Below are 1,018,535 nucleotides of genomic sequence, written 5' to 3' on the forward strand. Positions count from 1 at the left end.
TGCGACCTGTTGTGCTCCCGAGAATGGACATTATGACTTAGAGGGGGCTTGGGTTGCTCTTCCGGCGCTGGGGACATTGCATCAACTATCGGAATGTCCAGGCACACTTTGGACACTGTGATGGGCGGGCCTCCTTGTCCGCATTTCTGCTGCTCTACCTGGCTACCGCCCTCTTTGATGCAGACTTTGATGCCCTATTGCCCCTCCCTTTGCAATCATATTTTTTGGCACCCCCTGTGTGGGGTTATGTGGCGGAGTGTCGCCTGTTCTTCTCTCTTCTTTCTTTCTTGATCCCCTTGCTCTGTTCCCCTTCCCCTTTCTATTTTTCACTTTGCATACTATAAATAAAAATTTTACAAAAAAAAGATACAGAGATCACCTGATTTCACTAGGTGTTCTGCTCTCTCTTAACATGACTTCATTTTTGTAAGAGATATAGACCTCACCCCACCTGGCCACGGCTCAGGAAAGAGGAGAAGCACCAATCTGTCCGTCGGTACTGCAGCGTTGGCATCCAAGCACTTATTGTATTCACTATCACTTAGTTTGCAGTAGCTATTATTAACATGGTCCTGTAGAAAGCAATGACAAATACCATTTGATGTTTCTGCTTCTCACACTTCAAGAAAGCAGTGGGGAACTGCCCTAAACCAAATTATTTTAAATGAGGCACCTAGTGTACACATACAGTTTCCATCGACGTGTGCAGAAGTTATTATAATATTTTTCGGCTTCTGCATTTTAAAGTTCCCTAAAGTATGTGCAGATGGGGCATTCCCAAAAGAGTGTTAAGTAAAAGAGCACGCCACCAACAATGTCATAAAGGGTTTTCAAAAGTATTTGGCAATCTATTTCCTATACTCATCAGCACTTTCAAATTACACCTAAAATAAACATGTAGAGCAGATGCAGGTAGTGTGTAACCTTACACCTTTGTCAATAGTATGTGTGTAGCAACTTGAGAGATTTCTGGAAATATGTTTATCGTCAGAATCTATGCAGTTCAGGGACTCTGCATATGAACATTGCACAAATAAGAATGTTGTGACGTTCCATGATTTATAACCTTGTTGTATGGAGTTGGCCCTCCGAGTAGTAAAATGACACACATTTCGCTCCCAGTGCGATGAGAATACCATTTCAGTGAGGATTAGCCACAATTTTTAATAAACCATACTTGGAACTAATTCATGGCTCTAGCCCTCCAGTCTTGTCTCACTTCTGGAGTTAATCATTATTTGCGATATGATTATACATAAAGACGTTGCCTAACTATCCAGAGTGTATGGTTATGGTGTAAGAATTTAGCATCTGAGCACCCCACTTTTTGTTAAAAACACAGAACCCCTGTGGTAGTTCTTCTGGTGTTCACAGCACATATCTGAGCATTCAAGCTGCCCATAATGACTAGGTTCTGCATTTTTCACTGTTTAAAGATACTTCACAACTACTCAACAGTGTACTCAACAGTGGCGTCCACTCACCAAAAGTGCAGGGGTAGCAGACGTAACATGTCATGCCCTTTGACCGCTGATGACATTACATCTGAATGGCCATTGTACTATTGTAAACAATCATTAGTGAGAATGTGAGGCTACAGGATGTTAACAAACAATGACTGGTATGGGGGAGAGGCAACTGACTACTAAAACTAGCAAATGCTAAAGGCATACTTATTTTTAGTCACAGGGGTTACAGAGCTGTCCTATTCAGGCTTCTCAGAATCCTTAGTGGAGCTCAGGTCACAAACATGATTTAGGGCCCTTCATCAGTTATATGGCAACACCTAGTGGCAGCTAAGGTTACCTGCCTCAATGATACTGTACTATATACTAAATAACAATATCAGAGTAATCCTTAGGTTTAGCGCAAAGCCTGCTCAACTAAAATAGCTAGACCAGACTTTGTATACAAATTAACACCTCCTTGAAGCAGGATCTAACAAGGAGGCTAAGCCTGCTTTTGTGCTATACAAATAATAGGCCCGGTCGGGGAACTTCGCTCCGTTCATGGAGTTGGCAGAGTTTTTTGCACTCCGCACTCCACAGAGCTCGCGGAGTGCAGAAAACTCTGCTTCGCGATGTGCAGCGAGTTTTTTTCCCACTCGCGATTGCAAACTGTAAGTTTGCAATCGCGAACAGTAAGTTCGCAAGCGCGAGCTGCTACTCGGGTAGAATTTCTATCCGAGCGGCAGAAATACCAGCACAAACTGAAGTTTGCACTGCACTCCGCCACTCGCGAAACTTTGCAGAGTTTTTTGTAGCTTCGTGAAGTTCCACGTAGCAAAACTCTGCTAAGTACGCCCATGCCTAATAAATATATTTAACGGTGGTGGCATGTGCGCCTAAACAGAACATATCCGGGGGCGACAAGCCACAGCTGCTCTCTCCTACTGATGGTCACAGCGTGTACAGATGGAAATGTATAGTTCTAGCACCCCCTAAATGACAGTGAATACAGCCTATGTGTATGTGGGTGATCTTCAGCACAGTGTAAGAACTACAATTATGTTGTTTTTTTATTTATCCAGCTATTCTGCCATATTTGTTTCTTCCATACATTTAATTTTCAATTATGTTATGTTTGTCTGTAACCCAACTGGCCGTTTAGCCTGTTCTTTACCACTTTGTCTATTGTATGTCGCTTGAAGAAATGTACAGATTAAAAAACTGTGGCCCCCAGTCTTACTGGTGCCTTTTGTTGTCCTATGTTTTTCTAACATTACTGTACGGGTATTTTAAGATAGTACCATTACAAATTACAAACTGTGATATCATCATATCTAAATAGACATTGGTTTATTTCAGTGTCCATGCCTTCCTGCTATTCTCCGAGTTCAAACATTGTGTACACCTTTTTCCATCTTTATATAGCTAGGGTTCTTCACTGGTTTCTCAAATTCAACCTGTCAGGTAGACTTAAACTTCCTTTACCCTTGTAAAATGCTCAAAGTTCTGTCAATCAAAATCCAAAGACGAAGTGCATGTCATGTTAAAAGAAAAAAGTCAGCTATTTGGCCCAGAGTTGCAAAAGCTTTACACCCTCATACAGCGATGCAAAGCCAAACTAAGGGATTCAAAGTGTCACATTGAACAAATAAAGATATAAAAATAAATGAAAAAATGCCCAATTTTTGCAGCAAACATATCTTTCTTCTCCGTTGCATCATAGAGGTGTAGGTGTTACTTGGATGGTTCTGCACGGATTCCTAGAGGTTTTTAGTGCAAAGCCAGATCTGCAACGACAGTCAGACCAGTGTTGGCATTAAAAAAGCGAAAGCAGCCTTGAATCCACATCTAATAAGAAGAAATGTTTTCATGTCTTAAAAATGCAACACTGTGCATGTGTACACATGTGAAAAACACACATCCAGTGCATGGGAATCATTCTATCTTCGTCTAGACATAGGAATTTGTACAGGAAGGGGATGCTTCCAATAAGAATCCTATGCTAGACAGCGCACACTGACCTCTGTGAGCCTTGTGTCATGCACAGCAAAGTGGAAGCACAGGGAACAACAGCAGCAACCTTAGTAGATATGGGTCTATGCTGTGCCTGCTTCCTTGTGCAATGCAGCAAAGCAAATTAGGTTGCTGCACTGCATGACATGAAAAATTAATAAAACTGCCCCTTTATGGGTAACTGTTTACCAAAGTGGAAATAAGACCTTTATACAAAAGAAACTAATTTAGCCTGTAGTTTCAATCAGGGGTAAGGTGAAACTAAAAATATCAGTGGTAGTAGAATCACATAAATTTGCAAAAATAAAAAATAGTCTTCGAGAATTTTAGACTTGGCCCTTTCTGTAAGATCATCCCTAAAACATTTGTCTTCGCCCTCCTGTTTTCTGAACCCGTTTTTGTTTGCTTTTAGGACTCTGCACACTTTATCATGGCTAACTAGTGCTAAAATGCTGTGATCTCATGGTAGACATTGCTTACACATAATGGTCTATTTAATTTACTTGTATGTTCCTAGTAAAGTGATAGTATATGTGCCCAGAACCTGTAAATTAAATGCTACTAGTGGGCCTGTAGCACTGATTGTGTAACCCACTTAGGTAGCTTTTTAATCATGTCTCTGGCCTGCCTTTGCAGCCCCTTGTGTGCAGTTTTAAACTTACATTTCAACCTACCAGACCCAGACCTTATTTTGTAATACATATAAGACCCCCCAAGTGTTGGCCCTAAACAATCCGAGAGTGCAGATTGCAGTGTAATTAAAAAGTTGGGCATGGACTTTTAACTTTTACATGTCCCGGTAGTGAAAAACGCTTACATTCTTTGTTCACTACTGAAATGCCTACCTCTCCCATAGGATAACATTGGAGTTACCTTATTACATTTAATAAGCTGTAATTTCCACTTTGGAACAAGTAGACAATTTGAGTTTGGTGTCTAAAGAATTGTAATTAAAAGCCCTCTTTAATGGTAAAGTTGGATTTCTTTTTCCAGTTATCTTTTATTGAACATAAAAGAGTAACATTTCGGCAATGCATCTTACACTTACAGGACATCGTTTCATGTGGCAAGTACTTTTGGACATCATAGATACCTGGGACACATGTTAAACACAGGAATTGGCTTCAAGGAGACAGGGGTTCATCCTCAGAGGGGACCACAGTGGCCGCACATATATCTCCCCAGTATGTTTTCCATTTACACCATACCGAGGACCACTTCTTAGGACATCCCCGCGCCACATAGGCTGTTTTTTCACAGAACGTACACCAGTCTAAGTTCTTTTTCCAAGTGTCCAGAGTCGGTGATGCTGCTGCCCCCCACATCTGTGCTATATCACGTTTTGCCACCATAGCACCCATTGTTGCCCAGAGCCTTTCCATACTATTCAAATCAGTGGGTTCCCTGGCATTAAGAAGACACCTTTTGAGCGTATGCCCTTTTGCAGAACTTCCCGCATGACATATATGTTTTCCCTGCCAGTACACTTGAATCTGTTCACACTCCCAGATTAAGTGTAGGAAAGTGCCCACTTGACTGCAGTTTCTTCTGCATTCTCCCCCCTGCCCCTTCCCCATGTGAACCAGCTGGGGACCAGTGACGTAGGTTCTATGTAATATTTTAAGTTGAACCAGTTTTAGTTGAGCAAAAATCGCCACCTCCTGGGAGACGGCAACGTCTCCCACCACTCCTCATTGTCAAGCTCGAAGCCGTCTCTTTCCCAACACTTGCGTAGTCGTTCAAGGGAATCTGGGGTGTTACAATCAATTTTTTGTAAGTTAACAAAATGGCTTTCTGTGGGAGGTACCCATTGAGCAAGCTGTCCTCTAGCGGTGAAGACTCGGGAGGGGAGGAGCCCTTCATCAGTGTTGTTACAAGAGCATGGCGGACCTGCAGATAACGCAAAACTCTGAGCCAGTGAGCTTGTATTGTCATTGCAGTTTGTCAAACTCGATCATCTCACATTTCACCCGGTGCCCTATCTGGGAGATGCTGATGAGGCCCCTTTTGTCAAAGCCCTTCGAGGAACGCAGACTGCCCAGTTGATCCGAGTCCCACAAGGGAGTGTACAGTATGAGCTTCCGGTCCCAACCCAAACTTTTATTAGCTGCATGCCACACCTGGGCAGACTGTTTAGTCGGACCAGTTAAAGGAATTTTCCTGAGGTTCAAATACAGGGCTCTTTTATAGTCCCCACCAGGCAGCAGCCATCTGTTCATGGTAAACCCTGTATCATCTGGCCTTCGGTAGGTGCCCTGGTTGATGGTGGCAAGGTGGGAAGCCCAATAGTATTTCTTGATGTCGACTAGCCTTATGCCACCATCATACCAGTTTAAGAACAATTTGTTGAGAGCTATTAGAGGCCTCTCGTCCCATAGCAGCTCCCTCTGCAAGCCCTCAATTTCCCAAAAATATCTTGCAGGGACCAGATTGGGGGCATTCTGCAGGGTGTATAGGAAATGGGTCTAGGACATCATTTTAAATAAGGCTGCTCTGCCAAGCAGTGAGAGAGGGAGTGCCTTCCAACTGGCAATATCTCGCTCCGTCTCTGCAAGGGCAAAAGCCATCCCTCACCGTTTGCATAGGGCAATCCCTCGGTAGAGCAGAAGAGTCGCCTCCTAGGATATACATGAGGGACTTGTTCCAGTTGATCGAATAGCCAGAGTATTTACCAAAGGTCATGAAAATGTCTAATACACATTTCAGTGACATTTTGGGGGAGGCTAGGTAGAGGAGTATTTCATCTGCACAGAGGGAGATGCGATCTTCCAAATATGCTGACCACCGTAGCCCTCGCATCACTGGGTCCCTACGGATCCAGGCCGCCAGTTGTTCCAGGGAGAGGGCAAAGAGCTTGTTCTGCTGCGCAGGTTTTGGCCCTTTCCTACCCGACATCGCTCCCCACCGGTGGGGAAGACCTTCTCTCCGTCTCCTGCCCTTTGAGTCCAGCTGGCATATTCTGTGGCCCCATCAAAGAATGAGTGGGGGCAGGGGAGAGGGCGAACATTCAGTCCTTTGCTGACTGTTAGGTGTTGGAAGACAGAGCACGCACCCCCCACCGCAGCACTTCAGGTCAAACCACAGCAGAGAACACACACTCGTTCCACCTCTCTCTTTCACCCAAAGGCGGGCATCCAGCTCAGGTGTTCCGGGGGAGGGCCCCCCACTCTCACTTTGGAGTACACATTTTGTGAGGTCTCACACCTACACTTCAGTTGATAGAATGCACCTTTATCACCAGGGCCCTACGGGCGCTGGGTCCCACCCTCACAATGAAGGTTGCACGAGTCTCAGGCTGTGTGGGGATATCATGTCGCTCTGGGGTGGCCAGGAGCACCGTTGAATCGAGACTCACACCCCTGAAATCTTCCGGCGCCCATCCCCCCCCACTCAGCAATATCTACCCGCAGAGAACACCGCTCCAGGGAGACAGGCTACGCTGCTGCGGGGAGGTGCAAACCTTCTCCAGTACTTTCTCCCCGGGCTGGCTGACTCACCACAATGTGGGCTCCGGGGGGCCTCACCACTCTGCTGCAAGATCAAGACGGGGGGATCCCGCACCATGCCGACTTCCCCCTCTTCTCTCAGGACTCTACCTCAGGCCGCACTGAGTCGTGGCGCGCCGGCCTCACATCCGCGCAACGTCCTCGGATCTGGCTGGCATGGCATTCTGCTCCTGGGAGGCCACAATCACGGAGCCCCATGTTGGCTCGGCGGGCTCGATTTCAGGCTTGGTCGAGTCTGGAACACTTGTGGGAGCTTTACCCCTGCTCGAGGTGCGGATTAGATGAACAGATCGATGGTTATAGGGCGAGAGATCCGCAGCTACTCTATTTTGCGGCCATCGTGCTTCAGGGTGTAGCCACACCCCCTAAAGTTGGATTTTTAATCGCAATTCTGAAAATGCCTCTTTTAGAAAGTTAAATCTTCTTGTTCTAACCATTTGGTGTCTGCAGCTTGTTTCTGGGTCACATGACTAGGTGTAACTGACAGTTGGCCTTTGTGTATTGCGCCTAGGCAGTGAGACAAAGGGTAGATAGGTCTTGGAAGGATGGGCTACTGAGTTAATGAAGGCAAGGATCTGTCACATACCACACTTGTACATCATAAACGCACTGCCTGAGCACGCTCACAAAGGGATTGTCACTAGTCTATTATGACCCCAGACAAGCTGGGGGCAGGACAAGGAGGAAAGGCATGCCTGACACCTCAGGGGGTGGAAACCTCTAGAAGTGCCTCCACTTCAAAATGGGCATCAGGTATAAATATATGACCTCATACCCCAACTCGTCAGTACATTTCTGGAGCTGTGGACTCTGCCAGGAAGAAGAACTGATGTGCTGCTGAAAGGTCTGCCACTTTGCTGGACTGCTATTCTGAAGGTCTGCAGCCCTGCTGTGTTGAGCTGCTGCCTGCTGCCCTCTTGCCTGAGTGAGAAGAACTGTATCTGCATCTGTTGAACACAGTACCCCAGCGCGATTTCAAGGGCTAATTGGCTGGCCTACAGTCTAGAGCATTAGGGACAGATAGCTTCAACAACCTTGAACCCAGCATAGGGACCTCACATCACAAACTTGCAGCTCCTCTGAATCAATTTCTTTCAAAGAGTGTATAGAAAAGAAAGAAAATATACACACATTCAATTACTGCAAATTAAATCCTCCCAACCATTCAATGAATGAGCCGCTTAACAGACTAGTAACGGAAGACAGTGGTGGAAGTTTTTGGTCACTCAATTAACCTTGACAGACCTGTCCAACGCTGGTGCTTCAGTAAGGTGAGGTAAGGTAGCACAACAACAAAGAGGACACTGTACCTATACGTCAGATGCAAAAAGTCATCTGAAACGTCAGGGTGCAAAAAGTCACCCATTCAGTCTAAAGTAAAGGAAAAAGAGGTACAAGAGAGGAAGAAAAGACTAGGTGTGAAAAGAGACAATATTGTCCATAGCAGCCCTCACACACCCATAGGATGTCATGCTTCATCATCGGGCCATTTTGCTCCACGTAGGGCCGGCGCTGCAATTCCCTACGGGCCCCATACAGGGACACTTTGTCGGAGATCTTTTAGGACAGCCGGATGGTGCATGCGGGTGTGCGGGGTATAGTAGATAGAGGGAAAGTGCGTGCCAAGTGAAAGTAGGAATAGTAAAAAGGTACATATGCAACAGTTTGTCATATAGGTGTACCTATAGCTGTGATGGCTTGTTTTTGTAGGCATGTTAACCCCAAAGTATCATAGGTCGACATGTTTCACGCCTTAATCGCCAAGGTGGTCATTGGCGTTTCATCAGGACCAAAAAGCTTAAAGCAACATGTGCACGTGGAATGTGTTAAAACCCTCTTGATTTGGCATGGCGGGAAAAAAGATTATATACCTTGAAGCAGGCTATATCTTCAATAAGTGTCCCGCTTCTGTACAACACCTAGAAAAGAAGACAGACACAGATATATATTAAATATGTATATGTGCACCAGTAACTACTTGATGCCATACAGTGTGCCACCTTAGCGTGCACATTATCAACACAAAAAAGATAAAAGCAGGAACTAAGCACGCGAGATACCACAAACACAGTTTGTAAAGAATAAAGTAAGGGCGCCCTATACTAAGGACAAAGTCTTAACAGCTCGTTAGTAGAATGGCCTGTTGGGGTCCTAAATGTCAAATGCAAGTAAAATTGTCCCCTAGAACACATAGTAGTAACAATATTCAGGGACCAGAAAGAATGCTCGTTATTTGTGGGACCAAATTGAGTGCTCGCCATACTGAAATGATGGTATGCTCACCTCGTTCTTGAGGAGTAACCCTGCTGGCAAGGACAATGCGCGCCCACACCGTACCGAAGTTACGATCACTGAGCAAAAAAGGGGGGGAAGAAGAGAGGCGAAAGTAAGCAGCTGAGTGGAACCTGTAACTCGCGCCGGAATAGTCCTAGAGTTACAGGACACAGAAATCCTCCAGGGAGCCTAATAAACAGGTAAGGTAGCAGCCTAGGGTGCCATCTCAGACTGGTGCTAACTTACTACAAAAAGTGCGAAAAATTACTTTTCAGTGAACAAAATGGTATTCTGATTGAAGTTTAGAAAATTGTCATACTATTCCTGAGACTATGAGACACTGCAAAATCGAGTTTGGTATTACCTGACTCAGTTGTGATTTGCACATGTGACAACTCACCTTGAATGAACATTTTGAACTGTGCACTGTAGAGTGCATGTTTTCTTTGAATACCCCTTAATTTAGTTTGCTATTGCCATTTATATAGCTTTTGCTGCCGCTGGTGCACAGGGATGCCAGCCGCATGCATGTATTGATAGGACGAGTGGGAGTAGGTGTGACAAATGAGTAGAGCAGAAAGTATTTTATTTGCACAGCGTAGAATATGTATGTAAAACAAATATTGTGGTGAAAGTTCCATATGTGGACTTCTTAGCATAGCTGTTGGGGATCTGTTGGACCTGGACCTTTTTGGCAGGTTCACCCTGAAACTTTTTGCTTTTTCCTCGCCTGTTTCTGTAACCTGGTGTTGGTGATTTTAGGTCTCTGTGCACTTTTTTACTGAGGTCCAGTGTAAAGTGCGTGAGCTCTCCGTTTGTGTGGTGAGAGTGACCTGCCCTCCCATAGGAATGCATGGGGAATATATGTGACCATGTTAGTTCCTGATGTGTGAGGATTGCATGGTCGAGTTTGGTATGTGCAAACTCGTGAGATTGAATGATGCGCAATGATGTATTATTATTATTATTATTATTATTATTATTATTATTATTATTATTATTATTAATATTTATAGAGCCCGAACAATGGCCCTTGGGCGTCTCGGCGCTGACTATCTGCAGGTATTTACTACCGGAAGAGAGGGAATGAGTTTGACTTTACTGGTTAAACAGCCAAGTTTTTAGCTGTTTGCGGAAAGACCAGAGTGAGGGGCTGATTTTTAATGAGTGGGGCAAAGTGTTCCATAGTTTCGGGGCTGATACCAGGAACCTTCGATCCCCCCAGGAAACCAATTTGGTGCGGGGGACCATTAGGTCGTTTAGAGAGGACGAGCGTAACAATATGGGAGGACAATAAGGGGTCAGATTTTGTGTGAGGAAGGCGGGTCCTTGGATATGCAGGGCTTTGTTCACAAAACAGAGGGTTTTGAACTTGATCCTGTTTCTAATTGGTAACCAATGTAGGTGTCTAATGGATTCTGTGGCAGATTGATATTTAGGAATTCTGCCCAGGAGCCAGGCTGCTGAATTCTGAATGACCTGCATTTTATTTATGACCCTGGCTTGAGCATTGATGAACAAGGCGTTGCAATAGTCCAAAGTCCGCTCGCAGCTACTACTTGGGAAACGTGACTTTGTTCCTGCATTCCTGACGCTTTGGGAGCCAGCTGCCTTTTGGGGAAACAATCGGCTTGGATAGACTGCCGTTTTCAGCACAGGGGCCGGGACTGCGAGACCCAGGGTTCCGCGCATACCAACTCAGCGCACCTGGTGTCTCTTCCCGCCCCCTGCTCCTCCCTCCCTCACCGGCTACAACAGCTCGCGGCTACTACTTGGGAAACGTGACTTTGTTCCTGCATTCCTGACGCTTTGGGAGCCAGCTGCCTTTTGGGGAAACAATCTGCTTGGATTGACTGCCGTTTTCAGCACAGGGGCCTGGACTGCGAGACCCAGGGTTCTGCACATACCAACTCAGCGCACCTGGTGTCTCTTCCCGCCCCCTGCTCCTCCCTCCCTCACCGGCTACAGCAGCTCGCGGCCCCCGCTTCGCGGGCGCCGCTCGCAGCTACTACTTGGGAAACGTGACTTTGTTCCTGCATTCCTGACGCTTTGGGAGCCAGCTGCCTTTTGGGGAAACAATCGGCTTGGATTGACTGCCGTTTTCAGCACAGGGGCCGGGACTGCGAGACCCAGGGTTCCGCGCATACCAACTCAGCGCACCTGGTGTCTCTTCCCGCCCCCTGCTCCTCCCTCCCTCACCGGCTACAACAGCTCGCGGCCGCCGCTTCACGGGGGCCACTTGCAGCTATTACTTGGGAAACGTGACTTTGTTCCTGCATTCCTGACGCTTTGGGAGCCAGCTGCCTTTTGGGGAAACAATCGGCTTGGATTGACTGCCGTTTTCAGCACCGGGGCCGGGACTGCGAGACCCAGGGTTCCGCGCATACCAACTCAGCGCACCTGGTGTCTCTTCCCGCCCCCTACTCCTCCTATATAGCAGCGCCCCCACCGCTTAGCGGGACGCGAACGGGACGCCCGGACGAAGCCCGGACAAAGGGCGGGACAGTCTGCGACAGTCCGAGACTGGCAGAGACTGGACTGGGCCAGGAACGCTGTCCATTTATCTTCGTGAGTGATTTCAACTCTTTGTGATAACTACGAAGTACCATAGCCCTTACTAACGGACATAAGGGGAGGTCTCATAGTACTTGTAAGTAGTGGTTTCTGGACTATAGGCTTGGTATTTATTTTGGGCCACTGTGATTGTTGAGTGTTGTCACAGGTATGTCCAAACAAAAACAATGTACTGCTCCTTCAAACACCATGGATAACTATCTATTCCAAGTGGTCGCTAAGATAAACAATGATAGAAGGTCTTCCCTGGGGTTGAGTCCAGCACCCACTAATATCTCAACCGAATCACCCGAGTTAATTTACAGGAATTAGAAGACTCAAGTGAAGCAGGGGTGCTTTCCCAGATTAGTACTGAGAGCCCCGCTCACAATGCATCCTCACTTGCTACATTGAGTAAAATAGATGAGGTTGATCATGATGTCGCAGACTTGGATTTAGAAATAGTGGAGGATAGCTCCTCTAAACCTGCGCCTGTTCCTGCGCCTAGGGTGACTAGAGGGGCCACAAAGGGACAATCTAAGCGTAGCGGGTTACGCTCTAGCAGAAAAAGACCATCAACTCCACCTAGGAAAAATGGTACAGAGGATGTAGGGGTTGAGAATGAGGGCAGTATGTTACGGGATGAGGCCAACATTAGGAAACTCATGGGAATGTTTGACCAAAAATTGAGGGGTATAATTAAGCCATTGTTATCTAAGATTGACCAACTTACTGACAAAGTTAACAAGCTTGAGGGTCTTCTGTTGAACGCAAATGAAAACATGGGGGAAATACCAAACCTGGTGGTGGACAAAATTGAGCAAACAAAACATAGGGAAGGTGGAACTGGAGAAGGTAGGGAGTCGGTGGTTCCGACTCATCCACTTATCCCCACCCCATGCTTAGCAGCAAATATCCATCGCCCAGCAGATCCGTTGATAATAAACGGGTCCAGGGAAGATTCTTTTTTGGAATCAGGTCCAATGGAGTTAATTGTAGAAGCATCCCCACTGATCCTGGTCCTAGCTAATGTACCAACCCTGAAGCTTGGCCAGACAGAGTCCCCCCAATCACTCTTAAGTAAAGCTCTATACTGGCTGACTAATAACATGCACATCACCCACTGGGGCAAACATAAACTCTCAGAGGAATTATTAACTGCCAGAAGAGTGAAATGGATAGGCAGTAGCCCTAAAAGATTTGAAGGGTACTGTGTGGTACTTAACTTTAAAGGACCAGAAGTATTACCCGATATTCTACCCAATCTTCTGCCCCCTCAACGCAGAACAGCAGAAATCATCCCTCTCACACTTGACTTCTTTTACTGCAGAAGAGGCTTTATTGCTAAACCAAGTGTTTTGAGGACCAAATGGACCACAGTGGCTAATAGAAGGGGCGGGGGTGGAGGTGGGGGTGTCCAAAGTTGTGACTGGGGTGTAAACTTAGAAAATAGATTTGCAGCATTGTCTAACCTAAACGAGTGCGATTGACTCGTATATCGAAATAATATGATAGGATACTCTCATGTTGTGAAAACAGATAATGGCAGTGCTAATAAGGAGGGCTCTTTAGCCCCGACCCACGTAGCCAACCGCATGGTAGCTCCCATTAGTAATAAAAGTGAGGGGGGGCCCGATACCTTGGAGTGGTATAGCACTCTAGTCCGGTGTAATAGCAGTGAGCCATTACCCGAGTTTCACTTAGATGATGCCCCTGGCATCCCTTCAGAATTTTTAGTAACAGAAACTACACAGCAGAATATAAATACAAGTAATCTTTAAAGACTTGGCCAGTCAGGGCCCACCACAGCTAAATCAACATTGACCTTTATTTCTTGGAATCTTGCTGGGATAGCGAATAAAGTAACATCCCCTGAATGGTGTGCTTTTATCGACCTACATGATATTATATTATTCCAAGAAACATGGTCACAAAGCCCTGTATATCGGGTGGGGTACCTCAACTTCTTTATTTCTGCAGTGACAAATGGCAAAGGCCGCCCATCAGGAGGTATGCTGATTTGGGTTTGTCAGTCGCTGAATTGTACAATCCAGCAAAGATCCCTTCCTACCGGGGATATACTATCAGTTAATATTAGATGGGACAATGGTGAAGAGCTTGCCCTTTTTAATAGATATGCTAGGGGGGTCAGAGGGGGAAAGACCTCAGACGTAATAACGGTCCTCGAACAGGAGCTAGAATAATTGCCCCTAGAACAATCTATTATTGTTGGGGGGGATTAAATACTACTTTTGAACCCCTGGGTCAAGAGGATAAATTCTTAGCGGAGGAAGAGGATAGCAAATGGGGAATCCCCCAGCTTGAGAAAGCTGCAGTTAAAAGATGGAGTAAGGTGGCCATTCAAGTGAAGAGCCTCTGTCTAGCTAGAGGCCTTAGAGCCGCAAATGGTCGCACATCCTCTGACCGTGCTGGGAACAGCACATTTGACAACGGTCGGGCATCCAGTAGAATAGACTATTTTCTGGAAGATACCAGGGTCTGGAGCAAATTGATTGATATGACCGTAGTAAAAAGAATGGAAAGCGATCATAACCCGCTGTGTATGGCCTTCAAGCCCTATTTAGAGGAAAGGGGAGTAAGCTCAGAGGAAGAGAGGGTGACCCTGGACTTAGTATGTACAAACAACCAACGGCATCTAAAATGGGGGAAGCTAGTAGAGGATGAGGGGAAGCTAGATGAACTCAAGAGAGTAGTAGGTGAGGAAGTAAATAACATAAAACTACTCACAAGTAACTCTAACTTTCTAGACATGTTGATGGAGGCTCACAAAAAACTCTTTTGTAGACTACAAACATTCTTCTTAAAACCAGTAGGCCACAATAAGGGCAAAAAACACCAAAGCAGGCAGGGATGGTATGGTAAAAGCTGTAGACTGGCACGCCAGAACCTTAGTAGAGAGCTTCAATCGGGGAGCAGTCAGGAAAGCCAGGGACACTTATAGACGCACTCAAAAGCAGGAGAAGAGGCTATGGGACGAGGAACTATGGGGTGAGCTTAAAACTGCATGCGCGGCCAAAGATTCGAAGTTATTCTGGTCCACGGTAAAGTGGGATAGAGGAGATTTGGCTGCCCCCCCTCAAAACCATGTTGCCATTAATAGCTGGATAGAATTCTTCAAACCTCAATATGCTTGCAATCAGTCGCAAGCCTGTGTTACTCTGCCACCAACTGTTTAATACAAGCATAATGTGTTTAATGAAAAAGATGTAAGTGTTTCCCTTGACTGTGTAACGAGGGGAAGAGCGCCAGGCATGGACGGTATACCAGCAGACGTCTACCTAAGTGATCGGAATACATGGTGTATATATTTTGCTTGGCTTGCCAATGCAGTGGCGATAGGTGGTGAAGTACCTTTGTCCTGGAAAGGAGCGGAAATCATCCCAGTGTTCAAAAAAGGTGACAAATCACTCCCTAGCAACTATAGACCCATCAGTCTCATAGATTCAGCTCAGAAACTGATGGGTCGTATGGTGCAGAACAAGCTCCAAGTATGGATAGAGGAAAATAACATCTTGTCTTGTCACCATACCAAGCGGGGTTCCATCCCCTGACAAGTTCCATCGACCAGGTCTTTTACTTCATTGCCCTGTATTGGAGGAACGTCACCTTAAATAACGGCCCTCTATATGCTGTCTTTGTGGACCTAAAGTCAGCTTTTGACTTGGTGCCCAGGGACAAGCTTTGGAAGGTCCTAGCTGATGCAGGGATAAGCCAAGAACTTCTTACTCTCCTTGTACGACTGCATGAAAATAATTATGCCAAAATTAGATGGGGGTCACAGGGAGAAGTAACCGAGCCTTTCCCCGTAGAGCGTGGGGTGAGGCAAGGTTGCGTTCTAGCACCAACACTGTTCTCGATATATATAAATGGTATAGTAGAATTCCTAGAGAGGTCCCCTTCTGATGCCCCCATAATAGCTGGTTCACATGTTCCCGTCCTAATGTTTGCGGACGACACGCTTATATTATCAAGTACACCAAGCGGTCTCCAAAAGGCGGTCAATGCATTTGGTGAGTTCTGCGATTCTCGAGGTTTAGAACTGAACACCAGTAAGACAAAGTTTATGTGTATGAACCGCCGCTCGACGTTTAAAGGCGTTATTACCTTTAAAGGTACTCCTCTCGAGCAGGTAGATGCTTTCACCTACCTTGGAATAACACTACAGGGGAACTTGAAATGGAACACACACATAGATACTGCTGTATTAAAGTTTAGCCAACTAGCAGGAGCAATATCATTAAAACATAGAGCTTCTCTTACTAAACCAGTAAAGTGTGTTCTTGAGATCTATCACATGAAAGTTATTAGTGCTAGCTTATACGGTTCAGAGCTATGGGGTTTCTGTAACCTAGCAAACCTGACTATAGCAGAAAACAAGTTTCTTCGGGGGCTGGCAGGGGTGCCGCAAAGTACGCCTACTGTTCCTTTGAAATTAGACCTTGGTAGGAAAAACATTGCGGATTTAGCAAAGCTGCGTCCACTGTTGTATTGGAGACGTCTAATGGTGACCCCAGAGTTAGCACACTATGCTTCAGCATTGACAGACATTGTTCTACTTGACCGCTTTCATAAACTTGTTTGGTTGAAAGAATTACGGGGGGTACTGTCACAGTTAAAACTAGACCACCTATGGGGTAATACTGATGTGTCCTGCTTCCCCTCAAAGATCAGGCTGAAACAAATTTACTGAGAGATGGTGAACCTTAGAACTTTTGCCAATGGGACTAACTCTTCTCTGACGAGACGCTTCCTGGACCTAAAAATGTCCCCTTCGTGTGAAGCGTATTGGGACTTGATTGAGAAGCCGCACGACAGGAAGTTGTACTTTCAATTTAGAGTCGGATCGCTCTGAGTAAATGTGTTTAAAAAGAAATGGTCTACAACCTGGGATGAGCATTGTTACCACTGTAAAGGTCAAGTTGAGCATGTCTCCCATGTACTGTTTTGTTGCCCTTTATATGCCAACCCACGGCACAAATGGATAAGACCCGTTTGCTTCAACTTGGGGACGCGTAGTCAAGCTACAGCACTCAGAATTCTGGAAACTGATTGTTCTCCACTGTTCGTAATTGCCATTGCAAAGTTTTTGGCCTGGGCCTGGGTGATTCGAACACGCACTCTATTAGGAAAAATGCCGTGAGGTATCTTGGTTACTTGTTGGACACCCCCGCGCCGCACGGCCACCAGCTGCTGCGTGTGCCCCCGCCTGCAGATACTGCCGGCCTCGTAGAGCCTTCCCGCCCTCGGGTCCGCCCTCAGGCCACGCCCCCCGCCTGCTGTTTCCTCCGCGTCTCTACCTCTGCCTGCACTGGTCCTGCTGTTTTGTTTTATTCTGTGCCCTGTTATTTGTGTTTATTTTTCTCCCCGTGCTGCCCCTGGTCTCCCCCCATTGGGCTGCCAACCCCTGTTCCGGCTCCCCGCTGCCGACTCCTGCCGCCGGGGAGTGTAGCCACGCCCCCTTCCTCCCCGCTCCCGCCTCCCAGCTGGCCCTCCCTCCCTGCACTTCGCCATAAATGGCGACCGTGCGCACGCGCAGCGGTAACGCGCAGCGGTAACGCGCAGCGAGCGCGCCGATTGTGCGCCGAAGGCGCGCCAAAGGTAAGCCCGTCTGCGCCCGTCCGCGCCTGGACCCCGCCCAGTGCCAGGACCCCTGGCCCCCACCGACGGAAGACAACCCGACTGTCCTACGACGCCACCGAACTCATCGCACTCAACACCGGCGGGATCCCTGGATGCTACCGAGCCACTCCGAAGCGCACCCACGGACCCTTCAGCTGCCACGTCTGCAAGTTCACCTGCATCCGGACCTGCCTCGCACCAGCACCCGCCAAGCCGAACACCAGCAGCAACCACCTCAAGTGCATCCTGCTCAACACCCGCTCCGTCCACAGACACGCCATCGAACTCTGGAACCTCCTCGACACCACAGCTCCTGACGTTGCCTTCCTCACGGAAACCTGGATGAACGACTCCTCAGCACCCGACATTGCCATCGCCATCCCAGAGGGATACAAGATCACCCGAAGAGACCGCGTCAAACAGACGGGAGGAGGCATCGCCATCATCCACAGGGACACCATCCACATCACGACCAACACCGACGACACCCTGACAACCGCCGAACACCTGCACTTCCAGATCCGCACCGACCCGAACACCACCCTCAGAGGCACCCTGATCTACCGACCCCCGGGACCACGCACACAATTCAGCGAGGACATCGCCGACTTCGTCAGCCAGCATGCCCTCCCCTCCGCTGACTACATCCTCTTGGGGGACCTCAACTTCCACCTGGAGAACAACAACGACCGCAACACCGTCACCCTGCTCGACAACCTCGCCAACCTCGGACTCAAGCAGCTGGTGTCCACCCCCACCCACCTCGCCGGACACACACTCGACGCCGTCTTCTCATCCTGCAAAGACATCGCCTTCAGCCACGCCACTGGACTCCACTGGACGGACCACAGCTGCGTCCACTTCACCTTCAGAAGAACCACGATCCACCACCACCAGCAGCAGGTTGCTCGAAGAAGCTGGAACAAGATCACAGCCGACCAGCTCGCCGCTTCCCTGAGCCAGCACCCTCCCGCCAGCTCAGCGAACCCCAGCCAGGCCGCCGACAACCTCACGAAGTGGATCAGCAACTGCGCGGACGAACTCGCCCCACTGAGGACCCCGCCCAGCAGACCCGGCAGCAAGAAGGCCACATGGTTCACCGACGAACTCAAGAGCTCCAAGAAGAATTGCCGAGCCCTAGAGAAAGCCTGGAGAAGGGAACCAACACCGGAAAACATGACCACCCTCAAGCTTGCCACCCGGAAACACCACCAACTGATCCGCGCCACCAAGAAAACTGCATTCAAGGACCGGCTGGACAACAACGCACACAATTGCAAGGAACTCTTCAACATTGTGAAAGAGCTCTCCAACCCCAACGCCGGAAACAACGACATCACCCCATCGCAAGACCTCTGCAATTCCCTCGCCTCCTACTTCCACAACAAGATCGCGGACATACACAACAGCTTCAGCACTCAACCGACGCACGCCACGACCGAACCACCGCCCCCCACCACCACCATCGCGCCTGGACTTCGATCAGCACCGAAGAAACGGTCAGCATGATGAACTCCATCCACTCCGGATCTCCGACCGACCCCTGCCCTCACCACGTCTTCAACAAGGCCGACGCTGTCATCGCACCCCACCTGCGGGACATCATCAACACCTCCATCGACACCGCCACCTTCCCGGAGAGCTGGAAGCACGCCGAACTCAGCGCCTTACTAAAGAAACCCACAGCGGACCCCACCGAACTCAAGAATTACCGCCCCATCTCGCTCCTCCCGTTCCCAGCCAAAGTCATCGAGAAGACCGTCAACAAACAGCTGGCCGCCTTACTCGAGACGAATGGATCCCTCGACCCCTCACAGTCTGGCTTCCGAGCCAACCACAGCACCGAGACCGCCCTCATCGCTGCCACCGATGACATCCGAGCCCTGATGGACAACGGAGAAACAGCGGCCCTCATCCTCCTAGACCTCTCCGCGGCATTCGACACTGTCTGCCACTGCACCCTAGTGCAGTGCCTCAGCAACGTCGGAATCCAGGAGCAGGCACTGGACTGGATCATCTCCTTCCTCGACGGAAGAACACAGAGAGTCCGTCTACCACCGTACAAGTCAGAGGCCACCGAAGTCATCTGCGGCGTCCCTCAAGGATCCTCGCTGAGCCCCACCCTCTTCAACATCTACATGAGCCCCCTCGCGGCCATCGCACGCCAACACAACCTCAACATCATCTCATACGCTGACGACACCCAGCTGATCTTCTCCCTGACCAACGACCCCGCCGCCGCCAGAGCCAACCTTCACGAAGGGATGAAAGACGTAGCCGAGTGGATGACGACCAGCCGCCTGAAACTGAACTCAGACAAGACGGAAAACTCATCCTGGGTTCCTCGCCCTCCGCCTGGGACGACTCCTGGTGGCCCCCCGCCCTGGGCACCGCACCCAAACCGACAGACCACGCACGCAACCTGGGCTTCATCTTGGACTCCTCCCTCACCATGACCAGACAAGTCAACGCCATCTCCTCGTCATGCTTCAACATCCTGCGCATGCTACGGAAGATCTTCCGGTGGATCCCCACCGAGACCAGGAAGACGGTCACCCAGGCCCTCGTCACCAGCCGACTGGACTACGGCAACGCCCTCTACGCCAGAACCACCGCCAAGCTCCAGAAGAGACTCCAGCGGATCCAGAACGCCTCAGCCAGACTCATCCTCGACATCCCACGACACAGCCACATCTCCGGACATCTGAGAGACCTGCATTGGCTCCCCGTCAACAAAAGAATCACCTTCCGCCTCCTCACCCACGCACACAAAGCCCTAAACGATCAAGGCCCGAGCTAGCTCAACAACCGCATCAACTTCTACGATCCCAAACGCCATCTCCGATCAGCCAGTCACGCCCTTGCCGCCGTCCCCCGCATCCGAAGAACGACAACAGGAGGAAGGTCCTTCTCCTACCTGGCCGCCAAGACCTGGAACTCCCTCCCGACCGACCTGCGCCTGACCCAAGACCACCTCTCCTTCAGGAAGAAGCTCAAGACCTGGCTGTTCGAGCAGTAGCAGCACCCCCCTCCCACCCCCCCCCCCACACCCCCAAGCGCCTTGAGACCCTCCGGGTAAGTAGTGCGCTCTATAAATGTCTTTGATTGATTGATTGATTGACCATGTTTCTAATGCTTTGACGTGTGAGTAAGTGTCAAGGTTGTTCTAAATAATGTTTTAATAGCTTATTGTATTCAATGGATTTTTGTTTAATACTTATCTTAAATTCTGTGTATTTTAGACTTAGTATTTATTGTATAGTGTTAGGATTGAAATGCTTTTATGACTGAAGTCGAATAAAGCTTTGAAAAAAAAAATACAATAGTCCAAAGTGGACAGTACCAACGAAGTTACCAAGGTATTACCGGCCGTTTCGGGGAGAAAGGGAAGGATTTTCTTTATCAGTCTTAATTTATAGAAGGCGAAAGAAGCGATATGATTGGCATGTGGGAAAAAATTAAGGCGATCGTCAAAAATGACTCCTAAGTTCCTCACTTTGCTGACAGGTTCAGGGGGAGGTCCAAGAGACATCGGGCTCCAGGCAGATGACCATTCTGATGTTAGCTTGGTCCGAGACATAGATGTTAAAGAGTGTCGGACTTAGGGATGAGCCTTGAGGTACCCCGCATGGCAGCGACAGAGTGGATGATTGAAAGGAGCCCAGAGTGACAGCCTGGGACCTGTCAGCCAGAAAAGATGCCAACAATTTCTTGGCTGTATGTTGGATACCCATATTTTCGACATGATCGATCAGAGTAGAATGATCGACCGTGTCGAAAGCTGCCGACAGATCTAGCAGTATTAGTACTGCTGTTCCTCCAACGTCCCGGATGGATCTAATATCATCCGCTTCTTTAATTAGAGCCGTCTCCGTTCCTTGAAAACAGCGTAAGCCAAATTGGGTCTCGTCGAGTAGATGGTGTTCCTCTATAAAAGCAGACAGTTGATGGTTCATAGCTTTTTCGACGATTTTTGCCAGGAATGGTAGGCTGACAATTGGGCGATCGTTTTTCAGTACGTCCATATCCAGATGTGGCTTCTTTAGAAACGGTTTGAGGAGCGTTTTTTTTAGGGCAGTTGGAGTTGCAAATTGAGGTGATAGCAGGAAGGAGAACATCAATGATAGGTGGAAGTATTTTGAATGGGCAAGGGTCGAGTGCAGAACCTGATCTAATTGTAGAGATGATTTCTACCAACTGGGTATTTGAGATATCGGCGAACTGAGTGAAAGTGGGACCGGTACGAGATGAGGAGGTAAATTTGGGGGGGGGGAATTAGTGTTATTTGAAAAAGCCAAAAAGATGTCATTGACCTTACTGAAGAAAAAATTGACCAAGGCATCACAAAGGGATTGTGAAGGGGGTGGGGTCAGATTGAAGGAGTAGCCGGCTAACTGCTTGGTAGTGTCGTAAAGTTCCTTAGTAGAATTTTTGGCTAGTTCTATCTTTCCACTAAAAAACTTTTTCTTGGTGTCAACAATCATACCTTTGCATATAGCCAACATTTCCTTGTAACGACTTTTGGCATCTTCAGTATAGTCCTTCCGCTAGTGCCTCTCCTTGTTCCTGCAGATTTGTTTCTGCGTTCTCAATTCCTCAGAGAACCAGGGAGCCGAAGGGGCAAGTCTATTACGGGTCAACTGTTTGACAGGTGCCAGTGACTTGGCAGCATAGCCCAACCAATCATGACTTTGTGTTGTGGCAATGTTGGGGTCAACAGAAAGAGCGGGAGTCGAATTGATCAGGAGGGTTTTCAGAGTGGGGCTATCGATGTCGTTCCATGCAATAAACGGCGGTCGGGGGTTGATAGGAAGTGTGTGGGAGCCAGAATCGTGGACAGTTAGTGAGGCCAAAATTACATGGTGGTCCGACCAGATAAGGGGAAGGATTTGGTATATATATATTTCCTCTAAGTTGGAAAAGATGCCATCCAAAGTATGACCTGCGTCATGCGTAGGAGAGTTTACCAATAGTGGGAGGCCGAAAGTTATCAAATCCGCTAGAAGGGAAGCAGTGTCCTTGTCCTCTGTGTTATCTAGGTGAAAATTAAAATCACCGAGGATTGTGAGAGAATTTTCCAGGGCCAATGATTCCAGGATGGAACTAAGGTCAGCAATGAAGCCTCCTCTAGATCCCGGTGGTCGATACAGGAGAATCCCTCTAAAGTTGTAGGAGGGGATTAACTTAATGGAGAATTGTAGGGCTTCGCAAGAAGGGGACGGAATTACATTGGTTCTTACAGAAAATGAGTCACGTGCGATAATTGCGACACCGCCACTTTTTTTACGCTGTCTATCTAGTCTATAGATAGAAAAACCGCTTGGGACAGCAATCACAAGGTCTGGATCGGATGAGTTATCCATCCAGGTTTCGGTCATGAATAAGATATCTAATTTCCTATCCTCAATAAGATCAGCTATGTCCTGTCGGTGTTTGCCGAGGGATCGGACGTTGGAGAGTGCTATTGCGATGGACTTAGGTGAATTGGGTTTTGGTACCAGGGGAAGGTTTAAAGTGGAGAGGCAATGCAGTGTTACATTGCGAACAGAGCAGGACGGGATTGCCTTCAAGGGAAGAAGGGTCCAATATTTGGCATGAATGATGATGATGATGGGGACGCATCTGTAATAGCTGGGTTGGTGTATAGGGAAGACGTGGGGCTAGGTCGCAAGAACCAGGGGGGTGGCCCTCGGCCGGGTCCAGGCGCGGACGGGCACAGACGGGCTCGCCTTTGGCGCACCTTTGGCTCGCCGCCGGCGCGCCCTCTGCGCACGCCCGCTGTGCGGACGGGAAGGCATACTGTTTTTATACATATGTTAGGAGGATGGAGGAGGGTGGGAGGGAGGAACAACTAGACCGCCAGCCTTACCGCAAGCAAGATGGCGGCTAAGGTGGTCGAGCGAAGTTGACAGCGCCCAGCAACGGCAGCGCTGTGGCAGGGCAGGTCAGCAAACCGCCTCGGGGCGACGCAAGTCTCGCGCCGAGGTGGGAAATGCAAATTAAAAGTTTACTGGCTAAAATATTTACAAATGTTAAAAAGCAGCGTTATTATTAAAACAATAACAAGCAACTGAGTATGGCACAAGGAAGAGCAAAGATCCCCCGGCTTCCGCCTAAGGGGAGAAAATAAATGTATGCGGCATGAATGTGTCTAGTGTGGTAGTGCCACTTCTAGAAGTTGGCATGTTTGTGTAATTTGTGTCTGGTGTGTGATTGGCTGGAGCTGGCTGGTGAGCCTGGCTCCAAGAGTCTGGGTGGGTCTGCCCTGGTGGTAAATGGAGTGATTAGCATGCTGATGTGAGGGAGGGGTACACCTGGGACCTGAATACGGCTGGGTTTTCCCTCCACAATGCTGGCTCCACCCCATGTGGTGCGTCTGATGTCCCTAGCCTGGCCAGTGAAAGGAGTTCCCCATAACCAGTTGTAGTTGGTTCTCACATTGCCTGCACCCTGATAGACAAAGGAATTCACTGTATAAAAAGGGGCTGTGTCCCCTTACAAAATGTTCTTGTTTCTGACTTGAATCCTGCCTGGGGCGTGCTGCTGCTTGGGCCCAGGGAAAGGCTTGCCTCCCTAGGCCCTGCCCAGGCCCTGGATACCTGATGGACTTTGCTTCTGAGGACCTTTTGCCAGAGGGGAGCGCTGTACTTTTACTTTTGCTTGCTGAGGCCCCTTTGCTATGAGAGCCCTTCTTGGGGGGGGCTTGAGGTCTGCCTGCTCCCTAGCGCTTCGTGAGCGCTTTATTTGAGCTCTGCAGCGTGGAGCTGCTCTCTGGCCTGCTCGTGTTGAGAGCAGTAGCCCACCCTGCATTGGGCCCGTATTTTAATCATTTGTCGAGGCAGGTGCCCACCCTGCTTATTTGTGGCCAGCCTGTGGAATATTTAAACTAAGGAGGGAGCCTACCCCTCGCTGTAGCCCCGAGATCCCCGCCGCCGGCCCGGAGAGAGATTATGAGGCGCTGTCCCGCCTCCATACCCCAGGGCCGCGCTGTGATATGCCGCAGCCGTGACCCAGAAGTCAGGCAATATGCGGTGGGACATGGCCAGGCCTGCAGCAAACAGGAAGCGGACGGGAGCCCACCCGCGCTCCTGTGGCCGGAAGAAGTCTGCCGGATCCTGGAAGGGGCTCCCAAGGACGAGGGAGAGCCCCAGACCTCCTGCTTGAGGCAGGATTGAGAGGGAGCCTTGGAGGCTTCAAGGAGACCGGCGATGCTGCCCACTACTGAGGAGTCCCGGAGCCTTGCGGGCTCCATTCTAAAATTCCCGGTCCCGAGATGGGGGACCGGGTGACGAGGGACCGGGCGCAGAGCAGAGAAGTCCTGCCGAGCCCGGTAAGTGAGGGCTGGGCAGGGGAAGCAAGGCTGCATGAGTTCTTGAGCGGCCCCTGCCTGAGAGGGGGCCGCTCCAACGAAGGAGGCATTTAGGGCGGCCCCGGATGGTAGTGGGCTGCCCCAACGTTCCATTGTGTGAGAAGGCCCCCGCGGGGGTCCCCAGGTCTGTGGCCATTTTGGGGCGTGTTGTCAATGCCCGGGCAGCCCCACTTGCGAGAGGGCCGCCCCCACGAAGGGGGCACTTGTTTCTTTACAGCCCACGAGGCTCTCGGGCACCATTTTTTGTATTAGAGCCTGCGAGGCTCAAAGTGTCCTTGTGTGTTTCCCGAGCCTAGGAGGCTCCAACGAGGGGGCAGTGATTGTTGCAGGGAGCCCCCGAGAGGCCAGTGTTTCCCCCAATGGGATGCCTCAGTGTTGGGGGACGTCCTTTTTTACAGAGCCCCGTGTGGCTCCAGCCTGCGCCTATTTGCATTTGCGGAGCCAGATGGCTCAGGGTGGCGCAGTTTTGTACTAAGGGCTAGTGAGAGCCCTGTCGCAGTTGTGTCTCCAGCTGCCCAGCAATTAGTGGGCACCTGCACTGTTTAGGCGCAATTCGAGAGAGAGAGTCTCTGAGAGGGACAGGGGTGGCACGGTGGTGCCAGGCCGTCCACAGCTGCGCAGCACTTAGTGCCAGCTGCAGTGTTTAGGCGCTTGTGACTGTTCCCAGCTGCCCAGCACTTAGTGGGCAGCTGCAACGTTTAGGTTTGTGCCGGTGGCGCACCCCTGACTGGCGCTGCATTGGCAGCGCGCCTTGACATTCTGGACACAGGACATTTGAGCCCTTCTTGAGATGGCCAGTTGGCCAGGGGGCTGGTATGTGGGTAGGACGCAAGGCCCTAATGTGATTATTGCATAATGGGATTTTACTATGTTTATGATAGTAATTGCCTAAGGTGATGTTTGCGCAATGTGATTATGAGGTTACTTTACCTATGTAGGTTTATGCTAGTGAGATGTTTTCACTCTGTGGGTTACGACCCTAAATATAATTTATTCTTAGGAGGCAGAGTCTAATGTGTTTAGACTAGTGAGGAGATAGCCTACTGTACTTTTACCGGTTAGGCCCAAATGTGAGTTATGCGTAATGTGCTATGCCATTATGCCTGTAACACCTCTGAATGTGTTTTATGCATTATGTGTCTTACCTACACCTCTGAATGTTTCTATGCATCATATGTAATGCTTCTGACCTATACCCATAAATGTATTTTATTCTTAGGTAGTTGTGTTTTGCCTAGTATAGTGTATACTAGAGAGGTTATGTGTCCATGCGTGATCTAGGCCTATGGTTATTAGTATTGCGTAGTGTGTACCTACCTGTTACAAGTGGTTACTTGTTGTGACCTATAATTGTTATTTTGTGCTATACTTATTCTAAGTTCTAGAAGTGCTATTTCTACTAAGTGCTGATTCTGACAGTGGCCCATGTGGCCCTGTCCTGGTGTAAATAATCCCTTGTGAATATTGCCCGTGCCAGTTGGCACAATGTATATTGTGTGATTACTATCTGATGTGTTTTGACAATACAAAAGTTATTTTTATATAACTTTGTGTGGAGTTCCTTTTGTGGTGTGCCTAGGATGTTGTTGCTGTTGTGTGCGTGCGCAAATGCTTTACACATTGCCTCCGGGATAAGCCTGTCTGCTCGTGCCAAGCTACCAAGGGGTGAGCAGAGGTTATCTTGGCGTGTGAGTCCCTTGCCCTGACTAGAATGGTGGTTTCTGCCTGGCTTTGGCGTAAGCCTTAGCCAACCAGAATTCCCGATTCTAACAGCATTCATGTGGAGCTCATCTTTGGGCAATGCCTATGTAGGGGTGGCATGTGTGTGTGGTGTGGAGAGTGATAAATACTGGTAAGCATTGCTCTGTAGAGCGTTGGTCTCAAAAGCACAGTGGTGAGCAGCACAAGCTTCCCTGCTTTCTCCATAAAAGTGCCCCAGCTCTCCTCCGGACTTTAAGGGTTAGGTTAGATTCCATGCCTAATAAACTTTGGTAATTTTTCTGATACTTCCAGCAAATGCACCTTTTTATCATGCTTTTTTGTCATTTAATAAGCTGCCACTGGAAACTGGAATGCTATCAGGCAGGTATTCTATAGTTTACCACTAAACAGCTGCCAACTTGCATTTCATTTTTGTCTACACTAAGGCCATTTTTCAGCCATACGTGGGACGTTTTACAACTCTGCGACAAATCACTGGGGGCTGGATTTACGAAGATGTGAACCAGCCCAGCGCATTATGAATACTTTTTGCTCTCTGTTACATGGAGAAGGCAGGAATATTACTAGGATATTGTGCACTCCTTTTCGCTTTCCGTGCCGGTGTACGCCATGCAGCCTAGCGCTACCACAGGCACACTTGCAACAAGTGCAAGGGTGTCTGAGTTGTAGGCAGAATTGCCTTCCTGCACAAAAACAATACTTTCAGGCTTTTTCCTTTTTCTATGTGTGCTTCCGAATGCAACACACAGAGAAAGATGAAAAACGAGGTAAAATAAAGTTATTTCTCCTCGTTGTGCCCCACTGGGATGGCATACCTTTTTGACGCATTCTCAGGTTTACCACTGGTAGTAAATCCGGAAAGGCACCGTTCTCCATGCATGGAAACACCCATGCTCCACCAAGGGCTGAGTAATGCAAGACAGTGACTTGAGATGTGTTGCGAAACTACAGAGTTACTATGTCACACAAGGTGACGCTGCTTATGTTGGAATTGGACCTCTCGGCAAGGTCATCCCTAGAATTTTTGCCGTCACCCCTCTAATGTTTGCTGAATTCGTTTTGGAGCCTCTAGGACTCTGTGCACTTTACCACTGCAGTGCTTGTGCTCTCTCCTTTAAACATGGTAAAATTGGCTTACCGCTGATTGGTATATTTCATTTAAGTTAAAGTCCCTTGTAGAGTGGTATACTATATACCCAGAATCTGTAAATTAAATGCTACTAGAGAGTATGCAGCATGTATTGCACCACCCACTTAAGTAGCCCCTTAAAACATGTCCCAGGTCTGTCAATGCAGTTTGAATATGGTCAAAACTGCCTATTCCACATGGCAATATAAACTTCTTGCCAAGCCTTAAACTCCCCTTTTATTGCATATACTTTAACCCTAAGGTAGGCCCTATGTAGCCCATAGAGTTGGGTGCATCGAAATTAAGAGGTTGGACATGTACTTTTAAGTTTTATATGTCCTGGCAGTGAAAACCCCCTACATGGGCTTTTTACTACTGTGAACACTCCGTCTCAAATAGAATAACATTGGGTTGTCTTATTACATTAAATAAGTGCTAACTTTTGATTGGGAACAGGCTAGCATTCCGTTTTTGGTTTCTGAGAAGTTGTATTTAAAAATCCGCTTTACTGGTACAGTTGGATTTTAAGTTACAATTTTGAAAATGCCACTTTTAGAAAGTTGCAAAAGAAAGAATTGATGGCTGAATGCTAGACAAAGCAAACATTCACCCCCAGTCACAAACATCATATCAAGGGTATGCCCAGACGTGGGTCCCGTGCTCACTACAACACTGGATTCAAGCTAGCCTGGCTGATGAAGGGTTATGCCCTGAAATGGATCCCAGGATGCTTGTTTACGGACCAGGGAGGATATGGGTTGGCAGTTTGCGCTGGACTGTTCCCATAGGAACAGGGTCAAGACTGATATACATATGGCTGTGTCCAAACTGGGGAGGTGTGGTGAGCAAAAGAATGATGGAATAAACCCAGATCCTTTTGATGGGTGCAAATGTTTGCATTGTCCAGCATTCCGTTCATCAATTGTTTCCTTTGCACTTTTAGAAAGTTGGCATTTTCATGCCCTATTTGTTGCCTGCAAGCCTGTTCCTGTGTCACATGTGTGGGTGTATTTGGCAGTTGAACTTTATTTATTCTTCCCAGACAGCCACACAATAGAGGGATTAGGTGTTCTTGCTTAAGCCATCTGTTGGCAAGATTGTGGGGCTGAGCTGGGCACAGCCCCTCTTGCAACTGAATTGGCTGTACTCTGTCTTCACACGAAGTACTTGTCAACACCTGATTGTTCATGCATCCAAATTGGAGTCAGGGGAAGCAGGAAACTTCAAGCTCCTCAATAGGAATCTCTAGAAACGTTTCCTAGTTCAAAGGGGGCAGCAGGTACAAAAATATGGCTCTTAGATCCAGTCTTCAGTTCACTTTCTGAACCTATGGAAGAACTCTCAAAGGACCGCTGTGTACTTCAGAAGACTGCCTTGGTGCATCTGAAGGACTGATTTTCTGCCTGAAGTCTGCCTCGAACCCTCAGAGGCCTGCCCTTCTGTTTGAGCCCTGTTCTACTGCTGAACCTAGGACTTCCAGAGTGACTCCAAAGGCTAATTGGCTGGCTTCCTGATCAGAGCCTCAGAGACAGAAAAGGCTCCAACCATTTTGAACCAGCACTTGGACACAGCCTGAGTGAGTGCTAACCCCCAAAGTGGTGCCCCTCCTTTCTTGGACCCTTGGTGGTGGTGTTAAAGATGCCCAGTTAGCCAAAGTCCAAAACCCAGGACTTAGAAAGGAACCAATAACTGGGAAGAGACAGGGGCCAAACTGTGTGTCTATCCACTCAAGGTGCATAGCCGGTTGACCTGAATTCACAGCCAGTCCCGCTACGTTCTTTGCATCAGTAAATCCTGTTCAGCAAGCCTTCGCAAAAGATGTATCAGGACTTATGATCCTTTCATCAGCTGAATCCCCCAGCCTTGTATTCAACTTCCAAAAAGGTGACTAAGTCCGAATGAAGACATGTTCACCATGAGTTTGTCCAGATGCTCCCTCCTCGGACACTGCCTGCCGCCCTGCCCCACTGAACTTTACCTTCTCAGAAAAAATGCTCCTGGAATTTTTTTTGATTCCAAAGTTAAGCATCAACTAGGCCAAAGCCACTCTTTGTATCCAACACGCGCTCCATCGCGGGCGTCCATATGTTTCAACCTTGATTCAGTCTCGCACAACTATATGTCAGCGGTTGATGCTTTGATTTTTTAGGTCCAAGTTTTTACCTTAAACTTTAAAAATTAAAAACTCTGGTTCTCATAATTGGATTTTTGTTATTTTGGTGTCAAATAATTGATTCAAATGTACTCTATTTTTTCTAAATTGGTGGTTCATTTTTCTTGTGTTGTGTTTTTACTTGTTACTGTTTGTGTGCTGCATAAATACTTTACACAATGCCTCTAAGTTAAGACAGAGTGCTTTGTGCCAAGCAAACAGAGGGTTAAGCAGAAATTAATTTTGTGATTCACCTTGACATGGATTGTGGCTGTTGCTTGAGCAAGGTTAACACCCCCACTTAACCAACAACCCTATTTCTCAGAGTGTAGCATAGTAAATCTCACTTAAGACTTGTGTTGCCCTTGCATTGCACAAGAGCAAGCATTCCTTTCGTAATTCTGGGCCTGGGTTTTTAGATCACTCGGACCGTGGCAAATCACTCATCCTGTTACTTGAGACTGTGTAAAAATCATTGTGCCTCCACACTCAATTAAGAAAATCAACAAGAGTGGCTGAGCCTTTAAGCTAGTGGCATTTAATCGTTCCAGAAACCATTCAAAACAACAATGCAGTAAAAAAACAATAATTGAAAACGTGAAAAATAACGAGGAAAAAAAGGCACACATAGTTAGCAGGCCATATTGCACCTGTAGTGTAGAGCTTTAAAGAACAGTCTTACCCAGTAGAGTACTGAGAGGGAGTTGTATGAAAAAGTCACGCAACGCAGCACATTTTCACTTGTGCCAGCGTTGATTGTAAATTGATACTTGTATAGCGCACTACTCACCCGCAAGTAAGCATGAGCGAATTTTGCGAATCTCGCGTTCGCGAATTTTGCGGATTTGCGAACTCGCAATCCGCAAAATCCGCGAATTCCCGCGAATTTGCGGATTTTTTTTTTTTGTGTTCGCCCGTGTTTCTGCCAGTTCGCGAGGGTTTTTACAATTTCGCAATTTGCGAACTTACCTGTCGGGTCGCAAGTTTTGCGAACTTGTTGTTTCTACGTGTCCAGCCTGTTTGGGACACTCTTCTTCATCACTGCCACTCTCTGTCACCACTGCCACTCTCTGACTACTCATGCCACCCTCTGGCCCACCCATGCCACCCTCTGTTTCATCACCACACCCTCTGGTTGTCCAGTGTACATTATTTTCGGCAAAGCAAAGCACACCTTCCCTGCCTCAAGTGACCTGAATTAATTTGGGGCTGATTAATGTGTCACAGAATATTTTTTTAGCTGGCACCTGCTTCCTTAGTGCGCCCTGATTAGTGATCTTTTGCACTTGCTAAGTGCTTTCATTGTTGCAAAATTAGTTACAACACCTGCCCTGCCCCAACTGACAATAATGAATTAGGGGCTGATTAATGGATTTTAACTTCCAGCCTGGCTCCTGCTTGTCTCCCTTAGCTGTAATTCAGGACCTTTGTGGCATATGTGTAACTATTCTGAGGTTCAGGGCAGGGTCACATAATAGTTGCAACTGGCAACTGAACTCTGGAGGGGCCCCTCAGGAAGCACTACAGGAAATGGCAACTAATGATGAGCCTGAACTTTTGAACCTGGTAAGTAGTTTCAGTTTTGCTAAGATCGTATTTCTGCAATTTAGCACTTATTCGCGGGGCGCGAAGTTGTACTGGGAAGCCGCGAACTCACGCGAACAGTGCGAGCAGTGCGAGCAAAATCCGCTGCTCGCGGATTTGCGGATTTTGCGGGAGATTCGCGAATCTCGCGGATTGCGAATTTCCCGAAAATCTGCAAAATCCGCGAGCGAAACGGATTTTCCGCCCATGCTTACCCGCAAGGGTCTCAAGGAGCTTTTACAAATACCGCTGTGGAACCCATCCTGGCTTTCCCTGGGAGGCGTGCACTCCTGGGCATCCCCAAGGTGGAGGCCAGGCATTCTTAGCGTTGTGGGGGCCGTTGTGGAGATTAAGCAAGCTATTGCCCAGAGTTGCAGAGTGGGACTCCATGATTGGAATAGGCACCGAGGCGAGAATTATCAGGTCCGTGGAATTTTGAGCCCAAGACCCGCTAAGGCGGGGAATTGAACCCTGGCCCCGGGCTAGACCTCTGCATCAGGGTCTGCCACTCTAGCCATTGAGCCACACTTCTCCACTTGATTACAGCTGCCATGCACACACCTTAGTGCCACAGGGTACCCTTCCTGTACAAAATACTATGCTTGACACAAGATAAAGCGTTTCCCACTTTGTATGCGTGCTGCACAGTGCAGCATGCATGCAAAGTCAGAAAAGGAAGTAGAAATGAAGGCATTTCTCCTTCCTTGCGCCTAGTTGAAAAGGGCACAGTTTTCTCACACTAAACCCAATCTACTGTTTTTAGTAAATTAGGTTTAGTGTGAGAAACCTTGGGTGGCTGCATAGGAACTCCCATGCTTTTCCAAAATCGATTTTGTCCACACTATGTGTGGGAGGGTATACTCAGACGTGAGTCCCTTGCTCATTGCACCATCAGGATTCAAGCAAGCCGGGCCGACGACGGCTGAAATGCCAGAAACCGGTCCCCGGTCGCTTGTCTCCTTCCCAGTATAAGAATTGGCTTGGTAGTTTGGTTTGCCCTGTTCCCATCATGCACTGGGACAGGAACAGAATAATTTGCATATAGCCAGGTTCTGAGCTGGGATGGTGCAGTGAGCTAAAAAATGGTGATAGATCAAGCCCTGATCTCTTGACTGGGTAGGAGTATTCTGCATCATTCAGAAACTCTGTCCATCACCTTTTCCAAAATCGATTTTGTCCACACTATGTGTGGGAGGGTATACTCAGACGTGAGTCCCTTGCTCATTGCACCATCAGGATTCAAGCAAGCCGGGCCGACGACGGCTGAAATGCCAGAAACCGCTCCCCGGTCGCTTGTCTCCTTCCCAGTATAAGAATTGGCTTGGTAGTTTGGTTTGCCCTGTTCCCATCATGCACTGGGACAGGAACAGACTAATTTGCATGTAGCCAGGTTCTGAACTGGGATGGTGCAGTGAGCTAAAAAATGTTGATGGATCAATCCCTGATCTCTTGACTGGGTAGGAGTATTCTGCATCATTCAGAAACTCTGTCCATCACCTTTTCCAAAATCGATTTTGTCCACACTATGTGTGGGAGGGTATACTCAGAAGTGAGTCCCTTGCTCATTGCACCATCAGGATTCAAGCAAGCCGGGCCGACGACGGCTGAAATGCCAGAAACCGGTCCCCGGTCGCTTGTCTCCTTCCCAGTATAAGAATTGGCTTGGTAGTTTGGTTTGCTCTGTTCCCATAATGCACTGGGACAGGAACAGACTAATTTGCATGTAGCCAGGATCTGAGCTGGGATGGTGCAGTGAGCTAAAAAATGGTGATGGATCAAGCCCTGATCTCTTGCCGGGTAGGAGTATTCTGCATCATTCAGAAACTCTGTCCATCACCTTTTCCAAAATAGGAACTCCAATGCACCACCCTTGGTACAGCCCCCTGGCGCAAAGTAACACATAGCAGTGCAATGCGCTGCTTCGCAATACGTTTACGTTATTTCCAGCGCTAAACAAGTTTAGTGCTGGAATGTTGATTAGAAAAAAATATTTCTGCCTTTTTTTGGTCAATTTTGTGATGAAACCACGCCGCAAAATCTTCGTAAATCTCTCCCTGAGTTTCTTAGTTGAAGCAGCAGTGCAACCAAAAACACATCAAATTCATGAGTGCAAACAAACCAAACCGTGTAATACGACCTCATGCACAAAATTGAAGTACTTTTCTAGGAGGGTACAGCTATTTCAGTATTTCAGCAACTCGGCATACATATTCACTAGAAATCTTAGAGATGGAAATAAAACTGGTTCCTTGAGAATGGTTCCTAGTTGGTCTGCTGCATACGAGAGCCCTTGGTAATGTTTCCTAATAAAGAAAGATTGAGATTACACCAAAGAGCCTGAACTTTGTTCCCAAAACGATGAGAAGCAATGTGTTACATCAGATTGTTCAAAGTTAATATAATCTACAACCAAAAGTGGTCAAAAGAGCATTGGTAAAGTATTTTTTTATTTCTTGCCAATGTGATGGCTTTAAATTTTCATTAAAAATAGTCATTCAGGTGACACATCTTTAAAGAGCAGTAAAAGGTGAAGTTGGTCCCAATAAAAAGTCCCCAGATTTTCCCTAATGTCTATTCATTTCTTCCTCAATGAACAGGCATGTGAATAGCCACCCCGTTACCTCAAGCCAACAGGCACCGATCTGTCTTAACCGATATCTGTGTTGACCTATGACAGGTGTGAGAAGCTCGACCATGGAAGATGCATTTTTGGTCAGGCCACATCACAGTGTTGAGTTAAGACCCACATCTGTGGTGCGACCTGGCCAACTCCATTCCCCTTGCCAAGTACACCAATCCAGCAAAGATCCTGGTCACTGTGTGATAGGAATAAAAGTGCAGCATGCAGCGTTCTTGGGGGACCACCGATTTCGCCCCAAAGATGCTCAAAGGGCAATTGGTAATCTTTGAAGGCTTTGAGACCACTCAAAGACACATTTGTTTTGCAAATCCCACCGCTCTGCCAGACCCCCTTCCTTGCATTCATAATGACGAGCATTAGAGACCTCGCACAAACATTTGGCAACATTATTTTAATTCGCTTTGTACACTGCAGGGTACATTAGGCCAGCTAACCTACAATTTCCACTTCATCATAGAATATTTATACTTTGATTTATTGTAGGAAATTCATATTCTCAAGTAGGAGAATGCAAAAAAAACATTAAAAGCGTGAAATGTACAATCCATCCCTGACAAGGAATGGCTTGATATCTCCATATTATCACGTTTTATGTGTTCTGGGAGGAGGTGAAATGTTCACTTCTATCTCCCACAGGTGGGCAGAGTTGGCATTTCACTCTTGCAGTGCACTACCAATGACGCTCAGGAAATGTGAACTTTCACATATTTAATCCATCTATTCCAGGGAGAATGGTTTTGAACACAAGAAAATGCCATGGAAATTGTGGGGCCAATCCACAAAGCCCTTTTAGTGTACATAAATAAAGTATTACTCCTATAGGATTCGTTTACGTACGTTGCATAACATTTAAAACGGGTATATTCAGAGAATAGTCAAATACAATTAGCATAAATATAAATAACTGTGCTGTCTTTGTACTTTTACTTGTAAGGAGTTGGATATATTGGGCCCAATTCACACAGACATGTAAGAGTACATAAAAGATCCCTCCTGTAGAATTACTTCCAATACTCATATATCCTTTTGTGAATCAGTCCTTCTATTACTAAAAGTACGTTTTACTGGTTTTCCCGCCAAAAATCTATTTCTACTCGATTTTTTTACTAACTTATTTTTTAAGCTTTGTTAATGTCACAAACTCTTTATAATCCAGGTCTACTCAAAGCTCATTGCTCTCATTATCAGTGGACAACACAAGGCCTCTAAAGACTCCTGGAGGGGGCAACCTTTCTTTTTCCTCTTAGGAAGAAGCAAAGATTTTTGAAGCACTAGAACTGCAGCATATTTTATATGCCACTGGGGATCGAAGTAATTCATTAACACATTTTGAATTAGAAAATGCAAGGATAAATCACTGAAACTTCCTCATTTTCTGAGATGACTACCTTCACGGCGTTGGCAAGAAGTACACGGAGCAACGACTTGACCAATTATGGTAAACATCTGCCGGCCATTAAAACATCTTGCCAGCCACAATTGCAGTTTCTGTTTGTACCCTTAATTTATTTTTATACCCTTAGTCCATTAAAATAGAATTTGTATTTAAAAAAAACTGTGGTGCAATGATGAGAGATGGTGACAAGCCCCGTGAACACTAACATTACATCCAACTTTGTAAGTTTTTAGGTGACCCCATATTATGTGTGAATGTTGTGCCAAGATTTCCCTTTTTTGACAGTGCTCATATTATAAATACGCTGATTGATGGCTTCATGCTGTCAGAAACAGGGCATCACCTGCTTATTAAAATTTTCTCGAATTTATGTTCACAAAATTCTTATATTTTATTTTTTCACCTATTATTGTAGCCTCACTACCCTAAAGCCCACATTCTAAGAACACCTCAAATATACTGTTAGAAGTAGTGAAGTTGTAGGTTCTTAAAATCAGTGTGATAGCTTTATAGTCCTATAATGGGCCCTACATTAATTTCTAATTCAGGAACCGAAACTTTGATGCAAAAAACAATGTCACTACTCATATTTGATAATTATTATAAAAGAGCAGTGAAGTTACACTTTAGACCTGCAGGTGGCAGTAGCTACCCACTTTGATATTTTATCAACTCATATTTCTGTAAACCATGGTTTGAGGTAATTTAAATGTATTTTGTCCACAGATGGCAAGCAATAACATACCCGAAGGTTAAGGATATTGTAATTCACCTTGGAGTTTCTTGCCCGTTTAAAGGCACTTAACCTTCAAGTTATCCAGGATACATCACTGTACTTGGCCAAAGTTTCTAGGGTCCAGCTTGCGAAAGCAGGAGACAGATCCTTCACCCTTCTGAGCCCACAAGCCTTGAACAGGCTTCGTGCTGAACTACATTAAATTGAAGGCCTGAGGCCTTTTATTAAGAAATTCAAGACCTGGCTTTTCATGCATTAATCTCTCTGTACATTTTCTCTTCTTACATTCTGGTCAGCACCAGGACACACAGAGTAGTCCTGCATTCTGCAAATCCCTGCACTCATTCATTCATGTATCTATATGGTCATGGAATTTCTCAGTGACTTGCGATATCCTTAAAATTAAAGTTTGAGTATATTCGCCCACAAATAGTAGCAGGATGGCTGATATTCTGTGATATTTTATGGCGTAACAACTAATAACAACAGTATAGACCTAGCACCAAAAATTACAGTGATCTAACACAATGTGACAACAGCATGCTATGTTGAGTAGATACCCATAATGACGTGTTCCCTGACAAGATATTAGGGGCCAATATAACCAATACAGGTGCTAACTTCTATATTGAATCAAAGGCTGGAATTGCTGTGGTGTGGAAGTATCCACTTGGTGTCTGTTTAATCTGATGCAATAACACAAAAAAACACATGCTTATGTTTCGACAGCAAAAATGTGAACATTGAATATATATCTTTTGACATTTTGTATTATAACGTTTGCACCACATATAGTCCATACCAGTAATTGAACCGTTGTGTAAAGCATCTCAACTCCTTGTTAATTTCATACAACTTAATTATATAGTTTTAGACACTTCACCCTTAATATGACTGTTGGACTTGGTCCTTTTTGTAGGGTTTCCCCCATATTTTTTGCCTTCTGCTGAACCAGTTTTTGTTGGCATTAGGACTCTGGAAATTAAATGTTACTAGTGGGCCTGCAGCACTCATTGTGGTACCTACTAAAGTAGCATTTTAAAACATGTCCCAGGCAGTATACACCTGTTACAACGCATTCGTTACTCCGCACTACCATTACAACGCGACTTTTACAACGCATACCATTACAACGCATTGCGCTGGGGGGCGCTCTAGGATAGGGAATAAGTATAATTTACTATCCAACACCTTCCCTAGGGTCCACGGGGACTGGAGTTAGAATAGTAAATTATACTTACCACTATCCAGCACCTCAAAGCGCTATGCGTTGTAATGGTATGCGTTGTAATGGTCGCGTTGTAACGGTAGGTAGTTGTAATAGTATGCGTTGTAACATGGTACATCCGTCTCAGGCCTGCCACTGCAGCATGTAGTGCCGTTTTATTCTGCCATTTGGATCAGGCAAAATAAATCTTTTGCCAATCCTAAACCTTCCTTTTTAATACATATAAGTCACCCTTAAGATAGACCCTAAAGGCTCATTGGTACAGGTTGCCTTGTATTTAAAAAGTAGGAAATGGGGTTTAAGGTTTACATGTCCTGTAGTGAAAAACGTATAAAGTGATTGTTCACTACTGTAAAGCCGATCTGTCCCATAGACTAACATGCGGTTACCTTCCTTCATTTAATAAGTGATAACTTTTGGTTGGGAGCCGCTAGAGATATGCTGTTTGGACCCCAATGAATTGTAATTTAAAGTTGAATTTTAAGTCACAGTTCTAAAAATGGCACTTTTAGAAAGTTGGAATTTCTTTTTCCTAACAATTTGTGTGTTCTGCCAGTATTCTAAGTCACATGGCAGTACATGGCTCTGCTGTTGGGGTGTGTGCATTCCTACCAGACAGTGAGACAAAGGGAAATATGTATAGGCAGAATGGGCCATCATGCCAGGCTAGTTGGGGGCAAAGCTGTACCCAACCCCACTTACATTTCAAATAGCTTTTCCTCCCGCAAGCACGAAGGAACCTGACACTAGTTTTTTGTAACCCCTGACTTCTTGGAGCATTGACACGAGAAGGGAAGACCATTCCAGAAGCATATGCATGGGTAGTGAAGGGATTCCTCCCACTTCAATGGCTGGAACCAGGTAAAATACTGGACCTTAAAGGACACTCTTCAGTACACTATTGGACCTGCTGACATTATGTTGTGTCTTGTTTATGCATTCTTTAAATATGAGGTCACGAGTATTCTAGGTGTCACCACTTAGAGTGTTGGTGACTGATTGTTCACGTATTCCATGACCGGCGGTTGCTGAGGCAGGATGTTCACTACTTAACTGCGGTAACCTGGAACTTCAAATAATGAAGTTGGTACTTACTTGTGGTCTCCTGAGAGTCATTGACTACAACATTTTGGCGACGATCCTGTTTCCTGTCATCTCGTCCACCTATTCGTCTTCTGAACGCCGCTTCTGACGCTGTTACTTCATCTTCGTTTGGCAGCCCTTTGTGAAACACCTGTTCGCGTTCAAGAGTGGCAGCACTTCCCAAGTTTTCTCCGTTTGGTTGGTGTATTTCCTCTTAAGAAGGTACTGTTTTATTGTTTCTAATTTCGGCTGGCATCCACGCGCTGTCCGTAAGCCGCGAGACGCACTGGATGCGCGTGCTGGCAGTAAGGAGCGTTTCCATGGATGTGATGTTTAGTTTTTGTTTACGTGTCATTGCATCATCACGCACAACATGTGGCAGCCATTTTAGACATACTCAGAGGAATTTTGCCAACCACTATCTCCTATAAGCTGTTCATTGTTTTGCCAACCACAGTAAATTTTGCCAATCACATTTTTTACCGTTGCCCATTACAGTGCTTCGGTGCAAGTTATCGTGTATTTTACCGACTACATTTTATATACAGTTTATCTTGCCAACTTTCCATTTATTATTCTTGGGAATATTATAAACATCGCTATTCACAAACAATTTTACAATTCTACAATTCAACTGTTCCTGCCTTAGCCTAATTCCGCAAAGTGATTTTTAATACTGTTTATTAATGGCTACAACAGCCAATCATACCATCTCTCCTCCACCTGCATTTCTCATTGAAGGAGAGATTCCAACTATTGAATGGGAAGAGTGGTTAGGTTTTTTTGAAAATTATTTAGAGGCCATTGATGGCCTTGGATTTCCTGCTTCAAGGAAGAAGGACATTCTTTTGAATTTGTTGGGTAAAGCAGGCCAACATGTTTTTACATTTTTACCTAAACTCCTTGGTGCGGATGGTCAACCTGTAGACAATCCGTATAATGAGGCGAAATTGAGGTTGGAAAAATATTTTGGTAAACAAGTGAGTATAGTAATGCAGAGACACAAATTTTACACGGTACCACAAAAGGAAAAAGAGACTGTAAATCAAATGGTTGCTCGTTTGAGAGAACTATCTTTGAAATGTGACTTTGGAGCTATGGCTGACCAGCTTATCAGAGATCAACTGATTGTCCAGTGCAAAAATAAAAGAATGCAGCAAAAACTTTGGGCAGCTAGGAATCCAACGCTGATGGAAGCCATCGCCATTGCCAAAGTGGTTGAAGAGTCTGACAAGTGTATGGAAGAAATGCGTCTTGTGGAGCTTAAGAAAGATGAGACAGTTAACGTTATCAACAAAGCTAATAAAGATGTTTCTTCTACTGATGTTAAACATTCAGATGTCAGACCTAAATTTGTCACCACTAAACCGAAGTTTACACGTGATGCTTCTGGGGGGAGAAGTAAATTTGTAGGTTGCTTCCGATGTGGAAGTATGCCTCATGCTGCTGATTTTCAGGGATGTTTTGCTTGTGATAAATCTTGTCGCAAATGTGGGAAAAGAGGCCACATTAGCAAGGCTTGTAATTATCCTTCCTTCAATAGAGTGAATTTTGTGGAAGATGATATTATTCCTCCAGATATGTCTTTGTGTATTGACAATGATTCTCATACTATTTTACAAAGACCTAAAGCCGTTTTTGTTTTGAATGGAATTTCAGTAACACTCTTAGTTGATCCTGGCTCCATGTTCACGATTATTCCCTACAGTTTGTTCAAGGAGTGTTGGCCACATGCTTCACTCTCGCACAGTGATATAACGCCCAAAGGATATGGTGGTGAAGTTATTAACTTAAAAGGTGTCATGGATACAACTTTTGAGTTTAAAGGGAGGTCTGTAGTTGGAAAAGTTTACATCTCCGATGATGGTCCAGCTATTTTGGGTTGGATACAACAATATGATTTGCATGTTATTCTTGATCCAAGATCAGAAGATAAATTGTTAATTATTGATGACTTTAATAGTGTTGACAGCGTTTTGTCTAAATTTAGTTATGTATTCCGCTCTAATTTAGGTAAATTGGAGGGTTATGTGCATGAGATTAAACTTAAGAAGGATGCTACTCCAGTTAGGCATTCTCTTAGGAGGATTCCGGTTGCTGTACGAAAGGAAGTCAAAGAGATCCTTGATGACATGCAAAGTCAAGACATAATTGAGCCGGTGGAGGCCTCTGAATGGCTTTCGCCAGTGGTGGTCACGCAAAATAAGGATGGCAAACTTAATTTTTGTGTTGATCTTCGGTCGCTAAATCAAAACATTATTGTAGATAAGTTTCCTTTACCCAATATTTTGGAAATGGTACTCTTGATGGATAAGGTAACATTTTTCAGTAAGCTGGATTTACGATCTGCTTACTATCAAGTAGTATTGCACCCAGATTCTAGGAGACTAACTGCATTTGTGACGATTAAGGGCGTGTTTCAATTTAAAAGTTTGCCTTTTGCCTGGCCTCTGCGGCCAGTGTATTCCAACGGGAAACATCACTTACAACGCATTTATTACAACGCACTACCATTACAACGCAACCATTACAACGCAAACCATTACAACGCATTGCGCTGGGGGGCGCTCTAGGATAGGGAATATATTTAATTTACTATCCAACACCTTCCCTACTATCCACGGGGACTGGAGTTGGAATAGTAAATTAAATAAATCACTATCCAGCGCTTAAAAGCACTATGCGTTGTAGTGGTATGCGATGTAAAAACCGCGTTGTAACAGCAGGCGTTGTAATAGCCTGCGTTGTAACAACACCAATCCATTCCAACGTATGATGCATTCTTTACTTAAAGATCTGAAACACGTCCATTACTTTCAAGATGATATATTGATTACTGGAGTGGATGAACTTGAACATAATTGTAACCTATCTAAGGTCCTCCAAATTTTTTTGAGTGCAGGACTCACTTTGAGGAGGGATAAGTGTCAATTCTTAGTGACTGAAATTGATTATTTGGGGTATACCATTTCTCAATCTGGTGTTAAACCCAAAGAAGATTTACTAAAAGCTATTAAATGTGCTCCTATTCCCTCAAACAAAGATCAGTTAAAATCCTTTCTAGGGTTAGTGGAGTATTACTCTAAATTTGTATCGAATTTTGCTCATAAGACAGAACCATTACGTTTGTTACTTAGAAAAGGAGTCCATTTTACTTGGGAGGCTCAGCAATCTGAAGCTTTTGAAGGGATTAAAAATGAGATTATTAGTGCTGGTATTCTCACTACTTTTGAACCGGGTAAGGACATTTATGTGACTGTTGATGCCAGTGCTTACGGCATTGGTGCCATTTTGTCCCAAAAGAAAGATGGTGTAGAAAAAACTGTAGCTTTTGCTTCGCGCTCCCTCAGCTCTTCTGAACGCAATTATGGCTGCTGTTTGGGGTGTTTCACATTTTCGCACTTATTTATGGGGAATGCATTTCTCCTTGAGGACTGATCATAAACCTCTAATTAGAATTTTGTCACCAGGTGGGGCTAGTAATGGTTCTCCTCGTTTAATGAAATTTGCAGCTAAGTTGCAAGAGTATACTTACAATTTGGAACATATTTCTGGTTGGATGAATACTCAAGCGGACTGCTTGTCTTGCTTGCCTGTTCCGTCTGAAAAAGTAGATGATGATTTTGATGATGAGAGTGTATGTTTGGTTGCTAGTTTTGAGGATGTTTGTTCCGGTGAGTATCATTCCATTTCCAAGGATGAATGGCATCAGGCAGTCGTTGAGGATCCAGATTTTATTGAACTTGTTGATGCCATACGTTTGGGTTGGAGATGTGAAGGTGATGTGAAACCTTCCCTACGCAGTTTTGTCAAGTTGCAAGAGGAGCTTAGTCTGGGTTCATCCAGTGATTTAGTTTTACGTGGCGAAAGATTTGTTCCAACTAGGTCTCTTAGGAGAAAACGTTTCCTTCTTGCCCATGAGGGTCACCTAGGTCAAAGTATGACTGTTAAACGTCTTAAAAGGTGTTTTTGGTGGCCTGGGGTGGATGACGATGTTCGGAGGTGGGTTGAGCATTTTTTATTATGTAAGGAGAGTGAGAAAAGGTTGAAGATCATTACTCCTTCTCAGGGTTCGATTTTTAGTGTGAGTGACTCACCGTGGGATAAAGTTTGCTTGGACTTCATTGGTCCAATGGATTCTTTACCCAATGATTGTTGTTTTGCTATGATTTTGGTGGTTGTGTGTTCACGGTGGATGTTGTGTGGAGTTTATGAGAAACATTACTACGGAGACAGTGATCAAACAGCTTAGGTCTATCTTTTTGAAGGAAAGTTTTCCAAAGATTTTACTTACTGACAACGGTACTCAATTAACTTCGTTGGCTATGCGTACCTTTCTTGCTAATCATGGAATTACACATATGTGTACATCTTTGTACAATCTGCAAGGTAATGGCATTGTGGAGCAGATGAATCATTTAGTGAAGGGTACCATACAAATGTCAATTCAGGGTCAACGTGATGTGCGTAGGGCAGTGGAAGAGTTGGTGTGGTCTTATAACACTACGATTCATAGTGTTACCAATTCGGTTCCTTTTGAGCGTATGCGTGGTAGAGTTCCTAAAACTAAATTAGTTCCGCAATGGTTGTTGGAAAATAGTACTTCTTCAAGCAACAGAGTGATTCCAAGTAAAACAGGAAGGGTTGAAGTTGGTGATCTGATTAAGATCAAATTGGGTCGAAGGGAGCATGGTATGAATAAATTATCTCATCCATTTAAGGTTAAGGAGGTTCATAGATGGCATGTTGTGTTGGAGAATGGGCAGTGTTGGAATTTCCATAGAATTGCATTGTATTCTAAAGGTATACATGCCAAGAATGCTATGATTGAGAGGTTAAAGAAGGGAACACCACAAGGGACTCCACAAAATAGTTCTCAGGAATTTAGACAGAAGAATCCTGTCCGCAAATGTAATGTTCCTAAGAAATATAATGATTTTCTTATGTATTAGTTTATCATCTCTTTATGTTATGTTTAAGACAAGTATAACATGATGTAAAGTGTTCTTTATTTTAAGGCAAGTATAACATGATGTAAAGTGTTCTTTAGTTTAAGACAAGTACAACATGATGTAAAGTGTTCTTTAATTGTTTTTTTTTCTTTTTGTTTCTTGTTTTTGTTTTTTATTATAAGGAAAGGAGATATGTTGTGTCTTGTTTATGCATTCTTTAAATGTGAGGTCACGAGTATTCTAGGTGTCACCACTTAGACTGTTGGTGACTGATGGTTCTCGTATTCCATGACTGGCGTTGCTGAGGCAGGATGTTCACTACTTAACTGCGGTAACCTGGAACTTCAAATAAAGAAGTTGGTACTGACTTGTGGTCTCCTGAGAGTCATTGACCACAACACATTACAATAGGAAAGATTTCCTTCTTCCCCAGAGGACTGCCCTGATGCTTGAGGCCTGCCTTGATCCCCAGAGGACTGTCCTGCAGCTTGAGGTCTGCCTTGATCTCTGAGAAGGAAGACAGGGCCTGTTCCCATCATCCCCGGCTACCCGAGTGACTCCAAGGGTCAGCTGGGTGACCTCCCATTCAGAGCTACAGAGACCCAACAAGCTCCAGAGGACTCCCTGCAACTGGCCAGCTGATCTGCAGCAACTGGACCTGCCGGAGACCCTGCTCGCCTCTGCTAGAATAAGTCCCTGATAACCAAGAGGTGCCGCCCAGGTCCTGGACTGTTAGCTGGTATCAGAGTGCACTACTCTTCAAGAAAAGGCTAAATCCTGAAGTTTTGGGCTCTTCGTGACCACAAATGAGCCCATTCGCACTGAGATTCTGCCACCCGTGATCACACCAGCACAAATCTCTGGTGAACCCAACTCTTCTCACTACAGCAACCACCAGCAACAATGCGAGATCTGCAATTTGCTCTGCAACAACGACAGCTTGTGGTGACGGCCAAAGCGAAGCACCAGCAACGACCATCTGCGATGCCCGACCAGATCTTCGCAATACAGAGATGACCATATGCAATGCCAGGCTTGCTCTTTGCACTACAGTGACGGCCATCCATGCCACCCTCCCTGCTCCTTGCAGCCTCCTCCACCACGAACTGGACTCTTCACGCCGAACTTTGGAAAGGTAGCTTTGTCAGCTTTGTCCCTGTATTAGGCCCGCACTCCATTGCAGTATGCCTGAAAATGTTGACTTTCCCTTAGACTAGCACAACCGGATGACCGTGAGTGGAGCTTTGTGCTTTTAGGCGCTTTAGTTACCTAAACTTTTAAAATGTAATATATCCAGTTCTACTGTGTGGATTTTTGTCATTCTAGAATCATTTTATGTATTACAATTTACCCTATTCTTCTAAATGGGTTTGGGATTTTTCTTCTGTATGTTTTTACTTGATTACTGTTTGTGTGCTACATAAACACTTTACACTTGCCGCTAAGTTAAGCCTGACTGCTTAGTGTCAAGCAGACAGTTAAGCACAGGTTAATTTAGTGGTTTTTGTGGTTCACCCTGACATGGATTGTGGATGTTTCCTGAGTGGGACTTACACTGCCTTTAATCAATAACCTGGTTTCTTACAATGTATCTTATCAAATTTCCATGGCAATCGACTAGGCTTTCGGCATTTAAAAACTATTTATCTTAGCGAAAAGATTAAAAGTAAAACAGTTATCCATAGTTGGTAATGCCCTAGAAATATTCCAAAAGTTTACCTTAAAATGTCAAAGGAAAAAATATCATATCAGTAAGTGGTTCTTTGCTCTGTCCCTAGAGGAAAGGGAGTGGCTAAAATAGTTTGTCTCAACCTCACCCAATATCTATTAGCCTTTTCACGTGAGGTACAAGTCAATTGTTTTCCAATGATGCGAAATTGACTAGGATTGTTCTGGGAATTATGTACAAATTACAAAGCATACATCAACTAGTCAATTTTGCTCTGTTAATTTTACTTAGAATAATATGACGCCTAGGAGTGTTTTTTGAACCCCTGTGTGGCTTCAGGTTGAAGGCGCATAGCACATTTTAATATGAATACCAATGCATAAGCGCCACCTGTTTACATCTGATTCCTCCTCCGATTGGCCAACAACCATTGTAATAGATGCATTTGTAAACAGTTCAAGAAAAGCTGTCTGGCACCTCGCACTCCTTGAAGCACACCTATGAAACAACTCACTCAAACTTCGAAGCAAAACTTATTGTGTCTCATTTTGGTAATTTACTAGAAAAAAATGTGTGTTATCTACTACTGAGCTACAAGTCACAGCTATCATAGAGGACTGAAGCCAGGAGCGATGGGGCCGGGTTGGGAGGGTATTCGACAGACGACCACGAGGGAAAATAAAATCATTCATTTTCCCTTTTTGTCGTCGTCTGCCGAAGTCCCCCCTCCCTCCACCCTACCCGGCCCCACCGCTCTTACCTACATGTGCTGCGGCTCTCTGAGGCTCATAGTGCCAGGAGGTAATTGAGTTCCTGGTGAGCGCCCCCCTTTAAATGCCAAATAAATGTAAGTATGACTTCCAGTTGTAATACTCCTATGAAACTTAACGCAGAGGAACTTTTCCATCTCCTATAGCAAAAACAAAAGCCTTAACCACCATCATTTGTTTATGTGATTTAGTTTGTATAAGGCATTAAATGAATTTGGTTTCTAAAAGTAATTCAATTAGAATAACATTGAAAACAACTTAGAAATATAAAACCATAATCTGATGTTAGAGATGGAATTTCGTGACGTTGCAGTCTTTTTCCCATCTGAACAGTTTATACAAGTAATGATGAATTTCTTCCAAAGGGCAACGTAACTCCCTTACATTGGCAGAGCTCTTACCTATACCAAATGGTACTGGGACACTATAGTTCTGTTTCTGCCCTATCATCTTAGAACCCTCTACTTGGTATTATCTGATGTGCTGGTCTATTTAGAAGAGGATCTGAATTGTCAGGAAATCCTTGGAAACATAAGGGATATGAAACACTTGAATTTGTACTCCATAGAAAATTAAGGATGATACTAGAGTTGGGCGATAAATTCGACTTCGACTGTGAAGTTGGCGGACTTTTGACCACTCCGCCTTATGCAAGTAATCTGAGTTCCATGCAAATTCCGCCAACCATCGCATGGCAGATTTGACACATTCTAGCGTAATTTTTGGTCACTAGGAGGTCACCCGGTGAGATTTCCCCAACGCTGACAGTTGCGATCGCTCGCGGTCAGAAAGCTGCTGCTTGAGTAGATAATCAACTCAAGCAACAGAAAAATCACCTCAAAAGCCAGCGCCCTCTGGTGTGGTCCCATTCATGCTGATTTTTCTGCACAGAATGAGCTCCAGGCACTAAAAATCAGCACAAGCAGTGCAATATGCCTAATTACGCCTATTTGCGGATTTGCGCAGTTTAATTTCATGCAACTCAGTGGAGTGAAACTCTGCGCGTTCCGCCCACCCCAAGATGATACAAAATCCTTGTTTGTTTCCTGTGGAAACATCAGGCTGTGATTTTCAGGAACAGATAGGATATTAAAACCGCTCCAATTTAGGTAATCAATTAAAAATCCACCTACCATGAAGATTAATGTAATATTTACCATTCTAAAAATCTAGTCGCTGATCACAACTCGACAGACAAATAATGAAGGTTTTAGTCTTGGTTCTCGATTTGAAAATTGTGACTTTGGAAATGTCCTTTGGGTTGTTAAATGGTCACTCTTGAAGGGTCTAAAACAGGGCCGGACTGAGAACCAAAACCGGCCCTGGCAAACTGCTCGGCCGCCCCCCGGGGGTTGTGGGTGCCACCGAGCTCTTTGCCAGGGCCGGATTTCGGCCGGTTTTGTTACAGGGCCGAATTTGCAGCTAAGCTGCAAAAGCGGTCCCCAGGGGACCAAACCGGCCCTCCACCCTTGCGGCGCACCGGGGGATTGCCCGGTGCCCGCTACGGCCAGTCTGGCCCTGTCTAAGACATTTCTATCTTATCGTTAAACTGGTTGTAGATAGGCATAATTCATTCAGCAGTGTTCCCCATCACTTGTTCGCTCTTTCAAAGTTACCTCTTGCCCCTAATGATGCATCAGCATGCCTGAATACTCACCAGAGCACTAAGGCACTGCAATCGTTTTTCACTTTCATGCTAATGACATAGGGGCTTGATCAACAGAGCACAGTGTATTTATTTTAGAATCGCCCAATTAGAGAACGAAATAAGGATGAAGGGTCATGCTTCACAGCCTGCATAAAAGGAAACCCTACTACTGTCCATTACTGCCTTTATAACTGAAGACCACACATCTAATTGTGTTCATTTTGGAAACACGGTCTGAAACAAGCGATACAATGGTGTTTGTGTGCTTCACAATCCTTGGATAAACATCTACACTGTAAAGCTGTGAGATTTTTATTCTACTGAGATGCATTTTGCTGAACATTCCATTTAGAAACACTGATTTGTATGAATGAAGCTACCAGGTTGCCAATACTGACAGTTGCGCTCTACAAGTGTCCAATTACATTACATTACTCTTTTCCAACTCCCGCAGCCACCCAGTCCTGTTCCAACTCTGGGACCCGCATAGCACCATGATGCTCCTCGGAGTGACAGTTGCGCTCTACAAGTGTCCAATTATAATTACATTACATTTATTGGCTTTAGATGATGCAGAATATTAACTGTTCTCAACCTCCTGTGCTTCTCTGTATTTGAGTTGAGGAACTTTCAGAATCTCATCAATCAGACTGGAAGATAAATTAAAATCCTGTTCCTTACTTTTAAACATCTTTTAAAGAACATTATTGTATGCTTTACCTTGCCCAAAAGTGTGGTTCTGGTATACAGTCCCTTTTCTATTTCATGGAAGGGTACTGAATTTCCCAGTAATGGCTGAAGTCTTGGAATGTTTTCATTTGGCCTATTTCCTTATGTACCTTTGTTTTTGCTTTGGATCAATTGTACTGAAAGGTCTCCTTTATTTTAGGATTTGGTTTCACTTTTAGGATGGTTCCACAGAGACCAGTTTGAAGTTTGTTGAGCAGAGATTTTAATAACCCATGCTCCTTACAAAAAGCCTCAAATAAATACATTAAATACTGCTCGTTTACAGATAAAAGGCTTTAGAAAGACCGGGGTTTGATTTACAGCAAGATGCTAACGTATAATCCTCAGAAAAGCTGTTTTAATATATTTTTTACAACAAGGTTAATTTCCACCAGCTGATATTCTGTCAGAGAAATTACCAGAGCCATTTATGATCCTGGAAACTCCTCCATTGACTTCAGGGGATTTTATGATACCACTTTTCTCTTACTCAGCCTCAGTCTGAATGGTTTACTTGTAACCAAAATACATCAAATTGATCAACTTGGAAGGTAGACATTTAAGCAATATTTATCCTTCACCTTCTATATTGTGACAAAACCTCCTTCCTCGTGAAAATATTTTAAACTGTTATTTGTTCAAAGCACTTACTGAGCCTCGGAAACGAAAAACTCCAATGTAGAGAGGTTTTTGAGGCTTTGTTAAATACCAAGTCTCCTAGTACACATCATATACCTAGAACATAGCACCAGGGAATTTATGAAATTTACATTAAAATTGAGGATGATACGACAAAGCTCATATAGATAACCGGACCACCAACAAGTGAGTTGTAAAGAAATGGAAAGATGCATAGAATAGTCTCATGTAACCTCTGGAGATGGAGGGGAAGTAGAGACACGTGACCTCAAACTTACAGTGCTAAAGCTTAAAAAACAGGGACATTTGCTTGCAAACACTCAAGCTTTTACAGGCAAAAAAGTTGCATTGAAGATACTCCACGTGCATTCTAGAAGTAAACAAATGCCCTTCTAGGTCCTCGTAGATTGGTAGTGTGTCTATTCCACCACTATAAATATCAACTTGAAGAACAAGTTACTTATCTTTGGTAATGCTATATCTCTAAGAGACATAGATTAGTTAAAGATTCCTTACCTTAGCATTACCGCCAGGCGTCAGACTGGATCGGGAACATTTTTCATCAGCAGTACCCCTGCGTGTCGAACGGTGGCGTCAGTCAGCTCCGCGTTCGTTGTTGGCATTGTGGTCGCCGGGATGACATTGCAGTAGCTACTTAGATTCCTCCCTCGCTGACATCAGTTCTTTCTTTTTCCCCACCAGCCAGCGCAGATCCGGAGAGAGCAGTACCTCCAGTCACTTTTTGACTGACTTTTTGGAGACTTTTGTCAACACCATTTTTGAGTCTTCGACTCCCGGTGCACATCAGGGATACCCGGATTCAAGGCAGGCGGCTCCTGCCAATGGCTGATGTCGTTGACGGATCCGCACCACGTGTGCCTGTTTTGCCTGGAACGCGACCATGATTCCAGGTCGTCCTCAGACTGCCAGACCATGAATCCGAAGTCTTTGCAGGAGCGTCCCGAATGCTTCTCAAGGCCCATCAGTCGGCTTCACGCAGTTCAAGGTCACTGTCGTTTAGGAGGTCGACGGACCGGTCATGGAGTCACCACCAGTCCTCTTCCAAGTCTTTGCACTCCTCAGGTAAGTCAAAGTACAAGAAGAATTCAAAGAAGCATTGTCGCTCTTCGACTTCTAGTCGTCCGTTGCCAACGCGTCAAGAGAAGTGAGTCGTGCCCTTCCCACGGCTTGGCGTGCGTAGCCTTAAGAGTCGTCTCCAAGTTTCCCTCCCTTCCTGGGACATGGACCGACCCCTACTCAGTTTCGCACCTTTTACGAAGCAGTGCATGCCATCTTTGGGCAGCCTGACTTTGCCGGCGCACCTTCGGGCCCGCAGACTCAGCGGTTGGCCCTGGGCCTTCGACGCCGGTGGCGCCGGGTCCCCTTGAATCTCGGCCAGGATCTGGATCGGCGCCAGTCGACCTGATTACCCCTCGCCCGGCGCCAATTCCACTGGCACCACGTCCACAGCCGATGCCGGTTGTGTCCCCAGCTGGCGTCGACCCTGGCCTCCACCCTAATCTGGACACGGAGCCGAACCGGCGTCGACCGAAGGGTACCTTTGTGCCCTTGTTCTACTCTAGTGCTCCAATCAAGCCAGATTGGGAACCAGAGGAAGGTGAGGAGGACTGGGGTGGGTCTGGAGACCCTCTAACTGACCAGTTGGAGTATGACTTGGTCTGGAGAGAGGAACTGGGGGAAGCCAGTGGTCTAGATACTTGCCCAGACCTTGGCATGTTGTCTCCTCCTACTGAGGCTCCGGAGGAGGGAGCTTCTTATGCAGTGGTGTTGTGTGAGGTGGGCGCGGCTCTCAACCTCTAGCTACACCTACAGTGGCCATCAGGACTAACCTCCTGACAGAGGTGCTTCAGCTGGCAGTGAGCTCTTCGGATTCCCTGCTGCCGTTCAATGAAGCCCAACCGACATCCTTTTGGGCACAAGGTCCAGGCCCAACACAGGGGCTCCTGTGGATAAGAAGATTGCTCAAAGTCACCACCCAGCCCCAGGTGACCCCACTTTTCTCTCCCAACATCTCACCCCTGAGAGCTTGGTAGTGCAAGCTTCCACGTCCAAAAGTACATTCCTTAACACACCACCTGATAGGGAATCCAAAAAGCTGGACCATCTTGGCAAGAAGATGTTTTGTTCCTCTAGCTTGGGACTGAGATCGTTAAACACTGCATGTCTGGTGGAATACAGTGGCGCAGGTGCTGCCCCAGTGCCCGGAGGAGGTCCGGGCTGTGCTCTCCCGTGAAGTTGCAGAGGGGAGAGATGCAGCAAAGTTTACCATACGCTGTGGACTGGACACCGCCGACTCGCTAGGTAGGATGATTTCAACGTCGGTAGACCTTCGATGCTACGCCTGGCTGAGATCAACTGGCTTTTCTGGGGCTGTCCAAGCTACTCTTATGAACATGCCCTTTGATGGTTGTCGCCTGTTTGGCGACAAGGCAGACAGTGTGCTAGAGGGCTTCAAGGACTCACAGGCTACGGTCAAGCCCTTGGGCTTCTCCACCACTCGTCTTGTGCAGTCTGCCTTTCACGGCCACAGAAGGGGTATCCCACCACGTTCCACCCAGGGCCACAGGCCAGCTCTAGCTGTTCAGCCCCTGCGAGGCCGGGTACACACTGTCGTGGGTATGGTGGGCAGCGAGCAGGCCAGTACACCACCACCCCCTCTGCAGCAGCCTCCAAACCCTCCTAGTCTGACCTTACATGGCCACTGATCGCTAGTGGGCGGCAGGATTCGCCATCACTTCCCCACTGGCACGCTATCACGTTGGACAGTTGCGTTTTGCAGATAGTCCGAAGGGGCTACTTCCTCCCCTTTGAGACTAACCCCCCCAGCCATGCCACCTCAGTACCATCACATGTCGGAGGATAATCTGGCCCTTCTCCAACAGGAAGTTATGGCTCTCTTGGCCAAGGGAGCCATCGAGCAAGTTCCTGCTCCAGAAGTAGGTCGTGGTTGCGACTCGCACTACTTTCTGGTGCCCAAGAAGGACAAAGGCTTGCATCCTATCTTGGATCTCAAGAACGTCAACCACTTCCTGGGGAAGGAGAAGTTCAAAATGTTGTAGCTAGCTCAGGTCCTGTCTAGACTCGACCCTGGAGACTGGATGGTAGCATTGAACTTGCAGGACGCCAATTTTCACATCCTTGTCCTGCTGGCCCACCGGCGCTACTTGCAGTTCATGGTAGGCCACGAGCATTTTAAGTTTACCATGCTCCCCATTGGCCTTACCAGCATCCCTCGGGTGTTCAAGAAGGTGATGGCAGTGGTCGCAGCTCATCCGCGCAGATCAGGGGTTCCAGTCTTTCCCTATCTTGACGACTGGATTGTTGAAGCCGGGCTCGCCCCAGGCTGTCGTCTCCCAGCTTCAAACTACAGCAGACCTACTGCATTTGCTGGGGTTCTCCATCAAAATGCCTAAGTCACACCTGACTCCCTCTCAGAAGCTCCTCTTCATCGGATAGGTTCTAGACTCTAAGCAGTTTCGGGTCTATCTTCCCGAATAGCGAGTCGGGATATTAAGGCTATGATTCCGATCTTTCAGTCTCTATCCCGGGTTTTGGTCATGATGACCGTTAGGCTACTGGGCCTGATGGCATCATGCATCCTGCTGGTGGACCAGGCCAGCTGGCATATGCAAACTCTGCCGTGGGACCTGAAGTTCCAGTGGGCACAACATAAGGGGAACCTGTCTGATTGCATCCAGATCTCGGAGGGCACTACACACCAATTGCAATGGTGGCTAACGAACCAGAATTGGATCGACAGCAGATCCCTCTCCATTCCCCAACCAGGAATCACAATGGTGACTGAGGCATCACTTCTGGAATCTACAACTAATTGTCTCTTTCAGATCACAAGTGACGAGTCCCTACTTCGACTTGTAGTTCACCCAACCCTATTGTGAAGTTGTATCATCAATTTATCACCTCATTTTATATAAAGACATTGTAGTCAAAATCTGTATCAAGAAAATGTGTCAATACAACCATTCACAATCCACTGGTTTGATTGATAAGAGATTTATTGAGTGGACAGCATGTTGAGTTTGGTTTCAGCTCAGTCCATACTTGCCAGACACAGCGCTTTGGGTGTGTATATCAAAGTGGACCTATATGTTACCAGATGTCTCTATCAAGACTCAGTTTATTTTACTGATTTATCTCATTTGTAAATTAATATACTAAAGCCATAAAGTAACACAGAATGAAATCCACATCAATAGTGATGGAGGAAGAAAATCGTAGTTGCTAGACAACTGAATCAAGTGGGGAGATATACATCTTGTTCAGACAGCGCAGCAGCCGTAAATGCTGCACTGTACTGCGTAAAAAGGAGAGAGGAGCAGAGCACCAACTTTACTAAAACAAGGCACTCTCCTCCCCTCTCCCTGGCGCTGGTGTTGAAATCAGCTGTTGTGTGCCATGGAGACACCTTTGCAAGGGTGTCTCCGTGAGTATAGCATAGGTTTTGTACTGGAAGGGGCACTTGCCAGTACAAAATACAATGCTGAGGCTCACTTCAGGCCTTTTCCCTCTCTGTATGCGTGCTGTACAGTGCAACACACATGCAAAGTCGGAAAAGGAAGGGGAAATGAAAGCATTTCTTCTTTCTTGCACCTACCTTAAAAGGGTGCAGTTTTATGACACTAAACCCGGTCTACTTTGTTTAGTAAATTGGGTTTAGCATCAGAAACCTTGGTTGCATTGGAGCCCCCATGCTCCACCCATGGTACGCCCACTTGGCATAAGTAATGCAAAGCAGCGATATGCGCTGCTTTGCATTACGTTCACGTTATTTCCAGCACTGAGCAAGTTTAGCGCTGGAAAGTAAATCATGTAAAAAAAGATTTTGCGCCGATTTGCTTCACTTTTGTGGTGCAAACACAGAGTAAAATCCTAGTAAATCTCCTCCAAAATTTCATATCAACAACATAAAGCTGGATTTGAGAGGACCTTGCAGCATGCCAGTAGATATTGAAGGTAAAGCAATGTGGCGTATTATGCAAAATTTAAATCAAGCAGGTGTTTTTAAAAGAAAAAACAACACACAATGCTATATCTATAGAGGAGATGGCCCCCTTGGAAGTCACCTACCCAGCCATCCTTTGGGCAGACCTTCCTTCATCTCGCCTTCGCTTTCTCCCTCCCACCCCTTTACCCTACCCCCTTTTCCCTTCTATGCTCCATTTTTTCATCCCCTATGCTTTTTTAATGTTTTTCCGTTGAGACCTAGCTATTTGGCCGATGCCAGGTGGAGATACCTGATAGCTATAGAGGAGATGGGCTGTAGGCTTCCCCCTCGGCTGTCACCTACCCAGCCGGACTTTGGGCAGACTCTACCTCGTCTCTCCACCCTATTTCCCTCCTACCCCTTTACCCTACCACCTCTCTTCTAAGCTTCCATTTATCTCGTCTTTACGCTCTTGAAATGTTTTTATAGACACTATTGTAACTGGTAACTGATGTAATTTTGTAATTTGTGGAAACCTTTGTAATGCGCTCTGATACCTCCGGGTCTAAACAGCGCTATATAAAACTCAAGTAAATAAATAAATAAATAAACCTTTTCTGAAAACCAGCAATAGCTTTAACTACCGGAAATGAGTTCTAAACTCAAGATTTGTTTTTTGCATCTTAAGTCTATTTTATTTTTATTTCTTCAGTTAATTTGTTAAGGTTGTAGTGGGTGCTTGTCTTCAAAATAATATGTTCAGACTTTTTACAATGCAACTATTTCTGTGGCTTGTAAGACCTTGCCAATGACACCTTGTACACAACCTGGGTGTTATCAAGTGTCAGTTTCCTTTGGCGTGGGTGGTGTTCTTCTAGTATCTAGATTGCAATGATCATCCCTGTGTCTTTCACAGAGACATTTCCTCCTCCATTCTTGTGCTGAGTTTGGATTGCTGTCTTGGAAATAACAAAAAACAACTGACTCATCCTAAGCCTGAGCTTGAAGGCAAAGCCAACCAGGGCACAGTGACAAGACAACCATCTCTGGGATGCGAAGGGAAATAACACGTAAAGTTTTCAGCGGTATGTAAAGATTTCACCTTCAGAGAAAGTCAATTTAATTGTGCGCCTTTAATGTTTAAATTAGAAAATATCACCATACAATATGTACAAAGGAAAAACCATACAGGAAGTTTCAGTTCTTTTCAAGTGTAAAATGTGATGCTACCTTTATATGTGGGTCAGAGACAGGCATGCAGAAAAAAAATTGGTAAATGTAGAGTGAGTAATTCCATTGACAAAACTGTGGTACAGACCGTCTGATCACCGAGTATAATATACCCAGTAATCCAGACATTTACACAAGTGACCATATACCTAGGAACTCTAGGCAATGCCCAGTAAACCATCCAGGGCTCGCCATGCAGTTCGTTGAAGTTGGTGGGCAGCAGCACTGATTTCTGTGGTCTATGACTTATCATATTATGACCCTGGAGAGAGAGGGGGGGGGGGTAAAGGAAAAATGGAGGAGGAAACTAAACAGAGGAAAACAGTGACAAAGAGAAAAAGTAGGGATGAAAAAGAGCCTGCAAAAATGAGATAAAGACACAGGAAGTGTAGAATAGTAGCAGAAAGCGGCACAAGGTGGAATCAAATCCAAGTAGCCTAGGTATTCTGCAACCACAGCATTTGGCATCACCAGCATTTGGCATCACCAGGTTAGAATTAATGTTATTTTTACAAAGGTAGCACAGGGACCAGCTATTGACCCTGTAACCTCGGTCGTATACGCAGTGGCTGGGGCATATAACCAAGCAGTGGTGGGACACATTAGACCTACCTAAACTCTGATACAAAATGAGTTCACATTTAGTACTGGCTGGGAAAGCATGCTGCTTAAGACAGTTTCTTTCATGGCGTGTCCATTTAGAGAGGTACCCACGCACACTAGCAGAGTCAAGAATCAGAATTGACAAATAACCTCTTTTAAAAATGGAACTTGATTGCCTGGCACCTGGGATTGAGGTAGAGTGCCTCATTTCACTGAAAATACTTTTGTAAAAGAGAGATATTGAGACTTCCACGTAACTGTTGATAAGTAAATGCAGCCCCCTTTTCCTATTCAAGTACAAATATACAAATTACCGAATAAACCATATCATGAATATGAAAACAATTACTGGCCTTAAAGGGACAATCGTGTATGACGTACGCCACTCCACCAAATGCCCATGTGCCTTTTCTGTTGAGTTAACCATAGCAAAGGAAGCTACTGCTATGCTTCAAAGACCCCTGAGTGGCCTTTCAGAATTCTGCAGTATAGGGCCTTAAATCAGGATTCATTACATTAGACTGGCACTTTAACTGTCCCTTTGAAACCTATAACCTTTGGCAGCCTAATCCTCTATTCTAGGACCAGTCACAGCCACCACCCCTGCTTCTATGGATGGAAACTGGCGCTATGGCCATCTGGCCATAATTGAGTGACAGCAGCACAACACAAACCAGGAGGCCATAAGCAAGAAGACCAGTGGGTCTGGTTTAGGCCAATACAATACAAATAAATTAATTAAAAACATTATTCTATTTTCAGGTTAATTCACAAAAACAATTCATGCAACTTGGCCTTCAGTTGTTTTTTTTTTTGCAACTTTGAAACAAAACATCGTAGCAAGGTCACCCAAAAAAAATCGCAAAAAATGTGCTTCTTCCTTTCAAAAAAACAGAACGCAATGTCTTTAAGGTTTCACTAATATTTGGCATGAGGTCTTTCAGGCACAGCTGTCTCCGAGGGTGGAAAGTCCCCGCCAAGCCCCTCCCACGGCTGGTTCGCCTAGTCCTTCACAAGTCTGTAGATATGGTGCTGAGCCCCATGCTCACTGGCGGACACCTCGAACACATAAGCTATGCACAGCAAAGTCTCCTGAGTATCCCTGTGTGCCACGACCTACGAAAAGAAAGAGAAGAACTGGTTTCATGAGCAGATAAGGAATGCTTTTATGTCAATATAATGTACAAACATTTCAAATGGTGTTCATATACTATACAAACATTTCCAGGAGTGTTTACTTAAGAGCTGTTGTGAGTTTTCCCTTAGAGCTTGGCTTATATCATCAATTTTTACCGAGCAAAAGTCAGCTCTCAAGGTTTATGGGTATCACTCGACAACTGGCGCGTATCGAACTTTGAGGCACCTCTGAGACGCCATCTGCAGGAGGCGTGGCTATTCGTAGAAAATGTTATAATGATTACAGTTCTGGAATCTGGACAACCAATCAGAGTGCTCCAATTGTGTGCTACAACAGCCAGTATTTGCCAACCTAAGACTACCAGATGCCAGACTAGTGGCTGCAGTTTACTGATCCTCTTCCTAGTTTTGGGATTTTCTCCTGGTGACGAAGCGCTCTCCGCCCTCAGTGCCATGCTGAACTGGAGCATCCTGGCTAAAAGCAGAGAGCGCAGCTTGCTCCATCGAGAAGCCTGGTAGCATGGCTTGGTTTCCTCCAGAAGGAAAGGTGCACTGCAGGCAACAGTAATGCAGAAGGTGGCTGCAGAGGCTAGGAGCAGGACAGTGACCAGTAGGCAAGGCAGGGAGCCTCTTCACCCACAAAGTAGAAAGCCAACCCATTTTGTTTCTATTTTTGCTGATGACCACTGTGTGATACTTAATGAAAGGGGAGATTTGACCAACAGTTGCTATTTGGCTTGTTGCCATTCTCAACAGGGCAATAACAGCTGCTAATTTCTTACTTCCTCCCCATGAGACCTCACCTGCAGCAGAAGCCCATATTTGCATGAGTAGATAGTTAACAGCCCCTTTTGCCAAGGGTTACAGCCAGCATTACTTGATTGCGATAGATTATTTCACAAAAAGTATAAAAAACAGAAGAAAATGCTATCAATTGGATATTAGGCTAAAATGTATACAAGAAGGGCACGCGGGAAAAATAGATGATAAAAAGTCCTTTGGTGCTCAAATTACAATATTATTATAAGATAACAAGACAGCTTAAAGAGCCAGGTGATCTCTAAAATGCAAAATATGTTTATACTGAAACAAAAGTGCATATGATTCGTAAGTGGCTTATAACCCCTATGGGTTATCAAGAGTCAATTTTCTCCTGACATTCAAAATTATCAATACGATATGGTGCATTTCTGAGATTACTTAGAACTTTGCACTGGTTGGGCTTTTAAGTTGGTCTAGTGGAGTCGCTGTTGTCGGGGGTATGACTGGTACTCATGCATTGGTGTCCCAGGTATTAAAATAAATTCTTACTAAAAAATAATAGCATAATGCTGTTCCAGCTGATTGCAGATCCTAAATAAAGAGAGTCAATATATTGCTAGTGCTGATTCAAGTGGTGGGAGTTTACATGCTGTAAGCTTATTAACTAGAAACATGTGTAAAAGTCCTCGCTGGACTTGTGACCATTAGGTGTCTTAGTATCTAACCGGATAATGTATTTAGTCTCAAGCTGTCGAAACTTGCCTTCCCAGTTGCCCCCTCTTCTTGAACTAGGAATAGCATCAATCAAAAAGTATTTGAGATGGTCCAAATTATTCTCATGAGTCTCCCTAAAGTGGCGTGCCACAGGGAAAGTTGGATCCGAGTTTGTGATTGCTCTCATGTGTTGCAATATATATATATATATATATATATATATATATATATATATATATATATATATATATATATATATTACAATAATATTGTTTACTATAATACCCTTTTTATAAAGCATAGTTATTTTATTGTGTTGTATTAAGTTTTTATTTAATTAATTATGGTATTGTAAAAAGTATGTTTAAAATATAGTAAATATATTTTCTCAGGTAGGCGGGTATATGGGAGGACTGAAAGTGTTTTTTTCTCATTCTATAATAATTCATTTTAATGGTTCGAGTAGAACCACCTGATCACCTTAAAGAATTGTTCAAACAAGTGTGTGATTGTAAAAGAGAATGCATTCGACATGGTTTTAATTCGACTAAAATTCCTGAAAATAAAATGAGATTCATGAGGAAATAATTAATATTGGTTCACTGAGATGCTATAACATGAAAATATACTACAGTTAAAAAAAAAGTACTAAATAGTACGTATAACGTTGGGCAATCATAGAACAAAAACCAGGACATGGGGAGTGCAAGAACATTGTTAATTTAAATTAAGGTTTGTTTAGAACTATAACTAGAATTTGAAGCAAGACAGCAGGGCACAGCAAAAGGGCGGGACTTGGGGCATATCCCCTGTCCTGCCAAGCGTCACGCAACAGGTGTGACACTCACGCATTTCACTGCGGTGATCCGCATCACCGCACTGAAACACATTGTCACGCATTTTGCCACCACCTGCCAGGCACGCCACCAGCGGCGCCTGTGCCCGGGCTCTGCTGCTCGAGACGTGCTGCTTGCTGAGCCCGAGTTCGTAAATAGTTAACCGGTCTGCTCTCAGCCTCTCTTGAGTGGCTGCGAGCGCTACAATGTGTCTCTGCACTCAGCTGCTGCTGCTGTGATGCCCTGCTGTCAATCACTGGCGTGGCACCATGGGGGCCGCGATTATAATCCGGATGTGCCGGTGGTAGAGTGCCGTCACGTCCGGACTCGGAGGAAGTAGGCAGAAACGGCGGGGGAATGTGAGTGCACAGCACTCAGGCAGGAGACTCGACTCTCTGGGGCCCTCGGTCGAGCCTACTTTTATTTTTAGAGGCTGGTGTCATTTTGTGAGATTGTTCGCCTTTGACGCAAAGCTGAAGTAACGTTGCCTCTTAAAGCTTGCGTGTGAAAAAAGTTAATTGAAATTGTTGAAAGAATGGTTGTAGTCCAGTGAAACGGGTAGAATTGGCGATGTACCGAGGTGGTCTCTGTCACGTGCATGCTTGGTGTACGCACGGCAGGAGGTACACCATGTGTGAGTGACTTAAAGCAACTGAAACGTACTCTCTCATGCCCCCATGGCCGCCCACCGCGGCGCGGCAAAAGGGGGCATGAAAATGATCAGCTGCGGCAGGCGGGCAGCCGACTGCGCCCCGCAAAACACCAGGCTGCACCTCGACCAGTGGCAGCTGTGCCTGCGACAGCCAGCACTGCCAGGCCCACCAGGATTGAGCGGCCGCACCGCCGGAGGCGAGGAGAGTCAAGAGATCAGCATGAGTGTAATGGACCCTGGAAGAGAATAGCTGAGCCTCACGTCACTGCGCCAGTTACAGGAGATTGCAGTGGCCGTCGATGAACAGAACGATTAGAGGTGAGGTTGTTTTACAGTATGTCACCTATGAATGTCTTATGAACCTAACTTTAACGTTGTTGCTTATGAAAGGCCTAACTGCTGCCTTTGTTTGTACTGCTCTATTATGGGGCTCATCGGGCAGATTCTTTGGAATTTCTGAGGGCCTCAGGATCGGATGCCACAATGACGGCTCTGCACATCAAATACATCCTGTTGAGAGAGGGTATGAGGCGACAGCCAGAGTGACGGTTTTGGGGTTGCACTAAATATGCAGATGATTATGGCCTGCCAAATGACCGTGTCTTATTTGGCGGGTTGTTCGTGGTGTCCTGCATGAGGGTGAGTCAGGCAGAACACTCAGCAGCAGCAGACTCACCAAAGACAGCCATGGACTAAGGAGGCGGGTGCTGCGGTGGCACCCGCCCTAAACCTGCCACGCAGAGTCCACTGCAGGCTCATGGTTCCCATGCCCGCATTGCTAAACCTCCGCACCTCACTGTGTCTCTAGCCCCTTGCCATGGTAAAACAGCTGCAGATCCCAAGCTAGTCCTGCCGTGATTCTCGCCTCTCTGCATTTGAGTTAATGGAGACACCTCTGCAGGCGCAGTGTCTTGGGCCACATGGTGATTTTATAAGGCTTCCGGCAGACATACCAGAAGGGCATTGCCGGGCCCCGGGGAAAGCAGAGTCGCAGACTAGTCTTTCCCCGGGGTCTTTCGCGCAGGGGATAGGCCAGGTAGGGGAAGGGGAGGAGTTAGGGGGTGGGTACTTAAGCGCGGGGGAGGAAGGGATCTTCCTCTTTTCTGCGCCTGGCACCATCGGGAGGGAGCTCGAAAGGAGTTAGTTAGTACTTAGTTTGAGGCCTAGTGCTAATTTGGGGAGTATTTTTGCTTGGAGCTGTTCCACTGCAGCTGGGGATTTGAGCTTTTCCTGTTTGTTCTCTACTTGGGTAGGATGTCTGGTGTGTCTGCGGAACAGGTCCGTGAGGCCTTGTTGCTGCTTGCTAGGGCCGGCCGCGACGACCTTATTAGGCCTGGGGTCATGGATCAAGCCTGGGTAGGGGCCACCAGGGGCACGAGGGCTGCCTCGGCCGGGGTCCGGGCGGCGGTTTTCGCCTGTTTGGAGGATGAGTCGGACCAGGAGGGAGGGCCGGGGTGGGGAGGGGGGGAGGTGTGCCCAAGGACACAGCGCGGGGCGGGAAGCGCAGGACGACCTCCGCGCGGCCCTTCCCCCAGCTGGAATTTTTACCTGGGGCCTCGGGTGCGGCCGTGATGGCCGCGCCTTCCACGCTTCCACTCCGCGGGCCCCTGTCAGTGCCGGCCGGCGCCGTGCAGGGGGAGGGGCAGGCGGGCGATCCGGCCGGGCCCGCCATGGTCTTGGTGGAGTCGCCGGGTGGCGGTAGGGCCTCTGGACCTTTGGTCCGCCTGGAAGACGGCTCTGTGCGGGAGGGTGGGCCTGGGCTTGTGCTTCGGGGGCCGGGCGAGGTGTCGGGGGAGGTTCCTATTGATTTGTCTCGGGGTTCCAGGGCGGCCACCCCGGCCGCTGTGAGGCCGTTGGCGCCTGGGTTTTCGGCGGGCCGGAGCGCTTCGCCCGCTCTGGTCCCCATAGGCGGCCCGGGTTGGGTGCAGGGTTTTCAGCAGGTGGGGTTTTTTCCCCGGGGGAGTGATTTCTTTGGCTACTGCCCGCCCCCCCAACCGCCGATCTGGGGTTCCGTTTCCTGGGAAGAGAGGTCGCGTGGGGAGCGGATCCTGGAGCAAATACAGGAGGTTAGATGGTCTGAGGAGACGAGGGCGAGAGTGGGTGCAGTTTGGGGCCCTGAGATTGAGGGTCCCCCCACCTCTGAGGAGGAGAGGGAGGCAGAGAGGCAGGAGGAAGAGGCCAGGAGGGCCAGATTGAGGAAGTCAGGTCCGGCCGCCCACTCTACAGGGGGCGCGGCCGGGGCAGGGACGGCCAGCACGGCTTTGAGGCCCGATGGTGCCGGGGCCCCACCAGGTTCGAGCGACCTGGGGGGCGGGAGGGGTTCCAAGTCGGCGGCTGTCGACAGAACGAAGGGGGGCCTAGCGGGGCGCACCACGGCTCCGAGACGCAGGCCGGAAGAAGTAGGGCAGTCCGCGGCGGCTGTCCCTCCTCCGCGGGATCGGGCAACTTCAGCACGTGGCGCCACCGGAATGCGTGGCCGCGGATGTGTGCAGAAGGGTGTGGAGCGTGCTGTGAAAGATGTGGCCTGTGATGACATGAATCTGGAACCGGTGCTTGAGCTGGACTACAGTGCTGAAAGTGAAGAATTGGAAGAGGGGGAGGTGCGGGATGACCTGGAAGGCGTAGGCCGCGCAGCAGGCGACAACGACCTTGGTATGTTGCAGGTCGAGCCCAGGACGAGGAGGAAGACGGGTTCCATGGCGGTCCGTGGCAAGGAGTCTAGAGGAAGGCCCCGGGAGAGGACGGAGGCACTGACAGGTGAGGGTGCTTGGTGGGCGGCTTGGGATGACGCTCCTCGGGGTGGGGAGGGCCGTAAGCGCTCATGCAGGTCTGTGGGTGTGGGGGACGGGTCTGTGAGGGAGGGGGGGGCGCCTTCGGGCGGTCCACCTGAGGATGGTAAGAAGGTGGATGGTAAGTCGGTGACTTTGGGAGTACAGACGGAGAAAGGTGATGGCAAAGAAGAGAAAGGGGTGAAGGTCCCTAAGAAGCTGCCTTACATGGGGTTGGCGATGCCTTTGGGGTCGCATTTGTCGGAGAAAATGAGGGATAAGATATGGAAACACGAATTTGTGGATGTTTTTAAATTGCTGCATCGGGAGGTGCAGGCGAAGGAGGGCTCCAAGGAGGAGGAGTGGCAGTTGACGAGGCGGCCTAGGGTGCCTATAACTATGGAGAACTGGACGTCGGCCTTTTGATTTTTGCCAGTGTGTATTGCCAGAAGTATCTGGACCGGGCGATTGCGCTGTTCAAGTATATGGATATCATTCGCAAGGCCCAGATGCAGTTTGGCGGGTTTGCATGGTTGAGTTACGACGAGGAGTTCCGGGCCAGGGTTAGCGCCGATCCGGAGAAGAGTTGGGGGGAGGTAGACCAGGAGCTTTGGATGCAGTGGATGGCGTCATCGCACTCGTCGGCCTCTACTCACACGGCCAGCGGTTTGCCGGTTTTATATCGGTCTTTTCCGACGCGTCCCGCCCAGGGCGGGGCGGGGGGCGGAACAGTGCCCAACACCATTGTGTCCGGTCAGCCGTCCAAACCCGGAGGACCCGCTACGGGGGTGTGTTGGAGCTACAGTCGGGGTTTCTGCTCTCGGTACCCATGTAAATTCAAGCACGAGTGCTCGAAGTGCGGCGGGAAACACCCCCTTCCGCCTTCCGCAGTGCCTCTCACTCACCACCCCCTCCGAGCAGTGGCGGAACGCGAGAGGTCGGGGCCAGCCTGGCCCGAAGGGCGCCTACTCCGGTTAGGGTGGAGGCGATGGCCCCGTGGCTCGCACGCTATCCTGACCGGGAGGCCGCGGCGCGGCTCTTCTGGGGTTTCACTGAGGGCTTTAGGGTTGGCTACCAGGGTCCCAGGGAGCGTCGTTGGGCAGAGAACTTGAGGTCGGCAAAGGAATTGCCGGGGGTGGTGGCTGCGAAGTTGGACAAGGAAGTGGCGGAGGGGAGAGTGGCAGGCCCGTTTACTGACTGGCCTTTGCCGGATCTGATCGTTTCTCCTTTGGGGGTGGTGCCCAAGAAAGAGGAAGGGGAATTCAGGATGATTCACCACTTGTCGTGGCCGGAGGGGCGGTCTGTGAATGACTTCATTGCGGAGGAAGATTCGAGGGTGCTGTATGCGTCGGTGGACAATGCGGTTCGGATGGTACGGTTGTGTGGTCTCAGTACGGAGTTGGCGAAGTGTGACATCAAGTCGGCTTTCCGGCTCCTGCCGATTCACCCGGCTGATTTTGCGCTCTTGGGAATGCAGTTCGGGGGAGACATCTATGTGGATAAGGTCCTGCCCATGGGGTGTGCCATCTCCTGTGCGTTGTTTGAGCTTTTCAGTACCTTCCTGCAGTGGGTCATGGTGCGGGTGAGTGGGTGCCGTGAAGTCACCCACTACTTGGACGATTTCCTCTTCCTGGGCAGGGCGGGGTCAGGGGACTGCGGCAGGGCCCTGTCGCGTTTCCAGGCCTTGGCGGTGCAGTTTGGGGTCCCTTTAGCGCCCGAGAAGACGGCTGGTCCCAGCTGTTGCCTCACGTTTCTGGGGATCGAACTAGACTCGGTGAAGTGGTTGGCGCGCCTGCCTGCGTCCAAGGTGAAGGAGATTCTTGCATGTCTGGAGTGGGCTGTGGGGGAACGGCGGATCCCTTTGCGGGCGGTGCAGAAGCTTCTGGGTTTCCTTAACTTTGCGTGCAGGGTGGTGCGGGCAGGGCGGACGTTCTGCAGACGGCTCGGCATGGCCATGTCGGGGGCAGTGCTTCCGCATCACAGAGTGAGGGTTTCCCTGGGGGTGAGGGCAGATTTGAGGACTTGGATTACGTTCCTGCAGGATTTCAACGGGGTGCCTTTGGATTTTGATGAGGAGAGGACGGTCTGGCAATGCCAACTTTTCTCTGACGCGGCTGGGTCAGCAGGGTTTGGTGTTTTCTGGGATGGTCGGTGGTGTGCGGAGAGCTGGCCGGCCTCCTGGATCAAGCGGGGCAGGAGCATTGCCTTTTTGGAGTTCTTCCCGTTGCTGGTGGCCCTGGTGGTGTGGGGGGAGGACTTTCGGAACAGGACTGTGCTCTTTCACGTTGACAACATGACGGTGGTGGACCTTGTTAATAACCAGAGGGCGAGGGACCTGCGAGTGCTGCGGCTGTTGCGCAGATTCATGTTGGCGTGCCTGCAGTTGAATGTGGTTTTTCGGGCCAAGCATGTCCCTGGGGCGAATAATGACATTGCGGATGCTTTGTCTCATTCGCAGTGGCAGCGGTTTCGACACCTGGCGCGGACGCCTGCAAGACCGAGCTGCCGGCCGGCATCTGGGCCTTGGGGGAGTGAGGATGATTGGTCTGGTGGAGGGTTCGTTGGCTCCGTCCACGAGGAAGACTTATCGGCTGGCATGGTCTGACTTTAGTACTTTTATGGGCTGGACGGTGGATGGTGTCGTGAGTGAGGAGTCGGCTGTGCTGGAGGGTTTGAGGGGCTATGTGTTGTCCTGTATGGACCGGGGGCTGACTGCTGCTACGATCTCTGGGAAGCTGGCTGGAATTTCTTTTTACTGTGTTTTGTTTTTGGGTTTTGACCCCACCAAGGATGTGGTGCTGGCTCGCATGTTGCGAGGGTGGGGCCGGGAGAGGGGGGCCTGGGGGGGTCGTCTGCGGGAGGCGGTGACGTTTGATTTGTTGGTTCGGTTGGTTGGGGTGTTGCCGGAGTGCTGTTATGACCGTTTTGAGGTGGGTCTTTTTAGGCTGTGCATGGTGTGGATGTTCTTTGGGGCGTTTCGGGTGTCTGAACTGTTGGGCACGAGACGGGGGGCGGGAAGGTTGTTTGAGGATGTGCGTTTGGATGCGGGGCGTCTGGGTATTTGGCTGGGTCGCTCGAAGACGGATCAGGTCGGCAGGGGCAAGTGGGTGTGGTTGAATGAGTCCGGTGGGGTGGTTTGCCCGGTTCTGGAGTGGAGATCTTTCTGTGGGTCGACGGGGGCCCGGGTCGGTGAGATTTTCTGTCATGCCTCGGGTGCGAGAGTGTCGGCTGGCCAGTTGTTGGCGGTGTTGCGTATGGCGTTGGGGCGATTGGGAGTTGATGGAGCAGGTTTTGGTACCCATTCCTTTCGCATTGGGGCTGCGACGGTGGCGGCTCGCCTGGGTTGGTCCTGGGACAGGATCAAGGGGATTGGGCGTTGGAAGTCACGCTGTTGTGAGAGGTATGTGAGGAAGTAGTGGGGTCCCAGGCAGGTTGTTGGTTGCACTGTTTTGTTTGCCTGTTCTAACTTGTTTTTCTTCGTAGGTTGCGTGGGTGGCCCGGGCGGTAGGACGGTGACTTGGATCGTTGGGTACTCATTCGTGCACTGGGCTTCCAAATATGCTGACCAGCAGGTTTACGGCCGTAACCTGGGCTTGAAAGGACAATTGCACGAGGTGAAATGGTGGGGGAAGAGCGGAATGCGATGGGGGGCACTACTGCCCTGGCTCGCGAAGATGGTCCCACAGAGGGGATGCCCGGATTTGTTGATCATTCATTTGGGAGAGAACGACCTGGTGCAACTGTCTGGATTGGCATTGTTACAACTTATGCAAAGGGACTTGGAAGTGTTGAAGTCGAGGATGGCGGGGGCCTGCTTTGCCTGGACGGAGCTGGTCCCCAGGAAAGTATGGAGGGGAGCTATGAAACATGGGGCCATTGAGAAGGCCCGGAGGAAGCTGAACCGGGCGATGAGACTGTACTGTGCGGATAGGGACGTAAAGGTCATTTCACATCCTGGGATTCGTCTGGAGGAGCCTTTAGCTTTTAGGGAGGACGGTGTGCACCTGTCTCGGCTGGGTAATGCGTGGTACATGATGGAGTTGCGGGATGTGGTGAGCAAGTTGTGGAACGAGTCTATATGGTGTCGGCGGGAGTGACTGTGCGGTGACGGACGGACAGCCCTGGGGGGGTGGGGCAGTGAACCGCCCTACAGGGGGTCCACTGGTTGGCAGGATTCGAAGGGACAGGGGGTCAAGAGCGGGCATACCCATCCCTTGGGGGGGGAGTTAGCACAGGACGGACCGAAGTTTGACTGGAAGTTTGCAATGGCTGGGGGCCGGAAGACGGTGATTGACGGCCGAGAGAAGGGTGTTTGGTGCCACTAGGGCTCAGTGATGACGTGGGTGAATGAAACGAATGGGGGGGGAAGTGTGAGTGGGGGTTTGCTGTTTACTGTTATTTGATTTATTGTTATGTACAGATTCGCAGTTCTGGTCTAATAAATGGCCTTTTACGCTTACACTGCGTGGTCTGTTTATTGCGCGATGCCGGGCCCCGGGGAAAGCAGAGTCGCAGACTAGTCTTTCCCCGGGGTCTTTCGCGCAGGGGATAGGCCAGGTAGGGGAAGGGGAGGAGTTAGGGGGTGGGTACTTAAGCGCGGGGGAGGAAGGGATCTTCCTCTTTTCTGCGCCTGGCACCATCGGGAGGGAGCTCGAAAGGCCGCCCACCCACCCGGCAGTTAGAGGTGGTTTCTGGGTTGGTCGATAGCGTTGCCAGTTTAGGCCAGAGCTGCGGTAGGCAGGATTCGAAGGGACAGGGGGTCAAGAGCGGGCATACCCATCCCTTGGGGGGGGAGTTAGCACAGGACGGACCGAAGTTTGACTGGAAGTTTGCAATGGCTGGGGGCCGGAAGACGGTGATTGACGGCCGAGAGAAGGGTGTTTGGTGCCACTAGGGCTCAGTGATGACGTGGGTGAATGAAACGAATGGGGGGGGGGAGTGTGAGTGGGGGGTTTGCTGTTTACTGTTATTTGATTTATTGTTATGTACAGATTCGCAGTTCTGGTCTAATAAATGGCCTTTTACGCTTACACTGCGTGGTCTGTTTATTGCGCGATGTTCAGGCAACATTCTGATTATCACAATATCAAAATGCCTAAAATGCATTTGTTGTCTTGCCATGCAGTAAAACAGTTATTGGTTAAATCTAGCTAGCCCAGAAAAAAACGTTATATTTCCGTCAATGTATACAAAATATTTGTGAGCATAAAAACTCGAAACGTGTGACATAAACTAAGCAGTGTCATACTTTAGATGTCCGCCTGATGGCACTAGTACACCATTTTCATTTCCACTCGCACCATGAGCTGTGCTGTTGGGTAAAGTTGATAGCAGGACCAGACTCGCCATTCAATCGAAAAGAGATTTGAACTTGAAAAGGTCGCAGGACATTTTTATTAGAATTTCCTTTAATTTACTATGTCTTGTTTTTAACCAATCTAGCAGCAAAATCAGGAAGATTGCAGAAAAAAAACACAAGGGGCGAATCCTCCTCACCTGTAAAATGGTGAAGTTTTCCAGCACGCTGTTCATCATGTACTTCTCGGGAAGGTGTTTGAGTTTGTGTATGAAGTTGATCATGTATTCACAGAGCGGGGAGCGGTGGATTCGGTACAGGTAGCGGCCGTTCTCGTAACGCGCATGCTCAGTCTGGGGGGGAGAGAAAGACAACCAATGAACACAGGGAGAGGTCAGATTAAATCATCCCACAAACAAAAGGCGGCAACTTGTGCTCTTCAATATTTCGACAAAACTATACTTGGACTTGCAGGAAAAAGGTCAGAAACAGAGAATAGGAGGCAGAAAAATTGCGAGTAAAGTGACACTTCCCTCATTGAACGGAAGAGTTTAATAGACGGCTTCAGATTTGCCAAATAACTGATGTTTACCAGTCCCTGACTTGTTCTAATTACACCACTTTTAAGTTTCTGAATGCCGAACCATAGAGAGCAATTTCACAAAATCATTTATGAGTATGGGGGAGTGGTACTACTGGAGTACTCTTTTTAAGTACTCTTACATGTGTTTGTCAACTGGCCCCGAAACATCCAGCCCTCTAATGGTAAAAGTGCAGACAGCTTGCAGTCTTTTCTGTTTGCACTAATTGTCAGGGGCGGCTGGTGACATTTGAAAGTGTTGGGCGTAAACTAATTTGCATATTGCACCGCAGCGAGCGAGCGAGCCCGAACCACCTTGCATCCATCCATACATCATTCATGCATCCACCCATCCATCCACCCATCCATCCTGCATCCATCATTAATTCATGCACACATCCATCTATCCACCCATCCATCCTGCATCCATCCTGCACCCATCATGCATTCATGCATCCATCCATCCATCCACCCATCCATCCACCTATCCATCATCCATTCTGCATCCATTCATCCATCCATTCTGCATCCATCATTCATTCATGCATCCACCCATCCATCCACCCACCCATCCATCCTGCATCCATCATTCATTCATGCATCCACCTATCCATCCAGCCATCCATCCTGCATCCATCATTCATTCATGCATCCACCCATCCACCCATCATTCAGCCTGCATCCATTCATGCATCCACCCACCCATCATCCATACTGCATCCATTCATCCATCCATCCTGCATCCATCATTAATTCATGCATCCACCCATCCATATATCCACCCACCCATCCATCCTGCATCCATCATTCATTCATGCATCCACCCATCCATCCAGCCATCCATCCTGCATCCATCATTCATTCATGCATCCACCCATCATTCAGCCTGCATTCATTCATGCATCCACCCATCCACCCACCCATCATCCATCCTGCATCCATCCATCATTCATGTATTTTTATGACCATATAACTTGCACACAGCGGGAAAGTCGGGTGTCTCCCGGTTTCCCGGCCGGCGCGATTTTTAAAAATATTTGTATTGGGCTTTTAGTGACGACGCGGTAGGTCCATGGGGCTTAGTGGGGCTACAGACCTACGCCCCAATGGACGCACCGCGCCTGCTAATTGTACATGAAAGCTCTATTTGAGATGATTTAGGGGCAATGCACAAGGACAAGTAAATACATTCCTGATTTAACCCTCAGTCTTAATGACTGCAGTAAGGTTATGATACAAGGAAATATTTTAAACCTTGAGCTTCTTGAATCCTGCTTCATTTCTCTTAGAATAAACCTTGCAAACAATTTGGCACCACTCTTCAAGTGGAACTTCTTCCCAGGATGCCCCTTCTGCGGACTTCGGGCAACTTTTAAAGTTTATCTGAATCGAGACATCTGCCAAAAAGCAAAGAGTGCCCCATCTGTCCTGTTCAGAGTGCCCAGAGGTCTTATAATCCTAAATAGGGTTGACGGGACATCCGTCACATTTCTGTGGATATGCTGCATATGCCAGATTCTAACAAAGGACTTTACACTACTCCTTGATTAAAACAATACCCCTGTTGTCCCACCCCTGATTCTAGCTGAAGACAGGCACCCAAGCTGGGGCGGCTCCTCCACGTGGGCGTCAGAGCATCGCCCCACTGCTTTCTCGCAGTGAGAAGCAGAAATGTAAAATGGTATAAATACAATTTTACGTTTCTGCTTCTCGCACTGCAAGAATACAGAAGAAGGGTATGCCTGGTTGAGGGGTGGGGGGCGGGTTGGCGGGAGTGGCTAACCTAATCTTATCGGCGCTGATTGTTTGGTCGGCCCCATTGCACTGTCCGTTTTTGCAGCTGTGCAGCCTGCATGAAGAAAACGGCCTCCCCGTAGACTCCTGTAAGGATGGCGTCCTAGCCAATTACAACGCTGCCATTGCAGCGTTGTGATTGCCTTAGTGGAGGAGAGGGAGGCTGCCTGTTTCTGCTTTCTGTGATCACTGAGCAGGAGACGCAACGCAAGATTCCAGACCGGAGGCAAGTCTTTTTAAAAAATTAAATTAACATCCCCTCCCCCACGCAACTCCCCGCACCCTCCACCTGCGAGTCATGCCGACCGCAACTACACCCAAATTGTCTGCTCTTTGGCCGTAAGCGCCATCTTGCCAAACCCAGAAACCCCAGATCAATCAACCTCTTCTGAACTTTAGCTTCCATCTTCCTAAAAATTTACATAATTTGTCTTTCCTCTGCTTAACTCAGATATCCCAGATGTCCTCCTCTGAATTCTAACACCCACCGACACCCAAGTAATCCCTCATCTGGATGCAAGCTGCATGTTGCCTAACAGAGATATCCCCTGTGGACCTCCTCTTAACCAGCTTCACTAGCCCAACACTCACACTCCACATCCTCAGAGTGTAGCACCCATTGAACACAATCATCCCTGGACCAATGGTTTAAGTCTCTTTGACAACATTGAGCTTTAAGTCTCTTTGACAACTGAAAGAGGTTGTTAGATGGAACTGAATTTGTGTCTCAAAGTTGCAGTCACTTAATCTCCCAACCTGGACCAATAACTGGACCATTACCACGCCTATATGACAGCTCGACCACTCATTAAACTTTTCTAGGCCAAATAAATAATTCGATCATAAATCCTACAATTTCTTGTACTACTGTACTTACTCCCTCCAATTTTGAAATATATTAAACAAAATTACTGATATTAGATTTTTTTTCGGCTGCACCAGATAATTGATCCTTAAACTTTTAAAGGTCTTATACCTGTCATACTAATGATAACTCACAATTATGGCGTCTCATAAAATAGACACCAAGACTCCAATTATCACCGCAAGCACCAAACCAAATACCACATAAACAGATGGAGAATGAATTCAAGTATCATTCAATCAATCAATCAATCAATCAAGGCATTTATAGAGCGCACTACTCACCCGGAGGGTCTCAAGGCACTGGGGGGGGGGGGTGCCGCTCCTGCTCGAACAGCCAGGTCTTGAGTTTCTTCCTGAAGGAGAGGTGGTCTTGGGTCAGGCGAAGGTCGGGAGGGAGGGTGTTCCAGGTCTTGGCGGCCAGGTAGGAGAAGGACCTTCCTCCTGTTGTCGCTCTTCGGATGCGGGGGACGGCGGCGATGGCGTGGTTGGTCGATCGGAGGTGGCGTTTGGGAGCGTAGAAGTTGAGGCGGTTGTTGAGGTAGCTCGGGCCTTGGTCGTGTAGGGCTTAGTGTGCGTGGGTGAGGAGACGGAAGGTGATTCTCTTGTTGACGGGGAGCCAGTGCAGGTCTCTCAGATGTCCGGAGATGTGGCTGCGTCGGGGGATGTCGAGGATGAGTCTGGCTGAGGCGTTCTGGATCCGCTGGAGTCTCTTCTGGAGCTTGGCGGTGGTTCCGGCGTAGAGGGCGTTGCCGTAGTCCAGTCGACTGGTGACGAGGGCCTGGGTGACCGTCTTCCTGGTCTCGGTGGGGATCCACCGGATGATCTTCCGTAGCATGCACAGGATGTTAAAACAGGACGCAGAGACGGCGTTGACTTGTCTTGTCATGTAGAGGGAGGAGTCCAGGATGAAGCCCAGGTTGCGTGCGTGGTCTGTCGGTTTGGGTGCGGTGCCCAGGGCGGGGGGCCACCAGGAGTCGTCCCAGGCGGAGGGCGAGGAGCCCAGGATGAGGACTTCCGTCTTGTCTGAGTTCAGTTTCAGGCGGCTGGTCGTCATCCACTCGGCTACGTCTTTCATCCCTTCGTGGAGGTTGTTTCTGGCGGCGGCGGGGTCGTTGGTCAGGGAGAGGATCAGCTGGATGTCGTCGGCGTAGGAGATGATGTTGAGGTTGGGTTGGCGTGCGATGGCCGCAAGGGGGCTCATGTAGACGTTGAAGAGGGTGGGGCTGAGCGAGGAGCCCTGAGGAACGCCGCAGATGACTTCCGTGGCTGCAGATCTGAACGGTGGTAGGCGGACTCTCTGTGTCCTTCCAGCGAGGAAGGAGATGATCCACTCCAGTGCCTTCTCCTGGATTTCGATGTTGCTGAGGCGCTGCACTAGGGTGCGGTGGCAGACAGTGTCGAACGCCGCGGAGAGGTCTAGGAGGATGAGGGCCGCTGTTTCACCGTTGTCCAGCAGGGCTCGGATGTCATCGGTGGCAGCGATGAGGGCGGTCTCGGTGCTGTGGTTGTCTCGGAAGCCAGACTGTGAGGGGTCGAGGGATCCATTCGTCTCGAGGAAGGCGGCCAGCTGCTTGTTGACGGTCTTCTCAATGACTTTGGCTGGGAACGGGAGGAGCGAGATGGGGCGGTAATTCTTGAGTTCGGTGGGGTCCGCTGTTGGTTTCTTTAGTAGAGCACTGAGTTTGGCGTGCTTCCAGCTCTCAGGGAAGGTGGCGGTGTCGAAGGAGGTGTTGATGATGTCCCGCAGGTGGGGTGCGATGACAGCGTCGGCCTTGTTGAAGACGTGGTGGGGGCAGGGGTCGGTCGGAGATCCGGAGTGGATAGAGTTCATCGTGCAGATGGTGTCTTCTGTGTTGATCTGGGTCCAGGCGCTGAGGGTGGTGGTGGGGGGCGTTGGTGCGGTCGTTGGGAGCGTTGTTTGTGGGCTGAAGCTGTTGTGTATGTCAGCGATCTTGTTGTGGAAGTAGGAGGCGAGGGAGTTGCAGAGGTCTTGCGACGGGGTGATGTCGTTGTTTCTGGCGTTGGGGTTGGAGAGCTCTTTCACGATGTTGAAAAGTTCCTTGCAGTTGTGTGCGTTGTTGTCCAGCCGGTCCTTGAATGCTGTTTTCTTGGTGGCGTGGATAATTCATCTGTACCTTTGACAAACTCAATGAGTTTTAAGATCCTTTCTCCCAAACACTTGTCCGTGCCATGACTGTAAAAAGTCTCTCTCACTTGACTGCACAATATGCACTGAACTCTTTGAGCATAAGAGATATGGCAGGAAAACCTGTGCTAGCCATGATGAGACACACAATCACTCCACACATACATAAACCATGTCTTAAGCATCCAAGGCAAATTAAAATATCATACTTAATCCATAAGAAAACCCCAAAACGTCACTCATGAAAGAGAATGCTAAAGGAAAAGTATGCTTTGGCTTCCCCCAATGTAGATAAGCAATTGTCCAAAAACTGCTGACTGTGTTATTGGAAGTATAGTACTCTGACACCTCGGAACCACATATGGACTTACACATTTCCCTGAAAATTAGACAATAAAAATTGGCAAAATGGGAAACGTTGGTGGTAGGGTCACTTACTCCAAAAAGTTTAAGACTACATATAATACACAAGATTCTGTAATCCCTGTATAAAAACCTGTGTCTTATTTCTTAGACGACTTGTGATACACCCAGTTACCTATTATAAAGAAATGATATCAGAACTCAACTGTAATAATTTATTGCAGTTGAATTCTGACGTCATAATGCCTGCTGCCAGCAGCCATGAGGAATGGCAGGTAAGGTCACGGAGTGTATTTGAAGCAGCTGTTAAAGAACAAAAACAAAATGTTGCCTTTCTTTCCTCTATGTTTCTAGCTGTACAGTGACTAGCAGAAAGGCGATATTTATTGCAACATGTATACTTTTTGTACTCCTTTGGTAATTATAGAAATGTTAGAATCTTTCTGTATTTTTTGTAACTGAGTTGATTCTAATATCTTTTTGCAACAAATATCTAACAGCTTGGTTGATGTGTTAAATTTTGAACCAGAGATTCTATTTTCACTCTCAATTTTTACAAACAGGCTCTGTCTTTCATATGAAAGAGCTACACACAAAGGATTTCAGTGGTTTGTGGGAAAGGTGATGGTGTGACCATGTATTACAGGGAATAAGATACCCCCCAGATGAAACAAAATAATGATTTTGCACATCACCTTAGTGTTCCATAACCTTATAAAGGAACTCAGCCATTCGGCCTCCTTCCTCTATATGATCATAGAACTCCTCGATGACTTGTAATATCATTATAACGTACAACAGTGCATACTTTATCCCATATCTACCATCCACCTGTGACAGGGTACGTTTCATGGATGAACGCCTAGAGAACATGACAGACCAACTCCCTAGGAAAACATCTTTCTGGGAGATTCCACCCCTTGGGGCTTTTGCATTGACCAGGTGACACAGCCAATATTATTAAATATAATTTATATTGTTAATGTTTATATTAACATACAGTAAATTCAAGTTAGGGAAGGTATGGAATATGGGAGTAAAAAGGAGCAGATTTAGGATGTGAAAGAGGGAAAATGAATGTAGGAGAAAAAATAGCAACATAATATAATTGAACATAACACATTCAACATAATAAAGTGAACACATAACCTGAACTGAAGTGTTACATCTAGTAAGCATTATTGGAATTTTGGCTTTGAATGTATGATGTCACTTGTTGTGAACCCCCTTCCTATATGTTAAAGTATTATTGTTTTCTTCACATGACTGTATCCGCAGCATACGCCTTACAAAAACGAAGGAACTGCCTTTTAAAAGGATGTAAACGCCTTCGTTATATTTGTTGACTTATTTTGTCCTCGAGCACTAAACTTGTAAGCTGGCCCCACACCCTACATATTAACTCTGCAACAATCTGTGAACCTGTTTTTTATATGCATCTCATGAGTATACTAAATTATAAACGGTATTCATTTGAGGGGCTCTGAATGCGCTCCTGGGCCCCCCTCCTTTAATATTAAAGTTCGAAAAAAGTAGAAATATTAAAATTAATCCTTTGTGCTGAACTGCCAATCACATTTGCTTTTCGGAAATCCTCTGACCACGTTGTAATCCGTTTGGGTCTGTAAGTCTCCTGTTGCTCTAGCTTCAAGAATTCCTGTGGAACAGCAACGTGCTCAATGCAAATGCAAGTCATTTGTTCTTCCTCCAGAGAAAATGATCACCAGGATTTATATAAAGCCATACATGATAACCTCGAAATATGACAACTGAGTAACTTGACAAACTTATACCACCGTGTACTGATGTGTAAGTCATCTCTATAGAACGGAGAGCCAAAAGAACACAAAACGTCGATTATTTTTTGGGCTTTCGAGTTCCCAACCGCAACTACTTGAGCACTTGTTTTGTACTGCCTACTGTCCACCAGAGGGCGCACACTGTCCATGTTTGCCACTTCAGCATTCCTGACAGTCGATGTCCATTAAAGGGTGTTGGAGGAAAATAAATCGATAAAAGGGAGAGGAAAGCAGAAAGAGATAACATCAAAAAAGAGGGACTGAGACAGGAATAAACTAATGTACATATCCTTCCACATTCTGTAAAATGATCCAACATCCAGTAGAATTACGTACACACTCTAGAAACTAAAAAAATGTGTGTGAGAAGAACGGGGTGTTCATTTCACAGCATGGATGAATACATGGTAAAAACATTCAGACATGGGTTCTTCTGCCTTTGTTCTGATAGACTGCCTTTCTGTATGGTACTGTACACATCAATACAACAGGTTTCAGTCATGGTATTGTATTTTTGTGTCTTCAAGATAATCTCTGGGAAGTAAAATGCCTGTGGTGGAGGGCACAATGTTCACCTACTAACATATAGAGATCAGTTGCAGTTGGAAAAATGTTCTCCTGAGTCACTTTGTTGCTGTGTTTCTACGCTTAGCTGTAAAGTTATGTGAATTTGTAAAAGTGCACTATCACCCTAAGTCGTCACTTTTATGATCAACAAGACGTGGTTCTACACGACAAAGTGGTGGCAAACATTTTTCAACAATGTGGTTATCCAACCATCGATCTCCTTGCGGACGAGTCAAACAAAAAATGCCACAGCTTTGCGTCAAGGTTTTACTGACCACCATTGGTAGTGAACCTTTGTTTACGCTTTTCCTCCTCTTCCTCTCATTCCGAAGGTCATAACCAAACTCACACGCTCCAGGACGAGGATGATTCTAATAGCACCAGACTGGCCATGGTTTTGGTGGTACCCGGACCTTCTTCATCTCTCGGAGTGTCCACACAGTAGGCTTCTGTGCAGACTGGACCTTCTGTCCAAGATGAACGGGAGAATCCATCATCCCACCCTTCCCTCATTGAACTTAGCAGCATGGCTCCTGAGGTCCTCCAGTACGGCCACCTAAGTCTTCCTCAGGACTTCATTAACATTTTGAGAGAGTCCAGAAGACCTTCTACAAGACATTACTATTCTTTTAAATGGAAAAAGTTTTATTTGTGGTGTAAACATAATGGTTTCCAACCTACCAAGGGGCAACAGGAGGTAATTTTGCCCTACCTCCTACAGTTAGCCAAGTTGGGTCTAAAATTTGCATATATAAAGGTACACCTGGCTGCAATTACGGCGTACAGAAAGTCTCCAAATCACCCTTCTTTCTTCCAGCTCCAGGTGGTAAAGGATTTCCTTCAGTGTTTAAATAAAGTTTTCCCCCTGTCCGGCCTACACGTCTCTGGAAGTTGAACCTGGTTCTTTCTAAGCGTATGGGTCCCCACTTTTAGCCTATTCACAAAGCGACCCTTCACCACCTTACATGGAAAGCGGCCTTTTTGGTGGCAATTACTTCAGCTCGTAGAATGAGCAAGATTCAGGCGCTCTGTTCCAAGGAACCATACACGGTTTTTCATCACAACAGAGTGGTTTTAAGAACCCAACCCTCCTTCCTTCCGAAGGTGGTGTCGGATTTTCAAATCAATCAGAGCATTTCACTACCTTCTTTCTTTCCCAATTCCTCCATGCCAGCTGAAATGTCTCTCTGTACCCTAGACTTTGAAAGACTTCTAAAATTCGACTTAGATAAGTCTCAGACTATTAGGAAGTCTGATCAGTTATTTTTAAACTATGGTTCCATCAGAACAGGTTTCCCAGCCTCCAAGTGTTTCATTTCCAAATGGATAGTGTCCTGCATCAAGCTGGCTTACCAATTGGCAAATAAACCTCTTCTGGCTTCTCCCAAAGCGCATTCCACTAGGGGCAAGGCAGCTACAATAGCTTTTCTGCACAATGTTGCAATGGCTGAGATCTGCAAGGCAGGCACTTGGAAATCGGTACATACTTTCACAAGACACTATTGTCTCGACTCTGATTCCAGAACAGATACTCAAGTAGGCCAAGCCTCCTTGAGAAATTTATTTCTATCCTAAAGTCATTTGAAGTGATTTTTTGATGTTACTGTCATTTTTGGTTTTCATTTGCCCGCAGGAACAGGGGATGAGCTTGCTATTCAATTCACGTGCTTATGACTACTGATGAGGATCTCCTGGAAGAGAAGGATATGCTACTTACCTGTAAGCCTAGTTCTCTTCCAGTGGGTATCCTCATCAAAGTCATAAGCAACCCACCCACCTCCCCAGGCAAATGAAGCAAAATGTTGTCATCTCATTGTATCCTGACTTCCGGGTCTCTGCAAAGAACAACTGACCTAACTGTCACCCCTGAGGCATGATGGGAAGGTAGGGGTCATGGCTGCCTTAAAGGCACGGTGCCAGTGTTTTTTTTATGTTCTACATTTGCTTTAATTTCTATGCTGTTGAAGTTCCAATGCAGCCTATGGGATAACAATGCCTGCCTCTTTGCAGGACTACTTTTCTGCTACTCAATAAAGGCAGTTCAAGTGTCTCTTGTCCCTCCTGGTTTGTTTGTGTATGTGCAAAGACAAGGTCTCACAGCATTGCTTAGCCTTTTATGTGTTTGGTTTTCTGGGAGGCTGCATTGATTGTTTTTAAACATTATTATATGTATATGTATAGAGCTGTATATATGTTTTCATATATACTTTTTTTTTAGATACTTTCCGGGGTTCCGCACGTGGACAGGAATATTTAAGTGCTTATGACTCTGATGAGGATACCCCTGGAAGAGAACTAGTATTACAGCTAAGTACCTTATCCTTATCACCTGTGGGGGTACCCAGTCGGTTTCTGCTACTGGGTGGAATCAAACAAACAGACAGGTCTTCAGGTCTTTCTGAATTTCTGCAGGGATGGGGAGGTCCGGAGGTGGAGGGGAAGACCGTTCCAGGTCTTAGTGGCTAGATAGGAGAAAGAATGTCCGCCGCTCGTGCTTCGGTGGGTGGGGGAGGTTTGGGCAAGGGAGAGGGAGGGGGAGCACAGGCGTCAGTGAAATCTTTTACGATGGCAAAGATCATCTTAAGTCTCCTGGAGATGGTGTTGCTGTGGTTAGAGAGCTTAGCGTGCTTGGTGTTATGCATCTGTTGGCGGTAGCATCATAGGTAGACACAAAAGTTCATTTGTCCATGGTGTCTTGGGTCATTCTCCATTTGCGCTGCAGTTGCTTACAGTGATGCTTCATCATCCTGAGTTCCTCTTTCTGCAAGCTGGCATGCGGTCGGGTTCTTGAAGTGTTTTGGTGCGTAAGGGAAGCCAGTGTGTTGGTGTAGGGGGTGATCCATCTGTTGAAGTTTTGAATAGTTTCTGGCCAGTCTGCGGGTGAGCTTGGGCTGATGTGTTGAAGGATGGTGATCCAATCCTCCTCCATTTTATCCGGTTCTAGTGGGCAAGTGCGATGGCGATTAGTCTATGGTGGAGTGGGACTAGCACACTGAATCTAACAAGGGTATGGGTTGTCCAGTTGATCAACGATGGCTTGTAGATGGCGTTGTTACCATAGGAAGTGAAAATCTGGTCAAGGAGAGGTCCAGCGGGGAAAGTGAGTTCAGCTACGTGCTGGGTGAAGCCCAGGTTTCTGAGGTTTTCTAGAAGAACTGTGGAGTTCAGATTGGTACGGTCATCCAGGTGACAGTTCAGGTCTCCAAGGATTATGAAAGTGTTAGAGTTGAGGGTGAGGGGTGCAAGGAAGTTCATGATGTAGCTGGCAAAGTTGGTGCGAGGAGCTCATGGTTTGAATATAAGGGTTCCACTCAGGGTGAAGTTTGTTGTGATGTGAACTTAAAACATAAGGTGTTCCATGTAGAAGGTGAGTGTGTCTGTGGAGGTGGTGCAGCTGATGGTGTCCTTAACTACAGTAGTCTCCCTTTCTCTGGACTTTCGCTGACAGTATTGCCTGTGATCATGTAGCAATGACCGACGCCGAGGCTGGGTGCAGCCAGGTGTCCATCTGGAATAGCAGGTCCAGGACATGGTTGTGTATCAGGTTCCAGATCTCTGTATTCTGTAGTGTGTTTGGCGATTGAAAAAGTGTTGAGGATTATGCATGAGAGTATAGAGTGATGTGTAATTTATGCCTGATCTACATGAGTGGGGGGCAGTGGGGTGCTATCGCTGCAGAAGTGGTGAGTAGTGGGTGTGAGAGGGAGCATGAGAACTTGCAGGAGAATGCTCCTGCTTTTTGGTGTGCTGCGGTGGTAGCACAGAGAGCAGCAGCTGGGGTCGAGCCATGGAGGTTCTTTGCTGGGTAGTGGGCATCTGTACTGCTGCTGCCATTAGGTAGGTCCTGGGAGTAGGGAGGAAAGATAGGTTGGTGGGCAGGATTGTGACGGGGGTTGGAAGCAGGAGTGTGGGAAATGGGAGAGCAGTAAGAGCGTGGAAGGTGAGTGGAAGGAAATAAGGAGCGAGTGGGAATGCATGGAGCAGCAAAGAGATGGAAATGGCCCCACAAGGGAAAAAGCACTGGAAAGATCAGAAAGGGCAAAAAAGCAAAATAGGAGTGTCAAGCAATATACAGCTGTAAAGGATGTGAGCAATAGACACGAGGCAGTCAAAAATCAGAGTCAAACAGTGGCAAAAAGGTCTGAAATAGAGAAAACCAAGAGAAAAAGGCAAAACCAAGATATAGATACAGATGATATAAAAAAAAACAGCAACAACAAAATAAGAGGCAAACCTGAGAGAAAAAGAAAAAACAGATATAGATGATAAAGAAAACTTACAGCAACAATAAGACAATAACAAAAGAGATGGAGAAAGAGAGAGTGCGAAGGAGGAGGAGTGAGGCTTGGTATAGGATGCTAATAGTTGTGTGGAGAGAATTTTTATAAGTACATTTATTTCTTTATTTTGCAGTTTTATATAGCATGAACCAGAGCCAAAGGTATAAGAATAGTTTCCACTGTGTGAAAGCACAGTACGCCTGTACGCACATCCCTAGTTGCATAAACCTCATGCTTAATTGTATGGTTAAATGCCTTCTGATAGTTTGGTGTCATCAGCGACCCGGGTATTCAAATGGTGCGAAAAGTCTACATGTTTGCAAAGTGTTTATGGCTGGTATTGCTTCTGCAGGAGGCACATGATATTGGCCACATCTCTGGCAAAGTTAGCTGGTTTTCATCACCGTGACTATTCATATTTCCTGCATTATGTCAAAACAAGGTCATTCTGACTGCAGTTCTATAATAAGGTAAAGTGGTGCTAAGATCATTCCATCTGACTCTTGCCTGATTTATTCATGACTGCTTTTTATAGGCCTTCTTTCTGACATCAATCGAACATTTTGAAATTTAGGTTTGCTTCAGCCTGTGTGCCATAGGCCCTGGAAGTAATGGTGTTGGGGGTGGGGTGGGGGTGTCTGCTGCAGCACCATCAGATAACCATATTGGAGTTCAGAAGGTGAATGAACAATAAGGATGCCTTTAAATGTTGTTATCATCTGGTCACAGACATCAAATATTAGGCTCTGTTTTTTTGACAAAGTCTATTATTTTATCATGGAGTCTGGTGTTTACTTTTCTTTCTCTGACTGCAAGGCTAAAGGATTTTTTCTTGTGAACTATGTGGCAAACTAAAAAATGACAAGTTAAGAATTCTGAAATTATAAACAGGTTCAATGCTCTTTTGTAAAAAGGATTCTAGAGGGCCAGATGTATCAAAGGTTTTTCCCAATTCTGTGTCTGTAGGAAAATCTGTTCATACATATGGCCCTCTTTCTTTATCATTCAAATATTTTCTAATTTCTGATTTTTCCTCTAGCCAAAAGATTCAAGACACTAAGTGAATACAATGTATGGTAGGCTTGGCTTACCAGATCAGCTAAATTGAATCATTTTTTAAGCATGTGACTCCATTATTGCGACATGATTGCTTAAAATGTTTCCTCAAGTTTGGTGACAGTAAATTCAATGGAGAGTTAGTCCTTAATTCGACCACAAAATTATAGAGTCAATGTGGCGCCAACATAAGCAGCAGCAACAGAATCAGAAAGTGCAGCTACAGCTATAAACAGCTCGATTCAAAGTATCTCTCCTGATAAACCGAGACTACTGAACACTGGATATATTTTTGAAATGTATTGGATAAGAGATCTGATGAAGTAAGAATGTACTGATAGTGTTGCGAAACACGTGGTGGTTTGCGCAGAAATCTAAATTTGGAAAATATTTGAATACTAAAAATAGAACTCTTATTACAACTACAGCAACCTTGAGACTATTATTACCAGGGCACAAGTCCTATAAAAAGAAGTGGGGGAACTGACAATATGCAAATGACCCCATGACGTCACATGCTCAACGTGTCCCGGTGTCTGAAAATTACACCGGGACACGCTCAGCTTATTTCTGTGGGGCCCAGCTTCTTGGCAGGGGGGACGGCGTCTACCCAGTGAATAGAGTGGGGGGACGCCGTCCACCCGCGTGTACCCCCGACTCGAGCCCTGATTATTACGTTCAGACTTCTAAGCTTGTCTTTTTCAGCTTATTTTAACTTGAGCTTGAATGAAGCTCTATGAACCTCAAAATCTTGCGGTTCCTCTTTGTGGAAATCTTGCTAAGTGTGAAAGGGAAGCCTAAACTTTGATCATTTTCTAACACATAACAAAACTCAAAACATACAAATATTTCAAAATATTTTCAGAGGTTATGAAAGCACAAATGAAACACTTTCATTTGTAATTCTGAAGTGTGATGGATACAAATATTTTAATAGGATCAAAACAAATCAATAAACTTCATTTGGTGATGTGAAAATCAATAATATTTACTGAAACCCAACTTTCACACTTTATCATCTGTCCGTTGTATAGTTTTATCAGTAAAACCAATTGTCTATTCACGCTTAGTGTCCATTTCAATGGAAAATGCGCAGTCTGTAAGTGGCAGTGCGCTACCACACCATGCTTTAGTAATATATTTGTGGCAGCATGCACCAAAATGTGCACACACACACACACACACACCACACTGCATATAGTACGGAATAATAATATTGTAACATATCAAAGTTCTATATCTCACAGGCTGTAGCAGTGACACAACCAATATTTCAACATGAATGTCATTTTATTTGAAACTCACGGATCAGAAATTAGATTTGGGACACTCAAGGCAAGGAGCAATTTTGGTGCCTGGTCCTCCACAAAAAAATGCAATGAAAAAAATAGGGGCGGTGCAAGGGGCAACAGAGGAGTGGGTCGGGGTACCGGGTGTAGAGGGAGTAAGGGAAAAGAAGCACACGAGAGAGCAACAAGGAAGGTGGGGGAGACGCACACAAGGGAGAAAACACCACAGGACCAGTAGGAAGCACTCTAGGGTGTGGGAGAGAAGCACACATGTGAGAGAAATCAACATGGAGCGGGGGTGAGGGACGTACATCGACAAAAGAGAGCAACACGGAACACGAGAGGACAGAAAAGCACACAAGGGAGACAGTTGGAAAACACATGCACTCTTGTAGAGTTATTAAGAAAAGAATAGTTACCTAAAAGTGAGCAGTTGAAGAACACAAGCAAAGAAGCTGTGGTCCAGGGAAATGATAAACACAAGATTGACAAGGCAAGGCACTGAAGCAAGCAAATGAGAGTGACAATAAAGCCAACGGCCAAGCTTTAAGGGCATAGCTAAGTCCTTGGTACGCTGGCAATAGGTTTCCTCAAGGCTCAAACTAAAAAGAAGTATAATTGGTAGAATGCAAAGGCCTATGGGAAGACTGCAAGGATTCATGGCTGCTTGCAGTTGGTCTGCCCCACATGGGCAGGCCTCACTGCAGACAGTCCTGCCAGAGCCTCATGTTTATACCTTTATAGCTCCCATTCCTACCTCCACTTTCTCCACCACTTGCTTCCCAAAGGAGCAGACTTTTGTCGAACAGGTGATTATCATGTTCTCCGGACTCTCGTACTGACTAGAAACTCCGTAGAAAGATCTACCCTCTTCTTGGATGTTAGTGTTCAAATCCGCCTAAAAAGAAAAAAAGGTATTTATTCAGTACCATCTTTCCAGAAATAAAAGGGGAGTGCTGTTTTTATTTAATGAGCTTGTGAGACAACCCCCTTTACTGACCCTCCAAACACACTTGGAGAGGGTCCGGCTGCGCTTGACGTGTCTGCTTTATGGAATATAGGCCTTGCATTGCACAGCGACGTTTATTTCCGTTCTGCGGTGTCTCTAGAAATGATTTTTAGCTGGACATAGATAAAACTGGTGAGGTCACAAATAGTGGCGAAGATTGTGCGTGTGCTGTACACAATGGCGTAATGGGCAGGTGCCGCCAGGTAGGGCGTTCCGCCACTTCTTAAAATTGAAAGAGAGCATGCCACTGTTTCTCAGCAGCAAATTGCTACTCTGTGACATGAGTATCTCCAGTTCTCTATTTCATTTTAAGCATTGTGCAACTTTGATAATCTCAGTTTTGACTTTATAAAATATAATACCAAAGTTGAGGTTATTATAGAAAAAATCATTTCCTTCGCCTTTTGTGCACATGTGATATTTTTGTTTTCTGCTATTTTGCTTTAATTACACAAAACAATAACACCAGCCAATCATACTAATGCCATTCCCCATGTACTTTGCTTGAAATATACTTTCACCCCAGTAAACCAGGAGAGGCCCCTCCGTTTATTTTTCTTCTTACCTTCTGCAGCTTGCCAGCAAGCCGTATCAAAGGTCGGGCCATGCAATCTACCATCAGTGGGGAGGAGGGATGGTGGGCATTACTAAGTGCACATGACGGTTTGGCCCGCCATCTTAAGCCGGCCAAACCGTCATGTGCATTTAGCATTTCTCCACCTGGCTGTGTTGCACAGCCAGGTGGAGAAAAGCCACAAGCTCCCTTGCATGTCTGAGCGGCAAACCAGGCCGCTCAGACCAATCCCAGTGCTGCTCTCATGCTGGGAATAGCATTCAAATACAAACAAAAACAATGGTTCTGTCGAGCATGCACAATATTTCTTTACAAAAGGATTATTTCTTTTACATAATATTACAAAACCTTCATTAATGATATCTGAAAAATTCTGGAACACAGCAAAAAACACGGACGTGAATTAGTGAATATTCTTGTATTTTATATAAATTAAAGCATTTATGTACTCGCAAGTTTGAAAACAAGGCTGTCAAGACAAGGTGAAGCTTTTAGTGATGTGTACTAAAGTGACTTTTGTGCTCAGTGGTAGAACATGGTGTATATATTATGTACAAGGTGATTAAAACCACAGTATATACAAGGGAGAAGAATGTTGTGGGCCACAATATTACGACAAAAACAATTAGTCTGATGCCCGTACAAATTATTCAATCATTTGCACCCAGAGCCTTGGTATATCTGGACCCTAGAAGATCGTCGACATTTCAACCCAATCAATGCTTAATTAAGAAGTCAAGGCGGGTCTTCATCAGGACAGGTGTAGGGGAGTAGGAGATGACAGCCTATGAATAAGGAAAGCATGAATCAAAAATTGTGTTCCCTGTTGAAAACTAGTCATAGCATGTAAGTTAATTCTAAGAGTAGGGTGACAGCACTCACCCTTGATAAATCACCTATTCAGTTGTGATTAGTAGGTCATCTTTAATTGCGACCGATCCAAGAGATGCGATCTATGAGTTGGATACATGAGTATTAGAAATTATGCCCAATAGTCTCGCTTCTGATAGCTGGACAACACAAATGGATCATGTAAAAACTGAGCATACAAGCACTGTAAGGGCCACTCATCCGCCGTGGACTTGCTGCCGACTTGGGAGATTCCCAGCATTCCCACCATGAGAGCAGCATCAGGATTGGCAACTGGGAGCCTGTGCAGTTTGCACCAGCCCTGGAGTCGAGAAGTGCAGCAATGCGGCAACTGCAGCGGCAGGTAAGTTATTATTTTTTTTTTATCCATTACCTCTCTCCCCTCCCCCGCTGCCTCACTGCTTTGGACACCGAGCAGCCACCACTGGTAAAGTCTGAGCGCACAAGACAATAGGATAATGATTAATGGTGGCCAGGTCATTTTCTTTTTTTTTATAAATCTTTTTATTAAACAGTCACGACAAAAAGGTAAAGTACCACAGAGGTCAATAATGAGGGTACAGTGAAATCAATCATACAAATAAATACAATAAGATAATGCATTGGAAATCACGGGGAGAGGAGTTCATCACTGTCCAGGGCACGGGGAGGAGTACAAATGTTGCCACGGTATGCATTCCAGGGGGCCCATATCTTAGACCATTTCCGTGGGCAGCTGCGGCCGTATATTCAGTCTTTTCTCTTAGCATACACCAATCGAGGTCGTTTTCCCAATCGGCAATCGTAGGTGCATGTGAGGCCCCCCAAAGCTGCGCAATGTTCCTCTTGAGTGTGACCCATTGTATAGTGTGTGCGTTAAGGTCGGTTGGTTCCCAGATATTAAGAAGGCATCTGGGCGCTTCTGGCTTGATCTCTACCTCCAGTGTTTCGCTGATGACTGTGTGCAGGTTACGACAATATTCCTGGATTGGTTCACAATGCCATATGGTGTGCAAGAATGTGCCTATTTGAGCGCATCCCCGTCTACATGACCCGTCAATCAGACCACCCATGTGTATAAGTTGTGGACCTGTTACATAGCATCTATGCAGGATCTTTAGCTGCACTAGCCAAAGTCGTGCCTGGATAGCAATTACTTTGGGGAGGAGACGGCCACCTGCCAACCTTCATCGTCTAGTTCAATGCCATCCCCAGTCCACTTTTCACGTAGTGATAGTAGGGGATCATCCATATCATTAATAAGTTTACGATAGATTAGGGAGATAGCCTTTTCAGGTAAGTGGCCATCTAGTAGTCTGTCCTCCAGTGGGGAGCTATCTGGTGGGGAGGAGTCTGTGGGCAACACTGACTGTAGTGCATGTCGGACTTGTAGGTATCGGAATTGCTCCGTATCCACCAGAGAATATTGATTTTGGAGAGGGCTGAAAGGCTGTATGCCCCCTGTACCCCATAGGTCCCTAATGTGGGAGATGCCGATTTAGGGGCTCATTAGGATGGCGGACGGACCTGCGTCCGTCTGTCACCCCAGAGGAGGAGGGACCGTCCGCAGGGGCAGTGGCGGTCCCTCCGTGTGACCGCCACCCTGGCGGTCACATCCTGTATTTTTAACATTGCGGCGGGTGCTGCTTGAAGCAGCACACGCCTCAATGTTAAAAACACCATGTTTTCCTTTGCGTGCACGAAGCTGCAGGCACCGCGTGGTGCCTGCCGCTTCGTGCACGCAAAGGCAGGGGGGTACCATAGGTACCCCCCATGTGCACCCCCCACCCCCCTTCACCCCTGGGGGCCCGCAACGGGCCCCCAAAGAAAAGTCTGTATGCCTTTCCACGGCGGAAATGCCGCCATGTAAAGGCATAGGACCGCTGACATCCTAATATGGCTGGCGGTGTCTGATAGACACCGCCAGCCATGTAGGAGCTTTTCCGCCGCGGTCGGAAGGTGACCGCCGCAGAAAAGCGGCGGACGGAAAAAAGATCCCCCAGCCATCCTAATCTGGCGGGGGGGTCTTTTTTCAGTCCGCAGCGGTTAATCCGCAACCTCCGGGCCGGTGGTGGCTTCTGCCGACCCGGAGGATGCGGATTAACCGCAATCCTAATGAGCCCCCAAGTCCCATTTGTCGAAACCTTTTGAGTTTCCCAAGTCACCTAGTTTTTGTGAGTCCCAAAAGGGTGTGAGAGGGTCAACCTATTTTGCAATCCAAGCGTTTTGGTAGCAGTATACCAGATTCTAACTGTGTGGTTAGTAGGTCCAGTAAGTGGGTATCTGCCTGGTTTGGAATATAATGCACTGGTGTAGGCCCGGTTTGGAAGGAGCCACCGATCAATGCGGAACCCCAGATCATCAGGGCGGCCGTATGTGCTGTGGTTTATTGCTGTGAGTTGTGCAGCCCAGTAGTATTTTTTGATGTCGGGTAGTCCGATCCCACCATCATACCAGCTGAGCGTAAGTTTTGATAGAGCAATACGTGGTCTCCCTCCCCATAGAAGGTCCCGTTGAAGCCCTTCAATTTCTTTGAAGTAGGAGTTCGGACAGGATCAGCCGAGTTCTGCAGGGCGTAAAGGAAACGGAGCAGGGACATCATTTTAAAAAGGGCCGCCTTGGCCAAGAGAGAGAGTAGGAGTGACCTCAATTTCACGATGTCACTTTTGAGTCTCTGCAGGGGGGGGGACATGGTTACGGGCGTATTTCACTGAGTCGAGAGCAATGAATATGCCTAGGTATTTGAAGCCTTCTGAAACTATTGGTATGGGGCAGTCCCGGGGCAGCAGGAGAGGGGGCCCCACATAGGACATACAGGAGGGAATTTTGCTAGTTGACACGGAATCCAGAATATCTGCCAAAAACGTCCAGCATGTCGAATACGGCAATCAGGGATCTCTTGGGGGATGTCAGATAAAGGAGGATATTGTCCGCATATAGAGAGATACAGTCTTCCCAGTCTGTCGACCATCGCATCCCTTGGATCCTTACATTCTTACGGATCCATGCTGCAAGGGGTTCGAGGGCCAGGGCAAATAGTAGTGGGGAGAGGGGACACCCCTGGCGGTTTCCTCTACTAAGGGTGAAGGTCTCTGATTTTTTATTGTTCACGACTACTTGTGCCATGGGCGTGCTGTATAGCAAGCGTACCCATCAGCTGAAAGCCGGTCCAAATCCCAATTTTGCAAGTACGGCAAAGAGATACGGCCATTCAAGTGTATTGAATGCCATAGTAGCATCCACGGACACCATGACCGCGTTTTCGCGTATGGTCGACACCCTTCCCAGCACCCCATGTAATCCGCTCAGATTTAGAGCAGTGTTCCTCCTTGGCATAAATTCCGATTGGTCAGGATGTTCCAAGTCCCCAATTACCTTTAATAATCTATTAGCAAGTATTTTAGCAAGTATTTTGGGTTCTGCATTCAGCAATGAAATGGCGCGGTAGGAGGCGCAGTCTGTTTTGGGTTTTTCGTCTTTATGAATAGTCACAATGGTCGCGATTCTCTGGTCGAGGGGCAGTGATCCCCGTTCAAGACTGTCGTTATACATGGATAGCAAGTATGGGGCTAATTTGTCAGGGCGGAGCTTGTACAGTTCAATTGGGATACTGTTCGGGCCAAGGGCCTTACCCGGTTGGAGTGCTCGTATCGCAAGTGCTATTTTGTCAGTGGTGAGGGGACTATCCATAAACAGTTGGTGGGCGTCCGAGAGGATGGGGAGGGAGATATCTTTAATAAGAGTCTGCTTCTGTGTATGGTGCCACCGAGCAATAAACTGAGTGAAAGTAGGCTGCAAATTGATTAACTATATCTTGGGGGTCCGTTATTTGGGACCCGTCCGCGCCACTAAGCTCCAGAACGAGCCTATTAGCGTACTCTTTTTTATCAAGCCAGGCAATCAGTTTACCGGCTTTGTCTCCCCAATCATAGATCCGGCCCAATCTTTCCTGCCCCATTAATTTGGCGCGGTCGGTAACCAAAGCCCGGTATTCGTCCTGGCGTAGACAAAGTGAATGAAGAGCTTCAGGAGTGGCATCAGAGTTCACGTCTTGGTCAAGACGATAGATCTCTTGTTCTATGTCAGAGATTTCCTTAATCCTATCTTTCTTTGACCCTGCTATTAGGGAAATGGCTTGTCCTCGGACCACTGTTTTAAAGGCTTCCCATAATATTTGAGTTGACTCAACTGTGTGTTCGTTCTCTACAAAATAGTCTTCAATAGTCTTAATCAGGTCTTTACGTATTTTTGGGTTTTTAAAGTGCCAAGCTTTTATTGGAGCAATGCGCCCTACTTGTGTGTGGTCTAGAACTATGTTGACCCATAGAGGGGAGTGATCGGAAATACCTCTAGCAAGATGACAGATCTCGTGGATATCTGTGACTTGCGAAGCCGGTATTATTATGTAGTCAAGACGGGAGAGACTATTGAGTGCCCCAGAGAGGAAGGTGTGCTGGATCTTGTCCGGGTTGTAGGTTCTCCACCCATCCACCAATCCCATTGCCTCCAAATACCCAGAAAAAGAGTGAGCGGTCTGGTGCATCGTGCGAGGGGGGTGCCTGTCTAGCGAGCCCGACAGAACTGAGTTAAAGTCGCCGCGAGCACGAGGCGCCCATCTGGCAGCGTTAGCAGCATCGTGCTGAGGTCAGTGAATGTTACTGATTGTAGCCCTGGAGGTGCATATACCAACAGGAAGGTGACGGTTCGGCCCTCCCAGGTGCCCGTAACCCCAACATACCTCCCTCGGTCATCGATACAGGTGGATGTAATTGATAAGGGGAACGATTTTTTTGCATAATGCCCACCCCTCTTGAGTTGGATGCAAAGCCCCTGTGTGCCACCATTGAGAATCCTCCTCTGTGCATTGCTTTTCACATATTGCCTATTAGATGAGTTTCCTGAAGCAATACTATGTCCGGTGACAGTCTCTTAATGTATTGCAACACCACACTTCTCTTGATGTTGTCCCCCAGCCCGTTAACATTCCAACTTACGATTTTAATTTCTTTGTTCCGCTGTATACCCATTGACATGCGCTTAGAGCAAGATAGTTTGCATCATGTATTGGGACTGTACCATCGTGATAACACAAAAAGTAAGAAACAAGAAAAAACAACAACGCCTCCCAACAACCCCCGACCCTGCTTCCCTGCACTCTGGGCTTAAAGCTGCCCATATATATAAATATGCAGAGTGCCTGTCGCCCAATAATATGTCTAAAAGAAGAATGTGGGGGAGGCCCTAGCATCCCACTAACCCCCCTCTCCCACCATTATAGATTGTAGGTGCATTATGTGGTGAAAAAACAAAATAGAGGATATTAGGCACTTCAATACCGTAGTGCCCAGTTCGGCGTCTTCGAGAGTCAGGAAACCGTGAGTGGAGCCCAAACTCTGGAGAGAAAAGGCGGTCCAGAAACATCAAAAGTCACCTGATGTCGGAATGCAGTCTATTTTAGCGGACGCTGGGGCTTTCTCCAAGTGAGTCTCTACAGCTGTCCAGCCAGTCTGATGCCACCTCTGGTAGGTTGAAGAACTGGGTTTTTCCATCAGCCTCAACACGCAGATGCGCAGGAAAGAGCATGGCGTATTTGAGACCTTTTTCCCGCAGTCGTCAGTTGTCTTCCAGGAATGAGCGTCGCCGCAGCTGCACTGCCCATGTGAAGTCAGGAAAGAAAGTGATTTCTGAGTTGTCCAGCTGGACTGGAGGAGCGACCCTGGCGGCTTGTAAAATTGTGTGTCTGTCTCTGTAATTCAGCAACCGGGTCAGTATCGGACGGGGTGGAGCTCCAGGCTTCGGGCGACCTCCAGGTACTCTGAGCGCTCTTTTGATCACAAACAGCTTGGAGAGTCCCTTCGGTTGTAGTTTCGTATTGACCAAGTCTTCAAGGAACAAGTCTACAGCGGGACCCTCCTATTTCTCTGGCACCCCAAGGACGCGGATTTTGTTGCGTCGTAGCCGCCCCTCATAGTCATCCAGCTTGTCCTCTGCGAATCTACGGAATGCCTGAAGCTCCTTGACGTCAGTCTGCACTTGCGAAGTGTCTTCAACAAGGCTGGCAGTGGTAAGCTCCAGCTGCTTGACCTTTTCCCTATATTTTGTAAGGTGCGCCCTGATTAGCGTCACTTCAGAGGATAGGGCATCAATGGATGTGTGGTCCCATGTGATAGCCGCCATCCAATCTTTCATTGTGGGTTCGGATGGATTCTGTTCTGCACCGCCTTGTTGTTTCTCACTTGTTCCCTTTTGTTCGGGTAGGTCCGCCTTCGGACAGGTGTAACGGTCAAGCCTGCTTTGTTGGGATGTCTTGGCACCTTTCGCATTGGACATGGCGAGGCCCTTGGACACATGTCAGCCAAACAATGTGTTGAATAATGAGGACACCGGGCCAGAATAGCTGCCTCAATGCGCTAACACAGCACACTGTTGAAATGTCACTTTTGGAAGGGTGTCCAGCGGGCAGCCTGCAGTTTAGATACCTTGATACTGGCCCTCAAAGTAATCCACGCACTCCTCGTAAGTCGTCTGGCCCCCTCACCTCCAGCCAGCAAGTCCGGCGCAACAGTCACTCGAGAGTTGTGTCCCAGAACGCAAGGGCGCAGAGGTAAGTGCCGCCCCCCTCAACGCGGGCCAAGTGCAGAAGCCCAATTGGAAGAGCTGGAGGGGGGGGCACCACTCAAGTGCAAGGATCCCCCAAGGTTCCACCACAGCCTGTATAAAAAATCATCAGCTTCTCCAGAAGGAGCGTGGACAATTGAGGTATCAGGGCAGTCTTCACAGTCCAGCCTTACTTGGGATCAGGGGCCCTTCAGGGAAGGCTCATGGGTGGCGCGCCAGTCCCCTGAGGCTCAGCAGCAGGGGATACAGCTGCATCAGGCATCTGCCCGTGCAGTCCGAGGGTTTCAATCGAGCGATGCATGTTACCTGTCTCGAGCGAGGCCATGCGTGCCGGCAGATTCAGGTACCGCAGCGGTGTCAGTTTCCCAGGCCGCCCCCTCGCTGAAGGCTTTCCGGAGCTTCCGTCAAGTCTTTGGGACCTGGCTCTGCCTTGCCAGGACCAGCACGCAGGTCACAGGCTTGAAGGCGGGATGTTGGGCTGCAGTGTTAGCGGTGTTGCGAGGCGTTGGTAAGCCTCGTGAGCACGATCTACGGCCCCCAGGGAAGAAGGCGGATGGCACGCCGGCACCCTCTGCGTCCGTCACGGCTGGTGCCACCACGCAAGGCCCCGGCTTTTCTACATTGCAGGCCTCAAGCGCTGACAAGAATTTCTCAGGCCTAGGATTACAGCGCTTTTAGGATTACAGCGCTGGGCACCGCTGCTCCTCCAGTTCTCAAATCGGCACCAGAGAATCGGATCTATGAGGCGGATTGATATGGTAGGAGAGGGAAGTGCCAGAGAAGCCTTATTTAGCGGCCATATTGGTTCATCACCAGGCCACACCCCGACAGGTCATTTTCGTTGGCGAAACAAATGCCCCCACAGGTACTGGCAGGTCCCAGGCCTGAGAGCTTAGAAATGGATACGGAGTGTGGGGCCTCCCTGCATGTAGTTTGCAGGGGGGACCTCTCAAGTTTCGTTAGGCTACTTCATTCGGTCAATTAGTTGGGTGTAAGCTTCATTATGTCATAATGCTGCCTGAATGCCTATGGACAGAGTCAGCACAAGCCTAACTTGGTGCAGCATCTCCGAGGTGAATGCCTGAAGAATGATGAGAAATTAAAGTTTGCTATGGGGATTGAAAAGGATAACTGTCCACCCTTCAGATCTTCAGAAAAATATGTAAATAGGGTGGATCGCATGGTATGAAGACAGACAATGATCAAGATTCAGGGTTTCAATTTCTCCTGCTGGAAATAATATAACAAACTACCAGCAGATAGCTCATATATCTGAAGCCAAGTATTCACACAAAACATAAACTGCTCCATAAGAACTAAATACATCTACACATCAAACTTACCAGTGCACTCGTCGATACAATGAACAACATAAACATACATAGAGGCAGAGAAGCAGAAATCCATGGATCCCATGAACAATACTCAGCACTATAGAGTAAATAGACTACACTGCCACTCCTTGACCAACCCTAAAAAATATATACCTCTAAGAGATAGGCATAGATGTAATGTTTTGCAGTCCTCTGAACAATCACTCCTTCAAACCAATCACATAATCCTTAATGAATACCAGGCAGAATATATACCCAATAGCATTATAATACCAAATGCCTCCTAGCGTCCCACTACTTATTCACACTAACAGAACGAAAAATACATACCTCCATAACATCAAGCAATAATATTAACACCAGTGGTCGTTTAGGCAAAGATAATGACAATAGTGCTTCTCCCTTGGGGCTCATTAACTACCCCGATGAGAAGGAAATCGAGATGGCGATAAGAAACATGCGGGCCTCTGGGGCAATGGGGCCCGATGAACTCCCCATGACGGTTCTGAATTCTGATCCTGTAAGGTGGAGTAAAATCCTGTTTCCCCTGTTTAAAGCATGCTTTATGACAAAAACAGTCCCTGATTCATGGAGGGGTAGTATCTTGGTCCCTATTTTTAAGAAGGGAGTTAGGGATAGCCCCAGTAATTATCGGCTTATTGCTCTCCTCGACTCCATCGGAAAAGTGTTCGCTAAATGTTTACTAAAAGCCCTCTCCGATTGGGTCGAGGAGAATAATATTCTGCCGCTAGAACAGACTGGATTCCGTAGGGACCACGGTATGTTAGACAACCTTACTGCCCTGCATGTGGTCACGGATAAGTATGTTCAGGTGAGAGGTGGGGTGGTGTATGCTGCCTTTATCGATTTCTCCACAGCGTTCGATAAAGTGGATCGTGGAACGCTGTGGAGAAAATTGTCAGCGCTTGGTCTGCCATCCCACCTATTGGAGCTGGTGCAGGCTCTACATACAGAGACCTGGTGCAGGGTGTTGATGGGAGGCGAAAGGGGTCTTTCAGATATAATTCCATCACTGAATGGCCTTAAGCAAGGTTGTTTGTTGGCCCCCCTTTTGTTTTCTCTGTATACGGTAGACCTACCTGCAGCCCTTTCCTCTAGTATAGGCATTGCCCCGGTGCTCGGGGGGTCCCCTATATTTTGCCTGATGTACGCCGACGATGTCCTCATTTTAGATTTATCCCCCAAAGGACTGGCAGATCGGCTAAATGCGCTCCATATGTTTGCGGTGGCGCATCAGATGAAGATCAACATCACTAAAAGTAAAGTTATGTGTATAGCTGGTAAGAAGAGGTGCTGCTCCGTTGATTTTGGTTGGTTTTTAGGAGGCCAAAAACTTGAGGTGGTAAAGTCCTATACTTTTTTGGGGAAAATTATCATGGCTAACTTGAGTGAGAAACTCCACATAGAACATTGCACACGCAAAGCTATTGCCCATGGCAAAGGTCTAAGCTCTCTTTACCATGCAACGGGGAAACGGCACTTTCCGATTTTATTGGAAGTGTACAGATCAAAAATCCCCGCTACAATACTGTATGGTATTGAACTTATCGATATGAAAAAGTGGGACTTTTGCCATAAGATAGAGGGTAAACTTCTAAGATCTCTCTCCTCCCTAAACAACGCGTGTCCCTTAGCGGCCTGCAGGCTGGATTTTGGACTCAGGAGTACCTGGGTACAGGGACTATCTGCCCTTGTTAGATGGGTGGCCTGCCTTGCAAGAGCTAAGGTAGGGACAATGAGAGCTATCCTCAAAAGTGAACTACTGGGTAATTTCAATGAGTTTTCTCAACTTGTGCGTAATTTTCGAAAAGCTGTAATCCTCCTCAAATTAGATGAATCTGCTTTGTTTTTGTATTCTTCTTTACAGTTAAAATTAGTCTTAAAAGCAGCTTCATGGGACTTGTGTTTCCAGACGGATAAAAAAGTAATTTGTGGAAAAAGAAAGGTAGAACATCTCCTTGATTCCTATCTGTGGAAACTTCCTCAGCCCTATGTAAGATGGAACCTACCACATGGTATCCGTAGATTTTGGTTTCTTTTACGCTATGATTTATTACCGTTAAACCGACTGTTATCTAAATGGAATGGCTCCTCTCCTCTGTGTAATTTTTGTAAAGTAAATATCCAGGACTGTATGCATGTGCTGCTGGTCTGCCCGGCGCTTCGTAAATTACGATGTAGATGGATAAAAGTAATCTGTTTGAATCTTGGCATTGTCACTTTGAACGATTTCCTGCTTGCACTTTATTCCCCCCCGAATGAAATGTTCTGTTCTTATATTTTTAACTTCTTTAAAGGGTTTTTAGCTATTTATTAATATGTCTATGGAGATGTACCTTGACTGTCCGATTTGTGTAGTTTTTTGATTCATATGTCAGTTCCGTATTTATCCGTGGATATTTTTTGTACTCTTCTTTGAGCAATGTAATGGTCGCGCTGAAACTGTTGTGTGTTATATCTTGTATATTTTATGTGGCCCTCTTTGAGAGCCAAAATCATAATAAATAAAATTGAATTGAATTAAAATTGAAATTGAACATCAAGCACCCTTACTAGACCTGATACATAATCGTGCAGCAAAAATATTAACTCTGCTGTTCCATTTAGAGAGGAAAACCATCCTAGCACAACAGGTGTGCACCTCAACAGTTACACAACTCATACAACTAGAATATCAAATATCTAAGTATATGGAGCACCCTGCTCATCTATCCCCAAAACACAACCAAAATAACACTTTAAGCCCTACACTAGCATGCAAGGCCTTGAAACGCACACACCAGACTACAAAGAAGCGCACTGCTACATCCAGCAGTGGCTAACTTACACCCCCCACACCTACCTGCTAATTTAATTAAACAAAAACTGGGCAGTATTCACCCAGTACCCGGTAAGATGCTCACACACCTTCTCTCTCACACGCACCTTCATAAATATTCTACATAAATCACCACGCATTTTTCTGGAATTGCCCACTAGTAACAACCCCTACAGATGCAAGCCAGGAAACAAAGTCTACTCATAAAGCTGAACCCTCTAATTTCACACTAAACCTGAACTAAGTCACTTCACCATTGTCTCCAATTTGGACACATACAAACTGATCACCCTATTTATCCTAATGCACAGAAGCATGATAGATGCATTAAAAGAATGAGATTGTCAAAACGTATACCCTCCCAGCATCGCGGTCCGACCTCCATTATAAACTAACATTACCTTGGACCGAGATCCCGCAGCTTTTGTAGCATAATATCCAAAAATGCTCTTAGAAGTTCTTCTGATAGACACTCTTATTAAGGAAGCGTAATATAAAAAGAACACATATCATTTCTATATCACTTAAAGAGAACGACTAACTTGACAGCTCATGTGCCTGAAACCCTAGAGGGGCAATGGACCAACATCGCTACTGACACATTCAGACAGAGAGCAGTCTTACAATTAGGCCCAGATTTACAAATAGTTCATGCAAAGAGGAGCAGAAAATAAAGTTGCTGTGCTGCGCGAATAGGAGAAAAAAAAACTGGACAATATATACAAAGAAATGGCGCAGATCTGCTTTCTTCATGTCTGGGGCACATTGTGCAGCCTTGCGCCAATGCCAGTACCTTTAGACAAAGGTGTCTGCGTTGTGTTCAGGATTATTTGTATACAGGCAGACATCCCTTCCTGCACACAAAAATCCATCCTTTGAGGCTATTTAATAATACTGAGATTTATTAAGCGCGACAGCTACCCCCAACACTAGGGTGTCCCGGCGCTAGAAACATCAGGTGGTAGCGCGAAAAAAGGAGTAGTACGCGTATTGCATATTTCCTCTGTTTATCTGCGCTAAAGAGTGTAGCAGACATGCAAAGAGGGGGAAAAATGGAGAAATAAAAAATATTTCTCTTTGTTATGCCAGCCTTAGGGAGGCACAGGATTTTTGCATAAATCCATGCCATGTCTGTGTAGCTATGGATTTGTGTCAAAACCCATGGGTGGATGCATAACTTATGGAAAACATCCATGGCACAAAGTAACTCAAGACAGAGCCACTGCACTGCATTGTGTTATTTTGGGTTACACACCAATGCAAATCATGATTTGCATTGGTTTGTAAATCCCACCAGAAGACTTTGCACCAGGACTATGGAGTAAAGAGAAAGGGGTCAGTTTGGAGTGTGCATGTACAGCTTGTGATTGGCAAGTGACCATTTGATCATTTGCCAGCAGATACAAAGCAGACGAGCTGGTTCACAGGTCTGTGGAACCCTTGTACAGCCGGTGAGACAGTGATGGTACAAGGGGGAAGACATGTTTGGGGCCCATGGTCAGATGTGTTTCACTGCCCTGTAAGCACCCTCTGGCCCTGTCTCTGCTCACAAGAAAACAGTGGTATCATCAATGTGCACTAATCTAATCCCAGTTACTCCAGGGTCATCAATTATCCTAGTTTGCACCATCTGCACACAAACATCAGCTTGGAATTCTCCTTAGTTACACTTCGCCTGCTGTAGGTAGGCAGAATGTATCCACAGAAAAAGGCAGCAGAATGAGCAGTTGAACACAAACATAGATTAATGCTCTTATTAAAGTTTTTTATTTTTTAAACGTGCAATTTTGGGTGAAAAATAATTGGTGCGTACTACCGATTTCTTTGATGAATATAGGTGTACCCGATTAATTAATGGTGTTGCAATTCAAACAATTTTAATATGATGTTTAGAAGTGTGATTATTAACCTAGTTAAGTTATACCACATTTCCATAGAGACACCATTTTATTAAGCTGGATGCTGTTTCTAAAGTTTTGCTCATCCAGCTCCTGCTCATCACCCTTCCCAATCAATGTCCCCCCGCAAATCTACACTCCCCACAGTTTTCGTGAGCGCAGGGCACTGTGACATAATTGGTAACTTTCCCCAGAGCGTATGAATTATAAATTAAACTTTTCCATCATGTTCCTAATGTAACTTTTTGAAGGAGTACTGCATTTCTCTGTACTATCTATTTTGAGATTTTCTTATTCTAATAAAACTCTTTGGGCCACATGTATCAAAATTGGAAATTGCAATTACCTAATTGCGATTTTCTGAAAATCAAAATTAGGTAATCACTATTTCCAATGTATGAAACTTCATAGGTTTCACATACCGATTTCTAGTGGGTCGCAAATCAACCTACCTCGTTAATATTAATGAGGTAGATCGCAGTTTGCGACCCCCTAGGAATCACTAAAATCACGGTAATGGTGGCCTGCTGGGGTCAGCAGACCACCATGTCTGTGATTGTTTTTAAATAAAGAATTTTTTTTTAATGCAGCTCTTTTTCCTTAGAGGAAAACGGGTTGCGTTTTTAAAACAATGAAAGGTTTCTTTTCATTTTTGTAAGAGCAGGCAGTGAACCATAGGACTACTGCCAGCTCTTAAAAAACGTTTTTACAACCATTCCCAAAGGGAAAGAGGTCCCGTCGGGACCCCTTCCCATTTGCAAAGCAGGTGGTAAAATGCAAATGTTTTGCGACCGCATTCACGGTGACAAAACATTCATACATACCATTAGGATTCACTATTTGGAAGGGACGCCCTAAACACGCCCCTTCCAAATACCAAATCGCAAACCCATTTTGCGATTCAGTAACAGATTATTGGGTTTGACACATGTAAAAAGCCTTTTCTGCGTTCTAAAATAGGCTGATTCTCCAAATCGTCCCGTTTGCGAACGCAACATTTGTTTCTACATGTTGCCTCTTTAACTCTTCATCTATCTAGACCTCAGTTATTGAATGGTCCCAGTCATTATTTGAGTTACTCTGCTAATTTGTTTGGCCTGATGTTAACCACATGCGTGCGAGCGGAATTCCGCTCGCACGCTCAGATTTAGTAAATCCCATTATTCATGACGAGCTGGGCTCGTCATCAGCGTGCGAGGAGGCTACGCCATGACGAGCCCAGCTTGTCATCAGCCCCGAAGGGGTTAAGGAGGTTGGTGACTCTTATCACTAGATCAAGGGTGCAAGACCCGAGCAGCCGGAAGTAATTTTGCGGTGATCATAATATTGGGGTTCAGTGTATAATACGGGTGTGCTACCCCCACACCGACATGCTGCATTTCACGCAGTAAAGCTTGGATTAGCGCAGTCATACCGCACCCCGAAATTACCCTACGCCACAGTATTGGTAATCTGGATGCTGTATCACCAGTGCCGTTTCCACACAGTTTCTCTAATGAGGGCTTAACTGTCTACTTTAAAGACAGCAGGACGTTTGCCACTGAAATACATGGTGAGCTCCAATCACAAGCTTGAATCAGGGCAAGGATGATTCAACCTTCCATCCTTCCAAGGGCAGAAAATTGAGAACTTTTAAACTGATTAACAATGAGAACCTTTAAACCCGGGTTCACAGTCCTAGAGAAAGAAGTGCAGTTTAAAGTTCTTTGTATGAACAATTTATTATTATTCTGACACACACCCCTCACCCCCCCTCCAATCTTTTAAAATCAAAACCTTCCTTGCAATATGCGTAAAACTGATGCAAAAGGCTCACATGGAAACACAGAATTCTCTTTGTTTAATCAAATGGCCAGAAAGTCTACGAGGGGCCGAAACAGCCTAGATTGGCTCATCCCTCCTCTTTCGTTCTTGACCAAACAATGGGAGGTCTCTGAATAGAACTGCAGGATTGTACATCCATCACCACTGTGCAAATGTAAATACTAACCGAATTAGGGAGAAATATTGCTGTGTAAAAATGTATCCCACTTCCATCCAATCTAATTCTCCTGGCTGTTAACTCAGTGCTGCAGGCAAAGGCAGGCCTCTCAACTTCAAGGAAAACGAATGAAGCCCGTCATTTATTTCACCTAGCGCCGTCTCGCGTCACAGCTAACGCGGCAGCCATGTCAGCCGAGCCCTGCAGCGGGTTCCTCTGCAGCAGTGACCGTAAAGCATGCACCTGCTGATGAATTTTAGTTTGCTTTCTTTGCGGTGAAATAAAGCGATTGTCTCTCTTAGATAAACGATGCAATTGAAAGACAGACCTAACAGGGCAATACAATTAAATTAAGGACACAGACGACATTACTCTACCAGCGAGTAGCCTGGAGAGCATGCCATGCCTCGCGTTAAGGAATGGGAGAGAAGGAAGAGAAGAAGGGGGTGCTCTGCTTTGTAAGAGCAGCACTTTCTAAATCTAAATCACTATTAAACTTTCGACCAAGTTGTATGTAAAACCACTCTCTGCGTAGTCATTACTAGTGCAGAATGCAATGGTTCCAGAAATTCTTTTGACATGCGTGAATACATACGTGTTACACCCAGCTAATGGACATATGAGAAACATCTACACCAGAAATTGCCCATCAGATGCTAAGACTCCAATTTTTATTTAATGCATGGTCGAAAAACTCCACAGAATCTAGCACTAGTAAGACGTTTCTTTCTTCACCCATTGACATTTTTTGTATAATTCAGATTCAAATTATTTTCTTACATAACAAAATTCACCTGCTATATGCACTGCATTATTTGTTTTTCGAGTTTATAATGCACAAATACACATATCGGAGTGAAGTAGCTGGGTTCTCTTCTCTCATTTACTCTAGAACCCTCAGCGGATGGTCTGCCTGAAAGTGTAGAGGGGAGAAACGATTTTTTTATATACGATCAAAGCCCAATAAGTTATCACTCCGAAGAATCACAGACTCCAGGTTCTAAGTTCAGTGGGTTTATTACCAAGCCAAAAATAACTGGACACACAAACACCTCAAGACGAGGTTGTAAAAATACATCGAAACTAATACAAAACCAAACCAATGTGCAAAGTTAAGATGTTGGAGCATGTAGAGAATGTCAAGTCCCAACAGAAGAACACAGACAATAAGTGCCCCCACATCGTGGTCAGACTTCATTGGGGTTCATAAGTAAAAAGCATTAGTCTGTCCCTACACTACCACTAAAGTGACATTCCTACTTAGCATTTCCCAGGCAAGTTCTTAAGAAGTACAGTCATGTTGTATACGTTAAGTAGCCAACGGCTACAGAGCTCGTTCTAAGATGCTCCTTTCTCACCATCGATCTTCTCTCCTCTCCTGACTCAACCCACGAGGCACTGTCCCTAATTCAAGCACAAAAATCTCTGATCGCGCCCACTGCTCATCTTCCAATCACCTCATCCTGCTGGGCACTCCTCATAGGTGGTTTTCCACTCAGTTTTGATATCCCCTAACTCCTGACTCAGTGACCTTGATTCCCAGGCCTTCTCCAGTGAAAAAGAACACCATCTCCCATTATCAGCATTTCTTGGGTAAATGTATCCTTTCCTCCCCTAAGCCTTACTCCTAAAACAAAAGCGTTATTCTAACTAACAAAGACGAGTTTCTCCACCTGCAACAGAAACGTGAGAAAAGAACAAATACAACATGCACATGAGATTCAGCTGTTAATTCCATAATATGAGAGTAGCAGGGAGAATGCATTTCAGGCCTACAGAAAATCGGCCAACATAGGAAAATAACACATAGGCCTCATGAATTTACATATAAATGAACTCTTCTACTGTGCATTTCTAAATCAACACGTTACATGAACACATCAAATACAGGATTAAATGTGAGCATCTAACACAATTCTGCACTTTAATGTTTTTAGCTAAACACGCATGTATTGCAACTTTAAATTCTTCACGTTTAGATGGGAAATAGGCTTAAGACATCACCTTTCAAATTATTACAGCACATTTCTACTGTTCCATGTTAACACAACAAAAGAATGAATGTAGATGCGTACTACTCATAATTATGATGCACCCCTACAAATGAAAGAGCACCATCGGGCTCCATCAGGAGATAGGCTTATACTGCTTTCCGTTCCTGCTCTATGAAACGTCATCCTTCAGGACTTCCTGTCACGTGACATTCGCCTCTCATATTGAGCTCATAAGCATTATAGCCAGACCTAAGCTTTGCTGGCACTGTATCTTTCTAAAGGGTATTTCCTTGAGAACAGAAGCAGGTCTTTAAACTTTCTGGCAGCCTCTACAGGAGTCCCTTCTTTTGTGTTTTGCACACACTATCATGATTTTAAAATATAAATACTTTCTGTTCCCAAACATTGTTGCATGGAGAGCGTTTCTGGGTAGTGACTAGACAAATTTTTGAATACTGAGATAGGGGATGCTAAGCATTTGGGCTAAATAAAGAGCGACCTACATGTTTCTCTGCTTGTGCTTTCCATCACGCTGGACTGGGACAATGACTGATTTTAATACGGCTTGAGATTTCTATACAAATCCAACACTGTCACAATAGACGTCTAAGCTTACTGTAGGTTGTGGTGATATAATAGGTAGCATTCTGCAAGCATGTATGTGACAACATTTGAACACTCACTTTCACATTGATCAGGATTTGATTTTAGCAAAATTATAAACGTTGCATTTGTGACTAAAAGGAGGATAGCCGTAGATCAAAGGAAGAGTTTACAAGTATGAGGGGAATCATTGACTAGGTTATAAAAGTTGATCTTTTTCAAACTCCTCAAGAGGAACTGGTGTAAGGAGGAAGCCAGCCACTAAGGTTTCCTCTTCTCGTTCAAACCGCAGCTGGTTGCTGCTTGGGCCGGCTGAAAGGTCAGAGCTTTTGAGTGACCTTCTCTTGGTACTCGATAGGCAAAAACTTTTATAGAGCAATGCTGGGAGTTCACGGGATACTGTTGACGACTCTCCTCTTTCAATGGCGGCCACTCCAGATTTCCATGTACCACGTACCTCTGTACAAGAAGACCACGCGGCTTCTAAGCATGGATCGACCGGTAAGGGATCCGGTCTTAAAGATCGATGTAACACATCATGGAGCATTATGGTGCCAGGATGTTAAATTTGGCCAATTTCTTACATGTAATGTAGCCTCTTTCTCAAATCCTTCTATGTACCTTATGCAAATGCCAAAATGGAAGCCATATAAGGTAATTCTGTGACCTTGTGTTTGCTTGGAGCCACTCATACGAAAACTTGAAACCATATGCCCTGGAACAAATATATTTACCAAATTAAAGACCACAGAATAAGACATTTTAGAAATCGGACACATTAGTAAAAGGGACATTTGAATTAGGAATGCTACGAAATTAAATGTTTGAAAAATTCATTTGTTGCAACTTCTGGATTAACCAGGAAGCACATGGAAGAAGCTTGTTTGATGGATGCATTGTACAACTGAAGTGAAGCAAACGTCTCAGGTGCTTTAACACCAGTCCTTATCCTATAGTCCAACTGGAACAAAGTTTCCAGCCTAGGTATTTGAAGAAATCTCTCAGAGGTTTGGTTCTGTTTGCCTCCCCAGTACCCAGCATCTGATTGAGTCAGCCATTTCTAACACTATTCTGCTTTCTTTATGTTATTTACCAAAGAGCCTACACTCCAGAGGCATATCTACTGCCATACAAATTGGTTAGGTCATTTAATGTGTAACATTTAATTGGGATATGCAATCAGAACCAAATTTGTAACATAGTAGTAAACTGGTCTGAAAAGACCATTGGTGACGTTAGATTCAAGATCCCCTGAATACGGCTAGCCACGGACAGTGCTTAATTTGAACTGGTGGTTGCAGGTGGGGCAAACCAGAACTCTTTTGTACGGGAACTTATTCTCAATCATGATACATTAACCCAGAACAAGACTGACAAAGGCAGGTAAGGGGTAAAGGAGGAGAAAGAGACTTACAAAACAAATGTGGAAAATGGAGAAAGCAGGGATGAAAAAGAACCTGCAAGAGTGAAATAAAGGGGCAGAGAGTCGATGTTCAAGGTTGAAAGAGGCATGAAGTGAAATCAATCACATATGATGAGTTTTTTGGGGGAAGGGGATGGGGGGGTTAATTTTTTTTATCATAATTAGAAAAAGTGTGCCAAACGCTCAACATCTTTCTGGCCTCCTCTCCCCACACAGTTGCAGTCCCAAAGGGAAAGATCCTTTCTGAAAGAGCAACCTAAATGGAGGGCTGCCAGGAAAATACACCTTGCCAAAAGAAATCTAGTTATTTGTGTTGCCTTCAGGGGGTTCTGCTGTCGTTGTTTTTTTTCATTTATAGAGATGGCAGGTCAAAATCACTGGAAATATTTAAATCAACTCCTGAGGACTCCCTAGCACACACAGTAAGACTAAGGCCCTGATTACGACTTTAAGGTGGAATTTATTGTACATGATAAATAATGATACCCCTGAGTACTTTATTTATCAAGTGCAATTAATACAGTAGCAGCTGCTACCAGTCGGGAGCGGTGGTGCGGGGGCAGGGGTGGATGAAACAAAACAAAATAAAAAAAACACCTGGGCAGGCCGGCCGACGCCTCTTCTCCATCCTCTTCTTCCTGTCTCCGCTGGCTGCAGGAAGGAGCAGGAAGCTTCCAGACTCCCCACAGTCAATCACAACGCTGCAATGCCAAGGGCCACTGACTTCAATAAGAAAAATAAAATGGTAATAACAATACGTTATTATCATTTTATTTTTCCTATTTAAGTCTGTTGGAAAGACTGCCCCGCCTCAGCGGAGGAGCCGCCACTGAATAAATACCACCTATCACAAGCTGTTGGGGAACAACATGAGGATTTTAGTGTTTAACACAACAAATTCTGCGTGATACAGTAAATAATATATGGTTTTCCTCTGCTAAATTTCAGCAAGTTTGACCTGCTGAAATATAACGACTGTAACGAATCTAATAATTATCAGATGTGTTAAATACCTAACAACTCGTATTGCCAACCCACGCATAAACAGGTTTTTTCAAGGGTCGGCATTAGACGCCCAACTCAGGCCACAAGAGAAAGGCTTCCAGAACAGAGGAAGTGTATACGCATACCCATCCAGACAATGGGAAACAATTCAAAGGAAGCAAATCAATAAGAAATCTAATAGTGAACGATAACGTAAAGGAGGTTACACTGGTTTAGTAACCAATGCACTATATTTGTTGCTCATTAGAGTCTAAGAAAGGGCGTCCTGAAAGTTTCCAATTTCTTCCTTGAATGAAATGTTTTTACTTGGTGGGGAATGTCTTACTGAAAAATCGTAACTGGGCAGGTTGTCCGAATGGGGAAACAAGTGTGCGTCCGGCAAGATTTGAACACAGAATTGAAACAGGATAGTTTTATTGTACTTTTTTGGTTAGGAATCAGTTTCCCCTACTAGAAGGGAATATCTTTTTTGATCGAACTGGGCGTGATAGCATAAATATTTTGAAGAATGCTGTCCGAAGTTTTTATTGCGTGACCCTAGCCTTGTGAAATTCACAATTATTGGTGTATTCGTGACTTGTGGAGTATTTGCATTTCCTGCACCTACGCACTAACATTGTGTTTTCTCGTGAGCTCTAACTGATGCTAGTGCCTTGCAAGCATATATAGATAAGGTATGCAAGTGCAAGATGTACCAGTAACTCACAGCCTTATATAAGGAAAGCTTTTACACAAAAGTAGTTTTAAACTGTGTTGAGCTGGAAACCCACAAGCATCTGATATGCAAATGCGTACCCTGCTTAGCACGTGCTCATGACGGACTCAACACAAATAACATTCACCTAAAAATATATGCGGCAGTCCAGATTTTCATTTGGAAGTAATCTTGCAATTAACTCCATTGGAAGAATATTGAAAATGCTTTATTGTTCATGGGAGAGGAGTTGGCCTAACGGCTAGGGCAGTCGACCTCAAATCTGGGGAACCGGGTTCAAGTCTTCGCAATAACGCTGAACATCCTGTGATTCTGGGCAAATCACTTAATCTCCCCGAGCCTAACAAAAATGAGGAACGTGTCCTCATGTAACGCAACTGGTGCTATGTAAAGCGCTCTGTTACCCGATACCGGGTCAAGTTCGCGCTATATAAAACTCAGTCAAAAAAAATAAAATGCTGCTGAAATCACTTCTGTGACTTGAAGTGGGGGCACATCTGTAAAAATGAACACATGATTTTGAGTGTTGCAGGCAGTAGACAAAATCATCACAAATATCAAGGCGACTTCTTTTAAGGTCTGGTTTGAGCGGTCTCGACTGCCTCATATAGTCAAAAAGATTCATAACAAGAAATACACACATATACATATACAGAGGGTCCTTGGGTCAGCCTTGTTCATCCATTGGTCTGTTCAAGTGTCATTCACGTTTTGCTTCCACCTACCACAACATACAACATGGGACAATGTGTCAGCTCCTATAGCCATTGCCTGTCTTCCACAGTGAATTATGGCATTTCACCTGAACTCATGTGCATATTCCCTTCAAAAGGAGTTCATGGCATGTGAGAAAGTACTTTTCTTTTTTCATAATTATGGTGTCCTTTTACATTTGTTCCTGTGGTATAGGCAGAAATGTGGAATTCTGCTTCCATTTTATAAACTTCAGAGCCCTTACAAATGTGGGGCACAGGATGCACAAATTACTTAATATTTTAATGGCCTAGCACACTCCTGGATTTATGATTTTGTTCTTCAGGTGTCTATTATTTAGTTGAAAGTACTATTTGACGACTTTACCCTATCGTTGTGCAAAGCTTCCAGTATTTCTACCTAAAAGTTGTTTTGTGCCTATTATGGCATCCATTAATTTTGCACAGATTTCTCCATTCCAGCAGAATCCTGCAAACCTATGCTTAAATGGAAAATATGGTTAAAATCTTAAGAAAACTATTTATTTGCAATTGATGCTGGCAAGTGTGAACCTAAACGCAAAGCTGCAATTTTGTTCGGTTATCTAGGCCAGAGAAGCCAACAAGGTGTTGATAATTTACCTAAAGCCATTGCTCATTCTGGCCAATCTGATGACATGGATCAATATGCTGAAGCAATAACCAGACTGAGGAACAAATCTGCAGGCGAGCCTAGTGTTCTTTCAGACAGAATTAATGTTTTCAAAAGAAAGCAAAGCCTCAATGGAGGAGTTCATTTCAGCACTGAGGCTGTTAGCTTCCACTTGCAACTTACAAATCTCTGTTCCTTAATGAAATGATCCAAAGTTTGGTAAAAATGCCGAAACATCGAGTATTTTTCTGATATGCTGTGATTGATAGTAAAGTAGTCCATTAGGCAGAATGTCGCCCTCCATCCTTGATAATAACAGGGCAAGCAGCATATGTAGGAGCCGCCTGCTCTGAACTTCCTGACCCTGCTAGAATACAAAGCATCTTGGAAGAAGAAAACGAATCTTTATAATCTGGTATGATGTCCCCTTCTACGGTGATCTGCTCCTCTCCACGGGCCGCCTATTGAACTGCTGCTCATCCTGCTCCACCGGAAAGAGAGTGGCCAGTTGAGCAGGGTCGTAACCTGCATATTTTATTGGATAAGTACACAAGGGCTAAAAAGGGAAGAATATTTATGACATTTGTCAACTTAACGGCAGCTTTTGACTGCGTCATTCATGATGAATTGTGGTAAATTTTAGCAGGCTTAGGTGTGGATGTTTTAATAATTGTATTTTTAAGGGAGCTTTATTCAGGGGCAAAGGCTAAGGTCAGATATGGGTTGGGCGGAGAATGCACTAGTCACTTTTGAGTTGGGAGAGGAGTGAGGCAAGGCTGTGTCCTTGCCCCATTTCTTTTCACACTCTACATAAATAATTTATAAACCACTTTAGTTAAGGTGTGCAAGGACTTACCCAAGGTGGAAAAGCGCCCCATCCCTGCACACTTGTAAGCAGATGATGCAGTTTTAATGGCCCTTGCACCACTTGGTCTCCAGCGGGTTAATTCATTCTCTAATTTTATGTCGAATTTGGGACTTACCATAAATCGTTCCAAAACATACACAATGAACTGCGGGTTTTGGTCAAATAAGAGGATTAAAACATAACATATAGATGGAAGACCAATAGAGTGCACCAAAACATTTTCATACTTAGGGATACTATTTGATAGGACAGGACTATGGTCTGAGGCAGTTAAAACTAGACATTATTTGTTTGCCAAGGCGTTAATGGCCCTATCAAACTTCAGCCACAAACTAGGAAGGCGCCCACCAGCGGAACTCCTACATATTAATAGGGCTAAATGAGTGGCTATAGCCACCTATAGAGCAGGTATAAGGGGTTACGCGGACGTAAAAACTCTGCAGACTGCGGAAAATATTTTTCTCAAGTTTCTCCTGGCCCTACCAGAAAGTACCTCAAACTATATTTGTCACCTGGAATTGGGTATGCCATACTTGGAGGACACAATTAAGATTCAGCCTGTCTTTTTCTGACATAGAATCTGGACGTTATATGAAACCGGTTTTAATCGTTACATATTGGCAGACGCGCTGGGGTCTGATGGTGTCAAACATATAAGATTGTTGGAATACGTGAAAATGTTGCTTTCAAAATGAGGACATTCGGAATATTTTACAGAGGCTTGTTCTATGCGCAGTGTATCTAGAAAAGTCCTTTAAACCAATTCTATGAGTCTTCTGGGCGAAATTAGAGCCACTAATGAAATGAGAAAGCCTACGGTACAAGCCCATCATTTAATCTTTGTTGACTCCAACAAATCAGCCGTATATACTTATAAAATATATATATATAATTATATAATAGATAGAGACTTTGACCGTTTTCTGCTGACATGTTTTAGACTGGATATTTTATATAGATCCCTAAGTTTTCCTGCAGTAAATGATTGGTCTAGAGATTTGTGTAAGTGCCCATGTGACGACGTCTCAGTACAATCTACTATTCATCTCATGTTTTTTTGCAAATATTATGACACACCAAGAAAGAGAAGGATTATTCCTGTTTTAAAGAATCTCGGTCTGAGACATTGCCAACCCGCATTTTTAGTATTGCAATTTTTTGAAAATGAATTTGTCATTGCATCTGTCATTGCGTTTCTTAAAAATGTTTTTAAATTTCGGAGTGGCCATGTTTCCTGCAATGCTTGTGTTTTTAAATTCAGCTCTAATGAACATTTTCACGCTCTTTGCGTGATGGAGGCAGTGACCTGTCAATGACGTGCACGCTTAGCACTACTGTCTGAGAGCTGGGGAAAGTTAGTTACTTAGTTATAGGGTTTTTAAAGCGCATAGCTGCCGAGTCGCTTCCCAGCGCTGTGAGTGAGATATGCTACCTAGAGCAAAGAGGGGTTTTAGTGGTACTGATGAAAAATACATGCCTTCAGCTTTTTTCTGAAATGTGATTCTCTCTCTAGGAATCTTAGTTCAGAGGTGGTGTGTTCCACAACTTGGGTGCCAGATGTGAAAAGGATCTACCACCCCATCTAGTTCTTTTGATTCTAGTAGTCTTTAATAGGCGTTCAGAGCAGTATCTAAGGCATCTGTTGGAGACATATGACACCGCCAAGTCTCTGATTTTACGGGGCCCTTGTTGTTTATGACTTTGTGTGTCAGGCAAAGTGCCTTAAATTTGATGTTCGCCTTAATTGGTAACCAGTGTAGTGCTTTTAGATGCTTCCCCACTGGTTCCTGGATTGGCATCTTACACAAAAGCCTAACTGCAGCATTCTTCATGACTTGAAGTTGTTTAATAACATATTTTGGGGCCCCTAAGTAGAGGGAGTGCCATAATCAAAACGTGAAGAAACCAGTGCATGTATTACTGTTTTTCTTAAATGATTAGGCATCAGCTCCAGAACCGTACGGAGCATTCTGAGTAGCCCAAAGAATGACCCTGCAAGTTTCTTTGCTTGAACCTACATTGTTAGTTTCCTGTCAATACAGAAACCAAGATTTTTAATCGAGGAACTAAGGGCTGGCGAATTACCCATACAGCTTGGACAACTAGACAGAGCCTCAGGACCGATTTATTTCTGGGGACCATCAGCTCTGTTTTGTCCAGATCAGCATAAGACAGCTGTTTGTCAACCGCTGCTTGTCAACCACTCAACTTCCCTTTCCAAACATGGCGCTAGTTGATATGATTCAACGTTAGTTCCAGAGTCGAATGAGACCGACAGCTGTGTATCATCTGCATAAGATACCATGAAGATGCTAAACTCCTGGACCATATCAGCCAACATCTGCATGTAAATATTGAACAATGATCGACTAAGCGAGGAGCCCTGTGGTACCCTGCAGATCAGTGGCATTTTGTCTGAGAAGAAGCTAGCTAGCATCACTTAGAAAGATCTGTCCTTTAAAAAGGATACAAGCCAATCCAAGGCTTTATTCTGAATACCAATTTCCCTAACACTATTTTGTAAAATGCAATGATCGACGGTGTCAAATGACACGCTTAGATCTAAAACTAGTATGGCAGCTGAACTACCTTGGTCAAGAAATATTTTTAATTCTTCTGACACTGCTAAAAGAGCGGATCCCGCGTTATGCTGTGCGTGAAATTCCATCTGCGTAGGGGGAAGGCAAAGGTTATTTTCCAGAAACTCAGATAGAGCCCCATTTACATGCTTCTCTATCAGCTTACCCATGAATAGTGGGGGTGATATAGGCTGATAATTACTAAGTTGAGATGGATCTAAGTTGGGTTTCTTTAGTGGTGGTCTGATTATTGGGTGTTTTCATGGTTTCAGGACTTCGCCTGCCTCTAATGACTGATTGAGAATTTCCAGTATTGATGGGAGCACCTCATCTATAACTTCATAGAGTACATGAGGTGGAGCAGGATCTAGTGGAGAGCCCGATCTTATCTTATCCATAATAGTTCGCACATTATTTTTGTCAGTTGGTGGAAAGCGAGTTGAGGATTGGAAGGGATCCGCACATCTCTTTCCTGACTTATTGTTGTCTCAATCCCACATGCACACGTGCACCCTACAAGGAACACTGGTTCTGGGTGCTGATCCACCTGTCTGAATTGCTGATATATCTATTTCACTTGTGAACACTGACAATCATACCTCTGTTTCTGATATTGTGGCCAGATCACCTGGCATATTCAAAGACAAAATTGGTTTAATTAACAAATATGTTGACACGATTAAACAAAAAACAAATGCCATCCCATTTGCTCCCAAAGCTAGGCCTGTACCTCTGTGTGTCAGAGCTGAGCTTAACAAGCTACTAGATAGCTTAATCAAAGATGGCATTATTGTACCCACTGGACCATTTGAGTGGGCTAGTCCTATTGTTATTGTATGCAAGTAATATGGAGACATTTGCTTGTGTGCAGATCTACGTTGTCGCAACAAGAATATCGTAGCTGATTGCCACCCGCTTCCGAAGATTCAGGAACTGTTAGCAAATATTGCTGAATCTAAGTTTTTCTCATTGTTGGATCTCAAATCTGCATATCATCCAATTCTAATAAATGAGACTTTGCAAGATTTGATTACATTTGGTACACCGCTTGGGGCATATAAGTACTGCAGACTTCCATTTGGTCTAGTTTCTGCTGCTAGTGTTTGACAGAGACTTATGGAGTGTGTTGTTGGCGTGCAGGCTTTTCAGGATTATTTTGCCTAAAAGTTCTGATTTTTGCTAAGACCATACAAGATCACAGTACTAGTCTTGAAACAATAGTCAACATGTTTAAAGAGTATGGCATCATTCTTTATCCTGAGAAATAGATTATTTAAGCCTTTTTATTATTGCCAGTGGGATCTCTCCCAAATACTCATTAAGCAAGGCCATTGAGGACGCCCAACTGCCAAGAGATAGGGATACGCTTCTCCCTTTTCTTGGACTTAGTGAATATAATTCATGGTTTTTGCAGGGATATGCGTTCATTGTACAACCTCTGCAGCATTTGCTTAAGAAAGGAGTGAAGTACAACTTGTCTGTGTCAGTACAGGAAGCATTTCAGAAAAGTAAGCAGCTCACTAGCTTTGTCTCCTTTTGTTGCTGGCAAGAAATATGCCATACGGCTGATGCCAGTCAAATTGGGTTAGGGGCTGCTTGTTCACAGTATTCTTGTTCTCCAAGTAATGCAGAATCTAACTCCAGCACTAGTGAGCAGGAGGCACTGGTGGGTTATTGGGCGTTGGAGAGATTACAAACTTTACTCTGGGGCTTTCATTTTGATCTCTTTACTTATCACAAACCCCTACTAGACTTCCCTAATAATTCTGGCAAAGCTTCCTCATGGTTAGTCAGATAACTATTCGCAGGAATTCAATTTCACTGTTAAGTAGATACCTGGAAGAATAAATATCAGAGCTGATTGTCTTTCACAGTTACCTATTCAGGATGAGGGTGAGATCTCCACTCAAGAGAGTGAATGTGTAGTTGCACTGGTGAAAGGCAACTTGTGGACAAAGGTAAAGCCCCTCACAAGAACTGGTTGGAGGCATCCGAACAAGATTTTATATGACAATCTGTATTCAGGTTGATAAAAGAGGAATGGCCTAAAGAAAGAAATGTTGAGCCCTCAATAAGGCCTTTTGTACAAATAGCTAATGAACTATATGTAATTAAGGGGTTCCTATTGCATAATGATGCTTATTATCCCCATTTCGCAGTTAGGAATATTTTCATCAAAGAAGCACACAATGGATATCTAGGGCTTAACGGCGCCTGAAAAATATCAGTTCTATGGAGTCTCAGGTTTCCAAGTTTGTTGATGATTGTGCCACTTGTTTAGTGTCTGACAAACATTGTGTCTGAGAAACATTGAAAAACTCAGGAGTCTCCAATTCACATGGTTCTTTTACCCGAAGATACTTGGCAGAAAGCAGCTCTTGATTTTGCAGGTACCTTTGACTTTTTGCCTAATAATGAAAAGTATGTGATAATACTTGTAGATTACGTCTCCAAATGGGTGTATTCTGATTTTACTTCTGTTCCTAATACTGATTCTATTGTAGAATTTTTGAATTTTTTTTTTGATATCGAAGGAGCACCCAAAAATATTACTACACATAATGGCACACATTTTACTTCAGCACAAATGAAAATATTAATTCACAACTTCCACATTAAACACCTCCAAATTGCTCTTTATTCACCTTTTGTAAAGTGCATGAATAGATCTTTAAACCAAAGTGTGCAGGCCGCTTTAGCTATGGGCTTTGGGGTTGAGAGCGTTCAGAAAGAAAAGTCTTGTCATACCTTGTAACACCGCACATTACAACGGGTGTTTTGCCATTCATTCTTTTACGCAAGAGATTTCCAAGCTCTTTGGCATGTCCAGATAAGGTGAGAGACACAAAGAGATACAAGCAAAACGAGATTGCCTGTTGGTCATTTCTCACCGGGTGTGGCCTCTGGAGTCTGGAGTTGAAGAAGTACAGAATCATATTAAACATAATTTTGAAAGAAAAGGCCGTATAAAGGAGGTTGCATTGAATGTGGGGGATTGAGTTTTAATAAAGAAACCCACCAGAGTCCAGACATGGGAATCAAAGTTTTCTAAGCCTGAACACATTATCTCTTTCTTGATAAATGGCGGAGGTTGGTGGAGCAAAAAGAATTTGGTTCAGGTTTCTCCTGAACAAGCTGTCAATGTTAAAGCTATTAGAGACTGTAAAGGGCATAATTCCTCTAGCGACAGCTCTTGATGGGTTAGGTCACACTTGCCTTCACCTTTAATACTTTTAGATGGTGATGTGTCATCATGATGATATTGTTAATGATGCTTCATTAAATGCTGAAAATAACGTCAGATTTGGTAATGAGGCCAATTCTCACACATGGTACTCCAATTTCTCTTCTCATACCAGCAGATCTTCATGTAAGGTTGCCATGCCTTCAAGAAGTATGGATTATTATTTGTCTTAATTCGCTCTTGTGTTTTTTTTTGTTTTGTTTCCTTTGTTTTTTCAAAAGGGGGTAGGTGATGTACAAGTGTTGTCCCAGTTATTTATTATACAAGTGATGCATCACTGATTTTTATAATGTAAGTTACTCTATCTCGATTATTTTGCATTTCACATGCCGAGCACAAACTATAACGCTTCTATACGTTTTGTTCCTATGGAGTTCCAGGTTGGGCGCTGGTCCTTTGCGGGGCAGTTGCTCTCAGCCTTTTGAGACGGTGGTCCACAATGACACCTCCAAATTGCTCTTTATTCACCTTTTGTAAAGTGCATGAATAGATCTTTAAACCAAAGTGTGCAGGCCGCTTTAGCTATGGGCTTTGGGGTTGAGAGCGTTCAGAAAGAAAAGTCTTGTCATACCTTGTAACACCGCACATTACAACGGGTGTTTTGCCATTCATTCTTTTACGCAAGAGATTTCCAAGCTCTTTGGCATGTCCAGATAAGGTGAGAGACACAAAGAGATACAAGCAAAACGAGATTGCCTGTTGGTCATTTCTCACCGGGTGTGGCCTCTGGAGTCTGGAGTTGAAGAAGTACAGAATCATATTAAACATAATTTTGAAAGAAAAGGCCGTATCAAGGAGGTTGCATTGAATGTGGGGGATTGAGTTTTAATAAAGAAACCCACCAGAGTCCAGACATGGGAATCAAAGTTTTCTGAGCCTGTACACATTGTCTCTGTCTTGATAAATGGCGGAGGTTGGTGGAGCAAAAAGAATTTGGTTCAGGTTTCTCCTGAACAAGCTGTCAATGTTAAAGCTATTAGAGACTGTAAAGGGCATAATTCCTCTAGCGACAGCTCTTGATGGGTTAGGTCACACTTGCCTTCACCTTTAATACTTTTAGATGGTGATGTGTCATCATGATGATATTGTTAATGATGCTTCATTAAATGCTGAAAATAACGTCAGATTTGGTAATGAGGCCAATTCTCACACATGGTACTCCAATTTCTCTTCTCATACCAGCAGATCTTCATGTAAGGTTGCCATGCCTTCAAGAAGTATGGATTATTATTTGTCTTAATTCGCTCTTGTGTTTTTTTTTGTTTTGTTTCCTTTGTTTTTTCAAAAGGGGGTAGGTGATGTACAAGTGTTGTCCCAGTTATTTATTATACAAGTGATGCATCACTGATTTTTATAATGTAAGTTACTTTATCTCGCTTATTTTGCATTTCACATGCCGAGCACAAACTATAACGCCTCTATACGTGTTGTTCCTATGGAGTTCCAGGTTGGGCGCTGGGCCTTTGCGGGGCAGTGGCTCTCAGCCCTATGAAGGCAGGCTGGCCCTGGGTTCCTTTTCTCTGCAGCATTTTCTGAATAATCAGCCTTTAATCATCATTTGGTGCAACACTGAGTTATGGTGGAGATGTGACTATTCTTTGCAAACCTTTTCCCATTAATATTATGGCCCTGAACTGCCCATTCGTCTTCTTTAAGTAGACAGTGGGACTTAACATTTAATGCCAGGACGACCTCCCTGTGCCCCCTGCCCTTCTCCCCATCCCGTCTCCCCTCTGCTGGAAGCATGCAGCCGACCTCCTCCTGTGCTGCCTGACCGAAACACAATAATGTGCTTATTGTTTCCGTTGTTCTGAGTGGCCGTGTAAGGAGAGCATACCTTCCAATTCTCCTTACAATTTGCAATCAGTCTACCGAAAACCGGCACTGTCCAAGGAACACCGAGACGTTGGTCACCCTAACTCCTTGGGCTCCCATCACACTCGGCTGAATATCCAGCGTAAATGTGTGGAGCGTGTTACGAGTATTGAGCCCCCCTGGTGCAATGATGTTTCAATTTTATATTCCACGCATGTTTCTGCCACATTTAGAAGGTGCCTTTTTTCTCTTTTATTTTTCTTCTTTAAATGTTTGTGGCATATCCTTGAAAAAAGTTACCATCGCACTGACTTGCCACAGCCAGAATTATTAGCTTTGACAATGCTTCTTAATAGTGCTGAGGGACCCAGACTCGGTAATCCGAGACGGGGCAAAGCGGAGATTGTACTTTAAATAGTTAAGTGTTTAACATGACATGAACTTGTGCCACAAAGAAGTCCAAAAGACAGGTTGACCTGACGTCTTCCCACCTCCAGATCAGTCTGCATGTTTGTAACTCCATTAGTTTAGAGGCCGTGTTTGTCCAGACGAGGTGCACTGTCACCCTGCACTTGTGAGACGTCCGACGCCCCCTCTGGGTGAAAAGCCAGGCTGTCACAGGGCCCTGCTATTAATAAATATGCGTGTATCACGCCGGTTCACGGGGAGAGCAGCGGAACAGCTGCCAGAGATGAAATTACAATCAAAAAGAGCGAGGCTGTTTGGGCCCACGTGCCAGGCGGCAATTTGTCAAATACATTGTCCCGCGGTGTGCAGGAATGCGGTCTGGGGCAGAGCGAAATGTCACTGGGGATTCCGGAGGGCACTGCTCACCTTCGCGGGAGGAGATGTATTGATCCGGGCTTGGGCGCGACTAGCGCTGTGACATGCAGACACCGAAATAATCACGCAGTGCAAGACGCCCGGGCAGGGGGGACAGCAATATCTGGAAACTCTGGTTTTGCAGAGTATTTCCCCTCTTGCCACTACATGTCGATGTGATTGACAGGTGTTAATGTTTCCATCATCAATGCCACTTATTTCCCTGGCTGGGTGGTTGAGCTGTCAGCGATGGGATTTGATCCTGTGATCTGCAGCATGTGCATTGACACACTGAGCGTTCGCACCAGCTCCGCGCTGCAGAAGTGAGGCCCTGCATGAGCGTCCGTGGACTGCGCGTGACTTCTAAGGCCCCGGAGAGTTCAAGGTTATGGCAGAAGGTGAAAGGGTCGTGGGTGAGAGGGTTCTGACAGCAGTGATGCTGACAGTAGGGGGGAGGGGAGGCATGTGCTACAGCACACCCTGATAGACTTCAAGGAACCGCTTGTAGGGCACCGGTAGCCTTCCCTTGCATAAGAGAAACGCTCGTTCATGGGTGTTGGCTTATCCGTGTCCTACAGGGGCAGGTAAGTCTCAAATAAGTGGTGTGCTGTATGCATCAGGATAATCACATCACTATAGGTTTAATCAATGACCATATATAGTAGAGTTCAACCAAAAGGTCCTGAAGAAGCACCGCTTGACCATATAAGGCAATAGAGTATGAAATACAGAGCCTGACTGGCCATAGCGGATACCAGGCGTTTACCCAGTGGGCTGCCAGGGTGGGGGCTGTTATTGTTACCGGGGCCTGCAATATCAGTCCTCTGTTACAACATTGTCCGAAACCGGTCCTTGCAAACAGCTGGTCGGCAACACCCCCGGGGGGGGGTGGGGGGGGGGATGGTCGAGCATTTTGCCAGGGCCAGTTTCGGTTCCCAGTCCGGCCCCTATGAAACATGTCGACTATAGGAGAGGGTCTACAGAACACCTCAGGTTCAACTGGTTCTCTGTGTTTTTAACCATGCCACAGATCTCCAGTTCCATCATTACACGTCTAAAGTCCTGTGGGGAGCTATAGACAATTTGAATTCTCTAATCCACCTGACACGACACCCACTGTTCTCATGGACACACGAACACTCGATGCAGGCCGTTGAGAGGCCCACTAGGCACTGCTCTGCCTGCCTAATGTGTAATACATTAGAGCCCGGATCCCCCAGCATGCTCCACGCCCGCCCACAACCCACCAGTTAATTAAGACTTGAGATAAGGTGGGTGTAAAAAAAGCCATGTTTAATATCAACACACATAAACATGACATTGCATAGTTATATCAAACGTTATTAAATTCATATTCTGAACAAAATCTTGAACTTCAAATTATCATAACTCATCTTGAAAATCAGAATGTCATTATCCTCTCTTCTTTCCCCCAGCACCAAGGGGCCCTCTGGCTCGGCTCTCCCCAGGTAGCGATGCCCACGCGAGTTGCAACCCACCTGCGCCACAGAGTGATGGGCCCCAGCCCTCGAGACCTTGTCCGCCATTTCCAGGGCACCACCACTCGTCCACCAGGTTGCCCAGGATCCCAGGAGGCTCGTACCTGTCGCCCTAGCCTCCCCAACCGGTGGTCTCCATCCCCCTGTGGAGAGCTTACCTTCTCTCCCCTCAGTGCTGGCCTAGGGAGTGCTCAAGGTGGACTCCCGTCTATTTCATCCATCTGTATCAGTGGTCCAATGTCTCTTTTCCGCAACTCACCCCTTCAAACTACCTAACTAAGGGACGGGTGGGTGGGAGTTAAAAGAAATAGGCTAACGAGCCCGGGGGTGAGGTCCAGCAGGTGCGAGCAGGTCACGACGCAGGCGAGGAAAGAGGCCGAACTGAATGAGCTAGTGACCTAAATAGGTCACGGCCTCTGACCCCGCCTACGCTGGAAGTGCGTCACCGCCCGACCAGGAAGGAGTTATTCCAGTCCGGCCGGCCTCCCATAGGGTGGCCGGCCGGCTACCCTCAACAAATGGCGTGCGTGGGCCGGGGGGTCGGCCCCTAAAGGCGGGCTCGTCTAGCCTCGCCCTGGGTATAGGACCCGGATCCCCCAGCATGCTCCACGCCCGCCCACAACCCACCAGTTAATTAACACTTGAGATAAGATGGGTGTAAAAAAGGCCATGTTTAATATCAACACACATAAACATGACATTGCATAGTTATATCAAACGTTATTAAATTCATATTCTGAACAAAATCTTGAACTTCAAATTATCATAACTCCTCTTGAAAATCAGAATGTCATTATCCTCTCTTCTTTCCCCCAGCACCAAGGGGCCCTCTGGCTCGGCTCTCCCCAGGTAGCGATGCCCACGCAAGGTGAAACCCACCTGCGCCACAGAGTGATGGGCCCCAGCCCTCGAGACCTTGTCCGCCATTTCCAGGGCACCACCACTTGCCCACCAGGTTGCCCAGGATCCCAGGAGGCTCGTACCTGTCGCCCTAGCCTCCCCAACCGGTGGTCTCCATCCCCCTGTGGAGAGCTTACCTTCTCTCCCCTCAGTGCTGGCCTAGGGAGTGCTCAAGGTGGACTCCAGTCTATCTCATCCATCTATATCAGTGGTCCAATGTCTCTTTTCCGCCACAAGGGTAACTAGGGGCCATAGGTCCGTCGCCCTTCCCCCCTTCCAACAGGTGTAGAACAAAAGACCAAATTCCATTAATCCAGGCATCCATGCCAATGTCAGACAAATGCACTCCGTCATGGTGAAACATAACTGGTCCAGAAATCATCTTGTGGGGTAAGTGTAGCAAGCGGCCGTTCACTGAGCACAACTTTGCCAACTCACCATTCAGACGTCTCACCAACACATTCAAAACCCTAGCCCTGATGCCTTCGCCCCAACATTTCCGTGGGATCATACAAGACCATGCAATCCTGGCCTGTGGAAAGGTGTCCCCTAGCCAAGCAAATTCAGTGAGGAGCGCCTCCTTGACCGCCAAACGTCCCCGGTCTACCATGTCGTTGCCGCCCAGATGGATGATGATCAGGTCCGGGGACTTCTGTCCCTCGCGTTCTTTAATCTCCTCCACGACCGGCCGCAGATGCCGGAAGCGCATTCCTCCCACACCATGCCACAAAAATTCAGCCCCTTCCAAACTCTGTGGTTTTCGCACTCGCCGCCGTTGCAGATGCCCAGCTGCCCGCCGCACGAACGAGTGACCCAACACCCACACCACCATTCTTGGCATACTAATAATCAGAGAGGAAATAGAAAAGTTAAGCAAAATCATGGCAAGAACATCTTGTCACAGCAACTCAGGGCGTATATAACGCCTAAAACAATCAGACGACCAGCGGACTACTTTTTTGACTGCAGTAGATGACAACCCTGCTCCTGCCGCTAAAGTAGCTGCCCCTATCCTGAAGGAATGGGAAGAGTAACCTGTGCCCTCCAACCCCAGATCTACCAGGGCCCTCTGCAACACGGCCTTGAATTGGTATTGTGACACACACTCGCCACTCTCATGGATGAACAGGGCCGGCCCCCCCCACTAGGGCGGATGGGTAAGTACTCCTGCATGCAGGCGACCGGGCATACTGGGGCACCCGGTGCGGGGCGCAGCTGAATCACCGCCCCCTTACCTGCCTGGTCAGTCTTAGATTTCGTAAGGATCACCACCAGTCCCCCAGGTTCTATCCTAGTATCTTTAAACTGGATCCCCCCACCCTGGTTACTACGAGAGGACCCTACAATTTCCCCCAGGCGGAAGGCCCCGTAAAATGCCAGGGAGAACACTGCTGCAAATAACTTGCCCTCAAATGACGAGGTGCAAAGTCTAGGTAAGGCCTCCAAGATGTCCCTCAAAGTCCTAACATCTAAAGGGCGTCTGCAATCCCGCCTAGGGCCCTCCAGCCTGGCCCATCCGGACAAAGTTTTCCTGACCACAAATGAGGCCCCGGGGTCATGAGAACAAGCTAATCTAGCAAAGAAGCCTACTGCTGAAACATGAGCCGTAGCATAAGAGAGAGACCTGCCCTGGTCCCTGATTTTTTGCAGGAAGTAATACATGGCTTGATCTGAAAACCAGCTTGTGATGCCCGCCTCCTGCACCAACATCCTGTAAGTCAAAAAACCCTGCTGATAACCAGCCCGAGTGCGGTCACTCAATGAGGCACCTACCAGCCCCGCTAGAGCGGGGCTCCAATCCTCCACAGTGATGGTGGAAACCCTGTCATCTCGTCCTCTGCCTCCGGGTGGTACCTCCGGAACTCCTGCAACTTGGAACGAGACAAAGCATCAGCAGCATGATTGTCAACACCCGGAATGTGCGCAGCCCTGAACAGTAAATTCAACCCTAAACATTCCAACACCAGGTGCTTCAGCAATCTCAACACATGCCTACACGTAGCCCCCTGCCTGTTGATAGCCTCGACCACAGCCATGTTGTCTGACCAAAAGATCACAGATCTATTCTTGAAGCGCTCAGCCCAAATGGTCACTGCTACCAGGATCGGGAACAGCTCTAGGAATGCAATATTCTTAGTCAAACCCCTCTCGTGCCACTCCATTGGCCATTCCGCCCCACACCATTGAGGACCCAGGACTGCCCCAAACCCAATGCTACCAGCTGCATCTGTGAACAATCCCAGTTCCTTGCTAGACACCGCAGGTGCCAGCCAAACAATAGAGCCGTTAAAGTTAGCCAAAAAATTCTGCCACACCTTCAAATCGGTCCTCACCTCAGCCTGGAGGCGCACCCTGTGGTGCTTCTGGGACAAGCCGACCATGGCTCTGGCTATTGATCTTGAGAAAGGGCGTCCCATTGGGATGATTCTTAGGGCGAAGTTTAGCTGACCCACTAGGACCTGCAGCTGGTGTAAAGTCACCTTAGGGGTGGCCAACGCCGCGTCAATGGCCTGGGAAAAAGCCTGTACTTTATCTGTGGGCAACCTGCACTCACCAGCCCCTGTGTCAATCTCTATGCCTAGGAAGGACATACACGTCGCCGGGCCCACAGTCTTACCCGGAGCCAGGGGTATCCTAAACTCCTTAAACATGGCCACTAACTGTTCTAAAGCCTGCTCGCAAGCTGCCGAGGCCGCCGGCCCCATCACCATAAAGTCGTCTAAGTAATGCACTACCTCCTTGCAACATGTCCTATGGGAGAACAACCATTGGAGCATTGAGCTGAATGTTTCAAAATATCTGCATGACACAGCACACCCCATAGGCATACACCGGTCATAATAAAACTGGTGATCCAACTGGAAGCCCAACAGGTGATAATCTTCCGGGTGTACAGGCAAAAGGCGAAAGGCTGACTCTATGTCTGTCTTGGCCATGATGGCCCCTGGGCCCAAGTCCCTCAACCTCTTCAGGGCAGCATCAAATGAGGAATAAGTCACTGAACAAAGAGCAGGGTCGATGGCATCGTTCACCGAAGACCCTCTAGGCGCTGACAGGTTGTGGATCATCCTAAATTGGCCTGGCTCCTTCTTGGGCACCACTCCCAAAGGAGAGCACACATAACCAGGAAGGGGGGGAGTCAGGAAAGGGCCTGCTACCCGCCCCAACCCTCGCTCTTTGTCTATTTTCAACTTCACTACCGTGCAGAAAGCAAATTATTGCAATATTCTACAGGGGGGACGTCCTGAGCTGGAATGCGAAATCCTTCTGAAAAACCCAAATACAATAACTCGGCTGCTGACCGGTCAGGATACTGATTCAGCCAATAAATCAGTTTCCCGATGTAAGGCTGGAGAGGCTTGATCTCCTTGCCCCCTCCCCCTCTCTCTTTGGATTTTTTAATACATTTGAACTCTGGATGCGAGTGTTGTCCGCAGAAGGAGCACACATGTTTGAACTTGCACTTATCTGTGGGCCAGGTGCACGTCTTTTGTTAATGGCCCAGCAAGTCCCTCTCTTCTCCCCGAGCCCCCCTTGTGATGTCCGAAAGGGCTGCCTATTGGATTGAAACCCCCCAGACTTGCCATTCACACTCTCTAGCCAAACATTGACTTCCACTTGGTCCCAACCCATGTCAGGGTCCTGCACCTTTTCCCATCTAAAGTCTCTATCATAGTCCAGCCACGCAGAACCCCCATGAGTCGTGTGTGCCTTCAAAATCTTATGCATATAATACACCAAAGACGCTGCTAACTCTGGTTTCTTTTCAATCATCACCGTCATGAACACCTGAAAACCAAAGAGCCAGTTTGTGATGGACTATTCCACTCTCGGGTCTCCTATCCTTGAAAGAGCTATCCTTCCCATCCCTTTCCTTGTACTCCACTTCCCATCTTTTGGGTCGAATGAGGGAAAACACATCCACATATTCCCCTTTCCAAATCTTCTCTTTAACATCAAGGGACACATGTGTTGCCAAGCGGCCAGGTTTAGACAGAACATAACCCTGCCCTCCCTCAGTCTTAGCCCCTCCAGCTGGTACACTACCCCAGCCCTCAGGGTTACCTCCTGAAGACGCGGGATCAATCGGCACTGATGGGGTCGCTTGTTGTCCTAACTGTACACTGGGTCCCTGCGCTTTGACCAGCATGGCCAGCTGCGCCCTAATCTCGCTGAGGGTGGCGTCCTCCGCCGTACTTGGGGCCCACGGCGCGACTGCCGCAGTTGCGGTAACCGCTACCGGGATGGGGGTGGGGGCTATCGCCACCGGCGTTGCCCCAACCCCCCCTACCTCCTGGACCTTGGGACCGGGCGTTAATGCTTTTAGGGCGCTCAATATTTCTGCCAGCGGGCCTGTAGCTGCCCCCCCTGGTTGCGGGGCTACTGGTGCTGCTGCGCTAGGTGGGTTCACCCTTCCCCCCGTGGCCGGTACCGGTGCAAGGGCAGCCAATGCCCCCCGAATCTCCGCTAACATCACCCCTGTCCCGTCCTCAGATGGACCTACAGGGGGTGGAATCGGTGGTACACAATGAGGGCTGCTGGGCGGTACCACTGGCGGCACTTCTGGCTGTATAGGGGGGGGGGTATGATCAGGACATCGGGCTCAAGGGGAACAACATTAGGGGGAGACTTATCCCGGCTTGCTGCCTTTTTAGTCTTGCTTCGCCCGCCCTGCTTCTGCACCCTGGGCTTTTTTACTAAAGGGGGGAAAGCCGCCCTGGGGGGGACACCTGGCCTCCGGGGACGCTCCTCCACTACCTCAGGCTCCGCCTCGGGTTCTGGGGGCTGCTCCTCTCCCTCCCCCTCGCTGCTATCTCCGCTGCAATCTAGCTTTGATAATAAGACTTTCAGAAGTTGCGCGATCTCGGGATCCTTTCCCTTACGCTTCTGTCTCAGGCTCTTGGGCGGCATGCTGACTGCTCAAATCGCGCAGGAAAATTACACGCTCGCAGCCACGCGCACACTACGGGGCCTCTCGCGCCCTAACCAGCCCCTCAATGAGCGCTGCTACCGCAAACCCCCTCCCGCCTTCGCAGCTCGCACCAGGCGGCAGGCAAGGGGCGTCGGAGCTCGCTCTCTTAATGGCTGAAGACGCTGCAGCCTGCGCGGGCCCCAGAGACGCCCAGGAAGCCGACTCACCCAAGGAGAAGGGCGAACCCTGAGACCCACCCACGCCTACAGCCTCGTGAGCCCCGACACCTTACCTGCCGCGCTGGTTGCTGCCGATGCACGCCGCTCCGACCACAGCTCTGCTCCGCCCTGCTCGCACTCCTCGGGAACCGCTGCCCGCACGTCCTTCCATCACAACAAGAGGGGAAAGGGCAATGACTATGGGGCAAGGGAAGCTACCAGATGGGGCCGAAACTAACCAACTCAGTTAATTAAGTTAAAAGAAATAGGCTTACGAGCCCGGGGGTGAGGTCCAGCAGGTGCGAGCAGGTCACGACGCAGGCGAGGAAAGAGGCCGAACTGAATGAGCTAGTGACCTAAATAGGTCACGGCCTCTGACCCCGCCTATGCCGGAAGTGCGTCACCGCCCGACCCGGAAGGAGTTATTCCAGTACGGCCGGCCTCCCATAGGGTGGCCGGCCGGCTACCCTCAACAAATGGCGTGCGTGGGCCGGGGGGCCGGCCCCTAAAGGCGGGCTCGTCTAGCCTCGCCCTGGGTATTCTGTGATGAAGCATGCCACCTTCGTGGGTGAAGAATTTTGTATCTGATGGAGTTTATTCTTTGCTTTTCTGTGAGGGCCAATCACACTGTAGATCACATTATATACATTTAGAGTATCAAACTAATAATGTCATCTCTAGTATGTCTAGGAACGTCACAATTTCAATTCTGTGATATAGAATATTTGTACATAGGTTGCACTTCAAATTGCATTTCCAAACTAGTCAGGGTGGACACTGTACATCCCTGGTTTGCAAATGGATATAGTACATCTGGTCCCTAGTGCTTACAAAATCGAGCACACTTTTAGGAGCTACACAAATCACACAAATTAGTGTCTCTAACTTAAAAGATGGTTAAGAAAAGTTTGAGAGAGACTCTTTGTAAAGATATTGTTTAACAAGAAGCTAAGTCACAGAAGTATGGCACAACTAGTTATTTCTCAGTTGTATTATAATTAAATGAATAATAGTGCAGGGTTATGGGTTAGAACCACATATTGAATTACAGAACCAAATTAAGAGGAATTCATTGCAATTCACTTAGTTCATGTAGAGATTGGTTTTTCACAAGGATAAAACAATCTTTCCATAATTCTCCAGCTTCATTTTTGTTAAAATGCTTTGAAGCATCAAGGGTTTCCACTACAGATTTTGATTGCTATACTGTCATGAAATAATCTATATTTCTATACATAGTTCTCATAAAGATTTTATTCAATCATACATCAGATTCTGTGGCTGTCCAATAATCTGTCGGCAAGGTCCATTACTAACATTTTGTGGAGTAATGGCTCAGTGTGTGCAAAGTTCTGCTTTGGAGCACCAGCACAATATTCTTCCTGGTCAGTATTTCCTGTGCTGTCTTTTTAAACCACAAGAGAGATTTTTGATGCAAGTCATTTCTTCTCAAATTGATTTTCTGATGGCCATTACTTACGCTGTGGCTCAATGTTTCGGATGAACACAATTTTACTGTAAAACATCAAGGGCTAGATGTAGGTAATTTAAATTTACTGATTCGAAAATTCCGAATTTTACCGATTCGGTATTTTCGAATCGGTAAATGCTGTGTGGGTAAAAAATCGGTAAAAAATACTGAATCGTTAAGATTCGGTATTTCCTGGAGGCCCATAGGAATGAATGTCAATTACCGAATCGGTAAATACCGATTCGGTAAAATAGGGAAAGAGTCAAGGGTGGCAGGGTGTCCCTTTGACACCCTGTTGCACCCCTGAATAGTGCTTGTGTGCACATGTGGCATACATACATGCCCTAAGGGCATGTGTGTCTGCCACATGGCACTGATGTAAAGGCACACATTTGCATTTACAGAGGTATACCTTATTTACCACCAACTTGTAGTTGGTGGTAAATAACGAATCCTTAAGGCACAGAAGCACTCTTCAAAGTGCTTCCTATTTGTCATTTACCGATTCAGTAAATACCGAATCGGTAAATGATGATTCGGTAAATACCGAATCGGTAAATATCGATTCGGTATTTACCGTATAGGTAAATTTGCCACCTACATGAGAAAAGCCTATTACCGGTTGGTAACGGCCGATTTCGGCCATTACCGACCGGTAATAGCCTTCCCTGATTTGGCCCCTAGTGTACTAAATAAGAACACCATGTTTGTTTTTGGCATAAAATGATCTTTGAGATGCAGAGGACTGTCCGGTCTGGGCACTGTTGCAAATTGGGATGTATTAGTTGCATGCACATAGTCCTCAATGAGATTTGTGTTTAATTCAGATAACCTTCATTTTTAACCCAAAAATGAGCTGTCACCAACTCTGAAAAGTCCCCATCTCTACTCTGAAAATCCTTCCATTTCCCTCTGTAGCCAGAATCGAATGTCAGAGTGAAGTGAAATCTAACTGTGAAGTAAGAGACTGAAGTACAGAACGCGTGTACCTTACATGACTAGGTCTAGCTGAAACTCCAGGGGTTGGTCAGAGTCAGAGGTACTCCAGGGCAACAGAGGGCAGCTGTATTACAGTGCCAAGAGGGTCCTGGGCGGGAAAGAATTGACTGTAGGTTCTGCTGCTCATGGACATTGCAAGCCGGGCAGAGTAGAAAGCAGGAACTCCAATTCACAATAACCGTATCAAAATGTTTGTTAAGATCCAAGAAGACATATGCAGCTTGTAAAAAAGGTATTTAAAAAAAAAGATGTATAAGTCGTACATTCATCAAACATTCAATAGTGCTGAAAAGGTGCCTAGGTGCAAATAATGATGCATTAACAATGTGTGTATAAAAATAACGCAAAAGACTACTCTATAGCAGAATGTATATACACAAGATACAACCAAGCATGGTGACCATAAGTGTACTGAATATATATGCTTCGGGGGTAATTGCTCGATATTTTGGCTTTGTTTCGACATTTATATCACTCTTAGGTCATCATCAGGAGAAACAGAGTTGGACACAGGCACATTCTTCTGAAGAGAATAAATAAAAAGAATTGTCTATTGACTACTAACCACGGTGTAATGAATAGAAAACAAGCATTTACAATGCAACGGTTTCGCCTTTGCAAAAGTTTGAGCTATTGGCATTGTAAATGACAAACTTTTTATTTATGTGTTGGTTTTGAAAACAGATAAATAAATGGCATTGTCATTTACAATGGCAATAGCTTAATCTCTCGCAAATGCGAGACCTATTGCATTTTCAATGCAATAGGTCACGTATTTACGCAAGTTTGTGCTATTGACATTGCAAATAATTCCCACTGCGCAGCACGCAGACCCGGTCTGTACCAAGGGTTTTATTTATATAGCGGATGGAAACAGGTGGGGGGACGGGGGGGGGCACGCCAACTATTTTACCTCCTCACACACATTACCAGTAACGACACTATGTGAACCTTTGCAGAGGGGCTGCCAACACAAACACCATGTTGCGTTTTAGGCGACTTTTAATTATGCAGGTGATTGTATGCCAAATCCTTAAGTATGCATAACAAAGCACGGCCTCAGAATCATAATTCCTGACGAGATGTCAGCAGAGCACCAATACTGGTCTTTAAAAAAAAAAGGCCATTACTAGTCAAATAGCATTTGTGTCGAGCCAACATCTCAAGGTTTCCAGGTAAAGAATGCAGTAGCTAAGAGCGATACACAATAGGAGTGAGCGTGAAATCTGAGAAACGGTGGCTTGTTGGCCTCGTAATAAACTCATTTTGGCGGTCTGGTGGCACATCATTCCTGAAAACTGCTTGCTTTCTGTGCAGCTGCTGCTACCAATGAAAGAACATAAAAGACGAACTGGGTAACTTAAGATGTGCCATTGTTCAAAGAGAGACCAATTAAATGGACAAGCATATACTTTTATGATTATAATTACTAGTGGCAAATGACATTACTAATGCGATCCTGCGTAATACTACCTGCATGTGTCTCAAATTGACACCTATACTATGGGTACTAGGAGTTAAGTGGCTGGATTTAAGTGACACATTTATTTGTGAACATGATTGTTAAGAGGATCTTTGTGTACACATTATGGAGAGTAAGTATTGGTAATAAGCAAAGGTGGATTGTGTCGGGAACTATCGCACACCCCACTGACACAAATACGACAAGAAGCGGGGGGGAATCAGTCGTGTCCTAGCTCTCTTACAGATCCTAAACACTGTCCCAATTATGTAAGCATATCGCACTATTTTACGTAGCGAGAGTTGTCTTTTTAGCCCATTGTAAGATTATCGAACCATTGCCATTAACACGGGTGCCTTCAGGTAAGGTGCTCTTGCAAACAACGGGAATTCCACCCCCTTAGAATGACATGGTACAGTGGCACCATTAACAACCCTTTAGCCTCCACCACGGAAATTGTTTCAGAGCTTAGGTCTGCCTCGCTCATCTACCACTTCCTGTCATATTCACAGCAAATATAAGCAACCTTCTATGTATGGCCCCTGCACACACACAGCAAGCACCATGAGAACCCACCGCGTCTTGGCAAAGCACAGCAAATACGTGCGTCAACAGCTTGTGTCGGTTTCTTGGTTACTTCTTATATTCAGAGTAGGGCTACAATAATAATTTCCTTCAGCCGGTGTACACCTCTGAGTGGATACGCCCCCTGCCCACCACCGCCCCCATGGAGAACCCAGATGTTTCCTCCTTGAAGGAGTCAGTGTGCTCGCCTAGACACGTAGAAGAGGTGCTTCTTGTGGTGTTGTCACGAGACTACGAGTCGGTGAGGTTGATAGCTTATCTGAGCAGGCGCAGGCAGCAGCATTCCCTCCTCACTGCCCAAATTAAGCAATATCCGAGGCCGGAAAGGCCTTGCCGGGGCGAAGAGAAGCACGGCAATCCCCTCAAGCCGCCATCAGACTACATGGCCACGGAACCTCGTCGCCCAGCCCTTTACCTCACGATCCCCGCACGTCCTGCTGGCTCCTCCGTTTAGCTTCCGGGAACCTCCAGTTGCTTCTTTCCAACTATCGAAATGGAGCAACTCCAGCGGGGACGAGCGTGAGTCCAAAAGAGCGAGTCACACTAATGGGTGCACGTGCACTGTGGCAGACAGCCCCGCCCATTACCGCACTTGTCAGCCAATGTGAGGCGCTTCTGGGGAAGTAGAGGCGGAGCGCCAACCCAAGCTGTCCTGTTAACTGGATATAACTGTGTGAAAGTTGTACCCCCCGTTAAAAGCCGGTCTTAAACACGCTATACTGGAATAGGCAGAGTGCTTTTCGCTAATGGCCTCACAATAAAGGCTCCAATGTAAGCAGGTTCGCACACACAGCTGCGCTTACGGGCTGATTTTTGACATTTTCGACTGATTTCGGGTTGCACCACAACCCCATTTGTAATAAAAAAAACACAGCCAATACAACTAAAAATGAAATAAAATAAAAACAAGGCCTAGGGAGAGAGGGAGGGCGAGGACAGGGGAATGAATGGACGGGGGTGGGATGGGAGTGCGTGTAGGGATTCGGGGGCTTGTTTTTCGTGCTCTCCCCTTCCCATTGGCTGGAAGGTAAAATTCCAGCCAATGGGAAGAGGAGAGGGCGGGACTTAAAAAAAGACACGGAAACGCCCCCGAACCGCGTTTTCACGGGGAAAGCGTGATTGACAGCCAATCTCTTCCAATGGCTAGCCAATGGAAGACAGAGGCGGGCCGAAGCCCCATACTGTAGATCATAAGATTTCGCCCTGGGCGGAACACTGCTTCGCAGTGCTACGCCCAGGCCGAAACCTAAAAAGGAGGTTGAATGATGAGTATAATTTACTCACAGTAATAATCATTCCATAGAGAGAGGGAACTGGGCCATTAGGTCCCATTTACCTAAGAAACAAGCATTTGTAATGCAATAGGTCTAGCATTACTGAAAGTATGAGCTATTGGCGTTGCATTATTTTTTGCAATGCCAATAGCTGAAACTTTCAGTAATGCGACGAGACCTATTTCATTGCAAATGCTTGTGTTACATGTAAACATGGAGTGATGTCCAATCAATCAGAGGACAGGAAGTTTCCCACAGAAAATCAAATTTGTTTCTTAAGCTGCCATCCCTTTGTTTTTGCTATTAAAGCACATTTGTTTAGCTCCTTCACCAGAAGTTATAGAAGAAAAAACCACCCTTAGGAAAGAGAAAACACGCTTTATCACAAACAGGCAGACTGCAAAATATGAGTCTCTGTTTTTTAAGAGTGGGAGCGTACTATAAGGATAAAAGTGTGATAAAAAGAATGGAATGCCAAACATGCTTAGGACTCCTTTATTAAGTAAAGTAAGGTGTAGCCGTTTGGGTTTGGAAAATGAAAACAAGGCTATTCTTCTTTCTAAATTAACCTGTCCCAGGTGTGGGAGCATTATGCAGCATTGGCAGAACATCAACATAAATAAATATTTTGCCACTTCCCTATTTTATACGTATGAGTAAATTATAAGTACAATTGCAAAATATAAATCGTGTCCATTAATGAAGTTGAAGGGCTGGAAAAGTGACATTACAAGACTAATTAAGAAGTTGTTAAGGAGACTGCTATGTCTATGGAATATTATTTCCGCTTAGTGTCTGTGCGTTATTTTAAATGTATTAGCTATGGAGCTACCATTTAAGCAAGGCACTCGGTCGGTACAGCAGTTTGTTTGCGTTCCATTACGAAGAGATTTGCAGAGCATGTAAAAGCACACATAACTGTATTTAATGCTTAAATGGTTAAAGTAACTTTTTAGGTCGTTTCCCATTGAATTTGGAAGAGAAGGGCACTAACATACCCCTACAAACCAGATCGCACGCTTTATTGTACGCAGCGCAGCAAAAATGCCTGAACAGTTGCTTGTATTCAGTTAAAAACATCAATGCGGAGCTGGAGAAAAGAAAAATAATCAAATTTTGTCAGTGCTTAATATGAGCCTGTTTGATTCCTGTGCTCAGCACCAGCACCTAATCCTCTGGGATTGAGCAGCAGTTAAGGATACGTTCATTCTTGGTAGACAACGTGGTTCGCCCAGAATCACAGGATGTTGTGCCCACGCTGAAGCTCGAACCTGGTTCCCCAGCTTCGAAGTCGGCAGCTGAATACGCCACACCCTCTCCCCGTTTCTAGGGTTTCGTGGTTAGTAGTTGGTTTTGCGTTAGGTAGGCAGTGCTGTGGAACCATCCTTTAAGCAAGGAACTCGGTCAGTACAGCAGTTTGTTTGTGTTCTGTTAAAAAGAGCATTGCATTATGTTGATATCTTGTAATCCCTTTTCTCTTTTCCTCCTTCCCCATACCATCATTTTATTTTTCCTTTGATTGAGATCTTACTTAGAGTAATTTCATGACCTATTATGTTCTTTTCATTGTTTGCTTTAATCACTCAATTGGGTCTTATTGATATGTATTGATTTTTGGTTTTGTCTTTTATGTCTTCATTTTGAAATCTCAATAAAATTATTCTGAACACAAAAAAAGAGCATTGCGGAGCAGGTGAAAATACAAATGGCTGTATGTAGTGCTAAAACTAACTTTTTAGGTCGTGTTCCTTTGTATTTGGAGGAGGAAGGCACTAAGACATCCTTACAAATGAGAACGCATAGTTTATTGTGCTCAGAACACAAAAAAAGGCCTAAGCAATGCCAAAGACCGCTCTGTTCAGCCCTCACATACAAGGAGCATCGAAGAGCCCTTTTGTTTCTGTTCTTTTAAAAAGAGCAATGCGGAGCAGGATAAAAGAAAAAAAATTACATTCGTGCTAAAAGAAAGGAACACACCCTTACAAACGAGACCGCATGCTTTGTTATGCGCAGCACGAACACAAATGCTTGAGCAGTTTGTTTGCGTTCTGTTAAAAAAAATCAGCGCGGAGCAGGAGAAAAGAAAAATAAGGCAGTAACACACCCTTACAAATGATAAAGCATCTCTATTATGCACAGCACTCGCATTTCCAAAAATGCCTATGCAATGCGAAGACTGTTCTGTTCATTCCTCACATACAAGGAGGGAAGAGTGCTTATGTTTCTGTTGCCGACACTAACAATACATAAATCTACAATAGACAGATGGGAGGAGAGTGACAAGGCCATCACAGCAGTGAGATAATATTTCTGTCATTAAAGGGAAAAACATAATATTCCTGCAAACTGGTGGGCAGCCAAGTCAAGGTAGAAAATATATGCCTTCATAAATACATAATTTAAAGGGCCTTGGCATGTGATCACAAGGAATGTCCGTGTCCATAAACAAGGAAATCAGAAGCAGGGTAAACCTTACCAACAAGCATTGGAAATACCAACAGGTCTGATGTATAAATGAAAGTGTCTTTTAAGCGATTAATGGCTTTCGGCATGAAACATTTAATTACCCAAGCACCATTCCACTAATTCCTTGCACTCATGGATCAATTCATCCGCCCACTGACTCATTCTTGTACTCACCCACTTAAGCAACCAACATAAAACACACATGCTAACCCAATAGCATAGCCAAGATAAATTAAAAGAATAAAAGTATAATTGAGTAATGATAAAGAAAACATGCTGCCACCTAAGCATGATGGTTATAAACTTGCAATAACAAAACAAAACATAGCAGCAGGTGGCTGTATTCTATTGGAATTGTACATACCGTTTCCTTGTTCTAAAGTTTTGAAATGGTTACCACATCTAGAATCAACATGCTAGCTATCTAGGAACGGTAACACAATGATACACTATGGGCAGTACCATTCCACAATTGTCGCCTGGGTATGGAATGAGTCTGGGGGGGTATTATATGCTTTAAAAAAAATCAAAGCAAAAAGACTAAAAGATAAGAATTGAAAGGGAACCTATGAAAGGAAAATGGTTAAAGTGGAATTAACCACTACTCCATGCTGCAAAACAGACTTTGCTATATATGTGCTGACATGTACTTGTAATTGATGGTATGTGAGTAGTACCAGATTGCCAATCCATAGGTGGATCTTGCAACAATTGAGGGCGATCACTAATGGAGATCGCACTTAGTCGGTGGCACGCCACTGCGAAATATTCCATCAGAAAAACCCAGATCAAAAGAGGTATTTTGTGATTGATGCAGTACCCACGAATAAAAGAGGGGGTGACCGCGTATAGACACTGAGAGAGTTCGAAATGAGATATATTATTGGTTTGGATTGCAAAATATCTAACAGGTTAAACTACGATGAGGAATTTCATTCCTTTTTAGGTCGAGGACCTAAAGGCTGCGCTTGCGCAGTCTGGGGTCGGAGAATTAATGTCCCTTAGTAGGGCTATGGAACCCGCCTCCCTGCCCTGTCTCTCCTCCATTGGCTGGCTTCCTAAATGGAGGCCAGCCATTGGAAGAGAGAGGCATCCCTCCAAAGAAGCTCCGTCTTTTTCGGATTCGGGGGCGTACATTTTGCTGTTCTTTCGCCAGTGACGTCATCCGTCACTCAAAACAACAAATACACGCCCCCGAATCCGAAAATTTATGAAGCTTGCGGCCGCCATTTTATTTTAGTTATCGGCAGAGACAACAGCAACGTGCGACCGACCTGTAAAAGACGAAGTTACAGCTGAATTGTAAGTGCGTAGTCTGTGAACAGTACTGTGTGAACTGAATTCACTCCAGTAGGCTTTGCAAGTCTGTGCAGGCGAAGGTTTGTGTATGCGCCGATGCACGTTTGCTCAGGTTCTGATGAAGGCTGACGCAGTCCGCTCGTGCATGTTTGCGTAGATTGGTGCCAACTTGTTTTTCTTTTTCACAAGGACAGACCGAGTGAGCTCCCCCAGCGGCTGGGAGAACTGCAGCGGGCATGGAGAAACTCGTGGCCCATGAAGCTTCCGGGCTGTACTCTTCTGCCAACACCTAACGGTATCGCCCCTTCCAGTGCGCCTTACTGCTAGGAGGAGAAGAGACCGAGCAAAGGTACACTTGTGGAAATGGCTCGGGAAGCTTCTATTTTTGGAACTGTTTGCCCGAAGCAGCCCCGCCGCCGCCCATGAGTGCCCTGCTGCCTGCATTTGCGCCTCTGATCTTCTTAGTTGTGTGAAAAGAGAGACACTCATACACAGGCCCTCCCCTCCGCACATTCTGCCCCCCCACACACACACACATTGCACATTCTTTGCCCCTCTCTCCAGGGTACAGCACCAGTCCGCGGGGCTGACTTCATGTCCTGTCCCTCTCCCTCTCCCGCCCCCAAGTGACTCGAGCTCGTGCACCTTTCCTGCTAGTGGGAAGGCGGGGGAGGGGGAGGCAGACCCGGGGAAGTTAAGTGGGAATTAGTCGGAGGAGGGCTGCGGACTAGCGGTACTGGGCAGGCGGGCGGCCCTGTGTAGTCTGGGAAAGTGAGCGGAGAGAGCGGGCTGCGCTCCAGGGCAGGGTCGGAGCCCGCGGAAGACCAAGGGCTCTGCCTGGCAGGTGCTGAGATAACGGCGAGATTCGTGCTGAGCGCCAAAGGAGAAGAGGGAGCTCTGGAGCCGTGGGGGCAGGAGAGACACCACTCAACTGCAGCATACACCCAGAGAGATGTCAGGCTCTAGCGGAGTTCATTTCCTGCAGCAAGCTTCCAGGGAGGGGGTGGGTCTGTGAGTACAGTGGCCAGGCGAGATCCCACTGTACGGGATACTGTGGTTACACAGGGGCAGGAGAGAGGCCAATCTGCAGCCTGCATCTAGAGAGAAGAGTGGGGTCTGTGACTACAAGGGCAGACGAGATCCTACAGTCCCGCTTGCATCTGAAGAGGGCTGTGGTTACAAGGGGCAGGAGAAAGACCACTGCATTCCATGCATCTAGAGAGGAGAGGGGTAGGAAGCAAAGGGGTAGGAAGCAGTAGCCTGCATCTAGAGAGATGAGAGAGGTCGGTGGTTACAAGGGGTACGAGAGAGGCCTCTGCATTCTTTGCATCTAGAGAGGAGATGGTGTTGTGTGCCTCTGCCAGCCTGTTTGTGCCGTTTTTCTTGCTTCTGCCACCCTGTTTGTGACGTTTTTCATGCCTCTGCCACCCTGTTTGTGCTGTTTTTCTTGCCTCTGCCACCTTGCTTGTGCCGTTTTTTAGCCTCTGCTCACCTGTTTGTGCTGTTTTTCGTGCCCCTGCCCCCGATTGTGCCGTTTTTCTTGCCTCTGCCCCCTGATTGCACTCGTTTTTCTTGCCTTCTGCCCCCTGATTGCACTCGTTTTTTTTGCCTCTGCTCCCCTGATTGTGCCATTATTCTTGCCTCTGCCAATCTGTTTGTGCCATTTTTCTTGCCTCTGCCAATCTGTTTGTGCCATTTTTCTTGCCTCTGCCACCTGTTTGTGCTCGTTTTTCTTGCCTTCTGCCCCCTGATTGCACTTGTTTTTCTTGCCTTCTGCCCCCTGATTGCACTCGTTTTTCTTGCCTCTGCTCCCCTGATTGTGCCATTTTTCTTGCCTCTGCCAACCTGTTTTTGCCATTTTTCTTGCCTCTGCCACCCTGTTTGTGCCGTTTTTCTTGCCTCTGCCACCCTGTTTGTGCCATTTTTCTTGCCTCTGCTCCCCTAATTGTGCCATTTTTCTTGCCTCTGCCCCCTGATTGTGCTCGTTTTCTTGCCTTCTGCCCCCTGATAGCACTCGTTTTTCTAGCTGGGGCACTCTTTTTTCTTGCCTTCTGCCTTCCGTCCCCTTTTGGAGTCACACAGCACGACGGAGGGCACAAGCACACTCTTGCCTGGCAAAAATAAAACTGCACATTTTCTGACGAACTGAAAACCAGCAGCTTTGTAGTTTTGGCTATGTTGGCTTTTTTTAGTGGTATGGACCTCACACTGAGCGTTGCAATCCACGTTGCAAATCCAAGAAGTGGCACTTGCTTTTTACAGGCCAATGCATATTTGGCTCTCGGCAAAACGACCCTTGCAGGCTTTATCACCTAGATTATTTTTGTCAGACTTCCAGCATTTTAACCCATATTTTATTGATGACATTAGGCATGTATCTAATGTAGAGCTGTACCCTACATCAAAATTCAGACCAAAAGTGGGAAGTCTGCTGGGAGCATGATCAAAGTCTTCCAGAGGTTTCTTTCAAGGGGGATTTCTGTTTCCAAGTGAAAGGATGGCATTGATTGTTGTCTAACTTTTCAATAGTCTTTCTGATGTGTGCTTCCCTGTTCATGTTGCTGGTCATTGATGGTAAAGGCTCAGTCATGCCACCGTTTTTTTTGGAAGAACACAGTGTTTTTCCTCTCAGTGATTACTTTCAGGTAATTTGTTGTGCAGTGTTTCTCTATGGCTGTTAACTGAGTTTGTAGCCCTTTTGCTCTCAGAGCAATAGGGATAGAACCATCAGCATAATTTTGTGCTGGCGCCTGAAAGTCCTTATGGTGGGCAGGGAGCCTTGCAATACTTCTTCGTAGAAACCATTTTTAGGTATTGCCTAACAGAGAGCATGTGCTGTTGCTGCAAGTGGGTACTGTATGCAGTAAATGGCTTGGAGCTCCGCCACCAATTAGCATTGCAGACTTGATAGTCAATCACTGTGTCTGCATCCTAATTGGCCAGCATATGTCTGACATCACTTCATTTTGCTTTTCTGCAGCGCAGACAAAGTACTAATTAATTTAGTTTAATTTGTGTACCTCCGCTACTGGTGCTGTAATTCTGCCTCTATTAAGACTATGGGCCAGATGTAGGACGGCAAATACCGGTCAGTAACGGCCGATTTCGGCCGTTACCGACCGGTATTTGCAGATGGAGATGTAGGGGCCTGAAAATGTAACAAATCGGTATATTTACCGAATCTGTAAATTTACTGATTCGGTAAAATACTGAATCGGTATATATACCGAATCGGAAAATCTACATGTAGGTGGCACTGTAATCAGTGCCACAGGCCCCTACCGATTCGTTATTTACCACCAAATACTATTTGGTGGTAAATAACGAATTCCTGTGTACATGCACATCTGTTCATGTACACCTTAGCCATGTGGCAGACATACATGCCCTAAGGGCATGTATGTGTGCCACAAGGCACACAAGCCAGAATCAGGGATGCAACAGGGTGTCAAAGCAAATTCGGTATGGGTAAGATTCATAGATGACCTTGCATAGAAAAAAAGGAATTGCTCTAAAGAACAAGACTTCAAGATTCAAAGTGAAAGAACGCAAAAGAGATTCATTGCGAGAAAATATCCAGCAGCTGTAGTAAACAATTGTCTGAAAAAAGCAGAAGCAAAGACACGGATGGACATTTTACATGGAAAGAAGACGGATACAACTAAAGTAGCACAATCAGGTTGATCACCACACACAGTGGGGAAGACAAACAAATCACAAGGATCATTCGCAAACACTGGGGCATCCTAAAAACAGATCAAACCCTTGCGAAAATAATAGGAGAACATCCCAGTATAACCTACAGAAGAGCCAGGAATATTGGTGATCAACTAACCCATAGTCACTTTAGTGAACCAACAAACGAAATATGGTTCCACAGACCTGGCTTTTGGCCATGTAAAAACTGCAAGGTTTGCAAAATAGCCAAACCAACAAAAGAAGTTGAAATCTCAGCAGGACGGAAATGGACCATACGACAACATCTAACATGTAAAAGTACCTTTGTTGTTTACATAGTGGAATGCCCATGTCACAAGAAATATATTGGTAGCACCATCTTCGAGGCTAAAAAGAGAATCCTCGAGCACACACAAGCTCCAACACATGTGGATCGCTCGAATGCTATTGCTAAGCACATGGACAGATTCCACAGCAACAATTGGGAAACTTTGCGCTTCTATGCCATAGATCAAATACCATTGTCAGAAAGAGGTGGAAATCGGAGAAAGTCCCTCTGACAAAAAGAATCACATCACATCATCAACTTTAGAACACTGGAGCCCAGGGGCCTGAATCAGAGTGAGGAACTACATGTGTATCTCTAAATCTCACTATGTACTCTGAATTTGATACTAGTCAATGCTATCTCACCAGAGAGGTCATTAAACTAACATGAAAAAATCATGTGTCCTAACTCACCAGAGAGTCAGAATCAGATGTTTTAATAAATTCAAATTCACCAGTGAGAAATACGAGTTAACTAACACCTCACTTCAATGTTTCGGAATGATGAAAATAAAATCATTGTCGAGCAATACTAAGAACAATTCACAAGTGAGAATGTATTTCTGTGATCACAAGATACATCACTTATGGACAGAAACCGGCAATACAGAAAATCCTCCCTAATTGAACTTCCGCTGTACACACTGGAGTGAAGGAACTCCATTGCCCACAATGCACCAGTGATAATGAACATGGTGTCTTTAAGACAATAAAAAGAGACAATGGACTGATAACAGCTACCCGTGAGCAAGCCTCAGGTGGAGGTGAAACGCGTCGGGCGTTTTTGGTTGCAATAAAGACGCTTTAAATTCAACAATGTCTTGTGTGAGTGCATCTATAACCGCTAATTGAAGATTAGCCCAGCTGTCATACATATGTTATATTGACATAACAAGTCTTTACACTTGTATTGAACATTCGAAAGGAATAGAAGCAGTAACTGTATATTTGAAAAAAAGACAACTTAGATATGCACAACATAACTGCATGCTAATTGAGTTTCTGCAATTTTGTTTGAATAATAACATTTTCCTTTTCAAAGAAAACTACTACAAACAAGTGTCTGGTACGGCGATGGGCACCTGCTTCGCTCCCAGCTATGCGAACTTGTTCGTTGGCTGGTGGGAGGAGCGGTTGCCCAGAACCTACAGGGATGATATATCGAGTGGCACAGTGATAAAATGGCATTGATACATCGATGATTTATTTATCATTTGGCAAGGCACCGAAGAGACTGCACGTAACTACATCGCAAACCTGAATGATAATAACCAAAACCTGCATTTCACAGGAACAATTAGCCCAAGTTCTGTGGACTACTTGGACCTGAGAGTGCAGATCGCTGGGGGTAAGATTGAAACTTCATTGTATTGAAAAGCTACAGCTGGAAATTCGATACTATATGCAACCAGTAGTCACCCCCCTAAACTTGTACAAAGCATCCCCTATGGTTATGCTTTGCACAGACCTCCCACAGACCTCCCGAGGCTTCGCCGGGAGCAACGCTTCATTTTAGATCAACCTCTGGTCTACGTACTTTGTGTTCTTTAGCTGCGCACTGGACTTTCGCGCATTGCTTTCTTTTAGCAGCCTCTCCCTCCTGCACGCTCCCCAGAGCGCCTGCCGCTGATCGTCTCCTCCTGCCGGGCTGGTGCTCGGAGTAGGGACGGGCAAGTCCTCCATCTTGGGCGGCTCTGGGTCAGCGCTGCAGTGTTTCGGCCCCTCCCCCCTCGACAAGCATTTCAGGCGCCCAGCGGACTTCGCGCCTATCCTCACTCCTCCCACAGACCTCCCGAGGCTTCGCCGGGAGCAACGCTTCATTTTAGATCAACACTGACCTCTGGTCTACGTACTTTGTGTTCTTTAGCTGCGCACTGGACTCTCGCGCATTGCTTTCTTTTAGCAGCCTCTCCCTCCTGCACGCTCCCCAGAGCGCCTGCCGCTGATCGTCTCCTCCTGCCGGGCTGGTGCTCGGAGTAGGGACGGGCGAGTCCTCCATCTTGGACGGCTCTGGGTCAGCGCGGAAGTGTTTCGGCCCCTCCCCCCCGACAAGCATTTCAGGCGCCCAGCGGACTTCGCGCCTATCCTCACTCCTCCCACAGACGTCCCGAGGCTTCGCCGGGAGCAACGCTTCATTTTAGATCAACACTGACCTCTGGTCTACGTACTTTGTGTTCTTTAGCTGCACACTGGACTTTCGCGCATTGCTTTCTTTTAGCAGCCTCTCCCTCCTGCACGCTCCCCAGAGCGCCTGCCGCTCATCGTCTCCTCCTGGCGGGCTGGTGCTCGGAGTAGGGACGGGCGAGTCCTCCATCTTGGGCGGCTCTGGGTCAGTGCTGCAGTGTTTCGGCCCCTCCACCCCCTGCCACTCCCCTTCATGTGTCCCTATATCTTGGTTAGTCAGTCCCGGCAGCGCAGCGGACGAGCGCAGCGGGCGCGATGAAGGCGTGACAAAGTTGCGCCTAAGTTAAGCCCGTCTGCGCCCGTCCATGACGGGCCGGGACCAGGGGCCACAGACCCTGCCCTTCCTCTGGTTTACACTTCGGCCCAACTGTCTGCACATCTCGCTAATGTCCCACCCTCCCCTTCCTTATTGCACCGTTTAAACACTCTTGGTATCTATGCCCCCCACCCCCCCTGTTCCCTCTCAGTCCCACCCAGCCCTCCCTCCCCTACGTCTCGTACTTCCCCTGCCACTTGCCCCTCTTCTGGTCCCTCGGCAGCCTCTGCTTTTCTGCTCAACACCCGCTCTGCAGCCAAAAATCAAACGGCACTCTTCAATCTTCTCAACACTGATTCCCCTGATTTCCTATTTCTCACAGAAACCTGGTTCTCCTCTGATTCTCTTCCAGACCTCTTGGCCATCCTTCCTAATACCTATTATGCCCTCCGAGCAGACCGCCCTGACGGCAAGGTTGGAGGGGGTATGGCTATGATAATCCGCTCTTCCCTGAAATTCCAACTTCTCGCTCACCCCCCATACCCAATGTAGACTACCTGGTGGCCCGTTCCCTGAATCTCCCTTCACCTCTCACTGTTGTCCTCATGTATCGCCCCCCTCAAGCTATGCCACTGTTTGTGTCCATCTTGCAGGATCTCCTGGCCACACTGGTAGTTAACAACTCTTCGCTGCTACTGCTTGGCGATTTCAACTTTTGGCCGGGCGAACCCAGGGAGGACTCTTCGTCTAAAGACTTTTCTGCTACACTTCAGTGTCTCAATTTCTTATCTCACGTCTCGGCCCCCACTCACATGCAGGGTCACATCCTGGACCAAATCTGGTCTTCACGTTGTAACGTGTCATCTACCTCCATCCTCCCCTGCGTCTGGTCGGACCACTCTATGATCTCATTCTCTATCCACTTGGGTCCAGCCGAGAAAGCCCCTCTGTCTAAAAACATTCTGGCTCGAAGTTGGAACCAGACCGACCTCAACGCTCTCTCATCTTCCCTGGCCTCATCTGCCCCTGACCTGACTGACCTGTCCCTGGAAAGTCAAGTCAGGCTGATGTCATCAGCACCTGGCTCTCTTCCTCCTGCGACCAGGTTGCCCCGCTCAAGAAGGTCAAATCCGTCCGCCCCTACGAAGCGCATAAATGGTTTACCAGCGACCTTAAAGCCCTTCAACTAGATGTCAGGTGCTCGGAACGCCATTGGAGACGGAACTACTGCCCCACTCTCCGTCTCAAATACAAAACTCTTCTCAATGACTACAAAAAAGCCATCCTAGCGGCCAAAACTAAATACTTCACCGAGAGAGTGGCCCTCTCTGCCAATAAATCCTGAGAAATCTTCTCATTAGTCCATAACCTCGCCACTTCCGATCGCACTTGTTCTTCTCTTGTTCCATCTCAAACTTTCTGCTCCTCACTGAACAACTATTTCATCGACAAGATCATCAACATTAAGGCCAACATCCCCATTGTGCCTCAACCTGAACTCTCTGGTTCCCTTCCTCTGCCCTCCTCCTCTTTGGACCATTTTCAACCCATTTCTTATGAGCTTTTCCTCGACTTGCTTATTAAGGTTAAGTCTGGTTCTCCTGCGGACTGCGCTCCCGCACGGATTCTTAGAACTCTCTACACTAGTTGCCCTGTCCCTCCCCTCACTTTTCTTAATGCTTCTCTGGCTTTGGGTTCTGTCCCTTCTTCATTCAAATCCGCTACAGTTCTCCCTATTCTTAAAAAACCTGGTCTAGACCCCTCTCTCCTATCTAATTTCAGGCCTATCTCTGTGCTCCCTTATCTAGGGAAGATCCTTGAAAGCCATGTTACATCCTGCCTGTCCACCTACATCGAGGAGAATCATCTTCTGGCCTCCCACCAGGCGGGTTTTCGCCCTGGCCACTCCACTGAGGGAGTGGTCCTTGCGGTCCTGGACGAACTCAAGGGGAAAGCTGACAGCAACATCCCCCAAGCTCTGGTTCTCCTCGATTTGTCCGCTGCGTTTGACACGGTCGATCATGCCATTCTTCTCGATCGCGTCAGCGCAGCGGGCATCCAGGGCACTGCCTTTTCTTGGATCGCGTCCTTCCTTCAAGGCAGGTCGCAAGCAGTTCACCTCTCCGGTTTTTCCGCTCCCCCTTGTCCAGTCACCTGTGGGGTCCCTCAAGGCTCCTCCCTCTCCCCACTTATATTTAATCTTTACATCCGCCCTCTTATCTCTTCTCTTCTCGAGCTGGGGGTCTCTATGTACAACTACGCAGATGACCTCCAGCTCGTCTTTGATCTTTTGTCCCCTTCTGACTCCCTTCCCAAGTTCTGTTCCACTTTAGTTTTTATTTCTCAGTGGATGAGCTTCAATCATTTGAAGCTCAATCCGGACAAGACAGAGCTTGTCCTCACTGGTGGTCCCTCCAACCCTTGGTCCCCGGTACACAGGCCCCTTTCCTTCGGTCCCCTTCCCTCACCAGCTTCTTCTGTTCGGACCCTGGGCATCAAGGTCAGCGACGATCTGTCCATGCATGCCCAAATTAGCTCCGTTGTGTCTTCCTGTTTCTCGTCCCTTCGTTTAATCCGTAAGATTTCCCGTTTTTTTCCGTAGATGCCCTCAAAACCATCGTCACGGCTCTCATCACCTCTCGCCTGGACTATGGGAACGGCCTGTACGTAGGCATCCCTGCCTATGAAACCCGCCGCCTCCAGGCCATTCAAAACCAGGCGGCCCGCCTCATCCACCGCCTTCCCAAATCTTCTCACATCACCCCTGCACTCAAGTCCCTTCACTGGCTCCCGGTTCATTTCAGATCCTACTTCAAACTAGCCTGCTTGGCCTTTCGGGCGCACGCTCGCTCCGCCCCACATTTCATCAATTCTGTCATCACTTCTCACGCCCCCAGCCGCACTCTCCGCTCCTCATCACTTTCTCTCCTCCATGTCCCCCGTTTCCGTAAATCACGCACAGGGGGCACCCGATTCTCGGTTCTGACCCCCCAGTTCTGGAATAGTCTTCCTCTTTCCATTCGTTCTATCCCTATCTACACCCACTTTCGTAAGGCCCTCAAAACTTTTCTTTTTTCTCAGGCATTCCCCAGCTAGTCCCCTTGGGTTCCCTCTGTGAGTCTTGATGAGTCCTCAGCACCAGGAAGCCGCTTGTCCGCAGTGCGCTTAACCAAGTTTCTTTTTCATTTCATTTCATTTCATAGCTGCTTAGACTCAGGAGGAACTGTACACGCGATTGTGATTTTGTTACGGCAGCCACTGAAAGTGTAACCAGATTCGTGGTCTGAGGTTACAATCCTATTTCATTGAACAAAACACTTTGCAAAGTAAAAGCCATGACCAGGGATAAGTTATTGGAACAAAGTAAGGACAAAAAGACTGAGGGAGGCAAATTCCGACTAATCACCCCATACTCAGCGGAAGCTAATTATCTGAAACAAATGCTGAGAAAAAATTGGCATATCCTGAAGGCGGATAATGTCATATGTGACGATGTCCCCAATTTTCCATTGGTCACATTTAAGAAGGCTAGATCCATCCGGGACCAACTGGTACGAAGCCACTTAGAGAAAATACCCCCAAAAATGAACACCTTAAAGAGCATGAAAGGTTTTTTCCCCTGTCACAAATGCAAAGCTTGCAGCAACAGCAAATGAGCGCTCACATACACCATTCAAGACACTGGCATGGTGAAAAAAATCAGCAAGTTTATTACTCGCAGCACACCATATGTAGTGTACTGTCTGGTCTGTCTGTGCGGGCTCCAGTATATTGGCAGCACGGTACATCCATTCAAAATCCGAATACTAGAGCACATGAGGGCGATAGACAAGGTGGACCAAGCCTACCCTGTCGCGAGACACTTTGCAGAAAAACATCAAAGTGACCGAAATCAGTTACTGTGCTATGGACTAGATTCAGTTCCTGACAATATCAGAGGGGGGGGACAGACTTAAGAAACTCCGCAGGCTGGAATCGAGGTATATTATTGACCTCCACACAAAAACACCTTGGGGCATGAATAGTGGCGAAGACTTGATGGTTCATATTGGTACATACATGAATGGTAACAAACGTACGATGGAATTGCATGATGTGGTGAATATACCATTACCTGTAGATATGTATATGTATGTATATATGTACATAGGAACTAACGGGTGAGGATTTTTTCTGATGAAATACTCTTTCTTTTGGGTTTATGATTGATTTGTGACTTTTTGCAATCCGATATGAAGTCACGAGATATACCTTGGTGGGTCCATTGACCGCAAAAATATGAATTTGATTAAATGACTTAAGATAATGAAAAATAATGAAACATGAAATCAATATAAGAAAAATAGAGTATGAAAATGTATATAGATAATGAAATGTTTATGGTTGATTTGTTTTGAAAAACAGACTTGAATACACTTAAGGGAGGATAATGGCCGATACACGGCTCAATTTTTGTTTGTAAATCAAGTAATTAATTCGATTCAAAGTACAAAATAAAGTATGTGTGAGGTGTTTATAATTTATGTACATTTCACTGTTCGAATATACTTGTGCAATGAGCGGTAAAAATGCATGTTTAAAATATAATGTGCATAAAAGTTGATTACATCTTTGTAAATATCTACCACTCAAAGATGGCGCTGGTTAATGTCAGCATGCCAGTAGTCCTTCCTTTATTGTGAGGATTGTTTTAAAACATGCCGATGTCTAATGACCACCGACATCGAGAAAGGCTGAGTGCCGAAACGCGAGGGCATCTGTCTTGTCTGTGAATAAACAACCTTGGAAATGCCAACCCCGTGAGTGTGGGTAATTCATTGTCAAAAACTGAAGAATTGGAGCGCAATATATATATATATATATATATATATATATATATATATATATATATATATATATATGCGAATTCCTAACTATATATGGTCTATAACCTATGGTTTTTTCAGTGAATTTTCAAGGTTTTGTAAATGCTAATTCCTAACTATATATGGTCTATAACCTATGGTTTTTTCTGTGAATATATATATATATATATATATATATATATATATATATATATATATATATATATATATATATATATATATATATATATATATATATATATATATATATATATATATATGTCATCAGTGATGTCACTGACCATGTCATGAATGATGTAATATGTGACATCATCAGCAGTGGATTGCGGGTGCGCGATATATAGTTAGTGCAACTAACTATATATGGAATTTCAATGGTTTTGTGTGAGTAAAATAAGGTTTTGTAAATGCGAATTCCTAACTATATATGGTCTATAACCTATGGTTTTTTCAGTGAATTTTCAAGGTTTTGTAAATGCTAATTCCTAACTATATATGGTCTATAACCTATGGTTTTTTCAGTGAATTTTCAAGGTTTTGTAAATTCTAATTCCTAACTATATATGGTCTATAACCTATGGTTTTTTCAGTGAATATATATATATACATACATATATAAACATATATCATCTGTATATCTATATAAATACAAACATAAATGCATGCATACATATACTTATATGTTATTTACATGAAAGTTGAAAAAACACTAATAAAAGCAAAGCTAAAAAGCCACCTCATTACAAACAGAATGGCTTTAACTTAAACGAGGGCGAGATCTATTGCATTTTCAATGCTTGTTTACTTTGGTTCCATCAAGAAGGCATTCAGATGTGTCACACATTTGCCATAAATTCTGAATGTTAGCACTCTAGTTGCACATTAGATCACTGTAGTAAAGCTACTGCTCACCAGGGACGTCTGCTGCTGGTATTCAAAGTGCATGTTTCAGTCTGCATGTCAGAATTTTTTAATGAAATAAAAGAGGATTTGAGAAGTCACTCAAAATGATCCCTAATTTTTCTTTCTGAAGCACTAATCATACTTTCTATGGCAAAATTAACCCCCTCATGTTGTTCCTTTTTAAATTGAGTGTTTTCAGACTTACCACTTCATTCCAATCAAGATGGCTTCTGGTGTGCCATACTTTTGTCATAAGTAAGACTGTTAGCGCTCTAGTTGTTCTTTAGAACACTCTGGGACATTCTGTCATTGGGCTATACTTGGGGTACATCTGGGTGATATTTGGGCTACATTTAGGCTCTTTTGTCTCTGGTGGCCATCTTGGTAGACTGTATGTCAGAATTTTTTAATGAAATTGAAGAGGGTTTGAGAAGTCACTCAAAATGTGCCCTAATTTTTCTTTCTGCAGCACTAATCATAATTCATATGGCAAAATATACCCCCTCATTTTGTTCCTTTTTAAATTAAATGTTTTAAGAGTTACCACTTTATTCCAATCATGATGGCTTCAGGTGTGCCATACCTTGGTAATAAGTAGGACTGTTAGCGCTCTAGTTGTTCTTTAGAACACTCTGGGACATTCTGTCATTGGGCTATACTTGGGCTACATCTGGGTGATATTTGGGCTACATTTGGGCTCTTTTGTCTCTGGTGGCCATTTTGGGAGACTGCATGTCAGAATTTTTTAATGAAATAGAAGAGGATTTGAAAAGTCACTCAAAATGTGCCCTAATTTTTCTTTCTGCAGCACTAATAATACCTTCTATTGCATAATATACCCCCTCATTTTGTTCCTTTTTAAATTAAATGTTTTAAGAGTTACCACTTTATTCCCATCACGATGGCTCCAGGTGTGCTATACCTTTGTAATAAGTAGGACTGTTAGCGCTCTAGTTGTTTTTTAGAACACTCTGGGACATTCTGTCATTGGGCTATACTTGGGCTACATCTGGGTGATATTTGGGCTACATTTGGGCTCTTTTGTCTCTGGTGGCCATTTTGGGAGACTGCATGTCAGAATGTTTTAATGAAATAGAAAAGGATTTGAGAAGTCACTCAAAATGTGCCCTAATTTTTCATTCTGCAGCACTAAACATACTTTCTATGGCAAAATATACCCCCTCATGTTGTTTCTTTTTAAATTAAATGTTTTAAGAGTTACCACTTTATTCCAATCAAGATGGCTTCAGGTGTGCCATACCTTTGTAATAAGTAGGACTGTTAGCGCTCTAGTTGTTCTTTAGAACACTCTTGGACATTCTGTCATTGGGCTATACTTGGGCTACATCTGGGTGATATTTGGGCTACATTTGGGCTCTTTTGTCTCTGGTGGCCATTTTGGGAGACTGCATGTCAGAATGTTTTAATGAAATAGAAAAGGATTTGAGAAGTCACTCAAAATGTGCCCTAATTTTTTATTCTGCAGCACTAATCATACTTTCTATGGCAAAATATACCCCCTCATGTTGTTTCTTTTTAAATTAAATGTTTTAAGAGTTACCACTTTATTCCAATCAAGATGGCTTCAGGTGTGCCATACCTTTGTAATAAGTAGGACTGTTAGCGCTCTAGTTGTTCTTTAGAACACTCTAGGAGGCTGCAGTAGAACACAAAGGAATCAACTGACAGTCTCTGTCCTTGTTGGATGTACATGTTTTACTGAGAATGTCAGACTTCATTTTCACATGACTGAGAAAGATAATGTGAATTTACAGAAAATATGCTTTCAGTTTAGCTTATAGATCCCCTTCCAAACCACTGTGGGAAAATCATGAGATATTAGTTTTCTTTCAAACAATATTCATGATATCACAGCAGAAGGTTTTTTCACATGGTAAAATCACCTTAGAACCCACCACAATTCCTAAAACAAGTATGGTACCATCAACAAATGATTTATAATGTAACTAAAGTCCTAAAACCCTCTATTAACTACAATGCTTTTTAATGAGGTGCTATCATGTATATTGGTCCCAAGATGGCTGCCAACACTTCTTGGATGAAGTGCTGACAGCCAATCAGATCAGATGTGTGGTTAGGCTCCGCCCAGATATATATCTTTTTTTCAACCTAAATTACTCAAAATCCACTGGAGCACATATATTGAGACCTAGCAAAGGCACATCGGGCTAACAGTCCCTACAATTTTGCCAAGTTTCGTGCAAATCCATTCAGCCGTTCGAGCTAAAAGTGAGGCCAACCGCCCTATGGAAATTAACATGGGAAAAACGCGTTTTGGGACCCCCCTTTTTTTTCGGCCCCCCCTTGATGAAACCCCCCCATATTGTCAGGGGCTGCTCAGAAACAAAATGTTCCATTTTCCTGAAAATTTCAGCCAATTCCGTCCACAAACGCCAAAGTTATTAGACATAGAATTTTCAAAAATCCCATAGAGAAAAAATCCTAACTATATATACCTACTGGCGACCGCCAGTAGGTAATATATATATATATATATATATATATATATATATATATATATATATATATATATATATATGACGACAACACCAGGTGCAGACCTCCAAACCTCGTACCAGCATCAAAGAAGTTAGAACAGAAGCAAATCCAAAGCCTCAATAGGTGGCAGAGTAGAGTTTTTATTCGTGTTTCAAGGACAAATGCCCATCCGACAACGCGTTTCACTCCTCTAGGGAGCTTGATCACATACCACGCTCAGGGAAATGGAACATTATATAGTAACCATAATGGTAGGACAAATTAACAAAAGTGCACGCCCTCACAGTGAAAGACAGTGTAAACATAAATGACAGACCAATTTCCTTTAGCTATACATATCATATGTACAATTAAAACGCCATTTTGGAATGTTTTAAATGCTAATAAACATTGATACATTTTATACATTTTATCAACTCAAAGCATTATCATTAAAGCAATTGAGTTACCCCCCAGGAGCTCTCAGCACTCACTTTCAGCACACTCTACAGGGGGCGGATTTGGAGAATCTACTAGCAAACCAAAACTTGTACGAGGCACACGGGTCATGGGAGGATGTAAGAACACCGACCTTTGTTGGCAGGGATGCTAGCACGGTCATCGACTACATTTTTATCACACCAGGGTTAATCGATACAGTGGTATCTTACAAAGTGATTTCCTCCCCATTTAGCGATCACAACCCAGTGGTCCTGCTCCTGAACATGGGCCGCAATAGCGTCACCCAGGTTGAGCGTCTGGGGGGACGTGGCGATACCCTTGTTCTAAAGGACCAGGGCCGCAGACTAAAATGGGCAAAGGTGGTGCCGGACTCTTTCATGGATAATCTTGTGCAGAAGTCCCAAGACGATAAGTCAATATGCATGGATAGTACATCTGAGGGTATTGCCATTATCAGTTCTTTTACTACTATCTGTTCTAACATTAACAAGGATTTAACTAGCACTAAGAAGCAGATCTCTCCACTCCAAGATGGTTTGATAAAGAATGTTCAAAGATACACAAAGACCTACTTCAAGCACTGAAACAACAGCCAAGAAATAAAGACCTTGTGGCAGGGCTTAGGAAAAAATATAGACATGCAACTGAAAAGCGGAAAAAGTCAATCAAAAGCGAGGCTTGGGATAGTCTAATATCGGCCAATGTCTTGAAGGACAGCTCCAAATTTTGGATGGTTATTAACCATCCCTATTTCTCTACATCAACCAATACTGTCATGGATTGTGTAATTTCAGAAGATCAATGGGTTGATCATTTTAGTAAGATCTATAATAGTGATATGCTTCCAGCACCCAGTAGATCCTATCAGCCTACGATAGAAGCCCCCCCTGTCGTTTTTAATGAACTGGAGGTCAACAAGGCAATAGTTGAGATGACCAAACACAAGGCTCCAGGACCCGACGGTGTCCCAGCAGACTTATATAGCTCAAGTCCACTCTTTTGGGCCAAAATACTTACTAACGTTTTCAATGCAACGGTTACAACGGGGTTCCCTAAATCTTGGGCCACCTCAACTATTGTCCCAATATATAAGAAGGGGCCAAGAAACGATCCGGCCTGCTACAGGCCGATATCGTTAATTGACTCCGCTGTCAAGATCCTCGGCAGAGTTATCCTGACTAGACTGAGCAACATCACTAAAGAGAAGGGGGTGCTCTCGGAACTCCAGTACGGCTTCCGTGAGAAACGGGGCACAATTGACCAGTGCCTCAATTTACATATGCTGTTTAGCAAATATACTGTGGCGAAGGAGGGTCACTTATACCTTGCATTTATGGACCTTTCTTCGGCCTTTGACTTGGTCAATAGGACCACGTTATGGGCCATTTTAGCTGGGATAGGGTTTGATCCTCCTCTTATAGATTTTTTGGCGGCACTTCATGAAGACTTATCAGCATCCATCAGAATAACTCAGGAAGGCAACACCACCAGACCTTTTAAATCCAGAAGAGGAGTGAGGCAAGGCTGCATTTTAGCCCCACTCTTGTTCACCCTATATATTAACTCTCTGGATAAAGCACTGGAGGGGTCCACACTTGACATCCCGTATGTGGGGGGCTCCGCAGTGCCTGTTCTGCTATACGCAGACGATGCGGTCCTCCTTGCCCGCACGGGAGTGGGGCTACAAAAACTTCTGGACGCTTTTGGTGATTTCATGACGAAGCTCGACCTCCTGATCAATAATAAAAAATCTCATGTCATGGTGGTCGGGAGGCGGCAAAGACCGAAAAAACTAAAAGGTTTTATTTGTTGCAGTGAGGGGGTCTCAAGGGTACAGGTCTTCACCTATTTGGGTGTGATCTTTGAGGAGAAGGGCTCATGGAAACCGCAGGTGTGCGCCAAGTCACTTGCTGTAACCCGTTCAACCTCAGCCTTGCTAAGCTTTGCAAAGCGACTAGGCTCACGTCCAATGGAGGCACAACTGAAAGTGTATAAAATGAAATGCCTATCCATAGCCACCTATGGCGCAGCGCTGTGGGGTTACTATTCAACCGGTGATTTGCAGATTGTGGAAAATCAGTTTCTTAGAACCCTATTAAGTGTTCCACAATCCACTCCAGTTTTTTCCCTACACACAGAGCTAGGCTTGGGCTTTATCACTGATCAGCTTCTCTTGGAATCATTGGTGTGTTGGGCCAAAATCTGGCTGAATAACGAAATTAGGCTTAACCACATTATTCTTAGGGTTTGCATGGCGCTGGATAATGTGTTAAAGATCCCGTGGATGGCTTATGTGAAGGGCGCCCTGGAAAGTCTTGGTAGGCCCAACCTTTTTAGCCACCCTAATACAATTTGCAAGGGGGACGTGAAATGGATCAAGGATAATTTCCTGAGGAGGGAATCGTTAAAGCGGGAGAGCGAGGAGTTGACCAAACCCAGAGCTAGAGCAAATTTCCTCCTCCTGACCACACCCTCGATTGAACCTTATCTAATAATTGTAAGCCGCCCATACCACCGACATCTCCTTATTAGATTTAGGTTCAACATCATCCAGTACTCTTTAGGAGTCTTTCCTGTATGGGGGGTGCCAGATGAGTCAATTCCTTGCAGCTGCGATAACTTTTCAGAGCAGTCCCTTATACATTTTGTAATGTTCTGTGAACACTTTAAGAAGAGTAGAAAACTATACTTGGTCCCTATTCTAAGGGAAGCAGGCTTTATGCAGGTACGCCCAGCATTACTTTATTTACAGTTACTAGGGAGCACCAAGATAATCTTCGGGGTTGCTAGCTTTCTGGTCGCAGCTATGCGCACAAAAACCAGGAAGCTATCCCCGAAGGACTTGGAAGGGCGCCCTCACCATATTGCAGACTCTGTTAATATTTCTTAATTAACCATTCTTCTTATGATTACATTGCGAATTTATTGTTTTTGTATTAACATCTAAATTATTGACTGGATCTACATATCACTTCGACTGATTTTTTAATTGTTTTAACTATATGAATTACACGATATGTAAAATAACCTTTTAATAATTTTTTTTATAAATTGTACTGTATTGTTGCTTTTATGATTTTAATTAATCGAAAAAAGCTGGCTTTTGACTTTGACTTTGAGTTAAATCAATAGCACAAGTAATATAGAAAGGGGAGTCATAATTCTTTTGCACAGCAAAAAGAAACCTAATGATGACATAGTGTCTTGGTAAGGTGTTTGCATAGCAAATAGATGTAAGTTTTGACAAGTGTCAATAATAAAATGAATATGTAAAATTCATATTATTGTTCCCACAATTCATCAAATTGATATATTGATCACAAGATTACACCCGGTATGCATATGAGTGATTCTTGAGCATAAAAATTGGATTTTGTTATTGGTTGTCAAAAAAGTGCATTTAAACAGTGCAAAATCAAAACATAAATCATGATTATTGTAACACACAAATAATAAAAAAATAATAAGTGTCTGACACAGCCGAGTGTACAATTCTGACAGTTTTATATAGTACCGACTTAATATCAAGAAATTATTTCAATTACGTGTTTTAATTGAAAAGAGAAATATTTTGTTTATAATCAATTCAATGTAATGCAGTTCGATAAGAAGATGGAATTATTTAAAACAAAATTTGAATTGCCTGAAAGACTTAGATGTTTAAATTGACTTTACAGGAAGTTATTCAAATCTTCTGTTAAATTCAAACCATTAGGTGCCTTGGTATCTAGAGATAGAATATATATATATATAATAATCGAATAAATAAACGGCATTTGTAAATGTTTGACGAGGCATTGAAAATAAATAAATATATATATATATATATTTATTTATTTTCAATATTTTTATATATATATATATATATATATATATATATATATATATGGAAGCCTTCAATCCTCTCTGCACGACCCAGCCGGCGCCCTGCCAAAGGATGAACCACAGACACCTGAAGAACGTGGAATGCAGGTCTTTTATTTTTCAATTCTATGTCAGACGCGTTTCGAAAACCGTAGTTTTCTTTCTCAATGTACAAACATGTAGTCCACTTTTGGTTTTTATACCATTTTTTCAAAATGTGATGCTTTCACCCTCTCCATGTGACAAAATAGACAGAAAGGAAATACTGGTCAGGTATGCATGCTGGGACTTGTAGTTTGCAAGGCCTCATCCAACAATTTAGCATATGTATTTTGCATAATTACCGCCTGAATGCAGTAAGATAACTCGCTACAGCATAGAATGCACAAACTGTATCCATGGTTTATAATCATAATTCAAGTTGATGTTTTCATAGTATCATATTGTCACCTTTGAAATGTTTCAAAATGAATATAAATAAATATATAAATATAACCATTAGAAAAATATATATATACATATGACCCATATAATATCAAAAGCACATATATAAATATATATCTAATGTCAATTGATAAAAACAGGCATCATATATGTACAGAATGCAATATAAAAATAGAAATTGACTATTAAAATAAGGAGTCTAAAATTCTATAAATTCCTGATTTCATTATTCGGTGAACATCATCAACCAGTAGAAAACTACGTGGGGTATGTGCAAAATATTGCAATGTGCAAAATCGCAAATTGTGTGCAAATTGTCCATATTATAGCAGCATCCTGGAATTTCCTTGTTAAAGTGCAAAAAAGTAAAAGTGATTATTTTTAAATTTCACTCAGATATACTATTTACTGGTGAGAATATTAACTCATTCATGGTTTTTAAAATTTACAGGAGAAAAAAAAGATTTCTACTTGTAATGTGAAAGACTAAAAACAGTATTGAGATATAAAGGGGGGGGGGGGAGAGACCAAGATTACATGTAAGGGGAATTCAAAATATTCAGGTTATGGGATACACAGAACATACGGGATTTGGGGGATGGAACATCAGAGGAAATGGTGTAAATCCTCTGTGTTGTTCAGCCCATTGGGGTGTCTGCTGTCTAGTTCCATAATATATATATATTTATTTTCAATGCCTCGTCAAACATTGACAAATGCCGTGTATTTATTCGATTATTAAAGCCATGGATATTTGACATACATTTAAAGGCGGATAAACGATGTCTCAACTCAATGCAGCCAGACTTATGCAATCAAAAGGGGCGAATTTCGAAGTAAATATAACTATGCACATTCAGAGGGTCAACTAGTGAGGGAGTAGGGTGGGCACTAACACGTTATGCAGTGAGGGCAGAGATGTTATAGCCATGTCAAAATTATCTGTGGGGGTCTTGCACGCTTCACTGTTGTGTGACAACGTAAAGCATTTCAAAGCATTGTATATTAACATGACGTGCTAGTGTTATTGTTGGAAAATATGAAGCTCACACCCCCCAATCTTACTAACCAAGCTACTGCCGATGGAAGTCTGTACTGAAACGTCCCGATGGAAGTATGTACTGAAAAAAGTAAATTTGCATGAATAAAATATTTAGTTTGCAAGGGTGCCTGGATCGGGCAGTAGTTCATGTCACATTCATAACCTGACAGCACTACATAACTACACTTTCATAATTGCTTTATTAACCTCCTTAATCCCTCAAATTTTGTTGAAAATGCACCATTTGCTCCCTCTTTTTTCAAAATTTTATCAAGGGGGGAACCCACGAACCACACTTATGATGGTCTGGCTTGCTCTCTACGCTTGCCCGCCACTGGGCATTGATCCAGACCTTTTACGCCCTCCCACTTTCAAATGTCACCAGCCGCCACTGGACCTAGTAAATATGTGGATTTTATTTATTTATTTAGTTCATTTGTATAGCGCAACAGCTACCCAACAAAGGGTTTCCCGGCGCTAATGATCCATTGATTTGATTGATTCAGGTCTTTAGATGTTAAACAGCCAGGTTTTTAAGGCCTTCCTGAATTTCATATTGTTGATTTCCTTCCGAAGTGTCAACGGAAGAGTGTTCCAAAGTGAGGGTCCAAGATATGAAAAGGATTTGCCGCCCATTCGTGCTATCCTGATTTTTGGAATCACAAAGTGGTTAGCCGTGGCTGATCGAAGGGTTCGAGATGGGCGGTAGGGATGTACTAGATTTTGTAGATACTTGGGTGCACTGTTGGTAGAGATCTTATGCATAAAGCATAGGGATTTAAACTTCACCCGATTCTCGATTTTCAGCCAGTGCAGTTCGAGGATGTACTTGGTGGTTGGTGTGGAGATGGGAATTTTCCACAGTAATCTCGCGGCTGCATTTTGCACTGTCTGTAATCGGCGGGTAGTAGCCTTATTGGCCCCCAAGTATAGCACGTTACCATAATCGAGTCTGGAGGTTATTAAGGCATTGATGACTGTTTTCTGAGTATGTTTGGGCAGCATCCAACACATTTTTTTCAACCACTTTAGTATCGCAAAGCAGGTAGCTGACGTCTTCGCAGCTTGCTGATTAAGATTCAGCGATTCATCAATGATGACTCCTAGGTTGTGGGCTGATTTGACTGGAACCGGAAGGGTGCCCATATCATCTGGCCAGTGTTGGGGTCCCCAGAGCTCTTTGTTCTTACCTAGGACAAGTAGCTCAGTCTTCTCACCGTTGAGCTTGAGAAAGTTTTTTCTCATCCACTCAGCGATCTTAGTTAAGCCGAGTTTTAGTGAAGAGGGGTTATCAGACTCTGAAGATGATAGAGAGAAGATGAGCTGAGAATCGTCAATCGCCGAGATTGTGCTTGTATCGATAAATCTTTGTGCCTCCTTCGTGCTTCCATTATAGAAAACATTTAATTGTTCTATTTTGGTGCGCATCATAGAATACAGCTGTTTTCACTGGTCTTTTACGGCTACATAACTGATTCCTGAACGTGGAGACGAGCTCTGGACTGCTGTTTCGGAATGAAAGGTTCCATATAGCAGAGATAATGTGGTGGTGGGGTACCGCTGGAGCTGTGCACTGCTGAGGTGACAGTAAGGAAGCGCCCTTCTAAGGGATATCTTATCTAGCCAAAGAACAGATGTCTGGACTGACTGCAGGCATCACAAATAAAGCTGCCAGTTGAGGTATTTTTTTCCTCTGATAAAAAAAAAATGTTTGGGAGACCTCTTCAATGACTCAGTAACCTGCATGGCGTCTTCAGCCTTTGAATTTGAGGAATAAATATGGCGCGAGAAATGGCAGTATAAGAAAGTTGATGGTCTCCGACTGAGATAGCATAACCACTGGCCATGTTTTTTCATGAAGACAGTTTCCTGGCTTCTTCCTAGAGAAAGTGCACGCAATTGGTCGATAGAGTGCAAAGCTGAAAAGATGAATTGAGAGCTCCTTGCGTAAAGCAATGTGTAGTTGGTGCTCGTTCATATTATCGAACGCACTCATTTGTTCCACTCTGCTTTCATCAAATAGAAGCAGGCTCATAAGCTAAGATGTCTGTCGTCGCTGTTTGTTAACTTTGTACATATTACATCCAGCCTGTGAAGCGAAGTAATATGGGGTGCTTAGTTAGTGAATAGAAGTGTGTTATCTCATCAGAAGAGCAGCACAAACAAGTCACGCATTCAGCTTTTTCATCATGACATATTCTTCTAAATTGTCTGAATGCTTTCTCTTCGAACAAGCATTGGCAAAACCAATAGGTCGTACTTGCATTCCTCGTGCCGAGTAAAACATTTAAAAGCTTGCTGCAGTGAAAAAAAAAGAAAACCATTACTTATGTTTGCAATGTATATAACAATGTATAGCGTATGAAGATTCAAGGTCCTTTTGACATGTAAAGCAGCCCTTTGTGGATTACAATGCAAGCATTCTAGAAAAAGCAAAATTGACACACCGAACAGCCAGTCACGAGGAGAGAAGAGTCCTGGCTCCTTTTTTTGTAGCCAAAGCGTACTCTATATATATTTTAAAGTATAATTCTAGCAGATAGCGGTGCAGTCAAGCCAGATCTGAAAATATTTTTTTGCAGCACGATTAGAGGTGGGCTGAACGGTGGAAGAGGTGAAAAGATTCCAGTCACTGGGTTGCAGACCTTTTTTCTTCCTCCATGGCATTTACGCATAAGGTGTGACAGTAATATCATCACACCTCCTCGTAATTACCAGAAACGTATCTGACAGCTCAAGTCTGCCTCGATGAGCATGTTGCACAAGCGACTGTAATAACGTTATACAGCATATTTACACAACACCATCTAAATACGGAAGTAATTATTGGCGGTAATGCATTTAGACGTACCACAATTACTGTTGTATTTAGTGCTGGTGGGCTCCTAATCAGAACGTGTATCCATCATGTATCCATCATGCTGGAAAGAGAAATGAAAGTGTTTTCAATCGCCAAAAGACACATAAAGGTCCGAAATAAGTGTGATTTCAGAAGGATATCTGCAGTCCCGCAACCAGGTCCCTTTCCTCCAGATTTGTGAGATGTACTTCTTATACAGAGTACTTATGCAGTACATTTTGCAAAACAACTATTCACAAGCCCAGGCACACACGTGGCTTTGTACTCCCCTACATCTCACCCCAAAGGCACCCAGAGGATTAATTTAGTTTGATCACTTTTGAGTGGCGGAAGAATTTATTACCTATGCTGCATAGTTCTTGTGGTATTATGCACACCCTCATGTACTTTACTATTTTCAATGGCCAGCTGGATTCTTCTGCTCACAAGCTGCATATCATTGGTTGTAGGAAACTTCGTATGTAAACAAGCGCGTGGCCGCGAAATAAATAAAAAAAAACACGAGTGGTGGCCGTGAAATTAAATAGTTAAAAAAAAACGCGAGTTGTGGGCTTGCGCGCGACGAAGAAAAGCGCTGTGCACGTCGCTCGCGTGCTTGTGCGTGTGAGGGTGAGCTGATCACCGCTTTGGAAGCACTTCCAAAAGCGGCCTCTAAATATCTCGGCCGAGATCAGCGCATGCGCTGGGTCAGGCCGAGACCTAAAAAAGGATGGCCATCAGAATTCTAGACAGCATTTCAGTGAATGTTCTCGATATCTTTTTAGCCTGAATCAGAAAACATATTTTATTACAAGACCAGAGGCTCATATTATGCCTTTTTTTGGCATTTATTTATACACCAGCCAAGACAATCAACTACAATACTCATGAAACTTAGAGAAACAACTACTATATGTTGTCACACTGGTAACAACCAATCAGCTATCCTGTAAACCTCTTGACTTGGAGCAACACATCCTCTTTTCTTGCTGCTTGATGTCAAGATAAGTCTTTTCATAACGTCAGTTATCTTCATTTAATGTATTAGTTAGTTTTTCTGATTTTATTGCATACTTGCATTGCACTGCGGATAATTTTTTATTACAGATTACCTTACCATTTCATTCTCTCTCAAAGTCAGTTCTTCTGAGTGTGCACACTCTGAAGGAGATTCTTATCTTCTCAGACACTCATTGTTGTGACCCGCTCAGCATTCCTTCACATCGTGTTTTCCTAAGAAGTGTGCTGTCTGTGTTTGAACAGCTGAGGAAGGCATGTCACTTTGACTAGGCTACTCCCCTCGCCGGGCATTTTTCCCTTCTCAGGAAAGTCATGCTCCAATAGGAAAGTGGTAGGCTCCACCTAATTGACATCTCCTGCCACTCTCTCTGACATTGATACTCTCCACTTGAAAGGCAATAAACTCCACCTTCTAGTTTCTTCAGCCATTTCTTCTGCGTTTGTCATTACCATAAGATAGCACTTTTGACATTAGCAGTTAAAGACTGTTACCTACATTTATTTCTGCAAGAGATTAGGTTGACATCAGCTGGCTGTATCTGACTCAATAACATATATTTTTAAGATTATTGACGCTTCCATACAAAAAAGACTCTCACCTATGGACATAATGGGTTCTAAAAAGACTAAAAACCATGCTTTTCATCAATGAACAAAGTCTACTGACTCTCCTGACTTTGGCCCTCACTGAGACGTTTATCATTCAGAGAATAAAATACAACCTCCTGTTCACAAGATACAACTACTTGATACTAATGATGTCACTCTAATAATGACAAAATTGACCCAGACAATGTTGTCTGGCCTGTGTCCAGAGCAGAGGCTTACAACTTCTCTTAATGAATTGGGAGTGTTCTAATTCCGCAACCAGTACAATCGTTGACTTCTCAAGTGAGCCTATGTTGAACTCAACCCTAATTTGTCACCCAAATTCTATGGAAGGGACTCTTTCAGATCAAGTTGCACAATACGAGGCACACACGTTGAGGCGCCTCCTGACAAGGTATCTGGGAGTGGACTCCGTCCTGAATGTCCACGCTCTTCCTTTTTCCAAAAATGTATCTTCCACCCCTGAAATTGATCCTAGTATATTGTTGTTCTTTGCTAATTTTGGCAAGAATCCAAAAGAGTTTTCAGGGAATGGAACAACTGCCAACATATGCTCTTAGACCTAACTGGTCCACTTTCTAGAATCCTGGTTCTAGCAAAAGAGGCTAGACTTGAGGGCACACACGTTGGCGGTTCCATGTTGTCTAATTGAGCTCAGTGATTGCATGAGGTGAATCAATCAAACTGTTAAAGAAACAGGTTGAATAAGTATCAAATGACTAAAGACAATATTTTTATTTAGTTATTTATAAAGTTTTATATAACAGTTAAGTATTCAATAAATGGAAAGTCACCAATAAATAGAAGATAAATAAGTTTGTGGATATTGAATATTTACTGCTATAAAAACTGTGCTCGGTGCTTGTAGTGTTCACACAGTCCTACATAAAAAAGGCTACTGGCAACAGTGTGTCGGAAAAATAAAGCAACAGAACCAAAGTTACTAAACAATCAATGACAATGTGCATACAAGGAATTATAAGTCAATGAGTGATTGAATCCTAATAGGTCCCAGTTGCCATGTGCGCCAACAGTGTTTCGTCCCAACTTCAGTAATGGGTTAACATCAAGACTGTAAAAGTGAGCGATGTACTACCAAAAAAATAGGAGAAAAGATACGGTCATATTAGTTGATTATAAGCTGTGTGGGGGAAAGGTGATTCGCAGGGTAGGAAATTAATTACTTACTGAATCAACTCAGACAGCGTTATGTTATGTTATGTTATTTTAGGCGGATTTGTAAAGTGCACGGCTGCCCCAGGAAAGGTGAGTCCCAGCGCTGAAACCAGATTAGTACCGCTGAAGTCAACAGAACAACTTATAACGAAGAGAACAAAAATGTTTTAATCGCTTTACGGAAGGGCAGATAAAGCTGTAGACTACGGATGGAGATGGGAAGAGAATTCCAATTAGTACCACTGAAGTCAACAGAACAACTTATAACGAAGGGAACAAAAATGTTTTAATCGCTTTACGGAAGGGCAGATAAAGCTGTAGACTACGGATGGAGATGGGAAGAGAATTCCAAAGTCTAGAAGCCAGCACTTGAAAGGAGCGGCCGCCAGCACGCGTCCTCCTCACCGTAGGGACAACCACCAGGTTCTGTCCCATGGAACGGAGTTGATGGGAGGGAGTATAGAAAGAAAGCAGGTTAGACAGAATACTGGGCGATGAGGAGTTGAGAATTTTAAAAGTGATACAAGGGGCCTTAAATTCAATACGCCCAGCAACGGGCAGCCAATGAAGATGGTGAATAGCATTTGAAGTAGAGCAACGCCTTGGCAAGCCAAGGAGTGCTCGGGCAGCTGCGTTCGGAACCCTTTGAAGTCTAGCATTCTCGGTCTGATTTACCCCGATGTAGAGGAAGCTAGCATAGTCCAGTCTGGACAAAATCAGAGCCTGGACAACCACCTGCCTGACTGAGGGATCAAAGAAGCCCAGAAGGGGTTTAAGCCCCCGCAGCAGCCCAAAGCACATCGCAGACACTTTCTTAGTTTGAGTTCTGAAGTTAAGGGTTGTGTCCAGCCAGACCCCAAGTTCTTTACTGCCTGTTTGGGGGCGGGTGCCACCCCCAAAGCAGCGGGCCACCAGTGTTCACACCACAACTCTGGGTCGCTCCCCACCAACAGAACCTCAGACTTACTAGCAGCCTCGAGATCGCTGCAAAACCTACAGGCGTCTCGAGTAGTATTGTCAGTGAGAATGACTATTGTCTGCATACGACACCACCGTGAGCCCTCTGTTCTTAACCACCGCTGCCAATGGTTGCATATACAGATTGAACAGAGTGGGGCTCAAAGCCGAACCCTGAGGAACCCCCTGCTTGACGGCATAGACCCTAGATGAGAAAGGAGGGGTGATCAGCTGGAAAGTCTGCCCCAGACAGAAAGGAGGCGAACCAAGCCAGCGCGCCATCGGCTATGCCTGCCTCCTCCAAGCGCCTGTACATGAGAAACAATATCCCAACAGGTAACAGTTTTAAGACAGTTTAGCTATGTATGCAAACAGCATTACATAAGAAGGAAACAAGGAGACTCAACTGATTTGTATATGGCTTGTAATTCACCAATTCTTAAAAGAAGTTGCACATGGAAATACAGTTAGAGTAGCACTGTACAGAGAGAATCATGTGACAACCCGGAGGCACTTGGTGAAAAGCGATATATACAAGTGGAAAGTGACGACGCAAGTGATAAAGGTGAACAGCGTGAACGGCGCAAAGTGAACAATATATGTACAATGGTGGCTCAAAGAGCCATTGTACTCTTTGGTAATGCTAACTCCTCCCTCAATATTGAAAGGAAGAAATCCGTCCTCATTAGAATCAACCCGAAACTCGGGGATCTTGCTGAAAAGGAGCCATCATCTAAGCCTAATGTCCTCCTCTTCGGACAAGATATGATCAAAACTCTCGGCAAATATGTGGCAACTTTTACAGCTTTAGACAAAGCCCAAAACAATATGAAACGTGATTTTGGTCAGGCCGGTGGAAGAGGCCATTCTTCCGGCCGAGGGAATTTCCGGCCTTTCACCTACGGAAGAGGAAGAGGTTCATCCAGTAGAGGTAGAGGCTTCTACCCCTCCAACACCAGACAGTACTTACCACAAAGAGGGAGAGGTTCACGCGGAAGAGGCTTCCCCGCTCGTGGTGCTTCCAACAACACCACCTCAAGTAAGTGCACTTCTTTCTTCTTCCCCTCCAAAGGTCGGGGGAAGACTCAAACATTTCATTCATGTCTGGGAATCCTTGACTCAAGACCCGTGGGTTCTAGAAACAGTTCAGGGATTCAAAATAGACTTCACAGAGATTCCTTTCCAATTGACCACTCCCAATCCTCTGATTCTCTCTTCAGAACATCTAGAAATCGTCAAAGAAGAGGTTTCCTCTATCTTAAAGAAGGGCGCAATAATAGAGGTTCCTTGGTCTCAAAAGAATTTTGTAAGCACCCTTTTCCTAGTAGAAAAGAAAGACAAGGGTTGGCGCCCAGTAATAAACCTTCGAGAGGTAAACAAGTACCTTGTCTACCGTCATTTCAAGATGGAAGGCATCCATCTGCTCCGGGGCCTTCTACTCCAAGGAGATTGGCTAGTCAAATTGGACTTAAAAGACGCCTATTTTACCATTCCCATGGCAATAGAACATCAGTCCTTTCTCCAGTTCATTTGGGACAATCGCCCTTTTCAATTTCAGGCCCTCCCTTTCGGTCTTTCATCCGCCCCTTGGTGTTTCACCAAAATCATGAGAACGATAGTCTCCATCCTAAGAGCCAGGGGTATTCGTCTCATCATCTATCTAGACGACATACTGATAATGTCCCAATCTCACTCTCAGATTCTTGAAGATCTACAAACCTCCATGAACCTCATAGAAAGCCTTGGGTTCATTATGAACAGGGAAAAATCAATCCTTTTACCCTCCAAATCTCTGGTGTTCCTTGGCTTCACTGTGGACACATCCATGTGTCTTCTCTTACTCCCCAAAAAGAAGATTGCCATAATTTGGAAAGAGATCAGATTTGTCCTCAAACATCACTCTTTATCCCTCAGAGAGCTGGCCAGACTCCTTGGTCTCCTTTCTTCCTCGATCCAAGCTATCTTCCCTGGCCCCCTGAACTACAGTGCTCTTCAGAGAGTAAAAGCCAAAGCTCTCAGATCCGGTCTTTGGTACGGAGACCAAGTCTCTCTGGACGAAGAAGCCAGACTGGAACTTTCTTGGTGGCTGGACAATTTGGACGCCTGGAATGGAAGAGCTATCTTTGGTTCAACTCCAGACTTCGTTCTAGAGTCAGATGCCAGCCTTCATGGTTGGGGTGCCCGTCTCCTCGACCAGGACACTGGTGGTGTATGGAACCCTTCGGAATCTTCCCACCATATAAATTTCTTAGAAATGACGGCCGGGCTCTATGCATTGATGAGCTCCAGACAGTCTCTTCAAGGCAGATCAGTTCTCCTGAAGATGGACAACGTTTCCGCAGTCTCGTATATCAACCGTCTCGGCGGTACGAAATCTGCCGACCTATCGGATCTGGCCAGGAAACTTTGGATGTTCTGTTTTGAACACAAGATTTCCCTGAGGGCAAAGTACCTCCCCGGAAAATCCAACCTCTCAGCAGATTGGAACTCGAGGTTCCTAGTCGATTTCAGCGATTGGAAACTCAATCCGACCATTTTCAATTCCCTGGTCCACTATTGGGGTCCTTTCGATGTGGACCTTTTTGCAAGCCATTTGACTTCCCAGCTTCCACAGTATTTCAGCTGGATGCCAGACCCGGGTGCTCTCGCTGTCAACGCTTTCCTCCATCCTTGGGCTCCTCTTCGACCCTACGCCTTTCCCCCCTTTGCTATGATCCAAAGGGTTCTACAGAAAGTGAGACAGGAACAGTGCTCCCTGGTCCTGATAACCCTTTTCTGGCCGTCTCAGGCATGGTTCCCCACAGCTTTGGAACTTTCTTGCGACATTCCCCTCCTAATCCCGGCTTCTCAAGGACTCCTCCTAAACGCAAACGGAGAAAATCACCACCTGGTTCTTTCAGGGAACCTGAACCTTCTTGCTTGGAAAGTGTCAGGCAATCTAATCAATTGTCTGGACTTTCGTCATCTGCTCTTACACTCCTCGGAGAATCTTGGGCACCTGGAACACACTACAGATATAATAACATCTGAAAAAAATGGTCTAGTTGGTGCTTGGAAAGGGACTTGGATCCCGTGGAAGCTCCTATCGTTAATACAGTCAATTTCCTAGTGGAACTTTTCGACAGTGGTCTCTCCTATAGATCCATTAACTTTTATAGGTCTGCCATTTACGCAGGTCACTCTATTGTCAACGGTAAGACGGTAGGTAAAAACGTTATTATTTGTAGAGTCCTTAAAAGTATCAAACTTAAAAGGCCCCCCAGGCCTAAATATCAATCTGTTTGGGATGTTAAACTATTGCTTGACCTTTTTTGCTCCTGGCCTGATAACTCCCTTCTTAACAGAAAATGTCATCCAATTAAACTTGCCTCTCTTCTTTGTTTAGTCTCTTGTCGCAGAGTTTCAGATGTTAAAGCTCTGGACATCTCTAATAGATGGTATGACATGTTTGGTGTTAAATTTGAAATTTTTAGAACTAAAACCATGTCTGACTTTATCTTTTATCCACGTTTTGATTTTTGCAAAAAACTCTGTGTGGTTGATTGTATGAAGGAATACGACTCCAGGATGCCTAATTTTCGGGCCCCTGATGCAAATCAACTTCTTGTTTCCTATGTCAAACCCTTTAAACCCATCTCATCCGGGTCTATCGCAAGGTGGGTTAAATTGGCTATGAACTTCGCTGGTATTGACCTTTCAAAATTTCAAGCTCACTCACTAAGAAGCGCAATGGCCAGCAAGTCATACTGGTCGGGTGGTAAGTTGGATGCTATCCTTAAGGCTGCTGATTGGTCTAATGCCTCTACCTTTGCCCATCATTATTGTTAACCAATTGAACATGTTTCTGACGTTGTGATTCAAGGCTACCAACATGCATAATGTAGCCTCCTGTCTTGTAATGAAATTGCGATTCTCCTATTAACATGACCAGAGAATCTGGATTTCATTAAAGACACGGAGGCTAACATTATCCCTCCCGTCCCTCCCTGGAGGGATATTGAGGATTGATTTGGTTTACAATGTTTTCAATGTTTCATGCCATTTTAACCTTATGTTATGCTTTTCTTATTGCTTCTTCTGAAGGTTACTTTGTGCCTTTCTTGATTTGCTTTATTTTCTTCCAGACAATTCGAATTGATGAATCTCCAAGGATTTTCCAAGTTTCGACAATACTTCCTTCAAGTTTTAAGATGTATTCTTCGTTTGACCTGTCGTTCAAGGCATTTAAAAGAGGCTGATCTTCCCTGGCACATGCCTTTTATGGATACTATGATGTCACTTTGTTCTTATTCTAGTCTTTGTGATGTAAGCGGCTGTGTGAGCTGCATTAAAGGATTAATGCATAATGTTAGCCTCCGTGTCTTTAATGAAATCCAGATTCTCTGGTCATGTTAATAGGAGCATCGCAATTCTAATCAATCACAATCAAAATTTTCATGTTTTTGAGCCAAACACAAGAAAACGCCAAAACAATTGCGCTGTGATGTCGACGACGTTTCGATACTCGTTATTCGGGATCTTCTTCAGGACAGGGTTGTCGTGTTTGCTGTGTGCTAAATGGGCACTGCCAGGTATGTCAGGCGCCCATGTAGCCGGCCGGGGTGGCAAGTGCTCCTACGGTGGTTATAGATGAGGCGGGACGCGTGTCTTGGAGGGTCCGAAGTCGTCGTCAGTTCAAGCACATCTTGTTAGATGCTGTGATGGGCATCTACGGTGAGAGGAAACAGTGCCTGTATAAATTGAGGCTGCTGGCTGGAGGTGAATCCACGGACGGAGACGCGACTCGCAAGCGCGGTGATGAACTCTGACGAGCAGAATCTGATGAGAGACCGTGTCGAACGCGGCACTGAGGTCAAGCAATATCAGTGCTGATGTGCGAGCGGCATCTAAAGCCCATCTCAGATGTTCGGTCACCGCCAGCAGATGTTAAAATCTAGCTTGCGACATCAACATTATCGGCGCCATCTTGTCCCTTTTCAGGCTCATTCGTGCGCGTAAGCAGCAGCCATTTTGAATGCCATGGCCTCTCTGCCCACTGCCGATAGCCAGCGCGTCTCTCTCTCTCTCCTAACCTCGCAAGCATCCCCCGCACGCTGACAGCCCCCGCTCTCACATGCTCGGGCCATAAACCCCTCTTCAGCGCAACCCTGCCTCGGAACCTCATCCTGTTCCCAGCTCAACACCTCCCTCCTTTCCTTTCATGATCCTGTATCCTTTGATAAACCCCCTTTCCTCTGTGCCCGATTGTCCTGCTCGTTCCCAGGCCACCACCTGACCCTGCGGACACTGTTTATTGCCCCCATACAGTAGGAAGCTTCCCCCATCAAAGGATCCACAACTGATCAAAGCCCCCACCCCATGAGATCCGATCAACCACATGCATTCCGGGAATCGGCGGAATGCCCAGCTGCGCGACAATCATCACCTGTTGTGACCGGGGTGGGGACTTCTACTGTAAATGTGTGTGGGAACGGGCTTGAAGCGGGGATTCCGAGGATGTCTTTCCGTACATCAAAGTGTTGACAATGATGTGTTTCATGCAATAAAGCCATAAAAGTGTGTATAAGAGGCCAGGCCTCAGAGATGCGGTTAGAGCACCTCGAGAAGATACCCTGTTGTCTGATTTGATGTGTTCTGCTCCGTCGGAATAAACTTCTGTTTTCTGCCTTCCAGTCTCCAGCGCCTGCCTCTTTGTTTGATAGATTCGAGTGGTATGAGAGGCGGTTAGCGCCGGGCAATACTTAAAAAGGTTCTTGGTCGACATCGGCCCTACCCTTTTTCTACAATTGGCGTCCCAAATGTGGGGCCTATCAGTGACACGTGGATCCAGTGGGAGAGGTCCTGACGACAGAGTGAACGACTGCAACGATCGGGAAAGCTCCTGTCCGATAGACCCTCGTCTGACAGCCGATCATCCGAACTTCACCGGTTCCGAACAGACTTCTCTCGAGTGATCTACGGTCCTGACTGGGAACCATCAGGAGTGCCGCGACAGTTACGGAGAATAGAGGACGATCGGGCGCTGGATTCGGAAGATGGGAAACTGCCCATGCGGTCCGGGTAAGGTCGTGTAACGCAACAAATTGCGAAATGATTGTTTGATTGCGCCGGGCAATACTTAAAAAGGTTCTTGGTCGACATCGGCCCTACCCTTTTTCTACACAGAGAGGACTCCGTGCTCTGACCAGGACGGAATCCATTCTGAGATGGGCCTAGAAGATTATTAACCTCCGGGTATTCCGTCAGAATAACATTGACGTGGACCTCAGAGATTTTCGAGACCCAGGGCAGGAGGGAGATGGGGCGGAAACTCTTCAACTTAGTGGCATCTAAGTTAGGTTTCTTTAATAACGGAACCACTTTAGCATGTTTCCAAGTGCAATGCACAGTCGCTGTGGAGTCGCTGTGGAGAGAGAAAGGTTGATCACATGGCACACCGGGGAGATGAGCACAGGTAGGATTCTCTACGCATATGCCGGCTTCAGGGGGTCAGACAGGGAACCAGACTTGACCTTCCTGCAGATCACTGAAAGCTTCTCCTGAGAGATGGTGGGGAGAGTAGTCAGCGAGCAAGAAGTAGAGGACCAGGCCATGGGGGCGGGAACTGATACAACCTGGGAGAAGGATTGGTAAATCTTCTCCACCTTCTCCACAAAGAAGAGGGCCAGGTCATCACATTGATCATTAGATGACAACAAAGTGGCGGTCAAGACAATAGGTGATTGCAGAGCTTTCAGTATCGAAAAGATATTTTTCGATGGATTAGTGCTGCACTTGATCTCCTCCACATAATAGATGGCCCGTTCTACTTGGATAGACCCATGGTATTGCTTAATAGCTGCACCATACATTTTTTTCAGATTTGGGTCATAGCTCCTTCTCCATGCTCTCTCCAGCCTCTTACACTCTTTGCGTAAGGAGGCGAGCTTGGTGTTATAACAGGGACTGGATCTGGTGCTATGACCTTTAGTCCATTTTACTGGGACGAGTTGATCGAGCGCATCAGAAATCTAGACCGACACAGATTTATCAGCCCAATCACAGTCAGCTGGGAGACGAGGTAGAGTAGAGGAGAAAAGCTCTTGAAGATGCACAGCATCAAGTTTGTGCCAAGGCTGCCTGAGAACAGGCTTTAGAGGCATCCTGCTCGCCGGTGCCACACCAGATGGTATCATCACTATGAGATAGTGGTCCGACCAATGCAAGGGGTGGAGTTGGGGGTGGACCGTCAGGAGGCCAAGTTAGTGAAAACACGCACGGTCCAGCAAGTGTCCTGCGGAATGAGTAGGCCTGAGTCCAAGTGCATTGGCGGAAGAATAGGCCCCAGCACCAGTTAGCCTTGCTGGAAGGCCTCCAGATCTGCCAGAAAACTGCCTATATCCAAATCACGAGGATTATCAAGATGCAGATTCAAGCCCCCCAAGATGCTAAAGTTGGCAGCCCTCATGGCTAGAGGTCCTATAGCATCAATGAGAGACCTTCTAAAATCATTAGAGAGTCCCGGCGGCCGATAAATCAACAAGCCTGACAAGGTGAAGTTGGCATTGAGAGAAATCCCAAAATGTGCAGCTTCACAGCCTGCCAGAGAATCCCTCACAAAAGAACACAGGTAGAAAGGTAGAAAGATACAAAAATGACAGCGAGGCCGCCCCCCCTGGACCCTCTATTAAGAATCTTGATACTAAATCCCGGAGGGAGAGCTAATCCGGGTTCTGCCGTACTAGCGGTAATCTGTAAACCACCAAAAATATTGAAATAAAATAAACTGCACTAAACAGGAGAGCTAAGGTGCACCCTTCTCCAACTACACATATGGGCACCTAATTTGAAAGACTGGGGACCAAGTTCATGAGTATCACGTGTCTCGAGACCAATTGGTTGAGAGCCAATGTCACCGACCACACACGTGGGCACTTACTTGCAAAGGACTGAGACCTCTTTCAGCATGATCATGTGTTGATTTAGAGAGTCAATCTAGGAATTAGCTGAAATTAAATGAAGGTTGAATAAATCAGGTTTCCACAGGAAACCCAAAAGAACCATATACCTCTGTCAAAGATAAAAATATAACTGAATTGGTCAAAGTGGCCGGCAGTCCACCAAAAGTAGCACCACTGTTTCAGAGAGACACCAGAGTGCTGCAGCAACATGTAGGTGGAGGGTGCAGAGTATGCCCAAAGAAACCAAGTGAGTCGGCGTCCCAAAGAAAAATAGATACGACAAGCATGTGGGCAGCTCATTACTTATATGGCCGGCCCATGATTCTATTAGAAAAATGGAAGAAAGGGTATAGCAGCAGTGTATTTAGCAGGGACCAAACTGTAAATGAACCAAAGTCCTGATTCGCTAAAGCTATAATTGAGCGAAACAATAAACTCACCAGAAACAATGCATAACGTCTAACATCATTTGACCACAGTTCAGGAAAGTCAAAATGAACAAATCAAAAACAACCACTTGGATCAAATCAAAACCGGGATGCGACAAAATGTAACAAAGGGAAACCTGCTGTGTTACAACTAGACAAATAATAAAAATTTAGCTTTGTAAACATCACTCTCTTTCCTTTCAAAAGACCAATTGCTTTTGTTGTCTCAGGAGGTAAACCCACTTCTTCAAAAGCTAGCTATAGAGATAATTTTGTACAACCTATCTGGTGCTTTGAGCTTTATTTTTTATTTATTTTTGTAATTTGTTAAGCGCGGCGAATACCCGTGGGCGTCTCGGCGCTAATTGATTCCAATAATTCCCTCGTCGCTCATAGAAACTGTCTTAGACTACTGATCAAATAGCCAGGTTTTTAGTAATTTACGGAACTGCATAAGTGATGGAGACGTCTTGATGCAGAGTGGCAAGGTATTCCATAACTTTGATGCCGCAACCAGAAAGCGACGATCTCCCCAAGAAACTGTCTTGGATCGAGGGACCACTAGATGGTTCAGCGTGGTTGATCAAAGCAGTCTGGTTGGTTTGTAAGGTGTCAATTGTGCCTTAAAAAATTGGGGAGCCTGGTCATGCAGTGCTTTGTAAACTATGCACAAAGATTTAAATTTTATTCGGTTGCGGATCGATAGCCAGTGGTATTTCTTAAGAGTGTCAGAAATTGGAGAGAATTTAGGTGTTCCTGAGAGAAGCCGTGCTGCTGCATTCTGCAGTGACTGAAGCTTGTTTATTATCCTGGTTTGGGCATTTAGAAATAGCCCATTACAATAATCAAGGGATGTTAGAACCAGGGAACTGATTAGTGTTTTTGCGGCAGTGACAGGAAGAAATGGAAGAATTTTCCTAATCAGTTTTAATTTATGATGGGCTGTTGCCGCTACCTTATTCGCATGTGCCATGAAATTTAGGTCCACATCGAATGTTACTCCTAGGTTCCTAACCTTGAGTGCTGGCCTGGGTGGCTCACCCATAGCTGTTGGCCACCAGGTTGACGACCAATCAGGTCTGAGGGGTCCGAAAATTAACACCTCCGTCTTATCGGAATTTAGCTTAAGACAATTAGATGACATCCACTCACTGATTGCGAGCATTCCGTGCCGAAATCGGTCAGCCACCTCTGGTCCATTATCTTTAATACCCAAAACCTGTTGGGTATCGTCAGCGTAAGAGGTTACGCTCATCCCATTTGCTTTGATGACATTAGCAAGGTCCGACACATAGATGTTAAATAGTGTCGGACTTAGGGATGAGCCTTGAGGAACCCCGCATGGTAAAGACAGATTGATGGATTGATAAGGGCCAAGGGTGACTGCCTGTGATCTATCGGCTAGGAAGGAAGCAATCAGGTTGCTCGCTGAATGATGGATGCCCATCTTTTCGACACGGTCGACTAGAGTGTTATGGTCGACCGTGTCGAAAGCCGCCGACAGGTCCAGCATGACCAGGACTGCTGTCCCACCGTGATCTCGAATGGTCCTGATGTCATCCGCAGCCTTGATTAAGGCGGTTTCTGTGCCGTGGTGTTTTCGAAAGCCATATTGTGATTCATCCAATAGGTGGTGTGTCTCCAGGAACTCAACCAACTGTTGGTTCATGGCCTTTTCAATCACTTTGGCTAAGAAAGGTAGGCTTGCAATTGGTCTGTAGTTCTTTGGATCTGTCTTGTCCAAGCTAGCTTTCTTCAACAGAGGCTTCACGATCGTGTTCTTTAAGGAGTCGGGAAAGGTTCCGGATCCTAGTATAGTGTTACAGACTGATGTGATCACCGGGATAAGTGTGTCCATCACAGGTGGGAGAACTGAGAAAGGGCACGGATCCAGTATTGATCCGGTCTTAATAGAAGATACTATTTTTTTAGTTTGTTCTATGGTAAGTGGTTTAAAACTCACAAATTCATTGTCCCTTGCAGGCTTAGGGGAGGGTGAGATTAGGTGGTTTGAAGAAAAAGCCTGATAGATATCGTTGACTTTGGAAAAAAAGAATTTAGCCAAATCATCACAAAAGGATTGAGAGGCAGGCGGGGTAAGATCTGGTGCATTACCTGATAGTGTTCTAGTGATGTCGTACAGTTGTCTACTTGAATTTTTGGCTTTGTCGATTTTTTCTGAGAAAATTTTTTTCTTTGCTTCCATGATCATATCTTTATATACTGATAGTGACTCTTTGTATTTTGCCTTCTCGTCCGGGTCATAGTTTCTACGCCACTTCCTTTCCCTGCTTCTGTTAAGCTGTTTTTGTCTCCTAAGCTCCTCGGTGTACCATGGGGCAGAAGGGGTGGTTCTATTTGTAGAAACTTTTTTTGTTGGTACTAAGGTGTTGGTGGCATATCTTAGCCAGTCGTGAAATTGTTGAGTGGCAATAGATGGGTCGGAGGAAAGCAGTGGACCAGAGCTGTCCAGTAAAGTAGTTAATTCAGTGTGGTTTATGTTTTTCCAAATTTTGAAAGTGGTTGACTTCGGTGGGGTGAGCTTTGTCTTTGAAATATCGGTTAGAGTCAGCTTACTAAATATGACATAATGCTCAATACTTTTATTTCAATGGAAGGTCAAAAAGTTCTACTCAGTCATCAACTTAAAGTTGTTCAACTAGTTTTTAAGCTAACCATCACTTCAGCTAGTCCTCTGGCAAAAACTCATCTCAGGGAGTTTTTGCCAGAGGACTAGAGATTGTCTTCTCGAACCTTTCAAGATGCATATCTTGCAATTATGGTACACCCTTCATACATGGAATTCCTACAGCTTCAGCAGGGAAACACTTTTTCCCCATTCCCCTTTTTCCCCATTCAAACGCCTCCCATTTGGTCTCTCTTTGGCACTTTGGTATTTCCCCAAAGTCATAAGGCCAGCCATTACTCAATTTATAGCACAAGAGGTAAGACTTATTGCATATCTCAAAGATTTTCAACTTCTGACTCAGGACAAGGAAATACTATAGTCTCAATTAACCAACTTCCTTAACCTTCTAGAGAATCGGGAAATTCCTATAAACAAAATGAAGTCTTCTCTAATTCGTTAGAAGCGGATCGACTTTTTGGTTTTTCTGATAGACCCAGAGAAATCAATTCTTCAACTTCCCCCAGAGCACTTGAACTCAGACGTTCCTCATATGATTTTCTGTACCACATCACAAGTGCAACGCAGGCTTCTTATGATGGACCTTGCTGAACCTTTTTACATTTCTTGTGGCATTTACAAATATTAGAGTTACTGTTCCTATGCTGCAAAACTCTTGGTCTGCACTAGCCGGGGGCAAAATGTTAATTAAGCTGTAGTAATTGGTGTAATTTTGCATTACATATTTGACTCGACATTGACGTTGATTATGCCCGTTACTGTAATTATGAGTAATTTGGCAAAAAGAATACCCCCACAGGAGCACAGGAACAACGACTTTAGCTGGCACAAGCGGCCACTGGCAGCTGCTGTTAGTGTTCTGTTGCAATTAGTGCTTTTTTCTTAGTGCAAAATGCATCCTCTGAACGAGTTGGAGGCAAGGCTGCATTTTGTGTTAAGAAAATAGTGCTACATGCTGGGTTAAGCTCCTCACCTTGTTCATCATAATGTCTCATAATTTTGATGTTATTTTGCATAATTACGCTACAGCAAATTACGTGAGTTACGCCCACTCATAGTCTGCTCCCGTGAGAAAAGAGGACTTGCTCCCAGTCAAGAGGTTTGTATGGTACCTTGTAGCTGATTGGTTGATACCATTGTGGCAAAACATTGTAGACGTTTTCTCTAGGTTTCATGGGTATTGTAGTTGTTTATTGTTGCAACAGTTAAATAAATACAAGTAAAGACTCCATCTCTTTAATAAAATCAAAACGTTCTTTCACTAAAGCTAGGAAAAACTCAATTTTCCAAAAGTAGGCATTCTGTTTACTTTAGCAGAATTATTGCAGTCAAGGTTGCTACATAAGACAAGGTGTATTCTTCATTGCCTTCACCACAGGGGACATAGTCAAGATTTTAGGACAACAGATGGGTTGGCTTAGTTTGGAGATTCTAACATTAGTGAGCACAAGAGAGATAAAATGCCAGATGTTAGATACATTAAATTATGATTAAGTATGTGTCATAGAGAGAAAAAGAATCAACAACACAATGAGACAATGGAAACCAGCATTGGCATAGCCAATAGGTGTCGCATTTGGGACCTTATAAGTGTTTAGCCATGCAACAGTTGGTGTTGTTGCACCAAGGATATTCTGCTGCACAACTAAATACTTATAGGGTCCAAAAAGCAAGACCTTTTGACTATGCCAATGCTTGTTTGTTTTTTGTTGCTGTTTTGATTAAGTTGCCAGATCTACAATAACTGGACATGGTTTTTGTTAACAGTTCTTTGCATCAAATGAACTTGTTTTCTTTGCTCTGAATGTTGTTTCCATTCTGGTTGTAGGAAACAGTCATTCCCGGGGGCATGGGGACTACCTAGCTGTGTGCATGCGCCAAACTTTGCAAAGGAGAAAAAGCCTTGTGAAGGCGCAATTTCTAAGTGTGGAACGAGTAACCCCTAGGCAGCATGACTCACTCACACATGGGTTCATGCACTGCACCTGCATACTCAGCATGGTTTAAGGAAACTCGACTCACTCCCTCCCAGGCATTAAAAACATATTTACCAAGAAACTCTGAGAAGAGCCTGCCTGCTGCACAGACGGCTGGTGGTGTGTGTGCCTGGTGAAAGCGTGCACTGACGGCTGGTGGTGTGTGTGCCTGGTGAAAGCATGCACTGACGGCTGGTGGTGTGTGTGCCTGGTGTAAGCGTGCCGCGTGCACAGACGGTTGGTGGTGTGTGTGCCTGATGGAAGCAAGCACCGATGGCTGGTGGTGTGTGTGCCTGGTGGAAAAGCGTACACTGACGGCTGGAGGTGTGTGTGCCTAGTGGAAGCGTGCACCGCCGGCTGGTGGTATGTGTGCCTGGTGGAAAAGCATGCACCGACAGCTGGTGGTGTGTGTGCCTGGTGGAAAAGCGTGCAATGACAGCTGGTGGTGTGTGTGCCTGGTGGAAGCGTGCACTGACGGCTGGTGGTGTGTGTGCATGATGAAAGCGTGCACTGACGGCTGGTGGTGTGTGTGCCTGATGGAAGCGTGCACTGACGGCTGATGGTGTGTGTGCTTGGTGGAAACGTGGACTAACGGGTGGTGGAGTGTGTGCCTGGTGGAAGCATGCACTGACGGCTGGTGGTGTGTGTGCCTGGTGCAAGCGTGCACTGATGGCTGATGGTGTGTGTGCCTGGTGGAAGCGTGCATTGATGGCTGGTGGTGTGTGCCTGGTGGAAGCGTGCACTGACGGCTGGTGGTGTGTGTGCCTGGTTGAAGAGTGCACTGACGGCTGGTGGTGTGTGCCTGGTCGAAGCGTGCACTGACGGCTGGTGGTTTGTGTGCCTGGTGGAAGCGTGTACTGACGGCTGGTGGTGTGTGCCTGGTGGAATCGTGCACTGATGGCTGGTGGTGTGTGTGCCTGGTGGAAGCGTGCACTGACGGCTGGTGGTGTGTGTGCCTGGTGGAAGCGTGCACTGATGGCTGGTGGTGTGTGCCTGGTGGAAGCGTGCACTGGCGGCTGGTGGTGTGTGTGCCTGGTAGAAGCATGCACTGAAGGCTGGTGGTGTGTGTGCCTGGTGGAAGTGTGTACTGAAGGCTGGTGGTGTGTGCCTAGTGGAAGCGTGCACTGACGGCTGGTAGTGTGTGCCTGGAGGAAGCGTGCACTGATGGCTGGTGGTGTGTGTGCCTGGTGGAAGTGTGCACTGACGGCTGGTGGTGTGTCTGCCTGGTGGAAGCGTGCACTGTTGGCTGGTGGTGTGTGAGTCTGGTGGCAGCGTGCAGTGACGGCTGGTGGTGTGTGTGCCTAGTGGAAGCGCGCACTGACGGCTGGTGGTGTGTATGCCTGGTGGAAGCATGCACTGACCGCTGGGGGTGTGTATGCCTGGTGGAAGCATGCACTGACGGATGGTGGTGTGTGTGCCTGGTGGAAGAGTGCACTGACGGCTGGTGGTGTGTGCCTGGTGGATGCGTGCACTGACGGCTGGTGGTGTGTGTGCCTGGTGGAAGCGTGCACCGACAGCTGGTGGTGTGTGTGCCTGGTGGAAGCGTGCACTGATGGCTGGTGATGTATGTGCCTGGTGAAAGCGTGCACTGATGGCTGGTGGTGTGTGTGCCTGGTGGAAGCGTGCACTGATGGCTTGTGGTGTATGCCTGGTGGAAGCGTGCACTGACGGCTGGTGGTGTGTGTGCCTGGTGGAAGCGTGCACTGGTGGCTGGTGGTGTGTGTGCCTGGTGGAAGTGTGCACTGACGGCTGGTGGTGTATGTGCCTGGTGGAAGCGTGCACTGACGGCTGGTAGTGTGTGCCTGGAGTAAGCGTGCACTTACGGCTGGTGGTGTGTGTGCCTGGTGAAAGTGTGCACTGACGGCTGGTGGTGTGTGTGCCTGGTGGAAGCGTGCACTGATGGCTGGTGGTGTGTGTGTCTGGTGGAAGCGTGCAATGACGGCTGGTGGTGTATGTGCCTGGTGGAAGCGCGCACTGACGGCTGGTGGTGTGTATGCCTGGTGGAAGCATGCACTGACGGCTGGGGGTGTGTATGCCTGGTGGAAGCATGCACTGACGGCTGGGAGAGTGTGTACCTAGTGGAAGTGTGCACTGACGGCTGGTGGTGTGTGAGCCTGGTGAATGCATGCACTGACCACTGATGGTTTGTGTGCCTCGTGGAAGCGGGATCATTCACAGTGATAGAAGACATAAATGAAACTGATGAAGAGGGAGGGGGAGAAGGGAGGGGGGAGGGGGGAGTGCGAGCAGAGGAGCATGATTCACAGCCATAGAAGACACAAATGAAGCTGACCAGGAGGGAGGGGGAAAAGGAAGGGGGTAGTGCAAGCAGAGGAGCCTTATTACAGCAATAAAAACAAAGATGGCAGCAGTGCACGCGCTAATGAACGCCACTTGGAGGCCAGCAAAAGACTCTTACTAAATGTCTCGAAGACACAGTGCATGCTGTCTCAGGCGAGACCTAAAAAAGGAGGAAATGGCGACTGAAAGAAGAAAACCACAGAAGCCACAAGATGGTAACAAATGTTGATAATTAAAAGCCTGGATCAGTCAGAAGGAGAAGTTCTGTACCAAACAGCTGAGTTTCCCTTTTTCACACAGGTGTAAACACAAGGATTCCTTGTTTCTCTTACCCAGAATTTGACCAAGAAGAAAGCGTTTGCTGGTCCTTTGTCGTAGAGCTCCTTCAAGCCTCCCTTCTTCTCAGGGAATTTGTCGTAGATCTGCTTGATATCCACTGCTTCGAGGTAGGGGTCTGCGAAGGTGGGGTTTGTCTGCCCAATGTGCACAAACAGGTGCTTGTTGTACTGAAATAAGAGAACATGCACGGTTTTAAAGGATATTCACGAATACTGTCTTCCCGAGAACCACAAGAAATAGACCATATCGGACAAGGTTTTGGAGACCTGGCAGTTGTACTTGTTGACCATTCATATCGTAGGGCTTGAGGAGTCAACTTGCAAATCTCAAACAGAAACCAAGGAGTACTGTCACTGCCAAGACCAGTGTATTTTTAATGTTTCCTGGAAGGCATTCCCTTTTCCTGGCTTTCAATGTAAATGATGGGTGATGTTCTCAAACATATGAGGTGATAATATTCCTACTTTAAACACATTTTTGGTTTTACAGATTGCACAATTTCCAACGATAACTAAGGGTCAAATGAACAAACAAGCATGAGCAAAGGCAATAGTTCTCACTCTTGGGACCTATTGGGCTTGCCTGTGCCTTTTGTTATTGCTGTACAACATCGGAAATCACATGTTATGCTGATGCTGTGCAGTAGTGGCCAAAAGAAGAAAAAAATGGCACACTGAGACAGCCTCTGCTAGTGGGCATGTTATTTTGTTAGAACAGCACCCAAAATAGAACAAGCAACACACGAAGGTGAGAGCAGCATGGAGGGCGAGCAGCCGTTTGGCAAGGCAGATACACACGAGAAACAGAGCTAGAAAATGCATGCACTCTGGTGGAGTATTTAACTAATAAGGAAAAAAGTAGTTCCCTAAAAGTGAGCGCTGGCAGAATACAAGTCTAAGACGAGACAACAAAAGTCATTAAATAAGAGGTAAGCATATAACAATGACATTAAAGCCAACCAATGGTAATCAATGGGCGGGCTGAAAGCTAATGTATGTCCTTGGTAAGCCCACAATAGGTCTTTTACAACCAGACTGCTTGTGCTATCCGATAGGTGAGATCTAAAAAAAGTGGGCTTCTGTTGGCTTGGCCATTTCTGAATGGTCATCCCCAAACATTTTGCCTTACTCCTTTTTTTGCTGAACTTGTTTTTGTTGACCTTCGGACTGTGCACTTTACTACTGCTAACCATTGCTAAAGTGCACCTGTTCACTCCCTAAAACATGGTAAAATTGGCTTACGCCCAGTGGCACATTTAATACACTTGTAAGTCCCTAATAAGGTGATGCTACATGCACCCAACACCTATAAATTAAATGCTTCTAGTGGGCCTGCAGCACTGATCGTGCCACCCACTTTAGTAGCCCTTCACACATGTCTCAGGCCAGACAATGCAGCCTGTGTGTGCAGTTTAAAACTGTCATTTTGACCTGGTAAAATAAAACTTTTGCAAGACCTGAACCTTCATTTTTAATAGATATAAGTCAGACCTAGGGTAGCCCCTAAGCAGCCCACAGTGCAGGGTGCAGTGTATTTAAAAAGTTAGACAGGTACTTTTAAGTTTCAAATTTTCTGGTAGTGCAAAACTCTTACATTTGTGTTTCCCTACTGCAGCCCTGTCTCTCTCATTGGATAATATTGGATTAACTTATATTAAGTAAGTGATAGTTTTCAGTTGGGAGCAGTTAGGGAGGTCGGTTTTGATTTCTAAAGAATTGTAATGTAACTTCCTCTTTAATGGTAAAGTTGGATTTCAAGTCACAGTTCTGAAAACGCCACTATTAGAAAGTTGGCCTTTCCTTGTCCTAACCATTTGGTGCCTGCAGCCTGTATCCTCGGTCACATGACTAGGTGTAGTTGTCAGTTAGTCGTTGTGTTTTGCTCTAACACACACAGACAAAGGGATAAAATGTGTTGGCTGGATGAGCCATCTTTAACTTGATAGGGGGCAGAGCTGTCACCTACCACACTTGCACACCACTAAGCATGGGCGGAAAATCCGTTCCGCTCGCGGATTTTGCGGATTTTCGGTAAATTCGCAATCCGCGAACGCTCGCGAATTTACAGAAAATCCGCAAATTCGCACGCAGCGGATTTTTTTTTCTTGGTGATACAATTTTGCGGCGTGCGTTGTAAGTTCGCAATTGCGAACATGTAGGTGCGGCGGGCAGCAACAATCTCGCACTCGCGAAATTACAAAATTTGCAATTCTGCACAAGAAATCCACTAGCAAGCAGCATAGACCTTCTGAAAATGATGATTTTTTATCAGAATTACTCCTCAGGTTGACATTTGCCTGCCCTTTTTTGGATTTGAGGCCTTTTGACTTTCTTTGGATCACTTTTGGATTAGAAATAAACTTTCACAAGTAAGTTTGTTGGCATTACATTTGCTGTTCTGCAGAAAAACGAGTTTTGCTAAACTGAAAGCACTCTGCAGCAGGTGCAAAAGTTCAAATTCATCATTAGTAACCATTCCCTGTAGTGCTTCCTGACTGGGGCCCCTCTAGAGTTCAGTTGCTAGTTGCAACAATTGTATGACCCTCCTCTGACCCTCACAGCCGGATCATAGAATAGCTACAAGTAGGCCACAAAGGTCCTGGAAAAAAAATTGCACTGCAACAGAAAGCAAATTACAGATAAGGAAGCAGGTGCAGACTGGAATTTTAAAACAGTGACACTTTAATAAATCAACCCCAAATTAATTCATGTCAGTTGAAGCAGGGCAGGTGTGCTTGCTTTTTCCCCCCATAATCTACAGTGATGATGAACCAGAGGGTGGCATTGATGTACCAGAGGGTGGCATGGGTGAAACAGAGGGTGGCAGTGGTGAAACAGAGGGTGCTGGGAACCTGTGATGATGAACCAAACGTAGAAACAACATAATCGCGACCGTTGCGAGCCGACATGTAAGTTCGCAATTGCGAACTGGTACAAAACCCTCGCGAACTGGCAGAAATCCTTGCGAACACAAAAACAAAAAATCCGCAAATTCGCGAGAATTCGGGGATTTTGCGGATTGCGAGTTCGCAAATCTGCAAATTCGCGAACGCCAGATTCGCAAAATTCGCCCATGCTTACACACCACAAAGCCTCTGCCTGAGCATACTCACAAAGGGTTTGACCCTAGTCTTTTGCGTACCTAGCTAGGCTCCCGGCGCAGGATTTTGCAGCACAAGCCCTTCATCAACGGCATCTATGACAATGACACAGGACAGCACCCAGCAGCCAGCAACTCTTCGGAACCGCCGCTGTACGGCGCATCCTCAATACAGGATTTTGCATCACAGGCCCATGTCCACAGCATCCTCAATGACGACGCAGTACTCTTTGCATCGCATCCTTGCTGCAGGTTCTTGCAATGCTCCGTAAACCAGGTTTTAAGGTTCTTTGTTCCGCTGGTCTAACCTGGTGCCTGCTCCATCGTGGTCGGTCTGAACTTGTTACTTTGTCCCAGTGCAGTACGACCAGGTAACCACATTTGGTGTTTCTGCTTTTAGGCCTCAAAAAATGTATTAAATATGACTCTATTTTTCTAAATTAATGTTGGATTTTTCTTGTGTTGTGTTTTCACAGTTTGAAGCTGTGCCAAGCTACCAGAGGGTTGACGGTTGACCACAAGTTCATTTTGGTTGCTTTTGGTTTCACCCTGACAGGTAATGTGGTTGTTACTTGAGTAGGGATTCACCCCCCTCCACCGGTAACTCAATTCCCTATATCTTCTAGCAACAGTTCTGCAAGAGAGGATCTTGAGCCTGAAGCTGGATAAAGACCAGCGACATGATATTTGCGAGCTGGCACCAGACAGGATTTGAAGCCCTCTGAGAAAAATACAGAAGTGTTTGTCTTCTCACGGGAAACATTGTTTACAACGCACATGATACAATGAGTGTCATTACAACGCATTTTTACATCGCAAAATCCATTACAACGCATGCCATTACATTGCATAATCCCTTAGAATGCATTCCCCAAAGTAAGGCCCCAGCGGAGTTAAAATAGTAATTACTTTGTAATGGATTATGCGTTGTAACCGCATGCGTTGTAATGGATTTTGCAATGTAAAAAATGCGTTGTAATGACGCGTTGTAACGTGTACGTTGTAAAGTGTCATATTCTCTTCTCCCATGTGTATCTCAGTGATAATAGCTGAGCTTTGAAACACAAGACTGAAGGAATAACCATACTCCTAGGGCTGCAACAAAATTACTTTTAATTGCATTTTTGTGATTATTTATTGAGCTTGTTTTTGAAGTTAAGTTAAAAATATAGTATAAAGAACTGAGCCGGTAATATTTTTGCTGATAACCCTTTCTGCTGTCTCAAGTTTGGTACGAGGAAATGATGAATAACCATCTGAAAACCTTGAATCCACAAGTACATCTGTCATGATTCTCCAGTAGAAAAATCGGCTGAGGACTTAGAGTGTTATGTTAATGTAACTTACAAAAACTCGTACAACCAAGGTTTCTAGGCGCTAAATGACTGATGATAGGATCTTCATTTAGAATCTCTTGAAAGCTTTAGAAAATATCCTCGTTTCTAAAGTGTGCTTATAGTTATTAAAACAAGTAGCGGAACACAAGATGCACAAATTCAGTAAGTGCAGTTACCCAGTCTCTGTTTGGACAATTTAGGATTTGCTAATACATTGGCAGTGCTTTGGGATGTATCTTTTGACGCTTTTCTGTATGAACCATTGAGAGTGTCCGTAGAGAGCTCACACATAGCTGGACATGCGTCCTCCTTGGTAGCCAGTGTAGTTGATGAAGGAGAAGACATGTTTGGGGGTACCTTGGTGCCGCCAGGATCATTTGGGCTGCATGATTCTGGATCGCCTGGATTTTCTTGTAGTAGATGTCAGTGTAATCCTAAGAATAGCGCATTTGCATAATCAAGTTTAGACCCAAATATTGGTCAAGCGGCCCATCTCCTTCTGCTATCCTAAAAAAGAAAGACCTTACTCAGCAGTGTTAAGTGTATAAACACGCAGATGTCAGAGTAGAGACTTGTGACTTTGTTGTCGATCTCAACACCTAGATTTAAGCAATGTGTTCTTGAATGGAAGGATGTCATCTCACTGTACTGGTTAGAGTTGAGGACTACCTCGAGCTTTTCTGCTTTAAGGTTGAGCCAATTACTGCCCATCCTTTCCCATGTTGCTTTTATGCATTCTTTGAAAAAAGATGAGTTCAAGCCACTCTCTAGTCTCACAAGTAGATCAGTTCATCTGCATACACATACACATGTTTACCTTGTGATTTAAGTAATCTTGCCAGTAGACTGAGAAATATCAAAAAGATACAGGAAGGCATCACCAAGAATTACCAGAAGATGCACGGTATTATCGAAATGAATCCCGATATTCAACTACATTTCATGGTTATAGAACAGATACGTTACTTGGTTTGGCGTTAGAAAATGACTCATAACCTGATTACTGGATATAATTACCAATCTACATATTTACCAGCAAGTAGCTAATTGCAGACCTGCTAACTCCGAAAACATTATCACTTTATCACTTTGTAAGTGAGGAGGCAGAGCCTCAGAGATGCAGGGCATCGGTTAGGGAAGAGGCTTTGAGGTTAGAGACGTTTTAAGGCATGGGCCAAGATGCCAATTGCCCCAAGTCCCCACCTTCCAAAGGGATTTCCCCTCATTCTCCTCTCGGTCTATTTTTCTGAAAGCTTAACATTAATTCAATATTGTATGGCATCATGCAGCCTCGGAAGAGCACAACATTAGTAATGAAATGCAAAGTTGTTCGAAACAGGGAGCCCCAAACTTTGTGTTGCCACGGACCTAAAAAATCCTTAAAATGACTCTGTTTGAGGTCATCACAGACATGGAAGAACATTGAAGGAAGTGCCTCCTGGTGAGGGAGCACCTGGGGTTTTATGCCCCTTCTGCTTGAATAGATACTCCAAACTCTCCCTAAACAGAAGTCCTCTGTAGCTGCCTTCCATGCCTTCAGTCAGACAAGCTGTACATTGCTTTCACCTCGCCATGTGCTCATCATGTAATATCGGCTCTTCGGTTAATGACCCTGTGAAGTGTACCAACATGGTGATACCACGTGGGCTGGCAGGATTATCACCGTGGTCATCAGATCATATGTTTATGTATACAATGAAGTGTCATTAGATTGAAGCATATAATGAGTAGCAAAAGGAACCTTCAGACTTTCACATCAAAGGACTACTAAATACACAATTTGTGAAAACAGATCAAAATCCTGATTAGATGCAGTAGTGAATATAAGAGCATGGAGCAAAATTAAAACAATCACGAAACTGCATGTAGAAAATGATCATCGCTGGGGCACATCGGTAACCTTGAGCTGTTGCTAATGCGCGAGGTCCTCAGGTTAAATACAATAGTGGTTCTGTTGGGTAAGACAAATCACTTTGATAATGCTAATAAATGCAAATTAAAGTTTAGAAACTCTCTGAGACACATATGCAATGAGAAAATAAATGCTCAAGCAGTCTAAAGATAAAGTTCATATAGCCAAGTGATGATTTCATGTGATTTTATATCAGAATTCATTCATGTTACATCTGAATTGATTCATTCAATTATGACATTGGATTCTTAATAAGACCGTCAATCACAGGTGAAAATTATGTGACAATTGGTGAAAGGTGCTCAGTGCATGAAGCAATGTACAGTGAAATAAAGTAATACGTATATACAATTATATACAAGGGTTACATTGACCAGAATCTATTTCACATCCAAGGAGTCCTAGTGTTCATGTAATGGATCCTGGAGTTTCTGGACCACAGGTGACCGTCGACGTTTCCACCCTAATGAGCCCCGGATGGTGGTCGCGGCGGGTCTTTTTCAAGACAGGTGTGTGGGGGTGGACAGTATGATAAGCAGGAGGACAGGTCTCTGCCTGATGGGGTGCTGCACGGTCAAATCCGTTTTCCATAGTGTAGAAAAACCGGTCACTCTAGAACATGGGTACTCACAAACTTTCTCTCGGGGCCAAATTTACAGTGTGGTTTGTGTCCGAGGGCCACACCGGTGGGGGCGGGGTAAGTGGGGGAGAGGCGGGGCTAGAGCAACAAAAAAACTGTGACCATGAGGTTGATCACAGGTCCCTGCAGTGGACGCCTTCATCCACTGAGCCACCAGACCCGGCATACACACATCTCTCTCTCTCTCTTGTTCTTTCTTTGTCTCTCTCTCTCATTCTTTGTCTCTCTCTCTCTCTGTCTCCCTCCCTCTCTCTCTCCCTCTCCCTCCCTCTCTCTACCTCTCTCTCCCTCTGTCTCTCTGTCTCACTCACTCTGACTGTCTCACTCCCTCTCACTCCCTCTCCCTCTGTCTCATTCACTCTCACTCTCTCTCTGTCTCCCTCTCTCTCTCTGTTTCCCTCTTCCTTTCTCTGTTTCCCTCTCACTCACTATTTCCCTCTCCCTCTCTCTACTTCCCTCTTCCTCCTTCCCTCTGTCTTCCTCTCTCTCCTTCCCTCTAACTCCTTCCCTCTGACTCCCTCTCTCTCCTTCCCCTCCCTCACTCTGAGGTCTCCGCCCTGGCTCCCTCTCCTTCCCTCGCTCTCCCTCTGTCTGCCTCTGTCTCCCTGCCTCTCTCTCCCTCTGTCTGCCTCTGTCTCGCTCTCCCTTGCTCTGCCTCTGTCTGCCTCCCTTGCTCTCCCTCGCTCTTCCTCCCTTGCTCTCCCTCGCTCTGCCTCTGTCTACCTCCCTCGCTCTGCCTCTGTCTCCCTCCCTCGCTGTCCCTCCCTCTCTCTGCCTCTGTCTCCCTCGCTCTCCCTCGCTCTGCCTCTGTCTCCCTCCCTTGCTCTGCCTCTGTCTCCCTCCCTCGTTCTGACTCTGTCTCCATCCCTTGCTCTCCCTCGCTCTGCCTCTGTCTCCCTCCCTCGCTCTACCTCGCTCAGCCTGCCTCCCTTGCTCTCCCTCACACGCTCTACATCCCTCGCTCTTCCTCGCTCTCCCTTGATCTCCCTCGCTCTGCCTGTGTCTCCCTCCCTCGCTCTCCCTTGCTCTGCCTCTGTCTCCCTCCCTCGCTCTCCTTCGCTCTCCCTCTCCCTCTCTCTGCCTCCCTTCCTCGCTCTCCCTCACTCTCCCTCGCTCTCCCTCGCTCTGCTTCTGTCTCCCTCCCTCGCTCTGCCTATGTCTCTCTCCCTCGCTCTGCCTCTGTCTCCCTCCCTTGCTCTCCCTCTGTCTCCCTCCCTCGCTCTCCTTCGCTCTGCATGCCTCCCTCACTCTCCCTCCCTCGCTCTCCCTCTGTCTGCCTCTGTCTCCCTCCCTTGCCCTTGCTCTGCCTTGATCTCCCTCGCTCTGCCTGTCTCCCTCCCTCGCTCTCCCTCTGTCTGCCTCTGTCTCCCTCCCTCGCTCTCCCTCGCTCTCCCTTGCTCTGCCTTGCTCTACCTCGCTCTCCCTCCCTCGCTTTCCCTCCCTCGCTCTCCCTCCCTCGCTTTCCCTCCCTCGCTCTCCCTCACTCTCCCTCGCTCTGCCTCTGTCTCCCTCCCTCGCTCTCCCTCACTCTGCCTGCCTCCCTCGCTCTGCCTCTGTCTCCCTCACTCGCTCTGCCTCCATCCGTCGCTCTCCCTCCCTCTGTCTGCCTCCCTCGCTCTGCCTCGCTCTCCCTCTGTCTGACTCTGTCTCCCTCCCTTTCCTTCCCTCTATCTTCCTCCCTCTTCCTATGTCACCCTCTTCATTTTACCCTGCCTGTGTGTGCCCGGGCTGAGACAGCCTCCGGACACACACACACACACAGCCGCATCCCAGCACTTCGCAGGTCTTTAAAAGGCCATTCACATGTTAATGAAGCTTTGTTCACCTCTTAGCGCCCCTGCAGCCCCACTCTGACTATGGCAGGAATCGCCCGGCCCCCACAGAGCAGCAGAGTCTCTGAGTCGCGCTGCGAGGTGTTTGCTGACACTCTAAAAAAAATAAGAATTTAAAACACGGGTACGATGTCTGCACGGTCTGCGGGCCGCCAGGGAAGGCTTGCCGGGCCGCTGGAGGTCCGCGGGCCGTACTATGAGTACCCGTGCGCTAGAAGAAGGTGCTGCGTCCTTCCTCTCCGCTCTGTAACTAAAGCGCTGACAGGGTCATGTCAATTGACTCTGCAGTGTTCGATGGTGGAATACACTGTGAAACAGATAATGTGGCAAAATACAAGAGAAACCTCCCCCAAAAGAGGCATTGTTTACAGGTGTTTGTTTCAAAGATGTTTTCTAGTTACCTCAGGGGAAGGTACCCAGTAATACTTTTCTGTCTTACTTGGAAAAAGTGCAGGGGGGGCAGGATAGCTGCTGTGTTCTCCTGGACTTGAGTTGGAATTCTAGAACTATTCTCTGGTGCTCTTCAAACTTCCACGGAGTCTTTTCTAATATCTAATATCTATTGTGACTTCTACTCAATGTCTTCAACTTTTACTCAGTATTTCCAACCCTCTGCGGAATTTCTCTCATTCCATTATCTTATAATTTTGCTCATGCCTTCTTCTGCCTGTACTGAGGATGTCAGCCTGGCAATGGGTCTGTTCTTATCCAGAAGCCCGTACAGAATAACTTTAACGTAAACAACTGTTCTCATATTCTCAAATCCACAGACCTCTGCAAAATGTGCAAGTTCCTCTCGTGAATCAATCAATCAATCAATCATTTGTAAAGTACACTACTCACCCATGAGGGTCTCGAGGCGCTGGCGTGGGGGGATGCTGCTACTGCTCGAACAGCCAGGTCTTGAGAAGTCTCCTGAAGGTTAGCAGGTCCTGGGTCTGCCGCAGGTGGATGGGGAGGGTGTTCCAGGTCTTGGCGGCGAGGTGGGAGAACGATCTGCCGCCAGAGGTTGCTTTTCGGATGCAGGGGATGGTGGCGAGGGTGAGGTCGGCTGAGCGGAGCTGGTGGTTCGGGGTGTAGAAGGTGAGTAGTCTGTTTAGGTATGTGGGTCCGGTGTTGTGGAGTGCCTTGTGTGCGTTGGTGAGGAGCTTGAAAATGATCCTCTTGTTGACGGGGAGCCAGTGTATACATTTGCCAGTGTTTATACATTTTCAGTGGAACACGTATTCAGATTTTGATGCAGATGGGTACAAACCTCTCCTTTGTTAGTCAACCTTGTGGAAAACAGTAGAGGGGTAGCAGGCATGCTAACAAGCTCCATAAAACTCCTATTAACTGAAGCTCATCTTATACAGATCAATTGTAGAGTGATTATTACACACTCTCATGTACCATCTACATTCCTATCAACACTGGAGGACAGCAGTATATTAAAAAATGACTGGGCACCTGTTTACCATACTAGTGGTCACTAGTAATTGTATTTAGAGCTTATTACCCCCGACAATGCATCGGAGTGCTTTTCGGCGAGTAGCATGTGCTCCGGAACCCAAATGGATTAGTGGTGAATTAGTATAGGTAAATATGAATTAATTTGAGCTGAGGACATATTAAAAGGAGAATGGAGGAATAGAAGAGGAATAAGTCTAGAACGTGTTTATTGGGAGATTGTAATAGTAGGATGGGGTTTGGGATGAGTAAAGGAGAGATGGAGGAGGGTGGAGTCTCTAGAAATGGATTAGGGAGATCATAGTACTAAAATGAGGTGTCAGATGAGTCCAAGGAGGGATACATGAGGGAACAATTTAGAAAGGGTTGTTTGGCAACCCACAATACTCATACCTGGGTGTTGGAAGACCAAACATTTTGGCCCAAAATTCCGTTTTGCAGCAAAATTCAATTTTTCTCCTGCCACAATTAATTTAGGTTGGTTTTATTTTTACAATGCTTAGCCCAAACTTTATTTTATTCAAGAAATGTGCTCAAGATTTGGAGGCATAAGAAATTACATAATGATGGGAATTGTGCTGAATCCTCATTTTGCAGAGAAGTGAATAGTATTTTCTCCCCCACTATGTTCTGTTCCCCATTTGAAGTAATTGTACTTATTCTTCTTCCTCTTGTGGACACTGTTGTGTCCTTCTCGGCTCGAGACCATGCAAATGATCACAGCATACAGGGAGCATGACATAACTAGCCCCCTATCATTGTTATAAGCTGCCCCACCATAGCCACACCTGCCCAGACTTCCAGAACTTCAAGAAGTTGCTAAAAACATGGCTGGTCTGAATTTCACTCTGCTTTGGCCTACAGCACAAATTGCTGAGATGCTTCTTCGGGAGTGAGTCGTGCATTATACCAAGTACATAAATAAACAAACAAAAAAACAAAGAAATAAATAAATAAGCATAATCGAAAAAGTGAATGTTGAACTCACTAGATCAGATCTCCCAAATATGCTTACAGTATTCAGCAGAGTGGCCTGGCCAATAAGCAGTGCTTGGAGATAATTGTTTTCCATAAAGAAACCTAAGCAAATAACAATTGCACTGTGCAGTCGTCAAAGTAAACTTAATAATATGAGATATGTGATGAAGTAATATTATACCAAATTATGGTAAACTCCTAACGCTAAGGTAACATATTCAATGATAATTGGGCTAGCTGTCAGTTTTCCGAGTACCAAGGATACACCTGGAGATTGGGAGCACCATCAAATATGTGATAGGGACCCCTAAAATCCTCAATATTAGGGAGGGATCCTAGAAATTGAATATTTCTAAATACAATTTACATAGAGAGGAGGGTATGCCAAATAGGGTTGTGTATCCCCCCCTCCTCCCACCTGCCATGCGCCTGAAGGGGCTGTCCATTTCAAGCACAAAATAAATAAGGGACTATATTTGACATTGCGAAAAAGTCCTTTCATTATGAATACCATTAATTTGAACAAAATAAGTTTTATTTACAACACTAAGAAATGTAATGCACTGTAGTATGGAGTACTATGTAAACGAAGGTTGTTTATTTTTAATTACTGTGTCAAGAGCACTACAAACAAGATATATTTGGGTGTAATGTTTTAACATTAGCATGGGATTTAGGCCTTCATGGTGAATATAGTATTTCCTTCATGTCTATAGCACTACTGACATATCAGAAGGTCTATCTTCTGCAATGTGAAAGTCAGGTCTTTCATTGCACATTAATATAATTAATGTCCATCTGAGGCTCATTCAAGTGGCTCACAGAAGACGATGTTGGTAACTCTCTTTGTAGTGCATACTCTTGACAGTGGCAAAAAGATCGAACTGCGGCACATCCCTCTTTGCAAAGACATCCTGGGCCACCCCGGGATGAAGACACCATTTATGGTCTGACAGCTGATGTCTGCTGAGCTGAGCTAGTCCCCCCTGGGGTACATTAGTCCTCATATATGATTTCAAACTAGAGATATCCCTATATCCCTTGCTGGTCCAGATGTTGGGAATTAGGATTTGGTTGCATTCTGAGGGATGCCCGATGTCCCTGCAAGGGACCCCCCTGGGAGGGCAAACCCCGTAGTAGGGCGCAGGAAACCGAGGCCAGCCCTGGGGTGGGAGGGGGCGGGGAGGCGGGGTCACACTAGGCAGGACACTCCCCCCCCATCCTCTGGGGGGTTATAGGTGCGCTCCTCCCCCCCGGCGGCCTCTTTGAGCGGCGAACTAGGACAGTGCAGTGTATACTGGTCTGAAATAATCCCCAGACTAATCTGGCATGGGGCAACGTCACAAGGGGCATTGGAGGTCACTCGCAGGCGAGTCAATGCAGCAATGCGGAAATTCTGTGAACAGAGAGGGATGGGCTTCATTAGGCATGGCTTGCTGCACGCCAAATCCATTGGGTGTTGGGAATCTGATGGGGTGCACTTATCCAAAGTAGGCATGGCGATCTTCCTATTAGACCTGGGTGAAGCGTTAGAAAAGGCAGGGTGTAGGTAGGGTAGGACTGAGGCTAGGTAGTGGGGGCCCTGGGCGCAGCGGGGGCCACGCCCAGGGCTGTGGAAAAGGTGGTAAGGCGACCCATGCAAGACAGGCGCAGGAACAGGACCTGATGCCCCCCGTGCAAAAGCACAACTATGAGTCATACATAAGCCGAGGGGCCCTTCTCGGGGACTTGGTTCAACTGCACCCCGTTAGTCCTTAGGGCGGTTGTAAGCCTGAACAACCGGGGGTTTGCTAATAATGCCCCGCCTGGATGGGCAAGGTGTGAGTTGACTCTCCCTTGGCCGTAGGGTGGGGCAGGTGGACGATAGGTCCACCGGTGGGAGGCTGGTGCCTCCCAGGATCGATACCTGGCCAGGGCCATTGTGTCCGCATCATTGGCTCAACTTCAGGCGCCCCGTCACGAGGGGTGGCGGGGCCTAGGGGGGTCGCCTGTCAGTTAACCCGCTCCGTTATTTGTATCACCAATAAACCTGCAACTTCTTTTTCCCAAATTACTTGTCTGTGTATTATTTGGGCGGTGAAAGTTGTGGGAGGGGGGGGGGGGAGGTGTACCGATGCAACTACTATGAGGGATGCCCGATGTCCCTGCAAGGGACCCCCCTGGGAGGGCAAACCCCATAGTAGGGCGCAGGAAACCGAGGCCAGCCCTGGGGTGGGAGGGGGCGGGGAGGCGGGGTCACACTAGGCAGGACACTCCCCCCCCATCCTCTGGGGGGTTATAGGTGCGCTCCTCCCCCCCGGCGGCCTCTTTGCTGCTGCCCCTTCCACCTCGTGGTCGCAAGGCTGCCTCGCCAGCTTAGGCCCGTTAGCCCCTCCTAGGCTCCTTTCCCTCACCCCAAGACTCGGACGCAGGTGTCAGAAGGTACCTGAAGATTCTGGATCCGCTGGAGTATCAGACCGAAGAAGAAGCTAGCTCCCAATTCCCCTTCACCACTGTGCCGGATTTCTCTTGCAACAGTGATAACAGGGAAAGGGGAAGTGGATAGACAGACAGAGAGACTGCTCACACAATCATCTACTCCCGCTCAAGGAATGGTGAAGAGTTATTCTGCAAAACATAAGGACAACATTACTAAGTTCCGACCTCCTAAATACACTAGTCAACTTAAACTATCTCTCTGGGACCCAACCCCGATTACCTGTGTGTGAGTGAGCCTTAGCTACTCTCTTGAAGGTCTAATATACTGCTGCGTAGAAGGTGGTAGCAGAACTGACGTAATGAGCAGGAGATATTGGTGGTACACAAGAATATATATATATATTTTTATCTACATGAGGTCACAGTCTTTTAACATCAAGTTCCAACTGGTAAGTTCCAAGAGTTTGTTATAAATGTCTATTGCTGACAAGCGTAGTACCAGAGTTCCAATAGTCTCAACGAAAACTGCGGAGGAGCAATAAACAGTTCAGAAATGAAGAGAAATCGGTTCGAGCTCACCGGCTAAATGCTGCTGGCCGCTGAGGGAACCTCTCCGTGTGTCAAGTCTCAAGCGCCTTCGCAGCGCACCATGAAAAGCTGCCAGGATGTCGAAGAAGCCGCTGCTGCCGACCCAGACTGGAGAATTAGGATAACTTGACTGAAGGTGAAGGGGATAAATGCTGGAAGCGTGTCAAGGGGTCAGATGGGAGCCAAACTAATGTCCGTGAGGCTAATGGGCAGCAACGGAAGATAGACGCAGCTGACAAGCCGCCAAACACCGGGAAAATTAAACTGGCAGGTGACTGGAAAAAGAGGGTAAACCTGACCAGACTGAACTAATCTAACTATGACAGAAATATCTACTGAGAGAGAGCGCGAATGAAAAAACGTCCGCCTCTCGGGGAATTTCAGTTGAAGTGCGACGTTTACCGAACGCTCGCGCTTCAAGTCACAGAGCCAGCGTTCCAGACAAACACTAGAACGCTAACTGGCCCCACTACACTGGCAACAGGGAAATGATTGAACCAAGGCGAAACGATACTTCGCCACAAGCTGAGTCCAATTGAGAGAAGGGGGTGAGGATTTAGTGATGGAGGAAACCTGCAATGTATTGTCTGCAATTGGTCCAACCCTGACAGTACCCCCCACCAAAACCCCCTTCCTAGGCTTGTGTGGATAAGTCTTGTGAAACTCTCTCACTAGTCTGGCTGCGTGAACATTAGAGCTGGGTTCCCAGGACTGTTCTTCTGGCCCAAACCCCTTCCAATCCACTAAATAGAAAAGTTGTCCCTTCCTGATCTTAGAGTCTAGTATTCTCTTAACTTCATATTCCTCCACTGAGTCTACCTGTACTGAAACGGGTGGGAGAACCTTACGAAGATTAGGTGGGCTTTTCCGAATCAATGATACATGGAATGTTGGGTGAATTTTCAAAGTTTTGGGCAAATGGAGTCTCACACAAACAGGATTTATCATTCTGTCCACAGAGTAGGGCCCCACAAACCTAGGTTGAAACTTTCGATTTCCCCGCAAACGCATATGGCGCGTGGAAACCCAAACTTGATCCCCAGGAAGATAAACTGGATTAGCCTTGCGACCCTTATCTGCTTGCTGCTTAAAAGCTGACTTCGCCTTGACCAAGTTTGCAGTTGCTGACTGCAGGGCAATCTGTAACTTATGAATGACTTCTTCAGCAGCTGGGACTTCTCCTACAACCTTGCCCACCAGCATATTGGGGTGTCTACCTGAATTCAAAAAGAAAGGAGAAAATCCAGTGGCAGTGTGCACTGAATTATTATAGGCAAATTCAGCTGGAGCTAGTAAAGATGGCCAATCTCCCTCCTGATCCAGAAGATACAAACGCAAGTACTGTTCCAAATCTTGATTTACTCTCTCAGTCTGTCCATCGGTCTCGGGATGATAACCGGTGGACAAACGAGAGTCCACCCCCAGGCCACTTAGGAAGGATCTCCAAAATCGGGACACAAATTGGGACCCCCTATCCGAAATAACTACCTTCGGAATTCCATGCAGTTTGACTATGTGTTGAACAAACAAAGAGGCCAAATCAGTGGCAGTAGGAAGACCCTTTAGAGGAATAAAATGACTCATTTTAGAAAATTGGTCTACCACCACCCAAATGACTGACATCCCTTGACTAGATGGTAACTCAACAATAAAGTCCATGGAGACTGTGTGCCAAGGATAAGGTGGTACAGGTAAAGGCATAAGTAGACCTTGTGGGGATTGCCTGAGACTTTTCCCTTTTAAACATAGTTCACAAGTGGCAACATACTGTCGAACCTGAGCTTCCATACCTGGCCAAAGGAAATTTCGCTTTATCAGTTCCAACGTCTTCAAGACTCCCTTGTGGCCTGCCAAAGGCTGATCATGGAAACTTCGAATGATCTCCTCTTGTAGTTTCTCTCCAGGGACAAACATCTTTCCTTGAAAATATGGTTTCCCATCTTCCACAATTCGATCTGGACCCTTATTCTCCCAATTCGAGTAATCATCTTTTTTGAACTCCAAGACAATCTTCTCTTGTAACTCATCCACTACTGCAACTGCTAAGATCTTTTCTGCGGGGATGAGGAATTCCTCTGTCTTTTCCTTTGCATTCTCCCCCACATTTAATCGAGATAAAGCATCTGCTTTTCCATTGGTTACTCCCGGTTTGTATGTGAGAACAAAATCATAGTCGGCGAAGAATAAGGACCAACGAAGCTGTCTCGGGGTCAAGGTCCGCGCAGACTTTAGAAACTGCAAATTCCTATGATCGGTGAACACAGTCACCACGTGCCTGGCTCCAAGCAAATAATGTCGCCATTCGAGAAACGCCACCTTTACTGCCAGCAACTCCTTGTCGGCGATGGCGTAATTTATTTCTGCTGTGGTAAGTTTTCGGGAGTAAAAGGCTACTGGATGAAGTTGCCCCGTCTTCTTATTGCGTTGGGACAGAACTCCCCCAATAGCAAGATTGGAAGCGTCTGCCTCTACAAAAAATGGTTCCAACGGATCCGGGTGTTGCAAGATGGGTGCAGTGACAAAGGATTCTTTTAGGAATTGAAAAGCGCCTTCTGCCTCTGTTCCCCATAAAAACTTTTCGTTCTTCCGCAACAAACGAGTAATGGGGCTCACCTTTTCAGAAAAATTCTGAATGAATCGCCGATAAAAATTGGCGAACCCTAAGAAACTTTGGATTTCCTTCACTGAACCTGGAGCTGGCCAATCTCGGATTGCCTTGAGTTTGGAGTCGTCCATGGAAACTCCCTCGGGAGAGAGTATGAACCCCAAAAACTCCACTTTGGTTGTATGAAATACACATTTCTCCAATTTCACAAAAAGTTGGTTCTGCAACAGACACTCCAAGATGGTTCGAACATGCTGGATATGCTCCTCGGTATTCTTGGAAAAAATAAGAATATCATCTATATACACCACGGCGAAGCGGTCCAGAAATTCACGAAGTATATCATTTACAAAATGTTGAAATGCCGCAGGCGCATTGCACAACCCAAAGGGCATGACCTGGTATTCAAAAAGCCCATAACGAGTTCGGAAAGCCGTTTTCCACTCATCTCCTTCAGCCATCCGGACCAAATGGTAAGCCCCCCTCAAATCCAATTTTGTATAGATCTGGGCCTCCTTCACCTGATCCAAAAGTTCAGAGATAAGTGGCAACGGGTATCGGTTCTTTCGAGTCACCAGGTTCAAGGCCCGATAGTCAATACAAGTCCTCAGGCTCTTGTCTTTCTTCGGAATAAAAAAAAGAGGGGAGGAAACTGGGGATTGTGAGGGCCTGATGAATCCATTAGCCAAATTCTTGTCAAGGTATTCCTTCAAATGCACATTTTCTGATTCCGAAAGAGCATATATGCGACTACAGGGTAGCGAGGCTCCTGGTTCCAGCTCAATTGTGCAGTCATATTCTCGATGGGGAGGAAGTTTTTGTGCTTCTCGCTCATCAAAAACGGATTTTAAATCTTGATACTGTGCAGGAATCTTGGGGAGTTCCACCAAGCAAATTACTTGCGGTTGGTTGGCCAAACAGTAAGGTTCACTAGACTCCGTCTTCAAAGTATGAGGATGAAAGCAGTGTTCCATACAGAAGTCTGAGGTCAAATCTACAGTTCTCCTAGCCCAGTCAATCTTCGGGTTATGTTCTGTTAACCAAGGCAATCCCAAAATCAGTTGGAACTGAGGAGCATCAATTAAACTGAATCGAAGGTAACTTTTATGTTCTCCAGGTCCAATCACTGAGATTGTTTCTGTATCAAAGGCTATCGGACCGGAAGATAAAGGGGTTCCATCAACAGCACGCACAGGCTCGGGCTTGTCCTTCCTCACAAAGTTAATGCCCAACCTCTTAGCAAACAGAATATCGCAAAAGTTTCCTGTAGCTCCTGAATCGATCATGATTGCTACGTTTGCACCTTGTTCTTTTCCAAAAATTATTTGACAAGATAGAATGAGATGAGGAGCCGAAAACTGCATGGTGTTAGACAACGACTGAATTAGAGGAGTTGACTTAGATTCAGCTTCCACCAGGGCAACCCCTTCTACTGGTGAAGCTTGTCTTTTACCCATGTCGATGTCTTGGGTCTGCGTGGACACTCCTTGACAAAATGTCCAGAACCACCACAGTACATACATAACTTGCCTTGTCTTCTCTTTTCCCGTTCCTCAGAACTAAGCGGTCCCCGAACCGTTCCAATTTGCATTGGTTCTTCTACCGTGACTTCTTCCTTGGGTTTTACACTCTCTGGACGCATGCGATCAAATCTCGGAGGAAAAGTTCGAGTTTCCTTTCGCCGCTCCTGACGCCTCTCTGATTGTCTCTGGTCAATTTGAAGAACTAAGTCTATAAGTTCTGAGACGTCGGTGGGTCTCTTGGGAATCTGGGAGAGTCCATCCTTCAATTCGTCACGCAGACCTCTGTAGAAGATTGCTGCTCTTTTTTCTGTTGGCCAATTTGTCTCAACTATAAGCTTGTTATACTGCGCTAAATATGCCACCAACTCTCGATTTCCTTGTTTTAGATCCAGAAGCTCATTGTCGGTGGTTTGAGAAATGGCTCTCCGATCAAATATGCGTAAAAATTCTGTCTTGAATTCCTGAAAATTGTACAGCACCGGATCATTGGTAGAAACCAATGGCAATGACCAAGAAGCGGCATCTCCACTCAGGTACGACAGCATGAACGCCACTTTGGATTGATCTTCTTTAAATATTATTGGTTTACAGAGATAATGCAATGAACACTGAGTGACAAAAATCTGTGCCTTATTTGGGTCCCCCAGAAATCTTTCGGGAGGGGCTAGCGGGATTGTGGGAGACATAGCATGTACTACCTGTGTGGAAAACTCGCTAGTGGCTGGTGAAGGGTTAAAGGTTTGGGACTTTGCACCCCCGAAATCAGGACTTGGACTAGTGGTGAATTCATTTATCTTTTGACGAAGAAAGTTTGTTTCCTGATTAGATTTCCTAACTTCCTCTCTGGTTTCTATCAATTGCTTTTGTAAATCTTCCAAAATGGATCCCAGGGCTTTGAGGTCTAGTCCTTCGGCCATGACACCCAAGCGGATAATACAGCGGGCACTTCAATCTGTCAGAAGGTACCTGAAGATTCTGGATCCGCTGGAGTATCAGACCGAAGAAGAAGCTAGCTCCCAATTCCCCTTCACCACTGTGCCGGATTTCTCTTGCAACAGTGATAACAGGGAAAGGGGAAGTGGATAGACAGACAGAGAGACTGCTCACACAATCATCTACTCCCGCTCAAGGAATGGTGAAGAGTTATTCTGCAAAACATAAGGACAACATTACTAAGTTCCGACCTCCTAAATACACTAGTCAACTTAAACTATCTCTCTGGGACCCAACCCCGATTACCTGTGTGTGAGTGAGCCTTAGCTACTCTCTTGAAGGTCTAATATACTGCTGCGTAGAAGGTGGTAGCAGAACTGACGTAATGAGCAGGAGATATTGGTGGTACACAAGAATATATATATATATTTTTATCTACATGAGGTCACAGTCTTTTAACATCAAGTTCCAACTGGTAAGTTCCAAGAGTTTGTTATAAATGTCTATTGCTGACAAGCGTAGTACCAGAGTTCCAATAGTCTCAACGAAAACTGCGGAGGAGCAATAAACAGTTCAGAAATGAAGAGAAATCGGTTCGAGCTCACCGGCTAAATGCTGCTGGCCGCTGAGGGAACCTCTCCGTGTGTCAAGTCTCAAGCGCCTTCGCAGCGCACCATGAAAAGCTGCCAGGATGTCGAAGAAGCCGCTGCTGCCGACCCAGACTGGAGAATTAGGATAACTTGACTGAAGGTGAAGGGGATAAATGCTGGAAGCGTGTCAAGGGGTCAGATGGGAGCCAAACTAATGTCCGTGAGGCTAATGGGCAGCAACGGAAGATAGACGCAGCTGACAAGCCGCCAAACACCGGGAAAATTAAACTGGCAGGTGACTGGAAAAAGAGGGTAAACCTGACCAGACTGAACTAATCTAACTATGACAGAAATATCTACTGAGAGAGAGCGCGAATGAAAAAACGTCCGCCTCTCGGGGAATTTCAGTTGAAGTGCGACGTTTACCGAACGCTCGCGCTTCAAGTCACAGAGCCAGCGTTCCAGACAAACACTAGAACGCTAACTGGCCCCACTACACTGGCAACAGGGAAATGATTGAACCAAGGCGAAACGATACTTCGCCACAAGCTGAGTCCAATTGAGAGAAGGGGGTGAGGATTTAGTGATGGAGGAAACCTGCAATGTATTGTCTGCAATTGGTCCAACCCTGACAGCAGGACCGCGATTTCAGCTCCCCTCCCTACCGCTCACCCGCTGAAAGGGGGGAAGTGGTGAGGGGGGTTTATTAATATTGTTTATGTCTCTTTCAGGTTGCAGGAGGTGTTACAGGGCGATCCCCCGCGAGACAGGCGCAGGAACAGGACCTGATGCCCCCCGTGCAAAAGCACAACTATGAGTCATACATAAGCCGAGGGGCCCTTCTCGGGGACTTGGTTCAACGGCACCCCGTTAGTCCTTAGGGCGGTTGTAAGCCTGAACAACCGGGGGTTTGCTAATAATACCCCGCCTGGATGGGCAAGGTGTGAGTTGACTCTCCCTTGGCCGGAGGGTGGGGCAGGTGGATGATAGGTCCACCGGTGGGAGGCTGGTGCCTCCCAGGATCGACACCTGGCCAGGGCCATTGTGTCCGCATCATTGGCTCAACTTCAGGCGCCCCGTCACGAGGGGTGGCGGGGCCTAGGGGGGTCGCCTGTCAGTTAACCCGCTCCGTTATTTGTATCACAAATAAACCTGCAACTTCTTTTTCCCAAATTACTTGTCTGTGTATTATTTGGGCGGTGAAAGTTGTGGGAGGGGGGGGGGGGGCGAGGTGTACCGATGCAACTACTATGCTCAATACGCGCAGAAATTACTTCCATACCTGAGCGCACATTGGAACTTTCAGACAGTCCCTTGTCCCCATAAAAGGAATTCATTTCCTAGAAACCGGTGCTTGGTTTCTTTTATGGTCCCTTGCCTCGGGACTGCATGTTCCTGATATTTAGTCCGGGTGCCTTCTGGTGGTCGGGTCCTCGTCTGAGAGGCTCGCTTTCCTGCTGGGTTTCCTTTCTTTTTGGTGCTAGCTTCGGGACTCTTGGCTCGTTTGGAGTCATTTCTGCACTTGGACAGTCATTGCATATTTTTTCTTGGAGATACGCGGCTGCGTGTCTGTTCGTGATTCCTGACTTCGCATTTCCTGCTTTTGTGTATCCTACCCGCCGCCTTTTGTTTGTTTGGGCGGTTTCACGAAGGAGCTGAACTACGGCCGTTTTTCTGTGCCCCTTCGTGTTTATTTTCTTTAGAGTTTTTTTTGGGCACTCTGGAACATTTCTCGAAGCCTTTCTTTTTCCCCTTTTTTTGTTCCTATTGGGAGAAGGTATTTTTGTCCATTAAGCACAAGTGCAAAAAACTTTGGTATTACGTTTTTGCTTTCCCTATTCAATTCACCTCCCCTATTTGACGTGGTGGATCATTGTGATTGTTGGACGCACCTTTTGGATAGTATGGAGTCTACAATCCTGTAGATTTGATGTCCTTGCCTCACCGGAGCTTTTACCTCCACCTAGCTGGGTAAGCAGGGGGGTTTGGGAGTTCCTGTGTGCACTCAGTTTAGTTTCTCTGCAGGGATATAAAGCCTGAGTATAACTTGTTGTTCCTTCTTTCTTAAGGTCAAGGAGGGGTTCAGTCCAGGTGCAGTTGGATGATTGACGGGACTGACACTGCCTTCCCTGCGAAGAAGTTCGCCCTGTTTTGTTTACCCACCTTCTCCCTACATCGAGGTTGCTCATCACCCTGAATATTAATCTGGTGTGGGGTGGGGGTAGCGGATTGGGGTTATTCTTCACTCCCGCAGTGTCAGACTGGTTGGCAAGCGGAACAGAAAACCAAGCCCAAGTATTATTACACTGCCTGAGTGAAGAATGGACGAGAATGCTGATGGGGTGGAGGGGCCCTCCATGCAGGAGTTAATGGCTGCTGTTGCAACCTTACAGGCTGAGGTGCAGGGCCTTAGGCGGGAAAATCATGGGTTGCAGGCCGAACTATATAGTGTTAAAGTGCGGGAAAACCCTTGGAGTAAAGGGTGGGATCCTTCGGTTAAGTCAAAGGGTCCTTTGGTACAGCCTGCTACTTTCCAGTTTGAGCGGGGCACGGTTCAGGGAGGGGCTCCTCTATCAGTTACAGTTAATACTCGGGTACCTGTCCCTTTAGCAGCTCCTGAGAGGTTTTCAGGGGATAGCAGCAAATTCGGCATTTTTATGAACCAGTGTCATCTACATTTTATGTGCCGTTCTGCTTCTTTTCCTGATGATACCTCAAAAGTGGCGTTTGTAATTTCTTATTTAGCCGGTACTGCAGCTAGTTGGGCTGTCCCATTAGTGGAGAGTGATGACCCGCTGTTATACAGCTTTTCTGCTTTTAAGGCACAAATGCATAGTCTTTTTGCTAAACATGCATTCATGCAAGCAAGTGATGCAGAATTGCTTCAATTGAGACAGGGGAAGCAAGATCTTCTAACATATGTGGCCACATTTAATCGTCTGGTAGTAGAAACCCACTGGCCCCTTGCAAAACGAACGTCACTATTTTATCAGGGGTTGTGTGAAGAACTAAAGGATGTGGTGTCACAGGTCGTAAACCTCCCCGAAGAATGTACAGATTTTATAGATCTGGTGGTGAAGCTCAATCATAGGTTGTCAGAAAGAAAGGAGGAGAAGTCTCGGTTTCAACCCTCTCGACTCGTAGTGGTAAAAGGGGATACACCAGATATAGGGGGCTCCAAGTCCGCTCCAGAGCCTATGCAGATAGGAGGGGTTAGGGGCCCACTGACCAAAGAGGAGAAAGATAGGCGTCGAACCCTAAAGCTGTGCCTATATTGTGGAAAAGGTGGGCATTATGCCCGGGAGTGCCCTACAAAACCATCTACTATTTTCACGAATAAGGCAGTGGCTGTTGTGGGTGGGGGTAGTAAGCGCTCCCCGATCACTGAGGTCTCTAGTAACCATCCTTACCACATTCCAGGAGCTGTACAGAGAGTCACTCGCCATTTCACGGTGACAGCCTGTTTTTTGTTCTCCACTAGCGGTAGGGCTACTCTATCCGTGTTATTGGACTCTGGAGCCACCGGTAATTTCATGGACATCCAGTTTGCTGAGAAATTGATGGTTCCATGGGTGTACAAAGAGCAGCCGGAGCCGGTGAGAGCAATAGATGGGACGGAACTCTCCTCAGGGTCAATAACCCGACAGACAGAACCACTGTTGATGACTTGTGATAATGGGCATTCAGAGAGTATTTGTTTCGATCTAATAGACGCCCCTGCTTTTGGTGTTGTCCTTGGGGTACCCTGGTTACAGGTACATAATCCTAGAATTGACTGGGTAAGAAGGATGGTTTCTCTGGATTCTGAATATTGCCTCCAGCATTGTTATCGTGAGGCAACAGATTGGGTTCCATCCCAAGGCCATGCCAATACAACCTTCTGTGTGAGTACCTGCGGTGGATACCTTGAGCAAGGAGCTGGCTGGGATATGTGCGAAGGCACAGGAGCAGTTGGTAGCTTCGAAATTAAGTATGAAAACGCAGGCTGATAGGCATAGGCGTCCAGCTCTCTTGTATGCAGCGGGTGACAAGGTATGGCTTGCGACACGTAATTTGAGGTTGACGGGGTCTAGGAAATTGCAACCTCGGTTTGTGGGTCCCTTTTCCATCTCGAAGGTTGTCAACCCCGTGGCAATGAAATTAGCCCTGCCTGATGATTACAGCATCCATCCGGTTTTTCACACCTCCCTGTTAAAGCTGTATGTTCATTCTACTCAGTCTTTGCCTCCTCCTCCACCCCTTGTGATTGATGATCACGAGGAATATGAGGTCAATGCCATTCTGGATTCAAGGAGGAAAATGGAGAGGTTGTTCTATTATGTGAATTGGAAGGGTGTTGCCCCAGAGGATCGTTCCTGGGAACCAGCCAGTCAGGTGCATGCTCCCTGGTTGGTACGTTTGTTTCATGTTCGTCACCCTGGTAAACCTAGACCTGTAGGAAGGCTTTTGGGGGCGGGGGGGGTACTGTTGGGAATTAGGGTTTGGTTGCCTTCTGCTCAATACACGCAGAAATTACTTGCATACCTGAGCGCACATTGGAATTTTCAGACAGTCCCTTGTCCCCATAAAAGGAATTCATTTCCTAGAAACCGGTGCATGGTTTCATTCTTGGTCCCTTGCCTCGGGACTTCCTGTTCCTGATATTTAGTCCTGGTGCCTTTTGGTGGTCGGGTCCTTGTCCGAGAGGCTCGCTTTCCTGCTGGGTTTCTTTTCTTTTTGGTGCTAGCTTTGGGACTCTTGGCTCGTTTGGAGTTGATAAAGCGGGCTGCAGAAAATATTTTATTCTGGCTTGTGGATTCAATTCCCCATAACATTAACTGACTAATTAATGCACTGTTGCATGATTTATTTTACTAATCCAACCTAGATTAAGTTTGCACCACACATGAACACGTGGGAAACTAATTACATGTGCTTTTTGTTGCATTTGCAAGTCTGTTTTTGTAACACATTATTAATATTGTCCTGTTTATTATGTCTGTCCTATTGTCTTTGTCACCATTAACATGCAGCTGATCATTTATGGCATGTGCTTTTATATGTACTTATATGTAAGTCTTCTGTTGTGTAATGTCTGTCTGTGTATCATTTAATTATCTTTTTATTCTTTCAGAAACATTAAGCTGGACTACATGAAGAATGGTGGTCATTTTGTGTGCTGCTTTAAATGTTTGCTTTTGCTAAATGTTTTTTATTAGTGGGTTAATTAATAATTAATAAGGGACTGGGTGGTACATAAGGGTTTGCTTTACTTGAATTAATCACTCTTTTGTGTTTGTTTAAATAATAGCTCAAGAGTGAGCTGAGGCCTAGTTCTTGCTTGGAGAAAAATTGATCGGCCTGAACTGAGCAGAAGCTGAGCCAAGCTGCACGTTGAAAAGAAAAAAAAACTTTTCAAGAGGTTATTGAACTTACTTCTCGTGGCTCAGACTTTTTATAAAAAGAGACTCATTTAATGGAGTTTATTTCCATGGACTGCTCTGGATGTTCCTATTCAAGGCCGAGGAAGTGACAAGCGTGAATCTGCCGAGCTCTGGTGGAAGTAGATTGGCAACTTTTTGTTGCAAAGCTTCGGAAGCTGATGTCACTCTAAATGGACAATGGCACGGTGACGCGCATATTCTCTGGACTGGTAGCTGAGGTGGCCTGATGGCCATAAACCAATCACAGTGCTGAACTTTCCTAAAAAATAACATTTAGTTAGTTTTGAGAGCGAAAAATGATATAAAATTGGCTCTCTTGTGGGGTTTGGGGCTGTCTTTTCCAGAGGGGCGAAGCGCTGTCGGATTGCCTTGGGATTGTAAGCATTCAACTGTTTATTATTTGTTTCTCTTTCAGGTTAGAAATTAACTAGAGAAAAAGTTATGATTTCTTAAATTCATCATTTTGATCAATTCTAACTTGACAGCTTACTTTATGCCAATGATTATGTGTTTTGAATTAATAAAACTAAATGATTGATATTAATAAAGTGAGTTATTAAAGATCTTCACTTATGGATTTTAAAAATAAACTTTTCAAAATGACAAGCTGGTCTTGTTTTTGTAGATAGTTTATTGCTAAAAGTTACTCAACATATAGAATCCATTCACCTCATTCACTATGTTTATGGGCCTGGTATTGATTGGTAAGTGTGATAGTGGATTATGACATCATTTATAAAGAATTTTAGTTTCTAGGCTCTATCAATGTGGTAGCAGAGGATGGTTTATATGTTGTTTTTGACATGCATGTTACATATATGTTGGTATAGACATAGGATTGATGTTTAAAATATATTAAGTTTTGGTTATGTCAGATTGTTATATGTAGTCTAAGGAATTTTTCCAGTAGTGTGAAAGATTCCTGGTTAAATTGCTGGCCAGCAAGGTAGTGTGACTAGAAGAGTTACACAGTGCATTTGTCTGTTTCAAAATTGTGGTATAGCATATATCACGTGTTGTGGGCGTACACCACAAGTTTAGGGACCTTAGATTGAATGGTTGAATGTATAGTGAGGATTGCCTATGAAATTGTAACATTAAGCAGAGGGACCTGGTGAGCCTGTTATAAAGCTTTTTGTGAAAAGAGTAGTAGATATATCCAAGCTTGTGTGAAGGGTAAGGGTTGTTTTCTCTTCCAAGGTTAGAGTCCTAGGAGGAAAAATAAGCGTTGATTTCTCTTCCAAGGTTAGAGTCCTGAGGAAGGAAATAAGCGTCGTCTATTCTTATCAACGTCTGACGTTTTCTGTGGTTGATTCAAGTCCTGCCAAGAATTCATGTGTGTATGAACAGGGTTTTCTTTGTTTGAAAGTGTGTGAATGATTTGTAATGTCAACTGGGTTGAGTTTGAACTTGCTGGATCTAGGTGTCCGCTTTTAAATGAGACTCTTTTGATTATTACCTGTTAGAAGGGTGGGGTAAGAATTGCCTTACTAGTGAATGAGACTATTTTGTGAGAATAGCGTCGTCTATTCCACGTTAGGGATACTTGAATGAATGTTTAAAACTATCTCTTTGTTAGAGAAGCAGACAAATGGTTTGTTTTCATGTTGTTATTAATTGCGTTTTATAAGAAATGATTAAAAGTGTTTCTAAGCCTTTATGGTGAAGAATACGCTATTTTAGGCATTGTGCGTTATTGTAAACATTCTAAAAGCATTTTACACTATTTAAATGCTTTAAAAACTGCCTCGATCGAAAATTGTAAGGGAGGGGCTGATTTGGAGGAGTGAAAGCGTGTGAGGAGACTTTGCAGCTGCAGCCTGCTGCATACGTCAGAGCCTGCCGCGCTCTGATTTGTTAATGTCTCTGCACTAACAGAGTAAGCGCTCTCATTGGTTGAAGCGCGATCTAAAGTTTAAATGGTATTTACTTTATAAATTTCCTATTAATTGCGCTATAGGGTGGGGTTGACTTCATTTTTGTGAATTATCGCCTCCTGTTTGCATGGTCTTTTTTTTATATAACAACCCGCCTAACTACAAGTGCTTTTCGAGCCTATCTTATATATTGCTCGATTGTCCCGCTTGCGCATTGTGTAGGAGGTGGGGGCCGCTAGGAGCGAGTGAGGAGGAGAGCTGACAGCTGCAGCGGCTACCTACGTCAGCCGCCGCGCTGTCATTGGCCAAGAACGCCGTTGCGTCATTCTGAGAGTCGCGCACCCATTGGCTGGTGACGCGCACTCATCGCCGCGCTCCCAGACCCCAAAGCTGATTTATTTTAATTGGAGCCCCGAGCGTTAGGAATACACACAAGGTTGCGCTGCAAAATTGAAGGCTCTGTGGTGTTGTGGCGGAGCCGTGCTTTAGATGCTGGAGCGTTGTATTCCGGCAAGAGCCGCGCTCTCATTGGCCATCAGCGCGTCGCGTCACGACAGGAGCCCGCGTTCCCATTGGACGCCGGCGTGTCGCATCACAGGAGAGCCGCGCTCCCATTGGGCGAGGCTTCGAGGCTTCGTGATTGAAGCCAAGTGAGCTACGATTGCGCTGTGTGAGCGCGAGTGATTTTATATTGACACGCGAGTAATTTTAAAATTGACACGCTCTCGTTTTGAAGAGCGAGCGAGTGATAGGAACTGCGCAGTTTTATTGTAGGAGCGAGCGTTGTGCTGTGGTGGCACGCTCTTGTTGGCATTTGTTTCGTTCCTATTGAGGAGCTGAGGCTGGGAGGAGGCTTAGTGGGGCTCCGTGGGTACGAGGTGCATCACGAGGGATAGGGGGAAGCTGGTAGTGACGTGTGCGGTCACATGGAGTCTAGCTTTGTGCTGATTGGTTGTTGACACTACAGTGTCACAGAGAGGCCGCGACCGGATTGGTCGAAAGACAGTAGGCATTTTCATTGGCTGTCTGTTGTGAAGCCACATGGTGATTGGTCAAACACATTGTATACATTTCAGAGAAGTGATTTTCCCATGTTATTAATGCTTAAAGCTTTAATTCTTTAAATTAAAAAAATTATTTTGATATTTACCACTGATAATTAGTAAATAATACAACAATAAAGACACTGATTAGGATATTAATAGCAAAGGTAATTAAGATAAGGATATTAATTATTTAATTAATACAAATTAGATAAAATTAGTTGTTTAAAATTACAAATAAAATTATAAATTTATAGTTTTTGAATTAAAATACAAACAACATGAGTTATTGGGATGATCATAAAAAAAGCCTACATGGTTTCAAAAGGTGAAAAATTATTTTAAACCTGACAAGAAAATTGAGACACGTGGTGGTAAATTACTTCATAAGTATAAAACACCTGCAGCCTATATGGAAGGTGAATATGGTTATCATACAGTAATTTGGTTTGATAACTGGATACAGTATACCAAAAAAGATGGTGTACTAGCCTGGCCAGAAGATGGGTCATTCAATATGAAAGTTTTACAAAATTTAAGAGGAAAAATGATGGATCTTGTACCAAAGCCAAGACCTACACAATTTGAAGCCCTAGTTGAGTGGGAGGTTGAGATGATGGAACTTGAACGTGAAAGCAAGTGTACAGCACCTAAATATTCAAAATATGTTGTAAATAAAGAAACACATGAAGATAAAGTGAGACGCTGGAGAAAAGCAGACATGTATGATGGTCTGTATCCCATAAGAATAATGATTAATGGAGATTTAGAACAAAAGTCAGCTGGAAGAGGAATTGATGAGGAATTAGATGACGCAGTTTTAGAAGATATTTATGCCACTAAACCTAAACCGCCACCTTATCAAGCAGGTTCTCAATCTACCCCAAGAGTTTCTACAGAAACTTCTCCAAGCGCACCACCTAGAGAAGTTGAGGAAGGTTCTCCCAGATTTTTAAAATTACCTGGAAGGGTAGGCTCAGTAAATAATTGTAGTACGCCTACCAGAAGCAGAGTAGTTTATCAAGAAAATAATTCTGTAAGGAATCAGGAAAGATTACCAGCTGAGCAAGAAATTTCTAGTTATAATAAAGCAAAGCATGATTTAATTGAACAGCTGACAAAAGGTATGGAAGCAGTTACAGTACCAGTAACTATTGGTCCTGTGGTACCAGTTTTTGACCAAGGAGAAAATAAACAAACAGCCTTAACAGTTCCATTAAATGCTGAAATTCAAAAGATTGCTGAAAAATTTTATTCAGAACTTTCAGAGATTCATAGAGAAAAATCTATGATGCCAAATTTAACACTACATGGAAGTTTATCAAGTTTGCAAACACCAACTGTGGCAGGTTCAGACTCAGGTTTGTCAGAAAAAAGTGTAAACAGAACAGAATTATCTCAAAATGGAATATCCCCTGAAGCCCCTGATTATAAAAAGCTTGATGTAGCTAAATTAAAAGCTGATCTGGAGGAATTGATCATTGGCACAATTGGTACTGATAATTTGAAGTTGTATCAAGATGATGAATTGTTATTCATTTGCAAGAGTATTCAATGGAAAACTAAAAACAGGTATGAACAACTGGAAGAAATGGCGGCTGAGTTAGAAATTGATTTGAGCAAACAAAAACATTTACAGAAACATTACAGGGTGGATTTCTCTGAGAGGGACATTGATAATTTAAACGCTGCTGGAAGAATAACTCACATAAGAGAATTAATAAGCTTTCTCAGAAAATTAGGTGAGTTAGGTAAATGGAGAATAAAATGGTCAAAGAAAGAACAAGATAAAAGACTAAGAAATGATGAAATCTCTGAATTTCCAATGAGAGAAATAGCAGGAGGTGGGTATGTGCATGTTCCTTGGTCCAGACAGGATATACTCCTGTTTACCAATGATTTTCCACGTTTGAGGGAGAAACCAGTGGAGTGGTACCGGCAGGTAGACAGATTCATAAGAGTGTCAAAGGTTCTGTGGATTGATCTGGATGGATTCTTTGACATTGTTGTTCCATCGGATCTTTGGACAGAATGCAAGATCTCTATAGATTGGCCAAAGGAAGAACCTGCTCGAGATAAAATTACAGGTGCCCCATCAAAAGATGTCATGGATCTTTATAAGAAAGTAATTTATTGGCTAAAAGAGAAAATTCCCCCAAAAGAAGTGGACTGGGTTAAAATAGACAGAACAAATCAGGAACCAAAAGAATCAGTTCATTCATTTTATGAGAGGTTACTGTTAGTTTTTAAACAGTACAGTGGCTATGAAAAATTAAGTGAACAAGACATGAGCCACTTCATATACAAATTTGTATATGGCCTGAGACCTGAAATTGGTGACATGATTAGAAGTGGAATTGTTTGTTGGCAATCATTATCACTAGATGATATTTTAAGAAAAGCAAAATATTGTAGTGACGAGATAGATGCAAAGCAGAAGAGTCTTAAGGAGAAAGCAATGTGGGCACAGGTGAAGGTAGCTGAGCAGCAGCAACAACAACAGTAAGGTTCTATGCAACAGGGAAAGTTTAGGGGTAATTTTAATAATTCAAAGCCAAAATTTAATGTAAATATTGATGAGCTAAAACAAAAGCTCCCATGTTTTAATTGCGGCGAAATTGGACACTGGAAGCGAGAGTGTAAAAACCCGTCCAGAAATTTTAAAAATAATTCATTGAATCCACAGGTGCAGTGTGAATTAAGTCCGCAGCAACAACAACAGCTACAGCGGCAACTGCATGAGTTAAATCAGCAGCGACAGCTACAGCGACAGATAGTGAACCAGACACAGCAAAGCCAGTTTCAACAACAAAATCAGGTACAGCAGAATCAGATTCAACAGAACCAGTTACCTCAAGCACCATTTCCTGGTAGTGCGAACACACAGAGATTTTCTCCTGAAACAGGTTTCTGTGGAAATAATTTGGTTAAAGATGTGTCAAAAGTCAACATGGCAAATGCTTCTCAATTTTGGTTAAGTGACAAAGAGGTGAGTGATTCATCAGAGGATTACTCATGACGGTGCCTGAGAGAGGAGGAAGAGTGTGTGCTTGGACCCACTCTTGAGGTAGATCAGTCTGGTCCATTTGTTAATGGAAAGGTAAATGATAAAGATATCACTTTCCTTGTGGACACAGGTGCTACCCGTTCTACTGTTAGATCAGCAGAAATAGAAAACCTTCCTCTCTCGGGTGAGACAATTCAAGTTGTAGGTGTAGCTAATCAACAAATTAGAACTAGTCTGACAGATCCAGTAAAAGTGGAGATAGGCAATTACAAAGATAAACACAGATTTCTAGTTTGTGACAGCAGTCCTGTGAATCTTTTGGGTCGTGATATATTATGTAAAATGAATTGCAGAATATATTGCTCACCAGAAGGCATTGAAATGCAAACAGCAGAAGAAGATGGTCTTTACAAATGGACTATGATGATGGTGGAAGAGGAAAAAACACCACCAATATTTCTTGTGTTTGATAAAAATGATTTGCCAGAAGAGCTCAAAGAGCCAGTTAATCCAGCAATTTGGGACCTAACAGGTAATGATATGGGTCTTATGAAAAATATTGATCCAGTAAAAATTACTGTTAAACAGGGAGTTGATTTTCCAAATGTTCCTCAATATAAAATGAAGGCAGAGACAATTGAAGGTGTCATTCCTGTGATTAAAAAATTCATAAGTCAAGGAGTTTTAAAAGAAATTGAAAGCAGTCCATGCAATTCACCAATTATGGGTATTAAAAAGCCAAATGGAACATACAGAATTGTTCAAGATTTAAGAAAAATTAATCAGATAGTTGTTCCCTGCTGTCCTATTGTTCCAAATCCTGCAGTAATTCTTTATCAGATTCCACATGATGCAGAATGGTACACGGTCATTGACCTGTGCAATGCATTCTTTACAGTTCCATTACATCCAGATAGCCAGCAAATTTTTGCTTTCAGGTTCCAAAATAGGATCCTAGCATGGTGTCGAATTCCTCAAGGGTATACTGAGAGTCCATCTATCTTTAATCAATTATTAAAGAAATCTCTGGAAGATCTAGTGTTGCCTGGTAATTCCACATTGGTGCAGTACATTGACGATTTGCTTGTGGCAGCCAAAACACGAGAAAATTGTGTTACTGATACCATTACCCTGTTAAACCGTTTGGCAGATGAAGGACATAAAGTGTCACCTGCAAAATTGCAGTTTTGTAAACAAGAAGTGAAATATCTTGGTCACAGAATTGCAAAGGGAACCAGAAAAGTGACAGTTGAAAGAATTAAAATGATTCGAGCAATACAACCACCAACAACACAGAGACAGGTGAGAATGTTTCTAGGAATGGTTGGTTACTGTCGACAATGGATTAGTGGGTTTTCAGTCATTGCAAAACCACTTCAGAGATTGACAAAGGCAGATGTAAAAGATCCCATTAAATTGTCAGAAATTGAGCTGGAAGCTTTTGAGCAGTTAAAAATGAGCTTATGTGAAGCTCCTGCTCTGGGCATGCCAGATTATGAAAAAGAATTTGAACTCTACTGCAGTGAAAGAGAAGGTTGTGCATTGTCAGTCCTTATTCAAAGGCACGGAAATTTGAGAAAACCAATTGCATATTTTTCAGCTGTTTTGGATCCTGTTGCAAAAGCTTTGCCAGGTTGCTTAAAAGCAGTGGCCGCAACAAGTGTAAGTCTTGACCAAAGTGAGGGTATCATTATGGGTTTTCCTGTAAAGGTATATGTACCTCATTCAGTTGAAATTCTCCTTACCAGAAGTAGAACTCAACATTTAACAAGCAGCAGACTGACAAAATATGAAAAAACAATTTTGGGTTCAGACAATGTGTCAGTTGTAAGGTGCTGATGGAGCTATTACTGAGGTGAGTAATGAGGATGACATTGATCATGAATGCCTGGATGTTGTAGATTACTGCACAAAACCAAGACAGGACATAAAAGATGTCCCATTACAGGAATCAGATGTGGTATACTTTGTGGACGGATCTTGTTTGAGAAATGATGAAGGGATTCTGAGAGCAGCATACTCAGTGTGTACAGTTTCAGATGTTGTTGAAGGTTCACCTTTAGATGGAATTCGTTCCGCTCAGATTGCAGAATTAATTGGTTTAATTCGAGCCTGTGAAAGAGCAATTGGCAAAAGAGTAACCATAGTGACTGATAGTCAGTATGGTTATGGCGTTGTTCATGATTATGGACAACTGTGGTCCAATAGAGGTTATTTAACTTCTGCAGGAACTCCAATAAGAAATGCAAAATTAATTAAAAGATTAATTGATGGCATTCAGTTACCAGAACAAATAGCAGTAGTGAAGTGTTCGGCACATAAAAGGGGTGACGATTACATTACCAAAGGAAATGCCTTCGCAGATGAGATGGCAAAATATTGTGCCAGAAACAATTACGCAATCAATCGGGAAAAAGACGGAAGTGACACAATGAATTCTCTCATGCTAATTTCTGTAGTTGAGACATGGCAGGAAGTAAAAGATTTACAAGATGAGGCAAGTGAGGAAGAGAAAAACATATGGCTGAAAGGTGATTGCAGACCAAGAGAGGAAGACGGGATCTGGGTACACAAAGATGGAAGAGTTGTAATGCCAGACAGCATGATTGCTGATATGGCACGATTTGTTTCATGGTCAAGAACATGCAGGTAAAGGGTCCATGATTAGATTATTCAGACAAACATGGTATAATGTAAAATTCAGAACAATTGCGGAGTCACTTTGTCAAAGATGTTTGACCTGCCAACAGATGAATGTTCACAAAAAGGTTGTTACAAGCATGGGAACCATAGGACGGGAGGGTGGTCCTTTTACCAGATTGCAAATGGATTTTGTTGAAATGCCAAGACATAATGGTCTACATTATATTTTGGTATTTGTTTGTTTGTTTTCAAGATGGGTGGAAGCTTTCCCAACTCGTCATGCCAATGCTGTTACTGTGGCAAAGTTACTTTTAAGAGAAATCATACCTAGGTATGGATTTCCGGTCACTATTGAAAACGATCGTGGAAGGCATTTTGAGAACAGTTTGATGAAAAAAATCTGTAACGCTTTAGACATAGAACAGAAGATGCATTGTGCTTACAGACCACAAGCATCAGGTGTTGTTGAACAAATAAATGGTACAATCAAAAATAGGATCGCAAAGATGTGTGATGCTACAGGAGTAAAGTGGACAGATGCACTTCCACTTGTTCTGATGTCAATGAGAAGTATCCCAGATAGAAAAACAGGTCTTAGTCCTCACGACATTGTGATGGGCAGAGTGATGAGACAAGCATTTGTTCCAGTGGGCAAACTGATGAGTATTAATGATAGTGCTATTTTTGAATACTGCCGAAATCTATCTGATGTGATGCATTCTGTGTTTCATCAGGTGGGAACTGACATTATTTCAAAAGAAAAAGTACAAGCTCATGATTTGCAACCCGGTGATTGGGTTAGGACGAAGGTTCACCGAAGAAGGAACTGTTTGTCACCAAGGTGGCAAAGGCCACGTCAGGTTATCCTTATAACAACAAATGCAATCAAATGCAGAGGACTAAAAAGGTGGATCCATCCAAGCCATACAATTCGTGTGTCACCTCCTGAGAATGATGAAGAAGGTGATATAACAGCTGATTCAGATTCAGAAAGAGACCCAGAAGATCCTGATTCTGATTCAGATTCAGATTCTGATTTTGGTGATCCAGAAGAAAATCAACATCAAGAGAATATCGAACCTGGAGATCAAGGTGTCGAAGATTTGCTTGAAAAAGAGTCTCTGAGAGAAAAAAGAGATTCAGAAGAAGCAGAAAATTCTGAGCAAGAAGATAATCTAGTCCAGGAGAGTATTGAAAAGCAGAAAAGTAGCTCTGTGTGGAGGAACAAGAATCCTGAAACTGGGAAGCTGAAGGTGATCCCTGAAGAAGAGGTAGAATTACCAAGTACCAGCTGTAAGGATGATGTTTCAAACGGAGTGAAGCTGCCGAGTAAAGAAGTTCCTAGGTACAGATTTGAAGTCTCAGATACAGACACTGACGAAAGTGATGAAGATTCTGAAATAAGAAAACACAGAAAAAGAGCTTGGAAAACTGAATGCAACGAAAGTGTGCCAAAGAGAAAAGTCTTGAGAAAAGGAGACATTTGGCCTGAAAATAATCTGAAATTCAAACTAGTGAAGAAATCAAAGGAACAAGTCAATGAAGTTTCTAGTCAAGGAAGTGAACTTGAAAAAAGTAACGAAGGTGAAAACAAGAAAATAGAGGTTGTTACTCGTAAGACAAAAAGAGTAATTAGGCCAAACCAAAAATACAGATCTCCAGAATGGACTTATATAATAATCCCACCTATTGTTGAGGTGGAAAGCAGTGGTCAGGAATTCTTAGAAAGTGACAGAGATTAAAATTGTTAGAAATTAGTTGAGGATCTATTTCCTGGCACAAGGCTGAAGAAAATATGTTTTAGGTAACTTTTTGTTTCCTGGCATAAGGCTGAAGAACATTTGTTAGGTGACATAAGGTCGAAGAAATTCTGTTTAGCTAAAGAAGACATATTTTGTGGCACAAGGTCGAAGAAAAACTGTTTAGGGTTAAAATCTTTCAAAAAAAAAAAAAAAAAAAATTTTAAAAGGGGGGATATAATTTTGTTAGTTATACTTACATTTTATTTAAAATGTTTGTTTTTGGTAATGCCTAGATCAGATACTTCTAGGTGTTCAATTTTTAAGAGGTGTTGTAAAATGACATTAATTTGTGTGATATTATTAATTTTACTTTGGCTAATTTTAGCTGTGGTCTATCCTTTTGATGTTAATAAGCAAAACTCTAAGACTAATATTACTAGTAAAGTAGAGTCTAATCATGAGAAGCATGCTGGCAAGTCCAGTAGAGTTATTAATCATGATCCACTGTCTCATCAAGATAGATCAATTGGTGATTTTTCAACCAATTCGTTTAAGGCTTTTATCTGAATATGTCAAAGTAATGAATGTCAAAGATTGTTATGTGTGTGTAAAATTACCCACTTCTGTTTCTGAGGGAGTGACATATAATATGTTACCACTCACTTATGGCATTACCTGTAGTGTGATTGCTAGTCTGTTCTATCCAACTGGTCGTCTAGAGTATTATTACTCAGACTTTGATGAGGTTTTTGCAAATCTCAAAATTGTAAATAGCCTAAGCAAAGTAAGATCTGCGAAGCAGATGAGGGAATTCTTTTTAGTTACTAATGAACTAAACTATGAATATGCCTATAGAAATAATTTAACATGCAAAATGAGAGCTGAAGAAAAGACTTTCCTTAACATGGTTGAGGAGAGAAGGGCTGTTTACAAACGAAATGAAAAACTAAAACATGCTAAATTCAAATACTGGCAGTTAGAAGATGCTGAGTTAAATGGTGTTAATACTAATGCAGCAATACACATAGATGAACCAGTTAGTGGTAAATTTTGCATTAGAAGAGATAATACTTTGTATGATAATCTTTTTGTAGGTGCTAGTCAATGTGAAGATACTTATCGTATTGAAGGGGGATGGGGATTCAAAGGTGGAAAGGATCCAATTTTCCCTGGAATTTATTTTATTTGTGGCAATAAGGCTTATTTTAGTCTCCCAGACCACTGGTATGGGACATGTTATCTTGGCCTGGTCTTTCCAAAAATATTTCATGTTGACAGAAATGAAAAAGGTACTTTTGAATTTGGTGAACACTTGAATCAAAATAGATACAAAAGAGAAAGCTTTACAGAAATCCTGGGAGACATTTTTGGTGCTGTTATTCCTATGGTGGGGATTACAATGAACTCTATCAAAATTAGAAAGGTGTCCACAATTGTGGATAGGTTGTCAACTGATACTGCAAGTGGTTTCCAATTGGTTAGCACAGAACTTGTTGCAACCAGAAGTATGGTTATCCAGAATCGTCTTGCGTTAGACATTCTGCTTGCAAAAGCGGGTGGAGTCTGTGGGGTCTTGCATGTCCAACATTGCTGTACTTATATACCTGACAAGAGTCGGGATATAGAGTTACTTGTTAAAAATATCACACACTTCTATGAGGAGATTGAACCCTTGGAGGAAGAAACCTTTACTGAGAAAATTGGGAAAAGAATGGAGGCTATCAAAGATTGGTTTTCAGAACTTGGCAGGTCCATCATTGGTAAAGTGCTCTATCCAGTAATTGTCATTATTATAATGATAATGCTGCTAAAAATTAGTTGTTTGATTCACAAGAGGAGGAAGCGTCAGAATGAAAAGAAAAGAATTTATAAACTCAGAAAGGAACAGGAAAAGAAATATGAATTAGAAGAAATGCGAAGAGTTCAGTTTGATAAGGATAATCAGACAGCTGAAACAGGGGTTTAGGGAAACTAATATCGAGAGAATTCAGTGTGTGTTGTCTCTAAAATGGGTAAAAAAAATTCTAAAATTTTTGGGTGTTGTTTGGTGATTTTGAAATCACCAGATGAGGGAGTTGATAAAGCGGGCTGCAGAAAATATTTTATTCTGGCTTGTGGATTCAATTCCCCATAACATTAACTGACTAATTAATGCACTGTTGCATGATTTATTTTACTAATCCAACCTAGATTAAGTTTGCACCACACATGAACACGTGGGAAACTAATTACATGTGCTTTTTGTTGCATTTGCAAGTCTGTTTTTGTAACACATTATTAATATTGTCCTGTTTATTATGTCTGTCCTATTGTCTTTGTCACCATTAACATGCAGCTGATCATTTATGGCATGTGCTTTTATATGTGCTTATATGTAAGTCTTCTGTTGTGTAATGTCTGTCTGTGTATCATTTAATTATCTTTTTATTCTTTCAGAAACATTAAGCTGGACTACATGAAGAATGGTGGTCATTTTGTGTGCTGCTTTAAATGTTTGCTTTTGCTAAATGTTTTTTATTAGTGGGTTAATTAATAATTAATAAGGGACTGGGTGGTACATAAGGGTTTGCTTTACTTGAATTAATCACTCTTTTGTGTTTGTTTAAATAATAGCTCAAGAGTGAGCTGAGGCCTAGTTCTTGCTTGGAGAAAAATTGATCGGCCTGAACTGAGCAGAAGCTGAGCCAAGCTGCACGTTGAAAAGAAAAAAAACTTTGCAAGAGGTTATTGAACTTACTTCTCGTGGCTCAGACTTTTTATAAAAAGAGACTCATTTAATGGAGTTTATTTCCATGGACTGCTCTGGATGTTCCTATTCAAGGCTGAGGAAGTGACAAGCGTGAATCTGCCGAGCTCTGGTGGAAGTAGATTGGCAACTTTTTGTTGCAAAGCTTCGGAAGCTGATGTCACTCTAAATGGACAATGGCACGGTGACGCGCATATTCTCTGGACTGGTAGCTGAGGTGGCCTGATGGCCATAAACCAATCACAGTGCTGAACTTTCCTAAAAAATAACATTTAGTTAGTTTTGAGAGCGAAAAATGATATAAAATTGGCTCTCTTGTGGGGTTTGGGGCTGTCTTTTCCAGAGGGGCGAAGCGCTGTCGGATTGCCTTGGGATTGTAAGCATTCAACTGTTTATTATTTGTTTCTCTTTCAGGTTAGAAATTAACTAGAGAAAAAGTTATGATTTCTTAAATTCATCATTTTGATCAATTCTAACTTGACAGCTTACTTTACGCCAATGATTATGTGTTTTGAATTAATAAAACTAAATGATTGATATTAATAAAGTGAGTTATTAAAGATCTTCACTTATGGATTTTAAAAATAAACTTTTCAAAATGACAAGCTGGTCTTGTTTTTGTAGATAGTTTATTGCTAAAAGTTACTCAACATATAGAATCCATTCACCTCATTCACTATGTTTATGGGCCTGGTATTGATTGGTAAGTGTGATAGTGGATTATGACATCATTTATAAAGAATTTTAGTTTCTAGGCTCTATCAGAGTCATTCCTGCACTTGGACAGTCATTGCATATTTTTCCTTGGAGATACGCGGCTGCGTGTCTGTTCGTGATTCCTGACTTTGCATTTCCTGCTTTTGTGTATGCTATCCGCCTCCTTTTGTTTGTTTGGGCGGTTTCACGAAGGAGCTGAACTACGGCCGTTTTTCTGTGCTCCTTCGTGTTTATTTTCTTCAGGGTTTTTTTTGGGGCTCTCTGGAACATTTCTCGGAGCCTTTCTTTTTCCCCTTCTTTTGTTCCTATTGGGAGAAGGTATTTTTGGCCATTAAGCACAAGTGCAAAAAACTTTGGTATTATATTTTTGCTTTCCCTATTCAATTCAACTCCCCTAATTGACGTGGTGGATCATTGTGATTGCTGGACGCACCTTTTGGATAGTATGGAGTCTACAATCCTGTAGATTTGATGTCCTTGCCTCACCGGAGCTTTTACCTCCACCTAACTGGGTAAGCAGGGGGGGGTTGGGAGTTCCTGTGTGAACTCAGTTTAGTTTCTCTGCTGGGACATAAAGCCGGAGTATAACTTGTTGTTCCTTCTTTCTTAAGGTCAAGGAGGGGTTCAGTCAAAGTGCAGTTGGATGATTGACGGGACTAACGCTGCCTTCCCTGCGAAGTTCTTCTCCCTGTTTTGTTTACCCACCTTCTCCCTACATCGAGGTTGCTCATCACCCTGAATATTAATCGGGTGTGGGGTGACAGCGGTGGGGGTAGCGGATTGGGGTTATTCTTCACTCCCGCAGTGTCGGGCTGGTTGGCAAGCGGAACACCAGACACCTTCAAATGCGCTGCACCTACCGGCCCAAGATCCACGACGACACATTACCCTGTTTGTTGCATTATCACATGACAGTCCTGTTGTTAATCGGGACCTGCACCGCACCTCCCCTGATGGACAAGAGAAAAAGCTTTCAATGTCAGCCCGATGGCATAAACCCCAAGATATTGTTGTCGAGATTTTGATCAACTGAGGACCACAGACCCCTGATCTCCACCTCTCCCAACTTACAGCTCCAAGACAGTATAATGCAGTCACTACAATGAACTGGGATGCAGTAGGAAAACCAACGTGCTTTATGACAAGTTGGTCCACCTCCCACCACTGAAGAATCTAATCTGTCTCCTTTGAGATGCAGATGCAACCCCAGTGTTGCACCAATCAGAATTGGAGGTTCCACTGCAAGGCCTGCGTGTGCCACTGAGCACTAGGGACCAGGACAATGCATGAGGCCAGCAGCCCAAGAAGCCTCAGAACCAACCTTACCCAGACCCTGGATTGAGCCAAAACATCAAGTTTATCTCTTGAATGTACCGGGCTTCTTAAAGGAGTGAAAAGGCCTTTAATGCCATTGTGTCCTGGGTGGCCACTTTTTATTGGAAACAAGAAGCACAGAACAGTAGATCCACATGTAGTGTATGTAATTCAAAGCATATTAGTTATCAGACATTCTACATAGGAAACCATGAACTGCATAATACTGCAGATGGCGCAGTGCTCTTAACATGCATAACCTTATGTATTTGAGACCTACACAGTAAAACAGAAAGAGGGTTATACAGCAGCTCCATTTTAGAATCCTTCTACAGTCAAGAACAGAATCATAAACAACCCAATGTGATAATTTGATGTTTCGACTGTAGTAGTATTATTGAGCCCATCTCATTGGGACAAGGATGCAAACATCATCACTCCCTGATTTAGTCTTATAAGTCGATGGTGCAATTCTGTCCATATAGTGGGGTTTATGAACAATAAATGCAAGTTACTTTGATCTACAACATGAAAGGCATGCCTGATCATCCGTGTCCAAAAACTTTAGCATAGTCAGTCGCTCCAAGATCGCGGGTAAAGCTGAAAAGCATCACCATAAAACCCAGTAGCTCGCATTCAGTCATTATGCATGATCGCTGACACTGTCCGTAATGTCAAAGCCAGCCTTTTATAAACATTTTGCAGCATCTTGTCTGTAGGAAAACTGTTTGGACTAGGGTTTTTCTGAGCTCATTGGCACAGCCTGCAAGATCTCACTGGCTATGTCACAAAGGACATGTATGATGGTCCGAGGAATCAAGAGCATTTAGGGACTCGAGTGCCAAGCTGGGGATAGAAAATACACTTTTGCTAAATGCATCCATCACATCCATGGGCTCTGACTCCCTATCTGGTGGTACAGAAGGAAACCGAATTAGGATAACTTTGCTTGGACACCTGGGTTGGATGCTGGGTAAGAAGAGGCAGGGTTTTCAGGGTCTGGCCAATGTCATCTAGCCAATCGTGACTACCAGAGGGAGCCCCTGAACTTGCACCTGAATGCGAGCTGCACATCCCCTACTGTAATACTGGTGTGGAGGGAGATGCTGGGGATCATACAGTGTTGAAGGTTGTGCTTTTGTGATTTCATATCCTTTCTATACTTATGGCGTGACATGGATTTGGACTTCCTGATGGCTTGGCATGAGAGTGGCCCTCCAGTGTGGAGGATAAATAATCTTGTGACTTGTAGCTGGAAGAAGATCATTGTTTGGAGTTTGATCATCTCTTATGGTCTGCTACTCAAAGTTTCACTTCCAGCTCTATGACTGTCTTTCAGTGTATCATGGATCATCTGTCATATGACTTCAGGTCATGACCCGAACCGAGGCACCCAATGAAAATGTGGTGCAAATCCATGGCTGACATCTGCTTCTTGCAGTCATGGCACAGTTTAAAACCTGTGGTCTTGGGGAGAGTCGTTTTTCCCTTAGCACACTGTCGAGTTCTGGAAATTTGGCATCCGTACAACTGACAAAGTTAAGAGTGGAGCTCCAGATCTGCTTCGTAGGGCACTAAAAGAAAGGAACTTACACACCTGGGCATCATCACTTTGAGGCAATGTGAACCCGAGGGTGCTGGAGCAATTGCTGTTGAAAATCTGGATCCAGTCTGGCACCTGTGGATATTCTAAAGGTGAGGAATCTGTAGCTATAAGTATTCGTCAGCATTTATTTTACAAGTAGATGGTGCAACTTGTAATGCTGCAGGCTTTGGTGGTGTAAATTATCTAACTGTGTCCATTATCCGGTAGACAAAGTTGATAAATTGAGATATCTCTTGTATTTCATGTTGTCGGCAGGGTTTTTTTTTGTAAATATCCTCCACTGCCTTCTAAAGGAAGACCTTAATTTAGACGCTTTGTTATAATTGTTGTGAAGCAAATCGCTTTACATTTAGGCATATCACTAATCCATTGGCTGTGGCTAACAGTGAGTAATTCCTTACTATTAGCAATGAAATGGGAAATTATGCATGATAGACAAAAGTCTGAGCTGAGAGTGGACACATCCAACCAGTTTGAGCAGTAGTAGTAATATTAGCCCCTCCCCACTTCATTTACATTCAAAATCTCTAAAAGGCAGGTGGAGTATTCTGCTTAGAAGAGTGGGTCAGTGTGGCTTCCTGCATTTCCACCCAATGGATATACTTATAAAAATCCAAAACAGCCACAAGCGCAGTCAAGAAATTTGTCAAAGTCCAGCCTATAAGTGGCTTTGATGGCCATGTTTCTGTCCAACCCTTGATCCGGTTGAAACTTTGGCGCTCCCAGTCATCACACAACCAAGTGAATTTTTCATTTGCCAGGGCAGCACATGACCTGCCAAACCAATGCTCAGCGGAAAAGGAAAGCACCAATAGAATTCTCAATTGTACAACCTCCGCAAATGCTGAAGACATTTTCTGCCACTGCCTTTCTAATGCCCTTTGATGCCAATGGTGCAGAACTTTTTCCTTTTCCACCTGCTCCATGAGATCTTCATTTCTACTGCTGGTGACAGTCCAATAGTACATGTTAGCATCTTTTTTAACTCTGCCCAACAGCAAACCTGTTATACTTAGTCACAGCTAAGGATACAACTGATTTTGTGGCAGTCAAGCGTAGCAAATAATTCCAAAGAAAAGATGCAAAAATTCAGCGCATATAGGGAACACCCTCATGATCACAGAGTTTAACTTAAATTTTAGGTGCCCGATGGCTTTGACCACTAGTTTTCATAAAATGCAGGAGAAGAATTTAGAGTTTATAGATTGTTCTTTCTCCTTAGCAGAGTAGAGCTATGCAGCTTTCTATAAATTTTCCTGAAGCATGAACTACAGAAGAAATCAGAAGAAGTAAAATCAATTTGAACTGCCCAGCCTTCCAGGCTACTGTGGGCAACAAAGTGTTCGACTTTTTGCCGAGGTTTACCAGGTCTTGCCTGTGGTGCCCAATACAACATGGGGCTTGTTGAGCATTTCACATGATAAGCAGATGGGCAAGGATCAACAAAGACCTATTGAATTGCACCTTTTATTCACCTACTTGAACCCGCCCAATTCCTAACTGAAGAGTTCACATAATACTGTCTATGAGATTTTCCTTATTTTTGTTTCTGGCAATTCAGAAAAAAATTGATGAAAGGATGGGGAGCGCTATTTTATCCATGCTACCATGCAGAACAATGATACTCTTTCCTGAGAAGACCATCAATCATTCAGAAAAGCTTGCTTTTTCCAACCATGCCCACCATTAACCCAATGCTACTGCTAGAGGCTTTGCTCCAAGAAACCACTGATTTGGTGACAGGTGCCCCATGGCAGCCATCCCTTACCATATGATAAGAGAAGAGCAGAAGTGAGTTGTAGCGCATAACAGTAACTGATAAAAATAATAATAAGAATAATGATTCCAATAATTACAATACTACTAACAACTCTAACATGCAGCATACGAAAGGGATATAACTTAAGAATTATGACATATATGATGGACCTATATCAATGCATTGAACAATACATACATTTAAAAATTCACACACATATATAAATATATATTTATTTACACTTAACACAAATATTATGCGTGTCAGGAAAAAATACAAAGAGGTAACAATCTTTTCGTAGATAACATAGGGTTACACAAGTTTTCTCTATGAAAGATTATTTTATACCATCCTTACATAATACTTTCAGCTTACTATTGCATTTACCAACTGCAGTACCCAACCAACAATTAGATAAGTAGTAAAAAAAATTACCTGGCTTGTTTACATTTTGTATTACCCAATGATAATAACGACAACGCATAATACAAACGTGTTGAACATTATTTTCTTGCCCCTACCCTCAACCTTCACCTTTCTGCAATTCAATGTCCTCTTCCCATTCCTAACTTGTGTCTTTTATGAGTTAACCCTAAGAGGCAGAGAGAAACAGAGACCATAGATACCTAGAGATTAGTACCGAGTTCTGGATCTTACTGTGTCTGGATCTTGTTGTTGTTCCAAAAACGCAGAGAACTCCAACATGTGGAGCTTGCAGCTGGCAATGCTTCGTCCTTGCCAGGGGGGAGATGTTGGGGCACCGGAGAGGCCAGTAGGGGCATCGAACCCTAAATACAAAAACAATATTGCGATTTAACAAAGATAGGGCGTAAAAGACAAGAGTAGTTCTATAATGTCACTTGAGAAATGAAATGGGATCAATGTTAGCCAAAACTCATATCAACTGTTACAGAACATACCCACGTAAAAAGGGATTTAATTGGTAGACTTTCATTTAGCGGCAGTGATAACCAAGAGAAATTGTGGTAGATTCACCTTGCAGATAAGACCGAGAAGGGAGTGGTGACTTTTGCAGAAAGTTACTATGATGTCTGAAAGATGGTTATGGGGACTAGATATTTGGGTACTGACTGTAGTGCAGTTCGGAGATACATTTCTGGTGTTCCCGGTTGTGGAAGAAATTCCACCATATGAAGAAGGCATTCGGCTAGGCATGCCACCTCAAGCTGTCTCCTCTAATACAGCAATAGGTAGTAGATCTTGCAAAGACTGACCTAAATTAATGTTATAGAGGATAACTTTATATAAAGCAGATTTTCTTTTGCTTCCTGGGTGGAAGATGGAAGCTTGTGGAAGTGGCAGACAGAGATTGCAGCCAGATAAATCCTAAACCAGCCCCTAGCCTAGCACATACAATGATATTTATTATTAATGCACAACCAAAAGTAGGCTCTAATTGATCAAGATTTCCCGGGGCTGAGAAGCTTTCTGGCCTGTATAGCAATTGTAATATATTACTATTGCTAAAATATTTTTGTTTGCAATGATGTTTAACTGCTATCCAATCACCCTACTTTCCATTTAGGGGAAAACTATTGAGAGGTGTGTGACTAACCTGCTTGCCAAGTTCAAGGCCAGAAATAACCTTCTGAGGTGCTATCAATCTGGGCTTTGCTCTGGCTCCAGTACAGAAAGAGTGACTTTGTTTTCAACAAAATACCAAAGACAACCTGTAACTGAGTTCTCAAGGGAGGTTGGAAAATATGGAAGACAGGCCATTGGCAGCTGGGGCACACAAGGTAATACAGAGGCATACACTTGAAGGCGATGGCTAGCAGAGGCAGGACAGCAGTCACACTGTTTTGGGGTCCTTGTATAAAGCGTGACACCTATTGATGGGTGCCTGACATCTTTTTGTCTGTTCTAGGGCTCTCACTCAGTTAATCTCTAGCTTTGCTTTCCCCACCAATGTTGTTTTAGGGTTAACTTCCTCGATGTTTTCATTCCTTTGTTTCTTTTCCCCTCTACAAGGACCTCTAAGGCTTACTACCTTATGGAGATTCCGAATACTTGGACCGGGTGGTGGTGTGCTGATGGTGTCTATAGGGCTGTGTCTTTGGGGTCCCAGGGCTTTACCAGGCGCATTGAGGGCTTAACATAGTCTACTCTTAGGATGGAATGTGTATGTCATTTGAAAAACCTAAATGGCATTTACATACTTTCCCTGGTCATAAATGTGTTAGGTTAATGGCATTAAGTAACTTGTTATTTTAAGTCTCAACCAAGACTCTGACTTTAAACATTGCCTATATGAGTGTTGAAAGGCACCTCCTGTAAAGGAAGGCAACATCGGTGTTGAGTCTTCTCTACCATCCCTGCATCTTTTTATTTTCCTGCGCAGAAAAATTCCCTCCGAATTGTGCTTTATATTTCTAATTTGGGAGACTTTCTTTAGGGAGACTGTGGCATTGACCTTTAAATCTGGTCTGCCTCGCTTCTTAGTGGGATGAGGGCATTCCGAACAGACTCACAAATACGGTGGATACTAGTCTATTACTGCAGGCCATAGGGTTCAATGAGGCATAGATTGCTCAGAACTTTCTAAAGTTAGACCCATTAAAGACATCGTTATTGCTGTTTATGAGGTACAACTAACTTGTTGAAATTCAGTAAGAGCATCAGGAGATACCCTTGAAAAGTATCCACTCTTTCTCATTCTGTTAAGTTTTCAGAGTTCCTTCTTGAGTCCGAATATTTGCCAGATAATATATTTCCCTCTATTAAGTCTCTTGGGTTCTTTCTCCACTCTGATTTGTTCATATAAAAACATATTTAACATTATTTTGTGCTCTGCTCCTTACTACATCCATCTTCCTCCACTGGGATTCTCTTTAAATTAGGCATATTTGTTATATAAATAAGATGCTATTCTAAACTGTAACAACATCTTCTTTGTTTTCAGGAACATGCTTGAAAGATTGAACTGATATCAAGTTACATACTGGTGATTTAACTGGGTTTGCAAGGTTGAATACTATACTATACTGATTACTTGAAGACATTGATAGCAGATGCTTCTAGTACACAAGCAATATAGGTAATCGATTATATATGGGTCTTAGACAGACTTTGATAGGCGCTCCATACAAGGGAGTGTCTTTCAGTTGACTATTGCCACATTATTTAAATTTAGTTTCGGTTGGACCACATAAGTAATAGGGACCGAGAGAATCCAGTGGCTTACCAATTAAAAATAATCGAGATAATGTAGGTTTGAGGTTATAGGAAATGCATATCTGCAGGAAATTGGTTTACTCGTTGAGAGGAGGGTGAAACCCTACTCAAGCAGAAACCACCATCCCTGTCAGGGTGGAGTCACGTGCAAACCCTAACTTAACCTGTACTCAACCCTTGGGCAGCTTGGCACAGATCAGTCACGCTTAACTCAGAGGCAATATGTAAAGAATTTGTGCAACACTTCAGACCGTGACACTGTACAAAAAACACCAGCAGAGGATCCCACACCAGATTAGAAAAAGAGAGTAGATTTTAATAAATGTAAGAAGACAAGAACAACAAAAATGCAATCAGTAGAACAGGAGCTATGGAGATTTAAATATTTCAGCGTAAATAGTGGCAAAAATCATAAAGTGCCAACTATATATAGTTGCGCCGAACCGGAAGTCACAAGTTCAGGCCAACCATGATGGAGCATGAGCCAGCTACAGGGACCCAATTAGGCCAGCTGAGCAGTACATTAAGTCCTGGTTGTAGAACTTTGCGAGGTCCCACGTCGAGTTTGTGTCATACAGCATAGTGAATGTGCTTGTTCTGAGGAGCTACGATGCGAGGTCCTGCATCATCGTCGAGGATCCTGTCGACAAGGGCTTGCAATGAAAAATTCATAATCGAGAATGCGTCACGCACCTGAGGCGATGCTTTGGTTCAGAGGTCCTACGAAGCTGTAAAGCAAAAACCTGCGTCATCGTCTAAGCTGCCGTTAACAAGAGATTTACAATGCGAGGGCTGTGTCAGGGATCAATCATGTGGCAACGATTCCGATGCAGGCTGCAAGGTCGATGTAGAGTCCATACGCTGAGAGAATCCTCGCACCGGAGGTGATGAATCGCTTCTGCTTGGGGCTGTGCTGTACAGCAGAGGGTATGCATCGGTTCTGCTGGATCCCTAAATGGGTAAGCAGAGCAACTTCAGGTTTTCTTCCAAGGTTCCAGGACTGGGGTAGCCTCACTTGGCAGTGTAGAATTCACAGTTGCAGAGTCTAGGTGTGGGTTACAAAAGACTAGCCCTTGAAGTCACTTTAGTGGTCCTGCGTACAGATTACAGATCCAGTACTCCCCACCCAGTGAAGAGGGCAGCAGGTAAGCACCGCAGGCAATAGTCTTTCAGGGCACCAGTCCAGCAGAGTGACTGCCCTTTCAGCAGCACAACAGACCTGACTGGAGAAGTGTGGCTCAATGGTTAGAGCAGGCAGACCTTGATGCAGAGCTCCGGCCAGGGACCAGGGTTCGAATCCCGCCTCGGCAGGTCTTGGGCTCATAAATTCCTCTGACCGGATATTCTCGCATCAGTGCCGATTCTAATCATGGGTCACGCGCTGCAACTCTGGGCAATAGCTTGCTTAGTCTCCACAACGGCCCCCACAACGCCGGGGATGCCTGGTTTCACCATGGGGGTGCCCAGGAGTGGACACTTCACATGGAAAAAAAGGAAGGGTTCCCTTGCGGTATTCGTACAAGCGCTGGGAGACCCACTGCGGGTAGCTGTGCTCTATCCAAGTGCAAAGACATTCCTGGTGGAGTCTTCCACAGGTCCAGAAGTGTACACAGGAGTTGGTGTCTGAGATCCAACATTTATACCTGGTGCCTCCTTTGAAGTAGGATACGCTTCTAGAGTATTTCTTTTCAAGTGCACGTCTCCTGCCTCCCCTGCCGTGGCTCCAGACTAACTGAAGGGGATAGGCACCCCTTTATGTGGAGGCAGTACACAGCCTATTCAAGTGTAAGTAGGGCTGTGCCTAAATTCGCCCTCCTATCCTGCAGGTCAAGGGCCTTCCAGACACACCTAAGCTCTCTATTTTGTGTGGCAGTCTAGGAGGAATTTATAAAGCCCAGCTGTCAACTACACACAATCATGTAACCCAGTGACAGGCTGCAGGCACTAACTCACTAATGAAGGAAATACCAACTTTCTAAAAGTGCCATTTTCAAAATTGTAATATAAAATCTGACTTTACCAAAAGAGACAGTTTCTCATTACAATTCAAAGACACCAAACATGAATTGGTTACCTGCTCTCATTTTAAATGTAATATGGTAACTCCAATATTATCCTATGAGAGAGGTAGGCCTTGCAATAGCGAAAAATGAATTTAGTACATTTTCACTATCAGGACATGTAAAGTTTAAAAGTACATGCCCAACATTTTAGATACACTATACCCTGCCCTTTTGGCTGCCCAGGGTCTACTCTGGGATAACATATATGTATTAAAAAGGAAGGTTTGAGTCTGGCAAAAGGTTTATTTTGCCAGGTTAAAAAGGCCATTTAAACCTAAACACACAGGCTGCAATGGCAGGTCTGAGGAATGTTTAAACTGTTAGTTGGGCATGCAATAATTGCTTTTGGCTACTATAAGTATATTACAGGCCCTGGGTACATGTAGTGTTGCTTTACTAGAGACTTATAATTAAATTAAATATGCCAATTGGGGAAGAGCCCGTATTACCCCGTTTTAAGAAGAGAACACATGCACTTTAGCACTTGTTAGCAGTGGTGACATGCACAGAGTCCTAAAGGCAGCAAAAACATGATAAACAAAAATGGAGGAGGGAGACAAAATGCTTGGGGGAAGACTACCTAAGGCTGACAGGTGTAAAAATATCTGAACGTATTACAGCAGGAGCAGATATTTCATGAATACTTGAAGAAGATGGTCCAATTTTCCGGCAATTTAGAACTCACCATAAATTGAGTTTTTTTTTTTTTAAGGCTCATTGGACTCCGCCAACCTTGATATGTGTGGAAATTGGGTTACTGGTTGGGGGGAGGAGCGGTGATTCTCTACTCAAGCAGCAACAGCAGTTTGTGTTAGGGTGAAACTCAAGTAAACATCAAATTAACCTGTGATCGACCCTCTGGTAGCTTGGCACAAAAGCAGTCAGGCTTAACTTAGAGACAATGTGTAAAGTATTTACGTAACGCTTCAAACAGTAATAAAGTGAAAACACAACATAAAAAATCCCACACCAATCTTGACAAATAGAGCAAGATTTAATACATTAACGACAAAAATCCAATCTGTATAAACTGATATGTGCAATTTCAAAAATGTAAGAAAAGTATAAAGCCTAAAAGGATAACGCACCACTTGTTGTTGTCTAGTCGTATGAGACCAGGTAAAAGTAACAAGTTCAGGCTGATGGCGATGGACCACAGGCAGGATATAGAAGCCCAGTTTAGTCCAGCTGAAAGAATTATCTTGAAGAGTCCAGCATGAAGGGTTCCGTTCACGGTGGAGGGGGCTATGAGAAGCAGGGAGAGCAACATGGATTGTCATCTATGTCGCGCAAAAGGCATCCCAGAGTCACCGATGGTCGTCGCTGTGTTCGAAGATCCTGTTGGCTGTTGCATATGGAAATTCATGTTGGTAGTCACTAAGGGCTTTTGATGTTGTAGCTCTAAGTTAAGATCTTGCATTGCCAGGCATCACTGTCAGTCACTGTGGTGCAACTTCGTGTTGGCAGGCAGTGTGGGCAGCAAGATCTTGGCACACACAGGTTGGTTCGCGGTCACAAAAAGCCCAAAACTTCAGGATTTCTCCCTTTCCTGGTGAGAGAGCTCAACTGATGCCACACCAATGATCCAGGACCTGAAGGGCACCTCATGAAAATCAAGAGCTCACCCGAGCAGACGCCAGCAGGGCTCGGGCACGTCCAGGCAGTAGGTCAGCTGGGCAGATTCAAGGGAGGCTTGGAGCTTGTTATATTGCTGTAACTCAGAATAGGATGTCAGTCAGCTGGCCCTTGGAGTCACTTCATCCTCATCTGAAGGGTGCAGGCCCAGTCTTTCTTCTCAACAAGCAGGGCAGCAGGCAACAGGGTGCAGGGTTGCAGTCCTTCTGGCAGTACAGCAGCACAGCAGTCCATCTGAGTCTTTTACAGGTTCAGAGGTGTACTGAAGATATGCTGAGGGTCCAATATTTATACTTGGAGCCAGCTTTGGAATTCCTGCCTACCTGCCCTGGTCCCAGCTTGTCTGGGGGCACAAAGGTATAATGCCAAAACCCTTTGTGAGTTTTGCTCAGGCAGAGCCTTTGTGATGTGCAATAGTGGTAGATAACAATTCCACCTGCCCATCAAGTCAGAGATGGTCCATCATGCCAAAACCTATTCAGCTTTTGACTCACTGTTTGGGAGAAATACACAAAGACCAACTGCCAGCTACACTTAGTTATGGTGTCCAGGATACAGGCAGCATGCACCAAATGGTTGGGTCAAAAAATGCCAACTTTCTAAAAGTGGATAAGATTAATTCAAGCATTCCATCCATCACTGTTTTGTAAAGTGGCATTTGCGGATTTGTGACTTAAAATACAACTTTACCATTAAAGACGGTTTTGAATTACAATTCATTAGACACCAAACTGACATTCCTCCTTGTTCCAAATTGAAAGTTATCTCTTATTAAAGGGTAACCCTATGTGAGAGGTAGGCCTTGCCGTGAAAAATGAATTTAAGAGTACATGTCAAAATTAAAAATACATTCCCAACATTTTAAATACACGGCACCCTGCCCTCTGGGCGAGTCAGGGCTACCCTAGAGGTGCCTTATATGTTTTAAAAAGGACAGTTTGGGTCTGGCAAAAGTTTTATTTTATCAGGTCTCAATGGGAGTTTAAACCTGCCCACACAGGTTGCAATGCCAAGACTGTGGCCTAAGAACATCAAAAACGAGATCAGCAAAAAATGGAGGAGTAAGGCAAAAGGTTTGGGGGAAGACCACCCAAAGTCTGACAGTTCTAACAATATGACACAAGCTATGTTTTTTGCTGTATAGTTGAACACTGTGAGGTTGCCCTACAGTAGCATGCAACACGTCACAAACTATCAAAATAAATATATGAATTTGGTAATGCTCTAAATTTTGCACATCACGATTTTGATTGCATGAGACTCATTTAAGTACTGAAGAACAATGCAAATAAAGTTGATAGGAAAGCTTTCTTGTTGACACTACAACTCTGACTAAAATGCCTAACATACCTGGCATATGAAGAGGAAGTGAAGTCTGAACAGCATATGTCTGTTGAGCAAATGGTTTCACACTAAGAGAAAACACAAGAAGAAACAACATAATTTCTGAATGAATCTATTAGATTAATGTGATCTCGGGCAATAAGTATTTTTTATTTGTGACACCAAAAATCAACTCATTCAAAATGTGTTATAGATACTAATGTTGTATTACTTGCTTCCTTATTAAAGCCTCAGTCTGTCAGCTATTTCCTAAAAATGTTAGAAAAGGAATACAATACAAGAAGGACCAACATCTGCAAGGGAGAAAACAAATGAAAATATGAACTACAAACAGATTAAAAAGAAAAAGAGCAAAAACTGCTAGTAGAAAGAGCTTTAGATTGCATCATTAATGCCCTTAGTTGTCATCTGCTTGTTGATCTTGTTGCTTGGAAGATTAGTGCTCTCCTGCCTGACTATTGCTAATACATATAAGTGCTAAATTATGGAGTCAGATATTGAAAAGCAAATGTCTCTTTCCGCTAGGCACCAGTCCATAGTAGCTAACTTAAGGTAAGGATAAAAACAGTTCTGGGTAAATATACTTTAGGATAATGCACCGCTACACTCAACTCCTTGTCAATTGCTTCCATATACTGGATATAGTAAATTAACTCCTTCGCGCCTTTCTACCATATGAGCATTCTCACTCCATCACCAGGTGCACGTTTGGTAGGACAGAGGTGCATCAATTTTCTAACAGCTATCCAAATATTAAGCCAGTGATTATAACATTCTATTAGTACTGAAGAAGGTTATTGATTTAATTCCAGTTGAAAAATGGCAACAAGAATTAGAAAATGAGAGTTGTAAGTGACTCACAGCTGTCAACAGTTGATAAAACCCAAAACAAATTGTTTAACCATTGGAATATGAGAGGTGTGACTGACTCCCACATGATCCACTGAATCAGTGAAAACTTCTTTTTTCATTATTTAAAGATGTTATATATCTTTTTTCCTTTCATTTCACTTTTCCATAGAGATACGGAATGCTGCTCATCTTTTTATATTTCTAACTTCAAACCTTATCTTTGGATTGCAGAAATCACATAGGCTCCAAAGATTTTACAATCCTGAATCTTATTAATTATTCTGTCATCGTGCAAATTTGAGTTCATTTTAGCTGAAGAATAGCATGCTATGAGTGAGACCTGTTGGACTAAAATGTGGTACCATGTAGCAAACAATACTAATTCATTAAGCATAAAATATGTTCCAAACCAGGTTATGCTCACAGTACGCTCATGGCTGTAATAGTACCATATAGGTGTGGTGAGGTTAAGGCGTGTGTGTTATTTTTATTAGGCTTAAAGTGTGTGATAAATATTAAGCTAATTCATGGACTTCTGCAATAGTGCAGCAGTAAAAAATATTGGTAATTGTGGTTTCTGTCTGGTACAGCATCTAACGGTTCTCAATGGAGGGGAAACTGAAAAGGCTCAAGGCACAAATAACTTACATTTTATATCTAAGAAGAAATCGGAGGTGATCACACGAGGGTATGTGGTATTTAAAAACTAGGAGAAAAATAAGAAGATAAGAAGGGGTCAGGATACAAGAGTATGACTAGATCTCCTTCCAAGCAGGAAGAGTAGATAGGTGAAGTAGTAGGGGAGTTTTTCCACATGTGTACACTAGGATCAATAAGTAGCTTGAGAATCTGGAGATTGAACATCAGAAAAATTGGAATAGTACACTGCACTCTGAATTTAAACCCACAGACCATATCAAGCTACTTGAACCCCACCACCCACTACTCCCGAATGAGGAAGAGATTACATGAGAGAGGAAACAGAGTAGGTTTTAAGGAAAATGTTTACCCCAAACCATTTCTGGGTTAAAAAGGCTAGCAGTGTTGGGCTGCAAAAAGGATGAAAAAATAGTTTACATTGGAGTCATATAAAAAGTGTAAGGTACTTTCAGGGAGTGAAGGTGACATATGAAACACAGAAGGAGTAGTGATGAAGGATACAGTGCCCTGAATCACTTAATCTGCATAACACACATACAGGTGCAGGTGGCTGTCCGACTCTTAAAGGTATATCATAAGGCAATAGCCTAAAGGCAGTTAATCCCATAAAATAGCTGAGTTAATGTTGCCTTTCTTGACTTCTTATAAGTCCAGAGATATTTAAACTGCAGGCTTGGAGAAGAATCCATACCAGATTCAGACAAGTGCTCAATGCTGGACATGTTTCTTTTCCTAATCTCCCGGGCATGACCTATACTAGGCTCCTTGGTGAACAAGGTCGATGAGAAGGAGAAGCATTAAAGACCTGACACCCACACAGTGAAACTGCCAGTCTGATTATTGCAGGGCAAAATTACACAATTGTCAAGAGGCTGTGACAAATAAATTATCCTTAAATGTTGCATGTGGTGTGTGAAAAGTGGCAGTGTGCAGGGAGAAATAGGTCGATACACCAATTGACAGAGATTAGAGGTTAGACAGAGAAACCCTTCTAAGAGAACTGTTATGTGTCTGGAAACGTAATCACTCGTGGTAAGGAAGGAACTTGGATGAACACATCTGGAGGTAAAAGCTAAACGTTATTCTGCCTAAAACATTAAGCCAGAGTGGATTTCTTGGGAAGAGACTGGTGCCACACTAATTAACAAACATGGAAATTGGTTGGAGGTCATAATGGAACAGGTATAAGATTGGGAAGCTGTGGGATAATGGGTAGCTGAATCTCTTGTAAACTCAACCAGGCTTAAACTAAAGGAGCCAAGTCATATTTGTTGAAAACATACTGAAAACGTGAGACAAAGGCCCTATATAGGACTATGATGATATAATATCTGAAATATGAAGTGAACCTACGAAGAGAGCCCCATTTAAATCTAGACCGCCACACAGAACGTAGGACACACATTAGACCCCGTGTTCTCCACCATCGACAGTGTCTAGTTCTCCCATGCTACCGAGCTGACCTGAACAGACCACATCTTCACTTCACCCTTTATGTCCCGATTCAGGCCTGACAAGACCTCCCACCCACCAATGCCGAAACTGGAGTAGTATCACGGAACCCCTCTAGATCTCCGCCCTCAAATAAGCAAGACTGTTCCTTCTGATACCCTCTAGCTCAGCGTTCAAAGCTTCCTCAACTGGATCTCCACAGCCACCAACATCATCACCCCCACAAGGAACACCACCTGCAACAGACCCCCTTAGCATGTCAGTAGGTTCACCCCTGAGCTACTCACCCTCAAATACCACTGTAAGAAGCTAGAGAGACAATGTCGCTCCAGCAAGACCACCACCACCCTCGCCACCTACAGAGCCGGCGCAACAGCTACCACCCTCATCTCATGGAGGCCAAGAAGGAAGCCCTCACAAGCCTCATCGAGGCAAGTGCCATTAACACCAAGGAACTCTTCAGCATCCGAGAACATGATCCAACCCTCTCAAGCCCTCTGCGACACTCTGGCGGACTACTTTCACCACAAGATCACCTACATCTACAGCCACATTCTCGATGCCTTAAAGCATGCAGAAGTCAAGCCCCTCTTAAAGAAACCCTCAGCCAACCCCAATGAACTAAAAAACTACCGCCCCATCTCGTTACTCCCCTTCCCCGCCAAGGTCTTGGCAATATCCATCAACCGCCAGCTCACACACTACCTCAAAGAAAACAACCTGATTGACCCCTCCCAATCTGGATTCTGGCCCAACCACAGCACCCACACTGCCCTGATTGTAGCAATTAATGACATCAGATGCCTCTTCGACATAGGTGGAACAGCAGCCCTCCTCCTCCTCGACCTCTCTGCAGCCTTTGGATCTGTCTCCCACCACACACTTGTTACCAGACTCCACCACCTTAGCAAACAGGCAATGCACTCAACTGGATCTCCTCCTTCTTCAATGGCCGAACACAGAGTATCCATCTACCTCCCTTCTCCTCCACACCCAAAGACATCATCTGTGGTGTCCGCCAGGGCTTCTCCCTCAGCCCACCCTCTTCAACAACTACATGGCACCTCTTGCAGACATCACCCTCACCCAAGGGCTCAACATCATCTTGTACGCTGAAGACACTCAGCTCATCCTCTTCCTCGAAGAAGAAACTGAAACCACCAAGACCAACCTCCGTAACACCATGACCGACTTCGCCAGCTGGAGGAGGGCCAACTGCCTAAAACTCAGCTAAGACAAAACAAAGGTCCTCATCTTCGGGAACAAGCCCTCCCCTTGGGCCTACACTTGGAGGCCCACCGCACTCAGCCCCTTTCCCACCCCCACCGGCCACGCATGCAACCTCAGAATCGCTCTGGGCAGCCAACTGACCATGAAGTAGTACATCAATGCCGTTCCCTCTGCCTGCTGCCTCACCCTCAGCATGCTCTGTAAACTCTTTAGATGGATCCCCGTCTCACCCAGGTCCTTGTCTCCTGTCGACTTGACCATGGCAACGCACTCTACGTCGGAAACACCAGTCAGAACTAAGCAGCTAGACTCATCCTTGACCTCCCCAGAAGAACCAGCACCTCCCCTCAACTAAGAGCCCTCCAATGGCTCCCTGTCCGGGAAAGAAGCCTCTTCAAACTCTTCACTCACACTACAAAGCCCTCCACAATGCAAGACCTGCCTAAATCAACAACTGCCTGATGTTCCACCAGCCGACCAGGGAGCTCCGGCCCTCCATCCTCGCCCTGGCCCTCATTCCCTGCATCTATTGAAGCCGCTACGGAGGTCGTTCCTGCTCCTGGCTAGCCACCAGACGTGAGTCCCGTGCTCTCCATGCCACTGGATTCAAGCTATCCTGGCTGATGGGGGCTGAAAGCCCGAAACCTGTCCTAGGATGCTTGTTTCCAGTCCAGGGAGGACCTGGCTTGGCAGTTCAGGCTGGACTGTTCCCATGGGGCACAGGGTCAAGGCTGATTTGTATATGGCTGGGTTCAAACTGGAATGGTATGGTGACCAAAAAAACTATGGATTTAGGCCCAGATCTCTGTACTGAGGTGAATGTATGACATTGTTCTGCATTCTGTCCATCAACTGTTGTTTTTGCATTTGTCACCCCGAGTGGGACGGATATGCTCAGACGTGAGTCCCGTCCTCTCCATGCCACTGGATTCAAGCTATCCTGGCTGATGAGGGCTGAAAGCCCAAAACCAGTACTAGGTTGCTTATTTCCAGTCTAGGGAGGACCTGGCTTGGTAGTTCGGGCTGGACTGTTCCCATGGGGCATAGGGTCAAGACGGATTTGCATATGGCAGGGTTCAAACTGGAATGGCACGGTGAGCAAAAAAACTATGGATTTAGGCCCAGATCTCTGTACTGGGGTGAATGTATGACATTGTTCTGCATTCTGTCCATAAACTGTTGTTTTTGCATTTGTCACCCCGAGTGGGACAGGTATGCTCAGACGTTAGTCCCGTGCTCTCCGTGCCACTGGATTCAAGCTATCCTGGCTGATGAGGGCTGAAAGCCTGAAACCGGTCCTAGGATGCTTGTTTCCAGTCCAGGGAGGACCTGGCTTGTCAGTACGGGCTGGACTGTTCCCATGGGGCACAGGGTCAAGACTGATTTGCATATGGCAGGGTTCAAACTGGAATAGCATTGTGAGCAAAAAAAACGATGGATTTAGAACCAGATCTCTGAACAATATACAGTGGCATTTGGTGCGGCATTCAAACGATCTCCCCTTGGAGAGACACCATTACTATTTGTCAAATATTGGAAATTTAAGACGGACCGTGAAGCTTCGCCTGATGTCCTAGAGACACACGCAACTTTCAGTATCCGCAAGGAATACCATCACTAAGAAGATATTGGATACCCCTATCGACGTGTGTTTTTACACACTACGACGGATCTCAATTAGCCCTTGTCCTGATAAGGCCCATACTCATGGGGCTGAAACGTGTCAACATTTTCAAGGAGACACCAGTAAAAGAAGGATATTTAGTATAATTAAATTCTTTAGTAGTTGAAGAATTTGAAAGGTTGAAATAAGTTATACCTTACTATTTTTTCTCCTTTTTACAGTTCTGGTAGATCTTTTGGTTATAGGAATGCTTGGTTAATTTTGTATAAAGCATCCTTTTCTCAAAAAATAGGGCTACAATTTTTTAAAAAAAGATATATAAAAACGTCAAAAATGTATCAATGTGTGTATATTGTGTATATATATATATGTGAGTGTATAATGATATACATATACTTGTTTGTTTCTTGTCTTTTGTAGTTAGAAAATTCAGGTATGCAAATCAAAATAACCTTGAATTAATCATTCTAGTTGATGCAAAAAATAAAAAAATCAATTAGATATCTTTATTGTGTTGTGGTACTCAGATGGACTATGGAGGACTATAAATGAAGTAGAATTTGTTGTGTTGATGTGATACATTTCACATAGCTAGAGATAATTAATTTCTCGTATCCTTTGAAAATAATTTAGCCTAACCTTTTGCCCTAGGCATCACCTTTTTTTACATATTATGATATTTACCCAGATGCCATAGGCTTATCGGGTTCCCCCCGCTGTATACAAAGGACATTTCCCATGGGGTACAGGGTCAAGACTGATTAGCATCTGGCTGGGTTCAAACTGGAATGGCATGGTGAGCAGAAAAACAATGGATTTAGGCACAGATCTCTGTACTGGGGTGAATGTATGACATTGTTCTGCATTCTGTCCATCAACTGTTGTTTTTGCATTAGCCACCAAGTCATGGAATGACTTCCACCTACGACCCTCCCCTTCACGGGATGACTTCAGGAAGAAGCTCAAGACCTGGCCCTTTGACCACCACTCGGCAGTCACATCCAGACCGAACGAAGGCAGCGAGCGAGCTTCTCACTTCTAAGGCATCGTCCGACCGGGCTACTCATCGTCTACTAAGCGCCGCTAAGCCCCTCCGAAACACGGACAAGGAACTGACATCATCGGTATCAGATACAATATTACCCTCAGTGTTCCCGGTCGGGCACACTGTAAGTACCTCCTTAATCTAAACACACAGTTTACCATCACCTCTGTCACCTGAGCTCGCCTAAACCCAGATGTCCCACACCCCCTGGTCCTGAAGAGACCCGCCCTCCACCCCCGGGTCGAAACGCCGTCGACGCCCTTAGGGAATGAACCAGATAACCAGTGTCTATGAATTGCAATAGCCATTGTGAAAATTATTATAACTTTATTGTTCATGGTCAATTGTCCCTTTTCCTTGTACATATTCCTTAAAGAAACCTTGTAAATATCTCACCTTGTGTCACTAACTTGCTGTTTAGGTACACGTAAATACACTTGGGACACCACTGCACCTTGTCACTAGTACTATGTATATAATGTTACTAAATGATTATCATCTTTATTGAAAAAATACAACCTTACTATTTATGCAACAAACTCTGATGTTTGGAGCCTTGTTTTCTTATCAGACATTCCTCAGGAATCCCTCAAAATGTTTCATTGCTATTAATCTGCGTATTAACTATTGTTTGTACATCGATTGCTCCACTGGAACCACTGTTTTCCTATAAAAAAAAACCTTTGACCACCACAGCGCCTAACCGAGGCTCACAGAACCTCAGTGCCTAGAGACCCCCCTACAAAGGATGACAAGTTGCATGTTACAAGACCTTATTATTGATTGATTGAGACAAGGCAGTTGTTTAGAAATTGTATGGCAATAGAACTTTGATCAGAAATGCAAGTAATTTAGTTGGGATATCTAGAGAGTCTGTGCCCAGTGTAAATAAATTGGAAAACTTCAGAGACAGTGTACATGTTACTTAATTGTGCCAATCATGTGGGTTTAGATTGTGGTGGCTCAGTTTAATCATGCAGAAACAGGAAAGAAGAGATTTGGAAAAGCAATGATAAATCAGAATGAGTTGTTTGTTACTGCAAGGTTTTCCTATAATGTGTTCTACAGCAGGGGCACTGTGGGGAAGCAGGTATAAGGAGCAGTTTTAAAGAGGAGAGAAAAGGAAGAAAGATGGTCACATAAGGGATTAACATCTATAATTTGTGAAGAAGCTGCTGATGTTTGCTAAAAATATGGGTGGGGTAATCTAGTTTAGAATATGTACAAAACACGTCTATGATCACAAACATTCCAATTTGCAGTTTGCAATTGGAAGAATGTTTTTTCTAATGTATTTATCCCATTTTAGAAATCAGTAAACTTTTATAGACTCCTAAAATGGGATTGAGACCCCATATTGATACTGAACAGGTATATTAAATATCAATGTTTTGTGACCATAATCCAGTCGCAAAATATTGGAAAGTTGCTGGCTCAAGAGTTGGGTTAGTAATCCATTTTTAAAAAGCAAACTTTTTTTATCACAGCACCTTTCATAAAAATCAACTCCATTAAAACAAAAGTTAATTTTATTTACAGGTAATCACAGACCTGGAGGTCTGCTGATCCTAGCAGGCCACTATCCCTCAGATGGCAATCAATCACAGGGAGTCGCAAATTGCTGCATACCTCATGAATATTCATGTGGTCGGTCAGATTACGACCTACTCTGAATTGGAAATTTACGAACCAACCTATTAGTACATAGATCTGTTCTTAAAAATCTTTGATCGCAAAAATACTGGCTGCAAATTGCAGCCAGCTTTTTGTGGTCAGTATTTAGTACATCTTGCCCTAAATAAAGAAATCTACAGATGGAGAAGGAAGAGATATAAAACATGGAAGGTTCTTTATAAAAGAGGAGAGTTAAGTAGAAAATACATAATTATTGCATAGCCATGTCATTGGGGCACAATGCGTTTGTAGTGATTTTGATGGCCTTGATTAGTCCTTAAAAAGAGAGACAGCCTCAAAATATCTGCAATAATGCAGCTAAAATATGAAATTGAGTCTTGTTATGTAAGGGAAAAGACATTTATGGGTAATAGACATTTTAGACATAAGAAGGATTGGTTTTATTTTTTTTTTTTTGCATTAACCAGTATCAACAATAGATCTTTACATAAAAATTATTCAGGAGTTCCATTTAAATATGCAATTATTATAATTAAATAAAAAAGTAATCTGAAATCACAGATCAATAAAAGCAAGAAAGAAAATAATTCATGCATGACCATATCAGAATCAATTATACTCCCATCATTTCCTAAAAAGCATTCCATAGCTCCGTTTATTATAAACAATGATTTTACTATATACTATTATATTTAGTGGCTTCAGTAATTATTTTTGCATAGGTTAATTTAAAATCTTAAATCCACTCATTTTTAACTGCCAAAGAGCAAAAAGTAGCAACCATTTCTCTTCCAACAATGTAGAATAAGGGAGCGGGGGTATTGACATAGCAACATAACAGACTTCTGCTCTGCCAAGGTACATAGTTTGAAACATTTTTAATCAGACCAAACAAAATAATAAAAACCACTGGTGGAAACGAACAGTTTAATGGCTCAGCTATGAAAGAGAATAATTGACTCAAAAATGCAGAAAGCGACAGACAATTTGCTATACCATGCAGCTCTCAATCCTGTTTATTTTCCTAATTACATATAAAACAATGATATGGACAAACAGTATTTATTGATAACCTTCGGATTACACAAAAGAAGCCAGTGAGCTAAAAACTCCATTTTACTCAAATGATCTACCCTAAATAGTTTATAACTATTTTGAGATAATTCTTCCCATTCCTTAAAAGTTATTCAGAAACCTGTTTGTTTCTCAACTCTGTATAAACGCTTTTTCAAGAATGCAACATTTTGATTTTCCATCAATTGGCTCTACCAGTGACCACTGTCTCTAATATTATATTTGGAGTGCATCTTTAAATTCCTGGCACTTTTTTCTTACACAGGATCTGCATTGAGTTGCAGTAAAGTTTTAACTCTCAGAAAACTGAGCCAAAGACCCTTACCCACAGGAGGTTCAGAAAAACCTAGCTGTTCCCACGTTTTCCACGAGATGTTGTATTTAAAATCTACAACTTTTTAAAGTTGTAAGTGTGAGAAGTTGGCCTGGTATATGCTGTCTACTATTCTAGTGGGCACCTTGCACCAGTCCAAACAACCCTTATTGATGGTAGCTTTAAAGACAAACTTATAGAAAGCTATCCTAGTGGTAGCTGTGGAGAGCAGCCTTAAGGCTAAGTCTTGAAGGAATGTAAAGCAGCTTGTTTTACCAGTCTATAATCTCATGGATGGCCAAATGAAAGGAGAACCACACCAGGTATATATATATATATATATATATATATATATATATATATATATATATATATATATATATATATATATATATATATATATATATATATATATATATATTATTCTAAATACATCCCTCTAGTCTCTTTATGAGGCTATAGGCAAAAGTACATACAGTAAACTTATTTAGCACACAGTAAATTAGCACAATATACGTTGAGCCTTAGGGGCGTACCAAACCATATAAAAAAGAAAGTGGTATAAGAACCACAACTTACATAGATACAAGGCCTGGAGCCTTTGGAACTGCTGAGGCCACCAGGAACCACCCAAGGTAGTGACACAGGGGACACACAGGGACGCGTGCAGTGTCTAAACACAGCCGCAAATCACCATTAACTCCTACAGGGAAAGTCGCGGTTGGAAATTTACAGATTAAGGACACTTGGAAGAGGACTTGGAGCAAACCGCTTTAGAACTAGGCAGTTCTAGAGTCAATACCCATGGAAGCACCAGAGTACTCGAGTTACCTCACCCAGGGAAGCCGGGTGCATAGGTGTCTTTTGATGTCGGGTTTTGTCATCGTTTTCAATGGCGAGCTGCTACAAAATGCTGCTGGCGACCAAGTCCAAAGTGTCCAGATGGATCCAAGGGTGGAAAGGAGACCTGAAGAACCTGAAAGCAGAGGGGACAGTCTGGGTCACTAGCCAGTGACCAGGAAGGCGATGAGCGGATGCGCACCGATGTTGGGTGCTTTCAGATGAAGAAAGTGAAGCTTGACTCTTCAGCCACAAGGACCAGGAGGCGTTGACGAGGACCAGGAGCTGGATTCAAGCTGTCCCACGAAGGATGTCGAGTGTTGCGGTGTCGGTATCCGGATTGGATCCAACAAGCCTTGGCAACAGCAACCCATGCAGAAAGCAAAGATTGGCTTTGGTGCAGACCAGCAAGGTCTGAGGGACTCACCACTCAGTGGGAGGTCAGGGCATGTCTGGAACAACTGGGAAAGCCCAAGAAACAGAAGCGTTACCTTCTTGGGGACCCACCAGTCGACGGACCAGGGATCGCAAAGGAGCCTCGAGCAGAAATGCTAGAAGCGGGCCCACGGAACTCTCGTGGAGTGTAGTCCCACAATCTTCAGTGCAGATGGTGCTCGGGCTTGGACTACAAGTAGCCCATTGCACAACTTCAGGAAAGCTCGGAAAGTTGATGCACTAGGAAATGTGCACGGTGTCCAGGAGTTCTGGTTCCAAGTCACTTGTGAGGGCTGTGGGTCTCAGCGTTTGCCGGGATCTCGTGTCGGCCTCTGAGAAGTCTGGTAGTCTATGTTCTGAGTCACAAATCCTTCGGGATCTGGCGGGAGCCTTGGAAATGCAGACCGGCAAGATGCTTTTTTGGTGCCTTTTTGAACAGAGGAGTCACTCCTTGACCCCAAGGGAGATTCTTCCATCTTCTAGTCGAATTAGAATGTCGAAGTTCCAGGATATATGTTGCAGAGTTTTGTCCAGGTAAATCTGAAGTCCTAAGGACTGGTTTCCTATACTTATATTAAGTTTTAGGGGTTGGACTTACTCTAGGGACCCACCTATGGGAGGGTCTGGGAAGAAAGATGGTTACACCCTTTCCCTTTGTCCAGTTACATGCCAGAGCAGGGGCTGAGTGCCCCTGCAACTGGTTTGAACTGGGGTATGCACAGGGACACCAAGTGTGCCCCCAGCACTGTCTGAAAAGCATTCTATGAATGCCCCCACCCAGCCCCAATACACTTCAGCCTGTCTGGGAGGTGGTTACTCTTCCCTGTGACAGGAAACCTATTGTCGAGGCCTCCCCTGCCGGAGTTTCATCCAGCAGCAGGAGGTCAGACTCGTGTCTGTGGCTGCAGCATCCATTTTGTGATGCTGGGGCTCTTTTAAACTATTACCGGTTAGGTTAGTGTGTACAAGTCTTCTCCCTCTAGAAGGGTGGAATTTCACCCCCGCCACCAGGACTGGTGAGGGGGGGGTAGGATTCCAAAGTGTTTGACACCAAACACAATATGTTGCCATGCAGCCATTCCAAATTTAGTATTTACTGCGAGGTTATAATGCACTTAAGAGTATATGCATGGTCTGGCTGCATCACAGAACAGCCTCAAAGAATAGATTCCGAAAGCTGCAGAGGGGTCCTACTCATGCATGGGCACCCTCTCACACAAAACCAGGCACTCTGCCTTCAGGATTGATAAGGTCTGCCATAGGAGTGACTTAAAGGTTTATATGTGTCAGTGATTAAAGGTAGATATAGGTAACCTATATCTTAGTAAGGGGTGCATGCACCACCTTACCCAGGCTGCAGTAATAGACTTGTTGTGCCATTTTGGAAGGCTTCCTAGGGGTGGCATAATACATGCTTCAGCCCCTGGTAGGACTCTGGGGTACCTATGCCCTTAGTACCTAAGGTTGAGACTCACAAGGGTAACCCAATAACCAATCTGGAGTGTACCTAAAGTACACGCAATGAATTTAGAGAGAAAATAGCTAGGCTGGGGTCCTGGTTAGCAGGGCCCCAGCCAGACTAAAGTCGAAAAACAGTGAAACACCAGCAAAATGTGGGGGTAACCATAGTAAGCAGATCCTACTCTCCTACAGTAAGGTGTTCTATTTTAAGATGTCCTCATTGGAAAGAAACAAATTAAACCCTCTACAATCCTCTAATGACAAAAACGTCTGGCAGTCTGGAATTGTATATTTCCTAAAGATTTCATTCTTCAGACAAGCAATTTATTGAAAATACTTATGACTTGGCCTTTTTGACAAAGTAAGCAAAATGAGAAAACACTGTAACTCAATCCCTGATTAGGCATTGCATAAAACAAACAGTTATTAAAAAAAGGAAGGGACAGTGTATCATTCAATCGTATCAATAGTATCCAAAAGAGCTACATAATAGAAAAGCCAAGGATGTGGCAAAGCTAACCCACCATACTTTACTCAAGTTTCATGTAATAAAGTTTCATACAGGTATGTTAATTGTCTGATAAAACTTCGAATCAGTACATCAGCTTCCACAAAAAACTCCATTAGGACTTTAATAGGTGCACCAGAGAGTAAAAATAGGTAAAGGTAGAATAGACATTCTTACCAGAGCTAATTTACTGATAATTGACACATTTTGAGCTTTCACCAATGTTGTTGTATAATTTAATTTAAATAAAATAGACATTGTTTGACATAACTCAAATTTCCAGGCATCTAATGGAGGAGATGAGATTATAGCTAAGACAAATACTATCAGCGAGATCAGCAAAGGAGGCATTAAATAAAAGAATCTCTGATTTCTCTTGGTTGATTTCATATCCCAAAATCAAATTAAGCTCCCACGTTTTATATATTGGAATTTTCTTCCTTGAAATCTACAACCAGATTGTCCACATATAATATCAGTTTTGATAAGCCAAGGACTGGTAGATAGATATTACGATCATCGCGAATGCCAATTGCCAAAGGCTCAATAAATAAAGCAAATAAAATTAGGGGCATTGGGCATCCTTAGCGGCAGTAGCTAGCAAGGGGGGGTGGGGTGGTGGTCAGCGGCAAGAGTTTTGGGAGCGGCGGCCGATCCCCTACCCCGCGCCACTCTTACCTGCAGCCATCGCAGTAATCACCAGCATGCCCCCCTCTCTTATGTGCAGCCACCGCCAGTGGCAAACGCAGGGACTTCCTCTGGCGGCACAAGGGCTAGCTATGCCACTGCTTGGCGGTTGCCACAAATTATAGTACTATTACTTGCCACAGATTAATTAATATTCAAGCAAAAGGTCACCATCTTTCGCTCTTTGACTATTTTAAGAGAATAGGCGGTGACCTGTCTGCACAATGCGGTCTTGAAAGTATCAACAATTATGCAAAGGAGGGAAAACCATAAATTTGCATGAAAAAAAACGTATACAAATTATAATGGATGAAATCCACTCTGAAAATAAAAATAGGGATTTATTAAAGAAATTAAGTAAAACTCCATAAAAATAACAGGATGGTCTGAGAAGCTTTTTAATGATATTGATTCTCCCCTAATCTTGAACGATTCAGAAATCCCCCAAATAATCAAGGTGAAGGAACTGCTTGTTAGAGGGAATAAGTGTGCCAAGTAGCTATTAACCAAAAAACAGTTTTAAGAGTTGAAATTAATGCTACAGTCTTAGTTGAAGATTTAGTTTGTTTCTTGCTCCTTACTGAGGCAACTAACTCAGGGACTTGAATAAAATTAAAGTCACTTCCCATAATAACTGCAGCATGGAAATAGACTGCCAAATAAATACAGTTGTTGCAATACTTACACTTGGTGTTCAATAGGGCCATAATAACTAACACAATTATACATTCTCAAGGCAAAGGGAGGCAAACCCCTACAGCCATCTTCCAAAGGAAGTCTACTATGTTCACACTTCAGTGGACACTCTATAAAATAGCCACCCCTATGAGCAATGATAGCAGATGCAAAATAAGCACGCAAACCCGACTGAGGAGTACATATTCTTGGACTGTTGGATTTCAAGTGAGTTTCCTGTAGAAACAATACATCAGGACCTAGGGTATTAATCAAGTTTAAGGGAAGCCTGATACATCAGTTTATTATTAATCCTGATGACGTTATGTTGTTATGTTATGTTATGTTATGTTACAGCGTTCTTGTATAGCGCACGGCTACTCGAAAAGAGTGTCCCGGCGCTTTCCACCTGCATTTCAGAATAAAAATAACACAACACAGCAAAAGAATGAGAGAAAGAACTGAAACTGAAACAATAAGAACAGCCTAAAGATTAAAAAGCCAGGTCTTCAGGCTCTTCCTGAACTGGAACAAATTGGCAGTGCTGCGCAGCGAAAGAGGAAGCGAGTTCCACAGCTGTGGGGCTTTGCAGCTGAAAGAGCGCCCTCCCGTGCGGGCCTTCCTCACCCGAGGGACCACCGCTTTGTAAAGGGATTCCGAGCGCAAGGAGCGGACTGGTCGATAGAAGGCTAGTCTCCGCCGCAGGTATCCAGCCCCTGATCCAAACAGGGCTTTGTGCATCAGAGTCAGGGATTTAAACTGGATCCGCTTCCGGACAGGCAGCCAATGTACCGCCTGTAGCAGCCCGGAAGCTCGGGCTCGTCTACGCAGGCCAAAGATAGCCCGGGCGACAGAGTTCTGTACCACCTGTAGGCGCTGAACTAGGTAATCAGGGAGGCCAAGGAAGAGGGCATTAGCATAATCAAGCCTAGAACCGACGAGAGCCTGCACAGTAATACGCCTGTGCTCCTCAGACAGCAGGGGCAGGAATTTACGGAGCATTTTCAAAATTCCATAACAGGTGCCAGCCAGACCCAGAATATGTGTTCGCAGCGATAGCTGGTTGTCCAGCTTGACACCCAGGTTTTTAGCCACCAAGGAAGACTGTGCAGGAGGGCTCATGTCGGACGGCCACCAGTGCTGCCACTCCGGATCGACACCGCAACCGAAGAATAGAACCTCGGACTTGCTCGAGTTGGCCCTTAGACTGTTCCGTTGGAACCAGTCAAAGACCAATGTAAGACAGTTCCAAATTCTCCCTCCATCAAACTCCTGGTCTTTCCCGCATGTGAAGAGGAGTTGCGTGTCGTCGGCGTAAGAGACGATCTGGGCCCCATATGCTTCCACCAAGGCCGCCAAAGGGTACATAAAGATGTTAAACAACGTGGGGCTCAACACAGATCCCTGTGGAACCCCAACTCCCAATGGCGGCATCTCAGCAGAGCTCTGGGAAAACCAGACCGTCTGGCGGCGGCCTTCAAGGAAGGATGTAAACCACCTGAGCGCCGTCCCCCTAAGGCCGATGTCATAAAGCCTCGCTATGGGGGACGGTGTCGAAGGCCGCCGATAGATCTAACATGACCAGCATGGCCCTCCCGCCGACATCAAGAGTCTCCCTGATGATCTCAGTGACCTCTAGCAATGCCGTTTCCGTACTGAAATTAGGATGGAAACCGGATTGAGATGGGTGGAGCAGATTGTTAGCTTCCAGAAAGCGCGACAGGACACCGTGGACGTGTTTTTCCATGATCTTCGTGAGGGCCGGAAGAAGTGAAATTGGCCTATAATTGGCCAGAACCTCGACGTCGAGACCCGGTTTCTTTAGGAGGGGGGTCACCATCGCTCTTTTCCAAGAGCTAGGGACCCTCCCCTCCCTCAGCGAGGCGTTGAGGATGGGATTAACCAGCGGATTCACCACCTCCGCCATCCCAGCCAAAAATTTGGCGGGGCAGGGGTCAAGTGGCGAGCCAGATTTCAAATTGGCCAACAGCTGCCTGGACACATCGCTGGAAACAGCAGGAAAATCAGACAGCACGGCCGTCGGTGTGTGCGAAAGTCCGCACCCAGCCCCGGTGACGCCGCTTCCATCCTCCGGTCCTTCCACAAAGGAGGCCTGAATCGCCTTGATCTTATTAGTAAAGAAGCCGGCAAGATCACCTGCCCACGTATCTGAAGAAACTAGAGGGAGCGATTGGGAACTAGGGGTTGTGAACTCCTTCACAATGGTGAAGATCTCCTTACTGGAGTTCGCGGATGCCTCGATCCTCCTAGCCAGATAGTCCCTCTTAGCTCCCAGAATGTCCCGATGGTAGGCCTTCACCGCCGCCTTGTAGGCGAGTTTAACCTCCCCATCATACAGACGTCGCCAGGCCCTCTCGGCCACCTTACATTGGCTGCGAGCCACACGAAGAGCCTCCGTAAACCACAGTGCAGATTGCCGTGCCACCGTGGATCGGGGGGCTGCCTTGGGGGCCAGATCGTCCAGCCTATCAATGAGCCACCGCTGCAGAGCCTCAGTGTCGCTATCCAGATCGCCCGAAAGATGGCATGGGTGATCCAGAAGCGCCTGTTCCAGCATGTCAGGCGTCACTCTGTGCAGCGCTCTCGAGGCCGGTCTAGACAAGACCGAGGCACTGTTATCCGGCCGCGCACTCTCCAGCACCGAAAATCTGATCAGCCTGTGATCGGACCAGAGCACCGGCAGGGTGTCAACCTCCATAAGAGGGACAGACGAAAACACCTGATCCAGGGTATGCCCCTTCTCATGAGTTGGCCCCGACACGAACGGTATCAATCCCAGTGGAGATGTAATATCCAACAGTTTAACCGCATCCGGGTCGTCCGCGACGTCAAGGTGGAAGTTGAAATCACCAGCCATGACGCAATGCTGTGAGGTCAGCACCAACTCAGAGACAGCTGTCTGCAGATCTTCCAGGAAGGAACCCAAAGGGCCTGGTGGTCTGTAAACCAACAACCCCTTCAGAGCCTGGCCCGGGGACAGTCTGAGCGTGAAGGCGAGCGACTCAGCGCTCCCGATGGAATTAAGAGGAAGAACTGAGCAGGAAACGCTCTTTTTCACCACTACCACCACTCCCCCGCCTCTACCCTTCACTCTATCCTGCCGGAAGATATTGTACGCCGGAGGAATGAGAAGACATCCGGATTGGAAGCCTCTCCCAACCAGGTTTCGGTAAGTAGCAGGCAAAGGGGATTTTCCCTAACAAGAAGATCGTAAATATGCAGGGCATGGCAGCCTACCGACCTCGTATTCAGCAGCAAACAAAGATTTATTTATTTATTTATTTATTTATTTATTTTTAGAGTTTTCTATAGCGCGAACTTGAACCGATTAGGTTATCAGAGCGCTTTACATAGCACCAGTTCCGTTACATGTTATCACAGCAGTTTACATAGAATCAGTTACGTTGCACATTTCAGGATCTTGAACCGATTAGGTTATCAGAGCGCTTTACATAAGACAGCATTCGATGTCCAGTGCCCTCCTCCGCCGTGTAGCGGGGGACCACTTCCAGCCCTCCGAAGTCGTCGAGCTGTCGGGACTAGGCTCCTGGAATTTCAGCTGCCCCTTTACAAGGCACTTTACATAGAATCAGTTACGTTACACATTTCAGGAACACCTTTCTTTTTGCTCTAGTGGATAGGGTTATCTCTTCACACGGGGGAGGGGATACACCTCGCTATATTCCAACAGTTCCACAGGCGATTAGTCGTAAAAGCTATAATTCTAACACAGGGAGGGGATACACATGGATACAATCTAAAAATCAAATAGTATACTAGACGTTAGAGTTATCTTCTATCTTGACAGGAGGGATGTGACTGGAAACACTCTAGGGGTAATATAGGGGTGGTAGAGAGTACAAAGGACCGCTGCAAACACTACACGAGTACCAGCATAGAGGAGGGGTGGGTGGGATGCAAAGGTCTGGAGGGAAGGAAGGGCTAGAGTCCAGCGAGAACTGTCCAAGAAAAAACAGCAGCATTCACAGCATAGAGGAAGGGTGGGTAGGATGCAGGGTATGGAGGGAGGGACTAGTCCAACGAAAAAGTCCTCCAGAGTCCACCAGGGCCCTATCCTCTGCGTTCGTGTTCCCGTAGCCTGCGTCTGCCGGTCATAGAAAGTGTGTCCCCAAGGGCGCCATCTTGAAGTCAGGCACCGCCGGCGCCAAACAGCGCGGCCAGCAATGGGGAAGGGGGGGGCACATCTCTGCCCTCGGGCCCAGGCTCGTCTGTGGCGGAGAGAGGGGTGTATGGCCCCCGGAGCAGGTCGGTGGGAAGGCCTCAAGGCGGCGCCGGCATCAGCAGGGGCGCCGCCGTCAATCACCGGCCCTTTACTGGTGTGCTCCTGGAATGCCCTCAGAGTCTCGGCAGGTGACAGCGGGTGGCAGCGGGGGACGCCGTGGGACCTCTACATACCGCTCAGGTGATCAGCGCCTGTCCGACTCGCCCCCGGTCTCCGCTCCTCTTCCCTGATGCCCTTCAGCCCGGGCCGGCAGCGGGCGTCCGCCATGTTGGGTCCCCGGCAGGGATCGACAGCAGCCAGCCAGCGCCGCTCCACAGACACCAGCAACGAGGTGGCAGCGGGGGACGCGGCAGGAGCCCTACATCGGCTCGGGTGAACAGCGCCCGCCCGTCCGACTCGCCCCCGGTCTCCGCTCCTCCTCCTTGATGCTCCACAGCCCGAGCTGGCAACGGGCGGCCGCCATGTTGGGTCCTCGGCGGGGATCGGGAGCACTCAACAATCGCCGCTCCACAGGCACCAGCAGCGATCGGGGTAGCCCCGCAGATGCCCCACACCCTCCGCTACAATCAGGAAGCGTGTGCGTCGCGGGGGGCCTCCCAAGGACGCTGGGCTCCCGGCCGGAGCAGCGCGCTGGCCGGGAGCCGAGACGGTCCACGTCCGTCCCGTCTCGGCTCCGTCTCCTCCCCAGATGCTGTGCGCCAGCCGTTGCAGGACGAGGAACATTAACATGGGTCCAGGAAGGCGTCCAGCCACAACCCGGACAACGGCGTTTACCCTTAAATCGCCCCGGGAAGCCGGAACGGCAGGAGCTAGAGAGGCCCCGCATATCCCGCAACACCGCAGAGGTATAACAGATCATCTCAGCCAGAGTGTCACCGGACCAGCGTCCCCCGCCGCCCCGTCGCCTCCGGGACGCTGACGGGCGCAGACGGGCAGGACTCCGGCACGACTCAGGCTAAGCGAAGGCGTCCACCTGCGCGTCACGCTGCGCGTGAGGGAGCGACTTTAAATAGGCTCTCCAATCAGCCCTGAGCGTGCGAGTCCGCTCCAAGATGGCGGCCGCCGCTGGCTGAGGTGTCCCAAAGAAAGATGGCGCCCAAAATGACCCCCAGGACCCGGACCCACCGAAATGGTGGTGCTTGTCAGGCAGAAAATGCCGTTTTTTAAATGCAGGTAAGGGGAGGGAGGGGCGCAGGCTACAGGCAAGCAGGCTAAAAGCAGGGAAAAATAGAACAGAAAAACAAACCCAAATACAAAACCAGGAAGCATTAAAATACTCTGCGCTAGTATCAGCGCGAGTGCAGCGATGTGGTAGATGGTCTGACCAGCACCGCGCTAAAGCCCGCCTTAAATAGGCTCTCCAATCAGCCCTGAGCGTGCGAGTCCGCTCCAAGATGGCGGCCGCCGCTGGCTGAGGTGTCCCAAAGAAAGATGGCGCCCAAAATGACCCCCAGGACCCGGACCCACCGAAATGGTGGTGCTTGTCAGGCAGAAAATGCCGTTTTTTAAATGCAGGTAAGGGGAGAGAGGGGTGCAGGCTACAGGCAAACAGGCTAAAAGCAGGGAAAAATAGAACAGAAAAACGAACCCAAATACAAAACCAGGAAGCATTAAAATACTCTGCGTTACACAATACAATTTTAACCAACCCTATCAGTTGGTGACCTTACAGAAAATATTTGATCAAGAGATTATTTTCAGGAAAATAAGGATTTTCCACACATACTACATGTATTCTATTAGTGACACCCCTATGCAATCTCCACCATACCTCCTTTTCATCTCTTCCCCACCCCCTGAACATCCATGCAACTGAATAAATTGAATCCTAGATGTGAGAAGTTGGCCTGGTATATGCTGTCCACTAATTAAAGTGGGCACCATGCACCAGTCCAAACAACTCCTTATGATGTATGAGGTCAATAATAACCTTTAGAAAGCTATCCTAGTAGTAGCTGTGGAGAGTAGCCTTTAGGTTTAATCTTGAAGGAATGTAACGCAGCTCGTTTTACCAGAATATCACCTCCTGAATTAATTAAATGAAAGGAGAAGCATGCAGTAGTTATATAAAAATAGGTATTTATTAATATACCACTCTCTAGTATCCTCTACCCGAGGACAGAACACAAAGCACACAATACGATATCAATAGAACAGTTTTAAGTAGTAAAATACACAGTGGGCTCCAGGGGGAGACCAAACCATATACTAACATAGTGGTATAACAACCACGAATTGGGTCAAGACAAGGTCTAGAGCACGTAGAATCATTGGGACCCCAAGGAACCACCCAAAGTGAGTAGACAGGGCCCCCATGAAAGACGGTTCAGTGTGCTGACACGACTGCTAGCTCCATACAATTCTATGGGGAAGTTGCGGTTGCAATTTTACCGTTTTAGGACCCTTCTAGGAGGACTTCGAGAAAACCCTTAAGAACTTAAGAGTTTGGAGAGCCACCCCACCCATGGATACCAAAGTGCAAGAGTCACCTATCCCAGAGGAGCCGGGTGCATAAGGTTGAAGTGGCATTGGAAACAGCCGTCATTCTCTATGGAAGGCTTCGAAGAAGTGCTGCTGCTGTAAAGATGAAAAGGATCCAGTGGAATCCAAGGATGGATTCTTGAAGAAAGGAACCTGAAAGCAGAGGGGACAGAGTCTGGGTCACTTCAGAGTGAACAGGGGCTCGTGAGACGAATGCCCACCGATGTTGGGTGCTTCAGGTGCGAAGAAGGCATGCTTGACTCTGCAGCCACTAGGACCAGGAGATGGCAATGGCAACCAGGAGCCAGATGTGAGCTGTCCCATGAAGGATGTTGAGTGAAATGAAATGAAATGAAAAATTATATTTATATAGCGCGCACATACCCTAAGGCCTCGCAGCGCTTGAACTGAATAGTGTGGTGAGCAGATAGCAAGGTTAACACATTTTGGCGAACAAGTACGTTTTTAATGTCTTCCTAAAGACCATCAGATTGTTGATTTCCCGCATATTTGGCGGGAGCGAATTCCACATCTTAGCTGCTAAGTGTGAAAACGCCCGGCCTCCCCAGCGAGCCTTATTGACTTTAGTTGTCGTGGCAAGATGAAGGGCGCTGGAACGAAGGGTTCTCGATGGAACGTAAGGTACGACCAGAGGGCGCAGAATGGCTGGACCTGTTCGGTGAAAAGCTTTGTGCACAATGCACATAGCTTTAAAATGCATTCTGGCAGCTATTGGGAGCCAGTGGAGTTCTTTTAAAGCCTTCCTTGCTGATTGGCCACGGGGGATGCCAAACAAGAGTCGAGCAGCACAGTTCTGCGTAACTTGAAGTCTGTTGATCACTGCTGCCGGGGCACCCAGATATAATGCATTTCCATAGTCCAGGCGGGAGAGTATCAAGGCCTGAACCATGATTCTCCTCGCCTGGAAAGGAAGCAGTGGGAGAATCTTCCGGAGCATTCTCAACAGACCAATGCAGATGGAAGCAGTTTTAGTGGCCTGCACAGAAAAATCCAATGCTTTATCAAGCCAGACTCCGAGGCTTTTGATGTGGGGTTTCGGCAGGGGGGGAGCACCAAGACAGGCGGGCCAGATGGGAACCAGAATGGTCGGTGCGGGGTTGCCCAGTAGCATAATCTCCGTCTTCTCCCCGTTGAGTCTGAGACATGAGGAATGCATCCACTTGGCTACTGCCTCTAGACAGGGCCCTAAGGTGTTGGATGAACCCTCCGTGTGATCCAGGGAGACCACAAGTTGGGTATCATCCGCGTAGGTGATAATACGCACACCAAAGGGCTGTACTATCCCTGCCAGAGGACTCATGTAGACATTAAAGAGCGTGGGGCTCAGGGCCGAGCTGAGGGGTCAGTGTCTGGCTGGAGCACCAACAAACTTTGGCAAAAGCAACCCACACAGGGAGGTCAAGCAGGTTACGGTGTAGACCAGCAAGGTCCAGGAGACTCACCGATCAATCGGAATTCAGGTCACATCTAGAGCAACCAGGAAAGCCCAATAGAATTCAATATGACCCTCAGGAGAACACTCACAGGCCGAACAACAAGGCGTCGCGAAGGGGCTCGAGCAAGATCACAAAGTACCAGCCCACGGACCACTCGCTGCAAGGAGGCTGGAGTTCTTTGGTGGTAATACTGCTCATGGACAGTACTACATGGAATCCAATACACAAGCTCGGAAATCACCAACAAGCACCAACAACCAACAAGCATATGCACTTGCAAATACACAAGGTACACAGGGGGTCGGGTTATGCAGCCCCCACGAGAGATACTGGTCTCAAACTTGTTGAGAGGGCAGATCAACCTCAGGGACCTACAAAGCCCACCTCCTGTGTTGCCGCAGTCTTCAGAGTCCACAGGAGCTCGGGAGCAGTAGACCGGTCAGTTGTGTTGAGGTGCATGTAAATGCAGGGGAGTGATTTCTTCACCCCAAGGGAGATTCTTCAGTTGCACCAAAGGTCCTGCACGGAGCCTGTATGGAGCAGGGGCACAGACAAAGCTTTGGACGGAGAGGAAGACAAAGTCGGGCCCAGTCGAAGTCCAGAGTGCCCAGACGGTCAAGGTCAGTGGTTTCTTTTTGTAGAATGTTGTCCACATAAAATCTAAATAGATACAGTCAGGCAATCCCTTTTGTACCCACGGGAGAGGGTTGGACAGATTCAGGGGACCGGCCTATGGGAGGGTCAGGACAGAGGGGTGGTTAGTCCAATGTCCTTTGTTCTGTTTTGCGCCACAGCAAAAGTCAACGGCTCCCAGAGCTGGTTGAGCTGGACTATGCACAGGGACATCAAATGGGCCCCAGGTGCGGACTTTAAGGCACTCTCAGAGTGCACCCACCCAGTCTCAATACACTAAATCATGTCTGAGAGGTGGCCATACATTCCTGTGACAGGATGCCTAGTGTGCTGCCTTCCTCTGCTCGAGCTTGGCTCAGCAGCAGGAGGGGAGAAATGTGTCTCTGATCAGCAGCATCCATTTTGGCCTGACTGGGTTGAGAAGGCTGGCACCGGATAGACAAGTGACCCCACGAAGCTCACTTCAGATGGGTGGAATCAAACCTCCCACACCGGTGTGGAGGTATGATTCCAAGGTGTTTGATACCAAACACAACAAGTTTCTATGCAGCCGTTTTCGAGATAGCTTTTACCGCAAGGTTATAATGCACCTCTACCTATATATCTGGCTGAGTCACAGACAACCCGAGAGAATGGTCTCTGAAGGCTACAAAGGGGCTCTGCTCATGCAGGGGTACCCTCTCACGTAAAACCCAGCATCCTCCCTTCAGGATTGTTAAGGCCTGCTATAGGGGTGACATAAGTTTGAAGCATAGTGACCTATAGATATAGTGAACCTATATCTAAAGGAAGTGGTGTAAGCACCGGCTCACACAGGTTGCAGTAGCAGACCTGTAGTTCAATTTTGCATGGACTCTCATGGGTGGCATAATACATGCTTTAGCCCATGGGAGGCCTCTGGGATACCTATGCCCTGGGTACATGGATACCATATACTAGGGACTCACAAGGGTACCCCAGTACCCAATCTGGAGTGTACCAAAGTACATATATAGCAACTTAAAGGAGAACACAGATAGACTGGGGTCCTGATTAGCAGGATCCCAGTCAGACTAGTCAACACAGTGTAACATCAAGCAAAAAGTGGGGGTAACCATAAGAAGCAGATCCTACTTTCCTACACAAACCCACCCCCCAAGCGAAAGGAGATGAGACTAACCTTTATCAGCTGAGTCTTCATTTTCCAAGTGGAAATATCTAGAGAGTCCATCTGCTTTGGCATGGTTACTCCCAGGTCTATGTTCCACTGTATAGTCCATCAGCTGTAGGGAAATGGACCACCTCAAAGGTTTGGGGTTGTCACCTTTCATCTGTTTTAGCCATAAGAGGGACTGATGGTCTGTCTGAACAATGAAGTGAGCACCAAACAAGTATGGCCTTTAGCTTTTTCAGAGCTCAAAGCAGAGCAAAGCGTTCCCTCTCAATAGGCATGGGCGGAAAATCCGTTCCGCTCGCGGATTTTGCGGATTTTCGGGAAATCCGCAATCCGCGAGATTTGCGAATTTCCTGCAAAATCCGCAAATCCGCGAGCAGCGGATTTTGCTCGCACTGCTCGCACTGTTCGCGTGAGTTCGCGCCCCGCGAATAAGTGCGAAATTGCAGAAATACGATTTAAGCAAAACTGAAAGTAACTACTTACCAGGTTCAAAAGTTCAGGCACATCATTAGTAGCCATTTCCTGTAGTGCTTCCTGAGGGGCCCCTCCAGAGTTCAGTTGCCAGTTGAAACTATTATGTGACCCTGCTCTGAACCTCAGAATAGTTACACATATGCCACAAAGGTCATGAATTACAGCTAAGGGAGACAAGCAGGAGCCAGGCTGGAAGTTAAAATCCATTAATCAGCCCCTAATTCATTATTGTCAGTTGGGGCAGGGCAGGTGTTGTAACTAATTTTGCAACAATGAAAGCACTTAGCAAGTGCAAAAGATCACTAATCAGGGCGCACTAAGGAAGCAGGTGCCAGCTAAAAAAATATTCTGTGACACATTAATCAGCCCCAAATTAATTCAGGTCACTTGAGGCAGGGAAGGTGTGCTTTGCTTTGCCGAAAATAATGTACACTGGACAACCAGAGGGTGTGGTGATGAAACAGAGGGTGGCATGGGTGGGCCAGAGGGTGGCATGAGTAGTCAGAGAGTGGCAGTGGTGACAGAGAGTGGCAGTGATGAAGAAGAGTGTCCCAAACAGGTTGGACACGTAGAAACAACAAGTTCGCAAAACTTGCGACCCGACAGGTAAGTTCGCAAATTGCGAAATTGTAAAAACCCTCGCGAACTGGCAGAAACACGGGCGAACACAAAAAAAAAAAAAAATCCGCAAATTCGCGGGAATTCGCGGATTTTGCGGATTGCGAGTTTGCAAATCCGCAAATTCGCGGATTGCCAATCCGCAAAATCCGCTCATGCTTACCTCTCAATGGCTGACCAATGTTTCTCTCTGTGGGTCAGCCTTCTGCTTATAAAAGCTACTGGTTGATCCTGACCCTCTTCATTCAGTTGTGATAACACCCCCAACTCAGATGCATCAGTTTGAACAATGAATAGTTTGGAATAATCAGGACTTAGCAGAATGGGAGTAGTGCACATGGCCTGCTTCAGGTCATCAAATGCCTTCTGACAGCTAACTGTCCACTGAACTTTCTTAGGCATTTGTTTAGAGGTCAGATCATTTAAGGGGTCACTATAGATCCATTTCCCTTAACAAACCTCCTTTATTACCCAGTCAGGCCCAAGAAAGCTCTGACCTGAGTCTGGGTAGTTGGAGCAACCCAGTCAATGATGGTCTGGAATTTGATCTGCAATGGTTGAACCTGGCCTCCACTCACAAGGTGGCCCAGGTACACAACCTTACTCTGCCGGCCTATCTGGCACTTGGTTGCCTTGATAGTGAGGCCTGCCTTCTGCAGGGCCTCATGAACATTTCTCAGGTGCACCAGGTGATCCTCTCAGGTGGAACTGAAGATAGCAATATCATCTAGATAAACTGCACTGTAGTTTTCCAGGCATGTGAGAACTTTATTCACCAACCTTTGAAATGTGGCAGGTGCATTCTTCAAGCCAAAGGGCAGTATAATGAATTGATAATGCCCACTAGGGGTGGAAAATACTGTTTTGGGTGCGGCATCCTCAGTTTGTCTGATATGCCAATATCCAGTAGTGAGGCCAAAGTATCAATGAGCTCATCTGCCCTAGGAATAGGGTGAGCATCAGTCCTAGTGACTGCATTGAGCCCCTGTAGTTCACACAAAACCTAATTTCTCTCTTACCACCCTGGGTATGAAGTTTGGGTACCAGGTTCACTGGACTAGCCCATGGGCTATCTGAGGGTACAATCACTCCCAATTTCAGCATCTTTTGGACCTCAGTCCTGATGCAGTCCCTGACATGTTCAGGTTGCCTGTAAATCTTATTATCTTATTTTTAACAGGCAGACTGTCACCTGTGTCCACTTCATGGTTACACCAAGTGGTCTGACTAGGAGTCAGGGAAAAAATATGTCTATACTGATTGAGGACCTTCCTGCAATCAGTCTGTTGTTGCTCAGTGAGGCTGCGTGCCAAAGCTACACCATCCACTGCGCCATCATCAGGGTTCTGTGAGAGGAGGTCAGGGAGTGGGTCACTCTCTTCCTCCTGTCCCTCATCAGTAGCCATGATCAAGCCCATGTCTGACCTGTCCACATATGGCTTGAGTCTGTTCACATGGAGCCCCTAAAATTCCACGATCCACCAGGTAGGTGACTTCTCCCTTCTGCTCAAGGATTGTATGGGGAATACTCCACTTCTCCTGGAGAGCTGCTGGGGCCACAGTCTCTAACGCCCATACGTTCTGTCCTGGCTGATACACTGTTGGTACAGCCTTTTGGTCATGCCAAGCGTTCTGTAATTCTTGGCTAGCCTCAAGGTTTTTACTTTACTTCTTCATATACTCAGCCATCCTGGAGCGGAGTCCAAGTACATAGTCCACTATCTCTTGTTTAGGTGGTTTGAGAGGTAACTCCCATCCCTCCTTCATCAAACTCAAGGGACCCATAACTGGATGCCCAAACAGAAGTTCAAAAGGGCTGTAGCCAACCCCCTTCTGTGGGACCTCTCTGTAGGCAAAGAGAAAGCAGGGCAACAGGACATCCCATTTTGCCTACGCTTTTCTGGGAGGCTTATGATCATGCTCTTCAGGGTTTTGTTGAACCTTTCAACTAACCCATTGCATTGTGGGTGATAGGGTGTGGTAAATTTGTAATTTACTCCACACTCCTTCCACATTGCAGTGATGTAACTAGACGTGAAGTTTGCTCCTCTGTCAGTCAGGACCTCCGTAGGGAAACCTACTCTGGAAAGAATTCCCAGGAGGGCCCTGGCCACCACAGGAGCTGTGGTGGTTCTAAGATGTATTGCCTCTGGATACCTAGTGGCACGGTCCACCACCACTTGTATGAAGCTGTGCCCAGATGCAATTGGAGGGTTAATGGGACCAATTATGTCAATCCCAACCCTTTCAAAGGGGACCCCCACCACAGGTAGTGGTATGAGAGGGTCCTTTGTGACACCACCTGACTTACTACTGGCTTGCGACAGAACTCTATGGTGTCCTCTGACATGTGAGGCCAGTAAAAGTGAGGGACAAGCCTGTCCCAAGCCTTGCTTTGGCCTAGATGTCCTGCTAAAGTGATATCATGTGCCAGTGTCAGTAGAGGCCCCTAAACTTCAACGGTATGACCAGCCTCCTGGGTCTCTACCATCTGAGTAAAGGAGTCCTTCATCCCAGTAGATCCTGATACCCACTTGCACTCCTAGCAGCTTGGGCAGCAGCTTGTTGTCTGAAGGGTTCAAGAGAGGGGCAGGTTTGCTGCTCCTGACTCAGATCTTCCCTGGAAGGGCCCCCTGTCCCAAAAAACCCAGCCTGATCAGGTTCAAGTTCATCGGAGAAAGTTCCTTCACAGAGACTGAAATCATCCCCCTCAGGAGATTGATCCTCACTCGGATCCTGAGGTGAAGGCACTGCCTTACCCCTTCTGCTCCTTCTCTTGGAAGGTGCCTGGTCCATGTTTTCAGGATCCAGGGCATGTTCAGTTGAGAACAGTTTGGCCGGTGACTTAGTTACAGCAAACACATATGCAGAGATGCCCAACATTGCTGCATTTGTCCTGAGTTCCACTTCAGCCCAGGCTGAAGTTTCCAAATCATTGCCCAACAAGCATTCCACAAGGAGGTCTGAGCTAACCACAACCTTCGTAGTGCCTGTCCTGACATTGCTAACATTTGTCACTTTGTACATCTTACAAAGTATGATCTGGTCAGGTTTCACAAGATCTTTTGTCACCACAGTGACACTGGCTCCTGTGTCCCTATATGCCATGGCCTCCTTACCGTTGATCTAAGGCTTCTGTCTGTATTTGCCCAGGTTACTGGGGCTCACAAATAAGGAGGCAATGCCCATGCCTCTATCACAGACAAGTACAGCCTGAGCTGGGCTGGGGTTCTGACTAGGCCAGAACCCATCTCAGAGCCCAAGGTTAACTCTACTATCGGATTGTTCCCTGTACCCCCACTTAAAGCTGAACTAGGGGGAACAGTTGCCTTAGGGGCAGTGGTGGTAGGAGGTGAATCCTTGGTCTTTGGAAAATTGTCATCTCTTGTCCAATGGGTTTTCTCCTTAAACAGGAAGCACCAAGGTTTCTTTGTGCCATTACTTTTGTTAGACTGTGACTCCCCCCCAGATGCAGGTTTATGGGGCCTTAATGAAGTCTTCTGGTCTTTACCCTTTTTCTCACCCTTATCTGAAAGTTTAGCATTTGGTTTCTTTTGGTCACCACCAGTGTTCTGTTTTTTCTGCTTCACCCTGGATCTGACCCACCTATCTGCCTTCTTTCCCAATTCTTGGGGAAAAGTCAGATCAGAGTCAACCAGGTATTGATGCAACAACTGATTTTGGCAATTATTATGAATCTTCTCCCTCATAATCAAACTGTATAATCCTTAGAAACCGTTCACTTTGCTGCCAAATAACCAGCCTTCCAGAGCCTTAGTGGCACAATATACAAAGTCTACCCAGTCCTGTGTGTGTCTCTTCTGGGTGTCTCTGAACTTAATCCTGTACTGTTCAGTGGTTAAGCCACACCCATCAATGAGAGCACTCTTCAGGACTGAATAGTTGTCAGCATCCTCTTCTTTAACAGTGAGGAGCTTATCCTACCTTTCTCAGCAAAGGGGAGCCACACAACAGCTGCCCACTGTGTTTGAGGGACCCTCTGTACTTTACAGGCCCTCTCCAAAGCAGTTATCCATTTGTGGAGGTGATCCCCACCATGGTAGGGAGGGACTACTTTGCTCAGGTTCCCGTTGTCAAAAGAATGTTTCATAACCCTATGGACACTGTTGCTGCCACCATGGGACTCTAGTCCCAATCGTTTCCTAGCCTTCTGGACTTCTAGGGATTCTTTATCTAAGGCCAATTGCTGTTGCGTGAGCCTAAGCTTAGCTTTCCCGAGCACCAGTAATTGGCACTGTCTATCATAAGAGTTATCCCTCTTATGAGATATAGAGGTCCCTGCAGACTGTCCTGACTGGTTGGATTCTGCAGAGGGAGCTATAGATCTCCTAGGTAAACTCTGCGCTCTTCCAGGAGGAATGAAGAGAGGGCCATTGGGGCCTTCTCCACCTTCTTCCTGAAGATCTGAGTTGTCCAGGTGGGAATCACCTTGATCCTCCTGGCCAGGGTTTGAGTCTGGGTCATAAAAGGTTTCACCTCCTGACCTGTCCTCATTCCCTGCCCCACCCACTCTTTCTACCTCATCTGACCCAGGGGTCTTTCTAAGGTCATTTAAGAGTAACACCTCAATGAGGCGTTGGGTGTTGGCATTTCTCCCTGTCTTCAGCTTTGTAGAAACAAATATGGCTTTCAATTCCTGGAATGAAAATTCATTGTACCTAGAAGGCAGAGAGCCACTGGCTTCTCCTTTAGAAGACATAACTAAGTGTGGTGTAGTGTATGCGCCTACCTAACCTAGTGGGCACTAAACTCTCATAGGTTGGAGAAAGGGTGTGCTAGACCCCTAACTTACCCTACCCTAAGTTCAGTATTCTAAACTTAAGTATTATATGTGCTTAATACTTTAGTGGTTTTCAGTTAAACAATACAAAGAGATTTATCTGGTAAAACAATGCAGACTTGAATCCCAACCGCTGCACGCCAATGTAAGAATTTGGCCTGGTAGATGCTGTCCACTAATTAAAGTGGGCACCTTGCACTAGTCCAAACATCCCTTATGATATATGAGGTCAAAGATAACTTTTAGAAAGATATCCTAGTGGTAGCTGTGGAGAGCAGCCTTCAGGCTTAATCTTGAAGGAATGTAAAGCAGCTTGTTTTACCAGAATATCACCTCCTGAATTAATTAAATGAAAGGAGAACCACACAGTAGTTATATAAAAATATGTATTTATTAATATAACAATCTCAACTATCCTCTACACGAGGATCGAACACAAAGCACACAATACGATATCAATAGAACAGTTGTAAGAAGCACAGCACACATTAGGCTCCAGGGGGAGACCCAACCATATACTAAAATAGTGCCATAACAACCACGACTCGGGTCAAGACAAGGTCTGGAGCACGTAGAATCATTAGGACCCCAAGAAACCACCCAAAGTGAGTAGATAGGGACCCCATGGAGGACGGGTGCAGTCTGCTAACATGACCACTGGCTCAGTACCATTCTTTGGGGAAGTCGAGGTTGCAATTTACAGTTTAAGGACCCTTCTAGGAGGACTTTGAGGAAACCTGTCAGAACTTAAGATCTTGGAGAGCCACCCCACCTGTGGATACCGAAGTACCAGAGTTACCTATCCCAGAGGAGCCGGGTGCATAGTGGCATTGGGAACCGCTGTCATTCTCTATGGAAAGCTTCAAAGAAGTGCTGCTGCCATGAAGGTGAAAAGGGTCCGGTGGAATCCAAGGATGGATTCTTTAAGAAAAGAAGCTGAAAACAGAGGGCACAGAGTCTGGGTCACTTCAGAGTGACCAAGGGCTGGGGAGACGAATGCCCACGATGTCAGGTACGAAGTAGAGATGCTTGACTTTGCAGCCACAAGGGCCAGGAGACGTTGGCGATGACCAGGAGCCAGATACTAGCTGTCCCATGAAGGATGTCGAGTGCTGAGGGGTCGGTGTCTGGCTGGAGCACCAACAAGCCTTGACAAAAGCAACCCACGCAGGAAAGTCAGGCAGGTTTCGGTGCGGACCAGCAAGGTCCAAGAGATTCACCAAGCAATGGGGAGTCAGGGCACATCTGGGCCAACCAGGAAAGCCCAACAGAATTTAAGATGACCCTCAGTAGGACCCACATGCCGAATGACCAGGAGTAACGAGGGGACCTCGAGCAAGATCACAAAGTACCAGCCCACAGAGCACTCGCTGCAAGGAGGCCAGAGTTCTTTGGAAGAAATACTGTTCAGGGTCAGGACTACACAGAGTCCAATGCAGAAGCTCGGGAATCACCAACAAGCAAATGCACTTGTAAATAGATGCGGTGCACAGGAGTTCGGGGGTATGCAGTCCCCATCAGGGATACTGGCCTCAAACTTGCTGAGAGGGTAGATCAACCTCAGGGACCTTTCAAACCCACCTCCTGTGTTTTTGGAGTCTTCAGAGTGCGCAGGAGCTTGGGAGCAGCAGACCAGTTAGTTGCATTGAGGTGCCTGCGAATGCAAGGGAGATTCTTTAGTTGTCCTTAGTGCACCGTAGGTCCTGCACGTAGCCTGTATGGAGGAAGGGCACAGACAAAGCTTTAGACAGAGAGGGAGACAAAGGCAGGCCCAGTCGAAGTCCAGAGTGTCCAGACGGTGGAAGGTCAGTGGTTTCTTCTTGTAGAATCTTGTCCACATGAAATGTAAAGAGCAACAGTCAGGTGAGCCCTTTTGTACCCAAGGAAGAGGATTGGACAGAATCAGGGGACCCTCTTTGGGGAGGGTAAGGACAGAGGGGAGGTTACGCCCATGTCCATTGTCCAGTTTTGCACCAGAGCAGGAGCTAACGGCTCCCAGAATTGGTTTGAGCTGGACTATGCACAGGGACAACAAATGTGCCCCGGGTGCAGACTTTCAGGCACTCTCAGAGTGCACCCACCCAACCCCAATACACTAAATCCTGTCTGGGAGGTGGTCACACCTCCCTGTGACAGGATGCCTATTGCGCTGCCTTCCTCTGCTTGAGCTTGGCTCGGTAGAAGGAGGGCAGAAATTAGTCTCTTGTCAGAAGCAACCATTTTGTGCTGACAGGGTCGAGAATGCTGGCACCGGATACACCAATGACCCCACGAAGCTCACTTCAGAAGGGTGAAATCATACCTCCCACACCGGTTACCGGGGTGGAGGTATGATTCCAAGGTGTTTGATACCAAACACAACATGTTTCTATGCAGCCGTTTTCAAGATGTTATTTACCGCGAGTTTATAATGCACCTCTACCTATATGTCTGGCTGAGTCACAGACAACCTGGGAGAATGGTCACTGAAGGCTGAAGGGGGGCCCTTCTCATGCAGGGGCACCCTCTCACGTAAAACCCAGCATCCTGCCTTCAGGATTGTTAAGGTCTGCTATAGGGATGACTTATACGTTTTAAGCGTACTGACCCATATATATAGTGAACCTATATCTATAGTAAGTGGTGCACACACCAGCTTACACAGGTTGCAGTAGCAGACCTGTAGTTCCATTTCGCATGGCCTCTCATGGGTGGCATAATACATGCTTCAGCCCATGGGCGGTCTCTGGGGTACCTATGCTATGGGTACATGGGTTCCCCAGTATCCAATCTGGATACTGGGGTACCATAACAATTTAAAGGAGAAAGCAGATAGACTGGGGTCCTGATTAGCAGGATCCCAGTCAAAAAAGTCAAAAACAGTGTGACAACAAGCAAAAAAGGGGGGGGGTGTAACCATAAGAAGCAGATCCTACTTCCCTACACTAGAGGTCTGTCAATGGGAAGGTGTGTACCCCCACAGCCAAAATCTCAATTTACACATACCTCCTTAGCCAGTCTATATCTCAATCTATACACAAAATAATTATAATACCACCACAAGTTCACTACAGTGCCAGAAAAGCAGACTCGAGCTAACTGATCTTTAATTGTTTCTTGTTATTTTAACAGAAATCAGGGGCTGCAAGATAACAAGTACAAGGCCAATTGAGTAGTATTGACCAAAAACTTTTCCTATTGCGTGGAAACTGAATTAATTACAACAAAGAGTTTCTGATTTTAAGGGTGAAAGCCATCTTTTTTAGAAGTACTCTTTAGAATTTGAGAGAGAAATCACAGAATTAAAAGAAAAACAGGAGGAAATGGAAAATCATTCTTGCTGTTCTAATCTTGGGTTTGTGGGCATTCTCAAAGAGTCTGAGAATTAATCTGAAATGAGCTATTTCCTGCAGAGTTTTTTTTCTAGAATATATTCTACTCAACAAGACTTCTGACTTTAAAATTATGAGGGTTCACCGAATCTCTGGACAGATTCAAACCCCACACCCACTCTGTGTTTTTCTCATACAACCTTTGTTAACTTTTTTGACTTTCACCTTCATGAATTGATATTATCTAAGGCAATTTCAAGATTTGAGTGTTCTCAGATATGCCTACTGCATCTGCCCAATGGAGGACAGACAAAAGACTTTAGAAATATGTTAGACTCTTTCAAAGCAGCTGACATTTTTCATCAGTTGAAGTTGAAAGCTGTACAGAAGAGAAAATGTCAGTTATTTCCTGGGCTGAGGCGGCCTTGGGACTTTTTAAATGTGACACAAAAGAAACCTGCCGGGTTGCCAAGTGGGTGATTATTTCCATCCTTGGGCTTTTATTGATTAAAGGAAGTTAAAATATTTTTCTGTGGTGAAAAACTGATAAACTTAAATTGAATGAAAGCCATTAACATGTCGACTTGTCCTATCTCACTCCCTTGTTTGAATCAAGCTGCATATTGGCATTAATTGTGTAACATCCAATGTAAAACCTTTGCATCTGACTTCAAAGTAGCATTTGTGTTCTGAATGAAAAGTAAAAAATAAATACAATATAAATTGGAAAGGTTCATTTTACTGCCTCATTTTCAAATTTGGAATGTTTAAACTTTTACATTTGCTGATTTGTTATGTTGGAATTTACTGGCGGGCTCGTTTTTCTAATTGTTTATTTTTCCTGAACCCACTAGAAACGCGACTGGGGAATTCATTGGGGGGCATTATTTTTGTATTTGGAGACTCACATTAGGCCTACTGAGCTCAGAGTGTTTCATACTCTGTTTTCCTTCTGCACTTGCACTTTTCTGAGACCAGGTTAGGTCTCAGCGGCCATTTTGTTGTGCCGTTTGACTTCTGAGGTCAGCGCTCTAGTCGCTGCATGCTGAACGCCGCCCTTAGGTAACACTATTTAAAGGTCTGTGCTTGAGCGTGCAGCGCTTTGGAAAGGTTCATTTTACTGCCTCATTTTCAAATTTGGAATGTTTTAACTTTTACATTTGCTGATTTGTGATCTGGGAATTTACTGGGGGGTTCGTTTTTCTAATTGTGTATTTTTCCTGAACCCATTAAAAACGCGACTGGGGAATTCATTGGGGGGCATTATTTTTCTATTTTGAGACTCACATGAGCTCTCCTGAGCTCAGAATGTGTCATACTCCGTTTTCCTTCTGCACTTGCACTTTCCTGAGACCAGGTTCGGTCTCAGCGGCCATTTTGTTGTGCCATTCGACTTCTGCGGTCAGCGCTCTGGTGGCTGCACGCTGCATGCCGTCATTAGGTAACACTATTTAATGGCCTCCACTCGGACGCGCAGCGGACGCGTGGAGCGGGCGCCCCATTGGCGAGCCAAAGGCATGCCTAAGGCAAGCCCGTCTGCAGCCGTCCGCACAGAGTCTGCGGCCAGGGCCAGTCATGCTGCCCGAGTTGGGCCTCTTGCTGATAATCCACTGCAGTTATCGGGTGAGTTCCTGGAGTCTCTTCGGCCTCCCCGGTGTTCCTCGCAGGAAGGCTTCTCTCTGTTCCCTCAGTTGGATTCTGTATGTTCAGAGTGTGGGTTTACTTTGATGTCCGCTAGGCCCCCTGGCAATCTGCACAATGGAGCTGTAAAGGCTGTGCGTATTAATGCTGCCCTTATTAACGTGAGATCTTTAAGGAAGCACTATATGGATGTTTTTGATCTGGTCGTTGATAATTCTTTGGATTTTATGTTTGTCACTGAGACGTGGTTGGACGCTGCTTCCAATCATATAATAGCGTTGGCGACACCCGCTGGCTCCAAGCTCTATCGCATGGACCACCCAGCTGGAAGAGGGGGGCGGTCTGGCTATTTCGTATAAGGAGGGTTGGTTGCTGCATGGTGAGGCTTCTGTCGTATGGGGTGAGTGTGAAGCGTTGGACTTTAGTATACAGTTCTCACCTCACTTCACTCTACGGGGCTCCCTTATTTATCGTCCTGCTGGTCGTTCTGAGGTTTTTCTTAAATCATGTGGGGATGCAGTGGCAGAGCGAGTTTTACTCTTTTCTCGCTATCTGGTTTTGGAAGATATTAATCTTACTCTTGACCAACTTGACACAAGAGATGTAGCCGGTTTTCTTAGTTCTCTTCATTTGGCTAATCTCTCACAACAGGTCTCCCATCCTACACGTTAGGGGGGCCCTATTTTAGACCAGGTTTGCTCTAACTTTCTGATACAGGTGGCCAAGCCTTTGCCGGTGTCCCGGTCAGATCACATTCTCATTTGTTTCTTGTGGGAAATTCCCTAGCCTGCGAAATTCTTTCTGGATAAGATCTGTTCCATTCAAGCCAGCTTTACTTCATGTAGTACAGATCCCATGGTTTCCTTGACTGGCTGGCCGACTGACACTCCTATTAATACTTTGTCAACTTTTGAGCCTATTGAGCTAGCCGGCTCGCTCAAAATTCTCAAATCTCTGAAGTCGGGCTCTCCGACTGATCCCTGTGTTACTAGACTTTCGGCCGCAGTTGCGGATACAATCAACCCTGAAGCCAATATAATTGTTAATTTGTCTCTGCTGGAAGGTCGTGTTCCAGCTTCTTGGTAGCAGGCTCAAATTTTCCCCCTCCTTAAGAAGCCGTCCCTTGACCCTATGATACCGGGAAACTATCGCCCTACATCACTGCTTCCAAGCCTGGCCAAGGTTTGTGAAAAAGTCCTGACCAAGAAACTGACCAACTTTGTAGAGGTATCAGGTCTATTACATCCGGCTCAATCGGGATTTCGTGCCTCGTTTAGTACCGAGTCTGCCTTGCTGGAGGTGACAGAAGCAATTCGCGGGTGTCTGGATACCAGCGGAAGAGCAGCATTGGTTATGCTCGACTTGTACAGCACGCTTTGCTTCTGGATCACCTTTTGGAGGTTGGGATTTCCGGCTCTGTCTGGCGTTGGGTGAAATCTTTTCTGGAAGACCGCTCTCAGCAGATTTGGCTCCCTCCTTGTGCCTCAGCTTCTCAGCAAGTAGCTACTGGTGTGCCACAAGGGTCATCCCTTAGCCCCCTTCTTTTTATCTATGTTACTCCGCTGATTTATTTAGCGGAGTCATTAGGGGCTAAGGTGATGGCCTATTCTGATGATACCCAGCTCCTGTTTTCCTGGGGAAGGGAAGAGGATTCAGTTCTTGCAGCCCAACACTGTCTTTACTCTGTCTTCGGGTGGCTTGCTCAGGCACAGTTAAAATGCAACAAAGAGATATCAGAGGTTCTTTTGTATGGTGTTTTTCCAGCTAAAGTCTGAGAGAGGCTAAGGCTTCCTGGTTTCCCCATGCCTAATGCCATGGGCATTGCCGCAAAAAATCTGGGGGTCTGGTTTCATGACAATCTGACCTTCTCTACCCAGGTCAAAAAGCTGGCAGGGACCTGCTTTGGTACACTAAAAGCCTTGAGGAAGTTCTTGTCTCTTCTTCCTAGACCTGCCAAAGAAGCGGTTGTCGGTTCTTTGATTTGTCTCGGTTGGATTATGCCAATGCGCTCTATGCGGGCATCTCTAGCTACCTTCTGAACAAAATTGCAGGTCATAGAGAACTCGGCTGCTAGGCTCCTGCAGGGTATATCTCGCAGATGTAGTGTGCGTGCCCACTTGCGTTCTCTGCATTGACTACCAGTGGAGGTGCGAACAAAATTCAAAACCCTGATTATTGCCCAGAGGGCCTTATATGGCCGGGGTCCTTCCTACCTCCAGAAGAGGTTTGCTTTCTACAATCCTTTGAGAAAGTTGCGGTCATCCTCTCAGCTCCTGATGCAGACCCCTAGATTCAAACGCCAGAGGCTAGGTGGGAGTTCTTTTGTGCGCAAATCTGCTTTGGCCTGGAATGCTCTCCCTCTGACCTTACGCAGTATTCAAGACTCAGTGATCTTCAAAAAAAAGTTTAAAACTCTCCTCTTTGAATAGAGCCTTGGTTAGTGGTTCCTTTTCCTGAGCGCGCGCCGGGAAACTCTTCGGAGTATCTGTGCGCGATATATAAATGGATTTAACATAACATAACATAACATAAATAAGAATATGGATGTCTATTTTCTATATGTTTCTGGCCTGATTGGTCAAATCTCATCAAAAACCATAACATACATTGATCGTTCCTTGAATATGGTAAAATAAAATGTATTTGGGTTATTGATATGTTCCACAATTTAAATACTTACAAAGAATACTGCTGCAACTTGCGGCGCTACGTATGAGCACTTTTTAAAAAAAAATGTATTGTGCAGTGTTTGGGGGAATGATGATGGTGATGCTAAAATACCTAGCTAGTGAGTGATTAATTTATTCCTGCTCCTAGTTGGTATGGATAAAAATGGGTTAATAGTAGGGAGGAAGTGTAACTGTTATGTGTATACTTTCCCTAGCATTTGGTCTAATACTAGGGAAAGAGCACAAAGTGCTCCTTCGTAGTTCCGCAAGTTGCAACACGCCGCAGACCGTAGCTGTCTGGGATGGCCCCAATGATGAAGCATTTCACCTAGGGGCAACCCTTGGTGAGTGAGGGGACTCAAGAAGAGAATTTTCTCTTTTTAGTTTTGGGGTGTTGTTCAGCGCATTTAGAAGAAGCCCTTTCCTTTGGTTAGGTTCTCTGATCTGTCATTTACAGATTTGTTAATAACTAGAAATAAATAACTCACCTCCTGCCTAAATGACTCCAGACTTATCTGTGTAGAGCCTGTACGCTACAACTACAATGTTTAACTTTTGTTAATACGATGATAATCTGGCATGGATACAGCCATCTTGAACATAGTTGACGGTCTATCATATGAGTCTTCATAATGATGACAAAGCTGTTGATGGAGGAAACCAAATCCCCTCAATCTCTAACAAAATTAAAAAGCTCAAAAAATTACAGGCCCTGAATACAGCAAGCTAAAGTCCTGTACATTCAAAAGCAAGTATCCTCCTCACCCAAAGCAGCAAGATCTCTTTTCTAGCACATACAAAACTTGTCCAGTGCTGAACCTGACCCTCGGTTGATTCCCTCAGGAGATATTTGTGATTGCTTCGTGAATCACTGCACTGTTCTTATTTCTTCTTAACCTGGCAATAACTGAGTTCCTTATATCCTGGTCCTTGAAAACACTTTTAGTGCTATTTTTTAGCGCAAAATGCATCCTTGGGTCCATATTGGATGTGAGGGAGCCCTTTGTGCTAAGAAAATAGCTCTAAATGCTAAATTCTGCTACTTGCGTAATCGCCTGTATTTTTGCTGTAATTTTAGGTAATTCCGCTACAGCCAATTACATGAGTTACCCCCACCCCTAACATTACTAAGCTTGCCAAAGCTGAAAACTACAATGTTCATATGTTAAAGAAACAAAGACATTTAATCCCCCTGATCAACTGAAGTCAGCTGTAAATGCTCAACATTATATATCGAAAAATCCTTACTGGCTTACTAGCTGGATCCCACATTCACACTTGATATCATCAAATCTGTCTCATGCTCAGCCGCCAGATTGGTTTGCAAAGCAAATACATTTTACCTCATCATTTCTATCCTTTATGACCTTCAATAACTCAGTCTTCAAACTAGGATTTTCTTCAAACTCTGTGTCCTTCTTACAAGGCCCTACAACACAAAAGTCCACCATGCTTAGCCAAACTCCTGACTGTTTCAAGCTGATCCAGACACTTAAGAATCAAGGACACTCTGCTCTTCAGAATCCACAAATTCAAGACCTCACTAACTAGAGAGAAAGGCTGCACCTTTTGTCGCCTTCAGACGAAAACTCAAAATTCACCTGTTTAAACAATTGTTTTCCAATTCTTGTCTAACAATGCTAGTAACGAGAACAAATCTATCTGCAGAAATACCTAGTTGTTATAAATTCTTAATACATTTTGTCTGGATTATTTTATATCTGTGGATATATTTATGCATAGTACTAATATTTTTCTATTTTATGTATTTGAACATAAATTTGAATAAAGATTTTGTTGATACCTCATTGCTACTTGCTTTTGCTTACACATGAAGTAACATTCACTGTGTTCTGCTCTGACTTATGAATCTTTTTCCCATTTTCTTATCTCATTCTCAATGTTGTTTCATGTAAAGACCCCGCCGACCACGTATGGTTCGATGTATCTGCACTTTATAAATATGTAAATAAAAAAACAACCTCATCACAAGTACCTTTTCTGAATGTTATTACAATATAGAGCTGCATGCTTTAAAAATAGATGTGTTACTCACTCTTGGGAAGAGCCGGCTTGATTTGATAGGGCCCCGTGCCAAAACTGCAAGACCATAAATAGAAAGAGTTAGCACATGGGTAAAATGATATTTGTTAACATTTCTTAAAACAAGTTCAGCAACCAATTAGCAGGTATCATCTAAATGTTTCAAAAGGTCAAGCAAGATTATGCGTTTTTTTTAGTTTAGCCTGAGGAGAACGAAGGGCAAAGCTTTATGAAATGTACCTAGGATAAAAGGATTGTGCTTCTTTCGTTAAGTGCTGGGCCATCACCCTGGAACGTACATACGAGGTAAAAAAACATGAATGTATATTACTGTACTAAGTAAACATTATGTATTTGGAGCACGTCATATGTACAGTGAATACTAGCTATAATGTTAACATTATGTATGAAGCAAACATTATCTATGAATTGGACATTACTTGTAGGGTAAATATTGTGGGCAGACTCACAAGAGCATGTTGGCCATAAACACGTGCTTACAATTGAACATGCCTCCATTTACACAAGTCAGGAACTCTCAAAAGGATACCCAACTGATGTAAATGGTTTTACTACAATGAATTTCTCAGCCATGAATGTGGCGAAAACCGCAGTAGTTAATCCCACACAAGGTTTAGGAAGTAGAAGTACCAAGGAATAGTTTGCCTTGTACGTTAGTGAGAGCCTACAAACATGTACATTTCTGGGCATTCGCAAATCTGATTCCTCCCCACTCTATAAAGGTTGGATACGTTCTCCCTTCATGACGGAAAGGAGGCTGGTCTATCCCCCAGATTTGGCGGTGGTGCAGAGAAATGGCCTTTTCCACTTGAAAAATGTTTTCCGAAAGGAGAAAATAATTATTTACAGCTCCACACTAGGGGAACAGGCAGCCTAAAAAAGTCACATGACAGGCGCAGCAAAAGGGCTCCTGGAAATCTGGACGGTGGCATGGCAGATGGCACTATAATACCTGTTTTATGAATTGTAAAAGTGTGAAAGTACATCCAGGCTGAGTTGTACTATTCCGCCATACACTTACACTTTTCTTTATGAACCAGGCCCATATGTAAGAATTGATCGTTATGAATGAAGTGTTTTATATGAAGTCAACATTATCTTTGGTGTGAGCCTTATCCATGAAGAGAACATTGTGAAGTAAACATTGTGTATTGAGCGGACATTATGTATCAAGTGGACGTTATGCATGATGTAAACATGGAAGAAGTAGCATAATGTATGAAGTAAACATTATCTATGAAAGTTTTTTTCTGTTGCCCTCAGCCAGAGAACCCCACCCAGCGCACGAGGTGGGCTAGTGCCTCCAACAGCGATTTACAAAAGGGGGTGGTGATGAACAGAGTGTCTGAATTGAGCAGACCACTCTTACCCAGTCCAAAGATCAGGGCTTGATCCATCACCGTTATTTATCTCACTGCCCCATCCCAGCTCAGAACCTGGCTATATGCAAATCAGTCTGTCCCTGGCCCAGTGCATCATGGGAACAGGGCAGACTAAACTACCAAGCCAATTCTTTACCAGAAAGGAGACAAGCTACCGGGGACCGGTTTCTGGCATTTCAGCCTCTTCGGCCCGGCTTGCTTGAATCCTGATGGAGCAGTGAGAAAGGGACTCATGTCTGAGTATACCCTGCCACACCTATAGTGGCCAAAATCGATTTACAAAAGGGGGTGGTGATGAACAGAGTGTCTGAATTGAGCAGACCACTCTTACCCAGTCCAAAGATCAGGGCTTGATCCATCACCGTTATTTATCTCACTGCCCCATCCCAGCTCAGAACCTGGCTATATGCAAATCAGTCTGTCCCTGGCCCAGTGCATCATGGGAACAGGGCAGACTAAACTAAAAAAGCCAATTCTTTACCAGAAAGGAGACAAGCTACCGGGGACCGGTTTCTGGCATTTCAGCCTCTTCGGCCCGGCTTGCTTGAATCCTGATGGAGCAGTGAGAAAGGGACTCATGTCTGAGTATACCCTGCCACACCTATAGTGGCCAAAATCGATTTACAAAAGGGGGTGGTGATGAACAGAGTGTCTGAATTGAGCAGACCACTCTTACCCAGTCCAAAGATCAGGGCTTGATCCATCACCGTTATTTATCTCACTGCCCCATCCCAGCTCAGAACCTGGCTATATGCAAATCAGTCTGTCCCTGGCCCAGTGCATCATGGGAACAGGGCAGACTAAACTACCAAGCCAATTCTTTACCAGAAAGGAGACAAGCTACCGGGGACCGGTTTCTGGCATTTCAGCCTCTTCGGCCCGGCTTGCTTGAATCCTGATGGAGCAGTGAGAAAGGGACTCATGTCTGAGTATACCCTGCCACACCTATAGTGGCCAAAATCGATTTACAAAAGGGGGTGGTGATGAACAGAGTGTCTGAATTGAGCAGACCACTCTTACCCAACAGCAGCATAGTCAAGCAGCTCCACCTCTGAACCACCCAGGTGCATAGAGACGCCTAGGCTGGTTCACCTGAGACTTCAAATCATGGTCTGGATGCACAGGACTGGGCAACCAGGTACCTGGCAACCAGAGAAGGTCGCTCTACCTGCATTTCAGCATCAGCCATCTGCCACTGATTGCGCCCAGGGGAAGCCAAGGCTCAATCCCCATGGATGAAGAGGCCCCTACCTAGGTGGTAGCCCAGGCCGTGATTGGGTTGGATCCTCATCGAAGCAACTCACATTGTGAAATTTCGCAGTATGGGTACCTTCGCGAAACTTTGCCATAAAATACGTCTGTCAGAGGAAGGCTCACTGGATAACCTGTGCTGGAAAGAAATTGAAAACCAGCAGAAACAGGCCGCATCAGGTAGCTGGGGAGATTTCCTGACTCAATCCTTGAGGGGCTTAGGAATCCAATCGACATGGGATTCCATCCCAGATAGAACCAGCTTTGACAAAACTACAAATAATGCTGTCAAGTGGGAATCCTTTCTGGAAGATCAATCGACAATCTCGAAACAACGACACGGGTGGACAGTGATTAGTTCATACTCTGGGATAAAGCTGCAGCCTTATTTAAAAAGTCACTTTAATGAGAAACTAAAACAGAGATAGATAGAACATCGGCTGGGCTTACAAAATTTGAAGGACTTACTACATCCTGGAAAGGTAGCTATACGGACCCCCACTGTCGCCTATGCGGCTACCAAAATGAAACACTACCCAACCTGCTATGTGTTTGTCCAGCCCTCACGGACTTAAGGAGACGACTCTTAAAAAACATTTTTAATAAATTGAACATTCGCACATGCAGACAAGCTGTAATTAGATGGTTGGAGGGATCTTCGTCAGTGTTGGCTTGTAGGGGGGTCAAATATATGAGTAAAGTGCAATCCCTCATACGACAAGCGGAGCTCGGGGAGATAAGAGACACTGAAAATGGCATATCCAACACTTGACAGATAAAGCTTGGCATGGTCATAACAACTCATTAAATTACAGGAATATGAACAGATTTGAGTGATCAGCTAAAGTAAGAAGAACAATCAGGAAATAAATAAATAATAATTAAATAAGTTCCTGTACCAGCGGAAGTAATAATGTACAAAACAAGTACTTTTTTAATAAGTGATGTAAATGTAATATTGTAAACGTAATATTGTAATAATTGTTAACAATTGGAAACAATAACATTTTTTTTACTTTTTTTTTTACACATTGTGACCACAGGTGTGCATGGAAGAAACTGCAGGCAGCTCCCCTCCCACCCCTCGAAGCAACACAAGTGTGACTGCTGGGATTGGTGTCTGGGGACCTTCAAGCAGCATAGTTTCTTCACTAAGAGCAGCAGGATTCCCAAATGGCTCGGCTTCTTCCTATTCAATACTGACCTGCTTTCTGGGGCAGGGCACTCCTCAGTCCCTCAAAAACTGGGAAGGCTTGGATTGCACTTGGAGGCACAGGGAGCTTTGCTTCTCAGGGACAAACCTAACAAGGCACTAACATTCGGTTCCCCAAGAAAGTGCTGGGTAAACGTGGTTTCCATTTTATCAGAGTTCTCTATCGCGTAGGCCTGTTACCCAGATCCAACAGACAGGGTTCTATTCATGTTCCTCTGCTGGCGAACGGATCCATCAAGCTCCTCCATGTGGAGTCCAGAGGAGCGCCCCATGTCATGCAAGCCATGGACCTTTGATATTAGTCGAGACCCACAAGGGGGAGCCCACCCCATCCATGCTCGGTCCTCCCCTCAACACCTTTCAATCGCGGACCCCTCTGCTGGCAGATATGGGGAGTGTGGAATCCTGCGCCTATGTTTTGGTTGCAAAGCAGCAGAGGTCTTTCTGAATGCTCCACCGTTAATGATTCTTCCACAGTAAACATGTTATGACTTTTACTTCTGCTAGCTAGTCAAGTTTGATTGTCTTCCAAATGCTCCACCAGTGCTGTCACTGACCCCAGCTGAGCCATCCAGTTGGTAGTAGCAACAGGTGCAGCGTACAAACAGCAGGGACTAACTCAATGTGAAGTTATCACCCACACTTACTGGAAATTCCTTGTTCTTTGGAAATTATTGTAATCTCCAACAGGGCCAGACTGGAAACACAAAGCAGCCCTGTCAATCTTTTTAACGACCAGCCCTGGGGAGGTTTAGTGGGGAGGGGAAGGTGGGGTTTGCAATTGTGAAACCCTGCTGCTTTTGTTCCTGGGAGTGAGGGGGGGGGGGGCAATATTGTGTCACTGCTGCGAAAGCGGCCCCCTTTAACAATACCCATCCCCCATCGCTGAAAAACTGCCCACCACCATTCCAGCCTCATGGGGATAAATCTGATGCCCCCTACGGCCAGTCCGGCCCTGATCTCCAATCCCTATCATGAATGAAGTTCATTTGGTTACCTACACCTGTTGGCAAAGGACAGACATATGCAGATTCCTCATTGTGCCACTGAATTCAAGCTAGCCTGGCTGATGAGATGAGGAGTGATGCCCTGAAATTCGTCCCAGGATGTTTGTTTCCGGTCCAGGGAGGACCTGGCTTGGCAGTTCGGGCTGGACTGTTCCTATGAGGCACAGGGTCAAGACTGAGCTGCATATGGCTGGGTCTAAACTGGGATGGCAGGGTGAGCAAAAGAATGATGGATTCAACCCAGATCTCTTGACTGGGGGTGAATGTTTGATTTGCTCTGCATTCCGTCTATCATCTGTGTGTCTTTTGCTTTCTCGATCTTTTTAGTGTAGCACACATATAGGACAGGACAGGTTAAGACATCTAAGGTCTCTTATTGCTTTATCTTGTGCGTCTGGACACCTCTGTTTCTCTAATAAGCTGAAATCCAAAAGTTCGGGCTTGCATAACTAGATAGCGTGGAGGAGTCTCCCTCATTCTTGGAATTAAGCATACCATTATTCCACCAACTAACAATGGCTATGCACCACCCACATAATAAAACAGCAATATCAATCCCTTAATGTTTTCCAAGTCTGGGCTGGGTGAGATTCCCTGAGTCAAATTAAGCTGCAGTCCCCACTGCAAGTGGCGCCCTTTCAGCTTTGTAACCATCCTCACCCTTGCATCCAAAGACTTTGATTTCCTGGAATATGCCCATCGACTCATGGGAATAACGCAGCTGGTCCACTAGTCAGCATTGTTTGTGGCCCAAACTATAGCAATACGTTACCTATGAAGTGATTAGTATGAGAGAAAAAGTGAACATTATGGTATTAAAAAGAAAACAATGCCTTTGAAGAAAACATTATCGATGATTGAAACATCAAGTAAGAGGTGAATATTATAGCCTTATAGCCCGCCGTAGCGGGCTATACTGGCTATTAAAGGCCCGCTGAATCGTTAAAGGCCCGAGCCGAAGGTGAGGGACTTTAACGAAACAGCGGGACTTTAATAGCCGCTATAGCCCTGCTACGAAGGGCTATAAGGCTATTAGAACATTCTGCCACTAGAGGGCAGAATGTTCTAACAAATTAAACAAAGGGTTCTCGAAGCTCGAGGGGATATAAATCCCCTCGAACTTCGAGAAGCCTTTGTAGAACATTGGAATGTTGCTCTGTGGGCCTTTACCGGCCCGTAGAAGCAGGGAGCACTCCATTGTCTGCAATGGAGCTCCCGACATTCCAATGTTCTAATATACATGACGAAGTGATCAGTTTGTATGAAATTAACATCATCTAAGAAGTGAAGGTTTTATTTGAAGTAAACTGTATATACAGTTCACGTAAATGCGTACTGTAATTTACTGCGTTTGTATTCGTAGGTTTTTCAAATGAAAATCATTATCCTACCGCTCGCTGTTCAAGATGCTCTATAATACTATTTGTGGTCCTCAGAGAAACACCTTTAGTGATTACAGGAGATGCTGCTTTAACCTATTACCTTAAAAGAGTTTTTCTTGAAAAAGCTAGTAACACCACTGGGAATTGCCTTTCTACACGGTCAAACACATATTGAACCAATCTGAGAAAAAGCCTGATTGCTAAATTTAGCTTTTATATTCATATTTTGGCAGGCTGGACACCTATTATGTGTTACAGCTATAAAGACATTTCAGAACATACGTCTTGTGATGTCAGGGCTTGCTTTATTTTCTTGGATTTCAATTCTTCAACTATCACTGTAGAAACTTGATTGGTAATGAGTTTCTGTTGATGCAAGAATTGTATTTGAAGCATCCTCTACCCCATTTCAGGGGTAATGGTTGAAGGCAATTAACACTCACACAAAGAGAAAGGAGGCTTGCAGCATGCTCTCCCTACAAAGTGATCACCCAGAGTCCCTGCAGCAAATTAGCCTGCCCGGGATTGAAGGGGCACTCCAGAATTCAAATATATCAGACCTGTTAGGGCCAGTATGGCCAGTAGAGGCCATTAAAAGAATCGCCTCTTCAGCAGCGAGTTGTTCAGCATTCCTCTAGATAGCTAGACGAGCTTCAGATCAGTGTAGCCAAGGAAACCAAGATCCAGGAGAGGGCCTCTGCTAAAGGCCATGACTAAAGGCCATGACTAAAGCCTGGACTCAGCCAAAAGAGTGCTGCTGTGCCCTACGCCCGTGATTATGCTAAATTTAGTCCTTGCCTTCCCCACTAAATTCAGAACAGATGGTCTTTTATTTGCCCGCTGAAAGTGGTTGAGGGAAGTAAACAATTCAAGTTTATACTTACAATGTAATCATGCTTAAAAGACCACAGACTCTGAATTCCAGTTTATGGATTTTTTTGTAGGGTCAAAAATAATTGAATATAAATACACCTTAAAATCAGAGAATATAGGTGCATAAAAATCAATATAGAGCCAAATCTACGAAGGTAATTCATTCGGCATAAAAGGCATAATGTGATGAACTCCAAAATCAAAATGCAACACAGAATGGAAGCTGAATCTAATTCTCCTTTCATTGAGAAGAAAACAAAAGTTATCTTTCCCTACATTGCTCTTAATGAGGGTCCTGTTTATCTCCCTTGCATAATACCCCAAAGGTGTCAGCACGTGTTGACTTACTAAGAAGTACTCACGTCAAATGGGTCAGATAACTTAAGGCTATGGAGCTCGCTCTAAGATGCTTCTTCTCCTCTGAAAAATGGAGAAGTCCCCTTACTCTGTCCCTGCGCATCATACAAAATGACAAAGTTCAGCCCCCCAAAAGCGTCACACTATGAACTGTTTCACTTGCAATATTTTTTCAGTACATTTCCATAGAAGCTTTAATTAAGTTCTTCTTGTCTTCCAGTGGCCTTGGGCTTCAGGTAGGCCAGGCACGGAAGGCATCCTACCTTCTCACCTTTAAGTCTTCTTCAAAGACATTCCTGGTGTCTCCTTAAAGCTAAGAATAACGAGGTTGAATTCCTGCATCTCAGTAGGATGAGAACATACTGTTTTCAGATAAAAAAAGAATCCTTTAAAAAGGATTCATTTAATTATTTCTTGAGCAACCAAGGAGATTCGGAACCAACAACAATCTGCAGTTCTGGGCCTACAGTGCAGGCAACTTAAACGACACACAGTTACATCATATGGTTATAATGTCATCCTGCACATTATGCATACAGGAATTATAATAGTATGCGCACATTGGGACATTCCCTCCTCCCCAAATTCCTTCACCTTACCACCCGCTACACCCAAGAACTCTCGGAATCAGGATATATTGTCCACGGCGTAGCCTTTTATTCACAACAATGAAAGTGAATCATCATAAACCATTACCAAGGATAATAAATCTTCTTGGATATATGCAAACTATTCCCAGCATCACACTTTATCTGCATCAACATGTCAACAGCAGTAAGGGAATTAGGTACGACATTGTCTTTACACTTTAACATTTGACTCGGCCGTATACTAGAATAACTTGGCCGTACATTTCGAACCTACACTTTAACTTTTAACTCGGCCGTACACAAGAACTTGGCCACACATTTGAACTTGGCCGTCTAGGCCGCCAATTTCTCACTGGGCTGCGCACCTTACGCCGTCAGGCCGAACGCTCTACAGCCAACGGTTGCCTTACTTGACATCCAGGGCACCGCATACCGCACCGGCCCTCTGGGGTACCTGAACATAGGAATCCTCCCAAAGATTATACTCAGTTCAAACGTGGTGGGTTAGGGCAGTAGAGTCCAGGACTGCCGTCAGGTCAGTCCCTCCTCCCCGCCTACCCACTGCACTCGAGGAATCTACCCCTTCCAGGTGTCCATTGAATGGCTGCACATCCATAGTTGTGCATCCCCCTTTGTTGTAAACTGTCAGCGCTCCGCCACAGGGTGAGATACTCCCCGGCGCACTCGCCCCTCCCCCCCCCCCTGACGCTGACTCTGCTCCCTAACCTCTGTCCTTTTTCCTCCCGATGAACCTTATTGTTACTGAACCCCACTGGATTTCTGGTGGGAAAGAGATGAGATGAACCAATCGGCCCCCTGTTTTTTAACTAATGTCAGTAGCTGCCCGTATTGTGCACTGGGTTATTCACACAAACCAGTACTTATGTTCGAATAGTGGGCATGGGAGCAGAAGAAACATGGGCAACTGCCCTTACTGTTTCACAAATGAAGCTTTGCCACCTGGATACCTTATTAGAGGAGACTCCTAGTAATAACATATGAGGATATCTTCCCCATATATATCTTCCCCATATTGTTATTGTTGACCACTTTATGAAGAGTGCAGAAGAAACATGGGCACCTGCTCTCACTATTTCACAAAGGAAGCTTTGCCACCGGGATACCTTATTAGAGGAGACTCCTAGTAATAACATACGAGGATATCTTCCCCATATTGTTATTGTTGACCAGTTTAAGAAGAGTGCAGAAGAAACATGGGCTGCCCTCACTGTTTCACAAAGTAAGCCTTGCCACCGGGATACCTAATTAGAGGAGACTCCTAGTAATAATGTATGAGGATATCTTCCCCATATTGTTGACAACTTTAGGAAGAGTGCTGTCATGCTACAAGCGATGTACTTTGATAGCAATGCCTGCTTGAGTGCTCCCTACATTAGGGATTCAGTAAATTACCGAATCTGTATCTTAAGGATTCAGTAATTTACCGATTCCTCAAATTAACGATTCAGTAAATTACTGAATCCTTCAATTTGGCCTCCTACATCTGAAAAGCCTAAGTGAGTGAGTGCATTCCTCATTTAAGGATTTGTTATTTGCCACCAGCTACAAGTTGGTGGTAAATATCAAAAACCGTTAAAACAATTTTAGGCTTTTTTAACAGTGCCATGTGGCAGAAATACATGCCCTTAGGGCATGTATGTGTGCCACATGTGCACCCATGCACTATTCAGGGGTGCAACAGGGTGTCAATGTGACACCGTGACACCCTTGTAAGTCTTCCCCTTATTACCGATTCAGTATTTACCTGGAGGCCCATAGGAATGAATAGGAATTACCGATTCGGTAAATACCGAATATTACCGATTCGGTAATATTTACTGAATCATTAGCTACATCACATTTACTGATTCCTAAATACCGAATCGGTAAAATTTGGTATCTTGGAATTGGTAATATGTGATTACCTACATCTGGCCCTATATGAGCAAAAAGGGTTCGCTAAAAATTCCTTAATCAGTTAAACAACAAAACACATGAGCCATAAAATACTTTCTGGTTACTTGTAGAAATGTTGCCAAATAACAAGAAATTAGGGCTGGTAAATCAAGTAAATGCACTCCCCGCCCCCCATTAACTTGTCAATTCCTAGCCAAAAACTTCCTCACAATCATGAACAAATACCACATACTCAGCCTTAATTTTCATAAATTTTGACCGTTGAACTTCTCCCTACATGAACTAAAGTCATCATTGTAATATATAAGTCATGGATTTGTTAGGACATGAGCAGTGAATGTGCCAGTCAATTAAACCTCACATTTGAACGTGTATGGGTATGAATATGCAGGCACTGATACATTAATGTATACAATTATGGGCTATATTTTTGGAAACGTAAGAGCAATGATCTTTGGCTAAAATCTGTGTAATGAATTTGCTGTTTGAGGGGGGATGGGGGGCTGTCGTTTCATAACTTGTGCCACAGGAATCTGCCAGCACAAGAATTGGGACTTGATCTGCCGTTGACATATAAACCTACCAGGGTTTAACAGTCTTGATGTTATAAATATGCCGTCTTCTAAATAAGAACTTTTCCACTGCATGGCTTATGAATTTACTACCTTCACGGATATGAATTACCAGCTGCTCATCTATGAATGTGCAGCCTGTGACTGATGGATTTACTGCCTAATTCCGAAGAAATAATTGATTTATGATCTTGTGCACTGGGATTTCATTTACCAGCCATATATCTAAATATTTGCATTTTGATTTCTCGAATTAAAAAATGCACTGAACATTAAAATACACGTAATTTCAGAAAGAAATCACTTTGCTATAGTGATAGATGTTGATTTCAATATACAAATCTCTAACATAGGGACGGAGTACATTGTCAAGTTCGAATGATATCGTGCAAAAGCTCATAGAAATCTTTGCTTCGGACTTCAGCATCTCTATAAAATCCAGAAAATCCACCTGCAACCTCCGTACATTGTCCCATGTGTTTGACAATATTGTTTACAGCTCCACACCCCTGATTGGCCTGCCCTCTTGCGTCACAGTGCCGCTCCAAGCAAGTCCAATGATTCCCATGTGAAAACACAACTCATATACTTCAGTTTCTCTAATTTAGGAAGCCTCGAACAAGCCTTTGCTTTCATTATAACTCAACCGTATTTAAATGTAACCACAGCTCAGTCTATCAAAATAGTACAAACTCTTATACGCTTCTACATCAATATATACTACTCGTGCACAACTTATGACCCCTTATACCTGGTTCTTTTTTAGTCTATTTATTATCCTTGTCAGTTTCCCAGTATTGCCCACTTACCTACCCTTTAACCAGCACTGGCGAAGCCAACAAGTCTGGCTTTAATGTGCTTGTGCAGGTAAAAACAGGCAGTCACAAATGCTGCTTATCAATTTGAAGCCTAGCCTACAGGCTTTGTCAGTGCTGGATAAACATAGCAACACGGTTGCTTTCTGTAAAGAATGGACATTGGAGGGAAAGAATTGAATGCAACAAACAACATAGTGGTTTAGTATACTTCTAGATGTAAAATAGTTCATTTATGAGTTTTCTTGTTCTTGCTTACGTTTGCTGCTTACCCTCTTCATCTTGGAAAAGTAAACTAAAAAGAAATTGCAGTGTAATCATGCCATATGCGCGCACATACACAGTGACGTATGCATCATAAAAAATTACTTTTTCGTATTTTATCAATACTTAGCAGAATCAGCAAAAAGCATTTACAAAATGCACTTGTTGAGCGGCAATTCGGCCACACCATACTACAAATGTTCTTTGGTTTAACAGAAATTGCAATCTATCTGCAGACGAGCAATAAAACATATGAATGCATTGTTATAGACATTATATCAGTATAGTGTAACCACTGCCAAGATGGTATTTATAGAACACTTATGTTAGAAATTGGGACTCTAGCTGGCAGAGGTGTGCACCCTGTCAGAGTAGGGACTAGATTCGTAGTCAGGGTAAGTCAAAATACACAACCTAAATTAACATCTGTTCATCCTCTGGTAGCTTGGCACAGAGCAGTCAGGCTTAACTTAAGAGGTAATGTGTAAAGTATTTGTGCAACATATAAATCACTGTAACATAGTGAAAACACCACAGAAATATTACACATAGATATATTTATCTGACTAAAACAAGACCAAAATGACAAAAATCCAATAAGTAGAAGCTGAGATATGAATTTTTAAAGGTGAAATCCAAAACCAGTGGCAGGAGTTCAATAGCGCTAAAAGGTTTCTTGGAATTGCGCTAGACGGGTAAATCCATAGTTCAGGCTGACCACAATGGAGGGCTACAGGACTCATGCAGGGCCTGCTGAAAAAGTATATTGGATGGAGCAAGTGTTGGCATCAAATACTCACTGCGTAGGTTTCGATTTGCTCAGTCAGATTGATGCGTTGAAGTCGGGTTCCACGTCACAGCGATGCAGGCGTAGCGTTGTTGTAAGGCCTTGCTGCACCATCATCGGATCGGAGCTGCATCGGTGGGCACTGCATTGGTTCTGATCGGTGGAAAGGGGTCATTGTGTCTATATTTGCAAAAAACAAATGCAGTACCCACTTCTGAGGCCCAGGACTGGAGGGGTCAACACAGGCCAAGGTAGGACTTACAGACGGCAGAGTCCAGCAGCTGAAGTAGAGTTAAAAGAAAAGAAAGAAGTCTTTGATGGGCCTGAGATTTCAAGAAAGAGGGGGGCAAGCCAGCAAGTCCTTGGAAAATCTTGGGTTCAAGGATCTAGAGAGCATGTTGAGTCCCTTTCACTCCCAGGCAAGCAGCAGACGGCCAACACAGCAGAGGAGGTAGTAAAGTAGTAGTCCCTCCTACAGTACAGCACTCAGCAGGCTGCAGGCCAACACAGCAAAGAAGTTAGCAAAGTGTCAGTTCCTCCTGCAGCACAGCAGCTCTTCTTCCACGCAGAATGTTCTTGGTTCCAGCAAAGTTCTGATTTAGTGGTGTCTGGGGTCCAGTACGTATACTCAAATGTACCTTTGAAGTGGGGGGAGGTTTCAAAGAGGCATTTGAAGATCACAAGGTCACAACCCTTTCGGTCCTGGCTCCAGACTCACTACAGGGGGTATGCATCTGTATGTGTGGGGGCAGGCACAGCCCTATTCATGCAAGTGTCAGCTCCTCCTTCCCAATCTACCTCAGGAAGGTCCATCAGCCTGGTGATGGGCCATCAGGATTCTAATGTCACACCAAAGCTCCGTTTGAGTGACTGTCTAGCGGGACTGCACAAAGCCCAGCTGTTACCCAACCCAGATGTGTATTCAGAGACAGATAGAGGCACCGAATGGTTAAAGTAAGAAAATGCAAACTTTCTAATAATCCTATTGAGTGAAAAGAAGGTACCCATGATTCAGAAAAGAACAAAAGTATCCAAAACTGAGGATGATTCCCTGAATTGAAGCCAGATCGAGCAGACTTGTCCAGCGTGATCAATGCATCCAAATATGGAACTGACCTGCCTTTGAAGATATAAGATACATAAGATCAAAACCAGCAATACTCCTGATGAGAACCCCCAGCCACCAGTGGTTTGAAACGAGTCAGGGATTTCTTCTACCCTTCACCAATATGGACAGTGAAAAGATACTGTGAAATTACAAACCCATCCATACTAGATGACTTTGAAACCCCAATGAAAGCACCAAGAGGGCCATGATATTTCAGAGTAATAATGATATTACCCTCTGGCACAAAAATATTGAGCTGGTCAAAACAATTGACTTTAAACTTGTGCCTCCAAATATACTAGCGCATTTTATAACTTATTTGTTAAATGCAGCACACCCCTAGTTATGTTAAGAATGAATGTATAACAAACATTGCACAGTGTTTATCGCACTACTGCCGTTAACTAGTGTAATAATGCGCTGTCACAGTTTTTTGTGTGGTACACTTGATTGATGTTTAAGAAGAGTGATTTTCCTTTTTATGATATGGTAAAAAACAATGACTATGTTCAAATGAACTGTGAAATAAATAGACAAGCCAAGTTTATTGATTTACTTGTCCTTGAGTAAAGTGACTTAATTAGCAGGCACCTTTATTTTGTTTCTTGAACTTTCTAAAATTTACATTTTCAGACATACAATTTAAAATCCGACTTCACCATCAGTTGCGATTTTAAATGGTGACTCCAGGGACACCAAACTCCAAATCTCTATATTTTCCCATTTGAAAATTACACTTACAAATGTTTTCAGGCAATCCCAATGTAAACCTACGGGATAGATAGCCCTTGCAATACTGAAAAACGAATTTAGCAGTTTTTCACTAGCAGGACATGTAAAATTCAAAGGTATATGTCCTACCTTTTAAATACACTGCACCCTGCCCATACGGCTGTCTAAGGACTACCTTAGGAGCGGCTTACATGAATGCAAAAAGGATGGTTTGGGCTTGGCAAGTAGGTTAACTCACTAAGTCGAAATGGCAGTTTAAACTGGACACACAGGCTTGGCAGTGGCAGGCCTGAGACATGTTTATTTGGCTACTAAAGTGGGTAGCACAATCTGTGCTGTAGGCCCACTAGTAGCATTTAGTTTACATGCCCTGGGCACATATAGTGCACTTTACTAGGGACTTACAAGTAAATTAAATATGTAAATTGTGGATAAACCAATGTTACCATGTTTAGAGTATAGAGTGTATGCACTTTAGCACTGGTTAGCAGTGGTAAAGAGCCCAGTACACTAAAACAAACAAAAAAGAGGTCAGAAAAAGGGTAGGAGGAAGGCAAAAATGTTTGGGGATGACCCTGCAGAAAGGGTCCGGGCCAAAAACTTATTTCGCAATCCGAATGAATTTATGTGACTAAGAAAACGTGTACCATAGCCTGGTGATACTACAATACTGGGTTTGCTCCACATTGGTAAAGTAACCTGTCCTGGTATTTGTGCTGCACAGATTAACTGATCTAGCAATGGGCGAATGGGTGTTTTACAAGGATTTGTAGAAGTCCTGCCTCATTATTGGCATGAAGTCTTCTGTGACTCACTGCTAACTGCTGAGAATAAAAAGAGGGAATCCCTGCAAGTCCTCTATCTTTACATTAACTGTTGCGTAGAACCCGCCCTGTGACTCCTGTCATAGAAAGTGATGGACAGAAATTGCAATGGCAAAAAGACCCATTTTAAAAGGATCATCAGAGGCAGCATTACGCGTTCCATAACTCTTATCAATTCCCCAATCCAGCAGCTATCCTTCGCACAATGAAAACTGGCCATAAAAGGCAGTTTCCAATTTGCAAATGGTTACACTTTGCCCTTCAAAGTCGGTAATCATCCAATGATCTACAACCACAGGAATGCTCACTGGGCATTGATACATGGTGATCACGTAACTCCAGGTCATTAAGGACACTGTCTCCATTTCTGAACTTTCATTGATTTCAGGTGTGTTAGCCTAATTAGTTCAATGGAAGTAAAACAAGACTACAACACCCAAAATGCATTAGTCTATCACATAAAAGTCCAGGACTGGAAATAACGTCAATCAAGGCCTGGATGGAGCTGATCACCATATGTGCACTGACTTCAATTGTTCACCTTGAGAGCCAAGTGGAAAGGATGGAGACTCTATGTAGCTCCAGAGTAATCCTGGTCCTGGGGTCTCCCAACCTAGACAAGGAGGTGTATTTGGTGATGACACTGGAATGGTTTCCTCACTGGAAGTTTCTGGCTGAAGGGGTCACCTGATTATTAGGGCTACAAAAAGGGCCAGGCTTAGGGCGTCTCAGCCTGGGCGTCAAGGCTAAGGGTGGAGAGGACAAGGGTAGTTGCCTGTTTGGGCCTGTTAAGGGTGGAGAGGACAAGGGTAGTTGCCTGTTTGGGCCTGTTCGAGACTGGTCGGGACTAGGGCCTGAAATGCTGCCCTTTTTCTCTTAAAAAAAAAAATCCTTCACTCTTTTATCCCTCCACTATCCTTTTTCTATCAAAATTAACAGACTAACATGTTCACTTCTCAAATTCCATGTTCCATATTCAACTATACTAATATACTGCCCAAATAACTAAATAACATATCTACTACTCAAATTAATTCATATTCATACTATACTAATTTTCAACACTAATCCTTTCTGGGTTCCGGAGTGGCGTGCTACTCGCCAAAAAGGCGCTTCAACACCCATCAGGGGTAACAAGTGCCAAATGAATGCACATCTTTCTTCCCTTTTCTCCATCCTCTATCCTTCTCACGCCAAGTAACACACTAATATCCACCACTGAAATTACCTCATATTTCACCATATTAATTCACCACTAATCCTTTATAGGCTCCCTGAATAGCATGCGTCAACAAGCGAGCGATAAATAAATACTAACCTTTGTCCTACTCTATCCTTCTGCTATCATTCCAAATCCAAAAAACTGACTAACATATCCACCACTTAAAATGTACTTGCATGTTTCACAATACTAATTCAAAACTAATCCTCTGTGGGTCCCGGAGTAGCGTGCTACCCGCCGAAAAAGCGCTTTGACGCCTCGTCAGGGGTAGTAAGCGCTATATAAATGCAATTACAATACAATACAATACACGTTAATGCCTTGACCATCACAGGACATATATGTGGCTCCTTAAAAGATACTAAAGGAGGTGAAGGTAGAAATGGCACAAACCTAGTGACTCTTGGTGAGAATCATCTGCTGCAAGAGACAACCCAAATATTGCAGTGGCTAAAAGGAAACTATACCGCCAGGTCAGCCAGCTACTTTTGGTCTCAGACTTGCGCACAATGAACATAGATGGACGGCAAAAAATGCAAGTACTGCAGAAGGAGGAATCAAAAGAGGAGCCCAAGAGCCTGCATACCTGAGGGACATTGCTGTTGATAAAGTAGTCTTGTTTGTACAGGTAGAAGCAGCAGCAACATATGAGGAGTCTCCTAGGCATGCAGAGTAAGAGGCCTGAGACAGCATAGAGGAGCAGCATCTGGGATGTTGTACTTTAAATACTTCTCAAGGGAAATACTTTAAAAAAATGTTTGCTGTAAGTATGAGATGTAGTGATCCTTTATGCTTTATCCATGGCATTTTCTGGGTGTAAACTGGAACACAAAATCATCCAGTGTGTGCAAGAGAGGTGTGGCGCAGCGGCCAGAGTGGCTAACTCCGGAGTGCAGGGCTCATGGCTCAGTACCCAGCACCGGCGGCAGCTCAGCTCAGTATCATGTGATTCTGGGCAATTGCTCACTTAATCTCCCCGACGGCCTCCAGTACCTTGCAACCCTCAAAGGGGTGATATGTTTGCGCTTTACAAATAGGAAAATTAATGTAATAATTACTTCGCCTGATCCCTGATCTTCTTGTACAGCCCGCTTAACCCTCCTTGTGATCCCCTTGGACTGGAGAGAATGCTTGCTTCTATTTCCTCCCTTTTCCTTCCTCCAATTCAACTGTCAGAGCCTTCCATCGGTCTTCTTACCCCACAGTGCAAAAGACCATGCTATTCTGTCAGTAGGAGGTGCGCATAGCCCTACCACAGCACCTAATGCTATTTAAGTACTGAGAACCATAGAGGTCTGCCGTTGCTCCTAAATCCTAAATTGAGGCATCCCATTCCTCTAGTCATGAGTAGATCTGAGTGAAATTGAAGTTACTCCGGTGACATCTGTATAGTTTCCAAATTTTGTGTTACATGAAATGTTTTAAATGTCTTGAAAAATCACATTAACTTATACTGTTTGCATAATTTTTGCATGCAGAAAACTTGTTCTTGCAGAAAATGTCAAGCCAGGAGATATTTTCTGATTTTGAATCTTCCCAGTCAATATGGCTTTTTGTAGGCTCCTCACACTCCTCTCATTTAAAGTGTGTTGCCGAAAGGGTTGCACAAATAAAATATTGAATACAAGAAAGGCTCTGATTTTTCATATGGGATAGACAATTAAAAAATGTAAAAGTGCAAAGAAAGGGACATGGAACAAAATATAATAAGCACTGGCAAAGCAGATACATATGCATTGGCCAACGGAAATGTAGGTCTCACCTACGCAGCGCTTGCGCTGCATAGGGGGACCTCTCGGAATCAATCCGCTTATGTCCCCAAAAAGGTGCACGAGTTGCATTGCTTTCAACGGTAACGCGTGCACGTTTGGTGATTCCCTTTCGGGATCGAGCTTGGCAACATCTGTTTGTAATTAACTTCCAAACAGATGATGCCCAAGGCTCGCTCCCGCAAGGGAATCGCTGTGTGTTCTCTCGGCTGCACTCCCTCCCCCCCCTCCCACTTGTTAACCCGGAGTACTGTTTCCTGTGGCCGCAAAAGTGTTTAGCTCTTGTTTTAACACCCCATCAGCCTGCTTTCCAGACCTCTTTTCACCCCTTGCTTCCACAGGCTTTTAACCCCCCCTTTAACAAAACACTTAGCACCAGGGTGAGATTCTAATATGTGCGTAATTCAGGTGAGAAGGGGTGGTCCAGAGATGTGTTCAGAGGTCGGTCACCACTCTCATGCAAACAGCCAGGGGCTGACCTCTGACCTCAAAAGTGGCTCTCAGCTGCCTCACTTTCTTCACGAGCAGAAAGGGCGCCAAATGTATTTCTATAGTCTATGTGACTCATAGCTGCATCAGATATAATGGACTTGATAATATGCCATTGAGAATTCCCATAGAAGCCCATGTTCTGGTGTGAACATGGGCTTCTATGGGAATTCTCAAGGGCATAATATCAAGCCCATTATCGCCGTTTTATTTCCAGTTTTCTGCCGATAAAAGCGTCGATTATATATCGCCTTTTGTTGATAATATGCCCCTCAATCTCCCCGTGCCTGAAAAATTAATGTGTCCGCCTGTAATGCAACTGGTGCTCATTAAAAGCGATCTGATACCTTCGATCGAGTTTGCACTATATAAAATTGCAACAAAAAAAGCACTAGCTTATTGCGGTATCCCACAGGTCGTCTGCGTTAGCTCAGGAGATGAGGCAGGAGGCTGCAGTGGTCTCTAGTCACTTCTTGGGGAACCTGTACAAATCGGGCTCGGTGCCCGAGGAGTCTGACACATTCAGTGCGGTCAGACACCTTTGTTTTAGAGGCTGCCAGAGGTGAACGGTTCACTCCGAGGTCAGCCAGTCTGCGGCACCCAGCCCTGTGTACGTGAAAACAGATTAACTTTTAGCTGTATGCCAGTGTCGGATTGGTAACGTAGGCACTTCGTCAATGCCCGAGGGGCCGGTTTCCGAATTCCAGCAGTGGGCTGCTTTTTTGAGCAGCCTGGGGGCCGGTTTGGGCAGTGTCTACGTTTTTCGATGCTGCCAGCGATCCAGTGGGTGCTTGAGTGGCCTTTCTGGACGCAGATGGGCGTCCATTACCTCCCTTTTATCAACGGCAGAGTTGTCACTTCCTTTCTCTCGCTGGCTGGCCCATTAATGTATGCATATTGAGCAGGGCAGGGGACCTAAGAAAAAGTGGCCTCACTTGTTTTCAGGTGTGTTTCACCAGTGTAAACTAATCCGTGCATTTTTTTATCCCCCCCCCACCTTTTTTATGAAAAGTTCTCCGAAGCAGTGTTTTGCGGAAAGGCAATATACAAATGTGGGCCACTTTTGTTTGCATGCGTGGGCCGATTTCTAATCCCAATCCAACCTTGCTGTATGCACTGCAAGCCTCAGCCCTGGGGGTCCCGCTGCCACCCCACCAATTGCATCTTAGAGCAAATCTAATATGTATGAGGGGAAAGAGTCAGGTGAAACACAGGCTTCATCACAGTCTGACGGAACTCTCAGACTGATAAAAAAACTCGTGAAGTCCACAGCCTTACCCCTGACATGGATTTCGCTATCAACTGGTGATATTCAAGCTGCTGGTTACCCACTACACAATGCTGAGAAAAGAAAAGCACGCATTGTCAAAGCCAGTTGGTCTTGTCTATGCAAGAGCTATTGACTTTGCCAATGTCTTTTTAAGCCATGTTGTAGACCAGTACAGATGCTGTGCAGCATGGTTAAAAGTTGTTTAAAAAAAGTGCTAGGGCATGGTCAGAGCTGGCCACATCATAACGCTTTTTTTTAAGGTAGATGGGAGTGGGTAACATGTACAAAGGGAGGGAGGGTGGGAAGGACTAGACACCACGGGTGGGAAAGGACAAAAGGACCAATAAAAAGAGCTATGATGCAGCCAGTGGTGGCTGCAACATTGTACCTTTTTTAGGTCTCGCCTACGCAGCACACACTCTGGCTTGTGGCGGCATCCACCTTGCAGGAGCGAGCAGGGACGCACCACAAGCACGAGTGCAGTGCTTGGAAATGAGCAGACTGTGCGTGCACGCACGCAGCACTCCCAGTCTCTCTCTCTCTCGCGCTCTCTTTGTTGATGCAAGTTAGTTGGCAATATGTATTTCTTTAATATTTCTCTCCTGTGCTTTAAAACCAACATGCGTAGTTTGTCCAATAATTTATTTGATTTTTTGCGAGCGCGAGCGTTGCTAACATAGGGTGCCATAGTGCTGTATTTGAGGCCCAAACAGTATTTGAGGACTGTCTGTCCTTTTTCTGCTGGTTCCTAGTTGTTATTTGGACGTGTGGGGTTCGTGTTCTTACTTTTACTAGCACACGATTTTCTGTCCACATTGTTATATCTCGTGTTCCACGTAGGGATGTGCTATTGTTGATGAAAACCGTGGAATTCCCAGAGGACTCTGTTGTTACTTATTGATATGTTTTTTTTTCTTTTTACCATTTTACCTCAAGGGGGTGCACCGTGCAGTGCATGCAGATGGGAAGGGCACATGTAGGCTGAGGTGTTTGACGATTATTGGCGTCCTCTGTCTGGTACTGAGATAAGATACGGTGGTGAACGTCCTTATTTATGCAAGCTGACTGGGAGATCTCTTTGGACTGCCTGTGCTGCAGACATCGGGAAGACTGTGAAATTATTTGGGCGAGGCCTGCGCCACTTCGTCAGAAGTGGGCGGAGTTTCGAAGCCCTCTTGTAAGGGCTTGCAGAAAAGCAATTGAAAAATGCCAGACATTCCATTATGCGCGAGAATTTTCATGGTGTTTATGTGGAATATGCTTTGCAATAGTTCCTGGCAAGGCTGTGTTATAGTAAGGCAGCACGCCATAGGCCGTAGGAATTTCTCAATGTAGACTTCCTGCATATACTGTGCGGTTACGCGCAGGGGAGCGCAATTAATTATCAATTACAGCTGTCAGGGGGCCGCAGTAATGGAATCCAGATGTTCTGGGCACGTTCACCAGTCTCCAGTGAGTGGCGCGCGTTCGTGCTTGTTCTGTGTTCTCCTTCTACCAAAGACGTTACTCGCGTTTCCTCTTTTCATGCAGATCTGTTTTTCTTTACTGACTACAGCTGTGTTTATATAGACAGTAGCTTCAGTTGTGCAGCAGGTGCAGTGGCACCAGTGTGGTGTAGCTATAATTAGTGGAGCAGGGGCAGTGGCGCCAGTGTGGTGTAGCTATTATTAGTGCCATTACTGGAATGGGGTAACCCAATAAGGTTCAAGGACCTGGGTAGTCAACGTTATACAGAAAACAGTGGTCCTAACCAAATTAATTCCTTATCAACAAACAAAGTATGCACATAGTTGGTTATTTTAGTGAGCTTCTTAGATTAAACTGCTCCGTTGAGTCAATCAAAATTGCTTCTTCCAGCAACAAACACAAAATATAAAAATTGTTGTAAAGTACCATTGATGGAGCAGGTGCAGTGGTAGTGTTGCTTAGCTATGATTATGCAGCAGGTGCAGTGGCACAAGGGTGTGGCGTAGTTACCATTTGTGGAGCAGGTGCAGTGTTATCAGTGTTACTTAGCTATGATTGCGCAGCAGGTGTAGTACCACCAGTGTGGCATAGCTACCATTGTGCAGCAGGTGCAGTGGCACCAGTGTGGCATAGCTACACTTGTGCAGCAGGTGCAGTTGCACCAGTGTGGCATAGCTACCCTTGTGCAGGAGGTGCAGTGGCACCACTGTGGCCTAGCAACCATTGTGCAGCTGGTGCAGTGGCACCAGTGTGGTGTAAGTATCTTTGGTGGAGCAGGTGCAGTGGTACCAGTGTGGCGTAGGCGTAGCTACCATTGGTGGAGCAGGTGCTAAGGTACCAGTTTAGTGCAGCAGGTGCAGTGGTACCAGTGTGTGGTAGCTACTATTGGTGGAGCAGGTGCAGTGGTAGTGTTGCTTAGCTATGATTGTGCAGCAGGTGCAGTGGCATCAGTGTGTGGTAGCTGCCGTTGTGTAGCAGGTGCAGTGTTATCAGTGTTACTTAGCTATGATTGTGCAGCAGGTGCAGTGGCACCAGTGTGACATATCTATCATCGGTGCAGCATGTGCAGTGGTACCGGTGTGTGGTAGCTACCATTGGTACGGGCAAGACGGGACCTCGCAGCGACTCAATTTCAAGATTTCATCATTACCATCGACTAGTGTCATACCAGCAAGAAAAACTACAGAAATCCCCCAAAGCTTTTAGGAAGGGACAATTACAGGCTGCCGATTTTTTCAGCATTTCCCACTGCGCCACTGATTTACATATAGCTGTCCATCTTAGCCCTCGAAGACAAATACAGAACCATCAATATTTAACACCACCAGACAGAATCCAGTGTCACGGGAGCACCCAGCACCACACTAAATCGAACGTGACGTGAACTTGAGCTACACAACCTATGTCAGACCATAATAAACAACAGATTTTAACCTTATCCAGGACTTTTTTACTGCCAACATTTAGATACTGCGTATAAATACTTACAAGATGCTTAAGTATTTAATCATCAATTGAAAATACAGAACTCCTGATGAAGGCAACTCGCCGAAAAGCGTTGGATTCGGTTTTGGATTTGGCGATGAAAATCAATTGTTGACATATGTACTAGAATATGTATCATAAACTATTGTGATTAGGTGTATATTTATGTTTAGAATTTTTATGAATTATTGTTAAAAAAAAGTATACAAACTGTAAAAAAAAAGGAGGGGAAAAAAAACGATACAATATCTGTGAGAAAAAAGACAATTAAAAAGAAGTTTTATAAATTCACATATCACGGTGTTAGTCAATCTATTAAGTAACAATGTTTGATGGTATTTAGGAAACATACACATAACTCGGTGTACAGGCCAGCTTTCACAGAAGTGTAATATCCCTACTAGGGTTTATCCGTTTAGGTAGGGGCCTCTTTCTTCGGAAACAGCTACCATTGGTGGAGCAGGTGCAGTGGTAGTGTTGCTTAGCTATGATTGTGCAGCAGGTGCAGTGGCACCAGTGTGTGGCGTAGTTACCATTCGTGGAGCAGGTGTGGTGTTATCAGTGTTACTTAGCTATGATTGCGCAGCAGGTGTAGTACCACCAGTGTGGCGTAGCTACCATTGTGCAGCAGGTGCAGTGGCACCAGTGTGGCATAGCTACACTTGTGCAGCAGGTGCAGTTGCACCAGTGTGGCATAGCTACCCTTGTGCAGGAGGTGCAGTGGCACCACTATGGCATAGCTACCATTGTGCAGCAGGTGCAGTGGCACCAGTGTGTGGTAGCTGCCGTTGTGTAGCAGGTGCAGTGTTATCAGTGTTACTTAGCTATGATTGTGCAGCAGGTGCAGTTGCACCAGTGTGGCATAGCTACACTTGTGCAGCAGGTGCAGTTGCACCAGTGTGGCATAGCTACCCTTGTGCAGGAGGTGCAGTGGTACCACTGTGGCATAGCTACCATTGTGCAGCAGGTGCAGTGGCACCAGTGTGGTGTAAGTATCTTTGGTGGAGCAGGTGGAGTGGTACCAGCACTGGCACCAGTGTGGTATAGCTATCATTACTGGAGCAGGTGCAGTGGCACCAGTGTAGCGTAGCTACCATTGTGCAGCAGGTGCAGTGGCACTAGTGTGGTATAGTTATCATTAGTGGAGCAGGTGCAGTGGCACCAGTGTGGTATAGCTATCCTTAGTGCAGCAGGTGCAGTGGCACCAGTGTGGCGTAGCAGGTGCAGGGGCAACAGTGCGGTGTAGGTACCATTGTTCAGCAGGTGCAGTGGCACCAGTGTGGTGTAGGTACCATTGCTGCAGTAGGTGCAGTGGCACCAGTGTGGCGTAGGTACCATTGCTGCAGCAGGTGCAGTGGCACCAGTGTGGTGTAGCTATCATTGTTGCAGCATGTACAGTGGCACCAGTGTGGCGTAGCTACCATTGCTGCAGCAGGTGCAGTGGCACCAGTGCGCCACATTGGTGTAACACACTCACTACCACACACTCACTACCACACACTCACCCCCACAGACTCACCCCCACAGACTCACCACCACACACTCACCACTATACACACAACCACACACAATACAACACACCACCAGCCGTCAGTGCACGCTTTCACCAGGGCCAAACACCACCAGCCATCAATGCACGCTTTCACGAACCACAAACACCACCAGGCGTACAACACCAGACGTCAGTGCATGCTTTTACAAGGCGCACTCACCAGCAACCGTCAGTGCACGCTTTCACCAAACACACGCACCATCAGCCCTCTGTGCACGCTTTTACCAACCACACAACCACCAGCCGTCAGTGCACCCTTCCACCAGGCACACACACCTCCAGCGGGCAGTGCACTCTTTTACCAAGCACACACACCACCAGCCATCAGTGCAGAAAAGACATTGCCATTTACAATGCCATAACAATGCCATAAGCTCAAACTCAAATAAATCCGAGCCCGATTGCATTTCCAATGCTTGTTTTTTTATTGTGGCTGGTGTGTTGGGCCTTGTTGAGTAACGGTGGGCGTTTCTAAAGGGAGAGTTCTTGCACGGATAGGAAATTTCCCTCTACAGGAGCCATGTTTGCTGGTAGTTTGGAGATTGGCCCTCGTAATTGGTCTTGTTCTGTATAAATGCATACCCAGTGTATCAACTTAGTGTTCGAGGAACATTTAGACATTAAAAAAAGGATTTATTGAGAATGGTCTACACGCGTAATAGTCTTATTATGCCATTTTACTCACCTGTAATAAATGGAAAAGTTTCCATCTTTTATCCTTCTAGCCAGACGAACCATACCTATTTCTAAAGTTATTCGAACGCTTGAAATTGTTAAAAACGCCACACTTTTAATGGATACTTACGTTAACAAAGTGTCTAAATTTTTGTTTACTTTATTTGGTTGAAAATAAACCCTAAAAGTACAATAAAACATCACACAACGTGTGCACTCTTTTGCCTTTCTTTATGTGACCCATGAGGATTGGTATTTAACTCTGAGATGCAAAACAAGCATTGGCATAGCCAATAGGTCTTGCCTTTGGGACCTTATAAGTGTTGTTATCCAGCACAATATCCTTGGTGCAACAACACCAACTGTTGCATGGTTAAACACTTATAAGGTCCCAAAGGCGAGACCTATTGGCTATGCCAATGATTGTTGGCTTTGTTAATGCTTCTGTTTTTTAATTTTGTCAATATTTTTGCATAACGTTTGCTGTTGGAGAAACTGCTGGGCTGCTCTCAATCGAAAAAAGAAATTGTTAAAAGCTAAAGTACTTTGCGTGCAGATGGGCTCAGTTTGAAAGGGTTGAATGCTGTCACTCACAGTGACGTTAGCCAATGGCTGATGTGGGCTGGCCCACTTCCCCATGCTGTGTGTAGAAGAAAAATGTGAATGACCCAATAACAGACCCTTGAATAAAGAGTGCTGGCTCAAACCCCACATAAGTATTTTAAATATATAATTTTAGCAAAATTATCTTAGTTAATGCCAGATTTATAAAAAATGCATAAACATTAAATGGTTCACCAAATTCAAAAAACGAAAAAGAAACATAAGAGATTAAAATATTTTGCGATGCAAATTAAATAACTACGCAGGATAAAGTTTTGAACAAAACACTGCGGTAACAGCAGCTGGAAATTGTTAAAAGGCTTAGGGAAACTGAAACATGAAATGTGGTGGAATCTCTCATGAAAGTGATGATCGATAATTGATAGAGGTGAATGAATCTTGACGAATAATTTATCGTTTGAGTGTATTCGTTCAGATGTTCCTCTCTGACTTAAACCACATTAGAATGAGGACTGGCTGTGCAGGGTGACGTTCAAGTAGGTCTTTACCAAGTATTAGAAATGGCTATCGGACTGGAAGGGCTATACCTTTGCATGCCTATAAAAATGAGCAAGTCATAGAATACATTGCACAACTATGGTTAAAAAAAGTGTGCATTCACAGAAGTGGCCTTGTTGGCTGACAAACATATTGTTCCTGACAATAAGGTTAAAAAACAGAGTGTAACAGCATCCTCATTAGAAAGATGTTATGAGACAGAGGTTCTGCCTGGTGAAGTTGCGCTTGGCCCAGCTACTGAGAGAGAAGACAGGAGAGGTGGGAATCCCATGCAGAGACTTGCAGGGCAACCGTGATTAACATAGAAACAAAATTGGCTGATGTCGACACAACGTAGGAATGGGTTCGCAAGGAAGAATCTCTCACCATGCCATAAAAATACTGGTCCTGATACCAGGGCTAGCACAGACTGCTAGGGTTACTTCACATTATGCTTTCACATGGCGGCCATGATGAAACATTTATATCGCAGTCATAAAAACATTCTGTGGTGTACTCACACCTATTGGTATCCTTTAGCTGTGACACTCTATTATGAAGATGCCTGTCATTTGATGAGCTAGTCTTAGAGATACAAGTAAGTGATGCAAATAATCTTTCTATGGTCTATTATCAGAATTGTGCACATGGGCAATGGATTGAGAACTATAAAGCATGAGCTTTGATTGCATTGAATTTCATTTGATATTTGCCATCACAGCATATGAATCAGCCCCTCTTCAATCAACCACTCTGTTAATGATTAATCGTCTCTTTTGTAAATTGTTCCAATTGCTCAATAGAAACGTATTTTATGTGATAATATTCATGCATTGAAATAAATGCCCCTTGCCATCAACGCTACTGGTAAATAGAGTATGCATTTACCTATGCAAAGGATATCTCTTCTGTTTGAAGACAGTCGTCTATTTGTATAATTTTGGTTAATTGATTAGAGTACACTGTGCATGCTTGGGGGATTTTGTAAGGCAACTAGAAATGGAAATGATCGCCCCTTTACTTACCCGTCCTGCAATTCTCTTCAGTTCCGATTTATGGGTGTCACTTAGAATGCTTCTAGTGGAACTGGCATGTTTTTTCCCATAAATTCTTCATATCCAAATTTAATTTGCTGTCCTTTGAACTACTTGGCATTTAATGCTATGGATAGTGGACATTTTGCATTGATCTGGAGAAGTGTGGCTCAATGGTTAGAGCAGGCAGACCCTGAAGCAGAGGTCAGACCCGGGACCAGGGTTCAATACCCGACGCGGCAGGGTCTTGAGCTCAAATGTCCATGGACTCAATAATTCTCGCTTCGGTGCCTGACCTAATCATGGGTTCACACTCTGCAACTCTGGGCATTAAGCTTGCTTAATCTCCACAACGGCCCCCCCGTGGCAGGATGCCTGGCTTTCACCTTGGGGATGCCCTGTAGGGGCTATCTCACAGGGAAAAGCCAGGACGGGTTCCCAAGGCAAGCGCGGAGATACCCCTTTGGGGGTCGATTCAGGCGCTATATAAGAAACATAATAATAATAATCTCTCATAGTTCTAGAAAAAAATTAAAGTATTCATATTTTGCTTCTCTATCATAAATTAAACTGTAGGCGGAACCGCTAATAATACTTGACCCGGGCCATAGAGATGTTAGGGGCGGCCCTCTTCAACTGCAAATTAGTTGTATCTTTCTATGACCTGCTAGTAATTCGGGATCTCTGCAACATACATATCAACCCTCTATGCCATGTAACACAGAAAGTACATCTGGTACCTACATGATACATGAACACCTCTGTCGAAGGCACTTTAGCACGCTATGCTATTTTATGAAGATTCAAGTTTGAGGCAAGACAATACTCAGTGAATTGCCAATATTGTGCCTCAAATACTTCTTGAAATATATTTCTTTTGCAACCAATGAAGTTATCCAAAAAAAGCTTTATTAACTGAGGACCAGATGCACTAAGCATTTTAACAATCACAAATGCTCCATTTAGGCATTTGTGGTAGTTCACAAGCGTTTTTATATGTACAAATCCAATTTTAGGAGTCAGTAAAGTTTTCCAACTGTTAAAACGGGATTCCAAATGGATAATGATTCTGTATCTGGAAGGGACATGTTGTAGGCATGCCTATCAAATACCAAATCGGAATCAATGTTATGCATTAAAATTTGGTCCCAAAACATTGCATTGAAAATGTAGTGACAAATGAAAGTAGGTGGTAATGCATTTGGAAAAGGGAAATGGTTCGCTTGAGTTTGTCGGATTGCGGCTCACTACGAATTGGAATTTTAAGAACAAACCAATTAACAATAGGACGATTCTTAACATTCTTAACTGGTCACAAAATGTGGCTAGTATTTTCGCAACCAGTAAATAGTACATCTGGCCTCTTGTTCCAATGTTGCCAATTTCTATGGGGGCAGAATTGTAAAAATAATGTACATATATTAGTAGACTGTAGCCAACCTTTTAATGACGCTGCAGCTGTTCAAAACACTGAACCATGAGTCTGCCCTTCACGACTCTACCCCTTTTCTGTCCCGACCGCATTAGAAGAACTGTTTTTATACACTGACAGAACTAAGTGCAGGTGCCACTGCGAGAAGGGTGCAAGGCAGGACTACCACATTACTTACTGCAGTGAGCTAAGGGCCACAAGTGCTAACCATTTTTGCGTTCGCAAACATCCTGATTTTGGGTTTGCAACTGCAAATAAACATTTCTGGAAATGTACAAAACCCATTTTAGGTGTCTGTAAAGTTTTACTGACTTCTAAAATAGGTTTGCACATGTATATTGATTCAGTATATGGAAGGGTGTGTTTGGGGCCTCCCTTCCTGTAGCAGATGTATCAATGGTTTTCCAAAATTCCAATCGCATGTCTCAAATGTTACTGAGGTTAGTAACTCAATACAAAAGGGAAACAAGCATTTACAATGCAATGGTTTCGTCTTTTGAAAAGTTTGAGCTATTGGCATTGTAAATGACAATTTTTATTTATGTGTTGGTTTTGAAAATAAATAAATAAATAAATGGCGTTGTCATTTACAATGCCAATAGCTTAATCTCTCGCAAATGCGAGACCTATAGCATTTGCAATGCAATAGGTCGCGTATTTATGCGAGTTTGAGCTAATGATATTGCAGATAACAATGCGTTTTATTTATGTTTCAAAAACCAAAACATAAATAAAAGGTCTCTCACACTGCTGTCTCTCACACACTGCTGCCTCTCACACACCATGCTCTCCCACACACCATGCTCTCCCTAGAAGACTCACACTGCTGCCTCTCACACACCATGCTCTCCCACACACCATGCTCTCCCTGGAAGACTCACACTGCTGTCTCTCTCACACTGCTGTCGCTCTCACACTGCTGTATCTCCCACACACACACATGCAGAGATCGACACACACAGCCACACACATACAGAGAGCCACACACACACATACAGAGAGCCACACACACAGCCACACACATACATACAGAGAGCCACACACACACAGCAGCTACACCCTAAGCAGCAGCTAACCCATACACAGCAGCTGAGCTACCCCCTGCATACTAGTGCGAGGCAGGTGCAACGCAAGAGCGGAGCCTTTGTTTTCACCACCTCTGTTTCCACACAAGCCTGCAGAGCACGACTGGCGCACTGATCACTTTAGCACAGTAGCTAAAACCTGCACAGCAGCTCTCCTCTGCATAGCAGCTAAACTCTGCGCAGGGCGAGGCAGGTGCAGCGCAAGGCTACGGCACTCATTTCCACTCAAACACCCCATCTATTTCTACACAAGTGTGCCGTGCACTGCCGTCTTCCTATCCCTATCTGACAGCAGCATAGCATCACTCCACCATCAATAGTTCACCCCACACTCTGGAGGCAGCTGACTAACTTTGGGCTTCAGAATAGCGTGTTGATCCAGTAAAGCGCTTCTTCCCCTCGTAAGGGATAGTAAGCGCGATGCAAATTCAATTATAATACAATCATGTTATGGATCGGCCCCCCATGAACGGAAATGCTGGCAGAGTTAAAACACGGGCTGATACATGTAACAACCACAGAAACTACGTAAAACTGCACTGATCTTAATGTGACAGTACTCTGTTTTAAACACAAGTTAAAAAGATTACAGTTCTGCTCTGCCACATTATTACAATTTCGCTAAAATCCACGAACCTAAAATGAGTCTCTCCCCCACATCTACATCCGTCCACCCATACTCACGCCGACGCTGAACAATGTAATCACTATGTGTTAATTCATCCATCTGTACATTCACTCCCAGCCACCATACTACAACCTCATATTGATAACCCCGGATTCATCCAATAATCCATCAACCTATGTGCGACGTTTGTGGCGTATAGTAGCGGTGGCATTGGTTGAACGGGTTTGCACCGGCACATCTCCATGCTGTTATGATTGCGCTTTCTACAATGATATGCACTATATGTCGGTCAGTGCGTACGGACCCTGCTAAAGTTACCTCCTTTCTGGTACTTACACGGACGGTCCGTGGGTTCCACGCACTATCTGTTCCTGTGTTAGCACTTCCGCATTGCATCACAAACACCACCTCTGACCATACTCCAGGACTAGTCTGGAAATAGGAGGTACTGTTACTGTAAAGTGTGTAAGGTAACCTACCATTGGAACATTGGTTCTCAGCCAATCCTAGCTCACCGCACAGAATTCCGAAGTGCGGATTAGCTGTGGCGTGTATCTATACCTATTAGTGTACTCTAGTCGTACTCACACAGTCGGCAAATTTCTCCAAATAAGGGGGCCTGCTGTGCTTGGTGGGTGGGGGACAGGGAAGTGGAGCGGGGCAGAATTGACCCCCGGGGCCCGGGTGCTGAGCATGAGTGATGGTTGTATGTCCGTCAACAGTCTCCCGCTCCCCATGGTGGCCGCTCATAAGACGGGGTACACGTACAAACACGGGGCATGTCGAAAGTGTGCATGTAAAGATGACAGCAACGAGACACACAACATGCCTTGCAAAGAGAAACATCCACAACACGGGGCATGTAGAGACGACAGCAAAGACACACACAAAGACGTAAAAGAAACAGGGAGACGACATGAGACGGGTTACACGTACAAAAAGGGAGACGACATGAGACAGGATACACATGCAAATAAAATTATAAACAAAATGCTGCTTACCTGATCGCAAATAACAACAACTTCCTGGCAACTTAAATCCCGCAGACCACTCCGGCTAAAGGCACTTCGAAAAAGACGAAAACAACACGGTTAAAAAAAAAAAACACCCGCCCACCGCCGCAATGACGTGCTAAAAGGGGCTGGATGAGAAAAAATCGCCGGAACGCCCACGAGTCGCTTCGCAGAATGACGGACGCCTCTCTCTTCCAATGGCTAGCCTCCATTTATGGAGCTAGTCAATGGAAGACAGAGGCGGGACAAAGCCCACATACTTGTAAACAAAAGATTCCGCCTGCGCGAAGCGCTGCTGCGCAGCTTTCGACAGGCGAAACCTAAAAAGGTCCTCTTTGAACCCCCTACCATTTTATGAAATTTGAAAAGTGTGTCTGGTGGAGTCGACTATAGTCCAGGTGTTCACTGCCAAATTGCAGAGGTCTTTTTAAAAAGCACATGTTTTTAAGAAAAAGCAGCTCTGCTGCCATTAAGGGAATCAAGCTGCTTTAAAAAAATATTTATATATATATTTTTTTAAATCACTTCCTTTCTGTAGAGATTGGCACTGCTCCATGAATTGCTAGCTTCCAGGATAGTCCAACATAGGTCATCAGGGTAATGCTTAGAGTCGCAAAAGGAATTACACACTTTTGTGGTGCTGCCGTTGCAGTGGTTAGTGCTCCGATGTTCCATTATCCTTGTCTTTGGGGCCTACATGGCCATGCCCACGTAGTGAAGGGCACATGGGCAAGTGTTCAGGTACATGCAGTTCTCTGTTAGTGTGATTCGTCTGTATCCAGGTACAAAGGGGGCTCAGTTTAATCTCTTTCATATGTTTAGTCAGGGAACAGACTCCGCAGGACCCACAAAGGTATTGTCCTATCACAGGTGGTAGAGCCCACAAGGTGATCTGCATGTGTGATTGTTGGGTATGTTGTCTGGTTTGTACCAGGAGGTCTTTGAGCTTCTAGGTCCGCTTGAAGGCAAATTGTGGAATCTCTAGAGACCCAGTGCTTAGGATGCCCCAGAGCTTCATGGTAATATACTTGATCTTGTTGGAATCTAGGGTAAAGGTAGTGACACAGGTGATGAGGTCTTCAAAGGATCTATTTTTGGTCTGCAGAACAGCCTCTTGTGATTCTTTTGTGCCTTTTTCTCAGCTCGTTTAATGACTCCAGTAAAATAATTTCTAGAAGACAGGTTCTTACTGAGTGATTTGCATTACACATCATAATCTTCCAATGAGCTGCAGTTTCTTCGGAGTTGGAGGAACTATCCAAAAGGCAGGTTCTATGGAAGGATTATCAAAAAGGAGACAGCTGTTGTAATCAATATTCTTCTTGTAAGTCTTTGTGCATAAGTGTCTGATCTCACTAACTCAATAGAGATGAGTAGATCCATGAATGGTATCTCTTTCGCTAAGGCCAACTTTGTGAATCTCAGGTAAGGGTTTAAGGTATTGATCCAGCATCCAAAATTGAGGTGCCTGGTGTTGTCACCCTTCCAGAAAACCAGAATGTCATCTATGTAACATCACCACATTAGAATGCTGTCAGTGCAGCTGCATCGCCAGAGTCATTAAGACAAGCTGAGAAAAGGGCGCAAAACAATCATGGAGAGGCTCTTCTAGAGAACAACATAACATCCACTGGAGGCATCATCATCACCTAATAATTGGTAAAGACTGCTTGTGTATTTGTCATGCAGCTCTCTGCATCCCGAATGGCGTCAATAACTGTCTGCGGTATTACCGAATACAGCAGCCATGCCAACACGTGCCCAGACTTGTTTACCTCCATGTGTAGACGTGCCACAGCAGCTCTATAGTCAGGATCACTCAAACATTGGGACTGTTCTCTATATTGGTGAAGATTCACCAGTCGCGGGTGTGCGGCTACTGCGGTCACAGGTTTGGCAATCTGTATCCCTGTCTCGAGATCAGTGACAGAATGCAAAAGTGCCGATTGTGCACTGCAAGAAGGTAACACTTGCAGTGTCCCCTCATGACCACCTTCATGGCATCCCATTCAAATGCCTTTTTTGGTTGCTGTACCATCATTAGTCTCAAAATACTGTGAGAGGTGCGCACCTATGGCCGCCCTTTAGGGCACATCTCTCAATGCTTTTGTTCGTAGCTTCCATGTCGGGATGGAAGACGTAGTCAGCCCCCACCCAATAGGAAGGTCACTTTGAGTGGATAATGGTCGGAAATGGTTTGCCTGAAATACTCGGAGGCTTGTATTCGGGACCAATACTCAGAGGTACAAAAAATATAATCTAGCCTAGTATGAATCTGATGACCAGGGGCATAATAGGAGTATTTCGTGTCAGCTGGATGTCCCAGCCGCCAGACATCATGAATATGAAGATCCGCAGTCCAATGTTGAAAGTGCTTTGATACTTGTTTTCCTGAGTATCGGGGAGTGGAGGTGCTAATCTATCTAAAAGAGAGTCCAGAACACAATTAAAATCCCCACACCATAACTCTGGGTCTTGTATTAAGGATGGAGAAGGAGATAGCATGTGGAGAAAGTCGCCTTTGAGCTTGTTCGGTGCATAGATGGAAGATGGGGCGACATATCCGTCCCTCCAGAACATATCTTCTTTTCAGTGTCCTACGCTGAACAAAAGGCACCCAAATCAAAGCCCCTCGGGCGGAGGCAGAGTTCACAGTATTGTAAGTTTGACCTCACCAGCGTTTGGCAACCTTTTTAAGTTCTAACTTAGTAAGGTGTGTTTCTTGGAGACAAGCAATTTGTATATGTCGGCGTCTGAGGTATGCATAAATCCTATGTCGTGTAGCAGGTGCAGCCATCCCTCCAATGTTCCCAGTTAACACAGTGAACATCCTAGATATTGGAAATAGAGAAGGTCTCAGAGAAAAATACACAATACAATAGGATACATAATGTTGTATATAAAACATTCAGCCCGTACCCCACTCTCCCTGTCGATTAGCCAATGATAAGAAACCCATAAAAACGTAATCATGCAAAACATCCATCCCCGGGCTTAGATACAGACAGGCATAGTGCGAAAAAGCTCCAATTACAAACAGCATGTATGATGTATACCATAAGGAAGTAACTGTCTGTTCGGAAATGTATTAAAGGTGGGGTCGGACCTAAAGGAACCATAGAAGGCAAATAAGTGTTTGCTGAAAGATTTCTGAGCCCAACCTAAGTGATCTAGATAGCATGTCCCACCATTCAGAGGTACAACCAATTCCAGTATCATACATTACCGTGCCCACAGCTGTGCACCAAGTAGGAAAGAGGGATCAGAGGGTCCTAACAGTTCAGGAACTGATAATTAAGGGTTCGCGTTCCCCCTCCCGGGAGAAATCAGTAGAGTAATCAGAGATCCCTCTCCTGAAGGAAATGAACCAGGAGCTCCAATCTTCGAGTCAGTGTTTGTAGCTAAGTGGTGGCAGCGATTGTAATTATGAATTTTGGCCTCAGCAACCACTTGCACCCTCACCCTGGCTGCCTGTTCATCTCTGGGGCGAAAGTCAGAGAAAATGTCCTCTTTGGCCAAATAAAACACATAAATAACAGACACCTCACATATCCGTACTGCATCATCAGAGCATAAACGTTCCAATCTCAAAAATTCAGCCAATTGTTTATTTTGGGATAAAAATACAATGTAAAAACACAGTTAAAAAACTATATATTTAAAAAAAGAATCATTTTTCTAAGAAATACCTAAAAATGTAATATACAAATCAGCACTGTATCACAATTCATAACACCAAGACCAATAAAATTTGTAACAAACAAATATACAGATGCACAATAATGGTACACAAAAAACAAGAGAGAAAAAAGGCATACAAAGATGTTCATATCATTGTATATGACCACCCGTAACTGTTGAATTATCTGCCAAGTTAGAATACTTTGTATAATTTCATAGATTTGAAGATACCCTAGTAATCAAGTGTCTATACATTAGGAGAGTCGACACGTTTCGGTGGGTTGCAGTTTGATAAAGACCACCTTTCTCAGGATCATTGATGACTCCCGGAACAAAATTGTAAATTCTAGAATACATATACATAGACAAAAGGAAAAATACAGAAAACAAGCATCAGACGTATCAATTTCTAAGGATTTCCATTTCTTTAAAAACACCATTTATAACCTGATGATGCAGACAGCTAGCGCACAAATACAGCCAACAAAATCAGGCTCCCACATTCTTACTCATACTCTCTTAAGACTTCGGTCACACAGACTCTTAAAGTATAATACCTTTCTAGGTTATGTTCCTGGCAATGCCAGTCTTTAGAGCATTCTCAATCTACTCTAGGGCTGTCAAGAACGTCGACCGAGAAATCTCTGGTTCAGTGTTCCGACACCTTAATTAAAATCTATAAAGGAATTTGTCAAACCATAAGTGAGGCATCTTAAATATCCCCAGCAAACTATAAATATAGAGCAATCGAGGCCATTACCTGAATATTTAAGGTAGCACCTAAAGGCCTCCAAGGATGTATGGTTGAATAACTCTGGACCAAAGTCCCCAAAGATAAATTAAAATCTAAGGAGAAGAAAAGTTTGTTGGTTGTTTAACGGTGCAATGGACTTTGTAATCCCAACACCCCACTCCCAGTATAGAGCATAGGAAGGCATTACCTGTCTCAATCAGGAACAGACACCCAATAGTGATAAAAAATAATAATATTTGGGCATCTACATCTGTAGATAAAGAAAAACGGACAGTAAAAACCCCAGAATATATTAGGGGTTCAAGGACAAACTGCTATCACATGTCGATCTTATACAACCAAATACATATGGATTCCTTAAATAAACAAAGACTGTAGACTGCAATTCATCCACTGTTCTACAGGCAAAGGCTCTCCTTGCGTTTCAACACCAAACCCCTTCTCGTGTTTGAAATAAATAGGGGTTCCTAAATCGCAAAATTGGAGAAGAAGAATGGCTCATTATTAAGACCTCGAAAGACTATTATGCCGCTTGACTTCGAGACATTTTATGTTATCCCTCACACTGCTAATACCCAGCAGTTATCTCTCGTGCTGTGTCTATAAATACGGAACGCACCCATCACTATTAATTACAGGGCGGGTCCTTTAGTTCAAACGATAACTCTGAGACATTTTGTATCTGTCACTCCTCACATTACTGATCACCTACAGCTATCTCTCATGCTGTATCTTACAATAAAGAACGCGCCCATCTCCGTTAATCACAGGGCGAATCCAACTGATTCAAGTGGAGAAAAGAAAGGCTACTTAAATAGGACATGCCCCCCTAAATCCAAAGCGAAAACCAAGTCTCCACTTTACATTGAAAAAGCTTAACGCAGCCTGACTATCGAGTTTCAACCAAACAGAAAAGTACTTAATAACAAAAGGATGCACCCAATTTGCAGCTTGCTATTTTTGAAAAAGAGTCCTCCCCCTCAACGTAGACTCTTACCGCCCGTCCCTCAATACGTCCAACGCAACGGCATATCTGTGTGAGGAGTAAGCCGGAACCGGCAATTTAAATGTGGTCACCTTCACCTCACATGACCAATGCATACCCAATCGATCGCTTCCTACTTCCATGTGGAAATAGACCAGTAGTAAGATAAGTCACATGGGCTCAGACTTTCAAGAAAAAGCGTCCGCCATATTGGAGGAGTTTTATATGCTAATTGTAGGTATTACAAAAACCTGCATAATGGTACACAAAAAACAAGAGAGAAAAAAGGCATACAAAGATGTTCATATCATTGTATATGACCACCCGTAACTGTTGAATTATCTGCCAAGTTAGAATACTTTGTATAATTTCATAAATTTGAAGATACCCTAGTAATCAATAAACCAATTACTAATTCAAATTGTACAGTTTCAATACAACCAAACAGGCTATTATTCTTGTCTATATTTATTCCTGGCAAAAAATGCCCTATTTTTACAAAGACAACTATTCTTGGAGATTATACACAACACTTTTTACGCCACATTGGAGAATATAAATAAAACGTGTTCACCACATTGGAGAAGATTTAAATACTCCTTGTGGCATATTTGTAAAAACCTGTATCGAGTGTAAGGAGCAGAAAATAAATCACACTTATAGACCTTCCATACACCCAGGCTGGCACTTATTATTGTAAACAAAGATTCTCAGCAGAGATCCTTAGTCTTACCAATTAATATAAAGTAAAATAGAGATTGCGCTGTCACAGTGTCCAGGATAATATTGCAGCCCCTCCAATAATGCATGCGAGAAATCTCAGCATTATATTGCAGTCCCTCCAATAACGTATGCAGTAAATGTTAAAGGTAACACTCCATATTAGAGAAGAAATGGCAATAAAAAGTTCTTATCTCACCAATCTGTCCCACTCTTCTCTCGAGTTGAGTCCTTTACGGACCGTATTTAGTTTGGAAATGAACCATTGTTCCCAGTCTTTCCTCTTTCTCACCATATGCCTCCCTCGTCTACCAATCCAATCTTTTTCCAGTATGAACCAACGTATATCACATGCGTTGTGTCGAGCCTCTTCAAAATGTGACACTAACGGAGCATTAGGTGTTTTTTAATCTAATGGCTGACATGTGTTCCTGTAATCTAGTCCGTACTTCTCTTCCCGTTTCCCCTCCGTAGGACAACGTATTAAACATACTACATTTTGGCGGCAGCAATTATTCAGGGTTTTCGAGATAATAACAATCCCATTGTGATTGATCTCTTTAGTGGATATACATAACTCACACAAGTTGCAATTACCACAGAAAGTCTTTCCAATCACTGGGGTGTTAAAGATTGTATTTTGGACGCCACATGTTTTTTCCCTATATGTGTGGACCACTTCAGTTCTTAGAGTTTTGTTCCTCTTAAAAGCAAACAAAGGCTTCTCCAAGTTTTCAGTCTCCTCTTCATTTAAGATGTGCCAGTTTCGATTTATAACATTTTAAATTTGATTGCTAATCTTTGAGAGGTGGCTAACAAACACCAATCTGTTATCTCCTCTTTTCTCTTCTCTGTTGCCATAAATCATAGCCTAGCTGTTATAGAATCACGCCCCTTTTAAAAGAATGTGAAATTAATTTCTTACGATAATCTCTCTCCTTGAATTTTGTTTTTAGTATTTCAGAGTGTTTGTAGAAATCCTCAATATTAGAACAGTTTCTTAAAAGGCGAAGAAATGGACTAAACGGGATGTTATCCTTTTGAGATTTAGGACGAATACGTGAGTAATGGCGGAATGTGTTCTTATCTGTTGGTATAGTATAAAGCTCCACCACAAGGGCTACATTGTCTTCCTTTATTGTTATATCTAAGAAATCCACCCTAGATATATTACACTGGGACGTAAACTTGAGGTTGGAATCTCTCATATTCAACCAGGCAGGAATTCACTAAGATGTTCCATGATTCCTTCCCAAATACAGAAAACATCATCTATGTAGCAGTACCAGCCCGCTACATTTTCGAAAAAAGGGACCAACTCGTATATGTGCCTCTTCTTGTAATTCTCCTACATAGAGGTAGGCCAGACTCGTCGCACAGGTCGCCCCCATGCTGGTCTCCTTCTTCTGTATATAAAGTTGGTCCTTGAAGAGGAAGTTGTTATTCTTGAGTATCATTGAGGTACAGTCAACGATAAACTCCTTGTTTGCTCCATTTAAATCTAGATCAGTTAGAAGATCTCTTATCATTTCTATCGTATCGTCCTGAGGGATATTCGTATAGAGAGACTTAATGTCTTTAGTGGATATACATAACTCACACAAGTTGCAATTACCACAGAAAGTCTTTCCAATCACTGGGGTGTTAAAGATTGTATTTTGGACGCCACATGTTTTTTCCCTATATGTGTGGACCACTTCAGTTCTTAGAGTTTTGTTCCTCTTAAAAGCAAACAAAGGCTTCTCCAAGTTTTCAGTCTCCTCTTCATTTAAGATGTGCCAGTTTCGATTTATAACATTTTAAATTTGATTGCTAATCTTTGAGAGGTGGCTAACAAACACCAATCTGTTATCTCCTCTTTTCTCTTCTCTGTTGCCATAAATCATAGCCTAGCTGTTATAGAATCACGCCCCTTTTAAAAGAATGTGAAATTAATTTCTTACGATAATCTCTCTCCTTGAATTTTGTTTTTAGTATTTCAGAGTGTTTGTAGAAATCCTCAATATTAGAACAGTTTCTTAAAAGGCGAAGAAATGGACTAAACGGGATGTTATCCTTTTGAGATTTAGGACGAATACGTGAGTAATGGCGGAATGTGTTCTTATCTGTTGGTATAGTATAAAGCTCCACCACAAGGGCTACATTGTCTTCCTTTATTGTTATATCTAAGAAATCCACCCTAGATATATTACACTGGGACGTAAACTTGAGGTTGGAATCTCTCATATTCAACCAGGCAGGAATTCACTAAGATGTTCCATGATTCCTTCCCAAATACAGAAAACATCATCTATGTAGCAGTACCAGCCCGCTACATTTTCGAAAAAAGGGACCAACTCGTATATGTGCCTCTTCTTGTAATTCTCCTACATAGAGGTAGGCCAGACTCGTCGCACAGGTCGCCCCCATGCTGGTCTCCTTCTTCTGTATATAAAGTTGGTCCTTGAAGAGGAAGTTGTTATTCTTGAGTATCATTGAGGTACAGTCAACGATAAACTCCTTGTTTGCTCCATTTAAATCTAGATCAGTTAGAAGATCTCTTATCATTTCTATCGTATCGTCCTGAGGGATATTCGTATAGAGAGACTTAATGTCCAAAGTGACTAGACACTGAGTCTCTCTATTAAAACGAAGTCCCTCTAGCAGTGAAATAATATGCGAAGAATCCTTCACATAAGACTTAACATCACTTACCAGTGGACACAGAAAAAAATCAATATACTTACTGAGTGGCTTGAGGAGCGAATCAATACTGCTGACGATAGGTCTCATAGGTGGATCAGGAAGGTTTTTATGAATTTTTGGGAGACCATAAATTGCAGGGACTCTTGGTTGGGTGTTGTTGAAAATCTAAATTCTTCCTCGCATATGAAATCATTGTCTGTGGTATGCATAAGCAGTTGTAAACATTCATTAGAAAGCTTTACAAGTCTGCTTTCCTTTACTTGTTCATAATGTTCTTTAACTTCCAAGAGGCATAACATCCTCCTGTCGTAATCTGGAGAATCAAAAAGGACTACCCCTCCATCCTTGTCTGCTGATTTTAATCTTACCATCCTTGATGGTAAGATTAAAATCATTCTTGAGGGTTAAAATTGTCTCTCTTTCCATCTTACTTATATTCTGGGTGTTAGATTGGTGTTGTCCTGACAAAATCCTTTGAATCCCTATTGCAACGGTTCTTTCAAAAACTTCACTATTTTTTCCTACCTGGGTCAGGGAAGGGGTGAAAGTGGTTTAAGTCCGAGATAAGTCCAGATACATGACTAGATTCTCTGCAGGGAGAACTATCACCATATTTTTTAGACTTACCTTTCTGAAGGAAGAACGTAGGTCTTCCTATATTTCAAATTTGTTAACCTGTGCTAGAAGAACAAAGCTAAAACCCTTCTCCAAGACCCTAATCTCATGTGGGCTCAATTCTCTACTAGATAGATTTATTATTGGTGCTCTGCTTGTCGCCAGTATCTCCGATTCCATGTATAGATGTACTGCTGTGGAGGAGGACCCCGGTTCTGTTGTCCCCTCCCTGCATTCTCATTGTAGCGTTGTCCTCTCTTGGGCTTCTGATCTAAAAAAAAACTTAGTTCTCCGTAGGTGTCAGCTGCACTTTGGTTTTCCTTCGGACCAACCACCCAGTTCACTCTGGGAGACATCGGTGGGGAGTTATACCCCTTTGGTGCGCAGCCAGTCCCATGCCTCTTTTGGGGTAGTGAAGCAGAGAGTAGAATCAGAGTCTATTATACGTAATTTGGCAGGGAAAAGTAATGCATATGAAGGGCCTAAGGTGCTGAGTTACGACTTAACCACCGTGAAGGTGCTGCACTTCCTTTGGACTTCCACCATGTAGTCCAGGTACACCATGATCATAGGGCCACTGTAGGACCAAGGGAGCTTTACTCTGAATAACTGCAATATTAGGTCTCTGTATCGGTAATTAAGGTGGTGTGATATGATGGGACAAGGAGAGGATCCTGGAGGATGGGGGCGTCACGGAATCCTGTGTGCTCTTTCAATGGAGGTGAAGTTTGGGACCTTGTTCACGAGCAATGGTGTGGTTAACCACCCCTCCAGGAATCGTTCCATGTTTGGGGTCTCGGCTCTCTCGGGGAAACCCAGGAAGCAGATATTATTCTGCCGGAAGCAGCCTTCCACATCCTCGACCTTTGCAGAGAGCTCCTTCACCTTCTTTTGTAGGGTCTTGACTTGGTCCTTATGGTCTTCACTGTGGAACTAAGGAGCAAGAGCTTGGATTCCGTATCATCCACACGGTCCACAAGTTTGGTGTGCTCTGCACCCAACAGGCCAGTTTTGATTTTAACAGCATCTAGCTGCATTTCCATTGCAGTCTTGGATTGCCTGGAGAACCTTGCCGAACATCGTAGTGTGTTTCTACATAGTGCTCTCCAATTATCAGATCAGATCGGACAAGGAGGAGGTGGACGAAAGCATGGCCATGATGGACTTCTGGGACAAAGGCTTGGGGGCCTCAGGGTGCACCATGCAACTGAAGATTACTGGTCTGCCCAGGTCGGATGCGGCGCCCGGGGCTAGGGGCGCATGCAGCATCTGTCAATGAAGGAAAGGTTTCAAGTGTGACTCCTCGGAAGGTGTGTCAAGCCAAAAATCCCCATGAGTTAGAAAGTGCAGCCAAGCCACCTTTGGTACAGGCCCTGACACCTCAAGTTTATAGTCAGTTGTGAATGCCAATCAAATACGCCCAAGGGACACCTGAGGCAGTTCAGTTAGGTGTGCGTGTATTTAACTCACAATGATTGTAGGGAGTCCAAGTGATCATGACAGAGAGCAATAGCCCAAAAGTGAAAGGAAGCCAATAAACTTTCTTGATTATTATAATGAATGTGTTGCATAGTAGTTTGGTAACAGTTTTATAATTGATCTCCACCTTTGGTTGCATCATATCATATAAAAATCCAGGGAGGGAGAAAGGCCGAGCCAACAGGCCGAACATTGCAGGAGAAATAATTCCTGCTTCAGCTGGGCAGCAGCCATAAATCCCTGCTTTGCAGCCAACCACACCCAATCTTAGGCGCAGGCGAGTGCGTGCCACCCAGCACATCCCCCAACCACTGCAACGTCTCCGAGCCTGTAACAGGAGCTTCCGCAGCTGGAGGACATCTCCAGGGAACATGAGCATGGACGGGCCTCGGCCCCAGTACCTCCAATAGCGTGAATCAGGCCCCAGATGGCAGCATCATCGGCCCCTCCTGGGCTGCCGATGCCGGGCGACACCGCACTCAGCCGGGCAGGAACACGGCGCCTCTCCGGGCCGTGTTCAGCAGGACCCTCCCTGGATTGCAGTGACAAAACTCTTCCAGGGCAGACTCAGTGACACGGCGCGCTCCACAACTTTGCCGCCGTCCAGAGGGAGCAAGGGGGAACATGCCTGGTGTGACGGGATGCCAAATCATACAGAGGATAACTGTTGTTGGGCCCAGAGTCTATCGGAGCCTCCAATCTCTGCGCCATCTTGGCCACTGTGTAAAGACTCCCTCATAGGCCCATTACTAGGAGTCAGAATGTCTCAAATCCATTACTGACATCGGGAAGGTAATAACTGAGCCATCAGAGACAAATCGGTCAAGCTTCATCTTTTACATGATTATCTCTACTGGGGGAGATCTGGAAGTTTTTAAAGACAGTTGCCACACGTTTTTTTTTTTACAACTCCTGCAACATGTATGCGGACCCTCCTCCCCAATGTAAAATTGGCCACCATAGAAGGGCCCGATTTTCAGTTAACACAACCCAGTACCTCATTGACTGTTGCACGCTCACGTGAGCTCATAGGCTACCATACCACCACCTACTCACATGACCATATACGCAGCACCTGGGGACAATTAGTTCATTCTACTGCAGTTTAAAAGCAGGCCACCTCCTCTGCTCAGTCTCAATACCGGCGAGCAGAGGAGGGTAGGTTTCTTGTGCAACATGCATGGTATGTTTGCCACAAATTGCTAATCCTAAGGTCTAGTTTGCGTTTTGGTCTGGTGGCTTTACTTATTTGATTTTGATTGACCATTACTTTTTCTTTACAGTTAGCAGCTGAGCGCTAACCTCTATCTCTGACCTATGGGGCTTGTCTGATTGATCCAAAGAATACGCTCCTTTGCTCACACCTAGGACAACTAGTCCTTATATGATACACTGTGTGACAAGAGCACAGTTTTTCATTCTATGTTGTATGTATTAAGTATGTCCACCAGCCTGCTATGTGTGTATGAGCCCTTTTATTTCTTTCACCTCTGTTACTATGTGGCGACTAAATAGTGCCAGCCATAGCATGCTCAGGGCTACCATTGGAGATATGATAATATTGTATGCTGGAAGAGCGATCTTAATGATGCATTTAACATTATATGCTTTACCTTTCCTTATTATCCGTTCTCCCCAATATTTTTCATTTTTCTAGGTTGGACGATTATTTTTAACCACTATACCAGGTATTTTCTTCTAGGGGAATACCTACACTTGCAATTCACATTAAGGTTTGGGGTAGGGTAATACGCCCTTTCTTATTCTCAGGTCCAGAAGATGCTCTGGGAATCCTATTTGGGCCTCAAGGGAGCAAAGCAGGTCGACCAGACTACACTCGGCTTGACTATCCCAGACTTGAGACTACCTGGGTACATTACACTCCTCCTGTAGCCAGAACCCATTTTTATGATTTTTTAATCCTATCAAGAGAGCCACCACATGAAAAATGATCCTGGTATTTCTTAGACAGTTTTAATTTTCCTATACTTCTGCATAAGCAATCACTCCACCCCACACATGTAGGACACCCTCATATCTATCACTCTCATCATACGACAACATAAGAAATGATCTCCGCTAAAGCGACCCTTCGAGGTGCTCATGGTGTAATGCAGCACCAGCCCTATGGGTAGCATGCACGATGATGAAGCATGACATCCTAAGGATGTGTGCGGGTACCAATCAATTAGTGGTTTATAGAGTGCGCTATCACCTATGAGGGCCTCAAGGCACTGGGGGGGGGGGGGGGGAGAAGCTTCAGATCAATCGAAGAGCCAGGTCTTGAGATCCTTCCTGAACATGTTCAGGGTCGGGAAGCGTTTGATGTTCACAGGGAGCTCATTCCAGGTCTTGGCTGCGATGTAGGAGAAGGATCTCTTGCCTGGTCTGTTTCTGCGGATGCTGGGGACCTCTGCCAGGGCGAGGTCAGCGGAACGGAGGTTCCTCTTGGGTGCATGGAAGGATACTCTCTTGTTGAGGTATTTGGGTACGATGTTGTTGAGGGATTTGTAGAAGTGGGTGAGGAGTTTGAAGGTGGCCTTCTTCTCAACGGGGAGCCAGTTGAGGTCTCGTAGGTGTTGGGTCATGTGTTTGTGACTCAGTGCCCCGAGGACGAGTCTAGCCACGGAGTTCTGGATGGTCTGGAGTCTGTACAGAAGAAGAAGGGCGTTTCCGTAGTACAGTCAGCTGTTTATGAGCGCGTGGGTGATGGTCCTTCTGCAATCGGGGGGATCTATTTGAAGGCCTTGCGTAGGATACACAGGCAGTTTAAACTGGTGGAAGCGATGGCGTTGATCTGGCGGGTCATGGAGAGGGAGGAGTTTAGGATGATGCAGAGGTTTCGTGCATGATCTGTAGGGGTGGGTGGGTTCACGAGGGGTTATGCAAGAAATAACACTTGGGGGATTTCCACCCTGTGTCTCATCCGCCACTCTTCTTTTTCTTTCTAACAGGTACAGTACCTTCTCTGTTTATTGCATTACTGTTTTCGGAGCCTAGCTACTGGACCTTTATTGGCTCTTATAACCTCCTCTTATTTGCTTTGAGCAATTATCAAAACAAGACTCCATTAGAAAAACCCTACTGTGGAACTTTATTCGGTTTCTAGATCTTTTGTGAAAAAAGAGAATTATCTGCCTAAGGTAAATCCCATTAAAATGCTTTTTTCAGAATAAGATCTCATCACTCTTGTTAGCCATTACCTGCAACTGCAGAAATGTTTGATTACACAGACCGAGATCTTGCATTTTTAGACCTACAACAGATGAGAATGTAGCATCCACTAATGTGTCTATTAAATCTAGAATTTCACTTGACCCTTGTCCTGTCAATATTTTTAAAGAATTAGCCTCCACATTTACCCCACTAATAACTATAATCTGTAATAACTTGCTGGTGAGTGGTATGGTTACCTTCCTTTGGTAAAATAGCTTTAGTCATCCCCTCTTAACAAGTATTTGCCATGCAATAGGTCTCGCATTTACACAAGTTTGAGCTATTGGCATTGTAAATAACAATGCCTTTTATTTATGTTTTAGTTTTTAAAACATATATAAAAGGCATTGTCATTTACAATGCCAAAAGGTTAAACTCGCGTAAATGCGAGACATATTGCATTGTAAATGCTGGTTAATAAATGCAAGGGAAGCGTTAAAGAAATAAATGTGCTTAACAAAATTTTACATATGCTTTTCATAATAAATTATTTAGGTCTACTGCCTTTTTTGCAACTTTTCATAATAAACAGCTCAGCCCTATGGCTTTTGGCATAATTTTTTCCCAATGAACAGGTCATGGATATTACCTTTATTAGATCTCGCCTAAGCAGTCTGTACGGGGAAGCCTCTTGTGGACAATATCAAAAACAGACTATGGCCTTACAGTCAGTTGGTGGCTTTATTTTCACTCATCTGCTTGCGTCTCATTCAAAGGTTTGCCTTCTGCTTCTTGTGCTTGTACCTCCCATGGAGCCTAGCCTCATTCTCATCCTTTTGATTCGCTTAACTGTATCTTAAAGGACTCCATAGGAGTGCATGCTCCCAGCTCTCTCTCCCATTTGCTTCTCCACCTCCCACATACTGCACTGCTGACAGAAATGCTTATTTGTATTTATCTCTCCAAGTGGTGTCTGAATAAAAAAATAAAAATAATGATCACGCCATTCAGTAGGTAAGCGAATGCATGGTGATAAAAGCATGCGCATTAGCCATCACACAGAAGCAAGTGCACTGGATCCTGCACGCACCAGTAGCAGCACAATTCATTTGAGCAACTTGTGACACATCTCTTTCTTTTAATAATGCAGCACAGCAGAGGCAAATGGCATTTTGTATTTACTCACGCTGTACAGAGGTCTGACCTACTGGCTTTGTCAATGCTAGTCATTGGCTTGTCACCATAAAACATCCCACATACGATAATGAACACAAGCTCTTCCACAAAGCAGCCATCAGTATACAGCCATAGAATGGCAACCATAAGCAAAACTATTGGTGTCAAAATAAAATGCAACCCTTCTCAAAATGCCCAACAAGGATTCTCAGAGTGCAAATCTACTTGCAGGGTTTGCTACAGGGCGTAACCAACACCAAAGGTCTGGCCTACTATGGCAATCTGATTTTCCATGTAACAAACTACACATCTACAGTCTAACTCAGTGTAATGACAATTCAACCTTATAGGCCTATTTGCTTTAACGTATGCTTTTCACAACAAAGAGGCCAGCTCCACTGTCTTTATCATAATAAACATATAAACGAATCCGGACAACAACTTTTATCGTAGGCTCAACACCAGCACCAAGGACTAATGTATCAAGCATAAGATTGACCCCAAGGCAGTCACTAGGCCAATAGTTGGACCAATTATAAATATGTATATTACATTTGTCAAAAGTATATAAAATCCCTCCTAATTAAGTCCAACAATGATTATTATAGGGCAATTCTTTTACCTCAAGGGTTTATCCGAGGGGGACCAAGATCAAAAGTTTTGCTTAAAAGGTTTATCTATGAAATTCCATGTAACTAAATATCAGTCTTTAACACGGGGCAATACTCCGCTGTTAAATACCTATTGGCTTTATTAATTGTATTTCACCATGAAGTTTTACTTTCCAGGTTCATCAGAGTGGGTTACCAACACCAAAACCCTTGCCCACTATGGAAATCTGTAAGAATTCCTGTAACAAAATGCCTTTAAACAAGTTTTAATCCAGTATAGTCACTGACAATCCACCCATAAAGGTCTATTGACTTTAATAGAAGTAAACATTTTTACAGTAAATCAGTCAGGCCTACTGCGTCTTTTCCTAATAAACTAATCACGCCTATAGCCTTGATCAATGACTCACCATCATCAACTTAGCCCTGCTGTGTTGAGCATGACAGTTCCCACAAGGCAAAAGGTGCAGTACAAGCCCCCTTTTCAGTAAAAAAACACAAATTCTGCCAAATCAAATCCAGAAAAGACCAACATGCGGGCATAGCCAAAGGCCCGCTCACATTAGAGCTCCCAAAACTCTGTTAATCACATACGGTCTCCCGAAAGCTGTGCTGTCAAGCCACAACTAAAAATAATCATGTAGTGAGTTAAAGAAGAGAAAATGAAAGAAGCTTCAGCGAAATAGAATGCAAAACATTTCTCCAAAAAATAATTCAATGCCATTTCCTTTCTAAGTACTAACAGGAACCTGTTGAAACGTTGAAGATGGTTGGTGAAGTCCTGGCCTTACTCATATTATTAGTAGCACATACGCATTGTCGGCCTCGAATCTGCAGCCTCCTTCAGAGCAGTTTTTAAACCTTCTAAGACTATTTACTTATTTTATAGTTTTCTAAAGCGCAGAGCTACCCCAAAAGGGTTTCCCGGCGCTAAAAAACATCCCAACCAAGATGAGAAAGTGCGGGAGACCAAGATCTGAATTTCCTAGATTACATCATAAAATCAACTGCAAATGGAGGATTTTGGCTGAAGACTGGCACCAGCATTCTATGAAAATGGGAAGCAGAAAACCAAGGGGAAACTTGGATTGTTTTGAAACCCACATGTTCTTGGTACAAGGGCCTTGAAGAACAAAACAAAAGAAATCAGAGACACAGTGTGAGGTAGAGTACCAATGCAGACACATTCCTTGAACATCACGAAGAGATGGGACTGACCTAAGCAACAAGATAAGCCCTTATTCAAGGATGGGCACAGACCATTTATTCAGGAGCTCTAACAAGGTTTAGCCAATACAGACATATACAGTGATAACCAGATACACACACTCCCGGTTCACTCACAAATGCAATGTATAACCAGCTATATAGATCCAGTAACTCAGGTTGCTGTACTAAGGGCTAACACGCATTGGCAAAGCCAATAAGTCTTGCCTATGAGAGCTGTTCACTTTAGTAATGCTTTGTAGCCATACTGTACAGCAGTATGAACGCTTTGCAGTGTAGCTAAAACTAATTTTAAAAGTGCTATGACAGCCTGGACTAATGCACTTTTTTTAAAGTGCATTAGCGCAACATGCATCATATTCCTTTTGTTTATGGTTATTTTTAGCCATGCTGGACATCGGCAACACTGCTCTAAAGCATGGCTACAATTCAATGCCAAAGTCGGAAATGCCAGTGCTGGGCAGCATGAAAAAGAGGCAATGCAGAGCCAATAGTCTCAAAGGCGAGACCCATTGGCTTTGCCAATGCTTGCTAGGTCTCGGCACAACATCCCTGTGATTCTGAGCAAATCAGTTCATCTCCAAAAGCATGAAGGATAAAAAATAAGATTTTGCATGAAAAATCCTATCACTTGAAGACAGCAATTACGCTTTGTCCATGTCTTAGTGAAAATACATTTGTAAGCAGATAACATCTGCCGTAACAATATACATTAATTTTAAAAGGGCTTCTTTGAGGTGAGTGTGATATATTAAAACAGCTATAAATGGCAAGAGATTCAACAAGACGTGCAGGGCGAGTGCGGGTCCAGCGAGAAGGGGCGGGACTATGAGAGCTGATTCCTACGCGCGCCTTAGGATTGGGCCGCGCAACATCACGTGAGCTGTCTATGGTAGAAGCTCACGCGCGCGACCCGATCCGAAATCACGCGTCGGAATCTGACGCCGCCATAGGGAATGCTGGGCGCGCGGCCAGCTCTTGTCTCCCCTCGTCGACTTTTTGGCTGAGACGCCGACTATAGTTCTCGCGTTCGTCATAGCGAGACCTAAAAAAGGAAACTTTAAATCCTAATATTACTTCAGACTGTTGTCCTCTTTCCCTCCTACCTTTTTTACAAACATTTTAGAGGGTTGGGTAAACACACAGCTAGTTTCTTATACTGAGGTAAATAGTGCCCTCAATAAATATCAATCCGTATTCTTCAAACCCTTATTTAGCACAGACAAAATTGGTAGAGCTGCTGTCAATGGCATTTATTTGATCTTAGATTGAGTGAGCTCGTCGGCTCTTATCCTCCTTTGACAGAGACTCATATGCTGTGCTGCTAGAAAGATTAAATAGTATTGGTTCTAGGGACAACACTGAATACTTTTTGAAAAACAGAGCACAGGCTATTCAGGTGGGTTAATTCCATTCACATTTTAAAGATATACCATGTGGGGATCCTAGAGATCTGCCCCAATCCAACTCTTGTTAGCATATATATGTTGCTCCATTGGTGGGTTTGATAGCCACTTATGGGTTTCAATTATATGGCTATGTTGATGACATTCAGATTATTATCCACATGGAGGGCCATCTCTAACAATGTCAAGATCAATTTAGAAACTCCCTGGCGAAGGTTGCATGCTGAATGAACACAAACTCCCTGCTGTTACTCTCAGACAAAAAGGAGGTGTTGGTTTTTGGTAACCCCCAAATAGATCCCCCTTATTATGGCCCCTGACGTAAGGAGAGTGCCCTAAATCAGCAACTAATGCCCGTAATCTGGGTGTTGTATTTGATAATAAACTTTAATTTGAATACCAAATTAATGAGTCATTAGCCACTTGTTTTTAATAATGAAAGAACTAAAAAAGATTCTACCATTTCTTCCTCAATACTCCACTCAGCTGTTAATATAAGCATTGACACTCAGTACGTTAGAGTACTGCAATACACTGTATCTTGTTCTCCCTGCTTGTCTTATGCAGAGACTGCAGTTAATTCAGAACACCGCCGCCAAACTAGTTTTTGATATGCAAACATTTGATAGTGTCTCGATGTAACTTCGTAAGTTCAGAAAACATGCTGGTTTAAGGCTGTCTGCATGTGTCACAGGGTCATATATCCAGCATCTCGAACCAATTACATCTCTGACATGTTTAAAAATCACACCCAGTCTAGACTGTTGCTCTCACCCTCTGCCTGTTTGATTACTGTACCTAAACACCGGAGTTCAAGACTGGGAGGACCTGCTCTTTATGTGGTTACGGCACAGGAGTGGAATAAACTACTGACTGAGTTACGTTTGGAAACTAATATTTTAAAATCTGAAAACCCATCTTTTCTTTTAATATCTCATTAAGATTTCTAACAATCCTTTCTTTTTCTTGTTTTCTTGCATTGGGTTGCAAAGTGAGTGATCGAATGTTAGCACTAGGACACTATTGGGAAACTGAGCGCTCTATCAAACTTACAATATTAATAAAATTAATAACAAAGTATTACTGAAAACTACCAGGTGCAAATATTCCAAAATAAAATAATAATAATAATAATGATCTTTGCTATGGAGCACCACTGGAAAATATCATTTTGATAGCTTGCAGAAAGCCTGTAATTTTGGAATTTGATCTATGTGAGGTGTTTTGCTCTTGTAGCCGTTGGTATGTAAGGGTTGCAATTTAATTTATTGAATGTACTCATACTCCACTGGATGGCTTAAGACACCCACACCTCAACTTACCTAACGTCACCTTAAAACAACACTTTTCCCAAAGGGTAAACTTTAAAATATATTTATGCTCATCAATGGCATATTACTGCCTCTCCAGTGAAATAGTTAAATGAAAATTTGGATCATTCTTTTTAATATCAATTTTTTATACAGCTGCTGGGAAGGTAGTATTGATTTATCTGAGCTGTACATAGTACCCGTTTTAAATACAATTTTTGATGTTTTGACTATGCAGCTGAGAATAAAATGCCAAATTACCAAAAAATCCTTGTACTTGGATTGGAACTTGAAACCTACAGGTCACATGCAGCATTGAATGTTTAACTCCTTCAGACTTCTTCCTTGGCGATACCACAGGTTGGTACTATGTACGTTTAATTTGGCAAACAAGGTTTTATAACCTTTTTAAGTAATACCTGGCACAGTAGTAGCCAGAGGAACATAACAGGCGTCCAACAACCTTCTGTGAGTCGTGCCTGCCAAATGGTGCTAACTCAGTCCTGGACCCTTTAAAGTGAGCATAAGGTGCTTGCCAGCCTCTGTGGGTCCAGCAAAACCGACACATCTACTCTGCTGCACGTCGCATTCCCGAGCAGAACTGACATATCGTCACCACTGCATGGTTTGGACCCATTGCAAAGGCCTGCATCACTGCTGCAGTCCTGGGGCCTATCGCATCACCCCAACTGTGTGTCTCAGCCTCGTAACAGGCCCTCACATCTACCGACGATGGCAGCCCGAGGATGACTACGACTCTGCATAGCAGCCTCAGAGCTCTGTGGAACCGATGCATCACCCCAACTGCGCACCGCATTCTCTACGCTAGACTTCACATCGCAAGCACTCGTTAACAAGTTCCTCAACAACAGCGCAGGACCTCACAACGCAGTCTTGCTGCATCTCAGAACCAACGCATCGCTCATCACCATAACACATCTTTGACACGGATCCTCCTCGCAATGCTCTGCAACACAAATTCAATGGTTCTTTGTTCTGTGGTCCTCACAGGGTCCCTGTAGCTGGCCTATACTACAATGCGGTTGGCCTAAACTTGGGACTTAGTCCCAGTCCGGCGCGACCAGGTATCCACAGTTGGTGCTTTGTGCACTTTAGCACTATTTCCATGAACATTAAAAATCCATAACTCTGGCTCTACTGATTGGATTTTTGTCGTTTTGGTCCTGTTTTATTTATAAAGAATTACTCTATGTTTCTAAATCTGTTGTGTGCTCCTTTTGTGGTGTGATTTCACGGTATTACTTATTGAAACACTGCACAAAAACTTGACAGGTTGTCTCTAAGTTAAGCCTGACTGCTCTGTGCCAAACTACCAGGGGGTTGAGCACAGGTTAATTTGGGGTTTGTTTGTGCCTTTCCCTGACAAGGATTGTGGTTGCTGCTTAACCAGGGCTTACACCCCAGTCAACCAACAACCCAATTTCAAACCATGACTCCACACCACTCTGTGACTAGCATCACTGATGGACATTTTGCCCTGGACACTTCAGGGCTTAAAAATAAAGTGCCCAGGTCCTAGCCTATCCTGGCCGCGAAAAATCATAAAAATATTACTAGACTTACAGATCCCCTATTTGCAGACACCCGAGTCAGGGCAGGAACCACAGCCCCCAGGCTCCACCACTTTCCCGCACCAGGAGGCACATTTAAGGCATCATGAGGTCCTGCTGCGAGGGACGCTCATGGGCCATGCTTGGGCGAAGCCCGGGCCAACGGCTGGCTTGTCCATGCCCGTCATTGCCAGGAAGAGGCAGGGCGTGGCCACCCCCTTGCGTCTTGCTTTCCGGAGACCCCGGATCGTAGTATCCGCTACAAGACATACTGTAATTCTGCCTTTTTTTGCATAAGCTTTGGGCCCAGGCTGGGCTGCTATTCCTTATAGTCCTTTTAAATATTGAAGAAGCCTCTAAGTTGTCACAGAACCTGGTACCCTACACGGTGCAAGGACAGTTGGACACTCTTTTATGGATGCTGTGGCTTAATGCTACTGGTTATTAGTTACTTTTTCTTCACCTTACGTAGCGAAAGTAACACAGCCTAGTTGGACTAAGTGGATTGCTCCTATGACCTATTATATACGATCTTAGGATGACGTATACTTGCTCCATCGACGAGGGTGAACAGATCCTCAATAGGTCAAGACCCCCGGGACCGCCCTGCGCATTGCGATGCATACATACATACTAATATCCACCCATCATTTATTTTCGAACTGGTTAACAAAAGTGATGGGAAAAAGGAAAGCAGTTGAGGGTGTGGGGGCGGGTGGGGGTTGGAGTGGCGGGAAAGGGGAAAAAAGTTAAGAAATCAGCAAAATATGCAGGTGACAACTGGGATTTAGGTCGCATTGATTCCCTGCTAGAGGAATGCAAGGGCATTCTAGATAACGAACCAGCAACTTCCCCATGTATTGTGGTTAATCAAACTCCTACCAGTAACAATAGCCCTAGTAGTTTGCCGGTTGTTCCGGACATGTTCAAAAGATGTAACATATATTCTGAGAGTCCAACTGCCCCTACCGGAACCCTATTCTGCAAGCCAGCCTGCCCCAGCACTCTTATGTAGTAACATATTCGTCCCCCTTTTAGACATAACAGATGACCCGGGTACCAGCCATTAGTTACAGCAAATAAATCTTCACCAAATTCTCACTGCTGGGGTCAGAGCACTCAACAGCTTATCAAAGAGCTAAAGGCAGAAGTGGGGGCAATGAGATCTATGATTGAAGGCCTAACAGGGCTAGTGAAGCAATTGATGTAGAGCAACACACAACCATCTCCCCCTATCTAGTCCGCCCGAGAGCAGAAAATCAACTGTGCCATACCCGCCCAAATATACATCCGGTCACCATGCCTATAAGGGCTCCCCCTTTACATAGGTGGCTGCAATCTCAGCCCCTTGGCAATCCACACAACCAAGCGCTACTAGAAAACAATACCCCTAAAACTAACCCTAACACTAACCCCCACCCCAATACTATGGTAGGGAGCGGTTGGCACAACCACTTTGTGGTATCAAGCAACAACACGCCAACCCCCAGATGACAAGGCATGTCGCAGACACCATCATTAGCTCCCCCATTCATTGTTGCTGCCCAGAAAATCTACATGGTAAATGTCCCCAAACTTAATGGGAGTAAGGGGTTTGAGGGAGAAGATTCACTAACCAACAAAGCGATCCACTGGATTCGCCATGTTAGGGGATGTCGCTCTGTGATACATGACAACATTGTAAGGGCAAGAAGATGTACAGCTCATGACCAGCCTACTGATTGCATTGAATTAACCCTTAAAGGAGACGAACTAGCTGAAAATGTACTCGTCCTGGAACTTCGAAGTTGCCCCCCGACCAATCCATTATCAAATTCAAACGTGATATCCCCCCAGTACAGTATACTAATTCCCCCCTTACTATTGATGGGACTACTTTTAGCTCACATTTGGGGGCCGTTGATTGACTTTTGGGGAAGGATCACCAGCAGGACAGGTACTCTTCCATTTATTTTACAATTTTTATTACTAGTCCCAGACAAGAGGGCATTCAGGCCCTACTCCACAAGGGGGAGCCAGGGAGGGCGCATGAAATAGAAGGGAAAGGTTTAGCGAACATACACAGGGGGTAGATTCTGCTACAAACATAAGTTTAACAGTAATGTTCCAGGTCCCCATTAGCTCCCCGCAAGCCACTCTGAGTACTGCACTACACTCTAGCCCCGAACCGCCCGAACCGAACTGTCAGCTCAATATAGTATCCTGGAATGTGGTTAAACAATAAATTGTCCCTCCCCCATTTATGGAAGGGTTTGACATATGCTTCTTCCAGGAGACCTGGTGCCTTGTCCCCTTATATACGCCAAGGCATGTTTGCTAGGGGAGGGGGGGGGCGATCAGCATAGGGTCTGATAATATGGGCTAAGACCGCACTGGGAGGCCTAATTACCCCCTTGTTACTAGTAGCTCAGACATTTTGTGGATCCCCATTAAGAGCTCACCGGGGAAATCTGTTGAGTTTACAATATATATGTGAGGGGAACAAAAGGGAGCAGACCTTCCACTACACTCAACTGGAGATGGTACTGGATAAGAGCTCCAGTCATACTACATTAATATTAGAGTGTGACTTTAGCACCACATTTGAACCTTTAGAAGAAGACGACATGGGGGTACAAGTGAAGACGATCTGAAGTGGGCTGGTCCTCCCCTAGACCTTCCCCAGTCAAGAAATGGATGCAGTTGGCGCTTCAGGTAAATGCCTTAAACCTAAAGTATGTTCTAAGAGCTGTGAATGGAATAACGCCATCAGATAGTCAGCGTGCGAACACCTACAACAGGATAAGTAGTCCATCTCGCATAGACTACATCCTTTTAGACTTGAGGCTCAGGAGAAATGTGGTCGATATGAATGTGGGGTTTACACAAGTTAGCAATCATAACCCACTCTGCCTAAGCATGAACCCTTTTCTGGGTGGCCAATCAACGGGAAATCATTTCTCGAGTATTTCCATGGATGTATTTCCATTTAATGATCACCGCAGGCTGAAATGGCGGAAAAAGCCTTACAAGAAGATAAGATTAAGGCCATACAGCAAGATCTAATGGCATATTCGAATTACAGTATGCTGTCCAAAGATCAGGGGAAATCGCAAAGGCTGATTTGGCCCACTCAAGTCTCTTTTTATAGAATAAGTGCCTCCTTCGTCGCAAGCAGAATTATCTCAAGGGTCAGCAAACCAAAAAGGGGGCCAGCTTCCTGGCATACAAGGGATTGTAGAATCGAACGTCAAAACCTAGTCCTGGCCATTAAATCCAAATACATCGATCAAACTAGAGTGGCTTAAACCCATCTGCCGTAACATGGGTACTAGGGTCGGGTTGGAAGCTTTAAGGATCATTAGGACAGAGACGAGTGAACCCATTGTAATTGCCATAGCAAAATTCTTAGGATGGGTGTGGATTATTAGGGCTAAACAGTAAGCACTTGATTGGTTTTATGTAGCCATGTTTTGCTTGTTTTTTCAAGGATTACCAATCTCATTTTATATTTTAAAATGTTTTTAAGTAAGGTTATGAGTGCATACATAACTTACCTGCATGTTTTTTAAATTGATGTGTGTTCTCTTTCTCTTTAATATGATGTATTTTACTATGGCAACATCTTTTATGATGAAATAATTCGAAATAAAGACATATGAAATGGGTCAAACTAGAGTCTCCAAAAGGCAGTATAAGGCAACCTTACATTATGCGAAAAGGGCGTGGGATGAGTCCTGCTCGTAACAACTTAATCAATCAATCAATCAATTTGTAAAGCGTGCTACTCACCCGTGAGGGTCTCAAGGTACTGAAGGGATGGGGGAGGGGGGTGCCGCTATAGCTCGAATAGCCAGGTCCTGAGGTGTTTCCTGAAGGTGAGATGGTCCTGGGTCAGTCGTAGGTGTGCGGGGAGGGAGTTCCATGTCTTGGCTGCCAGGTAGGAGAACGATCTTCCTCCAGTGGTGGTTCTGCGAATCCGAGGGACGGTGGCGAGGGCGAGGCTGGTGGAGCGGAGCTGGCGGGTGGGACTGTAGAACGTGAGGCGCTTGTTGAGGTATTGGGGGCCCGTGTTGTGGAGCGCTTTGTGTGCGTGGGTGAGCAGCCTGAACGTGATCCTCTTGCTGACGGGGAGCCAGTGCAGGTTTCTCAGGTGGGTAGATATGTGGCTGTGGCGAGGGGTGTCGAGGATGAGTCCAGCGGAGGCGTTCTGTATGCGTTGCAGCTGTTTCTGAAGTTTGGCTGTGGTTCCTGCGTACAGGGCGTTTCTGTAGTCCAGTCGGCTGGTGACGAGGGCCTGGGTGACTGTCTTCCTGGTTTCGGTGGGGATCCACCGGAAGATCTTTCGGAGCATGCGCAGGGTGTTGAAGCATGAGGACGAGACTGCGCTGACTTGCTTGGTCATTGTGAGGGAGGAGTCCAGGATGAATCCCAGGTTGCGTGCGTGGTCCGTGGGTATCAGCGGGGTGCCCAGCGTCGTGGGCCACCAGGAGTCGTCCGAGTCGGATGGGGATTGTCCGAGGATGAGGACCTCCGTCTTGTCCGAGTTGAGCTTCAGACGGCTGAGCTTCATCCATTCTGCGACATCTTTCATTCCGTCCTGGAAGTTGGCTTTGGCGGTGAAGGGGTCTTTTGTGAGTGAGAGTATCAGTTGGGTGTCGTCGGCGTAGGAGATGATGTTGATGTTGTGTTTGCGTGCGATGGTGGCGAGGGGGCTCATGTAGATGTTGAAGAGGGTAGGGCTGAGAGAGGAGCCCTGGGGAACACCGCAGATGATCTTGGAAGCCTCGGAGCGAAAGTGTGGGAGGCGGACTCTCTGAGTTCTGTCGGAGAGGAACGATGTGATCCAGTCCAGGGCCTTTCCTTGGATCCCAGTGTTGTAGAGGCGGGTTATTAGGGTGCGGTGGCAGACGGTGCCAATGGCTGCCAAGAGGTCAAGAAATATGAGGGCGCTGTCTCTCCGTTGTCCATCAGGGTCCTGATGTCATCGGTGGCTGCGATGAGGGCGGTCTCGGTGCTGTGGTTGGCTCTGAATCCGGACTGGGATGGGTCGAGCGAGTTGTTTTCTTCGAGGAATGCAGTCAGCTGTTTGTTGACGGTCTTCTCGATGACTTTAGCCGGGAAGGGGAGGAGAGAGATGGGGCGGAAGTTCTTGAGGTCTTTGGGGTCCCCTGTTGGTTTCTTCAGTAGGGCGTTGATTTCTGCGTGTTTCCAGCTTTCAGGGAATGTGGCTGATGTGAAGAAGTTGTTGATGATGTTCCGGAGGTGGGGTGCAATGGTGGTGTCGGCTTTGTTGAAGATATGATGAGGGCATGGGTCGGAGGGGGAGTCGGAGTGGATGCTGTTCATGACGCAGGTGGTGTCTTCGGTGCTGATGTGGGTCCATGCGCTGAGGCAGGAGGTGGGGGTTGTTGGTTTGGTGGTTGGAGGCGGGTTCTGGGGTCCGAAGCTATCGTGTATGTCTGTGATCTTGCGGTGTAAGAATGTGGCGAGGGAGTTTCAGAGGTCTTGTGACGGTGGGATGTCGTTGTTGCTGGCGCTGGGATTGGAGAGCTCCTTGAAAATGTTGAAGAGTTCCTTGCTGTTGCGGGCATTGTTGTCCAGCCACTCTTTGAACGATGTCCTTTTGGTGGCGCGGATCATTTGGTGGTATTCGCTGGTTGCGTTTTTGAGAGTAGTCATGTTTTCTTGTGTCCGCTTGAGGCGCCAGGCTTTTTCGAGGGTTTGGCATGATTTCTTTGCGATTTTGAGGGCGTCTGTGAACCATGCGGTTTTTCTGTTGCTAGTCTTGCCTGGGGGTTTCTTCAGAGGGGCGAGGTCGTCGGCGCAGTTGGTGATCCACTGTGCGAGGTTGTGTGCTGCGTCGTTGGTGTTGGGGTGTCGGCAGGTGGGTCCTGGTTCAGCGATGTGGTCAGTTGGTCTGTGGTGACTTTGCTCCAGCATCTGGGGAGATCTGCGGTGTCTGGTTGTGGGAGGTGGTCTTTTTGAAGGTGAAGTGGATGCAGCTGTGGTCGGTCCAGTGTAGTCAGGAGGAGTGGCCGAAGGAGACATGGTAGGTGTCGGAGAAGATGGGGTCGAGCGTGTGGCCGGCGAGGTGGGTGGGCGTGTCCACCAGTTGCTTGAGCCCAAGGTTATCGAGCAGGGTGGCGGTGTTGCTGTCGTTGTTTTTTTCCAGGTGGAAGTTCAGGTCCCCTAGGAGGATGTATTCTGGAGAGGCTAGGGCATGCGGGCTGATAAAGTCTGCAATGGTCTCGCTGAATTGTGTTCGTGGGCCCGGGGGTCAGTAGATGAGGGTTCCTCTGAGGGTGGTCTGGGGGTTGGTGTGGATCTGGAAGTGCAGGTGTTCGGCAGTGGTGAGTGTGTCTTCGGCGTTGGTTGTGATGCTGATGGTGTTCCTGTAGATGATGGCGACTCCTCCTCCGGTTTTGTTGACGCAGTCCTTCTGGGTGATTTTGTAGCCGTCTGGGATGGCTATGGTGATGTCGAGGGCCGAGGAGCCGTTCATCCAGGTTTCCGTGAGGAAGGTGACGTCTGGAGCTGTTGTGTCGAGGAGTTCCCAGACTTCGACGGCGTGTTTGAGCACTTGAGGTGGTTGTTGTTGTCGTTGCTGTGTTTGGTGGGTGGGGTGCAGGTTCGGAGGCAGGTGAATTTGCAGGCATGGCAGGTGAAAGGTCCATGGGTGCGCTTCGGGGTGGCTTGGTAGCAGGCGGGTGGTCGTCCGGTGTTGAGTGCGTTGAGGGCAGTGGGGTCGTATCTCAGTCGAGTAGCTTGGCTACGGCAGTGACCAAGGGTTCTGGCGCTGGGCGCGGTCCAGGCGCGGACAGGCGCAGACGGGCTTGCCTTTGGCACGACTTCGGCGCGCCAGCGGCGCACCCGCTGCGCGGCTGCCGCACGGCCTCCATAAGAGGCGAAGTGGGAGGGAGGAGCAGCTGGGAGGCGGGAGCGGGGCAGCCAATGGGCAGTGGCAGGGGTAACAGAAGAAAAGGGGCGGGCCGCGGGGGAGCAGCAGCGGTAAGCGGGGAGCGGGGGGGGCACAGAGGGCAGGGGAGCCTTAAATGCAAAGCAGAAAAAGTACGCAGAATATGAAAATACAATTCACAATACAATACAATTGACAATGGTAGCAGAGAGGAAAGGCGGCGGTAAGGGGACAGGATCACAGATACCTCGGGCGAACCGGCGGCGCCGGGGGCAGAGACTCGGTCAATCTGGGAGAGCCGTGTGGCGTGCGGGGTTTCCTGGGGTCAGGTCACACTCACCTGCGCCGCATGGCCTCCATAAGAGGCGAAGTGGGAGGGAGGAGCAGCTGGGAGGCGGGAGCGGGGTGGCCAATGGGCAGTGGCAGGGGGAACAGAAGAAAAGAGGGCGGGCAGCGGGGGAGCAGCGGCGGGAAGCAGGGAGCGGGGAGGCACAGAGGGCAGGGGAGCCTTAAATGCAAAGCAGAACAAGTACTCAAATTATGAAAATACAATTCACAATACAGTACAATTGACAATGGTAGCAGAGAGGAAAGGCGGCGGCAAGGGGACAGGATCACAGATACCTCGGGTGAACCGGCGGTGCCGGGGGCAGAGACTCGGTCAATTCAGGAGAGCCGTGCGGAGTGGGGAGTGTCCTGATGTCAGGTCACTTAAGGAAGCTTGTGCTGCTAAAGCTCTAAGATCGTTCTGGTCCCTATTCACTTGGGGTGAAAAAACTGGGGCTCAACCTCCCTCCCCCCTAATTATATCGCAGCCCAAGCCTGGTACGACCACTTCAAAAAGCTCTATTCTGAAACTGTCAAACTGCTCTCGCTGGAGAAAGCTGTCTACCCCACCCAGTTTTCGGAAGGTAACTACTTCACCTTGAGTGAGATCGAGGGCTCTATTGGCAGAATAGTACAGTCCAAAGCCTCAGGGTCTGATGGCATCCCGGGGGATCTCTTCCTTTCTGATATCAGAAACTGGGCCTGCTATATTCTTCTCCTTTCTAATGCTATTGCGAGCAGTGCCCCAGTCCCAGACTCTTGGAAGGGGGCAGATGTGGTCCCCATTTTAAAAAAAAGGGTACAGAGATGAGCCCTGCAACTACAAGCCAATTACCCTGATAGATGTGCTTCAAAGGTTTTTTTTGCAGTCCCTACTTTTTAAGATTCAGGCCTGGGTGGAAGATAATGCAATACTATCGCAAAACAAAGAGGGGTTCAGAGAAAAGACAGGGACGATCAACCAGGTATTACATCTTCTGCTCCTTTACTGGAAAGTTGTAGTGATTGGACAGGGCAGCCTATATCTAGCCTTTATTGATCTAAAGACCACCTTCATCGTAGTTTCCAGACAGTGGTTGTGGCATGTTTTAAAAGAAAAGGGAATCCCGATACCCATCCTTAATCTGGTCGTTCGTCTGCAAGGAGACAACTTGGGTCTCACAGGGCCAGCTTATGGACCGTTTCCCAGTCAAGGCTGTGTCCTGGCCCCTATGCTCTTTTCCCAGTAAATGAATGGAGTGGTAACTTTTCTATCACAGGAACCTGGCGCTGCTCTGTCCATGTGCAGGGAAAAGGATGTAACCTTGTTGGTGTCTAAAACCCTGGCGGGGCTCCAGACACTATTAAACAGATTTACATTATTTTGTGAAGCCAGAGGCCTGGTAATAAATACCTTAAACACAAAATACATGGCCTCTAATCCACATAAGTCCTACAAAGGCAGACCAATCTTGGAAGGGGCCCTCCTGGAAAGAGTCAATACTTTTGACTACCTGGGAGTTAGACTCCCTGAGAGAATGTCCTGGAAGCCCCATCTCACAAAGATGATTTTGAGCCAGAAACGCGTCACTTGGGTTCTAGCGAAAGAACATCGCTCCTCTTACAGTAGACCTGTTGCTGCCGCTCTACAGGTTTATGACCTTTAAGCAGTTATCTCTGCCCACTATGTGGCAGATCTATGGGGTGTTGACAACACCTCTGAGCTGAGTGGAGCAGAGCACAAATTTCTAACTTTGATATTGCCCAAAAGTACCCCACTAGTCCCTCTTTTGTTAGATATGGGTCACCGTCCCATAAATGATATTGCCAATCTCTGCCCACTATTGTTTTGGGCAACAATCCAGAGAATCCCATAGCTACTACCTTATGCTAAAGACCTGTCAGAGGTAATTCACTTGGACACCTCCAATAAGGTGGGATGGATAACAAACATGAAAAAGCTTGTGTGCGAATTAGGGCTGTGTGAAGTGTGGGATAAAGCAGAATCACCCCTACTCCAAAAAGACATAGTAAAGCGCCACTACTGGGAGTGGGCTGCGCAACAAGATTTTATCAGATCGATCAGGGGAATCTCACCATAGAATTCTTAATGCATAAGAAGACCAGACTCCTGGAACCCTATCTTGACCTAATCCAGGTTCCACAGAATAGGAAACTTTACATACAATTCAGGTTCGGCGCTTTGCCTATTAATGAGATAACAGCTAAACGGCAAACTAGTGAACCGAACCTTAGCAACTGCCCTGGATGCAGGGCACCCGTGGAGTCCGTCGCCCATGTGCTGTTCGCATGTCCAGCTTATACGCATCTAAGATCTAAATTGATAAAACCCATCTGTCAGCAAGTAGTCTCGCAGAACTACCAGGACGTTTTAAGCACTCTTAGGACAGACACTAGACCTCTGTTCATTGTTGCAGTAGCTAAGTTCCTGGGTCGTATGTGGGCAACCAGTAGAAAGGCTCGTGCGAAAGTACCGTAGAACCAATGGGTTGGACCCCAGCATTTAATCTGCCAAGGGCACTAGGTACCATTCCCCTCTAAACAAACATCATTTGTTGAGACATTGCACAATCACTTTACGGCTTACTGTAGCTAGGCTGAATCTATTACACAATTTTAATTCATAACGGGTCCACAGGATGAAATATCCTGATACATCACAGCAAGACATTTTATCTTTTATAATATATTTTAATAATTATTATTCTTTGTACCCATTACATAATTGCAAAATACAAAGGGTTTAATAGGGGAACATTTCAACAAAATATTGTTAGTTATTTTATCTTTGTAACATTTTAACAATTGTAATATCTTGATGCATCCAATTTTTTTAATCAACTAATGTTCCTATAAAGAAATCTGATCTTAAGTTGACCGTGATTAGTAAGCTCTCCTAAGATGTAAACGCTGGACTTATTTTTATCTCTTGGCAGTTTTGGTGCTGGCTGCGGATAACTTGAGAGGTTATTGTATGTGGGATTGTATCTGTAATAACACCTAAACGGTCTCTATGTTGTAAAGATTGAGCTTCCTCATCAGGAGGAAGCTATGCGAATCTTGACATACGTGTCCCAAGAATTCTATATTATTATCCTTTTTATTCCCTCAATAATACTGTATGTTTGTTTGTGTGTCTGCTTTAATGACACAAATTGTCTAAATAAAGCATAATATTGGTATTGGAATAATCTACTGGACCTAACTGTAATATACTTGACGTATAAACTGGTCTCATTATGTGATCCACCAGCAAATATTTTATTATTCTGAGAGACGTTTATCTTCATTAACACATATGAGAGCACCTTCCAATATGCAAGTTCAGCATTCCCGCTGTACAAAAAAGCCTACTTGGTTTAATTTATTAGACTAAACGTTTTCTCTATCCATTAAATGAATCTAGCCCACATATAGGGTACACATGACCCCTGACTTGCCTCTTAGTTCACAAATAGCATTGCCATCAGGGCAGGGGCAGGAATGTTTCTCAGTTCATCTTTAAAAACCCACTTTTAATACATTGCTAAAACATGAGGTGGTAGTGGACTGTCATTTAAAGAAAGCAAATTTGCCAATGAAATGGCCAAAAACTGTCCCACTAATATGCAGTTTCACTTATAAAACTTTATAGTGTATAAACAATAAATTGGAAATTGGGTTTCAGCAAACATATATATCATCTGCACATCACCAAGAAATGTGTTCTGATATATTTTCATCCTATTAAATATTTCTTTTCATCACACAGAATTACAAAACAAGGGTTTTCATAACTACTGAAATATATTTTTCAATGTTTGTACACTTCACTTTTTAACTATTTAAAATAAAACATGGCATCCTACAGCCTTTCATTTTACACTTTTTGTACAGCACTTGTGTCAGACAGTTCACTTTACAAAATCCTGGAACTTTGCAGTCAGAGAAAGAAAAGTAATTATAGATGTAAACTGACTTTTGACCTTAGTCTCTGCACACAGAATCAATTATAGAAGATACAGACAAGATTTAAAGGCATCTTTGATGCTCCTTCACTTTGTGAAAGAACAGAACACATGTTCTCCAGAAGGGGTGAGTAGGCCCTAAATATAGCTCATCCCGATAAAATCGGACTCGCCATACCGAGGGGGCGAGTAGATTTGTAGAGGCCTGCTTTCAGTGACGCTCCCCCTAGTCATGAGGGGAGGCTTACAGAAGACTTTGTTGGGCTAAGGAAGTCATGCACACCAGGCTGTGAAATCTTCAGCCCAGCAAATTTAGCCTCATGCCACCAGGTGCCTGTGCATCAGCACACGTATAGCGCCTGGATGCCTAATCTGAACATAAAAAGTGTCTATCAGGCTGACCGATGCTCAGCCTGACAGACACTTTTCATGCGTTGGAAAAAGGTCGAGTGGGGCAGAGCCACTCTGCCCTTGAATGACGGGCCTCTGCTCCCGCACCTTATGGAAGGGTTAGCCTGGCTCACACACACTTCACAAAAGGCCAAGCTGCTTTACCTATTCATTAACTAAAGCAACTCTAAAACCTACCATGGAAATTTCAGTGCAAATAAATTTAAGAAACCTTTTGTGATATTTACTAATCACTGGTTAATAATAAACTTAACTCCCTTGGGCATTGTTAAATTGTGTGCTATATACATTGCAGTCACACTAATTGACATATATGGTCAGAACACATACAACCCAGTTACTGTCAGAAATGTCTCCGACACCTTTCTGCTTCCACAGAAAGTTGACAGTATTATCCCCCAAGTTACCAGGCCATGAAGTAAATTTGGAGGAAAGTGCTGCCAGTAATTGCATTAACGGCTTAGCCCTTTCCACTGCATTTACCGGCTTAATTCTCAGAGGAACAACCTCTTTTTATTTTAAATGATGCATCTGTTGCTTCTCAGCAAGGTCCATGCTATATAAACATCAAAATGAGTGCTTATTTTGAGCCAGTGGTTTCTGGTGCTCAACACTGGCACTTAATTGTCAACACTGGAACTTATGATAGTGAACCATACGGTGACACTGTTTGTCTGATTTAGAGATTAGCATAACAAAAGTTGTTTATTAATTCAATGCACATTAAAAAGGACTAAAAACCTAACACCCAAGCCATTCTTATAGATTTAGGGGGCTGGAAAAGTTTGAATTGTCAATAATTGTAGGAGTGTCATGGTTAATAGTTGTGTTGGTACTGTCATAGGCAGTGGTGGCAGCAGCAGCAATGGTGGTTCAAGTTGTAGAGGACCTCCTGTCAAGGGCCCTTGGAAATATTATTTTACAAATTAAGCATTGATGCATTCAACTATAAAGAAAACACAAGGAGATGATGGACGGAGCACTGACACTTTCCTGACACTCACCCCCCAGTCACAGATCTGTGATGAATCCATCTTATTTCTTTAGCTCACTTCACCACCCCAGTTCATACACAGCTATATGCAAATCAGTCTTGACCCTGTGCTTCCTGTGAACAGTTAAACCCAGATCTGTGACTGGGGGTGAGTGTCTGAAAGGTTTTAGCGCTCTGTCCATCATCTCCTTGCTTTATTCACCCTAAGTAGGCAGGCTATGCCTAGACGTGGGCCCCTTGCTCACTTTGCCCGCTGGATTCAAGCTAGCCTGGCTGATGAGGGGTGTTACACTTACAAGAAATAAAACAAAATACCAAAATCACTGGGGTAAGATTTCATAAGGAACATGTTAAATTCGCTGCTTATGCGGACAACATTCTGATAGTTACAGAAAATCCAGGACCCTCAATCAAGACAAGTGTTGAAGAAGTGTAGAAGATGATTCTATACATTCACACTATAAATCTGAAGTAAAACCTTTAAGGTTTGACTGTATAAAAGAGGTCTAAGGGATATCAGGTCTGGCATGGCAACTTGGATACAAAAAAATACCCGGGATTGAGTTTGGAAGCAACATAATAGACACATTACTCAACAATGAAAACACTACCTTAGATAAAATTAAAAAAGTATTAGACAAATGGACCCCCAAATTTATCACCTGGTGGGGCAGGATCGAAACAATTAAAATGATGTTCACCCCATTAGTCAATTATCTCATCAATATGATACCCCTTTTATTATCCAAAGACTAACATCTCAAACTAGATAACTTGATCCCAAAATTAATTTGGCATGGTAAGAAAGCTAGAATAGCCCTAAAAAAACTTAGGTTAGATAGATCACTGGGGGGGTGTTAACCTGGCTGATTTTAATACATATCAAACTGCCTTCCTAGCAAAACAGGGTTCCTATTGGCTTTACCCGCATTGTAGCTAGGAAAAGAAACCCCCATCCTAGATAAACTAAGCCCACTCACTCTATTAACTACTAACGCTGCAACACCTGTTAGATCAAAATCTATATTCAAAAACACCAGACCCTCTCTCTTAAACTAGACAAGAAACTCCAAACAAGCGTAAGACACTCAAACCTTGAATCTCTATGGAATAACCGTAACATTAAATACAATGGTAAACCCATATATTTTGAGTCTTGGATAAATAAAGGTATTTTCTTTCCACAACAGCTGGAATGCTCATCATTTCCTTTAATTTTCCTTTAACTTTCTCAGAAATTCAAAGTACATACAAACTTGATAAAATAGAATTCTACAACTTTCTTAAAATCAAAATGGCCATATCAATATCTAAACTGCATACAACAACCCTACCTCTCCCTAACTTAAAATTAACCGCTTAGGACATCAAGTCTCCCACATATATAAACTTTTACATCCTAAATCCTCACATCTAAACAACAAAAAACTAACTTTGTTCTGGGAACAACACTCCTCTAGCCCCTTGTCTGAATCACAATGGGCCAAAATATGGAAATCTGTAACCTACCCAAAAATATCTCCAGTTTTGTCACAAACAGAGCTATGGCTCACCCACAAAGCTTACGGGACCCCAGCGCGTTTAGACTCACAACATCCCCTGTTAGATCCCACTTGTTCGAACGGTAAAGAAGAAGTAGGTGATTTAGCCCATCACATCTTTCACTGCAAAGCTCTATCCTCCTTTTGGGACAAAGTTTTCACGCTTTTGTCTACCTTATTTAAATGGCATCTAAAAAAAATAATTTGCCTCCCTAGTTGCTGGCTTTCTTAACGCAGACCTAGAAAACCAAACAGACAAGGCACTAATGGAGGTTTAATCACATCATTTATAGAAATAGTCCTAAACAACCTGAAGGATACTTAGAAAGCCTCATTCAAGTGTTGGATTACCTGGATCACACATATTAGAGGCACAGACAATATTGCTCTCCAACAGTCACCAAGGAATTCTCCAGTCAGACACTTCTGGGGTAGGTTAGACAACTACTTCGCCTCAAACGAACCTCCCTAAGCATTCTTACGGGCATGCACTAAATCACTAAGAAATTACTTCGGTGTGAGGTGTTAGGGGTATAGGAAGTAGTGGAGCCTAGCTGCTTCTGCGAGGGGAGACACCCTAAGACCCCTAGATGTGTGAAGGAAAAAATCCTGCACAATACTGTAAACCAAAGTCCTATGCACATGTTATATTACTCTATGAAAGTTCATCAAGTGATTCAAGTATGATTGTCAATAAAGTGCACTGGATCCGTTTCTTGTCGTTATTCAAGCAAACACCAAGAGCATCCAGCCAACACGGGTTTCGTCAACGGGAAATATTCCTTGACTTCTTCAGGGCTATACTTTGCGTGTGTGTTCATTCCAGTGATCACTCCACCGGTTATAATTCCGGCCCGGCTGGCCAATGTTAGACGTCCTCTTAGTAATCTCAATTGAGTATGTGTGGTGTCTCCAAAATCCAACCTATATTAAGGTTGTTTATAACGGACCCATGCCGAATCGTAAGGGAAGCCCGTTCCTACATGATCACAGGCCAATTAGTGATGTATATTATTATTATTGTTTCATATTATTATTTTTTAGTATTATTGCATTCTTTTATTGCGTTGTATTTTTGCCTACTAGACTTAATTATGTATTATTCGTGTACTATTTGTTTCTCAAAAACCAATAAAAATCATTTGAAATGTTTTGCATCTCTTCCTATAATTCTCTGCAATATATAATGACACCAGTTCATTACCTACTCAACTATATCTTGCCGTTGTGCATAGAGAATCAAGTGTGCAACACCTCCTCAGACACCATGTGACCTGGAAAAAAAACTTTGATCTTACTTCCATCCAGAGATTTCTTGGACTCACCCATGCCAAGGCTTAAATAGGATCCCTCGATCCTCCATTCCGTTTTCTCCTGTTTTTTGTGTCTGCTTCAGCAGACATTCTCTTTGTCATGACTTGGCCCAGCCGCAAATTCCTAGTTCAATATTTTTCTATTTTGACATGATATCGATCACTTGGAGAACACAAAGAAGGGCATGGAGTGACTGAGATGGGGACACTTCTGGGAATGAGCAACAGTATACTAAGCACTGTAGGGGGAAACGGAAGCCTACGAAGGGTGGTACCTCCCCTCCCGCCCCGCTCCATTTTTGGAGCCTAAACTGTAGATCGCTCCCTAAGAATAATTTAAACATCCATGATTTCATAATCGAGGAATCCCCTGATGTTTTATTCCTGACCGAGACCTGGATCCATGCCAGCTCGGGTCCGGACATCGCCACTGCGATCCCCTCTAACTATGTTATGCTACATCAGGATAGACCCTCAGGTAAAGGGGGTGGAATTGCTATTATTTTTAAATCCATCTATCAATGCAAACTGGAGGCACTACATCTTCCAGGTAGTGAAGCTGCATTGTTTAAACTTATGATTAATCCCCGTTTGACACTTTCGGGTCTGCTAATCTATCGGCCCCCGGGGAATGCCGCTTCTTGGATCCCCTTACTTGTTGATTGTCTATCAGTAATACTCCTGAAATCAAATAATTTCACCATACTTGGTGATTTAAATATTCATCTAGACGATGTTAATAATCCCCTCACAAAATCTCTTCTCTCTGATTTAGAGGTTTTTAATCTCAAACTATGTAATACTGGAGCTACTCATATTGCCGGTCACCTCCTGGACCCAGTTATCTCCACTCTTCCATTTGAGTGCTCTCATCTGGCACGTTCGCTGGTGTGGTCCGATCACTATGCCGTACACTTTGTGTTACCGCCCGGTCTGTACATAGCCAATGTTTATGTAGAGAAAACAAAACCCTCTTATAGATGGGACAAAATCGATATAGTCACCTTTAATCTGCATCTGACAAAGACCATTCCTTCTCTCAATAACACTGAGCAGAATCTGAACGCCCCTATTAATAAGTGGCTAACAGATGCAGTATCTGTGCACGCCCCCTGTTCGGGCAGTAAATTTCGATCTTTGCGTCCCCCAGCACCTTGGTACTCGGATGAGTTAAAAATCCAACGTGCTAAATGTAAGGCCTTGGAGAGGAAGTGGAGAAGATCTTACTCCATTCCCTCTAAACAGATTTACAAGGATGAGTTAAAAACCTATCACGCCAACTGTAAACGAGCCAAGGCAGCTTACATTACCTCTACTATCACTTCAGTGCAAAATTGTCCTCGGACTCTGTTTGCTACTGTTAATAAACTTACAGGTGCTGATACTGTTCCTGTGTTGCCGGCCTTAGATGCTAAACATTGTAATGCCGTCGCGGACTTTTTTATATCGAAGGTTCAAGACATTCACCAATCCTTAATGTCTCTTCCTCCCCCTATTGATCCTTTTTTACCTGGCTCTCGCTGTACTGTCCTTGTCCCTCCCACTGAGTTTCTGCACAACTGGAAATTATTTGATGATGTTTCCTTCCTGTCATGCTTAAAAAGCATCAAGTCAGGATCTCCTCGGGACCCTGTCCCTATGAGGATACTGAAACAACTTGACCTTGAACCACGTAGATTCCTAATGAGGCTACTTAACATCTCTCTCAGTGAATCTCGGGTGGAACAGGAATGGAAACATGCCATGGTCGTTCCCTTACAGAAGAAATCTGGCATGGACATTGCCAACCTGGCCAACTTCAGGCCTATATCCCTGCTGCCAGCTTGTTCTAAGATACTTGAACGTCATGTCAACTTTCAGCTAAATGAATTTGTTGAAAATACGGGATATCTCCATCCATCCCAATCAGGCTTTCGCGCCAATTATTCCACCGAATCCGCACTCCTGGGGGTGACTGAGCGACTCCGACACGGTATTGATAGTGGTGAGACCTTTGCGCTTATATTATTGGATTTAAGCGCAGCTTTTGATACCGTGTCGCATTCTATTCTTCTAGAGTCCCTTCATTCCCTTGGTGTTACAGGATCAGCGCTCGCCTGGGTGGCTTCATTTCTTAATGAGCGCACCTTTCAGGTATTTTCAACCATAGCTGAATCAGCGATCTGTTCATCTGCTTATGGTGTTCCGCAAGGGTCCATATTGAGCCCTCTATTGTTCAATATTTACATCAGACCCCTGGCCACGATTGTAGAAGACGCCGGTCTGTCTATTTATTCCTATGCAGATGATACGCAGATCGTGTTCTCCTTGTCTGACAGCAGGTCTCAGGACACCTCTGCCCTTAAAATCGGCCTTTCTAGGGCGGCAGCCTGGATGCAGGTTAACCTGCTAAAACTCAATGGTGAAAAGACCGAGGTTATCATACTTGGTAAACATAAAGATCTGTGGGGTTCCAGACATTGGCCTAGTAATATGGGCCCACTGCCTACCCCCGTGCCAGTTGTTCGTAACCTCGGCTTTCTAATCGACGAGAAACTCTCGATGCGTCAACAGGCAACTAAGGTCGCTGCAATCTGCTTTAATACTCTACGCTGGTTGCAGAAGATCCTATGGATGCTGCCTGAGTCTACTCGTCGAACTGTTGTCCAGGCTCTTGTAATGTCTCGTATCGACTACGGCAATGTGCTCTATCTGGGAGCTGATAAAGCTACAATGAATGTTCTCCAAGTTGTGCAGAACTCAGCTGCCCGCCTTCTGTGCAATGTTCCTCGCAGAATGTCTGCAACACAAGCCCTATGTGACCTTCATTGGTTAAAAATTGCTGACTGTGTAGCTTTTAAAACTTTGTGCCTTATGTTTAAGATCCATCAGGGTTCTGCTCCTGCATATTTGCATAATCTTGTCCGACCATATCAGCCAAATCGTTCCCTTAGGTCATCAAATCAAGAAAATTTTGTAATTCCTAGAATTCGCTTGACAAAAATGGGAGGTCGCTCTTTTGCCCATTTGGGGCCGAAGATGTGGAATGCTCTTCCATTGACGCTCAAAACGGAGACTAATCTTTTGGCTTTTCGCAAAAAGCTAAAAACCTTTCTGTTTTAGGTGATCAAATGTTTTCTGCTTTCCCTGCTTCAGCAAATACCTATCCCTCTTCTTTAGGCTGTCCCTGGCGCCGGGAAACCCTTTATGGGTAGCTGAGCGCAATATAAATTCAATAAAATAAAATAAATAAATAAATACAAACTGGGGTGAGTAGTAGTGTATTGTTTCCTGATGCTGCCATATTTGGTGGGTATCTTGTGCCTAATGGATAGTTATCTAATACTTGCCTGCGGTGTCACGATGCTGGTGTCACGATGCTGGTGTCATATCTTTCTATTTAAGAAACTCAATAAAAAAGTTTTCGTAAAAAAATATTTTTTTCTATTTTTATTGGTTATTTATATATTTTGTTGTATCTGTATTATTTATTTTTCAGGTTTTGGACCCTGTTGTGGGTCATTATCTAGTAAAGCAATGTCGACTTTAAGGTGGTGCAACTGGTACCACTGTACCAAACACCAAGCTTAACCTCATAGATGCTTGTAAACATCCCTCCCCAGTGCTGCGCTGTCCATTGGAACTAGTGCTGAATGGACATCCAATGGTCGTGCGCAGCACTGGGGAGGTAGTGCTGCCGTCGGCCAACGCCCCGAGGCAGCACTTAAGGGGTTAAGGGAGCGCCCTTCGCATAACATGCTAACTCGAGATAGGAGCAATCTTCAGAGATCTTTGTGAGACCAGCATTTCTCAGAGGATACTAATTATGGCATGATAACTGTGCTGTTTAATGCACTTGATGGAGAAAGCTGTGATTTGTCTAGTCACAGTTTTGACTCATAATAAAGTAGTGTAGAGGGTAAATGTTCCTATTGCAAAGCACAACATATAACATGCAGATCACAGATTTGTATTTCATGGATATTACTCAGAGGGTTACTCTTTTTGTTACAGAGATCATGCTGTTACTTGGAGTTCCTAAGGGACAAATGTTCTATTATGAACTGGCATCAAGGCGCTGCATGCAAATGACAAGCATAAGTTTAGAACCTTATCAGCCAGATTCATCATTGTCCCGTTTTGCGAGTCTTTAATAGCGATTATTAAGGAATCGCTATTAAGGACTTGCAAAAAGGGATTCATGTAGGAATCGCAAAATAAATTGCGATTCCTACAGCTTCCTTATTTGCGATTAGCAAATTGCTAATCGCAAATAAGGAATAACTCCCCATTCATTCCTATGGGCCTGCCTAAAGGCCCATAGGAATGAATGGAGAGTTATTCCTTATTTGCGATTAGCAATTTGCTAATCGCAAATAAGGATGCGATTTCAAGGGTGCAGGGGTGTCCAAAGGACACCCTGTAGCACCCCTGAAATGTGAATTTACACTGATGTTGTGCACACACATGTCCAAAGGACATGTGTGTGTGTAACATGCAACTTAGAAAAATGCATTTAAATGCATTTTTCAAAGTTTTCGCTATTTACCACGAGGTTTGACTTCGTGGTAAATAGCTGTCCTAAATTGCGAATTCGCAATTTTTAAACGTTTCATGAATAGCATTTAAGGAATCTCTAATAGAGATTCCTTAAATGCTAATCCTCGCAAATTTGCGAATTCTTTATTAGCGATTTGTGCATTTGGGATGATGAATCCCAAATGCTAAAATTGCACTCGCAAAGGGCCAGATTCTCAGAATCTGGCCCTTTTGCGAGCGCATTTCGCTTGATGAATCTGGCTGTATGTTTTTTCCTCAATCTTTCGTTATTATAAGATTGATAAAAAGGGATCCTTTGAGTAATAATATAATTTTATTAGTATGACACTCATGTTAGGTTTCAAATTCTCAGTGTATGGGGCGAATTCACTAAAATGTTGCTCCCTACTTGCATCACATAAGTGACACAAACCTGGTTCAAAGTGTTGTTTGGGGTGTTTACTTTCCAGTGCATATACTGCAATCCATTGGACGGAGCCTTAAAGTAAAATAAAGTAGCACTGTGCTACTTTGAGTCAAGGAGGAGTACAATGGGTGGTACAGGGACATTCCCATGCACCCACACTTGGATTTTGATGATAATCCATATCTACTAACTTTGATAGAAAGGGATTTGTATTAAAAATAATTATACCTCCTTGAGGATGGCATAAATTAAGGGAAATATTTATTTTCTCTAAACCAGTCCAACTTTGCATGTGCACCGCACTTAGTATACAAAGTGGTAAAGTATTAGGCATAAAAGTGTGGAAGCGTATCCTTCTAGTATAAAACCTATGCTTGGCATACGCACACATTTTTGCATTACGGTGCAAGGGTGTGTGCACTGGCGCAAGGCAGCCTACTGTGCACCAGCACTAGAGAAAGGACCAACAGCACCATATCTTGGTAGACATGGTATTATTGTTCTTTCTTTTCACGCAAGGCAGCAACTCTGGTTACTATACGCTAAGATCTTAGTTATCTCATATAGTTTTTTACTCGAGTTTTTACCAGTGTTGATCTGTTCAGTAAAATAGTGTCTATCAGGCTGACCATGCTCAGCCTGAGCTATCCACATAAAATACAGCTTACCTGTATTTCAAAACAACTAACAGGCAAAGGATTGCTCTCCAGCAGGATCATTAATCACCAGTTATCTGGACATTTATATTGTTGTATAGCATTCATGGCCATGATAATGTCAAAACAATTTAAATGAAGCATACTCTAAGTATGTGCCTTGCTGGGCCTGTGCAGATTTTAAAAATAAAAACAAATAGTAACACATTCTCTCACCTACTTTCTTGGTCAAACTTTGTGCTATAACCTGATCTGATAAGCAGCTGCAGGGGGTCAGGAAAGGTAAGTCAGAATAAACCAATGTATTTTCTCCAGACAGAACAGAAATGGTAATATTCAGGCAGCAGGACGGTAGGCAAAAGTTACTCTGTGCGAAAAACAAAAATGTGTCCCTTTCGCCATGCCCCTTTTGTACCTGCACCACAACTAACCTCTCTAAAAGGAATTGGGTGATTGGGGATGGCTGTGAGAAACAGCCCAGGCTCAATCACACAACCCCCAGAATAGAAAGGAAAACAGCGTCTGGAGGAAGGTTTTAAATCACACTGCCCATGTTCTATTGGCCTTCATCTCCTCACTGCCAGGGCCAAGGCTCATGTTTGGGTGGGCCATGCTCATGTTTGGGTGGGCCTGGCCCACCCGGCCCCCTGCTGGAACCGGGCCTGTTGCTTTGTTTTGTAGCCTCTAAACAGTGTTTCAGAGCCTTGACGAGACCACAAAGCTTTCCAATTACAATTAGCCTTATTTTTGCAACCTATTCATGTGCTCCTTCTGACCAGTTTTTCACAGCACACCTGTTTCCATGGAAACACCTTGTGATACAAGCTGGGCCCTGGCGGTTCCAGGTGCAAAACAGAGCGCTGCATGCACACACACGGCCTTGGGCGAAGTTTCAATTCTTGTTCCAGAGTATTTGGCTTAAACATTCCAAGCTAAATGTTTAACCCGAATTGTAAGCATTTAAGGGATGCCCTTAATAATTTGTACATTCATTCACTTAAAGTCAACAGAAGGCGGTTCTTTCAGAATGAGAAGTTTCTTTTAAATTGACACAAAAACTGCCTGAGCCACGTGAGGGGAGCAGTGTGAAGCACGCTTTTATCTCGAGAAAGCCGTTCCCGCTCTCGCTGCGTTTCCCGCTGCTGTCGGAAGGCGCAGTGACAGCAACTCAGAAGTAAATCAACACAATTAATGCAGGCTCTCCTGCCTGATCAGCCTGGAATTTGGGCAAATATGGCAAGCCTGGAGTGTGTAGAGAGGATGCAGCTTTCCAGGTAGGTGGTTTGGGCGAGTGAGCAGAGAGGCGGCCACCCCCGTCCCCTCTTCATCCTGTTCGTGCGCGGTCGGAGCAGCAGGCCTGGGGTCTTCTAACGGGGCTGAGAGGCGCTGAGTCACGTCCGGAAGAGGGGTTTGGGGGGTGGAAGGCCACAGGGAGGTCCCCCCCCCCCCCCCCCGGGCGGTTTGGAAGGGGCGGGGGGCGAGGGGGTCCGCAAATAGCAGGCGGGCATTTTGTGTTTGGGCTTCTATTTTTGTAGTCCAAATGTAGCCTATCATATAAATGCGTTGGGCTACTGCCCCAAGCCACCATTTTGTCTTTGGTGACCTGGTGGCTGGGAGCTTTAGTCAGGATAATTTTTTCAGTCAGGATACATTTTTCCTAGTGATAGTTTAGCTTTTGTGCTCAATTAGTAGTGTCTGTGGTGTTTTTCTTATGGCTTCTGAGGATATTCGTGTGCTTGAAGCCCTCAGGCTCCTGAGTGAGGCTGGGTGCATGGATCTTGTCGTGGGCGACGTGGTCGGGCCTCCGCTCCCGGCGCGGCAGGCCTCAGTGGGCATGGCAGCAGCTGTGGCTGCTTGCACTTCGCCCAAGCGGCCCAACTGAACACGGTGGTGGAGCGGGGCCGCCCGCGGTCGAGGATGGCAGCCCCGGTGCGGCGCTTACAGCAGGGCGTGGAGGGCGTTGTATCAGAGGTAAGCCTCAGTGTGCGGGGAGGTGGGAGGGTTGCGCCGGGGGGAGTGCTTCTGCTTTGGCGACCGGGGAGAGTTCTGCTGCTTTGGCTGTAGAGGTGCATTTGGACGCGTTGCACGGTCGGCAGGCGTTATCTGCCCTTGCGCGTGTTAGTAAGCGTGCGAGGGGCGCGGAGGCAAGAGGCGCTTGGCATCTCTGTCTGTGGCTCCTGGGATGTCTGCGGCAGCAGGGGGTGGGCGGGAGGAGGTATTTGATGAGGAACTCGGTTCGACCCTTGGTTTGGGTCAGGTAAGGGAGGGTGAGAAGCACAGTCGTGTGGCTCCTTCTACTTGGCTGCCGGGTGTTGTTACTTCAAGCAGGGCAGGAGAGGGTGTGCAACAGGGTCAGATGGCCCCCCTTCTGGGTATGGGGGACCAAAGGGAGGCTGATGGTGGCATGAGAGAGGGAGGGGAGTGGGCCACAGAGGTGAGGACCCCATGAGTTAGCGCAGGGACACACTGTCTTCTGTGTAACCAGGCGCTCAATAAATGGTTTATTATTATTATTATGAGTGGTAGGTTCCACATTCTTAGAGGGGGGGGCAGGCATGAAAGTGCTGGGTTGGGTTTGGAGGTGGTGAGGGGGAGGGATTCGGTTAGCCCTCTTCTTTTTTCTCCTCCTTATTCGTCCAGAGGGGAGGTTTTTTCAGTGGATGGCAGCTCTCCTTGGGAGGGGGAATGGGCACAGCTTTGTGCGTGGGGGGTAGTAACCTCTTGGGGTGGCACAGGGGCAGGTCATTGAGGTGGGGGAGAGTAATGTGAGGGCTTTCAGGTTTTTAGAGGCAGACTTGGATCCGGCTGTTGGGGGTCAAGCATGGAAAGCTTTGGATGTTTTTCCGTCTTGTGCGGAGGGAGTGCGGGGCAGGGGCGCTGGAGGTTGCAGTGAACTTCTTAGCCCCCTCGCAGTGAGTGCGCTATAAGGGGCGCAGGTGACACAGGGGAGATGAGGAGGCGAGGTTTGGGTCCCTTTGAGTGGTTGGGAGGGAGGGAAGGGGTTGCCAAGTGTTGGCCCCTTCTGCGCCAAGGGTACAAGCAATGTTAGAATGGAGTGGGGACGAGGTGGAGGGGGACCCCTCCACCCTGTCACCCCCCGGGTAAGTAAAGTGAGTTCTCGGTACGGAGGGCAAGGCACTGATGGGTTTTTGGAGGGTGGTGTTTGAGTCAGGAAAGAAAGCAGGCCAGCTAGTTTTTTGGGAGGTCCCAGTACACCAGTCCAAATTCTTTCTTCACAGGGTAGGGAGCGTCGCGGGACAGCAGACTCGGGAGGGCGAGGTGCGGCCCAATTGCGCCGAGGAGAAGGGAGGGTGGAGCCTAGCACGGCACATTCCGTACCGGCGGGGGATCCCGGAGCGGCCAGCACAGGTAGGCCTGGCGCGACCTCGCTGGCCCAAACGTCAAGCAGGACATGATGGTCAGCAGGGCCACTGGACAGGAACTCTCAAGAAAGTCAACGCAGGGGGGAGTACCGGCGAGTACAGTTGGCTCCCCCGCCAGAAGTTTTTTCAGGGGGCGCTAGGGCTGGTATGAGCAATGTGGGTCGGTTAAGGCCAGCAGTGTTGGTTTTGTGACAGATCCTCTACAGATAGAGGAATCGATTGTACTGGATTATGATGAGGACAGCCCCGAAGAAGGGGAGTGGAGGAAAGATGAGTAGGGGGGGGTGCCTTTTCATGTGTCTCCTAGTGTTTTACAGGCACCAGAGGCAGTGCGGCCCAAGAGGACAGTGTCGTTGGCACCCAGAAGAGAGCACGGCCCCTCGGTGAGGGCTCCTCGGACGGTGGACCTTGTTGAGCAAGCAGCATGGAGTTCAGCGCCTGGTCGGGCAACCTTGTTAGAGCCAGGTGAGAATGTTGTCCCACGGGCCAAACCAAAAAAGGTGTCGGTGTGGACAGGGGGTGAGGACGTACGGGGGGAGCTGGAAGGTAAGCTCGATAAAGGTAAATATATTAAAGATCAAGGTGTGGGGACAGGTGATGTGGTTGCACCGGGCGCTAAAGTGGAGAGTGGAATGAATACGGAACCAGAATTGCCAGGTAAAGAGCCTTTACAGAGTAAAGAGTTAAAGTTTAAAAAGCTGCCCTACATGGGTTTGACGAAGCCACTGGGCGCACATTTGATGTTAGCCACTAAAGAGAGCATCTGGAAAGGGGAATACGTTGAAATGTTGAAGCTACTCCACAGGGAGGTGCGGTCCAAATAAGCGTCTAAGGAGGAGGAGTATGAGCTGGCCATTGAAAACTGGATGGCGGCGTTTTTGATATATGCCAGCGTATATTGCACAAAAGTTTCCCGAGCGCTGCTTGGCTATTTTTAAATATATGGATGTCATTTGGAAAGCGCAGATCACGGGTAGTGGGAATGCATGGGCACAATATAATGAGGAGTTCAGGGCCCGTATGGCTTGGGATCCAGGAGCGAAGTGGGGGGAATCCAAGAAACTCTGTCGCTCCCTCGAGAAGGCCTGGAAAAAAGACCCAAACACCAGCACCAAAGACGCCTTCAAAAACGCCTCCCGCATACACCACCAACAAATCCGGCCTGCCAAGAAAGCCGCTTTCAAACACCGACTAGATAACAACGCCCACAACAGCAAGGAATTATTCAACATCGTCAAAGAGTTTACCAACCCATCGGCCAACTCCAACGACATCACCCCCTCCCAAGCCCTATGCGACTCACTAGCTTCCTTCTTCTACAACAAAATCGCAGACATTCACAACAGCTTCGACAACCGACCCGGAGACCAACCGAATCAACCTACTGCAGGACCTTCACCCCCCTTGAACATCCTGTGAGAAGTTGGCCTGATATGTAGTGTTTCCAATTCTGGAACCACTGGGTATCAGTCCAAACAAACCCCAAAGATGTCAGGCTGTAAGTCAACCTTGTAGACAAGCTATCCTAGTGGTAGCATGGACTAAGCAGCCTTAAAGGCTTAACTTAAGAGGTCGTGTTAAGCGAGCTGTTTTACCATATACAATCCTGTAATCAAATGAAAGGACACCACACAAGTATATATTATAAAAATATATGTATTTATTTCTAAATTACTCCCCAGTACTCTTTATGAGGAAAGGGGCACAAGCGTTAAATCAAAAGCACTGTTACACATATAAAGTTGCACGTTTATGGATGAGGGCGGGTGGCCACTCAGACCATATATTAAAAAAGTGGTATAAGTAACACTTATCGAACAATGGTTAGGCCTAGGGCCTAGAGATTCGCTGGGAGCAGTCAGGACAAGCAATGAAGAAGTCGGGAGTAGCCCACAGGAGACGGGTGCAGCACGGAAAGTGCGGCGCGCACCAATGCACTGTCAATGGTGCGTAAAAGTCAATTAAAGTGAATTAAAAGATACTTCCGCTGAACCTAGGAACACAAAACTTTAGACACAGACCCTAGAGGTGTGTACCAGTGTATAGACACCGGCGTTGCAAAGTTACCTCACCCACAGGCCGTGGGTGCACAGGGTCGAAGTGGCGTCGGGTTCTGTCACGCAGGTTCTTGGTGCTTGAAGCTGTTGCAGCTGCAGGCGCTGTGAAGCAGAAGTGTCCGGTGCGATCCAAGGGTGGATCGAAGTAGAAAAGTACCTGAAAGCAGAGGGGACAGAGTCTGGGTCACTCAGCAGTGACCAGGGTGGAACCAGGACGGAACCAGGCAATGTCGGGCGCAATCAGGCGGTTGTCGATAGGCTTCTCTCCGCTGTCACGTGGGCTCTGGGGCATCTGCGACGTCCAGGAGCAGGTCACGATCTGTCCCACGTAGGCTCTCGCCGTCAGCACCGTCGGCTTCAAGATTGCAGCAAACAGCACTTGGCAAAAGCAATCCACGCGGAACCGGGAGATTGCTTATCACTCGAACCAGGAGGGTCAGAGTGGGTGCTCCTTTTCACAGGAGCTGGTGCAGATCTGGAGCAACCAGAAAAGCAAGTCGTATTTCAAAGTTCGTCGGCACAGGGGCCACAAGCCAGCTGGCAAGTGACCGGGCCAACGCGTCAAGCGCACACAAGCAGAAGGGCCCCACGCAGCACTCGTCGAGTGTGGAGGGGTGAGCTTTGGTGCAAGTGGAGCTCGGGGCTGGGGCTTCTCAAACCCCGGTGTACAGCTTCGAGGGTCACTCGTGGGCTGCACGGTCAGCGTCTCGTGGCCTTTTCAAGATGGCGTGCCCCACGCTTCCGGTCGCCTCCACGGGTCTCAGCTCTGCAGGGACTGTGGATCGGGCAGGTAGAAGGCAGGCAAGCTTGATCTCGTCGATCTCTGTCGCTCGAGTTCCGGCGGGAACTGCAACAAAGCAAGGGTCGAGGGCTGGATGGTGCCTGTTTGCACAGGGTGGTCACTCCTTGACCACAAGGGAGATTCTTCAGTCTTCTCACGTCGTGTAGAAAGTCGAAGGGTCCAGATTTCGTTTCTTATGTTTCTTCAGGATGATCTGAGGTCCGTTGGGACTGCTCCCCCTCTTATTCGAATCTCGGGGGTTGGACATCCTGCTAGGTCCCCTCCTATGGGTGGGACCCAGGAAGGGGGTGGTTACACCCCTCTCCTTTGATCCTGGCCGCGCTGGGACAGGGGCTGGGAGGCCCCAGAACCGGTTTGGCCGGATCCTGCAAGGGGCAGCCTTGTGCTCCCCAGGCAGTGTCTGGTTTCTTTGAAACCTCCCTACTCCAATCCACTATCTCCTGTCTGGGGTGGTTTGACACCGCCCTGTGACAGGAAACTCTTTGTCCAGGCCTCCTCTGCCGGGTTTCGGTCAGCAGCAGGAGGTCAGACCCGTGTCTGTGGCAGGGGCATCCATTTTGTGGATCTGAGGCTCATTTTAAATCAACCGCGTTTCAGTAAAGTAACATGTCTTCTCCCTCTAGAAGGGTGGAATGCTACCCCCGTCGCCAGAACTGGCGAGGGGGTAGTATTCCAATTCGTATGACACCTTACACGACATGTTTTGATAAAGCCAAACCAAAGTTGCTATATAACCGCGAGGATTATAAGGCGCTTAAGAGTATATGGTATGGCATTATCCCGGACCAGCTTAGGGAGTTGTTCCCGACAGCTGCAGACAGGCTCAGCTCATGCTAGAGCACCATCTCACATAAAACCACGCACTCTGCCTCCAGGATTGATGAGGCCTTCCATAGGAGTGGCTTACAGGCTATATATGTGTCCAGATATAGGTTTAGATATAGGTATACTATATCTAAGCAAGGGGTGATTACACCCACTTGCCCCAGCTGAGTGATCAGCCAGTTGTGTCAATTTAAGAACCAGCCAGGGGTGGCAAAAGCTATGCTTCAGCCCCTGGTAGGCCTTGGTGGCACCTATGCCCTGGGCACCTATAGTGCTCTGTACAGGGGCTGATAAGGTGACCCAAGCCAATCTAGTTATGCACCTAGAGTACATGGAATCCATTTTACAGAGAGAGCAGATATCCTGGGGCCCTGATTAGCAGGGAACCAGGCCAACTAAGTCGAAAACCAGCTAAACACAGGGCAAAAAATCTGGGGTAACCATAGTCAGGTAGCCACCTTCCTACATAACCCCCCCCCAAACGAAAGGAGATAAGGCTATCCTTGGCCAGGTAAGCCTTTATTGCCTGAGTGGCCATATAAGGAAGTACCTGCACTAGCATGGGTACCCCCTGTCTCATGGTCCACTAAGCAGTCCCTCACCCTAGGGGTATTAGAGGGTCTCCACCATAGGGAATCACTACCTTGGGTGTGTTTATGCGAAGTTAAAGGCTGGTTTGGATATGGAGTATTGAAGTGAGGCTCCACTATTTTTGGGCTCAACTTCCTCCAATTATCTTCCACCATGTGTGCCTTTCTTTCTTCAACTGAGTTGCACTGAGCTCTCAGGGTCAACCTCTGGCTACCTAAAGCTGGAGGCTGGGTCCCTCTGTTTGGCTTGCTGGAGGGACAGTTCAGGTTTGGGCCCTTTGGGTCCCAGGTTTGGCTGTGCCCAACAGAATCCATCTGTGGGAGGTCCCTAACTGTTTTTAAGGGGGCTCCCTCAGGAGTTTTTAAAGTTTTCACCTTACTAGGCCTACTAGTTTTGGTGCCCCTAATCTGTTGATGGGGGTGCTTTATTTGACAGGGGGCCCTCTGGGTCTCACTGTCCTTCTTGTCCTCTGCAGCCCTGGGCTGACTAAGGCAAGGTAGAGAGGGGCAGGTTACCTGCTCCAGACTGGATCCCACCTGAGAAGGGTCCACTGCCATCAGAGGCTCTGTCAGGCCAGGCCTAACAACCTCTGGGGCAGTTCCTTCATCAGGGGTAAGATCAGGTCCCTGAGGAGGCTGATCCTGTCCTAATGTCTGGTGAGGGGGAGATTTCTCTTCCTCCTCCATGCTCTCAGTTTGGGTGGAGTGATCCATAATTTCAGGCTTCACAACACACATATCTGTTTGAGTTTGGGCTGTGGCCATCACAGCCCCACCAACCTTTTCAGGAGGAGACTCAGTTTGGGTTTCTGCTGTTATCATAACAGCTTTGCTACTCTGTCTTGGAAGAGCTTCTGGTAAAGATGGGGCAGAGAGTTGCTCAGCCCTACCAACCTTGTCAGGAAGGACATCTTGAATTGGGGCTATAGCCAGTACAGCCCCACTAACCTTTCCATTGGAATTTACCATTCTAGAATGGATTTCCTGTTCAACCTCAGCCCAGGCTGAGATTTCCAAATCATTACCCAGTAGACAGTCTACAGGCAAGTTTGGTGACACTGCCACTCTCTTTGGGCCAATGACACCTCCCCAGCTGAGACTTACTACTGCCATGGGATGATTGGTTTGGATGCCATCAATGTTTGTTACCTGGTATGTGGCACCTGGTAAAAGTTGCTTAGAGGGGACTATACAGTCAGCCACCATGGTGATGCTAGCCCCTGTGTCTCTAAAAGCTTCAACTTTCAAACCATTGATGATGGGTTCCTGTCTATATTTGCTCAAGGTATTTGGGCAAACAGAGAAGTTGGCAAACCCCATGCCAGTCTCATAGACAAGATCATTTGGGGATGGAGACCTGGATAGGTCAGGGTCCCCTTGGGCTCCAAAAGTAAACCCACCCAGATTCCTGGGTGTGCTCCCACTTCCTGGGGGATTACTGCTGACAGTAACAGGAGGTGTTGGAGCTGGCTTTGGAGGTATGTTTTCTTTATTGCCAGTCTTGGGACAACAGCTGTCTGTTTTGTAATGCCCAACCTGTTTACAGGCATGGCAATAAGGCTTTTTCTCTGTTGAAGAAGTGTCTTGGGACCCACCCCCCTTCTTGGAGTTTTGGGGCCCTGGGGAAGTGTTTTCTTTACTTTTATCCCCACCCTTATCTTGAGGCTTGGTAGACTCCTTCTTCTGGTTATTGTCCTGATTCTTAGGCCTAATCCTGGTTCTGACCCACTTATCTGCCCTCTTTCCCAATTCTTGGGGAGAGGTCAAATCTGAGTCCACCAGGTGCTGGTGTAAGAGCTGGTTCTGACAATTACTAAGGATCTGCTCCCTCATAATCAAATTATACAATCCTGTGAAGTCATGTACTTTGCTGCCATTCAGCCAACCCTCCAGAGCCTTAGTTGCACAATCAACAAAATCAGTCCAGTCCTGAGTCTGTGTCTTCTGGGTATCTCTGAACTTTAACCTGTACTGTTCAGTGGTTAAGCCAAACCCATCTATCAGAACACTCTTCAGGACTTTGTAATTGCTGGCATCCTCATGTCTGACAGTGAGGAGCCTATCCCTCCCTTTCTCTGAAAAGGAGTACCATAAGATTGCTGCCCACTGTTCCTCAGGAACCTGCTGTACCATGCAGGCTCTCTCCAGAGCAGTCATCCATTTGTGGATGTCATCCCCTTCCTGATAGGGGGGCACAATCTTTGTCAGGTTTCTACTATCATAGGACCTGGGTTTCTCTTTAGGAATTTTGCTGCCACCAGTGGCATCTAAGCCACACAATTTTCTCTCTCTTGCCAAAGCAAGTTTAGCTTGAGCCAAGGCTACCTCTTCCCTTTCTATTTGGAGTTGGACAGCCCTCATCCTGGCCCTATGCTCTTTTCTCTGGGAGGAAGTCATTCCTCTTTGAGATTCTCTTGAGGCACTAGAAAGATGAGAATCCCTTGATAGAGATCTCACCCTCCTATTACCTGGGAGAATTTGGTTATGAGATCTGGAGTGGTGCTGGCCCTCTCCATTCCCATGTAGGTCCAAGTTGGCCTGGTTAAGCCTGGCAACCTGTACCTGGTTTCCCCCCTGATCCTGATCCTCAGGCTCATCTAAATCAGAGCCTTCCTCTGGGTCTTCCTCCTCCTCCTCTACTTCTTCTTGAAGATCCTCATTCTCAGGGGAGTTTATCCCTTCCTCTGTTTCTAAGGGAGTCTGACTCACCTTATCTAGGTCATCCTTTTCTAGGAGAGCTACTAGGGAAGGAATGGTAGGGCCTCTGCCCTTTTTTAGCCCCCTGGCTGTGCACAAGGCACTCAGGTCTTTGTGGCTAAGGTTGTCATATCTGGATGTTGTCCCTATAGGATCAACTATTACAGGAGCAGAGCCTGAAGCTCTACCTGTATCAGACATGACTGCTAGTGGGGTGTAAGTGGTGCACTTACCTACACTAAGTGGTTTCCTACTGTACCTTGCTAGTGAGTTGTAGTCAGGGTGTGCTAATCCCTTTAATCTACAACTACTAAGTTCAGTAGAACTTAATATGCTAAGCTTTTGATTTATATGTACCTAGAGGTACTTGATGTGATCTTTCAATTTGATAAAGATTGCAATGGTAAAACAAACAGCAAGCTCAAATCCGCACCGCTGCACACCAATGTGAGAAGTTGGCCTGATATGTAGTGTTTCCAATTCTGGAACCACTGGGTATCAGTCCAAACAAACCCCAAAGATGTCAGGCTGTAAGTCAACCTTGTAGACAAGCTATCCTAGTGGTAGCATGGACTAAGCAGCCTTAAAGGCTTAACTTAAGAGGTCGTGTTAAGTGAGCTGTTTTACCATATACAATCCTGTAATCAAATGAAAGGACACCACACAAGTATATATTATAAAAATATATGTATTTATTTCTAAATTACTCCCCAGTACTCTTTATGAGGAAAGGGGCACAAGCGTTAAATCAAAAGCACTGTTACACATATAAAGTTGCACGTTTATGGATGAGGGCGGGTGGCCACTCAGACCATATATTAAAAAAGTGGTATAAGTAACACTTATCGAACAATGGTTAGGCCTAGGGCCTAGAGATTCGCTGGGAGCAGTCAGGACAAGCAATGAAGAAGTCGGGAGTAGCCCACAGGAGACGGGTGCAGCACGGAAAGTGCGGCGCGCACCAATGCACTGTCAATGGTGCGTAAAAGTCAATTAAAGTGAATTAAAAGATACTTCCGCTGAACCTAGGAACACAAAACTTTAGACACAGACCCTAGAGGTGTGTACCAGTGTATAGACACCGGCGTTGCAAAGTTACCTCACCCACAGGCCGTGGGTGCACAGGGTCGAAGTGGCGTCGGGTTCTGTCACGCAGGTTCTTGGTGCTTGAAGCTGTTGCAGCTGCAGGCGCTGTGAAGCAGAAGTGTCCGGTGCGATCCAAGGGTGGATCGAAGTAGAAAAGTACCTGAAAGCAGAGGGGACAGAGTCTGGGTCACTCAGCAGTGACCAGGGTGGAACCAGGACGGAACCAGGCAATGTCGGGCGCAATCAGGCGGTTGTCGATAGGCTTCTCTCCGCTGTCACGTGGGCTCTGGGGCATCTGCGACGTCCAGGAGCAGGTCACGATCTGTCCCACGTAGGCTCTCGCCGTCAGCACCGTCGGCTTCAAGATTGCAGCAAACAGCACTTGGCAAAAGCAATCCACGCGGAACCGGGAGATTGCTTATCACTCGAACCAGGAGGGTCAGAGTGGGTGCTCCTTTTCACAGGAGCTGGTGCAGATCTGGAGCAACCAGAAAAGCAAGTCGTATTTCAAAGTTCGTCGGCACAGGGGCCACAAGCCAGCTGGCAAGTGACCGGGCCAACGCGTCGAGCGCACACAAGCAGAAGGGCCCCACGCAGCACTCGTCGAGTGTGGAGGGGTGAGCTTTGGTGCAAGTGGAGCTCGGGGCTGGGGCTTCTCAAACCCCGGTGTACAGCTTCGAGGGTCACTCGTGGGCTGCACGGTCAGCGTCTCGTGGCCTTTTCAAGATGGCGTGCCCCACGCTTCCGGTCGCCTCCACGGGTCTCAGCTCTGCAGGGACTGTGGATCGGGCAGGTAGAAGGCAGGCAAGCTTGATCTCGTCGATCTCTGTCGCTCGAGTTCCGGCGGGAACTGCAACAAAGCAAGGGTCGAGGGCTGGATGGTGCCTGTTTGCACAGGGTGGTCACTCCTTGACCACAAGGGAGATTCTTCAGTCTTCTCACGTCGTGTAGAAAGTCGAAGGGTCCAGATTTCGTTTCTTATGTTTCTTCAGGATGATCTGAGGTCCGTTGGGACTGCTCCCCCTCTTATTCGAATCTCGGGGGTTGGACATCCTGCTAGGTCCCCTCCTATGGGTGGGACCCAGGAAGGGGGTGGTTACACCCCTCTCCTTTGATCCTGGCCGCGCTGGGACAGGGGCTGGGAGGCCCCAGAACCGGTTTGGCCGGATCCTGCAAGGGGCAGCCTTGTGCTCCCCAGGCAGTGTCTGGTTTCTTTGAAACCTCCCTACTCCAATCCACTATCTCCTGTCTGGGGTGGTTTGACACCGCCCTGTGACAGGAAACTCTTTGTCCAGGCCTCCTCTGCCGGGTTTCGGTCAGCAGCAGGAGGTCAGACCCGTGTCTGTGGCAGGGGCATCCATTTTGTGGATCTGAGGCTCATTTTAAATCAACAGCGTTTCAGTAAAGTAACATGTCTTCTCCCTCTAGAAGGGTGGAATGCTACCCCCGTCGCCAGAACTGGCGAGGGGGTAGTATTCCAATTCGTATGACACCTTACACGACATGTTTTGATAAAGCCAAACCAAAGTTGCTATATAACCGCGAGGATTATAAGGCGCTTAAGAGTATATGGTATGGCATTATCCCGGATCAGCTTAGGGAGTTGTTCCCGACAGCTGCAGACAGGCTCAGCTCATGCTAGAGCACCATCTCACATAAAACCACGCACTCTGCCTCCAGGATTGATGAGGCCTTCCATAGGAGTGGCTTACAGGCTATATATGTGTCCAGATATAGGTTTAGATATAGGTATACTATATCTAAGCAAGGGGTGATTACACCCACTTGCCCCAGCTGAGTGATCAGCCAGTTGTGTCAATTTAAGAACCAGCCAGGGGTGGCAAAAGCTATGCTTCAGCCCCTGGTAGGCCTTGGTGGCACCTATGCCCTGGGCACCTATAGTGCTCTGTACAGGGGCTGATAAGGTGACCCAAGCCAATCTAGTTATGCACCTAGGGTACATGGAATCCATTTTACAGAGAGAGCAGATAGCCTGGGGCCCTGATTAGCAGGGAACCAGGCCAACTAAGTCGAAAACCAGCTAAACACAGGGCAAAAAATCTGGGGTAACCATAGTCAGGTAGCCACCTTCCTACACATCCTTAACGAATGGACCCCAATCTCAACCGGGGACACCATCCGCCTGATGAACTCCATCCACTCAGGTTCGCCAACTGACCCATGCCCCCACCACATCTTCAACAAAGCAGACTCCACCATAGCTCCACACCTCCGAGACATCATCAACTGCTCCCTCAACTCCGCCACCTTCCCGGAAAGCTGGAAACACGCTGAACTCAGCGCCCTTCTGAAAAAACCCACAGCTGACCCCACCGAACTCAAAAACTACCGCCCCATCTCGCTTCTTCCTTTCCCGGCCAAAGACATCGAGAAAGCTGTCAACAACCAGCTCGCCACCTTCCTCGAAAGCAACAAATCCCTCGACCCCTCTCAGTCCGGATTCCGAGCCAAACACAGCACTGAGACCGCACTCATCGCAGCAACAGACGACATCCGAACTCTATTGGACAATGGAGACACAGTCGCTCTCATCCTCCTCGACCTCTCCGCAGCCTTCGACACAGTCTGTCATATTACCCTATTACAGCGCCTCAGAAACATCGGAATCCAAGGAAAAGCACTGGAATGGATCACCTCGTTCCTTACCGGAAGAACTCCGGCTCCCTCCATTCAAGTCAGAGGCCTCTGAAGTCATCTGCGGCGTGCCACAAGGATCCTCACTCAGCCCCACCCTCTTCAACGTATACATGAGCCCCCTCGCAGCCATCGCACGCCAACACAACCTCAACATCATCTCCTACGCTGACGACACTCAACTGATCCTCTCACTCACCAAAGACCCTAACACCGCCAAAAACAACTTACACGAAGGAATGAAAGAAGTAGCCGAGTGGATGAAGCACAGCCGTCTGAAACTTAACTCAGACAAAACAGAAGTCCTCATCTTAGGCACCTCCCCCTCCACCTGGGATGACTCTTGGTGGCCAGAGGCCCTTGGAAAAGCACCCATCCCGACGGACCACGCACGGAACCTGGGTGTCATCCTGGACTCCTCACTCTCGATGACCAGACAAGTCAACGCCGTCTCATCATCCTGCTTCAACATTCTCCGCATGCTCAAAAAGACATTTTGCTGGATCCCCACCGAAACTAGAAAAACGGTCACTCACGCACTGGTCACGAGCCGCCTGGACTATGGAAACACCTTATACGCCGGTACCTCCGCAAAACTCCAGAAAAAACTCCAACGCATCCAGAACGCTTCAGCCAGGCTCATTCTAGACATCCCGCGTAAAGAACACATCTCTGGTCACCTGAAAAACCTCCACTGGCTCCCCGTAAATAAGAGGATTACTTTCCGCCTCTTAACCCACGCACACAAAGCACTTTACGAACTTGGACCCGAATGCCTCAACACACGACTGTCCTTCTACACCCCCTCCCGTCAGCTACGATCCTCCAACCAAGCCCTTGCCACTGTACCTCGCATCAACAAAGCCACCATGGGAGGTAGATCTTTCTCCTACCTGGCAGCTAAAACCTGGAACTCTCTTCCCACTCACCTACGTCTTACTCAGAACCACATAACATTCAGAAAACAACTTAAAACTTGAATATTCGACAAGTAACTCCCCCCCCCCCCTCCTCAAGCGCCTTGAGACCCTCTGGGTATGTAGCACGCTATATAAATCCTGACTTGACTTGACTTGACTCTGATTTGTGGCAACACACAATGGGGGCACCAGCGGGGGGTAAGACTATATTTACTGCAAATTGTTTACCTTTAGTGTACCGGCCCTTTCAGGTGAACCCTACCCGGGGAGAGGTGGTGAGTGCAACAGCTACACAAGCTGGGTCAGAGGCATGCTGGGAGTTTAATAAAGGCATGTGCACAAGGGAGTATTGTAAGTTCAGGCACGAGTGCTCTCAGTGTGGAAAGGAACACCACTTGGTTAAATGTTGGGGTGTCAATCAGCAAGGAAGTCAGCAGTGGCAACAGACAGTTGCTAGCAAATCTGGGCCCTCGCAGCAATTCCAAAGTTGTAGGGGAGGTAAGTGATCGCAGGGGGCTGGGCCCAAGGGCTCTTAGGCCAGTTAGACTGGCAGCACTGGAGGCAGGTTTGAGGGATTATGGGGATTTGGAAGCAAAACAGGTGTTGTTGGAGGGCTTTGAAGAGGGGTTTCATTTGGGTTACAAGGGGCCACGGCAGTCAGCATTTGAATATAAATCAGTGGTGTAAGACAAATTGGATAAAGAAGTCCGAGAAGGAAGGATGGCAGGTCCTTTTGATGACTGGCCTGTGGACGATTTGATTGTTTCCCCAATCGGGGTGGTTCCCAAAAAAGAAGTTGGACAGTACAGATTAATACAACACCTATCATGACCTGAGGGGTCTTCAGTCAATGACTTTATTGATGAGGAATCAGCCTCTGTCATATTCCTCAGTTGACGTTGCTATGTCACTGGTTGTGACCGCGGGCGCAACTGCAGAGATGGCGAAATGCGACATAAAATCTTCATTTCGTTTGCTTCCCGTACAACCGGATGATTGGAGTCTTTTGGGCATCCATTTTGAAGGACAATGGTACGTGGACAAGGCATTACTGATGGGTTGTTCAATGTCTTGTGCTTTGTTCGAGTGTTTCAGCACTTTCTTACAGTGGTATTTCACACAGCACACTGGTCATGGGCTAGTAACACACTACTTAGATGACTTCTTTTCTGTTGGTTCCCCAGGCTCCACGGAGTGCCAGGTAGCACTGGACAAGTTCCATGAGCTTATGGGAGAGCTGGGTGTGCCCTTGGGAACAGAGAAAACAATGGGTCCATGCACGACCATGTCATTCTTAGGCATTGAAATTGATTCAGTGGGAATGCAGGCACCGTTGCCGGCTGATAAGGAAGCAAAAATGTTTGATTTGTTGGAAGAAATGCTTGCAAAACATAAGGTAACAGTCAATGATGTTCAGGTTTTGTTGGGACATCTCAATTTCGCCTGAAGGGTAGTCAGGGCAGGGAGGACTTTTTGCAGGAGACTGGGACGTGCTTTGTCAGGACACCATCTGCCTCACCACCATGTCCGCTTTTCGGCTGGGGCAAAGGAGGATCTGCGTATGTGGAAAACATTTTTGCATTCCTTTAACGGAATACCATTGGTCAGAGAGGATGACTTTCAGTGGGATGTTCAAATGTTTTCAGATGCAGCAGGCAGTGATGGTTTTGGTATATACTGGCAGGGCAGGTAGTGTGCGTAGAAGTGGCATGAGGGGTGGAAGGATGGTGGGAGGAGCATCGCCTTTTTGGAACATTTTCCGGTGCTTGTGGCATTGACGCTGTGGGGTGTGGAGCTGGCACATAAGAAGGTGTTGTTCAGGATTGACAACTTGACAGTGGTGCAAATCATCAACAGGCAGTCTGCATGAGATGAGCAGATTTTGAAGTTGTTGCAGGTGTTTGTTCTAGGCTGCCTTAGACATGATATTGCGTTCAAGGTACTTCACATCCCTGGTGTAGACAATGACATTGCGGATGCTTTGTCTCGTTCGCAGTGGGAGAGATTCCATGGGCTGGCCAAGGAGGCGGACAGGACACCGACCCCAATGCCGGAACATCTGTGGTATGTAGGCAACGTAGGGTTATACAGTTGGTGGTAGGTTCATTGTCGGCTTCCACTCGTGCAGCTTATGCTCTGGCCTGGAGTGTATTCATAGCATCAGGTGCCTGTCGGCGGGAGGAGTCCTGGAGGCGATCAGAGGATGTAATAAAGTTGCTTCTTGACCTAATAGAGAAGGGTCTTTCTAAGGTTTACAATCGCAGGGAAATTGACAGGTATGGGGAAAGTTCTATGAGGCTACTCCCCTTCTGCTGGGGAAGTTGGGAGGAGGATGTTGGAAGGTTGGGCTAGGGAGCGGGGGGGACGTTTAGCATGTAGGCCGTTATCATGGCAGACCTTAGCGCGTTTGTCGTTTGTTAGAGGCGTTACCTGTTGTTTGTAGGTATGGTTTTGAGGTATGTTTGTTTTCTACGCTCATAGTCTGGATGTTTTTTGGAGCATTTAGGGTCTCTGAGCTTTTAGGTTCCTGGTTAAAAATAGGTATCACTCGGCAGGACGATTTCTTCTCTGAAATGGGACTCCTATTTGGCTGGCCAGTGCAAAAACAGACCAGAGAAGTGGTGCCAAGGGAGTATGGCTGGAAGCAGCTTCTCCGGTGTCGACTTGCCCTTTACATTGGGCCAGGCGGTGGATGACTCTGTCCGGAGGGGAAGGTAGTGAAAGGGTTTTTCGACATGTTGGTGGGGGCAAGGTGGCGGTCTGTCACCTGCTGCGTAAAGCCTTGTGGCATATTGGTATGGATGGGTCGCAGTTTGGGACACATTCTTTAAGGATCGGGGCAGCGACAGAAGCTTGTAATCTAGGCTGGTCGAGAGGGGATATTATGCGGCTTGGGCGCTGGTCATCCAACTATTTCCAACGCTATGTGAGGAGTACTGCGGAAGAAGCGATTGTGTCATCCTCTTTTACATTAATCTCATATTGTTTTTCTTGTTGCAGGTTCTGTAGCGGGTCCTCGCTCCCGAAACTGACCATATAGATAGTGGGGCACTCCTTTGTAAAATGGGATCAAGTCCAGGCTGGTAGTTGTTATTTCGGGAAAATGTTGAGTTTTAATGAGCGTCTATTTAAAATTGTTTGGAAAGGGAAGGGAGGGATGTTGTGGAAGGAGCTGATTCCTGCTTTGAACAAGTGGTTGGTTGGGGGCCAGTTCCCGGATGTTTTGTTAATTCATTTGGGGGAGAATGACCTTTGTGGGGTAAAAGTGTTGTTTTGTTAAGGGCAATGAAGAGGGATTTGGCACTTTTGCGGGAACAGTGGTCTGGTTGCCATGTTTTGTGGACAGAGCTAGTGCCGCGCAGGATTTGGAGGGGCGCTCGGAATCCCAGGGTGATTGATAGGACACGTAAGAAGGTAAATCTGGAGATTTCAAGATTTTGTAGGAGTTTAGGCTTTGGAAGGTTGTCTCGTAGGGACATTCGGTTTAAGTCAGTGGAATTTTTCAGGAGCGATGGGGTGCAGTTGTCCAGGATGGGTATGGACCTTTATTTGTTGGAGATTAGAGAGGTGCTATCCAGGTGTCTCAATGTACAGGGGCATTTGAGAGAAGCATAGATGCGTTGTTTTTGTTTGGGGGCAGAAAGGGAGGGTAGTTTTCTCCCACCCGGCTTTCTGGGTGGCGGGGATTATTGGAAGTTTGACAGGGTTTGGCAGAGTTTTTGTTGTTTAGTTTAAAGTTGGGTCATCGACAGGGATTGTTTAGGCAGGTTGATTTTTGGGGTACTTACTGAGGTGGGTTGATCGTAAGTGGTGAAGGGGCAGGCAGGGGAGTTTGGATAAGAGATGTTTTAGATATATAGGCTTATATGTGTATGCAATGAATAATAGTTTTTGTAATTTTGTAAAGTTGTAGTGTTCGGGTGGGGGCGGGTTCGAGAAATGTTAGGGGCGGGGGAGGAGGGATGGGGTTAGGTAAGTGTTTGTATTTAGTGAGGTCTAGTTTTGTAAGGCATTGGCCGAGGAGTATAATTGTTATGTGCACCTGTTCCAATAAAGCAGCTATTTACACACAAAAGCTGGTTGTGGTCTGCTCCTCCCCACCCCTCCCTCCCAAGGGGGACTTGGGGGGCTGGACGAACGCAGTTAGGTCCCCCCCCCCAACCAGGTGGTTTGGGAGGGGCGGTGTGGAGGGGGTCCGCTGAAAGCAGGCGGGCATTTTGTGTTTGGGCTTTCTTTTTTGTAGCCCAAATGTAGCCCAACGTATAAATGTGTTGGGCTACTGCTCCCAGCCACCATTTTGTCTTTGGTGACCTGGTGGCTGGGAGCTTTAGTTATGATAATTGTTCCCCTCCCTCCCACCCGTTAATTTAATTATTTAAAAAAAAATTGGGTTTTTTAATTATTTATTTTCCTTTCTTTTTTCTATTTGGTCTCTTTGTTGGTTCTGGTGCGCAGGGTAGGTTTTTTGTATTGTCGCTTGGAGCAGGTGCTGTGCGGGGATTATTGGAAGTTTGCCAGGGTTTGGCAGAGTTTTTGTTGTTTAGTTTAAAGTTGGGTCATCGACAGGGATTGTTTAGGCAGGTTGATTGTTGCGGTACTTACTGAGGTGGGGTGATCGTAAGTGGTGAAGGGACAAGCAGGGGAGTTTGGATAAGAGATGTTTTAGATTTATAGGCTTATATATGAATGCATTGAATTATAGTTTTTGTAAATTTGTAAAGTTGTAATGTTCGGGTGGGGGCGGCTTTGAGAAATGTTAGCGGCGGGGGAGGGAGGATGGGGTTAGGTTAGTGTTTGTATTTAGTGAGGTCTAGTTTTGTAAGGCATTGGCCGAGGAGTATAATTGTTATGTGCACCTGTTCCAATAAAGTGGCCTTTTACACACAAAAGCTGGTTGTGGTCTGCTCCCCTCCCCTCCCCCTACCCCTCCCTCCCAAGTGCCTGTCTCTTAGCAGGAAGTCGCGCTTTGAAACAGCGGGGAGAGAGACGCTCATGGAGGCTAGGAGACAGCTTCGGTAAATGCCCAGCAGCAGGAGGTGAAAGATGAAAACGAAGTGGTAACTTTCATGCTCATTTCTAAATACATATCTTTGGTGCATTATGTATTTCCTTCCCAGGACGGTTGAATACTGCACAGGGAGGCGGGTCACCTTTATCTGCCTTCAAAGGGTGTCTTTACTTCTCCTTCGGCAATTTGCCTGGGCTTTTGAAGATTGTCGGTACAGAAGTGACATTAGACCAAGCAGGATCGCTTTAATGCTTTTAATTTGTGCATTTTAGCGCCACTTGGATCTCTTCTCCAGACCAGCCCCAGGCTTAATGGACTTCCATGGCAGCTCCTGCCAGCAGTCAGAAGTGAGTTCCAGACCACAGCCAACACAGAGAAGTTTAACTGCTTCATACATGTACACAAAGCTTTATGAACGGGCAAAAAAGAGTGGCTATGTTCCTCATTACTTAGAGTAATCAGTCATATACATGCCAAATAAGTGTCCACACCTACAAAGTTTTCCACAACCCTGGCCCTGCCTACCTGAACAGCTGCATTCTCTTCCATCAAACTTCTTGACACCTCCACTCTGTTGGTCTCTCACTAGCACACGCATCCACAAAAGCAGAGCAGAGGCTGAGTCTTGTGTATAGTGCCCACACCCACCCACGGTTCTGATCAGAAATGGTGGTTTCTGCCCTACTACAGCTCTACCCCACTACAGCCCACATGTCTATAAAAGACATTTGCTTATGAGGAATCTCAGCCAAGAATCAGCTCGGGGTCAAATATAATATTATGGCTCTTCCATCAGTGCCTCAATGTGAGGGACCTGTAAGTCTGCTCAGTCTCGTATCTTTCTAAAATTTGGGCCGGTATTTGGGTATACTGGGAGGATTTAACCTCATAGTTCTAAGGCATGATACATCCTCTTTTTCTTCCAGTTACCTGCCTGGGCGAAGTGCTGCTCATCAATGTGGTGGCCATCACACACTTTTCTCAGTCACATGACGGAGACCTCTGGCAACTGGAGCAAGGTCACAAAGGCACCCCTGCCTCTTGGTTCAGGAGAAAGTTGCCCCATGGAAGGCCAGGATCAGTGGTCATCTCTCCTTGGCAGGTGAAGCCCTCTGCTACAACAGTGATGACGTCTGCGTACACAGCTCTTCGGCAGCAGGCAGGACCCCTATGTTACCATGGAGATGCTGGATGGCACACTGATAATTAAAGTTAATGTAATTTCACAATGTTCACAAAATGAACAACAAAGCAAGGCCTGGTGACCCCTCCACACAACTCAGGCCAGTACTGGGTGCAGTCCCACAAACTTAGGCTTCTTCAGAGTGTTCCTTCAACCAGGAACACAGCTGGGCTTCTCCTGGAAAGTCTCTCCTCCTGCCTAGCCAGGCATTCTCCTTCCCTCTTTGAGCAGCAACACAGGCTTCTTGGCATTGGCAGACCCATTGCTTTTCTAGAAAATTGTGCAGGCTTGAGCTGATATCACCTCACCTCTAGGAGACTGGCTGTCAGGTAGACACCAGTCCTGGTCACACAGCAGTTCTTCAAGTACCCTGGAGAGAAGTCCCTTTCCTGGACATGAAGAACTTGAAACTCAAGCAAAGTGGGGTCATTTGAATCTTAATTGTACATTCATTTTCTAGACAGGGGATCTGGATCCATAGATCCAAAGGTTCTGGAACAAAAGTGAATCCCCTTTCAAATGTAATTTTGTGGCGGTAATGCAGATACAACTTTTGTGCAACATGGTCGCTCTTGCAGCAGGTGCAGATGATGCTGGTTCCAAGCAGGAGTATCCAAAAAAAGGGACAATGAAGTTATAGATCTCTGCCTCCAGCTGTCATCAGCCTTCCGGAAGTGGTAATCAAGGCCAGACACAAGGGCAGACCCTGGCATAGACATTGTCTTCTCTTAAACAACAGAATATGCTAACTCACCCCTCTCCCCATCCATCCACTAAGCAGTGCTCAGGAAAGCTAGTCAGCAATCACTTGCCAAAAGGTCTCCATGGAATTGTTAATGGTATCCCTTCTATCTTCCACACTTCAGTGTCTGCGTCTCCTACCTCCAGTGACAGGAACGTAGGCAATGTGCTTCCACTGTCAGGGTAAATTGAATCCACTTTCCATTTTGTTCCATATTAAACCAAGGTCCATCTAAAATGGATGCCAGTGGTCACAGCAACAATGCTCACACTGCACATGGAATCTTGCTATAGCACGTGCCATACATCTAGTATGCACTCATGCACTTAGTAGACACATGATACGGAAGGGTCGGGTGGAAATTTACACAAGCAAGTCAGAAGACTGTACTCCCATTAGTCTCAAAAGTGTCTGCATAGAACAATTATTTCTCAACAATTGGTATGTTGATACCACCGCATCAATAACCCAAGACATGGACAGTAGTCCTATGTTGCTAAGAGAGTACACTTGTTGCACCCTCCTAGTCTACAGAACAGAATCTGGAGCGTGGCTTTACCATGGGCTGGTTTACGCCTCAGCGCATACAATAGATTAGCTTGATGACTGGGACAAAACAAGCACTGGCAAAGCCAGTAAGGCTTGCCTACAAGAACTATTGGCTTTCCCATGGGCTGGTCTGCGCCTCAGCGCATACACTAGATTAGATTGATGGCTGGGACAAAACAAGCACTGGCAAAGCCTAGAGAGAACTATCAGCTTTGGCAATGGTTTGTAGGTAGGCTGCTCAGCAGCGTGCAGCCTGGCAAAAAATGCATTTTAAAATAGTGCTAACACACAGCCAATGCTAATGCGTTTTTTTCATTAATAAAACAGAATGGTGAATTGGGCACACGGCAACACAGTGGCACAGTGGGCAGAAGACAAGGGTGCTGGTGGAAGGAGAGGACACTCGGGACAATGGGGAAGAGCACAGGCAACGGAGGATAGGCGGGAGGGGCTGTGGCAGCAAGCTGACAATGGAGGACAGACGGGAGGGCTGTTGAGGCAAGCTGAAAATGGAGGGCGAGCAGGAAGGGCTGTGGCAGCAAGCTGACAAACAACGGTGGAAGACAGCCTAGGGCAGCAAACTGACAAACAAGAAGGGGTGGCAGGGACTGAGGCAGCAAGCTGGCAACAGAGGGTAGGTGGGAGGGGCTGGGGAAGTAGGCTAACAGAGGGTGGTGGGTGATGCTGCAGGATTACATAGATCAGGGGATGGTGAGGAAACAAGAACAGCAAGGGAAGGTGGGTGAGGAGGAAGCAAGAATAGCAACCGAGGGGGCAAGAAAGAGGAACACAGAGGAAAAAGAAGTACACAAGGAGACAGCTAGAAGACACACAAACTCTTGTATAGGGCTTAAACAAAAAGAAAAAAGTAGCATCTAAAAAATGATCAATGGAAAGATACAAGTAATACATCCATGCTCTAGGGGGGAGGAACAAACAAAAGAAGAGAATGTATATTTAGAGATGCTGAATTTATTATGTGAAACAACTGTGGTCTGACCATTTCACCTGCTAGACTCCTGTTTGGACCAAAAAACTCTAAAATTCACCAGTTATAGTTTACACAGCTAACTTTAACTTGTAACCCTGCCATGTACTGCTTATGACTTCCCATATTACATCACTCATAACATGTTAAATTACATCATTGATGACACAATAGTCATTAACATCTGAGTTACTAAGCTTTCACATGTGGATACATAGCATGAAAATAGCATAAGCCTTGAAGGCACTTGTAATTGTGCAAGTTGAAATTTATATTGTACACCATTTGCAAATCACTTATGTGACTTTGGTGGAAGTAGTGCTCTACGTTAAAAGTTGAGCACATCTGATGTGCCTTGTAGAGGTATGATTGAAAGAAGGTTGTGGCTCAAAGCCAATGCCTCTGTCCAAAAATCTGGAAGAAAGGCTAAAGTTGCTGCTGACAATAGATTATCCACTAGTGGGAATACAGCCATGTGTCTATGTTATATAGTTGCAGTACTATGGTATACAGAAATTCTATGTCGCAAGGACTTTTATATGTGGATGTTTATTTCCATAACTTTGCTGAATATTTTGGTGCACTGCAGGTGATTATAGAATAATATACTATGCAGTAGTGTCTTACTTAAATACAACCAAGAGGGGGAGAGAGAGCACAAGTGGAATCAGTCTCCCTAGGCAATATGATTAAACAAAATGGAATCCACACAGAGTGGAACAAACGAGGATACAGGGAATACAGGGCCATCACCCGGGTGGCAATTGTAATAGTTGTCATCTTACTAAGAAAAGCCAGACCCTAATCTTCACTAATGGTACCAGTTGGGAACAACGTGCATTCACCAACTGTAACAGCAAGAATGTAGTGTACCTAATCACATGCCCCTGCAAAAAAGAATATGTGGGAATGACAACAAGACAAGTCAAAATAAGGATTAATGAGCACAAAAGTAACATTAGATGCAAAAAAACAACCACTAAAATGGCAGCCCATTTCCTTGAACACCAACATTGTGTTAATGAGTTGCAGTGGACAGTGATTGAGCAGCTACCCACAGAGACAGGGCTATTTGAAAAAGAACAGCGGTGGGTGTTCCGCCTCGGGACTGACACCACTGGGCTTAATGACTCCATTCCCTGGAGCCAACTGCGGTGAATACACAGTGACACCCGGCTAGCTCTCATATGAATTATGTATAGGGTATAGTAAAAAGACCTGGCTAACCCTAATGTTGATAGCACAGCCCCTATCTAACAAACAGTCCAGTGATCTATATGCTCACTCCCAGTACCATGCGCTCTCCCTTTGAGTCAATTCCTCCAATTTAGTGCTGTCATTATCAATGTAGTGCTGCCATTGTCACCTTTCACATTAATATGTATGCTGTCCCATTTTCCTAATATCTGCCCCTGATGCCCGGTTTTATTATAACCGCAGCCGGTGACCGATGCCGGTTTTCGAGCGCTGCGCATGCGCATTGAACCGGCACTACTTCCTAGCGCATGCGCGCTTGAGCCATAACTCCGGGCAACAGCGCATGCGCTGTTCTACGAACGCTACATTTCTACGCGTGCGCATTACCCTTTAGCACCGCACCCGGCCCATCGCGCAGCACCGGATCCGGTGCACAAGTAACCTCCATATTTGGGCATTCTTCCGAGGATCATTAACCAATCTTCCTCCTCCTAATTACCATCCAGGGAGTATAAATAAGATATCGCCAAACCAACCCAACACTTCACCGGAGCAGCGTTGAGGGGAAGGCAGGCGATTTGACCATGCAGTAACCGTGAGTTGGGTCACACGATCTAGGAGGAGCATTGTGTTCTTCTTTTTACGTTCTGCTGACCTTACCACTTATAAACCTAAAACGCACCCTTAATATCCTTTAGGTTGCTTTACTGAGCAGTGAGGAAGGAATCCCCCAATACCACGATTAGGCTCATGAGGTCATCATACTTTGAACTATAAGTAAGCCTTCAATTCTCTCCCTCTCCTCATTCACATCTGGGAGTAAACTAATTATACTGTAGATGTATGTCTGTGTTTTTCTGTGTGTCCTTTTTGAATGTCTTCTTTTACAGGGTCTCAGAACCTCATTTTGGGTTCCGCTGTTTACCCTTATTCACTAGGAAAGGATTTTCTTTCCTCAGTTCCTGGACATCCGACTATTATGTTTATTATGTCTTTTTTCCACAGGTTCTCTTCAACGCCAATTGGGCGCAACTGAGCTTACTAATATATACAACATTGATAGGTACATTTCACCTTTTTATATATTTTTGTAGAATACACTTTAACATTACATGTGAGTAAGGTGAGGATAATGTGCAAATCCTTGTCCTGAAGAAGGAGTCTCTGTACTCCGAAACATTTTGACACCCTGAATGGTTGATATACCCTAATACGTATACAATCAGCCTCACTCTGCACCTTTTTAATAATACCAGCCGAGGACATAATAAATATTTTTTTCCTACGAGCCAGGTATTTTTTAAACTCACTTTTTCACCTCACCTCACTTACTCACATTTTCTCCCTAAAACACCCACCCACACATAGTTCACTACCAAGTGCTCCTACGCAGTCCTTAGTCGTAGCACGCCGCATTCCGTAGAGGGGTGCGAAGGCCCCGATGATGAAGCATGACACCAAGGGGCCTGTTGGTGTGTGAGGGGCATTTAAACAACACTGTGTGCTCCCCATCACTTTAGGGACCACCACCACTTTCTAAGTGGATTCCATTTTGTTTAATCATATTGCCTAGGGAGACTGAATCCACTTGTTCTCTCTCTCCCCCTCTTGGTTGTATTCAAGTATAAGACAGCGCACAGCTGTGGGAGCCCCTTCCCATAATTATTCTTCTCTGGACACACACACAGACATTTTTCATACACTACTTTTAACACCCAAAACCTTCCCATCCTCCTTAATACCAACATGGAGGATGAACATGGCCTGACCTTCAGTGAGGACGACATCGACAGAATTCTCGCAGATGTCAATCCTTTTGAAGGCCTAAGCAACAGTGACCCAAGCCCAGCAGTAGCAGACTGGGACGAGTTAATGAAAATAAGGAAAATCCAAATAAGGGCAGCCTTACACGGCCTATTGATGAGGGAATATCTAAGGAATAAAATAGCCCCGCAGGGTCTATTGGTAAAGAATGAACCCTTCATTTTCCAGGACGACCTCGTTTTAAAAAAAGCTTGGTCTCTTATCTCCTGGCATTGCACCAGAGACTGGCTGGTCCTGATAGTTCAAACTGCCACAAGAAAATCTTTAAAACTAAAAGTGGAGATCCAGAAACTTGAGTACAGTTAAAAGCCTTCATCTCACCAGCAGACATAAGGAAAAGGTTGGAAGAACTGAATCAGCAAATGAAGGAGTTTGAGGCCACTTTAAAACAAAGTAAATTTAACAAGTTAAAAAAGGATAAAGACCGCTTCACCCCAGAGAGAGCCTATCTGTACACAAGAGCTGATTATGTGATGAAAGAGAACGTGAGTGACACAGACAGTGTAAGTTCTGATGGCAGTACTACAAGTACCAATTCAGGTGGTTTCCAACAAAGAAAACAGAGGGGAGGTTTCCGACAACAGAGATCTCAATTCCCCCGTCAGAGAGGTTGGCGAGGTTTCCAAGGTCCTCAATTTAACCCTTACCAGAATCACTTTCAGTTCCCACAATATCAATTTGTCCCACCACAAATGGGGCAAATGTTTCCCCAATGGGTCCCAGAACAAACCAATGTACCCCAAAATGCTCAGCCTTTTTTATCCTGGGGCCAGGGAACCCGCAGAGGGAGGAACAAGAAGGGCAACAATGTCAATTGGCAACCCGCGGACGAAACAGACCCCAGGGTTCTAACAAGGAGTATGACTGCGAACCAAGCATCTACGAGCAAGAGGGGGACCTAGTTATCAACATAACCCCATGGCCCCTCACTGATTTACAACAGAAGGTACTGAACAAAGGCTTAGGGTACGTCCCTACTAATAAACCTGACACCTTTCTGTTACACAAGGAAATCCAGGATTTTATAAGAACCATCAAACTGAGGGCTTTCTTTAAAGACAAGGAACCCTCTCAAGATACCTCTGACACAGGTCTGAAACCAAAGTCTAACTTCACACCCCTAGACAACCAACTCCCTGTGGAGGTCCTGGCATTCGAGAAAGCAATCATGCACGAACTCAAGAAATTGGACACTAAGCAGAAGGTGTTCCGTTCCAGAACACTAGCAAACTTGAGAATGAGGCAATCAGGGAACTAAGACTTAACAAGAACTTAACCATAAAACCTGCAGACAAGGGTGGGGCAGTGGTTATTCAAACTACTACTGCTTATGACAAAGAATGCAGAAGACTCCTCTCTGACAGCAGGAACTATCAGGTCTTGGTAGAAGATCCCACTGAGTCTCTACGAGTACGAATAGAAGGGATGATTGAGGAGGCCCTTGCACATGATTGGCTCACCAAAAAAGAATCTGAATTCCTGGTTCAGAAAAATCCTTGCATCCCCTATTTCTATACTATACCCAAAGTGCATAAGAACCTGGAAAACCCACCAGGGCGCCCAATTGTGTCCGGCATCTCATCCATCCTTGAACCCTTATCCAAGTTTGCCAATGCCTTCCTGAGACCGTTGGTGCAGGCCACCGACACATATCTAAGGGATACTAAAGCTGTGCTGCAACTATTACAGAACCATCCCTTTGACCCTGACTCACAAATGCTTCTGAGCCTTGATGTGGAGAGTCTCTACACGAGCCTCCCACGTGATGAGACACTTCTGATTATCGAAGAAGTACTCCACTTTAACCACTGGAAATACCAAACCCCCCTTGGAGTAGTCATGGAATGTATCTCGCTGGCCCTTACAAAAAACTTTTTTGAATACGAAGGCACCTTGTTTTGGCAAAGACACGGAACCAGTATGGGGAGCACATTTGCTCCGAGCCTGGCGGGTCTGTACGTCCACCACCTGGAGTCCGCCAAGATCCTCCACCCCAACAACCCCTTTAGGGGAAGGATCCACACATGGCGACGATATATTGATGACATTTTGGTGATCTGGGAGGGGGATGGAAATTCAATCACTGAGTTCATGCAATGGCTCAATAACCAGAACACCTTCCTCAAATTCACCCACCAAATGTCCAACAGCGCAATGGTTTTCTTGGATCTCAATATCTACCATGAAGCAGGTTTTCTGAAAACCGAGACCCATTTTAAACCCACGGCAAGGAACTGCCTCCTCAGGTTTGACAGCTTCCATCCGCGTCACCTGAGGGAGAATCTGCCATATGGACAATTCCTTCGCCTACGCCGGAACTGTAGTGACCTAGCCAAATACAAAAGTCAGGCTAAGGACCTCAGTACAAAACTGAGACAAAGAAAATACCCTAATCATGTGATTCTCTATAAAGAAAGCCAGGAATAACAATCGTGAAGCCCTCTTGGAAGATAAACCTAAGAAAGACGACCAACTGAGCAGAACTGTCTGCGTCACCACTTACAGCCCGGTAACGAACCAAGTAACCAAACTGGTCAACAAACAATGGCGCACACTGACGAGCGGCTCACTTGATCTGGAGAAACCACTGTTTGCCCACAGACGTGGGAGGAATCTAAAGGACATGCTCGTCCATACAAGACCTCCTCCACACAGAGTGGAACAAACGAGGATACAGGGAATACAGGGCCATCACCCGTGTGGCAATTGTAATAGTTGTCATCTTACTAAGAAAAGCCAGACCCTAATCTTCACTAATGGTACCAGTTGGGAACAACGTGCATTCACCAACTGTAACAGCAAGAATGTAGTGTACCTAATCACATGCCCCTGCAAAAAAGAATATGTGGGAATGACAACAATACAAGTCAAAATAAGGATTAATGAGCAGAAAAGTAACATTAGATGCAAAAAAACAACCACTAAAATGGCAGCCCATTTCCTTGAACACCAACATTGTGTTAATGAGTTGCAGTGGACAGTGATTGAGCAGCTACCCACAGAGACAGGGCTATTTGAAAAAGAACAGCGGTGGGTGTTCCACCTCGGGACTGACACCACTGGGCTTAATGACTCCATTCCCTGGAGCCAACTGCGGTGAATACACAGTGACACCCGGCTAGCTATCATATGAATTATGTATAGGGTATAGTAAAAAGACCTGGCTAACCCTAACGTTGATAGCACAGCCCCTATCTAACAAAGAGTCCAGTGATCTATATGCTCACTCCCAGTACCATGCGCTCTCCCTTTGAGTCAATTCCTCCAATTTAGTGCTGTCATTATCAATGTAGTGCTGCCGTTGTCACCTTTCACATTAATATGTATGCTGTCCCATTTTCCTAATATCTGCCCCTGATGCCCGGTTTTATTATAACCGCAGCCGGTGACCGATGCCGGTTTTCGAGCGCTGCGCATGCGCATTGAACTGGCACTACTTCCTAGCGCATGCGCGCTTGAGCCATAACTCCGGGCAACAGCGCATGCGCTGTTCTGCGAACGCTACATTTCTACGCGTGCGCATTACCCTTTAGCACCGCACCCGGCCCATCGTGCAGCACCGGATCCGGTGCACAAGTAACCTCCGTATTTGGGCATTCTTCCGAGGATCATTAACCAATCTTCCTCCTCCTAATTACCATCCAGGGAGTATAAATAAGATATCGCCAAACCAACCCAACACTTCACCGGAGCAGCGTTGAGGGGAAGGCAGGCGATTTGACCATGCAGTAACCGTGAGTTGGGTCACACGATCTAGGAGGAGCATTGTGTTCTTCTTTTTACCTTCTGCTGACCTTACCACTTATCAACCTAAAATGCACCCTTAATATCCTTTAGGTTGCTTTACTGAGCAGTGAGGAAGGAATCCCCCAATACCACGCTTAGGCTCATGAGGTCATCATACTTTGAACTATAAGTAAGCCTTCAATTCTCTCCCTCTTCTCATTCACATCTGGGAGTAAACTAATTATACTGTAGATGTATGTCTGTGTTTTTCTGTGTGTCCTTTTTGAATGTCTTCTTTTACAGGGTCTCAGAACCTCATTTTGGGTTCCGCTGTTTACCCTTATTCACTAGGAAAGCATTTTCTTTCCTCAGTTCCTGGACATCCGACTATTATGTTTATTATGTCATTTTTCCACAGGTTCTCTTCAATGCCAATTGGGCGCAACTGAGCTTACTAATATATACAACATTGATAGGTACATTTCACCTTTTTATATATTTTTGTAGAATACACTTTAACTTTACATGTGAGTAAGGTGAGGATAACGTGCAAATCCTTGTCCTGAAGAAGGAGTCTCTGTACTCCGAAACATGTTGACACCCTGAATGGTTGATATACCCTAATACGTATACAATCAGCCTCACTCTGCACCTTTTTAATAATACCAGCCGAGGACATAATAAATATTTTTTTCCTACGAGCCAGGTATTTTTTAAACTAACTTTTTCACCTCATCTCACTTACTCACATTTTCTCCCTAAAACACACACCCACACATAGTTCACTACCAAGTGCTTCTACGCAGTCGTTAGTCGTAGCACGCCGCATTCCGTAGAGGGGTGCGAAGGCCCCGATGATGAAGCATGACACCAAGGGGCCTGTTGGTGTGTGAGGGGCATTTAAACAACACTGTGTGCTCCCCATCACTTTAGGGACCACCACCACTTTCTAAGTGGATTCCATTTTGTTTAATCATAGTGTCTTACTTAGACATGGTTTATCTTAGACTGGTGTTGTAATCATGGCTCTGAGGTTATATGTCATTGGTCCCATCTCAGGAACATGTGTAGAGTATTTTATTAAACTACGGAAGATTGCTCATTTGGCCCAACAAAAAGTGTATTTTCCATGGCAACCTCTTTACTTAAAATTGCAGGTCACATGAAGTCTTTAAGTGGGTAATCCCAATAACAGAAAATTGTCCACAGGTGTAGCGTGTGGAATAACTTCAAGTTTACAAATCATATAGGATAGTGTAACAATGAGTGCATGATGTAGTAGGAGTAGCAGTAGTAGTAGTGGTAATATTAAAGTTTATTTAGACCTCAGGCTGTTTAAACCATTAAATTCAGTGTGCAACACCAGTGCTAAAACAAACCAATCATCAGGAATTTGTGTATCTAACCAAGAATAGCTTTTAAAAAATATGTGCATGACGTCATTAGTGATTCTATCAATTATGTCATTTGAGATGTCATCAGTAATGTAATCAATAATGTCATTTGACATGTCATGTGTGATGTGTCATGTGTGATGTGTCATGTGTGATGTGTCATGTGTGATGTGATGTGTGATGTGTGAGGTCATAAGCAGTGCATGGCGGGGTGTAAATTATAGTTAGCTCAGTAAACTATAACTGGTGAATTACCATTTTTTTTTTTAAATGTTAGGTTTCGTTTTATTTCAACACTTAACTAGAACGCCACTCTAATCTTAGTTTTTTTCAGTGAATTTCAAAGGTGTTTTTATGTCAGCTAAAATATTATTACCATACCTAACTACAACGTCACTTTAATCTTTGGTTTTGTCAGAAAGTTTCAGATTTTTTGTTACCTTAAGATCTTATTACAATACCTAACTATAATTTCACTTTCACTTTAACCTACGTTTTTTTCAGTAAATGTTGTTTTCTATTATCATATTCACCCAACTTTCCAGATAAGCACAGCTTTTAGCCATGTGAAGCAGTGGGTTGCCTGCAGGTCTTGGACTCTGGATAGGTCACATGCCTAATCACCACAGATGCCCAACACCCCTCTGAGCACGGCCTTTGGCCGTGCACCATGTGGTCCTGTGACAAGGCCCAATCCCCACGGGTGATTAACCCCATGCTGTGCACTTAGCCAACAGGTTTGTCCTGTAGCCAGGCCCTTTGCCCAACCCTGCAAGCGGCCAATGCCCTCATTGTGCATAGCATTCATCACCGTGCAGCGGGGGTTGGGTGCATGGTCCTCCACCCCCGCTGTACTCCTGGGTACAACTCTGGCAGTAGCACTGAAGTATTTCACAAGAGGGCTACACTGGGTCTCATGGGAGTACCACAGTTCCCACAGTATGGAAAAAAAAGTTCTTTTAGGATATCCCCTTATGCTTTTTTTTTACTATTACTTCAGGAAACAGTGAATGAGTTTAATGGCGACCACAACAGTTGCCTTTAGTATTGGCAGGCAAGAAGGGCAAGGGAAGAAAAAGCTCTCTTAGCAAATCAAAACATTGTATTTCTTAAAATCACAGTATTGCAGTACTCCTACCCACCATAAGACCCTCTTCAAAAGCTAATTTACTCTAAATCATGAAAATCATGATTTCTAAGTAAAGTGCCTACTTTCTGCCAAGTTTATTGTAATTCCATTCAGTCATTTTTTCGGTATTGTTGCAGGGATTCTGCTCATACACAGAACTGTGCGCAGAGACCCAGGACCTCAGTGAATTGTGGTGGAATAAAGAAACTCACCTCAGTACGTAGAACCCCTAACCGACTAACATCAGTGTCACATTAGCTCTTCGTCCTATAGCAAAGGTACCAATGATTAAGGCAACCCAGAACATGCGACTTAGGTCACTCTCAGGAATGGTGGGAATCAAGAACACTCTTTCGTTTGTTATTCTCATACCAGTCCACAGCGTGAGTAAATAGAGACACGGAAAAGTTTAAAATGTTTATTTTAACAACGTGCTCTATGATGCAGTATTTTTGCTAACATAAGCAGGCATATGATTAAAAATAATACGATCAGCATTGTTAAAATTCCATAAAACACAAAGGGAGAAATCATATTATAATGATAGTGGAAACAGGTCCTATAGTGTCTTATATGCCACCCTCCCTAGCTAGGAGCTATGCTTTATATAATATAGAAGGTCTGTTAGGCTTGAATGGGGAACCCCATACCTCCAAGATTAGCAGAGGTGAATCACATCGGGATCTGCAAAAACCCTCTCTCTCTGGAAACGTATTTTCTCCAAGCGCCTAAAATAATGCGTGCAGTGCAATATTAAAGGTGCCAGAATATCACTTAGCTGCAGCTGCGTGCATGTTGTGTCTAAGCGTGGGCTGATCAGCTCAAATAACAGCTAACATTGTTATGATAACCTTGGAGGCTTCAGAACTCACTGTGCAGACTAAGGTCAAGATGTAAGTCTAGGGATGTTGAAAGCAAGCCATTCTCATGTGAAGATATTCACGCAGACAAGCTTACAACAACAGTTACATGCAGTGTTGTGTGCATAAGCGGCAAAAAGGCAAAATGGCGTTTAAACTTCTAATAAGTCCATGCTAACATAGCAATGTGCATAAACAGGGCCCTGCCTTCACTACAGTATCACTTCCCAAAATGTCCTATGGAAAATAAAATAAAAAACAATGCTTTGAGACTCACCTGTTTTCTTGGCCCTGGCTTGACAGATCACCCTAAAGTATTGCATGAAGGAGCTGAGATGAATTTACTTTTTTATGTAAAGTTTTGTGAAAATACATCAAACGGTGCCAAAATAATTATTGAAACAAAAAACGCTCTTCCTATGGAGACCTTGACCTAACTAAAACTATACATCGGTGACTGCCAATATGTAATTTTATATATCCTACACAAACACAAAATAATTACAGAGGAACTATTGTTTTGTGTGTGTGTGTGTGTATATATGTGTGTGGGTATAAATATAATGGGTGTGTATCTATTCTAATATAATAAAGAGAGAGCCCAAACCTTTGAGGCGGGTAATCTCAGGAACCACAGCACCAATCACAACACCCAATATAGCGTTGGAAAGGGCAGTTGCAGCAGAAGGACATAGGCTATGCAGACGCCCACCATATACATTTAAAAGGTAAAAGAACCGTGCCAGCAAAGTAGTCCCTTGTGGGCGTGTCTGCGTTGTGCTGTGGGCGTGTGCTGGGGGTGTGACAAACGCTGGGGGCGTGTGGTACGTTCCACCCTTTATGCCATGTCTCATATCGTGTGCTTTGGGCATGTGCTGGGGTCGTGGCCGTGTTCTGGGTGCGGGATTACGGAAAAAAAATGCGAGCGCTGTGCCCAATATTGTTATTTCTTCCCAGGTTCTGTACATTCCAGCTCCGGGTGTCCACCCTGCTCCCTTTAAATACCCCTGCACCCCATAATCATAACCCACCCTTACTCCTTAAAATACCCCAACACCCTTAAACACTAACCCATCTTAACCCTATACATATACACTGTACCCCAAAACCCAAACCTATCCCTAAACCCTAAAAATACCCCTGTACCCCAAAACCCAAACTTAGCCCTGAACCCTATAAATACCCCTGTACCTCAAAACCCAAACCTACCCCTGAACCCTAAAAATACCCCTGTACCCCAAAACCCAAACCTAGCCCTAAACATACCCCTGTGCCCCAAAACCCAAACCTACCCCATACCCTAAAATACCCCTGTACCCCAAAACCCAAACCTACCCCTGAACCCTAAAAATACCCCTGTACCCCAAAACCCAAACCTACCCCTGAACCATAAAAATAACCCTGTACCCCAAAACCCAAACCTACCCCTGAATCCTAAAATACCCCTGTAACCCAAAACCCAAACCTAGTCCTGAACCCTAAAAATACCCCTGTACCCCAAAACCCAAACCTACCTCTGAACCCTAAAAATACCCCTATACCCCAAAACCTAGCCCTGAACCCTAAAAATACCCCTGTACCCCAAAACCCATACCTATCCCTAAACCCTAAAACTACCCCTATACCCCATAACCCAAAACTATATCTGAACCCTTAAAATACCCAAACACCCCAAAACATATACCTCAGTACCCCAAAACATATACCCCTATACGCATACTTACCTTATCCAAACATGTAAAAAAAACATGCTTTTACCATTAATGCATTTACAACAAATTTCGTTGTAAATGTATACGGGGTAAAAGCATATAAAATGTAATGCCATGCGTTATAATGGCATTGGGGAGTCATGGTACTTTCGTAATGAAAGTATGCGGAGTGATGGTATGCAGAAAAAAAGTTGCGGAATAATGGGAGTTACCCTCCCCCGGTAAACACATTGGTGGCACGGCGGCCCACATCTCCAGCAACATACTCATATTTTTTCACCACCAATTTGAAAAATGCACAGGTCTCTCTCATTGATGGCCAGCACGACATACACTTTTAGACACACCTCCCGCCACAAGTTCTAGAATTGCGAACTTTAGAGCTGGGGAGCTACGTTCGAATCTCGGCATCAGCTCAACATCCTGTGATTCCAGGCAAATCGCTTTGTCTCTCCGTGCCTACCACAAATGAATGTGTTCTTCTGTAATGTTAATTGTGCTCATGCCATGTTGTCGAGTTCGCGCTATATAATATTGCAACAAAAAATAAAGTTGGGAAACTCGAGTTCACACACTACTGAACACGCACTCTTAAGTGCATCAGCAGTGCACTGTGAATCGGAGCGTTTCACAGGCTTGTCACAGATAAGAAATGCTATCAAAACGAAATCCTACAAAACAATATACTACTGACCGGCAGCAATTCATACCCGGACAACGTCGGGACGGGCTGCTAGTATATATATATATATATATATATATATATATATATATGCAAGTAAATTCGCCACTCGAACTGAAACAGCCGCCCCAGCTCAGAATTTCAATGACGAAAGAACAGACCCATTGTTAAGTGCTTAATCAAGGTGTTTTATTTTCTCCAGCAAGCCTGCCGCCGCCATTACGCGTTTCGCTTCCTACAAAGCTTGATCACATGGCGAATTGCTAAGAGCCAATGCCGATATTTAAAGTGCAAATGCGCGCGCAATTTTCAAATTGGTACCAACAACATGGAAAAAATACTTCGTTCAGATGTAGTACATTGAAATATATGTTTTGCAATACAATGTTAAATGCACAAACGACCAAAATATAAAATATATAAATAAGTATTTAAATATTTTAAAAATTCTGATATGCATCTCTGTATAAATACAGGTAAGACAACGAGTAAGGGTGATAAAAATTGGTCACCTACTTAATTCATACCATTTTTTTGATCTCACTATTAACCTCACATCCACGAATGTGCAATGAACAATGGAAAAAGTTTGGCCCCAGTGGGCTAAGACCATTAGAAAATTGCTCTTATTTTTTAGTTTTTTTGTTACCGGCAAGTAAAGAAGTGCAAGATTTAATCATACAAAAGTGCTAGTGCAAGTGCTAACTAAAATTTAAAAAACAGTTTTTCAAATATGGAGCTGATGGTAGTACCCCCAGATACACTTCTGGGGTTGCCCTCTTTAATACAAAGCTCAATTAATCAATATGTGAGGTAAAACCCGCACCTATGTACTAGAGAAAAAATTCATCCAATACCAACAATTACTGTACTGATAGTGCAAACAGGCTATAGAAAATTCCAATTCTCTGAGTCCAAAAATGACTATTAGATAGTATGAGCTGTTATGAATTTTGATTTAAGACATTCCTGACTAAGTTTTACCAAGGTTATTAATATACCTTATATTACTGTGGGCCCTGCAGGAATGCCCAAATGAAATATAATATGGACGGGCTCTGCAATGTAGTAAATCATCAAAACGATTTACAAACAAGTATACAGATCCTCCGTCGCATTCAGCCCATAAGGTTGTTTACTGTCTAGCTCCAAGATATACCTGGTTTCGAGAAGGCGAAGCCTCGCATCTCGATCCCCACCCCTCTTCATTGGCCAGATTGAATCAATTACAAAATAAGACAGATGCATGGGATTAGAACTATGCTCACTTCTGCTATATATATATATGCACACACATATATATGATGTGAACAAGCTCCCTTGTGGAGCGAAACGCGTCATCTTTATTTCAATAAACCGTCTTCCCTGCTATCCATTTGAGGATTATTGGTTTCTTTGGCTGTATTTCGCTGCTTGGTGTGAGGCTTTGGAGGTCCGGACCTACTCGGTTCCGCCATCGTTGGACGGGACAAGGACTGCTTTCATTACACATATATATATGCACACACACACACAATCCCATATATAAAGCAACAGTTGTTCTGTAATTATGGTGTACATTGTGTTTGCATAGGAAATGCCGTTTTTTTCATTCGTGTATACTCAGCACCAACTTGGTGGTCACCTAACCATCGAATTTGGCTTTATCTTTGTAAATTTGGAACAGATTGATCGAGGGGGTAGAAGGCTATTATGGAAAATCACTTTAGAGGGATGTATACTGAATCCGTAGTATATTTTCTCTCTTTTGAAGTGTAAAAAGTTACACTTGGAAATTTAAAGCTATAAACTTCTATTCCCACTATAAAAAACTATTTGTTTTTTAAAAAGGGAAAGCAAAAAGAACAGCGCACACTTATAAAGAAAAAAACCTTGCACAAGCAGTAAACAAAGAAGGGCTTATTTACCATCATACATGTTGGTCACACAGTAAAGCATCATTTCCGGAAGCAAAAAATGTGAAAACTGCAGTTATTCAAATATCATGACTGGGTGGGGTAGCCGATTGTACAAAACGGGTTCTGATGTCATGAAAGTCACCAGAAATAATATGTGAAAGGCATATAGGAATTCATATTTTTACTGTTACACGTCTGTCTTGATGAATTATCATGTAATTCTACCTAGAAATTAGTATTAAAAGTATGGTACAGAAACCTGGGATCCTGTGGATCTGGACTCTTTCCATTGAGGATGTCTGCCATCTTTGGAAGCCCTCACACTTCCCACATGCTGCCATACAGGGTACTTACATTTTGAGCTATACTCAAAGACAACCATCATACAGGCTTAAAGTTAATTTTGTATGATCGAGTGTCTTTTATCCTGTGTGGGATCCTTCTTCCGTGACTCAAGCTGCACAGAATTGCACTACGTCTTGGGGTGGTGGTTTCCTGGCAACTATAGAATATGCATTTATATGGTACTAACATGCTAATCAATAGACAATCTACACAGCACACAAATCCATGCGTTGCCCCGAGCTACATCCTACTGGTCTGAAATCATCTACACTACCTCAAATTAACGAGAGGTTGAATGTTAAAGCCCACTTTTTAATTTCTGAAGTTCTACACACCCTGATGCAACTTTACCTGACTATAGAGTTTCTGCAGCTGACCGAACATCCAAAGTTGGACAATCAGAAAGATTCTCAGCAAAATGAGACACAGATGTTTTGGGCAAAAGTCCCTCTCAATTAGGGTGCAGTGTTTTGGAACTCGGCATTTCATTATGATCCTGAAAATATAACAGTGCAGATGACACTGAACCCATCGATACTATTCAGAATATAATTTTTTCTTTCACCCTGACCATTATTTATGAACAGTTCTTCATTTCTTCAGGAAGATGCTCTGAAGCAATCAACCACCGGCACAAGTGCTGTTGAAAACTCCAACATTATGGGATTTTAACGCAGTCAGCATTGGCAATGAACTCCAATTGTACATAGACATTTCAACTGATACACTAAACATGTTTGCCCGCTTAGTTATAGTTCAGGGTTGCGGTTAAGCAAATGCTATAGAAAATGTTCCACAGAGTTGATGGAATTTTCTAACCACATCTATAAAAATGCCTCTGACGATGCACACTGGTCGGTGTGTACACCTTCAGCTTGTGCATTTTTAGTAATAAGAAGCTCAATATACTTATTATTATTGCCAGTAGTTACGATGTATGCATACATACAGAGAAGGATATCAGATGAGAATCTTTCTACCCATAAATCATTGTGTGGGGCAAGTGATTCATGGAAAGGCAGTTTTGAGCCCTGGGAGATCTGTAGTTCTACTGTAGTGCTGCAGTTATGTTAATTGTTATGACATTAGCTCAATATTTATTTGTAAACATCTATAGTGGCCTAAAAATAAATATAAGTACATTCTCGAATATATAATTGTTGGGATGGATTTCTTAAGGGCATTTTAAGGGATAACGGCTTTATGCTGCACAAAGGGGGCCAGTTGTAACCAAAAGACCATATACTAATTTTGGGATGAGCTGCATAACGAAGTATGCTATAGCGGTATTGATGACCGCTTTGTGAATTAGGGCATATAATCCTTTTAAAATATTTATCCACGAAGCCCTTGTTCACATCTTGAGCAGATCTTAGTTAATCTACATAATTCTTTTTATTCGCGATAATTAAACAGCTGAAATACCATCTAAATCAAGAAGTTATGCTAGGTTATGTGGTTGAAATTTGTACAATACACAGGGCCCATTTGGCCATTTTCTCCTTGTGTTAGAACACATGTCTTCCCAGAGGAAAGTATTTTCCATAAATAAAGAAATATGAGACTTAAAAACTACAACTAACTTCCTCATCTTTAAAAAGCAGCCTTGCTTCTTAACAAATGATAAAAGTTATTAATTTTTTTTAAAAAGGCAAGTTTGTAGAAAGGCATAAAATGTAGTTCTCACAAACAGACTTGACCTTTCAAAATATGCGGAAAATATAAAGAGAAAAGGTAGGTAACTGCCTAAATTGTTATGAATGCATTTACAATAATCTAACAAAATATCCTGTTATATAGCTCAGACCCTTTTTTTTGAATGCCTGCCACAAAGTTAGATACAATGATTTTCACTTTTATAAACAAGGTATATTATAATAAAAACATAAAAGGTAAATTTAAGGTCAGAAAGGAACTTTAGGAGTCAAACAAATGTGCTATTATTTGATTGAAAGCAACAAATGCTGTTTATAACTGTTTAAAAAAAGCAATGTTATGTTATGTTAAATAAATTTATAAGGGCGCAGCTAACACCATTAGGTTTCTTGGCGCCAAAGTAAAGAGAGCAGAAGATAGAGCAAAGGCCGTTTATTGATAAGATTCTGTGAAAAGAAAAGTTTTAAGGGCAGATCTGAAGCTGGGGTACGAAGTGGTCAGTCTGAGGGACAAGGGGAGGGAGTTCCAAAAAGTGGGGGCCAGGAAGGAGAACTTGAGCCCGCCGTGTTTCTTCCTCTTATATCTAGGGTTGGAAAGCAAGACCATTTGGGAAGACCGGAGAGTGCGGGAAGGGACGTAGGATTGAAGAAGGGAAGAAATAAAGAGGGGGCCCTGGCCGGCTAGGGATTTGTAAATGATACAACCCAGCTTGAACTTACAGCGGGTGGCTACAGGGAGCCAATGAAGGCTCTTCAGAAGGGGACGGACATGATGATCTCTAGGGAGGAAGTGGATCAGGCGGGCAGCCTGATTCTGGATCAGCTGAAGCCGCCTGAGTTGGTAGGCTGGGATGCCTACATAGAGCGCGTTGGCGTAGTCTAACCTCGATATTACAAGCGCCATCAGGGCCAAGGTAAGAGCCTCGGAAGTAAGTAACCGGGAGATTTTCTTAATTTTCCTTAGTTGGAAATGGCTGGAGGAGACTACCGCGCTAATCTGGGGCGTCATGGAGAGATTACTACTGATGACGACTCCCAGACTTTTAACACAGTTGGCGGGGCTAGGTGGACTGCCAAGGCTGAGAGGCCAAAAAGAAGAATCCCAAGGGTTGAGGGAACCCCCGACAAGAACGAGTTCGGTCTTGTCGGGGTTGAGCTTCAGATGGTTTGAGCTCATCCAGTTGCTGATAAAGCACAGGGTATTTTGAAAGGTGGCAATAGAGTCAGCAGAGGAGTTGATGTTGAAAATTAGTTGTATGTCATCAGCATAGTTGAATGCTGTGACATTGAACTGACGGAGGGCACGGATAAGTGGGGAAAGATACAAATTAAAAAGGAGGGGGGAGAGGGAAGAGCCTTGTGGGACACCACAGGACAGTTTGACCTGGGAGGCAGTAAACTGGGATAGTCTGACCGCTTGATGGCGTTGGGTCAGAAAGGATCGGACCCAGGCCAGAGCGGTGCCCTGGATGCCAGCCTCCCTGACACGATCGACCAAAATTTGATGGTCGACCGTGTCAAAGGCGGCCGACAAGTCCAGGAGGACCAAGGCCTGGCAGATGTTCGCGTCCGCGCCCCTGCGCAGTTCCTCCATAACAGAAAGGATGACGGCTTCTGTTGAGTGCGCAGGTCTGAATCCAGCCTGCTGGGGGTCCAGTACACCAGATTCTTCCACAAAGGAGCTGAGAGCGTGAGTGACGTGCGACTCTAGAACTTTGCTAAGATAGGGAAGAAGAGAGATAGGGCGAAAGTTGCTCATGATGGAAGGGTCTGCCGAAGGTTTTTTGAGAATGGCAACCACCTCGGCCTGTTTGAAGGGTCCCGGAACCTCCCCTATGGCTAGAGAGTTGTTCAAGAGAGCAAGGGGGGGGTCAGGACAGGCGGTAAAAACTTTTCGAAGGACCGAGGGAGGGCAACAATCGCTGGGAGAGCCAGAAGAGACGTTGTGTAGGAGTGAGAGAAAGTTATCCTTGGAAATAGGAGGGAAGTGAGTAAAGGTGTGTGTGGAAGAATAACTGGGGACACAAAAGGATGTAGGGGCAGGTGGGGTGGTGGAAATGCTGGTTTTAATTTTGGTGATTTTCTCCACAAAGAATTGATTAAGGGAGTCGCACAAGGATTGGGAAGGGAGAGGGGCTAAGATGACTCTTTCCGGGTTGGATAATTCATCCACTATAGAAAAAATATCTTTAGATTTATTGGATGAGTTTAGAATTTTGCCTGAGAAGTAGCATGATTTAGCCACAGTAATAGCGTTCTTGTACTCCTTCAGCCGAGACGAGAAGATCATTTTCAATTCGGGGGAGTAATCCCGACGCCAGCGTCTCTCTGCCTGGCGGAGAGTAAGTTTGTGTGCGCGGAGCTCAGCGGTAAACCACTTTTGGGCATCGTGCCTGCGCCTTGTCTTAACCGATTTTAGTGGTGCCACAGAGTCGGCCGCAGCGGTAAGCCAGTGTGTGAGGGTTTTGGACTGAAGGTCGGTAGAGATGTTGGGTCCAGTCATGAGTGGGGGTGAAGAACTCAGGAGAGCCGTAAGTTTGTTAAGGTCGGCTTTATTCCAATTGCGCGCCAGGAAATTGGATTGGTGGGCAGCGGTGATAGGGGAAGACAGGAATAAGGAGAAAGTGATGAGGTGATGGTCAGACCAGAGACAAGGGGCGATGAGGGGAGCAGAGATGGCAAGAGAGGTGGTCCAGACTTGGTCTAAAATGTGGCCTTTAGCATGTGTGGGTGCATGTATATGTTGAGTGCAGTTAAGGCTCGACATTAGGTCAGAAAAAGCACGCGAATCAGCGGTTTCATGAGTGTCTGATGGCCAGTAATTAAAGTCGCCCATGATCAGCACGTTGGAATTGCTGATGGTAAGCTGGGTGATCATGTTACCGAACAGGATAGAAAAGTCAGGCATAGATTGAGGGGGGCGATAGGTCAACACACAGATGAGTGAAGACCCAGGCTGCTCCAGTCTTAATACGAGACAGTCTGTCGAGGCGATACTAGGAAAGGACACTGGGGAGAACCTAATGGGATGTCTGATGATGGCTGCAACGCCGCCGCCCGCTTTACCAGCAGGGCGGTTGGTCTGCAGGATGTAGTAGCCTGGGGGAATGGCCGCCAGAACGTCAGCAAGTTAATTAAACCGACTAAAAGATATGTACGACTTGGAAAATAGTTTCACAAGCTTCTTCAATCTGTTGAAGTGTAGGAGTAACATTTAGGATTTCACATCGCAGTGACTTCTGTATTGTTGGACTCTGAAAGGTTTTCTTGGGAAGTTGACATTTGTCAAATTAGGCAACATTTTTCTCTGCTTTTCCGAATGTGGGCTTTGTTTACAAGAATTGAGTTGCAACAGAAAAAGGTATTGTGTCCATTCGGAAAAAGAAGAACTACAGACAAGAATATAAAATGTTGTGTATTCACATGTATCAATAACCCATATAAACATCAATCATTCTTGCTACTTAGGTCTCAAAAATCATCTCCAACCAAAGTGCAGCCAAATGACAATCCAATGAAATGGGTGAATGGAAAGAAGCCTCAGTCTAAGAGAAATGGCGTGAGAGAAAAACGTTTCCTTCTTTTCATAAAGTTAATCCAGAGGATAATTGTGATTCCGGGTGCCTTTTCAAAAGGTGTAACAGTTTGAAAAGTCTATCTGGGACTTATCGTCGACAGGTTGGTCTGAGAATGTGCAGTAAGATAAAAAATGCTTAGAGTAAAGGTTATATGTTCCCCATTTGTTAAGAGCACAGAACCCCAGCAAGCTGTAATTATGTTTTGCGTATTCCTCCAAAAAGGAACGTTCATAAATTCAAAACAATTCTATCAGGGCAGTGAACTCCATTTTTACAATGTTCGCTTTTCTCATCTTCCAGAACCAGTGCCTTAAAAACAGGTAACACGACTCATCAATTCAAGCATGCTTAATGGTAGATGACGCTTTAAATTATTATATGTATAACATTTTATTATGACCTCAGTACTGTTTCTGCAGTTCGATCTTTTGTAATGTACTCCATTCTACATATTACCTGTCTCCTTGGCTGTTCTGAAGGACACTTGAAGAAAACAAACTTTGGTGATCTATGATAATCTATCACAGTAAAAAGTGGCAAGTATTTACCTTCAATTTTGCCTGGATTTCACGTGCTTTTCTACGGGCCAGTACCTGTATGTGACTTGACACCTGAAAAAGAACAACATTTCTTAATACACAAATTATTGAACAATAATTAAAGCACCTCAAATTTTATTAATATACATTTGATAACCATACAGACTTTGTTACTTTGTCATTCTGATTAGATAGGCTTTATTCGATAAAAAGATTTATCATAAAAGCATTTTACAGAATAAAGAATTGTGAAGCAAAATTTTAAAAAAAACAGAAATTCAGCACAAATAGTAAAAATATCATATAAGTAAAACAGATAAAAATAAAAATATCACATCATATCTTTAAAATAGTCATAAGTCCCTGGATCCAAAATTTCCATTACAGAAGAGAGGAAGGTTTCGAACCATATTGTTCCCCAACTTGCGGTAAGTGCACTGGAACAAAACCGAAATTCCTAGTCCTAGGCAGTTGTAATTGCCTTACAATTGTCTCTGTACTTTTGTCTGATTAGCCAGGCACGCCCCAGGAATTTAGCTACACCACAAACAATTGTCAGAGAGGAGGTATCGGTTTTCAAGATACGCAAGGCCGCAATATGGCTCATAAAGCCCAGTGCCCTACATGCTGGTTTGAGCCACTTTTCTCTGGCGTTTTTGTATGCCGGGCATGCCAGGAAAAGATGGGCGATAGACTCCTCAGGGTGGCCACAACTAGGGCAGGGTTCCGGGACATGGTTAGGGCCTTTCCATTGTGAGGTCAGGGTATTAACTTGCAGGGTTCCAAATCTCATCTGGATATACAGGGATCTATCCCTAGGTACCTGGATGAAATCAAGGTAGGGTTCCAGACTGCAGGTGCTTTTATGCTCAAAGAATCCCTCTGTTAGTTTCCCTGATTTTTGGGTAGATTGATCACGTTTCGACACCCATTCCCAGTAAGCGCGTTTTAGCTCCTGCATGGAGGGGGGTGTCTGGGAAGCCCAAGCCTCACTTAGCCCGATAAGGCCAGTGAGGTGTCTGAGGTCCGCCAGCCATTTTATCCTGCGCCCTGAGTCAATGACCAACAGTTCGTCAAAGGCCGCGGCATAGTTAGACAGCTCTGCGGACCTCTTTAGGCGAACCCAGAAAAGCAAGGGGAGGAGTCTGGCAATATCCTGTATGTTCCTTCTACCTGTGTCATAGAACAAGGGTTTCAGAGGGGTTGAGGCAGGAAGCGAGGTGATGGATCTTAAAAATGTATTTGTTCTCAGACTTGGTTAAATCTCCAAGTGTCTCCATACTCCACAATTCTGCTCCATAAAGGGCCGAAGGTAGTGCTTTCCCCTCGTAGATAGCGAGCGCCGGGGCAACCGGCCTACTCACAGAGAAGTTCTTTTCCCTGATGATGGCCCCGGACACCCGTTTGTGGTTTAAAAGCATCTTATCTAGGTGGGCAGCCCACTTCATACCTTTCGTAATTCTAATCCCTAGATAATCGAAGGAGTCAACCACGTCTAGAGGGACCTTGTTTAGGGAGATGTTATTCCTAAAACGTTTGGAGGGATTGATGGTCATCAGTTTAGTTTTGTCGGTATTGATAGTTAACCCCTGCTCCCTGCAAAATAAATCAAATCTATTGAGCAGTTCCTGGAGGCCGGCTGGTGACTTTGAAATTAAAAGGGTATCGTCGGCAAACAGAAGGGTGGGTGTCTTCTCCCCTGCTAGTACGGGGGCATCTGCTGGTTCCTCGTTAAGGTGGCCCACCACCCCATTGATGAATAAAGAAAATAGGGTGGGGGCCAGCACGCACCCTTGACGTACCCCTCTGTTTACCACGATCCTCTCCATCAGCTCCCCTTGGGTTCCCCATCTAATCCTTGCATAGTTGTCGCAGTGTAATCTTTTTAAAAAGTCAAGGATATAGGGTGGCATGCCCAGGTGCTCGATCACCTTCCAGAGTTTGTCACGAGGGACTTTGTCATTCTCCTTTGAAATGCAGATTGAGAATGTGTGTCATATTGTTGTAGGCAATTAGGAAATGTAAAATGCTGTATAAATAATTTTGTGTTGTTTTGGTAGTCCAGTATACAGTAGAGAACTCTAAGCTTATAGCCATGCCAGATACTTGGCTGTTTTTGCCTCCTGCCCCCAACGTGACTACTAACAACCCCATATAGTGAGCAATGAAATAGCCTTCAGTAACAAACATCTTTGGGAAGATTATTATGGGCAGTCACAAAGTCAAAGTGAAACCTCAAGCCAGCTACTGTACAGCAGTGTTAGAGAAGGCCGGAACAGTATGGGCCTATTTTCCGGTCCATTAATTACTCCAAGATTGCAGTAGATTAATATTGGTTTGTTTAAGTTGATTTTACATTAATATTGTTTTATTCATGGTATATCTAGAGCACCACACAGTCAGACTATCTTGGTTAGTCAATCTGACAGGTCCAAGATTTAAATTGCAGAACACCATCAAAGGCCAAAGATGGAGACACTGTATAAGGTCAGTAGGTCCAAAGGCTTTTATTTTCCAGATATCAAACTAGTAGAAATCCAGTATTGGCCTGGGCTATGTTAGGCTGTGTGCCCCCCTCCGACTTAAAAACATGACCAGGCCTGGGAAATTGGGTCCCAGGGGCCAGAAATGCAGCTGTTTTAGTAAGTGTAGCTTGTTCCCTAACCCCTTTACTGCTAAGGCATTACTCTTCTTTGTCATTGACTTTCCATTGAAATCAATGGAAAGTCCATGACGAGTTACCCTTGTCATTAGCGGCGAAGAGGCTAAGGTAACTAAAACTCGTGCAACTAGGTAGTTATAGTTAGGGTCATGTTTCCTTAGGAAAAGCATGTTTTGACTTGCCTATTATCTTTGGAGCTGCTTGACCAATCTTCACAAAATGTTCTCCCCCAAAAGTGTCAAGTTAGGTGTTGTTGTGCATTGAATATATTGGGGCGATCTGTCAAGTGAGAACCGAGAAAAAGAAGTGTTAAAAAAGTGTGTTTAAATGTTAATTCCCATATTGGCTTTGAACACGACTACAGCCCGAGCCACTCAACGAAATTACACCAAATTTATCAGAAAGGTATATTCGGTTACGAAGATCACACTTTCAGTTATTTGATGTAAACCCGTTCAGTAGTTTGCGAAAAATTAAAAGAAATCCAAATCTGTATATCTAGGGTCGTGAAGCCTTCACGAAAAGCTCATGTAGAGATCTGCAGAGCTCTGATGGCTGCCAACACTTCATCTAGGAAGTGTTTGCAGCCATCTTGGTATTCCGTTTCAGCCAAGCCCCAAAACATAAAGAAAAGGGGGCAGTGTACTAATACCCTGATCCCCAAGCCTTGGTCAGAGGGTCCCTCTGGAATACCGCCACAGCAAAAAAGCATTTTTTTAAATTCACGGCAATTGTTGAGAAAAATCACGAATATCGCAGTGAATAAACAAAAAGCACAGTTTCCTGCACTTGTTTTCAATTAAGCTCCCAGGTGGGCCAGATCCCGGGGGCGTGCGGTAAGTTAAAAGCAAGGAGAGGGGCGCAGAGGGCCACATCCAAAGGCTCCACAATGCCAGGGACCACCAACTTCCCGAGCTACAATTAATAAATTACTTAGGGGAGGCTGCGGGGATCCCCTAGGTCCCAGGAACCCCCACACCCCTGGGACTATAAGGGGCACGGACCCCTTGGGGACCACAACCTCCCCAGCGCCAATTATTATTTTTCTTAAACAAGAAGAGGGGTCATGCTGCCCCCTCGGGCGATATTCGGCCCTGGGAACCACTGCCTCCCGAGGCTGCACCGTGCACAAAAAGGAAGGGGGCCCCTCTCATGGAGCCACTAATAGCCCGAAGACCACCCCCACCCACCAGGATTTTGCATGTAAGCTTAATCATCATGCTTTGCCATTGGTTGGTTAGATTCAGCAACGAACCAATGGGATATCAGTTTGCAAGAGTTAAAAGCCAATCGTCCGACGTATTGCCGTGTGCCAATATGCGGAACACCACGAGAGGCGCCACGCCGAGGCACAATTAAGGTGAGAGATAGAGAACCTCCGCACTTAGAAGGACTCTGGGGTTTTTTCTGGGAATAATGGTAATAAGCAACCGCAAACTTAGGATGCCCGATTAATAGCCTGTTTTTTTCTATTTTTCTGCAGTAGCCTTCCCGAATTTTTTCGGGAATACCTGACTGCACTGAACTTTAACCAAGAGATTAGCGGAATCACGTAAATGCTCTTTTTGAGGTATGAGAGGAATCTATAGACATACCCAATATTATATAGGGACATTAATCTAAAAAGTGTAGAATTACACATTGTGATTAATTTCTTCCCACAGCGTCATATAAAGATCAATCCATAAAAGGTACAAAACAAATAGTGGGAACCAACTTAGCATTTCGAATTGATTGCTGTGGGTGCACAGACATAATATCGAGTCCAAAATATCGATTGGACATAATATCGAGTTTTTATTATAGACTGGACAAAATATTGACAGGACAGAATATAGATAACAAAAATTTAGTTTTTAAGGTAAGTGAAGTAATATCGACAGTTAAAAATATAGATAGTTAAAATATCGAAGTATATAATATAGATAGTTAAAAATATCGATTTTTTAATAATATATAAATGTTTATAGTGTATTTTTATGTTATAATATGTTTGAAAAGTGTGTATTTATGTTATAAATAATTTTATTTAATAAATTTTGTTTTATAATTATTGCGTAATTTAATTCCGTAGCGGGTTGTGGGTTTATAGGGGAATAGGGTGGGAAGTAATTTAATTATAATTAATTAAATATGTAAATATATTTATTGATAGTAATTTGTAATTAATTGTTAATTTATATGTGTTAATTATTTAATTGTAATTGGCAAATAATTATTATTAGTTGATTAATTGGTAATTATGTAAATTTTACTAATTTAATTCTGTAGCGGGTTGTGGGTTTATAGGTGAATAGGGTGGGAAGTAATTTAATTATAATTAATTAAATATTTAAATTTATTTATTGATAGTAATTAGTAATTAATTGTTAAATAATTTATATTTGTTAATTAATTTAATTATAATTGTTAATTAATTTTTATTAATTGATTAATTGGTAATTATAAAAATTTTACTAATTTAATTTCTGTAGCGGGTTGTGGGTTTATAGGGGAATAGGGTGGGAAGTAATTTATTAATAATTAATTAAATAATAAAATTAATAAAATGTATTTATTTGGAAGAAATTGTAAACTAATTTTAATGATTAAATAATTAATTGTTAATGTTTAATTAATTAGTATTAATAGGTGATTAATTGAAATAATTATTGTTAATTAGTAATTTTAAAATATTAATTATTATATTAGATAACATTTTTATTTATTTTTAATTAATTATTAATAGATATTCATTTATAGATTTTTGAATAATATATGAAATATTTACTTTCCCTAATGTTGTATTCTCTGGAGTGGGAATAGTAAGTGTAACCCCTACGCTATCCAACGCTTTCCCTACTGTTGCATCCACTGGAGTGGGAATAGTAATTTTTACCCCTACGCTATCCAACGCTTTCCCTACTGTAGCACTCTTTGGAGTGGCAATAGTAATTTTAACCCCTACGCTATCCAACACTTTCCCTACTGTTGCACCCACTGGAGTGGGAATAGTAATTTTAACCCCTACGCTATCCAACGCTTTCCCTACTGTTGCAACCACTGGAGTAGGAATAGTAATTTTAACCCCTACGCTATCCAACGCTTTCCCTACTGTTGCACCCACTGGAGTGGGAATAATAATTTTAACCCCTACGCTATCCAACGCTTACCCTATGCTTGCACTCTTTGGAGTGGGAATAGTAATTTTTACACTTTTGTTATTGTACGTTAATAATATTGGCTAATATTTAATAATATTTTGTTACTATATATATATGTTTTAAGAAAAATGAATTACACTTTTTTATTTTTTTACTTTCATTAATTATTTAATTATTATAAGTTAATTTAAGCATTTTAAAGTATATTTTAGTAATTAAGTTTTTAATATTAATTTAATTTAACATTGTTTTTAGTAAAGTTGATATTTTTTAAAACTATGTTTTTGTAAACGATATTTTTAACTCGATATTTTTGTACTTACCTGTTTGTAGATAGAAACTCGATATTTTGTCAGTCGATATTTTGTCAACGATATTCTTGATGGTCGATATTCTGTCTTTCGATATTATTTCAGTGATCCATTGCTGTGGTCCCAACCAAATCCATCTTCATTCAGGTAACTATATATATATCTATATATATATATATATCTATATATATCTATATATATATCTATATATATATATAGATGTATATCTATATATATATATATATATATAGATATATATAGATATATATAGATATATATATAGATATATATAGATATATATATAGATATAGATATAGATATAGATATAGATATAGATATATATATATACTTAACCCCTAGGCACTCAGATATTTAAAAAAAAAGGGGTATTCTGAAACCTTTTTATTATGACCCTCTAGTGCATAAAGCTGTCTTGCCAAAGGGCCTCGATAAACCAACCCTTTATGAAAGTCGAATCTGGTAGATCCTCTGAGCAACAGTCAAAAATAACTCCCAGAGCAACTAATAGTAATGGTAAGAAGTGTAAATGTTTCTCTGTGAGCTTGTGCTAGCGTTCAAATAAGAAAATTAGGATTTTGTATTTTATTCTAAGATACTGATGGAAAGGGGCGACCACTCGGTCCCCCAGAACGTATGGATGGGTGCCCCGATCCCCCCGGGAAACCATTTTGGGCGCGGGGCGTGGCTCGGCTGGTATGCCCAAAGTGGCGTAGCCGGGGCGCGCCCTTTCCCGCCCAGGAGGGGTTGTCCTAGACACCCGCACGGAAGACCACGCCCAGTAGGCGTACCGGAGGAGGGTCCCCGCCCTCCCGCAGACGGATAAAAGAGCGGGAATCCGAAGAAGCGTCCTCTTGTTCCTGTGCTCTGAAGGCTGCACCAACTCGTTGCTCGTGAGCCCTCGACGGAACAAGCGGAAATTTTGAGAACTTGTAATCTTGTTGTTTCTCTTTCAGGTATTTGGAGTACGAAGGATCCAGGACCTCGTTGGTCAACTAGAGCGGAGTACACAAAGCTATGGCCGGCAGGAAAGCAGGAGAGAGCTCCGAGTTGGAGAAGGTACTGCGCACCTTGTCGAACCGAATGGCGATCATGGACCGAAAACTCGGTAAAGTTGACTCGATCGGTCGGGGTTTGGCCGAAGTTAAAAAACAGTTAGGGGCCCAGAACAGCTCAGGCCGTCCTAAGAAGGTAATAGGCCCGGCCTTGCCGGGAGTCGTCCCTGAGGGTAGGGGGAAGCGTGTTAAGAGGAGGGCGGTTTCCGGGGAAGATCCGGTTCCTGAGGTACCCCCAGCCGCCCCCATCACACCGGCGGACAGCCCGGTACCAAGCCCAGATATAGGTTTACCAATCCCGGTTGTAATTACCCCTGTTAATGATGAGGAGATGCCCCCGGAACTGGCCATCCAGTTAGCAGCAGTGTTGCCCTGGCTCAAGAAGAAAGCGGGGGGGGGGCAGTGGCCGCGGGAGACCCGGCCGAGGAGGCTAGACTAATAATTGAGTAGTTACGGCAGTCGAGAGAAGCCGCGACGGCGAATGTTCCTCTTGTTTCCCCACAGGTGGCGCCGGGAGTGCCTGCGGTTAGCCGGGAAAAGGCGGCAGACACGACGGTCGAACCTGGTAAGCACACATTGCCAATGGCAGGGGAGGGTTCATTACCTTCAAGGCGCGAAAGGGTGGCCCAGCACATCCCTGCAGCCACAAAGGAACTGATATGGGGGGAGAAATATGTGAATATGTTTTCATTGTTGACTGACCATCGCGAGATGGAATATGCAAAATCCCAGAAGGATTTATGGCACCCCAGTGTATGGCGGGCCAAGATGGCGGAATTTAGGGTCGATGAGACCGTAGCAAATTGGGTAAAGGCCTTTTCGATATTTACGGCAGTCATGGGGGAACGAAAGCCTGAAGTCATGACCGAATTGTCCTGTTATCAGAATAGGATTATGGATTTTTATACCATGTATGAGGGGGACGAGTGGAAAGGATACGATATGAAATTCCGAAAAGCGAAAGAGTTTGATGCAACTTTGACCTGGGACTGCCTCGACTAGGTGTCATGGCACAAGCAGCTCTTGCCTGGGGCGGCAGGTACGTCCTCGCCGGGCGGGAGCGGGTCGGGGTCAGTTCGCCAAAAGCCCGCGGTGCCCTTTCGAGCGGGCGCCGGTGGGGAATTTCAGCCCAAGACCGGCGGGAATGGCAGCAAGCGGGGGGTTTGTTGGGGCTTCAATAGAGGCAACTGTAGCAGGCCCCAGGGAACATGTAGGTTCAGGCATGCGTGTGCGGGCTGTGGGAACTCCTCACACCCGGAGAGTAGCTGTAGATCTAAGAACAGTGGAACGGGAGGAAAAGGGGGGTCTAAGCAAGAGTGAGGTGATGCTTGGTAACCGATTGCCTACACCTGTTGATATCATGGCTCTGACTCCTTGGTTGAACAAATACCCTGATCATGTATCCGCCGGGGTGTTGAGGAATGGATTCCTATATGGCTTCAACATCCTGGCGGGGGATTTTCGGGGGGACTCTGTTTGTAAAAATCAGTTATCTGTCCAACATAACCCAAGCGAAGCAGCAAAGAAAATTTCCAAAGAAGTCAGCTTGGGGCGGGTGGCGGGGCCTTTTCATTGCCCGCCGGTGGCGGATTACGTGTGTTCCCCGCTAGGGGTGGTTCCAAAGAAAGACCCAGGGGAGTTTAGACTCATCCACAACTTGTCTGCCCCAAGGGGTTCTTCGGTGAACGAAGCCATTGACCCAGATGTCTGTTCGGTGCGGTACGCATCGTTCGACGATGCCATTGCCATGTTAAATCACCTGGGCCCCGGAGCGCTGATGGCGAAATCGGACATCGAATCGGCATTCAGGTTGCTCCCGGTACACCCACGAGACCAGCGCTTGCTAGGTTTTGCCTTTCAGGGGAGTTTTTACATGGATAAATGCATGCCTATGGGTTGCTCCATTTCTTGTGTGTGCCTATTTTGAAATGTTCAGCTGTTTTTTAGAGTGGGCATTCACCGAGGCCACAGGGCATAGGCACGTCATGCACTATGTGGATGACTTCCTGTTCTTGGGAGCAGCCGGCAATACGAAATGTGCGCAGGCGCTGCAGGACTTCTGCATCCTCATGCAGGAGTTCGGAGTCCCATTGGCACCAGGTAAGACGGTTGGACCATCTACTTCACTGAAGTTTCTGGGAATTGAGCTCGATTCTGTGGAAGGATGTTTCCGTTTACCGAGGGAAAAGGTGGCCAAGTTTAGGGCTTCCTTGACGCAATGCCTAGGCAAGGAGAAAGTGACCCTGCACCAGTTACAGCAAACGGTGGGACAGCTGAACTTTGCCTTAAGGGTGATACCAATGGCCCGCCCCTTCTCACGCTCTATTGCACAAGCTATGGTTGGCCTCAAGGAGGGACACCACCGTACGAGACTGTCGGCAGAGGTTCGCCAGGATATGCGCATTTGGTTGGCATTTCTGGCGGACTTCAACGGTCGAGTTGTGTGGAACAAACCACCAGCATCTTCGGATGAACTAGGTTTGTGGACCGACTCAGCTGGGAGCGTGGGATTTGGCGCCATCTTTGGTAACCGATGGTCGGCGCAAGTATGGCCGACGTGGTGGCACTCCAGCGGTCTGACAGGTAACATTGGGTTCTTGGAGCTATTTCCCATTTGGGTTGCTTTGATGGCATGGCCAGACGACTTTAGGGACCGCTCGGTGGTGTTTTGGTCTGATAATATGACTGTGGTTGAGTGCATTAATCAGCAGGCAGCCCGCTGCAAGTGGATCTTGAGATTGCTGAAAGAAATTGTTTTACGTTGCATGAAATTGAATGTACAGTTCAGGGCAAAACATGTGCCAGGCGTACTTAATTATGCAGCTAATGCACTCTCTCGTTCACACATGCAGGCTTTCAGGGGCTATCTACCCACAGCGGACCTAGTGGCGGCACCCTTCCCCGAAACGCTATGGCTAATCGGTGCTCCGGATTACAAGACCTCGTGGCAGCCAGCTTAGCTCCCAGGACAAGGAAGGCCTACGAAGGAGCGTTTCGTTCCTACTGCACATTTTTGGGTCCAACAGGGAGACAGAGCTGGGGTCAGGAGGAATCCTTCCTGGGGTTCCCGGTAGCGCTGCACAGAGAAGGCCGATCAGCGGCAACGGCCAATAGACATAGGACGGCCATTTCGTTCATGGCACAGCTGCACGGCATACGTGACCCGACGGGTTCCTTTTTGGTTAGGAAGGCACTCCGCGGCTGGCAACGCCTCGAGGGTCGCAAGTAGGATACGAGGCGCCCGATTGGCTTAGACAGATTGTCTCTGCTTTTAGCAAAGCTGGATGAGACGTGCTCCTCCCCTTTCGAAGCAGTTCTGTTCCGGGCAGCTTTCGCCTTGGCATTCCATAGGGCTATGCGGGTAAGCGAACTCGTAGCAAGGAACAAGAAGGATGTGGAGGGAGGCCTGTGCAGGGATCACTTACAAATAAGGGGTGATTCGATGGTAATCTCAATAGCTAGGTCCAAAACTGACCAGGGAGCTTTGGGAGATAGTGTTGTAGTACAGCGCGCACGAGGGTCCCCCACTTGTCCGGTAAAGTGTTTAGAGGAATACTTGGCACTGAGGACGGCTACATGGGGGGGAGCTTGCTTAGGCACAATGATGGCACCCCACTAACGAGATTTCAGTTTCAGAGGGTGCTAGCACTATCAATCGCTGCAGCGGGCATGGACCCGTGCGATTTTGGGACCCACTCATTTAGGATAGGGGCTGCTACTGAGGCTACAGCCCGGGGTCGGAGTGCAGAGGAAGTAAAACAGCTAGGCCGTTGGTCCTCGAATTGCTTCAAAAGGTATGTGCGATTGCACATGTTGTAGAAATCAATTGACATGCACTCATGCTTCTTGTCTTTTGTTTGAATTACAGTTTCGCGAGCCTGTCACGTGGGGCGGAATTGGAAGTCGACCCAACATCAGGAGACCAGCGGTCAAGGATCACCGACTGGAGAGAGAGTGGTATGGGTCGTGGGCCACTCATATGTGAGGCTCGCCGGGGACGTATTCAAGGCAGGTGACGCGACTCACGCATCTGGGGAATACGGGTACAGAGTGACCTTCCATGGGAAGGGCGGGCTCTGTTTTGACCAATTTCAATCGTTTTTGGAGGGTCTTTTAGGGCGGCAAAGGTCACCGCCATCTGTAGTCATAGTACACCTGGGGGGCAATGACTTAGTGAAGCTGGGAAGACGAGTGTTATTAGAACACATCCTGTCGGCAGTTAGCTGGTTGGCTAAGAAACTCCCGGGGTGCACGAATGCCTGGTCCCACATGATCCCCAGGAAGATTTGGCGGGGGGGTCTTTCAGTGTCAGCGTTGAACCACTCAGTGAAAAGGGTCAACAATAAAATTGGGAAATTGTTTCGCTCCGCGCAGTTGCATAGCATTCCTCACGGGTGTATTCGGGGTGATCACATGTATCTGAATGATGGGGTTCACCTGTCCAGGGAGGGGAATGATTTACTCATAGGAGACTTCATAGCATGGCTAAGGGGTTTGAGGAAGCATGACCTTTAGGAGGAGTGGGGGGGCCGGATAGTCGGTCATCTATCCGGCCTGTGGCGGTAAGGTCATGATCGGTGAGCAGTAATTTCAAGGTCCCTAGAGGGGGGCGCCACGCAGAATGGATGGGAGCGCCCGGGGGGAGGCGGCCATTGGCCCCTTCCACAGGGAGGCGGCACCCACTAAGGATGGGTCGCCTAGGGGGAGACGGCCACAGGCCCCTCCCAGGGGGGAGGCGGCCAGATGCCCCTCCTACGAATTTCCCGGGGGCCGGATATCCGCGACGGCGGAAGAGAGTGTGGGGATGGGGGGGAGTCCACGCTGTCCTTCCTACAGATACCTCACACGGGAACTCGGACGACCTTTAAGATGGCGTCGAGTGAAAGGGGGCCCCCACGACAAGGGAAGTTACAGTTGGCAATGAGGGTAAAGTCCTCTGCGCATGCGCCACTCACACCGTGAGGGCGGGATTTTGGTAGTAGGGATCTGACACCGGTTTAGACCTTGCAGTTGGCCCTTAATGCTAGGATGTACAATTTTAATTTAGAATGTATGCATTTTCAGGATGCTAGACTCGGCTAGGAAACCTTTGTATTAGAGATCTGTTAAGGTTAGCCAAAGAACATGTCTTCATCAAAATGTAATAAAAGTAAAATTGTACATAATTCATGAAACTTTTATTTAATGTTTTAAATTTTGTTTCATATTTTATTAAATACAGCCGGGGGGGGTAACTCCCCCCCGCCTTCCAAAATTCAAACCTGTGTCTGCCTTCTCCCATTGGGAAGTGGTGTTGGGAGGGGGTGGCGGGCATCCCGGCCATATGGAAAGGGGCGACCACTCGGTCCCCCCGAACGTATGGATGGGTGCCCCGATCCCGCCGGGAAACCATTTTGGGCGGGGGGCGTGGCTCGGCTGGTATGCCCAAAGTGGCGTAGCCAGGGCGCGCCCTTTCCCGCCCAGGAGGGGTTGTCCTAGACACCCGCACGGAAGACCACGCCCAGTAGGCGTACCGGAGGAGGGTCCCTGCCCTCCCGCAGACGGATAAAAGAGCGGGAATCCGAAGAAGCGTCCTCTTGTTCCTGTGCTCTGAAGGCTGCACCAACTCGTTGCTCGTGAGCCCTCGACGGAACAAGCGGCAATTTTGACCCACCCACCAGCCCCTATGGCAATGTTTGTTTAAATAAAGTTTGATTAGAAAGAAGTGTATAGGCCTTTTTTCCTTTGTAGAGAAGTAAGGGAATGCTTCATATAATGATGTTGCGTCTGCTTTTAGGACATTTTTTCCCTTTGTAGAAAGGTAAAGTTGATAACTCATCAAGGCTATGTCAGAATTTTTTCTTCCCTTAGTAGATAAAACAACTGTTGTATTTATTTTTTGGTCGGGCGGTAAGGTCATGATCGGTGAGCAGTAATTTCAAGGGCCCTAGAGGGGGGCGCCACCCAGAATGGATGGGAGCGCCCGGGGGGAGGCGGCCATTGGCCCCTTCCATGGGGAGGCGGCACCCACTAAGGATGGGTCGCCTAGGGGGAGACGGCCATAGGCCCCTCCCAGGGGGGAGGCGGCTAGATGCCCCTCCTACGAATTTCCCGGGGGCCGGATATCCGCGACGGCGGAAGAGAGTGTGGGGATGGGGGGGAGTCCACGCTGCCCTTCCTACAGATACCTCACACGGGAACTCGGACGACCTTTAAGATGGCGTCGAGTAAAAGGGGGCCCCCACGACAAGGGAAGTTACAGTTGGCAATGAGGGTAAAGTCCTCTGCGCATGCGCCACTCACACTGTGAGGGCGGGATTTTGGTAGTAGGGATCTGACACCGGTTAAGACCTTGCCGTTGGCCCTTAATGCTAGGATGTACAATTTTAATTTAGAATGTATGCATTTTCAGGATGCTAGACTCGGCTAGGAAACCTTTGTATTAGAGATCTGTTAAGGTTAGCCAAAGAACATGTCTTCATCAAAATGTAATAAAAGTAAAATTGTACATAATTCATGAAACTTTTATTTAATGTTTTAAATTTTGTTTCATATTTTAATAAATACGGCCTTCCAAAATTCAAACCTGTGTCTGCCTTCTCCCATTGGGAAGTGGTGTTGGGAGGGGGTGGCGGGCATCCCGGCCATATTTTGTATTTCCCGCATAATAGATGGGGATAGTCTGGAAGCAAGTGGGAGCATGGCCCTTAGCAAATTTAGAATATAAATAACTACTCATATATATATATAGTTACCTCCAACAACTGTTTAATGCACATGACAATGAGTAGAGCAGGAATGAGCAAGATAGAATAAAGTGATTATGTACTAGAACCGGTGAATAGCTTAAGAGATAATAGAGTGAGATTGCTTTTGTGATAGATGAATTTTCATAGAGGGTGGCCTTAGAGACTCATGTATTTATCTATTGAATCGGTATTGTATTTGTACTAATTTGTTTTTATATCTATTGTAGGGAGAAAATTGTTGACCCCTCACATATGACAGAAAAATATTGAAAAGTCCTGATAAAGATGGTGTAACAAGCTGTATCCATCGAAACGCGTCGACGCATTTTTCTAGTACAATCTGGGAATCCAACACTGTTGTTGAAATATAGATTGTATCTATGTATAAAACAAAGTACTAATACAGGAAATCGGATGTACAATTGTATTGAACAAGTCTCATGTCTTACATGTTTCTGTCTATCTTTAATTATGCGGGTCATAATTAGGATGTATTAGTTTGATTTTATGTATATACTTTTGTATTCTGTAAAAAAAAAATGTATTGTATGATGCATATGATATTGTGTTTTTAATGTACCAGAATAACCAATTCTTGGAATAAAAGTTTAATGTACTTACATTTGGTTGCATAGCAATTGTTTTTAAATGTGTTGAATTTTAGCCAGACTTCAATTTAGATCAAGGGGATTGTTTTGTATTCAGGTATTTGAACCTCATTTCCCTTGATAAGATTAAGGGGTATCTCTCATTCTTTTATACACTCCCTATTAGTGGCTGGGATTTTACTATCAAACCCGAGGAAGAAGGGGTGGGGTACTTCTCACTTGCTATGCCACTGCCTGCTTGAGTGTCCGCCGCACAGTGGGAGGCAGCATGCTGTCACAGGGGCTCGCGCTTTTTGTTGACTGTGGGGCTGCCTCCCAAACCACTCGCAATTTACAATTGGGTGCTATATGGGAGGAGGTGTGGTGCAGCGGCTAGGTTGGCTGACTACAGAACAATGGGGCTCGGGGGTTCGTGCTCCGGTGGCAAGTTGCCCAGCACCATGTGACTTGGGCAGTAGCTAGCTTAATCTTCCCGATGGCCCCCTGCGCCTTGACTTCCTCGGGTAATTGTTCGCGCTTTACAAATACTGGATTTCATTTAATTTCATATGCTTACAGCTGGATCTGCTATGTAACCATGATGAATTATGATTATATTATATCTCTCCACAGGAGAAGTGGATTCTCTAAAGGTTTGGTGACCACTTTATATGTTTTGTATTGTTTTAAGTACTGCTTGTCATTTTTGACAGTGATTAGCAGAAGTGACTGAATATTGGTCCTGATGAATGCCCCTACACCTCGGAGAAGGGTATTTTGAGGGCAGAAACATGTTGAGCAAAGACCATAAAAATTGCAGGGTTGAACCTACGCCTTCCTAAGCACTTGCTTTTGCAAAGCTTTTATTCTAACCCCGAAAGACAACAATAAAGTCTGATGTCTGTTGTGGAGTTAGTTTTATTTCACCTATTTTCTTGATTACGATAGTTACACTTCAGGTTTTTTCACACTCTGTACTGCTGACTCATATTAGGTTACATCAGATCCTTCAACGAGCTCCTCCGAATTTGTTTTATAAGTCATAGCTGGCACCACAACTTTTTGTCGTGGTGTTAGGTGGAACCCTAAGATGAAGCATGCCACCTTTGGGTGAGGGTTTTCATCCTAAAAATGAAATATCCCTTTACTTCCTAGGCTACACTCAAACCCTCAAGCTGTTTGTTTAGACCCAGATATTTCATTTTGTCTTTTTGATTGTATTTTGGGAGAGAATACCAGCTGGTCTTAAAATCTCCCTGGGCCATCCTTGAGTTTTTTACATGAACTTAAATACAACAAGGACAATAATTCATCTGAACAGAGTGATTTGTATGTAGAATTACTGTTTTGTGTGGAGTTAGCATGTCTGTGAGTGCCCAAAGCTCATGCCGGGGAGGAAGCTGTGGACAGCACAAGTTGAAGGACCTGGGGTTAATTATTTTATAGCTACATGTTTCCATCTGCCCTTACCATAAAACTGCGGGAAACATTGACAGACAAAGGAAACTGAATGAGAAGGAGTTATGCTAGAACAATAGTTTAGAGCAGGAGGCATCTGCAGCACTAGACGACGAACATAAAATAAAATAAAAGAATGAAGGTAAAGACAAGGTGTAATGATGCTGCATGATATTGGAAAATAAGACCCAGGGCAAGATGCCTCTGAACTTTTTCCACTGTGTTGCATGTACAGTGAGCTTAATCCTTCTATATTAAAAACTGGGGGAGGGGCGTGGCCAGGCAAGGGGGGCGTGGCCAAACAAGATGGCTGGATGGATGTGATCCACGCCTGCTCCGGAGCCCCGTAACTGTCGGACACGACCAAACTTCAGTTAGAGGACCACAAACTACAGGCAACAAACTGAGAAGACTCAGCAATGTTGTTGAGAGCCCGGGCGTTCAAGCGCAGAAAGTCTTCATTGAGGACCTGAGGATTTTATGATGTGGGCCCAAGATGACGCCAACGATCTGGTCCGCGTGGCGCCCGGAGAGCAAATAAGTCTCAGCTGCCTCTGCAGGACTTGGAGAGACACAAATCTGAAGCAGACCTACCATGAGTTTGGAGTGAAAAAGGAGGCTACATAGAGCGCTGCCACACAAAGCTATACCACACGCCTGATCCTAAGATGGCCGCTTCAGGCTGATTTTGGCAAGAACCACCAATGACTCACCTGACAAACGGCCATTTCAAAGCATTCAGACACACTCTCCCTGCTTTAATTACACCTAACAGACCACCTTTTATCACTATCAAACATATAATCAGCCTTCCATCAGTTTTCCAACAAACACCCTCCTCTCCCTTCTACCATAATAACACTAACGCACAACACACACTGCACACCACCACACTTTGTAACTCTTGCAACAAACCAGTCTAAGATAAACACTCTCACCTCTACTTCATTCCCTCCTACACACAACATACACTCTACTCATAAACACATCACACCCCCTCTACGTCACAACCTCCTCTCACAAACAATACTACACAACCAAATCCATTGCATGAAACATATACATCAGCAACCTTTTTCACTACTCCTCAAAAGCAAAACATATCACAAACACCAGCACAAGAAGATCTTCAAAGCTCAACACCTCATAATACTTACCATCACAAAATACAAACATATACCCACTGTTCAAACCACAGAAAGGAACAAACTCCAATGCCAAGCTTTCACTCTTCCGCCACACCTAACACAGATACAGCAATACAGCACCTCTCTTCTAACCGCCTCTCATCCATTGGACAATTTAGAACATTACTACATGACCCACATGCTGCACCACCTCCCCTGACTCATACACGTTCCGCCTTAAACACATGCTAAAAATATAAGCAGCATGCCACACCACAACTTTGCTTCCCCATGTCTACTTCACAACAATGTCACACACACAAAAGCAATACAGCACTCCAACTCACTCTCAAACACCATCTCCAACACATACACATGCAGACCCATCAAAATGCCTTCTTAGCATGCTGGATGAGGACCACGATACAGAACAGCTACACGATTGCTATCCTAACACAGCTAATACCAGCTGCTACAAACCCACACAATACTGATCACTCTTCTACCAAACAAAGTCCCACTATCACCAAAGGTCACTCACTAAACTGTCTACTAATAAATGCTTGATCCCTCTCTAAAAACAAGCATCACATCTACGACCTTCTCACCGATGCAAAAGCAGACATACTATTCATAACAGAATCATGGTTGGGAGAAGATATGGCTCCAGTCCTGCATGAAGCCATTCCTCTAGGCTATCAAATAATCACCCAAAAACGTATAGCCAAAAAAGGAGGTGGTCTAGCTGTTGTATTCAGGCAAACAATACATATCACTAAAATTGACAACATCTCCATAAAGAATTGTGAGGCTCTTCTAACAAGATGCAATCCTGCACCGTCTTCCTCCTGTAACTTCCTGCTCCTTTACAGACCTTCACCTAGCAAGGCAACATTCCCAGACACACTTCTAGACACAGTTTCAAACCTGATAACAATACACTCGAACCTATGCGTTCTGGGTGACCTTAACATTTTGTTTGATAAACCCAATATGACCCATCCAAAAACTATAATCACCGGCCTAGACGCATTGAACATGCATCAGATTGTCCACAATCCGACACACACAGCTGGACATATCCTAGATGTCATTTGTGCTAATACTAAACTAGTTACCTTTCAAACTATAACTCCAGTCACATGGTCAGACCACCACTTGCTTGCCTTCCAACATAAAACAACGCTAAGCGACTCACCTAAAACTACCTTACATCCATCCACCTATTGGCCGTGGAACTCAATTTGGAACACTTGTAACACTTGGAAACACAACTAACATCCAGTACAAATCTGGAAACCATAAATTCTGTTCAAAATCTATATGAGTGGCTACAGGAAGATTTGACATCCTGATACCACTCAAAACCAAACAACAGAACAAAAGAAAAAAACGCCTTGGAGAATCATGGAAATAAAAGACATAAACAACAAATTAGAAAGCTGCAACGTACCTGGCTCAAAACAAACGCCAAACAAGACAAACTTCACCTACAGAAAATTAACAGAGTATACAAGTCTGCTATCAAAAAAGCTAAGAGGTACTATTCAGACAGAATTCAAAACGCTAAATGTGCAAAAAAAGAATTCTATAAAATACTCAATGAATTTCGCAAACCAAATTGCCTAGAAGGAACTCATCCTGTTACTCAAGATTTCACAGACAAAGTGACAAATCATTACACGGACAAAGCAGACACGTTGGAATCGTACTTAAAACAGAAACAAAGCACCAGCACTAACCCTTGTACAAAACAACAATCCAAGAATGCTCTAATCAAGCCTCTCCGTTCCTTCCAAAACATCTCACACAAAGAATTTATGGACCTGGTAAAAGCAAGCAGGCCTGCCGGCAGCCCTTCTGACCCCTGTCTGCCACAAACTTTCAAGACAATTATTTCTACAACCTCTGCTGCCACTCGAGTAAGAAGATTCATCAACGATTCCTTAACTACTGGAATATTTCCAGAAGAACTCAAAAAGTCATACATACGCCTCTTACTGAAGAAAACAAACTTGGACCTGCTGAATCCTGACAACTACACACCCATTACAAATGGACCGGTCCTGGGCAAACTGATAGAAAGAGCAGCATTCGCCCAGATGTCACAATTCATTGAAGAGAATGACATACTTTCAGACTTCCAAACAGGATTCTGTCCGGGAAGAGGCACCCTCCTTGCCATCTGGGATGACCTAAAGAATACAGTTGACCGCAACGGGGTTGCTGTACTACTCCTCTTGGACCTCTCAGCTGCCTTTGACACGGTTGACGATGACACTCTGAAACAAAGACTCTATGAAGCCGGCATAAAGGGAACTGCTCTACACTGGATCGCGGCCTACCTTTGAAAGAGAACTAATGTCATCCATACCCCACCTTTCTCATCCAAACCATACTCCACGAAAGCAGGGGTCCCTCAAGGTTCTATCATCTCGCCCATGCTTTTCAACATCTACATGAAGTCATTACCTGCACTGATCAATAAATTTCACCTCACGTGCTATAACTATACAGATGACATGCAAATACTCCTTCAACTGGAATCCCCCAACAACATTGGAAAATCACCAATTTTCAGTTGTCTCAGAGCTGTGGAGCAGTGGATGACTTGGAGCCATCTCAAATTGAATGCTTTAAAAACTTAAATACTCACGTGTGGCGACTGGAAACATTACAACCCGCTCGCCGCATGGCCTGATGAACCGGGTCACTGCCTAAAGTATCTAAGGAAGTAAGAAACCTCGGAATGACCATGGACTCCAAGCTGTCGATGAATGCCCAAGTGGATAAACTAGCAAGATCAAGATTTGCTACTATAAAAACGCTGTGACGAATTTTCCCTCATTTGAGATTTCCCCACTAGGTCCAAGCTACCATCTCCCTTGTTCTGTCCAAACTCGATTACGCCAATAGCCTCTACCACGGATCACCTTTAACGACCATGAAAAGACTACAACGGATTCAGTACTCGGCTGCCAGACTACTCTTGCATATCAAACCGCGAGACCACATCTCCCCTGCCTTGAAAGCCCTGCATTGGTTACCGTTTGCCTGAAGATCCACCTTCAAGCTGCTTTGTATCGCCCACAAAGCAATACATGGAATAGGACCACTCTTCATCAGGAATAAAATCACAAAACGCATTCAACAAAGGAACCTCCACTCTAAAGGAGCATCTCACCTAAAAATCCCACCATACAAGAAAAAAACCAAGGGTGGCACATCCTTCTCTGTTCAAGCAGCCAAACTATGGAACTCTTTACCCCCAACATAAGGTCCACCGACAACCACCTTATCTTCAGAAAACTACTCAAGAATTGGCTCTTCCCCACATAAGTATCATACGCAAACAGAAATTTACAGCATATCCCTCTGCATACAATCATTTTTTCACAATAGATATGTGCCTATCTTTGTGGTTTACTTTGTATAAACATGTAAAATAATTATGTTCTTGAGAGAAAAAAAAATAAAAAATTAAAATTAAAAAATCATCTTTGGTCTACATGTACATACTTCCATTGTGCATCTATGTACCTTCCATGTACTTGAATCTGTGTATCTGTTACTTTTCTCCTGAAAAAGCATATCCAATGCACTACCCTATTTCTCATCCTGTGCTTCTATTAATATCTTTAATCTACATATACTTACCTCCTTTATGTTCTATATACTTTCAATGTAATTATGGATCTATATATTTATCACTTTCTTCTAATTTAGCATTTCCAATGCACTACCCTATTTTTCAGCCTATACTTCGCTCAGTATATCTTCTAGCCCAACCTTCTGACTCATCTCAAACTTCTTCTACTACTTCTTCCAATGCACTACCCTGTCTCTCATCCTATACATCTATCAATATATCCTCTACATCCACTCTCTCATTTATCCCAAACCCTATACCACTACTATGATTGCCAAAATAACCCTTTCTAGACTCTCTCCTACTCTACCCCTCCTTGCATCATCTGACACGTCTTCTACTATACCGATCCCCTAAAACAAACCGTTCTAAACTCTTCCCTCTGAGTCCTCCCCTCCAAGAATCCTTTTTACTCATCCAAAAGCCTCCTCCTACTGCTAAGACCTAAAACAAATCCTTCACTCTTTTATCCCTCCACTATCCTTTTCAATCGAAATTAACAGACTAACATGTTCACTTCTCAAATTTCATATTAAACTATACGAATATACTACCCAAATAACTGAATAACATATCCACTACTCAAATTACTTCATATTTTTTACTATACTAATTTTCAACAGTATCCTTTATGGGTTATGTAGTGGCGAGCTACTCGCCAGAAAAGCGCTTCAATACCCATCAAGTGCTATATGAATGCAAATCTTTCTTCCCCTTTTATCCCTCCGCTATCCTTCTCACTCCAAGTAACTGACTAATATCCACCACTGAAATTACTTCATATTTCACCATATTAATTCACCACTAATCCTATGTAGGCTTCATGAATAGCGTGTGTCAACAAGCGCTATATAAATACAAACCTTTGTCCTCCTCTATCCTTCTGATATCATTCCAAATCCAATTAACTGACTAACCTATCCATCACTTGAAATGTACTTGTATGTTTCACTATACTAATTCAACACTAATCCTCTATGGGTCCCGGAGTAGCGTGCTACTCGTCAAAAAAGTGCTTCGATGCCAGGGGTGGTAAGTGCTATATAAATGTAATTACAATACAATACAAAGAGGCTGAAGAGCGGAGGGGGGACTGCATGCCCAAGAGAGGAAGGCCAACAATGCAGCCCTAATGCCACCAAAAAAAGCAGCGAACAAGGTCTATAACTTCTTCGCACCAACAGAAAAGATGCAGCACAGGGACGAAGGAGGGCAGACAGGTTATATGGCCATCACCAGAGAGGATCTAGTGGCCTCACTTAGGGAGTTCAAAACCGAGCTATGTGCAGAGATTAAGGAAGACCTACGAACCTATAAGGACCAATTAAAGGCTGATCTCAACGAGCGCATGTCTGACCTACAGCAAGATGTGGATTCTATGAGCTCCAGGGTCCTGGAGATAGACGAGATAAAAGAGATGGACACCTGCACGCTTCGGCTACAGGAGAAACAACAGGTCCTCCAGACACAACTCCAACAGGCACTCCTGAAGGCGGAATATTAGAAAACAGGTCCTGGAGGGAGAACATTTGCAAAAGGGACCTGGAGGAGTTCTCAGAAGGGCCAGACTTGGAGGCCTTTGTGGTGGGGCTCTTCGCCGAAATTCTGAGCCCGCGTCAGATGAAGAATAAGACCGACAGAGCAGCAGGCAGGCGAGAGCTGACGCACTTGTGATGTTTTGGTCAAACTACACTCTTTCAAAACAAAACAAACGATTCTGCAAGCCGCCAGGGATGAATAAGAGACCTCTTTACAAGGTTACAAGTGCCTACTGTTCCAGGACTAGGCCCCCTCTACGTTGGCGCGCAGACAACAACTCAGACCGATAACGACTAAACTCAGAGAAGACAATATACACTACAGATGGACTTTTCGCTTTGAACTCAATAACAAGTCCCAGCACATCTCTGACCTGGAGGCAGGTCTCTGCATTCTAGGTCTCCCTATCCCCGAGGACGAGGGAGGCCAAGGTCATGCGAAAGGATTGGATATGACAAAAGGTGCCAACCGCCATTGGCGCAGGATTTCCAAAGGCAAGCCCAGCCACAAATGAAGTCCGAGGAACAACGGGAACAAGGGAAGAAATCCGTTTAACTTTAGGGTAATATTACCCCTGGACATACACAATACAGGGTGTCTGACTGATGAGCTCCCCCACACTGGTTCATTACAAACGTCTCTGCGTACTGGGCCGCAGTTCAACATAACTCGAGCTGGTCTTCAAGACACGAAAGGACCGACAGCCGGGGGTTCAGGCACTGTCCGAGTCGCACGTTATCATGTACTTTTTCTTCAAGAATGTATTTGCTGAGAGCCCGTTGGCTGCTCAGCTGAAGGTTTTAGGGCTTTTCTGTTTTTTCTATTTTGGGTGGGGGGTAGAGACCTGGTGGTGGATTTAAAGGCCAGTCGGTCAGATCATGTGGGATGAGAGTGAGGGGATCCTCTTTGAGGCCAGTCCGGGTGGATGCAAATCACTAGGGTGGGGGCGAGCGGGGAGCTCGAAGATGACTGAAAGGATGCAAGAGAGGGAGAGGGATTAGCTGACTATAAGATGGTTGCAATAGCTTTGTGGAACGTAAAAGGCTTGAATTTGCCGGTCAAACAGCAGAAAATTTGGAAGTATCTAATAGACCACCAGTTCGAGGTGGTAGCACTGCAGGACACACACCTTAAAAAACGAGGTGTTGCATCCCCGCCATAAAAGCTACCCCTTAATCTATAGATCATCTGCCAGCTCTAAACAGAAGGGAGTCGCACTCTTATTCCTCAGCACTGCAAAATTCCAACCTGCGGCAATAAAGGCAGATAGAAAGGGCAGGGTAATCATGGTAAAGGGAAATTTGAAAGGCAGACTCTGTACTTTTATTTCCCCATACACCCCCAATACAGGGCAATCTAAGTTTTTATCCTCCCTAAAAGACCTGATGGGCGGGTTCACAGAGGGCCAGACAATACTCATGGGCGACTTTAACCTGAACATGCCAATATGGACAGCACTCACACACACAAGGCGGCCACAAGCAACTTCCCCAAAGGGATCAAACAAAGCCCTAAGGCTGAGGAGCGCATGGCAGACGCTCAATCCCACCACCAAAGACTTCAGCTTCTTCTCACATATACACTTGACCGATTCCAGGTTAGATTACATCTGAATAAGTCAATACCCACTAGGCTCCATCCAGGCGGTGAAGATACTTCCAATCACTATCTCTGACCATAGTCTAGTGACCATCAATTTGTCTTGGAGATGTAACGGGGCAGGCACTCAGAGATGGTATTTCCCAGTCTTGCTTCGAGAGGAGCTGAGGGAAATCATTTCCAACTACTTTGAACTTAATCAGCCCCAGGATTCCTCACCCCAAAACAACTGGGATGTGTTAAGGCAGTCCTCAGAGGTAAATGTATTGAGCTCAACTCCACATTGAATAAACAGAGGGCTAAGGAAAGGGGGAATTGGAGGTGGAACTAGAGAAGGTAGAAAGAGACCAAAAGAAGGCGCCTTCTCGGGTACTACAAAGGCAACTTAGTGCATTGCAGGGGACAATTTAAGCGATCTATTCAAACAGGGCAGAATACACATTGTTACGGCTCCAGCAGATATCTTATGCCCAAGGAGGTAAGGTGGGAACTCACCTAGCAAGACAGCTATGGGAAAAAATTGAACGAGAATACATAGGGGGCATCTGTGATGAAGAGGGTAACTTAACTCACAAGGATGAAGCAAAAGCATCCATATTTGGAGGGTTCTATAAAGATTTATACGCAGGCATACTCCCAGATACAGAGCTGCAAAAACAATATTTAGACACACTGGAGTTGCCCCATGTCCCACTATCGGAGAAAGACCAACTAAACAGCCTGATTACTTCAGAAGAAGTAGGAAAAGCAATTGCAAAACTCAAATTACACAAATCCCTGGGGCCCGATTGGTTGACGGCACACTTTTATAAAACATACGCGTCAGAGCTTATACCCCACCTCACCTCGTTATTTAATGCAATAGCGGAGGACTCTATGGTATTGAAATCTATGGCTGAAGCAGTTGTCACAGTTATTCCCTAACCCGGAAGTTGTGCCTCCTACCGGCCTATTGCTCTGTTAAATTTAGACGCCAACATTTTCTCAGCAATATTGGCCTTGAGAATAGAAAACATAATGCCAGCACTAATCCACCCTGATCAATTTGGCTTCATAAAGGGAAGACAGACGCACGAAAATATCCGGCGGACATTACACCTGATTGAAAAGGTTTCTAAATATAAAATCCCGGCAATCGCTGGTGGGCCTAGATAACGAGAAGGCCTTTAACAGGGTGCATTGGTCGTTTCTCTTTCTAACCCTACAACATTTTGGGTTCGGGGAAAAGTTGATTAACATGGTCAGGGCTAATTATAAGCACCCACATTCCCGAGTTCAGGTTAACGGGTCTTTGTCACACCCATTTGCACTTAGCAGAGGTACAAGACAGGGCTGCCCGCTTTCCCCTCTTCCATTTGCCCTGAGCATAGAACCATTGGCAATTCAATTCAGGGCAAACCCGGAGATCAAAGGTATACACTTTGGGGGTATAGAACACAAGGCATTGCTCTTCGCGGATGACATCCTGAAAATACTCATGGACCAGGCCCTTTATTAAGGGCATTACAGGCAGAACTGCGTAAATATGAGGCGGTAGCAGACTTAAAACATAATTTATCAAGAATTTGTTCATCCTAAATCTTACAATCCCTGAAAGGGACGCCCTGCATCTCTGGGGACAGACCCCCTTTCAATGGGCCAAACGCTCCTTTCTATATTTAGGTATCCAGCTCACCCGAGGATGAAGGATCTCTATAAGGCCAACTATCCCCCCCTGCTGTCTCAACTCCAACAAGATCTCAAGCGCTGGAAACCGCTGTTCCTCTCTTGGCTCGGACCAATAAATGCCATAAAAATGACAATGCTCCCAAAATTACTTTATTTGTTCCAGGCGCTTCTGGTCGACCAGGATCGTGAGCTCCAACCCAAGCTTTGTTCTCTTATTACTAAATTCATTTGGCAGAATGGAGGGTCTTGTCTCATGTTTCATGCTCTACAACGCCTGAAGAAAGGGTGGGGGGGTGGCGCTACCAGACTTCTCCCTGTACTACAAAGCATCCCAATTTAGGGTGATGGTAGAGTGGTCCATGAGGGAGTCTGACAAACATTGGCTTCACATGGACAGTGCGATAGTGGGAAGGTTGATCTGGGACATGCTTTGGAAGCAGAAAAAGGAGAGGCCGGCCAATCCGCACATTAGCACCCCGACGCGCACCACACTTAAGGTTTGGAACGAAGTCACAAGGGATGGGGGCTAGACTTTCTTCCCTTCACTGTATACCCCTATACACTTCAACACTGACTTTTCCCCAGCACTACGAGAGGGCCCATTTGACCCTTGGTGGGAGGGGGGCTGCCTGATGGTCTCGAACCTGTTTCACAATTTTGACATACTCACATTTGAGAGCTTCCAAAGAGAGTTCCATGTTCCCAGCATCGACCAATTCCAATATCTTTAACTCAAACATTGGGTATCCCAGCCACAGAGAAGAGAATTCGCCACTAGAGAGCGTACCCCGGTTAGAACAGCTGGTACAGAGGGCGGGCAACATGAAAGGGGCAATTCCCTCACTCTATGCCTCGCTGCTTTCGACAGTACACGCTCCGAGGGCGCGCTACATGTCTTTTTGGGAGCAGATGGTCGGATGGGATATTACAGAAGAGGACTGGAAACACTTATGGTCGGATATCACCAAGAGCAATCACTCAGTGGCCTTGAGAGAGGCTCATTACAAGACCCTTTTCAATTGGTACCTCTGTCCCACTAAACTCAAAAACATTTTTCCAGAGACCTCCGATCTCTGTTGGCGGGGTTACGGTCTTCTCTGGGATTTCTGCCACATATGGTGGGACTGCCCTACTATCCGAACATTCTGGGAGGAAATCCTAACACACCTTAAAGCAGATAAGGCAATAATGTGGGCCTGTCTAGGGGCAGATAAGATCGACAATCGTGGCGGCTTGAAAAAAAAGGAGGCTGTGGCTGTGGCACTCACGTTTATGGAGAATTCTCACTATGAAAAGATTAGCAGAGTTTTTCAGAGATGAATATAATTTTTTTGAATATAAAGGGGGCCCACTGGTCTCCTTTCTCTCACGCGGACTCCCCTCTGCAGTGGGACACCTTCTGTACGAGCCATGCTTCTCTTCCAGTTCTAGGTTAACCAGGGTACGGGCCTGATTATGCCCCTACGCACATGAGGTTGTCCCGGGCCATACATAGTACTAGTTGAGCCAGAGGAGGGCTCTACCCTTCTATCCGACAATTGCCTAACTATTCAACAGTACATTTCAAAGAATCATCAGTTTTGGGCTTTGTTTACAAAACCTATTTGCTTATCTTGATGTACCAAAATAGATATGATTTGAATTGAGGGAGCGATGCATTGGGACTTCTTAAAAAGAGAAGCTGAATCTTAATTAGATGTTAATGCTCATATGAAGTTCCGTATGTTTTCAACATGCTGTATGTCACTTGAAAGTCATATTGAATGAACAGGTCTTTGAACAACAATACAAACTGGCAAACTGTAATGACCAGTGTTTTCTTTTTTCTGGGTGATGTTGTAATGGGCAAGCATGTGTCACACAGGCTATATCACTGCACATCTTTAAATCAATACAAATGGTTAAATATCCAAAGAACAGGCTTCAACACAACTTTTTGCATGTTAATCTAAGTTACCCCTACAGGTCCTACATCAGAACACAGAAGAAAAATAGTACAAAATCACAAAGGGACATACTGCAAATCATTTCTGACTTTCTTTATGTGTACCTGTTTTCTGGTGCGTGTTTTTCCGGTTCGCAGTTTGATGTAGCGTGCTATCAGCTCATTCCGACCTGGGAAAAGACAAATATACTGTGACTGAAAAACAAAAATAAATGTGATGTTTTAACAATTTCAAAGAAAAGTATGACAATGCACTCCTTTGTAAGCCACAAAAGTGATCCTCACCTTGTCAATCTGGTTTTATTTGATTTTATTTTAGTTCTTATAGAGAGCAAATACCCTGAGGTGTCTTGGTTCTAAGGAACAAGGTAGGAAGAAAGACCAAGGCTTTTAATTCCAAAAAAGCTATGTTTTTAGACACTTACAAAACCTCAAAAAGAGGGAGGGCAGTTTTCATTTCCAAGGGAAGCTTGTTCCATTGCATGTGGTCCAGACCACAAAGCTCCTGCCTCCCCATGAGGAATGTTTATATAGGAAGGCACCACCAGATTTCTAGCTGAGCTGGAATGAAGAGTCCTCTCAGGGAGATACCTTCTGAGTTTCTGTCTTAGGTAGGCTGGACCTGTTTACTTGGTAAGTAATACAGAGAGCTTTAAACACTATCCTCTTTTGAACAGGGAGCCAATGTAATCTCACCAAGGCGCAGGAGGCATATTGAAATCTCTGGATTTTCGTCAGCATCCTAGCCACTGAGTTTTGAAGAATCATTGCTGAATCAGTGCAACTTTTGGCAGATTTTGATACTGGCTGTTGCAATAGTCCACTCTGGACATTACAAGAGCCGAAGCAACTGTCTTCAACAAATTGGGTGGGAGGAACTGTGCTATTTACCTAATAGCACAAAGCATGTAAATAGCGATGGAAATACCCTTATTTACTTTATCCTTAAAAGTGAGTCTGTCATCAGTCAATAATCCCAGATTTTCACTTTTATACTGGTACAGGGAGCAGGCTTAATTCATCTGGCCACCATGATGGGTTCCAGAGGGAGGTGTTATTTCCAAATAGAATAACCTCTATTTTTGAGGTGTTCACTTGAAGCAATTGTTGCCCATCCATAAGCTCACACCACTCATACTGTTACGGAAAGTATCATTCCGATCTGGGCCTTGGCTGGAATGTGAGACAACAATCTGGGTGTCGTCAGCATACGATACTAGAACCCAAAAGATTTCACCAGAGCTGCTAGTGGTGTTACATAAATATTGAAGAGGGTAGGACTTAACGATGAACCCTGGGGAACACCACAAGGTAATGAAAAAGGTTGAGATGTAAATTCCTCCTGGGTTACCGTTTGCGCACACTCTACTAAAAAATACCTAAATAGAGACAGAGCCACAACACCTATCCCCAGGCATTTTAACCAGTCCATCAAAAGGTCATGGTTTGACTGTGTTGAAGACCGCAGTCAGGTCGAGTAAGATGACAGCTGCATACCTCTATCTACAGTAGCCCTGATCATCTCGCTGGCCAAAATAAGTGCTGATTCCGTGGAATGTCCTTTGCAGAATCCAAATTTGTAATCATCCAACAGATAATTATTGTCTAAAAATTCCAATAACGGAGAATTAATTTCCTTCTCGGTCATCTTGGCTGGAAACTGGAGCCTAGAAGTAGGTCTGTAACTGTTAGGATCTAAAATATTCAAGTTGGATTTCTTAAGCAACGGAAGAATTGATGCAGATTTCCACACTTTGGGAAAAAGCCTGTCCTAAGCACAGCATTGACAACAGTCGTAAGTTAAAAAGCCGCCAAGTCGTGAATACGCTGCAAATGTTTGGGAGGGCAAGGATCCATGGGAGAACCAGACTTGGTGGTGAGAACCATCTGTTTAACTTGGTCCTCTGAAAGAGATTTAAATTCCGGGAAAATAATCTTACTTTTGTCTCTGCGGTGGACGTTCTTAATAGCTTGGAGCATGGATATATCAGAGGAAAATGTATAAAAAATAATCTCTACTTTGTTCTGAAAGAACAAAGCTAAGAAATTGCAAACATCCTGATTGTAACTCTCTGTGGTATTAAAGACAGGTGAGGAAAGTTTTGTATCTGCTTGAAAAAGGGTTTAGGTAGAACAGCAAGCTGATTTGATGGATCTAATATAGTATTCAGATTTTTCCCTAAGGATGAGTTTTTATAGTTTGCAAGCAGAGTTTTATATTTTTCTTTTTTTATTATTTCGTCATTTTTTTCTGCAAATGCGTTCTTGTCTGCAACATTCCTGCTTGGCTGCACAGAGCATTTCGCCAAACCAGGGGGCTGATGGGTTACTTATCCTAGATGACCTCCATTTGAGCAAAGCTAATTTATCTGCTGCTGCAGTCAGCCCGGCTGAATAGTTGGACAACTTTAAATCAACTTTGTCCGTCTCTTCAAGCTAAGATTTGACCAAAACAAATTTGAGTTCCAATGCTTCCACCCAGTTCAAGCCCAGGAAGAAGTTGATTTCCCTGATACCTTAGTAGGGGCAGTTTTCTTTAACTATGTAATCTCCCTACTGAATACACTATGGTCTGACAATGTTACTGGAAGTATCAGCGGTTTAGAAATGGACGGACAATTAAAAGAAATACCGTTTTGTTGTGTGCAAAAGGGTATCATTAAGCTTTCCTGTTTTCAATTTATATTTTTGGTAAATTCTAGTGAGGCTTTTTCAGTCTTTCTAAACTCTCTGTGTTCTCTCTGTGCTTCTGCATCCACCCTGTGCCTCTGCATCCTCTATGTGCTTTGCTTCTTCCCTGGATTTAAAACGTAGAGCTGTGGTTTGGGGTTGTCTGTACTACTAGGTCTTCATTAATATGTAATGGAGCTTTTTCTAGTTATATTAGAATAATGAAAGATTGATGAAAATAAACAATAAACCTATGCTGTGCAGTTTGCATATAGCTCCTTGGTGCCAGTTCATAGTTCTCTGTGCTACATAAGAATGATTGTAACTTATGTGAGTAACAAAACGATCTCTGTGACAAAAGCAGTAATCCCCTGAGCTATATAAATAAAAATTAAATCAGTGACCAAGCAAAACACAGCAGGGCTTATTTATGAGAGCTCTATGTCACTTTTGCACCACATAAAGTGGTACATGCGTGACGCCGGGCTCTCACTTCGATTTATGAAGGCACGTAAAGCCACCCTGTGTGGCTCTGAGCAGCCTAATAAATCACAAGTAAGGCGACGGAGAACTTGAGGATTTGAGAACTTCAATTGATGCTGGTCATCCATAGTGCAGTTTTTTTTTAAAAGTCTCTGAATGTAACCTATTTACATACAGTGCCCTGGGATCTCTAAATCACTGAAACATCTTTGTTTTAGGAGAAAAAAAAGGGTTTGCAAATTCTGAGCGAGCTTCTTCGATTATCAATCTAGTGCCTTACTCGCGTGCTCCTCGACAATTTTTTCGGAAAGACAGATGAGCACGCGAGTAAGGCACTAGATTAATAGGTTACATATAGAGACTTTTTTAAAAAAACCTGCACTATGGATGACCAGCATCAATTGAAGTTCTCAAATCCTGGCACCATAGCTTTCTAATCGAGTGAGAAACACATACTATTAAGGATCCATTCTTCATTCTCCGTAACCACTTCAGAAAGTTTGCTTTGCAGAGGATTTTATATACCTCTAGCAGCCTTTAGACTCCCAGATCTTTCTGATAGAAGGAAAATATGTTTTCTTGGTCCTGATGAAGGTGACAGACTCTCTGGTTTCACCGAAACGTACGGAGGCCATGACAAGCATCTGAGAGCCCTACCCAAGATCAAACCAAAAAAGAAGAAATAACCAAAATCAAAATTGGTGGACTGATGGGGTTTGGTCAACTTGTGGAATTGATTACTACAATATATATTACATCAACTAGCAGGATTTCTTCTCAGATATAATTTCAATATGTATTTATTTGAGTGGTATGGTAGTTGGTATGTATGAGTAGAATTATAGGAGTGAATGGAAGTATGATGAGCTTATTTTGGGGGTCATTGTAAATATTTCTTCTTATTTGCAAAAGGTGAAAAGAAGATTTTTTTTCTCTTTCTTGTTTGAATAATACAGTGATTTCACTTTATGTAATGATTGTGATATTTACACAGTTGAATCTTAAATATGTTTGAAAATAAAAACAACTATATAAAAAATGTTTTCGATAAATAAACAAATATAAAAAAGACAAGTCATTTGTGTGCTAAGATACTATTGCCGTGAGAAAATAATTTGATTAGAGTAACTTCCGAGTTGTAAATTAGATAGGCCAGATAAGAGGTTCTTTGCTATGTATTGATTCCTTTTCCCCCTCCTCTTGGGCCTTAAAGCATTAGGGGGATACCTTTGTGCCCTTTGGCGCTTTACATTAGCAGCAGTTCACTTACACAAGGACACATTCATTTTTGTTAGCACAGGGAGATTTAGTGATTTCCCCAGAATCAAGCATGTTACGCCGATGATGAAACTCAAACCCGGTTTCCCAGCTCCGTAGTCGGCAGCTGTGGCGCCAACGCCACATCCTTTCCCAAAAAGATGCCACATCACCTTCCTGACCTCGGCCTCAGTAACACATTTTGTGATTACGCCCAGATCACTTAATCTCCCATTGGCAGCCTGCGTTTGCTTTTGGTTGCCTGTTCACATACCACCCGTTGCTGCTTGGCCTCGCTGCACTTTTGTTGCACAGATCCCCTCTTCGAAAAGTGTAGTTTTATTTAGCGCCACCACCACCAGAAGGTATTGGAGCGCTTTACGTAAGCACCAGTTACTTTTTTTCGTGCAGTTTTATATTGCGCCAACGCCACTCGACGGTATTGGAGCACTTAACATTAGCACCAGTTACTATTTTTGTGCAGTTTTATATAGCGCCAACACTATACGAAGGTATTGGAGCACAATATATTAGCACCAGTTACTTTACTGGAAACATTCATTTTTGTAGGTACAGCTAGATTAAGTGATTTGGCCAAAATCAAAGATAATAAGCCAATGCCCCAACTCGAACCCGGTTTACCAGCTCCTTAATCAGCAGCTCCTGCCCTTACGCCACATCCTCTGCAGAAAGGCCGTCATATCTCCTGAGCCTCAACCTCAGTTCCACATTTTGTGATTATGGACAAATCACTTAATGTCCCTGTTTCTAAACAAAAAGCATTGGCAAAATCAGTAGATGTAGCCTATGGGAAATCTATTATTTTTTATATCCGCTAGACAGCTCATCCCGTATTTGTTTGCCTATCTCCCCTTCACATTCTGCTTCTCTGCTTGACTCGTCCACCAACTAACTCCCTTACTGCTGCTGCTTCTATATTTGTTGTACGATCCAAGGGTATTGAAGCGCTTGTTGCGTACTCTGTCTTGTCATAGTCTCCCTTGTACACATCCACACATACCACTTAAATGCATGTGCATGTACATAAACTAATGCATTTCTTAAAAGGTTGTTAAAGCATGAACGGCACTTGTTTCTTTGTTGTTTTTGCACGATCCCATGTTATTGCAGCACCCACTCCGTCCTCCATCTTGCCATAGCGTTAACATGAGCCAATGGTATTGGAGAGCTTTAAATGCTCACCAGTTATATTTCACAATGATACTTTCATTTTTGTCACTGATCCTGCTTCAATTAAGGTATTTCACTGCCCCTTCATTATTGCTTCTCCCGCCCTCTCCGATCAGTGCTTGCCCATCCCCCCAGCCCCTCCTGCTTCCCTGTTTGGCCTGTCCCCCCTCTACCTCCCTCTTCACTGCTCCTTTTTAAAACAAAAATGTGAATGATCCAATAGTATTGGAGTGCTTGTTCCATCCTCCATCTTGCCGTAGTGCTAACACCAGCAGATGAAATTGGAGTGGTTTAAGTGCTCACCAGTTACATTGCACAATGACACATTCATTGTTGTACGCAGGGAAAAAGTTACATTACACAATAACACATTCATTGTTGTATGCAGGGGAAGCGTAAGTGATTTGCCCAGTATCACAAACTGTTCAGCCAACCCCAAAATTCGAACCTGGTTCCCCTCAACTGTTTCTCACTATCACTTCCACATTTGTTCAGCAAGACCCCATCAACACCGAACAAGCATTGGCAAAGCCAATAGATCTCAGCAATGCCCGAGTTATTGGCCTTGTCAATGTGAATGTTGTTTAGCCATGTTGTCTAGCAGCACAACTGCTGTTCAGCATGGCTGAAACTCACTGAAAGAAAGCATTATGATGCGACCAGCGCTAGCCACGTCATAGCACCTTTTGTGTTAGTAGGGACAGGACAATAAACTCAACATGGGGGTGAAGAAACTCGTCGTCGGCTCACCATTCTGTGATTCTGGGCTTTCAGTGACTTTCAGCCATGCTGAACAGCAGATGTGTAGAGAATTTTTCTTGATGTATGTAACCTTAAGGCCAATTTCTGCATTTTTTACTTGCAAGAGTGCTTACATTTCTTGTCAATGTCAATATTTTAGAGTCAGTGAAACGTTAGTAACTCTCTTTCTGAGTCTAATTGATCAATTTGAATTTGAATTTGAATTTTGAATTTGAATTTTTTTTTAATTTGAATTTAAAAGCATTTGTATAGCGCACTTATACCATGCGGTTTCATGGCGCTTTAGATTGCGAGGGGATGGCAGACGAGGAGAGAATTAGGCAGCAAAAGGTCGAGAGAAAAGGAAAGTTTTGAGGTTTTTCCTAAATTCAGTGTAGGAAGATGTTGTGCGGAGTGCCGCGGGCAGGGAGTTCCAAAACACAGGGGCCAGAACTGAAAACTTAGTGCCGCCGGCCTTTTTCTTTTTGAATCGGGGGACAGTTAAGAGGGCCAAGTGAGAGGAGCGAAGCTCTCTCCCTGGGGCGTAAGGCTTGATAGCCGAGCAGATGAACTCTGGCGCTGTGCCCATTCTCGCCTGAAAGGTGAGGCACCCCAGCTTGAACAGGGCCCGCTCTTTCACCGGCAACCAGTGCAGTGCCTGCAGTAAAGGGGTGGCCCGATGATATTTAGGCAGGCCGTGGATAAGTCGGGCCGCCTGATTCTGCACTAGTTGCAGCCGGTGAATGGCATAGGCAGGCGCGCCATTGTAAATGATGTTGCCGTAATCGAGACGCGACAACACCATTGCTAGCACTATAATCTTTAGGGCGGGGGGTGAGAAGAACCGAGAGATCTTCCTGATGGTCCTGAGGGAGAAGAAAAAAGAGGAAACAACAGAACTAACCTGTGAATGGACAGAAAGTGAGGGATTAAGGAAAATGCCAAGGGTTTTGACTTTGGGGACCGGGAGTGGGGGAGCACCAAGTGGGGAGGGCCAGTGAGAAGGGGACCAAGGACTGCAACCACCTCCGGTCAAGACTAGTTCCGTCTTGTCCGGATTGAGTTTGAGGTGGTTGCAGTTCATCCAATCCTGAATGAACAACATAACAGATTGGACATTCTGGAAGGATGAAGGGGAATGAGAAAGGTTGAAAATAAGCTGGAGGTCATCGGCGTAGTTGTACACCGTGACCTCGAGCTGCTGTAACATAAAAATGAGGGGAAAGATGTATAAGTTAAACAAAAGGGGGGAGAGTGAGGAACCCTGGGGGACCCCACACGTCACCTTGTGGGAGGCAGCAGTGAAACCGGTGAGATGGACTGCCTGAGCTCTGTCGCTCAGAAAGGACTCAAGCCAAGCGAAGGCTAGACCCTCTATGCCCGCCGCCTTGACACGGGTAAGTAAGGTGGAGTGGTCCACCGTGTCAAAAGCGGCGGACAGATCTAAAAGAATGAGGGCCTGCGGAAGATTGGTGTCGATGCCCTCGCGTAGGCTGTCCATAACTGAGACCACTACCTTTTCCGTGGAGTGGAGGGGGCGAAAGCCCGCCTGCCGAGAGGAAAGGCAGTGGTTGATTTCCACGTGGGAGCTCAGATTGGCGGTGACGTGGGTTTCTAAAACCTTTCCCAGGTAGGGAAGAAGGGAGATGGGACGGTAGTTGGAAGGGGATGAAGGGTCCGCACCAGCCTTTTTTAGAATGGGAATAACGGCTGCAAATTTGTGGGGGGCGGGAACCACTCCATTGCTGAGAGAATCATTTAGAAGTGTGAGGGGTGGGGATGGGCATGTTAGGAAGATTTCTCTCAGGATGTGGGCGGGGGCGAAGTCTAGGGGGGAACCTGATTTCACCCTGTGAAGCAGGGGGAAAAGCGTGACTGTGGTCAAGGGGGGGATGGAGGTGAGTTTGGAGGAAGCAACGGGGGGGGAGGGATTGGTGAATGTAGGGGAAGGGGGAGGGATGTTGACCTTAATCTTTATCACCTTGTCCACAAAGAAGTCGTTAAGCGAGTCACAAAGAGATTGAGAGGGTGGAATAGAAGCCGAGACTCTGTTGGATGACGCGAGCTCGTGCACTGTGGCGAAAATTTCCTTCGACTGTGACTCTGCTGACAGTATTCTATTGGAATAGAATAAAGTCTTGGCATCAAGGATGCTCTGCTTATATTCCTTGAGCACAGAGAGGTAGATGGTTTTTAGAGAGGGACAGTATGCTCTTCTCCATGCTCGTTCTGCCCTACGTGCGGCCAGCTTCTTCTCCTTAAGAGTAGGAGTGAACCACCGGTTGGCGGCGTGGGCTCGCTTGACCGTAATACGCCTGAGGGGGGCGAAAGCGTCACCCGCATGGGTCAACCAGTTGTTAATGGTGTCCAGTTGGACAGGGGCGGCGAGGCCTGAGAGGTCGGGGCTGGTGCTGGCTAGCGAGGAGCAAAAGGATGGCATATCGACTTTGCCCCATTTTCTGGCCCAGGTATTCTTAGGGAGTGGAGGCTTGATAATGGGGGCTAAGGCAAGGGAAAATGAGATTAAAAAGTGATCAGACCAGGGGCAAGGGGAAATGGTGGGGGGAGTAGTAGGGATGTTCAAGGTCCAAACCTGATCTAGTGAGTGGCCTTGAACGTGAGTGGGGCTGTGGATGTGAGGAGTGAAGTTAAGACTAAGCATAAGGTCCGTGAAATCTTTAGACAAGGGGCTTTCGGCAGGGTCATTAGGCCAAAAGTTTAGGTCGCCTAAGACTAGCACTGAAGAGTTGTTCACTACCAGCGTTGCCAGTATGTCCTGGAGATTAGAAACAAAAGTGGGAGAGGGATGAGGGGGACGATAAATTAGAACAGAGGTTAAAGGGGAGGATTGGGAATTGGAGCGGATGACCAGGTAGTCCACTTCGGGGATGGGGGGGGAGGGAAGAGTCTGAAACTGAAGGTCAGTACGGGCTATCAGGGCCACTCCACCGCCTCTCCTGCCCTCTGGCCGGTCCGCTCGAAGAGCAGAGTAGCCAGGGGGAAGTGCGGCTAAAACATTGGGCAGGGAGTCAGCCTTAAACCAGGTCTCCGTTAAGAACAGGAGATCTGGTTTGTGAGTGTCGATGTGATCATATAGTTCGTACTGATGACTAACAGCAGATCGGGTGTTTAGTAGCATGGCCGTGGTGTTAAAGGCCGGAGTACATGAAGCGGACGGAGGGGGGGAGGGGCAGACAGGGATAATGGAAGGGGGTGTGGAGGGTGAACGGCATAGTAGACCTAACTGTGCCAGTAGTGCAGAAGTGGACGGGCCGATGGTGCCAGGAGACCATAGCGAAAGGAGGAAGGGGGATGAATATAAAGGGAAATGGGCAAGGGGGGGTGCCCCTAGCCCCGGCCTGCCGCGGACGGGCGCAGACGGGCAGGACTCTGGCTTGACTCCGGCGAGCCTACGGCGCGCCCACTGCGCTCGTCCGCTGCGCTGACACATGGGGGACGTTTAAATAAAGGAGCAGCGTGGGGGGAGTGGCGTGGGTGGGGTCGGGCGAACCGGCCCAATCCAAGATGGCGGCCCCTACCGCTGGGCGCCTGAGGTGTAAAAGCTGCCAGCCAGCCCCGCTGTGTCCCTGGAAAGCAAGGTGAGGGTTAGGAGGTACCTGTTAAATTTCAGTGCAGGTTAGACACAAGAAATCAATTTAAAAACGAACGCGTGTCATGTCAGCGCTTTTGATCAGCGTGACAACGCGCTAAAAGATGACTAAAAAACACAATCGCAGCCCACAGCTCCTGCTTGCTAGCCCACTGCCACCGGGCTGCTCGCAATCGCTGGGGAGACTGTGAAATGCTCCTAAATAGAGGAGCAGCGTGGGGGGAGTGGCGTGGGTGGGGTCGGACGAACCGGCCCAATCCAAGATGGCGGCCACTACCGCTAGGCGCCTGAGGTGTAAAAGCTGCCAGCCAGCCCCGCTGTGTCCCTGGAAAGCAAGGTGAGGGTTAGGAGGTACCTGTTAAATTTCAGTACAGGTTAGACACAAGAAATCAATTTAAAAACGAACGCGTGTCAGCGCTTTTGATCAGCGTGACAACGCGCTAAAAGATGACTAAAAAACACAATCGCAGCCCACAGCTCCTGCTTGCTAGCCCACTGCCACCGGGCTGCTCGCAATCGCTGGGGAGACTGTGAAATGCTCCTAAATAGAGGAGCAGCGTGGGGGGAGTGGCGTGGGTGGGGTCGGGCGAACCGGCCCAATCCAAGATGGCGGCCACTACCGCTGGGCGCCTGAGGTGTAAAAGCTGCCAGCCAGCCCCGCTGTGTCCCTGGAAAGCAAGGTGAGGGTTAGGAGGTACCTGTTAAATTTCAGTGCAGGTTAGACACAAGAAATCAATTTAAAAACGAACGCGTGTCAGCGCTTTTGATCAGCGTGACAACGCGCTAAAAGATGACTAAAAAACACAATCGCAGCCCACAGCTCCTGCTTGCTAGCCCACTGCCACCGGGCTGCTCGCAATCGCTGGGGAGACTGTGAAATGCTCCTAAATAGAGGAGCAGCGTGGGGGGAGTGGCGTGGGTGGGGTCGGGCGAACCGGCCCAATCCAAGATGGCGGCCACTACCGCTGGGCACCTGAGGTGTAAAAGCTGCCAGCCAGCCCCGCTGTGTCCCTGGAAAGCAAGGTGAGGGTTAGGAGGTACCTGTTAAATTTCAGTGCAGGTTAGACACAAGAAATCAATTTAAAAACGAACGCGTGTCAGCGCTTTTGATCAGCGTGACAACGCGCTAAAAGATGACTAAAAAACACAATCGCAGCCCACAGCTCCTGCTTGCTAGCCCACTGCCACCGGGCTGCTCGCAATCGCTGGGGAGACTGTGAAATGCTCCTAAATAGAGGAGCAGCGTGGGGGGAGTGGCGTGGGTGGGGTCGGGCGAACCGGCCCAATCCAAGATGGCGGCCACTACCGCTGGGCGCCTGAGGTGTAAAAGCTGCCAGCCAGCCCCGCTGTGTCCCTGGAAAGCAAGGTGAGGGTTCGGAGGTACCTGTTAAATTTCAGTGCAGGTTAGACACAAGAAATCAATTTAAAAACGAACGCGTGTCAGCGCTTTTGATCAGCGTGACAACGCGCTAAAAGATGACTAAAAAACACAATCGCAGCCCACAGCTCCTGCTTGCTAGCCCACTGCCACCGGGCTGCTCGCAATCCAGATTGTGATCAAAGCTCACAATCCAGAAGAAGTAGAAGTTGTAGAGTAGCTTTAATGTACAACCATCAACAAGCAATAGTAACAGCAAACTGAATTCTCAGCAATTTGAATATAATCATTCCATTAATGATGTCATCAATCAGGACACTCTTAAAGAGACAGCAAACAGAACACATCCCCTATACACAGAAAAAGAAAGAGATAAAGTTTGAAAAGAGAATATAAAACATCAAACTAGGAAAAGAATGTATAACAATAAAATGAATTAACGCATTACATAATCATTAAACTTCCTAGGAAGCTGTATAGACCTCCTAGGAGAATCTCTCTGGCAACTAGTAGAAGGAGCTACACTAGGATTGCCAGAGACTCTGGAACCATTATTGAAATGATTCCTGACATCATTGCACTTGGCTAGTTTAGACATATTCCAAGTGCAACCATTATCCAAAGTGACAACATTTTTCCTAATGGAAACAATGGTGAAAGGACCGGTGAAGTTCGAAACACCTTTGTGACCAAATTTCGGTTTTTTCACCAGAACACTGTCACCCACATTCCATTTCCTAAGTTTGACAACCATCTTAGCATCGTAACGTTGTTTATATTTCTGCTGATAATTTGTCAACACTTCTCTCCTTCTCACTTCCTTTTCAACACTGTCAGCACCAACCTTCTCCGGAAGCCAAGTAGGGTTGAGCTTAGAACTAGCTAATCTTCCCCTCAAAGCCTCAAAAGGAGATCTCTGCATGACAGCATTAGGAGTTGTGTGGTGTGCCCACCACGTTTCCCTCAAGACACTTTGGACTCCAAAGCCCTCTGTGCACAACTCTTCACAACTCTATTCATCCTCTCCGTGAGACCATTCGCAGGTGGAGAGTAAAAGCTGTCATATGATGAATAATTCCCAGACTTTTCAAGAAACCATCCATCTCACTGGAGGTGAATTGAACCCCGTTATCAGTGAGCAAATACTTTGGCACACCCTCCGACAATAACACATCCTTCAAGAACTCAATCACAGTTCTAGAATTAACAACACTCATGCATTTGGAAACCACCCATTTAGAGGTGTAATCCACCAACAATACAACAAATCTCTCATGTGAGACCATAAGTTCAAACGGACCTGCAATGTCCAAGCCTAACTTAGTCCATACAGCAACAGGAACCTCAACAGGAGAAAGTGGAGACTGACTAGTGGTCCGTGACTTGTCATTGACTGCACACAAATGACAATCTTTGACAACAGCTTCCACCATACGATCCATACAAGGCCACCAGTACCTCTCTCTAATCCGAGCCTTTGTGAGATTTCTACCCAAGTGCCCTTCGTGAGCGAGATTAACAATTCTTTCTCTTAAATCCCCTGAAGGCACAATTCTGTCGCCTCTCATCAAATTGTCTTGGAAAAAAGTCAAATCATCCTTCACCGTCCAAAAAGGCTTCAATACACCCTCAAGAGCATCATAGTTTGGCCACCCATTCCTGATGACATTTTTTAACAACTGAAAAATGACATCATCTTCAACACTCTGTAACCATTCCTCCTTGGATATGCTAGACTTCAATACCCAATTTATACATGTAGCGACACCATCTGTAACACAATCTCTTTCGATGGGAAGACGTGATAAACAATCAGCAGGCTTATTATTCAATCCTGGAATATACTTTACTATAAAGTTAAACTCTTGCAAGCCCTCACTCCACCTTTTCAGCCTAGGTGTCATATGATCACTCTGATGACATGAAAAAATTTGAACCAGGGGACGATGATCAGATTTAACAACAAACGGAATGCCCCAGAGGTAAAATTTAAAGTGAAGTACAGACCAAAATACTGCTAAGGCTTCTCTCTCAATACAAGAATAATTAAACTCAGCTTCCTTTAAGGCTATTGAAGCAAAAGCAACAACAACTTCTTCTCCATTCACAACTTGGGAAAGCACAGCACCTAAACCCTTAAGGCTTGCATCAGTTGTCAGGATGGTCTTGAGTTTGGAGTCAAAATGACCCAGAGTTGGCATTTTACCTATCTCCATTTTAACCAATTCAAAAGCTTTCTCACAACCAACAGACCAAGTAAAATGTACACCCTTCTTTAATAGGGACCTTATGGGCTCAACAAGACTGGCAAAACCCTTAACAAACTTGGAATAAAATTCCGCTATTCCTAAAAATGACTTGGCTTGGTCTTTATCCACAGGAGTCGGTGCCTTTACAATGCTCTCAGCTAGCTACAATTTGGGCTAAATTCCACTCCCAGAAATAACATGTCCCAAATATGTGACAGACTCTAAACCAATATGACACTTTTCCTTCTTCACTGTAAGTCCACTATCATTTAACTTGTCAAAAACAGATCTCAATACTTTGTCATGTTCACACACATCTACACCATGAATTAAAATATCGTCTTGGAAGAACATCACATTGGAAAGACTGCCAAGAACCATCTTCATCACTCTTTGAAAACACGCAGCAGCCGAGGATAAACCAAAAGGCATTCTTAGAAATTGATAAGCACCCAAAGGTGTAACAAAAGATGTTAGGTGTCTGCAATCCTTATGTAAGACAATTTGGTGATAAGCTGAAGAAAGATCCAGTACACTGAATATCTTTGCACCTTTCAAAATACTAATACTCTCAGCTATGTTGGGTAACGGCTGCCGATCTACCCAAATCCACTCATTCAATCCGCGCAGATCTACACACATCGTAATTGATTTCCCACCATCCTTGGGCGCTAAAACCACTGGACTTAACCATTTAGACAATTCAATCTCTTCAATCACACCTAAATTCAACAATCTTTCAATCTCATGCTTCAGTGGCTCAAGCATCATGTTAGGTAATTTCCTAAATTTGTGCACACATGGTTTGGCAGATTTCTTAAGAATGATTTTGTGTTCAAATCCCTTTAAACACCCCAAGGTATCAGAAAAGACTTTAGGATAATCAGCAAAATATTTGTCAGACCCACACACAAAATCTACCTGAGTAGGGAGAGAATCAGAAAGAAAATCCTCCATCAGCATAACTTGGTTCTTAGGATCTTCGGCTCCAGGGTTAAGAATAATACCTAAATCATGCTGATGTTGCCATCCAAGAAGGTTGTCACCTCTAACAGCAACATAAACCTTGCCAGAAATACTCTTACCTCTGAAAGAAATGTTGGCTACAGTGTATCCCAAAATCTGTATTTTTGACTTAGTATAACTCAGAGGAGAAATGTCAGAAGGTAAAAGTTGAACATTTTCTAGACCTACCACTTCATCCCAAATCTTCTTCCCAATTAATGTAAAAGGGGACCCAGAGTCTGCCATAAGCTTAAATACAAATTTGTCAATTCCTATATCACAGAATGGCATGAAAATATGTTCTGTGTCAACCATTTCACCTTTAACATTAGAAACCACAACTGTACGTACAATGTCAGAAATAGACTCATTAGTATCCCTCTTCTTACCAGACCTACACACGCGTGCATAATGTCCTTGGATTCCACAGTTATTACAAATACTGTCTTTTGCAAAACAATTAGGAAAATTAGAAGTGTGGGAAAAGCTTCCACACCTAAAACAACGTAATTTCTGGTTGGTGAAAGGACGTTGTTGACGAAAATCACGTTCTTTAGACAGAACAGACTCTTTAGAAGAAGAAGGACGATTTTCCAAAGTGTTTTTTTGAGAAAATGAAGTCTTTTGAATAGGTTTGTTCTTAGAACCAACACTGATTTTAGCAACTTCTTCATGACACTCACCAACCAGTTCATCTTCTTCTAACATGTGTACAGAGTCAAGAGCTTTCTTTTTATTATCACTAACAGTATGACTTTCACCTTCTTTATTTTTTCTTATTTCTTTGACCCATGTAGAGGTATTCTCCATGCCCTCTACAATAGCTACAGCTTCTTTCAATGTGGGGTACTTAGACAATAACTTCTCTTGAACCCTAGAACTGTTCGTGCATCGAACAAGTTGATCTCTGACAAGAGATTCGGATAAATCTCCAAAATCACATGTATGTGAAAGAGTTTTCAAAGCAGCAACTAATGTCCCAACACGTTCGCGAGAACCTTGGACACGAGTAAAGAATCTATGTCGTTCTAAAACAACATTAATTCTTGGACCAAAATACTGTTCTAACATAGTCATAGACATTTCAAAAACATCAGCAGGTTCACCATCAGCTCCACCAACAGGTATACTGTCCATACTATCATAAGTGTGTCTACCTTAAACTCCTAAATTGTGTAACAAAATGGCTTGTTTTCTAAAAGCCGAAAATTTCTCTCCACCAATTGCAACCAAATATGAGTCAAACAAATTCCTCCATCTCTTCCAAGGAAGAATGGGTTCACCTTCTTCTGAAAAAAAAAGGTGGTGGTTGTGACATGCTAGATGTAGTAGCCATAATGAATTAGTAATGAATAAGAAAATAAAGGCTAACACAACGAAATTCTTGAAAAATGCAATAACATCAGAATAATAAAAGAAACCAATAAGCTGTGGCAATTATCAAGAAACAGGTAGGTAAAAAAGAAACTATAGCATTTCCAATATTGCAAAGTACAACTGTACACAGTTCGAATTAGAATATAGGAAATGAGTAATGTGTAGCTGTGTGCATCAACGTAGAATGAGTGGTCCAAACCTTTAAAAGAATTGATGTGCAGCTGTGCACATCAGCGTGGAAACTATAATCCGATTAGCAAAATAATTGATACATAGCAGTGTGCATCCGCGTTTATGAATAATTGATGCGCAGCCGTGCGCATCGGCGTAGAAACAATAATGCGATTAGGTAAATAATTGATGCACAGCCGTGTGCTTCGGCGTTTATGAATAATTGATGCACAGCTGTGCGCATCGGCGTGGAAACGTAGTCATGGAAACAAAGAAGATGGCCACCTGCGCGATGACGCAATACGTTGCGTGAGGACTTGGACTTCAGGCACGTATTGTCCACAATCGCGCAGGAATGAAGGAGCTGCCGAATGCCGAATGGAGTCACGAAGGAGGCAGGAATCTTGAGGTTTGCACGCGACGTGACGCGAGGCAAGTCCAGTGTTATGATTTTAAAAATCAACAAAATTAATGTGAAGATCGGTGAATCCGATTAAAGAATTTAGAAAGGGTTTCTAAATATCGGAATTTCACAGGGCAAAACGGAAATAAGTTCTTGTTCGGCCAATCCAAAGCCAGATTTAAAGTAAATAATCCAAAATTAAACAGTGTAACTAATTTCCAGGAATCACAAGAAATAGTCAATCCAAGGATAATAAAATTCAAGTTGTAGATAAAGTCAAACTAATCAATAGCACAAGTAGAAATAAAGTGCCATGATAAATCCAAGAATGCAGTACCTGAAGGTGTCCAAGTACAAGTACAAGTATCTGTAAGGTATCCAAGTGAAGAGGAAAGTTCAAAGTTTTGTCCAAACCAAGTCCAATAAAATTTTCAAATCTAGGGGAATTGATGGTTGCAGATGCCTGTCCCCAATCAAGCCTTGACCCTCGTCGCCAGTGATAAAAACTCACAATCCAGAAGAAGTAGAAGTTGTAGAGTAGCTTTAATGTACAACCATCAAAAAGCAATAGTAACAGCAAACTGAATTCTCAGCAATTGGAATATAATCATTCCATTAATGATGTAATCAACCAGGACACTCTTAAAGAGACAGCAAACATAACACTAATATTTCGAACAAATGTTTGCCAATGGAAAATTGCCTTTCTGTTTGTTCAATTTTTGTACGAGGTGTCCCTAGGTCTGCATCCTGTTCACCATAAGTACTCGCACGCTTAATTCTAAAGCTGCAATCAGAAATACCCAAGGCGTAATCGTTTATCTGTGCTACCACCTCATAAGTCAATGTGAAATGGCCACTTTCCACTTGAGATGTAACCTTAAAATCTTTACGCAGTTTAAAATCAGTTATGTCCAAAAAAAAATTAGCAGTCAAGGTGGACACTCGGCCTCAAAATGGCCATCAAGTTGACTTAATATGTGCTTTTGGGTTGCAGTAATATTTATATTTATATTTATTTAGTTGTGAAATATCCATGGTGTGTTTACTAAACACTGTTCAGAGGGCCTTTTTGATGTGACAATAGCAACTAAGAAATCTGATACTAAATACAAAGAACAAGACAATTGAGAAATAAGGGACCAGTAGAAAAGAACCAAAGTGGAAAAAATAGAAATCAATGACCACATGAAACAGTCTTAATCAATAAATATACATAAAAAGCTTAGATTTTAAACTAAACCTCAAAACAAGTAGGTGAGACAATTACAATAGGTAGAAAAAACGACGGCAAACACTCTGGAACAAAGGCCCTTTCCATAAGTCGTTAAGGGAAAGGCCTTGGACTTCACAGATATTTTAAAGTTATTAAGGGTAAATCACATCAAAAAAAGCTGCTGATGTTGGCAAATGAAGAGGCACACAGGCGGACCAGGCCAGAGAGTAAGGCAGCAACCAGAGCATAACAAACTCCAGGGCCTCCCCTACCCAGAGATAACTCGAGGCTTAAGGGTCCAAGCCATAGTCATAGTGTAACAGTCATGTGCTCCCCTCCCCAAATCTCCATGATTTTCCTGATCCTGGTACAATAGAAGGAATGTGATATCACAGGGAGAGAGGAAGAAGGGAGTTGAGCATCCTGACACTTGTGGAGATCAACAAACCTGAGAACATCCTATGAGATGATAAAATTCTCGTCTTTTTGTTCTAAAATATTTATTGAACATTGGGTAGGGACAGATCTACTATGTGACCTGGATACCTCAATTCAAATCGGTAAGACTACTGTCCAACATTTCTAAAAGAAATAGAAATGGTCCTAGACAGGAGTCTGGGAGTAGCAATGGATCATGAATTTGGGATACTGACTATTCTCTCCAGGGGCCTAAGGGGAGTTGTACTAGGGGTGTTGTCTATGGCTCAAATATGAAAGCTGGAGAATGATGTTTTTTTTAAAAGAAAAAGACCCAAGAACTGGAACTGGTGAAAGGAAATGTAATAAAAAAGTTGCAATTCAAGCTGAGGGATTTGGAGGGTCTCTGGGGTATGTGGTAGCTGGTGGAGTACTGTGTCCATAAAGAAGATGAAGTACTGTGCCCTGGGGTATCCGTAGACTGGGACGGATTGGAGACCGTTATGGTTGGGGGGGCACTAATCGTAGGAGGAGGGTGACTCAGATGCAGGAGATCAGGCAGCTAGTGTGGGAAGAGCCCACTTAGACATATGGAGGAAGGGTATTCAACAAGCCCTCAACAATCCCAGAAATCTGATATAGGGTGCATTTGCAAGACTTTCCTCTCTTTTATGTGCAAGGCTTTGCTTTCCACTTGAGCCCACCTTGAGAGCCTTCATCGCCCGGTAGTTATTGCAGAGACGTGTGTGGACTTTCAATTGATTGTGATTGTGCGCTTTACCTGTAGAAGGACAAGGTCTAAGAAACGAGAAGTTTTCCTTTGGCTCTTCAGTTGGGAGAAGAGGCCTGGAGCTCCTATCTCCCATGTCAGTTGGAGGAACACACCAGTGCATACGGAAAGTGTTTGGAAAATTTGAGCTCAGTACTTGGAGAAGGATGAGCAGGTCCACAACATATGTTGTAGGTCTGCATTGCCAGAGGTACAGTGGGGGTAAGAGGGGGCATCACCCAAGAATATTATATGGAGTCTGGAGGGGGGAAGGGTATGCTCACTGTAGAACAAACAATTTAATTAGTTTGAATCTTGTGTTGCAGGAGTCCTTATGGGGTTATGCCAATGCTCTGCCCATTCTTTGTTGTGTAAAACTTCCCAAAAGTCCCTCAAGTGTCTTGGAGATGCTGAGGTGCATGAGGAAGACTTTCCAAATAATACGTTGTTACGAAGAGGATGAAGTGATCCTGAGATGTATGAAGAGACATTTGTTTGAAATACCCTGCAGTACAAAAAATGCCTGCCATGCTTTGTGACAGGAACCTGGTGTGTGTAGGCTCCCAAACCTGAAATCCTGAACCTCTCACGTCAGCCAAGCAGAACATCCTAACCCTCCCCAGTTGTGCGAGCTTCATACCGGCCCAGCCGCTGTTGAATCTTGCCCAACCGCTGTTCAATTTAATCTATCAATCATGAACACCAAGACCTTCTGGTGTTAGAACAGCCTCAGTTTATTAACATTGTATGCTGATACATATGGAATCACAATGGCATTGGTCATTAACACGCACAGCTCTTTGAATATCTTGAACTTAAGTGTAATGCATTATGGATGGTCATACAGTCGACGTCTTATTTTTATTGCATATTATTAAATATAACTTCCATAACTTGCAATACATCTTCATTACAGTCATCACATGCATTTATTGCTGCCATAAATCACTTTACGATGTGCCATGGCAGCTCTTTTTGTGATAATTGCCTGGTACAGCGTTTCCCTCCATTGAGGCATCCCAAGGATCTTGTTCGGGCAGCTGTCCTTACATGTCCTGTGTGAAGATATTTCTTTTAAAATCCTTTAAGTTCCTGTCCCTCCCTCCTTGCTTGCAGCTGAGACGCCGACTAAATCTGAAGTATTCACTTTTCTTGGCGACAATGCTAGAAATTGCCTGGCCCGGAAGCGATTTGGCTGTGTCGGAAGCCACACCTCCTCTCTCCAATTGGCAATTTAAAATAAATGCTGCTTTGGAGTGCTTTTGCGCCTTGTAGCTGCCGGGCCCTCTGTTGCCGCTCACAGGGGATTAGGGGGGCAGCCATTGTCCCTGCGCCTTCCAGTCCGGCGGGACACACCCTCGATACCCCCCACTCAACCACTCCCCTGGACCAGCTGTGCGAACTTCCTTCGGGCCCTCCTGCCGTTCAGTCTTACCCATTTATCATGGACACCAAGTCTTTGTGATGGTAGAGCGGCTGCAGTTTATAAACATTATACGCTGGTACATATGGTATCACTATGGTATCAGTCAAGAACCTGCACAGCTCTTTGAATGTCTTGCACTTCAGTGTAATTTTCGGATAACCTTGACCGATGCAAACAAACTGGCGGCTATCGTGGAGTCAAGACCTATAGAACATGGTCTAAAATCTCCACTGGAAATTTTTCCTCAGCAGTCTCATGTGGATTAATGACCCAGAAGTCTGACATTATTGAGGCCTTAGACAACTATTGCTATGCTTTGTCTATGGCATTTGATAAAACTGCTCCAGTAAAGATTTCCAAACAGACCTCCTCAAGTGTGCATGCTCCCTGGTCGGTTGAAGTTAAATTGTAAAAAACTGGAAAAACCCCAGTGTTGTTCAAAATCTATGAACAACAAAGCCGCTTTAAAATCTGACGGATTTTCATGTTCTTATTAAAAAGACCAGGCGGAATTTCATATGCAGCCACCTAACTAATGCAAATAACTCCTCTACAGAGTTCTTCAAGTACTAAACGATTGTATTCATCCTCACTCTTGCGTTTCAGATGTACCAGCCTCTCAACAACTCTGTAATGCATTGTCAGACTTTTTCAACAACAAAATTTATGGGATCTTCAAGAGATTTTCCACCAATCAGGAGAAGACTAATTATTTTTGTCCATACCCTCTCATTATATGTCTTTTTCAATTTGGGATGGGTTTGGTCTTTCCACTTTGGACCAAGCATTAGCACTTCAGATCAAAGTTAAATCAGGCTCCCCGGTAAATGTATGTCCTGCCCTGACGGTGTCCATGTGATCCACGGTGTTTGCCCCTGTCTTTCTAACTTTCATCCATCTTTTGCTAGAGTTTGCAAAATTTCCTTCAGCCTGGAATACAGCTTAGGTGGTACCCATACTTAAAAAACCTAATGCAGATTCCAAAAATCTGGCCAACTTTTGCCCAGCGTCGCTTCTCCTTTTCTTAGGAAAAATTCTTGAAAGCTATGTGAACATATAGCTGACAGAATTTTTGGGGATCATGTGATTCTGGATCCCTCTCAAACAGGGTTCAGAGGAGTCCACAGCACATATATTGCTCTAGTGGCTGTCACAGAGGCCTCTCCTTAAACACTGGTGATTCTGCCATGCTTGAGCTGCTGGATCTGTCTGCTGCTTTTGACACAGTTTCTCATGCACTCCTGATTAGCAGGCTGCATGAGATCGGCGTCAGAGCACTTCGAAGTTATCTCCATGCCAACCCTACTCAGCTGATCATTTCTATGAAATAGGACAGTGAAAGGCACCAAGCATCGTTTTCAAGACAGTATGGGGAAGATTGCAGGTTGGATGTCCAGGAGCTGTTTTCAGCTAACAACGAGAAGACAGACCTTGCTGTTTGGCAAAGCACAGCAGCTTTGGTCTTCAGGCCGGTGGCCCACGGAATTGGGAGCTGCCCCTGCGCCAGCCAGTCAGCAAAAAATCTTGGCATAATAATTATTAATTGATCATGACCTATCCATGAAGAGTCATGCGGTGGCCACAAGAGGGTCATGTTTTGTCTCCATGCGGCTGCTAAAAAAGGTTTTTCCATGGATCCATGCTTTGGCTAAGAAAACGGTGGTCCTATCACTAATAATTAGTCGCCTGGACTATTCTAATGCATTGCTCATGGCTGCCACTGATACCCTCGTGACTAAACTTTAAGTGGAAGAAAATACGGAAGCCCAACTAGTCTGTACTCTCCCAACATGCTCCCCTGTTCTCGGGACCCTCCACTGGCTGCCGGTCAGGAAGCATATCTTTTCTAAGATATGTTGCTTGTACACAATGCCCTATTAGGCAAATCTCCTTTGTGCCTGAAGGATAAACTACTTTACTACTTCCCCTCTTGCACTCTGAAATCAAGCAACAAAGCATTCCACGCATTCGGGCTTCAACATTTAGGGGTAGAGCTTTCTTTTATACTGCCCTGTCAGCATGGAGCTGTATGACTAATTATGATGCACTGTTATGTTTGCTATGTTAAAGTTACTTGATAAAGAGCAGCGAATCACACCTAAAGGTGTATCTCAGCGCTTGGCCTCCTCAAAACCGCATCCGCCCATTAAAAGAGCCAGGTTTTTAGTAGTTCTTCTAATTGAGCAAAGTCCACACAACTTTAGAGATGGCCAGGAAGCTGGTTCCATGCCCATGGGCAGTATAAAAGAAAACTCTACCCCTAAATGTTGAGGTCCAAATTCGTGGAACGCTTTGTCGCTTGAAGCTGTAACAAGAAGAATAAATCTATAACCTATTTCTACATGACTTGTCTATGTGGCATACTTCCTTTTAACAATAGCGACGAGCGGAGAAAACCCAAGCATGAAGGGAAGTCTACTGCAGGACCAGACAAGATTTAAAGTATCAAAGAAAGAAACAAAGAAGATTACAGAGGAAAGGATGTTGAAGCTTGTGAAGAGGATTGGCGCCTGCGAGCCCCACCAGTTTCTATTTCAGTGGACAGCCTATGGTCCAGGACATATTCACAGGTTGAAACAGAAGTAGAAAACTGTCTATTTATTTACATGACTACATTTTGTGCGAAATTGAAAAGAGCCTCAATGGATGCTCCTTGTGGATTGTGAAGTGTGCAAAGGACTGCGCTTAGACCTAGCAGTTGTTCAATATTGGTCTGCTGGGTCATAGAGCATGATTAACGGTGACAGCAAGCTAACAGTTTAAGCAAGCTGACAACACAGCGAGTCTGTGTAACCTGCATAAGGATATTTGGCAGGTATTCATGGACTAATGAGAGGCTACAATTTTGGTAAGTTAGTGCTTACCCCTGAATGTATGCTGTTTTTGGCCCTAGTGCTTAAAACAACATTAAAAAATAAATAGAAAAGGGGCCATGGGCGTACTTCTACTCACACGCCTGGTAGTGCCACTTATCAGAGACGCCACATGGCAGAGCTGGTGTGTTCTCGAGTTGGTGTAGTCAGCACTTGAAGATGCCTCCTCTGTTCTCCTGGTTGCTTATGTACCGCAAGAGGGTTGGTAAGAAGCAGGAAACAAGGGACTGGCAACCGGCAGGAGTTGTTTGGCGTTCTTTGTGCGCGTGTGAGAACATTCGCAAAGGATTTTGACGACATGAGCATGTGATAGTGTACGCGGGAACAGCAAATCGATGTGCATAAACTGGTGCGTGAAGTGATGATGATGTCGGGTGAGAGGTCGCTCACCGTAGTGAAGATCATTATGTTTATTTTTTCATAATCTTATGCTATTTATTGGACTTATTTAGCATTTATCTGTGGTATAGTAGAGGGGAGTAAAATATCTCAAGGGTTTGGAATGTACTGTGAGGGTTTATAATCTCTAGTCTTGTTCAAGGGGTGAGAGATACCCTGTGTGTGTGAGTCGAAAGTGGGTTATGTTGACGATACCACTGTTAAGGGTTGAAAGGTACTGATAGGTTGTGTCCTGATGTGGGGGGAGATGGGGTTTTACCCACTGTGTTCGGGGCATGAGTTTACCTGTGGGTAGTGCACTGTTTAGGGGTTGGAATATGAATGTGTGATGTAATGCCGCAGTATTTTTCCCCGCAGGGAATCACAACGCGGTCGTTACAACGACCGCGTTGTGATTCCGCATACCATTACTCCGCAAGTCGGAAGAAGGACTTGTGGAGGCGGGGCACTGGATGTTGGAATAGTATAATTTACTATTCCAACTCCAGTCAGTGCGGACACTAGGGAAGGTGTTGGATTTTAAATCCAACACCCCCCCCCCCCCCCCCCCTCCGCAAGTCGTTGTTCCAATTTGCGGAGTAATGGTATGCGGAATCACAACGCGGTCATTGTAACGACCGCATTGCGATTCCCTACGGGGAGAAAAATTCACGGTAAACGTTGCTTACCCTGGAATATACTAGCCAAGGCGGTTGTGCCTTGTGTGTGAGGTCAGAATGGGTTATTACCCACTTTTTAGCAGTTGTGGAGATACGCTGTGTGTGTGGTTGTGCCTTGAGTGTGAAGCGAGGTGGTGTGATATACCCATAGTTGAGGGGTGGGAGATACCCTGTGTGTAGTTGTGTCTTGTGTGTGAGGTGAGGTGGGGTGAGTACCCACTGTTTAAGGGTGAATGGTACCCTGTAGTTGCTTTGAGTGTGAGGTGAGGTGGGGAGATCAACCACTGTTTGAAGGGCGACAGATACTCTTTGTGGGTTGTTGTGCCTTAAGTGTGAGGTGAGGTGGGGTTATTACCTACTGTTTAAGGGTGTTGAAGATGCCCTATGTGTAGTTGTGCTTTGAGTGTGAGGTGAGCACCCACTGTTTTAAGGGTTGGAACTTTTATTTTGAGTTTTTCCTAGATTGGAAATGCATGTAGTTCTGATGAATAATATCGGACTTGTTGTTGGTGCATTTTGTCATCTTGCGTTCACTGATTTTCTATAATCCTTATAAGAGGGAGATGTGTTCTAATCTACTTGTTAGAATAATGCATTCCCCCTATTGTTGTTCTTTGCCTTGCTGCTCTGCCAGTGCTGAGGTTATTAGAATGGTGAAGTGTGTGTGCTTGACGTAGGTGAGCCAGTTGGAGAATAGGGGCAGAGCAGCAAAGAGGCTACTTCTGGTGGGGCATTACATGGAACTTACCATCTTCCTGAAACTGAAGCTGTAACTTGAAGAATAAATCTATAACCTATTTCCACATGACCTGTCTACGTGGCATACTTCAATTTAACACAATGCATTGCATTAGTCCATCCGACTAATCATTAGCGATGGAACTGTGTTTTCCTAGCTTACGCGGGGATCCATGAAAAACTCTTTCTTAGTAGCCGCATGGAGGGAAAACATGACCCTCTTGTGGCCGCCACATGATGTTTCATGGATAGTTCATGATCAATTATTATGCCTAGAATTTTTCTGTCTCGTTGGGTCACTTGGCAGCTCCAAATTCTGTGGGCCACCAGCGCGAAGACCAAAGCTGCTGTGCTTTGCCAAACAGCAAGATCTCTGTCTTCTCTTTGTTTAGCTGAATACAGCTCCTGGACATCCAGGTCCTCATGCAGTCGTGAAAATGATGCTCGGTGTCTTCACTGTCCTGTTTCATAGAAATGATCAGCTGAGTAGTGTTGGCATAGTAAATCATTTCGAAGCCATACAATTTCACAATGTGGGCCAAAGGGGCAACGTAGATATTAATCAACGTCGGGCTCAATAATGAGCCCTGAGGAACCCCTTTGGTCAGAGGGAAAGGCTAACATTTAAAGGAACCAAAAGTAATAATTTGGGTTGAGAGAGCGCAATTTGAGAAAAATGGATAAGTGCACCATATTTACAATTTAGATGCATGAATTTAGTTAAAGCATTTAGAAGTGTCGAAAATATATAGAAATACATATACTTATGAGTGTTTAATCAATGTAGAATGCATATCTTAGAGTGTGAAGCTAAAGTAGTAATGTTTAGAAATGCTAGAGTGCTGTTAAGACTCCATGTTATGTGGCTGTTGCAGAAGAGGATCTAATGCTGTTAAACGTAGAAATGTGCAGGCCTCATGGCAATGTATGAAGAACGAAAACGTGCCTTTGCAGTTCACATAAGATGGATTATTATTATTATTGTTATTATTTAGAATATTATTGATCATGCGTTAGAAATCATGTTTTATAGAAGTGTTTCATATAATCAGAGTGTATTAAGTAGAATTTGTTTAGCTTAAGAAATAAAGGTTCGGAGGGGGCGTGGCCAAGATGGCGGCGGAGTAGGACGCCTTTCCGTGCCGCTCCGGCGCTGATCCAGCAAAGCATCTAAAAGCACGAACTTGGGGGAGCCCACACGCCCCAAAAGCGGCGGGGAAGACCGCCTGACGGAGCGGCAGGCTTTGGTGGGGTCGCCGAGGCGGTGAGACCCCGGGAGTGCCTCTGAGATCGAACGCGTCCCGCGGCCTGTGAGACCCCGGGCTCTCCGGACATCGAGGCCTGGCGCGGTCGAAGGGCGGGGCCCTAGATCTGCCCTGCAGGCATTGAGGTAGACGGAAGGCTGGACGGAGCTGCGCTTGGGCGAAGGGTGTCCTGACGGCGGGACCCAGATCGTACCCTACTACACCTGGGGGAGGTGGAGCGCCGGCCCCTGGCACTGCAGTGGCACTCGGACGAGCAGCAACATTCTACTATCTGCACCGCCCGTCACTACCCCCGCGGGGCCAGGCTCGGCTGGCGTCTGCGGCCTGATCGGACTCTCGAGGCTCGCCTTTGCATCTATCCATGAGGCGCGGGGCCTGGGCGCTGTGCAAGGCCGTGACTGCTACGAGGCACAGGAGTGGTTCTCCCACTGGCCGGTGACGCAACGCGTGCTAGGTGGAGGCCCGGAGGGCAAAGGCATACAGACACCGGCTCTCGGGCTTTCCCGTCTTGGGCACCGGAGAATCCCACGGATCGAGTAGCTGTGTGCGGGGGGCTGGACATACTTGGTGACGCCCGTGAGCGCCCTCCCGAGCACTTGGACCGCCTGGGGGCCCCGCTACTTTCCAAAGCCACGTGGCGCCGGCACAGGGCGCTGTGAGCCGCCATGTCTACTATGCCGCGCAAACGGGGCCAGGGGAAGGACAATGCCCCGAAATCCTCTCAACAACCGGCCTCCTCTGGAGCGAGTGGGTCGTCGAAGCACTCGGATGAAGACGCCCCAGCGACGAAGGCTTTCATGTCAGAGTTGTTTGCCTCAATCAAGGAGGACATATCCGAGCTCAGGGCGCAACTCGCCTCCGACTTGAGGGAGGTGCGGAGAGACGTGGACGGCATAGGCGAAAGGGTGGCGACCCTGGAAGACAGAGATCTGAGTGTGGCCACCGACGTTCATATGCTTCAACAAGACATCATCCGCCTCACCGAGCAAAATTTGGACCTACAACTACATACGGAAGACCTTGAAAACCGCTCCCGTAGAAACAACATTCGAATACGGGCGGTGCCGTGGGACGGTGAGGCTGGGGACCTGCGGGGGTACGTCCAGGAGCTGTTCCTCCAGGTCCTTGATGAGGCAGACACGAAGGAGATACAGATGGACAGGGTACACCGGGTGGGACTGCCACGGCACGGGGGGGACCTCCGCCTGACATTCTGGTGTGTGTCCACGACTTCCAGCTTAAGGAAAGAATTCTCCGAAAGGCCCGGACCATCGAGTTGCTGCAATTCCGGGGTCATCGACCACAGCTATATCAGGACTTGGCTGCATCTACCTTGCAAAAGCGGAGGGAATTCCGACCTGTTACATCGTTTCTGAGAGAGAGGGGCATCGCTTACTCCTGGGGACACCCTTTCAGGATCATCTTCAGGTGGCAGAATCGCCTAGCTCAAATCCGCACGCTTCAGGCGGCAAAGGAGCTTTTGGGAATGGAGGATGTGCCGTCCTCGCAGGCCGCGGCGGCCTCCCCGTCTTGGCGGCGCCGCCGTTCGAACTCATGGCACAGGGTGGGGGGTTCCCCCATCAGTTCCCCTGCCAGACAACGCCCAGACCTTTCTGCCAGCCTGCAAGAACGGGGAGCAGCAGTCGCTTCGGTGGCATCGGCCACGTTGGCCGACTCACAGCATAGCTCTGGGGCGGCGTGACCCCCGAGGAATGGCGGATCGGCGCCGGAGAGGCTCGGGCCTTCTGGTCGAGGGCTCTGAAAGTACTTTTGTAGGAGACGACCTCGATTGTGGCCAAGGGGAATAGTGTCTTCATTCCCCCGGCCTGGCTCTTGAGTGGGGGCCTCCTACGGACTTCGGCCTACTGATCTCGATGAGTATGGTTACTGCACTTTTTTTTCTGATTTTGTACAATGTTGAGTTTACATATCGTTCGGGGGGGGTTTGGTTGGGGGTTCTTGGGGCTGGGGGGGGGGGGACCCGTGACGGGAGGCCAATGGGGGTGACTGTGGTGTGTGTGTGGATGAGCGCGCACTTTGCTACAGAGGGTGTGGTTCAACGACTATTCTGGAAACGTTTGGGTGTATTCTGCCGGGGGGAGGGGAGGAATGCGGGAAGGGTGCCAATTGTATTACTGAAAGCGGGGTCTGGGGTTTGTGTTTGCCATGCCAATTAGTATAGGGACATGGAATGTCAAGGGCATGAACTCTCCTCAGAAGCGACAGAAGGTCCTGAAATATGTGGTAGACCATCACCTTGATGTGGTAGGGTTGCAAGAAACTCACTTGGCGCGAAAGGATGAGATGCGGCTCCGCCATAGGGCGTACCCCATTGTATACAGGTCCTCAGCTGTCACGAAGCATCGGGGGGTGGCCTTACTGTTCAGGGCGGCGTTGCACTTTCAACCAGTGGGGGTCCGCAGCGACAAGGAGGGACGGTGGTTGATGGTCAAGGGGCACATACAGGGTAGGTTGTGTACGTTTGTTGTGCTCTACCTGCCTAATGCAGGTCAGAATAAGTTCCTGCAGGAGTTACTGGTTAAGGTGGGGGACTTTGCAGAAGGTCTCGTGTTCCTGCTGGGTGATTATAATTTGGTTTGGGACAGAGATATGGACAGCTCGGGGGGGCGGCAGGCGGACACAGGGGTCTTTTCTGATGCTACGCAGCGTGGGGTGGAGGAGATGGGTCTAGTTGACGGATGGAGGTTTTTTCACCCTGATGTGAAGGATTATACGTTCTTTTCCCATGTGCACCACTCCTACTCCCGTTTGGATCACATCTTCCTTAGTCAATCCCTTAGAGGGAACATTCTCGATGCCGCCATTCTCCCGATATCTGTGTCGGACCACAGCCTCATGGTGCTCACGCTCCGTTGGTCGCCACCTGACACTGCGAACCGGAAGTGGTACTTCCCTGCTTCGGTAGTCAGGGACGAGGTATCCAATCAAGCCTTACGTCTGGCCATACGTGAATTTTTCGATTGCAATCCCCCGTCGGACACTTCTCTGATGACCACGTGGGACGCCTTCAAGGCGACGATCAGGGGGACATGCCTGGGCCTCAATTCGCAATTGAACGCTCTACGTAGGAAGGAGAGGGAGGCACTAGAGGCCGAGGTGCTCACGCTTGAGAGGGCACACAAAGCTAACCCCTCGAGAATAACCCTGCGTCCCCTGACAGCGGTTAGGGGCAAGCTGAAGGCACACTATACAAATAGGGCCGAGCTCACCCTCCTACGGCTGGGACGGCACTCCTACTCCAGTGGTAACAAGATTGGCAGGCACTTGGCTCGACAACTGAGGGACAAGAGGGAGCGTGAGTACATAGGTGGGATTAGAGACTGCGCGGGAGCGCTCCACCATTGTGACGGGGCGAAGGCGGACGTCTTTGGCCGCTTCTATGCCGCTTTATACAAGGGTGAAGAGCTGGATACTGCTAAACAGCGGGAGTTCCTGCAGCGCTTATCGCTTCAGCAGGTCTCCGGGGCCTGGAATGATTTACTCGACGCACCGATCACGAGGGAGGAGGTCCTCTCTGCCATCAAAAACTTGAAATTGCACAAAGCCCCCGGGCCAGATGGGTTCACTGCAGTTTTCTATCAGACCTATGCGACTGAGGTGTGTGACTTCCTGGTCGCCCTCTTTAATGACATGGTCGGACCTGGGGTGAATTCCGGGACCCTCGCGGAGGCAGTGATTACAGTCCTGCCAAAGCCGGGGAAGGATCCGGAGCAGTGTGCCTCATACCGCCCCATAGCCTTACTCAATATCGACGCAAAGCTATACTCGGCGATTTTGGCGAGTCGTCTCCAGGATCTGCTGCCGACGATTATCCACGCAGATCAGTCCGGCTTCATCAAAGGCCGCCAGACGCACGATAATACTCGGAGGGTGATCCACCTTATTGAGAAAGCGGACAAGTTCCGCATCCCGGCGGTCCTGGTGGGTCTGGACGCGGAGAAGGCTTTGGACCGAGTGGACTGGGGCTTTCTATTCCACACATTACAGGCGTTTGGTTTCTCCGACAGATTCATCGCTATGGTGAGAGCCAACTTCTGCAGCCCACGCTCGAGGGTGGCAGTGAACGGCCACCTGTCGGCCTTCTTCCGGCACTCACGGGGCACCAGACAGGGGTGCCCCCTTTCACCCTTGTTGTTTGCGCTCAGCATTGAGCCTCTGGCGATGGCGGTTCGGGAGCATGAGGGGGTAAAGGGCATCCCATTCACGGGGGAACAGCACAAGATTTCCCTCTTTGCAGATGACGTTTTGCTTTCAGTGGCCGACCCTGCTAACTCTCTTCCGTGTGTTCGAGATATCTTGCTGGAATTTGAAGCAGTGGCCGGCTTCAAAGTTAATTACGGCAAGTCTTATGTCCTGAACCTGACTCTATCTCAGGCCGAGGTGGCACAGGTGAGAGCGACGACGCCCCTGGCCTGGGCCTCGGGCTCCATTCTATACTTGGGAGTTCACCTCACCCCTACGGTGGGCGGATTATTCGCAGCCAACTTCCCGCCCCTCTTGGCCAAGTCGCGTGCAGAACTGGAGAAATGGAAACCAAAATTCCTATCCTGGCTGGGACGGGTGCACGCTATCAAAACGGTCCTTCTCCCCAAGTATCTGTACCTGTTCCAGGCCCTGCCGATCCCACTGAGCTCCTCCTTTTTTAGCCACCTTAAATCGATGATTTTGAAATTTGTTTGGCTGGGTGGTCGGGCCCGACTTTCGTTTGCACTCCTGCGACGGCTGCGGACTGACGGGGGGGTCGGCCTTCCAGATTTCCACCTCTATTACAAAGCGGCCCAACTTAGGGTCATGGTGGAATGGTCACAGCAATTTTCCGACAAACACTGGCTGCATATGGACCGGAGTGTGGCGGGCCGGTCCATCTGGGATCTGGCATGGAAGCCGAAGCGGGACCGCCCGGCAAATGCGTATATTAGTACCCCCACGGGGACTACGCTGAAGGTCTGGGATACCCTGGCGGGTGATGAGAGGTGGACGACCTTTCCGTCCCCGTTCACTCTATTGCATTTCAATCCGGAGTTTCCACCGGCACTCACCGAGGGCCCCTTTGACGCCTGGAGGGAGGGGGGGTGCCGGGCGCTACTCCACCTGTTCCACGGCCCTGACCCCCTGACGTTTGGGAACTGCATGCGGGACTACCAAGTGCAGCCGGTGGAACGATACAGGCATTTACAACTGCTCCACTGGGCCACGTCACCGGGTGTACGGGAGGCTGCGACGAGACCTCCGTCCGACTTTGAGGCCTTCCTCCTGAAAACATCCACCATGAAGGGGGCCATCTCCTTTCTCTACCAACTGCTGCTTCGTTCTGCCCTTTCCCCTAGACCGCGCTACATGGAGCAATGGGAGGAGATGGTAGGGAGGGATATCACCGACGGAGAATGGTCAGCACTTTGGAAGGACATGACGCAATTTAATCACTCCATACTCCTGAGGGAGGCGCATTTAAAAACCCTTACGCAATGGTACATGGTCCCGGCTCGACTTCACCGCATTTACCCGGCTGTCACGGATAGGTGCTGGAGGGGCTGCGGCCTCCTGGGGGACTTCCGCCACATTTGGTGGGACTGCCCGATCATCAAACCCTTCTGGGCCGAGATCTTATCCCATATTAAAGACATCCTGAAGTACCCTGTCGACGACTCCCTGGAGTTCGTGCTACTGGGTTTGAGAGACCCTGGCCTTGAGCACCAGACACGAGCTGACAAAAAGATCCCTTGGCTGTGTCTCGGCGCGGCCAAACTCACGTTGGCATCAGCCTGGAAGCGGAAAGAGGCCCCGGCGATCTCCCTTTGGCACGCTAGACTGTGGAGGCTCCTGAGTCTCGAGAGAATGGCGGACATATTCCTAGGCAACTACAAAAACTTCAAACACGTGTGGGGCCCCTTGGTGTCCTTTCTCTCTACTGGTTTGCCCTCAGCAGTTTGTCCGGCATCACTGAGGAATTTACATTTATTTCAGCTCTAAAGTATGCCTGTCGGATGTATGGGGGATGTCTGCGACACCGTCACGGGAGGGGGGGGGGGGAGTTGTGGGGGGCTGTGGTTGGGTGCTACTTTGGGACAGTTATGTCGATAAGACGAAGCTCACCTCGAGGGCATGGCAATTCTGGATTTCCTATCGGCTGCACTAACTGAGCAACCCCATGTTGGGGGATACGAGCAGGACTGCCGACACTTGCAGCTGGCGAAGCCTCTTGTTCACTGACTTTCTTGTGTTGCAGCATTGCCTCGTCTTACTCTAACGCTTTCCCACTGTGTGGGATCATCTGTGCACCCTATGTGGTACCTTTTGTTTGATGTTTTATTTTTCTGTCTGCAAAATAAAAAATTTTACAAAAAAAAAAGAAATAAAGGTTCACAGAGTGCAAGCTTCTTGCAAAGAAATTTAGTAGGCCTGGAAAGATAAAGTTGCTTCTTTGATCTGCATGTGCTAGTTAAATTCAAGTCTCGTTAAGCATAAATTGCCGACCATGTTCGAAGTTTTACGACTTGAAAGATAAACTGGAGGTCGGAATTTGGGGCCCAATTCATGGGTGTCTGTTTGCAGGTGCGAGGGGTTCCAATCAAGAGAGTGATGAATAGAGCTCTGTCCGGGGAGACAGGCACAGGCCTGGAGGAGGCTCCAGGAATTTACTGGTGCCCCCCAATATCTCATTGATCGACTTCAGATTATCCAAAATGCGGCTGCAAGGCTGATTGGCAACATCCCTCCTCGCAACTCGGTCAGAGCCTACCGGGAGGAGCTTCATTGGCTTCCAATTGCCCGCCGCATTGACTTTAAGGTTCTGACCCTTGCCTTTAGGGCAATTAATGGCATTGGCCCCTGCTATCTGAGCAAAAGGCTTAAAATAGCTTCTTCAGTAAGGCATCTGAGATCTAATAGTCTACGCCTGATGACGGTCCCTCGCTTCAGACTCACGCGTACTGGTGGCAGAACCTTTACCGTTGTGTCCGCTAAGCTTTGGAACAGTCTACCCTTGGATCTCAGGTTTTCTGAATCAGAACAAGTCTTCCGTCGTAAACTGAAAACATGGCTGTTTTCTAAGCACTAGCCTGCAAAGCTTCTGGACACCTGTAGATTTTTCATGAACTCAGCAACCCCCTCTGTGATAATCAAGCAGTCTTAGCGCCGGGACACCCCCTCTGGAGGTAGCCGTGCGCTCTATAAAATTCTTAATAAATAAATAAATAAATAAACTGGGGGGTACCGGCGAGCCGAGAAGAAGCCTGGGAAGCAAGGTCAACGCTAACAAGAGGCCCAGAGGAGTATCAGTATGGAAAAAGCCAGAACCGAAACCACGTGAGAGGTGTACGTGAGGGGCGTCTCTGAGGGGCGTTTCAACTGTACTTGTGATTTTGTATTAGGGGCAGCACCCTGGGGTGGAGTTAGAGCAGATGGCCTGCCCTGAGGACCCTTAGAGAGCGGATGGGTAGGCAGAGAGGACATGACTGCAATGCACAGATTTACATCAGAGACTAAGGGAAAGTGAGTGAACTTCTTTGGAAGTCACCACGGCTGACACCTTTTTAGGTTAAGATTCTGTTAAGTAGGGATGTCACTTAGTCTAGTGTAGGGACAATCTAACCTGATTTTTCTCTTTTTGTAAATGACGCTTAAGTTACATCTTGTGTCTATTCTTGCAAACCTGTAAATATTCGAACTGGCTTTGGTAGTATTCTTCTGTCGCCTAAGATCGTTCAGAGAATTCATGTTTGTGTTGGTGCCAGTATACCTTTTGAACCTTATATTGAGATGTTTGTATCTCCAGTTATCTTTGGCTTTATAATAAAACTTTAAAATGTATTTGTGGTAAGTGGTTCTTCAGAGTCGTGCCAATTTTTGGTTTGCTTAACCTAGTAGTGGATTGCTTTTTACTCTATGACAGGCAACAAAGATTCAGTCGACCTAAGTGGGGATTTAGATCTAGAATAATCAAATGCGAGATCGAAAATCCCGCCTTCTCAGTTGGTAGCAGAGGATGGTTGCCTTCTAGAGGAAGGTGACCTAGACTAGGTTAAGATTACCTCGAGGCCCCTAGAGATCGAGAGATGACCAGCAGAAGAATCACCTGCCGAAGAAGGTGCTGACGGCACGAGAAAAGCAGCAGAGTCGGTCGAGAGTGAGTATAATAAAGGTCATGCGTTGTCAGATTGCGGTGTTTTGTGTTGTATTTGTGTTGTAATGTCATGCGGAGTTGAATGCCTGTAGTGTGATTGAGGCAGGGTTGTGAGCGCGCGCAACCTGGTGAAAATCTTAAGTTCAGAGAAGAGATTAAGTGGTTTGGGTGTATCGGACATCCAGAGTAATTGTCGACCATTGTGAAGGGGGTCATGAGGTACCATTGATCGCCCGCTGGACCGTGATGGGGGAATGCAAGAGTGAGTGTATGAGTAACGGACGCTGGTCGGAAGTTACTGTGTGTAAGTAACCTATCAGTTAAGGCGATTGTCTGGACGTCTACGGAAAGACATTTCGTCAGTTGAGGTGACAATTACAGTTAGACTGTGGACGTACAGTCAAGAAAAGTGATCGCTTGGTCGGAAGTAATCATTTTTCAGAGTATGAATGGGACGCATGCATGACCGGAATACGAGCTGAGAAAGGAGGGGAACTGCTGCGAAGGGGAGAAGAGTGACGTCAGAGAGAACCGCGCTGTGATAGGCCGGTTGGTGTGAAACCGCGTTGTGATAGGCCGGTTGGTGTGAAACCGCACTGGGATAGGCCGGTTGTCAAGAGCCGCGCTGTGATAGGCCAGTTAGCAAGAACCGCGCTGGGATTGGTGGATTGTCATCAGGAAGTAAACAAACGCAGGGAATTAAGGAAAATTGCAGATTTGATCATGAAGTGTTTTAAATGCTTGAGAGCGATCTTTAAGAGAGAAAAGAGAGAATCTTTTGACGGGGAAGAGGCCCCGCCAGAGGGTACACCAGCTCATTATATGGCCACGAATGTTGGGTTGCATACTATACTGTGGATTTCTGAGTGGAGTAAGATTACAGAGGGGAACGAGGAACTGACGTTTCCGAAATACGGAACGTTTAGATTAGAAGTATTGCACCAGTTGAAAGCAGTTATGACCTCAACGAGACCTCTGCCCAGACCAACACAGTTTGAAGCCCTTAATGCGTGGATTAGGGCGGCGCACGACAGGAACCAGAACAGGCGTCAAGAAAGAGTGAGACGATCAGTAAGAGCAGTTCAGGATGCCAAATGGGATGAGGAAGCTAAAAAGTGGAGAGTGCAGACCATTGAAGTAGATAAACTGTATCCAGTGATAGAAGTTGCGGGAGACAAGAGACCACCAGAGGAGGATGATGAGAGTGAGATGGAGGACAGTCTGATAAATAGGTTGTTGATAGACAGATCGCCTCCGTACAATAGAGGGATGGAAGGTGCCGAGCTCCAAAGGGGAGATGGGGCTGGTACAGGAGAGTATAGACCACCTCCTATAATAGATAGAGAATACGCCAAAGGTGGGGAAACACCTCAGCCTAGTCCAGTACAGAGAGTAGTTGGAAGGTTTGTGGTACAAAAGGTGCCAGAAATGGAGCGTGCCAAGTCCTATCAATTGCCAGACGCTCTCCAAGTACCTGTTACTATAGGTCCTATAGTATCGATTTACGACCCAGAGAAAGCACGAGAGGAGGAACAGGTACGGCTAGATAGGGAGAGAGCAGAAATGGAAAACAGGAACAATATGATTAATTCTCAAAGGCAGTTGCCAGGACCAAGAGATTGGAGCACCCCATTAAATCAAGCAGGGGATCCCATAATAGATCAGGGGGGTCCGAGAGGACCGATGGATCTGAGGGGACCACGGCCGAAGTCCTTTAAGGAGTTGAGGGCTGACTTGAGAGAGTGGGATGCTAAAACGGGAACCCAGAGTAATAGGTCAGGAACGGGAGCCGAATGAGGAAGTCGAGGTGATGGAACATTGTCTCACTGCGGGGCTAGTGAAAGCGGTCAGGAGTGTGATGGCAAAAGTCAGGAGAATAGAGGGGCTACACGTCATTTCCTTAATGGAAATGGACAGGAGCAAGAGGATAGAAGTGCAGAGTGTGGAAGGGTGTCTCGTCTCATTCACAGCGAGAGAGACCGAAGGACACAAGAGTACAGAGACAGTTTTAAGTGCACTCACCATGCACCTGGCGATAATAGACAACACTGGGACCGCGGGAACACGGGGAGTTGCGAAGGGTCTTACCATGTGTTGAGTGATACTAGACAGCAAGGGAACTGCGAAAGCAGGGGAAACAATGGAGGGTCTTATCATGCATTTAGGGAGACCGAGCAGAATAGACAGAGTGAGGCTGTGGGAAATAGAGCCTCATTTCATCACATGCCAAGAGGGGACGGAACTACATGGGACCTCGAGAGATGGGAACATGGGAGGACTCCCCATAACTCGCCTGAGCCCAGGCGTAGGGCTCTGAGCTGGGATGGGAGAGATGTCAACGGACCCTCTAAAAATCACTCATTGACAGCCGAGATAAAAGCCAGAAGGCTGGATGTGACCAGTTTAAAATATGACTTGGATGAGATAATAGATGGCACGTTGCCTTTAGAGAGGATTGACATGTACGAGCAAGATGAGGTACTGTTCATAGCAAAGGATATCACTCGGAAAGCGAGAGCAGTACATGAGAGTAGGGTAAGAGTTGGTGGCAGCTACTCCCCGCTGGGCGGCGAGCACGAACATTTTGTTAATGTAACTCGCTTTTCAGAGGCTAATAATTGTTTTAAACGCACATTGTGCAGTGACACTGAGCTGAAGCTCGCTTTTTTTAAATAATCGGAACTGTTGTTGTGTATATGTTGTTTTTAGATTCACTCTGAAAAATAGGAGCACATACTTGCACTCACCAGTGACATTCTTTGTGAGCCGGGGACTGTTTCCGCGTAGTTTTGAGGCAACCGGCATTCTAGCCAATCGCGGTTGTCGAGGGCGGGACAGGGGCGGCACCTGACGGAGTGTCGAGCGGTTAGCGCTCTAGACCTCCGCTTCCTGGAGAGTATTTAGCCACTCGGAGGCCCCAGCGCGCAGCGATGGCGCGCAGGGTAGGCGCCTCTGACTGCGCCAAAGACGAGCCTAAGACCAGCCCGTCTGTGCCCGTCCGGGCCAGGCCGGGTCACTGGGCAGGAAACGCTAGTCCGGGTAAGATCACTGTGGATCAGTTAAGGTCTTTGCGCCCAAGTAGCAATAGTAAATGCTCCGTCCTAAAGCCTTCCCTAACGGGTATACAAGTATGTCCTCACTGTACATTTGCTCTCACAAATGTTCAGCCCTACCCAGAGGTATCACACAAACCTAAGCCATCTACTCAAACCTCTGTTTTAAATTCTTGCACATTCACATTCTACACTGTTAATTGTAGATCACTGCCTCAACATAAAGCTGATATCTACCACCTCCTAGCTGAAGAAAAACCATGCGCGCTATTTTTAACAGAGACCTGGTTGCATGATGGTGCAGGTCCCGATGTAGCCGCCGCCTTACCCTCTAACTATGCCATTGTTAGAGTAGACAGAGATAAACAAGTAGGAGGGGGCATCGCTGTGATCTTTAACAGGGATTTTAAATGTGATTTTGAAACAGTAAATATTCCTGGATGCGAAGAAGCTTTTTTTTAAATTTCATTGAACCCAAATTTTATGTTTTCTGGATTTTTAATTTATCGTCCTCCGGGAAACAGCAGTGGTTGGGCTGCGAATTTGGCTAATTTCATTTCGCCTTACTTCCTGAATGCCCAAAATTTGACCATACTGGGGGATTTAAATCTTCATTTGGATGACAAATCTAATAGCATAGCTGTTAACCTGTTGGAGGACTTTAATACTCTGAATATGTCTCTACGAAATGAGGGTCCCACTCACAAAGCTGGGCATCTGTTAGACCCCATTATTTCCAATGTACAGGAGCTAAAATGGTTGCAAACAGACCCTATTTGTTGGTCGGACCATTTTTTAACGCTTTTTAGTATTACTCTTAAACAACTTAATTCGCCAGGCTCTGCTCGCCCTCCAATTTTTATGAGAAATTGGAAAAAGCTAGATCTAACTGAGTTACAGAACGCGTTACAGGTATCCCTCCCTGTTCTGGGTGCTGATATGGAAAGAAATGCGCTGGAAGCCCACACTTGGCTAGAGAGAGCAGTTGACATCTGTCTGCCCGCTACCAGGTGTAGAGGGAATGTCCATCGTCCCCCGGCCCCCTGGTATACGGAAGCACTGAAACTAGAAAAAACCAAGTGTAAGGGACTTGAGAGGAAATGGCGCAAACATTATGATCCTCTTAAAAAGGAAGCATATCGTAAGGCCAGAAACCTCTATCACACGGCCTGTGCTAGAGCCAAAGCATCCTATGTAACAGAGACCATTAACACTGCAGCCAATAAAGCACAGACCCTTTTTAACACAGTTAAAGAATTAGCCGGAGCTAATTCTATGGCAGTTGCACGTCCCCTTACCCCTCAAAAATGTCAAGACCTTGCCACATATTTTGTGGAAAAGATCGAGACTATTCTTGCCAACATTAATGTTCCGGTGAGGGATGACAGGAAAGTTCCTCCCCTAGAAAGCCTATCAGGAAATCGGCTTGACTCCTGGCCACCCATTTCCCTGGACAGCCTGAAATCTTTAGCCACTTCTATTAAATCGGGCTCTCCATGTGACCCTCTCCCAATTAATATTCTGAGCCAACTGGACGACAGTGCTTTGGGGATTATTGCCGAGACACTAAATGCCTCCATTCATCTGGCAACCGTCCCAGCGTCCTGGAAGCACGCCATGGTCAGCCCTCTGTTGAAAAAGCCGTCAGCTGATCCAGAGGTACTGGCCAACTATCGTCCGATTTCCCTGCTGCCAGCATTCTCAAAAATACTGGAGAAGCACATCCATGGTGTACTTTCAACATACACAGAGAATAACAACCTACTCCATTTTTCCCAGTCGGGTTTTAGGGCAGGCCACTCCACCGAATCTGCCCTCCTGGGAGTCACGGAGAAGATCAGGGGACTCTTGGACGACGGGCAAACGGTTGCTCTTGTTCTGCTTGATCTAAGCGCAGCCTTCGACACCATCTCACACAACAGACTGCTTGTCAGGCTGAGTGAGGATGGTGTCGGAGGGACAGCGCTGGACTGGATTAGATCTTACTTGAGCAACAGGACGTTTCAGATCTCGTCCTCACACGCCCAGTCGGACATTTTTCTGTCACCCCACGGCGTGCCTCAGGGCTCAATTTTGAGCCCGCTATTTTTCAACCTGTATCTCCGCCCCCTCGCCGATTTGGCAGAGCGGGTAGGTCTAGAACTTATGACCTATGCGGACGATTCGCAGATTATTTTTTCCCTTACCAACTCAGAGTCTTCATCCCCCTCTGTGCTGAAACTAGGCCTTCAGGAAATTCTCAGCTGGATGTCTACGAACCAGCTAAAGCTCAATGGGGAGAAGACGGAGATTCTTCTCCTGGGGAAAAATAAAGATCTGTGGCAGAACATCCATTGGCCACCATCTTTGGGCGCCTTCCCCACCCCGGCTACCCAGGCCAGAAATTTGGGGGTGTGCATTGATGATTCATTATCAATGAAACAGCAGGCCAACAACGTGGCTGGTATCTGCTTCACGATCCTTAAATGGCTGCGGAAGATTATCTGGATGCTGCCTGTGGATACCCAGAAGACCATAGTCAATGCATTAATTACATCTAGGCTTGACTACGGTAACATCTTATACCTGGGTTCCAATCTAGCCGTGACCAGGAGACTGCAGCTGGTCCAGAACTCCGCAGCCAGGTTGCTGTGCAAGATTCCTAGAACAGCAAGGATCTCGAAGCATCTGAGGGACCTGCATTGGCTGAGGGTAGAGAACCGAGTTCGGTTCAAAGCCTTGACATACATGTTTAAGATCAGGGCAGGGACTGCACCAAAATACCTGCAAAAATTGGTTAGGCCCCATGTTCCCGCACGCAATCTCCGTTCTTTAAATGGAGCAAATTTCGTGGTTCCCAGGTTCAAACTGGCCCGAGTGGGGGGGAAATCTTTCTCCCATCTGGGACCAGTTCTTTGGAACTCCCTCCCCTTAGCCTTACGGAAGGAGGAGAATTTTGCCAGTTTTAAGAAAAATGTTAAAACTTGGCTTTTTAATAAATAATTGTGGTCCTTGACAGTTACTGCCCTCTATGTTTTGACCTCTTAGCCCTGGCGCCGGGAAACCCTTTGTGGGTATCTGTGCGCATTACAAATGCAAAAAATAAATAAATAATAAATAAATAAATATCTGAATTAGCAGACATGTACATGGTAGACTTGTCGAGAACAAAGGCATTACAGGGTAACCATAGGTTGCATTATTCAGATCAGGATCTCGAAGAGAGGAGAACAATTGGATTGAAAACACACATTAGAGAACTGATTACAGTAATAAGGACATGGAGAGATCTGGATAAGTGGGAAGAAAGGTGGTCCAAGAAAGGGACTGTCAGGCGGAGCACAATTGTGATGTCCCCGGAGGGAGGGCTACAGAGAATGGAAGCTTACCCTTTGCGAGAAGTAGCAAATGGAAGCTATGTGCCATGGAGTAGGGGAGATTTAGCTGCTTTTACCAATTCCTTTCCTAAACTGAGGGAGAACCCCGTGGAGTGGTACAAGCAGGTAGAGAGGTTTGTAAAAATCTCTAAAGTACTGTGGATTGATTTGAACACCCTATTTGATATCGTAGTTCCAGGAGACTTATGGACAGCATGCAAGGTTAGCGTAGAATGGCCCACATCTGAACCAGAGAGGGATGCTCAGACTAATGGACCGTCTGAAAGAGTAATGGAGAAATATGAAAGGGTAATGACATGGCTGAAAGATAAGGTGCCACCGCAGGACATAGATTGGGTCAAAATAGATCGAACTAGGCAGGAACCCAAGGAGACAGTCCATGAATATTATGAGAGACTACTGAAAACGTTCAAACAATGCAGTGGACTGGATGTAATGGATCCCAAAGACATAGGACAGTTTGTGTCAAAATTCGTTTTGGGATTGAGACCTGATATTTGCTTGATGATTCAGCAACATTTAATTTGCTGGCAAAACAAACCGTTAGACGAAATTTTGAGATATGCAAGGTACTGTAGTGATGAAATTGATTCTAAAGCAAAAAAACTTAAGGAAAAGCTGATGTTGGTTCAGATGCAGTCAGCTGGAAAGGGTGGACAGCAGCAACAGGGAACAGAGACCATGGGAAGGAGATCGAATAATCAGAATAGGGACCGAGGAGGAAAAGTCACACAAAAGAAAGGGTAGTAACGGTCCAATAGCTTTAGATCGAACACAAAAAGGGAAGATATGTATACATAGGGGTAAGACCTACTATGAAAATGTATTCGTGGGAGAAGTAAGCTGTGAACATGCCTTCCAATTAGAATACTACACGAAAGATTTTTTAAAGGGGATGCAAGTGATCCCAAATGTGTATTTTGTTTGTGGAAAAAATGCCTACGTGAAACTGCCAGACAATTGGTACGGTTCATGTTATTTGGCAATTGTCTTCCCCAAAATTTACCATGCTAAAGATTTAGAGATCATAGAGGGAAAGGCTCAAGCCAGAGGGAGAAGGGATGTAGGCGATGCTGAGGTAGTTGGAGATGTATTCAGCGCTATGTTCTCTCTTCTGGGGTTAATACTGAATGGTGTCAAGATCAGGAGATTGGCAACAGTTGTAGATAGATTATCTGCCAGTACTGCTAGATCTTTAATGCTGGTGGAGGGAGAGATGCAATCGATAAGGGCAATGGTTCTTCAAAACCGACTTGCTCTAGACGTTCTGTTAGCAAAAGAGGGCGGAGTCTGTAAGGCTTTGAAGGTCCAGGAATGTTGCACTTACATTCCAGACAATTCAAAACCTCTTGAGAAGTACATACGAAATATCACTGAGATACACCAAGAAATAGAAGATTTGTCAAGAGTAAATGTATGGGAAAAAGTGGGTCACGGAATGGGTAAAGTTGGAGGTTGGTTCGCCAACCTAGGGAAAAGCTTTATATGGTACATTTTGAAGCCTATCATCATAATAGTGATCTGTGTAATCATATTGTGGGGGTTGGTGAGGCTGTACCAATGGTATAGGGCAAATAGGTTGCAAAGATCCATGAGAGAACAGGAGCAGAGACTAGCTGCAATGCAGGACAACCAGTACAGGAGTCTGAGGGCTCTAGAAATGATAAAACGAGGGAGCATTGCAACGAGTTCTGTCTGATCCAATTCAATAATGGTGTTGTGATGGTGATGACCCCTAAAGGTCATCAAAGGGGGGAACTGAGAGAGCGCAATTTGAGAAAAATGTATAAGTGCACCATATTTACAATTTAGATGCATGAATTTAGTTAAAGCATTTAGAAGTGTCGAAAATATATAGAAATACATATACTTATGAGTGTTTAATCAATGTAGAATGCATATCTTAGAGTGTGAAGCTAATGTAGTAATGTTTAGAAATGCTAGAGTGCTGTTAAGACTCCATGTTATGTGGCTGTTGCAGAAGAGGATCTAATGCTGTTAAACGTAGAAATGTGCAGGCCTCATGGCAATGTATGAAGAACGAAAACGTGCCTTTGCAGTTCACATAAGATGGATTATTATTATTATTGTTATTATTTAGAATATTATTGATCATGCGTTAGAAATCATGTTTTATAGAAGTGTTTCATATAATCAGAGTGTATTAAGTAGAATTTGTTTAGCTTAAGAAATAAAGGTTCACAGAGTGCAAGCTTCTTGCACAGTAATTTAGTAGGCCTGGAAAGATAAAGTTGCTTCTTTGATCTGCATGTGCTAGTTAAATTCAGGTCTCGTTAAGCATAAATTGCCGACCATGTTTGAAGTTTTACGACTTGAAAGATAAACTGGAGGTCGGAATTTGGGGCCCAATTCATGGGTGTCTGTTTGCAGGTGCGAGGGGTTCCAATCAAGAGAGTGATGAATAGAGCTCTGTCCGGGGAGACAGGCACAGGCCTGGAGGAGGCTCCAGGAATTTACTGGGGGGTACCGGCGAGCCGAGAAGAAGCCTGGGAAGCAAGGTCAACGCTAACAAGAGGCCCACAGGAGTATCAGTATGGAAAAAGCCAGAACCGAAACCACGTGAGAGGTGTACGTGAGGGGCGTCTCTGAGGGGCGTTTCAACTGTACTTGTGATTTTGTATTAGGGACAACACCCTGGGGTGGAGTTAGAGCAGATAGCCTGAGGACCCTTAGAGAGCGGATGGGTAGGCAGAGAGGACATGACTGCAATGCACAGATTTACATCAGAGACTAAGGGAAAGTGAGTGAACTTCTTTGGAAGTCACCACGGCTGACACCTTTTTAGGTTAAGATTCTGTTAAGTAGGGATGTCACTTAGTCTAGTGTAGGGACAATCTAACCTGATTTTTCTCTTTTTGTAAATGACGCTTAAGTTACATCTTGTGTCTATTCTTGCAAACCTGTTAATATTCAAACTGGCTTTGGTAGTATTCTTCTGTCGCCTAAGATCGTTCAGAGAATTCATGTTTGTGTTGGTGCCAGTATACCTTTTAAACCTTATATTGAGATGTTTGTATCTCCAGTTATCTTTGGCTTTATAATAAAACTTTAAAATTTATTCGTGGTAAGTGGTTCTTCAGAGTCGTGCCAATTTTTGGTTTGCTTAACCTAGTAGTGGATTGCTTTTTACTCTATGACAGGCAACAAAGATTCAGTCGACCTAAGTGGGGATTTAGATCTAGAATAATCAAATGCGAGATCGAAAATCCCGCCTTCTCAGGGTCCTATCAATTAAAATGTCAGCCAGTCACTGCAGGACAGTGCCTCTGACACCGATGTCATGCAGTCTGTTAATCAGCACTGCATGAGAACCGGTGTCAAAAGCAGCAGACAGATCCAGGAGCACAAGAATGGCAGCATCACCCGCAGTTATGGAGAGACGGATGGCATCTGTGACGGCCACCAGAGGCGGACATATGGCTAGTATTGCAGTTGAATTTGTGTTTTCCTGATCCATGGATACCACTCAGCCCAGCCTGTAATGAGGGCTGTAGTTTTAAGCAATCTCTCCTTTGTAGAAGAAACCCATAATAGATGTGACTGAAATGTGCTTTGGTATACATTTGTGTTTCTTTATTACACGTCCCCTTGCAAGACTTAATTTCACCACCAGCAACACGTTTGCTTCGCACTCTGCCTTCCAGCCACTTCATTCCTTTGCCCTTTGAACATATCAAGGACCTTGGGGCACTCCCCTGTGAGGGTTACAGACACTCCTCACTTGTCTGGAATGTGCTGGAAGCTTCCACACTCTGTCAGGTGGCTATCCTTTTTTCCACACCCTCTCGAGTGTCCGTCAGTAACCAGATCGCATGTTGTGTTCTCAGAATATCCTCAGCTGAAGCCTGTCATAGAAAGAGCAGTGTTTTTTCCTATCATAAGAGAGGATTGGGTTTCAAGAGAGCGGCCAAAATACCAACTGCACAGGTCTGGAATGACATTTATGAAGTCTAAGGCTTCCCCCTCGAGGGTGTCTACACAATAAAGGGATTGGCAACAAAAAATCAACTGTATCTCTTCGTCTAAACCATCAATACTTCTGAATTGCAGAAATCTGGTTTGAAAACATAAAGCCACTATCCCTGCAGTGCTTGTAGCCTCTGTCTGAATTCTCTCATTCCTGATGACCGACCCTTCGTGCCATGGTCCATTAGAGCTGTATCCACACACAAAAACTAAGTTGACCTATTTGAGATCATCATGGGGTGACCTATGATTTTGCCCTCAAATACTCTAGTCTCGGCTGCAAAGTTATATTTTAAACAGAACGATGATTCAGTTTAAAACTGTTGCAGAATGCTTCTACGCTGTTCCACTGTTTCTGTTCTCAGGTTCAAGCTACCTTTACTGAGTGTCCGACCAAGATCTGCCATTCCATCCAGCCTGGGAATTGCATGTATACCCATCGCATATCATGGTCTGGCAATGTGGATCGACTCCTCCCAGGGCAAGTGAGCTGCACTGCCTAAAGGCGACTATACACCCTCTGATTCCGGTTCTGCATCCAGTCTCATGCTGTGGCCTTCTGCCATAACGATCCCTTGTACTGCTCTATCTTTTGCTAATGAGAAAACTCACCAGTTCCCACCTTCTTAGGCTTCTCTCCAGAGCCGTGCAATGCTGTGCATATCATACCTCATTGTTGCTACCACTTCTGTCAGAGGTAGACGGCCTTCTCCTGGACATTGAATACCTCTGTGGGTCTGGCCTGCTATCTTTGCTGCAACCCTGTGCATTTGGTTATTGGTGGTATTCATCATCTTTGTGGAATCTGGAGTTATCCAATGGCCTAACTGCACTGTACCTACCTCCATCCCGCTGTGGAGTGCAACAGTACTGTAGTTTGCAATGATCGGTGATCATAAAAGGGCCTTTTGGATACACTTGGCGTTTCAAGACTTGGAATCCTTCCAGTGGGACATGAACAAGCACGATGCCTAGGAAGGTATCCTTCATTGGAGTGGACTAGACAGACTGCATTGTCCTGATGAGACCCACTCCTTTAATACATAGGGTTGAAACATTGCAGCAATCTCGGGGGTGATATCAAAGCTTTGATTTAAATACTTTGTATTGAACGTGGTTGGTTTTAAACCTCTTGACACCACAACTGATATTTTGTCTGTTTTGTGTATAAATGTATATATACTTCACATACTGAGCGCTTAATCACACTGCACCATCTGCACCTGATTGTACTACTTACAGTATTATGATGTTTAAATAATGCGATTTGCTAGAACACTAACAGTAGCTCTTTGGAAGACAGATTGGATTACAATTACACCTAGTTGCGAGTGAGAACACAAGATGTGTAGATTATTGCATATCTTTGAGAAACCCACAGAGCGATTGTCTATACTCTACTTTTCAAACAAGGTATAAGTGGCTCTTCCTGAATGTTTATAGCTCGGTTTCGAAAATGGCATCAACAAAGCATAAATTGTAAAAAGTAGTTTGAGTGCTTATTCGTATTTCTGTATCTAGTCTTCAAGAATGTTTTACAATCTTTCACGTGAGAAGATTTTGACATCTGCTCATTAACTCCGGACCGTGGCCAGCGCCATCCCCCCTGCCTGTTCCCCGCCGGAACTCCAAAAATGGCACTTCGCTATAACAGGGAGCAATTGCTGATGCTCAGGCCCTCGGGTAATAACAATCAATGCCACTTATTTGATCTCTTCTTGCCTAAGACCAGGGGAAAATGCGACATTAGGTTTTTGAGTTCCCAAAAAATCTCGGTAGCGGCAGCCGAGAAACCTAAAGCCCAACAACTCCATGGGCCACTTGTCAACACATAGATCACTGATATAAAAAACACTGGAATTTTGTCAGTTCATACAGGCTCAGAAGCTGTCTGGTTTTCGTTACTGAAACCTAGGCGGATATTATCTCAGGCCCAGTTGGTTTCTCTATCTAGAGGCATGATAGAACAGTCAAGAAGGGTGGGGGTCTGGCGATTATTTATCGCAACACATTCCCTGCTACTTTTATGCTGGTTAGTTGTACCTCTAAATGTGAATTACTTTCCTTCAAGTTTGCTCTCACCAAAAACTCCTCGTTCAATGGAACCTTAATCTATTGTCTGCCAGGCCTGAGGGCTCCTTTTATATTCTCAATCAGCCACCATCTGGACACTAAAGTCGACTTTGCCGACTATACTATCCTAGGTGATTTAAATTTTCACTTACAAAAGAACAACGAAAAAAGACTCTGAAGCCCTCATAGACCTGATGGGCAGCTTAGGGCTAAAACAGCTGGTTAGCACCTACACTCACTCAGCTAAACACAGACTGGATGGGATCTTTCCAGACAACACCTTGGTAACGTTTGCAGACTCTCTGCTGCTCTCTTGGTCAGACCATCACGTGATGCGGTTCGAAATTGGGACTCAAGCCTCCCCCTTCAAGCCCATAGCCAAGCCAACATCTAGAAGATTTTGGCCCTAGCTTAACTTAGATCCAGTCAATTAAGCAGAATTTTTGGATGTCTCCACACTTACCCCCTCCACAAGCCTTGATCATGCTACCTCTAACTATCACCTATGATTAGACTCTACACAAAAACAGCTAGCTCCAGAAAAAATAATTAGTAACAAGAGAGCCTCGCCCTCACAGCCCTGGTTCTCAGAAACAGAGAGTGCAAGCAGGCTTGTAGGCAACACGAGAGTAGATGGAGGCTCAAGTATGACAAAACAGAAAAAGACCATTATAAACTAAAACTCAACTTATACAAAACACTGATAGTGGTAGGAAAATCTTCACATTACATTAATCAGATTAAAATGGCTAAAAACTCTAAAAAGGAACTTTTTCCATTGCTTCATTCTTTATATCTAAAGTCGAAGATATCTATAATGACTTTCGATAACAAGTACCTCAACGCCCTTCCATCCCTGAGCCTACTGAACCTTAGGTTGATCCATAAAGCCCAGCTGGGTCCCTCAGGAAGGATGATGACACTGGCTTGGTTCCTTCACTTTTTCCATCATTCTCATCCTTATCTACGGATTAAGTCTGGGACCTTCTTCTGTCAATCAATAAGGTTCCCAATTGGACCCGTGCGCCCATAAGATTGCTTAATTGGCTCTCAATGTACCTTTTAATCAACTGGCAATTATATTTAATGAGATGATCCATCAAGGCTACTTCCCTGAAGCCTGGAAAATTGCGTCCACTCTTGCCTTCTTGAAGAAACCAAATTTGTCACCTTCGGACCTTAGCAACATTCGGCCAATTTACCTCCCTCCTTTTCCTTCAAAATCATTGAAAAGGCTCTTAATAAGGAATTAGCCACAGTCCTGGGGCCTAACACCCTGCTGGATCATGCTCTGTTTGGCTTTAGGGCAGAAGACAGCACTGAGTCAGCCGTAATAGTGGTTTTAGAAGAATTAAGAGCCATTCTTGCTGTAGGATCGAATGGAACCCTGATCCTTTTGGATCTTTTGGTTGCATTCTACATGGTCATCCATACGATACTGATCGACAGAATCCATTCCATTGGCATCAGGGATGCAGCTCTGGCCCTATTAAAATAATTTCTGTCAGACAGAGTGCAATTTGTGACTGTGGACTACTTTTCCTCTAACTCCTTTATGCTGCCATGCGGAGTTCCGCCCCTGATCAAATGTATTAGGCAGCTAGGTTTCTCTGCCTTCAGCTACGCAGATGATACTCAGATAATCATCTCATTCTCCAGTAATTCAGGAATCTCAGCTAACAGATTCTTTGGATGCATGCAGATGGTCAGCAATTGGATATCCAATAATTGCCTAAAGCTTAATTCCGGGAAAACCGAAGTATTGTTATTGGGCAACAATACTTCCTTTTGGTCCCCTGCTTGGTGACCACAAGAATTAGGCATTCTGCCCACCTCACTGTCCAAAATGAAGAACCATGGCATTATCTTTGATGATAAACTGACCCTTCAATCCCCAAATTCTTCAAAAACTGGTTGTTACTGCGCTTGTGCTCGCAAAGCTTGACTATTGCAGTGCACTTCATGTCACCTTGCAGCAGAAACGTCTATATAGGCTGCAAGTCTTGCAAACTGCTGCTTCTCATTTGGTACTAGGATTCCCTAAATACCATTCTGCTCGCTCTCCCCAGCCAACTTCAATGATTGCCGATACGTAAGCGGATAATTTGTAAATCCCTTTGTATCACTTACATAGCTCTTAATGCATTGGCCTTGACTACCTTCAACAAGAATATATTTAGTACCATCCTTCCAGAACCTTGCTTTCCTCATCAGCATGTAATGTCATGGTCCACAAAATCAAAAAAGTTAATTGGGGTGGCAGAAGTTGTATCTACTGTACAGCAAAAAGATGGAATTCCATGCCTTTCTCACTTAAGGCCTGTACAAGCCTTTAGGCTTTCAGAAAAGCCCTGAAAACCTGACTTTGTAATCAATGATCTCTTTTTTGGGACTGGTTTCTCTGCTTGGCACTGTGGTCTTTTCATGTTTCTCTTATACAGCAGGCAGTGCCTAGACGCCCTCGGGCAGTAGCTGCGCTTTATGAATAATCATTTCATTAGTTTGTTTCTTTCTGGTAACAGTTTCAATCACATACTCTTGTTTCTATTGACTTGTACTAAGAAATAAACTATATGAAAGTGCACTCAAAATGTGAGGGTTTTGACATTATATGCTCCAGCTGGATTTATCTGCTAGGGGTGCTGCATATTCCTATCTCTTAAGTCCCTACCGCAGAAAAATCAATAATGGCAGAAAAAGCTTTGATTGGCCAGGCTGAACCCCTAGTCTAAAAACCTCCAAATTGCATGTGGCGCCACAGTGCGAGGTTTACGACTCTCCGACATGCACCTGTATCACCTGGTGCACCAACTTTCACAGCTAGCATTCATGGCACATGAGTATACTCATCCATTGAAGGGGGTAGCTGTTGAAAGGACAATCTTGCAGTTTTTTTCAAGATCTCCAACTCTTATACTATAAAAATACCCAAGATCTGACTATACTCCCCTCAACTAAGGTAATGTTAGCTTTGTGGGAACACACATAAAGGAAGATACATACATACATTCATGACAATGCTGGGGTTTTGATTGACAACTGTACCTTTAAATGGCAAAAATGGATTTCACAAGGCATATTGACCACAAATGAGTTCTTCACCAGTGATACTCTAAAATCTTTTGCTGAACTGCATCAAGAATTTCAGTTGCCAGCTACTCAAATCTGTAAATACTGACAGCTTGCACACTACCATAGGCATGCGGCTAGGTGTTGTTGCTATGCCCTAGAAGAGCCCCCCACATTATCTTTCGTAAAGAGAGGGAATACTTATAAATGTGTAACTTATCAAGGCACTCTTGCAGGATACTAGAATATGCGAGGCTGCCCAAAGTATCTTTGCTTATTGGAGGGACGTTTGGAAAATACTAAAGATACTAGTAAAGAACTCTTCATGTATCTTCCTGGCTCGTTCTTCTGCATGACACTGTAGATATAGACAAAACTTCAACATAATGGCAGCGATGGATGTCTGCTGCATTATCTACAACTAATATATGTATTCTCAGACACTGGCAAACAATTATATTGCCCGCAAAGAAAAACAAACATCAGAATTTGCAAGACCAGGTATACATGCAGGGTCATGTGATAAATGTATATCCCTTGGTGATAAATAAGTCTTCACTGTCATGTTTGTACTGTTATAAAGAAAAGCAGAATAAAATAATTTAAAAAGAATATTCTATATGGGAAGTCATTCACTATAACACAGATTATCGGGGATTAATGATAGTCTAGGGAAATTCAAGGGCAATGCTGCATACCTATGTGAAGGTTAAATAGAGACTACATTACATGCCAAAGATATAGGAATAATTAAAGGATGATTTGAGAATAATTAAAAGTAAGATGCTCAACTTTCAGGTCTGCGAGTCCCACAGCAGGAACTGCCCCTCTTCCACGACCTAAAGCAACCCATGGAACAATATAGAATACCAATAAATTAGCATGCACAGAGGTGTGAGAAAACCACAGCTTCTGTCTGCCACATTGTTTGTACAATTAACAAGATTAGGAACATCACCACCTTCCCTTGTGGAATAGCTGATGGATCTCCTACAGCACAAACTGCCCCTCAACATGGCTTGTGGCCTACAAATGGCTGTAGAGCCATGGAGCGGTCATGTAACATGATGCAGGCACAACAAAGTACTACATAATTAGGCCATTATTCAGAGGTCATAGTCTTAGGCACATCCCCTGGTCCATTGTCCTGCAGCCACAAATAGTTCTCATATCTGTAAGTATCCACCGATTTCAACAAAGGACACTAGGGACCCGATTTAGAGATTGGCTGTTGAGTTCTCTATCACAAACCTGGCAGGAATGCTGTCCGCCTTATTTCAAGTGTATTAGGATATAATGCACTTGTGCCCGGGTTACCGTTTCTTTATTGAACAAGGTACATACAAGATTGGTCTTCCCTCCGTATACCTCTCAGAGACTTTTGGATAAAGAGCAAAGAATTCAAGTGGTAAAGCCAGCGTTAAAGCCACCTGTGCATGAATTGCTGATGATGCTAAGAAACCTTATTTTGACCCATCCAGGGGCAGCCAGTAAATAGAGAGGGGGAAGGCACACATGTACACTCACTCATACCTATTCACAGCACCCACTCACAAATACAGATACCCACCGAACATTAAATAAAATTAAACTTAGCAGGCCACAACTGTTATCTCAGGTGGCGGGAGGGAAGCCTGGGTGGTTCCTGACGATTTTGACTGTGCCTCCTCTCATTGGCTGACCTTGTTATGTGTCAGCCAATGAGAGGAGGCAGCAATCCCTTACTCGTCACAGAGTGGGGATAGGGTCAATGATACAACTGGTTTCAACCCACTAAGTGACAAGCATCAATGATAGATACTCGGCCCTGGGCACTTTAGGGCCTAAAACTGAAGAGCCCAGGTCCAAGTCTATCGGTGATGCTCCCTTTCGACAAGTGGGAGGACCACCAAGTGCCTTGCTGAGCTGATGAGGTTACACCCTCAGGGCTGTGACATCTTCAGCCCAGTAATTTTCAGCTCAGGCAGCCAGGCGCCTGCAGATTTAGCGCATATATAGCGCAGGGCTATCTGACCTGAACATGAAGAGTGTCTGTTAGGCTGAATTCTGCTAAGCCAGACAGACACTCTCCATGTTTGAAAGAAGGGCGGGCTGCGGCTTGACCCATCTTTATGTACAGCAATATAGCGGATACCAGTCCTGTGGGACTAAGTGCCATTCTCACCCACCATGATCCTGAGCCTTCCACCAACTTCTTTGCCAGATGTTGCATCTAGAGTTATGTGAAATGTGGAGGCTCTAAAATGGAATGGGGGGAGTGACAGTAGCATCCAATCCAAAGTAGCTTTATTCGAGATATACTCATAAAAGCACGAAACAAGCAACATTTAAATATACAGAGTTAAAACATTTCTTAGCTGGATTGTACATATTTAAAATGATTGGATTAAAAACTAGAATCTAAACAAATGGAAGAGATAAAAATTTCATTTCAGCAATTTACACTAGATTAAAAAGTTCATTTACAACAACAATAAAAGCAAATTTCTAATTAATCAATCACACTCTATTGGCCAGACTAAAGAGGTTAACTTTGCTATTCATCAGAAATTACCCAAAATTTTAGTTCTGCCTTAACACCCACACCCACCCTAAGTATTTGGCTACCGCTGTTGAAATAAATGTCAAAGTACTGGTGCACATAAGCCTTTCAGCTTTAACACCTGTTTGTGCCCAGTAGTTTGCACATTGGGGTCAGCCAAACTCGCCTGGGCGTTGCATAGGCAGGACAGGCAAAAAGCGAATGGGCAACTGTTTCATTATGACTCCCACAAGCCAGGCAGTTGTTATTGCTTGTGTCAGTCCACCTGGAGGTAAGTGACTTCAAAGTTAATGATCCTGCCCTAAGTTGAAAATACAGCTTCCTATCCCTTGGCCTGGTGATAATGTCCCAGTAGGATTGTTGCAGAATTACCTGGACTGCTTTCTGCTCCGTGAACGCTGCTGTTGGGCTCCGTTTTGTCTACGACTTTGCCCGCCCGCCTCCCGCTTTCAGACACACTCACTGGCGGTGGAGCGCGGCGCTGAGGCAGGAAACTACGTTTCCCAGCAACCCCAGCGGCACCGGCCGCGTCAGTTTCGCGCCAGGAGGCGCAGAAATACGGAGACACCCCGGCCGAGGGGGTGTTGTTGCAGAATTACCTGGACTGCTTTCTGCTCCGTGAACGCTGCTGTTGGGCTCCGTTTTGTCTACGACTTTGCCCGCCCGCCTCCCGCTTTCAGACACACTCACTGGCGGTGGAGCGCGGCGCTGAGGCAGGAAACTACGTTTCCCAGCAACCCCAGCGGCACCGGCCGCGTCAGTTTCGCGCCAGGAGGCGCAGAAATACGGAGACACCCCCGCCTCGCGGGACGCCGGGCTAAGCCCGGGCAAAGGGCGGGCCCTCAGTGGCCGAGGTAGGCTGGGCTGGGCCCCGTCATTTTAAAGTTTCTTCTGTACTCTAATTCTATCTCGTTGTTGGTCCAAGAGAAGTGAATACCTACGTTTGTACAAGAACGCTGGCCGTATTATTGTAATTTTCAATTCATATCTGTGTGTATTCAAGATATCTTTCACTCTCATATTTGGAATATTCATTCCTACATACGTCGTAGGTGTGGGAAGCTTTGATCTAAAAAGATGACTAAAAAGCTCCGTTCTGGCAGAATGGTGGGTGGAAGAACCTGTGCCAAAACAAAATCTAATCCCCTGAGAAATAAATCAGTGAGTAACCCGCTGCTAAAGGGTCAATGTCAGCTCTTTGAACTATGGGAAAAACCGGGGGACAAACTCCTAATGACCGGTGGAAATGATAACATTGCCCAAACAAACCAAGAGGCTTATACTAATGTTGTACATAGCAACGCTCTGCCTATAACTTCTGAACCAGTACAGACGATACCCACTGATTCTCCTAGTATTGTACACTTTGAGGAGGGCGGGGCTATTGATCCTCCTGCAACTTTGCCTAAAGGCGATTTAGTTAATGACCCCGTCCCTCTCTTGGAGCCCTCTTTGAACAGTATGGATGGGCAGGTTTCATTACCACTTTCCATTGACCTTGAACTTTGTGGCCGCTATGTGAAACCTGACAGCCCGGATGTTCCGAAAATTAATAAACTCCCGGGAAGGGCGACTCCATCTGGGCTCCATCTCTACAGTAGTACCCCCTCTGTTGGCAAACATGATATGTCTGACTTATTAAGTACTTCTAGGAGTCCAATTCTTAATCTTTCTGGCAGTTGCCCTACAGTTGGGGCAGTAGATAAACCAGTATCGGAATCCCTTATTGCCTTGGAACACCTGTTAGCCTCTATTCTGTTTCTCCTGGGGAAATTTGTTGGTAGCTCGGACTGCATCTTGGATTCCGTTACACAAATTTTGGAACATTTAGTTCAAAAAGCACCGGAGAAGAAGATCACCCCACTCCTCCCGCAAGTCATTATTTTGAAAAAGGGGGAAACTGAGGTGTGTACAGAAAACTCGAAGGTCCCAGCTCCAATACCTTTGGTAGATCCTGATAATAGTGTTAAAGGCCCGCCTGTAACCACCGAAACTACTGCAACTAAGTGCACTATGAAGGGGGATTTAGAGTTGGAAGATGGAAGTATGCCCAAACTTGACTGCCAGGTACCACAAGATCTGTTTCCTATCTTTTGTGCGGAAAATAAAAAAGCAACTACCGAGGTTAACCTAGAAGTAAGGGAAAAAAATGGAAAACATAAAAAATACAAAGGAAATAAAAGGAAACCGGTGCGAAAGCATAGGAAGAAAAGACAGAGGCGAATCATTTTTCAAGACTCTTTACATCTGAGTGATGGGGAAAGTAGTGCCACTGAAATTATTACATCAAATGCAGAGGTGGCCTTGGAAATGAGTCTTAGTTCCCATACTCCTGAGACCCCTGTAATCTCTCTACCTACGATTGGGGAGGTCCCAATACAAGAAGCTGGGGTGGGTTTAAAATCTCCCCTTGAACTGAATCCAGGGAATGTTAATCAACTGAAATCCGGGGGTCTTGACCCACTGGCTTCTCCTTTCACTATTATAGTGGGGGGACAGGAGCCGCCAATTGCTCCCCATGAGCAAAAAGAAGCTTTATCTTATGTGGACACTAATGTGTTGGACTTTTTGCCGCTATTTGATAATGATTTACTTTTAAATAGATCATGGTTACTAAAACGTTTTGGTGAAATAGATAAGTTACAGCTCATCCAATCAAGTGATATTGAGCTAGTCTCTCTGTTGGGGGGGAAAACTGTGTCGAGTATTAGGGTGAAATTTTACTCAAAAATAATTGTAAATTTGGTCTTGCAACAGGCAGAGTGCTTCCAATGTACAGGCATTGATGTCCTTCCTATAATGAATTTTGGTTATAAAGATGTGTCTTATAGGATGACCCAAAAAGATGATAAACAAACTGGGATCGGTTCATCCTTTAAAGACTTAAAGATCTGGGTAGCAAAAGGGAAACGCTTAGTCTCCCAGATAAAACCACTCCCACTGACCAAGAATTCCTCTTTGTTAGAGGATTCTAATCGATGGAACTGGTTGCATAGTGCTCTAGCAGCTAAATCCACAGACAATCCTAAATTATTTCAGCATCTTTAATAACCAATTAAAAATTATTTCATGGAACGCAGCCGGGATACACAATAGCCCAGAGAAACTGGAGTTTTTATTTACGTTGGGTGCAAACGTAATTTGTATCCAAGAAACCTGGTGCACCAGTAAACTTGATGTCAGAAATGACTATTTTGTGTTGGAAGTCCCGGCTGTTGCTTCTAAGAAAGGCCATGCTAAAGGAGGAATCGCTTGCCTGTTATCCAACAAAGTGAATTGGAAATTTGCTCAGTACATCGACCCTAGTAACCTCTTCCAGGCTATATCTATAGCAAATCTTCCCACACTTCCCATGAAGACGTCTGTTGTTATTATAAATGCTTATATTCCTCCCGGAGAGTGTTTTAACCGTGTGTTGAAGCAGGTATTTCAATATATTGGCCTCATTAAAAATAGAACTCCCGCCCCACAAGTCATATTAGTAGGCGACCTAAATTGCAAAATATCTAATTCTAGTATGAATCTTTTTAGAAATAGAGCAAAAGAAGAGGCGTTTTTTATACCACAATCTGTTTTCCCAGATAAAATCACAACTAGCAAAAGAGGGAAGCTTCTCCTTGAGGAATTATCGATAGTCGAGGGGCTTATTCTAAATGGGAGATTCCCCTCCGATGTACCTGCAAAATTTACGCATAATTCTCATGGCAAGCCCTCTATAATTGATTATGCGATATCTGATTATGATATATTCCCGCGCATCTTGGATCTTATACTAGTTCCTACGATGCTGAGTGATCATAATATAATTATCCTGGCTATTTCTTTAAAACCACCTAGTACGGCATCATGGTCTCTTAATGGTGAAGTTACGGACTTTCATGCTTCCTCTGGTAGATGCTTCTGGAATCCATCTGCAATTGCTAGGGTGCATACCAGTTTGTGTAAAACCATGGCAGACCTGAATGCTTGGTATGGTTTAGAAATATCCAGTTTCGAAAAATTTATGCGGAACATTATTCTAGATATTAAAAAAGCTAGGTGTCCTTTAAAGCGGGTATATATGCCCAGTGCTCTGAGAACATTAAATAAAGAGATAAATAAACTAGTACGCGCCCAGTTTCTAAACAGAAACGGGGAACGGGAAAAAGAAGTATCTAGGTTAAAAAGAAAGAGAGTTAGATTGAAGGCGACAATAAAAAAGGAGAAGGAAGACCTAGTATGGATTAACCTAAGGGAAGCTGTAGTGCATGGCAAGATCCGTGAATTCTGGTCTATAATTGGGAAGGAATGTGGCAATAGAGTAATCCCTTGCTCTATCCCTATTGCCGAAGATGTCTGGTCTTCCTATATTTGGGAGCTCTACGGGGGGAATGGTATCATAGAGGACACTAACTTCCCTGATGTAACCTCTGATGGTGAAATTATCTATCCCACAGAGGAAACAATAGTATCGGCCATAAAAAATATGCGTTCGTCCGGTGCAATGGGACCGGACGAACTCCCCATGACTGTTCTCAAGCAGGAGCCTTTACTTTGGAGTAAAATTCTTTACCCTCTATTCAAATCCTGTTTTGAGACAAAAAGGGTTCCAGCATCTTGGAGGGGTAGTATTCTGATACCCATCTTCAAGAAGGGTGCAAGGGAAGTCCCCAGTAACTACCGCCTGATTGCGCTCCTCGACTCAGTCGGCAAGATTTTTGCAAAATGTCTCTTAAGGCTACTTTCCGACTGGGTCGACGAGAACAATATCTTACCACGCGAACAAACGGGATTCCGTAAGGAACATGGCACATTAGATAATTTAACCGCCCTGCACGTAATAGCTGACAAGTATACGAAAGTAAGACGGGGATTTGTTTATGCAGCCTTCATTGATTTCTCCACAGCGTTCGACAGAGTAGATCGTGGAACGCTGTGGAGAAAATTATCTTTTCTTGGAGTACCCCCGTACTTGCTGGAGCTTGTCCGCTCATTACATACGGAAACATGGTGTAGGGTGCTGCAGGGGGGGGAAAGAGGTCTTTCGGATCGTATCTCTTCCCTTAATGGTCTAAAGCAAGGCTGTCTTCTAGCGCCCCTTTTGTTCTCCCTATACACGCAGGATTTGCCTACCGTGGTGGCGGCCTGTGAGGGCATTGCTCCAGTGATAGGGGGGGCTTCTGTTTCTTGTTTGATGTACGCTGATGACATCCTCCTCCTTGATTTGACACCGAAAGGTTTGGCAAATAGGTTGCAAGCCCTTAATGCTTTTGCAGTCTCCCACTCTCTGAAAATTAACATCACCAAAAGCAAAATTATGTGTATAGGGGGGAGAAGGAAGTGCCGCTCGGAAAACTTCGGCTGGCACATCGGTGGTCAAAAATTGGAGGTCGTTAAAACTTACACCTTTTTGGGGAAAATCATCGCGGCCAACATGAGCGAGAGGCCTCACATCGAATACTGTGCACGAAAGGCTATAGCACATGGCAATGGCCTTAAAACACTCTACTCAGCAACTGGCAAAAGACACTTTGCCTCTCTGCTTGAAGTATATAAGGCTAAGATTCCCGCTACCCTCATTTACGGCATTGAACTCATAGATATAAAACTATGGGATTTCTGCAATAAAATCGAAGGGAAACTTCTGAGATCCCTCGCATCCCTAAATACTAACTGCTCTTTAGCAGCATGCAGACTTGAGTTTGGGCTAAGGGGTAGCTGGGTACAGGGGCTCTGTGCCCTGGTACGATGGGTGGCCTCTCTAGCCAGAGCGGAACCGGGGACAATGAGGGCTCTGCTGAAGAGTGAATTATTAGGCAACTTTAAAGAGTTTTCATTACTTGTAAAGAACTTCAGAAAAGCGGTGACTATTCTGAGGTTGGAGGAAGGTACTTTGTTCCAATACTCTCTAGTACAACTAAAAATCCTGCTAAAACAGGCATCATGGGAACTATGCTTTCTAACCGATAAAAACATATTACAAGGAAAAGGGGGTTGTGATCTTCTCCTTAACTCATATGTTGCCAAAAAAGCAGTAAATTATGTTTTATGGAACTTACCCCATGGCATCAGAAGATTCTGGTTCCTTCTTCGGTACGATCTATTGCCATTAAATGTACTTCTCTCTAAATGGCACGGTTCATCCAATATGTGCAATTTTTGTAATATTGGTATACAGGACCGTATGCACGTTCTGTTGATCTGCCCAGCACTTCGTACTTTGCGCCTTAAATGGCTAAAACCTATCTGTCTCCGCTTAGGTATATCTACTCTAAATATTTTTGTGCAATCTTTATATTGCCCTCCAAATGAAGTGTTCTGCTTCTTCATTTTTAAATTTTTTAAAAGTTTTTTAGATATTTATTAATGTTATTTATTTATTGTGCCAGCTCCTCTTTGTGCTTACTTTAATGAATGATTTTTTCTTTGGACTTGATCGACATATGTACTAGAAATATTGTATATAGATGAAATATAGTGTTTGATGTATTATTACTTGTATTGGTGGAATGTCTTTTATGTGGCCCTCAATGAGAGCCAAAACATAATAATAAAAAAAAAAAAAAAACTTGAAAAAACTCCCAGTAGGATTCGAGCCAGGGGGAACGTTTTGTTCCTAAAAAAATCCCCGCCATGGTAGATGAATCAGTGCTACTCCAAGCATTATAAGCAGCCCGTTCCCAGTACTTCTCCTTTAAAATGTTTTTAGAGGGATAAGAGGCTTCTGTTGGGTTTCCCCATAACATTTTCATACCTAAGCCTACCAGGCTATTTCGAACACCCCTTAGCCAGCCGATTTTGTGAAAGCCATCAGCCTTTATTACATCAAGAAATTCTGCGGCATATGATGAGAGTTCAGGTGTCGTCCATAACCTGCGCCAATATAAGATTGGGCGCAGCTTAGCGACATCTGCAATAGCTTTTCTACCCAAATCATATCTAAGTGGCTTTAGGGGAGTGCTTTGTGGAAGATTAGTAATACTACGGAGGAACTTATTTTCGGAAAGAGTTAAAGAAGCAACTTTCTCAAACCCCCATAGTTCAGCACCTTAAAGCGCGGAGCTAACAGCTTTTGGTTCATAAACTTGGAGGGCAGCCCTGATCGGTTTTGTTAACGACCTTTTATGCTCCAGACTTAAAGCTCCTATAGATTGTCGGTGATTTAGAGCAGCTATATCTATGTGACATTCCCACTTGAAGTCCTTCTCTGGGTGGATGCCCAAGTAGGTAAAAGCCTTGACCAATTCAAGTGGTTGACTATTCATAAAAAGTTTTCCTTCGAAACTTTGATGCGGATTAAAAGCCATACAGTTTGTTTTTGCCACATTAACTTCGAGGCCTTGAGCAGCACAAAACTCTTCAAAAATTACTAAAGCTCGCTGGAGGCCACTCAGAGTTTTGGAAATAATTAATGTGTCATCCGCAAACATTAAAATCGGAATTTTTACACCAGCTAGAGAAGGGGCATCTGTGTTTACTGGTAGCAGACGGTCCACTATTCTATTAATATACAAGGAAAATAGGGTTGGTGCCATGGCACAGCCTTGCCGCACCCCACGTTCAACTGGAAATTGGGTGGTGACCCTTCCCTGCCCCCATTGGATTTTAGTGTAGTTTGCCTCATGCAGCCTCATTATCAAAGTTAACATCTCATCAGGAAGACCTATTTTCCTCAATGGGACCCATAAATGGGAACGGGGAACAAGGTCAAAAGCTGCACTTAGGTCAACAAAGGAAGCATAAAGGCTGCCTTTGCCCAATGTCACAGTCTTCCAATAAAGAAGAATAAAACGGAAGACTTGATCAATGGTACTAATATATTTGCGAAAACTCAATTGGAAGGGGGACAATATACTACTCTCCTCAATCCAGTCTAAAATGTTATTCAGGATCATCCTCCCTACTACCTTTTGATTCGTATCTATCAAACTGATAGGTCTGTAGTTCTCCTTTTTATTATACTGGAATTATCACGGCCCCTTTCCAGGAAACCGGGATCGGGGCACCCTGAGCCATTGCATTTGCCATCAGCAGAATGCATCTACCCCATCGTACTTTGTTGTAGAGAAACACATTTGCAGGGACACCATCGGGGCCAGGCGCTCTACCTCCAGCCACTGCATTAAGAGCTAATAAAACATCATTATCATTAAAAGCATCATCTGTATAAAAAACATATCTAAGGTCTTCCATTTGATTCTCTAAAGGGTTGCACGCATATTGTGGCCTAAAATAATTAACCCATCCTTCTTGGGAGACATGATTTTGGGGCTGATCTGACTGACCCCTTCTGCCGCACTTTACAATATTCCAAAATAGTCTAGTATTATTCTGCATGCTAGCTTCTTTGAGATCCTGTCACGAAGCTCATCTCATAGGCGCTTAGCTTTATGGATAGCTCTTTTTTATTCCTGTCTTGCTGAACGGACAGCATCCAATTCCCCACCCCTGATAGCATTACCAAGGGCAATTCTAGCTCGCCTACAATCGTTATTATACCACCGCAAGGGTTTGGAGTCAGCTAGTTTCTTAGTTCTAAAAGGCTTAAAGAAATGAGCACTTGTACGCATGAAAAAGCTGTGATGTAACTGTGTTACACGCCGCGGGTCACCTCCGGAACCAATGGCTTGCTCTATCTCTAGAATGGTTCTATCAACATATATTTAGCAATGTTTGCCAGGACCTCCGGTTTTGTTATTACATGAGACGAGTTAAGCCGGCGCATGTCATTAGTAGGGACCGCATTTGGGGCACTAAGTTCAACCCCACCCACCCATGGTTGCTCCGACGTCCACCAGTCAGGGGGTTATGGTCGCTTTCCATGCGATCCTTAACCATCATTTCAGTTATCGTGTGCCAAAGTTTCAAACTGCAGAGGATGTAATCGATCCTACTTTTGCTGTGCCCATTATTGAATGTATTAGCCCCAAGCCTATCCTGCAGTGTCCTACCATTAAGGGCCCTAAGTCCCCTTTCATAACAGATAGTATTAATCTGGATGACGACCTCTGTCCCCCATAGGCTATCCTCATCATCAGTAAGATGCCATTCGGGAGTAGCAAGTGGCTCAAAAGTTTAATTTAAATCACCCGCAACAATCACACTACTGTCTATTGAGTAAAGCTCAAGGAGGCGGTCCAAAGCCGCTATAACTTGAGACTTTGCCCCCCGAACTCCCCTCACATAGACATTATAGATGTCCAGAAGCCCTAAGGGGCCCAGATCCAGTCTTATGACCTGGATGTCACTGCTCTTTGAGAACAGTTCTTTAATACTCAATACCAGTGCTTCGCGCACCCATATGGTTAGGCCACCCATTGGGCGTCCTTTGGCGCCTTTAATTGCGGGTACGAAAAAGTTTAGGTGACCTGGGCAAAATTGCGGCTCGAGCAGCCAAGCCTCTTGAAAGGCAGGAATATCAAACTAGCTGATAAATGTGAGCCAATCCGGTGATAGTGTTTTGGAACCCAAACCTGCAATGTTCCATGAGATGAATAAGCCCCTAATGGCCTGAGTGTGGTAGTTCATTGCCTTGCCTTGGAAGATTAGCCCTGGACTGTCTCAGTAATCCCGGACCAGAAGCATCATTTGATTGGATTACAATAGGAGATCTCACCTCAGGGAAACCACTAGGAATGACAGTGTTATCTGCCTGGGAGCTATCTATACTAGCAGGCAAGCAATCTGGCCCTTGCAGGTTTTTCATTTCGGGGATATAACTGGCAGTGTCAGCGCTACCAGCTTGATCCTCTACACTATCACTGTCCAGGTATCCTTTATCAGGGATATAACTGGCAGTATCACCCCTATCAGCACCGTCCTCTATACTAGCACTGGCAAGTCCTTGCACATATACACTAGGGAGTCAATCAATATTTTCCAACCCAGAACTTCCAATATTGCCCCGTGACCTCTGCCCAGAAGAGTGGTTCGCCTGAAAAACAGGTGGGGTCTACCTTAACTGGATGCACAAGTGGGCAGGGGGGGCTGGTTCTAAACTCAAGAGCAAATACATTTTCAGCCACTGCCTCTGAGCGAAGTGTCAATTCGATACAATCAAATTGCTCAGTGGCAGAGGTCAGCCTACTCGCCTTAATGATGTAGTCCCTAATTACCGACTGGCACCCTCTGACATGACGCAACCAATGATTAGTAAGAGAGCCGGTGCGTTCATTGCTTCTCACTGTTGCTAGCTTAGGGACATTAGTCATGTAAATTTTATTAGTACCCTGTGTTCTGCTTGATTTCGCACCCTCCCTTCTAGTTTGAAATTTGTCTTGATAGATGGCCATAGGGGAGGTGCTCCACCTCGTGCTGGTTGACAAATACTCCCTCTAAGTTGCCTTTGGTCGATTGGTTAAGCTGTTTTTAGGGAATATTGATTGTTTATTTTGAGCATGTGGGGGAGATAAAGGTTTTCCATATTTAGCCACCTCACTATAGAAAGTGGGAGCTTTGCACCCACCACCAGCTTTTCGGTTACCAACGAATTTGCCATAATACTACCGGATTTCAAAGGGAAAGGGTTAGTTTTGTTTGAACTGGTGTTTGACAAGATACGCGCCCCACCTTTAGGCGCAGGCCCTACCATAGCAGATGAATTTACAATCAGAGCTTCCATGGACTCTATCTCGTCCCGTAGAAGGAGTACTAGGTTCACTAAGTCCTGAATATCTTGTACCTCACTTCTACTCTTATCAATAGACTGAGTTTGGGAGTCTGGCAAATGGTGTGGTGGATGATTTGGGACAACATCCGTTGCTGTTCCGGATGGTTGAGATGATTGGCACATGGAACTCTCACTATGTACATTCGCCAAAATAGAAAACCTATTAGTGCAAGGAACTATTGGCACAGATGTTAAAGATTGACTGCCATTAGCTAGTAGTGAGTTATCATTATCGCTAGTTGTGGTACTCTCCTTTATTAGAATTAAAGTTCCCCTACTCACGGAAAAACTATCCTTTGGGCCTTTCTGTTTTGGGAGCAACATAGCGGGGATAGCAGGGGAGACAGGACCCTCACATGAACCTTCCAACCCCACCGCAGCTGTATTCTGTTGAGCAGTAACCCCTGCTACATGTGTGCTAGTTTCAGAGATTAAAATTGCCTCGCATTCTTCCACAAGACTATCAATACGATCAAGAACGCAATTGGTAGCAGCATGCCTAATCGTTCTTCTTGATTTCTTTCCTTTTCGGGGATTACTGGGATTCCCAGCCTCAGTCCAGCCTCCTCCCCCTTCCATTAGCTTGCGCTTGCCCATACAGGTATACCCCTCTTTACTAAAAGTGAAGACCTAGTAGACAACAAACAGCACTGATAGCCCACTAATAGACCAGAGGAAGTAACAGAGGGTCCTTCAGACTGGCATACTCAATATGCATGACAAGTTAACAGTACCTTTCACAATTCCCAGGGTACAGCCACACTTCTCTGCAAAGCACGATTGAGCTGGCCAGTTATGGATGTTAGGGGAGTAGCCCTGCCCTGGCTCTTTCTGGCGATGAAGGGCGCGGGACAGATGCAAAAATAACAGTTGATGGACAGAATGCAGAACAATGTCATACATTCACCCCAGTACAGAGATCTGGGCCTAAATCCATCGTTTTTTTGCACTCCACACCACCCCAGTTCAGACATGGCCATATGCAAATCAGCCTTGATCCTGTGCCTCATGGGAACAGTCCAGCCCGAACTGCCAAGCCATGTCTTTCCAGCAGATCATAGCTGGAGTAGCAATTGTTTTTTTTGCGTGATTTGCTTGACAGAGATGAAGTGCCTGAACTCATAGTTTCTGACAATGACATTCAATGTGTGTCTGATGAAATGAAGAGATTTTTGCTAAAGTATAGGACTGAGCATATTCGTGCATTTGTGTATTACCCTCAAAGCAATTGTTTGGTTGAGAGATGGAATAGAATGATTAAGAAGGGGTTGCAACTGGCTTTGGCTAATGGGGTGGAATGGAGGAAAGCTGTGAAGAATTCAGATTTTCGCATCCTCTTCAAGTTAGAAGGGTGAATAAATATTTCCTGGTACTCAGTAATGGAAATGTCTGGAACCGTAAGAAAGTTGTGAAGTTTCCAGTTTGGTTTAAATGTGAGGAGATTTCGGATTCCCGTGAAAAGGGTTTGTTAGCATAAGCATTTTCTCCCCCAAACTATATTGTGCTAGAGATTGTATGTATGAACTATCACCAAGTCACTCGAGGTGTCAGATCAGACAATCTGATACTTCATCACCCTCACATTAAACAAAGGCAAGATGTAGTGGTGTACCTGCAGTACAACCGGCAGACACAATTTACGAGGCATGTGCTCCTTGAGAGCGCAGGTTGGAAATAGGGAGGCGGGGCAACTGCTGGGGCTGACTTATGCAGCAGATGCTCTACGTTCCAGCTCCTTAATCCATGAAGCTATTGCTTCATCTTCACCCTTTCAGCTGTGCTGTAAATAATTAAATAGTTCTGTCTGTATATTGCACTCATTCCTGCGTCTGTGTCACCTCAATACATATAGTACATTTGTACACAGACAAACATGCAAAGAGGTTCACATGGCCCACCAGATATAGAGGAATCCATGTAAAAAGAACATACGATAAACAGGCATCCATGCAGTATTTAGGGACAATACACATAAGCTGAAGACATGTAAGTACCCATGCTCAAGAGAGCATACACTGCAGTGCTTATAGGCTAATAGACATTCACTCACAGAACAAAATACACACACAGTCTCCCACATACAAAAAGAGACATGCATAAACAAGACAACAGTCATGCCCAAACATTCAGTTACAGACAATAGACATACTGACAACATATAAACATACAGGTTTTTATTTTGGGAGGAATACATGAATAGAGAGATCAAGACAAAGATGTCACAGGGATAAATTAATCCATATGTTGTGCTGGGAAGAAACAGATTTAAGGCCTGCTTCAAAGTTTTGCAGATGGTTTACTCCATCACAAACGTGACGGATATCCCGTCCACCTTATTACAAACGCATTATATCCTATTGGACTTACAATAAGGCAGACTGAATATCAATCACTTTTGTGACGGAGTACCCGTTCGCTGATAGCTAATTCAGGTTTTAATCTTCATCCCTCAGCAGAAAAAAATCATATTTAATGTGGAGACAGGTCTAGAGGCATTCAAATCTATACCTTTCCATGGATAAATAATGATTACTAGTAACTGATGCAGCCTTGTATAAAGACAGTTAGACATACATGCATCCTTGCATACTGCCCCCACATGAATAAACATGTGGTGTTTGATGTATAGTGAGTAATCTTGAAATCCCATTAGAAAACAATTTCCTAGACATCGTTTGGAGTTTTGAATGTTGGCTATTTCAAGTTTTCAATATCACTCTTGATGTGTTTTCCACATGCATCATTGATAACCTGTTACAATTACGTCCATTTCCAAAGGTATTTGCTATACGCCATAACATTCTCATATTCAAGGTTCCTTTTGCATAAAGTGATCTTGCTGCTCGCTCTTCTAACATTTCGAACTTTTATAACAAAAGTCTGTTTGTGCTGCTTAGTTAGCATATCTTTCTTATGTATGTCTACTAACTGTATGTAGTACTGCCATTTGTTCGAAAATTATAGTAAATGTGTTTAAGGAAAGATAATGTGAAGGAACATCAAAAGATACATTAAAGTTGGGTGGAGCTTTGGGATAGTGAGGGGGCTTTGGGTTCCGGGTAAGTGATATTTAGGGGTGATGAGTATTTAAGGTCCTGGAATGGGTGGAGTTCAGGTATAGAAAGGGGTTTTTAGGGTTCAGATAACGGTGAAGTTTAGAGATGGTGAGGATTTTCTAGGGATCAGGAATGGGAGGTTTGGGGGTGACAAGGGTTTTTTGGGTTTACGGATGAGTGGAATTCAGGTGTGGTGAGAGGTTTTTAGGGTTCAGGGATGAGAGAAATGTAGGGCTGATGAGGGGTTTTTGGGGTCAGGGATGTGTGGAGTTTAGGCCGGTGGGGGGTTTTAATGTTTAGGGATGGGTGGGGTATGAGTGGAAAACGTTTTTAAGGGTGTAGAAAAGGGCTTTAGGGTCAGTCATAGGTGAAGCTTATGGGGTAAAGGATGGGTGTAGTTCAGCCCTGGTGAGCGGTTTTAAGAGGACAAGGATGGATGGTGTTTTGAGGTTGTGAGGGGGTCAGGGATGGATGGTATTTAGGGGTGGTGAGGGGGTCAGTAAAGTAAATGCATCCAAAGTAATTGTTTGACAACTAATTACAAGAAAACAGAAAACACAACGGCCAACCAAAGTTAAGCACTTCAATCCCAATCGTTTCATATAGTGAGGTTCGGTGCAACTACTCCCAGCACCCACCGTTGATATGTGCCACTGGTATGCAAGAGTTCATTGAAAAGGAAGGTGCACCAAAAACTCAGTCTGAGGAACAAATTCAGTCCGTCAGTCTTCTTTATTCAAAGTATTGTTTAAAACTGGCACACAGCCAACGCGTTTAGTTCCATTGTGCAGAAGGAACTTCATCAAGGCTTAAAATGTGATGTAGATTGATTACTATGGAGACCAACATTTATTATCTGTGTAGTCCGGGTATTAGAGTCACATGAAGACGGTATAATATCCAATCCAGGCTTCGATTCTTAGTATATTGTGAATGTTCATATACCATTCATGTGCTAAATGAACAACAGCAATCGTGAGATCCAGGAGTTCCACTCAGAGTAGGAAAGAAGAATGATTTGATCCCAGCTATGAAATTTATACAAAACAGCAAATTAGAGAAATGGCATGGTAACCGGCAGCAATTTTTTGCCAACGTAAAAGATATAAAGCAGAAATAATGTCCTGAAGTGAAGCATAAGTTAAAATGTATTTTTATTTTTTGTTCAGAAATGAAGGATCCTCGCAAAAAATGTTTTAACGGGACATGAGATACATAAGATCTGATGCACCATTTAACTACTAATAGCTTCGTTCGCTCACGCAGTGACACACAAGATATTACAGGAAATGCTTGGACCCAAAATGGTGTCTGTGAAGAGAGGACCTATATGTTTAACAGTACAATATAAAACCGCTGTTGCCACATCAATTTAACGCAGCTGCCAGACCTCATGCAAGCTTGACACTTGCCTACCTCTTTTGCTGATTTAGTCCCAAAGCCTCCAAATCTCAAAAAGATTTGACATGAAAGCCTCAAAAAACACTACGTCTAACTAAAAAAAAAGGTAACCACTGCTGTCCCTCATTCCCTTTCTTTAGGATATTCTTCTGACCACGAGCAATGGGATGCAGCGGGTTGGATAAAAACATTGGAATTAGAGATTGTTGATGTTGAACAAGCATCCACTTTGGTCTTCATGCTGAAATTGAAATTTTCAACCTGTGTACATCTAGGGGGGATACTCAGGTTGCTTCTATTGGTTTTAGGGATTACAGAATGGTATTTACTTTAGGAAGTCAGACTGCGCTGTCCTTCATGAGTATGAGCTTTGTGAGAGCATCTGCTGGATCAATGATTTTTGCTGTGTCCTTTTTTGTATTTTCTTATTATTCATGTTTCCTGCACTCTAATGTATTGTCATCCCAGAATAACTAGTGTTTGTAGTTTATGGACCAGTTTCTGAGTGTGGTGTGCCACACTCTTAATCTGAAGATTTGAGTACTGAGGATCCCAGCATCAGGAGAGACAATCTGCCTTCCATCCCTGTGGCCCTGACCAAGGACCATCGACACATCTCTGCCACAGTCCTCTGGCAAAGCAAGCTAATGCGACTGAGTAGAACAGAGCTGGAAGTAAAGTGGCCTGGAAAAAGCAGGCACATGCACTGTAGGAAACTAGAGTTGCTGTGGAAACCAAACTCAAAAGGCCTTTCAGGATAGGGACCATATCAGTGCTGCAAAAATGCCAAGATGGGCCGTCAGCAATCCAAGGATATCAGAAAACAGATAATGGAGGACCTTTTTCATCCAATTAGGATACTACGTTCGTTAATAGGAGTAAAAAGATGCCTCTTATTAAATCGTTATAGATGGAGAGTCTTTCTAAAAGCTATTGGTTGCCCAGCAGTATGAATTGTTAAAGGAAATATTTAACACATAATAAACTGTACAGCCTATTGAGGAAGACGAAAGCATACTTGGAAATTAGGTACAGTGAATAGGGCAGAAAGAGTGAACATGCTTTCATATCCACTTTCATTTGTTAGCCCGCTGTGAATATGGTAAAGCAGACAAAGCGCCTTTTGTTTGAGGTTTTCTTTTAGCTGCCTAGACAATGATTAACATTTAAATGTAAAAAGCCACTTCACTACAAATAATGTCTTACAAACATGTTTCACATTGTTTCCATTTTTCGACAGAAGCAGATTGAAGCAGAGGAGATGTGGTCCAGTGGCTCAGTTCATGGCCTCATTGGAACTGGGTGACGTGGGTTGTAATCTGTATTTTCAGACTACGCCAAAGGATTGTGTTATTAGAGAAAAACTGCTTCATGCTCGTCTAGGTCAACCAACATATAAGTATTATTTTACGCATGTCTACTGCTAAATCCAACCGTACAATGCCCTGTCCCAATTACGTGTCCCACAAATCTTCACCTCATCATATCCTAGTTATTGTAATTTGGTTTCAAATTGACCCCTAACACCAGTATGTGCAGCTTAAACACTACAAAGCCAGACAAATCTAAGAAATGGAAAGCTATCTATATTGAAGGCTCCCTAGTCTTCAAAATAGTTCTTTTTTGTTTCTATGTCAATTAAAGTTCAAACAGCAAAGGAACCTTCAATATAGCGTTAGTTTATATGACATAGAAAGAAAGCACTTAATGAAATATCCCTTGCCGTCCCACCTTCATCGGTCATGAAACAAAAAGAAGACTATACTGAATTAATGAATTAATGAAATGCATTTGTAAAATTCGGTAGCTGCCTCCGTAAAATGTCCTGGCGCTATAGTCAGAGCAGAATTAAGACCATAAAAGATGGGCTTTCAACAATTTAAAAAAAGACCTTCTGTGGGTATTTCCTGAGTGAAAGGGGAAGATTGCTCCACTTTTTAGCACAGAGAAGGAGCGGCTACCCTTATGGCTTTGCAGACCATCGGAAAGCGCAATAGCGGGTTGATGGAACGCAGAGATCCTTTGGAGGCAACATGGCCTTCAATATCAAAACCCTTCATTTCTACAAAAAAACAGATAGAAAAAGAAGTACCCAACCCTGACGGCACCAAGAAACTGTCAGGAAGGAAGGGTGGGAGGAAAGGTTGCAAAAAATCGGGGAACAAGAAACTCTCAAGGGAATGAGGGTGCGAATAAGAAACCAGAGAGGATCGTGGCAGGGAAGGAGAAGTACGATAGAGAATTGAATAAGGGAGGGAGAGAGGAATACAAGAGATGGCGGACGGGAGATAAGGCACACATGGGAAAGAGGGAGGATCAAGAGAGAGAAATGAGAAGGGCAGCAGGGCAGAGACAAGAAGAGCAAGAAACGCAGGAGAAAGAGAAGGGAGTGGGATGGGAGCCAACAAGAGTGGACCGACAGGCTACAGTTGTAAAGAAGGCCAATAGCAACAGGTTAGAATGAAATACACCCCTGAGCTGAGCCACCTGTAATTAATACATTCTCAAATCATAGCTGAAAGAGGCTGGGGGGAAAACATCAGTGATGGGATGTGGCAGATCGAAGTATATTTTAAGGAAAATGTTTGTTTGACAGCTGCACTGTCAACCCAGACCTAAAGCTGTTCTGTTTGCAAGGATGGGGTTTGTACTCCAATCTATTACACACAAAACATACCTACTGCCTTTGTTTGGCAAGCCTTAACTGACCGCTCTAAAATCCTACAACTCTCTCCAGTACATGGTGAGAACTTCGACATTCTACGCATGAACAGATTTTTATTTTTTTTAAAATATATTTTATTTGTCAATTTGCATATGTTGCGCAGGGCTCTGCACACCAGAGTCATCTACCAAAGCAAACCAAATATAACCATAGCAGCAAACAACTTTTTCCCCAGGAGCAGCAATACAATACACAAGAGCATTTAACGATATTGCACCCCTCCCCAACTCCCTACCTCCAACTTCCCCCACCCCAAAGATTGCACTAAGTCCACACTGTCTCGTCCACAGCATTAAAAGGAGATCACTAAGTCCTGATCCAGGCACACCACCCCCCTGCTCCCTCCCTCCCCTCTCCCTTTACTGGTCCCCAGGCTTAATCCGGCAACAAAGGCTCCACCTGCGCTGGAGATTCCAGCTAGAGGCCCCGGTACTCCGACAATCGTTTCCATATTTTATAGTGTTTGCATGGTCATTCCCTGGCCACAAAGATGGGTTGCTCCAGACCCATGCAAAACTCAAAGACCATTTTTTCAAGCAGCCACCGAGGGAGCCCTTGTCGCCTTCCATGCTTTAGCAATGTCTTGTTTTGCCAGTGTAAGGCCTAGGAGCATGGGATGTTGTTTATAGGCATTGCCACCCACTCCCTCCATGACATGGAGCAGCACCAGCTGTGATGTGCGAGTAAGCTCCCAGCCCAGGACCTCAGAGAGACAGGCGAATACCCCCTCCAGAAGCGATCTAGCGATGTGCACTGCCAAACCGTATGTATGAACATACCCTCAGTCCGACCACAGCGAAGACACTCCGGGGAAGCGATCATCCCCGCCTGCCACAGTCGTGTCCTATTAAAGTAGACCCTATGGAGGTATTTCAATTGGACTAGTCAGAGCCGTATCGCCAGGGCTTCAGTCCAATCCTCCTCCTCCAGCCCGCCCACATCTACCTCCCAGTCCCCTCTGAGTTTCTGAAGTGTAGGGGAGCAATGCGTGACCAGGGACTGATAAATACTCAAAATCTTTTTTCCTGCAGATCTCCCATGAAGACTTTAGCTTCAATAGGACTAAACTCAGGTAGAGACTCCAGGCCCTGCAGGCTCGGGGACAGCGCCTGGCATAACTGCAGGCATCAATAGAATTGTGCCTGGGGCATATGAAACTCCTCCTAGAGATCCTAGAAGGATTTAAGTGCTGTACCCCTCAGAACATCCCCTAGGGTGGAGATACCAATGGCGTCCCATCCCCCAAACCCTGGAAGGGCCGCCAAGTGGGGTAGGCGCCCTTTGTTCCAAAATGGGGTCTCCCGGGTCAGGACATTCCACCAGCCCCTGCGCCGCAGAGCCTTCCTACAAACCATGAACACCACCCGCGTGACTGACGGCAGCGCGCTCCGCAGCCGTGCTGAGTACGAAAGTGTTATCAGTGTGTGTTGTCCCATAAGGCAGCATTCAAGTGCGTACACCGGGTCCCCCCTATCACCATACCACCACTCATTGAGGACCAGTAGATGCAAGGCCTGATAATACGAGAGGAGATCCGGGGATGCCAGACCTTCACAATACGTGGATAGGAAGCATGTACGTATGGCCACGCGCACCTTCCCCCTTCCCACAGAAACTGCCTCAACTTAGAATTCACCAGTCAGGACCAGCTAGGCTGGATCGGATACGGGTGACTCTGCAGCTGGTAGAGAAGTCGGGGGAGTGCTACCGTTTTGAATATCGCCGATCTGCCAAACAGTGTCAGGGGCATGCGGGACCAGGACTTAAGGTCTGCACGAACCGCTCCCACACAGGTGTCAGGTTACGAATTAACTGAATTTTAAACATAATAACCGAGCTCTAGCCCATTACACCGATTTCGGACAATGTTATATTTATGTGTACATCTTTACACATTGCCTATTTTTCAATGTACAATCTCAGTTCGTTTAAGTTTGGGCATCTTTGTTTTGTGGCTTTAACGGGCAATTTGAATGTTTAACTAGTCAGGCTAGTATTTAAGTAGCTGAATCTCATCATTCATGAGAGACGTTAGAGGCTGAGCCTCATCACATTCCGAGCCAAGAACCTGTTAGGGAGTGAGTGTATTAAAAGCAAAATAAATCAATTAATTATCATTAAATGGTTCTGCTTTTATTTAGCCACTTGTAATCATCCTGGAAGCAAATATGATATTGAAATATACTTTTAATCTTCCCAGGTCCTCAAATATAAAATTTTGAAGACCAGATTTTGAATACCAGGAGTGTGGTATTACATTTAAATAAAGGAGTGAAAAAAGGGTGCACAGGTGCAATGGCCGCAAGGCTTAGTGAGACATCATGCCATATAAGGTTGTGGTACTAAGTGGCACATTGTGATATTTTCGCTTTTCATATCTATGTGGACAGAATATACACCATTCAAATGAAACAATGATAACAAATTAAAGGCTTTTTCTGTTTGCTTTACAGGGTTTCCTTATTCTAAAATTGCAGTTTGCTTTGATTTTTAAGAAATTATCTGCTGAGAAAGCAAAGTTAAGCTACGGTCGATAAGCATAAAATACTCTTTCACAGGTCATTCTGGTGCGACAGCTGATTGTGTGTATGTCCTCTCGGGCAAAGTACAGATCAGGGAAGTAGAAATGAAGATTAAATGTGTTCTTCTCATGTCTAAAACAAATAGTTTGATTCTAGATTCATGGTGGACTTTGATGCAGGAGATATCTACAACTTTATAAAATGCAGTGCAATATTTCATTCCCAACGTTTGATTGGAAAGAGTATAGTTGACTGTTAGAAACTGGGAGGCATTTTACCAAGCAATAGCGATAATTATCGCTATTGCTTGGTTAGAGACAAAAATTTACAGCTGAGCTGCGGCGATTTTTATCGCAGATAAACCTTGGTATTACCAAGGTGTATCGCAAATGCGATAAAAATCGGCCGCAATGCATGAATATCGCTGAAAAGTCAGCGATATTCATGCATTACCGAGCTAATGCTCTTAGCCATGTTATCCACCTCCCATTGGATAACATGGCTAAGAACTGCTCAGGGCAGGTGTTAGCTTTTGGAGATATTTGCGCTTAGCGCAAATATCTCCAAAAGTTGGTAATAGGAGATAGCGATGTTAGCGACTGTTTCCAGTCGCTAACATCTTGGCACGCCCACTTTGCATGTCATTAGTGATAAATATCACTGACATGCAAAGTGGGGGCCAAGATGGTCGCTATCTCCTACTAGCTGTCGCTAACTGGTGTTAGCGACAGCTAGGTAATAGGGAGATAAAATTATCTCTGCTTTCTTGGCTTTTAAAGCCAAAAAAGCGGAGATAAACGCCCTTGATAATATGCCCCTGGGTCTCTAGTTGACAGAGGTTTGCACCCTGTCTAAGTAGGGACCACAATCCTAGTCAGGTTAAGTGAGATACACAACCTAAATTCACCTGTGCTCACCCTCTGGTAGCTTGGCACAGAGCAGTCACTCTTAACTTAAGAGGCAATGTGTTAATTATTTGTGCAACACTTAAACTATAGCAATGCTGTGAAACCACCACAAAAACACTCCACACCAGTTTAGAAAAATAAAGAATATTCATCTAAGTAAAACAAGACCAAAACAACAAACAAACAATTAATAAAAATTGAAATATTAATTTTTAAAGACTAAACTGCAACATAGTGCTTAAAAGCAAATCGGGTTTAGGGGCTTACTCGAGGTTCTGCTGGACCAGAGTAAATCCAAAGTTCAAGTCGACCACGATGGAGGGCAGGCTGGCTACAGGATCCACCCAAGGCCCACTGAAAAGTACATTGGATGGATCAAGCGTTGGCATTGAAGACTCAATGTGTCGGTTCCAATCCATCCAGATGTGTAGATGCGTTGGTATTGAGCCTCACTGTTGGGTCCCGTGTCATTGTCAAACTCCTTTCAACGCAGGCAATGTGTCATCGATCCTCGAAGTCGGGCCCACATCAGTGTAGAACCGCTTACAATGCAAGCTCTGCATCATCGTCGAGACTTGCAGTTGGATCCTGTGTCGTCTTTGAACCGCAAAAGGATGTCCTCGAATAGCTTTTGAAGGGCCCTGCATCTTTTCTGATCAGCGTGAGGTTCTTTAATTTTGACTCCATCTTACATTTGTCATCAATTTGTGTTGCCTTTACACATACTGCTCTATTCATGAAGTATTTCTGCCCTTTGGACTGCAACGTGTAGAAAACCCCCCTCTGTCCTTGCTTTGAAAGCAATCTTAGACACTAGCTGGCCTAACTTCATATAGACATGTTCTGCCATTACTGATTGACTTATAAGTGCTGTAATTGATTGACTTATGGGTTGGGCAGAAACACGACGTAAGGGGGACATTCTGGTTACATGATGTTTTTCTATTGGCCAATATTTTGCAGATCTTGTATGTCCATATTAGGTATTTTGTATGCTTGCAGAAGCTAGGACTGCCCCTTTCTTTGATGCTGAGCTTGTAACTCTAAAACATATAAAAGACCTCTGTGTTCTGTATTCTTTAGACTGCCTTATTCAATTGCTAAGGCAGTTGGGTGACGTGACCTCACTTATTAAATTTAATAAAGATATCTTTTAATATTTCAGCTTCTGTGCCAAGTTCTTTTGTATTAGTGAGACCTCTGAGAATGAAGATTTCAGTTCTTCAGATGGCGCGGCCAACGCGGGCTTCATCAGTGAAGTGACTTTCTGTGGGAGTGATCTTGTCAGGAGACAGAAAGCTACTGAGGAAGACAAGACAGGATTCTACTAAGAAGGTACTCTGTGCACAGTGATTCTGGGGATTCTTCGTCTCTGCAGCCCAGTTTATTTCTGCTCTTCCTGATTTTGATCCTCCACATGATGTCACTCCTGACTGAGAACCTTTTTGGTGTGAGTATTAAAAAAAAAACAAAGCGACCGTTACGTCATGTAGAACTTGACAGTTAAAATTTGGATAACCTTTTGATTAGTAAAAGTAAGAGTTAAGTATAAATGGGTCGCTCCCAGTCCTTTGTTCTTTGGTTCTGCGGTTCTTTGCTTAGTTTGTTTGGTCCTTAGTTTTATTTGAAGATTTCAATTTTCAAAAACCCGAGGGTCTTGTATATTTACGAGTGTATTGGTAGAGATAACCCCTTGAAGTTTGAAGCTAGATTAGTGAGCTATAAGATGCCTGATCTTAGCAAATTTGGAAATGTAGCTTTGGAACTTTGGAATTTGTGTTGGCCAACTTTCGGATTTGTATAGGTTTGTATATGCAAGTTGCAATTTGTGTAGGCAGGTAATGAGGAGATATTTCTCCATTTGGTTTAGTTGAACGGTGCACGTACGAAAAGTACATTAAGCACTATTTTGATTATAATATTGTATATTTTGCAATATTTTGGGCATGCCTGTTTGAAAGCTCACATAAGAAGAATGTGTTGCTTTCTTTTGGAAGGTACCATGTTGTGATGTGAAGTAAATTAGCCGGCTTCCCTAGCGGGAAATATCTAAATAGGTTAGATTTAAAAACATATTTCTTCCTTGGTGATTTTGTATCCCCAGGGAATTAAAATATGGACATAATACATACAAGGATCCTTTGTTCTGTGCAATTTTATGAATGAAGATATGCAGAACGATTTTGTTTGGTGTTCTGCTAGCCAAAGCTAGTGAATTGAGTGTATTTTCGTTTTTTGGACATACATCAGTCTGTTGGGCTGTTTTTGCAGTCTTTTGGAAACACAATTGAGAAGCGTTTCTTGTAAATATGACTTACAACTAGTATTTACAAATGGTTTGGTTTAAGTGCAGTCTCTGTGCTCTCCTTTATTTCTGTCCTGAGTATTGGTTTGTGGGTTAAATGTGTGTTTGGATGTCTATGTGGTTTTCCCATTGGTGCAATTTCTGTAAGTGAATGGCGATGGCGCTATTCACGAAATGCATGGCTAAAAGCACGCCGTATTGTGTGTTCTGCATGTTTGACCCCTTTCTGTTTGTCTGAAATGAGCTCAAATGTGTGTTTGTGTTTTTCTAGATGTTTTCAGTCTATTAAGCAAGATGTCAAGTTTTTAAAAACTAAAATGTAAATTCACATTCACTAGGAATAAAAAGCCCCAAAAACGAAATTGGGTGTTTTGCAAAAAAATAAATAAACTTACAGCATTTTTCTTAGATACATTGTGTTAGGTATTAACAGGCAAACAGATCAGCTGAAGTAAATTCCTGCTGAACTCAAAATAATATAGAGCACGCATTGATATGTTTTAGTTTGAAAAAGACTGCCAGCTGCTTATTTTATAAACACTTACAGACAAGCTACATAAACAGGAATATTTATACAGCCAGGACTTTCCTCTCAGTTGCACAAGTGAAACTTTGCATTTCAGAATGCTGTTTTAAAAAGGTTTCAAAACTAAGGTTCATTATTTTGTGTTATAGGAAGACATTTTAATTAGGGGTTTTCCTCTCTTTAAGCATTTATGTAAGTATATTCTTGGCTCAGTTCCTAAGTAATAATTAACCCATGTAGTGAAAGAAACAGTTAAAAATAAAGAAACCGTAACAGATGCTGAAACAAGATAGGGCAAGTGCAAGGAAACTAAAAAGTTAACGATGTCTTGAACATTGATTGGCAATCTCAGATAAAGATCAATCAGGGAAATTGGTTTTGCAGGTCAGTTTCGGGTGAAGAAATTAGTTTCTTACAGTTTAAACTGGTTAATGTGTAAATGACCTGGGGAGCCCAGGCCACTTTGTTCTTTGCAGGCCTACATGGCACAGAGAAAAAAAAAAAGAGAAAAGAAAATGAAGTCAGATTCGAGGAATTACAGAGCCTTTATATGTGGAATTCTCAAAACTGATTGGGTTATAAAAATAAGTGCTACAAAATTCGTTTTTCACTATTCATGAAGCTTAATGCTCATACTGTGACTTCTAGCATTAAAATTTAATTTAAGTTATGGTACATTGCATAATGAGAACATTAGCATATAGAATTTCACTTAACTCAGGCGTGAAAAACCCATTTTTCTCAGGATTTGCAGGAGATATGTTAATGCCCAATCTCTGCAAGTTGTAAAGAACATTCTGAGGATGATTAATATATATTAGATTATTATAGGATATTTATTTTTAAGTGCCCCAAATAGCAAAGACGAATTTCGGTAACATTTGGGCATTTTTGCCATTTACAATAGCTTTAAAAGTGCTTTAGGCTTCAGTAAATGCATACATTCAGCTATAATACAAAATTGCAGGTTGTTCCCATTTGGGTTTCCTTTTAAATAGGTCAGTGAGCCAATGTGCCTGGTGCAGAGGTTTGAGTTTAATATCAGGGTGGAAGGTTTTACCTTTTGCTGGACCTAAACTGAGACTTTCACCCTTTAAAGGTTGATGAAATGAGTACCATTGCAAACAAGCATTTGTTCTAAAAACTGGTATGTGTGTTATTATGTTCTGCGAATTATTCACAGTAACTGTATTAATAATCTAAGTATAGAAATAAATTGTATCCCCTAATAGGAGTAATGTCTATATCATGTGTTTTTAAATAGGGTTGGTTATTGCAGGTTAGAAAGAGTTGGGAAGGGTTTTTTTTTTCTCTTTTTTCAGCCTTAGAGTGAGCAAGAAATAGAGGGCTGAGGAGCCCGCAAGGCAGATTTTGACTTTAAGGTCAGTGAGGTAGGATAGGAGTAAGTGTAAAGAGATGGAGAAATTATTGCTTGGAAAAGCAGGTCCTCAAAGGGTGTTGGCGCACGGGACACGCAGAGTGTCTGTGAAAATGTTTTTGGAAAATTAATAGGGTTTAGCATGTTTTTAAAAGATGGTTGTTGCAGTTGATATTTTGTGTGTTATGTGCAGAAATGTTTGTGCGTTTTACATATTTTTGCATTTTGTCCTTTTGTGGATTGTTCCTGCTGGTCCTGTGTGTCATTTTAAGCCTGACAAATTAAGCAGGCTTGAATATTCTGTTTTGAGCGCAGGTTCACAGTGCATAAAAGTGCATGCAATAGTGTTGTGTGTCACCGCTTATTTACATGTGCTATTGTTTTGTCTATGTTTTTTTGTGCTTGATATATAGCGCGTATATCTGATGGCTTGGCATATGTGTGTTTTTTTTTTGGTTTTTTTGCACTGATGATACTAAATTTCACAGACATGGTTTTTCATGCTGTGACCAAAACAAGACAACACTTCACCAGTGTATGTCAAATTTGGCTATAAGTATTGAAGAAAAGTAAAAAGCAAATTGTGTTATCTGTAGTCAAGATACTGTCCTCTTCCCTTAAAGGAACAGACAGCCCTAAAAATTATGTATCCTGATTGGACGTAAGGATAAATTATAGATTTGTGACTCTTGTACATGGTGACCTAATTTCTATATTACATTAGTCAGTTTTGTTCTGCTTCCTAAGTAGTGTATGGCTTTGTGCCATAAAGGAAACAAGGCTTCATTTTTACCTAGTCCCATTTCCCTTTTCCAAATTCCTTTCACTAGTTGGTGTATTGCTCAGGTTCACACTTTCAGACTGCAATAATGTACCAGAGACCCCCATATTATGTATAATTCCCTTTTGTATGACCAGTCTGGTTTTCAAAAATTTTCTTTAGGCCTACTCTGATGTTTCCAGTCTGACTGTGAGGGTAGTGATGGACTGGTTAACTGACTCAATACTATAGTTAGATAAGTTTCCCACCTCAATAGGAGACACCTTACAGTTTTTTTAATATGACAAATTCAATGCCTATTCTAATTTGGTTTTTAGGTCCTTTTTTCTGCTGCTTTAATTTTTGATGGACCAGATGTATTTTAAATAATGGAAATACCAGGACTCTCTATTTCTTGTCTTTTGTTTCCACATTTTGATCATTAACTTTTGTATTGCATAGTCCACCTGATGCACAATTATTAAAGGGAGGTATCTACATGTCCCTGATAATCTGTATGATGTAATTTCTCTTTTGAAATGTTTTAGATAAGGAATTTAGGAACACCTATATGTAATCATTGAGAAAAAAATGTGTTTGCCCCATTAGACAATGCCACCATATGTGCGAGGACATCCATTCAGATAGAATTCCCATGTCACTATCTACCCTTAGATGGTAGAGGGTATGTTCTCACATGGAAACCCAATTGAAAAGCCTAGAGGCACTGTTTTGCCTACTGCCTTTGTTTTTGTATTTGCCTTTGAAAATGACAGTGTATTTTAGATCACAATAGTCCCATGACTATGGCCACTCCTTTAAATATTGCAGGCCACTTGCTTGCAGTCCCTTATTATACAATGAACTGTTTTTGTACTTAAATTGAAGGAAATAACTGTTACATTTCCTACGTCACTAGGTTCTGCGGGATCTTCCAGAGTCAAAGGAAGAAGGTTACCCTGCAGCACGCTAATTTTCATCAGTGTCAGCTACAGATGAGGGCTACATACCTTGTCTCAGCACCCAGACATCGATCGCCAGCGTGCCATCAGTGATATCTCCAACTATTGTACTTGCTTCATCAGAAGGCTTTGAACATCAGAAAAAAAGGAGGAGCTGGTTTTGCCACAGAACCAGAATTTCAGTACAAAAGAGCGCCTGTTATGTGCTGGTTAACCTCTGACAGTGTGCAGTCTCTTGAGCCCCTTGGCCTGTGTTTTTGGCCACACAACCCCATTTCCTTTGCTCAAACGGACGTGCAGTGCACCGGAGGATTTGAGATTGGCATAAGGCACTACATTATGGTGCCCATGAAAGAGCAGCCCGAGCATCCTCTGATACTGAATAGTGAGTGTTGGAGCCTGAAAGTGTTGCTGAGAGTGACAGTCTGTTGCTCTTTCCCGATTAATAGTACTTGGGTCTGCATGAGATGATCTGCGCCCTTGATCAATGAAGAGCACACTATCTGTAGTGCCTGCAGCACAGGAAATATTGGTGCACTGCATTGAGACATTGAGACTTTCAAGTGAGCTGTGAGTGTTTGCCAGGAAGGCACTCCAACGGATACTGAGTAACATCATTTTCATGAAAGGCCTGAAAGAAGAGGCCCATGCGGAAGAAAACAACAGAAACAGGATTTGATGGACAATAGAAGCCTGCCAGAAGAGGCTTTGACGGACTCTGGGTTTTTCCCGTGCAATTGCATAGAATTGGGGTTTGAAGACTGATTCTTATTGTTTTGTTGGCATTGTCAATAGTCACTGAAATACATAATGTTTGCAAAATAATTTTAGGATTTGCCTGTGTAATGGCAAAAGCAGGGTCTGAGGTTCTTTAATTTTGACTCCATCTTACATGTGTCATCAATTTGTGTTGCCTTTACACAGACTGCTCTATTCATGAAGTATTTCTGCCCTTTGGACTGCAACGTGTAGAAAAACCCCCTCTGTCCTTGCTTTGAAAGCAATCTTAGACACTAGCTGGCCTAACTGCATACAGACATGTTCTGCCATTACTGATTGCCTTATAATTGCTGTATTGATTGACTTATGGGTTGGGCAGAAACACGACGTAAGGGGGACATTCTGGTTACATGATGTTTTTCTATTGGCCAATATTTTGCAGATCTTGTATGTCCATATTAGGTATTTGGTATGCTTGCAGAAGCTAGGACTGCCCCTTTCTTTGATGCTGAGCTTGTAACTCTAAAACATATAAAAGACCTCTGTGTTCTGTATTCTTTAGACTACCTCATTCAATTGCTAAGGCAGTTGGGTGACGTGGCCTCACTTATTAAATTTAATAAAGATGTCTTTTAATATTTCAGCTTCTGTGCCAAGTTCTTTTGTATTAGTGAGACCCCTGAGAATGAAGATTTCAGTTCTTCAAGCGCAAAGTCATCACTACGTCGATATTTGTACAATAAACAGCTGCAGATCCCACTTTCAAGGCCCAGGACTGGATTGGCACCTCTTAGCAGGGCAGGACTCACACTTGGCAGAGTCCAGCAGCTGAAGCAGAGTTGAGACTTCAATACAGGAGGCAAGTCAGCAAGCCCTTGGGAACTTGGGTTCAAGGATGAAGAGAGATCAGGTCAAGTCCTACTCACTCCAACGAAAGAAGCAGCAGGCAGCAGGACAACACAGCAAAGCAGGTAGCAAAGTGGCAGTACCTCCTACATAACAGCAATCAGCAGGCAGCAGGGCAACACAGAAAAGCAGTTAGCAAAGTGGCATTCCCTCCTGAAGCACAGCAGCTCTTCTTCCTGGCAGAATTTCCTTAGTTCCAGCAAAGTTCTAAAATCATGGTGTCAGAGGTCCAATTCAAGTTGGTCTTTGAAGTAGGTAGATTTCAAAGAGATTGCACAAGGCCCTGTCTTTCCTGCCCTGGCCACAGACTCACTACAGGGCGTATGCAACCCTTTGTATTGGGAAGGCACATCCCTGTTTAGGTGCAAGTGTCAGCTCCTGTCTCTCATCCTTCCTCAGGAGGACTCATCAACATGCAGATGGCTGCTCAGGCGATCTACTCTGCCTTTGTGTGTGGCTGTCTTGAGGGACTGCAGAAAGCCAGCAATCACCCTGTCTAGATGTGTATTCCTTGAACAGGAGGAATGCACCAAATGGTTTAAGTAAGAAAATGCTAAATTTCTAAAAGTGAAAGGGAGAACTAGGACAGAGGTCCTAGACAGAAAGTGCACTACTACAAAGCACTCCAAGAGTGTCTAATACATAATCAGCTTAGTCTAACTCATTCATATCCATAAAATACAAATGTCAACAAAGTTAAAGCAACTCATTAATTAATCACAATATCTCCTCCTCTACGGCCAGCCTTCTCTCCTCTGAGGTTCTGCTTTAACCAACTTGAGCGTAGCCTTCTCCAATTTTAATTTACTCTCCTCCCTCCGGTCCTCCACCTTCTCTGGAGACAGGCCTTTAGGGGACAAGCTCCTCCCCGGCATGGGGGAAACCATCTCTCCTTGCTGTCTGTTGGCCTCCTGTCCCAGAGGCAGTCCCAGATTCTCCATTGAATCCTGGTCCTGCTCTTCACCATCCTCTGTCTCCTCATCCTCTGTGGTCTCATGTGGTGCGTCCCTAGATTCCAACAGGGCTCTCAGCACCTTTTACAGTACGACCTTCTTGGTGAGGCCTTTGGTAGGAACCTTGAACCCCTTGTAAAAATCCTTTTGTTGTCTCACAGTGTAATTCTCCAGCTTGGCCAACTCAAAATCCATGTTTGCAGGTGCAATTATGGGATTTCCAATCAGAGGGGTGCAAAATCGTCAATCAGGGAGAATGGACAAATTAAAAATGCCAAATTGGAATCAGAGACAATTGATTTGAATTGTTCTAGACGTGGATAGTAGTGTGCACCAAATAACTGTAAGGTACTGTACATCCTCACCCCAATCACCATTGTTTGAAATTGGGTTTCTAGTTGGCAGAGGTTTGCACTGTGTACAAGTAAGGACCACACTGATTAGCAGTGGTAAAGTGCTCAGAGTTCTAAAGCCAACAAAAACTAATTCAGCAAAAAGGGGAGGAAAAAGTCTGGGGTGACCCTGCAGAAAGGACTATTTTCAACAGTGACTGAAAGAACACAATTGTAAAGCTAGATTCCAGTTACAAAATACAGTTATAACACGCCTGAGATATAAATGTATTCCATCTGACCTCAGCTCTAATGATTGCCTGTGACATATACAATTCTACCATGAACCAGACATACTTTACAACTTGTGATATACTAGCTTTCCTGCTTCTTCAAATGAATGGCCTTGCAATGCCAAACATGGGAGACAAAGAGCCCTGGATCAGCCAATTGGACCATGTATGCCCGAATAGGTTCTGAAGTATCTTTCGCCATTCAGAACTGAGGGCATAGAAGCCATTCCATGCAGGTAGCCTGGGTCAGCAGCTGCCTGTGGAAAGAAAATTGCAATTGCCGCTCATAGGGTTCAATTTGGAAGATCAAGAGTGGCACAGGAACGCACCGGATATCTTTCCAAAGGTTTCACAATTTTAGAATTTGGGGCTATGTAGCCTTCTGACTGGTTTAACACTAGGGAGCATGTGCCAGTGGGAGGATGTGTATGACTGCTGAAAAACTGAGGGTGCTAAATTGCTGTATGTTATCAGGATTAACTACATTTTACCACTAACGCCTGCTTGATTTACTTTTTTAAATGCTGAGTCTAAAGCAAGAATATACCTGGAGCCAAAAAGGAAAGACCCTCCCTGTCTTCTGGACTGAGGAGTTCCTGATTGCCTGTCCTCCTGGGCCCTTGACACAGTTCATCCCTGTTGTGCCTAAACGTCTTCTGCTTGCAGCATTTTACTCCAGGACAGAGGTTCCAGATACTCTCTGATCCGCGGGGCCAGCAGGAGTAAAAAGACAGCTCACCCTCTTGAATTTTCCAGAAGCTGGAGGGCGCAAATGTTCTTCAAATAAAGGACGTTGTTGCTGGACGAATTCCAATATGAAAGTGGGTATTGGCCATTTCATGCGGATATGGAAGCTGAGATGTGGGGGAACCCCATGCAACAGAAACAAGTAGACTGAAGTATGATGAGACAGCCCTTAAGAATTTAGGATTTTTCTATGAATATAGTACTGCTGCCAAAACGTGACGAAAAACTTGAGACTTTGCTACACACATTCCACAGGAGTTGTAGGGGAACCTGCAAACTCTTGCCAAAAAGGCTGTAAGTTAAACCGCTACAAACTCACCTTTAACTTCCCCCCTCCCCCTACTGGGTTTTTGGCAAGATATTTGTGACTAAAGTGGGATTTCCTGATCATTTAAACTCTCTCTGGAATTCATGACATACAGAGCCTTCCGGTTTGCTCTTTTAGAGATATTTTTTCCAGCAGAAATGTATCCAATTTCCAAGCGGCAGCAGCTGTCAACTTGTATCTATGTTCACTGATGTGTCAGGCACAGAAAGCTAAGTAAGTATACAATAAAATACAGTAGCATTTCTCATACAATAATATTGAATACCTTTTCTGATGCTTTTATATTTGCTATCTTTTGTTTACTTTATAAGCGACATCCAATATTTATCACTTTCACTAACATTGGCCTTTCAAATGCTTTACCTTTTTCTCTTGGTTCGGACATTTTAAGTTATTTTTTTCTTAAATGTTTTCTTCTTCGTACAATGTTGCCACATACAACATGTTTTCTCTAAGGAAGACCATGTAGTTTGAGCCAAGCTAATAAGAGTCAAAGATTTCACCCAGAAACCTGTTTACCTTTGTGGTTCAAATACTTTAGGCCTTGTCAGTGTTTAAATTGTAAATAAATAAGTGCCAGGGCTCATGTCTGGGGGCCACTGAAGTTTGCACTACACATTGTCCCTGCCATGTTGCCAATGATAGTAACAATTCAACTCCTAATCATCAGACTCCTACAAGTGGGACAATTCGGACAATTAAAGGCCCGCCAGAGCTATAAGAATGGCTAGGTCGGCTGGTAATTGTCATTTTAAATGTTTATTGAATTAATAATTAACTGTTGTTATGGTCATCTCTAAATTAGCCAGACAGTGCCACATTGTGGCTGACTGACACAAGCGCCGGTGTTGGCAATTAAGAGCAATTCTGTTTGCAGGGTCTAAGGAAATAAATTGTGTATCTGTAGTGCAATCTCAACTGGTTTGACTAGCCGCAGAGTGCTAGCTTCAAAACTGATTGCTATTTGAAACGATCCTTTCTGCAGGGTCTTTTACTCCCCACCACATTAGCATGGCTGGGGGTTCCGCGGCAGTAGGCAAGGGCGGAAAAGGCCTATAATATTGTGGTGGTGCCTTGCAGGCACCGCCATCCATAATATGATGTGGGCTGTGTTATGCCTTTCCATGGCGGAGACTCCGCTACGAAAAGGAATGCAGTAATAGCTTTGGGGGCCCGTAGTGGGCCCCCAGGGGGTGGGTGGTTGCACTTGGGGTGTACGAATGGTACCCCCTACATTGGCATATACAATGTGGCAGGCACCTTGCGGTGCCTGTCACGTTGTGCATGCCAATGCACAACATGAATATTTGACATTGTGGCGGGTGCTGCACAAAGCACCGCCCGCCACAATGTTAAATATGCGGGATGCGACCTCCAGGGTGGCGGTCGCATCCTAATTGGCGGTGCGGGACCGCCGTACCACTGGCGGCCGGTCCCAGCACCGCTAGGTTGGCGGGGGGACTGAAGTTCGCCTGCCATCCTAATGGACCCCTTGGTGGCTTTACTACTGGATGCTGCTATGCTATTGTTGCAGATTTCTTAACTATTCTGTGTTTCTTTTGATGTTTTCTGCACCTAAAAGCTGGGAAATTGGATTTGTTTGTACGATATAAATAACCAATGCAAGACAAACCATGCAATGCAAAACAACATGCCTGCCTTGCAAACAAATAATCTCACACCCACTGGTCCAGAGCTATTACTTCCCTCATGGTTTTTGTTTTCAGTTCTATTTCATTGCTGGTATAGTTGCGTTTTCCATGTATTAGTGCCATGGAGTACGATTGCTGGACAGTAAAAAACATTCAAGCTCCAAATGTTACAGGGTTATTCGGGTTGTATTTTCACACATTCCAATACGCCGTTGGGATCATGGTTTGCAGGGGCAGCTGCATTTCATTGCAGCAGTAGCATTGCTATTGTTTTTCTGGGCAAGTAATGTTTTAAATGATTTTGTTTATTTTTTCATTTTTTTGGGCTGCTGTGCAAAAGAAACCAGAAGTGGAAAAGGCATATGTGAGGTGAAGAGGCTGTTCCTAACTCTGTGGAGAGGAGTCTTTAGGCAACACCAGTCCTGCAGGCTGACCCAGTAGTTGGGACTCGATCAAGAACCTTTAAATGAGGTAAGAGACAACGGAGTGGTCACTTGGTGAGATTTCAAAACTCCATGTGGCATAACTTCTAGGCCATCAAAGCATCTATAAAGTGAGGCCCCCAAATGGCTGTATCAAGGCATGTTGTTTTTGCAGGGCATCTGCTAGTGGGAAATCTTTAAGCATACCCAGAGTATGTAGTAAGGAGCCACATGGTTACTAGATCCTTCTGTTAGTTGTGTAACATAGGGAACTACATCAGACATACCATGGTAAAAGAAGGTATTAGGGTTTTTTATATCTTAGACAAAATTTAAATTACACCAGCATATTTGACATAACTTTGCATTACGCTTATTATACAAAATTATGCCATAGTGTCAATAACATTCAATGGCATGCATACAATGTTATGACAATTGTATACGGTACTGCTTGCCACACCCACCAAAGTTGTTCTAGTAAATGATTCTGTGATATTATGCATAACAATGCAGTCAAAGTTCAAAATATGTATAACCTGCTGAAAACCAATAAACTCAATAAAAAAAAAATATGCTAAATTATGCCACTGTGCCTATTTGCGTAATTATGTAATATTCAGGGTACACATTTTCAGCAAATGCGCCATTTGTGATAAAAAATTTACAGCGAATGCACAGGAGCAACAGAATGTGAGCAACTGTTACAAAAAGTGCTTTTTGTACAATTCTTTAGCACAAAATGCAATCTTGTCTTAAAAATTGCCATGAGGAATGGATTGCCAAGATATAACCTGTTAACAATAGTCCGGCAACGACGCACTGCACCCTGTATATGGCAAACTCGCAATGAGAATGATCTCTGTGCAATGTCATGAATATAGAAAAAGTTAAAAAAAATAAAATTGACACGAGGGTGCATTTCGCACTAAATCATAGAGCTAAATGATGGAGTTGCATTTCACGTAAGTCTGAGCAATTTTGTCAACATTTAGTGCAGTAACACAAAAGTAAATGATGTGAATTTCGCACACTACTAGTGTTTTACACTAGGCTATCTCAAAGATGCACGAGGGAGCAAAGCAAACAGTGACAGCAACACTACGAGTTTGTTGGCTGATGAAGGGGCCAATGGGGTAATCAAGGGTTTTGGTTTCTAAGGAAGGTAAATCGAGCGCATCCACTACACGGGCATCTTCAGAATACGGCAGGGGCAACAGAGCCTACATAAAGCCACACTGCGCGGTCATCACGGGCAGGACTGCAGATGCACACGTCACCAGCAAGGCTTTCAGGCTACCAGCTTAGTAGGCAGAGAGAGCATATTGAAAATCTGGCAGAAAGGGAATGATGGTAGGAGGATGCCAGGTTAGTCAACCATTGTGTAGGTACAAGCATCGGTAAACAGTCAAAATATCGGATTTTTAATTTCGACTTACACTTATATCGAGTTGCTAATATCGATGGGACAGAATATCGATGTCCAGAATATCGATGGCCAGAATATCGACCCTAAGCTAAGTAATATCGAAATTACTTATATCGATTGCATTTATATCGATGTAAGTAATTTCGATTTACTAATATGTGTTAGAAATTTTAGTTAAGTATTTAAATTAATTGTTATAATATGTGTTTAATATGTTTTTATAAATAAAAAATATATAAAAGTAAATATTATGTTTTACTACCAGAGCGGGTTGTGGGTTTTTAGGGGAATAGGGTGGGAAGTAATTTATTTGTAATTAAATAATTATTTTTTAATGATTAATTTATTTTGCAATTAAATATTAATTGGCAATGAATTATTTTAATTGATTAATTGATTAATTAATTGATAATTTATGTTTATTTTTAAGTAAATTATATGTTTTACTACTGGAGCGGGTTGTGGGTTTATATGGGAATAGGGTGGGAAGTAATTTATTTGTAATTAAATAGTTATTTTTTTATGATTAATTTATTTTGCTATTAATTATTAATTGGCAATTAATTATTTTAATTGATTAATAGAATAATTAATTGATAATTTATGTATATTTTTAACTAAATTATATGTTTTACTACTGGAGCGGGTTGTGGGTTTATAGGGGAATAGGGTGGGAAGTAATTTAATTGTTATATTAATTAATTTTGAGTAAAGGAGTATTTTTAGGGTTCAGGGTCAGTTTTGGGTTTTTGGGTAAAGGGGTATTTTTAGGGTCCTGGGTCAGTTTTGGTTTTTGGGGTAAAGGGGTATTTTTAGGAATCAGGGTCAGTTTTCAGTTTTTGGGTAAAGGGGTATTTTTAGGGTTCAGGGTCAGTTTTCAGTTTTTGGGTAAAGGGGTATTTTTAGGGTTCAGGGTCAGTTTTCAGTGTTTGGGTAAAGGGGTATTTTTTGGGTTTAGGGTCAGTTTTCAGTTCTTGGGTAAAGGGGTATTTTTTGGGTTCAGGGTTAGTTTTCAGTTTTTGGGTAAAGGGGTATTTTTAGGGTTCAGGGTCAGTTTTAGGTTTTTGGGTAAAGGGGTATTTTTAGGGTTCAGGGTCAGTTTTCCCTACTGTTGCACCCACTGGAGTGGGAATAGTAATTATTGTTAAGTAAGTATATATTATATATGATTTTTAATTATTATTTTTTTAATTAAATATGTATTATTATTATTTTTACCATCATTACATATATTTAAATATGTTTAAGTAATTAATAAGTATTATTTACAGTATTTTTTATGTTATTTTAAATCCCCCAAAAATCGATATATTTGACAACGATATTTTTAACATCGATATTATTTTTTCGATATTTTGGTACTTACCATGTTGTACATAGGGCGTCGATATTTTTGCTATCGATATAATTACGCCGATATTTGTGTAGGTCGAAATTCTGTCTGTCGAAATTCTGTCATAGATCCACAAGCATCAGAGGCAAAATGCTCAGCTGTAATGATGCCAGTGAGCAGGAGGTGTAGGAGCCTACATGAGAGGCTGGTAATGGAGAACGAGGGGATAGAGAGAGAGTGGCTAGAGAAAGAAAACTGCGGGAAAAGTTTTGAAGGCTACAGGAAAAAAGGAATGTTGAGCACTTCTCACAAGGCAGAGGAAGCAAAGTGAGGGGGTGCAGTAAGCGCTAAATGGAGAAAGTGGCAGCTTGTGGAGTTGTGGGCAAGAAGGGGCATGAATTATAGAAAAGGAGTTGGGTAATAAAAAGAAGGCACAAAAACGTAAAGGAGCATTGTCAGAGGGAAGAATATGAAGAAGATATTTTATGATGGCGGACGTACTTTAGTCCATCCGCCATCGTCACAGGGATTGAGACGGGCCACCTACATGGCGGCGGTCCCGTAAGTGCAATTACAATGCAACCGCCACTGTGGCGGTCGCATTGTGCATTTTTACCATTGTGGCAGGTGCTGCTGGCTGATGCACCCGCCGCAATGGTAAAAATGTAGGTTTTGCATTTCCCTACACTAAAGGCAGGCACCACGCGGTGCCTGCCATATGGTGGAGGTAAATGTTGGGGAGACACCATAGGTGCCACCAAATTGTAATACTTGAGTGCCCCTGCTTAAGGGGGGCCCACTAAGGTCCCCCAAAGTGCATCCCCGCCAGCCTGTGAATGGATTTGAACCGCCATACACAGGCTGGCAGGGATGCAGCATGCTAATCTGGCAGACGGTGCCTGCTAGGCACCGCCACCATTTTGTAGATGCAGGGTGGGTCCGACAGGCAATCGTAACGAGTAACTGTGCCTGACCCATGGCGGACGGACTTCCCATCCACCAGCAATCCGCCTGCGGTCCTTGTCTGGCGGGCGGAGAATGGCTGCACGATGGCGGTGAATCCGTCACCGGCAGGGTGCCGGTGGTGAATTCACCGCTATTATAATCAGCTCCTAAGAAAGAAGCAGAGATAAACAGGTTCAAGGAGAGTACAGCAAAGCATACAGAAGAAAGGAAAAGGTGGGGGAAAACGAAGAGGAGTAACAGGGGAGGAGAGAAAAGGGTGACAGAGAAGGATAGATTAAGTTTATTGCGACTAATGAGGTAATGAAATGTATGAGAAGGATTTTTTCGTGAATCTGTAAAGACGCATGCAGCATTCAGGTGCCAAAATGATTCAGATGAATGCAAGGTGATCTATTACTTTAACCCTGGCCATTGTGGCCAAGGTGCTGATTAGCAGTTATTGTGACAAGTACAGGATTGCAGTAGAGAATAGATAGCAATGTAATTCTTATTGGTTTTAATTAACTTTGCTGCCTAATGATTATGGGCTTCATTTGGTCTTTGGCAGAGCACGAGCCCAGCTGCAAATCAGCGCCTCCTGCTCCAAAAAACATGTGATTACCCTGCATCACTTAAAGATGGGGGGCCACAGACTGCCTACCAATGAAGCCGTCGGCGGCTCTGACTATGCTCAGTTAATGTCGTCAGCTCGTTCAGCACAGGGATCTCCCCTGGATTACATTGTGAGAATTGACAAGTTATGGATGATCTGCTGATGTGTATTTTCCCTACCTGGGTCTAAGACACAGCGGATGCAGGCAGGGAAAATAGACAACGGCCAGCATGTGCATCAGAAAACTCCATGTGCATCAGGACCATTGTATTCTTTTTATTTTTCAGAAGAATGCCAAGAAGGCTGCTACGACATGGATTGTACCATTGAATATTAAGGCCAAGAGTATCGACATGTCGGAATATAGTTGACAGAATACAGAAAGGTAAGTGCATTTAGGGAAGTATAGATTTACTATTCCTAACTCCACATATATGTACCTTGACGATATATATCATATATGACCTCTGTCAATTAGGTCTATCTCTACCTACCCCCAATTCCGTAAAGCCCTCAAGACACACCTGTTCTCCATAGCGTACTCCTGCTGAATTACTTTTCTGCCTTAGCCTTCTACTTCAGCGCCAGGAAGCCGCCTGGTCCCAGTGCGCTTTATTAAGAACCTTCTTCATTTCATTTCATATATATATATATATATATATATATATATATATATATATATATATATATATATATATATATATATATATATATATATATATATATATATATATATATATATATAAAATATGAAATATGAAAATAAATGGCAGTCCATTTCGGAATTTCCAAACCACCCACCCTATGATTAAGATGCCGGTGGCATCGAAACGCTTCAGGGACACAAATCTTTCAGGTTGGAATTGCTGCCTCATGTTAATAAAGCGCGTGGTTAAGCTGTTCTTTGTGGAGTGCGTCTCTATAGCTTGGGGACTCTTGAAAGGATATATATATATATATATATTTCCAAGAAGCATCAGCAGATGCATTCCCCAGTTACCGGAGCCCATGGTCTTTTAGGGTGATCTCACGAAGGTGAGCACGGGGCAGCTCAGCAAATTCCTTCCTCGGACAACAAACAAGTGAGACCCAATGCTGCAACAAAAGGCTTTATTCAAAATCACAGCGCCTGCTCCATGTGTCTAACGTTTCGGCGTATGTGCCTTGCTCACAGACTGGAACGCAAGCGCGCAGGTGCGCTAGAGTCTTATAAATGCAGTGCAGCACGTGACTGTGGAGATGTACTACAATGTCCAGAATGCATGGTGCGGGAGAAATCAGTAATCGGCAACAGTTCTATTACAACGCACATGCAAGAAATATACTCAGTTTTGTAGTTCAACAGTCACGTTAGTGCAAAGGTTACCACTGCTCTTTTGTAAAAGCATACGACTCCGAAGGGGCCAACGAAGCCGCAAGATCGTGACAGGAAATTATCCTGTTTGAACCCCTTCCACGCGCCAACCTCTTTCCTCAATATATATATATATATGAAGCAGAGTTACCAAAAGAAGCGGAAACGCACACCACAGCGGCTTGTTTAAATGAACCTTTAATGGAGGCTACACAGCTTCTTAGGCATAGCAAGGTAATGCCGACCGGTTTCGGAGCCTCCTGCTCCTTCTTCACGGGCGTTATTACGGGAAATTACCAGCTCCCAAGTGTCTCTCAGCACGCATTTATCACCTGCCGCCTGATTCGGTGTCTGGTAGGTTCTCCCTCTGGTGGGTTGCATGCTGGGATTTGTAGTGGGTGAGATGTTGTAGCTCACTGGTGGGGGGCTGTGTCATTCCAGGTAATTTTAATAAATTGTATCCCTCTGGTGGGCTCCGTGCCCAGGATGCTGTGTTAGGATGCAAAGTCATTGTGCCGCTCACGGGTCGAATGTTGCCTTTAGCAGTCTCATCAAGTGTTAGATGGAGGTGCAATTTCCTCGCGGTTTGGGACCGTGAAAAACATGAAGCAGAGTTCCCAAAAGAAGCGGAAACGCACACCACAGTGGTTTGTTCAAAGAACCTTTAATGGAGGCTACACAGCTTCTTAGGCATAGAAAGGTAACGCCGACCGGTTTCGGAGCCTCCTGCTCCTTCTTCACGGGCGTTATTACGGGAAATTACCAGCTCCCAAGTGTGTCTCAGCACGCATTTATCACCACCCGCCTGATTCGGTGTCTGGTAGGTTCTCCCTCTGGTGGGTTGCATGCTGGGATTTGTAGTGGGTGAGATGTTGTAGCTCACTGGTGTGAAGCCTCCATTAAAGGTTCATTTGAACAAGCCGCTGTGGTGTGCGTTTCCACTTCTTTTGGGAACTCTGCTTCATATATATATATATATATATATATATATATATATATATATATATATATATATATATATATATATATATATATATCTATATATATATATATATATATATATATAGATATATATATATATATATAGATATATATAGATATATATATATATATATATATATATATATATATATATATATATATATATATATATATATATATATATATATATATATATATATATATATATATATATATATATATATATATATATATATATATATATATAACCACAATCCTGCAGTCAATTTCTGCTTTGGCAATCACAGAGGTATGGACCACAATGAGGAAATAAATAAATCCTCTTATTGCAGTTTTACAATTGAAAATGCATAAATTCATCCAAGCTAGTGCCCAGCCTGACTCGTTTCGACCACGTAACAGTGGTCTTGATCACATGATGCGCTGGACCTATCAAAGCATATATATAGTGACCTAATGTCGGTATGTGATAAAAAATGCAAATTAGTTCAGAGTGAAACTGGAGATCGAGGTAATACTGTTTTCCATAATAAGCATAATTGGACATGTATACAACTATGTCCTGGATGTGTCACAATAATAATAGCATAGTGCTCAAAGAACCTCATCATTCAGAATCATTTCTATGGCAGTATTTAACCCTCCTGTATACATCATCTTATATGTCACTAAATTGCATTTAATGTACATGTGCAGAAAGTGCAAACGTGAAAGTGCAAAGTGTCAAAATAAATATTATTAATAAATAGCAGCATTTGGCAGACACCCTCAATGATTCCTCACAATAAAGTGCCTGTACATAATTAACCATTCATTTTATAAAGAAGCGCCACTGATCAAAAAAAGTAATACATTGAATAATGCAGGCTTTCAATGAATAGGTATAATATGAACTCTAAAGTGCAAATGCGAAGTAAACCATATTGAATCAATAAGGAAAAATTCAAATATTGAATCATTGTCCATTATCTATTGAGGAACAAGTGCCACGATGTTAAAAACTGGATAAAAAACTCTGTAAAACCTAGTAAAACCTGGGAAACCCCAGATAAACCCAAGTAAAACAAAGAACCAACCAGGTAAAAACTATCAGGATGCCTGTATTTAACCTCACTGATTGTGAATTCATTCACATTAATACAGCAGCTACAGGTATAAAGTGCTTATATTTAGGGCAGATATTTAAACATTGTCATAACATAAATATTGTAAAAGATTCCAAGAGCTAAAAAAAAGGGATATCTCCAGCTAAAACCAGGTGAAACTAGGTAATCCTAGAATAAAACCAGGCTGAAGCAGACATAAAAACCACTTAAAAAGCATCCAGGCACCCACAATACATCACATTGGCACATATTACCGTAACACTGGTTTATAAAAAGTTATGTAAATCATCACTAGTTTTGAGGCCATTCAGCATTTTGCTGTCAAGTAGCATAATAAATTCTGATTCTAGTTGTCTTAATCTTTTTTCTCTGTTTCCACCTGTGCTACTTTTGGGTACATAGCTAATAACATAGTAGCTGAGGTCTTTCAGATTGTTAATCTGAACCAATTTCAAATGACGTGCCATGGGGTAATTGGGATATGAGTTAACCACCGCTCTGAGGTGTTGGAGAATCCTATTGAATAGTTTGGTGCTGCCTACATACATTAAATTGCACGTGCACTCTAAAACATATACTGCGTGATCAGTCCTACAATATATATACACCAAATACCTACGTAAATGTGGAGTTAGGTACAAAACATCTGTACTTATCTTTTGAATTCAATATTTTATCTTACATATTTGCATGCCTCAATATTCTGGATTACATATTGAGGGTGCATACCAACAAGATGGGGGTCCACAGAGCTATCAGCTTAGCCAAAAGTATATACGGTAATCAGTCAAAAAATCGAGATTTAAATGTCGACTTACACTAATATCGAGCTTTAAAATCGTGACACAGAAATATCGACAGCAAGAATAGAAATATTGATTTTAAAAATACTTGTTTAAAATATCGATTTTTAGGTCTAGCCTACGCAGCGCGCAAGCACTGCTCAGGAGGGACCTCTTGGAATCGCTCAGGACTTTTGCATGTTTTGCACTGTTCTCTATTGGCACTTGTGCACGTTTGGCGTTTCCCTTGTGGGAACGTGCAGCTGCGCCATCTGTATGCAATTATCGTGAAACAGATGGTGCCCCTGCTCGCCCCCGCAAAGGAAACACTGTGCGAGTCTCGCCCCCGGTTGAAATCTCATCTCTGTGCTTCGTCCCTCATGGTGGCCCTCTGCTTGATGTGTAAATATTTTTTTTGGGTAGTTTTATAGTGCAATCTCGCAACACACAAGTTCTCTGTCCTATTTTTAAGCCCAGCAGATTAAATGATTTGTAGTGAATCACATGATATGGAGCCAACACAAAGACTGAAACACGTTTTTTTGAGCCCAAAGTTGGTCACTCTTCCATGCAGATTGCCATTGGCCACGGATTTCCAAGGGAAGATATGGTGACGTAGGCTGTAAGAATTAAATGGGCTGTATATTTAAGTTGCATGCGGGACTGTCTATCAACACGCGCCGCTTGCTGTTCACCTACTTTGTTTACGGTAGGCTCTTGATTAATGCTGACTTGACTGGCGCAGCCTGATTGGATGGGAGTTAAAATATGTGTTATGAATCGGTTCTGCCTGTTGTAGGAGAATAGGAATTTTCCATTTACCAACTGTGATTGAGGGAGAGCCCTGGATAGGCTAGTGATTAAAAATGCCTGTGGGCGGGTCTCCTGCCTCCTGATCGGGAGATTTGCATGCAGCTTGTTGTGGTGGTTCTTAGTGTTTGAGCCTGAAGTCTTTCGGAGATTAACAACTGAGCATGGCTGCACATTCACTGAAGGGATGCTGTGTACGCGCAGAACAAGCCCCCAAATATCGGTGCCCCGGATGTCGTCTACGATAGTAAGTACTATGGGTTTTATAAACGCATCACGAAAGCTTGGGGATGCCAGGGAGAAAACTTCCACTGTCACATTGGAGGTGGGCACAGTCACAGTTGAGTGGAGTGCATGGGGATAGCTGAACTCAACCAAAAGGGTGAGAGCGGCGGGCAAACGTGCAGGTACAGAACAGTAGTAAAGGGTTTCAAATATGTAAGGTTTGCACCAACAGTTGTCCGAGATGGCTTAATTCCCAGGCATCTTCAACAAAAGGATTTCTGTAACTTTCTGTGTTAAGTATCTATAACTCACAAATACTAATGCTGTTTTTTTTTTGCAGTCTTGGACTTGTCCCATTTATCCCATTATAAAGTCCCAGATGGCACTGGTAAAACCTCATCCACTGTATGAGCTACACCCTCGTGCACATGGGATACTTGGGAGTTCCAAGTCCTATGTCCTTTTCAATGTAGTCAGCTCTTCAAAGCTCCCAGACTGGTTTTATTGATCTGTTAAAACATGGAGTCCTAGTCATTTAACAGATCAATAAAGCCAGAGCACTGAGCCAAGCCTTACCTGTGTTCTTTCTTGTTTCTTGACCTACATCAGACCTGTCAACCTTTGAAAGATGTCCACATTATTGTGCTTAATCAGCTTCTAGGAAGTAGGGCATATGTTGAGGGCTGATTCCGATCTCGGTCGGAAGGGCACCGAATCGGGTTTGGCATTAGCGGATCAGTTTCGGAGGCTGAATTTCCATCCGAGTCGTGCACGGGTCCGGACGTCAAAGCACAATGCGAACAAGCGTGAAATCTCAGTCCCAATCGTTTCCTGGTCTGAACCACTCTGTACGACTCAATCACAAGCAAACCATGGCGCGCAATGGAGACATTTCACGACCAAGCTAGTACGATGCTCGATTCGGACAGCCTGATCGAGTAGGAGCGTCCGGCTTGCAATAGCTCCGGAGTTGGTCTTCGGGGGTCCGCATCGGACCCCTTGTTACCCGCAGCCTTATCAATCGGACACAGGGACAGACCCATGGGTCTCCCTAACACAGGCATGTACGTTGCAGATGGCACAGACGCATACCCACTGTAGGGGGTGCACTTGTCCGCGATGTGCCCATTCAGTCAATGGGAGCCAATGTACGCGGCGTACGACCGGCTCCCTTTGACTTCTATGGGAGTCCGACCGAACCGAGTGCAACAGCATACGGCTGCATCGTACTCGCTCGGTCGGGCAGCAGGAGTCCGGATCCGTCGGAAAACACCCCGGATCCGGCTCGGTCAGAGTGCTTTCCGACCCAGATCGGAATCGACCCCTTGGTGTAAGAGGTAATTTGAAGGCCCGCAAAATGTGGTAATTACCTTGTGCAAATATGTTCCCAAAACTTTGCCTGAAAGCCAATTCATTCGCACTGAAAACTAAGATTAAAGGGCATTACACGAGAGAGCTTTTTAAATATTACAATTATTTCAGGGCGTAATAGTTAATGGGTATCAGGTGACTAATTTTCACTACGAACACCTGGCTCCATTCCTTTGTTTTCATTTGTGTTAGTACTATTGATTCAGCCGAATGAATGAATCCAGCAAATGTCAGAATGCATTAGGTGCTTAATTGAAAGCTCAGGCCTGGAAAACGCAATTGATGATAACATGGAGCCATCGGATAATCTTAACCCCAAAGCATTATAGCTCACAGTGGTATGGTCTGTCATATGCAGGGCCACTGGAATTATGCGGCATGTGTGGGCTAACAGTTGAGTAAATTATGTGGCAAGAAAAGGCAAATTGCGTGGCATAATGCAGCACATTTTGTAGTAGTATTACTTCATTATTTCAATATTTTTACACTTGGTGCTATTGTCTGGGCAGTGCTTGCACCTCAGTACCAGTTTAACCCCCAAATACGGCACTAGGCAACAGGAAGGTGGGCAATCCAGCTTTGAAAATGGCATTCCACTGCACAGCAACTTGTGTCGCTGCATCTTTAGTAACTTTTGAACGATTCGAGCTAGAAATATTTATTTTTGTTTAAAATCTGCAGATTATGCGACAGATGATGGATAATGGGGCAAATCTATCGTTAAGTGGAACTCACTACAACCGCAGAATCGCATAATTTCAGGGGCCCTGGTCATAAGATATCAGCACTCTTCACATGGTTATCCAGTGTAGAACCGATATCACACAGTGAACACAACCCTTTCAAAGAGTGAGTTTCCAACTCGTGTGGGAAGGCATTGTATAGTTCCTTCCCAGGTTTGGAATCTCCCCAAGATGTGGAATGTGGAGTTCTTGCGAAGGCTAGGAGCTTCAGCTGTGCCAGTTACAGGCACTAAAATCCAGTCCCTCTAATGTCTCTGTAAATTCTACAAGCACTCTCGTACAGTAAAATTCTGTTCTAGGTTGTAAAGGTGTGCACATCCTCAGAGCACACGTGCTACACACAAAAGAAGTTGTAGCAGGAGAAACACTTATATATGCATTGAGCCTGCTTGAAAATCTGTGTATCCCAACTACCTCTCTAGAAGTGTTGTACTTGTGTTCTAAATTTGGAAAAATTAGTGCTTGAAGCAAATATATCAATTACAGGCCCCCACAGATTTTTCTGACACTATAAAACATGAAATATGCACATACCTATTCTAGGAATCTTATACAAAAATAAAAGGTTATTTATTGTTACATATCTATTAGTTCACTCATGCAAACACTTGAAACATTGAAGAGTTTTGCATGCATAACAGAAGGCTAATGTGACTTTAGGTGAGGCTTCTGTGTTACAGAAAACAATCATTGGCATAGGCAATAGATTTCGCCTTTGGGACCTTATAAGGGTTTAGCTATGCAACAGTTGATGTTGTTGCATCAAGGATATTGTGCTGCATAACTAAATACTTATAAGGTCCCAAAGCGAGACCTATTGGCTATGCCAATGCTTGTTTAAATAGTGTTACATATTTTAGTATACATTTTAAATGTATGTGATGAATTTTCTTGTATTGGTTCTGTTTTTTTAATATATGTGTTACATTTTTTGTAGTAATTAATTTTATTTCAATTACATTTTGCATTATTTAGTTCCGTAGTGGGTTGTGGGTTTATTGGGGAGTAGGGTGGGAAGTAATTTAATTATAATATAATAATGAATATATTTCTTTATTCATATTTTTTTAATAGAGATTTTCTAATGATATTGTGTTTTTAATTTTTTGGGTAAATTTTAGGTGCAGGTTGTGGGGTTTATAATTATTATTTGTTAATTAATATTATTTAATTGACAATTGATTATAAAAAGTGTGTAATTAATTGTAGGTGTTGGTTGTGGGGTTTATAGGGTTAAAGGGTGAAAAGTAATTTATTTTTAATTAATAATTAGTTGTTACTTAATATTGATTAATTAATTGACAATTATGGTAATTGTGTAAATAATTGTAGGTGCAGGTTGTGGAGTTTATAGGGGTAATGGGTGGAAAGTAATTTATTTGTAGTTATTAATATTTCGTTGTTAGTTAATATTAATGAATTGACAATTATGGTAATTGTGTAATTAATTGTAGGTGCGGGGTTTGAGGTTTTTAGTGGTAATGGGTGGGAAGTAATGTATTTTTAATTAATTATTAGTTGATAAGTAATATTGATTAATTAATTGATAATTAATGAATGTAATTGTTTACTTTTTTGTGTATGTGGGTTTTGGGTTTATAATTAGTTGTTAAATACTATTACTTAATTAATTGAAAATGTTTTTTTAATTGCGTAATTAATTTTTTGTACAGTCTAATTTTCGGTTTGGGTTGTGGGGATTATAGGTCTAAAGGGTGGGAAGTTAATTAAATTGTATGTGTTTTGATTTGGTTTTTAATTAATAGTATTTGTTTAATTAATAAGTAAGTTAATTATGCAAATACACTTTTTTTTAGATGTGGGTTGTAATTTGTATGGTGTTATAGGGTAGGAAGTAAATAGACTAAATGTGTGTAATAATTAATGTTTTTGTTAATTACTAATTTCCAAATAAAAATATTTATTTGAATTCTTTTTAAATTGTATTTAATATAATATTTGTGGGTATTTGTGATATGTATTTAACATTATAATATGTTTTTATTATTTTTAATATTAAATATATTTTTGTTTATAACATGTTTTTATTTACTTAAAAAATATATTTTGTTGATGATATTTTATTTGTTTTTAATTTTGAACTGACTGGAGTGAGAATAGTAAATTTTACCCCTCCGCAAATCAACACTTTCCCTATTGATGCAGTGACTGGAGTGCTAATAGTAAATTTTATCCCTCGGCTATCCAACACTTTCCCTACTGTTGCACTCACTGGAGTGGGAATAGTAATTTTTATCCCTCTGTTATACAACACTTACCCTACTGTTTCACTCACTGGAGTGGTAATAGTAATTCCTACTCCTCCGCTACCCAACACTTTCCCTAATGTTGCACTCAGTGGAGTGGGAATTAGTACATTTTATCCCTCCACTATCCAACACTTTCTCTACTGTTACACTCACTGTAGTGAATAGTTATTTTTACATCACTGCTATCTAACACTTTCCTTATTGTTTCACTCACTGAAGTGGTAAAAGTAATTTCTACTCCTCCGCTATCCAACACTTTCCATGCTGTTGCACTGATTGGAATGAGAATAATAATGTTTACCCTCCGTTATCCAACACTTTCCCTACTGTTGCACTGATTGGAGTGAGAATAGTAGTTTTTACCCCACCGCTATCCAACACTTTCCCTACGTTTGCACTCACTGGAGTGGAAAAAGTAAATTTTACCCCTCCACTATCCAACACTTTCACTACGGTTGCACTCACTGGAGTGGGAAATTTAAGTTTAAAGATTTTTAAATATTTTAATTTTTTTAATTTATAACAGAATGTTCTTTTAAATTGATTTTTTTGTTATTTGTATATTTAGTATTTACATGTTTATATAATTTTAAAATTATAAAATACATTAAAATTATTATTTTAATAATTGTTTTAAAGTAAATATATATGCATAAATATATATTAATTATTATATGTGGGTTTTTTAAATTAAGTTTATTTGAAGTATTTGTTAAAATGTATATTAAATCTAATTAATTATTTTAAATTAATTTTATTCTTTAATATATTTGTCCATATCGCACAAATCATTGGTCACATAACAACTTTTGCGACACTAACTAACAACTGATAGCTCGAGGTACTACACCTTGATGAACGCTTTTACAACAATCAGCTGCCTACGAACTAAAAATCACTAAGATTGAATGCATATGGATCAGACATTCAAATAACAATTGGAGCAAAGAGTTAATATAACTACCTGTTGGTAAAAAATTATATGAGTAAAGTACATGGACAAACCAACTGAACTGCCATTGATAAAGCTTGAGTTGAAATTGAAAGTTAATGTAGACTCTGAGACTATAGAATACAAGTACCAGATTGCTTTTCTCTGGTCTTCACAATACACTACATAAGGGTGGAACTAAAAAACGGACTCACTACACCGTGACAAAGAACATTTCTTGTTCGAATCGTTGGTGGGTGGTGGATGGTGGCGGAACTCATGCTTGAATAAACAAGCTGCACGAAAATGTTACTGGCTTCTGGAGTGCAGTCCTTTTTTGATCCTTGTTGGTGAATTAATTACGAGCCATTGTCTGACCTCGAAACCGGCACCTGCGAGCAACGAGCGCACCAGCTACAGACTTTCTGTTTGGCATATATATATATTAAAAAAACTATATTTTATACTACTATATTTATGACATCGTTATGTTTTTCTCTATATTTTTGTACTTACCATTATAAGTATAAGATGTAGATATTTTTGACATCGATATGACAATGTTTTTGCATGGGGATGGATATTTTGGGTGTCAATATTTTGTCAGTGTACCAGGATATACGGCATAGACCATTAGAAAAGTGCACTTTCAAGAAGCCAATTCCCACCAGGAAGAAAAGCATTTTCAAATATAACAGGTGGTCCTCAGCCTGGCAGGTGGAGACAAGGGCCTCCATGCGCCAGTAAAGGGCTAAATGAGACCCCATCTCTGATTTCCATTTATAAGAAAGTTGTTGTTGATGTGTGTTATATGTTGTTTCAATTTTTTTTTCATGATTAATATAAAAAAAAATTGATGACAATAATAAATAATGTTGATAATTGATAAAAAAGACTACTTTGTCATGCACATGGCTTAAAGATTGAGGGATAGAGGGAAAAGGTATGTTTCTGACTGTGTTGTTTCATTCAGAGATCTATCACTCATTGGACTTTGCTGCCAACAGGTATTATTATTTTGACAAGCATTTGCTGATGGAACCTCAATGTACAGTGTTTGGAAATTTTTGCACATTCCTGGAATAGTTTTGCAGTAAAGATGGTGGTTTGGAAAGGAGTGCAACTCTATGATTTAGAGAACTTCTTAATTGTGACAAAGAGATAGAAGAGTATATCACACTGATGAACAGATTTCTCTGGCAGCAGATAAATGTGAGGGGTAAATATTACAGTTCTTGTTTCTAGAGACTGAAGTCAATACGATCAAACAAGAGTCGAGACTGTGTGACATTCAAGGTATTAGTGAAATTCTACAATTTGCCCAAGAAGGTCACGTTGCACTCTCATATAAGTCATCTCAATTTTGCTGCCAAGGAATATTACAAGATATGCCGTTTTCGTGTCTTTGGATTTCCTGCACAGTTTTCACTTTTTTTTTTTGTAAATATATTTTTATTGCAGAGTTAGAAACAAGACCACAAAATAGACCAACCAGTACACTTGTGGCATCCCGACAGTTAACATGACAGAAATACATTACACAGCCAATTAGCCCACATCCCGGAGGCTGGGCGGTGCGCTAAATTTCCGTTCCCCGGCAGATGCCTCAGTGTGTGCCCTTTTCGGGCGTCAGGTCAGTTATACCGTGTAGTATCTGCTTTTACCCCTCAAAAACCCGCCCCCCCCCCAGCACCGTCGAGCCCTAGGCTGCATCCTTGTTCATTCCCAACAATTCCTGTCCACCTCCTTCCAGGCCCATCTGGGTCTAACAGACTGCTCCGCGGTGCTGAACCACCTACCCCATGAACACCCCCCCCCCCTCCTCCCCCCTCAACTGCTGCTAATGCGGGCACCCACAAACCTTCCTAACGCTGAGGCACGCCACCCATCAGGATCCTCACTCAAACATTCGATCCACATGGAATTCTATCCTATCTCTACTCTCCCACTGCATCGTCCGTCATATAGTCCCACAGCGCTTGAACCACTATCTCCCAGGACCTCGCCAGCTCCAGGCATTTCTCATTGCCAGTCCTAGTTGCCTGTCGCATCCTGATCACACTCTCGCAGCCCGACCACTTCAACAGCTCATTCCGCCATCTCCTCACTGACGGGCCTTCTCTGGACTTCCAATGCCAAGTTATTTCTCGTTGTGCCAGCATGATCCCCAAATCAATAAATTTGCTCGTTATTTTAGTCTTCCTAGTATGCGGGAACCAGAGGAGCAGGCACGCCGCCATATCAAAGTCTACCTCCCTATCCGTGACAGCATTCAGGAGTTCCCCCACTTCCCGCCAGTACTCCCCCAACCTCGGGCATCCCCACAGTAGATGATCCAGATCTACCTCTGGCGCCAAACATCTCGGGCACGAGGCGTCAAGCACCTGGAAGTGCCGTATCAACCTCTCCGGGGTCAGGTACGCCCTATGGACAATGAAAAAATGCACCAGCTGAAATCGTGCGTTCCTCGTTCCCTTCCAGGTCCGACGCAACACCTGGCTCCAGATGGTATCCGGTATGGGTTTGCCTATGCTGACCTCCCATCGCAACTTTAGTACCAACAAGGGCGCCAGTCCCTCATTCAGCATTCTGGTATGGAGGCAAGTCACTGCTTTGACGGTGCCCGCTGCCATCACCACATATTGACATGCCATGGTCATCTCCGGCACTGTCAGCCCCCCCCCCAGTATCGCTACATCGCTGCCACCACCGCCGCGTGCAGTAGGAAGGTTCCGTCCGGCAAGCCAAATTGCTCCTGTAACGTCTGATACGGGACTACCGTCCCATCAATATAGAGGTCTCCCACCACCTGCAAGCCCAGCTCCTCCCACGTCAACAATTGGGACCAATCGCCCCCATGTGGTAGCGCGGTCAACATTCCCAGCGGTATCTCCGGTGCATATGGCCGGTCCCTTTTTGCTCTCTTTAAGCTCCTATTCCAACACAATTTAAGCGTCCTTTCCTCTATCGTAAGCTCCTTCACATCCAGTTTCTGTTGCATTATGATATAAGACAAAACATGTCTCTGGATGCCAATCCCCCGTTCATGGTCAGGACCCCTAAATTCTCTGGCCACATTCTGTGTTAATACCTGGAGTTGTGCCGCCAGATAATATAACTCAAAGTCAGGGACGGCCATCCCCCCTTCGGTCTTGGGCCTAGTCAGAGTATTCAGTGCTACCCTGCGTCGTCCGTGGCCCCAGAGGAAGCCGGTCACCAATGTCTTCAACTCTTTAAAGAACCTCTGCGGGATCCATACCGGTAGCGTTCGAAAATAATAGAGTAGCCGCGGGAGTGCCACCATCTTCAACAGTGCCACCCGACCCAACACAGACAGAGGGAGGGAGGCCCAGAAGTCCATGCAACCCTTCAGCGGGCGAATACAATGCTCCACGTTCCCCTCCAAGAGGTCCACCGCCTCATGATAGATGCGCACCCCTAAGTAGGTGAAACAGGAGGGTTCCCACACCACCTCTCTTGTAAGCTGTGGGCAGAGGGTACTCTTCCGCAATGGGAATATACAGGTCTTAGTCCAGTTCACCCTGAGGCCTGACAGCCGCCCGAATCTGCCCAGCATGTCCACTGCACCCTCTAGAGATCGCCCCGGATCTGCCAGGTACAATAACAGATCATCAGCATATAGTGAGATGTAGTGCGACTCAGGCCCTTGCGCTATCCCGTCATACACGGCGCCCGATCGTGCCTGTGCTGCCAACGGCTCCATCGCCAAAGCAAATAGCAGAGGAGACAGCGAACAGCCCTGTCGCGTTTCCCTACAAACCGGATATGCCGAAGACACTATAGGCCCCAGTCGTACTCGCGCCTTTGCAGACGAATAAAGCACCCTCGTCCAACTCCGAAACCCCTCCCCAACCCCAAACTTCAACAGCACTCCATCCAGGTATTCCCATTCGAGGCTATCGAACGCCTTTTCGATATCAACTGCCAATACCACATGATCCTGGGCTGATGCTTCAGCGCCATCTATGACTCGGATCAAACGTCGAATGTTCATCGAAGTGCTCCTGGTCGGGATGAATCCCGCTTGATCCCTATGCACCAGGGTGGTCATATGCGGCAGGAGCCTGGTAGCCAGGATGCGACTCAAGATCTTAAAGTCCACCGTTAGCATAGACAACGGGCGGTAAGAGGTCACGTCTAACGCGTCCCTGCCCGGCTTCAACAGCGGCACCAATAGTGCCTCCCTCATGGACTCAGGTAAACACCCCACCTGTTTCGCTTCCGCGTATACCGTCAACAGTCTGGGTGCCAGTATATCTATGAATTTGGCATAGAATTCTATCGGTAACCCGTCTACCCCTGGTGTTTTGTTCCGTGCCATGTGTTTAATTGCCCCCCTTATCTCGGCTAAAGTGATGGGGCCCCCCAGTTCCATTGCCTCATCGTTATCCATCATCGGTAAGGGGATCGGATCCAGGTATTCACCTATCTCCGAGGCCTCGGCCTCCAGGTGGCATTCGTACAATCCTGTATAGTAGGACTGGAAGCGCGCCAGTACCGCTGATTGAGAATAAACTACCTCTCCATCTTCGCGTCTTATACTCATGACCGGGCACCCCCTAGGTCCTGGATCAGCTAGCTTGGCAAGGAGCGTGCCCACTTTATCCCGCTCCTCATGCACCTTAACAACATACAACTTGTAATCGTAGCACCGCAGTCTTTCCGTCTCAGTCGCCACCACCTCTTTAGCCTGCATCAGTCGCTCCTGTAACTCCGGTTGCTCGGGCCTTCGCTGCTCTAACCCCCTCAACGCCTCTTCCGCTTTCGCAAGATCACTCAAAACACTCTTTCTCACATTCGAAAACCTACCCATGCATACCCCTCTCACCACTACTTTCATCGCATCCCATTCAATCGACCTTGTCGTGGCTGAGCCTCCATTTTCTTCAAAATAGCAGTCAATGCCCTGTCGAATCGTGTCACTAAACACCAGATCTTCCAGTGTATCCGGACGCAGTCGCCATGATGGAACCGCCGATCTCACCTGCTGCCTCTGCATTGAGATCAACAGGGGATTATGATCTGAAATGGTCCTAGTCAAATACTCAGAATGAGTCACCACATTCGCCAAGGAGCCACCACACAACACCGAGTCTAGTCTAACATGTAGGTCATGCAGCGTGGAAAAATAAGAATAATCCCTGATCTCAGGATGCTGTGCCCTCCACACATCCACCAAACCCCACCTTTCCTGCCATTCCCTCCTGTGGGTTGCCAGCCTGCGTACCGGGGAATCTACCAATGGCGGGTGTGACCTATCTAGCTGCACATCAGAGATGGAATTAAAATCTCCCGCCAATAAGATAGGGCCCGCTAAAAAATAGGCCAGCAAGCGAGATAAACCCTCAAAGAAATGAGCTTGATCGGAGTTGGGGGCATATATATTACACAGCACCACCTCCCTACCATAGAGACGCCCCTCAACCGCTACATATCTACCCTCGGGATCCACCCGCTGACTCGTAACTTGAAATGGCGTACCCGCCCGTATCCATATTAGCACCCCTCTGGCGAATGCTGAGTATGTCGTGCCAAATACCTGACCCCGCCACCTCTTCTGTAAAGCCCCGCACTCTTTCTTGGTCAGGTGAGTTTCCTGAAGCATTGCAATCTGAACGCCCCTCCTCACTAAGTAGGCATGTACCTTATGACGTTTCACCATTGTACGAATACCGCGGACATTCCATGTAACACATTTCAAGTTAGGTAACGTCCCCATGAAGTACTTTTCTACACAGTGGCACTAGCCAACAAATGACCCCCGCATTGCAGCAATTGTACGCCCCCCTCAAAACATTCCCCACAACTCCCCAAACCCCCCTCCCCAGGACAGGACCTAATAACCCAGCTTCAGCCCTGTTCCAAACCTTTAACTCCCCACACATTATACTAACCTGTGGTCGTCACCACAGAAGGCCTTAAGGGCCTCAAGAGGTCGATGGAGTGCTGAACCTGGGCGGCAGAGCTACCACCCCGCGCCCGCAGTCCCAAACTGCTCATACAGCCCCATACCTGGTAGTACAATAAAGATCTGGAGAGTCCGTACTTACAGGCACCCCGGAATTGTTCATTATTCTCAAGCCTCACTCGTTAAACAAGCCATCCGCAGTTTGTGGCGTGACCGCCGGCCCCCCTGCCCCCCCACATCCGAGTCGTCCCCTCCGGATTTCTCTCCCTCCTCCTCCGATTCCGATCCTCCAGATGTTTTCTCCTGCTGCGACCCTGTGATGGTCGCCGTAGCCGCCAACGCACCCCTCCTGTCAGCCGGCATTTGTGCGTCTCGCTCGGCCCTTTTGAGCTTATTCTGGGAGCGGATGCGCTGTGACTTTCTGAGCCTGACTGGCTTCTGCCGATCCCTGCCGCCTTTGTGTGCACGATCCGTCCCTGCACGATACAGTTCAAGCCACGACCATGCCTCGTCAGGAGTTTGAAAGAAGTGGGTCCTGTCATCAAGGATCACTCTCAGTTTGGCAGGAAAAAGCAAGGAATATTGGATCCCCTCCTTCCTCAGCTCCTTCTTCACTGATAAAAAGGATGCTCGGCTCTTCTGAACGTCCTGCGTGTAATCCGGGAAGATCGTGACTCTGCCATTGTCCACCTGGAAAGGACCCTGGGATCGTGCCCTCTGTATCAACAGATCACGGTCCTTATAGTGCAGCAATTTGACCACCATCGGCCGAGGCGGTCGGCCCTCCAGGGTCGGCTTGGCAGGGATCCTATGTGCTCTCTCCAGGGAGAAGAAGGGAGATAGACCCTCCGGCGCCACAACTGTTCTAAACCAGTTCTCCATATAGGACACCGCATCACCTTTCTCAATTTTCTCTGGAAGCCCCACCACCCTCACGTTGTTCCTCCGGCTACGACTTTTTTCATCCTCCGCTCGTCGCTCCAGGATCGCCAGACGGCCGATGATATCCGTCAGTTTATGTTCTGCGGTGACCACCGCCGGTTTCAGGTCTTGAAGCAGTTGTTCGTTCGATTTCACTCTATCAGAGAGCTTGGCATGGTCTGCCCTCAGTAGGCCCAGCCCCGTCGCCACCTGTGCAATGTCCTGATGCAGCGTTTCCTTTGTAGCAGCGATCGCCTCCAGGATAGGGTCAAGGCGCTGGTTCAGCCTCTGTTCTTGCGGCGAGGCTTCCAATGGGGGTTGAGCACCGCCATCTTGGGCCACGGCAATCGCACCTTCCTGCCCCTGTGGCACAGCGAAGCCAGCATCCAGAGCGGCCATCTTGATTGTGAAATATGCGCCACTCGGGCTGCCTCCACTGATCACAGTTCACCGTGGTGACCCCTCTTTCTGCTCGGTTCCAGGCACCTCCCGGCGTTGCTCAGTGGTGGATGATAACAGGGTCAGCAAGAACCGCCACCGATCCAGTCTGCCCTTATAAAACCCTCAGCCCCCCTCCTGTGCACAGCCGCCTACCTCCGACCCACGGCCGTGTGCTGCGTAATGCCACCAGCACTCCCACAGCGCCCCCAGGAGCCGCAAGATCCAGGGCAGCAAGCCCACTGCACACCTCCAAAAAGGGCAGGCAGGCGTAGTCCAGGGCTAATCGCGCCCACTGCTCAAACCAGCACCACCAGTGTATGTTGCAGCCTGCCCCGCTCTCTATCCTCTGCTCCACCAGTCCAATGCTTCATGACCTCCAGTTGGGCAGCCCCCGCCGCCGGTTGCCTGGCACAATGAGCAATCTCAGCTCCGGTCGCTCCCCGGGGCATGCAGGATCCGGGGGGGTCGGGTCCGAGCCCAATTCCGCAGCCGCCTTACAGTCCGTTGCTTCCCCTCAGCGCTCTCCAGCCAGGCGATCGAGCCCCTCTGTTACCGCTGGCCCCGCCAGCCAAGCCGCAGCAGCTCCGTCGGCGAGCGGCCCCCGCAAGCTATCAGCGCCGCCGCCTGAGGGCAATCAATCATACACCAGGCCCTCTCGCCAGGGATCGGGGAAGCGGGAGGGGGAAGGGCACCGCTCTCACCGGACCGCAATTGAGGAGTGCCACCGCCGCTCCGGACCGACTCCAACGGTCCCTGCCTCGGGTCTCTGTTCCACTCTCTCTGCCCAGCAGCCTCCAGTACGCCGTTTCGTCCGGGTGCGCAGCCTCTAGAGCTCCCGAGCTGCCAGCGCCGCCATTTTCCTTTTGTTCGCCGACCGGCTCCTTCCAGGCTCCGAGGTCCGGCAACGTGCGTCTCCCGGGGTCCCAACGGGATCCAGACTCTTCCCTCCGGGTCAGCGACCCCTCACGCAACCGATTCACACCTCCAGGGGCACCAAGGGCAAGTTTTGCAGGATAATAGCGGGACTCGGCGCAGAGCTACACGCTCAAGCAGCCATCCCGGTCGGCGCCTAAGCCACACCCACAGTTTTCACTTCACCTGTCTCTCCAAAGGTGCAAAGCAAAAAAAAGTGCTTCCCCTAAAAAAGATCAGTTAAGATTTGGCCCTTTAGACAAATGCAATAGGTAGCATTGTTGCTACAGAAGAAATGGTGCCCGATGGAATAGCCAGATATTTCCTAGGTCAATTTCCAATTTTGGCTGGCACTGATGGTTTGGGTGATCTGTTAAAGAAATCATAATATGATTTTCTGGCCAGACAGTTGGTCCACAGTACAGATGCTGAAAAAGCACGTAGCCAGATGCCCAGATAGTCTCCAGTTCCTAACGGCGTTGACAACTAAATATCTGAATCTAAGCATAAAGTTTACTTCAAAGTATTGTAATGGTTAGAGGAATTAGCCAATGTCGTATCTCATTTGATGGTGGGTACATTCCAGAAGTAGAAGCCAAGTGCAAAAGCACACATGACCTTCTTTTCAGATTTCTTTGTTTTTGTCTGCCATATTGAACGAGATTGCACAGGCATCCCTCAAGCCACTGTAATTCAGTGCATGTGAGGTGAGTATACAAAAGTAGAGAAGGGTATAGGCGGTATGAGGATCAACATCATTTACTTGCATCTGGGAGCTATTATCTTGATCTTCATCTTCATGATGGCCATGTCAGAATGGTAACAGGTGAGTTGGTCATTGATGTTTGATGTGGCAAGAGCCAGAAACTAGCAGTGAGACTCTTGTTGGATTCTTAATTAGAATGATGATTGAGTGGTGAAGAACCATGATGTAAAGCGGACATCACCAGCTTCTAATGTACTTTATCCATTTTGAGCAGACGTTCTTTGCATGCATGTATTTCCTTTGGAGCTCTCAGTGTTGTGATGCTTGCAGTAGATATAGACTGCAGGTAAACATCTGAGTAATAATATTTGAGGTTTGGTTGGCTAAGGACAGAACAGCGTTCGCAATCCCAAAGGCCAAGAAGAATCAGATAGGGAAGGGTGAGTGGGAATTTCTGGAGTTCTAATCCAAGGGTCTATTGTGCCCAGTGGAAACCACCAAACTGAGCATTTGCGTGGGTGAGTTCATGAAACTGGTCAGAACCATCTGATAGAGACTACAAGCAGCAGATTCCTTAACATAGAATTATCCCCAAGCGTGAGACAGGATCTGGAAAACTTTTTGCCCTAGCATCCCTGCGCGCGGGGGCACGTCATCATGCGACTTCGCCCAAGCGTTGTCCGCGTACGAGACGTCAGCGAGGTCACAAAAGTCCCACCCCGGCGCGCCTACGTCAGCTTTCTCCTTTTCCGTCTGCAACGCGGATCCGGTCTCTGTTCGGGCCTGTTTGGGCCCTTTTTTCTTCCCTCATTGTGATATACTTTGGTGAAACAGTGTGCAAATGCCTTCGGGCTTTGAGACTTGCACGTCGTGTGGGCGTCTTATGTCGGCGACGGACCCTCACCTCATTTGCATGTGGTGTTTAGGGGAAGATCACAGCACCACTGATTGTGAGGCGTGCCAACAGCTGAAGCCAAAATCGTGGCGGGAGCGCCAGATGAAACTGTTCTCAGCTCGTTTTTCAAGGTCAGCTTCATCCCCTCGATCAGTCTTGGTAGACGGTTTTGGAAGCGGCCGTTCTCGGCGTCCGCGTCGCTCCCCGGTGGGTAAGTGTTGCAGCTTGTTCCCGGGGGCTTGTGGTCGGTTTGCCTTGGGTGTGGGCTCTCCGTGGGTGATGCAGCCCCATGTGCCATCCTCCTATCCACTGTTTCCCAGTGAAAGGGCGTCGAGAGTACAGATGGAGACATATGCGGCGGCTTTGCAGGCCTTGCTGGCATCTTCTCCTTCCCTTCCTGGGGCGTCTGCGGATCCCTTGCGTTGCGTGGGGCCCTCCGCGGCATCGCTGGCGGCTCCGGCCCCGGCACCGACTGGCTCGGCTCCAGGCTTGGAGGATGTGGAACTGTTGGGGTGTGGCCCTTGGGGGCTCCCTCCTTCGGACCACTGCACCTCTGCCTCGCTGCAAACTACCGCCGGAGTCTCTGTGGTGTCGCGGGAGGTCGCCTGGGCTCGGGTTGGGTCCCGCTCGGCCCTCTGGACAGGCGGCGGCTTTGTCCACGGATGAGCTGATGCCCCCACTGTGCTGGAACCGACTGGACCGGGCCGGGACACAGGGGCCGGTGGACCCTCCTCGTCCTGCTCTGGGTCGAGGCTGGACAGGGACCCCTCGTCCTCCTCCGGACACCTCTTTTCCCTCCGCGCGGGTGGCTGCCTCGTCGGAGGGCGAGACAGAGGTTGCATCGGCCCTGGCTGCACCGCATGGGTCTGTGGGCCACCTCTGTCACATTCCGGCCGAGGCTGGTGGAGGGCTTCGTGTCACTCCCCTGGTCCCTCTCTTTCCTCCACACAGGGGGCTGCCTCGTCCGAGGTCGAGTCGATGTCGTCCGGGCACTGCCCCTTGGCCACTTCGGCTCCGGCTCCGCTCTGGTCCCTGGCGTGGTGTGACTTGGGGAAGCTCTGTCCGGCGTCTCCTTCGGCGCTGGATGGTGATGACGTCCTGCCTCGGGCATCAGACTCTACAGCTCCATACAGGGGCCGATTCGCGGATTCGTCTTCAGACGCTCCCTCTTCTCCGGAGGTTAGGTGCCTATTGGTATCATCTTCCCCAGAGACTGGCCACCGCGTGTTGGCTTTTACACTAGCATTGTCGAAGGGCGGCTCCCCCCATTCCCAAGGCCAAGGTGTTCGCCGGAGGAGCAACAGGTCCCCTACTCTTCAATTCCTTCTAACTTCCAGGTGTGGCCTTTGCCCGCCCCGCTCGGCATTGGGGACGGCCACCTTAGTTTACAGCTGTCGCCCACGGAGGAGCTGCTTTCTCCACTGCGGGGCCCTATGGAGGCGGGTGCGGCCTTCGCTCACGCAGTGTCCACCGCTGTGGGTATTCTGAGCATGGGTGACTCGGTTGCTCAATTCCCGGGGGACCATCTTTTGGAGGTTCTCCACCAGGTCTCTCGTAGGAGGGAGCTATTGCTTCCCTTTGAGGGTTGGCTCCTTTCTTCTTCCGCCTCAGGGGATCCGGTGCCTCAACACCTTCTGCACCGGCACCTTCCAGCGCCGCGTGACCCAGCATGTCTTTCCCTCCACCCATCTGCCTCCAGTCCACTTTTGCGGACTGCTTTTCCCTGCCTGCCGCCATTGTTGTCTCCTCCATCCCGGGAGGCCTGCTGGCTGGACTCATGTGGGCGCAACAAGTTCACCTCGACCAGCCCTGCCCTTAACACCTTATCTGTGTTGGCTAGGGCCACCTCTTGTTTGTGGGACTCGGCTGAGTCCTTGGGATCCATCGCTTCACAAGAGACTGTTCAGGTGGACTTACGGCATCATGCGCTGGATGGCCGGGAGCTGGCGGCGTTTATTCTCCGCTCTGCTCTGGACATCTCGGAGGTGCTGGGCCGGGCCATGACTTCCTCAGTCGCCCTCTGCCTCCATGCTTGGCTTTGGGATGGCGTGTTCCCTAAAAAATTTCTAGAGCGGCTGAATGACCTTCCATTCGATGGCACCCTGTTATTCCATGCCACGGCAGACTCCGCCATCCAAAGGTTCTTGGTAGGGCTCCTCCTCCTCCTTATCCCCCTCCTTCTTCCCCTCCTCAGTGACTGCTGAGTTGATCTGGTTCTGGACCTTCTTCTGGGCCGGTTGCTCATGCTGTGGGGTGTTTTTTTGGCCACTTGAGTCTTCCTTGCTGGGCCTGTGTCGTTGTTGGCTGCTGGACGGCCCTTTGTTGACTGTGTGTTTTTGCTAGAGTTGTCTGCACAGACTTGACCCTGCGATTAGGCCTTCTGTTCTTCTCTTGGACTGCTTGTTTTTTTTCCCCGTAGTTCTTTCGTTTTTTTATCTTCTGCGGAAGTTTCTTCCAAAGAGGGTTCCCATGTCTTGGGACTTAACTTACCCTAAGTGGGGTAGTGATATCTGGTATATAGCTTTGCCCTCTGCTAGGGAGTTCTGGTCCCTTTCGGGCCCCTGCTCTCCATGGCGTTTATGTATGTTGCTGATGCTTCTTTAGGTTGTGTGAGCGGACACCTCATAGTAGTGTGTCCGGGTACTTCCTCGTCTTCCTGGTCCTGTCCTGGAGGCTGGGATGATTCTGTGTTTCTCCCTTTGTGAGGGGTAGCCTGCCCGGTCTCCCTGGGCTCCAGGCTGTTCTTGCTGCTTCTGGCGGTTATTACTGCCGGCGCCACTCTGCCTGTTGCCTTCCGTCTATGGTGGGCTAAGCTTCTTTCCCTCATTTCCTTGGGCCCTCTAGGCTTTTCTGTCCTGGCATTGGATGGAAGCTCTGTTGCCTTGTAGGGGCATGGGGTGCTTCGGCCTCCCTGCCCTCGCCCTTGTTTCCTGTTGTGAGTGAACGGGCTTCTTTAAATCCTTCTTCTTCCCACATCCCTCTGGGATCGGTGGTGTTCTGCTTTTGCGGGTCCACCCCCCCCCTCAGCCTGGGAGGATGGGCCTCTTCGCTCTCGACTAGTCCCCTGTGGGCCTCTCTGTTATGTCCAGGCTGGTGGGGTCCTTCCGGAGGCCCTCCTTCCCTGTGGGTATGGCTAGGGAATCTATTCTACATTAATGAATCTGCGTCTAGTAGTCTCTATCAGATAATATTAATAATAATAATAATCCACATTTGTAAAGCGCAAACAATCACCCGTAAGGGTCTCTAGGCGCTGGGGGCCGTCAGGAAGATTAAGCAAGCTATTGTCCAGGGTTACATGGTGCAGGGCTAATCTGCCGCCGGTGCCGGGGATCGAACCGTAATCCTCAGATTACAGCGTCAGTCGCCCTGGCCGCGGCGCCACACCTCTCCCTGATGTACGAGTTACTTACCTCCAGTAACGATGTATCTGGTAGAGACAATTCTAGCCGCAGTTTCCTTCACGGCCCGCCCTTCCTCCCCGTTCTGTGAGGACCCTTTGGCTTGCCCTTCTGCACTCGCCTCCCAGTGGATGGCTTGATGAGTGTGTATTATTTCGCTCTTTGATAAGCCGTTGTCTTGCTTTTTGTTCCTTCCTCTTCTTTGACACTGTTGAGGCTAGGTCTATAGGTACTTCTGGGCTCCTCTGCTCTGGCTGCTCCAGGATTGACGCTGGCCTTCCTTTGTTCCTACTTTTCCCTCCCTCTTGTTTCTGAAGGTCCTGGCTCCTCTGCTACCCTCTGGGCTTGGGTCATTTGGCTTTGTCCTGCCCTGGCTCCCTTGAGGGGTTGGACACTCTGTGCTGGGGTTGCCTTGGAGGTCTGTCGTTCCTGGTTTGTCTTGGAACTGGTTTCCCTTCATGGATCTTGGTTGGGGTTGTAGTCCCGCTTCATGTTGTCATGACATTTTGCATGTGTTTCTTGTCTTAAGGGGGGGTACTGTTTTCATGACTGGCAGGGTGGCTGCTCAGGGCTGTGTTCTGTTCTTTCTCCCTTCTCTGCTTTTGGGTACTGCAGTGTTGGCACTGCTTCTTATGGTGTTCTTCATGACCATTCCTTTTTCCTTATTCTTTTTCGCACACTGTTCCCATGCTTCCACAGTTTCTCTGATGGCTCCGCGTTGTGGCTCAGAAAAGTTATCCGAAGAAAACTGACGTAGGTGCGCCAGGGTGGGACTTATGTGACCTCGCTGACATCACGTACGCGGTTGACGCTTGGGTGGAGTCGCGTGATGCCGTCCCCCCGGCGCGCAGGGATGCTGTGGCAAAAAAAATTCCAAATCCAGTCTCACGCCTGGGGATAATTCTACATTAAGGAATCTGCGGCTAGAATTGTCTCTACCAGATACATCGTTACCGGAGGTAAGTAACTCGTACGTTAGTACATGTAGATGAGTCTACGCTGACAATCTACGGATTCAGCAATGTTATTAAGATGGCACTGTGTATGTGTGAGATGGAGGAGAGGCTTTAGCTTTACAGTGCCCCCTTTTTTAAGGCTTGTCGCAGCAAAGTCCTGGAACGACCTCTCCCTTCACCGCCAGACTTCATCCTCGCTGCTGGAATTCAAGAAAGAACTAAAGACCTGGATGTTCAACTAAACCTCCCTAGGCAGCAAGGTTCTCAGCGCTTGGATATCCGCTCTGGTGATTAGCAGAGCTTTATAAATCCTGTTTGATTGATTGAACGAGGTAGGTTAGATATGCTCAAAATTCAATATATTGCTGTGTGCAATCTGTCTATGATGTAAGGAAAACTTTTTGACAAACGCTTCCTATTTATTTTTTCCATATTTGATCACTTTGCTGCAGCCAGCTTTACCAGAACAGTCCAGCTGACCTACCCTTAGCACATGATTGATGAGTGGATGAGAGTCAATTGCTTGAATTTCTTGAAACCAAATCCCTCCAAAACAGAAATTCAGTTAAGTCAAAGTCAGGCAACTAGCTAGGATAATCCACTTTGGTCGACTTTTGTAGGTCCTGTGATCATGCCAGAAAAAACGTGTTTAAAAATGTGGGGAAGTATAACTTGAATCAAGATTCGACATCAGGTTCATCTCTGCTGTTTAGAATAACCATTAAGAAACTATAGGAGACGGCTTTTTAAATCCAAGTTGCATTCACACAGGACATATTACCGCATGAATGTCACCAGCAAATTGACAATCTGAGGTTTAGAAGGGAAATAAAAACTTGTATGTTTGTTCAACAGTACTCGTATATCACAGGGGATTTTGGTGTCTATTTTCTCTACTCTTTTAGAATTGGTGTGCGCTTAATAAAACCATAAACATACCAAACAACAAAAAGAATAACAGCAGCCAAAGCAATACCAATAATAATTGCAATCACCAAATAGCAATACCAATAATAGCAACAATACCAAAAAATAACAATACCTCTAATAATAATGATGGTGATAATAATACCAAACAACAAAAAAAAGCATAACAGCAGTAATAGCCATACCAATTATACCAACAATAATAATCATAATAATTATAACAATAGACTTCCAGACGGATGCTAAATTAAACTGAAGGAATAGCCCGATGACTACATCTCCATAATGTACCAAAACTATTTTATCTTAGTGAGAAAGTGGCTCTATATATACTGGACTAGAATGAAGTACAGTGTGTATAAAGTCCACCAACCCCAGAGGTATAACAGAGGTTAAAGTCAGAACTAACCTTACTCTCCAAAGTGGTAGCTTGGTGGAGCAGTAAGGCAGTACCAGAGGACAGTGTAAAGCGTTTGATGTACACACTCAGTCAGCAAAAGGTTCCACACACTCAAGGACTGAACTCCAGGCCAATTGTTTTTATATCCACAGATATAGGTGTTTTATTTTTAGAACCAACAGTTATAAGAATATACTTTTCTTGTTATAAGTTCTCTCATGTAATTACTTTGCAAAGGAGCAATAAAGTTTGTGCACACAATTAATACAGTATTGACAGTAAGCAACACAATCCTAAAACATAATATAGAATTGAGCTCAATGGGTTTTCCACATGTAAGTACAGTTGAATACTATATAGATTACTTTAGTAGTCCCAGGACTAGATCTGAGATTCAGTCCTGGGGTCTAAGCTGAAACCAGATTAGCAAAAACGTTTTAGTTACTGTGGTGAATTTTCATAAATATAAAGCTATTTTAAAAGTTCACACTTAGAAACTTTTCAAAGGAAATCTGACAATGTTATTCAATGGGAGAAAATTCAGGTTGCAGGTAAAGTACGATCGCGTTACTTTTGTAACCCAGCACTGGTCTTCTAGGGCCAGCACTGGGAATCTTAACTCAAAACAGGTAGGTAATTACGTTTCAGTATTTCGTGTGATTTTTAAAGAATATATCAAGTTTTTAAAAGTAGACACTTAGAAGAAATTTCATAGAAAAGCAGACAATGGGTTCCTATGGAGAAAATACAGATTACTAGTAACCCCGCTAGGGATTACTTTTGCGGTTCAGTACTGGCAGAAAGGTACAGCACTAGCTTTTCCCCTGATCACAGGTGAGTACTTCGGAATTCGGACTTTGGCTGATGTTATGTGAATATTTTCATGTTTCAAAACTTCACACTTAGAAAATTGTCAATGAGTCAATGTTATCCAATGGCAGGTAAGTAAATGACAGGTTTCCAGGTGAGTACTTGGTTGGTGAAGTTAAGGTTCTGGGCATAGACTCAGGGGTTCCCCAGGGTCAGGTAAGTACAGTTAGTTTACTCCCAGTGGCACAGGGGCGGCCGGGTGCAGAGGTAGGTAGGCCCAATGATATCCAACGAGGGAAGGGGGACCTGCGGTTGGTGGCTGCTGGCTAGCAGGCCACGCGGCTGTGGGAGCTGGGCTCCTGGTCACTTGCTCAGGGCGAGGGGGGAGTAGGAAAGGACACAGGGGTCACAGCCAGCGGCAATCGGGCGGCTGGGTGCAGGGTGCTTTTGAGCTGTTGGGTGCTCAATGTTATCCAATGGGAAAGGTCAAAAAGGAACAAAGGGTAGGGGACGGAGACTCTTCAGGGGCGACCAGCACTTTGAGAGGTAAGTTGGGATCTTGGAGCACAAGTAGGTACCCCAAAGGGATGAATAGGGGACTGTAGGGCGCCGGGTGCAGGGGTGTCTTTGGGTGTTGGAAAAGCTTACCCTCTGCTGGTCGCGGTTGGGGTGGCCCCTGGTTCTGAGTCTGCAGGCGTCGACTGGTTCGTCAATGAAGGGTCTATGGGAACTGGACTTTGGGTCCCAGTCGCCGGGGGACGTCCTCATGGTCTTGGTTTGGGTTGGCCCGGCCCGGGCTCGGCTGGTGCAGATTGGGCTGGTCCGGAGTTTCCTGGTATGCACCAGGTGGGTTGTTGCAGCAGAGCCTCTGCTGATGGGAGTCCCAATATTCAAGAGGGTCAAGGCAGGCAGGTCCTCTGGGTGTCCCAAGGTTGCTGTCCACGGGGGTCGCCGGGTTTAGGCAGGAGCAGTTTCCAGGATCAACAGGCCGGTAGGGCTGAGGCCAAGTCAGTTGTTGTTTCCCTGTTGTTAGCAACTGCACGGCGGGTCTTCTTCTTGATCTTCTTTCTTCTTTTTGGTATCGGGATCTGAGGAAGGAAGGTTCAGGGAGCCCCTAAATACTGAATTTAGGGGTGCTCCTGCGGCGCGCCCCCACCATCCTGCGCAACCACCACCCCAGTGCGTGACCCCCACCCCCTACTCGACCCCGCCCCCCTGCATGACCCCCGCCGCCTTGCGCGACCCCTGCCGCCCTGCATGACCCCCCGCCCCCCTGTGTGACACCCGCCCCTCAGCGTAACCCCTGCCGCCCTGCTCGCCCCCCGCCCCCCTGCGCACCCCCCTGTGTGCCCCCCACCCCCCTGCATGCCCCCGCCCCCCTGCATGACCCCTGCCACCTTGCACGACCCCCACCCCCTTGCGCACCCCCCACCCCCCTACATGACCCTCCGCCCACCTGCGTGACCCCCGCCCCCCCTGCGCGACCCCTGCCCCCCTGTGTTACCCCCTTGTATTTCATTGATATGTATGTCCAGCTCCACCCTTAATTATCCATTGTAATTTTTACATTGTGCCTAATGGACTTTTGTGTGGAAAGCCTAATGCATTCTGGGAGTTCTCTTGTTTGGCTTCCGTCAACTTCATTAGACTAACACACCTGAAATCAATGATTAGTAGGTTAAAAGTTTAAGAACGAAGGCAGTAATAAAATATATATATATATTTTTTTAAAACAAAAAACTCGAGACAGTGGGGGTCATTAGGATGGAGGGCCGACTTTGTCCACGCGCCATCCCGATGTAAAAAGGGACCGCCCGCCATAATGGCGTGGGTCCCGTGGGGGCCATTAGGATGCACCCGCCACAGTGGCAGGGGCATCCTGCATATTTAACATTGCAGTGGGCTGTGCTGAAAGCAGCGCCTGCCGCAATGCTAAAAATGCACGTCATGCATGTCAATGCACAACGTGACAGGCACCGCACGGTGTCTGCCACGTTATACATTGACTTTCAGGGGGTACCATAGGTACCCCCCCATGTGCAACCCCCACCCCTAGAGTCCCTAGGGGCCCGCAACGGGCCCCACAAGAGATTCCCGCAGTCCTTTCCGTTGGGGCAATGCCGCCACGGAAAGGCATGTATCCGCCCCCATCATAATATGGATGGCAATGTCTAGCAGCCACCGCCACCATATTATTTCCGCTCGGTCGACTTGCGGCTGACGGTCTATCCTTCCGCTGTGGTCCTCCCCGCCATAGTAAAATGGCGGGGGGAAATGGGTGGCGGGCGAGGACGGATCTCGGGCAGTGGCGATCCTCACTCTACCAGCATGCAGGGATGCAGCAATTGAGTAAAATGCAACACACCTTATCTGGATTTTATGCCAAGACTCCAAATCTTTGGTTCATACACTTTAAAAAGTGCTTCAAAAGTCCAGATCCAAGGTTAATTATACTGCACCTCCTAATGTGAGGTCTATTGCAAGTTTGCTCCAGTGCAGTTACATATTTTAGTACATAGGTTATTAGCCATGACCTCGGTGATATCCACAGTGTCCTATAGCGATGCACGGATGGGTATGTATAGGCAACAAACCTGAGAATATGCATGCTATGCACATTGACAGAGTTCTCTGTTCATGGAGCATTTACACCTTTGAGCAGTCCAATACTCCTCAAGTGCTAGTGCAAATCTTCTCGTGCCCATTCCCAGATTTGTGCCAAAATGAGTGCTACATATGTAGGTGTCACCTTAGTAATCTGGGAGTCACGACCAGCCAGGTAAACAAGATGTCCATTCATAGCACTCTGAGATTACACGATTTCAAACATGTTTTTATGGCTACATCCCGCACTACAAGAACCACAATGCCTTTAGAATCTACAAATATCTAAATGGTATGCACCTTTTTCGAGGTGAAGGCTGCTGGGTATTTGAATTTGTTTGAGTGGTTGCTAAAATATCAACTGATGCGCTAATGTGACACTCAATACATTTTAACGAGCTGAAATCACAGTTTTGTAGTGAAGTTTCATCCAAAACATACACATGCGCAGTATTCGAAATTAAGGACTTCATCAAAAGCCACCTCTGACACTCTATCACGAACCAGTGCTCCTAGATAAAAACCATCACACCAACCTGTGATCGGGAATGCAATAGAAACCAGTGCTCTAACTCCAAGTGCAGGTTATTTTCAAAACTCAAACACAAATCAGTGTTGGGACTCCCGGGCACAAGCAACCTCTTCTGATACAACAGCAAACGACACTCCTAATTCCAGAAACAAGCGACCTTCACAGATCCAACACCGACCAATACTCTAACTTTAAGGCACAAGCCCCTCTACTCATCCAGAGCCGACCAGTGTGCAAACTGTCAGGAACAAGCCATCTCCACAAGTGCAGCACGACCACTGCCCAAGCTAGATCTTTCGATGGAACGCCAACTAACACTCTAGCTCAAAGTCAAACGCTATTTCGACTACTCTAGAGGCAACCAGCATTCATAATTCCAGAAACAACATCCAACAATAGGTGGGAGTCCTGTCCACTCGATTTAGGGGGCATTTACAGCCCACCGGACATTCGCCTATTTTTGGCAGATGTCATTACTCACTAAACTCTAAATCCATTCTTTGCAGTCTACAGTGTTAAGACAAGCCGGGAAATAGGGAAGCTTGATATCAGCCTTGTGACTCTTAACTGCACTCAAATTTCTATGTCCCTACTTAAAGGAACTGGAATATTTTGAGTAGAAGTTGCGCCACTACATCATCACAGAAATTATATCTATGAAAATGTCCACGCTCTTAACGGGACTATAGGTGGGCAAGTATCGCATGTGCGTTTTGATTGGTTACCTTCATTCTTCTTTTCGTTCTGAGGTTTCCCAGGAAACAATGACAGCTGCTTTAGGATTGCTTTCTGGCGGCATCAGCTTCTCAAACAATGACAGGAAAGGTATTCTGACCTGACACAGCAGCATATCAAGGCTTGGTTTTAATAAAAGCCTTCTTTATTACCAGCTTTCATAGATATATCAATTATCAAAAAGTATCCTAGCAACTGTTGTTGCAAAAAAAACTGAAGTGGAGCAGGCAGGGTCTGACCTGCATGTGAGGATTACAGCACAGGGAAACAGCCTTTACAATTCAGGCATTAAAATGCAATGCCTTTACCATGCGTCATTAACCACGTAAAGTTTTACCATGCATATGCCTTTACCACGGATGTTGTGTATAGTTAAGATAAGTAAACGTGTATATATATATATATTCAAAACGAAAGCCCCAAGCTTTTGAAGTCGCGAGATACTAGTAGTGAGCCAATGTCGGGATTCCCAGAGGTTACCAAGAGTTGTGCTGCCTATTATAGTGAGCTCTACGCTAAAAGAGACAGGGTCAACACCGATCAGACCTTGGACTTCTTTAGCACTCTTCCATCGTAGCCCCTTTCTGATACTGCTAAAGAACACTTTGATGAGAAGATCACCTTGGAGAAGCTGCAGCCCTCACTGAAATACAGCCTGGGAGAGCTTCTTGTTTTCACAGTAAGCTCCTTAAAGTTTATATGCCACAACTAAGGGACTCTCCTTTGAATGTAATCCATGCGGCATCCAGGGATGCCCATCTCCCACCGCACTGGTGTCAAGAAGAAATTGTTGTTTTTCTCAAACCGGGGCCCCCACATGAAGCCCATTCATCCTATTGGCCAATCTCTCTCCTCAATTTTGAGGCGATACTCTTGGAGAAAACCCTGGCCAACAGAATAATGCTACACATGCCTGACTTGGTTCATCCAGATCAGGCAGGGTTTATGGCACATAGGGCCACTCGCCATAATATTCAACAGGATTATAACGTGCTCGCCATCATGGGCCGCTTGAACAGACCCGTCGCTGTGTTGTTTGTCTATACAAAGCCTTTTATTTGGTTAGTTGGGAGTACTTATTTGCTCTTCTTCGGAGTATCTACTTAGGTCTGCACCTTTTATCCTACATTCGGCTAGTCTACACCAATTTTACCGCCTCCGTTCATGTTGGTGGGGCAGTTTCAGACCACTTTGAGATTTGCAGAGGTACTCACCAGGGGTGCCCTTAATCCCCATTGCTGTTTGCCCTAGCGGTGAAGCCACTGGCAGCCTGGGTGCAGGTCGATGCCCAAGTGTGGGGCTTTGAGTGGTCCATGGAACTGTTCATCAGGATGACTCTAAATGCGGATGATGTCTTGTTCTTTATCACAGACCCTGAGACATCTGGGCCTCGTATCCTGCAGATCATGCAGGTCTTTGATGAAACCTCTGAACTCTGTATGAATGTTGAGAAGTCAATGGTGTTTCCAACTGGTGGGTCCGCTGGAGATAGGAGGGGAGCGCCAGGGTTAACTTTGGTCACCAGTGGGTTGAAATATTTTGGTGTATTTATCCTTCCCAGCTCTGCCATATCCTGGGCTCATAATGTGTTACCCCATATCCCATACCTCATATCAATAAAGAGATTAAAATTTGGTCTCCGCTGCCCTGCTGGGCTACTCGATGATTTTTAGTATGATCTTGCTACCTCGCATCTTATATTAACTACAAAACTACCCCAATACAATCCTCCCAATATTGTTTAGACAAGTAAATACAGTATTGACTCAGCTTCTCTGGGGATGAGGGGTGGTGCGGATTGCACTTCAGACATCTTTTCAGTTCAAATATAGTGGTGGTATTGCCGCAACTCACCTCACGTGTCGTACTACTATGCTGCATCCCACTTGTTAATCAGAAACGATTTGTGGTATACCGCACAGGATGACCCGGCGTAGATCTTCTTAATGGCAGGAAGACAATAGAGTCCCTTTGTCTAGTTTTCCAAGTCGTTATCCTTACATGGAAACGTTCTCTCGGGCGGATGGGGTAGTGGTGGAAGCTGATCCAAACAACACCTTTGTGGGAGGGAGAAACCGGCTGTGGGATGCTATAGGGATTACCAGTCTAGGTGATGTTATGCAAGGTATGGTGCTGAAATAATTTCTTGAGTTACAGACCGATTTCCAATTACATTGCATCCAGTTTTGTAAATATTTACAAGTGTGCCATGCTATATCTCCCCACATACAACATCTTCAGGATCTACCAGAGTTCAAACTATAGAAAGGCAGGCTATTAATGGGAGACTTGGGCACTCATAAGATGAAGCAAATTTACACATAGTGCAACTACACTTCCCGCCCTTAGGACAACATAGCTAGGAGTTTGCCCACATCAGATGAAGACTACGGGACAAAGGCTTCAGCTGCCCCGTGTGCAGTGGCTATCTCATCCAATTAAAATACCTCCGCAGAGCATATTTTACTAGACATCGATTATGACGCACAGGTGTCTCAGCACTTCTGTCTGCCTGCGTTGCGGCATAGAGGAAGGCACCTTCCTTTACATTGAATGGGACTGTGTGACTCTGTTGGGCTTCAGCAGGGAATAGTATCCTGACTTGAGGAGGTTCTTCCTTGCGTAGTTCCAAAGCAGATCTTGCACCACAGCACTGAGGGGATAGGAGGTAACTGATATAAAAGCAGCTATTATTCGTGGGCCTCACAATATGTTGTGCCCACAAAACCACTCGAAGATTTGGCAGCGCTGGGCTAGTAATCTGGCATTGTCCTGATCCCAGTCTCCACTGTGGAATCCCTACTTAATGTTTAAAATCACAGGATGTTAAGTAGATGCCGGGACCCGAGCCCCAAATCCCAAATTCCCAGTTGGCAGATCTGACTGCTGGACCACGTCTTCTGTCCCCGCTTATACTGAGTTATCGAGAAACCCTGTTTTCCACATAATTAACTTTGCTATCCAATTCAGCAGACTTAATTTTTTTATGACATCTAAAGGATGAAATGTTCAATCATCCTTGCCAGGATTTGAACCCCTGACCTAAACTACAGTCAGATCTTTGTACCAAACACATATTAGACTTGTTAGGAGGACCAAGAATGTCTGTAGTTATAATGAACATCAGAAGGAGAAACGCCAATGGCAGCCATCTACCGTGCTCCTCCTGGTATGGTCATCATGCACACACCAATACGATTAGCAAGTACGCAGCAACATGCACATAGTAGTGGCTATGCAGTGTAGCCCCTTTCCCCACGCCAGATCCCCAGCCATGGCCCGTGCAAGTAAGAGCGGTGGGGCCGTGTGAAGGGGGATTTCGATGGACGATGATGAGGGAAAATTAATTATTTAAAAGATTTTCCCTTGTCATCGTCTGTTGAATCCCCTCCCACACCCCACCTTGCCCCAACTCTCGTACCTGCATGGGCTGCGGCTTCCGATCCACACGAAGGACAACTACTCGAATTACCCCAATGCGTAGTCCACAAGCAAAGTGACAATGTCTTGACGAGGGGTGGCTGCTCCCGATCCACACCAAGTGTGATGAGAAGGGGCAACGAGGACGCCATCCACAGTGTGGCAGTTTAAATGCCACACCAAGGCTTCCCTGCGCCTCCTGATGATGTCGCCTGATGACCCTCCAACGCCAACACTTCCGGTGCAAGTCGGGCTCCAGCCCGTGGCGCAACTAAGGGAACCCCAAATCAAGTCACGGGGCGCCTGCTCAAACCCACCATTGTCTCCCTGCTACCATGATAAACACAGATTGTTCATTAGGCTGAAAAGAGCAAAAAGTTATTTCTCTTCTAAATGTCTCAGACCTCAGGCAATACAATTTAGGTGAAACTACATTTTGCATGGTATAATTCCATGGAGAATGAATATAATGTGTGTAAATGGAATTCCCTGCTGGCAACCTCAAGTTCCAGTCACTTCATCTACGTGGCTCAAGGGAGACCAATTCAAATCAGAGGATTTAGCACATGCCGTGTGTTTGTTTGCATGTTTGTCAGGACTAAAGCTGTGATTGTGCCAGCCGCGGCCCACGCAGGTAAGAGCGGTGTGGCCTGGTTGTGGGGGATTCGACAGATGAACACGAGGGGAAATTAAATAAATAAATAATGTTCCCTAGTCGTCTGTCAAACCCCTCCCCACCCCACCCCATTCCCCCTGCTCTTACCTGCACAGGCTGTGGCCGGATTGTGCCCAGGCATATCCAAGCCATAATTGTGAATTGGGATAAGTGAGCTCAAATACATGCAAGAGACATTTTGTTGCATGAATTAGGAAGCTATGACCTTATTTAGAGTGTGCAAACAGGGGTCTCCTTCAGACTTCTCTAGTCATCTGCCTATTTCGGGTTTGAAGGCTCAGTGAATGAATGTTTCCATTCCATGAACCTGTGCTTGACATCACTGCCACAGATTCAATTCCTGGTGGTTCCACTCAGCCTTCAATCCTTCCGAGTTCGATCAAATGAGTACCATTGAGTTGGGTAACAAACAAAACCTGCTATTCAGCACTAAGATGCCCCCAAGGGACGTCTTGGCTCTGAATACAAACTTTACAACCACAAGTTGTGCTATTTAGTAACACTCTAAATAAGACGGGTGGGACATCTGCCACGTTTAGACTTAGTGCCCTGTCTGACAAATTGTAAGCAAGGCCCTTAGTGTGCAAGCAACTACTTCATGACATATTGTGCATGAGCAATTAATATGTAAGGCGATTTTTGAAGGAGTAAATTTGGGTGATAGTAGTAATTAGAAATACTTACACAGTAATTTTTAACACAACAGCAGCCAACTCCAACGACATCACCCCCTCTCAAACCCTCTGCGATTCCCTAGCCTCTTTTTTCCACAACAAGATTGCTGACATCCACAACAGCTTTGACAACCAACCCGGAAGCCAACCCACCCTACCACCAGCTGACCATCTTCCCCCCGTTAACACCCTTAACGCCTGGAACCCAATCTCCACAGAGGACACCATCCGCCTGATGAATTCCATCCATTCTGGATCCCCCACAGACCCATGCCCTCACCACATCTTCAACAAAGCAGACTCCATCATAGCTCCGCACCTCCGAGACGTCATCAACTGCTCCTTCAACTCCGCTACCTTCCCAGAAGATTGGAAACACGCTGAACTCACCGCCCTTCTGAAAAAACCAACAGCAGACCCCACCGAACTCAAAAACTACCGCCCCATCTCGCTTCTTCCATTCCCGGCCAAAGTCATCGAGAAAGCTGTCAACAACCAGCTCGCCGCCTTCCTCGAAGCCAACAATTCACTCGACCCCTCACAATCTGGCTTCCGAGCCAAACACAGCACTGAGACCGCTCTCATCGCAGCAACAGACGACATTCGAACTCTACTGGACAATGGAGACACAGTCGCCCTCATCCTCCTCGACCTTTCTGCAGCCTTCGACACAGTCTGCCACAGCACCCTTTTACAACGCCTCAGAAACATCGGAATCCAAGAAAAGGCACTGGAATGGATCACCTCGTTCCTCACCGGAAGAACACAGAGAGTCCGCCTCCCACCATTCAAGTCCGAGGCCTCTGAAATCATCTGCGGCGTACCACAAGGATCCTCACTCAGTCCCACCCTCTTCAACGTATACATGAGCCCCCTCGCGGCCATCGCCCGCCAACACAACCTCAACATCATCTCTTACGCGGATGACACTCAACTGATCCTATCTCTCACCAAGGACCCCAGCACCGCCAAAACTAACCTTCACGAAGGAATGAAAGAAGTCGCCGAATGGATGAAACAAAGCCGACTGAAACTGAACTCAGACAAAACAGAAGTCCTCATTTTAGGTAAATCCCCCTCTGCATGGGACAACTCCTGGTGGCCGGAAGCCCTCGGAAATGCACCCATCCCGACAGACCACGCACGGAACCTTGGCGTCATCCTGGATTCTTCACTCTCTATGAACAGACAAGTCAGCGCCGTATCCTCTTCCTGCTTTAACATTCTTCGCATGCTCAGAAAAACATTTCGCTGGATCCCCACCGAAACAAGGAAAACAGTCACCCATGCTCTGGTCACGAGCCGACTGGACTACGGAAACACCCTCTACGCAGGTACCACCGCTAAACTCCAGAAGAAACTACAACGAATCCAAAACACCTCAGCCAGGCTCATATTAGACATCCCACGCAACGAACACATCTCTGGTCACCTTAAAGATCTCCACTGGCTACCCGTCAATAAGAGGATTACTTTCCGACTGCTCACCCACGCACACAAATCACTCTACGACATCGGACCAGATTGCCTCAACTCCCGACTGTCCTTCTACACCCCCTCCCGCCAACTTCGCTCTTCCAGCCAAGCCTTCGCCACTGTACCTCGCATCAACAAGACCACCATGGGAGGCAGATCCTTCTCTTACCTGGCTGCCAAAACATGGAACTCACTCCCCGCTTACCTTCGCCTCACCCAGAATCACCTAGCGTTCAGAAAGCAGCTTAAAACGTGGATATTTGACAAATAATCCTCCTCCCCTTCCTAAGCGCCTTGAAACCCTCTGGGTATGTAGTGCGCTATATAAATTTTATGACTTGACTTGACTTGACTTGTTCATCACACATCCACTCTTGTAAAAGGTACATATAACTAAACTGATGCTCATCACAGTGGTAAGCAGGAGCATGGGTTGTTGAGAACTGAATAGCATGCGTACAGAATCTTCATCCGATGTATGATTCACAACTTGTAACGCATTTGTAGATTAGAATGCACATACTGTCACAAACAATACAGAATGCACAACAGCAACGATACGTGGTGACACTCAGTTCCAGAATAGGTTTTGTGTAAATATTGAATGAGTACAAACATATATATATCACACTTGGTAATACTTGGTAATGGTAATCCATTGCTAAATGCTAAAATATGTTGTAAGTGAATATTGATATAACTCATGATAAAGCAAGTTGTGTGTGGCATTTTCATTTTCATAAGTCTGGTTTGTGTGTAGATATTTGGATCGTCTAGGGAATGAAGCTACACTAGGTCTTAAACTCCAACCATTGGTCATAAAACTAATGGATGATCTAGAATCCTTATTGTTAATGCTTAGATTGTCATGTCTACATCAACCCTAAAGCACCAGCCGAACCATGGGGCTTATTAGGTCTGAAGTCTGCCCGCCATCCTAGCGGTAACGGGACCGCCGACTGCCATGCAGCTGTCTCACACTCCTGATAATGATGCGACCGCCACCGCGGCAGTCACTTCTGAACATTTAACACTGCAGCGGGTGATGCTGGCTGCAGCACCCGAAGCAGTGTTAAATGGACATGCACATCATGGCAGGCACTGCGCAGTGTCTGCCACCTTGTGCATGGATATGGAGGTGGCACCCTGGGTATCCCTGTGCACCCCCTCCACCCCCCCAAAGAGGTGGCCTGTAACTGGCCCCCAAAGCAAATCACCACCAGCCTTTCCATGCAGCATTGCCGCCATGGAAAGGCCTTACAGTATGGACATCCTAATATGGCGGTAGGTGCCTGCTAGGCACTGCCGCCATAGTAGTGCCTCAGCTCGCCCGGCAGGCAATCGTGACGATTGCCACCGGGTGCTGCGATACGCACGGTCATCATAATAAGGCAGGAGTAAATCGCATGACGATGGCGTAATGATCGCCACTGCTGGGCCGGAGCTGTCGATCACTACGCAATCGTAATGAACCCCCATGTTCCAACCAACCCTACAATTAAAGCACTGGAAATGTTGATGTTTCTATAAGGTGTGATCAAGCTTAAAAATTAAACCTGCTTTAACTGTCAACGCTAGTTTGTGTACTGGGAAACAAGAACAAACAAAAGCTTTTGAGAAATAGATTTTACAGAATAAATGCTTGCTTTTGTTTCTATAGCCTCAATTTTTCAGATATATTTGTCAACTCTCTCTCCCAGTGCAGCCTAGTTTCTCTCTGACTAGCAAGAAATGCGGTAGAGTATATAGAATACCATTCCAAGATGGATACTGTTGGAAATGCTCTCTTTCTGCAGATTCACTCTGAAATGTGTTGCTCTTTTGCAAAACCCTATTTTTGCTGGCTTTAGTACTTTTTACATTTTACCCTTGCTAAGCAGAGCTACAGTGCTAGTGCTCCTCCTTTAAACATGGTACAATTGTTATAGTCCTTGGCATAATTAACTTACCTATACATTCCTAGTTTATGGTACCAAGGTTACAGAGGGCCTCTAAGTTCAATGTCACAAGTGAATTGCAGCACCAACTGTGGCATCCACTGCATTGACGATGTAAACATAACTGGAGGCCTGGCACCTGTAGCTTAGCTGTGTAGATTTTCATTGCAAATTCTACACCTTTCGACATGCCTAAATCATCATTTTAAATATTCTTATGTCAGCCCTAAGTAGGCATTATTGCCCATAAGTCAGGGTGCGTGGTATTTATAAGTAGGAGATGTAAAAGTTGGTTAAACATGTCCTTAAAGTGAAAAAGCCCTATCGGCTATTTTCACTGTAGCAGGGTTTAATAAATGAGGTTAATAAATGTTATCTCAGTTATAAATGTACTGTTTGGACTTTTCGAAATATTTATTACAAGACCAATTCACTGGTGAAGTCGCATTTGTAATAAATATTTTAGATGGATGACTTTAAAAAAAGTTACCTATGTCTTGAAGTTGAATTGAAGTCCCTGGAAGCTAAATCTGCATTTTGTCCTCCCACTTCTGCCAGCTAGTGATTAGCATTTCAGTAGGTGTGAATGAGATGTGAATTTGATCCCAGGAAAGGGACAAACAGCCTTGGTTATGAGGAGCTGTTCTTGTCCCCTTGACAGGATGGCCTGTTGGCTGGGCCCAAGGGCTTGATTAACTTCAAAGAGGCCTCCCCTGTCACATTAAATATAGCTAACACCCACGCCTGCCTTCACTTTTCTTTTCTACCCCGGCCAGACCAGCCTCCATCACTGAGGGCCTCTTGTTGAGATCACAGTGTCAGATTGTGCTGGAGTGTCAAGATCTGCTGGGTTTACATATAACATTTGGGGCACACTTCAAAGGAGGGAAGCAGAATGGAAAAACAATTTGTGTGTATCCACTGTCTGGTTACTAAAAGTTTAGCTTGTTTTACCGACTTCTTTCTCTGAGTTTTTTGGGATACAAGGAATGCCTGAAACTGGATTTTGGTGTTAGATGTGTGAGGACAGTAGAATTACCATATTACACTCCCCACACACATCCCCAGCCACCTTGAAAATACCCAAAGTGGGTAGGGGTATCCCCACAAACCTTTACCCCATTGGTTAGGGCCTCCCTAATGTTCACTATCCACAAGCTGGTCCCAGGCATAAATTTGGCCTCTCCAGGCACCCACATTAGAAAACTCCCTTGGCCTGTGGAAGATCAGAAGAGGACTTAGCCTGTATTAAGAGACCTGTGAAGAGCCATGAAGGACTGGACTTGCTCCTTCCTGTATCCAGGACAAGGAAGTGACCTCCAAGGGTTATAAGGCAGAGCTCCTTTTAAAGCTAAGGGGACATAAGCTAAAAGAGGCCCTTTCCTGCTAATGTCCAGCTGACCAGTTGCAGCTGGACTTGGACTGGACCCTCTTGTTGGCCTTTGCCTGCCGCTCTGTGAGTCTCTCAGTGCTTCTGCAGAGTCCTCGGGGGCTTTAGTAGTATAGTCATGTGATGTATTGGGACTTAATGGACTAAAGTCAGAAGGTAAAATCAGTGTTAGTGTATCTAACAACTGTTCTTTGGATTAGAAAAGTAGACTACCTGATTAGGCTCATGTTTGGGTAGACCTGGCATGAAGGTGTGAATTGCAATTGGATTCTGTACAGAATGAAAAGACTTAGGTCAGGCTGGAAATGTTCATGTGATAGAAAACTAGAGCAGATGAATGGGCGCAGATCTGGAAGTAACTGCACTGCAATACAAAACTCGACTGGATGGATGTGCTGAGATCTGTTGTGAATGTCAAATTACAAAACAATTCAAATTAGTAGACTAAAGGTTTTTTGTCTTCTAAGTGGATGGCTATATGGGGAGTACTACAGGGAATCTTTTGCAATAGGGGAATTAGTTCTGTGCAATGGAAATCATTTTAATAGCGTATTATGCAACACCACAGTGGTTGCCTAGCATTCGTCACAGGTGCTTTGTCTTAGATCCAACTATGAAATCATTATTTTTATTTGCATTCCCTGGCCTGTGAAACATTTATGTGCATACCACCCTCTGAACCTCTTTCTTGGCAGAAACCCCAGAGCTAAATAAGTAAAGAGGGTGTAAATAAAGAAGGGCGGCCACTCGGGGGTTCCACCGAAAAAGGCACGGACTTAGAGATAACGCGATTAACAGGTGCAAGGGGATCTGACAGTGGGGCTATTCACACAAAGTAATCACTTGCCTAAGCCCTCTGGTTTGCTATAACAGGAATGAGGAAAGTGCAGAGAGTCCTAAATATAACCAGGTCTCTCCCCTGCTTCAAGGTCTGACATGAACTGCACCTCCTCCTGTTTTCTCATTTTTTTTTCTTCTCACATTCACTCATTCATTCATTCTCACATTCATTTTTACCTTCTAGCTAGTGGCTTTCAGGAGTTAAAGAAAAATAATATCTGAATGATGGGCATCCTTAGAATTAGAGTGAGAACTCCTCTTTGGAATATGGGCAACCCCTCATCCACTGTCTTCCTAAAATGTCCCAATGTGTTGCCACCACCAGTGAATTCAGGTGGTGGCTCCCATGCAACAGTCTTGGCTCACCTGTGGGAGGGAGGAATGTGCATGTGTGCCAGGCTTCAGGCTCCTCTTGGATGTCTGCGTGCACTTCTTGTTCAGCTCCAAGATATGGAGCAATGCAGGCTGTGGTGGGGAACACCCAAGCACCACCTCCCCAGCTTGTCTTTTACTTACATTCTCGAGGCTGCCAAAGCCCAAAGGGGCATGTACCAGAGTTTTCACTGTGCCCATACTGGTGTTTGGGTCAGAAGCATGCCTCAAGCCTGGCAGCATTCTAACACCGCCCCCTAGACCAGTGGGGACACACCATGGTCAGTCACATCGGAGGACAATAAGGCAGTATCCCGGGTGGTAGGCTTGGCTGAAGACCTCCTAATGGAGATGTGGCTTCTCTGGACATTGCGCACATTTGGAGAAGAGAAAACAGTGGGCTTTCGTTTGTTTCATGTTGCACCAGAGGCAATTATAATAGTGCCAGAGGGGTCTTCTGACTCTCTCTAAGAACTACTTGAGTCACAAAATTTAGACTGGCCAAAAACTATGTTAGACCAACTTTAAGCCATAGGGCCAGACTAGTCCTAAACATCCCTGCCACCGCCACATCACACAACACCTGCGTGAACTCCACTGGCTCCCAGTTGACAAAAGAATAACCTTCAAGCGCCTCACCCACGAGTACAAGGCCCTGCACGATGCTGGACCAGCATACCTGAACCACCGCCTCTCATTCCAAGCACCCAACTGACCCCTCTGCTCCACACAACTGCCACTGGCTACCATCCCACGGATCCGCAGGACCAGAACTGGAGGAAGATCCTTCTCCTACCTCACCACCAAGACCTGGAACACCATGCCCCTCCGCTTAAGACAATCCCCATCGCTGTCCCAATTCAGAAAGGCCCTCAAGACCGGACTCTTTGAATGAACCCGGCGCCCAGACGGATCTGTAGCCCTCCTCCTCCCCCTCAAACCTCCCCACACCTCCAGCACCTTGAGACCCTCACAGGTGAGTAGCCACGTTTTACAATCACATGATTGATTGATTGATAGTGCTAGTCTCAAACAAAAGTGGAAACAAACATTAGACTCCAATCAATGGTGAGTGATTAAATATTTGATTGACAGCAGCAGAAACACATAGCCCCATAATAGGTATGTGACTGTCCCCAGATGCTGTCTATCCCACTAGAGGAATGATGTGTCTGCAAGCAGATGCTCAGAGTTTCGTTAGTTTGTAATACATTCCCCTCTTTCATCAGTTACATCCGCAGAAAAGTCACCCAGGCGAACTGCCTGGGTCCGGTCCCTCAGGAAGGAGGATAACCATACCAGGGCCGTGCCCCCGATCCCCGCCGCCGCGACACCGGAGAGTAAGATGGTGTGATCCACCGTGTCAAAGGCGGCAGAGAGATCGAGGAGGACCAATGCCTGGGATTGATTGGTATCCCTCCCCTCCCTGAGGTTGTCAAGGACCGAAAGGACTACGGACTCCGTAGAGTGTGCGGGGCGAAAGCCAGCCTGACGGGGAGCCAATACCCCATTCTCTTCCACAAAGGTGCTCAGAGACCTGGTGACATGGCGCTCGAGCACCTTGGCCAAAAATGGTAGGAGAGAAATGGGGCGATAGTTGGCTGGGATCGAAGGGTCCGCGCCAGGCTTTTTTAAAATAGGTAAAATAATAGCTGATTTCAAAGGGTTGGGGACAACCCCCTGAGAAAGGGAGCTGTTGAGAAAGTGAAGGGGAGGATCAGGGCAAGAGGTGTAAATGTGACGAAGTATGTGTGCGGGACAGGTATCAAGGGGAGAACCAGATTTTACGAGGGGGATTAATGATGTAAAGGATTCCTTGGTCAGGAGGGGGAGAGTATTTAGTTGTCCTTGCGAAGGAGGGCACCGAGGGTCAACAAAAGACGGGGAAGGTGAAGGGATGTTGGCTTTGATAGCGGCGATTTTATCAATAAAAAAACTATTCAAAGAGTGACAGAGGGCCTGGGAGGGGGAGGGCTTAAGGGAGGTGCGATCTGAAAAGGCTAGGTTCTGAACAATCGAGAAGATTTCCCTTGATTGGTTCTCGGCTGTGAGGATCTTGGAGGAGAAATAGGCTGTTTTAGCGGCCAAGATAGCATTCTTATATTGGGCTAATAGAGTAGTATAGTCAGCTCTTAGGATGGGACAATAATTTCTCCTCCAGGCCCTTTCAGCAGGGCGTACCGATAATTTGATGGTTTTAAGGTCATCGGTAAACCACAGATTGGCATCTTTCTCCCGCTTGGAGGTCAATCGCTTCAAGGGGGCAATGGACTCGCTGGCTGAGGAGAGTCATTGTTCAATGATGTTGGCCTGAGCCAGGGTGGAAAGGCCGTGTAAGGCGGGGTAGGAAGCACTTAAAAGGGCAGATAAGTTCGCCGGGTCAACTCTGCTCCACGAGCGGACCCAGACATTTTTAGGAAGGGGGACCCTAGGTGTAGAACTAATAGGGAGAACAAAAGAAATCAGGTGGTGGTCGGACCAAGTGCAGGGAGAGATAGAAAGGGAGTCAACAGGGCAGTTCAAGGACCAAATCTGATCCAAGATATGCCCCTTGACGTGAGTTGGAGAGGATACATGGGAGACAAAATTAAGAGATAAAAGTGTGTCTGAGAACTCTCTCGGGGATAGACACTCTGCTGGGTCAGAGGGCCAGAAGTTGAAATCGCCCAGTAGTAACACAGAAGAGTTATTAACGGAGAGGGTAGCTAGCACCTCCTGGAAATCAGGGAGAAAGCGTAGAGGTGACTGGGGAGGACGATAGATGAGAACACAGGTGAGAGGGGGGGGATGTGGACGTGGTACGGATGGCAAGGTACTCGGTGGTGGCAATATCGGGGGGAGAAAGCAGTTGAAATGGAAGATCAGAACGGGCAATGACTGCTACGCCACCCCCCGTTCTGCCAGGTGAACGATCCGCTCGAAGGGCGTAGTAAGGCGCGGGCAAAGTGGCTAGCAAAGTAGGTAGAGAGTCATCACAGAACCATGTCTCGGTTAAGAGGAGAAGATCCGGTGCGTGGAGATCTAACAGCACTGATAGTTCATGTGAATGAGCCACCGCCGAACTGGTATTCAAATAATAAGCCTTGAGGGTCTTAACTGGACCTGCGTTGGCAACCTCTTTGGGGGGAGGAGCCGGAGTGAGAGAGGCAAATGAACAAGAGCAGTGAGAAGCAGAGGATAAATCAAGCAGGGATATCCGTGAGTGTGTAGAGGGAGATAGAGCCCACGGACCCTGTAGACTGTGAAGTTGGGAAGAAGTGTAAGAAATAATTTGGGCAGGGTGATGTGCCCCTAGCCCCGGTCGGCCGCGGACGGGCTCAGACGGGCTTAACTTAGGCGCAACTTCAGCGCGCCTTCGTCGCGCCCGCCCGCTGCGCCGTCGGTAAGGGGAAGTGATTATATAGGGACACATGTGGGGGGAGTTTCAAGTGGGGCGTGGCAGGGGGTGGAGGAGCCAGAGGACTGCACGCCCAGCCCAGACCCGCCCAAGGTGTGATGGCCGCCCGTCCCACTCCCCACGCGAGGCAAGGAGGGGGCGATCAGCGGAGGCGGTCTGGCGGTCTGGGTCGTGGTAGCAGGCGAAGGGGCAGCCAAAGACTAACTAAGCGCTGGTTCCTGGGCGCTAAGCGATGTGCACTGAGCAGGTAGGCACAAGTCTTTAAAATGTCAACAGGAGGAGTAAAAAGAACACCGTTGCTCCCGGCGAAGCCTCGGGAGATCTGCAGTCAGTGCAGGTGATCAGCTGTAAGCCCTTTAAGCTGTTTGCCAGGGGGGGAGGAGCCAGAGGACTGCACCCCTAGCCCAGACCCGCCCAAGGTGTGATGGCCGCCCGTCCCACTCCCCACGCGAGGCAAGGAGGGGGCGATCAGCGGAGGCGGTCTGGCGGTCTGGGTTGTGGTAGCAGGCGAAGGGGCAGCCAAAGACTAACTAAGCGCTGGTTGGCGGCAGTCTTAAAGTCCTTGTGGATATCATTAACTTTGGAAAAAAATTATTTAGCTAGTTCTTTACTGAACTTTTGACTAGGCGCTGCTGTCTTGCTGTTGCCTCAGAATTAGAGATTTTACTGTTTTGAACAGTTCTTTAGAGATTTCAGCAGAGCTGATGTTTTCAGGAAAAAAGTTGCTTTAGTTGTCTGAATCAACGATTTATAGTTTTTAGCATATTTTAGTACTTTACTTTTTCATTAGAGCTGTAGGATTTTCTCTTGGTCTGTTCTTGACTTCTACACTTCTTTTTGAAGGCCCTGAGCTTTTGCGTGTACCAGGGAGCAGAGGGGGCAGACCAATGATTTATTTTAGTTTTGAGTGGTGCTACCTGAGTAGCAGCAGATTTTTCCCACGCTCCGTATCCAACTACCACAAGTGCGATATTATTATCCAGTAAAGGTTTCAAGCTGCGGAGTAGGTTGCCCAGAGCCATGTTGTCAATGTTTTTCCATGCCCTATAGTTTACATTAACAGGTGCTTTGGAAGGGAAGGAGCTGTCAGATGGTCCAAACAGGTTAAACACATTAGCCTTATCGGCTATCCATGCCAGCCGCAATATGCTTTCGACCGAAAGCTTGATATTATTTGAGGAAATACCATCAACAATATGGTTAGCCTCGTGCATGGGTATGTTGATCTGTTGAGCTAGATCAAAGCTCAGAAAAGTGTCAATTAAGAGCATTTAGGGCTCGATGTAGGTGGCCAATACCGGTCGGAAACGGCCGAATTCGGCCGTTTCCGACCGGTATTTGGCCTTTTGAGATGTAGGGGACCTTTTTTCTCCGATTCGGTATTTTACTGATTCGGTAAAATTACTGAATCGGAAAAATACCAAATCGCTAAGTTTACCGATTTTAAAAAATCGGGATGTGGGTGGGACTACTTTCAGTCCCACAGGCCCTTCAGATTCGGTATTTTAACACCCAATCCAATTGGGTGTTAAAATACCGAATCCAGGTGTGCATGCACATGTGTGCATGCACACCTATGCCATGTGACAGAAAGGCATGCCCTTAGGGCATGTCTGTGTGCCAAATGGCACACAAGCCAGTTTTGGGGGTGCTAGAGGGTGTCAAAGTGACACCACCTGCACCCTTGCAGAAATCGGTAATTACCGAATCGGTAAATACCGATTCGGTAATGCACATTGATTCCTATGGGCTTCAAGGCCCATAGGAATCAATGGGGGATACCGATTCGGTATTTACAGAATCGGTAAATACCGAATCTTACAGATTCGGTATTTACCGAATCTGAAATACCCACATCTCCCCCCCTCCAATTTACCACTTCTTAAATACCGAATCGGTATGATTCGGTATTTAAGAAGTGGTAAATTGGAGTTTACCTACATCGGGCCCTTAGTATTTGTCACTAGTACAATCTAGGTAAAAATGTACCTTAACATGCAGCGTACAATAGCAATTCCACCGCTCCTTTCGTGTAATCTGTCCAGTATAACAACTGAGAATCCGTCTGGGATACCAGCTTTAATTTCAGGGTCAGAGCCGTCATCAGCCCAGGTCTCGGTTAAGAAGGAGATGTCAGGATTTAAGGATTCCATCAGGTTAGCAAATTTGCTGTGATGTTTAATAAAGGACCTACAGGTAGATTCATCAAGCAGAAATCGTCTCGCAAAGGGCCAGATTCTATGAATCTGGCCCTTTGCGAGCGCTATTTTTGCATTTGGGATTCATCATCCCAAATGCAAAAATCGCAATTCCAGAAATCGCTAAATTGCGATTAATTGCATTTAAGGAATCTCAATTTGAGATTCCTTAAATGCAATTCATTAACCATTTTAAAATTGCGAATTCTCAATCTGGGGCCGCTATTTACCGTGAAGTCTAACTACGTGGTAAATAGCAAAAACTCAGAAAAATGCACTTTAGTGCATTTTTCTAAGTTGTATGTTACACACACACATGTCCTTAGGACATGTGTGTGCGCAACACCAGTGTACATTACTATTTCAGGGGTGCTACCGGGTGTCCTTTGGACATCCTGGCACCCTTGAAATTGCTTCCTTATTTGTGATTCGCTAATTGCTAATCGCAAATAAAGAATGACTCCCCATTGGGAAAGCCATTCCTTATTTGCGATTCGCAATTAGCGAATCGCAAATAAGGAAGCAGTAGAAATCGCATAAAATATTGGGATTTCTACATGCATCCCGTTTTGTGAGTCTTTAATAGCGAATCCTTAAAATTCGCTAATAAAGACTCGCAAAATGTTACTTTGATGAATCTAGGGGTAAGTGTTTAGAAGGAGACGTTTGAGCTTAGCCTTTGCTTCAGACCCTGTTTGCTGCGAGCCAGCAGTAGCCAGGCCGCAAGCTCCAGATTGATTGCTCACAAGAGCAGTGGACTGGGAGAATTTGCAATTTCTACAACAGAAATAAGTGGACTTAGAACTTAGATTCACAGGTGAGCAGGCGCGGGACATACCCATGTTGCCGAAGGCAAGAAGTGCGGCTCTGTAATAGGTTTGGGGGGCAGACGACCAGGGGTCCTGGCGCCTGCCGCTGTCCGATGTGGAACAGACGCAGATGGGCTTGCCTTTGGAAGGCCTTCGGTATGCCAACAGCTCACCTGCTGCATGTGGATGCACTTCAGAGCCACTTAAGAGGGTCGTGATTAGGAGTCTTGTCAGGATGAGGTGCAATTTCTGTTGGAAATATTGTAACTGTTATTTGCCTCATTGAAAAGGATATGTGTATGAGGTTAGCAGTCCAGTTGCAAAATGAAATGGACTATTGGTAGTTAAAAGAGTTATTTGTTTAAATTGACACTCTGCACTGAATAAGTTTGTGACCCTGTGGAAAACTACGGCTGAAATGCGTACTTCTACTTATCTTGCACCTCTTATGAGCTAATGAATAAAACATTGCTGGTGAATTACAGAGCTGTGCCATATATATAACTGTTCCTGGAGTGGTAAAAGGCTTTTGTCATTTTACAGCTCAGCATGGACAACACTGTGCTAGTCCTATGCCTAAAGGCGTGGCTGTAGAAATGGCTAAAGACTGAGGGACATATTATCAAGGGGGTTTATCTCCGCTTTTTTGGCTTTAAAAGCCAAGAAAGCGGAGATAAAATTATCTCCCTATTACCTAGCTGTCGCTAACACCAGTTAGCGACAGCTAGTAGGAGATAGCGACAATCTTGGGCCCCACTTTGCATGTCAGTGATATTTATCACTAATGACATGCAAAGTGGGCGTGCCAAGATGTTAGTGACTGGAAACAGTCGCTAACATCGCTATCTCCTATTACCAACTTTTGGAGATATTCGCGCTAAGCGCGAATATCTCCAAAAGCTAACACCTGCCCTGAGCAGTTCTTAGCCATGTTATCCAATGGGAGGTGGATAACATGGCTAAGAGCATTAGCTCGGTAATGCATGAATATCGCTGACTTTTCAGCGATATTCATGCATTGCGGCCGATTTTTATCGCATTTGTGATAAACCTTGGTAATACCAAGGTTTATCTGCGATAAAAATCGCCGCAGCTCGGCGATAATTTTTTCACGCTAACCAAGCAATAGCGATAATTATCGCCATTGCTTGGTAATATGCCCCTGTGTCTCTTTCTATCTCGGCGTGGATGGCACTGTGCTAATCCTATGCTTTAAGACTTTGGTAGAAAATCAGACATTTGAGGTGAGCTCTTCTAGAGTGTCGCTTTATACAGGAGCTCCTTTCCACCTAAACTTGAGAACTACCCAGAGCTCTCTGCTTCTTTTTTGCATATAGGTGGGGGGAGGAGAGGTCAGAGGGTTGGAAGGTTGATGCGGGTCGGGGGGGGGGGGGGGGGCAAGTTTAAAAAAAGAAAAATAATCCACAGTGTCATTGAAGTATATAGAGCTTTAAGGTTATGTTATCCTAGAATGGATCAAATGTTGGTACCTACGTTCAATCCATGGCTAAGTTAGGTCTTCGGATTTGTACTTTAAATGTTTGTGGGCTTAATAACTACAACAAGAGACAAAGAGAGGCTACGGAGCTCCGCTTGATACAACCTGACTTAGTGTGTCTGCAAGAAACGCATGCACCTTAGGGGAAGCAGAAGATCCTGTCAGAACTTGGCTATGTAGTCTTAGCAGCCTCAAAACAATTAACCATGACTAGGGGTGTAGCAGTCTTAGCTAGATCAGCATTACAAATAACTGGTCATGTGTTAACTGATAACCAGGGACGTTGGGCTATCGAGGGATGTATTTTGGGAGATGAAAGTTTACGCTTTGTACGGAATATGGCTCTAACCTTGACAAGGCCCTCGTTCTTGCATTTTTAAATGGGGAGCTTGCAGTATACCCTGCTCCATTGGTGTTGTGTGGCGACTTTAATTTTAATCTGAGTGGGACAGACCTTTATTCTCGTGTTCAGAATTATGAAGGTAGGAAGCCTCGGGTCTTTAAGGCCTTATATCATCTGTTGACCGATCATGGCCTGATGGATGTTTGGGGTAGTGTCCATACGCAAGACCCAGGGTATACGTTTTATTCTTACCCACATAGCAAGCTGGTATGGCTTGATTATTTTTTTGTATCCCCTGCATTGTTCGCTGGAATTAAGATACAAGTCTACCCAGGAATAACTTCTGAACATGCACCAGTATTATTGGATATTCCCGCTCTCGGGACATCTAAAGCTCCAAAGGGCTTTCATTTGACAGGAAACATCTTCTTGATAATGTTTATGTTGACCATATGAAGGGTTGGATAAAGGACTTTCTCCAAATTAATCGGCACTCCACTTCTTGTGGGGTTCTCTGGGATACATTCAAAGCCTGTTTTAAAGGAGAAGTATTGAGCTATGGACTACACAAACAAAAGCAGGCCAAACTTCAGGAGCTATATAATTAACTTACAACAGCTGAAGAGAAACTGGAAAGTGGTATAGCAGCTGGGTATAATATTACGATTCTTCAAACTAGCTTAGCTAGATGTAAAGCTAACATCAATCTACTATGGAGCAAAGAAATCGTGCTAAAATATCAAACCTATAAAAAAGGGTGTTATGAATATGGGGAGGCTACATGGTGTTGCCTAGCTCAGAAGTTATGCGGAGAATTAATGGAATGAAGAACGCCTTGGGTAATATAGTACACGACCCTCAAGAGATTGTTAAGGTTTTTTTATGATTTTTACACATAACAAGATACGGGGCATCTGCCTATAGATGTAGGGCTCCTTTGTTCACTATGGGAAAGGCTGGATGGGGAGTAAGCTGAGATGTTGGATAGCCCCATTACTATTGAAGAACTAGAACAGGCTATTAATAGTTTGGCAATTAGTAAAGCCGCGGGCCCTGATAAGCTCCCTTTGGAAGTTTATAGGATTTTTTTTCAAGACCTTAAAACTGATATGCTTGCTGTTTTCCAATCAGCATGATTGGGGGATGCCCCATGATCTTGGGATGAGGCCAATATTATTATATTTAAAAAGAAAGGTAAACCATCCGATATCCCAGGGCCCTATCGTCCGATCTCTCTTGTCAACTGTGACAGCAAAATATATGCCAAGATTCTTGCAAATCGGCTCGCGAAGGTCATCTCCCCCTTGGTTTCTTTAAGACAACACGGTTTTATACCCGGAAGGGGGGCAGTAAATCATATCAGTAGAGTAGTGACCTTATTTGACATCGCTCAGGTCGAGTCCAGGGATCTAAGATTGATCTTGCTTGACGCCAAAAAGATGTTCGACCACGTTGTGTGGGACTTCCTTTTGGGGGGTCCTACAGTTAATGGGATTCGGCCAGGGCTATATTCAGGCTCTTCAGTTTTTATATCAATGTCCCAGTGCCAAGATATGCTCAATGAGCTGTACCTCTCAGGTAATTAATATCTACAGAGGCACACGGTAGGGGTGTCCCTGTTCCCCACTCCTTTTGCGCTTCATATTAACCCTTCTACAATCATGCTAGAGCGGAGTAATCAGATCGCACCTTTCATTGTCCGGCAAGATTGTTTCTGTGTCTTGGCTTACGCCAACGACATTGCGATTGTAACAGCTAATCCTGTTCAGGCCCTACCGGAAATTGAACATTTGGCACACGAGTTCAGGTCTGTTTCGTGCTACAAACTCAATACATCCAAAACACAAATTCTCTGTACAAGCCAAATCTCGGTTAACAATCCTAGAGTAGTTAAGGAAGTTACATATTTGGGTATTAAGATTCGAGCTTGTTTAAAAGAGTTAGTTGAGGTTAACTGGGGGACTATTATCGGTAAGGTGAAACTTTCATTAGAGAAATGGGAGAGCCTGCATCTTTCCTTGGTGTGTAGATCTAATCTTCTCAAAATTAATATATTGCCATGGGTAATGTATTTTGTTAGAGCTGTACCCTTGGAAATACCTCGTGGACAACTACAATATTTGCAATCTTTGTGTGCCAGATATCTTTGGGTCCCAGGAAAACCACGCAGGGCTGCCTGCTTTATGAATCTTCCTCGGAACAGAGGTGGGTGGTCGGTCCCTGTTTTTGCTCTCATTTATTTATTTGAGTTTTATATTGCGCTGGCTAGACCCGGAGGTATAAGAGCGCTTTACAAAGGTTTCCACAAAGTTACAAAATTACATTGGTTACCAGTTACATTAGTTTCTATAAAAATATTTCAATAACGTAAATACAAGATAAATGGAGCTTAGAAGAGAGGTGGTAGGGTAAAGGGATAGGAGGGAAATAGGGTGGAGAGACGAGGTAGAGTCCGCCCAAAGTCCGGCTGGGTAGGTGACAGCCGAGGGGGAAGCCTACAGCCCATCTCCTCTATAGCTATCAAGTAGCTCCACCGGGCATCGGACAAATAGCTAGGTCTCAACGGAAAAACATTAAAAAAGCATAGGGGACGAAAAGATGGAGCATAGAAGGGGAAAGGGGGTAGGAAGGTAAAGGGGTGGGAGGGAGAAAGCGTAGGCGAGACGAAGGAAGGTCTGCCCAAAGTCTGGCTGGGTAGGTGACGGCCAAGGGGGCCATCTCCTTTATAGCTATCAGGTAGCTCCACCAGGCAGCGGCCAAAAAACTAGGTCTAGTGCTTAAAATAAGGAAAACATTGTGTTACAAATTATAAAAATGATCACATTAGTTACAGAGAGGTTACAAATTCAATACAAGAGTTATTAGCGACCATGAAAAACAAGATACACAGAAAAGAGAAGGGGAAAAAAGAAAAAGGCCTGGGAGAGCAGGGAGTCCATGGGAGGGAGTCAGCAGTGGAGAAAGATATGAGACATACATCCGAGGTCCGTCTGGGTAGGTGATGGTCATAGCGGTGTGCCAGACAACAACGCCGGTAATAGAATAGGGCTGCAGAGCTTTGAATCAATCCCGGTGGCAGCGCTTGTTGGCAACGGAGTCTCTTGACGTTTTCAACAGAGCAAAACAATGTCTCCTCGTCCTCCCTAGACTTCCTTTTTAGGGTCAGGCTCCATACTTGGCAGATTTTTCAAGTAGTTGGCGTTGGTGTCTTTAAGAAGAAGCTTTTCAAATAGGCCACACACTTGTTGCATTAGTAGCGGTCTCCCACATGTTTGTGCTTCCCATCACATCTCCGCTGTACTTAGATCACCGCTCCCCGGTTTGCACTCTACGCCACCATTTTGAGGTCAGGCCTCTTTCCGCTGTGAATGGCGCAAAGTCCCAGAAATTGATTAACTCGGCATACAAGACTTACGGGTGTATTTGGGCATATGTTTAGGAAACTGGTGCTTGAAGGGCGAATCCAGGACATTAGATTAAGTTTTGGGGCTCCATGAAGTCGTTACCCATGATCGCCGCCATTATGAAGTCAGGCCTCGTTTCGCAACGAGCAGCGCAAAGTCTCAGTCTATGTGTGTACTTGTTGCTCAGGGGGCTTTCTGTCCTGTGTTATGCATTAAGCTGAAGTATTCACAGTTTGTGCCTGACTATTGGAAAAATGTATGTTACAGAAAAGTATTATTTCTTATTATAAAACCCTCACCCACCAACCTAGTTGGTGGCATGCTTCATCATCGGGCCCACCGGATGACACCGAATGTGATGAGGCCCGATGATGAAGCATACCACCAATTATGTTGGTGGGTGAGGGCTTTATTATAATAAATAATACTTTTCTGTACCATACATCATCAACCATACATTTTTGAGCCTCCAATCACGTCTAGTTAGACTAGTTCTCTTTGATTAGATACATTACCTCAGGGGGTAAGGACTAGCTCTCTAATCCTCTCTCTCTGTTTGATACTTAATAATGTAAACATACTGCTCATCAAGATTACAGCTACTGCTCTAGAGACCTGGACACTAATGCATAGAGTGCCCTCTTCCTTCGCTAAACCTTGAAATCAATGATACAGTGATTCTTAGGATGCACATATCCCAGGATGGTTGAGCTACAATTCTCCATTATTCAATGATGTTGACACAATCTCATTAAAGACAGGCAATCCATCTCACCAAGCATCAAATCATGAAGTAATGTATATGTTGCATGTTCTTTCCCCCCAGAGAGCCATGATGGAGTCAGCACCAACCATACCTATGTCCCACTTACAGTCACTACCACTTAGGGAGTGGTGGGTATCATTTCCTGTTTTCTGACACAGGTTGGTTCACCACTGGTTGTTTCCACTTGAAACAGGGGGAATGACCTAACTCATTTACTGCTGTGCATGGAACCTTAGGGACGACAAGTAGTACCAAAGACACCATTATTCTTAAAATGCTCACTAATCAAATAAAATGAAATTGAAAAATGCTAGCTGGAGATTATATACATTTCGAAGAGTGAGGAGATCTCAATTTTGATGATTCAGCTGCGAGGAACTACAAAGTATTTAATGGTGTACCGGCAAATTACCGAAAACACGATCAGGAAATCAAAAAAGTGCTGGTAAAGTCAACGTGACTGCCAGAGAATCAAAATGTACATGTATGCATGACAATACGATATGATTGCAAATCAATGCAATTAGTGGTCATATTAATATATTAATACTGAGAACAACATTTCAACCAAACCAGCTGTGCACATTTCTTTTTTCAAAGAATTTTAGGGATTGCTAGAAGGGCTATAGACCCTGGCCGGGCCAAACCTCTTCCCAGTACAGACTCGAATGAAGAAGAGGCAACAAAAGAAAAGATAGTACCAAAAGCGTCAGGGCAATTAGATCAAATTGCCCCAGTTATCTTTGGAATCAAGTCCATCAACTTGAGCCTCTCCTTTTGTGTACTTTTGTCCATTAAATACCAGCTACTTAAAAAGGAATTATCACACTTTTTAAATTAAAATAAAATACCTTATTTCCCAATGTTACTAACATAAAAATCATGCAAGAGCCACCTACGAAAATGAAGCATGCAATTCCATATTCTCAAAATGAATTTTATTAGTTATAATATATCAAATATCATTAATAGGAAATCAATGTTTGTGTAATCATCAACGTAATAAATATTTCACCACATTTATCATTATTCTTTGTGTACCAGTACCAAGCCAATGTTCGTCTCGTCCTCAACATGTAATAGATATTTGGATCAAGTCAAGTCAAGTCAATAATCTTTATTCGGATATTACATTATCATATTTGTATCATGTTTATCAATATTCTTAGAGTTGCTAATGTCCTTCACTGACACAAACACACAATAGCGAGTGAAGAATGTTTCTCCAGCATAACCCAAGACACCAGGAAATTGCACACTGTACTCTAATGAATTCATTGAATTTGATTCCTGATATTGCAGCATCTCTCAACAATTTGGATACAGATATTTTATCCCAGTGGATACTGGCCATAAAAGGAGGCTGTATAGTACAAATCTTATATTGTTTACCAAAACTCCTACTCATTGGTTATCCTTCCATCTAGTTGTCCTTATCTGCTTAACAATATAAATTTGACTATTGTATCTTAATTTCAATTCTTTCTCTTACGTACAGATGTTACCTGTTCATCTTATTGTGCTATCAATACTGCTCTGTCACCCATTGGGTCACGTCCACACAATATAAAACCATGAATAAAAAAACACAGAGAGGATAATATTCAAGCCAAAACAGCACTCTTAAGAACTTCCGAAATGACTCCATTTTAATTCAAGATACCAAGGCGGCAGAAATCGGATCATCATCAGTACGAACATCTATGACACTCAATCAGTGCTGCTTAATATAAGACACGGTGATCAACCCCAATAGAAGACTTAAACTTAGGAGATGACTTTTACCCCATCAGGAAGCCCCAGCTTAATACAGATGGACCCCTAACTCATATAGATCACCTACTCTCCTCATATTGGTGCCGTGATTAGGATACCATGACCCACAGAGTTAATGGAACCACACTCAGAAAAGAAGTTACATAAAACTCAGTATCCCACCACTCCTTCTCTGGTATAGACAATATTCTCATACCAGCAGTAAACATGCCTGTGATGCCTGGAGCATGCATGCATGCTCCAGGCCCGTGATTCTGTGCCTTTTTCTCCTTCTGTCCCCTTCACTGCCCCCGTGATTCTGTGCCTTTTTCTCCTTCTATCCCCATCGCTGCCCCCGTGACTCTTTGCCTTTTTCTCCTTCTGTCCCCTTTGCTGCCCCCGTGATTCTGTGCCTTTGTCACCTTCTGCCCCACTGTTGCCCCCGGGATTCTGTGCCCTTGCTTCTGTCCCGCTGCTGCGCCCCCCGCGGCCCCACCCCCCTGACTGCCCATTCACTGCCCCCGCCTCCCGCCTCCCAGCTGCTTCTCCCTCCGACCTACCCATATATGCGGCTGCTGCACGTCGGAGCCACTGGCGCGCCGAAGGCGTGCCTAAGGCAAGCCCGTCTGCGCCCCTCCGCATCTGGACCGCGCCCAGCGTAGGAACCCCTGGCCCCCGAGCCCGCCACGACGAACGCTGCCGCTACGATGCCAGCACACTGCACGCCCTCAACCCCGGACGGACCCACACCTGCATCAAGGCTGCACTGAAACGCACTCATGGTCACTTCACCTGCCGGAACTGCAGCTACACAAGCCTCAGAGCCGCCAAACTACCCGCCCAAAAAAACCTCAAACATCTCCGATGCATCCTACTGAACACCCACTCCGCACGCAAGCACGCTGTTGAGCTCTAGGACCTGCTCGACACATCATCCCCAGACGTCGCTTTCCTGACAGAGACCTGGATGAACGACTCCTCCGCACCCGACATCGCCATAGCCATCCCAGATGGCTACAAGATCGCCCGCAGAGACCGCACCAACGGAGTTGGAGGAGGAATCACCATTGTCCACAAGAACAGCGTCAGGGTCTCAACCAACACCGACAACACTCTCAGCAACGCCAAACACATGCACTTCCAGATCCACACAGACCCCAACACCAACCTCAGAGGTACCCTCATCTACAGACCCCATGACCCCGACCCCAATTCAGCGACTCCATCGCCGATTTCATCAGCATGCACGCCCTGACTTCCACCGACTACATCCTCCTCTAAGACCTGAACTTTCACCTTAAGAACAACAACGACAGCAACTCTATCACCCTGATCGACAACCTCGCCAACCTCGGACTGAGGCAGCTCGTCACAACGCCTACCCATTCCGCCGGCCACACGCTCGAACCCGTCTTCTCCTCAAGCTCCCACGTCTCCTTCAGCCACACCACCGAACTCCTCTGGACCGACCACCGCTGCATCCACTTCACCTTCCAGAAACCCACCACACACCACCGCACCCAACCGATACCCCGCCGCTGCTGGAGCAATATCACAGAAGGCTAACTACATGCAAACCTCTCTCTCAGCCCACCCACCGACACCTCCAACATCGACGACGACGCCTGCAACCTCAGATGCTGGATCAACTACTGCGCCAACACCCTAGCCCCGCTGAAGAAACCCACCCACAGAGACACCAGCAAGAGCGCTAGCTGGTTCACCCCAGAACTCCAGAAACTAGAGAAGAAACGGCACAATGAAAATACACCGGACAGCCTCCAGCCAACAAAGACGCCATCCGCAAACACCATCACCTCATCAGGTCTGCCAAGAGGACCTCCTTCAAAGACTGCCTCGACAACAACGCACACAACAGCAAGGAGCTCTTCAACATCGTAAAGGAACTCTCCAACCCCAGCTCCAACACCAACGACATCCCGCCATCACAAGCCCTGTGCGACTCCCTCGCCACCTTCCTCCACTGCAAGATCGCTGACATCCTCCACAGCTTCATCGCCCAGACAGCCCCAACAGACATTGACACTCCAGACACCCCGCACACCATCGACCATGACCCTGTGCCAGCCTGGGCCAATGTGAACATAGATGACACCATCAAGACCATGAGCACAATCCACTCCGGCTCCCCGTCAGACCCACTCCCGCACCACATCTTCAACAAAGCCAGCAGCTCCTTCGCACCCCATTTGCGCAACACCATCAATCTCTCCTTCGAGACCGCGACCTTCCTAGAGAACTGGAAAAATGCTGAGCTCAACGCCCTACTCAAAAAACCCAAGGCAGACACGAGAGACCTCGAGAACTTCCGGGTCATCTCCCTGCTTCCGTTCCCAGCCAAGGTCATCAAGAAGATCATCAACAGACAGCTAACCCCATACCTCGAAGAAAACAGCATCCTGGACCCATCCCAGTCAGGGTTCCGCAGCAACCACAGCACCGAGACTGCCCTCATCGCCGCCACCGACGACATCAGTACCCTGCTGGACAACGGTGAGACAGCGGACTTCATCCTCCTGGACCTCTCCGCCGCCTCCGACACCGTCTGCCACCGCACACTATGCACACGCCTCCACGACGCAGGGATCCGAGACAAGGCCCTGGAATGGACCACCTCCTTCCTCTCCGGCAGAACCCAGAGCGTCCGCCGCCCCCCATTCCAATCCGAAGCCTCCAAGATCATCTGCGGCATACCCCAGGGATCATCCCTCAGCCCAACACTGTTCAAAATCTACATGGCCCCGCTCGCACAAGTCGCCAGACAGCACAACCTCAACATAATCTCCTACGCCGACAACCCTCAACTGATTCTCTCCCTCGCTAAGGACCCCCTCATCACCAAATCCAACCTCCATGAAGGAATGAAGGGTGTCGCCGACTGGATGAAGATCAGCCTACTGAAGCTGAACACGCACAAGACGGAGGTCCTCATCCTCGGCTCTAACCCTTCAGTCTGGGACGACTCCGGGTGGCCTATGGCACTGGGAGCAGCCCCGACACCCACCGACCACGCAAACAACCTGGGAGTCATCCTTGACTCAACACTCTCCATGACCAAGGAAGTCAACGTAGTCTCCTCCTCCTGCTTCAACACCCTCTGCATGCTCCGCAAGATCTACAGATGGATCCCAACAGATACAAGAAGAACAGTCACCCAGGCCCTCGTCAGTAGCAGACTCGACTATGGAAACGCCCCTATGCAGGAGCCCCAGCCAAGCTCATCAAACGACTGCAATGCATTCAAAACGCCTCTGCACGCCTGAACCTCGACGTACCACAGCACAGCCACATCATCCCCCACCTGAGAAACCTGCACTGGCTCCCCGTCAACAAGAGGATTTCCTTCAAGCTTCTCATCCACGCACACAAGGCACTCCAGAAGACCGGCACAGCCCACCTCAACAGATGACTCTTCTTCTACATCCCAAACCGCCAGCTCCGTACCGCCAACCTCACCCTAGCCACCGTCCCCCGCATCAGAAGAACAACCACTGGTGGCAGATCCTTCTCCCACCTCGCCACCAAGACCTGGAACACCCTCCCACTGAGCCTACGACAGACCCAAGACCTGCTGACCTTCAGGAGGCTACTCAAGACCTGGCTGTTCGACCAGTAGCGCCCCCCTTTTTTCCCCCAGCACCTTGAGACCCTCACGGGTAAGTAGTGCACTCTACAAATTCTTGATTGATTGCATCATGCCATAATGCCTTTCCGATCACTCGCCACAGGAGATATACCTGAGACCTGTTTCTATGGGGCTCGTGGTAATTGCCGTTTAAGGGTCGGGTGCTTATTGGATGAACACTCAACTAAATTTCTGCAGGAAGAAATTAATATTTACTTCAAGGTTAACCTAAGCTCTGTCCAATCAGTCATCTCTGTCTGGAAGGCCTTTAAAACAGTCAACCGAGAGCAAGCAATTTCATGCACTGCAGGTAGCACTCAGAAAGAAGATCAACAATTAGTCTCCCTTGAAGAAACAATCCTTAATCTAGTATTGAAATTAGTGGCGCTATATGATTCAGAGATACTCTACCAGCTTGAAATCATTGAGCAAAGTCTTTGGCAACAGTTAATAGATATGGCCAAGTTCATCTGTGCCAGTTCTCAATGGAGATAAATGTGGCAAACGTTTGTACTGGCTTGCAAACAGGGGTAGGGAGACGAGACTGATCACCAAAACTGAGATACTACAAGGCGGTTTGACCCCCCCACCTTCTCGAGATAGTGAATACATTTCTATCATAAACAAGTATATCACACATTTTGCCCCCCTGATGCTCAGCTGGCCAATACCATCATTGATGGCCTACCAATGTCTGCATGTCAGAAGAAGATGGGACTATGCCGAATCTTCCTCTGGTAATTGAGGGAATATTAGAGCCAATCTGAGTGATGTTAAGGGGCAAGGTACCAGGCCCTACTGGTATTCCTCTGAAATTCTTTAAGAAGTACACCTCCATCATTTCCCTCATCTTCAGACATTGTATGAGAATGTCTTGCATATGGGCTTGTTGCTATAGAACTTAAAGGGGGTCAAAATCACTATCATAATAGGCTGATACAGGTCTCATTTACTGCTTAATATTGAGACCAAAATACTGCCTTTTAAATTGGTTAAAGTAATTTGCACTGTAATCCAAATAAATGAAAATGGCTTTATGTTAGGGGAGAGTATGTGTCACTGCCTCTGGCCTCTGCGAGTGGCCAATGCCCAGGCCTATACCCTGAAAGGCGATAGTTGTAGCAGACTTTAACGCCTTGACCACGTCGCAAATTCTGCCGCGGTGCTGGGGAATTAATGAGTGAGCGTGTTTCGGACGGCCCCTGGCCGTCCTCCGTATGCTCCCACTGTGATGTCCGATGGCCAGGGGCTGTCCGACGCACACAACGGGTTAAGAAGGCCTTTGGTCTAGTACATTGGCCCTTCATGTTTCAGCTCATACAAATAATTATTCTTGACCCTCTTTCTGTGTATGCCACGTAATGGGCCAGAGTAAGAGCAAACTTGGTTCTCGCCTGCCCTTTCCAACTGAGCGGGTCACATGGCACCCCTCGACTTTGACATGGTCTTAGGACCTTTTGCATAGTGATTTAAATGGAATGCACAGTTCACTAGTCACCTTGGAGCACATTAGACAGACGCATGCAGGTGCAGAGACAGAGATGTCTCTGGTTTTCGTGTTAATTGAAATAAGACGACATATGTGCTGATCTCAGGCATCCATGCCTGAACCCCTTGGGCAAGTGAGTATTTTAAATAGCTGAGCATGCACATGAATTGGAATGAGAAAGCAAAATGGATCTCAAAATCACTCCCCTCCTTTTAAACAAGAGCTGGGCTCCAGGCATCCATTTCCAGTCACTATAATGGGGTGGGGTGCTTTATTTAATATAATTGTGCTCCCACAACTTCTATACATCTTTCAAAGTTAGGCCTATGACATTCTGCCCGAGTCCCTTCAGACCCTGCGGACCTATATACAGAAGTCTCTGTGGGCTGAGGAGGCTGTGGGGGGCAGTCCCAGATACCCTTTCTCAAATAGAAGCAGCCATCCTATGACGGGGCGCTACTATGGGTTGATATCACTCTTTATTACTGGGCTGCACAGATGCTCCCTTTTAACTGTTGTTTTATTGAGGATCACCTTAGTACCACCTGGAGCTGCAGCTCATAGATAAAAAGGTTTACTGAACCTCTAATATAGTCCTTCGTACCCCCGGTCATTACCTCCAATTACAAGAAACCTGATTATATGCTGGCACTGTGCACTTAGGTGAATACAGTGGGAGGGGACCGCTACAACCAAGACGCCACAGTAGCAAGGCAGGTGGCTGAGGCATGTGGTGGGTCTGGAAGGATTGCAATCTTAGGACATAGTGATATAACCAAACTGGGAATTCAGTGGGTGGGGAGCCAGTTAGTTGTTGAGCGAGTAGTCACAGCACAGATCTCAGTTTTACCAATATTTAAGATTACTCGAGGTACACAAAGATCAGCTCTCTGTGGCAGAGGAATTCCACCCTCTAGAACCCAAATTCACAATGGCCCCACATGGCAGGAAATACAAATAACTCATAATCAAGACTTCTGCTCTTCTCCTAAAACTATGCACCCAATGAGAACAAGATGTGGGAAGTGTAGAAAAGGCAGAATGGATGGATGCCAATATAGCAGCCTGCGCATGGCTATATCAGTGTGGTTATGAATTATACAATAAAAACCAAATCAGAGGGTATACTAAACTTCCAATAGGTTGGGGCAGATGGTACGGACCCACACCTCATATTGCCTCTGCTCAGGGAATGAGACGGGCTCATTTCTTCATGTGGCTCAGGAGTTTCCGGTAATTGTCGACTACTGGTCTAAGATACACCAGACTCTTACCCAGATAACTGACAGACCAACTTTTAAGAGACCCTGAGAAGGCGCTGCTGGGGATTATAAATAATGGAGGAGCTGTGGTCCTGGGGCTCACTATTATTAGTGGCCATGGGTATGATCATTGCAAAAATGTCACTGCAAAGTGTAGCGGAGCTGCCAATGCACGTCAGTGGCTTTGTAGGTGGACTATTGCACTAAAGCTGAAGAACTGGCATGCAGGCATTGTGGCTGCCCAGGGAAACAACACAAATCCTGGACCCGTCATGGCCACACTTTTGGAAAGGTCTACCGAACTTTGGTTAAAGGCACTTGAAATGTTCCCTGTGCTATGTACATTGGACATTTATGCTGGAGGATAAGAAGAGAGGAGAGAGTATTTGCTGTATCCTACCAAGCTGAGTAAAACATTCTGCTGAAACCAATAAAAAGAATTATTAAAAAAAGAAGGCTCATTTCATATTAGTATTTCAAATAGGTAGCTAGGGAAAGATCAATCATGATTTAAAAAATAAAATTAGTTGTTTGTAAGTTGTCAGTTGCTCTTTTTACTGCTACCTAGTTGATTTGATAATGATTGCAGGATGTAAAAGTGTTCTAAAGAAGGGATCCTTATAGAAAAAGATGACTTTTCCAATGCAAGGGATGTGTTTTGAACAAGGCCAACAAGTACATTTCTACAGTAATGTATTTTTTTCTGAATGAGCAAGTAGAGTACACTTTTATTCATATGAAATGGAAAGTGGACACATTTTGTGGATATTATGTGTGTGGTATCTGGCAGTGGTGGCTGTAGAAGTGTTGTAGGTTTCCAGAGTTATAGTTGGGTTGAAATAACCATCATGGTTTCTGGACAATGGTGTAGAGATAGGAGTCATAATGGAGAAACAGAACAAGAAGAAATTAGGAAATGTAAAAGTCTGAATCTTTTTAATTAAGCTGTGCCTCATTCATTTTCATTCCTTCCTTGTTTTCAGCCTGGCTATATCCTTGACACCGCACCTGTGTAAACATTGGTAAAGAATCTAGATTGGGACATTGTAGGCTGCGTAAACATGCAAAGTCAGCACAAAAGAACAGCTGATGTCTGCACTGGGTTTTCTAAACATTGGTAAAGCCTTGGATAAAGTTTGTTCAGATAGCCTATCTTGTTGTGGATCGTCAGGACACGACAGTTACACAAGACACCAAGGTTGTTGATTCTTACCGATTGTCTCATTTGTGTGTTCTCCCCAGAGCTCTGTTTACCTCTGGGTGTTTCTTGCTTGTGATCTTTGCTATAAAAACCCATTTAACCATTGTCCAGTGGGCTCTCTCCTTGAGTGTCTCTATGGTGCTCGGTCGATGGAGTCCCATTCATGAATGCTTAATAAATGACCTATGGTTTGAACTTCGCTCCTGTGTTGATTCCTCCTTACTTGTTAAGAACCTGTGACGAAGTGGTGAACCTGCACCAGCAGATTAACAAAAATATGCTCCACAGAATCAGGAGATATGTGAGTTCTGGCTAACCGTAATTTTGGCTCTACCATCATTACTTTTGATTAGGCCACAAATGTGTTTATTTAGAGCCTTATATGTTAGTGCGATCTAATGTGACTAATGAACTGAAGTGCACTTAAAGTCATATAGAAAGTGCATTTACCATGTACCTCTGCATTCATATAAGTGTGTGCACTAATGTTTCTTTTACAATAACAACAAATTTCCATTCTCAAACAATTGCATGTGTGTGTTTTAATAACAGTAGTTAAACTTCCAGTGCTTAGTTTGTAAAATATTAAGTGCCAGGGCCCTGACCTGGAGGCCACTGCAGCTTGCACTCCCTGTCACCCTTGTCATCGCTATTAAAACAACTAGTAACCATCTCTCTTGCATGTAAATGTGGCAGTTCAGATTATTCCAGGTCCCCAAAGCTAAAGGAATGGCTGGGGAGGCAGGTGTTAGCAATTTTAATTTATGTTGTATTCCTAAACTATCGTTGTTCTGCTCATCTCTAAATTAGATGAGCAGCGTCACCATGTGGTGGACTGTTCTAAGTATGTGGTTGACTATCAGGTGCCGGTGCTGAGCACCGGAAACTAATTAAGTGCTGGTGCTTAGCACCTGAAAGCCCTGGCTTAAAGTAAGCACTGTAAACTTCAAGTATTCATGCATTCCTTTAAATGTATATTTAACTTACTGTATAAGGGAAAATGTACCTGCAGTATACACTTAGAACATGACTATCTATGTATTTGTATTCACACAGTTACAACATATATTGAAATCTTAGTTTTTCTAACTTGACCAAAGTCCTTAAACATTTGAGATTTGCAATGTTTAACCTTCAATGTGAATGTTTTCTTTGGGTGCAGTGTTTTCCCTTCCTCTATAGGGGCCTGGTGCATGATCTAATGAATAGAGAGAGGCACATTGTGTGAACAAGGTAGTGAAGTGTGAGGGGAATCAAGGGTGATAAAAATGTATGAGCAGAAGGGAGAACTACTATCAATGTAGGTTGTATGACGTTACAACGCATACTTTTACAACGTATACCTTTACAACGCATTTTTTACAACACAAAATCTATTACAACTCATTCCATTACAACGCATGCCATTACAACGAATTTTCAAAAACTACCTTTACACCGCATTCCATTACAACGCATACTGCCTTTACAACACATACCATTACAACGCATAACATTACATTGCATGTATGGTAAGTATTGGATAGTGTAGGGGTAAAAATTATTTTTTTAACTCCAGGGGGGTGCAACATTAAGGTAGGTGTTGGATAGTGTAGGGGTAAAAATTACTATTCTAACTCCAGGGGGTGCAACAGTAGGGTAAGTGTTGGATAGTGTAAGGGTACTATGCGTTGTAATGTTATGCGTTGTAATGGTATGCGTTGTAGTGGTATGCGTTGTACTGTCATGCGTTGTAATGGCATGCGATGTAATGGATGTTGCGTTGTAAAAGTTTCGTTGTAATGGTAGTGCCTTGTAAAAGTTGCGTTGTAAAGGTTGTTTCCCATCAGGGATGAAGGAGGAGATGGAATCCAAGGTCTCTTTGAATACGTGGATCAAAGAAGAATTAGGAGTGTGTCTGCCAAAGAGCATCGTTTAAAGGTGGTTACTAATTGGACCTTTCATACTGCTGCTAGAAGATTCTGTTTGTGGGTATAACAAGGGATACTCTTCGGCTTTGTACAGATTCTTTCCAGACTAGGAGATGTACAGACCTCTATTCACTGTTCTCATTGTGGGGATTCATGCTATGCAATGTTCATGCTTTAGAGAACTTTTTCAGAAGTTCTCCTATGCTTACACACCTTTCTTTATCAATGGATCTAATCGGGGTTTCATGAAGCATTCTTTGTGTAGGTTAGGAGCAGGAATTAGAATCCCTCATGCATTATAGGCAAGAGGACGAAACTTTCAATCTCACAACCAGATTGTTTTCCTTATACTTTGTATGTTTGATACTGAAATCTTCATCTGTCACTTTCTATTGAGGATAAACTTTGTACACCATTTGGCTTACCTTTAGTAATCTTGTACTGTTCTGCTATGTTTTTGAGACAGGTTTATATTACTCTGGCTTTGAATGTGTAATAAATCCATACTGAATCCTACTTATTGACTGAGCTTCACTGTATGACCAAATGAGTTGCACCGTAATTGTGAATTGAAACTAAACTTAACTCTTTTATTCCTCAAGCACTCTAAAAAGGTCAGTTGCAAGAGGGTATGAAAGGGGGCCGACTCCTCTGCATTAACAGTTGGGAGAAATTTAGCCCAAGGACTAGAAAGACATCCAGTGACGTATGTCTGTGAGGCAGTTGTAGACTTTAGTTTTGAGATCTGGATGAATTTTGGGAAGAAGAAAAAAATGGATGTCCTGTTACCATATAGACATGCCCGGGCTTTGAAGCTGTGCCACAAAGACTAAGAATATGTTTTGATGAAAACCTATCCTTTAGTCATGAAATCTCAGAAAAGGTCAACACACAAATGTCTTCCTCATGTTACTGAAATGATTGTGCCCATTGCTCAAAGTAATTCATCATATTTAATTAACAGGACATTGGTGAGAACAAGATTTGTTTACTGCAATATGGTTTACATGTGAGCTCCTAGGAGGGACAAAAAATAGGCACAGGCACCAAGATAAAAGTGGCCCTGTCAGTGAATCAAATAGTTAAAACTGAGCACATTTGCAAACCAGGTCAGTTTTGAATTTGTAGAGACTTGGGGCTCTATTCACAAAGGTACTTACATGTATAAAGTTACCAGTGCGGAGTCTCTGCACTCATGGCTGCATCTCTTCTCCATACAACACTCTCTCTGCAGTGTGCCAAGCAGAGATTCCACCCCGAATGCAGAAACTCCGCACTAGTAACTTTACTGCATGTAAGCACCTTTGTGAATCTGGCCCATGGTAAATGAGTATTTTTTAAAGATATGGGAAACTGCATGCATGTGTGTTTGCTGTAGGCAATGTTTGTGGTAATATCAGGGTATTCAACAGTAAACACCGATCCACCTGGCCATAAAATAGGCTGACAAATTGCTCAAAAACGGGCCCACACACTGATCTGGGAGCCTAGGCCACCGGGCAGTGCCTGATTGCCCTATAGGCTAGTCTGACCTAAGCTCTTAGAAAAGAGAGTGCAGTTGCAATTGTAGAGTCTACTGACCCAAGCAGACAGAATCTACCCCAGTTTAAAAAAATCTGATAATGTCACCTTCCCTCAAAGATCTGCATGGAACACCGAGGCATAATGGTTCTCTGTATCACACTTAAGACAGACAAACAATGCTCCTGGATAGCTAGAGGCCCTTAGAAACAGCAAGGCAAGCCGGATCAAATTACCCACTCGATTTGTGCTACATACAAACACAGACAATATTCACCTGCTAGATGCATGGAGGAAGATGGATCTAGTTGATGGGTATGCAACTGTGGTGCGGCAACCTAACCTCAGGAATCGTTCAAGAAAAAAACTTGCGTATTCAGCAAGACATTCTCATCAAACTGTGGACCACGTCCCCCTTCTTAAAAGGAGAAGCATTTGAGTGAGTGCTGACCAAAACAAATAGGTAAATAAAAAAATAGAGAAATAACTATATCTATGAAGGAGAACCATATAGTCTGACTCAAATGAGTTTGGTCTGAGGGAGGAATGAAAGTAGACTGAATATTTAAACAGCAGATTGTTCCATTTATCACTTGGCACATAAAGCAGCACATCAAACTTTGCCCATATCCTACCTGGTACAGCTACCACCAATGCCACTCCAGGGCTCATCTGTGTAACGGATCAAACAGCAAGAAGCCAACTACTGCTGGTTCTACTTCTTTAATGGGAGATGCTTAGGACAATGATGATCAAGGTGAGCCACATTGCACGCACAAAGGCAAGAAAGGAGCAAGTTTCAAGCCCTCCATAAACGCAGGACTTAGGAAAGCCTGGTATGTAAGATCAAGCAATTCCAGCGTAGGTCCAGAAAACCTGATTCCATGCCAGATTTTTAGGGTATATCCTCAGGAGAAATTTACATAAAACAAGTCGTAATGGAAATGTATCACTTAGGGGTGATGCTGATAATCAAGCATGGAGCCAGAATATGAACCCTCTGAATATCATTGTACAAGAATATCAAGAACAGAATTTTGAGGGACAAAATATCAAATGGTACCTGCACGTAGGGAAGGAAAGGTTTACTATTTTTAACATGAACTTGAATATATATGTGCTGTGTACGTACATTTAGATGGAGTTCAATATAGAAAACCTAGACTTCCTTACCAGTCTATATTTTTTCATCAATATTTTGTCCTCGAAATTGTGTCCCATCAATATTCTTGGTCGATATTCTGGGTACCCACATATTACATGAATGATCCACAGGAAGTGGTGAGTAAACCTTTGCTTCTAATGTTACAATGGACTTCATGGCTCTGCCTACTCTGCACATTTTATACACCAGCAAATCAACAGAAATCAGCCAGAATCAAACAGTTCTGTCAGAGCAATTTTATCCACTCAGAAAAACTTCTCCTTCCTTACCGTACATTTTGCCTTCATCTGACAGGATGATTTTCCGTCTCCCACAAGGTGGGTAGATGGCCAATGCTTCCTGAAAACTTTGCTCAATGTCAGGGCTCCACACACCTTCTGCGTCATTGTCCACTGGTTTATCCAAGGTTTCACTGCCCGTGTCGTTACTCCCCTCGGGGGAGGTGGGAGTACTCCACTCGTTCGATGTAATGGTGCCGGCTCCAAACTCCAAGACTCTGCTTGGAGAAGCAGCCACAAAACCTTCAAAGAGAAAATGAATGGTTACTGCTTGTCCAAGATCCTACTTCAAACAACATGTGTAAGATTGACAAAAAAGCATGGGTGCTGCTGCCTGAAGCCTCTGTGAGTTTTTATTGGCAAATCACTTTATTTAAGTGCTCAAACTATAGGTTACGTATTATTTAAGTGCTCCGAGACTGCAGAGGGATTTTATGCTCGCTTTTTAACACTCTGATTAGCCACAAGCACAATATAACAGGAAATCACAAAAAATCAAGATCTTCCCAATTAGAAAAACACTGATAGATTGTGATTGTAGGTAAGTAAATCCTTTATTCATTTTCCATTGACAAATTGTTAAAATTCAAAATCGCCAACATGTTTGCCCAGAACGAAACGGCTTTCGGAATCTATCTTTGGGGGCCCGTAGTAGGCCCTCTTTCACCCGGGGCCTTCTGAATGGGGATCATGGTGGTACCCATGGGTACCCCCTTTCAGACAATGCACAGTGTGGCAGGCACCATGGGGTGCCTGCAACAGGATGCACGATTTTCCCCAGCCACCCCTTTCTTCAATAGGAGCCTGTGTTCTCGTTCAGAACACAGGCTCCCATTAAATTCAATGGGAGTTCAACCGAAACGTATCCGGATGCATCCAAATCACTCGGTCGGACTAACCTGATCCGAGTCATCCAGAAAGCATTCCGGAACAGATTTGATAGGAATGCTTTCCGGACAAGATTGGAATCAGCCCCTTAATTTTGAACTCAAATTTCAAATCCCGTCACATTTACAAAGCGTTTTAACGTTTTCAGTCTAGCTTTTTATATACCAACAATCTGTTAATCTGCCAATAGTCTTCATTTTTTAAAACAGTTGCAGACCCCAGGTTAAGAAAAGCTGTCCTAAGGGAAGGCGAAGCTCACATTCCATTAGCGGTACAAAAGGGGGTGGTGATGGACGGAGCATCTGAACCAATCAAATACTCACACCCAGTCAACAGATCTGGGTTTAATCCATCACTGTTCTTTAGCCCACTCTGCCACCCCAGTTCAGACATGACCATATGCAAATCAATCTGACCCTGTGCCTCATGGGTACAGTTCAGCTCGAACTGCCAAGCCATGCCTTCCCTGGCATTTTTTCCTGGACTCAAGCATCCTAGGACCGGTTTCTGGCTATCAGCCGTCTTCAGCCAGGACAGCTTGACTCCAGTGGTGTGGAGAGCACGGGACTCACGTCTGAGCATACCCGTCCCACTCGGGGTGACAAATGCAAAAACAACAATTGATGGACAGAATGCAGAACAATGTCGTACATTTACCCCAGTACAGAGATCTGGGCCTAAATCCATCGGCCTTCCAGCCATCTTCAGCCAGGCTTGCTTGAATCCAGTGGCAAAGTGAGCAAGGGACTCACGTCTGAGCATACCCTGCCAACTTATGGCGAACAAAGCGTTACACAAGGTGGTGGTGATGGACGAAGCATCTGAACCAATCAAACACACACGACCACAGCTCCTAATTTAATCGGGCCGTGAGGGAGGTTGCCCATGACTCTTTCATCTCACATTTTCTTCCTCCTTCCCTAACGGACCACACCAATTTGGATACAGCCTTAGAGAGTGGCATCTTTCGCACATGAGTTAAGGTGGCTCCTGCTACAATGAGTAAGCCTTAAGCATAAGAACACATTGGCAGCATGGTTCACTGACTCCTTGATGAATGAAAAGCCTGCATGTATGAAACTGGAATGTAGATGGAGGTCTTAAAAAAATATGAAGATAGACTAATCTATAAAATGGTCCTCCGATGTTATCTTAACAATATTAAAGCTGCCAAGAAAGCTCCTATTGTAGATAGAATCAATAATGCAGCCAATTATAAAGAACGGCATCAGATTCTTAAAGAATTCACCAATCGCACTTCTTGTAAGGAATCGATCCCTGCTTCTCAGGCCTTGGTAGAAGATCTTGCAAAAATTTTCGACAAACAAATAACCAATATTTACAATACTTTGAGAAATGAGATCACACATGAAATAAAAATGAAGCACATCGCAGAAGGAACTGTCTGCCGAGTGCTCCTGGAGGCGTTTAACAGAGTGGTGCAAGATCAAGTCTATGCCCTGATGAATTGAGTTAAGTCTGGATCTCCAGAAGACTTTACCCAACCGTATATTATTGTCACTCTGGCCCCTGCCCATCTTCCTGTACTGAGTCACTGACTTTTTCAATCTCTCTTTGAACCTGGAATCAGTCCTGGCTAAGTGGAAATCGGCCAGCGTTAAACCCATCCCTAAAATGCCTACTGCAGATTTTAAAGAATTGGGAAATTTTAGACCCATTTCCCTACTTCCTTTCCTGGGGAAACACTGGTAAATATGCAATTGATGGCATTCTTGGAAAGCCAATAAACACAAAAGAAACACTTGATCTAGAGGAATAGACGAATGCTAATGTTAATGGGGTGTCCCTTTTATAGGACGGTTTCCCTCACCCACTCGAGGGTGGCTTGCTTCATCATAGGGTAACGTCTTCACACTATGAAGCTGGTCATAATGCCGGCTACAACACCCTTATGTAAATTGGATTTGGTGAGGGAAGTAAAATGTGACTAACAAGTGTGGGCTAAAACTAGTTCAAAGGTACGCAATAGGTTTTATTCAAGCAACCCCAGACCAGGATTAACAAGCATTTGCAATGCAATACGTCTCGCATTTACAAGAGTTTGAGCTATTGGCATAGTAAATGCCAACAGCTTAAACTCTCTCACATGCAAGACCTATTGCATTACATTATTTGTGTTGTCAAAGCCTCCATGCCGTACTTTTGCGCGCCTGAAGGCCGCACCCAATTCTTTGAAAAAGCTGTGTCAAACAAAATGTGAGCTATTAAAGTGAAACCACGCATGGGTGCTTGTACAAAAAAAAGAGCATCTGTTTGTAAAACAAATGTTTTTTTTTTTAAAAAGCCCCAATGCCGCGGTTTCACTTTAATAACGGCCACGCACCTTTCCTTAGACACAGCTCTTCTAAAGAAAGGTGCGCTGCCTTCATGCACATGAAAGTGCGACCTGGGAGCTTTGACAACAACAAAAAATAATTGCAATGCAATAGGTCTCGCATTTGCGAGAGTTTAAGCTATTGGCATTTACAATGCTAATAGCTCAATCTCTCCTAAATGAGAGACCTATGGCATTGCAAAGAAGCGTCCGCCATTGTCCCGGCTACTTGGAAAGTGAAAGCACATATAGTGCGCTGAATGTAAGGAAAGCACATCTTGCCTGAAGTAGGGTGAATCCTATTAAAGAAGATAGTGATTACAGACTAAATAAAACATACAGTGCAGCAACAGAAGTAAAAGGGCCAGTCCTCATGGGAGGTTTCAAACGAAGAAAAGGCGGTACTCAGTAGGGCGATTAAGGAATCAGAAGCCAGCATTTACAAAGGACAACAACACAACTCAATTAAAAATATGGGCGGAGAGTGGGCAGAGCTTTACATCTCTAACTCAATACAGCATTTCTCGCAGAGCAGCGCATATGCTGCCCAGGCTCAACCTAAAAACAGGCTATGACAGAAAGCGATTACATTTGTCGTAGAGTGCAATAACAGTCATAGGTCGACATGTTTCAGCCTAATATCCTCATAAGAAGTGTGATGGCCTTGTGAAAAAGAAAGATATATTATTAGATACAAAAGCAGTGGTTGGAGTGTAATGCCACCACATAAGCATTAGCATTTTTCTATTCCTCTCGAGTCAGGTTTTCTTTTGTGTTTATTGGTTCTGATTTGTGGAGACAACCCGTGCTGGTGTTTAAGCCTTTTCTTGCCCCTTTCGGTGTTTTATTCTTAGAAAGCCACCACCTGCTCGACCCTTCTAAGTCAGTTTTCCGTGCACTGTTTAGCACAGAGACGCCAATAGTAGAGGTCTTAGACAACATAAGACTTTCCCTGGATGACGGAGCACACAGCAATGTTGGTTTTATCGGCTCTATCGGCAGCATTTGACACCATCTCTCACGCAGTCCTAATCAAAAGACTGGAAGAAATTGGTGTTGGTTGGAAAACCTTGGGATGGCTGAAGAATTTCCTGTGTGATCGCACTCAGACGGAGCAGATAGAGTCCTTTGTCCCCTAAACCATATACTTGGACAGTGGAGTGCGACAAGGATTTGCATTAAGTCCCAATATCTATGTGGCACCACTGCACAAGTGATAAAATCCTATTGTTTCAAGGTCATCGCTTATGTATATGACACCCAGCTTGTCAGCACAATGGGAGCAAATCCAAAGTCCCCTAAAGTATGATTCTGAGGTTGCATGAATAATATCACCACATGGATGCAGCGGAATTGTCTGCAATATAATGCAAGCAAAACAGAGATTGTACTGTTTGGGAAGGCCCACTCTATATGGTCCAAGGACTGGTGGCCTCATAGTTTAGGAATAGCTCCAACTCCGATAGTAGTGGTGAGAAACCTGGGAATTATGGTGGATGATAACTTTTCCATGAAGGAACATGTGAACTACATCACAGGTTCGTGTTTTGTAATTATGCACCCTAAGAAAAGTATATCAGTGGCTACTACTCCAATCAAGGAAATTCCTAGTCCAGGCCCTTATAATTGGTCATCTGGACTATGGGAATGCACTACTGGCTTCTATGAATGAAGGACTGTTCCCAAAACTTCAGGTGGCCCAAAATACAGCGCCACGGTTAGTTTTCACCATCCACCTCAGTCGCCCTAAGAACCCATTCCCAGAAGCCTCCACTGGCTGCCCATAAAAAAGCAATCATGATTTAAACTTCTTTGTTTGGTCCACATATCCCTTTATGGGAATGGGCCACAATGTCTACAGAAAAACTCAAATGGTATGCCCCCACTAGGAGTCTTAAGTCTTGCTGGACTTTTGTTACATCCTCCCCGCATCTGTACCTACCACTAGATATGTGGGCTGATCCTTCGCGTACCTAGCTCCTCAATACTGGAACTAGCTTCCAATACATCTTTGTGTCTTCACTGACTATAGATAGTTTAAAAAAGCTCTTAAAACATGGTTGTTTTAGCCTCGCTAGTCAGTTTGTAACTTAGAAGACCTTAATCTGTAGCTTCCAACCTGTGGATATGTAGCAGCACCGAGAGCCACTTTTAGGGTGATTTGTTGCACATAATAAGTAACAATAACATAACATCCTGTCACCTGCAGGTCTTGTTTCCTGGAGCTGCAGAAGCCACAATAATGAGGACATGAGGACACATCCACCAAGTGTAAAAAAAAAAGTCTACGGAGCTAGGGCGTAATGAGGCAAAAGGCAATACTTGCAAAGAGTGCCTCTGTGCCAAGTGAAAGCTCTGACTGACGAGCGGCGGTGAACACCTTCTCTGCTCACGTCATTGGCTCTAATCCATGTCCTGCGGAGGAAAAGGAGGCTGTTCAAAGTCCGAGCATGTGTACAATGGCTGGCAGCAGCGGCAGGGGATTCGCGGAGCAAAGGGAGTTACAGGGTCTTACAGTGCAAAGAGCACAAGCAGAGGTCACAGCCTCAGAGGTTTTTTAAGGTATGGTCAAAGGGGACAACAGCCCAGGGCTCTCACCTTCTAAGGGGTCCCCTGAAAAAGTAAACTTTCTCTCTAACTAATTCGCCTCTTTCTACTTCCATATCGTCTCTGCCTACCTGAACCTCTACGTCTTTGCCAAGTGGCATCTTAAGGATTCTGGTGGCCCTATGTGGAAAGACAATACCACCTGCTTTTGTGGGTAGACTTTTTCTGGACGTTTGATTGACATCATGTAGGCTTCAATGTTCATACAAACAGGGGGTCCCTAAATATGTCTAGCCCTGGCCCCAAAAGTCCATAAAACAACACAGCACAGCCTATCACTTACCATAACGTGTGTTTGTAAAGTGCATGTTCACCCAGAAGAGTATGTTGGAACTGAATAACGGATGTTTATTGTTACCCAACTCAACTCATTTTATCGACCTCAGGAGGATGGAAGGATGAGTGGACCCGCGGGGATTTAAACCTGTTACCCTGAGGTCAAACACAGGTCCTACAGTGGTTGCATTATTCCACTAAGCCACCAGAGCCGGGGTTGCCAACGCCGCCTGGCCACATACAATTTACAAAATGAGGGTTATCACATTCAGTTTTGGCCTGCAGGACATATGTCGTTCAATATAAAAATATCGCTCATGCCATAACGGGTTCAGGTCTCAAGAATCCCGAATTAGTCACAATGTTTTTTTTTTCTTCGTTTTATTGTTTTCTTAAACAACAGTAACAGTACAAAACAGACCAAGTAAAGCCCACCCCCCTGCAGAAGCCTAGTTTCACAGTGTTTGTGTAGGTTAAGATTTGTCAAAACCAACAGTTGATGGACAGAATGCAGAACAATGTCATACATTCACCCCAGTAAAGAGATCTGGGCCTAAATCCATCGTTTTTTTGCACTCCACACCACCCCAATTTTGTCACAATGTGAACTATCTTATTAACATTAATTCAGGGTTGGATTGGGATTAAAAATCGGATCATATATGCATATTGCCTTTCCGCAATACACTGCTTCGGCGAAATATTATTAAGAAAAGTGGCGAGGTTAAAAAAAATGCACGGATTAGTTCACACTGGTGAAACACACTGTAGTGTCCCCTGATGTCCCCACAAGGATCGCACGCCACTCAGGTGTGTTGCACAGATGTGTTTATTCGTTATTCATTTACAGCATCGCTTCTACACGTCCTTCCTCTGTCCCCGCTCCCAGTGGTCTGCCCCCTTGCTCGGATGTGGTGTCCGGTGCCCTGTCCCCAGTGTCATTGACCCCGTGAGTCCTAGTGCCCAGCTGTCTGTTCACGACATCTCCCCCTTTGTTACAAACAAAATATTTCCATGACGTATTCTGCGGCCACTGCTAGTGAGTGCTGATAGCTAGATAGCTGGAGAGAGAGAGACAGAGAGAGAGAGAGAGAGAGAGAGAGAGAGAGAGAGAGATCTGGTCACTCTACATCTCTTCAATCAGTCTCTGCGGTTTCTTGCATGTTCTTCTCGGTCTTGTTTCATTTTCATTCTCTTGTCCATTATCCTCTTCCTTCACTGCTGTTGTAGTTGGTGTCAGCAATTCTTCTCCTTCTGTCTTCAGTTCCTTAAAGTGCGAACTGTTCCTTGTTATGTTGTATCGCCCTGCCGCCGCTGTTATCATTGGTTCTTTGGAGAATGTGCTGTTGGATTTCCTCTGCTGCCGTTGCCGCACTACTACTGTGTCGCCTTCTTTTATTTTTGGTTCGGAGGCATGCCTCCGGCGATCAGCGTATGCCTTCATCCTTGCCTTCGCTTCTCCATTTTTGACAGCTATGTCGCTTCGGTCCACGCTCATCGTTGCTTCCACTTGTGGCAGCCTGGTCTTGCTCGAACGACCTAGAACTAGTTCGGCCGGGCATCAGCCTGTGGAGCTGTGAGGGGTGTTCCTGTAGTCCCTCAGGACCTGGCATAGTGCCTGTCCTGTTGATATTTGGGTTTGTTTCGCTCTTTGAACAGCCTTCTTTATGGTCCCCATGAACGGCTCAGCCAATCCATTGGCTTGTGGCCACAGCGGTGTTATCTTCCCGTGCATAATCCCGAGGTATTCCATGAACCGTCGGAATTCTTCTCCCGAGAATGGCGGGCCATTATCAGTTTTAAGTGCCCCATGCAGCAAATACATCATCCATTACCGGTAGGGTAGCGCTTGCTGATGTGGATGCCACTTGTCTGACTATTGGAAATCGGGAGAACTCGTCTATAATGACCAGTAGGTAGCTTCCTGTCTCTAGTGGTCCATAGAAGTCTGCCGCCAATTCGGTCCACACTGCCTTTGGTAGTTCAGACATGTGTAGCGGCTCCGGCTTGGGTGGTGGTCCTGTAACCTGGCAGATGTGGCAACGCATGTCAATTTCTTCAACCATACTATCTAGTCCCGGGAACCACACCTTTTCTCTCAGCATTTTCTTAGTTGCCACTATTCCTCTGTGTGACTCATGTGCCAGTTCTACTGTTTGATTCCTCAGCTTGCGGGGCATCACTATCCTTGTTCCTCTCATCAGGATGCCATTTTCAGTCTCAAATAGTTCTTCATTAATTTTCTTGAATGCTAGCAATTCCTCCTTTATTACCCCTTGATCCAGAATGCTATTGTTGTTTATGTGTCTCCACCTTTGTTGTCTCGTCACTTTCTGGATTGCTTGCATGATGGGGTCTCGTTTTGTGTCTTGTTCCAGCTCTGACATTGGTATTGAGGCGGGCGTGTTGTGTTTCAGGATGAAATTCAGATATTCCTCCGCCATCGTTGTGGCCTCAGCTTTGTATGGCAAAGGATGTCTGGACATATAGTCAGCTGGGTTGTGTTCTTTTCCAGGCTTGTGTATTATTTTGAAATTATAGTCCATTAGCCTTATTCCCCACCTTTCTATGTGGGGTGGTATCTTGGCGTTTGGATTCCCGTAGATTGCAATTAGGGCTTAGTGGTCCGTCACTATCGTGAATGGTTTCCCGTATATGAACATGTGATAATGTTCACACGCCCACACAACTGCCAAACTCTCCATTTCCGGTTGAGAGTATGCTTTCTCAATGTCCGATAGGCTTTTGCTCCCATAGGCCACTACACATCTTGGTGAGTCCTTTCCTGGTCTGTGTTGTGCCAGTATTGCGCCCAACCCTACTGGGCTTGCGTCTACTGTTAGTTCGGTGCACAACAGTGGGTCGAAATATGCCAGATGATCTACGGCAGTCACAGCCTCCCTTATTTCTTCAAAGTCCTTGCTGCACTCTTTTGTCCATGCAAAGGTCTGTCCTTGCTTTGTCAGCTCCTGCAGCGGTGCACTCACTGTCGCAAAGTCCTTGATGTATCTTGCACAGTAGCTGGCAAGACCAAGTAATGACCTGACTTCTGCCACGTCGCTTGGTTGTTTCGCTTTTTCCAGAGTGTCTACCTTAGTGCGATTCGGCCGCATTCCTTTTTTTGAAAAAATGTGTCCAAAGAACACCAATTCATCTCATCCTAGTTCACACTTGTCTTCATTTAGTGTGAGTCCGGCCTTTTCTAGCTGGGAGCATACTTCTCTTAGCGCTTTGTCGTGCTCTTCATCTGACTTGCCAAAAACCAGGATGTCATCGATATAGTTTAAACTGGTTTTCACTGGCCTTATCACTTGCCTGATGGTCTCTTGGAATATCTCGGCTGCTGACGATATCCCAAAGCTAAGGCGTTTATAGCGGAATAGACCTTGGTGCGTGGAGAATGTTGTTATGTATCTTGACTGAGGATCTAGCTCTAACAGGTGATATCCCTTGCACAGGTCCAGTTTGGAGAATCGTCTCGTTCCTCTTAGGCAGCTGATCATGTCGTCAAGGTGAGGTCCGGGGAGTCTTTCTCTTTCAATGGCCGTGTTTGGTACCCTCATGTTAACACAGATTCTGATCTTTGATGTGTTTTTCTTTGGTACAGCCACTATTGGGGACACCCAGGGCGTCGGTCCTTCTGCTGGCTCTATGATGTCCTGTTTCAGCAATGATTCTATTTCTACCTCAACTTGTGGTTGCAGGTGTATGGTATTCCCATGTGGTGCTGAGCTACGAGTTTTATTGTTTCGTCAATATGGAGCGTAATTTGTCGCCCTTTTAACTTCCCCAGTCCTTTTAGTAGTTTTGGATACTCTTTTAAGATTCTTCCTTTTTCTGACATGTTGTACGTCATCTCGTTCAGGCCCATTACTTGTGCTGTGATGTTGCTTAGCAGGCACGGTGCTGGAATGTCCCCTCTCAAAACATGAATCTCTTCTTTTGTGGTTTGGCTCTTGTATGTCAGGTTTTCTGTAAATTTTCCCAGGTTGGTTACTGGCTTTCTTGAACCCCATGTGAATGATTCTACACTTGATGGTTGTACGTTGGTTTTATTTCCATCTTGTCATATTCCGATGCACACATGTTTTGAGTTCCTTCCTAAAGGTGAGAAGGCTATCGGTCTTCCTGAGAGACAAAGGCAGGTTGTTCCAGAGTTGGGGTGCCAGGAGTTTAAAAGAGCGACCCCCGATACGACCTCGCTTTATTACCGGAACAGTGGCCAGTGATAACGTAGTGGATCGTAGGGCTCTTGACGGAGAGTAGAAGCCTATTCTTTTCCTTGGATAGCGACCGCCCATGCCGTGGAAAGCTCTAAACGCCATGGTCCGGGTCTTGAACGAAATGCGTTTACGAACTGGCAACCAGTGGAGTGATTTAAGTAGGGCAGAAGTTTTGGACCTACGGCTAAGGCCGAAGATTGCTTGAGCGGCAGAATTTTGAACCGTTTGAAGACGTGAGAGAAGATACTCTGGAAGGCCCAGGTATAACACGTTAGCATAATCAAGCCGTGAGCCAATCAAGGCCTGCACCGTGATCCTCCTGTGGGCAAGGGATAGAAAGAGAAGAAATTTCCTCAAAGTTTTTAAGAGGCCAAAACACAGCCCAACTAAGCCCAAGATCTGAGATTTAAGAGTGAGCCCACTGTCCATTTTTACTCCCAGATTTTTGGCCACAGAAGTGGCAGTGAAAGGAGGGAACATGTCCACTGGCCACCATGACTTCCAACAGAGGTCCGGGGGGCAGCCAAAAAAGAGAACCTCTGATTTAACTGAGTTGCATTTTAGATGATTTGCTTGAAACCAGGAGAAGACGGCGCCTAGACAGCCCTTGATGTTCTCTCCGTTAAAGTCAGCGTTTTCTCCGCAGGTGAAAAGAAGCTGTGTATCGTCGGCATATGATACAATCTGGGCACCATAAGACTCAGCCAGAGCGGCCAAGGGGGCCATATAAACATTGAAGAGGGTGGGGCTCAGGATTGACCCCTGAGGGACTCCCACCTCCAACGTGGGCACTAAGGCTGAGTACGGAGGGGCCCAGATTGTTTGTTGGCGGTCGGATAGAAAAGACTCAAACCAACTAAAAGCCGTCCCCCTCAAACCAATCTCCTGGAGTCTTAAAAGAAGAAGGTTGTGGGGCACGGTATCAAAAGTTGCGGATAAATCCAGCAGCACCAGCATTGCCTTACCACCCACATCCAAGACCTCCTTAATGGATTCCGTAACCTCCAACAAAGCTGTTTCAGTGCTCATATTAGAACGGAACCCAGACTGAGTGTGATATAGGATGTCATGCGTCTCCAACAAATTGGAGAGGGAGGAGTGGACATGTTTTTCCACAACTTTAGCAAAGGCCGGAAGAAGAGAAATTGGTCTATAATTTGCATGGATACGGGGGTCCAAATTAGTTTTTTTTAGAAGAGGGAGGATAAGGGCCTGTTTTCAGGCACGGGGAACTATACCCGTATTAAGGGATTGATTAAGAACCGGGTTCCAATTCCAACCCACACCTGTAGCACTGTGATCTTTGTTGTTTCTTTGTTGTTTGTTAATTTTGTCCCTTCTTCCAGTTGCTGGCGCGGCTGTTGTCTGTCATGCGGTGCGCCTGCTCAACTCGTCGTTCCATTTGCTTCGCATGCAACGTTGCTCATGCTTGTGCTCTCGCTAGTGCTAGAATGTTCTCTAGGGATGTCCGTTGCTTCAGTATTCTTGTGCGGAACTCTGTGTCGCGACACCCTTCGATGATGCGTAGACAGATTGCCTGCTCGTTGTCTTACTTGTCGAACTCGCAGTGTGGTACTATCTTCCTTAGTCGCGTTGCGTCGCAAAGTCATCCAACGACTCGTCTGGCTGTTGGAATGCTATGGTGAAGGTAGATCTTTCATAATCGATGTTTCTTTGAGGGTAAAACTTGTTTGTCAGGCACTTGATGAGCTCTTTATATGTTGATGTATCATTTGCTGGCAAAGGTCCCTAGTAGATCATCTACTTCATCACCCACCAAGTTTAGGAACAGGCCTAATTGTTTGGCCTCTACTACGTCAGTTGCTTCCATGTATCTTTCAAATTTTGTGACCCACCGCTCCCATCTTATTCCCACTTATGGTTCTGATATGTTGAATGGGAGGGGTCTGCGGTAGTGTGCACTTGGTCTTGGCTCTGCCATTTCTCTTTCCTCTATTTCTTGTTCTTATGTGTTTCTCTTTCCACTTCCTTTCTTTGTTTCTTTCTCTTCGTGCTCTTTCTGGCACTTGTTTCTTTTGGGGCTCTTTATGGCTCTTTATTCATTGTTATTCTTTTGTTTGCCACCTTTTTGCTTCCTTTCCGCTTTCTTTTGGTGCTTTTTCGGCCTATTTTGACCTTTTTCGCTTTTTGCCTGATTTCAAAATGGCCGCCGGCTCTTCTTGCCTTCTTATTGGCTTATTCGCCTGACCTCAAAATTGCAGACGAGATTCCCACGAGATTTCTGGACCAATCGGCTTTTGCCTGACTTAAAAATGGCCGCTCCTCTTTCTTGCTTGCTGATTGACTGAATCCGCCTGACTTAAAAATGGCCGCCAAGACTCTCGCGAGAGCTCGCGCCAATTTCTTTCACTTTACAAGCTTACCAGGTTCAGACGATTTTCTTCTCCCAACGGTCGGAGTGGGCTCCCGCGTCGCTGTGCTTCCTCAACGGTGCCAAATGTTCTTTAATTCTTGTTCACGATGCAATCCAGGGTGGGCTCCTGGTTTGAGTCGCATTGCAGTTTGATGACACGCGTGGCCTCGTCAAACCTCGTCGCCAGTTGTAGTGTCCCCTGATGTCCCCACAAAGATCGCACGCCACTCAGGTCTGTTGCACAGATGTGTTTATTCGTTATTCGTTTACAGCATCGCTTCTACACGTCCTTCCTCTGTCCCCGCTCCCAGTGGTCTGCCCCCTGCCCCCTTGACCGGATGTGGTGTCCGGTGTCCTGTCCCCAGTACAAAACAATATGTGGCAAGTGGGAGAAGGCAGCCTACACAGTATTGAAATACCGACAGCTCCAAAAGGAAACGAAAATGATGCACCGAAAGAGAAAAACAATGCAACACTGAAAGGGAGAGACAGCGAGAGATAGAGAGGATACATTTTGAAGGGGAAGTGACGAAAGGGAGTACTACATGCAGAAGAACAGAGTGATAAGACAGCGACGAACAGGGAGGATATGACGTGGGAGATATATAGATGGAGGATTTCAGAAAGATGCTGTGTCTAAGAGAATGATGGACTGCAGTTCAAATTGGTGAGAAGAATACAGTAGTTATTGAAACTCTATGAAGACTCACTTTCCCTTCCGCAGACGTTAGTAATGTTTACATCACAGTCTCATATTTTCAGAACTAAAATTCGAATCATTCACAACAATTCATTGTTGATACTCAGTCACCTGATATAGTAGCTAGCAAGTACTGGCAAAGCCACCAGGACTGGCCTGTGTTAGGTGTATTCTCATAGGGGCATATTATCAAGCAGGGCGATAGGCAATTATCGCCGCTTTAGCTGCTGTTTTTGGCCGCTAAGCGGCGATAATTCTATTGCCATATTAGCAAGCCGTCGCTAACTGATGTTAGCGACAGCTTTTAGGCGACAGTGAGCGGTTTGGGACCCGCTTTGCATGTCAGCGATGTTTATTGCTAATGACATGCAAAGTGGGCGTACCCAACCAGTTAGCGACTGAAAGCAGTTGCTAATGTCGCTATCGCCTATTAGCAAGGCAGACGTAGCGAATATTCGCGCTAAGCACGAATATCTCCAAATACTAACACCTGCCCAGACCAGTTCTTAGCCATGTTATCCAATGGGAGGTGGATAACATGGCTAAGAGCATTTCGTCGCTAATGCATGAATATCGCTGTATTCTCAGCATTATTCACGCATTTCGCTGCTATCACTGGATATTTTAGCACAATGGAGAAAAACGTTGCTAATAGCATGTTTTCTCCGCTAACATATCCAGCGATAGGCAGCGATAAAAAAAATGCGCTATGCGAATTTTGCGATAAATATCGCTATTCCTTGGTAATATGCCCCATAGTTTTATGTATGATATGTGTGAATGTAATAACAGAAAACCTCACAGACAGACACCCGGATGTGGGTCGGTTGGAGTGCTGTGTGAAGAACTGGATTTTGGTGGAGATGTTTTAAGGTGCACCCTACATCACATGTGCCTCTTGTGAATGACCCTTCTTTGACTGTATCCCTTGCAGAGATCCACTCATCTGTATCCTCCCCGTTAAAGCACAAGCAAATGATAGCCGCCTCGATTTCATAAGACACAGGTATTTGTGCATGTTTGTTTTTATTGCACACTAAAACGTCGCAGATTGAGAGAAAACTGCTTAAATACAAGCGTGGTGCCCAAAGGCATCAGTCATGAGTTCCTTTAGCACAATAGAAGGTGCAACATACCAGTGTTCCTTCACTCATTCACTGAATGATTCTTTTTGGCCAGTTATGGAGATCATGTGAAGAGGGCTGAAGGAGACCAGCACTTCAAGGCTTTGTAAGGGAAGGTGAAGTTACAATTACAAAACATGGTGAGGGGCAGAGCAGTTCTGGTTGCAGAAACAGATGATGCATTACCAGGCAACATAAAAAGTCATTTTAAACAAAAGTTTCCTGTCTTACAGATCTTTAGATAGCATGATCTTTACAATGTACTCACAGAAGAGTGAAGAAATAAGAAATGTATGCAGCTTTTATACTTCTAATACTAAATTATCTTATTTTTTAGCAATCCATGCAGATGTTTGCCCTCTGAAGCCATGCCATAATTAGTCACACTCGAACCGTCTGCTTATATAACACCGTGAGGTTTACAGTTGTGCCATTGATGTTGCTTAAAATACTTCATGTGAGAGAGGGTCCTGGATCTTGGAATATTGGCAGTGACACCAAACCCTTCCTCTGGCATGGCAGCGAGGGTGAGAAGTGGACCTTGTGGTCAAATGACAACAGGTGACCATTTCATGATCACGCGTGAGTGGTATTCTTGGAAGGTTTCCTCCCTTTGACACTGACGAGGCAGCAGCAGACACAGCTGCAATGAGTCACAGAATAGCTATTGAAACTTGTAGTGTTTTGTGGCAGCCGTTTTTTCCCGAGTACATAAGATTGTGTGGTTTGGATAGTTGAAGTATCACTCATCTGTTATCTAGTTGAAGGATAAAAATAAGTAGCCTGATACATGACATCACCTGCTCATGGGATTTATATGTCAAACTATCAACCACAGAAAATATTGACACAGAGCAATAAAGACTCCAAAATCTTCACTTGCACAACATTATCACACATGAGGGTATCCAGGCGTTGGAAGAATAAAGATTTACCGGGCTAACTCCCCATCGACTTACCTTGATGAATTTGCGCAAATCTATATCTTGGAGTCGAAATTATTGCAGACTGGTATTTTCAAGTTGATATTATCCCACCACACCGTCCTGGGATATCCCACTAACACTCTAGGTTGTGAAACAAAATAGCCTGGTTTCCAAAATCAAACGCAATTATGGTTATGCTTATTATGAGAAGGGTTTAGCTCAGAGAAAGTGGGTAAGATTCAAGATAATTCACCCTACCAATGATTGTGTTAATTCATATGAAATATAGGAGGATTGTAAAACAGGCTTGTTAACAAATAATGACAGGTAAGATGAAAGAGAATATACAGCAGGGCAGGCTTATGCAAAGCCAAAGAAGTATGTATTCAAAATGATCTAACACCTAAAACTGCGAAAATAAAAAAAATGAGTTGGTTTTTATAAAGTGAGATTTTCTCTTGGAAGGGTTTAGGAATAGTGCTCACAACATTTCTGTGGGTCTGAATTTAATTCACGCATCAGTAGTCTAAGAATGGCCCAGAGACACCTAACACACATCTATGTGTTAGCTGAGTGATTGTGTGTGTCTGTGTTCTTTACACACTTGGAAATGAAGCTCCTACAAAAGGAGAGAACACTGATTGCCTCTTTTTAGTGATTGTTCCGGACGCAGGAGTGGGTAAAGAGCTCTGATTTGTGTCTCTACTGCTAGTAGCCCCTAGAAATGAAATGGTTTATTTCCGGGAAATCAGTTAGGGCTGTTGCACTGATGTAGTCTTATGAGAAAAGTACAAAGGCCAACTGAGCTACAGAAAACTGAAAGAGTTAGACCCCCTTCGAGGTGAATTGTGATACAGCTTCATTTTATCAAATTAGGGAGAAAGAGTTACTGGTGTGGAGTAAGCATGGCAAAAGAGACACATGTAGCACTAAAGGGGACATGTATCTTGGGTGTAATGAGAAGTCAGACACCTTCATTACACTCTAATTGAGTGGTGCAATGATGACTTGTTGCACTGTAATATTAACAAAAATAATAACTTGTGTTGTGTATATAATGCTGTATACCACACTTATGCCATTTGTTAGCACTGTACATGAGCCATTTTAATGGGACTCAATTGACTAACCTCGGAAGGATGGAAGGCTGAGTCTAGATTGCAGGATTCACACTTGTGACCTGTAGATTAGGGTGCATGTCAGCTGTGAGTCTTCAGCTCACTGAGCCATCCTGCTGGCTGTCCAGTTTTGGCTGTTAGGGCGGGGGCACCAGAAACGACAAACAGGGGCGGTATTTCCTGTATTAGGCTTCTCATTTTGGATCTCTCGTTTCTGCAATGCCAACACAAACATTTTTCCTTCCCAAGTAGATAATAGGAGTCCAACTTATTTGTGAAATAAGTTTCCGTGTACCTCAAGTGCCAAGAAACAAAATCCACTCAAGGCATTTGTCTGACTCGCATTCAACATCAGTGCACCACACCAATTCTGGCCAAAGGCGCATCTACTCGGCGCTTTGTAAGTGACCAATCCCCTTCGAGCACCTAACTTGACATTAGTGTTCAAAATGGACAGAAGGACAGGAAATCGTGCTCTGTGCCTGGCACTTGAAGGAGGCGCTACGCTTTAGCGCCACGAGGAGGGTGACCGCAGAAGGCGAGGCGGGAGCCAGGCCGCGTCCCAACGCACACGTGTGATTGTTGGAGGGCTAATTCCATAGTATGAACTCCAAGAGCCGCGGGTCGAGGTGTTTATCGCACTCAATCCCGTTATTATCAGCCTAAGCCCACATCCTGTGGCATTATTCCGAGAATATCCCAACGGGGAGAGCCGCAGCTGCCGCGGGAACATTCGTGTTTAATGGCGCAGTGAAAAGACGGATCACTTCAGCATGGGTTAAACGGGTCTAAAATGGAAGTCTGCTCTGCAGCCGGCCGGCCGGCTCCCTGCACCCACAGCGCGCGCACAGCCTATTCCTGTAACTGGGGGCCTAGTCAAGGCCTGGTGTAAGAATGAGATGACACAGTGGGGCTCGGGGAGGTAAGGGAGCCGTGATCCTCGCTCTTCACCCGAAGCCAGGTGTAACGAGCAATTTACAAAGACTTTGAGGGAAAAAAGCTGATCTACAGTAATAATAGCATGCTGAAGAATCGATATATATAGGATAAAGTACCACCTTCTATGCCTTATAAAGACATTACAAGTCACCTAGGATTTCCGTGACCACATAGAGAAATAAGGCTGGAGGTAGAGTTCCTTTATACGGTCATGGAACTTCGAGATGACTTGTAATATCCTTAAATCTATGTTGGGGTATTTTATTGCTTATAATACATTATCATACTACAACCTTTCCCTCAAACCTCTTAAATCCTTGGTGTCTTGCTGTGGTTGCTTCTTGCCTGCGCTACACAGCTGGTCCTGGGCTAAGTGCTGGCCTGGCACAACGCCTGGGCAGGAACTGCTCTCCAACCGACACATGGGTCCTGGTCTGGCTATGTTATGATACCATTGTGTACATGACTCTTGTAAGTAAATACGAATTAACCTGCTTCATCAATCCTGCACGACTGAAAAAGTGCTTGCACCCAAATAATGCCAGTTGATGCCATTCGCACAGAATTGTCAATATTTTTGAATCTCCTTTACTATTTTGCCTGTCATTAGATGATTTTCAACGTTGCTATATGGTATATTTTTTCCTTTGTATGCTCGTTTTTACCATCAATTCTCCATTCATTTCACCGTGGCGATTGTCTCATCATCTTCCTGAGATCTCCTTTAGAACTCTCCTCACACCTCAATTGGTGCTCATGTTTCTGCCCCTCACCCACTGCCCGGTTAATGTACCTGCATTTTTCCTCTGTTCCAAGGTCATCATTTTGGGAAGGGTAGTCTGTAATCCACCACACATTTCCAGTACATATTACACTTACAGCTGTAACCCTCTTTCTCCAGCGTTCTCTGCTGGAATGGGGCTCCTGGGCCATGCCTAATGCAGGAGACCAGATTCCCATGTGTGCTCTTCGTGTGTGTCTCCTCTTTCTCCCCCCCCCCCGCCCCCATGACTATAGTACCTTCATCAGCTTCATCCCAATTATTTTCTGTGTGAAAAATTGAAGCATTCCTGAGGCCGAGCTTAGACCTGCTCACCTGCCCAAAAAAAGTAACATAATGGGGAGCCGCGGCCAATTAACCCATATGTAGACATGGTAATGATGCGCTTCTTAAAGGATCAACACTACCTATGAACCCTGGTCCTGACTCCTGCGTTCTTCTGGTCACCACTGGCCAGTTAGAGGTGTCTGTCAGGGGAATATGTGGCAATTCATGTTATTCTCAGAAGACATTCTGGTGGTTTTGCCAAATTTCCAGCCCTGATTTTCCCATTTACAACTTGGAAAGTTCTTGATGTGTGTGGTGCACCCTGACATGCCACTTCCTGTATTGTGGTGTCTGCAGTTGCCTATACCAAGGCCATGAAACACAGACTTGCAGGAAGTGGCACATTTCTGGATAAAATGACTTTCAAAGTGCCCTTTAGCCTCACTCAAACAAAAAATAATAATTAGGATACCAGGTTAACTGGCTGGACTAGGGGTTTTAATTTCTTCTTTGACTAATTTGATTTAGTTTGAAAACAGTGATGGGCCATTACAGTGCTGCACACTGTCAGCTTATGTGCTTCTAGGTGCTGACTCCTAGCAAATTCTATGCTGCAAAAGGTATTTAATGTTCAGCTAAGTATTTGAAGCTCTGACCCACAAGTCATGTGCATCTGCCTGGATACGTGCATTAACCATCTGGGCTCTTGCTAGATTTGGGAAGACATCCCTTTTGTAGAAAGGCCTGGTGAGACATACTCTATACACAAATGTTTTTACTCCATAGAGCAACAAAGGATCATCTGTCCGCTGCTGCTTTCTTTCAGAACGCCAAATGTGCATTTCTTTATTCACAAAGCATATTATTCTTTAAAGGGGAATGTATTCTACAGTCTGTTGTGGGCAGGTGTACTCGATGCCCTAACTTTCCACTGCCTTATGTTCCCTTCTCAATGAAAGCCTGAATTGAACACAGACAGCGGGCTGTGCGGTTATAGCAATGGGTCGAAAAATTAACATGAACTTTAATTTAATTAACAGAACATATTATTTGTGAACATACTTGGATTATTCTACTGTTTAAAGTCATTGATATGTCGTTTTCTTTTTTCTCGTCGTAACATTATCTATACTACTTCCATTACATACATAGGCCAGGCCCTCTAGCACAATGCACGTAACAATGTGGTGTGTATTAAAAACTGCACTCTGAATAATTTATTTATTTTTATTATTTATTTAACGATTTGTAGAGCGCCTGGTGACCCGGAGGCATCCCGGCGCTGTAAGAACTTGCGATGACCAAGAGTGGAAAGGAGGTCCTATTTGGGAAAGAGGAGAGTTTTTAGCTGTTTGCGGAAGCGTAGGTGGCAGGGCTCCAGCCGCAAACAGCGTGGGAGCGTGTTCCAGCCTGAGGACGCTTTTACTGAGAAGCGTCGACCACCAGTGCGAGCCCTCCTGAATCTTGGGACATTGGCCAGGCGCTCATTGTCCGAGCGCAGGAGTCTCAGTGCTTTATACGGGGTGACCATGTCTCTCCGGATCGAAGGGCCTAGACCGTTGAGGAGTTTATGGGCGGTGCACATTGCCTTAAACTCTATCCTCTCTCGCACTGGAAGCCAGTGGAGGGCCTTGAGCGCTGGTCTGGCGGAGGCACTGGAGGGAAGGCTCATCAGCATCCGAGCAGCCGCATTTTGGGTGCGTTGAAGTTTTGCCAGAGTAGTTTCGAGGGCTCCTAGATAGACGGCGTTACTGTAGTCCAATCGTGCAAGGATCAGGCCTTGAACCAGAAGTTTCCTAGATGGAGTAATGGAATAATCACTGTATTATGGTTTTAATTCAGTGCTGCTTATTTTATTAGTCTTTATCAGTCTTGGAAAAATAACAAGCTCAGGGGGGACATGATGCGGCTTCATTTTTGTATGCTACAGATTTCTGAAGACATGCAGTAAACCCACTGAGCTAGACGGAATACATGTTTGAATGAATTAATGAATGAATGAAAACATTTATTTGGCGCATAGCTGCCCAAACGACGTCCTGGCGCTAACTGGCACTGAAAGCACCAGGAAAGTCTATAGATTAGTTGGAGCAGAATAACCATGTTTTCAGCTGAACCACGTGTTTTTAAACCTGGTTCAACCGAGCAGCTTTGGACGTCAAGAGGACGTTTGTTCCACATTCCAGGGACAGAAGCAGAAAACGTTCGCCTTTCCACCCAAGTGCGCTGCACTCTGGGGGCTTGCAGCAGGAATTGGTTGGATGATCTCGGAGAACTTGAGGGAAGATAGGGAATGATCCTATCCCTGGAGTATTGTGGGCCTTTATTGTGGTAGACTCCGAACATTACCAATAAGCCTTTAAAAACAGCACACTTCTGCACTGGGAGCCAATGTAAGGTTCTCAAATGGGTGGTTACAGTTCCTGTCTAGGCGGACAGCCTGGCCGCTGCTTTCGGCACCACTTGAAGTCAATGAATCAGATAATTGGAAAGGTTGACCTGTAAGATGTTAGCATAATTGAACCGTGCTGTGATCAAAGCATCAGTACTGACCCTATGAGTGTGCTCTGGCACTATTTAAAAATCTTGTCTAAGCAAAAAGCAGGACTCAGTTGCTGTCCTTACCTGTGGACGAAAATAAAGGGCCTTGTCAATTTTTAGTCTTACATTTGTGACCACCTCCATTGGCTCTGGGGGAGCCCCTAGCTCGAATATCCACCAGGCAATGGACCAGATAGATAGTGAACACTTGAAGAACAGTATTTCAGTTTTGTCCGAATTAAGCGCACATTGTTTTCAGTTGTACATTATTTGCACCCGAGTGTACAGGCAGCGGCAGTCTTTCTCGACGCCACTAAGGCGTTCGATTCCTTGGAGAGGCCATACTTGTTCTTGGTATTACAGCGCATGGGGTTCAGCCCTCTATTTGTAAAGAGAATAAAGTTGTTATATGAGGCTCCGAAGGCCCGTGTCAGGGTGAATGGCATGGTGTCAGACTCTTTCGCCATCTCGAGGGGTACAAGGCAGGGGTGTCCGCTGTCGCCGTTATTATTTGCCCAAGCTATGGAACCGCTGGCGGCGAGAATTAGACAACACCACCCGGCCAGGGGCAGAGGATTTAGCATGTGTAGCCTCTTGATATCGCTATATGCAGACGACGTCACCCTATACATACTTGACCCGGAGGTGAACCTTGCTCCGGTGCTGCGGGAGTTTATAAGATTTGGGGGCTTTACGGGAATATCCATAAACTGGACCAAGTCAGTGATATTCCCACTAACTGATGGTACGAGGGAAGTTTGCTCTGAGTTCCCACTACGAAGGGAAGCCACAGAGGTTAAATATTTGGGGGTGTGGTTAAGTAGAAACCTGCAGGACATCTGGAACCTGAATTTTGGCCGGGCTTACTCATGGCTGGAGGGTAAGGTTGCTATTTGGTCTAAGTTGCCTCTATCGGTGACAGGTAGGGTGGCACTGGCAAAGATGGTTATACTGCCCAAATTTCTTTATTTATTTGTGAACGTGCCAATTCCTCTTACTAAACATTTCTTTGGGCTCCTACGCTCGCAATTGTTAGCCCTAATATGGGCAAATGGGCAAGCCATAGTATCATGGAACCTTTTGACCCTCCCCCTTAAGCAGGGTGGACTGGGAATCCCTGATATGCACTTATATGCGGTATGTGCGCAGGCTCAGTTTCTACATTTCTGGGTGCATGAGACCACATTTCAGCCCCATGTCGCGGTTGAGAGAGATGCAGTGTCTCCGTTGCCACTGGATGTTGCTTTGTATCAGAGTGCGAGTCGCCCGGGAGCAGACGTGGACACTGCAGGAACATTGCGCTGGGTGTGGCGTGAGTTGCAGAAAAGGGCGGGTATTCAGACGCTATATGCACCATCAATGGTATTGGAGAATAACCCTATACTGCCATGTATGGAGAAAGGAGATAGCAAGACGCTACTTACCGCAATGAAGTTAAATACGTTTGCTGACCTCTACCCTGACGGCAATTTTCGACCTCTTTCCTTAGAGAAGGAAGATCATGAGAACGCCGTTTGCTGAAAAGTTTTTATATCACCAGATACGCGCAGCATGCCATGCGCTGTATCCGGGATTTCCTGAGGCCCCACCGACTATTCTGATTGCCAGATTCTAAAGCCCAAATCCATGGAGCTTTGGAATAGTGAATTGGACCCGCAGATGACGGAGGAACAGTGGGAATATTGCTGTGGTCAACTCGCTGTCTTGTCCCCAAACTACCATTTGAGATTGATACATTTCATATTCCTACACAGATATTACCGAACGCCGGTCAGCTTGCACCGTATGCGCTTAAGGGAGGATGCGCAATGCTGGAGATGTGGCTATGATCAGGCCACCTTTTTATATGTGGCTTGGGAATGTCCGCATTTACAATTGTTTTGGGGTGAAATATTCATTGCAGTCAATCAAATAATTGGCAGGGAGGATCCACCTTCGCCTATGCTGGGTCTTTTAGGATATGTACGTGACACAATCCCCAAGCGGCGTAAGCTACACGCACTTCTGTTGCTTTATGCCCGCAGACAGATTGCTACTCGCTGGGGCAGGAAGCGCGTTCCGGATTTTAAGAGTTGGTTAACGGATGTGACCTATGGGCATACTCAACTAGAATTATTTTGGGATCAGATGCCCTCCACGTGCCGTCCAACTGATATATGGGGGCCCTTTTTGGATTGGACATGATTGACCGCTAGCCAGGCTACACAAGATGAGGATACTGAAGTGCATGATGTGGGGGCTAGCTAAATTGTGAAATTGATATGTCTGTAAATGCATGGCGAAATCACAAGACCGCTGGTAAATTCCATTGGTGATGTAATTGCTGCTTTGTATCTGTACTAAGAGGTCTGGCATGCGCCATAATGATGAAAAGGTTGCATTTTTGTATGTTCCCCTGACGTTAAGTACTGTAAAGGCAATGTAATGTGTCCAAGAATCTGGTATAAAGCAATTTTGAACTATAGAACCTGATGCTGTACTGGGAAAGAGAATACTGCATTTGAACCTAAAATATGTGTTGTAAATGTGCTGTGACTGGCTAAAAGTTAGCGCCTTACGCTTTTGTTTTGTAATCTGTTGAAAAATCAATAAAAAAAAAAAAAGTAGAGCACATTCAGTACTATGGCCCAGCCTCGGTATAGATTAAGCTGTCTGATTAATATTTTCTTCAGCATCTTCAAAAGGCCAGAAGTGAGGAAATCGGCCAGAAATTTGAACCAACCTTGGGGTCACCTGTAGGCTTTTTAGCAGCAGTATAACTTATGCATGCTACCACAACTTTGTAACAACTTCTTGACTCAATGCTAAATTGAAGGAATCGTTAAAGACAGGATTGAATGTAGTCACTGCTTTTATTTGGATGTGAAGAGGACACAGATTGAGCGGAGAACCAGGCCACAATCCAGTGTGGTCTGAGCTGATTCCTCCATGGAAACAATCTCAAAGTGAGAAAGGACTGGTCCTGCATAAGAGCAAATGGAAGGGATTGGATCAGAACTGGGCAAACTGTCAGGGTCCATGTGAAATTTTGTGTATATTTTGTCAATTTTACTCTGAAAAAACAAAGTCATTAGAGGATGAAAGGACGTATATATCCATTGTATGTTTAGGGAGGGATGTGACATTAATCAGACAGGCAGATGTAGATCGAAAGGATGTAGTATCATTGGACCGCAAACTGACACCCTTTAGAGCTGTGGAAGGATGCCTCTCACTGAGCAAGGCCAGGCTGAGCACAGCATTATTAACAGTATGACATTATTGAATGAGAGGAGCAGCCATGACAGATATTTACGGTAACCATATACTATGTAAATGATTCGCATTTATATTTATTGTATGTGAAATTTATCTCATGTGACTGTTATCCCAGGATGGAGGATTGTTGGAAATGGCGGTAGCAGTAGACTAATTTCGGATGGCAGGTGACGGTTTTTCGTTGTCCGCATCACAAAGATGGGGGTCCTGCCAGTAGGAATTCCTTGGTTGTCTTTTATAGGTTTCAACCCTCAGTCATATCATTGTGCGAACATGTCAACTTTAGTAAATGCTGTATGAAAATTATTTGCCACCTTCCCTTATCGAGACTATCCATTTTCTAATAAAAAAATATATTTAGTTAATATCCCGAAAGTGGTAAAGGGGTGAAATGTTAAACTATTTCCATTGTAACCTGCCTCACTTATAAGAATGTGAGCAGGCAGAGACCACAGCATGAATCCGTGCATTATATGGCTGTAAAGTGATAGAATTTTGTTTTTTTATGCTAGGAGCAAGAATATTTACCTCACATGTCTTATAATGAATGTTATCACTCATTGTCTTTCTTATATCAACGCAGGCGGTGAATACCTGAACTTGTGTAAAGCGTCTAAATGTATTCTTTCAAATTAGAAAAAAAAAAGCAAAAACCTTTTCAACAACGTTCAGGCAAAGATACGTTTTGGAAAAAAAATGCAGAATTGCCACCATGTAACATGCTTAAAGTAGACTTTCTAAAGCAAACTCATAGAGGATCGTGGATAGGAGGCAATATGAAACAAGCATTGGCATAGCCAATAGGCCTCGCTTTTGGGACCTTATAAGTGTTTGGTTATCCAGCATAATACCATCAACTGTTGCATGGCTAAACACTTATAAGGTCTCAAAGGCGCAACCTATTGGCTATGTCAATGCTTGTTTAACTTTTGTGCGATTGCCCCGCTTATATGTCGCCTTACTATTTGACCTAATTATCATTTGTTGGCACACTCTTTTTTTTTTTTAGGAAGTGGTCCTTTGGCGTGAACACACTTTTAACCCAGCGCACTATATTTTTCAACACATATTATTGCATACGTTTTCAGATGCCTGGGCAGCACACAGCAGACATTGTTTCTTTCTTTTAAATGCTTCATCCCGTTTGTGATCCTGTACCCATTCATTGCCATTGTTTCACATCGCCTAGCGCCATGTGAAATGAAATGAATGAAATTAAATGAAAAGGGGACTTGTATAGCGCGGTTGTTGCCCTGGGGCGTCCAAGCGCTGCAAGACCAAGATGCTACTCATGTTAGATGACGAGAAACAATGGCAATGAATGGACGGTCATTTTGCTGACAGAAACATTCCCTCTGGCTGACTGGATTAGCATAAATATTTGAAGACTGCTAGCTCGTAGCTAAAAGGCAGGTCTGCGCAACAGGAATACATTGCCCTAGGGGGACTTTCGAGTGGGGGAGGGTTGTATCTCACTTGGGAGCAGACATAGTGGTGAGGGACATACCAGATCACACTGAAGCAAACTCAGTTTCCAGTGCCTACCCAACAGACCTCGTTTTCAGCTGCGCCCTCCCAAGACTCGGTTTCCAGTTCCGCTCACATACTTGCACCGCACCTAATAGAATGAGATGATACAAAGTAATACACTGAGGCTCTTCATCTACCTGTGGAAATGTAAGTAAAACACGATGACCCCGCCAGCACAGTAGTACAGCGGTATATAAAAAAACAAAAAAAACGAAAATGTAAAAGCAACTTTAAAAAAAAACCGAAATCTACCTAAACAGCAGGGATGCATTGATGGTGTGTGAAGAATTATCTTTTTACTGGGCACAGTGTCGGAGATGCCTCAGCTAGAGGCTGCTGGCTTCAAGGCTCTATGTCAACTACCTTTATACAGAAGCGGAAAAAATAATAAGAGCCAAGTCTGTAGCTGGACTCAGCCAGACGGTTCAAGTTGCGCCCAGCCGCGTGGGAACCTAGCTGTGCACTGAGCACCGAGTCTGAAAATGTCTCCCCAGTGACACCCAATAATGAAGAGAGGCCGGATACCAAAGAACAATTACCAGAAGTGCAGAGCTAGTAAACGGAAGAAAAAGTGCAGGACGTGTCTGTCTGGGATCAGAAATGCACCATTTAGGCGAATACATCAGTACCAGCGAGGCTCTTTACCTTCTCGGCACGCCGCCATGCACGCGTAGGGACAAAAAAATGCGCACGTATGTGCACATCCCTACGCTCATTAAAGTAAACAAAGATGGTGTCGGGCTGTCCACATGCGCGTGTATTTTTCTGTCCGTACGCGTGCTTATTTAACATTGTGAATGCCAAAAGCAGCCATGTTTGTTCATCTGGACGCGTGTGCATTCCGCTTTGGCTGAATCGATCTCAAAAGGTCCTCTCCTGGCGAGAACAGCACATGCGCTGCTTTCGCAAGGCAAGACCTAAAAAAGTAAAAAAACAGGGGAAGGGAGAGCTCGATGGATATCAGAAAGAGTTAAGCAGTGTTAAGAAAACCCTTCCCTAAACCACTGATGTCACTGGTTGCCTAAAACACCATCAATAACGTGCCTCCTGATTCCAAGTGCTGATTTGGCTATTTCTGTGGAAAAGGTTCTTTCTCTTGTTACCAAGAATTTGATTTCTCCCTCTTCCGGTTTGTCTGTTTATCTCATTTTCTCTTTGCCAGTGTTCTTGAAATGTAGGTTTCAATGCTCTTATTCCCATAAACAACAAGAGTTAGGTAGATAGAAACTAACTAGTCACCAAAACTGAAAGGCAGACAAGTACCCTCTGCCAGGATGCTGCCGGAACCCAGAGGACATCGTATCATGGGATTTCTGAATAGTGCAAGCTCACCAGTTGCTAAGGAACATATACACAAAGGCATTTAGAAGTATATAAACTAGTACTTGGCTGGTAGTCTTTTACATACTCTGACACACCTTAGGAATTGGGCCTAAAAAATATAGAATGTGAATGAAAAGTGAGATTGTTCAGCAAATAGTTATATACCATTAGTAGTAATAGAAAAGACTGCTCTGCCTTTGCACTTTTGTTAATAGGGAGTTGCACGTTTCAGGGCTGATGTAAAAGTATGTAAAAGAGTATTACAGAAGTACTACTTCCCACACTCATAACTGTTTACGTGAATCATCCCCAGAGTCTCTTAGTGCTGTAGAGCAGACCTTGTCTGTAGTTGTGGATTTTCCTTGGGGACTGGGGCTGTGTGAGGGTGCATGTAAACATGCCCTGGCCCATAGTGATATAGTGATAAATGTACTGTGGGATGGGCATAAGGTTTTCAAAGTGAATGAGGTCTGGGGAGGGGGGGGGGAGTGGGACTTGTGATCTGCCATACAAAGGTGTGTCTGTTTTGGTTATCGCTTAAGGATATATGAAAGTGGGTATGCAGATCATCTGATCCTTCCCTTGAAAAAAGTCAGTTATGGACTGAATCCTGCTTGTGGTCACCCTGGACCTCGGATTGTATGAACAGCTTGCTACCTATCCAGTCTGTGTATGGGTCACTGAGCTGGTGAGAGAGGGTCATAATCAGTTACTAGTGGCCCACGTGTAGTTGTTCTTCAGCCGAGCCAACAGGTGGAATATTGACGGAGTGGCCTGTTCTCGTCATAAGATATGGTTGGATCCATTGCCTAGGTCCCCTAATGATATCCTAACATTTCCTGGGTTCTGGACAGTATTCCAACGGGCCCATGTCCACCGGTTCCCATGTTTCCCCGAACCTCTTGTTCCAGCTTTCCCAAAGGCCCATTCTCGTAGTCTTCACCCTGCTGCAAAGAGTTCATTCTGAATTAGTTTGCCATGAGGGTTCTTCTTCATGTGTTATTGGAAATTCTTCTTCTTTACCACCTGTCACCATTTGTATTCCTAGGTGAGGTCTTTAAGTAGTTCATACGGTGATGCTGGCTGTGTGTTGAAGTCTCGCTAGTTGTGTGATGTCTTCGTAGTTGTTCGTATGGTGGTGAATCAGGGTGTTCTCTTTGGGGTCTGTGTGGTTTGTGAAGGGTGAGTAGGTAGAACTCTATGGGGGGAAGCAAAGTAAGCGCTACATGCAGGCACAATGTAAGATAGCCAGCTACGAATAACAGCTACTTGTCTAGAAAAGATTAGGCAATATGTATGACTAGAACATGAATTTAATATAACATGGAGCACCGTTGTTCAAAAATAGATGCTCTGTACACAAGGCTGAAATAGAAGCTGGGGTTATGTAGCGGGAAAGGAGAGGAAAGACCGTACAGAGACTTCCCCACCCCATGCCCCAAATTGTACATATGCAGGTCATACTTCAGCCATATGACTAGTCTAACTAGTTAACAAGCAGTGAGTCAGCAACATTCCCCTTCAATGTGGTGCAGTGAAGCAGGACAACCAACCTCCCGGGCAGGTATACCAAAGACTAACGACAATCTACAGCTCCTCGTCTCAGTGGCGTAGCAAGGTCAGGTGGTACCCGCTGCGGAAACCTTCTTGTCAGCCCGGGTTTGACGAAAATGGCAAAAATATGTGTTTGAAACACATATTTTTGCCATTTTGTCACCCCCCCAATGGTGCCATATGACCTTGAGGACATCAACATAATTGATTATTTATCAAAACAACAAGTGGTCATGAGCATACAAGAATGTAGAAAGCACAATTAATGTATATAGATCACAATGGAATTCTATATAGTTCAGAGTTCCTTGACCAGCCGGTCAGGGAATGTTTATTAGTTTGATGGATTTTAATCTCAAAATACAACACATAACCCGAAACATAGGGGTTACATTGGGGCACAGTCCTGTGCCATCCAAGAAGGGGAGAAGTGAGAAAGTGAAGGTAAGTGAAAGGAAATATCAGGCAAACAGAGTGAGCTTGCAGGTCACTGCTACTAGTTTACATTGACAGTGTATCCTGGAGTTGTTCATACAAACAATAGTATAATGGAGTTACATGTATGAATTACTCTACGGTCGACGTTTCGATCCCAAGCTCAGTTATAACGGGATCATCTTCAGGACAAGAGAATAATTTTGCCTGAACAAAGTTTTTAACAACACCTGTGTTTGAAAGAAAGCAAGAGGGAGGAAAACAGAGATATATATACAGTCATTATTTGTATAGTCAGCACTCACATTGTAACTACGGTATTCGTATTCGGAATCGCAGTGTTAGGTGTTGCCATGAGGCGTGAGTATTCCGTGCAAGGCCTCTCATACTCATGCATTCTTTTAGTGAAATTCCTCATTTAGTGAAAATCTACATTCGATTATGAACATTGGTGGTAGTGAGTTCTCGAATAGCTAGGGCAAGTGAGAGTGGTTTAGGAACTTAGGTCAGCCGTGGGGATGGTGAGGCTTGTGACAGTGAAAAGAGTATGGTATTTGTGGGGGCATAATGAAGCCAATGCTGTCCTATCGGTGCGTCTAGCGCTTGATGGTGGACGGTAAAGAGGACCTACCGGGTTGTTAAGTTGAAGTGGAGTTATCTTCAAATGGGATGGTCCGATTGGTGTCAACAACGCAAGTCGTTCAGTTGGCAATAAGAAGTATTAAAAACCATACTATCCAGAGGGAGAAAAAGAGTAAAAAGCGGGATATTAACCTATTCACCTTCATAGGTAAACCGTTCCTTTTTGGGTGAGGTTGGTTGAGAATTCTGTGCAGGCGCCAAGATTGGTGTTGAATCACGCCTAGTCTGAAATAAATATTAATGTGACTACGTGTGCTCTTACGTGTCAAAGAACGCTTTTGCTATGTGGCCATGGTAGGGAGTTATATATTACCGTATGGGTTGCGTGGAGTTTGTCTCTGATATAACGAGTTTAGAGCCTTGCAACCGATCAGCCAGGGATTATTATACGTATATATTGCGTGGCTGCAAAATAGAAAATTTAAACCAGTATTAAGGTGACTGGTCTCTGGTGTTTAGAGAAAGTTTTTAAAATGCTCGCAGGGCAGTGTTACCATGCCTGGTAGGAAGGTTCCCACAGGGGAAGGTATCGGTAGTATTCAGAGGTCCGTGATAGGTACTGATATATAATCTGTCCGATTGGCGCACATGTATATGGCCAACCTCTGTAGGGAAGAGAACAGAAAGTTTAGAATGTGGTCGGGTGGTAATGGGGGCGCCAGAATAAAGCACTACTTTACCGGGTAGTTCTAGGCAGGATCGCCGTCCTCCGGCAATGTGAATAACGCTAACAATGGCGGTGCGGCCAGAAAGATGACTGGTCCGCTGTGGGGCAAAATAACAGGTATTAAAAAAGTTCAAGTGCGAGATTTTAGCCTAATATTAGGGTTAGGGGCAGTAGTTCGGCGAGCTTACCGGGTGGAGTGGTCAATGCTCCGCAGGCGCCGGTCACAGGAGCTATCTCGATGGATCGCTTCCGTGTTCTGAAACACTTCCCTGGTTATTGGTTTGAACAAAGGTCACGTGACGGGGAGGTGACGTGATCCGCATGGTTTCATTGGTTATCCGCGGGTCATGTGATAGGGGGAAGCCTTGATCCATGTTGGCATCGTTTTTCGGAGCGGGCGGCCATTTTAATCTGGGGAGAGCCCTTGTGACTTTAGGGATTTCTCAGGATGATGAAAGTGACAGATGTTCAAGTTATGGTTATAGGAACGAACCGCTCAAATTCATGGAAATGGGATTACTGGAAGTGACAGTGATGGGGGTGAGGTTAATGAAAATTGAAGTGCCATCAACGTGCTAGTTTTGTGAACAGCTTTGTTTTAGTGCATAATTTTAAGTGAAATAATTCGAAGAATACTTTAAAAATACATTGAGTCTCAACACAGTACGATTAAAACCTTCAATGCATGATTTTTGCAGCAAAACGACCTTTCAGAATGTCGCAGATTCTTGACTAAAGTTTGTGGTTAGAGACAATTGATAAGCTTACAGCAGGGTTGTCCAATCCTCACTTCTGTTGAGCCCTGTGTGGATAGTATCAAATTGAATGATTGTCTTGAGTTCCTCTCGATTGAGGAGTTGGGCAAGGAGTTGTGGAAGTTTCACTGTTTTTAGCACCGTCCACTTGATATCGTCCGCAGTGTGTTTCAGTTCTGAATAATGTTCAACGAGGGGTGCGTTTGGAGTTCCACAACGTATCCGGCTTCTGTGCTGGCCAATGCGAGTCTTTATTTTCTGGGTGGTTTGGCCAACGTACATTTTCAGACAAGGGCACAGGATGGCATAAATGACATTATGGATATTGCAATTGGTGAAGCTTTTCATTGTCATTGTGACATCATTATGGCTTAAATTCCGTGCCTCAGTAGTGATTTCACACACTGTGCAACAGCCACACTTAACGTGCCCCAGGATAGGAGGTAGGCCCCAGTTGGTCTCAATTGTAGTTAATGGGGTGGGAGCTGGTAATGCTGCACTTACTAGATGGTCCCTTAGATTTTTGCTTTTCTTAAAAGCAAATAGCGGCCTCTCTAGATGTATAGGGCCTGCATTTAGAGTGGGCCAATGCTTGAGAATGGACTGCCGGATTTTATTGGAGACAGGGGAAAAAGTGGTTACACATGCTATACGTTCAGTTTTGTCCCTTAGCTTGGGTGTCAAAAGGGCTTCTCGGGGGCAGTACCAGGCCCTTTTGGTGGCTGTTTTAATCAATCTTCTCGGGTAGCCGCGTGCTTTTAATTTGTTTGACAGCACGTCTGCTTCCCTGAAGTAGTCTGCTTTAACTGAGCAATTTCTCCTGATTCGCAGGAACTGGGAATAGGGTAGGGAGTCTTTTAATGCCCTAGGATGGTTGCTATGGTAGCTCAGAAGTGTGTTGCGTTCCGTGGGCTTTCTAAAAAGGCGTGTCAGTAGTTCATTGTCATGATGGAAAATGGTCAGATCTAGGAAAGCAATCTGGTTTTTGTCATGGGTCAGAGTGAAATTCTGGCCGGCACAGTTGTTGTTCAGCCAATGATTAAAGGAATGCAGTGTAGGTATGTCCTGGTTCCAAATAAGGAAAATATCGTCTATATAGCGACGTCACAAGCAAATCCCTGTATAAAAGGGATTGCTTTCTGTTAAAATGTTGCCAGTCTCCAGGGCATCCATGAATAGAATTGCCAGGTTGGGGGCAAAAATAGTCCCCATGGAAGTTCATTTTACTTGTTGGTAGTAGGTGTTATCAAACAGGAAATAGTTCCTGGTGAGACAAAGTTCAAGGAGCTGTAAGATGAAGATGGTGGGGACCCTGTGAGGACGTGGTCGAGTGTCTAAAGTTTTTTGAATGACCAGTAGAGCCGCTGTCTGTGGGATGTTTGTGTAGAGCGACTCTACGTCCATTGTGCATAGGGTGTGAATTGTTGGGTCAAAAGGATGATGTTCCACTAAGTTGACCATCTGCATGCTGTCCCTCACATAACAGATTGTGGATGGTACAAATTCTTTAATGAAGAAATCAACATAAGAACCCAAGGGCTCTAAAATGGATCCACAAGCAGAAACTATGGGTCTGCCTGGGGGACTGTTGATGCTCGTGTGAACTTTTGGAAGGGTATAGATAACTGGCTGGCGTGGACTTTTTACATTAAGAAATAGATGTTCTTTCTTACTCAAGAAACCCTGAGAGACTGCATCTGTGGTGATCTTTAGTATAGTCTCTTGTATATTTTTGGTGGGGTTACCTGGTAGCCTCTGGTAATGATTTGTGTTCCCTAGCTGCCGTAAGATCTCTAGTTTATAAGAGTCAACATCCTGGAGGACAATTCCTCCGCCCTTGTCGGCACTTTTAATGACAAGAAGAGAGTTATTCTTTAGTGAGTCAATGGCGTCTTTTTCTGCCCGTGAGATATTATAAGGAACATACAGTTTTTTCTTTTCAATGGCACAGAGGTCTTTATGTACCAATGTTTCAAAGGTTCTGACCTCCGAGGGAATCATGCTGGCAGATGGAAGGAATGTGGAAGGTGGTCGGAATGGGGTATTAGCATTAGTAACGGGGGGAGGATGTAGTTGAAAAAAGGTTTTCAGACGGATTAGTCTGAAAAACCTGAGAAGTTCAGTTTGCAACTCCATAAAGTCATCTTCATCTTACAGCTCCTTGAACTTTGTCTCACCAGGAACTATTTCCTGTTTGATAACACCTACTACCAACAAGTAAAGGGGAATTCCATGGGGGTTATTTTTGCCCCCAACCTGGCAATTCTATTCATGGATGCCCTGGAGACTGGCAACATTTTAACAGAAAGCAATCCCTTTTATACAGGGATTTGCTTGTGGCGTCGCTATATAGACAATATTTTCCTTATTTGGAACCAGGACATACCTACACTGCATTCCTTTAATCATTGGCTGAACAACAACTGTGCCGGCCTGAATTTCACTCTGACCCATGACAAAAACCAGATAGCTTTCCTAGATCTGACCATTTTCCATCATGACAATGAACTACTGACACGCCTTTTTAGAAAGCCCACGGAACGCAACACTCTTCTGAGCTACCATAGCAACCATCCTAGGGCATTAAAAGACTCCCTACCCTATTCCCAGTTCCTGCGAATCAGGAGAAATTGCTCAGTTAAAGCAGACTACTTCAGGGATGCAGACGTGCTGTCAAACAAATTAAAAGCACGCGGCTACCTGAGAAGATTGATTAAAACAGCCACCAAAAGGGCCTGGTACTGCCCCCGAGAAGCCCTTTTGACACCCAAGCTAAGGGACAAAACTGAACGTATAGCATGTGTAACCACTTTTTCCCCTGTCTCCAATAAAATCCGGCAGTCCATTCTCAAGCATTGGCCCACTCTAAATGCAGGCCCTATACATCTAGAGAGGCCGGTATTTGCTTTTAAGAAAAGCAAAAATCTAAGGGACCATCTAGTAAGAGCAGCATTACCAGCTCCCACCCCATTAACTACAATTGAGACCAACTGGGGCCTACCTCCTATCCTGGGGCACGTTAAGTGTGGCTGTTGCACAGTGTGTGAATTCACTATTGAGGCACCGAATTTCAGCCATAATGATGTCACAATGACAATGAAAAGCTTCACCAATTGCAATAGCCATAATGTCATTTATGCCATCCTGTGCCCTTGTCTGAAAATGTACGTTGGCCAAACCACCCAGAAAATAAAGACTCGCATCGGCTAGCACAGAAGCCGGATACGTTGTGGAACTCCAAACGCACCCCTCGTTGAACATTATGCAGAACTGAAACACACTGCGGACGATATCAGGTGGACGGTGCTAAAAACAGTGAAACTTCCACAAAGAGGAGGCAACCTGGACCAACTCCTCAATCGAGAGGAACTCAAGACAATCATTCAATTTGATACTATCCACACAGGGCTCAACAGAAGTGAGGATTGGACAACCCTGCTGTAAGCTTATCAATTGTCTCTAACCACAAACTTTGGTCCAGAATCTGCGGCATTCTGAAAGGTCGTTTTGCTGCAAAAATCATGCATTGAAGGTTTTAATCGTACTGTGTTGAGACTCAATGTATTTTTAAAGTATTCTTCGAATTATTTTCACTTAAAATTATGCACTAAAACGAAGCTGTTCACAAAACGAGCACGTTGATGGCACTTCAATTTTCATTAACCTCACCCCCATCACTGTCACTTCCAGTAATCCCATTTCCCTGAATTTGAGCGGTTCGTTCCTATAACCATAACTTGAACATCTGTCACTTTCATCATCCTGAGAAATCCCTAAAGTCACAAGGGCTCTCCCCAGATTAAAATGGCCGCCCGCTCCGAAAAACGATGCCAACATGGATCAAGGCTTCCCCCTATCACATGACCCGCGGATAACCAATGAAACCATGCGGATCACGTCACCTCTCCGTCACGTGACCTTTGTTCAAACCAATAACCAGGGAAGTGTTTCAGAACACGGAAGCGATCCATCGAGATAGCTCCTGTGACCGGCGCCTGCGGAGCATTGACCACTCCACCCGGTAAGCTCGCCGAACTACTGCCCCTAACCCTAATATTAGGCTAAAATCTCGCACTTGAACTTTTTTAATACCTGTTATTTTGCCCCACAGCGGACCAGTCATCTTTCTGGCCGCACCGCCATTGTTAGCGTTATTCACATTGCCGGAGGACGGCGATCCTGCCTAGAACTACCCGGTAAAGTAGTGCTTTATTCTGGCGCCCCCATTACCACCCGACCACATTCTAAACTTTCTGTTCTCTTCCCTACAGAGGTTGGCCATATACCTGTGCGCCAATCGGACAGATTATATATCAGTACCTATCACGGACCTCTGAATACTACCGATACCTTCCCCTGTGGGAACCTTCCTACCAGGCATGGTAACACTGCCCTGCGAGCATTTTAAAAACTTTCTCTAAACACCAGAGACCAGTCACCTTAATACTGGTTTAAATTTTCTATTTTGCAGCCACGCAATATATACGTATAATAATCCCTGGCTGATCGGTTGCAAGGCTCTTAACTCGTTATATCAGAGACAAACTCCACGCAACCCATACGGTAATATATAACTCCCTACCATGGCCACATAGCAAAAGCGTTCTTTGACACGTAAGAGCACACGTAGTCACATTAATATTTATTTCAGACTAGGCGTGATTCAACACCAATCTTGGCGCCTGCACAGAATTCTCAACCAACCTCACCCAAAAAGGAACGGTTTACCTATGAAGGTAAATAGGTTAATATCCCGCTTTTTACTCTTTTTCTCCCTCTGGATAGTATGGTTTTTAATACTTCTTATTGCCAACAGAACGACTTGCGTTGTTGACACCAATCGGACCATCCCATTTGAAGATAACTCCACTTCAACTTAACAACCCGGTAGGTCCTCTTTACCATCCACCATCAAGCGCTAGACGCACCGATAGGACAGCATTGGCTTCATTATGCCCCCACAAATACCATACTCTTTTCACTGTCACAAGCCTCACCAACCCCACGGCTGACCTAAGTTCCTAAACCACTCTCACTTGCCCTAGCTATTCGAGAACTCACTACCACCAATGTTCATAATCGAATGTAGATTTTCACTAAATGAGGAATTTCACTAAAAGAATGCATGAGTATGAGAGGCCTTGCACGGAATACTCACGCCTCATGGCAACACCTAACACTGCGATTCCGAATACGAATACTGTAGTTACAATGTGAGTGCTGACTATACAAATAATTACTGTATATATATATATCTGTTTTCCTCCCTCTTGCTTTCTTTCAAAAACAGGTGTTGTTAAAAACTTTGTTCAGGCAAAATTATTCTCTTGTCCTGAAGATGATCCCGTTATAACTGAGCTTGGGATCGAAACGTCGACCGTAGAGTAATTCATACATGTAACTCCATTATACTATTGTTTGTATGAACAACTCCAGGATACACTGTCAATGTAAACTAGTAGCAGTGACCTGCAAGCTCACTCTGTTTGCCTGATATTTCCTTTCACTTACCTTCACTTTCTCACTTCTCCCCTTCTTGGATGGCACAGGACTGTGCCCCAATGTAACCCCTATGTTTCGGGTTATGTGTTGTATTTTGAGATTAAAATCTATCAAACTAATAAACATTCCCTGACCGGCTGGTCAAGGAACTCTGAACTATATAGAATTCCATTGTGATCTATATACATTAATTGTGCTTTCTACATTCTTGTATGCTCAGGACCACTTGTTGTTTTGATAAATACTTGATACCCATGGTCCCGAGCGATTTAATGGGTTCCCCTTGTCCCTTCTTGATCAACATAATTGATGCCACTGAAGCCTAGTGCATAACTCAAAGAGAAATGTATAGGTAAATCACATGGAGAGTCGCAAAGAAAAACGAGTTGGAAAAACAACGCCCACTATTTTAAATACATATGTACCATATATTGAATATGAACTATGTTATGGGCTTGATTTTCTCCTTATTATTGTTAACACGTTTTGATTTAAGAACTCTTTTGTTTGTGTGGACCTGAGGCAGCTTTATCTGGTTCCCACCCTTATATAATTACATATATCAATAAAAAAAACATGCATGCATAGAGACTATAGGTGGACTCTCTCCATCCAAGTTCAACAGTCATTCACATTTTGCTCCACCCACTGCAGCCTACAGCATGGAGCAGTGGGTTAGCCCACTTAATTCTTTGGTGCCTTGTACTGTGAGCGGCATCATTTTGACTTATCACTTAGGCACATCTACCTAGATGAAGTGCACTTCAGTGCTAAGTACTGCTAAACTTTACTTTCCAGTGTATATTCATTTCCTTTCATTATTTTTTGATTTTAGACATCCTTGTGTGCTTAAACCGTGTCTTCAGGTTACAGTAATTCAGAGCTAAGAGTAGCTTTTCTTTGCCTTGATAGGAATCCTATTTTAGTGTGATATTCATTACTACTAAAAGGGTTTCTATACATGGTCTAACTAAACTTCCATGATAGGAAGGACCCATACATTCTATTAAAATTGTATGCCATGTTTATTTTACTTTTTTGTTAATGTACAATGGTTATTGCACAAGTACAGTCTTAGGTACCATGTTTAGGCAGCATGTTTATTTTTTTGTGGTATACCTTTGCAATAATAAAAAAAACATCTTAGCAGCTTGTCGAAGTTGATGCTTAATGCTTAGTCATTGCTTGTTTTTCATGCATGCATAAAAATGCAGCATAGCAACAATTAAAAGAAAGTAGAGTGGAGAACATGGCGGCAGCAAGCTGAGCTACGGCTGCGCCTGGAGGTTCTACCCGTCCCCCAGATATAAAACAGGGGTTTGAGGTCTCTGCTGCAAACCAAGGAGAGATCAGGTGTTTTTGCGAGTCCCTGGATAAGAAAGTGGATCTTCTAAATACCAGGATGGAGACATTAGAATCTAATGTGGGGGAATTAACAGAGCAGCTTGATGTCCTGAAAGTTGGCATAGTTTCTCTTAAAAGAGATGAGGGGGCCCTGCGGGACAGGTTAGAAACATTAGAAAATAATTCCCGTAGGAATAATTTGTGAATACTGAATGTTCCAGAGGGGAGTGAAGGTGAAGATCTTAAGCCCTTCATGATCACACTTTTAAAAGAATCACTTGATTTAGAGATCTCAGATGATGAATTGGGCCGGGACATTCAGAGAATCCACCGAGACCCTTTCAGAAGAAATCCGAATCGATCTAAACTGAGGAAAATCCTTATACATTTCCATATCTATTCATTGAAAGAGAAGATTCTCAATTTATCTCTCAAATATAAATCATTGAAGGGTAGGGATTTTCCATTTCAGATCAAATCAGACCTGGCCAGAGTCACGTTAGATAGTCAATTGGAGCTGGGTAGGAAGCTGGAGGATTTTAAAAAGCTAGGAGCTGTGGCTCAACTTAAATTTCCTGCCTCCTTGAAGATTATGTTTAAAAACAAAATGTACAACGTGAGATCAGTACAGGAGGCAGAAGACTTGCTTGCTAATATGCAATTGGGCTCGCTATATCTTCATATAATTACCTCTAGCCTCTATCCCCAGTTCCCCCCTAGGTTCCTGGATAGCCTACCTTAAACAAAATATACATCACAAGTATTTCTATATGCAGCAAGGTCTAGGGGGGAATAGACAATGTTTTTTCCAAAAAAAAAGTCTCACATAGGTAAAAATGATATAAATAAAAAGTAAATAAAAAACAAATAAAAAAAGAGAATAAGATGGGTATAGATAAGGTTTCTCTTTTTTCCCCTCTTTCTCACATCACATCCCACATTTATTGCACTTTATAGGTCGGCTTAGGTAAAGTTAGGTTGGCTCTTTTTCATTTCTCTGTCAGTATTTCTGGTTATGTTTTCTTTTGGGTAGAGGAGGGTGGGAATCTGCGGGGTGCAATTATCTGGACTTCACCTGTCTGGATGACTGGGGGTAGGGTTCTTCATGGGTGGGGAAGGGGATGTTAGAGCACAGGGGCAGGGGAGGGGGGAGCAGGGGGGAAAAAAAAATTTAAATCCTAATTTCCGCCACTTTTGGTATGTCCAACTTTAGAGTTAAGGTTAAGGGCGTATGTAGTGGGATGATCTGTGTGCAGGTGTTGAAGGTGCTGAATTTGATATCCCATATCTTGATTCTGGTGGATAAGGGGAATTTAGAGCCACCATGAGCTCTTTTCAGATTCTTTCCTGGAATGTCAATGGCCTGCGCACTAGACCAAGGAGAGATAAAATCTTCCAATATCTACGGGACTCTTCAGCGCAGGTCATTGTCCTCCAGGAAACTCATCTTTTGGAAGAAGAGATGATCTCCCTGGTAGTCTCAAAGCTGGGTAGGCTTCCATGTATGCACAAGTCACTCAGCAAATATTAGAGGGGTGTCAGTTATTTAAAAAAAAACAGCCAGGGCTCATATATTATCTCAGATAAAAGATCCAAATGGTAGATGGGTCATTGTAAAAGTTACAATAATGGAGACCTTGCTAACCTTAATTTGATATTATGGTCCCAACCACGACGACCCCACTAGTTTGAAGTACATTTTTTCACATTTATCGTACTTCCCGGAATCGATCGTCCTGGCAGGGAATTTTAACATTGTCTTGAACCCTGCATTGGATAAAACTCCAACTAATTGAGCTGTCTTCTTTTCTAAATCGCGGGAGTATCTGCTTGGGGCCATGAGACAGTTCACCCTATCGGATATCTGGAGAGACAGATCAGGGCAGCAGTTAGGGGTGTCATACCGAAATTATAACTATTGGCACCAGTCAAGAATTGACTTTGTCCTGGTCAGTTTCTCATTAAGGAGCCAGGTTACGAATATTGCATACCTGGCACCCCACCTCTCGGATCACTCCGGGGTCCTTCTGGTTCTGAAATGCCCAGTTCCCAGTTCAATTAGGACTTGGTCCTTTAATCGAGCCATACTTTTGGAAGAGGAGGAAGTCTTCTTTCTCTCACAAGAAGTGGAATGGTTTTTGGAGGTGAACGTTGGAAAAGCCTCAACAACTTCAGTATGGGACCCTCTGAAAGCCTTTCTACGTGGCCAAATTACTAGCAGGTCTTGTCATAGCAATAAAAAACATAAGGAAGAGATCATGGATATTGAAGTTAGGCTGAAAGATGCAGAGGTAGATCTCTCAGGCTCAGTACTCCCTGAAATTTTTCAAGAGAAGTGAGATAAGGTCAGCGGATTAAAAGCAGAGCTTGAAAATATTTTGAACATCAGGCTTACTCGAAGATGGGAAGCCAGTAAGATCTCCCAATTAAGAGTATGGAGAAGGAGCGGGCAAACTCCTTGCATGGAAGAGTAAATTGACCGAGCAAGGAGTTATATTAAGGAGATCAGAAATGAGAAAAGTACTTTAGTCACTGATGAGGAAATTCGGAACGTCTTTCAGGCCTTTTTTTAATCTATCTACCAGGAGGATGGTAGCGTAGAGGTAGCTTGGAGGTATTCCTTTCCCATCCCTTAGTTCAGAACAACAGCAATATCTAGACAGGGCCTTTTCCTGTGCCGAGGTAAGGGACGCTATCTTCAACGGTAAGAATGGAAAGGCCAAAGGGCCGGATGGGTTACCTACTGAGCTTTATAGAGTAATAAGTGATCGGGTTATTCCTACTATGACTAACCTTTCCAATCAGATCTTGTAAGAAGGACTGATTCCGCCAGATTCATGGAACGATGCCACTATAGTCCTGATCCTGAAACCAGGAAAAGCGGCATCCAACTGTGGGTCTTATAGACCCATATATCTCTTGAATGCCGACTATAAAATCTTTACCTCTATATTGACAGCAAGATTGGGTATAGTGGCAGGGGACATTTTGCATTCAGACCAAAAGGGCTTCGTAAAGGGCCTGCCAGGTATCGCACCTAACATATGATCTAATTGGAGCGATTGATCTGGCCTCCACCTATTCCATCCCCTTAGCAGCTATGACCTTAGACGCCACCAAGGCCTTCGACAGGGTGAATTGGACATACCTGTCAGAGGTCTTGGAAAAGTTCAATCTTGGTGAGAAATTTCGTCGTACAATACAATCAATTTACAGGAGACCTACGGCTAGACTTTTGGTAAATGGCAGTATCACAGGGCCCTTTAATATATCTAGGGGTACCAGGCTGGGCTGCCCACTCTCCCCTCTCCCCTTTGATCTATATATCGAGCCATTTGCTCAACAGCTTAGAGAGCATTCCAAAATTCAGCCGTTCAAATATGGGGAGTGGGAGAGGAAGGTAGCCCTCTATGCATATATTTGGATAAGGCATTTCCAGCTGTCATCAGTCAAGCCCAGGAGTTTGGACTAGTCTTGGGCTACGAAATTAATTCTTCTAAGACTGAGATTATGGTTTGGAATCAGGCGGCAAGTCAATATCAGCACCAGATAAACCCCAGAATGAGATACCTGGGGGTAAACATTGTGCAAGACATAGCTAAGATAGCTGAAACTAATTTGACTATGGTGGCGAGAGAGTGAGTGAAGTTAATGAAAACCTGTGCTTCGCTCCACCTCTCTATCATTGGCAGAGTCAACTTAGGAAAAATGTCAATACTTGGAAAAAGTTAAGACGCACAAGGGAGAAGGGAGGCCTCGCCTTGCCAAATATCCAGCTTTATGCTTGGGCCTTCCAACTCTCCCTTGCACGTATGTTATTGAAAATGCTGGTCAACACCGGAGCAGGAGTGATGTTTTTAGCTATGCTTCAAGGTGCACATTTACCGGTGGAGGGTTTTCTGTTTAAATTTGGGGATGCTAAGTTTTTTTTTAAAGTTAGGATTAAGGTTTTGTAGGGCCTGGGTAAAACATGGGCATATGTGAGGAGTTCGTTTCACTCGGATACTTCTCTAGCATGGCGCCCTTATGGGATTCTCCCGGTGATCCAGACTGTCTGAGGGACAGTTTGGTAGCTCCTTTGAGGGAAGCCGGTCTGGCAGTTTGGGGGGGACCTGATTTCAGACGGCACCCTAGTAACATGGGAACAACTTAGGGAAAGTGTTGGGGCTGGCCTTTCTAAATTTAAATATCTCCAGTTGGCCAGTTGGGCTGAGTCGCATTCACAAACAACTCATGGAAGCTTATTAGGTGGAGGTAATGATCTGGAATATAAGCTTATGCATAGACCCAGAGTTTCCCTTTGGTACCAGGCAATCTTGGAGGAAGTGGATGGTGATTTTAAACTTGCCAAGGAATTGTGGAGAAGTTCTTTACCTGCTCAAGACTGTGACACATTGTGGCAGTGTTCGTGTAAAATCGTATATCAAATTTTAAAACCGGCATGGTTAAAAAAGAAACCACCTGTTCACCATTCACAGGGATATTTTTTACCCCATTGAGGCTTTCCAAAATCAACAAAGAGTTGCCTGCATGCTGTAAGAGATGTGGATTGGACTCGGCTTCCAACATTCATATGTTTAAAGAGTGTCCAGCTCTGGCCTATTTTTGGGAATAAATTGGGAAATCTTTGTCGGACATAATAGAAAGCCCTGTTATTTTTGACTTGCTCTTGGTCATTTTTGGTTCACAGGATAACATCAGAGGCCCTGCAAGATCGTTACTTTTTTATGCCATGCTCCTAGCTAGGAGACAAATATGTAAAAAATGGACAGATTCTATCCCTCCCTCCTTTTTTGACTGGCAATCTTCTGTTCTGGCGACTTCCAAGTTGGATCTATTGAGAACAGGCAGCAAAAAGAAGAGAACAGTTTGGAACATACTGAAAGGAAGATGGGACCCGGAGTTGATGCCTAGTTTTTTTTTGTTTTGTTCTTTCTTTATCGGGTCCTATGATTAAGCTGCCATAATATTCTATGGGCCTGGTCGGATACTCCCAGTATCAAACTGGAAGTCTTAAGACAAAGGCCATCTAGCTCCTGGAGCTCGTAAATAGAGTTATCTCAGTTGGTGTCTTTGTGTACACACAAGCAAGTCTAGGTGCTTTTCCAATCTCTAGCCGTCTATGCCTCTCAGCTTGCTGATTGTGGGTACGGACTGCTTGAGTGTGTATTTGAAGCGAGATTGGTGTTGAATGAGGACAAAAAAAAAACAATTTTAAAAAAGTGTCGTTTTTCATTTATTTATTTTCACTAAGTATTTTAAAGAGCGCTACATTGTTGAATGCATTTATGTTACCAAACAGGAAATGCAACATCCCATTGGGAGGTACAGAAACTAAACAATGCGCTTCACATCCCAGTTTACTTTCAGCTCTTGATACTGCTTTTGTCACCGCTGAGCCAATGGGTATCTAAGGCAAAAGGGGCAAAACGTGCATCTCGGTCCACCCCCAAATGATAACTATGCATTCATACATATCGCATATTCTACCTTGTCCACACACAACTGCTACTTTTACCCTGTCTTCTTCCTCCAACGTACATTCATCTGACTCACACTCCTCACCTGATATTCTGTCTGCTCCCTTATTTTGCTGGGTCTGCTCATCAGCTGCTGCTCCTGGTTACTCAGCTCGGCCTGGAGATGGGCAAGCTGGCATTTGTGTTTGGGCTACCACTGGCCCAGGAGCAGGTGCAGTTGCTGGCAAGGAGCAGAGTTTCTTTGTAGAGAGGCAATGGGGGAGTTTCAGGAAAAGAAGGAGTTAGAAGGACAGGGGCACTGCAAAGGGGTCAAAGTTCTAGGTAGAAAAGCACAGTCAAGGAGAGTTGGCATAGAGTGAGGGCAAATAAGTAAGAGCGGGAGAGGCGAAGGGAACTGGTAGTACTGTAATGTCAGGGTCTTCTTTGGACACATCACAGCTGGTGAAAACTGATGGAATATGTATATGTAAGCTGCACAACCTTTCATGTCAGACTTGCATGCAGAAATCGGGGATGGCTGGATTGCATGCCGAAACTGGTGCAAAAATCTGTCTTCTACTGTATGCTGCAGCGTACAGCTTGGAGCAATGGGATACTACCACCCTTCATTCATTGGATGCCTATTATTGTGAGTAACAGCATTTAGTCTGATCACGTATGCACATCCACCTAAAAAGAAGTGCACTTCAATGTTAGGAAATCTTCTAATATTGCCTGATTTCAGATTCGAGAGCAACCAGGTGTACTAGAAGATGTTCTGAAGTGGCCTCATGATGACATATTCAACTCTAAAGAAACACCTTAGGGCAGAAATTCTTGGATGTAATACCTACCAGGACAGTGCGTTGTCTGCGACACAACTGAAGAAGAAATGCTCTATGGATTAGTGCATTACCTACACTGCATGCTGAACTTTCCTGAAAGGGGCCGCATGGATAGCACATAAAAGTTGAGTCTTGAATGTCAATGCCCACCAGTGTGCAACCCTGACTGCCCAGACAGGAAGGTGGTTCTTGTTGTTATTCATACTGCTGATATTTTTGGATGGCACTGCAGTGGTTTTTGATAATTCATGGGCCACCGTCCAGGGGGAGTCTGGAGTTTGTTTAGTCTGTAGAGATGTGAGAGGATTTGGGACAATGATGATATATCTCTGTTAATTGAATGAATCAGCATTAAAGATCTGAGCGTGTTGATGGGAGAGACAAGAAAGCTGTGCCAAGCTCCTACTCCATGTTCATTGTGTCTTTGTACTCTGTGGCGAGACATCCAAGAAGAATTTGATACTGCAATATTGCAATACAGGTCAGTCCTGTTTGTTGCTTTAATCGCTGAAGACTTCTCCATTCTGGACTCAGTCCTGCCAGGTACCACGCATCAGGTGTTAGACTATCTCATTTCAGTGTGGTGCTCCGCATCACCACACTGAAATAGATTGTCACGCATAATACATAGTGTCAGTTTCAGTTGCACACTCACTAAAGTGCTGCAAAACTTGTGTCTTGCAGCTGGCTGCAGCGTGCTGCCTGTGGTCTGTCTGCGCTGCGTGCTGCTCCAGTGTGCTTGGGCGGTGCCCCCAGCTGATCTAAGGCCTGGCAGATGTAGGCTCTGCTACAATGTATCCTTAGATAGTGCCCACAGCTCCGCACGCCCCCACGTCATGGCCAGGTAGTGCCCAGCGCAATAGCTATTACAGAGTGCGCCGTAGAAGTATGTCAAGACACGTCCTGCTGGCTGGTGCTGCCAGAGGGGAGAGTTTGGTTGTGAGGAAGGCAGGGCCGGACTGGTCGTAGCGGGCACCGGGCAATCCCCCGGTGAGCCACACTGGTTGGGGGCTGGTTTGGGGCCCCGGGGGACCATTTTTGTTACAGGGTGATTCGGCCTTGGCAAAGAGATTGGCAGCACCCACAACCCCCTGGCGGTGGAGGGGGCGGCCGAGCACTTTGCCAGGGCTGGTTTTGGTTCCCAGTCTGGCCCTGGAGGAACGCCATCCAGAATCATGTTGCAGCTTGGTCCACAGCGCTTCTGTTACCACGTTACCGGCCCGAGCCACCCATGCTCTGCTGTGGGTTATTTTAATCAAGGCTGTCTATTTCAATTACAATTTCTGAGCCGACTGAGGAAGTTAGTGCAGTCGACTGGTCGGTCATGGAGAGTCATGACTGGCCATCACTGTCGGTTTGTAGCGCCGGCTGCCAGGACTCAGTGAGAACAGCCGGCACCTGGACTGAAGTCTAAGGCGGATTGCCGTGGGGTGTGGCTTGCTCACGGCCTGAGCCAGTTGCCTTGTTGCAGTGTGAATCGCTGACGCGCCAGTTACACTGCCTGGCTGAAAATGATCAAAGTAGACAGTTGTTTACCAGTTGCCACATTGAGTTTTTGTCAGTGTTAACAATCATGGTGCTGGGAGGTTCAGGATCTGGAGTCTGAGGTCCTTGTGCTGGTGCTGGGTCCCTCACCCTCATCTTTGCCTTCAGTAGTGTGACGGTCGGCCCAGGTCCAACAGCAACTACTTTACTTTCAGCCCTTAGCCGGAGGTCAATGTCATCAGAGCCTTTAGCTCTGTAACAGGCTGTGTGTGGCTGGTGTGATCTGGTGCCTGCTGCAGAGCTGGCAGGTACCTGCTCCATGCACCGACTAGAGCAGACTGCTCAGCTCGGGATAATGATTTTTATTAGGGTTGAGGCTGCTAAACTACTCTTGATATAACAAACTACAGTCTGGTTGTTATCTATGCGTGGCTCAGCCTCATTCTCTGGTGTAATCTCTAATATTTATATGTTTCTCTCGTATTCATTGCTTGATATTTCTCGCGAGAAAGTGTCACTCATAGTCTTCGAAATGTCACTCATCATTACACTGAAATTATGAAAATGTCACACATGGCAATCTGAAACCTTGGCAGCTACGTGGACTTGTTTGTAACATAAAAAGATCTTCACAAGCACAAATGTCATGTCCTGTCGCCCCCATTGGCACTGCCAGGACACAGACACCTTCTTTCTTTCACCGGCTGAGATCACACGCAGTGTGCTGTGTCTCAAAATAATCTGCAGGAGTAAATTTTGGGACACTGAAACAACATGCATCATAAAATGCTTGCATGAGACGATATAGGTACACTGCTGGAAAGCTCACTGTTGGACTTGGCCCTTTTTGCAGGGTCATCCCTGAACATTTTGCCTTCCTCCTGTATTTTGGCTGACCTGTTTTTGTTAGTTTTATGACTCTGGGCATTTTATCACTGATGATCAGTGCTAAAGTGCTAAAGTGCATATGCACTCCCTATTATAAATTGATGTATGGATTAGTGATTCCATGATTGGCTGGTTTGGTTTACCTGTCGGACCCTAGTACAGTGCACCAGGAGTACCCAGGGCTTGTAAACCAAATGCTGACTGGTGGGCTTGCAGCACTGGTTGTGCCACCCACAGAAGCAGCCCGTAAAAGTGTGTCTAAGGTCTGCCATTGCAGAGCCTGTGTGCAGTCTGGTACTGCCATGCTGACTGGGCAAGTGCACCCACTTGCCAGTCCCTAAACCTTCCCTTTTCTTCATGTCAGACACCGCTATGGTAGGCCCAAGGGCATGGCGCATTATAAGTATAAGGTAGGACAAACCCTGGTGTGTGTGGCAAGTCCTAATAGTGAATTACAACCATTTTCATTTTTCACTATTGCAAGGCTACCTATTCTCCATAGGCCAGAATGGGCAGTTAGATTATCACATTTTATAATGCTAACTGACTCAGTGGAACATGGAGGAAATTCGAGTTAAGTATGCCTGAACTCAGAATGATAAGACACATCTTTTAGTGAAGTTGATTTTAACATTCTGTGTTTGAAAATACCACTTTTAGAAAGTAGGTATTTTTTTCTAACTATCCAAGCCTGCCTCTGCTAGGTTGTGTGTTCCTTGTCTGGAGTTTGAGTGACAGGGCTGGGGGATTCCAGGAGACAGGGTGAGTCCGCCCAGTGGTGAATAGAGAGATCTGCATCTAGATGGGAGGGAGAAGTTGCACCTGGGACCTGAATAGGGCTGTTCCTTCCCTCCACAATGCTGGCTCCACCCCCTGTGGTGCGTCTGATGTCTCTGCCCTGCACTGTGAAAGGAGAGAAGGAGTCATGTCAACTGTGTGCTCCAGGGGTGTGCCTTCCCACCACAATGCTGGCTCCACCTCCTGTTGGGCGTCTGATGTTTCTGCCCTGCACTGTGAAAGGAAATGAGTCATGTAAACAGAGTGCTCCAGGACTGACCAGAACTGGTTTGGATTAGGCAAAGGCCCCTCTGCCCTCAGAGGACAAAGGATGTTGGGGTATAAATAGTGGGACCCTGATCCCAAGAATTTAGATCACGTTTGGACAAACAAGAATAAACCTTTGCTGAATACAGGAACCTGAGGAAACTGAGGAGAGACTATCCCTAAGCTGTAGTGCTGCTTGAGGGATTGGTCTGTAGTGGATGCCTGACTGCCAAAGAAAGGAGAGAGGAACTTTGTGTGTACTTTCATCAACTTGTGTAAGGATCTCCAAGGGCTTGGAACAGAGCTTGCCTCCTGCTGAAGTCTCAGGGACAACAGACTTCACCCACCAGCTCCCCAAGAGTTTTCCTGGAGTGCCTGTAGTTGTGTTGGACTTTTTGGGGATTTTCGTGTCGCAAGGAGCTGGAAGCGTGACTCAAGATCAAGAAGCGTGTCGCTGAACTGCCGCTGCCGCTTCACAACATGAAGCGCCTTGCATCGCAGGAGGAGAGTAGCAGACGCCACTGCATCCCTGGGAAGCGTGTTGCAGGAGTAGAAGATCGATGTTGCATCAGATGCCGCCGCATCTCCGAGAAGCGTGTCGCAGGGCCTGTCACTGCTCATTGCCAGAGAAGAGGATCAACGTCGCAGCAGACGCCGCCGCATAACCGGGAAGAGTGTCACAGGGCCTGTCGCGGCTCACATCGTTGTGGAAGCAACTTGAATCGCCAGGAGAGAGGATCGGCATAGCAGCAGATGCTGCTGCATCACTGGGAAGCGTGTCTCAGGGCCTGTCGCGACTAGTATTGTGTCAAGTGTCAAGCATCTCGCATCGCCCGGAAGAGGATCGCCGTTGCAGCAGACGCCGCCGCATAACTGGGAAGAGTGTCACAGGGCCTGTCGCGGCTCGCATCGTTGTGGAAGCAACTTGCATCGCCAGGAGAGAGGATCGGCATAGCAGCAGATACTGCCGCATCACTGGGAAGCGTGTCTCAGGGCCTGTCGCGGCTAGCATCGTGTCAAGTGTCAAGCATCTCGCATCGCCGGGAAGAGGATCGCCGTTGCAGCAGACGCCGCCGCATAACCGGGAAGAGTGTCACAGGACCTGTCACGGCTCGCATCATTGTGGAAGCAACTTGCATCGCCAGGAGAGAGGATCGGCAGAGCAGCAGATGCTGCCGCATCACTGGGAAGCGTGTCTCAGGGCCTGTCGCGGCCAGCATCGTGTCAAGTGTGAAGCATCTCGCATCCCCGGGAAGAGGATCGCCGTTGCAGCAGACGCCGCCGCATCGCCGGGCAGCGTGTCGCATCAAGGAGAAAGCACCATCTTTATTTCTTTGCACCCGATCTTCAACGCATCACCGTCCTTGCGTGCCAGGGACTACCGCATCACCTTTCTTGCAACACTTTCATTGCTCTGCGTGTCGCATCTTAAGGTACATTGACTCAAAGTGTCACATTTTAAGATCTAAAGAGAACTAAGCTAATTCTACCATTTTAAGTACAGTATTGTGGACTTTTGTTGTTAGTGGTCTTGTGATAAGTCTATATAACGAATACTTATTTTTGATGTACAAACTGTGTGGTGTCCATCTGTAGTGTTCACTTGATTACTGTATGTGTTCACAAATGCTTTACACGCTGCCTCTGAGATAAGCCTGTCTGCTCATGCTAAGCTACCAAGATGGTGAGCAGGGGTTATTTTAGGAGTATACCCCCTTACCCTGACTAGAGGCAAGGGTCCCTGTTTGTCACAGGTACCTACCTCTGTCAACTAGAGACCCCCAAATCTAACACTCACTTTCTCTCAAGCACGGGCTAATCAAAGAATGCTGCCCTAATGCCATGAAAAAGAAAAACTATCTTGTCATCTTGCTTTATATTTTTGTTTTGCCATGATGAGACTTACACAGTTAATTGCAAGCTATTACAAAAAACACCGGTCACCGGTCCTTGATCTTTTGATTTCTGGTGACTCCCACAGAGTCAGTACTGGTAGCTAAGAAACAAGTATAGACCGAACAAATACACAATTGATTATGTTTTTTATTTAATTCACAAACAATAAAATATATATTTTTTTATTTTAATGGGATGCTTGGAACTTTTCAAAATGTGGTTTTGTTTCTAAAAGATGAAGCGATGTGCTCAACTCTAGCATATCACTTTGTCTTTTTTGCTCTTAATGCATACTCTCTTTTTGGCAAGCATACCAGTTTTTCGATTGAGGCCACCAATTGTTCAATACGAGATTCTGTTTACTGTACTGCTCCTAAAAATCGTGCTTGGGATGTCAACTAAATTTTTAGCCTCCATTTTTCATAGTGCTTCACCGTTACAGACCATTTTAATATTTCTACTTTTACACTTTGCTTTTTTTATGCTTATGTACTTTATTCATCTTCTGTTATTTAATTTTGTAAGCAGTCATGATTGATTACATAGGCACCATTGAAAGAAAGTAAAGAAACATGCAACTAGCTGGGCATGGTAAAAAATAAGCATGGGCGAATTTTGCGAATCTGGTGTTCGCGAATTTGCGTATTTGCGAATTCCCAATCCGCAAAATCCGCGAACTCTCGCGAATTTGCGGATTTTTTTTTTTGTGTTCGCAAGGGTTTCTGCCAGTTCGAGAGGGTTTTGTACCAGTTCACAATTGCGAACTTACTTGTCGGCTCGCAACGGTCGCGACTTTGTTGTTTCTACGTCTGGTTCATCATCACAGGTTCACAGCACCCTCTGTTTCACCACTGCCATCCTCTAGTTCACCCATGCCACCCTCTGGTACATCACTGCCACCCTCTGATTCATCACTGTAGATTATGGGGGGGGAAGCAAGCACACCTGCGCCCTGCTTCAACTGACATGAATTAACTTCTGGTTCATCACTGTAGATTATGGGGGGAAAAGCAAGCACACCTGCCCTGCTTCAACTGACATGAATTAATTTGGGGTTGATTAATGTGTCACTGAATTTAAACTTCCTGTCTGGCACCTGCTTCCTTATCTGTAATTTGCTTTCTGTTGCAATGCAATCTTTTTTCCCAGGACCGTTGTGGCCTACTTGTAGCTATTCTATGAGCCTGCTGTGAGGGTCAGAGCAAGGTCATAGAATAGTTGCAAGTAGGCAACTGAACTCTGGAGGGGCCCCACAGGAAGCACTACAGGGAATGGTTACTAATGATGAGTTTGAACTTTTGCACCTGCTGAGTGCTTTCAGTTTTGCAAAACTTGTTTTTCGGTAGGGCACTTCCTCCACCCCCCCACCCCCCCCAAAATGGACTCCTTGCAAAAAAAAGTGCAGGCAAATGTCAACCTGAGGATTTATTCTGATAAAAATCATCATTTTCAGAAGATTTATGCTGCTTGCTGGTGGATTTCTTGTGCAGAATTGCAAATTTTGTAATTTCGCGAGTGCGAGATTGTTGCTGCCCGCCGCATCTACATGTTCGCGATGAGTCGCCAAACTTCCGCGGGATCCCGCAGCAAGATCCAAAATGGCGCAGCACTTGCAAAATATCGAGAAAAACAACTCAGCAAACGCTGAATGACGGTAAGTGAATGCCGCACGCCGCAATATTGTATCACCAAGCAAAAAAATCCGCTGCGTGCGAATTTGCGGATTTTCGGTACATTTGCGAGAGTTCGCGGATTGCGAATTTACCGAAAATCCGCAAAATCCGGGAGCGGAACGGTTTTTCCGCCCATGCTTAGTAAAAAATAAATATAATAAAAATGACTCATCGGTACAAAATGCAAAAACATTTAAATCGTCAAAGCGGACTCACTAAAACACATGTTTATCACAGTAAAATAATTTGAATGTGTTGTTCCTTTTGCTTTTCTCCCACTAAGTGGTTAGGGTATGCCCAGACTTGGGTCCAGTGCTCACTGCACCACTGGATTCAAGCTAGCCTGGCTGCTGAAGGGTGATGCCCCAAAACCAGTCCCAGGATGCATGTTTCTGTTCCAGGGTGGACTTGGCTTTGCAGTTACGGCTAGACTGTTCTCATGAGGAGCAGGGTCAAGACTGATATGCATATGGCTGGCTTCAAACTGGGGTGGTGTGGTGAGCAAAAGAACAATGGATTAAACCCAGCTCTTTGTGACTGGTGGGGGGGGGGGTGAATGTTTGCACTGTTCAGCTTTCGGTCCATCATTTGTTCCTTTTGCTTTTGTCGCCCTAAGTGGGAAGGGTGTGTCCAGACGAAGGTCTTGTGCTCACTGTGCCACTAGATTCAAGCTAGTTGGGCTTATGAGGGGTGATGCCCCGAAACCGTTCCCAGGATTCTTGTTTCTGGTTCAGGGAGGACCTGGCTTGGCAGTTCGGGCAGGACTGTTCCCATGAGATGCAGGGTCCAAACTGGGGTGGCGTAAGAACAATAGATTAAACCCAGATCTTTGTGACTCAGTGAATGTTTGTATTTTACAGCATTCCATCCATTATTTGTTCCTTTTGCTTTTCTCGCCCTAAGTAGGAAGGGTATGTCCAGGCTTGGGTCCCGAGCTCACTGCGCCACTGGATTCAAGCTAGCCTGGCTGTTGAGGGGTGATGCCCCGAAATCAGTCCCAGGATGCTTGATTCTGGTCAAGGGAGGACCAGCCCTGGCAATTCGGGCTGGACTGTTCCCATGAGGAGCAGGGTCAATACTGATTTGCATATGGCTGGGTCCAAACTGGGGTGGCATGGTGAGCAAAAACCAATGGATTAAACCCAGATCTTTGAGACTGGGGGTAAATGTTTGCATTGTTCAGCATTCCGTCCAGCATTTGTTCCTTTTGCTATTGTCGCACTTTTTTTTGTTGCATTTTTCCATCACGTTAAATAAAGAGGCATTTACTTTTAAATCAGAAATATGACAGTAAGGGCATTTTTAGGTAACCTGCTCTTTGAAGAATACCAAAAGAAAATATGTAAGAATAAATAAATAAATAATTCTCCCCTGTAGCAATGCCCCCCACCACAGCTGTCTTTGGTTATCACCTAGAAGTGCATACATTGATTTACTGGCTATGTCAATACAGAAGTCAGGTACAAAAACAAGATAGGTCCCAGAGTTTGACTTCCCTGCTGAGAACTTTAGCTTAGAAGTTCACAGGTGGTAGAAATATTTTTCATATTTAGAGTTTTTTATTTATATTGACATTTTCATGTTGCTTCTGCCCCTACTCCCACCATGGGATGTATCGGACACTTAGGAGGAGCCAGAAAGAACCTCCAGTCTCTCCGGGAGTGTAACCACATGTGAGGAATATTGTGCTAACTGAGTGCAGCCCGCCTGGGCTGCCTGCAGCGAAACCCACCTGATTCAGCTGCTGGGGCTCTAAGCGCTCTACAAACTCTTAACTTGAGATAGTGGTTATTTCCTATTCACTATAGGCAACATCCAAGGCAAGCCCGACTAGTAGTCTGAGTATCAAGAGTCCACTCTAACTCTATTTTAAAGTCAACTGTGTTCCAGCCCCACAGCGCTAACTAGCAAGCTTCTTACCCCGGGCTGACTGGCCCGAAATCAGTCTTGCCCTCACCTGCAGGCTTAGAGTGTTTGGAGCTCCTGAGCTTCATACATCTGAGCTCATATTGAGTTTCGACCCCACTGTGATGAAAGCAGAAAAGTTTTCACTCTTCCTCCATCACTCCTGTTAGCAGAGGAGTTTTTTTCTTGTCACACACCTCTGGCGGTCTAATTCTTCCCTCTCCATTCTCATTTGTGACACTTAGCTGCCTACTAGGCGAAGTTGCTACGTTTGCCCTGAAGAAGACCCTACCAAAATTCTGACTTATAGGATCGAAACATTGACCAATATCTCACCCACATGCTCATTTGTTGAAAGGATCAAAACATATATGCTATGATTAGATTTTACATTCTTGTATATTGAAATTTTGCCGGTTCGCTCAGCTTTTATTTCTGTGCTATGCTCTCTGTACATATTTACTCAAATTTTTTCACTTGACTTCACTTGCACTGTGCTGTCACATGTAGCACCCTGTTATTTGTTGGAATTGTCATATTAGGAATTCAGAATCTGAAGAATCCAATAATTACATTTGATTAACTTTTGCCTATTCTTTTACCTTCCATTTCTTGCTAGTATGATCTTCTATGCCTATCCACCTGGTAGATCTATGTAAATAATTGCCATTGGAACATAATCATGTTGATTTTCCGTACATTGTTTGTTCTGCTCAGCTTCTTTTAGTTAACCAGTTTAAAATTGTGTGTACTGGGTGAACCTCTTAGAAACAGTCCATTCCAAACCCAAATTTCATAATTTTATTGTCCTTTAACTTGTTTAAGATTGGTTTCTCTTTTGTCTCACACAATGTTATTTGTTTGTTTAGTAACTTTTTACTTTTATATTGATCCCTTTGCACGTCACTTTCCAAAAGCATCCTACACTTCCACCCCAACAAACAAAAATATTTTACATTAATGTAAAGGTGATTAGGGGAGACATTCAATCGGAGCACAATTAAAAATTGAAGCTCAGAATATAAAGTCTTAAATTACGAGCTTGAAACCTAAGAGCAGGTGTATAAAACGACCTAATGGAAGAGGATACTTGCACGGGTCAAGTGAGTTGAGAGCTGCAGTACAAATAATCCTTGCTTTGAAATCTTGATAGGGGAAGCTATCCTTTATGTGCCAGTTGCTGCAGGAGTGACTTGCTGGTGGTGGTTAAGAGCACATTACCTCACTCTCTGCCCTTCACCTGCCCTTGGTTTTAAGCGCCGTGTAAAACAGAATCAACTACTAACCATGGAAGTGGGGAGAGGATGTGGCATAATGGACAGAGCTGCCGACTTCGGAGCTTGGGAACCAGTTTTAGTATCGGCCCAACATCCTCTGGGCAAATCACTTAATCCCCCATAAATCAATGTGTACTTAACTGGTGCTCATGAAAAGTGCCGGTGTTGATGGACCGGTTTTATCTCCTAGTATCATTACAGCCATACCCTCGGTGCTTCCGGAGGACATGGCGAGAACTATTTTTCTTCAGGAAGAGAGTCAAATGATTGGCATAGTTCACTGGAAAGCATTGGAAAACATCGAAAGCTGTAGTTAACGACCCTGAATAAGGGAGAACATATAGTGCCACTATTGTTTCAGATGCTAATTTGAGTTCTGTAAACTTCAAATTCTCATCTCCTAACAGCATCATACAGACGAAACCGGAGCCAGAAAATATCGGTTTCCCCACCGACAAATTGAAGCATCTACGCCAGATATCCGTCATCGCTGCAATCCATCAGCAGGTGTTTAATGGCAGTCACAGGATTCACTGCACTCACTCACTGAATCAGAGCCACAGAGGAATTGTGGTATGACAACTGGGCCTGGTGTTGAATCAGGCAACGGGTGCCCCAAGTCCACAGTAGCAAATAATTAAGAAATATGCCATACTACAGTGTACAACAAACACGTGTACATTTTTTTTAGGCCTGTTGCAATTCATGAACAATGACTAAAAGCAAACATTTGGAAAGATTACAAACTGCAACAAAGCTTTGAACATCTCATACACTCCTCAAACCTTCCACAGTGTTCTGGCTACAAGTCCAGCATTTGATGGGTTATAATAGAATTGTAACCTGCATTTGGTGGTTCTTTGAAGCTGCACTACTAAACAGGTGGGGGAAATGGGCCCTATTATACAAATCCAAGCACTCATTCTATCCCACAAACCTACAGGTGTACACATGATAGGTAGTGCTCTACCTGGAAACAGAGCTGAGCTCTGGCAAAGCAAACAAAATGGACATTGAATTAGGGCCCTCGTCGTCCCTCTGCTTCTGTCATTCACAGACTGAAGGAAAAACCCTGCCTTCCTGCCTGTCACGTGCTAGTGCTGCAAGGAAATGTCACCAGATGTCCCTTTTGTGATACAGGCAACCGGTGGCTCCTATTGTTGTGGCTCAATGATTAGAGTGGCAGACCCTGATGCAGAGGTCTAGCCCGGGACCAGGGTTCAATTCCCCGCCTCGGCGGGTCTTGGGCTAAAAAATTCCACGGACCTGATAATTCTTGCCTCGGTGCCTATTCCAATCATGGGTCCCACTCTGCAACTCTGGGCAATAGCTTGCTTAATCTCCACAATGGGCCCCACAACGCTGAGGATGCCTGGCCTCCACCTTGGGGGTGCCCAGGAGTGGACGCCTCACAGAGAATGCCAGGATGGGTTATACAGCGGTATTCGTACAAGCGCCTTCAGACCCTTGCGGGTGAGTAGTGCGCTATACAAGTATCAATTTACATTTTTTGTTTAGCATTGGAGTTCCATGGCCTCAAGCATCATTTCACTTCAGCTGAATAACTAATGCGAGGCACTTAGTGTTAAACTGAGCTTTTCAATGTTTGATTGGTTTTGGCCCTAGATAAAGGTGCTTTATAAACCGATATAAAAAATGTAAATATCGTGCTGATTTAGATTATATTTTGTCCAGCGAGACCACAGCATACAATTTCTCGTGTATTAATTACATAGGCCACACCTTGTGTAAGGTCTCCTCAAACCACGCCCGTTTTAGGGCCCCTCATCTCCTTCTTCCCACTTAAAGAACAGAAGCCAAGCATTCCCTGACCCGAGGTGTGATACATTATACCCATTTGTAAACAGTGAGCTTTTCTAACTGAAAAGAGAGAAGTAGAAATCCATGATCTCCCCACAGCTGTTCACAGCTGCAATCAATTATTAGCTGATGTGTCCAGATCATTGCCACAGAAGCCTTGAACCAGCATTTGCCGACTAATACACATTGATTGTTTTGACGCCGACCACGTGATGCAAATATCAGTTTAGATTAGAACAATTGCTTCTGCCAAATTGTCTGGTACTGATGAAAATGTGTCTCGATCTGTAGCAACCTGCCAAGATCCGTGCAAAGGGTCCCTAACTCTGCGTGACCCACTCTTACCGTGCTAAAACGATGCACAGAACAATCCAATATGGCTGGACATACAGCTAGCATGAACATTGAAGATGGCTGTCCCGCTTCCCACGGTATGGAGCGCCCCTCAGTCTCTTGGGAACGAGGCATTAGCCCTAATTCACTCGAAATGAAGAAGTGGACATCACACACTCTTTGAACCCCCAGAGACTTAACAAAGATGACCCTTCCTACTTGCCGCTGCGGGTTACAGCTAGGGGTGGGAGTTACTGAAAGCACAGAGGGCTGCAGGACCTTCTTGACTTTTATTCATATCGCTATCTTCACGACCAATGAGACCAGGGTAGGCAAAGCCAGTACCAGGGGTTCTAAAAGCAAGCCAGGCTAGCAGTTACTACCCTTAGTTAAGTTCTGTAGCAGAGGTAGAAAATGGGCATAAAGAGACACGCGTCAATATGGCGTTTATTACCACAAAGTAATCTGTGGCAATCCACAATCTCAAACCACAAACCCGATACTGGGTCAGTAACAAATAAATAATGAGAGTAGACTGTGGCTAAAGTCCTAGCAGCGAATATGGCCACTCGCCAGAATGCTTAGTCGCAGATTCCCTGCTAGCTACCATCAGTAAAAGAAGCAACCGGGTCATCCCAAACCATCCAAGCAGCCACTCGCCCTATGCAGGCATAAACAGAATGTTTTAGCAATGGCGAGATGCCCGCACAGCTCGGAGGTATGGGGGAAGGCAGCTGCAGCGGGCACTAGTCCGAGAGCTAATGGCAAGGGTGGCCGTCTCCTGCTCGGCCTGTATAATCTGACACATCTGTTTCCTGATGTGAGCTCTCCAAGTCACTGCTGCCTGCACCAGATCTATGGCGAGCTGAGACAGCTGCTCAGACACCTACTTAGTAGGCAGAGAAAAAAAGCTCTGTTTCCCGAGGACTTGTGCGGCTCCTTGCCAGCTGTCTCTATTTGTGCGACTTTTCCTGAGCTGGATGTGGGCTTGTACCTTCCTCTCTGGCAGTGACGCAGCCATTGTTTCCTCATCTACGCCTGTCTTGGATTTTGTAGAGCTCATGGCTACCAAAGACCGGGATCCCAGCGCTAATAGGACCCAGTGAGACATACACAATTTTAGTTAAACAGATGTGTTTTCAGCTGTTTCCTGAAGCTCAATTGATTTGTATTTACACTGAGACCAAAGGGAGAGTGTTCCATAGTTTTGAAACCTGATATGACCAGGAATGCCCCCACCCCCTCTTGCTCTCCTGATTCTGGGGACCGTCAACAGGAAGAGGTTGTTAGATCTCAGCTCTCTGCCCCCATTGTAGGAGATAATGAGATTCTGAAGGATATTGGCGCTGGTTGTATGTTTTAGCTTGTGAGTAATACATAAAGCTTTAATTGTGGTCTTTTGGCCGCCAGTGAAGTTTAGCAAGAGCAGAACACACTGATTCCAGTTTAGAACGACCTAACAAGACACGGGTTGCGGTGTTCTGAATAGGTTTTTTATGAGGTAAGAGGGACTTCCCAGAAAAAGAGAATTCCCATAGTCCAGGCGTGATAAAATTAGCCCTTTGATGATTACCCTTCTGGTATCCATGGTAAGCCACTTAATCGTTTTCCTAAGAGCTCTGAAAAGGCCAAAACATGTTCCTGCCACTTTCCTGACCTGGAAGACCATGGACAAATCTCTTTCCAAAATCATCCCCAGGCTTTGTACTTCAGGTTTATGGAAGGGACGCTCCCCTAGGCAGGATGGCCACAAAAGCTGAAGGATTGTTTCTGAATACCATGACCTCTGTCTTTTCCCCATTTAATTTGAGGCAGCTGGCTGCCATAGAGCGAGAAACTTGTTCCAATCATGCAGAACGCTTTTCTTATGTTAATTCAATGTCCTGCGACAAGGAGACCAGGAGCTGGGTGTCGTCCACAGAAACCTGAGGCACAGATGATGTCAACTAATGGGTGAACATACACGCTAAAAAGTGTGGGAAGATCCCTGCAGCACTACACACTTTAACTGATGTGTCTCAGATGAAAAAAGGGAAAAATTAGGTCTGCCAGTTGAGTGCTTTTCCAGTGATACCGAACTCTTCCATCCTCCTGCATAGAATTGGATAGGCAACCATATCAAAAGCTACGCTTAAATATGAATAGGACACTTTACAACGCACGTGTTACAACGCATGTCATTACAACACATTTTTTACATCGCAAAATCCATTACAACGCATGTCGTTACAATGCATAATCCATTACAATGTAATTACTAGTCTAACTCCGCTGGGGCATTACTTTTGGGAATGCGTTGTAATGGATTAGGCGATGTAATGACATGCGTTGTAATAGATTTTGCGCTGTAAAAAATGTGTTGTAATGACATGCGTTGTAACGCGAGCATTGTAAACGACGTTTCCCCTTAAATCTTACAGAATAAGCGCAGGCAAGCCTCCCTGATCCAATATCTTTTTGAGGTCATCTGTGTCTAGTGATAGGGCTGTCTCTGTACTGCATACAGGACGAAACCCAGTTTGGGCCTGGTGCAGTAAGTTATCAGTTTCCAGATAGGTTGTGAGATGCCTGTTTATCAACTTTTCCAATATTTTTCTCACCCCTGGGAGCAATGTTATTGGCATGTAGGTACTGCCTTATCAGATCCAGGGAGGGTGTCTTCAGCAGTGGACGGGTGATAGCATGCTCTCAGACAGGCTGAGCAAGGCAACCATGGCTCGGCTCCACTCTCTCAATGCCAGGGGGTAAACATTAAACTAAAGAATGTTTTCACTCCTGAAAGTGACAATATGAATCTTTGATCCCCTATCTTTGTCTGTAACATATTATTTTCCTAAAGTGCCACAATGATGTTACTTACTGTTGTATAGAAGGTGCTGAGTAAGCTAATTTCTTTTGACTTTATTAGGAGAATTCAAACTTACACTTCTTCACAGAAACATAGTATTCAACCACTCCTCCGGTACGAGTTCCCCCAAATTTCACACCTTCCCTTTAACGATTATCCCAGAACCTTCACATAACATTCTACATGGCCGCACGACACTGAATGAGAAGTACCAACACAACAACAAATTTAGAAAAACAATTACCTCCATTCCCACCTCTCTCCTTTCCCCTTCCGTGGGACACACAGGCGACGCAGACCAGCAGATTACTAGAACACCGGAACCACCCTTTGGCGATGACGCACCGTGGAGCCAGGGCTTTAAGTGGGCCGGGTCTCACCCCCAGCAGTTTTTTAAAGGGGGGCTCTAAACGGGTCTCTATAGTCTATCGGGCTCTGTTTTGTGCCCTGGCACAGGCGGTCCGTTTTTTCCCGGACTGCAGTGACAGCACTGCTCACTTCTCATTAGTGGAGAAGTTACGGCATGATGAAATGCCAGGTGAGCGTTGTAGGGGAAGGGAAATCCTTTAAAGAGAGACTTTTTCTAAAGATTTCCGTTCTTTTTTTAGCCGCAGGAGCAGCAACATTGTCGTGGTGTCACCAGGGCTTCAAGAGGAAGCTTTTTCAATATTATATACAAGCCATAGTTGCTGCCTATTTATCTTATGAACTAATAACCATTGGCAAAGCCAATAGTCCTGACTTGTAGGTATGATGTTACTTGCATCATATAGATGGATGCAATAGCAGAAACAGCAAAAGACAAGTCGGGCGGCATATTATGCTAAGCACAGATTTTTAGTTGATGTGTTTTTAAGCCATGCTCTTCATAACATTGGCCACGCCGTACGCTCTGAGAGACCCTCCAGTTTTTTCATCCCACTTAAAGCGCTGCTTGGAGCCATGCACCTGCGCACTGATTGTATCAGTACCCCAAGACCATTGGACTATCCCCCATCCCCCCCGTACCCCCTTCCCCACAGCCATCCCAGCTCTCCTCACCACCCCCCAGAGGCGACAACCACCCTCATAGACCAAGATCGTTGGCATGCAGCACATTGCACCCCGGAGCCCGGCTCCTCCGTATCCCTTAGACACACACCCTTCTCCCCCTGCACCAACGCATACAATACACACATAATTTTATTTCATATCATCCAGCCGGCTGTGTCACTCCCACCCACTCAAGCCCCCCCCAAATGGGTCAGGAACACCTCCAGAGTTCCCCGAGACAAGCTTGAGGAAGGACTCAGCACTCTCCTCCCGAACACGTCGGAGCCCCTCTCTACCTCGGAACTGACCTCGCTCTACCATTCCAATCTAGAGCTCGTCCTAGATCAGCTGGCACCTCTGAAACTAAAAAAATCCAGAAGCATCCCCTCCAGAGCATGGTTCTCTACTGACATTAATGAGGAAAGAAGACACCTTAGATCCGTGGAAAGAACTTGGAGAAACAACCCCTCCGCCATGCATCGGGACCAACTCAAGGCAGCCCGCAAAATCTACCATACTCACATCAAAAGTAAGAAGGCTTCCTTCTTCAGTTCTGCATTAGACAATGCGAGAAACCGCCCCAAGGAACTCTTCGACATCATTAGAAACCAAACCTCCATTCCCAAGGCAGCCAACTTAGCTGCCTCCAAAACCCAATGCGACAACTTCGCAAGCTTCTTCAAAGAAAAAATCGCCAAAATCGATCGCTCCTTCATCCAGAGCACTGCAATCATCCACAACCCCCCAGTAACCTCACCTTTCCGCTGGTCTTCTTTCCAGCCGGTCGAGGTTGAAATGATAAGCAATCTTATCGAGGCAGCGAAACCCTCCTCTCACTCTCTCGATCTACTTCCCTCAAGACTGACCAAGGACTTGAAGATCACCCTAGCCCCAATCTGGGGCAAGATCATCAATAGCTCCTTAAGCGAGGGCCTCATCCCTGACTGCCTTAAACTAGGACAAGTCACTCCTCTGCTCAAAAAACCCGGCCTTGATCTCACAGACATGAACAACTTCAGACCGGTCTCGAATCTTCCGTTCCTAGCCAAAATTCTGGAAAGATGTGTGCTTTCACAGTTAAACCAACACCTAGAGAATTCTAACCTACTGGATCCTCTCCAATCCGGGTTCAGAAAGGGCTGCAGTACGGAAACCGCTATCCTAAATGTCCTTGATGACTTGCACATGTCACTTGACTCCAACCAATGTAGCCTCCTCATTCTCCTTGACCTCTCGGCTGCGTTTGACACAGTTGATCACTCCCTCCTACTTAATGTCCTCCGAGAAAGAGCGGGCATCGAAAACACAGTCCTAAAATGGTTTGCCTCCTTTCTTAACAACCGCTCTCAAAGAATAAAGATCAATAGTTTCGAGTCAGACCCCCTCCCCATCAACAGAGGTGTTCCCCAAGGATCAGTACTCTCCCCGCAACTTTTCAACATCTACATGGAACCCCTCACCTCTCTCCTAAGGAACTCTAACATCCCCTTCCACCTGTACGCGGATGACACTCAACTCTACTTGGAAACCACTTCGATCGCTGACATTCACAGACTTAATGCTACACTCATGGAGGTTCAACACTGGCTCTCAGCCAACCACCTCAAACTGAACGAAGAGAAAACGGAAGTCCTCCTAATTTCGAACAAAGATGAAAACCCACAAATAGTGGAATGGCTCAAAGCCTTAAATGCCCTCAATGTCTCTCTTACTCCAACGGACTCAGCAAAATCACTAGGAATCACTCTCGACCCCAAACTGGACATGAAGAAGCACATCTCCAATACCGCCAAAAGCGCGTTTTTGAACTTGAAACTTCTCTACAAAATTAAACCCTTCCTCCCCCCCAAAGATCTGAAACATGCCACCCAGGCACTTGTGCTCTCAAGAATTGACTATGGCATTGCTGTACTGACTGGAACAGCCAAGTCACACCTGGGACCCCTCAACTCCACCCTCAACGCTGCCGCAAGAATGATCACAGGAACAAAGAAATTTGACCACATCTCACCGGCACTCAAAGAACTGAAATGGCTCCCGATTGACCAACGAGCCAACTTCCGCACAGCTTGCCTCACACATAAAGCCTTGCATACAGGCAAACCAGAATACCTGGCCTCTAAACTCAAAAGGGCTGGTCAATCCAGGAACCTCAAAAGCTCCAACACACTCCTGCTCATCCCGCTGAAATCACAGAAACGCAAGACCTCAAACAAATCTTTTGCGGGGAACACTCCCAGGATTTGGAACTCCATCCCCCCACATATCAGAACGACCGCCTCCTTCCCACAATTCAAAACGCTACTCAAAGCCCTCTTCCTTGAACGCTTCGGTGCTTAGCGAGAAGCCCATCTCCCAACAGCAGAAATCTGATAGCCTTTGCGGAACTCAGAACTAACTGATTCGCCCCCGAACTCCGTCTCTTACTGCGTTATTATTGTTGTTGTTCTGTTGGTGTACAGGCTATATTTCCCTCCTATCGTTTCTGATTCTTGTTTTCTATGCTTATTGCCCTGGTTGCATCTCTCTATTTGCTGTGAAGCGCTCTGATACCCTCAGGTCCAGCTAGCGCTATACAAAACTTCAATAAATAAAAATAAATAAAAAACATATACTGGACACACACCCCTTCCCTCTATCTCCTCCCAGTTCTAAAGATGATATACCAAGAGGGGTGACAGTAATTTCCCCACCCCACCACCTGACACTTTACAACATCAGGGCCCACTGCACTGCAATCCATGGTGAAGGCCCACCAGGAGGTAAAGGAGAGCTGGATTGGATCGAACACTAGCTATACAAATCGCAGCCTGCCTTCCCCCTCTTAAGACCTTGCCGCTCTCCACACCTAGCCCCCAAACTATCCCTTCCCCTCCCTTACTCCCACCCGATATTCCTCCTGAATATACCTTTAAATCCCACATTATTTTACCCTGCAGGGAATCACAACGCACTCGTTACAACGACCGCTTAGTGATTCCGCATACCATTACTCCGCAAGTCGGAACAACGACTTGCGGAGGGGGGCGCTGGAAGTTGGAATAGTATAATTTACTATTCCAACTCCAGTCTGTGGGGACACTAGTGAAGGTCTTGGATTTTAAATCCAACACCTCCCTCCCCCTCCGAAAGTCGTTGTTCCGACTTGTGGAGTAATGGTATGCAGAATCACAACGCGATCGTCGTAACAACCGCGTTGTAATTCCCTGCGGGGTAAAAGATTTGTTGTAAACGCTGTTTACCATTCCTCCCCTAGGTCCCAAGCATTGTCTTTTACATTGTACAAATTACTAGTGCAATATGATCCAGCTGAAAGTTTTCATTGTATACAACACTTTAATGTAAGTTGCTCCCTTGTTTAACAAAAGAAAATTACAACACAGAAAAAAACAATTACCAAATCATACATATACCCAAATATAAAATAACCACATACTACTGTATTTAAGTAACTTTACATGTTTATGGTGAGAAAATGTATACATTGAGAATCTGTAAGAATTAATATATCAATACTGTACCCAATGCTCTAATTATCACACAGATACCACTTTTGTGGCTTAATGGATCTGACATTGGAAGATACAGCAATTTCCACACCATGAAGCCTATTCCTCGTGAAACTCTCCGGAACGTCTGAAACATCATCTCCACTTTCATTGCCTGGAACACTCACAGCTGCATCACAATTTGGAACATCTGGAATACCCACAACTGCATCACCCTCGGTAACTGCATCATTCCCAGCCCCATTAAAATTTGGAACATATGGAACACCTACAGCTACGTCACTCTCAGCAACTGCTTCTCTCACCACCACCCTACCATCGTTCTCGTTAGATGAATACCCTTGAGTTGCATCAACAAACTTAGACATAATTCCTTCGTTCCTACACACAGTTACACAACTAACAGGCCAACACGTACTGTCCTCCAATTGTATAGAATTCCTAATGACCTTGATCACTTCATAGGCTCATAAAATTCACTAACACGTTTTGGTACCATACCAGGTTTCTTCACCCTTACCATCTGTTCATCCTTAACATCTGGTACTACATACCTCCCGTTATTATCAAAATATTCCTTTATATGCGGCACGTACCTTACACTGCCTTTCTTTTTACCCTTTCCAATGACCACTCAACCTGTGGATTCCTCTGGAACAACCAAGTGGGACTGCATTTAAATCTCACAAAAAGACCACTAATCAGCTCAAAAGGAGTAACTTGCACCTCTCTGCACTGACCATTCCTTTCCGACAAATGATTAATCCCCTTGAACAATCAATTACATTTCTCCACTACACCATTTGAGCTGGATTGTATAATGACGTAGTACGAGGCACCACACCATAATTCTTCAAAAACATTTTAGCTCTTCCAGATAAAAGCTGTACTCCTTTGTCAGTTAATATCCTAATAAGCACACCTTCACACAAGAATATTTCCTCCAAAAATTCCAACACTGCATCAGTATCTTCCTTCTCTGCAACGTTCACTATTGGCCACCTGGAAAACAAATCCATAACAACCAAAACACATTTCTGTTGCACTCCGACTAAACCCTTAACGTTCATTGCGATACTTTCCAAAGGTTTTTCTGGACCCTTCACATCACACATGGGTGGTCTCAATATCAGTAGATACTTTTCACAGCCAGTACACTTCGCACATTCTCTCACCACATGTTCAACGGCCACATCCTTACCGGCTACCAATAAAGATTCTTTAGCACCTGATTTGTCCTCACAATTCCAAGATGACCTTTTTGCATTTATTCAGTTGCGGCCGACGCAGGTAACATCTATGTGGTGGTGGGGTGGGGGTATTCGATAGACGTCGTTGAGGGAAAACAAAAAAAATAAGAAGGAAAACCCCTTACCTTGCGCTCGCCGCATCACCGACTCGGCGATGCCCAGCGCGAGAGTTTAAGTGGTTTTCTTCTTTTTTTTACATTTTCTCTTGTTGTCTGCCGCTTCTCCCCCACACACCCCACCCCACTGCTCTTACCTGCCCCAGCTAATCATTGGGTTGTACTGCTCTTCCATTCTTGGCAATATACTCCTTCACACAATAGTTTGTCATTCATGTATCCATCATTCCATTTTCTTGATAGCTGGTTTACTTCCATCACACACCAAGACAAGCTGATAATCCTCCCATTCATTATGTTCACATTCCACCGTTTGTATCGGCATCCTGGACAAGATGTCCTCCACCACATTTTTCCTTTCAGGCACATATGCCATCTTGTTGTCAGGATCGGTCCTAGCCGCTCCTGACTTACGTGTACTGGACTACAACTACCGTGATGCTTGAGGGGAGGAAGTACTTCAGGCAAGGTCGCGCTGGGACGTATGCGCATAATTCTGATTGTTGTTTCCTGTTCGGTTCTTGAGCGAAGATTGCTGCGTCAAACCGAGTGAAGTCCTTCTATGACCGCCGTACGTTGTCTTCTGGGGCTGTCTTCCGAGGCATCAGGATCGGTGCAGAAACAGAGCGCTGTGGTCTGAATAATCATGTGCAGCCGTATTCATACCGTTACCCTGGATTGCTTTGCCAGAGTAGCAGAGCGCGGTGGTGTGAAATACCACACGCTGCCGTATTCCCACAGTAACCTGGATTGTTTGCTCATAAAGCGCAGCGCTGTGGTATAAATTACCACTCGTTACCATATTCTGCTCTCTCACCATATCGTTAGAGAAGCAGAGCATGGTGGTAGGTTAGAACACATTACTGTGTTCTCTCTTGCCCTTGGATTTACAAGGAGATCACTGCCAATTCGCTGTTGCTTTAGACGCGGAGCGCGGTAGTGTTTCTACCACGCATTACCGGTTTCCGACCTGGACACAGCACTGAAACCACCATGCTCCACATAGTCGATGATGCCCTTCAAGTCCTTGACCAAGACAAAACCTGTCCCCTAATCCTCCTAGATCTATCCTCGGCCTTCAACACAGTCAACCACGGGATGCTACTTGAACACTTCAAATTTAGGATGGGATTAGATGGTCCTGTCCTTGACTGGTTCTGCTCCTTCCTCCAAAACCGATCTCAGAGATTCCTAATCAATGGTAACCTGTCCGCTCCCTCCTTGGTCACAGTGGGAGTCCCTCAAGGATCAACGTTGTCCCCCACACTTTTCAACCTCTATCGAGAACCCCTTGCCGAAGTCCTTCCGACCGCAAATATCTCCTACCATATGTAAGCCGATGACACTCAGATTTACATAAAAATCTCATCTCTCGAGGAGATTCCCTCCCTGAATGAGGCCCTGAAGCTGACCGTCCAATGGCTCTCCTCCAATTAACTCAAACTCAATGCAAAGAAAACTGAGTTCCTTCTAATATCCCCGCCTAAAAGCAACCCGGAGATCCAGTCATGGATTAAAGCCATCACAGCCCTAAACTGTTCCCCGACCATTGTGGTCTCGGCCAAATCTCTCGGAATTACCTTGGATTACAACCTTAACATGCGAGACCACATCAACTCAATGGCCAAATCTGCCAGATTCCACCTGAACTACCTATGGAAACTAAAACCATTTCTGGACGCTCCCGACCTAAAACTGGCAGTCCAAGCACTAGTTATTTCTAGGCTGGAATATGGCTGTTCCACCCTCTCTGGTCTACCCAAGATCTCCCTAGCACCCTTAAAAGCCTGCCTCAATGCAGCAGCAAGATTACTTACCGGCACAAGAAAATTTGATCACATCATCCTCACCTGAAAGCGCTGAACTGGCTTACTCTCGAGGCCAGAATTCACCTCAAGCTGGCATGCATCACGCACAAGGCCCTACAATCAAACTCCCCTGCATATCTTGCACAGAAACTGGTGATATCTGGAGGAAGCAGAAACTCACGATCAGCTAGTGCCCTCCTTATCCAGCCTGCACGCTTTCTGAAACAAAAAACCTATAAACGGTCGTTCACTGGGGCTGCACCAAGAATATGGAACTCCTTCCCACCCGCCATTAGAAAAATCCCCCCTCTGGCACTCTTCAAAAAGGAGGTTAAATACTCCCTCATGGGTAAATTCCTTAGCTAAATCCCATTCCACAACCACCTCAGAGACTATTGCCTTCCTCCTTCACCCTCGCATCACCAAGAAACTGGGGGTCCTCAGAGACGGTATATTGACTATCCGTGTATGTCCTCGCCGCTTTTTATGCAGTACCCCCTCCCTAATGTACAGTATATTCTAGTGATATCATGTATTTTGTATGACTCTTTGACTATGTAAAGCGCTCTGATACCCGAACGGGTCAAATTCGCGCTCTATAAAACACCAAAATAAAATAAAATAATAAATAATAAATCTTGACTATTGGCATACAGACAAGTACACAGAAGCGGGGCTTGGTGGTGAGAGTAACCACATGCTGCAGTGATTATTCTTGATTTATTTGCTTTAATTTTAGGTGCAGGACCATATTCACTTGCCAACCCTTGCTGTAACAGTGCCTTGCTCATGTCAAAAACTTTACAGTATTGTTCTATTACTTTTTACCCTCTGGGAAGGAGGGGACTCACAATTTCCAAACTTCCAACTGTCAAGTAATTAGGGAGGCTTTCCTAATTGGAGGTTGCTGAAGGAATACTTTTCTTGAAGGCTGTTGCTTTATTTATGGTATGATTGTATGTGTTAAACAAACAGGGAAGGGGCGGTGTTCAAGGTATGTGTGGTTATAAGTATTCATGAGAATTTCCTGTACTTACAGATTTGGCACTGGAGGAGAATGGTCTTGGAGGTGCTTCTATATTGAGAGTGTAATCTGTTCTCCAACAGGTATTGAGGAGTTTAGTGAGACCACATAAGAGTAGTCTTATATACACATGCTTTGTTTATATAATTGTTTTTATTTTGTTTCAGGTTCTTTTCCCTGCTGTCCCCTTCCCTTTCCTTTCCCTCGCTTGATGGTTCGAGCACCCTGTGTTTCCACTTCAGGGTGTTGGTGACATCAGGAGGTGGACCCCATTTAACAACAACTGATCCTGTGGAGCATACCTGACACTTGTAAACAAAATCCTGCACCGGCATTGACATTCAAGCTAATCTCACAGATGCATGCCCCAACCATTCAGAATAACTGAGCAAGTGACTTATGGTCACTGCTGACATTTTGTATTATACATAGGATCTACCACAACAAACCAGCCAGCTACTAAAAGCTATTGTTGAGGCCTATACCCCTTGAAGAGCTTTGAGAAATGCGAATGCACATCACGTAATGATACCTAAAATCCGCAGATTAAGTTTGCCGCCAAGTTATGGAATTCTTTGCCATTCAGATTATGCCAAATAGATTCAAAATCCATTTTCAGAAAATCTCTCATAAAACTTGGCTGTTTGTGAACTAGTTGTTCCATTGGACCCTGTCGCAAATGCGGTTGAGGTGAGTGCTGGTTTTTCTAAGCGCTGGGAAGCCTTCGGGTATCCATGCATTCTACAAATTCAATATATTAGATCTCTACTTTATTACTCCAAACAAATGTTCTAAAATGATCCAATGACCACACAGAAGCCAATACTTCGCATTCAGTTAGTGACTACTTTACTTCTACTGGTGACAGGGATCGTGATGCGAAAGCAGTAGCCCGCTCTCTACCATTCACGTCCCTCAGACTTAAAACAGCACCCAATCGCAGCTTTCTGGCATCAGTAGTTATTATATTCTGTGTGCATGGATCAAATCCTTAAAGTGTTGGCGCTTTCATTATATCGTTCTTGATCCTTTCAAAATCCTTTTGACACTGGTGACTCCATTCAAATTTGTTACTATCTTTCAACAATTGCCTTATGCAGAATAACTTAATAGAGAAATTTTGCACAAACTTTGAATAAAATTCTGCCATCGCAAAGGTCTGGACATCTTCTTACTCTTTGGTGATGGTAATGACGTTATTGCTTCCAGTATGCTGGAATGAGATTTTAACACCTTCACCACTTCATGCCCCAAATAAGTGACACTCTCCACAGCAAACGTACACTTTGTACTTTCCACGGGCAGTCCCTTATCCTTCAGCATACCTAACACTCTTCGCAACTATTCATCATGTTTGATTTTACTTTTCCCAGTCACCCCTGTATCATCTGTAAAAAATACACAACGTGAAATTTTATGAACAAATGGAACATAATAAGCCTTTGGAAAAACACAGATGCAGACAACAACCTAAAAGACATGTGTTAGAATTTAAAACATCCATTAGGAATATTAAAACCAGTGAGCCGCCTACATTCTTTTTCTAAGGGAATCTGGTGTTGACCTCATGACAGTAAGTTGTGGAAAAATATTGAGCTCCCCTCAGCACAGGTAAGAATTTCTGGTAGGGGGAAGCGATGTACTATTATGTTGTTATTCAGGTGTTGGAGATCTATGCATAGTCAGATTTCCCATTGCATCACCTTTCCACCACCACCGGAGCAATCCAATCAGACAATTCAATTGATTCAATTATATCAGCCTGAACCAATCTTTTAAGTTCCTTGGTCACTTCATCTCTCAGCAAGATTGGTCTACTTAGTACCTTATGTACCTTTGGCGGAGCATTCGCTTTCAAGACAATATAATGTTTGAATACATTCAACTTCCCAAAGCGCAACACAGAAAATGTTTGGGAATTCCTTCAACATTTCTTTCCTTGTTGTTTCTCTGTCATCCACCAACAATACCAGCTCAGGGCTATTCGGGTCCAATATAATGTGTAAAGGCATCCACATAGTCATCTATAGTTTCTTGTTTCTCCTGCCTCCTGTGGTAAAACTTATATCTGATAATATGGAAAGCAGTCACTAAAAACATGCTGTTTCACAATCAAATTAAACAATTCAGTGTAGGCTGGCAGACTACTGCCCTTCACCAAGAACTCCATGGGCTTAAATGAGTGTCTCATGTTTCCATGACTGCTAAAATATTTGACAGTGTTCCTATTTTTCAGGAATTAACTCAAACCTCCTCAAAAGTACTTCCATCATTGCAGGTGACTATTCTTTGCAGTATGGTGTCAAGCGGCTGAATCACAACACTCATGGCTGCAGACAACCTCTCAAAAGTAAAGGCTCTCCAGTGCTCCTGTTTTACCTGCTGCAAAGAACACCTTAATTTAAAGGGCCAATGTCTCTAAGGCATAGCTTATTCATGGCTGGGCACAACCACTCATGGTAAGCGACACTTGGATTTCTCTACCACTGCTGGGTCGCTCACCAAATTTTCACTGGCACCATGAGTGTTGGGTGTTGCCTTGCGTCAGACTCCATTTGTTCGTGCTCCAGTCATGAGCTAGTGTTGCCTTGCCTCTTGAAAGGTTAATTACCTCTATTTAAATGTAAAAGTCACATTTCCTTACTTCATTTTGGATCTCTCCCAGACTATTTTCAGTTGACATTCCCTCCAATTGCTTTGTGCTCCACGTCAATCGATCTGACTTCCAACTTAGCAGGAGAAGGCTGAGTCCCAAAATGCTGCTCGCTGGGCTGGATTTGTGTAAGAGGAAAGGTCAAGTGCAGGTCTTTCTCCTCTGCACCCTGTAAGGAAGTGACGCAAGCCCAAATCACCCACTTCAACCCAGTCACTTTTAGAGTTTTCAGTAGCTCGGCCTACCGTGCCACTTGCCCAGAGGAAAACCCCTTTCCTTCCACAGGCCCTTCAAGACTATCACAGACAGTCCTGGCATTGAAGCCAGATCAGACTCCATGATCTGGAAAAACATTGAAAAAAAATTGATTCAAAGCAAAAAGTATTCGGAAATTGGCAAATAAAAATGAAAAGATGTTTTTACTCTATATCTGCTGAGGGAGTTTTAAATCTTCAACCATTAATGTTGTAGGGTAAGTGCTGTGGTTCTGAAATTCTCAAACCTGTCTGCATTTTAATCTTGCCTTCACGTAGGCCAGTGCTGTGGGCCCAACGAACAAGTGGCTTTTCGTGCATATATTAATTTGGGTTTCTCTGACTCTGAATGAACTGCAGAGAGAGTAACCCTTTTCACCTGAAACTGACCTTTTGCAAAACCAGTTTCGCTAGCTGATCGTTTTCTGAGTTTTTCAATCACTGTTCAGGACCTTATTAACCATTAGTTTCCTTGTGCATATCTTATCTTAAACAACATCTAAATGGTTTCTTTCCTTAAAGACTTTCTTTTCTGAAACTTGGGTTTTTGCTATGTGTCGTGACTGCCCTCTAGTGTTACTTTTTATGTAGGTTTCAGAAGTTAGTTTGTGAGCAAAGCAGTCTGACCTGTTGTGAATCACATATACACATGAACCAGGGATCTCTTTGTGCGCTGGAGTTAATTTTAGAAGCTGGCATTTCCCCTAGGAATTGACCCTGCCAAGCCAATTTCCTTGCAAGATCGTTATTTACCTTTTCCAATCACTATTCAAGACATTTGTTAACTTTTAAAGTTTCTTTACGTATTTGTTATCTGGCACATTATCTGAACTACTTTTTCTGACTATTTCTCAATTTCATGGGTTATGCTTTCAATTAAGGGTTTGTGCGGGCCTTCCAGATTATTATTTAGATATGCCTAAATATTAACTTGTGGGTTGGGACACTGTAAAATGAGCTTTACTGTATGATGCTGTGTGATGTCATGTACTTTCTATTGGTTGAATTTTGGTTCAGGGGTGTGCATTTTAAATGTACCTTTTTGTGTATAAATAGGGATGTCTCGCCTTAGTAAAATTGAGCAGTTTCTTGAGTTGTACACCGTGTTGTATTGCTGGGATTCCGGCTACTAGCTGCAGCTAATACATTTGATCTCTGACGCCACCTAGAAGTATTCCGTGTCTCTGTATACCAAGGCAAGGGAACCTAGAGGACTCTGGGCGTGTCCCTGATGCCGCTGGGTACTTGAAAACCCGGTTCTTCAGTTGGCGCGACCAACGCGGGCCGACTTCAGTGGTACCGGTCCAAGCCTGAAGATTGCGAGGAGCCACGTGAGGAAATTCTGGAGGAGGGCCCCCACTTCATCGACCCCTGCATGTCGGCGTGGACCAAAGGACTTTTCTGCGAGGCTTCCCGCTTTTCCAACGGCTGCGAAGGACTGCTGCCCTGACTGTCGCCTTGTCTTGGACCCTCCGATTGATGTTTGTAAAGCGAGACGATAGACGGTCTTCTGGTGGCGTGACAGATATTTGGTTAAGTATAAATGGGTCGCTCCCACGACTTTGTTTGATTCCTTGGTTTTGATTTGGTTGCTGCAGTATCCAAAGCCGAAGGGCTTGTATATTTACAAGTGTATCATTTTTTGATTCCCTTTGAAGTTTGAAACCAGACTAGTGAGCAAGATGCCTGGTCTTGGTAAATTTGGTAATTGGTTTGTTTGTGGTAGTAACAGGGATTCCCGATTGGAGGATTCATGTCCGATACCTCCGGTTGGAACTCCGACTTATGAGCTTTACTCAAAACACGGAGTGGGCCCTATTACTTATAATGAAGTATGGGTCTGCTACACTAAAAAGGATGGTGTTTTACAATGGCCCCCACATGGTAGTTTTGAAACAGAGATTTTAGACAATCTAGAAGTTAAGCTATTTAAGAAGAAAGCCCGGCCGGCAATGTTTGATTCTTTCCGCCTTTGGTGTAAGGAAGCCAAACAGAGAGAAATTAAGCAAGCAAAGAGAGATAGGAAAGATAAAAATATGTCAGTATTACAAGCTGCTAGACAGTTTAAGGAAGATGGAGAAGAGCGTGCGAGTGAAGTCTTAGATAGACAGCATCGCATGGCCATAGATAAATGTTATCCGGCCTTGCCGTCTTCTCCTCCGAAAGTGATGGAAGACCCTGAAAAAGACCCTTTGATCTCTCATTTATTGAGATTGCCTCCTCCCTATGTGCAGGGTGCTACTGCGCCTCCATTACCCCCAGTTGTCCCACCCTTTGTTGTTCAACCTCCTGCTATTGTTCAGCCACCCCGTGCTCCACAGATGGTTTTGACTTCTCCTGCGCAACCCATTCTAGGGTCGCCAGCCTTGCTATCAGCTTTGCCTCAAACTCCTTTGCCTTCTGCTTCTGCATCTTCGACTTCTACTGTTCTTGTCCCTACGCCTTCCTTGCCTCAGAATACTTATTCTCCTGTTCTTATGTCTGCTTCTTCTCCTTCTGTTCGAAAACGAATGACAGAAACTGTTTCTAATTTATTGTCACCATTGTTTGGGTCACTGAATATGACCCCTGTTTTGGAATGTAAACAGAGTCGTAGTCAGCTTCCTAGTTCTGAAGAACGGACAGTGTTGGATTTGTTGGCTCGTAGGTGGATTTTAAATGCTTGAAGCTATAATTTACCAGCAGTTATGGATGTTTTCTTTCAGTGGGAACCGCCTAAGCAAAGGTATGTTTTTGATGTAATGTGTACCTTTTTGCGTCAGGAATGGGAAGATAATGAGTTGGGTCCGATTCCGCAGGATGTGCTTGATGTTCAGTCAGATTTTGCCAAAGGGATGATAGTGGAATCTGATGTTACGGATGCTGTAGAGACGATACTTGCTTTCAGATCTAGGCTTTCGCCTCAGACATTGTATGAACCTGATTCTTCTGTTAGGAGGAAAGTGAAACAGTACCCTATGAGAGAAGTTCCTCCTGTATGGAAAAAAGCAGTTCAGGCTAATGTAAATTTGGGTATTCAGGCCGCTCGGGCTCATTTTCAGCGAGTATGGGTGCATGTCCCTTGGAAGAGAGCAGAGGTCTTGGCTCTTAAGCAGACCTTACCTGACCCTCGTAAGAATCCTGCTGGTTATTACAAGGAGTTGTCCCAGACAGTTGAAGCGTGTATTATGAATTTAGCTGACATCGATATGTTGATGAGTAATGTAGTCCCTCAACCCTTATGAGCGAAGATTCGTCATGAGAATCATGCTGCTGAATTAGGTGATACCTGGGCGAATATTGTTGCTGTGGATGGTAGACAGGAGGGAGGTGCTAAACCTGAACCTCTAGTTTCAGAATTACCAGGTAGAATTATTATTCTGATGAAAACGATGATGCCCGCTTTACGAGTGAATTGGGATAACTTAGCAGCATGTAAGCAAAAGAAAGACGAGAGTGTATCTGATTTCTTTACTAGGTTTGAAGAAACGTTTATTGATCATAGTGGCCAGGATATGAGTACGGAGGGTGGTCAAAGGTTGTTTGTGGATAAATTTGTCTTTAATTTGCTTCCCGAACTTTCTAATAAGTTAAAGGACTCAGAGTTCATGGGCTGTCTCTTCGTCGGCCCAGATATTGGCTACTGCACAATATTACGAGAATAGGGATAAAGATGAGAAGGATAAAGTGGAGAAGAAAACTAAAGAGTTGAAGACGAAAGTTCTTTTGCAGCAAGCTTATCCGCCTCGTCAGAATCAGCCTCAGTTTCAGCAACCTCCACAATTTCAGAGATTGTTACAGAAGCCCGAGCCTTATGTTCAGCGATTCTTCCCTGGCCCTAAACAGTGTGCTTATTGCAGAGAGGAAGGTCATTACAAGATTAATTGCCCGGCTTTGTTACAGCGTGCAAATGGTGTATCTGGTCAGAGAGGTCGTGGTAGTTTTCAGCAAGCTCCTAGGGGTAGGGGACGTGGTGTGATCCCTCAGAATGATCGTTCCTCTTCCCTACAGAATTCTGCGAATTATTTTGACAGACAGAATGTGCCGAGTGGTCAGTCTGCCCAGTATTATGTTGAGGATTACTATGTCGAAGGTGAGAGTTCTGGTTATAATGATAACTAGGACAGCCAAGGACAAAGTGAGGGAGTAGTGTCAGTTCCAGTAGACCAGAGTGGACCTTATGTTGAAGTAAATACATCAGGTGTGGTAGAACCTTTTCTTTTGGATACTAGTGCGATGAAGAGTTCTATTATGCACTCTAAACTTCCTGGCGCACCTTTGTCTGGCTTGACCAATGTTTCAGTAGGATTTTCAGGCGCCCCAGTTCGTAATCCGGTTTCTAGTCCTTTGTCCCTTTCGATTGGCCCTTGTGAATTGGAAGCTCCACTTATTTTAACGACTGGTTGTGGTGAGAATCTGTTGGGTTTGGACTTGCTGAAAAGATTGTATGCGACATTACATTGTTCTCCTTCAGGAGTACAACTTACCCTTGGTAAGAAAGTGATTTCCTCAATGTATTTGTCTAAGGATTGTTTGCCACTGGAATTGCGTTCGCTTCCTGATACACTTTGGGCTACAGGTCCAAATGATGTTGGTCTTTTGCAGATTCCACCTTATGTTGTCACGCTTAAGTCAAATGCTAGGCTACCTCGTATTCCACAATACAAGATCTCGAGCGATGGCGAGAGAGCTCTTTTAGCGATTGTTTATGATCTGGTTGAGAAGGGTGTAGTTGAGGAAACAAGAGGTAATGTTTGTAACAGTACTGTTTTGCCTATCCTTAAACGTACTGATGCTTCTCAGCCACCTGTGTACCGGTTTGTGATCGACCTTCGAGAGGTAAACAAGATAGTCGTGCCACAGTTTCCTGTGGTACCTGATATCACTGCTTTGTTGACTTTGATTCCTGCTTCGGCAGCCTGGTTTTCTGTCATCGATTTGAAGAATGCTTTCTTCAGTATTCCTATTGCTGAGGAGAGCAGGGATATCTTTGGATTCTCATTAGGAGGCCGGAGCTTCCGGTTTAAGAGAGCTCCCCAAGGTTTTTGTGAAAGTCCCTCCATCTATAGTCAGGCGTTGAAAACTCAGCTTGACGGTTTTGTGTTACCTGTTGGTGCTACTCTAATTCAGTACGTTGATGACTTGTTGATTACTGCTGATGATGAAAAGATTTGTAAAGAGGCTACTCTTTCTTTGTTGCAGTATTTGTCTGACCTTCATCATAAAGTGTCACCTTCAAAGCTGCAATATTGTCGCCAAGAAGTGACCTACTTAGGTCATCTCTTGTCGAAGGAGGGAAGGAGATTGACCCCAGAACGAATTCAAGCAATTGTGCAAATGAATGTACCATCCACACAGAGAGAAGTGCGTGCCTTTTAGGTATTACATCATATTGTAGACAGTGGATCCCCAATTTTTCACTGTTGGCGAAACCTCTGTTAGCATTGACTCTGAAAGATACTCCGCATCCTCTTCCTTGGTTTGACGAATGTCAGAAAAGTTTTTCTGAACTACGCGATGCATTGTGTTCGGCTCCTGTGTTGGGTACTCCAGACTATAGTAAGCCTTTCACGTTGTACGTGCACGAGAGAGAAGGTTGTGCGTTGTCAGTGTTGCCACAACCATTTGGGGACAAGCAGCGTCCATGTGCATATTTCTCCTCTACGTTAGACCCAGTTGCTAAGGCGTTGCCGAGTTGTCTGAGAGCTACAGCTGCAGCGGCTGTTTCTATCCGACAGTCTGCTGGTTTGGTATTGGACAACACGTTGATCGTGATGGTCCCGCATGCAGTGGATACCTTATTAAACAGGACTAAGACACAGCACCTTACTAGTGCACGTCTGTCAGGTTATGAGTTGACACTGTTGGCTAGTCATGTTCACATTAAAAGATGTAATGTGCTGAATCCAGCTACGTTGTTACCGATCTCTACAGAGACGGATCCTCAGGAACAGCATGATTGTTTTCTTCGTACAGAGGAAGAAACGAAAGCTAGAGTTGACCTCAGGGATACTCCCCTTGCGAATGTTGATGGTACCCTATGGGTAGATGGTTCGTGTTTTAAGCTTCCGAATGGTGAAACGACTGCAGCATATGCTATTACAACTTTACATACAGTTGTTGAGACAGCACGCATACCACAGAATTCTGCGCAAGCAGCAGAATTGATTGCACTGACTAGAGCATGCGTGTTGTCAGAGGGAAAGCGAGTGAATGTTTACACCGACAGCCAGTATGCATTTGGAGTTGCCCATACTTTTGGGCGTTTGTGGAGAGAGCGTGGGTTTCTTACTTCCCATGGAAGTAAAATTCAACATGGGCAGTTGGTGAATGAACTTTTGAAATCTCTCACTCTCCCAAAGCAGATTGCAATTATGAAGTGCAGTGCGCATAAGAAAGTTGTGGACGATGTTGGTCGAGGGAATGCGTTTGCGGATGAAGTTGCGAAGGAAACGGCGAAAGATATGATGAGCCGTATGTATGTTGCAGGTCCAGCTAATTGGGCTATGGCTGGTGGAATGTGTGAAGACACAATAGAAAGTGTGAAAATGATTCAGGCTGAAGCGACTGAGAAAGAAGTGAGTGTTTGGAGAGAAACTACGGGTATGTTGGATTCGACAGGTTGTTGGGTTGAGTTGTCAGAACACCAGCGATGGCTGTTGCTAGATGCGTATGTGCTCCCAGTGGTTACAATGGCTCATTGAATGGCTCACATAAGTTCGAAGGGAATATGCAAGTTGTTGGCTCCAGTTTGGCAGAATGCTGCAATTCCGAAATGTGCAGAGAACGTGGTGAAACATTGTATGATTTGTCTGAAGTATAATCCTGGTAAGGGAACTTCAACTCCAGCTGGTCATTTTGCTCCTCCGACGTATCCGTTTGAGGTGATACAGCTAGATTATATACATATGGAGAGATGCAACAATTTGAAGTATGTCCTTGTGGTTGTTTGTGCCTTTTCCAGGTGGATAGAGGCCTACCCCCTAAAGGATAATACTGCCTTGTCTACAGCCAAGGTTTTGCTGAGAGAGTACTTCCCTAGGTATGGTTTGCCGAGAATTGTATGGTCGGGCAATGGGAGTGAATTTGTGGGTCAAATCATGAAGAAAGTGTGTGCTGGATTGGGAATAAATCAGAAGTTCCATGCAGCAAATCACCCCCAGTCTGCTGGACTTTTTGAATGTTATAATGGTACCTTAAAGATGAAATTAGCTAAGGTACAAGCAAGCACTGGCCTTACATGGCCGGATGCCTTACCCTTGGCTCTTTTGTCAACAAGGACGACTGTGCATTCTCGAGTGGGACTTAGTCCGTATGAAATTGTGTTTGGTCGTCCTGCGAATGTTTGGGGTGTGCCTCGTCCTAAAGAATACACCAGTATTGAGTACCCTATGTTGGTGGATTACTTACATGACTTGACTGCTAAATTACGTGTTCTCCACCAACAGGTCCATGACAGTTTGCCGACAGCTACTACAGATCCAGGACATTCAATCCAACCTGGTCAATACGTCCTCATCAAGAATTTCCAGCGTACCAAGAATTTGGAGCCGAGGTGGACTGGACCGCATTTAGTTTTGTTAGTGACTCGAACTGCTGTTAGAGTAGCTGGCAAGAGAAACTGGGTGCATGCCACCCATACGAAAAAAGTTCCTTTGCCTTTACCGTATGGTCAGTGGGTGAGGGATGGTATAGCTGATACAGATTGCGAGCGAGTCCCCACATTTGTGCCTTTTAGTGATGCTCATTTGACATGGACACGGTCAGAACGCGAGGATGATGATGTTATGCAAGCTGCTGTGCCTCCTCAACTAAAGATTGACACCACCAATCCAGAACTTTTGTTTACGGACCAAACTGTGCCGACTAAATCACGTTAGAACCTCCGATCTCGGAATAAATAAAGGGACTTTGAACATTATTTTTTTTTCCACACTGAGACCAAAAAGAGACAATTTCTTCGAGTATTTTGCATTTGACTTTTGTTTTTCTTTTTCTCTTGCTTTTTCTAAAACTGTATTATGGTTTTCTGTTAAATTTTTGATTGGTTACCATTTTCCAGTTGCAGGGTCACGTAGGAGTGCCAACGGTTCAGTTTGTGACCTGAGTAGTCGCAGTAGGTCTGCAGGACTTGCAGTGTCCCTACGACCTGCTAATAATCACAGCTGAAGTACTCTGTCAAGATTGCGTGAGTGACATTAGAAAATGGAGATTGTATTGAGGAATGACGATAAAAAGCAAGAGATGAAAAACCGATATTATAGAATGTTGTTCTTTAAGTGTGGTATAGCTTTATCTATTTTAATACTTTTATGTATTCTATTAGCTACTATATTCTGGTTTGTTTCTCCTACACAATTGACGTCTGCACCAACTTCTCAACCTACTCTTTCTTTTTCTACTGTTTCTTCACATGAGTTTCATACGTTACCTGAACATGAACAGACACGAAGATCAGAATTTGTGAACAATTCGTTTATACAGATGTTGCATCAGCATCAGCTAGTCATAAATACCAGGAATTGTTGGGTGTGTGGTCTTATGCCACATACTACAGATAAGGGAATGCCATATTTGGTTTTGCCTTTTTCGCCTAACGGGTCAGTTTGGGGACTCCAATCAATGTTTATCTATGCGAATGAAGCCTCTCCTGTACGTTTGGTCAAAGACAATGCAAGTAATAATGCCTTGATACAGGGAATAGTTGATATGATTAGAGATATCGATGCGTATAACGCTATCCCTAGAGATGAGGTACGAGCATATGTCGGTTGGAATAAGACAACATATAGTGCTAGCTTGACGGAGAAAGAAAGACAGCGAAGGTCTCCTCCTATTTGGATTGTACCCCACCGAGGTCATCTTTGTTTGCAAGGTAATGGTCAGAATCCGAGAGCTCAGCTTGGTAAGAGTGTGTGTGTTCACACATACGTTTATACGTCCCAGAACTCTCCTCCGTTCGTGCCAGCTAAAGGCACGTATTTTGTTTGTCACGATAGAGCATACACATGGTTGCCATCTGATTTTTCTGGCACATGTTATGTGGCATTTTTACTTCCCCCTACATACACTGCTGTTTTCGACTACCATAAGACAAGATATGGTAGAGGTGTAATTGATGCGAAAGATACTGTCGCACAAGAAGCTGGAGACTTCTTTAAGGGTTTCCTGCCCTTTTGGGGTCCTAGGGCTAATAGTAGGAATATTCGTCAGCTTACTAGAGTGGTTGAGGCCACTATAAATAAGACTGCAGGTGCCCTTAGCAATATTACAGCTGAGCTTCAAGCGGATCGCCTTATGACATTACAGAACCGTTTTGTTTTGGATATTATACTTGCAGATAGAGGTGGGGTATGCAAATTGATTAGATCTAGTTGCTGCGTTTTCATGCCAGATAATGCCCCGACAGTGTACCAAGCCATCTCTAGACTACATAAGATCTCTGAGTCTATTCATGTGGACGAAGGAGACTGGTCGTTGATGGGATGGTTATGGGAGTCGTTGTCCAAATGGGGATGGAAGATTCTGACGTTCCTTGGTATGGCGTTAGCTATCCTTTTCTCGTGTTGTTTATGCATCCAGTGTGGTCCCGCCATTTGTAGTCTTTGTGCTACGATCTGTGTGAGAAGACCAGTTCCGAGAGAAGTGAAGGATAATAAGATGATGTTACAGCAACACCTTGATGACCTGATGAGAATAGATATAGACCTAGATTCAGATTGACATGAGTTTAGGTTATTGCCTACGTAATGGCAAAAGGAGGGTCTGTGAATCTGAAATTCTCAAACCTGTCTGCATTTTAATCTTGCCTTCACGTAGGCCAGTGCTGTGGGCCCAACGAACAAGTCGCTTTTCGTGCATATATTAATTTGGGTTTCTCTGACTCTGAATGAACTGCAGAGAGAGTAACCCTTTTCACCTGAAACTGACCTTTTGCAAAACCAGTTTCGCTAGCTGATCGTTGTCTGAGTTTTTCAATCACTGTTCAGGACTTTGTTAACCATTAGTTTCCTTGCGCATATGTTATCTTAAACAACATCTAAATGGTTTCTTTCCTTAAAGACTTTCTTTTCTGAAACGTGGGTTTTTGCTATGTGTCGTGAGTGACTGCCCTCTAGTGTTACTTTTTATGTAGGTTTCAGAAGTTAGTTTGTGAGCAAAGCAGTCTGACCTGTTGTGAATCACATATACACATGAACCAGGGATTTCTTCGTGCGCTGGAGTTAATTTTAGAAGCTGACCTTTCACCTAGGAATTGACCCTGCCAAGCCAATTTCCTTGCAAGATCGTTATTTACCTTTTCCAATCACTATTCAAGACATTTGTTAACTTTTAAAGTTTCTTTACGTATTTGTTATCTGGCACATTATCTGAAACTACTTTTTCTGACTATTTCTCAATTTCATGGGTTATGCTTTCAATTAAGGGTTTGTGCGGGCCTTCCAGATTATTATTTAGATATGCCTAAATATTAACTTGTGGGTTGGGACACTGTAAAATGAGCTTTACTGTATGATGCTGTGTGATGTCATGTACTTTCTATTGGTTGAATTTTGGTGCAGGGGTGTGCATTTTAAATGTACCTTTTTGTGTATAAATAGGGATGTCTCGCCTTAGTAAAATTGAGCAGTTTCTTGAGTTGTACACCGTGTTGTATTGCTGGGATTTCTGCTACTAGCTGCAGCTAATAAATTTGATCTCTGACGCCACCTAGAAGTATTCCGTGTCTCTGTATACCAAGGCAAGGGAACCTAGAGGACTCTGGGCGTGTCCCTGACGCCGCTGGGTACTTGAAAACCCGGTTCTTCAGTGTGGGTCAACAAATTCTTATCCACGCAACTGATCAACAATGTAGAAAACGTATTAGTCTACGATTGAGAGAGACCAAAGTCTTGATATGAGCTCCAACATAGTCAAACTATCTAGCAGCTAACATTAGAGCAAGGCTTCTGTAGGAAATCCTGAGTTTACTTATGGTAGTCTGAAACTAGCAGCCAGACCTTTGTCAGAGAACTTTGTCAGAGAAAAGGACATTTAGTACATGAAGAGCAACAGTAAATCAGCATTAATTGTAAGAAATACATAGCCAAACCAATGTATTTAATAAAGGTGAAATACACTACAACAACAAGAATTGAATAAGGGATCAAGAGTTATACATATATGAGCAAGTTCTATGAAAAAGAATGAGAATCTAAAAAAATAAATGTAATGGGATGTAGAAGACTGTTGCCGAGGCAGTCTACAAAACCAACCAACCAGCAGTGAAGGAGGGATGGTCACTAACTGAAAAATGTGCCACTAGGAAGGTGTGGCCAAGAAGCTGTGGCCTAGATGCGTTCAGCAAGAAAGAAAGGCTGGTTCCAGGGTACCAGGTAGGCCCCAAGCTGCACCTCAAAAATCTCCGAACAAGACAAATTGCCAAGTGGCACTCACATCAGGCGCATTGTTTCTTGAGGTTTTCCTTCGACTTAGAAATGTTCCTGGAGGTTGCTTAATATCCTTGTGAACATTTCAGCACAGGATGACAGCATGGCTAAATAACCTATACCTTCTGAGTCTGTTCAGTCTTATGTTCCTATAGTCTTCTCAATTAGAACTATATATTATAAATGTAGTTTCACATGAAAGACAAAACAGCAAAGACTGTAATGTGTGGCCATCTTACTTGTTTTTTGGGAGAAACTAATTCAAATTTAAGAATTGAAGTGCTTGCCTTTATTCACCCATTGAACTCTGACAATGAGGCACAAGCAAAATCATACTTTGAAGAAAAGTAGACATCTTGAAAAATCAAAAAAATTAGATCTCATTCTCTAAGTCCTCTTATCGTCAGAAAGAGCAACTGCGTTTCATATAAAGGTTTTTTTGCATATTTACATTTCACCCTATGGTAAATATCAAATAATATAGTTTTAGAAATGTCCTTACTGTTAAAATAGTACATTATATAAATTGGTTAACACAAGCCAGAGGATGCAGAATGAAAATTGGAGATCACATGCTTTATTGCACCTGCTAGGTATGATTGCAATATTAATCACTGCCTTATGTGAGAATAATGAGAATAATGGATACATTTGCTAGTTGAATGAAAACATTTTCATTGTATTGTATAGGTATGCATATAGCACTTTTAATCTCATGTGCAAGGCCTAAAGCACTTTGCCACAAAACAAATACTGTTAAACGCTTTTGAATGAACACTCTTAGCTATACTCAAATAAAATGGTACATTTTAACACAGAACAGGCATCTGATAAATATTTTAATTACAATAAATAGTGTAACCTATTTTAAACTTCAGAATGTGACTCAGTGGAAAGTTTAACAATACACACCCTGATTGAAAAGGAGCCCAGAATTATGAAGACATTAACCTTCAAGAAAGGTCCACTAAGCAGACAACCCACTTTAGAATATCAAAAGCTACATTAGGCTCATGGCAAAGCACTCATGCCATTTAATAAATAATAAACAAAAACCTAACTATTTAAAATGTTACAATTGTAAACTGTTAACCCTCTATTATAATTTTATTGTATTCAACCTTTCATAAGCTTGATGTAAGCAATTCTCCTTTTAGGCTGAAATGGGGAGGGGCCAGGCTTTTGCATGCGCAATAGCTAAGATTCTATCACACCCCCTAGCAAAAAACCTCCACAGTGATAGACAATGCTCTTCATAAAGTTTCACTGTCTCAATCTCATAAGATAGTGTGAGACGGGAATGCGCCTTACTCATAGGGACATGCTTGGAGTGGAAAGGATTAAAGTGGTACACTTAAAAAAATGTACAGTCAAAAACAAGTTGATAAAATGAAAAATATATTAGTCAACTTACAAAAAGCCAAACATAATATTAAAATGAAACTGGTGAAAATAGCTCTAACAGTTACAGGTAAACTCAAAAGGTTGACTATTGCATGGAAGTCTTTAGGAATCCATGTTCTTTGGGGAACGGTGGAAAAGTCAGACAATTGTTCTAATTGTTGTTTGGGGTCTTTTTTAGTGAGATGTGCCCTAAAGGTAGTATAACTGGCAAGTGTGTGTCACATGGTTGGGTGGACAGTGAAGGGCTGCATCGATAAGGAGAGTTACTTCAGACTAAAAGGTTTTTTAGAAACATAGGCCAGATTTAGAGTTTGGTGGATGGGGTTACTGCATCACAAATGTGACGGAAATCCTGTCTGCATTATTATGATTCCATTATATCCTATGGAAATTGTGGTACAGCTGATGGGATATCCGTCCCCGTTGTGACAGAGTAAACCCACCTCCCAACTCTAATATCAGGCACTATATATTTAAATTACAACTGCACATATTGTCAAAGGAGAAGCAACAGGAATGATTTCATCCTTTTAAATTATAAAGGATTGTTTTGAATGAAGTTGGCTTAAATAACCAATAGCAGTTTACCTTTTGCCCCTTGTAAACCTTCCACTTCTAGCCCCTTAGAAGTTTGTATGGCGCTCAGTGGCTTTCAGCAGCTGTCGGCTACAGGATGAATCTAATAAGGGCTGCATAAGGATGCAAAGGCTGCCTAGGTGGCTGCATGAAAATGATACAAGACCAGATCAAAGCAGTGTGAGAGAGTGAGCTTATAATTAAGGGATGTTGTTGGAGGTGCTGGATGGCTTCTTTTAATCTCTTATTCTGTTCTGTAATCAGTTCCTTGTAATCTGTTCTTTTAATCTCTTCTTCTGTTGTCCGATTTATAATACTTTCTTCTTTTGTGGGAGGGGGATGCTGCTGTCTTAGGTCAAACTCAGTTTCACAGCCTCAAATTGAGCTCTTGAGAGATCGCAATGAAAAGAGCTTGCAGAGATGGAAAGGCTCAAAGCAGGACAAAGTGCTGAAGTAGGTCCAGTATATCTAGGCTTTTCTGTGCTGATGCTGAAGCTTCATTTTGCAACTTATCCTATGAATATGTTCAAAGTACTTGGGCACTAAAACTTTACCACTGGCGATGTGGGAAGGGCTTCAAATGTAGCTTAAGGAATCCTGCATTTGGTAGTGTGTAGATGTAGAATAAATTTTCAGGCTGTTCACCTTATGACTATTTCCCAGCACAACCCATGGCAGTGTGTCAATGTCTCTCTCCTATTATATCCGAATATGCACAAACCCTGGTTCAGGGCTCTAAAGAGCTTCCACTAAAGTGTTTTCTGGTTCCTTTTTTTCCCCTCGCTGTCGTTGATGCCAGTACTAAATGTTTACAGGTACCTGGGGCTCCAACAACAGCCAAGCCAACACAAGTTGGCAGCCAGAGTACTCCACTGTGCCTGGGGGTAAATCAGGGATCTGACAAGTTCAGTTCAGGGAGGGAAAATGGGCAAGTGAGAATAGCTTTCTGTCTCTTGCTCAGTGAGGACATTCTCTTAGATTCAAAACTGCTGCACAGCTTACCACGTGTTCCATATATCAAATGATCTTATTCTGGCTGTTTCATATATTTTGTTTACCAATTTCTAAACCAGATTTAATCTTGCTAGTTTTACCCTAGCTGAATCCAGCTATTCTATTATTCACGTCTGAATCAATATTGTGTTAGGATAATAGTCCTTCTTCCTGGATTTTAAGAAGCTGTTGTTGCTGAATTTTGTTTTTTTTGGGCTTTGATTTAAGCAATGCATTTCCTATTGTGGCACTCTGGCCGATTCACATTCCCAACTCGCCTGCTGTGTATTTATATACTTAGAAAACATAAGAGGTAGAATGATCACATTATTCTCGTCCATCAGCAATAACTTGGGACTGCACTGCAGTCCACCATTCTTCATAGCACAGTAAATTATTATTTATTTCTGTCCTTGACGAAGGCAACAAAGGCCAGCTTTGTCAAATAGGTCTGTCTAGTGGCCATCAACGTTTAGTTTGTAGATCGGTGCACGGATCTAACTTCATAAATAAGTAAAGTGATTTGATAATAGCTGTGGGAAATGATCAATACCTGTTACCTGGAATACTAATATATTATTACAAAAGGATAGGCAATTTGTGACTGGCACATGTATATGGTAGAATAACAAGTGCAATACTTACTATTCAGACATATAATCGTTCTAATGGCTCTTAGCCTAAAATCTCCAAACCACTGTCTGATGGTCCCTCTAATTTAGGGGAATGATTTAAATCATTCTAAGCGTTCTTGTCCCAAGCTGGAAAATGTGAGAGATTTAAGTCTCTCCTGCTTAATTTCTGCTTAGCTCTGAGCTCTGGCTTGAGTCGGGTAGTCTCAGAAAACCTCATCTCAACAAAGACAGAAGTTTCCCAGCGTTGCCCGACTTCACAGGAGGCAAAGTCAAATCTGCCCTGTCCCACCTCACATCAGAATTTCCTTCCACATTAAGCCCCATGAGCAACATATCTGCATCAGGAAATCGTGCAGATGCCTGCGACACTCCCAATGCAGATATTGGATGCAGGGAGGCAAGGCAGTAGTGGACAGTGTGGGGGCTGCTGAAGGGCAGTACTTGGGTAGGCACATGACTATGCCCGGGCCTTAGCACAGTGACAGCCCTGCTCTGACCGGATTGGCTCTTTGTTGCAGCTGCAACGGTTTTTGCTTGCATCCAAGTCCTCAAAAACTGCCCTTTTTGTGAACGTCACACTTTACCAAGCTTGAGAAATTTAAAGTAAAATGCAGCTGTTACCAAATAGCAGTTCCTCTGAAAGTTTAAGATTAAACTAAAAACAATATCTCCAGCCATTATGTTTTAGTCATTAAGGTATTGTGAATTATACTGAGGTGCGTTGCCTGAAGTAAAACTTGTGCGACGAAGCCACGCAACAATGTCCTCTCTTTCTGCAGTAATTTTAATCCAAATAAAATTATTCGAACTACTTGTTACTTACCGTGTTTGACTATCATGTAGAATTTAGCTTTTTTCCCTTCCTTGACTTCCCATTTAAATGTCATTTTTGTTCCTCACCTATGCATGAATACAACTTTCATTCATTTTCTCTTTTCTTACACCAGAATTTCATTTTAACAAGCTCCGAGATTTCCAACACCACATACCGACTCATTGCAGCTCATGAACTGTAGTTTTCTCTCTCTCTTTTCTCTATTGTTCCCCTGCACCCCGGGGAGTCCCCACTCTCATTAACCACCAAAAGTGATAAGTAAAGTCCTGTTGTTTGAGTGTGTGTTCAAACGAAATACACTGTCATGTGGTTACATATTTTCTCTGAGAAGTCCGTTTATCATGTCTATTCTTCCTCTTCTAATCTATGGACTCTCTCAAAAAATGTGAGATAAAGTGTCAACTTCAGAAAATAATCTCTATTTTGAGACATAATAATCAACAGTCTAAAAATGAATTTACATTTTTATAGTTACTTTCAGTGCCTTAAAGTTATTAATCAAAATCCCTGGTTGCGACTGCTTCCCCTTTTTTTCTATTATCTTTTCTGGACTTTACATCAGTTGTTGTCATGCTTTCCTTCTGGTAACGTACAAATCACTTCATTGCTTCTTCGCCTGGTGCTGCAGGGACTTGGGAAAAGATATCCCATTGGTGCAGAGGTGGAATACATATAATATTGAGGGAGCAGAGGTGAAATACATATACTATTGAGGGAGCAGAGGTGGAATACATATAATACTGAGGGAGTAGAGGTGGAATACATATACTATTGAGGGAGTAGAGGTGGAATACTAATAATATTGAGGGATCATAAAATGGTTTAACCATTTTATGTTTTTGCTTCTCTCACTGCAAGAAAGCAGAAGTGCTTGATTGGGGCAAGGTGGGTGGGCGGTCCTGCTCGAGGGCAGGGGGGGAATGGCTTACTCACTGTTGTGGGTGCTGACTGTTTGGTCGGCCCACAGCCGACCAACCCAGGCATGCGGACTCTCCCTTTTTCTCTTTGTAGGCTGCATGCACATCACAGCATTCTGAATTCCAACAAGCAAGCAGTGGTGAGCACTGTAAGGTGCTTGAAGGCAGTGTGAAGCTGGCACTGCTGGGGAGAGATGAGCTGGCTTTCATGGGCAGCGTGTGAAGTTGACATTGGTGGACACCGTAAAAGTTAGCACAGGTGAGCTCTCTCCTCCACACTCTATCTTGCTGTCTGTTACCATACTTTTTCCTGCCACACTCTCAACATCTCTGTGTAATAAACTCCCAAAATAAATATAACACCCAGCAATTTCTTAAATGATATATAATTCAATCGTATTGCTTCATTAACCTCCCCGCTTTCTCAAGTTAGCTTGAAAATGCATAATTTGTCCACTCTTTTTACAAATTGTTCTCGGGGGTAGGGGGGGAGGTGACCACCCAAACCCCTCGTAGGTTGGTCAGCCACGCTCCATACACTCGCTTGACTTAGTGCAGTACGACAATTTTACACTCACCGCTTTAAAACGTCACCAGCCGCCACTGCTCAAATAATGTAAACACTCAAGTATGGGAAGGCCTCTCACTTTCAATCTTCATTTCTCCCTTTGACTCTCTTTGGTCTGTGTGTGTGTGTATATACACACACACATATATTTACACCCACCCATATATATATATATATATATATATATATATATATATATATATATATATATATATATATATATATATATATATATATATGTATATATATATATATATATATATATATATATATATATATATATATATATATATATATATATACATACACACACACACATATAGACTCACATATAACAGTCCAGCAGGCAACCTCACACGGTCTTTCTTAGATTTCCTTTTCTTTTCTAGCTGTCACTGTATAGTTTTTACCATCCTTGGTAATCTAAGTCTGTGGACAGAAGTCGATATGGTGGCGCAATCATATATCATTCATCAAGAAAAATGCCCCACCTTTTTGATCTCTAGCTCCAATCTTGCAAATGGACACACCTAAGATATCATCATTAAATCACTTCCGACCTTAACACTGACACAGGTAGAGAACAGCCGCAGCCGGTAGTGGGAGTACCAGGCAGGCGGTGACGTGGGGAGGTGGAGGGGTAGGGTGGGGGGTAGTAATGTATGGATTACGGACCTTAACAGGTAAGTAAACATATAAATAAATAAAACAAATTTCGTTGCGCCCACTGCATCACCAAATGCGATGCAGTGCGTGCAACGAAATTCATTTTATTTATTTATATGTTTACTTACCTGTTAAGGTCCGTAATCCATACATTACTACACCCCACCCTCCCCCTCCCCCTCCGCACGTCACTGCCCGCCCGGTACTCCCACTACCGGTCACAACTAGTAGAGAACTGGTAAAAGAAAATAGATTTACCTAATTTATTTCTCTTCCTTTTCAGGACTTATGGAAGCCTTTATCCCTTTACATCTTGCTAACGTCTTTAGGTTCCACAATAGTTCTGCACCGTTGGTTTGTGTGGCTGCCACAACAAAAAGGAAAACTGGCAAAGGATCTCTCAGGGCCGCCAGCTATACTTTGCCCACAAAAAGGCACTAAAAAGACATAACAGGAGAATATGGGATAAATGTTACAAGGGCCATGTATCTTAAAACACAAAGGGGCATGTGTACAACAGAATAAGGGAGTGTGGTGTTAAGCAAAACTTGCTAACGCCACACTCCGCCATTCTGAAAAAGCAGGGCTGCATCATGTTTACAAAGATACGGTGCACCCCTCCATTTCCCGTAGCGGTGGCGCTAAAGCATGGGTACTCTCAAAAATTTCCCCGGGAGCCACACAGAAGTGCCTGTGGGTTCCAGAGGGCCGCACAGATGCAAGCAGGGTGAAGGTTGGGGTGAAAGAGGTGAGCATAGGGGTATGCAAAGCAGATGCATGCTCAAGCTATGTTTTGTATGAAACATTATTTGCTTCTTTACCTTTAGCTTAGCTAAGGTACAGCGTTTCACAGCTTTCTGATTGTTCCTACTCTGTCAAGTGAACAACAGTCCAGGGCTGCTGTTAACCAGGGGGCCTCAATTAAAGGGGAGGAAGGCCGCATGCAGCCCTCGGGCCATACTTTGAGTATCCCTGCGCTAAAGTAAGTTGCCTGGCACCAACGCAGGCACCTTTGCACTATAGTGCAATGGTGTCTGCATTGGGGGAATGATTGTTTATGTACAGGAAGGTGTCCATTCCTGCACATAAACAATCACAAATGGTGATTTGTTACTCCTATGTGTGCTGCATTGTGCATCACAAATCGAAGTCGCAAATCGTCATATTTTTAATGATTGTTTATGTGCAGGAAGGGACCCCTTCCTGCACATAAACAATCATTCATGGTGTTTTGCTGTTTCTATGTGTGATGCACAATGCACCACACAGAAACAGCAAAGAAGAGGAGAAATAAAGCATTTCTCCTCGTTTTACTAAGTAAGGACTAGGTTTTCCTTGGTCTTAATTTTGGCGCTGCCCCATATTTAACCCACCCTTGCAAATATGGGGCAGCCTCAAAATCAATGGACGTTGCGGTGAAACGCCCACCGCAGAACCTATTGCCCACCCCTTTCACCACGCTAAGTATAGCGTGAAAGGGGACCTTATTTACAAGGCGGCGTTAAGCCTATGGCTTAACGCCGCCTTGTAAATAAGGTGAAGCCCCTATCGCCACAGGAGCATCGTAAAAAGTGATGATCCTGTGGTGATAGGGGCTTGTAAATATGTTCCAACGTTTTCACGTATCACTGAAGGGATAAAAGCACAGCATCATTAAAGTCTAGAACTATGACTGGAACTTCATAGTTACTAATTCTGAGCATTCCTTAAGACAATGTTCCACTTTACACACACATTCCATGGATCTCTTCTGCTTATTCCATCTAAAGACATGATATTCAATCTTCACATCTTTGTCTTCAATAAAATTATCACTATATGGCGGGGGTTCTTCCTGATAGGCACCCAATAGGAAGGCGCTCCTGCCAACCCTGCCAATCACATGCAAATTATCTACACTACCGGCTACAAAGGTTGTTTTGGAATAAAATCTTTGAAGGAAATTGCACATTAATAAGTAACTTTTTCGCAGTGCATTTCTTTAACATAAATTCTGCAAATTAAATGTATTAATTTACCATACTGAAATTGAAATAGATTTCAAAATATTAATATCAATTACAGCACCATTAAATTGTAAAGCATTTTAGTCTCAGTTTAGTCCTTCATCCTAACATTAAATATTTTGCAAATATTTTACGCATGAAAAAACAACTTGGAAGATAATTGAGGTCAATGCAGTTAGAAATCTGAAATGAAAAAAGTAGTACCAAAAATCACTATTAGATCCACAAACTTTTGATACCATCTATAAATGTTCTAGTTATTCGCAATGTTAACTCAAACTTTTACAGACAGTTGACATTCCTCACTTGTAGTTTTCTTGCAATTCATGTACCAGCAAAATACATTCAGTCAGCAGCACTTCAATATTTGCGAAAATCCTCAAAAAGGTTACATATAATTGCACCTCATTCTTTTAAAGTACTTTTTTCATGTCAATCTCATATTATCTGTGACTCTAGTAAGATTCTTGCACTGAAAAAAGTACGTGTTTTTAGGTCTCGCCTACGTAGCGCACATCCGCTGCTTAGGAGGAGACCTTTACTAATCGATCTCCTTTTTCTGCCAAAAACTTGCACGCTTTGCTTAGCTTTGAATGGCAACACATGTACGTTTATCGATTCCCTTGCGGGAGCGAGCTTTGAAACCATCTGTTTGTAATTAACAGATGGTTCCTGCTTGCTCCCACAAGGGAAACAGGCGCAGGCCCCCTCCTCTCTCCGCTCCCCCTGCTGCCTCCTCCTCTCCTCGTCACACTTGTTAGTATCTGTGGTGAATGTGCCACTTGAAAATAAAGCGCTACACAAATGGACTTTAAACAACTTTATATTTGTATGAGCTTTAAAGCTATCACGGTCTGCTCTCTACTTTCCCTCTCACATGCTAATCATTACCGAGCCATAAAATCGTAAAAGGCAGTGGAAAATTCTTGTGCAATATGTGTCTAGTCATCACTATGCAGAAAACAGCAGGAGGGGGCTATATATGCAGTAATATTGGGGAAAAGGCTGTATTATCTACCCAATGAGTTTCCGCCGCAGCTCCAATGTCTCAGAATTAGAGTACCTCTCCACGCTCACAGACATACTTTCCTTTTTTAATCTCAAAAATGAAAAAACACCACAGCAATGCGCTTCTTTGCTAACTCAGAAGTAGGATTCAGCTAACTGTATATTGTCCCCACCCCCGAAAACAAGGATGACTGCATTTAAAAAGATGTCTGAAACAAGACCAGCCACATAATGTTTTGGATGCATTGAAGATGTTAATGGTAAACTTGCCCCGTAACTCCAAGCAAGTAATCGAGTTTTTGCCACGACTCTCGATTTAGGTGATAGACTTGCAATTTTTTCCAGCAAAAGTGCTATTACTTGAGATTACTCCAGCTTAAAATTTGCGCTACTGGGCTCAAAGTTAAATGAGAAATTTAATTAAATTCTTTCTTTTTCCTCTTAGTTGCTTCACATTGGTTTATATACAGTGTGCCCATTCTTACAGCAAATAACGAGGCCTGAAAGCTGTCGAATGTTAAATGACCGTGGCAGCAGGGCTTTAAGTAGGATTAAATCAAACACTGGCATAGCCAATAGGTCTGACCGTTGGGACCTTATAAGTATTTAGTTATACAGAACATTATCATTTGTGCAATAACATCAACTGTTACGTGGGTAAACACTTATAAGGTCCCAAAGGTGAGGCCTATTGGCTATGCCAATGCTTGTTTTGTCTAGAGAGTGACTAGAGTAAGAGGGCTCCTAAAAGAGCCCCATAGGAACTATCAGTGGCGGTCAAAAATATAATACATCCTTTTAATCACTTCAGAGTTAATATGGATTGAAAATCATGTACTGGCTGAAACACCTGTAGTTTATCAGAGGCACAAATATTATGAGAATGACTCACGTTAAAAGAATGGACTCGGTTTATATGCAGCCTTAATTCATAATTTCAATAAGGAAACCAAAGAGAAGCTCTGTGTATAAGGGCACGATGAATCTTGGCAGTATGCCTTCTTAGAGACAAGGAGAGAATAGCTGGCAAATTTATTGTTAAACCTTGATAGACTTCTGGCCAGTGTAGAGATAGCTCACTTTTTGTTCTGAAACATCAATCTCCCTGTGAAAGGTCGATAAGTGAGCCAGCATACTGGGAACTATATCCAGCTCACAAGTGCCCACACGGAAAATGCCAAAAGATCGACAGTTTTTTCAATATATGCCCTTGGCCTTCCCCAGGTTCACTGAAAAGTGATTTTGCATACTGTGTACCCCCGGGTGATTAATGTCTTGTTGGAGTGATATTAAGAGGCAGTATACCACCCACAAACAATAATGCATGTACGTGCTCACTGCCAAATTAGGATGGGAACCTCCCCTACTTCCCTTCTCAGTCAGATCTCCGATATGAATGTTGACCAACAGGAAGCAAGCACACACCCCACCTTACTACAAACAATTTCAGAAAACATCCCACCTGGATATCTGATGCAAGGCCATACATCACTCTATTACTGACAACCATCAACGTAAAGCGCCCCACTTGGTATATGAGATAGCCCCATCTATGTTATCATAGATAGTGGAGAAGTCCACAAATGTGCATTACAGAGGGACACCTTAAGCAAGGAAAGTCAGAGCAGCCATTAAACTCAATTTGCCCCATGGACACCCCCCATCAAATATATTCTGAAATTTAATGATGCTCTTTGGGCTGTCTATGCAGTCCATATGGTGTAACCTCGAAGCCCTTTTTTAAGAGCTTGTAAGACGAGCAGATCTTGGGCAAGATCCAATAATTGGATGGAACATCCATTGCCCTTCTTGTGGATAGGGACAAAGAGCATCTCTTTTCAAATAATGGAGGATGTTACCTACTACGAGAACAGCAGAAAATGAAACAAAAAATAAAGGTAGCCATCATGAGAAATGCCACTTCGTACTTGTAGAGAACCACCCATTGATGCTCAAGTCTAAAAAATGATTGCGCTCATACTAAAAAAAGGTTATCAGTGATGTGCTAATAATAATCTGAGGAAAAATGTTCCAAATTGTTGTGTACTAAGGAATGATCAATCTCAAAGAGCAGCCTCTTAATGACAACCTATACCCCAGGCAAAACGAAAGAGTCATATTATGCAAGATTATTATTCATGCCTCTGGCTACAAATCTCCAGAAGTGCCCTCATGTCTAGTAATTACCAATGAACTTTCAAGACTCTTCTTTCTTGAATTTAAGTGGGTTTCGGCAACTTAACACCAGAACTCCTATCTGTTGCTAAATTTGGCTGATATTGTAACCCTACAAACAACCCATCGGCACAACCTGAGTTTAGCTCTTACTTCCTAACTTCCTAACTTTAAATGAACTAGGTGCATTTTGAGATGCGGACCCAGTGCATGCTGCATTATCATGGCTAACCTTAACACTCACTTTGCTAAAGAGTCACTAAAGATCTTAACTGCTTCCTAGCTAGCAGTTTCATGGAGACCAGACATTGCTTCTGTTATTTCTATCAGTCACGGCCCGTGTAGGGCGTGCCACCGGGCGGTGACATGGGGCAGGGGAGGGGCACGGTGGGAAGTTGTAAAATGCGGGATCCGGACGATTTCAGGTAAGTACCAAAAAAAAAAAAATGAATGTTGTTGCGCATGCTGCATAACATTTGGCAATGCAGCACTCACAACGAAATCGTCCGTATCCTGCATTTTACAACCCCCACCCTGACCCTCCCCCTCCCTACAACACCACCTGATGTATGATAGTACAGCGCGACCATTTTGTTCGCTGAACTTTACATCACGGATTTTACAACACAAGTCGTTACAACGACTTGCGTGGAGGGCGCGGATCGAGGATTATTATGATTTTCTATTCTAACACCAGTCCACGTAACAGTAGGGAAGGTGTTGGAATAGAAAATTACAATATTCCTTAACCAACAGCGCCATCCAGCGCAAGTTGTAGTAACGACTTGCGTTGTAATGGCAGCGTGGTAAAGGTCGTGCGGTGTAAGCACTGCGTTGTAAACGATGTTTCCCTCACCACCCAGTGGCACGCCCTACACGGGCCGTGGCTGATTTCTATAATGTATTCTCAGTGGCAATACTTGTCTTATTAAGTTTTCTTAAAAAACTCATTCCTACATTTCATAATCTGCATTTTTTTATTACCTAGTCCTATAGTAGACTTGAGGTAAAATGGTCGCTCTCTAGCCTTAAGATTAACCAGACCCTCCCTCCTGAGCTCAGCACACCTGTCTGTCATTCTATTCTCCCTCACTATTCTATTTCCCTTCTTCCGCCTCAATCCATTGAGTGAGTTGAGGTGCACTCAGCTCAGGCGGAAAGGTCTGTCCAACCCTATACTTGCAGTGTATATTAAAAGGAAGCAGAGAGCTCAAGAAAGTTTCACATTCGTATTTCTACTGGCACTGTGCTTGCTCCATCTGCATAAGTGGATATGAGGGGGGGGGGGAGAAAATCAAATGGTGCAATTTGGATTAAGAACATGATGATCTAGAATGTTTCTGCTTTATTTCTTCCACTTTCCACACTCTTAACAATCTAATAATCATGGACGTCATTTATTTATCGCCATGGGTCGCAATTGCAACTTATAACTTGCCCCTGGAGACCCCTGGAGGTGGTAAAATCAGCGCCAAGATCAAAGGGGCAGCTCTGCAGTCCATACTCTGTTACTTATTCCTATAATAATAAAAAATGGAGTACACTCAGCTGGAACGGGACCTTTGGTGGCAGCTGTGGTAGGTAAGAATGGTTTTAAATGTATGTTGTGTTTTAAATGTATGTTGTGTGCAGGTGAGAGTGTGTTTAAGTGGAAGAGTGCGTGTGTATGTTTGAGCAAGTGTGCCTGTATGTGTAAACATGTGCGTGTGTGTGCGCCTGTGTGGGTGTGTGCGTGTGTGTGAGTGAAAATTAGTGTGAATCAGTGACAGGTAATGACAGATTGTGTGAAATTGAGCCCCAGATTTACTATTCTTTGACACAAGGCGATGCTGCCCCAAACTTGTTGGTCTGACTTGCATCAAAGGGATATTTACTAAGATATGGTGCATTTTTGCACTCCGCTATGTGCTGGTGCACTTTTTCAGCCTTGTGCCATAATGCAAGGGTGTGTGCATTTTCTGAAGTATTGTGCTGGAAGTGCTCACTTCCAGTACAAAAACTATGCTTTTAGTCCAGTGTTTCCCAAACTGTGGAGTGAGCTGTTTTATGGTGAGTCATGACAATCAGAATTATGAAAATCAGAGTAATAAATAAAAATGACATTACACTCTGTGTTTAGCTTGTCACATTTGCCAGTGATTCAAAGACAGATATGAAATGTCCGGCTGCTTTATGCTTTCCGTGTAAGATGTTGTTTTTGCAATACACAACAAAATGTAAATACCTGTAAATGAAGGGTATGCATCCAGCAGTCAGGAGAACAAAAATTGAGAACTTTAAAAGAAATTCTGCTATGCTGGCCTGGTAACATATTTTATTTAATAGGATCAAAACAAATCAAAATACTTACTTGGTGAGGCACATATGATAAATATTCACAGAAACCTGCTTTCTAAACATCATTTGTGTGCTACATGGTTTTATCAGTAAACCTGTTTGTCTGCAAATTTAGTGGCCATTACAAGGGAAAATGGGCTGTTTGTAAATGACAGTGCACTTACAAATGATACTTTAGTTACATTAAAAAATCCCCCACCTCATGTCCATTGATGATAGGTGAGTAACGAAAATCTGTCATTCTAAAAAGTGGGTTGTGGTTCTAAAACATATGAGAGCCATTGTTTTAGGCTTTTCACACTTTGTATGAGTGCAGTACAATGCAGTACATATGCAAAGTTGGAAAAACGAGAAATTAAAACATTTCTCCTTGTTACATCAACCTCGAGGAGACGTACAATTTTGTTGCCAATTCTTGTCTTGTACATAGGGATTTGCTTCAAAACCCTTGGGTGGTTGCATGGGAACGCCCATTCACCACCCTTGGAATGCCACCTTGGCACAGAATAATGCATAACAGGGATATTGTAACTTTGCTTTACTATGGTATACTATCCAACTCAATCTTTTTTTATCCTCATTCGCCTTTAGAATATGTAAATTGCAACAGATGAGCACCTTGATTTGCACTGTATAGTAAATTCCATCCTAATACTTTGCACCCTGTTAGCGTTTGAAAAGTGATTCAAACCAGACCCAAATCATCAGTAAACATGGGCCTTACTTAGTGTCATTATGTATGAGTGAGTGAGAATGAGTGAGGTTAAGAGGGATTGCAAGTGAGTGAGTGAGAATGAATAAGAATGAGTGTAGGAGCATGGTAAATGGGATTTAATTGGCCTCTCAACAGTTAGTGCTCTGAGGGTGGGGGGTCGCAGCCCTACAAATGGAATATCAGCTGGCACAATTTGGAGGCCTCTCGCTATCTGCAGGTCAGTCACGCACTGAGAGCAGTGCTATTGAAAGGAGAGGAACTTCCTGAGTCCTCCCCGTTGGAGGACAGATTGCTGGACGAATATATGGATAAGAAGGCGATAACTCTACTATATCGTAAAATTATGAATAACTCCCTGGAACTTTTATCAGGTGTTCAGGTTCATTGGGAGGGGGATGTGGAACGCCTGGAGGACGGAGAATGGCAGGAGGCTATGGCCTCCACCAGAGAGTTGGCCATACGCTCATGCTTTAGGTTGGTACAGATGAAGATTTTACACAGAACCTACTTTGCTTGCACCATACTTGTAAAGATGGGGAGATCTGACTCTCCACTGTGCCCTAGATGATGCGAACAGGAGAGCTCCTTTTTCCACATGATATGGGGATGCCGGGCACTTCAGAAATATTGGGAGGACTTGCAGAGAGGGCTGTTTATGAGAGCAGAGGCTGTCCCCACAAATGGACCAACGTCTGGGGGAAATAAAATGAGTACAGGGGAATGATTTGCATGCCAGTGGTCTGTTGTGGGCAGGGGCAGGTGTCTGGAGGGTTGTATGTCAACACAACGCGGGCTTTTACCCCGCGTGCCATTACAACAAGGGTTTTACAACGCAAGTCGTTACCACGACTTGCGCTGTAGGGTGCTGGACTTAGGAATAGTAAGATTCACTATTCCAACACCAGCCTACGTACAGTAGGGAATGTGTTGGAATAGTAAATCTACTATTCCTTAGCCTAGAGCGCCCTCCAGCGCAAGTCGTGGTAACGACTTGAGTTGTAAAGCCTGCGTTGTAATGGTAGTGCGGTGTAAAAACCGCGTGGTAATGGATGTTCCCCGTCTGGAGAGGCCTGACAGGTGGAACAGAAATAATAGGATGAAGAGGGAAGAAGACATTTTGTAAAAGATTTCACAGTTGACACTATCGCCCCACTGTCGGACTGTATTTCGATATATAGTTTTGTGAACATGAATGTCATCGTAATGTCATGTTTACTTTTTGCAATAAAAAGAGTTATAAAAAAAAGAACAACGAGTATAAGGGGGTTTAAGAGTGAGTGGGAATGAATGAGTGGGAGTCAGTGTGTGTGAGAGAATGAGCGTGAGTGTGCAAAAGATGTAATGTGATGCTTGCAAATCTGTAGTTGGCCCAGGCATAATGAAGGATACCCACGGCATACTACGTGCAGCAATTCCTAGCATGACAGATACCTGTGACAAAATTCTGGCACACTGTGGGTCATTCTTAGCATAAAGGGCACTAATGGTAAAATACTGGTACAGGCATACTAGAGGTAATTCATGGCAAATATGGCACCTGTGGTAGAATACTGGCAAACTTGAGGAGGTTTTACATATGTGGGCTTGAGTGGTTAAATGCTGAGACTTGCACAATGGAGGTAATTATGGGCATAAAGGTGAGTACCTTGACAGAAAAAGGGTGGCAACCACGAAAAAATGGCAGCCCTGACATATTGAGGCAATCTTTGACATAAGGATCACCTATTGCATATGAACAGCATGAATTCCAAATTTCTGGCAATGGCATATTTATGTATTTTTTTTCATATACAAGGGGCTTCTATGACAAAACTGTGGCCCTGACCCAATTGTGGTGATGTTTTTAATATGGGGTACCAATATCACATTTTGGGGAAAAAACAGGGTAAATTCCTGGGGACGATAGTCAGCTTTCGTTGGCTTGGCACACGAAGAAAGTAGTTCAATATTTATGTGTGCGCTTTCAGGGATGATGGCATTTTAGAACATTTATTTATGTGAAAATGTGCTTTAAAATGCATGATTTCTCTCCATTAATTTCAACCCCGTAAAAGATGTCTGACTTACTCACTATGCTCGCTCACTACAATTATGCCCTTCAAAGCTCAAATCAGCACTATAAAATCCGTGGTATCTAAAACAGACATTTGAATAAGTAAGACATGAATTCAAGCAATGTAAGCTGGCAGCAGCTGGAAACAAGACAATCTTCAAGAAAGATGGTCTATACAACCACCTTCAAGAATCCGTCCGTATTGGGCATCTCTAGGGTCCTAGAGACCACCAGATACTCTCCCCCCAAACAATCCTCTCCTCCCAAACAATCCATTCGCCAAAACTGCATCAGAGGTCTCCAAGATAGTGCGAAGAACCAAAGGACTCTAATGTGACTTTATTGCAAAGATAAGAGATGGTATCACTCATAAATGCCTATAAATAGGGAACTTGCACAATTTTAGCATGAGATCCAAAGGAAAAATACGAGATATGCTAAATTACAAAAGAAAAACAAAAGTTCCTCACAACTAAATCTACACAAACTGTGCTGGCTCAATGTAAGTGACCAAAAATGTAACTCCATGCAAAGTCCTGAACTAAAGCCTTGCTCTTCAGCTGTCTACAGCATTCCACTAACCAGTCAAGAACCGATGCAGGTTAAAACCATTCCACCCATCACCATTAGACCATGCAAAGACTGGAGAAATATTCCCAAATCATCAAAGTACGACCAAATGGGAAGTAGTCCGACATAAAAGCTTGGCCTTCTTGTGCACCCTTGGAGATCCAGGAATTGTTACACGTCCAAATACTAAGGGGGTCATTAGGATGGCGGGCGGATTGCCCCCGTCAGGCTGGCGGTAGCCACCGCCGGCCTGGCGGGGGCAATCCGCCCGCCATCCTCAGCCAAATGCCCCCGCCATATTAGTATGGCGGGGTGACCGCAGCGGACGGAAACACCGTACGCCGCTTTTCGAATGGTCTAACATGGTGGCGGTGTCTATTTGACACCGCCAGCCATATTAGGATGGCCCAGGATAGATGTCTTTCCGTGGCGGCATCGGCATGCAGTCTTCACTTCGGGGCCCCCCTGCGGGCCCCCGGAGTGAAGGAGAGGTGGGGGGTGCACAAGGGGGGTACCTGTGGTACACCCCTGCATTTGCATTAACAAAGCGCAAGGCACCGAGTGGTGCCTGCCGCTTTGTTAATGCAAATGCATTTGTGCATGTTTAGCATTGTGGCAGGCAGTGCTGAGAGCCCCGCCCACCACAATGCTAAACAAGCAGGATGCACCCGCCACAGTGGCGGGCGCATCCTAATGCCTTCCACGGGACTCCCGCCCTTATGGCAGGCGGTCCCAAAGACCGATAGGATGGCAGGCGGACTAAGTCCGCCCGCCATCCTAATGACTCCCTAAATTTCTAAAACATTTACAAGTGTTAACCTTAAGACACTTTCTTATCAAACAATGGGTGCAAAAAGTAACCTCTCAAAATTATTTTTTGTATTGTAATTAGATTTGTATAGTGCTTAGTACCACTGATGAGGCGCTAAAGTGCTCTACGGTGGGCCGCACGCTGCACCGTTGCCTAGAGTTAATGTTTAATCCAGTGGTTGATATGTTTTGTTGTATATTGTCAGTTATTTGGTTAGACTTGTGCTCTTTGGAAATTTTTAGAGGCATTTGCTACTGTTCCTTGTGGTAAATTAGGCAAGTAGAATTCGGGTGAAAGGATTAGTTATTGCTCATGAAAGCTGATAACCTAGAGGAGGCTATGCTACTTCTGGAGTGGAAATGGGATTTTCAGAACAAAAGTGAGTTTATAACGGATCCTATCTTAGTACTTAGACCAGGAGATAGACGAGAGCTTGGGAAAGCCTAAAGGCATGGCAGTGCAAAATGGATGCTCAAAAGCACTCGGTTAGTCCAACCCTCCCCCACAGGGTGTGTATCAGATCATTGTAGTCAGAAGATCGTCTGTCAAAAATAATGTAATATTGTTAACAAAAATATCTTCCCGATTGAGTTAATAAAAAAAGTACACCCAATGAGAGAATATTTTTATATTGTATTTAGGGCACGATATTTACGTCAGACGATAATCTGACACCCAATCTAACACCCAATCCTTTGCATTCACTTCTGTCCGTTTGAATTCACATTTCATCCTGATCCAATAGAAGCTAAATTGGTGCTTTATTATATTTCTAATTGCCTCTCCATATTGGTTTGATTGATAGTGTGATCAAGGGTGTGCTGTTGCACGTTATCTACCCTCCCTTTCGATTTTTCCTTTTTATTTTTTTCTCCTTGTACATATATTACATTGAACGTGCGACTTGAAATCTAGTCTGCATCTTTTATTTTACTGAATGCAATTATTGTCTCCTCAAATTGTTGTTTTAATGTTTGTTTTCTCTGTATTCTACGCCTGGATATGTAGACATCTCGACTGTATTCTTCTGAGCATCAAAATCTAAAGGGCCAAAGAGTGAGGACATAAAACTTGGCTGGCTGCTCCCATTCACAGCAAGCCACACACTCATCAAGTGTAGAAGACATAGCAACACCGGGCCTTGCTACAAGTGCTCATTAATTCCCATGAGGGCTAGCCGGGTATTATATGGTCCACAGAAACACCACAGACTTCTCATGGAAACTGGATGGGAGAATGAGGAATTACCTGGGGAATTTGACAAGAAATAACCAATTCCACAGTAACAATGTCCCCCATCTTCGCGGAATTCTCAAAGTTAAACCTGGGATCCCCATTAATTGTGTGCCCTGGCATTGACAATTGCCACTCCAAAATTATTATCTCATGGGGCGCGGAAATAACACTCCCTGCTCCAGGGCACTCGTAACAGAACAGTAGTACTGTGCACTTGAGCACACCACAAAGTATCTTACAACACAACACACTGTAGACAGAACTCGGTGGCACAGCCAACAAAGCCCAGATATGGGACAACCGGCCATTAAACCATCCAGTTGCATTTACTCCCATCTGATGACGACAGTGGTCGAAGTGGGGAAAAAAAAGAAGGGGAACTGTGGGCGGAGACTCAGGGGGCGGGAATAAGCAGAGGATTGGATTAGTGGGCAGAGTCGGTGGTGTGGCTAGAATTAGCAAAACATACCAATTTTTAGTACATTTGGCATTTCACTGACCAGTTACAGCTTATAACGCCATTTTATTCAAACAATCGATAAACCTGTTAATTGAGGTTTAATATATAAGTTGTTTAATGGAGCAAAAGTTACTAAACAACATGAATGTGTTGCTGTGAAGTGGAAGGCCGTGTGCAAAGGTTGACTGGTCACCTTTGTCACCGCTGCATTTGCATGTTACACTGGAATTAATGAGGCGAAAGCTTTCCAGAGACTGTTAGTATGTGCAAAAATGTAAAAATAATAAAGTATCAGAAAATGTACTACATAACGCTAGTCTTTTTTTCTGCATAATTTAGTCAACACTGCAACATAATGTTGTCCTCCATTGCTGCATAATTGCAGTGGCCCCAAAGCAGGTAGCACATGCTAAAAGTGCTTGTGTACGAAGCAGAGAGACCAAGAAGTTTGTGAGTTTAGGGGCATATTTATGGGAATGGTGGCGCTGGGCAGCGCAGCAAGTTTATATACTGCACTGTCCTGTATCACAGGGAAAGGGCAAGAATGCACGGTATTTATCCAATATGGTGCATTCCTGTCTTTTCCCCCCCAGTGCTGGCGCCATTTTGACAGACTAGCGCCAAGGCAGGCACACTCGCCCCATGGTGCAAGGGTCCCTCCGTTGCATGCAGGATTGCTTTGGTGCAGGAAGGGGCGCCCCCCTGCACAAAAACAATCTTGAGAGGCTTTTTCCTCTTTCTATGTGTGCTGCAGAATAATGCACACTTTGAAAGAGGAAAAAACAAGGAGAAATATAGATATTTCTCCTAGTTATGCCTCCCCTGGGGCAGCGCAAGATTTTGACGCATTCCCAGGATTACAAGTCCTTGTAAATCTGTGAATGTGAGTGGCTTTTAAAAACATGACTTGGAGCTTTGCATTGTGCATGTACCACATTTCAAGGTGCAAGCATGATGCAAGACCCTTGAAAACATGCTCCCTTGTCTGGTGTGCATGAAAATTCTGCATTGCAAATCCCTGGTGAGTTGCATTAGTACTACTGGAACAAGACCAATGGAGGCACCAATGGGTGAGGTGGACTGGCCTCAAGGGTCCTGTGTCCTCAGTGACAAAGTCACTGTTGCTCTACGGTGTGCTGAGTCGTAGGCTTGCCCTCAAGACTGGAGGTGAACTTCAGTATGGATTGTGGTGGGCAGGGTTTCAAGGTAACCAACACTGGCCACTGGTAGGGTTCACCTGGTGGTGCTAAGTGACCAGGGCTTCTAAGGTTAAGTGGGACCTTCTACGGTCTATCATGGGAATGTGCTCCCTCAGGAGTGGTCTGATGGACTAGGCATGAAGGCTGAACCAGGTTCCCCAGTTCCAAATTCTGTAGCTCTGGCCACAGTGCCACATCCTACCCCCGCCAAACACCCTTCTGCCCCACTGAGTGAAACTTGCACTGTCTTCAGCTACAACCCAATTCTGCCCCATTAAAAACACCTGGATGTGACTCCTTTCAAATTATGCACTGCCTGAAAAAAAGTAACATTCTGGAAGAAGCAAACACTCATAGGGAATGCAGGATTATGTAAAGCATGCAAAATATAAACAGGAACGACATGTTACCTTAACGCTTTTACTCTCTTGTTCAGAAATCAATGAGTAGTTTTGTGTCTCAAACATTGAGGACATGAATATAGGGCTCCTCCTGTACATATGTGTCAAAAAGGGCTCAGAACACAAAGGAACTCATCAACAGAATCTGATCTGACTCTCGGAAACCCACAAGGGCTTCTTCATATTCATGTTAGCCAACTAGCTGCTCAAACATAGTATAGCAAATATGTATTCAAGTGTCCTCCAAAGAAGAATGAGTGCGAGTAAGTAAATGTGGGTGCGAATGATTGAGTGCCTGAATGTAACCGAGCATGAGTGAAAAAGTGTATACGGATGAAAGTGAGAGAAACTGAGTGAGAATGACTCACGTAGAGTAAGTGACACTGTAAATTAGAATGAGGTTATCAGAGTAGGAAAAAGTGTGAGTGAGTGCAAGTGAGAATGTGATACTGAATGTTAAAGAGTGAGTGCAAGATAGAACAAGCATTGGCATAGCCAACAGGTCTCGCCTTTGGGACCTTATAAGTGTTTAGCCATACAACAGTTGATGTTGTTGCACCAAGGATATTGTGCTGCATAACTAAATACATATAAGATCCCAAAAGCGAGACCTATTGCCTATGCCAATGCTTGTTGATATTGTTCCAGGCACTTCAAAACAAAAAACATTTGAAAACATTTGTCGGCTTGAAAGTGATTTTCTCTTGAGCATCTTTTAACAAAATTGAATCGGGTCAGATTTGAAGACATTATTACTTGTATTAAAATGTTTAAATAGTGCCCAGGCTTCTTCTTTTGAGGATAGCCCAATTTACTGGAAAGGGGTCAATTATGAGACATCACACTGACTGCATCGTCATATACACTTGGAAAGTGTCATTTAAGGGACATCTCAAATAAAGGATCTTTTAAGAAACAGGACACTGCTTACAACCAGCAACAGGAAAGAAAATGTCACAAAATATAGATCACGCTGCTTGGCTCAAGTCCTGTTTCTTAAAAGATCCTTTATTTGAGAGGTCCCTTAAATGACACTTTCCAAGTGTATATGACGAGGCACACCGCCTGAAGAATGGGCATTTATGGTGTCTATGGGCAACTGCTCCCTGATTCCGTGAGTAGCGACGCACTTAAAGCGCTATTATGAGTAGCGACGCACTTAAAGCGCTATCTGTGTAGACGTGCACATTTCCTTACACATGCTTGTATTTCTTCATGCATGTATACGTTTTTTACTTCTGTGCACCCACATATGGACATATTTAGGTACTTTCAAATTCGTAATGCCCCTTATGTTTCCGGAGCTGCTTTGTGCAATTAAGCAGGCACACTATAGACATTAACATAAAATAACTCATGTTACCCAGCCAATTTTACACAGATCTACACACCGGCACTACTGGGCACTACACATTGAAAAAAGTAACATAAAAAAACAACAGATAAGACATTCGACATTTACCATTTATGGAAAAAAAAATTGCACCAGGTATTTTATTTTCCCAACTTACTTGATGTTTGTGGAGTTCAACTTAAGAGGCAGCCCAGGCTCCTCTTGCAGGCCCCGCCCGGTACAGAGAAGAGAGTAGTCGAGCTGTAAAGGAGGGGCCGGGACGCTCTGTGTGACACCTAAATGATATCCTGATGGGACCATTGTATTGGTCGCAGTGGGGGCAGGCAGGCAACGGCCTCACAAAATGAGGTGTGAATCGCGGGCCATCAGAGATAGCCGTTTTCGCGCTCTGCTGCACTGATGGCCCTCTCAGTGTCACTCTGCAGGCCCCTAGACACAGAGGAAGGAGAGGAGGTCGGGCGCACTGCAGAGGCCATCCTCAATGTGCACCTTGCACCACACAGGGAGAAAAATAAAGTTCCAGGTACACTTTTTAAAAAACAAGAAGTAGGGGAACGGACTAGCATCATTTTTAAAAGTAGGGGCACGCCGTGCCCTTCCGTTCCCGCCCACTTCTAACACTGGATGACGACCTCACACACAAATACCTCCCTGGCAATGCACAAGCGTACCAGCCAAGAAGATATGGACCATCAATCTGTCCCATCAAATCACAACTCATTAACGATGACACATTTGCCTCAACGAGACACTCCTGTTCCCAAAACTAGCCACTACTCATATGCCTCTATTGAAGAATAACCTCCCTCACAGCCAGAAACATAGAAGGGATTTTGACCTATAATTCATTTATTTACCACAGTTAAGACCAACAAAATGGTGGAGGTGACAGTGAGTGGGAGTGACGTGCATATTTCCAGCTCTGCAGGCTAAACAGAGTTATAACTACCTGATTTGTCCCCATGCACTATAAGTAGACAATTTCCTGACGTTTTTTCATAGTTTTGCGCCACCCCTTTGTGGCGTCATTGGGCAGCTGCTGCCTTGCCATTTTTGAGAGAGCTGGTCGTGGTAGCATAGAAAACACGGACAATAAGGTACCTGTGTGGTAGTGACAAGAAATGGGCCCAGGTACGCAACTCACTTGAGGATGTAAAGTAAAGGTTGAAAAGCGAGTTGTTCATCAAGGATTTCTCTGCACAAGTTATTTTGTTAGTTAAAATGTAAGAAAGCCAACAATCAGATTTCTTCAACATATTTGGGCACTGTGCAGCACTAAGGACATGTACCAGTGCATTTTAAGATTTTTAGTTCAGAACAATACATTTAAACCTACCATAAGCAGTTGATTAAACCACTGACAGATCGTGTGACCTTGGGCAGTGCTTCACCGTGGTGAATCTATGCAGCAGCTCCCTGGACTGCATACATTCTTTCAGCCACATTCACTAGACACAGGATGATGTATCGCTACAGATGTCGCCGGCGCTTTAACTGTTACTGACCTTCTCCTGTAGGATACGAGTTCTGATTTCTAACACTTTATAAATAACTCCTGGCACACATGGAAAGAATGAGGTCTAGCAATCAAAATAGGATTTTTACTGAGTATTGGATCAGGGTGTAGGTTAAGGTAACACGGATCCTCCAAATGTCACAAAACTACACACCACATATGCTCGCCGTGTTTCCCTCGCCCTTGAACTTAGCCGAACTCCTTTTTATGCTTTATTATTTATTTTTGCCATAAACAGGTGCATTTACGTTGCACTGAAAAGTCTATTCCTTTTATCCTCCAAATTATTCAATATTTTATCCTCCAAATTATTCAATATTTTTCAATATTTGTCAATGGCATTGAGGGGGCCCGATTCCAAATTTGGCGGTCCATGGACCGCAAAACCTTGGGTGGCGCAGCGGTGGCAGTGCGCACTGGCGGTCCGACCGCCGTATTCTGAGTTTGGCGGTCAGACCGCCATTGGACCATTGCAACCGCCAGGGATCGGCGGTGGCACAGTGGTCTGGGGAGCACAAAATGCTGGTGATGCCTCTGCGGCAACGCCAAGCATATTACTCACTGCTACCCTTTCCATGGAGGTGAGCCCGTCATGAAAAGGGTTGCGGTTAGGAAACCAAGGGGTCCCTACAGGAGATACATGCATATTGTTCCCCCCTGTGTGCATGCACCCCAGTTCCTGCATGGCATAAACGGCAAAGTCCACGCAGTGCAGGAACTTGCTTTGGCGCTGCAGTTCATAGACTCACAAATGAGCCCTTGAACTGCACCGCCGCACCACCCGCCAGACCACGAAATTACTTGTAATCTGGCAGGCGGGCAGTGGTTGACTTTGATGGTGTGGGAGTGGGTCACTGAAGTGGTAGCCCGCTCCTACACAGCCAATCTCGTAAACAGGCCTTTAGTGTTCTTCTTTAAGGAGGAGACAGAAGACCTAATCAGCACTCATAATGGGACCAATTTTAAAAGAAAATGCAGTAGTAAGTCTATACTTGGCGATTAACATCTACATCCTGGTGCAGATTTACTAGTCTTCAGAATTAACAAATCTTTCCAGGAATCTGCACGAAAAGCTACTCCAGATGCAGGTTTCTATGAGGATCCCTGGAAAGTCATGTGATTTTCCATCCAAGATCCCATTCCCAGCGTACAGTGTTCTCAATAGCAGAGAACTGCACACAGGGGGAATTAAATTCACTGTGAAAATGCACATTGTTTTTTTTGTTATCTCCGTGGGAAAAATATTATCCCCCTTGAGAAACATCTTTCCACTTTAGCGGTCTCACCAGCATCATATAATTAAAAACATTAATGCATAAAACATACATACATACATAGAGGATCTTTGGATCAGCCCTCTTTATAGATTGGACTGTTCAACTGTCCTTCATACTTTGCTTCCACTCACCAAGCATTCTGCATAGGATAATGGGCCAGTCCACTTCGCCTACTGGCTCCCTTGTACTGTGAGTGACGGCAATTGACCTCATCACATCCACCTAAAAAGAAGTGCATGTCTGTCCCAGGGCTTGAGGGCAAGACTTTACTTGTCCATTGTTTTTTTCTTTTTCTTTGTATGCTTTCTACTGCGTTTCCTTTTCCTTTTGTGTTTAAACTATGTCTTCAGTTGACAGCAATTTAAAGTGAATAGTACCTTTTTTTATGACAATAATATTTATTTTACCTTTTATATGTATTCAACTCAAAAGGGTTTTATACCTGTACTAGGTAAAGCCACATGTGGTACTTTTGTAATGAAATTATATGCATTTATTTTAATTACTTTTTTTATTTCAAGCATATGACTGGCACTTTTGGGGTATTTAGACAAAATATCGAGTTTGAAATATAAAGTTTCACAAATATCAGAAAAATATATTGAGATACAAAAATATTGTAATGCAGAAATATCGTTGACAAGAATATCAATTTTATAGGTAAGTAATATCGTTTTAAACTATATCTTTGTTTCTTAATATCGTTTTCAGTAATATATTGTTGTAAAATATAGTTTTTTAACTATCTTTATGTGTTTTAGTTCATATATTCATTTTATGTGTTATTGTTTGTATAATTGTTAGTAGTATTTTTAAATATAGTTTGCAATTTTATTTGTAATTTTTTATTTAATTACTTTTAGCAATTTATAAAGTAGTAGTGGGCTGCTAGGTTTGGAAGGGTATAGGTTGGGAAGTTAATTAATTAGAATTAATTAAAAATGAATTTTTGAATTATTAATAATTTAATAATTATCTACATTGTGAAAAAAAAATTAGATGCTGTGATGTTGGGGTATAGTGTAGGAAGTTAATGAATAATTATCTAACAAATAATTTTTAATTTCTGTTTAATTGTTTAACAGATTATTAATTATGTACATTGTGTATTTATTGTATTCGTTAAGTTATATATTAGATGTGGCCTGCTGGGTTTGTAGGAGTGTAGGGTGGGAACTTAATTAAGTAATAATTAACAATGAATTTTAATTACTTAAATGATTATTTTTTATGTAAATTGTCTAATTATAATATTTTTTAGTTATATGTTAGGTGTAGATTGCTGAGTTTGTAGAGGTACAGGGTTGGACATTAATTAAGTAATAATTAATCAATAATTCATGATTAATTATTTAATTGATTTTTAGTCATGACAATTGTGAAGTCATTATTTATTTCAAGTTATATATTGGTGCAGGCTTCTAGGTTTATAGAGGCATATGGTGGGAAATTATTAAACGTTTGTAATAGGCACACAGACTTGGATGCGATGCGCACTGTTCACAATCAAATGAAAACGTATTTTTGCTTATAATATTACACACTCTACTATTTTTATGGCAGTACTTTTTTTTATATAATCAGTATTCTTTAGTACTTCTGTTAGTACTTTGTCATTATGTTTGGTACCATGGAATTAGTACTGCATATTTATTTCACACACAACAAATTAATTTGATAAATTCCTTGAATACATAATTCAACATAAATAAAACATCAAAACGTTACACAATACAAAATATTATGATCATGTTCATTTTCATGCCCGATGCATTTATGGACGTCAGTGTCCCTTCTTCAGGGGAATATCTGAAAGTCCAAAAGAAATTGCAATGTTTAAACAATAATATAGCATAGAAATGCTCAATCGCCCAAACAACCATGCCTGCGTTAGAGGTCCACTTAAACCCTTAGACTATCATGCCATTTCATGATTCATGCTTCTATTGAGCAATATAAGCCTGTGGGTATGTATTGGTAATATACAGGGTATGCATGCTATATATCAAGCATGCACATATGACCTTACTGTGACTAGCATTATTTTAATACACCTAGGGGCCGATTCCGATTCGGGAAAAAAAGCGTCCGTCGGAATTGTATCCGGAGCCATTTCCGTACGAATCGTACACGTCCGTCCGAATCGCGTAGTACGATCCGTATCTCGTCAATCCGTCTGAATCGTCGTGAACCGTACAAATTGCAAGGGTGAAACCGTACGACACGGACCCTCACAGTGAACCGTACAATTCGTAAACATGCTGTATGACCCGACGAGTACGATCCGGACGCGATTTGTACGGTCCACGTCAGGTAAGGGCGATTCGTACGGACAACCACACAATCACATACACACCGTATGGTGCGTACACCCCATGTCTGCAGGGGTACGTGCGTACCCCTGCGATCATGGGGTGTACGCACCGTACCCCATTATTGCAGGATGTATGCACCGTACACCCTGCGATCATGGGGTACGGTGCGTACACCCTGCGATCATGGGGTACGGTGCGTACACCTCATGATCGCAGGGGTACGCACCGTAGCCCTGCAGACGTGGGATGTACGCACCATACCTGCGGGGGCCGTTCTGTACCTGTTTTGAGACGAACTCTGCTTCTCCGGACGTTTTGGGCTCCCGTAAAGAAAGCGTTGTACTGTGCGTACCCGTCACGAATCGTATTTGCTGGTTTGGGAAAACCTGCTTCGAACCATACGGATGTCGCATACAGCTGGTTCCGAGGGAGAATCGTGTGGAGATTAGTGTTGTACGGTCTTTGTACGATTCGTACGGAGTCCTGGTGTGAATCGTACCTCATTGTACGTACAGGGATGTTGCAGGGTACGATTTGTACTGGGTAAACGCTCCGTACGGATATTCGGAGTGGTTTATTCCGAATTGGAATCGGCCCCCTAGTGTTTTCAAAATAAAATGCTAGTCATGTGCCCAATCCTACCTTTGGAGAAATTATTAAAGCAATAATAATTAATTCCTCATTAATGTATTAATACATATTTAATTGTTTATTAATTATGTTAATTGTGTTATACTTATTTATTTCAGTTATATTTTAAGTGTAGGCTGTGAGGTTTATGGGGGTGTAATGTTGGAAAGTAATTAAGTAATACATGTTATTGATAATTATTAGATTGTTTAGTAATCCTTTAAAATGTTCAATATATATAATTTAGTTGTCCAACTCTTTCCCTACTGTTTCACAGACTGGAGTGGAAATAGTAAACTTAACCCCTCCGAAGTCCAACGCTTTCCCTACTATCGCACAGACTGGAGTGGGAATTGTAAATGTAACCCCTCCGAAGTCCAACGCTTTCCCTACCATTGTACAGACTGTAGTGCTAATAGTAAATTTAACCCCTCTGAAATACAACACTTTCCCTACTGTTCCACTGATTAGAGTAGGAGTAGTACATTTTACCCCTTCAAAGTGCAATACTTTCCCTACTGTAGCACAGACTGGAGTGAGAATAGTAAATGTAATGCCTCCGAAGTCCAACGCTTTCCCTACTAATGCACAGACTGGAGTGGGAAAAGTCAATTTAACCCCTCCAAAGTCCACGGCTTTCCCTACGGATGCATAGACCGGAGTGGGAATAGTACATTTTACCCCTTCGAAGTCCAGCACTTTCCCTACCATTGTATAGACTGGAGTGTGAATAGTACTTTTTATCCCTCTGAAGTCCAACACTTTCCCTAATGTTGCACAGGGTGGAGTAGGAATAGTATATCTATTATTGTTAGACTCTTCCTAATATTTTTTTATATTATTATTTTTAGTTTGGTTGTTTCCTTTTAAATTATTTGTATATATATATATATATATATATATATATATATATATATATATATATATATATATATATATATATATATATATATATGCAAAGAATTCCGTTCCACTCCACCCGTTATCGGTTAGAAACAGACACGGACCCAGCCAGGTACTTTGCTTGGATTTATTGAGTGTACAACACAATCGCCGCCATGACGCGTTTCGGGCCCTTGAGCCCTTGATCACATGGTAACAAATATATTTGTTTTTAAAGTAAATGTTATGTTTCACGATTTTAAATGTTTTATATTTTATTATTTGGTAATATTTGTTATGATATATATATATATATATATATATATATATATATATATATATATATATATATATATATATATATATATATATATATATATATATATATATCATAACAAATATTACCAAATAATAAAATATAAAACATTTATATATATATATATATATATATATATATATATATATATATTACCAGCAACTAGCCTCCATATCAAAATACAGGGACTCGGTCTGCCATCTGTTGGCCGAGTTTAGACGTACGTGTATCTTTGACACGATATTATGATTTCTAGTGACGCGCTTAGAAACAGAGAAGCCACAGCTGAGGCGCGCTTTGACAGTCTTCCGGTTAATGCCCCTAAACAAACAAGTGAGGCACCGGGCGTGGCTGACAGCGATGTGAAAGGTCTGCTTAAAGCATTGGAAAAACTCCTTCGTGGTGAAATTTCCAAATGGTGGGAGAAGAAATCCCTTGAGAAGTATAGGGATGCGAACAGAATACCGCGTGGTTTGAGAGTCCTCATTGTCCCAACCTATGAGAATCCGGACCCCCAGATGCTCCAAGAATGGGCGGAAAACAACTTGAAAAGCTCAATGAATATGTTGCATATTTTGATCAAGTATGCAGAATCTGATCGAAATAAATTGTTACTTGAAATAGACCGAGTAAATGGTCTCTTGGAGGCATCGGGAGAAACCGATTTGATAACGAAAACCAAGGCAGAGATTGATATAAGAGTAAAAAAGTTGGAAGAAACTATCATTGAACGTAAAATCACGAAATTTGCAAGAGACAAGCATGATTATGCCACAGGGAGAATTTTTACATTCTCTAGAAAATATGACAATCTGAAGCGCAAAGCAGTGGCTAATGCTGGCAATATACAAGTAAACCAACCATCAACCTCCGCCAATACTATTCCACCGGACAACAGTGACAATTTATCCTTGAACTCGCTCACATCTGGTAGTGAAGATGAAAATGTACCTGTAAGATCCACTGAGGGTCTTCCCAACTGTGAAAACTTCACACTGATTGACAAACTAAATTTTGTGAGCGAGGACCGGCGTTACTCCCTGCGCTCCCGGCAACCTCAGAACAAACCAGGCAATCAGTCAGCCAGCGCAGGCACGAAGGAGGGTCCTCTTCAAACGCAAGTACCACACGCGCAAAAGCAAAAAAGAATTGGAGAAGATAATGACCTCAGTAGAAAATACTGTTATCAATCTCACTGACTTTCCTTTATCCACACATGACCAACAATTGCTCTCTCTGGGGTTGTCATATTGTCCGCCCAATAGGTTCTCATATAACCAGACCCGGATTGACATTTACAAGTTCATCCGTAAGATCAAATTAATCAAATTTTTCAGACTTGAAGCAAAAAGAAAACAAACTGAGTCTAGCATCGAAGTGAACACCATGACTCCAGGATTGCAAGTTCAAGATGCGGCCGGACTACAAAACTTATTGGACTTGGCGTTTGACAATGACTCACAACCGACTCCTACTGTGAGCCAAAGTACTGAAACGGGCTGTTCAGCTACCACTCCTTTTCGGCCTAAATCAACCTTTCTGCCAATCATGCCACGTGATTCGGTAGATGTGTTCAGTGATAAAGTAATTGTTGAATTGAAAGCACTCAATAGGAAAGTTTTGAGTCAGAAACAACAACTCAAATACAACGACAAACAGTACCACAGACTTGTGAGCAAACTACAAAAGAATAAAGACATTATAATTAAAAATGCAGATAAAGGAGGAAACACTGTGCTTTGGTCAACTAAGGATTACATCATTGAAGCCCAGAGACACCTTAGTGACACCTCTTGTTATCGAGCTACTTCCCAGTTTGCGATGAACAAATGCAATGAATCCACTCGCAAACAAATACATACGTGGAAACGAAAAGGCTTGCTCACGAAGGATGAGTGTAATTTTCTGGTGAAAGAACATCCTATCACTCCGGTGTTATATTTTCTACAGAAAATTCACAAACAAACAACACCTACTCCTGGTCGTCCTATCATAGCTGCCATAGGTAGCAACAACGAAAACATCTCCAAATATATAGACTATTTTTTGCAACCACACATGCAGAATCTTCCATCATTTGTTAAGGACACCACTGACTTTTTAACTAAACTCATGAAAGTGGAATGGAATGCGAACTTACTATTTTTGATAATGGATATTGAATCCCTTTACACGTCAATACACCATCTACAGGGCATGAACGCGTGTAAATACTATCTGGACAGACGTGATATTTGCTTTCGTGAGCATAACACTATGTTAATGGAAATGTTGAACATCTGTCTAACCACCAATTTTTTCAAGTTTCAGGGCCAGATATATGAACAACTTCGAGGTGTGGCGATGGGCTCGTGTTTCTCCCCCAGCTACTCATGCTTGCATGTTGGCTGGTGGGAGGAACGGGAGCTCAAAACTACACATCGCCATTGGTTACCGTACATCAAGCATTATTGGCGTTTTATAGATGACGTCTGCATAATCTGGCAGGGCACAACAAAAGATGCTGAATTGTTTGTTGAGGAGATTAATAGGAATTCCTTTAATCTTAAATTTACCTCCAGCATCACGGCTGACTCAGCTGAATTTCTTGACGTTAACATTTTCATTAAAAACAACCGAATTGAAACCTGCCTACACAGAAAGGCCACTGCAGGCAATTCAATTTTACACGCTCACAGCTCTCACCCTGCCCACACGATTCGCAGTGTTCCCTATGGGGAGTTCATTCGTATCTGTAGAATATGCAGTGAAAATGACTCCTTGGAAGAATGTCTCCATGAATATAGGCAACGTTTCATTCATAGGGGATACTCTGATTCCATCCTTGACAAGGCCCTCCACAAAGCTCGCGCAATTGAGCGTAAAACACTTCTAATGCCCAAAACTCCTGACATCTCTACTGATGAAAGCACTGTGCGGCTTATTACCAACTACAGTGCACAGGAACATAAAATCAGGAGTATCATCAATTCTGAATGGCCTATAATCCTCACGGATGTCATTCTTGGACCTATACTATCTAGAAGTCCTAATATTACATTCAGAAGATCACCCAGTATGCGTGATGCATTAGATAGATCTATGCCCGAAGAACCTCCTAAAAAAAGTCTAACCACCAAGACAGGATTCTTCCGGTGCACTTTGTGCAGAGCCTGTACTTTTGCCAAGAATAGTACCCATTATTTCACAGCATTTTGCTCCACACCTGTCCCTATTCGTGAACACCTGACATGTAGATCCGAATTTGTTGTGTACAAACTAAAATGCACATGCAACCTGGAGTACATCGGAAGTACTAAACTTCCGGTACACCAGAGGATATTGCAACACATCCGTGCAATTGTTAATAGCGACAATAACTACCCTGTCGCGCGACATTTTCGAGCTGTTCATGATAAAAAATTGAGAGATCTTGAATATACAGTTTTGTGCTCAGTCCCTCAACCCGGACGGGGAGGTGACAAAATGAAACTTCTTCGGCAGAAAGAATCTCATTTAATTTTGGCCTTAGACACCAAGGCACCTAACGGTTTAAATTTGACCGAGGATTTGAGCAACTTTCTATAAACTGTATAGGGTCAGTTTGAGACCACTATTCCCCTAGAGTATGTACATGAGTTATCTGATGTTTTGTAGACTTTCGCAGAGAGGTTGGCCGGCTGGCTAGCCTGCATTTGTATATACTTTGTTTTGGTGTTGTTCATTCTAATCATATTAGTAATGTATATTTTGAGAAGGTGTACACCTATTTGCAAAGTTACTTGATATATTATTTTACTGTGCACTGTCAGGGCTTATTTGTCTTCAGTTGTGACTATGTTTATGAATCCCATTCCCTCTTAGTTTTTCCCGTCACTATATACTTCCTTTAGTTTTTCTCGTGCTTTCTCCCACATGTCTGGTTATATCATTATTATTATTATTTTTTAGTTCATATTTTATTTTTCCATGATGATGCTTTGGTCTCAGTTTTCCTTGATTATTGGAATGTTATTTACTTCACATGTTATGATTCTTAGCTGCTTATTTTAGGTTCAGCAGTTTAATATTACTTTCAGGCACTATGTCAGTATGAAAATATTATTATGATTTTTTCGCACTAGGTCATCATTGTGTTTGTTGTGAATGACAATAACAGTATAACCTTATTCTGGTTTTTTAGGCATCTGCCGTCACTGTTACTTGTAAATACACGAACCCCTTTAAGAATCATAACACTGTAAATAACATCTATACGCTAAACAGGCAGTTCGTTTTGTTTTGCGTTACTCTTGTAACCATGAAAGTTAAAGCATCTATTAGGTTACATTTTATGTTACTTTGTTTCCATTTTATGTATAATGTTTAGTCCTTCCTTTGTTATTATGAACTGGAGAAGGCGTGGATTATTAGTGGTGTTTATTGAAGTCCTTTGTTTATGTTGAGTATTTAAACACTTCTTTGTTTTGGGCGCATTGTGTGATCAAGCTCTCTTGTAGAGTGAAACACGTCATCCCTATTAAAAATACGTCTTCCCTGATATCCAGTGTGGATTTACTTCTTTGAGGCTCAACTGTTTTGCTGGTTGTGAGGAGTTACGAGGTCTCGACCGTTGGTTCCAGCACTGTGTGGAACTTGGACTGCTTTTTTCATATATATATATATATATATATATATATATATATATATATATATATATATACATTTATATGAAAAAGAAGAGGTCTCACATAACGGGGTGTACGCACAAAACTCACCGGCAGCAGCAGTATCAGCTTTCCCCCACGTTTTCACTTTTGCCCGAAGGTATGGCGCTGCAAAGAAAAAAAGCAATATTGCCTCCCAACGGAAAAAACAGGGTAATACCAGTGATAGTACACCTTCGCTCACATCCACTTCGGAACAAAGCGCTGTTAGTGGGAGCGAAAATGAGGAGGAAGCCGGCCCCTCGAATCAACCAAAAGAGGGAGTTTTAATAATGTCTCGAGCAGAGGAAATAAATGTGCTCTGTCAGGATTGGAGAGGCAAGTTAAGACCCCGGAACAAACAGCAGCAGCAAAAAGGCGCGCCAATGCCAAGAGAGGGGCCAGGCGCCAATGCAACCGGCAACGCAAACGAGAACAAGCCTCAAAAGAAGAAAACGACGAAGGGCAGATGGAACCAAAAATGAATGTGGACAATATGGCTAACACAGTGATTAATCTGTCGGATACAGCACTAAATAAAGCAGAGTGTCAAATTTTGTCTCTGGGTCTCTCTTTCAGTCCCGAAAGTAATTTTAACTATTCAGAAACCCGAATGGATGTGTTCCGCTTCATTCGGAAGTTAAAATTGAAAAAATTTCATAAAACAAAAGGGAAGAAATCAAGTGATGTTACACCTCAATATGCTACGAGTCCACCACTCATTTCAGCTGGTGATGTTAATCTATTCTTTGATTTGCAACAACTTCAGGAGGAACAGACTGAACCCACCGATGCTTTGGGGTTAGAAGGTATGGATTTTGGTTGTACTACTAAAACTCCATTTAAACCTAAATCAGTTTTCCTGCCAATTATGATGCATGACAACCTAGATCGTTTTCATGAATTGGTTGCCTCAGATCTAAAGGATTTGTACAGAGTCACGAATCATGGCAGTACTAATATGAATTGCAAACAAAGGTGCTACATAGAACTTATGAAAAAACTTCAGGGCAATGATGATTTGGTGATTAAACATTCAGACAAGGGGGGCAACATTGTCCTCTGGCCCAGACTGATGTACATGGACGAGGCTTACAGCCAACTTAATGATGTGGCATGCTACAAACGTAGTAATATTCAAATCATGAAGGCATCTTGGGTAGCCTATTATGGCAAACTATTGGCATGGAAAAGCAGTGGTCTGATTAGTAATGATGAATATTTGTTTTTATATAATGAATATCCAGCTGTACCATCGATTTACTTTCTTCCTAAAGTGCACAAGAGTATAACAAAACCACCTGGTAGGCCCATTATATCGGGCATAGGCAGTCTTATGGAGAACACCTCCAAGTATGTCGATTTTTTCTTACAAGAATGGGTGCTCAACCTGCCATCTTATGTCAGAGACACCTCTGATTTTTTAAGAAAAATCAATGGCATTACTTGGTCTGATGATCTTATTCTAATCACCATGGATGTTACATCCCTTTATACGTCTATCGGTCACAAAGATGGAATTAGAGCGATTGCATATTACCTCAATCGCAGACCGGCATGTTTCACCCTCCATAATAAAATGCTAGTAGAAATGGTTAGAGTATGTTTAGAACATAACTACTTTTGTTTTGACAACACCATTTTCCAGCAAATAAGGGGAGTAGCTATGGGGGCCTGCTTCTCCCCCAGCTATGCCTGCCTGCATATGGGCTGGTGGGAGGAGCAGGTCTTGAAAAGGGAATATGAAAATACTTTGAAAACACATGTCCCTTTATGGCTGAGGTATATTGACGACCTCTTTATTCTATGGAAAGGGTCGGAGGTAAAAGCTAGGGAGTTTATACAACTGTTAAATGACAATCTTTTGAATTTGCAATTCACTGCAAATATGAGTAAAACCTCTGTAGTCTTTCTAGATGTGGAAGTGTATATCAATAATAACAACCTATGCACTAGACTCCATCGTAAGCCTACAGCTGGAAACTCTGTCCTCCACGCCTCCAGCCATCACCCCCAGCACCTGATCAACAGCATCCCCTATGGGGAGATGCTGCGGATCAAACGCATCTGTAGTGACAACAAGGAATGTAAACTGGCTCAGGAAAGTTGCAAGGAAAGGTTCCTTCAAAGGGGATATAAACCCGGAATTATTGATAAGGCTATTCGAAAAACTGAAACTCTAATTCGTGATAACATCCTAGCCCCCAAAATTCCTGCTATGGCCGATGACCCCAACAGTAAATTACGGGTCATCATTACTTACAACAAACAACAAATGGCCATTAGAAAGATTCTCAGGAAACACTGGGATTTATTGTTGAAGGATCCTGTCATAGGCAACGATTTGCTTAAAGACAACCCTACTCCTTTGATAACTTTTCGTAAAGCCAGATCCATGGGGAACTGTTTAAATAAATGCAATCCTGAAATCAGACCTCCTTCCAATTGGCTGTCCAAGCAAAAAGGTTTTTTCAAATGTCTCCTATGTAAAGCCTGTAAACATGCAAAGAATGTCAAAGAATACAGTGTTCCATTCTTGCCTGACCCTGTTAAAATCAAGCGACGCATAACGTGCAAAAGTGAATATGTCGTATATGTGTTGGAATGCCCTTGCGCATTACGCTATGTGGGCAGTACCAAATTACCGGTACACATGAGAATCCTGCAACATCTCAGGGCAATCAATAATAAGGATCAGGCTTATCCTGTAGCACAACATTTTCAAGCTAAGCATGATAGTGACAATACTTTGCTTCAGTATTTTGCTGTTGATTGCATACCTCCTTCACGTAAGGGAGGCAACAGGGACAGTGCTTTGAGAGTATTAGAAACCAGATATATTTTGGAATTCAATTCCAAGGTCCCAAATGGCCTTAATACCACGGAGGACTTATATACCTGTATATAAATTGTAATATTACTACTCTCCTGTCTCCTTACTGAATATTAATGTGGTTTACAGGTCTTGGGATCACTTTGTGAATGACTTTACTGTATAACTGTTAAATAATTTTTGCCTGTCATCGTGTCTCAGAATCTCTTAAGTCGCCCTTTTTATATGTCTCTTGCTAGTTTACATCTGGGCGCTATAAAACTTATTTGGGTATTTACTCAAATTTTAAATCACTTGTACACATTACATGGTATCTCTGTTATTTGTACAGAGTCCTATATGTTTAGTTATTATTCTTTTCACTGTTGCACTTGTTATCACTTTATTAATTTTTTCGCCTGTACATTTTTAGGCGGCTGATAACATCGATCCTTTTATATCTGAGGACCCTTTTGCCCATTTTGAAGTGCTTGCCCACTTGGGCTATATTAACACAAACAGCATATCTTTGGACTGCTTTTAAAGTGAATGGATACATATATATAATTATGGAGGATCTCCCTATACCATTGGGGAATCGTCTTTTAATATATCTCTATTTTATTTAAATGTGTATATTTATATATTTTTATATACATGATTTTGTATTGAGATGTATTTATATTTATTTTTGCATTAATGTATAGGTGTATATTTATGAAATTATTTGTAAATATTATCTATTTTAACTGTATAGAATATCAACATGAAATGTATATAGGTATCCTACTAGCGGTCTTGTTTATATTCACATTAACGCACAGTCTGTTTTTCAGTTCTATTGTGCTAATGTTACAGCTGTTTTTAATTATTAATTGCTTGTCACTTTAAATAAGGCATGGGTCCATGAGTAACGCGTCATGTGATCAAGGTCCAGGTCGGACCGAAACGCGTCATGGCGGCATACTGATGCAGGCGAAACTTTTTCTTTGAATAAAACTTGAAGAAAGCACGAAATACTGGGTCCGCGCTTGTCTATCTGAGTCCTGTTGTGGAGTGGATTCCTAAGATAGAGTACTGGAATATATATATATATATATACATTTATATGAAAAAGAAGAGGTCTCACATAACGGGGTGTACGCACAAAACTCACCGGCAGCAGCAGTATCAGCTTTCCCCCACGTTTCCAATAAAAACTGCCAAACGCGTTTTGAGCATACTTCCTGCTCTTGATCACTGGCTCAAAATTCACGGGGACAGCAGACTTTTTTAGAACACCAGATTTATTAAATTATCAAGTCCCGTCCCAATGGGCATCGGCACGAGTGGCCTTCTGGTCATGTTAGTCCATACGTTTACTGCCAAGACATGTAGTTCCATCCAACCCCCAGTGGGTGCCGCATTCTCCATGTTGTAATTTCCACAGTAGGATTGACATCAAAATTGTCTTACCCCAGGTGGATGGAAGCAATAGGGAAATGACTGTCATCGTCCCAATATATCCCATTAAAAGAGGCACCCATCATTCCTCTACGTGCTCACGATTTCAAAGCACCAAGGATCCACCTTGCACGCGGCGGGGCATCACCGCGACTGGACTGGCCGCATCACATGAAAAACAATAGGCTGCCCCACTGAAGATGCTACACATGAAAGGGTATACGCTCAAAAATCACCGTCAGCAGCAGAATCAGCTTTCCCCCACGCTTCCAATATAAACTGCCAAACGCGTTTCGAACAAACTTCCTGTTCTTGATCACTGGCTCAAAATTCACGGAGACAGCTGACTTTTTTGGAACACTTGTAATATTCAATTATCAAGTCCTGCCTTAATGAGCGTCAGCACGAGTGGCCTTCTGGTCATGTTAGTTCATACATTTACTGCCAAGACATGTAGTTCCATCCAACCCCCAATGGGTGCCGCATACTCCGCATTGTAATTTCCACAGTAGGATTGATATCAAAATTGTCTTACCCCAGGTGGGTGGAAGCAATAGGGAAATGACTGTCCTCCTCCCAATATATCCCGGCAAAAGAGGCACCCTTCATTCCTCTACGTGCTCACGATTTCCAAGCACCAAGGATCCGCCTTGCACGCGGCGGGGCATCTCCGCAGCTGGACTGGCCGGACGGCCATGAAAAACAAGAGGTTGCTCCACAGAAGATGCCACACATGAAGAGGTGAATGCAAAAAAATCACCGGCAGCAGCAGTATCAGCTTTCCCCCATGCTTCCAATAAAAACTGCCAAACGCATTTCAAACATACTTCCTGCTCTTGATCACTGGCTCAAAATTCACGCAGACAGTGGACTTTTTTGGAACACCAGATTTATTCAATTATCAAGTCCTGCCTTAATGAGCGTCAGCACAAGTGGCCTTCTGGTCATGTTAGTTCATACGTTTACTGCCAAGACATGTAGTTCCATCCAACCCCCAGTGAGTGCCGGTGTGTTGTAATTTCCACAGTAGGATTGATATCAAAATTGTCGTACCCAGGTGGGTGGAAGCAATAGGAAAATGACTGTCCTGCTCCCAATATATCCCGCCAACAGAGGCACCCTTCATTCCTTTACATGCTCACAGTTTCCAAGCACCAAGGATCCGCCTTGAAAGCGGTGAGGCATCTCCGCAGCTGGACTGGCCACATAACATGTTTTTATAACAATACACTTAAAAATATTTTAAAATGTAATGCAAAATATGTTTTTAATAATAGTGTTACTTTATATATATGTATACATAACTTTTCACACACAAATATGGGTGCATGTGTTTATATAAGTACACATGTGTGTATAGTAGTTAATATTAGTTTTATTTATTCCATCTACAATATTATACATTTTATATATTAAAAAATTGAAGATTTACTATTTCAAAATATATATATATATATATATATTTATATATATATATATATATATATATATTTTACCTACTGGCAGTTGCCAGTAGGTAGTTATATTTAGGATTTTTTTCAATGCAAATTCTCAAAATTCTATTGTGAATAACCTTGGCGCCGGTTGACGAACCTGCCTGAAAATTTCCTCAAATTTGCCTCGCGGAGCTCCGGTCCTTCCTTGAAAGTTTCGGGGGGATTCGTCAAGCGGGGGCCTAGATAAAAGGGGGGTCCCAAAACGTGTTTTCCCCATGTTAATTTTCATTGGGTAGTCGAACTCACTTTTAGCCCGAACCACTGAATGGATTTCCACCAAACTTGGCAAAATTGTAGGGACTGGTAGCCCGATGTGCCGATGTGCCTTTGCTATGTCTCAAGATATGTGCTCCAGTGGTTTTTGAGTAATTTAGGTTAAAAAAAATATATATATCTATGGCAGCGCCCCGGTACGCGCACCGGGGAGCGCTCTGGGCGCGCCACGCGAGGTGCGCATGGAAAGCTGATTGGCTCTCGGGTGTCTGTAAACATTCAAAACAGACCGGAGCGGCCGCCATCTTGTGTCTCGGTAGAATCGAGACACAAGAGGTGGGAAAAACAAAGGGGGAAATGCCCATAAGGGGGCAGAATAGATCCCCCCTGACCCTCTAGGTTTGATATGGGGGTCATAAAAGGGCCTGCGGGGCAAAAAAATATATATATATATTTTTCGATTTGCATGGGGGGAGCGCCCGGTACGCGCACCGGGGAGCGGACCGGGGAGCGAACTATGGGAAAAAAAGAATGATAGAGTTTTCAAAAAATGTAGCATTTTTTTATAAATTGGAGGTAGTTCTAAAATGAACTGTTTTTTTTTCTTTTTGTTGTTTTATATTTTTTTTATTGTTTTTTGAACATTTTTTACTTGTTTTGACTTTTCTGAACATTTTTTATTTTTTTTGTATTTTTTAAGGGGAGAAACAAAAAACAGGGAATTCTAAAGGGCTCAACAGGAGCAAAAAAAAAGTGGAAAAAATTAATGTTTCCTTGGGCACTTGTGGTTATCCCAAGCACAGTTAATAAGTGTGATGCATTGCTCTCCATAGCATATTGTTTGTCCACAAAAAAATCAAACCATTTTTAAATTGGAAAAGTTTGTTTGTATAGTGGAGCACATCTCCCTAACTTCCGGTCCCGATGGAGTGGAAACATTAGTTTGGGAGGTGCTGGCAGAAGATTTGACAGGGTTTCTGGCCAGTTCCCTGACCTCTGCCCTAGCATAGTTATTTGGATGCTTTCGTAGCATATGTCTGATCATCGTGTGGTTGCCGAAGGAGTATTTTTTGTTGGGATTCCCCCTTGACGGCTCCTGATGACATATTAAGCAGGTTGCCTTAGGCGCATTTACTTTTTTTTTGTCGTTGGGGATTGAAAAAAATTGCCAGATAATGTGCTCTTTAGGTTTGTAGGTAATACTGTCCTCTCGGACGAATCTCCTCTCCTCCTCCTCTTCATCCTCCTCCTCTTCTTGATCTCCACCACTGTGAAGTTGTGGTGGTCCTTGTGGTGGTGGTGGTGGTGGAGGTGGTGGTCCAGAAGATCCAGCAGCTGCAGCTAATGTAGCCATTTTCTACTGAAATAACTGCAGGTCTACCTCTCTCAAAGCAGAAAGTTAGAATGAGGAAAAAAGGTGGGGTCTTTCATCATTTGGAAAAGAAAACTGTTCTGAACCAATGAAAAGTGTTATTTTCAGGTCACAAGACCAGGGGTTTCATCATTATGAAACCAAAACTGTTATGAACCAATAAAAAGTGTTATTTTCAGGTCACATGACCCGACGCGCTTACGCTACGCCCCGTGGCGCGTCGCGTAAGCACGTCAGATGCTTACGTTGCGCAATTGTATTCGCTCGAGTGCTTCCGGGTGCGCTTACGGCGTGCGTATCACGCGGCTACACGATACGTCACAATCATGTTTTCGTTCGCGACATTGGCGCTGACGGGACACTTCCCGGTTCCCGCACCGGGGCGCTTCAAAACACTGCGCTTTCCGGGGCACTCACCGGGGCGCGCACCGGGAGCTCTCCAGGGCAAAAAAAAAAAACAATATACATTTAAAAAATTGTTTTAAATAGAAATATAATAAAGGATTCATTTTCTAAAATATTACATTTCATAGCTATAGACATTTGCTATTTAAAAAACTTTGAAATTCACTGAAAAAAACATAGGTTTGGGGCCTTATATATAGTTAGGAATTAGCATTTTAAAAACCTATGAAATTCACTGAAAAAACCATAGGTTTCAGACCAGTTATAGTTAGGAATTAGCATTTAAAAAACCTTTGAAATTCACTGAAAAAACCATAGGTTTCACACCAGTTATAGTTAGGAATTAGTATTTAAAAACCTATTAAATTCACTGAAAAAACCATAGGTTTCACACCAGTTATAGTTAGCTGGAAATTTTACTGACATAAAACCATTGAAATTCCAACGTTATAGTTAGTTGGACTCACTATAACTTGCGCGCCTGCAATGCACTGCTGATGACGTCACATATTACATCACTCATGACATGGTCAGTGACATCACTCATGACATCACTGATGACACCATCCTTGTGACACACTGACAGACCTCCTTTCAGTGTAATGTAACCCTTGAAACACATATTCAAAAATAGAAACTAACATTTTCAATAAAATGGAGATACCCATACCAGTTACAACAACCAAATCAGTAATTCCACCATCTATATACACATCCACTCATTCACCAACAGTTTTATATAGTCACTCATACATATACGCACTCATATGTAGTGATACACCTATACATCCTGTTACACACCGACAGTCATCCAAAAGTTACTCACACATGCAAATAAACTATTGAACATCCATTTATTTGCATATACAACTATACACACACTACCACCTTACTTCTATGGAAATTTACACATACTTACTCTCTTAAACAATCACTTATAGAAACACATACTTATTTAAACAGGAACTCTTACATACTCTTACAATCTCTCGCTCTCACATATACTCACTTAAATACATCAATACTCATATATACTAGATTAAAACATATGTAGTTACTGATAAAGACACTAGTGAGACAGTCATTCACTCACTAACACACACATACACACTCATCCACCCATACAGTCCTGCACATATGTTGTCTTCAAAACACATACAAACAGTGAGTCAGTCACCAACCCATGCAGCCACTTATACACAAAGTGAAACACTGATACATATATTTCAATATTTAAAAGTTACTCGCTAATATAAGTATTCACTAAGATACGCTTAATAAGGCAGTTAACCAATCATTTTTTTTTTTAAAAAAACATCCATTTACACACTTATTTAACCATTTATTCTTCCATCGACCTTTACAAATACATATATAAAACATATTTATTTTTCAGAAAGACACACATTCACTGGATGGTGTCATCAGTGATGTCATGAGTGATGTCACTGACCATGTCATGAGTGATGTAATATGTGACGTCATCAGTAGTGCATTGCAGGCGCGCAAGTTATAGTGAGTCCAACTAACTATAACATGGGAATTTCAATGGTTTTATGTCAGTAAAATTTCCAGCTAACTATAACTGGTGTGAAACCTATGGTTTTTTCAGTGACTTTAATAGGTTTTTTAAATGCTAATTCCTAACTATAACTGGTGTGAAACCTATGATTTTTTCAGTGAATTTCAAAGGTTTTTTAAATGCTAATTCCTAACTATAATTGGTCTGAAACCTATGGTTTTTTCAGTGAATATATATATATATGACGAAAAATCCCTCAAAAGAATAATTCAGAGGCCAGAGGGGATATCAGGGCAGGTAACACGCTTTATTCCAAATGTCCCAGTGGCGGCGAATGTATTTAGGCAAAACTGCCTTCCTCAGCGCCCTGCACTGTAGCAAGTCCTTCTCCAATTGACTCAGTCCGGTTTAAAATATGTGCTCGCACCCTTTTCTCCTCCTCCTCCTCATGCTGTCAGCACACCTGTGGAAGCTCATGGTGAATACGATGAACTTCATGTCCCAGAAAGCACTGTATCGGCAAAACTGAGTAGGTGGCGTGAGGGAGTGAGTGAAGACAGTAGGTCGGAGCTTGCCTGCAGGTGAGTGGTGAAGGGAACCTCAGAAGAAGAAGAAGATATTTGTCTAAAACAATATTTTTTCTGGATATTTTGTGCTTCCCGTTATACGTATGGGAAAATAATATTTTTGTTTCTTTTTATTTCTTTTTTATTTTTGTTGTATATGCTTCAAATAAAAAAATAAAAAGCTCAACCCTTGCGCTCACTTGTAAAGGCCAGACCTTTAACCTTTGCCATAGCTAGTTCTTCCTGGTATTTCATAGTTGGTTCTAAAGCCAGGTATCCAACCCAAGTCTGTGAGATCCACAAACAGTTTAGATTTTCAAAATTACCAAAGACTATGGAAATGATTCCCATTTTGATTCCCTGAGCTTGACTCACAAAACCATTTGACGTTTAATTTAGATGTGCAACGGACTTCCCTAACAAGTTCGAATTCACTTTTGCAATTAACAAATTATGAACTTACACTTAAAATGATTTACTCATATGAACAAGGTTTTTGTGAATGGGATCACTGTATACACATTTATCTTATAAGAATGGCCTTAAAATCGGATGATTCATTACTTGTGGAAATCATTTAACAGCCAATGTAAGGGTTATGTTGTTTTCTGTATGAGGACTAGGCATGACCTAGTTTAGCAGGTGGCTCCAAAGCCTACCAGGTTGGGAGACGCGGAGAATCACCTCCCATAATTAGAGATCCCTGCCTTCTGGGAGAGGATATCTGTCCCTATAGTTAATTCTCTGGTGCATTTGATGCACTATAGGGTCAGTGCATGCAAGGAAGGTACAAGAACTCTGAGAGGGCACCAGGAGTTTTATGGCCCGCTCAACATTCTTTTTGATTTTCTCTAAGTGGGAGTTTGTTTGAGAAACACAAAAATCATTGTCTCTTGCTTCAATGGGGCTTTTTCACATCATGTCAGCATTGTTTCTTTTCTTTGTGTTGGCCACTATTCCTCAAACGGCGGATTAAGGCCCAGAAAATCAGAGGCAATACCCCCACTCTAAACTATGGCTAATGTTACTGTGACGTTGGAGCCTTGTACTGGGCGGTATCCAGGTAGAAGATTTCTACAGATGGAACCGGCTGAAGTTCCACCAGCAGAAACAGAGTGGAAATGCTGAATGTGGAATTACAAATTTGTCAGAGCAAGAACTCTACCAGCTTACACTGGTGCTCCCACACCACCAAACACAAGTCATCTGATAAGCAAGAGATGTGCAAGTAGTCACATTATTTCTGCTACTGGAAGACAGCAAACTCTGTCGCTAACCCTTTCTTTACAAGGAGCAGACAACACAAAATGTACAACTATTTGGCTAAACTTACTTACCTATGACACAGTGACTATACCAATTACCTTCACTGTTATTTTCAGTTTCCTAACAACATGCACACACATAGAAACCACATTGCACAGAGATTTACACCTGCCAAATGGACGAGATGATTACAGTTATTTGAGATGTGTTGTGACAACTGTGCGAGGAGCTTAATGACACAGTGATCTCAATTGTGCATCAAATGTTCATATTTTCAGGTCATTGACGTCTTACCATCTGGGCCACAAGGAATGGCTGATGCAAACTGTGATACAACTGTTGATTCATGTGATATGAGGGGTGGGAATGAAAGCAGCTATTTCTTGTCTGGAAAGACTTTATTTCTACCTGGCCCTCAGTTTTGGAAATGGAGTATCGCCTACAAGTTAATTGACAGGATGAGAAACAAAAAAAAACAGCAACAATAAAAAAAACTGTTGATTGATATAAACTGGGATTATAAAAAAACAGGGTAAAGGAAATTATTATAAAGAAACTTGGGGCCATAGGTACTAAGGCTGGCTGCTTGCATTCGAAAAGGGTTTGACTCACAAAAGAGGGCAGTTTGAGACCATAAAAAACCATTGGGTTTGTACCAAACATAAATTGCGATTCAGTAACACGTTACAGAACTGCAACATTTGTTTTTCACTACATACCGAAAAGTACTTGGAAAGGCATGTTTAGGGCGTCCCAGCCAAATACCGATTCAGAATGTGATGTCAAAATGTATTGCAACCGAAATTGGTTGTAAAACATTAATATATTACAGACTACACAAAGGTAGTGGTAACCCATTTGCAAACGGGAATGGGTCATCATGGAACCCCTTCTCCTTTGTGAATGTTGACAAAACCATTTTTTAAGAGTTGTCATCGACTGCTGCCTACTCTTTAAAAATGTTTGCTAAACTTTTTTTTTTTTAACTCATCCAGTTTTCATTTAGGGAAAACAGGTTGGGTTTAAAAGAAAAAAAAATGTTTAATTTTAAAGGAATCCTGGACATGATGGGCTGTTTACCAAAGCAGGCCACCATCCCTGTGATTTCTGCAATTCATAGTGGATCGTAATTTACAACTAACCTTATTAATATTCATAAGGTAGGTCGGATTGCGACCCACTACAATTCAGTATTGTGAGAACCCACCTATTGGTACATTGCGACCAGTATTTTGCGACAAGTGCTAACTGCATCTGACCCTTAATTCTTCAGACAAAAACAAGAGCATTTTCTATTGTTAGTGACTCACAGGCGAGAGAAAAATAACGCCAAATGTCATGATGTACCCACTACCTAAAACAGAATACTTTTCTTCAAGGACAAGCATGATCACTCTTTGACACTGTTACTGAATAAATGGTATAATTTATGAACAAATCTAAAGCATTTTCGCCTAAAAAGTAAACAGAATTCTGTCATTGAATGATAAAAATAAAACATGTACAAAGCATAGACCTCAAGGTCATGAGGACAGAATTTCCAAAAATACCTCAACAATGCTCAACTCATGACCAAGATGAAGCATGTCACAAATATCATGACACTGATGTTATTCCACCTACGCTGTCTTACCACACTGTTAATTGAAGGGCAGCTAACATCTTTGGTGACTTTTTGCTGCACAAGAAGATTCTGTGCCCCAGGCCTGCACATTTAAAAAAACTCATCTTGTGGTTTCATGGTAAAAGATTAGCATGATGCCTGTCCCCCCATTCAATGGTATATATATATATATATATATATAGATATATATATCTATATATATATATATACATATATATATATATAGATATATATATCTATATATATATATTACCTACTGGCGGTCGCCAGTAGGTATATATAGTTAGGATTTTTTTGAATAGGGATTTCTGAAAATTCTATGTTGAATAACTTTGGCTTTGAAGGACAGAATTGGCTGAAAATTTCTGGAAAATAGCACATTTTGTTTCTGAGCTTCCCCTAAAAGTTTGGGGGGGTTTCATGAAGTGGGGGACGAGAAAAAAGGGGGGTCCCAAAACGTGTTTTTAACATTGAGTTTTCAATAGGGCGGTTGGACTCACTTTTAGCTCGAACGGCTGAATGGATTTCTATGGAACTTGGCAAAATTGTAGGGACTGGTAGCCCGATGTGCCTTTGCTAGGTCTCAAGATATGTGCAATAGTGGATTTTGAGTAATTTAGGTTCAAAAAAATATATATATCTGTAAGCGCGCCCGGTACGCGCACCGGGGAGCGCTCCGGGCGCGCTACGCAACTTGTGCGCGGAAAGCTGATTGGCTCCCCGGTGTCTGTAAACATTCTAAACAGTCCGGATCGGCCGCCATCTTGTGTCTCGGTAGGATCGAGACACAAGAGGTGGCCAAAACAAAGGGGGAATTGACCATAAGGGGGCAGAGTAGATCCTCCCTGACCCCCTAGGTTTGATGTGGGGGATTTAAAAGGGCCCCGCGGGGCAAACAAATTTTTAAAAAATCATTTTTTTGCGGGGGGAGCGCCCGGTACGCGCACCGGGAAGCGATCCGGGGAGCCTAATATGGGGAAAAAGAATGATAGACTTTTCAAATATTGTATGTTTATTGATTGTTCTTTTTGTTGTTTTTTTTTTGTTTTTTTTTATTTAAGTAGCAACATGTAGGTACCAATGCAGAGTATAAAAAATAATATACACCGTCTCCTTTGTAGATATCTTGCATGTTGTTTCAGAAGTTATTGTGGTATATGGAATTCATACCATAGTCTGTCAGGAAACAGAAACAATATGGAGGCAGGAGATGATAAAGAGATGATAAATACACATTTGAGATAATATAGTTGGAGAAAGGAAGTAACTATGAGCAAACTTACTATGTTACACAAAAAAGTTGCACAGTATATTTTAAGTCTCACTTTGTATTATATCTATTTTGGTACTATTTCATAATTTTCATATAAAAAAGAATAATGTGTCAAACAATTTTAACTTTTAAAAATTAAATTTATTGTTCTGATTTTTCAAAATCTAAAAGAATTTGTAACATTAATTCATCTGGAATGTCCTCCTTTTCATTCCATGATTCACATTTTTCACCCATTTAATTAAGTCTTGGTCTAAAGTGTCATCCAAAAACTCAATTTCTTCATTTTCTTCCTTAGGAGTGTTTTCAATCTTAATTTGAAAGGAAATATTATTTTCTTTCTGTTGTGCTTCCATTTTCTTGCTGTAAATTGCATAAAAAATAAATATATCAGTAGAGATAGGGCACTGTTGGGTTTAAGTTCAAACAGGTACTTGTGAGTTTTTAACAGTGAAGTTATTTTTGGGCACTGTATGGTTTCAGGCAGGAAGTAGAACTATTAAAAAGTGCCTGTGATGAAGCCTAAGTAAATTCATAATTATACCATAGAAGCCTAACTCAATCCATAATTATAACAGAGAAGCCTATCTCAATCTCTATCTCTTACAGAGGGACAGTATATAACTATCTGAAAACGTTTTCCCAAATTAGCATAACATAGTTCTCCTTTCAAATTTTTAAAATAACATCTTACCTTTCAAAAAGAAGTGTAAGTTGTCAGTGAAAATGCTCTTGAAATGTACTTCAGGAAGTAGTAGTCAAAATGGCTGTGTTTCTCTCTCTTTCTTTATATATATTCAGGTACATAACCAATCAAATGTCATGAAATAATAGAAGAAAATGAAAGTAACATTTTAATTGGTTGTCAATTCTAACACTTCATATGTGTTTTTGTCATGTAATTTACCTCAGGATATTTAGTCAGGCCTACAGCATAAATGTCTGAATGGAATTCCATCAAATTTGGGTAAATGGTAGGGACTGCTATGTAGTAGGGCCTATTCTATATTTGATGAAAGAGTCTCCAGTGGTTTTTCTGTAAATTACTTTCCCACCTTTTTTTATCGAGCGCTTACCGGTGCGCGCCCCGGTACGCGTACCGGCAGCGTTACGGGGGTCCTCCATTTTGTGTTTCGGTAGAATTGAGACACAAGATGGAGGGCAAACAATGTTCGGAATGGGTAGAAGGGGCCTTGGTAGACACTTCCTGACCCTCTAGGTTTTCTGAGGGGGGCTTAGGATGCTCATATAGGCAAAAAAAAAAAAAGAATCGCGTGGGGAGCGCCCGGTAAGCGTACCGGGGAGCGTACTTTGGTGAAACATAGTGAAAAAATTTAGAAAAAGATAAACTTTTAGAATGATCAGAGGTAGGGTAGCTCTGAAAAGAGCTATTGGGTTCTGTGGCTGATTTAGGTACCTACAAGTATGTTCCAATGCACAGTCTTAAATTCAGGAGGAATATTCTATTCCCCTCATCTGACAAGTGCTTACCATCTCCTCTGTAGATGTCTTGCATGTTGTAACGCAAGTTATTGTTGAATATTAAACCCATTCTAAAGTCTCTCATATAAGCAGAAACAGATTTATTCACATGTTTCTGTGCTTTCTCAAATTGTGGACAAAATTGGTTGGACCAGTTCCATTTCTGTCTTTGGCATTTATTGGAATATATCAAGGCAGTTTGGGGAAAAAGTGTCATCAATTGATGAAAGGTGTCCTTTAAAAGCATTTCCAGACCAACCCCAGTCATAGTGCCCAAATCATTTCCACCACAGTGCACTATTAAGAGGTTCAGGGTTTGGCAGATGCATAAAAAAATTATATTAAAAACATATAAAATATATTTTTCCTTTAAAAGAATAATACATTTTACAGCTTTTGATATTTGCTATTTAGAAACCATTGAAATTCAATGAAAAAAACATAGGTTATAGACTATATATAGTTAGGGATTAGCATTTACAAAACCTTATTTTACTCACACAAAACCATTGAAATTTGCATATATAGTTAGTTGCACTAACTATATATCGCGCACCTGCAATCCACTGCTGATGATGTCACATATTACATCATTCATGACATGGTCAGTGACATCACTGATGACATCACTGATGACAACTCAAATGACATCACTGACAACATCACTGATGACATCATTCATGTGATGATACGATCAACCTCTTCAGACTCTAATATAACCTTAGATACACTCAGTGTAAACAGACACTCACAGATTGTCACTCATCCATGGAGTTACTCATACACCTAGTCAGTCATGCAAAGAATCAATCACACCTCCATTTCCTCAACTATACAGTTATACACACCTTACTTATTCAAACATATTCTAACACATATTTACTCTCTTATACAATCACTGATACAAGTTTTCAATGATCCATGCAGCCACTCACACATTCACTGGCTCTTATACACAGTAATTTATATATGTCAACTCTCACATGTACTATGTTTTACATATGTACTAACTTTGACATGTAGCACTGAGATATCCATTCACTCACCAATACACTCATGCACACAGTCAACCACCCATACAGCTGTTTCCACATGCAGTTTTGAACCCATACATCTAGTGAATCAACTGTTCACACATCTATGCACAGAGTCACACACCTCCCAGCCACCCCCACACACACACTCACTCTCCCACACAAATACTTGGGCAACCAATCAATAACCCATATAGTTACTCATATAGCTACTGATCAACACATGCAGCAGTTTACAGAACAACAGATATAATGATGCACAAATTAAGACAGTTTAGTCACTAACCCATGCACTCAGTGAGACACATTTAATCACTCTCTCATACAGTCAGTCATGCACCTACTAAATCCTTCATCCAGACACTTATACATCCACTCATTCTTCAATATGTAAGACATATTTTAACTTTACAGAAACATACAGTCACTGGATGATGTCATCAGTGATGTCATTTGAGTTGTCATCAGTGAAGTCATCAGTGATGTCACTGACCATGTCATGAATGATGTAATATGTGACATCATCAGCAGTGGATTGCGGGTGCGCGATATATAGTTAGTGCAACTAACTATATATGCGAATTTCAATGGTTTTGTGTGAGTAAAATAAGGTTTTGTAAATGCTAATCCCTAACTATATATGGTCTATAACCTATGGTTTTTTCAGTGAATATATATATATATATATATATATATATATATATATATATATATATATATATATATATATATATATATATATACACACATACATACATATATATATTCACTGAAAAAACCATAGGTTTCACACCAGTTATAGTTAGGAATTAGCATTTAAAAAACCTATTAAATTCACTGAAAAAACAATAGGTTTCACACCAGTTATAGTTAGCTTGAAATTTTACTGACATAAAACCATTGAAATTCCATTTTATAGTTAGTTGGACTCACTATAACTTGATGACGTCACATATTACATCACAAAATGCTAATTCCTAACTATAACTGGTGTGAAACCTATGGTTTTTTTCAGTGAATTTCATAGGTTTTTTAAATGCTAATTCCTAACTATAACGGATGTGAAACCTATGGTTTTTTCAGTGAATTTCATAGGTTTTTTAAATGCTAATTCCTAACTATATATAAGGCCCCAAACCTATATTTTTTTCTTTGAATTTCAAAATTTTGTTAATAGCAAATGTCTATAGCTATAAAATGTAATATTTTTGAAAAAGAATGAATCCTATATTTTATTTGTATTTAAAACAATTTTTTTAATGTATTTTATTTATTTTTTTACCCTGGAGCGCTCCCGGGGCGCCCCCCGGTGAGCGCCCCGGAAAGCGTAGTCTTTTGAAGCGCCCCAGGGTGCGCTCCGGAGAGCGTCCTGTTAGCGCTATTGCCGCGAACGAAAACATCATCGTGACGTATCGCATAGCCGCGTCCATGTGATACACACGGCGTAAGCGCACCCGGAAGCACTCGAGCGAATACGATCTCGCAACGTAAACATGTGACGCGCTTACGTGACGCGTATAATTTGTACTTTGAAATGGCTTCAATAGCAGCAGCAGCTGGAGCATCTGCACCACCACCACCACCACAACCACCAAGAGGACCACCACAAGATTACATTGGTGGGCAACAAGAGGAGGAGGAGGAGGAGGAGGAGGAGGGGAGGAGAAGATGGCTGCAAGAACACAATACCCCATACCAGCCAAAACCACACATTGTATGGGAGTTTTTTTTGATCCCAAAGGGCAAGATAAAAGTAAATGCGGCCAAGGTGACTTGCCTAATCTGTGGTGTGGAACTTTCCAGGGGAAACCCTAATAAGAAATACTCTTTCGGAAACAACACCATGATTCGCCACATGCAGCGCCGGCATCCAATCAACTATTCTGCTGCAGAGATGAGGGAACTGGCCAGTAACCTTCCCCAATCTTCAAGCTCCACCTCCCAAAGAAATCAACCCACTCCAACGGGACCAGAGGCAAGGGAGACGATCCCTTGCATTCAGCCACGGTTTGGGGATTTCCGTATAACATGCATACATTGTGGTAAGACCATCTCCTATGGTGAACTGAGCATAAAGCTCATCGTCCTTACTGGGGACAACCACAAATGCCCCAAAAAACCCTAATTTTTTCTTATTTTTTTTTCTGCTCCAGTTGAGCCATTTTCAATTCCCTGTTTTTTCGTTTATCCCCATAAAAATACCCAAAAAAATATAAAATAGTTCATAAAAGCCCAAAAAAGTACAAATTGTTCCAAAAACACAAAAAAAATATAAAACAACAAAAAGAAGAAAAAAACCAGTTCTTTTTAGAACTACCTCCAATTTATAAAAAAAAGGCTAAATTTTTTAATAACTCTGTCATTCTTCTTTCCCCATGGGCCGCTCCCCGGTCCGCGTACCGGGCGCTCCCCCCGCGCAAATCAAAAAACAAAAATATATATATTTTGCACTGTGGGGCCCTTTTATAGCCCCCACATCAAACCTAGGGGGTCAGGGGGGGTCTACCCTGCCCCCTTATGGTCATTTCCCCCTTTTTTTTCAGGGGGGGGTCTACCCTGCCCCCTTATGGTCATTTCCCCCTTTTTTTTTCCACCTCTTGTGTCTCTATCCTACCGAGACACAAGATGGCGGCCGGTCCGGATTGTTTCGAATGTTTACAGACACCCGAGAGCCAATCAGCTTTCCGTGCGCACCTCGCGTGTCGCGCCCGCTGCGCTCCCCGGTGCGCGTACCGGGGCGCGGCCATAGATATATATATTTTTTTTAACCTAAATTACTCAAAATCCACTGGAGCACACATCTTGAGACATAACAAAGGCACATCGGGCTACCAGTCCCTACAATTTTGCCAAGTTTGGTGGAAATCCATTCAGCCGTTCGGGCTAAAAGTGAGTTCGACCGCCCTATGGAAATTAACCTGGGGAAAACACGTTTTGGGACCCCCCTTTTATCTCGGCCCCAGCTTGACGAATCCCCCCCAAACTTTCAAGGAAGGACCGGAGCTCCGCGAAGCAAATTTGCGGGAATTTTCAGGCAGATTCGTTAACCGGCGCCAAAGTTATTCCAAATAGAATTTTGAGATTTTGCATTAAAAAAATCCTAACTATAACTACCTACTGGCGACCGCCAGTAGGTAATATATATGTATATATATATATATATATATGTATATATATATATATATATGTATATATAATATATATATATATATATATATATATATATATATATATATATATATATATATATATATATATATATATATATATATATATATATATATATATATATATATATTACCTACTGGTGATAGCCAGTAGGTATATATAGTTAAGACCTAGTTACCATAGGAAATGCCGAACATTCTATTGGGAATAACTTTGGCGCCGATTGAGGGATCTGACTGTAATTTTCCTCAAACTTGCCTCCCTGCGCTCTGCTCCTTCCCTGAAAGTTTCGGGGGAATTCGTCAAGCGGGGGCCGAGATAAAAGTGGGGTCCCAAAACGTGTTTTCCCCATGTTAATTTCCTTAGGGACATTCTGACAAGGCTACAGGTCGAACGGCTGAACGGATTTACACCAAACTTGGCAAAATGGTAGAGCCTGGTATGGAGTAGTTCCTTTTGTATGTTTGGTGTAAATCCATCCAGTAGTTTTTAAGAAAATTGAATGTGAAAATGAGTCCAATGCAATTTTGCATTGGACCTTTAGACACAGCTACAGCCCGAACGGCTGAATGGAATTACTGCAAGCTTGGCAAAATTGTAAAGACTGATATGCAATAATTTATTTTGTATATTTGGTCAAAATCCCTCCAGTAATTGTTGAGAAAATCGACTTTTTTTAAATTATATATCTATAGGTGGGACACGATGCACGCTCGTCCGCGCACCGTCCTTGCACCGTCCTTGCACGTGCCCGGACCTTAGCGTGCGCGCGCAGAATTCTGATTGGCTGTTGGACGTCTGTCAACATTCCAAAACAGAAATTTTTGGCAGCCATCTTGTGCCTCGGTAGACTGAGGCACAGGAAAGCAGAAAAACAAACATGTAGAACTCAAAAAGGGGGCAGGGTAGAAGTTTCCTGACCCCCTAGGCCTGCTCAGGGGGTCCCACAAGGCACCCCCAGGCCCCAATTTTTTTTTTTCAAAAAATCACGGGGGTTCACACACCTTGCGTGCACAGTACGAGTACCGTACGTGTACCGTACGTGCACCGTGCGAGCACCCCGTGATTTTTCAAAAAAGAAAAATTTGTTTTTGGGCCTGGGGGGGCCTTGTGGGACCCCCTGAGCAGGCCTAGGGGGTCAGGGTACTTCTACCCTGCCCCCTTTGCGTGTTTTGCACCTTTGTTTCACTGCTTTCTTGTGCCTTGGTTCTACCGAGGCACAAGATGGCTGCCAACACTTCCTGGTTTGGAGTGTTGACAGACAGTGGCAGCCAATCAGCATGCATTTCACAGGAAAGCAGCAGGCTCATTGGCTGTCAACACTTCTAACCAGGAAGTGTTGGCATTCATCTTGTGCTAGGTAGACACAGCCCACACAGCTCTCACAGCCCACACAGCTCTCACAGCCCACACAGCTCTCACAGCCCACACAGCTCTCACAGGCCTCACAGCCTTCACAGCCCACACAGCTCTCACAGCTCAAACAGCCCACACAGCCCTCACAGCCCACCGAGCTCTCACAGCCAACACAGCTCTCACAGCCCACACAGCCCACACAACTCTCACAGCCCACACAGCTCTCACAGCTCTCACAGCCCACACAGCCCACACTCTCACAGCCCACACAGCTCTCACAGCCCACACAGCTCTCACAGGCCTCACAGCCCTCACAGCCCACACAGCCCTCACAGCCCACACAGCTATCACAGCCCACACAGCTCTCACAGCCCACACAGCCCACACAGCTCTCACAGCCCACACAGCTCTCACAGCTCTCACAGCCCACACAGCCCACACTCTCACAGCCCAAACAGCTCTCACAGCCCACACAGCTCTCACAGCCCACACAGCTCTCACAGCCCACACAGCCCACACTCTCACAGCCCACACAGCTCTCACAGCCCACACAGCTCTCACAGGCCTCACAGCCCTCACAGCCCACACAGCCCTCACAGCCCACACAGCTATCACAGCCCACACAGCTCGCACAGCCTACACAGCCCACACAGCTCTCACAGCCCACACAGCTCTCACAGCTCTCACAGCCCACACAGCCCACACTCTCACAGCCCAAACAGCTCTCACAGCCCACACAGCTCTCACAGCCCACACAGCTCTCACAGCCCACACAGCCCACACAGCTCTGGCAAAGATAATACCAGCAGCGAACAAGCACTGGCAAAGACAATAACAGCAGAAAAAAACACTGGCAAAGACAATAACGGCAGCAAAGAAACACAGGCAAAGGCAATACCAGCAGCGAACAAACACTGGCAAAGATAATACAATCAGGGGGGCATGGGCACGAAAAACGGAACAATCCAGGGGAAAGAAGGCCCGACAAACGGCACAATCAGGGGGAAGAAGGCAAGAAAAAACGGCACAATTAGTGGGCAGGAGGCAACAAATACGGCACAATCAGGGAGCAGAAGGCAAAAAATACGGCACAATCAGGGTGCAGAAGGCAAGAAATATGGCACAATCAGGGTGCAGAAGGCAAGAAATACGGCACAATCAGGGGGGCAGAAGCCAAGAAATATGGCGCAATCAGGGGGGGACGAAGCAAGAAATACGGCACAATCAGGGGGGCAGAAGGCAAGAAATACGGCACAATCAGAGAGCATCTTGCTCCAGTCCAAATATCAGATCTCTAGGGCTGCTCAGGTTGTCCCACAAGGATATTAACATATTTAAACTTTATCCGCTAATAGAATTAGCATTTAAAAAACCTTGCAAATTCACTGAAAAAAACATAGATTTCAGGCCTTATTTAGTTAGGAATTAGCATTTAAAAAACCTTGCAAATTCACTGAAAAAACCATAGGTTTCAGGTCATATATAGTTAGGAATTAGCATTTAAAAAACCTTGCAAATTCACTTAAAAAACCATAGGTTTCAGGTCAAATATAGTTAGGTATTAGTATTTAAAAAACCGTGCAAATTCACTGAAAAAAACATAGGTTTCAGGCCTTATATAGTTAGGAATTGGCATTTAAAAAACCATTGAAATTGCTCCTATATAGTTAGTTGTACTAACTATATTTCGCGCACCCGCAATCCACTGCTGATGATGTCACATATTACATCATGCATGACATGGTCAGTGACATCACTGATGACAGCACTGATGACATCTCATTCTCAGCCCAAATGTAGCACAAATATCATCCAGATGTAGCCCACATATAGCTCAATGACAGAATGTCCCAGAATGTTCTTAAGAACAACTAGAGCGCTTACTGTCTTACTTATGACAAAAGTATGGCACACCTGAAGCCATCTTGATTGGAATAAACTGGTAACACTTAAAACATTTAATTTAAAAAGGAACACAATGAGGGGATTCATTTTGCCATACAAATTACGATTAGTGCTGAAGAAAGAAAAATGTTTTGAGTGACTTCTGAAATCCTCTTCTATTTCATTAAAATTCTGACATGCAAAATGAAACATGCGCTTTTAATACCAGCAGTAGGCTTCGTGGTGAGCAGTAGCTTTACTACAGTGATCTAATGAGCAACTGGAGTGCTAACATTCAGAATTTATGGCAAATGTGTGACATATCAATACCTTCTTGATGGACTCAAAGTAAAAAACTGAAAGCATTTCCCACTTAGGAGACTGCCGTAAATAAGGAAAATAGGACACTTCATAACAAATAAATCTCCCAAGATGGTCACCAGAGACAAAAAAGGCCCAAATGTAGCACAAATATCAACCAGATGTAGCCCCCATGTAGACCAATGACAGAAGTGTGCAAAACACTTTTTATTTTTTGTGTTTTTGCAGGTTTGTATAGTGCAGACTTGTCAGGTATTGGAGTACTTTACATGAGCATTGGTTACATCACACAAGAACAAATTCATTTTAGTTTTAGACATGGGAAGATTAAGTGATTTCACCAGAATCACAGAATGTCGAGCTGAAGCAGAAACTGCAACCTGGTTCCCCTGTTGCAAAGTCTGAAGCTCTAGAAGTAACACCACATCCTCTCCCCTAAGTGCAACATTTAATCAAGTGGTCAACTGGATAAAAAAACATAAAGATAACGAATAATTTAAAAGTGCTTTGTCGCTATTTGAAAACTCAGAAAATATGTCATAATTTTAGTTCTTTAGAGCACTAACCATACTTTTGATGCAAATAAGACCCTCTCATATATGTAATTTCTAAAGCAAATGCTCTAGGTATTACAATTTTGATTACATCAAGATGACTTCAGGCGTTCCACACTTTTGTAATAAATATAGAATGTTAGCTATCTAGTTGTTCATTAGGATACTGTTGAGAGGCAGAGGCCAGGGGCGCGGACTATGAACATTGAAGGCAGGTAGGAGGGTGCAGAGGCAACAATTTGACCACACTGGGCAAGCAGGAAGGGCAATGGCAGCACAACAGACTATGGAGGGCAGTGGAAAGGGGGCAGGGGCAACAAACCAACAATACAGGTCTGGCAAGAGGGGCTGTAGAAATATAATAGACCATTGTGGGCAGAAGGAAGAGGCAGTGGCAGTACAACCATACATGCCAACTGACCCGATTCAGCCAGGAAACGTCCAAATGGGCTTTATTTGATCTGTCTCCTGTCTACAATCTCCTCTTTTTCACTGTAAGTCAAAGGGAAAAATCAATACCCCAGTTTTTTTTCAAAATCACCCTTTTACCAAGTTCACAATGTAAGCAAGTATGCTACGCTGGATCACGGAAGGCAGGAGGAATTTGGGTAGGTACATGGACTTGGATAACAGAGGACAGAAGGGACATGGAGAGGTGCAACAAACTGACCCTACAGGGCAGGCATTACTGTTTGCAGCAGCACAATACACCACACAGGGCATGCGGGACGGGAGTGCAGCCCAACAATCCATAGAAAGCAATACGGAGGGGCAGGACCATGCACATGGACAACAGAGAACAGAGGGGAACGAGGCAATGGTAGCAAGCTGACCATAATGGACAGACAGGAGAGAAAGCTGCAGCATAACGGACCATAAAGGGCAATAGGGACGGATCAGGGGCATTACAATGGAACAGACAAGCCAGGAGGGAGGGAATAGGGGTCTGCAAATGGAAACAGAGGACTGGGGGCAAGGGAGCAGGGCAGGAGCAGCAAGATGACCATGGAGGTCAGGCAGGATGGGCACTAGAAGCAAGACACACCATGGAGAGCAACAGTGAGACTATAATGGCATACACACAGACCAAGGGGTGAAGGTGGGAGGGGGTCAGGGGCAGCTAGCTGACCACACAGGGAAGGTGGGAGGGGCCATGGCAGCACAGAAGACCATGCATGGCAAGCGTGGAGGTTAGTGGCAGCACAATGGCTATAATGGGCAAGAAGGAGGATGCAGGGGTATGCACAAAGGACCATGGAGGATAGAAGGGAGGGTCAATACCTGGGCACAGACAAGTGAGTTCAGGGGAAGGGACCTCACAATAGGCCACGCGGGGCAGGCAGGCGGAGCAGCACAACAGACCAGGGAGGGCAGAAGGGTGTGGCAGTAAAATGGACCATGGAGGACAGGAGGAAGGGGATAGGGGCATGGAATGTTGACAGGCAGGGTGGAGGTGGCAGGGACAGCTTACAGTCTTCTGACAATGCTGGGCAGGTGGGAGGGGAATGGCAGCTGCACTATGCATGCAGACCTCTAACCAGCTACATTCTATTGATACGCTCTTCTAAATACCCAGTTAGTACCTATGCAGTCTAGGAATCCTTCTGTCTGTCCCATGCACTTCTCCATTCACCCATCCAGCACTATCTACATATCCTATCACTCTACCAATACCTAAGCACTTATAAATTCAGCGCGCACTTTCTTTGCAACACTGAAATTACTCCTGGTATTAGTCATATACTTAAGGACTGGCGAAGCCACTAACACAAGTGCAGGTACAATGTTTTGTACACTATGCATGCACACCTCTAACCAGCTGCAAACTATTGATACGCTTTTCTATATACCCAGTTAGTACTTATGCAGTGTAGGAATCCTCCTGTCTGTCCCATGCATTTCTCCAATCACACATCCAGCACTATCTACTTATCCTATTACTCCATCAATACCTAAGCACTTATAAATTCACTAAACACTCTGTTTGTAACACTGTCATTATTCTAGTTACTAGTCATGAACTTATGGAATTGCCTAGCTACTAACACAAATACTGCTATAATACTTGTGCACTATCCAAGCAGACCTCTAACTAGCTACATACTATTGATACACTCTTCTAAATACCCAGTTAGTACTCATGCAGTGTAGGAATCGTCCAGTCTGTCCCATGCACTTCTTAAATTACTTATCAACCACTATCTACTTATCCTATCACTCCACTAATATGTAAGCACTTATAAATTAAGTGTTCACTCTGTTTGCAGCACTGTCATCATTCCAGTTACTAGTGGTATTCTTATAAAATGTCCTAAGCACCATCACAAGGAAACATAAAACATTCAGTGCAGAATCCCTACAAATCTCTACGCAGTCCATACTAATGATCCACTCCATTAAATACTGAAGTAGTATCCATGCAGCATAGGATAACTCCTGTCAGTCTCCTGCAATTCTTCTATCACCCATCCAGCACTATGTTCTTATGGTATCAGTCTGCCAATACCTAAGAACTTATGGGGCAGATTTACAAGCACCCTGTGTCACCAGTACGTCACTTTTTGTAACGTAGTGATGGCGCCAGGCACTCCTTCATATTTACAAGGATAGGAAAAACCACCTAGCATGGTTTTTCCTCTCCTTGTAAATACAACTCCTTCTTACACAGAACTTTGTGTTGAAGGGGCGTTCCATAGGTGTTGCTGTGGGTGTTCCCATGCAACACCCATAGAACAAGACACATCTCCAGATTTATGAGAAATCGTAAATCTGGAGAGGTATGTGAATGCTGCGCCATCCTAGAGTTGGCGCAGCAAGGTGCAACAAAGAGAATTCTTTTCATTTCTCCTCATTGTTTCCTCTTTCAATGCATGCTGCATTCCACAGCATACATTGAAAGAGGAAAATGCCTTTACTGATTGTTTTTGTGCAGGAAGGTGCCCCTTCCTGCACAAAAACAATCTCCGCACGACACAGACATCCTTGCACCATGGTGCAAAGGTGCCTGTGTCACCGCATGGCTGCAGTTTGTGCAGCAGTGCAGAGGGAAGCACAGAGTTGCAACAAATTCATGGACATATGCAGCCGCAGCTGGCAGTGGGAGTACCTGCAGGGCGGTGACGTGGGGAGGGGAAGGGGCAGGGTGTGGGGTAGTAATGTATGGATTACGAAGCTTCCCAGGTAAGTAAACATTTAAATAAATAAAACGAATTTTGTTGAGTGCACTGCATCCCCAAATGCAATGCAGTGCGCGCAACAAAATTTGTTTCATTTATTTAAATGTTTACTTACCTGTAAAACTCCGTAATCCATACATTACTACCCCCCACCCTGCCCCTACCCCTCCCCACGTCACCGCCCTGCAGGTACTCCCACTGCCGGCCGTGGCTGTACATAAGTCACATCCCTGTGCTTCGGAAGTGTCACAGTGCAGTGCAGCTAAAGAGCTTGCAATGTCACGCTGCAGTACTTCCTCATAAATCTTCACCTATAAATTCACCATACACTACTAATGCATTCTTTCAGTCAATCATGCTGTATACATATATTCAACCAAACTTTCACACATTACCTTGCAATTATAGTTCTTTCTTTAACCAGATAAGGTAGTTCTGATAGGAACTTTTTTTCTTTTGCATTTTTTTGTATTTTTTTTAACAATTTTGTATTTTTTTGGTGTTTTTTCAAAAAATGAACAAAAGAACGAATAAAACAGGAAACTTTTGGAATTTCTTATTATTCCAAAAACAACAACATTTTTTTTTTAACAACGATGGTTGTGTTGTGCAGCACAAACTGCATCCACCGACTGCTCACCGAAGCATATACGTTTCTTACACTTCACACAGGGCTGCTCGAGAAAGGCGAATTCTGGCCTAATGTCCATTGCAGGTGTTCCTGAGGATGCTCCAGATACTTGCCACAGCAAGTGAGGGGTTCAAAGCAACTTGTCTCATTTCCTCCCGAGCAAGATTGAGAGGATGTGTGGTCCGGAGATGCTTGTACATAGAAGCAGTGCCACAAGAGTATTTTTTTTCACTGCCTCTTGACAGGACTCTGTCACAAATTTTGCACGTCTCCTTTATCGCATTTACTTTCTTCTCTCCAGTTGGAAAAGTGAAGAATTTCCACACAACAGATTCCGGCCTCTGTGGACGTGGTACCTCCTGCAAGAATTCTTCTTCAGAAGATACTTCCTCCTGCTGCTGCTGTGCAGATGTCATTTTGTTTGATATTTTTTGAAAAACATAAAAAAAAACAAGCAAAAAGGGTTCTTGTAGGAAAAGAGTTGTCTCTCTAAAGATGCTCCAACAAGAATGATTAAAATGGGTGGGTCCTTCAATAGTTACAGTTGGAAATGTTATGAACCAATGAAATCTTTTTTTTTAGGTCACTTGGGATCCGCGCACCCTGCGCTCACGAAGCACACACCCGACGGGCCTTTGCGAAAATATATTTAAAAATAATATTATCAGTACAAATATATTATTTTTATGAATGTTTTAGATAATCTCTTACCCTAATATCTATATTAAAGACACATACATGTCATTTTAAAACAACATTTTTTTGCGGGAGACGGGCACCCAGCGCGCCCTTGCTTGTATATGACGTCACATTGGACCCACCACAGCGCAAGTGTTGTGTACCGTAATGCGCATGTGTCACGAATGCGGGGGAGCAGGAGTCGCGAACTGGTCGCATACCAATCGCGCACATCATGTAATATTAAATGTATATGATGTAACTGAAAAACACGCAGCCGTCGCACACTGTACGCGGATCTTTCACGACTTTTCTAAAATGGCGGCTAGAATCTGCGCAACCACCATGATGTGTACGCTTTGGGTGCGCGACTCCAAAAAACATTTGGAAAAAAAGAAAATAGCGGGAAGCGCTCCGGGGTGTCGCCTGCCTGCCTGCCTGCCTTGCCTTGCCTTTGGCCTGTGGCGGTACAGTCGGGAGCCGTTACGGAGCCGCTGCAGGGAGTCGCGGGTCACAAGCTATGTCGGGGGCCTCCTGGTGCATGTACTCGGATTGGGGCGGCCGGGTCTCCGGGGTCGTGCCTGCGGAGACGTGGAGAGCGGGTCTCCGCTGTGACCCCCTGCATGTGCTGAGACCGTCGCGTCTGGAATCAGGTAAGCGGGCGGAGCTGTGATACCCGAGCGGACTTCCCACTGCATGTGAGACTTTTGGGCTCCACCGATAGTGGTGCTTGGTGGTGGATCCACCCTCTCCCTTCTGGGTGTGCTTGCTTTTACTGTGTCACCGAACGGAGCCCCTGGGACAGCTAATAAGGAGCTGGCTGGTGAAGCTGGGACCTCAAGGCGTAATCCACTAGGCATTTAAAATACTGGGACGCTGGATCCAAGGATGTTGTCATTTTTTTTTTTTTTTTTTTAATTTAAACTCACAACTTTATTGAGCGCATTTCTAACAGGACACTCCTGAATGAACCAGTGATAGCTGTCTTTTCTAAAGCATCAATTTGAAAGATGAATTAATCTGTTTAGGTGCATCAAACGCTCTGCTAGTTGAAAGAGCAGTTTTATATTTCTTCATTTGTTTGGAAAAGACTTCTAGTTGACGCCCGTCTTGATGGGGAACTCTGTGCCTGCCTGCTGATTCTCGAGGGTTGAGGAGCCTGGGCCAGCGGCAGGAAGATGACGGGCGGGCCAGGTCCTTTAGGCCACCGATGTTTACACATTTCTGCTCTCTCTGCAGTCTCTATATAGTAAGTAAATAGCATTTAATCTTATAGAGTAACATGCCGGCAATCCCGAAATCACTGGGGGGGAAGGCTGCTACCCCTAGAACTATGTCTAATTCTACACTGGATTGTTTTTTATTGCGAGCAAAAAAGGCAATTGACATGGAGATTGGGGTTGTTGAGCGGCAGCTATCATTGGGAGGTTGCCCAGCTGGATTGGTCCCCAACCCAGACCCAGACTCGATGGAAGTTCAGACCGCTGAAACTGTGGAACTTAGTCAAACAAACCCTGCTCATTTGAGCAGTAGTGTGGCCCAATCTCCACCCCCTGTTAAGCAGCCCAGTACAAAATCTCTAAACTCACAAGTGCATGAAACTGTGGGCAAAAGGAAGAAAAAAGTAAAACATACAGAGCCCACAAGGTGCATACGGTCTAGGTCGAAGAGACAGTCTCAGACTACATGCACAGAAGCCCCGATGTCACCCTTACAAGGATCAGCCACTGCGAACGGCACAAATTTGTTGTCTCCAATCCAGCCGGCAGCAGTCTCCCAACAGCTGACTGTGGCATTAGTTTCCTTGTTAGAAGAGTGGATCTTTAGAAATCTTTCTCCGATCTTAACTAGATTAGACAAGTTAGAGTCTACTGTGACATTTATGTATACTATGGTTAGGTATCTAAGTAAGGGGCTAACATCTAATTCATTGGCTGGAGGTCCTGCTCAAAGGGGGATCTTAAACCAACATGAAGGGTCAGTTATTATGCTCAACACTCAACCATCTTGTCTTGCGGATAATGCTGTTCCTAGAAATCCAACCAATGCAGCAGAGCAGAAGCAACGAGGGCCTGCAAATGTAAATCAAGCGGTAAATATATGTAAATCCGCAAATCAAAGTAAGCAAGGCTCTCCATCCATAGTTACAAACAGGAACAATGTATGCCCGGACCAATCAACACGTCCATTATTGCCCCACAAATATGGCCAAATCAACTGTGATGATAAATTGACACTATATCTCCCTCCAATGAGTTGTCCCTACTTAGTTATTCTTACTAATGTTCCCACTTTGCAGGAAAATCAAACTCTATCACAATCTCAATTAAAAAATGAAACCTGCCACAACAGAACACACATTTTTTAAACTCTGACTACGAGATATCCTATTTATGAGACGAGTTAGGTTGGAGGGCCCGTTACCCAAGTCATTTCCTGGTGACTGTATTGTAATAAACTGCAGATCTCTAAATATCACAAGTCGGTTGTTAGGCTGGAAACTGTGCTCTAATATTCAGAGGTTGGGTAAAGTGATTGGTGTTCAGCCCCTTGGCTTCTTTTATAGGCATGTTTAAAATAGTGAGAGAAACTCTGTGGCAAATAATGTGGCCTATGCAACGACTCCCATATACCAGGAGGCCCCTCCTTTGGAAATTGGAAACAGATTTCAGCCCTTGAGTACCCTGGACTCCAGTGTACCCTCAATCCCTATAGAAGTCACATCGGACTTACGGCCCACTGCTATATTGTCTTCATGTACTGATAGTAACCATGGTATAGATGTACCTGCAACAAACTGTATTCATTCCCATTCAAAACAAATGCTCAGTGGGGGTTATTAGCAACGCTGGGCTTACTAAGGAACCCTTAGACAACCTCCAAGATTTGAGAAATATATCTTGGATTGTGGCTGGTATGAAGTCCAAGATAAGTGATCCTGACTGGTGTAAGCTAATGGATAGCTACCATATATGCCTCCTGCAGGAGACTTGGGCGGCTGAACGTGTACACAGGGTAGGCTTTACCACATATAGTGTTGAAGCCAAACAGTCGTCAGCTGGTCGTCCAACTGGCGGCCTTTTAATCTGGGTCAAAAATTCGTTGGTATGTAAAATAAAAGTCCTAAATATTGACTCAGATGAGATACTTGGGATAGAATTATCATTGGGCAAGGACAATATGCAAGTCAGACTCTTTAACATTTATAATCGGGTGACCAGCCCTCACAGACCTTCAGCGACAATAACAACTTTGACTAATTATCTATTATGGGGAGTTACTGATATATAATCGGTGGGGACCTTAACATAACCTTTGAACCAGTTGATTACACTCAGGATCTCCTCTCGGAGGAGGACACAGCAAGGGAGATCGCTAAACTTATGATACCATCAATCAAGAAATGTACTGGTGTGGCCCAACAAATTTTATCACTCACTATTGCATACGGGGTCAGAGCCTGCAACGGCCGGACACACTCTGATAAAGGAGCGAGTCATACCTTTAAGAGGGGTACTTCTAAGACCCGGATCGACTATATTCTTGTTGATCTTGATCTTTGGCCTTGTGTCAAAGATATGGTAATTTTACTCCGGGATGACAGCGATCACAGCACTTTGTCCCTCATGTTGACTGGTTTAGCCTCATTGGATGGACCCCCTTGGAGTGAGAGTACCCCGGTTATTACTACAAATAACAATAGAATAGAGTCAAGTGGCCCCTTATTTTAGCTGATCCAACTGTGCTCCCCAAAATATATACAGAGGTGGAGCAGACTTTAACTGCTCTGAGTACACCTACCATAGGGCCGGAAGTCGTTATGACTACATTTTCAATATTGATTATAAATTTAAGACCTCTTTTTTATAAAAATTGTACTCGACCGAAGCGGAAAACAGCACCCTGGTTTAACAAAGCCTGCAAAAAATCCAGGGATGAACTATTTGAGGCCGCGAAAAGGGAGTCTCCTATAGTTGAACAAAGATGTAGAAAGTTTTATAAAATGGCACAAAATATGGCAAAAAGGGATTGGGAGACTGAAAAGTGGTGCATGCTTCTTGAAGCTGCAAAACTAAAAAACAGCCAACTTTTTTGGCATCTGCTGTCTAAGGGATCATCAAATATAGAAATAGAAACAGATTTCCACATTCAGTCCCATGTGTGGGAGGATTACTTTGGGCACCTATTTGCAGACCAGGGGGTCCATTATGACCTAGGTACACATATGCACCCACAAGATCTTGGAGTATTAGAAGAAGACAATATTGCAGTAGATTAAACCATTTTGGCCATAAATCTGTTGCAGAGTGGGAAAGCCCCGGGCTTAGATAAGCTTCCGGGCGACTTATTTAAAGCTGAGCCTGTTATATGGGGCCCCCTGCTTCAAAAAGTGTTTAATACCATCCTGCATGGGGGAGCCATTCCGGACACCTGGCGGGGCAGGGAAATCATTCCTATCCATAAAAAGGGTGACAAAGGGTCACCTTGCAATTACAGGCCCATTAGCCTAATAGATGTTCCCCAAAAATATTTTGTAAAATCATTTTAACAAGAATTCACAATTGGATAGAGGATAATAATGTTCTGTCTGACTTACAGGCAGGATTTAGGGTTTCCACAAGCACCACTGACCAAGTTTTCAGTTTCCTTCTGTTAATCTGCAAGGAAGTTACTATCAGAGGTGGTCATTTATACGTGGTGTTTGTTGCCCTGAGCGAATTAGGACTCCCATCTTATATAGTCTGAATCCTGATTCGACTTCACCATGACACATATGCCAAGGTTAGATGGAACTCTGATGGCAGCCTGACTAATAACATACTGGTTCAGAAAGGCGTACATCAGGGTTGCGTTCATGCACCGAACTTGTTCACCCTCTATATCAATGATTTAATTGGTGAACCCTTTAATTGCGATGGTGACCCTCCGAAACTGGCAGGTAGATCAGTGCTGTGTCTGCTATTTGCAGACGACACCCTGCTTATTGCTAAAACCCCTAGAGGAATTCAAAACCTACTAAATAAATTCGCTAAGATCTGCAAAGAAAAGGGCTTAGAAATAAATTGCTCCAAAACTAAGTATATGTCCTTTAATCCCTATAAATCTAGTAAGGGCAAACTTGCGCTGGGAACGCAAGTTTTGGAGCAAGTTAAGTCCTTTGTTTTCCTGGGGGTTCACATCAGTGATAGGCTGACTTGGAACGCACAGCTGGCAAAGAGTAACTTGACCCTTCAGCATGTAGATTGTGCCGTAGTACATAGGGCTAGGGCCTCCCCCTACCGGCCCATTTCACCTATCTTAGAAATGGATAGGGCAAAAGGTTTAGGAGCGGCTCTATATGGGGCCGAGTTGTGGGGATTGGAAAATCTCACAGACCTAACTACTTCTGAGAACAAGTTTATTTGAGCTATTACAAACTTGCCAGTGAATACACCACTTTTGCCACTAAGATTAGACCTTGGCTTAAAACCAATTGAATAATTTGCCATTCTCCGGGCCCTCCTGTTTTTGATAAGGCTGTGGACAAGTAACACAAAGGTCCCACAAAGGAAGCCATGATTGAATTGATTGCATTGCATAGGCAAACTGGTCGAATCAAGTGGTTTAAAAAGATTAAGGATTGGTTTGTTAAAAATCTGGTTGGGGCAGTTCTGGTAGGAACCTGGAACTATTACTAAATCCTTGATCCCACTTGTTAAAAAAAGGTTCTGGGCACTGATGATCTCAGAAACCATTGAACATTTTTTTTTTTTTTTTTAATTTTTTGAAACCTTTATTGTGCAACATAAGCATACAGGTACGGGCCCACAACCATACTGGCCGGCCTCGAAATCAATCAGTAGCACAAAAAAGCAAGGATAGATCGGCCCAGCAGTCCCAAAGACGAAAAGCAGCAAGTGTCCGAAACATGACGTATGAAAAGAGGGACCGCCGGGTACAGGAGAAGTTAGGTTAATTTAAAAAAGTTTTGTAGATAAGAAGGATCAGACGCATTCAATCCACCGAAAGCACATAGCAGGCAATAAACACAGCAAATTAGCAACAAAGTGAAGGGTAATAATCGAAAAATCAGCAGATAAAGATACTTATCAGGATAATAGCACATATTCACAGTACATACTGGTTACTGCCCGCCCCATGGACGTAGAACATCTAAATCAACGTTAGTGACAGGACAAACAGCGGAAATAATAAACAACGCTGCACCTAAACACCGTACTGACCCAAGAGAAAAAGAAAAAGTGAAAAAGAAACCAAGAAGAGAGAAGAGAAATAAGGCCCATAGAAACTGAAACGAAACAGAAAACCCACCCCCCAACCCCCCACCCTGCTCGCATGCGGAGGCTACGGCCTACCCCCCCCTAGCAGTGTGCCTGTCGCCCAAAAATCGAAACCCGAAATTTAGAATCAGAAAAGGGAAGAGGAAATGAAAAAAGAGTTAACGTAGTACATATAAAACCGGAGGAGGGCCATACGTATACACCCAAAACTACCAGCATGTATTACTCGGGCCGCCCGTTCCCAGACCCCGTTACCAATACAAGACCAATGTTCAATATCCCCGGCTATCCAGCATCATCCCAGCAGTGCGAGCAACAACAATCCTGACATGAGGGGAGACACCCTCAACCTTGCCCCCTGCGGTTCGGTGCAGCGACATAGTCCAGCTTCATAGTAGTCATCCTGGAAGAAGTGAGCGAGCAAGGTGACCACATCAGAGTAGGACGCTGTCCACCGAAGTCCATCCGGCACATATGTTATGTTATGTTATGTTATGTTATGTTATGTTATGTTATGTTATGTTATGTTATAGCCATGTGTTTAGCAGTGGTACCAGAAGAAGCAACGCACAGCAGTGATTCTCCAAGGTCGGCTAGCCCAAGCAGTAGCAGCCGCTCCAGGAGAAGGTAATGAGTCATGCCAGTAGTCCCCAAAGGAGTCGCTAGACGTGGTGCACGGTGACGATTCTCTAGCCATTGCACAGCTCCATGAACTTCAGACCTCTCCAAGGATGTTTCAGCCGGCACCTCACCATTAGTAGGGTCTCGCACCCCCAACGTTTCCGTGGCGACCGGGGCAGAGAAACCACAGTAATCAAACACAGGGTGTGGCGCAGTGTCCCGCACTCGAGGGCAGCCACAGTCAGGCATGGGTACCTCAGACAGAATCGCATCTAGCCGGTCCCCCAAATCCCGGGCAGCAGTACGTATGGCAGCTCTCAGAATACCCAGGGCACCCAAAATATCGCCAATCAACATTGGTACCTCAGGGAGAGAGGATGCAGCAGTCCCCTGTACACGGGGCGCACAGATGCGTAACAGTCCCGGAAGCCGGTCGCCATCACCCCCAGCAAATGGTCGATCACCTCGCCAGCACTCATCATAGCACAACCAGTCCGGGGGCACAGGGGTAGCACACTCCATTCCCACACGGTATCAAAGTGGCGTGGACAGGCGTCCGTGTCTTCAGTATCAGCCCAGGGTCCTCACGTTCAGGTGCCGAATGCAGTCAGTAAAATGGCGCCCACCACAGCGCTCGGGGAGACAAAGTAGCGAGCGGAGCCATCCACAAGCAGGGGAGACGATATAATGTATCCCTCTCAGCGGCGGTGCACAAAGCCCGTGGAGCGACGAAACAAGACGCGGAAAACACAGTGCGTCTGCCACGTTTCACCGGCCGGCTCCGTCCCGCCTGCAATGGCCGCTGTTGATGTATTCAGGGCCGGCCGCACTCGGAGAACAAAGACCCGGTCGCCGCCGTGGAGCACCAGGAGGAGGCGAGGGCGTCTCGTCACTTCCACTGTGGGGATCGAACAGGGAAGCACATCGTTAGAACCGGGTTCGCCTCCCGATTCCGATGCCGCAACTCAAAACCAGGATCGCCAGCAGGATAGGGCGGAATACGGGAGATGGGCGAGAGGGTCGGCGGAGCCGAGGAATCAGGCGGCCATCATGGTTGCGGGCTAGGCTCCTCCTCCACCATTGAACATTTTGCACATGGCACTTTAACCAAGATGTTTTTAAATGTTAAAGACAGCTATGGCTTCGAGTTCTTCTTGGACGACATCAAGCCACCACAGGCACGAGCTCTGTATATCCAACTTAGATATGGCACGATTCCTTTAAACCCTAGGAGAAGCAGTTGGGGAAATGTGGTGGTTAATGTATTGTGTCCATCTTGCCTTGCTGTACCTGAAACACTTGAGCATTTTCTCTTTTACTGCCCGTCCTCTGCTGACTATAGAAGAACCTGGATAGCTCCTGTTTGTCGTATGCTTTCTATTACGTGTCATTCGGAAGCTATATGGATTTTTCAATCCGATACCACACGTTGGCTAATGTTTTCCATCTCAAGATTCCTGCTATTTGCGTGGTGGAGGAGGAGGCTAAAAGGTTTATTCTAGCCCATGAAAATGACTGTGTTTACATAGCCTCAATTTGTCTAATTGTATGACTGTGTTTTATATGAATTTTAAACCTGTTTTAAGATGGATAATTTGATAACTTTTTAATGTACATTACTGTTGTTTTGATGTGTTCTGTTTTTATGATGTCAATGATCATATTTTCCTTGATCGAATAAAACATATTATATTATAAATATATTCAAATTAAAAAATTAAAAAATAAACAATATTTCAGTTTGAAATTTATTTATTTTTTTGCAATTTTCAGAAACTTATATAATGTTATTTAATGAATAAAATATTTATAAATAAACAGTTAAAAAACTGTAGAAAATCAGTACAAAATAATAGGTATAACTACTATTAAACTTAAAAATTAGCATTTAAAATAACCTTTGAAATTCACTGAAAAAACCATAGGTTTGAGAGATGTTATAGTTATAAATTAGCATTTAAAAAAGCTTTAAAATTCACAGAAAAAACCATACGTTTCAGAGACGTTATAGTTAGAAATTAGCATTTAAAAAACCTTGGAAATTCACAGAAAAAAACATAGGTTTCAGGGGTATTATAGTTAGCTGGACATTTCACTCGTACAAAACCATAGAAATTCCTCCGTTATAGTTAGTTCTGCTAACTATAACTCGCGCACCCGCAATGCACTGCTGATGATGTCACATATTACCTCATTCATGACATGGTCAGTGACATCACTGATGACATCACTGATGACATCTCAAATTACATCACTGATGACATTGTTGTAAATGAATCTAGGACCCTAATGTAATTTTCCCGATTCATGCCCTTATATAGGTATAAATTACCCGATCCTTATATAGGCATAGAAATCATTACCATATTTAGACTGAGCCTATGCAGCCCAAATACGACATGGCTACTTCCACAAAGTTCCGAGAATCAACAACTATTTCTTAGAGCATCCCGCCTTCAGCAGCTAGGGACATCCCCTTGCCTGAATAATAATTTATCTAGGAAATCATGGATTTTTCAAAGAACTGAGTCTTCAATGACGTTATTAAGTCCAATCATACATCAAACTCTGCACCTTCAATGTATAAATATGACTACATTTGCCCAGACAAACACACAGTGGTTTGGAGCAGATCGACAATCTACTTGCCCGACGCCTGCAGCAGCAAGTGCCGAAGGAAGCAGACCCTCCAGCAGACGCACTGAGAGACTTTTCTCCAGCCGAGAAATCCAGCTCCAGTGTTTCCAGTCTACCCTTGCGGGTTGCTGGGAAATCGAGTCAGGAGAGAGAGATACAAGCCCTCCTTCATTCTAAACCAAGGTACTGAGCTGATTAGACCCTTAGAGAATTCTTGGAATAGATTCTTGGCAAAGAATACTAAACTTGAGGTACACCTCACTTACTTCTTCCCTCGTGCTAGACTTAGGTTAGGTACACCGGGGTAGACGTATTTTAGAAGCACCAGTTGAGTACTTTTAGTCATTATTTTATCACTGTATGTATTTTATATGTTTTAAGGCAATTTATGGCTTAGAAACCATATCATGCTTTTACAGTACTACTTTATAATACTTTTCGTATTATATACCTTGTACTTTATAACCAGTATTACGATTGTAGCAGTACATGTCTTATGCTTCAGAAAAAAGACTGTTCAATAAATACTTTTTATTGAAAACGCCCGTCTCTCTATTTTCTCAGCACCTATGGTGAAACGAAGCATGCACGATTGACTGAGTAAAATAATTATCTATTGTTTCAGTGACTCTAGAGATTGATTTCTTATTCTTGGGAAACAAAGTTGTTTATGCGGTTGTCAGACACTAATCCCTTTTTGTGAATTCGAGAAAGTTTCTAGTGACCTCTGAGCTAGCTGGCACTCACTATTAAGTCTAATATATAAATTAGAGACCTAGTAGACCTTAGTCCTATGTCTAAACTATAGTTTATGTTATTCCAATGCGCAGAGCCTATTGGGAATATAGGAACTACACTACAACATCACTGATGACATCATCTATGTGACAATCTGATACACCTCATCATACACTAGTATAACCTTTCATCACTCACTGTAAAATACAGAGTACCATATTTGAAACCATTGATACACCAATACAAGTTACCACATACTCACTCACTGATTCCCAAGTCTACACACACAACTACTCATTCAACAACAGAATCACTTATACATGCAGTCACTTATTAATAGAACACTAGCAAATGCACTTAAACACATATATAGACATTGACACATCAGCAATCATCTTAGTCGGTTATGCAGTCATCCTACTCACTCATTAAAATAATTAATCACACTTACATTTACTCACTTTCACAATTATACACTCACAACGCCTCATGTATTCAAACACATAGTAACTCATAGTTAATATCTTAAAAAAATCACCATTACAATTATACACTCATTCATATAGTTACTCTCACAATCACTGACTCTTACATATACTTATTTATATACGCCAACTCTCACATACCATGCCTTTTATTTTTTTACTTTGTTGAAGATGTACAACTAAAAATATATTCACTCACGAACACACAAATAAATAAACTCAGTCCCCCAAACAACTGTTTTCACATGCACTCTTAGACCTATACATCTGGTCAATCAGCCATTCACACATCTATGCATAGAGTTACACACCCCTCATCCAACCACAAACAAACTCAGTGTCCCATACAAATGCTCACCCAACTAATCAATAACTAATATACACACTCATGTAGTTAGTGATCAACTGATGCAGCATGTTATACAACAACAGAGACAGTGATGCACACATTCACATAGTTTAGTTACTAATCCATGTATTAAGTGAGACACTTTTAGTTACTCACTTAAACAGACAGTCAGACAGCTACTAAATTATCCATCCAGACAGTTATATATCCACTCGATTTTCAATACAGTTTGGTATATATATATATATATATATATATATATATATATATATATATATATATATATATATATATATATATATATATCTCAGCTGCTGTCTCCCACCACGCCAGCAAAGCGACAGAGAAACCACGCAAATCCAGCTTTTCCTTTGGGCACAAGGTTTTATTTAAGGTCGAGTTTCCAAAATCTGACGCGTTTCGGGCATCCGCCCTTGCTCACAGGAAACTCAATGATCGCATGTCCAGGAATTTCCTGACGGCTGACAGTCCATTTTGGTGTAAAATTGACGTATACAATGAATTCACGTCTATTGTTACCATGATTAGATTCTCATTCCAATCAATGTTTTTCACTTTGTTGAGGAAGGCTGTCGTATCCTTACGGTATGATGGAAGAAGTTTCACATACTCCATTAAGAACACGTCTACAAAATGTGAGGTTTTCTCAAGTAGTGAGCCCATGGAACTAACTATGGGTCTACCCGGTGGATTGATGAGGGACTTATGTACTTTCGGTAGAAAGTAAATCGTCGCTGTTATGGGGTTCTCCACCTTCAGATACATATATTCCTCAAAGTTTATGAGTCCTCTATCCTTCTAGTTTAGAAGTAGGGAATGATACTCTTTAGTCCAGCGTTCTGTGGGGTTGACCTCTAGCTTTGTGTAATGTTCTTGATTATTCAGTTGACGATAGGCTTCAGAAATATATTGTTCTCGATTTTGTATAACAATATTTCCGCCTTTATCTGCGGCCTTTATGATGATGGTTTGGTTTTCTCTCAATTCATTCAAGGCCTTTTGCTCTCTTATTGTGAGGTTCCATGATGTTTTGGCATATCTTTTTTTCTTCTTTGTTAGCTGGTTCATTTCCTCTACAACAATTTCCTGGAATAGATCTATTTTGTTGCCTGGTGGTAGTTGTGGGCAAAATGTTGAATGCGATTTGAGCCCACTATCCCCACCTTCATTGGTCTTAATACCTTCCCCCTGTGTATATATATAAATATATATATAGATAGATATACACATATACATTAGCCACTCTGTAGTTATAGTTTGGGTGATAAAAGATAGGGATTTGGGGGATTTTGTCAATAAATAACTCTGCACCCGTTTGACAAGTGTAAGCTCAAATTTGCACACCTACTGCCCCCGTTTCATTATCTGTGTACTGAAAGTTTTATGGCAAAGTAAAAAGGGGGGGTGCCAAAACAGGCATAAAATCCAATGCATTCTACATAGACTTTTGTACTTCACGTAGAACGAAAATTATCAACCAGAATTTTACCATATTTGGCAGGATTATATATTATGGTGCGCAAATGATTCTGTGGGGTATGGCAGACAAATAGGGTAATTATTTGTTACGTTTTACCGCAAAAACACATATAACGAACTTTAAATATCATAAAACGTATACAATAGTTACACTACTTAATTGCACGACCCTAAGTATTAATTTGTGCACCATAATATGTAATCCAGCGACATTATAATAAAAGACGAATTAAGGTTTCTACAAAACTGTATGTAAAATACATTGCATTTACTCACTTTTTAAGACTTTCCTTTATTCTTTGCACCCCTTTCACTAAACATAGTAAATCTTTTACTCCTCTGACAATGAAAGGGGTGCAACAGGTCTCCAAAATGTTGCGGATATTCAGTAAAAGTGTGCAAAGTTATTAAGGGACAAAATTTACAAAAATCCCTGTCAATAATATATACAAATGTATAAACAAAAAACATTACATATTACCACTTAAATGAAGTGCTAATAGGTTGTTAATAACAATTAAACATAATAGTTAACTATATCTAAGACCTTAACCCAGAATGCTGAAAAAGGCTGACCTTACAATAATGCTAAATTGTGAAAATAGTACATGGCTGATTTTTTACATTTGGCAAACAGCTATCTACTGATCATTTACCCAGTTCTCAGCACCATGTACTGTGGTATACTGTGAACTTACCACAGTATACCATATCACAATATATAACTGCATTTTATGTAACTTAAACATTACCGACACTCGTTACACATACAACCATTAAATTAACATTTACATTTTATAATATATATTTAGGAGATATAACATTGCCATCTTTGCACTCACTTTACCAGTACATTTCCTTTAATTTACTCACGCATGTTATGTCTCTCCACTGCACAACAGTTGACTTTATGCTGCTCTTTGTACGCTATTTACAGTATGCCACTACAATTTAGAACACTCCAGCATAGGCCACAACATTGTACACGAATCCAGTGTACATTACTCCTCTCTACTTCACTCAACCCATTGTACGCCCCTCCAGACTACACTATTATATTCCAAGCTATTATACTGTTCATCCAGGTCTTCGTTTACACTTTTGTGTATGTCAGTTTACTCAACGCCCCTAAAATATACTGCTCACAACTGTACTCGGTTCCAAAGTATGCCACCCCACTTTACGCTATTCCACTATATGCTATTCCACTATGCCCCACTTGATGGTACACTACTGGAGTGTACGCTACTTCACTGTATGCTACTCAATGGCACTCGATTGTACTTAAATGCCATATACACCACTGCCCTGTACCTCAATCCACTGTCTGCTATTTCACTTTACAAGACTACATTCTACGCTTCTCCACTAAATGAAACTTCACTGTACATCACTAGACTCTACTATTCTATAATTAACCCTATTGAATTATACCACACTCTACTGCATGCTATTCCACTATATGCCACTCCAATGCTCCCAACGCCACTAAACTCTACATTATCTTACTCAACACTACTCAATTGTACGCTACTCCACTTTATGCTACTCGGGTATATACGCTATTGCACCCTATCCTATTACACTGTACCCCCAGTAGAGTGTGCTATTCCACTCTGCATCACTGCACTTTACTGCCTGACAATATATTCTCTTTGACTTTACTGCATGACGGTGTACCACACTCAACTTTAAGTAAGCCCACGGTACACCACTGAACAGTACTCCACTCCACTGTATGGCACCCGACTGTACCCTGCGCAAGTATACACTATTCCAGTTTACACCACTCCAGCGTACCACAGTTCACTGTGTGGCACTCGACTGCATGCTATTTCAGTATACGATATTCCACTATATACCCCTACTCTGTACAATACTCATGTGTATAGCACTCCACTGTAAGCCAGTGCAGTGTACGTTAATGCACTTTACAATATTTACAGGACAAACTCCACTTTACCAGACTCCACTCTATACTATCCCACTGTGTATCCCTGAACTGTATGATGCTACACTCTATGCCACGCAAACATACGTCACTTTATTGTATCTGAGTTCACTCTACACCACTCCAGTATACCTCATTCCAGTTTACTCCACTCCACTATACCACAATATACTGTACCACAGTACACTTTACAACACTAAGCTCCACTATATTGTACCACACTCCCCTTAAGAACACTCCGCTCCGCAAGACAAAACTGTACGAATATTACAAATCTATTACTAATATTATAATAAACATTGAAATTCACACAAAAAACAAAGGTTAAAGCTAAGTTATAGCTAGAAAAACTTTATTTTTGGTATACAAACCTACATTTATGATTTACACACCACTTAAGCACATACTTATTTCTTATTTGTGACCAACTCAACTTAAAATACACTAACATTAGAAATTCAAAAGTTATAGCTATGTGTTAAATTCAGCATTCATGCACCACTTTCACATTACTATAAGTCATAATTACAACTGACATTTATACTTACTCTCCACCTTTACATTATATCACTTGCGCACCTCGTGTATCACTGGCGGACTGCCATACACCTCTTGTCATCTTACTCGCCACACTATATTAACTATGGGTAAGATCTCGCAGAACGCAAAGTCAACAGATACTATTACGGCCTCCCCTGTCATCATGCAGAGGGTTTCTGACTTAGGAAGAGAGTGCACTACCTCTTCTCACACTGCTGGAGCCATATCAACAAGTCTACTAACTCCACTGCGGTTAAACAACCACAAAAGGATCTTGATTCCCCCACTAAATCACCTCCCCATTTGACTCTGTAGGGTGCTATGCAGTAACTCAGAGCCCTTAAGCCATTAATGGCCGGCACTAATGCTTTGTTACAGGGAACTGAGGATAAATGCTACTCTCATGATCAACGCATCTCCACACTGGAATTTAGAGTGAGTAACCTTGATGACTTCAATGCAGGCATATCTTAAATGGCTAAAGAAATTGTTCAACTTAAACGACTTGCAGAAAACTTGGAAAATAGAAACAGAAGGAATAATATTTGCCTTTTTGATCCCAGAAGGCTTAGAAGGTTCCAACATGATTTCTTTCTTGCAATCGGCAATTCCTTCAATACTGAACCTACTACCTACATCTTCTGTGACTATAAAATGGGCCTATCGCCTCAATCCTAAGTCTTCCTCAGGCCCTAACTCACGCCCCTGAGTAAACATCATTCTTTTCCTACAATTTACTGAATTAATACAAATAATTAATGCAAGAAGGCAGGCTCTTGTCAATAGTCAAGTCACAAGCTGTTTTTCAAACAGGAGCTCTCCCCTGCTACAGAAGCACATTGGAAACAAGTCCGGAATCTGTGCCCTCAACTGAGATCCATGAACGTCAGATATGGCTTATTTCGCCCCTGTCTTTTCAAAATCACTTTTAAGAACAAATCTTACTCCTTTGAAGAACCTGCAGATCAGCAAACCTTCATTAACCAACATAATGAGCCATTGAAGCAGGGGCATCTGCTAACACATGATCTGTCATGTTCCAACATTGTTCCTAATGTTTTTCTTCTGGTGTAAATGATCTTAGCCAAATGTATCCTGTTCACTGATTGTTCTTTTTCTTTTTTTCTCTTTCTTCCTTTTCTCCCCTCTTACTTTTCTACAAAATGAACCCTCATGTGGATCCCGCATATTTATATACGTCCTTCCCTTCTGTGTCCATTATTTCAGTAACCTATCTCTCTGTTCTCAATGGTAAGGCTGTGCATATTGTTGTAATTGTTAAAGCCTCCTGTCTATATATTATTATTATAGTTGTTCCGTTCTCAGGTTTGCCCTACCTGGTAGATGTTTTTGTCAATGCTCCTAGAATTATTACTTCTCTTTCGTTTCTTTGTCCAAGCTGTAAACCACCTGTCTCTCAGGTGCTCTGCTGTCCCTTCATCCTCCGAGGTGTTCTCTTGTCTATTCTCCTTTTACAGCATTTTTGGACCATTGTCCATGTAATGCCAACCTTCTACAAATCGGATTTTCAGAGATTTTTTTTCCTCCAGTTTACTCTTTCCTCCTTTTTGTCTTCTCTTTCTCTTTCTCAATAATGTCATTGGTATTTCCTAAGAATCAGCAGATGCTTATTTTCCCTCAGTGTATGCAACTAAGAACGATTACGTGACTCATCTCGGGGCTAAAGAACCCAATCAAACGACAATGCGTGCTATTTCATATAGCACCCCTGAAATGTGAGACGCATCTTAATGATCGGGAATTGTTCATCTTAAAAAACAATAGGTTGGTGAAATGTTCTCTTCTCCCTCCACTGCCACTATGAATAGTGTCATATTATAATTCTCTGTAATAAGTCTCTTAACATCACTACACTATCTTAACATTATGACTCGGAGGGTTGCTGGTTCCTAGTCACACTTAACATTGATGATATCATCCTCACTTTACTGAATATTTATGGCCCAAATCAGCCAGACCCACATTTTAGCAATTTGCTTTTGCATACTATATTTGAACATGCTATTGATAATTTATTGGTCAGAGGTGATTCTAATCAAGTTCTAGATATGTTATGGATAGGAAATCCACCTCACGTTTTGTTTCTTATGCTTCCCACAGAGCCTTTAAAATTCTGGCTCCCCAACACTCACTTTTGGACTCTTGGAGATTATATAACCCAGAGCTGTTAGAATACTCCTTTATTCGCCCACCCATCACTCGCCTAGATTATATATTCATTAGCAAAAGCTTATGACAGCATTTGGTTAACTCAGAGATTGGCCCCATTTTCTTCTTGGACCATGACCCAGTGTTGACTGATTTAGATATTTTTTGCTGGTAGATCCACCAAATCCTCTTGGAGATTTAATAATTCATTACTTTCAGAAGCTTCTCTTATCGCTTCTTAAACTACCTTTACTAAAGAATGCTTCCAATTTAATCATAATGGTCAAACGCCATCTCATTTTGTTTAGGACGCCTTTCACAAAGCGTCAAGGGGGTTGATTATTAGTTTTCTTTACTCCAAAAACGTAGACGCACAAAAGAAGCCTGTGCCCATTTTGGTACACCTAAAGCTATTCGAACATAACTTCTACACAAGCAAAAATAGTAAAACGTCCATGTATGCTTACATTTTGGGCCAAGATTGAATTTAGCATGTAAACTACTGAACAGGCATGCGGAATACTCCTTAAAATAAACACAAGATATTATAGTAGCAACAATAGAGCTTGCTCCCTTCTAGCCCATTACTTAAAGTGCAGGAAAGAAGAATCTTCTATCAAATCCATCATTAATAACTCTGGAAACAATTGTTTAGAGATGGTAACATTGCAGCATGTTTTGCCTCTAATTGTACAGATTTATATACTCCTGAAACCACACCATCTGAAGAGTTTCTTAAAAACTACTTCTGAAGTCTTAAACCTAGACTTTCACCTTTGCCAGACCTCTCTGTTTTAGAACAACCACTCAACCTCCAGGACCTCTTCCTGGCTTCAAAATCTCTTCTTGAGGGTAAAGCACCAGGTTCAGATGGTTTCACTGTTGAGTTTATGCTCAACTCCTTCTCCCCTAGCTCTATTTTTCAAACTATTCAATGCTCTAAATTCCTCTTCTGGTTCTTTTGCAGAAGCCACAATCTTTATAATCCCTCAAAAAATCAAGACCTCTCTCATTGGAAGAATTATAGACGTATTTCCTTAATTAATACAGATTGTTAGATATACACTTAGGCAATGGCTCTTCCCTTACTTCTTCTAATGCCTGACCTCTTTAACGTGCATCAATACAGTTTTATCCCACATATGAATGTGGCAGATAATTATTGTACTTTTTAAAATATAATTTATAAAGCTCATAAGATAAAATATCCTTTGGCTGTGTTAACTTTTGATGCTAAGAAAGCCATCAACAGGGTCGATTGGAGCTTTTTAATGAAGGCTTTGCAATAGCATGGTTTTTTATTACAAATTTCTGACAATTTATTTCCCCGTTAAACTCCTCACCACAATCCTCTGCTGAAGCTAATGGTATACGTTCTCCTTATTTTCCTGTCAACAGAGGAACTCGACAAGGATGCGCCCTTTCTCCTTTGTTATTTGTTTTAGTTTATTTTAACCTTTCCTTCACTAACTCGGGACTTCAGATTACTTTTCTGGGTTCCAAATTAAGAACATATATATAATGTGTACACCATATGCAGAGGATATTCTTTTATTCATGTCGCATTCAGACTGTTGGCTCTCTCCATTCTTTCATGAACTTCACCTTTATTCAGCAGTATCGGGATATAAACTAAATGTGGACAAAACTGAAGTATTGCCATTGAACAAATATTGCACTAACCTAGTATTCGACACCGGCCCATCCTGGAACTCTTCCAAAATCAATTGCTTAGGTATTTAGAACTGTACAACAGGACACACTGAAAATTAACTCAGATGTCCTATCGGACAAACTCCTAACTTCTTCTCAGAAATGGCCTCTATTGTACCTTTCCTGGTGGGGTTGTCTAGACACCATTAAAATGATGTTTCTCCCTATTATCAACTTATTTCGCATGATGCTTCAGATAAAGGTTTTCAAGGGGTTCTTTGGCTCAGTCTTTAAGATACCTTCCTCTTTGTCATTGTAAACCTCCTTGAAACTCTGTGTTAAAATTAAAACTTCCTAAGTCTCTAGGAGGTGTTAACTTCTCTGATGTTCCCAATTACAATAGAGCTATTAGTGTCAAGCAAATGCAACATTTAATTCCCCTCAGAAGCTATGGTTCTCTCTGAAACAGGCTATGGCATCACTTTTCTCTCACTAACACATTCTTTTCATGTTCAACGCTCCCAAATATTTGTTATAGCCTTATAGCCCGCCGTAGAGGGCTATACCGGCTATTAAAGGCCCTCTCCAGCGTTAAAGGCCCCGAGCCGAAGGCGAGGGCCTTTAACAAGGGAGAGGAACTTTAATATAGCCTTATAGCCTACCGTAGAGGGCTATACCGGCTATTTAAGGCCCTCTCCAGCGTTAAAGGCCTGAGCCGAAGCCAAAGGGAGAGGGACTTTAATAGCCGGTTTAGCCCAGCTATGAAGGGCTATAAGGATATTAGGACATTCTGCCACTAGAGGGCAGAATGTTCTAACAAAAAAGAACAAAGCCTTATGGGAGCGTGAGGGGATTGGAATCCCCTCAGGCTCCCTTAAGCCTTTGTTCACAGCCAGAGCTGTGAACAAAGAAACATTGGAATGTTGAGGCTCCAGGCTTATACCAGCCATTATAAGCCTAGAGCACTCCATTGTTTTCAATGGAGCTTCGAACATTCCAATGTTCTAATATAGCCTTATAGCCCGCCGTAGAGGGCTATACCGGCTATTAAAGGCCCTCTCCAGCGTTAAAGGCCCCGAGCCGAAGGCGAGGGCCTTTAACAAGGGAGAGGGACTTTAATAGCAGTATAGCCCATCTACGAAGGGCTATAAGGCTATTAGAACATTCTGTCACTAGAGGACAGAATGTTCTAACAAAAAAAAGCCTTTTGGGAGCGTGAGGGGATTGGAATCCCCTCAGGTTCCCTGAAGCCTTTGTCCACAGCCAGGGCTGTGAACAAAGAAACATTGGAATGTTGGAGCTCCAGGCTTATACCAGCCATTATAAGTCCGGAGCACTCCATTGTTTTCAATGGAGCTCCCAACATTCCAATGTTCTAATAGCCGGTATAGCCCAGCTACGAAGGGCTATAAGGCTATAACAAATATTAGAACATTCTGAAACGAGAGGGCAGAATGTTCTAACAAAAAATAACAAAGAATTATGGGAGCGTGAGGGGATTGGAATCCTGTCAGGGTCCTTGAAGCCTTTGTTCACAGCCAGAGCTGTGAAAAAAGAAACATTGGAATGTTGGAGCTCCAGGCTTATACCAGCCATTAGAAGCTCGGAGCACTCCATTGTTTTCAATGGAGCTCCCAACATTCCAATGTTCTAATACCTATTACTGTTTTTCATGCTTGCACATTACTGAAAACCTTTTTTGTTTCAAACCTGACCCTCAAAATCAATTCTTTAACAGCCCAATCTGGCATAATAATTTGAATACGAGACGGGGAAGGACCTGGCAAGGGAAGGCATGGATGAACAAAGGTATTTTTCTCATCTCTCAGTTATACCATTCAGGTTCCCTCATTCCGTGTTTCGAATTATCCTCCACATAAAATTTCTCACCTCACATGCATCATATGAACTCTTATCTGGTACATCATACGCTCAGGCATCATTTCTCTCCTGATACCTCCTACCCCGGCTCAGCTCCTCACCTGATTGCATCATCAGTTCACCCTAAAGCGGCTTGCATTCATAAACTCCTGAGAGGACTGGATCCAGATAGTGCCAAAACACTTACAAAAAACACTTTGGGAGTCTGATCTGGTTTTGTTTGGCTGACCTACATGTCACTGCTTGCACTGCCAGCCTCACTCAATCTTTACACTTTTTTACAAGAAACTTTTTATACTCCTATCCTTCTTTTTAATCTCAAACTTGCACGCCAAGATACTTTCTGCCTTTGCCATGCTTATCCAGATACAGATTTCCACATTTTCTTTTTCTGCCCTGCTTTGTCCATAGTGCACAGAGATGGGTATGATCCAGATCCGATGATGGACCTGAGGTCAGAGAAAGTCGAGCCACCAGACATTTTTATTTATTTTTATTTATTTTGAAGCTTATAAAGCGCACGGCTACCCCCAACGGGGGTGTCCCGGCGCTACGAACAGCAGACAACCAAAAGAGGCACAGCGAAGTCTAGACATTAGAAAATAGCCAGGTTTTAAGTCTACTCCGGAATAGTGACTCTGATGTCATGAACCTCAGATCCGGAGGAAGAAGATTACAGAGTTTTGCAGTAACCACAGCAAAAGCCCGACCTCCCGTTCTAGAAAGATGGAAACGGGGGCATGTAAGAGGCGAAGATGATTAGATCTGAGAACATGAACTGACTGAACAGGTTTCAGCCTGCGACTCAGATAAGCAGGGCCGAGACCATTGAGCGCCCTAAACGCAATGACCAATGCTTTGAATTGAATACGATAGGACACCGGCAGCCAATGCAGTTTAACCAAATATGGAGTAATGGAGTGGCGATACGGAATGTTACAGATCAGCCTGGCCGCGGCGTTCTGTACAATCTGCAATAGTTTAATCAGATAGGCCGGGGCTCCCACATACAAACTATTTGCATAATCCAAATGGGACGTGATTAACGCATGAACCACAGTTCTCCGTGAGTCAAGCGGAAGAAAAGGGAAGATTTTTTTAATCATACGCAGTTTACCAAAGCATGCTGCTGAAACTTTATTAACTTGGGTCTTACAGGACAAAGCATTATCAAATTGAAAGGCCAAGTTTCGTGCGGATAAGACAGGGACTGGAACAGGGTCCAATTCAGCAGGCCACCATACTCTAGCCGGGAGAGGAGATTTTTGATTGAAAAATAGGACCTCAGTCTTATCCGCATTAAGTTTCAGATTGTTGGTAGTCATCCAGGAGGAGATGTTGACCAGGCATTGTCGAAATTTGGACAAATTGCCTTCAGAGTGATCTCTAAATGAAAACACAAGCTGAGTGTCATCAGCATAAGAGATCACTCTGACACCCCAGGATTCAACTACATCAGTTCTATAGATAGATTTAGCGACCGGATCATATGACCGTCGCCAAATACGTTCCAATTTCTTGCACCTACTTCTTTCCTCTCGCAGATCCGGTGGGAACCACGGGCCAAAGGCTTAGATCTTAAAGAAGCAAGAGGTACCAGCTGGGCAATAAGGTCAATCGCTGATGAAAGACCAGAATTAAATTTGGATACGTTGTTATCTAGATCGATAGTGAGCTGCCCTATCCGAGGAGGCAATATAGGCTCAAATGCCTCACAGGTGATCTTGTGTCATTTTCTCCCAAGGTCCCTGATTTTAGCGGAGATCATAGGAGGTCGTGGCACAGCCAACTCAAAAGGAATTAGATAATGATCAGACCAGGTGAGGGGCAATGAAGGTAATGTAGTAAAGCCAGGGAGGTTCGAAAAAACGAGATCAAGAGTGTGGAAGCAGAGTGTGTGGGTCCCCGTACCCGCTGGGTAAGATTAAGGGCATGCATAGAATCTAAAAAATTATTGGCTCGTGTACAAGTGCTCACATCTGCATGAAGGTTGAAATCGCCTAGTACTAAAAAATGAGGATGCTTTAACGATAGATCCGCAATCGTTGCCAAAAGAGTGGCAAGTGGTGATGTCACAGCCCCAGAAGGATTATAAACTAAAATTCCTGAAGCGATGGCAGAGGTGGCATTCAAAATAGAGAAATACATCGCTTCAATAGGGTCTATCTTAGCAATTTTCCTGGAGGTAATGTTAAAATGAGAACGCAAAATAACTGCGATTCCTCCACCCATTTTTGAGCCCTCCCGATTTATACCCACTAGGCGATAACCAGGGGGAATGGCCAAATGGATATCAGGATTAGAAGAGTCCTTGATCCAAGTCTCTGTAAGAAATAACAGATCCCATGTATTGGTGGAGAGCAGTAGCCAAATATCACTTGAGTGGCAAGGACATGTAGCGACCTTATATCCACGTAGGGCAGGGGTGTGTGAGGACACACAATGCCTCCAGAAGCGGCGCAAAGTAGGAGGCACCACAATAAACAGCAAAGGGGCAAATTGCTACTAAAAGCCTGATAGCCCCCCAAGTGTCTGAAACGAGATAGGTACTGTGATGTCTATAAGGGACAAACAGATCCGCCTGATAAGCTTTGGCCGTGTAACCATTGAGGGAGTCAGGTGAGACCAGGGCACCTACAGTGGTGCATCCTGCCTCAGCAGAGGCAGAGGGTGGTGAACAGAAGACAGCCAATCCGTGGCCCTAAAGAACTGTGCAATCTGAAAGGTAATTTGAGAATCCCAAAAACAAACTCTGAATAGCCAACAAGAGAAAACTACCAGGGGCACAGTAACAATTCTCCACAAATAGAAACTAATAATTGATTAGCAACACAGAGACCTTGACAGACACTTTTCCACAAGCCCCGAGGGAACCATTTAGTTGCCCAGAGGGACAAAGAGACGAAATAAGAAAGAATAATAGGTGAGAACTCCCCAAGTGCCGTAACACTAGAAACTGTAGGATCCCCTGTATCACCCCATCTCAAAGATTTTCACTAACAAGAGCCAAAAACCATAAGCAAATACTGCTGCAACTATATAGCTGCTAGTGCAGGTCCACACGGGGTTTGGGGCCAACGTCCTTTTCCTTTCTTGCCTGGGGAAACTAGCAGGCTGTTAAGGAACGAGGAAAGGAGGCTTGAACAGCACACATTTCACAGAATACAAGCGATCCAGCTGAGTGTGCCACAGCTCACTTAGCAAATGGACAGACTAAGAGGCACAAAGACTTCAACATGAAGAGAAGACGCAACACTAGACGACAGTCCTCAGAAGGAACCATTTCAGACTACCTCCAAGTGACAAAGACTGTATCAATGCCCCCGGAGACATATAAATGTAATCAAGTCCTGGCAATTACAGGGGATACGAGGACAGCCCATGCTGGGAGATGGTTAAACTTAAAGAAGTCAGGCAACTCCTCCCCATCCAAGGATATACTGCAAATGCTGTCAACACCATTGTTCAGGAGCATCCCCCTGAGCCCGCTAGAATCCACTCTTTATTTATTTTATTTATTTATTTATTATTAATCTTATAGAGCGCGACAGCTACCCGTAAGGGTTTCCCGGCGCTGATTGACAGTGATAGCAAAGTAATTCCAGGAAAAACGTTATTGGGCAAAAAGCCAGGTCTTAACGGCTTTACGGAAGCGGAAATGACAGTGTTCCACCCGTAAGTCCAGGGGAAGAGAGTTCCAGAGTTTGGGTCCTAATACAGCAAAGGAACGACCACCCACTCTGGAAAGCCTGAACTTAGGCACACAGAACAGATGTTGGGAAGAAGAACGGAGAGAACGTGCGGGTACATAAGGTTTGACGAGTGATTGGAGATAAGTGGGGGCGGCTTCAATTTTAATCTTATGCATAAAGCATAGTGCCTTAAATTTTACCCGATTGTCAAGATTAAGCCAATGGAGTTGCTTGCTGCGTTCAGTAATTGGATCATATTTCCGGCATCCACAGAGAAGCCGTGCAGCGGCGTTCTGAACTAGTTGAAGACGGCGCATGACCGCCCTCGTAGCCCCCAGATAGAGCACGTTACCGTAGTCCAATCTAGAGGTCACCAGGGCCGTCACGACAGATCTCTGGGTGTCGGAAGGCAGAATCCAGAAGATTTTTCTCAGCCATCTTAGAATAGTAAAGCAGGTGGCTGCGACTTTATTGGCCTGGTCTTTCATCGATAGATCCCTATCGATAAGAACCCCAAGATTTCTTGCTCGTTCCGATGGAATGGGTAACTCGCCCATGATCGACGGCCAGTGTCTCGAACTCCATAGATCAGGCTTGTTACCAAAGACAAGCACCTCCGTCTTGTCGCTGTTTAGCTTGAGAAAATTGCGGCTCATCCAACGGGAAATATCACTAAGACCTGTTTGCAAAGAAGAAGGTGAGGAAGGATCGGCTTGGGATAGGGAAAACACAATCTGGGAATCATCAGCGTAAGTAAAGAGATTAAGACCAGAATGATGTGCAACATGAGCCAAAGGAACAACATAAAGATTGAAAAGGAGAGGACTAAGGATAGAACCCTGGGGTACACCATGTGGAGAAAGATAAGTGTTAGAAGTGGAAGTGTTGGAAAAGATTTGAAAAGTCCGGTCAGTGAGAAAAGACGAGAGCCAGTGTAAGGCTTTATCGCATATGCCAAAGGAGGCAAGGCTACTGAGAAGGATACTGTGCGAGACAGTATCGAAGGCTGCACTGAGGTCAAGCAATATCAGTGCAGCCGTTTCACTCTTGAGAAACACATAGGCCCGGCAATCTTAACAGGATACTACGTGTGATCGTTGGCACCAAAAGTACGATAGAAGCAAAGATCGACGCAGAGACAATAGAGGTGACCTTGCTTAGAAAGGACCACAGTAAACTAGTGGAACCAGTGCATGACAAAGAATTAGCAACAACCTCGATCCTCGATGCACCTCATGCTGAAAGACATACAAACCCAACTACAATCCTTGAAAGCTGAGAGCGCTCCAACTGTGAGCAGAAGGCGCCAAAGTTTGCTCAAAATGTAGTATTATTGGATTGCCTGAGTGTACAGAGGAACTAAGCAGGAGTTGATGGATGGAGTCCTGGCAGGCAGGGTCCCACAGTTCTTCTCGATTAAGAGGGCACACCACAATCAGGGGCAGCCTTCACAGGCCAGGTCTGCTCCAAATCTCATAATGCCAATGATGCTCAATTACAGGGACCTCCTCCTGCCTAGTGTTTCTGGCTGCAATCAACAGGGGCAGTGATGCCATTGAAGGGTGAGATAATCAGAGGAGTATGGGATCATCGTGGGTTGAGAAAACGTTGGGGCCAAAGGACCCAGAACTGTCCCACTGATGAACAGGCAGCTATGGAGAGAGCACAGGTGGTGGCAAAAGTTCTACAACAAAGTAAAAATCCTTTTGAGGTACTGCCATCTGATCATGGTTCGGATTCTGAAACGGAGACCAATGGGTCCTGTAAATCTAGACAAGCAAGACAGCAAGGACCCTATTATGACACCCAGGTTGGCAGAGGATATTGCTTGAATTGGGAAGCAGATGCACGCTTTTAAACAATAACAGATATAAACATATTCAACGAACAATAGTTAATACTAAGGGGCTAGATCAAGGTGCTGGTTAGTCATGCAGGGCCCTTCTACACCAGAGCACAATAGTTGCTATGACACATTCAATAAACTTCCGATTGGTAAAGGGTACCCAAACAGTGGGTGATAATTCACGGTTGCAAATTTTGTACTGTGCTGGCAAAGTCTGGGTTATATGCTTTGCCAGAGGATAGGTGTTGGAAATATTACTGTTTGTGTTGTCAGTTTTCTAGTTATATTGTAGGCTACAGGAGAATATCCACCTAGCTTATTGCCAGAGGGAAGAAGTTGCTTTCAATGTTGAGACCATTCATGGTCAGTCAAGGGTGTAGCGGGAACTGTGGCAGAGGGTCACCCAGTTTGGGTTAAGAGTGTCAGGCCTAAAGAGAACATACAATGGCAGAGAGTGTAGAATTAGAACTCCTAAATGTAATATTTTGACGTGAAACTTTAGGGGTATGGCTACATCCAGGCAACAACAAGGTATACATGTATCTTAAGTGCTGAAATAAACACATAGCCTGTTTGCTCGAAACGTATTTGCTACAGGCCGAACTTCAGAAGATGTTTAAGAGATGAACGGGGTTGCATAGAGCGTGCTTATCTGAATTTTGCCAGGAGTCACATTTGAGTTTGAGTGAAGTGAAGTGAAGTGAAGGGGTTTTGTAAAGCGCGGCTGCTGCCTGAGGGCGTCCAAGCGCTAAGTAGAGGGAATAGAACTCTGAGGGACGGGGGGAGAGATCCAGGGGGGAACTAATTTCTGAAGAGGAATGTTTTTAACTCTTTACGGAAGGACGAGAGAATAGGGTTGGACCTTAGTGAGAAGGGAAGGAAGTTCCATAATTTAGCAGCGTTGAGCATGAAGGACCTGCCTCCTGCTCTGGACCTTTTGACTCTGGGAACTGCAGCAAGGAATGCGTTCGTAGATCGAAGTGGTTTACCGGGACAATAGGGGGTGAGAAGTGTGTGGTTAATCTCAGGGCTAGCTCTATGGAAGGCTTGATGCGATATGCACAGGGTTTTGAATTTTATTCTTTGCCTGACAGGGAGCCAGTGGAGTGACCTGATCCCTGACTTAGCCGATTCTCTGCGAGGGTTCTGGAGTAGCGTGCGAGGTGCACAGTTCTGCATGTGCTGAAGTTTCTGCAGCACGTATTCAGGGGCTCCCAAGTAGAGGGCGTTGTTAAAGTCGAGTCGGGACTGGATGAGGCCCTGAATAACAACCTGCTTAGCTTCCAAGGGCAGAATCGGCAGGATCTTTCTCAGCATTCGGATGATCCCGAAGCAGGTTGCTGCTGTTTTAGTTGCCTGAGTATTAAAGGTAAGTGTTTTATCCAGCCAGACTCCCAGACTTTTAATGTCCTCCTTCGGGGATGGAGGAGTGCCTAAACTGAAGGGCCATTGCTTGTCAATGGGGGTGGGAGTAGGGGGGCCGAGGAGCATTATCTCGGTCTTGTCGCCGTTGAGTTTTAATGAGGATGCTGTCATCCATCTTCTAACATCCTCCATGCAGGCTGCTAGGTTGGATTGGGGGAGCCCGCTGTTCTTCTGTGCCAGAGAGACCACCAGCTGAGTGTCGTCCGCATACGAGATGATCTTGATACCGTATTGTCAGACGACCTCAGCCTCATGTACACATTGAACAGCGTGGGGCTCAGGGAGGAACCTTGGGGTACCCCGCAGTTTAGAGGTCTGCTAGTGGAGCAGGAGTCGCCGTCGAAGACCTGAAAGGTCCTTCCGCTCAGAAAAGAGCCCAACCAGTCAAGAGCGTCTCCTGAGACTCCCAGATCGACTAGTCGAGACAGCAGGGTTTTATGGCACACCTTATCGAACGCGACGCTTAGATCGAGGAGGACCACTGCCACTGACCCCCCTCGGTCCAAGATCCTCCTGGATTCTTCCGTCACGGCCAGAAGAGCCGTTTCTGTGCCATGTTTAGGACGGAATCCTGTTTGGGTGGAGTCCAGTAGAAGATTCTCCTTGAGGAATTTAGTGAGGTGGAGATTAATATGCTTCTCCATAATTTTGCTTGCCCAAGGCAACAGGGAGATTGGACGGTAGTTGTTAGGGTCCGTAGGATTGAGATTGGGCTTCTTAAGTAATGCTCTCACCATTGCCTGTTTCCAAGAAGGGGGAACCACTCCTGTTTGCATGGAGCTGTTGAGTAGGTCCATGAGGGTGGGGAGGATGACTTGGTTGGCCATGTTCATCATCTGAGGGGGCGCTGGGTCGAGGGGAGAGCCTGATTTTACCTGATGTGCAAGGGATTTGAGTGATTCCAAGTCTAGTGGTGGGAATTCATTCAAGGAAACTCGCGGAGGGTGTTCTGTAGCGCTTGGAGGTGGTGGTTTCGCAGTGATAATCTCTGGGCTGGGGGCTGCGAAGGATAAGTATATTTTGTTAATCTTTTGAAAGAAGAATTCAGCCAGCTCGTTGCATCGAGCTATAGGATTGTCGGTTGGGGCTGTGGGAGGGGAGATCTTAGAAAGGCTTTTAACTACTTGGTATATTTCTCTTGGCTTAGATCGAGCTGCCATAATTTTCTCTTTGTAGTAATTGGTTTGAGCTGAGTTCATTTCGAGTTTGTATGCCCTAATAGCTTCCCTATACCAATTTTTTTTGGTGATGGCGTATCCTAGGCGCCACTTTCTTTCCAGCTTTCTACACTGACGTTTTAACTCCCTGAGCTTCTCCGAATACCAGGGGGCAATTTCTCGTGCTCTATTTAACATGGTTTTCCTGGATGGGAGGATGGAGTTGATGGAGTCCTCGAACCATTTATTGAATGTCCTGCTATCAGGTATAGGGCTCTGGGAAAGAGCGGGTTTGGAAGTGGAAAGGAGGCTCGACCACTGCTCTAGCGAGAGTCTCGACCAGTTTCTCATCTTTCGAGAAGTGGGGGAGGGGGGAGTGAATCTGTGGGTGGTCCAGTTAAGGGGAATGAGAAAGTGATCAGTCCATGGGAGGTGAGTAATAGTGCCAACCGTAAGGTTGGGGCAATTGCTAAAGACTGGGTCGAGCAGGTGACCTTTGTTATGAGTTGGGGACCTAATTAATTGTTCTAGTTGAATAGCGGCTAAGCTAGAAACTAGCTCGTTAGAGGTGCTGTCAGTGCTGTTGTCGAAGTGAATATTAAAGTCACCCAGCATCGTGAAGTTGGAAGAAGACATAGCAGATTCGGCCGCTAACGAGGGAAGTGAGGAGTGGAAGTGGTTCAATGGGCCTGGGGGGGTGATATACAAGTGCCCCTGTTAGACTGTCGTTGGGGGTGATATTGAGGCAGAAAGACATGCTTTCGCAGTCTGGGATTGGATCCAGGATACAATGGTACTGGTATGTAGATTTATGAATGATGGCAAGGTCTCCTCCTTTTCCGCATGTGCGGTCCCTGCGAGAAATTTGGTAGCCCGGTGGAAGGGCGTGAATCACATCTGGGTCACAGTCTGGGGTTAACCAAGTTTCAGTTAGGAAGACGGCGTCAGGAGTCCGCTCATCTAAAAGCAGGAAGATTTCTGCGCTATGTTTTGGCAGAGACCTGCAATTTAGGAGCAGTAGGGTGTAGTTTTGCTGGGCCGGTCTGAGCCGGGCGGTTTGGAGGTTAGTGTTGCAGTGTTGACAGTAGGTGGGGAGGTTCAGGGGATGGTGTTGGTGAAGGCAGCTATCTTCCGTGGGGGGTTTAAGTGTGAGGAGGGCAGCGGCGCTATATTGAGTCCTAGGAGGGGGGCCAGGGGGAGTGGCCCCTGTCCCCGGCCGGCCACGGATGGGCGCAGACGGGCTTGCCTTTGGAGCGCCTTTGGCGCGCTGGCGGCGCGCCCGCTGCGCGTCCGGGGAAGGCACATTTTTAATGGGGAGAGGAGGGGCGTGGCCTCCCTGCAGTGGGCGTGGCGTGTGGGCTCTGTCAATGGCGGCAAACAAAAGTTTCCTACCCGCGGCAGCGATAAGATCCGCTGCGCGGGGATATCAGGTAGCTTTTTTGGAACAGGTGAGTTAAGTTTTTAAAAACACACAAGAAGAATTAGCAATTTGTTAAAATATTGAGCGTTTCTCCCGGCTAATCGCCTCAGGAGTCTGTGTCCTCTAATGCGTGCCATCCGCGGCGCGGCTTATAGAGTGCTTGGTAGTGGGCGTGGCCTCCTTGCAGTGGGCGTGGCCTGTGGGCTCTGTCAATGGCGGCGAACGGAAGTTTCCTACCCGCGGCAGCGCTAAGAACTGCTGCGCGGGGATATCAGGTAGCTTTTTTGACGGGAGTGACCAGGGAACAGATGAGTTAAGTTTTTAAAAACACACAAGAAGAATTAGCAATTTGTTAAAATATCGAGCGTTTCTCCCGGCTAATCGCCTCAGGAGTCTGTGTCCTCTAATGCGTGCCGTCCGCGGCGCGGCTTATATAGTGCTTGGTAGTGGGCGTGGCCTCCCTGCAGTGGGCGTGGCCTGTGGGCTCTGTCAATGGCGGCGAATGGAAGTTTCCTACCCGCAGCAGCGCTAAGATCCGCTGCACGGGGATATCAGGTAGCTTTTTTGAGGGGGGAGTGCCCAGGGAACAGGTGAGTTAAGTTTTTAAAAACACACAAGAAGAATTAGCAATTTGTTAAAATATTGAGCATTTCTCCTGGCTAATCGCCTCAGGAGTCTGTGTCCTCTAATGCGTGCCGTCCGCGGCGTGGCTTATATAGTGCTTGGTAGTGGGCGTGGCCTCCCTGCAGTGGGCGTGGCCTGTGGGCTCTGTCAATGGCGGTAAACGGAAGTTTCCTACCCGCGGCAGCGCTAAGATCCGCTGCGCGGGGGTATCAGGTAGCTTTTTTGAGGGGGGAGTGCCCAGGGAACAGGTGAGTTAACTTTTTAAAAACACACAAGAAAAATTAGCAATTTGTTAAAATATCGAGCTTTTCTCCTGGCTAATCGCCTCAGGAGTCTGTGTCCTCTAATGCGTGCCGTCCGCGGCGCGGCTTATATAGTGCTTGGTAGTGGGCGTGTCCTCCCTGCAGTGGGTGTGGCCTGTCGGCTCTGTCAATGGCGGCGAACGGAAGTTTCCTACCCGCGGCAGCGCTAAGATCCAATGCGCGGGGATATCAGGTAGCTTTTTTGAGGGGGGAGTGCCCAGGGAACAGGTGAGTTAAGTTTTTAAAAACACAAAAGAAGAATTAGCAATTTGTTAAAATATCGAGCGTTTCTCCCGGCTAATCGCCTCAGGAGTCTGTGTCCTCTGAGGGCAGCAGGGTAGATCCAGAGGGTAGATATGTAGTGGTCGAAGGGAAACTAGATGGCGACCCATTGACTCTGACCAAACACTAACCACTCACTCTTTCTAGGAAAGTTGATACCAGCTCTCATGCACAACCCACAGCTGCCGTGTATATGGGGAGGTGACTTTAGTTGCGACCCCGATATAGAGAAGGGTAGATCTACCCCATCTCTGTCGGAAGCAACATGTCATAGAATGACACAGCACTGCCAACAATGGACAGACACTTTACTTCCTTGCAGCTTTGTGTTTGTTGGGTATTTAGTGACTCTTTGTTACCTTGAATTACCACCATTCCTACGACTATTGTTTGATCTCGATCTAGGATTTGTGCATGTGACCCGTCATGTATTGATAGATTCCTTGAGACAGAGACGAGATGATGGGGTGGCTATTTCTCCACAACAGTGTTGAATCAATGTAAGTTAACAACCATGATATTGTCTACTGTTTAAAATAAATAGAGAAATATAACAAAAAAAATATGAAATGATTTGACTTACGCAGCTGTGGGCCTCTGTCAATGGCAGTTGGCAGCTTCAAAACCTCTATACTGCATAAAACCTCGACAATTATACTAATACTACCAATTGGGCTCCTCTGCTTGGGACAGTCACGTACAGTATTCTTGAATAATAGGGCAGAGGATAGTGAACTACCCCAAACAGTAAGGACAAGATCGCTGTTTTAAAGGGATGTCTCTAGTTGGCAGAGGTAGGTACTTTTGTCCAAGTAGGGACCCTTCTTCCTACTCAGGATAAGGGACACACTTTTAAAATAACCCCTGCTCACCTCCTTGGTAGCTTGGCACAAGCAAACAGGCTTATCTCAGAGGCAGTGTGTAAACATTTGTGAACACATACAGTAATACAGTAAAAACACTACAAATGGTCACCACACTAGTTTAGAAAAATAAGTAATCTTTAGCTAAATCACACAAGACCAAACAACAAAAATCGACAATACAGTAATAAAAATATGACTTTCAGATGGTAGAAATAGTTCAGTTCAAGGCAAATTGCAGATGCACACTTTTCACACAAAGTACCTTGGATGCGTCACGCATACAAACAAAAATGGCCGCAGGAAAGGTGATACCTCAGTTCCTTACACTCAGGGAAGGTGATGCGTCTGTTCCTTGCTCCGGGGGACTTGATGCGTTGGTTCCTTACTGCTGCGCAGCAAAGGTGATGCGTTGGTTCCTTACCGGAAAGGAGATGATGAATCGGTTGCTTACTGCGTGGGGAAGTGATGCATCGGTTTCTTACTGCGTCTCCCAATGATGTGACAAACTTGGCATCTCGATGCGATGCGATGATCCAGGACGATGCGTGGATTCTTGCAGCTGCACAGCAGGGCTTGCATCGGAATCGGTGCAGTGATCTCGGACTTTCGGAGAACGTTGGACTCGATGCGGCGTTCGGTAATTTCTCGAGCCACGGCAGGCTTGGTTCCTTCAGTGATCCGTCGGAAACAGGTACGGATGCATCACGCCTCTCAGTGTTGTGTTGCGTTCCAGCTCCCCGCGGAAAACAGTTTCCACAGGTCCAAAACAACAGAAGGCACCTCTTTGTAGGTCAGAATTCCCAGCAAGGAAGTTCAAGGGAGCTGGTGTTGAAGTGTTTGTGTTCCTGAGACTTCAGAACAGGAGGCAAGCTCAGTTTCAAGAACTTGGAGTTCTTCCTCAAGCAGGTGACAAAGCAAGCAGCAAAGTCCTTTCTTCTTTCCTTGGAAGCAAGTAGCCACTGCAGGCCAAGCACTGACAGCAAACAGCACAGGAGCAGTATTCCTCCTCAGCTTCTCCGGGTCTTCTCCTTGGCAAAGGTTTCCCTTGATTCCCAGAAATGATCTAATATACTGGGGTCTGGGCTCCAATATTTATACTACAAAATCCTTTGTTCTCTGGTGGCAGAGTAGCCCTGTGCTCAGTCAAAACTAGTTCTGTCCTCCCTGGTGCAGCTTCCTGGCAGGAGGTGAAGACAGCATGTTGAAGGCAGACCAGGCCCATTCAGGTGAAAGGAAATCTCCCCCCTACTCTAAATGCAGCACAGGTCTGTTCAGCCCAGCCCTGACTCATCAGACTCTCTAGAGCAGAGGTCTTCAATCTGTGGGGTGCGACCCCCAGGGAGGCCATGGAGGCATGGAAAGAGGGTCGCGCACTTCATTTGTAAAAGAAAACGTCCCAGACGATTAGTTAAAATGCTTTCCTGTGCTGGGAAATCGAGGCCAGGCAGACAGCTGATCATGCATTTCTACCAGTATGTTGTTGGCCTTAAAGAAATGCAAATGTGCACAATGAGTTAATCTGCAAATGTAAAGAATTTGCAGATTAACTCGTTGTGCACATTTGCATTTCTTTCAGGCCAGCAGCACACTGGCAGAAAGGTATGTTTAGCTGTCTGCCTGGCTTGATTTCTCAGTACAGGAGAGTGCTATTGCAGTAAATTGATCAAATCACTTGAAACTTTTTGAGTGGTAGAGCAGCAAAGTGCTTGTGTTTAATTGTCTTTGTATTTACATAGGTCTTTCCATCCCTGAGAATACGTTGAAGGGACACTCATGTAAAAGAAATTGCAGTACATATGGTCTGGATGTTACTCAAATCTATGGGTGTTATTTACAATGAAATGGTGTAAGGCAGCTCCACAAATATTTTTGCTGCACTGCCCTACGCCAATTCAAAAGAGCGGGAATTAACTATATTTATAAGATAAGGTGCACTCCTGTCCTTTCTGTCGGCGCACAATTTGGTGCCTAGCGCCAACGCAAGCACCTTTGCACCATGCTACAAGGGCATCTGCATTGTTGGCAGGATTGTTTTTGTTCAAGAAGGCATCCTTAGGTTTACAGGTCCTTGTAAATCTGGGAATGTGTCAAAACCCATGGGAAAACCCACCGCAATGCCCCGATGCAGTGTAAGGCAACGCATCAGCTTGCGCTGCCTTGCCTTACACCATATCTAGGAGGCCCTGACAAGCTACACAAAGTGACTTTGCCTGGCCTCATAGATATGGGTCTGCATTCTGCACAACCAGAGCGTCAAAAAAAATTACGCACCTGCAGCGCAAGGGGCTTATAAATAAGCCCCTATATTCTGGAAGCAGCCCAAATATTTTGGAAGCACCATTTTATAGTAAAACATTTTGCAGTGGTCTATCTCGTACTGTGTGTAATGCAAATATAAAATAAAGACTTACATATTCACAGTGCTTTCTGTCATGGGTTGTGACCTCATTGCACTGAAAATGCACAGGTCACTATTCTCCACTGCACCAACCACGATTCAATTCAGTGTCTCTCTTTTCATGCAGACTTTTGCAGTACATTAACTAATAGAGGTTTCATAATTTATTATACTGCATTTCCCACTGAGTAACAACTTCTTAAAATGTATTTATTATTCATTGAAGCTGCCCGTTATTTTATATGTAGCTACCTATGTAGCTACCTCACGGTGAAAGACCTAAAAAATATACATATGGTGTAATTATGATAAATGATGTTTAGCTACCTCCAGTTACATGCAGCTGTAAATGCCAAGCTGTCAGCATCCCATGAAATATAGTATGGTTTTCCTCTAATGTAATGCAATAAAGCCCATTCATTACAGCTGTTATACGAAGGGCCACTGGAATTATGTGATTGTGCGGCCCGTAGCAATTTTAGCATAATTATAGATTTGCCGCATTTGTCACATAATCTATCATCTGCCGCATAATCTGCTGATTTAAAAAATATATATTTACTCAAAAGATTCAAATTTTACTAAAAGAAGCAACAGGCCTTTTGTGAACCTGGACTGGTCACCTTTTTGTTGCTTATTTCAATATTTGGGTGTTAAACTGGTACTTGAGGTGCAACCAGGTTCTAGAATTTTTTGTCGGGAGGGGGTCCTTAAGCCTAAAACATTTTGATGGGGGTCTTGGCATCACAAAGTTTGAAGACCACTGCTATAGAGCCACTGCACTTCCCCTGCCTCCAACACTCCAAACCCAGACAGTCAACCCACAGCCCAGCAGAGGCTAATTGGATGGCTAAGCAAGAAAATACCTACTTTCTGAAAGTAGTATTTCAAACACAGAATGTAAAAATCACCCTCACTAAAAGATGCATTTTAACATTCTGAGTTCAAGCATACTAAACTTATTTCCCTACCTTGTTCCCAGGGGTAGTTAGGCTTATAGGATGTTGTAAGCAAACTCCCCATCCAATCCTATGGGAACAGGTAGCCTTGCAATAGTGAAAAAACGAAATTGGCAGTATTTCACTGTCAGGACATGCCACACACACCAGGGCATGTCCTACCTTTCACATACACTACATCCTGCCCACAGGGGTATCTTGGGCCTACCTTAGGGGTATGTGAGGGAGACCCCGGACATACCCCCACAAGTGAGAATAAGGACCAGCAAAAAACAACGTGGATTCCTTACCAGTACGGGGATGAAGACAGCACGGGACTCACACAGCTAATAAGTGGCTCTCCCCTTCTCCCGCAGAATACCGGAAGTGACCCGGATGTGGTCCATCGTTAGCAAGGCGGGACCGACATCTTCATGAACCAATCAGGAGCCGGGGCAGAAGGTCAGGAGCAGCAGAAAAAGGAAGGAGACGCGGCATCAGGTGCGTCAGCAGGGGAGAAACCTGAAGAAGATTGCCAAGAGTCCCAGGAGCTGCAGAGGAGCAATGCCGACCCTGGAGTGGAAGAAGACAAAGACGAGGGTCCAGAGACATGGACCGAAGACTGGTGGAGGCCGAAGGACGTACAAACCACCAGTTGTGGCTTCTAGCAGTACGTGGTGGAAAAAGGGGCTTAGGGAGGGGGAGGGAAGGTGGAGAGTGAACCAGGTACAAAGCTATCCTGAGCACTAACTCGACCTCTTTGTGTATTGCCGTGCACTTCCGCATTTAAAACCACCCGCAAGCTTTGCCTTTCCCCAAATGCCCTCACCTCCTCCTGAAGTTCCTCCCTTCGTATAAGAAAGCATCACTACCTCCCACCACTTCTTCCCCCCCCTCCACGTGGTTTGGTGATGGTGTCATATGCCCTTAGAACACGATTCTGACCACTACTCTCTTTTTGTTTTGCGGCGACTCGCGGATCCGGGCAGACCATCTGAAACCCGTAATAGGTTGAAGAGGAGCTGGCAACCAACTCCACCAACACCCTGAGGAGACCTCCGAAGTCCTTCTCCATTAACACCCGACCTGTGTATGCATGAGTAAAGGCAATCTGAATTGGAACAGGAGTACCCTTTGACCTAGAAGAGGCTCAGTTAGACCAGAAGGACACTATGTGTTACCAGAGGGTAGACCAGATGGGAGCAACTGATATCCGGCAACATATGGTCCCCCAAAATTGAACAGCCAAGCTTTCTAGAGAAAATGTCATAGAAAGTAGCTGCATGGGTGAATATTCCATGTGTGATTGGAGGAGACTTTTATTTTATCCCAGAGACAAACACAGACAGGCCACCTCCTCAACTCCCAGGCACACCAGTGATCGATCAGTGTGAAGGCGCTAGAAAAGAGAAACTTGATAGATGCATGGCACACTGAGCCGGAAGACTTCGTGAATACTCATTCTACTCAATCCCACACCAACAAATAAATATGAGAGAGAGAACTCCAGGCATGGATCCTCAGACCTACTAAAACCAAAAAGGGCCCTCGCTGAATGTCAGAACAGCACTGGAATGCCTGAAGAAGCGAACTCTCCTTACAAAACGAGCAATAACACATGTACTGGCAGTACCCCTCCAGGGCTTCCCAGTTGCAGAGGGACACTTAACCCCTAGAGCCATACATGACTGGGAAAGAGCTAGTCTCGAGAATATTGCCCTTTTTTTTTAAGATAGTACACTCATGGACTTCCAGACACTAGTAAGCAATTGAGAAATACATAACGGGCAGATCCTCCTCTATTATAGCCATAGAGCCCACCATAGTGGCCTTTACCGGCCATTAAAGGCCTGCTTCAGCGTTATAGGCCCGAGCCGAAGGTGAGGGCCATTAACAAGGGATCGGGTCTTTAATGGCCTGTAGAGCCCGCTACGCAGGGCAGAATGTTATCATTTGTAAAACAAAGACCTGGCGGAGCCGAAGGGGATTTAAATCCCCTCGAGCTTCGTGTTTTGTTCACAGCAAGAGCTGTGAACAAACATAGTATACGTTATCAGATGGCAGTGGAGTACCTGAACCTCCAACACTGAAATACAGACAATTTTCACGATGGGACATACCCACTGGATGATATCCTAGCTGTACAAACCCCTGCTGGGGGATCCTGGCGCTCCGCTACAGGCCCGGAGGGACAAATGGGAAAGACTGGTAGGTCCAGTGTTCCATGACAAAGAGTGGCAAAGAGTGTTAGAGTACCCGAGGAAAGTAGATTGAAATGCACACTTCAGGTATATCCAGTTTAATGTGCTGCACAGAGCATACCTTACTCCTTATAAGATAAACAAAATGTGCCTAGAGACTACCTCAGGCTGCTCCAGGTGTAGAAATGACACAGCAAATGTACAGCGAATCATGGATTTGTCAACACCACACGAATAGTGGCGCAATATACAAGAAATTATAAACCACACTATGGGCAGAAATGGAGTGGGGCCCATAGAGAATGATCTGTAGAGGCTGCCCCCTACATTAGAGGTCTGGACACGAGAAATTGTATATTGGGCGGAAATAGAAAGTAGAATGCTCCGGAGGGAGGAAAGAATAGAATTGAGAAAAAACCTATTGCAGGTCAATGGGATGAATTATTTCAAATATACAGAGAAAGAACCTGCAATGATGACAGGCCACCTTAGATAACAGTAATACCTATCAACTCACATCCTACGCGATATACCCCAGTTAAGTCACAAAAGAGGAAATGTTCATATTAGGCTTGAGCCCACTCACGTCTTACACAAAGGTAGAAATCGAAAAATTATCCAAGGGATGCTAAGTCCCACAGAGAAAAGTACCACCCAAAAACCCATCCCACCCAATAAAAGGTTATACAGCACCCGACAAAGACAGAACCAATATCAGGGGGTTTAAACAATACCCACATGACTCCACAAATACAAGAGACCAAATACATTAGCAAAATGCTTGCAGAATAAGTAAATATCCAGCGGTAAAATAAGTTATGGTCGAGGGTTAAAGTTTGGGACTATTTATAATAATGAAACAAGACAAGATGACAACAGTGTAACAAAAATAGAACTACATTAATATAATAAATGCAACTCACTACAGGATGTGTAGCACCAACTAAAAAAAATTTTATATGGACGTAAAGATTACAGCTAAGATTTGTAATGAAGACTAGTTAAAAAAAAGTTGAAAATACCAATAAAGTTTCCTTTGGAATAAAAGTACGAACTTTAAACACCTGAGACGCAAAATAAAATGTGAGCAGTACTGAGCCAGTGCAACTCAGTATGATGCAGGCCCAGATAGTTTTAAACTGTAGTTTCAAACTGTACTGGTAAACGAGCAGCAAACCTAAGACTTAAAAAGAGCAAAAATAACACCACAGCTTAAACATGTACTGGCAAAGCTAATAGGTCTTGCTACTGTGACACATTGGCATTTCCACTGTTTTTAGCCACTATGCACAGCATCCAAAATACTGTGCAGAGTGGCTAAAGTAAAAAAGAAAATCCTTTACTGTGGCCGCCCGCATATGCGTGCGCTTATAAAATGACACAGGTGTTTTTTTTTCCTTTATAGCTTCCAATCTGAATTAGATTAGCAACTAAAAAGAAAAGAAAATCAGCAAACTTTTTTTTGTAAATTGTCAAGGGCTGGGGCAGAACTTAAGCAATGGGGGGCGAACAGTAGCAATGCGGGTTTAAAGTAAAACGCAACATGAGTGGGCAGGAAAGTCTGGCCGGCGCAGTGGTGGGGCAATGGGGAGAAGCACACAGGCGTGTGCAACAGGGAAGGGGGTTAGAGAGCAACACAGGGGAGATAAGTACATGAGAGAAACGGCTCAGAAACACCTGCATTCTTACAAAAGTACAAACACAAAAGTAGTGCTTGGAAAGCAAGCAGTGGAAGCAGGGATGCCTGCCAATGAAAGCGATGGTAAAGAGGAAATGCTCCATAGGCAGGACAAACACAAAATTGACAAGCTGGAACACGAATAAGAAGCAGACAAATGAGATTGACAAGGAAAGCCAACCAATGGTAAGCAATAGGTAGGATCTAAGCCTCTCTATGTTCTTGTGAAGGCACAATATGCACTGCAACAGACGCCACATACGCTGTCTAGTAGACTCAACAAAAGAATACATACATGTTAGAAACGTTTTCTATTACTGACCATGTCCAGTGCTCAAATTACAAAAATCATACAAAGAATGTCTACTTTGTAATACAATCCCTTCATAAATGAAGAGCAAATCATCTTAGCTAGCAATCCCATCTCCAGTTGGGTTGAAGCCCTTTAACCCACCATAGTGTCAGTGCCGATCATAAGCAGCGTTTCTGAATGCCAGTGTTTACATGTATTGGCTCATTTAGGATGAAACCAATTACCTCTAGGCTATCAAACTATCACTCAAAATCGTATTGGCAAAAGAGGAGGTGGCATAACTGTTGTTTTCAGGCAAACATTACATATCACTAAAGCCGACGGCATCTCCATACAAGATTGTGAGGCCCTTTCCACCAGATGTAATCCTAGACCATCTTCCTCCTGTAACGTCCTTCTCCCTTACAGACCTCCACATAGCAATGCAACATTCCCAGACACACTTCTAGACACAGTTTAAACCTGATAACACCAGGGCCAGACTGGGAACCAAAACCGGTCCTGGCAAAGTGCTCGGCCCCCGGCCCCTCCCCCGCGGGGGGGGCTTGGGGGTGGTGCCGAGCTCTTTGCCAGGGCTGGTTTTCTGTCGATTTTGTTACAGGGACGATTTTGCAGCTATGCTGCAAAAACGGCCCTGTAACAAAAACAGCCCCCAGGGGCCCAAAACCGGCCCCCACCCTTGCGGCTCACCGGGGGACTGCCAGGTGCACGCTACGGCCTGTCCGGGCCTGGATAACACTACACTCCAACCTATACATTCTGGCTGACCTCAACATTTGGTTTGACAAACCCAATATGCCCCATCAAAAAACAATAATCACTGGCCTAGTCACACTGAACCTGAATCAGATCATCAACAAAACCACTCACATTGCTGGACACATCCTAGATGTCATTTTTTCAAATAGAGAACCAGTTACCTTTCAAACAATGAATCCAGTCACATGTTCAGACCACCATTTACTTGCTTGTCAACATAAAACAATACAAAGCAACACACCTAAAACCACCTTACATGCATCCACCAATTGGGCTTAGAACAAGCTCAATTTAGAACACTTAGATACACAGCTAACACCCAGTACAGATTTATACACAATAAATCCTATTAAAAAACTATGAGTGGCTGCCAGAAGCTTATGATATCCTAATAGCAATAAAAACGACAGAACAAAAGGAAACAGGCACCTTGGAGAAATACAGAGATAAACTAGATAAAACAGAAAATTAGAAAGCTGCAACATGCCTGGCTCAAAACTAACACCAATCAAGACAAACTTTGCCTACAGAAACCTAACAGATTATACAAGTCAGCTATCAAAAAAGCTAAGAAAGAGTACTATTCAGACAGAATTCAAAATGCTAAATGTACAAGTAAAGAATTCAATAAATTCTCACTGAATCTTGTAAACCAGATTGAATAGAAGGAGCTCATCGCGATACTCAAGATTTCACAAACTGCCATATCATTACATGCCCAAAGCAGACACATTGGACTCATATTTAAAACGAAGAAAAAGCACCAGCACTGACCCTTTTCCAAAACAACAATCCAAGAATAATCTGACCCAACCTCTCTATTCCTTCCAACAAATTTCACATGATGAATTTATGGACCTGGTCAAAGCAAGGAGGCCTGCCCACAGCCCTCTGATCAGTGTCCACCACAAACCGTCAAGACAATCCTTCTAACAACCTCTGCTGCCACATAAGTAAGAAGAATCATCAACAATTTCTTAACTATCAGAACATTTCCAAAAGAACTAAAAAAGTCATACAAATGCCCCTTACTGAAGAAAACAAACCTGGACCCGCTGAACCCCGACAACTACAGACCGATTACAAATGGACCTTTCCTGGGCAAACTGATAAAAAAGCAGCATTTGCCCAGATGTCACATTTTATTGAAGATAATGCCATACTTTCAGACTTCCAAACAGGATTCTGTCCAGAAAGAGGCACAGAATCTGCCCTTGTTGCCATCTGGGATGACCTTAGGAACACAGTTGAGTGGAACGAGGTTGCTGCACTACTTCTCTTGGACCTCTCGGCTGCCTTTGAAATGCTTAACCATGTCACTCTGATACAAAGACTCTACAAAGCCGGCATAGAGGGGACTGATCTAGACTGGAACACATCCTACCTTCACAACAGAACTGATGTCATCCATACCTACCTTTCTCATCCAAATTGTACTTCACAAAAGCAGGGGTCCCTCAAAGCTCTATCATGTCACCTGTGCTTTTTCAACATCTACATGAAGTCATTGCCAGCACTGATCAACCAGTTTCACCTCAAGCGCTAGAACTATGCAGATGACACACAAAAACTCCTTCAAACGGAATACCCAAAGACATTGGAAACTCACCAATTTTCAGTTGTCTCAGAGCTGTGGATCAATGGATGACATGGAGTCATTTCAAATTGAATGCTTCCAAAACGGAAATACTCACATGTGGCGATTGGAAAAATTATGATCCACTCACCGCCTCATCTGATGATCTAGGAACACCACCTAAAGTATCAAAGGAAGTAAGAAACCTAGAAATGACCACGGACTCGATCAAGCTTTGTTACTACAAAAACTCTGCGATGCATCTTCCTCTATCTGGGATTTCCACACAAGGTCCAGGCTACGATCTCTCTTGTTCTGTCCAAACTCGATTACGCCAATAGCCTCTACCACAGATCACCTTTAACAACTATGAAAACACTACAATGGATTCAGAACTCAGCTGCCAGACTACTCTTACATATAAAGCCACAAGCCCACATCTCCCCTGTCTTAAAACCCTACATTGGTTACCAGTTGCCAGAAGATCCGCATTCAAGCTGCTTTGTATCACCCACAAAGCGATACATGGGACGCGACCGCTCTTCATCAGGAATAAAATCACTAAATACATTCAACAAAGGAACCTTTGCTCTAGAGCGCACCTTGCCTCAAAATCCCACTGTACAAGAGAAAAACCATGGGTGGCACATCCTTCTCTGTTCAAGCAGCCAACCTATGGTACTCTTTACCCTCTAACATAACATAACCACCTTATCTTCAGAAGACTATTCAAGAGCTGGCTTTTCCCCAACATAGCCACCATACTCAAACATAAATATACAGCATATCCCTCTCTAAATAAGCATTTATTTGGACTATAGAAATGTATCTACATATGTGTATTGCTTTGTATAAACATATATAATAATTATGTTTTTAGGAATATAGATATTCGTTAGTTCTGCTTAAAAAAATGCACATATTACTTATAGTTACATTATTCTATGTTTTAACATGTATATAAGTGACTGCATAAATAAGTAAATCTTTTATCATAACTATTTATCTACATTTCCTTCACTATTGAATGACCAAAAATAAAAACAAATACATTAATTTAAAGTACAACAACATTTGAGAGCAGGAGTTTTACTAAATGCAACTTTCATCTACATATATTACCATCTTTATGTATATATATAATATATATATATATATATATATATATATATATATATATATATATATATATATATATATATATATATATATATATATATATATATATATATATATTGAGGCTCCACTCGCACCTGCCTGTTGCACTCTTTGGCGGGTGCCTGCAGTCGGGGGTGCACCCGACAACAATATCTCTTTCGAAAGGCTACCGCTGGAAATTCTACCTTATATGCTACCAGTGGACATCCTAAGAGCTTAAATGGATGGTGTTTGTTGTGGCTCTCCGTCTCATAACTGAGGAAGGCCGAGTGCCGAAAGCGCGTTCTTTTGAGAATAAATATTTGTGAACCTACCTTGGAGTGCTGCATCCTAATTCCCGTGGGACTGCGGGGAAGGACCTTTGAGCTGATATATATATATATATATATATATATATATATATATATATATATATATATATATTCACAGAAAAAACCATAGGTTATAGACCATATATAGTTAGGAATTTGCATTTACAAAACCTTGAAAATTCACTGAAAAAACCATAGGTTATAGACCATATATAGTTAGGGATTAGCATTTAAAAAACCTTATTTTATTTGCACAAAACCATTGAAATTCCATATATAGTTAGTTGCACTAACTATATATCGCGGACCCGCAATCCACTGCTAATGATGTCACATATTACATCATTCATGACATGGTCAGTGACATCACTGATGACATCACTGATGACATCTCAAATGACATCACTGATGACATCACTGATGACATCTCAAATGACATCACTGATGACATCACTGACATCTCATTTGACATTACTGATTACATCACTGATGATATCATTTATGTGATAATACATCTTCAGACTCTAATATAACCTTTGATACACTCAGTGTAAACAGGCACTCACAGACTGTCACACATCCATGGAGTTACTCACACACCTATTCAGTCATGCAAAGAATCAATCACATCTCCATTTCCTTAACTATACAGTTATACACACCTTACTTATTCAAACATATACTAACACATATTTACTCTCTTATACAATCCTTGATACAAGTTCACAATGATTCATACAGCCACTCTCACATTCACTGACTCTTATGTTCAGTTATTTATATATGTCAACTCTCACATGGAGTGTGCTTTACATATGTACTTACTTTGACATGTAGAACTGAGATATCCATTCACTCACCAATATACTCATGCACACAGTCAACTGTCCATACAGCTGTTTCTACATGCACTTTTGAACCCATACACCTAGGGAATCAACCGCTCACACATCTATGCACAGAGTTATACACCTCCCAGCCACCCACACACACACTCAGTCTCCCATACAAATACTTGGGCAACCATTCAATAACCCATATAGTTACTGATATAGCTACTGATTTAAACATGCAGCAGTTTACAGAAGAACATAAATATTGATTGCCAAATTAAGACACTTTAATCACTAACCCATGCACTCAGTGAGACACATTTAATCATTCTCTCATACAGTCAGTCATGCACCTACTAAATCCTTCATCCAGACACTTATACATCCACTCATTCTTCAATATGTAAGACATATTTTAACTTTACAGAAACATACAGTCACTGGGTGTTGTCATCAGTGATGTCATCAGTGATGTCATTTGAGATGTCATCAGTGATGTCATCAGTGATGTCACTGACCATGTCATGAATGATGTAATATGTGACATCATTAGCAGTGGATTGCGGGTCCGCGATATATAGTTAGTGCAACTAACTATATATGGAATTTCAATGGTTTTGTGCAAATAAAATAAGGTTTTTTAAATGCTAATCCCTAACTATATATGGTCTATAACCTATGGTTTTTTCAGTGAATTTTCAAGGTTTTGTAAATGCAAATTCCTAACTATATATGGTCTATAACCTATGGTTTTTTCTGTGAATTTCATTGGTTTTTTAAAAGCTAATATCTATAGCTGTAAAATATATTCTTTATTAAGTGACGTATCACGTAGCCCGTGAGACGCCTCATGATGCATCGCATAACCGTGACGTATCGTCTCTGCAGCGCAAACCAAACCCAAAACGTAAGCGCGCCAGAACACGCTTAAAGATATATATATATTTTTTAACCTTAATTAGACAAAATCCACACGTGCACATATCACAAACGTTCAAAAAACACAATATGTCGGACTCCCGTTACGCTGCCGGTTAGCTGCCCGGTTAACGTACCAGGAAGCACCTTTACCGCGAAAATCGCAAAAAATTTTTTTTCACCCCCCAGGGAACTTTAATAGCCCCCTCATCAATCCTAGGGGTTCAGGAGGGGTCTGCCTTACCCCTTTCATTCATTTACACCTTTTTTTTTTCCACCTCTTGTCTCTCGATCCCACAGAGAGACAAGATGGCGGCCGCTCCAGACTGTTTACAATGATAACAGCCAATCAGCTTCTCCTCAGACTCCCGTTACACTGCCGATTAGCTTCCCGGTAGCTTCCCGGTAGCTGCCCGGTTAGCTGCCCAGTTCGCGTACCAAGACGCGTCTCTACGGCGAAAAAATCGGATTTTTTTGTTTGTTTTTTTTTGGCCCCACGTGGTTTTATAATATCCCCCTCATAAATCCTAGGGGGTCAGAAGGGGTCTACCTTGCCCTCTTTCCTTCATTTCCCCCTTTGTTTTGGCCTCCTCTTGTCTCTCGATCCTACCGAGAGACAAGATGGCGGCCGCTCCGGACTGTTTACAATATTGACAGCCAATCAGCTACTCCTCAGACTCCCGTTACACTGCCGGTTAGCTTCCCGGTTAGCTGCCCGGTTAGCTGCCCGGTTCGCGTACCAAGACGCGTCTCTACGGCGAAAAAATCGGATTTTTTTTTTTGGGTTACACTGCCGGTTAGCTTCCCGGTTAGCTGCCCGGTTAGCTGCCCGGTTCGCGAACCAAGACGCGTCTCTACGGCGAAAAAATCGGATTTTTTTTTTTTTTTGGTTACACTGACAGTTAGCTTCCCGGTTAGCTGCCCGGTTAGCTGCCCGGTTCGCGAACCAAGACGCGTCTCTACGGCGAAAAAATCGGATTTTTTTTTTTTTTTTTTGGGCCCGGCGTGGCTCTATAATATCCCCCTCATCAATCCCAGGGGGTCAGGAGGGGTCTACCTTGCCCCCTTTCCTTCATTTCCCCCTTTGTTTTGGCCTCCTCTTGTCTCTCGATCCTACCGAGAGACAAGATGGCGGCCGCACCGGACTGTTTAGAATGTTGACAGACACCGGAGAGCCAATCAGCTTCGCTTTGCAAAGTTCCGATACGCGAAAAGTTCGCGAACCGGAGCGCTGCCCGGAGCGCTGTTACAGATATATATCTTGATTTAAACGTTAATTTCTCAAAATCCACTGAAGCACATATATTGAGACCTAGCAAAGGCACATCGGGCTAACAGTCCCTACAATTTTGCCAAGTTTCGTGGAAATCCATTCAGCCGTTCGGGCTAAAAGTGAGTCCAACCGCCCTATGGAAATTAACATGGGAAAAACGCGTTTTGGGACCCCCCTTTTTTCTCGGCCCCCCCTTGACGAACCCCCCCCAAATTTTCAGGAGCTGCTCAGAAACAAAATGTGCCATTTTCCTGAAAATTTCAGCCGATTCCGTCCACAAACGCCAAAGTTATTAGACATAGAATTTTCAAAAGTCCCATAGGAAAAAAATCCTAACTATATATACCTACTGGCTATCGCCAGTAGGTAATATATATATATATATATATATATACCTTCCATGTACTTGTGTATCTATATATTTATTGCTTTGCTTCTAATTCAGCTTCTCCAATGCGCTACCCTATATCTTTCGCAATATAGCCTCTGCCTCCACTCTGACTCATCTCAAACCTTGTTCTACTACCCTCTCCAATGCACTACCCTATTTCTCACCCTATAGCTTTATCAATACATCCTCCACTGTCTCAATCATCCCAAAACTCATACCACTTCTATGATCTCCAAAATAACCCTTTCTAGACTCTTCCCTCCTCTACCCCCTTGCAACATCTCAGACCTCTTTTACTATTCAGATCTTCCAAAGAAGCCTTTCTCTGATTCTTCCCCCTCCACCTTCCCTTTACTCATCCCAAACCGCCTCCTACTGCTATGAAGGCCTCAAAATTTGGAAAAAGTCAAATCTAGACCCTTACCTCTTCTATCCCTCCACTACTGAATGCAATTCAGTAAGAGTGGGTGGATTTCAAGATATGCAACGAACGATAGGAGAAAAAAGCTCTCTAGTCCAGTAGGGTGTCTGTGGTTTTTTTAATTGGATTGACAAATTGTCCATGGATTTGAAATCCATTAGAGGATCTGTTTAACAGTCTAGATAGTGCTTAAATTTAACCTCTTCATACTCGGACCAGAGGACTTTTTAATCACTATTTTTTTTTAACTGAGTGGATTTACACCAAGACAAACAAAGCCACTTCCTTGAGTACATACCCAGTTTTGTGTAATTTTGTTCAGCTGATTTTTCTGTATCGAGGAGCAAGTAAATCTATGGGAGTTAAAATGCTAAAAAACACTTTAGGACTGTCCCCCTACAAGAACCTTGCCATGATGAATCCAAAGTGGATGTACCTATTGTTTTGGAAAGTTTCATACAGATACGTTGAATGGCACCAACGTTATAATGAAACAAAAATGTCTTTTCTATGGAAACTCTGACCTAACCTTAACTACAGAGGCGCTATTGGCAACCTTTGTGATAAATTCAGTTACAAAATATATATTGAGTAATTTTAGGGTTGTGTTATAATTATGTTATATACTTTAAAAAACTAATCATGACCATTTACTGTAAGTTAACACAACTATCATGTCACTACCCATTGATTGCTCGCGAAGTAAGAGACAATCAAAATTGATGACACCGTTTAACTCTAACAAATAATTCAATAGAAGTGTTTTATTTCAGAGTGCAGTTGTGTTGTGTACATACAGACTTCCCTCTCACTGGCAAAAAACCTTAGAAAGAATGTATTTTCAATGGTATCGGAGGTTTGCGCCCAAATATATGAATACTCTGCCCTTGCTCAGTTCAAGTATAATTTAAATGGTGATGAATACATTTTTTTTTACCCATTGTGAATTAGAAAGCCTGGTTCATGAATTTGGGAAAAATCCTTGAATCCTTTTGTGAACTCAAAGCCGAACATTCAATTTGTGAACACATACTTTTTGTTGATTGCTTTTGTGCTCACCTCTCCTCATAAGGCCCAAGACATTTTCTTTACATAAAAAGGTTTGTGAACTGGCACGCAGTTTTGTGAATTCCTTTAGATTCGTGAGCAAGCAGAGCTAGTTTGCAAGCTACAAGGGGGTCGAGGATAGAGAAAAAGTGTCTCAGCCAATCCAGTTCAATTTTTCCTTCAAAATTGTAGTCTGTGACCCTAATGTACCATACATCACTACAATTTGCCATGTATTTCTTTACATTTCACAGAAACTACTGACCAGATCCACACCAAACAATTGAAAGTGTTTAAGTTGGACCAATATCTAGCTGCATGAGATGTGTGGTGTCATTCAGTGCAACAGTATTTGCTGTAACTTTTGTTCAATACTTGGAATGGAATTGATTGTGCTCAGTCTAGTTTGGCTTCTATCTCGTGAAGATGGCCCTTCATTAATATATGGTTGAAACGCCATCGAGAACCATCCAACTGAGAGAGACTTTAATTTAATAAACTCTGTGTGCAGAAATCAGTTTGCTTAATCTGGATCTTTGATTTTTTTCAATGCTAAAGAATCTGCAGGTTAATGAGTTATTTTCGATATTATTCTCTTGATTTTATAGTAATCATCTCCCTTGTGTTGCGCTGTTTAGACAAACCATTTAGCACTGTATGTTCACGCTACACTGAGTACTCATTTCACTTGTTTTAAATAATATGTAGGCTGCATACAAATTATAAGGATAATTCTTTTGTATGAGTTGATTTATTTGTCATGTACTCATTATTCTGTTTTGTGACAGGTGGCGCCGAAGAATACATTACATTTGGTATTGCATACATCATGACATGAGCTCCAGTGATACCTGGTAGGACATTCTTATCCCATTTTTTTTGTAACATCGTTTTTATTGCAGCACCAAAATAATTGTACAGACAATAGCTTCAAGGCATAATTAGGAAACATAGCAAGAAGACACATTATCAATTCTCTCCCCCCATCATGTCCGGCACGTCTCCAGAAAGAAGACTAAACTGCCATCGTGCTGAGTCCATTCCTCGCTGCATAGTTCAATGTCCGACATCACATTTACAAGAAAAAGTGGACTGCTTTTGTGGTTTTCGCCCCTCCCCCACCCCCATCAACCACCCTCCCCCCACCGCCCGTCAGTTCCGAACTCCCCCCCCCCCGTGGCAGCGCTGTGTGAAAATCCCAGTCAGAGTAAGGTCTGGTGTGTGCAAGAAGGTCCTATCCATTCACTAAGGTGTGTTCCTAGGTGTGTTAGTGGGGTCAGCTGCCATCAAGTCCTCCTCCTCTTCATCCTCCTCATCATTATCATCCCGGAGCGCCTGCACCATCATTTCCCATGCTGTAGCCCTCTCCATAGCCTTCTCATCATCCGTCCTCCTAGCCATCTGGTACCTCAAAGTACTTTCACACGCTGCCCACCGCAGACATTCACCATACCACCGTTTATACGTGGGTCCCGCTTTTGACTTCCAATTCCTTGTTATCTCCCTCTTTGCAAGGATCAGCCCCAGATCTATAAATCGGCTGGTATTTTTATTTTTAGACGTGTGTGGAAACCAATGTAGGACCCCCACTGCCTTGGTGCACTGTATGTCCCTATCTGTAGCATTATTCAGAGCCCTCCCGATTTCCTGCCAGTAATCCCCCAAGGCAGGGCAGTCCCACAGCATGTGACCCAGATCCGCCCCAACTGTGTTACACCTGGGACATGCCGCCTGTTCCACCCCAAAGTATTGCCGTATCTTCCCAGGCCTGAGGTATGCCCGATGAATAATATAAAAGTGTATGAGCTGGAACCTGGCGTTCCTTGAGCTTTTCCGCGCCCGTCGTAGCAACTGACCCCAAGTTGCATCAGGGATCTCCATTTGGAGGTCCAACTCCCATTTAGCCTTCAAAGCTGCGAGCGGCTGCAAGGCCTCCCGCAACATTCTGGAGTATAGACAGGTCACCGCTTTGAAGGTCCCGGCTGCCATCATCGTATATTGGCACGCCATGGAGGTCGCCGGTTCCTGCAAACCCTCTCCCCAGTGATCTTGCATGGCGCCTGTTACCGCCGCATGTAACAAGTAATCACCTCGCGGAAGATCGAACCGCTCCTGCAATTCCTGAAACGGAAGCAACGCACCATCCTCATACAAGTCGCCCAGCATTTGAACCCCAGCCTCTTCCCAGCCTAGTAATCGCGACCAGTCCCCTCCATGAGGGAGGGCTGTAACCATCCCCAGCGGAATTTCCGGAGCATACATGAGGCGGACCCCCGCTCGTTTGCGCGCCCGATTCCAGCAGAGTCGAAATGTCCGTTCCTCTACTGTCAAATCTCTAACCAAGAGCCTCTGATGCAGCGTGATGTATGCCAGCACATGCCGCGGGGTGCCCTCATCTCTAGAATGCTCCGGGCCTCGATATACCCTCGCGACCTCCTGAGTGAAAGCCTGCAGCTGAGCCGCCAGATAATAACCTTCGAAATCGGGCACCGCCATGCCTCCCTCATCCTTGGGCCGCAAGAGGGTATTCAGCGCGATTCGTCGCCTGCCCGTGCCCCAGAGAAACGCTATGGTCAATGATCTCAGGCGTCGGAAAACGGAGCCCGGAATCCATATCGGGAGAGTCCTAAAGTAGTACAACAGCCTGGGCAGAGCCACCATCTTAAGTAGGGAGACCCGACCAGCCAGTGAGAGTGGAAGAGTGGACCAAAAATCCATACACCCTCTCAGGGCCGTAATACAACAGCTAATATTGCCATCCAGCATATCCGTTGGGGTATGGTAGATGTAAACGCCAAGATAGTGCAGACAATGCGGTTCCCACCGGAGTTCCTGCGCCGTGAGAGGGCACGGCTCTCCTTGTCTCAGAGGGTATAGACAAGATTTGGGCCAATTGACCCTCAGGCCCGACATTCGCCCAAACAGCTCCAACAGACGTCTCGCCCCCAGTAACTCTGCTTCCGCATCAGCCAAGAACATCAGTAGGTCATCTGCATACAATGAGATGACATGCGGCCTGTCCCTGTGCACCAGCCCCGCATAATGGCAGCCAGATCTGGCTTCCGCTGCAAATGGTTCCATTGCCAAGCGAACAAGAGGGGAGAGAGTGAGCACCCCTGCCTAGTGCCTCGTCGTACGGGGTATTGCTTTGAAATCAGTGAGCCCACCCTGACTCTAGCTGTGGCTTCCGTATACAGGACTTTGGTCCAGTTGATATACCCGTCCCCCAGCCCGAAACGCCTCATCACCTCGTACAGATAGTCCCACTCAAGACTATCGAAGGCCTTCTCGATATCTATTGAGAGCACGAATGGAGTAGTGGCGTCCGACCATTGGGCCCCCATCAACCTTGTAAGCCTGCGGATATTGTGGGTAGTGTTATGTGTAGGGATAAAGCCGCACTGATCCTTATGAATCAGACCGGTCATGTGGGTCAGTAATCTATTTGCCAGGATTTTGCTCAGGATCTTGTAATCCGCCGTGAGCATGGACAATGGACGGTAGGATGAAAGGGCAGCGCCCTCTCTGCCAGGCTTTAATAATGGGATCATAAGGGCCTCACACATGGAGCTCGGGAGCCGACCTCGCGATTGCGCTTCATTTTAAACCAATTGCAGTTGCGGAGCTAGATACTCCAAATATTTACTATAAAACTCTATCGGGAGACCGTCAAGCCCTGGAGTCTTGTTCCTAGCCATCTGCTTCACTGCACTCCCTATCTCCCCGATCGTAATGGGCCGACCCAACTCCTCTGCTTCCGAGTCCTCCAATTGTGGTAGCTGTAACCCTTCTAGTAAGGTGCCCAGCTCATCCGCCCCGCCCGTCTGTCCGCTCTCAGGACATTCTTATCCCATGTATGGTGTCCAGACATCCCAGATTTCCCCAGACAGCCCAGGTTTTTCTAGGTGTGAACTAACACTTTTCTCAGCGTTCCTGTTTTTTTTAAAGGGTCGTGCGATCATGCATGTTCAGTTTTCCACCGGCCTTCTCTCATTTGCATTACACTGTAGAGAAAAGTTTGCTTGCTTAAACCTCCCTATCGATGTCAAGTCACCAAAATGTTCGGGGTAGCAGAAGTAACATCGCACCCCATTTGACCATTACTTTGACTCACACACACAGGCTTACACATACTAACACACTCTCAAGCACATAATCACTCTCACCCGCAAGCATGCATTCAACATACATTTAACAGCATTTTTTACTTACCTAAACTTCCAGATAGGGTCATATTCCAGATAATGTACTCCATTTGTTATTGCACCGATAGTGAACAATATTATTTACTATGTGCATAATAAAAAAATTGTCAGAAACCAAGCAAGTGAAGCTCCAACCAACGTCCATTAGGAAGAGCTGCCCCTCTGTTCCAGGCACTGATTTTGCCACCTCTGAGGCTAGAAGTTGCAAAAGCAGTGCCAGGGGTAGCAAGGGCCAAGCCAGGGGTCGCAGCTGCGACCCCTAAATGACATCTGTTAGACTCCCCTTCTGTGCCGCTTCGCTTCACACATGCAGCACAACAGTTTTAATAAGGAGGCGAATTAGTGCCTTTGGGGACGCACTAGTCAATGTCCAGGCTTACATGTGCCCTTTATTCCAGCATGGGTTATTTAATAGAACGCTATTTTTCATTGTTTTTTGTCTCGCATCTTTTATCAGAAATGTTCTTGTAGTGGATATAAAAAGTATTGGAAAGAGAGACAATTTGTTTGCTTTCTTGGTTCTGTTTACAGAAAATGCACATTATTTCAATTAGCGATCCCAGATGAAGCCCCCCACTACCTACCTTCTTCCTTTGACTACTGGACAATTTTGAAATGGAATAATGTGTCAAATCTCTGAAATGTTGTTTTTAACATGTACCCACACTCCCTCATATGATTTGCAAATGGAAGTTCTTTTACATAAGTGGGTGGGTAAGTGTCCAACCTAAGTTAAGGAAAAGTGCATACGTTACAGATTTTCAAGGTATCCACACAGAATAAATTTTCATACATTCAATTTAACTTGAATTTATTCAATTAATTATCCTGAAAATATGGATCTGAATTTGCCCTCCTATACCAATGTTGAAAACGCCTGTAAGTAAATTCTTCTGCGTCACTTTCTATGTGGTAATATGTTGTCCCCTCTCTAAGTCTACTGCACGTCCCCATTTTGTTTTGTTTAAACAAAAAATCTGGTCAATTTACCCGCAAGGTTGGTGCCCAGTTCAAACCTTATCTTGCTGCTCACACACTCTCACCCATGTGCCTTTCCCATTCCAAGCGTAAGTCTCACAATCCTCTCAATAAAGAGCTTTCTGGGTCTATGTGTCTTCCCTGCACAACCAAGGACCAGCATACATCATCCACCACCTGAGCTTCCACCATCCCTCCATGCACCTGCACTCCGCCTCCCAATCATTGGTTCACACTCCTGGCATCTGCCGAAGCAACGGTGGAGGACGCTCCTTCGGCTACCTCGATGCGAAGTCCTGGGAGTCCTGTAACAGCCTCCGCCTCCACCTCCGGACCTCACCCTCCCTTCAGGAATTCAGAAGAGGACTCAAGACCTGGTTGTTCAACTGAGTCAACCAGAGCAGCATGGCCCTCAGCGCCTGGATACCCTTGCGGGTGAATAGCAGCGCTCTGTAAATCCTGTTTGATTGATTCACGGGTCTAGTGCTATATAAAACTTTATAAATAAAAAAATTAAATAATTCCCTTCGTGTCTCCACCATTTTGCCCTCCATTTTTCTCTGAGACTTCTCAAGTGTCAACTAGCACTTTATAAACCACCATAAATTACAAAATACCTCACCACACACTCAGTTTTTTTCCAATTGTCTGTTTCTTGCCACCTCTGTTCAGTCACCCCATACCAATCAGTCAACCGTTCACACATGAACATCGGTGCAGCTGGGATTTAGATATATAGCATCAAAAAACTACAAAAACGCCTGACCTCCTTTATCGCTTAAAACGTGGTACTTGGCCGTGTTCTGACCGCTGGGACAGAAGAGATCATTTACAAAGCAGTTCATTTCAGGGTGCTACTTTTTCAACAAACATCATTCAAGTGAATGAATGAATGAATGAAACAGCATTTATAAAGCGCACAGCTACTCAGAAAATGTCCTATATCTGTATTGCATCAATTGTGTGGCCACGATGATACACGGTTTTTCCCAGGATCACACATCTTGGTTACGTTGAGACGCTGGGGTTTAGATCCCGTGCTTTGGTTTCAAAGTGCACATTGCCTTGAAGCCGCAGATCAATGCGCCCCTGGAGGCCACAGGGGCACTGGCTTTCTTTCCTGCCATTTTATCCATCGGGGCACAAATTCCATCCCTTCTATATTCCCTCCTATCCCTCGCATTTCAGCGTCTTTCGCCCTTCGTGAGCACTTCACGACGGCTGCTGATAATCACAACTGTATTACTTAATTCCCTTTTGTCACATATCATCAGTCTTGTAAAAGTCCAGCTACTTATTTGCTGGGTCACTGGAATTATGTGGCACGCAAAATTATCTGGCAGGCAAAATTATGTGGCAGGGTGACTAGATGCAGAAAGAAAAATCAGATTATGCGGTGTAATGTGGCATACTTTCTGGCAGTATTATTTCACTGTGTTCCATTTTTTAGATGTTAATAATGTCCAGGCAATGGTTCACCTCAGGTTAACATCTAAATACTGCAATCGGTAACTGAAAGGTGATCTGCCGCTGTGAAGCTGAGGGCCAGCCACCGCAGGGCAACATATGTTGCTGCGTTTTTAGTAACTTTCGATACGTGTGAGGTAAAGATTATTTTTTTGTTAAAATATGCAAATTCTGCAGAAGCTTTATTATGTGGCAAGTGTGGTAAATACATAATTGTGTGGTAAATGCTGTGACATCACAATCGTAAAAATCAGCAAAGAAATGATTTTCAGGTGTAGCACCTACACTCTGGAGGGTCTCCCAGTTGGTGCGAGGCCTTCAGAACACTAACTCAATTCTGGTTAAAAAAGAAACTGAAAAAAGTTCTTGTTCAAACTATATCCGGATTAGTGGTTGCTCTCTCCATCACTATTCTCTTTTTTGTTCTCTTCTGCACTATTGTTTGGCTAATCACACTCTCGTGTCTAATTTTCTACTTCCCAATAGAGTTAGTTTATTTCCCACCTTCTGATTTCTTGAGTCCTGTATCCGCCTCCCTGCTCGTGTGTCGAGTTGTGGTTTTAATGCTTAGATGCCCATAATCGATTCCAGTGACATGGCTCCTAACTTTGGTTATGTATATCAATGCTATGCATCGTGTTGTTTTATTGCACAGCACGCGGATACCTTTTAAGTTGAGTGCTCTCTATAAGAATGAGTAAATAAATACACGATCACACCAATACAGCGAGATGCAGTCGTGTGACGAGAATCACATAATTTCGTTGAAGGGGTGGGGGTGAGGGGGAAGCCGGGATCCGGGCTCGGAGTAAGGCTCTTGGTTTATTAATAATATGGCATGAGACCACAATTTGTATTTTACCTGTCACGCCTCTCACTGTGCCTGCATGTTCTCCCACCTTCAGCTCGGTGACGTAGTTTTTAACCACTTTCGTCTTTTTGACAACCCTCTTAAATAGCCCTCCCCCAACGTAAAAGTGGTCATCTCGATAATTAATATTATAGGGTTCACACTCCAAAAAGAAAAACCCTTATTTCACCCGATTTGGTGACTTTTATAATGTTTAAGGTTATGCAGTTTCTCGTTTATGTATCCACCAGAAACAGCCCGTGTGTTCATGCACAGAGCCCAGTGAATAAGATACAATAAAAACACTCCGGGTTTCGGTGAAGGGGCAGTGATTTGGGCTACCCTTCCCCATCACCACATCAGGCCTCCACCGTTTGCCTGCCGGCTCGTGCCTCCACGTGTTCTAGGCGCGTGCCCCTTATTCCCCACACAAGCGGACGAGACTCTGTGACATGCATGTCTTACCTGTTGAATCAATGGTGGCTCCGCACACCTGCCCTGCCACCAGGCGCGCGCTCTCGGCCGGTGGGGGGCTCAGCTCAAGAGCAGGGGCGCCATCTCAAGTGCAAGCTGCAGGAAAAGCACACGGCAGAGTTACCACTGGGGGTGACAGGCAGTGTCCATCCGCTGCCGGCCTCCTGCAGGCTGTTTCCTCTCAGAGAGGGAGCGAGCGGGCACGCATCAGCAATCACCAGCATGCATGCCAAACTTCAAGAGAGACGTTTGCAGCTGCGGCGCGTGGTCTGTCAGTGCCACTTGTGCCGGCTTCCCCTCCGCCTCCCCGGACCTGTCACAGGAGCAGGAAGTAGCAAGGGAAGACGTGCAGAACCTGGAGAGTGCAGCGCCAAGAGGCTGCCCGCAGCTAGGGGGGACAGACGGAAGGCAGGGGAGAGACAGGGAGAAAGCGCCAAGGAGCGGAGGACGCACTCACCTGCTGGAAGTGTCCCTGGGAGGAGGAGGAGCCGCGGTGCTGAAGCAAGGGCAGCGAGGAGCCGCGCGCCAGGGTTCAAAACAAAAGTGCGCGTTTATTCTCGCGTCCCGGGAGTTTGAGCTGTAGAAAAGCGGAATGTCAGGAATGAGGGTCGGTATGACATGCACGCGACGTGAAGGGAGGGCAATCCGGAGTAACGTGGGGTCCTGAGAGGGAGGGAGGGGGAACTGGGCAAAGGAGGTGGCTCCGGCCCCAGGGACGGGGGGAGGGGGTGCAGAGCCCGGAGATACGGGGACACGTAGTATTGATGCTCGCCTCACTTCCGACAACCGAAGGATAAAGGCGCTGACATAGGGTTCAGATAATGTTCTGTCAGTGGCGTGAGGTGTTCAACTCAGCGCCACTGGAAGTATGCGTTAGGGGAGGAACAAATTAAGCGGCATGGTTGACTAAATTATGTGGTAAGAAAAGGCAAATTATATAGTGTAATGTGGCATATTTTGTGATGGCATTACTTTATTATTTTGTAATTTTTACTCATAGTAATACTGTCTGGGCAAAGATTATGCAGCACATTCATAATGATGCTAAAATAGCCATGGCCGCAAAATTGCATAATGCCATTGGCCCTAATTATTGTCCAAGAGACATGTAAACTTTACAACACTATAAAGTAAGAGGAGTTGAAATAAACTCTAAAGGGTTTGAATACTAAACCAGGGCTTCATATAACGGGCAGGTTGTGTCAGGTACTGAGTATCTTCACTTCTTTAATTTGAACAGGGAACATTTCTGCACTTTTCAGTACTGTTGCAATACTTTTAATGGGAGAGTCGGCGCACTATGCCCATAGGGCTAAAAGAGCTTTAGTTAACCTCCCCCCTCCACATCGTGTCTCTCCACCCGGCTGCTGCAGCTTGAGCTGCTGGGCCATCGGCTGGGCAGCTGAAGTCTTATCTTCGCAACACCTGAGTTTTTCACATGTCCTTAAAATACCAGTAGCCCTTGGGTCCCCAATCTGCCTATTCCTTACATTTGTATTTTAGTTTTACTGCCACAGTGGGAGAATGCGTTTAGTAAAGAAGCATCTCACAAGTACGTATGCCACCTTTGGAAAAGAAAAATGGGCAATTGTGCCGCGCCAACCTATGCAAATATGTTCATGCATCGTTATGAACTAGACCATATACTCAACAATGAAGGATGGACCAGCAACCTAATACTCTATAAGAGATACATAGATGACATTTTTGTGTTATGGAAGGGAAGTAAAGAAAATTTAATCAACGAATTAGATCAACTAAATCAGATCGATGAAAGAATACAATTCACCTTTACCATAGACAAAGAGTCCTTATCATTTTTGGATGTACAACTAACCAATGAGAACGGCAACATAACAACGTCCATATTTACTAAGAAAACTGACAGAAACAACCTACTCCACTTTAAAAGTTTTCACCAAACCCCACTAAAGCAGCATTTACCCTTTTCACAATTACTAAGAATAAAAAGAATTGCATCTACAAAAGAATTGTACCACAAACACAAAGAAGATATGTTGGAAAAATTTAAAAAAAGAGGATACCCCCAAGCCATCTTGGATTCTGCCTCTCAGAGAGCTGAAAAATTACAAAGAGATCATCTATTAAAACCTAAAGAGAAAATTGATGAACAGAGATCTGTATTTGTATCCAAGTACTCTACAAATAGCTCTATTATCAAAAAATCCATCAAAACACATTGGCCTATGCTTGCATTAGAGGAAGATTTCAAAAACTTATTTAAACATCAACCTATCTTTGCTTATGAAAGAACAAAGAATTTGAAAAAATTGGTAAAAGAAACAAAACCAATAGAACATGGCACACACAAAGGGACTTTACCATGCCATAACTGTGGTAACTGCTCTGCAATCATTAAAGGAAATACTATAAATCATCCTACCAAAGGTTCGCCAATAAAACTGAAAGTATCTGGAACATGCGACACCTCAAATGTCATTTACTTGCTGAGATGCCCCTGTGGCCTCTCATACGTAGGCAAAACTCAAAGAAAAATAAAGACCAGAATCGTAGAACATAAAAGCAATATCCGGTTGAAAAATGACAAATCTACTATTGCAGCACACTTTAATGAGGCCAAGCACAACGTAAGCCAACTCAAATTCTGTATACTTGAAAAAGTGGCAACCCTGCCGGGCCGAGATAACAACAGCCACTTATTACGTAGAGAAATCTTCTGGATAGACTACCTATGCACCCTACAGCCCAAAGGACTCAATGAAAGGCTGGATCTTCATTGCTACTTATAAATTTGACATTTCAAACATTGATGTACTATATGGATTACATGTTTATCTTATATTTGTTCAGCTCGTAATACATGACCATCCCTTAAGATCATCTGAAATACGATACTTTGCGCACGTTTTGCTATGTACATACATTTGTCAACCAAATCATTTTTTTTCCTTCACACCCCACATGTCTTTTTCCCTTAAAACACGCCAACTGCAAACTACATGCACTCGTTTTACCGATTGACATGTAGTCCGTTTTTTATGTTTACGCATGTATCTTACGTAAACAAACGCCGTTACCATAGTGTTTCCACACCATAGAGTATGTAGAGCGCCACCCGCTTACGCCCGGGAACCATGGTAACACCCGCTGCCATTGAATGGCTCATATACCATAGAGCGCTTCCGGATAGAGCGCTGCACGCCGAGATTAGCGAGGGAAGCACCACGGCACCATTACCCCGGTAAGACACGATCGGTATTTCATATCCAGCTACGAGACACCTCTGTCACGTTATGCTTTACCAATACGACTTTGTTTACCTTTTCACAGCTAAACACCGTGAACGACAGATTCCATGCATTAAGGTCAGTGCCCAACTACTGGGCTTCAACTTCTGTTTTCGCATTGGTTAAACTCGAGTGTTCTAGCTTTTTTAGAACACCCATTATTCTCTCACGAACTACACACGTTTCACTACAGCATGTGGGGCAGCACCTATGTATTATGTTGTCATTTTAATAGCTTTTTTCTACAGAGATTGTTTCATTTAGGTACTAACTAAGACCTATGATTAATGTTTCTAGATGTAATGGAAGTCCCCTGAGGAAGGGCGATACGCTTGAAATGCATTGGGCAATACTAGTATCATAAAAAAAAATTTGAGACATGGAATATGTTGAACAGTCATGAAAACAATGATATGTTTCTAACAAAAACTCTACTACAGATAAATGAATTATTGAATATCCGAGAAAAATTGTATGCAAATTTATGAAAGTTTGGAAAGGAGTGCATGAATGGAATGCATCTTGTGTAACAGGATACATACTCTCATGTTTTAGTTTTACTGCCACAGTGGGAGAATGCGTTTAGTAAAGAAGCATCTCACAAGTACGTATGCCACCTTTGGAAAAGAAAAATGCTGGCCATTTGTTGTTTAAAGAGTCTGCAAATGCCTCGCCTTGACACCAAATAGAGTTGTAAATAAAATGCTATGTATTCCTTTGTAACATGACATTTCTATCTTTGCTTTAGTTATGGATCAATAATGCAGCCTGGAACACATTTAAAAGTTCTTTCTATTTATATAGACTGTTTGAAGTATGCACAGATAAATGCAAAAAATGCCGGGTTTAGGTGATTTTGTTTATTTTTGTGCTGACTGGGACATCGAAATATCTCTGGTGCCAGTAGAAATCCGATCAGCTGGCAGCCATAATCAGACCCCCCAGGATATAGCGGCATGGATTGGCAAATTTAGCGGCACAAAAATGGAAATTTAGCGGCATTTAGCGGCATTTTATTTTGGGTTTTTTTCGACAACAAACACATATCTTATTGTTTGAGTTATTTTACAACATGGAGCTATGTACATTTTGTTTATTTACAATTCAGCCCATTTGTTTTGGTTAAAAGGCATGTTAATCTTGACCATGTACGTTCAGTTCTTCTGAGCACTCCAAATCTAGACCAGTATTGTGCTGCTGGTTATAATGTAAAAACAATAATGCCCGGATCGATTGCTCTGAAAGGGACCGCCGTCTGAATGAGAGAATAATTTTGTAGATGCTGTTGCTCCTTTCAGCATCTGCAGAACTGGTCACACAGTCCTTGTACACAGCTGCAAGTTGGGAAAGAGCTGGAATGCGGTCAGCTAGCCCACGCCAAAAGAGGTCAGTGTCAATCACTCCAGAAACAGATGCCTGCACTGCTTCTGGGCCTACATTTTCAAAGTACAGGCGAAGCTCCTGATCGGGAACTTTGCTCAAACCAGGGATGGCTGAATAGGCACTCTTCTCATTAGGCAGGATGCAGAGTCGCACAGGATTAGAAAGGCGCACTTGTTTCAAGAATTGTATGCCTGGCTGGGCCTCCCCCATGTATTTGCCCACCTTTTCTAGTAAATGTTCAAAAGCATCATTAAGCTGGGCGGTTATCCTTTTTTTCTGTGCCAGACTTAATTTTGCCCCTGCAGTGGTCTGTAGAAATGGCTATAGTGACTCCACAGTGATGACTGAATTGTTGGTTAGGTTCATGTGGAGGTCCTCCAAATAATCATATACCTTCATGGTCACTGGTGTCTGACTCTGGAATAACTCCATCAGGTTTAAAATGGTTTGGCATTTTTCTGCCACAATGTCCAATTGGACTTTAATGCACTCCCTTTGGTCGCTGTGCAAAATCTTCTGTAGATTTTCAAGGGAATCTGGGGGCGACTTGCTGAGTTGCATCTTAGACTCCACAAACCCAGCATAGGCCTCAAAGTGCTTGCAGTGGTACTGGACAGCTGCAAACCAAGAATTCCAGCGGGTATTGCAAGGGTCAGGTGCCACCCGTGCTTTCATCTCATGGTTCTCAGCAGGATGGTGCAGGTGCCTTCTCTTTCTGCTACCGGCCATGTAAAAAATGCGGGAGAAGTACAGAAGGAAAGCATTTAGCTCCACAAAAGGCTTCCTAAATGACTCTCCAACAAGATTCATTATGTGTGCCAAGCAGGTGATATGTATGGAGTTTGTATACAGATTCCTCAACACCGTGTTGTATGCCTTGAGCATGTATGCCGCATTGTCAGTGTTAAAGGAAATAACGTTCTGGAAGTCTATGCTGTACTCTGTGAGCACCTTTACAACAGCTTGCGCTACAGTCCCATGGTTGCACTGTGATAGGAAGACTGTATCCACCAGGTGGGTATGGATCTGACGGGCACCCTGCGGAGAGACTACTGCAACTAGCACATTCAAAACACACCGCCCTTCGACATCTGGTGTTTCATCAAAGATGACACTGATCTTCTGATCTTTCAATAGCTCTTTCAGCTCGTTCTTGGCACTTATATATCTCTCTGGGAGATAACGTTCTTGCAGCTGATGACTCCCAGGTATGGCTCCACCATTCCGTACTCGCTCGTGTAGGAACTTGCGCAACACAGGGTGGCCGGTTTTGCTCAGCGGAATGTACAACGCGGTGCAGACGTTAACCCACTCACTTATCATTTCATGGTTTGCGGCACCGGCAGCAGTACTCTTTGTGAATAGCGAGTTCACAGTTATCTGGCGTGCACATTTTGGCGAAGATTGAAGGTCAGGATCATCTGAACAGCGCTTCAAGTGTTTTTGGGACCGCACATGCATATCCACAGTGTGTTTCCGGATGTGGTCCACCGCCACATTGCACACACTGCAAAACAGCACCCCACCGTCAGCGTGCATTAAGGTGCTGTTGTCTCTGGCCCGATCTGCTGCGGTTATCCGGGTGGGCAGATGTGATCTGTGCTTCACACCCTTTGCAGGGTGCAGAAACTTCTCCATTCTGCTTTTCTTGTGGTGGCTTGTTGCTCCCTTAGAATACAGAAGATCTCGCTGTTGTGGCGCAGTCAGTTAACTCACCTACAAAGATAGTTGGTATTACTAAATGCATCTCAAAGGGGGGAAAGGCAATTGTTGAATGGGAAGTTCAGAAAGCGCCGGTGCTCAATGATAAGAAATGCATGCAACCCTGAAGCACAAGTAAAGTGACAAACTTGTTGGGCCATACCTGCAATGGTAAATGCCAGTCCCCGAACGGCGTTGAGCAAACAGACAGAAAAATTGGACCAAAACGTGCCCGGTCAGCCACGTGTAAAGAAAGTGAAAGAATTGCGCCAAACCAAAACCAAAACAATTATGAAATTCCCCACAGGTGCTCAGAACCCCAAACTTACCAGTGCGCTGCGGCAGCTGGCCCAATTGGCTCTTGCAACAGCAGGTTCTTCCCTGTGATGCTCTGCAAAAGAACCAAAATAAAGAGTTAGGAAACTCACCAGGTGGCCAGAACCCCAAACTTACCAGTGCGCTGCGGCAGCTGGCCCAATGGCTCTTGAAACTGCAGTTCCTTTCCCCAAAGAGAACACAACAATTGCCCCAAACCAAAACAAACAATTATGAAATTCCCCACAGGTGCTCCGAACTCCAAACTTACCAGTGCGCTGCGGCAGCTGGCCCAATTGGCTCTTGCAACAGCAGATTCTTCCCTGTGATGCTCTGCAAAAGAACCAAAATAAAGAGTTAGGAAACTCACTAGGTGCCCAGAACCCCAAACTTACCAGTGCGCTGCGGCAGCTGGCCCAATGGCTCTTGAAACTGCAGTTCCTTTCCCCACAGAGAACACAACAATTGCCCCAAACCAAAACAAACAATTATGAAATTCCCCACAGGTGCTCAGAACCCCAAACTTACCAGTGCGCTGCGGCAGCTGGCCCAATTGGCTCTTGCAACAGCATATTCTTCCCTGTGATGCTCTGCTAAAGAACCAAAATAAAGAGTTAGGAAACTCACCAGGTGCCCAGAACCCCAAACTTACCAGTGCGCTGCGGCAGATGGCCCATAGGCAAGTAAAAATTAATGCTAAAGGGTCAAGATTCAGGACAAAAATTCAGTACAGTGCAAGTAAAAATTCATGACAAAGGGTCAAGATTCAGGATAAACATTCTCAGTACGGTGAAAATAAAAATTCATGACAAAGGGTCAAGATTCAGGACAAAAATTCAGTACAGTGCAAGTAAAAATTCATGACAAAGGGTCAAGATTCAGGACAAAAATTCATGACAAAGGGTCAAGATTCTGTACATAAGGTCCAAATCCAGAACAATAATTTTGGCACAGCTTGCCCATCGGTTTACAATACAATTTCTTATGCAGGACCTAGAATATCAAGTCACAGCTACTTCCAGATTTTCACCAATTTCTATAGATAGCCTCCCATGCTTTCATGGCATGCCCCAGATATTTTGGACAGCAATTGAAATATATATATCAAATCAATTTAAATTTGTAGTCAGTAGAAACGAATGCAGACCCAGAGTACATTGCAAAACCTGCACAAATTAGAGAAAACATACCAAGATCATGCAGCACATTTCAAGATGTGGTAAATACAAGTCAAGTGCTTCAAAATCAATCCACCTAACATCTACAGTTGAAAGTGGTGGAGAAATAATGCTGATAAAACCTGCACAGCTAAAATATGAATTAATCTGTGGGCAACCTGTGACAAAAAGCACCGGAAAGAAAGAAAAATGGACTTTGGGCCTCAAGGAATGCATTGTGGGCCCCCTGGGTCAGCCTCGTGCCCCGTGTGCCGCGGGCCCCCACAACAACGTAAAAAAAAAAATTCTGGCCCCAGGGGGCCCGCCGCACACGGGGCACGCAGCAAACTAAAAAAATTGAATTTTGGCCCCCAGGGCCCGCAGCGTGGCCCATGTGCGGCGGGCCCCCACATCAACGTAAAAGAATTGAATTATGGCCCCCACAACAACGTAAAAAAATTGAATTATGGCCCCAGGGGGCCCGCCACGTGCCCCGTGTGCGGCGGGCCCTTCACAACAACGTAAAAAAATGAATTATGGCCCCAGGGGGCCCGCCAAGTGCCCCGTGTGCGGCGGACCCCCACAACAACGTAAAAAAAATTAATTATGGCCCCAGGGGGCCCCCCGCGTGCCCCGTGTGCGGCCGGCCCCCAGAACAATGTAAAAAAATTGAATTATGGCCCCAGGGGGCCCGCCGCGTGCCCCGTGTGCGGCGGGCCCTTCACAACAACGTAAAAAAATGAATTATGGCCCCAGGGGGCCCGCCACGTGCCCCGTGTGCGGCGAACCCCCACAACAACGTAAAAAAAATTAATTATGGCCCCAGGGGGCCCGCCGCGTGCCCCGTGTGTGGCGGGCCCCCAGAACAATGTAAAAAAAATTGAATTATGGCCCCAAGGGGCCCGCCGCGTGCCCCATGTGCGGCGGGCCCCCACAACAACTTAAAAAAAAAGAATTATGGCCCCAGGGGGCCCGCCGCGTGCCCCGTGTTCGGCGGGCTCCCACTACAACGTAAAAAAAAGAATTATGGCCCCAGGGGGCCCGCCGCGTGTCCCGTCTGCTCTGCGGTGGGCCCCCTCAGCACAGTAGCAGCGTGAATGAAGGTATCTGGCCTGGCTGATCGGGGGTTCCGGTCTCGTCGTCCGGTCGGGTCGTTGGTTGCTCCCTCCTGCTGATCGGGTTCCGGTCACGTCCTCGTCCCTGCTCTTGCTGCCTTCTGTCTCTGTGGTCGGCGCGTGGCGCGAAATCCTGGAAGCTGGAAGGGTGATCGGAAGTAAGGAGGGGTGTGGAGGAGGGCAGCAGGCAATAAGGAGAGAAGACGAGAGGACGTATTGGCTCCCGTGTGTTGTCCAATCAAAAACGGCGGATTTCGCGGCTGGTTTGCTAAAAATTGCTGGATTTGCACCAAGATACAAATTTCGCGATTTTTTTGCAAATCGCGAAATCGCGATATCCTGGAGGGTCTGCATAATCAGGAGACTGACAGTTTGTTGCAGGATCACCCTCCATCCCTGATTGATGCCATAATAGCAATAGTTAAGCTTATATCTGAAACCCTATGCCAGCCGTTGATACAATGCTGAGTTACTCCAGGTGTCTAGGAATACATCCTTCATTCAGACAACTCCCTCCTCATTCTCACTGCTCACCCTTCACTTTCACTTTCATGCCCCTTCTGCACTCAAGTGATTACACTGCACTCACACTGCTCACTATGCACTCATGTCATTCACCCATCTCCACCCTGTCCTCACACTAGCACTCTGTTCACCCTGCACGCACATGACTCTCCACTCACTTGTCACTTTCACCACCCACCTTGCACTCACCAATCACACTGGGGCAACATCCAGAACAACAAGACAAGAGCCACAAGTTCCGGAAGTCCGTAAGCAGAACAACAACTTGCCTGAACAACGACTTTGCCTTAACCATGCATGTGCATGTTAAGGCAGAGCTGGTCTAGTGTTCAGGATGTGCGTGATTTAAAAAAAAAAGAAAGAAGAGGACAGGTAAGAGGGGTTTGGAGTAGTTTTTAGGGGGTGGTTTTGGGGGTAGTTTTTTAGGGGGCAGGGGATCAGGGTAATTTTTAGGGGTTGGAGGAGGTTTGGGGTAGTTTTTATGGGGTGGGGGATTCAGGGTAGTTTTTAGGGGGTGAGGGTTTGGGGTAGTTTTTAGGAGGTGGGGGATTCGGGGTAGTTTTTGTGGGGTGGAGGATTCAGGGTAGTCTTTAGGGGTGGGGGTTCGGGTAGTTTTTAGGAGGTGGTGAGATTCAGGGTAGATTTTAAGTGGTGGAGGTTCGGGGTAGTCTTTAGTGGGTGAGGGGATTCAGGGTAGTTTTTAGGAGGTTGGGGTATCGGGTTGTTTTTAGGGTGTGGAGGAGTTCTGGGTAGTTTCTAGTGGGTGGAGGGATTTAGGATAGTTTTTAGGGGTGGGGAATTCGGGTAGTTTTTAGGGGGTAAGATCGGGGTTGGAGTCGTTTTTTGGGTGTAGGAAGGAGTATTTGGGGTAGTTTTTAGGGGTTGGGGGATTTAAGGTAGTTTTTAGGGATAGTTTTGATGGGGTGGGAGGGGGTTCTCGGAAGTTTTTAAGGGTGGGAGGGATTCAGATTAGTTTTTAGGAGTGGGGGTTGGGGTAGTTTATAGGGGTCGGGGTGTTCAGGGTAGTATTTAGGGGGTGAGGGGTAGTTTTAAGGAGGTTGGGGTGTATTTAGGGCTCAGGGGGAGAGGGTGGGGTGTGGTAAACTTAGCCACAGACAGCTGTTTACTATGCATGCCTGTACCACGAAAATTCATGGTAAAAGAATGCGTGGTAAAGCAATTTGTGGTTAAGACGAAGTCGTTGTAGAACCACGTTGCTAAGGTAGGAGTTGTAAAGACACTCATTGTTCTGACATACAACCATCACACTGCATTCATGCTGTTACCCTGCACTCACAATGTTCATCCTCCTCTTATCCTGAGCTCATATGAGCACACCTCTCACCCTGCACTCAAAGCTACCACACTGCTCTCATGCCCCTCGCCATGAACTCCAGCCGTTCTCCCTCCACATACCGTGTGGTCATATAAGCACATCGCTCACCTTGCACTCACAGTGATCACACTGCACTCACACCACTCAACATGCACTTTCGCTTTTCACCTCTGCACTCATGTGACACTTCACTCACCTGTCACTCTCACTGCTCACTCTCATCTCACTCAAACAAGCAGATCACTCCCATGCATTAATTCTTCCCATTCTGCACACGCCCCCAAACTCAATTGTCACATCACTCACCCTGAGGACACTCCTCTCACCCTACTCTCACAGTGTCACATCGCTCATTGTGCACTTACATAGGCAGTCATGCTTTCTGGAATTTGGGAGAAGTATCACACCCGCCACTTATATAGATATTTTTCCTCATATAATGGCTGTGAGGTTAGCTCGACCCATTTCTGGAAATGCTTGTCTTGCCCCATTGCTGGGTGCATGACCGGTTTTAGGGCGGGGTGACCAGTGCAGCCACGCCTGGCTTTGACTTTAATGAGAGGGTCACTGTGTTTAAAAGTAATTTTTGGTTCAAAAGCACATGAACTTCCTTGTGCATCAGGCAGTTTCCAGGCAACAATAAAAATGTCAAGATAACTTGGGTGATTAATGTTCTTACTGGTGAGAGTTCGGATTGTTACTAAGTGGCAGTTTTGGCTCATCATAAAGTAGTGCGGAGGGTTAATGTGCCTGTTGCAAAGAACGTATACCATGCTCACCAGAGAACTTAATGTGAGTGAACTATGAGTAGCACTATGAAAAAATAAAATATACGACAGCGAGAGACTATGGAGAGATGATGTGCACTGTTGGAGAGTGGTAGTGAGGGAATGCATGGTGGAGAAGGAGGTGATGGGGGAGGAGAGCGCCAAAAAAGACTATTCTAACGGCCGCCACCCGCGCTCGAGCCAGCCCTGGCTGGAAGTTTTACCCCCCCCAGGAATTTTGGTCTTGCACCCCTGTGGGAGATTACTGGTACTCCGGAGCATACAGGCACTCTGGCACCACCTCTTCTATAGTACCATTTAATACACAGAACTAAATCCCAAGCTCTCAGTTCCATGCGTGAGTAGCTCATCCAGTCTAGGATTTTCTTGTGCATTCTGGGATTTATAGTCTGGATTTTTACAATAAGATTAAAAAAAACTATTGGTCTCTGACTGCCAGGCAAACATCAGGACTTTAGAGCTACTCATGCATGGACCTTGGAAATGTGAGAGCTCAGTAAACCCAGTTCTCGTTTTACCTAATCTAGCATCACCAACAATATCAGCTCCAGAATATCTGTTATTGATGACGACTGATTGGGTTTTGAGATATTATTCAGAAAGCAGCTCATTTATTGTAAGTGCCATTTATAAGCCTTAAGAAGCAGACCCACATTTTTTGTAAGGGCCATAGTACTGGAAGGTTATTATACATGGGCATTTGCACCATCTTTATAGAAACTCTTTTCCAATTTCTGGACTATAATGTTGTTGTGACATCTGTGCCAGGAGGATAGCTCACTAAGACAAACGCTCAGCGCTGCCAAGTTTTGTGTTGTCTAAGTTGTCGTGTCCTCACCAATAAGCACGCGGGGACAGGTAGGTGGACATTGAATACTTTATTTCTCTTCGTCCTGGCAGTGCGCACAAGCACGTCTGTCCCTTGCCCTCGTGTCTGCAGAATGCCCTCCCCACTCCCTGACAGGAAGTGGTGTCTTGGTCCTGTACCCATCCAATCATTCAGGCCGAGGGTCCTAGTGCCCTTTGACCCAGGTCCCAAGAAGAAGGCGATATGTCAGATGTAGAGTGATCACTCTACCCGGAAATATGGTACCCATCTTTATCTTCACAAGACACACTCCAAGATGGAGGAATCCTCCCAAGAATCCCTTCACACTGCATGATGACCTGCGCACCCCGTGCTGAACTTAGACACATCATGTGCTGCTGGTGGCCCCCATCCACTATGGACTGGAGAAGAATGCCACTCTCCCCCCCGAGCTGCCCTCTTTCTGCTACCCGCTCAGGTGAACCCTACACTGACTTGTTTCAAAATGGTTAAGCTATTGGTCCTACTGTCCCCCGTTGGGACTGTGGTACATGGGATCTATGGGGACAGGGGAGGGAAATGTCACAAAGGGTTTGGGCTGCTGCTGTGGGAGGGGGGAGGACATGGGAAATGTTTAATGCCACTTTTTATTGTACCACTTTGCACAAGCATGCCTATGTTGGAAATCCAGACTACACAACTCACATTCTCTACCAATATTATTCTGCACTAATACTATAGAGTCCCGACCCAGCTCCCTTCATTATAACTTCTTGACGTGGAACGTGCGCGGGTTAGGAGACCCCCACAAACGTCACCATATCCTATCCTATTTGGACCGCAACAATATCCGCTGTGCTCTGCTCCAGGAAACGCATCTCGCCTCCACTACACCCACCACATTCGCAACACACTGGGCAGCCAGTAGCTGCTTCTCGTCCTACTACTCATATGCCCAAGGAACTCGTATCCTAGTGAAACGCATGCTCCCCTACACCCCAATTGGATCTTATGGAGACCAACAAGGCTGCTACAGTATCCTGTGGGGACGACTATCCGCACAATACATCCACTTGTCTCCTGCTATGGACCTAACCCTGATGATCCAGAATTTTTCTGAATCCTTTGGGGCAAATTACTGGATATCGGATCCACACAATTGATATGGCGGGAGACTTTAATATCACCTTAAACTCGACAATGTACAGGTCACACCCACAGTCTCATCATCACTCTAATGTACACCACACCCTCAAAAATATTGTAGATGAACACAGCCTCATAGACGCCTGGCGAACCCTTCACCTGCAATCTCGAGAAGGGTCCTCCTACTGCACTGCCCACTCCTCTTGGTCGCGCATAGATGGCTGATTAATAACTAAAGGTTTGGAAACCTGGATGTTGCACGCATCTCATCTCTTGCGAACATACTCGGACCACTCTCCTGTACTCCTCACCCTCATGCCGCGCCATGAAGACCCACCCTACATCTTCTGGCATCTCACCCCACAGACATTACTAGATCCCGTTTTCAAAGAGGAACTCGAGCAAGAAATAACAGACTCCTTCCCCCAAAACGATAACTCAGTTCCACAATATTCAACGGTATGGGAGGCCTTTAAGGTCACTGTATGCGGTATCTGCATTGCCAAAAGTGGCGGGGTCTTAAGGCATATTTTGTCCACTCTTCGGAAATTAGAATTTGCGATCAAACAAACAGAACTGTCGATACAAACTACACCCACCCCTGAACTAAGAGCACGCCTACGTGACCTGCTCACCGACTACCAGGGGACAGCTGAAAGGGAATGTAAATTTAGAGGAAAATACCATCAGGCATGCAGCTATGGTGAGGGAGAGAGGCCGGTAAAGGCTGTGGCCTCCGGGATTCGCCCCCCCTGCTTTGCCAATACCGTGCTAAAAATCTAGGATGATGACGGCCAAACACATAGAAACACCCCAAATATAGTAGACATATTCAAACGGTTCTACAAAAAATCTGTACAAAACACACAGAAAGCACCCAGTAGATTTTACCCCCTTCTTTAAAGACACTGCCATTGCCTGGCAGGGAGACGGCCAGAGAGAATTCCTCCTTGCGCATCACGAAGACGAGGAGATTATATCCGCTATAATGCAACTACAATCTGGCAAGGCTCTGGGGCTCATTCCTGTGCTGCGTCATGTCTTTGAAGAAGCTCGCAAATCGGGCATTCTGCCTCAAACAATGTGAGAAGCACTCATTATCTCCCTACTAAAACCAGGGAAAACAACTACGCAATGTGACTCGTTTAGGCCCCTGTCCCTTATCAATCTCAACGCCAAGATCCTAGCTAAATTGATTGCGAATCGCATCAGCCCCCTTTTGCCCGTATTGGTCCTTCCCGACCAATCGGGGTTTGTGCCAACCAGGGGCACATCCCACAATTTGCGCCCCCTATTTGCAATCCTTCATGATACCCGATACAAACGCCGCCGCCATTTTCCTCGACGCCACTAAGGCGTTTGATTCCCTGGAATGGGACTAGCTTGCCTTTGTATTACATCACCTGATCTTCCCTCCCCCATTCCTAGCCTGGGTTAACCTACTAAACACGGGTCTGCAGGCCACTGTGATGGTCAATGGCACGTGGTCATCCCCTTCACAATAGCTAGTGGCACTGGACAAGGGTGCCCCCTCTCTCACCTCTTGTTTGCCCTGGCTACTGAACCTCTCGCTGCTAAGGTCCACCAACAGTTTCGAGAGCACGCCATCATCTTTCCAGAAAGACAAATACTAATTTCCTTATATGAGGATGACCTCAGCCTTTATTTATGGAACCCAGATGAAAGTCTGAACCCAATTCTCAGGTTATTTATTCTCTTTGGGTGACTCTCTGGGGTCAACATCAATTAGGGAAATTCTCAGATATATCCCCTCACCGACTCTGCCCCGCGATTCGAGCCTGCCTATCCCCTAAAATGGTGCGATGACACACTTACTTACCTTGGTATAATCATCTCCCACAACCGTGAGGAGCTGATGAGGGCCAACTATGGTCGTGCACTGGATTTAATAACTGAAAAAATTAAAAGATGGATCGCATTACCCCTATTCCTGGCCGGAAGAGCCGCTCTTATAAAAATAGTAGTATTCCCCAAGCTGCTCAACCTCTTCATTAATATCCTTTATGCCCCCAGCTGACACTTCTTCCCAACTATTAAAACTCAGCTTATACGACCGCCTGAAACTGAACTCGGACAAGACGGAAGTCCTCATCCTGGGATCCTCACCCTCCGCCTGGGACGACTCCTGGTGGCCCCCCGCCCTAGGCAGCGCACCCAAACCAACAGACCACGCACGCAACCTGGGCTTCATCCTGGACTCCTCCCTCTCCATGACCAGACAAGTCAACGCCGTCTCCTCGTCGTGCTTCAACATCCTGCGCATGCTACGTAAGATCTTCCGGTGGATCCCCACCGAGACCAGGAAGACGGTCACCCAGGCCCTCGTCACCAGCCGTCTGGACTACGGCAACTCCCTCTACGCTGGAACCACCGCCAAACTCCAGAAGAGACTCCAGTGGATCCAGAACACCTCAGCACGACTCATCCTGGACATCCCCCGTCGCAGCCACATCTCCGGACACCTGAGAGACCTGCACTGGCTCCCGGTCAACAAGAGAATCACCTTCCGACTCCTCACCCAAGCACACAAAGCCCTACACAACCAAGGCCCAGGATACCTCAACAGCCGCCTCAACTTCTACGCTCCCAAACACCAGCTTCGATCGACCGGCCACGCCCTCGCCGCCGTCCCCTGCATCCGAAGAGCCACCACAGGGGGACGGTCCTTCTCCTACCTCGCCGCCAAGACATGGAACTCCCTCCCGACCCACCTCCGCCTGACCCAGGACCACCTCGCCTTCAGGAAGCAACTCAAGACCTGGCTGTTCGAGCAGTAGCGGACCCCCCTCCCCCAGCGCCTTGAGACCCTCTGGGTGAGTAGTGCGCTATATAAATGCTTTGATTGATTGATTGATTGACTTGGGGGGGAAAACAAGCCAGGCTGCGTTGGGGCACTCTCACACGACCCTTTTGCTCTGGCGGATTCAAAATATCGAATTTCGAGTTATACTTCATCTGTGCCCTAGCTCATTTTGCCTCATATTGGACAAACCACCCCTACGTGCCTCATCTTGCGATTGAGGAGGGATATTTGGCCTGACTCCATGCACTGCCTATCCGAACCCCCTGCAGTCCCACGACGCTTTGCCTCCACCACTGTGCAATGCACTACTAGCACCTGGCATGACCTAGCTAATCTAACACAATGCGCCCTGCTATACTCCGCCCCTTCCTATTTACGGCAGACAAGATCTCCCGGTTACACAAGAAGGCGGCTGTCACCGGCTCCTTCGTAAACTGTCCATCGAAACCTGGGGACAACTTTATATTGGGGGCAAATTCTGCACCAGCAAATAATTTTTTGGCTCCACAAATCCCACCCCATTAGAGCGGTTTTATTATGTCAGGCTGCGTCAAGATGTGAAAGCCCTCACTCCCTGTTTTCCACAGGAGCCCCCCATCATGTTCACCCTACACGCTCTTCTACAACAAATGGCTCCCGCAAACGTGGTATCACTACTGTACCACTACTGTACCGCACAGTACAGAAAGACAGGGCATATGACCCTCCCTCGCTAGGTGCAAAAATAACAATCACTAGGGGCAGATGGGAGGAGGAACTGGGAAACTCTCTAACTGACGATCAGTGGTCCTTCTGCTGCAGACAAACGGGAGACATCTCTGCTAGCAGCGAATTTTGTATCATTCATTATAAATATATTCATCGTCTCTACTACACAGCTGCTCAATTACTTCGCCTACGTCTTCTCGATAAAGACCGATGTGATCACTGCGGGAGGGAAGTGGCGGAATTTAGGCGCATAGCCTGGGACTGTCCGCCCATTCGTAGTTTCTAGACGGGGGTACTTGCGGCATTGCACCACATGACAGGACTGCACATTCCTGATTCCCCGCTTTTAGGGTACACTGAACCTCTGGCTGCTAAAATGCGAAGATACACATCCCTTGCACTCCTCGCCAAAAGAAGGATTGCTTGCAGATGGGGAAGGGGGAGGGCACCCACATTTAAAGATTGGCTACAAGACCTTATCTACTGCCAAGAGCAATTACACATTTATGCGGAACTCTTACCCCTCTCCTCCCATCCACGGGATATATGGGCCCACCTCCATATATACTTATTGGAACACACCACCACGCCAGTTATTGAAGATGGATCCCACAGTAGAGACGTGAACTAATGCGAGAGGAACCCCACCCCGGATGAAACACACTTCTCAAGGGAGGCAATGGGTCACCATGCAATACCACTCCATACCTCCATGATCAGAATGCGTCAACAAATATAGGCATGTCTCACCTACACAAAGCATAATAGTGGTACTGTTATTTTATTGTTTGTTGTTTTGAAGCTAAATGATTAAAGACTATCTACTGTTATTAACGCTTCTTGCTCCAATCGACGCGGCTGGCCCGTTGTGGTTGTAGGCGGATTGCTGTGTATTCCTTCTCCGCCTCTAATAATCTATAACATGTTACATCATACTGCCGGCCCATTCAGGGATGTAGGAATTATGCTGTGGTTAATGCTTCTTGCCTTTGAATAAAGGCTTTTTTTTTTTCAATAAAAAAAAGAAGTCTGCTGCCAACGTTGTCCACGCCGCACATGGAAGCTCCGACATCTGTAGCTGTTCCGGCTTTGCTGGTAACCCTGGTATCTGGCATAGGTGACAGTTTATGATAGCGTTTTTCACTAGTCGATACAGGCCTGGGAACCATACTTTCTCCCATAGCATTTTCTTTGTTGCCACCATGCCTCTGTGGGACACATGTGCCAAGTTTACAGTCTGCCGATGTAGTGCATTTGGCATGACTATCCTTGTCCCTGGTAGTATGATTCCTTTTTCCGTCCCCGAGAGTTCCTCGTGTACATTTTGGAATGCCAGCATTTCTTCCATGTTAACTCCTTCTCCCATGGCACTGTTGCTGTTTATGGGTCTCCATCTTTGCTGTCGTGTTGTCATCTTCACTGCTTGCATTGTGGCATCCTTCGCTGTTATGGGTACAGGAGTGTTCTGCCTCAACACAAAATTGAGGTATTCCTCTGCCATTGATGTGTTCTCTGGTGTCTGCTGTAAGGGATGTCATGACATGTAGTCAGCTGGGTTGTGTTCTTTTCCTGGTTGCGCACAAACTTGAAATCATAATTCATCAGCCTTATTCCCCATCGTTCAATGCTGTATTTTTGCATTCAGATTTTCCATATATTGTCACTAGGGCCTGATGGTCTGTTACGATCGTAAATGGCTTCCCGTAGATGAACATGTGGTAGTGTTCACAAGCCCATACCACTGCTAGGCTTTCCTTCTCTGGCTGGGAGTATGCCCTTTCGATGTCAGAAAAACCTTTGCTCGCATATGCAACAATTTTTCTGGGTGAATCTCTCCCTTGCATATGTTGCACTAGGATTGCTCCCAACCCTACCGGGCTGGTGTCTACAGTCAGCTCAGTGCATAGTGATTGGTTGAAATAGGCCAAATGATCCACAGCCATTACTGCGTATCTAATGGCCTCAAATGCCCTGTCCAGAGGAATTTCTGACCCTGCTTTGTCAGATCCCGTAAAGGTGTGATCACTGTGGCAAAGTTCTTTATGTAGCGAGCAGAGTAGCTTGCTACACCAAGAAATTACCTTACTTCGCTACTTCTGTTGGAGGTTTTGCCATTTCCAGTGTCTCCACATTGCTGGGGTCTGGCCTCGTGCCTGTTTTTGAGAAGATGTGACCAAAGAATACTAGTTCATTTCTCCCCAGTTCGCACTTGTCTTCATTTAGAGTTAGGCCTGCTTGTTCCAACTGGGGGCAGACTTCACGTAGGGCCTTGTCGTGTTCTGCATATGAACGGCCGAACACCAGGATGTCATCACTGTAGTTCAAACTCTTTTTTACCGGCCTTATTACTTGCCTTATGATTTCTCGAAAAATCTCTGCTACTGACTATATTCTGAAATTGAGTCGTTTGTAGTGAAAAAGACCCATGTGAGTGGAGAAGGTGGTGATGTACCGTGATTGCGGGTCAAGCTCCAGCTGATGGTACCCTTTACACAGGTCTAAATTTAAAAATCGGCATGCGCCAGTGAGACAACTGATCATGTCATTGAGATGAGGTCCGCGGTGCCTTTCCCTCTCAATTGTCGTGTTTGGTACTCTCATGTCTACGTATATGCGGATCTTTGAGGTGTTCTTCTTTGGCACTGCCACTGTTTGAGACACCCAGGGAGTCAGCCCGTCAGCTGGCTCTATGATATCCTGTGCCAGTAGGCTTTGTATTTCTTCTTCTACCTGTGGTTGCAAATGTATGGGCACTCTTCAGTGATGTTGAGCCACAGGTTTTATCGCTTCATTGATATGCAGCGTTATTTGTTTTTCTTTTAGTTTGCCTAGCCCTTGTAGTATGGCTGTAACGACCGGATTTTCCGCTCAGATGGAATCAGCCCCTAGGGGCCCCTCTAACCCAGCCGGAACGTGATCACCTCCCACCTCAGGACGTATTTACAATGGGTATAGACATATATGTATGTACATCTCGTACCTAAGGATGAGGAAGACAGCAATAAACATGCATAGGTTTTCTACAATATCCTATTTATACCACCTAGTCTCGCGGCCACTTCGGCCCAGACTGAATATATATCCTTACACACTGATCACTATCAGTGCTCACTCGACACACAATCTGGCGTGTCTACACGCATAGGTCTGCAGCCCCAGCGCTCTCATTTTCCAAACGGTTCACAATCAGGCGAACCTCCACACTGTATCCCCCCAGTGCTCTCACTTATACACACGGTTCACAATCCGGCGAACCTCCACACTGTATCCCCCCAGTGTTCTCACTAACGCCGTTCACCAACGACGACCACTTTCCTATGAGTACTTAAGAAGGAGATCTCTCACTTGTCTACTCGGGATAAAACTACAATAATCGAAATCAGTACGACTTGTCAAATTGATGTGTATATATGTACCTTCTGCTCTTGACATCAAACATACCCTCATTCCCTCATTGTTCATTCATTCCTTACCTGATCGGGAATCACAACCGTTCATGCAAACAATGCCTGACTAGAAAGTGCGGTTACCTCGATTGAACAAGAATACAAGGCACATGTTAGTTCACTAAGAACTCGGGGTATTTATTAGCAATTAACACAAACACAATACTATGCGATATGTATACATTCTGCAAAGAGAAAAGACAAAAGGGGTTAGGATGAGCGCTCAATATGGGAAAGGGCGGAGGTCACCTGGTTAATATGAAGTCGGGGCTCGGTAGTCATCTAGGTTCCCTTCTCGTCTCTGTGTCTTGGCTCGTCTCGGGGTCACACCTTAGCCGTCACAAGTACACGTCTGCACCGCTAGGCTCAACCTCCTCTGCTTCCCTCCAAGGCACTGGAACCTCGCTCGCTATTAGCTACCGTCTCTCTCTCTCTGGCACTATGCGCTATGCGCTATTTCTCCTCCTGTCTTTCTCAGAGAGTCTCGGTCTCAGAATATTTCTCGGACTTCAAAATGGCGACTGTCCACCGTGAAGATAATTAATAGCATAGATGCTAACGGCTAGCTGCCGCCTACGAACTAACTAACTCATTGCCTAACACTTCCGCTAATATCAAAGCCTGTCCCTTCATGGAAAGTTACGGCCAGTAACCTGCCGCCCACCAAATTCTTGTACCTCCCCGTACCAAGGACACGTTCCCAGCCGGCCGGCCTGGAGTTGTGTCTTCGGAGTGGAGAAAAATACATTCCTTCGATAAGGGCCAGCCTGAGCCGGTTCTCTCCAAGCGAACAACACCTTGAAACTAAAACATTACACTTGACCTAAAAAGCCTCTCCAGCTACCGGGCAGAAGGCAAGATGGAGTCTGTCCCGTTTAAGGCCTACCAGGCCCAAAATACACATACCTCCATGGAAAATATGCTAATACTCTAGCAAAAGGATGAATCATCAGTAGCACTTGTATATCTATTCCCTAGCTTAAGCTCATAAGCCCTGATCTAATAAAAAGGATACGAAAATGCACTACTGTGCCCTATGAATAGGTCCTACTTATAGTCCTCATCCCTATATTATAAAGGTGATAGACTGGAGTCACTCTCCATCATCCTCCCTCTAAAAAGGGCCAGAAAAAGTCGGTTATTACATTTCACCCTTGACTCCAGTCTATTATCTATACACTATATAGAACTAACATCAGTAGAGGAATAATAAGAAACAAAATTAACAGATCTACGTCCTCCGCTAATTCTACAAAATTGGAATAGGGAAGGAATGCACTGAATAAAACAGCAGATAGCCACTAAAACACAAACGCAAAGTATAATACCCCCTAAAATCTGTCGTAAGGAATGTAAGTCAGGTAACCAATTAAAGAGCCAGTCAAACCAGCCCTGATCAATGTGTTGTCTAACCTCTGCAGTCAAATCGTGGAGTTTGTCAATATGGGCTTGAATTGAGTTAGAGTGATCGGACAAATTAAAACAGCACAGGCCCTCAAAATCAGAACACTCATGTCCATGTTTTAACAAAAGGTAGTCGATCGCTGCACGATTCTGCAAAATAGCTCGACGTTCACCCTGGGCATCTAGTAACAGGTCAGATAATACAGTAGAAGTTTGATTAATAGATTTTACCATCCAGCAGGCCATCTTGCCAATCGTTTTTGCATTATAAACGGCCAACGCTGGGACACCAATAATAGAAAAAGCTAAACCAAGGTATTCCGATTTAGAGTAGAGGTGTACAGAGGAATCACAATCTTCGTGTAACGACATAGAGTCTCGTACCATACGGGAATGTGAACTAGGGTGTGAAGAAAACATTAATAAACTTAATCTAGTGATAGCACATGGACCTCCGGAAATATTTGCGGGAATATAGGGCCAAGATGAGTTCCCACATGAAAAGAGCCAGCCAGAAGGCAATAACATTGAACGATAATAACTAGGGGCAACTAATAAACGTTTACATGTCATATTATTTTTTACGGAGACACATGAATTCGGAAGTCTCTTTAAACACAGCAATCGTTGATGAGCTGAAAAGGAAGTAGCAGCCTGAATTTTCAATTTAAGGCATTCGGTGATAGCCTTAGGATCACATGTCATAATAAAACACAAATCACCTGGTGTGATATTGTAAGTTGTAATCTGGGAATGAATAGGGGTATCGAAGTCAGGAAGAACAGTACATAAGGGACAAAATTCATGGGCCGCGAAATCGCCCAGAATAATATTAGGTCGAGCATTTGAAATATTAAAAATATGCCGCAAAGTCTCAGTAGATGCTGGGACGGCAACCAAACAGGTCGCTAAAATGTCAGTCACAGACCTCATGGGAGTGAGGCAAAAATGTGGAGAATTAGTCACTCTTTTTGCGAATGTTATCCAAAAATTGGCTGACGAGTCCCACGCAGCAAAGGAACGCGGAACTCGGGTCCTCCAATCAACCGAAGTCGGTGGGTTCTCTCCTCTCCCGGCGTAGCAGACCAAAAGGAGTCCAACGCTGACACATCCTGCAGCAGCAGTCCAGAGAATGATCTGAAAGAATACAAACACAGGCCTTAATCATTCTCGTAAATAACATTTGTCAGCTGGGACAGCTTCCCAGCTATCTTTCCCTGGCTTCATCACCAAAATGGTGTTGTCATGACCGGTCGCAATAATTTCAGCCTGTTCAGGGGGATGCTTAGGCGATTGCACCCATATTTTAGCTCCGGGATTATCGGAGGAGCCGAAGCCCTTTTGGCCACGTGTCGTTAGCAAAGTCGGGGCAGAGCCTTTCTTGATCTCACCACTGAAGACAGGCATAATCAACAATTGAGCAACACGGTCAGACTTCTTGAATGATAAATCCACCTCACTGCTATTAAGCAAGAGGACCTTAACCTCTCCCTGATAATCACTGTCAATCACTCCTCCAAGAACTTGAATACCTTTTAAGGCAAGGCCCGATCTAGGGGCAATCAGTCCAAAGCTACCGGCTGGTATACAGACACCAATGCCAGTTTCAACAATGACTCGGTCCCTACTTTTTAGAACAATGTCTTCCATAGCATGCAGGTCCAAGCCTGCGGAACCTGGGGTTGCTCTACATGGAGCCAGAGCTCCAGGGGTAATTTCCCAATACATAACGGTAGTAACAAGGGTATTCGGTTTTGCATCAACAGCTGGAGGGAACAAACGCATTAAAGGAGATTCAGCATGCAACAAAGGACGATTGTTCAAAATCAATAATGCCTGAATTAAAAAGTCTCTCCAATGTTTGCAATGGTCATCCGTCAACTTTCGTAACTGTTCCTTTAGCAAACCATTCATTCTCTCAATCAATCCCGAAGCCTGTGGATAATATGGAATGTGAAACACCCATTCAATGTGGTTTTCCGCACAGAATTCCTGCACCAATCTTCCACGGAAGTGAGATGCGTTATCAGATTGAATTTGGAATGGAACACCATAATATAAAATAAGTAGTTCCAGTGTTTTAATGGTATTGATTTGGGTAGCATTTTTACAAGGGAAAGCGACCAAAAGGCCACTATAAGTATCAACAGCGGTACAGATATACTGACAATTTCTGCTCATAGGGAGCGGACCGATATAATCAATTTGCCAAATTTGAGCGCGCAATTTTCCTCGATGTAAATGGCCTTGAACAATGTGAGGCACTTCTCTCTTTCTAGAATGCTGGCAAATGGGACAATGCAGAATAACATCTTTAATCAAATTTAGAGGAATGTGAATCCCTCGGTCAGTGGCCCACCTGCTAGTGGCTCTCTCTCCAAAATGTCCCGCTTTCTGGTGGGCCCATTTCGCCAATCCCGCCAAATCAGAATCTTGCATGTCCACCACTGCCTCAGAAATTTTAGACTTTTCATCTGCAATATTATGAAAAAATTTATCAAGAGAATCTATTGGGGTGTGTGCATCTACGTGAAAGATTGTCACAGTGCTCTGTGGGAGCAATTCCCAAATTTCTTGCCATAGTTCTTTTCCCCACAGTTCTTTTGAATGCAATTCCCAATTATGAGAATGCCATGTTGGTAACCATACCGCCAGTCCATTAGCAGTGGACCAGGAATCAGTGAAAATGTGACATGTGCCAGGTAGTTCCTGTTTCAACACTTGGTAAACCGCATACAATTCAGCATATTGACTACTCTTTCCATCACCAGTGGTACTCAATAATTTCTGTGTAATCGGATTGTAAGACACTGCTTTCCAATGTCGTTTCTCACCAATGAATCTCGCTGAACCATCCGTAAACCACACATGTTTTCTGTCCTCCACGGACAGATCATCAAATGATTTACCCCACTTGACGGGAGATTCCTGTACTACAGGTACCGAACAATCATTTCCAGTCTCATTCGATGGCGCCTGCGCCACTCGCTCATGCAACACAGCCACACCTTTCGGACCCACACGCGCTCTGTCCTGAATGTACCACTTCCATTTAATTACGCTCGCCTCCTGAGCATGTCCAATTCGATGGGATTTCGGCGAACTCAAACCCACTGCATAATAGGAATTTCGGGTCTCAAAATCACAGCATGACCAAAAGTCAATTGCTCGGTATCCACCAGAGCCCAGTAACATGCAAGCAACTGTTTTTCAAAAGGTGTATAACGCTCACCAGCTTCAGGTAACTTTTTAGTCCAAAAACCTAATGGCACTTTTTGTCCGCCCTGCTTTTGCCATAAACTCCAATTGGCATACGGACCTTCCACAGACACATTCAGATCCACATCACCCTCGCCCACAGGCCACAAATCCAAGGCATATTGAATGGCTTCTTTCGCCAAATTAAATGCATTCTGTTGTAGTTCACCCCATTCAAACGCATTCTTTTTGCGAGTGACTCGATATAAGGGAGCCAAAATCTGACTCAAATGGGGAATGTGCCGACGCCAAAAACCAAACAAACCAATGAAACTCTGAGCCTCTTTTCTATTCCTTGGAACAGCAAAATCTAAAATTTTCCGCTTCACCTGTGGGATCACTTCTCTGTGACCTTCATGCCAATTAATGCCTAAAAATTTAACATTTTGGGATGGACCTTGTAATTTATCAGGATTGATTTCCCAACCTTTTGCTCGTAAGCAATCAAGGATCTGATCTAAATGGGACTGGACCTGATCTTGCGTCTCACCTTGGATCAAAATGTCATCAATATAATGACACACCTGTATTTGTGGATGTACGGGCACCTCAGACAAATGTTCCGCCACCAGCCGGTGACAGATCGTAGGACTATGCACATAGCCTTGAGGAAGACTCCTAAACGTCATTTGACGTCCATTCCAGGTAAAACTGAATTGTTCCTGACACTCGGGGGCAATTGGAATCGAAAAGAAAGCATTAGCAATATCAATAGACGCATACCATGTACCTGGATGCTTCTGAATTCTCTGAATCAGAGTAACAATGTCTGGTACAGCAACGGTCAAACGAGGTGTATGTTTGTTCAATTCTCGATAATCGACCGTCATGCGCCAAGAGTTATCACTCTTTCGCACGGGCCAAACGGGATTATTCCAAGCAGAAGTAACCGGAGTTATAACTCCTGCATCAACCAAATCCTGAATTGTGGCACTGATCTCTTCGTGGCCACCTGGGATACGATATTGCTTTTGAGAAACTACCTTCGTGGCTTGAGGAATTGTAATGGGGGGCATTCGTAAACGGCCAACCCGTACGGGTCTGGACGAAATGTAATGCTTGGTTCCAAATTGATAACAACCATCATCCAAATGTAAGGTCATCCCTTTCAAAATATCAATTCCAATTATATACTCCAAGAGTGGTACGGCTAACACAGAATATTCTCTACGAGGAATCCTACCAATTCCCATCTCAAGCGTAGTTTGCACTGCGGGGGTCTCTTTTCCACCTAAACCAGTAATTGTGAAGAATTGTCCTTTAAATTTCTTTGATTTGCCATGAATTAAAGTGGCCTCCGCTCCTGTATCCACTAATGCTCGGGCCCTTTGGATATTACGATGTTTCCAAAAAATCTCAATATCTACATAGGGTCTATTATCTCTGTGAGCCCACCTTCGTACTGGAGCTTGACCTATTTCCTAGTCATTTTTAGTGCGTTCCGCTAACCAGGACAAATCAGGATAAATACTCTCATGTTTCTTGGGTATCAAAATCTCCTGTTCATATCCATCTCCATTGCGAAATGGATTTTTGTCATTTACCTCGTACTGTGAATTACGATCAGCAAGCCTGTGACGATCCTCCCTTCTTCTCAACTCAGGGGAATAATCTCTCTCCTCTCTATACCGGTTGGATACACGATCATCTCTCCCCCTTTCCTTTTCCCCCTCTCTCTCCCTCTCTCTGTCATGACGAGGGGACACATCACGCTCATACCGCCGATCACCACGGCGATCAGAATCCACACGGCGCCTCTCATCACCACTGTCATCAGAACCACGACCACAATCATTCTTACGGACACGACGGGCACCCTCCTTCCGATCCAAACCACGCTTACGGAATATGTCCTACAAGCGATTATTAGGCTCACCGTCAATATCCTCCCTTTTCACACCGTCAGCCAAAAGTGCAAGAAACATATCACGTCTAGAGAACTTGTAATCCCCGGCAGCACGACCCTCAGGGCGAGATTGTCTCTCAGGTTTAAACCATTCACCCAACTCACCAAGCTGACGAACAGATTCAAGCACCGCAGACAAAGGATTGCCAGTCTGATTAATCAATAAAGTCATCATCACCTGCTTGTAAGCAACAGGGGAAGAACGGATAATGCGATTGCGTACAGAAGATGTTAAAAGACCGTCCAACAACCTGTCAGAAGTACTGAGAAAAATCGCGGTTTTCATCACCTCCTCCTTCAGACGTTGCGATGCATCACGCAAAGTGTACCACGGCTTGTCATTGACAGGCCAATCAGATTCAGTAGGGTACTTCTGGCTACAGCCATCAGACGCAAGCTGGAGCAAAGTAATTTGACCAGCACCATTATAGTTTCGAAAATGATCTTGAATGGTAGAATCAGAACTCAAAGAGCAAAACCGTAAACAATCAACAGCATCGAGCATGATACCGGCAGCGCCCAGTTCATAAAGGCGCACCATCCACGTAAGCAAAGCTTCACCGGGCCGTTGACGAAATCGTTGTAAAATATCACTAACCTCCTGTTGAGTAAAATCCTCAATACTATCCAGGGCAACACCACCCGGATTACCAGGAGCTTGCTGTAACTTGCGACGAAACACAGGATGAGCAGAAACCTCCGGCAGAGCTCCCGAAGAAGCCCCGTCCTTAGATTTAGAAGAACAGTCAGGATGAGACACGTCATCGGAACGGGAAAAACGACCACGGTCGCTAGACACAACATCATTGCCACAAGAAGCAGATTTACAGTCACGTCCGGAGCGAGAAGACTCGCGCTTATCACCCTCCTCAGCCGAGGAGTCAGAAGTATGAGAATCCCAGATATTACCATCCCACTCATCAGGGTTCCAATCCATTCCAGCTTTCGCCACGACCATACGCACTTTCCGTGTGGACACACGACCACGACGGTGTTTGTACTTATACCTCGCAATGCGAACTGCAGCCCTTTCGGCAATAGTTTGATAAGTCTCAAGTTTGTCGGCAAGCAATTTATTCTGACACCGCATCAAAGTATGCGCATTCTGCAATTCAACAACCTGTCCCTCCATATCCTTGCACTGCTTTCGCAACTGAACAAACCTCTCATGAAGAATCCGGTATGCATGTAGCACAATCCAACCCCTGCGACCCAAAATAGGAAGCTCATCACCCTTCACTACCGGAGCTTTTTGCAAGCAAGAAACCACCTCAGCAGGCTCCGCCTGCTCCAAACAAGAAGTCCAATTCTCGCTCAAACCAGTAGAATCGGCCCACTCACGGGCCAAAGCCTCGTAAGGCGTAGACTCCCAGCCGGGAATCTGGAGAGGCAACTTGAAAACGGATGTCGACTTTTTCGTAAACATGTTGATACACAAAAAAAAAAATTATATACACAATTATACACAAAAATTTATACGTACGAGCCGAGCGCAAATCAGCAAGATGAAAACAATACAGCGCACACAGGCTTCGTAAACAGTTCGTGACGCCAGATGTAACGACCGGATTTTCCGCTCAGATGGAATCAGCCCCTAGGGGCCCCTCTAACCCAGCCGGAACGTGATCACCTCCCACCTCAGGACGTATTTACAATGGGTATAGACATATATGTATGTACATCTCGTACCTAAGGATGAGGAAGACAGCAATAAACATGCATAGGTTTTCTACAATATCCTATTTATACCACCTAGTCTCGCGGCCACTTCGGCCCAGACTGAATATATATCCTTACACACTGATCACTATCAGTGCTCACTCGACACACAATCTGGCGTGTCTACACGCATAGGTCTGCAGCCCCAGCGCTCTCATTTTCCAAACGGTTCACAATCAGGCGAACCTCCACACTGTATCCCCCCAGTGCTCTCACTTATACACACGGTTCACAATCCGGCGAACCTCCACACTGTATCCCCCCAGTGTTCTCACTAACGCCGTTCACCAACGACGACCACTTTCCTATGAGTACTTAAGAAGGAGATCTCTCACTTGTCTACTCGGGATAAAACTACAATAATCGAAATCAGTACGACTTGTCAAATTGATGTGTATATATGTACCTTCTGCTCTTGACATCAAACATACCCTCATTCCCTCATTGTTCATTCATTCCTTACCTGATCGGGAATCACAACCGTTCATGCAAACAATGCCTGACTAGAAAGTGCGGTTACCTCGATTGAACAAGAATACAAGGCACATGTTAGTTCACTAAGAACTCGGGGTATTTATTAGCAATTAACACAAACACAATACTATGCGATATGTATACATTCTGCAAAGAGAAAAGACAAAAGGGGTTAGGATGAGCGCTCAACATGGGAAAGGGCGGAGGTCACCTGGTTAATATGAAGTCGGGGCTCGGTAGTCATCTAGGTTCCCTTCTTGTCTCTGTGTCTTGGCTCGTCTCGGGGTCACACCTTAGCCGTCACAAGTACACGTCTGCACCGCTAGGCTCAACCTCCTCTGCTTCCCTCCAAGGCACTGGAACCTCGCTCGCTATTAGCTACCGTCTCTCTCTCTCTGGCACTATGCGCTATGCGCTATTTCTCCTCCAGTCTTTCTCAGAGAGTCTCGGTCTCAGAATATTTCTCGGACTTCAAAATGGCGACTGTCCGCCGTGAAGATAATTAATAGCATAGATGCTAACGGCTAGCTGCCGCCTACGAACTAACTAACTCATTGCCTAACACTTCCGCTAATATCAAAGCCTGTCCCTTCATGGAAAGTTACGGCCAGTAACCTGCCGCCCACCAAATTCTTGTACCTCCCCGTACCAAGGACACGTTCCCAGCCGGCCGGCCTGGAGTTGTGTCTTCGGAGTGGAGAAAAATACATTCCTTCGATAAGGGCCAGCCTGAGCCGGTTCTCTCCAAGCGAACAACACCTTGAAACTAAAACATTACACTTGACCTAAAAAGCCTCTCCAGCTACCGGGCAGAAGGCAAGATGGAGTCTGTCCCGTTTAAGGCCTACCAGGCCCAAAATACACATAACTCCATGGAAAATATGCTAATACTCTAGCAAAAGGATGAATCATCAGTAGCACTTGTATATCTATTCCCTAGCTTAAGCTCATAAGCCCTGATCTAATAAAAAAGGATACGAAAATGCACTACTGTGCCCTATGAATAGGTCCTACTTATAGTCCTCATCCCTATATTATAAAGGTGATAGACTGGAGTCACTCTCCATCATCCTCCCTCTAAAAAGGGCCAGAAAAAGTCGGTTATTACAATGGCCGGATGCTCTCTCAGGTTGTTCTGTCTATCTGTCATGTTGTAGGTCATTGCTAGGAGCCCCATCACCTGTGCGGTTACGTTGCTTGGCAGACAGGGTGCAGGAATGTCCCCTCGTAGTACATGTATTTCCTCTTTGCTTGACTTTTCTTTGTAAGTTAATGTCTCTGTGAACTTTCCTATGTTCACTACTGGTTTTCTGGAGCCCCAGGTGAATACATCAACAGTGGATGGTGATAGTGGCAGTTTCACTCTCATCTTCTCATATTCTAACATGCACATGATGTTGCATGTAGCTCCACTATCTAACACGAAACTTGTGCTGTGTCTTCCAACTTCAATGTTCACTGTCGCTGTTTTCTTTATCTGATGTTTTTTCTACAAGATGAATGTGTTCAGGCGTGCAGTCTTCTGCTGGTTCATCTGACATCACATACAGTTGTTCCGCAGCGTCTGGCGTGTCTGCTCCATCCGATTCAGCTGAGGGACTGCGCTTCTCTGTTTCCATGTGTCTTGCGTATCTGCTCATCACTGTCAGTGATCTTGCCGGCCTTCCTCTCTCCCTCTTGAATTGTCCACTCATGCAGGTGCTTGCGAAATGGTTCTCTCTGTTGCATTTTCTGCATCTGTGGCCCATTGCTGGGCATGCGCCGGTATGTGAAAATTCAAGCCTGCATTGATAGCACGTTCTTTCTTGCTTCTTTCTTGTCGGTGGTGGTGTATTGCCTCTTTTCTTGACATTTCCAGTTATGCAATTTGCTTGTTCCACTCTTCTTGCTTTTAACAGTTTCATCTGTCTTCTTTGTGTTGTTGCTTTGGCCTCTGCTCGGGCCATGGTCAGTATTTTCTCGTGTGAGGACGGTTCCTTTAGAATTCTTGCGCGGAATTCTACTGACTGACAGCCTTCAATGATGCGCAGTCAAATCACTTGTTCATTGTCAAACTTGTCGAATTCACATTGCGTTACTAATTTTCGCAGTCTGGTTGTAAAATCATCGAGGGACTCCTCTGCTAGTTGACACATGGTGTTAAACGTGTACCTCTCGAAATCTACATTTCGTTGCAGGTCAAATTTGTCTGTGAGACACTTTATTATTCCCTTGTATGTTGCTGTTTGCTCTTGGGAAAAAGTAATTAGCAGGTCTTAACCTCATCACCTACAAAGACTATGTTCTAGTCATCTGTATACGCCTTGCCGTTGGCACTCATGTATCGTTCGAATTGCTTTATACATCGTTCCCACCGAATGCCTATTTGTGGTTCCAACAAGATGAACGGTAGTGGTCTGCCGAAGATTGCATTTGCGCTATTCTTGTTACCTGCGTCTTCCGTCATTTTGTTGTGGTGCCTTTCTTTCCTTTTGTTCGCAGCATCTTCCTTTGTTGTCTTTTAGTTCTTTGTTTCATCTTTAATTTGTAGTAATTTCCTTTGTTTTTCCAATCCTTCCTTTGTTTTCCCTTTATTGGCTGTAGTTTCATTTATTTCCCATATTTCCTCTTTTTCTATCAGTTTCAGCCTTTGCCTGACTTCAAAATGGCTGCCTCGCCTTCTCTAGCCTCTCATTGGTTCTCTTGCCTGACTTCAAAATGGCTGCCGGGATTACTATGGGCGAGATGTGCTGTCTGTTCTATGGTCTGACTTCAAAATGGCTGCCGGGTCTCTTCCAGCCTTTCATTGGCTCTCCCACCTGACTTCAAGATGGCCGCAGAGCTCTCACGAGATTTCGGCTTTAAATCTACATGCGGAAGGCTCGGGGCTCTCTTTGCAGTTGGCAATCGGCTTTTGTCACGGTCGGGTGCCCTTTTTTCTCCTCACCTCCCTTTGTTGATGCGGCCGGGGTGGGCTCCAGATGTCGCTGCAGGCTCTTGCACGCGGATCAGGGTAGACTCCTGGTTCCGCTTTCCTCGTGATCGGGTGGGCTCCCGACTTTGTGTTTTCTTTCTTTGCGGGCTGACGGACCAGGGTAGGCTCATGGTTTTGTTTTCTCACATTCGGGGTGGACTCCCGACGCCGCGTTTTTGCTTCTTGGTGGTCGGCGGACCAGGGTGGGCTCCTGGCTCCATTTGGATGTTTTAGGGGCACGCGCTTCTGGTGGTGATTTCAGATCCCACCAGTCATCGCCAGTTGTCGTGTCCTCACCAATAAACGCGCGGGGACAGGTAGGTGGACATTGAATATTTTATTTCTCTTCGGCCTGGCAGTGCCCACATGCACGTCTGTCCCCTAGCCCTCATGTCTGCAGAACGCCCTCCCCACTCCCTGACCAGAAGTGGTGTCCGGTTCCTGTCCCCTCCCCATCATTCAGGTCCAGGTTCCTAGTGTCCTCTGACCCAGGTCACTACATATGTAATCATTGAAAATCCCAGCAAGGCAAACTCAACCTTCGGTCCTTCTGAGTCTGCAAATTTAGTACCATAAATTGAATTATAGTGACACCTGATCCTACAGTGCATAGAAATGCCAGACATTTGGTATTTAGTAGTATATAAAACAAGTTAAAATAAATGTTGTCACTTTACTGTAATACATTTTTAGATGTCAAAATACTTGCTGACACAGTAAGCAAAACATTTGAAAATCAGCTTCTTGAGAAGAACACCAACTGCTACTGTAGCAGCGTAGTCGAGGCTCCACCTGTATATTTCAGGATTATGCAATTATACATTCATATATGACATTAAATTCCCTGTGTGCCTTAACTTCATTAACATGTGTGAAACATTTGGATGCATTAAATAGATGCAATCATTGTAGGGATTAGAGATTTATATACAAATGTAATAATGCTCAGTTAAGATATGTATTGATGTGTTCTTTATTCATGTTTGCACTTATTCTTAAAGTTATACTTGTGTGTGTGTGTATAACCATAAATTCAAAGTTCATATTTACTGTTCAGTTAGTTTAAGCCTGGTACAGGCCTCAAAAGAAAATGCATTTACCTTGCTAGTATGTTTTTTCATTAGTGGTGCGTTATCATGTTTTTTGTTAGTCAGAGAAAAGCATATTGTTTGTATTAGACTATTGATAGTGAGGCCTGTAAGAGAGAAGACTTGGCAGCAAATGTGGAGACTTAATGGTCGAAAGAAGCCTTCGGTTCATCATGTACAGTACGGAGGGAAATTCAAGGTTGCGGATTGCAGTCCAAGTTTCAACGCAATGGGAAACTTAAGGGATTTTGCAGATGCTCTTCTCACGTAATGATTTGGTTGGCTGGTGGTGGTGTGAAAGGAGATAGGAATGTTTCTGAATCTCCTGTTATTTTAATTGGTGTACCCACAGTTAGAGCGGAAGATTCCCTTCAGACTTGGAGAGGGACAGACCTCTCTGCTTTCCTTTTCTTGCACGTGTGAAGCTTTTTCCAAGACCTCTGATGAAGTGTACATCATGCTGACACCTATGCTCCCTTAATACAATTATTCTGGATAGATGATCCTGGAGTGGATCTATGTTTGGAAGAGAGAAGGGAAGTTTTTTATGGAACACCTATTTACTCTGATTTGTTTCTTCATAGTGTGGCTGTCACTATTCTGGATCTCATTTCATGAAGACTCAAGTCAAGTCAAGTCAAGAAACTTTATTCAGTTGTTTAAAATAACAACCATAAAAGCATTACACACTGTACATATATTGGCTCATACTTGCATAAAAAAGGTAAAAACGGTTTAACAAAGAAACGCTTGCAAAAAAGTTACAGGCAGATTATACATTCAAAATATTAAATAGAAATGTTCTGAGAGCATAAAAAAGTTATCTTTTCAATTAACAGCGCTATTATCCTTCCATACTTTTCCTGAATTTGATTGCCAATTTTAAAAAACTGCATACAAACAGAGTACAATCACAGCTTAGCATCTGAAGATAGTAAAGTGCTGGTCTAAATTGAGAAAAGTTAAATTTTTTAAGACAGGGTTTTAGGTATAGCCTCCTTGGTATGTTGTAAAATGGACAAAAAAATAAAAAGTGTGCCAGGTCTTGCGGAGACTTTTCGTCGCAGCCGCAAGCCGGCAACACTTGTCCACGATAAGATCCCTTAGGTGCAGCCAGGAGTAAGTGAAATAAATCCAGCCTAAACCTTGTCAACAAAAAACGATCATAACTTGACATCGGCCATGATAGGTACGGTTCCATGAGCAAGGTTGTCTTTATTAGCACATGTTTTCGTACACTACCTTTCCTCATTTCACCAGTCTCCCTGGCTAAGTATCTGGAAGAGATAAAAGCCTTCTAGAAAAAAGTTCAGGTCGCCCTATATCATTAAAGCAATTACTCGGATACTTTATCCAAGGAACCTTCAGCCTATTTTCCCACGTTAACGCTTCCCTCAATATGAGCTGAGTAAGTGGTACGTTGTTATATAACCAACAATTTAGCCAACATACTAGAGGGTTTACTGCCATTTTATCACATAAAAATGGCATACCCAGCTCTTCATGTACAGAAAAATGTGCTGTTCCCCTAGGGACTCTTAGTAACTGCTTGAGAAAATTGTTTTCAACTATCTCTAGGGCTCCTAGTGGGGCGTATCCCCATATCTCACTGCCATAACATGCAGTAGTAACACTCTTGGCCTGGTAAAGTTGGAGTAATGCAGCGACTGGGCTGTTGCCCATTTTTCTTGCAAAATCAAATATTGTCGCATTTGCCCTAATTACCTCTCCCTTTTTTTTTTTTGTATTACGGGTCCCCAGTTCAGTTGATGATCGAACAGGGCTCGGTGATAGGAGAATGTAATTGTTACGGGAATTGATACTCCATTAACGTTTAACCTCTTGGCTGCTAATGACAAGGGTAACTCGTCATGCACTTTTCATTGATTTCAATGGAAATTCAATGAATAGTAAAATATTGCCTTAGCAGCCAAGTGGTTAAACGATTTGGCTTTTTATTACCTTGGCCAACCTTCATTACGAAAGATTTGGAGTTGTTTATACTCAAATCTCGGGATTTCATAAATGTGAAGAAGGAATTTAATAAAGTTTGAAGACCGTTAGCAGTTCTGGATAAAAGGACTGCGTCATCCGCATATAGCAGAACCGGCAGTCCCTTTCGTCCAATATAAGGATAGTCTGCATTTGTTCTTAAAAGGTGCTCCTCCAATTCGTTTATATATAAATTAAAAAGGAACGGGGCTAAGATGCACCCTTGTCGAACTCCCCGGTACACACCAAAGTCTTTTGTCACGTTTAAATCTTGTGTGTACCTGACGTTTGCTCTCGTATCGGAGTGCATATCTTCTAACAGGTTAATTAGGTTCTGCTCTACGCCCATTTTCATCATGGCGTCCCAGAGCTTTCTACGGCTTACACAGTCGAAAGCCGACGAAAGATCCATGAACACCATGTGAATTGTTCCTTGTCGGGCCTTGGTGTACTTCCCTATGATTAGGTACAAATTCAAACACTAGGTAATCGTAGAGTGACCGGGCCTGAATCCGTATTGAATTGGGGATATTACGTTATTTTCATCTGCCCATGTGACCAGTCTGTTTAAAATTACTCCCCCCACTACTTTAACAACAAAGTTGATTAAGGATATTGGTCTGTAGCAGAGGGGGCTATTACGGTCTCCTTTTTTGAACACGGGTACGATGGTGGATACCCCCCATGACTTTGGGCAACCACAAGCCACGGCCGCATTAAATACGGCAGTAAGAACTGGTGCCCATAGCGATATACAGGATTTAAAAAGGTCCGGTGAAGACCGTCCGGTCCTGGAGCCTTGTTGCTTGTCAGCCCTTCAATTCCCTTTACAACCTCATTTATTGAGAAGAGCAACAAATTTTCTTTAGATTTAACCGAAATATATTCAGCCTGCAACTCATTACTTTTAAAAATAGAACTAAAATGATTAACCGACTCTTCCTCTGGGATATTTGTACCCACAGTAGAGTTTCTTGAATGATCAAACAGGGGGTTATTTATAATATCCCAAAACTTGGAACTGTTTCTCAATGTTTCAGGATCTAGGAGAGACTCCCAAACGCTTTTCTTTACCTCTCTCCTTCGATTAGCAAGAGACTTTTTATACCTAGCACGCGTGGCCTTTATATGCACCGGATCTCTAGGTTTAGTTTTCAATGCTGTCTTGAGCTCACGGCTGGCCTTAGAGCAGACTTTATCAAACCACTTTGGATTATTATTTACATTCCCTTTAACTGACACTGTTAACATTGACCCTACTGTTAAAGCAACATCCTCAAAGGATGCTAAAATTTGTTGCGGTAATGATACAGGTGATATACATGATAAAAGTTCAGAACTACACATGTTATTAATAGAGGTATACAGATTTTCACAGTTCACCATTGACCATTTTATGCGACGCTTTCCATTTATACATTTTATGGACCCACGATCCACACATAGCTTTCGTTGTTCGAAGATTTTCCCACACATTTTGATACATATAGGGTTATGATCACTATAAATGCTCATTTGGATGCAGAAGTCCGGAACAATATTAGCGAGATCAGCAGACAATAAAATGTGGTCTATGTATGATCCTGTTGCATGTCCTTTAAATGTGGGAATAGTAAAAAGAGTTTGGTCCACCACTGTGGACATTGCTGTGATTAAGTTATTTTCATTCATTAGTGTGTTTAGTTCTGTTCCACGCCGCGAGTGATCAAAGTGAAAACCTTCCAGGCTGTTACAACCTAATCGGCCGATAGCGGTCTCTCCAGGGTTTCCACATGGATGTGTATTAAAATCACCTGCGATTAGTATTTGGCGGGGCAAGTGCCCAGCATTATCTCTCAAGAAATCACATAAAGACTGTATATTACAATCACCTGTCTGATTCACTGCATTATAAAAATTGATCAGAGTGAACTTAGTTTTACCCCTCTTTAGCTCTAAAACCTGAATGTTTCTGTTTCTCGTGTAATACTCAGCTTTAAGACATGTAAGAGCCAAGTTAACATAAATTGCCAGTCCCCCTTTTGCTCTGCCACTAGCTGAGGGTTCTGCTGGGATGAAAAAGCTTTGAAAACCCTCAATATGTAAATTTTTGTCCACCAGCCATGTTTCTTGGAGACATATTACCGCATGTTGTTTGACTAAAGACAACCAACCAATATCACTAGATTTATCAAAAAGCCCAGCTATATTCCAAGATATTAAACTTTCATTGCAAGGTGATGATGAGCACAAAGATTTGGTATCTGTGTCTACATTAGCCTTTTCAACTGGGATAGGAAGCTTTGGGCCTATACATCTGTCTGCCTGTACTTCCACAAAGTTATGTGTTGTGTCAGCTTGGATAGGAGCAGGGTTTTGCATGTTTAATAAATGTATAGGTCAATTTATCTGGGCTGATAAAGCTATCGTCTCTGCATTAAATCCATGCAGCGCAAATGTGTTATCCTCGTACCCTAATCCTGCACCTTGTTGTATACAGTTGCTATGGGCAGGAAGAAAGAGTGCATCGGGTAGTCATTCCACCCCTTCCAGCCCTCCCTGTCCATAGAAGGCATCAAACCTGTTGGAAATGGGAATGTTGTACTGGTTGTTAAAACGGGTAGGGTATTGGTATTCGTGTTGGTGTATCTGTTGTGGCCCTTCCCACCTATCTAAACTGTGCCCCCAGTTGTTAACTGATGCACCTAAGCCCCATCCATTTGTTGTTCCAGTCCATACTGGCCTGGTATAGGTATGGGTTGTCTTGGGGTAAGTCATACTTCGCTGTTTCTTGCCAAAAAATTCTAAGGTAAGTGGAACAATGGTGCCTCTCCTGCGTTGAGGAGGGAGAATGTTTGATAGAATATTGGGTAGTACAGCTGAATTTGTGAAGTTTAAAATTATACAGTCACCTTTAAACTTTTTGGGATTTTGCCCTATCCAGGGTACCCTTTTGGCTGACTTAAGCTCTCCTGCTAGCTGTTGTTTCCCCCAAGGGGCCATCTGCATATTACCAGACAGCCAGTGCAGGGCCTTACTTAGATCTCATTTCATGAAGACTCGATCTACTGAGTTATTTCAACCTACTTGCTGCATTGTTGCATCTCTTGAACCTATTTTTACTCTGCTTATATACTGATTTGATTAGTAACCTAAAATAAGTTCCATTTAACCATATTCAACAATTCCTGGTCCTTATTGTGTAGTCACATTGGCTTCACAAGCCTGAAATGTACTGTTGATGTCTACTCCCTTACAGCGCTTCAAATCATCCAAAAAAGGTCCATATGACTAAAGAGGAACAATATATAATGATATCACTAAGAGATTGCGGTGTAAGTACCAGTGTGCTGTGCAATGGTACCATGTAAGAGGGTTGTTTACTAAAGCAAAGGGAATAGAATTCCCTTGTAGATATTCAAGACTTTCACTAGCGCAGTCCTTGTATTTTTAGCCCATCTCTCGATTCGGAGGATCAGCGGAGTTCCAACAGTTTGTAAAACAGTGGTAAAGGCGGAGGAGTGAGTATTAATAGACTTGCGTGTCACAATTGTGTATGCAAAGCATGAGGTGTTTTGTTAGGATTGTGCAGTCGGATGCGATGATGTGTTAGTTGTTATCAGGCTGGTTGTAGCCCAAGACCCAGGGATAAATGATAATATATTATGTTGTTCTTTGTCTGTTAAAGTTTGTGGGGTCAGTCATGAAGTACATCAACTGCACAATTAAGATAGGGACATATACCTTTGTATGAGAGTAAATTGTGATTGATGCAGTGGATCCTGCTACACAAAGCTGAAATTGCATTAATCATGGAGATTTTCTCCTGATCGAGGTTGCACTTCAGTATGTTTCTAGGTTGGAATGAGTCACTCCAGTCCATTTCTTGTGTAATTAAATACTTTTAATTCTTTAGAGGAGCAGACAAAAAGTAATTTGTTGAACTTGCATACTGGTTGCTCATTATGTTTGCTTAGTGTAGGGAAAAAGGTATGCTTGTGAACATTGAAATTGAGGGTGAATTGCTTTGAGGAGTGAGAAGTAAGTCATTAGGTACCGTGCTAGGATTGAAAGGTTGGCATTAGTGTCGCTCTGTTATTGGTTGGTATGTCATAGAGAGCCGCACTGTGTTAAGACGGAACGAGAGGTGCCACGCTGAGGATGGTTGTTAGCGCTGAACGAGTGTAGTGGATGAAAGAGTTTATTTCCTGACCTGGCCAGTGTGACTGCTCTCCCCAAACAGCTCCACCACTAAGTGTTGCCCCCTAAGCCCTGAGCACGCTGTTGCAGGGTGTTCAAGGCCCTCCTCCACCCATAGGCTCCTGCCTGTGCCTGGTCCAGTGTAAGAGTACTCTGCTGTTCTGTAATTCTGCCTCTACCTCTCTAGCCTCTATTTTCCATTCCCTCCTTTTCTCTCTAGCCTCTTTCCTCCAAGCCCGATTTGTTCTCTTCCTTCGCTGTCTTTCCATTTTTCTTATTTGACCGCGTTTCTTTCTTTATTTGTACAGTGCTTTTTTTTACTCCCACCGCTGCTGGTGGCTTCTCCCCCTCCAGTGTGTCCTTCCCGCCTCTAAGCTGACCCGCCCTCCCCGATCCCTACCTAATGGTGGCCAATGTGCTGCCATGCAACGCACCAACGGCAAGCCCATCTGCGCCTGTCCACAACCCAACCCCGACCAGTGCCAGGGACACTGGTCCTCTGCCCGCCTCTGCTACGACTTCCGCACCCTTTATGCTCTCAAACCCGGATGCAGCAACTACTGCCAGCTTTCAACACCAATGACTCTCTCTCCTGTATACACTGCCAGCGCACCTTCACCCACCCCTCAAACCCGATCAGAATCCCCAGCCTACTTGACAACAACTCTCACAACCACTCAACTGCATCCTCCTCAATCTACGTTCTCTATACAGGCACACAATAGAAATCTGGGACCTCCTCAACACCTACTCGCCAGATATCGCCTTCCTCACAGAACCCTAGACCAACCCCAACTTCTCACCCGACATCGCCACCACCATTTCCGATGGATACAAGGTTGTGCACAAGGACCGCCCTATCCGCCCGGGAGGAGGCATCACCATCATTTACAAAAGCACCTTCCTCATGAGGACCACCGTTACGGGCGACACAATGACCCTCATGGAGCATCTCCACTTCCAGATCCAGACCAACCCTAAACGACTCTCCGCTGAACCCTCATCTACAGGCCACCTGGCCCCTGCGCTCCCTTTATCGACACCATCACAGGCCTCAGCACACCAGAACCCTCGCCTCCACAGACTACATACTACTTGGAGAACTAAACTTCCACCTGGGCAACTACAATGACTCAAACACCACCTCCCTCTTAGAGAACCTCGCCAACATAGGACAGAAGCAACTTGTCAATGCCCACCCGCACACAGCAGGACACACCTTCAACCCTGTCTTCGCTGAAGGAAACAGCGTACCATGGAACTCCTGTGGACAGATCACCACTGCATCCACTTCTCCTTCAAAAAACCCATGTACATAAGCACGCCCACCGCCTGCCCCGCCACACGGAACCTCCAATGCTGGATCACGAACTGCACCAACAAATTTTCCCACCTGAAGAAAGCCAGAGAAAGAAACATCAAGAAAGCAAGCTGGTTGACCCCTGCACTCCAAGAATCAAGACGCTCCTGCAGATGACTCGTAAAGACATGGAGTAACAACACAACCCCTGAAAACATGCGCCCCTACAAAGGAGCCACCACTGCGCACCACCATCTCATCAAATTCACAAGGAGGAAATCCCTCCAGGTCGGAATCCTAACCAACACACACAATGCCAAAGAACTCTTCTCCATCATCAAGGAAATCACCAAACCCTGCAGCAAAACAGATGATGGTTGTCTAAGCTGTCGTAGATCATCTGTTGTTTCACTGCAGGGTTTGGCGATTTCCTTGATGATGGAGAAGAATTCTTTGGCATTGTGAGCGTAGGTGAGGATTCTGTCTTGGAGGGATTTCCTCCTTGTGAATTTGCTGAAATGGTGGTGCGCGATGGTGGCTGCTTTCTAAGCGGCCCATGTTTTCGGGGTTTTGTTGTTACTCCATGTCTGAAAGCTGTCGCCACCTGGATGAAGAACAGCTGCCTGAAAGTCAACTCCAAGAAAACAGAAGTCATCATACTTGGCTCCACCCCCTCTGGATGGGATAACTCCTGGTGGCCCTCCGCCCTCGAAAATCCCCCATCCTGATGGACCAAGAGCAAAACCTCAGCTTCATATTTGACTCATCGCTCACAATGAATTGTCAGATCAATGCTGTATCCTCGACCTGCTTCAACACCCTCTGCATGCTTCATAAGAATTTCAGATGGATCCCATCAGAACCCAGAAAAACTGTCATGCACACTCTCATCAGCGAAAGAAGGGTGGGTAACCCAATTTAACCCTTGCGGGCTTGGGCAGGTTTATATCAAAAGTAAATTGCCAGCAAGGGATTTGTTTAACAATCTTATAAGCAGCACTAGGGATCTCTATTGAAACGAGTTTTGGATCCTAACTGTGAACATCAGTTGCTGTATTGTATTCAAATATCTAATTATTTAGAACAGAGCACAAAAAGTCACAATAAAAGGCTACCACACTAGCCAAAAAAGAAGCAGCACAAGGGAATTATGTATCAAAATTGTTATTATTTTTTAAAGCAATTATCAGGGTTCTTCATCAATTATTAGAATAAAACATAGTATACAATTCTAATGTACAAGGAATACATTAGTTTATTTGCAAAAGAGGTCGCACACTGCTCGTCCCATCAGCGTGTGACCCCAGAGCATGATGGTCGATGTAGTAGGTATCAGCGGGTGCGCTTCTACCCGAGTTTTGAGTCTTGAGGGTGTTCACTGGTGTGCTTGCCATCCCTGGACACGTGTTTTGAGGTCATTACCTCTCATCAGCAGGGATTAGGCGAGTGCACGGGGTTGCTGCATGGGCTGCCGAAAATATTCATAGGTCCAGATACCTCTTATGGAGCGGAGGTGTGTTGTTTCGAGGTCGTCACCTCCACCGGCTCAAAGGAGCCTGTATAAATAGTATTTTCAAAAGAGGTCACACACTGCTCGTCCCATCAGCGTGTGACCCCGGAGCATGATGGTCGATGTAGTAGGTATCAGCGGGTGCGCTACTACCTGAGTCTTGAGTCTTGAGGGTGTTCACTGGTGTGCTTGCCATCCCTGGACACGTGTTTCGAGGTCATTACCTCTCATCAGCAGGGATTAGGCGAGTGCACGGGGTTGCTGCGTGGGCTGCCGAAAATATTCATAGGTCCAGATACCTCTTATGGCGTGCAGGTGCGTTGTTTCAAGGTCGTCAACTCCACCGGCTCATGGAAGCCTGTATAAATAGTATTTGCAAAAGAGGTCGCACACTGCTCGTCCCATCAGCGTGTGACCCCGGAGCCGCATGGTCGATGTAGTAGGTATCAGCGGGTGCGCTTCTAACCGAGTCTTGAGTCTTGAGGGTGTTCACTGGTGTGCTTGCCATCCCTGGACACGTGTTTCGAGGTCATTACCTCTCATCACTAGGGATAAGGCGAGTGCACGGGGTTGCTGCGTGGGCTGCCGAAAATATTCATAGGTCCAGATACCTCTTATGGCGCGCAGGTGCGTTGTCTCGAGGTCGTCACCTCCACCGGCTCAAGGGAGCCTGTATAAATAGTATTTGCAAAAGAGGTCGCACACTGCTCGTCCCATCAGCGTGTGACCCCGGAGCATGATGGTCGATGTAATAGGTATCAGCGGGTGCGCTTCTACCCGAGTCTTGAGTGTTGAGGGTGTTCACTGGTGTGCTTGCCATCCCTGGACACGTGTTTTGAGGTCATTACCTCTCATCAGCAGGGATTAGGCGAGTGCACGGGGTTGCTGCATGGGCTGTCGAAAATATTCATAGGTCCAGATACCTCTTATGGCGCGCAGGTGCGTTGTTTCAAGGTCGTCAACTCCACCGGCTCATGGGAACCTGTATAAATAGTATTTGCAAAAGAGGTCGCACACTGCTCGTCCCATCAGCGTGTGACCCCGGAGCCGCATGGTCGATGTAGTAGGTATCAGCGGGTGCGCTTCTAACCGAGTCTTGAGTCTTGAGGGTGTTCACTGGTGTGCTTGCCATCCCTGGACACGTGTTTCGAGGTCATTACCTCTCATCACTAGGGATTAGGCGAGTGCACGGGGTTGCTGCGTGGGCTGCCGAAAATATTCATAGGTCCAGATACCTCTTATGGCGCGCAGGTGCGTTGTCTCGAGGCCGTCACCTCCACCGGCTCAAGGGAGCCTGTATAAATAGTATTTGCAAAAGAGGTCGCACACTGCTCGTCCCATCAGCGTGTGACCCCGAAGCATGATGGTCGATGTAATAGGTATCAGCGGGTGCGCTTCTACCCGAGTCTTGAGTGTTGAGGGTGTTCACTGGTGTGCTTGCCATCCCTGGACACGTGTTTCGAGGTCATTACCTCTCATCAGCAGGGATTAGGCGACTGCACAGGGTTGCTGCGTGAGCTGCCGAAAATATTCATAGGTCCAATGTCTCTTATGGCGCGCAGGTGCGTTGTCTCGAGGTCGTCACCTCCACCGGCTCAAGGGAGCCTGTATAAATAGTATTTGCAAAAGAGGTCGCTCACTGCTCGTCCCATCAGCGTGTGACCCCGGAGCATGATGGTCAATGTAGTAGGTATCAGCGGTGCGCTTCTACCCGAGTCTTGAGGGTGTTCACTGGTGTGCTTGCCATCCATGGACACGTGTTTCGAGGTCATTACCTCTCATCAGCAGGGATTAGGCGAGTGCAAGGGGTTGCTGCGTGGGCTGCCGAAAATATTCATAGGTCCAGATACCTCTTATGGCGCGCAGGTGCGTTGTCTCGAGGTTGTCACCTCCACCGGCTCAAGGGAGCCTGTATAAATAGTATTTGCAAAAGAGGTCGCTCACTGCTCGTCCCATCAGCGTGTGACCCCCGAGCATGATGGTCGATGTAGTAGGTATATGCGGGTGCGCTTCTACCCGAGTCTTGAGTCTTGAGTCTTGAGTCTTGAGGGTGTTCACTGGTGTGCTTGCCATCCCTGTTTTGAGGTCATTACTTCTCATCAGCAGGGATTAGGCGAGTGCACGGGGTTGCTGCGTGGGCTGCCGAAAATATTCATAGGTCCAGATACCGCTTATGGCGCGCAGGTGCGTTGTCACCCAACACCTCTCCAATCTCACTGGCTCCCAGTCAAAATAAGAAGAACCTTCAAACTCTTCACCCATGTATACAAGGCCCTCCACAACACCGAACCCACATACCTGAACAACCACCACTCCTTCCAAGCACCCAAAAGACATCTACGAGCAGCCAATCTCTCCACCGCCCCACACAGCTACAAGACCGTAACAGGAGGAAATTCCTTCTCCTACCTCGCAGCCAAGGCCTGGAATGACCTCCCACTCTGGCAAGCTCCTACATTGTCCCAGTTCAGGAAGACCTCAAGACCTGGCTCTTCAGATGAGCGCAGCACTCAACGGATCCTCTCCACTCACCCCCTCCTGCGCCTTAAGACCCTCACAGGTAAGTAGATGTATTTTGCCAACCCTGATTGATTGATTGATTTGAAATGAAAATTCTATTTGTGATTGTTCATACTGTTATTCAGAAAAGAAGTGTTTCAGGGCTATCAAAGATTTGATATGGGGAGATTTGAGTGTTCACGTTTGAGAAGCAGAAGAAGCGATACCAGAAGGCAGAGCAGGTTATTATATGGCCATAAGTTTGGGGCTCCACACGTGCCTTTGCCTGAGTCAGCGGCATGAGATCATGGAAAATGGGGGCGCTTTGAGGTACCCTAGCTATAGCACATTAAATTTGAGAATCATTGAAAATCTGAAAAGGGTATTATACAAGATGAAGCCAACATCTAGACCCACATAGTTTGAGGCACTGAGGACTAGATGTAGGTAGCCCAATACCGGTCGGAAACGGCCGAAAATACCGATTTCCGGCCGTTTCCGACCAGTATTGGGCTATGGAGATGTAGGGCCCTTGAAAACATACTGAATCGGTAATTTTACCGATTCGGTAATATTACCGAATCGGTAAAATTACCGATTCGGTAAATTTTACCGATTCGGTAAATTTACCGATCGGTAAAATTACCGATTCTGTATGTTTCCAATGTAGGTAGCACTTTTAACACTGCTACAGGGCTTTCAGGATTCGGTATTTACCATGCAATACAATTGCATGGTAAATAACGAATTCTTGTGTATGTACACCTGTGCCATGTGGCACACATACATGCCCTAAGGGCATGTATGTGTGCCACATGGCTCTAAGGGCATGTATGTGTGCCACATGGCACACAAGCCAGAAACAGTGGTGCAACAGGGTGTCAAAGTGACACCCTGTCCCCCTTAGCAATTCGGTATTTTTACCGATTCGGTAAATACCGAATCGGTATTTGCTATTGAATCCTATGGGCTTCAAGGCCCATAGGATTCAATAGCAAATACAGATTCGGTATTTACCGAATCGGTAAATACCGAATCTTACCGAATCGGTATTTTTTACCGATATTTTACCTACATAGGTTTTACCGATTCTTAAATACCGAATCGGTAAAATTCGGTATTTAAGAATCGGTAAAACCTATTTACCTACATCTAGCCCTTAATGCCTGGTAACATGCAGATCATGCAGACAAAAATGAGGAATATCAGGATAAGTTCAGTAAGGCAGTGCAGCTGTGGTGAAGCTAGGTGGAATGCAGAACAACAAAAATGGCGAGCTGACATAATTGAGGGAACTAGGTTATACCCTCCATTGATAATTAAGGAATCGTAGAAGAAAAAAGGGGGATAAAATGGAGAATATAGAGGGTTCAGGCAAAGGTAAAGATAGCGATTTTAGTGATGACTTTCTAGATGTGTTATTGTCAACCCGGCCACCACCTTACAGTGTAATCCAATCTGACGGGCGAGAGGTGTTGTTACTGGTGGAGACTCTGAGAGAGCCTCAAGTCAGAACCTTATGAGAGAAAATTTGGGCATTGATTCCCCTGTTAACGCTTCTGTTTCTAATGCTGCAGATGCAAAAATTGTTCTGGTTGCTATTGGTCACATGGTTCCCTTATATAAACCTGACTCATCAGGGAACGCAATGCATGCTTTGAAAAGTTCTTACTGGAGTAAATATGCCAACTATTGTTCCTGTTACCCCTGGATGGGTAGGAATAGGAGGAAATCCTTTGGTTGAAAATAAGGGGACTCCAACATGTGTCGCTCCAGTATCATCAGCAATGAGTAAGATAGGACTCACCCCTGTAGCGGAACCCACTCAGAGGTCACAAAGTTCTCACCTGTCTATTTGGAATTCACCTGAGTGTATTTTAAAAAGTGGTCCCCGAGAAGGGATAACATCCAGTCCCTCTGGAGCTCAAAATGGTATTAATTCATGGAAGCTGGATGATATGATTAGGTTCAATCAATCAATCAATCAATCAAGTATTTGTAGAGCGCACTACTCATCCGTGAGGGTGTCACGGTGCTAAGGGGTGTGGTGGGGTTGGGGGTGGCAGCCATTGGTTGTACAGCCAGGTCTTGAGACGTCTCCTGAAGGTCAACAGGTCCTGGGTGTAGTGCAGGTGGGCAGGGAGGGTGTTCCATATCTTTGCGGCAAGGTGGGAGAATGATCTGTCGCTGGTGGTCGTTCGACAATGGGTCTCCGCAAGAATGTGAGAGTTCAGAATTGAGCAGAGAACTACAGTTTCTGGGGAGGGGGACAGCAGTGGATGTGTTTAAGTTTAAAATTGGGGCACTGGAAGCGGGAGTGCCGTCTTAACCCCAACAGAGGACTATGCGAAATCAGGTTCAAAATTTAGGGTCTGTGCAGACCCAGGTTAGCCACGCTATACTGCTGCCACATATGTTGAGGTCACGAATGCAAGACCCTAGTATATCACAAGCTCCAGTGATGCAGGTTCCTTGAGCCCCAGTGCCTTAGCAAAACGGGAATGGTCCTAGATTTAATTCTAACCAGGTCTTGAACCTTAATCAGGGTTCCTTCCAGAACCAAAATCAATGTAAGCAATTTCCTGTGTTTGACTCACTTTAGGGCTATGGTTCTAGTTTGTCACAATGACGATGCCTGAGGGGGACGAATATTGTGTACTTGGGGATGTCTTAGAGATAGACCTGAGTGAAATATTTGTGGAAGGCGAAGTGAATGGCCACCCTGTGTCATTTTTGATCAACACTGGTGCTACCAGTTCCATTGCCAGGACAGCGGAAGTTCCAAACCTACCCCTCTCAGGAAAAATAATCCAACTTGTAGGAGTTGAAATAAACAAATGGCAAACCCAGTAACACAGGAAATGCCAGTTAAAATCGGGCCCTTTGAGGAGAGCTATCAGTTTGTGGTGTGTGATTCTAGTCCTGTGAATTTTTTGTGACACAATCTGCTGTACAAACTAAATTGCACACTTTATTGCACACCGAAAGGTGTGATGTTCCAAACCCATGATGATGATGTTTATTTCAAACTGATTAGCCATGGGCTAGACATTGGACTGTACCCTTTGATGAAGACTGATGATTTGCCACTGGATCTCAGAAATACAGTGAAGCCTGAAGTCTGGGACTTGTCAGGAAAGGACATAGGTCCTCTAAAGGGAGTTGTGTCTGTCTGTATAAATGTTAAACTTAATGCAGAATATTCGAGAACTCCTCATTACAACTTGACTCCCGAAACTATAGCTAGGATTACCCCGGTGATTGAGTCGATGATACAACAAGGCATTTTAAAGGAAATAATAGGGAGTTCATGTAACTAACAAATCATGGGCCTGAAAAAGCCTAGTGGTAAGTACTGCATTGTACAGGGCCTGAGACAGAGGGATAGCATTGTTCTTAACTGTTGAGGTGCCGGGTTTTTAGGAACCCGGTGGTGCCAGGGGATAACACCCGAAGACCTCTGAGTTCTCCCTGTTCCGGACCACAGAAACCAAGAGTCTTCTAGGTGAAGTCAGAGATCGAGTTTTATTGGCTGCAACCAAGTAACAAGCGTCCTAGAATTACAACAGCACAGGTCGTAAGTTCTCAGGAGACTGTTCGTTTTTACAGAACCAGCCTTCTCCTTATATACAGAAATAACAACTGCAGGCAAGAATTCTTCAGTTTACAATACGGTCATAGACATATTTTCACAATAGAGCAAAACGCACAGTCATGTCGGCCAACCCATATTTTAGATGTCCAGTTTGTGACAGATGACCCAGCCAGGCCCAGAACTCCCATCAGATATCGATGAAACCCCAATAAAACAGAGCACCTCCTCGTCGTAAAACTGGCCATAAACAAGGAACATGGACAGGTGTATGTGTGTAGAAAACATGGCCTGTATGTAGTGAATGGTTTATGGCATGTTATGCATTGATCCTATCTTATTCGGCCACTGGGCGAGGAGCTGCCCAAACAGGTTTGGCTGGAGGCAGTGGAGTCAGTTTGGCCAGGTCATGGGGAAGTCCGCTAAGGTAGACGTGTCCTTTCAGATCAAACTCGGCCTTAATCGATTGACTTATATGAGGGCAAGCCATAAGATGGATGCCGTTCACAAAATGGAGTCCGAGGGTTCAGAACGGAAACCATGATTTAAGGGTGTTAGCATCGCTCGATCGCGACGCAAATGCATAGGGATAATGTCCTAATCATTACCGGTCTGCCGAGACCAAATTCGTCATGGTACGATGATATTTTGTGACACGAGTGTTGGACCTCGGTACCGGTATTACAGCAGGGTCCAGAATTTCAGAACCACAGACCCTCCTTTTGCCCTCATATTAGGCAATAACTCATGCTGATCTGAGTCCAAATCTGTATTAATGAATTCACGGAGATGCTGCTGTAGCATCATTCTGTTGCTCAATTCGTCCCTTGACGCAGGCTTCCTTACACATGAAGTAGCACAGAGGCCACATATTGCAGGAGCGCACTGCACAAACAGGCAGAACATAAAAAGAATGGCGAAGATCATCCCAATGAAGATCAGAGTTTTCCATCCCCAGGCAGAGATCAGTTCCCAGAGCCACCCTAGCAGGGACCAATCCCCTTTCTCCACGTGAAGGGAATCAGAGATTTTGTGCAGTTTGGAGATGGCCTGGTACACTGTCGGGTCATTATCAGGGATGAAAATGCAGCAACTGGATTGGATCACCCTACATACACCACCACGGTCTGCAAGTATGACATCTAGGGCGACCCTGTTCTGAAGGGTCATAAGTCTGTCCGACTGAAGCTCAGCTATCAAGTTACTAAGGGCACCGGCCGTTTCGGTCACGGCGGATTCGATTACCCTCGTTAACTGGCGAATGTTCCTGCTGTTCACCATTGGCCCCCAAAACGGCAGAAAACCCTTTGCGAATTCCCCAAACTCTTGACCCGCAGTGTCGTCTTGACTCACAACACCCCTAACTGTCCTTGTCCGATGGTAATCTGCCTTGGCCGTGTAGGTGGGTGGCAGCAGAAACGAGATAAAACATGTGCCCGAGAAGTCAGGGGGCAACCACGTATATGCTCTGTCGTGGCAGACGAAGTACGTACCCTTAGCCGCTAAGAATGAAGGGGAGGTCTGGGATGAGAGAACATAGGTCTCAGTACAGACACTCTTCCCTAACTGGGCTCGAGGGTTGTTGCCATTTCCCTGCAGACATAGATGACCTCGGTGGGGTACTATCCAGATTGGGGAGGATCTCTTTGCCTTCTGACTTTCAGCCAAGGAAATTCCATACTTAGTTATATTCCATCGACTGTATGGTATAAGCTCATCTTTGGGAGTCGTTCTAACCGTGTCGATATCTCTACTCATATTTCTGATTCCTGCCACTAGTGCCTTGTTGTTTGAACTTTTCCCTGGAACGTATGGTTCAAGGGAAAACAGGAACATGGTCTGGAAAGCCCACAGAGAACCAAAATAACTAAATGGCAGGACAAAATACGGAATACCCTTATCTGTGGTGTGTGGCATAAGTCCGCATATCAAACAGTTCGTAGTGTTCATTACAGATTGGTGCTGGTGTAGGAGTTGGACAAATGAATTATTTACAAATTCTAATCTTCTGGCAGACTCGTGTTCAGGTAGGGGATGAAAGGAATGCGGGGAAATAGTAGGAGGAGGTGTGGGCTGAGTGTTGTGTATGAATGGAACTCGAAAAATGAACAGAGCATAGCCAATTAGAAACATTATTATGCTACACAACATTAAAATGCATATTACTAGAAATCGTCTTCTTGCCATTACAGTGCATATTTTCTTTTCAAAGTTCGTAGATCTAGCAGGTCTCTCTACCCTCGAAAACTCCATCCTCTAGTTGCTGCCCGCGGTGGGAGATTGATTCTGCCAAGGAGTGCTTTCTGTTCAGTCCGGGGTAATTCCCTCAGACCAATCAGAACCGTTGACCTAAACGTCCCCAGCTGCACTCCCCAGACTATCAACCGCGAACCTAGCAGCAGAACCGGATGGCGGTTCGAAAATCAAAAATGAGCGAGTTCCCTGGGTGAGAGAGCTGTAAAATCAAAAATAGTTCTTGGGGGAAAGGAAAATCGCATTAATTCGCTTTTATAAGTCCCTTTTTCTCGACCTCAGATTATATTGTTGCTTCCCAGGTACGGTGTGGTCTTCAAACAACGTTTCAGGTTCCGTAGTGTCCAACTGCATTGACGGTGGCACAAATCCTTGCAGAATACGATCGCTCTCCTTTTCGGTACCAGTTCCTTTCAATCGTGCATCGCTAAAGAGTGCAAAGCGTGGTACGGACTCGGTCTCAGAGTCAGCAATTCCCTCCTGGACCCACCGGTCATATGGAAGGGGCAGCGGGACCCGTTTACAGTGGGCGACGTGCACCCAATGTTTTTTTCCGTGGACACGTACTGCAGAGCGGGTAGATAGCAGGACCTGGAAAGGTCCGGTCCAGCGAGGCTCCTTCTCGTTCTTGGTTCGCCTGAAGTTCCGGACTAGGACCCAGGAGCCAGATTCAATGGCGTGGCCTGGATCGTCAGACGCCGGTGGAGAGGAGCTGTGGACCTGTTGATGTAAAACATGCAATTTAGTTGTCAATTCGTGCAAATAGTCAAGCAGTACATTTCAGTCTCTTGGGCCTTGGCACACCCCAGATGTTGGCTGGGCGGCCAAACACAATTTCATGGGGGCTAAGTCCTAGTCTGGAATGGACAGTCATTCTGGTGGACAGGAGTGCAAGAGGCAGGGCGTCAGGCCATTTGAGGCCTGTGCTGGCTTGGATCTTGGCTAGTTTGAGTTTTAGGGTGCCGGTGTAGCATTCCACTAAACCAGCTGATTGGGGGTGATTTGCAGCGTGGAATTTCTGGTGTATGCCTAGACATTCGCACACTCTCTTCATCACTCGTCCCACGAATTCACTTCCGTTATCACTCCAGACCATTCTAGGCATACCATACCTAGGGAAGAATTCCTTGACCAGGGCTTTGGCAGTTGACAAGGCAGTGTTGTCTTTAAGGGGATACACTTCCACCCACCTGGAGAAGGCGCAAACGACAACAAGCACGTATTTCAGATTGTTGCACCTCTCCATGTGGATGAAATCGAGCTGCAAAACCTCAAACGGATACGTTGGAGGCGCGAAATGACCAGCTGGAGTTGGGGTTCCCCTACCGGGATTGTACTTCAAACACACCATACAGTTCCTGACCAGATTCTCTGCGCATTTCGGGATACCATTATTCTGCCATACTGGGGCCAACAACTTGCAAATTCCTTTCGCACTAATGTGGGCCATGCCATGGGCCATTGTCACCACTTCAAGCACATATGCATCGGGTAACAGCCATCGCTGATGCTCTGACAATTCGACCCAACAACCATTCGCATCCAATCTACCCTTGCTTTCTCTCCATTCATTCACCTCTTTCTCAGTGGCATCCGATTGTATAGACTTCACACTTTCAATAGTGTCCTCACACATACCCACATCGGCAATCCATCTCGCAGGACCCACAACGTACATCCGACAGAGAGAAACTGAGGTCGGGCACCAAGAAGTGAAGAATTCATTTGGTCAGGATGTACAGGTGATTAACCTTTCATCCATGAACCTGGACAGGGATATGATCTCATTATTGAGCAAAGGTCTCAGTTTTAATCCTATGGACCAAGGCGATCCATGTAGGATGAAGATTGATTTGTTCAAGTATATCAGAGGACTCAAACTCAAAAAATATTTCTGGGGCACCCCAACAGAACATACAATTTCTGATGATGACCTAGAAAAGACTACTACTAACCCTATCAGTATCCAAGAGGTCCTGGCATCACACCTCTTATTGTCAATCACGGATTTTGATGATCCCCCAAATTCATTTAATGACCTATTAACAGACTTGGAACTGAAGACTGATGACACAATAGACAGTGGCCTAAAAAATAAATCCAAATGGACACCAACACTTCCTAGCGGTAACACCATTGACACCTTCTACAAACTCGTATTGGATGATATTAACAAATACGAAAACAAAATCTCTAAACGTGGTCCTATAATTAATGACAATCTAACCAGAGAAGAGAGAATAGCGCTAAAAACTCTGAGTGACAACCAGGACATTATCATCCGTGAAGCTGATAAAGGAGGTAACGTAGTTGTCATGAACAAAGTAGACTACAACACAGAAATCTTCTCTCAACTCTCAGACAATTCCTGTTATGAAGCCATTCCTAATAATCCCATGGGCCCGGTTACAGTATTGATCAATAACCATCTAAGAGAATGGAAAGGGGCATGTCTGATTAATGATGCGGAATACATGTTTCTGAAAGTCACACGTCCTTCCTATCCATGGCTCTATACCCTGCCAAAGGTTCACAAAACCGCACCCTTTCCCCCTGGTAGACCAATCGTATCTGGGATTGGGGGTCCAACTGAGAGACTTTCCCAATATGTGGACAAATTTTTGAGTCCACTGGTGAAAAACCTGCCATCCTATATTCAGGATTCGAAACATATCCTAAGTATCTTAACGGACATCACATGGCAACCAGGACTGATTATGGCAACCCTTGATGTGGTTTCGCTCTATACTTCCATTGAACCAGAACTTGGATTACAGGCTGTTACGAAAGCATTGAACACCAGACCAATTACTCTGCTCGAACACACTAAGATGCTGATAACGATGATGGATATCATTTTAAATCAGAATTTCTTTGTTTTTGACAAAAAATGGTACAGACAAACTAGAGGAGTAGCCATGGGCTCAAGGTTTTCTCCTTCTTTTGCCAACATATATATGGGTGCTCTGGAGGCTAACATGATCTGGAGCATTAAGGGCAGTAAATGGATTGATAATATTGTTTATTGGGGTCGCTACATAGACGATTGCCTCTTAATCTGGTCAGGATCTGACACTACACTTGAAGAATTCTGTGTATACTTAAATGACAATGATATGAACATGCGCTTCACCACACACATTAGCTCTACAAGTGTTTCCTTTTTGGATTTAGAATTATACGTCAAGGATGGTATCCTACAAAGTAGATTATTCCGCAAAGAAACAGCATGTAACTCAATACTTCACAACAAGAGTTGTCATCCTGATCATCAAAAAAACGGAATCCCTTATGGAGAATTCATACGAGCAAGGCGGAACTGTAGTGAGGAACAGGAATTTGAAACTTGCTTACAAGACATGCAGTCCAGGTTCTTCAACAGAGGTTATAATCCTCAAATTATTTCCAAAGCTGGCCAAAAGATCATAAAAACCAGCAGAGAATCAACTTTGGCAGCCAGACGCCCAAGAACTGATATCAGAAAACAACCAGTGAGACTTGTGACAGACTTTAATGAACTGAGTCCTGTAATACGAAAAAGCTTCCAGAAACATTGGGGCATCCTTAGTGCTGACAGAACATTGACTGAGGCTATAGGCAATCATCCTCAAATTACTTTTCGTAAAGGGAGAAATCTGAAGAATAGACTAAGTCCTACTGTGCCCAAAGCTACAAGAACTTGTGACTGGCTGACTCAAAAGTCCAAAGGCTTTTTCAAATGCGGCATGTGTCCGATGTGCAGGTGGGCCAAACATGGAACTAAGACATTTCAGGATCACAGATCGAAACAGTATACAATCAACACCAACATTAACTGTAACACAAAATTCACTGTATATATCATTGAATGCGCTTGTAAAAGCAGATATGTGGGGAGTACGATCAGGGCACTTAAGGAACGCATCAGAGAACATGCTAGAGCTTATGCCACTAAGGACCCACGATATCCCATGGCCATACATATGGCCTCTTGTCCTGCACAAGGAGAGAACAAGTCATTCACGTTCTACGGCATTGATGTGATACAGCCCTCAGTAAGAGGTGGAAACAGGGAACTTCGCCTTAGAAGGCAGGAAGCACTATGGATCATGCGTCTGGATTCTACCAACAGAGGCCAAAACACAGATGATGAACTACATTTCTTCCTAGGCTAGGATTATTAAGATGCTATCACAAACAGTTATAAAGTATCACTACTGTATATGAGGATAATGTGCAGTGGTAAATGTAACAAAGAGTAATATACAAGTATTGTGTAGACTCGAATTCACGAAGAATATGTACAGTGTATATGAATTTTTCTAACTGAGTTTTATAAATAACTATGTTGATAAAAATGTGGAATGAATTACCAGGAATAATGTCACCAATTATACCCACTAAAGTTTTTGGCTATTATTTTCCCAAGACATTAAGGGTAATGTTTCCTTCTCCTCCCGATTGGGAGTTGCTTTCCAGTTTTTTCTGCCGATCACAGGGATAAGAATTATAAAAAAAAATTTAAAAAAATATTAAAATGGATCATATTTCCATTTTTATTTCTCGGGTCTCTTTATATACTCCAAACATCTCCATAATGGATCAACCTTCCTATGGAGCTTGTTCCATGCTAGCTGCAAAGAAGAGCCGTTTCACTCCGTTTCACCCTCTTTAGAACAACCCATAATACTTTTATGGTTTACGTTTCTCACCACGAGAAAGAGTTTAGGGACTATTAAAAATGTTGTGGTGCAACTGTTAAACAGGCACAATATTAACAAACACGCTGTATCAGTCTTTTACTCATGGGACTAAATTTGGGTCCATACTAAACTCTGAACCACACCTATCAATTCGACTTCTTCCTTTCTGTATCAAATTCTCATCCCCTTGGTTAATTTTTTGGGGGTTCTATTATTAGCCTTCTATTTTTCACCCGGTCCTTTTTTCACGTATTTGCGCGTCCCCTACCTGTACATATGCACTTAGTGCAAATGAAGGGGACTTTGATTATTCATTTAGTAACTCTTCTATTTCTTGCCCACTATTATTCAACCTGAGCGGTCTAGTCTTTTTTGCAACTGCCCTATTTTATGGGCGTGAACCGCGTGGTGTGTGTTCCCGCATTCGGAAACAGGAGCTGCACTCGGCTCAACCCACGGGCAAACAGGTAAGCCATAGAAACGGTCTCTTTGGAGATTTTCGCCTCTCGCTGCATTGTCACCGAACCGCTTTACCATAATAATATTTTCCCTTCTTTTGGTTGTGTAGCCCGAATAGCACCGACGCTGTGTGAACTGTTACACACGATCCCCATTTTGACGAAACGGCAACCGATTACTTTCGGTACCGTTCTCCTACCAACATAAACATCCCGATTAGGACCGGGACGGAATTATCACCGGTCTCCCGGTGAGTCTTTTCCCTCATTAGTCCTGACTTTTCCTTCGTAGTCTGTTTAATGCTTGTCTGACACCGGCTTTTCATTATTTGTGCTGATTACATTTTTTATCCTCATTCAACAGATAACGCGCCTTGATCATTCAGATCAGGTAATTCCCAAACCCCCCCTTCTCCAATTTGTATACTTTTTTCCGGATTTTTCGCTTTTCTCTTGCAGCGTAGTACTTTTAGCCCATGTTTTCACAATGCATAGAGTGTGTGCTAACTGATCCAGAACTTATAGTCACTAATTTCTATGTAGACCTTCTAAAACTGTTGGGACAGTCACATATGCTTTGAAATCTGTAGGGTTCTGTCGTAGCGAGTGTTTAAACTAATTACAAAAGAATATTTCAACTTATGTCTACTTTTTCATGAAGCATATAGATGGAAATATGTATGATGAGAAAAAGCATCAAGGGGTTTTTGGATACGTGGTGAAAGCTAATACGCTATGTACCCGCTTTAAAACAGAGAATACGTCTGGACGAATAGCATGTTTAGTTTGAGTACTGTTTAGATTTTGAGTAATGACAGACGTTTTCTTGATCTTTATTTGTATACATTTACTTATTTATGGACACTTGTCCCATTTACGAACAAGAGTTGGTTATGTCAAGGCATGAGGGAACGATTTTCGGATCCCGTAAAAGTAATATACTCAGTTATATTATTTCGCTACTTTACACATTCGTATGCCTAATTTGAGCGTGTATTTCCGTTTCATTAATGAATTGAGATATAGAACCCATTTTTGAAATACTCATTTTCTACTTCATGTAACTGTATGCCCATTGGAGGCTTGAAACAGTTTAATGAATAAAAATTTTTATGGTTTAGACCACATAAAGGACAATACTTAACCATGAAAAGTCACCGCACGCCACAAATTATATGCTTATGATAAACTTATGAATCTCTCATCTAGTATAAGGTATACCAACCATTCTTAAGGCCGTATGTCACTACACACAACCTATTACACGCGCCATTAATATAGACCCGATATATAAACTTCTCGTGAGTTATCTTACCCAAAGTCACATTCTGTCTCTTTTTCCCATCCCCATCTTTTTTGGTTTCCACTTCACTGGTGTCCCCAACCTCCACACATATTATATGTATATTTTGATTTTTTCCTTTTATTTTTATTTTCTTTTTTGTATACATCCTTTTTAGCCCTGAAGATTCACAGCCACATGCTGTGATGAAACACGTGTAGGCTAGAGTGATAAGCACAGTGATTCTGAGGAAAGAACACTGTTGAACAATAAAATCGTTTTGAAATACTTATGCGTGTTTGATCTATCCCATCGCTTCACCCATTTGACCGTTTGAAGATTGAAATTTGATTTGATACACTAAGTGTGCTCTGGATTCTTGTCCAATTACATTACAGAGGGAGGTCCCAGAACCTCTTCTCTTACAGAGGTTAAGGTTTTCCTCTGCCAAGAAGCACCTAATTCTATACCACGACACTTTAATACTTACCGTGACAAGCTGAGCGCCATATTTCTGAACACTTAAAAACCTGTTCTCTGACTCCACAACGTACATCCGACTCATTGTGTTCCTTGCAGTCTCTTTCGCAACTTCGTCTGCAAATGCATTCCCACGACCAACATCATCTTGAATCTTTCTGTGTGCACTGCATTTTACAATCGCAACTTGTAGTGGCAAGGTCAGTGATTCAAGAAGCTCGTTCACTAGCTGACCATGTTGGATTCTTGCACCATGTGACGTCAGGAACCCACGTTCACGCCACAATCTTCCAAAACTATGGGCCACGCCGAAGGCGTATTGGCTATCAGTGTACACATTCACTCGCTTTCCTTTTGCCAACACACCCGCTCTTGTAAGTGCAACCAACTCGGCTGCTTGCGCGGAATTTTGGGGGATGCGCGCGGCCTCTACAATCGTGTGTAATGTTGTTACGGCATATGCTGCGGTCGTATCACCATTTGGCAACTTGAAGCATGAACCATCAACCCATAAATTATCATTACATTTAGGAAGGGGAGTGTCCTGCAAGTCTACTCTCCCTTTTGTCTCTTCTTCTGTCCTAAAGCAGCAATCATGTCTTTCAACCTCCTCTGTGTCTGCCGGAATAGGCAATAACGTAGCGGGGTTGAGTGTATCACACCTCTTTATGTGTATGTGACTTGCTAATAGTGTCAGCTCATAACTGGACAGTCGAGCACTAGTTAAATGCTGTGTCTTCGTTCTGTTTAGTAAAATGTCTACTGCATGTGGGACCATAACGACCAGGGTATTATTCATGACTAACCCAGCAGACTGTCGAATACAGACAGCTGCTGCAGCAGTGGCCCTCAAGCAACTTGGTAAAGCCTTAGCTACAGGATCTAGAGTCGCTGAGAAATACGCGCATGGGCGCTGTTTGTCCCCAAAGTATTGTGTCAAGACTGATAATGCGCAACCTTCCTTCTCATGGACATATAATGTAAAAGGCTTACTGTAGTCGGGGTTGCCCAACACAGGAGCCGAACACAATGCATCACGCAACTCGTGGAAACTTTTCTGACAATCTTCAGACCAAGGCATGGGATCGGGTGTATCTTTACGGATTAGTGCCAGCAAAGGTTTAGCCAATAGTGAAAAATTCGGTATCCATTGTCTACAGTACGATGTAATGCCCAAGAAGGCCCGAACTTCTCTCTGTGTCCTTGGGGCACTCAATCTTGCAATTGCCTGTATTCTTTCTGGGGTCAGTCTCCTTCCCTCCTTCGATAAGATGTGACCTAGATAGGTCACTTCTTGTCGACAAAATTGTAGTTTTGAAAGGGAGACTTTGTGCTTCATGTCACATAAATGACGCAACAACGACAATGTGGCTTTCTTGCAAATCTCTTCAGTATCTGCAGCGATCAGTAGATCGTCTACATACTGAATCAGAGTCGCACCGTCAGGTAGAACAATCGTGTCAAGTTGTGTTTTCAGAGCTTGACTGAATATAGATGGACTTTCACAGTAGCCCTGAGGAGCGCGTTTGAAGCGGAAGCTTCATCCTCCTAAATTGAAGCCAAAAATGGTAAACAGTCATAATATTGATTCCAAAATATAGAATGGACATAATATCGAAGTAAAAATATAGAATGGACAAAATATCGAATGGACACAATATAGTGGTTAAAAATATCGAATTTAAGGTAAGTAATATCGATTTTCAAAATATAGAAGTCAAAATATCGAAGTATACAATATAGGCATTAAATATATCGATTTTTTAATAATATCGATTTTTTTAAAGTGTTTTGTATGTTAGTATATGTGTGAAAAGTGTATATTAATTTTTGTAATGTATGTTTAATGTATTCTAAGTAATGAATTTTATGGTATTTAATTTTTGCGTAATTTAATACTGTAGCGGGTTGTGGGTTTATAGGGGAATAGGGTGGGAAGTAATTTAATTATATTAAATTAAATATTAATTTTTAGCAATTATTATTAATTTTTAATTAAATTTTGCTTTTTAGTTCTGTAGCAGGTTGTGGGTTTATAGGGGAATAGGGTGGGAAGTAATTTAATTGTAATTAGTTAAATATTTTTATTTATTTATTGGTATTCATTTTGAATTTGTTATTTTTTAATTGGTAACTAATTTTTATTATTTGCCAATTAATTTGTATTAATTGATTAATTGTTAATTGTTAATTTTCTAAATGTATTTTCTGTAGCGGGTTGTGGGTTTATAGGGGAATAGGGTGGGAAGTAATTTAATTGTAATTAAGTAAATTATTTTTTTCATTCATTGGTATTGATTTTAAATTTATTGTTAATTCATTTTTAATTGGTAATTAATTTCTATTAATTGGCAATTATTTTTTAATAATTGGTAATTATTTTGTATTAATTAAATATTTGATAATTATGATAATTGTATTGTATTTTCTGTAGTGGGATGTGGGTTAATAGGGGAATAGGGTGGGAAGTAATGTAATTGTAATTAATTACATGTTAAAAATACTTTTTGTGTATTGATAATTTACTGTTAATTTTTAATTGGTATTAATTTGTATTATTAATTAGCTTTTGTTATTGAAAATGAATTAGTTGTCAAATAATTATGAATAGGTTATTAATTTTTAATAACTAATATGTAGTTGTATTTCTAATTAATTATTACATAATATTAAATTGGTTATTCATTTCAATTAATGTTTTATTGGGATTGATATTGAATTTATTTTTAATAATATATTAAATCATTACTTTCCCTACTGTTAAAATCACTGGAGTGGGAATAGTAATTTTCACCCTCCCGCTATCCAACGCTTTCCCTACTGTTGCACTCTCTGGAGTGGGAATAGTATTTTTTACCCCTACGCTATCCAAAGCTTTCCCTACTGTTGCACTATCTGGAATGGGAATAGTAATTTTCACACTCCCGCTATCCAACGCTTTCCCTACTGCTGCACTCTCTGGAGTGGGAATAGTATTTTTTACCCCTACGCTATCCAACACTTTCCCTACTGTTGCACTCTCTGGAGTGGGAATAGTAATTTTTACCCCTACGCTATCCAATGCTTTCCCTACTGTTGTACTCTCTGGAGTGGAAATAGTAATTTTTACCCTTCGAATATTCAACGCTTTCCCTACTGTTGCACTCTCTGGAGTGGGAATAGTAATTTTTACCCCTACGCTATCCAACGCTTTCCCTACTGTTGCACGCTCTGGAATTGGAATAGTAATTTTTACCCTCCCGCTATCCAACGCTTTCCCTACTGTTGCACTCTCTGGAGTGGGAATAGTACTTTTTACCCTTATGCTATCCAACGCTTTCCCTACTGTTGAACTCACTGGAGTGGGAATAGTATTTTTTAGCCATACGCTATCCAACGCTTTCCCTACTGTTGCACTCTCTGGAGTGGAAATATTAATTTTTACCCCTACTCTATCCAACGCATTCCCTACTGTTGCACTTTCTGGAGTGGGAATAGTATTTTTTACCCCTAAGCTATCCAACGCTTTTCCTACTGTTGCACTCACTGGAGTGGGAATAGTTTTTTTTACCCTCCCGCTACTCAACGCTTTCCCTACTGTTGCACTCACTGGAGTGGGAATAGTAATTTTTACCCTTACGCTATCCAACGCTTTCCCTACTGTTGCACTCACTGGAGTGGGAATAGTATTTTTTACCCCTACGCTATCCAACGCTTTCCCTACTGTTGCACTCTCTTGAGTGGGAATAGTAATTTTTACCCCTACGCTATCCAACGCTTTCCCTACTGTTGCACTCTCTGGAGTGGAAATAGTATTTTTTACCCCTACGCTATCCAACGCTTTCCCTACTGTTGCACTCACTGGAGTGGGAATAGTATTTTTTACCCCTACGCTATCCAACGCTTTCCCTACTGTTGCACTCACTGGAGTGGTAATATTAAATGTTACCCTCCTGCTATCCTACAGTAAAATATTGTAAATTTTTTATTAATAACTTAAATTAATTATATCTTAATTTTAAGGTTATTTGAGTTTTTTTAAGTATGTTTTAGTTAATTATATTTATTATTTCATTAATTTTAAATTACTTTTAAGACATTTAAAAAAAAATCGATATTTTGACTGACTATATTTTTTACAGACTATATTTTGGATTCGATATTTTTGTACTTACCTGTTTGTAGATAGGAATTCGATATTTTGGCATTCTATATTTTGGTGACTATATTTTGGTAAGTCTATATTTTGTCATTCTATATTATGTCAGTGATCCGCCAAAAATATCTCTGCTCTCCTCAACAATCGGGATGCTGAAGAAAGCGTTCTTCAGGTCAATCACCGAAAACCAAGTGGCTGAAGCTGGAACCATTGTTAATAGGGCAGTAATGTCGGGAACAACTGGACACTGTGGCACAACAATCTTATTCACTTCTCTGAGATCAATCACAAATCTGTACACAGGTGGCTGCGAAGGATCAGTACGCTTTAAAACTGGCAGAATAGGACTGTTGCAAATGTTGCCTGTTGTCTCTTCAATGACATCTTTCTCGATCAGATCGTAAACGATCGCTAACAAAGCTTTTTCACATTCGCTAGAGATTTTGTATTGGGGAAATACGTGGCAACCTAACATTGCCTTTCAATGTTATGACATACGGTGCTATCTCCAAACGACCTACATCATTAGAACCAGTAGCCCAAAGTATATCTGGAAGAGATGACAATTCAGTTGGAATATTTTCCTTTGACAAATGCATTGGGGAAATCACTTTCTTACCTAGGGTAAGTTGTACTCCCGAAGGAGAACAGTACAAAGTAGCATATAATCTCTTCAACAAATCCAACCCTAACAAATTTTCGCCACAACCTGTTGTAAGAATGAGGGGTGCTTCTAATTCGCATGGGCCAACAGAAAGGGGCATAGGACTAGATATTGGGTTTGTAACCGGGGCGCCAGAAAAACCTACTGAAACATTCATTTCGCCAGACAAAGGTGCGCCAGGAAGTTTTGAGTGCATAATCGAACTTTTTGTAGCACCAGTATCCAGCAGAAAAGGTTCTGACACTCCTGATGTAATCACCTCAACATAAGATCCATTCTGATCTACTGGAACTGAGACAACTCCCTCTCTTTGTCCATGGCTGTCCTAGCAATTATTACCCTCATTCTCGTTCTCTGCGTAGTAGTCATCAGCATAGTACTGAGCTGACCTAGGAGACGCATTATTCTGTTGATCAAAGCTATTCATGGAATTCTGAGGCGGAAAAGAAGTTGTGTTCTGGGGAAATTTCCACGGCCCCTACCCCTAGGAGCTTGTTGAACACCTCTACCCCTTGCACCGGAAACACCATTTAGACATTGCGCCAGAGCTGGACAATTATTCTTGAAATGATCCTCTTCTTTGCAATAGGCACACTGATTCGGACCATACGGTAAACCCTGATGAGAAAACTCGTTCCCTTGCGGGTTTCTCGAATACTTCTGTGGTTGCTGATAATTGGGCTGACTAGGAGTGCGAGGCGGATAGGCTTGCTGGAGAAGAACTTTAGATTTTAAATCTTTAGTCTTTTTGTCTGCTTTATCTAGCTCATCTTTGCGCCTATTTTCGTAGTACTGGGCTGTGGCTAAGATCTGCGCTGACGTGGAAACAGCCCAAGCACTCTCTGAATCTTTCAATTTGTTACATAGTTCAGGAAGCAAATTATGTATGAATTTGTCTACAAACAATCTTTGGCCACCCTCGGTAGCCATATCCTGACCACTGTGGTCGACAAAAGTCTCTTCAAATCTCGTGAAAAAGTCAGACACATTCTCATCTTTCTTCTGCTTGCACGCAGACAACTTATCCCAATTCACACGCAATTCAGGCATTAAGGTCTTCATGTATGTGATAATTCTACCAGGAAGTTCAGCTACTAACGGCTCAGGTTTAGAACCACCAACTTGTCTAGCATCCGCAGCAGTAATATTAGCCCATGTGTCACCTAGTTCTTGATCATGATTTGTATGACGAATCTTTCCCCATAAAGGCTGTGGAACAACATTTCCAAACAACATGTCTACGTCTGCTAAATTCATTATACATGAGCTGGCAGTCTGTGATAACTCCTTATAATACCCTGCGGGATTTTTACGTGGATCAGGTAATGTCTGCTTGAGTGCTAAAACTTCAGATCTTTTCCAAGGGACATGTACCCAAACACGCTGGAAATGTGGTGGAACTGGTGGATTTGCATTCGCATCACCTTGCCTCCAAACTGGAGGAACTTCTCTCATAGGGTACTGTCGCGGCTATTTCCTACCTGACACGTCATCTTCACACAATGATCTAGAGACATTTCCCTTACTCCTATAAGATAACAACAAATCTATTGCTTTTTCAACATCGGCACCTACAATCATGCCTTCATAGAACTTAAAACGCATACAGAATAATTCCTTCATTTTGCGTTTTGGATCGTTCGTCTCCAAATCTTCGCAAAGATATACACACATCTCTTCGAATACGTATCTCTGAGTGGGTGCATCCCATTGACGGAAGACTTCCATAACAGACTGAACGTCATATTTTACAGTGTCGGTAACCCATTTGCGTGCTAACTCATTCAGCACTTCCCTTTCCTCGTAATCAGGCAGTTGACTACGCAACTGTCTACGTCCTGTTTTAGGGGTCGTTTTAGGCGACCCAAAGAAAGGTGAGAACAGACCAGTGACAGTACTTGCCACTCTCTGTCGAACAGAAGGAGAATCTTGCGGAGAGGCAGATGTTCCAGAAAAGACAGGCTGATGAAAGGAGGAAGTCGAGGCAATAGCAGAGGAAGTCGAGGCAGTGGCAGACGTAGTATCAGGATAGACAGTTGGAGCAGTAGGCAAAGTTGTAGAAGAAGTAGATGGAGTATGTAGCAAAGGCGGCGGCCCTTGAGAAGGCTGCGCCGGAGAAGTAGGAACCAGCTGAAGAGGAGCTGGTGCTTGTGTAAGGGCTGTATTTCGTGCGCCGGGGCGCGGTATAACAATACGCTTCGGGGGTCCAACAATACTCGATGTGTATGGGGGTGGTGAATTCAATAAATGGGACATTAATGGATCTTTCTCGGATGTTCCCTTCGAACCTTGTCCTTCATGTGGCAACATCGGGTAGCATTTATCTACTGCTAACTTCTTGCTTCTGAGCATTTGTTCACTCTCTTGCTCTTCCTCGTTATCCCTGTATGCAACGGCAGCTTGCACCATTGACATACCTCTTTTATTCTTCTTAGCTAGTTTTATTTCTTTTTGTTTGGCTTCTTTGCGCCATAAGCGAAAAGAGTCAAACATCACCGGCCGGGCTTTCTTCTTGAACAATTTGACCTTGAGGTTATCTAAAATTTCTGAGTCAAAGCTACCATGTTGGGGCCATTTTAAAACACCATCCTTCCTGGTGTACTTTATCCATACCTCATTATTTGTGATAGGGCCTACTCCGTGCTTTATATAAAGTTCATATGTTGGAGTTCCAATCGGAGGAACCGGACACGAATCCTCTAATCGGGAGTCCTTACTACAACCAAGACAAAACAAGTTTCCAAGTCTGCTAAGACCAGGCATCTTTGCTCACTAGTCTAGCTTCAAACTTCAAGGGATTATCTATTTATGATATTCTCGTGAATACACGAATCCCTTGGTTTTGGCGCTTGCAAGTTCCAAACAAGGTGTATCTCAAGGATACCAAATCTAAGAACAAACTAAGGACTGGGAGACGCTCCACTTATACTTAACTGAAGTATTGAAGATCGATGACGTCACTAGAAGACTCGTCTATCGTTTCGCTCTACCAAGGATCACTGGGTCCAAAACAGGGCGATAGTCAGGGCAGCAGTCCTTCGTAGCCGTCAGGACGTGGGGAACCTCGCAGCAAAGACCTTCGGAACCACGTCGACATACAGGGGCCGCTGAAGTGGCTGGCCGTCCTCTGGAATTTTCACACGAAGCTCCTCACGAACATCTGGCTTGGACCGTCACCGCTTGATACCGCCCCGAGTTGGGCGCCAACTGAGGTGCCGGGTTTTTAGGAACCCGGTGGTGCCAGGGGATAACACCCGAAGACCTCTGAGTTCTCCCTGTTCCGGACCACAGAAACCAAGAGTCTTCTAGGTGAAGTCAGAGATCGAGTTTTATTGGCTGCAACCAAGTAACAAGCATCCTAGAATTACAGCAGCACGGGTCGTAAGTTCTCAGGAGACTGTTCGTTTGTACAGAACCAGCCTTCTCCTTATATACAGAAATAACAGCTGCAGGCAAGAATTCTTCAGTTTACAATACGGTCATAGACATATTTTCACAATAGAGCAAAACGCACAGTCATGTCGGCCAACCCATATTTTAGATGTCCAGTTTGTGACAGATGACCCAGAACTCCCATCAGATATCGATGAAACCCCAATAAAACAGGGCACCTCCTTGTCGTAAAACTGGCCATAAACAAGGAACATGGACAGGTGTATGTGTGTAGAAAACATGGCCTGTATGTAGTGAATGGTTTATGGCATGTTATGCATTGATGCTATCTTATTCGGCCACTGGGCGAGGAGCTGCCCAAACAGGTTTGGCTGGAGGCAGTGGAGTCAGTTTGGCCAGGTCATGGGGAAGTCAGCTAAGGTGGACGTGTCCTTTCAGATCAAACTCGGCCTTAATCGATTGACTTATATGAGGGCAAGCCATAAGATGGATGCCGTTCACAAAATGGAGTCCGAGGGTTCAGAACGGAAACCATGATTTAAGGGTGTCAGCATCGCTCGATCGCGACGCAAATGCATAGGGATAATGTCCTAATCATTACCGGTCTGCTGATACCAAATTCGTCATGGTACGATGATATTTTGTGACACGAGTGTTGGACCTCGGTACCGGTATTACAGCAGGGTCCAGAATTTCAGAACCACACTGTTGTCCAGTGGTACTGAATCCAGCTTTGATTTTGTATCAGATTCCATGTGAGGATGAGTGGTTTACTGTGATAGATTTGTGCCAGGCACTCTTCTCTATACCCCTGCCTGAGGATGGTCAGTACCGTTTCTCCTTCCAGTCCCAGAACCATGTTTTGGCATGGTGCAGAGTCCCACAAGGGTATTCAGAGAGCCCTTCGAACCTTGAGTCCCTGGTAATGCCCTGTTTTGGTTCAATAATTAATGACCTAATAGTGGCATCAGATACCCAAGAAGCTTTTAATTAAGACACCATTGCATTGCTAAACCACCTGGCTGAGATTGGACATAAAGTGTCAACGAGTAAGTTGCATTGAAGTATTGCCAAAGAGAAGTGTTGTCTCTCGGACATTACATTAAAAAGGGAGTGAGAAAAGTGTTGCAAGAAACAATCTCAGTGATTGTAAACATTATTCTGCCAACCACCTAGAGAGAAGTCAGGAGGTTTTTGGGAATGGTGGGCTACTGTTGACAGTGAATACCCAACTTTTCCCTAGCGGCCAGGCCCTTTTAGAGGCTGCCAACAAGGATGTGTCAGAACCAGTACCATGGAATAACGATTGCTTGATTGCCTTCCTTGGGCTGAGAGAAAGTCTCTGTTGTGCCCCTCATTAGGAATACCTGATTATATCAAAGCTTTTATACTTTTCTGCAGTGAGAGAGAGGGCTGCGTTCTCTCAGTGCTTACATAGATGCATGTAGATCCAAGAAGACTTGTGGCTTATTTCTCTGCTATCCTTGATCCTGTAGCTGCAAGACTGCTTGAATGCCCTAAAGCTATAGCGGTAGAAGGTGTCAGCATTAAAAGATGTGAGAATAGTCATGGGACACCCTCTTACTGTGATGGTGCCCCACTCAGTCGAAATATTGCTGACACGTGCCCGCACTCAGAACTCGACCTACAGCAGATTGACTAAATACGAAAAGATTATATTTGCTGCTGACTATCACACCAGTGGCGGCTCCTTCACTAAGGCGAAGGAGCATCACCCCCACTGTGCAATGCAAAACAGAAAAAAATGATAATAACGTTACATTATTATTTATTTATTTATTTTCTTTTTGTTTGCAGAGTTTTATATAGCACGAACTAGACCTGAACCGAATCGGGTATCAGAGCGCTTTACATAGCACCAGTTACGTTACATGAGGACACACATTAATTTTAGGCACGGCGAGATTAGGTGATTTGCCCAGAATCACAGGAGGTTTTGGCGTCGTTACCCAGACTCAAACCCAGATCCCCAGGTCCGAGGTGGGGCGGGACGGGCCTGGGCTGTTTAGAGCGGGGGGAGGAGTGTGAATGACATTTTGGCTGGCTGCTTGGGTCGGCCAAATAGTTATGCGCACTTAGCATGTTCTCCCCCAGGCTGTATTGCCCAGCCAGGGGAAGAACATGCACAGCCTCCCAGTCCCTCTCTAAGCGCCGAACCACGGCACTCAGACCAATCACAATGCTGCTGTAACGCAGCGTTGTGATTGGTCTGGGGAGTCTGGGAGGCTGTGTGCTTCCTGCTGCCTGGAGAAGAGAAGAAGACGGAGGAGAGGCGGCGGCCGGCTGGCCGTTTCCAGGTAAGTGTTTTTTTATTCCCTCTGCTCCCCACCTGTGCCCCTTGCCCCCCACCCCCGTTTGGTAGCAGCTGCTACTGTATCATACTGAAGCTGTGTGCTTTTTTGAATCCTGCTGCCTTAGTGAAGTAGTGTGGCTCACTGGTTAGAGGCGGCAGACCCGAGAGCAGAGGACGGCCCGGGACCAGGGTTCGATTCCCGGCGCGGCAGGTTTCTGGACCAGGGTCAGCGGACTCGATAATTCTCTCGCCTCGGTGCCCACTCTGATCAGCGATCACACTCGGCAACTCTGGGCATTAGCTTGCCTCATCTTCACTAACGGCCCCACCAGACCGCCGGGGATGCCTAGTCTCACCCTGGAGATACCCATTAAGGGACCATCTCTCAGGGAAGCCAGGAAGGGTTTCGCAGAGGTCGAAGCGCCTTGGGACCCTACGGGTAAGTAGTGCGCTATATAAATGCCTATACATTACATTTATTACAATTGCCTGAGAATGAAAATTATGATGGGTAGTAGAGCATGACTGCCTTGATGTCAAGGAACTATGACCAAGCCAAGACCAGACATACAAGATGATTCACTGGCAGAGTCTGATTACATACTGTTTGTGGATGGGTCTTGCGTAAGAGATGATGGGGTACCCTGGGAGCTGCATACGCTGTTTGTACAGTCACGGGAGTAGTGGAAGACTCCTGTTTCCAAGGGGTGTTTTCCACATAAGTGGCTGAACTGATTGCTCTTACTATAGCTTGCTGTGTTTGGCTTTGGCATTGTTAATGATTTCAGACAGTTTTGGTCACAGAGGGGATTTAAGGCATCATCAGGACCCCACATTAGTAGTGGGGAACATGTCATGAGACTGTTGGAGGCATTGAATTGCCTGTCAAAATTGCAGTTGTAAAGTGTTTGGCACACAGAAGCGGCTATGATAATGTAACAGTTGGCAACCGATATGCTGATGAGGTTGAATGATACTTTGCTCATGGGTCCTGAACATTTAATTTAGAATATGTAAATGAATTTGAAGCTAAGACCAATTACAACCTTTTGTTAGCAGTAGCTGATACTTGGGAAGAAGTGAAAAGGTTGCAGGAGGTTTACCAAAGGTAGAACACCAGTGGTGAATCAGAGCAAGTTATCTTAAAAGAGAGGAGGACATTTGGGTTTCAGCGGATGGGGGACCTGTATTGCCGGATAGCTTGCTGTCCCTGTTGGCTAGATATTTTCATGGTCTAGCACATATTTGGATGGATGCCATGGTTAGGTTGTTTCAACAGAATTGGCTTAAATCTCGATTCAGGTTGATGGCTGAAGGGTGGTGTCACATATGTGTTGTGTGCCAGCAGATGAATGAAGGGAACTGAACCTTAGTCAAATTAAGCAATATAGGGAGATCAGGAGGGTCATTCAACAGGATGCAGCTGGACTTCATCGAGATGCCTGTGTACAGTTGGCTGAGGTATGTCCTGGGGATTGTGTATATTTTCTCACTTTGGGGTGTGTAACATACCCAATCAGGAGAAATGACAGCCTCACAATAGCTTAGTTGTTCCTGAGGGAAATGATCCCCAGGTTCAGATACCCAAATTATTTGGGGTCAGACCAAGAAACTCATTTCAATAATGAGGTCCTGAAAATGTTGTGTGCAGCATTACAAGTGCTGCAAAGACTACATTGCAGTTATTGCCCTGAGCTTTCAGGCATTGTGGAACAGCACGTTGAGATCCAGGTTGGCCAAGGTGTCTGCATCAACGTCTCTGAAATGGCCTGATGCTTTGTCTCTTGTGTTGGTGAGTCTTAACAGCATTCCTGATCAGGGGACAAGACTGTCCCCAAATGAAATCATCATGGGTCGAGCAATGAGACTGCCTGCAGTGCATGCAAATGTGCTTGTGAACATTACAGATTACATGATTCTTGTTTATTGCAAGGGACTGGATGAGGTGGTGCATTCTGTGTCACACCAGGTTGGAGCTGCTGCCACCTCACTGCATCAGGAACTGTGCCATGACCTCAGCCCCGGTCACTGGGTCTTAGTGAAGAAACAAGTTTGAAAGACATGTCAGCTTCCTTGAGGAAACAGTCCTTTCCAGGTGATCCTTGTTCAAATACTGCTGTTAAATGTGGTGGTCTCCTAACTGGATCCATGCTGTTTACACTCCTAGAGTGGAGTGTCCCCTTGAAAGGCGGCAAGAAGAGATTGAACATGTTACAGAAAATGCAACAGCACATTCTAGACCTGAGCAGGCTCTTGATGTATCATAGACTGAGACCAAAATAGTTTCTTGGCTTGTGGCACTAATTGAGCCAAACTCAGACCCTAGCGAGGACCTAGTGATGTGTCAAGTCTAGTGGACACTGGAGACAGCTGATTGAGAAGGCAACAGGGGGAGAGACTAAGTCTACCTGCAGAATGTGCACTGCATATTATTCCAGAGGATACTGTGGCTTTTGGTCTGAGTGGCAGTGTCATAAGCCATCTGCCTGGGTCCCAGGTAATTCCAATGGGGCAGCAACGCTAGTTACTGAATCCCCTCTAGACTTGCCCTCGGTGTACAGAAGGAGACACTGCTCTGGTGACAATTCCCAGGGGTAAAGGTGTTGGGATGGAGAGAGCGTGTGGTGTCAAAAGATGCTGTGGCTCATCTACGCAACCGCAGGCATTCACACCAGTCTGAAGAATGGTCCAGGCAGAAGTTGTATCTATAAAGAAACAAATCATAATGTTTTAGTGTTAGCTATATCTTTTAAAGGTATCACCTCACAAAAGCTTCTTATATTTCGACCAACCTTTAGTTTTGTGTCAGTTGTTTTTAGATAGTCCATAGAGGTTCCTTCATCGAAGTTTTTCAACTGTAGAGAGTATGATTCCAGCATCAAATCCACAAGCTAATTTGGATAGGGTTAGCTTCACCCAAGTCCTTGCTGGAAGAGCCCTGCCAACCGAAAGTACAAGTTGAACAAAAACACTGGTTACCATGTCTGCAAGCACGATGTTGTGACTGAGCACAGCGTGTTGTGATATCAAGTCTGTTAATGCGTCTCTCATTTCTTTTTCTTTTTCCATACATGTGCAAGACTGATGCGAGACGTCCTTTGTAGTGAGATCGAAGTTGAAGGAATAAGGGAACTGACAAGGCAGAGTCCTGGATGCTGGAAACAGGTAAGAGGCAGACAAAGATGCTAAACGAAGGGGAGGAGTGTAAACAGTCTTTAAATAAGTCTGCTTTAGAATGTTCATAAAGGTTACATTCTAATTGTTTGTAACAAGGAACAGGTGCAGATAATTAACTTGATGAGGCTGCCTTCTAGAAGGTGCTTTAGAATGTTCACAAAGGTCGCGTTCTAATTGCTTATAGCAAGGAACAGGTGCAGATATTTAATTTGACGAGGCTGCCTTCTAGAAGGTGTTTTAGAATGTTCACAAAGGCTGAGTTCCAATTGCTTATAGCAAGGAGACGGTGCAGGGGATTATTTTGATGAGGGCTGTCTTCCGGAAGGTTCATAGTGAGATCATTTATGCCGGTTGCTTGATGCTTATTCTGGGGGTTTTTTCTGGATGTTTCTGTGGCACCTGAAACCTGACCTTGCATATGCATGGTAAAACATTTGTAAAACTTATTAAGCCTTTTCAAACAAACCAGGAAACACCAACTGCAACTAGCTATTACCAACAGCATTTAATTTCGTAAAAAGTCAGGGTACAAGACGTTTATTCATTCATAAGTGTTGGGAGGAATGATATAAGTCATGCTGGTATGTTGTGATAGTCAAGAGAGGTGAGCTGTGGCAGGATTCCTAACAGGTAGTGAGGACAAACAATCTGCGCCCAGGAGACCAAAAAGAGCCAAAGTACCTTGCCGGAGGTACTAAGCCCCTGAATGGCGATACTTTGTAGCAAATGGGGATTTGGGGGGCAGCCGACAGCAGGGTGGTCTGCTCCCTGGGTAATTTGAGGAAGTGGAGAAGTAGCCCAATGGGTATTTAAACTGGCATTTTGTCATACCAGCCACCAGGAGCGGCCCGTGCAGGTAAGAGCGGCTGGGCAGAAGGCAGGTTGGGGGGAGGAGTCGACAGATGATAATGAGGAAAAAGGATGAAGAATATACTTCAGTTGGTAGAAGAGTCACTAGCTGTATCTACAAGAGTGTAATACTCGCAGGCGTGGGCCAAGTTCTTGGAAGGGGGCGCTAGGCATAGATCTGAGGAGTGGCCTAGGGTGGAGGATGTAGTCCAATTCATGATGAGATTGATAGAGAAAGGTGGATGTACCATGTTACCACGCGTACTTTTAGCACGCATACCATTACCACGGATTTATTACAACGCAGGTCATGTTACAACGGATACCATTACAACGCAATACACTACAACGCACATGCTATTACAACGCATACCATTGCAACGTAAGTATAGGTAAGTATATATATTTTATTTAAAAATATTTTTGTAATATTTAATTTAATAATTCATTATTATATTTAAAATAATTATTTTTAAAATATTTAATTTAATTATTTATTATTTAATCATTAAATATTTATATTAATGAAATTATTTTTAATTGTAAATTTTTAAAATATATATTAAAAATACCCCTGTACCCCAAAACCCATACCCAACCCTAAAACCTAAAAATACCCCTGTACCCCAAAACCCAAACCCAGCCCTAAAACCTAAAAATACCCCTGTACCCCAAAACCCAAACCCAACCCTAAAACCTAAAAATACCCCTGTACCCCAAAACCCATACCCAACCCTAAAATCTAAAAATACCCCTGTACCCCAAAACCCAAACCCAACCCTAAAACCTAAAAATACCCCTGTACCCCAAAACCCAAACCCAGCCCTAAAACCTAAAAATACCCCTGTACCCCAAAACCCAAACCCAACCCTAAAACCTAAAAATACCCCTGTACCCCAAAACCCAAACCCAACCCTAAAACCTAAAAATACCCCTGTACCCCAAAACCCATACCCAACCCTAAAACCTAAAAATACCCCTGTACCCCAAAACCCAAACCCAACCCTAAAACCTAAAAATACCCCTGTACCCCAAAACCCAAACCCAACCCTAAAACCTAAAAATACCCCTGTACCCCAAAACCCAAACCCAATACCCCAATACTTACCTTTAAACTTACCTAAATATACGATGTAATGGTATGCGTTGTAATAGTACCTGCGTTGTAAAAAAATGCGTGGTAAAGGTATCCGTGGTAATGGATCCTGCGTGGTAATGGATCCGTGGTAACGGTACTGCGTGCTAAAAAATCTGTGGTAACAGTTACATACCGAGAAAGGTCAGTCTAGTATGATGATCTCCGGTAAGTTAGTGGGAATTCCATTCATGGGTAAGCTACAGTGGGGCTAGGGCCTTTTGCGGGAGATCTGGGGAGAAGGACCCGGAAGGATGGTCAAGGGAACAGGGTCAGTCAGGTTGTAAGAGGAAACCTTTGATGCTGTACATCTTGTTCAAAGTGCTTGCAGAGTTGCTTGCATTTGCAGCACCGTCAGTGAGACAGTTCTGTTTTCCACACTAATGTCATGGATGTTCTTTGCTGCGTTTCGAGTCTATAAGCTACTGGGGGGAAAAGGGAGCAGAGGGTTACTTTGAGGGGAGGTTTTGAAGGTATGGCAGTGCTATGGGTACGGCTGTAAAAGTTGAAGACAGATCAAAGAGGTCAGGTTAGTAGCGTTCTATTGCCTGCTTATTCTGGAGCTGTCTTCTGCCCCGTGCAATGGGGTCTGTCTCAGAAGCAGTGAGCTGTATCTGGGACGAGATAGTGTTTCTGCACCTGGATCGGAAACCAGTCTCTGCTTTTCAGTTGTTGGTGATCCTGCGCAAAGCATTAGCATTGGGTTAGATGCTGGGGGCTTCGGAACTCACTGCTTTTGGACCAGGTTGGCTACAGAGGCAGGTAGGTATAGGTGTGGAAGGAAAGTATCATGGGTTTGGGGAGTTGCTCATCCACTTGATTACAACGCTATGTTCGTACAGAAGAAGAGATTTGAAATGTGGTGTACTGGTTGCCATATTTTGTTTTTATCTTTCAGGTTCTGTTCCTGGGCCATTGGAGAATGTTTGAATATAGTGATTGTGGGACATTCCTTCATAAAGTGGTCTGAGCAGCAGGCCAAGTCCAGCTCTCATGGTTCAAATTTGGAGAGTAATGTTGGCATGTATACTATCTGTTGGCATGTGAAAGGGGAGATGTGTTGGTACGAGTTGTTGCCTTGTTTGAACAGATTATTGGTGGGTGGGGAGTGCCCTGATATATTACTGCATCACTTAGGTGAGAATGATCTGGTAGTGCCGAAAGGGCTAGCTCACCACCTGACAGCTATAGATAAGGCGCAGAAAAAGATAGATACGGAGATGCACGTCTTTTGTAGTGAAGCAGGCATAGGTAGAATGGCTCATTCAGATTTACGATTTGAAGACCAGGAATTTTCTAGAGATGACGGGGTTCATCTGTCCTTTATGGGCATGGAGCTATATCTTGTGCAGTTGCAATTGGAGTTGTCCAAGGTTTTGAACATATACTAGGCAAGCAGCACCAGGGGGAGGGGTGCAGAAAAAGGTAAGGGGCACCTCGCCTTTTTCTGGTTGGCGGTTGATAGAGAAGTTGCCATCGCTTAACAAAATGTATTCTTGTTGACAACGCTAATTCAGGCTGAAAGGGAATGGGTAGATTATTTCACGCTTGGATATCACAGGAAGTTCAAGGTTATGTAGAAAGTCTACTTGAGTAGGACTTAATGGTTGTAGTAAAGGGTTGGGGAGTTTAAAGGTCACAGTTACAGTTCAACAGATCTGGAACGGGTACAATATTAGTGTATTAAGTTGTTGTAGGGGAGGGAGATTTTAGGGGAGGGATAGCTTAATATATGTATAGTGAGGTTCTAGTTATGTGAGGCAGAGGCCAAGGTTGTTTTGTGATGTGCACCTGTTTCAATAAAGAGCCCTTTTTCACATAACCCTGGTGTTAGTGGTCCGAGCTGCTCTCCTCTTCCCCAATGGGGATTTGGGGCGAAACAGACCGCAAGGATGTCTGCCCCCTGGGTAATTTGGGGAAGCAGAGCAGTCCAGGAGTTTAAGAGTTACAGTTACAGTTAAACAGGTCTGGAATAGGTACAATATTATTATATTAGGATGTTGTGGATGGAGGGAGATTTTAGAGGAGGAGGTTAGCTTAATATAGCTAAGATAATTTGTATTGTGAGGTTTTAGTTTTGTGAGGCAAAGGCCTAGGTTGTTTTGTGATGTGCACCTGTTTAAATAAAGCAGCCTGTTTCACACGACCCTGGTGACAGTGGTCCATGCTGCCGCCCCTCTTCCCCAATGAACAGCAATAACACATTTTGTGATTTGGAGGACAGTATTGAGATCCCATTTAAACCTCCATGAACCAAAGTTTGTTAATAAACATTGCTTTGAACTTGATTCTGCCATTTGAATGAACTGACGTGAGTTGCAATTGGCATGATCTTTGAACTGAACTTTGATCTTTCTTTCCATTTGAGACTCTTCAATGAACTTATTTTACAAGAATTAAGAAGATTCCCTACGCCCCGGGCTGTGGAATGAGCAGAAGGGTGTCAATTAGAAGACGAAGTAGGGTTAGGATGACTTATGAAGACTTTGTAAATAACTTTATCATACAATCCACAAACTTGGTTTTGCCATTTGTACGAGTGGAAATGTCAATTTGCTGCTACTTTCTATTCAACAGTCCAATTCTAATGAGGTTATGGAAACTTATAATCATAATATGTGTAGGTTTATATTAGCTGCTATATTAATAGGTTTTACTGTAGGACTAATTGTTTTTCTTGTGCAAATTAGTAGAACATTGTCCACAGACTATTCCTGAAACTCCCATTCCCACAGTAGTTTGCATAAATTTAACCACATATAGATTCATCAAGAAGAATTTTTCCTCAAACGCGCATTGCAAGTTGCTTTATAAATACATTGATACCATGGACGCAAGGATTGTTATGTGTGTACGCAGTTACCTGCTTCAGCTGCAGTGTGGATCACCTATTTCCATATTCATTTAACCTACGGTATTACTTGTAGCCTTTTGTTGAGCCTTTTAAATGGGAAAGGATATTTCCAGTATTATTTCTCAAGGTATGATGTTGTTCTTTCTGAATTCCCTGTGTTTAAACATTTGAATCACCACCCTAATAAAGAGATGGATACAGATGATTGTTTCTTGAACCTATTGCCACGTTAGATACTGCTAATGGTAAGAGGATTTATAGAGCGGTGGACTGATAAAATGACAGCAGGAGAACAGGCAGCTAGTTGACCTAGGTGAACAACCATATTTTCAAATGTTTTCTAAAGTTGCCTCAACGGACGTAAATGTCAACTCTTGCGGGAGTGAGTTCCACAGCTTAGGCATCAAGTGGGAAAAGGCTCTCCCACCCCATCTGGCCCTTTTAATTCCTGTGGTTTTTAGCAGGCGCTCAGAGCCTGACCTCAAACATCTGTTGGGAAGATATCTGCACACCAGCTTCCTAATCTTGCTGGGCCCTTTGTTATTTATAGCTGTATGGGTTAGGCAAAGTGCTTTAAACCTGATTCTGGCTTCGATCCGAAGCCCGTGTAAGTTTCTGCGGTGGGCCAAAACTGATTCTTTCATTGGAATTTGATACAGGAGTCAGACCGCAGCGTTCTGAAAAGTGAATTCCAGTATTCCAGTCATGAGGTGACCAGGGAATGTATGACCATTTTACTTTGCATGGATAAGCATACGGATCTTGTGCAGCATTCTTATCAGCCCAAAGCACGTGCCTGCCACCTTCCGTGCTTAGGTTTCCATGGTCAACTCGTGGCCCAACCAAAAGCCAAGGTTCTTGATGGCCGTACTAGGGGTTGGTGCAGGCCCCAGGCAGCCGGGCCAGCTTACTAGGGGCCTATGGAAAGCTGGCTGGTTCACCACCGCTCTCCAAGAAGCCAGACGTACCTAAAGACATCTGGAGAAGAACTGGAGAAACACCAAGACAACCGAAAACCACAAAACCTACAAGGACACCATGACGGACTACCACAACCAGATCTTAGCCACCAAGAGGAACTTCATCCACAACAAAATCCTGGCCAACTCCAACAACTCCAAGGATCTTTTCGGTGTCATTCAAGAATTCACCAACCTACGCAGCGAAGCCACAGACATCGCCCCATCCCAAGACCTCTGCGACAAGCTTGGAACCTATTTCCACCTCAAGATCAAAAACCTCTATGATAACTCCATCAACCAGCCACCAGGTGCCACAGATGGCCTCCGCCCCCCCAGAAACACCAGCCAGCCCACCATCTCCAATTGGACACCGATCACAGCCAATGACACCGCCTCAACCATGAAAAGCATCCACTTGAGGGCCCCCACTGACTCCTGCCCACACTCAAATCTGACACAAAGCTGCGGGAGCTATTGCACCTGAACTACAATGTACCATCAACACCACCTTCAAAACAGGCACCTTCCCAGATGACTGAAAACGAGCAGAAGTCAGACCCATGCTCAAGAAGTCCACAGCTGACCCCACTAACCTAAAAAGCTATCGGCCCATCACGCTCCTCCCCTTCGCAGCCAAAGTTGCATTGAAAACAGTCAACAGGAAACTGACACAATTCATTAAAGAGAACGCCATCCTCGACCCATCCCAATCCGAATTCCGAAGCAACCACCGCACAGAGACCGCCCTACTCGCCACCACAGACGACATCTGTACCCTCCTGGACCAAGGTCACTCCACAGCCCTCATCCTACTCGACCTATCAGCGGCCTTCAACACCGTCTCCCACTGCACACTAGTCGCCAGACTACAAGATGCAGGCATACAAGGAACATCCCTGGACTGGATCCGATCATTCCTCACTGAAAGAAGCCAAAGGATCAGACTCCCACCCTTCCTCTCCGACCCCACGAAAATCACCTGTAGAAACCCACAGGGTTCATCACTGAGCCCCATCCTCTTCAACATCTACATGGCCCCCCTTGCAGCCATCGTCCGACAACACGGCCTCAACATCGTATCCTACGCCAACGACACCCAGCTCATCCTCTCCCTCACCAAAGACACCACCACTGCCAAACTCAACTTCCAGAAAGGAATGCAAGATGTCTCAGTCTGGATGACCAACAGCTGCCTGCAGCTCAACGCTAAGAAGACAGAAGTTCTGGTTCTCGGTACCACCCCTTCTGCATGGGACAGCACCTGGTGGCCGACCGCCCTTGAAAGCCCACAAACCCCCTCAGACCACGCCAAAAACCTCGGCATCGTATTCGACTCATCACTTACCATGACCCGACAGGTCAACACCGTCACCTCCAGCTGCTTCAACACCCTCCGCAGCCTCCGCAAGACCTTCAAGTGGCTCCCCCCTGAGTTAAGGAAGACAGTCACCCATGCACCCATCCGCAGCAGGCTAGACTATGGAAACGCACTCTACGCTGGCATTAACAAGTCCCTACTCCGCAAACTCCAGACATCATAACACCGCCGCCAGACTCGTCCTCGGCATCCCCAAACAGGAACACATCAGCCAACACCAACAAAGTCTCCACTGGCTCCCCGCGGAGAAAAGAGTCATGTTCAAAATCCTCACTCACACCTACAAATGCCTACACAACTGACCCAAACACCTCAATGACTGAATCAACTTCAACGTATCCAAAAGAAACCTCCAATCTTCCAACCTTGCACTGGCCGACACCCCGCACACAGAGCCAGAGCAGGTGGAAGATCCTTCTCTCACATGGCAGCCAAGACCTGGAACGAGCTGCAGGCAGACATCAGACGCGCCCCCTCCCTGAACACCTACAGGAAGACCCTCAAGACCTAGCTCTTTGGCGAAACAGATCTGCGGACCCCCCCTCAGCACCTTGAGACCCTCACGGGTGAGTTGCGCGCTAACAATTCCCTGATTGATTGATTGATTGATTGACTGTACATTCCCAAGGACCATAATTTCGGTCTTATTCCCTTTCACTTTCAGACAGCTCCTTGTCATCCATTTAACTACTTGTTCCAGACAAGGGGCCAGCTAGCTTGACTCCCTATTGGTCCTGGAGTACAATGATACCACCAACTGGGTGTTGTCGACGAATGACGTGACGGAGATTACATGTTCCTGTACTACAACAGCCAACGACTGCATGTAAACATTAAACAATGTAGGGATTAATGACGAGCCCTGTGGTACTCCGCACTTTAAAAGCTTCCTGTCCGACAAGAAGTTATCCTCCTTGACTTGAAAGGACCTCTCCCAAAGAGAGGATTTTAGCCACTGCAATGCTTTGCCTTTAATGTCTGTTTCACTTAGTCTGTGTGCTAGCAGTTCATAATCAAACGTATCAAATGCTGTGCTTAGATCTAATAAAAGTATTGCAGCAGATCCCCCTGATCAAGAGTCATCTTTAATTCTTCGGTCATCGCTAGCAGGGCTGATTTCGGACTATGCTGTGGGTGGAATCCCATCTGTGTGGGGTGTAGCAGGAGATAATCTTCCAGGAAATGTGACATAATTGTATTAACATGCCTCTCCAAAATCTTGCTATTAAATGGAAGCAATGATATTGGACAAACATTCTCTGGTTAGGTTACATCCAGATTCGGTTTCTTTAGCAGCAGTTTCACTATTGCTTGCTTCCAAGGGACAGGGACTCTGCCTGTCTGACGGGAGAGATTTAGTATATTAACTATTGAGGGCAGGAGGACCTCCAAGGCCTTTGCGAGGATATGTGGGGGCACCAGATCTAAAGGGAAGCCAGATCTAATCTCTTTGATAATCATTTGTACCATGTCTGTGTCCAGATCTAGGAAAAAGGATAGGGTAGGACTTACGACCTCCTGCTGAACTAATTCTGGAATGGCAGAATCATTCCAAGTTGAATTCCCATGAAGAGAGCTATAGATATTTGAGACCTTATCATGGAAGTAAGTGGCTAGTGCATTACATTTCTCTTTAGAGGCTTGATGGTGAGGAGTGTCTTGATTGATCGTTGTTAAAGATTTTACCACTCTCACCAAACTTTAGAGGAATTGTGCGCCTGCATGATCTTTTTCTCAAAGAACACTGCTTGAGCCTCTTTAATTTTCCTATGATAGCCTCTGAACGCTTAACTATATTTCTCTTTAAGTAAGGGGTCAAAGGTCTTTCCCCAGCCCCTTTCCAATTTTTTGCAATCTTTTTTCAGCAAAACTAGCTGGTCATTAAACCACGGGCCTTTTTGGGCTGATTAGTTGAGTTGGAGTTCATGAGGCGAGCAGCTCCCTCCAGAGTTCGACAGACCCACCCTTCCCAGTTAGCATAAGCTTAGTCAATATTTGTGCCAGCATTAAAGCCTGACGATTGCAAAGCTTCCACCCAGATTTCAGATCTCAGTTTAGCCAGGTTTCTCAGCTGGGGTGCTGCGACCGACTTAGTGGGCTGAGGGTAAGTCCTTTCAGTCTCCATCTTCTCCATGCTTAAGGTTAATAAGATAATGATCTGACCAAGGTACCGGAGTCTGTAGGCGTACAAGTATTTTAGGGTCATTTGTTATAACTGGGTCAAGTATATGCCCTTTTCGTGTGGGTGGCCGCTGTTATAAGCTGAGAGAGTTCTATACTCTAATTCCTGTTCCAACCTCACCACATTCTGGCTGCTATGATCTCCAAGGTGCAAGTTCAGGTCCCCTAAGATAGTGACATGGGACTTTTTCATCAAGAGGCTGGAGACTGTCTCTATAAATTCCTCTAGAAACGCTGATTCCGATCCAGGGGGCCTGCAAATTAACAGCCCTGAGAAAGTGTGGGTTGGTGAAAAGGTGATGGTAAATTGGCCACACTCGTAATCTGGTATGTGAGTTGCTGAAAGAGACATTTGAAAACTGTGTTGTTCTCGGAAGTCAGCAAACAAGAATAACATCCTAGATTATCTCGAGCACATTAAGTTACCTTGGCTGACTAGCGAACACCGCGAATATCTTATGAGACAACTTGAGGCCTGGGAAATACATGAGGCTTTGAAAGGTATGCGCTCAGGAAGTGCCCCTGGTCAGGATGGTCTCACAGTTGCTTTTTATAAGGAATTTAAAGATTTATTAGTACCTCATTTAGTGACACTGTTTGAGGAAATAAGCAAATCGGGAGAGATGCCTCTTACAATGAGAGAGGCCTTGATAGTCATGATATTGAAACAGGGTAAACCTCCAAATGAATGCTCTTCATTCAGGCCGTTAACACTATTGAATGTTGATACCAAAATATACGCCAAGGTCCTCGCAAACCACCTAGCGCCTCTGGTGCCGAAGCTCGCCAGCACAGACCAGGTGAGCTTTGTTCCAGGGTGCAATTTATCATATAACCTGAAAACCTTCTTTGGAACAGTACAGCACACTAACCCGGAAGTTAAGGCTGCCACAGTCTTTTTAGACCAAGAGAAAGCCTTTGACTCCGCGGAGTGGTCATTCATGAACATGGTGCTGCGCTGAATGGGAGTAGCTAAACTATTTATTAAGCTTGTGGCCATATTGTATGCCTTCTCAACTGCGAGGGTAAGAATAGGAGACATTGTTACTGCCCCTATCAGAATATCTAGAGGTACCAGGCAGGGTTGCCCGCTGTCCCCTTTCCTTTATGCAGTTGTAGCGGAACCGCTTGCATGTGCTCTAAGGGAATACCATGGGTGGAGAGGGATTCGATTACCAAATTATAATCTAATAATTTCATCATATTCAGATGACACGCTCTTATATATTTAGAGACCCAGAAACTAACTTGCCCCGTGCTTAGAGAGGTAGTTCGATTTGGGGAAATCTCAGGCCTAAAGATTAATTGGACCAAGTCAATAATATTCCCTTTGACTGGGATTGTATCACCCTTTGAAATGGAATTTCCTCTGTCCTGGTCAAATGAACCGGTAAGATACTTGGGTATCCGGATTCATACAGATCCGGAGATAATTACTAAGGAAAACTATGGAAGAGCAGTCACTGCACTGGAGGAGGATGTAGAGCGATGGATTCACTTACCACTGTCCCTGATTGGCTGAATATCCCTAATGAAAATGGTTATTCTTCCAAGTTTCTTGTTCCTATTTATAAATATACCAATGGTTCTCGCGGCACACTTTTTCAAAACCATACGGACAATAATAATAAAATTGGCGTGGGCCGGGAAGCAGCCACACGTCCAATGGGGAATACTTACCCTTCCCTACTCACTAGGTGGACTGTGGGCCCCATATCTGGAGCTTTATTATAGAACTGCACAAAGTTCTTAAGCCTACCACTGGATCCATCCTCAGCTGGACCCCCCGCCTATATATAGAGAAGATAGCTCCATCCCTTGCCACTCTCCCTTCTCGATTGTTTCATACACCTGGTCGTAGAACTGGTATTCTTGGCTTGGTGAATGCTACTGTGCATGTGTGGCATGACCTGGTGAAGAGGAAAACGTCTGCTATATTGTACTCCCCATGTACCCCGTTAGACTGGTGTGAGTTGCTGCCCATTGTCTGGGAAAGAGAACTGACTAAAGCATTAGAAACTGTCAACATCACAAAAATTGGAGACCTATTCCTGGGCAGAAGTATACTAATTGGACTGAGACTGAAGCCGATAATCAAAACACGACACCCTTAGTCCGGCTTCACTTCTACAGAGTCCGGCATGCCTTGCGGAAACATCTTGGGCAGTGCATGGCGGAGCCACCTGAAGTCACTCCTTTCTCTTTGCTGCTAAAAGCTGAATCACCTGAATCATCTAGCATCTACAGAACAGTTGAAGGTTACCGGAAGAATTTCTACACTAAATCCCATCTGGAATGGCAGGCGGACCTAGATATAAGTACTGACAATAATATGTGCAATTATTGTTGCAAGGCAACGCGGGGAATATAGCTAAACAGGAGGCATTGGCTTGTCCATTTTAAATTTTTACATAGAGCGTATTATACATCTGCCCGTTTGCATAAATATGGGCTGCGAGAATCAGAGGAGTTTGACAGATGTAGAGCCTTTCCACAGATTTTTTACACATAACCTGGCTATGCCTGAGTATAGCAAAATTCTGGTGCCTGATTTTTCAAGAATTGAGTGAAATAATTGAAACATCACTAACACCGGACCCTTTACTAACATTACTGGGGTACACAAAACAGATACAGAAAGACATACGACGGAGGTAGAGATGGGGTTCTTGATCGCGAAGCGAAGAATTGCAATGTGCTGGTGACGAGGGCCGTCTCCTACCCTGGCGGAGTGGTCGACAGATATGATCTACTGCAACACACAGAGGTTTACAGTGAACTACTTCCTCCCCAAAGTTGCCCCAAAAATTTCTGGGGACTCTAAAAAAGTATTTGGCGGGGAAAGCATCCAATGCCCCTGAATAGAATATTAGTACTTACCTGAGTCCTAACTGTCAGAGAATCTTGATTGTAGAAATGAGATGTGGGGTACTTTCAAGCTATTGGTTGTCAATATCGTCAGGACTTCCTTATACATGCAAAGTTAGCTTCATAAGAACAAATCGAGGTAAGCATACAGTGTTGTGCTACCTAACCCTAGGTAAAATCTATAATAGATTGTAACTGGACTTCCAGAGGTTGTATCAATGCCCCATGAAGTTAACACAGCGGTAAGTTGTTTCATCGCCTGTAGTCATGAATAGATCCATTATGGGTACAATGTATGGATGGGTTTCAGATATGATGTCAAAATTACTGATGTGTTTTTTTTTTAAATGTTTTTCTTATTAGCTTCCTTACCTATAATTTTGTTATTATGATTTTGATAAATTATGATACAGCATTGATATTGTTTGATGTTTTTGTAATGCATGGTATAAAATTCCAATGTACATAATTAAAAAAAAGAAAGAAAGAGACATTTGAACTCTTCCCTGATCAAGATCGCGAGTCCTACTCCCACCTTACCTATTCGGTTAAGTGTACGCATATGGAACCCCAGTGGCAAAGACATCACAATATCTGGGGCCGAGTTGTCATTGAGCCAGGTTTCCGTGACAAATAATACATCAAATCTACCCTCCTCCAGCAGCATCCGAATTTGTACTTGATGCTTGAGGAGCGAGCAACTGTTGATGAGGCCCAGGGTCCAGGATGTCTTCTCTATTGAATTCTTTAGTCCCTCAAAACTTCTCCCCCCCCCCAGGATTTGTCAAGTAGTTGCAACACTTACATACCTGCTGTCTATGAACATGACAATCGATAAGTCCACCCCTGTCCCTACATGGTACCTGAGTTACTGCCAGGGATAGAAGCTGATCCCATGAATAATATATTTTGGCTATTTGGGCAGGGTACCTGGCCCCTGGTCCCGGACAGGCACAGACAGGCTTGCCTTTGGCGCGACAGCGACGCACCCGCTGCGCGCGTCCGCTGCGCATCAGTGTCCCCATCCCGGTTAAGTAGGCAGCAAGTAACCAGAAATGAAGTATCTAAGAGCGACGTCCCTCCACACAATTGGCTGGAAAAGCAGCGGCAGACCAGGGACCTATAGCCAAACAAAGTGCAAGTGCAGAGGGCCATGCTTGATCTAAAAAACGGGTATTTCAGGAGTAAAACCAGAATCTATTTAAAACTTATCTAAAAAAGCTCAGTGCTTTAAACAAGATTATCTCGTGCCTTATATTGCGCTGCCACATACCGCAGCACGTCCGTGTCCCCATCCCAGTTAAGTAGGCAGCTAATAACCGGAAATGAGGTATCTAAGGGGGAGGAGCCACGCCCCTCCACACAATCAGCCAGAAAAGCAACGGCGGACCAGAGACCTATAGTCAAACAAAGTGCAAGTGCACAGTGCCAAGCTTGATCTAAAAAAACAGGTATTTAAGGAGCAAAACCAGAATCTATTTAAAACTTATCTAAAAATGCTCAATGCTTAAAACAAGATTATCTCGTGCCTTATACTCATTGGCATAATTTGCCTTGATTTCTAACTGAGGTTGAAAATAAATACATTTTATTATCAACCTCAGTGGAGGACAGGAGAAGGGCGATGGATGCAAGATGGAAAACACAAAAGGATCAAAAGTATAAGAATAAGAGCGCTAAGGAAGAATTAGAACATCAAGATTCAGTAGTTACGCCTGCACCAACTTTAGATTGGAAACATAAGGGAAAATTATGTGTGCATATAAGTAAATGGATATATGATGTTACAACGCGGACTTTTACTCCGCATACCGTTACAACGCGGTTTTTACAACGCGGATACTGTAACAACGCATGTATTTACAACGCATTTTTTTACAACGCAGGTACCTTTACAACGCAGACCATTACAACGTAAGTATTGGTAAGTATATATTAATATTAATAATATAATAGTAACTTAATTTTAAAAATATAATTTAATGTAATTTTAAATAATTTAATTTCCGTTAATTATTTTAAATTTAAATTAATATTACTTTATTTTTACCATGTACCCCTGTACCCCAGAAACTGAAAACTGACCCTAAACCCCAAAAATAAATTAAAGTAATATTATGAAATATAATTTAAATTAATTATTGAAAATTAAAAAAAAAATAACTTTAATTTTACCCTGTACCCCTGTACCCCAAAAACTCAAAACTGACCCACAACCCCAATAATAATGCAATGTAATTTAATTTAATTTATTTACTATTAAATAATTTAATTTAAAAATAAATTTAATTTAATTTATTTTTACCCTGTACCCCAAAAACTGAAAACTGACCCTGAACCCTAAAAATACCCCTTTACCCAAAAACTAAAAACTGACCCTGAACCCTAAAAATACCCCTTTACCCAAAAACTGAAAACTGACCCTGAACCCTAAAAATACCCCTTTACCCAAAAACTAAAAACTGACCCTGAACCCTAAAAATACCCCTTTACCCAAAAACTGAAAACTGACCCTGAACCCTAAAAATACCCCTTTACCCAAAAACTGAAAACTGACCCTGAACCCTAAAAATACCCCTTTACCCAAAAACTGAAAACTGACCCTGAACCCTAAAAATACCCCTTTACCCAAAAACTGAAAACTGACCCTGAACCCTAAAAATACCCCTTTACCCAAAAACTGAAAACTGACCCTGAACCCTAAAAATACCCCTTTACCCAAAAACTGAAAACTGACCCTGAACCCTAAAAATACCCCTTTACCCAAAAACTGAAAACTGACCCTGAACCCTAAAAATACCCCTTTACCCAAAAACTGAAAACTGACCCTGAACCCTAAAAATACCCCTTTACCCAAAAACTAAAAACTGACCCTGAACCCTAAAAGTACCCCTTTACCCAAAAACTCAAAACTGACCCTGAACCCTAAAAATACCCCTTTACCCAAAAACTCAAAACTGACCCTAACCCCTAAAAATACCCCTTTTCCCCAAACATATAACATTTAAAAAATAACTATATACTTACCAATACTTACGTTGTAATGGTATGCGTTGTAAAGGTACCTGCGTTGTAAAAAAATGCGTTGTAAAAACATGAGTTGTAACAGTATCCGCGTTGTAATGGATGCGTTGTAACAGTAGTGCGTTGTAAAAAATGCGTTGTAACAGGTGCACACCAAGTAAATATGTAGTTCACACTAAATTGATGGGAAGGAGTGATTGTGATTACATATTTGAATATGAAAGTAATTGGCCTTTAATCATGGGAGACCAGGATCCTGTTATTCCAGGAGTCTATTATTTTTGTAGGAAGCACATATATTTTACATTACCTTGAGAGTGGTATGTCACATGCCATTTGTCTATAGTCTTTCTGAAGATCTATCCTGTAGAACATCTGGTTGATCCAGTGTGGGGATCACAAGTTAGACCCAAACACTCTCCTGAAATAGTTGGCGATATATTTAGTGCAGTGATTCCGTCGGCTGGAGTGGCTTTGAATGATCCTTAAATTAGAAAGCTATTTACCAGATTTCCTACTCGGGCAGCAAGAACTTGGAAAGAGCGGCCACCCGTATGGGTGCGTGAAAACTTAGGAACAACCGCCTGATGCCGTGAAGATGACCTCAGGGTTCTGCCGGGGACATAGTGTATGACTCTCCTTCTCAGATAGTGTGCACCCGTACCTTATAAAGCCAAAACCAAGGCTTTAAAGCAGATTCTTTTTTTCAGACGAGAAGCCACTGCAAAACCTTCAGGTGAGGTGAGATCCGAGCTCTCGGTCCAAGCTTGAGGACCCACCTTGGCGGCCGCATTCTGGACCACCTGAAGTCTGTTCAGTTGGTACTCCGGGAGGCCTAGGTATAGAACATTTACATAGTCCAGCCTTGAGACAATGAGTGTTTGGACCACAGTCTTCCTGTGGTTATCAGTAGTTACACATTTTCACACCATTAAAAACAGCAGAAGCAGTGTTTTTCCCGTGTTTATGGAACATTTTGCTTTTATTATTGCTTGCCTTCTGCACTGATAGTGCATGGTATATAGACAGTGTACGTACAGTGTATATGAGATCCAAATACATTTTTACGAATTAAACTTATTGTATTAAACCATAAAATACTTTTTCATTGAGTCTTTGGTCATGCGCGCTCACTCTTTTCTTCCCATGTAAACTTTTATTTGTGACAAGGCCCTCTCAACATTGACACTTGAAAGGGGCAGCACCAAAACAGCCAGTACACAATTTGCTAACTCTGGCCACTGACATAGCTTTCCATGCCAATACTGGGTCACCTGAAGATCACAATTCTCTGGGACAGGTTCTGCAACATATGCTTTGAACAGGGCGCATATGTCCTCAGAATTATTGAAGCGATCAAAAAAGAAACAGCACTTTTGAATGTCCAGGGAAATGTCCCCTATATGGAAGGGATCTAGAACTTGTGCAGAGTACCGCAGTGAGGCTTCATTGACTTGCTTGGATGGTGAAGGAACATTTCTATGCATTATTGTAAGCCATTTCTCATACATTGTAAAATAACATTTCTTGAATTGCTACTCAACATTTCTTTTCTTACCAAGTGGCGAGCATTCTAACAGAGAACATGTTGCGATGCTAAAGTCACTAAAAGTGTCGCCCAGCCTACTGTCAAAAAAATACATCACATCTACACCAATTAAGCTGAACACTTGGTAGACAAGGGTGTTTTCAGACTCTACTTTTTTTAATATGTCCACTGCAGCAGTCATGTTTTCCTGCAAAAATTTAAGGATGCAGTAGAGTGCACTTTTTTTTCACACCACTATCAATATGCGACCGAAGAACCTCACATTTCTTGCCTTTGGCATTATCACTCAACAAAAATCCTGTAAACGGTTGCCACATGGATAAGATAGCATTCACAGCCTTTAGGACTGAGAACCACCAGCTAAATGACACAGTTGGGATGACTCTTTCTTTGACGCCACACAAAGCACAAAATGAAAAGTATTTCAGTTTTAGTTTTCAGGCGTAACAAAACAGTGCACCAGAATGGACTGAAAAGTCAATAGCATTCTTCATTAACTCCAAAGATTGTAAAGATGCTTTCAGCATACCATCTAGCAAGTGACAAGGATCTCTTACATTGAAGCACTCCAGTTCAGGTATCTGTTTTGACAGGTCATAACAACAACAACAACAAAGGAGTTTATAAAGCGCTTGGTGACGCCATCACGGCGTGTCCCCGCGCTGTGGAAAGAAGTCAGGTGTATAGAAGGGAGTTACAGGGAAAACAGGTGAGTTTTTAATCTTTTCCTGAAGGCAGTCTCCGAATCCGCTAGTCTGATCTCCATAGGGAGAGCATTCCATTCCCTGGCGGCCATAACCCGAAAAGAGCGGCCACCCATTCTGGCCTTCCTGATACGAGGTACTGTGAGCAAGCCAGTTCCCCTGGAGCGAAGAGTTCTATTGGGCTCATAGGGAATGGCTAAGTCATTCATATAGGAAGGAGCCTTTTGGGTGATGATCCTATGGCACATTAGTAATGCTTTAAAGAGAATTCTCTTTTTTATGGGTAGCCAGTGGAGGGTGTCTAAAGCAGGTTTGGAAGGAGCTCTCTTGGGAAGTCTAAGGACTAGACGTGCTGCTGTGTTCTGCAGGACTTGAAGTCTCCTGATGTTATATTGCGATGTTCCGAGCAGAAGCACATTCCCATAATCTATTCTGGAAGTAACGAGCGCCTGTGTCATAGTGCGCCTTGCTTCCAGAGGGAGGAGATCCAGGGTACGGTTAAGGGTCTTCAAGACCCCATAGCATTTACCAACCAACCTGTTCACGTGGCAGTCGTAGGAGAGTTTAGGGTCGACCCAAATCCCCAGATTCTTGGCTGCCTCACAGGGGGTGGGTAGCGGCCCCAGACATGAAGGCCACCATTCCTTGGTCCAGCTTGAATCCCTTCCTCCCATAACAAGAACCTCTGTTTTCGAGCCATTAAGCTTCAGGCAGTGTTGGGTCATCCAACCTGCCAGAGCTTGCATGCAGGATTTAAAGTTGTCTGGAGAGACAGAGGGGGCTTGGGATAGGGAGATGAGAAGTTGGGTATCGTCGGCATATGAGACTAATTCAATGCCGAACGATTGAACCACTTCAGCTAAAGGGGCCATATACAGGTTGAACAGGGTGGGGCTCAGGGCAGAGCCCTGAGGCACCCCCTGTTCCAAGGCAATGCTGTCAGAGAGAAAAGCACCTCTCTGAACCTGAAAGCAGCGGTTGGTGAGAAAAGCCTTCAGCCAACCCAATGCTTCCTGGGTGACCCCGGCTTTGTTCAGACACTGTAGCAAGATGGAGTGTGCTACAGTGTTGAACGCCGCACTCAGGTCCAGCATTATGAGTGCCATGGTCTGTCCTGCATCTACACCTGCCCGTAGGGTTTCTGTCGCTCTCAGTAGGGCGGTTTCGGTAGAATAACCTGCCCTAAATCCAGATTGAGAGCCGTGAAAAGCACCATTTGATTCTAGATGGGCCATAAGTTGGCTATTAGCTATTTTCTCAGCCACCTTCGCTAAGTAAGGTAGCAGCGAGATGGGCCGGAGGTTTTCCAGAGTGTCCTGACTGATGTTGGGTTTTTTCTTTATCGGCAGCACAATAGCTTTCTTCCATTCCAAAGGGAGGGTAGCCGTAGAGAAAGAAAGTTGGAGGATGTGCCTGAAGTGATACTCAAGGACCTCCAGACTGGCTGTAAGTATCCTGGGGGGGGCAGGGTCCCGGGGAGAGCCAGACTTAATGCTCCTGCAGATGCTGGTAAGAGCAGTAGTGTGAGGAACGGAAAAGCTGGTCAGGCATTTTTTAATATGGATGAGCTCCAGATTTTCAGTAAAGTCAGATCCTGATGGCAGGTCGGTGGAGAAATTCGAATAGATGGTAGTGATTTTATTGGCAAAGTATTTGGCAATATCGTTGCATTTTGCCACCGAGTCATTAAGGGCATTGCTCTCGTTGGTGACTACCGAGATTTCCTTAAAAATTTTAAAAAGCTCCTTAGAGGAGTTTTCTGCTTCACCTATACGGGTCTTATAGTGTAGAGCTTTAGCGGAACGGATCAATTTATAATATCTTGCTTGCTCTTTTTTATAGTGGTCTTTTGCAGTGGGACAGAAATTGACACGCCAATCTCGTTCCAGTTTTTTACAGGCGGTTTTAGCATCTTGAAGTTCAGGTGTAAACCAAGGGGAAGGTTTCCTCAATTTCTTGTTGGTCACTGATCTACGGATGGGAGCAGTTTCATCAAGGGCAGTGAGGATAGTATTTTTTAGACAGGTATAGGCGGTCTCACAGTCGGAGCCTTTGGGGGGTCCAGCCAGTTCAAGCTTGTCAGCAAACGTATTAGGATTAAAAATTTTCCATTTGCGACAGCGATAGGTCTGCAGGTTTTCGTTCTTGACTACAGTTTCAGTTGCTAATATATGTACATCACACAACTTTTTCATATACGTAGCTGAATCTATACAAATACAAACAATATCACTCCAATCTTTGTTGAACTTGGCAAGAAAATTTTGCAGCAGCATTTCAAGTGACACTGCGTTCCATATTTTCTAAAAGTCTTATGTCATGTTTTCACAACTATCCCAGATGTTTGGTGACAGCACTCTTTTCACATATACCTATCACTACACCTTGCATTGAATGTTTAAAGCCTGGGGTGTTTGACTATTCACCTATTATCAATACTGACTCGCTATAAAAGGGGGCTGATGTATCAAGGGGTTTCCCACTCTCTATGGGTAAATGTGATTGTACACATTGTGAAAGATTCTTATGAAACCAGCCATTTTACTTATCAATGAAAGAAAAAACCATAGCAAAAATATCAAATATGATTTTATTTCCTGATTCTGTACAGTTTATAAAATTAATAAACAGACCTAAACATGCTTCTAAACCCTGCATCTTTAGACCAAAGACCACAAAATAGAAAAAAAGCAAAAGGTAGAAGTAACAATATTTTTGTGACATCCCATAACATAAAAACTCAAGCAGAACAATGTTAGCCCAGTCTTTCTTGGTGCTACCTTGCATAACAAAGTTACATTTGATTGTTCCCTTCAGGAAGACATAAAAATGGCACTTTCACTCTCCTTTTCCTTCCTTTGAATAGCATTTAGTTTGTGGCTGTGCGGATGTTTCTTTAGTGTTTATATGTTTACATTTGTGAGGGCTTTTGCCCTTTCGTGGGTTTTTATCAGTTAATAAAGGTTTAAACTTAAAACAGGATAGCCACACATAAGACATTATATTCACTGTGGGCCAGATGTATCTAAGGCTTTTGCCCATTCTGTGCCTATGGGGAAATGTGTTGATACATATGGCCCTGTGGGCCTTAACTTCATTAACGTGTGTGAAACGCTTAAATGTGATATAGAGATGTAATCCTTATAGGGCATAAACATTTATATATGAATACTAATGCTCAGTTGAAATATGTAATTATGTGTTCTTTATTCATGTTTGCACTTATTCTGAAAGTTATTTTTGTGAGCGTGTATAACTATCTATTCTAAGTTCATATTAACTGTTGAGTTACAGGCCTCAAACTAAGGCGTATTGTTTGCATTAGACTGTTGATAGTGAGGCCTGAGAGAGAAGAGCTTGGCAGTGAACATGGAGACTTAATTGGTCGAAAGAAGCCTTCTATGCATCAGGTACCAGGATGGGGGAATGTTCTAGGTTGTGGATTACAGTCCAAGTTTCGATACAATAGGAAACTTAAGGGATGTTGTAGATTCTTTTTTTGAGTAATGATTTGGCTGGTTCCTGGTGGCGTGAAAGGAGATAAGAATTTTTCTGAATCTTCTGTTATTTTAATTGGTGTTCTCACAATTAAAGCAGTAGATTCCCTTCAGACTTAGAGAGGGACATACCTCTGTGTTTACCTTTTCTTGCAAGTGTGATGCTTTAGGTTTAACAGTTATTCCATTTTTCAAAGACTTCTACAGAAGCCTATATCATGCTGACACCCTCTATGCTCCCTAAAAAGAACTTCAAGGTAGGTGATTCTGTAGTAGGTCTTTGTTTAGAAGAGAGAAGGGGAGTTTCTTTATCAAACACCTATCAAACTCTGATTTGTTTTTTCATAGTTGTGGCTGTCACTATTCTGTATCTCCTTTCATTATAATTCAATCAAGATATTTCAGCTTACTTGCTGCATTGTTGTATCTCTTGAACTTTTTTTTTCTCTGCGTATATACTGGATTGATTAGTAACCTAAAATAAAATCCATTTAGCTATATTCCACCAATCTTGGATGTTATTGTGGAGTCACATTGGCTTCACAAGCCCGACATGTTTAGTTGATGTCTACTCCCAAACAGTGCTTCAAATCAACTAAGTAATGTCCCTACAACCAATGGGGAAAAATCTTTAACAAATTCCCTAAGAGATTGCGGTGTAACGACAAGCATGCTATCACTACTCAAATAACTCAATGGATAACTAGGTATTCAATTCAGTCTCTTCACAACATCTTTTCCTGGAAATATACACATTTTAACTGAAAAGGGATTAATTATGGTAGTGTGTTTAGGTTTTGCTCTGCTGTACTGTCTTACCCTAAACATTTTAAAATATTTGTAGTAATTTACGAGAAACAGATTTCACATAATTTCTACAAATTTGTAATTGGAAAATCTCATGCCCAAGAGCAAGTAAAAGACCAGGTACAATGCTGCAAAGGGGTTTGGGGAGAGTGATGGTGTCACAATGCATGATACGGATTAGAGTACCACCTATAGTATGTAAGAAGCATTTGCCAATAGGTATAAGCCATCCAGCCTATTGACCTTTCCAGTTCTTTTTGTTTTATTTAGATGGCCATCACAAATGTGTACACATCTACGGTGGCCATCTTACAAATTGATTTTTTAAATTGAATAAAATGCATTGGAACATGGCTGCAGCAGATGAGCAGGCTTCCACTGTTGCCATCTTTGAAAGCGTATTTTATTTTTACAAATTCTGCTCAAATGTGGTCATTGTGGATACCTGTATTCATGGTGGTCATCATTGAAAGCATTTTATTTTATTTCTACACATCCCTTTCAAAGGTGGCTGTCATTGATGCATGCCATGTTAGAATCTTTGAATTGGGTTTGTAGGAATAATCAATCAATCAGTGACACTTATAGAGCGCGCTACATACCCGTAGGGTCTCAAGGCGCTGGGGGGGGGGGGGGGGGGGGGGGGGGAGGGGGGTGCCGCTACTGCACGAACAGCCAGGTCTTCAGCTTCTTCCTGAAGGAGAGGTGGTCTTGGGTCAGGCGCAGGTCGGTCGGGAGGGAGTTCCAGGTCTTGGCGGCCAGGTAGGAGAAGGACCTTCCTCCTGTAGTCGCTCTTCGGATGCGGGGGACGGCGGCGAGGGCGTGGTTGGCTGATCGGAGGTGGCGTTTGGGAGCGTAGAAGTTGATCCGGCTGTTAAGGTAGCTCGGGCCTTGGTCGTGTAGGGCTTTGTGTGCGTGGGTGAGGAGGCGGAAGGTGATTCTTTTGTTGACGGGGAGCCAGTGAAGGTCTCTCAGATGTCCGGTGATGTGGCTGGTTCGTGGGATGTCGAGGATGAGTCTGGCTGAGGCGTTCTGGATCCGCTGGAGTCTCTTCTGGAGCTTGGCGGTGGTGCCGGCGTAGAGGGCGTTGCCGTAGTCCAGTCGGCTGGTGACGAGGGCCTGGGTGACGGTCTTCCTGGTCTCGGTGGGGATCCACCGGAAGAACTTCCGTAGCATGCGTAGGATGTTGAAGCACGCCGAGGAGACGGCGTTGACTTGCCTGGTCATGGAGAGGGAGGAGTCCAGGATGAAGCCCAGGTTGCGTGCATGGTCTGTCGGTTTGGGTGCGGTGCCCAGGGCGGGAGGCCACCAGGAGTCGTCCCAGGCGGAGGGGGAAGAGCCCAGGATGAGGACCTCCATCTTGTCAGAGTTCAGTTTCAGGCGGCTGGTCGTCATTCACTCGGCTACCTCTTTCATCCCTTCGTGCAGGTTGGCTCTGGCGGAGGCGGGGTCGTTGGTCAGGGAGAGGATCAGCTGGGTGTCGTCGGCGTAGGAGATTATGCTGAGGTTGTGTTTGCGTACGATGGCCGCGAGGGGGCTCATGTAGACGTTGAAGAGGGTGGGGCTCAGAGATGATCCTTGAGGGACGCCGCAGATGACTTCGGAGGCCTCTGACTTGTACGGTGGTAGGCGGACTCTCTGTGTTCTTCCGTCGAGGAAGGAGATGATCCATTCCAGCGCCTTGTCCTGGATTCCGATGTTGCTGAGGCGCTGTACTAGGGTGCGGTGGCAGACCGTGTCGAATGCAGCGGAGAGGTCTAGGAGGATGAGGGCCGCTGTTTCTCCATTGTCCATCAGGGCTCGGATGTCATCGGTGGCGGCGATGAGGGCGGTCTCGGTGCTGTGATTGGCTCGGAAGCCGGACTGTGAGGGGTCGAGGGATCCGTTCGTCTCGAGGAAGGCGGCCATCTGCTTGTTGACGGTCTTCTCGATGACTTTGGCTGGAAACGGGAGGAGCGAGATGGGGCGGTAGTTCTTGAGTTCGGTGGGGTCCGCTGTTGGTTTCTTGAGTAGAGCGCTGAGTTCGGCGTGTTTCCAGCTCTCAGGGAAGGTGGCGGTGTCGAAGGATGTGTTGATGATGTCTCGCAGGTGGGGTGCGATGACAGCGTCGGCCTTGTTGAAGACGTGGTGAGGGCAGGGGTCGGTCGGTGATCCGGAGTGGATGGAGTTCATCGTGCGGATGGTGTCTTCGGTGCTGATCGGGGTCCAGGCGTGGAGGGTGGTGGTGGGGGGTGATTGTTCGGTCATGGTGTGCGTTGGTTGGTTGTTGAAGCTGTTGTGTATGTCCGCGATCTTGTTGTGGAAGTATGAAGCGAGGGAGTTGCAGAGGTCTTGCGATGGGGTGATGTCGTTGTTTCCTGCTCTGGGGTTGGAAAGCTCTTTCACGATGTTGAAGAGTTCCTTGCAGTTGTGTGCGTTGTTGTCCAACCGTTCCTTGAATGCTGTTTTCTTGGCGGCGCGGATCAGCTGGTGGTGCTTCCGGGTGGCAAGCTTGAAGGAGTTCCTGTTGTCCGGTGTGGGTTCCCTTCTCCAGACTTTCTCGAGGGCTCGGCAGTTCTTCTTGGAGCTCTTGAGTTCGTCGGTGAACCAAGGGGCTTTCTTGCTTCCGGGTCTGCTGGGCGGGGTCCTCAGCGGGGCGAGCTCGTCCGCGCAGATGCTGATCCACTTCGTGAGGTTGTCGGCGGCCTGGCTGGGGTTCGCTGAGCTGGCAGGAGGGTGCTGGCTCAGGGAGGTGGCGAGCTGGTCTGCTGTGATCTTGTTCCAGCTTCTGCGGGCGGCCTGTTGCTGGTGGTGGTGGGTCGTCGTTCTCTTGAAGGTGAAGTGGACGCAGCTGTGGTCTGTCCATTGAAGCTCTGTGGCGTGGCTGAAGTCGATGTCTGTGCTGGAAGAGAAGACTGCGTCGAGTGTGTGTCCGGCGAGGTGGGTGGGGGTGGACACCAGTTGCTTGAGTCCCAGGTTGGCGAGGTTGTCCAGCAGGGTGGTGGTGTTGCGGTCGTTGTTGTTCTCCAGGTGGAAGTTGAGGTCCCCCAGGAGGATGTAGTCAGCGGAGGGGAGGGCATGCGGGCTGACGAAGTCGGCGATGTCCTCGCTGAATTGTGTGCGTGGTCCAGGGGGTCGGTAGATCAGGGTGCCTCTGAGGGTGGTGTTTGGGTTGGTGTGGATCTGGAAATGCAGGTGTTCGGCGGTGGTCAGGGTGTTGTCGGTGCTGGTCGTGAGACGGATGGTGTTCTTGTGGATGATGGCGATGCCTCCTCCCATCTGGTTGGCGTTGCGGTCCCTCCGGACGATCTTGTAGCCCTCTGGGATAGCGATGGCGATGTCGGGAGCTGAAGAGGCGTTCATCCAGGTCTCCGTGAGGAAGGCAACGTCAGGGGCTGTGGCGTCTAGGAGGTTCCAGAGTTCGATGGCGTGTCTGTGGACGGAGCGGGTGTTGAGCAGGATGCACTTGAGGTGGGTGCTGCTGGTGTTCGACTTGGCGGGTGCTGGTGTGAGGCAGGTCCGGATGCAGGTGAATTTGCAGGCGTGGCAGCTGAAAGGTCCGTGGGTGCGTCGTGGTGTGGCTTGATGGCATTCTGGGAGTCGGCCGGAGTTGAGAGCGATGAGGGTGGCGGCGGAGTACGTCAGGCGGGTCGGTCGGGGTCTTCGGGGGCCAGGGGTCCTGGCGCTGGTCGCGTTCCGGTCGCGGACGGGCGCAGACGGGCTTACCTTTGGCGCGCCTTCGGCGCACAAACGGCGCGCCCGCTGCGCGTGACCGCTGCGCGTTCGCACGGTCTCCATATAAAGGCGAAGTGCGCGGGTGGGCGGAGCAGCTGGGAGGCGGGAGCGGGGAGGGAACAGAAGGAAAAAAGGGGCGGGGTCTGCGGTGGTGGCGGGAAGCGGGGAGCGGGGAGGGAAGACGGAGGGCGGCGAGGTAGGCGGGCAAACAGGAAGGACGCAAGCTGAAAAATAAACAGGCACTAATGGGAAACAAAAAACGCTAACACGGGCAAGAATACAGTTGAACAAGCACAAGTGGCGGACAAAACAAAAACTAACAAAAACGCTAACACGGGCAAGAATACAGTTGAACAAGCACAAATGGCGGTCAAAACAAAACAAAGCAAACGGCAACAGAGTCAGCCGGCGGCGAGGCAGGCAGCGCGGCAGGGACAAGGCTAAGGGGCACACGCAGCAGCTGGTGGCCGTGCGGCGCGGGGGTGTCCCACAAGTGGGTCACACTTACCTGTGTCGCACGGTCGCCATATAAAGGCCAAGTGCGCGGGTGGGCGGAGCAGCTGGGAGGCGGGAGCGGGGAGGGAACAGAAGGAAAAAAGGGGCGGGGTCTGCGGTGGTGGCGGGAAGCGGGGAGCGGGGAGGGAAGACGGAGGGCGGCGAGGTAGGCGGGCAAACAGGAAGGACGCAAGCTGAAAAATAAACAGGCACTAATGGGAAACAAAAAACGCTAACACGGGCAAGAATACAGTTGAACAAGCACAAGTGGCGGACAAAACAAAAACTAACAAAAACGCTAACACGGGCAAGAATACAGTTGAACAAGCACAAATGGCGGTCAAAACAAAACAAAGCAAACGGCAACAGAGTCAGCCGGCGGCGAGGCAGGCAGCGCGGCAGGGACAAGGCTAAGGGGCACACGCAGCAGCTGGTGGCCGTGCGGCGCGGGGGTGTCCCACAAGTGGGTCACACTTACCTGTGTCGCACGGTCGCCATATAAAGGCCAAGTGCGCGGGTGGGCGGAGCAGCTGGGAGGCGGGAGCGGGGAGGGAACAGAAGGAAAAAAGGGGCGGGGTCTGCGGTGGTGGCGGGAAGCGGGGAGCGGGGAGGGAAGACGGAGGGCGGCGAGGTAGGCGGGCAAACAGGAAGGACGCAAGCTGAAAAATAAACAGGCACTAATGGGAAACAAAAAACGCTAACACGGGCAAGAATACAGTTGAACAAGCACAAGTGGCGGACAAAACAAAAACTAACAAAAACGCTAACACGGGCAAGAATACAGTTGAACAAGCACAAATGGCGGTCAAAACAAAACAAAGCAAACGGCAACAGAGTCAGCCGGCGGCGAGGCAGGCAGCGCGGCAGGGACAAGGCTAAGGGGCACACGCAGCAGCTGGTGGCCGTGCGGCACGGGGGTGTCCCACAAGTGGGTCAAAGACAAAAATAAAGTTGCTGCTCTGCATGTGCATACTGGGCAACCAACTTCAAATGGCCAAACACATTGTCAAGAGATGGGGTTGGAGGACGAAGCTGGGGGAGGGTGGAGAAAGGGAGGTGAGAAATAAAAGAGGGAGAAGGCGGTGAAGCGAGAGAGAGTGAGGAAGATGAAATAGTCCCTCACAAGCACTTCAATGCAATTGCTGCCGTCAGAGTAGAAGGGTTCATCAAATAGTCAAAACACTGTGAGGCCAAAATGCTCCTGAGTGGCACCAATACAAGACAAGGGAGAAAATGTATTTAAGCAGGAGCAGGGAAGTGAGATAGACAAAAAAGCCATGCAGTCATGAGAAAGGGGCTTACCCACAGCCCACTCTACATATATCTACTGTATTGAAATAGTAGGTTTGGTCAACACCCAGCTAAAGCTGAGACTTAAAAAGAATTTTGAAAGTCACCTTAGAATTGAGCAACATTATAAAAGAAACTCTGCTTGCAGCTTCCATTCTCTGTTTGCAAAAAAGTGGTCCCTATGGGAGAAGTGCAGTCCTTGACTTCTACGGTGTTAGGGTCAGGATACAAACACCTTTACCACAATTAGCTCAAAGTTATATATTCATTTTATTTAATCTATTCTTAAAGATTTTCAATTCAATTCATTAGATTTAAAACAATTGAAAGGTGCTCCTAGAGAGTGACGGCGCAGTAAAAATGGCTGTTGGTGCAAAAAGTGCATGTGTGCTATTTACAGAAACATATACATGTGGCTGATAGGGATAGTAGGATATTTCGAGATAGCACCCATGGAGCAAGTATTGCTATCCACCATCAATACATTAAAACAGTCCACATAATTTATTTTGTCGATTATTAAAAACGGGGTCATCATCAGGACTTTAAAGACATAGGAGACAGCAATTGATAGGGCCAAATGGTCTCACAGTCAAGGGGGTATTAATCCTCAAAGTATCTTGAATCTTTCATGTGAGCCCATCGGTGACGAGACTTGGGCTTTTAAATGTGCATGTCTCATCCAGGGTTTCAAATGCGTTTCAAAATCGCATGTGTGCAGTCTTCCTCTTCTGGCATAGTGTCGGGCCTGCTTTCGCTTCATATTCCCCGGCATCCTCTGCGCTCTGCTGGTAAAAACCTGGCGTCAATACCACGTGTGCAGAGGGCTCGTGCTGGTGGTCGCTCATTTTGTGTATTGGCTTCAAAGCTCTGGAATGGCCTTCCTTCTCATATCCGGAGCATAGATAATTATTTGATCTTCCAGAAAGCGATAAAAACCCATTTGTTCTCACAATAAGCTCTCCTTTCTTATGTTCCTCTGGCGCCCCTGTCTCTTGTCTTTTTAACTGTGCTGGGATTTTCTTGCAGTATTTGTGTTATTGTTTCTCAGCGCCAGGACGCCCCGTTGCTGGGGTAGCTGTGCGCTTTATAAACTATCTTAACATAACATAACATAACATTTGATTAAGAGCATTTTTTGACAAAGAGTGTCCCTCCCGAATGGACTGTCCTGAAAGGGCCATCCATTTGAAAAAATCCTGCATGTTATACAGAGACCACTCACATTACTTTCATATTTCACTATACTAATTCACCACTAATCATTTATGGGTTCCAGAGTAGTGTGCTACTCACAGAAAAAGCACTTCAATGCCTCATCAGGGGTAGTAGGAGCTATATAAATGCAATTACAATACAATAGAATACATAACATGCCCGCAGCTTTATACTGCAGAGTATAGCCTGAGTTTGAGTTGGGGGACAGTCCCTATCAGTGAACTAGCGCAATGGAAGTCTAGAGAAAAGAAAGGATGTGCCTGAGAACTAACTTTGCAGGTAAGGAACGCTGTGATAGAAAGCACAAGAAATGGCCCACCCAACGTTTTCTTTCGAAAACTCTAGGGGGAAGATTTACAAGCCCCTTGCGCCACTTTTGCATCACTTTTCACAAAAAGTGACACAAAAGTGACGCAAGGTGCTTGTAAATATGAAAACAACAAAAGGTACCAGAGGGTCTGAAAACAAACAAACAAAGCTCAAAGGTGTACGCTAACCGCCTGGCCAACCACAGTCCCTTACTCACCCAGGGGTCAAAAATGATTCGACACAAGAGGCTCTCAAGGGATGAGGAAAATACCCATCAGTCACCATACGGATCCGCCCTTCATCATTTGGGATTTTATCCGGACCACCCGTCTGAGAAAATCAGTGCCACAATCAAAGGATGACCTGGTGGTGAGGAGGTCCCTTAAGTGGTTATTGATTACAGTGTGGTCTGCCACTCGATCTTAGTGAGTGGAAAAAGACATGGGACTAGGGAGTGCAGTGCAAATAAATGTGAGTGAGAAAGAAACCAAGACAAAAGAGTGTGTTAAAATTGGTCAAAAGAGCACGGAACGATTTTTATTCTGTGTATGCTCTCAATACCAAGGTTAAAAATATATATAACCTTAGGCAGTCAAGTTAGGTAGACTGTCTGAGGTAGGGTCGGTCGACATGTTTCAGCAAACATGGACTATTGCGTCCTTGCTTTCATCAGGACCAGGACGTGGATGCTAGTGCTACTGCACAACGTGAATAAATCATGAAGTGAAAAAGTGACAAAAGGAAGGAAATAACAAGTGCAAAAAGTCACCTGTATAATCCAAATGCCATTACAGTTAGTGCCGTTCACTGTGGAAAAAATAAAGGAAGTGAGTGTCAGGTTAGGCTATCTGTATCCTATGAGCTATAGAGTAAGTCCATCGTCTATGGATCAACAATGAAATCACACTGAAAGGATGTTGATATATGCACTCTTATTATTAGAGAGTCAGTTGTCATCCATTCGGAAATACATATTATTAACCAAACGACATATAATTCTTACCTTAATCTGTAAGGTAGACTTGCCTCACCCCACCTGGCAGCGGCTCAGGGGAAAATGAAGCACCGCTCTAAAAAACATGTAAAGCACATGTAAACATAGTGTGCACAACAATATACAAACACCTCTCTACCATCAATGACCGGGAATCAGCGAGACTCGCATTGATATCTAATGCTGCCGTTCCCAAGTATGAAGGAGAAACGCCTCCCTAGCGTGGGACGGGCTCTTTTGAAAACGGAGCATGGTCGCGAGTAATCAGGTGGGGAGCTGCTCGTCTTACCTCTCCGTCGGTACTCCGTGGCCGACGTCCTAGCCGACTGGGGAGGTACCGGAAGGCAAGATCGAAGCTGTATTTCAAACGCGCTGCCATTGGTGGACAGGTCACGTGATATGTACGGACGTGTGTTCTTATTGGTTCCGCTCGCGTCTGAAATATTACAAGCATGCCCATTGGTGGTCCCAGAGTAAACCAATAATATGATAGGTAGAAAGGCGGCCATGCTGGGCGAGGTCTAATTGTATGCGTCGGTTGTCAAGGAAACTGTGGGGACAGTGTAAATGAATGCGATATCAGACGCATATGTACGAGGCAAAGTTGTAAACAGATTTAAAAGACAGCACTCGTTTCATCTTCAGATTACAGCCTCGTGTCATGTGTTGTCATGAAATACACAGTTGGTGTGTACTGAAAGGGACTACCTCTGGAAATAATATTGACCAGTGTAAACCTAGGGGGTTTGCACAGTAAACCCATGCGCTCATGCACTAATTTGGTTAAAGTAGACATGGTGTGAATGTCCACGTGGTGGGCATGAAACCACGATGGGGTGGTGTATATTAGTAAAAGGAAAGCTGTGCGAAAGACCAAAAAAGGTTCAGTAATGACATATTCGTATGGTTGATTATATCTCAGTTTAGAGAACACATTGAAATATGACAGACTACAAGGTAGACCAAGGGATTTCATCATTCAGACCTTCATGATGTGTGTTAAGTTTTAGTACCCATCTTTGTTCTTTGATCAATAGGTACTTAGCCACATCCGCTGTGTGTGATGGAATGAAGGGTTGTTCCAGGACAGTCCAATGAAATTCCGTAGCTAGATGTTTTGCTTCCAGGAAGTGGGTGGTTAGTTTCGGGGCCTGTCTAGCACATCGAATGGTGCTTTTATGTTCCGATATCCTTATGCGGACTTTCCGTGTGGTCATACCCACATACTTATATCCACAGGGGCAGGTTATCAGATAAATCAGACGGTCACTATTGCAGTTGGTAAACTTCGTCTTCTTCCAAGGTCTTGATGTGCCAATATCAATTTCGACCGATTTTGTCGTCTGCGCACACACTTGACAATTCCCGCAGGGGTGATGTCCCTGGACTGGAGGGAGGTTCCATAGTGAACCTACAGCTCTTGGTTGGTCTTCAAGTGGTCTGGTGTGCACCAGTCTGTCTTTCAGGTTAGGACCCCTTTTGAAGGAGACTAGGGGACGTGGAAGGGTCAAACATCCCGAATTCAGAATCGGCCAGTGTTTCCGAACCATACTCTGGATTTTGTTGGAGAGATTCCCAAAAGTATGAACAAAAGTTAGTCGATCCAGTGTAGTCTTAGGGGGTCTGGGTTCCAACAGAGCTTGCCGGTTATTGTTCATTGCTCGTTTCATGGATTGTTGGACTAGTCTGGGGGGGTATTTACGGGCAACCAGTTGAGTACTCAAGATGGTGGAGTGTTTCTTAAATGGCGTGGTTGTTGAACAGTTTCTTTGAACCCGTAGAAACTGGCCAAAAGGAAGATTCTCCTTCAGAGATTTCGGGTGGTGGCTATCAAACAGTAATAGCGAATTTCTGGAGGTGGGTTTTCTATACTCTTTTGTCTTGGTTTCTTTCTCACTCACATTTATTTGCACTGCACACCCTAGTCCCATGTCTTTTTCCACTCACTAAGATCGAGTGGCAGACCACACTGTAATCAATAACCACTTAAGGGACCTCCTCACCACCAGGTCATCCTTTGATTGTGGCACTGATTTTCTCAGACGGGTGGTCCGGATAAAATCCCAAATGATGAAGGGCGGATCCGTATGGTGACTGATGGGTATTTTCCTCATCCCTTGAGAGCCTCTTGTGTCGAATCATTTTTGACCCCTGGGTGAGTAAGGGACTGTGGTTGGCCAGGCGGTTAGCGTACACCTTTGAGCTTTGTTTGTTTGTTTTCAGACCCTCTGGCACCTTTTGTTGTTTCCAGGTTCTTTGGGGATTGTACCCAGAGCAAGGTCTATAAATTTCCCCGAGGTCCTCTTTTACCGTAGTGTTTTTTCTTGTAAATATGATCCTGGGGGGAACAACCGTTACATCGCAACTTTTACAACGCACTTCTATTACAACGCAACTTTTACAACGCTAGATCCATTACATCGCATGCCTTCACAACGCATGACATTACATAGCAGATGCTATTACAACGCATACCATTACAACGTAAGTATTGGTAAGTATATAATTTTTTTTAAATTTTATTTAATATTATTTAATTAATGTTATTAATATTATTTAATTAATTTTATTAATATTAATTATAAATAAATATATTAATTTATGTTTTTTTATTATAAATTAAATATATTAATTTTAGTAATTTTAAAAATAAGTATGAGTATAGGAGTATATTTGGGTTTTGGGGTACAGGGGTATTTTTAGGTTTTAGAGCTGGGTTTGGGTTTTGGGGTACAGGGGTATATTTAGGTTTCAGGGCTGGGTTTCGGTTTTGTGGTACAGGGGTATTTTTAGGTTTCAGGGCTGGGTTTGGGTTTTGGGGTACAGGGGTATTTTTAGGTTTCAGGGCTGGGTTTGGGTTTTGGGCTACAGGGGTATTTTTAGGTTTCAGGGCTGGGTTTGGGTTTTGGGGTACAGGGGAATTTTTTAGGTTTTAGGGCTGGGTTTGGGTTTTGGGGTACAGGGGTATTTTTAGGTTTCAGGGCTGGGTTTGGGTTTTGGGGTACAGGGGTATGTTTAGGTTTTGGGGCTGGGTTTCGGTTTTGGGGTACAGGGGTATTTTTAGGTTTCAGGGCTGGGTTTGGGTTTTGAGGTACAGGGGTATTTTTAGGTTTTAGGGCTGGGTTTGGGTTTTGGGGTACAGGGGTATTTTTAGGTTTTAGGGCTGGGTTTGGGTTTTGGGGTACAGGGGTATTTTTAGGTTTCAGGGCTGGGTTTGGGTTTTGGGGTACAGGGGTATTTTTAGGTTTTAGGGCTGGGTTTTGGGGTACAGGGGTATTTTTAGGTTTTAGGGCTGGGTTTGGGTTTTGGGGTACAGGGGTATTTTTAGGTTTCAGGGCTGGGTTTGGGTTTTGGGGTACAGGGGTATTTTTAGGGTTCAGTTTTTTAAAAAAACGACTTTAAATAAATTAAATTAATTAAATTCATTAAATTAAATTAAATTAATTAAATTATATTATTTCCATTTTTTAAATTAATTAAATTAAATTAAATAAATGAAATTAATTAAAATAAATGAATTACAATTTTCAAATTAATTATATTAAATTAATGAAATGAAATTAAATTAATTAAATTATATTAATTACAATTTTTATTTTATTTAAATTAAATTAATTAAATAAAATTAATTAAAATAAATTAATTACAATTTTAAAATTAATTAAATTAAATTAATTAAATTAAATTAATTAAATTAAATTAATTTCAATTTTTATTTTAATTAAATTAAATTAATAGAATTAAATGTATTAAATTAAGTTAATTACAATTTTAAAAATATTTAATTTAAATTAATTAAATTAAATTAATTAAATTAACTTAATTACATTTTTTTATAAAAGATATACTTACCTATACTTACGTTGTAATGGCATGCGTTGTAATAGCATCTGCTATGTAATGACATGCGTTGTAAAGGCATGCATTGTATGGATCCTGCGTTGTAAAAATCGCGTTGTAATGGAATGCGATGTAAAATTATGCGTTGTAACGCCATACATCCGATCCTGGGGACCTCGTTTATGAAAGCTGTTGAATTGCAGTGACAAAGCAGCGATGCCACCGTTTTCACTACGCCCTCCTTGCGACACCCTGGATGCATCATATTTAATGTATGGCGCTCCATGACACAAGGAGTCACAGATACGTCAATATTACTGTTGTTTCTGTAGGTGCAAAAGTGAGGCATTGCTGGTGTGTGTCTGAAAACAGACGCAAATCAAGCAATGTTTCGAAGGCTTTCTACAGAGGCACACCCACCCTGCATACATTATACCTGACGCAGGTTTAAAGTAGCGGAGGGCTTTACAAAGTGACGCATCTGCTTAGATGCGTTACTTTGTAACTAGGGCGCAATGTGGCGCATTTTTAAAGACACAGGTGCGTTGCAAAAAGTGACGCAACGGCAGCAGATAAGTGTCGCAAAGGGCTCATAATTAAGCCCCTAATTTTCTATTGTGACTTGGCCCTCATGAGAGGAAAACAAATAATGATGTAGCGACGTCAACTACGTGGCAATATCGACTATTCAACTCGCTGGAACTTATTTTATTGACGAAAAAGCGAAGGAAATGAAGATATTTCTAAGCAATGGCCTTTAGGCCGCAGACATTTCTGATAGAGGTTGTGACTCCGAGAGTCGCGCCTCTTCAGCCTACCCAAGTGACAGGAGGGGGCCCACGGAACAACGAGTTCACCCCACTGCGAGCACATCTTGTGTCCCATGGGCAGGCGTGGTGTGCCGCTCATCCCGACTGTCGGGTCCTGGGAGGTGCTGAATGAAGAGCGACAGAAAAACGTCTGACTTCTCTGCAAATTGTCACCCAATCCTTAGTATATTCATCCCCTGCAGCCTGAGCCTATGTCACCTTCGTCTATTAACTGGGTCTCAGTTACTGAGGTGGCTGTAATAAAACTTCCCGTTGTCAAGCATTCATTCCATGTCGTAACACCTGTAATGTTCGTTCTAATCGGCGACTGACAACATAAATATACTTAATAGCTATATGTGGGCTCCAAGCGCCATCAAGTGGTAACTTGGTTACACTGCACAACAACAGAAGAGACCGGGACGACTTTTCAGCAGGCGGATAATTAATTGGATGCCGCATAGACCTAATATTTGATTTGGTCATATTATTCAATGCAGTGCAGTTGTGTGACAAATCATTGATCAGTTATCAGCTTCCAAGTTGAGGTAGTGATTCGTCCGGCCAGGTAATGTGATAGGGAGACAGATACTCGTCCACAAGACAACTGCCTGCTCCATCAAAGTGTCATTCGTTCCAAACGAGCTTTTTCTCTAGCAGACCCTGCTCCTTTAAGGGACACAGGGTGATTTAAAATAAAATTCTCTTGAATAAAGTGCGAACATTTTATACTGTCTCCTTAGTCTGTCTTCCTCCTCTACCTCTTGTGTCTCATGTCATTCTGTGGATTCTCTCCCTATGACATCGTGGTTCCTGTGTTAGTTATGCCTTCATTTGATGAGTGTCCCTACTACAAAACATATGGTTGAAAGATTATTGTCCCTTGAGGCCTCCACGGCATTGGCAAGGGGTCGCACAATGCCTCCCGCCTAATCAGTGGTCTTTAGACATGAGGTTTAGTGACCTCCAGCGGGTCCCCACAATGTCACGTGACTGGTTCTTAGATCGGTCGCATCCCGAGATGAAGCAACGGCCTTAAACAATCCGGGTGAGACCACCACTCCATATAAATAGCTTTATCTGAGCTGGGACACTGTTCTAAAAGGAGGCTAACTGGCAGTGTTTGGGAAAGGGGTGTGTGTGGGGATGCACACCTGTGCAACTCAACCTCATTGTTGTCAGATGCCATGACTGGGTCCTGACGCTTTTCCCAGAGCGCGGGAAACCCGGCTTGAACGCCTTCTACAATCACCAAAAACCCAGCCTGGGACCTGCGGTGTAAATGATAACTGTCAGTTAATTATAATCCGACCACCAAAACCCTCGTTTATCCTTTCTCCATCATACCATTTAAAAAAATATAATTTTCTTCTTCTGTTTTTTTAAAATGTTATTAAAAATGCTTTAATATGGCTACATTCTTTTGTTTATTTACACTGTGAATAAAACGAAACAAATTTGAATTTTGGATGCGATCACACCAGTCAGATTGGTAACGCGGCCCGAGGGGCCGGTGTCCAGTTCCAGCTGTGGGCTGCTTTTTTTGAGCAACCTGGGGAGCCGGTTTCGGTGGCTTCTACATTGTTCGATACCGCCAGCGGCCCAGGTGGGTGCCTGAGTGGCCTTTCTGGAGACAGATGGGCCTCAATTACTACCCTCTTATCAAAGGGCAGAGGTGTCACTCCCTTTCTCTCGCTAGGCCGGCCCATTAATGTGTGCATACTGAGCAGGGACAGGGGGCCTGAGCAGAAGAGGCCTCACTTGTTTTCAAGTGTATTTCACCAGTGTAAACTAATATGTACATTTTTTACCCTCCCCCCCCCCTTTTTTTAATAAAAGTACGCAGAAGCTGTGTTTTGCGGAAAGACAATATACAAATGTGGGCCACTTTTTTAGCGTGCCCGGTCTGATTTTTAATCCCAATCCAACCCTGGGTGTAACGCAAAATGACACCTCCTGCAGAATGTGGAGGGGCCCCTGAGTTTCGTATTTTCTCAGAGATATTCATTTACCTTGGGCCTTATGGCTCCGCACTGATGAGCAGGTGGGCCCCTGAACAGTTGGGCCCCCTGCACCATAGGGGCTCTGGAGACTGGTGTTACACCCCTGAATGACTCTCAACACATCCGTCATGGGTTATCACAGCAAGAGTCATTGAGAATTGTCAAAGTATTTGCTTTTATTAACAAACTCAAATTGAACCTCATTATAAATAACTTGTCAAGTTTCTACAATCGGATTTGCGCCATATGGAATCCACTAGGAAGCCTCTTACCATTGCTTCTTAAATCATAACCTATTAAAAGCACGATTTATTATTCAGACACTTTTATTAAGGAGAATTAGAATACACTAAACATAAGAAATGCAATTGAGCCCATTCCAGGTAGAATGAACTTTTGTTTTTTATTAGTTTTTAATAATAACTTATTAAATGAAAACATCTAAATCACAGATATATCTCACTTATTCAGTCAATTATACATTTGTATTAATTAAAATATCTCCTTAATAATCTTTATAATAACCAGATATCTCTTGCAGTATAACGGACAGATACAATAAGAATAAGGATAAAGTTAGAATTGAAAGTGCAGTCAGGGATAACAGAAGGAAGACAAAAAGTGGATGGAAGGGTGAAAAAAGATTTAAACATTTTGTTCAATTTACTAAGGACGCATCTTTTTATTTTAGAGCATTCTACCCTCAGTGGATGGAATCTTCTAATAGCCTTATAGCTCTTTTCTCTCGGGCTATACCGATTGTTAATGGCCATCTCCTGCCGCTCGGGCCTATAACTCAAGTTCATGGCCTTTAACAACTGGTATAATCCTCAGCAGCGGGCTATAAGGCTATGTTATATAATTTTCCTCTTTTTGCTTTAAGTACATTTTATGCTAATTTCTTAGTAATTTCAGTAGGTCATCTACCCGCATACAGGGATTGATCTTCCAATTATGTAATATTCATTTTTTAGCCATCAGAGCCCTGTACATTCAATTTGTGTAACCACACCTTATTTCGTACTTGAAGACAAAAGTTGGACTAATGTAAGCATGAGAAATCTTCTCATCATAGCACTCACAACCAAGTCTATTCTATCCACATTATCTCACCAGATATTTGTGATTTTACTGCATGATCATAGTGGTATTTCTGAACCTGTGGCTGCTTCTTTCTCCATCTCTGGTGGACCTCAGAATCTGCTGTGATAAAAATGATAAGTTACCTAATAAAATGAAAGTCAACAATATATTATAAAGTATGTTTTAGTGCCCCCACTCAGTGTTTAATTAAGGGAAAAACCCAGAGACAATCCACTCCAAGAACATACATATGATATCTTAAGAAGCACCTTGTTTCAGCCTCAGAGAAAATGTAACACACTCACTGTAGTCACTGGATGTACAAATGTAAGCTCCCCCTTCCTTTAACCATCACTAAAAGTGTATAGATAGATAATGTATATCATATTCAAGGCAGTCCAAGGTACTTCATCTAAGACTGAGAGCAGACAGTTGTAGCAATTCCCTGGCAGTCTGAACAATGGCCTTCAGCTGGTCTATTAGACTGTCAGTGGCAATCAATTCCTATGGAAATAGTTAAGACATTTTTTATTGGTTTCCTTTAACTAGAACTATTTCCACAGATGATCCATTTCTTAAGATACTTAAACTTTTTTCAAAAGCATCTTTGATGAATAAGCACCTCTTAGCCCCACATCTTGATCAAGTTAAGCCTAAGTTAGAACTTTATTGGGAAACTGATTTGGGATGTGTTTGGAGCACCAGTCTCTGAAACAAGATCTGGGCTAGATCGTTAAAAAGGTCCAGATCTGCATCAACCACTCAATCCATGTTCTTTTTATATCATAGATTATATTATACACCGGTATCTAGTGCTACTCTTTCACACACAAATAATAAGATGTGCTGGTCATGTGGTCATCCTTATGCAGAATTGATGCATCTTCTTTTTATTTGCCCCGCAATTGCTTTTTTGGGGGAAAAATGTTTGGTCCCATATTTCAATCATTTTTAATTTGCACTGTCCAAAGTCTAACACAATACTTTTTCTAGGTAGTTTAGATGATACTATGGGATTAATTATATGTGAACATGGTTTACTTGACCGTATGTTGGCTTTAGCCTTTCAACAAATTACGTTTAATTGGAAATGTTGATCTAAATTGTCAGTTGAAGCTTGGTGGCATAATGTTTGTCATTATCACAGATTAGGGGCCATATGCATCAACAAACCCTTTTGCGATTCCTAAATAGCGATTTTTAAGGAATCGCTATTTAGGAATCGCAAAATGGTATGTATGAAGAAATTAGCTTTTTTTTTAGCGATTCCTTAATCTTCCTTATTAAGGAAAAATTTCCAATGCATTCCTATGGGAGGCCCATAGGAATTATTGCGAAATAATTCTCAAATTGCGAATTCGCAATTTGCTAATCGCAATTTGAGAATTATTTCAGAGGTGCAGGGGTGTCTCAATGACACCCTGCTGCACCCCTGAAATGTACATGAGTGCGCACATGGCGCACATACATGCCCTATGGGCATGTGTGTGCATCACATGCCACCTTCAAAAATGCCAAATTGTGCATTTTTTGAAGAATTCGCAAGTTACCATCAACTACAAGTTGGTGGTAATTTGCGAATTCTTAACCATAATTCGCAGCCCAAAAATGCTACATACATAGCATTTAAGGAATCGCAAAATTTCGATTCCTTAAATGCTATGGCAAAATAAGGAATCGCAAATGTTTGCTATTCCTTATTTTGCGAATATTTCATACATACCAAAACATGCAATTTCGGCCTCTGCGATTCGCAAAAGGCTTGATACATATGGCCCTAGATATTGCTTTTGCCTCTTCATATAAACCGTTTATAAATAGAGATTTATTTTGGTTGCAGTTAACTAACTATTTAAATAAGATTGCAACAAGGCATGAGCTCCCTTAGCATTCTGAAAATGTTAAGCATACGTAAATTATTAATTTCTCTGCTCTCTTCTTTAATAGCTTTTGCCATTATATTTGCTTCTTCTGTATTTTAATGATTTCATTTGTTCTTATTATTATGCAATGATACTCAATCCTCAGTTGTAAAATGTATGCTTTTCTTTCTTTTTCTTCCCATCCCTTTCTCCCTATGATATTGTTAAAATGTAAACAGCTTTCATCTCTGCTTTATTGTTTCCATTTTCACTAATGTATATTTAACATGTTACCACTGTTGCTTATTCTTTGTAGTTTTTAGTACTAGTAAAGCTTATTAAACTTAAAAAAGACTGTTGGTGGCAAGCACTGTGCAGCATCTGTGAATGCTAGGCTTACAGCGTTTGACAGCGTGTCTTGCAATAAATGGTCAAGTATACCAGCTGCTGTTTAAAAAAGTTTTGGAAAAAATATTTTTTTATTCGCCCAAAACTATTTAACTTGGCAGTGATGTTAAGATGTGCATGCTACCGAGCATAATAATAAAATATAGTATTTGTAAACAACAGATCTCTCGTGCATGGATGAAAAAAATTCATGTGTAATGTGTGTACATTTTGGTAGCAGCATACCTTTGTCTATTGATCTCAATTTGTCGCGGTTCAAACTTCCTGTTTAGTGCTTTATTTACTAGAATTGTTCAAATTCCTTCAGTCACTGCGAGGCGATTAGCAGATGCATTAAATCTACATCCTACTTTTCTCTGCGAAGAAGAATGTCATGGGCCCTGAGAAGATGCAATCTTTGTTATTTTTGCCCAAGATTTAAACAGTAGACGAGCAATAGATAAGTACTTTTCTTATCGTCTTCATCACATTTTCCATTATGTGAAATGCTTATTTTGAGTACAGTTCAGCAATGTTTACTGTCAAAATGTTATCTTTAGTCAATTCGTGTTGTCACTGTGGTAAGTTTCTCCCCTCGACTTGTCCCATGTTGTTTACACCGCTTCTGCTCTCAAACTGAGCAGGCCTGACAAATCCACCAGGAACAGCCTCTTCAGGGAATAATGAAAACAATGGGAGTTGGACGGTTCCAAACTCTCATGTCTCTGTAACAACTGCAAAGTTCTCAGTTAGTTCGGCTGATTTCTTCCTGCATTCCTACATGAAATCACTGTAAAATAAAAGCCTGTTACAAGGCTTGCTAAAACTTTGCTTCTTCTTTCAAGTGTATCTTTTATTTTTTGGTTTTGTTACATACTGGGGCTTGGAACTAGCATTCAGAACATAGAGAAAGGGGCTCAATGAGCTAAGAGCAGAGCCACTGGAATTTGCGGCAAGGGAAGACCACATTTTGCAGCAGGGTTTACCAAAATTTGCAGCAAGAAAATGCAAACTATGCGGAACATTTTGTCATGGTATGATTTCATCGTTTTGAGATTTTCATATGTTAACACTTTCTGGACAAAGGTATAATCTTATTTGCGCTAGTTTAACACTCATATACAGCCATATGTAGCTGATAGGTGAATAGTCAACCTTTGTGAGGTGCATTCCGTTCCACCGCAACACACGTTGCCGCATTTTTTGTAACTTTCATTTATCAGAGCTAGAAATACATTTTTGGTTAAAATCTGGAGGTTATGCTGCAGATGATGGATTATCTGGCAAATCCCCAATCATGCGAAAATGGCAGTGACAGCAGAATCGCATAATTCCAGTGGGCCTGACTATTACACACATTGCAAAAAGTGGTTGCAAATTGTGCATCGACTATTTGTGACTTGTGTTTGATTATGTGATGTGCCCTCTGTAGGTTACATCACAAAATCTCCTGTCACACAGGGTCGCAGTGCAACCTGATGAATAAATAATAATTAGTTAAGTAGCTAAGTGCTACCCTTGTGATTAGCTACACACATGGTGGCCTGCAAGGAACAGCAGACCACTGTCCCTGTGTTTGCATTCCCCACCAGGATTTTTTATTTAAACATAGCATTTATTCCTTACAGGAAAATGTTTTCTGTTCAGGAACATATTGGGGGGTGGTGGGTGGGGGTGGTAGACAGTGGTCCCCGGGACCTCTGCCAGCTCCCTCTGAGGTTGCACAATAAGATCCGCAATGGGGACTCCTTCCCCTCTGTAGGTCAGTACCACCCCCTTAGAGATGTTGATAGTTTGCAGTTGGAATCAAATGATACCTTCCATTAGGGCTCACAATTAGAAGGGGACGCCCCTTTCAAGAGGTTAGACAAACTATCAAGTTTCAAATGTCGATAGACATAAATATCGGACACGAAATATTGTTACACAAAAATATCATGATGCACAAATACCATTGACTGCAATAAAAAAAATGAGCAAGTAACATAATTTTCAGTAATATAGACCCTCTTTACAATGCAGGTCGAACAAGCGTCTGACCGACAACGTTTTGGGATCGGGACCGCCCAACAAGTAGGCGGTGGTCCCAACCTCCAAATTACGATCCACCTGCCGTGTAAGCGGTCAGAAACATGCCCTTTTTGCATTGAGGCTTGTGCTGCGGTGCAGAAAATGGCCGCAGCACAAGCCTCAATACAAAAAGGGCATGTTTAGAAACATCTCTGAAACGTGGGCACAGCACCATGTAGTGCCTGGAACAACAGGGTGCAGGGATGTTTGAGAGGTACCATTGGAGACCCCCGGGTCCCATAGCGGAGGCCCAGGGGGAACGGGGACCCTGCTAGGGGCACCAGAGTCCCTTTCCAACAGCCTTTCTACTGCGGTTGAACAGCCATTGAAAGGCTGTCAGAAAGGGACATTGTAATCTCTACGGCGGTGAGCAGGCACCACCCTTATTGTAGCCTCCTTGAGCCCATTGGAAGCGTCAGTTGGTCCCTCCGCCCGCTGCCCCGGCCACCCACATCATAATGCTGCGGTTGGGCTGAGGCACCAGATGTCGGATGGACGACCATCAACAGGCTGTCGGTGACGGTCCGTTTGACATCGTAATTGGGCCTTTAGTTGTTAAAATATATATTTTTCATAATTTTAACATGTTTTAGCTAATACATTAATTTTATGTTTCTATTGTTGATATAAATGTTATTAATTTTTTAACCCCTTCGATGCTGGTGACGGAACCATTCCGTCATCAGTCACGGTTGAGCTGTGCTGATGACGGAATGGTTCCGTCACGACCACACTCTGTTCTGGAATGTCCAGCACCGGGGAAGAATCTGCGCCGCACGGAAGGTGTTAAAAATATAGAATTTTTTATTTAATTATTAGTAGTTAAAGTTTAAGTTTATTCATGTCTTAGTTACTTAAAACCATATATACAAGAGAAAGTGCAAACATCACTATCAACAATTAGCCTAAAAATTCTCTAAACTCATCTTTGTCCAAAACATAGTTTAAATGTGAGCAAAAACAATGCAAAAGAGGAGTCAAACAGACGTCTCAAAGTTTCATCAGAGACTAAAGTTTCTCATGACAATCTGATCAGTGGGCCCTCCGATTCATCGCTAGTGAGGTGAGAGGGGCCTAAAGTGCATAGACCAAGATGGCAGTTCATGAGTTTGTAGGTCCACCAATTTCATCAGGGAATTATGGGTAGAGGTCAGTACCAAGCAAGATAAAAAGGTTGTCCTATAGGCGCCCAGTAAAATTTAAAAAAATATAATAATTCCTAAGGAACAGCAGTGTTCCTTAATTGCCCCATGTGAAATGATACATTGATGAATGTATCTGTTTCCAGACACACTCCAGCAATGCACCATTTTTGCACCGATAGATACTTCAGGATTCCTGACGTATTTGTCAATCCTTGTGACATGGAGCGCCGTACAGTAAATATGGCGCATACATGATGTTGCAAGGAGGGCTAAATGAAAAGTGTTGCATCGCGGTTTTACCGAAGCAATGACCAACTTTTCATAAATGAGGCACTAAGGGCCTTATTTTGTCGCTGTTGTGTCACATTTTGTGACACTGCATTGGCGTAACAAAAGCACCACACTGTGCCATATTTACAAAGTGATGCATCTAGGCTGATGCGTCACTTTGAAAAACCTCTGCACTACATTATACATGCAAAGGAAAGTGGGGAACCCAATTCACCTTCGGAGGCTTGGGAAAGTAAACTATTAACAGATAAATGTGCCTACAAGGGATTTGTTTACGCGTTCTTAGACAGTTCATATAGTAATGTATCAAGGTTGCAACCGGTAACCTACAGTTAAACAATCTACAATTCAAGTTTTGATTGCTTCCTAAGAGATCTGTAAAAGATACTGATGAAACTAATGAAACAGGTGTAAATTCTTCAAAAAACTAATTTATGTGATGTAAATGATAAGGGTACGAAGAATTAGAACAGCACAAAAATGACTGAGGTTTACAAAAGGATTCTGCATTGTTAACACCTCGGAGTCATTGATGCGACCATCTATTCCAACCGTAAATAAATCAATAGAACAGTGAGTCTGAACAAAACAAAAAACACTTTCTAAGGAAAACCAATCAACAAGGAAATAGATGCAGTTGTCGACGTTTCGATCTTGTTGGTGTTTGCATCCATTAGACCATCTTCAGGACAATCAAATGAACTGTTGTATGACCCTTTTGAACAATCCTTTGGGAATGTCTTAACATGACTAAATCTGTTATATAGGTAAAATCTTCTTGGTTAGTTGTACCGAGAAAGAGCTGATGAGGAACTATTTCAAACAAATTTAAAATAAAGCCAACTCCTCTGACAGTCCGCTGTGAATAGTCGACGTCTGAAGGAGAAAATGAGCGCAACCGCGGTCACTTATGCCTGCGAGCGTAAGACACAAGAATGAGTGCTCCTCCTTTAATGCGCCGCTGTTTCCAGACACACTCCAGCAATGAAACATTTTTGCACTGACAGATACGTCAGGATTCCTGACATATATGTCAATCCTTGCGACATAGAGCACCAGTACAGTAAATACAGCGCATCCATGATGTCGCAAGGAGGGTGCAGTGAAAAGTGTTGCATCTCTGTTTTACATCATCAATGCAACACTTTTTATAAATGAGGGCTCAAGAGTTTATCCAATAAATTGAAACCTCTTCCAAACAAGGCCTCTGATCCTTATGCTAGAGTAGGCAGTACTTTGGCACAAATAACTTTCATTAAGGGCTCGAGAGAGGGGGCCTAAAGGTGTTTTTGAAAGCTTCAGGAACACATGGGGTAAAGAAGCTGCTTTTGATTTTGGGACTCCTTGTGGGAAAACAAAGTTCCAAGATTGTCCACAACCACTTCTCAATACTTATATTTCAAAGTTGTTTTGATTTGGAGGCCGTTCAGGTACCACATGCCTGGTGTCTTTTTCTTTCTACCCATTATCATCATTCTGGTTTTCATTGGATTGATGGAAAGCCCGTTGCGTTTCTTGTAATCATACAGTTTATCCAGAAGCTGTTGTAGCTAACTTTGGTTTTAGGTATTATAAGGGCATCATCTGCGTAGAAAACACAGCTAATTGATTTTGCATCTGAGGCATGGGGCATGTGCAATCACTTCTCCTAAGTCTGTCAGGAGGTCAGCAAAAAAGATGTTAAAAAGCAATGGGGCTAAAACACAACCTTTCTTTAAACATATGACAATACTCTTTAATAGTATGTTTGTTGCTGCTAGTTTCCTTTATAAAATGCTGAGTGGTCCCGAGTCGAATGCAACTTTAAAACCTACATGCATAGATATACCATGGTTTTTGTTTTGATCGCCTTGTGGTCTGATTTGCAGTGATCTGATTCCCTCTCTAAACCCTGTTTGATGTGGGGAGACAATATGGTGCTCATTTGCCTAGGACTCTAGCTCACCAAGTGGAAGGCTTGCATAATATTTGGCCTCATTGTCTAGAAAAGAGATTTGTTAATAGTTTCCCGGTTCCCAGGCTTTTCCTCCTTTATGTATCAGGTGGATTATTGCACCTCTCCAACAATTCAGGATCAGTTCAGTGGCGATGCAGTGATTATATAATGGAGGTAGGAGGGTAACTTAAAATTCAGGGTTGGCTTTGAAAAATGGTAGGGTCCCAGGGCCCTATATCGTCAACCCCTGTTTGAGGACCTCTTTACTGGTGAAACCTGCAGTATCCATGCTTAGCAGGGCATGTCATTCATGGGTTTGCAAGTTTGATTGTTGAGGCAGGCCATTTAGTCCCGGGGTCCTGTTTCGTTAACCCGAGGACGGGTTTACTGGTGAAACCGGGAGGCTCCTTGATTAGCAGAGCATGTAATTTTGGGTTTCGTAAGTATGATTGTTCCATGTCAAGCGTTGTTTCCGAGGCTACAGTTCCTACTTCTCATTTATTCTCTGCATTGGATAATGTCTTTCCAGTTGCACAAGCACATTGGGACTCACTGACTACACAATGGTGCTCAGTTATGTTTGCTTGGTTGGCACAGTGCATCCCAGGTCGGAGACCAGCATTCGTGCATATACTCATTATCTGCACTCCAGAGGGATCACATCTTTTAGTGGAGGGTGTCCTTTGGTGGGGTATGTTCCACAGTTCAATATGGAGTGGCATCAAATCATCTTCAAGGCTATGGAAAAAGAGGTTCCAGTTGAAGTCTCCTGTTAAGATCATATAGGCCCTAGTGTACTTTGGACTTAAATCTGATATTATTGTTTCCAATTTTGGTATGATCGCACATTTTACCTGGTGACGTGGATGGATGTAGATGTTCATAATTTTAAGCGGGTCCTTAAGATCGCATGCGCAGTTGTCAACTAAAACGGCCAGAATCCAGAGATATATTATGCTTGACCTCCTTTGAGTCTGCCTTTGACTTCATTTTTAGTGCCGCAGTTGGGTACTCCAAACACCCGATCAGTGGTATTGATGTCATACTCCACATTTCCTGCAGGATTATCCCATTGAATTGCTGCCAGTAAGCAACCACCTCTGCATCATCAGTCAAATTGCCCAGGCCTGTCACATACCACAAGCCCACCTTAAGGTCAGTGTTGGGGAGGAATGTGTCAATTTCCTGATCAGTTAGCTAGAGCGGTTGGCAGCCTCAACCAGTCTATCTCCTCATTGCTAGCATTGCTAGACATATCAGTCCTAGATTGCTTCCCTGATGGATACTGCTGCTTAGCTATTGGAGTTTTAGGGTGATTACCACTGCCTATTGTATTTCTGAGAATTGAAACGTCACATTCCTGCGGCTTATATTTTGACTATCTGTCATGGGTTCACCACACAGCTGTACTAGATATGCTTCAGTTGGAAATCTTGTGAGGTTTATGCCCCAGTTTATAACAGATTATTTTTCCTACCACATTTGGTGGGCCTTATCAGTCGTGGACCATGTTATTAGTGTGGGTTTGTTTAGTTGTGTGGAGAAAGAAACAAATATTTTGTATAGCTGCACTTGTTGAATGCGCCAGTGGCGAGTGGCTTTTTAAAAGCTTCACTATATTTCCCCTGTTTAATAAGTCGTACGGATCTCTTGATACATATTCTGGGTGGGGTAGAATCCTGTTTCCGGGTTTTGGACTGAGGCAACACCCAGTTTGGGTTAAACATTTACCTTTGATGTTAGAGGTTGTATGATGATCACACTTCGATCCCTCAGCAAGATCTGCCTGCTTTCTCCAGAGGGCCTTAAGCTGTGATCCCCTAGTCGTGAGGACTATGAGTTGATACAGTTTGTGCAGATGGAAATATTACAGATGGTGTTAGTGTGTTGATTTATCACTGTGAACCTCATTTTTCCTATGTCTTTGAAGATGTCTTCTCCTGATACTGGATCAGTCTTCAGAAGTGAACTTTCAGCAGTGCCAGAGAGTTGATTTTTTGCAGCTGAGTGCTTCAAGCCTCCTGATAGGTTATGGCTACCTTTGCCAACTTAAACTGTGTTGTTATCATTTGCAGTTTCTATTCCGGTGCTTCAAGCCTTAGCTGTGTATTATTATTTATCTTGCAGCTCAGTTGATCGGAAAGCATCCTGGAGCTTATTTGTCCAAAGCGGGTGCGATGTGTATTAGGGTGGGTGAGGCGTTGCTTGACTGAGATCTTGCTTCAACATTATCTTGTGCCACATATGTTGGACGAATTTCTTTGTTTATATTTGTAACTGGAGAGGCACAATGTATCCTTAAAGTTGAATGGTCAGTGTAGGGGGAATGTAGAGTCGTGTCCATGGGCTCCACTTTCTTTTTTTCAAAGATTGAATACATTTTTTTTTGATCAAGGGTCTACAGGGGTTGGTTGCTCGATCTGTTTATTTCCTTGATTTTTTTAGTTTTTTACATTCACATTTTGGAAAAGGCTTCCTTTGGGTGCCAAGTGCTGTTTCCAGTTTATATTGCTCTCATCTGGACCAACTGTATTCTGGCTGAATACTCACTTCTTCGTGTGTAACTTTTTAGTATTCCTGGTGAAGAATTAGAAGTGTTTGCAATCTTGTTTCGGGCAACAGTATGCCCAGGCACTAGTTGTGTATGTATTTGAGCTGCAGATGTCATATGGGGACCTAGCGTTGATTGGGGTTCTCTCAGGGATTTCGGTATTTGCAACTCCTTTATGTTGTTTGGGATGCTAGGGACCTTGGTATGCCCTAAAGCCAAACTTATTTGTGTTTCGGCTGGTTAAGCACAGTGTAAAGGCTCATGACATGGTGGAAGGATCCATGTGGTGTTCTGTTTCTGATAGGACTTACAATCTCAACATGGAGGATATCCAGTGGGCTACAGATGTACTTTTATTTGCTTTTTCAGATCTGTAACAATTGACGATACAACTGCCGACAAAGTTGACCGTTTGTCAAGTATGGGCAAACAGGCACCCTTATCAACCACATGAGATGTAGTGAGCTGAAAATATTTTGGACATTGTACATTTTCACAAGTTTCACGAGAATTGTGGATTGTGTCAAATATCTTGTCTCTAATTGTCATGATTTTTCTTTTTTGTATATATGTTTATAATTCATTGTGTTTTGATTTATTGGATTTGATGTTGTACTTATACTGCGGCTGAAGATACCAAGGTAAAATGAAAAAGGTTTTTCAATAAAAATGAATGTAGAAAAAAAAACATGAGATTAACTCTTAAACACACTGGATTCAAGTGGATGCTGTGTTGAAAGATTGGATATGGATTGATGGCAATGTGGGGGTTATAAATGTTGTTCTATATTGTATAGATCCCTCCCCACAGATAGGCCTTATTGCAGCCGCGGTGGGCAGTAGGAGTTCCTGCAGGGCGGTGACGTGGGAAGGGGGAGGGGCAGGGTGGAGGGTAGTAATGTATGGATTACGGAGTTTAACAGGTAAGTAAACATATAAATAAATAAAACGAATTTCGTTGCGCGCACTGCATTACCAAATGCGATGCAGTGCGCGCAACGAAATACGTTTTATTCATTTATATGTTTACTTACCTGTTAAACTCCATAATCCATACATTACTACCCCCCACCCTGCCCCTCCGTCCCTGCCACGTCACCGCCCTGCACGAACTCCTACTGCAGACCGCGGCTGCTTTATTTGATCATACCCCTTTTTTTGTAGAGACCCTTACCAACCTCGGCATGCTAAGGGTTGGCTTTAGCAGTAGGTGATTACTGGCCCCACACAAGGAGGGAGTAAAGTGCGTCGAACCTGGCGTCAATTCCAAACGCAAACATCACCAGAGTGTTTAATAGATCTACTTGAACCTCTAGTTTCTCTAGCTAAAACTTATTAGCTAAGACCTGTCTTATTCATAGTGACCCTGCAGGATCTGGGCCCTTTTACTCGTTTGCTGAGCTGGTCTGTAACACAGACCTACACTCACCAGCTGACTGAGGGGTTCTAGCTCAGCCCTCATACTTGAAATGGAGTTTCGTCCACCAGCTGGTCCTTTAATTAGATGATTCATTAGATGCTTGGTTTCCTAGTCCTGATGGATTGCTTTGGTAGTTCTCATAGAGAGCATTCTATTCGGCCCTCTCTTTATGTGGTAATATGTGGTAAATGGAGGCTGTGGGGTCTCGTTTAAGCCTGCAATTCCTGCTCAACCGGCACTATTTAGTTGGCTTTCAATTTTATAATGGACGTCATATGCGCCTTTAAAATGCAGGCCCCCTGCCTATATTCCTTTGGTTTCTCTTGACTTTTGCGCACCTTGCCTGATAACAGAGCAGGCAGCTGTTATCGATCTGTAGAAGCTGAGGATAGTTGGAGTCTGATAATTTCCGACAGCTTTCGGTTTTAGATGATAATGTTTCTCCTCTTTCTCTGCACCAGGCAGGTTTAGGGGTTGTTTGAGCGCAAGTTTCTCGCCCCTTAACAGCAGGGAACGGCAACTACGAAGAGTGGTGGGGTGGCAAATGGAACTGAGTCACAAGAAAACAGTGAAAAATATTTTTTATATATAATTTCGGTGGAATTCGCGCTGGGGTCGTGAATCCCGCAGAAATTGTCCAAAAAAGAAGAGCATGGGTCCCTGGGGGCCCCCACAACCCTGGGGACCAGCACCTCCCAGGGGCTATGCTAATAATATGCAGGGGCACGTGGCACCCCCGCAGCCCTGGGGACTGCCACCTCCCCGGGGCTTGTTAAAATAATGAGGGGGGCCGCAGGCCCCCCAAGCCCTGGGAACCACCACCTCCCAGGGGCTTCTTTAAATAATAAGGGGGGCCTCACTGGCCCCCCCTAGCCACGGGGACCACCACCTCCCCAGGCTTTGAAACTGAAGGGAGGGGGGTTGCGTTGCCCCCCTCCAGAGTCCTTGATGGCCCTGGGTACCGCCACCCCCCAGGGCTGGTTCCTGTAGTGTCCCGGGGTGCCCACCCACGGGACACTGCTGTTTGCTATGGCAGGGAAAAACAAAACTGAAATGTATAAAAGATTTCAAGCCAGGGGATATCCAGCTAGTATGTTGAAGAGAGGAGAACAGAAAGTTGACAATGACAAAAGAGATGTTGCACTCTATAAAGAACCTAAAACTGGTCCTACTAAATCTGATTCCACCATTAGATTAATCACCACCTACAACTCCCAATCATCACAGTTCAGCCAAATAGTCAGGAAAAGATGGGACATACTCTTACAAGACAAAACTCTCAAAAATAAACTAGGCCCACATCCAGCTATAACATATAGAAAAGGCCAATCGATAAAAGATCAAATTGTAAGAAGTCACATGGAAAACAAGCAACTGACTTGACTAGCTAAGAGGGGAGGATTCCACAATTGTGAAAAATGTAAAGCTTTTAGTCACAGTGAGAATGTGAGGGAGGTGGTATTGCAAAGAACGAACAGAAAATGGTGTATTCGTAAAAACATACGATGCAACACAGAGTTTGTAATTTAAGTCATCACTTGTCCTTGTGACAAGTGGTATAAAGGCTCAACTACCTTCCCGGTCAAAAAGAGAATACTCGAACACTGGTGAGCCATTACCAACAAAGACTTTTCCTACAGTACTGCTAGGCACTTCAACCAGCACCATGACGGTGACTGGACCAAGGCCAAATACATTGCATTGAACTCTGCGAGGTGGGAATAGAATTTTGGGCTTACGAAGTTCAGAATCCAAATTCATTCTCCATGCTGGTAGTGTTGCTCCCATAGGAATACATATTGATGAAGAAATGCATGTGCATCTCTGATTTTAGTAACCAGTTAACCACCTGCTGTCTGATGGGAACTCTGGTTCCAAATTGTTTTGAATGCACTCACTGTCTATTCCTTTTGTGACTTACTCTTTTTCTTGTGTTGTGTTACCTTTTATGACATTGCCCTCAGGGAACAGATACCTTTTAGATGATTCCTTGAAATGTCTAGAAATACACTTGCTCTCTTGCTTAGAATATGATGTTTGTTCATAGGAAACTCAGTGCATTGATCTATACTATTCACTGTTTATCTCTGTTTACCCTCTCATAGATTGGACCGATTGGAGTGAATGTGTCACCGACTACAATAAAGCTTTGTGTTTGTCTCTACAATCACACTCTCCCTTACTAATACATTTTTAAATGAATTGAATTTAATTTGTCCCAATCTTTTGGGTAGGAGAGATTCAGGGATTGATCTCAGAGAATGATTAATTTACATTATTGAATATTTACTTTTTCCTGAGTGAATCATTAGCACTGACGGGGTACTATACCCGTGACTATGTTGAGTTATGACCCTATTTATATATTGTTTATGCACTGTAAATAATAAAGCACATAGAGAGACGTATAGACATCAAATGCAATTATATATTTTGTTCCAAGGGCACTATGTCTATGAATACCATCTATTCTACAGACTTTAGGGTACTACACCCAAAATCATTTATTGATTTTTTTTCACTGTTTCAAATTTAAAACACAGTATTTGATGTTGTGTTACTCCATGCTCTTAGTTAAAAACACACAATTGTACTGTTACTAAATGTAAATGTATTTTGAAACTTACATGGTCTCTGGATGATGGTGTGATCCAGAGTCTGCTCTTTATTTTCATTGAGAAAAAAAGCATATAATCATGTGAGCGGGGACTGTAGTCATGTGACCAAGAGCTGGATAGCTCGAAACGCGTCCGTTTATTTTGCCCGTGATAAAATAATACTTCCGTAACTTGGATTGGTGTGGCTCGCACTTCGGAGATTGGAGAAGTTGCCTGTTGGATATACATATATATATATCTATATTTGAGATTGAGTCTTTTCCACCTCCAACAGCTTTGAGAAAGCCATCCTCTAAAAACCGTCCGCAACGTTCTTGACGCACTTCGTTCTGTGTAGCAATGGTCAATCCCCAGGGGTTCCCAGGAATCGACGGCCTCCAACCTAGTGTCAGGACCTGCTAAACAGAAGGAAGTACCCGCACGGCCCTACGGTTCACCCAGATGTAAGGTACTTTTAATCGCATAATATATACAAAATCTCCTAGCTGTGGAAACAAACACATATATGTAGAAAAGGGCTCAGAATTTACAAAATTACAATTATTCGAAAATGTTCAAAGTGATAATGGGGAAATGTGAATGTCAGGGGAGAAAGCAAAAATATTTTATTAGTCTCTAGTGTTGGAGCGGAGAAAATATTTGCTTCTCCCAGGACGAGTCTGATCTTCAAACAGTTGGTCAGACGATGAAACAGAATCCTGTCGACCAGACAATAGTTCAGATCTTGGGTTCTTTGATAACAAATGTTCAACAGTATCGTCCGGCTGCGCTGAGGTATCTCCCACAGGCTGAGCGTCGCTGAATGGAAAAAAGTACGGTAAAACCTCAGCTTCAGACGAGGCGATGCCCTTCCTCACCCACGAGTCCGCTGGCAAAGGGATCGGTACCTTATTGGTGTGGGTGGCGTGCACCCAGTGCTTGCGTCCCTCCAAACGAACAGCAGTCCTCGTGACAAGGAGCACCTGGTAGGGCCCGATGAACCTTGGCTCAAGATTTCGTTTTCGGCCAAAGTTCCTCGTAACCACCCAGTCTCCAGGCTGGAGCTGGTGGCCTGGACCCTCCGTCTGCGCCGGTAGTGCTTCAAAGACCTGTTGGTGAATTAACCTCAGTTTAGCAGTCCGATCATAAAGATAATCGATCAACATTGGGTACTCAAGATCAGCGAACACACTGGGTCTAGGGACCCCCCAAACATTAGCAGGACGGCCGAACACAATCTCATATGGGCTGAGCCCTACTCGAGAGTGTACAGTCGCCCTAGTTGACAGAAGAGCTAAGGGCAAAGCGTCAGGCCACGAGAGACCAGTCGTAGCCTGAATCTTCGCGAGTTTCAGTTTGAGAGTTCCATTGTATCCCTCAACCAAACCTACTGACTGGGGATGGTTGGCACTGTGGAATTTTTGTGTAATTCCAAGGCCTTTACACACACTCTTCATCACACTCCCCACAAACTCACTTCCGTTATCAGACCATACGATCCGTGGCATTCCATACCGAGGAAAGTATTCCTTCAGTAGGACTTTCGCTGTGGACAGGGCAGTATTATCTTTAAGAGGATAGGCTTCGATCCATCGGGAGAATGCGCAAACCACAACTAAAACGTATTTTAGGTTATTGCATCGCTCCATATGGATGAAGTCCAATTGTATTACCTCAAAGGGACATGTAGGAGGAGCAAAGTGGCCAGGGGGTGTAGGAGTTCCCTTGCCAGGATTGTACATCATACATACCATACAATTCTTGACCAATCTCTCAGCACACTTAGCGATACCATCATTCTTCCATACAGGGGACAACAACTTGCAAATACCTTTCGCACTAATATGTGACAAACCGTGTGCAATGGTCACAACAGCTAGCACATATGCATCCGGCAACACCCATCTCCGATTCTCCGACAAATCAATCCAACATCCATTCGCATCCAACTTTCCTGTGGTCTCCTTCCACTTGGTCCTTTCAGTTTCGGTGGCCTCATTCTGAATCACTTTCACACTTTCAACAGTATCTTCACACATACCAGCTTCTGCAGGCCACCTTACCGAACTCGTCACATACATTCGGGCTGCAAGGTTTCTCGCAGTGTCCTTAGCAATCTCATCAGCAAACGCATTGCCACGACCAACATCATCTGTCACCTTACGGTGTGCACTACATTTAATAATCGCCACCTGCTTGGGCAAAGTGAGTGCGTCTAAAAGATCGTTCACAAACTGTCCATGCTGGATCTTCGTACCATGCGATGTCATAAAACCTCTCTCTCGCCACAATCGTCCAAAACTATGGGCAACACCAAACGCATACTGACTATCAGTATACACATTCACCCGTTTCCCTTTCGACAACACACACGCTCTGGTTAAGGCAATTAGCTCTGCCGCCTGTGCAGAGTTCTGGTTTAATCTTGCAGTTTCCACGACCGTACTCAACGTCACCACAGCATACGCAGTCGTCACATCACCATTCGGCAACTTAAAACACGAGCCATCCACATACAAAGTACCATCGGGGTCTTCCAATGGAGTGTTTTTTAGATCCACACGACCCTTCGTTTCCTTCTCAGTTCGTAAGTAACAATCGTGTTGTTGTACCTCATCTGATTCCATATTTGTTGGCAACAAAGTCGCCGGGTTTAGGACATTGCAGCGCTTTATTTGAATGTGACTTGCCAGGAGCGTCAACTCATAACCAGACAACCTTGCGCTCGTCAAGTGTTGGGTTTTCGTACGATTCAAGAGAGTGTCAACTGCATGCGGAACCATCACCGTAAGCATATTATCCATGACCAATCCTGCAGATTGTCGGATGGACGCCGCAGCTGCCGCTGTTGCTCTCAAGCAACTCGGCAATGCTCTAGCTACTGGGTCCAAGGTCGAGGAAAAATATGCACATGGACGTTGCTTACCGCCAAATTGTTGCGTCAGAACACTCAACGCACAACCTTCCCTCTCGTGAATGTATAGTGTAAACGGCTTACTGTAGTCAGGAGTACCTAACACAGGGGCCGAGCACAACGTATCACGTAGTTCAGAAAAACTTTTCTGACACTCGTCCGTCCATGGCAAAGGAGTTGGAACATCCTTGCACGTGAGGGCTACCAATGGTTTTGCTAGCAATGAAAAATTCGGAATCCATTGCCTGCAGTATGACGTGATACCTAGAAAGGCACGCACATCTCTCTGAGTTGTTGGCACAGTCATTCGAGCGATCGCTGCAATTCTCTCTGGGGTCAACCTTCTTCCCTGCTATGACAATAAGTGACCTAGATAGGTCACTTCTTGGCAACAATATTGAAGTTTAGAGGGTGACACCTTGTGATGTAAGTCACAGAGATGTTGCAACAAAGACACCGTAGCAGTTTTGCAAATGTCCTGTGTGTCCGCAGCCACCAACAAGTCATCGACATATTGGATCAAGGCCGCACCAGCCGGCAACACAAACGCGTCAAGTTGGCTCTTCAGGGCTTGGCTGTATATCGATGGACTCTCACAGTAGCCCTGAGGAGCGCGTTTAAACCTAAAGCTGCGGCCACCTAAAGAGAAGCCAAAAAGGTCCCTGCTCTCTTCAGCAATCGGAATGCTAAAGAAAGCATTCTTCAAATCGATCACTGAGAACCAGGACGCAGATGCTGGAATCAGAGTCAGTAAAGCCGTAATGTCAGGCACCACAGGGAACTGAGGAGTCACAATTTTGTTCACCTCCCGTAAATCAATGACAAAACGATAAACAGGAGGCTTAGATGGATCAGTGCGTTTCAAGATGGGTAGCACAGGGCTATTACACACGTTTCCCCGAGTCTCCTCGATAACATCTTTCTCGATCAAATCATAGATGATCGCTAACAACGCTCGCTCACCATCAAGGGAGATACGATACTGGGGAATACGCGGTAATCGCACATTCGATTTCAATTGAACAACATAAGGAGAGATGTCAAGCAGGCCCACATCATTGGGACCTGTTGCCCACAAAGATGCAGGAAGAGAACTCAATTCCGGTGGGAGCTTATCTATGGACAAGTACATAGGAGAGATTACTCTCTCACCCAATGTAAGCTTTACTCCCGCAGGAGAACAATACAAAGTCGCATACAGACGTTTCAGCAAATCCAGGCCCAAAAGATTTTCGCCACAACCAGTAGTCAAAATCAAAGGAGCTTTCAGCTCACGAGGCCCAATTGTAAGGGGCAAAGGATGAGAAACCGGATTGCTAACAGGGGCGCCAGAGAATCCAACGGAAACATTTGTTAAGCCAGACAAAGGTGCGCCAGGGAGTTTCGAATGCATAATGGAACTTTTCGCTGCACCAGTGTCCAATAGAAAAGGCTCAACCACGCCCGAGGTGGCAACTGCAACGTAAGGCCCTCTCTGATCAACCGGAACTGATACTACTCCCTCTCCTTGTCTATGGCTGTCCTAGTAATTACCATCGTCAGCACCCTGATCGACGTAATAATCATCCACATTGTATTGTGTGGATCTACCTAATGATGACCCACGCTGATCAAAACAATTATTAGAATCAGAGGAATTATTAGAACGATCATTTTGATTTTGCGTAACACCACGACCTCTACCTCGTGAAGCCTGCTGAGGACCACTACGACCTCCTCTAGATGAATTGCCACTATTTCGATCGTGTAAAACTGGACAGTCAAATTTCAAATGACCCTCACCTCTACAATAGGCACACTGGTTGTACCCAAGCATAGATCTCTGCGAAGAGGAGTCATTCCGCGGTTGCGACCTAGCGGGCTGCAACTGCGATCTATTCCGCTGTTGAGAATCATTTTGATTTGAGCGCGGAGGATACGCTTGTTGCAACAGAACTTTTGTTTTGAGCTCTTTCGTCTTTTTATCTGCACGATCATTTTCCTCTTTCTCCCTATTTTCATAATATTGGGCCGTAGCCAATATCTGAGCAGAAGTGGAAACGGCCCACGCACTCTCTGAATTTTTCAATTTGTTGCTTAGGTCCGACAACAAATTCGACACAAATTTGTCTACAAACAGTCTCTGACCTCCCTCAGTGCCCATATCTTGACCACTGTGATCGATGAATGCCTCCTCAAATCTCGTAAAGAAATCGGAGACACTCTCGTCCTTCTTTTGCTTGCAAGCAGACAATTTGTCCCAGTTAACTTTCATGGCTGGCATAAGCGTTTTCATGAGGGTAATTATTCTTTGTGGAAGATCGGAAATGAGCTGCTCGGGCTTAGCCCCACCAACTTGTCGGGCATCAGCCGCCACAAGAGCAGGCCAGTCTCCGCCTAACTCGGCTACATGATTTTCCTGACGAATTTTCGCCCATACCGGTTGCAGTACGACATTTCCGAACAACATTTCGATGTCAGCAAGATTCATTATCGTAGCATCCACTAGCTGAGACAATTCTTTATAGTACCCTGCAGGATTTTTGCGAGGGTCGGGCAAAGTCTGCTTAACCTGCAAGACTTCCGATCGCTTCCATGGAAGGTGTATCCACACCCTCTGGAAATGTGGCGGAATAATAGGAACAGCAGTAGCATCACCTGGCATCCACACTGGTGGAACTTCTCGCATGGGATACTGACCAGGCGTTGCCATCCATTCCTCAGTTTCATCTTTAAACAATGCTCGAGGCATTATAGCAGGACGAAAGGATAGTAGCTGCTCGACAGCACGTCGAACATTGCTACCCACGATCATACCGCTCGAAAACTGAAGCTGAAGGTCAGTGAGAGCAGCCAATACATCATCAGCCGCATCTACTGATATCTCATTGCGTAAGAACTTGCACATTTCTTCGAACACGAATCTTTGTGTTGGTTCATTGAATTGAGAGAAAGTCTCAACAACTATACGTGGAGGATTCTTAAGGGGATATCTAATCCAATTTTTCGCCATATTATATAGCGTGTCACGTTCCCTACCACCAGGAAGCTGACTTCGTCTTTGGGGAGCATCAGAACCAGCAGACCCAAGAATCGGTCCAAAAGGAGTATAGAAGTTGGCGGCAACAGTAGGAACACGACGTCGAACAGACGGGGTAGAAGAAAGAAGCAAAGGGGTAACAATAGAAGAGCCAGGAACAGAAGGAGCAGCGGGAGTAGCCACAAGAGTGGAAGTAGCGGGAACAGGAGTATGAGAAGGTATAGACGGTGGAGCAGTAGGAACAGGAGCAGGTAGAGGAACAGGAACAAAAGGAACAGCTACTGGAACAGCAGGTTGTGGAACAGGAGGAACCACGGGAACTGTGGTATCCTGTGCATAGGGAGGTGGCGATTTTAATAGATAAGACAGCAAAGGGTCCTCTACTGCTTCCTCTCCTTTCTTATCCGTACCTGTCGGCAAAACGGGATAACATTTATCCACCGTCATGCGTTGCAATCTATCAAAAATTTCCTTTTCCTTCTCCTCTTTGTCTCGCTGAAACTGCTCTGCATTTTTCATCGTTGTAACGATACCTTCTCTCTTATTACGTTTAAGCTGCTTGATTTCTTTCTGCTTGGCTTCCTTACGCCATAACCGAAAGGAATCAAACATGGCCGGCCTTGCTTTTCTTTGGAACAATTTAGCTTCAAGATTATCTAAAATCGGGGTCTCAAAACTACCATGAGGTGGCCAACTAAGAACACCGTCATCTTTAGTGTAACGGACCCAGCAATCATTGAACGTGATAGGACCCACACCATGTCGACTATATAATTCATAAATTGGAGTTCCAACCGGAGGTATCGGACACGAGTCCTCCAATCGGGAATCCGCACCACAACCTCTAAAGCAACTGAACAAAGTACTACGGCCAGGCATCGTGCACACTGGCCAAGTTTCACAAACTTCAAGGGTAATTGGATTACAATATCCCCGCAAAATGCAAAAACCCTCGGTTTTTGGCGACTGACAAATGCAATGGAACCATGCAACAACTAAGCACCCACAACAACTAAGGATTCTGGGGAGCGACCCACAAATACTTAACTCAAAGAACAATGGCGTCACCAGGAAGGCCCGTCAATCGTCTCGCTGTACCGAGGTCTACGCCAGGCGCCAAAACAGGTCGACAGTCAGGGCAGCAGTCCGTCGCAGCCGTCAGGAGGCGGGGATCTTCGCGGGAAAAGTCTTCGGGCCACTTATTTCGACAACAGGATCGATGAAGCGGGGTGCACCTTCCCTCGGAGATTTCACACGAAGTTCCTCACGATCGTCGGGCTTTGGACCGGTACCGCTGATGCGGCCCCACGTTGGGCGCCAACTGAAGGACTGGGTTCTGCTAAGACCCAGCGGTGCCAGGGGTAACACCTGAAACCTTTGTGGGTTACCTGTTCCGGCGTACAAATGACAGAGACACGGGACACTTCCTTCGGCGTCAAAAATTTGAGGTTTATTTACTGCAGGGAACACAGAAGTCACGAGAAGTACATAGCATGTAGGTTCACGGAGCCTGCTTCAAATTGTATCAGTGGATCGCTCCTTTTATACAGTTCTTCGTCATAGGATAACATGGCAAACAAAAGATTACAACCCGGTTCCCACAGTAAATTTCATAGGGGGGTCGCTTTCATGTATTCAGGGCCCGGAACATAATTACAGTAGCATTTGTCGGTTCACAACTGTAAAAGTACATCTTCCCACCATTAGTGCATTCCGTTTGGCTGTAAACAAATCAAGGAAGAGTCAGAAACAGGTGCAGAGGAAGACAAAGGTAGTTAACAGATTGAAAAGAGTGTAAGGGGGTGTTATCAGAAACACAATTGTAGGGATCAAAGGAGACGTGCCTAATGAATGCACAACTAAGACAATTGACCGGCACGGCAAGATGAGCCTCGAGCGGGGCCATCTGCCTTACAGTGTCATCCCCCTCATCATAAAGACACCCTCAAAGGAACACGTGTCTTCCGCAAGAGTTTGGGAATCCCAGGGTCACGAAGCGGACAGTGCCCGTTCGCTGGCTACTTGAGGGCAAGAAACAAAATGGATGCCACATCTAAAATGGAACCCGTGGGTTCAGATGAAGAAACCCACGAAACAAACGAACGGTTTAGGCTAGCACAGCGAAAAACGCGTACACCCACTGAACTCGTCATTTGCAGTTCGTAGATACCAGACTCGACCATATTCGGCCGAGTGGAAAACACCACTTACAATTGTCACGGAACCTCATGCTTAGAGAGCTTTTTTGAAACTTTTTGCTATGTACACATATCTTACACTACACACAACATGCAACCACCATCTTCAAAAATATCCATCGTCTTTAAAGTAGCCTTCCACCTGTGATAGCCATACACTTAAGAGTTATATAACCAACGTTTTCCCCCCTACCAGAGGTAACATGGCTGCATACGCTGTCCACAGCACAATGTAATGTAGTACGGCCCAGGGGCAGTATCATGCATAGATAATGAACACACGGACAGAGATAGATAGTGGAAGTGGGTGCATGCACTTGTGCTCGACACCTTTTTATTACATATCCAGTGACATCTGTGGTGGATGCGTGTGGCGTGAGTGTAAACAAGCCCTCAGGGAATGGTTGCTGCTACCATCAACTAGAACAGTAATCATTGGCTCACACACAGACATTCAATAATAAAATAATCAATAGTTTGTGCTGCAGTAAAGTAGGGACAGAAGATGTGAAATAATACAGAAAAATATTCTATTGTAAAAAAAACACAACTTGTGGTATACTGAGACACAATCAAGAGATCTGACATAGTACACAAAAAGATTGTATCATAAAGGGTCCATCAGTTCTAGTGCACTTAGATAGCCACATCAAAAGCATTCAGCATGTGCATAGCCAGCCATGATGTGTGCTGCAGGCAGGCTGTACTAGGAGTAATACCTGTTGTCATCAACACAGTATCATCAGCAATAGCGACTCGATCTGAATTGTGAACCCTGCTGTCTGCAGTGTTGGCCAGAGAGAATGGTCAGCAAGGGCCCACAGCTACGTAAGGTTGACTTGAGCTAAACAGCAACAAAAAGTGTGTGCGGAACCTGCGATGATGCGTATGCGTGGTAAGGACAGAGCGCACTGCAGCAATGTCTTTTCCACAGGACTACCTCATCTACAATACCGACTCGATCTGAATTGTGAACACTGCTGTCTGCAGTGTTAATTGAAGGCAGTACTCACACAGACATCCATGAATACTTTTTCTCACTTCCTCTTCACAAAATACAACGATAATTACAGAAAACTCTGCAATAAATAAATCCAAACAATTCGAATTGCGATTTCTGCTGTCCACAGTGTAAACTATTCAGTGTTCCTTTGCACGTGCAAGATACATTTGGTCATTGTAGTAAACCTATAAGTCATCTAAAAAAATGTCTTCAAGCAAGTATACTAAAAGGATATTGTGTATATTTCAATAGACATTGTAGTTACTTGACTACTGGATTCTGTAATTAAACAATCACCAATCGATCTGAATTGTGAACACTTCTGTCTGCAGTGTAGGCCAGAGAGAGCGGTCAGCAAGGGCCCACAGCTAAGTAACGTGGACTTGAGCTGCCCAGTTTGTATTACGCGAAGCAAATAAATCATGTGTGGAGCCTGTAATGATACGTATGCATGGTGCAGACAGAGCGCACTGGAGCAATGTCTTTTCCTACAGGACTGCGTCATCAACAATAGCGACTCGAACTGCTGTCTGCAGTGTTAATTGAAGGCAGTACTCACACAGACAACCATGAATACTTTTTCTCACTTCCTCTTCACAAAATACAACAACATAAATTACAGAAAACTTTGCAATAAATAAATGGAAACAAGTCGAATTCCGATTTCTGCTGTCCATAATGTAGACTATTCAGTGTTCCTTTGGACTTGCAAGATGAATTTAATCATTGTAGTAAACCTATAAGTCATCTAAAATAAAATCTTCAAGCAAGTATACTAAAAGGATATTGTGTATATTTCAATAGACGTTCTAGTTACTTGACTACTGGATTATGTAATTAAACAATCACCACTCCATCTCAATTGTGAGCCCTGCTGACTGCAGTGTAGGCCAGAGGCACTTTTCATTACCACCTCACAGCCACGTACCGTTGAACTCGAAAGCATGGAGTTGGTTGCACTAGAGAGGAGGGGGTTCACAGAAATAATCCCAGACTTTAATTTCTGACATCCTCAATCATAGAATCAAGACCCTGTTTCACTGTTCGGACCTGCTGTACCATGGTGTACTCCATCGACTGGTGTCAACCAAGCACAATAATCATGTGCAACAGTTAGCTATGCAAGCACAGAGTCTTATACACCTCAACGGAGGGATTTCTATAAAAACCAAGCAACAAGTAATATCGGACATCTTCCATTCTGGAATCAAGACACTGTTCCACTGTTGGGACCTATAGTCGGTTGCACCTGATCAGAGGTGGTACACAGAAATAATCACAGACTTTAACTTCTGACATCCTCAATCATAGAATCAAGATCCCGTTTGACTGTTCGGACCTACTGTACCTCGGTGTGCTCCACCGACTCTTGTCAACCAAGCACAATAATCATGTGCAACTGTTAGCTACGCAAGCACAGACTCTGATGCACCTCAATGGAGGGAGTTCTATGAAAACCAAGCACCAGGTAATATCGGACATCGTCCATTGTGGGATCAGGGCACCGTTTCACTGTTGGGACCTAGAGTCAGTTGCACTTGGTAGGAGGTGGTAAACAGAAATAATCACAGACTTTAACTTCTTTCATCCTCAATCATAGAATCAAGACCCTGTTTCACTGTTCAAAACCTGCTGTACCGCGGTGTAGTCCAGCGACTACAGTCAACCGAACCCAATAATCCTGTACAGCAGTTAGCTACGGAAGCACAGAGTGTGATGCACCTCAACGGAGGGAGTTCTGTGAAAAGTAAGCAGCAGGTAATATCGGACATTCTCCATTGTGGAATCAAGACACCGTTCCACTGTTGGGACCTAGAGTTGGTTGCACCTGGTCGAAGGGAGTACCTTCATCTCCACTCTCAGATGCAGTTCTAACATCGTCCATTGTGGGATCAAGACACCGTTCCACTGTTGGTACCTGTTCAACTACTGTATTAATAGTATACAGAGCATTCCACGCTGCTGAGCCTCAGGCTGGGCGCTGTGTGCCTGTGTCTCGGTAGCCAGTGTTGATCTCAGGAGCCAGGAACCTTCCAGGCTCGCAGACCTCGGCCCAGGAGCTTCGGCCGGCACATTGTGGGCCCTCTTTCACATGCGGCCGTGTCAAAAGATGAACTGTAGGGCATATGTGCATCGCAGCATCCATGACGGTTTCTGAGTACCTGCACGCTGAGAGCATCATTCACGCAGCCACCTTCGCTCACGTGGGCAACCTCGTGGTGGTGTAAGCTGCGCAGACCTGGCAGACATGTTCGCCATTCCGGAAGAGAACCACACCCAGAGAAACATGTCTTTTGTTCATACCCCTACGCTAGCCTTGCGTACGCCGAGCCAGCCAACTACGCTAAAGATTTGGAGCGGGGGCACATACGTGGTACGTTTCCGTAATCTTCCCTACTGACTGTACTATCATGGTAGCGTCCACTATCCACTTCATTCAATACACCATCAGTATATGTAGACATGTACATGTCTGTGCTCTGCATACTCAAGTCTGTCCGGCACATCCCTTCAACACTTTGCATTGTATACTTTTATAATCAAGAATCACTGCCACCTTCGCACAACCTTTGCTCCCATCTCTCCCCGCATTCTGCATTGTGTGGCAGAGGTGCCATGCCATGTCTGGTTTGTGTACATGGCTAGCCACGGATCCCAAAGTACGTAGTGTTGTTGTGTCTGCTAGGTGTACATGTTGTTTGTCATGTTGTATGTGATTATACAAGGTAGCACGTTTATACACGAGCAGTGGTTTCTCCCATTTACATATTGCTGTCTTAATGAGCATATAGAAGTTTTTTTCTCACAGGTAAAAACTGCGACCACAATGGCAGTCATTCATTACTATCCAAGAATGTCCATCTGCACGCCGCTTCTAAGCATACAGCCCTCAATCTTGCGTGCTTTCTTAAAAGCAAGCCAACTCCCACAATTAGACCAAGATTCACACAGCTTTCTAATGGCAGTTATCTGCTTCCCAATAACATTCACTCCTACGGAATGTGAGCTGGCATACCGTATATCCTTACTGCTTCAAATCGAGTAACTTCCTGTGGCAATGTCTATTCCCACCCACACAAAGTAACTCCCAAACTTCAACTTGGCCTTCAATCCCTACTTTGAAAACAGATTTCAATAAACTAACCAAACTGATAGCGCTTTTGTTCAGAGCAGAAGTGTTCCTCACGTCTGGAAAATAAATGTATCGACTGCAGATAGCACGAACTTCAAGTAAAATACAGTACCTTTTAAATACAAACCTCCCATTACAGTTTGTGAATTGTTACACCATTTTTAACACATCTCACACTCAAGGTCTGGCACACTTTTTTAACATGGTCTCCTCCAGCCTTCTCACAGCCGTTGAAACTGTTTTTGGTATAATAACAGACTTCATTCATTCGATCATCTATGGAATAACAGGAACAGTGCCCATAATTCTCACTCTGTTTTCGGCCATCCTACTACTACTTTTGCTTGTAAAAAATAGCTGTGCTCCCTGTGGTAACAACCATGTCCGACAGAATACGCATCTACGCAAAGCTACATCAATACCGTGAAAAAATTGAATTACTTTTCGGCTGCCTGCCCATTATCGGAGCCAGCTACAACATGACATTTATGTACACATATGCAATCTGCGTGCAACCATCTTTTTATTGCGAAACTTGTCCATTCGACTGGCAAATGGATCTATGACTTGCCAACATCCCAACAATCGCTCCCGATATCCAGCAGCTAATGCAGTATCTTGAAAACCATGCACTTGATTATTCGGGCACTGGAGAAATGGCAGATGCCACACAAAAATGTATTGTGGCTGAATGGGATTCTGCGCAGCCGCATAGATCTCCTGCAACGTGCGACCTTTGACAACATCGCAGATTGCCTGCCAATTCAAATTGCCGCTCCAACATTCGAGGAACATTACTGGCCCTTCAAGTATATGAATTGGATCGCTTCGCTTTTCTCTTACAGCAACAATGACTTCTTGGAACATTACGCATCTCAAGCCGCTGAAGAACTTCTCGACTGCAATCTCCAAGACTCACGTTATCCTTGGATTTATTTTTTCCATCTTTTTTTCCTTTAATTTTTTTTAATACAATTTAATAGTACTACTTTCATATAATAACTTTCTAAGTATGCTCACGCATTTGAACTCTGTTTCCATTATTGCCCCTTACGTCTCCACTCTAACCAGGGATCGGTGATGTATGGCCTATGCAAATACTCGACTTACTTGCTAAATTAGCCTAAACCAGACAACCATTTTGAAACCATGTCTATTCTTTGTGCATACGACTCTCTGCCTGCCTGTTATCCACAAAACCCTTTCACACAAATTTACTCTTCCTCAGTCTGTGCTCACCAGCTGCCGATGAAGATCAAAAAAAAACACATTGTTTAGGAATGAGTTGGCACAGTGTGGTAATCGTATCCTACCTTTATTTTCATTATACAATTTAGTCATTCATGCCTAATAGCTATTGTTCATGTCACATGGAACTAACATGTAATGTGGAATTCACTGATGCAGGAGCTTCGGTCTGAATACAGCAGAAGTGGTTGGAGTTTGCCTCAGCTCGATGCCTTAGCTCTTTGCATAAGAATGTTTTTTTGAAACAGCTGAAGACAATAATGTATGGGTTGACCAGAAGGGTACCAAATGCGCAATGTTTGTATGCCTCCTCAAAGTTCCAATGTGGGTAGAACTATTACCAATTCTGACATGCACCAGGTTGAATCGATTGTACAACAGATTCCTGACTTTTCTACTGTTAATAATTTTGAGTTACAAAAAAGCAGTACCAGGGTAACTAAAAAGTTTGATGATTACATTTTGGAAATTCTCTTTTTTTCCTTTGTTTTCTTAAACAGTACCTGTGGTAATCATATCCTACCTTTATTTTCCTTATAGAATTTAGAGTCATATAAGTCTAATAGGTATTGTTTATGTCACATGACACTGGAACATGTAATGTGAAATTCACTAATACAGGAGCTTACGTTTGAATTCAGCAGAACAGGTTGTATTTTGCCTCAGCTGGATGCCTTAGCTCTTGCACCAGTGGGTCCATTTATGGCACTTTAATAAAGACACTTTTTATACATCTTTCAAACTCCATTGCTTCATTACATGCAGCCACTTTCTTAGACACACCTGATTTCACCATTAGTCTTCTGTGGCATTGCAACATTCTGCATTATATTTTAACGATTATTTCTTTATTCCTGCTTGCTAAAATACTGCATTTGAGTCTTCAGACCAGTAGAGGTGAGTAGTTCACTTCCCACTCTCTGTATAGTATAAACGCATACTAACACAACTTAAACAAGTATGCTACAGTGGCCAGTATCCTACAGCACGCACAGCACATCACTTTACAGCAATCAGCTCACGGATTAGGCTCTCGGTTTCATCCCGAGTATTCAGACCGGTACCAGTGAGTAGTTTGCTTCCCACTCCTGCTATACTCTAAACACCTGCACATCTATGATTCAGTGCCCAGTATGCTACAGCGCCCAGAGCACATCAGTTTACAGCACTCAGCTAACGGTTTAGGCGCACGCTTTCATCCCCGAGTGTACCGGCACCTCACCTCAGCACTTTCACACCGGTAGGGGTAAATACTTCGCTTCCACCAGTATGCTACACAGCACATCAGTTTAAAGCACTCATCTCACGGTTTAGACGAAAGCTTTCATCCCCACTGTACCTACACCTCACCTCAGCACCATCTTACTCTGGGCAAAACAAATTTCAATATTTCTCCAAAACTACTGAACGGATTGGCTCCGTCCATCATCCCCTTTGTTATCGCTTTGTTCGCCCTAAGTTGGCAGGTTATGCCCAGACATGGGTCCCTTGCTCACTTTGCCACTGGATTCAAGATAGCCTAGCTGATGAGGGTTATGAATCCGAAACCGGTCCAAGGATGCTTTTTTCCGGTCCAGGGAAGACATGGCTTGGCAGTTCAGGCAGACTGTTCCCATGAGGGACAGGGTCAGACTGATTTGCATATGGCCATGTCTGAACTGGGGTGGTGGTGTGAGCTAAAGAATGTTGATGGATTTAACTCAGATCAGTTGACTGGGGGTGAGTGCTTGATTTTCTCAAACGCTCCGTCCATCATCCCCTTTGGTATCGCTTTGTTCGCCCTAAGTTGGCAGGTTATGCCCAGACGTGGGTCCATTGCTCACTTTGCCACTGGTTTCAAGATAGCCTGGCTGATGAGGGTTATGAACCCGAAACCGGTCCCAGGATGCTTGTTTCTGGGCCTGGGAAGACATGGCTTGACAGTTCAGACTGGACTGTTCCCATGAGGCACAGGGTCGGACTGATTTGCATATGGCCATGTCTGAACTGGGTTGGTGGAGTGAGCTAAAGAATGATGATGTATTAAACCCAGATCAGTTGACTGGGGGTGAGTGTTTGATTTGCTCAAACGCTCTGTCCATCATCCCCTTTGGTATCGCTTTGTTCGCCCTAAGTTGGCAGGTTATGCCCAGACTTAGGTCCCTTTCTCACTTTGCCACTGCATTCAAAATAGCACGGGATGAGGTTTATGAACCGGAAGCCGGTCCCAGGATGCTTGTTTCCAGTCCAGGGAAGACATGGCTTGGCAGTTCAGGCTGGACAGTTCCCATGAGGCACAGGGTCAGACTGATTTGCATTTGGCCATGTCTGAACTGCAGTGGTGGTGTGAGCTAAAGAATGATGATGGTTTAAACCCAGATCAGTTGACTGGGGTGAGTGTTTTATTTGCTCAAACGCTCCGTCCATCATCCCCTTTGGTATCGCTTTGTTCGCCCTAGGTTGGCAGGTTATGCCCAGACGTGGGTCCCTTGCTCACTTTGACATTGGATTCAAGATTGCCTGGCTGATGAGGGATATGAACCCGAAACTGGTCCCAGGATGCTTGTTTCCTTTCCAGGGAAGACATGGCTTGGCAGTTCGTGCTGGACTGTTCCCATGAGGCACAGGGTAAGACTAATTTGCATATGGCCATGTCTGAACTTGGGTGGTGGAGTAAGCTAAAGAATGATGATGGATTAAACCCAGATCAGTTGACTGGAAGTGAGTGTTTGATTTGCTCAAACGCTCCGTCCATCATCCCCTTTGGTATCGCTTTGTCCAGCCTAAGTTGGCAGGTTATACCCAGATGTGGTTCCCTAGCTCACTTTGCCACGGATTCAAGATAGCCTGGCTGATGAGGGTTATGAAACCGAAATTGGTCCCAGGATGCTTGTTCTCGGTCCAGGGAAGATATGGCTCGGCAGTTCGGGCTGGACTGTTCCCCTGAGGCACAGGGTCAGAGTGATTTGCATATGGCCATGTCTGAACTGGGGTAGTGGAGTGAGCTAAAGAAGATCCACAAGAATCAGAACAATCCACCTGGAAGACCAATTGTTTCCTCCCAGGGTGGACTTATAGAACATCTGTCCATTTTTATTGATTTTTGTCCATTTCCACTTGTTAAGACTCTCCCTGCTTACATTAAAGACTCCCAGGATTTTTTAAAGTACATTGAGAAACAACCTTGGGATCCTGGGTATAAACTGATTGTATTAGACATCACTAGCCAATATAAAAAAAATTAGGCATGAAAATGGGCTAGAAGCAGTGGCACACTTTTAGAGAAAGAAATCTTTGAAGTACACTGAGCATAACTCCATGATTCTTCAATTCACAGAATTTCGTTTAAAGAATAACATTTTTGTGTTTGGCGAGGATTACTATCACCAGGTGTCTGGCACAGCGATGGGCACCTGCTTCGCCCCCAGTTACGCGAACTTGTTCATGGGCTGATGGGAGGAGCAGGCGTCCAGGGTGCCGGGCAACATTGACATGAGTAAGGTTATCTCATTTCATCGTTATATAGACGAACTTTGTATAATCTGGGATGGATCTTTTGAATCTGCTACCATCTGTATTGACAGTATTAACAAGAATGTTGTGAATCGAGAATTCAGTGGTAGTATTAGCTCTGATACAGCAAACATCTTAGATCTTAAGGTCAGTGCAAGTGGTAATTATTTGAATATATCTCTTTATCGCAAGTCTACGGCGGGCAACTCTATACTACATGCTGCCAGCAACCATCTCCCAGGGTTAGTTAGGAGTATCCCAAATGGGGAACTCTTACAACTAAAGCTTAATAGTACCTTGGAGAGTGATTTTGAAAAAGCGGCCCAAGATAGCATGAAGAGATTTACTGTCAGAGGCTATAATAAAGAACTTTTGGACATGACTTTAAATAAGGTTAAGACCATACCAAGAGATACCCTGTTAAATGAGACAAGAACGAACACTCAGAAGAGTGAAACTGGTTGAAATCAATTTAGGATGGTGACTACATTTTCAAGTGATGCCATTGAATTGCGAAAGATTATGAAGAAAAACTGGCACATCTTGAAAACTGACAGTGTTTTTGGATCTGATATCCCTCGTGCCCTTTTAATTTCATTCAGGAAAGCCAGATCATTGAGGGATACTCTGGTAAAAAGCCACCTGTATACTGTAGTTAAGAGTACTGGAACCTTAAGGGATCTTATAGGTTTGTATCCTTGCAGAAAAATGCAAGGCGTGTGCAGGAGGTAGTTTGACCCTCTCCTTCCAGGTGGATGGTCTGTCCAAGCCCAAATTGATCAAAAAGTTTCTCACGTGCACCACTAGTTATGTGGTGTGTTGTCTGCAGTGCCCATGTGGCTTACGCTACATTGACAGTACAATTCATTCTTTCAAAGTAAGAATTTTTGGGCACATGAGGGCAATAGCTAAGGGCAATGCTGCCTACCCTGTCGCAAGACATTTTGCTGAGAAACATAACAGTAATAGGGATCTATTACGCTATTATGGCCTGGAATATGTCCCCATAAGTGTGAGAGGAGGTGACAGGATCAGGAAACTCCGTAGGCTAGAATCCAGATATATTATAGATCTTGGTATAAAAACCCCAAAGGGGATGAATGTAGGTGAAGAATTGTCAGTGCATTTGAGGGAATGAGTAGTCAGGGGCTTCTGACATTCAAAAGAAGTTTACATTTTGTGATAGTGCTTTTGTAAATGCGAATCCTCTTTTTTTAAAATGTTTTAATAAAAATTCTTTTGTGTCTTTTTTGTAATTATTTGTATTTTATCTTTGCAGGTTAGCCAACACACGCGTTATTGTTAGTTATGGGGAGCTGGTTGTTACCTAGCCGATACACTGCATTATAATACAGCAAGATATATCCCCCCAGTCATTGTTGACGTGATATATTATTGGAGGGATTAATTTGCATTTTGCATTTTGCACATTATGCATACATTCAAGAATGTTTAAATGTTGCATGATTGGAGCTGTATCTGATGGAAACTATAATGTATTTACAATCTAATGTTGATATGTGGACTCCATATCTGCCCGTTCAAAATATCAAAAGCATTGGTTGTGATAATATACAAACTTACACTTGAACAGACAAATGTTGAACAGGTGGAATGTGCTTGATAAAGTTGTATTGACACTCTGTAAGATGGCATTTAACGCCGGCACAATTCAGTCCGTTTTTTACCTCTATAGATCAACTGGTCATGTGATTTGCCTTATCATGTTTTAAAATGGCTGCTTTTCGGCGTCTGAAATGTAAACATCAGACTAAGGCATCGCCGAAACGTGTCATGTTATACATGTCCCTGCTAATCATGGATTAAAGTAATTTATGACTGTTGGGGTTCCTGTAGAGTGCTTTCCTGAGACTAAGAAGGAGTAAGGAGTGAGCGCGCATATTTACGTGGATGCACCAGCCGCGTTACAAGCACCCGTCTGGGAGTGCGCTGCACTCTGGTGCAATTGAAGCTTGAATATATAAATATACATATATACACAAACACACATAAATATATATGTATATATATTCATTGAAAAAACCATTGGTTTCACACGTTATATTTAGCTGAACATTTCTATCATACAAAACCTTTGAAATTCCTCCGTTATAGTTAGCTTAGCTAACTATAACTTGCGCGTTCGCAATGCACTGCTGATGATGTCACATTTAACATCACTCATGACATGGTCAGTGAAATCACTGATGACATCACTGATGACATCTCAAATGACATCCCTGATGACATCATCCAGTGAATGTGTGTCTTTCTGAAAAATATTTTTATTTATTTATGTATATCTAAAGGTCGATGGAAGAATAAATGGGTAAATAAGTGTCTAAATTGATGTTTTTTTTGTAAAATTGATTGAATAACTGACTTATTAAGTATATCTTACTGAATAGGAGTACTAGCGAGTAATCTTTAAATATTTAAATATCTGTATCAGTGTCTCACTTTTATATAAGTGGCTGCATGGGTTGGTAAGTAGCTACATGAGTGTGTATATGGGTTATTAGTTGGTTTTTTGAGTACCAAAAACAGTGTTTGTACGGTTCGGTGGGGAGTATTACTTAGCGCACAGATGCATGAATGACTGACTCACTGTATGTGTTTTGAAGACAGCATGTGTGGAGGACTGTATGGGTGGATGAGTGTATGTATGGGTGTGTTAGTGAGTGAATAACTGTCTCAATAGTATCTTTATGAGTAACTACATATGTTTTAAACTAGTATATGTGAGTATTGATGTATATAAGTGAGTATATCTGAGAGCGACAGATTCTAAGACTTCCTGTATAAATAAGTATGTGTTTCTATAAGTGATTGTTTGAGAGAGTAAGTATGTCTACGATTCTGCAGAAGTTAGTGTAGTGGTGGGTGTATAGCTGTATATGCAAGTAAATGGATATTTGATAGTTTATTTGCATGTGTGAGTATGTGTGTGAGTAACTCTATAGATGAGTGTCGGTGTTTTACAGGATATATAGGTGTATGAGTACATATGATGAGTCAGTACATGTATGACTGATTATATAGAACTGTTGGTGAATGAGTGGATGTGTGTGTAGATTTTGGGATTACTCAATAGGTTGTTCTAACTGGAATTGGTATCTCCATTTTTTTGAAAATTTTAGTTTCTATTTTTGATCGTGTGTATCAAAGGTTATATTACAGTAAGAGGAGGTGTTCCACAAGGATGATGTCATCAGTGATGTCATCAGGGATGTCATTTGAGATGTCATCAGTGATGTCATGAGTGATGTCACTGACCATGTCATGAGTGATGTAATATGTGACGTCATCAGCAGTGCATTGCGGGCGCGCAAGTTATAGTTAGCTGAGCTAACTATAACGGAGGAATTTCAAAGGTTTTGTATGATAGAAATGTTCAGCTAACTATTATGTGGAGTGGTGTGGCTCACTGGTTAGAGGCGGCAGAGAAAGGCCCGGGACCAGGGTTCAATTCCCGACGCGGCAGGGTCGTGGACCAGGGTCAGCGGACTCAATAATTCTCGCCTCGGTGCCTACTCTAACCAGGGATCACACTCGGCAACTCTGGGCATTAGCTTGCCTCATCTCTACAACGGCCCCCCACATTCGCCGGGGATGCCTGGTTTCACCTTGGAGATACCCAGCAGGGACCATCTCACAGGGATAGCCAGGACGGGTTCCCCAGCGGTCTACAGCGCCAGGACGCCTCAGGGCAGCAGTGTGCTTTACAAGACACATACATTACATTACGTGTGAAACCTATGGTTTTTTCAATGAATTTGCAAGGTTTTTTAAATGCTAATTCCTAACTATAACGTGAGTGAAACCTATGAATTTTTCAGTGAATTTCATATGTTTTGTAAATGATAATTTATAAATGTATTAAATATTATGTCTTTCTTTTTATACTAATTTCTTATATTTTTAATATAAATAGTTATATTTATTTTATTTTTTAGATTATATTTATATACTTATTATAAAATAATAACAAAACTAAATTGCAAAGTAATGTTTGGATGAATTATTGCTTGACGTCAGTTGCAAGTATAACACAGCTCCAGCAATTCTCTTGGGGCCCTATGCTCACAATGCTGTATCAATCCTTACACCTGCTTCAAGCATGTGCAATGTTTTGACGCAGCATAAGCTCAAAAGTCACTCAATAAAATGTTATACATTTCACTCAGTCACTTTTAGGAGGCCTTGCTGCACCCCCTTCTGCACAATAAACCCTCTTCTGGCGCAGCGCTTTACAATGTAATACACCCTCCAGATACGTCACATTGTTAATACCACACACCATGGCACATCTTTTGCACCAACGCTGTGTCACAAAAGTGACACAACGGTTGTGTAAAAGAGGCACAAGGGGATTGTAAATCCACCCCTAAGACATACAAATTCACCCAGGCACTTTCACCAGCAACGCAAATTGAAACATAGACTTGTAACATTTTAATGTACATATGATACATTCAAGTGCTTCTGACATACTACAGTATGCTATAGATAAACACCTTATAGATTTATACTGTAGCAGTTCCTTATAGTTCTGCACTTTCACATTCTCCATACACTAGTAACATATTCATTCATTCATATATGAACTACACATTCATTCTGACAAACTTTTACACACTAACATAGAAATATAGTTCTTTCTTTGACCAGTGAAGGTAGTTCTAAAAAGAACTGTTTTTTTTGTTTTGTATTTTTTTTGTGTTTTCTCAACAAATTCCAAGCGGAACAAAAGAATGAAAAAAAGAACAACTAATGTCGAGGACAGCAATGATCCTGCATCCTGCGTTTCATCAAGTCTATAGACTGTTCCCCATAACACAAAAGTTTATCGCAATAAATGCATAGAATTTTAACTTTAGCAAAGTCAGAATCAATATGTGGGTGTGGACTGCTTGCTGAAAATGCTGCTGATGCAGTTGATGTGCCAGGTGGGTTCTAGTGCAACCTCCGTCTTGCAGCTCGAGCAAAGTTCTTGGGGTGCAAATTCTTCACGTGCCGCACCATATTTGCTGTGCCAAAGGAGTATTTTTTACATGGATCACCCCTTGAAAGAGTTGTTTCGCAAATTTTACAAGTTACTTTTGGAGCATTTTTCAATACGAGTACGCATGATATTCTACCGCGATTTGTGTAATTCTTTTTAAAACTAATATATGATTATTACAAGTATTTAAAAAAATCATAGTTATACCAAATGTATGCCCTTAGTATGTACATTAACTACATACATGTTTTAAACCAAGTAGAAACATTGCCCCCTTTCGCATACAGAACGCCATACATGACTTCACACCGAAGCTTTAATGCGATTCGTAAAGTCAAAGAATATTCGTACTGTATGCGTGGGTACACACTGAGTATGATAGCAGTACAAACTATGGTGCGATCACCCTCTCAGTGACAAATCAGAGCTCAGGGCGCGCAAAGGAGAATGATTAGAAGTGCTGACTCACTGCAGATCCCATTCTGGGCCTGCCTCTGCGCACATGATAACACCGCCCCCATCTCTCTCTGTTGTTAATTGTTGGTGCACACACTCACACTTGCACATGCGCGGTGCACCCCCGCCCACACTGCACACATGCCACCACCAAGAATGCTTGCTATCATTTAGCCTGGAAAACAATAAATTAGCCAATGGGATGTCCCCCAGGGCCATCATTCTTGCAGACCGCGAAAACGCTACCAATGACGGCCCTGGGCTTGGTTTGGTCAGCCCCCGTGGTTCCCATATAATGCGGGCACTGACGTGAGCACGCTCTCTTTTGTCTGCCTCTGATGCGATGACACACAGACTGTCGAAAACACCCCAGACTCAGCGAAACCACAGCCTTTCAAGACACGAAAAAAGACGACAAAAACAAAGGTAAGAGAAGACGTCACAACATCAGCCTCCACTGTAAATTGTATATTCATAATACTATTTTTTTATCCTTCATATGGCTTTTCTACCCCTCAATGGTTTTAAATTGTACTTACATAATTGAAATATTTCTTTATAAGTCACGAGGTCATATACACCTCTAATCTTTAAAATTGAGCGAGCATAAATTTCTGTGTCGCATTTCTGCACTACGCCACGTGCTTAGACCTCTATTATTATTAATTGTGCGTCCACAATAGTATTTTTTTTTCTGCGTCACAAGGCCGTCCCAAGCCTATATTAACTTATTGATCTTCCTTTGTTTGCTGGAGCTGCAACAGTCGTAACTGCGGAATATTAGGAACTCACATTAAAATTCACTTTTGATAGTAGTAACGCAACTCCGTTTACGATGACTAATCAAAATGTCCTTTTGTTTCCTTCAGCAAACATCGTTCAGAAGCAACCACGGCCTATCGATCAACAGCAATGGAATTCTCTGCAACTTATTGAATATACTTTGACGTATAGAAGCAGAGTTCAAGTGGAGTGGTGAACTCCGGTGGCCGCACTCTTTATACAAGGTAAGTACAGCAGCCTAGATCTACAAAGCGTTCACAGGAATGCATTAGAAAAAAGTCACCATAACGGGCTTCAGTAATGCAGTAGGCACTTCCATATAGACACCACTTGAACGCGGCACTATAACAACTGAAATATACCAGGTACACTGCACTCGTAAAACTGTAGTGTTGGCTTTATATGTGAAACGAGAGAGAGCCATATTATCAAGCCTGGGTGACAAAATTATCGCCACTTTATCGGCAGGAAAGTGGCGATAATGGGTTTGATAATATGCTCTATAGAATACCAATCGAAGCTCACTTTAGATGTGAAGGACATCAGACATGACCTTCGATTGGAATTCCATAGAGCAGATTATCAAACCCATTATCGTCACTTTAGCGACACTTTCCTGCCGATAAAGTGGCGATAATTTTGTCGCCCAGGCTTGATATTATGGCCCAGAGAGCGTACTGTACAGTAGCTTCTGTTTAAATTCTATAATTACCTCTGAGCAGTGACAACAGATAGATTACAACAGTCTGACAAACAGATCTACAACCTTATTATGCCACTTTTGAGTCACTTTTAACATGGTTAAAGTGATGCAAGGAAAAAATCTCAACTCCAGACTCTGCGACACAGTTTTAATGTTGTTTTCTCTCTCTCTCAATCTCTGTGACATCATTTCTCTTTCTCTCTGAAACTTAGACACTGCTGTCTGCTTGGACATGTAGAAGAATTGTTAAACTTAAGTTGTGAAGTCTACTTTCTAATGTGTTTGGCCGCAAGGTTTATACAACGGTAAGCACAGAGGCCTAGATCTACAAATCCTTCACAGGAATGCATTAGAAATAGTTCGGCATAACGGGCGATGGTAACGCAGTAGGCACTGCCATATAGACACCACTTGAACGCGGCACTATAAAAAGTAAAATGTACCAGGTACACTGCACTCGTAAAACTGTAGTGTTAGCTTTATTTGTGAAACGAGAGAGGGCCATATTATCAAGCCTTGGCGACAAAATTATCGCAACTTTATCGGCAGCAAACTGCCGCTAAAGTGGCTATAATGGGTTTGATCTATAATTACCTCAGAGCAATGACAACAGATAGGTTACAACAGTCTGACAAACAGATCCACAACCTTATTACGCCACTGTTGAGTCACTTTTAACATGAGTAAAGTGACGCAAAGAAAAAATTTCAACTCCAGATTCTGCGATAAAGTTTTAATGTTGTTTTCTCTCTCTTTCTCTCTCTCACTCTCTGTGACATTATTTCTCTTTATCTCTTAAACTTAGACACTGCTGTCTTCGATGTGTAGACGTGTAGAAGAATTGTTCAGAATAAGTTGTGACACTAACTGCCTAAAATGTTTACCCGCAAGATTTATACAACGGTTAGCACAAAGGCCTAGATCTACAAAGCCTTCACAGGCATGCATTAGAAATAAGTCGCCATAACGGGTGTCAGTAACGCACTAGGCACTTGCATATAGACACCACTTGAACACAGCACTATAACAGAACTGGAATGTACGAGTCACACTGCACACGTAAAACCGTAGAGTTACCAAAACTTGTAGGGGCATAGTATCAAGAACGGCGATAAAACTATCGCTGTTTCAGAGGCAAGAAACTGCCACTAAAGCGGCGATAACGAGCTTGATACTATGCCCTTGTATATTCCCATATTAGCCCAGGTTAACACCAGAACCTGCACTGCTATGGGAATTCACAACAGCATATTATCAAGCCCATTATCGCCGCTTTAGCTGCAGTTTCTGCCGCTGAAACAGCGATAATTTTATTGCCGTTCTTGATAATATGTCCCGTAATGCTTCAACTTATTTACTCACATCTACATAATTCAAAACTCATATTTTCTTTTTTCTTTTGCATATTACCAATCGGACACCTTTTGGAATCCATTTCACAATTTGTTTAAGTTATTTTTCCAGTTCTAAAATAGTTATAATTGAGTTTCGTTTATATTTATTGTTTAATAAAAGTTAATAAAAAAACTACATACTTCTTTTATTTTGTGGGGGAGGGGTATGACGGCCCACAATAAAAATAATGTTGAAATACTATAGTAAGATAGTCAAGACTAGGATTGAAAACTACTGAGTTCTACTAAAATGGCGGTGGAAGAAGTACATAATCAACGTATGGCTCCTCGGCACTACCATTCAAATAAATATATAAAAAATATTACTATTAATACTGTACAAAAGTACAGCAGCGGATGACACGAACCGGGAAAAGAAAGCGACAGATTTACTAACTGATATAAAGAAAGGTTTGCTTGTTAAGCTTGAAGAAAAAGAAAACGTGGGCTTCGAAACGGCGCTGAGCATGCAAAGACAGTACAACTACTACACCAAAAAAAAGGAAAGCTTTTCATACTATCACAGAAATGAAGGAGCATATCATCAACAAAAGGCGATACATTATTGCTGCTTTTATCGATAGGAAACTGCAGATAAAGCGGCGATAATGGGCTTGATAATAGGCCCTTGTAACCTCCCATAGCAGCCCAGGTTCTGCTGCTAACCTGGGCTCCCATGGTTATTCACAAGGGCATATTATCAAGCCCATTATCGCCGCTTTATCGGCAGTTTCCTGCCGATAAAAGCGACGATAATGTATCGTCTTTTGTTGATAATATAGCTCATTGCTCTTCTTTTGACCAGTAAACTTAGGTGCATATTATCAAGGACCGGTCTTACAATTATTGCTGTTTTATTGGCAAGAAACTGCCGACAAAACTGCGATAATGACCATGATAATACAGCCTTGTTATTTCCCATAGAAGCCTATGTTAACACCAGAACATAGGCTTCTATGGAAATTAACATGAACGTATTATCAAGCCCACCCTCCCAACATTAATAAAAAACCATGGGCCCTTGTAAATTCCCATAGCAGCCCAAGTTCTGATGTTAACCTGGGCTGCTATGGTTATTAACAAGGGCATATTATCAAGCCCATTATCGCTGCTTTATTGACAGTTTCCTGCCAATAAAAGCGACTATAATGTATCGCCTTTTGTTGATAATATGGCCCAATGCACGGAACTCACTAGAGGGTGTCAGGGGAGTCTAGACAAGGGAGTGGGAGGAAGAGAATAGCCATGTCTTGAGGCTTTTTCGAAATTTTAGAAGCGTGGGAGCAGTTTTGATGTGGAAAGGTAAAGTGTTCCATAATTTGGCCGTGGCAATGGTAAAGCGTCTGTCTCCCCAGTTGGCCCTTTTAGTTCGATGGACTTTCAACAGAAAAGCTGAAGAGGATCGTAGAGTTCTAAGTTGTTCAACTGGACGGAGGGCTTCTTTTAAAAACTGTGGTCCAGAATTGTTCAAGGTCTTATAAGCTATACACATAGCTTTAAATTTAATTCGGCTCCTGATGGGAAGCCAATGGAGTTTTCTGATGGACGGGGAAACAGATGAGAATTTAGGGATGGACAGTAGCGTTCTGGCTGCAGCATTTTGTACTGATTGTAATTTGTTGAGAACTCCTTCCTGCGCATTCAAAAAAAGTGAATTGCAGTAATCGGTTCTCGAGAACACTAGTGTACTGATGAGAGTCTTTCCTGCTGATTGTGGAAGGTAGGGAAGCAGTTTTTTTATTTTTTTGAGGGTATAGAAAGCCGATGAAACAACGGCGTTGGCATGGTGGTGAAACGTCAGCTTGTTGTCAAAAATGACTCCCAAGTTACGAACCTTTTCCACCGGTTGGGGTGGGGGTCCCAACTGAGGTGGCCACCACTGAGGAGACCATGCTGGGCGCAAGCTCCCGAATGTCATCACCTCCGTTTTATCGGAGTTAAGCTTGAGACAGTTTGATGACATCCAGGAGCTTATTGCCTTCATTCCCTCCTGGAAGTTGGCTGCAACGGATGTTCCATTATTATACACCGATAACACTAGTTGGGTGTCGTCGGCGTAAGTAGTGAGGGCAATTCCATAAGATTTTATCACCCTCGCCAGGTCCGACGCATAGATGTTAAACAGCGTCGGGCTTAGCGAGGAGCCCTGGGGAACACCGCACGGGAGGGAGAAGGTGTGGGAGGTGAAATTGCCCAACTTGATGGTCTGAGGGCGGTTAGCCAGGAATGAGGCAATCAGATCTTTAGCTTTGCCTTTTATTCCTAACGCTGAGACACGGTCGATCAGAGTGACATGATCGACCGTGTCAAAAGCAGCAGAAAGGTCCATAAGTATTAGGACTGCTGCTCCTCCCATGTCCATGGTTGTTCTAATTTCATCTGTGGCCTTTAGGAGTGCCGTCTCGGTCCCATGGCCCTGTCTGAAACCAAACTGGGTTTCATCAAGAAGATTGTTATCGTTGATGAATTTGGAAAGCTGGATGTTAATAGATTTTTCAAACATTTTAGCAGGGAAAGGGAGACAGGCGATGGGTCTGTAACTAGCTGGAAGCTGAGGGTCCAGTGTAGGCTTTTTTAGGAGGGGCTTGATAATGGCTTCCTTCCAGACTGAAGGGTATACGCCCGTTGCAAACATGGCGTTGCAGATAGAAGTCAAGGCAGGAGATATTGCATCTGGGATGCGGTTTAAGATAGCTGGCAGGCAAGGGTCAAGAGGGGAGCCGGATTTGATGCTGGATACCAAGCGATGAATATGATTCTGATCGACGGTTTCAAAAGATAATAGGTAGGGCAGAGTATTAGTAGGGGGTACCTCGGAGAAAGAAGGGGGGCAGAATTCGTAAAGGTGATGAAAATGGATCTGACTTTTTCCTCAAAGTAGGTAGCCAGGGCATCCACTAATGACTGAGAGCCTTCTAAACGAGGTGCCGGGGGGTTAGACAAAGTGTTGACCACTCTATAAAGTTCTCCCGATTAATTTTTTGCTTGCTCGATTTGCTCTACCCTACCCCCTTCGCTTATTTCTCGACTTTGTTTTACTGTTTTCTTGTGACTCGGTTCTAGCGAGGCACAAGATGGCCGCCAACACCTGGTTTCGAGTGTTGACAGACAGTTCACAGCCAATCAGCATGCAGCTCGCGCTCGTAATTGAACAGATTTCAGTACGCGTGCTGAACTCCGTCTCTAGATATCGCTATGATTTTACTTGCAATTTTCTCAGAAACTACTGAACGGATTTACTCCATTTAACAAAAAGCACAATCTGCAAACAGAACTCTACCTCTCTGCCAAATTTGGTGTAAGTGTCAGGGGTTGCTTTTACTCATTTCAGGTTGGTTTGGTTGGTATTCTATCACTTCATAGCTGTAATACTGTGCCTGGAGTGGTAAATGGCTGTTGTTGTTTTACAGCTCAGCATAGACAGCACTGTGCTAATCCTTTGCTTAATGACTGTGCTGTAGAAATGGCAAAAAACTTTGTCCCTTTCTATCTCGGTGTGGATGGCACTGTGCTAATCCTAAGACTTTGATAGAAAAGCAGATATTTGAGGTGAGCAGATCGAGGGTGTCGCTGGTGTTGAGAGTGCTCTATACAGGAGCTGCTTTCCACTTAAACCTGAGAACTACCCAGAGTTCTCTGTATATATATATATATATATATATATATATATATATATATATATATATATATATACAATACCAACTGGCGGTCGCCAGTAGGTAGTTATAGTTAGGACCTAGTTTCCATAGGAAATCCACAATATTCTATTTGGAATAACTTTGGCGCTGGTGAACGAATCTTCGTGAATTTCTCCAAGAAAATGGCCTGCTCAGTTCCGATTCCGGTGATTCGTCAAGCGGGGCCCGAGAAAAAAGGGGGTCACAAAACGTGTTTTCCCCATGCAATTTTTCATAGGGACCTTTAACCAGGGTTACAGCCCGAACGCCTGAACGGAATTACACGAAATTTAGCAGAGAGGTAGAGTTCTGTTCGCAGATTGTGCTTTTTTAAATGGTGTAAATCAGTTCAGTAGTTTCTGAGAAAATTGCAAGTAAAATCATAGCGATATCTAGAGACGGAGTTCAGCACGCGTACTGGAATCTGTTCAATTACGAGCGCGAGCTGCATGCTGATTGGCTGTGAACTGTCTGTCAACACTCGAAACCAGGAAGTGCTGGTGGCCATCTTGTGCCTCGCTAGAACCGAGTCACAAGAAAACAGTAAAACAAAGTTGTGAAATAAGGGAAGGGGGTAGGGTAGAGACATTCTGACCCTCTAGGCTTGCTCAGGGGGTCGTACATGGATGTTTAGGCCCTATTTTTTTATTATTTTTTTTTAAAGAAAAATCACGGCGTACGCGTATGGAAATACGTACAATTACGAGCAGGAGCTGCATGCTGATTGGCTGGCTCCAAACCAGGAAGTGTTGGCAGCCATGTTGTTTGTCGGGAGAGCAGAGTCAGAAGGAAACAGTAAAACAAAGTTGAGAAATAAGGAAACGGGGCAGGGTAGAAACATTCTGAGCCTATAGTCTTGGTCAGGGGGGTGGTACATGGATCTTTAGGCTAAATTGTTATTTTTAAAAAAATAAAAAATGGCGGGGTGCTCGTGCAGTAGTTGTACGCGGTGGAAAAGTTGAAAAAAAAGTAGAAGTCTGTTTTATTTATTAGGTCCCGGGGGGAAATTACGGGGGCAATTTTTCTGCATAATGGGGGCTTGTAAGGTGCCCCGAGCACTGGGGAACGGAACTCCTCTGGTTTTATTTTGAAGTATTTGGGGGGGTTACGGTTGTACTCCCCGCAGTCTCGGTGAGCGCCACCCCTCGGGTCTTTTAAAAAAAACAAATATGTTTTGAGGTCACTCTCTCTCTCTCTCCCCGTACACGTCACGGGGAACGCCACATTTCTGGGGCAGTGATATGTAAAATGACCTTCCAGCTCAAAATCGTGCCATACGCGTATGGAAATACGTACAATTATGAGCAGGACCTGCATGCTGATTGGCTGTTAATACTCCAAACCCGGAAGTGTTGGCAGCCATGTTCTTTGTCGGGAGAGCAGAGTCAGAAGAAAACAGTAAAACAAAGTTGAGAAATAAGGAAACGGGGCAGGGTAGAAACATTCTGAGCCTATAGTCTTGGTCAGGGGGGTGGTACATGGATCTTTAGGCTAAATTGTTATTTTAAAAAAAATAAAAAATGGCGGGGTGCTCGTGTAGTAGTTGTACGCGGAGGAAAAGTTGAAAAAAAAGTAGAAGTCCGTTTTATTTATTAGGTCCCAGGGGGGGAAATTACGGGGGCAATTTTTCTGCATAATGGGGGCTTGTAAGGTGCCCAGAGCACTGGGGAACGGAACTCCTCTGGTTTTATTTTGAAGTATGCGGGGGGGTTACGATCGTACTCCCCGCAGTCTCGGTGAGCGGCACCCCTCGGGTCTTTTAGAAAAAACAAATATGTTTTGAGGTCTCTCTCTCTCTCTCCCCGTACACGTCGCGGGGAACGCCACATTTCTGGGGCAGTGATATGTAAAATGACCTTCTAGCTCCGGGTACCTGCATTGTGTGGAGTTTTTTATAAATGTTGGGAGGGTGGGCTTGATAATACGTCCTTGTTAATTCCCATAGAAGCCTATGTTCTGGTGTTAACATGGGCTTCTATGGGAAATAACAAGGCCGTATTATGAAGTCATTATCGCCGTTTTATCGGCAGTTTCCTGCCAATAAAACGGCAATAATTTTAACACCGGTCCTTGATAATATGCACCTAAGTTTAGTGTTAAAAAAAAGAGCAATGGGTCATATTATCAGCAAAAGGCGATACATTATTGTCGCAATTATAAGCAGAAACTGCTGATAAAGTGGCGATAATGGGCTTGATATTATGCCCTTGTGAATAACCATAGCAGCCCAGGTTAACATCAGAACTTGGGCTGCTATGGAAATTTACAAGGCCCTATGGTTTTTTAATTTTGTTGGGAGGGTGGGCTTCATAATATGTTCTTGTTAATTGCCATAGAAGCCTATGTTCTGGGGTTAACATGGGCTTCTATGGGAAATAACAAGGCCGTATTATCATGGTCATTATCATCGTTTTATCGGCAGTTTCTTGCCAATAAAACAGCGATAATTGTAACACCGGTCCTTGATAATATGCACCTAAGTTTACTGGTCAAAAAAAGAGCAATGAGCCATATTATCAACAAAATGCAATACTTTATCGGCGCTTTTATCGGCAATAAAGCGGCGATAATGGGCTTGATAATATGCCCTTGTGAATAACCATGGGAGCCCAGGTTAACACCAGAACCTGGGGTGCTATGGGAAGTTACAAGGGCCTATTATCAAGCCCATTATCGCCGCTTTATCAGCAGTTTCCTGTCGATAAAAGCTGCGATAATGTATCGCCTTTTGTTGATGATATGCTCGTTCATTTCTATGATAGTATGTAAAGGTTTCCTTTTTTGTTGATGTAGCAGTTGTACTCTCTCCGCATGCTCAGCGTAGTTTCGAAGCCCACGTTTTCTTTTTCTTCAAGTTCAACAAGCAAACCTTTCTTTATATCAGTTAGTAAATCTGTCGATTTCTTTTTCCGGTTCGTGTGTGCCATCCGCTGCTGTACTTTTGTACAGTATTAATAGTCATATTCTATGGGAAATAACAAGGCCGTATTATGAAGATAATTATCGCCGTTTTATCGACAGTTTCCTGCCAATAAAACGGCGATAATTTTATCACCGGTCTTTGATAATATGCACCTAAGATTACTGGTCAAAAGAAGAACAATGAGCCATATTATCAACAAAAGTAGATACATTATCGTCGCTTTTATCGGCAGGAAACTGCCGATAAAGCGGCAATAATGGGCTTGATAATATGCCCTTGTGAATAACCATTGGAGCCGAGGTTAACACCAGAACCTGGGCTGCTATGGGAAGTTACAAGGGCCTATTATCAAGCACATTATCGCCGCTTTATCGGCAGTTTCCTGTCGGTAAAAGCGGCAATAATGTATCGCCTTTTGTTGATATAATGCTCCTTCATTTCTATGATAATCTGAAAAGCTTTCCTTTTTTTTGGTGTAGCAGTTGTACTGTCTTTGCATGCTCAGCGTTGTTTCGAAGCCCACGTTTTCTTTTTCTTCAAGTTTAACAAGCAAACCTTTCTTTATATCAGTTAGTAAATCTGTTGCTTTCTTTTCCCGGTATGTGTCATCCGCTGCAGTACTTTTGTACAGTATTAATAGTCATATCTTTTATATATTTATTTGAAAGGTAGTGCCGAGGAGCCAAATGTTGATTACGTACTTCGTCCAACGCCATTTTAGTAGAACTCAGTAGTTTTCAATGCTAGTCTTGACTATCTTACTATAGTATTTCAACATTATTTTTATTGTGTGCCGTCATACCCCTCCCCCACAAAATAAAAGAAGTATGTAGTTTTATTTTTTATTAACTTTTATTAAACAATAAATATAAACGAAACTCAATTATAACTATATTAGAACTGGAAAAATAACTTAAACAATGTTGTAAACAAATTGTGAAATGGATTCCAAAAGGTGTCCGATTGTTAATATGCAAAAGAAAAAGAAAATTAGAGTTCAGAATTATGTAGATGTGAGTAAAAGAGATGAAGCATTACGGGGCATATTATCAAGAACGGCGATAAAATTATCGCAGTTTCAGCCGCAGGAAACTGCAGCTAAAGTGGTGATAATGGGCTTGATAATATGCTGTTGTGAATTCCCATAGCAGTGCAGGTTCTGGTGTTAACCTGGGCTACTATGGGAATTTACAAGGGCATATTATCAAGTTCATTATGGCCGCTTTAGCTGCAGTTTCTTGACGCTGAAACGGCGATAGTTTTATCGCCGTTCTTGATACTATGCCCCTACAGGTTTTGGTAACTCTACGGTTTTACGTGTGCAGTGTGACTCGTACATTCCAGTTCTGGTATAGTGCTGCATTCAAGGGGTGTCTATATGGAAGTGCCTAGTGCGTTACTGACGCCCGTTATTGCGACTTATTTCTAATGCATTCCTGTGAAGGCTCTGTAGATCTAGGCCTTTGTGCTTACCGTTGTATAAACCTTGCGGGTAAACATTTTAGGCAGTTGGTGTCACAACTTATTCTGAACAATTCTTTTACACGTCTACACGTCGAAGACAGCAGTGTTTAAGAGATAAAGAGAAATGATGTCACAGAGAGTGAGAGAGAGAAAGAGAGAGAAGACAACATTAAAACTGTGTCGCAGAGTCTGGAGTTGAGATTTCTTTCTTGCGTTACTTTACTCATGTTAAAAGTGACTCAAAAGTGGCATTATAAGGTTGTGGATCTGTTTGTCAGACTGTTGTAACCTATCTGTTGTCATTGCTCGGAGGTAATTATAGATCAGACCCATTTTAGCCACTTTAGCGGCAGTTTGCTGCAGATAACGTGGTGATAATTTTGTCGCCAAGGCTTGATAATATGGCCCTCTCTCTTTTCACAAATAAAGCTAACACTACAGTTTTACGAGTGCAGTGTACTTGGTACATTTTACTTGTTATAGTGCCTCGTTCAAGTGGTGTCTATATGGAAGTGCCTACTGCCTTACTAACACCCATTATGCCCGAATTATTTCTAATGCATTACCATGAAGGATTTGTAGATCTAGGCCTCTGTGCTTACCGTTGTATAAACCTTGTGGCCAAACACATTAGAAAGTAAACTTCACAACTTAAGTTCAACAATTCTTCTACACGTCCAAGCAAACAGCAGTGTCTAAGTTTAAGAGAGAAAGAGAAATGATGTCACAGAGAGTGAGAGAGAGAAAAAACATTAAAACTCTGGGCCATAATATCAACCCTGGGCGACAAAATTATCGCCACTTTATCGGCAGGAAAGTGTCGCTAAAGTGGTGATAATGGGTTTGATAATATGCTCTATGGAATTCCAATCGAAGGTCATGTTAGATGTCCTTGACATCCAACATGAGCTTCGATTGGAATTCTATAGAGCATATTATCAAACCTATTACGGCCACTTTAGCGGCAGTTTGGTACCGATAAAGTGGCGATAATTTTGTTGCCAAGGTTTGATAATATGGTCCTTTCATAAATAAAAGTTACACTACAGTTATATGAGTGCAGTGTACCTGGTACATTTTATTTTTTATAGTGCAGCATTTATGTGGTGTCTATATGGAAGTGCCTACTGCGTTACTAACTCCTGTTATGCCGAATTATTTCTAATGCATTCCTATGAAGGATTTGTATATCTAGGCCTCCGTGCTTACCGTTGTATAAACCTTGCGGCCAAACACTTCAGGCACTTGGATTGACAACTTGATTTCAACAATTCTTCTACATGCTTAAGCAGACAGCAGTGTCTAGGTTTAAGAGAGAAAGAGAAATGGTGTCACAGAGACTGAGAGAGAGAGAAAACAACATTAAAACTGTGTCGCAGAGTCTGGAGTTGAGATTTTTTCCTTGCATCACTTTAACCATGTTAAAAGTGACTCAAAAGTGGCGTAATAAGGTTGTAGATCTGTTTATCAGACTGTTGTAACCTATCTGTTGTCACTGCTCGGAGGTAATTCTAGAATTTAAACAGAAGCTACTGTACATACGCTCTCTGGGCCATAATATCAAGCCTAGGTGACAAAATTATCACCACTTTATCGGCAGGAAAGTGTCGCTAAAGTGGCGATAATGGGTTTGATAATATGCTCTATAGAATTCCAATCGAAGGTCATGTCTGATGTCCTTCACATCTAACATGAGCTTTGATTGATATTCTATAGAGCATATTATCAAACCCATTATCGCCACTTTCCTGTCGATAAAGTGGCGATAATTTTGTCGCCCAGGCTTGATAATATGGCCCTCTCCCGTTTTACAAATAAAGCTAACACTACAGTTTTACAAGTGCAGTGTACCTGGTATATTTCAGTTGATATAGTGCCGCGTTCAAGTGGTGTCTATATGGAAGTGCCTACTGCGTTACTGACGCCCGTTATGGTGACTTATTTCTAATGCATTCCTGTGAAGGCTTTGTAGATCTAGGCTGCTGTGCTTACCTTGTATAAAGAGTGTGGCAACCGGAGTTCACCACTCCACTTGAACTCTGCTTCTATACGTCAAAGTATATTCAATAAGTTGCAGAGAATTCCATTGCTGTTGCTCGATAGGTCGTGGTTGCTTCTGAACGATGTTTGCTGAAGGAAACAAAAGGACATTTTGATTAGTCATCGTAAACGGAGTTGCGTAACTTCTATCAAAAGTGAATTTTAATGTGAGTTCTTAATATTCCGTAGTTAAAGTGTTGCAGCTACAGCAAACAAAGGAAGATCAATAATAGAGGCTTGAGACGGCCTCGTGACGCAAAAAAAAAAAATACTATCATGGACGCACAATTAATAATAATAGAGGGCTAAGCACGTGGCGTAGTACAGAAATGTGACACCGAAATGTATGCTCGCACAATTTTTAAGATTAGAGGTGCATAGGACCTTGTGACTTATAAAAAATATTTCAATTATGTAAGTACAATTTAAAACCATTGAGGGGTAGGAAAGCCATATGAAGGATAAAAAATAGTATTATGCATATACAATTTACAGTAGAGGCTGATGTTGTGACGTCTTCTCTTACCTTTGTTTTTGTTGTCTTTTGTCGTGTCTTGAAAGGCTGTGGTTTCGCTGAGTCTCAGGTGTTTTCGACAGTCTGTGTGTCATCGCAGCAGAGGCAGGCAAAAGAGAGCGTGCTCACGTCGGTCTCCGCATTATATGGGAACCGCGGGGGCTGACCAAACCAAGCCCAGAGCCGTCATTGGTAGCGTTTTCACGGTCTGCAAGAATGATGGCCCTGGGGGACATCCCATTGGCTATTGTTTTGGTTAAATGATAGCAAGCATGCTTGGTGGTGTGTGTAGTGTGGGTGTGCGTGCACCGCGCATGTGCCCAGTGTGAGTGTGTGCACCAACAATTCTCCCTCTCTAGACCCCGCTAAACCTGAGAACTACCGGCCCGTTTCTCTGCTCCCATGGGTCGCGAAACTGGCGGAAGCCCACGCTAACAAAATCCTAAGTGAGCACATGGCGAAAAACAACATCCTGGACCCCTCTCAGCACGGGTTCAGGCCGGGCCATAGCACGGAATCCGCGCTCCTAATTTCCACAGAAAGCCTACGGGAAATTATGGACTCCGGCAGAAGTGCCGCACTGATATTACTTGATCTCAGCGCGGCCTTTGACACGGTCTCCCATGCCATCCTATTGAAGCGCCTGGAAAATATAGGGATCGTAGACGCGGCACTCCAATGGTTTAGATCATTCCTAACCAACAGATCGTTCAGGGTATCGGCCCCCCGTTCATCTCCCAACCTCAAAACATAGGACAGGGAGTTCCACAGGGCTCTGCCCTTAGTCCCTCCTTGTTCAACCTATACATGCAACCCCTGGCGGAGGTGGCCAAGAAATGGGGTCTCACAATGGTGTCGTACGCCGACGACACCCAGTTGGTCATTAGTCTCGATCAGGCTCCCTCTCCCGATGCCACTAGATTCAGGGATGGTCTAAGCGCCGTTGCTAAATGGATGACGGCTAATTGCCTTCAACTCAACGGCGGCAAAACAGAGGTGCTGATAATGGGGGAAAATAGTAACAACTGGAATGACCTCTGGTGGCCCCAATCACTGGGCCCAGCACCCCCCCCAAAGACCCTAGCTAAAAACCTGGGAGTGTGGCTGGACTCTGCTCTTAGCTTCCAGTCGCACACAAAAAAAGTTGCCGCAACCTGCATTGGCCTACTGAGAAGCCTTACCCCCATCTTGGGCTATTTTGATTCCAAAACTCGACAACTCATAGTACAGTCTACCATTCTGTCCAGACTGGACTACGCAAGTGTCTTGTTATTAGGAGCTAATAAAACTGAACTGATGAGACTCCAACGGATACAAAATTCGGCGGCAAGGGCTATAGTAGGCCTCCCAAAAAGATGCTCGGCGAGAGCGACCATTCGCAGATTACATAGGTTACCCATGGAAGCCCGCATCCAATTCAAAGCCCTCATATTCGCCTTCAGAATCATGAAGAACGAAGGCCCGGAGCTACTCCGCTCGCTGCTGACCCCCTACACTCCCAAACGGAACCTCAGGTCCATGGGGCAACACCTAGCAATGGTACCCCACACTAAGTTTTGCCGCATTGGAGGGCGCTCCTTCAAACTACTGGGGGCCAAATTATGGAACTCCCTTCCCCTCAATATTCGATGCATGGACAACATCTTAGCCTTCCGCAGAGCTATTAAAACCTATCTCTTCCCCCCCTGTTAGGTCCCTCCCTTCCCCCTATCTCAGTTGGTTGTGTTATGGTTTCCAGCGCCGGGACGCCCCGTTGCGGGGGCAGCTGTTTGCGCTTTACAAAACTGCTAACATAACATAACATAACATAACAATTAACAACAGAGAGAGATGAGGGCGGTGTTATCATGTGCGCAGAGGATGGCCCAGAATCGGATCTGCAATGAGTCAGCACTTCTAATCATTCTCCTTAGCGCGCCCTGAGCTCTGATTTGCCACTGAGACGGTGATCGCACCATAGTTTGTACTGCTTATCATACTCAGTGTGTACCCGCGCATACAGTAAGAAAATGCTTTGACGTTAGGCGTCGCATTAAAGCTTAAGGGCAGACATTTGGGATAACTATGTTTTTTTTTAAATACTTGTAATAATCATATATTACTTTTAAAAAGAATTACACAAATTGCGGTAGAACATCATGCGTACTCGTATTGAAAGAGTTGCGCAAGCGCATCATAAGCGTAAGTAAAGCCGTGTGACTTAAAAGTAGTAGAGATTTGATTGGTTCATAACTTTTCCTATTGCGACTGTTGAAAGTTCTGTCCCATTATAATTATTCGACTTTGACTTTCTAAGAAGAAGCATGTGTTCTGAGAATCTTCTCAAATAGAAGGAAGATCACAATAGGATTAATTGAGTCATATTCCAGCAGTTCTTCAGAAGGAGATTTAATTCCTGAAGAACCTCCAAAGAAGAGGAAAGAGCTCTAATTTGGAATTTTTTCACTTTTCCAGAAGGTCAAAAAAAGGTTAATGCTCCAAAAGTAACTTGTAAAATTTGCGTAACAACTCTTTCAAGGGGTGATCCATGTAAAAAATACTCCTTTGGCACAGCAAATATGGTGCGACACGTGAAGAATTTGCACCCCAAGAACTTTGCTCGAGCTGCAAGACGGAGGTTGCACGAGAACCCACCTGCTGCTACACCTAGCACATCAACTGCGTCAGCAGCATTTTCAGCAAGCAGTCCACACCCACATATTGATTCTGACTTTGCTAAAGTAAAAATTCTATGCATTTATTGCGATAAACTTTTGTGTTATGGGGAACAGTCTATAGACTTGATGAAACGCAGGATGCAGGATCATTGCTGTCCTCGACATTAGTTGTTCTTTTTTTGTTCCGCTTGGAATTTGTTGAGAAAACACACAAAAAAATACAAAACAAAAAAAACAGTTCTCTTTAGAACTACCTTCACTGGTCAAAGAAAGAACTGGTAGCCTCATTTATGAAAAGTGACGCATCGCTGCGTGAAAACAGCGATGCGTCACTTTTCACTGCGCACTCCTTACGACATTCCTGATGCGTCATATTTAATGTATGACGCATCATGTCGCAAGGAGTTACAGATACGTCAGTATTTCTGACGTATCTGTAAGCGCAAAAGTGACGCATTGCTGGAGTGTGTCACAAAAGTGACGCAACCCCAGCAATGCGTCCTTTCACATGGGGAAAGCCCCATGTGAAAGGGCTTGCGTCAGTCTTACGCCTGCTGTGAAGCAGGCGCAAGATTTTGACGCAACAGCATCCTAAAAGTGACGCAGTGAAATCTCATAGATTTCACTGCGTCACTATTACGATGCTTTTTGCGGGGGAACGCCCCCTCTGCATACATTAAACCTGACGCAGGTATAATGTGGCGCAGGGGTTTAAAAAGTGACGCATCTACCTAGATGCGTCACTTTTTAAATATGGCGCAACAAGGCGCATGTTTTACGCTGCGGATGCGTCACAAAAAGTGACGCATCCGCAGCGCAAAACTGACGCAAGGCCTCATAAATGAGGCCCTATATTTCTATGTTAGTGTGTAAAAGTTTGTCAGAAAGAATGTGTAGTTCATAAATGAATGAATGAATATGTTACTAGTGTATGGAGAATGTGAAAGTGCAGAACTATAAGGAAGTGCTACAGCATAAATCTATAAGGTGTTTATCTATAGTATACTGTAGTATGTCCGAAGCCTTGAATGTATCATATGTACATAAATATGTTACAAGTCTATGTTTCAATTTGCATTGCTGGTGAAAGTGCCTGGGTGAATTTGTATGTCTTAGGGATGGATTTACAATCCCCTTGTGCATCTTTTACACAGCCGTTGTGTCACTTTTGTGACACAACGGTGGTGCAAAAGATGTGCCATGGTGTGTGGTATTAACAATGTGATGCATCTGGAGGGTGTATTACATTGTAAAGTGCTGCGCCAGAAGAGGGTTTCTTGTGCAGAAGGGGGTGCAGCAAGGCCTCCTAAAAGTGACTGAGTGAAATGTATAGCATTTTATTCAGTTACTTTTGAGCTTATGCTGCGTCAAAACCTTGCACATGCTTGAAGCAGGTGTAAGGATTGATACAGCATTGTGAGCATAGGGCCCCAAGAGAATTGCTGGAGCTGTGTTATACTTGCAACCGACGTCAAGCAATAATTCATCCAAAAATTACTTTGCAATTTAGTTTTGTTATAATTTTATAATAAGACTATGAAATATAATCTAAAAAATTAAATAAATATAAATATTTATATTAAAAATATAAGAAATTAGTATAAAAAGGAAGACATAATAATTAATACATTTATAAATTATCATTTACAAAACCTATGAAATTCACTGAAAAAAAACATAGGTTTCACACACGGTATAGTTAGGATTTAGCATTTAAAAAACCTTGCAAATTCATTGAAAAAACTATAGGTTTCACACGTTATAGTTAGCTGAACATTTCTATCATACAAAACCTTTGAAATTCCTCTGTTATAGTTAGCTCAGCTAACTATAACTTGCGCACCGGCAATGCAATGCTGATGACGTCACATATTACATCACTTATGACATGGTCAGTGACATCACTCATGACATCACTGATGACATCTCAAAAGACATCCCTGATGACATCACTGATGACATCATCCTTGTGGCACACCTCCTCTTACTGTAATATAACCTTTGATACACACAATCAAAAATAGAAACTAACATTTTCAAAAAAATGGAGATACCAATTCCAGTTAGAACAACCTATTGAGTAATCCCAAAATCTAAATACACATACACTCATTCACCAACAGTTCTATATAGTCACTCATACATATACTGACTCATCATATGTACTCATACACCTATATATCCTGTTATACACCAACACTCATCTATAGAGTTACTCACACACATACTCACACATGCAAATAAACTATCAAAAATCCATTTACTTGCATACACAGCTATACACCCACCACTACACTAACTTCTACAGAATAGAAGACACACTCACTCTCTTAAACAATTACTTATAGAAACACATACTTATTTATACAGGAAGTCTTAGAATCTGTCGCTCTCAGATATACTCACTTATATACATCAATACTCACATATACTAGTTTAAAACATATGTAGTTACTCATAAAGATACTATTGAGACAGTCATTCACTCACTAACACACCCATACACACACCCATCCACCCATACAGTCCTGCACACATGCTGTCTTCAAAACACATACAAACAGTGAGTCAGTCATTCATGCATCTGTGCGCTAAGTAATACTCTGCACCGAACCGTACAAACACTCCTTTTGGTACTCAAAAAACCAACTAATAACCCATATACACACTCATGTAGCTACTTACCAACCAATGCAGCCACTTATATACAAAGTGAGACACTGATACAGATATTTAAATATTGGTGCACAGACATAATATCGACTCCAAAATATCGACTGGACATAATATTGAGTTTTAAATATAGACTGGACAAAATATCGACAGGACAGAATATAGATGACCAAAATATTGTTTTTAAGGTAAGTGATATAATATCGACTGTTAAAAATATAGAAAGTTAAAATATCGAAGTATATAATATAGATAGTAAAAAATATCTATTTTTTAATAATGTCTAATTTTTTATAGTGTATTTTTATGTTATAATATGTGTGAAAAGTGTATTTATGTTATAATTAATTTTTATTAATGATTTTTGTTTTTATAATTATTGCGTAATTTAATTCTGCAGCGGGTTGTGGGTTTATAGGGGAATAGGGTGGGAAGTAATTTAATTATAATTAATTAAATATTTAAATTTATTTATTGATAGTAAATTTAAAATAATTGTTAGTTAATTTATAATAGTTAATTAATTAAATTTTAATTGGTAATTAATTTTAATTAATTGATTAATTGGTAATTATGTAAATTTTACTAATTTATTTTCTGTAGCGGGTTTTGAGTTTATAGGGGAATTGGGTGGGAAGTAATTAAATTATAATTAATTAAATATGTAAAATTATTTATTGGTATTATTTAGAATGAATTATCAATTAAGTATTTATGGTCCGTATCTCCGTATCTCCCTGGCAGACAGCTGCGTTCAACTAATGCATTTCTTGCTATCGTGCGTAGGGTTAAGCGGACCAGAGCTGGGGGGCGCTCTTTCACCTTAAATGTGGCCAGGTTGTGGAACACTCTCCCACCTCACTTAAGGTCCAATCCCGACCTAACCTCCTTCAGGAAACAACTGAAAACATTTTTGTTCAACAAATAGGCCTTCCCCAGCCTCCTGTGCTATCCGTCCATCTGTTGGATCACCTTTTTAGTCAGAGCGCTTGGACGCCTCCGGGCAGATATCTGCGCTCTACAAAACTCATTTTCATTTCATTTCATGGGTAATTATAAAAAATTTATTTGCCAATTAATTAAATGTAATTGATTAATTGTTAATTATGTTAATTTTAATAATTTATTTTATTTAGCGGGTTGTGGGTTTATAGGGGAATTGTTTGGGAAGTAATTAAATTATAATTAATTAATTAATTACATTTATTTATATTTATTTAATTTGAAATAATAGTTAAATACGTTTTCATTATTAAATAATTAATTGTAATTGTTTTTATTAATTAGTATTAATAGGTGATCAATTGAAATAATTATTGTTAATTAGTAATTTTAATATATTAATTATTATATTGTATACAATTTTTATTTATTTTTAATTAATTATTAATAGATATTCATTTATAAATTTTTTAATTATTTATGAAGTATTTACTTTCACTAATGTTGTATTCTCTGGAGTGGAAATAGTAATTTTAACCCTTACGCTATCCAAAGCTTTCCCTACTGTTGCACTCTTTGGAGTGGGAATAGTAAATGTTACCCCTACGCTATCCAACGCTTTCCCTACTGTTGCACCCACTGGAGTGGGAATAGTAATTTTTACCCCTACGCTATCCAATGCTTTCCCTACTGTTGCACTCTTTGGAGTGGGAATAGTAATTGTATCCCCTACGCTATCCAACGCTTTCCCTACTGTAGCACCCACTTGAGTGGGAATAGTAATTTTAACCCCTACGCTATCCAACGCTTTCCCTACTGTTGCACCCACTGGAGTGGGAATAGTAATTTTAACCCCTACGTTATCCAACGCTTTCCCTACTGTTGCACTCTTTGGAGTGGGAATAGTAATTCTAACCCCTACGCTATCCAACGCTTTCCCTACTGTTGCACCCACTGGAGTGGGAATAGTAATTTTTACCCCTACGCTATCCAACGCTTTCCCTACTGTTGCACTCTTTGGAGTGGGAATAGTAATTTTAACCCCTACGCTATCCAACGCTTTCCCTACTGTAGCACCCACTGGAGTGGGAATAGTAATTTTAACCCCTACGCTATCCAACGCTTTCCCTACTGTTGCACCCACTGGATTGGGAATAGTAATTTTAACCCTTACGCTATCCAACGCTTTCCCTACGATTGCACTCTTTGGAGTGGGAATAGTATTTTTTACACTTCTGCTATCGTACGGTAATAATATTGTATATTATTTAATTATATTATGTTACTATATATATATGTTTTAACAAATATGATTTTATTCATTTAATGAATTATTTAATTATTATAAGTTAATTTAAGTATTTTTAAGTATATTTTAGTAATTAAATTTTAATATTAATTTAATTTAACACTGTTTTTAATAAAGTCGATATTTTTTAAAACAATATTTTTGTAAATGATATTTTGTACTCGATATTTTTGTACTTACCTGTTTGTAGATACAAACTCGATATTCTGTCTGTCGATATTTTGTCAACGATATTTTTGCAAGTCGATATTCTGTCCCTCGATATTATTTCAGTGATCCTTAAATATTTAAAGATTACTCGCTAGTACACCTATTCAGTAAGATATACTTAATAATTTATTTATTTATTTATTTATTAAGCTTATAGAGCGCGACAGCTATCCAAAAGGGTTTCCCGGCGCTGAAAAAGACAGTGTGCTAGAGGACCGAAAGTTAACAAGGTAATGGAAAATTATTGATTAAACAGCCAGGTCTTAATGGCTCGACATAGCTGGTTTCGGTACGGATATTCATGGGGAGAGAATTGCACAGTTTAGGGCCTAAAAAAGAAAAGGACCTACCACCCATTCTAGAGAGTCTGAATTTTGGCACGCTGAAATAGCTTTGAGATGAGGATCGGAGACAGCGTGCGGGAGTGTAGGTATGGACAAGGGATTGCAGGTAGCGGGGGGCAGTACCCCATTTTATTTTATACATGTAGCTCAGGGTTTTGAATTTGACTCGACTCCCCACTTTGAGCCAATGTAAGTCACGGAGGTGCCCAGAAATGTGATCAGTTCTGTGACTTTTACATAACAGTCTTGCAGCGGCATTTTGAACTAGCTGTAGGCGTCTTGTTACTGCCTGTGTTGCCCCTAGGTAGAGGACATTGCCATAGTCTAACCGAGAGGTTATAAGAGCATTGATCACAGACTTCTGGGTGTCGCCGGGCAGCATCCAGATGATTTTCTTTAGCCATCGCAGAATGGTAAAGCAGATGGTCGTTACCTTCTTAACCTGATGTTGCATAGTTAAACTGTTGTCAATGGTAACCCCAAAATTACGCACGTGGTCAGATGGGAGAGGGAGGACACCCATCTCAGATGGCCAGTGCTTGGAGCTCCAAAGGTCATGCTTTTGACTTAGAATTAGGACTTCGGTTTTGCCTCCATTCAATTTGAGTAAATTGTCGTTCATCCAGTTGGAAATTTTCTTAAGGCCTGACTAAAGGAGGGAGGTGGAGGCTTGGTCCGAATTCGAGAGGGAAAAAGCGATCTGAGAGTCATCTGCATATGTGAACAGAGTAAGACCTTCTTGTTCAGCAATGTGGGCCAGTGGTGTTACATATAGGTTAAACAACAGAGGGCTAAGTACTGTACTCCATAGGGGGACGCATGGATATTGGAGGTGGCAGTATTAGAAAAGATTTGGAATGTTCGGTGAGTAAGAAAAGATGCTAGCCAGCCCAGAGCTTGGCCACCGATGCCCATCGAGGTAAGGGACTTTATAAGTATGGTGTGAGAGATAGTATCAAATGCTGCACTGAGATCAAGAAATATCAGCGCAGCTGTGCCTCCTCTGTCCAAAAGATGACGTAGGTTTTCTGTAACGCCCAGCAAAGTTGTTTCGGTGGAGAACCCAGGGCGAAAACCTGATTGGGAAGGGTGAAGTATGTCATTGGCCTCGATGAACTGGGCAAGATGGAAATGAATGTGCCTTTCCAAGATTTTGGAAAAGGCGGGCAGAAGAGAGATGGGGCGGAAATTAGAAAGGATTTTAGGGTCGGCAGTGGGCTTTTTCAGAAGAGGTGTCACCATGGCATGTTTCCAGTTTGCCGGGACAGTAGAATTTTTTAAAGACAGATTGAGGGTTCTACAGATCATGGAAAGCTGAGGAGTGTCAAGAAGTTTGAGTATCGGGATGGGAAGTGGGTCAGCTGATGAGACTGATTTCAGTTTACCTAGAATCTCTCTTAGGCCTTCTAAGTTGATGTCTGGCCAAGAATTTAAGGCATCATACGTATGGGATAGATGGGGGATAGTGAGAGATGATTGGTGCTATTCGGACCGGAAACCTGAAGCTGCTGGGAACTATTACAGTGTTGTTTCGATATATCCTGATAGATATTATCTATCTTCTTTGTGAAAAACTGCACAAGTTCTTCACATTGGATGCTGCTCATGGGGGGTGGTTTGGCTATGGTTTGGGAGCCCGCTAGTTCTTTAACTAGACCAAAAAGTACTTTGGATTTGTTTGTTGCCTCTGCAATAGTTCTAGCGACGTAACTGGCCCTAGTTGTGGTGCAGGCCTTGTGATATAGCTTCAATTCTTTTTTGTAAGCAAACCCTGATTCTAGAGAGTAGTCTTTTCTCCAGATTCGTTCCAAACGTTTGCATTTGGACTTATCCGCTTTTTGCGATTCATTGAACCAGAGTGCTGGAGATTTGTGGGCTTTCACTTTTTTATAAGACAGGGGAAGACAAGTATCAATAGCCTCAGTGAGCCAGATGTTTATCTTAGTTGATACATCTTTCACATCGTCCGTGTCTCTAAAATCCAAGGGGAGATGAGTATCTAGGACATGCTTAAAGAAGTTCATGTCTAACTTTTTCCAGTCTCTTTTGAAGGTTGTTAATGTCACGTTTGAAGGAATCATGGCAACAGGGGCAATAAGACTAAATTTGGATAAAAAGTGATCCGACCAGTGAAGAGGAAATGCGGGAAAGCAGTGTATATGGGAAAGGTTAGAGAATATTGGGTCGAGTAGGTGTCCACCTTTATGAGTGGGTCCAGAATTACACAGCGTGATATTCATCGCCGCAAGATCAGCAATAAGATTTATGCCTATAGTGTTTTTGGAATCCTCTAGATGAAGATTAAGGTCTCCAAAAATAGAGAAATTACTGGAATTTACGAGTATCGAGGCTATGATGTCAGAAAATTGGGTCGCCCATGAGTGTTTAGGGCCAGGAGGCCGGTAGACTAATAGGCCTGTGAGGGTGAAATTCGGGTATAGGGCTAGTTTGAAGAGGGCAGCCTCACAGTTGCTCAGGGTAATTGGTTCAAGCAAACATTGAATATTATAGCAATGCCCCCCCCCCCAATTTTGTTAGGTCTATCAACCCTGACAATGGCATAATTGGATGGCAGGGCTTCGGCGATGTCCGGGCCTGAACTATCGTGAAGCCACGTCTCAGTAAGAAACAAGGGGTCTGGTAGCTCATCATTTAAGAGATCGTAAATGTCCCTTTTACGCTTGGGTAATGAACGGCAGTTTAAGCTGAGGAACGTGAAATTAGGTGAAGACTTTGTGGCAGGTGAATAACGACGGCATAACTGGGGTACATCAAGGAAAAATTTGCAGTTGGGACAAAAACTGGGGCAATGAATAAGTCAGTTATACAATCAATTTTACAAAAAAAAAACATCCATTTAGACACTTATTTACCCATTTATTCTTCCATCGACCTTTAGATATACATATATAAAAAAAATTATTTTTCAGAAAGACACACATTCACTGGATGATGTCATCAGTGATGTCATCAGGGATGTCATTTGGGATATCATCAGTGATGTCATGAGTGATGTCACTGACCATGTCATGAGTGATGTAATATGTGACGTCATCAGCAGTGCATTGCGGGCGCGCAAGTTATAGTTAGCTGAGCTAACTATAACAGAGGAATTTCAAAGGTTTTATATGATAGAAATGTTCAGCTAACTATAACGTCTGAAACCTATAGTTATTTCAATGAATTTGCAAGGTTTTTTAAATGCTAATTCCTAACGATAACGTGTGTGAAACCTATGGTTTTTTCAGTGAATATATATATATATATATATATATATATATATACATATAATAACTTTGCCACAGTATTCAGAACGGGTGCCAGGACGGTGGTTATTAAGTACGGTGTGAGGTATGAAGAAAGCAAGACTCGCCCACTTGGAAGTGGGGTGGGATTTGAGACATTATCAGAAGCATGAAACTGCCGCAGTTTATTTGCAGATAAAGCCGTAGCCCATGAGGAAGTGCTGAATAGCACGAAACACGTTGGGCTGAACATTTTATTAAGAAGTGAAGCTTCCTTTCCTGCTTGCACTCTGTAACCTCCATCAATAAAGTATGGCGAATTTGAAATTCGTTAGGGCCTCTCCTGCACGGACCGCGGCTGATATATATATATATTGTTTTTGACTTTCAGTCTAATCTGTAGCATCTGTGACGGACTCATGTGCTGTTTCTTATTGCTGCATGAACTTTAGTATGCCCAGGGCTGGACTGCCGGTAGAGGGCATCGGGCTTTTCCACAGGAGGCTGGGATGGTGGGGCTGGCTTTGCAGCTGTATGGGCCAGTTATGTTACTAAGGGCCGGTTTTTCAGCATAACTGCAATATCGGCCACCAGTAAAAAATCAAAAATAAACAGACCCCACATCCACAAAACCAGCCCCCACCTGTCCAGCCTACTGGGGGCTGGTCCGACAAAATTGCCAGGGCTGCTTTCGGTTCCCAATCTAGCCCAGTGTATGCCTCATGGATGGGGAGAGTCCAGATGCTCACACCTTGTTAATAAAGACTTTTAGCCATTGGAATCAGGTGTGTGTGGATCCTCGTGCCGCTGCTTGTGCGCAGGAAGCAGTTTACGCCTCCCTCACATCTGTGGCTTGCTGCCAGGAAAGTGAATATTGACAAACCAGCCATGCAGCAGCCTAATCTCTGCAGGCGATGTTAGACAGAGGTGGTGAAACCTTCAGTGGAAATGTCTGAAATCCATGCACCAGTTGGTGAGTGATTCCACCTTCAGGGTGTATGCATTGATGCTTCACTCAGATGTGTGCTTGCAGAACTATAGCCAGGTTCGTGGATGGGGATGGCATATTGGGGCAACTGTCAGAAAACATTAGAAAGAACAACCTACGGGCAGTGAAAGCCACACTGCACCATAAGGTGGTCCTCCTGACAGTTGGACAAAGGGATTTTTTAGTGGCACACCAGGATCTCAAGTCCTGCTGACACCAAGCACATCCAGAAGGGTGATTAACCACAGACTCTAAGGTCAAGAATACTGTGTGTGGGTCCCTGCTTTGGATCAGTGGGAAATTGATTTGGACTGTTTTTATGCCCTGGAAAATATACAGAGGACTGGAGATAGGCTAGGGTAGTATGTTACTGCAATGTGTAGCCCTGGGAGCGAGGTGTCTAACAATGAGGAGGGAGAAAAGCGACCATGTTTTTTTATGATGCTACTCGCAGGTGAGTTAAAAGTATTTATTGATAGACAGCAGGACCAGAGGAGTGCAACATAATGCGCCCAACACTGGTTTACAACCGTCACCCTTCACAGCCCCGTTCCAGAATCATTCCCCCTTAGCATTCTGTATGCGCACAGTAGGCATTAAACATGGCTGGATACAAGGTGACATAAGGCTCAACACATCTTCCTCCTTTCCAACAAAATAAAATAGTAAAACATGATGAACCAAAATGAACACAAAAAGGAATAAAACATGTTAGTACAAAAAACACAAATCTTCCTCCTTTACAACAAAATAAAAGAATAAACCTTTAACAAAATTGCATGAACAGTAACATTTGCAGTTGAGAACAGTATATTTGAAATTGGACACACATGCTCTATAAATAGGCAGCCTACAACGGTGAGTGTTTTGCTAGTACAACGGTAATATACAAATGGAATGGAAGTTACAAAATGTAATCCCAGAACCCATTGGGCAGCTTAGTTACCCTGGAAGAAGGTGGGTGTTCCAGCTTCACTCTTCTCACAACCAAACGCCAACTTCACATGCTCCGCACACGTTCGGTGCCAATGAGCCACCACAATCTTGTTCTTGCTCCACCTACCACCCTCCAGTTTGATCGCACTCTTTCTCACTTCTACCACCCTCTTGGATTCTGAAAATGTAGATTCTCCTTAAAGAATGATTTTAGAACATTTTACACTCAGATGGTCGCCCACAGTAACTCTCAGTTCCCGTACTCCATGCTTGGACAAATTGTGAGTGTATTTGCTCTGTGCATGGACTCTTTTGTCCTACCACCTCAATTTTCTGCTTTGGTACATCAAATGTACCCATCCATTCACTCAACATTTTAGAAGCTGGAGCACGTCCTCATCCATACTAATAATATAAAGAGACAGCCTAAACCTTTGAGGCGGGTAAACTCAAAAAGTACAGCACAAATCACAACACCCAATACAGCGTTGGAAAGGGAAGTTGCAGCAGAAGGACATAGGCTATGCAGATGCCCACCATATACATTTAAAAGGTAAAAGAACCGTGCCAGCAAAGTAGTCCCTTGTGGGCGTGTCTGCGTTGTGCTGTGGGCGTGTGCTGGGGGCGTGACAAACGCTGGGGGCGTGTGGTACGTTCCGCCCTTCATGCCATGTCTTTTATCGTGTGCTAATCCCACCCTGCTCCCTTTAAATACTCCTGCACCCCATAATCATAACCCACCCGTACTCCTTAAAATGCCCCAACACCTTTAAACACTAACCCATCTTAACCCTATAAATATACCCTGTACCCCAAAACCCAAACCTATCCCTAAACCCTAAAAATACCACTGTACCCCAAAACTCAAACCTAGCCCTGAACCCTATAAATACCTGTGTACCTCAAAACCCAAACCTACCCCTGAACCCTAAAAATACCCCTGTACCCCAAAACCCAAACCTAGCCCTGAACCCTAAAAATACCCCTGTACCCCAAAACCCAAACCTACCCCTGAACCCTAAAATACCCCTGTACCCCAAAACCCAAACCTAGCCCTGAACCCTTAAAATACCCCTGTACCCCAAAACCCAAACCTACCTCTGAATCCTAAAAAATACCCCTGTACCCCAAAACCCAAACCTACCCCTGAACCCTAAAATACCCCTGTACCCCAAAACCCAAACCTATCCCTAAACCCTAAAAATACCCCTGTACCCCAAAACCCAAACCTAGCACTGAACCCTATAAATACCCCTGTACCTCAAAACCCAAACCTACCCCTGAACCCTAAAAATACCCCTGTACCCTAAAACCCAAACCTAGCCCTGAACCCTAAAAATACCCCTGTCCCCCAAAACCCAAACCTACCTCTGAACCCTAAAATACCCCTGTACCCCAAACCCCAAACCTAGCCCTGAACCCTTAAAATACCCCTGTACCCCAAAACCCAAACCTACCTCTGAACCCTAAAAAATACCCCTATACCCCAAAACCCAAACCCAGCCCTGAACCCTTAAAATACCCATCTACCCCAAAACCAAAACCTACCTCTGAACCTTAAAAATACGTCTGTACCCCAAAACCCAAACCTAGCCCTGAACCATGAAAATAACCCTGTTCCGCAAAAACCCAAACCTACCCCTGAACCCTAAAATACCCCTGTACCCCAAAACCTAAACCTAGCCCTGAACCCTAAAAATACCCCTGTACCCCAAAACTCAAACCTAGCCCTGAACCCTTTAAATAACCCTGTACCCAAAAAACCAAACCTACCGCTGAACCCTAAAAATACTCCTATACCCCAAAATCCAAACCTAGCCCTGAACCCTAAAAATACCCCTGTACCCCAAAACCCATACCTATCCCTAAACCCTAAAACTACCCCTGTACCCCAAAACCCAAACCTAGCCCTGAACCCTAAAAATACCCCTGTACCCCAAAACCCAAACCTAGCCCTGAACCCTTAAAATACCCATGTACCCCAAAACCCAAACCTACCTCTGAACCTTAAAAATACGTCTGTTCCCCAAAACCCAAACCTAGCCCTGAACCATAAAAATAACCCTGTTCCCCAAAACCCAAACCTACCCCTGAACCCTAAAATACCCCTGTACCCCAAAACCTAAACCTAACCCTGAACCCTAAAAATACCCCTGTACCCCAAAACCCAAACCTAGCCCTGAACCCTAAAAATACCCCTGTCCCCCAAAACCCAAACCTACCCCTGAACCCTAAAATACCCCTGTACCCCAAACCTAGCCCTGAACCCTTAAAATACCCCTGTACCCCAAAACCCAAACCTACCTCTGAACCCTAAAAAATACCCCTGTACCCCAAAACCCAAACCTAGCCCTGAACCCTTAAAATACCCATGTACCCCAAAACCCAAACCTACCTCTGAACCTTAAAAATACGTCTGTACCCCAAAACCCAAACCTAGCCCTGAACCATAAAAATAACCCTGTTCCCCAAAACCCAAACCTACCCCTGAACCCTAAAATACCCCTGTACCCCAAAACCTAAACCTAGCCCTGAACCCTAAAAATACCCCTGTACCCCAAAATCCAAACCTAGCCCTGAACCCTAAAAATACCCCTGTACCCCAAAACCCATACCTATCCCTAAACCCTAAAACTACCCCTGTACCCCAAAACCCAAACCTAGCCCTGAACCCTAAAAATACCCCTGTACCCCAAAACCCAAACCTAGCCATGAACCCTTAAAATACCCCTGTACCCCAAAACCCAAACCTACCTCTGAACCCTAAAAATACCCCTGTACCCCAAAACCCAAACCTAGCCCTGAACCCTTAAAATACCATTGTACCCCAAAACCCAAACCTACCTCTGAATCTTAAAAATGCGTCTGTGCCCCAAAACCCAAACCTAGCCCTGAACCATAAATATAACCCTGTTCCCCAAAACCCAAACCTACCCCTGAACCATAAAATACCCCTGTACCCCAAAACCTAAACCTAGCCCTGAACCCTAAAAATACCCCTGTACCCCAAAACCCAAACCTAGCCCTGAACCCTAAAAATACCCCTGTCCCCCAAAACCCAAACCTACCCCTGAACCCTAAAATACCCCTGTACCCCAAACCCCAAACCTAGCCCTGAACCCTTAAAATACCCCTGTACCCCAAAACCCAAACCTACCTCTGAACCCTAAAAAATACCCCTGTACCCCAAAACCCAAACCTAGCCCTGAACCCTTAAAATACCCATGAACCCCAAAACCCAAACCTACCTCTGAACCTTAAAAATACGTCTGTACCCCAAAACCCAAACCTATCCCTGAACCATAAAAATAACCCTGTTCCCCAAAACCCAAACCTACCCCTGAACCCTAAAATACCCCTGTACCCCAAAACCTAAACCTAGCCCTGAACCCTAAAAATACCCCTGTACCCCAAAATCCAAACCTAGCCCTGAACCCTAAAAATACCCATGTACCCCAAAACCCATACCTATCCCTAAACCCTAAAACTGCCCCTGTACCCCAAAACCCAAACCTAGCCCTGAACCCTAAAAATACCCCTGTACCCCAAAACCCAAACCTAGCCATGAACCCTTAAAATACCCCTGTACCCCAAAACCTAAACCTACCTCTGAACCCTAAAAATACCCCTGTATCCCAAAACTCAAACCTAGCCCTGAACCCTTAAAATACCCCTGTACCCCATAACCCAAACCTACCTCTGAACCCTAAAAATACGCCTGTACCCCAAAACCCAAACCTAGCCCTGTACCATAAAAATAACCCTGTTCCCCAAAACCCAAACCTACCCCTGAACCGTAAAATACCCCTGTACCCCAAAACCCAAACCTAGCCCTGAACCCTAAAAATACCCCTGTACCCCAAAACCCAAACCTAGCCCTGAACCCTTAAAATACCCCTGTACCCCAAAACCTAAACCTAGCCCTGAACCCTAAAAATACTCCTGTACCCCAAAACCCATACCTATCCCTAAACCCTAAAACTACCCCTGTACCCCAAAACCCAAACCTAGCCCTGAACCCTAAAAATACCCCTGTACCCCAAAACCCAAACCTAGCCCTGAACCCTTAAAATACCCATGTACCCCAAAACCCAAACCTACCTCTGAACCTTAAAAATACGTCTGTACCCCAAAACCCAAACCTAGCCCTGAACCATAAAAATAACCCTGTTCCCCAAAACCCAAACCTACCCCTGAACCCTAAAATACCCCTGTACCCCAAAACCTAAACCTAGCCCTGAACCCTAAAAATACCCCTGTACCCCAAAACCCAAACCTAGCCCTGAACCCTAAAAATACCCCTGTCCCCCAAAACCCAAACCTACCCCTGAACCCTAAAATACCCCTGTACCCCAAACCCCAAACCTAGCCCTGAACCCTTAAATTACCCCTGTACCCCAAAACCCAAACCTACCTCTGAACCCTAAAAAATACCCCTGTACCCCAAAACCCAAACCTAGCCCTGAACCCTTAAAATACCCATGTACCCCAAAACCCAAACCTACCTCTGAACCTTAAAAATACGTCTGTACCCCAAAACCCAAACCTAGCCCTGAACCATAAAAATAACCCTGTTCCCCAAAACCCAAACCTACCCCTGAACCCTAAAATACCCCTGTACCCCAAAACCTAAACCTAGCCCTGAACCCTAAAAATACCCCTGTACCCCAAAATCCAAACCTAGCCCTGAACCCTAAAAATACCCCTGTACCCCAAAACCCATACCTATCCCTAAACCCTAAAACTACCCCTGTACCCCAAAACCCAAACCTAGCCCTGAACCCTAAAAATACCCCTGTACCCCAAAACCCAAACCTAGCCATGAACCCTTAAAATACCCCTGTACCCCAAAACCCAAACCTACCTCTGAACCCTAAAAATACCCCTGTACCCCAAAACCCAAACCTAGCCCTGAACCCTTAAAATACCCATGTACCCCAAAACCCAAACCTACCTCTGAACCTTAAAAATACGTCTGTACCCCAAAACCCAAACCTAGCCCTGAACCATAAAAATAACCCTGTTCCCCAAAACCCAAACCTACCCCTGAACCCTAAAATACCCCTGTACCCCAAAACCTAAACCTAGCCCTGAACCCTAAAAATACCCCTGTACCCCAAAACTCAAACCTAGCCCTGAACCCTAAAAATACCCCTGTCCCCCAAAACCCAAACCTACCCCTGAACCCTAAAATACCCCTGTACCCCAAACCCCAAACCTAGCCCTGAACCCTTAAAATACCCCTGTACCCCAAAACCCAAACCTACCTCTGAACCCTAAAAAATACCCCTGTACCCCAAAACCCAAACCTAGCCCTGAACCCTTAAAATACCCATGTACCCCAAAACCCAAACCTACCTCTGAACCTTAAAAATACGTCTGTACCCCAAAACCCAAACCTAGCCCTGAACCATAAAAATAACCCTGTTCCCCAAAACCCAAACCTACCCCTGAACCCTAAAAATACCCCTGTACCCCAAAATCCAAACCTAGCCCTGAACCCTAAAAATACCCCTGTACCCCAAAACCCATACCTATCCCTAAACCCTAAAACTACCCCTGTACCCCAAAACCCAAACCTACCTCTGAACCCTAAAAATACCCCTGTACCCCAAAATCCAAACCTAGCCCTGAACCCTAAAAATACCCCTGTACCCCAAAACCCATACCTATCCCTAAACCCTAAAACTACCCCTGTACCCCAAAACCCAAACCTACCTCTGAACCCTAAAAATACCCCTGTATCCCAAAACTCAAACCTAGCCCTGAACCCTTATAATAATAATAATAATAATATAATAAGGGTAGCTTATAAAGCGCTTGGTTACGCCAAAGCGTGTCCCCGCGCTGCAACTGAAGAACTCTGAGCGAGGTGGAGACCAGTGATCCGTTATCTGGAGAACAGGTGTGTTTTTAGGTTCTTGCGGAAGCTGGATTCGGATGGATCCAGACGGAGATGGAGAGGGAGGGAATTCCAGCTTTTCGCTGCCAGATAGCGGAAAGAGCGTCCGCCCATACGGGCTCTTTTTACCCTAGGAACCTGAAGTAGGCCCTCATATGAGGAGCGCAGCTCGCGTGCAGGTGTATACCTTGTCACTAAGTTCTGGAGTGGAATAGGAGATTTCTTAGCCAGGATGCGGTGGCATGTACAGAGGGCTTTGAATTCCACTCTGCTTCTTACTGGCAACCAGTGGAGGGTTTTGAGAGCGGCTTTGGTTTCTGATCGTTTAGGGATTTTTAGGATGAGACGGGCTGCCGCGTTCTGTATTACCTGAAGGCGATTCATGGCTTTGCAGGTGGTACCCAGGTAAAGTAGGTTGCCGTAGTCTAGGCGTGATGTCACAAGGGCGTGTACCAGTGTTTTCCGTGCTGACATAGGAAGGAGGTCAAGAACCTTCCTTATGGTTTTTAGGACACCAAAACAGACGCCTGCAACTCGGTCTATTTGGGGTCCAAAAGATAGGTCAGCGTCGAGCCATACGCCTAGGTTTTTTACTCCCTGGCGAGGTATGGGAGCTTCATCCAGACATGGAGGCCACCACGCCGATGACCAAACAGATGGGTTCCCCCCCACAACGAGCACCTCGGTCTTGTTGCCGTTTAACTTAAGGCAGTTAGTGGACATCCAGGCTGCAAGTTCTTGCATGCAGTTCCTGAAACTGTCCATCGCAAGACCGGGTGCACGCGATAGGGAGATAACCAGCTGCGTGTCATCGGCGTATGACACGATGCTCAATCCGTGACTCACGGCAATTGAAGCCACTGGCGAGACATAGAGATTAAACAAGGTTGGGCTCAGGGACGAACCCTGAGGGACTCCCTGGCCCAAACCTATGTCTCTCGAGTAGTGGTCGCCCTGACGAACCTGGAAGCTTCTCCCTGTCAGGAAGGATTGTAACCATTGGAGTGCAGCTTCGGATATACCTCCGTTGTTCAGACACTGTAGCAAGTTGTCGTGCGCCACAGTGTCGAACGCTGCACTCAGGTCCAGTAGGATGAGGGCCATGGTGTGTCCCTCATCTACCCCCTGACGTAGGGTCTCAACTGCAGTAAGCAGTGCGGACTCTGTAGAGTGGCGGGGGCGGAATCCGAACTGGGTGTCGTGCAATAAGGCAGCCTTTTCCACGAAGTCCATTAGTTGTTTATTGACCGTTTTTTCAGCCACCTTGGCTAGGTAGGGCAGGAGTGAAATTGGGCGGAGATTGTCAAGTTTCTCAAAACTGATGGTAGGTTTCTTCCTGAGGGGCAGAACAACCGCCTTTTTCCAATCCCTAGGTACTGTCTTGGTGGTAAAAGATACATCGAGTACATGTCTAATGTATGGTTCTAGTACCCTTAGACTATCCGTCAGGCGTTTGGGTGTGGTAGGGTCTCTCGGAGAGCCCGACTGCACCGACCTGCAGATTTTTAGAAGATCTTCCGTGGGAGGGGTAGTAAAGTTGGTAAGTCTAGGTTTATCCCCCCACTCCCTAGGGCTTTCAACGAAGTCTGCCCCGGTTTTGGACTGTGTAGGGAATGCTGAGTAGATTTTTGTTATTTTATCTGAGAAAAAATCTGCAATTTTGTCACACAATTCTGGCGAGCAGTCATCGGGGGCAATAGCTGGGTTTCCGCTTGAAAGAGTTTTATAGAGTGAAAACAGCTCTTTCGTCGAGTTACCAGCCTCACTGATCCTATTCATAAAGTATGCTGTTTTTGTCTTTCTGATTAGTCCATGGTAGGTTCGTCTCTCGGTTAGATAATTCTTTCTGGTTTCTTCAGAGAGAGTCTTGCGCCATTCTCTTTCGGTTCTTTTTAGTGCAGTTTTCTGAACTCTTAGTTCAGCGTTGAACCACGGGGCAGTTTTGTTTATGCGTCCCCCAGATTTGGTTTTTAGCAAAGGGGCTGTGCAGTCTAGTGCCTGATTAATGCGTGAGCAGAGGTTAGCATTGGCTGTGTCAGCTTCCTTCCCTCCTGGGCTTCCTCCTTTCATTAATTCAGCACAGAATTTGGACTGAGAGAATGTAGCCCATTTCCGTTTGAGGTGGTACATAGCTGGTGACTGTGGGGGTCTACTTCCAGGGATTCGTATGGAAAAAGGGACCAAATAGTGGTCCGACCATGGGATGGGAATTGGGGTCATAGCTTCCGCTTCCCCCCAGTTGACAAATATGGGGTCCAGCAGATGACCCTGTTGGTGGGTAGGGCCTCTAACAATTTGGGTAAGTTGGAGGGCTTTCAGTGCCTGGCCAAAATTCTTACTGACGTGGTCTGAGGGGTTATCAAGATGAAGATTGAGATCCCCGAGTACCAGAAACTTGTCAGTGCACAGTACGGTTTCCATGATTCCTTCAACCAAACTCTCCTCGAACCTGGCTATGGGGCCTGGGGGTCTGTAAATTAGTATCCCCTTTAGCGTGTAGTTATTATTCACTTTGATAGTGAAGCTCCCTGCTTCACTGTCCAGGATGGGAGAGCTATCTAGCTGGCATCGTAGGTTTTCACGGGCTATAATTGCGATTCCGCCTCCTCTGCCTGTGGGTCTATCCAGTCTATGTATTGTATACCCTCCTGGAGTTGCCTCAAGGGCGTAGGGTGTAGACTCATTATCTAGCCATGTCTCTGTTAGAAACACAAGATCCCATTGGTTCTCAGTGATTAGATCATATAGGTCTAGCCTGTGTTTTCTCAGTGAGCGAGCGTTAAGCAGTCCGCATTGTATGGTATAGTTCGTGTTGGTTGTATTCTTACCATGGTCGAATGAGAAGTGACAGTGTTCGCAACCCATATCGTTTTCCACGCATAGACTATGCTTGCAGGAATCGTCGATTTTGTGGCAAGCGTTCAGTAGATCCTGCTTGCTCCACCGTATGTGACCATCTGGAGGAGCAGGGGTTGTGGCCCTGGACCGCGTACGACCGCGGACGGGCGCAGACGGGCTTGCCCTAGGCGCGCCTTCGGCGCGCAGACGGCGCTCCCGCTGCGCTCGTCCGCTGCACTTGCGTGGGAAGCACATTTGAGGAGAGGAAGGGTGGGCGTGGCCTAACGGGTGGGCGTGGCCTCGCGCTCGCGATGGCGGCCGTGAAGTGCTCTGCAAGGAACAGCGCTAAAATCCGCTGTAAGTGCTTGCAGGAGATTACCAAAGCAGAGTGGGTTTCTCAGTGGGCACAAAGTTTACACAAATGTAAAATAAACATAAAATGAGCAGTTTTAAAATCACGAGTTACACCACCTCCGGCTTCCGCCTCAGAGGTCATCAATTTCACTAGACACGCTTGCGATCAGCGCTTTTAATAGGCTGGGAGAGTGGGCGTGGCCTAACGGGTGGGCGTGGCCTCGCGCTCGCGATGGCGGCCGTGAAGTGCTCTGCAAGGAACAGCGCTAAAATCCGCTGTAAGTACTTGCAGGAGATTACCAAAGCAGAGTGGGTTTCTCAGTGGGCACAAAGTTTACACAAATGTAAAATAAACATAAAATGAGCAGTTTTAAAATCACGAGTTACACCACCTCCGGCTTCCGCCTCAGAGGTCATCAATTTCACTAGACACGCTTGCGATCAGCGCTTTTAATAGGCTGGGAGAGTGGGCGTGGCCTAACGGGTGGGCGTGGCCTCGCGCTCGCGATGGCGGCCGTGAAGTGCTCTGCAAGGAACAGCGCTAAAATCCGCTGTAAGTGCTTGCAGGAGATTACCAAAGCAGAGTGGGTTTCTCAGTGGGCACAAAGTTTACACAAATGTAAAATAAACATAAAATGAGCAGTTTTAAAATCACGAGTTACACCACCTCCGGCTTCCGCCTCAGAGGTCATCAATTTCACTAGACACGCTTGCGATCAGCGCTTTTAATAGGCTGGGAGAGTGGGCGTGGCCTAAAATAAAATACCCCTGTACCCCATAACCCAAACCTACCTCTGAACCCTAAAAATACGCCTGTACCCCAAAACCCAAACCTAGCCCTGTACCATAAAAATAACCCTGTTCCCCAAAACCCAAACCTACCCCTGAACCGTAAAATACCCCTGTACCCCAAAACCCAAACCTAGCCCTGAACCCTAAAAATACCCCTGTACCCCAAAACCCAAACCTATCCCTGAACCATAAAAATAACCCTGTTCCCCAAAACCCAAACCTACCCCTGAACCCTAAAATACCCCTGTACCTCAAAACCTAAACCTAGCCCTGAACCCTAAAAATACCCCTGTACCCCAAAATCCAAACCTAGCCCTGAACCCTAAAAATACCCATGTACCCCAAAACCCATACCTATCCCTAAACCCTAAAACTGCCCCTGTACCCCAAAACCCAAACCTAGCCCTGAACCCTAAAAATACCCCTATACCCCAAAACCCAAACCTAGCCATGAACCCTTAAAATACCCCTGTACCCCAAAACCTAAACCTACCTCTGAACCCTAAAAATACCCCTGTATCCCAAAACTCAAACCTAGCCCTGAACCCTTAAAATACCCCTGTACCCCATAACCCAAACCTACCTCTGAACCCTAAAAATACGCCTGTACCCCAAAACCCAAACCTAGCCCTGTACCATAAAAATAACCCTGTTCCCCAAAACCCAAACCTACCCCTGAACCGTAAAATACCCCTGTACCCCAAAACCCAAACCTAGCCCTGAACCCTAAAAATACCCCTGTACCCCAAAACCCAAACCTAGCCCTGAACCCTTAAAATACCCCTGTACCCAAAAACCCAAACCTACCGCTGAACCCTAAAAATACTCCTATATCCCAAAATCCAAACCTAGCCCTGAACCCTAAAAATACTCCTGTACCCCAAAACCCATACCTATCCCTAAACCCTAAAACTACCCCTGTACCCCAAAACCCAAACCTAGCCCTGAACCCTAAAAATACCCCTGTACCCCAAAACCCAAACCTAGCCCTGAACCCTTAAAATACCCATGTACCCCAAAACCCAAACCTACCTCTGAACCTTAAAAATACGTCTGTACCCCAAAACCCAAACCTAGCCCTGAACCATAAAAATAACCCTGTTCCCCAAAACCCAAACCTACCCCTGAACCCTAAAATACCCCTGTACCCCAAAACCTAAACCTAGCCCTGAACCCTAAAAATACCCCTGTACCCCAAAACCCAAACCTAGCCCTGAACCCTAAAAATACCCCTGTCCCCCAAAACCCAAACCTACCCCTGAACCCTAAAATACCCCTGTACCCCAAACCCCAAACCTAGCCCTGAACCCTTAAATTACCCCTGTACCCCAAAACCCAAACCTACCTCTGAACCCTAAAAAATACCCCTGTACCCCAAAACCCAAACCTAGCCCTGAACCCTTAAAATACCCATGTACCCCAAAACCCAAACCTACCTCTGAACCTTAAAAATACGTCTGTACCCCAAAACCCAAACCTAGCCCTGAACCATAAAAATAACCCTGTTCCCCAAAACCCAAACCTACCCCTGAACCCTAAAATACCCCTGTACCCCAAAACCTAAACCTAGCCCTGAACCCTAAAAATACCCCTGTACCCCAAAATCCAAACCTAGCCCTGAACCCTAAAAATACCCCTGTACCCCAAAACCCATACCTATCCCTAAACCCTAAAACTATCCCTGTACCCCAAAACCCAAACCTAGCCCTGAACCCTAAAAATACCCCTGTACCCCAAAACCCAAACCTAGCCATGAACCCTTAAAATACCCCTGTACCCCAAAACCCAAACCTACCTCTGAACCCTAAAAATACCCCTGTACCCCAAAACCCAAACTTAGCCCTGAACCCTTAAAATACCCATGTACCCCAAAACCCAAACCTACCTCTGAACCTTAAAAATACGTCTGTACCCCAAAACCCAAACCTAGCCCTGAACCATAAAAATAACCCTGTTCCCCAAAACCCAAACCTACCCCTGAACCCTAAAATACCCCTGTACCCCAAAACCTAAACCTAGCCCTGAACCCTAAAAATACCCCTGTACCCCAAAACCCAAACCTAGCCCTGAACCCTAAAAATACCCCTGTCCCCCAAAACCCAAACCTACCCCTGAACCCTAAAATACCCCTGTACCCCAAACCCCAAACCTAGCCCTGAACCCTTAAAATACCCCTGTACCCCCAAACCCAAACCTACCTCTGAACCCTAAAAAATACCCCTGTACCCCAAAACCCAAACCTAGCCCTGAACCCTTAAAATACCCATGTACCCCAAAACCCAAACCTACCTCTGAACCTTAAAAATACGTCTGTACCCCAAAACCCAAACCTAGCCCTGAACCATAAAAATAACCCTGTTCCCCAAAACCCAAACCTACCCCTGAACCCTAAAATACCCCTGTACCCCAAAACCTAAACCTAGCCCTGAACCCTAAAAATACCCCTGTACCCCAAAATCCAAACCTAGCCCTGAACCCTAAAAATACCCCTGTACCCCAAAACCCATACCTATCCCTAAACCCTAAAACTACCCCTGTACCCCAAAACCCAAACCTACCTCTGAACCCTAAAAATACCCCTGTATCCCAAAACTCAAACCTAGCCCTGAACCCTTAAAATACCCCTGTACCCCATAACCCAAACCTACCTCTGAACCCTAAAAATACGCCTGTACCCCAAAACCCAAACCTAGCCCTGTACCATAAAAATAACCCTGTTCCCCAAAACCCAAACCTACCCCTGAACCGTAAAATACCCCTGTACCCCAAAACCCAAACCTAGCCCTGAACCCTAAAAATACCCCTGTACCCCAAAACCCAAACCTAGCCCTGAACCCTTAAAATACCCCTGTACCCAACAACCCAAACCTACCGCTGAACCCTAAAAATACTCCTATATCCCAAAATCCAAACCTAGCCCTGAACCCTAAAAATACCCCTGTACCCCAAAACCCATACCTATCCCTAAAACCCTACTACCCCTGTACCCCAAAACCCAAACTTAGCCCTGAACCCTAAAAATACCCCTGTACCCCAAAACCCAAACCTAGCCCTGAACCCTTAAAATACCCTTGTACCCCAAAACCCAAACCTACCTCTGAACCCTAAAAATACCCCTGTACCCCAAAACCCAAACCTAGCCCTGAACCCCTAAAATACCCCTGTACCCAAACCCCAAACCTACCTCTGAACCCTAAAAATACCCCTGTACCCCAAAACCCAAGCCTAGCCTTGAACCATAAAAATAACCCTGTTCCCCAAAACCCAAACCTACCCCTGAACCCTAAAATACCCCTGAACCCCAAAACCCAAACCTAGCCCTGAACCCTAAAAATACCCCTGTACCCCAAAACCCAAACCTAGCCCTGAACCCTTAAAATACCCCTGTATCCGAAAACGCAAACCTACCGCTGAACCCTAAAAATACTCCTATACCCCAAAATCCAAACCTAGCCCTGAACCCTAAAAATACCCCTGTACCCCAAACCCATACCTATCCCTAAACCCTAAAACTACCCCTGTACCCCATAACCCAAAACTATATCTGAACCCTTAAAATACCCAAACACCCCAAAACATATACCTCAGTACCCCAAAACATATACCCCTATACCCATACTTACCTTATCCAAACATTAAAAAAAAACATGCTTTTACAATACATGCATTTACAACGAATTTCGTTGTAAATGTATGCGTGGTAAAAGCATATAAAATGTAATGCCATGTGTTATAATGGCATTGCGGAGTCAAGGTACTTTCGTAATGAAAGTATGGGGAGTGTTTGGTATGCGGAAAGAAAGTTGCGGAATAATGGGTGTTTACCCTCCTCCGGGAAGTACATTGGTGGCACGGCGGCCCACATCTCCAGCAACATACTCGTATTTTTTCACCACCGATTTGAAAAATGCACAGGTCTCTCTCATTGATGGCCAGGACCGACATCCACTTTTAGACACACCTCTTGCCACAAGTTCTAGAATTGCGAACTTTAGAGCTGGGGAGCTACGTTCGAATCTCGGCATCAGCTCAATATCCTGTGATTCCAGGCAAATCACTTTGTCTCCCCATGCCTACCACAAATGAATGTGTTCTTCTGTAATGTAAATTGTGCTCATGCCATGTTGTCGAGTTCGCGCTATATAATATTGCAAGGAAAAATAAAGTAGGGAAACTCGAGTTCACACACTACTGAACGCGCGCTCTTAAGTGCATGAGCAGTGCACTGTGAATCGGAGCGTTTCACAGGCCTGTCACAGATAAGAAATGCTATCAAAACGAAATCCTACAAAACAATATTCTACTGGCCGGCAGCAATGCATACCCGGACAACGTCGGGACGGGCTGCTTGTATATATATATCTATACTACTATTATAAAGAGAGAACTTGCACCTTTTGGCAAGGTAAACTCGGGAACCACAGCGCCAATCCACACACCCAATACATTGTTGTAAACCACAGGGTGTGTAGATGGACATAGGCTGCATAAAATAAAAAATAAACGTAAATTAAAAAAATAAAGTTTAAAAAAAAAGTAGTCCCCTAAAACAAGCGCCGGCCGCGACGTAGCGCTGACCGCGACCTACACCTGGGTGATGACGCCTGGGGAGGAGCGGTGACGTGCGGCGAGGAATGAGGAGTGGCGCGGCGGCTCAGGTAAGGCGGGAGGCGGGAGGCGGTCCGGGCAATGTCGGGGCGGGCGTGGGCTAAGTCGAATGCGCCGCTAAGGTAAGGCCTGCGGCGGAAGGGAGGCGGGAGGCGGGAGGCGGGCGGGCAGGCTGGGGACCCGGCCGGGACTAAAGAAATGCTCAGAATGCATCCCCCAGCCCCTTCTGCCCCCGGGCAACGCCGGGGCGGGCTGGAGGCGGGCTGGCGGGCAGCCGTACATGCAATGTCGGGGCGGGCGGGGGGCCAGGCCGGGACTACACAAATACTGAAAATGCAGCCCCCAGCCCCCTTCTGCCCCCGGGCAACACCTGGGCGGGCTGGAGGCGGGCGGGAGGCAGGCGGGAGGCAGGCGGGTGGGCAGCCGTACAAGCAATGTCGGGGCGGGCGGGGGGCCCGGCCGGGACTACACAAATACTGAAAATGCAGCCCCCAGCCCCCTTCTGCCCCCGGGCAACGCCTGGGCGGGCTGGAGGCGGGCGGGAGGCAGGCGGGAGGCAGGCGGGAGGCAGGCGGGTGGGCAGCCGTACAAGCAATGTCGGGGCGGGCGGGGGGCCCGGCCGGGACTACACAAATACTGAAAATGCAGCCCCCAGCCCCCTTCTGCCCCCGGGCAACGCCGGGGCGGGCTGCTAGTAGTAATATAAAAGGAGAGACATTGGTGTCAGCATTAGCTGTGGTGCAAACAGCCCACAAGAATTTTTTCACTTCCAGTTTACAATCATCCCACTGGCTTTAGCCATTTGTACTTTCTCCTTTATTACTATATTAAATCTCTCAAAAAATCGTTGCTCCTTGAGTGATAAAGGAATGTTCTGGTGTGTTTTATGCCCATGAACGTAAACAAGTGTTCAAATTGCACAGATGTGAATTGACCTCCATCATCAGACAAAAGTTCATCAGGAATCCCTTCCCTAGCAAAAATGGGTTCTAAAAATTCTATTACAGCTGCAGTGTTGGGAACCTTCACAAATATGACCTCAGGCCAACCACTATAAAAATCTGTGGCTACAATACCATATACCGGAACTCTCTCAGTAATCACCATAGGACCAAAGATGTCAATGGCTAATTTGGCCCATGCCCTGTTTGGTACAGCGACCACCTCCACAGGACTAGGTACAGTAACTTGTGGCTTGTCACTGATAGCACATGACATGCGATCCCTCACAAAATCTTCAATGTCCTTATCTAAACCAGGCCACCAGAAATGTTCTCTGATACTTCTTATCATGGCCCACATGCCAATGTGGTCTTCATGAGCCAAAGTGAAGTGAGAATCTTGTTTCTTACTGCTTCTGGAACTACAAGTAAGGTGGCACAGAATAACAGCCCATTAACTATGGACCATTCCTCAAATAAATGTTTATATTTCATACCAGAACTACTCTTGGCACCACATATAGACCAAACTTGACTAATGCCACATGTGAAACCCTTAATTTCTTAATCCAACTCATGAGTACTTCTCCATTCCTGTTCTGATATTGCCCCTTTCTGCATGATTTTCCACATAACGTATCAAATCCAAGTCATCCTGTTTTACATCATCTTTGACACTCCCAGATAACCTTGACAAGCAGTCTGCCAACAATTCTTTCCTTCCTGTCACGTATTCAACTTTAAAATTGTGCTCTTGGAGCCTATATTGCCGCTTGGCAATTCTGGGCGTTGCTGGTCCGCCTCCTTTGGTAGTAAATAACTGTATCAGAGTTTTGTGGTCCACAAGCACAATGAATTTGGAACACCATAGATATGGTTTGAAGTGGACTATGCCCTACCAACAAGCCAGAGCCTCCCACTCTATCACAGAATAAGTCACTTCTGCTCCCCTCAAGCCTCTGGAAGTAAATCCCCCACATCATCCTTAACCCCACTACTCTGCATAAGCACTGCACCTAAACCTCTTTGACACAGCATCAGTCTTGATTACAGTTTGGTCCCTGATGTCAAACGGTTTAAGGGGTATGGCCTGTGCTATTTCTTTCTTGATTTGACTGAATTCGCTGGCACATTAATCACTCCAAACAAACCTTAACCCCTTCGATGCTGATGACGGAACGGTTCCGTCATCAGCATCGGTTGAGCTGTGCTGATGACGGAACCGTTCCGTCATGACTCCGCCCGCGCAAGGCGAAGTCAGCATGGGCGGGGAATTCGCGCCGCACGGATGCGGTTAAGAAGGCTACTTATATTGAATGTTTTCTGGGCACAATTGGGCACAAACCTTGCATAGAACTATATTAAACCCATATATGGCCTCAACTGGTCCTTATTATTCAGAGAACATAAATCTTAAATGGCTTTCACTAGACTTGTTTTCGGTTCCACGCCTCTAGAAGATATCTTGTATCCCAAATACTATACAGTGATTGTGTCCATCTTATACTTTTCAGGACTTAGAGTGACACCCTTGCTTTTAATACCATATTTAACCTTTTATAGTGCTGTTCCTGATTTTCACCATAGATCAATACATCATCTTAGAAGGCCATCACTCCAACCACGCCCCTGAACATGCTTTCCACTATCATTTGAAATACAGCAGAAGTGAAAGATCACCCAAAGGGCATGCATTTGAACTGATATGGTCCTTCCGGAGTGACAAAATTGTGTGGTGGCTCAACTCAGGGTGCAAATTTATTTGGTGATCTGACAATATCTTATCCAAAAGGTTGAATACCTTCCAATAGAGCATCTAAGTGAAGTTTGGTACGGGGTATTGATACACCTAAATTTGCACACTAGATCATGCAAATCGAAACACATGCAAAGAGAACCATTAGCCTTTCTAGCTAGAACGATTGGTGCAACCCAATCAGAGGTTTCCACAGATTCAGTCACATCATTTTTGCATAGTTTTTCAAGTTTCACCTTAAGTTCTGCTCGTAAAGCCAACAGAACTTTATAAACTACTGGCTGAGCTCCTTTGTTAACCCTTATTTTGGGCACGAACCTCTTAAACAAACCTAGGTCATTTTTTAAAACCCCTGGATGTGACAACTCTCATGCTTTTTCTTGCACAGGTAAATCCTGAACATAATATTTCTTTAAAATGATTTGGTTAGAATTACTGGGGTCCAATAAATTCCCTAGGTTACCTTCATTTAACCACCCTAACAGGCGCACCTCATCATTTGCCACATACACTGTAACCCAAGATTTCCTCTCCCTGATGCTCAACTCTGCATCAAGCACTCATACACCCTCAATGGGCTTACCTTCCTAATAGTAGAACCCCTCAAAGTCGTCTGTTGCTTATGAAGCAATTATTTTCATTTTTTCTCACTCACAAGTGTAAATGGAGATCCAGAATCTGCCATTATATTAATCTCAACCCCATTTATGTTTAATACACAAAGGGGTCTCCTTATACAGTGACCCATAAATAAACGTGCCGCGACGAGCACAAAAAGAAGAGCCCCGAAATTCCGGTTAACTTTGCCGAGTTCTCCAAGAAGTGTTCAGAACGGTGGAAGACCATGTCTGGCGAAGAGAAATCCAAGTTTGATGACCTGGCAAAGGCTGACAAAGTGCGATATGACAGAGAAATGAAAGACTTTGGACCAACCAAGGGAGGCGAGAAAAAGAAGGACACTAATGCTCCCAAAAGGCCCCCGCCTAGTTTCTTCCTGTTCTGCTCTGATTTTGTCCCAAAATTAAATCTACAAATCCGTGCATTACCAATGGTGACATAGCAAAAAAATTGGGCGAGATGTGGAATAATCTCAGTGATGGCAAAAAACAACCGTACAACATAAAGGCGGGAAAACTGAAGGAGAAATATGAAAAGGATGTTGCAGATTGCAAGTCGAATGGAAAGGGGCGACCAATTCGGTCCCCCCGAACGTATGGTCGAGTGCCCTGATCCCCCCGGGAAGCCATGTTGGGCGGGGGGCATGTCTTGGCTGGTATGCCCGAAGCGGCGTAGCCGGGGCGCGCCTTTTCCCGCCCAAGAGGGGTTGTCCTAGACACCTACACCGTTGGCCACGACCTGAAGGCGTACCAGAGGAGGGTACACGCCCTCCCGAAGAGGAATAAAAGGAGCAACAATCCAAAGAAGCATCCTCTTGTTCCTGTGCTTGGAAGCTGCACCTCCGCGTTGCACGTGAGCCCTCGACGGAACAAGGAGCCAATTTTGAGAACTTGTAATTTTTGTGTTTCTCTTTCAGCGATTTCGAATCTTTGGATCCAGGACCTTGTCGAGCAGCAAGTTTCGAATAGCCGACGACAATGCCTGGCAAGAAGGTCGGGAAGAAGGTTGGAACCGATCAAATGCTTCGCATGCTGGTTAAGGACATGGCGAACATGAAGAAACAGATGGCGGCAATGAATAATATGGGCAGACCGAAGAAGGTCATCGGACCAGCATTGCCGGGAGTAGTCCCCACAGGGAGAGGTAAAAGGGCCAGGAATAGGGCGGCAGGGGGGGAAGCCCCAGTTCACGAGTCACCCCCGGCAAGCCCGGTTAGTCCAGTGGAGGCCCCCGTTCCGATCCCGGACGCGGGACAACCGATCCCCGTGGTAGTTACGCCCAATAATGAGGGGGATATGCCTCCGGAGTTGGCCGCCCAGTTGGCCGCATGGCTGGGAAGAAATACAGAGGGTACTACGGCACCAGGAGACACGGCCGAAGAGGCCAGGTTACTAATGAAGCAGTTGCGGCAATCGAGAGATGCTGCGAAGGCGAATCTCCCTATTGTTTCCCCTCAGGTTCCCTCGGAACGACCGGCGTCTGGCGTTGGAACATCAGCAGGATCAGCTACCGATTCGGGTAAGCAGCCGTTGCCGATGTCAGGGGAGGGATCGTTGCCCTCGAGGAGGGAAAGGGTGGTCCAACATATCCCGCTGGCCACGAAAGAAATGATTTGGGCTGATAAATATGTGAATATGTTTTCTCTCTTAACGGACCAGTATGTCAAAAGTCAGAAGGACTTGTTGCACCCGAGCGTATGGCGTGCAAAAATGGCGGCATTCAGGGTGGATGAGACGATTTCTAATTGGGGCAGGGCATTTGCAATGTTCACTGCGATCATGGGGGAACGTAAGCCTGAGGTGTTGACGGAATTGGCCTGCTACCAGACACGTATAATGGGTTTCTATGAGACATATGAAGGCAATCAATGGTTGGGTTATGATAGTAAGTTTCGTAAGGCCAAGGAGCACAACTCATCTCTGACGTGGGATTGTTTCGACTCCATCTCGTGGCAGAAGCAGCTCATGCCGGGCACGACGAAGTCGTCTTCGCTTGGCGGGAATGGGGCGGAGCCCGCCCGCCATTATTCGGCGGCGCCCTTTCGAGCAGGCACCAATAGTGACCAACAATCAAGGAAGGGTGGGAATTCGGGTAGGAAAGGGGTCTGTTGGAGCTTCAACAGAGGCAAGTGCACGAGGCCACAAGGGACATGTAAGTTCAGGCATGAGTGTGCGGGGGCGGACAATCTTCACACCCTGAGAGTTCGTGCATTGTTTGTGAATAAGTAAGTAAGAATGCAGTGGGAAATTGTGACACAAGACTCAACATGGAGTTACTGCCCTTATTAAGTTTAATTACAAGATTGGATTATGCTCTTTGTAGTTTCGAATATGCTCTTCTAGTTGAAACTGCTTTACTAGGTGGCAATGGGGGTATGAGCATCATGAAACTGAATCAAAGTTGTAAATATTTCCAAACCTTTTTAAAATAGAGAGGTTGGGGGAATAAATAAGGCACTCTAGTGATCTCCTCCCTCCGCACTTTTTCTGTTAGTGTAACAAAACATTTAAAAATGTTTCAAGCATTTTTTATTTGTAAGTTGTTCTACGTGGTTATTTACTAGAAAATCCTGGGTTCCAAACTGTACGTATTGGTAGTCAGTAAAATAAACTAGACCTGTTCTTGTGGTATATGCATGGAGTTGTTTGGTGCCTAAGGGAAGAGAATGTACTTCTTTTGAAGGCTGTACCTTCCATATGGTGCCATAGTGACCCGAATAAGCATGGGCGATTTTTTGCGAATCTCGCGTTCGCGAATTTTGCGGATTTGCGAACTCACAATCCGCAAAATCCGCAAATTCTCGCGAATTTTTTTTTGTGTGTTCGCGCGGGTTTCTGCCAGTTCGCGAGGGTTTTGTACAATTTCGCAAACGCGAACTTACCTGTCGGGTCGCAAGTTTTGCAAACTTGTTGTTTCTACGTGTCCAGCCTGTTTGGGACACTCTTCTTCATCACTGCCACTCTCTGTCACCACTGCCACTCTCTGACTACTCATGCCACCCTCTGGCCCACCCATGCCACCCTCTGTTTCATCACCGCACCCTCTGGTTGTCCAGTGTACATTATTTTCGGCAAAGCAAAGCACACCTTCCCTGCCTCAAGTGACCTGAATTAATTTGGGGCTGATTAATGTGTCACAGAATATTTTTTTAGCTGGCACCTGCTTCCTTAGTGCTTCCTGATTAGTGATCTTTTGCACTTGCTAAGTGCTTTCATTGTTGCAAAATTAGTTACAACACCTGCCCTGCCCCAACTGACAATAATGAATTAGGGGCTGATTAATGTGTCACTGGATTTGAACTTCCAGCCTGGCTCCTGCTTGTCTGCCTTAGCTGTAATTCAGGACCTTTGTGTAACTATTCTGAGGGTCAGAGCAGGGTCACATAATAGTTGCAAGTAGGCAACTGAACTCTGGAGGGGCCCCTCAGGAAGCACTACAGGAAATGGCTACTAATGATGAGCTTGAACTTTTGAACCTGGTAAGTAGTTTCAGTTTTGCTAAGATCGTATTTCTGCAATATAGCGCTTATTCGCGGGGCGCGAAGTTGAACTGGGAAGCCGCGAACTCACGCGAACAGTGCAAGCAAGCCATAAAATCCGCTGCTCGCGGATTTGCGGATTTTGCGGGAAATTCGCGAATCTCGCGGATTGCGAATTTACCGAAAATCCGCAAAATCCGCGAGCGTAACAGATTTTCCGCCCATGCTTAGACCCGAAGCATGTACTGTGAAGATACATCTATTTACACTACAGTGAGCGTCTGTTTAGCATACCAGTTGTATTTCTGTATATAGTGTTTGAATTTTGATTCAATTCTTAGTTGTGAAAAGGGGTTCATCTGGCATGGTATGAGTTTGTTTTAGTTAAGTGTGGTCGATTTTTAAACTATACAAATCTTGACGCATCACTTCACTGAATGAAAGTGAAGAGCAGGAGCAGGCAAATGTCCAAAAGCGTCCTGTACTTAATTACAATGTTATGTTTTTTTCTGTTTTACAATGATGACATTTTTATGAAGCAAAATAAAACAGTATTACTTTAAAAAAAAATACTAACTGGTCCCTTATCATCTCTTCTTCAAAAGGTTTGTATTCACAGGACATCACAAGCATACGTAATGCACCTACATAACTAGATGCAGATTCTTCTGACACTTGTACCCTCCTATGACATGTGTGACTTTCTAAAGTAGCATTCTTACATGCTTTAAAACGTACACTGAAGAACTTAGTGGCTGAAGCATATTCATCTTCAATTCCATCACCTTCACCATCCACCACGAGTACCACTTCTTTGGGAATGTGCTTTACATTTTGCGACCCTACGTGCCGAAGCAATTTTTTAGAAGGGCAATGTTTTTCTTGAGCGTGAGTGATTCATCTTCTAGGGCATCTAGCTATGCCTCAGAACCTTCCTTCTATTGCTCCCAATCTGTCTCAGGTGCCGATGGATTTAGCAAAGGGCAGGAGGGGGGGGGGGCAACTGACTGCTGCATTATGACGTATACTTGATGTCACTAAGGCATGGTTCGCACTTTCTCAAGAGCGTGCTAATCGCTGTTGCGGTAAATAAATCAACAATAGCGTCAGAAACTGAACTTAATTTTTATCTTGGCTTTACATTTAATTACCAACAATGCCTTTGCTCCCATGACTGGCTACAAACAGCGTTCCAATCACTGACAATAAACAAGACTGGAGGTGAATATTTCTTTTTGCTTTATATTTTACTAGCAGCCCGCCCCAGCGTTGCCTGGGGCTGAAAGAGGCTTGGGGCAGTACACCCGCTCCCGCCCGACCCCCTCCCGCACCGACTCCCTCACGCCCCGACTCACTCGCGCCCCCCTCCCGCCCAGACTCACTCGCGCCCCCTTCCCGCCCAGACTCACTAGCTCTTTGGGTTTCTGCTTTTTTCATAGAGATCCTTTTGTTACTTACAGTCCATAAGTCACAATCCTAATATACCAGAGTGAGCTCTGAACTGCCATCAAAGAACTGCATGCCAACTGCATAGATTAGAACCTTGTGTTCTTCCCCCGTCTTCCATTATCCTAATGGTGCTAAAAAGGGTTTGTTTGGGTTGAAATTCATTCTTATTAGTAAAGTCAACCATTGTGGGTAAATTCTGAGTTTGTGTTTTTCCAACCCAAACACTCTTAAAATATATTGCCCTCTGGTAAGGATGACAGGAATTTGCCAGCTCCAACAGCGAAATCATGGTCGGCCCACCCTCCAAAGACATCTGCGACAAACTTCCGCCTTCTTCCACCACAAGATCAGGCACATCTATGACTGTTTCGACACCCAAAATTCTCCCATAAAGCCCAAAACCACCGCACGCAACCTCGCCACACCCCAACAGATCCTGCTCAACTGTCCTCTGCTCACCACAGACGATACTCTCAAGACCATGAAAAGCATCCACTCAAGAGTCCCCTCAGATCCATGCCTGCACTGCATCTCCATAGAGCAGCCACTGCTATCGTCCACGAGCTTTGCCGCACCATCAACTGCTCCATCGAGAACGCCACCTTCCCCAACAACTGGAAACATGCCAAGATCACCCCTCTGCTAAAGTAACTCTCCGCCGACTCGACAGACATCAAGAACTTCAGACCCATCTCCTTGCAGACCTTCCCAGCCAAGGTCAATGAGAAGGCCATCTACACCAAACTCTCCGAGTTCATTGAAGTAAACCCCGTGCTGGACATCTCTGAATCTGGCTTCAGAAGCAACCACAGGAACGAGACCGCACTTCTCGCTGCCGCCAACAACATCCGCTCCCTCCTTGGGGTGAAACCGCAGCCCTCGTCCTTCTGGACCTCTCGGCGGCCTTCAACAATGTCTCCCACCGCACCCTAATCATGAGACTCCATGATGCCGGCATCCGCTACAAGGCACTGGATTGGATCCACTGTTTCCTCACCAGTCGAGCACAGCAAATCAGACAAACTCCGAAACTCTCCAAAACCAAGGAGATCAGCTGCAGAGTACCCCAGGGCTTCTCTCTGAGCCCCACCCTCTTCAGCATCTGCACGGCCCCTCTTGTCACGGAGTACGGACTCAGCATCATCTCCTACGCTGACGACACTCAACTGATTATCTCCCTCACCAACGAACCCATAACTGCCAGAAGCAACTTCCACAGTGGGATGAAGGCCATCACCACCTGTATGAAAAATAGTTGCCTCAAACTTAACTCGAACAAGACTGAAGTCCTTATCCTGGGACCCACCCCCTGAGCTTGGAACGACTCCGGGTGGCCCACTGCACTGGGAACCCCGCCCACCTCCACGGACCAAGCACTAAACCTCGGCATCACACTGGACTCCTAGCTCACAATGAACCGTCAGGTCAATGCAGTCTTCTCATCATGCTTCTTCCACAGGCTCCTCCTGCTTTGAAAGACATTCAGATGGATCCCCACTTAATCCAGAAAAATTGTCACCCACGCACTCAGCAGCAGACTCGACTATGGCAATGCACTCTATACCGGCATCATCCAGAAACTCCTCAGGAAACTCCAGAACGTCCAAAATGCCGTAGCCAGACTGATTCTCAACATCCCCCACCGCAGCCATATCACCGAACACCTCAGAGAACACCACTGGCTGCCAGTCAATAAAAGAACCACTTTCAAACTCCTCACCCACACCTACAAAGCCCTCCATAAATGCAGGACCAGCATATCTGAACCACTGCCTCTCATTTCACGTACCCACCAGACTCCTCTACTCTGACCAGCTGGCTCTAGACATCGTCCCTTGGATCCACAAGAATAGAACCGGAGGAAGATCCTTCTCCTACCTCACCGCATAGACCTGGAACAGGGTGTGCACCTCAGACAAACCCCATCGCTGACCCAACCTCAAGACCTTGCTTTTCAACTAAATCCCAGCGCTCAGACAGATCAGCAGCTGCCCCCGGAACCAGTATTTCAATCGAACAGTGTAACCTGTAATCAGTCGCGGCTGGTGACATTTGAAAGTGGCGGGGCGTAAAAGTTGTGGACAGCGCACTGTGGTGAGCAAGCTGAAGAAGTCCTAAATTTCAGAATGTCACGTCTCTAGAAGCAACCCGAACAACAATATATTGTTTATCAGACATCATCTAAAGAGATATCTGCCGCTAACTAAACAAATATACTTTGTATTCGATTAGTCGTCAGACAACACTTCCTGTTCTAATGTGTGCTATCAGGCCAGCTATATGAACATCCCACACCCTAAACACTAAGCATTGGTTTCTAGGCGCGGTTCTCCTCTACCTCGACTCAAAGACAAGAGTTTAGAGAAATTTGACCAATGGGAGCCTCTCGGTTTAAGGGCCCGGTGGGGAGCGAGCGTTTAGTGTAGAAAAGGCTCTGTGTCCATAGGGAATCTGCTTTTTCAAGGCTAGGACTGTATGAAATGTTTGTAAACCCGCAAAGTTGTTCAGTGTTCCTGATTTTCACCCTCAGCAAAGTTTGCAATTCCTGACAGGAACAGAAGCTCACACCGGCTGCAGACTTCGCAATCAGGGGCGTTACGGAGGCATAGTCCTTTCAAAGGCAGGGGCAAAGTCATTAGACTTAACTTGCCTTCCTTCCCGCCTTCAAGTTCCGACTCCAGACTCCCGAGTCCGACTCCCGCCGCCGTCCTGTTCTTGAATTTCCCATGGTGCTTGTCGTCCCGCTCACGCAGGCAGCCTCCCTCCCCTCCACCACCACACACAGCACAGCGCTGTGATTGGTTCGGCCGGCTGCCCCAACCACGTCATTTCTCTCTGTATGCTGCAGCATACAGAGAGCAGGGAGAGTGGGAGGGGTTACTCGAGGGCAGGGGGGAGCGGCTTGCCCACTGTTCTTAATACAGTTAATACTGTCTGTTTGGACAGCCTCTCAGGCTGCCTAAACAGATAGTATTAACAACAGTGTAAAAGCCACTCCCCCTGCCCTCGAGTAACGCCGCCCACTCTCCCAACCAGGAACGTCTGCTTTCTCGCCGTGCGAGAAGGCAGAAACAAATGGTAGTTATCTACTATTTGTTTCTGCCTTCTCGCATGGCGAGAAAGCAGTGGGGCGGCGCCCAAACGCCCCCATGGAGGATCCGCCACTGCCTGTAATGTATTCAAATATTAGTACCTCAGGCACCATACCTGGCTAGGCATGATAGCACATCCCACGTTAATGTGTCCAAGATCAAAGTTAATAAAGAGGTGGCCCCCTTAGGCATTCAGAGTGAGCGACCCCACTACAGTACGGAGCCCCACTACAGTATACGGAGCCCCAAACATTAGTCCTATTTGCACAACAACATATCTTCACTCATAGCATCACTTCATCCAGTACCTGTATTATCCGATACCATTTGCGTCAATCTAATACTTGGCATTCCGAGGATCCATTCAAGGCACATATTTACCCTCAAAGCTAAACGCATCTACTCCAAGGGTACAGCCAAAATCTATTGCCAAATCTCACACGTATCTGTATTATTCTCCCAGAGAGTGCTCGTCATTAAGTTACGGCATGCCACAACGCCGTAATCTTGAAATGGCATTTTATATGGTGGCGGCCACATGACCTGGTTGCTAGACTCTACAGGGCCCACTATCCACTTTCGGCGCCATCTTTTAGTAGCTTCATATAGCAAATATGTTAAGTTCATGGAGTACCAGCGCATCTTTATAAGAAACATTATTACAAAAAATAATAATATTTGATACTTGTGAATTTTAGACACGTGACACATTCCGTAGCAGTGTTATAACCCAATCAGTGGCATTATTACAATATCCAAGTATTACAGATATATACAAACCAACAGTAGTGTCATCCATATATGGCGACCTTTAATGATGGCCTCACCAATAACGAGGTAATTCATACATTCTCTTACACTTACGAGTGGTAAGTCCCAAGATACTCACTCATTTAGCCAGTAGTATTTATTTTAGGATGTAACCTTACTCAGCTTACTATTTACAACAATACCATTTCAAGTTATCAGAATTCCAATAGAACCCTAAAGGAGGAGAGAGCTATGGATTGTGTCACGTGTGTCCGAAATTCACAAGTTGCAAATATTATCCAAAAGTCCAGAGCTGGAGAAAGGTCCTTCTCCCACCTTGCCGCCAAGACCTGGAACGCCCTGCCTCTCCACCTCAGGCAATTCCCCATCGCTGACTCAATTCAGGAAGGATCTCAAGACCTTGCTCTTTGACTGAACCCCGGTTCCCAGACGAATCAGCAGCCCCCCAGTGCCTTGAGACCCTCTCGGTGAGTAGCTGCACTTTAAAAACCCTGATTGATTGATTGATGACATGTGACCCCAACACCATCTAATCTTCATTGTCTTTTGTTAACATTTCCTATAGACTGCTTTACACAAGTTTGATTCATTGTCGCGGTATAAAGTGTGTGTGTGATGTAAAGTGCTCCAACACCCTACATCGGTATGAGTAGTGCTGTAATGCTTATGAGAGATGGGTTATGGATAGATGAGAGGCACTTTCGGGGGTGGTAGTGAGGGAATCCAAGTAGGTTCTTGGGGGAGGGGTGCCAAAAAAGATTGTTGTACCGGACGCCACCAGCACTAAAGCCGACCGTGTGATGTGCAAATCATGACACGTGTTCCCTCACATCACTGTCCACTCTGTCCCACAGCTCGCCTTCTATGTTTTCTCTCCCTAGTGCCATTTAAGTCATGTTCCTGAGCTCTGCTTTCCTTCTGATGTATTGTAATTGTAATTGTGTTTATATAGTACTTACTACCCCTGATGAGGCGTCGAAGTGCTGTTTCGGCTTGTAGCATGCTACTCCCGAACCCAAAAAGAATTAGTGGTGAATTAGTATAGGGAAATATGTAATTAATTTGAGATGTGGACACATGTTAGTCTGGTATTTGGATTGACAAGGATAATGGAGGGAGAGTACCCCTCTGCCTTGCTCCCCCTTCGGCCCACTCTCTTCCTGCATTGTCCTTTGAGCCCCACTCCCTGCACTGTGTCCATACGCACACACTATTTCTCCAATTCTGCGCCCTCGGCAGTGTTTTTGAAGCTTTGTTCGTCATTACATTATCTCTTTAGCCAAATTCCCTTCCTGCAGTCTCAGTTTAGCACTGCCTCTCTCTGCAGTGTCATTTCAGGCCTTCACACTACCCACTATGCATATTCAGCCCTCTCCCAACACACTCTTTTCCTTCATCCTTCCTCCCATGCACTGTGTACCTTGCGAACTACTCCCTCCTTTGGTGTCCATTGAGGGGCACTACCCCCTTGCTCCCCCATCAGTGCTCTTGGCTCTCTGCGGTGGTCCTGGGTCGTTACTTCTATTCTGCTTTGTGTTTTTTCCAGCACTTCTCCCAGATCTGTGCCTTGCATCCTTCATGCAGGGTTCCTTCAGTCCCGCTCCCGCTCTTTATTTATCCCTCACTTCCACTTCCTCCTTGAAGTGACACATTTCTTTTCAACCAATACCACTAGGAGGCTTACCTCTGTAATAAAATGTATTAATTCCCCCAAAATGAAGGTCCTTCACTTGGCCCAATGTTATTTGACTGTACATAGGCTGCACCTTAAATATTTAAAGGTAGAGATGATGAGGGGGGGAGAGAGAGAGAGGAGAGAGAGGAGAGAGAGAGAGAGAGAGAGAGAGAGAGAGAGAGAATCTTCTTAGCACATCATCAGTACGACCTAAAATGGAGGTTCTCCCTGTGGCTGTCCATGGGGTAAACATCCCAGATACTCCATTTTGGTAATCCATCCAGCTATATGAGTCTGTACTACAATGCACATCCAGCTGAAGCCTTGTCCAGAGCAACCCTTGGGAACGGCTTGATGTGCAAATGCTTGGGATCCCCATCAAATGTGCGATCAATCACAAAGTAAAACATTGTTCATCTACGGTTGCACATGCATAATTAAATGGATAAACATGGTTTGTGCGTGAGCATAAAACCAAAGTGGGAACGACTAAAACACATCTACCTGGACGTAAGTCATGCCCTCTGCCACCAATGCTTGGTAGCGCTCTCGAATATTGGCAAGAGTTTCACAAAACAGCCGAGGGGAGCACGGGTCAGCATAAGAACTGTGCTGTGGCCCTTAACCCTGAGGGTGGGACCAAACCTCATGGACCTGAGGATCTTCGTGAATCTGCTTCCACACGCACAGGGTTGGACTGGCCTGTAGAGCAATCTGGCAGTGCTGGAAGGACTGATCTGGCAGGTGAGTGTGCTGGACAATTTATTTTGCTTTTTATGGACCTGTTTTATGGTATGGTGGGCCAGTTTTTACTGTTGATTTCTGTGATAGTACCGTTAATATTGTCAGCAGCAAGCAGAAAAGCACATGATCTTCATACCTTACAAAACACCTATTCAGGTTGTTGCAAAGTCATCCTGTGCCCTGGGTCCCCCCAACTTTTTTTGCTGTGTGGTACTGGTGGCAACTAACTCTGACTGACCCTGGGCTCTGCCTACCAAGGCCAGTGCTATGCTTAAAACATGCTTAGAATGCAGTGAAAACACCTATGTACACTAGGGTCCACTATGAGTTAGGGTACCCAAACGACTGGTGTGACCTCCCCTATAAGGCCCTAGTACATAATAGGGCAGTTGGGATTGAGAGGTCAGTAGTCTTTCTGCACTTGCATGTGCGTACACCTGAAGCCTGGTGTCAGTTTAAAAGCAGCCTTGTGTTGCAGGACTGCTGTTAAAATGGAAATTGTGCCCAAACTCGACTTTAGTGTTTGGGGCACTTACAAATTAATAACATACAATGTTTGGGCATATTAGGTACCCCCTGGGTCTTCCCCCTAGGTGCCCCAGGGGTGGTGGATCAGGTGCTTCTAAGGGGCGTCCTTATAAAATGATCTTTATATGCCCTGGGGTTGTAAAGTGCTTCCCAAAACCGACATTTGTGATAGGAGCCCTGTGAGATGAGGATCTGCAATATTTGTGCATATTCAGAACCATTAAAGTCTACCCCAGGTGTTCCAGGGCTGGGGGGTCCTGTGTTTTTAATAAGCCGGGGTGATGGAGAAATTGCCCAGTACGTTTTCCCCATTGCAGGTCCCCAGCCACATAGGTTAACATGGCAAGAATTTATTAAATATCAAGTCAAACTAGGAGAATCATAAAAATACAATTTAAGGACTTGATAGATTGGTATTGAATACATCTAACAATATGGTATTATTGAATTTCTCCTAAAATGTACAGACAAGAAGTTATAAGCCTTTCATGTCTGTAAGCCAAACTTCAGCCCTCTAGTGCTCTAATTTGATTTTCCAGAGTTGAGTAGATTAGCCAGGCAGCTTTGATAAGGTTATAAGTAGCCTAGGGGATTAGAGACCCATACTGGGTTCTGCTACAAAGGAATGCTATGACAGGGGGAGGGGTTGTAAAACATCTTCAAAGACAGGAGGGGACAGACAGTGTAAGTCAGGTCCAGTCACAGTCCTACCCTCTGAGCCCAGCCAGATGGCAGGGTTAAGGCAGGAATTTCCAGATGCAAAGGGGGAGGGAGCATAAGTAGATGAGCCATCCAGTGGGCAGGTTTAGGTAGCTCCTTTCTCTCTGCTGGAAATTCAGCCATGATGAATTTTGGAGAAATGGTGCTCTCTGGGTGAATTTAGTGCCACTCTTTGGAGGATGTGGTCATACCCTGGGATGTTTCCCTGCACCTCATTGGACAGGCGTGCCCTCCTGCTTGACCCACTGAACTTGGAAAAAGTATATGAGAGGGTCAGTGCCACTCAAATCTGCTGCTTGAAACTAAAAGAAGAAGAAGGGTGCCTGTTGGGAAGCTTGATTTGCACCAACCAAGCCCTGCACTCTGAGGTCTGTGCCTGCGGCACAATCTGGAACTACAGACCTGGGGGCTAACTTGCTTCAACAGGACTAAAGAGTGGACTCCCTGCAAGCTACAGGTTAACAGGGCTCACCTGGAACATCATCACCAAGAATCTTCAGCCTGGAGTACTACCAGTGGATTTTTAAGGGTTTTGTCCAAATGGATTGTGGGAACTGAAGTTCAGTACTTTCAAGGACCATCTTGGAGCTTCTAGACCCTTGGAGTAAGTTTTGGGCACTTTCTGACCCTTTGGGTAGTTTCAGGAAACAGTTCCAGAAGTTTGGAGCAACCTTGGAAAAAAGCTCCATAAGTGGACCGACTTGACCTGGCCAGCCAAGCCGGCGACCCACAACCCAATCTGCCACCCAGGTATGTCCCGCTGAAAAGCTCCAGAGGTCATACTTCCAGTGTTTGACTGGGAATACGCTGAAACCCAAGCCGGTGAACCCTCACTGAAGCCGGCCTGGTGAAGAGCATTGAAAGACCTCTGAAGAAAAAAAGAAAAATCTCCGTAAATGTTTTTAAGTCCAATCATAAGAGAGGTGACCAAGACCAACTGCAAGAGTCAAGCCGCCCTCCTTCAACAGCCCGCCAGCCTGGATCTCTGGTTCATCCTCCTGGAAAAGCTTCGGAGGTCGGACTTCCACAAGTTCGACCAGGAGCTGGTCGCAAGGCAAGCCGGCGAACCCTCACCAAATCTGGACTGGCTGAGTGCTTTGAAGAAGGTTTGGAAGAAAAGCTACAGAAAAGTTTCTAAGTCAGATGGTTAAAACTTTGACTGAGGCCTACCACAATGGGTAGCCGCGCAGGGCTTCATCCCGGTCGGCCTGAAACGTTGACTTTGTCCCGGTCTAGCGCGGCCAGATGTCCCAATAGACGTTATAGGCTTCTAAGTGCTACACAGTGCTAAATCTTTAAAAATTAATATCTCCAGTTCTCTACTTTGGATTTTTTTCATTGTGGCGCAATTTTAAAGATAAAAATACTTCCTGTTTTTATAAATTGGTGTTGGATTTTTATTGTGTGTTCTGTCTTAATTATTTATTACATTTGTGTTTTTAAATACTTTACATATCTGTCTTTGAAGTTAAGCCTGCCTGCTCGCAGTTAAGCCACCAGAGGTTGAGCATGGGAATAATTTTCTATGACCTATTCTGAGCCCTAGACTGTGTTAGTGGCCTTATTGCCAGTGACAGATGTACATGTGACACTACTAATAACCCACTTTCCAACACAGTGTGTCTTTAAAAGTTCAAAACTTCCCCAGTTAGCAAATGTTGGCCACATTATAGCTATATTATCTGCTAGGAGGGCCACTTTTGATTTGATGCCCAGACCGATTTTCTGTACCAGGCCATGCTTCAAGATGCCTCAAGATTAGTAGTTGGTCTGGTGTGACTGGTTGATCCTGCAATGACCTAATGTAGTACTTCGCAGTTGGGGTGGGAGGTCCATGGACTGACTACGGATTTTCCAGGGTGTCTCTGTGAGTCAAGCATAGGTATCGTACTGGAAGAATTCCCTTCCAGTTCGAAATAATATGCTTAGACTAATTTTACACATTTTCCCACTTTGCATGTGTGCTGTGCAATAATTTCTGACACTAAACTCTGTCTACTTTATGTAGTAAATTAGGTTTAGCGTCAGATACACTGGGTGGTTACATTGGAACGCCCATGCACCACCCATGCCAAACAAGCTTAGCGCTGGAAAAAAATCAGACAAAAAGATATTGTGCCGATTTGTGTCTCTTTTTTGATGAAACATGGTGAAAATCTTAGCAAATCTGCCCCTTGAGATCTTTCGTCTCCCACAATCATCTTCAATCTCAGCCATAAACACATGAGATCAACACTCACTGAGAAGATAAGTAACCATCAATATGCAGATGACATACAACTCTACCCCAAAATCTTTGACTCATGCCATTCAGTGTCTCTAATCCTGGCTTGCTCTCAGAGAGAACCAGATGTGTAGTGATTTCCTAAAATTCAGCATAAAAAGCAGCACTCCTCCTGATCTCCAACAGATTCAAGCCTAGTAATCAGATATGAATTGAGATAGCGTAATCCCTCCCACCCCCAACTACCAACTAGTGCATATTTAGCGTAGAAAACAAATAACCCCTCAGTAAACATAGCCGCATCAGGAGACAGGGCTTCAGCATCTTAGAGAGCAAAATGCAGGCTCCTACTTCAATTTACCCAGTGTCTGAAACAATGCAACAATCAACATCAGAACTTCTGCTACTATCGGGCAATTCAGAAAGGAATTGAAGACGTGCACCTGAATGCTGTGCTCTGGCATACATAAAGCCATACCTTAAAAAGGAGGGAAACGCGGCCAAAGTCACTCTGGCGGCTGCCTGGAAGAAGAGGGAGGCTCCGGCTATTTCTCTTTGGCACTCTCGCCTTTGGAGATTATTGAGCTTAGAGCGCATGGCCGACATCTTCAGAGACGACGGTAAGAATTTCGAATTCAAATGGGGTCCCCTGGTTGACTTCCTTTCTCGGAGTCTCCCATCCGCAGTTTGTCCCTCTACCATCAGAGCCCTCCATCTCTTTCAATTTGATTACTCTGCGAGTGTCATCCGCTCTCTTGATTGTGAGATTGTTGCCGCCGCCACAGCTGGGTGGGGGGTGGATAAGGGTGGGGGGGGGGAGGTGTTCTTTTTTTTGTTATGTTGATGCATATCCTGTTTTGGGAAAAAGCTCCATTGAACTGAGTTTCTTTCCCCTGCAGCACTCCAAATGTATATTCTGGAGACGGTACTGTCACAGACATTTGCTGAGACTCATGCTATCTTGCCTGACTGTTTAGCTATGTTACATGACTTCCTATGTGCTTCCTCTGTTGAGACAGTAGGAAACGCTCCGGTTGACTAGCAGCTGTAACTCTCATTTAGCTATCGGAATCTGATGAGGAGCTAACTTCCTTTGACTGCTGCACTTACTTCATGTACCAAATTCTTGTTGAGACTTGTTGTTCCCCTGCGTAGGATCATGGGACGATGCATTTGGTGCTTGTGGAATGTACACTCACACAAAACTTCTAATAAACATATCTTTGGGGCAAAAAAGGAGGGAAAGCAGAATTTTGTGAATCACAGGCTTTGCAACTGCAAAATAGATTAATACATCAGTCATGTAGTCCTTTTATGACTTTTCTTCTTAGCACAAAAATATTCAGTGCTTTTTAAATTTACCTCACCATCTTGTGCAACTGCCACAAACAGACAATGGCTATTGTATTAAGGGGTGAATTATTGTTTACATTTTAAGAAAGAATTTCTTGGGTAATTCACTTATTGCCTCGAGTCTCCTACTGCAGAGCCCTAAACACAGCAACTGTTATGAGCCTGTACCGAAGCACTAGATTAGTAGTTGACGGCGTGGCGCACAGCTAGTGTTTGTTTTAAGTTTTTATGTGATTTTTGAATGATTTGGTTGAGTTTTGGGTGCTCCAACAAGTGACGTAACCGGTCATATACGTCGCGGTTAATTACTGGTTGAGTGCGTTACATGAAGTGTAAACGCATCCTTGAAATTGAGCACACACATCAGGTTCGTCATATGAAGACAGACTCCATTGTTGGTTATGGCAATGAATTGTTTATTCAAAGATTTGTCATAATTTTTGGTTGTAACAGTTCATAGATATATGTTTTCCAAAGTTTTTTTCATTCGACCACAAGAAAATCATTGAGGGTGATTTCAAAAAATGCTCCGATGCATTTCGGGCAGAGAGTGCCCTTTATCAAGGAGCTCTGTGAACACAATAAAACGCTTTTACAATTCAAAACATACCTCGGATAACATTGCATTTGAATAGTTTACATTTACCTCAGTGTCCAAAAACATGCATGGGGGACATGTGTAGGTTGAGAGATATCTGTGTACCTTATAAACCAGTGCGGATGGCTGAAACGTGAAAAGGGGGGGGTTTTGTCGGTGGCCAAAGGGTCGGGGAGAACACTTACATGTCTGGGTCGTAGAAGGTGATGAGTCTATAGAAACGAAAAGGGGTGAAGAATGCATATTAGATACGGTGAGACCCGAAGTTGACGAGTCTGTGTCGGAGCTCCGACTTACTTCAGTCTGTGGGAAGGGTCGATTCAAGGTTCCGCGGCGGAGTTGCATGTAGCTCGCGGAATGTTTGGCGAAGTGGACGAAGGGTTGGTTATAGGTCGGTTCGCGAAGTTCCGGACACGTGGTTTGGTCGTGAAGACCGATGAGGGACTAAGGTGTAGCGGTGAATGTGGCGGCCATCTTGGGAGGGAGTGTGGAGGGAATGTAGGCGATATGGGGGAATGTAAACAGTATGCAATATTTATCCTCAAGCTGAAATAACAAAAGATACAGTGAAACAAATGTACCATATGGTACTACAGAAAACAACTAAATTCAATTCGGTCATTAAGACCGTGTGGCTTCAACGCCTGTAGTCTATAGATCCAAGCTGTCTCTCGTTGTAGGAGTATTTTATTGTTGTACCGAAGCATTCATGCTTCTAAGAGACCATGTCATGGAAGATTCACTGACTGCGTCCTCTCTCCCACTGGAAAATATTTGATACAGCAAAAAGTGTTAACCGGCAGCGGTGCAGGCGCATTTCAGTGACAGCATTTATCCTCATCTTTTTTAACCTGATGTTCCAGGCCCGGGTTTAGGAAGTGCAACTGGTGCAGCTGCACCTAGTGCCCAGCTAATCGGAGCCTGTAATTAGAAATAAATAAGTAGTTTAAAAGCCCTGCTTCAGTATTCCTTGTGTGTCCACCTGCTTTAAGGCATCAATAAAAATGTCAAAATAACTCTGGCAATTAGTGTTCCTGTTGGAGAGAGATCTGGAGTGACAGGTTTGACTCAGCATAAAGTAACACAGAGGGTTCCTATTCCTGCAGCAAAGAATGTGTATCATGCAGATCACAACATAGTATTTTATATGGATAGCTCTTTGGGTTTCTGCTTTTCTCATATAGATCTTTTTGTTACTTACAGTCCATAAGTCAGAATCCTAATATTCCAAAGTGAGCTCTGAACTGCCATCAAAGAACTGCATGCAAACTGCATAATATAGATTAGAACCTTATGTTCTTCCCCCGTCTTCCATTATCCTAATGGTGCTAAAAAGGGTTTGTTTGGGTTGAAATACATTCTTATTAGTAAAGTCAACCATTGTGGGTAAATTCTGAGTTTGTGCTTTTCCAACCTAAACACTCTTAAAATATATTTCCCTCTGGTAAGGATGACAGAAATTTTGCCAGCTCCAACAGCGAAATCATGTACATCCCACCCTCCAAAGACATCTGCGACAAACTTCTGCCTTCTTCCACCACAACATCAGGCACCCAAAATTCTCCCACAAAGCCCAAAACCACCGCACGCAACCTCGCCACACCCCAAAAGATCCTGCTCAACTTGACTCTGCTCACCACAGACGACACTCTGAAGCCCATGAAAAGCATCCACTCAAGAATCCCCTCAGATCCATGCCTGCACCGCATCTCCATAGAGCAGCCACTGCTATCGTCCACGAGCTTTGCCGCAGCATCAACTGCTCCATCAAGAACGCCACCTTCCCCAACAACTGGAAACACCCCAAGATCACCCCTCTTCTAAAGAAACTATCCACCGACTCGACAGACATCAAGAACTTCAGACCCATCTCCCTGCAGTCCTTCCCAGCCAAGGTCAATGAGAAGGCCATCTACACCAAACTCTCTGAGTTCATTGAAGCAAACCCCGTCCTGGACATCTCTGAATCTGGCTTCAGAAGCAACCACAGGAGACCGCACTTCTCGCTGACGCCAACAACATCCGCTCCCTCCTTGGGGTGAAACCGCAATCCTCGTCCTTCTGTATACCTCGGCGGCCTTCAACAATGTCTCCCACCGCACCCTAATCATGAGACTCCATGATGCCGGCATCCGCTACAAGGCCCTGGATTGGATCCACTCTTTCCTTACTAGTCGAACACAGCAAATCAGACTACCTCCGAAACTCTCCAAAACCAAGGAGATCAGCTGCAGAGTACCCCAGGGCTCCTCCCTGAGCCCCACCCTCTTCAGCATCTACACGGCCCCTCTCTTCATGGAGTACGGACTCAGCATCATCTCCTACGCTGACGATACTCAACTGATCATCTCCCTCACCAACAAACCCATAACTGCCAGAAGCAACTTCCACAGTGGGATGAAGGCAGTCACCACCTGTATGAAAAATAGTTGCCTCAAACTTAAGTCAAACAAGACTGAATTCCTTATCCTGGGACCCACCCCCTGAGCTTGGGACGACTCCGGGAGGCCCACTGCACTGAGAACCCCGCCCACCTCCATGGACCAAGCACTAAACCTCGGCATCACACTGGACTCCTAGCTCACAATGAACCGTCAGGTCAATGCAGTCTCCTCATCATGCTTCCACAGGCTCCTCCTGCTTTGAAAGACATTCAGATGGATCCCCACTGAATCCAGAAAAATTGTCACCCATGCACTCAGCAGCAGACTCGACTATGGCAATGCACTCTATACCGGCATCACCCAGAAACTCCTCAGGAAACTCCAGAACGTCCAAAATGCCGTAGCCAGACTGATTCTCAACATCCCCCGCCGCAGCCATATTACCGAACACCTCAGAGAACACCACTGGCTGCCAGTCAATAAAAGAACCACTTTCAAACTCCTCACCCACACCTACAAAGCCCTCCATAAATGCAGGACCAGCATATCTGAACCACTGCCTCTCATTTCACGTACCCACCAAACTCCTCTACTCTGACCAGCTGGCCCTAGACACTGTCCCTTGGATCCACAAGAATAGAACCGGAGGAAGATCCTTCTCCTACCTCACCGCATAGACCTGGAACAGGGTGTGCACCTCAGACAATCCCCATCGCTGACCCAAACTCAAGACCTTGCTCTTCAACTAAATCACAGCGCTCAGACAGATCAGCAGCTGCCCCCCAAACCAGTATTTCAATTGAACAGTGTAACCTGTAATGTCTTCAGATATTAGTACCTCAGGCACCATACCTGGCTAGGCATGATATCAAATCCCACATTAATGTGTCCAAGATCAAAGTTAATAAATAGGTGGCCCCCTTAGACATTCAGAGTGAGCGACCCCACTACAGTACGGAGCCCCACTACAGTATACGGAGCCCCAAACATTAGTCCTATTTGCACAACAACATATCTTCACTCATAGCATCACTTCATTTAGTACCTGTATTATCCGATACCATTTGCGTCAATCTAATACTTGGCATTCCGAGGATCCATTCAAGGCACATATCTACCCTCAAAGCTAAACGCATCTACTCCAAGGGTACAGCCAAAATCTATTGCCAAATCTCACACGTATCTGTATTATTCTCCCAGTGAGTGCTCGTCATTAAGTTACGGCATGCCATAACGCCGCAATCTTGAAATGGCATTTTATATGGTGGCGGCCACATGACCTGGTTGCTAGATTCAAACGTAGTAGACGGACTCTACAGGACCCACTATCCACTTGCGGCGCCATCTTTTAGTAGCTTCATATAGCAAATATGTTAAGTTCATCGAGTACCAGCGCATCTTTATAAGAAACATTATTATAAAAAATAATAATATTTGCTACTTGTGAATTCTGGACACGTGACACATTCCGTAGCAGTATTATAACCCAATCAGTGTCATTATTACAATATCCAAGTATTACAGATATATACAAACCAACAGTAGCATCATCCATATATGGCGACCTTTAATGGTGGCCTCACCAAGAACGAGGTAATTCATACATTCTCTTTCACTTACGAGGTAAGTCCCAAGATACTCACTCATTTACCTAGTAGTATTTATTTTAGGATGTAACCTTACTCAACTTACTATTTACAACAGTACCATTTCAAGTTATCAGAATTCCAATAGAATGTATTGTAATTGTAATTGCATTTATATAGTACTTACTACCCCTGATGAGGCGTCGAAGTGCTGTTTCGGCTTGTAGCATGCTACTCCCGAACCCAAAAAGAATTAGTGGTGAATTAGTATAGGGAAATATGTAATTAATTTAAGATGTGGACACATGTTAGTCTGGTATTTGGATTGACAAGGATAATGGAGGGAGAGTACCCCTCTGCCTTGCTCCCCCTAAATTGTTTTCATTATTCCATCCTTCGCCCCGCTCTCTTCCTGCATTGTCCTTTCAGCCCCGCTCCCTGCACTGTGTCCATATGCCTGCACTATTTCTCGAATTCTGCGCTCTTGGCGGTGTCTTTGAAGCTTTGTTTGTCCTTACAATATCTCTTTAGCTAAATTCCCTTCCTATAGTCTCAGGTTAGCACTGCCTCTCTCTGCAGTGTCCTTTCAGGCCTTCATACTACCCACTATGCATATTCAGCCCTCTCCCAACACACTCTTTTCCTTCATCCTTCCTCCCATGCACTGTGTACCTTGCGAACTACTCCCTCCTTTGGTGTCCATTGAGGGGCACTACCCCCTTGCTCCCCCATCAGTGTTCTTGGCTCTCTGCTGTGGTCCTGGGTCGTTACTTCTATTCTGCTTTGTGTTTTTTCCAGCACTTCTCCCAGATCTGTGCCTTGCATCCTTCATGCAGGGTTCCTTCAGTCCCGCTCCCGCTCTTTATTTATCCCTCACTTCCACTTCCTCCTTGAAGTGACACATTTCTTTTTAACCAATACCACTAGGAGGCTTACCTCTGTGATAAAATGTATTCATTCCCCCAAAATGAAGGTCCTTCACTTGGCCCAATGTTATTTGACTGTACATAGGCTGCACCTTCATTATTTAAAGGTAGAGATGATGAGGGGTGGAGAGAGAGAGAGAGAGAGAGAGAGAGAGAGAGAGAGAGAGAGAGAGAGAGAGAGAGAGAGAGAGAGAGAGAGAGAGAGAGAGAGAGAATCTTCTTAGTGAGCACATCATCACTACGACCTAAAATGGAGGTTCTCCCTGTGGCTGTCCATGGGGTATACATCCCAGATACTCCATTTTGGTAATCCATCCAGCTATATGAGTCTGTACTACAATGCACATCCAGCTGAAGCCTTGTCCAGAGCAACCCTTGGGAACGGCTTGATGTGCAAATGCTTGGGATCCCCCATCAAATGTGCGATCAATCACAAACTAAAACATTGTTCATCTACGGTTGCACATGCATAATTAAATGGATAAACATGGTTTGTGCGTGAGCATAAAACCAAAGTGGGAACGACCAATACACATCTACCTGGACGTAAGTCATGTCCTCTGGCACCAATGCTTGGTAGCGCTCTCGAATATTGGCAAGAGCTTCACAAAACAGCCGAGGGGAGCACGGGTCAGCATAAGAACTGTGCTGTGGCCCTTAACCCTGAGGGTGGGACCAAACCTCATGGACCTGAGGATCTTCGTGAATCTGCTTCCACACGCACAGGACTGGCCTATAGAGCAATCTGGCAGTGGTGGAAGGACTGATCTGGCAGGTGAGTGTGCCGGACAATTTTTTTGGCTTTTTATGGACCTGTTTTATGGAATGGTGGGCCGGTTTTTACTGTTGATTTCTGTGATAGTACCGTTAATATTGTCAGCAGCAAGCAGACATGCATATGATCTTCATACCTTACAAAACATCTATTCAGGGTGTTGCAAAGTCATCCTGTGCCCTGGGTCCCCCCAACTTTTTTTGCTGAGCGGTACTGGTGGCAACTAACTCTGACTGACCCTGGGCTCTGCCTACCAAGGCCAGTGCTATGCTTAACCGCTTCTGTGCTGATGACGAGCCCAGGCTCGTCATGCAGCACGGTGCTCGTGTGCTGGTGAATAGCCTGGGCTCGTCATGAGCCGTGGAACGCTCACACGCGGGGATAATTCCCCCGCTGTGCTGAGTGTTCCATTGCGCGGGCAGGCTCATGATGAGCCCGGGCTCGTCACCAGCACACGAGCACCGTGCTGCATGACGTGCCTGGGCTCGTCATCAGCACCGCGGTGCCATGCGTGGACCCCCTTCCCCCCCCCGCACCGCAGGGGAATTATCCCCGCGGCGAAGGGGTTAAAACATGCTTAGAATCCAGTAAAAACACCTATATACACTAGGGTACACTATGAGTTAGGGTACCCCAACGACTGGTGTGACCTCCCCTATAAGGCCCTAGTACATAATAGTGCAGGGGGATTGAGACTACCTTTAAGTCCCTAGTATATAAAAGGGCATGGCAATTTAGAGGTCAGTAGTCTTTCTGCACTTGCATGTGCGTACACCTGAAGCCTGGTGTCAGTTTAAAAGCAGCCTTGTGTTGCAGGACTGCTGTTAAAATGCAAATTGTGCCCAAACTCGACTTTAGTCTATGGGGCACTTACAAATTAATAAAATACAATGTTTGAGCATATTAGGTACCCCCTGGGTCTTCCCTAGGTGCCCCAGGAGTGGTGGATCAGGTACTTCTAAGGGGGGTCCTTATAAAATTATCTTTATATGCCCTGGGGTTGTAAAGTGGTTCCCAAAACCGACATTTGTGATAAGAGCCCTGTGAGGTGAGGATCTGCAATATTTGTGCATATTCAGAACCATTAAAGTCTACCCTAGGTGTTCCAGGGCAAGGGGGTCCTATAGATATAGGCAGAGTTCTTATAAAATGTGTTTTTTATAAGCCTGGGTGATGGAGAAATTGCCCAGTTCATTTTCCCCATTGCAGATCCCCAGCCACATAGGTTAACATTGCAAGAATGTATTAAATATCAATTCAAACTAGGAGAATCATAGAAATACCATTTAAGGACTTCATAGATTGGTATTGATAAATCTAACAATATGGTATTGTTGAATTTCTCCTAAAATGTACAGACAAGTAGTTATAAGCCTTTCATGTCTGTAAGCCAAACTTCAGCCCTCTAGTGCTCTAATTTGATTTGCCAGAGTTGAGTAGATTAGCCAGGCTGCTTTGATAAGGTTATAAGTAGCCCAGGGGATTAGAGACCCATACTGGGTTCTTTTATGCTATAACATGGGGAGGGGTTGTAAAACATCTTCAAAGACAGGAGGGGACAGACAGTGTAAGTCAGGTCCAGTCACAGTCCTACCCTCTGAACCCAGCCAGATGGCAGGGTTAAGGTAGGAATTTTCAGATGCAAAGTGTGAGAGAGTATAAGTAGATGATACATCCAGTGGGCATGTTTAGGTAGCTCCTCTCTCTCTGCTGGAAAATCAGCCATGATGAATTTTGGGGAAATGGTGCTCTCTGGGTGAATTTAGTGCCACTCTTTGGAGGATGTGGTCATACCCTGGGATGTTGCCCTGCACCTCATTGGACAGGCATGCCCTCCTGCTTGACCCCCTGAACTTGGAAAAAGTATATGAGAGGGGCAGTGCTACTCAAATCTGCTGCTTGAAACTAAAATAAGAAGAAGGGTGCTTGTTGGGAAGCTTGATTTGCACCAACCAAGCCCTGCACTCTGAGGTCTGTGCCTGCTGCACAATCTGGAACTACAGACCTGGGGGCTAACTTGCTTCAACGGGACTAAAGAGTGGACTCCCTGCAAGCTACAGGTTGACAGGGCTCACCTGGAACATCATCACCAAGAATATTCAGCCTGGACTACTACCAGTTGATTTTTAAGGGTTGTGTCCAAATGGATTGCGGGAACTGAAGTTCAGTACTTTCAGGGACCATCTTGGAGCTTCTAGACCCTTGGAGTAAGTTTTGGGCACTTTCGGACCCTTTGGGGAGTTTCAGTAAACAGTTCCAGAAGTTTGGAGCAACCTTGGAAAAAAGCTCCATAAGTGGACCGACTTGACATGGCCAGCCAAGCCGGCGACCCACAACCCGATCTGCCGCCCAGGTATGTCCCGCTGAAAAGCTCCAGAGGTCATACTTCCAGTGTTTGAACGGGAATACGCTGAAACCCAAGCCGGTGAACCCTCACTGAAGCTGGCCTGGTGAAGAGCATTGAAAGACCTCTGAAGAAAAAAAGAAAAATCTCCGTAAATGTTTTTAAGTCCAATCGTAGGAGAGGTGACCAGGACCAACTGCAAGAGTCAAGCCGCCCTCCTTCAACAGCGCACCAGCCTGGATCTTTGGTTCATCCTCCTGGAAAAGCTCCGGAGGTCTGACTTCCACAAGTTCGACCAGGATCTCGTCGCAAGGCAAGCCGGCGAAACCCTGACCGAATCTGGACTGGCTGAGAGTTTTGAAGAAGGTTTGGAAGAAAAGCTACAGAAAAGTTTCTAAGTCAGATGGTAAAAACTTTGACTGAGGCCTACCACGATGGTTAGCCGGGCAGGGCTCCATCCCGGTCGGCCTGAAACTTTGACCAGATGTCCCAATAGACGTTAAAGGCTTTAAGTGCTATACAGTGCTAAATCTTTAAAAATTAAAATCTCCTGTTCTCTACTTTGGATTTTTTTCATTGTGGTGCAATTTTAAAGATAAAAATATTTCCTGTTTTTATAAATTGGTGTTGGATTTTCATTGCATGTTCTGTCCTAATTATTTATTACATTTGTGTTTTTAAATACTTTACATATCTGTCTTTGAAGTTAAGCCTGCCTGCTCGCAGTTAAACCACCAGAGGTTGAGCATGGGAATAATTTTCTTTGACCTATTCTGAGCCCTAGACTGTGTTAGTGGCCTTATTGCCAGTGACAGATTTACATGTGACTCTACTAATAATCCACTTTCCAACACAGTGTGTCTTTAAAAGTTCAAAACTGCCCCAGTTAGCAAATGTTGGCCACTTTATAGCGATATGATCTGCTAGGAAGCCACTTTTGATTTGGTGCCCAGACCGATTTTCTGTACCAGGCCATGCTTCAAGATGCCTCAAGATTAGTAGTTGGTCTGGTGTGACTGGTTGATCCTGCAATGACCTAATGTAGTACTTCGCAGTTGGGGTGGGAGGTCCATGGACCGACTACGGATTTTCAAGTCCATTGTCTTCAAGGTGCTTCTGTTACATCCGCATTGCAGGCGGTACAGTGCCTTGGAACTGTGCCTGTGCCACTTCTGATGTAAGAGGGCCCGGTGTTCCTACCAGAGTGGCTTGCTGGCTCTATCCCGGGACCTCTTGGGGGTAATGTTTGTTCACATACCTCACTCTAACACCATTACTATAATACCAAAAAAGTCACCAGGCCTTGCACTAGATCGCATCTTTCATTTCTTTAAAAGTCACCGGGCCTTGCACAAGATTGCTTCCTTCCCAGTCTCCCCTTCTTCCAAAGCAGAAAGTGACATATTTTGTTCTGCCCAAGCCAACATTACTTCCACCATCACTATTACGTCAGCTTTTAACAGATTCCATCATGGATGCATATCTTCTTGCTTCTTTCTCTTATTCACTTCCACTTTGTCCTTATATAAGGAGATGAAACTATTAGTCTCCTTCATAGCAAATGCTCCGGTCACTTTCTGCCAACAGGTCCTTTTTCCCTAGTTATTGATTTTTCTGAGCCTCTTCCGTAAGGGCCTGAAAACTTTTCTGTTTGGTCAAGCTTTCCCACAGTAACCTTCACTTTTATTTCTTTGTCCCTCTGCCTTTGCTTCCCATGCCTCTTAAGCGCCAAGAAACCGGTTGGTGTACGCTGCGCTATATAAATATTTTAAATTCAAATTCAATTCTTACTAATGATTTAATTCAATTCTAGAATCAGGATCTCTTTGTCATCTTCTGTGCTCCTCTTCATTTGGACCTTGTTCTCATCTACTCCAGTCTGGGTTGGGTGAGAGATGTTTTTATTCCTATTGTTTTTTTCCTCCAATTAGTGACGCTTCAAGGAGACACTGATTGTTTCCACATGATATCCCTAAGTGTTTAGCAACACAGTGCCTACAGAAAGGTGTTGCCATTACTTCTGGCAGCTTCGACAAGAGAAGAATGCATGACTTTTGAGTCCAGCTATTGACACTTGAGGACAACAGCTGAGGCCTGTATTTTCAAGGCAACTGGTAACCTGGCTCCATGTTTTTGCTTTGCTACTTAGCAGAATCATCTAATCTGAGGCACTCAAGCTACACCTAGTAATACTGCACCCATCACCATGGTTAGACCATATGTACTAAGCTACAACTGACTGTTGGTGCTCGTAAGACGACAATAAACTGGCCATTGGTCTGGGAGAGAGACCTAGTAGACCTCTTTAGTGAAATTGAATCCGTCCCCTATAAGTGAGTGATTTATGGCACATGTGTAGTGCATATGGAACATGGGTAGTTTTTTTGTAGTTTTTTTATAGTTCAATCCAGCCCAAGGGCATCAGAGTTTTTTACAAAACAATCAGGCATTACACATTTTCTCTTCTTTTAGGCTTAGGGAGATTGAGTGATTTCTCTAAAATCACAGGATGTTGAGCCAAGGCCGCAAAATGATCTTCGTTCCTCAACTCCAAAGTTAGCAGCTCTGGCCGCAGGCCCCATCTCCTTCCCGAGAGGAGGATGGAGTAGGGCTAGTGTGCGTGTGTTTGTGCGTGTTTCCCCCATAGGGACTCCACTGGGAACACCGTCATTTTCTAGCCATTGTCTGATTTGGGGTGGCCACTGCATACCGTACCTAATATAATTTGCCACTTCCATTTCCTATCTTAGTAGCAGAGCCTGGGGAAACACACAAATATGCCAACTACTCCAGCAGGTTTAGAATGCTGAATCTGAACGAGGCGCAGCACTTGCTTGGACTTTCCTGACAGTCGCCTGAAGCTTGGAGAAGCACCGATCCTTTGGGACTTATAGTGGGTACTTGTGAATTTCTGAAGGAGACTCTAAGGCTGAGGGCTTCAAACTGAAACTGTAGGGCTGGTCACCTGGTGGGGTGGGTGGGGAGGGAATTGATGCCAGATGGGTGACAAAATCTTGCCCATGAGGAACAAGTGAATAAAAATAAATATCACTGATTTAGTGAAGGAAAGTGATGGAGGTGAGATGCTTTGTAATGGGCCATCAGTACGTTTTTTATCAGTCATTTCCGTCATTCAGTCATTTCCGAGGTGCAAGAGGATGTCTAAGGAGGGGCCTCCAAATACCGCCCAATGCCTCACCCTCACAAAAGTTTATACTGTGGGTACTTTTAGGGAGGCATGGTCTGCCAACAGCAGGTAAACTAAAAATATGTTGGCAATCATATCTTTGACTGCACTTTTAAAAGGGAGGAGTCAGCATAACTCCAAAGTTCAAACTAGGACATGTCCAGAGCTGCCATGCGGTCCCGCTTCTTATGAAATCTCTTCAACAGGTCCTCTTATTTTAGCGCACTTTATTTAGGTACTAACAGTTTCATATTTAACATTGTAAGGCTGGGGTCTACAATTACACATGCACTGTTTGTTCGGCTAAAAAACACAGGACTGGCCAGTGGTGTCACTCCTGGCATAAGACCAGTTTGCAGCTAGGTATGAATGACACGAGAAAATAAAAGGCAAATGTGAACAGCAATTTCTTTGACATCTTTTAAAGTCCCTAACACTGTCTTAGCTCTTTTTCTTACAATATTTTTTTAATTTTCACATATTTGATTTATTGGATCTAACGTTCCATTGGGACAATTATTTTAACACATCCCTCTGAATGATGATATCCCTTGAAAGATTTGGTTTTCTTTGTGTGTTTGCCATGCTTATACCTAGTGTGCAAAACTGCATTGCCCTACAGGTTAGCAGGAGGAGAGTGCTTGCCTCGACCACAATCCTGCTATTGCCATTCACCTCAAGAGAGGGGCCTAGCTTAAATGGCAAGTGAAACCAAGCGGAGATGCTGTAGAACAATCTGAAAATGCTGGAGAACCTTCTGAAGATGCTGTTGGACCATCTGAAGATGCTGTAGAACCATCTAAAGATGCTGTTAAACCATCTGTAGATGCTGTAGAACCTGAAGATGCTGTAGAACCTTCTGAAGATGCTGTAGAACCATCTGAAGATGCTTATGAACCATCTGAAGATGCTGTAGAACCATCTGAAGCTGTTTTTGACTCATCTGAAGATGCTTTTGAACCATCTGAAGGTGCTTTTGAATCATCTGAATATGCTTTTGAATCATCTGAAGATGCAATAGAATCATCTGAAGGTGCTGTTGAAAATCTGAAGATGCTGTAGAACCATCTGAAGATGCAGTTGAACCATCCGAAGATGCTGTAGAACCTTCTGAAGATGCTGTTGAACCATCTGAAGATGCGTTTGAATCATCTGAAGATGCTGTTGAAGATCTGAATATACTGTAGAACCATCTCAAGATGCTGCTGGACCATTTGATTATGATTTGAACATCTGATGATGCGGTTGAACCAACTGAAGATGTTGTGCCTAACATTGCGAATAGGAGCTACAAACCATGCTACTGGAGCCCACCTGATAGAGAACAAGAGCTAGAATAGAGCCCGCACTACTCAAAGAAGAAGCAGCCAAAGACCTATAGCCTACAGCTTTGCCTGATGAAACTGTGTTATACGTACAAGTAAAGTTACATTCTTTTAGCTGAGATCAATAACAATGATTCACAGGTGTGAATGAGAATTGATATTGCCTTGCAAACGTGGTCACCTGTGTTACCATTGGACAGATACTCACCACCACACCAGCCTACTGAATTTTGGTAGTGAGTCAGAGTGTGCAGAGCATGTATTGTCTAAAGCAGTGGTGCCCAAAAGTTTGACTCTTGAGGATACCCATTGAGTCACTACTGGAAGCAGGGGACCCCCAAGCAATCTGTACTAATTAAATTTCAAACATTAAAACAATAATTCGCAAAAAATAGAGAAACCAGTGCATACCAAACAAATACTCGAATTACTAAAGATCTTATTATTTTATATTGAAAACAAATTCAAAAATCGAAATATTTTAATGGGAAGGTTGGAGATGCATTTTCGCAACTAGCTTCAATGTTTAGTTTTATTTTGTGGTACGAGGCTCCTGCCAGGGCTGGACTGGAAACCCAAAGCTACCCTGGCAAATGTTGTTAGACCAGTCCCTGTACGCTGATTACCAAGTGCAGCGATGAGCCTGACCACTACATAGGGGGCTTTGGTGGGCTTTCCCCCCAATAAAATAAGAGAAAAAATGGTGCATTCGACAACACATTTGTGATTACATATTGAATTGTATTAGCTTTTAAAGCAAAGTAAAGGATTATGTGACTGTAGGCAAAGATAGGAAGATCTCTGTTGGGGCTCTTCATTGATTCCCTCTCTATCACCCTCCAACAGTGCCATCTCTCCATTGCCCATCTGTCACATGTATTTCATTTGTTTTATAGCACCTGTCAGACCCGTGTAAGGTGTCAGAGCACTTTACATCACACACATACAGAGATAATGAACCATACGTGTGTAGGTCAGTGTATTGAAAATGTTACATACGGCAAAGGAGACTACAAGATGTAAGATTCACATGTCATTTATACTGGTAGGCATTTTTTACGAGTGCTTGGTGTGGAGAAGCACAAACTCGGGATTCAGAACATAACACAGTGGCTAGCATTGACTTTAATAATAAGAACTATTTTCTGCCCAAACAAACCTTTTTTTTAGCAGCGTCAGGATAATGAGAGACTTGGAAAAAACATAACTTACTAACTTGTACCATGCAGTTTGCATGCAGCTGTTTGATTGCAGTTCATAGCTCACTGTGCTAGATTATGATTGTCATTTATGAACTGCACAGCAACAACAGAATATCTGTGACTGAAGCAGAAACCCACTGAGCAAAGCACATAAAATATTGTTTTTTTTAAATGCACGGTACACGTTCTTTGCAGTAGGTATATTAACCCCCTGTGCTCCCTTACATGAGTCAAAGCTGCCGCTGGACAAAACTCCCATCTCTCTCCAGTAGGTTAATCACTGGAGTTATCTTGACACTAATATTGTTGCCTGAAAACTGCTGATTAAACAAGGAACTTTGCAGGCAGCGCTTTTAAAACTGCTGCCTGTGGACCCCTTGGTAATGTGTCACAGACACCTGGGGTCCGCAGACCACAGTTTGGGAGCCACTGGCCTGAAGGACACGATCTTCGTTATCCAGTGTCCCTTCACTGCCCCCTTGAGTGTGCATTCAGTTATGTCCTCTCTATGCAATGTCTCTTCATCCCTGCTCCACCTGCTCACCTTCCCACCTTGTACTTTTAGCCCAGCTCTGGTACCCAGACTCCAACCTGAGGAACCCTTCAGGCTCCAATACTCTGTAGGTTCCTTCATGATAATCGCACTATTGTTGCACGCGCTGTAATTAGCGTACTCTGAGAAGTCATGATTCACAATACCTTGCTGAGATCACAGTGCTCACTCTTTGGTGCTGCACTAATTTCAAGAACAGAGATTCAGTGGTCGCTCTCTGTCAGCCCATTAGCTCCTACGCGGGAACAGCTCCATGTGATTACAACGCAACATTGCCGGCTAACACAAATTGCACAAGACAGAAAAATCTGTTCATTTCTGAAAAACAATTCAGTGCCTATGCACCTTTCCCCTCTTCGCTATTTTGTTTTCAGCTTGCAGACAGTGCCACCACTTTCTCACCTACCACCAATCACAAGTGGTGCAACAGCACTCATTCCGATCCATGCGACCCCCCCATAGCAGGGCTTTGTATTGTTTTGTAACAAAAGAAAGCACATGACAAACACAAATTCATCACAGCTAGGAATGTTAAAAGGAGGCACATCGCACAAATTTGTCTAAGAAGACGTTTCCACATATGGCGTCCATAATCCCATGTTCGTAGGCCTGTGTCAGGTGCAGAGTAATGCTGAATATATCCTAATCCAAGGGCCGTCACACATCAGATCATACTCATCCAAGAACCCAGATTTTGGTGAGTTTTGGGGCAGGGGCGGCTCTAGGCTCATGGTGGCCCTGGGCAGGGAGCGTAGGTAGGGGGCCCTGGAAGAGGGGGTCCGGGCGGGTCAGAGTGCAGAGGCCAGTGAAGAGGGGAAGGGGGGATCAGGGTGTTTGGAAGTGGAACAGAGCCGAAGGCCGCCAAATCCCTGCCAGGGGCCACCACGCAAATATGTATCCATCCTCAGAGGATTATTATATTAAGGATATATATTGGCGTGGTGGCCCCTAGGGTTTGGTGGCCCTGTGCAGGTGCACAGCTTGCACATGCCTAAGGCCGCCCCTGTTTGGGGGGCAGCCCCTATAGACCGCCATTTCAAGGTTACATCAGCGCTCCATGCCGAGCCTTCCTTCATGCATGGTTGGGAGGGTCAAGGGGGTCTGTGCCCTCCACTTCTGGTTGTATAACTTTTAACACCCAGTGATCTTTTGCTACACGGCTCCCGTAGTCACACAGCCCCTTGGCAAGTCCTTCCCCGGAAGGATAACTATTGTTTCCCTCCTCCCGCCACACCCATGAGTACATTTTACTTCACACCTCTCCCACATAGTGAATTCCCCACCCCCAACCTCCGTCGTCTCCAGACTGTGGCCTTCTGCATCCCCTCTCATCACTCCCACACGGTGGAACACACCATCAGCTTTTCACTATAGAACAGCCAATACTACTGGCTTTGTCAAATCTTATTTTACATAGATGGTACTTTAAGAATAATACTGTCGATTAAAAATGGTATACTTGGTTCATGTCAGCTCTGTTACTAAGCACACAAGGAAATGTTTACCCTATATGATACATGGCGGCTTCACTTTTCAAGTTGCAGGATGACCCCAAAGTAATGAAGAAATTGCCTTCGGAGACAGTTTTGAGATATCCCTAAGAGGTAGGTGTTATATTTATATTTGTGTTACACTCTGTATTATGTAACTCATAATGTTCCTTGTTGACGCGTTGTATTCCATGCTCATGCTCTTGGTCCTCTCCGAGTTCTGGAGTGTAGAACGAAGGGAGGAGCAGGAGCAGTTGAGGCTGGAGCACAGGGACGACTGCGTGTCTCGGGGCTTGTACAACAAATAAACTTATATTTTCAAAGAAGCTGATGGATTTACTTTCATTGAAAAGTGGCGACGATAAGGTGACCACTGCATGGATGTATAAGGCTTCTTATACATTTGTCTCCAGGGATGTTTTGCAGCAAAGGATAAATGAATACCAAAGCAAATATGCCCAGAGACATAACGACAAAATCAAAAGCCATGTTCGAAAGTTTTGTGTTGGAGATTGGGTGAGGACTTCACAGGTTGGAATGTCGAAAGGGAATTAATCTAAATGGTCCAAACCTAAAAAAAAAATTGAAAGTCGTTGGCAATTGTGTATTGTTGAATGATGGTCAAAGGTGGAATCTCAATAATGTAACTCTATGCAATGATCTGGAACGCAACATCTGGTTAGGCAACAAGGATGATAGCAGTCTCCCTATTGAAGTGAGGTCTAGTTCTGACAACATTTCCAAAGATGTGACAACCAAATCTAAATCTGTTAACATTTCCAAAGATGTGTCAACCAATGAATCTATTTCACGTAATCCGGGAGTCAGAAAATTGTCTGGGCGCATCATTTCTAAGCCATCTTGGTTTAGTGATTATGTGACTTCATAAACATTACAATTAGCATTTTTTTCACTTTTTGTTTGTGTTATTAGCGTACTAATGTTAGCATTATTCTGTTTTTTTATTTTATTATTATTCTTGAGTAAGGGAGATGTGTTATATTGATATTTGTGTTGCACTCTGTATTATGTAACTCATAAGGTTCCTTGTTGACGCGTTGTATTCCATGCTCATGCTCTTGGTCCTCTCTGAGTTCTGGAGTGTAGAACGAAGGGAGGAGCAGGAGCAGTTGAGGCTGGAGCACAGGGACGACTGCGTGTCTCGGGGGTTGTACAACAAATAAACTTATATTTTCAAAGGAGCTGATGGATTTACTTTTATTGTAAAAGTAGGCTGGCCTAGAAGGAAATTGGTAGGTTTGCCATCAGACCAGCTCTCCATAAGACTGGTCTGATCTTCAGAGGCTACCACCTGTTAGGGCAACCCCATTTTCCTTATTATAGAGTTGGTATCTGGCCACTACATAGTCTATCAAATATTCGCCCAAATAAGCATTTAGTCTCACAAAGACTCCAGAAAAACAAGCAGATAACAATTACAGCAAATTCAAAACAGCAAAAAAAAAATCAAACAATTGAAAACAGTTGTCATAGGAGTTAGGAATTCAGGATATGCACTTAGTAACCTGCATGTGTTTTGAAAAGATGAATATGAATTTGCCGTTTGCTGACAGAGGTCATTGCCGTGACCCTTCACTCATTGAGCTTTAACTCATTCCCAGCTCGAGCTTCTATTATCAGGAATAACTGGTTCTCTGAGTTTTAGCAGAAGATATTCTGTTTCTGCTGTTGGGTTTATGTTATTATTACATGACATCTCTGCTGTCCACATTTTTACTGTGCATTTTCTCCGTGCAAAGCCATCTATATAGTATTCAAGGTGACTGAAATTATGCGGTAGGGTTGACTACATTACACGGAAAGGTAAATGAGGCTGCGATTATGAAGGAAGAAGCATCCAGCATACTCTGTGGCATTATATGGCTAGTTTGTCTTTTTACCACACATTCCTGCCAAAAATCCCGATAATATAGCAAATGAATGGGTTTTCTAAGACAGAAAAATTTACACATACAGTGGATCCTTTTAAAATTCCATTCGTCAATTGATGAGTTTGACTTGCACAAGAGCACAGGAAAGTCGATTCATTTAACACTGTCTTCTGTACTTCAGAGTAAAATACTTTGTGTCAAACCTGCACAGTGAAGAAAACATACCTATATATGCACACTTATTGTAATAAGAGTAATACTAGGAGAGGCTCCTATATTCTGAGCATTTAGGCTATGTTGTATTCTATTCCAAGAAGTATAGCCATATACCTTAGCATAGACTGTAAAGGATTCTATTCCTTGAGGTATAGCCATATACCTTAGCACAGGTTGTAAAGGATTCTATTCCTAGCGATATTGCCATATACCTTAGCACATGTTGTAAAGGATTCTATTCGTATAGGTATTGCTATATACATTAGCACAGATTGTAAAGGATTCTATTCCTATAGGTATTGCCATACAACTTAGCACACATTGTAAAGGATTCTATTCCTATAGGTATTGCCATATACCTTAGCCCAGATTGTAAATGATTCTATTCCTAGAGGTAATGTCATATACCTTAGAATAGACTGTAGAAGATTCTATTCCTAGAGGTATTGCAATATACCTTAGTCGCATCTGTATATTAGTGCAGTCTACTCAGAGGTCGGCCCTAGTACACAAATCATATCCTTAATACTTAGTAACCGAGGTTGGCTACACCAATATCTTCCTGACACCAATATCTTTCCAGATTAAGTAGCAGAGCTTGAAAAACAGAGACTACTCAGAGCTTTTAGGTCTGTTTCCTATCCCTCATAACACAACAATGTATAGCTGTCTTATGGAAGCGATGTATAGCTTTGTCATGGAAGCGACGAATAGCTGTGTCATGGTGATGTATAGCTGGGTCATGTGTGTCATGAATGCAATGCATAGATATGTCATGAACGTGATGCATAGCTGTTTCATGGAAGCAATGCATAGGGATGTATGACGTTACAACGCATACTTTTAACACACATACCTTTACAACGCGTTTTTTACAATGCATGCCTTTACAACGCATAGCGCTTTGGGGTGCTGGATAGTGAAAAGTTTAATTTACTATTCCAACTCCAGTCCCCGTGGACACTAGGGAAGGTGTTGGATAGTAAATTAAACTTATTCCCTATCCTAGAGCACCCCCCAGCGCAATGCGTTGTAATGGTTTGCGTTGTAATGACTGCGTTGTAATGGTAGTGCGTGGTAAAAGTTTCGTTGTAAAGGTTGTATACCAATGCATAGCTTTGTCATGTGTCTCATGGAAACGATGCATGGCTGTGTCATGGAAACAATGCATAGCTGTCTCATGGAAGCGATGCATAGCTGTGTTGTGTGTGTCATGGAAACGATGCATGGCTGTGTCATGGAAACGATGCATAGCTGTCTCATGGAAGTGATGCATAGCTATGTCATGTGTGTCAAGTAAGCGATGTATAAATGTGTCAAGAACACAATGCATAGCTATATCATGGAAGCCATGTATAGCTGTGCCCTGGAAGCGATACGTTGCTGTGTCATGGAAGCGATGCATAGCTGTGTCTTGGAAGAGATGCATAGCTGTGGCATGGAAGTGATATATAGCTGTGTCATGAACGCGCTGCATAGCTGTCTCAGGGAAATGATGCATAGCTGTGTCATGTAAGTAATGCATAACTGTGTCATAGAAGCAATGTATAGTTGCCATGGAAGAGATACATAGCTGTGTCATGGAAGCGACAAATGAACGCGATGCATAGCTATGTCATGTAGGTGCAGCATAGCTATGTCATGGAAGCGATGTATAGCTGAAATGTATAGCTATATCATGGAAGCGATACGTAGCTATGTCACGGAAGAGATGCATAGCTATGTCATGGAGCAATGTATAGCTGCCATGGAAGTGATGTATAGCTATGTCATAGAAGCGAAGTATAGCTGTCATGCAAGTCATGCATAGCAAGTTATTCGAGTTGGTCAAACACTAATCCAACAAACTGGCTAAAACGTCTAAAGAAACCCCTATATCTCTAATGCCATGCAAGCAATTCTCCTCCTTCTGCAATAAAATCTCTGCCCTAGGAAAGGAACTCATGTCTGCTACCTATTCCCAAACTCCGCCGGCTCTACCTCCTCACTCAGCGCCGCCCTCCCAGACTTCCCTCAAGAACCAAGCGCACTGGTCCAACTTTAAAGTCTATGATGAACAATCTGTCTCAGAAATTCGATCCTCTTTAAACCCTAACAATAACTTCAATGATCCTCTCCCTTCAAACTGCTAAGCCGCTGCCTCTCAGGCTATCATCTCCTCTTGGACTGCAATAATCAACGCCTCCCTCTTACAGGGATTGATACCTGACTCTCTCAAAGCCGGCCAGGTCGTCCCCATCTTGAAAAAACCTATGCTAGATCCTGCTGCACCTGACAACTACAGACCTATCGCTAAAATCCCACTCCTAGGTAAAGTGCTGGAAAAATGTGTACAACAGCAGTTGAGCCCTCACATCACCAACTTCCACCTACTAGATGACTTTCAGTCCGGGTTCAGACCTGAGCACAGCACGGAAACCACACTCCTCCACATCGTGGATGATGCCCTACAAGCCCTTGACCAAGGCAAAACCTATCACCTAATCCTCCTGGACCTATACTCTGCCTCCGATATGGTTGACCACGAAATTCTCCTTAATCGTCTCAAACTTAGGATGGGCCTAGATGGGACAGTTCTTGCATGGTTTAGGTCCTTCCTCCAGAATCACTCACAGAGAGTCCTGATCAACGGTAACCTGTCCGCTGCTGTTCCGATCACGGTTGGAGTCCCTCAAGGATCAACCCTGTCCCCTACTCCCTCCAATCTTTATCTTGAACCGCTCTCAGAGGTGCTGCACACCACCAATATCTCATACCACATGTATGCCGATGACACACAGCTCTATATCAAAATCTCTTCTCCAGAGGACATTCGCTTCCTGAATGGGGCCCTGAAGTTGACTGTTCACTGGCTCACATCTAACCAGCTTAACCCGTTGGCTGCTTCCGCTTTTTTGCGGCAGTGCGGCCGTTTTAAAAAACGGGCGCAGTCGCGTCGGCCATTGGCCGATGGCAGCACCAGCGAGGTAGTGCTGCTGTCGGCCAATGGCCGACGGCAGCAGCCAACGGGTTAAACTCAACGCTAAAAAAACGGAGTTCCTCTTAATTTCACCACCTAACGAAAATACAGACATTCAAGAGTGGATCAAGGCTATCACAGCGCTAAACTGCTCTCCTACCATTGCGGACTCTGCTAAATCCCTTGAAATTACCTTAGACGGCAACCTGAACATACGTGGCCATATCAATTCGATGGCCAAAACTGCCAGATTTCTTTTGAACTACCTAAGAAACCTGAAACCATTCCTCGACACCCCAGATCTAAAATCGGCAATTCAGGCACTAGTCAAGGCAGGCCTACCCAAGATCTCTCTGGTACCCTTGAAAGCCTGCCTCAACGCCGCCGCCAGACTTCTAACTGGCTCTAAGGAGTTCGACCATATCTCGCCCCACCTTAAAGCTCTGAACTGGCTTTCTCTTGAGGCCAGAATCCAATTTAAGCTGGCTTGCATCACCCACAAGGCTCTTTACTCCAATTCCCCAGCATTTCTCGCCCAGAAACTCGTGATATCCGGAGGAGCCAGAAACTTCTGGTCCGTCAGAGATCTTTTGCTCCAACCCGCACCCTTCAGGAAAAAAAGAACATGCAATTGGGCCTTCCCTAGCTCTGCCCTAAGAATATGGAACTCACTCCCACCCGCCATCAGAAGAATATCGTCTCTAGCACACTTCAAAAAGGAGGTCAAAACTTTCCTAATGGGCAAATTCCTCTCCTAACGCTCATGTTATAATTACCTTCGTAACCTGGCTTCACCTATTGCTACGGCACTATCCATGGGCCTTTTCTCCTTATGATACCCACCCGGCACTTCTGAACAAACCTCCCGGGTGTTGAGACTGGTTTCTTTAGCTTAATGTATCGACTTGTTCTTACCCCAAAATGTATCCGGGTATTATGACTGTTTGTTTTACCAATATATTGTATCTACTTGTCCATATCCCTTTGGCTCTCTCCCCCCTACGTCCTTGTATCCCACCTGTTACTACTGTAGAGCGCTCTGATACCCTCATGGGTCTGGTTTGTGCTCTATAAAACACTAAATAAATAAATAAAATAAATAAATGTCATGGAAATGATACATAGCTATGCCATGGAAGCCATGTACAGCTATGTCATGGAAGCGATGCATAGCTGTGTCATGGAAGCGATGCATAGCTGTGTCATGGAAGCAATGCACAGCTATGTCATGGAAGTGATGTATAGCTGTCATGGAAGCAATGTATAACTATGTCATACATAGTGGAAGAGGTTTGGCGCAGCGGCCAGGGTGCCTGACTCCGGAACACGGGGTTCACGGTTCGATCCCTGGGTCCTGCAGCAGGTCAGCCCAGCACTATGTGACTCTGGGCAATAGCTCGCTTAATCTTCCTGAGGGCCCCCAGCGCTGGGAAACCACTTCGGAGGTAGCTATGCGCTTTACAAATTCAAGGTTATTATTATATATGTCATGGAAGCAATGTATAGTTGTCATGGAAGTGATATATAGCTATGTCATGGAAGTGATGTTTAGTTGTCATGGAGGAGAGGCATAGCTTAGCTTGGTCATGGAAGAGATGTATAGTTATGTCATAAAGTGATGCATAGCTGTGTCATGGATGCGTTGCATAGCTGTGTAATGGAAGTGACGTATAGCTCTGTAATAGAAGCAATGCATAGCTGTGTCATGGAAGTCAAAAGCGGCCCGACACTGAAGGTCTGACTTCGAGAAATGCAGAAGCTGAGCATGTATCCATCAGTCCCGCAGGCCAAAGGAGGAGAGGAGATGGGGAGACATTAACCGCAATACCGAGGACATGGTAACGTCTGAGTTGAGAGCACGCCCCACGTAATAACACTGATCCTACTTGTGCTGACCCTGCAACTTAACTGGATGCTGACACTGTCACTTAACTGGATGCCCACACCTAGACACAGATCCATCCGTGTCTCACAAAGCAACTAGGGAACCTGGTTTCCCTCGCTGCCTCCAATTGTCGTTACGTGCATACCCGCACGTATATCGTTTTTGGCTGCACGCCCAACTTGCAAGTTACTCACACACCCAGAGCGGATGGTCACTATCATCAGAGCTATCAGTCTCAGCATTTTCTGGCCCTTATCAAGGAGGCCCAAGCAGCTATTCTGCACAAATCCATTGTCTCTTCCAGGACCGTTATTCTATGCCCTGAAGAAGTTAATTGTTTATGAACGAAACGTGTTGGCTGGCTTTTTTGTATTTGGACACTTTTGAAAATAAAAGATTGATCAAGACAATTCCAACTAGAACATATGACTTATTGACTTATTGACTAACCGTCGTGTAATAACAAGTGGTGCACCACTCCAAAGTTTGGGTTCATTCTTTATCTGCATCGCAGCTGGCACCCAACATCGGCAGGTGCCGGAGTAGTTTGTACATACTCAGCCAGATTGTCTTTATAACAAATATTAAGGGAACACAGCAGGGGAGTGCGGTCACTGTGTCCCCCATTGCCCTCAACAGTACTCAGTTCAAGTTGTCTCCAGCAGTTTAGGTTGCTTTGGTGAAGCATGCATCAAGGTAAGCTTCCTGTCTAACATTCTAACAGGAATGTCCAACAACCCAAAAAGGCGAACCACAATGTCATAGGCTTTGAAATTGGTTTCTCTGAAGTCCACTAGGATGAAATAAGGGGGTACCTGGTTTGGCACTCCTGATTTGTTCCATCAACAGTTGCTGCACAGAGGCCACTGAGGCTACCACAAAGACGCATTATGCTCTTTAGAGAAAATATTTATTTTATATTTATTTATTTTTGGGTTAAAGAATTAGGAATCTGTTTCAAACATCCATTTCGGCTTTTATGGATGTATGGTTGCGACTGAAAATTATGCCTGAAAGGAATTCACAGAAAGATTCATGACAAGGGTAAACTGTATTACTACTTGGATGTCTCATCCAAAAGTGCGTAGAAATCTGCCATGGTAAACCACAATCACAGGATGAGGCTGCATTAAAACTTTGTGATTGAACACAAAATAGACAGACACTTTCCCACCCTGAAAATGGTTAAAGTTTTACTCGAGAAAAACTCCCTTTCTTTTTTTTAATAACCAACTTTATTGCTTTTTGCACATGAAAACATTTGTAGCATATAGCTATGACCACCATCACAATACAATAATCAAATCCCAGATTAAACACCCCAACGTGAGTCAACAATATCGGAGCCCACGCAGGAACGCACTTAAAAAGCAGTACTATAGTAGGCCAAACCCAAATTGATCCAATTATTTACTCCAGGTTTTGATGTGCTTTTTTTCAGGCATCCTCAAGCCTCATACACTGGCTTTTCTTGATGTGCACACCAGTCAACACCCCGCCACCACTGGCCTAACAAGGGCAGTGTGGGTGATTTCCAGCCCCAAGCTATGTCTCATTTTGCAACCATGGTGGTCACTCAGATTAATGCCCACCCCATCCCCTCAAAATCCCCAGGAGAACAGTCTCCTCGGACAACACTACCTCCCAGCCTAGCACCTGTAACAGTGTCCAGGTCTCTTCACCCCAATAGCTGGTTATCGAGGGGCATGTCCATACCATACGGTCCATACCATACCATACGGTAGAAGTCTGCCGGGGCATGGGGACACCTGAAACATGTACGTGTCGCAACTTAGATGAAATTGTTATGGTGCAGGGGGTCATTGTGGTGCCATGCCAGTCTTCCTCCTTCAAGGCTCCAACCCACTCCTACTATTGAGTTCACAGCAGTGGAGATGTGTCTGGGGTGTTAATGGTTAGGGAGTGGTAGATTTGGGAGATTCTGCCCTTCAATAGCGCACGCATCAAGAGCTTTGCCTCCTAGGGCCTATGTTCAGGGAGTTCCGAGTGTTACAGTTGCAGGTACTTGTGAAACTTTGTGGACGATGCTTAATAGAACGAATAAAGCACCTGAAAAGAGTGTAAGTGACCACCGGACCAGACATCCCCTAGAAGGGAGATGCCCATCAAGTCCCATTGGGTAAAGACCTTCAGGTTGGCTGTCTCATGCAGCCTGGTTCCGTCTCCACAGAGGGGTCTACATCATTAGTCTTGAGTCCCAGCTCATGTATCGAAGCGCTGTTGGCCAGCAGAGACGAACCACTTTGGTGACTTCTGGGAACCCCTGGGGAATGGGGACACCATAGAGCATCCCCATCACGGTGTCGAAGCCCATCGAAGTCAACTCCACTCTTTATGCCGGGTCCGGCCAGCCCCTCTAAACCACTTGTTGATGACAAGAGTCTGGGATGCAAGGTAGTCCAGTTAGAGATTGATCATGCCTAAGCCCCCATCGTATGAAGCCTGTTGGAATTTGGCTAGGGCAATTTAATTTTCAGCCTAGATTTATGCCAGTGGAATGACTCTGCAAAGGAGTCCATTCCCTTGAACCACTGACGGGGCACAGCTCATGGGAAATTTTGAAAGAGGTACAGAAATTGTGCAGAGTCATCATTTTAGAGAGTGCAACCCTCCCCATTACATTAAGTGGGAGGGCCTCTCATCATTTCAGGTTGGCCTTCACCCTCTGGATCAACGGTGTGAAGTAAAGCCTCCACTCTATCTTGGGGAGGAGAGCAACTTGGACCCCCATGTAGCGAAAGTTCAAGCGCCACAACAGGAATTGAAATCTGTTACTCGATACATTCCCGGGAAGGGTGGAGCAGAACCAATCCTGGCTTGGCATGGTTAACCCGGAGGCCAGAGGCCTCCTTGTACAGCTGAAGAATATAGATGCAATGCATGCACGTCACTCACTGGTGGGTTAGACAGAATTAAGAGAATATCACGCAGAAAACCTCTGCTTCAAATTCAAAATAGATAATTACACCACATTCGCCGGAGTACTTGTTTACAGGCCCCCGGGACCCACAGGTAACTTTCTAGATATCCTTGGAGACTATCGGAGCCCCCTTGTGGTGCTCTACTCCAATTTCACGATCTTGGGAGATTTCAATATACACTTAGAGGTAGATGAATGCCCAAATACTAAAACCTTTAGGGAAATCACCAACTCCCTGAGCTTGGAAATTCAGAATAGAGGGTCCACACATACAGCACGGCATACCCTTGACGGGATATGCACCAATGCCACTAACATAATAACGACCTCTCCAGGCACCCTTACCTGGACAGACCATAAACTTATTCCCTTTAATGTCATCTATGATAATGGACATACAACGGAAAAACCCACAACCAAGGCCCCCACACGAAATTGGAATAGTATGCTTGCCAATCCTGACCTACAGACCCTGGCGGAAACTACTAAACCAACCCTGACAGGCGACCCTGACATCGACAACAACCTGTTCAATAAATGGATGCTCTCCATAGCAAATACCCTAGCTCCAATAAAGAAAGCCAAGACCATAAGACCAAAATCAGCACCTTGGTTTACCCCCCAATTGAAAGCCATGAAAGGCCAGTGCAGACAATTAGAAAAACAATGGAGGAAACACTATGAGGTCGAGGATATGAAACACTTTAGAACAGCACTTAATGCCTATCCCTTACAAATCTTCAAAATAGTCAAATCCTTCAAAAATATGGCCAGCCTAGACTGTGAATTACATCCTTCGCAGGAATTGTGCGATGACATCGCAGTGTTCTTCGAAAACAAAATTAAAGACCAAAAAAAAGACTTTCTCGACAGCCCACCCCAGCACTCCATGGCCCAAGACACAGAAATTAAAGAAGAACTTAAGGATTTCAAAGAAATCAGTCTAGAATTATCCAGGAAAGCTATTCTATCTTGTAAATCAGGCTCCCCTTTTGTCCCATGCCCGCCCAAAATTCTACATTCATTAGTGGACATAGTAAACCCTGTCATTAACCAAATTATCAATACCACATTTAAACTCGCAAAAATCCCTGACCTCTGGAAAACGGCTGCTGTCAAACCCCTTCAAAAAAAGAAACTCTCGGATCCCACCACTCTTTCCAATTTGAGACCCATCTCCCTCCTCCCCTGTTTGAGTAAAATTGCAGAGAAAATAGTGAATACACAACTGAATGAGTTTCTGAAAAATTCAAACATCCTAAACCCTAAGCAATCTGGTTTCAGACCGGGACATTCAACAGAGTCAGTACTGCTCCATACCACAGACACTCTTAAGTTCGCTCTGGACCAGGGTAGGGAGGCAGTGCTGATTCTGTTGGACCTCTCCACGGCTTTTGATACTGTCTCCCATCACATCCTGTTAGATAGATTGAAGCACATCAGAATAAACAACTAAGCTCTTGCCTGGATAACATAATTTTTGGAACGGAGAAACCAGATTGTCACACTCGGCAGCTACAAATCTGAAGGAAAACTGCTTTCCTCGGGGGTCCCTGATGGGTCCTCCCCGAGTCTGACCCTCTTTAATCTATACATGTCCCCTCTGCTTTCGCTAATTGATTCCTTCAATATTGAAGCAATTGCTTACGCAGATGATACGCAATTGATCCTCACCCTAGATAAAAACTCCACCGCAACAGAAGAAAAATTCCACCTCTGCCTTACCACTGTAATGAAGTGGATGGAATCAAATCATCTCAGATGCAATAGCTCAAAAACGGAAATCATGTTGTTCGGAAAATCCAACGATTTCAAACCCACCCTATGGTGGCCCTCTAATTCGGATCCTCCGCCCACCACAGTAGATACCGCAAAAAACCTAGGTATTAAATTCGACCCCACGCTTTCCTTTCATAAACAGGCACTCACTATTGCAGGCATGTGCTTTCAAACTATAAAAACCCGAAGAAAATTCTTTGACCTACTTCCTCTGCACGCTAGGAAGACCGTGGCAGTGGCCTTGGTCCTGTCACGCTTGGACTACTGCAACAGCTTGTATGCAGGAACAAAAAAGACGGTGGTAAAAAGACTGCAAGTAGTCCAGAACTCCGCCGCAAGGCTGGTACTTGGGCTCCCAAAGGGCTCTCCCTCAACCGAAGATTCTCCACTGGCTGCCTATTCATAAAAGGATCCTGTTCAAAGTCCTAACCATTACTTATAAAGCCATAAACGAAACTGGCCCACAATACCTGAGAGGCAAAATTAGGCCCTACAAAACCAAACGAACCTTGCGGTCTATATCAGAAAATCTACTCACCATCCCCAACTTTAAAATGAAAACCCGGGGAGCCAAACCTTGGCAGCACTTGGTACAAAGGCCTGGAACACCCTGCCTACTCAACTAAGGCACACCCGCAACAAACCCACTTTCAGGAAGCTTCTAAAAACTTGGATCTTTGGTACTCCAGATCATCAAATACTGTCGCTAATATGATCCTTCCACCAACCTCTCGCTGCTCTCCCTCTCTCTCCCCCCTGTCAATCCTTCTGCTGATGTCCTAAAAGCGCCAAGATGCTCCCTGGAGTGAACGTTGCGCTATACAAAACCCCTTTCATTCATTCATTCATCTGCATATAAAGCGATGCGGTTCTCGTTGCCTGTTTCCCACCTTCAGCCCTGAACCTGTGCATCACAGCAGATATGGTTTGCCAATGGCTAGATAACGAGGGCAAAGAGGGGAAGAGGAGGCAGCCCTATCTCCTACCCCTCTGATTTGGAATTGGCCATAGACCACTCCATTAATTAACAATTTGACATATCCACAGAAGCGAGGGTTCACACCGACCTGCACGGGACCTGGAACTAAAAGGTGTTATGGTCCGATTCGCGCCTCACTGTAAAGCCGCAGGGGATTGAGACTACATCGTCCAGAATGCTTAGCGGCATGGAGGCGGGGTATATAAGGCAAGCACTTCCTAGGTCCAGCGTCGGATATCCTGAATCTTGACCCGGATGATTCTCAACCGGTCTAGTTTCTGCTGGTGAGTCTTTCCGTCCCTTTCTTCGTCATTCCTGTCCTTGGATCCTGGAGGAGTTGTGGTGGTGTCCTGAGTGCAACGATAGCTAGCGGTGAGGTAACCGCTACTCCGTAGAGTTCGTACATTGTAAACATTCAAGCGCAGCATTCCCGATTCCTCCGTTGGCGAGCCTCTTTCCTCGGCTCTTGCGGAGGGAAATCGTTAATCATGGATGCGCAAGTGGAGTAATCAGTTTCCGTTGGCGAGCCTTCTTTCCTCGGCTCATGCGGAGACGGAGTTTGTTGTTTCCCTTTTCCGTTACCATTCCGTTGGCGAGCCTTCTTTCTACGGCTAATGCGGAAGTGGTTCTTTGTTTATTATCTTTGTTTATTAAATCCTCTGTTGGCGAGCCTTCTTTCCACGGCTATTGCAGAGGGTTTGCTTCATCAGTTTCTACTGGGGAATTGGTCTTGGTGAGTTCAACCAGGCGCACTCCCTCATCTTTTGGAGGTTTCTGGCAAGTGTCTCCATACGAAAAGGTACTCATTAACTTTACTTTATTCGGGTGACGTAACCCCACCTTTCCTGTTCTTATTTATGGGCTGCTGTTAAGGCTTTGTTCCTAGACCCCCCCTACGTTGAGTCTTGAAGGGAAGGAGTATAGGGTAGGTGTGTTGCAGTTATAGGAATTACATATTGTGGATGGTAAGGGTTCAAGGTGCATGGTTATTCACACTTCGAAAATTCTTGTGTGTTTCAGAGGGGAAGTTTCCATTATTCTGACAGGGCCAGTTCTCAGTAGAAGAGAGGTATCTCCTGAGTATCGCAGCCAATCTATGTTATAAAGGTAGGGAGAGAATAGAACGAAATTACCTTGTTGTGCATTTATTTCGTACAAGAAACGTTTCAAACCTTCTTGTCCTTTGTCTTACAGCTCTCCCTCCCCGCTGTCCCCTTCCTTCCCTTCCCGTTTGTTCCTTCAGCCCTCATCTGATCCTTCCTTAGCCCAAGGCTTTTATAGCACGCTGGGTTTGGATAGATCTGGAGGGGGCCTTTCTATCTACACGCTGATCCTGAGGAAGAAGAAGATAACAGAATATCCGACCCACGTTACATGTCCTCCCGGTCAGTGTGTAGATATGGCCTCTCTAGATGATGTATTGGCTGCGTTGGTAGCAGTACAGGCAGAGCTGCTATCCTCTAGACAGGAAACCACTGATTTACGCAATCGGTTAGACACCATGCAGAGAAATCCCTTTAATGCAGGGGCTTCTGGTTCTAATCCTCCCAGTCCAGTGGTAATTGAAATACCAGCCAGCGTCCCTCTTGCCAACCCAGAACGATTTAAATGGGATGCCGGTTCGGTACAAGTATTTCTGACACAAGTAATGATGCATTTCACGTACAAGCCACGCTCCTTTCCCACGAATCAGTCCAAGGTAGCGTTTGTGATATCGTACCTAGTTGGGGATGCTGCTCAATGGGCGGTTCCTTTAATTCAAAGGAATGATCCCCTAATACACGACTGGGAAGCCTTTAGGGAAGAGTTCGTTAAAGTGTTTGACAGACGGGCTGACACCTATACGGCGTTGTTGGAGCTCCGACAGGGAAATCAGGACATCCTGACATACCTGAATTCCTTTCGGAGGTTGGTTACGGAGACTAAGTGGCCGCAGGCAAAGCAGTCATCTTTGTTTCATCAGGGGTTAACAGAGGAAATGAAAGATGTCATTGCTCAAATCGATCCCCAGCCTGTGTCCTGTGAAGACTTAATTAGTTTGGTGTTACGCTTGGATCACCGACTCAAGAATAGAAAGGGGGATTCCAAGGCCAGGTCCAGAACCATACCAGTATCAGGCCCTGCTAGAGCCTCTGACAGCCCCCTCACTAACAATTCAGAACCGATGGAAATAGGTGCAGTATGTGCCGCTCTTATACCCATAAAAAAGAACAGAGACGCAAACATGGCCTTTGCTTGTATTGCGGGAAAAAAGGACACTTTGTTAGGGAATGTCCTGTAAAACCCAAGTTCTCCAAGTTCCGATCTAACAGAGGGGTATCCGCTGCGATGGAGAAACCGGCGGAAAACTGAAAGACTCTAGGGTGAATGAAGGGGTTCCTTGGAGTCGCGTTTGTATCCCTTCAATGGTAAAGAATGTATTGGGGGCGCAACATTTGTTTATAAACATCGTATTGTTGATCAGCATGGTAGAAGTCCCTACTCGTGCAATGGTGGACTCAGGGGCCACTGGTATATTCATGGATAGGGCTGAGGCGGAGAGGAGTGGGATTTCTCTAATACCTAACGATATCTGTGATGAGGTATATGCAGTCGACAGTAGAAAACTGGACTTAGGTCCCATTTGTTATCGGACAGCTGAAACGGAAATGAGATATGGGAGGCACAGTGAAAGGGTCACTTTCAGCATCATAAACGCCCCCCAGTATCGAATAATCATAGGATTACCCTGGTTAAAGAGGCATAACCCTGAGGTCGATTGGGGTAAAAGACACTGTATACATGAACTCAGAGTATTGTAGGGATCACTGTTTTAGTAATACTCAGAGTCCCTCTTTTTCCCTTGCTAATGGGAATTGTGTGGCCACCGCTGCTGAAAAAAAAAGTGGTATTACCGAAAGTCTATAGCAACTACCAAGAAGTATTTGACGAGGTGTTGGCAGAAGAACTACCTCCCCATAGGCAGTACGACTGTCAGATATATCTAGTGCCAGGGGCGGTGGTGCCCTCAGGACGCCTGTACGCCTTAACTGAACCCGAGAACATCCATTTGAGACAATACTTGGACAAACTATTGGAATTGGGGTTCATACGTCCTTCCAAATCACCTGCTGCATCCCCTCTTTTCTTCATTCCAAAGACGAATGGGGAATTGAGGGCGTGTGTGGATTTTAGGACCCTCAATGAGATAACCGTAAAGAATCGATACCCGCTGCCCTTGATCAACGTGTTGTTGGAACAAGTGAAGAAAGCAAAGATATTCACTAAGTTGGATCTAAAAGGGGCGTACCATTTAGTGAGGAGGAGGTCGGGAGATGAATGTAAGACGGCATTTAAGACCAGGTATGGGCTATTCGAATACCTGGTCATGCCGTTTGGGCTATGTAACGCCCCTGCGGCGTTCCAGTTTTTCCTCAATGACGTGCTGTGGGAGATTCTGGACCGATATGTCATTGTGTACATAGATGACATACTTATCTATTCTGAAACAGAGGCCATGCATGAAATACATGTGAAAACCGTCTTGACAATTCTGCGTCAACATAGACTGTATTGCAAACTGTCAAAATGTGACTTTCACGTATCTACCGTAGAGTTTCTGGGGGTTATGCTTAGCCCTCAGGGTCAGGAAATGTCTGAGAGAAAGATACAGGCGGTTCGTGATTGGCCAGTGCCTGGGAACATTAAGGATATTCAGTGCTTTTTGGGCTTCGCCAACTTTTATCGCCGCTTCATAGATCAGTTCTCTCGAGTAGTGGCACCCATTACTAGGTTGTTGCGCAAGGATCAACCATTTGTGTGGGATAAGGAAGCTCAAGATACCTTTGTGACTTTGAAACAAGCGTTTGTGTCCGCACCAGTGTTAATTCACCCTGACCCTGAGTTGCCGTTTATCGTTGAGGCAGACGCTTCCGAGGTGGCAATAGGGGCTGTTCTGTCCCAACGTAACGAACAGACAAGGCTCTTGCATCCTGTGGCATACATGTCCCGGAAACTTAATGGGGCTGAACGTAACTACTGTATTGCTGAGAAAGAGCTATTGGCAATCAAGATCGCCTTAACCGAATGGCGTCACTTTCTGATGGGTGCCAAACATAAGGTAACCGTCTATTCTGATCATAGGAATTTGCAATTCATGTCTGCTGCACGACATTTGACCCCTTAGGCAGCTGCGGTGAATGCTCTTCTTTTCGGAATTCGATTTTACCATTACCTTCCGTCCAGGAGTGGATAACCGAAAAGCGGATGCGCACACTCGCCAGTCATCCTCGAAGACACCCGATAAAGGAATAGACACCTCCATCGTGAACCCAGCTAAGGTGATAGGTGCCATCCAACCTGATGCTTTTCTGCAGGGGATACTCAGGGGCTTCGATTCAGAGCAATGGAGGAAATGGTTGCAGGTACATCCGGAATGGCAAAGGAGGGATGGATTCCCTGTCAACCAAGGACGTTTGCTGATCCCTACAGAACCTCTTCGAAAACAAATGTACTTGTGGTGTCATACTTCACCTAGTGCTGGTCACATGGGGGTGGAGAAAACTGTAGAACTGATCACTCGCAAATGTTGGTGGCCGTCTGTACGGTCAGATGTCAAGAGGTGGATATCGTTATGTACTGTTTGTGCCACCGTGAAGTCTGATCATAGGCGTCCCGCTGGTCTTCTTCGTCCCATGCCTACCCCCTCAGTCCCTTGGGAACGCATCTCTTTGGATTTTGTGGTGGGTTTGCCCCGAGATCAGGGATGTACTGCAGTGTTAGTGGTCGTTGACTTTTTGACTAAGATGGGTCACTTCATCGCCTGCCCTCAGGTTCCCACAGCAGGTCAGTTGGCACAGTTGCTGATGGTTAATATAGTGCGTCTGCACGGATTACCTACAGTCATAGTCTCCGACCGAGGCTCTCAATTTACCGCCAGGTTCTGGAAGTCTTGGTGTTCATCACTGCACATTGAGACGGCTCTGTCCACGAGCTTCCACCCTCAAACTGACGGACAGACCGAGCATCTCAACCAAACTTTGAAACAGTATCTGCGGTGCTTTGTATCCCAAGGGAAGGACAATTGGGTGGAGTATTTGTGGCTGGCTGAGGTGGCGTACAACAATGCCACGCATTCGGCCACTAAGGTATCCCCTTTCTATTGCACGTATGGCCGTCATCCTAGGTTTCTACCTTTTTTGCAGCCAGTTCGAGAGGATTCGGTGCCTGAGGCTGCTATGAGGATTGCAAAGCTCAAAGACATATTGGTGAGAGTCAGGAATGATTTGAAGGCAACCAAGGTGGCGTACAAAGCCTCGGCGGATAGACGACGTCGTCCAGGCCCACTGTATCAGGTGGGGGACAGAGTGTGGTTGTCGACTAAAAACTTCTGTTTTAAAAAATACAGCGTGTTCAATCCTCGTTACATCGGACCTTTTCCAATCGTTAAATGCATCAATCCTGTGGCCATGAAGCTGAAGTTGCCCCAGCATCTCCGGATCCATCCTGTGTTCCATGTGTCCTTGCTGAAGCCTGCAGCTGTTGTCGTACGACGTCTGCCTCCGCCATTGGTTGTTCCGGATGGGGTGGAGTTTGAAGTGAGTGGTATCTTGGATTCTAGGTGGCATGGAAGGGGTTTGCGTTATCTGGTGGCATGGAAAGGATACGGTCCAGAGGAGAACTCCTGGGAGCCAGCGTCCGGAGTGCATGCTCCCCGACTGGTGAACGACTTTCATAGGCTGCATCCATCGCGCCCTGGTCCTGTTCGGCGCTCTAGGTGAAGGGGGATGTACTGTTATGGTCCGATTCGCGCCTCACTGTAAAGCCGCAGGGGATTGAGACTACATCGTCCAGAATGCTTAGCGGCATGGAGGCGGGGTATATAAGGCAAGCACTTCCTAGGTCCAGCGTCGGATATCCTGAATCTTTACCCGGATGATTCTCAACCGGTCTGGTTTCTGCTGGTGAGTCTTTCCGTCCCTTTCTTCGTCATTCCTGTCCTTGGATCCTGGAGGAGTTGTGGTGGTGTCCTGAGTGCAACGATAGCTAGCGGTGAGGTAACCGCTACTCCGTAGAGTTCGTACATTGTAAACATTCAAGCGCAGCATTCCCGATTCCTCCGTTGGCGAGCCTCTTTCCTCGGCTCTTGAGGAGGGAAATCGTTAATCATGGATGCGCAAGTGGAGTAATCCGTTTCCATTGGCGAGCCTTCTTTCCTCGGCTCATGCGGAGACTGAGTTTGTTGTTTCCCTTTTCCGTTACCATTCCGTTGGCGAGCCTTCTTTCTACGGCTAATGCAGAAGTGGTTCTTTGTTTATTATCTTTGTTTATTAAATCCTCTGTTGGCGAGCCTTCTTTCCACGGCTATTGCAGAGGGTTTGCTTCATCAGTTTCTACTGGGGAATTGGTCTTGGTGAGTTCAACCAGGCGCACTCCCTCATCTTTTGGAGGTTTCTGGCAAGTGTCTCCATACGAAAAGGTACTCATTAACTTTACTTTATTCGGGTGACGTAACCCCACCTTTCCTGTTCTTATTTATGGGCTGCTGTTAAGGCTTTGTTCCTAGACCCCCCTACGTTGAGTCTTGAAGGGAAGGAGTATAGGGTAGGTGTGTTGCAGTTATAGGAATTACATATTGTAGATGGTAAGGGTTCAAGGTGCATGGTTATTCACACTTCGAAAATTCTTGTGTGTTTCAGAGGGGAAGTTTCCATTATTCTGACAGGGCCAGTTCTCAGTAGAAGAGAGGTATCTCCTGAGTATCGCAGCCAATCTATGTTATAAAGGTAGGGAGAGAAAAGAACGAAATTACCTTGTTGTGCATTTATTTCGTACAAGAAATGTTTCCAACCTTCTTGTCCTTTGTCTTACAGCTCTCCCTCCCCGCTGTCCCCTTCCTTCCCTTCCCGTTTGTTCCTTCAGCCCTCATCTGATCCTTCCTTAGCCCAAGGCTTTTATAGCACGCTGGGTTTGGATAGATCTGGAGGGGGCCTTTCTATCTACACGCTGATCCTGAGGAAGAAGAAGATAACAAAAGGAACATTCCACCATGTAAAACGCTTTTTTGAAATTAATTAGTGGTATGGCAATGAAAGGTGTCAGTAGTTGTCGATGCATCATTACAACATGCAGTTTCTGAGGCAGTACCTTGTACTTCTGGACATCATAAAGCCACATTGATCAGGATGGATAAGGGTGGTCAAGGCCATTTCCAAATGGATTGCCAGTATCTTGGCGTAATGTTTAATTTCTCAATTGTTCAAAGAGATGGGCCGGTAAGCTGCACAGGTGTTGGATGTAGGACTTGATTTTGGAATGGTCAGTATGGAGGCCATGTCGAGTTCCATCTGGAAGTGGCCTACTTTAGCAGCTTCGTCATACTGCGCCAGCAGGTGTGGGGATAGGATATGCCTATATGCACCATAGAAATCCATAGGATAGCCATCTTGGCCGGGTGTTTGTCCGGTGGGCAAGTTAGAGATGGCAGTGTTCATAGACCATTGCAGTAGAGGCGCGACAAACTTGGTGCACCTTATTCAGGGAAAGCTGTCGTATCTCGGCATGGGCTACTGCAGGCTGGCAAGCAACCTTGCCCTGAGTGCAATCTAGGAGTTGTGCCTCCAAGCACAGTGTCTGAGCCTCAACCAGGGTCACACGTTGACGCCAGTTTTCTCTCTATTTTATAGAAAGCTTCTGGTGTACCCTCTGATGATAGCTTTGCATGCCGCCCATACCGTGCCAGCCGAGACTATAGTGCCTTGGTTAATCTGAAAGTGTATTGTCAATAAAGAGAGGGGGGCCAGGAGCTAGTTAAAGATCCAGTGCCCGTGCTCCAAGCTATATGTGAAGTCAACAAAGGGGGGGGACACTGTTCCTGGAGAGTAGTGCAGTAAGTCACTCACTCACTAAAGAGGGGGAAGAAAGAAAGAAAAGAAAGAAGGAGAGGATCCTAGGCCTAGGACCCACTAAAGGAGAGGGAAGAGCAAGTCTTGCCTCTCGCATCCCTCACACACCCCAAAGGTTGTCATGCTTCATCATCGGCAGTTGCTCATTGTCGGGCCGGTGCTGCAATGCCCTACGGGTCCGCCGAAGGGTCACTTTATCGGAGATCTTTTGAGAACTGACGTTTGGTGCATGTGGGTGTGTGCGGTGAGTTCTATATGGAGGGTGACAAAGTGCCTGCAGGGAGTTAAAACTGACTAAGGTTTGCCAGGAGAGATAAATATAATGTAATGGTGCCCTTGTCAGAGTAAAAAACCTGTAGGTTAAAAGTTACCCCTCTCAGCGCAATGTGCCCAGGTAACTATGAGGTCGACATGTTTCGTGCCTATGTGGTCACAAGGTTCTGTTGCGTTTCATCAGGACCGAATAGACAGTGTGTGGTGTGTTGTGCACGTGAGTAGTGATAGAAGGGTAAACACCCTCTGGACAATCAGGGCAGGCCAGAAACTGAGAACCCTGTAGTTTAGGCTACAACTAAACAGCCAAAACCGCTCCTAATTGTGACCTAGGAAACAAAAGAAACAACAGAGGAGACATACATCAGGTAGGTATATGAGGCTTCATGGTGTGCCTTAGTGAAGTATTTCGAGGAAGCACTAGTGGCGTTTTATGAAAGAACACACAAGAGACAGAGTGGGACTAAAAAGTACCATAAGCACCAAGGATCCGGCGCGGTGATTTGCCAGTTAAACACGGCGGACAGGCCATACAGTTATGCCAGACTAGCGGCGAACATGTTAGCTGCCCCGTCGACTACCTAGGAGCCACCCATGTCGGGGGAGGTACCAAGAAAGTAGGAGCCCGATAAATAGGCCCCAAAGTGCGCTGGTCATACCACATTGCCCAGCTAATATCGGTACTCACACCAAATGACGCGTGTTTAGGCGGATGGTGTGTGGTAAAACTAGCCTCCCTGCGCAGTACAAGCATGCCAGATCAATCAATCAAGATATTTGTAAAACGCGCTACTCACCCGTGAGGGTCTCAAGGCGCTGGGGGGGGGGGGAGGGGTGCTGCTACTGCTCGAACAGACAGGTCTTGAGTAGCCTCCTGAAGGTTAGTGGGTCTTCGGTGTGCCGTAGCAGGATGGGGAGGGTGTTCCAGGACTTGGCGGCGAGGTAGGAGAATGATCTGCTGCCGGTGGTTGTTCTCCTGATGCGGGGGATGGTAGAGAGGACGAGGTCAGCGGAGCGGAGCTGGCGGTTCGGGTGTAGAAGGTTAGACATTTGTTGAGGTATGCTGGGCCGGTGTTGTGGAGGGCTTTGTGTGTGTGGGTGAGGAGTTTGAAGGTGGTCCTCTTGTTAACGGAAAGCCAGTGCAAGTCTTTCAGGTGGGGTATGATGTGGCTGTGGCGAAGGATGTCGAGGATCAGGAGGGCAGAGGCATTCTGTATGCGTTGCAGTCGTTTCAGCAGTTTGGCCTGGGCTCCCGCATAGAGGGCGTTTCCGTAGTCCAGTCTGCTGCTGACGAGGGTCTGGGTGACCGTTCTTCTAGTGTCGGTGGGGTTCCACTT

The 1,018,535-nt window shown here is 44.6% G+C and overlaps 1 protein-coding gene across 1 annotated transcript; it reads right to left on the reverse strand.

Moving 5' to 3' along the window:
- Positions 1-56,407: 56,407 nt before the first annotated feature.
- On the reverse strand, positions 56,408-572,964 carry TEAD4 (TEA domain transcription factor 4). The gene is made up of 11 exons (XM_086952464.1): positions 572,958-572,964; positions 571,907-572,053; positions 413,342-413,406; positions 385,757-385,819; positions 268,012-268,055; positions 227,966-228,027; positions 220,380-220,510; positions 175,935-176,108; positions 83,344-83,484; positions 68,046-68,198; positions 56,408-56,796 (listed from the first exon to the last, which is right to left on the reverse strand). The coding sequence occupies exons 1-11, from the start codon at positions 572,962-572,964 to the stop codon at positions 56,683-56,685; spliced, it is 1,101 nt and encodes a 366-aa protein (XP_086808590.1). The 3' UTR covers positions 56,408-56,682.
- Between the last annotated feature and the right edge of the window lie 445,571 nt (positions 572,965-1,018,535).

Source organism: Lissotriton vulgaris, chromosome 1_2 (assembly GCF_964263255.1).
Source record: "Lissotriton vulgaris chromosome 1_2, aLisVul1.2, whole genome shotgun sequence".
Lineage (NCBI taxonomy): Eukaryota > Metazoa > Chordata > Amphibia > Caudata > Salamandridae > Lissotriton > Lissotriton vulgaris.

Coding starts and splice junctions, on each gene's coding strand:
- TEAD4 (XM_086952464.1), bottom strand. Junction 385,820..413,341: donor AAACACGCACCAGAAAACAG/GTACACATAAAG, acceptor GTTCTTTTTCAG/GTGTCAAGTCACATACAGGT. Junction 83,485..175,934: donor TCTTCTTGGTCAAATTCTGG/GTAAGAGAAACA, acceptor TTTTCTTTTTAG/GCGGATTTGAACACTAACAT.